Source organism: Heloderma suspectum, chromosome 3, assembly GCF_057233095.1.
Source record: "Heloderma suspectum isolate Gila_16-S chromosome 3, 16-S_ref, whole genome shotgun sequence".
Lineage (NCBI taxonomy): Eukaryota > Metazoa > Chordata > Lepidosauria > Squamata > Helodermatidae > Heloderma > Heloderma suspectum.
In genome coordinates, this window is record NC_139460.1 from 255,723,000 (window position 1) to 256,847,105 (window position 1,124,106).

General features: G+C 45.1%; 1 protein-coding gene, 1 long non-coding RNA gene, 1 other non-coding gene and 1 pseudogene across 3 annotated transcripts; 1 reads left to right on the forward strand and 3 right to left on the reverse strand.

The window, feature by feature from the left end:
* Positions 1 to 151,547: 151,547 nt before the first annotated feature.
* SORCS3 (sortilin related VPS10 domain containing receptor 3) lies at positions 151,548 to 668,135 on the reverse strand. The gene is made up of 27 exons (XM_084841986.1): positions 668,019 to 668,135; positions 650,585 to 650,652; positions 558,121 to 558,220; positions 507,517 to 507,675; positions 460,445 to 460,518; positions 405,378 to 405,442; positions 388,477 to 388,595; positions 345,466 to 345,555; positions 344,185 to 344,364; positions 322,043 to 322,189; positions 321,092 to 321,194; positions 296,265 to 296,341; positions 296,064 to 296,155; positions 288,863 to 288,970; positions 256,735 to 256,852; positions 255,610 to 255,743; positions 251,227 to 251,340; positions 249,644 to 249,815; positions 238,267 to 238,453; positions 220,560 to 220,693; positions 210,271 to 210,394; positions 192,915 to 193,027; positions 183,777 to 183,908; positions 176,164 to 176,263; positions 170,957 to 171,062; positions 153,462 to 153,622; positions 151,548 to 153,182 (listed from the first exon to the last, which is right to left on the reverse strand). Exons 1-27 carry the CDS (start codon positions 668,061 to 668,063, stop codon positions 153,118 to 153,120), a joined length of 3,087 nt encoding a protein of 1,028 aa, XP_084698112.1. The 5' UTR covers positions 668,064 to 668,135; the 3' UTR covers positions 151,548 to 153,117.
* Positions 668,136 to 736,002: 67,867 nt separating this feature from the next.
* On the forward strand, positions 736,003 to 740,447 carry LOC146351047 (uncharacterized). Its single transcript, XR_014788888.1, has 3 exons — positions 736,003 to 736,094; positions 738,020 to 738,162; positions 739,211 to 740,447. It is a non-coding gene; the product is annotated as an uncharacterized LOC146351047 (long non-coding RNA).
* Positions 740,448 to 906,918: 166,471 nt separating this feature from the next.
* Positions 906,919 to 907,134, reverse strand: LOC146351048 (ATP synthase F(0) complex subunit e, mitochondrial pseudogene; annotated as a pseudogene).
* Positions 907,135 to 1,040,479: 133,345 nt separating this feature from the next.
* TRNAT-GGU (transfer RNA threonine (anticodon GGU)) lies at positions 1,040,480 to 1,040,552 on the reverse strand. The gene has a single exon. It is a non-coding gene; the product is annotated as a tRNA-Thr (tRNA).
* Between the last annotated feature and the right edge of the window lie 83,554 nt (positions 1,040,553 to 1,124,106).

The following is a 1,124,106-nucleotide window of genomic DNA, read 5'->3' on the forward strand; positions in this document are numbered from 1 at the left end:
GCTAGTTTTAATGATGATGTTGGAAGGGCAGAGCACTAAGAAAATGTGAGTCACAAAAGCAGATTTCAGTTGCAAGTCACTCTGGAGAAGGATAGCTCATCCCAGCTTCATTTAAAGATATTTGATTCTTGTGGATGCTGGGATTTCTGATTATTGCCAGTGTATGTGCATGTATAATACATTCAAGTGAAGTGAAATGCAGTTCCATTTGCCGTCAAGAAGGAAATATTAAACAGAAGCCCATTGCTTTGCATGTGGGAAAGAAAGGAGAAAAGAAATCAGTGCTGATAAGCATGGGGCAATATGTAGCTCAAGATGCTATTTTTATATATAAATGTCTGAAAATGCCTGTTCAAAGTGGTGCTATAGAGAGTCTGAAACTTCCAGCTGAGTCTTGGAAAGAACTATTATAAGATTCAAAGTATCGCAACACCGTTGTATGGGCTCAGTGGATAAAATGGTAGGCTTGGATTCAAAAGTCAATTCATAACTTTGCTTTTGATTTCAGACAATTCCCCCCCCCAACATTGTTGTCCACCCCCCATCCCTTATACTGAAGAGGCAATTAAAATCACATTTCATGTCACACTGAAGTCATTACAAGTTTATATTTTCAGTGACTGTTACCATCATTAATTGGCCTTGTGAATAGCTTGACACAAGAGCAGATCATATGTGTTTAAGGGTGCATCCTACTGGATTGCTGCCCATTTGATGGAAGCCCCCAAACTCAGAGGCTTCCACCATCCTATGCCCTGTCGGGCTGCTGCAAGTAAGGCAGGAGGAGCAACAGAGGCAGTTATAACCTTTCCATCCTCCTCTACAATATTTTCCACTAGACAGGCCTCTGAGCCTATCTAGTGGAATTGCGCTGATGGGGCTGGGAGGCCATTAGATCTGGCACATCAGATCCTCCTTTCCCTGCAGCATGCCCCCATCCCTCCCCTTTCTTCCCTTCCTGGAGGCTGCAATGGTGACCTTGGGTAAGGTAGCCGCCACAGACCTTTCCACAGCAGCTGCGAGAGGTTTGGTGTGGAGGGAAACCCACACTCAGATCTCCCCCTCCATGGTTGGAGCTCTGTCGCTATCCATGGAGGAGGGGATCCACAGCATCGTATGGTGCCCCGGAATATATTTATATGAACCAGAATCCTCTGTGTCACAATCTCGATGTGTGCTAGCCATTCACAAGCCCAAGTCAACACATCAAAACCCAGAGCAAATCAACTCATGTTGACATCTGCACGTTATTTGCAGTGATCCTGGGTGTTATGATTTTTATAGGGAAATTCATACAGTACCTGTGGACACCAAACTTAAGGTCTTTTCTCCCAGGCTCTTAGTGTTTGATTATTATTTTTTATGTCTATTGTTATATCTTTGTTGTTTTGCTGTTTTATTCAGGGTGCTGTTATTCTTTTTTTCTTTTTTTTGTACTAAGTAACTTTATTCTATAGTTTCAATTGTTTATATTTTTCTAGGTTCTTGTTATCGGTGGTTCTGGTCCTTCCCCTCTGGCAGGTACGAGAGGGTAGCACTGGGAGAGGAGGTTTCAGACCCGTGGCCGCTCACTTGTGGGGTGCCACAGGGTTCCATCCTCTCCCTGATGCTATTTAACATCTATGTGAAGCCGCTGGGGGCTATCATCAGGAGGTTTGGGGTGCAGTGTCATCAATATGCGGATGACACGCAGCTCTACCTCTCATTCAAATCTTCACCAAGGTTGGCCGTAGAATCCCTGTCCAAATGTCTGGAGACGGTGAGTGGCTGGATGGGGAGGAATAAGCTGAAGCTGAACCCTGACAAGACCGAGGTACTTTTGGTGGGAGACAAGAGGAGGCTGGGGGAAGTTGACCTGGTGTTGAATGGGGTACAGTTACCCTTGAAAGACCAGGTCCGCAGCTTGGGGGTCATCTTAGATTCCCAGCTGTCCATGGGGGCTCAGGTGTCAGCTGTGAGCTGGACAGCACTGTACCAACTCCATCTGATACGACGGCTGCGCCCCTACCTTCCCGAGTCGACCATCTGCTCCCATCGGTAGTAGTACATGCCCTGGTCTCCTCTCGTTTAGACTACTGTAATGCGCTCTGCGTGGGGTTACCCTTGAAGATGGTTCGGAAGCTGCAGCTGGTACAGAACACAGTGGCTCGCCTGATTAAAGGCAGCCGCCGGCAAGATCACATCACTCCAGTGCTGAAGGAGCTGCACTGGTTACCAGTTGTTTTCTGGTCCAAATCCAAGGTGTTGTTTTTGACCTTTAAAACACTATACGGCTCCAGCCCAGCCTATCTCAAGGAGCACCTCCAGCAACACCAGATAGGCCGCTCAACAAGATCAGTCTCGGATGGCCTTCTCTCTGTCCCATCTGCCAGGACAGCTAGGCTGGTGAGGACAAGGGAGAGGGCCTTCTCTGTGGTGGCCCCCACTCTGTGGAACTCCCTCCCTAGGGAACTCCACCATGCCCCCTCGTTAATGAGCTTCTGCCATGCATTAAAAACATGGTTGTTCAGGCAGGCATTTGGGGTGGGCTAGTGTAATTTTAGAAACATGATGTTTTTAATGTTGAATTTTATTGTGTAAACTGTTTTTATTGTTGTACATCACCCAGAGTGGCTGGGTGACTGGCCAGATGGGCGATTAATACAATAAATGAATGAATGAATGAATGAATGTAGAGGTTGTTCTTTTAGTGCACAATGCTACGTATATTCAGACAGAAAGAAGTCCAACAATTCCCAGTATTCCCCATGGGAATGCATAGATGCATAGGATTGCACCCTTACCTTTCCTATGTCACCAGTGCCATGAGCAGTATCCAGTGCTGTCGCTCTGCTTATGCCACTGATGTAGCACTGCCATCTGCAACCTCTAGTGCAATGCCAATAGTGTAGGCTGGCATGACAGGTTTCTCCTGGAAAATCCATTGCTTCAGAATATGGTATGGGTGTTGTGCTAGAGGCTGCTTATGCCAACACTATGTCTATGGCAGAATGGAGTGGCAGCATTGGATACTGCCCCACAGTTGTCCATGAAGACATGATGAAATGATTTCCCATATCTCCCATATGGAATTTTCTATTATTGACCATTTGGATCAGGACAAATCCTGCTGCAGTAGTTCTTTTCAAAGTGGACCCATCAGTTATTTTATTTTTTTCCCCATTGCACCACGGGCACTTGGCCTGGAACTAGAAAATGTGCCTAGATTCTTAATTATATTCTTTAGTATGAGGCATCCAGAAAAAAAAGAGGGTGGCCTAAACTACTGTACTAGGACCCAATGTACTAGGATTTCTGTTTCAGACTGAGGCGTGAATGATGGGCTGCTCATAGGATTGGCACCTTTTGGACAGATCATGCTCCTGTGCCTTTAGCAGCAGCCTGGCACTCAACAGGTGACACTTTTTCCACTTACCTTTATGCTAGGAAAGCGTGATATATTTCTGGTTTCAGCTGCTGTTAAAGGCATCAGAGTAAGAGAGACCTTGTTTCACCTTCATCATCATCATCTACCAGTGGAACAGGTTCTCCAAGAGGAGGGCTAAGAGAAAGAGCGTAAATACTACCTACCAGCCTTTGCCATTAATGGATCCACTGATTCTAGACTTTTGGAACATCACCATATGTTATCAGTGCTATAATGCTGCTGCTGCTTATCATTCTGATGAAGTCCAATCAATTTGGTCATCTTCTTATCCTATTCCACTGCAGGTAGGAAACAGATATCAATTTTATTTCTTTAATACATATATATTTTACATTTTTTGCATCATCAAATTCAAGGCAGCATGGAAGGGTTCCAGGCACTGAATGGATCCAGTCCTGCTTCGCTTTGGGAAGATTACTGGATCATGTGCTTTCAGACCACATCCAGAGATTGTACCTATTTCAACATTTTATTTCTCATTATCACATCCTCCTGACTTGCCAATATCTCTTGGAAAGTAAGGTTGTTTTATTTAGAGGGTAGAGAAATACACTTGGTGCAGAAAAAAATATAGGCTTTTGTACTTTCAAAAGTGAGAGAGGCTCATAGTATAACACTTGATTACTGCACATTTGATGGCTGGTAATATCAAAGGCCTCATATACACAGAAACTCACAAAGGGACTGCCCCCCCACGCACGCACTTGTTGTTCAGTCGTAAAGTCGTGTCCGACTCTTCGTGACCCCATGGACCATAGCATGCCAGGCCTTCCTGTCCTGCCGTCTCTCCCAGAGTGTGCTCAAGTCCATATTCATTGTATCAGTGATGCTATCTAACCATCTCATCCTCTGCTGTCCCCTTCTCCTTTTGGCTTCAATCTTTCCCAGTCTTCAATCTTTCCCAGCATCAGGGTCTTTTCCAGGGAGTTTTCTCTTCACATTAGGTGGCCAAAATATTTGAGCTTCAGCTTCAGTATTTTTTTTATTTTTTTATTTATTTCATTTCTATACCGCCCAATAGCCGAAGCTCTCTGTCCCTCCAATGAGCAGTCAGGGTTGATTTCCTTTAGGATGGACTGATTTGACCTCCTTGCAGTCCAGGGGACTCGTAAGAGTCTTCTCCAGCACCACAGTTCGAAAGCATCAATTCTTCAGCACTCAGCCTTCCTTATAGTCCAGCTCTCACAGCCATACGTTGCTACTGGGAAAACCATAGCTTTGATTATATGAACCTTTGTCGGCAAGGTGATGTCTTTGCTTCTTACTATGCTGTCTAGGTTTGCCATAGCTTTCCTCCCAAGGAGCAAGCGTCTTTTAATTTCATGGCTACAGTCACCGTCTGCAGTGATCTTGGAGCCCAAGAAAATAAAATCTGTCACTGCTTCCATTTCTTCCCCTTCTATATGCCAGGAAATGATGGGGCCAGATGCCATGATCTTAGTTTTTTTAATGTTGAGTTTCAAACCAGCTTTTGCACTCTCCTGTTTCACCCTCAACAAGAGGCTCTTTAGATCCTCTTCGCTTTCTGCCATTAGAGTGGTATTGTCTGCGTATCTGCATATTCTCCTGGCAATCTTAATTCCGACTTGTGATTCATTCATCCAACCTGGCATTTCTCATGATGTACTCTGCATATAAATTATTAAATAAGCAGGGCAACAGTATGCAGCCTTGTCATATTCCTTTCCCAATTTTGAACCAATCAGTTGTTCCATGTCCGGTTCTTACTGTTGCTTCTTGACCCTTGTACAGGTTTCTCAGGAGATAGGTAAGGTGGTCTGGTACCCACATCTCTTTAAGAATTTGCCACGGTTTGTTGTGATCCACAAAATCAAAGGCTTTAGCATAGTCAATGAAGCAGAAATAGATGTTTTTCTGGAATTCTCTTGCTTTCTCCATGATCCAGCGAATGTTGGCGATTTGATCTCTAGTTCCTCTGCCTCTTCGAAACCCAGCTTGTACTTCCAGTAGTTCTCAGTTCACATACTGCTGAAGCCTAGCTTGTAGGATTTTGAGCATAACCTTGCTGGCATGTGAAATGAGCGCAATTGTACGGTGGTCTGAACACTCTTTGGCGTTGCCCTTCTTTGGAATTGGAATGTAAACTGACCTTTTCCGGTCTTGTGGCCACTGTTGAGTGTTCCAGATTTGTTGGCATATTGAGTGCAGCACTTTAACAGCATCATCTTTTAGGATCTTAAATAGCTCAGCTGGAATACTGTCATCTCTGCTAGCTTTGTTGTTACTAATGCTTCCTAAGGCCAACTTGACTTCACTCTCTAGGATGTCCGGCTCAAGTTCAGTGACCGCACTATCATGGCTAACAGGGACATTCAGATCTTTCCTGTATAGTTCTTCTGTGTATTCTTTCCACCTCTTCTTAATCTCATCTGCTTCTGTTAGGTCCCTGCCTTCTTTGTCCTTTATCATGCCCGTCTTTGCACAAAATGATCCCTTGAGATCTCCGATATTCTTGAAGACGTCTCTAGTCTTTCCCATTCTATTGTTTTCCTTGATTTCTTTGCAATGTTCATTTAAGCAGGCCTTCTTGTCTCTCCTTGCTGTGCTGTGGAAATCAGCATTCAGTTGGATATACCTTCCCCTTTCTCCCTTGCTTTTCACTTCCCTTCTTTCCTCAGCTACATGTAAAGCCTCATCAGACAGCCACTTTGCTTTCTTGCATTTCTTTTTCTTTGGGATGGATTTCGTTGCTGCCTCCTGAACAATGTTATGGACTTCCGTCCATAGTTCCTCAGGCACTCTGTCTATCAGGTCTAATCCCTTAAATCTATTCCTCACCTCCACTGTATATTCATAAGGGATATGATTTAGGTCATGCCTGAATGGTTTAGTGGTTTTCCCTACGTTCTTCAATTTAAGCCAAAATTTTTCAATAAGAAGCTCATGATCTGAGCACAGTCAGCTCCAGGTCTTGTTTTTACTGACTGTATAGAGCTTCTTAGGGATGGCGGAGAATTCCACCATGGATTTCAGTGAGGCCGAATGCACTGGCATTCAGCCCCCCCGAAATCCGTGGCAGAACGGCCTGCCCCCCCTCCGCTGATTCCCCCTGGGACGAGGCTTACCTGGGGTGGATTTTCCAGACGGCGGCAGGTCTGGCGACGGTGGCTGGTCTTTCGATCGGCTGCCGTGGCCACCATTTACATCCTGGTCTTTGCCGTGATAGGCTATGTAAGTCTTTACGTAGCCTATCACGGCAAGCCAATAATAATAATAATAATAAAAAAACGGTGTATGCAAATGGCGGCAGCTACGGCAACAGCTATCTGCGTTCCTTCCCCTCCCCCATTTTAGCCTACGTAAATATTTACGTAGGCTAAAACGGTGAATAAAAAATGAACACAAATAGCGCCAACTATGCTATTTGCATTCTCTTTTTTTTTTTTTTTGCCATAATAGCCTATGTAAATATTTACGTAGGCTAAAATGGTGAAAAATAGGGAACACAAATGGTGGCCGCCATAGCCGCCAACATTTGCGTACACCGTTTTTTGTTGTTGTTGTTTTTGCCCAGTTGTGATAGGCTACGTAAAGACTTATATAGCCTATCATGGCTGCCTGGCTGGACGCCAATGGCGGCCGCTATAGTGGCCACCATTTGCATCCGCACCAGCCAGTCGACAGCCGGAAATCCGGCTGTGGACGGCCCTGGCCAGCTGCTCCGCGGAGCCCCTACGGAGCAGAGCCAGCCGGGCAGGATTCCGGGGGGAGGACTGGATCACCTCCCCCCCGGTTGAGGATTCCGGGGGGAGTGACAGAGCATCCCCCCACCGTGAACAGAATCCGCAAACAGGTAAGTCACTTTCATACATCCCTAGAGCTTCTCCATCTTTGGCTGCAAAGTACATAATCAATCTGGTTTCGATATTTACCATCTGGTGATGTCCATGTGTAGAGTCGTCTCTTGTGCTGTTGGAAAATAGCATAGACTTGAATTACTGTGATGTTGAATGGTTTGCCTTGGATTCGTACTGAGATCATTCCATCATTTTTGAGATTGTACCCCAGTACTGCTTTTCCCACCCTTTTGTTGACTATGAGTGCTACTCCATTTCTTCTAAGGGATTCTTGCCCACAATAGTAGATATGATGGTCACCTGAATTAAATTTCCCCATGCTTGTCCATTTTAGTTCGCTGATTCCCAAGATGTCGATGTTCAATCTTGCCATCTCATGTTTGACCACCTCCAGCTTACCTTGATTCATTGATCTTACATTCCAGGTTCCTAAACAATATTGTTCTTTACAGCATCAGACTTTCTTTTCACCACCAGACACATCCACAGCTGAGTATCCTTTTGGCTTTGGCCCAGCCGCTTCACTCTTTCTGGCGCTACTTGGAAATTCCCTCTGCTCTTCCCCAGTAGTATATTGGACACCTTCCGACCTGAGGGGCTCATCTTCCGGTGTCATATCTTTTAGCCTTGTGATACGTTCCATGGGGTTTTCTTGGCAAGAATACTGGAGTGGGTTGCCATTTCCTTCTCCAGTGGACCACATTTTGCCAGAACTCTCCACCATGACCTGTCCGTCTTGGGTGGCCCTGCACGGCATAGCTTACGCACACACACACACCAATCCACAAATGAAACATTCTCCAAATCCCATACAATGTAGCTATGCGTGATAATTTTTTTTACTCTTGTGTATGTGCAATTCAGATTAGGACCATGGCACTCCAAGAGAGGGGTTTAAACCTTCCGTCACCTGTTTTGTTTTCAAAGTTCCATCAGTGAGGGCTTTAAAAAGCCTCCATTGACTCTAAAGGAGACCATTTTTTTCTCAATTTTAACCACCCCCACAGGGGGGAGGAATTTCGGGGGAAAATAGGTGGGGGAAAAGTTTAACTTCTGCCCTCCCAGAGCAGCATGCTCCCAATCCAAATCAGGGCCATGAGCACTTTCACAATGTTAAGAAAAACCCTCAGGCACTGCTGTACTGTGTAGTTAAGCAAATATTTGGCCCACAAAATGCATTATGGGCAGAGTCTTATGCTACATTTTATATTGCCTTGTGATTTTATTAAAGCATATTGATAAAGCAAGCTGCCTTGGAAGGATTTATATTATTATTATTATTATTATTATTATTATTATTATTATTTAGGAAACTGTAGTGTGCCTGGAAACTGATGAACAGTTACTCATTACCATCTACCAGGCCCTGCCTGCCAAGAATAAATAAAACATCTCAAGAGGGGAGGGGCCTGTGGCAGTTTGATGATTGAAGGTCTTTTCTCTCAATCGAAAATCATCGTGTCTGACATGATATGAAAATTCTGACTGTAATGTTAAATCTCTGGGTGGTACAGAAACGTAATATTGTTTACATTTACATTTTAAATGTAAAATAAATGTTGTACTCATCCAGTGATGAAATATCTGAACCAGCCCCTGGTCACATCTTTATTACATGTTACCAGCCCCTGGTGATAACTGCCTACATCAAATCCTTATATTAATTTAACAAAAACTAACTGAACCATTTTCCCCCTGCCTGAAATATTCCAAATCTCTGTGTGGAAAAGCAGGGCTTTTGTGTGTGCATTTCAATGCCATTCTGCAAACTAAGGCAGACCTGCATGGATACTGCTCTGCATTGTGATAATCCTTTCAGCAGGGATTTCATGCAACTTTTAGGCATTGATAAGAGAACTGTCCCTGCCTCTTTAGCTAGCTTATATCGACCGACTCAGAACACCTTGTTAAAGACATGTGATTACCAATAAGCAATATGTAATTCCACTGCTCTTTCAAATACCACAAGGGATGTTATGCGACAAGCCAGGATTTTCATTTCACCTCTCTCATTTTTCTGTGCAAGCAATCTTGTTTCTTATGCAAATCTCATTTCCTTCCCTTTGAACTTCTTTGCTGAATTAGAACATGTTTCACTGTTGATTTCTAAAGAAAGGTGGTGACTTTGGAGTCAAGCTGCAAGAACAGATTCCAGGTACAGCTACTATGTGAAGTGAGGTGATTTCATATAATTGACTATAAGAAAAGACAGGGGAAGACCCTGACAGGCACAGTACAGTACGCTCTTGAAATGGCATGTGTGTGTGCATTTTTCATGACACTAATTGTAAAGCGGCAACATCCAGCCCCCACCCCAGCCCCTGCACACATGCACACTCCTCATTATCTCTCACGCACACTAGGTGTGATGTGCTAACCAAATCCCCACCTCTTAGCAACCGGTCTAAGCATTAGCATTCCGAGACTTCACAAAACCCCTTCTCCAAAGCATTAAGAGCCTAAAGCATTAATTCTGTTATAATCATAGCACATGTTGCAAAGAAAATGGGAAAAGTGCTACCAGAGATATGAGCACTTTCATCCACCAAGAAAGAACAGCCGTCCCATTCATTTAGGAATGGGTGGATCTGTCAAGTCTGTTTCTGTGGACTTCTTTCTTTTCCCACCTCCAAATCTGTTCTGTGCAGATCTTTTCTTTTTCACAGAAAAAAAATCTGTATGCATTTTTGCGCATATTTTTCAAATTGACGCAGTAATAGACACATGCGCCCATTGACAAAGACATGTGTGCATGTTAGAAATGTACACCATGGTTTTGTGCATTTTTCAAATGTGCACATGTCACTGAACACATTTTTTTGTTTCTTTCATGGAATGCATCACAAGCCCAGAAATGTACAGATTTCCATCTGTATACTGTGTCCATGTATGTGTTTGATTCCAGGAGCTACGTACCAGAAAAATCTGGAAAAAAAACTAGATGGAGCAAATTTGTCACCCAGACCCAGCCCTATACTCATTACACAGAAGCAAATCCAGATATACTCTGAATAAAGAGCAACAGCCAATCCTCAGGTGGGGTGGTACAAATGATATAATCCTCCCCTATACTAAACTTAAAAATAATTTAACTTGCGAGCGGAGATGGGTCAAAGAAGACGCAGACAACAAGCTTGGGTTGAAAATTGGGCCACATTTTATTGAAATATTTGCAAAGGGGTAACTAGGACAGGCATCTAACTGTGTCAGCGGCTAGCTGACACTTCTTGGGCGAAAACACACCCAGCCTGAGGGGTGGCGGTGATCTCGCCATCCCTCCAGACTGCCCCTTCTGGGGGAGGTAGACCTTCCGGTGTCACCCCGAACCTGGTGCTGCACAACACCTGGGTGAGTGAGTAGGGTTGGTCTCCCAGGCAACCCTTATCCCCCCGCCGAGCCGCACAACCCATTTGGGGGGCCTCAGGCATCACCTGTCACCATAAGGTGCCTTTTCATGCATACCATCCCTACTCCCTTTCCTGTTTTGCCCATCCTAGCCACCACAGGAGTCACAAGCCTATTGCTTGTGAAACTCCCCCCACCTGTGCAGAAGAACTTCCCGCAGGCCCCTTTGCAGATCGGCCAAAAATAAGTCGTTCCCTATGTCTGACAGGTGGACGCCGTCCTGCCTGTAAAGCTCCCTCCTAGTCCAATGGATTCCTTGGTGGTTGATGCAACCATTGCCATGATCTGACAACCCACGTGCCAGTTCTCTGTTCACCTTGCACCAGGCCCGTTCCATGGCTGCATTGCTCTGCGCCCTCCACATGATTCTCGGGAGCATTGAGGACCATAATATGGTCACCCCCAGCCAGCGATGTCTGATCATCCGCAGATCTGCCAATGCCTGCTCGATCAAGCCTTTTCCAGGCTTGTAGCCCTGGTCGTTCCCTCCTAGGTGTAACACCAGGACCTGTGGAAGGAAACTGACCAAACCTCGTTGAAAGAGTGTGGGGAGAAGACCATCCCATCGCATGCCCCATCGGCCGAGCCATTGTATCGCCACCTGTTGGGGAAACTGCAGCCGGGATCTGAAGGCCAACGTAGAAGCTCTGCGGGCAGCCCAAAAAACCATACTGTGCCCACAAATGAGCACCCATACCGGCGTCGGTCGAATCCCATCTAAATAAAACATTGGGGAAGGCGAAGAGAATCATCATGAAGCATCCGGCAACTTGCAAATGTAAGAGCGGAAGGCCCTGGAGCACCATCTCCCTACCGCCTTCACTTGCTTGGATGAAAAACCTGTGGCAGCTGCCATAGAGGCCGCCCCAATACGGAATGAGTGAGTCCCAAAATGATAATGCCCCAGACCCAGTGTGGTCAAGGCTAACTTAGTGACTGCCCAGAATTGGAACTTTGTCAGTGGTGAACCGTCAACATGACAAAATAGGGGACCCTCCCTCGCCCCGCGGTGCTCAATGAAAGTCCGCAAGGCCCTGACAGGGCATAACTCATCGGCCTGGGCCCGGTTAAGGGCCACCAATGCTCCCTTGCCTGACTGGTCGGTTTTTGATCACCGAATATGGAGGTGAATCAGGCTAGGATGGATCTGGATATCGGAGTACCTCAAGGCCCTCCCAGTGGTGTCGGATTTGGATGATCAGACCAGTTCGGAAATCCTGAGGGGCCCAAAAAAGGCTGTTAAAGGTGCAGCGTGAAAGAGGGAGGCATCATATGGAGAAGAGCAAATGGAGGGCCACAATGCCCAAAGCCCTACAAGAATAACTGGCGACAAAGGATGCCTGGAATCTGGCAGGGCGGGAGACATCCGTGCCCAGCCTTGCACAGCTCTCCTAATTCGGAAATCTGAGGTGGAGTCCTCCACCCCTCGCACTTTGGCCCAGAAGGCCAAAGAGGCGAGCCTCCCCGAAATGGTCCTAGCAGACAGTCCCTTGTTATGTAGATGTACTCAGAATTGTAACAAGTGGTCCACAGGTAAGAGCCACACATCCTGCAACTGAAGTCCACACCTGAAGGCACAAAACTCCCTACCTGCTCTCTCGTAGGCAGCTCTAGTGCTAGGGGCTATAGAGTTCAGGATAGCGTGTTCGACTTGAGAGCGCCAATCTCCCACAGTTCATCTGGCATGGGGTCTGGCAGCGGACGTGCCCATGGAGCCAACGCACAGAACCTGTCGATCTGGTTTCGTGACAAAGCATCAGCTACAGGGTTCCCCAGACCCGGCTCATGGCGGGCGCGGAACCATATGTTGTGGCGTAGGCATTGGAGGGTAAATGCTCTAACTAACTCCATGACCCTTTGGTTTCTGGAGGATAATGTATTAATGACGTGCACTACAGCCAAGTTGTCGCACCAAAAAAAAAAGGGGCAACAGAGTTGGCCATCAAGTCTGCCCAAATATGTACAGCCACGTAAATGGGGAAGAATTCCAGGAAGGTGAGGATACAGCACAGATACAGCCAGCAGCCCAGGTCTCCGCCTGGCCACTGGCCCAGGCACCACCGGTCTCGCCAAATTAGCCCAAAACCAAAGGTGCCAGCCGCGTCCGAATGGATCTGCATGTCGGCTCGTAGAAGTAACTCGCGCCTCCAAATGGAGATGCCATTAAAGTCCCTCAGGAATTTAAGCCATACCCGCAGGTCCATGCGCATAGCGGAGGTGACTCTGGTGCGATGATGCAGGAGTTGAAGACCCCGCATTGCCCAGAAGAGCCGTCGCAGGAATGCGCGGCCGGGGGCCATCACCCTACAAGCGAAGTTCAAATGGCCAACGACTTCCTGGAGGGCTCTAAGGGAGACTTTACAAAGGTGCAAGATGGACTGGAGCTTGTTTTTAAGTACCAGCAATTTATCGTGAGGGAGACGAGAACATTGTGAGAGGGTATCGAGCTCGATCCCTAGGAACGTCAAAGTGGGCCCTCTGTCTTCTCGTGTGCAAAAGGGACACCTAAATCTGAGGAAAGGGATATGAATGCCCTAATCAGGTCAGAGCATTGACTGCCGTCCCTGGGTCCAGCAAACAGGAAGTCATGCAAATAATGGACCACATCGCCGCAGCCCGTCTTAGCCCATATGGCCCATTCCAGAAAAGTACGAAACATTTCAAACATGGCGCAAGAGATGGAGCATCCCATAGGGAGGGCGCGGTCAATGTAAAATTTGTCCTGGAAAGAAAATCCCAGCAAATCAAAATCCAGAGGATTGATAGGCAAAATGCGAAAAGCGGATTTGATATCACACTTGCCCATCAATGCCCCGCGACCCAGGGCTCTTATCATGGCTACCGCAGTGTCAAAGGATGTATAAGGCATGGAACATAGGTAATCTGGGATTTCATTGTTAACCGACTGGCCCTTGGGGAAAGAGAGGTCATGAATTAACCTGAACTCACCGGGCGATTTCTTGGGGATAATTCCCAAAGGGGAAATCCTCAGGTTGTGTAGCAGGGGTGAGGAAAAGGGGCTGATGACCCGACCTGACTGAATTTCTTTGTTAATTTTATCTTGCACCAAGCGCCGCATGCTAAGAACAGACCGGTGGTTACTGGTCAAATATGGCTTGCGCAGACCCTTAAAGGGGATCCTGAAACCCAGTGAAAAGCCACGTTCCAAGTAGATCGCTGCCCACCGATTTGGGTAACGCCCTAGAAGTTGAAGGAGCGGAAGAATCTTAACTGGGCTGGGGCCCTTTGGAAGGGGGAGGATGCCCACCGCCCTGTTTTCTGCTACCACGGCCATCCCTTGGGTGACCTCTCCAACCTCTGGCTCTCAGGCAAGAGGAGCAGGAGTGTTGACCACCACAGAGGGAGCACTCATGCTGGAAGTGGCATGGGTTATGGGAGCAGGAACCTTTGGAGCTGAACTCCCAGCACAGCCAGCGGTGTTGAAACCCTGGACCCGCAATAGGCCTGGCGGCTATTGCGGGCGACAGCTTGGCCAGGATGTGGCCACTGTCGGACCTGTCGCTGAAGCCTGGCCTGAAGGCAGTCATGAATTGGAGCCAAAGGTCCTAGTCCTTCAGATCCCAGTGCATGGAAGGGTCAATGGCGGCCCTCCTTCAGAAGGCCTCATCGTAGGCCAGCCATGCTCTCCCCTCATATTCGGAGTAAGCCCTGTATATTATGTCGAGGTACTTGGTGAGAACCCAAGCCCTCTCAGGGAATCTCTGTTGGAGAATGCCAGCGTAAATTAAAAAACCTGGCAACCAATTCGCCCAGGTGCGAGACACCTTGCGAGCTTTGCTCCGCTCAGGATCCCGGTCACGGGTCCTACCTTTGTCGCTGGGTTTGGGCTCACGAAAGAGCAGGGCAAAGACATCGATAAATTCGCCCCACAAAATCTTTTCTCTGGTGGCAATGGTTAAGTGAAAACCAATAGGGGAGGACATAGTATCTGTGGGCATAGATCCTCGACTCAGGCTCATGGGTCAACCGAGGACAACTGTGGGACTAGCAGGGGAGGAGGTAGGGAAGCTAGGGGGTCACGAACCGAACCGGCAGGCCCCTGCCAAACACTGGCGGAGGCGACGTTAAGCGGATGAGGCTGGACTAGTGGCAGGGCAGGCATGGTGGCATCTCCTGCCGGTAGTAGTAAGGGGAATGTGGCGCCAGGCCCCAATGAACTGGGTGGGCTGGCCACCAGAGCAGTTGAACTAGGAGTTGAGGCCGAGGCAACGGTCTGAGGAGTACTAACTGCGGGGGCTGAAGTAACTGAAGGAAGTGGAAGAGGGGGGACTGGGCCGCCCTGAAGGGTAAACCACAGCTAGGGATGGGGGAGAATTTCTCCCCGAAACTTCGGGGGGCCGAGTGCCAACGCATTCGGTCCTCCGAAGGTTGTTCGGGGAGAAATTCTCCGCCCCCCCCGCCCCCCCCCCCAGGATGGGACTCACCTTTCACAAATGTCGCTCCCGGCGGAGGGTCCCGGCGGCGGTTCGGCAGGTCTTCGTCAGGGGCAGGGGTGGCAGCTGGTCTTTCGACCGGCTGCCGCCGCCACCATTACAAGAAAAGTAAAAAAAAAAAAAAAACCGCCCCTGTGATAGGCTACGTAACGGTTAACGTAGCCTATCACAGCTAGATTTGCAAAGTCAGCCGTGATAGGCTATGTTAATCGTCACGTAGCCTATCACGGGTGACTTTAAAAAAAAAAAAAAAAAGCGCGTACGCTAATGTCAGCCCCCATAGGGATCTGCCAATTGCATTCCTAGGCGTGCACAAAAGTCACTTACCTGGTCTCGCAGCTTGCTTCGCGGTGGGGGGGAGGCGCTTTGCTGCTCCCCCCGAAGTTCAGGCTGGGGGGAGAGGCTTCCCTCCTCGCCCGGCCGAAATTCAGGCCGGGGGGGAGGCTTCCCGCCTCGCCCGGCCGAAATTCAGGCCGGGGAGGAGGCGCCTCGCCTCGCCCAGCCGCGAAATAAAAAGTAAAAAAAATAAAATAACGCCCCCGTGATAGGCTACATGATGATTTACGTAGCCTATTACGGCTAGATCTGCAAAGTCAGCCATGACAGGCTACGTTAATCGTCACGTAGCCTATCATGGGTGACTTAAAAAAAAAAAAAGTGCGTACGCAAATGGCGGCCCCCATAGGGAGCCGCCATTCGCGTTCCTTATTTGGTCGCTGTAGTCTACGTAAATCTTTCCGTAGACTACGGCGAAAATAAGGGCAACGCAAATGGCATTGCCCTTATTTTCGCCGTAGACTACGTAATCTTTACGTAGACTACAGCGACCAAATAAGGAACGCGAATGGCAGCTCCCTATGGGGGCCGCCATTAGCCGTATGCGCTTTTTTTTTTAAAGTCACCCGTGATAGGCTACGTGATGATTTATGTAGCCTATCATGGCCGACTTTGCAAATCTGGCCGTGATAGGCTATGTTAATCATCACGTAGCCTATCACGGGGGCGTTTTTTTTTTTTCTTGGAATGGCGGCGGTGGCAGCCAGTCGAAAGACTGGCTGCCGCCCCTGCCCCTGTCGAAGCCCTGCCGAACCGCTGCTGCGACCCGCCACCGGGAGCGACATTCGGGAAAGGTAAGTCCCATCCCGGGGGGGGCGGAGAATTTCTCCCCGAAACTACTTCGGGGGGCCGAATACGTTGGCACTCGGCCCCCCGAAGTTTTGGGGAGAAATTCTCCCCCATCCCTACGTGTTCCTTATTTGGTCCCTGTAGTCTACGTAAAGATTTATGTAGACTACAGGGACCAAATAAGGAACGCGAATGGCGGCTCCCTATGGGGGCTGCCATTTGCGTACGTGCTTTTTTTTTTTTTAAAGTCACCCGTGATAGGCTACGTGACGATTAACGTAGCCTATCACGGCTGACTTTGCAGATCTAGCCATGATAGGCTACGTAAATCGTTACGTAGCCTATCACGGGGCTTTTTTTTAATTTTTTTTACTTTTCTTTTGAAGTTCGCGGCTGGGGAGACGGGGTGCTTCTCCCCGGCCTGAATTTCGACCGGGCGAGGCGGAAAGCCTCCCCCCCCCGGCCTGAACTTCGGGGGGAGAAGCGAAGCGCCTCCCCCCCACCGCGAAGCAAGCTGCGAGACCAGGTAAGTGACTTTCGTACATCCCTAACCACGGCGCCCAACCCCAGGGGTTGATTTGCCCCATGCCCGGCCAGGCGAATTGAGGTACCAAAGCAGTCTCACCTGTATCAATCGTGGGCATGCCCTGATCCCCAGCTGGAAAAACCGAAGTTGTTGCTTGTGCGCCCAGGGAAGATGAGGCCGCAGAAGGGAGGAGCTCCACTGAAGGCGGTGATCCTTCTGGAAGAGCTGATGAAGAGAAAGTGGATGCCTCAATAGTGTCCAGGCGAGCTGAAATAGAGAGGAGCAACGAGCGTTGGGTCTGCTGTCGCATTCGCTTGGGCTGGACCACTGAGGGTGTTTTGGGCCTGGCCGAGGGAGGGGGAGGGATCCCTGAGGAATGCTCAGCAGCTTCCAGACGAGAAAGAATTGATGCCAGTACCGGGTCTGCGTCCTCATCAGACTCAGAATCGGGCCTTGGCAGCGGTCTTTTGGGGAGGGGGGGGCCTCCCCTTCCCTTTTTTACCACCTTGGCCCTTCTTGGGAGGCATGATGCAGAAAGTGAATTAAGCTTAGCTGCTATCAAAGAATTAAGAAAGCAACTGGGCACCCCGGGCAACAGGCAGCCACCCCACAGTCTTCAAGATCTGCGGATACGAGTTCCAGACCAAGACAGAGAGTTCTGGGGATGAAGATGGGAGTGCCGTTACTACCGTTTAGGTAGGAGATCAGAGTTCAAGGGGCACAGGAAAGGGCCAGAGGTGATGGAGCTGCGCTTGAGCGCGGGCGCCCCCAGCTGAGGGCGCCCTGGCTCGGGAGGCGCCAAACAGGCAGCCGTAGGTGTTTCACAATTTAATTAATTAAATACTTAATTAATTAATTTTGTGTGTGGGGGGGAAGGATGTCCCGAGCCCCTGGGAGGTGACCAATTGGCGCTGGGGTTATAAACGCCCAGACTCTGGCTCAGCAGCCAGGTGCCCCTCCCAACCAGGAAGTCTCGGCTGTCGAGAGGGGGGCAGGCACACCACCGCTGCGAGCACTGGTGCTGGCAAACACCGGCGCTGCGCTTACTCGCACCGCTGACGCTCCCCGCCAGTATTAATGCCTCCGAGTTTGCGGCAGCACAAGCGCACGGCCGCGTCCACCGGAGGCCGGCAGAAGGTGCAGTAAGAAAGAGGCTGGTGGCCAGATAGACAGGCGGGCGGGCGGGCGGGCCGAGATCCGGCCGGCTGGTGGGCTGGCAGGCAAACGGCGAGCGAGTGAGTGACTGAGCGAGCGGGCGGGTGGGTAAGCGAGGGGACAGGTGAGCGGGCGGGTGGGCGAATGGGCGGGCAAGGTGAGTGGGGGGGTGAACGAGCGGGCAGGCGGGCGGGCGTGCGCCACCCCACCAGGACCCCGTGGAAGAAGACTAAAAGCGCCACACCCGGGCGTGCACACCCAGAGCCGCAGCCAGCGGTCACACAGACAGGAAAAGGCTGGCTGCGGGGGAGGAGGAGTTTCGCACACGAGCGCCGCCACCGACCAACCCGGGGCCGCGGCAGGCGCTCCGAGTGAGCGAGGAGAAAAGAGCCGGCGAGGGAGGGAGGGAGGGAGGGAGGGAGGGAGGGACGGAGGCGGCCACAATATCACCAAGAACTCTGGAGCCCTGGAGGCAGCGAGCGCCATCAGAGGCTGGCCCAGCGACACTCCCTCTAATGTCAGCAACGTTGGCTCTCCCGACGGCCGGTGCAACTCGATAGGCGTGTGTGAAGAGAAGCTTTTGGGAGCGCAGAAACACGCGCTGGGTCTAGGTGGCTGGAACAACGACGAAGCCGGTCTCCCGCAGGCAGAAGTCTCTTGTAGAATCCAGGCCTTTAGCTCTCTCTAGCTGCGATGCGCCAAAGAGCTGAGATTGGGAGGGGGAGCTGAGTTTAAGGCAGCTCAGCATGCCCCTCCCTGCATGGTGGTGCCACTGGGGTGCACCAATCAGAGGCCCCTACATCTTGTCACCCCACCCGCCCGCAATGCCCCCCCCCTTTAGCCAGACAAGCTGGCGCCGGGTAGGGCATATCTGTGCACATAGAAAACTAGCATCTGAGAAAGAAAACTATGCCAAAACTCTTGTCTCTGGCATCTAGTTTTCTCAGTGGAAGGATTCTTTATTTCATTTTTGCATCAAGGAGCATGCAGTCATGTGTGCCCCCCTCCCCCCACCTGAAGTCTAACATGGTACAGCCCAAACAGAGATGCACTGCCTTGTTAATAACTAGGCCATAATGAAACACATGGAGGGAGCAATCTTATCGGGATAGGTGGCCGCCTCCGAACTCACAGGTGACCACCTATCCAATGCAGGGTGGGCAGAGCACGGAGAGGATCTTCTCCTTGGCGCTCCAACCACCCTGCATTCATAGCTAGAGGGCTGATTTTGGCTGTCTAGCCACAGGACTTCAGAGCAGGGGGTGGGAGGCCGGAGGATGCATAGGAAGTGTCATACCATCACTTCCACACTCCCCATCCCTCCCCACCCCTGGGAACGCTCCCTTTTGCCTTACTCCATGCTGCTTTTTCCAAGTGCGGAGCCCAGGGCCAATCCACTCCACCCACAAGGCGGCAGGAGAGGGGGCGGGGAGGCAGTTTTCCAGGAATTGACCTCTGAGCATGGGCTCCAAGTCAGTTCCCAAAAACTTAACAATCCTATGGCCATCTAGCCACTGCCCAACAGCCATAGGATTGCATGCTAAGTGTATACCTACAAATGTTACGTGGCTCCAAGCCAAAGAGTGCTATGGCTATTCACACCACCCCATATCATGGAAATGTTGTTGTTGTTGTTCAGTCGTTCAGTCATGTCCAACTCTTCATGACCCCATGGACCATAGCACACCAGGCCTTCCTGTCCTGCACTCTCTCCCGATCATGGAAAAATACCAATAACATAATACAAATGCGCAAGCCCCACAAAATCTCAGACTCTGGCATGCTCTGGGAGCCTCGGGTCTCTCCGCTACTGTAGTCCTAGTGTGGCACCAAGTCACAAGGAGCTTGCTAATTGCAGCCACTCCTTCCTTCTTTCATGCTGTCATCTGTGTGGGTGTAATGCCATCCAGTTTATCACCCTTTCTTCACTCCTGTTTGAAAAAGGAAGGATGAGAGAGCTGACTGTGAGCTAGGAGTAATAAAGTTTGCTAACATTGCGCTCAGATCCTGCCCTGAAACCAGCTTAATCAAAGTTTTCCCTGTGCCTCTTTGTCCTGCTAAGTGTTCTTCACATTGGTTCAGGAAACAGACACCCTACCAAGCTTCAGCTGGGGACAGTTTTGTTCCCATGCTGAAAACTGGAAACTCAGCATGCTGGTGCGACTGCACATAAGCCTTTCTCTGCAGTGTCCATTAAGACAGCCAAAGTCCCACATCTTTTCTTCCTGTGGTTGCCCCAGCATAAAAATAAATAAATCTTCTTTGTTTCTAATAATTATGTGGGCTTGGTGCTAGAGTCACAGGGGGGTAAGTTGTTGTTGCACACAAAATGACCTGCCACTCCTGTTGTATTTTGAAAAGCACCATTTACAATAAATAGAACACCACTTACAATAAATTACTCAGACCTCTTCAGTGTTCGGATCAGCTATCTAAACTTCCTCAGTTAAAGCAGTGGTGGGTAGGGATGGCGGAGAATTTCTCCCCGAAACTTCGGGGGGCCGAGCGCCAACGTGTTCGGCCCCCCGAACAAGTTTCGGGGAGAAATCCTCCGCCCCCCCGCCCCCCGCCCCCCCCCCCGGGACGGGACTTACCTTCCCTGAATGTCCCTCCCGGCGGCGGGTCTGGCTGGCGGTTCGTCCGGTGTTCGAGCGGGGCGGGAGCGGCAGCCGGTCTTTTGACCGGCTGCCGCCCCCGCCATTGCAATGAAAGAAAAAAAAAAAAAGTCCCCTGATAGGCTACGTGACGATTCACGTAGCCTATCATGGCAAGATTTGCAAAGTCAGCCGTGATAGGCTACGTGAATCGTCACGTAGCCTATCACGGGTGACTTTAAAAAAAAAAAAAAAGTGTGTACGGATAATGGCGGCCCCCATAGGGAGCCGCCATTCCCCTTCCTTATTTGGTCGCTGTAGTCTACGTCAATGTTTACATAGACTATGGCGAAAATAAGGGCAACGCTATTTGCATTGCCCTTATTTTCGCCGTAGTCTACGTAAACATTGACGTAGACTACAGCAACTAAATAAGGAACGCGAATGGCGGCTCCCTATGGGGGCCGCCATTCGCGTACATGCTTTTTTTTTTTTAAGTCACCCGTGATAGGCTACGTGACGATTCACGTAGCCTATCACGGCTGACTTTCCAGATCTAGCCGTGATAGGCTACGTGAATCGTCACGTAGCCTATCAGGGGACTTTTTTTTTTTTTTTTTACTTTCGTGTTCGCGGCCGGGCGAGGCGGGAAGCCTCCTCCCCGGCCTGAATTTCGGCCGGGCGAGGCGGGAAGCCTCCCCCCCCCGGGCTGAACTTCGCGGGGGGAGCAGTGAAGCGCTCCCCCCCACCGCGAAAAAGCTGCGAGAAAAGGTAAGTGACTTTCGTTCACCCCTAGTGGTGGGCATTCTTGCTACATCATCAGCAACTCTATCCCAAAATTTATTGGCACCCAGAAATTAATCAGCACGCAGCAAGTTCCATGTGTGAACAGTTTTATTATAATAATAAAATGGACAATCAGTTGTTCTACATTATGATTGGGTAGCAGTCACAGGAACATAGGAAGCTGCCTTATACATAGTCAGACCATTGGTCCATCTATCCCAGTAGTGTCAACACTGACTCACAGTTAGGGTTGGCGGAGAATTTCTCCCCGAAACTTCGGGGGGCCGAGCGCCAACGTGTTCGGCCCCCCGAACAAGTTTTGGGGAGAAATCCTCCGGACCCCCCCGCCCCCCGCACACACCCCCGGGACGGGACTTACCTTCACCGAATGTCCCTCCCGGCGGCGGGTCTGGCCGGCGTTTCGGCGGGTGTCCGAGCGGGGCGGGAGCGGCAGCCGGTCTTTTGACCGGCTGCCGCCGCCGCCATTGCAATAAAAGAAAAAGAAAAAAACGTCCCCTGATAGGCTACGTGACGATTCACGTAGCCTATCACGGCTAGATCTGCAAAGTCAGCCGTGATAGGCTACGTCAATCGTCACGTAGCCTATCACGGGTGACTTTAAAAAAAAAAAAGTGTGTACGGATAATGGCGGCCCCCATAGGGAGCCGCCATTCACGTTCCTTATTTAGTCGCCGTAGTCTACGTAAACATTTACGTAGACTACAGCGACTAAATAAGGAACGCGAATGGCGGCTCCCTATGGGGGCCGCCATTCGCGTACGCGCTTTTTTTTTTTTTAAGTCACCCGTGATAGGCTACGTGACGATTCACGTAGCCTATCACGGCTGACTTTGCAGATCTAGCCGTGATAGGCTACGTGAATCGTCACGTAGCTTATCAGGGGGCATTTTTTTTTTTTTAACTTTCGCGTTCGCGGCCGGGCGAGGTGGGAAGCCTCCTCCCCGACCTGAATTCCGGCCGGGCGAGGCGGGAAGCCTCCCCCACGGCCTGAACTTCGCGGGGGGAGCAGCGAAGCGCCTCCCCCCCACCGCGAACAAGCTTCGAGAAAAGGTAAGTGACTTTCGTCCACCCCTACTCACAGTGGCTTTCCAGGATTTCAGGCAGGAATTTTTCCAGCCCTACCTGGAGATGCCAGGGATTGAACCTGGGACCTTCTACATGCAAAACAGGTGCTCTTCCATTAATCCATGGACCTTCCCACTCACATGTAGAGCAAATGCCTATATGCAAAACAAGACACCTGTTGTCATAGCATGGCTGCTTGAATTTCCTCCCAGTCCTCCTTAGGCAGAAATGGGGCTAGATACCAGTAAATGAAAATGTGTGTGAGGGGGGGGCAATATGTCTAATGGCCAGGGGTGTGAATTTCTTCATATATGTAAATTTATATGATAAACATGTAAATATGATTCATATGCACACCACTGCTATACCTGACTTTTTTGAACTTGGAAGCTTTGGGGCCGGTTTATAATTCAGAACCCAAACTAGTGTTCCCAAAATATATTGCCCATTAAAGAGGTTGAACTAATGGGAGCGATCACTGGAAGGAAGGAATTAAGGGCACAATCCTATGGCTGCTAGAAACAGCTAGATGGCCATAAGAACCGACCTTGGAGCCCGTGCTCTGCGGTCGGCTCCCAGAGAACCGACCTCCACCCCCTCCCAGTGCAGATCAGCCACATACTCCATGCTCATAAGAGCAGCGTGGAGCAGCGAAAACACGGAGTTCCTGGGGGCAGGGGTGGGGAGGGCAGAAGGGCCTTCCCGACACTTCCTATGCATCATCCGGTGTCCACCCCCCCGCGCTCCGACTTCCCGTGGCTAGTCAGCCGAAATCGGCTATCTAGCTGTGAATGCAGGGCAGCTGAAGTGCAGAGGGGAAGATCCCCTCTGTGCTGCTCCTGCCCTGCATTGGATAGGCGGTCTCCTCTGAGTTCAGAGGTGGCCGCCTATCCCGATAGGATTGTGCCCTAAAGTAATCAACTTCTGAGCCAACCTGGTCAACAACAATTGCTAGCTTTGGCCACCTGGTCAGCATATCATGCAGGCACAAAATTGGCACATAAACTCATAAGGGTCGTGGCATGCATTCCACGCTCACTAAGCATTTTAGGGCAAGGAAGATCTTCTAGGATACATCTGATCATTATGTGCTGGGGAAATCCATCTTCCAAAATGGTTATGTTTGAACGGTAGTGGCATCACTAGTTAGGACTGGGCAGCATAAAGGGCCATGCTGCAAGAAGACAGCAGAAAAGTGGGTTGGAAAATGATTGCAGTGGTTGTGCTGCTATTAGGACTTGAACTCACAGCTTTATGTTTCAGGATGACGTTTCCTCAGGAATTTGATTCAGTCTGTGTGGCGCTGGGGAAGAAAGGCACCTGCAAACACACAGTCATGCTCCCCAAATAAGTTTTTAGAAAGCTGCTGTATGATGACGAAAGGGCTCCATTGCTTGCCTGTATATAAAATGATGAATACAACAGAGGAAGGGGGGAGTGTTTTGATGACAGTAAAGGAAACTTGTGTTGTACCACCTGCTATCTCTTCCTCTCTGTTATTTCTCTGAAGGCTGAATCAGCCTGTTTGCAAATGCAGTCTTCCTTCATCAGACCTGCTGACATGTCACTGCAAAATAAAAAGGAATAATGGCACCGGTGATATATTCTGCAGTGTCACTGTCCCACTCCTTCCTTCACTACATTCTGCTTGGTACACTACACTCATAAAGAAGCTCAGGCAAGCCAGGATTATCTCTCCACACAGGAAGCTGGTAAGAAAGGAAACCTAGAAGCTAGAAGAGATGGCAATGTCCTGTTTTTGATTAGACTGCGACTGGAGTAGAGATGTCCATTTCAGTTCTCAAATCATCCAAACTTGCCCCATGTGCAACTGTGAAGGGGAGTGCATGTTTTCAAAAAACATTCACACATTCCCAAACTTGCAATCATATTTGAAAAACGTCTCTCTTATTAAAAAGCACACTTTAAAAAGCACATAAAAGTACACGTTTCCCACTTCAGTCAATGGGAAGAAAGTGTATGCTTTTGCAAAATGCACACAGAAATGTGCACTTTTCCTGTTCGAAATGCACACTTTTCCATTCACAAAGCATGTTGCAATTGAAAATGGGAGTGAGATGAACTGAGCTTTGAAGTGAAGTTTAAGGCATTTTGGCAAACTCAGACTTCCCTGGTTCTGTCATGCCTAGGTTGCAGTGGTGCCCAAGTCCCACACAACAACCAATAGGAGAAATGTACTTAATTGCAGGAGTAGTGTCACATGGTTTCTGGGGAATATGTGGGACTCTGTCCCGCCATGTATTTGTATTGTTCCAGTCAGGATGGATATGCCTCAGCGCCTGCATTTTGTGGCAGGAATTGCATTGTTTCCCACTCTTTTTAACATCACTGATGCTATTTTATCACTATTTTTGAGAGGATTACATTAGCCGTGAATAAACTACAAGATACTAAATAGATGCTAGTTTCACATGAGTCATTTACTGAAAAGGTTCGGTGACAAGTCAGTGGGCTGGAAAAGGATCTTTGGGCTTGAACAAAGAAAATAATTAGTGTGGTTGTCTGTAAAATGTTCTTCAGAATATCCACAGTAGGAATCCATTCATTTATCAAAATGCCACAAAACCTCAATTATTTACACTTGGAAGGGAGGATTCACTCAATGGTGGTGAGCAATTGCTCATTATTTCCCCACACCACTCCCCATGATATGATGAAGGTAGGTACCCCTTCCACACTGTCTTCTATGTGTGTGAGAGTCCTATCATGACATTACGCTAGAGTGTCCACGTATCTATCCATTTTAAAAAAGACAAAAGAGGACACAGATTTATGTAAGTTTTGCACATGCCAAGTCATAAGTATAGATGCAAATGTAGAAAGAATTACTATGATTTAAACAGAAATACAAAACACCTCACCATACCATTAGGTGTGGGCAAATGAGCGATGTTCGAGATCACTAGGATTCTCTGGACATCGTCCCTCCCCTCATCTCATGCCTGATTCTTGTTCATTTTTACAATTGCTGCCCACTCTGCAAATGGGAAAGTTGTGCAAATTGAGTAGTGATCTAATGTGAAATTTGTGCACATTTCTCAAAATTTGCGCAGCTTTCCTCCAAAGACTAAAGAGGAGCTGATTCAGTCTACATGGGAAATCTGCACAAATTAGGAAATTTCTAGGGATGTACGAAAGTCACTTAACTTGAATGAAATTTGATTCGCAGTGGGGGGGAGGTGCTCCATCCCTCCCCCTGAAATTCTGGCGGGGGGTAGGCGCTCCGTCCCTTCCCCCCGAAATCCTGGCCGGCCAGGCCACAAATGGCGGCAGCCGTAGCCACCGCTGTTTGCGTCCCTGCAGTCAGCTGTGATAGGCTACGTAAATGTTTACGTAGCCTATCACGGCTCAGTAAAAAGAAAACAAAAAAAAACACGCGTATGCAAATGGCGGCGCCCATGGGCGCCGCCATTTGCGTTCCTTATTTTGGCACATCTAGTCTACGTAAACATTTACGTAGACTACGGCGAAAATAAGGGGAACGCAAATAGCGTAGACGTCTATATAGCGTAGTGCTATTTGCGTTCCCCTTATTTTCGCCGTAGTCTGCGTCAATGTTTACGTAGACTAGACGTACCAAAATAAGGAACACAAATGGCGGCGCCCATGGGTGCCGCCATTTGCGTACGCGCGGTTTTTTTGTTTTTGTTTTACACAGCCGTGATAGGCTACGTGAACATTTACGTAGCCTTTCACGGTATTGTTTTAAAAATCTAGCTGTGATAGGCTACGTAAATCTTTACGTAGCCTATCACATTTTTTTGGTTTTGTTTTTTTTTTACTGGAAATGGCGGCGGCAGCAGCCGGTCAGAAGACCGGCCGCCGCCGCCGAACCGCCGCCGAACCACCGCCGAACCGCCACCAGAGCCGCCGCTGCTGCCAGGAGGATTCGCCCAAGGTAAGTCCTGTCCTGGGGGGGCAGGGGGGCAGACCGTTTTTCCACCAATTTCGGGGGGCCGAATGCACTGGCATTCGGCCTCCCCAAGATTCGTGGAGAAATTCTCTGACATCCCTAGAAATTTCTGGAAAAGCTAACAGGGAAGGTTGCACAAATCGAATGCAAGCAAATGTCTGGCAATTTGCAAACATTTTCTGTGGACCCATGTTCATGCTGGTGATCGTCTTCAGAGCTTCAAACAGGGCATGCTCAGATGTTTTGCCAGCAAAAATGAAATTCTCATACATCCCTACATACCATAGTGCCTGCTTAGTCTGTTGCCCAGGCACTAACTGTTGAAGGGCAACCTGAAACTCCCCCTTCTGATGGTTCTTTATCTTTAAACTTGACTGACTGGGCAGCTCTTCAAATAGCTGATGGCTTCAAACAGAGGACTATCCTCTGACAGACCTTCCAACAGAGGACTGTCCTCTGTAAAGTCTGATGTGGCCACTAGGGATGGGTAAACTCATCGCGGTCCAGGTTGCATGCCACTCACTGGACCCCCACCGCTGCCTCACTGTGATCCCTTGGTGAGCCACAAAATGGCAGTTCAGCCTTTTTCGTAAAGGCTGATTTTATGCAAATAGTGGCTGTAAAGGTGCCATTTACACAAGATAACAGGCGTAAATAGCCATTTATGCCTGTAATCCTGTGTAAATGGTTGCTTTACAGCTGCCATTTGCATAAAATTGGCCTTTACGAAAAGAAGGCTGAACTGCCATTGTGTGACTTGTCAAGGGATCAGGGATCCCTGTGCTTGCCCAACTCGGCATGCACTGATGTTTGGGGGGCCGAGGTGGTGATTTCTTGCTAGGTCTCAAGCCCCAGTTGGATGCTGTGACATCTATTACACAATGGCCCTGGAACATGGTCTAAATATATATAAGGAGGAACTTTTCTCAAGCTAAGCCAATCTAAGCCAATTTGGTCAGAGCCTGAATGGGATACTTTCTGGGAATCAGGTATTTTCTGCCTTGATGTCTGCTGGAAGATAAGACACAAATATAATTAAGGGTGTAATCCTATGCATGTTTAGAGAGAGAAAAGTCCTACGATTCCCATCCTGGCTGGGTAAAGCTGGGGATTGTAGGACTCTTTTCTGTCTAAACATGCATAGGATTGCATCCTAAATAAATATAGGCATCTCTCTAGGTTATACTTCAGTCAGCAACCCAATTACCCGTATCATTTTATATTAAGAAGCAAAATGGGGGTGGCTTGCATTGCATACTTTGCTTTCTTATTTTTATTACTCAACTGATAAAGAAAACTGATATAAAAGAAGAGCAAAGTTGTTGTGCCCTTGTTTCTCTTCCAAGTCTGCTGCCTCTTTGAGAGACTGCTTCCTATTGACAATCTTATACAGTGTTTAAATTCCTTTCTAGAATCGCAGTGGTTGGAGAGCTTGACATGAAAAGCAAAAAGTCTACCTCTCCCCTTAGGTAATACACCAGAAAGCTTCAGAATCCATAAGGCCTCCCTTTTTAGTGTGTCTTTCATCTCAAATGCTTGTTCCATTGCCCAGAGGGAAGACAAATGTTGAGGCTTTGCAGTTAAGTTTTTCAAAAAATATTTTGTTAAGCATATAATACTGTCCTTAGTTTTGAGTACTACTTCTGCGCTCTTCTATTCTACTTTTTCATTTTCTTGGGGGTTTGTTTGTTTGTTTTATGACAGGGCAAGTTCCTATGAGCTACAGGGAGCATTTAAAGTTGGAGAAAAGAAGGAAGTGGGATGGTTTCTTTTCAAATGACAAAGTTATATTCAATGAAAAGAGATGGGATTGTATCAGGGCCAGGGTCAGAACCTGGTGTTCTTGGGCAGCTGCTGCAGGACTCAGCACACTGTTGTTGTTCAATCGTTCAGTCGTGTCCGACTCTTCGTGACCCCATGGACCATAGCACGCCAGGCCTTCCTGTCCTGCGCTCTCTCCTGGAGCGTGCTCAAGTCCATATTCATTGCATTAGTGATGCTATCTAGCCATCTCATACTCTGCCATCCCCTTCTCCTTTTGCCTTCAGTCTTTCCCAGCATCAGGGTCTTTTCCAGGGAGTTTTCTCTTCACATTAGGTGGCCAAAATATTTGAGCTTCAGTTTCAGTATCTGTCTTTCCAATGAGCAATCAGGGTTGATTTCCTTTCGGATTCACTGATTTGACCTCCTTGCAGTCCAGGGGACTCATAAGAGTCTTCTCCAGCACCACAGTTCGAAAGCATCAGTTCTTCAGAGCTCAGCCTTCCTTATAGTCCAGTTCTCACAGCCATATGTTACTACTGGGAAAACCATAGCTTTGATTAGACGGACCTTTGTCGGCAAGGTGATGTCTCTGCTTCTTACTATGCTGTCTTGGTTTGCCATAGCTTTCCTCCCAAGGAGCAAGCATCTTTTAATTTCATGGCTACAGTCACCGTCTGCGGTGATCTTGGAGCCCAAGAAAATAAAATCTGTCACTGCTTCCATTTCTTCCCCTTCCATATGCCAGGAAGTGATGGGGCCAGATGCCATGATCTTCGTTTTTTAATGTTGAGTTTCAAACCAGCTTTTGCACTCTCCTCTTTCACCCTCAACAAGAGGCTCTTTAGATCCTCTTCGCTTTCTGCCATTAACTCAGCACCCTAGCAGGGCCCAATGCTGAGATATGCCCCAGGCCCTCTTAAAAAAAAAAGATCTGGCCTGGCACGCAAAGCAGCACCTGGTCGCTAGGTCTAAATGCCACTACCATTTCCCACACAATGTCACTTTGGGGCATTTTGTGTTTTGGCATGCTACTGCCTGCCACTACTACCAGTAGAATGGTCACTTGTGCATCACCAAGAAATAAGAATGGCATCACCAAAAAAGAGGACTCCAATTTGCATAACATTTGTATATACTAATTTAGCTGTACAGATGCACATTTAAAATTAATAACTATAACAGAAATAGAAATACAATATATCTCATCAGAGTAGGAGAGGCTGACCAGGTGACTTCTGTGCTTGCTCAGTGTCCAGGTGTTCAGTGTGGATGGGCAGCCTCAAGGCCTACCCTCCTTATGGTTCTTTGATGTTAAACCAGATTTGGACTGGGCAGCCCTTCAAACAGAGGACGCCTTCAAATAGAGGACTGTCCTCTGCAAACACCTGTCTACCCTATCTGCCAAGGAAGCCCTCAAGGGCCCACCAACAGACAATTGGGTCTATCAGAGGGCACTTTGCTCAGGCCCCCTCCAACCTGGAGCTGGCATCTCAACCTGTTTCAGGCAGATGGATTCAGATCAGAGGAACACATTGTTCATGTGCGCACTGCTAGTAACAAATGATAGCCTCCTGTGTGAAGCTTTCCTTGGTATGGCGACTCACTGCAATTTCCCTATCAGTATAAAGAGAGTTTCCCCCAGCTGAGGATCTCATTGAGTGAACTGTTTCCAGTTGGCCACATGAGTCTGCCCATATTGACCTGATTTTTGGAGATCAATGATTGACCATCACTTTAATGAGGAGATTACTTAATTTAAGAACTGAGGAATGCCTTCATGTTTTTTGCCAACTCATTTGTGCTTGCAATGAAAGGGGATTTCTCATTTGTCCCAAATGAGATAGAGTTTTAACTTGGCACAGTAATGTAAACATGAATGCTCTTCCAAATAATACCATGAGATCCATAATGCATGTAAATAATCAAGAGGACTTGTGCCATCATCCAACATTTAAAAATGTTTGTTCCTTTTATCATCATGGGCCTTGCCTTGCCTGAACATAGATGGACTGCAGAGATTTGAATGCTCTTCCAAATAATACCATGAGATCCATAATGCATGTAAATAATCAAGAGGACTTGTGCCATCATCCAACATTTAGAAATGTTTGTTCCTTTTATCATCATGGGCCTTGCCTTGCCTGAACATAGACGGACTGCAGGACAAATGAGGGAAAAGAATCTAAAACTCTTTTATACCCTATCATTATCCTTATGACAGTGTCTCGCCGGCCAGGTTTGATGATTCTCAACCTCATATGGTGTGTGATATGGCTATAGCCTGGGGGTACTTAGTACTATATTTGATCGTTTTCTAATGCAGGGCATAAATATTTTACTACAATCTATTAAATTATATGGATTTTCCTAATACCTTTGTAATAACTAAACTCATGCATGAAAAGAGGCCTCTAAACTCTTTTTTTTAACAATACTTACCTCTCGTAATCTGCTTTATGACAGCATGTTAAAATGTTACCTGTTAAACATTTTAAAAATATTGGGCCTTTTTTTGTTGTTGTTTTTTAATGTAGCAAGAGTTACATAGTAAAATCTTATTAAGAAGATAATGCCTTCCACTCCAATGCAGAAAACTGGGATCTGCAGAAAAACTGGCTGATGTGGGAGTTAGGCATACCAAGACACAGTCCTAACCGATTGCTTTTTATCATAAAGCTTATACCATGCCATAAGCAGAGGATGATGGATTAAATTGTACTGCAACAGAAGTTTTGTAGTAAAGCTATAAGCTTAATTAAACAAACCTAGCTTGCTTAGAGCTGTGTGCAAAAGGCCTCTTGAAATTCTCCACCCTATTTGTAAGCAGAGAAATTGCTGGAGGTCAATTTCATGGAATTTCTCCATGGGGAGAAGAAATTCTTGGAGGTTGGGTTCACCATGGTTGCACAACAGCTTCTTACCTTTTTCATAAGGGTTTTGGTGTTTGCACTACCAGTGCAAGAGACAACAGCAAATGTTTTGACAGCTTGTCCACCATTTTGTATTCTTCACAATGCCCTATACCTCATGCGATTCCAGGGCATTATGTGTGTGTGGGGGGGTGGGGGGGACACCACAAAAATGGTGGAGAAAATTTGGGGGTGGCCAAGAGTGCTCTGTGTGTGTTTTCTTTCTATTGTATCTCTCTCCATTGCTCAGCCTCCCAGGTGGCCTGCACTTCCTGATCTGAAAAAGCCATATGGGAGGACTTACCTCATTATGTCTTCCCCTAGGCTTCAGTTGAAGTGTGGTAAGCCAAAGATGCTACAGGCTGCCAGAGAGATGAGTGTACAATGAAAGACAGGACACTCATACACACCCATTGGCCACTTCATTAGTAAGGTAAGCACAAGAACACTGAACCCATCCCATGATCATTTCGCAGAGATATTCTTCATTCAATTTCTTTTTGAAAGCAATTTCTTTTCTATCAAATTGAATGAGAATGGTTGAAAAAATTGTGGAAGACATTTTCAGCGTAGCACTACACTTGCTTCAGTATATGGGAGGGAAAACCCCATGAGTTACTATTCAGACTCACTTGGGAGGAATTCTTGATATGATGATTGTTTAAGGCAGAGGTGGGGAACCTTTTTAACATGAAGGGCCACATTCCCTTGGGGAAACATGTTTGGAGACTAACGATGGACAAGAATTTCATTTCAGTTTATCATTTTTTTAAAAAGGAAATTCTCAAGGCACATTACAAACAATTCCAACAAGAAAAAAAGGTGGAAGACAACAGAAGAAGCCAATGTGGCTTCACAAAAAGCCTAGAGATGACCTGAAAACAAAAAAGTACATATATAGGAAGTGGAATGAAAGCCAAGCTACAAAGGAAGAGTACAGGCAGGTAACACAGAATTGCAGGGATGGTGTCAGGAAGGCTAAAGCTGAGAACAAGCTAAGGTTAGCAAGGGATGCTAAAAGCAACAAAAAACTTTCTTCAGCTACATGCATAGTAAAAGACAGAGGAAAGAAATTGTGATTCAGCTATTAAATAAGGATAGCAAAATGATAACAGATTACAAAGAAAAGGCAGAAGTGCTCAATTCCTACTTTGGCTCAGTCTTCTCCTGAAAGAGAAGACCTCCCTGGCAAAGGCGAAGTACAGCCTGAAGGAGCAGGATTGCAGCTTGAAATCAATAGGCATATGGTCAAGGAACACCTAATTACTTTGAATAAGTTCAAATCTCTAGGGCCAGATGAACTGCACCCTAGAGTAATAACACAACTGGCAGAAGAACTCTCAGAACCGCTGTCTATTATCTTTGAGAAATCATGGAGGATGGGTGAAGTGCCAGATGACTGGAGGAAGGCTAATGTTGTCCCTATCTTCAAAAAGGGTAAAAAGGAGGAACCTGGGAACTACAGACCAGTCAGACCCAGTGCTCTTCAACATTTTTATTAATGACTTGGATGAGGAGGTGCAGGGAATGCTGATCAAATTTGCAGATGACACAAAATTGGGTGGGATAGCAAATAATTTGGAAGACAAAAACAAAATTGAAAGTGATCTTGATCAGCTGGAGCACTGGGCAGAAAATAACAGAATGAAATTTAATAGGGATAAATGCCAAGTTCTGCACCTAGGAAAAAGAAACCAAATGCACAGTTACAAGATGGGGGATACAACACTACAAGCGAGAAAGATCTTGGAATTGTTGTCGATCACGAGCTGAATATGAGCCAACAATGTGATGTGGCTGCAAAGAAGGCCAATGCTCTTTTGGGCTGCATTAATAGAAGCATAGCTTCCAAATCCCAGGAAGTACTAGTTCCTCTCTATTCAGCACTGGTTAGGCCTCATCTGGAGTACTGTGTCCAGTTCTGGGCACCGCACTTTAAGAAGGATGCAGACAAGCTGGAGTGGGTTCAGAGGAGAGCAACAAAGATGATCAGGGGACTAGAAACAAAGCCCTATGAAGAGAGACTGAAAGAACTGGGCATGTTTAGCCTTGAGAAAAGAAGACTGAGGGGAGATATGATAGCGCTCTTCAAATACTTGAAAGGTTGTACCAGAGAGGAGGGCCAGGATCTCTTCTCGATCATCCCACATTGCAGGTCATGGAATAATGGGCTGAAGTGACAGGAAGCCAGATTCCGGGTGAACATCAGGAAAAACTTCCTGACTGTTAGAGCAATATGACAATCGAACCAATTACCTAGGGAGGTGGTGGGCTTTCCCACACTGGAGGCATTGGACAGCCATCTGTCAGGGATGCTCTGACTTGGATTCCTGCATTGACCAGGGGATTGGACTTGATGGTCTTGTAGGCCCCTTCCAACTCTACAGTTCTATGATTCTAATCATCTGAACTTCCCTGTTTGCAACCCTGAATGAAAATGCAAGCACTTTTTTAAAACTTTTAAAACTTTTTTTAACTTTTAAACTTTTTTAAAGTTAACTGAATGAAAATACAAGCACTTTTTGAAAACTTTTAAAAAACATTTTTAACTTTTTAAAACATCCCTGAACTTCTGATTGTGTTAGAAAAGTGCATTTAAAAAGTGCACCTTGACATGTGCATTTTTAAAATCAACAACAATACATTTTTATGCTTTAGTCAAGGGGGGGGGGAGGGCACACTTTTGAAAAATGCACACTTCTCCCATTTGAAATGTGCACTCTTCCCATTCACACAAACGGAAAAAAAGGTTGCAAACCAAAATGGGAGTGAGTCGAACTGAGCTTTGAAGTGAATTTTAGTGAGCTTGAACATCCCTACTTCTCCCATCCCTATTGGGGACCACGCACTAGTGGTATGTGGTGCTGGGATAGGCAGTAGGCAGGGCAAAGCCAAAAGAGAATAGGACCAAAGCTGACACACAACCACACACCTCCCTTAACACCTCCATACATCAGACCCTCCCACTCCCACACTATCACCTCATTCACACTCACCACTGCTTAGAATGATCTCTTCCTGTTAGAGATGTTCAAATCAGCAGAACTTGAGCTCGTTCCCCGAATTCCACCACGAAACTCATTCTGACTTGTGTCCATATCAGATGGTGAGCTTTTCTTGTTGTTTGCACAAACATTTGTGCATATTTCAGTGTGCATTCCCAAAACGTACATTTGTGCACATTTTTCAAAACAACTCACTTTTTCATGCATACTTACATAATTGTTTCAGTGAACACATTTTTCAGCACATTTTTATTTCGTTCGCAAATTGCATACTGAGCTTGGAAATGATTGCATTTATATTCAAATCTAGGAGGTGCAAACTAGGTAAATTTTGGTCTAAAATGAACTAAAACAAGTTTCTCATAAATCCTGACTTCCTGTTCTGGCTTCCAAGCCACTGAGTCCATGCCGGGTTTCCTTTTCTCAGTGCCCAACATGAATAAGATATCTTCCTTCATCAACATAAGAAAAGACATGCTAGATCAGATCAGGGCCCATCTAGTCCAGCATTCTGTTCACCCAGTGGCTGACCAGATGTCTGTGGGAAATTCACCAATAGGACATGAGTGCAACAGCACCCTCCCAGTCCTGTTCCCCTGCAACTTTTGTTCATAGCTGTTCTGCCTCTGATTCTGGATGTAGCGTATAGGCATCAGTTCTAGTAGCCATTGTACTGCACTTGGTTATTTCTACCTTTATAAAGTTCTCACAAATCAAATTGTGGAAATAAATTATACACAGGACTTACTGCCTTTCCCTTCACTTCGCACAATTAGGGATGCTGGAGAAATCTGCTGCGAACTTAAATGAGACTAGATTCCAAGGAATCTGACCTCTGGAGTCTGTGGCAGACTGGCTGCACTCACCTCCAGGTCTGGAGGAATACCCATGAGGCGGCTCTCTGGCTTCCTAGAAAACACAATATGCGAGTGGCAGCTGCCATGACAGGGCTTAAAACAACTTTCTAGTTATTCAGTGCATCTAGGGATGGGGGAGAAATTCACATTTTAATGGAAAGTTCATGTTTTAATGGAAATTTACCTAATTTTGCACTTTCAAACCACTATGTGAACAGAAAGTCAGTTATTCTTCAAAATTTGCACTTCTCTGAATTCTCTGAAGTTCTCCAATCTGAAAAATATGTACAAAAATGCATACATTAGGAAAATAACATCCAAAAATGCATTATATTAGGAAAACTGCTCACAAAAGAAATGCTATATTAGGCAAAAAACGCATATAGAAATTTGTAAATGTGCAAAAACATAAATAAAAAATGCTTGTGAATTTTCATGAGAACTTTAAAAACAAAATTCTCAAAGTTTGGGATGAATCAACTTTAACACTGAAGAAATTCTCCAAGTTCCAGATGAACTGAACTTATAAGTAAAAATCAGAAACTGAGAGAAATCAAAATTGACTGATATGTGCATCCTTAATTGCTGCATCCCCATGAATTCAGAAAGCCCACATATATTGCCATAATTTATTTTTATTTATTTTATCCATCTTTTAGCTGCCTTTCAAGACAATAGAGTTCTCAAGGTAGTTTACAGAATAAAAACAAATAGAAAAAATCCATCTGTTAAGAAACAAATTATATGCACATCTCAAAAACACCAGTGGCACAATCCTATGCATGTAGGGGTGTACGAAACCCCACTTACCTGGCTCTGCCGGGTTCCGCTGGGGGGGAGGCACTCTGTCCCTCCCCCTGGAATCCTGGCCGGCCGGCTCCGCTCCACGGGTATTCCGCGGAGCCGCCAGCTGGCTACACCAGCAGCCGGACATCCGGCTGCTGGCTAGCAGGGACGCAAATTGCGGCTGCCATAGCCGCCGCCGTTTGCATCCCTGTATTCAGCCATGATAGGCTACATAAAGACTTACGTAGCCTATCACATCTGCGTTAAAAAAAACACACACACACATACGCAAATAGCGGCAGCTATGGCCGCCGCCATTTGCATTCCTTATTTTTGGCCGTCTTAGTCTACGTAAATATTTACGTAGACTAAGACGGCGAAAATCAGGGGGAATGCTAATAGCGTAGTGGGCGGGGCTTTTTACGTTTTTTTTTTTTAACCCAGACATGATAGGCTAATTAAGTCTTTACGTAGCCTATCACAAATGTTGGGGGGGGGGAAACAGACTGCAAATGGCGGTGGCGGCAGCCGTTTGGAAGACCAGCCGCCGCTAGAGCCGCTGCCGTCCAGAACATCCGCCCCAGGTAAGTCTCATCCTGGGGGGGGGATCCGCAGGGGGCAGGGGGTGACAGGCTGTTCCGCCACAGAGTTCGGGGGGCCAAATGCACTGGCATTCAGCCTCACCGAGATCTGTGGCGGAATTCTCTGACATCCCTATATGCATGTTTAGACAGAAAAAAGCTCCTCAGAAAGAAAAAAACCCTCCCAGCATTAAGACTGCACCCTAAGCCTAATTGGTTCAATCATAGGTTTGTTTCAACAATGCAGTTAACTGTGACTGGGCTGAGTTTTGTATGCAGAAAAGCACTCATCTGATAGATTTATTTTAATTGATTGAAGTGACCCTTTAATATAGCAAGTGGTGAAATTAGGGATGGCAGAGAATTCTGCCACGGATCACGGTGAGGCCGAATGCCAGTGCATTCAGCCCCCCGAACTCCGTGGCGGAATGGCCTGCCCCCCCCGGATCCCTCCCAGGACGAGACTCACCTGGGGCGGATCTTGTGGGCGGCGGCGGCAGCTCCAGTGGCGGTGGCGGCCGGTCTTCCGACCGGCCGCCGCCATTTCCACTTTGGTAAAAAAAAAGAAGAAAGAAAAATAAAGACATGATAGGCTATGTAAAGATTTATGTAGCCTACCATGACTAGGTTTTTTTTAAAAAACAAACGATGTGATAGGCTACGGAAATCTTTACATAGCCTATCATGGCTGGGTGGGTTAAAAAAAAAACGCGTATGCAAATGGCGGTGGCTACGGCCGCCGCCATTTGCGTTCCTTATTTTTGCCCTCTTAATCTACGTAAATATTTATGTAGACTATGACGGCGAAAATCAAGGGGAATGCAAATAGGGTAGTGGGCACTATTTGCGTCTCTTTTTGATTCCCCGTTTTAGCCTACGTAAATATTTACGTAGGCTAAAATGGGGAATCGAAAAGGGACTCAAATAGCGCCCGCTACGCTATTTGCATTCCCCTTGATTTTCGCCGTCATAGTCTACGTAAATATTTACGTAGATTAAGAGGGCAAAAATAAGGAACGCAAATGGCAGCGGTCGTAGCTGCCGCCATTTGCATATGCGGTTTGGTTTTGGTTTTTTTACCCAGAGCCCTCCGCAGCCAGAAATCCGGCTGCGGACAGCTCTGGCCTGGCCGGGCCTGGCTGGCTGCTCCACGGAGCTGCCGCATAGCACAGCCTGCCTCGGAGAATTCCGGGGGGGGGGAGGAATGGAGCGCCTCCCCCCTGGCGAGGATTCCGGGGGGAGGGACGGAACGCCCCCCCCATCAACATAATCCACGAACAGGTAAGTGACTTTCGTACATCCCTAGGTGAAATCATCAGAGACTGGGTGTGGGGGAGTGGAAGGGGTGGGGAGGGGTTAAGTCCAATGCAAGATCAGAACTCAGTGTATCCTAGTTGTTGTTTTGGTATGAAATTCATATATATATATATTCCAATTTTTGCTCATGCAAATAGCGTAGTGTGTACAATGTGGCTAGATCCTGAAAAATCCATATTCTGGATGTAGTGAAACAATCACACAATGTGACTGAAAATATCAAACATAAAGCATGGAAATGGCAAAATCCAAACATGCAAATGTGTTAACATTGATTTTCCAGAGAAACTGAAGTCCAGTTTTCTGCCATAATTCATACCTTAACACCCACAAATCCACAATATTCCCAATCATCTTCTCTTTTTACCTTATGCTTTATGCCTGCAGTGCTGCATTTGAACAGAGACAGAAAGCCCTTCTGCTCTTTGTCATGTTTAAGGAGGAAAATGACATTGATATGTGTGAGCTTGTTGTAAAAAGGGACTTTCCCCTTGCGAATGCTGACTAATTGATGTCAAATCGAATCACTCTGAGGAACTGTGATGGCTACGAAACAGATCGTGGGGGCCAGCGCTGGTTCGTTTTGCTTCTTTCTAGAGCTGAGTTTAAAGCTTAAATTGGTGCTACTTTCACATCAGGGGATTATTTACAGTCCAAACAAATCAAATGTCAAATGCCTTTAATCTTGATGCCTGACAATAAGCTGATGATTTCAACCACCAAGATGATATCTGAGAGAGGATGATGATTATAGATGTCAGGGTTGACCCTATCTTTACTCACAGCCTCAGAGACAGGGAAAACTCAAGAGGGTAATGGGCTCCACCAAAGCAGTTTAAATAGGGACAGAAAGAAGACTGTTTCTTTCCAAGTAGATTATTTATAAATGTATAGGTTGCTCTTTATCTTTGCTCCAAGATTGCACAGAGGGTTACATATCTAAGCAGAGGAGGGTGCACGTTGAAGTAAAATATGGCTTCAATACAAGGAGTCCCATTAACAAGACTACAAAACACTACATTAGCATCAAAGGATGCAACACAATTTCAAAGGAGACACTGGGTACAACCCAGGGAGAGCTAAGCACATTTCATATTCTGCATTTAAATGAACATGTCCTCAAGTCTACTTGATATTCAGTGACAGCACACAATGCTTGTTGAGCAGGGGGAAGAATCTGTAGACCCAGGGATAGCAAAATGACCCCAGCACTTGTGGGGAGTAGAATGATAACAGGAAGGAGTATATTTCTGCAGGAAGCTAGGGTTGTTCAACTGCCTTTTGCATTAGTCCACTGTAATGACCATGACACATTTTAATGGACTGGTATCTTTTATTCTGTCTAATTCATTTACCAGCGATCATGCATACAGATGCATGAACCACCCACTGTCCAGTCCAGGGGGGGGTGTCCACTGTGGGGCAATTCGGGCTGCTAGGGACCCTGTGGAGTCCTCCAGAGCCCTGCCATGTCTGCTAGAGTTGGATCTATGTTCAGATCCATAAGTGTGAGACCAGGCCTAATAGAGTGCCTCACTCTTGTTAGCCTTTCCTTTCCTATGACTTTGCCACTACCACCAGATGGAATTCTTTATTTCCCCAAGCTACCTCCATCAAATAACCTTAAAACTCTCTGGGTTTCTTGTAAATACCTTTAGGTGGTGTGGGGTTTGGCTTTTAGGTGTGGGGTAGATATCGCAACAAGAAAAGAGACCACAAAGTGTAAACAAGATTTTAAAGGTTTACTGAAAAACTATTATTATTAGGGAAAATATATTAACATCTGAATAGTTACTGCACACACATACAAAATCATAACAGCATAAGAGTAAGAAAATAACCAACATAAATGCATCCAGCTAAACCTAACTAGACCATGTCCTTATTTTCCAAGTTCATCCAGAAATATCTTACTGTCAAATTTCTCAGCTTTCCCAAGCAGCTTTCTTTCTCCTTTTTCTTTTTCCTTCCAGACTTCTTCTGTATTTTGGCCTCCATCTACAAATTCTTCTATCTAAACAAATCTCATTTTGACCCCCAGTTTTTATATGTTAAAGCTAGCCTGTGCTCTTGCAACTCTGACCAATCATAAGGGCCCATCTTAGTTATACTGAGCACTTTGCATCATCTTTTTGTAGTACTGAATCTTCCTGCAAACTACAGACCCTTCAGCACCACAGTAAACAAAACCCTCGTTGCTAGCTCTTTCTCTTGCTACCTGCCTGTTCAACCTCCTGCATTTCACTTTCTTTTCAGACCTAGTGGCACAAAATATAGTAAAACAATAACTGAACATTTAGCCTTTTGATTTTACACTGATCAACACAGAGAGAGAAGAAATTAACCCCATAACATCCAAACCAAACTATATACAAAATTAGAAGTCAGTTCTGTTCCTTCACAAACCCAACAAAGCAATAGCTTTATCATCCTGATTGATCTCAGTGGCAGCCTATAGTGCTTGCAATGACAGGAAGTTCTTAATGAGTACACAAATTAAGTGAATGATCCTGAAAGATCCACAATTTAAAGTAAATAGAATGAAAATCCAATAGCACCAACTCAATGAAAGGAAAAGGAAATAATAATAATATCTTCTAGTCAGCCTAGTCTGTGCAGCCAGCCATGCCGATAAGGACATAGCAACAGTCTCTCTGCTGGCACAGCTGTGCCTGTGCAGAATATCTATATGAAAATGAGCCTCAATGCAGTTCCAGTAATAACCCACTCCACAAACCTTGTCTCCTGCTCTCTCTCCAATTGGTCAATTAGCATACAGTGCATAGCATGTAAACCAATTTGTCAGGAGCCACTTCATGATTGATAGATAAGGGGGAAACCGGTTAGTGTAAACTCCATTTTCCAAAATCCATTCCACTGCATGATGCCCGAGCAAGACCTTGCAATTGCAATCTAAAGACTTCAATGAGAAGCAGAGAAGCCTGGGCCATTTTCCATTTGCCTCAACATCTCTCTCACAAGAACATAATAAACCCATTCTCATTACTGTGCTTGTTACTCCCCCTACTTTTTTTTTGCAGACAAGCAATGGCATTTGTCTTCTGGATTCTTCAGCCACTTGTTGCCGATATCTAGCAGTTACTCCAAAATGATTCCTTAATCCTTATTTAATTCCTTCATTAGTGTTCTCTGGAATTCCATCACACACACTGTGTGTGTGTGTGTGTGTGTATATATGTGTATATATATATATATATATATATATATATATATATAGAGAGAGAGAGAGAGAGAGAGAGAGAGAGAACTTGGATAACAAGCATTCCATGTGTAAAGTAAAGCAAGGATCAAGATAACCATGTCTACAGAGGAAAGTAGTCAGAGAGATTTATGTATATGAGAGGCAGAGTGTCCTCCCCTCCCATCTGTCTGTCCCTCTTTTCTTTCTCTCACACAGATGTTCACACACTGAAAAGTTCCACAGAAATATATCTTTCCAATCCACACACATTTGCCCTAGGGAGGTGTGTGTGTGTGTGTGTAAGAAAGAGATGTAGAATGAAACATATTCTAAATATTTTATCTTTTTACAGCTCTCAGATGCTCATCTTCCTAACAGTGAATTACCAATGTCTCCAGTTTGGGAAAGAACCAGAGTGTTTAATTTAATTGTATTAAAAGTATTGTCCCATTAATACCTTTATCATCTGCAGTTCTGTCTTTGGCCACATAATGCTTCAAAGAACTTTGTTTTGTCTTGCTTGTCATCGCATTGTGGTTCCAGTCTCTTTTTCTACAGCATGGAGCTGCCTGGCTCTGAAACAACCAAAGCAGACAAATGCGACTTCTCCTAGAACCTGAAGTCCCATGCCTCTATTTTCAGTAGGGTAGGGATGCATGAATCTAACTTGGTCCGGTCGGGGGGGGGGCTATCTGTCGTGCAGAAATCTGGCCCTCTTTGGGCCCAACAGGTTTCCCTGGAGCTCCCAGCCCAGCTTGTGGATACATAAATTGCATAAACAATTTGTGTATCTTGGACAAATTATGGTCTTAATTAGTGTATTTTATGCAAATGGCAGCCGTAAAGTGCTTAGTTACTGCCTATCAACAGTTAGCACCTGGATGTGGATGGCAGATTGAGCATGCACACAGGTCACATAGGGCAGTATCCAACAGGGCTGCTGTGCTTACACAATTGACGTAGCACTACTGTAAGCAACCTCTAGTGCAACATCAGTAGCGTAAGCTGTCTGAATGATGAGGAGACACAGTCATAAATCCTTCATAGAATATGATTTTTTATCACAGGAGTGATGAAAATGTCTGCCAACATATACTTTGGTTAGCCAAATGTGTGGTATTTATGCTATTAGTGTTGCACTAGAGATTGCCTACACTAGTTGTACATTAATTATGTATGTGCAGTATCCAATGGATACAATGACCCATAGTCACTGCCTTCGCCAATATAGTGAGAAGTATTGTATTTCAGTTTAAAGGATAGTAATGATCTCTAAAGCTGCATTTATACATGTGAATTGGCATGTTCAAATTTGTGTCTACATTTGTCTTCTTTTTTTGGTGATACATTTCTCTTTTCTGGTTATGGGGAAATGTGGCCACCCTAAGTGAAATGAAAGAAGAAGGAGATGGGAGGTATCCCCACTTTCCCAAATGTTGGACATATTCATACAAAGGTGGCCTGTCTGAATATATGAAGTCTCTTGCATAACAATATTATCCATTTCCTATCTTAATATCTTTCTTGTTCATTTGTTTGTTCTTTCTTTCTTTCTTTCTTTCTTTCTTTCTTTCTTTCTTTCTTTGCCTTTTTTTTCTCCAATGAGAAGAGAAACATGTAACCAGCTCTTACTGAAGTAGGCACTAGGATGTTGAAGAAAGACAGGCAAGTGTTTGATAATCATGCAATTCAGAAAGGAAAGACTAAGAAATTTTCATTGTAGAAAAAAGCGATCCTGTGACCTGCTTCCACATCTTTCTCCTCTTTCTTCTCTTGTGGTGTCTTGCTGTATGTTTGTTTTATTGTATTTACCTTGGAAAGACCCCTTGAACCTTTCCAGGATTGTCTGAGATTGTGGATGCCTTTACCCTTTCTGTTCATGTTTCATCCCCCAACTCTTGCGATTTACAAATAAGGGGGAGGGGGTAGGTGGGGAGGGGGTAGGTGGGGAGGAGGTAGGTGGGGAGGAGGTGGAGGAGGCCTGTCAGAGCTGAAGCCTAACTATCTCTACCCTAATCCCCCCTCCCCTTGCCCCCCTTGAGGAATGGGGAGAGGGAAAGGGAAAGGGAAAGGGAGGGAGGGGGAAGGAGGTGTCAAAAGACAATGAGGACTAAACCACGTTACATGAAAAGGGATGGGGACAAGGGGAATGAACCATGGTTAACCACAAAACATGGGACAAGCCTGGGGATCATATGCATAAAGTGGGATGTGTCTGGGGCAGTGGGATTCACTGATGTGAATGATTGTAAGGAGTGAAGCAGTTTCAGTTTCAAAAGGATGAGTCATCCTAAGACTGCAAGAACAACTCTAACCAGTAGAGGATGCTGTGGTGTTAGGGGTTGCACAAGATGCCAGATGTCACAAAATGGTCGCCATATTTTGGAAATCCAAAAACGAAGCTTGCACACCCCTCACAGAAATGAACAAAGAGGGGGTGGGACTAGAATGCTTCCTCACCTCATGCATTGATCCTATGCAAGTCCTGAATGCCTGAATAGGGCTTTGGTGTGAGGGAGAAAGGAAGGAGGAGGGGGTTAGGGTTCCCCTTCCCCAGAGGAGGGGAAATGAAACAGGCTATTCTGAAAGAAGGCATTGCTGGCTGGAAGACTGAACAGTAGAACTCAACACAGGTCCAACTTGTTTCACTTAATGTCACAGCTGAGTTAAAGTTAGGCACTTTGAGCATGTTTGTCTTTCCCACGTAAAACAAAACAAAAAACAAACAAACAAACAAAACATCATGGGGATATAAAAAGTGCGTAATTTGAGCTGATTTGTGCTAATTGTGGAAAAGAAAAGAACTGCAATGTCCCCATCTGATTATGAAATTTAAGTGAAGGGTAATAATCAAATATGACTTGAATTTTTTGATTCTGTCTCCTGCCCACTTTATCTGAACAACAGTGCCAATGGAGGAGGAGGAGGGTATTATCATTTTGTTTCAGGCATGCTCATGTCCTGCAAGTAGACCGGGAAATAGTATCTTTGCTCTTTTGAAATATTTGCATTTTATAATTGTTTCTCTAAAGAGCAGGCTGGGCATAACGGAGCCAGAGGGCCTGCTCCCTCCCTATTAGGGGCTCAGAGGAGGCAGAAGAATTTTAACAAGCTCTGGTAGTGCCTCAGCAGCAACTACATTTGCACATTACCTCCTTATCTATTTGTCTCCTGACACATTCCTGGTTTGCATGCAGCAGCAGAAGCTCAAGACTTGCAGGTACGGTGAGAGGTGGATTTCAGAAATCAGATAGGAAATCAACCACAGTATATCCCTTGTTCTCCCCCCACTCCTCCCACCCCAGACACACTTGCTAGCTCATTTTAATTTAGCTTGCAAGTTTCTCAGGGCAGCCAGCAACCTAACTTGTTGGGAGGGGGTCATCTTGATTGAAAGGCCTGTAACTCTTAATCAATTAATAAAGCCTTTTAAAGCTTAAAAAACAGGAGACCTGGCTTTCACCTTTGGTATTTTGTAAAGCGCCTAGGGATGTCAGAGAATTCTGCCACGGAACTCGGTGGGGCCGAATGCCAGTGCATTCGGCCCCCCAAAATCCATGGCGGAATGAAGCCCCCTGCCCCCCCATGAAAGGCGCGCGAAACGGAGCACATACCTGCTGCCATTTGCGCTGCTTGGCGAATGGCGGCTGCATCTGCGGCCGCCATTCGCTTCTTCATTATAGCCGTCATAGGCTAAACAAATACTTTTACTTAAGTAATACTAAATACTTACGTAGCCTATCACAGCTAACGCAGGGACGCCATTTGCATTCCCTTTTGTTTTTTGCTGTGATAGGCTACGTAAATATTTACGTAGCCTATCACGGCAAAAAAAAGGGGATGCAAATGATGGCCGCTGTAGCCACCGCCATTTGCATTCCTTTTTTTTTTTTTTTTGCCGTGATAGGCTATGTAAATATTTACGTAGCCTATCATGGCAAAATACAGGGACGCAAATGGCGGCAGCTATGGCAGCTGCCATTTGCATCCCTGTGCAGTCTGCCCAGCGGCTGAATGTCCGGCTGTGGGCTGCCCCGGCCAGCGGCTCCACGGAGTCGCCGCAGAGCCAACCAGGGAGAATTTCGGGGGGAGGGACAGAGCGCTTCCCCCCCACCACGAATGTCACCCTTCGAAAAGGTAAGTGACTTTCATACATCCCTAAAAGCACCACAAACACGGATGATTCTCTAGATTGACATTATCTCAAACACCAGATCTGTGGTACTTTTATATGACATAGAGTTTATGTATTTATTTATTTGATTTGTATACTGCCTTCCTACCAAAAAAATGGTTCTCAAGGTGATTTACATACACAATTAAAATTAATTAAAGCAATAAAATAATATATTAAACTATAATGAAAACATAACAATTATATAATTATTATTATTATTTAAAAAACCCAGCACCGACCCAACAGACTCACTTACAGCTCAAAGGCCTTCTGGAATAAAGTGGCCTTTGCCTGCTGGCAGAGGGGCAGTAGAAAGGGAATGAACCTAGCCTCCCTTGGGAGGCAGTTTCACAGCCTGGGAGCTGCCACTAGAAAGGCCCTCTCTCAAGTGACCACCAAATGTGCCTCTGAAAGTGGTATTCTTGAAAAAAAGGGCCTCTCCAGAAGATCTTAAGAACCGGACAGCCAGGCTCGTATGGGAGAAGGTGGTCTTTTAGGTAGGCCTGACAGGTAGAGCTGGGCTGACTGATCCAAGATGAGAAATACTGGAGTGAATTTCTTGATCACAAAAATGGGTAAATGCATGACAAAGCAGTAGTAGGTAGAAGATGAGGTCTGTTGCAGAAAATAAGTAAACCTCGCTGGCAAGCATCCTCTTGTCCCATATAGATCTATAGATATAGATCTATAGATAGACAGTCAGACAGTCTTCAGCAATTTCTGTATCATCTTCAGAGGTTCTTCTATGGGTCCCACCACCTTCAGATGTAAGGTGAATCAGGATATGGCCTTTTTGAATTGTGGCACTTGAGCTAGGGATGTACGAAAGTCACTTTTTGAAGGTCCCTGTATTTTGCCGCGATAGGCTGCATAAATATTTACGTAGCCTATCACGGCAAGCCAAAAAAAAAAACAGCGGATGCAAATGGTGGCGGCTGTGGTGGCCGCCATTTGTTCCCCTTTTTTTGCTGTTTTATATGTAAATATTTACATAGGCTATTACGGTGAAAAAAAAGGGGAACGCAAATGGCATAGTAATTATTTACATAGCCTATCACGGCTATGATGAAGAAGCGAATGGCGGCCACAGACGCGGCCGCCATTCACAAGTCAGCACGGACGGCAGCAGGTAAGTGCTCCATTTCACGTGCCTTTCGTGGGGGGGGACTTCGTTCCGCCATGGATTTTGGGGGGCCGAATGCACTGGCATTCGGTCTCACCGAGATCCATGGCGGAATTCTCTGACATCCCTAACTTGAGCTCTCTCTTCCCAGCGTGACTTGTCTGTTGCCAAGTATCTTTTCAGGGAAGTGAATTTTCTCAGAACATTTAGATCTGTTTTCTTTCTTTCTTTTCTTTCTTTCGACTTCTTTATGCTGGTAGGCTGCTTGCTGCATTGGTTTACTCTGTTGCTATTATTTATTGTGTTCTTTATTTTCTTGTTTATGGCTTAACTTTGTCCATAAGCCACTCTGAGAATTTTACAATTTGATGAACAGGTTATTAAAATATAAATAAATAGGGGATAGGGAACTTCAGGCCCGTGGGCCAAATCCAGCCTTCCTGAGATCCCAATCTGACTCTTGGGGGTTCCCCAAATGGCCACCCCCCTTTCCTATGCCCTCCTCCCAGTCCCTCACTCATCAATCATGGGTTGAAAGTAGGGATGTACGAAAGCCACTTACCTTTAACGAAATTTGATTCGCAGTGGGGGGGAGGTGCTCTGTCCCTCCCCCCAAAATTCTGGCCAGGGGGGGAGGTGCTCTATCCCTCCCCCCTGAAATTCTGGCCGGGGGGGGAGGTGCTCCGTCCCTCTACCCCCGAATCCTGGCCAGCCGGGCCGCTGCCACCGCTTGCGTCCCTGCAGTCAGCCATGATAGGCTACGTAAATGTTTACGTAGCCTATCACAGCTGAATTAAAAAAAAAAAGCACGTATGCAAATAGCGGCGCCCATGGGCACTGCCATTTGCGTTCTTTATTTTGGCACGTCTAGTCTACATAAACATTTCCGTCCCTCCCCCCCGGATCCTGGCCGGCCGGGTCCGCAAATGGCGGCAGCTGTAGCCGACGCCGTTTGCGTCCCTGGAGTCAGCTGTGATGGGCTACGTAAATATTTAGGTAGCCTATCACGGCTGAGTAAAAAAAAAACCGCGCGTACGCAAATGGCGGCACCCATGGGCGCCGCCATTTGCGTTCCTTATTTTGGCACGTCTAGTCTACGTAAACATTTCTGTAGACTACAGCGAAAATAAGGGGAACGCAAATAGCGTAGACGCTACGCTATTTGCGTTCCCCTTATTTTCGCCGTAGTCTACGGAAATGTTTACGTAGACTAGACGTGCCAAAATAAGGAACGCAAGTGGCGGTGCCCATGGGCGCCGCCATTTGGATACGTGCTTTTTTTTTTTTTACTCAGCCGTGATAGGCTACGTAAACATTTACGTAGCCTATCACGGTATTTTTTAAAAATCTAGCCGTGATAGGCTACGTAAATCTTTACGTAGCCTATCACGTTTTGTTGTTGTTGGGGTTTTTTACTGGAAATGGTGGCAGCGGCAGCCAGTTGGAAGACCGGCCACCGCCGCCGCCGCCAGGAGGATTCGCCCAAGGTAAGTCCCGTCCCGGGGGTGGCGGGGGAGGCAGACCGTTTCGCCACCAATTTGGGGGGGCCGAATGCGCTGGCATTCGGCCTCCCCAAGATTCATGGCGAAATTCTCTGACATCTGTAGTTGAAAGTGCTTCTCCACCCCTGAAATAAATAAATGAACATGTCAGATGTGTTATACAGGTGTTGGACTATTTCTGTTTCTATTTCTAGCTCAAGTTAACATAGAAACCATGGGAGGCCCCTCCAAATGTCCAGAGAGTCTGAAAATACAACTGTATTTCTGAGTTGTTTGGGAATGTACAATGCATTTGGTATCAACCAAGCCATTCTTTACTTAGGCAGACACATTCTGAAAGGCCAAATATTACACATTTGGCTTATCAAAGTGTACACTGGCAGACATTTCCATCACTCCTGTGATTAAAACAGTCAAAGTACATGAAGGATTTAGGACTGCAACTCCTCACCAGTCAGACAAGTATAATTTCACACATTATGCAGAGGTTGTCAAGTGTACATTTGACAGGAAGCTTCTGTCACTCAGTGTTCCCCATCCATGACAAGTGTATATGTATGGTACATGTCTTTGCAAACATATGTTTATTGCAATTACAGTTTTACTTTACATGCATAGGTATAAACTTAGAACATCTTGTAGGGAGGGGCATGGTTCAGTGGTAGAACACATGCTTTGCATGCAGAGGGTCCTAGGTTCAATCCCCAGCATATCCAGGTACGGCAGAAAAAAAACTCCTGCCTGAAACCCTGGAGAGCTGCTGCCAGTCCGTGTCAACAATACTGGGCTAGATGCACCAATGGCCTGACTCTGTATAAGGCCACTTTCTGAGTTACGTGTACTAGGGGTTGTGCAGTCACTTTGGGTGAATCCCTGCTCTGAACATCATTCCAAACAAATCAGATCTTCTCTGAAATGGTCCAAAGCAAATTGAGCTACTCCCAACACTTTGGACCTGCTTCTAAGTTTTTAAAGGATGCAGTCAGTTTAAAATGGATACATGTGCTCCTAAAACACAAAACACTAGTAGGCAGGAGAGAAGGGGTGTAGTGTTGTGACTGACAGTTCTAGCTTCCCACCAGGGAATGACTTTGCCACAGCTCTCTCCAATCCCAGTGCTTTTGAGAAGGATCTTGAAGTACTATATCAGCACGGTGCCACTCTTTTTCTTTGCTCTTTGCTACTTCACTCTCTTTCGAGCAGGAACATTGAAAGAGTTTGTTGTGGTGGAGTGTTGCTTGCTCATTGTTGCTTGCTTATGTCAGGGATGGGGAACCTCTGACCTGGGAGCCAAATCTGGCCCTCATGGGCTTCCTCAGATGTCCATGCCCCCTTCCCCTGGCCCCACCTCCTTTGCCCCAGCTACCAGTCATTTTGTGGTTTCCAGCTTTTGTGCAGTATTTTCCCCATTCCAAAAGGTTGAAATGATGCCCCTAAGGCTTAGCTATTTGTATTTTGCTGCCATCTTCTTTGCCTTCAGTCCTACTTGCCACTGGAATATGGGATCCCAAGAGCTTTTACAAAATGGAATTTGGCCTTCAGGCTGAAAGAGGTTTAACACTCCTGCCACAGAAGATACCAGAGGATGAACTAGTATTATAAACCCAGTTGTTGTTTTTTTTAAAAAAAGTGTAAGTAATGGGAATTGATATAGCATACATGAGAGAACAGGTCTAGGATCTATGATACTGGAGCCAAAGGACATGGGTGCAAGGTTTAAATCCGGAAGCTTTTTTTTTTTTTTTGTCCCATGAAATTCCCATTCATTGAACTTAGTAGTCTGTGATGCCGCTTCCTCTTGTTAGGAATGTATGTAATTTTCTCCACAGCCAGACATTAATGGCAAGTTTTAAAGCAACATCTGGGAACATCCTATCTTATACTGAAACTAATGGGTGCTAAATTATGGGATAGTTGTGTGAAGGTGGTAAAGTTAGCAAGTTAGTAAAATAGATAATGTTATGATTGCAGTTATGCATACTGGTACTTTAACAGATTCACTTCCTACCAAAGAAAACATAAAGGAAGATGGAATCATCGTAAGAAAACAACAACAGCTTCAAATGTCTGTGTGGCCTGATGTTTTGGCATGATGTACTATTTGAAACAGATCAATGTCACAAGCAAGAACCTCCAGAAGATTGATCTTGAAATTTCTGGAACCATAAAACAACTGAACAGAGCAAAATTATTTATCCAAGGTTCAGACGAGGGAAGTGAAAATGTTGTGGAAAGTGCACAAAGATTAGCAAAGGAATGTAATACTGATGCTGCCCTTCCCCTCTCCCCCATACAAGTACATATAGGGATGTCAGAGAATTTCTCCACGAATCTCGGGGATGCCGAATGCGCTGGCATTTGGCCCCCCGAAATCAGTGGTGAAACGGTCTGCCACACACCCCGCCACCCCCCGGGACGGGACTTACCTTGGGCGAATCTCCCGGCGACGGCTTGGCAGCGGCGGAGGCAGCGGCCGGTCTTCGAACCGGCTGCTGCCGCCACCATTTCCAGTAAAAAAAAAAAGTGATAGGCTACGTGAAGATTTAGGTAGCCTATCACGGCTAGATTTTTTAAAAATACTGTGATAGGCTACGTAAATGTTTACGTAGCCTATCACGGCTGAGTAAAAAACAAACAAACCCGCATGTATGCAAATGGCGGCACCCATGGGCGCCACCATTTGCGTTCCTTATTTTGGCACATCTAGTCTACGTAAACATTTCCATAGACTACGGCGAAAATAAGGGGAACGCAAATAGCGTAGCATCTACGCTATTTGCGTTCCCCTTATTTTCGCTGTAGTCTACAGAAATGTTTACGTAGACTAGACGTGCCAAAATAAGGAACGCAAATGGCGGCGCCCATGGGTGCCGCCATTTGCGTACGCGCGGTTTTTGTTTTTTGTTTTACTCAGCCGTGATAGGCTACCTAAATATTTACGTAGCCCATCACAGCTGACTCCAGGGACGCAAACGGCATCGGCTACAGCTACCGCCATTTGCGGACCCGGCCGGCCAGGATTCGGGGGGGAGGGACGGAGCGCCTCCCCCACCGGCCAGAATTTCGGGGGGGAGGGACGGAGCACCTCCCCCGCCGGCCAGAATTTCAGGGGGAGGGACGGAGTGCCTCCCTCCCCAGCCAGAATTTCGGGGGGGAGGGACAGAGCGCCTCCCCCCTGGCCAGAATTTTGGGGGGAGGGACAGAGCGTCTCCCCCCCACCACGAATCACATTTCGTTAAAAGGTAAGTGACTTTCGTACATCCGTAGCTGTCAGAGAATTCCGCGATGGATCTCGGTGAGGCCAAATGCCAGTGCATTCGGCCTCCCAAAATAAGTCGCGGAACAAAGCCCCCAGCCCCCCACCCCATGAAAGGAGTGCGGGATGAAGTCCCTGCTGCCCCCACCCCACGAAATGTGTGCGAAATGGAGCACTTGCCTGCTTCCGTCCACGCTGCTTTGCGAATGGTGGCCATCTTGCGGCCGCCATTCGCTTCCTCCTCTTCAAGCCGTGATAGGCTATGTAAATACTTACGTAGCCTATCACGGCTAATGCAGGGACGCCATGTGCATCCCTGTGGAGGCTGTGATAGGCTACGTAAGTATTTACGTTGCCTATCATGGTGGGGGGGGGAAACATGGCAGGGGGGATTTTTCCCCCTGCCGTGATCGGCTACGTAAATACTTACGTAGCTGATCACGGTGGGGGGGGGAACCCAGCGTACACAAATGGTGGTAGCCACCACCATTTGTGTACGCTGGGGATTTTCACCCTGCCGTGATAGGCTACGTAAATATTTACATAGCCTATCATGGCTCAATACAGGGACGCAAATGGCGGCAGCTAAGAAAGCTGCCATTTGCGTCCCTGCAGGGCTGCCCAGCGGCCAGATATCCGGCAGCGCGCAGCTGGAGTCGGCCGGTGGCTCTGCGGCTTGGCTGCGGTGCGGAGCCGGCCGGGTAAAATTCTGGAGGGAGGGACGGAGCACCTCTCCCCTGTCGAAGATTCTGGGGGGAGGGATAGAGTGCCTCCCCACCACCATGGATGCCCCTCAGCAGAGCAAGGTAAGGGATTCGTACAGCCCTAAGCGTGGTTTCATTCGCTCTTCTACCTCCCCTGCGAGTACTCCAACTCTGTTCATGAAGAAAACATCAGGGGAGCTTATTCCTGTGCATGACTTAGGAACCTCAATGCCATTACCATACGTGACAGATACCCCCTCCCTCTAATCCCTGAGATGCTGGAGCGCCTGAAGCAAGCCCAGTTTTTCACTAAATTGGACTTGTGTGGCGCCTATAATCTGATTCACATCTAGGAGGGGGATGAGTGGAAGACAAGTTTCACTGTGGGAATGGATTGTATGAATATCTAGTCATGCCTTTCAGCTTGGCCACTGCCACATCTATGAAGTAAAGCCCCACTGCCTTCATAAACCTCCAGGGCATCTCCTGCACTAAGGGAGCAATCCTATCGCCATTAGTCATATGGCGAGATGGCCATAGGTTATGTGGTTTTCTGGGTACCAACCTTGAAGCTCACGCTCTGACATTGGTTCCCGGAGAACCAACTTCCCCCCCTTCCACACTGCCTCACAGGCAGCATGGAATGGCCCTGTGCTCCCCGCTTGGAAGAGGAGTGTAGAGTGGCCAAAACGGGGTTTTCTGGGGGGCATTCCTGGGTGGGGAAGGTAGAAATGCTGGTATGACACATCCTATGTGTCATCTGGCAGCCTCCTCCCCCACTCCACCTTCCCGTGGCTAGACAGCTGAAATCAGCCATCTAGCTGTAAATGGAGGGCAGGAGAAGCACGGAGGGCATGACCCCCTCCATGCTTCTCCTGCCCTGCATTGGATAGGCAGTTGCCTCCGAGTTCAGAGGTGGCTGCCTATGCCCATAGAATTGCACCCTAAATTATCTTTATTCCATTTTTTTTAAAAAAAAGATTGGAGATAATACGCTATCAAATTACTGCACTTGAGTTCTGCTTGCATTCCCTCTGTGAAAAGAGGAAAGCCACAATAAGAGGAGCTAGACCACAGTACCATCTAGCGGCTGTATAATGAAACATTTGGAAGACTCAGATAAGAGGGAAAAGGAGGGGGGAAACATATGTAAAGGGAGTCCATCATGATTCTGCATTTAAAACGGAAGCAGAAAGCCCAGTTTTCAATGCAGGATTTTAAGCTGCTGTAGAGATGCTCTGAGACATGCCAGAATGTATCTTAAATTTCAACTGGATTTTCATTGGCCAGAATTCTGAATGCTGCCAAATCAAAGAGGCGACTCTAGCTAGTTCCTCAAGCTTAAAGCAAAAGCACCACCTCCACTTGTTGTTGCAGCTTTGCTAGGCAGGTTCAAATAATTTACCACTGTGCCACTCTGAGACACTTTTCTGTCCCCATTCATTACTTTGTAAAATATTTGTGGTATGTGTTAATAAGGAAAGCCGTTACCTGTTATTATGGCACACAGTACCATGCATTGTTCTACATAATAATAACATACTAGAAGCAATTCACAAAGTGCAAAGAGGTCTTCTTATTTATTTATTTCTCCACTGCTTTCTCACCACCAGTACATTTTATAATTATATACATTTTCCTCATAACACAGAACTTTCTATTCCAGGTCCCCCTGTACTCCAGCCAAAAAGAGTATACAACTGCTGTGGTTTTGTAGTCACCACCAGAGAAATCAATATTCATATATCAATATTGATATTCAGATGCTACTGAGGCATGACATGGGAGAAAGAAGTTGGTAATAATAACATTAACCATTGTAACATTAATACTGACCAACTTTTTTTAAAAAAAGTATTTTACACACAGCCAACCACTGAATATTACAATGACAAAGAAAATGGAAATACAGGTCTGACTTTCTAGAATGAACCTCAAAGCCCAACTTGTTTTCTTGTGCTCCTCTACTGCTAAACACTTTTCCTTCTCAAAATTGGTTTCCCTCATTCTTCTTTTTCTTGCTGTATCTTTTCAGGAATTCATTCTTTGCTTTATCTTTCTACTTCTCTCACAAGAATATAAGAGCAGTGCTGGATCAGACCAAGGGTCCATCTAGTCCAGCATTCTGTTCACACTGTGGCCAACCAGTTGTTGACCGGGAACCCACAAGCAGGACATGAGTGCAACAGCATGCACCCACCCATGTCCCCCAGCAGCAACTGGCATGCATGCATACGCTCACTGCCTCTGGTTTGGAGGTACCAAATAGCCATCAGGTAGGGATGTCAGAGAATTTCACCACGAATCTCGGGGAGGCTGAATGCCAGCGCATTCGGCCCCCCAAAATCAGTGGCAAAACGGTCTCCCCCCCCCCCGGGACGGGACTTACCTTGGGCGAATCTCCCTGGTGGTGGTGGCTCCGGCGGCGGTGGCAGCTCCGGCGGCGGTGCGGCAGCGGTGCAGCGGCTGCGGCGGCTGGTCTTCCGACCGGCTGCCGCCACCGCCATTTCCAGTAAAAAAAACAACAACTAAAAAATGTGATAGGCTACATAAAGATTTACGTAGCTTATCACGGCTAGATTTTTAAAAAATATTGTGATAGGCTATGTAAATGCTTATATAGCCTATCACGGCTGAGTAAAAAAAAAAACCCCATGAATATGCAAATGGCGGCGCCCATGGGCGCCGCCATTTGTGTTCCTTATTTTGGCATGTCTAGTCTACGTAAACATTTACATAGACTACGGCGAAAATAAGGGGAACGCAAATAGCGTAGATGCTACGCTATTTGCGTTCCCCTTATTTTCGCCGTAGTCTACGTAAATGTTTACGTAGACTAGACATGCCAAAATAAGGAATGCAAATGGCGGCGCCCATGGGTGCCGCCATTTGCATATGCACGGTTTTTTGTGGGTTTTTTTTACTCAGCCGTGATAAGCTACGTAAACATTTACGTAGCCTATCATGGCTAACTGCTGGGACGCAAATGGCAGCGGCTACGGCCACCGCCATTTGCGTTCCCAGCCGGCCAGGATTCGCGGCGGGAGGGACAGGGCGCCTCTCCCCCGGCCAGAATTTTGTGGGGGAGGGACGGAATGCCTCCCCCCGGCCAGAATTTTGGGGGGAGGGATGGGGCACCTCCCCCCCCACCAGAATTTCGGGGGGAGAGATGGAGCACCTCCCCCCCACTGCGAATCAATTCCACCATAAGGTAAGTGACTTTCGTACATCCCTACCATCAGGCTAGTAGACATTGATAGCCTTATCCTCCATGAATTTGTCCAATCCCCTGTTAAAGCCATCCAATGCAGTGGCCATCACCACATCCTGTGGTGGCGAATTCCATACTTTAACTATGTGCTGTGTGAAGAAGTCCTTCCTTTTATCTGTCCTGAATCTCCCACCAATAAGCTTCATGGGATGACCTTGGGTTCCAGGATTTTGAGAGAGGGAGAAAAATGTCTCCCTATCCACATTCTCCACACCATGCACAATTTTGTACACCTCTATCATGTCTCCTCTTACCCTCCTTCTTTCTAAGCTAAACAAGCCCAGCTCTTGTAACCTCTCATAGTGGAGATGCTCCAACCCCTTGATCATTTTAGTTGCCCTTTTCTGCACTTTTTCCAGCTCTGCAATATCTTTTTTTAGGTGTGGCAACTAGAACTGTACACAGTATTCCAAGTGTGGTTGCACCATATATTTGTATAGGGGCAGTATGATAATGGCAGTTTTATTTTCAATTTCTTTTCTAATTATGCCTAACATGGAGTTTGCCCTTTTTACAGCAGGTGCACACTGGCTGACATCTTCATTGAGCTGTCCACCACAACCCCAAGATCTCTTTCTTGGTCAGTCACTACTAGCTCAGATCCCATCATGGGATGAAGTTGGGTTTGTTTGTTTTTTTTGCCCCAGCATGCATGACTTTACAGTTGCTTACATTTAATCGCATTTGCCATTTAGATGCCCATTCTCCCAGTTTGGAGAGATCCTTTTGGAGCTTTTCACAATCCTTTTTTTGTTTTAACCACCCTAAATAATTTGCTGTCATTGGCAAACTTGGCCACTTCACTGCTCACTCTTAATTCCAGATCATTTATGAACAGGTTGAAAAGCACTGGTCCTAACACAGATCCCTGTGGGACTCCACTATGTACTTCCTTCCTTTGGGAGGAATAAAATTACCATTTAATTATTCCTACTCTCTGCTTTCTCTTCTCCCTCCTCCCCTACAACGTTTTATGGGTTGCTCTGGTTTTTTTCATAACCAATCCACTGCAGATCATTCCTCTATTTATGTTACAAACAGCTTGATCCCATGAAAATTTACTCATAAGTAAGTTCTACAATGTTTAATGGTGTTTATTCCAAGCTTTGCATGCATAGGATTGCACCCTCAGTCTCCTTTGTCTTATGTACCACTTCTTTCTAGAACTCTCCTGCCTTTCCTTGTCTTCCCACTTTTTCTCCTATTTCTTGGATGATTGTTTTGTTCATTTATCTTTACCCAAAATGGTTTTGATCTTATTCCTCCCTATTTAAAGCAGATTGCTCCCTTTCACTTTTTTGACTTCTACTGATGATAGGTAGATGATAGATAGATTCTGTTGATGCCAAGAGAGCAAGTACCCTGGGCATTTTAAAATGTGTCCCTTGCACCTTGGCTCCAAAGTCTCCATTGTGTCTGAAGGTAAACTAGCACAGGATTAACCATGCAGGGCAAAACAGGTACACTAACTTTCCTCTGTTGGCATGGACAAAAGGAGTGGTTCTCACCCTCTACTCAGCAAGCCTGGGACCTCTGAAAAAGTATATATGCCCCAAGCTCCATCCAATCCCAAACTAATCAAGCCACCAAGTACACCCATTGAATTGGCTTTGAGAGCCCTCAGACGGTAAGGGCGTAGATAAGAAAACACTGCAAAACCCACTGTAGGAGTAACGTCATGACCAATTATTACCATTAATTAAGATTAGGGATCCTACACACAAAAAGCTGCACACAACCCCTTTTGTAGCTTGCACCTATGGCAAGAAAATCAAACCCTCTCATTGTAAGCTGCATCCCTTTGTATTTCTTTTCTCCTAAGAAAAAAACCCTCCCCAGAAGGTGTGGGCACCACAATTGAGAAAGCCCTGCTTGGCACCATGGCCAAATGAGCTTCAGGAACTATAGCTTCATGCTATGGTCAGCAAGCTCTCCCCCTCAGAACATAAACACTGGGGTGTCCTATATGGAAGAAGGCAGTCTTTTGGATAGCTGGGTCCTGAGCTGTTTAGGGCTTTATAAACCAGCAATCACATCTCAAGGGTGGCTCAGTAGCTAATTGGCAGCTGGTGCAGTGCTTTCAGCACAGGAGTCATGTGTGCATGGTAAGAAACGCCACTGAGCTATCTAGCCACCACATTCTTCACTAGCTGCAGCTTCCAAACCAATCTCAAGGGCAGCCCCACATAAACTACTTGCAGTAGTCCAGTCTTGATGTTACTATCTCTGTCCCTGAATGGCCATGGCTGTCGTACCTCGGACTGTACGGATTCCCCACTGTCTGTTCCAGTGGGGAATCCATGGGGGGCGAGGCGATCCATTCCTTCCTTCCCCCCGGAATCCTCCAGAGCAGTTCCGCTCCACTCGGATTCCGGGGGTGGGGGACTGGCTTGGGGGCCCTTATCTTCCCTCCTGCCAGTCAGAGCCGTTGGCCTCCTCCCTGTCCCTGCCAATTGCCATGTCTTAAAAAAAAAAAAAAGTGATCGGGAGGATGTGCCCATAGACTTATACGCAAATAGAGTCATGAATCTTGCATATAAGTCTATGTGTCCATAGGCTTATATGCAAGATTCACCGCTCTATTTTGCATATAAGTCTATGGGCACATCCTGCTGATCTCATGTGCCTTCTCTGCTACTGAATTGTTTTTCACAGAATAGTAGGGTTGGAAGGGGCATATAAGACCATTGAGTCCAACCCCCCTTTCTGCCCCCTTTCCCTTTTGCATTCAATTTAAGTTTCTGTTTCTTCAAATGTGCTCATTCATTCTTACCTCCTACTTATCTTACATCTTTGATTTTTCCTCTGTATTCTCCTACCCAGCCTTTGCATTTTTCTGGTTCATTGTTGCTTGTTAAAAACCTATATCTCTTCCTATTTCACAACTTTGAACTTTTTTCTCCTTTGACTCCTTATCTATGGAACTCTTTACATGTTGATACTCATGTCAATGGTTGGCTTTCTCTTAAAAAGCAACAACAACAACAAAACAATCAAAACTTAAGACTCATTTATTTCAACTTGCCTATGTCTTACTATTGTTTGCCTTCTTCTCACGTCTTCATTTTCTGGTTTTATTTTTCTTGAGTCTTGATTAGAACATAAACATATTTTGTCTATTTTTATGTGCTTTGTTCAGCACCTGTCAGTATGGAGGTTTTTTAGCCATTTTACAATCAATAACTGCTATTATTATGTCCAGATTAGGCATGAATTCCCCACCCCCTCTTCTCCACAACAGCCTCCTTCAGAGCCCCCCATGCTACAAAAAGGGTCCAGGGATCCTGCTGAATGAGGGAGTGGTGATGCAGGGGGAGGGGGGAGATTCCCCCCCCCCACAAAATCTACCAGCCCAATTGCATGTGCCAAAACCTGTGCCAAAGCTTTACCTTGACTCTCTACAGAAAGGGAAAATGGGATGCATGACGAGGGACATGGAAGCTCCGAATGAGCACTCAGGTCACTCCTGATCACCTAACCATGGCTAGGAATGTTACATCTGCACAGGGGGTATATAATACATGAATATTCCTCGGGTTTGTCCAGCTTATGCCATATTCCACAAGGAAGGGAAACAACACAGGAAGATTCTAAATGCACTATACCAGAAATACCTACCAAACAAGGAATAAGATGTAGCAGCTTAAGAGAAATCCTGAGAGCTGAAGCAAACTGACACAGGCTACAGAAGAAGTTACATCTCCCACAATGACAAAGGAACTGTACCCAATAAGAATAAGTCAAGGGCTGAATGACCACTTACAAAGGCCTAGAAGGCCAAATGGTGAAACCATGGATGCTAATTTAGAAATCATTTAGAAAGAACTATGAATGTCCAAATGCTTTGCCATCATTCACCCAATCATCCTTAGAATACACTTAGATAAAATTGGTGCCTATCATTCTAATCTTAGAAACAAAGAGTTGAGTGACAGCGACTTATCCCAAAAAACACTCATCACTGAGTGAGCAGGTTTATGAAACCAGATTTCTTAGGTCCATACTAAATTTTCTATCTACTAGACTATAACGATACAGACCACTTTCGGCTGACCAGCAATGCAGTCATTTGGTGTTGTAGGCCCAAGGAGGCACGAGATTCCGCAAACTCTAGAGCAGCCATGATGGACTAAGATGGATGACAACAGTGGGAAACTTCAGCTCTGTGCAGAGTGCTTGGAACTACTGCAGAATCATAGTGACAGCCAACATGTGACCTTGGACTCTGGACTGATTATCAGGACAAATAAAACATAGTACCTAAAATGCCAAAGGAGCAGGAATAGGCATCATGGCAGATGATGAAGTACTTGGGCTGTTTCCACAGAAGATGCTGTGGAAAGATGCTTACGAAGCAATGGAAAGACAATGAAAGAAGCACTGGTGACTTTTTCCTTAGAAAGATTATGGTCTACGTAAAGTGGAATAATCTACATAGTGACCTATGCCCACCATTATCAAATTGACCTAAATTATGAAAGACAATACAACTACAAGCTGTGAAAAGATCTGGCTCTAGAAGGGATACTGAATGTGAGAAATTAGTTGTGTTGCGGTATTTTTACAGATTTACCCAATTTCCATCTTCCAGACACAACTGTGCTGTCAGATATCCATACATTTCCAAGTTTGCCATGTATTTTTTTTAAAAAAAATGCTTTCAACAACATGTGTACATTTGAAAAATGTACAAAGATAATGCATACATTTCCAAAATGTACATAAACATGTTTTAGTCAATGGGTGCCTGAATCCAAAAATGTGTATGTTTCAAAGTGTGCACAAAACATTAAATTATGTATAAAATTAGTGTAAACATTAATGAATCTATACATAAAATGGATGTATACAGAAGTTAATGTATGCATTAATATGTACATTGCAAAAATGCATATGAATTTTCATACAGATTTTAAAACAACAAAACAACAACAGCACTTTCATGTGGAAACTGGATGGAAGCAGCTTGACCCCCAAAACTGACAATCATGGTTAGCTGGAGACTGACGGATCTGTCCATCCCTATGTTCAATCTCTGATCAAAAGATCTTATAAAAGGGTAATCAGGGACAGCTTCAGTTTATCTTTACCTCCCTTTTCATAGCATTCCTCCCCTCATTTCAATTTACTCTATATCCTTCCTAATGTTTTCTTTCTCTCTCTCTCTGTCTCTCTCTTTCTTAGTTTCTTTCTGTTGTAGAAAGAAACATGTCCCTAACCATGCAGACCATACAGGGCAGGCCCAGAAAATAGAAATTAACTCAGTTGAATTCTGGAAAATGTCAACGTTTATTGGTTATATGTCAGGGCGCATATATTTAATAATTACGAACATACTAGGTTTAACATACAAACTGACTCATTTGGAGTTTCAATGGTATTGCTACATTTAATACAGAAACATGCACACAATAGGTGCAAATAAATGAGAATCCAGAATGCAAAATTTGTCCTACTGTTGTGTATAATTCTAGAGAGACAAGTTCTGATTTCTTACTGGTTTTAAAATGCTAGACCAGCTCCTGATTTAATTGAGATAAGGTGAAATCAGATTGAGGCTCAGACATTAATGAAATTCCCATCACATTAATACTGTTGACATCACTGAATAGGCCAAGTACTGCTTTATCAGAATTCAAGACCTGGACTAAAGGAATGGAACACTCATGGAAAGCTAAGCAGAAGAGCTGAAAGTGGCACATTAAAAAGAATGGTTTCCTTGCTTCCTGAATTTGTTTGTTTGTTTGTGTATTTATTATTAAATTTCTTAATCCCCCATCTAGCTGGTCACCCGGCCACTCTGGGCAACGTACAGCAGTACGAACAGTCTAAAACAGTAAAATTAAACATTAAAACATATTTCTAAGAATACCCTAACCCACCTCAAATGCCTGCCTGAACAACCACATTTTTAATGCATGGCTGAAGCTCATTAAAGAGGGGGCATGGCAGAGTTCCCTAGGGAGGGAATTCCACAGAGTGGGGGCCACCACAAAGAAGGCCCTCTCCCTTGTCCTCACCAGCCTAGCTGTCCTGGCTGATGGTTCAGAGAGAAGGCCATCTGAGGCTGATCTTGTTGAGTGGCCTGTCTGGTGTTGCTGGAGGCACTCCTTGAGATAGGCTGGGCTGGAACCATATAGGGTTTTAAAGGTCAATGCCAACACCTTGAATTTGGCCTGGAAAACAACTGGTAGCCAGTGCAACTCCTTCAGCACTGGAGTGATTCCCAAACAATTGCAGTGGGATACCTACAATTAAGGCAATTTGGTTCCAAGAAATTGTCATCAGTACAAATACATCAGCTTAGCTGGTTTGGGGCAGAAGAACCAGAGCCCTGCTTGGTCATTTGGTATTCATCGGTGCCAAATGCATGAAAGGGCTTCTGAGAATGACAGTGGCTAGTCCTGCCCCCAAGTGATGCACAAGCACCATTTGCCTGGGTGGGGCTTATGAATGCTTGCAGATAGAGCTCCCTCCACAGGGGCATGTGCCCTGTTTGACCAGGCCCCCTTCAGACTGATGCTAATTAAGGGATGTTGCGAGAGTCCGTGGGGTGTGCATGGAGTCTGACAACTCCCCCTCACTCAGACTCAGGGACCCTGCTTGCCAAGTCACAGCGTACTTGCGGACCCACTTGTTGAGTGCCCCACGCATCAGCGAGCACCTGGCAACCATCTGTCCTCATAGCAAGCTGCCATTTTGCGCAACAGTATTGGCTCAGGCTCTTCCGGGAAAGTAACATAGTATAATTGGCAGCCATAAAGGGGCCTTTTATGCAACATTACAGGCATGAATAGGACCGTGGTGGCTTAGTGGTTAAGATGCTGAACTGCAGACTGGAAGGTCGGCAGGTCAGCAGTTCGAGACCTGAGTGCTGCATGACAGAGTGAGCTCCCGTCTTCAGTCCCAGCTTCTGCCAACCTAGCAGTTTGAAAGCAAGAAATTGCAAGTAGATAAATAGGTACCGCCTTGGCGGGAAAGGTAACAGCGTTCCGTGCACTTCGGTGTTCAGTCATGGCTCGGTGGCCGGCCACATGACCACGGAAGCGTCTTCAGACAGCGCTGGCTCTTCGGCTTAGAAACGGGGATGAGCACCGCACCCTAGAGTCGGACACAACTGGTTGGGGACACCTTTACCTTTACTTTTTTACAGGCATGAATGGAGCATGCCTGCCTGCAATGTTGCGTAAGTGGCCCCTTTCTGTAAATGGCCCCTTTACACAAGATTACCTTCCCAGAAGAGCCCAAGCTGCCATTATTGCGCAAAATGGCGGCTCACTACAAGGGCAGATGGCCCCGCAGCGTCATCAGGTGCTCGCTGGGCTGTCCAGAAGCTCACGCAGTGCCACAAAGAGGGGCAGGCAGTGGCTTGGCGAGCACCTGATGAAGCTTGGTGCGGGTGAGCCCATCTATCCCTGTGCTAATCCTGCATCACCTGGGCCATGTGGCTGGTGAACATGTCAGCACCTAGGGCTGGGGGTGTTCTTGAAAGCCGCTTTGTGTATTTGGTACCCACAGCTACTGAATGACTGAACAGGGCTCAGGAGCTGATCTGGAGCCCAGCACCCTGCTCCTCCAGTGCTCCTGGTGAGTCTCCTGGGCCAGGTTTTACTGCTTTTTCTGTACTACTTCCCTCCCATTGTGATGGCTTTCTGGTCCTTCATCAGCTTCTTCTTCCTGTGAATTAACTGTCCTTCAAATGAGCAACAGAACTGCAATATTTTGTACCCTCCTTTGAGGCCCTTTCTCTCTGGGTTTGTTGAAGGCTGCTTATGGTCCTGCTCTTCCATTCTCCCAAGTCTTGCTTGTTCTGTTGCCCATTTCCCTTACATGACCATAGCTAACCCCTCAAATTACAAACATCATTCTGCCCTTTCCATTCAGATTTGTTAGCTCTCCTCCCTCACTGTATGGAACACACATGCTTCCCCAGCATGTGAGCATTTGTGGATCGAAGTGTAAGAAGGTATATTGGTTGTTCTCAACATCCTGCTTTTAATCTACTGCTTCTATTGTCTTCAACTGGAATACTCCCAAGTGAACTCATTTGTGGATCGGGGTGAAATAAGCTATCCTCTCTGTAGCACTGTGTCAAAGGCACTTCCTTATATGTGAACTTCACTCACAGCTCAGCTCCTCCAGTTCTTCTCTCTCTCTCTCTCTCTCTTTCCTTTTAATGTTCAGCTTTCTCCTTTCTGCCCAGACTTCTATGAGTGCACCAAATATCTGGATTTGCTAGGACAAACAAAGTTTTGGAAATTTGCTGGGAGAAAAGCCATAGAGAATAGTTGGAGAATTGGCAGGCAGGAAAAGGATTAAACATCCCTCTGCCCACCCCCAACAATTATTTTTCTGCTCTAAATTTTTCTCGTCCAAATGAGGTTTTAACACACACACAGACACACACACACACTCACCAGGCTGAGTTATACACAATATAGATAAGATGCTAAGTACTTACATCTGCTTTCAGCTATTGGCTCAATCCTAAACAAATCTTTTTAAAAAAACAAGTCCTGTCACAAAAGTACCAGCCAATTTCTCCCGAGAGAGAGAGAGAGGCAAATCCAGCATCCCAATCACCCTTGGATAAACCCAGAGAGAAAGGGCCTCGAAGGAGGGTACAGAATACTGCAGTTCTGTGGCTATCCCACCATCTCTTTTGCTCAGATTAGCTTTAACCTGGCTCCTTTGATCCATGTCCAGGAAATGGATTGCCCAAAGCATCAATTTTAAGGAAATACCTTTTTCTTTCTTTCACCACCCGGACCAAGGAGTTTCACCACTCCCCAGCCTTCAGCTGCAGAATTGGGCCCTCCGGCTCCAAAAAGAGTGATTTTTAAGCTCCCTGCCTAGTTTTAGAGGTCTTTCTACAATTGCATCCTCCAACCTGTCTTTCCTGTTGTGTGTCTGTGTTTAATTGGATCTCTCTTAAACTGATTGGGTCAGAGCTCCAACCTGTGCATCTTGCCCTGGCCGACTCGTGGAAAGGATTACAGCTCAGATTCTTTTGTTTCCTCTTCATTTCTTGAGTCCCTTTTAGTGGACCACCTTTTCCAGAAAAGGCAGCCAACTATGAAGTCATGAGTGGATGGGCTTGAGGAAACAAGAGGCAAACACAGAGAGCGCTAGAGAAGTGATTGAGCAAATGTGCAATTAGGTCCCTTTTCCCCCTCTGTCTTGCAGTGGTGACTGTGCATTGGGAAGTTGCCCAATCACACCACCCTCTCTTAGTACAAATCCTCCTTTTGCTCCTTCTTTCTCCCCGCTTTCAATGTTCTCCGCAACCCTTTCTTTTTTATTAGCAAGAGAGATTTACCTAATCCCCTCCTTCTGCCTGACAAGCCTAGTGAACCTTTCCTTCTGCAAGCTGAACTGTCAGTGCATCTCCGCTAGTTTAAGCTCTGGAGTCGGCCTCCAGAAGAACTCAGCTAACCTCCTCTTCATGGTATAAATTCTTGGCTCAGGCTTAAATGGTTTACCAATCTGTATATGTAATTGCTCGACCAAGTTTGCTTACCCTGCAAAGTAATAACTGTATATTTGAATTAGTACTTGTTTAATAAAGATATCCCCATAGTTTGAACAAGCATGTGCAAGTGTGTATTGTTCTGAGTTCCCCTCTTTGCAAAAGACACAGTATTGCCGATGTCAAAAAGGCCCTTGTTATGAAGGCGTGTCTTGAAGTACATGTGCAGTTTGTACATGTATCTAAGGGCACAAACCTATGCATGCTTGTACAAAAAAAAATGTCCCACAACTCCCAGCATTCCCCAGCCAGCACGAGGATTGCCTCCCAAGAGGAGTAGATGCAGTAACAAGGACAATCCCATGCATTTTTTTATTTTATTTTTTGGAAGTAAGTTCCTGAAGTCATTGGGACTTCTGTGAGTAGAGTTCAGTGGAGTTTATTTCTGAGTAAACATGGTCAGGATAAGGCTGTTAGCCTCTAATCTGTGATTAAGCAAACCTACCAGAGCTAAGTACTTGAATTTACAGAATGGCTATACTAGATGCTGCCTAAATAGAAGACTGTTGGATTAGATTGTTATTATTCTGCACTGTTTCTAAGGCACCTCCTATGTTTCACTCACATTTCATCTCCTGTAATTCATTTCAAATCTGTTAAAATGCTACAATTGAGAGAATCTATTCTCCCATCACTCCTTGTTCCCTTCCATTTAAGTAATTTCTGTCGAAGTTTCTTGATCTTCTTTTATTTCTGTTTCAGCTCATTCTAAGTAGTACTCCATCGTTCTAATTATGTTCAATTACTACACTGGTTGATCATTTTGATCCTTTACTTAAAGTACCATTCATAGCCATGGGATAAAAAACAGAAAACAAAACTACCCTATCTGTATTTATGGATGGAAATTAATGAGTCACTTTATTACAGACAGTGATCAAATGAAAGGTAAAGAAAGAAATGTGATCAAACTATGGAGGAAAAGAGACAAAAGCAAACAAATTGGACACCATCGAGAAATGCTTCTTAATGTGTCTGAGCACTTTAATTAAATGAATTGGTTTGCTCTCATTTCAGATATTTTCTTTCCCTTATACTGACAGATTTTGAAACGCACAGTTCATTCAATTGGATGGGGGGGGGGTATAGTTAATCAAGTGTCTTGTGGCCAGAATTTCTAAATGTTCAGTTCAAAACATGCTGTCTTTTGATAAGGTAGCTTTGATGCTGAGTGATAAATTATACTGAATCTCCTGACTCAAAAGGACAAAACCACTCCAGTGGGGAGAGGGCTGGCTTGGAGTTCTGGAAACCTCATTGATCAAGAAATGCCTGCACTCGAAATTTACACAATATAGGGTCATATTAGCCCCATGCCTGTGTACCACTTAGTTCCCTGTAGTTGTACACAGCTTGGGAGAAATTGGGCTGCCTGATGTAGAGCCTGATGCCTTGATGTGCACCCACACAGCGCCCATGGAGAAAAGAGATGCCAGTTCACTTCAGTTAACCACATGCATCCTTATCCTTTTGCTTGTACAAAACTTCTACTGTTCCTTCTACTGAAGTCAACAGCGTAATCCATAAATGCAGCAGGAGTCAGGACCTCTGTGTACACACAGAGGTCCTGACTCCTGCTGCATTTATGGATTATGCTGGGGTGGTTTCCACTTAAACCATTAATGTAGCACTAGTGTAGGTGACCTCTAGTGCAATGACAATGGTGTATGCTGGTGTCGTGGGTTTCCCTGGAAAGCCCATCATACCAGCATACAATATTGGCATTCTACTAGAGGTCACACTGGCACTTCATCTGCAGCATAAGCAGAGCAACAGCATTGGATATTGCCCATGAATTTGGGATTCATGACTCAATTTCCCTTTGTGCCATGGTTGCTGTTTCCCATGGCTGCCCCCCATCACTAACATGTAAACTTTCTGCATCAGAAGGGTCACCTGCTGCCAAACCTGCCAAGTTTCAGATGAACAGGTGCAGCGGTTGTTCAAGAACAGCATTTACAGTCATGGGGTTTCCCAAAAAAGGATGCACTTATCCCCTTAAAATTTCTGAAAGACGGGTGCCGGTTTTTTGTGGAAGGGAATCTTCAAATTTGGGAGAGGAGATTCATCTTGTTGTTGTTCAGTCATTCAGTCGTGTCCGACTCTTCGTGACCCCATGGACCATAGCACGCCAGGCCTTCCTGTCCTGCGCTCTCTCCCGGAACATGCTCAAGTTCATATTCATTGCATTGGTGATGTTATCTAGCCATCTCATCCTCTGCCGTCCCCTTCTCCTTTTGCCTTCAGTCTTTCCCAGCATCAGGGTCTTTTCCAGAGAGTTTTCTCTTCGCATTAGGTGGCCAAAATATTTGAGCTTCAGCTTCAGGATCTGGCCTTCCAATGAGCACTCAGGGTTGATTTCCTTTAGGACTGACTGATTTGACCTCCTTGCAGCCCAGGGGACTCGTAAGAGTCTTCTCCAGCACCACAGTTCAAAACCATCAATTCTTCGGCGCTCAGCCTTCCTTATAGTCCAGCTCTCACAGCCATACATTACTACTGGGAAAACCATAGCTTTGATTAGACGGACCTTTGTCAGCAAGATGATGTCTCTGCTTCTTACTATGCTGTCTAGGTTGGCCATAGCTTTCCTCCCCAGGAGCAAGCGTCTTTTAATTTCATGGCTACAGTCACCGTCTGTGGTGATCTTGGAGCCCAAGAAAGTAAAATCTGTCACTGCTTCCATTTCTTCCCCTTCTATATGCCAGGAAGTGATAGGGCCAGATGCCATGATCTTAGTTTTTTTAATGTTGAGTTTCAAACCAGCTTTTGCACTCTCCTCTTTCACCCTCAACAAGAGGCTCTTGAGATCCTCTTTGCTTTCTGCCATTAGGGTGGTATCATCTGCATATCAGAGATTGTTGATAATTCTCCTGGCAATCTTAATTCTGACCTCTGATTCATCCAACCCGGCATTTCTCATGATGTAGTCAGCATATAAGTTAAATAAGCAGGGTGACAATATGCAGCCTTGTCGTACTCCTTTCCCAATTTTGAACCACTCAGTTGTTCCATGTCTGGTTCTGACTGTTGCTTCTTGACCCTCGTACAGGTTTCTCAGGAGACAGGTAAGGTGGTCTGGTACTCCCATCACTTCAAGAATTTGCCACAGTTTGTTGTGATCCACACAATCAAAGGCTTTAGCGTAGTCAATGAAGCAGAAATAGACATTTTTCTGGAATTCTCTTGCTTTCTCCATGATCCAGCGAATGCTGGCGATTTGATCTCTAGTTCCTCTGCCTCTTCGAAACCCAGCTTGTACTTCCCGTAGTTCTCGGTTCGCATACTGCTGAAGCCTAGCTTGTAGGATTTTGAGCATCACCTTTCTGGCATGTGAAATGAGAGCAATTGTGCGGTAGTTTGAACACTCTTTGGCGTTGCCCTTCTTTGGAATTGGAATGTAAACTGACCTTTTCCAGTCTTGCGGCCACTGTTGAGTGTTCCAAATTTGTTGGCATATTGAATGAAGCACTTTAACAGCATCATCTTTTAGGATTTTAAATAGCTCAGCTGGAATACTGTCATCTCCGCTAGCTTTCACTCTGGAGGATGTCCGGCTCAAGTTCAGTGACCGCACTCTCATGGCTATCAGGGACATTCAGATATTTCCTGTATAGTTCTTCTGTGTATTCTTGCTACCTCTTCTTAATCTTCTTTGTCCTTTATCATGCCCGTCTTTGCACAAAACGTTCCCTTGAGATCTCCAATTTTCGTGAAGAGATCTCTAGTCTTTCCCATTCTGTTGTTTTCCTCGATTTCTTTGCATTGTTCATTTAAGAAGGCCTTCTTGTCTCTCCTTGCTATTCTCTGGAACTCTGCATTCAGTTGGATATATCTTCCCCTTTCTCCCTTGCTTTTTGCTTCCCTTCTTTCCTCAGCTACTTGTAAAGCCTCATCAGACAGCCACTTGGCTTTCTTGCATTTCTTTTTCTTTGGGATGGATTTCGTTGCTGCCTCCTGAACAATGTTATGGACCTCCGTCCATAGTTCCTCAGGCACTCTGTCTATCAGGTCTAATCCCTGAAATCTATTCCTCACCTCCACTGTATATTCATAAGGGATATGATTTAGGTCATACCTGAATGGTTTAGTGGTTTTCCCTACATTCTTCAATTTTAGCCAAAATTTTGAAACAAGAAGCTCATGATCTGAGCCACAGTCAGCTCCAGGTCTTGTTTTTACTGACTGTATGGAGCTTCTCCATCTTTGGCTGCAAAGGACATAATCAATCTGATTTCGATATTGACCATCTGGTGATGTCCATGTGTAGAGTCGTCTCTTGTGCTGTTGGAAAAGAGTGTTTGCTATGATCAGCATGTTCTCTTGGCAAAACTCTATTAGCCTTTGTCCTGCTTCATTTTGTACACCAAGGCCATGCCTGTCTGTTATCCCAGTAATTTCTTGACTTCCTACTTTAGCATTCCAATCCCCTATGATGAAGAGGACATCTTTTTTTGGTGTTAGTTCTAGAAGGTGTTGTAGGTCTTCATAGAACCGATCAACCTCAGCTTCTTCGGCATCAGTGGTTGGGGCATAGACTTGAATTACTGTGATGTTGAATGGTTTGCCTTGGATTCGTACTGAGATCATTCTATCATTTTTAAGATTGTACCCCAGTACGGCTTTTCCCACCCTTTTGTTGACTATGAGTGCTACTCCATTTCTTCTAAGGGATTCTTGGCCACAATAGTAGATATGATGGTCACCTGAATTAAATTTGCCCATGCCTGTCCATTTTAGTTCGCCGATTCCCAAGATGTCAATGTTCAGTCTTGCCATCTCATGTTTGACCACCTCCAGCTTACCTTGATTCATTGATCTGACATTCCAGGTTCCTAAACAATATTGTTCTTTACAACATCGGACTTTCTTTTCACCACCAGACACATCCACAGCTGAGTGTCCTTTCGGCTTTGGCCCAGCCGCTTCACTCTTTCTGGCGCTACTTGGAAATACCCTCTGCTCTTCCCCAGTAGTATATTGGACACCTTCCGACCTGAGGGGCTCATCTTCCGGTGTCATATCTTTTAGCCTTGTGATACATTCCATGGGGTTTTCTTGGCAAGAATACTGGAGTGGATTGCCATTTCCTTCTCCAGTGGACCACATTTTGTCAGAACTCTCTGCCATGACCTGTCCATCTTGGGTGGCCCTGCACGGCATAGCTTATGGCTTCACTGAGTTATGCAAGCCCTTTCACCACAACAAGGCAGTGATCCATGAAGGGGAGATTCATCTTGCCTTCCCTTCATACATTTTTTTTTGGGGGGGGGGAATTCATATGAAAATGAGATATACCATAGAATTGTCTCTATGCAAGACACTTGTAAAAACTCAGAAGAATAGATACAGGGACAAGGGAGTTATGATGAATGAAAACCAGGTTAAGGCTGTGTTTATTTATTTTCTGCTCAATTGGCACCAAGTCACAGAAAGTGAAAAAGGACAGGGGCCGATGATGGATGTGGAGCATACAGTGGCAGAGGCTTCAACATCCAGCTTATCTCAAAGCAAGAACCCAATGGTATACCACTGCAGGATCCATAGACTCCACTTCACCTATTTGAATGTTCCTGCTCTTTGGAGAGAGAACTAGTAAAGACCACTGAACACTAGAACAGTCCTGCAATATATTACTTCAACATCCCTTCCCTAAAGCATTGGGGTTGGAGAGTCCTAGTAAAACCATTACTGTGATTACTCTCCCCACCTCTGACTGTTTCCCTATTTGGAGAGCTTGAAGAGAAATGTATCAGGTTTTGCAGACACACTGTCTGTGTCTCGGTGTTCCTCTGAATTGCTAATGAAGATTTGAGTAGATTCAGATTAGGATTTGGCTTGCTTCGTAAGAGCCCCACTTCAATTCGGACATCTCCTGAATCTTTTCAAATCAGCTCAATTTGGTTGTAGATATGGGATTTGGCTGAATCTGATGCACACTACAAGCACGCTTTGTTGTTGTTGTTGTTGTTGTTGTTATGTGAAATTGTTTGAGTGTCTCTGCTGTCATAACAATTTGGGAACTGCTAAATGTCAGTGTAGGCAACAGAGAATCATTTTGCTAAGCAGATTTCCTTGATAAGCAGATGATAGAAATATGCAATATGACCCAGTGAAGCAGCATTGTTATGTTGGGAAGATGCAAAACAAAAGCCCATTATCCTTCTGAATAAAGGTTTTGCCCTTTTCCAAGTTCCAGGATGCTGGAATATTTCAGGTTTTCATCTGCAAATAAAATGATGAAACTGTAGCCTGCTAGCAATTGTCTTATTTAAATGGCACCAAGTCTGGGAACAGTGTTACAGGCATGTACATCTCTCTGCAATATTGGCACTTAAAATAATTACAAAGATTTATTATTTATACAGCTCTGGTGGTGTGTGAAGTATGAGTTATTTGGTTCAATTTCATCAGATCTTAAAAGGTCATTTGGAATTTCTGTGTTTAATAAATGATAGTGGTTTTGTTCCTTACCATTTTCCTCAACTAAACCATATATGCATGAAACAAATCTGTTTTTCTTCTGTTGCTTCAACATCTCCTCAAAACATATCAGTTCTCCAAATAGTTTTCTAGCATTCCCCGAGAACAAAGCATGGATTCCACAAGAACAAGAAGCTACTTTAGGAGAGGAGCACATTCTGTCAAGGTGGTATTACCATGGATGCTCAAGTCATGTTGCTCTAAACATGTCTGTAGACAATTTCTCTTGGTTCAGACAATAAGCTTAAATTGACTCAAGCACTAGGTGAACTATTTCCCACTGTGAAATTGGCTCTATTCTGCTGGAGGACAGGCTGCCATCAGTCTAGTAGAACTGGCCCATAAATGAACATGTTTTCAACATGAAGGAGCAAACTGTGTGTAGCTCAAATCATTTAGCCAAGGTAGTAGTGTGCCCATGTAAGGTACCTAAGGAGCAATGGAGACAAGATCAGAGCTTCTTCAGAAAGAAAGGGGTTTTTTTACTTAGATTTTTTAAAACTTAGAAACAGAACAGTTATTTAAATGGTTAACTACTGAAGGTTTCTCAGAGAAGGGAGACAGAGAGAAAGAGAAGGAAGGGTGGAGGGTGAATCTGTGCCATGATTACACAGTGTGACTTTGGCTTCTGAGGACAAGAAGTGAGAAGCAGCCTTGATTTGCCCTGAGTAGCTAGACCTCTTCTGGCTACATTAAAACTAAACGAAAACTGTTCTGAGTCAAGGATCCCAGATGGTGGAACTTTGCTCTCCAGAAACAGTGGCCAAAGGAAGTAAACTTCCAGGATTGCTTCTGGAGCCCTATTTCCAATAGGGCTCCTATCATACAGATGAGAGGAGCCCTATTGGATCTGCCAGAAATTTGTCAATTTTGGCTTAGCTCAGTTTCTTATTTTCCTGATGATAACTTTGTTTTGGGCCATTCCCACATCAGTTTGTAAATTTGGCCCCAAAAAAGTTTGCACGAAAATTCATGTACATTTCTCCTTATATCTGCTACTTTTTCCTATGCACATCTCCTACTGTGCATTTTTTGCAAGTGGTTCTTCCCTACTAAAACTGTTTTTTCGTGCATACTTTTCCCTAATATATGGATTTTTGTGTGCAGCTTATGAGTTGCGAACTGCATCACAAAATGCTGGAAAGTATGAATTGCAGTATGCAAGTCCATTTCAGTTCATGCCCGGCGGATCCCTATTTACAAATATTGGGAGTCAGTTTTGTTCATTTTGCCAGCCACTGCCTTATGATAAGCATGTAATCTATGTCCCTTCATCCCTTCAGTAATAGGAACACTAACCTTTCAGTGCTGTCAGTTTTTTCCCTGCAGCAAACTGGCACTATCTCCATCCACGTCCCCTGACCTTTCCTCAATGTCTCTTTGTTTGCTGCTTTTGTCCTTTTTAAAAACCTCCTTATCGATGTTTTAGTGTAATGGGAGAACATAAACAAGTAATAAAGAAAGGTTAACAATAATAAATCGATGCCATAGAGGGAAGGGATCAGAAGTTGGAGGAAGGAGTGCACAGGAAACCAAAAGGCCAAATTTAATCAGTGCCCTATTGACAATCTAATTGCATTTATGTACTTTTTGTCTTTTTAAACAACACCTAATCAAAAGTCTGACTGATGCCTTGCTGTTTCAGATACTAAGATGAATCTTTACACATGAAAGGAAACTGCCTAAATGATGCTTTTTCTTCACATTTATTGTTCTGTGTTAAAAATAAATAAAATTAGATTTTTCACATTTCTCTATGGTTAGCTGAATGCTGAGGGTGCTTTTCCTATTAACTCAGATGAAGGAGAATAGCAGGAGATTTTCTCATTATTTTCTTATCAGAGGTCCACCTGATAAGTGTTATTGGAGCCCTCTTTTGCAAGGTATTTTGCATCTAAACCTGAATAATTTAGAACACAAAGATTATGTAGAGTTCAGTGGCAGAGGCCCTCCTTTGTTTGCAGAAAGTTGCAGATTTAATCCCTGGCAATGCATTGCCAGGTAGGAGTGGAGAAAACCCTTTCCTGAAACCCTGGCGAGCCACTTCCAGTCAGTGTAGACAACACTGAACTACAAGTATTAATGGACTGAGTCAGCATAAGACACCTTCCTATATCCCCCATAACTTCCCTTTTAGTATCTTGCTAAAATAATACAATTTTCTGTTTTCATTTAGGAAAGGGGTAGACAACCTTTTTGGGCCTGTGGGAATATTTGGCAATTTGGGAAACTGTCCTGGGCATCATCATAAAATAGCTGCCATGGGAGGCAAGGTTAGCCTCAAGGGACACGTAACCTGCCCAAAAGACTGAGAAGTGGGGTCTGAGCTCCAGTACACTAAACAATTCCTTCGAACCCACAGTTTTCAGCACCAATGCGACCCTACTTCACAGCAGTCCCAGCTACCAGTAAGAAAGTGTGTTAATTCAAGAAAAAGTGGGAGAGGGCGGGGCACCTTGGTGGATGCCAAGAAAGGCATCCAAGGTACTAAACATCTAGTCCTTGCCTTTGTAGATATAACATTCCAAAAACATGGTCAAATTAGGCTGAGAAAGGAACGGAACTGAAAGGCAAGTAAAATAGCTCCAAATTGCTTAATTTTTCATTGTATTTTTATTCTGTTTTCTAAGCTTGTTTCCTGATTTTCAGCAGCTGGCTTGTAATTCTCACATTTTGAATTATTGATACTAGGGTAAGGCAATGATTTAAGTTATAGATAAGACTATGTTGCTTCAATTAATGTCACAAGCAAATCCTGTGTCAGCATCCATAGAGGACATTTAATCTGCAATTCCATACCACTCACTTAGGAGTAAGCCCCATTGAACTCAATGGGATTTGCTTGTGAGTAGATGCATGCGGGGTTGAACTGTCAGGCTCCTAGGTGCCATTCTGATGTGGTGAAGAGCTTGGTCAAACCAGAAACACATCTGCCATGGAGAATCTACATCTCATCCAGGAGCCACCATTTTAGAAAGCAAAGCTCTCAAGGAATGCCATTCCAACAGAAGGGATCCCTAGCTCTCTGGAAAAGTAGATCCTTTCTGAGGAACCCTCACCAAGACCCTGGAAGGCCTTTCATTACTGAGAAAATGGTATATCTTGCACTGATGTAAGTCCTTTCAAAAGAACAAAAAAGATTATGTTTCCCTTAGGAGGTGAAATTATGAGATTAGAAGCTACTTCTGATCAAGTTTATTGACTAGATCAATTGCTTCTATGGAATTCAGGGAAGCAGTTTCAACAATTAGGAAAACTGAGCAGGTCCCCCCCCCCAGTTATATTTGTACAGTTATTAATCTACTAATGTAGGATCATGACTGATGCACAATAGCAATATGATGGAAACTGCTCCAGAGAAGTGATTGTCTGTACATACCAATTGCTAGGTTGTCAGAGAAGCCCCATCAGGTGTTTTAGTGGGGAAATAAAGTAGCCAATCTAAATAGTGATCTCTGGCAAATTTATAAATGGTATAATTTCAGATGGTGCAATTTCATGTTGATTTCAGAGGAGAATATGCAAATCTTTAATACCAGCCTTAAAGACAGATAGGTCAAAAGCCGATATTTGAATTTCATCACTGCAACCTGATAGTAAATATTTAATTTCAGAATTAGAAGGGGGGTTTGGTTTGATTGTAATGAAAAAACACATTTCTTTACTGAGCCTTACCTAAAGCTCTTCCCTTTTCTTCCCACTTGGGGAATTGGGAATTTGCTCTTGATGTCACTAGTCACAACCCAGCAGCCTCTGCCATAAGAATAAGACCCAGCCAGTTCAACTGCTGTCATGATAGGACTTTACATCTTGACAAGGTCATCTGAGAGTCTACATTTGACTTGCTCATTTGATAACATCCATAGGCACACCATGTGTGCCAGAATGGAAGTTTTCCTGAAAGAGAGCTGAGTCTTTGGCTACCTTTCCTTTCTGTTTACAGCACTGATAACCCTCCAGGTAAACAAAAATGCATCCCTTTTCATATTTTTGAGAGAGGGATATGCTGAGGGTTTGAAGACTGAGGGAACACTCTTAGTTGATATCCAAAGCGAACCCATACTTTTTCAACACTCTTCAAATGTCAGGCTGGATGGTTACATATTTGTAAAACCTGAAGGAAGCACATAGGGGAAAACTCATTTGCAAGAGCTTCACAAATTGCCAGCACTCACTCCGCTTAGCAGCTACAGAAAAAAAGAAAAAAAAAACTTCTCTCACTAGTGGTAGTCAATGTAGCCTTTACACCAACTGCCTATGAAAGCATCAAGAAGATCAGCACGGTACTTATGTAGCCTGAGCCTGACTTCCTCTGCGATAGTGCTGCTTATATTATTATTTTTATTTTTGCTCACACACTTCTATTTGATGTGGTTATCAAATGAAGAGAGGAAGAAAAAACCTCTGAAAACATTTCACAGGCAGATCTTTTGATTTGCACAGAAGCCAAAAAGAAAAGAAAAAAATGCAACATCATTCATAAGATTCACTGCAGTGCTACTGACTTCCCCGTGGCAGCAAATCTGAACCAGCAAATTTCATAAATTGGGAACACACCTGTGGCTTACCCAGCCAACAGGATGCTGTTACTTAGGGTGGCATTTTAGCTGCTTGCCTGCTTTTTAGAGATAATGTAATAGAATTGTAGGATGTATTTATTTTATGATGGTTTAATCCCACATTGTAGACGAATATTGTCCCCCATCCCACCCCTGCCAAAGTGGCTTACATCAATTTAAAAAGGAGAGGCAGGCCCTGCCCTCACACTTACAAACCAAAAAGACAAAACACCAAATGGAAGGTGAGTGGCGGGAAAATGTCATGGAGGGAGATCAGTTCTCCAAGGCCATAACAAAGTGGTGAGCTTTAAACAGGTATTTATACTGAGTTGGGTCCAGGCTGCTCTTCCCTTGCTGATAGCCTTGTCCAGATAAAGCTGTTTCAGTGGACCCAGCAGCCTTTGTTTCCCTGGCCAATGGCAGAGGCCAGGGTGTGTTTTCCCTAACTTCTGCAGTCTGAGGGTTAAACTAGAGCTGTGCACAAATGGCCCTATTTGTGGGCAGAAAAATTGGAGGGAGAGTTTCACCTAATTTCTCCAGGGGAAGGAGAAATTCTCACAGGTAGGCCTCACCATTGGCAGGGGTTGTAACACAGTTTATTTTTCTCCCTAAGCTTTTTTGTTTGTTTGTGCTGCCACTGCAAGTGGCAACAGTGTTGCACAAAATGCTAGTTTCGCCCCCTGGAGGCTAGTCCAATTTGCCCCAAAGAGGAGAGTCAACTTCAGGCTGGGTCCAACTCGATTTTATTGTTTGCAAACAGTTCGACAAAGGAGCTCACGCTCAAAAGCAGAGTCGACCCTGGGCGACCCCCGCGCTACAGTTTTATCACCTCAGCTTGCATTCCTTAGCCAGTGTGTCACTTTGATTGGTTGCTAGCAGTTTGCTTAGCAACCTTATCTTAGGGTTACTGTCTGCTCATTCCAGGCATGCGCAGCTCTTACAATACTACGTGCTGCTTAAGACACATACAATGGCTTTTAGGTTACATTTTTACTACAATTCCCCCCTCAAAAGGCTTTTCTCAAATTTATACTCTCTTTGGTCCAGCGGTGGACTACGCACTTAAAGGCGCAAACTATTATCGCTGTGGCACTGACAGTTTTCTCTAAACAGCAAGTGAGTCCTAGGACGCCTTTGTTCTAGCTACTAGAATGTTGACAACAAAAACACAGTTTTTTTGAACTTTTGGAACTCAGTTTTGTTCCGTTCATCAGGAACCCTTGAAATGAGAGTGCCCTGTTTCTGTAGACCTACTTGGGTCCTTTCAGGGGTTCATTATTCTAATGATGACCTTCAGGTGGGTAAGCTTCCGGTGTGACCCTCTCTGGTGCAGGTGATGCCTTTATTCAGTGTGATGGATCCACTTCTTTCCTCCAGCGACTTTTATAGTTGTGTGAGTGGTGAGTAGAACCTGGAATGGACCCTTTCATTTCTCAGTAAGTGGTTCATCTTTCCAGGACTGGATTAGCACCCAATCGCTGGGATTGAGATTATGCACTGGAGCATCTAAAGGCCAGGATTGGTGCGGTGTCACAAACCTGTGAAAACTAAACAGACTGCAAAGCAGTAACATAACCTTGAATCTTAAAACTTTTACTTTTAAATTTACATTTAAGCTATCAGCCATAGGTAATATCTGTGGTGGGCGCTTATGGAACGTTTAAAAGGTGTCAATTTAATACTTCCCTTGGGGGTGTACCGTACTCGAGTCAAGGTGATTGGCAAGGCCTGTGGCCTTTCAACTTAATCTTTAAACAAATTCTAGGGAGCATTGTCTTTAAGGTGCGGTCAATTGGTTTTATCATTACTAGCAGGTACCGATAGCCATGAGTCTGGGGCAACTCTGAAAAGTCAATTTGAAATCTCTGAAAAGGATAGTAAGCGCATGGGCGACTTCTCATTTGAGCTGGGGGCTCAAACATTTTTGAATTGTTTTTGAGGCACAAAGGGCAGTCAGCCACTGTTCTCAGGTCTTGGTCTAACCTGAAGGAGGTGCTATCTGCCTCGGGCGCACCCAAAATAGGGGTGTTAAAGGGGGATGATCCCTTTATTAGCTAACCATAACTTTTAAACTTCTCAATGAGCGGCTTCAAGCCTGCACAGGTGGCTTTCTTCAGAGGATACTGCCTCACGCACACAGGGCTCTCCCTTTTTAAAAGAAGATTTTAACTGGTGTTATGCATTTGCTCGGGCAGGGGTTCTGTCTGCCCACACACATGGATCAACATTTTCTAAAATTTCAGTCCCTTTGGCTTCTGACACAATCTCGATTGCTTGAAGGGCCATCTGCTAATTTGAGCCCTGCATTGCTGGCAGCTGTACTACAATCTGACTATCACGGAAGAAGATTTTAGCTTGCAGTTTTGTTAATAAGTCCCGCTCCAAGAGGGCAACCAGGTATGCAGATGAAACTACAAAGGCATGTTCCAGTATGTTATTTCCAGTTTTCGTGAGGAGGGGCTTACACACGGGCAATTTAGTTTTTTTTTCTCTTTAATTCCTTTTACAGTTACATGCTTTCCACTTTCTCTCGCTGGGGGGGGCTTCACAGGGATCATAGAAAATGTGGCTCCAGTATCTACTAGGGCCTCACAGTCTCTGCCACCAACCCTTACTTCTACCTTGGGATTCTCCTCAGCGTTTGTTTGTAGGGTGGTGGCCCTTCAGCTAGACTCCCCCGCAACTCTGGAGGACCCTGCCCGTGTTTGGCAGCCTTCAGGGTGAGTTTCTTTTCTCTTCTCTTTCAACTCTGGAAAATCTTTTTTAGTGTCTCTTCTCTTGACAATACACACATTTATTGCGCCCCGGTCGGCCCTTTCCTCCCCCCCCCCCGTCGCTTTTGTGCTCTCCAGCCGCGGTTTATATCTCCGCCAATGGTGGCTGCCAGCATTGCCTTTTCCTTTTTTCAGGAATGGCACTCTTTTCATGTGCTCTCATGTGCACCATAGCTCTAAAAACTTCATGATCTGGGGTCTGATAAGGCTAAAGCAGGCAGTGATATTAAGGCTTGCTTCAATTTAAGAAAAGCCTTTTTTATTTTAATTGTCCACTTCTAGTGGGTAATATTTTTGTTAGAGCTTCATACGGGGGCTTCGCCACTTTTTATGGCTACTATAGCCTCCCTCTTGTAACAGGCACACTTATCTTTTGGCTTGCCTGTTCTGCAGATCATGTTTCAAATTTTCTGTGCCATGCACCAGTTTTAACTCTTTGTCTTCTCTGCAAGTTAGGCTGTTTGCCATTGCTTCGACAGAGACTCGCTAGCTTAGATCTTCTTACTAATCTCAACGACACACATTTGGGATAAGCTTTCTTTCTTTTTTTAAGCCTTTTTGTCTGCTACTTTCTTCTGCCTTCTTTTATACCTTTTTCATATCATTAAAATCTAACACCATGACTGGAAAACATTTGTTTTGTATAGTAGGGCATGGTGGAGCAGATCTAACCATTATACTGCTCCTCTGACTGCATGGTCAGGGCCCATCAAAATTAAGGGAAGGGCATTCTCATACATGCAAAGAGTTCCAAGCCACCATTTTTGCATCGGCAACTCCACACTGCATGAGTTTTGGCAGAGTGTCAGGTTTGCCTCTGAGCAAATGGAACGTCAGAACAGTTTAGATTTTGAGAAAGAGCTGGAACACATGGGGCAGGAACTTTCTTAGGCTTCAGAAACACAGCTGGGCTTAGAAGTATCACGGGAGAGTGGGGGACTCTTTCTCTCTCACCTCTTAAGTTAAGAGAATTTGCTGCCCCCCTTTTTAAAGGGAAACTAACTTTCGTAGTTTCTCTTTGAACTTTTTGAAGGCTGTTTCCTTTGTAGTCTGTGAATCTCTAGCAATTTGTATCTGTATGCTTCATTAGGGTAAATGAAATCAAAGCCTTGGAAATCATAGAATCATAGAATAGTAGGGTTCGAAGGGGCTTACAAGGCCATCGAGTCCAACCCCCTGCTCAGTGCAGGAATCTAAATCAGAGCATCCCTGACAGATGGCTGTCCAGCCTTGTCTTGAATGCCTCCAGTGTGGGAGAGCCCACCATCTCCCTAGGTAATGGGTTCCATTGTCATATTGCTCTAACAGTTAGGACGTTTCTCCTGATGTTCAGCTGGAATCCAGCTTTCTGTCACTTGAGCCTATTATTCTGTGTCCTGCACTCTGGGATGATCGAGAAGAGATCCTGGCCTTCCTCTCTGGGACAACCTTTCAAGTACTTGAAGAGTGCTATCAGATCTCCTCTCAGTCTTCTCTTCTCAAGGCTAAATATACCCAGTTCTTTCAGTCAAATACAGCTTTTTATCTGAGTGTTGAAATCACAAATCAAACTGTACGCTGAGCTGATCACAAACAAACACACAATCTACAACAACGGGAGTTTAAGGCTATGACAAGCCTCACAGTACTTTTTATGGCAAGTCTTTAACTGTCTAAAGTTCCAGTCCATGTGCAGAGTGCCTCTAACAAAGAAGGCTTTGGGCCATAAAGAAGGGATGTTTTTAACAAAAGCTCTGTGTCTCTTCATCAGTTCGAATGGGGAAGGTGTAACCTTACACCTCTTCTAGATCCCTCCACAGATAAGAACAGAGCAGTGCTGCTCAACTTTCTAGCTGTGATGCTTTTCTTGTTTGTTTGTTTTTTGCAAATCTCACTCTTTTGTCAGGTCCTCACAGACACCTTCCAGCCTCTCTGATTGCTAAGGCTAAACCAGCCACGGCGAAGGGGGGTTAGGCAAGTCCCCCTTGGCTCTTCTCTAAGTAGGCTGACAGAGATAAGCTTACACAGACCCTGTTATTTTAAGAACTTGCTCTGTCTTTGTTTCTTGATCTTGCCACAGTCTTTAAGACGTCAAACAAATCTCTTTCTTCAGAAGTTGCAACTTTTTCAACTGCTTTTGCTTCTTCTATCAGACTTGGATATGGTGGCAGACAAACTGTCTCTGGAGGGCCCCCTCCCTCCCCCAACAACCTCTCCTCCCAACCTAACAGACCGAATAAGACCGGGGGGAGCTCAGGGCACCTTGGGCAGGGTCTCCCAGTCTTCAAGCTCCTTCCGTGGGGCTTGAATCAGGGAGAACAGGGGCTTTGGGCTTCACCTCGGAGCATACCATCATGACTTTACAATATTGAACTTTATATTCAACCTTTTCTCGCCTTCAGTGGATTTTGGTTGGCACTCATCTAAATGCTGATAACCTCACTTTCCCTGAGGCAAATTTATCTCTTACTACTTGATTCAGACACCACCCGGGGTCTCTTGCCCCTGTGGTCCTTTGCCAGTAACACATTTACACATTTACACTTCTGTAACTAAGGGGGATTCTTTCCACACCAATTCAACCAACCATCAATATAGGCGAATTGATCCCATTGCCCATTATTCACCACATTTTTATATACAGCATTTACAAGATTTACACCAAAGGATCCTATGTCTGGCCAACTAATTCCAAATGCTGGCCATTCCAATTGACAGAGTGTAACCAGCTTGCCTTTCGACATCTTAGTACACGGAGTCTGACAAACCTCAGACGCTTGACTTTGCTAAAGTTCTTTAGCATGCATCCCAAGGGAGTGGCAGAGCTTTCTAAACGGGAGCTACCCACCCCCATTGTGCCTACCTCTATTTGAAACCATACACAGAGCCTGACAAACCTCCGACACCGACACGGAGTCTGACAAACCTCAGACGTTTACACAGAGTCTGACAAACCTCAGACGCTCCGAAGGCAACTCAAACAGAAAGACAGAAGGGAAATCAAGTACTTACTCTGCCCAACACCCTAGTGCCGTCTCTTCAGACCCGTTCAGCCTGGTTGACTCAATCAATGGAGTCCACGCCTTTAACCTCCTGGGTGTCCCGACCCCCATTCTCTGGTGCCGTGGCAGACCTCAAAGGCGGTCCGGCGCGCCCCACAGGCACCTTTGCCGATTCTGTTGTTTGACCCCAGGGTGGTCCAAGGGATTCCTGACTAGCTCACCAACTTGTTGCACAAAATGCTAGTTTAGCCTCCTGGAGGCTAGTCCAATTTGCCCCAAAGAGGAGAGTCAACTTCAGGCTGGGTCCAACTCGATTTTATTGTTTGCAAACAGTTCGACAAAGGAGCTCACGCTCAAAAGCAGAGTCGACCCTGGGCGACCACCGCGCTACAGTTTTATCACCTCAGCTTGCATTCCTTAGCCAGCATGTCACTTTGATTGGTTGCTAGCAGTTTGCTTAGCAACCTTATCTTAGGGTTACTGTCTGCTCATTCCAGGCATGCGCAGCTCTTACAATACTACGTGCTGCTTAAGACACATACAATGGCTTTTAGGTTACATTTTTACTACAACAGCAGCAACTGTGTTGGAAGCTGGCCCCCATTTTGCATCCCCTACTGTGTCCCATACCTAGCATCATTCTGGGGCAAAATGGAGTGGCAGCCACCACCCCACAAATAGTGAACAAGATTTGGAGCTGAGGATGCTAAAGGCTGCCAGAGAGATGATTGTAGAATTAAGGATGTTGCGGGAGTCCAAGAGGGGGGTAAAGTCCAGTGGACTCATCCCGCTCAGCCTCCTGGACCCCACTCACTGAGCTGCTGCACTTACTGTACCCACTGGCTGAGCCGCTGCACAATCCGCAAGTGCCCAGCAGCCACTCGTTCCCTCAGTGAGCCACCATTTTGTGAAAAAATGGTGGCTCAGGTTTTTCCATAAATGTAATGTTACATAAATGGCCACCTTAAAGGGGCCATTTATGCATCATTACAGGCATAAATGGTTCATTTACAGCTGCATTTTTTTGTAAATGACCCTTTTATGGCCATCATTTACGCAACATTACGTTTATGGAAAAACCCAAGCTGCCATTTTGCAAAAAAGATGGTGGCTTCCTGAGGGGACAGGCAGCTGCTGAGCACCAGTGGACTGCACAGCAGCTCACATGGTGCAGCAAGCAGGGGTAGGTGGCCAGCAGGGGTTGGGCGGATGGGCAGCGGCACAGATGGAGGCGAGTCTGTCCATCCCTATGCACAATGAAAGACAGGACAGTCACACACATTCCTCAGCCAGGAATGTAAACACAGGAACCCTGCCCTGAAACCAAATCAAGGGAATTTCTCTAAGAAATTCTTTGCCTTTGAAAATTGAAATTCTTTTTGAAAGCAATTTCTTTTCTATCAAATTGAATGAGAATGGTCAGGAAAAAAATCAGCACAGCACTAGGTTAGCATTACATATTAAATTAATTGTGTGGTATGTAACTGAGGCGTATCATGCTTTTTACTCTAGAGTAGGTGTGTGCAGCCCCAATTCGTATTGGGACTACTGTGCCCTGGGAGGGGAGGATTAAGCCTTCCCAGCTGTTTGCTTCCTGAAATTCTCCCCCACATCTTGCACAGGGACTAGAAAAAGACAAAAAGTCTCCATTGGCATCAATAAGAGAAGACCAAGGAAATGGGTTAACGTTCTGTACGGGATGTGACCTGAGATGCTAATGTCTCCCTGTATACATTGGCTTTGTAAACATTGGCAGGTTTGGCTTTGTGAAATAACAGCACCTGCAGTTTTTCCAGATTTTTCTTGCACAGATATTTATTTATTTATTTATTTATTGCATTTATACCCCACCTTTTTTCCTCTTGCAAGGAACCCAAGGCGGCTTACGTTATCCTCCTCCTCTCCATTTTATCCTCACAACAACAACCCTGTGAGGTGGGTTGGGCTGAGAGTCTGTGACTGGCCCAAAGTCACCCAGTGAGCTTCCATGGCCAAGTGGGGACTAGAACCCGGATCTCCCAGCTCCTAGTCCAACACTCTCGCCACTACACCACACTGTGAACAATTACTGAACATGTTTATGCCTAGGCTTCATCTCCAGTGCCAGAAAAGTTCCATGAGTGAAATATAGTATTAAGGCTATTCAGGTGTTTGCTGGCAACATAGATAGAATCAAAATGGGAATGGGTCTTGTGTGAACACCCATGCCCCACTGCCAGGCATTCCCATTTCCCCAGCTGCATCAGAAATCTTCACACATTAAGCATGAAGATCTGAATATGGGTTTTCAGCTAGTTCTAGAGAAGTTGACAGGTCTACAGGTCTACTAGACCATATTCTGTCCCTTTCAACGTACCAAATTTACCGTTTTGATAATCCCCACCTTTAGTATATTTAAGGCACAATCCTATGTGTGTTTAGACAGGAGAAAGGCCTACAGTTCCCAGCATGCCCCAGTCAGCATGGCTGGTTGGGACATGCTGGGACTTGTAGGACTTTTTTCTAAACACACATAAGATTGCACCCTTATTTACTTAAATTTGAGGAGGACATTTGTGTTTGCCAGAGACTCTTCTACATCCTGCTCTTTGGACTGGGGGAAGACAAATTTCTTTTCAAGAAACTGATGCAGCAAGGTTAAGGGGAAGAGCTAAGAAGCAAGTTAAAATGATAAATGGATCAAATGAAATCTGAACCTCTGGAAAGCATCAGTAAATGTGATCCCAATGCTTCATTGAAACTGATGTTCCCATGTTTACTGCATGTTGGATTTTGGTTCCTCAAGTTTCAAATACAAAACAAAACATTTTTTTAAAAAAAACATAATGAGAGCAATGACCTGTAAACATTTAGCTTTTTTTCAGCAAAACATTCTCCATCATCCTTACATTTCCCCTTTAAACTCTAATTTTATATTGCATGGAAAGCAATGGAAATCATTGTGAGCCAGGTGACAGGTTACATTCTGCAGATGCAGTGATTTAATATCTCTGCTGTGATGCAGAAAACAGTGCCAAGTCTATATCCATAAGAAGAACTCTGCTGGATCGGACCAAAGACCCAGTGATACTAGCGTCCTCTTTCCCACAGTGGCCAACCAAATGCTTATGCTGTGGGAAGCTCACAAGCAGGGCTTGTGAAGACAATAGACCTCCCCGCTGTTCCCCCCCCCCCAGCATATGACCTCCGATCTGAAATTGGAAGTTCCATATAACCACCATGACTAGTAAACAGAGATAGATGCACCATGGATTTGTCTAGTCCTCTTTTAAAGCCTACTAAATGAGTAAAGGTAAAGGTAAAGGTGTCCCCAACCAGTCGTGTCCGACTCTAGGGTGTGGTGTTCATCCCCATTTCTAAGCTGAAGAGCCAGCGCTGGCCGAAGACGCTTCCGTGGTCATGTGGCCGGCATGACTTAACACCGAGGTGCACGGAACGCTGTTACCTTTCCCACCGAGGCGGTACCTATTTATCTACTTGCAATTTCTTGCTTTCAAACTGCTAGGTTGGCAGAAGCTGGGACTGAAGACGGGAGCTCACTCCGTCACGCAGCACTCGGGTCTCGAACTGCTGTCCTGCCGACCTTCCAGTTTGCAGTTCAGCGTCTTAACCACTAAGCCACCGCAGCCCTGTGACTAAATGAGTAGCCATCACCACCAATTAGCTTGTGTGAAGGAGAACAGTGAAGACATGAGACATGGATGGTCATCTTGGGACAGAAGCACTTGTTAAAAACTTTTCTGCACAGCTTTTCTGCCCTTATTTTATCATTGGAGGAATCTTCCTGCTTGGCTTTCTTGCACTGATGTTCTGTAGAAGTCAATGAAAAGTGAAAACAGAGATGCTTAAAAGACTAAGGGGGCAATGAATTCATTGGCTACATCAGGGATGGGGAATGGGTGGCCCTCCATGAGTTGTTGGACTGCAACTCCCATTATCCCTCCCTAGCTATGCTGGCTAGGGCTGATGGGAGTTGTGGTCCAACAATATCTGGAGGGCCACACATTCTCTACTCCTGGGCTACATAGAGTATCATAAAGTTACATACATTTAGCAGAGAATGGCACTGATATACAGTGGCAGAGGAGTAATACAAGCTCCCCAGCTTCCCTGGGTGCTCTATGAATGCTAGTCATGGGGAGAAATCATGCATTTCCCCCCCTTCAAAGAACAAATGGGAGAAGAATCATGTGAACAGCAAGATCAGACACTCACATGGAGATCCTAGTTTACACTGGAAGGTGTCTGCATGGTGGAGGGCTGGTGTTCATGTGATGTAGCACTGTCTCTGCCAACATGGGCAGCATTTGCAAGTGAAAGGAGAGGGGAAACAAAGAGATGAGACAATGCATGTATACATGGTATAAAACTTGGGCCACTTTTATTTAAAGATCTGCAAAAGGGGAAAACCTGTGCAGGCCTCCAACCTATTCTGTTAGCTAGCCAGGCAGTGTATCGGGCAAGCCATCTTGTACCTGCTGAGTGGCATCTGTGAGATTGCTGCCCATCAGTACTACCCAATTTGGGCTTGGGAGGCCTTCCTATATCATTCCCTCCCAGGATCACAAAACTCTGACCAGGTGAGGTGAGTTAGCCTCAAAGGCAATCTCAACTGGGCCACAAAGCCCTGAGTGAGAAGCCTCAGGCATTACCTATCACCAAAAAGGTGCCTCAGAATACTCACCAACCCTGCCCTACTAAAGGTGCCTGCACATACCTGCCACAGGAGGATGACAAGCCTCTGCTTAGTCATTCCCCACCGTCACCTGCACCAAATTTCTTCCAGCAGGCCCTTTCTCAGGACATTCAAAAACAAATAATTGCCCAAATCTGATTAGGGTGCCCCATCCTGTCTATATAGCTCCCTCTGAGAATGGGAAATCTCTGGATGCAGAATAATCCTGTCACCCTGCCTCGATAACCAAATCCATATCTCCCTATTCACTTCCTTGCCTGATCAAAGACCCAAGGATCAATCTTATCCCTCCACTTAACCCAAGGCATTAAATTGGAACACAAAATGACTATTCCAGGCCAAAGCTGCCAAATAAGATGGAAATTGGCCAAAGCCTGCAGAACAAGGGCTTCACCCTTCAATCAACCCAGGTTGTCTCCCCGCCCCCCCCCCCGCACAGGTGCAACAACAATACCTGCAGGGGGACACAAACCAAACCCTGCTGGAATAATGTAGGAAGGAGGTGCTCCCACCATATGCCGCATCTGCCCAACCACTGCAAACCACCAGTTGGTGGCAAATCAACTGAGTCCGAGCTGGGATCCATAGCTTGACTTGGAAGCTCCCTGATCAGCCTAGAACACCAGGCTGTGCCCACAGATGAGCACCCAGCCACCCACACTGGCTCCTGTCCATTCCACTGATCTAAGGAAACGAAAGAAAAGGTGAGAACTTGTCCAGAGAATGCCTCATCTCTTGGGTGCCAGAAACAGCCTCACATAAGACCAGAAGGCCTCAGAACATCACCTGCCCACCACCTGCACCTTATCTGCGGCAAAATCAAGAGAGGTAGCAGAGGATGCAGCACCAATGTGGAATAAGTACATCCCAAAACACCACTCACCCAATCCTAAAGCCCTCAAGGCTAGCCTCAAAACTGCCCAGAATTGATATTTAGTTAATGGCAATCCATTATGATGACAAAACAGAACTGCCTTGATGTATGGATTGCAGCATGGCTTGCTCTTTCTCATTCCACCAATCTCCCAGAGTGCAGCTGGCATGGTCTCTGGATGTACCTGTGCCCAGGGACCCAGGTCCTGAAAACTTTGAACCTGGTAGCACAATAAAGCATTGGCAATGTTATTGTCTAGGCCAGCTATATTCCATTACAGGGGAACACTGAATTCCTCAGTCAATGCATAAAACTCCTGCATTAAATAAGAAGCCTGATCAGAATCCCTGAGCCAGCAAATAGAAAATTGTCCAAATAATGTGTCCCAGTTCTGTCTCTCAAGGTCCATTCCAAAAAGGAGGTAAACCTACCTACAATAGGCCCACAAAGCAATAAAAATACAATATTCAAGTACACACATCTACGTAAATGTAAAGTGCATGCCATCAAATGATTTATATGTGAACTGGGTCTTGATGGCCCGCATCTGAGTGTGTGAACCAGCTTCATTGAAAAGTGCTGTGCTAGAGACAATGTAAGGCAGCATTTCCGTTTGTGGTGTTGGCTGATTTGCATGTGGAAGTCCTCACTTATTGTTGCACCTATCAGCTGATGAACATACATGTGCGAACCAGCCCTAAAGATACTCCACAGCAGACAGGTAGATGCTAAGCTCTGTAATGTGTTTACAACTAAACAGATTGGATATAAGTAGTGATGTGATGCGCAAAAGGAGATAGCCTGAGTAGACAGCCCCGACAGTTTCCCCTTTGATCCAATTCAAAAGGGAAATGTTCCTCTTTCAAGTCAGGCATCATCCTTCCCCACCTTGCATCTCTGTGACATGGCAGATTTATGCAGCTCCTTGAAATATTTATCACCATAATCCACATCATAAAGATGCATTATTACTTTTTAAATAACATTAAAGATTAAAAACAGAATAAAAGCTTTGCTTACTGCCAGAAGAAATTGTCCTTCAGAGAGAGAGAGGGAAAGGGAGAGAGGAGGAGGAGGAGGAGGAGGAGGAGACCACAAGCTTCAGCACATTAGAATGTCTTTTTCGCACCAGTTTAAAAATGGAGAAAGTGTTTGTCCCCCTTGATATTTTATAATCTCCCTGAAATGTTTGTTCCTTACAATAAAGAGAAATGAACTTGATTATCCTGCATTGAGCTGGGGGTTACACTCGATGGTCTTGTAGGCCCCTTCCAACCCTACTATTCGATGATTCTATTATTATCCCTTATATATATTTGTCTCCACCTTGCTGACACCCAATTTTGGGATCACAAACATTGATTATATGCTGATCTTTGGTAGACTGATCTGCCCTCTAGAGGCCTTAAATGGCTTAGGACCAGTCTACCTGAAGGACTGCCTTCTTTCATATATGGTTACATAATATGTTCCTACCAGTAAAGGCTGGTGGCTCCTAGTGATGTATGAAAGTCACTTACCTGATCCCGCAGCTTGCTTCGTGGTGGGGGGAGGCGCTTCAGTTCTCCCCCCTAAGTTCAGGCCGGGGGGGGGAGACACCCCGCCTCGCCCGGCCGAAATTCAGGCCGGGGAGAAGCACCTTGTCTCCCCAGCCGCGAAATAAAAAAGTGAATAAAAAAAAACCACACACGCGTGATAGGCTACGTAACGATTAACGTAGCCCATCACGGCTAGATTTCCAAAGTCAGCCGTGATAGGCTACATTAATCGTTACGTAGCCTATCATGGGTGACTTTGACCAAAAAAAAAAAGAAGTGCATACGCAAATGGCGGCGCCCATGGGCGCCGCCATTTGCATTCCTTATTTGGGCCCGGGTAGTCTATTTGGGCCCAGGTAGTCTAGCTATTTGCGTTGCCCTTATTTTCGCCGTAGTCTACGTAAATCTTTACGTAGACTACCCGTGTCCAAATAAGGAATGGAAATGGCGACGCCCATGGGCGCCGCCATTTGCGTACGCGCTTTTTTTTTTTCCAAAGTCACCTGTGATAGGCTACGTAACGATTAACGTAGCCTATCACGGCTGACTTTGGAAATCTAGCCGTGATAGGCTATGTTAATCGTTACGTAGCCTATCACGTGTGTGTTTTTTTTTCATTCACTTTGTAATGGCGGCAGCGGCGGCTGGTCAGAAGACCGGCCACCGTCCCCGCCAAAATGCCACCGGGACCTGCCGCCGAGAGGGACATTCGAGGGAGGTAAGTCCCATCCCGGGGGTGGGGCGGGGGGCGGAGAATTTCACCAACAATTTCGGGGGGGCGAATGCGTTGGCATTCGGCCTCCCCGAGATTCGTGGAGAAATTCACAGCCATCCCTAGTGGCTCCAATGTCCATGGGGCAGTGAATCTGCTCCGTGTTCCAGTCAGAACCAGTCAGAACTCTCAAGGAGCTACCGAAGGTGCTTTGCCCCCACTGCTTGCTCTAAGCCAGCCTCCACTGGTCTAGAGGCAACAGCCTCCACTTCAGTGACATCAGAGCCACCAACCTCCACCCATTCCAGCCCAATTGCTAAGATCATCTTCCGAGGATCTTCTCTGGGTGCCGCCTCCCATAATAGTGCAACAGGCAGCTACCAAGGACAGAGCCTTAGGGACCTCCCATCTGTGGAATGCCAGGGAGATCCGCCTGGCATCTTCACTGTATATGTTTAGATGGCAGGTTAAGACTTTCCTCTTCCAGCAGCCATTTAATCTTTAATCTGTCCCTTTGATTTATTAACTTCATTGCTGGGTCTTTAATACTTTTATGGCACAATCCATGCTGGCTGGGGAATGCTGGGAGTTAGAGGACTTCTTTCTGTCTAAACATGCACAGGTTTGCACTCTTAATATTTAATATTTTAATTGCTATATTTATTTCCCATTGAGGAAAAGGAGCTGAAAAGCCATTTAATCCACCTACTAAAAGACAAAGAGTCCACTGAAACTATAGGGAAGATATCAGTTGACAGAAAATAATGACTATGAGGGAGCAAGTCATTAAGAAAATTGATTCAGACGTCCTTAGAAACTGGGAGGAAATCCTATATTTGTTTTATGTTGTTTGTGCATTCCTTTTTTATTTAGCAGTACTGCCAGAGATTTGACATTGAGGGTGTGTGTGTCTTCATCTTCAAGTCAAACCATGATGTTTTTCAGTGAAAAATGTGTTATAAACATAATGTTTGATGCATTTTACCTCTTTTGGGGTGTGGGGGGAATCACCCAATTAAAAGGGTCAGATGTGTCATACGAATCAAGTTAGTGACAAATTCTAATTTGAAGATAGCACGTGCAAAAACCAACCCAATATGCCTTTCTTATTAACAACTATGACTAAAAATAATTTTAAAAATTGCTAAATGTTATAGACAGGAAAGTTTCTTGGCTTCTTCAAGGAGACATTTGAAATGAATAATGCTGAAATTACTTTTTAGATTGAAGAATAGGAAGACTGTTTTCATACGTTGCAGTTACCGTACGACCGTGGATGTTAATGGCCCTGTTCATTACAGACAGGGCCATTAGTGATAATAGCCAGGCTGGTTGGATTTTCAGCACTACAAAGTGTGTCTTTTTAATTCCGAATATGCTGCGAGGAAACAAGAAGTGGATCTCCTCTTATATTTCACTTCTGTGCTTTTCCAGTGAAAAATTCCAGCTCTAGGCATTGTTCCACTAATATGTATGTATTTATTTATATGTATTAAAAACATTTTTATTTCACAAGGGCCCTCAAGGCAGTTTACAACTTTAAAATCTCAAAGCATTTAAAAACAGAGAGCATTAAAACCCAGAGTAAAACAGTTAAAATACAATGTATAACTAGCAAAAGCCAGAGTAAAATAGTTAGGACACAAAGTATAACTAGCAAAAGCCAGAGTTAAACAGTGAGAACACAAAGTATAACTTGCAAAATGGAAAGAGTAATCCAATGGAGGGGTGGTAACAGGGATGTACGGACTGTGTAAAATCTGCTCTGTCTGTGTTTCACGGATTCTCAGGCTCCTTTCATTCTGTCATCCGCCCACAGACGGATGCAAATCTTTTTTTTTCGTCATCTGGAAAAATATGAAAATAATTACGTAAATATTTACGTAAGTATTTACCTAAGTATTTACATAATTTACCTCAGTATGTAACATTTAGTGTATTGTCCACCATTCCATTCAACCTTTCCTCAGCAGAAACTTACGTATTTTTCTACGGATTTATGCGTGTACATTTCAGGAAAGTAAAAAAATCATCCGAAAGTCCACGGACTCCACATGGCCTGAGGGGGTCACTCCGCAGTGGATTCAGTGTCGGATTCTTAGAAATCTGAGCTTATTTTAATCCATCTCGAATTTCTCCAGTGCCCCTAGTGGTAGATGAAATTCATAGCAGAGAAAACATCGCAGCTTATTAGGGATGTCGAAGGAATCTGGTTTGGGCTAGAGCTTGGCAAGTTGTCAGTCACCTGACCTTGCCCAACTCAAGTCACAATGAGTTGGGCAAGTTCTTGGTTCCCCGCTTTCCCATGAGCCACCATTTTGCACAAAATCATGGATAAGCTTTTCACAGAAATCACCATTTTACGCAAAATGGCTGCTATAAATAGTGTGAATTATGCAATATTGCAGGCATAAGTGTCTAATTAGAGTTGGGCAAGTGGTGGGGGTCCAGCAAGCAGCATGCAAGGCGGGCATGGGGGAGTTCACCCATCCCTACATCCTATGCCCTTCTGGCTTGATGAGGACAGGGTGGAATTGGGTCAGCCTTAATTTTCTTTTAAAATTCTGCATGAATATTTTTTTGCTCTTCCATTGATACCAAGGAGAGCAAAATTAACTATCCCAACTCCAGGGCTGATACAGTTCTTTGACCCCTTTCAAAGCATGTCATGGAATTCATTCATTCCTTTATTACATTTCTGTACTGTCAACAGCCAAAGCATTCTGGGCAGTTCACAACACAATAAAAAAATAATATAAAAGCTTTAACATTTAAAAATTTAAAACAGCTTGAAAACAAGTTCAAAACAATTAACAATAAAACTGTCAGTACCTAATAAAACAACAACTAAAAGGCTCCATCATATGCTGTCAAATGCCTGAGAGTAGAGGAAACTCTTGACTAGGTGCACAAAAGATGACAATGTTGGTGCCAGGTGGACCTCATGGGGGTGCAGGGGGGGCACCACTGAGAAGGGCCCATTCCTTGTTGCCAATGAGGGGGCTTCAGATTCTGCAAACCTGGCCCACTCAGCCTACCCATTAGGGATGTGCGAAATGTACTTACCTTTCCGCGGATTATTTTTATGGTGGGGAGGGGAGGCATTCCGTCCCTCCCCCTGGAATCCTCGATGGGGGGGAGGTGATCCATTCCTCCCCCTGGAATCCTCGATGGCCAGCTGTATTCCGCAGTGGCTCTGCGGAGCAGCCAGCCAGGCCCAGGCCAGAGCTATCCGCAGCCGGATTTCCAGCCGCGGAGGGCTCTGGGTAACAAAACAAACAAACCCGCATATGCAAATGGCAGCGGCTACGTCTGCCACCATTTGCGTTCCTTCTTTTTGGCCATCTTAGTCTATGTAAATATTTATGTAGACTATTACGGCAAAAATAAAGGGGAAGGCAAATAGCACCCGCTACGCTATTTGCGTTCCCCTTTATTTTCGCCGTAATAGTCTACGTAAATATTTACGTAGACTAAGATGGCCAAAAATAAGGAACGCAAATGGCGGCGGCCATAGCCTCCGCCATTTGTGTACATGGTGTTTTTTTTAACCCAGCCGTGATAGGCTACATAAATCTTTATGTAGCCTATCACGTCTCTGTAAAAAACAAACAAACCTCCAGACTGCAAACGGCAGTGGCAGCAGCCAGTCCGAAGACCAGCTGCCGCAGCCGCCACCAAAGCCACCGCTGGAGCCGCCGCTGTGTGGAACATCCGCCCCAGGTAAGTCTCATCCCGATGGGGATCTGTGGGGGGGGGGGCAGGCCGTTCTGCCACAGATTTCAGGGGGCCGAATTCACTGGCATTCGACCTCACCGAGATCCATGGCGGAATTCTCTGACATCCCTACTACCCATGGAATGCTGTATTTTTGAACCTCCTGTTGGAGTGAACACCAGAAGGGAGAGAGGAATAGCATTTTTCCTCCCCTTGCCCATCCCATGTTTTATAACAACTTCTTCTTCTTCTTCTTCTTCTTCTTCTTCTTCTTCTTCTTCATGTTAGTACAAATGAACTATGCCAACTCCAGCACTGCTGTAGTTCCTACCCTGTTTTGGAAAGGTGATGGTGGCCAGGATATCCACAACCACTCCTGGAATACCTCCTTTTTGTGCTCTCTGTCATCAGGGAAGCATTGGCTGCAGACCTTTCCACAGCCTTATGGAAGAGGCTTCCAAGGTTGGATCTCCCCCTCCAAGGGTGGACTTCTCTGTCTGCTCTTGGAAAGAGGGGATACAAAAACTCCTATGGTGCCTGGGATGCCCACCCAGGTACTATAGGACAACAGATTAAAGGTGCAATCCTATTGATTGTGCCCTCGATTATCAGAAACCCCCAAAGTTGGAAGCTTTCGATCATCTAATGCAGGGCAGGAGGAGTGGTGGAAGTGATCTTCACCTCCCTGTCCTCCCTCCCTGCATTTTTCACTATGACTTTTTTGCCTTCCTAGAAATGAAGATGAGGGAAGGAAGCTGGAGAGGCCTCAATATATCTCATATCTTGGCCTCTCCAGGCTCCTCCCATCCCCACCCACTGAAATGCCCTCTTTTCTCCTCTCCAAGGTCACTTTTCTGATCTTGGAGGGTGACTAGTGCAGTTCTTTCTGTGCTGGCTGTGAGGGGTGGGGGAGAAGAGGTGGATCTTCAACTCCCCCATCTGAGAACCATCTCCAACCTCGGAGGGAGGAATCCCCAGTATACCATGGCCCCCAGACAATGAGTAGGGGCAATAGGATTGCTCCTTATCATGCTAAAATATACCTGAATAAATAAATAATTCATCTGATATTGAAAAGAGAACAAACATGATGCCAGGCGAACTCACCTGGTGAGGGAATTCTAAAGTCAGAGTATAACAACTGTTAAGGTCCTATCTCACCATCCACCTTACTTAAGAAGATGGCACACTGTCAGATGCCAATATCAATAGATGGGCTGATTCATCGTTTAATTAATTTTGAGAATGTTTACCTGTTAATTTTATTCTGTTTTGTTCCCATTGTTTCCTCATCTGCCACTTGTTAGCTCCGTTTCCCCTCCTAATTACTTCTTCTTCCTGGAATACTCACAAAGGCAATCCCAGGTAATTGGAGATCACAGAATGAACAGGATGACATGATGATGATGATGATGATGATGATGATGATGATGATGATGCATAGGCAGATTTGGCTACATAATGTCATCACTAAAGGCAAATAAGCCAACTGAGAGTGAGGGCAATTCTCCCTGAACAGGCAAACAGTCTACATGGTTGTAAAGCAATCACCCCCAAAAAATGCTGAAAGGGAGAACATTTTTCAGTGCTGCCCAAAATGTTACTAAAAGTACATGTGTGTGCACACACTCACAAACACACATGCGTGTGCACACACACACATGCACACACATACTTTTTTGGCTCAGACCTATCTTTTCATCTTTGATGTACAAATAGGGCACAAGTAGAGATGCTGGAGAAATCTGTGAGAGATTCAAATGAGTACTGGAGTCTGTGAACTTGTGGACCGCTTTTTCACTTTTGGCAGTGGGGGGGATTCATGTTAACTTGCATTAGTGCTAATAATACACATTTCCACAAGTGTGCATTGGCACCAATGCACATTGGCACCAATGCACTGAAGCGAATTCACATTAATGTGAATTCATGCTAATGTGAATTAGCACAGGTAGAATGGAATTTTGCTAAAAAGTATCCAAATCCATCAATGATCAGATCAGAGAATGAAAGACACCTGACAATCCACAAAACATAGACAGAGTTTGTTGTTTATTCATTCAGTTGCTTCCGACTCTTTGTGACTTCATGGACCAGCCCACGCCAGAGCTTCCTGTTGGCCATCGCCACCCCCAGCTCCCCCATGGTCGAGTCCGTCACTGCCAGAATATCATCCATCCATCTTGCCCTTGGTCAGCCCCTCTTCCTTTTGCCTTCCCTAGCATCAGCATCTTCTCCAGGGTATCCTGTCGTCTCGTTATGTGGCCAAAGTACTTCAGTTTTGCCTTTAATATCACTCCCTCAAGTGAGCAGTCTGGCTTTATTTCCTGGAGTATGGACTGGTTTGATCTTCTTGCAGTCCAAGGCACTCTCAGAATTTTCCTCCAGCACCACAGTTCAAAAGCATCTATCTTCCTTCGCTCAGCCTTCCTTATGGCCCAGCTCTCGCAGCCATAGGTTACTACGGGGAATACCATTGCTTTCACTATGCGGACCTTTGGTGTCAGTGTGATGTCTCTGTTCTTCACTATTTTATCAAGATTTGTCATTGCTCTCCTCCCAAGAAGTAAACGTCTTCTGATTTCCTGGCTGCAGTCAGAGTCTGCAGTAATCTTTGCGCCTACAAAGACAAAGTCTGTCACTGCCACAACGTTTTCTCCCTCTATTTGCTAGTTCTCAATCAAGCTGGTTGCCATAATCTTGGTTTTTTTGAGGTTTAACTGCAACACAGTTTTTGCACTTTCTTCTTTCACCTTCGTCAGAAGGTTGCAAGTGGACAGGGGAGAAATGACGAGATGACACCAATCAATTTGGGATAAACAGGGCCACATTTATGGATAGATTACAATCTGCGAAGAAAGCACTGGCAAGCGCACCACAACAAGACCAACATGACAGGTGTGGAGTGAGGCATTCGTTGTCTGTGGCAAGGTGTCTGCCCTCGCCCACCGATCGGACATACCCAGTTCTGGGCTGGGAGACCTTCCCCTGTCACCCCCCCCCTCGAGCCACAGAACCCAAGTGGATGAGGAGGGTTGGCCTCAAAGGTAAGCCGTATCTCCCAACTGGGGCCACAAAACCCTGAGCCGGAAGCCTCGGGCCTTACCAGTCACCTGAACAGTGCCTACGAATGCTCACCTGGCCACTCCCCCAGTGGAGAGCCCGCCCGGAGCTGCCGGTGCAGCTATGTGACCAGAAGTTCATATTGTTGAGTGCTAGCTTAACGCATGCAGCTCAATGTCAGAACTGCATTGTGAAGTAGGCAAAAAACCCAAAGCCTGACCAATGCGGCTAGGAGCCAAAATTCCTACTCGGCCCCCAAAATAGGACGACCAGTAAACAACCCACACTGCAGAAAGGGCGGGAGGGAGGGAGCTGGAATAGCCAGAATGAGGAGGCTGCCGAGCAGTGCGGCCTAAATAGTGGCTGGCTAGACCCGCCCCTTGGAGACCCCAGGGGCGAAGGCCAATGGCCTTCGCCCTTTTCCCATCCTCCCCCCACCACCCGCAACAGCCCCCCCCCTGCGGCCAGGCAAGCCGGGCGCGGGGTGAGGGCACTTCCTCAGCTCCTCCTCGCTTTCAGCCATCAAAGTGGTGTCATCTGCATATCTGAGATTGTTAATGTTTCTTCCAGTGATTTTAACTCCAGCCTTGGCTTCATCAAGCCCAGCACATCGCATGATGTGTTCTGCATACAGGTTGAATAGGTAGGGTGAGAGTATACAACCCTGCCGTACTCCTTTCCCAATCTTAAACCAGTCCGTTGTTCTATGGTCTGTTCTTACCGTTGCTACTTGGTCATTATACAGATTCCTCAGGAATAGATTTAACAAAATCCATACATCCCTAGGTGCAAGTGACTGGCACTGTACATGCTAATTTGAGGTGAATATGCCTTTGACTTTCAGCCCAAAGTGAGTAATATGCATGGGTGAAAGCAGAGACACATTTCATGTGCAATGCCTTATGCCAAAGGAAAGGCCATTCCTGGTTCAGCTCTTTCCCACCTGCTTAGTAAAACACTTTAAGAGCGTGCATACAACCATCATTGTCCATGCAAGACCTACGTAAGATACATGTAACCCAGTCATTCAATCAGGATGTTTGTGTCACATTATTCTCAGAGTTCGGGAAGAATCAACAAAAAAGTGATCCTACTGCATCATTACCAGTAAGCAAAGGAACAAGATGAAGCACAGCACTATTGCTTAGTAATTCCCAGGCTAAAATAAATGAAGTACTTTCCCTTCCCCCTGCCCCCGATGTTGTAATTTTGAGGCATTTTTTATGATTTCTGTATGACATTGTAAAATCAAGAGTATTGTTGCTGTTGCCATTAAAATTTGACAGAAATGTTGCCTGAGCTATTTTTTAATTTTATTTTATTTAGTAGCAGACTCCAGGCCCAGACTCAATGTAATTGTATTTTAGTTTAGGATGTGCTAATGCGTGGAGGTTATGAATGTTTTATGACATTTTTGCTTCTGAATGCAGATGAAGCCTTTTAAGCTGCCACAGCTTTAATGGAATTGTAAATTCCCCCCATGAGATATGAGGGAGGAAGGATGGTTCTATCTCATAAAACTGACCAGGATCTCTGTGTGATTATGGTGTTTTTCATTTGATAGGCCCTTACAGAAAAAGAACAACATATAACTACATAGGTGAAAAATTCTTCTTGGGGGTATAAAACACCATTTCATGAAGTAACAAATTAACTAAACTATAGTCACACCGGATACTTGGAGTTTGTCCAGTGCATTCAGGCCAGTGTGTGAAGGAATTAAACCTGCTCTTCTTCATAGATTACTGCAGCACAAAGCTGTGGTAGTCCTTTGGCTGGGATGGAGCAAAAATATAACCCAGAAATGGTAAAGAGCTAAAGGCTGATCCCCACTACCATTTTTGTGGTGGAAAAGTCATCATGAAGTACCTTATCTAATATATTTCTGGCACCATTCTTTCATTTCATTTATCTTAAGCAATATCTTTCTAGCTGTCCACAATCAGGGGAAATGTATCAAAATGGAACCATGTGGAAAACATCTGGGACCTGCTAGATTTCAGGACAACGCATTGAAATGGCTCAAAATGAGTCTTTATTTCCACCCCAAATAAACCCCAGTGTCTACTTGTAATGGCAAGCTCTAATTTAGAGTACAAGAAAACTGTTCAAGGCAGCAAGGAAAGAAAACATACAATGAGCACAAGAAAGTTGCCTAAAATAGAGTGATGAAGGTGACTTTCACATCAAGTGTGAAGGTCTACTTGTGAGCAAGTCCCTCCTTATGAGTAGGACTTCTGCTAAAGGGCCTGAGATGATCTGAAGCTTTGTCCTGGGTGGGGTTCTGTGGAAGCTCAGGCTACATAAGCCTCCAGTTCTAATCTAGCCACTTCTAAAACAACTCAGGTCCTAGCAACCTTGCTTCCGACAGTGCTTCTTTCCTCTGACCTACTCCTATGCTATAAAGAGGGTTTGGCCCAGAGCTTTGGCTTTATTATCACTGATCTAGTTTTAGTGTTCATATCTTGCTCTGGACAAAGATTAAGTGTTGGTTGATGGGGTTGGGAAGGAACCTTATGCACATTCATGATCGGTCTCCACCCTGTGGGAGTTTGGTTTTCTTCATAGCTATATTTGTGGCCACCTTAACTGCATGTTTCTAGACGGCTGTGTCAAGTTGTCATTGTAGTAGGGATGTACGAAAGTGACTTACCTGTTCGCGGATTATGTTTATGGTGGGGGGGAGGTATTCCGTCCCTCCCCCCGGAATCCTCGACGGGGGGGAGGCGCTCTGTTCCTCCCCCCCGGAATCCTCGAACGGCCGGCTGTGCTCCGCAGCAGCTCCGCGGAGCAGCCAGCCAGGCCCAGCCAGGCCAGAGCTGTCTGCAACCGGATTTCCAGCCATGGAGGGCTCTGGGTAAAAAAAAAAAAAAGCGTACACAAATGGCGGCGGCTATGGCCGCCGCCATTTGCATTCCCTCTTTTTGGCCATCTTAATCTACGTAAATATTTGCGTAGACTATGACGGCGAAAATAAAGGGGAATGCAAATAGCGTAGTGGGTGCTATTTGCGTCCCTTTTTGATTCACCGTTTTAGCCTACGTAAATCTTTATGGAAACTAAAACGGCGAATCAAAAGGGGACGCAAATAGCGCCCGCTACGCTATTTGCGTTCCCCTTTATTTTCGTCATCATAGTCTACGTAAATATTGACGTAGACTAAGATGGCCAAAAAGAAGGAACGCAAATGGCAGCGGCCGTAACCACCACCATTTGCGTACGCGGGTGTTTTGTTTTGTTTTTAATCCACCCAGCCATGATAGGCTACGTAAATCTTTACATAGCCTATCACGTCTTTTTTTTTTTAAAACCCACCCAGCCATGATAGGCTACATAAATCTTTACGTAGCCTATCACGTCTTTTTTTTTTTTTACCAAGACTGGAAATGGCGGCGGTGGCAGCCAGTCGGAAGACCAGCCGCCACCGCCGCCGAAGCTGCCGCCGCAGCCACCGCTGCCCGGAAGATCTGCCCCAGGTAAGTCTCATCCTGGGTGGGATCCGCAGGGGGGGCGGGGGGTGGCAGGCCGTTCCGCCACAGATTTTGGGGGGCCGAATGCACTGGCATTCGGCCTCATCGAGATCCATGGCGGAATTCTCTGTCATCCCTACATTGTAGGCATTTAAGTCATTGGGTAGGATCTATAGCAGGGCTAAGTGGAGGTGGGATTCCTGCTGCCAGCTGGGGGATCCACTTAAGGCAGGTGTCAAGGATAACAGCCTGCTTTCCTCCATAAGATCAGGTCAGGCTGTCACATCGGAGGTAACTACCTGGAATTGTTTGTAATCTAGAGGCTCCTTTGCCCTTTGTGCAGCCCCTGCTAATTAGAAAATGCCAACAGCTGGAGTTGGTGGGGAGTTCCAGCCTCTCGGAGGCCAGGGTGGTCCACCCAGGGGCTGAGCCAGTGATTAGCTGAAGCAAAATCTGCCCTGGGTTGCCAGGGCAGGGCTTTAAAAGTGGACTGAGGTCAAGGCATGGGGTCTCCCTTCATTCTGGTGGTCCTGGAACTGCAGATGGCTGGTTGCTATCTAGTGAGATCCATGCTTAGGTTAGGGGTGAGCAGATAACTTACCAGGGTCCAGTCCGGGGCATCCGCTGGGGGGGGAGGCGATTCATCTCCCCCTTCCCGAATCCTCCCCGGCCAGCTCCACTCCACTGCAAAGCCGCAGAGCCGCCAGCCAGAGCTGGCCGCAGCCAGACTTCCAGCCTCTGCTGTCGTGCTGTGGATGCAAATGGTGGACACTATGCCAGCCGCCCCCCTTCATGGATCACTGCCTTGTTGTGGCAAAGGAGCTTGTGTAACTCAGTGAAGCCATAAGCTATGCCATGCAGGGCCACCCAAGATGGACAGGTAATGACAGAGAGTTCTGACAAAATGTGGTCCACTGGAGAAGGAAATGGCAACCCACTCCAGTATTCTTGCCAAGAAAACCCCATGGAACGTATCACAAGGCTAAAAGATATGATGCCGGAAGATGAGCCCCTCAGGTCAGAAGGTGTCCAATATACTACTGGGGAAGAGCAGAGGGTATTTCCAAGTAGTGCCAGAAAGAGTGAAGCGGCTGGGCCAAAGCCGAAAGGACACTCAGCTGTGGATATGTCCGGTGGTGAAAAGAAAATCCGATGCTGTAAAGAACAATATTGTTTAGGAACCTAGAATGTAAGATCAATGAATCAAGGTAAGCTGGAGGTGGTCAAACATGAGATGGCAAGATTGAACATCGACATCTTGGGAATCAGCGAACTAAAATGGACATGCATGGGCAAATTTAATTCAGGTGACCATCATATCTACTACTGTGGGCAAGAATCCCTTAGAAGAAATGGAGTAGCACTCATAGTCAACAAAAGGATGGGAAAAGCAGTACTGGGGTATAATCTTAAAAACGATAGAATAATCTCAGTACGAATCCAAGGCAAACCATTCAACATCACAGTAATTCAAGTCTATGCCCCAACCACTGATGCCAAAGAAGCTGAGATTGATCGGTTCTATGAAGACCTACAACACCTTCTAGAACTAACACCAAAAAAAGATGTCCTTTTCATCATAGGGGATTGGAATGCTAAAGTAGGAAGTCAAGAAATCACTGGGATAACAGGCAAGCATGGCCTTGGTGTACAAAATGAAGCAGGACAAAGGCTAATAGAGTTTTGCCAAGAGAACACGCTGATCATAGCAAACACTCTTTTCCAACAGCACAAGAGGCGACTCTACACATGGATATCACCAGATGGTCAATATCGAAATCAGATTGATTATGTCCTTTGCACCCAAAGATGGAGAAGCTCTATACAGTCAATAAAAACAAGACTTGGAGTTGATTGTGGCTCAGATCATGAGCTGCTTCTTGCAAAATTTTGGCTTAAATTGAAGAACATAGGGAAAACCACTAAACCTAAATCATATCCCTTATGAATATACAGTGGAGGTGAGGAATAGATTTCAGGGATTAGACCTGATAGAGTGCCTGAGGAACTATGGACGGAGGTCCATAACATTGTTCAGGAGGCAGCAACTCAATCCATCCCAAAGAAAAAGAAATGCAAGAAAACAAAGTGGCTGTCTGATGAGGCTTTACAGGTAGCTGAGGGAAAAAGGGAAGCGAAAAGCAAGGGAGAAAGGGGAAGATATATCCAATTGAATACAAAGTTCCAGAGAATAGCAAGGAGAGACAAGAAGGCCTTCTTAAATGAACAATGCAAAGAAATCGAGGAAAACAACAGAATGGGAAAGACTAGAGATCTCTTCAAGAAAATCGGAGATCTCAAGAGAACGTTTTGTGCAAAGACGGGCATGATAAAGGACAAAGAAGGCAGGGACCTAACAGAAGCAGATGAGATTAAGAAGAGGTGGAAAGAATACACAGAAGAACTATACGGGAAAGATCTGAATGTCCCTGATAGCCATGACAGTGCAGTCACTGAACTTGAGCCGGACATCCTCGAGAGTGAAGTCAAGTGGGCCTTAGGAAGCATTAGTAATAAAAAAGCTAGCGGAGAAGACAGTATTCCAGCTGAGCTATTTAAAATCCTAAAAGATGATGCTGTTAAAGTGCTGCACTCAATATGCCAACACATTTGGAACACTCAACAATGGCCACAATACTGGAAAAGGTCAGTTTACATTCCAATTCCAAAGAAGGGCAATGCCAAAGAGTGTTCAAACTACCGTACAATTGCCCTCATTTCACATGCCAGTAAGGTTATGCTCAAAATCCTACAAGCTAGGCTTCAGCAGTATGCGAACTGAGAACTACTGGAAGTACAAGCTAGGTTTTGAAGAGGCGGAGGAACTAGAGATCAAATTGCCAACATTCGCTGGATCATGGAGAAAGCAAGAGAATTCCAGAAAAATGTCTATTTCTGCTTCATTGACTACACTAAAGCCTTTGATTGTGTGGATCACAACAAACTGTGGCAAATTCTTAAAGAGATGTGGGTACCAGACCACCATACCTGTCTCCTGAGAAACCTGCATGAGGGTCAAGAAGCAACAGTAAGAACCAGACATGGAACAACCGATTGGTTCAAAATTGGGAAAGGAGTACGACAAGGCTGCATATTGTCACCCTGCTTATTTAACTTATATGCAGAGTACATCACGAGAAACGCCGGGTTGGATGAATCACAGGTCAGAATTCAGATTGCCAGGAGAATTATCAACAACCTCAGATATGCCGATGATACCACCCTAACGGCAGAAAGCGAAGAGGATCTAAAAAGCCTCTTGTTGAGGGTGAAAGAGGAGAGTGCAAAAGCTGGTTTGAAACTCAACATTAAAAAACGAAGATCATGGCATCTGGCCCCATCACTTTTTGGCATATGGAAGGGGAAGAAATGGAAGCATGACAGTTTTTAATTTCTTGGGCTCCAAGATCACTGCAGATGGTGACGGTAGCCATGAAATTAAAAGACGCTTGCTCCTTGGGAGGAATGCTATGGCAAACCTAGACAGCATAGTAAGAAGCAGAGACATCACCTTGCTGACAAAGGTCCATCTAATCAAAGCTATGGTTTTCCCAGTAGTAACATATGGCTGTGAGAGCTGGACTATAAGGAAGGCTGAGCGCCGAAGAATTGATGCTTTTGAACTGTGGTGCTGGAGAAGACTCTTACGAGTCCCCTGGACTGCAAGGAGGTCAAATCAGTCCATCCTAAAGGAAATCAACCCTGAGTGCTCATTGGAAGGACAGATCCTGAAGCTGAAGCTCAAATATTTTGGCCACCTAATGCGAAGAGAAAACTCTCTGGAAAAGACCCTGTTGCTAGGAAAGACTGAAGGCAAAAGGAGAAGGGGACGGCAGAGGATGAGATGGCTAGATAGCATCACTGATGCAATGAATATGGACTTGAGCATGCTCCGGGAGAGAGTGCAGGACAGGAAGGCCTGGCGTGCTATGGTCCATGGGGTCACGAAGAGTCGGACATGACTGAACAACTGAACAACAATGCTGGCCGCCATTTGCGTCCGTGCCTTAGGCCGTGATAGGCTATGTAAGTATTTACGTAACCTATCATGGCCTAAGGCAGGGATGCAAATGGCGGCCGCAGCAGTCCAGCAGCGGCTGGAAGACAACCCAGAGCTTCTGCCTCTGCCGCCAGCTAGGTCCGTTCTGGGGGGGATTTCAGGGGGTGGCGGGGGGGTAGTCTGTTCCACCACAGACTCCACAGGGGCGGATTCTAAAGAATCCGGCCTCACTGCAGTCCATGGCAGACTTCTCCAACATCCCTAGCTTAGGTATGTAAGGATAGGCCAGGTAGATTTATGATTTTACTTGGGTGTGCATTCATGAAGCTCTCTGTTTATAGCTAAGTGATTTGGCTTTGTATCCTCATGTGTACCTTTCTATTTCCATTATTCCCTTTCCCTCTACCCCTTTATTTTGATCTTAATAAACCTTGATCCAACCTTTAGCTGGTGTGATCTCTCTGCATAACCTCAGTGCTAATTTCAGTATCTCTTGACTTAAGAGGGTGGCTACTTGGTATTTTGGGGGACTGAAAGGCTGGATTTGGCCAGTCCTGTTTTGGGGAAAGTGACCCCAGGATTGGGTCCTGGGCAGTCCTCCTTCGTAGGGAGGTTGGGGCTGGTCCCAGCAGTGGGATCCCCTTTTCCTTCACAGCAGGTATGAAGAACCTCCAGTCCATGGGACTGATAAGGCTTATGGGGGTCCCCATCTGGCCTGGTAGCTTCTTCCCCTGGCCCTGGTCCATCTGTGTTAGAAGGAAAAGCTTGAGAGGTGCTTTCCCTTCCTTAGCACTGATTGGAGATAAAAGTGTTTCCTTGGGGCAGAGGGAGCAGTGGCAGGGGAGGAAGCTGCTGAATGATTCAGTCCTCCTTCCTTCTGAGCCTTTTCCTGCAGAGGCCTACCCTGCTTGCTTGTGAGTAGCCATGAAGGCTTGGTGCTTGGGATGCTATTTGAGAGTGCTGCTGAGTAATTTCTTGCTTACTTCTGAGTAGACATGCAGAGGCGTGTTCTGCATACTTGTGAGTAGGCATGCTGCTCATGCTCACTTTTGAGTAGACATACATAGGCTTGGTAATTTGGATGCTATTTGGAATTGTTTCTGATTGATTCAATCCTTCTTATTTCTGATTAGACATTCAGATGGTTGTCCTATATTTGTGATTAGAGATGCTGCTTGTGCTTACTTCTGAGTAGACATGCTTCCTACTATAAATTCATAACAATTGGAGGGAGGTGGATTTTCCAGCCCCATTCACTTCTGCCTGTGGCCCTGCTCACCATTGGACTGCAGCCCCGAGAGCTTCTATGAAATGAAATCCAGCCCTTGAGCCCAAAAAGGTTCCCCACTTCTGACTTAAGGGATCTTGCTGTGTCATTTCAAGGCCCTGGCTACTGAGAGACTTGACTTCAGGAATTGTGTGATACTAATACTGACGAATATTCATCTTCGGACTTCGGTATTAAACTGTGACATACTTTCCATTGTGTTTAGCCCAATTTTTAAAGTATTTGTTTCATTACACTTTTAGACCATCCAACAGCCAAAGCTCTCTAGGCAATTCACAACAATTAAAATTATAAAATACCAAAGAATAAAATACTGCTGATATAACCAACAGAAGATAGCTGCAATACAAAAATTTAAATACCAGACAAAAACAAGCAAGCTAAAATGTCTAGGAAAATAAAAGGTCTTCACCTGACATTGAAACAAGAACAACGTAGGTGCCAGCTGAACCTTTCTGGAAAGCTCATTCCACAACTGGAGTGCCACAGCAGAAAAGGCCCTCTTCCTAGAGATGTCAGAGAATTTCGCCATGGATCTCAGTGAGGCCGAATGCACCGGCATTCGCCCCCCCGAAATCCATGGTGGAATGAAGCCCCCCACCCCCCCGCCCCCCGAAAGGCTCATGAAATGGGACACTTACCCGGTGCCATTCGAGCTGCTGTGCGAATGGCAACCACGTCTGCAGCCGCCATTCGCTTCTTCATTATCACCGTGATAGGCTACGTAAATAATCACGTAGCCTATCACAGCTAACACAGGGGCGCCATTTGTGTCCCTGTGGAGGCCGTGATAGGCTATGTAATTATTTACATAGCCTATCATGGCAAAAAAAGGGAACGCAAACGGCAGCCGCCGTAGCCGCCGCCATTTGCGTTCCCTTTTTTTGCCAAGATAGGCTATGTAAATATTTATGTAGCGTATCACAGCAAAAGACAGGGACGCAAATGGCATAGTGGCCACAATTTGCGCCCCGTCTTTTGCCATAATAGGCTACATAAATATTTATGTAGCCTATCACAGCAAAAAACAGGAACGCAAATGGCAGCCACCATAGCTGCCGCCATTTGCGTTCCTTCTTTTTTTTTGCCGTGATAGGCAACGTAAATATATACGTAGCCTATCACAGCGAAATACAGGGACGCAAATGGCGGCGGCTGCAGTCACCGCCATTTGCATCCCTGTGCAGCCCAGCGGCCGGATGTCCGGCTAAGGGCGGCCCCGGCCAGCGGCTCTGCGGAGTCGCTGCGGAGCGGAGCTAGGCGGGGAGAATTTCTGGGGGAGAGATGGAGCGTCTCGCCCCCACTACAAATGTCACCCTTTGAAAAGGTAAGTGACTTTCGTACATCCCTACCTCTTCCTGGTAGCCACCCACCTCACTTCCTTTGGCAGGGGTTCCTAGAGAAGGATTGCAGAAGCTGATCTTGGGGTCTGGGCAGGTGTATATGGAAGGAGATGATACTTCAGGTAGCCTGGCCCCAAGCTGTTTAGGGCTTTGAATGTTAGTACTAGCACTTTGAATAGAGTCCAGAAATGGGTAATACAATAGCACAATGCTACTGAAAGTAACACAGTGCTACTGATTTCTTTCAGAAGTTCAGAACCACTGAATTTATTTTAATGCTCTAGAATGGGCAATCTTTGGAAAAACTATTCTAAAACATCCTCTAAATGATTTGATAGAAAGATCATGGGGAGAAACAGAAGCTTGTACTATATTGAATGCAGGATTTTAAAGCCTAAACATCAGAAGCGTCTTGTTTCTAAAAGTGCTCTCCTGAAGTAATTATTCTGGTGATTACACAATGCCCACACACCATTTGTTCTCCTTGGCACTTAAGATTGTAGGCTAGGACAATGTGCCTCTCTTCCTCCATATACAGTATCTCCCTTTCTAAGGAAGTGCTTATCCAAGGTTGATGAGCTTACTAACTGAGGGTTGCTTTACACATGTACTTATGTGCCAATCTGCAACTAGTCCATCATTCCCTATCCAAGCAACATTTTTGAAGAGAAATAATATCTGTTAATTCCTCTTCCCATAGAAAGGTAAAATAGGGACACATTAAACTAAAGACAAGTTCAGTGTTAGTGATATGGATGAACTCTCTGTGAAAGCGTTGGCCATGCTGTGAAACAATCGCTTCATGAAACATAATCTAAATTATGGGGATGCCCTTCTCTATCCTGCTATAGTGCTAACAAAATAAGTTGTAAAGGGTTGTTACTTTGAGCTTTTGCTTCAGGTACAACCATTTCTAAGACCACACAAAACTGAAGGGATTAATGAGGTCTTTGGGACGCGTGACTAAATTTCAGTTTAACTATGAATGTAAAAGAATTAACTGGATTTTGCAGGCTTTGTGTGATCCAGTTGAAGTATTTCAATAAGTAGGCAAAGAATGATTAGCACCACACATTTTCCACTCCAGTTGAAGTGTGATTTGTGGAGCTCATCTATGGGATGAGCCATTTTGGGGTGGAGAGTGTGATGTCCTTTGGATTTTACAGTAGAAGTAGGGGAGAAGTGAAAGCCACTCATACTTTTGATTTCCCCACTTCTGTTCTGGATTTCATGCTTGATTCACACATGGGTACCTGTTTGGTCGAACTGTGGTGCTGGAGAAGACTCTTACAAGTCCCCTGGACTGCAAGGAGGTCAAATCAGTCCATCCTAAAGGAAATCAACTCTTGACTGCTCATTGGAAGAACAGATACTGAAGCTGAAGCTCCAATATTTTGGCCACCTAATGCAAAGAGAAAACTCCCTGGAAAAGACCCTGATGCTGGGAAAGACTGAAGGCAAAAGGAGAAGGGGACGGCAGAGAATTAGATAGCATCACCGATGCAATGAATATGGACTTGAGCACACTCCGGGAGAGAGCGCAGGATAGGAAGGCCTGGCGTGCTATAGTCCATGGGGTCATGAAGAGTCGGACACGACTGAACAACAACAAACCTGTTTGGTACAATTGCACTATTGTATAAGTACAATTGCACTACTGGATCAGAAAAACATCCATGTAGTCCTGCATTCTGTATTCAACACTTTTTAAAAGTGTCACAGTGATTGGGTTTATTGCCTTCAGGCATGTGATAGCCCAGTTCGCATATTAGATTGGAATTAGACTTAGTCATGCTTAGAATATACCATTTTGAGTCAATGGGAAAGTTAGTCATGACTAGCTCAAATCCCATTAATTCTAATACATTTACTCTAAGCATGATTAAATCTGGATCAAACCCATTATATTTATCCACACATGTTTGTGTGGACAAGGAAAGGTAGAACTGCAAATGTGAAGAAGAATGTACTTTGGTAAATGGTGATAAAACTAAACCAACTTGCCATTTTTTCACCTCTGCAAAGTTCTTTTATATCCAGAAAAAGATAATGTACACATCATTTTTAACAAAAAAAAAGCTACCACCTAAAGGACAGCTAGCTGTCATTACTGAAAAAGATCTCACCCAGAAAATGTTATCAAAAAGGAACTTCCTGGAGCTTGACAACCAAGGAGTTCAATAAAAGATATCTTTCAGCTGAAAAAAGGAGATTGTCTATAGATTGCCTCTGGTAACAGCATGGTATTGAGAGTGATCTCCTCCTAATCTATCTTAAATTCCCAGGAGAGAGAGAAAGGAGAAGAGGTCCTCTCAGATTCTTAGATCCTCTGTGAAACTCTACGTATATATTTAATAATAAGAACTTTACCGTGAACATGTTTCCTTAGCAGGAATTCTTTAGGTTGTCATTCTTCGAATGAGGACCAAATGGAACCCCCAGCTGAGGCCTATAACTTCAGCCCATCTAGTGAAGAGCTAGAACAGCTGATGTTAAATCAGGGCTGTCCAAAAGCATCTTACTGCCTGACTGAAAAAATGCCCCCCTCCATTCTACATCTTTAACAGTAGCAATGGGACACAGCATCTTTCACCCCCCTGAGGACAGCAGGCTAGCTTTTGAGGGTGTTTATGGGGTGCAGGCCATGTGGCACATGCAGCTCTATCCTCCAACACCTCATTGCTGCTCACTGTCCTGCCAGAATCCACCACCTGAGGTAGCTGCCTATAACTGTGCCTAGTGGGAGAGCTGGCCCAGAGCTGGGATCTAATTAGTGTTGCATATCTGTAGGGAACACTAAAATGACAAAAGGATTTGTGGCACTTTAAAGATGAGCAGATTTATCATGACAGGAATAATGGCATGCTGGTTTTAACCTATAAAGCCTTACACGGCTTGGGGCCAGGACCACACTACTTGATGGAGTGCCTATCCCGACACAAACCTACACTACACTCAACATCTAAGGTCCTCCTCTGGCTGCCTATTCTGAGGGAATCTCAGAGCACAGCAACAAGGGAGAGGGCCTTCTCAGTGATGGCCCCCCAATTATAGAATGTTTTCCTCGATGAGGTCTGCCTGGCACCAACATAGTTAACTTTTCAGTGCCAGGTTAAGACCTTTCTCTTCTCCCAGGCATTTGGCAGCATATGATACGTTTTAATCAATCCTGGATTATTTTATGGTTATGATTGTTTGCTTGAGATTGCTTGTCTGAAGTTGTTTTAGATAAATGTTCTCTTGCGTATATTGTCTGTTTGTGTGTTTTTTATGCAAATGGATTTTAATCTCTGTATACTGTATTTTTAATGTTTTTAACCTTTGTAAACCACCCAGAGAGCTTTGACTATTGGGTGATATAGAAATTTAATAAATAAATAAATAAACTTTCATAGACTCTTCCTGTTATGTTATTCTTAGCTGTGTCAGACACATGGTAAGATAGAAAGAAATGTGGGAACAGTGGGACCAAAATACCATGGAATACAATGGGTAACAGTATGGATCTGACATTCCTTCGCATAGCCCATATGTAAACACAGCCTTCAGCCAGCTACAGCATCTACATCCCTTTCAAAGGCAGCCCTGCATAGATCACATTACAGTACCAAATCCTTGAAATCCCAAAATGAAAGCCAAATCCTATCGTTTTGGTATAAACCTCCAATTAGGACCATTGCTGTTAAAACGGATAAAGCAACTCTCGAGGAAGCATTATGGACTTGCTTTCCATGCTACCTTATTTTTTGACCCTCATAGCTCAACAGATAAAGACATTTGAAAGACACTAAGCTCAACAGCAATAAATGGCAATGCATTTGTTACATTATTGTTCCACTGCACTTCGACATAACAAACAGCACGGGGGCGATACGGTATTAGCAATCTGATATTAAAAGACAGTTGGATGTTCTCCCTGTCCCCACCCCCAAACACATTTTAAAAATGAGATTCAGGCATTATTTTAATATTTCCCGCCCCGTGAGACCCTTCCACAAAACTGGCACTGTTAGTTGCAAAGATAAGGGGTATGAAAAATGGCTTCAATAAAACACTGCAACCCTTTGCAAAATGATCAGAAATATCTTTCCCTTAAAATGTGACAACAGCAAAGTATACCATGGGTGGCCATAAAGCTTTTTATTTGTTGGCATTAGAGATGAGCTTATAATTCACCCACGCACTTTATTATATGGGTAAATGTAGTCCACATAAATTACTGTTGAGGCCAAAGGTTGGGCTACCCAAAGAGAGTGGGGTGGCGGGTGGCAGGAAAAAGTAGACCCTTCTATATTTGATTGGATACACCTTAATAGGAAAGGAGGGATTCAGTAGCACTTGCAGGAAGAAGTTCTTATGGAGGAACTGCAGTAGCTCCTATAGAAGGAAGTGCCTTTAAAAAGGGAATAACACTGTGCCACTTTTACTGGGCAATATCATTTAAGACGGCAAGTAAGGGGATGCATACTTAAAGGTATGCTGTATCATACAAAATACATGCATATATACAAAACTATCATGTGAGGGAGAAGGGTAAGCTAGAGCCTTTCTCTGGTGTGCTGGCTTTGTATGTCTTGGGATTTCTATATGGGGAACATTTGAACATTCAGCCCCCCAGGTACATTCTATGGTGGCACAGTCCAGCAACAGATATATTAGGGGAGGCTTGTAATCATGTGTTTTCAGCTCTTAAAGACGGCAAGCAATAATGTCAATAAGGATAATTAATTTGGGTGGGATGTGTGAGGGTAGTTGACAAACCCAGCTCTCTTCATATTCTTATGTAGACAATCAATGAAGAAAAATACATTTTCTGGAGAGCTGTTAAAACCTTGATTTATTATAGCTGTAACAACCCTGCTGTTGAGGTTTTATGTAACTACCGTGTCAGTGTTAACACTAGTTTAATGGGAGATTTGTAATTTCTGTGCATGAAGCTTGTTAAGAAAATGAATGTAAGCACTCAAGATGCCATTTGTATGACATTACATGGCTGCCATAATTGTTCAAGTCTACAATAAACATATATTTATATGAAACAGAATAAAGCCACCAGAGTTATGACTTTTATTTAGTAAAATGGTCAAGACAACATCAAGCTTCAACCAGACATCTAATGCTTATAGATTCTGCAAGCCAAGCAGAAAAAACAGAGCATATGGTGTTAGAGATGGATTCTGAAGTTTGCATAGTGAATTGGAGAAAAAAGAGGTAAGGAAGAGATTGACTGGAAATAAAGAAACTCAGAAGCGAGGAGCAGAAGCACCCAAAATTAAAAAGTAATAAAGAAAGAATACAGGTGAAAAAACAAATATGTCCAAGCACCTTCATTGTGAACATGGCTACTGTTCAAAAGAGTTTATGTCATATTTCATGGGGTCTTCTTCAACATGTGACTCAAAGTTTCAATTGTCTTGCAAAGTTATGAGCATTCTGCTTTCACCAAGCACATATATAGCATTAAGCATGTTCATAGTTGGAAATTAATAGATGACTTGAAAGTCATGAATTACTACTTCAACCATGCCAGTCTATTCTTACCCCAGTCCATTAAGTGACATCCACAAGCATGGTGCCTGCATCTGGATGCAGATGCGCACCACAGTTTTCAACCAGCTGAAGTTACTGGATGTGACTGATGTGGACTGGGATATTCATTCCCTTCTGGGGATACTAGTGGCATACACTAAAGTATAACTAGGATGAGATCACATCCTATAACTTCATCTGATCCATAAAGCATTCTACTCATTCTAGTGAAATAAATGGAGAAATCATCTGTTGAAGGTGGATTTTTAAGGCTGTAATCCTATGTACAACTTACTTGGGAGAAAGGCCCATTGAACACAGTGGAACTTACATCTGAGTAAGATGTAAATATGCATAGGGTTGTACTGTAAGTATCACAGTGATGCGTGATCAATAATGTGGTTTCATTGATGTTCCAGTCATGAGTCTTGAAGGGTCCCAAAGATCACCTATTTGAGAAATGGATAGCTTTTTCACCACTGCAGATGTCACAGGAAATTAATAATGAGCAATGCCTTGAGCATCACAGCTAGTTGGTATATATTTTTGCTGTGTGGAAAAGTTGCATGTAAAAATAATGGATAACAACTAGGGATGCACGAACCCCAATGACTTTTGGTCCAGCCGGGGGTGGGGGTCCACAACAGGGAAATCCAGGCCACTTGGGGCCTTTCTGCACCTGTTGGATTTTGCGAGGTAGCTCTTCTCCATTCTAAATTGTGCAATCAGCTAATGGCAGCCACCATTAGCCAATCGCAGGAAAAATACAGCCACAAATTGTGTCGTTTACAGCATTTTCAACACTTCCTTCTGTGTAAATTGTGGCTGTTTACACAGACAGCCTGCACTGGGGTAAGCATGTACTGGGGTCCCCCCCGGGTGGCATTTAGTGGCAAGGGGAGTTACATCTCACACCAACTTTGGTTATTACCTTCAAGTGTAAAAAGAACCCTTTGTCCAAGCTTTAATATCCTGATCAATATGTTTATCGATGAACACAAAATGAAAAATATAATTCAATTTTGTTGCATCTTCTTGATCTTAATCCTCTAGTATTTTGGCATACCTTTTTCAAATAAATTTCTACTATCTTGAAGACATCCCCTTTTTTCCTTTTGAAAAAAATGGGACCTTGGATTCTTCTGCACACTTTTGAGTCAGGGTTTGTAGAATAGAATCAGCTTCAATATAAATATAGTATTTGAATTCTTAATTTTGTTGGTTATTTGTAAATTCACTCATTAATTTCTCATAGGGATGTACGAAAGTCTCTTACCTGTATCGAAATTTGATTCGCGGTAGGGGGGAGGCACTCCATCCCTCCCCCCGAAATTCTGGCCAGGGGGGAGGCGCTCCATCCCTCCCCCCGAAATTCTGGCCGGGGGGGGGAGGCGCTCCATCCTTCCACCCCTGAATCCTGGCTGGCCGGCCTGCAAATGGCGGCGGCCATAGCCGCCGCCATTTGCATCCCTGCAGTCAGCCGTGATAGGCTACATAAATGTTTATGTAGCCTATCACAGCTGAGTGAAAAAAAAAACAACCGTGCGTACGCAAATGCGTTTCTTATTTTGGCACGTCTAGTCTACGTCAACATTTACGTAGACTTCGGCGAAAATAAGAGGAACGCAAATAGCATAGCATCTACACTATTTGCGTTCCCCTTATTTTCGCTGTAGTCTACGTAAATGTTTACATAGACTAGACGTGCCAAAATAAGGAACGCAAACGGCGGCGCCCATGGGTGCCGTCATTTGCGTACATGCGGTTTTGTTTTGTTTTTTCACTCAGTTGTGATAGGTTACGTAAACATTTACGTAGGCTATCACGTTATTTTGTTTTGTTTTGTTTTTTATTGGAAATGGCGGCGGCAGCAGCCAGTCGGAAGACCGGCCGCCGCCGAACCGCTGCTGGAGCCACCGCCGCCAGGAGGATTCGCCCAAGGTAAGTCCTGTCCCGGGGGGGGCGGGGAGACAGACCTTTTCGCCACCAATTTTGGGGGGCCGAATGCACTGGCATTCGGCCTCCCTGAGATTCGTGGCGAAATTCTCTGACATCCCTATTTCTCTACCCCAAATTCAGTGAGGGCAGACCTTCATGTGCACATCCTCTGCTGGATGGGGAACCATGCAGAGGGCAGTGCTCAGGTTTCAGAAAGAAGGGCAGATAAAGGCCACCCCCATACCTTTTGGGGTGGTGACTTCTTCATTACAGTTTTAGAGGCCTTGGTGGGTTGAGGGATGATTTGGCTGAACCTGGTGGTGGAGCTTACTGATTTAATTAAGTACCTCCCCCATCCCAAAACTTTTCTCCCAGTTGCACTGGAACCATGTGCAAAAATGAGTGTGGCACATTGTTCTGTTAGTGGAAACTCAATGCGCAACACTGATCAAAAATAGAGATGTCTGTCACTCCGAACTCCTGCCCATTTGGGGCTCGTCAGACTTCTGAGGTGTGCCTGATTTAGCTTGCTTTTCTGAGCTGAGCCACATCATTTCCCTGAATTCCAGGGACTTCTACCACTTTTTTTTTGGTCTTGGCTGTATTTTGGGCAAATAGAGATTGGTGCAAGTTCAAGCACAAATTTGCATATTTTGTGCAAATTACTCCTAATTTGTGCAAATTATGCAAATTTGCACAAGTTATGCAAATTTGCACAATTTGTCACCATAATTTGCACAAGTGTTTTTCTCTGCCAAAAAAAATAATATAGAAATTCCACTAGCTGATCCAGCTTGTTGCATACCGAGTCGGCCCAGCTGGTAAAAGACAGAACAGAGTCCCGGGAGGAGGGCAACAAAAGTTTGTCAAGCTCCACCCCCAACCAGAACCCTCCAACATCCCTAATCAACTACTTTCACCTACTTAGTATTAATTATTAATGATTAAAGTTTAGTGATACACAGAGGTGTTGGCAGGATTTAGGAGGGAAGCCTTTGTTCCTTTATTCACTCTCCAGACACTGGAGAGTTAATCAAACTCACTGTGTTCATTTTAGTTACAGAAAATAGGTGTGATATGCCACAAATTTTTAATCTTGTAAACATGGAAGTATTCTAAGTGTAATATTTTCCTCCTCAAATCTCCTCATTTAGGGAAGAATAGTTGAAAGCTAGCATTGGATTTGTTTTAATTGTATTCTCCAAGGTTCTCCCTGTCTTCATCAAGTGCCTGTTGTCCTTGATATGTCATAGCTCAGCCTTGGTAAAATTTCAGCTGCCTATTTTCTCATCACTTGCATGTTGCTAAAGATTGATAGACAACTGAGCTATTATCATCAAACATTCCTCTTACTATTGAGTGAAAGCTAGAGTGATGTGTGACCCAGGTGGCTGCTCTTAAGCTGGTGACACAAAAGCTCTTAGGGAGGGTTATTAATGAAGCTGCTGGGAAAAGCAATATGAAAGCAAAATTGCCTCATAGCATTTGGTTTAACTGAAATTGAAATAAAAATAATAATATTCATCCTTTAAACTTCTATATTTAAGGAGCTGGGGGGAAAGAACTTCACAAATATTTTATATACTATCTTTTCTTTACAGGGAAAACAAATTAAACCAGAGATGGATTGGAACTGGTAGAAATGTAGCCTATTTGCAGTTCTATCCACAACCAGAATAGCTGAATGAAAGATAAAACTGAAATAAATAAGGATAAATTTACCTCCATCTGTTAATTTGTTTATATATTCAGTGAATCTTCAGTAATTCACTGCATCATATTCAGTGAATTAAAGTGTTGGGGGAGGGGGACAACAAGCAAGCTCATCTCTCAGACCTACCAGAAAACACTGCCCTCCATGAGGGAAGCTCAAAGAATGGCGACAAGAGAGAGAGAGCCTTCTTAGTGGTATCCTCAAAATTGTGGAATGGTCTCCCCAATGAGATCGACCTGGCTGGTACCAACATTCCAGTTTAAGACATTCCACTACTCCCAGGCATTTGACAGCATATGATGGGGGGTTTAATGTCAGTTGTTTTATCAGGTCCCAATATCTTATTGTAACTTCTTTTTTAGCTGTTTTAAATTGTTTTTAAATTGTGTATGTTAAAGTTTTTATATTATGTTTTTGTTATGTTGTATTTTTGGGTTGTTATTTTTGTGAACCTCCCAGAGAGCTTATTTATTTATTTATTTATTTATTAAATTTATTAATCGCCCATCTGGCTGGTCACCCAGCCACTCTGGGCGATGTACAACACACCATAAAACAATTTAAAACAATAAAATTATACCATAATTTTTTTAAAAAAAATACCCTAACCCACCCCAAATGCCTGCCTGAACAACCACGTTTTTAATGCACGATGGAAGCTCATTAAAGAGGGGGCATGACGGAGTTCCCTAGGGAGGGAGTTCCACAGAGTGGGGGCCACCACAGAAAAGGCCCTCTCCCTCGTCCCCACCAGTCTAGCTGTCCTGGCTGATGGGACAGAGAGAAGGCCATCTGAGGCTGATCTTGTTAAGCGGCCTGTCTGGTGTTGCTGGAGGCGCTCCTTAAGATAGGCTGGGCCGGAACCATATAGGGTTTTAAAGGTCAAAACCAACACCTTGAATTTGGCCCGGAAAACAACTGGTAACCAGTGCAACTCCTTCAGCACTGGAGTGATGTGATCTCGCCGGCGGCTGCCTTTAATCAGGCAAGCTGCCGCGTTCTGTACCAGCTGCAGCTTCCGAACCGTCTTCAAGGGTAACCCCATGTAGAGCGCATTACAGTAGTATAAACGAGAGGAGACCAGGGCATGTACTACTGATGTGAGCAGATGGTCGGGAAGGAAGGGGCGCAGCCACCATATCAGATGGAGTTGATACAGCGCTGTCCGGCTCACAGCTGACACCTGAGCCCCCATGGACAGCTGGGAGTCCAAAATGACCCCCAGGCTGCGGACCTGGTCTTTCAAGGGTAGCCGTACCCCATTCAACACCAGGTCAACATCCCCCAGCCTCCTCTTGTCTCCCACCAAAAGTACCTCGGTCTTGTCAGGGTTCAGCTTCAGCTTATTCCTCCCCATCCAGCCACTCACCGTCTCCAGACATTTGGACAGGGATTCTACGGCCAACCTTGGTGAAGATTTGAATGAGAGGTAGAGCTGCGTGTCATCCGCATATTGATGACACTGCACCCCAAACCTCCTGATGATAGCCCCCAGCGGCTTCACATAGATGTTAAATAGCATCGGGGAGAGGATGGAACCCTGTGGCACCCCACAAGTAAGTGGCCACGGATCCGAAACCTCCTCTCCCAGTGCTACCCTCTGGTACCTGCTGGAGAGGAAGGACCGGAACCACCGCAATACAGTGTCTCCAATGCCCAACCCCTCCAGGCGGTCCAGGAGGATACCGTGGTCAATGGTATCAAAAGCTGCTGAGAGGTCGAGGAGAACAAGGAAGGAGCATTCACCCCTATCCAGAGCCCTCCTCATATCATCCACCAAGGCGACCAAGGCCGTTTCTGTCCCATGCCCAGGCCTGAAGCCCGACTGAAATGGGTCTAGATAATCAGTTTCTTCCAAGTGTGCCTTCAACTGCACCGCCACCACCCGCTCAATCACCTTGCCCAAAAATGGCAGATTTGAGACTGGGCAAAAGTTGTTCAGAACTTGAGGATCCAAGGAGGGCTTCTTTAAGAGCGGTCTTATCACTGCCTCCTTGAGGGCTAATGGCATCACTCCCTCCTCAAGGGAGGCGTTCACCACCGCCTTGATCCCCTCACCCAGTCTCTCTCTGCAGCCCATAATGAGCCAAGATGGACAAGGATCAAGTAAGCAGGTGGTCGGCCTTACAGATGAAAGCACCTTGTCCACTTCATCAGGAGGAAGAAGCTGGAACCGATCCCACAAAACCGGTTTGCCACAGGCCGCCTCTTGCTCACTAACTGTATCCACAGTGTACAGAGTAACACACCTAATCTGATCAATTTTATCTGCAAAGTGCCTTGCCAAAGCCTCACAGGAGGCCTTAGAATGCTCCAGTGGTTCCGGAGCCACAGGACCGACCAGGCTCCGGACCACTTGGAACAGCCTCCTGGGACAGCACTCTGCAGACGCGATGGAGGCAGCATAATATTCCTTTTTTGCTGCCTTCACCGCCACGTGATAGGCTGAAGATACAGCTCTAGCCCGTGTCTGATCGTCTTTGGAGCGAGACTTCCGCAACCGGCGCTCTAGCCATCTCACATCCTGTTTCAGAGCTCGTAACCGTGGATTGAACCATGGTGCAGTCCGAGCCCTGTTCAGGGGGAGAGGGCGTTTTGGAGCCACCTGATCTAATGCCCCAGTGACTGCGGCATTCCAGCCACCCACCAGGGTCTCGACCGAGTGGCCATTGGCATGCCCCAGAGAATCCCCAAGCGCGTTCAGGAATCCATTTGGATCCATAAGACGCCTGGGGCGGACTATTTTAATGGGTCCTCCACCCCTGCGGAGGGGTTGTGGAACCGAGAAGTCCAACATCACCAGATAGTGATCTGACCATGACAAGGGGGTGGTGGATATACCCCCAACTGCCAGATCACTCCCCACTTCTCCAGAACCAAACCCAAGGTCTAGTGCATGACCGGCTACATGGGTGGGCCCAGTTAGAATATGGTGCAGCTCCCAGGAGGCCATGGTCTCCATGAAGTCCCGAGGTGCTCCTGTGAGGATGGCCTCCGAATGTACGTTGAAGTCCCCCAACACCAGTAAGTTGGGGACTGTACACGCACATCAGAGACCACCTCAAGCACCTCGGCCAGGGAGTCAGTTGTGCAGCGGGGTGGACCGTACACGAGCAGAATCCCCAGAGTGCCCTTCGGGCCCAACCTCCAGTACATGCACTCAGCAACCTTGGTCTCCCAGAGAGGGGGTCTGGTGAAGACCAAGGACTCTCGGTAGATAACAGCCACTCCCCCTCCCTGATCCCCAGCCTTCGGCTGCTGTGCATACCAAAATCCGGCTGGACACATGGCTGCAAGGGTTGGAGCAGCAGCCTCAGCCAGCCAGGTCTCCGTAATACATGCCAGGTCTGCGCCCTCATCCAGGATCATGTCATGGATGAGGGAGGTTTTCTGGATAACAGACCTGGCATTGCAGAGCAGCAAACGAAGGCCAGAAGATGGGGTCATGCCTCCCCCAGCCATCCTTTGGCTCTGGACAGGCCTGGAGCAGGGGACAGATACTACACATCTCTCCCTTGTTCCCCTTACCTGGCATGGCCTGCCCCTAGCACTCCGCCAGCGCTTGCCGCCCAGCCTCGGTATGTTCTGGCCCCCAACACTCCCCCCACTGCCTCCATCAGGTGGACACATACCCCCTCACTCCCACCTATCAGGCAGGCTACCCACCTCTAAAAACACAACAAAATCCCCCCCAACAAAATAAAACAAACAAACAAAACAATTAAAATCCCCTTAAAAATGCCAGGCAGGAGTCCACAGGGAAGGCCTGGTGGCGGCAGCAGCAGGCCCAGCAGCAGCAAACACGCCTCTTCCCCGGTGGTGGTGGTGGTGGTGGCTTCTCCTACAGGCCCTGGCTCTCCTAGGCCACCTCAGCCAGCCAGCTTATGTAGCCCCTCCAGGGAGGGGCAGGTGGAGCAGCACAGCTGGCTCGGTACCTGGGGGCCTGGTCCTGCAGGGACTGGCGGTCTGCCAGGCAGAAGTCCACAGGGAAGGCCTGGTGGTGATAGCAGCGGCGGCAGCAGCAGGCCCAGCGGTGGCAAACACGCCTCTTCCGTGGTGGTGGTGGTGGTGGTGGCTTCTCTTGCAGGCCCTGGCTCTCCCAGGCCACCTCAGCCAGCCAGCTTATGTAGCCCCTCCAGGGAGGGGCAGGTGGAGCAGCACAGCTGGCTCGGTACCTGGGGGCCTGCCTGGTCAATAGCTTGAGCTATTGTGTGGTATAGAAATGAAATAAATGAAATGAAATGAAATGATTTTTGATTTTTGATATTAGCTCACCAACAAGCAGAATTATGCTTCAGACCTTATATTTTATTCCTTTATTTGTTAAATTTACATCCCTTCTTTCTGTCAAAAATAGCACTCAGAGTGGTACAAAGTAACCTCCCCTCACCAATACACACAATATAGTACAGTTTGTACTATACAAAATGTATGTTTTTTATTGTACATTGTATATTGAAGGGCTGGACATTCTGGATTCCTCCAGATCAACAATAATTCTCATCAGTCCTACCCAGCATGGCCCATGGTAAGATATCATGGGAGTGGTAGTCCAAAATATCTGTAGGGCACCAGGTTGCCTACCCTGATATATTGTATACAATTGTAGTAGTATATTGGGTTTGGACCATCAGAAATGTATTATTGGGCCTGGAAATAATGGTAAAGGATTATTGAGCAAGCGGCCATATTTTATTGAGCATAAAAGCATCAACTCATCATGACACTTTGAGACCTTATTTCCATCTATAGTTTGTTTTTTTGTCAGTTCATACAGACTGGATGTGATGAAGACATGACCATCACTGTCCAGCTTCTGTTTGATGTTTTCATCACAACCTTTCTGAAGAAAACAAAGGAATACATATGGAGGGTTTGTATGTAATGCAAAACAATGCATTGCAAAGGTAAGCTGAAGTGAACATCAGGCTGACACATGCCCCCTTCCCTTCCCTTTGATGTGTTCATGAGAAGGAGCCTGGAATTTTCCATTTTTAGTTTAGCATGTCACCTGAAACCTAAACTGTGGTTCATCTTAACTATGTTTTCTTCAAACAAACCAGCTTAATGAGCCAAGCTTTGAAGTTAGCTTGTTTCAACAAAACTTAATTAAGATTAACCATAGTTTGTTAGGTTCAAATGACATGGCAAGCTGCAGTTAATTGAAAGCAGACACAAATGTTTCTGGATTCCTTCCTCCTGTGCCCAGAAAGGAGAAGGCAACACAAACGCCCAAGGTTAAGGCCCAGTTTTGTAATGCTAAATGATGATTTAGTGCTACTTAAGAACCAGCTCAAAGGCTGCAGTCCTGGGTGTGTGCCTGAGAGTAAGCTAAACAAAGTGAGATGTACTTCTAAGTAGGCATGCATTGGACTGTATTCTTAACTGGAACCTGGGCCGTTAAGTATGCTGCTTAGTGCTTTGTCAAATCCACATTTAAATTGGCCCAAGGGGGCTGGGAAAGTCATTTAGATGAAAAATGAGTCCTGCAAATGCCTTACATATATGAGCCACTGAAGACACTACCCCCTTAGTGTTGCAAAGTTCCAGGCAAGAGTTTTCACTGCCCTACTTGGAGATGCTGGGGATTGACCTGGGGACCTTTTGCATGCAAAGCCGGTGCTCTACCACTGAACTATGGCTCTTCCCTTCCTCACTGATCTTCAGTGTGACATCTTACCAGTCTCTTTTCTTTCTCACTAACGTTTGGCTGCAATTAAAGGCAATATATTTGGTAAGTTACAAAACTGGTTTTGAGAGAAATTCTGTTTCCCCTAGGATACATACTACCATTTCTGGTTAAATAGGTGTCGCAGGTTTTTGAAACAGTACAAATACCTCCCAACCCTGTTTCCTAAAGATGCATGTATGACTCTACACTCCATGAATGTCAATAATTGTTTCAAACTACTTACTTTTATGTGGAGTGGGGGAGAAATATAGTCAGCGCCCAGCCATAGTTCTTGGTGATTAACTGACGTAGTCCAATCACCTCAGTTGGATGAATTAATTTTGAATAAAGGCATTCGTGTTTAAATGGTCTGTGGACTGGGTTTGCTCTTTCTCTCAGTTTATCATGTATACTACTGATATATATGAGGCTGGGCTCTCTTTCACCTCTGCATGGGACCAAGCTGGAGGAAAAAGCTTGGGGCTGACAAAGGCTGCTGAGCGCCTAGTGCTCAAATCAGTCTGTGAGATCCCATGGGTAATGCTATCAAATGACAAAGCTACTCTCTTTTTTAGCAAAGGTCTTTTTATCAAGTGATATAGCACCACATTTTCAATCATCTCCGTAGCACAATGAAGAGACAGACCCTGTTAGCGTTGTTCTCCAGGGGGAGGGGGGAATCATAAAATTCACCGGCTTGGTACACCTAGGGACTAACCCCGGTCTGAGCTCCCATGAATTTCAGCAGCAGCGAGAGAAATGTAATTCAATCTTTTCAACTTGGGTGATATGTATTCCTGTCAGTGGCTTTAAGATAAGGAAAAGACTTCAGCTGAAGAATGAAACTTTTGATGAATAACCCAGAATGTGATGAATAATGTACAAATATTTCTTTCCTCTCCATCGGAATGATTCTAGATCCTTTTTCATTTTAATTCTTGTCCTCTTCTGCAGGTTTTTAGGCTTTAAAAAAGAAGGCTTGGGAAAAAACATGTTAAAAAAGATTTGCTTTCTATAGAAATACGCCCAGCACACAATTATGCACTCACAATACTTTCCCCCTATTATACTTTTTAAAATGTTTAAAGTGATATCATAAAATCACTGAATCATGGAGTGGGAAGGGACCTCAAAGATCATCTAGTCCAGTCTCCTGGTGATGTAAGAAATCTACTGCCACAGCATTCCTGATAGGTGTCCATCCAGCTTCTGCTTAAAAGCCTCTAACAAATGATGAAAACATATATCATATTAAAATATGTTCCATAAGTACTAATAATAGTATTGATGATGGGAAACTGAATTAATCCCATATGAAGAAATTTGCAATTTTGGGGAAATTCTTATCAAAAAATGAACCAAATGAAATTTTCATCCATCAGTCAAATACAATTGGTTGGTACAGCTATTTCCAGCAGGGAGAGGAGTATGGTACTTGCCTACCATATAGCTGTTAAAGTTACACTTATTGGGAGTGGGCAAACATGGAACTAGGCATAGTGCAGGTGCCCTGTTGGGGCTGGGGGTCCAGCAGACTCCCTCACACCTGTGCCCTGAGGCCTGCCCACCAAGCCCCTGCCCCCACTCAACACCCCCACACACATCTGCCAAGCCCCTGGCACTCATCCAGGACCCATCCTCCAGCGCAGTGATCGCCATTTTGTGAAAAAAAAGGTGATCACAAACATGTGCACATCTAGTTGCATGCAAAATGGCACCATGAATCACCCCTATACGCAAGATTCCAGGCATAAATGGGCCACTTACTCCTGTAATCTTGTATATATGTGTGATTCTCGGTGCCATTTCACAGACAACTAGATGCGCACTTATTTGTGATCACCAGTTTTTTTTGGGGGGGGGGTTGCAAAATGGTGATCTCAGTGCTGGAGGGCGGGTCCCAGGTGAGTGCGGGCAGCTTGGCAAGCAGCGGGGAGCTTGAGCACGGGTCCAGGGGCACACAAGCAGGGCTGGGCTGGGCAGGCACCTGAAGAACCTGGACAGGGGGGCACCTGTCCATCCCTACATGGAACATCATAAGATCAGGAAATGGGTACATTCTGCAAGGATGGTAAGGTGAGAAGCATACACAATAATCCAGTCACAATGATGTGTTTTTCAACCATCTATTTGGCATAGTAGGGAGCCAGTGTGGTGTAGTGGCTAGAGTGCTGGACTGGGAGTTGGGAGATCCAGGTTCTAGCCCCCACTCAGCCATGGAAGCTCACTGGGTGACTTTGGGCCAGTCAAGACTCTCAGCCCAACCTACTTCACAGGGTTGTTGTTGTGAGGATAAAATGGAGAGGAGGAAGATTATGCATGCTACCTTGTGTTCCTTGGAAGGGAAAAGAGGTGGGATATAAATGAAATAAACAAACAAATAAATAAATTTTAATTCCTATTCTTAATCTTTTCCCACATGGAAGATCTGAGATTTATCACATTTTGAACATCATTGGAAGCGAAAACTCTTCAGGAAATAGGGTGGTGGTGTTTTTCTCCAGAAAGATTTCAGACAATATCATAGCTTACGAATTTAAGAAACGTAGAAGCTACCGTTAATACATTTTTGCACATAAAAATGTAGACAAAAATGCGGGTCAAATGACAGCATTTATAAAGCTGTATAAACTGGCAAGACCAGGGGTGCTTCCAGATTAGGTGTGTGTGTGTGTGTGTGTGTGTGTGAAATCATACTCCTTCATTCATAGCATTTAATGGGGGAGGGGGTGTCCAGATGATGTTGTCTTCCATTTGTAGCCCTCCCATGTTTTTCTACAGTTCTTTGATCTGGCAGTGCTAGGAACAGAGGCTGCTTCTTATTAAGAGTGGGAGGGGCAGCAACTGTCCAGAGCTCTCCCATCTCCAGAGCCCGCCACCCACCCAAGCACGTCATTTTTTTGTGCAAGATGTCCTTAACCCTGTGTAGTGCAGCGCGCGCACTGTGACACTTGTTTGTCAGTCTTCCTTCCTCCATTCTCCTCAGTCTCCATTCCTTCCTCATTCTCTGAGTTGGGCTATCATGCGTGCGCACTGTGGATGTATGCTCAGAATGTTCCCAGGTATATATTTTTTTCTCATTGTCACCATTTGGCAGACTCAGTCAGACAGGCAGCGAGGTCCTTCCAGGTGCCCAGCCTCACTGCCTTTCCATAGAATGGTCATAACTGGCTCCCAGAGCCACTCAGGCCCACGACTTTTTCCCTTGGAAAACGAGCATCCATGAAGGACACTCATAGCCAAGAGTAGGCTTTGTTGTTATTATTCCTGTGAAGACCACGCCAGCAGTGTGGCGTAGGCTGAGCCTTCAGCCTCTACTTCCTTCCTTTACTTGTGAGCAGCAAACACTGCAGAAAGAGAGGTAGAGCAAACAGTGTGTGTGTGTGCGCACGCATATGAATAATTGTTCAATGTTCCTGCTAGTTTGCCTTCTCTGTGCATGTGAACAATTTTTGAATTTTCCTCCTAGTTTGCCTTTTCTGTGCAGGGGGTTGCCGCTGGGGCAGAAGAATTTGGGTCTAGGGAATGGTTTGCCGTTGCTGTGTGGATCTCCCCCAGCTGACCCTACACTTTATAGGCTTTATATCTTCAAGTTAATTTGTCTCAGTTTCCCTTTCTTGCGCAATGAGTTGCTGCTGCCGTGGATTCAAAAAGACTGCTTTTGTGTGTTGCTATGCAGATCCCCACCCCCTACCCCAACTCTTGGCTTTGCAGACATGATCTCAAAGTTAATCACCTCCATTTCCTTTTTCTCTGCAATAGATCATCACTGCCTTGGCTGTGTCTGTTGCAACTGCTTGGCTCTGCCATCTGTGACCCCTTAGTCCTGTCTCCTGCAAATCTTGGCTCTGCCTACTACCACTAGTTGCCCTGCCCTCTGCTCCATCAGTGGCCACTAGATAGAAGCCCTCTATTTGGAAGCACCCCAGTTCTTCATTTACTCTTACACATTTAGGCAGCTTTCTTAAAGTACTCAGAAGAACCATCGAACAATCATTAAGCACTAAAAGGGACAGCACTTTATCTCTGCTTCACTATATCCAGCCTTCCTAAGCCTTACAAACACCGCTAATTAGAAACTGCACAGCATAACAAAATGAGTCATCTCATGGAGCACAACACAGTGAACCATAGAGCACAACTCAGTTAATCCCCCTGCCCTTTGCTGAGGAGAAGAACTCAGCAGGTTGGAAACTGGAGCCACATGGAGCAAAGCTGTGTGAATTGAGAGAGATTGATTAATTTCTCCCCCCACCTTCTTGTTATAAAAGGTTCAAACACACCAAGGGGGAGACTCAATTCTTTCATAAGTGAGACTGAGATCAACTACCTGTTACACCAGGGAGAGACAAAAAAAAGGTGGGGTTGAGGGAGGTGGGATGGTTTCAAAGAGGGAGAAATCCAGACTCAATGATGTCTGCCTGAAAAGAAGTGAGATGGTTATAGATCCATGGGGAAAAAAGTGGGATGGCATTCCACTCCATCCCTCTCCATCTGTCGTCATTCTGAACACTGGGTTACATGGAGTTCTTTTTTTCCCCTCCACCTTTTCTTTAAAGCTGACATCAGCCTGGACAGCAAGGGTAGCCCCACCATTAGGCAGAGTGAGACAGTTGCCTCAGGCAGCAGATGCTGGGAGGTGGCAGCATGGTGTTGCAGAAGAGAGCTGTGTTCTGCCCTGTGCCCCCTTAGCTAGCCTGCTGCCTTCAGGTGTGGTGGAGGATGCTGTCCTATTGCCAGGTGTTGAAGAAAGATTCAACTACCAGTCCAATCAGCCATTTTACATGAAGTGACAGGGGGCACCATCTTATCTTTCACCTCAGGTAGCCAAACGTCTTGGGCTGGTCATGCTGGACAGGAAGCACATCAAGGTAAAGGAAATGTAGATGGAGAAAAGTGGATTAATATTTCACCCTCAGTAGCTTCTTGGCTCAAAATCATTCTCTTCTAGGGATGTGCAAACCCACCCCTGCCCGGGTTCTCCGGGCACCTGCTGAAGCGCCTCCCCTGCTCCCCCCCCCGGACCTGTGCTTGAGGCCCCAGGAGCTCGGTGAGCTGCCTGCACTCACCCTGGGCCCATCTGGTGAGCCCACACCATTTTGCTGCCTTTAAAAAAAAATGGAAAAAGGGATCTTAAAAAATGTGCACATTTAAATATGCATAGTTTCTTTTAGCTCCCTTTTTCCGTAAAAAAAAAAAAAAAAAAAACAAGTCAGCAAGATGGCTGGTTCTCGCTGGATGGAGCCCAGGTGAGTGTGGAGAACATCTGGGAGGGTGCCTGCAATGGGGCACCACCTCCTCTTCCTCCTGCCTGGTCAGCTGTCAAGCAAGGACAGCCAGCTGGGCAGACAAGTCCGAGCTGTTCCCAGCCACTTGCTGACCTCCAGGGCACTCATTGGGCAGGCCCTTCAGTGCCCTGGAGATCAGTGAGTGGGGGCCAGGGGGGCAGGCATGAGAGATTTCACCGGCCTCCTGGATGAAGCCAGGTGCTTGCAACATCCCTATTCTTTTCCTGCTCCTTTTTTATCCACAGGATTAGGGGAGATGGAAAAGATGCAAGGACCCCTTCCATTTCTCTGCTCATAAAAAAGTAGGGATGGACGAAAGTCACTTACCTGGTCCCGCAGCTTGCTTTGTGGTGGGGGGCAGACACTCTGTTCCTCCCCACCGAAATTCTGGCCGGGGGGGAGGCGCCCCGTCCCTCCGGCCACGAATCCTCCTGGCCGGCCGGGACACAAATGGCGGCGGCCGTAGCCACCGCCATTTGCGTCCCTTCAGTCAGCCGTGTGATAGGCTACGTAAATCCTTACGTAGCCTATCACGGCTGACATTTTTTGGGGAAAAAAAAGCGCATACGCAAATGGCGGCGCCCATGGGCGCTGCCATTTGCATTCCTTATATGGGCACGTGTAGTCTACGTAAACATTTACGGAGACTACAGCGAAAATAAGGGCAATGCTATTACATATACATGTAAATGTTTCCATAGACTACACGTGCCTAAATACGGAATCAAATGGCGGTGCCCATGGGCGCCGCCATTTGCGTACGTGCTTTCCCCCCCCCCAAATCAGCCGTGTTAGGCTACGTAAGGATTTATGTAGCCTATCATGGTGTTTTTTGAAAATTTAGCCATGATAGGCTATGTAAATCTTTACGTAGCCTATCACGTTTGTTTTGTGTGTTTTTTTACTGGGAAATGGCGGCAGCGGCAGCCAGTCAGAAGACCGGCCGCCGCTGCCGCCGCCGCACCACCGCTGCACCGCCGCCAGGAGCCGCCAGCACCAGGGACATTCGCCAAAGGTAAGTCCCATTCCGGGTGGGGCGGGGGGGTGGACTGTTTCTCCACCAATTTCGGGGGGCCGAATGCGTTGGCATTCGGCCTCCCGGAGATTCGTGAGAGAGAGGTAAGCAGCCTCTCTCCATCAGCCGTACCTCCACCCCAACTAGCCCGCCCAAGATGATGATGGCTTAGAAAAAAGAAAGAAAAGAGTAGGGATGGCGGAGAATTTCTCCCCGAAACTTCGGGGGGCCGAGCGCCAACATGTTCGGCCCCCCGAACAAGTTTCGGGGAGAAATTCTTCGCACACACCCCCCGCCCCCCGCACACCCCCCTGGGACGGGACTTACCTTTGCCGAATGTCCCTCCCGGCGGCGGGTCTGGCCGGTGGTTCGGCAGGTGTTCGTCCGGGGTGGGAGCGGTTGCCAGTCTTTCGACCGGCTGCGGCCCCCGCCATTCCAATAAAAGAAAAAAAAACGCCCACGTGATAGGCTACGTGACAATTAACGTAGCCTATCACGGCTAAATCTGCAAAGTCAGCCGTGATAGGCTATGTAAATCGTCACGTAGCCTATCACAGGTGACTTAAAAAAAAAACAACGCACGTACGGATAATGGCGGCCCCCATAGGGAGCCGCCATTCCCGTTCCTTATTTGGTCGCTGTAGTTTACGTAAAGATTTACGTAGACTACAGCGACCAAATAAGGAACGTGAATGGCAGCTCCCTATGGGGGCCGCCATTTGCGTACGCGCTTTTTTTTTTTTTTAAAGTCACCCGTGATAGGCTACGTGACGATTAATGTAGCCTATCATGGCTGACTTTGCAGATCTAGCCGTGATAGGCTATGTTAATCGTCACGTAGCCTATCACGGGGGCGGTTTTTTTTTTAAAAAAAAACAATGGAGTTCGCGGCTGGGCGAGGCGGGAAGCCTCCTCCCCTGCCTGAATTTCGGCCAGGCGAGGCAGGAAGCCTCCCCCCCCCCGGCCTGAACTTCGCGGGGGGAGCAGCGAAGCGCCTCCCCCCAACCGCGAACAAGCTTCGAGGACAGGTAAGTGACTTTCGTCCACCCCTAGAAAAGAGCAAAACAAGCAGGGGGGAAATATAAAACTCTGTGTAGCATGTAATCTGAGCCTTAAAACTTACTAAAGACAGGGTAGATAGGAGCTTAATTGCAAGTGTGTGTGTGTGTGTGTGTATGTTAGATTTAATTTAGCAGACAAACCCTACTAGCATAATAATGAGGGAGTCATGTTGCTCACTTTCAAAAATTGCAGTAATTAAAACAGTTGAGGCCAACTTTCAGAATTTATTCTTTGGGATATCGATTGATTAAATGGTTTCATTTTAGTCAATTAAATATCTTTCTTTTCAGCTAAGCAATTGATTCCCCAAGCAATTAAATAATTACAGTTTTTCATTGTGAGTTTTTGATTGTATTTAATAACAATGACTGTCCCTCAACCAAGTAACACACATAACAAGTATTTTATTAGTGTGAAAATTATCTTGACTTTCTTGATTCCTTCCTGCCTCGCATTTCAGCTAATTAATTTGCAAAATTATCACCGAATATACTCTGATCTCTCTGCGACCATGGTGCGTGCAGTTCACTGGGGATTTTTCTTACAAAAATCACTGTGTGGGAGTTAGTATGCTTGCACAAATCCCAATAGAGCTTTGTGCCAAAGTAATTCTTGGTAGAGGTATAATTTTGGTTGCATGCACACACATACATTTCTACCACCCCCACCCCCAGAACCCCATAACAACTCTGGAGATGACACAGTTTGATATGAGTTCATACTTTTGATGCCAGGGACCTATAAAAGTATAATGGTCTTTTTTGGCACAATTGGTCCTGCCATCCTGACATTTTTAATGTATGTATTATACTGACCACTAGGCATGCATACAGTGAAATCCAAGGTGATGGTGCATGTCAAGGAAAAGGGACAGAGGATCCCTACCACCGAGACTGGCCCCAACCTCCCTGCGAGGGAGGATTGCCCAGGAACCAATCCTGGGACCCCCTTTCCAAAAACAAGACTGGCCAAACCTGGCCTTTCAGTTAGGGGTGGGCGGATCACTCACCGTCTGTTCCGTGACGGTGTCTGCGGGGAGGGGGGAGGCCATCCATTCCTCCCCCCCAGAATCCTCCAGGGTTGCTTCGCATCTGGATGATTTCGCGGAGCCGCACTCCTGCTCTGTGGCACTGGCAATATGGTAATGGCATCCACCATTACTGTATTCTTTGAGTTAATACAGCCGCAAATGGCATAGTGGATGCCACTTGCGGCTGTAAAGCCCTGAGTTTACCCTACTTGCAGCCATTTCCCGCTCTATTTACATAAAAACTAGCACTTTACAGCCACAAGTGGCATCCACTATGCCATTTGTAGCTGTGTTAACCCAAGCAATATGGTAATGGTGGATACTATTACTGTATCGCAAACACCGCAGAGCTGGAGTTCCGTACCACAGGGAATCCTCCGGACTCGGAGGTAAGTGAGGCTGTTCCACCACAGATTCCGGAGGCCTGATTCCAAAGAATCCGGCCTCATTGGCGTCCACAGCAGATTTCATCAACATCCCTACTTTCAGTCCCCCAAAATACCTAGTAGCCACCCTCTTAATCCAAGAGGCACTGAAATTAGCACTGCAGTTATGCAGAGAGATCACTCCAACTAAAGGTTGGATCAAAGTTTATTAAGATGAAAATAAAGGGGTAGAGGGAAAGGGAAGAATGGAAATAGCAAATTACACAGAGGCTACAGAGCTAAATCACTTAACTATATACAGAGAGCTTCATGAATGCACACCCAAACAAAACAATAAATCTACCTGGTCTATTCTTGCATACCTAAGTATGGATCTCCCTGGATAGCAACCAACCGTCAGCAGGTCCAGGACCACCAGAATGAAGGGAGACCCCATGCCTTGACCTCAGTCCACTTTTAAAGCCCTGCCCTGGCAACCCAGGGCAGATTTTGCTTCAGCCAATCACTGGCTCAGCCCCTGGGTGGACCGCCCTGGCCTCCGAGAAGCTGGAACTCCCCACCAACTCCAGCTGTTGGCATTTTCTAATTAGCAGGGGCTGCACAAAGGGCCGAGGAGCCTCTAGATTACAAACAATTCCTAGTAGTTACGTCCCATGTGACAGCCTGACCTGACCTTATGGAGGAAAGCACGCTGCTGTTATCCTTGACACCCTACCATTTGGAAAGATGAAATCTCGGGATGCATACCCCAGATTTTCCATCTTCATCTAACCTTCATAAGCTCAACCCCAAAACTTAAAACAATAACACAACAATAAAAATGAAAAACATGTATAAGGCATACACCAATCACTAACATTACAGTTTTTCATGAACACACTAGTTAAAAACATCCCCTTCTTAGTTCAATAAAAGTTATTTTATTTCTTTAACCAACCTAAGGGGAAGGGGGGGGGAACCATTATAACTAAAACTCTTATTTGGTAATAACCAGAGTTTCTCTGGATTAAAAGAAGCGTTTTTCTCTATCACGCAACAAAAAGAGGTCTACCAGGCCAAAATAAAAAAACAAAATAAAAAACATAAGGTCCTCAGTCAGGACTGAATGCTGTGCCAAGGAGGCTCACTCAGGCCTAAAAAAGGGCACAGTGTGATGGTCCTTAGCCAATTCCCATAGTTGGCACAGCTGAGTGAATAATAATGAGGAGAGGAAAGCAACCTCAGTCCTTAACAGATCTAATAAGCCCCAAAGCTCCCTCGCCAGCGTCAATTGAGCTGGGGGGGGGGGCTTAAACTCTCTAGAGGCACATCTTCTTCAGCAAAAAGCAGAAATGGGCTGCAGGGCTAAGTCTCCCTCAACAGGAACCCTGGTGAAGTTCCATATCTGGAATTACCTTGCACAACATCTGACTAAGCTATGCCACCAACCCTGCAATCAAAAAATAAGAGGGGGCACTATGGAAGGTTTTCACCCCCCTTGTTGACAGTAACCCCAAAATAAACCTGGAGGCCCAATTTGAAACACTACTCTGGGGCATTCCCAGGCAGGAACAAACAAGAAGCAACGTTGTAGCCAGCATCACAGTAATAGAACAGAGGGGCAAGTCTTTCCTTCATTGTCATAGAGGCTTGAGAAAAATCTAACAGGTCAGTGTCTATTTGCTCTAAAGGAACCACAACCAGAGGGAGGGGGTAGAATGGTGCCCCCAAGTGATCATAAATAAAGCCCAGGCTCTGGTACACATCACAGAACTTGCTGAAGTTTTCCCCAACTATAACCCCTGGGGGCTGAGAAAAACTTTTGGCCACCCGGTACTGAATCTCGTTAGTGCCTAACTGCCCACCCCCAGCAGCTTCTTGGGCTAAACAATAAGCCTGATCTTGAAGGACCTGGGGCGCTACTAACTGTCTCTGCAGAGTCCACTTTGTCCCACTGTCCCCTAAGGCAAATCCTTGATCAGAAGTAGGGATGTTAGTAGGGGTGTACGAAACCCCGCTTACCTGGCTCCGCCGAGTTCCGCAGGTGGGGGGAGGCGATCTGTTCTTCCCCCCTGAATCCTCGACGGGGGGGAGGCGATCCGTTCCTCCCCCCCAGAATCCTGCCTGGCCAGCTCCGCTCTGCGGCCAGGCCGTGGAGCCACCAGCCGGACCAACCTCAGCAGGGCCTCCAGCCGCTGCTGGGCTGGTGTGGATGCAAATGGCATCCTGAGTAGGGGACACCATTTGCATCCCTATGGTAGCCCGTGATAGGCTACATAAATATTTATGTAGCCTATCACGGCTAAAACGGGAACGCAAATGGCGTCCCCTAGAGAAATCTGCCATGGACTCCAATGAGGCTGGATTCCAAAGAATCTGGCCTCCAGAGTCTGTGGCGGAATGGAGCACTCACCTCCGTCTTCCTCTGGAATCCGTATGAAGCTGGACGGCAATCCCATGGAGCCAGCTGCCGGCTCCATATCGCTGGCGATACGGCCGGCCGCCATTGCCATGCCATATCGCTGGCTGAGTGAGGGCTGACGCCGAACACAAATAGCATCCGCTACACCATTTGCGGCCCTAAAGCTCTTAGATTAAGCTAAATGCATCTACAAATGGCTGCAATTAGCTTAAACTAAGGACTTTACAGCCGCAAATGGCGTCCGCTACACCATTTGTGTCTGTAGTTTTTCCCACGATAGGCTAGCAGGATCAGCACAGAGCTGGCAGAAGAGGATTCCAGGGGGAGGGAGGGATCACCTTCCCCCCCCCCCGGGCAGATTCCCCACTTCATCTTGGTGGTTCTGCAATGTAGACTTGGAGGCTTGAACAGGGTTAGGAGTTGGGCTGAGCGCAGTCTCGATGGATGGCGTCTCTCTTTCCTCCTCAGCCCTTAACTCTCGCCCCACCCCTAGCAAAGTCCCAACTTCTTGCTCCATCCTTTCCCACACAGCCAGCAGTGCTGGAGGAGCAGCCCCACTCCCCTCAGGGGGGCAGCACTCCTTCTCCCTCCCTCTGCCTGCTTCGTCCAGCAGTTCGACAGCTTGGCTGTGGGTACTGTCTTTCATTTGGGCAAGCCTAAACTATAAGTCAAGTGAAGTCCCACGGTGACACTATGGACGATACCAGGTGGAGTGCCTTCACAAACCAAGACATCTAACGCTGTCCAGCCCCAGTATTCCACTTTCACCTGAGCACAAGGAGCCTCCTAGGAGGAGAATTCCGCCACAGACCCCAATGAGGCCGGATTCCAAGAATCTGGCCCCATTGGGGCCTGTGGCGGAACAGAACACCCACCCCCATGCCCCTCCGGAATCCGTGCAGGTCGGCTCCCTCTGTGTGTTGATCCCACGGAGCCAGCTCTGTTCAACTGGCTGCATTTAGGCTAATCTACCAGCTTTACGGCAGCAAATGGCGTCCACTATGCCATCGGGATCCCTGTTTATCCCCACAATAGGCTACACAAATATTTGTGAAGCCTATCACGTGAACAGGGACGCAAATGGTGCCCACTATGCCATTTGCATCCAGAGACTCAATTACCCTACCCCAGCGATACGGCACGGCAATGGCGGCCGGCCATATTGCCAGCGGAGCGGAGCTGGTGGCCAGCTCCGCAGGCTTGCCGTGGAGTGGAGCCGGCCCGCATGGATTCCGGGGGGGAGGGACAGATCACCTCCCCCCCTGCGGAGCCCCCACAGACTCAAGGTAAGCGGGTTTCGCATATCCCCAGAGCCTCCAGACTCAGGACGTTACAAGAAGCTGCAGGGAGAGTTTGCCTTTCCCACAGCTGATCTTTGTCCACGTACTTCCGGTCCACTATAGTAACATGTGCTCTCATGTCTAGACACCCCACCAGCTCCACTCTGTTGATCATAACGTGCTCACTGAACTGCCCTGGCTTAGGGATGTCAGAGAATTCCGTGACGGATCTCGGTGAGGCTGAATGTCAGTGCAGTTGGCCCCCCGAAATCCATCGCGGAACGAAGACCCTGCCCCCAACCCACAAAAGGTGCTCAGGACAAAGTCCCCCCCACCCCCACCCCACGAAAGGCACACGAAATGGAGCACTTGCCTGCTCCCGTCTGCACTGCTTTGTGAATGGAGGCCATCCTGCGGCCACCATTCGCTTCCTCCTCTTCAAGCCATGGTAGGCTACGTAAATATTTACGTAGCCTATCATGGCTAATGCAGGGACGCCATTTGTGTCCCTGTGGAGGCCGTGATAGGCTACGTAAGTATTTACGTGGCCTATAACGGCAGGGGGGGAAAAACCCAGTGTACACAAATGGCGGCGGATACCGCCATTTGTGTACACTGGGGTTTTTCCCCCTGCCATGATAGGCTACGTAAACATTTTAGGGATGTACGGAAGTCACTTACCTTTTCGAAGGGTGACATTTGTGGGGGGGAGGCGCTCCATCCCTCCCCCTGAAATTCTTACCGGGGGGGAGGTGCTCCGTCCCTCCCCCCCAAAATTCTGGCTGGCTGGCTCCGCTCCGCAGGGATTCTGCAGAGCTGCCGGCCGGCTCCGCCAGTGGCTGGACATCCGGCCGCTGGCTAGCAGGGATGCAAATGGCGGCATCCGTAGCCGCCGCCGTTTTTGTCCCTGTAGTCAGCCGTGATAGGCTATGTAAATGTTTACGTAGCCTATCACGGCTGATTTAAAAAAACAAAACAAAATGCACGTACGCAAATGGCGGCACCCATGGGCACCGCCATTTGCGTATGCGCGTTTTTGTTTTTGTTTTAAATCAGCCGTGATAGGCTACGTAAACATTTACGTAGCCTATCACCATGTTTTTTAAAAAATCTAGCCATGATAGGCTACGTAAATCTTTACATAGCCTATCACATTTTTTTGTTTTTGTTTTTTTTTAACTGAAAATGGCTGCGGCGGCAGCCAGTCAGAAGACTGGCTGCCGCAGCCGCCGCAACCGAACCGCCGCTGGAGCCGCCACCGCCGCCCCCAGGAAGATCCGCCCAAGGTAAGTCCCGTCCTGGGGGGGGCAGGGGGCAGACCGTTCCACCACCGATTTCGGGGGGCCGAATGCGCTGGCATTCGGCCTCCCCGAGATCCGTGGAGGAATTCTCTGACATCCCTAATTTTTTGCCAACTTATCTTACGTAAATATTTACCTAAGATTAAACGGCATTGGCTACGGCGGCCGCCATTTGCGTGGCCTATTTTTCGCCGACTTATCTTATGCAAATATTTACGTAAGATAAAACGGCAAAAAAAAGGAGAATGCAAATAGTGTTGTGGACGCTATTTGCGTTCCTTTATTTTTCGCCATTCTAGCCTACGTAAATATTTACATAGGCCAGAACGGCGAAAAATAAAGGAACGCAAATAGCGTCCACTACACTATTTGCATTCTCCTTTTTTTTCGCCATTTTATCTTATGTAAATATCTACGTAAGATAAGTCAGTGAAAAATAGGCCACGCAAATGGCGGCCACCATAGCCGCCGCCATTTGCGTACGCTGCGTTTTGGGGGGGGTACGTTAGCCGCCATTCTTATGTATTATTAAGAATCATTAAATTCTACATAAGAATCATTAAATTCTTACATAGCCTATCACGGTGCAAGGATGGCAATGGCGGCGGCGGTAGCAGCCCTGCCGCGGCCAACAAGGAGACCAGCCGCCGCCGCCAGAGCCGCCACCGCCGAATCTGCCACCGCCAAATCCACCCCAGGCAAGTGCCGTCCTGGGGGGATTCCACAGGGGGGCGGGGGGGCAGGAGGCCGCTCGGCCACAGATTCCGGGGGGCCGGATTCTAAAGAATCCGGCCTCACTGGAATCTGTGGTGGAATTTTCCACCATCCCTACAAAATGCTTGAAGATTTCTCAAAACCATAATAATAGAAGCCCAGCTAAAATGTATACCACAAGTTAGGAAAGGTAGCACCAAGTCCAAGGGGTCGCCAACTTGGTTAACGAGCAGTGTTAAGGGAGCTATTAGAGAAAAGAGAACTTCCTTCGGAAAGTGGAAGCCTTGCCCGAGTGAGGAAAACGAAATGCAGCACAAGCTTGCACAAAGGCGATGCAAGCAGGCAATAAGAGATGCAAAAAACCATTTTGAATAGCATATTGCTAACAACATCAAGGCTGACAATAGAGAGTTCTTTAAATATATCAGAAGCAGGAAACCAGCTAGGGAGGCAGTTGGACCATTGGATGACAATGGAGTTAAAGGAGTACTGAAGGAGGATCAGGAGATTGCAGAAAAGGTGAATGAATTCTTTTCATCTGTATTCACTGCAGAAGATATAGGACAGATGTCTGTGCCTGAACTGATGTTTTCAAAAAGGGAGTCTGAGGAACTGAGTCAAATAGTGGTGACAAAAGATGAAGTTCTCAACCTTACTGATAAATTGAAAGCACATAAATCACTGGGCCCAGATGATATCCATGATATCCCGAAATCCATGGCAGAATGAAGCCCCCGCCCCCCCACCCCACGAAAGGCGCGCAAAATGGAGCACTTACCTGCTGCCGTCTGTGCTGACTTGCGAATGGAGGCTGTACTGCGGCCGCCATTTGCTTCCTCATCATAGCTGTGATAAGCTACATAAATACTTACATAGCCTATCACGGCTAATGCAGGGATGCCATTTGCGTCCCTGCGGAGGCTGTGATAGGCTACGTAAGTATTTACGTAGCCTATTATGGCAAGCTAAAAAAACAACAACCGCGTACGCAAATGGCAGTGGCTATGGCGGCCGCCATTTGCGTTCCTTTTTTTTCACTGTTTTAGCATACGTAAGTATTTACGTAAGCTATTACGGTGAAAAAAAGGGGGAATGCAAATAGCGTAGTGGGCGCTATTTGCGTTCCTTATTTTTCTCACTGTAATAGCTTACATAAATATTTACATAGGCTAAAACGGTGGGGGGGGAAGGAACACAAATGGCACCCAGTACACTATTTGCGTTCCCCTTTTTTTTCACCATAATAGCTTACATAAATATTTACATAGGCTAAAACAGTGAAGAAAAGGGAACACAAATGGCGGCCACCGTAGCCGCAGCCATTTGCGTACGTGGTTGTGTGTTTTTTTTGCCTGCAGGCTGCCCAGCAGCTGGATGTCCAGCTGTGGGTGGCCCCGGCTGGTGGCTCCATGGAATCTTTGCGGAGCAGAGCCAGACAGGTTAGGATTTCTGGGGGAGGTACAGAGCACCTCCCCCTCACCGCGAATCACTCCGTCGAAAAGGTAAGTGACTTTCGTACATCCCTAATCCATCCTAGAGTAGGGATGTTAGAGAATTCCGCCACGGATCCCAGGGAGGCTGAATTCCAATGAATTCGGCCCTGCGGAATCCATGGCGGAACAGAGCAACCCACCCCACCACCCTGCGAAAGCCCCGCGAAATGGAGCCTACCTGGCTGCGGCTCTGGCGGCAGCGTTTCCGGCAGCGGTGGTAGCTCCGGTGGCTCCAGCTGCTGCTGGGCTGCGGCCGCCATTTGCGTCCCTGGCAAGCCGTGATAGGCTATGTAAGTATCTACATTGCCTATCACGGCTCAGAGCAGGGATGCAAATGGCATCCGCTACCAGCAGCACTGCATCCCACAGTCCCTGGGATCAATGCAACTTATTATTATGGTGCTTTCTTCCTCCCACCAGCTGTCCCTCTTGCCTACCTATGTACAAGGAACTCTGGGACTGGTAATTCTCAAGAGCATGCCACATAAGGAAACACCTCTCTCTCTCTCTCCCTCTCTCTCTCCCGCCCCCCTCAGATGACAAGTCCTGGTTTAACTGTACAAGCACAGTGTCTCTGTTCAAGAAAAGAGCCTGGAATAGCAATTCATTATTCTTCTCTAACACTGCTTTTGATAAGCTCCAGCAAATCTCACAAGATCTGGATAATAGCCATATACAGGGAAATAAGTTTCTATAAATATCCTCAAGCATAACCTACCATTGTGCCTCGTTTTTTCTCTATATGTTAATGGGGTTGCAGGCTGGGCTGGACTGCCTGGATCTCCAGACCCTGATGAAGTATACCCCCCACCCCCTGTCTCCATACATGAGTGGTGGTGCCATATTGATTGAACTCCCTCAACTAGTTCATCTCCTTTAAAATTTAGGAAAGGTGATAAAAACATTTTCTTTTATTCCACCAGATACTTAGTGAAAAGCAGTACATTATTTTGCCATTGTAGTCTTCGAGCTGTTGGTGTTTGTTATAGGGTTGTGTTTCTTCCTTGCAGATTTTGCTTTTATCATACTGTTAACTGCCATATGTATTATTGTGATAGAAAGATGGGTCAGACATATAAAGTAAAATAAAATAGAAATGAAATCATGTATGCAGAGAAAGTTATATATGCAGAGCTCCATAAGCCACCCAGGTCAGTGAATCCCTAATTTATTCCAGGCAGCTAGCCAAGAAATTCCATAGCCTGATGCTTACCTTTAAAATTTAATGCTAATTCGACCATCCATTAAAGTATTCCTTTTTTTCATTGTCTTCAAGCATACATCTGGGCCATGAGATGGCTGTGTTCAGTTTCATTCTTGTTCCTCTGCTTCACTTTTGCATTCCTTCTAGATTATAGGGAATATTATTATACTAGAAAATCATAGAGCATTCAACCCAGTGGCTTCTTTCCTTTGCAGTCTAGCAGCTGGAAAATTACAAGTCTCTGTCATCTTCTTTCTCATTTTGCTTCCCTCAAAGTTCTTCATACTGTGTACCAGATGAAAAAAAAAGGTAACGCTTGCTTTTTCTGGCAAAGCAGAATTCTGCATTTGAGTTCTGTATCAATAGCAAGCCTTCATTGGTCACACACACACACACACGCCCCAGAGAGCTTATTATAACAGGTACCTTAGTTTCAAAGCCATGCGGTTATCATTTCATGTGCTCTCTCTGCACATGAAACTTGTGTACACTGGCTGGTATAGTGTGGAATCCATTAGGCCGTATTAGTTGACCTGTTACTTATCCCACGGAGTGAGCACTTAAGAAAGAAAGACACAATATTCACAACCACTGTTGCCTGGCTACATGGACAAGCAAACTTGTCAACCATGATCTCATCCAGATTCTCAGTTTTCCATTGCTAGGCTCATTCTGTTGCAATTAGGGATGGCAGAGAATTCCGCCACGGATCTCAGTGAGGCCGAATGCACTGGCATTCGGCCCCCAAACTCCATGGCGGAACGGCCTGCCACCCCCCCACCCCCCCATGGATCCCCACTGGGATGATACTTACCTGGGGCGGATCTTCCGGGTTGCAGCGGCTCCAGCGGTGGCTTTGGTGGTGGCGGCGTGATAGGCTACATAAAGATTTACGTAGCCTATCATGGCTAGGTTTAAAAACAACAACAACAACAACAACAACAACAACAACGTGATAGGCTATGTAAATCTTTACGTAGCCGATCAGGTCTGACTTAAAAAAAAACAACGCACGTATGCAAATGGCAGCGGCTAGGGCCGCCACCATTTGCGTTCCTTATTTTGGGCTGTCTTAGTCTACGTAAATATTTACGTAGACTAAGACGGCGAAAATAAGGGGGAACGCAAATAGCATCCACTACGCTATTTGCGTTCCCCTTATTTTCGCCGTCTTAGTCTACGTAAATATTTACGTAGACTAAGATGGCCCAAAATAAGGAAAGCAAATGGCGGCGGCTGTAGCCACCGCCCTTTGCGTATGCAGGTTTTTTTGTGTTTTTTTTAAGTCAGACGTGATAGGCTATGTAAAGATTTACATAGCCTATCACGGCTGACTACAGAGATGCAAACGGCGGCGGCTATGGCCGCCGCCATTTGCGTCCCTGCTACCAGCGGCTGGATGTCTGGCTGCTGGCGGAGCCGGCCGGCGGCTCCGCGGAATCCCCGTGGAGCGGGGCTGGCTGGCCAGGATTCCGGGGGGGAGGTGAGGAGCACCTCCCCCCCCAGCGAGGATTCTGGGTAGGGGTGCACAAAAGTCACTTACCTGGTCTCGCAGCTTTTCATGGTGGGGGGGAGGCGCTCTGCTGCTCTCCCCGCTAAGTTCAGGCTGGGGGGGAAGGCTTCCCGCCTCGCCCGGCCGAAATTCAGGCCGGGGAGGAGGCGCCTCGCCTCGCCCGGCCACGAAATTAAAAGTTAAAAAAAACCACGCCCCTGTGATAGGCTACGTGACGATTAACGTAGCCTATCACGGCTAGATCTGCAAAGGCAGCCATGATAGGCTACGTGACGATTTACGTAGCCTATCATGGCTGACTTTGCAAATCTAGCCATGATAGGCTACGTTAATTGTCACGTAGCCTATCACGGGGGCGTTTTTTTTTCTTTTATTGGAATGGCTGCCGCTCCCGCCCCGGACGAAGACCCAACGAACCGCCGGCTGGACCCGCCGCTGGGAGGGACATTCGGGAAAGGTAAGTCCCGTCCCAGGGGGGGGGGTGCGGGGGGTGCGGAGAATTTCTCCCCGAAACTTGTTCGGGGGGCCGAAAACGTTGGCACTCGGCCCCCCGAAGTTTCGGGGAGAAATTCTCCGCCATCCCTAATTCTGGGGGGAGGGACAGAGCGCCTCCCCCCACCAGCGGAACCCAGTGGAGCCAGGTAAGGGCAATTTCATACATCCCTAGAAAAATGTGTTCACTGCCAGGGATATATGAGAATTTTGTTTCAGTACATTAAGCATCAGAACGTGCGCATTTGCAACTCCAAACTCAAGTGAAAACAGCAGTGCATTTCTTGGCAAGAGCTCACATATTCCTGAGCTTGAAACTGCATTTGAATAATGCATTCACTAGAAAAAATATGCACTTTAAAAATGTGCATTTTGAAAAATACATATTTACATTAGGGATGGCGGAAAATTCCGCCACGGATTTCAGTGAGGCTGAATGCACTGCCATTCAGCCCCCCAAAATCTGTGCCAGCATGGCCTGCCCCCCTGCCCCCCCGTAGATCCCCCCCGGGACGAGACTTACCTGGGGCGGATGTTCCGGACAGCGATGGCTCCAGCGGTGGCGGCGGCAGCTGGTCTTCCGACCGGCTGCCACAGCTGCTATACGCAGTCTGGTCTTTTTTTCTTTTTTTTTTACCCAGAAGTGATAGGCTATGTAAAGACTTATGTAGCCTATCACATCTGGGTAAAAAAAAAAGGCGTATGCAAACGGCAGTGGCTACGGCAGCCGCCATTTGCGTTCCTTATTTTTCGCCATTTTAGTCTATGTGAATATTTAGTCTATGTAAATATGTTAGTCTATGTAAATATGTAAAACTATTACAGCGAAAAAAAAGGGGAACGCAAATAGCGTACTGGGCGCTATTTGCATTCCTTTTTTATTCGCCATTTTAGCCTACGTAAATATTTATGTAAATATTTATGTAGGCTAAAATGGTGAATAAAAAAGGAATGCAAATAGCGCCCACTATGCTATTTGCATTGCCCCCTTTTTTTCCACCGTAATAGTCTACGTAAATATTTACGTAGACTAAAACGGTGAAAAATAAGGAACTCAAATGGCGGCCGCCATAGCCGCCGCCATTTGCGTACTTTTTTTTTTTTTACTTTGCCGTGATGGGCTTCGTAAATATTTATGTAGCCTATCACGGTTAAATACAGGGACGCAAATGGCGGCGGCTACGGCCACCGCCATTTGCGTCCCTGCTGTCCAGCGGCAGGATGTCTGGCTGCGGGCAGAGCCAGCCGGCGGCTCAGCAGAATCCCCACGGAGCGGAGCCAGCCGGGCAGGACTCTGGGGAGAGAGACGGAGCACCTCCCCCCCGTCGAGGATTCTGGGGGGAGGGATGGCGCGCCTCCCCCCCCCCACCGTGAAGCAGATCTGCGAAACGGTAAGTGACTTTCGTACATCCCTAATTTACATGCTTCAGTTTATGGGGGGAAAGTACGCATTTGGGTGCATGCTTTAAAAAAATTGCACACAAATGCACACTTTTCCTGTTCAAGAAAAAGAGGAAACAAGCTCATGTTTGGGAAAGGGAATGAAGTGAAGCAAGCACTGAGATGGAAATGGGAGAACCTCATCAAGCTTGAGCTTTGCTAATTCTCCCATCTCTACTCACCGCTCAGTTTTCAAACAGAATTCAGCTGGCTTCTTGAATTTGCACCAAGACAAATATATTGTGTCCAGTGGCAGTCACCACTCAAAACTGCTGGCCAGTTTTGTGGAGCATGCAAACTAGGGATGGCAGAGAATTCCGCCACGGATCTCGGTGAGGCCAAATGCCAGTGCATTCGGCCCCCCGAAATCTGTGGCGGAATGGCCTGCCACCCCCCGCCCCCCCACGGATCCCTCCTGGGACGAGACTTACCTGGGGCGGATCTTCCGGGCGGCGGCGGCGGCTGGTCTTCTGACTGGCTGCTGCCACCGCCATTTGCAGTTTGTTTTTTGTTTTTTACAGAGACGTGATAGGCTACATAAGTTTTTACGTAGCCTAAAATGACTGGGTAAAAAAAAAAAAGGCGTACGCAAATGGCGGCGGCTACGGCCGCTGCCATTTGCATTCCTTAGTTTGGGCCATCTTAGTCTACATAAATATTTATGTAGACTAAGATGGCGAAAATAATGGGAATGCAAATAGCGTCCGCTACGCTATTTGCATTCCCCTTATTTTCGCCGTCTTAGTCTACGTAAATATTTATGTAGACTAAGATGGCCCAAACTAAGGAACACAAATGGCGGCAGCCGTAGCCGCCGCCATTTGTGTACGCGGTTGTTGTTTTTTTTAAAAAAAGGAAGGAAGTGATGGAGGCTGAGGGCACCTAATCACGGAAGGAAGTGATGGAGGCTGAGGGCACCTAGTCCAGCACTATGCAAACATGACGACTAGGGATGTACAGGCTGTGTAAAATCCAGTCTGTCTGTGTTTCACAGATTGTCAGGTGCCTTTTGGTCCATCATCCACCCACAGATGGATGCAAACTTTTTTTTTTCGTTGTGTGGAAAAATACGCAAATAACATAAGTATTTACATAATTTACCCTAGTACGTAACATATAGCATATTGTTTGTCCCCTATTCCATTCAATGTTTCCTCAGCAGAAGTGTACCTATGTTCCTATGAATTTATATGCACAAATTTTGGGAAAGTAAAAAAAATAATAATCCCAAAGTCCATGGACTCAGTGCAGTCTGAGAGGGGTCCTCCGCAGCAGATTCCGCAGGTTGGATTCTTGGAAAACATTTTAGTCCTCGAATTTCCCCAGCATCCATAATGATGGCTGAATAGATGCCCTAGAATTAGGGGTGTACGAAACCCCACTTACCTGGCTCCGCTGGGTCCCACAGGTGGGGGGAGGCGATCCGTTCCTCCCCCCAGAATCCTTGATGGGGGGGAGGTGATCCATTCCTCCCCCCCCGGAATCCTGTTCGTCCAGCTCTGGGCTAGTGCAGATACAAATGGTGTCCTGAGTAGGGGACGCTATTTGTGTCCCTATGGTAGCCCGTGATAGGCTACGTAAATATTTACGTAGCCTATCACAGCTAAAGCAGGGACACAAATGGTGTCCCCTACGCCATTTGCGTTCCCATTTTAGCCATGATAGGCTACGTAAATATATACGTAGCCTATCATGGGGCCAGCATAGGGATGCAAATGGTGGCTGCTATGATGGCTGCCATTTGCGGAGGCAGCAGCCTGGCAGCAGCTGGAGCTGCCGCTACCAGAGTCGCCGCCGGAGCTGCCGCTGGAGCCACCGCCGAAGCCGCAGCTGCAGCCAGGTAGGCTCCATTTCACGGGGCTTTCATGGGGTGGAGGGGCAGGGGGCTCTGTTCCGCCATGGATTTCGGGGGGCCAAATGCATTGGCATTTGGCCTCACTGAGATCCGTGGCAGACTCCGCCATGCCTACCTAGAATAGCTGCATGCTGCTGATGCTGACAGTCAAGAAACCTATCCAATTAGCAACTGCATGTTTACATGATGCTTCTACCACTGCCTTGTGAAGCTTGCAGCTAAGAGCAGGAATTCCCCTCTCCCTTTGTGTGTCAGTAGCTTTCGGGGGGAGGGGGGAGGATCACTTCACCACAAATGAAGTTTCCATCAAAAATTGAGAATATTTGGCAGTGGGCAATCAGCTCAGTCTTAGACTGAGTTTGGACAATTGTGGGGGTGAACGAAGCCATTGTGGCTTCTCCTCTCGCCCCCACACATGTGCCCACAACTGGCATTTGCATAATTACGATGCAGTGGGGGTTGCCATGTCTTCCAAACTTGGTATGTGGCACGGCGGGGGTGACTTCGTACCCATTCTACAACTCATGACATGCAGTAGGGGCAGTGGGGTGGGTACAAAGCCAGTGCTGCTGCACTGCACACCAGGTTCGGATAACATGGCAACCCCCATTGCATTGTGGCTAATTATGCAAATGTCAGACCTACATGGAGGCAGGGGGAGAAGCCACAATGGCTTTTTTCACCCCCATGATCATGCAAACCTGGCCATAAGCTAGCTGTTGCAATTGTTTGCATCCTATTGTAGTAGTAATAGTAGTGTGGATACACGTTCCAAAATCCTCTTTGTCTTAACCCCCTTGCCTTACTGTGAAACTGTGACATATCTAGGAGTCTGCTATATGGCCCTGGAGCCTAGAGGTCGCTTAGGGCAAAACATCAGCTTCTACCACCTACTCTCCTCTTGATACCCTTTGCTGTATGTCTCAAAGCTAGCATGGGGGGTGAGATATGCCAACCTTCACATCCACACAGACTGGGACACTGGCATTTAAAAGAGTAAGCATTGATTTATTTATGTAACAGGTCACCATCCAGAACAAACAGTAACTGATAAATAGTAATAACTAATGGCTTTAAAAACCTAACACCCATCTCTTCTTTCTGTAACTTCTCTCCATTTCTTCTTATCCATCCCTTGTCTCTGATTCTATTCATTGGCTTAGGGTGCAATCTTATGCATGTTTGTAGGACATTTTTTCTATCTAAACATGCATAGGATTGTGGCTTTAATCAACTAACTAATTCCTCTCACTGTTTCTCTCCATCCTAACTCACTAAGGGTGATTTCTCTCCATCCTAACTCATTAACTCACTAAGCTATGCTGGCTGGGGAATGCTGGGAGTTGTAGGACTTTCTTCTGTCTAAACAGGCATAGGATTCCCCCCTAACAGTCTCTGTCCTGCTTCTAGCTATACTATAGTCTGCTTACTATATGATCACGGGGCAATAGTGTGGGTGTGCATTGCTTCACAGCCAATGATTGGCTCAGTCATAGGGGGTAGTTTAAAGAACTGGGTGATGTGCAAGTGAAGTGAGTGTTTGCATAGCGCTGGTAATACCTGGTTCTGCACCAGCTCCTCAATTTAGTTTGGGTCTCTGCTCTGGTAGAAGGAATTTTCTCCTGTTACTGTCACTAGTGCTAAGATCTTTGCAGCCACAGTACAGCATCTAGGGTTATCGGAATCTAGGGTTATTGGATTTTACTGTTGCCATTTCTCTGCCTTCCTCTTAAGTGAAAAGCAACATTGCAAAATGTTGCACTGAGCTGTTTTGTCTTCATACCTTGTATTTCTGTCAGCCATCAGTCCAGTGATATAATACCAAGATACATAGTGAGAGAATCGCACTTAGCTGATGTATTACAATAACATGTCAGCAGTGCAATGGTGCTTTGATGATGCTTAATAACTGCATTACTGCACTGGGGAGAATGCCAAGAAAAACAGAGTGAGAGAAAAGGAGATAGCTTGCGTATAAGTTCTGTATCATACCTGGGTTTCACTGTCTTTATCTAGGTTGTTTTCTAACTTGTGGTCTTTGAAACATAACCTGATGCCCCCCCCCCCAACTTGAAACTGAGTGGTTTGCACAGAGATTTGCTACATTCAGAGGCTTCTGTTTTCAAGGCAGCAAATGTGTATTGAAAACCCTTCTGCCACACTTGAAAAAATACATCTGCCTTCATCCTTAGTTTGACCCAATCTATTTTTGTTGCAAAGAAGACATTCTCAGAGAGTGCCATTTCTAAGTCTAGCTTTTCAGAAATAAGGAAATACCCATTGGTTTTGATCAAGAGATCCATGAGTGGAGTAAGTTGTACTCATGGAACAAGGTACTCTTGGTGCCTGCAAATGGAAAGGGAGGAGGACAGTTTGCCAATTCCCCCTTCTCCCTGCAGCCCCATAAAACTGCTCTAGGGAGCTGGGGGACTCTTGGGCATCAGAAGTTGCAGGGAAAGGGGGAATCAGCCAAAACTGCCTCCCCCATCCATTCATGGAAGGGCTCATTCTGATTAGGGCACCAACCTCATGCTGCAGTTGTGACAATATTGGGGTTCTATTGCACTTTTAACTAGATGTTTTAGAAGATGTAACAAACATTTGGGTAATGTTAGGTCAGCAAAACTTCTGTGTACATAGGACAGTCACTGATATGAACCTCCATGCAAGACAGCAAATGAATTTGGAATAATCAGAAGTTCTGGATAATGTGATCCCTATAACATGGTGAAATCATGTAACTCTGTGCACCATCTTTGGGGCTACTGTTCTATCCTCGTTATCCTCTTTAAGTGGTTTTCCATATCTCAATTTTCCCACATAGGACACAGCAGAAATGTTCAGCTTCTGGCTGAAAAGCTGATGAGTAGAGCAGTTTTTACTTCAGATTATGTAAACCACACAGCTTTTGAAAGTATAAACTAATGTACTTTCACTAAAACCTTGAACTCTCAAGGATTCGTGTTTGAACAGACACTCCAAATTCAGAACTGAGTTTAAATGTCAAAATTAGTGCTGAGGTAAAGTGGGGAGGGGAGGGCCTCACAAACATTTTTCCCTCCCACAAAGTGCATCGCCACACCCATGTTGGTCTCATCAAGGGGCACAAAAGTATTCATGCAGCTGTGTCTGTGACACACATTCAACACACCCTTCCCCAGTCCCTAACAGCAGTGCTCTGGAGTGAACCCATTTGAAGCCTTGATTGGCCTTCAGCACCATGTTCTGGTTTTGGATTGGCCGCCTTATTCCTACTAACAGTGACATCATCATGTAGCCTGATTAGTGGCATCACAATGGCCTGGTTATGTTTTAATGCTAAGCCATAGTTTATAGCATTCTTCCCCAATCAGTTGCCCTCCAGATGTTTTGGATTACAGTTTACACCATTCCCAACCATGGTGGCTCAGGATGCTAGAAGTTGTAGTCCAAAACATCTGGAGGGTACCAGGTTGGGGAAGGATGCTATAACCAATGGTTTAGTATTACAAGCTGTACTTGTGGCTTTAATTTTTGTGAACCGCCCAGAGAGCTTCAGCTATTCGGTGGGATAGAAATGTAATGAATGAATGCATGCATACATAAATAAATAAATAAATAAGGCTAGATTACAGCTATGAAAATGAGCCTGCTCAGTCAGATCCTGGGCTCAAACATTCCCTTTTCCCCTGTTTTCCAGCACACACCATAAGAGGATATTGGAAGCATCTGCTTCCTGGTTTATACCTGAAGTTTTTCATAATACCTAAGCTGAGATCTACACTTAGTTTAAACCAGCTGTCCCCAACCTGGTGCCTCCCAGATGCTTTGGACTACAACTCCCAGCATCCTGACCATTGGCCATGCTGGCTGGGGCTGATGGGAATTGATGTCCAAAAGATCTGGAGAGCACCAGACTAGGGAACGCTGGTTTAAACAATGGCTTATTTGAACAAGCCTGGATTAGAAACCACCATTTGATCTTGATTTGTTTGAATAATCATAGTTTAAACTAACAACACTTGGTTCTTGCTTGATGTAACAACAAACACACTTAGTTTAAACTTGGACATATCTGCTTCCATTCTGAACACCTTGCGTCTGTGCTGGGGCAGGATGGTTGGGGGTGGGGGGACAGTTCAAGCAGGAGGCTTACCCTGGTTCATACAAGTTGAGCTAACCCATGGTTACAACTAAGCAGACAAATTCAGTGTTGCTAAGGAAGAAGGCTTATATACAACACAAAATTGTGCCAAAGCAGCTGGTCTGGGTAACCAACAGCAGTGACTTGGCGTGAAAAATTAACTTTGGGAGTAGTCTTCAAGGAACATATTACTCTCTCTCTCTTCCTACACACACACAAACACACACACACACACACACCTTTTGTCAAAATGTTTGCCACCAAAATTTGGCACAGTACTAGCTAAAATCTAGACTTGAATGACACTTAGAACATCACTTAAATTGGGAGGAAACATGGATATGTGCAGCACATTTTGCTACAAAAGAATGAAAATCTATAGAAAGTTAGCCATGCTTAAGTCCTACTTAATTCCTATGGGTAAGGCTCTCCATATTAGACCCCAGTCTCTTCTATACAAGTGGAGGTGGAGTGAATCTTATACAGCACTGGAATTGAATGAAAAAGCAGCAAAACTACTCTACAGAAAGAAGCTTGTCATCTACAAAAAGCCACCAAAAGAATGCAAACTGGCAGCTCTGATGTACAAAAATACATTTATTTTCAACAATTTCAAAACCACTGCCTTTTTTTTACAGTAGAAATATTCAAATGGAACAATAAAACCAATAACAGTATATATGTACTTTTATGTATATATATGACTCATGCATTTGTCTTACTTCATTTAAAATAAGTATCACAGTTGTCTGCCTCATTTAAACCTTAAGGGTAGTATCCTACTATGCCTGTGCACACACAGGACCCACCACTTGTGCAACAGAGCTACGGGGCTTCTAAAACTAACCCCAAAAGAGCAGAAACAGAGCCCTGCTGACCTGTCCTGATCCCACAACAGGAGTTTCCACTCCCTTCTGGGGTTATTTTTAGAAGTGCCAAAGCACAGTTGTCCAAATGGTGGGTCCCATGAGCACAATGGAGCCAGCGGAGGAGGAGTGTCCTGCTGGATGCTGCCCTTTAATGAAAGAAAAAGCAGTGTCAATTTGCCAGTGTATGAGTCCATGGGAGGTTGGTGAGTTGGGTTAATATAGTCCATGGCAACCTGATTGTCGGGGGATTAAGCACAATGGCTTTGTATCCACCTAGGTACCGCACATAATAGACTCAGCTCACCCGTCAAATTAGAGCTGTGTGCAAATGGCCTCTTGAAATTCTCTGCCCTATTTCTCATTAGGGGGAAGTGGAATTCTCCGACAGTTTCTTCTGGGTGCAGCTCACCATGAGCAGTGGCAGGGACACACATTCTTTCCTGTTTACTATGTTTGTGTTGTTGTTGTTGATGCTATGCCGCCGCAACAGTGTTGGCAGCCTGGCTACCATTTTGCCTCCACAGTGCCCCAGACTTAGCTTTGTTCCAAAGCATGGTGTGTGCGTGTGCATGTGCATGTGCATGTGTGTGGAGGGGGGATAGTCACCAAAAATGAGTTTCATTTTCTAGGCACGGGGGAGAGCAAAGAAAAATCTGAGAAATGTTCTTACGAAAATGTCTTCTGAAAAAATTCAGCTTAGCTTTAAATCAAATACGGGCTGTGCAGACAGGATTCTTTTTAGGGCTGGAAGGCAAACTGTCATACAGTGCCCAGCCCAAATAATGAAAGAGGACTGAGTTATTAGTTAGGAAATGCCAACCAAACAACATGACTTTTTTTTTTTTTTTTTGGTCAAACTTTAAGATTTGGGGCTGACACCTCCAAACATAGACTGTTGTTGTTTCTTCCCTACCCGCTTTTTTAATTTAAAGTATCTTTATTTTCTCATATCACAGATAGGAAATTGGGTGCCCTCCCGATGTTTTGATTCCCATTTCCCGTCAGTCCGAACCAGTATGGTCAATGGTCAGGAATTATGGAAGTTGTAGTCCAAAATATCTGGATGGCACCAGGTTGCCTGACCCTGCTCTCTATATACTTTCAGCACAGGCAAATCAGTATATGCATAAGCTACAACGGTAAATTACTTAGTATTGTATGTCAGTTTAAAGACACAGAATTTAACACATGTCACCTGACCTGAAAGGAGGGATTACGGATGGAATGACTTATAGAAAATGGAGGCTTTATTGATATATGTCCTGTATCACCAATTTCATAATTGGGAAGGGGAGGCGGGTATTCTTCTATTATCAAAACCTCAAAAACTTTTCAATAAACAACAAATAACAAAAAGAAATCCAACTTGATGAACAAGGGGTAGGCAACCTTTTGGGGCCTGTGGGCACATTTGGAAATTTCAGAAAATATCCTGGGCACCATTACAAAATGGCTGTTATGGGAGGCATGGATAGTCACAAAGGACAAGTAACCTGCCCCAAAGACTTAGTATAAGGCAGAGGTGGCGGGGCTGAGCCCCAACACACTAAACAACTCCTTTGAACCCACAGTCTTCAGTGCCAACAGAAACCTATTTCACAGAAGGCAAACTCTTTGTCTCTCCCCAAGCTCCTCTGCCAGCCAACTCATTTCCCATAGGAACACAGGAAACTGCTTTATACCATTGGTCCATCTAATCCATTATTGTAAACACCAGCTGTTGTGGTTAGCAGTTAGAGTGTTGGACACAAACTGGGACAATCCTACACTGTCCCTAAGTTAACTTAGTGGCCTTGAGCTGATAATAGTCTCTCAGCCTAACCTACCTCACAGAGCTGTTGTGAGAATAGAAGAAGGAGCTCTTTGGAGGACTAGTGGGATAAAAAATAATAATGTAATAAATCTTTTTAAAACAAAAACAAAAGCAAAACAAGATTGTTGTATTAGCTTTTGAATAAACACTGGTTGACAATATGTATCACAGATTTTTTCAGAGCTCCTTGGAGAACAGGATTATGAGCCCCTGTTCTAGAGCTCATTTAAAATAATGAAGGAATGCCATTTAAATTGATGAGAACATGAACCTAGGACACCACTGACTTTAGGGCTCAGCAGCACCTCACAAAAATGAATCCTCTGTCTGATAAAGAGGATATGGTTAGGCATAAAGGCACCTCGAAAGTACTGCAACATTCTGTGTCTGAAATGACACTAAACAATTTTGCATACATTACCTGCCTAATAATTTTGCATGTTCATATAAGGGAGTCAGAAAGCAAATCAGCAATTGTTGTTTTACACAAAGGAATCTTTTAGGAATGGGAGATGTCTTGTTTTTTAAGCTGGTAGAGCTGCACCAAGCTTTTGAAATCGCCACTCTGAATCAGATTCTGAGACTGTTGAAGAGTTCCAAGCCATTCTACTTTTTGTGATTTCTGGATAATGTCATAGATCATTATTTTTTCTGTTGGATGGTTCTATCTTTAGGCACAAAGGGAAGCAGAAATATGGGATTTATGGATACACATGATCATCCTTTGAAATTCCCAGTCTTATTTTACACACTTAAGAATTTTAGATTCCATTTAGGGCAGCTTTGTTGCATTTTTCACACAAGGCTTCCAGGGTTTTAACATCCACACATGAGACATAAATTAATCAGGTGCAGCTATTCTCATTGTTATATATCCAGGTCAAGATAAATGTCAGCTGTTCATTTTGACTATCAGGGCACAGCAGCTCTTCCAGGGCATGGGACACACCTATTTAAACTAGAGTTATTCATCAGGGATGGACAAATCTGTCAATTTCAGTTTCTCTCAGTTTCTTAGTTTCCTAAGCTTAAGATCAGTTCATCTTGAACTTTGGGAATTTACCATATTTTAAGTCTGAGAACTGAACTTCAAGAATTTTTTAAAGGTTGCATCATAAGAAAATATATGCATTTTGTATGCATGTTTTGCTTAATATGCACTTTTCCAAGCAATTTTCCTAATATAATGTATTTGTAAACATTATTTTCCCTCACATATGAATTTTCATACACATTTTTAATTGGAGAACTTCACTGAAAAATTTGGAGAAGTGCAAATTTTGAAGGATAACAGTTTCAGTTCGCATAGTGATTCAGAAGTGCAAAATTAGAAACGTGTGCATTGAAATATGAACAGAATGAATTTCTCCCCCATCCCTATTATTAATTTACAATGGCCATAAGAAGCACTGAGCTATTTTCCTCTCAGTGGAATGCCCTCTGGTCTTGGACCACCACAGGAAAAAATGGCCTTTAAAAAAATGTGTGCTTAAAATTCTCCTGGCCACTTTATGGGAATTCACTGGCAGAGCTCATTATGCACACATATCTGCTGTTGTCATGGACAGTTTGGTCCTAAACTTAATGGCTCACATACAGTATGAGCAGGTGTGTTTTTTTTTTTTACTGCACAGACATGACTTCTGAGTAGTCAAGTAATCAAGCATGATATTAATCAGTGCAATTAAGTTCATAAAAAATCTGCTTCATTATGAATAAAACTGGCATTTACTTCATGGCAAAGCAAAGGTCCAGCACCTGTACATCCTAGTCACATTATCCTACTGTTTCTCATGGCTAATCAGACAATATGTGATTGTGAGGATAATAATACCATGATGGGTTGCAACAACCTATGTTTCTGATCTCAGATATATTTCACTCGACAGCCGCTTAGAATCACAAAGGCTGGAAGCAACCACACAGAGACATGAGTAGGTCTACCCACTTCTCAGTCATCATCATTTGCTGACTCAGAAACTGGAAATATAGCAAAACTGCTGTGAAATGTGCTAAAGGCATTCCACTAGTGACTATGATTGGCCAGGAAACAGTGTGGGGAAGATCCAGGGTTAAAAGTTAAACAGTGGTATAATAGAAACAATGTACTTTATTGTGGTGGCCAACAGCACAGGTTAAAATTCAAAGATCTATAGATGCCTCAGTAACCTGCTTTTCTCAAGCACATTTTCCTACACAATCTGCTAATAAAACTGGAAATATTATGGACTCAACATGGTGTTTCTGAGCCTTCCTGCTAGACTCGTTACAAGATGTTACTTTTCCCCCATACTGCCTTAAAGGAAGAGCAAATATCTCAACTGTATTTAATATTGAATTGTTCATAACCAAGACACTAAAAACACTGAGACCTACTTCCTTCTTTAGGTGATTCCCTCCATCATGTAGATCAAATACAAAGAAAGAAGAATTAAATATGACAGACAACTGATACACATTCAGACCCCACATGTGTGACACAGCTTCTCACTGCAAGTTTCCAGTGAACTGTTTTGCTTCTTATGTAGGTGTGAAGGTGTGTGCATGTGTGTGTGGTTTATTCATTTTAAATTTATCTTTTACTAAACATTAAATTATTTCTCAAGAAATAAAAAGATATTTACATGATAATTATCTACAGTATGCCATCAGTATCTTCATTATTAACATGCACCAGTGAGGGCCTCATTCATAAACTTGGTCAGGCTTGTCAGCGGCCATTTTGTGCATCCTGCCCACCCTCATGAGAACCCAAACAGTTAACCTCGGAAGGCTTTATTCCCTATTTTTAAAGATATACAAGATAATATATATAGTCAGTGGACTGAATCCAGCAGGCTGTTAAGTGATGGGAGAACCCTGCATTCGACAGGAAGAAGCCTGGTATGAACAATTAAATAGCCTTCTGAGACTGCCACTGGCTGACTTGGCCAATTGTCTCTCTGAATAGGGAAATAGAAAATGTTCCCAAAAGTTTATTCCTGGTTTCCATCAAGCCTTGCATTATTCTATGATACAGTTTTCCAAATGCTGAATTTATGAATGTGGCCCTAGAAAACAAAACAAAATCCCACGCCTTGAACCCCTCCCTAATAATAATAATAATAATAATAATAATGACATAGAACTTTCCCTTTATAATAATAATAATAATTAAAAATAAAACTCAAATGTTGTCAATGTGGATTCCTGTTATTAAACACTAGTGCAGTTCGGTATTTCCTTTGTGCTTTCGCTGTTGGAGATCGTTGAGATGCTTCCTAAGGAAAAGGAGAACAGTAGAGTCAGTGTAGATCACCAGACATGCCTGTTTTGCCTTGATCTCATTCTGGATATTGGTCATGTATCAACCACTGCATAGTTTGTTATATATATATATATATATATATATATATATATTCCTATTTTGCACTACTGTAATGCAGATGCAGCTAAAGTCAGTGCTACACATTCATTGATGAGGAAAACAAGGAGCAAGAGGTATTCTGTATGTTCGTGAAAAATAGAGATTTCATTGAATGAGCAACCATGTTATTTACCTATAACCCGTGTGTCCAGCTCTTTATCTGTGAGTTCTTCAGGGTCTGTGAATTCACTCAGAGTGATTTTGGGGGCATTTTCACTTTGGCTGACGGAACCAATCATTTCCTGCTCCTTGTCATGCTGGACCTGAGCATAGATGTTAATCCATGGGATTTTCCTATATTAAAAAAAGGAAATAAGGAGATCTTCTGTTAGGTGTTTGGCCTTTCTGAGCTACAGTGAAAGTTGGCTTCTTATAATGGTTTATCATGTATATTATATCACAAAAATAAGAGGAACAAAGCATGATAGGAGTATAATTAACACTTCCAAACAAATATCTATGAGAATGCCTGGCCTAAATTTTATAGGTGTGCAGTAGAATCTATTGAACATATGTAGAGGAGGTACACAAGACTGTCTGATCTGGCAGGCTGAAAGGCTTAAACTTTTATTCTACCAGCCCTAGCATTACAAAAATTCCATTCCATTCCAGTAGACTGAACAGTGGGAGATGGGAAAGGAAGCAGGGCCAGCTCACCAGCCCTGCTTGACTGGCTACTTATTTTTTCCCCCTCTTCCCTTCCCATCCCTTTTTCCTTGTGTCTCATTTCTGTTTAGATTCTAAGCCTGTGGGCAGAGGATGCTTTCTTTTACTGATCACATATAAGTCACTCCAAGAGCCTTTTTGGCTGAGAAGTGGGATTAAAATTCTTTAAATAAATAACTAAAATGAAACATGGTACTTAGAAGACCTATTAACTCTCTCACTAAAATAAATGGAACATAAAAATCCAACCAAACTTTAAATGCTTAAAACAATCTCTTTTCAAAAAGTGGGGGATATCAAATTTTTTTGCACAGGGTGATTGTACAGACTGGGTAAAATAATTTATCAACATATTAGAAGAATGACAACCTCAGTTCAGCACCCTAAACACATCACCACTCATCATGTCATTGGAAAATGTATTTGGGTCATTTCCATGTTAGAATTCTAACCCAATAAGTTCCTGCTTGGTGATAGAAATGGGCTATATGTGGAACTGGAAGGAAGGATCATGGAATTAGAAGGAAACAATGATGGTACAGTCCAGACCTCCAGGATATCTCTGAGAGATGCATTTCCACTTGTTTCTTGAAACCTTCTATGAAAGGAGATCCACAACCACATAAGACAATTATTATTTTTTTTAGCATTTGGGGGACTAATTGTCACAAACCATATGAATTTGTTAATAATGGTATGGCAGATAGGGATGGAAGAACCAGCAATTTTCCTGCTTGCCTAAACTCTCCAAAAATCACTTTGAAGCTCATTTTGGCTCATTCCCACTGTCATTTTGACCTGTTTTTGGCTTATTTGAATGGGAAAGGCATGTATTTTGAATGGGGAAAGTATGCATTTCTGTGTGTTTCCCCTCCCCCAAAGGGTGTCCTCTCCCCCCCCCCATTGACTAAAGCGTGAAAATGTGTTTGTGTGTGTTTTTAAATGCACATTTTGAAGGGTGAATTAAAAAAAATCCTGCAATATTTGAATGCAGTCATAAATCTGGGAATTAGTGAACACATCTAAAAATAAAAAAGTGCTCCTGCTCACAATTAGGATTGGGAATAGGACATGTTTGCATGATTTGCGAACAGAAACAAAATTCTCATATATCCCAAATGACAGATGCCAATAAATAGAACCAAGTGGGTTATCATGGCTAATCAGATTAAACCACAATGATAGCAAATGAAGCCAAGAGCAGTGAGGAGGCATGGAAGAAGGAAAATGATACTGCGAAGCAGCTACCGCCAGGGAAACAAAAGGGCACTGCACCACGTAACAAACAATGTGATTGTTTAATGAGGTTTTTTCTCATTAATTGGCTTAGCTGCATCAAAGAATATCACAGAAAGGAGAATATCAAAATTAGAAAATATTTAAGAAAAAAACAACTACAGCCTGAGTAGAAACATTTGGGCATTGTGGGCCCAATGCCTATGGCTGACCGGTTCTTCATGCAGTTAGTGCCACCATGAGGTTCATTTTTCAGTGGTCTCCATTAAGTAAATGTTTGTGTGACTCCTCCCTTACTGTCAGTGGACAACATGAACAACAGATTCTTCACTTCTTTTTTATGTCCTTTGAAATGGGTAGGGGTGGGAGTGGGAAGCGGAATAGTCAATATTCTGCTTATTATTGCTGCTTAATATTGTTTTATCTGTGATAACCTTATCTATGATCATTCATTGTCTTTTAGCCCCCCTTAACATCCTCCTAGTTCTCTTGCAAATTAATAACCATGATCACTTAGCTTTGGTGTATGCTTGCCTGATTTTGTACATCTAAATTAAGTCAGTAATAGCTCATATAATGTCTCATCATTGCTTAGAAACCCTGCCTGGCTTCTTTCCTGCTTCTGCTCTCAGCATTTCTTCTGACTGTCAGGCTTTTTAAAGTGAAGTTAGAGTTCAGGAGTAGTTTCCTTCTTTGCTGTTTTAGAAAGGCTAGATAAAAGCAAAAAAGATGACAGTTTGCAATGAGGCTCTGAGATCCCAGCTTAGTTCAGGCTTTTATCAGTGCATCTTTCAGGGGAGACCTGAATGGATGTATTTTCAAAATAATACATGGGAAAGATATGCAGAGACATCCAGAGCTTGTTAGAGGGACTTGTGTGCATCTGTGGATCCCTCCTACTAGCAGACCTTTCTCTCCCTTCCATATCTATGAAAAGACATTGTGCTGTACATGGTGAGCTCTCTGAATGGAATAAAAACCCTCTGTGAATGGCAGAGCAGAAGAAAGCAGCATCAAAAGAGGGTTCAGGCAGCAACAGTTGTCTCAATCTTAACTTCTTCAGTGCTGGATACATCAAAACAAATGATGCTGAGAAAGAGCAGTGCTGCCCCATTGACATTAACAGCTCTGTCCAACTTTTTTTTCATAATACAGGCATGTGTGTTAGACCCACTTCTTAAATTATTCTGGATTCATAACTGTTAAGAATCCTAAGTTCCATGTTAGCAGTACTCAGATAATCCTCATTAGGGTAGGAAGGAGAATGAGATTTTATTACCAGAATGAGGAGAGATTAAAGTTGGGCCAGATTTACAAATAGGAATACCAGGCACCTGCCTATGGCTTCACATTTTAAAAACCTCACAATCTCTGAAGAAAAAAACAGTCCACCACAAAAATGCAGCCAAGAAGCACATCACATGGTTGGAAAGTACATGGAAATGTGTCCATGAAAATGTCTGTAAGTGAATGCCAGACACTTACACCCCGCCCTGCCCCACTTCTTCTGGGCCCTGGTTCCTCCTCTCCATCACCTAGAATCCTTGCTTCATTCCACAGCTTCATCTCCATCCTTGTCTTAGCCTTCTTGCCCTAGACCTTGGAGGATATATCCCCCTGCTTCCCTTTGTCCTGCACGGTTACTCAGTTGTGTTTCCTTTCCAGGCACTTACATATGCCCACATGTGTTCTTGACCTGTTGATTCCTTGCCTATTAAACAAGGTAATGTTTCCCAATTTCTTTACTGTGAGTTATGCAGATGGGTGATACAGTGTTGGCCTAATGGCTGCTGCTGTTTCCCTGAAGCAAAGGGAAAGACATGCTATTCCTGTGTATAGAAGGGAGAAGGAGTTCCAGGAAGAAGTAGCATTTGGGGTGAGCTTCGCACAGATGAATGATGGCAAGTTTCCCACTCGATTGCCTTCTCCTGAGCCTCCTTCTCAGCTTTCAGACTGTGGCACACGTAGATACATAGGAAGATGCATTATAGTGAGTCCCATTGTTTTTTCTTGCTCAGCATAGTCTACACCAGCTTTCCCCAGCCTGGTGCTCCTGGACTTAGACTCCCATCAGACCCAGACAGCATGGCTAATGGTCAGGGATTCTGGGAGTTGTAGTCCCAAACATCCAGAGGGCAGGGCACCGGGTTGGGGGAAAATACACTAACTGGCAGCAGCTCTCCAAGGTTTCAGCAAAGGGTCTTTCCCAGCTTTACCTATAGATGCTGGTAGGGATGGCGGAGAATTTCTCCCCGAATCTTCGGGAGGCCGAGCGCGGAGGCATTCGGCCCCCTGAAAGTGTTGGGGAAATTCTCCGCCGGCCCCCCGCCCCCCCCGGGATGAGACTTACCGTGGCCAAATGTCCCTCTCGGCGGCGGGTCCCGGCGGCGGTTCGGCAGCAGTTCGGCGGGGGCGGCGGCCGGTCTCCCAACCGGCCGCCGCCGCCATTGCAAAAACAAAAAGTGTGGTAAAAAAAACACACACACCCGTGATAGGCTACGTGATGATTTACGTAGCCTATCACAGCTAGATTTCCAAAGTCAGCCATGATAGGCTACATAAATCGTCACGTAGCCTATCACGGGTGACTTTGGAAAAAAAAAAAAGCGCATATGCAAATGGCAGCGGCCCATGGGCGCCGCCATTTGCGTTCCTTATTTTGGCACGTCTAGTCTACATAAACATTTATGTAGACTACGGCGAAAATAAGGGAACGCTATTTGCGTTGCCCTTATTTTCGCCGTAGTCTATGTAAATCTTTACGTAGACTAGACGTGCCAAAATAAGGAACGCAAATGGCGGTCCCCATGGGAGCCGCCATTTGCGTATGCGCTTTTTTTTTTTTTTAAAGTCACCCGTGATAGGCTACAGGACAATTTACATAGCCTATCACGGCTGACTTTGGAAATCTAGCCGTGATAGGCCACGTAAATCGTTACGTAGCCTATCATGGGTATGTGTTTTTTTTGTTTGTTTTTTTACTTTTTTTTCGCGGCCGGTAGACGGGGTGCTTCTACCCGGCCTGAATTTCACCGGCGAGGGATGGGGCGCCTCCCCCCCAGCCTGAATTTCGGCTGGACGAGGCGGAGTGCCTTCCCCCCCCTCGCCTGAACTTCGGGGGGAGAACCGAAGCGCCTCCCCCCCACCGCGAAGCAAGCTTCGAGGACAAGTAAGGGACTTTCGCCCATCCCTAGATGCTGGAGATTGAGCATGGGACCTTGAAGAGCACATGCTCTACCACTGAGCTACAGCCCTGCTTCAGGAATAACACTGCTGGCTTCAGAAGCCATGGCTTAATATTCTGGCGAAAATCTCCTGGATTGACTGAGATTAAATTCATATGTAAAAGGGAACTTGTTTTAAACACGAAGGCAAGGGGGCAAGGGAGGACCATGAGGGAAGAGTGCGTGACTCCCAATGGGACAGCACCTCCCCAACCCATTTAGGCAAAGCTGTTTAACAACAGTAAGACAGACTTATGGTGGTGTGGAACATTATGCAAGACAATTAACACTCAGCACAAAATGACACGCTTACTAAACGGGAAGGTGTTCTATATATTCTTGTCATTAATTATTACATTTATATCCATCTTTTTTTCTCTTGCAAGGAACCCAAGACAGCTTACCTGGCCCTCTTCCTCTCAATTTTATCCCCATAACAACCCTGTGAGGTAGGTTGGGCTGAGAGTCAATGACCAACCCAAAGTCATACAATGACCTTCATGGCCAATTGCAGACTAGAACGTGGGTCCTAGTCCAAGACTATAACCACTACACAACACTCGTTCAACCTCAGTTTTGGCTGATCATCAATATTAATGGAAACACGAAGCAGTATCCTACACTGCCCCCATGCTAGGGGAAACAACCAGAGGAACAAGGCAGGGTAGCAAAACACACAGAAGGGAACTTCTCTGGCCTGGCCTGTTCTGGAAATGGCCATTTCTGCTAATTTCCAGGGGTTATTCCTGTTGTGCTAGTTTACTATTCCACTGGCACAACAGAAGTAGCAGTGGTGCAACAGCAGCATAGGATACTGCCCATGGTGTGATTTTTTTCCCCCCTGCCACACACTGAAAAGTGTGATAACATTTGTGGGCCTTGGAAGAAAACCCCCCTCAAGGGACTCTTCTTGACATTATTCACTCTGAGTGCTCAAAAAGGCCTGATCACTTTTGGGGCAAGCAGGAAGCAGCCTGGTCATCCACCTCTAATGTGGTGCCTAACTACTGTCCGTGCCTGGCTGGGGCAGTCCCATGTGCATCATTAATCTAGAATGCCTACAATGTATTTAAGGTGATTAAGTCCCAATTGAGACTTAGGCTTTAAATACAAAGAGAAGGCTTCTGTGGATCACATTCTTAGTGTACAGGAGCAGAATTATGTGTGGCTCCGGCTGGGGGAACTTTAGGAAAGAAGGGTATTCTGGGTGGGAACTCTCCTAAGAAAATTTCTGCTCCCATCAGGAAGGCAGGAAGGCGGGTATAGTGGTAACAGTGACCTAATGTTGGGGATGTACGAATTGTGTACCTTCCGTGCTGCTTGACTTCCGCAGTTTGCGCCAAGTACTCCGTACTGCTGTTCACAAGCCCCCGGAATTCTCCTCTTTTTTTTCCGCTCCAAACATTACGAAGATAAATCCGTACCGACAATTGTAATTCCGGCGCCCAGCCATCTCTGTGAGTCTGCATAACTTCCGTAATAAAGTCTATTTTTTGTAGATACTTACATATTTTTCCCCTGCCCTGAGATGTGCAGTAATTATTTTCAGCCAAAACACTTCCTCCAGACCAGCATGGTCATTTTAAAAGGTTTTTTCTTTCTTTCAAACAGCGTGGCTTTAAACAAAGAGTGCATCGCTCAGGCACAGCCTTCTTTTGGGAAGCCCCTAGGAGGAGGAAGTGTTTTGGCTGAAAGTAAACAGAGACGGAGGATTTCAATTAAAAAAGAACACCCACAAACAAGGCGGTGAGCACAATTCATTTTTTTTTAAAAAAATTACATATTTATTATCAGAATATACTGCCTTGCGTTTTTATTTATGAAAATTTTGCAACTCTGTGCGGATGACCAAAAAAAGCCGCATGACTTCTGGCTCCGCAGGACCTCGTGGTGCCGTTCCGCAGAGGATTCCGTGGCACAGACTGAAGGGAATTGGATCCCATTTTAGTCCATGGCAGAATTCTCTGACATCCCTACCTAACGTTCTTTCCCATCTGCCATGCTGATGAGCCAGGGATCAGCACAGATTCCCCTTGGCATGTATGAGGCTTACGAGAAGCAGATGCACTTCTACAGTGTGCCTGGTCACCCCAAAAAGCCCTATGAAAACCTGCACATTTTGCTGGAGATCAGAGTCTACATTTAGCTTAATAGGGGAGAAAAACTATGCATGCTCCATATGCCTTCTTAATACCATCATTTTTTTTCGCAGTATGGTACTTTTTGTTTTCTAATAGATTTCCTCCGTGTACCCATGCAGCTCACACAGCCAGGCTTGCAAGACTGGAGGACAGTTTGTAGCGTGAATGCTGAATAAGCCACCTGAGTGTCTTGCTTCATGGAGGCCCCTAATAACCAGCAAGCTTGTTTGCCAGCAGAGTGCCAATTGTAGCAATTGCCAAAATTAAAAATTCATGCAGACACATGTTTTTCCCTACCTTAGCGAAGCTGAAGCTCTGTATTCTAGCTGGGACTCTGCCTAATCACAAAGGTACATATTGCTAATAGACTTTCTTGATGAGATCAGGTCCAAGTGATCACTATAGAGTATCGCTGTGTGCTCCCCACTCCCCGCCCCACCCCCCGAGTGGCGAGAAGCTGTAGAAGTAGTTCTATCCCAGTTTGATTTCCTTTCTATGAGATAGCAGTGGAGATGTGTTGTTTCTTTGCAATATTTGCTGCATTTCCCAATGTACAAGCAGAGCATTAGTGGGGACAAACAGCAAGCAAATCATACAAGACAGCAAATCTGGTACTCTACATCGGATTCCCAGAGAAACTTGCACCTCAGGATGCCTTCAGCAAGCTCACGGCTGCATATTCTCTCTCTGTCTCTGTCTCTGTCTCTGTCACTCTGTCTCTGTCACTCTCTCTCTCTCTCTCTTTCTCATACACACACACACACATACCCTTTAGCTGGAGGAAAGGAAGGGTATGATTTTTCAAAGCTCTGATGGATTTCTCATAAGGATGGACAAATCTGTCAGCTTCACTTTCTCCCATATTTGTATTTTTTGAATTTCAAATTCTTTCCATTCTGTTTATGAAGAACTCTAAAGATTTTTGGCAAGTTCTTATAAACAACAACAAACCAAATAGGGATGGTTGGACCCATCTCTGTCCAGGACATGGAACAGCTCAACAAGCTGCCCCCCCCTAGCTCATGTGGCCCGGACCTGCTTGGCGAGCCTCCCTGCTTGCCCCACCCACTGAGCCATGCAAGCCGCCCCCCTGCCTCTCCAAGGACTCTGGCAGTCAAGCCCTTGTGCTTTATGCACGCAAGGGCTTGACTTCCAAGTCCTCAGTGCAGCCAGGTCCCAGTGCTCTTACCCTGGCCTCCTCTCAAGGAGGCTAGGGCAGGAGCACTGGGGTGCTGCTGAGGCCCTTCCTCCCCATGCCAGCTGTTAAGAAAGCCCTTGACAGCCTGTGGAGGCAGGACAGGTCCCAGTGAAGCTAGCCCCTGTGCTCTTGCTCTGGCCTCCTCAGGAGGAGGCCAGGAGGAGAGTGCTGGGTTGCCATGGCACGCCCAGCTGCTCAACAAGCCTCTGGTTTTGTTTCCAATAGCATATATGGTTCTACTTATCTTCTGATTCTGCATAGGGCTATTGAGGAAACATAAACCAACCATTACCATTCTGGGCTATTAAACCAACAATCTAGCTAACAAAGGGATTAGTTAGTCAGCAGCTCATGCAGTTAAACTGGATACCAATGCCTACCTAAATCAGAGACATAACCCTGTTGATTCCTCAGAAGAGAATGAGTAGGGATGTATGAAAGTCACTTACCTTTTCGCAGATGTGATTCGCAGTGGGAGGGGGAGGCACTCCGTCCCTCACCCCGGAATCCTCCCTGGCCAGCTCCGCTCAATGGCTGCTCCAGGGAGCCGCCGGCCAGGGCCATCTGCAGCCAGAGTTCCAGCCACAGCCAGGCTGCTGTGGATGCAAATGGTGGCTGCTGTAGTGACCGCCATTTCCGTGGCTGCCTTTACCGTGATAGACTAAGTAAATACTTATGTAGCCTATCACGGAAAGAGCAGCGGCGCAAATGGTGTAGCGGCCGCCATTTGTGTGCCTGCTCTTTGCCGTGATAGGCTACATAAATACTTACGTAATCTATCATGGCAGCTTGGCAGGATGCAAATGGCGGCCTCAGCAGCTGGCCAAAAGACCAGCCGCTGCTGCCGCCGGAACCCCAGGAAGTTTCATTCCGGGGGGATTCCGCGAGGTGGCGGTGGGTGGGAGGCCGTTCCGCCACAGGTTTCGGGGGGGCGAATGCCAGTGCATTCGGCCTCACTGAAATCCATGGCAGAATTCTCCGCCATCCCTAAGAATGAGAGAGATTTACTTGAACCAGCTCTTTTAATCATGCCAGTATGGAAGTGGCAGAAGCGGAGAGGGACAAGCGATGAATTGGCTGAAGGTGCCATACGACTAGGGATGTACAAAACTCTTACCTGGCTCCACACCGGGCAATCTGTGGGGGGGGGAGGTGCTCCGTCCCTCCCCCCGGAATCCTCCCCGGCCTGCTCCCCTCCACAGCAACTCCGCGGAGCCGCCGGCCAGGGCCACCTGCAGCCGGACATCCGGCCGCTGGGCAGCACATGGATGCAAATGGCAGCCGCCATAGCCACTGCCATTTACATCTGTGTCTTTAGCCATGATAGGCTACGTAAATATATACGTAGGCTATCACGGCTAAAGACACGGACGCAAATGGCGGCTATGGCGGTCGCCATTTGTGTTCCTTCCTATTGCCATGATAGGCTACGTATATATTTACGTAGCCTATCACAGCAAAAGACAGGGGCAAAAATGGCGTCCCTGCGTTAGCCGTGATAGGCTATGTAAATACTTACGTAGCCTATCACGGCCTTACGAAAGAGGCGAATGGCGGCCGCAGACGCGGCCGCCATTCAAGGAGCACCGGAACAGCCGACAAAGGTAGGCTCCGTTCTGGGCCCATTTCATGGGTGCTGGCATTCGGCCTTCCTGGAATCCGTGGCAGAATTCTCCAACATCCTTACGTATGACTGAGTGTATACAGACTCAAAAGGTTTTTGAGATCCCAGGAACACACATGTTGCATTTAGAACAGTGCCTGGGCCAAATTAAAAACAACCAAACAAAAAACCACTGCCTCCTCTGTTCCCTGTTCCTGCCTACACAGCAAGGATGTATTTGATTTAATTATATTTTTTGTTGCCCAGAAACATGAACACTCATGTTAACATAATATAAAATCCAGCTTTATGTTTTTAATGGTTAGCCTGTCTTAATTTTAGAACTGCACAAGTTCTTTCATTCATTTCAAGTTTTGTATTCCAATTATAGCCCTAAAAGGTTTTCAAAGCAGCAGCATGAAAATACAATACTGATCAGCCTTGTAAAGAGCTGGAGTTGCAGTTGCAGTATCGATACTTACAGCCCAGCACAACCTGTTCCATGAGGTGGGATTTCCATTTCCTAATAAAGTATTGACTGAACACTGTAGGCTTTATTCCACATCAGACAGCTTATTTAAGACCACTCTGGTAGGCAGAGATTCCTATCAAGGGAGCCCCATTCTTCCCTTCCCACCCCACCCCACCCCACCCCACCCCACCGCCACATGCAGTGAGCCTGCCCTATATCCATATGTGTGTGTCCTATTCCCTATCTGCTCTGGTAATATGGGTTTCTGTCCTCACATTGCAGCAGTTGTAAGAACAGAGTGTGGAGGAGAGGAGATAGGTGAAACAGGTGGTTATGTGAATATGCTGCTTACAGAGAAGCAGTCCCTCCCCATCATAAAGGCCATAAACTTAACACAGCCCATCTGGGCTTGCACCTGGCATCCCTAATTTAAACTCCTCTCTGGCACTGATGTAGCTTTATTGTTCAACTCCCAGGGGGCATGTGCAGCACTGGCAGTGCTCATCTGTTCTTCCGATAGGCAAGAAACTTCGATATGGAAGCAAATGGCAAAATAGCAGAGGATTGAGAATATAATAAAGTGGGAAGAAGTTTCTCCATGCAGATTTCTTTGAAAGGTAAGGGATCATAACAATTTTAAAATCCCAAATGTATATAGATGTTTTGTTCAAAAGTGGACCCTCTAACACCCCCCCCCCCCATTTTTATATGTTTTGTTTTTCATGGGTCTTATGTGGGTACAATTTTGATAGAATCCCTCTGGAACAGTTGTGGGACCAAAGGTCGAAGGCAATTTCAGGTAGATTTATGAATGGTATCTCATGATTTTTTGTTAGAATCAAGGAGCATTTTTCATCTGAGCTTGATTTTTCCCCTCTTTCCACTGATGCAGCAAGGAAATACTACAACTAAGGATAGGACTGTTCCATTTCAGTTTTCACTTGGCAAGTTGATGGCATTTCAGCCTGGAAGTCATGTTCCACATCAAAGTTGTCACCCTGAGAAAAGAAGGTTTGTGGGCTCCATCCCTTCCTCCTTAGGGGGAATTTTAAGCAAGCCACACCTCACTTGAAAGCTCATATGGTACAGTCCAGTTATGGTACCTCAAACAAGGAACATTTGATTTGGCCTCAGTGAATAGAGTTTGCCCATCAAAATTTAGCCCTGGAAAGATTTTTCTCCAGATCGAGTTGGGTTTGTTCCTCTACCCTGTTTGTGCAGGCAGTGCGGGCAATGCAAAGTCAGATCATGGACTCCCCCTCCCCTCCCCCTCCCCATACATTCCACAAAAGGAGGCTCCCAGCTAAGCAGGAAGCCCTTGGTTGTTGGCTCAGTATAAGCTGTCATAGCAGGTCTGGGATTGAAAATTTCATATAGCAGAAGAAAATGAATCTGCAGCATCAAGATGACTCTACTAATGCTATACTAATTTTCTCTCCCCATTTTCGGGGGCCATCCATCCTCTATGAAAGAGAGGAGGCAAATTTTGCTCCTTTTCAGGGGCATCACAACTTCTATGAAGTTTTCAGCTGGGACAGGGGTCAGCTTGCCTTACTTAAACAAGGTGGTGGGGTTGTTTTCTTTTTTCAAACCTGGAATAGGCACTATGGTTTTTAGACTATTTTCTGGATTTTGAGATGCTATGAACAAGGAGAAGTCCCACAAAGCCTAGACTTCCTGTGAACAATTATGCCATGAAGTTTTTCCTCTGCTTTGCTGGAAACAAGGAGAGATGGGGAAGAATAAAGGCTGACAATGTAACTTTGAGAATGGTATGCAAGTGTCATAAAACATGGAAATGTGAAAGGTTGGCAATAAAAAAGTAGATACTCCTTGTAGGTAGCTCCATGAAGGCTGATGATCCTGGACAATTCCCCCCCCCCATTAAAGTACACATCAAAATGAGGGCTAATCTCTAAATTCACTTTGCGTGGACTTGAAATAATACAGAAGTAATTAAAATGATGATTAGCAAAGGAGCAAGTGGGGCAGAGTCAATAAATGATCTCTAAAATGTTTTGAGTTAAAAGACACGTGAATACATTTGTATCTTACTTTTTTATTATGCTTTCTCCCACAATTATGCTAAAACTTAAGATTCTGCCCATAGAAGGTTTTCCTTCAGAAAGAAGAGAAGGGTGTTTTGATTCTAAAATCCCTCTCTCTCTCTCTCTCTCTCTCTCTCTCTCTCATAAACTTTTCAAAGTTAGCAGTTAGTCAATACAGAACCAGTCTCTGATTAGGACAGAAATTCCTAACAAGTTCTAGGGATGGACGGACTCACCTGCGCCTGGCTTTGTCAGGCGATCACCAAGCTGCTGTTGTTGCCTGCGGTGCCGCGTGAGCTTTGGCATAGGCTGTTGAGTGCTTGATAAGAGCCGTGGGGCCACCCATCCTCCTAGCAAGCCACCATTGTGCACAATGATGGTGGCTCAGGTGCCTCCAGGTAGGTAATATTGAGTAATTGGTGATGGTAAAGGGCCCATTTACGCAACATTAAAGGTAGGGGTGTACGGATTCCCCACCATCTGTTCCAGTGGGGAATCCATGGGGGGGAGAGGCAATCTGTTCCTCCCCCCAGAATCCTCCAGAGCAGTTCCACTCTGCTTGGATTCCGGGGGGGGGGAACTGGCTTGGGAGCGCTTACCTTCCCTCCTGCCAGCCAGAGCCGTTTGCCTCCTCCCTGTCCCTGCCGATTGCCATGTCTTTAAAAAAAAAAAAAATGGCGATCGAGAGGATGTTCCCATAGACTTAGAGTCATGAATCTTGCGTATAAGTCTATGTGTCCATAGGCTTATACGCAAGGTGTGAACACTCCATGAGCACTCTGTGGTTCAGCGAGCAGAGTGCAGGAGAGTCAGCGAGGGGAGTCCACTGGACTCCCCCCTGCCAGCAGATTCTCACAACATCCCTAACAGGGTCAAGTAACAATGAGCCAAAAGGACTGCATGAAAAATTTAAGTTGTGACGAAGTCTTATATTACGGAGAACACAAAGGTAGTTCGGGCACAATTGTATGCATGTTTGGACAACAAAGACCAACAACTATGCTGGCTGAGGAATGCTGGGAATTCTAGGAATTTTTTCTGTCTAAACATTAATAGGATTGCACCTTAAGTTACTTTTGTAAGCTTTGGCTTGCTTAAGTTCCTTAATACTAAACAGAAGTCCTCATTCCCCCCCCCCGCCCCGAAGCTGTGCTCTGGCATCAAAAAGGAATTTTCTTCCATATTTTTGACTTTTCCCAAATGTTATCTTATTTTTCATTTTCCGATTTCCTTATTGTCCAACTTGCATCAGAGTATCCTTCACCCATCAAGCTTGGGAGATGTACATGTTTGGTTTTATTTTAGAGATACTTGGGCTGTAGTCCTCTGCATGCTTACTGTTAAGTGGACTTGTGCAGGATTGACCTAAGTGTAACTGAAAAGACTTCAACTGTTTTCAAGCTAAGAAAGTTGGATTGGTTTTTTGTCAATGGTCTACCTTATGAATTGTTCTGCTCCTGTACCTGTAATAAAAACACACTGATTACTCTAGGAAGACCTTAGGGGTGTTCCTTACATATTATTCTAGTAAATTTCATTTGTCGCTTTTCATTCAATTAATTCATTTCCACTGCTTTTGCTTTTAATTTTGTTGAGCTGGAGGGAGTGTTAGGAGGTTTAATGGCTTTGCTATATATCAGCTGTTATTTTTGCATGCTTTAATAATTTATGCAACGTAGTTATCTTGTAGCATGTTTTCACTGTTTTTATGAATATCTATAACTTTTTATAATTTTGTCCTTATTTCAATAATTTTTAAATTGATTTTATTTTTGGTGTGGTTTTGACTTAATGCTCATTTTCCATATGCTCGCTGGAGCAAACTAAAATAAAGGGATACAGAACCTGGTTTTTCAGGTGTCCCCAAATCTCCCAGCTCTCCCATATGTCCTGCCGTGGGCATTCTGGTCTGTCTCAAGCAGGAATCTGGCAGATTCGGGAAGTTCCAGCATGTCTCATGCATCTGGGCAGACACGTAATGCTTTTTTCAAAGTTTAAAAGAAGGAAAAACCTCACCACCCTTGTTAAGATAAGCAAACTCTTCCTCCCTCACCACTGAACACTTTGTGGACATTCTCTCCACCCCACCCCACCCTGCCACATACACACATTTGGGGCATGGTCCCCCCCCCGCCCCCATTACAAAACAATGCTGAGCACAAAATATAAGCCAGTTCCAGCCTCTACTGCTGTGTCAGTACAGGCCACTCTGGCTTCCTGCAGGTAGGCATTTCTTTGGGCTGAAGCTGCATGTTATGTTAACTATTCCCATTCCCTAAATGGTGAAAATATTTTGAAATGAGAACTCTGAGGAGTACAAAATATAATGAGATTTATAACTGGGTGTACTTGAAGGATCTTGGTTATTCCAGTGACAGATCAGCCATTTTCATTTCACCTACTAAGCTCGGCATTAGTTCTGTACTTGTAAATTAGGGATAATACTAATGACCTATTTTCAAGGCTTGGTGATCAAACAAACAAGGTCAAAGATTTTAAAAACACTTTGGAAATTAGAACTGCTATGTAAGTGAATAAAGATACCATTTTATTCCATCACATAACTGAATAGGCAAAAAAACAATGCAAAAGGAGACACTGAAAATCTCAGGTTTATTATCTTCATTGTCTAGGCATGTTATTTATGACATTAATCATGATAATCAAAATAAGAAATTGTGAGTTTGTCTCAGATGAGTAACCTCATTCCTGTTGTGGAAAGCATGGGATTGGGAATCCTAAATAGTTTTACATCAGTTTAGAATTCATCTTCAGCAAAAGAAAATCAAGATAGAGCAATAGAATAGAAACATGATACAGTTGGAATTAATCTATCTTAATCAAGCACCAAAAAAATGGGCCAGTTTGCAGTCCACATAAATGTGCCCAAACATATGTAAACAGATGTGGTTAGACATCAGTACTTAATATGTAAGACTGATTAGGTGTGTTCACACATACAAGTGTTTCCACTACTTGTGATGGTGCCCAAGATTTTGGAGGTTCAGTCCATGATGTCTCCCAATAGAGCCTTTAGAATCATATCACCCACTCTCTGGAACTCCTTATCACTACAAATTTGGCACACACACCAACCCTTCTGGGGTTATGGCATCTACTTAAAACATTATTTTTCCAACAAGCATTCCCAGGAAGGCCATATTATCTTATGTATACAATAATAATACATAATATTTAATTATAATCTTATACTGTATTTTTGTGCATTGCTTAGAAATTTACTTTAGTGTAAGTCATTCATAATTATCGTTAAATAAAATAAATACCTCCCAGAATTCTTTGGAGCACTTGTAGCATTCTGTGGAGGCATACAGATTTAATCACTTACGTGCATCCAAACCATCTGAATGGGGCCCACTAAATTGTAGATTCTTCGGATGCCTGTCTCTTTGGACAAGCTGAAAATATTTTGCTTCCAGAAATGATAACTCTAGAGTCAGTCAGTCCATCATTCTTTCAGCAAGCAAAAATGGTGTGCCTTTAGCTAGAGAACTCAGTCCCACATTGATCCCATGACACAGATCCCAATGGAAAAAGCAGTCAGCTGCATTGACCCCTGTATCAGTTCAGTATGGAGGCCAGTGGAACGCAGGCAGACATAACTAATATTACTGATGGGACCATGTGTGGGTACATGGTCTTATAGTCACTGCACTGGAATCAGCTGACATGCTGAATAGAAATACATCTCAATATCTATTCTGGATGACAACTTGACATGGATAGAAGCCGTGGAGAATTACAAGAGTAAGTGGCAACTGAGAAAATTGTAACTGATTATACTCAACAACTAGAAAAACTTACCTGAATAAGAACCATCATCACCATCATCATTAAAGAAGATTACTATTCCACCCATCCATGTAAAAACTGTGTGCAGGATGGCTTACAATGATTAACAATAACAAAATGATTTCTTTCTAAATAACAACATAATAAAACAAGAAAAATAATAAAAGCTGAGACAGATATAGCATAAAAACAACCTAAAAAGGTGTGTGGGGTGTATGGGTGCGTGTGTCAAACTATAGGTTAAACAAACAAACAAAAGAAACCCTTCCTACAAACCATGTGTTTACATATTCACATATCAATGTGAATATATGCATTGACAGTTTGTGGGGCTGCATCGTTGACAGTTTGCGGGGTCATGCCACTGCCACTGACATCATGTGCATTGACTAGCCCCACCCCGCCATCTACATGTTGGGTGTGGACTTGTACAGCAGGGAAGCCTACAACATAGAACACTATGAAGGTGATTCCACATGCTCTGTGATCCTGTGCAGTATTCCACAATGTGTGAAAACCTAGGTGCAATGCATAGAGGTTTTACCTGCTGCAGACATCCATGCTCAATGTGCAGACATGAGTTAGCATGCATTATCTCAGAGGCAGGGCCAGTGGCATGGATCCACATGGTCTTCAATGCATGAAACCCACTTCATGTCAGTAACATATGAAGAGGGCTCTAGTACCTTCACTTGCATTGTCACACACAGGTTGAAATGATGGCCCCTTGCCATTTGGTTGCCACTTGCTCAATGACCTCTTGCCACTTAAACCCACCTCTAGCTGCTACCCTTAGATCTATCCTGCTTTCATACAGGTTCTGTTTATTGTGAAGGGAAACTCTGCAATGGTGCCTCCCTGCCTAGAAGCTACAGTGTAGGTAGTCATTACTGCCATCATTATTTTGGAAGAGGCATTTCCTCAGCATAAGGGCTGAGACCAAGAGCTGGGCAGGTGGTTACACCAAGAGAAGCCCCAGCAACTCATTCAGACTGTGCTCCATCTTGTTTTCCATCCCCGAGAAGGATGAGGATACTGCGTGGCACCCATCCACTCTTGAGCCCACGAGACACTAGGCTGCTGTGCATACAGCACATACCTGGAACTGATCTTTGTTTACCATATTCATGCATTGTAGGAGATAACTTATATATGAAAACCAGGTTCATTTTCAGCTTTGTTGGGCCAGACTTTCTTTGAATTGTGGAGGAGCAGCCAGCAACATACCTTTTAAACTTGTAGATTAAAAAAACAGCCAAGCCCACGAAGACCACCGATAACAGCATCAACATTGCTGAACTGCTGTGCCCTGCACCAGAATCGACGAGAGGTGCTGGGAGGTGAAAGAATATCATGTTACACTGGGAAGTCATTAACTGTTGGGGTGTGGGGAGGGGCACAGTGGGGAGTGAGAAAAAGCACTGTTCTTTTTCCTTTGCAGCCTCTTTTATTAGCATGGAAAAGGCAACTCGCATGGCCAAAAAATTGATCTCCCTCCCTTTGTACTCAGGGCTGCAATTTCTAACCAGCACCATAATGAAAAGGAAGTGGCAGGCCATGTGCAGACAAACTGGAGGGAGTCTGCCCACCCCACTGTTTTGGTCTGCTTTAGATTCAGTCTTTTTTCTGGCCCAGAGAGCATGGGGTTCATTTAATGGTGAACCAATAAAAGTAAGGGAGAAAAAGTGTTTCTTATATAGTCTCTCATGCAGCATGTGGTTTCAATGGAAAATATCTCTTAAAACCCAAATGTTTTTTTTCCCTTGCAGTTCTTTCTCATGACTCCAAATTGACCCTAAAGTTGCCCCAAATTGACAAGTTCAGCCCTCTGTTCTCCCTCTATAGCTCAAGAGAGGTCTGAACTCATTCCCGTCTGCCTCCTTCCAATTCTGTACATATCTGCCCTTTTCTATCCCAGGATCTATGTCACAACTGCCCCCTTCTCCTTACCCCCTTATGTTCCCTTATAGCAGGGATCTCCAGCAGGGCTCCCGAGGGTGCAGGTGTGCCCATGAGGCCTTTAATGGTGCCCTTGAGGTGATTTATATGTATACAAGGCATGTCTGCAAACTTCCTAGTTGCTCTATGTTTTTAAGTCTATGGACCTGGTTGCTCTATGTTTTTAAGTCCATGGATGTCTACTTGCAGTTTTGGCATGTCCCCTTGCTCTCTGATTTGCCAAAGTAATAGGTTGCATTATTCTTACTCCCATAAAGGGTGCTTGGTCTCCAACCCTTTATTTTTGTGTGTTGGGAGTAGGGATGTTAGAGAATTCCTCCACGGACTCCAATGAGGCCGGATTCTTTAGAATCTGGCCCCCCGGAGTCCGTGGAGGAACGAAGCACTCCCCCCCTGCCACCCCGCAAAATTTTCCCAGGACAGACCCTACCTGGCATAGGCCTGTCTGGTCTGTCCGCTGCCCCGGTCTGCGGCTGCCATTTGCCTCCCTACTTTAGCTGTGATAGGCTACGTACGTATTTACGTAGCATATCACAGCAAAGAGCAGGGACACAAATGGCGTAGTGGGCACCATTTGTGTCCTTGCATTAGCTGTGATAGGCTATGTGTATATTTATGTATCCTATCACGAAAAGAGCAGGGACACAAATGGCATAGCGGGCACCATTTGCGTCCCTGCTCTTTGCCGTGACAGGCTATGTAAATATATATATACGTAGCCTAATGTCGGAGTGGACACTGAGCCCATAGAATCCCAGAGTAGTTCTGATTCTGAGGAAGAGCAGTCGCTCCTGGGAGAGGAGCGCACTCCTCTTTCCCAGGGCGCACAGCTGACGGAGATTCCTCCCACCAGCATTCCTAGATTAGAAAGCAGTCCAGGGAGTGACTGAGCAGAGATAGCAGACTTGGTGGATGCGCGACGCAGACGCAGAGAGCGGCGCCAGATGGAGGGCGCAGAAAGGTTGCGCAGTGCCCGGTTCACGTGCAAACAACGGCTGCGCCCCGAGGATCCAAGGGAAAAGGGGAGGGACTCTCCCTAGTCCTTAAGTTCAGGGGTCTGCCAGTAATTCCCTTTCAAACAGGGACCAACTGTTTCAACTTAGGGCATAGGTACTGTGCTGCTCAGATCTAGTTGCTACCTGTAGAGTTGTTAAGTTGTAAAAGAAGAATAAAGCTTTGAAAGGAATCCCTTTGTCTGTGTCTGGACTTGGCTACTGGATTAGACTGAGAGAGGCCTCCAAGGAGCCCTTGACACCTATTGTGGCTAATGCAGGGATGTAAATGGAGCTTGCTACACCAGACGCCATTTGCAGCCACAGCCCTGCAGTCTACGTAAAGTCCTTATGGAAGTCTGGCTGTGGGCGGGCCTGGCTGGTGGCTCTGTGGACTCACCGCAGAGCAGAACCGGCCAGGGAGGATTCCAGGGGGAGGGACGGATTGCCTCCCCCCCCACACCGTGGACGCCCTGGACTGGAACGGGGTAAGTAATCTGCCCATCCCTAGTTGGGAGGTGTCATCCTTGTCCTCTGTGCCCTTATGTTTGTTTGTTGGGGGTGGGTGGCTAAAGCAATGGAATTACCAGCCTGTTCACTTATCTGACCACACTGCTTTATCTCCAGGCTTTTGTGTTTGGGGTGCTAGTAATGTGGGGGCATTTCCCATTCTCCCCCATGGCCACTTGCCTTGTGTTGCTCTGGCACTCTGGATGTTGTTTGGTGCATGTGTGCAAAGTTAAGGATTTTCCTGCATGCTCACTCACATGCCTGTGGACCCACCTGCTCCACCCAGCCCCATTTGTTCGCAACAGAAGGCCACTGTTATTTCGAGGGGTTAGTGGTGCACAAATTCCCTTGATCATGTCTAGAGTTCCATTTGGGCCTGTTTACTGAGCTAGTTAGCTATGCTAGTTCTGTTTATGCTGTACAGCTCGAAGCTGGTAGATAAGCCTCTGGCATAACCTCAAGGTTGAGACACCTGTTGCTAGCCAGAGTAGCTGAGATGACAGTTATCTGTCCTGGGCTGGCTGACTGCCAATGGTTGAGACTAGGTCTCTTCCAGTCTGTAGGAATGCATGAACATTTTTGCCTGCTAGGCATGAGCTTATTACATAGATCTTTGAGACCATTTTCAAAGCAGAACCATAGCACAGGCTGATCAGGAATCTGCTGCGTACCAGGCCATATGGAGTCACATTGCCCTATAATTTCTTCTTGCTGTCATTATTATTCTGTATTGTTTTGCTTTATTGCTTAATTAGCTTGTTCTTGCTAAGAAATTTTTAGCCTTCACCCATTAGTGTGTTCATTGTATTCTGAATCCTTAAGGGCACAATCCTATGGGATCCGCCTTGGGTACTCATACGCCTCTGAACTCAGAGGCTTACGAGTATCCTATGAAGAGTGGGATTCGTCATATGGCTGATGCCCCAGTCTCCTCCCCTCACCGGCCCTGGGAACGCCCCCTTTTCCCTGTCTCCATGTTCTGTTTTACCAGCACAGAGAGGTAGCCAGTGGAATTCTCTCCACACCGGTGGGGAGGGGAAGGAATCACAGTTTCCTGGCAATAAGGTTGGAGCCAGGAAATCGAAATATCCTGTGTCCCCCAGATTCTGTCTAGGGGACATAGGATTGCTTCCTAAAAGAACCATTGCAAAACTGGCAACACAGGTGTCCCACATCATGATAATTTTAGTTGTTCTTTTCTATACCCTTTCAGATGCTATGATATCCTGCTTGAGATAAGGCAACCCAATGAGCTCTGAATTATCCATAAACATTACACAAAAGGTAGGGCCATTCAGCCACTGGGGTACTAGGGTGTATGAAACCCCACTTGCCTGGCTCCGCTGGGTTCTGCGGAGGGGGGAGGCGATCCGTGGATCCATTCTGTGGAGCCGCCGGCTGGGTTGACCCGCAGCAGGGCCTCCAGCCACTGCCGGGCTGCTGCAGACACAAATGGTGTCCCGCTGCCATTTGCGCCCCTAGACTAGGCCGTGATAGGCTACATATACATTTACATAGCCTATCACGGCTAAAGCAGGGACACAAATGGTGTCCCCTATGCCATTTGCGTCCCTGCGGTAGTCGTGATATGTGCGTAGCCTATCACGGCAAAAGACAGGGACACAAATGACCATTTCTGGCCGCATCCACCCAGAAGACAACCCGGAGCCGCCGCCAGAGCCACTGCCGGAGCCACCACCAGGTAGGTCCGTTCCAGAGGGGGATTGTGGGGGATGGCGGGGTGGCGAGGCCGTTCTGCCATGGATTCTGAATTCTAAAGAATCCAGCCTCACTGGAGTCCATGACGGAAATTCTCCAACATCCCTAGGTAGGACTGTTCTTCCCACCCAAAATACTAATTCTAGATAATTCAGACTTCAAAGTGCCTGAAAGCGGAAGCAAGTTGCACAGCAGAAAGGACAGCAAATAGCTTCTGTGAACCAAAACCACATACAAAAGAAAACAAATCCCTCTAATTAGCAAGCCCTTTTGACCAGAGAGGAAATTTGTTTCCCCAACCCCAAATGTAGTAATCAAGTCAACCATAATTGTGCGTAAAACAATTGTGAGTAAAATAGGAGTGAGTCTTGGCTTGCACACCCTGCTTCTTTCCCACACCGTGGAGAACATCACATGTTATTAACACATATTCACTAATGATGGTCCCAAAATTCGTAATAACCTGGTTGGGTATAGAAATCTTTCTAGCTTATAATACTGAGCTGTATAATAAATGCAGTGCTATTTTCCCCAGAAACTTCCCCAGAACATAAATGAGATTCTGTCCCTGTGCAGCCAACTTTCAGTAGCTCAGGCACAGAAGTCCAGCTGGTATGTCCATTTATAGCAATATTTATTCATTGATTACTAGGAAACGGAGAGGAAAAGCAGACATTCCTTTAAATCCTTATTAGCAGCTATGATTTCTTTCCAGTTTTAATCTTGGGTAGGTCCAGGGGGCCTAGATCCTAACATCAGGTGTGAAGGGCTTTTAAGATCTGGATTCCTCCTCCCCCCCCCCCCATGCCTATACTAGAGTAAAAATGAAAGACTTTGTTGCTAGATAGGATTTAAAGGAATTTCTGTTTTGGCGCTGAGTGATGATACCACCAGACCAAGCAACCTTTTGTTTGATGAGAATCTCACCTATTTGTGTCAAAGATCTTGATTGTTTTGCTCCCCATCCAGATTTGAAACCTTTGCTTTTTTTTGTATGGTGGTGGGGTGGGGAGAAGTTGCATTTTTCAAGTGGTTCTCTTTTGGCGTCCCTTGAACTCAAACATACCTAGGGTTCTCCAGTTAGAACTCGGGGGGGGGGGGGCTCTAAAAGTGCACTGCCAGCTTGGCTAAGTGCAGTGCCCAAGATCAGAAGGTGAACGGTGGCACCTGTTTTGTTTTTGTCCCAGAAGACCTCAGACTAACTGTAAATATATCCTGATGTAGCTTTCCATGGCCTCTTCTTTGTCAACTTACCTAACGTTAGTTGAGTGACATACACAATGATTTCCACACCGGGCTTCAACTCAAATTGGACCAAGTTCTGATTCAAAGCATTGAAGAGGATTTCGACAGCCTGAAGAAACAATTAAATAACCATAAACAACAGCACTTTTGAATAATTTTCACTGGCATATCATATGTACCAATAGTAAACTCATTCTCCTAGTGCTTATCCTCATGTAGCCAAAATGGCACCATCCACACAGGTATAAGGTATAAGTAGGGTTGTGGGGAAAGCCAAGGTTTGCCAAGAACATATCTCCACCTTATAGGTTCTTGGTCAAGTTACTTCACTTGCCTTTTAGTCTCATGAGTTTGCCTTCTGGGAAATGGGTGGTTTGTTACTGGCCATGCCTACCATGGCAGACAATTTGTAAATGGGCAAGCCCCCACCATGGTGGCCATTTTGTGAGGCCACTCATGACACTCTCCCAAAACACCAAATATGTCCACTGACACATGTTGGGGACCCCTGTGTTAAGGTGACATCCTTTTTGGACAATTACCTTTTGGTTTTGCCTTTGAAACAAACGAAGTGTTATTAGTTCAAGAAAATGCTCAGCATAATGCAAAACCATTAGCATCCCTTATAGCTCCCTTTATGCAAAATTCCTTCACCTGGTTTGGGGCCAATTCCCCTTCCCAATTCAGCCCCCACATCTCATCCCACACTGCTTAGGAGAGTCCCCAAACCTCCTGGAAAGACATTTGGGCTGTACTGGATGATGTAGGAGGAAGAAGAGGCCAGGAAAGTTTCCTTCTGAAAACTTCCTTCTGCTTGCGATGCTTAGGAATCAAGCCTTACAATTCTTACAATTTTACAATTGTAATTGTTCTTACAATTTTAGGTTTATGACATAGATCCAGATAGTGTGTTTGCAGAAGCCTGCTTCACATTCAGACACCACTGATACATTGGGAGTAGCCCTTAGTTTGATATAGCAAAGCCTCCAAGCAAATGTATGCAGCTGTCAGAGTTGGACATATTGTTCCTGCCCTGTCTGAGTGAAGCTACAGCTGCTGGAGTCCCTAGGCACAGCTATGGCACAGCCCTATAGTAGGGCTGTGCACCTCTTTGGTCTGCAGCCCAAATAACAAGTCGACGCAGGTGCTTCGGAGGTGCCTCCATGTGATACAAGGCAGAGGAGAATAGCAACGAGGCACCCGGAAGTGAAGCGGCTTGTATACAAAGCACCTCATCCGACTCGGTGATTCATTTGGAGCAACCCAGACAGCCTGGTACCAAAAGTATCAGCTTGAGAAAGTTCAGTGAGGGGTTGAGGAGGAGAGAGGGGGGAAGGAAAGAGGAGGAAGAAGAGGAAGAGAAGGGAGGGAGTTTTGGCAAATGGAAACTAGTTGTCAAATCAGAGCTGAACGTAACCCAGCAATCTCCAGTCAGTGACACTGGTGGACGAGGGGGAAGGCTGAGTAATTGGAGAAAAACAGCGGCATTTTAGAGACAGAGATCATTCTGGCAGTGTTACTTAGCGGTGTGAGAACCCACCCCCCATCCGGGTTCTCCGGATGCCCCCCCAGCCCCTGCTCCACTCACCTGTCCCTCTGCCTCCTCCATGATCACCATATTTTTAAAAAACATGGTGAGTGGAAGTCTATGTGCACATTGACTTATATGCAGAAAGCACTGGGAATCTTGAGTATATGGGTGATTTACAGCATTTTTTGCATATAAGTCTATGTATGCACATATACACAAAAAGCACTGTGAATTGCCCAGGCAGGAGGAGGAGGAGGTGGGGCATATGTCCCCGCTGCTTGCTAGCCGCACCTCCTCCTCCTCCCTGCTCAGCTGTCAAGAATGCCCCTGCTACTTGCACAAGGGTTCACTTGCGTACACAGTTCTCCTAATATATGTACTTCTGTAGCCAGAGCCACTAAATAAATTTGTTTAATGTACACATTATTGCAAACCGGTTTCCCTTATATAATACTTTGGGTGAGTGGGTATGTTTCTTTCACTAATACACTCATTACTGGGCACACTTTCCCCCTAATATATGGATTTTTGTACACATTTGTTTGGAGAACTTCATCACAAAATGCAGGGAAATGCACATACCTAAGGACAACTGTGTTCTGGTTCACATATTGATTTGGGAAGTGTGCATTTGTATCAACATATGAACTCAACTCAACAAAATTTTCTAACATCTCTTACTATACATTATTGATCTAGCTATCTGGCATCAACTAAAGTAACTGGACTTGCTGGAAATTCTTATTATAGTTCCTGCACCCCCCAAAGCCCCCCAAAGCAAAACAGTTGGTTTAATCACTAGTTAATTCCTGCATGGAAGCTTGAGCAAGCTTATGCTATCGTTCATGACTCTAATCTCACCTTCATCACTATTCATCACTGTAATTACCTATTTATTTGTGTAAATGTGTATTGCAATTTCCCAATATAGCTTCTACTCTATATTGTAACTGGGTTTATGACTGACCCTTGATAGGGAGCTGCAGCTAATCCTACTTTTCTGAAGAATGTAATTGTATGGATTTTCAAATATGGATTTGTCTCATTCACACATTTTTCAAATATATACACTCAAATCCCTTTTGGACTTCTGGTATCGATAGAATGACCTTGCATGGGAAAGTGGGATCACAGTCGTGAACTTTGCCACCAAACTGCATGCATGTGTTTAAAAGTCCGAAGAATGTATTTGCATGTACAACAAGTACACTTGTACGTGTGCACAAATCCTGCATTTGTACTTGCATAGTCTCTCATTTTACCATGAAACACATGTGGGTTGGAGTGGAACCTGCCACCAAAATGCTCCTATCAGACCATGCACATTCATTCTACCCACATTGACGGCCCGAAATGGATTTTAGAAAATCTTAGGTTTGCATTCAAAATAATGTACTGTTCCAATTGCCTGTAAACTTGTGGTTCTAAAGGGGCCTCCTTCCAAGTAAACATATAAGAATGGACTGCCTGGCTGCAATCCTATGAACACTTACTTGGAAGAAAGCCCCATCGGGCACAATGGGACTTGCTTATAAGCAAAATTTCATAATGTTGGATTCCATACTGTCACAAAGAAATATTTATAGGCCTCCCTATAGCCATGTTCACTGGGCCCTACCAGCAATGATATAACAGACTAAAATACATACATAAATAAATAAAGCTTATACAAACAGCATAAAAGCCAAAGCCGGGTAAAAAGGAATTTACAGAAGGAACAGATTGAAAGGTCTGAGAAAATGTTAAAAAAGGTCTTCATCTGGCACTGAAATGATATCAAGGTAGGTGCTGCCAGGTGAGCTCAGGTGCCACCACTGAAAAACAACAACAACCCTACTTCTTCAATAGCCTCCTGTCACAATTCACCTCATGGGGGCACCTGAAAAAGGACTTCAGAAGAAGATTTTGGTAGGTGTATATGGTGACAGGTGATCATTCAGGAATCTGGTCTCAAGCCATGTAAGGCTTTAAAGGTCAAAACCAACACTGAACTGGGCCCAGAAATGAACTTGATGCCAGTGAACCTGGCAAAACACCAACGAGATAAGCTGAAAGCATATATGGGTGAATTAGAATTTGGGTGATCAAATGCAAAAGAGAACTTTGATCCTTTATATTTAGTTGTGATGTAAAAGAGGATATTTTGACAGGTGTAAGCTTATCATGCAGAGATTAGAAGGGCTGCATCTGCTGAAATTCCCTGTTCTACACAACTGTTAAAAATATGATGTCCTCCATTGAATCTGGTCACTCTAATCATAGTAATTGCCTGGAAGGGAGTATTGATATAGCGAGCGTATCACAAATCTGTTGGAACACTGAAAAATCAATGGGATACAGTCATCCTTGGATATACAATCTATAAAAAAGGACAGAGGAGGTCATACTTGGAGGAAGTAGTGTCTCTTTATTTCAAAGAAAGCATGGAGTCCAATACGTAGGTGATACTGACATGCAAAACAAAAACAGGAAGAAAGTTAAAGTAATGGCTGCAGCTACCTTTAAATTATCTGGGTCAATGATAGAGATGAAAGTTTATATATACAATGAGCAGATAAGTTAGTCATGGAACTGTCTCTTCATTTAATCATAAGTGTGACCAGCATCTGATGCAGGGATGGCAAAGACCTCCACCACCCTCTCTTTTCCCTACCCCCATGACAGTGGCAGTAGCAAGGGCCATTCCCTCCCTTCCCCTCCAATGATGCCTGGCAGTGACTGCCCCCTCTCTTGCCCCACCCCTGGCAGCAGTGACAGCAGTCTGCCGCAGGCGTCTATCTCAGTACCTTGCTGTGAGAGGTTCTTCCTCAGAGCTAGGCACTGGCAGAGAGGTAGCCCTGGAGACCATCTGTGCCATGGCAGCATAGGTGATCTCCAGGGACACCTTGCTGCCAATGCCTCACTCTGAGGAAGGACCCCTCACAGTGAGGCACTTTGGTTGAGCTCTCTGGAGAGTTGTACTGGCCACAGTGTCTTCAGAAGAGAGAGAGGCCAGCAGTGGCTTCCAAGAGAAGACACCACCCAATGCCATGCTCTGAGGGGTCCTCGAAGCAAAATAACAGGCCAGTGACACTCTAGAGAGTGTCAGCCACTCTCCTGCTGTGGTAAGGCCAGCACAGCTTTCTGCTGTGTCGATGCCTCGCTTTGAGGATGCCTCAGGGCATGGCATTGGCCCACTGGTCCAGAGAGCTGCACCAGCCTTTCTCTAGCTGCAGCATCTGTCACAGCAGGAGAGAGGCCAGTATGGCACACTGGTGCACCCACCCACCTTATGCCTTACTCTGATAGGTCCTCAGAGTGAAATATAGGGTGGACGGTGATGGCCATTCTGGAGAACCAAACTGGCTGCTTTTCCACAGCAGGAGAGTGTCCACGAGGGCTCTCTGGAGCAGTGGGGTGGGGGCGCAGTTCTCCTGGCAGTAGAAACTGCTGCTTTCAGGATCTGTCTCCTGGGGTGCGGGATTCACCCTGACTCGTGGAAGGACTGTCTTTGACCTGATACAATGAGGGTGGCTGTCCTGCTCCATCTTGGATTTCATCACCTGCTCTAGGCGACAGTTCAGGCAAAGAGGCCTGATGTGAGACAGACAACTGGAACAGAGCAGTTTTAGTACTATGGCCAGCACCACAGGTACCAGCCCAGGACTTGGAAAGAGTTCAGGATGTCAGAGAGCAGTCCTGAGAAGTTCCACCAGCACCACATTAGAGCAACTGGCATAGTTTTATAGCCAGGCCAGAAAATCCTTCTGGGAGCTCCACCTCCTCAAGTTTTTTTAAAAGGACAGTGTCCTTCCCCACAGGCGCTGGCTTTGTCTGGGTGGCAAGGGCCTGGGGAGCAAGAAACCAGTTTGGGAATACTCCCCAGAGCCTCCCTACTCACTGGAGGAGTCTGAGGTCTATTTGTAGGAGTCAGAAGGCTCCTGGGGATTGAGAGGTCAGGTCAAGAGATCAAAGGTTGGGGACCTACTTGTGAAGGTCCAGAAAATGGTTCTGACTCCTCTTTGGAGTTGCTGCCACTAGAAACTTCAGTCTCAGAAGGCCATTTGTCCTGGGCCATGAGATTGGCTAGATGCAAAAGAAGACAGGGCTCCTGCATCTTTAATTGTTGTACAGAACAGGGAATTTCAGCAGGTGCAGCTTGCGTAGCCAACTAATATGGAAAAGCATATCAGTCTGATTCCAGTTCACGTCACTTTTGCTTGTGTTCATTAGTAGGTCTGTTCCATCCCATTTCCATAAGAATGCACACATTTTTTAAAAAAAAATCTGCATGGAAATTCTTGATAAAATATGCATATACGTCATTATAAGATGGCTGAGTGCTGCCTTTTAAAAATGTTCCCCTTCTTCCTTTACAGGTAATAGCCACTCCAAGTGGCTAGAAAGCCCAGCTCCTTACCACAACTGCTGCACACACATTCAAAATGGTGCCTCAAATGCCTCCTGGGTGTTACAGGACATAATGCTGTGCTATCCCACCCAGGGCTATTGTATGGGGGGAAAGATGGCTGCCCTCAAGGCTCAAGTATGAAGCAAGAAGGAGGAGGACCCTCAATATGAATCACCAACCAAACAAATCAATGGATCCACAAGTGATGTATATTACAAAAAGCAAAATTATACATTCAAAATTTAAAAAAAAATTAATCTGCTACTGTAAGTGTGTGGTATATGTACACCCAATAGAAATTGTTTATACAAGTAAATACACAAGTTCTCCAGTTAACATTGGGCCAATCACTTCTTAAGAATGCAATAAGGTGTAGTGACAACCATGCACAATTTAAGTTCAGAAATCTCTATATGATAATAATAATTATTAGTGGGTTGTATTTAAACTACACTTAATACAGATGTAACAGTACTACAAGCACAGAGTGTCTATTGACAATATACAAATTGCTTCTCAAGTATGCAAAAGGGTGTAATGGTATGGTGACCATACACAAAATGAATACAATTCAAGATGTCTCTTACAACAAGCAATGGTAAACAATAGTAAATTCTAATAATAACTCCAGAATATAGCATTGTTTCTATGCTTCATCAGGAAGGCAAAACTATTATTTATTTTTCTGTATCTGTTTTGATATGCAGCCAGACTGTGTTCCTCTCAGTTAACACACACTGGGAGCTTGAAAAAACTGAGGTGCTTCAATGACTGTTTGCCAAAAGCCATGTGGGGTCAGAGCAAAATATTTTTTTCTCTGTTTTTCAAGTATGTTCTAGGCCAGACCTTACTCCTAATTTGAGAGAACATATGAGGCTTGAGCATGTGGGAAGTTATCTGTGATGGGCTATCAATGGCCACTGGTCATAATGGCTATATTTTAGCTCCAGGCAGAGAAAGCATGCCTCTGGATGCCATTCCCTGTAGAACAGTGGGAGAGTGCTGTTGCCCTCATGTCCTGCTTATGAGCTTCCCATAGGCATCTGGTTTGGCACAGTGGGAACAGAACATTGGACTAGATAGGCCTTTGGTCTTATGGACAATATCCTATATGGCTGTTTCACCTCCGCTAGTTCTGTTGCACAGGGGAACCAAATGCTAACACAACAGGAACTAGCAGTTCCTGAAAGGACCCTGGAAAGGGATGGAAATGCTCATTTCCAGAATGGGCCAAGTACCTTCTGTGAACTCTGCTGACCTGCCTCATTATGGAAATGAGTGCTGCTATTCATGTCTGGTTCTTCTGGGAACCACCGGTGCACTCATGGGCAGTTCCACAAGCATGGGGGCAGGGTAGAGTACTGCCCCCTGTTCTTAAGTCAGAGACTCAGAGAATCCCCTTGGGGAGTTTCAAGCATTTCTCTTGAACACTCAAACAGTGTGATTGATTTTGGGGGTGAGTGCAAAGAAGCAAGCAAAACAATTCTCCATACTGAGGCAAAACAATTTTCCATATTGACAGTCTGAAAACCAACCTCACAAGTTAGAGTATGTTGCTTTTAACACCACAGCATTTCAGAGCCTAACAGTCCAAGGAGTAGCACACCTACCTCAAAGTCACCAGTTCATCTGGTCCCCAATGTTGTGTGAAAGTACAAGGAAGTGAAAGCATGGATACCCAGATGAGAAACAGCCTCTTACCTGCTCCAGATCACCTTCGCTGCCTTTCCTTCTCTCTGACATGTTTTGATGGGGTAGGATGAAGAGTTCAGCAGAGGTGGGCAAACCAGGGAATACTGCCACCAGAACTTGTTCATCGGGGATTACAGTTACCTAAAGAAGAGGACCAGCAGGAGGCTTAGTAGTCATCAGAACTGCATTTAAGTTGCAATTATATTGTATGAGTTCTAATATGCAAAAGAATTAAGCAGAAGTACTGGGTTCCTCCTACATGATATAACCTTAGTTTGTAAGGCCTACCCATATACCTTCTCATCAAGTTCTAAAAACAACAGATAAAGTTGGGGTCATGTCCTGTTGTCCCAAGTAACAGATGTGTCTGGTGTTCAAACTGTAGACCTCCTATATATAGTGCCACTCAGTTCCACAATAGTTCTAAAACCAGGTGCTCATCTTGTCCATTTGAACCATGAAACCCATTCCAAATTTCATCAAACCATGGTGCAATTGATTTCTCAGCTATGTGGATGATGTTGTGAGTTTGCCATATGATTGCTGTGAAGGAGGTCAAGTTTGGACAGAAGAGGAGCCAAAATGACTGCTTAAAATTTTTGAATAATCCTGGGCCAAATGTTCCAGCAACATCTCTTGTTAGGAAAATTTACAGGTAAATGGCCAGAAAGGCTAGAAATTAGCTGGTGAAGCTGGGATTTATTACCCACTCCAGCTGAAAGGAGGGGGGAAATGCATGTATTTGTGCAACAAATTCAGCAGCACAGCAGCAGGGCTGACAGTTGGGGCTGCAAAAAAGGTCAGGGGGCTGCATATGGCCTGCAGGCCATGTGCTGCCCACCCCTGGTGTAAAAGAACAATGGCACTGCAGCTTTGAGTCAAGTCAAAAGGTTTTCTGAAAGACACTATTTGGGGGTACAGGGCAGCATCTCTGGCTATCTGATGAGGGACAGCTGACTTGCTGTTTGTAGAAGTTTCTGCTGTTTGCTTCTTCCTATGTTCAATTTGTATGTTTGTAAAAAAAAAACCAAGATATTCCAAAAACTTCAGAAGTCTCCTTCCAAAAGGAGCTAAGATCAGGTAAGTACTGACCCTGAAACCTTTCATCACTTGAGGAAGTGGAAAGAAAGTAACAATATAATGTTTCTGGAAATCACACAATTTTATTTCCAATGTTACACTGGAGACAGTCTGGGTTATATTTAATTCAATTACCCTGAAGTTACAGACTAAAAAAAAAAAAAATGAATGTGCTAGCTTGAAAATGTATAATATATCTCAGAAACAGGAGTTTTTTTTAAAAAAAAAACAATAAAATATGTACCACTTAAGTATGTCTATTTAGAGATCAGTGGATATTGGTTACCCCTGCTGTATCCTATTTGAAATCGATCTTCCAGATGTCCAAAACTAATCAGTTCTTTTATCAGAACTGTTCTGGACTGGGCAGAGCTCTAGGCCCCATTTAAGTTCAATGACATCATTTGGAGGGCAATGGGCCTAGAGGTCTCCCTGCAGCTTGCACCTCCAAACCTTCCCTCCACCACTTCCTTAACATACCTAACTGGGAGAGGAGGAGAGATCCCAGGAACCACTGCAGTAGGACTTCAGGTTCTGGATGCTATTACTGCAATCATATGTACACACACATGTTTTGGATGCCACCTCTTCACTGTCTATTCATAAATGTGTTACACTGCATAGAATAAAATGCAGTAACACGAAGTGAAAAGACATAATGAAGTTAAATCCCTACAGCTGAACATGGAATTTATTGTATCTTCCAAAGCATATCCTCCTGCTTTGCACAAATAGTGATCAAACCCTGTTTTTTTTATTTAATTATTTTTTTAAATTGCATTTATATCCCACTTTTTTTTTCTTCTTTACGGAACCCAAGGCAGCGTACATAATCCTCCTTCTCTATATTTTATCCTCACAACAACAACCCTGTGAAGTAGGTTGGGCTGAGAATCTGTGACTGGCCCAAAATCACCCAGTGAGCTTCCACAGCTGAGTGGGGACTAGAAGATCTCCCGACTCCCAATCCAGCAGTCCTGCCACTACACCACACTCAAACCATGTACTTCTCCTCAGCTACATATTGCGGTTAATAAAGATCCATGTTCCAAAAGAGGGTGGGATCATGCTAGGGATGTACGAAAGTTCCGCCACGGATCTCGAGGAGGCCGAATGCCAGTGCATTCGGCCCCCCAAAATTGGTGGCGGAACAACCCGCCCCCCCCACCCCGAGACGGGACTTACCTTGGGCGGATCTTCCTGGTGGCAGCGGCTCCGGCGGCAGCTCCAGCGGCGGTTCGGCAGCGGCAGCTGCGGCAGCCGGTCCTCCGACAGGCTGCCGCCACCGCCATTTCCAGTTAAAAAAAAAAAACATGATAGGCTACATAAAGATTTACGTAGCCTATCATGGCTGACTGCAGGAATGCAAACGGTGGCAGCTACGGCCGCCGCCATTTGCGTCCCTGCTAGCCAGCAGCCGGATGTCCGGCTGCTGGCGGAGCCAGCCGGTGGCTCCGCAGAATCACTGCGGAGCACAGCCAGCTGGCCAGGATTCCAGGGGGAGGGATGGAGCACCTCCCCCCACCACCATCAGCATAATCCGTGAAAGGTAAGTGATTTTCGTACATCCCTAGATCATGCTAGAGCCGGCCAAAAGGTATTTGGAAATGGGAGGCTTTTAACAGCATGCAAATTGAAACATTACTCTCAGGATGCTGAAAGTCAAGCATCCTGCCCCCATTTATTTATTTATTGTTGAGCAGCAGGAATCCATTTTATCAAAGAGAACAGAGCTATCATTAAATCACACGAAGCAAGTTTTTCCACAGTGGGGATAACAAGTAGGCAAAACTGCAAATTTTCACACAGTGTTTTGTTGAGTGAAAAAAAAAATTCAATATGCCAAGCAAACCTTAAAGGTAACATGAACATGGGCCATCTGCCATAAAAAAAGAATTAATAATAACAAAAAAGGAGAGAGAGAGAGAGAGAGAGAGAATACCTGAATCTCCTAACAATACAATACGAGTTATTTCCTGAACCAGTTTCAGTCTGTACATGACAATTATATTCCATTTACCTTATATCATTCTCTCTATTTCCCAACTCTATGGGATGATTGCCAATGCTCACATGGCCAACAAGGCACCATATACACAGAAGAGGGAGGGATCAGCAGGCTCAAGGGAACCCTGGGTTTTGACGAAGTATAGAACATTTTAAAACAGAAATAAGAAGGGCCTCAGAAGCCAGCCACCCCCAAGCCTGGAAAACAGATGGCACATTTATTTATTTATTTATTTATTTATTATTAAATTTATTAATCACCCATCTGGCTGGTCACCCAGCCACTCTGGGCAATGTACAGCGTATAATAAAACAGTTTAAAACAATAAAATTCTACAATAAAAACGTTTTCTAAAATACCCTAACCCACCCCAAATGCCTGCCTGAACAACCACTTTTTAATGCACGGCGGAAGCTCATTAAAGAGGGGGCATGGCGGAGTTCCCTAGGGAGGGAGTTCCACAGAGTGGGGGCCACCACAGAAAAGGCCCTCTCCCTCGTCCCCACCAGTCTAGCTGTCCTGGCTGATGGGACAGGGACAAGGCCATCCGAGGCTGATCAAGCGGCCTGTCTGGTGTTGCTGGAGGCGCTCCTTAAGATAGGCTGAGCAGGAACCATATAGGGTTTTAAAGGTCAAAATCAACACCTTGAATTTGGCCTGGAAAACAACTGGTAACCAGTGCAACTCCTTCAGCACTGGAGTGATGTGATCTCGCCGGCAGCTGCCTTTAATCAGGCGAGCCGCCGCGTTCTGTACCAGCTGCAGCTTCCAAACTGTCTTCAAGGGTAACCCCACATAGAGCACATTACAGTAGTCTAAATGAGAGGAGACCAGGGCATGTACTACCGATGGGAGCAGATGACGGGAAGGAAGGGGCGCAGCCGCCGTATCAGATGGAGTTGATACAGTGCTGTCCGGCTCACAGCTGACACCTGACACCTCCATGGACAGCTGGGAGACCAAAATGACCCCCAGGCTGCAGATCTGGTCTTTCAAGGGTAGCCATACCCCATCCAACACCAGGTCAACATCCCCCAGCCTCCTCTTGTCTCCCACCAAAAGTACTTTGGTCTTGTCAGAGTACAGCTTCAGCTTATTCCTCCCCATCCAGCCACTCACCGTCTCCAGACTTTTGGACAGGGATTCTACGGCCAACCTTGGTGAAGATTTGAATGAGAGGTAGAGCTGCATGTCATCCGCATATTGATGACACTGCACCCCAAACCTCCTGATGATAGCCACCAGCGGCTTCACATAGATGTTAAATAGCATCGGGGAGAGGATGGAACCCTGTGGCACCCCACAAGTGAGTGGCCATAGGTCCGAAACCTCCTCTCCAGTGCTCCCCTCTGGTACCTGCCGGAGAGGAAGGACCGGAACCACTGCAATATGGTGTCTCCAATGCCCAACCCCTCCAGGCGGTCCAGGAGGATACCATAGTCAATGGTATCAAAAGCCGCTGAGAGGTCAAGGAGAACAAGGAAGTAGCATTCACCCCTATCCAGAGCCCTCCTCATATCATCTACCAAGGCGACCAAGGCTGTTTCTGTCCCATGCCCAAGCCTGAAGCCCGACTGAAATGACTCTAGATAATCAGTTTCTTCCAAGTGTGCCTTCAACTGCATCGCCACCACCCGCTCAATCACCTTGCCCAAAAATGGCAGATTTGAGACTGGGCAAAAGTTTTCAGAACTTGAGGATCCAAGGAGGGCTTCTTTAAGAGCGGTCTTATCACTGCCTCCTTGAGGGCTGATGGCATTCACCACCGCCTTGATCCCCTCACCCAGTCTCTCTCTGCAGCCCATAATGAGCCAAGATGGACAAGGATCAAGTAAGCAGGTGGTCGGCCTTACAGATGAAAGCACCTTGTCCACTTCATCAGGAGGAAGAAGCTGGAACCGATCCCACAAAACCGGTTTGCCACAGACAGGCTGCCTCTTGCTCACTAACTGTATCCACAGCGTGCAGAGTAACACTCCTAATCCAATCAATTTTATCTGCAAAGTGCCTTGCCAAGGCCTCACAGGAGGCCTTAGAATGCTCCAGTGGTTCAGGAGCCACAGGACCAACCAGGCTCCGGACCACTTGGAACAGCCTCCTGGGACAACACTCTGCAGACGTGATAGAGGCAGCATAATATTCCTTTTTTGCTGCCTTCACCACCACGTGATAGGCTGAAGATACAGCTCTAGCCCATGTCTGATCGTCTTTGGAGTGAGACTTCCACCACCGGCGCTGTAGCCGTCTCACCTCCTGTTTCAGAGCTAGTAACCGCGGATTGAACCATGGTGCAGTCCGAGCCCTGTTCAGGGGGAGAGGGCATTTCGGAGCCACCTGATTGAATGCACCAGTGATTGCGGCATTCCAGCCATCCACCAAGGTCTCGACTGAGTGGCCATTGGCATGCCCCAGAGAATTCCCAAGCACGTTCAGGAATCCATTTGGATCCATAAGACACCTGGGGCGGACCATTTTAATGGGTCCTCCACCCCTGTGGAGGGGTTGTGGAACCGAGAAGTCCAACGATAGTGATCTGACCATGATAGTGATCTGACCATGACAAGGGGGGGGTGGATATACCCCTGACTTCCAGATCACTCCCCGCTTCTCCGGAAACAAACCCAAGGTCTAGTGCATGACCGGCTACATGGGTGGGCCCAGTTAGAATATGGTGCAGCACCCAGGAAGCCATAGTCTCCATGAAGTCCCGAGGTGCTCCTGTGAGGATGGCCTCCGAATGTATGTTGAAGTCCCCCAACACCAATAAGTTAGGGGACTGTACACACACATCAGAGACCACTTCAAGCACCTCGGCCAGGGAGTCAGTTGTGCAGCGGGGTGGACAGTACACAAGCAAAATTCCCAGAATGCCCTTCAGGCCCAACTTCCAATACATCCACTCAGCAACCTTGGTCTCCCGGAGAGGGGGTCTGGTGAAGACCAAGGACTCTCGGTAGATAACAGCCACTCCCCCTCCCCGATCCCCAGCCCTCGGCTGCTGTGCATACGAAAATCCGGCTGGTTGGACACATGGCTGCAAGGCTTGGAGCAGCAGCCTCGGCCAGCCAGGTCTCTGTAATACATGCCAGGTCTGCACCCTCATCCAGGATCATGTCATGGATGAGGGAGGTTTTCTGGATAACAGACCTGGCATTGCAGAGCAGCAAACGAAGGCCAGAAGATGGGGTCACGCCTCCCCCAGCCATCCTTTGGCTCTGGACAGGCCCGGAGCAGGAGACAGATACTACACATCTCTCCCTTGTTCCCCTTATCTGGCATGGCCTGCCCCTAGCGCTCCGCCAGCACCTGCCGCCCAGCCTCGGTATGTTCTGGCCCCCAACACTCCCCCCACTGCCTCCATCAGGTGGACACATGCCCCCTCACTCCCGCCTATCAGGCAGGCTACCCACCCCTAAAAACACAACAGAGTCCTCCAGAAACTAAAAAACAAAAAACAAAACAAAAAAAACAATTAAAAATCCCCTTAAAAATAATGCCAGGCAGGAGTCCACAGGGAAGGCCTGGTGTTGGTGGCAGTGGCAGCGGCAGCCCAGCAGCAGCAGGCGTGCCTTTTCCCAATGGTGGCAGCTTCTCCTGCAGGCCCTGGCTCTCCCAGGCCACCTCAGCCAGCCAGCTTATGTAGCCCCTCCAGGAAGGGGCAGGTGGAAGCAGCACAGCTGACTCGGTACCTGGGGGCCTGGTCTTGCAGGGACTGGCGGTCTGTCAGGCACACATGAGTGTGTTTGACCAAGGGATGTACGAAAGGCACTTACCTGGTCCCGCAGCTTGCTTCACAGTGGGGGGGAGGCGCTTTGGTTCTCCCCCCGAAGTTCAGGCCGGGAGGGGGAGGCGCCCAGCCACGCCCAGCTGAAATTCAGGCCGGGGAGAAGCGCCCCATCTCCCCAGCCGTGAAATACAAAAGTGAAAAAAAAAACATACACCCGTGATAGGCTACGTAACGATTTACGTAGCCTATCATGGCTAGATTTCCAAAGTCAGCCATGATAGGCTACATAAATCGTTACGTAGCCTATCACGGGTGACTTTGAAAAAAAAAAGCGCGTACGGAAATGGCGGCGCCCATGGGCGTTGCCCTTATTTTCGCCATAGTCTACGTAAATCTTTACGTAGACTACCCAGGCCCAAATAAGGAATGCAAATGGCGGCTCCCTATGGGGACCGCCATTTGCATATGCGCTTTTTTTTTTTCAAAGTCACCCGTGATAGGCTACGTAACGATTTACGTAGCCTATCACGGCTGACTTTGGAAATCTAGCCGTGATAGGCTACGTAAATCGTTATGTAGCCTATCACGTGTTTTGTTGTTGTTTTTTTACTTTATTTTGTAATGGCGGCAGCGGCAGCCAGTCGGAAGACCGGCCGCCGCCCCCGCCCCCGCCGAATCGCTGCCGAACCGCCGCCGGGACCCGCCACCGAGAGGGACATTCGCAGGAGGTAAGTCCCATCCCGGGGGGGTCGCAGGGAATTTCACCGCCAATTTCGGGGGGCCAAATGTGTTGGCATTCGGCCTCCCCGAGATTCGTGGAGAAATTCTCCACCATCCCTAGTTTGACCATCCTCCATTTTGAGAGCTGGAGGAGGGGAGAAGGAGAAGTTTGTGCAAAGTTTCTAAATGTCACCTTGCCTCCTTCTACACCCCATCCTTCAATGCTCACAAGAAAATCCACCCTCTCCATCTCATCTACTTCATTGCCATCCACGCTCACTTGGGAGAACAACTTCACAATAGGAGCTGACATAGCAACTGTGCAAGCCATACCTCTCCTTTATAATGGCCTTTATCACCTCACCCAGAACTCATCCACCTGGCCATGATTTTCAAGAAGTGAGAGGAAAGAAGAGAGTGAAGGGAGGTGCCAGTAGCCTGAGGCCAGACTTCCAGGCCGATTTACGCTTCCCCCTCAGACATGACACTGGCTAAACCTTAGCCACTGAAGATTTGGAAAGGACAGGTTGAAAAGCTTTGGCTTGGCTGTATGGGGGAGGGGGAGAATGGAGAGAAATGAGAGAAGGGTACTGTGAGGAGGAAAAAGGTTGGAGGGAGTGCAGAAGGAACAAGGGGAGAAGGGCAGGGTGGCTTCAGGTTGGAAGGATATCCTGGGAACTGGAGAATTCCTTCAAGATCCTTCCCCCATACCCTGCTGGGAGTGTTCCTTCTCCCATTGTCAGCTGTTGGCTCTTAAAAAGAAGGGGAGGAAGAAGAGTGGTGGCTACTCCCTTTGGAAAACCCATTTGGGAACTGCTTATGGCTGTGATAGTCTTTGATGTACTCATTAGGCAGACTGAGGTAGTAGCATTCTGGTCTTTAGCAATCCAGGCTGCAGGTAGAGAAGGATGGTTGTATTACTGATGCCTCCCTTGTTTAAAAACCCAACACAAAAACCCAACACCTTCCACGGTGTAGTGGCACAGCACCAAAAGAGGTTCAGCTTTCAAGGAGTCCCAGCTGAGTTTTAATGCTTGTAGTTCAACCTTTTCCTATGTGGAAGCCATGGGACATAGAAATGAATATGAAGGCAAGGACCTATAGATAGCCTTCCATAAACTGATCAGCTAGTGTGGCCCAGAAGATGGAAAATATGTTGATCTTGAATAACAGAAACTAATGCAAAGGGCCTGGTGAATTATGGACTCACTAGAGTCATGGGAACATTACCAACTCAACCTCCCAGTATCCCATCTATAAAATGGTAGTAACAATGGCCTGTCTTCCAGAGTTGCTGGGAGGATGGATGAAATAAAGACTGAAAAAGAACATTCTTTTTATACTAGGAAGATGATAAAAAATGTCCTTAGTTCTTCAGAAGGTACTAGTAAACGTCATGGCTTGCTGTGTCCTGAAAAGGATTATACAATATTTATATAGATAATTACATGATTTTCTACAGAGTCCCCAAGGTGCTGTGCTTGGCTTTTTAAAATGTTGTGGTGGCTAACTGTGAACTATAATCTTTCTTCCTTAAATTGTTCTGCTACAGGTTGCTCAGAATTTAAGATAATCACCCTCATCATTCAGTGGACTGCCTGTGAGTACTCACCTGCACCAAGGCTCTCTTGATAACTCTTCCAATATCTTCTCTCCACTCAGGGATGTCAGGATTGTGATAGTCCAAATTAGGAGAGAATGATAATAACTGAGACTGGAAATATTCTGCAAAGAGAGAGCCACAGTCAAAGCCTGGCCCATTTAAGCTGGAGTTATTAAGGTGCATCGATTTGTATAGCATACAGGAGAGTTTCGACTGACAGCTTTAGACAGATAGAACAGAAGCAGATATTCCCAGAAATGCAACATCCATTAAATATCCAGTATACCAAACAAAAGTTATGCTCATTAAGATCATAGAAGAAACCCTTCAAATCATTCTTTCCCCCAAAACAACTGTTTTTTAAAAATTCTCAAGTGCTGAAAATATTAGTTTTGTGGGGTTCAGTCCCAGTATGTCAAACATCACCGTAAAATGTCAAGTTTCATATACCTACCTAGTGAAAATGTATCTAGAAAATACAGCCAACCACCTTGAACTTTCCCATCAAATTCTTATTTATAGTTAGGTAGAACAGTAGGACTTCATCAAGTATCAGAAGGAGTGAGATTTGAACCATAACTTTCAGGAACAGAAGAAAACAAAATCCTGAACTGTTCTTCATGCTACAGTGGTGATAAGGAATAATATATATAAGACTGATCCAAAATTCATGGTTCAAAAAATGGCATCATTTAATTCTGCACTGATCTGTAAAGGATCTAACAGTGTAATCCTATACATGTTTATTCAAAATTAAGTCCTACTGAGTTCAGTGGGGCTTACTCAGGTAAACAGGTGTAGAATTGCAGCCTAAATCCCAAATGAAGTAGGAAATGAGATTGATGGGGGGGGGGAAGCGGGGGGGGGACAGCATAACATGTTTATGAGAAAGACAATGAGATGGTATTGCTCTTAATAATGTAATTTCATTGTCATAAAATATTTTTGATAAGAAAATAAATTAAACAGAGACAAGAAGAAAAGAACAAATGGGAAGCTAGCCAGACAAGCACACAAATCTTCCTTGTTAGTGTGAGTAGCAATGGGTGAGAATTTCATTTGGTTTGTGTGTTTTTGATAAGAATTTGCCAAAATAAGCAAATTTCTTCATAAATGAGACAGAAAAAAGTTGGGATTTAAAAAACTGAATGTAGAGGAAAGTGGAATGGACAGATCTGCCCATCCCAAGGAGGTGTGAGGCTGTCTAACCTTAGACCCTTTTGCATTCACCACCACAGTCCAGCAATCAAACTGTGCCAAGAAATAAATGGGAGCCTGTATTCAGAAATTGGTTTGTTCTTCTATTGCACTTGGCAAGCTCTGTGCTCCATTGAGTAAATCCTTGCTGTAAGTAATATGTTTTCCAAAAGCAGGAATTATCTGTTTGTTAGCCCCATGTGCAGCCATGAGTAGTTAATGCATAACAAATCAGATACCAATCATGCTAATGACAGGCGAATAAGGGTATTGCAATTCATGAGGCACTAAGAAATTACTTCCTAATTAACTGACTGCAGGAGGGCAAGGCTAATTTCAGTGGCAGGCAAGTTGATAAATTCACAGAGCTGGACCTCTTCTCTGACCCAATGCAGGATCTGTTCACTGCTGGGTTGAAAGCCTCCTTTTGCATTAGTAAAACACCTGTCAGTAAGATCAGGTTGTGAAACTTGACATCCATCTTTCCTGATGGCCCCACTCTCCCTCATCACCCTCTGTTCCCCTCACTCTTGCAATTTTCTATTTGGGGTCTGTGCTCTCTGCATCCCTCACCTGCCTTGATGTCCTTTGCTGATCTGATGTCACAGCGGAACTTTGAAAGCAAGGCTATTGTAGCCTCTCTTGATGCCATCAACTTAGTTGCTCAGATGTCACTGAGGTCCTGGACAACTGGGACCAAGTGTTTGCTGAGTGCTTGGGTGTGGGGAGGGGAGATCACTGGAGACCTCAGAATGTTAACATCAAGGTCCTCATGATTTTTTTTTTCTAAATTGGACCCTTTCATCTACTGCTGGTATGGAATAGATAGAAAACATTTGCTGGTTATGTATGTGGTAAATTCTGCCTGCCTTTATACACTGGGCCTGTTCAGAAGTCACACTAAGCTATCATGGCTCATATCTTTGAGCTAATCATAGTGGCATAGTGTTTCATGTGTGGAGTCAAAATCCCAACCACAATGTCTGGAAACCACCCCTCTGTAGTGGGGTTAATGGGATTCAGGGTGGCTTACCGTGTCATGTGGTAGGATCTCCATTGGTAAGACTGACTGCTCCTTGTGAAAACGCAGTGAGCAAAGAGACAGCAGCCTAGAGCATCCACCACTTCCGGTGATGCTCTAGGCAGTGTGGCCGACTTTATGGTCGTTGTCGCATAGCAACAACTGGAGCATCTGATGCACACCTTTTCCCAGCATGACGGCCACTGGGAAAACCAGCAGCACTGGTGGGAGGTCAATGTAGAAAACATGGAGCAGGGATAATAAGTAAACTATAGTGTATTGCACACTTCCCAGTTGTGTGATGGGCACGTGCATCGTGCTTACCCTAACCCTCCCTGATCTGTAGTTACCCTAACCACCCTTCCCTTGTTCATGTGTGAAAAAGGTAATTATCTTTAGTCTTCATCTTGTTGTTGTACAGTCATGTCCAACTCTTCGTGACCCCATGGATCATAGCATGCCAGGCCTTCCTGTCCTGCGCTCTCTCCCAGAGTGTGCTCATGTCCATATTCATTGCATCGGTGATGCTATCTAGCCATCTCATTCTCTTCCATCCCCTTCTCCTTTTGCCTTCAATCTTTCCCAGCATCAAGGTCTTTTCCAGGGAGTTTTCTGTTCGCATTAGGTGGCCAAAATATTTCAGCTTCAGCTTCAGTATCTGTCCTTCCAATGAGCAGTCAGGATTGATTTCCTTTAGGATGGACTGATTTGACCTCCTTGCAGTCCAGGGGACTCGTAAGAGTCTTCTCCAGCACCACAGTTTGAAAGCATCAATTCTTCGGCGCTCAGCCTTCCTTATAGTTCAGCTCTCACAGCCATATGTTGCTACTGGGAAAACCATAGCTTTGATTAGACAGACCTTTGTTGGCAAGGTGATGTCTCTGCTTCTTACTATGCTGTCTGGGTTTGCCATAGTTTTCCTCCCAAGGAGCAAGCATCTTTTAATTTCATGGCTACAGTCACCGTCTGCAGTGATCTTGGAGCCCAAGAAAATAAAATCTGTCACTGCTTCCATTTCTTCCCCTTCTATATACCAGGAAGTGATGGGGCCAGATGCCATGATCTTAATTTTAATGTTGAGTTTCAAACCAGCGTTTGCACTCTCCACTTTCACCCTCAACAAGAGGCTCTTTAGATCCTCTTCGCTTTCTGCCATTAGGGTGGTATTGTCTGTGCATCTGAGGTTGTTGATAATTCTCCCAGCAAACTTAATTCCAACCTGTGATTCATCCAACCCGGCGTTTCTCATGATGTACTCTGCATATAAATTAAATAAGCAGGGTGACAATATACAGCCTTGTCGTACTCCTTTCCCAATTTTGAACCACTCGGTTGTTCCATGTCTGGTTTTTACTGTTGCTTCTTGACCTTCGTACATGTTTCTCAGGAGACAGGTAAGGTGGTCTGGTACCCACATCTCTTTCAGAATTTGCCACAGTTGGTTGTGATCCACACAATCAAAGGCTTTAGCGTAGTCAATGAAGCAGAAATAGACATTTTTCTGGAATTCCCTTGTTTTCTCCATGATTCAGCGAATGTTGGCGATTTGATCTCTAGTTCCTCTGCCTCTTCGAAACCCAGCTTGTACTTCCGGTAGTTCTCGGTTCACATACTGCTGAAGCCTAGCTTGATTTTGAGCATAACTTTGCTGGCATGTGAAATGAGTGCAATTGTACGGAAGTTTGAACACTCTTTGGCATTGCCCTTCTTTGGAATTGGAATGTAAACTGACCTTTTCCAGTCTTGTGGCCATTGTTGAGTGTTCCAAATTTGTTGGCATATTGACTGCAGCACTTTAACAGCATCATCTTTTTGGATCTTATAGCTCAGCTGGAATACTGTCATCTCCGCTAGCTTTGTCATTAGTAATGCTTCCTAAGGCCCACTTGACTTCACTCTCTAGGATGTCCAGCTCAAGTTCAGTGACCACACTAGCATGGCTATCAGGGACATTAAGATCTTTCCCGTATAGTTCTTCTGTGTATTCTTGCCACCTCTTCTTAATCTCAACTGCTTCTGTTAGGTCCCTGCCTTCTTTGTCCTTTATCATGCCCGTCTTTGCACAAAACATTCCCTTGAGATCTCTGATTTTCTTGAAGAGATCTCTAGTCTTTCCCATTCTGTTGTTTTCCTCGATTTCTTTGCATGGTTCATTTAAGAAGGCCTTCTTGTCTCTCCTTGCTATTCTCTGGAAATCTGCATTCAGTTGGGTATATCTTCCCCTTTCTCTCTTGCTTTTCACTTCCCTTCTTTCCTCAGCTACTTGTAAAGCCTCATCAGACAGCCACTTGGCTTTCTTGCATTTCTTTTTCTTTGGGATGGATTGAGTTGCTGCCTCCTGAACAATGTTACGGTCCTCCGTCCATAGTTCCTCAGGCACTCTGTCTATCAGGTCTAATCCCTTAAATCTATTCATCACATCCACTGTATATTCATAACGGATATGATTTAGGTCATACCTGAATGGTTTAGTGGTTTTCCCTACATTCTTCAATTAAGCCGAAATTCTGCAATAAGAAGCTCATGATCTGAGCCACAGTCAGCTCCAGGTCTTGTTTTTTTACTGACTGTACAGAGAGCTTCTCCATCTTTGGCTGCAAAGGACATAATCAATCTGATTTTGATATTGACCATCTGGTGATGTCCATGTGTAGAGTCGCCTCTTGTGCTGTTGGAAAACAGTGTTCGCTATGATCAACGTGTTCTCTTGGCAAAACTCTATTAGCCTTTGTCCTGCTTGATTTTGTACACCAAGGCCATGCTTGCCTGTTATCCCGGTGATTTCTTGGCTTCCTCCTTTAGCATTCCAATCCCCTATGATGAAGAGGACTTTTTTTTTTTTTGGTGTTAGTTCTAGAAGGTGTTGTAGGTCTTCATAGAACCGATCAACCTCAGCTTCTTCGGCATCAGTGGTTGGGGCATAGACTTGAATTACTATGATGTTGAATGGTTTGCCTTGGATTCATACTGAGATCATTCCATCGTTTTTGAGATTGTACCCCAGTACTGCTTTTCCCACCCTTTTGTTGACTATGAGTGCTACTCCATTTCTTCTAAGGGATTCTTGCCCACAGTAGTAGATATGATGGTCACCTGAATTAAATTCGCCCATGCTTGTCCATTTTAGTTCGCTGATTCCCAAAATGTCGATGTTCAATCTTGCCATCTCATGTTTGACCACCTCCAGCTTACTTTGATTCATTGATCTTACATTCCAGGTTCCTAAACAATATTGTTCTTTGCAGCATTGGACTTTCTTTTCACCACCAGACACATCCACAGCTGAGTGTCCTTTTGGCTTTGGCCCAGCTGCTTCACTCTTTCTGGCGCTACTTAGAAATTCCCTCTGCTCTTCCCCAGTAGAATATTGGTCACCTTCCGACCTGAGGGGCTCATCTTCCGGCGTCATTTCTTTTAGCCTTGTGATACATTCCATGGGGTTTTCTTGGCAAGAATACTGGAGTGGGTTGCCATTTCCTTCTCCAGTGGACCACATTTTGTCAGAACTCTCCACCATGACCTGTCCATCTTGGGTGGCCCTGCATGGCATAGCTTATGGCTTCACTGAGTTACACAAGCCCCTTTGCCACAACCACAAGGCAGTGATCCATGAAGGGAGTCTTCATCTTAACTTCCTCCAAGAAAGACCTCCAAGAAAGACCTAACCTTCAACACTCTGATAATATCCAACTCTGTGGAGGGGCTCTGAGGAGAGCGTCCTCTACAAGCTGGCTGCATGCCATAGCTTCTGGCCCAGCCTTTTTGGGGGGCACCAGACACTGTGAAGCATACTGCCATTATGCCAATAGGGATGTGTGAGGAAACCACTCTGGTAAATTTTTTAAAATGGATTTCTTCAATCCACAATTCCCAGAAACTGACACAGACCAGATGCATTTTGTTTCTGAAAACAAATATATTTTGTTTTCAATATATTTCAGGACGCGCAGTGTGTTCTGTGGAGCAAACTTCCCATGTCTGATCAAATGTGCAGTTTTGAAAAATGTGCAAATAAAAATGCATACTTTTTTAAAAAAATTGCATGAACACATTAGTCAATGGCTGGATGAATACAAAAATGTGCACCCAAAAGAAGCACATTGATTTTTTTTTTAAGTAGGCCAAAAAACACACACAACCTTATGGATTTTTGTCCTCCCCAAAAACTATTCACCCAAAAACTGGCACAGAAAGGACTTGGCAAAGAAAAATGGCAGTAGTCCATGGAACCGGAAGACAGCACATCCGTCCATCCCTGCATGCCAACAATAGCTCATATATGTGTAACTGAATATGGAACTGCAGCTGTGCACCCCAACCAAGTTTGGGCCACTACAGACCATATATCCAAACATCCAAAAGAGTGGCATTTATGAAACAATATGTAAATTCAGTCCTGCTTAACTTGAGAAGCTACACCCAATGGGTTCTAACCCCCCAGTGGGTATCGAAGCCAAGTCCAAACAGACAAATATCACTACAGACAAAACCATAAAATAAATTCTATTTAATACTTAATCTTAGAATATTACAAAAATTAAAAGGAATTGGTGGCATGGTGTGTCATCCTTTGGCTGTAGCAAACCCTGAATTAGGGATGTCAGAGAATTCTGCCATGGATCTCGGTGAGGCCGAATGCCAGTGCATTTGGCCTCCCGAAATCTGTGGTGGAACAAAGCCCCCCTCCCATGAAATGTGCGTGAAACGGAGCACTTACCTGCTGCCGCCCACACTGACTTGCGAATGGCGGCCGCTCTGCGGCCGCCATTCGCTTCCTCATCATAGCTGTGATAGGCTACGTAAATAATTACGTAGCCTATCACGGCTAACGCAGGGACGCCATTTGTGTCCCTGCGGAGGCCGTGATAGGCTACGTAAGTATTTACGTAGCCTATCACGGCAAGCTAAAAAAAACAAAACAGCGTACGCAAATGGCGGCGGCTACGGCAGCCACCATTTGCATTCCCTTTTTTTCGCTGTTTTAGCCTACATAAATATTTACATAAGCTATTATGGCGAAAAAAAGGGGAACACAAATAGCGTAGTGGGCGCTATTTGCGTTCCTTTTTTTCCCCTCCGTAATAGCTTAGGTAAATATTTATGTAGGCTAAAATGGGGGGGGGAAAGGAACGCAAATGGCTCCCACTACGCCATTTGCGTTCCCCTTTTTTTTCGCCCTAATAGCTTACGTAAATATTTATGTAGGCTAAAACAGCGAAAAAAAGGGAACGCAAATGGTGGCCACTGTAGCTGCCGCCATTTGTGTATGCTGTTTTTTTCTTTTTGCCTGCAGGCTGCCCAGCGGCCGGATGTCCGGCTGTGGGCAGCCCTGGCCAGCAGCTCTGCAGAATCGCCGCGGAGCAGAGCTGGCTGGATTACGATTTCGGGGGGAGGTGAGGAGCGCCTCCCCCCCACCGCAAATCACCCCATCAAAAAGGTAAGTGACTTTCGTACATCCCTATCCTGAATGCAATGGAGTCAGCAAACACTCAAACCTACAGGAGGCTAGCCAATGGGGTTCAGGCAACAACAGAGGTGGTCTAAATCCAGGCAGAAGTCAGGCAGGCAGGCAACAGCAGGAGTAGTCAAGGTCACAAACCAGGGGTCAAACACAGTAAATCAGTTGGGTACTTTATGCAGTCCAGAAGCAGGGTCATTAGGCAGCCCCAAAGGTTAGGAAATAGGGCATTAATCACAGAGCAAGTTTCACAGCACAGAGGCTGGATGGACCAAGTGGTTCCAGCACTGGCTGAGTTTCTAGTGAAGGCTTTTAAGCCCATACTCTGCCAGACACCACCCAGAGCTCAGCTGCAGTCGTCAGAGCTCCCTTTCCAGAGTCTTACTCCTGAGGACTCACTTTCTCCCAAGGAGACCTTTTCTGGAGAAGAGAACTCTGTTGCACAGGACCCCTACTGGCCTGTCTCTTGAGGTGATGATGCTCCCGGGTGGGGTCAGGGGGTTGCTCAGCCTCTGCCTCAGAGCCCCCTTCTCCTGAAAGGGATGGCCCTGCAACCATCTCCCCCGAGGGCTCAAGGGCTCTTGAGGGCTCCTGTGGCTCTGGTGGCAGTTCCTGGTCTAGGGAATCATGGGCTTCTGGGGCCTCTAGCTCTTCCTCTGAGGAGAACTCCAGCTGGGGCAGGACATGGTGGTTATGTGAGCAGATTACAGGGAAAGAGAATGCCACAAAACTATGAGATTAATTAAAAGAACTGCAATTGCCAAAGCTGGTACTAGGGATGTACGGACTGTGTAAATCCGCTCTGTCTGTGTTTTGTGGACTGTCAGGTGCCTTTTGTTCCATCACAGACAGATGTGATTTTTTTTTTTAGCATATAGAAAAATACGTAAATAATTACGCAAGTATTTACCTAAATATTTACATAATTTACCTTAGTACTAAATATTTAGTGTATTGTCCCCCATTCCATTCAACGTTTCCTCAGCAGAAATGTATTTTCCTATGAATTTATATGTGTAAATTTCAGGAAAGTTAAAAAAAATCATCCAAAAGTCCACAGACTTCACACGGCCTGAGGAGGTCGCTCCGCAGGAGATTCCACAGGTCAGATTCTTAGAAATCGAAGATCATTTTAGTCTGTCTCGAATTTCTCCATCATCCCTAGCTGGTAGTACTGATACAACTTAGCAAGATAACAACTTGAGCTTTTAACATTGTTATGACTCCTCCTTCCTATCCTGCTTTTAATACTTTTGCAGTTTAAAGCTAAATAAAGCTGAACTAAACTAAAACATAATTGTTAACTCTTCCTTTTCTTTCCTCCTGCACATTACTTGACTATCAAAGCTATGTTAAAGCATTACTAAGTTCCTTCAGCCATGTGAAGAATAAAGGTAGAACTTAGAGTGAAAGGGAAAACCCAAGACTTGGAAATAATTCTAAGTTCCATCTTCAGAAATAACTCCAAGTCTCAACCTCATAAATAATTCTAAGACTCTGTGATTACAGAGAAATTGTCTTTCCTTGTAATCACAGAGAAAGTTTCTAAAATGCTCATATAACCACCATGCTTCCTTCTTTGATTTTTTTTTCTTAAAAATGAAGCATTAGATTTCAATTTACAATTTTCTCTGTTTGGTGATGTTTGCCTGTTTGGATTTAGCTTGGTTACCCACTGGAACGTTTAGAACCAATTTGGTGTAGGTTCTACAGTTAAACAGGACCGAACTTACACACTACAGCATCAAATCTGGCAAAAGTAAGGATGTTGAGGGTGCCCACTATGGGGGTGGAGTCTGATGGACTCCCCCCTGCTTGATCCCCACAGACCCCCATTTGTGGACCACATGGCACTCACCAGACCTGTCCACAAGCACCACACAGTCTTTGAGCATACAGCAGCCCACTTGCTCCTTCCCCAAATCACTATTTTGTGCAAAAATGGTGGCTTGGGCTTTTTTGGGAAGGCAATGTTGCATAGATTGCAGCTGTAAAAGGTGATATATGCAACATTACAGGCATGAATGGGCCATTCACACCTGTAATGTTGCATAGATCACCCTTTGCAATGGCAATCTCCACAGCATTCCCTTCCCCAAAATGCCTGAGCTGCCATGCTTGTACAAAATGGCAGCTCAGGCAAGGAGTGGGTGGTTCGCAGCTCTTGTTGGTTGCTCGCCAAGCCATCAAGGAGCTCATGCAGCAAATGGGCATAGGTGGCGGCGGCGGTTTGGTGAGCGACTGATGGCCCTGGATGGAGGTAAGTCCATCCATCCCTAGGCACAAGGGTTCATTGGGGTTCAAGACACTTTCAAGTATTTCATCTCCATACGAATAATACCCAATGTACACAGAAATGAATACAGAAGTGGGGGCGTGCACCCATAGTAAGCTCTGGGCCACCCTAAACCCAAACCATATAGCCCAGCCTCCAGGAGAATGTCCTCTGAAGGCACAGGACACTATCAAGCATACTGGCCCACACCCACTGGGTGTGATATGACCTAGTTCTTTGCTGGGAAAGGAAAAACATTAGTTGCTTGGGACACATGGAAGATATTTCCAGAAACTGACAGCTGCAGTTTTGACACTGGCAGAAGCTCCAACACATATCCCCGACAATGCCATGGTGACACTTGTTTGTAGTTCTGTATGACAGAACTACTGGATTGTGCAAAATCAATGAGGCAAAGCAGTATCTGTTTTCAAGGAGGTTAAAATCCCTAGGGAGAATTCCACCAACACAGGCTGCTGTCAAACAACACACAATGCATATGTGTTGTGTGTTGAGAACATGTATGGGGAAAGGTATCTCAAAGACGTCCAGTGTTACCCAGTCTTGCAGACTGCAGCTGGGAGAGAAAGTTGGATCTCAATAGCAACCAAAATTCACAACTCTTGGCCAAGCTTAGGAAATAAGGAAAAGTGCAATGAGCTGATACACTGTAGAAAGGCATGCAATGGCCAAACCCAATGCTACTGTACCACACTGAATTGCACTGCTCTTTGTCACCATGAAGGAAATTGTTTGGGGGAATCAATTAATTTGAATAATAGTATTTATTCTAGATTAGGTACATGACTACGACCATAATCACATTCATGTCCCATAGATCCATTTATGTCCCATTAATATCAATTTGCACGCAAGAAGTTTGCAAGTTTATTTGGGGGTTATTAATGTTTCATGTTAATATTAGAGCAGTGGTGGATATCAAATGATTTTTCAGAGACAGAATCTTGCATTGTTTGATATTTTCTAGTATATCACTTGCATGTATACTTGTTTATAGATGTTATAGGATTTCATATATTTTATTTTTCCTCTATGTACATTCACCATCATCTTTTCATCTAACTCTATTGGGATCTTATAGTCATCAGTGGGAACATTTTCTTGAAGTAGAGAATATTCATTTATAAACCAAAAGTACAGAAATTAAAACTCGTTGATTTCAAAACAGGCATAGATGTGACGGAGGAGACATAGCATGGACAAGGAGATGGTGGCCTGAAGGTGGGGGACTTTGTATCAGTCCCTTTGTCATGGTCAGATCACTGTCTGCTGAGGTTTAGACTTACAGCAAGGGTAAGTCCCTTCTGCAAGGGTGGGGGACCTATTAAGATGGTACATTCCAGATGGTTTCCAGAGGGCTCGGGGGGGGGGGGCGTGTTCTGGCTGATATGGCTGGTGCTCCTGTCGAAGCCCTGGTTGATCTGTGGAATGCAGAAATGACCTGGGCAGTTGACATGATCACTCCTGAGCTCCCTCTCCAGAGTAGAGCTCGTACGGCTCTGTGGTATACTCCAGAGCTGAGAGTGATGAAACAAAATAGGAGACAGCTTGAGTGCAGGTGGAGAAAAACTCCTAGTGGATGCAGTCGAACTCTGGTTCATGCCCATGGCCAGATATATTCAAAGGCAGTGAGAGTGGCAAGGAAAAATATTTCACTACCTCTATTCAATCATCCATATGCTGCCAAGCGGAGCTTTAGTTTTTAGGGTTGTCCGGGCCCTTTCACATTCTGGCCCTAAGGACACTATGGAACCATAGGAGGCCTGCTGTAATGCACTGGCTAGGCACTTACAGAATAAAATCTCTTGAATCCGCTGGGAATTAGACTCCAGTATTACTGCAGGTGAATCTGGTGAGGTATCCAGAGCACAGCCTTGTCCAGTTTTCTTGGATGAGTTTCAGTTGGTACAGCTCAAGGACGTGGGCATGGTACTTGGAAAGGTTCATGCAACCGCTTCCATATTGGATCCTTGCCCTTCTTGGCCAATAAAAACTAGCAGGGAGGGAACAGCCAGCTGGGCTAGGGAGATGATTAATGCCTCCTTGCAAGAGGGAGTGGTTTGGGGCCTGAAAGAGGCAGTGGTGAGACCACTCCTGAAAAAATCCTTCCTAGACCTGGAAAACCTTAATAATTATAGGCTGGTTGCAAATGTTCCATTCCTGAGCAAGGTCCTTGAGCGAGTGGTTGCCAACTAGTTCCAGACACTCTTGGATGAGACCAATTATCTGGATACATATCAATCAGCATCCAGGCCTAGGGTTGGTACAGAAACAGCCTTGGTTGCCCTGTATGATGACGTATGTCAGGAGAAAGACAGGGCACGTGTGACCCTGTTGATTCTCCTTGATCTCTTGGTGGCTTTTGATACCATTGACCAAGGTATCCATCTGGGATGGCTGTCTGAGCTGGGAGTGGGAAACACTACTTTGCAGTGGTTTTGCTCCTACTTGGAGGGTTTCCTCCAGAAGGTGGGGCTTGGGGAACACTGCTTGGCCCTATGGATTCTACAATATGGGTTTCCACAGGGGTCAGTTTTGTTCCCATGCTGTTCAACATCTACATGAAACTGTTGAGTGTGGTCATCTGGAGTTTTGGAGCGTGTTGTCATCAGTATGCTGATGACACCTAGCTCTATTTTTTCCTTCCATCTTCTTCAGGTGAGGCTGTGGATGTGCTGAATCTGTCTGCAACAGTGGACTCGATGAGGGATAATAAAATGAAACTCAATCCAGACAAGACTGAAATGCTATTGGTGAGTGGTTCTGCTGACCAGATGGAGGATGTTCAACCTGTTCTGGATGGGGCTGCACTCCCCCTGAAGGAGAAGGTCTGTAGCTTGTAGCTCCTGGAACAATCTTTGTCACTTGAGGCTCAGGTGGCCTCAGTGGCATGGAGCGCCTGCTACTACCAGCTTCTGTTGCTGGCCCAGCTATCTGGACAGGGATAACCTGGCTTCAGTTGTCTATGCTCTGGTAATCTCCAAGTTAGATTACTGCAATGCACTCTACGTGGAGCTGCAGCTTTGAAGATGGTTCGGAAGCTGCAGCTCGTGCAAAATGCAGCGGCCAGATTGCTAACAGGGACCAGAAGGTCCAAACATATAAGACCAACTCTAGCCCACTTGCACTGGCTGCCTATATGCTTCCAAGCTCAATTCAAGGTGCTGGTTTTTATCCTATAAAGCCCTACATGGCTTGGGACTGCAATACCTGATGGCATGCCTCTCCTGAAACAAATCTACCCATACACTATGTTCAGTGTCTAAGGCCCTCCTTCAAGTGCCTCCTTCAAGGGAAGCTCAGAAGGCAGCAGTGAGGAAGAGGGCCTTCTCAGTGGTTGCCCCCCATCTGTGGAACAAGCTCCCTGATGAGGTCTGCATAGTGCCAACATTATTATCTTTTAGGTGCCAGGTTAAGACCTATCTCTTTTCCAGGCATTTGGCAGCACATGATGAGTTTTAATCGGTCCTGGAAGTGTCTTTACTTATGACTGATTGTTCAGTTTGGTTTTTAGTTATATGTTGTTTGTGTATATTGTCCATGTGCTTTTATGTGCTTTTTTGTAAATGGCTTTTAAACTTTTTATATTATATTTAATGTTTTAACTTCTGTAAACTTCCCAGAGACCTTCAGCTGTGGGGTGGTATAGAAATGAAATAAACTAGCTAACTAACTAACTAACTAGCAGGAAAGGTTTAGGTATTATCACAGTCTCATGTTGCCAACCAGCAGAGCTTTTCTGTGTGATTAGGGGGTTGGTAGGCTCCTCTCATGCAAAGTAGAGCCTCAAGCCTGTGAAGGACCACTGTGATAGTTTTGAAAGGAACTTTGAAGACAAAGTCAGTTGCGTTAGGGCTGAACTTGATACCACAGTTGTTACAAGTCAGGTGGAGGTGTCCTAGACACCACTGATTCCAGTTGTTGGGAATCATTTTCAGTTGTTGTGGCTTGATGGCACAGAGAAGGCACTTGAAGGTATTTAGCCTACCAAATATAGTCTCTCAACCCAAGCCCATCGTAGCTTGTGAAAGTTAGCTGGAGGGGGTGACTGGGTGGGTCCAGAGAGTGGTGAATGCTTCTGTGCAGGAGGGGGTGGTCCCATCCACCATGAAATAGGTGGCAGTGTGTCCCCTCCTCAAGAGGCCTGCTCTGGATCCAGAAGTGTGTGACAACTACTACCCAGTTGCAAATATCACATGTTGGGGCAAGGTACTCAAGAGGGTGGTGGTCTGCCAGCTTCAGATATGCTTCAAAGAAGGTGATTATCTAGACCCATTTCAATCTGGTTTCAGGACTGATTTTGGCACTGAACCAGCTTTGATCGCCCTGACCGGTGACTTATTTTGGGAGAGGGACAAGGGGAATACAACCCTGTTAATTCCCCTTGAACTCTTGGCAGCTTTTGGTAAAACCAACCATGGTATCCTTCTGGAACAGCTCTGTGAGTCTGGAACTGTAGGCACAGTATTACAGTGGTTCCATTAGTACCTTTCGGGCTGATCTCAGAAAGTCATGATGGGGAACTTCTGCTCAGAACCTTGTCATTTGTGCTGTGGGATCCCACAGAATTCTATCTTGTCCCCCATGTTATTTAACATTTAGATGATGCCATTGAGAGTGGCCATCAGGGGATGTGGGGCAAGGTGTCATCAGTATGTTGACACCAAGTTCTATTTCTCCTTTCCATCGCAAGCTCTGGAGGTGCTTGATTGGTGATGGGTTGGGTGAGGGCCAATAAACTGCAGCTGAATCCCAACAAGATGCAGGTACTATAGATTAGTGGTTCTTAGGTCTGGGAATCTTAGGCCTGCTCTGGATGGAGTTCCCTGAAGGAGCAGGTATATAGTCTGGAAGTTCTCCTTGATTTTACCTTGCCATTAGAGGCTCAAGTGGCTGCAGTGGCATGGAGTACCTTTATCCATTTCTGGCTGGTTCACCAGCTAGGGCCATTTCTGGACAAGTATAGCCTGGCCACAGTAATGCATGTCCTGGTAACCTCCCAATTAGACTATTGTAATGCACCCTATGAGGGGCTGCCCCTGCAGGTGGTCTGGAGATTGCAGCTTGTACACCATCTAGCTGCATGGGTGTTCGTGGGTTTGGCTATGCAAGATATTATAACACTAGTCGTTAATAGGGATGTATGAGAAATGTGTTTCAGTTTGGTTTTGATCACAATTTACCCAGTTCACACGTTCCAGACTGAACACAGACTCAGACACAATCTGTGGATGAAGTTTGTGCATTTCTTAGCTTGCAGTGTGATTCGCAGACCAAAAAAGATGTGTTCAACAGCATGTGTACATTTACAAAATGTGCATGAAAACATGTCTACTTTTGAAAAATGCACACGCATACACTTTCATCAATGGGAGAAGAACGTGTACATTTCAAAGATGCACACAATTGATGTGTACATTTGAAAAATATGCACGGAAAAATAATTTCATGCAAAAATATTTCATTCAAAAAGAAACAACAACAACACTCATAATCTGATACAGACTCGAGTCAGAACGAGCTTTGAGACGGAATCGGGGAACTTCAGCGAGATCGTGTTTTGCTGATTCACACATCCCTACTCCTTAAAGAGTTTCAGTGGCTGCTTATTTGTCACCAAGCCCAAATCAAGATACTGGTTTTGATATATAAAGACCTGAAAGTTTTAGGACCTGGCTACCTAAAGGCTATGGGGCCGCGGTGGCTTAGTGGTTAAGATGCTGAACTGCAGACTGGAAGGTCGGCAGGACAGCAGTTCGAGACCCGAGTGCTGCGTGACGGAGTGAGCTTCCGTCTTCAATCCCAGCTCCTGCCAACCTAGCAGTTCGAAAGCAAGAAATTGCAAGTAGATAAATAGGTACCGCTTTGGCGGGAAAGGTAACAGCGTTCTGTGCACCTCGGTGTTCAATCATGCCGGCCACATGACCACGGAAGCGTCTTTGGACAGTGCTGGCTCTTCGGCTTAGAAACGGGGATGAGCACCGCACCCTAGAGTCAGACACGACTGGTTGGGGACACCTTTACCTTTTTTTTACCTAAAAGTTACTGCTTCCTGTGTCATCCTGCTCATGATATGAGATCTGCCAGAGAAGCTCTTTTGGTTACACCATCACCTAATGAAGTCTGGTCATCCAGAACACATAATACAGGCTTCTTGGTGGTGACACCTGTTAGTGGAATGCTCCAGCACCAACTTTGGTCAGCTTTCAGCACCAAGTGATTTTTTTTTCCTCTACAAGCCTTTTGATTAGATGATTGCACCTATGTATTACAATGAGATCGCTGATGAATGGTGTATATGAAAAGTTTGATTCTGATGGGTAGTTGTGCATTTTTATTAGTTTTATTGGTTTTATAATATATTATTATTAATTAAGTATTGTTACCCACCCTGGGATTGTTTTGTGATGAAGGGCAGGATATAAAGTTTATACATAAATAAGTACATGGCAAGTTTCATGCCTTTTATTCCAAGTGCATGGTTTTTTCAAGGATCCTGGCTTAACAGCCCCACTAAATAGCAGAACTGGAAGATAAGAAGATGAATAAAGGAACTTAGAGGTCCTATAGCACTTGTTCCCCAATTTTACTTTGGGACCCACCAACTGAATTATTTATTTGCTTCTTTGGACCTTTGAGGTCCCTCAAATATAGTCACTAATATTGCACCACTGCCAGCATCTGATGACTCACTCATGCTATTCCCAAATTTCCATGTCAACTAGCAGCTATTCAACAGACATTTCATTCTTACCCACCATGCTACAAAATACTAATTAATATGCACAGTCACATTTTAATTCACTGAGATGTATAGGTTTCTTCAAAATGTGACAAATTCATATTTCAATACCTTGAAGGAAAATTATTCCTGGAATTTGATTTGTAAATTTGAAAAACAACAGTGTGGTTGAGTTCTGATGCTACAGTGCTTGGTTATTAAAAGTCTTTGTTTCAAAAGATAATAACCAAATTCAAATTTTACATTCTTGACTGCTCCCTCCTTCCCTCTCTTGTGCATCTTAATAAAATACTTCCTGGTTTACTCAGTGATGTATGATCTGACAAACTGTGGTTATAGAGATCTCTCCAAACAATGATAGCAAATCATGGCAAATCCTAGTTTGCAAGGAGTACTCAAATCACAATCTGCCAGTTTGAACATCACAGCAAACTGTGGTTTAGGAAAAACAGCAAGTCTTCTGTTAAAATGTCCAAGGTTGGGGAAGAGGACATGCTCAAGCTTATTGCTCATTCACTGTCCTCCAAACCATAGCTTAGAGGACTGGGAATGTGACATCTGAATGCAGTCGATGTTACTATATATTGTACTGTATCAGTGTTATACACATAGATGTAATTCCATCTCTTGCATTAGTCTGTATCTGATTACCATGCACAGCAATATCCTTGGTGTCCTGGATGAGGATGCTGCCAGCTGAGACCTGCACCGTGATAGTATTCATTCCTTCAGTGGTAAAAGTATAAGAGATGCTGCTGTCCAAGGTGATGAATGGCTGCAAAAATAACATACAGTTATAGTTAATTCATTAACCATTTAACAAGAATGTCAAGATTTGTAGGATGGGAAACATTTAGAATTTTCATGAGTCATGCATATGAATGTGGACATGAGTCCATCAATTTGAGAGGTCAATAGTTTCTAGAAGAGGTTTGATGCTGCCTAGGCCACTTTCTGTATAATGCTTATTTCATAAGAAGACAAATAAGTGGTGACTGGATACGTAGTTCATTTCAGATTTTTGCAAAAAGAAATGGTTAATGCATAAAGCATAAAGCTAATCTGGCCTGGGTACCAACTTTTAGAGGGAACAACTACCCAGATGCCAGACACCCCTGACAGAACATTCTCTTCCCTCCTCCCATCCTAAGTAAAGCCACTGGGGCATGCTCCTAGGTAGGGATGTCAGAGAATTTCTCCACGAATCTTGGGGAGGCCGAATGCCAGCACATTCGGCCCCCCAAAATTGGTGGAGAAACGGTCTGCCCCCCCCCGCCCCCCCGGGACAGGACTTACCTTGGTCGAATATCCCTGGCAGCGGCGGCAGCTCCGGCGGCAGTGCAGCGGCGGTGTGGTGGCGGCGGCGGCTGGTCTTCCGACCGGCTGCCACCACCGCCATTTCCAAGTAAAAACAAAAAACAAAACAAGCAAACGTGATAGGCTACGTAAAGATTTACGTAGCCTATCATGGCTAGATTTTAAAAAAACACCGTGATAGGCTACGTAAATGTTTACGTAGCCTATCACAGCTGACTTTGAAAAAAAAAAAGCGTGTACGCAAATGGCGGCGTCCATGGGCGCCACTGTTTGCGTTCCTTATTTTGGCATGTGTAGTCTACGTAAACATTTACGTAGACTACAGCGAAAATAAGGGCAACGCTATTTGCATTGCCCTTATTTTCACCATAGTCTACGTAAATGTTTACGTAGACTACACGTGCCAAAATAAGGAATGCAAATGGCGGCGCCCATGGGCGCCGCCATTTGCATACGCGCTTTTTTTTTTCAAAGTCAGCCGTGATAGGCTACGTAAACATTTACGTAGCCTATCACGGCTGACTGCAGGGACGCAAACAGTGGCGGCTACGGCTGCCACCATTTGTGTCCCGGGAGGACTAGAGGATTCATGGCCGGAGGGACGGGGCACCTCCCCCCTGGCCAGAATTTTGGTGGGGAGGGATGGGATGCCTCCCCCCCAGCCAGAATTTTGGCGGGGAGGGACGGGGCGCCTCCCCCCGCCAGAATTTGGGGGGGAGGGACGGAGCGCCTCCCCCCCACCGTGAAGCAAGCTTCGGGATCAGGTAAGTGACTTTCATCCATCCCTACTCCTAGGACAAGCTGGGCTCTACTCCTAAGAGGAATACAGCAATTGTCCACCAGCAGTAAGAGAGGACAGAGCAGTTACATGGTGTTTGTCAACCGTGATAAGAATAAGATAATCGCAATAAGACCGTGGCACATATATTGTCTACATCTAGAGCTACAAGGGACAAAGTCCATACAAGACAAATTAGACAAAAACTTCGTGCTCTTAAAACTACTTGTCCTGAACAATCTGAATATTCATGCCCTTTTTCCCCCTTTGAAATTACAAACGCACTCAAGGATATAAAAGCTAGCAAGGCATCTGGACATGATGGTATACATCCTGAATTCCCCCTGCATTGTGGAAAATATGCAAAAAGATGGTTGGCAGAATTCTTTTCGGATATTATGGAAACAGGTATAATACCACACAAGAAGAAGCAAGCAAAAATCATCGCAATACTCAAACCGGGAAAAACAAATGACCAACCGAAGAACTATCGACCAATCGCACTGCTAAGCACTGTCTATAAGCCTCTCAAAAGGCTTCTGCATAATAGAATTGGCCAAAAGATATTCCTGATAATTCCAGTGGAACAAGTTGGATTTTGCCCCACACGAAGCTGCGCTGACCAAGTGCTTTCACTAACAACCTGTATAGAAGCAGGATATCAGGTGAGGCAAAAAACATCAGTTGCTTTTATAGATTTAAGTGCAGCATATGATACAGTGTGGAGACATGGACTACTTTATAAATTAATACAAGTAACCTCATGCCAAAAAACTACCCGACTTATTGATAATATGCTTGCCGGAAGAACTTTCTCTGTGACTATAGGACGCTAGCGTCCCTACAATTTTAAACAACAGACTACAACAAGGCTCGGTTCTTACACCTCTCCTTTTCAATCTATACATAGCTGACATACCACACACAAAGTCGAGGAAGTTTGGCTACACGGATGATTGGGCTATAGCCACACAACATAAATCCTTTGAGACAACTGAAGATGTCCTCACTTCTGATCTAGACATACTGGATAAATATTTCTGTAAGTGGAGGTTACAGCCCAATCCAACAAAGACGAAAGTAACATGCTTCCACCTTTGTAATAGATCAGCAGGCAGAGAGCTCAACGTTCAATTTAAGGGAAACCGGCTCAATCACAACATGCATCCCAAATATCTTGGGGTCACACTGGATAGGACACTTTCCTATAAAGAATACTTGATGAAGACTGCTGCCAAACTGAGAAGTAGAAATAACATTCTACACAAACTATGCAGCACTAGATTGGGCTCAACAGCAGATACGCTGAGAACGACCGCACTCAGTCTGGTTTACTCAGCAGGAGAGTACTGTGCCCCAGTGTGGCTTAATAGTCTGCACACGAGAAAGGTCAATACACAACTGCATGAGTCAATGCGTATTGTTAGTGGGATGATATGATCTCCTCCCACATACTGGCTGCCTGTTTTGAGCCATTAGGGATGTCAGAGAATTCCACCAAGGATCTCGGGGAGGCCGAATGCCAGCACATTCGCCCCCCCAAAAATTGGTGGCGGAACGGTCTGCCCCCCCACCCCCACCCCGGGACAGGACTTACCTTGGGCGGATCTTCCTGGCGGCAGCGGCTCCAGTGGCGGAGCAGCGGCGGTGCGGTGGCGGCGGCTCCGGCGGCCGGTCTTCCAACTGGCTGCCGCCACCGCCATTTCCAGTTAAAAAAAACACACACACACATGATAGGCTACGTAAAGATTTACGTAGCCTATCATGGCTAGATTTTTAAAAAAACACCATGATAGGCTACGTAAATGTTTACGTAGCCTATCACGGCTGATTTTTTTTTAAAAAAAAAAACACGTGTATGCAGATGGCGGCGCCCATGGGCGCTGCCATTTGCGTTCCTTATTTTGGCACATCTTAGTCTACGTAAACATTTACGTAGACTAAGACGGCGAAAATAAGGGGAACGCAAATAGCGTAGATTCAATCACATCAAACTGTGATTGTGGGGCTGAAAAACAAACTATCCAACATATAGTGACGGAGTGTCAAAAACCAAGCCTACAGTGGAGGCTTTGCTGATTTCCTGGCTGTGACAACTGAAGTAAAAAACTATATCTGTAACCTAGACATACGTTTGTATAGGGATGTCAGAGAATTCTGCCACGGCTCTCGGTGAGGCCGAATGCCAGTGCATTCGGCCCCACGAACTCCGTGGCGGAACGGCCTGCCCCCCTGCCCCCCCTAGCGGATCTCCCCCGGGACGAGACTTACCTGAGGCGGATGTTCCGACCGGCTCCCACTGCTGTCATTTGCAGTCTTGTCATTTTGGGTTTTTTTACAAGACGTGATAGGCTACGTAAAGATTTATGTAGCCTATCACGGCTGGGTAAAAAAAAAAAAAATGCATACGCAAATGGTGGTGGCTATGGCCGCCACCATTTACGTTCCTTATTTTTGGCCATCTTAGTCTACGTAAATATTTACATAGACTATGACGGCGAAAATAAAGGGGAACGCAAATAGCGTAGCAGGCGCTATTTGTGTCCCTTTTTGATTCGCTGTTTTAGCCTATGTAAATATGTATGTAGGCTAAAACAGTGAATCAAAAAGGGACGCAAATAGTGCCCGCAATGCTATTTGCGTTCCCCTTTATTTTCGCCATCATAGTCTACGTAAATACTTATGTAAATTAAGATGGCCAAAAATAAGGAACACAAATGGCGGCGGCCGTAGCCGCCACCATTTGCGTACGCGGTTGTTGTTGTTGTTTTTCTTACCCAGAGCCCTTCATGGCCGGAAATCTGGCTGCGGACGGCTCTGGCTTGGGCCTGGCCGGCTGCTCCACAGATAGGGATGGCGGAGAATTTCTCCCCGAAACTTCGGGGGGCCGAGCGCCAATGTGTTCGGCCCCCGAACAAGTTTCGGGGAGAAATCCTCCGAACCCCCCCATACCCCGCACACCCCCCTGGGACGGGACTTACCTTCACCGAATGTCCCTCCCGGTGGCGGGTCCGGCCGGTGGTTCGGCGGGTGTTCGAGCGGGGCGGGAGCGGCAGCCGGTCTTTCGACCGGCTGCCGCCACCGCCATTGCAATCAAAGAAAAAAAAAATGCCCCCTGATAGGCTACGTGACGATTCACGTAGCCTATCACGGCTAGATGTGCAAAGTCAGCCGTGATAGGCTACGTCAATCGTCACGTAGCCTATCACGGGTGACTTAAAAAAAAAAGCGCGTACGGATAATGGCGGCCCCCATAGGGAGCTGCCATTCCCGTTCCTTATTTGGTCGCTGTAGTCTATGTAATCGTTTACGTAGACTACGGCGACTAAATAAGGAACGCGAATGGCGGCTCCCTATGGGGGCCGCCATTAGCGTACGCGCTTTTTTTTTTTAAGTCACCCGTGATAGGCTACGTGACGATTGACGTAGCCTATCACGGCTGACTTTGCAGATCTAGCCGTGATAGGCTACATGAATCGTCACGTAGCCTATCAGGGGGCGTTTAAAAAAAAAAAAAAAAAAAACTTTCGCGTTCGCGGCCGGGCAAGGCGGGAAGCCTCCTCCCTGGCCTGAATTTCGGCTGGGCCGAGGCAGGAAGCCTCCCCCCCCCCCGGCCTGAACTTTGCGGGGGGAGCAGCGAAGCACCTCCCCCCCACCGCGAACGTCCTTTGAGGACAGGTAAGGGACTTTCGTCCACCCCTATCCGCAGAGCTGCCACAGAGCACAGCCAGCTGTCGAGGATTCCGGGGGGGAGGAACGGATCGCCTCCCCCCCATCAAGGATTCCGGGGGGAGGGATAGAACGCCTCCCCCCCACCATCAACATAATCCGCGGAAAGGTAAGTGACTTTTGTACATCCCTACGTTTGTAATATTCCTGTCTATATTTTATAGTTTACATTTCATATTTATTATGCTCTATGTTTTTATTGTAATGCGATGTAAATGTGCCGTATGATAAATAATAAATGTCAACCATTCCTTCTATGTTGGGTTGGACCATGCTATTGGACTGGTTGTTTCCTATGCTGATGGGTGGAATCTGTAATGGAAAAAGCTGGGGAAGAACTGATAGTACACATATTTTTGAAAGTGAGATTTTCATATATACATATTTGCAAGAGTGAGATTGCTACCCATAGCCACCTGCTCCTATTTTCCACCCCAGTTTGAACTTTCTGTTCTCTAAGTGCCCTGCTGTTGTTAGAGGAAGGATGCAGAGCCAGGGTAGGGAGACACAGGACTTAGGTTCTCTCTATGGTGTCACATGAAACTGTTTTCCATACCTGCTCACCATCTAACTTCCTGCTTGAGCTGCAGATGTCATCTGGTGACAACCAGGAAGAGGGCCTTTTCTGTGGTGGCACCCACTCTCTGGAATACCCTCCCTCCAGAAATAAAACATATACTAAGTCTGATGCAGTCAGATGCATGTTGAAGCTTTTTTTAAAAAAATCCACCTTGGCGGTATGATTTGTAATGCCTATGATTTGATTTTTGTTTGTTCATTTGTTTGCTTTCTGGTGACCAGTGGTTATGTTTTAGTATGTTTTATTTATATTGTATATTGTATATTTATATTTTTATGTTATGGTTTTAATGTTGTTCACCACCTGGGTACATTTTACATGACAGACAATATAGAAATATTTTTAAATAATAAATAATAATGATTTTTTCATAGATTGTATTTAAGGCATAATATACATATCATAGAATTAGCTCAAAGTGTCAGCCTTTTAGTTTATGCTACCTCGGAAGTTAATACATACTTCTAAGCTTCTCAAACCTTTCTTTCCCTGTGAGTCCTGGCTAGGGATGTTGGAAAAATCCACAATGGATGTAAAGAATTTGGATTTCTATGAATCTGACCTGCAGACTCTGCACCGGACTGGCTTTTTCCAAGTGGCATGGATTCTGTGATCTTGTGGACAGGTCTTTTATGGGGGGGGGGAATGCACAATAATGCTAATGCACATTTGCACAAGTGGAACAAAATTCTCGCACATCCCTAAAAAAAATCCAATTCCATCAATGAGCATATGATGGAATGAAAGATGCCTGACAATCCATGAAACAGATGGAAGAGATTGAACAACATCTGTACATCCCTAGTCCTCCTGACACATTATTTTGGGGATGAAGTGATTACTTAAGCTTGAATTCCACACACAAACTTTGGAGGCACAACCAACTTTGTGGAGTACAGTACTGCTTTTCAAGCCAAGAGAGATAACAGAAGCCAGTTTTGTTTTAACCCCCCCGCCCCATTTTATGGATGTCTATTATCATGGCTGATTTCACCTCCATCATGGTGTTAACATTCAGGTAGTTCCTTCGATTTAATTCAAGCACTGAGGTCTGGAAGCTAAATTAAATCAAGGAGTTTAAGGTTCATTTGCTCAAAACGTATTAGATAGCCAGACACATTTATTAAACTGGACCTGCGCTAATCCAAGCAAATTGGCCTTTTGGTATATTGCTAAAGCAGTGGACCAGCACTTCGCTACAATAGCTCTATCTAGAAAAAGAAATTAGAGCCTTGTCTAGGATGTGTATAAAACAGTGTTGTGAGTCTACGGACAGCCTAAAATGCCATTGCTGTCTGCACCACTCCTCTCATGGAGTTAATTGTATCAGGAGTTGGCTGAGTCACACACTTCAAAATCAGTTTCTACTGCATAGTGTCTTCAGTTAATAATGTTATAACTGGCAGTGCAATGAAGCATTGGTCTGATTCTTCCCATCACATGGCTGGTCAGGTGTGTGTGTGTGCATGTGTGTGAAAATTCTGTTTGGGAAGTGTTGCATATCATGTGTTGAAAAATCAATCTGTCTGTGCAACAAAGCAATCAGGATTCAGGACTGCCTGCTGACGACGTGGCAAGCTGTAATGCAAATCAAGCATGTTGTTTGGCCATAGCTGTTTTTCTGATCTCTGGGCTGGTCCCTTATCTGAGGCAGCAGAACTTGATGGGATAACTCCCACATTTTCCCAAGACAGTAAAGTGGTATGTGAGATAGGAGATTACTTCTTTCCATGTGCATAGCAACCTTCACATCCCATAATCGATCTGCCTTTTTTTCTGTACAGAACAGAAATATAACATTTTTCCAGTGCTAATGGAAAAATCGACAAACCCAACAGGTTCCTGCATATTTTAAAGCTATAATAGCAGCAGTACACATCAACTATTTCCAGTGATTTATAGATCATGATTCTATTTGGATTACTTTGAATTTTAAAGTTGCAAAAAAATTAACAAAGCTCAGAATGCACAAAGTGATTTGTGATGCTTGGATAATTGCATCACTATATGGCTACATGTAGAGAAAGATCTCCAGTCCTGCAACCAGGTTCTCCAAAGTCCACATACATGTAAGAATAGAGCTGGGCAACTGTGCATTGCACGTCAATGTCCAGAACCTATTTTGCCTTTGTTTTTAAATAAGAAGGTTGCAGAAAGTGGGTGGCCTGTGTGTGTGTGTGTGCCTGTGTGTACATGCATGTGTGCCTGTGCGTACCCATAGGATTTGGAAAACTTTAGGGTAGGATTTTAGAATTTATGACTACAGGTCACTCACGTGAAGAGTTCTGGTATTACTATCCAAGCCTCAGGGGCTCAAGGAAACAATCCCTAGAGTTCTTTGCTCCCAGAGAGTGCATAAATAGAGGTCAGAGACCAACAGCAACTCAGAACAGTGGAAACCTCAAGAGACAATAAACACAGAGAGGTCCTGGGAGAACAGCAGTTTTTGTGTAGTTGTTTTAGCCACCCTTGTGGATCAGTAGAAGTAGAAAGTTATCAGAAAATATGGTGTCAGAATGGCAGTACTGTTTAGCAGTCTGTTCCATCATCCTATGACTATTGTTATTTTGCAAAGCCAAATATTCTTACCAGCTTTAAACTACCCCCTATTCTGGTGTCATTTTGCACTTGCAGTTTTAAAAAGCTTAAGTTTGTGATTGCGCTGGAGGCATAGGCATAGATAAGATTTAAATTGCAGGCACAAGAACCACAATCATTCTAATTTGCAATTTCCAAGTGTAAAAAAAGGAACCTTGGCATGTATGAGGGTATAATTATCAGGTCTAAGCTCCAACATGAAGCAAGAACCAAAATATTCAATATCTCACCTCTTCAGATTAGTTTATGCAGCCCTGACTAAATGTCCACTGATGTGATTAACACTGTGTCATCATGTTTCCTAGGAGGTATGTATCAAGAAACATTGAAAACCCCACAGCTAAAATCAATAGAGAGCTTTTCTATGTCCCCGTCTTGCCTTCAGAACAGGCATTGCGTCATGTGTTGTCAATAAACTGTCATGTGTTAACAAATCAAGGGTGACTGAACTGCAGTTCTAGGCAGCGTTGCCTCAGATTACTTCTTCTTGAACCAGTGGCACAGAGCCTTTAGGCAGAACATCACTGTTTATCTGCAGATTAGCTAAATCATCCAGATTATATAGTGTAGTTTGTTGGGGATGGACCATCACTTAATAGCAGAGCAGATAATTTGTATGTCCCAGGTTCAATTCCCAGGTTCCCAGGTCCCAGGTTCAATTCCTGGCATCTTCTGCTAGGGCTGGGAAAGATTTGTGTCTGAATCTCTGGAGAGCTGTTGCCAGGTAATGTAGTCAGTCTTGAGCTAGACAAATATGGCTCAAGTCAGACTTGGCTTATCACACTTTCCAGCTCAAGGAAATCCTTTGCACATTGACTTGTCTGCCAAGGAAACGGTACATATCTGCCATGGAACCCCGGCATATTTCAGATTATTTCAGAGAGTGTTTTAGAGCTCAAACCCATTCCACATGGGGCACTGGCCAGGTTTGTAGACTCTTACTACACATACATTCAGAAAATGTCCTAGGCTGCATCCAACTCCAGTGGCTACTCATTGCAGGACAAGATCAGTGGGTAGCAAACACATTGTATATCATGAAAGCTTTTTCTTTTGTTTTGTTTTTTACATTTATGAATCCTGATTATGCATCTGGGGAACCTCAAAACACAGTCTGAAAACCTATTTCTTATAGTGGTTCAAGCAAGATATATGAAATCCTGGATTGGCTACAGAATCTTACCCCCCAAAAAAACATTCTATCTTTCCTCTATCACCTACAGAGGGGGAATAGTTAAATCAAGCAATCAGTAGAACTTTCTTTCAACATTTACAGTCCTTAGTATCAGAAGAACATTTGTTGGCAAAGGTCTGTGGAATGGGTGGCTGGTAGTCACTGAACATTCAACAGCAGTTTTGCATGCATTTCTCTGACATGTCCCCAGAGGCAGGAACAAACAGCATGGACAGACAAGGAGAGAGCTGCTTGTGAGGCGAGCTTAGCTTGAATTCACAGGTGCCAGAAGTTACTTATTTGGTCCCCAGTGGCTTTAAAATGCTGTGTCAGATCCTAAAATTCTAAGTACTTTCTGACATTCATATTGGAAGCAGTGGTTATTTGATCACCAGCCGTTTTTAAATGCTGAGAAGAAAGCCCAGCATTATCCAGTAGATACGGTGGTGTATAATTTTGAATTCTGGTAATAACAATGGCTCCTAAACACAATGTTCCAATAATAACCAACTGCACATTGTAGGCACTCCTGCAAACAACAACAAGAGATGGGATGAAAAGGGAGAGGGAGGGGGAGAGAAAGAGAGACAAGAAAGGAGTAAAGTTTAGAAAATACGTGAGTTTTTTTTCTTTTTCTGACAGCAAAGAAAAAATATATTGCTCAATGTGGTGCTTTCTATTTAAAATCACAATGTCATATGATCCAAGGGCTAATCCTTTCAAAGAAAATAAAGAATATTATATATATTTTTAAAGGATCAAACCTTTGAGTTGTTTCCAAACCACCAGAAGTAAGTGAGGGTACCCGATTGACTAGGCCAAACCACAGCAGTGAGATTGACTTCCTTATTCCTGATTGCCACAAAGGGGATGCTCAAATGGACTCGTTCTACTGGACCTGTGGGAAGACAACCCATTGGTATACATTACAGATAACTTCATTACCCATGTTTTACTGTCATTAAAAGCAAAACATAAATACTAATCTTCTCTTTTTTAACTGAAGACCTTGTATCAACCTAAAATAGAAATAAAACTATGAGGAATTCAAAGAAAACTGCCTCTTTAGTAGTGGCAAAAAACAACAACCATACAATACCATGTTCTCAGACCCCTAACCTTTTTTCCTCCTTTTCAACACGGCTGGCTGGGGAATGCTGGGAGTTATAGGATGTTTTTCCTCTCTAGGATTGTACTCTAAATTAAATTTGCCTCCAGCATTTCTAGCCCATCATAATATGGTTTAAGGTTCACCATAACAGTCAACACACCTATAGAAATAGTTAACAAGGAATCATTATTGAAGTGTGCTCCACCAATGGGAGTTATGATCCATGTTGGCAATTTCACATAAACATTCTATAGAATGACAGTTGCCATCAACTTGTGATAAATGTGAATCACTGTGAATTCACTGCCAGTCAATTATGCTGAAATACCCACTAGTGACAGGCTGGTGACCCACCTGCAGGGTGCTTATGGCTCATCAGACTTAGAAAACTTAGAAAATGCAACATCTATGGCTGCTTCTCGTTTTATATATTGTACTCAGATACAGACATATGAGTACATCTGCCTACTCATCTGTGCAGGACATGTGCATGCACGATTCGGTGATGTTTCTTTAAAAATCTTGGATGTAGGACCCCATTCTTTCCCAGTTGGTGCATCTGTGATGTATTTTAAAGGGACATGCAGTGAATGTTGCACATAGATACCCTTCAGAATACACATGGTGCATATGAATTAGTACTTCAGTAAGGATGGATCTGTCAGTTTGTCTTTCTTCCACATTTGAATGTTTTAATTATCAGGTTCTTCCTGACCGATTTATGAAGAAATATGTATATTTTGGTAAATTCTTACCAAAAACAAACACAACAAAAATTTCACACATCTGCACCAGCCAAATGCAATAGATATAGCTATTTCTAGCATTAGGAGGACCATATTGTACCTGTCTGCAATGTAGATGTTAAAGATGAGAAGCCTGACAGAAAAAAAAGAGGTACCAACACCAGTTCAGCACCACAAACGTGGCTGAATACACTGGGATATGAATACAGACTTTTAAGATCTAAGCATTCAAATCTGTCTGCCTGGATGGATGAATATGTCAGTTTTGCTTTCTCCCACATTAAAGTTTCAAAATATCAAGTATTTCCCACCCAGTTTGTGAAGAATTTTGTGAATTTTGATAAATAAAAAAAATGATTCCAGCTGAATTTTCACCTATCCCAGGTACTTGGATATCCATACAAGAACAAAGTACCTGAAATACTCCGAGGAACTATATAACTGAGTGTGACTGCTAGACCTCCACACATTAATATGCACTTGTCTATATTATAACTGCACAATATTATATCTGTTAGGATGTTCTCCTTCTAGAAATAGATAGGGAAAAAAAATACATATTCTGAAAATATACTGGCAGGCAAAGGAGTCCAACTTGTAGGTAAGCAACTCACTCTAGTGCCCTCAGAGCAATAGCAGATGGCTAGTTAAGCTTCCATATCAAGAAATTAAGCATTTCATTTGTCACCAATAGGGGACAAAAAAGACAGAGAAAGTGATGAAAGCAGATGGAAAAATCTGAAGTTTTTAACTGAAACTTTAGCTTTCTCTCCATCTGCTTCCTCCCCCCCTCCCCCCACACATTGTTTTTGTTAGCCTGCATGTATGGAACTGAATTTTAATTTGTCACTGTTGTGCCGTGGGCATGTTTAGAATAACTGATGGTTTCCTGTGGTTGCTCAGATATTACAGTCAGGTAAACTGCTCTAATTGCAAGCAGGTGGGAGATCTCACAGTTAATCAACACATTCCTTCTATGGGCCAGTTCTACTATAACATTCTGCATCCATAAGGGGACTTTCTGCATTTATTTGCCGATGTGTACACATTAAACCATCCATCACAATGTGCAAACTGATGTGAGAAAACAGTGTTGGCTCCAGGTTTTAGAGGGTCCTTGGGTAAGATGCCCTCAATAGGCTCCCTCCCTCAGTAAGTCTACTTCCTCACTGCCATTGTCACTAGCGGCTATTGCTCCTCAACTTCTTTTTCATTATTGCTTGGATGACAGGCAGAAGCCACTGAGGAAGCAGGCAGTGACATCTACTCTAGCTCTGTCAGGGTGGAAACTGAGCCAGTAGAACCCCAGATCAGTTCTGATTCTGAGGATGAACAGCAATCCATGGGAGAGGAGCTCGCTCATCTCTCACAGGCACAGCAGCTGGCAGAGATTCCTCCTGCCAGCATTCCTGGTAGAGATAGTGACCCTGGCAGCAAGGGAGTGCTGGAGGGGAACTTGCTGGACCCTCGACATCGACGTAGGGAGCGATGACAATTGGAGGGCGCGGAAAGGAGGCTTAGCGCTCATTTGGCACGCAAGCAACGGTCGCGTCCCGAGGACCCAAGGGAAAGAGGGAGGATCTCTCCCTAGCCCATAAGTTCAGGGTCTTCTAGGGATGTCAGAGAATTCCGCCACGGATCTCGGGGAGGCCGAATGCCAGCGCATTCGGTCCCCCGAAATCGGTGGCGGAACGGTCTGCCCCCTTGCCCCCCTGGGACGGGACTTACCTTGGGCAGAAGTTCCTGGAGGCAGCGGCTCTGGCTGCAGCTCTGGCAGCGGTTCAGCAGAGGCGGCGGAGGCGGCCAATCTTCCGACCGGCTGCCACCGCCGCCATTTCCAGTTAAAAACAAACAAAAAAACAAAAAAACGTGATAGGCTACGTAAAGATTTACGTAGCCTATCACGGCTAGATTTTTAAAAAAACACCGTGATAGGCTACATAAATGTTTACATAGCTTATCACAGCTGATTTAAAAAAAAACACGCACATACGCAAATGGCGGCAGCCATGGGCGCCGCCATTTGCGTTCCTTATTTTGGCACGTCTTAGTCTACGTAAACATTTATGTAGACTAAGACGGTGAAAATAAGGGGAACGCAAATAGAGTAGACGCTATGCTATTTGCATTCCCCTTATTTTCGCCGTCTTAGTCTACGTAAATGTTTACGTAGACTAAGACGTGCCAAAATAAGGAATGCAAATGGCGGCGCCCATGGGCACCACCATTTGCATATGCGCGTGTGTTTTTTTCTTTTAAATCAGCCGTGATAGGCTACGTAAACATTTATGTAGCCCATCATGGCTGACTGCAGGGACGCAAACGGCGGCAGCTACGGGGAGCCGGCCGGCGGCTCCGCAGAATCCCTGTGGAGTGGAGCCGGCCAGCCAGGATTCCGGGGGGGAGGGACGGAATGCCTCCCCCCCGGCCAGAATTCCAGGGGGAGGGATGGAACACCTCCCCCCAGCATCAGCATAATCCGCAGAAAGATAAGTCACTTTCGTACATCCCTAGGGTATTCCCGTGATTCTCCTTCAAACAGGGACCAGCTGCCTAACCTGGAGCATAGGCTACTCTGCTATCTTTCCCTAAGGATGGTCGAAAGTCCCTTACCTGGTCCCACAGCTTGCTTTGCCGTGGGGGGGAGGCGCTTCAGTTCTAAGTTCTTGGCTGGGGGGGAGGCGCCCCGCCCCTCCCGGCCGAAATTCAGGACGGGGGGGAGGCGCCCCATCCCTCACCGCTGAAATTCAGGCCGGGAAGGAGTGCCCCGTCTCCCTGGCCGCGAAATAAAAAAAGTAAAGTAAAAAAAAAAAAGTGATAGGCTACGTAACGATTTACGTAGCCTATCACGACTAGATTTTCAAAGTCAGCCGTGATAGGCTACATAAATGTTTACGTAGCCTATCACAGCTGATTTTTTAAAAAAACACGCGCATACGCAAATGGCGGCGCCCATGGGCGCCGCCATTTGCGTTCCTTATTTTGGCACATCTTAGTCTACGTAAATGTTTACGTGGACTAAAATGTGCCAAAATAAGGAATGCAAATGGCGGCACCCATGGGCACCGCCATTTGCGTACGCACGTGTGTGTGTTTTTCTTTTAAATCAGCCATGATAGGCTACGTAAACATTTACGTAGCCTATCACGGCTGACTTTGAAAATCTAGTCGTGATAGGCTACGTAAATCATTACGTAGCCTATCACTTTTTTTTTTTTTACTTTACTTTGTAATGGTGGCGGCGGCAGCCGGTCAGAAGACCAGCCGCCGCCCCCGCCCCCGCCGAAACACCGCCGGGACCCACCGCCGAGAGGGACATTTGAAGGAGGTAAGTCCCATCCCGGTTGGGAGGGCAGAGAATTTCACCACCAATTTCGGGGGGGGGCGAATGTGTTGGCATTTGGCCTCCCGGAGATTCGTGGAGAAATTCTCCGCCATCCCTATCTTTCCCCAGTGTTGTTCCTTGCTTAGTCGCTGGTGATTAGCATCTGAAAGAGTCATTAAGTTGTAAAAGGAATAAAGCCTTGAAAAGAATCCTTTTGTCTGTGTCTTGAGTTGGCTATTGGATTAGGGATGTCAGAGAATTCCGCCGCGGATCTCGGTGAGGCCGAATGCCAGTGCATTCAGCCCCCCGAACTCCGTGGTGGAACGGCCTGCCACCCCCCCACCCCCTGCGGATCCCCCCCGGGATGAGACTTACCTGGGGCAGATGTTCCGGACGGCGGTGGCTCCAGCGGCGGCAGCAGCAGCGGCGGCAGCGGCTGGTCTTCTGAATGGCTACCGCCACCATTTGCAGTCTGTTTCCCCCCCCCATTCGTGATAGGCTACATAAAGACTTACGTAGCCTATCACATCTGGGTTTTAAAAAACAACACACGTACGCAAATGGCGGCAGTTACGGCCGCCACCGTTTGCGTTCCTTATTTTTGGCCGTCTTAGTCTACGTAAATATTTACATAGACTAAGACGGCCAAAAATAAGGAACACAAATGGCGGCGGCCATAGCAGCCACCATTTTCGTAGGTGTGTTTGTTTGTTTGTTTTAACCCAGACGTGATAGGCTACGTAAGTCTTTATGTAGCCTATCACAGCTGAATACAGGGACGCAAACGGCAGCAGCTACGGCAGCCACCATTTGCCTCCCTGCTAGCCAGCAGCCAGATGTCTGGCTGCTGGTGGAGCCGGCCGGCGGCTCTGTGCCTCCCCCCCCCCCATGGAACCTGGCGGAGCCAGGTAAGTGGGGTTTCGTACACCCCTATATTGGATAGGGATGGCGGAGAATTCCGCCACGGATTTCAGTGAGGCCGAATGCACTGGCATTCGGCCCCCCGAAATCTGTGGTGGAATGGCCTCCCCCTGCCCCGCCCTGCGGATTCCCCCCAGGACGAAGCTTACCTGGGGGCGGATGTTCCGGCGGCGGCTGCAGCAGCTGCTCTTTCGACCGGCTGCTGCAGCCACCATTTGCATCCGTTATTTACCATGATAGGCTACATAAGTATTTATGTAGCCTATCACGGCAACCAAAAAAACACAAAAAACAGCATATGCATATGGCGGTGGCTACGGCGGCCGCCATTTGTATTCCCTATTTTTCGCCGTTTTAGCCTACGTAAATATTTACGTAGGCTATTATGGCGGGGGAAAAAAAGGGGAATGCAAATAGCATAGTGGGAACCGCCGCCATTTGCGTACGCTGTTTGTTTGGGTTTTTTGCATGCTGTGATAGGCTATGTAAATACTTACATAGCCTATCACGGCAGCCTGGCTGGATGCAAATGTCACCTGCTACGGCGGCCACCATTTGCGTCTGCAGCAGCCAGTCCGCAGCCAGAACTCCAGCTGCGGACAGCCCTGGTCAGCTGCTCTGCGGAGGCGCTGCGGAGTGGAGCCGGCCAGGCAGGATTCTGGGGGGGAGGACCAGATCGCCTCCCCCCCATTGAGGATTCCGAGGGGAGGGGTGGGGCGCCTCCCCCTCACTGTGAATCAATCCACGAAAACGCAAGTGACTTTCATACATCCCTACTATTGGAGGGGACTGTAAGAGGCCGCTAGGGCGCTCCTGACAAGCTCCTTTTTACCGCCACTATTGTCTGGGCCAGAGTGAGAGGCGGCAGGTGAATACTTAGGCCACAATGGTGAAGTAGAGGAGCAAATCCAGGGGGCTCTTGCCAGTGGTCCTTCAGCGGTTACCCAACCATGCTTACTTTTGGTGCTGGCCCTGTGTGGATGAGATGCTGGATTGGCACCAAGAAAGCCCACGGCAGGGCGGGGCAATACAGATGTATACAATGAAAGAAAGAATGACAAGTGGAAATGTATGTCCTCTCAAGGTCCAGCGTGTTGTATCAGTACAAATTTAAGGAATAACTTCTATAAAGTACTTTCCCAGGGATGTTAAATGCCTGAAGGACTCTACTGAATGTCTCTGACTGATGCGGGCACCGTAATCATGAAACAATAGTCTTCTTCATACCATCTTTGTAGGACCTCAGGAAGATTAAGCCTAGCTGGATAATACCTGTATATGAAATTACCAGAGATGCATGCACATCCCCGTGCTCACCCCAAAAGGGGTTCAATCTCACACTCCAAGTGAATGCATGCAAAATATATGTATCATCTATAGTGCTGTGCTGAAAATTTCTCCTACATTTTTTCAACCATCCTCATTCAATCTGACAGAAAAGAAATTGCTTTTGAAAAGAAATTCAATGGTGAAGAACATTTCAGAGAAATTCTCATGGGTTGGCTCTGTGTTTCTTGAGCTTACCTTACATAGGAGGTGGCCAAGGAGGGTGAACAAATGTCCTGTTTTTCACTGTATAATCATCTCTCTGTCAGCCTGTAACCTCCTTGGCTTCCCACACTTCAATTAAAGCCCAGGGAAACACATCATGAGGTAATTCCCCCCATAGGGATTTTTCAGATCAGGAAACACTGGTAGCCAGAGAGGCTGCAGAGCAATGGAGAGGTGTGTAATAGAAAGAAAGAAAAAACAAACAGCACCCTTGGCCACTTTGCAGTGATTAGGTAAGCTCGAAAACACCACCAAAAATAATTCAAAATAAATTATAAAATGCCCAGAAAATGAGACTGCAAAATGGAGACTTCTTTAATGGGGGAAGAAAACTTTCAAGAAATTAGAGGACAGATTTAGGCACAGCACTAGCTCCACCCCTTCCCTGGAGCTGGATACAACACTACCTCCTTCTAGGTATGTACGAAAGTCCCTTACCTGATCCCGAAGCTTGATTTGCGGTGGGGGGGAGGCGCTCCCCCCGAAATTGTGGCTGGGGGAAGGCGCCCCATCCCTCCCCGCCGATATTCTGGCTGGGGGGAGGCGCCCCGTCCCTCCGGCCGCTAATCCTCCTGTCCTGCCGGGACGCAAATGGCGGTGGCCGTAGCTGCCGCCGTTTGCGTCCCTGCAGTCAGCCGTGATAGGCTACGTAAACATTTACGTAGCCTATCACGGTGTTTTTTAAAAATCTAGCCATGATAGGCTACGTAAATCTTTACGTAGCCTATCACATTTTTTTTTTTTTAACATAGAAATGGCGGCGGCCGGTCAGAAGACCGGCCGCTGCTGCCGAACCGCCGCCAGAGCAGCCGCCTCCAGGGACATTCGCACAAGGTAAGTCCTGTCCCGGGGCGGCGGGGGGCAGACCATTTCTCCACCAATTTCGGGGGGCCAAATGCGCTGGCACTCGGCCTCCCCGAGATTCGTGGAGAAATTCTCTGACATCCCTACCTCCTTCACACCTGCATTGTGGTGGATGCAAAATGGGGGCTACCTTGCCAACACAGTTGATACTGTTGCCACTTGCAGTGGCAGCACAAAAAACCCTTCTGAAAAGGAAGTTGTGCTGCAACCCCGTCAATGGTGAGCCCTGCCTGTAAGAAACTGTTCAGTGAAATTGCCCCCCCACACACACACACACGCACAATTTCTCTGCCCACAAATAGGGTGGAGAATTTTGAAAGGCCATTTGCACACAGCTCTAATCATCTACCCATCTATCCATCCAGCTATCAGCTATCAATCTACATACTCACTTTACTGAATTTCTATACCACCCAATAGGCTGGGCAGTTCACAACACAAAGACTAAAACCATAAAATACATAAATATAATAATATAAGGTAAAATGTAAAACAAATTAAAACAGTCACAGAATAAAACTGAAGTAAAACCAACAGCATTGAAAGACTAAAAAGCCTGAGAGAATAAAAAGGTCTTCACCTGACACCAAAAGGACTATAACATAAGTGCCAGGTGAGCCTCTCTGGTGAGGACATTCCATAACTGGGGTGCCAGTGCCACCCTTCAAAAGGTCCTCTCTCTAGTAGTTACCCACCCTACCTCATTCAGTGGGGGTACCCAGAGAAGGGCCTCTGAAGATGACTAAGTTTGTATATAAAGGAGGAGATAACCTGGTAACCTGGCCCTAAGTCAGCCATTGCCAGTCCATTTGTGGGCTCACTTCAAAGTGTGCATATTGCTAATGGAAATGGACTGGAAGCCAGTGCATGTCACAAAGGACTGGATAGAATGATCATGTTGTCCAATGCTGGTTAACAGTTTTGGTGTCCTACTTTAAACTAGCTGAAGTTTCCGGAGTGTTTTCAAAGACAGCCCCACATAAACATGATAATCCAATTGGTAGGTTACCAGAATGTGGATAATTGTAGCAAAGTTATTTCTGTCCCGATAGGGTGCAATTAGCATATCAGCCTAAGTGAATAAAAAGCACCATGGAGTAGGGATGATTGAAAAATTTGCTCCATCAAGGCATTGTTTTTTTAATGGATTAACCCAATTCATACCTCCTGGAACCAAACATGGACTCAAGTGCAATTTGAAGTCAGAAATCTATACATTTCTGAGCTTGTGATGCATTCCGTTAACGAATGCAAAAAATGCATCTGTTAACATGCACACATTTGAAAAATCCTGTGTACATGCAATGCATGCATATAAAAATGTGTACTTTTGACAAACTGGTACACACAAAAGCATACATCTGAAAAACGTGCATGAAAATATGTACACATTTCTGTGCAGGGGGGGGGAAATCATATGGAACTGGGACAGAACAAGCTTGACAGTGGAAAAACAAGAACCGTGACAAGATAGAGCTTGACAGATCTGCCCATCTCTATCACAGAGGCCATTTGTTCTTCCAGTGACAATACTGGATCCACAAGCACTCTAAAACTGCTTAAAGCACCTACCAACACCTCCAAGGCTTGAAGGACCTTCCATTAGGTGAAAAGTGGGAACCTAACATTCAAGTCTAGCAAGTGCTGCTTGACTCATGCCTACCCGTGGAGGAATTGAACAGGGTCACATGCTTTTGCAAGAATTCCTATTCAGTTCCTCATGACAACCTTAGAAATGTTTGTGACAACTTTAGTCACTCCAACTGGGACAAATTGCAATCAATGTGTTATGCTCCTTTAGGTGACTTGTTAATTACATCTAGAATTCTCTCGCATAAAAGCTGGTTCTAAAAACGAACAAACTTCAAGCCCTTTAATCAAGATACGTTTCAAAAAAATCTTGGTTTATTATAGAAGTGATCAATTTGGCAAGTAATTAGTAAAAAGGTAAAAACTTACAGTTGCTTTTTCATATGTACTGGAAACTATTTATTGTATACAGGAGAGCTCACAGACTGCATGGACCCTAGAGGACATCATGGGCCTATTCACACATGCACAGGGGGAGGGTGATTAGGGTAACTACAGGGGAGGGGTAGTGAAACCCCAACACATGGGCCCGCCAGATGATTGTAGAACCATGAGGCGCTGCATGGCGCTGCATGTTCCCCTAGCCACCCTCCTGCCCTAGTTACCTGCTATCTTCCTGGTGTATTTACGGTGTATCCTGTCATCCTCTGCAGTGTGAACGGGCTCCCAGTGGCCATGCCAGCATCCTAAATGGCCGTGCGACCACAGAGAAAGTTCACAGTAGCTAGAACGTCACCCACAGTGGTGGATGCTCTGCCCAGTGGACTCTATGGTGGCAGGCTGGAATTCCTCTGGAGCCCATTTAAACCACTGGGGAACCCACTAGATGACACGGTAAGCCACCTTGTGGGCCCTTCACTCTTTTGCAGGGGGTTGGTTAGCAGGGGTGGCTTACTAACCATGGGGAATGTAATTTTCTCCCCCACTCCACAACATGTTAAGCCACCATGGTTAGCAAAAACAAAAACCTAAACATCATAGCCATTTGCGTCCCTACGGAGGCCGTGATAGGCTACTTAAGTATTTATGTAGCCTATCATGGCAGGGGGAAAAACCCCAGCATACGCAAATGGCGGCGGCTACCACCATTTGCGTACACTGGGGGTTTTTCCCCCTGCCATGATAGGCTACGTAAATATTTACGTAGCCTGTCACGACGGGGGGGGGGGGGGAACCAGCATACGCGAATGGCAGTAGCCGCCGCCATTTGCATACACTGGGGTTTTTCCCCCTGCCGTGATAGGCTACGTAAATACTTACGTAGCCTATCACGGCCTCCGCAGGGATGCAAATGGTGTCCCTGCGTTAGCCATGATAGGCTACGAAAGTATTTACATAGCCTATCACGGCTATGAAGAGGAAGCGAATGGCGGCCGCAGGACGGCCACCATTCGCAAAGCAGCGCGGATGGGAACAGGTAAGTGCTCCGTTTTGTGCACCTTTTGTGGGTTGGGGGTGGCGAGGACTTCGTCCCGCATGCCTTTCGTGGGTGGGTGGGGCTTCATTCTGCGACGGATTTCAGGGGGCTGAATGCGCTGGCATTCGGCCTCACTGAGATCCGTCGCGGAATTCTCTGACATCCCTACTCAGAGGCCCACTAGCAAGGAAATTGCACTTATAATGAACCTAAAGAGAGCACTATGGATCTCTCTGCCCCTCTAAAAGTACAGGTGACTCGGTTACACTCCTGGGGCCATTACAATAGGCTCACTGCCTCTGGTACTGGAGGTAGCACATAGCCATCAGGACTAGTAGGCATTGACAGCCTTCTCCTCCAGGAATTTATCTAACCCCCTTTTGGTGGCCATCACTACATGTTGTGGTAGCAAATTCCATAGTTTAACTATGCACTGTGTGAAACTATGCACTGTGTGAAAAAGTACTTCTTTACTGATTGGTAGTCTTGAATCTACCGCCAATCAGCTTCATGGGATGACCTTGGGTTCTAGTATTACAAAAGCGGGAGAAAAAAAACTCCCTATCCACATTCTCCACATCATGCTTAATCTTCTACACCTCTATCATGTCTCCCCTTGCCCTCCTTTTTCCAAGCTAAACAATCCCAGCTGTTGTAATCTTCCCTCATAGGGGAGATGTTCCAGCCCCTCAATCATTTAAGTTGCCCTTTTCTGCACTAGTGATATAGCTCAACCACCACTGCTATGTCCATGTGATGGCAATGAAGGGAGATGAAGGCAATGGTAGAAACTTTCTCTTCTTTGATATTTCCATTGCATTCTACACCAGGCTGCCAATGGGATGGTGGCAGTGTAGGAGGAGCTTAGACTGGACTACAAAGGGAGATGCCTTACCTCTGCATTGTAGCTGTGCTTAGCTAGCAGTACATTGAAACATCATATGATGGTTATTTTTTGTAGGTATAATTTCTATTACTTCCCCTCTCCCCAGGAGATTATAACATTAAAAAAAATGAATCAAAATATGACCTACACATTGCTTGTCCAATTTGACCTTCACACAACATTTTCAAGAAATAACAAGTTAGATCAAAGATGCATTGTACTGTAATATATTTGCATGTATATATCAACAGGGATAATACCAGCAGTTGTCCTCTGAAAACAAAACATTGGATTGGATCCAGGATCTGCCTTCCATGGATGGAAGGGCGCCACACATGGAAGGTTTCTCCAACCGATTTGGGGAAATTTCCCCACCTCCCCAAAACACAGCTCACCATATTCAGCAGGGGCCCTGGCCCTCTGTGTAGCAATTTCAGGGGGCTACTGTGGGGAGGAGGGGGAAGGAAAGTCTGCTTCTGCCAGGCCAGTTTCACATGTCTATATCTGGATCCAACCCATTATCTAGAAACTAACCATTTGCAGCTGCTGACTCCATTTCCACAAAAAGAAAAGGAAGAGAGAGAATGAAAGGGGGGTACTTTAAACATTTTGAAATCCAAATAGGCACAGGTGACCCCACAACATTTACGGGTTCTCCAGTTCTTCTGCTAAATGACAAATCATAGGTCAAATAAGCTTGTGTAGCATCAAGCAAAGATTTTTCCTACTCTGGATCAAAGAGGATATCTTCATAAAGCCTATGACTGAGCGAAAGCAGCAAACAAAGCAGAATTTCTAAGACAATGTGAACAAATTAGGGGGATAATACAAGAATGCTGGCATGCTCTCTGTCAGGGGTGGGGAGCTGTTTTTGGCCAGGGGGCTGGATGACCCCCACACGAGCCCTCCATGGGGCATTGGGGCCATACACTCTGTCATCAGTTGCCTGGCCATGTCCCCTGATATCATTTGGTTCCCAACTAGGAGGATTCTCCTTAGCTACAGATGTATGAATCAGCAAAACTTGAGCTTGCTGAAGTTCTCTGAATTCCATCTTGAAGCTTGTTCTAACTCGAGTCCATGTCAGATTGAGACCTTCTTTTTTTTCTTTCCACATGAAAATCCATTCACATTTTGTGCATATTTTCCCAAATATATGCATCAGTTGTGTGCAGTTTTTAAATGTACACATTCTCCTCCCATTGATTACAGCACAGCTGGGTGCATTTTTCAAATGTATGCATACTGTGCAATGTATGTTTTGGTCCGCGAATCACATTGCAAACTTGGAAATGTGTGGACTTCGACCAAAGATTGCATCCATTCCAGGTCCATGTTCAGTCCAAAATGTGCAAAGTGGGTAAAAACCTGATAAAAAACTGAAACAAATTTCTCATTCATCCTTACCCTAGCGTACCACTCACAATTCCAGTTGGGAGGGCAAGTGATACACTCAGTGCTTTTCCAGCACTGTAACATCCACCGTGAAGGAAGGCATGGGACAAGTCAAGTCAATGGGGTAGTGTGCACAGTGGTCCTCTACCCTGTGTCTCACTTGGGCTGGCTTCGCTGCAAGTGGACTTTCCCTGGCTGTGACCGGGACTACTGGACAGGGGAACCCTCACTGTTATCTCCAGTCGCTGACAGGAGACAATACTGGGAATTCATCTCCCTGTTAATCTACAAGGGGTGGAGATTCGGTGGGGGTGGGGTCACTTGAGGCCCTCTGGTCTGGAAGAACTGATGGGCCCAATTTGACCCAGGGGATGGAGATTCTCCATCCATGCTCTATATAATAAAGAAGAATTTACCAGACAAATTATTTTGAGATCTATGTAGGGATGTACGAAAGTCACTTACCTGTTCGCGGATTATGTTGATGGTGGGGGGGAGGCGTTCCGTCCCTCCCCCAGGAATCCTCGCCGGAGGGGGAGGCACTCTGTACCTCCCCCCCCCCGGAATCCTCCGCAGCCGGCTGTGCTCCGTGGCAGCTCCACGGAGTAGCCAGCCAGGCCCAGCCAGGCCAGAGCCGTCCGCAGCCGGATTTCCGGCTGCGGAGGGCTCTAGGTAAAAAACAAACAAACCGCATATGCAAATGGTGGCAGCTACGGCCGCCACCATTTGCGTTCCTTATTTTTGCCATCTGAATCTACGTAAATATTTATGTAGACTATGACGGCGAAAATAAAGGGGAACGCAAATAGCGTAGCGGGCACTATTTGCGTCCCTTTTTGATTCGCCATTTTAGCCTACGTAAATATTTACGTAGGCTAAAACAGGGAATCAAAAAGGGACGCAAATAGTACCCACTACGCTATTTGCGTTCCCCTTTATTTTCGCTGACATAGTCTACGTAAATATTTACGTAGATTGAGGCGGCAAAAATAAGGAACGCAAATGGTGGCGGCTGTAGCCGCCGGCCCGCCGCCATTTGCGTACACGGTTTTGGGGTTTTTTTAACCCACCCAGCCATGATAGGCTACGTAAAGATTTATGTAGCCTATCACGTCGTGGTTTTTTTTTTTTTAACCTAGTCATGATAGGCTATGTAAATCTTTACGTAGCCTATCACGTCTTACTTTTTCTTTCTTTTTTTTTTACAAGAGTGGAAATGGCGGCGGCTGCAGCCGGTCGGAAGACCAGCTGCCGCAGCCACCACCGCCACCGCTGCCGAAGCCGCCACCACAGCCACTGCTGCCCGGAAGATCCGCCCCAGGTGAGTCTCGTCCCGAGGGGGATCTGCGGGGGGGTGAGGGGTGGCAGGCCATTCTGCATGGAGTTCGGGGGGCCGAATGCACTGGCATTCGGCCTCACCATGATCCATGGTGGAATTCTCTGCCATCCCTATCATTTATTCAAACACCAAATCCAAAGTTGTTCCATTCAGAAACAGGGACTGAGAATACTAGTCCTCAGAGTGCTGACACTTTAGATGGAATCCCATGTATATCTACCCAAAACTAAGTCCCAATAAGTTCAATGAGGCTTACTCCCAGGTAAGATAAATTGTACCAGACTAAACCAATACAACAAACCTTTAAAAGGAAAAACAAAACTGAAGGCTTGAACAAGGTAAACCTTGAGAGAGGACTGCAGCCTCCATTTATAAGTACCCTTCACCTTTAAAGGCTTTGACATATATAATTGATGGGAAATAGTACAAATTATAAAGGTGTCCTTATCTAATTTAAGGAGGTATTATTCTTAAAATTATTTTGTTCAAGCCATCAATTTAGTTTTGTGCTTTTTAAAAAAATTATATCAGTTGTCTGGCACAATCTACCTTTGTAGAACCCATGCGGTATTCTTCCCATTATGTTTGATTATTTTTCCTTTAATACTTATTCAAGAGTCTTGCATGCTGTGGATGTTAAATAGATCTGCTATTATCTCTTTGTGTATTATTATTTGAAAACAAGAGTACTATAACTGTTCCCCAAGAATGAACTGATTTCTTTAAATGTTTCGGGGCAGGATTATATCATATTATCAGGAAATTATACGAACTCTCCGCATTTGAGAGTTCATATCAAAAATCATATTAAAAAAAAAACCTTCTTCATTTCGGCAAATGGATCATTATTTGGCAATATAAGTTGCAGGCTCTGGGTAGGACCGGGATTGGGACCACAGCAGGGGAGAAGGGTTAAAGGCCCCTACCCTGCAAGCTAGGGTCCTGATCCAGATTAGGGTACCTGAACTTACTCTAGAGTAAAAAAGAAAAGAGAAGAAGAAGAAGAAGAAGAAGAAGAAGAAGAAGAAGAAGAAGACATAGCTGTTACTAGCTAGGTTTGGCATGCCAACCTTCAGAGCAGAAAAACTGCCAGACTCCTTTTTAATGTCTTACTCCCTAGCTTTTTAATTCCCTCCTCCCCCCACACCACAATCACTACAATAAATCAGTAGGTAATAGTGGCATGTTTGGTTGCTGGCATGCTTCAGGTGGAGCTAAAATGAACAGCTGACAGGATTGTATTTCAAACGTGCAGTTGGCACTCTGAATCTTCAGTTCAAACTGAGATGTGAATTGCTTATGGCTATTGCGGAGGGTGGTACCTACACCAAAAGAAGGACTAGAATCTCACCAAAAAAGTGAGGATTCCCAATACAACAGCAATATCATGAAAGAGAGTATGTCACCCCAATCCACCACTAAAGTCCATATAAGCATAGGCATGGTTCCTGAGGCTGAAAACCCTCAACCAGTAGCTGTAACCATAAATGTGCAATGAGTGTCAGTTAATTCAGATAAACAGTGATAGCACTGATCACTCATTCAGATGTGAAAGGGAGGACTGTGGATCGTAACATGCAAATATGTGCATTTGCGAAAATGCGCATTTTCACACATATGCAAATATGTGCATTTTGCGATTGCCATTGTATTTTTCAAAAAATGTCACTGTGGAGCTCAATGAGGCCACCTGGGTGAGTGCAGGCCGCTCGCTGAGCACAGGACGGACTCGAGCATGGTCTGGGGACCAGAGTAGAGGCAGGGGCTGGGTAGGTGTCCAGAGAACCCAGATGGAGGTGGATTCGCACTTCCCTAATCCTAATCAATTTACAAAAATATTACAAACCACCAATTTTACAAAGTCAGAGATGTCACAGTGTGATGCTAAAGGATACATATAGCAAGAAGGTCACAGGATGGGGCAATCAACTAGCTGAATTTCTATGTAGCAGTTTTGTCCATGCCAGAAAATGACCCAATCCTATGTTTTTCTCATAAAGATTGTTTCCATTTAAAAATGAATTCATTTTTCTGAGTTGAAATAATGTGCACATTTTCTTCTAAAATTATCAAAGAATAATGTTATTTTTGAGAATACCAAAAGAAATCAAAATAGGTTTAAAGTTACTTTGTCTTTGACACAATGGAGAAGCTTTTCTGATACTGTCGATTTGGGAACAAATTAGACAACTGCAATGAAAATGTTTTAAGAAACGTCATCTCTGATGAATGACAATTTAAACTGATTCAAGGAAAATAAATTTTGATGTTTTCAAACTTTTGTAACCTGACTTCTTCAGGTACATTATGCTGCTTCATGCAATGGTTACAGCTTAGTATCTGGCAGCAGCTTTGTACCATACTTCATATTAGGTATATTTGTTATTAGGGGTTGGATCTAACATTTGCACGAGAGGACGTCTGCTCATGCAATGGGACTTCTGCTCATGTGACAGAACAATTTCCTCCTCTCCCCCCCCCATACCCCGAAATCTGCTCTGGAGGGTCTCCCAACCCTCCAGAGCAGATTATTGGGGGATGTAGGGGGCTGAAGGAGGAAGGGAACATGCCTCACCAGCAGTTTCCCTTCCACTGGTAGAACAGCACTGTTGTACGCAACCCTAGGATTTGAACAAGGGTGCAACAAATCTGTACTAATTCCCATACCCTTTAGTCGCTGCCAAAGAACAGTTTCTGTACAAAACAACAACCCCATAATAACTCTGAAAGGATTGGCTAGAGAAGTCCAAGTCAAGCTAAAAGCTGTTAATATTCCAGTGTCCTGGTAAGTGATTTATCACTGACTTTTACAAAACAGGCAGACAAGGACTGAATCTAAAGTGAAGTCCATTGGATAGAGCTATGTAAATGAAAGGTGAATCATTAGTTTAGATCCAGAGTTAATTAGTTGCACTTAGGCTCCATTGAAATCAATGTGAAAAGTTAGTCATGACACTGCAATCCTATAGCCACTTACCTGGGAGTAAGCCCACTGAACTCAGAGGTACTTCGCTCTGAGTAGATACGTATAGGATTGTGATGTAAGTGAACTTCCATTGACATTTCAATGGGAGCTACGTTCAGGTAATTTAGTCTGGAGCCAGCTGATTATCTCTCAATCTTTGTTCACCATGTGTAAAATAAGAACGTTAAGGAGATATATTACGGATGAATGAGACAAGGATGATAAAACGTGTTGTATGCTAACAAATGAGTAAATGGAATATGAAAAATAGGAGTTAAGGACTGAGTCTTCCAGGACTGTGAAGCATGCATGCAATCAACTTAGGGACTTTTCAGAGCTCACACTGTAGGTATCTACTTACAGACTACGTGCAGGAAAAGTGCTGCCAGATCAGAACCAAGGTTGTTTTCTGCATAGGCTGTCACTTGGAAGATCCCAGTGCTCTTATAAATGTGTCGTATCCCATCCTCTATAGGGCTGAAATTAGCATAGGACACAGCAGTACCATCTCCAAAATCTAGCTGGATATTTGTCCTCTGGAGATCACCCTGCAAGAGGGAACACTGTTGTTTAGGAATGTGGCTGATAAGGGTGATTTATGTTATACACTGCATTGCTATTCAGTACAACCTTATTAACATGAATGTGGCTCCGGTGCTCTGAAATAAGCTACAATCTAATATTTGCTGCCATCTTTACTAACAGTGAAGAGAAAGAGGAATGGGAGAAGGAGGAAGAGGAAGAAGAATACACCAGGTAGACTTGGTGAATATTAAGGGTCCCACCACATTGTTTGGGTTTTCTTCATATTTTCCCTAGTCAATGGGCCAGTGACTGCTGTCCGGATTTGACTGTTGCATACAGGTTCTCAAACAAGTCAGGCAGCCTTTATGCTTTTAGAAGAATGGCATGGCATTCAATTTCAGTTTACAGGTGAAACATATCACTTTTATGTCCTCTCATGGAGACAATTCACTGTAAATCAAGGCTTTGGACCAAGAAGAAAGGTTTTGGACCAAGAACCAAACTGGCTCTGGACAAGCACATTCAGGACCACATGCCAGCAATGGGCAGGGCACCCGACTGTTGGCACATGCCCCCCCCGCCGTGATTTTTTAAATTTAGTTATTTAGGGAGCAATCATATGCCTCCAAACTTGGCGACCACCTATCCAATCCACAGTGGGAGGAGCGCAGAGGGGATCCTCTCTTCCATGCCCCAGCCACACTGCATCCGCAGCAGCTAGATGGCTGATTTCAGCTGTCTAGCCATGGGACTTCAAAGTGTGGGGTGGGGAGGCTGGATGATACCTAGGAAGCGTCTTCCTTCTGGAAGCATCATACCAGCACTTCCGCACTCCCCGCTCCCAGGAATGCCCCCCTTCGCCTTGCTCCATGCTGCTCTTACGAGCACAGAGCCCAGGGATGATCTGCACCACCTACAACATGGCGGGAGCAGGGAGGCAGTTCTCCGAGAGTTGACTTTGGAGCATGGGCTCCAAGGTCACTTCCCAGAAACCAACCAATCCTATGGTTGTCTAACTGCTGTCTAGCAGCCATAGGAATGTGCCCTTATTTTGGCTGCCTTTAAGGGTACAGGCCTTCCAAGGCAGTGACCCTATTCTCTCCTTCATATGCACAAAGCATGCAACCCATGCTCCTCCCTCCTAAAAATCCCCCCCCCCATTGCAATCAGGCTTTTTAAAAAGCCTCCATTGACACCACTGGACACTTTTTAAAAAGTCTAAATGCAGTGTGGGGGCAGTGTGGGGGAGAGAAAATGAGGTCAGAAATCAGAATGAATAGATTTTTAGTAGGGATGTTTGAGAATTTTGTTTCAGTTCACAAATCATTTGAACATGCCCTGTTTGCAATCCTGATTGCCAATGGGAGCAATTTCCCCCCCAGAAATGCTCACAAATTCCCAAACTTGCCTTCATGTCCACAAAACGTGCACTTGAAAAACGTGAAATTTTCTCAGAATGCACAACTCTCTCAAAAAAACACGCACATTTTAAAGGTTGAAGGTCATTCATTCACCCATCCCTAATTTTTAGCTGTTGATTGGAGATAAGAGAATTTGGTCTGGGGAGAGAGGGGATGGGCTGGAGTTTCCCCATCCCTATTGTCAGTACTACTGTGACGATGATGATGAAGAATACTACTACTAATAACAATGCCTTTTCAGTGGTGGCCTCTACCCTATGAAATAATAATAATAAATAATATGGAGTACTACTACCAATAACGCCTTTTCAGTGGTGGCCTCTACCCTATGGCATTTCTTCCCAAGAGATACATGGCTGGCCCCATCTGTGGCTGCTTTTATGATGGGTTTTAAAATGCACGTGATCTCTCTGGCTTTTAATTGAATCTTTTAATGGTATTCACTGATGATGAATGTTTTGAGACTGTATTTTATTGTGAAAGGTTTTATTTAAAATTGTTTCTATTGGATGCAATGTTATTAATATGTTTGTTGAATTGTATTGCTTTTATCCTCTCAGCCACCTTGTGAGGCCTTACTTAAAGAAACAAACAAAGGGGAGAGAAAAGTTCTAGCTGAGCCTGTTCCCTGCTCAGGGAGCTGAACTGTCATCCAGGTGCTACTGTATTAGCAATTTACTGTATATGTTGGACAATGATGAACAGTTTAGTTGTCAGCCAATCAAAAGGAAGGAAGAAATCAGATTTACTAGGAAGTGTACACTGGGAAGCAAGAATAAGTGTTTGCTGTGAAGATGCCCTTCAAGGCAGCTTGCAGCACCCCCAAACTAATGCCACCACCTCTCTATTCAGCCAAAGTCTTGAGAGGGGGCAACTCCAAGAATGGTAGTTTAATGTTCAATCCGGGAGAGGACAATTACAAGCTAATGCCCCTGTCGCTATTAATTTCCTCTTACTTCCCCTTGGTCAAAGCTTGTAGTGTGGAAGTGCAGCCTCTGGCATGCAGGGGAAAGTTCTTTGGTTTGTCAGAAGTCTACAGTCAAACCCCATGTTCTAAATTAAGAAACTTTATTAAGTGTTGAGATGGAAAATATTAAAATACTGAAACATTAAAAATATTAAAGAGCCAGCAAAAAAGTTGATAATCAGAGCAACAGATACAGATTAAAGATTAAATGGCTGCTGGAAGAGAAGTTCTTTTTAAACAAACAAATTAAACAAGAATTAAATAAATAAAGTGAGGCTCCTCTTCTTCAGTCAGATTCTGATCTCTAGTTGTTCTCTTAAGGATGAGCCAAGCAACCTGTCTCTCTTCAGCTCAACTTTTTTTTTTTTAAGGATGCTAAGGGAGACACCTCTCTTCAAATCAGATCCAGGCACAGTCGAACAATAGAACAGTAGAACAGAGACTCTATTTTCTACTTGGAGAGGGACATGGCCTCTTGTTTCATAAGGACTTCAGTTCATTAATTCACTCAGCATGCTAATATTCCAAACATAATTTCCTACCCATCTCCATCACTGTTTGTTGCTTTGAAGACTAAAAGAACAGAGTTCTCATATCCAACCCCCCTGCATTGAGCAGGGGGTTGGACTCAATGACCTTGTGTAGGCCCCTTCCAACCCTACTATTCTATGATTTTATGATCTAAACAGCAGCATATCCTCTTTCCAGCCTCTTACTAGCTTGCTCTGCATGGCAGAGATCTGCTAATCCCTTTCCTTTAACTATGTTTCCAGTAAATAAAATAGTGAAAGGTGTATCATCTGCCACACATGCAATGTTCGCTACTCCCTAGTTTATGAATATAAATTAAAGTGGAAATGAAGTGGAGGCATTTCAAATGGATAACAATCACTGCTCTCTGGATATATTCAAGAGGTGCTTTTTATAGCACAAGTCCTGTAAAGTATCAAATGGAAATGTGAAAATGGTCTGCTGTAAAGCTCACAAGCCTGTGAATTCAGTGCAGCTGACAACAGATGGGTAGTGTGGGTGAGAAAGTTAAGTTACTAGTTATAAGGGACCTTGCAAAGTCATGTGGATGGCAGCTTATGTAAACAGTGTCTGGGTATTTCCAAACATATCTACAAGTAGAAAGCCAGTTCTCGTCAACAGGTATTCTGTTTATGGGCCAGTTCTTTTAATAATTTGGAACAGCATTTCTAAAATAATTGCATAGTTTATAAATCTAATAAGTAACTCATAATATTGAAAACAAGAGTGATTCAGCTGTCTGATTAGAAAGTATGTTATTCCAATATGCTAAAGAGACAGTTCCAAGGATAATACAATATATATTGTACAGTAACTTCCTCATTTATACATTTGAGAGGTGTGTGTGTGTATGTATATATATATGTGCGTGTGTGTGTGTATATATATATATATATATATATATACACACACACACACACACACACACACACACACACATATATTTCATTTCCAACAAACCTAAGCGTTATTGACCCAGGCTTGTATACCAAGCATAAGCCATTGTAGTTTTATTAGCACAGGAAGTAGTGGCATGAGCAAAAAATAAGAGCTCGTGAGAGTTTTGGGCCAGTTGGCTGTATTGCTTTCCCCACTCCCACCTGGTATCCAATCCTCCCTGCCACCCCAATTATATCAGCAGGATGCAGCAGCACAACTTCAGACGTCTACATTTTTTGGTAGCTTTACAGGTCAAGGGTGGCACTGGAACTAACATTTGTCATTAGCTTGACATGAGATGAATTCACCAGATCAAAAATACAGCCTTTTGGCATGGGGAAGAAGCTACCATTGGTGCCAGTAACAGCTCTGCTCATGGGGCAAAAAGCAGATTTGGGGAGGGAGGGTATTCTGAAAATGATATTCTCACAAGCTTGGGGAAGGCTGCATCAGGGAATGTTAATAATTACGCCTAGAACACTCTGTTTATAGACTCATGGCATTAGTGCAGGATGTTTGATTAGACCTCTATTATTGCCAGCATTGCAACTAACACTTGTCATTAGCTTGATTGGAGATGAATTCACCAGATCCAAACTATGTCCTTTGGCTTGAGGAGAAGCTAGCACTGATGCCAACCACAGCTTTTGCTCCTGGGGCAAACAGCAGTTTCAGGGGCAGAGGACCATTTTCATCAGGACTGTGGCACAGAAGGAAAGACTCCCTCTGTGCTGCTTTGATTGTCCTCCCACCCCATGGCTCCTATATCAGAAGGCAAAAACAGGCATGCAAGGGCAAACTTGGCATTTAATGTATGATGTAGTTTGTGGCCTTAAAAGTTGAAACTGGAAGCTGCCATAGTCAGTGGGACAAAATCCACTGCTGCTTTAAAATCAATATTAATCCACCATGTTCAGTGGAGCTTTGTTGTAGCTCAGCCTTTAACAATCACTGAGTTTGCTCTTAAAGAGCCTATTTCCAAACAAACAAACAAGCCAGGCACTACAGGTACACTATGATCAATACAGCACAGAGAATAACTCTGGTAGGCATAAAACTGAAGAGATATACAGAAGACAGAAAAAGACATTAATATAGTGGTGATGGTTGTTCATGCTACAGCACATTGCAGTAGAAGTGTAGGCAATCGAAGCCAATATTCCTGCCCCCAATTTCAAAACCTTAATCCTGCAGAGCTTTTCCCCCTCTACAAAACCTCTCTATCCCTCAGCTTTCAGCTCAAGAAGCTGCCTCTTCAATTTACCTCGCCTGATATATTATTGCCTATGGTGTAGCATTCTCTATGTGAGGAAGTTCTGCTCAGGTTCTTTAATAAATTGCTGCTAGCTTCCTAATTTTTAGATTATGTCTGCTTTTGAACTCCCACGCATAAGCATCTATACAAAGCTCTACATTGCGTCAACAGGAATAGATAAGGGAATCTACTGGATAAAAGAGAATATGCTTGGAACAAGAGAGCAATGAAACACGATCTCTGCATTGATATGGCTGCTGCTGCAATTATCTTTTTTCTGAATTTCCTGTTGGATTTTGGATTTACAAAATCTTGTTCCTTAAATGGACCCAACACGTGAGTTTTGTGCAGAGTACACAGTGCACACACATGTAGTTTGCTGCATTCAGTTCTATTCTGTGTTTCCCCTCTATACCACCAATATGCATTTGTCCATTGATCAAACACTGCAAAAAAGTATCTTGACATATTTGTATGAATTATTGCATCAAAACTTTTTTGTACAGTGTTCTGCATATGTGTGCATATGTAAAGCAAACTGTATGTAGAGTTATATCAAGATGCTTTTTTGTGATGCTTTACCAATATGCAGGATCACATAACACTGCACAAAAAGACTCTTGAGGAAATAATACATACAAATATCAAAATTGCTTTTTCTTCGTGTTTTAGCAATGCACATGTATACAGTATGTTGATAAAGTAAAGGGGAGGGGAATGCAAATGACCTAAAATTATTATTTTTAAAAAATCAATAACATTCAGAATTATTATTTTCAATTATCCTAATTAAACCAGAATTTGGGAGAGCTGAATGCAGAACAAACAACGGAAATAATAAAGGAATTCAACCGGGGAAATCTTCCAGTCCCTAAGGCAAGGGTGCCTTTAGAGCAGTTAAGGGGAGATTTATACTGGTGCTAGATGGTTTGTTGGTTTAAATTCAAACACCTGGATGGGAATTTTAAAGGCATATCTCTTGTCCCAAGCTACACCTTCAGTGCTATAGAATTGTGTGACTAGCATTTTTATAATGCTTCTAGTGTGCAAAGTACCTTATAATCTGATAATCTTTCCTTACCCATCCTCCAAAGAAGAATATGATGTGAATAGGGACTCTTTATTATTTCCATTTTCTATCAGAGAACAAACTAAAAGAAAGGGCCCACAGAAGGTCCCAGCTTCAACTCCCAGAATCCTAGTGAAACGATCTCAGCGAGCAGAGCTGAGCAAAACCTCTGGTCCAAGCCCCTGGAAAGCTGCTGCCAGTCAGTGTAGGCAATATTGCTCTAGGGTGGACCAATGGCCTAACTCCGTATAAGACAGATGTATATGTTTATACTGAAAGAGTGAATTTGCCCAACCCAAATGGGACAATCCACTGTGTCCACATCAAGCTCATTGAACTCTTTCTTTTGCCCATCACATGACCATCAGAATTATACTGACTGGGACAAACGTGCTTAAAAGCCTTACATATAATTCTACCCAATCTGTGGTGAGGCCGCCATCTGTACTGGTGCAATGTGCAAGACTTGGCTTGTAAATATATATGTACAGATGACTGGCTCACCACAAACTAGATGCTACTATGTGTAGGGTTTTCCTGTAGGTACTATGCATCCATATGTATCCTTCATATATGAAATAATGGTTTATCAATCTCAAGAACTTAGTGGAACTCAGAAACAAGACTGGGATAGTAGTGTTTAACTGAGTTCAAGTCTCCAGTGAGCAATGGCAGGTCACACTTTCTCAACCAAACATACTGATAGAGTCGTTCTTAGGATGAAATGGAATAATAACACCGGAGAAAGGTCACTAGGATTATTCATCTATATCTAGCTCCACTTGAAATTTATCTTGTGTTTCATGGAAACAGAAACTTCCAAATGCACCTAGAGATTTTGCTTTAGGCAAAATTCAGTGGCAATAGGAGTCAGTTTCATCAGCACTGCCCACAGCATGGACAAGTTTTTTTTCCATCCCCAGTATCCCAACAGGAGATTGGGTACTGGTAAAAGATAGGGAATTTTCAAAGCGCACCTTGTGTAACAACCTATTTTAATATTGTCTGTGGCTCCTGGATAGACATCATGCAAGAATAACCCCCCAACTCTTTCCAAATCCATTGGAATTTTGCCTCTGTTCCAACATGAGCCTCCAAATTCATCTCAACATTTCATTTTAGGCAACATTTGGTAGCAGCTCTATGTATGCTGCATTTGAAGAAAAGCTAGGATACAAATGTGATGAATAAATAAAGATAGGAAGACAAGCAATAATAAAGGGCTGGGGTTGTGGAGTGGATTTCAAATGAGGAGAAGCTAAAAAGATAGTTGAGGGGAATATTGCTTGGTGATTTCGGAGAACCTGAGGCAGCTGGTAAAAGGCAGATCCAGATGTTTTGCTACCACCAAAATGATCAAACACACCAAATGAAATGCCTGAACAGAATTAGTGAATGACAATACATGTAAATACAACATAATATCATTTTGATTGGCTTAAATCAGTGGTTAAGAACCTAAAAACCTCTCTGTTGGATCAGATCAAAGGCTGATCTAGTGTAACATCTTGTTTCCCACAGTGGCTGACCAGATGTCTATGGGAAGCCCACAAGCAGGATATGAGCACAGTAGTCCTCTCTGGCTGTTGTTCCCTAGAAAGTGATATCCAGAAGCATCCTGTCTCTATCCTGGAGATAGTTTATACCATCATCATGACTAATGGTCACTGATAGTCTTATCCTCCATGTATTTGTGTAATCCCCTTTTAAGGCTACATAAGTTCTGAAGGTTCTGAAACTGTGTGGTGTGGCTCTGTGTACAAGCACAGACAGTAGCCAAGGAACCCATAGTCCTTTCCCTGTCACCTCCTATTATGATGCTTAATTGACCCAGAAAGTGGAGGGTTCCTGCCCCTTCCCAATCAGAAAAAATAAAGGAGAATGTATAGTTTGCTGTGCGTGTGGATCGTGAAACCCAGGAAAATGGAGCAGGATTCCCTGCAAGCTTTTTTTTTTTTTGCTTTCCATTTGCCTTTCTTTTGATTTGCTTGCTCTAAGGCTACAGACAAGAGTAGCATTGCCCAGTGGACAACCAATTATTCCCAGGAAACTCCAAAGGATAGTTTTCTTTTCTTAGTGAAACTCACTAAGACAAAGTTGGAGAACCCCTGGGCTTATTTTATTACATTGAGGATCGCTTGATTTTCTCTTTTAAAAAACATTCTACCTGCCTGAAGGAAGTACGACAACCTTGGCTAAAAGGCTTTATGGGTAGTCAGTTATAAAAACCAGGATATTAGGGAACTGAAAATACAAATATAGTTAACACGCACCAAAATGTCTTAGGATTTAGCTCAGATTCCCACCCACCCACCACCATTAGCAGTATTTAAAGTTCATTATGTATTTAAAAAAATGGGGATGGGGGAAGAAAAGCAATGAAATACTGGGCTGTATCCAACATAATGCTGGTGGAAAAAGTGCAAGAGGTGTTGTTGTTCTGCTGGTGATTGTGTGTCCACTCACAGTTGTGCAAGTGCTGGTGGAACCATTAGTGCACCTCGCCCAAGCAATCCTTAGCACAGGGGTGCAGAATGATATTGTGTGTGGGGGGGGAGATTGCCCCCCACTAGGCCCTGCATGGCTTAGATGACATCATTGGGTGTGGCTATGTCCACTGGCATCATTGCCCCACCTATTTCAAGCTTTCTCCATTGCCTCGCCCAACACGGAGAAAGGGACTCTGCCCTGGCTTCCCACAGCATTCCTGGTGCCTGGTGCAACCTGTCACAGTTCTAAGCCCTCCCACTGAACAGTGAGGCAACAGAGACTCACCATGCAATCCACAAGGTTGTGATTCAGGTAAAACACATCTTCACACCTGTAGTGTCTGTGAAGGCTAGGAGCTGTTCTCTACGCCTAATTCACGAAACAAAGTAAAGCAGTTGCCTATCAACTACATGGAAAATTTCCCACCATGTCTGGCAGGCTTTTACTGGACTCCACCTTCAGGAAGGATCCTTCTGACCCAATGTCTGATGTGCAACCTGTCTGGTGAACTGCCTACCACCTCCTCTCAACTCCACCCACTTAACCTTACAGCAGACTCTGGGATCTGTCAATTCTGGTGTTCCCTCCTCATAGAATCATAGAATAGTAGGGTTGGAAGGGTCCTACAAGACCATCGAGTCCAACCCCCTGCTCAGTGCAAGAATCCAAGTCCTCCTCTGACAAAGGCTGAGTTCTCGGGAGCCGGGGGAGATGGTCTCTGAACCTGGGCCTCCTGTTCAATATGTTCCTGGGAAAATTCATTCCTGACTCCTGGAGAGTCTTGGCAAATTTCCTTTCCTGTTCTCTGCCTCAACTGGGCTTCTTCTAGCTCTGCATCCGAACTTAACTCAGAATCTGAAACCAAACCAGGGAGCCTGGGTTCCATCCTGACACTGGCCATCCCTCCCCCAGCATGGACAAAAGGTACTGGGTAGCTGCCCCTCCCAGTACCAGGCAGGTCCCTGGGTTTGCCTGTGACTGGGCATCGCCATGGGGATGCTGTGTGCTGTACTCTACAAACTGAGAGGAGCAGCAGCTACTTCCAGTGCCAGCCAAGCCCACTGCTGCCAGCATCCCTGTTGTTATCTATGACTGAACACTAGAGATAACAGCAGGGATATTCCCCTGACGGGATTCCTCCATGGGACTTGGAAGCCTAGCCCCACTGCCTGGAGGCAGGCTGCAGATGCCAGATTGGGGAGCCTTGCCAGGTGGATTTGGCCCATGGACTGGCGATTTATTCCACACCCTGCTTAGCATAATGAAGTCATGAGGAGTTGAGGAGCAAGCAGCTGCAGAAGTGGAATCCAAGTATTTGGTTTGACACTTGCACAAGGATGAGAACAGGGTTTTCTAAAGCAACAGAAGCTTTTGTAGGGGTGTACGAACCCACTTACCATTCCACTCTGGGGTCCGCTGTGGGAGGGGCGATCCATCCCTCCCCCCAGAATCCTCCCCAGCTGGTTCCGCTCTGCAGCAAGTCCGCGGAGCCACCAGCCACAGCCACCTGCAGCCAGACTTCTGTCCGCTACCAGGCTGCAGCCGCAAATGGCATCCAGAGTAGGGGATGCCATTTGCATCCCTGCCCTTTGCCGTGATTGGCTACGTAAATATTTACATAGACTATCACGGCAAAGAGCAGGGACACAAATGGCGTAGCAAACACCATTTGTGTCCCTGCTCTTTTTATGATTGGCTACGTAAATATTTATGTAACCAAACACAGCAAAGGGCAGGGATGCAAATGGCGTCCACTATGCCGGATGCCATTTGCGACCACAGCCTGGCAGCATCTGGCTGCGGAATGAAGAGGACGGGCCCAGACCAGCCGGCGCCAGGTAGGGTCTGTCCTGACCAGGCTTTGCAGGGTGGCGGGGGGGGAGCAGTCTGTTCCACCATGGACTCTGGGGGGCTGGATTCAAAAGAATCTGGCCCCATTGGTGTCCGTGGTGGATTTCTGCGCCATACCTAAGCTTTCGGGAGCAATCCTATGTGGAAAAGCAGCCACCTCTGAACTCGAAGGTGACTGCCTATCCAATGCACAGCAGGAGGAGTGCAGAGGCGATCACCTCCTCTGTGCTCCAGCCACCCTGCATTTGCAGCTAGATGGCCGATTTCAGCTGTCGAGTCATGGGACTTCGGAGCACAGGGTAGGGAGGGTGGACGATGCCTAGGAAGCATCTTCCTTCCTTCCTTCTGCACTCCCTGACCCTCCCCTCCCCCGGGAACCCCCCATTTTGCCCCGCTCTGTGCTGTTCTTATGAGCTTACAAGGTGGCGGGGGAGGGGGAGGAGAGAGGAGGCGGTTCCCAGAAACTGACCAATGCTATGATCATCTAGCCTCTGACTAGGGGCCATAGGATTGTGCCCTTATTTATTTACTTACTCATTTCATGTCCATACTGCCCAATAGCTGAAGCTCTCTGGGCAGTTCACAAACCTTACAAGCCACAAATTCCACTAGCTTTGGGCTAGTGGAATGACAGCGTTGGAAACAACTCAACTCACAGTATGATTACCAATGTTGGGAAGGTGAGCCTACCTCCTCCATGAGGATTATGAAGGTAGTGTTGTACCCTTGTTCTGCAACCAACTTGCCAGTGGATGTGAGGATATGCAGACCCCTGGGAGCTTTGCCTGGGCACTGTTCAGGCTTGGCTGCATACTTCTCCCGTAGCCCATCCGTGCAGTTGTTAGAAACAATCCTCCGATACCTGTGGGATATGACAGTTCGTGTTGGGCTGACTTGTTCATTTAAAACTTCATGTTTCAGGACAAAACCCAAGTTTGACAGCACACGCACACCACTTGCTAATAGGAAATGTAAAGAAACCTAAAAGTTTAGCATCTGCAGCAGTCAGAGCAAATTATATTTCAGCCTTCTGCCAACACCAGGAAAGACCACCTGCCTACTAAACTGAGACATGTACACACAGACACAAGTTATGGTGGGAAAGACCACTAGGGTTCTTTTCACTGATGTTTTAAAAAATCTACCTCTGTGTTCCTTACTCCCTCATTCTGAAGGCATTTCACATGCGCCCTTGACTTTGCATCAGTGTGAATGAAAAAAGTGCATATGCCGATACACTCATTCATAAAGTTCCTTATGTTTTCCGTATACAATACAGAGGACTCTGTGAGCCACATGTTTGACCCCAGTAAGTTTATTCCTGTTTTAATCTCAAAAAATACTTTTTAAACAACCGAGGCAACATTTTTAAGTAAACGGTTGATCTATGGAGGCAAGCACAATTTCTTGGTTCACCCCATCCAGTCTAGCCCCCTGCACCAATATCCTAGCTATGAGCCTACAGCCAAAAGAAACTGGCTGGGTGATAGGAAATGAATTTAACTAGATGGTTATTCATTGTTTGCAGTAATTCCCATAGCTAAAGTTAACATTTATGAAAACTGTGGAATTTTAGCTCCTTCTTTCGTTGCTGAATATTCCATTATGGATTTCAGGAGTAGTATACATCTGAAAATCAGCTCTACTTTTGTAGAGCCATTTGTTCCCTGTGGAAGACAGTGGGGGTCAGATTTCCAGTGACTTTTGGTGGTGTGGTGGGCTTAGTGAATTCTAATATGGCTTGCCCTCATTATTGAGTAAGTGAGTGTCATCCCCATTGGGGCATTCTGTTCAAAATTTAGAAGGAATGCTGCCGGGTTGTTCCATCACCACTTGAAGTGGTGGCAAAGGCTTTTTATTGTGAAAAAAATAGAAACCCTCAGCTACTTCATCAATAACAGTAATCCACTCCTTGCCCTGAAAGTATTAGAATTAATCAAGCCCATGCAGGTTGTTTCAGTATTGATGTGGCATTTTCACCCTACCCCCTGAAACCAACAAAAAATATGGACTGAATATTTTGGCCTAGCAGTGATCTGGAAGAACCACTGATCCTCAGATGATTGAATTGTTTCAAGCAGGATCTGGGAATGCTGAGCATCTATCATGATATAGCAGTACAAACTCTAGATATCATTTCTGTTACTGGTTTCCTGAGATATTAGCTGATGCTCTACACAAACGAGGCTGCAAACCTCAGCTAGCAGCTCAACCTGGAAAAGAGCCAGACATGGCAAAACAGACATGACAAGGTGACAGGTGGGCTCACTCACCCAGTGCTGTTCAGGTAGCTCTGTCCAAGGCTGCATTCTTTCAGTTGGGAGGATGGGTTGAACCAGAACGCTGGGATACATTGATTATTACTGTGTCTTTCATAGCCATAGTCACTGAGGAAATTAATTACACACACACATACACACACACACACATTAGACAGTTTGCCATGCATAGGTACAGTTTTATTGCTCACATTTTGTATCCCGCCCTTCTCCCAAGGAGATCAGGATAGCATACACAGCATTTTATTCTCGCAATAGCTTAGGCTGAAAGATATTGACCTGCTGAGGGTACAGAGGGAACTACGGAGCTTTGCACCCAGGTCTCCCTGGTCCACATCCAATAATCCATGGAGTGGAGGCTTGCATATCTGGCTTGCACATCTATATGTCTGATGTGCAAGCAAGGGGCAGCTCAGAGGCAAGAGAGGAAGAGACAAAAGGATGAAGGCTCAGTCAGCTTACCTCCATCCCATCTTCTCACATTTCCACATCTGCCATATATATCATCTCTACCACCAGAAATTCTGTTTCTGGTAAGGGAAAGAGATGGAATTTGGGCTGGCATATTACCTCTGAGGGGGTCCAGCCAGATCATCAACAGCTCCCCTGGGTTTCTGTCACGGGTCCTTCCTGGCCCTGATAACCATGCTAGCTTCAGGCTGGGTGGGGGGGCAATCCTGGGGCATGTCAGAGAAGTGAGAAGGCTTTGGGTCTAGTGGATACCCCCAACCTACCCCAGGAATGCCCCATTGCTTCCCACCACCTGCGGAGCTTGCTGTGGGTGCACTGGGAGCCTTTGGGGTGGACATCCTATCCCACTGGCAGAGCTCCTTTTTGCCAGTGGAGCGGGATTTTTACCCCATGCTAGCCCCCCTCAAGATAGCCTTTGGTGTGGGTAAGGATTGCTCCATAAATCCTCCTTTTAACAGAGGCAAAAGACCTAATCCTGAGATTGAATTCACACAAACAAGCCACACTGTCTTTCTCTATGTGACTGTGTACTCAGGTAGATAACTGGGTGTGGACACATTTTAATGTGAACCTGCTGCTTACATGGGGACAGCTGCAACCACTTCTGTGATCCCAACTGCCCCTTTTCAAGTCTTCCCATGCAGAGGATCAGCTGTGGTCAAGCAAAGGCCCACACTAAAGCATTCTACTTGATTGAGAGGAAAGACTGTATGAAACGGCCGCAGGGAGAAATAGCTTCTGTGAATAAATAATCCTCAGCAGATCCATGGACATGGACGAACTCATGGCAGTATTTCATGAGCATTATCCCATTGCTGAAAATATAATGTGAGAAAGATATTTGGGAAGCCAAGATGAAATAACAAGGGACCCTGGAATATTTCACACTGCAATATCAGACATGATTTCGCGAGAGTGAATGTAACATCACTGACTGAGTGTTATTTATGAGCTCCCCATGTCTCCAGAGGATTCAGGAAGTAGCATAAGGGGGAGGAGTGTAGCCCATGACCCTGGCTGAATCCCATGATTCTTTGGAGAGCAAACATTTCTGAACTGCTTAAAGAGGATCAACGATTCCCTAATGCTTTTTGTCTTCATGTTCAAATTTAATCACTCTCAGCAAGCCAACCCTGCATATTTAAAAAATGCCTGGTAGTGTCGTGGTAATTAAAAATGTTCAGGCACATGTTGCCCAAAAGAAAGGAAGGAAGAGCTGCATTAATATTAACTAATATTAAATACAACATTGCTGAATGCCCTGAAGGCCGCAGACTTGTTCATTAACTTCTGGTAAATATATATTAAAAACACAAATGCTGCCCACCTTCCTACTTGAAAGCCCCAAGGTGTATATGTTAGAAAAATTATGAAGTCCAGCTGCTGCTCTAGCTTGCTTGGAAAAGCTTTCTTGACGAGAGTAAATAAAGAACTAATAGGAAGGAAACTCAAAGCTAGCATTTTAGGGCGTAATCCTATGGGTTTCATCCTCGTGAGACAGAAGCCTCTGAACTCAGAGGCTTCTGTGTATCCAGTGCCCCGCTGGGCTGAAGCTGGCAATGCAGGAGGAACAGCAGAGGTGATCTTCACCTCCCCATCCTTTGATTTTTTGTGTGTGTTTTGGTAGATTGACCTTTTTGCCTGTCTAGCAATGGCGCTTTGGAGAGGGAGAGAGGGAGGTTGGAAGAGGCTCCCAGTTCCTTCCCTCCCCGCCTACTCAAACACCTCCTTTTCCCCCTCTGGCTCCCCCTTCCGAAGGTGGAGTGCTATCTCTGACCTCAGAGGGGGGGATTCCCCCCTGTCCGATGCCCCTCAGACAATGCAGACAATGTCTAGGGGCCATAGGATTGCTCCCTTAATAACATTGTTTTCTGCTGGGCCATTGTCCTCTAGGGAGCTGTTCGGGCATCCCTCTCTGTCCATTTCTCTCCAAGGAGGGGCAAACTGATACTATCTTGCTCCATCATTAACAACACTTGAACAGTTAAATACAATGGGAAGCTCATTTATTATTACAAAAGCTAGTTGCAATGACCATTTACCTCAGTCAGAAGACGCCGGGGGAGATGACGAGAGTGACAGGGGAGAAAGACTTAGGATAAATCCAATCAAAAATGGGATAAGCCCTTTTCAGGTCCTACTCTGTGGCAGTGAGGACATTGATGAATTTGTAGTTAAGGGGCTACTATATTCCGAGTGTAGTGAGGAAGACCCCTCAGACACCTGCTGTGATGAACTTGCAAACTACTTTGCTGACAGAATTGCTCATATCCACTTTGACTATGATTCCATATTGAGGGTGGCTTCTGCTGAGATAAATGATGCAACTGCTTGTCCAGTTTTGATGGATGGGTTTCAATTTGTTCAACCTGATGATGTGAACAAGTTGATTGGAACAGTGAGGCCAGCCACTCGTTCATTGGACCCATGTCCATCCTGTCTGATCAGAACTGCCAGAGGAGGGCTGGCCAATTGGCTGTCAGAGGTTGTAAGGCTTCTTTGAAAGAGGAGCATGCTCCAATTTCTCTGAAAGAAGCAGTTATAAGACCTTTGCTAAAGAAGCCTACACTGGATCCCACCACCCTAGATAATTATCACCCAGTTTCCAATTTTCCATTTAAAAATAAGGTCTTAGAGCAAGTGGTAGCAGCTCAACTCCAAGCTTTCTTGAATTAAACTGATTATTTGCATTAATTCCAATCTGGGTACAGGCCTGGTTTTAGGACAGAAACAGCTTTGGTCACCTTGGTGGGTGACTTATGCCAGGGACTGGACAGGAGGAGTGTGTCCCTGTTGGTTCTGCTGGAACTCTTGGTATCATTCAATAACACCAATCATGGTATTGTTCTGGGCTGTTCAGCTAGTATGGGATTGAGGGCACTGTTTTGCAGTGGTTTCAGTCCGCTTTGGCTGAAAAATCTCAGAAGGTAGTGCTGGGGAACTATTTTCAGCCTCATGGCTGTGAGCTTATATGGTTCCTCAGTGCTCAATATTATCCCCTATGCTTTTTAACATTTAGATGAAGTCAGTGGGGGACCTCATCCAGAATTTAGGGGTTTGGTCACTATGCTGATGATACCCAGCTCTATCTCTCTTTCTCAACCAGTGCCAAAGAGGCTGAAGAAGCCCTGGCAAGTCCACGGAACTGTCGGGCACCTCCGGCCGCTAGCAGACTTCTGGCCGCTGGGACGCAAATGGTGTCCGGCATAGCAGACACCATTTGCATCTCTGCCCTTTGCTGTGATAGGCTACGTAAATCTTTATGTAGCCTATCACAGCAAAGAGCAGGGATGCAAATGGTGTTGCAAACACTATTTGCATCCCTGCTCTTTGCCATGATAGGCTATGTAAATATTTACATAGCCTATCACGGCAAACAGAAGGGACGCATCCGCTGCGCCGGAAGCCATTTTCTTCCACAGGATGGCAGCGGATGGACCGGACCCAGCTGGTGGCAGGTAGGATCTGTTCCAGGGCAACTTCGTGGAGTGGCGGAGGTGGGTGGTCCTTTCCGCCATGGACTCCGAGGGACTTCTTTAGAATCCAGCCTCATTGGAGTCCATGGCGGAATTCTCTAACATCCCTAACAGTGAGCAAACAGGAGCAGCAAACATGGAGTTTTTCATGGGAGAGGCATGAGGAAGTTTAAGGGGAAGTCTAGGAGTCAGGACAGACTAATCAGACCAGCTCTATGAGTGAGAGCGTCTTAGCCCCAATGACAAATCATCAAGGTCATAAGCAGTTAGGCACTTGTCAAAGTTTAGCATCAGGGCAAGAAAGCCAGGGCAGTTGACCTTTCCCCCATACTCATAGTAAATAACAGAGTTTTCCAGGTAAACTTTGGAACTGAACATAAAAGAACAGGAAGATTCCTAAGAAAAGGCTGTAAAAGATGACATGGCTTACCATTCAAAGTCCCATTCAGCACAGATGCAGGGTTCCAAGACAACTGTTCTTGAATAATCTCTAGTCAGTGCACACCACGCCCCTGCCTTACGTTTCTTATAAATCTTCCTCTCTCCCATGACACAAGGTTCACCCTTTGAAGCAGAACAATGGCCAGTTAGAATGGAGAAGAGAACCTTATTAACTCTATGCATCTCTCTCAGGCCATTAACTTGTAGAAGAGGCACAGGTTCTTAATCTTTCCAGAAAACGTCACTACATGACCTTTAAAGAATGAGGAGTCACCATATTGTATTTGGTCCTTTATTTCTACAGTCTCCAATTGCTGAAAGCAACAAGACCCCAAATGAAACACAAGGAAACCTAGAATACCATCTAAACGTCATGCTTGCTGTCTGCTAAGTAAATGGCAATTTTGAAAATTATATAGGGAAAATAAACCAGCATTAATGATAACATGTAGAGATGTTGGGGGAAGGCACTCTGCATATTTCTGATGCATTCTTCCAGCTAGTCTGCAGTCCCAGAGAACAGAGAACAGGTTGCATGACCTGATATGGGATTCTGAGCAGCTTTTGACATCCAGCTTCCTTACAGCAATCCTCAGATTATGTTAAACAGCAATCCTCTGATTAAATCCTGTGCCATATTTGTTATTCCATTCCTAGGATATCTTATAATTAATCAAGTCATAATAAGCACAGTGTGGTTAATGGGAATTAGTATATGGGTTACAAATGGAAACAGCAAAATCATGTAGTTCTATTTCTTTCCTGTGTGCCTTCTTGTTCAAGCCTTTATGTAGCTGCTTTTGAATCTCTGACACTCATGTCTTTGCTTTCCTGAAGAATATCATGACAAATCTGAGAACTAAAGCACACTCCACCTGTTGCTTTTTTGAAAGCAAGTTACTAGTTTTTGTGCAGGTCTTTTTTTTTTTCTTCACTCTCTTTAACATTTGTGTAGACTTCCTGCTATTCCAATTTCTCTACTTCCCCTCTTTCAATTTGACTGAAACACATTACTTAGATTCCTTCCTTCGTGATGGCACTTAAAGGTAGCAACATGGACACAAGTGTTCCTTTGGGAAGATACAAAAGGGAAGACCTTTCAGTGGAGTAGTACCTGGTTGTGCAGATGCCATGTCTGGAAGTCATCCTTGGTGCACCTCCGGCTAAAGATGGATTTGTAATCTACTTTCACAAGTTGCCATTCAGAACGGAGACTGAGATGGCCAAAGATGCTGCATATTGGAAGGGTAGAGAGGAAAGTGGAAAAGGAAGAAAGAGAGAGATACATACCATTAACCCTAGTAGGACTAGTAACCCTAATCCTTATACACAGCATGCATATGAACCATCTGGAAAATGGAAACTAGCATTACAATTCCAGGGCGCTGTCTTCACGAGCAATTTAGTGTCAAGTTAGAGCAGTCTGAATTCCTTCACCACAGATGACCTCATCACCAGTCCATTGCCAACCAGCCACTTCCCTCTTGAAAAGCTGCATTTTCTGAACTCCTTTTAGTTCAACTTTTTTTTCTACTGAAAAAGGTATTACCACAGTGTGCCATGTCGCCCCCACATTAAATCCTGGGTGTGCCTCTGTGACCTCGTAGTGACATGGTCAAGGGAATGGGAAACCCCATTCCCTCTTGTTTCCCCAGTGAAGTAGTTTTTCCCATTGAGAAAATCCCCAGGAGCGCAGCAGTGACCCCTCACATTACCGCAGTAGTGGGGACACTCATTCAACTTAGGTAGCCTGCTTTTAATCTTTAACATATCCCCCCTTCTGTGCATGTTTACACAGAAATAAGAAATAAACCTCACTCCCCTGCTGTGAAAGAGTTAAAGGTTAACTTTAGTAACTCTTTCACTTCTCTGAAGCTCTCTTAAATTGCTATTGTGATGTGCTTCTTTGATGTTCTGTCATTTCTCTGATATAAAGTTATTTCTCTGTTGTTATGTAAATTCCCTTCTCATTCATGATCATTCAGGTTTACCAGAGCTGGAGCTTTTCATTACAAGCAGGGAGAAGGAGAAAGGGGGTGGCGGTTTGGAAGCAATAACTCCATGGCAGGGTGCTGGAATGGGGCAAAATTGAGGGGCTGAGCTGCTCTCATGGGGGGCCTCCAAATGCTGCACTCAAGAATCAGGGATTTTGGCTTCTCAATGCAAAAGTGTGCACATGGGGAAAAATGGGGTGGGAGCAATAACTCTGTGGCAGATTGCTGGAATGGGGTGAAATTGGGGTGGGGGGAGCTCTCAGGGGGAGCCTTCAGATGCTGCACTTGAGAACTAGGGATTTCAGCTTCTTCTGGGAAATCTGCACACATGGGGAAAACTAGTTGCTCTCCATTCATAATAATGTAGTAGCAAAGGGGAGCCTAGAAAGAGGTGGGAAACAAGCCCCTCTCATTGGTTGAACAGCCCCTGCTGGTTTGATGACACTCAGTTATGCTCCCCATACCCCACACAGAAGTATGTTCCTTTTAAGCACTGTGTGACCTCTGAAAAACGGATTTTAAAGGTACAGTACACTCGGCTTATCTTGTTTTGTGTGTCCCTGACAGACCAAAGCCAATTCCTTGAAAATTCAGGTAATACTTCAATGAGCTTCTCATTCTGTTGTTGTGAAGATCCCCCCCCCCAATCATTAGAGGAAAATATCCTCCTTCTTAGGGATGGCGGAGAATTTCTCCACAAATCTCAGGGAGGCCGAATGCCAATGCATTCGGCCCCCCGAAATTGGCGGTGAAATTCTCTGCCCCCCCGCCCCCCCTGGGATGGGACTTACCTCCCTCAAATGTCCCTCTCGGCGGCGGGTCCCGGCGGCAGTTCGGCAGCATTTTGGAGGGGGCGGGGGCAGCGGCCGGTCTTCCGACCGGCTGCCACCACCGCCATTACAAAGTAAATGTAAAAATAAACAAACACACACACATGATAGGCTACGTAATGATTTATGTAGGCTATCATGGCTAGATTTCCAAAGTCAGCCATGATAGGCTACGTAAATCGTTACGTAGCCTATCACGGGTGACTTTGGGGAAAACAAAAACAAAAAGCGCGTACGCAAATGGCGGCGCCCATGGGCGCCGCCATTTGCGTTCCTTATTTGGGCCCGGGTAGTCTACATAAAGATTTACGTAGACTACGGCGAAAATAAGGGCAATGCAAATAGCAACGTAAATAAATCTTTACGTAGACTACCCGGGCCCAAATAAGGAATGCAAATGGCGGCGCCCATGGGTGCCGCCATTTGCGTACACGCTTTTTTTTTCCAAAGTCACCCATGATAGGCTACGTAATGATTTACGTAGCCTATCACGGCTGACTTTGGAAATCTAGCCGTGATAGGCTACGTAAATCGTTACGTAGCCTATCTCGTGTGTGGTTTTTTGTTTTGTTTTTGTCCTTTTTTCTTTCCTGGCCGGGGAGATGGGGCGCTTCTCCCCGGCCTGAATTTTGGCTGGGCGAGGCGGGGCGCCTCCCCCCCCAGCCTGAACTTCGGGGGGAGAACCAAAGCACCTCCCCCCCACCGTGAAGCAAGCTGCGGGACCAGGTAAGGGACTTTTGTCCATCCCTACTTCTTCTGAACATTGTCAGACCTTGAAAAAAGGTGGGTTAGACTTTCCTAGTGTAGGTGTTCTTCCAGATACCCAGAGTGGGACACATCATAGTTATTCAATTCAACCCCTAGGCAAAGATTTTATCATTTCGGTGGAGATATATTTTATTGTCTTCGTTCCCCAAAGAAGGAGCTAAGCTGAAATTGTCTTTTCATCTATCTTCTCTTGTTGATAGAAGATTTTGCTAAGAAGACCATTAGGAATGGTGAAGTTCTGCAGTTCTGGCTGATCCCCTTATGTGTGCTGTTTTTCTAGGGATGTCAGAGAATTCCGCCATGAATCTCGGTGAGGCCGAATGCCAGTGCATTCAGCCCCCCGAAATCTGTGGCAGAACGAAGCCCCCCCCACGAAAGGCATGCAAAATGGAGCACTTACCTGATGCCATCCACGCTGACTTGCGAATGGCAGCCGCGCTGTGGCCGCCATTTGCTTCCTCATCATAGCTGTGATAGGCTACGTAAATAATTACATAGCCCATCACGGCTAACACAGGGATGCCCTGCGGAGGCCATGATAGGCTACGTAAATACTTACGTAAATACTACTTTACTATTACTAATAGTAAATACTATATACTATATACTAAAATACTATTTACGTAGTAAATACTACGTAAAAACTATCAGAGCAAGCTAAAAAAAAAAAAAATACAGTGCACGCAAATGGTGGCGGCTACGGCGGCCGCCATTTGTGTTCCTTTTTTTCGCTGTTTTAGCCTACATAAATATTTACGTATGCTATTACGGTGAAAAAAAGGGGAACACAAATAGCGTACTGGGTGCTATTTGCATTCCTTTTTTTTTTTTGCCATAATAGCTTACGTAAACAGCTGTTTTTCTCTTGGGCAGCTCTGCTTCTAGCTGCTGTTTACCTTGTCTTGGTTCCTGTTTGTCCTCAGTTCCTGCCTGAACCACAGTTCCAGGTTTTACACCCTTAGTTTGGTCTTAAGACTGCTTGGGCCCTGGTATGAAAAACTGACTATGGACACCCATTTAAAATAAATCATACAATTTGAATATCATTCCATTTAGTGGACCAACACACCACTCCATTCCTTGATCTATAGTCTCATAAGTCAAGACCTCTGTTTTATCTCGATTGAGTTTCACTGTGCCCTCATTCAGTTCATTACTGGCCTCAAACACTGACTCAGGACCTCCATAGCTTCCTTGGAATGTGATGGCAAGGACAAATAGAGTTTGGGTCTCAATAAAATCACTGGACAACCTTTCCCAGGTTTCATGGTGATGTTAAATAGCAGAGCAGGGGAGAAATAGAGCTCTGTAGAACATCTTGAATAGAAGTCCCCTAGCACCATCAGAACTGAGTGATACAAAAGGCATTAAAAGAAAACAAAAATGCAAGTTTCTTTACCCTGGCTGCACTTAGATATTTCTAGGCTTCTTCCTGCTTACTCTTCAGACTCTGCTATCACTTCAGGTTCTGTCGGCAAATTTGGTAAGTCTGATTAAAATACAGAGCGAAAGAATTTCTTACCCATCCCTAGTATACATAGGATTGCTAGCTGAAGCATTTGTCTGCCAGCGTGGCTTTCAAAAATAAAACTGGAATAAAGGTCAAGCCTTTGAAACAGTGGGGCAAAAAGCCACAACAAAATTAATTTAATTAATAAACAAACCCAGGTGTCCAGGCAAATGGCTCTGTTCACTGGTCTTGCAAGGGGCGGGGGGTCTATTTTCAATCTGGTAACTGTCTGTTGTTCATCATGTTAGTGGTTATTTTCTCAGTAAGGATGGGATCTTCAATCAGCTAGAACTATAATTCCATAAGGGTGGGCAGCAGGAGCAGATGAGGACACCGGTAGCCATTTTGAGAATATAAACAAACCTTGTCAATCTCTCCCAGGAGTTGAAGAGTTGGGAGAAACAAATCAATCTGTTATAACTAGTCAGTAGGGGAAAAGTATTCTCCTGGAACCTGAGTCTCAGATGAGAAGGCGGCAAGAAGGCAGGCTGAAATAGTGTTTTTATTACCCATGCTCATTTTTTATGCAAAACGAACTAAGGTGCACAAGTAAAGAGCCTCACAGTGTGATATTTATCTGTTGTTCGCAAGGAAAAAGAGGGTTATTTTTTACCTCATGTGGGTGAATCATACCTAAAAATATCCCATTTTCCTCCTGATGTTTTGAAGGAAAGGGAAAGAAGGAAAGGAAACTGAAAGGAAACTGTGGCATTAAAACCTAAAATTGCACTAACTGTGGCACTCAAGCAAGTCATGGCAGGACCAGGCCCTCAATGTTTTATGCAATTACATCATCTTGAGCTGATTTATATAATACATCTGAATGTATTCCCCTCTGCTTCTGAAACACAGCAGCCTAGACTTGCATCTCCTGTAGGGATGTGTGAGACTTTTGTTTCTGTTTGCAAATCATCCGAACTTGCCCGGTCTGCAATCGCAAAGGGGAGTGCTTTAAAAAACAAACAAACAAACAAACAAAAAGCTCACTCATTCCCAAATTTGCAATTACATTCAAAAAATGCAGGGGGGGTGTAAATGTGCACTTAAATTAAAAAAAAATACAGATTTTCCTGCTTTAGGCAATAGGGGAAAGTGCACACTTTTGAAAAATACAATGAGAAATGTGCACTTTCCCTTTCTAACGGTGGGGGAGGGAGGACAGGTTTCAAACAAAAATGAGAGTGAGGCAAACAAACCTTCCAAGTGGAGTTTGGAGAATCTTGGCAAACTCAAGTATCCCTGATTTTCCCAGCCCTACTCTTCTGTCCTCTCCTCACCCATCCACACTGATGCTAGGCAAAAATGCCATGCTGATGGAACTCATAGAATCATAGAATAGTAGGGTTGGAAGGGGCCTACAAGACCATTGAGTGCAATCCCCTGCTCAGTGCAGGAATCCCAGTCAGAGCATCCCTCTTCTCTCTTCCGGATCATCTGCTTAGTGCTTATGATATATAACAAACCACCCTGAGGCTAAGCCTTTCTGAAAATCTTGTTCACACTTGATTTAGCCTCACATGAATAGAACATCATTCCATTTAACAGCTAAACACACAACAGGCACAAATCAGTGCAGTCTCACCATTTTCTCTGTTGGATTTATGCCAGATGTGAATTCATCAAATTTACTAATTTATCAGTACAGAATCTAAGTTGTTGTCTGGCCCATAGTACATAGATGACAACTTTGTAGCCAGAGAAGTCATAACCCCCCTCCCCCATCAGCATTAACCAGAGCTGGTGACCCAGCTCTTATAAAAAGAGATTGCTCTCTCCTTTTCCTCACTTCTAAATTTGTCAAAATACTCCAGCATTTTGAGAAAAATGAAAGAGAGAAAAAAATGACTGACAGTCTTACAGAGATTAAGGGTGAAAAAAAGTTCTCTGAGTGAAAGTGAATATATTAGCAATCCAAAAGGCACAAAATAGTAGCTACTACTTAATTAAATGATTTAAGAGAAAATATGTGTGTGTAATTACTATAATTTAGATAAAACAATAGTACAGTGAATGTAATTAAGGCAGATGGGATTGTAAAAGATGTTTTTCTTCTAGCTGCAGAAATAGTTCTAAGTCAACTTCCTTGTGCAATAAGAGGCCATGATTTTTCTCTCTTTCTCTACATAGATTAAGGATGATGCAAACTTCTCATCTTTAGATTCTGGAATTTAGCTGTCTTGCTGAATTCTAAGAATTTAGATGCATAATCAGGTTTGTTTTGAGTGAGTCTCCTTTGGGGATTCTTGATGTTAATGGCAAAAGAAAATCTACTGGGGCTGTATCCTAAGTCCCCAGTTATTTGACTAGGAAAAAGAAACCCCTTAATTCAGTACCAGAGGTAGAAATAGCATATCCACTTCCCCTTTGGCTACAGAAATCAAAAGGACAGTATGATTTGGGGTCTCCTTAAGTTCCAGAGGGCTTCCCAGGGGCTGTGTGTGTGCATGTGTGTGAATCATCCTCCCTTCCTAGTTCTGCTGAAAGAACTGCTTCCATCAACAGAATGAGAGCATTTGATCCAACCCATACCTCTTCCTTTTGGCCACAGGTCTGCTGATGATAAAGGAAACTGCCCCAAGAATGCAAAAATAATATTGGATGAATGTATACTAAAGGTATGGTTTGTTGTTGTTGTTGTTCAGTCATTCAGTCGTGTCCGACTCTTCGTGACCCCATGGACCATAGCATGCCAGGCCTTCCTGTCCTGCACACTCACCCGGAGTGTGCTCAAGTCCATATTCATTGAATCGGTGATGCTATCTAGCCATCTCATCCTCTGCCGTCCCCTTCTCCTTTTGCCTTCAATCTTTCTCAGTATCAGGGTCTTTTCCAGTGACTTTTCTCTTCGCATTAGGTGGCCAAAATATTTGAGCTTCAGCTTCAGTATCTGTCCTTCCAATGAGAAGTCAGGGTTGATTTCCTTTAAGATGGACTGATTTGACCTCCTTGCAGTCCAAGGGACAGGTAAGAGTCTTCTCCAGCACCACAGTTCGAAAGCATCAATTCTTCGGCGCTCAGCCTTCCTTATAGTCCAGCTCTCACAGCCATACATTACTACTGGGAAAACCATAGCTTTGATTATACGAGCCTTTGTTGGCAAGGTGATGTCTCTGCTTCTTACTAAGCTGTCTAGGTTTGCCATAGCTTTCCTCCCAAGGAGCAAGCATCTTTTAATTTCATGGCTACAGTCACCATCTGCGGTGATCTTGGAGCCCAAGAAAATAAAATCTGTCACTGCTTCCATTTCTTCCCCTTCTATATGCCAGGAAGTGATGGGGCCAGATGCCATGATCTTAGTTTTTTTAATGTTGAGTTTCAAACCAGCTTTTGCACTCTCCACTTTCGCCCTCAACAAGAGGCTCGTTAGATCCTCTTCGCTTTCTGACATTAGGGTGGTATCATCTGCGTATCTGAGGTTGTTGATAATTCTCCCAGCAATCTTAATTCCGACCTGTGATTCATCCAACCCGGCATTTCTCATGATGTACTCTGCATATAAATTAAATAAGCAGGGCAACAATATACAGCCTTGTCATACTCCTTTCCCAATTTTGAACCAATCGGTTGTTCCATGTCCGGTTCTTACTGTTGCTTCTTGACTCTCGTACAGGTTTCTCAGGAGACAGGTAAGGTGGTCTGGTACTCCCATCACTTTAAGAATTTGCCACAGTTTGTTGTGATCCACACAATCAAAGGCTTTAGCGTAGTCAATGAAGCAGAAATAGAGGTTTTTCTGGAATTCTCTGGCTTTCTCCATGATCCAGCGAATGTTGGCGATTTGATCTCTAGTTCCTCTGCCTCTTTGGAACCCAGCTTGTACTTCCGGTAGTTCTCGGTTCACATACTGCTGAAGCCTAGGATTTTCAGCATAACCTTGCTGGCATGTGAAATGAGCGCAATTGTACAGTAGTTTGAACACTCTTTGGCATTGCCCTTCTTTGGAATTGGAATGTAAACTGACCTTTTCCAGTCTTGTGGCCGCTGTTGAGTGTTCCAAATTTGTTGGCATATTGAGTGCAACACTTTAACAGCATCATCTTTTAGGATCTTAAATAGCTCAGCTGGAATACTGTCAGCTCCACTAGCTTTGCTGTTAGTAATGCTTTCTAAGGCCCACTTGACTTCACTCTCTAGGATGTCCAGCTCAAGTTCAGTGACCGCACTATCATGGCTATCAGGGACATGAAGATCTTTCCTGTATAGTTCTTCTGTGTATTCTTTCCACCTCTTCTTAATCTCATCTGCTTCCGTTAAGTCCCTGTCTTCTTTGTCCTTTATCATGCCCATCTTTGCACAAAACATTCCCTTGATATCTCCAATTTTCTTGAAGAGATTTTTAGTCTTTCCCAATCTAGTGTTTTCTTTGATTTCTTTGCAATGTTCATTTAAGAAGGCTTTCTTGTCTCTCCTTGCTATTCTCTGGAACTCTGCATTCAGTTGGGTATATTTTCCCCTTTCTCCCTTGCTTTTCACTTCCCTTCTTCCCTCAGCTACTTGTAAAGGTTCATTAGACAGCCACTTCGCTTTCTTGCATTTCTTTTTCTTTGGGATGGATTGAGTTGCTGCCTCCTGAACAATGTTACGGACCTCTGTCCATAGTTCCTCAGGCACTCTGTCTATCAGGTCTAATCCCTTAAATCTATTCCTCACCTCCACTGTATATTCATAAGGGATTTGATTTAGGTCATACCTGAATGGTTTAGTGGTTTTCCCTATGTTCTTCAATTTAAGCCGGAATTTTGCAATAAGAAGCTCATGTTCTGAGCCACAGTCAGCTCCAGATCTTGTTTTTACTGACTGTATGGACCTTCTCCATCTTTGGCTGCAAGGTACATAATCAATCTGATTTCTATATTGACCATCTGGTGATGTCCATGTGTAGAGCCGCCTCTTGTGCTGTTGGAAAAGAGTGTTTGCTATGATCAGTGTGTTCTCTTGGCAAAACTCTATTAGCCTTTGTCCTGCTTCATTTTGTACACCAAGGCCATGCTTGCCTGTTATCCCAGTGATTTCTTGACTTCCTACTTTAACATTCCAATCCCCTATGATGAAGAGGACATCTTTTTTTGGTGTTGGTTCTAGAAGGTGTTGTAGGTCTTCATCGGACCGATCAACCTCAACTTCTTCGGCATTGGTGGTTGGGGCATAAACTTGAATTACTGTGATGTTGAATGGTTTGCCTTCGATTCGTACTGAGATCATGCTATCATTTTTGAGATTGTACCTCAGTACTGCTTTTCCCACCCTTTTGTTGACTATGAGTGCTACTCCATTTCTTCTAAGGGATTCTTGCCCACAGTAGTAGATATAATGGTCACCTGAATTAAATTTGCTCATGCTTGTCCATTTTAGTTTGCTGATTCCCAAGGTGTCGATGTTCAATCTTGCCATCACATGTTTGACCACCTCCAGCTTACCTTGATTCATTGATCTGACATTCCAGGTTCCTAAACAATATTGTTCTTTACAGCATCGGACTTTCTTTTCACCACCAGACACATCCACAGCTGAGTGTTCTTTTGGCTTTGGCCCAGCCACTTCACTCTTTCTGGCGCTACTTGGAAATTCCCTCTGCTCTTCCCCAGTAGTATATTGGACACCTTCCGACCTGAGGGGCTCATCTTCCGGCGTCATCTCTTTTAGCCTTGTGATACGTTCCATGGGGTTTTCTTGGCAAGAATACTGGAGTGGGTTGCCATTTCCTTCTCCAGTGGACCACATTTTGTCAGAACTCTCCACCATGACCTGTCCATCTTGGGTGGTCCTGCCCGGCGGCATAGCTTATGGCTTCACTGAGTTACGCAAGCCCCTTTGCCACAGCAAGGAAGTGATCCATGAAGGGGAAAGGTATGGTTATGCATTATCAGTCAGAATGAGCATCATCTTGTCCTTTGCCTCAGGCAGCAAAATGTCTTGGGCTGGCCTGAACTGTATGAACTGAATTGCAACCATTAGTTCACCCCATTGTAGTGAATCTGGACATTAGGAAATCAGCCCTGTGTTGATGTGATCAGAATCAGATTCATGGCATTAGAAAATTCCTTATTAGTCACTCCCTAAGATGTTGTGCTATGTATCATCGATTATATAGTCAATTAAGCCACGATCTATCTGCTAGCTTATAAGTACTGTTATGTCATTGATGGAAGAACACAGCCACATTTTCAACCCAGTAGTCTGGAAAGTCAATAGGAAAAATCACTACTCGATTTCTCAGCTGAGCAGGACTGAATTGGAAACCATTGAGAAACAATAAATATGGAAGTCTAGATGGTATTTGGACAGAGTCACCTTGCCGAATGTGTACTTTTAGCAAATATTCCTCACTTTGGGCTGCAGAATAATATTTTACAGCACAAAAGCTTCCAGTTTTTACATTCCTCAAAACAAACTGTTAAACCCCATGAGCATCTCAAATAAATTAGGAGAACTTCTCAGTCACCTTCGTAGAAAGCCTAAACTTTCACCCTTTACAAAAATGAGTCACGGATGGATGCCACTAATTTATGAGCAATTTTTAAAACACAAACCTGGGGAAACACTGAGAATCATCTGTGGATTGATGAGGAAGTCATTTCAAAAAGGTCAGTGGCAAAACTGTTATAATTAATTCTTTCATTAATGTTTAAAATACACAATAACTTACAAATGCAATATAAAATTTGACAAGATGACCTTGTTGGGAATTAATATTTAGCTTATTGTTTTACCCTGTGCCAGAATCTAATAGTAATAGAGTAATGGCAATTTCCTCCTTTTTGATTTCCCTGTTGAGGGGAGTTTTTCTTAAAAAAAGAAAGAAAAGTTAATTAATCACAGATCAACCAATACTGCAATACAGAGCTAGTTGTGATTTGAGACTATTTGCTCAGGAAAACATCCACCAGCACTAGTTTTAACTAGGGTTTTGGGTTTTTTTTTTCATCCTTAGTATTTTCAAACAAAAGGCATCCAGCATTACCAAGCTGATTGCTTCACTCCAGTGTGAAAAGCCTCAATATTTAAAACAAAAAGCAACAGGAAATAATAAAATATTCATTTAAAATTATCAGTTCCAGTGGCCTTTCATTCATCTTTGCATAGGTCAGACAGGAGTAGCCCTACCATTATGTCAGCTGAAGCTACTTGCCTCGGGGTGTAGATTTCGGCAAAATACTAAATGGCAGCAAATTGTCACTTAATTGTCATATCTTCGGATGTACTTGAGGTCATTTTTTTTTTTTTTAAACTTAAGTGCCTAATGTCAGAGAAACCATTTATATTGTGTGGACAAACAGAAATATTCCCTTCAGGGAAAATGTAAAATAAGATTGCTTTTGCCAGTATGAAGAAGAAAGTAGAACAAAACTACCTTGTTTTCTTATAATAATTCCAAAGACTGGTGCCTAAATTCTTTCTTCTTCAGTATGGAATCTAAAAATCCAACTAAGTGCCACTTCTGTATTTTGTTCTATTTTTCTATTGCTCTATTGTTATATCAAAGTGTCACTGAAATCGTAAGCACCATTAAATGAAAACAAGACAATGGAATCCTACTTAGGGATGGACAAAAGGGACTTACCTTGTAAGGTAAAAGGTATGATTTATTTTCACATCTGGTAAAAGGGACTTACCACTTGCTTCGCGGTGGGGGGGAGGTGCTTCGGTTCTCCCCCCGAAGTTCAGGCGAGGGGGGGAGGCGCCCCGCCTCACCCGGCCGAAATTCAGGCCAGAGGGGGAGGCGCCCCATCCCTCGCCGGCGAAATTCAGGCCGGGGAGGAGCGCCCCGTCTCCCTGGCCGCGAAAAAAAAGTAAAAAAAAACACACACACACCCGTGATAGGTTACGTAACGATTTGCGTAGCCTATCACGGCTAGATTTCCAAAGTCAGCCGTGATAGGCTACATAAATCGTCACATAGCCTATCACGGTTGACTTTGGGGGGGGGAAGCGTGTACGCAAATGGTGGCGCCCCATGGGTGCCGCCATTTGTGTTCCTTATTTTGGCACGTCTAGTCTATGTAAAGATTTACGTAGACTACGGCGAAAATAAGGGCAACGCAAATAGCGTTCCCTTATTTTCGCCGTAGTCTACATAAATCTTTATGTAGACTACAGGGACCAAATAAGGAACGCAAATGGTGGCGCCCATGGGGTGCCACCATTTGCGTACGTGCTTTTTTTTCCCCAAAGTCACCCGTGATTTGCTACGTGACAATTTATGTAGCCTATCATGGCTGACTTTGGAAATCTAGCCGTGATAGGCTACGTAAATCGTCACGTAGCCTATCACGGGTGTGTGTGTTTTTTTTTTACTGTACTTTTTTATTTTGTAATGGTGGCTGCGGCAGCCGGTCGGGAGACCGGCCACCGCCCCCACCCCCACCGAAATGCTGCCAAAACGCCGCCAGGACCCGCTGCCGAGAGGGACATTCGCCGAAGTCCCATCCCGGGGGGGGGGGGCGGGAGGCCGGCGGAGAATTTCTCCAACACTTTCAGGGGGCCGAATGTGTTGGCACTCGGCCTCCCGAAGATTCGTGGAGAAATTCTCCGCCATCCCTAATTCATACTACTCTGAGACTGAGGCAACCCCACTGTAATAAGACAGTATCTGAGCAGGACTGAATGTATTTCTCTCTCTCTCTCTCTCTGGATATAAAAAACACTGTTGATGGTTGATATGAATTCTTAGATATTTATGTATTCAAGTGTTTTATTTACCATTTCCACCTAAACAACCTCCCAAAGTGTGTGTGTGTGTGTGTGTGTATATATATATATATGGAGAGAGAGAGAGAGAGAGGATCCATCCCTAATGAAGGACCCTATTTCTCTCAAATGTTTTTAGGAGGCGTATGAGTCCAGCTCACAGGTTGTCATCCTAATGTCCATACCTTTACTTTAGTGAGCAAGTCTAATCAAAATTCAACCCAAATAAGCAGGACAAGATTCAGACTCCAATGACTCAAACTCTGATACTAAATGGCAGTTTCCAAGCTGATCTAAATTTGTGAAGTTTTGTCTGCAAAACGTCAGGCATTGAATGGCTCAGTCTCCAAACAGAGGCAACCCAGGTTTACTAGATCATTTACTACTTGACTACAAATTATAGAAGCAGGGGCAACAAAGGAAAAGGATTTATTTCTTACTGCCACTGCCATGGTAGTCTTTTATAAACACTCTCTGATGCCATCTGTCAGCTTTGTTGCAGGTCGCACAGCATCTGCATTCTAGTCATCTCCCTTCCAACTTGAGCTGCTTCATGTCCTCTTTAAACCAACAGTGCTGACACAGCAGTAGGAGACAGCGCCTGGAAGCTATTGTGTGGAAGGACTGTTGGCCTTCTATTCTACAAGTCCATGAGGCCAGTAACACAGTTGACATTGAGCTCAGTGGGAAATTCCTCAGAATTTGAATAGCAAAGGTTTATATACATGAACTATGGTGAAATAATATCAGAGGTGAGCAGAACGATGCATTACTCTTGTCTAAACTACGACAGTGCTAGGCCACTGAAGTTAATGAAGCAGTAATACTTCTTTTTGTCTAATGGTAAGTATTACCATTTACATACCACTGTAAAGTATATACACAAGCAGGTAGCACAGTGATGAAAAGTGCTAAATTATAGTCCAGGGGCTGGAACCTGCAAATCTTTGATGAACTGAAAACCTGATGTTCAGAGATGCATGCTTGTCTTAAGAAATTAACTTGATACTTGCCTCTTCAGATTACCAAAGGATACGTAACTCAATTGAATGCCACATAAATTTGAGTATTCGTGGTCTGCTATCAATCTTGTATTGTTAAAAAGTTGCATGTAACCATGTGGAGTAACTCTGCATCGCTGGCTGCAGGTGGAAGCTATTGATGCTGGTTCTGGAGGAAGAGGATCATCATGATGCCAAGCACTGGAGCAGGGGTGGGCAACTTGTGGCCCTCCAGATGGTCTGGCCTATAACTCCCATCATCCCTCACCATTAGCTAGGCTGACTAGGGGCGATGGGAGCCGTAAGCCAAAACAACTGGAGGGCCACAAGGTGCCCATCCCTGCACTAGAGACTAAGTACAAACATACAAACTACAATAGTGCAATAAAATAACCTACTGGTTAAATAGCCTGGCATAAGCAGCATTGCTCCTAGGTGAGCACAGAAGTGGCAAGCTGCACCATTTTCTGTGGTAAGTGAAAGCCGCAAGCACACACATACACACAGACTCTCCTTGCATCAGATGGCTTAAAAGCCAGAAATGGGAGAAAGAGAGCTTGAGTTTATGTATGCAGCCAATTCAGCAGTGCCAGGGCCGGGGCCGAGGTTTTGGCATCACCACGCAGCACCTGCAGCTCCAGTGCACTGGGAAAGATCCCTGGCACTGATCCCTGGCTAGTCACTGCTTAAGAACAGCAACCCTGTTCCCATCCCTTCTAGAGGGGGAGACTGGGCCACCTGGGACCTCACCCTGGGTGTCCTCATCCTCCCCACTGCTTCCCACCTTCTCCCCCTCCCACATAGAGTCAAAGGGCTCACTCACTCACTTGCATGCTTGTGGGGAGGAGGGAAGCTGCTTACAAGGGATCAGGAATACGGCCCTGAGAGGAGCCCTTATATTGGCTTGAAAGCAGGCCCATCATGCAGCGGTCCACGTTTGGTGGGGCTGAGGATCTCTAGAAGTGGAATACACATTGTGTATTTTTTTCTGACGTAGTCAGTGGTTTACAGAAACTGAGAATTTCACCCAGAATCTTCCTCAAAATCCTTTACAGCATTGCAGAAGATTTCACTGGCATGTAAAATAGCTGCCTTCTCAATTCAAGTAGAGCACAAATCAGGCTTGAAGCAACACAATACACACAAACACATGTGTTTTCTGGCTGGCTGGTGCCCTGTGCAGATTGAGTATTACAGGTGGTGCTATGACCTAAACCAGCCTCTCCAACCTAGTTCTCTCCAGATGTGTTGGACGGTAACTCCCAGTATTCCCACCTGGGAGTTGTAGTCCAACACATCCGGAGGTCACCAAGTTGGGGAAGGTTGGCCTAGACAAAGTCTTTGTAATTACAAATCCTTGTCTCCTTATTCTGAACCTGAACAAGGAGCAGTTGATCATTGTTCCTCCCCAGCTGGTAAATTAGCCTCAGAAATAATAATTAGCCACCATGCATGAACCAGAATCCGAATCCTGTTGGTAGCCCTGCTTAAAAAGCAAATAATGCTTTAGTCCTAGAAGAGGAAATGCTGAGTCATCATGAGTGCAGCCACACAGTGTAGCGTACATGCCAGAACACAGAGGCAGTTAACATGCACGATCTGGATTCTTTTTCCTTCAACCCTGTGTCACCTTTGGGGTTTGTACATGGAGGCCAATATTCATCATCTGTTTGCTTTGGACTACTTCTTTAGGCTATAGTTGCAAGGTTGATTCCAGGTCAGGCTTAATATGACATAGCTGTATACATTACAGACAGGCACAAATGTTACGGATGCAGACAATAAGCGATAGAGAGGCACATACACAACTGTAGCCAGTAGGCCAGCCTTTATGAATGGAGGGTGATAGCTAGAGCATGAATAAAACATGAATTGCAACTTTGAAGCCAGTCTAATGGGCTGTGTAACCTCCTGATTGATTTTTATTAGGGTTTAGATGGAATTAGTGTTCAAAGAGGTCACTGGTTACAGAAAAATTGGATGGCAAGAAAGTGAGTCAAAGAACCAGGACCTAATTGAGGCAGACACAGATCGGGAATCAGAGAGAGTAGAAGAAGAGCCAGAGTTAAATTATCTAATCACTGGCACACAGAGGAGGGGATGGAAATAAATGAGATATAAAAGATGAAAGATGACAGCTTCAAGGAAGATCTTCTAACCAAACACTCCATAATTCTTTCACTAAACAATAAACAGAGGCTGGGAAGAATTACTTGGAAGCCTTTCAGTCATTTCATTTAAGCTGTCCAGTGGCCTAGAGGTTGTTGTCTTGAGGATACAGGGTACTACTTAATTACTGCATATATATCCCAGCAATGCAAATAAGACCAACAGTTATGGAAGGGACAAAGGGATACATAGGTTGATGTATAAAGATATTCATAAAAATACACTATACATCAAATGCATTTGTCCTGGGCAAAGTGCAAACCAGTGTAACAACCTAGTCTTCGATGGATTCACTGCAGCCAATAAACTAACCTCTCGATGACACCAAGCAATAGCCCCAACATGAGATTTATAAGGCAAAAAGGACCATGGATCTCATCTGCCCACACTAAGGCAGAATTCATCTTACTACCACAAAAAGAAAGCCAAGCCATTAGGATGCAGGAGTCCCTTGTAAGGACAATCCAGGGGGGTAAAACAAGCAAACTTTAGCAAAATGGAAGTCATAAGGTAGGCAGGCTGAAGGTGAGGGACAACTGCAATCCAGAGCAGAAGAAAATGTTTTCCTAGCCTCAAAAATAACAGTTTGCTAGATGCAGTATTTCAGAGTTAAAATAATATAACAAGTCTCCCAACAGAATATTCTTCTAGCATTCTAGAATAAACCATCTCCACTTGAAATCCAAATGGGCCATCTCGGCTTTGAAGATAATGGAGAGGGATACTAAGGGGAAATTACTTCATGATCCCAAGAGAATTTTCACATTATATAACACTATGGAAACCTACAGAGATTTTATAAAGGCAGACACTGTCTTGACTAAGACATTGAAAACCCATAATTATATATCTACTACTCTATTATTTTTCAAAATAATGATTTAAGAACTACTATATGTATGATCTGTTAGGATGTTTAGTTGTCCTAATAAAGGATATGCTATCCTTTAGCAGGTCTACACAATGCCTTTGTAGCACAGTTTCAGGAAATGGCAGTCACAGACACTGCTAAGTAAGGCTCTGGACTAGGGGTGTACGAAACCCCGCTTACCTGGCTCCGCCGGGTTCCGCTGGGGGGGGAGGCGCTCTGTCCCTCCCCCTGGGATCCTCACCAGCCGGCTCCACTCCACGGGGATTCCACGGAGCTGCCGGCCAGCTCCGCCAGCAGCCGGACATCCGGCCGCTGGCTAGCAGGGACACAAATGGCGGCGGCCATAGCCGCCACCTTTTGTGTCCCTGAATTCAGGGATGATAGGCTATGTAAAGACTTACGTAGCCTATCACGTCTGGGTTAAAAAAAACAACAACACCCATACACAAATGGCGGTGGCTATGGCCTCCATTTGCATTCCTTATTTTTGGCCATCGTAGTCTATGTAAATATTTACATAGACTAAGATGGCAAAAATACGGGGGAACGCAAATAGCATCCACTACGATATTTGTGTTCCCCTTTATTTTCACCGTCTTAGTCTACGTAAATATTTACGTAGACTAAGACAGCCAAAAATAAGGAACACAAATGGCGGCGGCCACAGCCACCGCCATTTGCATACACGTTTTGTTTTTTTTTACCCAGATGTGATAGGCTACGTAAGTCTTTACATAGCCTATCACGAATGGGGGGGGGGGACAGACTGCAAATGGCAGCCACAGTGGCAACCGGTCGGAAGACCAGCCGCCGCTGAAGCTGCCGCTGGAGCCGCCACCATCCGGAAAATCCGCCCTAGGTGAGTCTCATTCCGGGCTTGATCCACGGCAGGGGGGGCGGGGGGGCTCACCTGGGGTGGATGACTCACCTGGGGCAGATCTTCCGGGCGGCGGCAGCTCCAGCGGCAGTGGCGGCCGGTCTTCTGACCGGCCGCTGCTGCCATTTCCACTCTTGTAAAAGAAAAAAAAAAGAAAGAAAAAGAAAGAAAGAAAGAAAGAAAGAAAGAAAGAAAGAAAGAAAGACGTGATAGGCTACGTAAAGATTTACGTAGCTTATCATGACTAGGTTTAAAAAAAAACACGATGTGATAGGCTACATAAATCTTTACGTAGCCTATCATGGCTGGGTGGGTTAAAAAAAAACCCACACACATACGCAAATGGTGGCGGCTACGGCCGCTGCCATTTGCATTCCTTATTTTTGCGTTCCTTATTTGTGTTCCTTATTTTTGCCCTCTTAATCTACATAAATATTTACGTAGACTATGATGGCGAAAATCACGGGGAACGCAAACAGCGTAGCAGGTGCTATTTGCGTCCCTTTTTTATTCCCCATTTTAGCCTACATAAATATTTACGTAGGCTAAAACGGGGAATCAAAAAGGGATGCAAATAGCTCTGTAGCCGCTGCCATTTGTGTACACGGTTTTGTTTTGTTTTTTACCCAGAGCCCTCCGCGGCCGGAAATCCAGCTGCGGACAGCTCTGGCCTGGTCGGGCCTGGCCGGCTGCTCCGCGGAGTTGCCACGGAGCACAGCCGGCCTCGGAGGATTCTGGGGGGGAGGAACAGAGCGCCTCCCCCCCTGGCGAGGATTCCGGGGGGAGGGACGGAACGCCCCCCCCACCATCAACATAATCCACAAACAGGTAAGTGACTTTCGTACATCCCTACATTTTTGACATTTTGACATTGACTTGCATGGGAAAACACAAATGGCCATAAGTTTTCAGTTGTTATGATACATACATTAAATTTGGGGAACACTTAGCCCCCTAGAGGGCATTCCACCTGCCAAAGTTCAGGCAGTTTGGACCACTAGGTTTTGTGCTAGGTGCAGGTGAAATTTGATTTTTTTCCACAAAAACTCTCAAGGCAAAGAGCTATCCCTTTTCACTGTTTCCACAGAAGTACTTGAAATCTGGGCTCCCTTCAGCTCCCTGGAGGGTATATACCTGCCAAAGTTCTGGCAGTTTGGCCCAGTGGTTTTTGTGCTAGGCTCAGGGAAAAATTGGTTTCTTTCTACAAAACCTCTCAAAGCATAACTTTTCACTGTTTCCACAGAAATGCTTGAAATCTGGTCCCCTCTTGGCCCCCCCATCAGACAGTTTGGCCCACTAGTTTTTGTGCAAGGCACAGGTAAAATGTGCTGCTCTCAGAAACTCAAACCAAGGTTCATAAAGGGATAATCAAGTTAGGTGTTGAAGTGATGAGAAGATCGCTATCCCTAAAACCTGCTATAAGTTTCTTTGAGGTGCAAATACTATTACTTTCCTATTCACAATCAATAACCTCAGAGTCTCTTTGGCTGAATTGCCTGGGAAAACACTGGGTGGTATGCAGGAAGCAAACAAAGGTTGAATCTACACATTGCAGTTTCACCATTCTCATACTGCAGTGATAACTATTGGTGCACCAATGGGCACCAATAGTTATCACTAGGGATGGGGGAGAAATCCTCCACGGACCCCCGGATTCTTTTGAAGCTGGTAGGGGTATACGAAACCCCACTTACCTGGCTCCGTCAGGTTCCGCTGGGGGTGGAGGCGTTCCATCCCTCCCCCCAGAATCGTCGCCAGGGGGGGAGGCGATCCAGTCCTCCCCCCCGGAACCCTCGAAAGCCGGCTGTGTTCCGCGGCGGCTCCGCAGAGCAGCCGGCCAGGCCCAGGCCAGGGCCGTCCATAGCCGGATTTCCAGCCGCGGAGGGCTCTGGGTAAGGGGAAAAAAAATGCAAAACAAATGGCGGCAGCTACTGCCACCGCCATTTGCGTTCCTTATTTTTCTTCGTCTCTCTCTTTTTTTTTTTTTACAGAGACGTGATAGGCTATGTAAAAACTTACGTAGCCTATCACGTCTCTGTAAAAAAAAAAAAAAAAGACAAGACTGTAAATGGAGGCGGCAGCAGCCGGTTGAAGACCAGCCGCCGCCGCTGAAGCCGCCTCCGCCTGGAACATCCGCCTGAGGTAAGTCTCGTCCCAGGGGGATCCACGGGGGGGCGGGGGGGGCAGGCCATTCCGCCACGGAGTTCAGGGGCCGAATGCACTGGCATTCAGCCTCACCGAGATCCATGGCGGAATTCTCTGACATTCCTAGAATCTGGCCTCCGGAGTCCATGGAGGATTGGAAGACTTACCTCCATCTCCTGGAGGAAACCTCACCAGCCAGATCTTCCCCACCAGCCAGCTCCAAAGCACCAGCGATACGGCCGCCGGCTGATTGACTGTGGACGCAAATGGCATCCACTACGCCATTTGCGGCCATAAAGGTCTTAATTTAAGCTAAATGCAGCTAAATGCGACTCCATCTGATACAGCAGCTGCGCCCCTACTTTCCCAGTCATCTGCTCCCATCGGTAGTACATGCCCTGGTCTCCTCTTGTCTAGACTACTGTAATGCACTCTATGTGGGGTTACCCTTGAAGACGGTTCAGAAGCTGCAGCCAGTACAGAACACGGTGGCTCACCTGATTAAAGGCGACCGCCGGCATGATCACATCACTCCGGTGCTGAAGGAGTTGCACTGGTTACCAGTAGGGGTGGGAGGACGCCTTACCTGCGGGTCCGGGGGGGCATCTGTGGGGGTGGGAGGCAATCCTTCTTTCCCCCCAGAGTCCATCCAGGCCAGCTCCACTCCGCGATGATCCTGCAGAACTGGCCGCCGTTGCCGCAAAGCTGGCAATACGGCCAGCTGCCATTGGCATTCCGTATCACTATGTTAAGTATCCGGATGCAAACGGCGTATTGGGCACCATTTGTGGCTGTAAAGCTGGTGGATTAGCCTAAATGCAGACATTTACATATTTAGAAATATGATGTTTTAATGTAGAATTTTATTGTTTTAAAACTGTTGTATTGCTGTACATAACCCAGAGTGGCCGGATGACCAGCCAGATGGGCGATTAAGAAATTTAATAAATAAATAAATAAATAAATAACAGAAGAGAAAGGGTTTTTAATTTATTTTTTATTTAGGAAAAAGAGATCAAACATGGGAAGGGAAGGAATACAAGAACTGAGAAGGGCAGGTGGAAGGGGAGAAAGGGAAAGTACTATATTTATATATATGTATTTATAAAAAAAATCAAAATAAGGCAAAGTAATGGTTGAGAGAGAATTGAGGAGGTGTTTGTGTGAAGGGGAAGATAAGCAACTACAGTGAAATTTTCTGGATTTTTAAATGAACAAACAACTGGAATGAATAGTAAACCTATTACAGAAGGGTGGAGTGGGGAGACAAATAATGTAGATGTCATAGCATGCCCTTCCGTCTTGGCTTTGTTCTGCCAAAGGAAAGTGGGAAGGGTTAAGGCTTCCTCTGCCATGCTTGGCAGAGACTGGTGCAGTTGCTCCTGGTGACCACAGCAGAGGCGAGATAGGACTGGAGCGGAGGCAGAAATGCCTTGGAGCTTCCCTCCCAGCTCTCATCCCATCCTGATGCTGCCACCGCTGCCACCACCACCATCGTGCACACAATGGCAGCTTGTCAGGGCAGCGGGAGGCTGCTCAATTATCAAGAGGCTCGTGCACCCCAATGAATCATCTTGTGTTCCCCCCCCCCGGGGTGCATGCACCCCACATTGGAGGCCACTGCTCTAGCCAAATAATATTCAGACAGTCCTCTCCTCTCCAGTAACACCACCTCTCTCACAATGTGCAAACGGAGGCTGACTCACAGCAAAGCTCACTGACTCCTGCTACATCTCCCCTTCCTCTCCATCCCTGGTGGCTGGATGTCTCTCAAATTGATATATTTGGCACCTCCACATTCCCTTCTCTTCCCCTCCCCCCCCCTCCACCTCCACGTGATCTTTCAGAAGTTGATACATATTGGAGACAGGCTGTCTGGGCTGCTCAGAAGGCATAAGAAGAGCTCCAGATATACGAGGCAGATGAAAGCGCCTTATAGGTGACCTGCTTCACTTTGGGGTGCCTTGGTGCTGTTCTGATCTGCTTCGTAGCGAGACAAGGCACCCCCAAATCAGCATTCTTCACCTTGTTATTTGGGCTTTGAACTGAAGCTTTGCACAGCCCTACTGCTAAGCACATGAAAGCATGTGAAGCTGTACATATCAAGTTGGAAAACAGATGCAATAAATGCATTACATAAAACTTACCTGACAAATTGATAAATGGACATTTAAACTGGCTAGTGCCTGAGAGTGGGAGACAAAAGGAAGTAGGATGTTTTCAATGTGGGAGGAAAAGGGAAGTGGGATGGTTAGGCCAGATTCCATTTTGTAATCCTGAGAAGAGTGGGATGGTTATAGGTCTGGATGAATGTAGACAAAATGGAAAGCCTCCACCGCAGATCTATACAGACAGAACATGTCTCAAGGTGCTGAAAAATATAATTTTATTTTTAATAAAGCCCAATGCATTTTGGCCCTGATATTTTTAGGGGCCTTCTTCAGGGGCTATAAAAGAGACAATACACAAAACTAAATTTATTTAAATGAATAATAAACAGCAAATAAATGCAATATAATTTGCATACGTATTTGTACTTAAAATTGTGACATGGAAAGAGAATAATCTGAAATGCTGGTGATGATGGTGAGGAGGAGGAGGAGGAGGAGGAGCATTAGGTCATCTGTGTGCATGGATATGTTCAAGCTGACTGTAAAATTTCTGTTATCATCAAAATACTATTAATTTCAAGAATGAGGCCTGGAGGAGATCCCACCCACTGATTTTCATCATTATTGTTGCCACATGTTACAGGCATAAGGAGAAGAGACCTTCTCAGTCAGACCAAAAGTCTGTCTAGTACAGTATTAAGTTTCCATAGTAGATAACCAGATGTCCCTGGGAAGCTTACAAGCAAGACACGAGGGCAATGGTCCTCTCCTGCCAATGTTCCCCAGGGACTGATATTGACAGGCATACGGAATGTGGTGGAAGAAGCTTCCTAAACAATGTCTTAAATGTCTATTGTAGTAAGTCTTTATTTACTTATTCACTTACCACACTTATAGGCCACCATATTTTTTTAAAAAAAACAAAATTATCTGGGTGGCTTACAACATAAAATAAAATAATTTAAAAATTAATTGAAAGTAAAGTAGTAGTATCACTTTTTACAGAGAAACTCTGGGCAATGAGTCTTGAGTTGCCTAGATAGTTCCAGCTGGCAATGATGAGAACCCCTTCCCCATCATGGAGGGGGAGATGGCGCAGCTCCACAGACACAAATGTGAACATAATTTTTCAGGAAATGCTTGCATATTCCAAGCACTGCATTTGTAAAATATGTACATTAGAAAAATGTCCACTTTCCAAAAAAAAGTGTGCACTCTCGAAAAATGCACATTTTGACCTTTAGTCAGTGGGGAGGAAAGTGCACATTTGGATGCACACTTGAAAAAAGGTGCACCCAAATGTATGCTTTTCCCATTCAAACAACAACCCCCAAATGCTCACAACTGGGAACAGAAGCAAGGCGAATGAAGCTTCGAGCTGAAAATCAGAGAATCTTGACAAGATCAAGCTTTACCCATTCTCCCATCTCTGTTCATCCCATCCCTAGCACTTGAATATGCTAGGAGAAAGGGAGTATTTGGCAAAATGGCTGCCATATGGGTAGCAATGTGAAGTCAGAGGTAGGGTTAGGTTTAGAAAGACCACTGAAGGAAAGCATTGGTGCTCCAAACCATCCCCATGATCTTTCAGACAATTCAGGAGAAGCATCACTAGACTACAGCAGCAATATAACACTGAACTACCAAACATGACCCATGGAGTTACAGAATTACACCCAACAAGACTTTCCAGTAGTCAACCAGCAGAAAACACTGAATGCAAATGCGTCCTTGGTTATTCTACAATGTGACAGAATGTTGGGGACAGACTGTGACAAAGAGAGAAAAATGTTGGGAACTGGCACATATCTTCAATTTAGCTATTCCCTTGTCAGCTCTCTGAGTGGACTGCCTACAAAGGCATGAAGAAAGGATTTCCACCCAGCTGAGACTGGGGCTTCTCAGAAATAAGCGAATAAAATGGAGTGGACAGGAGAGTGCCAGCCACTGAATACTAATTTATTTCAGTGGCTACAAAAAGGATTTTAATATCTTCTGTGTCTGGCAACTATCACGGATTCTTGAGACCTTTTAGAAAATGGTCATTCAATTGCTTAACAATCCAACAGGCACTTTCCTTAAAAGGCTGGCACGAGAGTGAAAACACAGCAGATGACATGCCAAGGAGTGATCTCCAAGCTACCAAATGACGCCAAGTGCAATTAGTGAAGTAATCTGCTGAACGTATAATTATGAGGGGGGTTCTATTCAGGGCGGATTTACAGATTAGTCGGTTGGTTACGCCTGCAAGAAGAAGGGAAAAGACATTAATGGGGTATCAAAATATGCACTCGCTGAATGACAAATCAAAGCTTTAGAAATTTGGTTCTTTTTTTTCTTTTTAAAAATGTATTTCCGATGTTTAGAAACAGCTTTGTATGCCATTTGCTTCAAAAGAATTCCTAGTTACATGAAAAATAGTTCTGAAAAGAGGAAGCAGGGAGAAACTGAGAATTAATATTTAATGGCATTTTTCCCAAGCATAGCTTTGATTCTGGTTTTGTTTTTTACTTACTCTTGTTCATGAAAGGCTGACAGACTCTCAGCCTTGAGAAAGGATGTTTTCATTCAGATCAAAACCAGGTATGGTACTGATAGCTGAATGAACAACCCTAATGCTTTGCAACATATTCTTATGTCTGCTTGTCTAAAGCTTCAGGTTCTTTCCCAAGGCCAAAGCCAGACTCTCAAGGTGCAATGATAACATGAGAATGAAGTAAAGAGCCTAACTAGGTCTCTGAAATCTGGGCCAGGCTTGAAAACTGAACTGTGAGTGGAAACTTATGCTAACACAATCACCCACTTTGTAGACTCTTATTGAAGTATATTCAAGTCCTGGTGTGTTTTCATCCTGCCGTGGGTTATCTTTGGGGAACAGAAACCACTCATAAGATGGTTTTCTTGAGGAGTCTTCTGAAACAGAGCTAGCCAGTTGCTCATTCTACATCAGCACTGGGAAAGTGAGTGATCATAATTAAGCACTGAGAGAAATAATTGGGTAATTATGTGAGCAATTAGTTGTATGATTGGCTGATGTATTATCTATGTAAATGTATATGGGTTTAAAAGGGATATGTTTTAGTAGTTTGTTAAGCTGCCTTGAATGACATTCTGCATAAAGATCACATACAGTTAAAAAAAAAAATCAAACATCAATCTGGGATGCCAGGCTGTAAAGTGGTAATTAGGGGTGCTGGAGAAATTTGAGATGAACGTATGGCTGTGAGTGAGAGCTGGACTATAAGGAAGGCCGAGCGCCGAAGAATCGATGCTTTCGAACTGTGGTGCTGGAGAAGACTCTTACGAGTCCCCTGGACTGCAAGGAGGTCAGATAAGTCCATCCTAAAGGAAATCAACCCTGACTGCTCATTGGAAGGACAGATACTGAAGCTGAAGCTCAAATATTTTGGCCACCTAATGCAAAGAGAAAAGCCACTGGAAAAGACCCTGATGCTGGGAAAGATTGAAGGCAAAAGGAGAAGGAGACGGCAGAGGATGAGATGGCTGGATAGCATCACCGATGCAATGAATATGAACTTGAGCACACTCCGGGAGACAGCGGAGGACCGGAAGGGTCACGAAGAGTCAGACACGACTGAACAACTGAACAACAAAATGAGCTTGGATTTCTGAGAATCCACCCTGCGGAATCTGCTGTGGAGTGACCCGCTCAGGCTGCACAGAGTCTGTGGACTTTCAGATTGTTCTTTGTTTTTTTTTACTTTCCCAAAATTTACGCATATTTATTTGTAGGAAAACACACATGTTTCTGCGGAGACTGGTAAATATAGGCAGGGAAAAGCTGAATGTAATGTGGGACAATATGCTAAATGTTACACACTGTAAATTGTTGCAACAGCTCTTTCAGAATTATTTGCGTATTGTTCCACATAACGAAAAAAATGTGAATCTCTCTGTGAGCAGACGATGGAACAAAAGGCGCCTGACAATCTGTGAAACACAGATGGAGCCATACATCGCTAGTGGTAAGATATAATTGGTGCCTACTTATATAGCCATACTGCACTCATATGCACAGATATAATGTACAAATCAGAGTATCACAGATATAATCACTAATCTTCAGGAATTGCCATCATTAGGATAGCTGGAAAAAGTGCAGCCTTGATTACAGAAATCACTGGTGAATGACCATGTTAATAATTGCCTAGTGCATTCAAGTTACCCCACATGAGTGAATATTTCAGAAATGGCCAAACTGAAACAGCTGCTTCAATTTGCCATCCACATTTGCAAGTTGCAAATTGGTATGGACATTTCAAAAATTTGAGGGGGGCAGATTCTGTGGTTACTACATTTCAGCCGATAGGGATGGCAGAGAATTTTTAGAAGTAGAATTCTACTTCTTTAGAATCCAGCCCCCCAGAGTCCATCGCAGAATGGACCACTCCCCTCCGCCACCCCGCAAAATTCTCCCTGGACGGACCCTACCTGCTGCCGGCCAGTCCAGTCCATCCGCTGCTGTCTGCTGCCCCAATCTGCGGCCGCAAATGGCACCCAGAATAGCGGACACCATTTGCATCACTACTCTTTTCGTGATAGGCTATGTAAAGATTTACGTAGCCTATCATGGCTAAAGCAGGGATGCAAATGGCGTCCGCTATGCTGGGTGCCATTTGCGGCCGCAGACTGGGGCAGCGGACGGCAGCGGATGCCATTTGCGGGTGCCATTTGCGGCTGCAGTCCAGCAGTGGACGGAAGTCCGGCCGCGGATGGGCCCAGCCAGTGGCTCCACAGACTTGCCACTAGGGATGTCAGAGAATTCTGCAACGGATCTTGGTGAGGCCAAAGGCCAGTGCAGTCAGCCCCCCGAAATCCATCGCGGAACGATGCCCCCGCCCCCCCAACCCACAAAAGGTGCGCGGGACGAAGTCCCCACCACCCCCACCCCACAAAAGGTGTGCGAAATGGAGCACTTACCTGCTCCTGTCCACGCTGCTTTGCAAATGGTGGCCGTCCTGCGGCCGCCATTCACTTCCTCCTCTTCAAGCCGTGATAGGCTACATAAATACTTACGTAGCCTATCACGGCTAACGCAGGAATGCCATTTGCATCCCTATGGAGGCCGTGATAGGCTGCATAAGTATTTACGTAGCCTATCACGGTGGGGGGGGGGAACCCCAGCGTACGCAAATGACGGCGGCTACTGCCATTTGCGTACGCTGGGTTTTTTCCCCCCCTGCCGTGATAGGCTACGTAAATATTTACGTAGCCTATCACGGCTCAATACAGGGACGCAAATGGCGGCGGCTATGACAGCCACCATTTGCATCCCTGCAGGGCTGCCCAGCGGCCGGATGTCGGGCTGTGGGTGGCCGGAGCTGGCCGGCAGCTCCGCGGCTTGGCCGTGGAGTGGAGCCGGCCAGGCAGGATTCTGGGGGGAGGGACGGAGCGCCTCCACCCCACCATGGATGCCCCTCAGCAGAGCAAGGTAAGGGATTCGTACATCCCTACTTGCCACGGAATGGAGCCAGCCAGGGAGGATTCCGGGGGGAGGGACGGATTGCCTCCCCCCCCAGCGGATGCCCCAACCAGATGGGTGAGTGTGTTTCGTACACCCTAGTAATGGGACATATGGCATGGGTGATGCAAATCACATTAAGAATCTCAATATTCTGAAGTTTTGACAGATGAAATGGAAAAGACTAACTCAGGTGCAAAATTCAAAATGTTGAAGGATAGGACAAAAAAATGAATTTCATTGGAACAAAAGAAGGTAAAAAGATCCCTGCTAAATCACACCAAAGTTCCATCTCATCCAACATTGTACTTCCCATAGTGACCATAATTGACCTCCAGGCAGCCAACAAACAGGGCATGAAAACAATCACCCTCTCATGCTGCTGCTGCTGGTCTCCACCAGCTAGTATTCAGTGGTATACAGTCTCTGAACCTGGGGTTTCCATAGGGCAGAATCCAATGTGACACTACCAACAATGTAAATTATGGTCTGCTAGTATAAGCAACCTCTATTGCAATGCCAAAAGCATTTGCTGGCACAACAGGTTTCATAACGTAAAGCAATTTATATTAGTGGTGGTAGTGTTGCATTGGAGTTAGACATCGTGGCTAATGACCAGGCTAACAGGCACAGACAGACTTAACCATCCATGAATTAGTCATTTAAAACTAATGACTACTGCCATAACTTGTAACTTTGAATTCTATTCTACACACTGTATGTTGTGTAAAGAATTATTTTCCCTTGACTCTACCTGTTTCTACTTCCAGTTCAAGAGGTTTCAGACCATTAATCTCTTTTTAATTTAGAGCATTTGAATTCAATATTGATAAATAATAAAATAAGGGTAGGTTCAAGAGCCTTAATTTGTTTGCACTGGACCTAGGTGACAGAGCTCAGTCAGCTCCATTCTGAACTACTGGAATGAATAGTTATATCCTCAGAGACTGCATCAAGAGAAGGTCTTTTATCCTTTTATTCTTTCCCTTTTGTTAGCTCAATATGATTCTAACCAGGTGTTAGAAGATCAGCTCAGTAAAAATTCCATGGAGAGAAATACAAGCTCCATAGTAACCACTTACAGGGCCATAAAAATGGAGTTGCCTTATTCTGTAGCCCCTGTGGAATGGCATGTAACTCTTTTCATTTAAAAAAAAAAAATCTTCCTCAGTAAAATCCTGCAAAACTTGTATTATGGCTTTTGTGAAGCCTTATGAAAAAATAAATACATAAATAGATTCATTTTTCAATAATAGTAATCATTAATTATCTCCATAAAGGTTCCAAAAGCTAAGCACATTAATCATCAGTAAGAGAGAACACAGTATAACCTCTTAAATGGGACTGTTTTTAGTCAGCATTGAAAATCGGAAGCCACACTTCTAAATCCTCACTGAATCTGTTACAAAGATCTTATGAAGATGGAGCAATTGTGCCATTCCCTGCTTTAGGGGATCACTGTCCTCAATATAGAAACCAGCAACAAATAGGAATTCCCCCTGCCCCATCTCTCTCTACTGCGGGCAAGGATTTCAAGCTAGGATTGAGCAGCAGGCTGTCTGTCTTGTGAGACAAGGAATGGTCTGTGAGGGATTAAACAATTTTCTTCTTCTCATTGAATTGGAGAGATTGAGTGTAGTCGCCCAGGGTGGGCCACATAAGCATCAAACTCAACCAAGGACAGAGGATGGGTTTTATGGTGCATCATCCTTTTCCCCTGCTATTAGGTACACAAGAGGGTGGGGTGACCGCACAAGCTAAAGTTGAGGAATTGCTGTTGTGTAAATAATTTTTAAAACATTTTTTTTTCTTTCTCTGGATTGGTGTTGCAAAAGAGAGGACTGAGCACCTGAGCCTGCACCTTTGTCCTTAGAGGTAAGCAGCTGAGATCTTAATTGCTCTCTAAGGAGAAGGGCAGTCATGTTTCACTTGAATGTAGAAGAGCAAAGGTGCCCTGCAGATGCTCATAACCTCACAGAATCCAATTCTCTCCTCTGGTATTAAAAACAAATTCTAAGGATGAGCTCTGACCAAAATTGAACCCAAGGCAGGTAGGAGCAGTTGAGCTTCCATCACCATCACCATCATCATCATCATCACCACCAAGTCTGTGCAAGAAGGCTGCCTGGCCAATTTTTCAGTTTTAATTCTTAATTCTTTTTAAAAGATATGTCGTTGTGTGCGGCCAAGTTGTTGTTTTTTAAACTATGTGTTGACTCTCTGTTGGGTAATCGTGTAAAAAAGCCTCTGTCTGTGATTTGCAAAAGGTTATGTCTGTAAAAGCTCCTGTGCAAGATGAGTAGCCAACCTTTATGCCCTTAAAAGCTCTTCTGCCTCTGTTTATTGGTTCTACAATGTCCTTAAAAACTCCTAAGTGGCTGGTGACCCCTTGGTTCCATCTCTGGCAGCCCGCCCTCTGCCCCACCAGCCGCAGTGGACATCAGCTCCCAGTGGTACCCCCACCATCAGGTGCACTGCCTAGCCCCATCTACCATCATCCACATGTTCCTCTGCAGGAGGAAAGGCAGTGAGCAGTGCAAAGTGGCCTGATGGCACAGAAATCTACTCACACAGAAATTGCTCACGCAAAGGCTTTTTCCCTGCAGATAAATTTGTTAACATGTGGTAATCTGTAGACACTGGGCCAGGCAACATGGCCAATGCCAGGGACTGGGCCAACAGCATGTACCTGCTCCCTATTATTGCAGTGCCTGCTTTTCAGGGAGCTTTATAGCTAGGTAAAACATACAGTTTCTCAGATGATTTCAGTGCAGACAACACTGGTCAGGAGTGAATGCTAAGTGTTTCAGATCATACGGTCAGAATGGACCAAGAGGCGAGAAAGTTATGGGGTCACTTATCTACCACTAGAGTTAGCAATGTGCTTTACTATACTTATGTCATCAAAACCAGCAGCCTGGTCTATAACACTACAGAAACATAATGGTGCTTCCCAGTATAGGCTGATGTCTCATATCAGCTGTTTGGGAATGCTGAGCATGCCAGAGAAATTAACCAGTACACATTGCCCAAGTCTCTAGTATTGATAGCTATCCATGCTCATCTGCCTTTGTCTCACACATCCCCAATGCCAGCTTTATGAAAGGAGAGGGGGTATTTTGCAGGTGCCAAACCAAACTCTCATCCACCCACTACACTCCATTTTCCTCCACACAAAAGCCGTGCTCATATTTTCAATGGAGCCACATTTTCTTAGGGAAGAACATCCTGACTTTCTTCCAAAAAGAAACTCAGAACTCTTGCTTTACTGCCCACAAAAAAAGAAAAAGAACACACACACCCAATCATTTTGTGAAACTGTAGCTTCATCTCCAGCTGACATATCATTATCCAATGGACAAACTGTGAGAAGCCATTGCTAACAGCATAATATGGAATCTAAGCACACTGCACTCTTTCAGGTGTGAAGTAGCCAAACCAAGATAAAGCTTGATGGGTTGTCACATTTAAATAAGCTGTTTGCCTTTACCAAATATGCTGGGTGAAGTTTTTTCCCCAGTAGTGAGACTGACTTAGTACCTGAGATGGGTAGAAAAGCCACATGTTGCTACCATTTCCTTCTTTTAATATATCTTTCTTGGCCCTGATGTGAAGAGAGTTGTTTTTTTTAAGGAAATTGGGTAGTCCCAAACCTGTGCATGGCCTCCACCTGCTTAATATAAAGAAATCTCCATGCTTCATCTCCTCACTAGAGATCCAGATATTGGAACCGTTGTTGCTGTCGCCAGCCTTTTCAGAATCAGCATGTCTGAAAGCAGTAATAAATCTACACTGAACTGGCCACTAGGGAAATGCTGTAAGACAGCAAGTGGTAGCTGCAGCAGCAATCCAGCAAAACCAGTATAAAAGGAAAACTCCTACAGCTGGTCCAGAAGGATTTTCTAGGTCTAGATAGGAGGCTTAGGTTGCAACCCTATGCATGTTTAGACATTAAAAAAAATGCTAGCTGGGGAATGCTGGGAGTTGTAGAGCTTTTTTCTTTCTAAACATGCATAGGATTGCACCCTTAAAGTCAAATTCTCCTTGCATACCCAGGAGTAGGGATGAGGAAAGTATTCAGGGAGGGTGGTGATAGAACCCTCCTAAATGAGACAATCCAGTTTGAGTCTGGCAAAAATCATTTTGCATTTGCCCAGCTTGAATTGGGGCTTACATTCTGTGGAGCTGTCTCTTTTGCAACTAGGGATCATGGGAGCTAGCAAGCCGCTATAATTCCCAGCTGCAAATGGGTGACTGTGCCATGTCAGCCAATGAGAGCTGTTATCCATTTGTAGCCCAGCAGACTTAGGGATGTATGAGAATTTCATTTATGTTCACGTATCACTTGAAGGTGTCCTGTTCACCATGCTGAATGCGGACCAATGCCTCAACTTGTACACTGAAAACGAAAGCTCAAGGCACCCAAAAGAGAAACTATTACTCTTCTTTCACGGCAGTTCATCCATTGAAATCAGATTGTTTAACCACAGTAAATAAGACAGCACTGATAGCCTCATCATTTCTCAGTTCTGCAAATATCAGTAGCTTGTTTTAGCATGGTATGCATTTAAACCCAACATCCATAGAAATGCTGTATTACATTATTACCACTATCAAAACTAGAGGGGAAAAATACAGTTGCTATATCAGCGTAAGAGCCAACATGCAGCACTTCCTGACTCCAGAGGGCTACACAGAGACACCCTGGAACAAACCTGACATTCCGTTTTGATGGATGGCCAAAGTGGCACAACTCCACTGACTCCCAAGGCACCTTGATTAACTCTGCAACTTACGTCATTATCTGTGTTTCTATGCCTGGCTCCACCAGGGACCCATCCACAAAGAGCGGTGCTGATGTGAAGCCATATTTATTCCAGGTCCTTCCTTCATTGAAACTCACCCTGAGATTGAAAGAGATGAGATAAATACACATAAAAGGATTTCACTGGAGCCATTTCCAAGGTAATTAAGCACCTTCTTAGGCTGGTGAGTGACAGTAGTTGGATTTATAAACAGGCATCAATCTTCAAAGTCTTGCCTTGTTATTAATTAATGCTGTGCTTCGAGGTGCTTTGAAGAAGTAATGCACCATGAACGATTATCAAAGTCAATGAGGGACAGCTCTGCCTGAGTCAAATGATAGCTTAGCTCTGATCAGGGGAAACTAGAGGATCCTGGAAAAGAGAATTCCACTTCAGCGTGTGCCATGAACTATTGTTCTGTTACAGGAATTAAGGATTTTCATTAATCAAGAGAGGTCTGATGTCTTTGTAAGACTGTACTACACTTTTTATTTTGAGCCTACTATGCAAAATTTTTATTTTGCCAAGCAAGCATTGCATTAAAAACACAGTTAAAACAATCAATTATTCAAATAGGCCTCATCACAGAAAAAGCATGGTGTGAATGTGAATGCATTTGCAATACGTGCACATTGATCGAATGCTGTAGAAAAAGCAATCTTGATATGACAGCACACCTAACTGGCTCAAGGTTCTTTTTTGCAGTTTTTTACCAGTGCATGTGTGCAGTTGTATGCATTAACAAAACATTCTTGATGTTTTGGTACATATGATTGTATCAAGATTCTTTTGTGTGGTGTTTAAACAATGCACTCCTGTGCACACGTGATTATCAGAAAACATGTCACAAGGATCTTGATGCAGCTCAGTCATATCAAGATTGCATCCCCCCACCCCAATGCTTTATCAATGTCCATGTGCTCATCAGTAATATGGGAGGGGGAATCCAACTGAGCTAAAGTAGCTGAAAGCTGAGGCAAACCATGCATACTCCAATTCCAGAATTAAGTTTTAAAACTTATCCTACTTAACTGGAGGAACACAGGGCAGAACAAACCCAAGAAATTATAAAGGAACTGAAAGGGTAAATAATCACTTATGCCCAGTCCCTTATTTAGGATGGAACTACACAGTCATATGTAAGTTTTCTCTGACATTCTCATTTTTTACTAGGTGCACCCCAAAGGGATACAGTGGAGTGCAAGGAAAAGGGTGTCTTAACCCCTTTCCTACCAGTAGTTTTTCTGCTATAATTCCCCCCTCTGCACACTCACTTTTGGGAGGGGGCAATTTTTGGTGTAAAAACAGTAAGAGGGGACAGGGTTGAGAAGCCTGCCCTTCCATAAGGCAGGCTTTTGGTCTGACTGCAGCCTTCACAGCTGTATTTGATTAGAGAGAGAGAGAGAGAGAGAGAGAGAGAGAGAGAAGAATACAGAAGAACCACGCATGACCATCCCATTTAGTTTGGCCCTCCATCATAATAGGTAGAATATTATTGGGTTTATCCCACCTAAGTACATGGAGCTATCTTTGGTATACAACTTATTAGCAGGACTTGGCATCACTGCATTTCGGACTGAAAAACAGAAACCACTGTAGAGTCCACATCCTCTCTTTGTAGTGGAGAATGTTTCATGACATCTAGACACAGGTAAATCTGTCAGTTTATGCTCTGAAACTCTTTATGAACTTACTTAGAATAAAGAGGTGAGACATGGATAAATAGGTTGAATTAGGGTCACATGTGTTTAAAATAACAGGATCTGCAGAGATGACTGCGCAGGAGCCTAGATTTTTCAGGGTCCTGCAAGCAACTAGCTTGTGAGTTAGTTGGGCAAACCTGCTTCTGACCAGGAAGAGGGAAGGTAATTTGTCCCCTTAAGTCTTCCTGAATCATCTACATCCTCATGGTGCTGTAGAACTCTGGAAGCGTGAGCCAGGTTAGCCCCAAACACAATCCATAACTTGCACGTGGGTTACATAGCCCTGGGTGGCAAGTCTTGGGAATCACCATAAAGGTGCCTCAGGTTGCACACTAAAGCTCATCCCTACGTGATCATTTCCTGTACATACCTGTGATTTACTTAATTAACTCACCAACCACATTACTATACCTCTTTTCCCATTGATTAGTGTAGAGCAGGTGAAAAAACCTGTCCACTGAGCCAATTTGTAGAGGGGTAAAAGCTTCCTACTCAGCCCTCAGAAGGTGACCAGCTAATGCTGTACTGAATTAAGTGAAGGTGGGCAGGTCCTGGAAATAGAAAGAGGCTTGATGAGGGCTGGAGCTGACTTAAATAATGGGCTACACCCAGCCCCTTTCCACACTGGTGTTGCGTGCAGCTGCATGTTGAGGATGTAACCTCCTCCTCCTCTCCAGCTGGCTGCAAACATGTCCCCTCCCAAAGCCTTGCAGGTCAGGTGGGGGAAATTGCCCATAATTATGTTCCATTCCATTTCTTCATTTAGCAGCAGATTTTTTTAAAAAAGATATCCTCAAAAAATATGTTCTCTCACTATTTAAATACGTATTTGATATGTTAAAATGCAAGGAACTGAGCTTCAACATTCGGAGAAGTGTGAAATCCAGTGGATAGCCAAGTTCTGATCTCTACATTTGTCCAAGACATGTAGATCAGGTCAATTCATATAGGAATTTGCAAAGAATGAATTCCTCAAGGATCCCTAATGGCCTCTATGAATTGCTAACAGAAGAGAGAGAAGTACATAAGAAGTATGCATCTCCCTTTAAATCTGGTCATATGATTATTGAGCAATATTCAGTTAGTTTAGATCCACAAACACAGAGGCCTGTGTTTTGGAATCAAAGATTTAAATCTGTTTGACAATATAGCAGGGTGCTTTATTGACTAATTCATTTTATTTTAATGTTTCTATCCCAGTTGACTGCCTGAAAACAGGCTCTTGAAACAGCTCAGTGTACAAAACTCCTTCTCCCCTTTTCGTTTTTTATCAGTGGCAGGTACTAGGGGTAGGGATGGCGGAGAATTTCTCCCCGAAACTTCGGGGGGCCGAGCGCCAACGTATTCGGCCCCCCGAACAAGTTTCGGGGAGAAATCCTCCGCACCCCCCCGCACCCCGCACCCCCCCCCCCGGGACGGGACTTACCTTCCCTGAATGTCCCTCCCGGCGGCGGGTCCGGCTGGCGGTTCGGCCAGTGTTCGAGCAGGGCGGGAGCGGCAGCCGGTCTTTCGACCGGTTGCCGCCCCCGCCATTGCAATGAAAGAAAAAAAAAAAACACGTCCCCTGATAGGCTACGTGACGATTCACGTAGCCTATCACGGCTAGATCTGGAAAGTCAGCCGTGATAGGCTACGTGAATCGTCACGTAGCCTATCACGGGTGACTTTAAAAAAAAAAAAAAAAGCGTGTACGCGAATGGCGGCCCCCACAGGGAGCCGCCATTCCCCTTCCTTATTTGGTCGCTGTAGTCTATGTCAATGTTTACGTAGACTACGGCGAAAATAAGGACAACGCAAATAGCATTGCCCTTATTTTCGCCGTAGTCTTCGTAAACATTTACATAGACTACAGCAACTAAATAAGGAACGCGAATGGCGGCTCCCTATGGGGGCCGCCATTCGCGTACGCGCTTTTTTTTTTTTTTTTAAAGTCACCCGTGATAGGCTACGTGACGATTCACGTAGCCTATCACGGCTGACTTTCCAGATCTAGCCGTGATAGGCTACGTGAATCGTCACGTAGCCTATCAGGGGACGTTGTTTTGGTTTTTTTTTACTTTCGTGTTCGCGGCCGGGCGAGGCGGGAAGCCTCCTCCCCGGCCTGAATTTCGGCCGGGCGAGGCAGGAAGCCTCCCCCCCAGCCTGAACTTCGCGGGGGGAGCAGCGAAGTGCTCCCCCCCACCGCGAACAAGCTGCGAGAAAAGGTAAGTGACTTTCGTGCACCCCTAACTAGGGGTCTCAAGGGCCACCAGAAAATACTTAGGGGAATGCCTGCAGACCGCACTTTTTGAATGCCTGGTTTAGAGCAATTCAGTATAGATGACCATGCTTAGATACATGGGAAGGTGCCTTATACTGAGTCAGACCATTGGTCCATCTAGCCCAGTATCGTTAGCTTGGTAGCACCTCTCCAGGGTTTCAGGCAGGATTCTTTCCTAGCCCTACCTGGGAATGCCAGAGATTGAACCAGGGACCTTCTGAATGCAAAGCAGGTGCTCTACCACCAAGCTATGGAAAGTTATATAAAGGTGAAAAACTAGAGTGGTCCAAATCTTTATAGGTATCTTGACATCCTTGATGGACTACAAGACATCACCAAAATGAAGAACCCTTTTCATGGAGAGTGAACTGCTTCATGAAAAGTGCTCTCCTTTAGCTCAACTCTAGTGCAAAGCCACCAGAATGTTATTATACCCTTCAAACATTACGTTATTCATCTGCTCACAGTGCTTATCACTTGACAATCTGAACATCAGTAGTCATGGAGTGTTTTATCACATAGCCTTGCTTTAGTGAAAGTTTCCATAATCTGGGATGGGCAAACATGTCCATGTCACTTCGGCATGGTTCTTCTTTCTTTTCTTTTTTACCCACAATTCCTTTCCAATTTTGTATTAATCAGTTATATTGTTAAAAACTGATCGTTAATAACTAAATAGTCTCAAAACACTATTCAAATACATATTTTAATACACAATGTGTATTTTCTCTCAAAATATTCATTTAAATATATATATTTTCATTTCTTTAAGCTGCTGAGACTGGTGTTGTAACACTTCGAGAAGTGGAAAATCTGATGGACAGCTGAATTCTGATCTACAGGGTAGTCTGAGAGGTGCAGAACAGGACATTTTGTATCGGAATTGGCAAATACCAAATTCCTCAAGGAAACTCTAACCATAATGGTAACCCTAACCATAATAGTACAGTAACCCATGTTAGAGGAGCTAAGAGACACTGACCTGTGGGAACTGACAAGACATCAACCTCCTGAATATGTGAAATCACCTACAGAATATATTCCAGTGTGAAAGGCAGAACTTTCAGTTCACTGGGATCTTTAAGTGGCCCACATCAATGTTACCAATTGAAGGGTACTTTAATAACTAAAGTAGAGGAGATACTTGCACATTATAACTGTGGTAAAGCTGTATTATTATTTGATTGAAAGACATAATCTCTCATTTTGTACAGAGAGTCACAAGTGTCCATCTGCAAGATTATTTGTATTCACACACAGGGTGTTTGGATGTCAGCTCCTGAAAGCTCTTTCCCTGTAATTTTCTCCATTAACAGCTTCAGAAATTGGAGTAGGTCAGCCCATTAGAAGAAGCACAACACCCACATTTATTTTATGGAAAACAGTGCTAATTGTAAGTATGAATGGAAATTCATCTTCATCACTGTGGGCAAAGAGGATTTTGTTTGCTTGTTCACATGACATATAACAAAAAGAAAAGGCATTGCTAGACATTTGCATAGAATATGTGACTGCTCTGTTGTTCTGATTTGTGTTTACTACTGCTTAATTAAGACTGCAATCCTATGCACTGGGAGTAAGCCCATGAAACATCGTGGAGCTTACTTTTGTTCTAATTTTGTATTATTGCAATTTTAACTTTTTGTAACCAGACCTGGGAACCTGTTGAAGGGTGAAATGAAAGTATGCATAACATTCATAGGAATTAACAAATCTTTGTCTCTCTGTTTCTTATTTTTTCAGTCATAAGTTTGGTTTCAGTTTGTCCCAAACATTGAGAATTTTTCCAATCTTATGTTCAGTTCACCCCAAACTTTAAGATTTTTTGAAGTTTGCATAAAAAATTGTATGTATTTTGGTACACATTTCTCCCAATATATGCATTATTTTGCCTAACATACATGATCTTTGCAAGCAATGTCCTTAACATAATGCATTTTAAACATTCTTTTCATTAATATATGCATCTTTGTGTGCACTTTCCCCTAAAATACAGATTTTGTATGCATGTTTTATTGGTGAACACACCATTGCAAAATTCAGAGGAGTGTGAATTTCAAAGGATAACTGAACGTCATTTCATGCATTAGTTCAAAAGTGTGAAATTTGGAAAGTTCTGACTGAATTTCTCCCTATCCCTAAACATGCATAGGATTGTGTTGTGTTTCATATAGTTGGGTTATTGCAGAGTTGTTGTTATTTATTATTATGTTTTGTAGAGGTTTTAACATGTATTTGGATTTCAGTGCTCTTCACTGCCTTGCAGATCCTTTTGGTTCAAAAGTGTTGGGCATAAATATTTTAATAAATAAAAGATAAAAAAAAATAAGATAGCCACAAGCAAGTCAGCTTCATTCACCTATTCCACCCCACCCTCACTTGCTGGTAAGTTTCTCCTTCCTACTGGCAGATGTAGGGAGGCATTTGTTGGGAGGAGGGAATGGCTTTTAAACAGAATATTTATAAGACTGCGGAATGAGGTACATATTCTCTAAGCTAGGAGATAATGGTTCTAAATCATCAAGGATAGGCAGGCAGATAATGTATGCAAGAAAGAAGAATTCTCCCATACAGCAGAGTGACAATGAAATCAGGCAGGTGGCACCCAAATAGAAGGGCTTTTTGGTTGTGACAACCTCAGGAAAGCCTCAGGAAAACTTGCCTGGCATTAACTGTAATCTTATTCTGGCACCCGATGAAAACATTCTTATTTGCCCAGGCATTCTAGCATGTAGTGTGAGCTAGTCTTAATGACGGTTTTATGTGCTTTGCTGCATTTTACTGCTGTTGTGATTCTGTTCTGCATTTGTATGCATTAAATGGGTTTTAAATGTGTTATTGTTTTATAATTTTTAATGTACATTGCCCTGCAAGTTTTACTGAAGGGTGGCATAGAAATCTTTTAAATACATAATATGAGCAGATGATTAAGTCTGCTAGAAATTTTTATGAAGAAAGCATAACCACCACTTCATCACTGGCTTGGCATCTTGCCTTCTGGTTACTTCTTTTATATGTACAAAATCATTTCCAGGTGTCCTTGACTTTATCTGGGACTGTGTTTGTGAAAAAATGCAAGAGAAAAATAGAAGCCCTTGCAGAGTTTCCACATTGTCTAATCATATTACTCAACAAAAAGAGTCATGCAAGAGTCAGTTCTAGGTCTGCCAAGGGAAGGATCCATCCTTCATTAAGGAGCATGTTCTCAAGTTTAAGAAAACATCCTTACCACAAATGGCGAATGGGCATTGATGTGTGTTTCATAGCTACAAGGGCTCCACCCCAGTCAAGGAACCATACATTGTATTCTTCCTCAAAGATCTGCAAACACAAAAAGTACAACATGAATTGTACTCCCAAAACTCATGAAATAGTTGGGAACGTTTTGCAGAAAATCCAGTTGTTCCCTGAATCTTCCAACAACAATTACCTGTCTCCAAGAATTTCCACCATCTGAAGAAATAAACATGCCAACCTCAGTGTATGACAATTCTGGCCCCACATTGCCTGAAATACAAACACATGGAGAGATATAATAAGCTCATGTGTGGCTACAGAGGAACCAAACTTTTTCCCTGAACAGTCAACTGCTGAAAGCAATGCTTTTATTGTTTTAATTCAGAGGATACTGGAAACCAATATGGGGCTGGTGAAAGGACTGAGTGATGAAAACTGTAGGACATGTGGAATTAAATAACTAAAAAATATGGCCCTGTGGCTTTATATTTACAATGAATCATACTGTGCTTTATTTGCAATACAAGAAAATGTAAAAGGAGATGATTTCCTATGAAAGAAGACATGGGAAGGGGTTTTTTTTACATTTAACAATGGGTTTTTGTTTTACATGTAATTGTTCGTGGTTGTATGTGTACTCATAAAGAGCATGCATGCAAACAAGACTTTTAACTAGATAAAGCTTTTTTTAACACAACTTGGTACTCTAGCCAATTAATTTACATGTATAGCATTCGTGCACTGATCACATAATTGAAATAATTGGATTCAGGGAACTTAATTTTTCCCTGCTTCCCTTTTATATTTTTACACAGACTCAGAAGGTAAGAACACGCAACACAAACAGAATCAATGAAATCACTTCCACTGAAACAAAGTTTCTGAACTCCAATCAAGATATATCTGATTCTCCACTGAGTTTTTTCAATATATATTTGCTCAACACAACTGATCCCTAAAACCCACATGGCACCCGAGCGCAGAGATCTCTTTTCCCTGGCTTCAGAAAATATGCTGGGAATTTACTGATGTCACAGACCTGACAGCAATGTTGGCATACTGGTCTTATCCCCACCCCCCACCCCCAGCTATTGCTAGGGATGGATGAATCTAAGTTTCACTTTCTCCCTGTTCATCTTTTTAAAATCTATCAAGTTCATTCCATCCTGTTTAAGAAGACATTTGGGCTTTTTGATAAGTGCTTATCAAAAATGAACCTAACAAAATTCTCACCCCATTTGCACTGGCTAAATACAAAAGATACAGCTATTCCCAATGAGGAGAGGACCATGCAAGCCTAGTTGAAATCCAGGCTGCTCTAAGGCAAAGCTCAACAGATTATGGCCAGGGAGATTCAATCGAACCACCACCACCTAATGTCAGAACTAGGACAGTAGAAATTCTAGACCTCTCCAGGATCCTTGTTTTATTAAAGTGATTTTAGTGAATTGGGCATTAACATTTAGTGTTGAGGTCATTTAAAATGCCCAGTTTTGAAAATGCTTCTACATTTTCGCATTCGGTTGGGCAAATGTAATTTTAGCACCAATAAATACAGCTGTGAGATCTGCTGCAACTTGACAGGAAACAGCATTGTCTGAATCTTCTTGAGGAATTGATTCTCCCCACAGCTCTTCGGGGTTCAAATTTAAAGGTTGTAAAACCAATTTGGTCTTGTTGGACAACAGTCTGTCCTTTTTTCATGAAAGCTTTTTGAATGAGTTGGCCAACAAAAAATGTTAATAAATTTGGGGGGGGGGGATGCACACCTGTTTGGCCATGCTGGACTTCAGTAATAATCTCCATACTACAAGTAATCTCCAAATAACCTCTTATCACAACCTCTAAAAAACCTTCATACACAAGTTGGTTGTAAAGCTTTATAGCAAGCAATGACTTAGAAGTGAAATAATCAATACCATATCTATAGTTTCTTAAGCTACATACCCTACAGGGAAGTAAACTTTCAAAATAGTTGTTTATTTCATTGCATAAAAAGGAAAGTAAGTAAAACTAGTCTGTTCAGTTGTGTTTTGTTTTACTTTAAAAATAACAGGAAAGGAAGCATCAACCCCAAACTTCTGTAGCTTCAATAGGAGAACAATAAATATGCACTAATGAAAATGTTAATTGAGCTCCTGACATTTAATGTTTGAAAATGAGGAATTAAAGCCCAGATGCAGCTTGATACATTCCTACATTCCTACCAGTGAGTAGAGTATGCAGCTTGCCAACTTGTAATGAAACTTATGTTGCTGAAAATAAAACCTGAGGCTTAAACGGGGTTGCGATTAATACGAAGTGCCACATAAAAGGTTGTCCTGACATTCTTACTGATATAGGAGTGGCTATATTGCATAAGGTTGCATCAGTGATGGGCAACCTTAGTGATGATGGGCATGTTACAGGCTCTTGCTTGAGCATAAAGAAGATAATGCAATGAGGCTTCTGCATGAGGAAACAAACTCCAACGGGCTTTGGGATCCAGAGGCATGTGCTATATATACCCAGCCCCTATGGTTTGCATCTGTGCAAAAACCAAGCTATGCCATTGCCAACCCAAGTCATCATGACCAGAGAAGTAGGGATGGGGGAGAATTTCTCCCCGAAACTTCGGGGGGCCGAGTGCCAACGCATTCGGTCCACTGGCGAAAATAAGGGCAACGCAAATAGCATTGCCCTTATTTTCGCTGTAGTCTATGTAAATCTTTACGTGGACTACAGGGACCAAATAAGGAACGCGAATGGCGGCTCCCTATGGGGGCCGCCATTTGCGTACGCGCTTTTTTTTTTTTTTAAGTCACCCGTGATAGGCTACGTGACGATTAACGTAGCCTATCATGGCTGACTTTGCAGATCTAGCTGTGATAGGCTACGTAAATCGTTACGTAGCCTATCACGGGGCTTTTTTCTTTTTCTTTTGAAGTTCGTGGCCGGGGAGACAGGGCGCTTCTCCCCGGCCTGAATTTCGGCCAGGCGAGGCGGGAAGCCTCCCCCCCCACCCCCCCCTGGCCTGAACTTCGGGGGGAGCAGCGAAGCGCCTCCCCCCCACCGCGAAGCAAGCTGCGAGACCAGGTAAGTGACTTTCGTACATCCCTCCAGAGAAGTCAGTTTGGCTGGCTCCATCTTTCTTCCTCCCAGCTTCACAGCTCCAGCCTCTTACATACAGGGGAACATAGGAAGCTGCCTTATATTGAGTCAGACCATTGGTCCTTCTAGCCCAGTATTGTCACCACTGACTGGCAGTGGTTCTTAAGGGTTTCTGGCAGGATTCTTTCCTTGCCCTACCTGGAGAAGCCGGGGATCGAACCTGGGACATTCTGCATGCAAAGCTTGTGCTCTATAACACGGAGCTATGGCCCCTCCCTAATACTGTCTCAGTCCTGAGGGGGCTTTAGGGACTCTACTCTTAGGATGCTTCCACCCTCCAGGCTCATCTAGCACAGGGGCTGGAACTCAAAAAGCACTCACACTTAAAAACACTCACACAAAGGCCCTGGATCATAAGCTATGTAAGGAACATTACAACTGGACACCTTCTGAGACCACATCAATATGTAGAAGACAGATAAACCAATTTTCTACAATGATTGTGGAGAAATAAAGTGAGAAATGTCTGTGCAGTGGTCTGTTGATAATACAGGACAAGAGAAAGTACCATTCCATATAGTATGCTCCTCTCTATATAAGGTATCACTGTTTATGCATATCACACATAATGGCACCCAATTTAGTTCCTATTTTCTTATTGACAACAATGGCATAGTTTTCCCTTTTACCTCCTTCCCATTCTCTCACTAGCTACGTTCTTTGACCCACAACTTTTTTTTTGAGAGAGAGAGAGGACATTATAGTTCAGTTAGCAGTTTGCTCATTGTAGAGCCTGTCATACTTTTAAAACTGGTTTTACCTCCTTGCAACATACTATTATTTAAAGAGAAAATTATAAATTTATTAATAAGAAAATTGGTTCCTAGTGGATAGCAGTTCTCTTGGGTTTCTTCACTCCAGATTGCATTACTATTCTAATGACTTTTGAATAAAAAAACACTAGCCCCCTTGTCCCTGGGGCTGTCAACTTAAAAGGATAACATTATATTTTATTTGTAACTTCCAGAAGTGGAATGGGTGACATTTTTCTAGAGTTGTAGGGGGTGCATTTCAAGCCCCCTTCCCAATTTGACTCAGCTTGAGTTCTAGTTTCTTGGTGTATGTCACCTGACACATGGCTTCAGCTGAGAGCGCTGCAGATCAGACACATGTCTCTCTCTTTCTATGCCACAGGGGCTGCCTGTATAGGGGGGAGGGGAACTACTGACAGTTCTAGCTAGCACATTCACACCACAGCCAATCATCCTTCTTGACTTGGAAGACTGTACACACCAGAAGGCCAACCTGAAGTAAAGCTTCCAGATCCACTGCCTTCTCCCATTCTGAGCAACCCGTTTCTTTGGGAGACCATCAGGTCCTGTCTGCTTGCTTACCTGTTGCTTGTCTGACTGTCATGTCCCAATTGGAGGAGTCTTCCTCAGAGGAGGAGCTGGAGGTCCCAGAAGCCCAGGATACCCCCGCCCAGGGACTGCCACCAGCCCCACAGGAGCCTGAACCCTTGGGGGAAGTAGCTGCTGGACCATCCAGGTCAGGAGAGGGAGTCTCTGCCTTGGATGCAGAGGCTGAGCCACCCCCTGATCCCCAGGAGTGTCATTGCCTCAAGAGGCAGGCTAGCAGGGCTCCTGTGTGAAGGAGTGCTCACTGTCAGGGTGGACACTGAGCCCATAGAATCCCAGAGTAGTTCTGATTCTGAGGTGGAGCAGCCACTCCTGGGAGAGGAGCGCACTCATCCTTCCCAGGGCCAACAGCTGGCAGAGATTCCTCCCACCAGCATTCCTGACATAGATAGTGGTCCCGGGAGTGAGAGAGCATGGGAAGAGGGCTTGCTGGATGCGCAACATTAACGCAGGGAGTGGCACCAAATGGAGGGCGCAGAAAGGAGGCGTAGTGCCCGGTTGGCGCGCAAGCAACGGTTGCGCCCAGAGGATCCAAGGGAAAAAGGGAGGGACTCTCCCTAGCCCATAAGTTCAGGGTCTGCCAGTGATTCTCCTTCAAGTGGGAACCAACTGTTCCAACTGAGTGCATAGTACTCTGCTGCTCATAGCTAGTCGCTAATAGTAGAGTTGTTAAGTTGTAAAAAAGGAATAAAGCTTTGAAAAGAATCCCTTTGTCTGTGTCTGGACTTGGCTACTGGATTAGACTGAAAGAGGCTGCCAAGGAGCCCTTGACACTCACCTGCAGAAGAGGTCTCCTCAGGAGAAAGAGACTCCTCAGGAGTAGGCTCTGGGAAAGGAGCTCTGATTGCTACAGCTGACTCTGGGTGGGGTCTAGCTGGCTTGGGGCTTAAAAGCCTGCACTGGAAACCCAGCTAGGGTTGGACCAACTTGGTCCTTCCAGCCTCTGCTGTGCGCCTGGCCTCCTGTATTGTGTCTGATGCTCCAGTTCCTGACCTCTTGGACTGCTCCATGATCCTGCTTCTGGACTGCATAATGTACCTGACAAATTTACTGTGTTTGACCTCTTGCCTGTCATCTCGACTACTTCTGCTGCTGCCTGCTCTTTGCTGCTGGTGTCCAGATGTCTGCCTGGATTGTTGACCACTCCCATCTTAGCTTAAAACACATTGGACTGAAACCTGTGTGCTTGACCATTTATTTGCTTACTCAACGACTCTATTGCCTTGCTCCCTGTACTTGCTTGCAAACAGGCAAGACTTGCTCTAGAGCAGGACACTGACTCCCTGTTGCCTGCCTGTCTAGTCCAAGGTTCTTGCCTGCCCTTGAGACAGTACAGAACGTCCATTTTGTTTTATTGTGGGTCACCCTCGTACCGGTTAGTAGCTGGGGGGAAGTCACGACAGGCTTCTGTGACCAGGAATATGGCAATTTGCAGGCATTTCCTTGAAATTACAGAACACATTCTGTGTTATACATACAAGTTATCCACAGTGACAACCATTCAACCAGTGTTTTGTTACCTGGGACAGCTCCCACTGAGCTAAGCACTGTGGGAGCTCTGCATAAGGCTGGATGACTGTGGCCATCCTGATGAGGGAGCCTACTGTGAGCCGGCAGCTGCAAACGTAAAGGGGCTGTGATGGCTGTCAGATTAATTACCAGGGGCTGGGCACTGCTGGCATTTAACGTCATAACAGGCTGTCATTGGAATCCTGTGATCTGCTAAAGACAGGTTTCACCGTCACGCAGAGAGCATCAACGCACTGGTTGTGAAGTGTTCTCAAGTTCTTTTTTCTCTTTTTTGGATAGGAAAAACAGTCCATGAATTATGAGTCACAGCTATTAAGATGCTGTTGGATGTACCCCTACAACTAATTCTTTGGCAGCATCTCCATGAAGGTCTAAAGCACAGTAGCCCGAGAATATTATACTCACATACAAAGTTGCTGCCAGTCGCTCCAGGGCAGCCTGCTATGCAAGGAAAAAATTCCCAACAGCAAACAACTACAGTGGAAAGCTTGAATGAACCATCGCTAAAGGAAAAAGGACGCATTATTCCACAGCAACCAAGTTTAGATTCGGCAGAACATGAAATAGTGGTACTTCAAAGGAACAGCTAAAGATCTGGTTGTGCCAATATTTTATTTCCACATTCTGTAACATCATAGGCATAAAGGAAGCAGAACTGATTGCCAATTATAGCCACTATAACAATCCCGACAGTAGCCAAATGGAACTGGTATTTCCAAAATACCCTGTTTCAATACACACCATATTTCCATACACACACATACTTTCCCAGGGCTTTTTCAGTCCTTTATAATTTACCCATCTCTCTTCCAGTATTTTGCCTCCATGTTTTAATATGAGACTGAAATTCTGTGAGCTGTTGAAGATAGCCAGGCACACAGGCCAATAGGCCAAACTGGCAGCAAATAAGTGTGTAGGATTGGGTCTAAGGGTTACTGGGAAGCACAACAGCATGGATCAATGCTATTTCACAGGCAATTGCCTCCAACACCAGAAACAGCGTAGCATGCAAAGCCTTCGCATAGAACAAAAATGGATGGAGAGATAAGACAGAGGGACAGAGAAAGAACGGGAGACAATGAAAGCTGCTAAGCCTTTCAAGCCATAACACAACCTGCTGTGTAGGCACAGTCACTAATGTAATAATAACATAGCAAGGGGGTGCATCCCTCAAAATTCAGAAGTGGAGAGATTTGAGGAGCTTAATTCCATCCCTCCATTTGGGGGGTGGGGAGCTAGCATAGATTTCCACTAAAAACTGCAGCCCAGGAAGGTTTTCTTGGTCGAAATGATTGCAGGGTGGTGATGTGATTAGGCATCTTGATACATAGTGCAAAGAACTTCATTTTACCAGGTGGCAGAGCCACTTTGTTCTTTCCAACCTCAGCTTTATGTTACACCACTGAATACAGCCCTATGTGCCTGTCTACTATAGTATGGTAACCCATTAAAATGGGACTGCAATTGGCAGGCAGTATATTAGGACAGACTTGCACCAGCTGCTTTGCTCCTGCTCTGCACTACCACACTATGCAGCTTAAATCATATTGCATATGTGGTTATAGAGAGGGAACAATGTCCAAATATGCATTATGAACATGTTAATGTAAACCGCAACTGAAACTGGACAGTGATACAGTGCTATCACTGTGATGAAGTCACTGTGACTACATTTTGGCCTTTAATCCAGACACACTTACTTATTTAAACCATTTGTATACCACTAGATTCAAGGTCAGTGAGCAGCAAATATATAATAAAACACCAAAATAGTCAATAAAACTATAACATTAAAAATGAAATGAGGCAGCAATTAAAAACATACAGCAAGCTAAGGCATTTCTCAAATTCAAATGCCCAGGGAAATTAGGACATTTTTTAATCTGGCACTGCACTGCAAATAACGTAATGGAGGCTCCAGGAGCACCTCCTGAGGGAGGGGATTACACAAACAGGGTACTGCCACTGAAAAGGCCCTATCCTTTGTTGTTGCAAAGCACACTTCTGGTAAGGAAGGTATGTGGAGAACAGCTTCAGCGAAGATCTCAAAACACAGGCAGGCTGGTATGGGAAGAGGTGCTCCTTCAGGTATTTGGGTCTGAAGCTGTTTAGGGCTTTGAAGGCACACACCAGCATCTTGTATTGGGCCTGGAAATGAATAGGCAGCTAGTGCAAGTCTTTTAAGATTAGTGTAATATGAACAACTTCGATGTACCACTTAAAATTCTGGCAGCCATATTCTGCACTGAGTCATTTTCAAGGGCAGTCTTATGTATAACACATTTCGGTAATCCAACCAGGAGTTTACCAGAGCATTGATCATTGAGGCCAAATTATCTCTGTCTTTGAACAGCTGAAATTGGTGAACTAGCCAAACCTGGTAAAAGGTACACTGTGTCACTGAGGCCACACACCCCAAACTGCAAAACCAAGGCCACACCCCCAAGCTGCAGCCCCATCCAGAACTGGTTGAACACTCATTCCCCAGTCCCAGGAACCATCTACCTACAGTGTCTCTGGCTTGTTGGGAAACAGTTTCAGTTTAAATTTGAATTAGTCATCCAGATCCTTAATGAAACCAGCACCTGTACAGCAGCTGCACAACCTCACCTGACTCAGATGACAAAAGAAACAGAGCCGAGAGTCCTCAGATGACAAAAGAAATGAGCCTCCTAGGGCTTCCCAACAGCATGCTTGAGACCACACCAACAAGCTCAGGTAAGGGGACTGGCAGTCTCTCTTGCCCACAAACCGATACAACAAACACTGAAACCCAGTATTCCACTGAACAAGTCTTCTGCAGAAAGTTGTTTCAGTAATGCATATTAGGTCAGCCCCCCGATCTATGATTAAATTGTATATGGTGGATGTCTTATCATGAAGGGACCTGGCATTAAGTAGTAGCTTCACAAGACTATAGGGCAGGTTGACAGGGCAACTCAAAGCCCATTGGTTGGGGAAGGATCAGAAAAGGAAACAGCTCTTAGATGTCTCACTACCCTTGCTTTCTCTTTGTTCATCCAACTTCCAGAACCATATTTTCCTCAGCCATGATTATGCCCAACCCGCCCCTCTCACTAGACTCATTCCCCAGGCACATACTGTAATTCTAAAATTAAGCAGAAAACAGCCAATAAACTAGAAGCAGTTTAAAACTGGCATTCCATCCAAATCAAAGTGCAACATGTTAAATTATAGTTAGTAAAATGCAGGATAAACAGGAATTTATTTATTTATTTATTTATTTATTTATTTCTATACCACCAAATAGCCAAGCCTTTCTGGGTGGTTCACAAAATTAAAACCAAAAAATGCAGGATAAAACAATATAAAATATAAAAGCATTAAAACCACAATACAATACAACCAGAATAAAACTTAGCAGCAATGCAGAGATTTAAAACACCAAAGCTAAAAGACTAGGAAAATAAAATGCTAAAATGCTTGGGAGAATAAAAAGGTCTTCACCTGGCACCAGAAGGAATACAATGTAGGTGCAAGACAAACCTCTCTTGGGAGCTCATTCCATAGCCGGGGTGCCACAGCAGAAAAGGTCCTCTTCCCAGTAGCCACCTGCCTCACTTCCTTTGGCAGTAGGGATGGACGAAAGTCCCTTACCTGGACCCACACCTTGCTTCGCGGTGGGGGGGAGGCACTCCATCCCTTCCCCCAAAATTCTGGCCGTGGGGGAGGCACCCCGTCCCTCCGGCCGCGAATCGCATCTCCTGTCGGGACGCAAATGGCGGCGGCTGTAGCCGCCGCCGTTTGCGTCCCTGCAGTCAGCCACGATAGGCTACGTAAATGTTTACGTAGCCTATCACGGCTGACTTTGGGGGGAAAAAAGGCGCATACGCAAATGGCGGCATCCATGGGCGCCACCATTTGCGTTCCTTATTTGGGCACGTGTAGTCTACGTAAACATTTACGTAGACTACGGCGAAAATAAGGGGAACGCAAATAGCGTAGCATCTACGCTATTTGCTTTGCCCTTATCTTCTCAGTAGTCTACTTAAATGTTTACGTAGACTACACGTGCCCAAATAAGGAACGCAAATGGCGGCGCCCATGGACGCCGCCATTTGCGTATGCGCTTCCCCCCCCCCAAAGTCAGCCGTGATAGGCTACGTAAACATTTACGTAGCCTATCATGGTATTTTTTGAAAATCTAGCTGTGATAGGCTACGTAAAGATTTACGTAGCCTTTCACTTTTTCTTTTTTTTTTACTTGGAAATGGCGGCGGCGGCCGGTCGGAAGACTGGCCGCCGCCGCCACCGCCAAGCCGCCGCCGGGAGCCGCCGCTGCCAGGGACATTCGACAAAGGTAAGTCCCATCTGGGGGGGGGCAAACCATTTCTCCACCAATTTCGGGGGGCTAAATGTGTTGGCATTTGGCCTCCCAGAGATTTGTGGAGAAATTCTCCGACATCCCTATTTGGCAGGGGCTCATGGAGAAGGACCACTGAGGGTGATCTTAGGGTCTGGGCAGGAGGTGATCCTTCAGATAACTTGGCCCCAAGCTGTTAAGGGCTTTGAATATTAATACCAGCACTTTGAATCAGGCCCAGAAATGAACTGGCAGCCAGTGCAGCTGGAAAAGTACCAGCATGATGTGATCTCATTGGCCAGTCCCTGTTAACAATCTTTCTGCCCTATTTTGGACTAGCTGAAGTTTCTGGACCATTTTCAATAGCAGCCCCATGTATAATGCATTGCAGTAATCCAAGATGAGATGTTATCATAGCATGGATAACTGTCGCTAGGCTATTTCTGTCCAGAAAAGGGCGTAATTGGTATACCAACCTAAGCTGATAAAAAGTGCTCCCTGCCATTGAGTTCACCTGTGCCTGAAATGACAGTTCTGGGTCCAAGAACACCCCCAAACTATGAATCTGATCTTTTAGGGGGAGTGCAAGCCCCTCCAGAACAGGTTGAATATTACCTTGCCGGGCAGACAAACCACCCACTAACAGTACCTCTGACTTGTCTGGATTGAGTTTCAAAGTACTGGCCCCCATCCAGTCCATTACCATGCCCAGGCACTGATTCAAAGCAGCCACTGCTTCACCTGGGTTTGATGAGAAATAGAGATACAGCTGGGTGTCATCTGCATATTGATGGAACCTCAGCGCATGTAGATGTTGAACAGCATGGGGAATCAAATTGAGCCCTGTGGAACTCAATGACATAATTGCTATGGCACAGAACAATAATCCCCTAACACCACCTTCTGGAATTGGCCATCCAAGTAGGAGCAGAACCACTGCAGTGCAGTGCCTCCAAATCCCAACCCAGACAAGCTATCCAGAAGGATACCATGGTTGATGGTATTGAAAGCCGCTGAGAGGTCCAGGAGAATCAACAGTGTTGCGATTCCCCTGTCACTCTACCAGCAGAGGTCATCCCACAGGGCGACCAAGGCAGTTATTTGTTTGTTTGTTTATTACATTTATATCCCACCTTTTTTCCTCTTTGAGGAACCCAAGGTGGCGTACATAATCCTCCTCCTCTCCATTTTAGCCTCACAACAACCCTGTGAGGTAGGCTGGGCTGAGAGTCTGTGACTGGCCCAAAGTCACCCAATGAGCTTCCATGGCTGAGTGGGGACTAGAACCCAGATCTCCTGGCTCCCAGTCTGTCAGGAGCACTCTAGCTGCCTCTTGCAGTCCCCTCCAATAGCCAACTCAAGACACAGATGATGAGGATTCTTTCCAAGGCTTTATTCCTTTATTACTTTATGACTCTTACAGATACTAATCACTAGCGACTAAGCAAGGAACTGCACTGGGGTAGATAGCAGAGTAGCCTAAGCTCCAAGTAAGGCAGTTGGTCCCTGTTTGAAGGAGAAGCACGGGAAGACTCTGAACTTATGGGCTATGGAGAGATCCTCCCTCTTACCCTTTGGTCCCCGGGACGTGACCGTTGTTTTAGCACCAAATGAGCAGAGCGCCTCCTTTCAGCGCCCTCCATCTGTCGCCGCTCCCTGTATCTGCGCTGAGCATCCAGCAAGCCCCCCTCCAGTACTCTCTCACTGCCAGGGTCACTATCTCTCTCAGGAATGCTGGCAGGAGGAATCTCTGCCAGCTGCTGTGCTTGTGAGAGATGAGCAAGCTCCTCTCCCAAAAATTGCTGTCCTTCCTCAGAATCAGAACTACTCTGGGGCTCTATGGGCTTACTTTCCACCCTGACATCATCCCCGCTCCCATGAGGCCCCCCCTCATGCTCCTCCCCTAGTGCCCCAGATTTGTGGGGGTATAGCTGGTGGAAATGCCTCAGCAGCAATGGAGTATGCACATTTTCCACAGGTTCCCAGGATCATTCATCTGGCCCGTACCCCTTCCAGTCCATCAGATATTGCAGGCGGCTGCAAGAAAGGCAGGAGTCCAGAATCTCTGCAACTTCAAACTCCTCCTCCCCCTCCACCAGCACTGGAGGTAGGGTGGGAGCTGGCCGAGCAATGAGGGTCGCCAGAAACCAGAGGGGACAGCAAGGACCGATGAATAACAGGATGGATCTTCATGGAGGGGGGGTGAGCCAGGCAAAAAGCAACAGGGTTAATGTGGGCAGTAATCTGGAAAGGCCCCATGTGACGAGGCACGAGTTTCTTTGCAGGCGAGTGAGAGGGGAGGTATTGGGTGGACAAACAAACCTAGTTTCCCAGTTGCAGAGACAGACCTGGCTGGCACCGCCAGCCCACAGAGGCCTTGTAGGCTGTCTTGGCTTGCTCGAGGGAGTCCCATAAGAGGTGGTGTACTGCTCGCAATGCCTCTAAAAACTCATGGGCTGCAGGCACTGAAGAGCGAGCTAGGGTGGACAGCATTGGTGTGCTCGGTTTGACCGTCCGTCTGTGGATGGTGGGCGGAGGAAAGATGGAGCATCACATGGAGAAGCCCAAGTAGCTCCCTCCAGAAATAGGCAGTGAATTGGGCCCCCCTATCCGAAATGAGACCCTCAGGCCATCCGTGGAGCCAGAAAACATGCACCAAAAAAAGCTCCGCCATCTCCCTGGCTGTGGGCAACCCAGAGCAGGGGATGAAATGGGCCATCTTAGAAAACAAATCCACCACCGCCAGAATAGTGGTCTTACTGTGTGAGCGAGGCAAGTCAGTGATGAAGTCAAGGGAGAGCAGTTTCCAAGGTCCTGAGGGGGTAGGCAGGGGGTGAAGCAAGCCTGTGGGCTTGCCTGAGGGGGCCTTCGCCCACTGGCAGATTGGGCTGGAGGCGACATAGGTCTTGACGTCCTGACACACACGAGGCCACCAAAAATCCCACGTTACTCCGTGCAGGGTCTTGGCGAAGCCAAAATGCCCGGTGCGGGAGTTGTGGCACTGATGGAGGACCTTCTCGCAGAGGGGTCTAGAAGGCACATAGACCCGGCCGGAATGGTAAAGCAGGCCACCTTGCAAAGAGAAGGGGGTAGACTGGGGAGGGGCAGAGGCTAGCCCCAATTCCTCCACTTTTGTGCAGACAAAAGCATCCTGAGCCTGTTCAGAGTGAAGGAGCTCCTCCCAATAGCAAGGCACTGCAGCTGCCGCCAGGCTCTGAGGGGGAAGAATCAGAGAGGGGGAGGGATTCCCCTCACCCCCTGGCTGGAGGTCAGGCTTATGAGAAAGAGCATCTGCTTGTAGGTTGTTGGAGACTTTCACATGGCAAATCTTAAGGTGGAACCGGGGGAAAAAAAGCAACCACCTAATCTGACGCTGGTTAAAGCACGGGCTGTCTGAAGATGTTCCAGGTTGCGATGGTCAGTTCTGACTTCAACTATGTGCTGTGCCCCCTCCAGAAGATGATGCCAGGTCTCCAAAGCAGACTTGATGGCCAACAGTTCCTTCTCCCAGATGGTATAATTCCTCTCAGACATGTTCAGCTTCCTGGAGTGGTAGACACAGGGTTGCAACCTGCCGCCCACCTGATCTGGCTGAAAAAGCACAACCCCAACCACAAAGTCAGAGGCATAAGTTTGCACTACAAAAGACTTCCTTGGGTCGGGATGTAACAGGATCGGCTCAGAACTAAAAAGCTTCTTAAGTTCCTCAAAAGCCTGTTGGGTAGATGCTGTCCAATGAAAAGGAGATTTCCTGCCCTTAAGATGGTCCATGAGAGGAGATGTCAGCCAAGCAAAGCTGGGCAGGAACTTTCTGTAAAAATATGCAAACCCCAGAAAACATTGCAAGTCCTTCTTGGTGGATGGAGCCTGCCAGGAGAGGACAGCCTGGACCTTTGCAGGATCCATCCTGATACTGTCAGCTGAGATAATGTAGCCAAGATAGCCCAAAGAGGTTATGTCAAATGCACATTTCTCCAGCTTGGCATAAAGATGGTGCTCGCAGAGGAGGTGGAGGATGGTGGAGACATGGTGCTGATCGGCGTGGGGGTCCTCAGAAAATATAAGTAAAGCATCGAGATAAACAATGAGGAAAGTGTCCAAATAGTCCTGGAAGATGGCATTCATAAAATGCAAAAACGTGGGGGGGGGGGCGCAGGTGAGCCCAAATGGCATCACTAGGTATTCATATGCTCCGTACTGGGTGCTGAAACAGGTCTTCCACTCATCCCCCTCCCAGATGCGAATCAGATTGTAGTCGCCATGCAGGTCCAACTTTGTGAAAATCTTGGCTCGCCCCAGGTGCTCCAGCATCTCCAGTATGAAGGGGAGGGGGTACTTGTCGGGGATCGAGACCGAATTCAACGCTCGGAAGTCATGCACCGGGTGGAGTTCTCCCAATTTTTTGTGCACAAACATGGTAGGGGCACAGGCAGGGGAAGAGGGGTGAATGAAGCCACGGCTGAGGTTTGTATCCAAAAACTCCTGCAGAGCTCAAAGTTCTGGCTCCGACATTGAATACAGTTGGCCAGTGGGGATGGTCGCCCTCAGAATGAGGTTAATGGCACAGTCAAATGGGCAGTGAGGGGGGAGCTGGTCAGCCTCCTTCTTGTCGAAAACATCCCAAAAAGCCACATACTTCTCTGGGAGGATCACGGTAGCTGAAGAACTTCCAGAAGCAGACGAGGAGGGGGAGGAAAGGGTTAAGGCCTGGGCTGGGACTGGAGCCTCGGTTGGGAGGCAATGCTCCCAGCAGTAGGGAGACGAGAACTCCACTTGCTGAAGCCCCCAAGAAATCTGAGGATTATGCTTAGAGAGCCAGGAAACATCCAGCACAAATGGGTGTTGGGGAACCTTGGCCAAGTGAAACTGAATCTGCTCAATGTGGAACTGGGTGCACAGAGTGAGCGGAGCTGTAATCCGGGTCACCGCGCCTGGAGAAAGAGGATGCCCATCGATGATCTCAACTGCCAAGGGGGCAGGAAGAGGCAGGGTAGGAATCTTGTGGAGGTGAGCGAACATTTCATCCATTAAACTGGTCATAGCCCCAGAGTCCACTAAAGCCAGGGCCTCCACCCCACCCCACTGGGAGGAGCGGAGGTGAACATGCAATAGCAGATGGGAGGGTGGGGGGTTGAGGAAGGCACCCACCTGGTGGGGAACTGACCCCCACACTGGAGACACCCAACAGGCTTGGGGGGCAGCCTAGTCAGGCCTGGGGATGAGGAGGAGGAGGAGGAAGGAGAGGAGAAGGAGGCAGTGGGGCTGTGGGGCTGGCACAGCAGGTTTTGGTGAAATGTCCCAGCTTTCCACACCAAAAGCATCGGCGCTCTGTGCGCCGCCGCTCTAGTTCCTCTGGCAGCAGTGGGGCTCAGGTAGCTCCCAGCTGCTTCGGGGTCTCCTCTGCCCCCACCGCAGGGGCAGGGGGTGAGGGAGGGGCAGGAAATGTGGGGGAATGGGAGGAGGGAAATCTCAACCCCCGGGCCCCGCTGGGTCTGCCGGTGCCCCTTCAGCCAACTATCTATCTGGATGCAGGTCTGGATGAGGTCCTCCAAAGTAGGTGGGCTAGGCATGCGTGCCAACTCATCCAAGATCTCATCGTTCAAACTGTCCAAAAACTGAGCCACCAGTGCGGCATCATTCCACTGTAAATCCTGCATCAGCAAGCAAAAAGTTGTCGCATAGCTGGAAACTAGTTGTTTCCCTGCCTGAGGTGGCAAATCTCCCAAGAAGTCATCTGCGTGCACAGGGGGTCACCAAAAAATCTGGCCATCACTGTCATGAAACCTTGATAGTCCCCGAGCAGGGGGTCATTAATGAGAAGTCCCGAAACCCATTTAGCTGCCATTCCTGAAAGTAGGTTAATGATAAAGCCCACACAAACCTGTTCCGTCAGGAAATCCTCAGGTCGAAGGTGCATGTACAGCTCTGATTGGGCACGGAAAATCTGAAAAAGTCCTTTCCCACCAGAAAACTTCTCTGGCAGAGCCACTGGGCACTTGCGGCAGGGGGGAATCGGGGGTGGTGGGGGTTGAGCCGCAGCTTGCAGAGCATGTACGGCAGTCATCAGTTGAGCAACCTGATCACGAAGAGCCTGGTTCTCTTGCATGATAGCTTGCACCACCGGGTCCATGGCACCCTCCAGAGGCAGCAGGAGCAGAGGAAAAAAAAAGAGGAATGGGGACCAAGCTGTCAGGAGCACCCTAGCTGCCTCTTACAGTTCCCTCCAATAGCCGACTCAGGACACAGATGATGAGGATTCTTTCCAAGGCTTTATTCCTTTATTACTTTATGACTCTTACAGATACTAATCACTAGCGACTAAGCAAGGAACTGCACTGGGGTAGACAGCAGAGTAGCCTAAGCTCCAGGTAAGGCAGTTGGTCCCCGTTTGAAGGAGAAGCGCGGGAAGACTCTGAACTTATGGGCTATGGAGAGATCCTCCCTCTTAGAAGGAATCTCTGCCAGCTGCTCAGAATCAGAACTACTCTGGGGCTCTATGGGCTCAGTTTCCACCCTGACACAGTCCAACTGTCAGGAGCGCCCTAGCTGCCTCTTGCAATCCCCTCCAATAGCCAACTCAGGACACAGACGACGAGGATTCTTTCCAAGGCTTTATCCCTTTATTACGTTATGACTCTTTCAGATACTGATCACTAGTGACTAAGCAAGGAACAGCACTGGGGAAAGGCAGCAGAGTAGCCTAAGCTCCAGGTAAGGCAGTTGGACCCCATTTGAAGGAGAAGCACAGGAAGACTCTGAACTTATGGGCTATGGAGAGATCCTCCCTCTTACCCTTGGGACCTTGGGATGCGACCGTTATTTGAGCACCAAATAAGCAGAGCACCTCCTTTCAGCTCCCTCCATCTGTCATCGCTCCTTGCATCTGCGCCGAGCGTCCAGCAAGCCCCCCTCCAGTGCTCTCTCACTGCCAGGGTCACTATCTATCCCAGGAATGCTGGCAGGAGGAATCTCTGCCAGTTGCTGTGCTTGTGAGAGATGAGCAAGCTCCTCTCCCATGGATTGGTGTTCTTCCTCAGAATCAGAGCTACTCTGGAGCTCTATGGGCTCAGTCTCCACTCTGACACCAACACTCTAGCCACTACACCACACTAGCTCTCCATTCCAAAACCAGGCCTGAAGCCCAACTGAAATGGATCTAGATAATCTATTACATCCAAGAGTGCCTGTAGTTGTCCTGCAACCATCCACTCAAGCACCTTGCCAAGGAAGGGGATGTCGGCCACTGGCCTATAATTGTTAATGTCCTCCAGCTCCAGGTTAGGCTTTTTCAGGAGTGGCCTGATTGCCACCTCTTTTAAAGAGGCCAGCACCAGTCCCTCTCTCAAGGAGGAATTTACAACCTCCTGGACCCAGCCAGATATCCCCTCCTTGTTTGATGTAATAAGCCATGAACGGCAAGGGTCAGACACAAAAGTGGTCAACCAGACTTGGCCAAGCTCCCTGCCTGCATCTTAAGGCTTCAATGACTGAAACTCGTCCAATAAAACTGGACCAGATGTTGCTCTGATCGCCTCTACCAATCGAACTGCATTAATCGTAATGTCCAATTCAAGCACCCTGCGATCTAGATTTTATACAGAGAGAACCCTATTAACCCCCTTCATGGATCACTGCCTTGTTGTAGCAAAGGGGCTTGCGTAACTCAGTGAAGCGATAAGCTATGCCGTGCAGGGCCACCCAAGACGGACAGGTCATGGTGGAGAGTTATGACAAAATGTGGTCCACTGGAGAAGGAAATGGCAACCCACTCCAGTATTCTTGCCAAGAAAACCCCATGGAACATATCACTAGGGATGTATGAAATCCCCTTACCTGGCTCTGCTGGGTCCAATGGGGGGGGAGGCACTCCGTCCCTCCCCCCGGAATCCTGGCCGGCCGGCTCCGCCAGCAGCCGGACATCCAGCCGCTGGCTAGCAGGGACGCAAATGGCGGCGGCTGTAGCCACCGCTGTTTGCATCCCTGTAGTCAGCCGTGATAGGCTACGTAAAGACTTCTGCCTTAAAAAAAACACACACAAACGCGCGTACGCAAATGGCGGCGGCTACGGCCACCGCCATTTGCGTTCCTTATTTTTGGCCGTCTTAGTCTACGTAAATATTTACGTAGACTAAGACAGTGAAAATAAGGGGGAACGCAAATAGCGTCCGCTATGCTATTTGCGTTCCCCATATTTTTGCCGTCTTAGTCTACGAAAATATTTACGTAGACTAAGACGGCCAAAAATAAGGAACGCAAATGGCGGCAGCCATAGCTGCCATTTGCGTACGCATGTTTTGTTTTGTTTTGTTTTTGTTTTAAAACCAGACATGATAGACTACGTAAGTCTTTACATAGCCTATCACGCCTTGTAAAAAAAAAAAGCGACAAGACTATAAATGGTGGTGGCAGCCGGTCAGAAGACCAGCTGCCGCCAAAGCCACGGCCAAAGCCGCCGCCGGAGCCACCGCCACCTGGAAGATCTGCCCCAGGTAAGTCTCGTCCCGGGGGGAATCCGTGGGGGGGCAGGGGGGGCAGGCCGTTCCACCACAGATTTTGGGGGGCCGAATTCCCTGGCATTCGGCCTCACCAAGATCCGTGGAGGAATTCTCTGCCATCCCTACATATCACTAGGCTAAAAGATATGATGCTGGAAGATGAGCCCCTCAGGTCGGAAGGTGTCCAATTGTCAGGAGCACCTTGGTGGCCTCTCTCAGTAGATTCTAATAGCCAACTCAAGACACAGACAAAAGGAGTTCTTTTCAATCCTTTTATAGCGACTAAAGCAAGGAAGAGCAGAGTGGCCTAAGCTTCAAGTAGGCAGTTAATCCCCATTTGAAAAAGAGTCACTTCAAGACCCAGAACATATGGGCTAGGGAGAGATCCTCCCTCTTTCCCTTGGGACCATGAGAGGCAGCTGTTGCTTGCGCGCCAAACGGGTGCTACACCTCCTTTCCACGCCCTCCATCGCTCATCGCTCTTTGCGTCTGCATCAAGCATCTAAGAAGCCCCCCTCCCACACTCCCTCACTACCAGGGTCACTATCTATCTCAGGAATGCCGGCAGGAGAAATCTCTGCAGGTACTGAGACTGTGAGGGATGAGCTGGCTCCTCTCCCACGGATTGTTGTTCCTCCTCAGAATCAAAACTGCTCTGGGGCTCTCTGGGCTCAGTTTCTACCCTGACACCAATATACTACTGGGGAAGAGCAGAGGGTAATTCAAGTCTATGCCCCAACCACTGGTGCCGAAGAAGCTGAGGTTGATCAGTTCTATGAAGACCTACAACACCTTCTAGAACTAACACCAACAAAAGATGTCCTCTTCATCATAGGGGATTGGAATGCTAAAGTAGGAAGTCAAGAAATCACCGGGATAACAGGCAAGCATGGCCTTGGTGTACAAAATCAAGCAGGACAAAGGCTAATAGAGTTTTGCCAAAAGAACACGCTGATCATAGCAAACACTCTTTTCCAACAGCACAAGAGGCGACTCTACACATGGACATCACCAGCTGGTCAATATCAAAATCAGATTGATTATGTCCTTTGCAGCCAAAGATGGAGAAGCTCTATACAGTCAGTAAAAACAAGACCTGGAGTTGACTGTGGCTCAGATCATGAGCTTCTTATCGCAAAATTTCAGCTGAAATTGAAAAACGTAGGGAAAACCACAAAACCATTCAGGTATGACCTAAATCATATCCCTTATGAATATACAGTGGAGGTGAGGAATAGATTTCAGGGATTAGACCCGATAGATAGAGTGCCTGAGGAACTATGGACGGAGGTCCGTAACATTGTTCAGGAGGCAGCAACTCAATCCATCCCAAAGAAAAAGAAATGCAAGAAAGCAAAGTGGCTGTCTGAGGAGGCTTTACAAGTAGCTGAGGAAAGAAGGGAAGCGAAAAGCAAGGGAGAAAGGGGAAGATATACCCAACTGAATACAGATTTCCAGAGAATAGCAAGGAGAGACAAGAAGGCCTTCTTAAATGAACAATGCAAAGAAATCGAGGAAAACAACAGAATGGGAAAGACTAGAGATCTCTTCAAGAAAATCAGAGATCTCAAGGGAACATTTTGTGCAAAGACGGGCATGATAAAGGACAAAGAAGGCAGGGACCTAACAGAAGTAGGGATGTACGAAACCCACTTACCTTTGCTCCATCCCTCCTCGCGGAATCCTCGACGGGGGGGGAGGCAATCCGGTCCTCCCCCCCGGAATCCTCGACGGCCGGCTCCACTCCGCGGCCAGACCGCAGAGCAGCTGGCCAGGGCCACCCGCAGTTGGATTTCGAGCTGCGGACGGCCTGGTGCGGACACAAATGGCGGCCGCTGTAGCGGCCACCATTTGCATCCAGCTAGACAGCCATGATAGGCTACGTACGAATTTAGGTAGCCTATCACGGCTAATGTAAAAAAACAACAACAACCACACAGCATATGCAAATGGCGGTGGCTACGGCGGCCGCCATTTGCGTGGCCTATTTTTCGCTGACTTATCTTATGTAAATATTTACGTAAGATAAAATGGCAAAAAAAGGGGAATGCAAATAGCGTAGTGTACGTAAAAATATTTACGTAGGCTAGAACAGCGAAATATAAAGGAACGCAAATAGCATCGACTACACTATTTGCATTCCCCTTTTTTTCGCCGTTTTATCTTACATAAATATTTACGTAACATAAGTCGGCGAAAAATAGGCCATGCAAATGGCGGCTGCCATAGCCACCGCCATTTGCATATGCTGCGTGTTTTTGTGGTTTTTTTACATTAGCCATGATAGGCTACATAAATTCTTACGTAGCCTATCACAGTGCGAAGATGGCAATGGCGGCAGCAGCAGCCCTGCCGCGGCCGGCCAGGAGACCAGCCGCCACCGCTGCCACCACCGAATCCAGCACCGCCGCTGCCGAATCTGCCCCTGGTAAGTACCGTCCTGGGGGGATTCCGCAGGGGTGTGGGGGGCAGGAGGCAGTTCCGTCATGGATTCCGGGGGTCTGGATTCTAAAGAATTCAGCCTTACTGGAATCCGTGGCAGAATTCTCCACCATCCCTAAACAGAAGCAGATGAGATTAAGAAGAGGTGGAAAGAATACACAGAAGAACTATACAGGAAAGATCTGAATGTCCCTGATAGCCATGATAGTGCGGTCACTGAACTGGAGCCGGACATCCTAGAGAGTGACGTCAAGTGTGCCTTAGGAAGTATTACTAACAACAAAGCTAGTGGAGATGACAGTATTCCAGCTGAGCTATTTAAAATCCTAAAAGATGATGCTGTTAAAGTGCTGCACTCAATATGCCAACACATTTGGAACACTCAACAGTGGCCACAAGACTGGAAAAGGTCAGTTTACATTCCAATTCCAAAGAAGGGCAACACCAAAGAGTGTTCAAATTACCATACAATTGCGCTCATTTCACATGCCAGCAAGGATATGCTGAAAAGCAGTATGCGAACCGAGAAGTACCGAAAGTACAAGCTGGATTTCGAAGAGGCAGAGGAACTAGAGATCAAATCGCCAACATTCGCTGGATCATGGAGAAAGCAAGAGAATTCCAGAAAAACTTCTATTTCTGCTTCATTGACTACACTAAAGCCTTTGATTGTATGGATCACAACCAACTGTGGCAAATTCTTAAAGAGATGGGAGTACCAGACCACCTTACCTGTCTCCTGAGAAACCTGTATGAGGGACAAGAAGCAACAGCCAACAGTAAGAACAACCGATTGGTTCAAAATTGGGAAAGGAGTACAACAAGGCTACATATTGTCGGCCTGCTTATTTAACTTAGATGCAGAGTACATCATGCGAAACGCCAGGTTGGATGAATCACAGGTCGGAATTAAGATTGCCGGGAGAATTGTCAACAACCTCAGATACGCAGATGATACCACCCTAATGGCAGAAAGCAAAGAAGATCTAAAGATCCTCTTGTTGAGGGTGAAAGTGGAGAGTGCAAAAGCTGGTTTGAAACTCAACATTAAAAAAACGAAGATCATGGCATCTAGCCCCATCACTTCCTGGCATATAGAAGGGGAAGAAATGGAAGCAGTGACAGATTTTACTTTCTTGGGCTCCAAGATCACCGCAGACGGTGACTGTAGCCATGAAATTAAAAGATGCTTCCTCCTTGGGAGGAAAGCTATGGCAAACCTAGACAGCGTAGTAAGAAGCAGAGACATCACCTTGCCGACAAAGGTCCGTATAATCAAAGCTATGGTTTTCCCAGTAGTAACGTATGGCTGTGAGAGCTGGACTATAAAGAAGGCTGAGCGCCGAAGAATTGATGCTTTCGAACTGTGGTGCTGGAGAACACTCTTACGAGTCCCCTGGACTGCAAGGAGGTCAAATCAGTCCATCCTAAAAGAAAGCAACCCTGAGTGCTCATTGGAAGGACAGATACTGGAGCTGAAGCTCAAATATTTTGGCCACATAATGTGAAGAGAAAAGTAGGGATGGCGGAGAATTTCTCCCCGAAACTTCGGGGGGCCGAGCGCCAACATGTTCGGCCCCCCGAAGAAGTTTCAGGGAGAAATTCTCCGCACCCCCCCACCCCCCGCACCCCCCCGGGACGGGACTTACCTTTCCTGAATGTCCCTCCCGGCGGCGGGTCCCAGCGGCGGTTCGTCGGGTCTTCCTCAGGGGCTGGGGCGGCAGCTGGTCTTTCGACCGGCTGCCGCCGCCGCCATTCCAATAAAAGTTTAAAAAAAAAAAAAAACGCCCCCGTGATAGGCTACATGATGATTAACGTAGCCTATCACGGCTAGATTTGCAAAGTCAGCCGTGATAGGCTACGTAAATCGTCACGTAGCCTATCACGGGTGAATTAAAAAAAAAAAAAAGCGCGTACGGCTAATGGTGGCCCCCATAGGGAGCCGCCATTCACGTTCGTTATTTGGTCGCTGTAGTCTACATAAAGATTACGTAGACTACGGTGAAAATAAGGGCAACGCTATTTGCGTTGCCCTTATTCTCGCCGTAGTCTACCTAAATCTTTACGTAGACTACAGCAACCAAATAAGGAACGCGAATGGCGGCTCCCTATGGGGGCCACCATTTGCGTACGCGCTTTTTTTTTTTAAAGTCACCTGTGATAGGCTACATGACGATTAACGTAGCCTATCACGGCTGACTTTGCAGATCTAGCCGTGATAGGCTACGTTAATCGTCACGTAGCCTATCACTGGGGCGTGTTTTTTTTTTACTTTTTATTTCGCGGCCGGGCGAGGCGAGGCGCCTCCTCCCAGGCCTGAATTTCAGCCAGGCAAAGCAGGAAGCCTCCCCCCCGGCCTGAATTTCGGCCGGGTGAGGCGGGAAGCCTCCCCCCCCGGCCTGAACTTCGGGGGGAGAGCAGTGAAGCGCCTCCCCCCCACCGCGAAAAGCTGCGAGACCAGGTAAGTGGCTTTCGTGCACTCCTAGAGAAAAGTCACTGGAAAAGACCCTGATGCTGGGAAAGACTGAAGGCAAAAGGAGAAGGGGACGGCAGAGGATGAGATGGCTAGATAGCATCACCGATGCAATGAATATGAACTTGAGCACACTCCGGGTGAGAGCGGAGGACAGGAAGGCCTGGCGTGCTATGGTCCATGGGGTCACGAAGAGTCGGACATGACTTAACGACTTAACAACTGAACAACAACAACAATCCTATTAAATATACCTTCCAACTCATCCCTCCTGTCTCTCACTTAGGAGATTCTTCCATTAGATAACAACTCCTAATTCTATTGAAATCCACATAATAGAGTAATGTCCACATCCATGGGGTCCTCCTGAAGTAGTGACCCCCAATGACTTGGCTCCCCCTTTGGGGTCATCCCCACTGGAGTTTACCCATTTACAGTGCCTCTCCACCCACCCATGACTGACCCAGAGATAAACTCCAAACCCCAGAGGTCAGCATAGAGGCCAACACCCCTGCACTGGATGATATAAGCCAGATGTAAGCTGTGCTCACTGGGCTAATCTTCTTCACACTACACATTTTCTCCCAGCAGCAGACCTTAGGTGACCACCCAAAAAATTACAATGACTACTTGGATGAATAAGCTATTTGTCAGAAATATCATGAGGCCCTTTGCTTAAAATTTTAGAATGCAAGATACTAGCTCTTATGATTATGGACAATTTCTAGAAAATATTGTTGCAACATCTGCTCAAAACAATCTATCTCTGACCCCAGGAGACTGCATTCCTCAGCAGACTCTGTCTTTGTATACTCTAGTTAATTTGTATGTGAAAACAAGGAAACAACACGTATGGACTGTGATCCAGTGATGAGAACACACCCATGCAGGGATTTAGGGTTTATTGGGCTTTTCCTCTCTCAGAGATCTGCAAGTCACACTATCAAGCAGAAGGTCCATGCCTTATTCAAAACCCTTGCGTAGATATGATCACATCTTTTAGAGTGAGATGGCTTCTGGCAGTTAGTAGAGGGGTCTGTCTATCAGAGGCCTTAGAAAGGGCAGAACAAGGCATAAGGGTATGAATAACAGCACTTGGGAAGTGGGTGCAAAGGGGAATTGGAAGAGTCATGGGCTTAAAGTTGATTTGGTGGTTCATCTGTAAATATTATAGATGATCATTTCCCTGGAACAGCAGATATGCATTTGAAACAAGAAAGAACAACTGAGCAGAGCCAAATAATTTACCTGTAGCAACCAGAAGTCCAGGAACTGTCTCTTTGCTTGAGATGCTGCCTGAAGTATAGGGGTTTTCAGAGACTTGCAAGTGCAAGTGCAAGGAACAGAAGGGCTAAAAGGATTGAGAAATAATGGAAATAAGTTTTGGTAAATAAATACCAAATTTACAGAGTAATCTACCTTCTTGGCAGTGCTGTTCACATTTTCTTCTATTTCTGGAGACATTCATTGAGCCTGACAAAGAAAGTGCCACCATCGCCACAACTTTCTTCCCTTAAATCAATTGATATTACCCTCTTGCAGTACATTTGGACATTAAGGTCATGCAGAGAGGCAATTTGGCTGTGAAATTCCCCTTCTCTGGAAACTTGCTAAACTCTCAGTTTGAGCATCTTTCAGAAGCACTGCAAGGGCATTTTCAGCTGGGATGACAGCTGGAGTTAAGTTGCTAGGGCTCTTGAAATTGCACATGACATGGTTTAATCTGTTTTAGTCTGATCTTCTGAGTGCTTATTGTTACTCTGTTATTTATATGTGTGCTGTTGCATTTAAATATCTTGATAATTGCTCTGCACCTTCTGAAATGAGAATGACAAATATATGTAAATAAATAATTTGATCCCAAGCTATTTCTTTGTAGAATATTTCAAAGTTTGGGACGATTCTATAGCCTGTATTAAATTTTTCCATAATGATCCCTTCTGGCTTGAAGAGTATGTGAAACCAGATGTTGATAAGTTATTCATTTAATTATTAATAATTAATTATTATTCATTTAATTATTATAAAATTATTATGAGAAAGAATAAATAATTGATGCAAATTGGGGGACTATGTAGGGCCTGGTCCTATAGAGGCACCCCATGGATTTCAGTGAATTCCATTTCTATATGAGAAACTAAGAGCATGGAAATACTGATGAGTCCACTAACTACAGCTTGGAAATTTTCCTTTACTGACCAGCAGACATTGTATGGGGTCCCCTCTCAGATCTGAATCTGGAGCCTGCAGCAAACGCCAGTCTCTCCCTTTGTTGTAGGTGATGAAAGTCTTAATTTGGTCCTCCACTTTCTTGTTAGCCAGGAATATCCCTTTGATCCCTGCTACCTAGGAAAAATGATGAGAGATGAAAAACCCAGATTGGGCGACTAGGCAAGAACAAGGCACAGTCAATAGCGAACATGCAGTCAGTTAAGTATGCTGCAGACTGGCAGCTGCTAATAAAAAGACCAACGTATTATTGAAAGCAGACCCATTCACACATTGGGAACTAAGGTAGTTCTCTCTCTTTTCTTTCAACCAGTTTCCAGACCCCAAGTGGCTTTTGGCCATACTATGTTGTGCAGTCCAGTGGCACCAGAACAACTCGAAATGCCAGGAAACCAAAGAAGCCCTTTGGGAATCATAGTTATGAATTGGTACAGTTCAGTAGTTTAACGACATAGCTCTCTCGTCTCCATTCATTTGGGGCATGTGGAGTGTTAATCCAGGCACCAGATAGTCCCATCACAAATGCCTGTACACCAACATGAAAGCTTTCAGGTCCTTTGGAGGATCACATATGTGAATTGTGCTGAACATAGCTAGAGTGGAAGCTATCTCTTATTGGCTCCACTGGAAAACAAAATTTCACAAGTGAAGGTAGAGGGAATGTTAATAGGAGGTCCAAGTTTTCTCTGGTGGGTTTTCTAGCAGAAGAGCATGCAGTCTGATGAACATGATAGGCAAAATGGAAGACCTGTGCATAAGCTATGGGGAATCTGTGGCCCTCCAGATGTTGTTGGCCTGCAATTACCTTCAGCCCTAACCAGGATAGCCAGTGGTCAGGGATGATAGGAGTTGAAGTCCATCAAGATCTGGAGGACCACATTCTCAGTTGTGTCGCATGGCCATTTCATGGTGCAGAGTCTGGTAGCACCAGAAAGACTCAGAACACTGGCAGAGTAAACAAGTCTTTTGCAACAAGCTCCTGCAACCTCGCATGTAGACCCTCTGTTCAGAAGAAAAGTAATATGCTTGGAAAATACACTCTTACTCGTTCTTACTGTATGAATTTAAATGAACTGAAGGATGATCTCATAGAAGCACAAGATATGGGAAGAAACCTAAGAATCTATTGTGGACTTGATGAGAAATGGCACTTTTCTGGGGAGATTTAGGGGTGCAGGAATGAGTTGATATGGCCAGGAGCAGCCCTGGTCCTTAATATATGTAGGGTTGTATGGGATGGAGGTGGAGATGGTATTCTGCAAGAGGGACCTGGAAGAGTCAGAATTAGCAGGAACATAAAGAATTGGTACTATCCCCAACTGCTTGAGATGGGGAATAATATAAATAAAGAACAAATAAATGTGAGGCACATATACAGTCTTCTTAGACAATGGGCTGACAAGCCCATCCACCAACTATTCATGAATTCTGCATAAAACTCCAAAGGAGGTGCAGACGTTTCCTGATACTTGGAGAATAAGTTATTGGAAGGGAAAGGATATGAAATAACCTATGAATCACCAGAGACAAGGCTTTTGCCTTCTGTATCCTGCTGAGATATCCAACAAAGATGTGGATTAAAAAAGGAAATTATAGGCAGACCCATCCATTGTAGTCCAAAAATGATTTGCTGGAAACCATTCTGGACTTCGTATTAGAGCTGTGCACAAATGATCCCTTGAAATTATCCACCCTATTTGTAAGCAGAGAAATTGGGAGGTCAGTTTCACTGAATTTCTCCAATGGGAGGAGAAATTCTCCAATAATGTCTCACAGGTAGGGCTTACCTAGGGATGTACAGATTCCCCACCTTCCGATCTGATGGGGAATTCGCCTGGAGGGGAGGCGATCTGTTCCTCCTCCCCCAGAATCCTCCAGAGCAGCTCCACTCTGGGAGGATTCTGCGGCGCTGCACACTGGCTCCATACTGCTGGCGATATGGTAATGGCTGCATTTAGGTTAAACTCAGCGCTTTACGGCTGCAAGTGGTGTCCACAATGCCATTTGCAGCTGTGCGTCTCCCAGCAATATGGTAATGGTGGCCGCCATTACCGTATCACCAGGGGTATGGAGCTGGTGTGCTGTTCCGCCTGCAATCCTCCTGGAGGGGAGGTAAGTGATCCGTTCCTCCACAGATTCTGGAGGCTGGATTCCAAAGAATCCGGACTCATTTGAGTCCACGGCAGAATTCTCCAACATCCCTAGGCTCACCATTGGCAAGAGTTGTAGCAAAGCTTATTTCCTTTTTCCCAAGGATTTTTGTTTTTTGCACTGCCACTGCAAGTGGCAACAGCAACTGTGTTGGCAGCCTGGCCCCCATTTTGCATGGGCATTTTGTGTATGTGGTGGGGAGGGGGAGGAGGAGAAACCCACCAAAAATGAGGAAGAAAATATGGGGAAATTCTGCAAAATGACCTTTTATTTCTAGTGGGGTAAGAAAAGAAAAACCTCAGGACATTTTTGAGAAAAATATCTTTGGAGAAATTTTGGCTTAGCACTGGTTGTCATTCTTTAGGCTTCAGCACCTTCCCCAGAATCTTCCAAATTAATAAAATTTCTGAGTGGTGATTGCGGATACATCTGGTCTCTGATGCAGATGCATAAGTAAGGTAAGCACAAGAACCCTGAACCCAACACATGAGAATTTCTCCAAAATGTCTTTGAATTTCTTTTCAAAAACTATTTCTTTTCTATCACACTGAATGAGAATGCTCAAAAAATAATGTGGAAGAAATTTTTGGCACAGCACTACTTTTTATCCACTGGTTCCATGGCAAACTTGCCAAAATTGAATGTGCTGTGCTGGGTCTAGAACCCCTGGACACTTCCTTTATGCTTACTGTAGAACAGCCTTCCCCCAACCGGACGCTCTACAGATGTGTTTGACTATAACTCCTATCATCCCCAGCCAGCAGGCCAATGTCAGTGCTGGCTGAAGATGATGGGTGCTGTACTTCAATACATCTGAAGGACACCATGTTGGGGAAGGTTGATGTAGGGTACGAATGAAATCATAGAATCATAGAATAGTAGGGTTGGAAGGGGCCTACAAGGCCATCGAGTCCAACCCCCTGCTCAATGCAGGAATCCAAGTCAGAGCATCCCTGACAAATGGCTGTCCAGCCTCGTCTTGAAGGCCTCCAGTATTGAAGGCCTCCAGCCCACTACCTCCCCAGGTAATTGGTTCCATTGTCATATTGCTCTTATAGTCAGGAAGTTTTTCCTGATGTTCAGCCGGAATCTGGCTTCCTGTAACTTGAGCCCATTATTCCGTGTCCTGCACTCTGGGATGATCAAGAAGAGATCCTGGCCTTCTTCTCTGTGACAACCTTTCAAGTACTTGAAGAGTGCTATCATATCTCCCCTCAGTCTGCTCTTCTCAAGGCTAAACATGCCCAGTTCTTTCAGTCTCTCTTCATAGGGCTTTGTTTCCAGTCCCCTGATCATCTTCGTTGCCCTCCTCTGAACCCTCTCCAGTTTGTCTGCATCCTTCTTAAAGTGTGGTGCCCAGAACTGGACACAGTACTCCAGATGAGGCCTAACCAGTGCTGAGTAGAGGGGAACTAGGACTTCCCGGGATTTGGAAGCGATGCTTCTATGAATGTAGCCCAAAATAGCATTTGCCTTTTTTGCAGCCACATCACATTGTTGGCTCATATTCAGCTTGTGATCGACAACAATTCCAAGATCCTTCTCGCTTGTAGTGTGATTGAGCCATGTATCCCCCATCTTGTAACTGTGCATTTGGTTTCTTTCTCCTAGGTGCAGAACTTGGCATTTGTCCCTATTAAATGTCATTCTGTTGTTTTCTGCCCAGCGCTCCAGTCTATCCAGATTACTTTGAATTTTGTTTCTGTCTTCCAAAGTATTAGCTATCCCTCCCAATTTTGTGTCATCTGCAAATTTGATCAGCATTCCCTGCACCTCCTCCTCTAAGTCATTAATCAAAATGTTGAAGAGCACTGGGCCCAGGACTTAGCCCTACGGTACCCCACTCCTTACCTCTCCCCAGTTTGAGAAGGTCCCATTGATAAGCACTCTTTGAGTCCGATTCTGTAGCCAACTGTGGATCCACCAGATCGTTGTTTCATCTAGCCCACTTTGAGCTAGTTTTCTCATCAGGATATCATGGGGCACTTTGTTGAAAGCTTTGCTGAAGTCGAGGTATATGATGTCTACAGCATTCCCACGGTCTACAAGGGAGGTTACTTGATCAAAAAATGAGGTCAGATTTGTCTGGCAGGACTTGTTTTTGACAAATCCATGTTGGCTTCGAGTAATCACGGCATTGTTGTCAAGGTGCTTCCAAATGGATTCCTTTATCATCTGCTCCAGAATTTTCCCAGGGATTGATGTCAGACTGACTGGTCTGTAGTTCCCAGGTTCCTCCTTTTTACCCTTTTTGAAGATAGGGACAACGTTAGCCCTCCTCCAGTCATCTGGCACTTCCCCCGTCCTCCATGATTTCTCAAAGAGAATAGACAGCGGTTCTGAGAGTTCTTCTGCCAGTTCCTTTATGACTCTAGGATGCAGTTCATCTGGCCCTGGAGATTTGAACTCATTCAGAGTAATGAGGTGTTCCTTGACCATATGCCTGTCGATCTCAAGCTGCAATCCTGCCCCTTCAGCCTGTACTTCGCCTTTGCCAGGGGGGTCATAGACCCTCTTTTGGGAGAAGACTGAGCCAAAGTAGGAATTGAGCACCTCTGCCTTTTCTTTGTCATCTGTTATCGTTTTGCCATCCTTATTTAATAGCTGAACCACCATTTCTTTCCTCTGCCTTTTACTATGCACGTAGCTGAAGAAAGCCTTTTTGTTGTTTTTAACATCCCTTGCTAACCTCAGCTCATTCTCAGCTTTAGCCTTCCTGACGCCATCCCTGCAATTCTGTGCTATCTGCCTGTACTCTTCCTTTGTTACTTGGCCTTCTTTCCACTTCCTTTATGTGTCCTTTTTTGTTTTCAGGTCATCCCTAAGCTTTTTGTGAAGCCACATTGGCTTCTTCTGTTGTCTTCCACCTTTTCTTCTTGTTGGAATTGCTTGTGATTGTGCCTTGAGAATTTCCTTTTTTAAAAGCTGCCACCCATCTTGGACTCCTTTTCTCGCTAGCATCGCTTGCCATGGGACCTTACTGATCATTGTTCTGAGTTTATGAAAATCAGCTTTCCTAAAATCCAAGGTACGCGTTTGACTACACTCAGCTTTTGCTTCCCTTAGAACCAAGAACTCAAGTACAACATGGTCGCTTTCCCCCAGAGTTCCTGTAACTGCTACTTTATCCACTAAGTCATCTCTGTTGCTTAGGATCAAGTCAAGGATAGCCGATCCTCTAGTTCCTTCCTCTACTTTCTGTAGGAGGAAGTTATCCGCCACACAAGTCAGGAATTTCCTGGAGGGGCCATGTTTTGCAGAATTCGTCTCCCAACAAATATCGGGGAAATTGAAGTCCCCCATTACTACTACATCAAGCTTCCTTAAAACATTGGCTATTTGCTTTTCAAAAGTTTCATCCTTGCCTTCTCCTTGATTGGGTGGCCGGTAGTAGACTCCGATCACCAGGTTCCTTTTATTCTTTGCTCCATTTATTTCAACCCAGATGCTCTCAATGGGGCTACCAAGCTCCTCCTCCTGTATTTCTGTGCAGAGATATGTATTTTTCACATACAGTGCAACCCCACCTCCCTTTCTGTTCCTCCTGTTCTTTTGGAACAAGTTATATCCTTCAATTGCTGTATTCCAGTCATGAGAGTCATCCCACCAAGTCTCAGTTATACCTATCAGGTCATAATTTCCCTCTTGTATTAAGAGTTCAAGTTCATTCTGTTTGTTTCCCATACTCTGGGCATTAGTATATAGACATCGAAGACCATGTGCTTCATAGTCTGGCTTTCTTCCTACATGTGTCTGAAGACTATTATTGGGTGCTATCAGAGCTGTTCTCTCCATTGCAGTGCATGTGCCTATGTCCATTGTTACCCCCAACATTACATCTCCCTTCCCCGTAGGATTCAGTTTAAAGCCCTCCTGATGAAGTTCTTCATGCTGTGGCCAAACACATTCTTCCCATCTTTTGTGAGGTGCAACCCATCCCTAGCCAACAGCCCATCTTCCAGGAAGTATAGCCCATGGTCCCAGAATCCAAATCTCTCTCGTCGGCACCACCTTCGTAGCCAGTCATTCACCCGGAGTATTTTTCGTTCCCTTTCTATCCCTCTTCTAACTACTGGAAGGATGGATGAGAAAACTATCTGGGCCCCAAAGTTCTTGAGTTTCCTTCCCAAAGCTTCAAAGTCTGACGTGATCTCTTCGTAGCTCCGCTTGGCGGTATCATTTGTTCCCACATGGATGAGAAGAAAGGGATACCTGTCAGTGGGCTTTATGAGTGCAGGCAACCTTTCAGTCACGTCTCTAATCTGTCCTCCCGGGAGACAACATACCTGGCGAGTCCATGGGTCTTCGCGACATACTTGGATCTCGATCCCACGCAGCAAGGAGTCTCCCACTACTACCACTCTTCTCTTCTTTTTCTTGTAGGCCTGGGTTTCATCGCCTCTGATTGACTGACCTTTAGCCTCTTGCTCACTCTCATGCAGGTTCCCCTGTGATTCTTCCTCTGCAGGCTGTCCTCCAGTCTCATCCGCAAGTACCTGGAATCATTTCCACAGCTCCTCTGCTTCCACTGGTGCAGAGTGGCGTCTAGTTCTTCTTCTCCTAACTGTCACCCTTTTCCAAGGAGTATCCTCTATTCCACTTTTCTTCACCTCAGCATTTCCCACTGCCTCATCTTGCTGTTGCTCTTCAAGCTTCTGGTCTGCCCTTTGCTGCTGTAGTTCCCCCATCCTGTCCAAGAACTCTTTGAGTTCTCTTATTCCCCAGAGTGTCGACAGTCGCCACTCCAGTCCACTTACTTTTTCCTCCAGCAGCTAGTGATGGCGGAGAATTTCTCCCCGAAACTTTGGGGGGCCGAGCGCCAACGTGTTCACCCCCCGAAAAAGTTTCGGGGAGAAATTCTCCGCACCCCACCACACCCCACCCGGGACGGGACTTACCTTTCCTGAATGTCCCTCCCGTCAGCGGGTCCAGCCAGCGGTTCGTCAGGTCTTTGTCCGGGGCGGGAGCGGCAGCCGGTCTTTCGACCGGCTGCCACCGCCGCCATTCCAATAAAAGAAAAAAAAAACAACGCCCCCGTGATAGGCTATGTGACGATTAACGTAGCCTATCACGGCTAGATCTGCAAAGTCAGCCGTGATAGGCTACGTAAATCGTCACGTAGCCTATCACGGGTGACTTAAAAAAAAAAAAAAAGCGTGTATGGATAATGGCGGCCCCCATAGGGAGCCGCTATTCACGTTCCTTATTTGGTCACTGTAGTCTACATAAAGATTACGTAGACTACAGCGAAAATAAGGGCAACGCTATTTGCGTTGCCCTTATTTTCGCTGTAGTCTACGTAAACCTTTACGTAGACTACAGCGACCAAATAAGGAACGCGAATGGTGGCTCCCTATGGGGGCCGCCATTATCCGTACGTGCTTTTTTTTTTTAAAGTCACCCGTGATAGGCTACGTGACGATTTACGTAGCCTATCACGGCTGACTTTGCAGATCTAGCTGTGATAGGCTATGTTAATCGTCACGTAGCCTATTACGGGGGCGTTTTTTTTTTTTTAACTTTTAATTTCGCAGCCGGGCGAGGCGAGGCGCCTCCTCCCCGTCCTGAATTTCGGCCGGGCGAGGCGGGAAGCCTCCCCCCCCAGCCTGAACTTCGCGGGGAGAGCAGCGAAGCGCCTCCCCCCCACCGCAAAAAGGTGTGAGACCAGGTAAATGACTTTTGTGCACCCCTACCAGCAGCGTGATCAACTTGCACTTGTTGCAGGTGTAGGCCATGTTGTTCTCAGGCAAGAAAACAAACATTGCACACACCTTGCAGGTCACCACCACTGGAGAGTCTTGTCCTTCCATAGCCTCTTTTCCCTTTTTGTGTCTAGCTTTGTGATTGTTCTAGACTAGCCTGTGCCTGCTCCTCTACTCAGTAGAGGTTAAAAGCAGAGTCCCACTGGTGTGAAAGTGTGTGTTACAAGACAAATAAATGGAAAAAAGTTAGTTAAAATAAAAAATAAAAATAATTAAAAAAAATGTTAGGGGCCTCCCCCTTGACCTCCTCTGCCAAACTCCCCTGGCCAACTCCTGTTTGCTCCCCCTGTCCGCTCGCTCTGTTCGCTCGCTCTCTGGGAGCTTGCCTGCTTCTGTAGTCCCTGGACCAGCTGGAGCAGCTTGCTCTGCTCTGCTCTGCTCAGCTCAGCCGGGAGGCGGGAAACAGACTGAAGCTTCCCGCCCAGTCAGCTGCTGGGAGTACTCAGGCCACACCCCTCCAATTCAGTTGGAGCTCTCAGAAGCACCTGGTGAGCTCACAGCCAATCAGAAGGATAAAGGGCAGCCCCCTGGGCTTCCTGCAACCCACTTACCTCTTAGCCTCTGTCTCCTTTGTCTCCTTTGTCTCTTCAAACACTGCAACTCCCCTGGCCAACTCTTGTTTGCTCCCCCTGTTCGCTCACTCTGTTCGCTTGCTCTCTGGGAGCTTGCCTGCTTCTGTAGTCCCTGGACCAGCTGGAGCAGCTTGCTCTCCTCTGCTCTGCTCTGCTCAGCTGGGAGGCGGGAAACAGACTGAAGCTTCCCACCCAGTTAGCTGCTGGGAGTACTCAGGCCACACCCCTCCAATTCAGTTGGAGCTCTCAGAAGCACCTGGTGAGCTCACAGCCAATCAGAAGGATAAGGGGCAGCCCCCTGGGCTTCCTGCAACCAACTTACCTCTTAGCCTCTGTCTCCTTTGTCTCCTTTGTCTCTTCAACCACTGCAACTCCCCTGGCCCACTCCTGTTTGCTCCCCCTGTTTGCTCGCTCTGTTCGCTCACTCTCTGGGAGCTTGCCTGCTTCTGTAGTCCCTGGACCAGCTGGAGCAGCTTGCTCTGCTCTGCTCTGCTCTGCTCAGCTGGGAGGTGGGAAACAGGATGTGCATGTACAAATTCATTGAAGCATCATTAACATCATATCTGTGCAAGAAGCTTCTGTGCATGACCAGTGTGGCCTGACACCATCCGAATTTGTGGCAGAACCCTGCAGATTCTGGTAAAGCTGAATCTACAAAATTCTACCTTGTAGAATCTACCTTGTCTACAAAATTTCACAGGGTTTGAAAATGTTTCCTGAAATGTGGAGTAAGCGTTCTTGTGATATGAAATGACTTAAGACTGACTAGGGCTTGTGTTTCACTGCTGAGACATCCAAGAAAGATGGGAAATGAAGGAGTGGGGAAGGCTGTCTATGTGTCTGCTTTTACAGTTCTTTGTCCTAAAGCCTGCACCAGCTGGACTCATTCTACAGCATGGAAATATAATTTATACCACAATCACCTTGCTGAATTACTTATCAGCTGTCTCTCTTCTTACTGGAAGAAAAATGGGAAAGTATCTCAGAAAAAGGCACAAAAAAGAGTGTGATTTCAAATAGAGAAAGTGTTTCTTACAAAGGCTTCTGACACTACCCAAGTAAAGACAGAGACCTATTTTTGAAATCCACAGGGGAAGTGAGCACAAAATATCCTATCAAAAAACAAATTGCTTCTTAAGAACGCAATAAGAGGACTTTAATCTGATCTCCAGAGGAATTCCTCTTCGGCAGCAGAACTCCTAAAACTATTGCTTTTTCCTTTTTCTGCATAATAGTAACTTAACAGCCCCATTCTGTCCCTCTTTATTCATACACATTAGTGGCTTATGCTGAAGCCCTAATGCCAAAATGTGCCCCTGGGAGAGAGAAGATGAAGGTGTCTAATTTACTCAGTTCAATCCTTGGAAAACTAGATTAGTCCAGTGATGTAGTGGACCCGGGACTCACAGGGTTGAACCACGAGGATTTTTTTATTAGCAGGGACAATGACATCACCTGCCCACCCCACCCCCTCTGACTTTCCTCTTCTGTCTGAACTTAGCTGCAGCCCTCACAGTAGCTTAGAGGGAGGGGAGGGGTTTTCCCAGCCACACTATATTGCTGTGAGCTGTCCCTGTTGTAATGCAAATAATTTTGCAGTGGCTTGATCCTGAATGGGCAATTAAGACTAATTTGCTTTACAAAAGACTTGCTCCTAGTGGAGATGAAAAATGCCAGAACTGGTTTGTTGACTTTGAGAAGAAAAAAAAAGTTTTTCCCTGGCCTTCAAAAAATAAACTCCTGGAAAATCTTCTGCTGGAATGTGTGGGTTGTACACTAGGGGTGCACGAAAGTCCCTTACCTGTCCTCGAAGCTTTTCGCGGTGGGGGGCAGGCGCTTTGCTGCTCCCCCCGTGAAGTTCAGGCCGGGGGGGAGGCTTCCCGCCTCACCCGGCTAAAATTCAGGCCAGTGGGGAGGCTTCCCGCCTTGCCCGGCCGAAATTCAGGATGGGGAGGAGGCGCCTCGCCTCGCCCGGCTGCGAACTAAACAGTTAAAAAAAAAAAAACGCCCCCGTGATAGGCTACGTGACGATTAACGTAGCCTATCACGGCTAGATCTGCAAAGTCAGCCGTGATAGGCTACGTAAATCGTCACATAGCCTATCATGGGTGACTTTAAAAAAAAAAGGAAAAAAAGCGCGTACGCAAATGGCGGCTCCCATAGGGAGCCGCCATTCGCGTTCCTTATTTGGTCGCTGTAGTCTACGTAAAGGTTTACGTAGACTACGGCGAAAATAAGGGCAACGCAAATAGTGTTGCCCTTATTTTCGCCGTACTCTATGTAAACCTTTACGTAGACTACAGCGACCAAATAAGGAACGGGAATGGCGGCTCCCTATGGGGGCCGCCATTATCCGTACGCGCTTTTTTTTTTTTTAAAGTCACCCGTGATAGGCTATGTGATGATTTACGTAGCCTATCACGGCTGACTTTGCAAATCTAGCCGTGATAGGCTACGTTAATCATCACGTAGCCTATCAGGGGGCGTGTTTTTTTTCTTTTATTGGAATGGCGGCGGCGGCAGCCGGTCGAAAGATCGGCTGCCGCCCCCGCCCCTGACGAAGACCCAACGAACCGCCAGCCGAACCCGCCGCCGGGAGGGACATTCGCCAAAGGTAAGTCCCGTCCTGGGGGGGGTGCGGAGGTGCGGAGAATTTCTCCCCGAAACTTGTTCGGGGGGCCGAACACATTGGCACTCGGCCCCCCGAAGTTTCGGGGAGAAATTCTCCGCCAACCCTATTGTACCCACATGCACACACGCATACATGCGCGTGCGTGCGTGCGTGCGTGCACACACACACACTTAATGCATGCAGCTGGTGGCAATGGCAGTGAGAAGGCAGACTGACTGAGGGAGGGGGCTCCTTGGGGGCATCTTGCCCAATGGTCCTCAAAAACCTGAAGCTGTCTATGAGGTGTGGCTATAGGGACTGTTATAATGAGCATCTGCTCTTCAAAATTTACCATTTCATCATGTGTTAGGCCAACATATTTTTGTAACTTGAGTTTTAGGGAAGATGCCTCCTACACAAGGAACGTTGAGAAATCTGCTCCATCCAGTGCCTTTAATGGATTTACTGAATTCTCACCTCCCCAAAACTTCAGCCACCTGAGACAAAGTTGCATTCCAAAATCTGCATTTTTGCAAGCTTTTCAATACAGCTCGTCTCTTGAAAAATGTACACATGGACAGTAGGGAAATGTGCATAGTAGAGAAATGTGGGCATAAAATTATTTATTTATTTATTTATTTCATTTCTATACCGCCCAATAGCCGAAGCTCTCTGGGCGGTTCACAAAAACTAAAACCAAACAACACACAATAAAACAATTTAAAATATATAGAACATTAAAACCACAATATAACAATACAACCACAATAAAACCTAGCAGCAGTACAGGAGTTTAAAATACAGATTTAAAACAGCAAAGATAAAAATTTAGAAAGCTAAAATGCCTGGGAAAATAAAAAGGTCTTCACCTGGCGCCGAAAGAGTACAATGTAGGCGCCAGGCAAACCTCACTAGGGAGATCATTCCAGAGCCGGGGTGCCACAACAGAAAAAGCCCTCCTCCTAGTAGCCACCCGCCTCACTTCCTTTGGCAGGGGCTCACGGAGAAGGGCCGCTGATGATGATCTTAAGGTCCGGGCAGGCACATATGGGAGGAGGCGATCCTTCAGGTAACCTGGCCCCAAGCCGTTAAGGGCTTTGAATGTTAACACCAGCACTTTGAATCGGGCCCGGAAATGGACTGGCAGCCAGTGCAGCTGGAAAAGTACTGGCGTAATATGAGCTCGCAGGCCAGTCCCTGTTAACAATCTTGCTGCCCTATTTTGGACCAGCTGAAGTTTCCGGACCGTTTTCAAAGGCAGCCCCACGTATAACGCATTGCAGTAATCCAGACGAGAAGTTATCAGAGCATGGATAACTGTAGCTAGGCTATCTCTGTCCAGATAAGGGCGTAGTTGGTATACCAGCCTAAGCTGATAAAAAGTGCTCCATGCCACTGAGTTCACCTGTGCCTCAAGTGACAGTTCTGGGTCCAAGAGCACCCCCAAACTACGAACCTGATCCTTTAGGGGGAGTGCAACCCCCTCCAGAACAGGTTGAATATCACCTAGCCAGGCAGACGAACCACCCACGAACAGTACCTCCGTCTTGTCTGGATTGAGTTTCAGTTTATTAGCCCTCATCCAGTCCATTACCGTGCCCAGGCACTGGTTCAGAACAGCCACTGCCTCACCTTTTTGATTTGATGAGAAAGAGAGGTAGAGCTGGGTGTCATCCGCATATTGATGGCACCTCAGCCCACACCTCCGGATAACCTCCCCCAGCGGTTTCATGTAGATGTTAAACAGCATGGGGAATAGAATAGAGCCCTGTGGAACCCCATGGCACAATTGCCATGGCACAGAGCAATAATCCCCCAGCACCACCTTCTGGAATCAGCCATCCAAGTAGGAGCGGAACCACTGTAGTGCAGTGCCTCCAACTCCCAACCCAGACAACCTATCCAGAAGGATACCATGGTCGATGGTATCGAAAGCCGCTGAGAGGTCCAGGAGAATCAACAGGGTCGCACTCCCCCTGTCCCTCTCCCGGCAGAAGTCATCCCACAGGGCGACCAAGGCAGTTTCCGTTCCAAAACCAGGCCTGAAGCCCGATTGAAATGGATCTAGATAATCCGTTTCATTCAAGAGTGCCTGGAGCTGTCCTACAACCACCCGCTCAAGCACCTTGCCCAGGAAGGGGATGTTGGCCACTGGCCTATAATTGTTAACATCCTCTGGGTCCAGGTTAGGCTTTTTCAGGAGTGGTCTAATTACTGCCTTTTAAAATGCTTGTATATGAGAAAATTGCACACAAAATAGCATTTCAGCAATGTAAAGTGCTTGGAAAAAATGCAGATGTTTAACGATGCACACAAAAATGAGCAAAGAAAATGGGTACATTATGAAAAATGCATATAAATTTCAGTATGGATTAAAAAAATCTCAAGCTTGTGTGGAAAGGGGATGGGATGAGCTTGACCTCCAAAACTGGACAATCTCAGCAAGAATGGGACTTACAGATCTGTCCATCCCTGCTCCTTTAGAAATACAGTTCCTGTGTCCAAATCATAGCTATGTAGCCTGTCATCACAGCCTGTTGTCATAGACCATTGGGTTGCTCTCAGTTCTGCACTCTGCCTCCAGTTCTCCCTTTCTTTCTTCCTTCCATCCACCCTAACTTCCCAGAGTCTTCTTTTTACTTTATTCTTCTCCACACCAATAATATGGCACATGGATAGTGAAAAACTGTCCTGTTACTCAACACCTGGACAGCAGAAGAGAAAACCCACCCTCTAATACCCAGCTGATAGGGGAAATACACTTGCTGCTGTAATCAGTGCTAGAAGTAGGGTGGAATGGATGGGATTCAATCCCATCTATTTTCAGATGGACCTATAGCTATGTCATTTCTTTACAGGTGGACAAAACTGAGTCAGGCCTAACTATCCCACTTCCTTCAAAACCATCCCACTTCCTTTTTTTTCTCCCACCTGGCTGCGGCTCCGGCTGCAGCTCCGGCAGTGGTGGCTGTGGCAGCGGCAGCTCCGGCTGCTGCCGGGCTGGTGCAGATGCAAATGGCGTCCTGAGTAGGGGACACCATTTGCATCCCTATGGTAGCCTGTGATAGGCTATGTAAATATTTACGTAGCCTATCACGGATAAAACGGGAATGCAAATGGCGTAGGGGCCCCGCTGGAGGCCCCGCTGCAGGTTGGCCTGGCCGCGGAACGGAGCCGGCTGAGCAGGATTCCGGGGGGGGGGAGGAACGGATCACCTCCTCCCCTGTCGAGGATTCTGGGGGGAGGAACAGATTACCTCCCCCCACCTGCGGAACCTGGCAGAGCCAGGTAAGCGGGGTTTCGTACACCCCTACCCCCATCTTACCTCAGGTTGGATCAGGCACTACCTTTTCCCCCCTTCCTAACCCAGCAACCATGCCATCAGTTGCCCCAATGGTGACAATCCCTCAACAACTCCTGATGGCTGACACCGCTTGTGGTCAAGTCTGGCAGGAACCTGCGGGACTCACTCGGGATCTGCTGCCCTCGCCCCAGCCAGTGCAGGCAGACCCTCAGTCAGCAACAGCGGACCTTTATGCCTATTTGGAGAGCCACTTTGACAGCTGTTGTGACGCTATCTGCACAGGGACAATACCATCTACCTTGAGCGGGGCTTCACACTCGGTTTTAGAATACTTTTTCAGGGCCAGCGTAAGTCGCTATTCTCTAGGAATCAGAACTCTGTTCTTGCTATGCAACGGTTGATACAGGACAAAATTGATAAGGAAGTATTAACGGGCAGGGTTATTGGCCCTTTTGCCACACACACACCCAGATACCCAACCTACAGGTTTCCCCCCTGGGAATAGCACCAAAGAAATCCTCTGGGGAGTTCAGGTTAATTCATAATCTCTCCTTCCTCAAAGGTCAGTCCGTTAATGACAAAATCCCCGATCATCTGCGCTCAGTGCGCTACACCTCTTTTGATGCAGCTGTTTCTATGGTCTGGGCTTTCGGCCAAGGGGCACTGATGGGGAAATGTGATATAAAGTCTGCCTTTCATATTTTGCCCATCAGCCCATTGGATTTCAACCTCTTGGGTTTCTGTTTTCAGGGAAGGTTCTATTTGGACCAGGCCCTCCCTATGGGGTGCTCCATCTCTTGTGCCATATTCGAGAGGTTCAGCACCTTTCTAGAATGGGCTGTGAGAGACAGGTCAGGTGTGCAGAGCGTGGTCCATTACTTGGACATCCACTACACCATTTGCGGCCCTGTTTTTTCAAGCGATAGGCTACGGAAATATTTGTGTTCCCTAATGCATGAAAAAAAAGCCGGGATGCAAATGGCATCCAGTACGCCATTTGAAGCCGTAAAGATATTAGTTTAAGCTAAATGCAGCTAAGACCTTTATGGCCGCAAATGGTGTACTGGATACCATTTGCATCCATAGTCAATCTCCCTCAGCCAGTGATATGGCAATGCCGGCCATATTGCTGGCACTTTGGAGCTGGCCAGTGGCTCCGCAGAATCACCACAGAGTGGAGCCGGCCACAGAGGATTCCAGGGGGAGGAACGGATCACCTCCCCCCAAGGGCGGATTCCCGGCTGGAACGACAGGTAGGGAATCCACCCATCTCTAGCCTTCACTTGCTCAGTGTCCCATTGGCTCACAAGAAAACAGAGGGCTCATCTGCTGTTTTAACATTCTTGGGGATTCAGTTGGATATCCTCAAGCAATGTTGCTGGTTTCCTCAGGACAAACTCACTGTCCTGTATGCAAAACTCCTGGCGATCAGGCATTCTCATAAAGTTTCCTTGCAGGCACTGCAGGAGATAGTAGGGCATCTAAATTTTGCCTATAGAGTAGTCACCCCCGGCCAGGCCTTCTTGCCCCAGCTATGCTGGGCAATGCAGGATTGCGACAGCCCCATCACCAAACCAGGGTCACTTCTGCTATGCGTTTGGTCTTGTGGCTATGGCTTCAATTTTTACAGGAATTTAATGGCATCTCCTTTTGGAGGCGTGAGTTGCTCCTCAGGCATGAGTTGCTCCTGCTGACCTGCAGGTCCATTCTGATGCAGCTGGGGCACTGGGTTTCGGCATCATATAGCGCGACCGGTGGCCCGAGAGCTGGACGGCAGCCGGAAACTGTAAGGATCTTACCTTTCTTGAGTTCTTCCCTATTTACGTGGCTGCACACCTTTGGGCTGACCAAATGGCCAATTCTGTGGCTCTCTTCTGGTGTGACAACCTCATCACCATTTATGTCATTAATACACTGTCCTCCAGAAACCATAGGGTTATGACGTTGGTGAGAGCATTTACACTTCATTGCCTGTGACATAATATCTGGTTGCGGGCCCGTCACGTGCCTGGCTTGGACAATCCAATCGCCGATGCTTTGTCACATAACCAGATCAACAGGTTCTGGGAATTAGCCCCGTGGGCTCATCCACTGCCAGACCCCATGCCTGCTGCACTATGGGAGATTGGTGCACTGAAGCCAAGCACGCCATGAAGAACTCCATAGCTCCCAGCACTAGAGTTGCCTACGACAAAGCAGGTAGGGAATTCCTTGCCCTCCGGAGTGAACTATAGTTGCAGCACTTGTGGCCCATCCCAGTGGTCCACCTGCTGCAATTCTGCATGTATTCTAGGAACAGGGGGCTTTCGGCCAGGAACATAAGCGGTAAGCTTGCTGCATTGGCCTTCTGGACTAAAATGAAGGGTGTACATGATTCCACGACAGATTTTAGGGTGCGACGTGCCATGCAGGGCTGGGCGAGAATGTCACTGGTACCTGCAGACTCTAGGTGCCCCCTTTCTCCAGAAATCCTTCTGGGCCTCCGGAGAATGTGGCCATCCATTTGCGCCTCACATTACGAGGCTTCAATGTTCCACGTGGAGGCCTTGATGGCTTTCTTTGGGGCCCTTAGGATTTCCAGATTAGTCTGCGTGTCCAAAAGGGATACGTCAGGAAGGGCACTGAGATATTCTGACATACTGTCGCATTCGGATATTGTCCATCTCCGCATATGGAGATCTAAGGCAGACCAGTGCAGCAAGGGCATGATGGTGTCCCTCTCTTGAGCTCAAATCGAGGAGTTATGCTCTGTCAGGGCATTAGGGGTTTTTCTGGATCTTCATGGATCTGTGGATGGCCCATTCTTTTGTCACTCCAGTGGTTCCCCATTGACAAAATTTCAATTCTGGGCCGTGACCAAATCAGCACTGTCTACCCTGGGCCTGGGTAATTTCTGATTTGGGATGCATTCCTTTCATATCAGAGCAGCTTCCACAGCAGCTTCTTTCGGTTTCTCCAATGATCAGGTGAAGGTGGTGGGCAGATGGCGCTCCAAGGCCTTCCAGATGTACGTTCGGGGTTTGACTGCCAATTCATGATACGTCACCTCTTTGCTTGCCCTTAATGTTCTTATTTCCCTAGATGGATGGATTGGATGCATGCAAGTGCAGGTGCTCATTTGCGGGCACAGTATGGTGTTCTGGGCCGCCCAGAGGGCTCCCACGTCTGGCTGCAGATCACAGCTTGGATTGTCCCAGCATGCAATGATTCAGTGGCTTGGCAGACATGGCATGTGGTGGGAGTGCCTCTTTCCCATGCTATTCCATCGAGGTTTGGTTGGTCTTCCCCAGCAGGTTTTAGTGCTGCATTTAGGGGGGAATTACTTGGGCCATATGCCGGGCAAGGGCCTGATTGAGCAGGCCGTGGCCAATTTCCAGGTGATCTGGCACAGTTGGCCGGAGATGACCATTCTGTGGTCCTGTGTGCTTCCAAGAATTGGAAGGCTCGGAATAATGGAGCTCTTGAGCGGGCTTGGCAGAAAGTCAACAGGGAAATAGCCTGGGGGCTATTTGAAAACGGTGATGGGATCATCACCCATCAGGAAATTAAATGGACAAGGAGGGAGCTCTACAGACAGGATGGCATATACCTGTCTGATGCAGGGAACAACATATTTCTAGGGATGGTGGACAATTCTGCCACGGATTTCAGTGAGGCCGAATGCACTGGCATTCAGCCCCCGAAACCCATGGCAGAACAGCCTCCCATCCCCACCACCCCGCGAAATAACCCTGGAACGAAACTTACCTGGGGTGGGGGTGGTGGCGGCGGCAGCTCCAGTGGCGGTGGCGGCTGGTCTTTCAGCTGGCTGCTGCAGCCGCAAATGGAGGCTGCCGTAGCAGCCACCATTTGTGTCCTGCGAGGCTGCCATGATAGGCTACATAATAGGGATGTATGAAAGTCACTTACCTTTTTGCAGGTGTGATTCGTGGGGGGGAGGCGCTCCGTCCCTCCCCCCGGAATCCTCCCTGGCTGACTCCGCGGAGCCGCTGGCCAGAGCCAGCCGGAGTTCCATTTGTGTCCTGCCAGGCTGCCGTGATAGGCAACGTAAGTATTTACATAGCTTATCATGGCAAAGAGCAGGGATGCAAACGGCAGCCACTACGCCATTTGCGTGGCTGTCTTTACCGTGATAGGCTATGTAAATACTGATGTAGCCTATCACGGCAGCCTGGCAGGATGCAAATGGCAGCCACTACGGTGGCCACCATTTGTGTCCACAGCACCGAACCGCAGCTGGAACTCCAGCTGCAGACAGCCCTGGCCGGCAGCTCCGCAGAGCCGCCATGGAGCGCAGCCGGCCAGGAAGGATTCTGGGGGGAGGGACGGAGAGCCTCCCTACCACCGCGAATCAACACCTGCAAAAAGGTAAGTGACTTTTGTACATCCCTACATATTTCTGTCTGATCTGCAAAGGGGCCTGCGGAAAGTTCTTCTGCGCAGGTGGGGGGAGTTTGACAAGCAATAGGCTTGTCATTCCTGGTGGCAGCTAGGACGGGCAAAGAACGAGATTAGGAATGATGTGCATGCAGACGCACCTTATGGTGATAGGTGACGCCTGAGGCCTTCTGAATGGGTTCTGTGGATTGGCAGAGGGATAAGGGTTGCCTGGGAGACCGACTCACCTCAGGTGTTTGGTGGCACCAGGAGGAGGTGACAGGGGAAGGTCTACCTCCCCCATAAGGGGCAGTCCAGAGGGGCAGCGAGGCTGACATGCCACCGCTCAGGCTGGGTGTGTTTTCGCCCATAAAAGTGCCAGCTAGCTGCTGGCACAGTCAGGACCTGTCCTAGGTTCCCCTTTGCAGATATTTCAATGAATGTGGCTCAATTTCAATTCAAGCTATTCTGTCTGACTCTTCTAATTAGGGATGGTGGAGAATTCCGCCACGGACTCCAGTGAGGCCGGATTCTTTGGAACCCAGCCCCCTGGACTCCGTGGCGGAACGGAGCAATCCCCACCACCACTCCATGAAGTCTGTGTGGACCAGATCCTACCTGCCTGTGGCATGTCCAGATCCGGCTGCTGCTGGCCGCCGTCCAGGCTGTGGCTATGAATTGCGTCCTGCGTAGCAGATGCCATTTCCGTCCTTCCCTTTGTCCGTGATAGGCTACGTAAAGATTTACATAGCCTATCACAGCCAAAGGGAAGGACGCAAATGGCGTTCTCTATGCCATTTGCATGCCCCCCTTTTTGCCATGATAGGCTAGGTAAATCCTTACGTAGCCTATCACAGCAAAGCAGGGATGCAAATGGCATCCCTTACGCAGGACACCATTTGCGGCCACTGTCCGGCCATGGCCAGAAGTCAGGATGCAGTGGGCGGCCCCGGGCAGTGGCTCCACAGACTTGCCACAGAGTGGAGCCAGCCGGGGAGGATTCCAGGGGGAGGAACGGATCGCCTCCCCCCCCTGTCGAGGATTCCGGGGGGAGGAATGGATTGCCTCCCCCCTGGCAGACCCCCCATGTAAGCAGGGTTTTATACACTCCTACTCTCCTTTACCCCGTCTCCGCTCACAAATGCCCTACCCTCACTTCCGGCTTGCCTAGCTGGGGGGGGGGGGCGTTGTGGGCAGGTGGGATGAGAAGACATCACGGGATGCGATTGGCATTCCTTGTGGCACCACTTCAAAGGGGAGGAGCCAGCAAAGCATCTTAGGCCCCGCGCCCCTCCTAGAGCAATCTCTCGATCACGCGGCTCCCTCCCACCTTCCCTTAAGCTGTGTGGGTACCAACCGGTTGCCCCTTTTGGAAACCATGTAGGAATTTTTGGCTCACAGTCTGATTAGTGTTGACTGTCTGTCTTTTTTCCTACTTCACACTGTTAATGGGGCAGGATGCGTCCTGTAGGAAAATATGGTCTAATCTACTCACTATAGGTCACATTTCAGTTGGCGGCTAGGATGGGCAAAGGAGAACGAGATTAGGGATGGTGTGTATGTAGAGGCACCTTATGGTGACAGGTGATGCCTGAGGCCTCTCGAATGGGTTCTGCGGCTCGGCGGGGTGATAAGGGTTGCCTGGGAGACCAACTCACCTCACTCACCCAGCTGTTTGGCGGTACCAGGAGGGGGTGACAGGGGAAGGTCTACCTCCCCCATAAGGGGCAGTCCAGAGGGGCAGTGAGGCTGACACACCACCCCTCAGGCTGAGTGTGTTTTCGTCCATAAAAGTGCCAGCTAGCCATTGGCACAGTCAGGGCCCGTCCTAGGTTCCCCTTTGCAGATATTTCAATAAATGTGGCACAATTTCAATCCAAGCTATTGTGTCTGACTCTTCTTTACCCTGTCTCCGCTCACAAGAAGCTACATCCAAACCATGGCTAACACTGGCTTTCCTGATGAGACTTGTAGATGTCCACATTCATCCTGACTCACTCTGTAGTTGGGCAACTACAGGATCATGCCTGCCAGTTGCAAAGAGATAAACAGTGAATTTTAAACCATCAGAAAATTCAGTATATTCTTCTGATTATTAGTCAACACTATGAGAATAGAAGACTGTAAGTAACTATTTATGCTCAAACAGGACATCAAATCTGTTCCAGTAGAAAAAATATGGCATATAGTGAACAAGCAAAAGATGGATCTACATCCACACCAAAACATAACATTGCATGGAGACCCAGGAAGATTGTCTACCCTGTGAAGTTTCAGTAGCCTTCCTTTTTCATGGAGATTTCATATGGAACAAAAGCTGCCAGTAAAAACAAACTAACAAGCAAAACTCCCAAGGGTGCCAGCATATGCTTACATGATTGCCAACATTTTTTTAAAAGATATCAGCTCCCGGACGGCTGCGGACCCAAGCAAGTTTCAGATGTGCCTGTTGTATAGAGCTACCCCAAATTAATTAACTTCCATGAGCTTCTCTAGAGTGACATGGCTTGGGAGCAATAATCTGTTATCTCTGGTAGATAGATATATACTCCCCCAACCATTTTCAGGTAATAGATGTCAGGTAGCATAGTTGGAAAAGAATTCTGCTTGATGCCCTTGACAGCTGCCAATGATGGTTGTCAGTACTGGGCACATGGGCATTCTAACGTTGGTTAAGGTGGTCTTCTTGGCTGAATTTCTAACCAAGGCATTATTTGTATGTGTGGAATTAAGCTGGACAAATAAACAGCAAAAAAAAAAAGAGAAGAAGAAGAAAGGAAAAGGAAATAATCAGTGATTTTATTCTATATCCTCAAAATGTTTTATTAATGTACTGTAAAAATTCTGAATTCAGTTTTTCTTTGAAAATATGATAGCTCCAAGGTGGGAAGCTTTCAAGTTTGTTCAATCTACTTTCTTTTTTTTACCAGAACCCCAAGATTCACCAACCAGAGCCTGGTGCAAAAGACATACACTAAACAATTCTGGGCCCAGGACTTTGTTTTGAGTATCAGACTTGAACAGAATTCACAGTCCTTCTACACAAAAATCCAATCCTAATTACCTCAAGCTTTCTGCATTTCAGCAGTAGAATTCAGGGAGGCAGTGGCAGTGGGGTCATTTTGTGGCTGCAGCTGTTAAACAATTAGGAATTCTTGCTGATCTACTGCAAATCATCCAGAGTTCTACCAGTGGATCTAGGAAGATCTCCCTTCTTCCCATCCCTGTGATAGTTAAAACACCACAATCCTTTTAATTTGTTCACAACCTAACTGGGAAGTGATATTTACCTTTACAAGAGGAGGGGTTCCCTCAAGGTGACTTTGGATGCATACCTCATAAAGGTCAATGATGACATTCCCTTCAAGTCCTCGGTTGCTCTTGACGTTCTCCAAGGCCAGGGTGAAGTAGACCCCTCGGGTGTCAGAGATGTAAAGGTTGTATGTGTCATTTTGATTCCATTCCTGAACTGCAGCAAACACCTGATTCTCATCTGTGCTGATAATATGCATGTCCTGTTAAGGAAGATAAAAGGCTTATTACCCCTGATCTTTATATTTCTTTGCCCTTTGGGACACAAAGCAATTACCACAGCAGGGAAGGACCATGAGTTATGAGTGATGTTAAACAATTTTCCATTAGACGAAGCCAATAAATTACTATATTCAGGCTTCCCTTATTTGTATGTTTTTTAATTTTAAAATGGCTGCAGGATGGATAATGGGGAAGAAAGGAGATTCCAGAGTCCTTGAAGGAGTTTCATCCTACTTCATTTTATATTTATACATTTGCACATTTTATTGCTCCTCGAAGAAAATCATGGCCTCGGACTTTCAAGGGTTTTTACTTTTACCCAGAAGACACAGAAAGTACATCTGCCAAACTGGCCATGACAGTGAACCTGAGCTTTCCATAGAGAGACTCAGCTCCAACAATAAGAAGGGGGTTCAAGTTTCAATTCATGCCCCGTTTAGATTCAGGATGCTACCAAATGAAACATCTATCCTTCTGGCCCTAGACGTATTTAACTCTCAGAAAATGAGAGCAGTATATTCACCAAGCTCCTCTCCTAGCAACTATCAGAACCAGATGTTTGCTGCTGCTGCTGCTGCCGCCACCACCGCCACCATCACCACCACCACCACCACAGCTTGTGGTTCTCAACCTACTACTCACACAGCCACCTGGACACAAAACAGAGAAAGAAAAGGTCTGCTGATTTCTATTTATAGCAGCTCTCAGTAAACCAGCTGTATGCTTTTCAGTGGACTGAAGCCAACATGGTCTCTACAAGACTTGATGACAAGGTGAGAGGGCACAACTTGTTATGCTCCAAGATAAATGCAGTTCACCAGCCACATATGGTGGCCCAGCAGAAGCTCAATAGAGAAAACAGGGGGATTCTCATGCATCTGTTTGGCTGGTGGGAGTCGTTCTTGGTTGGTGAGCTACAAGTTCTGCAGGCATGCCACAAGTTTATGAATGGACAGAAATGTAAAAAACACACACAAAGGGATATCTTGATGAAGAAATAGAAATGTAAGAAACAAATCGGACCTTCTCTTTCTGTCACAGTCTTTCTGGTTCTCAAGACTACTTATAAAAGGCACATTTACCTTTGGTAGTGAGTACTTGGGCAATTTTATCTGAGTGAAGGGTTCCCTTTTGTAGGACACATAGTAATTTGCTCTTCCCCCAGCAGTCACCTGTGGAAATACCGAAAAAGGATAGAATGAATGCCCATTTAGACACATACCATTCTGCTACTCCCTGGAGAATCTGAAAGCTTTTTTTTGTTTCAGAATAGTAATCCAAGTTCATTGTTGAAAGAACTCAGCAAATCCTAAAATGAAACCCAGCAGGGTCAATACAGCTGAAATATTAATCCACAACCACATTATTTTAAATTTCATCTCAGTTTCTATTCTTTGTTGCATACACAACCACACACTTCATTTTTGAAATGATTTATCCACTAAGTTTCAGAAAAAGGACTGAAACAAGGTTAGGCTCATTTGCACCAAAGCACTATTAGAAAACAACCCCTTTTTTGAGGTGTTCTAGACTGATTGCTTTATAATTTGTTCTAGCAATTTCCTGAGTATTGAAGCCAGGCTAACATGGGGAACTATAGTCTCATTAGTTTGACTTCAATACCTGTAAAATTGTTAGAACAAATTTTAAAGCAATCAATTTGTAGCCTCGGAAATTGCTAGCTGCCAGCATGGATTTCTTAAGAACAAGACATGCTAAACCAATATAATTTCTCCTTTTGAGAGTAGCTGGTTTAGTGGACAAGGAAATACAGTCTTCATAATCCACCTCTACTTTTGACACTCTCAGAACAAACCAGATGAATACAACATAGAAAACACTGTCAACAGGTGAATTAAAAAGGAAATTATCAGCGCACAAATAGGCAAGAACTGTTCATAACAGGTCAGTTCATAACAGGTCCATTTTGGATTCACTATGATTCTGCACTTGTTTAAATGAAATATATAAAAGAATAGAGAGTATTTGCATCACATATTTTGGTAGCATACATTTCAGGTGATTGCCAAGATATTTGAGAACAGTATTAGGATTCAAAATGATTTGGCTATGAGAAATACAAAGTGTTACACAGAGAAAACAAAAATGTAAATGTTCTAGCTAAGCAATTCTATGAATTACCTTATATTTGTTAAACATAATGGTATAGTAAACATAATATAATGTTAAATACTTTAACAGAAATGAAATATCTAAGATGCCAGGATGTAAGAGCACATGACTCTGGATAGGTTATAACTTGACAAATGTCTCCAGTTCCACAGACATGTAAGCTAAGTTGGTTCATTCAAAGGAGGCAGAGGGAACAATCCTATAGCCGCTAGGGATGTACGAAAGTTCCACCACGGACCTCAGGGAGGCTGAATGCCAGTGCATTCGGCCCCCCGAAATCGGTGGCAGAACGGCCTGCCACCTCCCCCGCCACCCCCCGGGACGAGACTTACCTTGGGCGGATCTTCCTGGTGGCAGCAGCTCCGGCGGCGGTGTGGCGGCAGTGCGGCAGCGGCGGCCAGTCTTCCAACCGGCTGCCGTCGCCACCATTTCCCGGTTTAAAAAAACAAAAAAAGTGATAGGCTACGTAAAGATTTACATAGCCTATCACAGCTAGGTTTAAAAAAAAAAAAGTGATAGGCTACGTAAATGTTTATGTAGCCTATCACAGCTGACTTAAACAAAAAACGCACATACGCAAATGGTGGCGGCCATGGCCGCCGCCATTTGCGTACACGTGCGGTTTGGGGGGGGGTTAAGTCAGCCATGATAGGCTACATAAACATTTACGTAGCCTATCATGGCTGACTGCAGGGATGCAAACAGCAGCAGCTACGGCTGCCGCCATTTGCATCCCTGCTAGCCAGAGGCTGGATGTCCGGCTGCTGGCGGAGCCGGCCGGCGGCTCTGCAGAATTGCTGCGGAGCACAGCCGGCCGGCCAGGATTCCGGGGGGGGAGGAATGGAGAGCCTCCCCCCCTGTCCAGGATTCCGGGGGGAGGGACGGAGCGCCTCCCCCCCCACCATCAGCATAATCCCCGAAAGTAAGTGATTTTCGTACATCCCTAATGGCCGCTAGACAGTGGCTAGATGGCCATAGGATATCATGTTATCTGGGAACTGACCTCAGAGCCCATGCTCTGAGGTCGGTTCCTGGAGAACCAACCTCCCCCCACTTCCATGCTGCCTCAGAGGCAGCACGGAACAGCCCTGTCCTCCACACTCACAAGAGGAGTGCAGACCGGCTGAAAAGGGGCGTGGCTGGGGGCGTTCCAGGGTGGGGAGGGAGGAAATGCCTGTATGATACAACCAATGTGTTGTAAAGCAGCCTCCTTCCCCACTCCGTCCTCCCACAGCTAGACAGCTGCAATTTGCTGTCTAGCCAAAAATGCAGGGCAGGAGCAGCATGGAGGGAACAATCCCTTCCATGCTTCTCCTGCCCTGCTTTGGATAGGTGGTTGCCTCCAAGTTCAGAGGTGGCCGCCTATCTGGATAGGACTTGCACCCTAAGAGAGCAATCCTATGGTCCTTAGACAGGATTCCAAAGACAATAGGACCATTCAGAAAAACTGCTCCGAGGCTGTAGGCAGAGAGCTGTGACCAAAGAGGTGCCTTTCAAATCAATGTTGGAACCCCCACATGGCTCCTCTGAGGACTCCAACCTAATAGAGAGAGGGGAAATGGATGTCTTGTGGAGTGGTGATGGACAGGAAGGGAGTGCCTGAGGGAGCCCTCAGAACCCCCAAGCATGCCCCCATCACAGTAGGGAAGTTAAATGGGCCCCGAGGCCCATCTAACTGATTTTCCCTTTTGGGAGGCTGGAGAGGCAAAACTGGTAAGGCTTTGGATGGAATGGAGACTTTGAGATTGGAGTGCTCCATTGTTTGGGCTCCTCACCCATGAGTTTGCATCCTAAAAGATTGTGCTTTTGTTGAACCAAAAAAGTGGGATGGTTTAGAGGGGGGAAAGGTCAAGTGGGATTTGGATGCTAAACTTAGATATTCAAAAAAACATTATTCCAATATGACAGAGAATGATATTTCCCATATCTGTAAACAAGAAGTCAAGAAGAAATGGGACTGAAGATTCAAAAGAGGAATCTTCTTTGAAGTTTTTTTTTTAAGGAAAAAAAATTAAACATGCATGTTTCAAGTACAGTGCATTATGCATCAGTAGAAGGGGCTGGACTAGAAAAGCTGTTCAAGATGGCCTCGCTACAGAATCATGAAGCTGAACATTATTTCTTCTTGTGCTACAGATTCTTCTTAGGTAATAGTCTTGTTGACTAACTGGAATGCATATGTGTTGCATCTTTTCTTCTCCCACCACACACAAAAAAACCATAGGATCAGCCCATTTGTGGAGCATGAAACATAGACGTGTATCCTAACTGTACACCTGTTTTCATTGAAATATCTCTGTGTTCATGGGAGTTTTCCATTGTTAAGTTTATTTATTAAGCGTTATTAAGGGTGCAATCCTATGCATGTTTAGACAGAAAAAAGTCCCACAACTCCCAGCATTCCTTAGCTAGCCATGCTGGGAGCTGTAGGACTTTTTTCTGTCTAAACAAGCAAAGGATTGCACCCTAAAATATGTATATGCCACTTTTCCAGAAAGTTCAAAGCAGTTCACAATAGCAAAAATACAACTGAAAACTAATAATATAGCCACATAATTCAGCACCAACATAGCAGCAAACAAACAAAATGAAAATGCAAAATAAGTTTATTTTAAGTAAGGCATTCACCTGTCAACTATTTCTAAGTCAAACTGGCCAAGGTAGAAGTGGAAAATGAGATGAAAAATCGATAGGAATCTATTGTCTTTGCAGTGCTGAAGAATCCTGATTGTTTTCATCTTGTATTGTAATCAGTAGCTATATCTATACAGAACTATGTCCAAACAATTAGTAGTGAAAGATGAATTAATTAACAAATTAATTCTGAAAGTTGAATTAAAACAAAATGTCAACCAGTTTGCAAAATGAACACACATAATCTCAAATGAGAAGCACATTTTCAATGGATGTTTTACATGCAAGACATTTCTTGAGCATCAAAAAACAGAACATATTCATGTTTACCCTGCTTAGAAACTAAGAAAAAATAAGAGTTATAGTATCGGTGAGGATTAAAATGCAATATAGTATATACATAGTCCCTTTAAAAAAAATATTTTCCAAAGGTGTTAAACTGCTTTTGAGAAATTTTGGAGAAAATTATCTCTTATCTATTAGCCAGCTGCCTTTTTGCCCTGGCCCCTGGGAACATTTGTCATTGTAGAATTTCCACAGTAGTAGACTTATAATACAGTCCTTCTAGGCCTGTAGGGCTTCAGCTGACATCCCTCTCCCTCTGAAACGCTGCCCTTCAGGGCTAGTAAGAATCCCTGCTGTTGTCTCTGATTCAGATCCCACACCCAGTTTAAGTTCTTCACCCATATGCTAGGAGATTATCACCTGCATGGCAGTAAACAATTTCCCCAGTTTTGCCCACTTATCATTACAGTTTTCTTTCTGTGGACAAAAGACACCTGGGACAAAAGAATGTTCCCCCAGAAACAACTGAATTCTTGTTTGGGTAAAATATATTTTTTGTCCCAGCCGATGAACATGTTGAGGTAAAAGTGGTCCAGTGGGGCAGATTTGAATGTGCATGCAGAGTTTTCTTTCTGAAAACCAAAACAAGCCTGGGAGAGAGAGAGAAAAAAAACCCTAAGATCTATTGTTTCCCCCCCAACCAATATTAACATACTGGGATACAAAAATGTCCCATTCTGACAAAAAATGTTCCATGGTGCAAGTAAGCAGAATTAATTGCACTTCTTCTGTAATCACATATATGGCTATGGTCTGGGATCATTTTAGCTACCCCCAAGATAGATTTCACTGTGTCTTGGGGTAGTAATATATCTCCAAAGCCATTTATGTTAGCTTTTTGGCTTTGTTTCATGAAAGTTAAAATGGTCTTTGCTTCATTATCTTTAAAACAAAAAATTGGAAACTACCCTGTGCCATTTCCAAATGAAAGTATAAGGTATTTCTGCTGTTTTGCTACAAATCAAAGCATACCAAGCTATATAGAGAAAGGGGTGGGCAACTTGTGGTCCTCCGGTGTTTTTTGTCTACAGAGTGGCTGGGTAGCTGGCCAGATGGGCAGCAAATAAATCAAATAAATAAATAAATCTCCTATCAGCCTTAGCCAGCATAACCAGTGGTGTGGGATGATGGAAGTTGTTGGTCAAAACATATGGAGGTCCACAAGTTGCTCAGCCCCGAAGTGGAGGAAGAGATTCACATGCCCATCAACAGGCAAGTGCAATCAACTGTCATTTGCATTAAAGCAAGCAGTATTCTTTTTCTCTCCGTTTATAGCTGTAAAGTGACTATAGCATTACTCCCCCCACTTGTGGCATTCAAAGCTTTCATGAATATGTTTTTTTTAAAAGTCATCTCTAATCAGATACTCAGTTAATAAGACTAAGAATAATTGCACAATTTCATAACAGCCAAGAAAATATATTCTTCCAAGGGAGTAAGCAGTAATATATCATCTAGAAAAGCACAAAGAACACAGCAAGCAATTCTGAGTGAGTGTATACTCAATGAGAACATTCCACCTGATGACTATGTATTATTAAGCCCATTCAAATAAAAAAGGATCCCCCTGCAGCAAAAGGAAAACATGACAGAGTCACACCCTGGTCCTCTGCACAAAGCAAACATGAGGGAAAACATACACTGCCTTCAAGTAGGGATGTACGAAACCCCCCTTACCTGGCTCCGCCAGGTTCGGCTGGGGGGGGAGCTCCGTCCCTCCCCCCAGAATCCTCACCGGGGGGGGCACTCTGCGCCTCCCTCCCGGAATCCTGGCTGGCCAGCTCCGCTCCGCGGGGATTCCATGGAGCCGCCAGCAGCTGGACATCCGGCTGCTGGCTAGCAGGGACGCAAACGGCGGTGGCCGTAGCCACCGCCGTTTGCGTCCCTGTAGTCAGCCGTGATAGGCTATGTAAAGACGTACATAGCCTATCACGTCTGGCTTTTAAAAAAAACAAAATGTGTACACAAATGGCGGCAGCTACGGCCGCCGCCATTTGCATTCCTTATTTTTGGCCGTCTTACTCTACGTAAATATTTAATAAGGGGGAACGCAAATAGCATCCACTACGCTATTTGCGTTCCCCTTATTTTCGCTGTCTTAGTCTACGTAAATATTTATGTAGACTAAGACGGCCAAAAATAAGGAACGCAAATGGCGGCAGCCGTAGCCGCCGCCATTTGCGTACGCTTTTTTTTTTTTTTAAGCCAGACGTGATAGGCTACATAAGTCTTTATGTAGCCTATCATGAATGGGGGGGGGGGGGAAACAGACTGCAAATGGCGGCGGCGGCAGCCAGTCGGAAGACCAGCCGCTGCTGCCACCGAAACTGCCGCTGGAGCCGCCGCCATCCGGAACATCCACCCCAGGTATGTCTCGTCCCGGGGGAGATCCGCGGGGGGTGGGCGGGTGTCAGGCTGTTCCGCCACGGAGTTTGGGGGGCCGAATGCACTGGCATTCGGCCTCACTGAGATCCATGGCCGAATTCTCTGACATCCCTACCTTCAAGGAAGCAAGATGATTGGGTTTCCCTTTCCTTTACTCTTGTCTCTGTGGTTGAAAGGGGCTTGATAGGTTTTCTTTGAAGCATCACTTGATCCTGACTTGTTTTGCTTTGGAAGCAGGGCTCTCCTTCCAGTTATTATTTATTTATTTACAACATTTGTATACCACTCCACATCTAAACAGATTCCAGAGCAGTGAACAACAAGAGATAAAATGAACAAAAGATAAAAAGAATGAAACATGATATTAAGATCATTCTTTTTTAAAAAATAGAGTACCAGTAAAACTGAGGCTGGTTAACCAAAGAAGGGTTGCTGGGGGGACTTTACATGGAAACGGAATGAGAATTGCTTCCAGTATTATCTGAAGTTTCATAAAATCATTTTTCATACATCCCAGGCACATGATGCAAAAAAAAAATGGAGTAAACACTACCTTAAAACCTGCTTTTCACAGGTCAAACTGCAGTTTGATCTACCTTACTTTGAGGCTGGATGGGCAGAGTCCTTCTAGAAGTGAACATCATCAACTCCACAGATGCTGCTCAGCCAATGAGAGAGGTTTGCTCCCTCTCCAGGCTCCACTGCTCAGGGAAGTTTAATGGAAGAGATGAGTAATGTTGGATAGTTTACCCTACATGTCTCCCACTCTTATCCACCGACTGTGAACCAGCAATACTGAAGCCTGTGGACAGACTGATGGGCAGGCAGACAAGAGGCTCCTAGGTCCTGCATGAAGGGAAAGGGCTAGAATTGCCTCCTTCTGATAGTGCTGCTGCTATCTCCGCTTCCCCAATCCGAACTAAGATTCGTCCCCCCATAAACACACAGGAAAATCACACACATGGGACTATTCTGAAGGGAAGACATGGATGAATCAGTGGATGCTATCTGTGAATAGATAAAGCAAACTGCTGCATTACTCTGAAGGGATGACCCAGCATGATTCTGTAATTGGGGAGATTTGTTCCCGGCCTGGTCCATGCTCCCTTGCTGCTACTCCTTTCTTCTTCCTTTCTGGGTATTCCTTAGTTGTAGGTGTACCATGCAACTGTGAAGTTGTAGGTGTATCACACGACTGCAAAATACTGAAGCTGGCCACCCTCTCTCCTTCCCTTCTTGGTATTCTTTAGTTGTAGGTGTATTGCACCACTGCAAAGTTGTAGATGTATCTCAGTAACATGACTGCGAAATGCTGCGGCTGCAGGCACCTGCTACTGGCTGTCCTTTCTCCTTCAGCTCTGGGAATTCTTTATTGTGCACTACATATAAATGGGCTACTCCACTATTGTGAATGAAACAGGGCTACTGCTATTATGAATGCAAAAAGGAGGCTAATTGTTGTGAAAGCAGCCCTGCTGCAAATGCGGGAAAAGAGGGAAGAGGGGCAGCCCCAACCTTTGACCATGTCACTTGCAGGTCACAGCCAAGTCACAGAGGCATGCCCAGGATTTAATGTGGGGGGACAGAGCACGCTGCCACTGTACCACACTGGAGCTACATTTAAGAAAAACAACAGAGTAAAAGGGCTTTCCGAAAATGCACATTTTCAGGATGGATGTTGCGGGATGGCAGCAGATTGGCAACAGCATCATCTGTCACTAATGACCCCAGTGCGCTCTACCACCACAATAAATAATCCATGTAGATTGGCCCCTGGAAAAGAGCTGTTTTCAGGAGGAGCCAAAAGCAACCCAGAGTTGGTGACTGCCTAAGCTCCAGAGGCAGGGAAGAATCAAGTCACTTTTTGTCTTGTAAATCATTCAGAACCCTAGGCAATCTTACTGAAACTCCATTAATTTCCCTGATAATTCCCAAAGAGGTTTTGCCCAAGGAGGAACCTATTTTCACTGCAGAATTCAAAACCTGAAAATGTTGGTAGCAATTCTAAAATTATGTTCCTTAAGTATTTTGATCATGAGCAAATTGTACATATACTTTCACCTGATATGTAGGATGTGGTTGCTTCATCCCTAAAATTGTGCATCTCCTTTCTTTTCTACTTGGATCGCTGTTTCATAGAGTAGTGCCAGTACACAGATCTTTTCTTGCTGGTACATGTCAAAGAAGCTGCCTGAGCTGCTTTATGTTAATAGTGGAAGCTTTATTTTGTGTTTCTCCTTTCTTCATTCATGGCAGATAGAGCCCCACACACCTTGCAGCAAATGGCTCAGTATGCCACCCACTGCAGGGTGAGAGAGCAAGCAGTGAAGACCCTCCCAAATACAAGGGTCTGGTTAAAATAGTCTCTGTTGCAGTTAGGGATGTCAGAGAATTCCACCACAAATCTTGGTGAGGCCGAATGCCAGTGCATTTGGCCCCCCGAAATCCATGGCAGAATGAAGCCCCCCCACCCCCCACCCCGCGAAAGGCACGCGAAACGGGACACTGTGCTGCCGTTCGCGCTGCTTTGCGAATGGTGGCCACGTCCGCGGCTGCCATTTGCTTCTTCACTATAGCTGTGATAGGCTACGTAAATACTTACATAGCCTATCATGGCTAACACAGAGATGCCATTTGCGTCCCTGCGGAAGCTGTGATAGGCTGCATAAGTATTTACTTAGCCTATCAAAGCAAAAAAAAAGGGAACGCAAATGGCAGCTGCTAAGGTGGCCGCCATTTGCGTTCCCTTTTTTTTTTTGGCCATGATAGCCTACATAAATATTTGCGTAGGCTATTACAGCAAAAGAGAGGGGCGCAAATGGTGTAGTGGCTGCCATTTGCACCCATATCTTTTGCCGTAATAGGCTACGTAAATATTTACGTAGCCTATCATGGCCAAAAAAAAAAGGGAACGTAAATGGTGGCCGCCGTAGCCACCGCCATTTGCGTTCGCTGTGTGTGTGTGGGGGGGGGGGTTTGCCGTGATAGGCTACGTAAATATTTATGTAGCCTATCACGGCAAAATACAGGGACACAAATGGCGGTGGCTATGGCAGGATGTCCGGCTGCGGGCAGCCCCAGGCGGCGGCTCCACAGAATCGCCACGGAGTGGAGCCAGCCAGAGAGAATTTCAGCAGGAGGGACAGAGCGCCTCCCTCGCACCACGAATGTCACCCTTCGAAAAGGTAAGTGACTTTTGTACATCCCTAGTTGCAGTATGATTACAGCAATCCCATAAAATAACAAGGTAGAACAAGGTAAACAACAAGGGCTGTAGAGGGAATGGAGTCCTGATCTATTCAGATTCAGCACTTGGATAATGGGAATTATTAGTTTTTCTTGCCTTCTTGATAGTTGTGTTCAGGGGCATCAAGGGCCCACCTGGGCATGGGTCCTGGATGTTTTTTGAGCTGTGCCCCGGATCTTTTGAGCTGTCCTAATTGCCTTTTTTTTTTTTTACATTTTCCCATAGACTTGCATTGGAAAACAAAAATGGCCATATCTTCTTTAGCGTTAAAGCAAAATGTGTCAAAGCAAAGAGCTATATATTTTTTGTGCTTCCACATGTGTGCATGGAATTTGGGAACCTGGCAGCCCCTATAGAGATGACTGAGCCTGCCAAAGTTCAGACAGTTAGGTCAAGTGGCTTTTGTGCTAGCCACAGGTAAAATTTGCTTTTTCCAAGAAAATCTGTCAAAGTAAAGAGCTATAATTTTTTTGTGCTTCTACATAAATTCATGGAATTTGGGGACCTGGCAGGCCCTATGAAGCTGACTGAACCTACCAAATTTCAGACAAAGTCTAAAACAAAAAGTAAAAACTGTCAAGCCACCCAGGCGATTAGGGATCCTGATCAGAAGTTCTTTAAGGTGACCATTAGGAGGTCACTATCCCTAATCTCTGGCATAGGGTTTTTTTGAGGTGCAAAAAAACCTCTCTCCCCCTACTTTTCTGTTCTTACATGCCCACTGTTGGGAGCTTGCCTGCAATGAAATTTTGAAGAGGGAGAAGGAAGGGAAGAAAGAGCTCCATGTGAAATACTGGTATTGCACACAACATCTGATTTTACTGCCCCAAACTGGAACCTTTGGATTCTGCAGAAGTTTAGTAGCTTCAGTACAGCAAAGGATCCAATCAGCCTCCAAAAACTTCTTTCTCCCTCTCCACTTCAATTTCTCCTAAATAGCTGTAGGACTCAAATAATCCCAAAGGGAGGGTTAGGACTATGTGGCATCATGATCAAGAAACTGCTGGGGCTTTTAAATAGGTTCTACAGTTTTAAAAAAGCTAGAAAAAGCCCTCAGCCACCTCACCTCATAAAGTTCATTTAAGTACGTGCAATCCTTACAAACCCTCCACAGCCTCCTAAATTCCTCTGAAGTACCACCTCTCTGAAAGGAGCCACTTGGCTTAGGACATTCTCCCTACCCCTCAACCCCACGCACATTTCCAATCACCATTCCTCTTTTCTTCTTCCCTCCCCTCCTCTCTCCTATCCTTTCTTTCTTTCTCTTCTTTATTCCACCCAGAGCATATCTTGGGGAATTCTCAAAGAAACTTCTCTTCAGCAGGCAAGAGAAGTTCTGAACTGTATTTGACTTTATACAAACAGACAAGAGGATTGGTTTTTCTCCTTCTCCTCACTCAAGAAACAAATCTGGGGCTGTTTTGTTTGTCAGTTGCCATTATCCAGCAATAGGAAGGGCTGTAGCTCAGTGGCAGAGCACACGCTTGGCATGCAGAAGGTCCCGGGTTCAATCCCCAGCATCTCCAGGTAGGGCTACGAAAGAATCCTGCCTGAAACTCTGGAGAGCCGCTGCTGCCAGTCAGTGTCAACGATTCTGGGCTAGATGGACCCAGGTCTGACTCATTATAATGCAGCTTCCTATGTTCCTATGAACATAAAGCTTTAAAAAATAAGAGTTTGGGGTTTGTTTTTTAAGTGGAGGGGAGATAAATATTGCTAATTTATGCAATCCTATGTATGCCTACTGAGAAGTCTCATTATGTTTAACGAGGCTTACCCTCAGGAGAGTGTGCATAGGATTCCAGCACAAGTTACTTTTGCAGGGAGGTTTGCACCTTGATGTTCTGCATGTTTACTCAGAAATAAGTCCTGAGTTGTGAGCATGGTACTGCAGGTTTAACACAGTGCCTACCCAATTCCATTTAATGAATTGACTACCCTTTCAACTCAGTCCTATGCATGTTTTGTCGTTTGTGGCTTTGGGGATTTTTTGCATGAACTCTAGCTTCAGTGGTGAGGGAAAGGTACTTAGTACATGCTCAGCATTTCTCCATAAATTAGCCCTACTTTTGAAAACAGACTCATTGGCTGAATCCTGGTGAAGTCTTGGCACAAATGAAGTTATGAGGAAGATACAATGAGAACTTGTGCATAACTAGGAGGAGGTAGAGAAAAGTTGCACAAAACAAGACATCTATTTTTATGAAGAGTTGCTGGAGGGTGATAGGATAGGAGGGATGGTTGTATGGAGGGGAATAGAATTGGGAGGGGGATAATCGAAGTGCCCAGTGGTGAATGAAAAAACATTCTGCACATGCTCAGAGGCACTCTATATTTAAGAACTTAAGAAGAGCCATGCTGCATCAGACCAAGCTCCATCTAGTCCAGCATTCTGTTCACACAGTGGCCAACCAGATGCCCACAGGAAAACCCACAAACAGGACATGAGTGCTGTATCGGCTTCCCACCCATGTCCCCCTGTTGCTAACTTTGTTGAAATGTAAATGAATTTGCATGTATGTATATCCTTTAGAAACTTTGCAGGTTTCTTGTCTGGGGGACACTTCTAATGACCTGTGCATTTTCATACAAATTTACCCCAAAACTATGGGGAAGAGGTGAATGGAAAGGAAAGCAAATCACTGCTGCCCCCAAATTGGAGAACTCCCCTTCCATATGAACTGCTGCACCTATCCTTCTAAAACTTTGCTGGTTTCCTACTTAGGGACACCTCTAGGCTGTCTCTAATTTTTAGAACAATGGTCCACAAGGAACATAGGGAGATAAATATGTCCTCTTTTGGAGGCCTCAAAATGTCAAGGCCACCCTTGCACAAAAACTCTTGTGGCTATCATTCTGAAATTTGACAGACATGATCTTCTCTGATAGAGCAATGAATTTTTTATCCAAATCTTCAAAGGAATTAAAATGTTATTGGCAGTTCCCTTTAAAAGAGAATCAAAATATAAACATATTTTTCTGACATTGGGCAGTTGTAATCCCCTTCTAGGGGGCTACTATGCCTGAAATTATCATCCAGTTCTGACCAAGAGAAAAAAGTTACAGGTTTGTTTTTTTTCTAATTTCCCATAGTAGTCAACAGGAAGCATAAAGATTCATTCTTCCAAACCTTGACTCAGGTTTGGTGCTGAGCTAAAGTGGTCTGACTACAAATTGGCCAGAGTAGAAGTGGGATGTTTTGTTTTCCAAAATGCTGAATCAGGATCTGAGTTGAAGTGGGGTGGGGGGTCAGTGCACACTTCTTATGTATGTATGTAATCTATTCACACATGCAAGCACACCGCATGCACACCCCACACACCCCACACACATATATTAGAGGTGTGCTTAGACTCGGATATGTGTGTGTGTGTGTGTGTGTGTGTATGCACATTTGTGTTATGGGCCTGTACCCTGGATCTTTTAAGAACCTAGAAACACCCCCGGTTGTGCCAATGTTTTATCTGAATATGGTACTAAATCTATGTGTAATATTGAATGCCCATTGTTTCCCGCCTCCCAGCTGAGCTGAGCAGAGCAAAGCAGAGCAGAGCAGAGCAAGCTGCTCCAGCTGGTCCAGGGACTACAGAAGCAAGCAAGCTCCCAGACAGCGAGAGACCAGAGTGAGCGAAACAGAGGGGAAGCAAACAGGAGTTGGCCAGGGGAGTTGCAGTGGTTGAAGAGACAAAGGAGACAAAGGAGACAGAGGCTAAGAGGTAAGTGGGCTGCAGGAAGCCCAGAGGGCTGCCCTTTATCCTTCTGATTGGCTGTGAGCTTACCAGGTGCTTCTGAGAGCTCCAACTGAATTGGAGGAGTGTGGCCTGAGTACTCCCAGCAGCTGACTGGGTGGGAAGCTTCTGTCTGTTTCCCGACTCCCAGCTGAGCAGAGCAGAGCAAGCTGCTCCAGCTGGTCCAGGGACTACAGAAGCAGGCAAGCTCCCAGAGAGCGAGCGAACAGAGCGAGCCAACAGGGGGCGCAAGCAGGAGTTGGCCAGGGGAGTTCGGCAGGGGAGGTCAAGGGGGAGGCCCCTAACATTTTTTTATTATTATTTTTTTAACTAACTTTTTTTCATTTATTTGTCTTGTAACACACACTTCCACACCAGTGGGACTCTGCTTTTAACCTCTATTGAGTAGAGGAGCAGGCACAGGCTAGTCTAGAACGATCACAAAGCTAGACACAAAAAGGGAAAAGAGGCTATGGAAGGACAAGACTCTGCAGTGGTGGTGACCTGCAAGGTGTGTGCAATGTTTGTTTTCTTGCCTGAGAACAACATGGCCTACACCTGCAACAAGTGCAAGTTGATCACGCTGCTGGAGGAAAAAGTAAGTGGACTGGAGCGGCGACTGTCAACCCTCCGGGGAATAAGAGAACACGAAGAGTTCTTGGACAGAATGGGGGAACTACAGCAGCAAAGGGCAGACCAGAAGCTTGAAGAGCAACAGCAAGAGGAGGCAGTGGGAAATGCTGAAATGAAGAAAAATGGAATAGAGGATACTCCTTGGAAAAGGGTGACAGTTGGGAGAAGAAGAACTAGACGCCACTCTGCACCAGTGGAAGCAGTGGAGCTGTGGAACCGATTCCAGGTACTTGCGGATGAGACTGGAGGACAGCCTGCAGAGGAAGAATCACAGGGGAACCTGCATGAGAGTGAGCAAGAGGCTAAAGGTCAGTCAAACAGAGGCGATGAAACCCAGGCCTACAAGAAGAAGAAGAGAAGAGTGGTAGTAGTGGGAGACTCCTTGCTGCGTGGGATCGAGACCCAAGTATGTCGCGAAGACCCATGGACTCGCCAGGTATGTTGTCTCCCGGGAGGACAGATTAGAGACGTGACTGAAAGGTTGCCTGCACTCATAAACCCCAATGACAGGTATCCCTTTCTTCTCATCCATGTGGGAACAAATGATACCGCCAAGTGGAGCTACGAAGAGATCACATCAGACTTTGAAGCTTTGGGAAGGAAACTCAAGAACTTTGGGGCCCAGATAGTTTTCTCATCCATCCTTCCAGTAGTTAGAAGAGGGATAGAAAGGGAACGAAATATACTCCGGGTGAATGACTGGCTACGAAGGTGGTGCCGACGAGAGAGATTTGGATTCTGGGACCACGGGCCATAGTTCCTGGAAGATGGGCTGTTGGCTAGGGATGGCCAACATTTTGGGATTTTCACAAAAAGCTTAGGGATGACCTGAAAACAAAAAAGGACACATATAGGAAGTGGAAAGAAGGCCAAGTAACAAAGGAAGAGTACAGGCAGATAGCACAGAATTGCAGGGATGGCGTCAGGAAGACTAAAGCTGAGAACAAGCTGAGGTTAGCAAGGGATGTTAAAAACAACAAAAAGGCTTTCTTCAGCTACATGCATAGTAAAAGGCAGAGGAAAGAAATGGTGGTTCAGCTATTACATAAGGATGGCAAAACGATAACAGATGACAAAGAAAAGGCAGAGGTGCTCAATTCCTACTTTGGCTCAGTCTTCTCCCAAAAGAGGGTCTATGACCCCCCTGACAAAGGCGAAGTACAGGCTGAAGGGGCAGGATTGCAGCTTGAGATCGACAGGCATATGGTCAAGGAACACCTCATTACTTTGAATGAGTTCAAGTCTCCAGGGCCAGATGAACTGCATCCTAGAGTCATAAAGGATCTGGCAGAAGAACTCTCAGAACCGCTGTCTATTGAGAAATCATGGAGGACGGGGGAAGTGCCAGTTGACTGGAGGAGGGCTAACGTTGTCCCTATCTTCAAAAAGGGTAAAAAGGAGGAACCTGGGAACTACAGACCAGTCAGTCTGACATCAATCCCTGGGAAAATTCTGGAGCAGATGATAAAGGAATCCATCTGGAAGCACCTTGACAACAATGCCGTGATTACTAGGGATGGCGGAGAATTTCTCCCCGAAACTTCGGGGGGCCGAGCGCCAACATGTTCGGCCCCCCGAACAAGTTTCGGGGAGAAATTCTCCGCACCCCCCCCGGGACGGGACTTACCTTTGCCGAATGTCCCTCCCAGCAGCGGGTCCAGCCGGCGGTTCGGCGGGTCTTCGTCAGGGACGGGGGCGGCAGCCGATCTTTCGACCGGCTGCCGCCGCCGCCATTGCAATAAAAGAAAAAAAACAATGCCCCCGTGATAGGCTACGTGACGATTACCGTAGCCTATCACGGCTAGATTTGCAAAGTCAGCCGTGATAGGCTACGTAAATCGTCACGTAGCCTATCACGGGGGCGTTTTTTTTAAAAAAAAAAAACTTTTGAGTTCGCGGCCGGGCGAGGCGAGGCGCCTCCTCCCCGGCCTGAATTTCGGCCGAGCGAGGCGGGAAGCCTCCTCCCCGGCCTGAACTTCACGGGGGGAGCAGCAAAGCGCCTCCCCCCCACCGCGAACAAGCTTCGAGGACAGGTAACTGACTTTCGTCCACCCCTAGTGATTACTCGAAGCCAACATGGATTTGTCAAAAACAAGTCCTGCCAGACAAATCTGATCTCATTTTTTGTAAGGATGGACGAAAGTCCCTTACCTGGTCCCGCAGCTTGCTTCGCGGTGGGGGGAGGCGCTTCGGTTCTCCCCCCGAAGTTCAGGCTGGGGGGGGAGGCGCCCCATCCCTTGCTGCCAAAATTCAGGCCGGGGAGAAGCGCCCCGTCTCCCCGGCCGCGAAAGAAAAAAGTAAAAAAAAAGAACACACACACGTGATAGGCTACATAATGATTTACGTAGCCTATCACGGCTAGATTTCCAAAGTCAGCCATGATAGGCTATGTAAATCGTTACGTAGCCTATCACGTGTGTGTGTGTGTGTTTTACATTTACTTTGTAATGGCAGCGGCGGCAGCCGGTCAGAAGACTGGCCGTCGCCCCCACTGAACCGCCGCCGAACCACCGCCGGGACCCACCGCCGAGAGGGACATTCGAGGGAGGTAAGTCCCATCCCAGGGGGGGCGGGGGGCAGAGAATTTCACCGCCAATTTCAGGGGGCCGAATGCATTGGCATTCGGCCTCCCCGAGATTCGTGGAGAAATTCTCCACCACCCCTAATTTTTTGATCAAGTAACCTCCCTTGTAGACCATGGGAATGCTGTAGACATCATATACCTCGACTTCAGCGAAGCTTTCGACAAAGTGCCCCATGATATCCTGATGAGCAAACTAGCTCAAAGTGGGCTAGATGAAACAACGATCCGGTGGATCCACAGTTGGCTACAGAATCGGACTCAAAGAGTGCTTATCAATGGGATCTTCTCAAACTGGAGAGAGGTAACGAGTGGGGTACCGTAGGGCTCAGTCCTGGGCCCAGTGCTCTTCAACATTTGTATTAATGACTTGGAGGAGGAGGTGTAGGGAATGCTGATCAAATTTGCAGATGACACAAAATTGGGTGGGATAGCTAATACTTTGGAAGACAGAAACAAAATTCAAAGTGATCTGGATAGACTGGAGCGCTGGGCAGAAAACAACAGAATGACATCTAATAGGGATAAATGCCAAGTTCTGCACCTAGGAAAAAGAAACCAAATGCACAGTTACAAGATGGGGGATACGTAGCTCAACCACACTACAAGTGAGAAGGATCTTGGAATTGTTGTCGATCACAAGCTGAATATGAGCCAACAATGTGATGTGGCTGCAAAAAAGGCAAATGCTCTTTTGGGCTGCATTCATAGAAGCATCGCTTCCAAATCCCGGGAAGTCCTAGTTCCCCTCTACTCAGCACTGGTTAGGCCTCATCTGGAGTACTGTGTCCAGTTCTGGGCACCACACTTTAAGAAGGATGCAGACAAACTGGAGAGGGTTCAGAGGAGGGCAACAAAGATGATCAGGGAACTGGAAACAAAGCCCTATGAAGACAGACTGAAAGAACTGGGCATGTTTAGCCTTGAGAAGAGCAGACTGAGGGGAGATATGATAGCACTCTTCAAGTACTTGAAAGGTTGTCACAGAGAAGAAGGCCAGGATCTCTTCTTGATCATCCCAGAGTGCAGGACACGGAATAATGGGCTCAAGTTACAGGAAGCCAGATTCTGGCTGAACATAAGGAAAAACGTCCTGACTGTAAGAGCAATACGACAATGGAACCAATTACCTGGGGAGGTGGTGGGCTCTCCCACACTGGAGGCCTTCAAGACGAGGCTGGACAGCCATCTGTCAGGGATGCTCTGATTTGGATTCCTGCACTGAGCAGGGGGTTGGACTTGATGGCCTTGTAGGCCTCTTCCAACCCTACTATTCTATGATTCTATGATTCTAGGAGAGGGCATCAGAACTTGTTTCCAGCATTGCAGATTACTACTGCATGGAATAAAAAGACTTGACCTAAAGTGAATGTGAGCAGCTTGGCAGCTTCTTGCACCCTTGGTCCAGTACTTTATCATTCATTCAAGGGAGGGTGAATCTTGCATGAACAAGACAAACGTGTACACCTGCCCAGGACTCCCAGGCTGTGAAAGAAGCCATACTGACCCAGTTGAGGAAGGTCGGGAAGCAGGGCAAGTTTTATTTCCTTGTGTGTGGAGGTAGTATAGATCAGGGGTGGGCAGATTTCAGGCTTACAAGATCTTCTCTGTTTTTACCAGGGATGTTGGAGAATTCTGCCACAGACTCCAGTGAGGCCGGATTCTTTAGAATCCGCCCCCCCCCCGGAGTCTGTGGCGGAACGGACTACCCCCCCACTACCCCCCCAAATCCCCAGAACGGACCTACCTGGCGGCGGCTCTGGTGGCAGCAGCTCCATGTCGTCTTCCAGGCTGCTGCAGCTGCAAATGGCATCCTGCGTAGGGGACGCCATTTGCGTCCCTACGCTAGGCCATAATAGGCTACGTATATATTTACATAGCCTATCACGGCTACAGTGGGGACACAAATGGCGGCCACTACACCATTTGTGTCCCTGCTTTTGCCATGATAGGCTACATAAGTATCTACATAGCCTATCACGGCAAAAGACAGGGGCGCAAATGGTGTAGCGGCTGCCATTTGCGTCTCCGCTTTAGCTGTGATAGGCTATGTAAATACTTATGTAGCCCATCATGGCTAAAGCAGGGATGCAAATGGCATAGGGAACTCCATTTGCATCCCTGCTTTAGCCATGATAGGCTATATATACATAGCCTATCATGGCCTAGCGTAGGGACGCAAATGGCGTCCCCTACACAGGATGCCATTTGTGTCTGCAGTGGCCTGGCAGCAGATGGAGACCCCGCTGCGGATCGGCCCAACCGGCGGCTCCGTGGCCAGGCAGGATTCTGGGAGGGAGGACCAGATCGCCTCCCCCCCTGTCGAGGATTCTGGGGGGAGGACCAGATCGCCTCCCCCCCGCAGAACCCAGCAGAGCCAGGTAAGTGGGGTTTCGTACACCCCTAGTTTTTACTAGAACTCTGAGATCTACCAACTGAAGCCTGGTGCAAAAAACACACACTTCAACTTTAAAAATTCTGAGCCAGGAATTGGTTTTGAGGACCAGAAATGATCAGAGCTCACACAAAAATCTCTGTTTACCCCAAGCTTTTTTAACTTTAGCAGAACAATTTAGGGTGAAAGGGAGTCATTTTGTGGCTGTTATTTTTAAATAATCTGGAGTCAGAAATCCTTGCCAATCTACCACACATCACACAGACATCTACTGGTGGATCCAGATCTACCTTCTGTCCAACTCTCCTATAAATATACTCCTGTTCACAACATGAAGCTTTCCAATATTGATCGGGGTTACAGCAGGATCGTTATTTATTTAAAACATTTATACTCTACTTTGCCAAAAAGTTCAAGGCAGCTAATAAAGAAAATTTGTGAGTGTGTGCATGTGTGTGTGATATAGAAGATAGAATAAAATCAAAACATAATTACTTAAAAAAGAAACACAGCGGAGATGTCCACCACCATCAGTTTCCCTGGTGATAATTTTAGTGGACCAACTTAATCTCCTCTAACCTCTTCTGAAGTCCATCAGATACTTTGACAGAACAGAAACTTCCTAAGTTCACCTTGAATTTCCCTTACATGAGCCCGATCTCATCTGATCTCAGAACCTAAGCAGGGTCAGCTCTGGATAGTACTTGGATGGGAGTCTGCCTGGGTAACAGGCTTCCTGCACTGAGCAGGGGGGTTGGACTCGATGGTCTTGTAGGCCCCTTCCAACCCTATGGTCCTATGATTCTATGAAATTCATTGGCAACATAAAACATGTTGAAACCCCTTTAATAAATTGAACACGTCTCACTGAAACTCTTCTGACTTACCTTTAGTGATATGGGTGAACTAACAATTGGGGGAGCTTCAAAGATGAACACCCCCAGTTGGAAAATCATCACCCCACTTTGATATGGGCCTGGGTCCATTTGGATTCAGCTTTGACTACACATGGTTTGTCTTTGTCCAAGCACTAGCCAGACCACCTTACTATTAGCGTGGCTCCCTCAAGAACAAAACTTTCCCCAAAGTGAGAAAGAAGAGTGATTAACAGGCAGCAATAAAGGGCTTCACTGGACACACAACTGTTCCAGGGGCACGTTAGTTGGAAATGATGCTGCTGAGTGAATCTGCTGGGGAGGATGGCATTGCAGTTTCCTCTGTCTCCCAATTTAATTTGAGTGGCAAAGAAAACTGCAAATCCCATGTTCTCTGGCAGGAAAGGATGTTCCTGACAATGCTCAGGACAGGAGTGTCATTTGTTTCCCCAGCTTATACCTCTTCTCCCCTATTCAAAAATAAGGTTCTCCCCCTTCAATTGGGGGTCAAGTGAACTGGTAGGTTAGGCGGCACTTGCTCCACCAATGGTTTAAGGTTTTCTCTCTTTCAGGTATTTTCAAGGAATGCTTAAAAAAAAAAATCAAAGTGAGCCAAGCATGTTTGCTCATTGCCCCTTACCTTGAAGTTATTCAGAGGTTTTGTCCAAGCTGTAAACTCCCGTCCCGCTTCACCTCACATTTCTTTTTAGGAGAAAGCTGATGGTAATTCTAGTCCTAAGCATCACGAGATAGTGATCCGATAAAGGCAACATGCACTGGAAGATCTTCCATTGTACAATGCTTTGTAAGCACTTCCCAAATGTAAAATGCTGCTTTCCTTAAAGTCTGCTGCCATTTAATATGAAATGAACAAATGAAACCAAGACAGTGTGATTCTATAGCTTAAACTCATAATTGCTTATCTTGGTTGGATTTAAAAAACAAACAAACTTATGCCTGCAATGATTTGCAATATTTCCTCCACACCCCGATCATCCGAGAGATACAGGACTTTATATATTTCACTGGTCTGATACACTTTTGGTAAGAGGGGTATTTTTTAAAAAACAAACAAACTCAGAACCATTCAATATAAAAATTCTAAGAGCTGAAATTTCCATTTTGTAGTGCTTGCTTTGGCAGGCAGACAGGATTTGAGAGAATACAATACACCGAAGTCTCCTTTATTATATCAAACATTTACTGCCTTTTATGATTTCCAATAAAGCACAGAAAATTCCCTTTGCAGATATGTTTTCTTTCTTTCTTTTTTCTTCCTCTGAAATTTCAGCCTGTTATATTGCCAGAGCATCAATAATACCCCCAGCAATCATATCATCTCTAGATGATGGCGTATTTCTACAGAGAAGCTGTCATTCAAAGGCACCACTAAGACCGGCCATAACACACAGAGATTTCATGTCTGATCCACTCCAGGCATGTCTCTACCTTTGACAGGAGGTGGGGGGTGGGGAGGAAGAAGTCTGTTTTTAGAGCAGTGGAGGATTTTCAGAATCGGATTTGACTCTGAATGTAGGACTTCCTCATTGATTCCGCAGTGCATCACAGTTTAATCTGGGCATGTAGGAGTGAAATAATTTTGTCTGGAATTAGCGGTGGCTACAGAAATAACAACAACTAAGAGGTGATACACCACTGCACTGCTTAAGTTGTTAAGATGAGGCACAGCCATACCTTCGGCAGTACACTGTTACAAAAGATGACATTCTTCCCCTGTGGCAAGGATGCAAGGGGTGACAGGGGTTGACAATTCTTGGGCAAACCCAGCAGAATGTGTCTGGTACAGTCAGAAGGCTGGGATTCTGACTTCTATACATTCTTTGTATTGCTTACCAAGTAGGGACCTTATATAATTGATGGGGTGCTGGTGGGATGAATTGCAAAGAGAAGGAAGGCCTGCCTAGGATTCTTTCAGTTCTTTTGTTGCGAGTGTGGGAACTGGATTAGAGGGTACTGGATTAGAGGGATTAGAATTAAAGCAGGGGTGGGGAACCTCTTCCAGACTGAGGGGCACATTCAATTTCAGAGAAACTCTTGAGGGCCGCATTCCAGTGGTGGGCAGGGCCAAAGGAAAATGTGGCGGCGCCAAGGTAAAAAAATAAAATACTAGCATATTATAGCTTAAGGGCACAATCCTGTGCATGTTTAGACAGAAAAACATCCTACAATTCCCAGCTGGCTGGGGCATGCTGAGAGTCACAGGACTTTGTTCGAAGAAAAACTGCACAAAATCTGGGAAACCACCAAACAATTGGGGGTTGGGAGCCAGAGAAAGTGGGCATGGCTATCTGGGAATCCCAGAGAGTTGGATTTTCCCCACCCCCACATCTGAGGTTCCCCATCCTTGTCCTAAAGATGGTACATCCTCCCAGTCCAATCGCCCCTCCCCTTTTTACAAGTGAAGGGCCAGGCCCAATTCCATCCCCTCTCATAATCCTTTAAGCCACAGATTGACTGACAATAAGCAGAAAGCTTGCCAGCATGAGCACAGTGTGCATGTGCAATCTTGAAACTGGCCACACACAGTTTTGGGGGTTTACAGAAACTTATTTTCTGGCAAGAGCAAGGGATCACTATTGTCTGCAGAAAAGTACCTCCCTCCCCCACACACACACACATCTGGCTTGGCTCGCCGAGGGGAGGATTGGGGAGGAGGCAGAGATGAGTGGAACGCCATTGGCATTCCTTAGTGGAACCACCAGGGAGAGGAGGGGCTTACAGGCCATTCTTAGGCTGAGGGCCCCCTCCCTTTGACCTCTTTGAAGCATGGCTTCTCTCCCGCCTTGTATGCAGTGTGGGTTATGCTGGTTGTCCTTTTGGGGGCTGAGTAGGAATTTTTGGCTCATGGTCGGATTGGTGTCTCCTTTGCTGAAGGTCTTTTTGCCTACTTCATGCTATAAGTGGGGTTTGGGAGTTTATTTAGGTTGTTTTGGTTTTATTTAATCATTGAGGCTGATTTGGTCACATTTCAAATAGGCAGTTATGTGTGGCCATCTTTGGTGGGCTATAGGGTTGGTGAGCATTTGGAGGCCCCGTTTGTAGTGACTGGTAAGGCCCAAGGCTTCCAGCTCAGGGTTCTGCAGCCCCAGTTGGAAGATAGGGATTACCTTTAAGGCCAACTCTCCTCACCCACTTGGAGTTTTGTGGCCTGAGGGGGAGGGGTGACAGGGGAAAACCTCCTGTCCCAAAATTGGGCAGTCCTGAGGGGTGGCGATCAAAGATGCCACTCTACACGCAGCGAATGTCTCACCTGATGCAATGCCAGGCTAGTCTGACTTAGAGAAGTTGCCCGCTTAGGTTGCCCTTCTCAGATCTGGTCAATTTCAATAATGTGGCCCAAGTTTTATACCAACAACTTGTGTCTAGTCTCTTTATTTCCCCCCTCCTTTCACCCGCACAATACCCTATCCTCCTCATGTAGGCACAGTCGATGTCCATATGCTCATGTCACTGTATTAATATAGGAAATTATACTTTTATACATCTTGTAACATGTAACATGCTTATAGCCTTAGGCTGCCATCACAACAACCCTGTGAAATAGGGTTGTTTGCAAATGTTCCCCTTTAAGAGCTATAAAAACTGAGCTTGAGATCAAGATGCCCAGTAATTTCCACATGAAAAATTCTCCACTTCTACCTGTCCCAGCTACAACATTTACTACTAGCCATCACCTTATTAGGAGGTGGCAGTGCTGGGATCGAAATCTCTCAAGAGCCAGAATATTATGGCCGTTCCCAATTGTTGTTACATCAGTGATGGCTATGTTTCCTATGAACAGTTGTTGACCCATGAGAAAAATCTCCCTGGGCTTAGGGATGTCAGAGAATTCCGCCACGGATCTCAGGGAGGCCGAATGCCAGCGCATTCGGCCCCCTGAAATCGGTGGCGGAACGGTCTTCCCCCCGCCCCCCCCCCCCGGGATGAGACTTGCCTGGGGCGGATCTTCCTGGTGGCGGCGGCTCTGGCGGCGGCTCCGGCGGCAGCTCCGGCGGCGGCTCCGGAGGCGGTGCAGCGGCAGCCGGTCTTCCGACTGGCTGCAGCCGCTGCCATTTCCCGGTTTAAAAAAAAATAATAAACGTGATAGGCTACGTAAAGATTTACGTAGCCTATCACGGCTAGATTTTAAAAGAACACTGTGATAGGCTACGTAAATGTTTACGTAGCCTATCACGGCTGACTAAAAAAAACAAAAAACACGCGTATGCAAATGGTGGCACCCATGGGCGCCACCATTTGCGTTCCTTATTTTGGCACGTCTTAGTCTACGTAAATGTTTATGTAGACTAAGACGGCGAAAATAAGGGGAACGCAAATAGTGTAGACACTACGCTATTTGCGTTCCCCTTATTTTCGCCACCTTAGTCTATGTAAATGTTTACGTAGACTAAGACGTGCCAAAATAAGGAACGCAAATGGCGGCGCCCATGGGTACCCTTTGCGTACGCGTGTTGTTGTTGTTGTTGTTTTAATCAGCCATGATAGGCTACGTAAACATTTACGTAGCCTATCATGGCTGACTGCAGGGACGCAAGTGGCGGCGGCTATGGCCGCCGCCACTTGCGTCCCTGCTAGCCAGCAACCGGATGTCCGGCTGCTGGCGGAGCCGGCTGGCGGCTCCACAGAATCGCTGCGGAGCACAGCTGGCAGGCCAGGATTCCGGGGGGGGGATGGAACGCCTCCCCCCCCACCACCATCAGCATAATCTGCGAAAGGTAAGTACCTTTCATACATCCCTACCTGGGCTGCAGTGGATGGTAGGCGGAGCCTGAGCCCAAAGTGGGCATAATTTGCAGTATTGCAAGACTACATATGCTTTTTCTCTGGGTGCCACCTTATCCTTTCACAACCTCTCTTTCTCTCTCTCTCTCTCTCTCTCTCACACACACACACACACACACACACATACACGCACACACACACATACACACACCACACAACACAATGGAAGAGGAAGCGATTCCCAGAGGGCAATTCTAAGAGCAGGAGTGGGCCTACAGCATCTAGAGAGAAGGATGGGAATGAGGGCTGCATGTTCCACACCCCAGCTCTTAATGATCCAAATAATATGTGATCTGGCTTTCAGTTTATGGTAGGGGTGTGATTTTTAATCCAGATCTTTCAGGTCTACCTCCAACACTGTCTACTGGACCATGTTTTCTCTTAGACTATGTAGCAAGTCATTCAACCCATTTTAAGGGGAGGGAGGGGTAATCATGAAGGAGATCAAAAAAGTGATAAGCTCAGCTGTGTACTCAGTTGGCAGCAGCTTCTCAAAGGGAGTGAAAGCAAACTTTCAACTGGTAAGACCAATTTGGTGCTTACCTCAGCAGGGACGTAGCCTTTCCATGATTTATACCTAAGGTAATAAAAATTGCAAGCAATTAACAAACCTTCATTACCATTTGTGAAGCTCTCTGGTCAGGAATGGAGTTCAGAAGGACTTCATTTTAATTTATTTTGATGAACTTTTCCTATAAGCAAGCTTGCCTGCACTGAATCCCAGAGATTATTACATCTTCTTTTCCCTCTGACACCACCTTTTATTTCATATTTGATGAATGTCATCCAATTATTTTCCCTGCTCTCATCCATCATCCTGCTTAGCCTAGAATTAGTTGGGTTTGTCTTTCCCCCCTCCTCCTTTACTTAACGACAGGCTCGTAAATCTGGGGGGGGGGGGTGGCTTTCCATTTTATGGATTTAATTGGGAAGCTAGCCAATCAAAATTATTCCTTTGGATGAATGTGTTTGTCATTAAACTAATCTGTCTTCCCTGCTCTATGTTCAGCTTTCCCTTTTCCAGATCTGGTCCCACCTCCTTGCATTATTTCAGGCTTATGCTGCATTGGCTGATTTTTAAAAATTGATTCCAGCATCATAAATCAGTGAACCTTTATAACGAGAAGATAATCTACACAATATCCATGTCTCATTTAAATTTACTTCAATAACATTTCAAATAATTATGCAGTTTGGACAGTAGACACAGAGAGGAATGTGTCACCCAAGAATCATATTGGTCATTAACTAGGAGTTGAAGAATAGCTAAATGGAGCTTGGGAGATTTACATGCAACATTTCCATTGTGAGCCAAGGGAGATGAAGTAGTTTCAAAAGATAATTTGGTGGTTGCCTTATCACCCTGCCCTCGGGTCTCCAGATGCTGCTTTTAAATGCCAGATCAGTTCATAATAAGATCTCCCTCATTCATGATTTAATAATGGATGAGGTGACCAATCTGTCATGTATAACCAAGACCTGTGTGGGTGAGCAGGGAGGAGTTAATCTCTCACACCACCAGGCACTTAGTTCAGCATCAGAGTGGACTTGAGGGCCAATGAGGGGGTTGCTGTGCTCTGTAGGAATTGCATCACTCCCTCCAGGCTCCCTCTCCATCTCACTACTAGTATGGAGTGTTTGCACCTTGGGTTGGGCCAACAGGACAGATTGGGGATTCTGTTGGTATACCGCCCATCCCGTTGCCCAACCGTCTCCCTACCTGAGCTGACAGAGGTGGTTGTGGGCGAACTGAGATTCCCAAAGACTGTTGGTTGTGGAGAATGTGAACATTCATACCAAGGCTGCCTTGCCTGGGGCAGCTCAGGATTTCATGGACTCCATGACAACCATCGGACTGTACCAACATGTCATCGGCCCAACACATGTAGCAGGCCACATTCTAGACTTGGCTTTTTCAGCTGTCCATGGAGATGGTAATCTGAAGGTGAGATACTTAGCATTGGTCCCTTTGTCATTGTCAGATCACTTCCTATTGAGAAGCTTCCTATTGAGAAGTGACCTATGGCAGCTTTGAAAGGGTGGGGGACCTATTACAGTGGTCCATGCCTATCTCTCTGCCTCTACTGAATCCTCTAAATGCTCCCAGTGGAGCTTTTAAGATTCTTCAGGCTTATTATATGCTGGCCCTAGGGAGGATATGGATCCACTGTGATACGTTTGCAAGGCACTTACAAGATAAAATTTCTTGCATCCACCATGACTCAGACTCCAGTGTTATAGCAAGTGAATCAGGTGATGTATCCTTGTTCAGTTTTGTAGGATGAGTTGCAGTTGGTACAGCTTGAGGACATTGACAAGGTGCTTGAATAGGTTTGAGCAACCACTTCCATATTAGATCCTTGCCCCTCTTGGCTTATAAAAACTGGCAGGGAGGAGACAGCCAGCTGGGCCAGGGAGGTGGTTAATGCCTCCTTGTAAGAGGGAGTGGTCCTGAGCAACCCGAAAGAGGTGGCAGTGAGACCACTCCTGAGAAATCCTCCCTGGTCCCAGAAGAATTATGTCAAAACATTTGAGAACTGTGAAAACTGATGGATGACTAAGATGCAATCCACACATTCACCCAGGAGATGTGGAACAGGTCAGTATGTATCAGAATTCACAAAGATTGGATTCCTTATACATCCTCCCCTAGGAGGAGGATTGAAAGTAACCCCCAGGTGAAGAAGAAGTCCCATAAACCACATGAAATTTCAAGCAGGATGGAACAACCAACCCAGCCCAGAAGACAATGGGTTGCAGGAAGAAACAAACCATGGTTGTATCTGAAATTGTGGTGTATTGGGCTTCTCAGATTAAAACAAAAACTGGCAACTTCTCCCCAAAAACTAAACACTGGTTTCTTAAGAGGTTTGCTTTTGTTCTGCTGATGAAATCCAGGAATTCTTGTTCTCTGGACTGGAAACACAGAGTAAACCAACAAGACACCTACAAATTTACCAAAGTTCTAAAATACAGCTATCACCACTGTTTGTGAGAACTTGTGGCATTTTGTTTTTTCTAAGCAGCCATCCATTTGCTAATTAGAGAAAATGCTTGTCATTTTTCTCCAATGGCTACTGCTGCCCAAAACAATTGCATACAACTGCACACATAAATTGGAAGTGGAGCATCTGCAAACAGCATCCTTTAAGATTTCTTTCCAAGTAAAATCTCTTATAATGTGCATGGCTCTTTATATTTAATCATCTTTATGAAAAACTTTAGGAGAACATTTTAGGCTGTTTAGGTGAGCATTACATCCCCTTGTGCAGATGTTTTGATACATCAGACAAAATGGGACAAGGGGAAGGAGGGGGGGAAAGTGAGAGATTAAAAGGAATGGCAGAATAAAAAGGCCCCAGAAGCAAAAGGAGGAGACTAATGTTAATCAATTTTTGCCAGCAGATGTTTTGCTTCAAGTTCCAAATCCAATAATACGTGGCTTAGTCTAGATGAAAGAGTGACAGGAACTGGGGAATGCACACAGACACAAATAAGAAAACATTGGCTTGAGTACTGCTCATATATCTTCACAGTGTTGTTATTGTTTTTAAAGCAAGCATCTGGGCTGTATGGTCTCTAGTCTCCTTGGATTTTGTGTGGCAGTAGTCCATTTCCCCTTTTCTTTGCATTTTTAAAAATAGATAGAGCAACAAATAAATAATAAATAAATAATAAATAGAGCAACATGGTCAGGCATTATTCACAAATAAAACAGCTGCAATCATGTTCATCCCAGAAATGTTCTCATCCTATTAGTTTCATAATAAGCTTTTAATGACTGGTTCAATAAAAGTCTCAGGGAGCTGACCCCTGCGGTCCTGCCAGAGCATTCTTGTCACCATTGATCACGAAGATAAAAATCAATTGGAGCTAAAGAGGGAGAAGTTAAAAATAAATTGTGTGGATCGATTTCTGTTAAAACCTGATAGCTCCAAGTTAAGAGATGAAGAAAAATATATTTATATTGCATAGCTTCCATGAATTAAATTAAATTTGCTATAGCTAAACATTGTGGCCCCGATCTAAAATTTTGCCCAGCTCCTAAACCAAATCCGATATTGCAGGATCCAGTACCGCTGCTGCATTCCTGCTGCTTCTGTTGTGCTAATGGGGCCCGCCTCTTGTACAACACAATCTAGCGGTACCAATAGCCACCCTGGAAATGAGCAGAAACACTCATTTTCGGAATAGGACAAGAGAGTGGACTTCCTTTCTGCAAGCTCTGCTGACTTGCCCCATTCCAGAAACAAGTGTTGAGCTCATTTCCAGTTGCTGCAGGATGAAAGAAAAGAATTCATGTTAACTTTCTGAACATTGAAGTTAATAGGGAAGCCCCTAATTCAATTGTGAACATACTTCTCTGTGTGCATCAGAAGTCTGTGGAGATATTGATCAAAACAATGGCATTCAAGCACATTAAAAATGTTAATGTGGGCATCAGAACCCCTGCATAGTTGGTTAAGGTGAAAATATTTAAACCAGCATGAGGCTTGCTGGAAATTTCCATACATTCTTTCTATTCTGTTTTCAGGAGCACATCACCTGTTTGATCAAGTATCTCGTTTTTTCTTGGATCAGCTCCAAGTCTTTCTGAAGTATACTTAGAGGCTCAGGGAGCAAACCTATGGCCGCTAGACAGCGGCTAGACAGCCACAGGATACCTTGTTTTCCAGGAGCCGACCTTGGAGCCCACGCTCCGAGGTCGGTTACCAGAGAACTGACCTCCCCCTACTTCCATGCTGCCTCGGAGGCAGCGTGGAGCAGCCCCGTCCTCTGCACTTGCAAGACAAGCGCAGAGGGGCTGAAAATGGGCATTCAGGGAGGCGTTCCAGGGTGGGGAGGACAAATGCCTGTATGACACCTTCAATGTGTCATACAGCAGCCTCCTCCCCCACTCAGCCCTCCCATGGCTAGACAGCCACTATCAGCTATCTAGCCAAAAATGCAGGGCAGGAGGACTGCCGAGGGAACGATCCCCTCCATGCTTCTCCTGCCCTGCATTGGATAGGTGGTTGGCTCCGAGTTCGGAGGTGGCCACCTATCTGAATAGGATTGCACCCTCAGGCACATATGTGGCATAATGAGACCTGGCTGTACCACTGTAGAATTGAGAGAGGGAACCAGGGATATTAACAGGGAATATAAGAATTACAATAGAATTGGTCCATTTTGCCCAATACTGTCACTAGCTCAATGCTTGGAATATAAATGGATGGATCGATGTCTATAAAGAGACATTTTACAAGAATGAATTCTTGCTATTATCTCCTATCATTATCTACAATTACTAATAACCAATGAATTTGGTAAGAGCCAATTACAACTGATGTTCTGAAATTGCTGGCAAAAGTCAGTAAGCATCATCAGATGATCAAAGGGGGGGTGGAATCATAGAATACTAAGGTTGGAAGGGGCCTATAAGACCATCAAGTCCAATTCCTTGCTCAATGCAGGAATCTACATCAAAGCATCCCTGACAGATGGCTGTCCAGCCTCATCTTGAATGCCTCCAGTATGGGAGATTCCACCACCACCTCCCTAGGTAATTGGTTCCACTGTCATATTGCTCTAACACTCAGGAAGATTTTCCTGATGTTCAGCCAGAATGCCATCCCCAGTGTTAGGAAAATACTTTATCTCAGTGGTGCAGATCCCACATGCACAATGCTCCCTTTTACTCAAGCCTCAAATTACAAGGAGAAGAGAATCTGATTGAGTTATTTTTTGCAAGCATCGTTCCTGCACAGGATGTAGAAAAGGTCCAGACTGGAGACATCTGCTGCTATTGATGAAAGGACCTTAGCCAAGAGTCTCCATTTTGCCAACATAATTTCTAAAAATGCTAGACTTCTGGCACAGAGATAACCCTTCAGAAATTAGGATGCATCAATGGCAATGCTCAACAACCCATTGTGATAATGTATCCTGGTCTCTCATGCAGCAAGTACTGCAGTCTCTCACCCTGTAATTTCTTTCATCAAGCTCAAACTGCCACAGACACACCCTTCATCAGAAGAAATCAAAAGGTCTCTCCTCCCATCACCATCTGAACTCCCTATTTAGTATCATCAGCAATAAGAACAGGCATTAAGGGTACAATCTGCTAATACTGATGTAGTCATGACCCATCATTATCAGTGCAGATGGATTTACGGAAGCTGCTGATGAGAAGGGGATGCCCTCGGCTGTCACAGGGAGAGGGAGACAGATCACCCAGCTCTATTTCTGGAAATAAGGACCAAAGAGGAAAGCTTCCCAGTACTCAAGTAGGCACAAAATTGAATAACAAATGGGAGTGATTCAGAAGAGAAACCAAGATATGAGGGGGAAATACAAGAGAGCTAGAGAGTGACAGTTAGCATAAACAATCAACAAGGCAAAAACTCTTCACTCCAGAGCCCACATTTACATTTCTTCTTGTGCGCTTCAGGAATCTAAGTAAATATTCTATTTGAGGCAAAGACAAAAAGGGTGTTTCTGGCCCAGGTCTCTGGATAATGATAATTTATTGCCTCCCCATTACATCTCCCTTTGGTTAATGGTGCAATGATCTCTCAATTTCAAGCAGAAATGGAGCGCATCCAGAGGCAGATGCCAATCCCAGCTCCGATCAAGGTTGGGGCAGCTATACTGAAAGCTCCTAGTTGCTAACAGACCCAGCCTATAGTGCTCCAGACATGGAAGCTAATTACAAAATGTAGGGGGTCTTAATTTCTAGGGGACTTGTGAGGCTCACAGGGAAGAACATATAAATGTTGAGGAGAGGAATGATCGTCACAGCTTTCTGTTCTGACCAACGATGTCACTGAGGCTCATTTTCTACCCAAAAGTGACTTGATGAAGTCACAATATTTTCAGTAATATTTTGATTTTATATTATTCTTGGGCTAATTTCAGAAAAACAAGGCACACTGTTTCTTGAAGTCTCCTCAGTGGAGGCTGGTGGCTCCCATGTCAGTGGATCCGCTCTGGGTTCTGGTCAGAACCAGCCAGAACTCTAAAGAAGCTATCCAAGGTGCTGAACCCTGTCCCCAAAATGGATTCTGCCCCTTGGACAGCTCCTTTGGAGTTCTGACTGAAACCCAGAGCAGATGCGCCACCCCACTGACATACTCTCTGCGCTCCCTCTCCCTGTTCATTTGGGTCAGGGATTTTGCCTGAAGTTCAGGCAAGCTCAGGGATCGCAGAGCTCCCTTACCTCCAAGGGTTGAGAGCTTCCCTGAGCTGTGCCCTATGCCAGCATCTCACTGTCTGTTCACAGTTCCCTGAAGGCTTAAAAATCAGCTCTGTTTGAACTGGGTCTAATGTGCAAAACCTGGAGGAAAACAAACAGACAATCAGATGAAATGCTGAGGGGCAGTTGAAAGCTCACTGAATGCACACGTCATTTTATATTTCAAGTCAGAGAAAAAGAATTTGAGGTGGGGTGGGAGAATGAGATTTGATTCATGGTGGCTAGTATCCAGCTGTGCTCCAGCAATGTCACTAGCGCTTGCTAGAGCAATGGGGAAAAGTGGCAATTGGTCCATTGCCCTAGCCCTAGGGATGTCAGAGAATTCCACCACGAATCTTGGTGAGGCCGAATGCCAGTGCATTCAGCCCCCTGAAATCTGTGGCGGAATGGCCTGCCACCCCCCCGCCCCCCCGTGGATCCCCCCCCCCGGGACGAGACTTACCTGGGGCGGATGTTCCGGGTGGCGGTGGCTCCGCCGGCAGCAGCAGTGGCTGCGGCAGCTGGTCTTCTGACCAGCCGCCGCCGCCATTTGCAGTCTTGTCTTTTTTTTTTTTTTACAAAGACGTGATAGGCTATATAAGTTTTTATGTAGCCTATCACGTCTCTGTAAAAAAAAAAAAAAAAGACGAAGAAAAAGAAGAAACGCAAATGGCGGCGGCCATAGCCACCACCATTTGCGTACGCTTTTTTTTTTACCCAGACGTGATAGGCTACATAAGTTTTTACACAGCCTAAAACGTCTGGGTAAAAAAAAATGCGTACGCAAATGGCAGTGGCTACGGCCGCCACCATTTGCATTCCTTATTTTTCTTCATATTAGTCTACGTAAATATTTACATAGACTAAGATGAAGAAAAATAAGGAACACAAATAGCGGCAGCCATAGCCGCCACCATTTGTGTACGCGTTTTGTTTTGTTTTTCCTTACCCAGAGCCCTCCATGGCCGGAAATCCAGCTGCGGACGGCCCTGGCCTGGGCCTGGCCGGCTGCTCTGCGGAGCTGCCGCGGAGCACAGCCAGCTTTTGAGGATTCCGGGGGGGAGGACCGGATCGCCTCCCCCCGCGTCGAGGATTCCGGGGGGAGGGACGGAATGCCTCCCCCCTCACCATGAATATAATCCGCGGAAAGGTAAGTGACTTTCGTACATCCTTACCTAGCCCTGTTCACAGGCATTGGTTTATGCTTGAGCAACATCATTAGCACTAGCACTGAGGAACCCTTGGATCCTACCTGTGATATAAAAGGATTGCAGGTTGGGAAAAGAGTGGTGAGGAGCACATCTCCTCCTTGCTCCCCCAGCCCTGCTTTCGCAGGGACCTCGGAGTGTGGGAAGTGGCAGCCAGACGACACATAGGATGTGTCATAGTGGATTTCGCCCTTGGGAATGCCCCATTTTTGCTGCTCTGCACTGCTCTAATGAGCGCAGAGTATGGGGCCGATCCACGCTGCCTACGAGGCAGCGCAGGAGGGGTGGGGGTCAGTTCTCCAGGAACTGGCCTATCCTATGGCTGTCTAGCCACTGACTAGCAGCCATAGGGTTGTGCCCTAAGTCTCTGAAACACCATCATCTATATACAGCTATGGTGTACCTTCATCTCTTCTGTTCTCAATTTGTGGTACCTAGATAACCATAGTCAAATACAGGGCGACTAGTCATGATGGCTTTATATTATTTCCAGTATACAGTATGCCTCTGGATACCAGCTGCTGGGGAACATGAGCGAGAGGATGCTATTGCACTTGTGTTTTGCTTGTGGGCTTCCTGTGGGCATCAGTTGGTCACTAGGAGAACAGAATACTGGCCTAAATAGGCCTAGATCCAGCATGGCTCTTCTTATGTTATGTTCTTAGAAGTGAAGAACCTTTGGCCCTCCAGTTGTTTTTGGACAAGAACACTCACCACCTCTGACCATTGATTGTGCTGGCTGAGGCTGATGGGAGTTGGAATTCCACAACATCTGGAAGTCCACAGGTTTTGTTTTATGTTATTTAAAAATATTTTTAGGATGCCTTTAAGGGTGAAATTTTCTCAAGGTGGTGTATTAATTAAAGAAACAATTCAATAAAAACAGGGATTACCAAAAATAATCAGCAGCTCCAAGAAATAACAGTGAAAACAGGTGGGTCTTCAGAGCTTTCCTGATTAACCTCCAATGAACATGCATTCCAGAGGTGTGGGGACACTACTGAAAAGGCCCTCTCCCTTGTACTCACCAACCTAACCACTGTGGGCAGCAGGGAACTGAGAAGGGCTTCTGTTGATGATCTAGTAGGAGAATTTGGACATGGAGTATTCTGTCTCATTGCAGAGGGTTGAACTCGTCTATCATGAATCATACACACACACACACACACACCAAATGTGTATGATTATTCCAAGGTTTTACTTCAGATTCCATTTCATATAAGGCAACATGATCCACAGTCAGTCATCCTGGTCTGTGGCATGGACTACAGACCATTAGAATATGTTCTTCTATTCTTTCTTCATCAGTTATGTGAGCAGCAGAATAAATATATAGGGCATAAACCAATGGTAAGAGCCCCCACACAGGCAGCCCCACCAATTCTGTTCTGCAAACAGTGCTCATCATTTGTGGAACAGAGATGCAATGCTTCTGGTGGCAATGCTCATTTCTGGAATATGGCAGGCCGGCAGAGCTCTGCTCACCTGACCTGCTCTGGAACCAAGTGTGTCCATTCGTTTTGGAGGTTGCCTCTGTGTCGCCCCAGCCATGGGCATTGAACTCTTACATTAGAGGTGCCATGATAGTGATACATCAGATCAAAAGGTTTACTTACAAGGAGTACTTTATTGACTAACTTACAGCACACAGGGGTACCCAATGGTTGGATCAGACAGGTTCTCTGAATCACGAGCCATGGGGTACAAATGGGTTTTATACCATACATGTCAGCCATGAGGCAGCACAACACTAGCAGGCACCCCTAGGCTAGCATTCATTCAGCATAGGCTAGAAATGTTTGGTTCTCAAGCACAGCCACTTGCAGCTCAGCATAAACACATAGCTTCACTTCTCAGGCACGGCCTGATAAGGCTTTCTACTCATTAGCAAGGAATGCGCTGAGAAGGCTGTTGTCGGCCTTTTGACTCATCTGCACATGCTCAGAGGCTTACTAGCATGGGAATTGCACCAATAATGAACTTAAGCAAGTATTATGGATCTCTAGGCCCCTCTAACACTACAAATGCCTTGGCTACGCTCCTGGGGCCAATATAGCCTCCCCCCCCCCATGTTAAATCTCCATAGTGCAAGTGGTAGATGCTGTTTGTGCAATGGGATCTGCAGGGCTGGTCATGCATGGAACGAAAGCGATGGTGGGCCCCATACGCAGATGGGCAGCATAGGATACTGCCCACAGATACAAAGGGCTTGTTCTCACTACAGAGGCTAGCTGAAATGGTGAAAGCAAAACAGGTTCTTAAACCTTAAAGATGTTATGATATATTTTAACATTCAAAATAGGAACTATGAAAAAACAATGTTCTGTACAATTAATTCTAAATGTAAGGCAGAGAAAGTACTTCTAAGATATCTCACTTCATGTGTTGCTTTAAAAAACAAAAAACTTAGACTAATTAGTAATAATTAATTTCAGCCCCAAGTGTTCAGTTTCCAGTGGATGCCAATTGCAGGCAGATGGATGATCACCCCACACTGAGCATCTTGTCACTAGTGCAAATACACTGGCATTCTTTGCCTTCAGAAGAAAAATCAGAAGCTTCCTTTAGACATGTATAAGCCCTAAAGTTTGAGGGAAAGCTCCAGGATTTCTTAGTCCAACTGATATCTGAATATATTATTACATTCATCTCTGTCACAGGTTTGACATTTACCTAAGAAATCATTTGCAAATTAAGGGTAACAGTTATAAGTGTTTTATTTATTTATTTATTTATTTATTTATTTATTTATTTATTTCTATACCGCCCAATAGCCGAAGCTCTCTCTGGGCGGTTCACAAAAGTGTTACAACATGCTAGGCATCAAGACCAACAAGTAACTCACATTTCTTGTTTTCATGTATATGATGTAACATCCAAACCTCCGATTGTGAGATGCATGAGCTCCAGGCAGGGTTACAACTCACGGATCTCGACATGGAAAAGATGTATGGCTATTACACAAGGACTGTATCATCCACTTCCGCTCCCACATGCATGTTGTAACATCTGAAGCCACCGTGAATGAAAGATGCCTAAGGGAGCAATCCTCCTGGGATAGGTGGCCTCCTCCAAACTCAGAGGCAACTGCCTATCCAATGCAGGGCTAGAGATGTGTGGAGGGGATCATCCCCTCTGCGCTTCGGCCACTCTGCATTTGTGGCTAGAAAGCTGATTTTGGCCGTCTAGCTGCGGGAAGGCAGAGCAAGGGAAGCAGCTGCTAGATGACATGTTGGATGTGACATACCAGCATTTCCGCCTTCCCTGCCCTGGTACACCCCCAGGAACACCCTGTTTTTGCTGCTCCGTGTTCCTCTTTTGAGCGCGGAGCCATTCTGAGCTGCCTACAAGGCAGTGCGGGAGACGGGGGAGGTCAGTTCTCCGGGAACCAACCTCAGTGTGCGGGCTCCAAGGTTGGTTCCCAGAAACTGACGTATCCTATGGCTGTCTAGCCACTGACTAGTGGCCATAGCATTGCTCCCTTAGAAACTTAATAAATAATATAGTTGAACGGGCCACTGTAATGTTTCCTCTCCAAAAGATTACTTAATTTCTCCTCACGTAGGGTACTTACAAACTTAAGTGTTCCATAGTTTAAAAAAGCTTCCGCTTGGATAGCCAGGTCCATCATTAACTTTGTTCTGGTGTGGCTGGGGGTCACACATCCCATCCCTTCCCTTCCCTCCTCTTGTGGTATGTGGGTGTCTAACAATTGGGCACACTGGAAGATAAAGGAGACTGTAGCAGTGCAGCAATTATAGCAATGTGACCTATATGTTGAAAACAAGTCTTTCCCCCTACTATGGAGGTTACCGAAGCACCAATATGGAGGCATAAACTCAGGCTTTTCTCTCAATACTCCCTCTTCTCCTTCCCCAATATTCTCACAATGTCATCCCAACAAGTACTGGCTCTTGCTGTCACCAAGTGGCAGGTATCAAACAGAACTAGGTTGTCGAGAGCACTGTAATGGCTAGAGTGTTGCAGGACTCAGGGTAGTCCCCATGCAGCCCACTGGGTGACTTTGGGCCAGTCGCTGACTCTCAACCTATCCTACCTCACAGGTTTGCTGTGAGGATCAAATGGAGAACAGAATCATGTATGTCTCCTTGGGCTTCTTGGAGGAAAAGTGGGATAAAAATGTGACAAATAAGGGTCCAACAATTGAAAGAATAGACCCTTGTGAATTTGTGCACGCAGCTGTAAAAATTAGCTTACCCAAAGAATGTTAGTCCATTGCCAGCTTATGCCCCAGTGCTTCCTGTAAGAGCAATCATATGGTCCCTATGCAGCATCCCGTGGCCACTCCCAAAAGGAAAAACCCTCTGAGGTTGGAGCTCTGACTAAGATCTGGGATGGGTTTTCCTGAACAATCCTATCCCCTTTGGGAAGCTGTCTAGGGACCATAAGATTGCTCTTTGAGGCTGCAATCCTATTCCCACTTACCTGGAAGTAAGCCTCATTGAGTTCAATGGAAATTAGTTCTCAGTAGACATGGGTTGTAAATCTGGTAATAAAATTCAATACATAGAAAGTGAGACTAGAAAAACTAGTATGATTACTAATGATATATTTTTATTAGTGCTGCGTCAACCCCTGTCCCCTATTTTCTGGCACTTTTTCTCTCCCTGTGAAAGAGGCATTGTTTTTTCTGCCTCTTTTACAGGGAGGGGGATAATTTTTTGAGAATTTTCTCCTTAGGGAGGGGGACAGGGTCTCCACATACCTTTTTTTTTTAATGTAGACAATTCTTGAGGGGGTCTTCTTTCTATTTTTTTGTTTTAAAAAAGCACCCCCTGCACTTGCAGGGGCCCAGGACTCTTCTCCTACCAGGTTAAAAAAAGAAGAAGACCCCTCAAGAATTGCCTACCCTTAAAAAGATATGTGGAAACCCTGTCCCCTGCCCTAAAGGAGAAAATTCTCCAAAATTCTCACCTCTCCCAGCCTCTTTTGCCAGAGTTTTTGTCCCCCGCCCAAAATGCCCAAAATGGAAGAATCAAAATTTTCGGCACAGCACTATTTTGATATTAGCCACTGTACAGAAAGTCAATTAGTAACTGAGGAACAGAACAGACAGGATAGGAATTTGGGGAATAGAAGGAAAGAAAGAACTGTTCTTCACCCGAGGAAGGAAGAGCTGAATGATATTGCAAGGCACACACTGAGCTGGGATTTTCAAGAAAAGAAATGCCAAGATAGACCAAAAAATGCATAAAGAAATAGGATTAAATGAAATTAGAGTGACACAGAGAAACGCAAAGCTTGCCAAAAGAAGACCTAAAAACAAAAGGTGGCAGACATGGGCCTATATTCTGAATGGAATAAGGATACGTAACAAGCTACATTTCTAAGCTGCCAGTCAATTTAGTAACAGCCACTATGATCTGCATTTCCTTAGGGTTTTTTTTTTCCATTTAAAGTAGGGGTGTACAAACCCCACTCACCCGTCCGGTCTGGGGCGTCCACTGGGGGGGGAGGCAATCCGTCCCTCCCCCCTGGAATCCTTCCCAGCCAGCTCCGCTCTGCAGTGAGTCCGCAGAGCCACCGGCTGGGCCTGTCCACAGCCGGACTTCCGTCCGTTGCCACGCAAATGGCGTCTGGCATAGTGAACGCCATTTGCATTCCTGCCCTTGGCCATGATAGGCTACGTAAATATTTACATAGCCAATCACGAAAAGAGCAGGGATGCAAATGGCTTGGACCTTGCTTTCCATGGATGGAGAGGGAAGTTGTGGTTGGAGATCTCCCTGGCAGGATGGCAGAAAGCTCCTCCTTCACTGCTGACCTGCCCATAGTGTTCTGTGAGTGGTGGGGACCAGAATGAGGGAAGCAGGGGAACCCATGGAACTGCAGGTTCCTAAGCCCCCTTATTCCCTAACATGCCCCCAAATAAGCCTTCTGGAGCTGGCACAGATGATGATGATGATGGATTACATTTCTATACTGCCCGATAGCAGGAGCTGTCCGGGTGGTTTACAAAGATTAAAAACATTAAAAATACAATATACAGAGATTAAAAACCATTTACATAAAAAAAATACATGAACAGACAATATACACAAAAGAAACATATATCTAAAACAATTTCAAACAAACAATCTCAAAACAAACAACCATAACCATAAGACGTTCCAGGATCGATTAAACACTTATCATATACTGCCGAATGCCTGGGAGAAGAGAAAGGTCTTAACCTGGAGCCGAAAAGATAACAGTGTTGGCACCAGGCAGGCCTCATCAGGGAGATCATTCCATAATTTGGGGGCCACCACCGAAAATGCCCTCTCCCTTGTTGCTGTCTTCCAAGCTTCCCTCACTGTAGGCAGCCAGAGGAGGGCCTTAGATTGTAGTAGCAATATAGAGGGTCAGACTAAGTAGCCTCATGCAGCATCAAGCTTGATGTTCTTGCTGAGCTCTGTCACTCCTGAATATATTCTTGTAAGCTGACAAGACACAGGAATGTCTAATCTTGTCAACAAGGCTGAGGCTGAGGTCAGAGCGGTATAGCATGTTCTCTGCTAATCATGGCTACCCTATAACCCATTTCTTGTGTTATAAACAATTATGCTAGGAGAGGAAATGCTGAATACTGCAAACCCACATGGAAAGGGGCGGGGGAGATTTTGCCTATGTGTCACAATTAGGGATGGCAGAGAATTTCTCCATGAATCTCGGGGAGGCCTAATGCCAATGCATTTGGCCCCCCGAAATTGGCGGTGAAATTCTCCACCCCCCCCCCGGGATGAGACTTACCTCCCTCGAAAGTCCCTCTCAGCGGCGGGTCCCGGTGGCATTTTGGTGGCGTTTCGGCAGGGGCGGGGGCGGTGGCCGGTCTTCCGACCGGCTGCCGCCACCGCCATTACAAAGTGAATGTTAAAAAAACAAACAAACACACACGTGATAGGTTACGTAACGATTTACGTAGCCTATCACGGCTAGATTTCCAAAGTCAGCCGTGATAGGCTACGTAAATCGTGACGTAGCCTATCACGTGTGTGTGTTTGTTTGTTTTTACATTCACTTTTTTATTTCATGGCTGGGGAGACGGGGTGCTTCTCCCCGGCCTGAATTTCAGCCGGGCGAGGTGGGGCGCCTCCCCCCACTTCCTGAACTTCGGGGGGAGAACCGAAGTGCCTCCCCCCCACTGCGAAGCAAGCTGCGGGACCAGGTAGGTGCCTTTCGTACATCCCTAGTCACAATATCTATAAAAACAATTTGCTGATGTAAATAAGGGCTTTTGGCACTTTGGGAGTTATCCCGGCCATAAAGCCCGCACGTTAAATAAAGAAAAATTCTTTTTTCTTCACTCCGTGGTCTCTCTGACTCTGATTTCTGCAACAAGATGTTGAGTGCAGTATACGTTCATGTCGAGAGAGGCACTCCGTCAGGTATTGTGGTCCCAAGCCGTGTAAGGCTTTATAGGTAAGGCTTTAATTCTCTCACATTTGTTTCAATGGGAGGGGAAAGAGTTTTTGTTTTTTAATGCTCCCATCCTCCACCTTTAGCTGCTATGAAGCAGCAGGAATCGGGATGTGGCAGTAGACCCCTTCCCCCACAGTACTTGGGATAAGGGATGGAAGAACCACGGATTTCCAAGCTTGCCGAAGTTCTCTGAACTTCACTTTGAAGCTTAATTCAGCTATTTGCAACCTGTTTTTTTGGTTTGTTCCAACAGGAAAAGCATGCATTTAGAACAGGAAAAGTGTGCATTTCTGTGCGCCTTGACTAAAGTGTGAAAATGCATGTTGTTTTGGAAAAATATGCATTTCAATGTGCACATTTTTAAAAAATACACATTTTTGAACACAATCACGAAGTCAGGAATGCGTGAACATTTTTTGTTGTCGAAAAATGCACTCCCGTTTGTGTTCACATTTGGGGTTGTGAACAGGACAAGTTCAGATGATTTGCAAACTGAAAGTCTTGTACATCCTTACTTAGGATTGCTCTGTTAATTCCTTCCAAGTAAGTGTGCTTCAAATGGGAAGGTTAACTTGCAAAAGGGCTGAGGCTTTGTATGTAGCTCTGCCTTGTTCTGCAAGTTCAGCTTTCCCAAAAAACTAATATTGCTTTATTCTGATTGCCAGCAACACTGTAGGCCAAATCAGTGTAGGAATAAACACTCTGAAGTATGTTATATTACATTCAGAGGTGTAGTGGTGGTGGGTCACACAGGGGTGTTGCTCCGGCACTTTTTTTGAATCCAGCCCCCAGCCGGGTCGCAGTCTGCTAAGGAAGGAGGAGGGAGCAGAGGGAGTGTAGGCGGCTGCCTCTTGGCTGCTGGCCAGACAAAGGGAGAGAGCGAGCAAGCGAGAGAGGGAGCCTGAGGGAGCTCTGCATCCTCCTCTTGCCCCCTCGCTCTCCTCCTCAGTTCTTGGCTTCTCCGGCCATCCCTGCTCTGTGCCTGCGTGCCCGGAGCTGCCCTCGTCTCCTGCAACACTGGCCACCTGTTCAGGGCTGCTGCTGCTGCTGGCCATGGCAGCAGCAGGAGGGGGGGCGCTGCCACCATTATTTACTTATGGGGCAGGGCAGGAGGCTGGTTTGTGCCAGTTTTTAGGGTTTATCTCACAATCCTATGCATGTTTACTCAGAAGTCAGTCCCCCAGTGTTCAATTGCCAATTGGGCTTTCTCCCAGGTAAGTGTGCACAGGACTGCAGCCTTAGCTGGCCTTCCCAAGATCTCTGTAAATTTAACTCAAAATAAACACCCATCAGATTGCACTGTTAGTTCTTGAACATTAATTTCTACAGTCAGTAAGCAGAATTGCCACATGCAACCTGCTCTGTCAGCTATACTTTTTGGCACAAGGTTAGTGTGTACTGTACCTGGGCAAACAAACCTTGATGGAGGGAAGGGAAACAGAAAAAAACCAGTTGAGGGGAGAGGAGAAAAAAGGTAGGGGTGTGTGTGTGCGCGTGCGCATGCGCGCGTGCGTGTGAGTGTGGTTCAATCCAGCTGGGTGTGTGGACGTTTCTGTTGTGAGATGGGACAGATATAATGAAGGAGCTTAGGAAAGGCTAATGGGTAATGTTGGGACACTAAGGGAGTGTGCAAGGGGGCTGTTTAAATGAGAAGGGATCTGTCCATTATAGCTGAGTTGAGAGGGTGAAGCTTCCACAGAGTATCATATTTTAAAAACCAAAAATGTTTGTGTTTGAGTGGGTGAAAAAGATTAACACCCCTGAATTTTTTTCTCAGATATCCAATTTCAATACCCCTTCCTTTCTCTCAGCTGCACTGTTTTTGGATCCCAGTTGAAGGCTGTATATCTTACAAGGTTGTACAATCTTAGAAGGGGCGGGGCTGTGAGGGGGCAGGGCTGTGACTGTCACGAAGGGACCCTGCCCTTCTGAATTTGCCACTACACTACTGCTTACATTAACTACAACAAAAGAAAACTTGGAGGTGGTAGGCAATTAAAAAAAAGTGACAGGGTAGATCAACTGTAATTCTAGTATATTTATTGGGTTGGTTATTAACTGTCAACAATAATAAATGCACAAAAATATCAATACAGAATTAAATAAAAAATAAACCTTACTTGCATAGTTGCATCATATAAAGATAGCTTAGTTATCCAGATTACAATCAGTAACAGGGGAATCAAAATATATTTGATACTGCTTTCCTAGAGACACTTAAACAGCTATGTTATGTCATGTCTATATTATGTTTTGTCAGCAGAAATTCTTCCCCACTCCCTGCAACCTTTTCGGCAAATTGAACCAATATGTTTGTTCCTTAAATAAAGATGGAAGATTTCTTCTTTGTACATATTAGTATTCTATTGCCTAGTAAGACAGTGTTGCCAGATCTGGAGGCAGTTTCCAGATGTTTGCATATAGGGAAGATGCAAATCTGCCAAGAGCTGCCAACCTGTCACCATTCCACACTTTGCTGTCAACATACCTGAATGAAGATGTACTCATCCTGGACAACAAGTGAGCTTGTGTCAATGGAACGCAAAAAAGGTCCACTCTTGGTAGTCTCTGAACATTCTTGAATCCTACAAGTTATATAATGGGCATCTGTAATGGAAACAGAATGGTGTATGAGAAAACATTGCCCAAGAGGTCTTCATGGGTTGTGGAAAGCAAATGCTCAGCATGGAGATGCTGCATCATATTTTACCATGGCCAGCCTTGAGTTCAACATCTTGTGTTCATAGTCCAGGAATCCTCCCTGCTGAGCTATGAGCATTGCTTGGAAGAGATTGTTCTCTGAGGAGGGTTCCCAGTTAATTCTTCCTCCTCCCATCCCTGCAATGTGACTTCTCCTCTCCTAGATTCCTATCAGCCATGCCATCTCCCTTGCTGCTTCCTGGACTGTATTGCTGTACTCCTTTTCCTGCTGCCTGTCACCTGGGTTCCTGTCCCAGCTCCAGCCTTCAGCTCCCAATCCTCCTGAATCTCCTATTGCCCCTAGCTTAATCCATAGTAATGTCAGGTCTAACCTTCTGGCCTATAACCTACATGGACAGATGCTTTTGCTACAACAGGTTTTCCATGAATTTCATCTGGGTGGGCTCCCAGTTGCACTGGAGCCCAATCCTCATAGTCACAAAGGCAAACACTATTATATCCATATAATTATTAAGCCATCACAAAAATATGCATATGATGGGAAGGCCATCACAAAAATATGCATATCTGCATATGCGCAAAATGCACATTTTTGTGATCGCCATTTTATTTTTTTTAAAATGGCGACCACGGAGCTCAACAAGACGGCCGGGGTTAATGCAGGCTGTTCGCTGAGCAGGGGAGGAGCTCAAGCGCAGTCTGGGGACTGGCGAGAGGGGGCAGGGGCTGGATGGGTGCTGGAGAACCCAGATGGGGGTGGGTTCACACATCCCTAACATTAGAAGCCCCCAAATTCTTCTCCAGCTCTGATTAAAATGTCTTACCCCAACTGTCCCCCACCAGCACAGTTTTCCTAGGGGTAGTGAATAACCACTTAGGCAAAGCAACCAAAATGTTCCTCCATTGCTTTGTCTAGGACCTTGCCTAAGTTTCCCCAGCTCTTCAACATAATGCTCTCGCAAAGTGACAAACAGCTGTACTGGTTTGCTACATGCTGTGTTGAAGAGCTGCCTCCAGCCAGGAAAGCTAGAGGTGATTGGCAAAAGCTCATCTCTCCACGGGGTAGCTTCTTATGCCAGTGGCCCCCTGGACAAGGTGAGCTTGTGATTCTCACTTCAAATTTTCCCAGGGCACTTCTTCAAAACAGCTCACCTAGGAAAAGTGATAGAGAGGCATTGACATTGCTTCATCTAAGGCCTTGTTTTAAATTACTTCCCCAAGGAAAATGGGTAGAGGGTCAAAGCCAGTTTCCATGAGACCCCCTTGGGGCAACGTGGGCCCAAGAAATCTCCACCTCCAGATTTCCCCAAGGCAGACATTTAAATCAGTTCCGCAGTCAAAGCAACCAAGGTGTTTCTCTCTTCCTTTTCTAGGAGGTTCCGTTGAACAATTGCCTGTGGCAAGGCTGCTTAGACTGGGTCAAAAATTGATCTGAATTATTTCTGGGCAGGGGGAAGTTAACAAACTCAAGCACTTCCAAGTTAATTCAAGATGAGCAAGAAAGAGTTTGCCGATCTCTATTTTTAATATAAAACAAACTATTTTATTACACATGCTGACTCACTTATTAGTTGTTGTTTTCTCAGCCTGTATCTTCCCCCAGTGTCACTGAGCAATTCCTCCTATCTGTTTTCCTGGCTTCCTTAGTTAGTTCCACTTACACTGACACGGTCCTGAGCTGGATGAACCAATGGTCTGATTCAGTATATGGCTTCATATATTCATGTAACAAAATGGCACCCACATTTAGATTTCTGACTTCTTTTCCCAGTTGAAAGTAAACCTGTCTTGAGTTTTCAGCACTCTTAAAAACTGTTGGTATCCTTGAGGAATTGATAAAGGGTCAGTCCTAAATAACTGCCTTACTGATATGTTCAGCAATGGAGTTACTGAAAGGGCTGGATGCGCCCGATCTCGTCTGATCTTGGAAGCTAAGCAGGGTCAGCCCTGGTTAGTACTTGGATGGGAAACCACCTGGGAATCAGGCTTCCTGCATGGAGCAGGGGGTTCGACTCGATGGTCTTGTAGGCCCCTTCCAACCCTATGATTCTATGAGTCTAATGTCACAAACTGTCAACATCACCTTAGTCTGGAAAATGTAAAATATTCTTGCTGCCTGCACTAGATATATTCTTTATAACCAATATTCTTGCAATCTGGGGCAAAACAGTATAGTTTACTAATTTTCACATGGAATCTGGGCTACATTCTTCTTGGGATCCCTGCCAGTCAGTTCCCTAGGCAAAGCAACCATGGCATTTCTCTGCTTGATTTGCCTAGGAGAATCCTTTGATGAACTGCCCATGGCAAAACTGATTGGACTGGGTAAAAACAAATGTTCTGAATTCTTACCGGGTTATACAATACCACAAGAAATATCTAGCAATTATGTTATTTTTTTTTCTTGAAACAAGGATACTGAGAGCACAGCCAATTGTATGATCAGTAAAACTCAACCAGGCCCCAGATGTATTTATTAAGAAAAACACATAATAAGAAACAGTTCCGCAAGTAAATAATAAATGGCCTCCATATTAACTACACCTAGGCAGTATGAAAACATCTGCCCCAGGCTATTCAAAGTGCATCATTTCCACCTCCATAGACAGTAGCAGCTTCTATTTAAGCAGTGTCTTTCTTCTAGAATGAAAACTCTTGCCTCCTGTTCATTTAATTTGGGTTCATGAAATTCAAATGTTATTCAAACCAGTAAGCACACAGCCTACAGAATAGTGACTGGGTTTAGATTTGTCATTATATGTGGTGATCTTGCATGGACCTTTTTGCCCACCCTCCATTTTGCCACCCAGTCATTCATTTTATCCAACTATCCAGATAATCTACAGCTACTATGACACAAACAAAAGGTGCAAAAAAAAGGGGGGGGAACTAAATATAGAGGCAATAAATAGATGCAAATAAACTACAGGTGTTGACATGACAACCAACTGCTGCCTACTGGGAAATGTCTCACTTTGAGTGAATTACACCAGTAATCAAATGTATTCAAAAAGGTCACCTGCTTAACTTTCACAGGGAGATAAGACAGGTTCTCATTAATCTGCCTCTATTTTTGTGACTTTTCTCCTTATTCTGTCCTATTTATTTATTTATTTTACACAAGGAAATAGCGACAAAACATTCTTCAAACCTAAATGAGTTTAGATACATCCATATGCTTCATCTTTCTTCGCTTTCATGGCATAAATATAAATCAGGGGCCCGCAGGAAATGACAGATACATTGTTACAAAAATTAAGGAATAAAAGTGACCATGTCTACTAAATAATTGCATTCAATAAGGAACTGAAAGGATGATCCCCCTGGAGCCTGAGTATCAAGGAGGAGATAAAAGCCTATTTTAGAAAGCAAAGAGACAGTGAAAAGAGATCAGCCATTCAGGGCCTAACTAATGAGTCTTATCCCAGTGATCAGAAATTCAGGAAAGACAAATCAGGCATGTTAAATACAGCTGTGCTGCATTAAATAATCCTTTACTGAAATAAAGGATACAACTCTCATATTTCTATGAGAGAAATAGAAGAGTGCTCCTCAGGAAACCAGAAACTTCAATATCATTAGGAAACTAATGCTGAGGACAAAATACATTGAGATGCAAATGCATTGAGCAAAATAGCAAAATACATGTAAAATTTCTGATATAACTTAGAAAGCACCATGCTGGGTTGAAAGCATTTTATATTAAGAGAGCAATCCTACGGTCCTTGGGTGAGCATCCCAGGGACCATAGGGTGGCTCAGAAAACCATTTCTGAGGTCAGAGACAGTGCTCCAATCTCAGAAGGGGGAGTCAGAGATCTGACCCCCGACCCACCCCCTTGCAGCCGGTGTGGAGAGAACTGCGTCACCTGCATCTCTGAGGTCAGAAACTCGAACTCAGAGAGGGGAATAAGGGGGTGTTCCAGCGAGCAGGGCAGGGAGGAGACCAGAGAGGCTTCCAGCCTCCTTCCCTCCCCCACTCCAAAGTGCCCTCACTAGATGGACTGAAAAGTATGTCTAGTGAAAACAGCATAGAACGGAGGATGGGGAGGCAAAGATCACCTCCACCATTCGTCCCACCATGCTGGCTTCAGATTGGCAGAGCAAAGGAATCTCAGAAGCCACCAAGTTTGGGGACTTCTGAGCAGCGAGGGCACTGTTGATGGAATGGTGCCCTAAGTTGCAAATGTCTGAATTCTTCAGTAGCTGTATATAGTAACAGGCTCATTCATGTCAGCCAGAGGTACCTTCCTCAATTCTGGCACCTTGAAGGTTTGGACATGACCCTGCCTAGGTTTGAAGATCCTCGGGAGAGGCCTTTCCCTCTGTTCTGCCACTGTGATAGGGATGTCGGAGAATTTCTCCACGAATCTCCGGGAGGCCGAATGCCAACGCATTCGGCCCCCCGAAATTGGTGGGGAAATTCTCCGACACCCCCCACCCCCCCCGGGATGGGACTTACCTCGTGCGAATGTCCCTCGCGGCAGCGGGTCCCGGCGGCAGTTCGCCACCTCCATTTCAAAGTTAAAAAAAAAAAAATGATAGGCTACATAAAGATTTACGTAGCCTATCACGGCTAGATTTTCAAAGTCAGCCATGATAGGCTACGTAAATCTTTACGTAGCCTATCACGGCTGACTTTGGGGGAAAAAAAGCGCGTACGCAAATGACGGCGCCCATGGGCGCCGCCATTTGCGTTCCTTATTCGGGCACGGGTAGTCTACGTAAAGATTTACGTAGACTACAGCGAAAATAAGGGCAACACAAATAGCATTGCCCTTATTTTCGCCGTAGTCTACGTAAATCTTTACGTAGACTACCCGGCCCAAATAAGGAACGCAAATGGCGGCGCCCATGGGCACCGCCATTTGCGTACGCGCTTTTTTTTAAAGTCAGCCATGATAGGCTACGTAAAGATTTACGTAAGCTATCACAGCTGACTTTGAAAATCTAGCCGTGATAGGCTACGTAAATCTTTACGTAGCCTATCACGTTTTGTTTTGTTTTACTCTACTTTTTTCTTTTGTGGCTGGAGAGGCGGGGCACTCCCCCCTGGCCAGAATTTCGGCTGCAAGGGATGGGGCGCCTCCCCCCAGCCAGAATTTCAGCGGGGAGGGACGGGGCGCCTCCCCACCCGCCAAGAATTTCGGGGGGAGAAACGGAGCGCCTCCCCCCCCCGAAAAAAGCTGCAGGACCAGGTAAGGGGCTTTCGTCCATCCCTACACTGTGAGAGACATAATGGATGGGAACACAAGAAAGTACCTTCCTGGTGGCTGCTTACTGGCATTGGAGTCTGTGCCAAGCACTTTTTATCCAGACAGGTTTTTGGCATCGAAGCTGATTTGCTGCTGAACTGGGTTTGTATTAACCTGGTGGGTGCTTTTGTTTCTTACACACAGATATGTTCTTACTTGTCTTTTAGTTTTATTGTGTTTTATTGGATGAGTTTTAATGTTTTAATTCTTGCTTCATTAAGAAAAAAATCTATACGTTATTGTTAATGGCCTTGAACACTATTTTCAGTGGAAAGACAGGATATAAATGTAATAAATAAATACAATAATAAAAAGACGCATCATCATCTTAGTTTTTAGCCAGCGGCCTCATTTACATAATCGCTCCTTCTCAATATTCCATCTTGTGCAGCACTGTGACAGAAACAACCTACATTGGTTGGTTGGTCATCTTGCAGTGCAATCTGTGTGTGTCTATTCAGAAATAACTCCCAATAAGGTCTATGAGACTTACTCCCAGGATTGCACCTTACGGTGATAGCCTCCATTTTTTCCACAGCCCACAAACCTCTGCACTTCTCCTCTTAAACATCCAATTTGGTTATGTGTCAATGTATTCAGTTTCCTGGAGGAAACCCATCTCACACAGCTCTCACATGTGTATTCTAGGGCTTGTAGTTTAAGTGGATTCATCTCCTTTCTGTCCTTGAATGAGGTTTACCTACTCTTCTGAGTTTGGCTGGTTTATTTATCAATCCTCTCTTTTATTGTCTAAAACCCTCTCCTTACCCTGCCTGTTTTAGGGGTGGGGGAACATGCAATGTTCAAGCTCACTGAGGTTCTCCAAATTCTTCCCCAAAGCTCATTTGGCCTCATTTCCATTCCTGAATGTGTCTTTTTCCCCCCGAGTGGCAGGAATATGTATTTTTCAATGGGGAAAATGTGCATTTTCCTCAAAGGCTGAAGCATAAAAATGCAAGGGGGTGTGTTGAGCAAATGTGCATTTGCGCAAGTGTGCACTTTCAAGTGCAAACAAACACAAGTGTAGAAAGTTGCAAACATTTCCTAGGAATTGCACTCTTGCTTGCATTCGGGATTGTGAATGGGACATGTCTGCATGATTTGTGAACAGGAACAAAATTCTGATACATCCCTATCCTGTTTGGATCAGTTTTTAATCCCAGTTCAATGGGGGTAGGGATGTGCGAACTCACCGCCGTCTGGGTTCTTTGGACTCCTGCCCAGCCCCTCCACCCACCCACCTGCCCCCACTGCCCCCACCCACCAGTCCTAGGACTACACTCAAGCCCCTCCCACTCTCAGTGAGCAGTCTGCACTGACTCCAGTGGCCTCATTGAGGTCCACAGTCACCATTTCTAAAAAAACTAAAATGGTGATCGCAAAAATGCATGTGTTTTTGTATGAGTGAAAATGTGCATTTTTGCAAGTGCACATATTTTCATGTGTGAAATGTGCATTTTCACTAAGGCACCCATTAGTGTGTGCGCAAAAATTTGCATTTTTCGTAAAATATGCATTTTCGCATGTACGCAAATACGTACATTCACAAGATGCACATTTTCACATACACAAATATACACATTCACAAAAATGCACATTTTTGTATTTGCGCAAATTTGCACATTTTTGCGATCGCCATTTTATTTCTCAGAAAATGGCAACTGCAAACCTCGAGAAGGCTCCTGGGGTGAGTGCAGGCCATTAGCCGAGCGCAGACAGGGGGCAAGCAGGGGCTCAGCGAGTGGGGCTCAGGGGTGTGGGCAGGAGCAGGTCCGCTGGATTCCAGACTTAATTGGGCACCCATGCCATCCCTAAGTGTGGGGAGGCTCAGGTCACCATTAGTAGGAAAGGGCTTTGAGCAGGGCTTCAGAGAGCAGCACAAGCAGTGCCAATAAAGAAGCAGCTGTGTCACAAAAACTCAAACACATCATAGGCCAGGGAGCAACATAGCTGTAACTTCTCCTTCTTTCCTGCTTTCCCCTTTGGTCAAAAGTAGGGATGGGCAAATGAGCAGTTTTCAAGGTTGCTAGGATGCTCCAAACATCATCTCGCCACTTGTCTTGTGCTTGAATCCCATTCATGTTCATGATTGCTGATCACTTTGTGCAAACAGGAGATTTGCACAATCTGAGCAGTGATCAAATGTGAGATTTTGATTTCCTCTATAGATGTAGTCTCCTGTGGAAATTTGAAGAAATTAGGAAATTTGCACAAATTGACCTTGGAATTGGTAATGAGATGAATGTGAGGACATGTTCAACAATTTGCAAACATTTTTGGCAGACACGTCCACTTGCTTGCACCTGTGTTCAGCTGGGGCATGCTTGCATGTTTGGGGCATGCTTGCATGTTTTGCAAGCACAAATGAAATTCTCATACATACCTAGCCAAAAGTGATACTGAGTTTCAGGTGATAGGAAAAACGGTGGGTGGGTGGGTGGGTGAACACATGCAATATCATTTACAGATGATAGTGCAGATGTTTGGGAGGAACTGCCATGATGACAAGTGGATGTCAGACACAGGAAATGAAAGGAAGCATTATGGCAAGAAGAGAGACAAAGTGATCAAAGGTAGTGGGATGGTCAGAGCAGTCAGAAGTAGCTGGAGGGACAGACAGCTGCACAATGGAAGCAGACAAGGAGCTGCAAAATGGTTGGTGGTGCTTGGTGCAACCTGTGGTCTTGCCTCCCCGTCATGCACTGCCTTCTGGCAATGGAGCTGGGTTTGCACCTTCCCAAAGGATCCACTTAGAATTCCTATGTGATTCATGCAAGAAAAGAGGAAGCGTGTGTGTGGGAGGGGGGCTTCCCCTTAACTCCCACCCATAAGGTGAGTGTGCCACTCTATCAGGCCAAGAGACTTTCTGGGCTCAGCCACCTGTCTCCTATTAATTCACCTCCTCTGCTGTTGCCTTTGATTTATAAGAGGAAAATATCCAGCATGTCCTGGGGACATGTACCCTGGGCACTGGAAAGCCCATCTCACAATTTGTACGTGTATGCCAGGATCGTGTCTGACACAGACCCCAGAGAGACCTCTTCAGAGGAAGAGGGTTGGGATTCTGCAGAAAACTCCACTCCTGTGGAAGACCTAGAGGAACATGTAGCAGGCCAAAGGCAACTTGAGGATCCTCAGCTAATAACCTCGTCAATCCTATCCTGAGCCCTGCCTCAGTCCCCATCTCTCCTCACTCATCACCTAATTCTCCAGAGCAAAGCAACAATGGACTGGGTGGGAAACTCAGACTGAACCAGTTTGGCTCTCCGAAGTCTCTGTCACCAGGGGGCTACTTGGGAGGAGAGAGCTGCTCAGCAGAAAGGGTCTACTTGGGAAGACGGGAAAGACCCAGCAGTGGGCAATGAACCAGAAGGGAACAAGGAAGAGCAGGAGTTGGCAGTGCATATACAAAGCTTTTGGTCTTCTCTGGACCTTTGCCCATGAGCTCTGGCTTCTACGCCAATGCAATTCTATGCACAATGCAGTGGCAAATTTCCCTAATAAGAGGTGCAGGGATGCAAGCTAGATCTCCTGTCCTAAGAAGCCTGACCCTGTAGAGCAGATTGAGTTTACTTAGCAGCAGCAGATATTTAGTTTATTCAATGGCAGGACATCCACAGAGACCCTCCCCCCAATTAAGTAATTATTGTCAGGAGCACCCTAGCTGCCTCTTACAGTCCCCTCCAATAGCCAACTCAGGACACAGATGACGAGGATTCTTTCCAAGGCTTTATTCCCTTATTACTTTATGACTCTTACAGATACTAATCACTAGCGACTAAGCAAGGAACTGCACTGGGGTAGATAGCAGAGTAGCCTAAGCTCCAGGTAAGGCAGTTGGTCCCCATTTGAAGGAGAACCACGGGAAGACTCTGAACTTATGGGCTAGGGAGAGATCTTCCCTCTTTCCCTTGGGTCCTTGGGACACGACCATTGTTTTAGCGCCAAACAAGCAGAGTGCCTCCTTTCAGCGCCCTCCGTCGCTGCTCCCTGCATCTGCGCTGAGCATCCAGCAAGCCCCCCTCCAACACTCTCTCACTGCCAGGGTCACTATCTCTCCCAGGAATGCTGGCAGAAGGAATCTCTGCCAGCTGCTGTGCTTGTGAGAGATGAGCGAGCTCCTCTCCCATGGATTGCTGTTCTTCCTCAGAATCAGAACTGCTCTGGGGCTCTATGGGCTCAGTTTCCACCCTGACAATTATACTCATATTTACTTATTTATTTGATTTTTGTGTGTACCCTGCCTTTCTACCAAAAAATGGCACTCAATGCTCTCTGAATGAGCTGCCATTTTAATGTGGGCCTCAGTAATTTTCAGTCCTCTCAAGTGAGCCCTGGGAGTAGAAAGTGTGAGAACCCTTTATCTAGAAGATGCATCTCCTGATGAGGGTTACACAACTGCGTGATGATTGACTCAAAGGATGCATGAGATATAAACACAGTTTTAGTGATGGGCAAACAAAATCTGCTCAGCTTAATTTGGAATCAGGTTGGCAGTAACAAGTATTGTTAGACAGCGCTCGGGGGGCGGGGGGCACCTATGTCCAAGGTTTCTGCAGAGGTATTCAGACTCCCCTGTTCCTAATGATTTCTTAAGGAGCACAATGTCTCTGTGTCTGAAACCGGGTTTGGGTTAAAAATAGTTTTGAGGGGGAAATGTCTCAATTTGCCAAATCCAGGACTAATTCTGAATCAAGCTGGGAAAAATATTGGTAGGTGAAAAAAAAAATGAAAACCTGACTCCCTAACCATTGGAAGGCCAGGCAAATACCCTTTCAAATTATAACACTTGTTCATTTTCAACACTCCCCCCCCCCCGTGCCACCCCTATAACCATAGAACCTAAAAACCGAGGCGAAAGCAAGAAGGTACAATCAGGTATTCATCATTACAGGTGGGATGGAGTTCTAGTTGTGAACTCTGATCCTTCCATTCTTTCACAAAATAACTCCTCCCGATCACTCTGCACAGTCCTTTGAATAAAGCCAGTGCTCCATTTAGCCTCTCGCAGCTGCTGAGCCAGAAAGAGCTCTAAGCATGGAAGAACAGTCACTATACAATCATAAAGCCATATCAGAGGTTCTCACACATTGGATCATTTTGGGGTCTTCCATTGGTGAGGGAAAATTTAACACAAGCCTCACGGATATTTAGCAATGGATTGAATTTTACATTTCAGTTTTACATTTTTAATGTTTATGTGACATAAAGATGAGAATTACTTTTCTAGATACTGAATAGCAAAGCAAAGCATCTTTCTGCTGTGCTTTGAGGAGAAATTGCTTTCACAGATGCAGCTGCAGTGGCTTGGGCTCCATTATAATTAAAGCCTCCAAGTATAACAGGTCAAATCCGTGATTTATTATCTTTACACTGACAGTAACCAAAGACCAAAAAGCAGCAGAAATAATTCAAGGTGATGATGTGAAACAAGTAGCATCATCAGATTTAAACCAGACTACAGCTTAAATCGTAATAGTAATATTGAGAACAACCATTTTCATGGTTGGATGGCCTTTCTTCCCTTTGACTGAAAAAGTCAAAGTTAGTGGATCACCTCTATGGCAATCTTGATGAATTAAAATGACAGGTATGTCCTAAGTCCCTGATACTATAAGGAGGGTTTTCCCAAACTGGTAAAGTGGTAAATAACATTTCCTAGGCTAACTGCACATAGCATTTGCAGTGACTATCACTGTTTAATCAGGAATTTCCACTTATTTTTTAAAAGGGGTAGACAGCTGGGCATGTACATGGTTCCAGATACTCATTTTATTGCCCATTTTATTATTTTACTTTTAAAATATATTACCCTTTTCTGCAACAAAATGGTGCTTATTCCCAAATAAATGCATTCAGCATCAGGGCAGCAGAAGCAAGCTCCATTTTATTCTGGTAGCCATTATGGTACTACGATTTAAGTGTATTTAAAATGCAAAACCACATGCTCAGGGTATTTCATTTCTCTTTATTACAGTTGGCATGAAGGGTTTTTTGTTTGTTTGTTTTTTGCTCCAACATATCAGGAATGCAGAAGCAATTGTAAAACATGGAGTTGTGGTGGTAGTAGGGGTGTGTGTGTGTGTGTGTGTGTGTGGTGCAGGTAGGGATGCGTGAACTCACCTCCGTCCAGGTTCTCTGGACTCCTGCCCAGCCCCTGCCCTCACTCACTGGTCTCCAGACTGCCCTCAAGCCCCTCCCACTCTTGGCGAGCAGCCTACACTCACCCTAGTCACCATTCCTCCGCAGTCACCATTCCTAAAAAAAACAAAATGGCGATTGCAAAAATGTGCATGTTTTTGTGTGCATGAAAATGTGCATTTTTGCAAATGTACATATTCTCATGTGTGAAATGAGCATTTTTGCAAAGGCACACATTAGTGTGTGTATGAAAATGTGCATTTTTGAGCCTTTGCTCAAAAAGCAGCTTTATCTAGAAATGCCATATTTTTGCTGTTAAACCAGAGGAGGCAAAAGGATGGAGCAAGTACTGCTGCATCAGTATCAAGGGACCCTGTCTGCACTTGATCTAGAGCTGGCTACAGCCGTAACAGTAATGCCTAGAGTGGCCTGGTGTCTACTTTACCGAGGATTAGGGATCTCAGAGAATTCTGCCACGGACTGAAATGGGATTGAATTTCCTTCAGTCCATGTCATGGAATCCTCTGCAGAACGGAACCATGAGGTCCTGTGGAGCCAGCAGTCATTCAGCTTTTTCTTCGTCATCCGCAAAGAGTCACGAAACTTTCGTAAATAAAAATGCACTGTAGTATATTCCGATAATAAATACATAAGTTTTTTTTTTTAATGAATTGTGCTCACTGCCTTGTTTGTGGGTGTTCTTTTTAAATTGAAATCCTCCATCTCCATTTACTTTCAGCCAAAACACTTCCTCTTCCTAGGGGCTTCCCAAAAGAAGGCTGCCTTAGGTGTACCTGAGCGATAAACTCTTTGTTTAAAGCAACGCTGTTTTAAAGAAAGAAAAATCCTTTTAAAATGACCAGGCCAGTCCTGGAGCAGCATGGTCTTTTTAAAAGGTTTTTTTCTTTCTTTAAAACAGTGTTGCTTTAAACAAAGAGTTTATCGCTCAGGCACACCTAGGACAGCCTTCTTTTGAGAAGCCCCTAGGAAGAGGAATGTTTTATGGCTGAAAGTGAACAGAGACGTAGGATTTCAATTAAAAAAAAAAAACATAAATATTTACGAAAAATAGCGATTCTTACAGAAGTTATGCAGACTCATGGAGATGGTTGGGCACCAGAATTACACTTGTCAGTATGGATTTATCTTTGTAATTTTTGGAGCAGAAAAAAAAGGGGAAAATTCCGGGGGCTTGTGAATGGCACAACAGAGCATTGGCCGCAAACTGCAGAAGTCAAGCAGCATGGAAGGTACACAATTCATACACAATTCGTACATCCCTAGCCTACAGTGGCCTGGTGTCTACTTTACCAAGGACAGCCTTCTATTTGAAGAGCTGGCAGATGACAGTCTGAAGGTGTTTGAAGGTGTCCTCCATTTGGTAGGCTGTCCAGGACAAGTCTCGTTTAAAGTTAAAGAACCATAAGAAGAGAGAGTACTGGCTTCAAAGTTACCCACCAACACTTAGCACCTGGATGGCAAATGGTACACAGGACTAGGGATGTACGAAAGTCACTTACCTTTCCGCGGATTCTGTTCATGGGAGGGGGGAGGCGTTCTGTCCCTCCCCCCGGAATCCTCGACGGCCGGCTGTACTCTGCGGCGGCTCCACAGAAAAGACAGCCAGGCCCAGGCCAGGGCCGTCCGCAGCCGGATTTCTGGCCGCAGAGGGCTCTGGGTAAAAAACCCCAACAAAATGCATACACAAATGGTGGCGACTACAGCCGCCGCCATTTGCATTCCTTATTTTTCGCCATCTTAGTCTACGTCAATATTTACGTAGACTAAGATGAAGAAAAGAAAGGGGAACACAAATAGTGTAGTGGGCACTATTTGCGTTCCCCTTTCTTGTCTTTGTCTTAGTCTGTGTAAATATTGACGTAGACTAAGACGGCGAAAAATAAGGAACGCAAATGGCGGCGGCCGTAGCCACTGCCATTTGCGTACGCTTTTTTTTTTTTTAACCCAGACGTGATAGGCTACGTAAGTCTTTATGTAGCCTATCACGTCTAGGGGGGGGGGGGGGAAGAAAAAGACCAGACTGCAAATGGCGGCGGTGGCAGCCAGTCAGAAGACCAGCTGCCGCTGCCGCTGAAGCTGCTGCTGGAGCCGCCGCCATCTGGAACATCCGCCCCAGGTAAGTCTCGGCCCGGGAGGGGATCCGTGGGGGGCAGGGGGGCAGGCCGTTCCACGATGGATTTTGGGGAGCCGAATGCACTGGCATTCGGCCTCACCAAGATCCATCGCGGAATTCTCTGACATCCCTACACAGGACACCCAGGCTTTTCTTCCTCAGTAACTGGCAGTGATGCTCCAGAATTTTGGGCAGGAATTTTTCCAGCTCCATTTGGAGACACTGGCGATTAAATCTGAACTATTCTGTATGCAAATCATGGGCTCTACTGCATTACCACTCCTCCCTACTGAGCTACCACCCCTCTTCTAAATTTGCCTGTATAGATTTTTTTAAACAAAATATTATTGATTACATTTCTATATCACCCCATAGCCAAAGCTCTCTGGATGGTTTACAAAAGTTAAAACATTAAAATACAACATACAGAGTTTAAAAGCCATTGACAGAAAAGCATATGAACAATATATACAAACATATAACTAAAAACAACTTTGAACTAAAAACAATTTAACAACAACAAAAATCCAACAATAAAACAACACAGCTTGAAACAACACAGCTTAAAAATAGTATACAACAGTCAGCAAAAGGAACAAGAGTTCTTAAAAGGGAAGGCCTGATGGAATAACAGAGTCTTTAATATAAATCAGCATCTGCAGCTTTCAGCAAATCGGTATGCTCTTTTGTTCTCTCTCTCTTTTTTTTCTGATGCAAGGGGCCAGTCTAATAGTGGCATAGATGAGCATCCTGATAGAAGTATGTTTCTGGTTACAGCAGACAAGCATGGCATTTGGTTTCGTGATCCAGGAGACTCGATACATTTCTTTCTTTCTTTAAAATATTTATAGACTGTCTTTCAGGGCAGGAGCCCTCCCAAGCCACTGTACAACATTAAAATGCATATAATAAAATTCATAATAAAAACTAATGTGATAATAAAAGCAGCAAAAGTCCCAGAAAACAACAAACATCAGCATAAAGCAACATGACAGCAGCTTTAATGAGGGATGTCAGAGGAAACCGGTTTGGGGATAGAGCTCAGTGGGTTTTCACCAACTTGCCCCCCACCCCGGATTCCAGCTCACACATCTGTGAGCTGGCCTGACTTGACCAGTGTGAGTCAGGCCAGCTCACAGACTTCCCCTACCAGCCAATCCCTTGCGCCTCCTTGCCAATGCATAAGGAGAGCATATGAGGGGTGGGCAGGTGGGTGAGTGCGGCAGGAGTCTCCTTGCAAGGAGAACATAAGGGGTTGACAGGCGGCGGGGGCAGGAGTGCTGTGTCACCTGCCAACCCCTCGCACTCCTCCTTACAAGGAGAGAATGAGGGGCTGGGGGGCAGTGATGAGGAGTCCTGCAAGCCACCATTTTGGGCAAAAATCATGGGTATACATTTTATGAAAATTACAATTTTTGCACAGATTGGGGTCCAGAAATAGCACCATTTGCACAAAATTACATCAGTAAATGGTATAATTAGACCACTCATGCTTGGAATTTTGCACAAATGGCACTATTTACAGCCCCCATTTTGTGCAAATCATGATTTCCATAATATTTATAGCTGTGTTTTTTGTGCAAAATGGTGACTCGCAGGGGGGAAAAAAGCTGCGAGCTCTCACTGGGCACCCACAGACCATGTGGCGGTTTGTCCTGGGCCACTGCCAGGGTCGGGCAGCTGGTTTGCATCCGTCGAGCAGCCCACAAGCAGGACACAAGGGAGTTTGCCCATCCCTAGCTGTAACCCAGTCTGATAAAGAATATTCAGGGGAAGGCCAGAGTAAAGAAGTTAGTCTTCAGGGCCTTCTTAAAAGCCTTCAATGATGGTGCCTGGCAAACCTCTGATAGCAACTTATTCCAGAGATGTGGAGCCACTGCAGAAAAGGCCCTCTCTCATGTACTCACCCACCTAACTGCCTTCACATGTGGGCAAGTGAGAAGGGCCTCTCTTGCTGATCTTACAGTGTGGGCAGGCTGATACACTTGAAGGCGGGTCCTAAGTAATTGAAGGCTTTAAAGGTCATAGCCAGCACATAAAATTGGGCTCAGAAACACACTGGTAACCAGTGCAGCTGATGCACTATAGGCATTATATGATCAGATCACCTCACCCTCACCAATACTCAGGTGGCTGCTGAAGTTTCTGGACCATCTTCAAAGGCAGCCCTACATATAGCACATTACAGTAGTCCAGCCTGGACATCACTAGTGCATGGATAACTGAGGCAAGGTCTGTCCTCTCCAGATAGGGCCACAGCTGCCATACAAGCTGTGTTTTACCTAAGCTGGTAAAACACACTCCTGGACACTGCAGCCACCTGGGCTTCCCCAGTTAGTGCAGAGTGCAGGAGGACTCCCAGACTGTGCACTTGGTCTTTCAGGGGGAGTGCAACCCCATCTAAGACCATATGTAAACCTCCATCTGAAGTAGTTGGTTTCCCAACCCACAGTACCTCTGTCTTGTCTGGATTATGTTTCAGCTTGTTCACCCTCATCCATCCCAAAACAGCCTCCAAACACTGGTTCAAGGGTTCCACAGCCTTCCTGGGATGTGCAGCTGGAAACAAGAGGTAGAGCTGAGTATCATCTGCATACTGATGACACTTCAGCCCAAATCTCCAGATGACTTCTCCCAGTGGTTTCATGTAAATATTAAAATGGGGGGGGGCAAGATGGAGCCTTGTAGCACCCCACAGGCTAATCCCCCAGCACCCCTTCTAAGACCACTCCTCCAGGAAGGACCAGAACCACTTTAAAACTGTGCATCCTAAGCCCAACCCAGACAAACAATCCAAAAGGATACCATGGTTAATGGTACTGCAAGCCACTGACAGCTCTAGAAGAACCAACAGGGTTGCTCTCACTCATCCATTCCCTGACCTAAGTCATCAGCCAGGATGACCAAGGTTGCTCCCATCCCGTAACCAAGTCTGAAACCTGATTGGAATGCATCTAAATATATGGACATATGTGGATTCACAAACACTCAAACAGAAGGTTTGAGTCCTCTCTCTCTCTCTCTTCTCCCCAGAATGAAACATGTTCTATTGACTCCCTTGGAGTCTAGGATAGGAACACTCAGCAAACTGAGCCTGGTGACCCACATTTTCCCTGTCACTTAAAATGCGAATCAAGAATCAAAACGAGCCCAATGCTCTTTCTGTCTGATTTTATCAGTTCACTGCTGAGACACTCACGTCCATCTGTTGTCCGAGCCTCCATATGTACAAGGTCAGGCTCCTTGTCCAAATTCGTGACAGACCTGAGAGAAAAGAAGAAGAGAAGAAGAAGAGAAACAAATCAATCTGTGAGGCCGAATGCCGTTATAGCAAGCAAAGGTCAAAGTGGATAAGAAATGAGGAGTAGAAAAACAGCTGGCTTCTTCTCATTTTAAACAAGCCACCCTGAGACTTGAATGGATTTAGTGCATGAAGAAGCCCCATGAAAAGCAAGAGAGTCAGCTTTAATAAGTAGCCTCATTCAAAAAGCACAGAGAACAAGAACACCAGAGGCTTTAGCTTTAATTCTATTTCATCCACTTGTGATAGGTTCTTACATTGAACCTTACATCGGTTCTGCTCCTATGTTTCCTCATTTAAAACAGACTGTTTGGTTATTTATTTTTGTCATTTATTACCTGCTTTTCATTATAAAATAATCCCGAAGTGGAGTACAACCAATAAAACATGCTAAAATCTCACAACACCAACCATCCAACCCCCACCCCACCCCAATTGAACAGGGAAGAGCAGCAACACAAATAAATAACAGTTTACACAATGTAGCAAAACAGATTCAATCTAATGCCTGGGTGAACAAATAGGTCTTTAGTTGGTGCTGAAAGCTTGCAGGACTCAGCACCAACCGTGTGTGTGTGTGTGTGTGTGTGTGTGTGCGCGCGCGCGCGCGTGTGCACACATGTGGAGGGAGTTCTATGGATGGAAATCACCCTCTCTCCACCTGCTGTCTATTGAACTTCCAAGTAAGATACTTGAAAATTTATTATTCGATTAGTACAAACTGTTGGAAGTGGTATCTTTCGTTCAACTGCCAAAAAGAAGTGTGCAAATGTATTGCAGGCATCAGTCCATGGGAGGGCTATAGTTCAGTGGTAGAGCACATACTCTGCATGTAGAAGATCACTTGTTCAGTCTAGTGCTGTGCTGACTCCTGCCCCCTGTTTGGTTTTTGGTTTTTTCTCTCCCTGTGAAATAGTGGGGGGGGGGGGTTCTGCCTCTTTCTCTGGGAGGAGAGAATTTTGAATAATTCTCTCCTTGGGGAGGGAGACAGGGGTTCCACATACCTTTTTAAGTCAGGGGGGTGGCTGAAGGAGCTTCTTTCTCTTCTACTTTATTTCTTTTTACGTGAAAAACGCCCTCGGCATGAGACTCTTTACAGAGAGGCTAATCCAGCCCAGTGGCACTTCTTGAACTCCCACGAGACCACGTGACCTCACCCTCTCCTATAGGCGTTCAGGAAGAATTCCCTGAAGTCTGGGGCTGTTGCAAACTTTGCAAAAAGTCTGGGGCTGTTGCAAACAAGAAGAAATGGGACTTTTGGAGCTTTAGAAAAAGAAAAAAACGCTTATCTTGCTTCCTCTATGTTGCTGCAAGGAAGAAGAGAAGCCCTTCCTGAAAGCCTATAGGAGAAGGTGAGGCCACATGGTCTCCTGGGAGTTCAGAAAGGGCTGTCAAGCTGGGGAAGCTTCTCTATAAAGAGTCCTGGGCAGCTGCAAGTGTGTGTGTGTGTGGGGGGGGGGGGGTTAAAAAAATTAAAAATAGAAAGAAGGTCCTCATCTACCGCCTATACTTAAAAGTGTAAGCAGAAATCCTTAACCTTATTGTGCATTCGTTTAAAAAATGTTCATGAAAGCTTATAATGCCACAAGTAGGAGATGTAATACATTCACTTTCCTGCTATAAGCCAGATACCAATGTTTGCTTTAAAGCATGACAGTTGGTTTCACTTGCCTGTTGGTGGGCACAACAGTGAGTCTCTTCATCTACATAGTTTTGTGCCCTTGGATATGCTTTCTTTTGTAGTGGAACAGGAGGAATTGCTTTTACTTCCATTTGGTAAGGGTGTGTGTCTGTGTGTTCCATGTGCATTTAAAAAAACAACAAAAAACAATGAAACTAAGAGCATTTTAATCAGGGCTGGGCAACTTGTGGCCCTTAAGATGTTTTGGCCTACAGTTCCCATCATCCCTCACCATTGGCCATGCTGACTATGGCTGATGGGAGTTGTAGCCAAAACATCTGGAGGGCTGCATATTCCGCACCCCTGGTTTTAATTATATTATACCTGAAGAAAATGGGCAAAATTCTACTCAAACTTCTGGAGAAAATTTACAGAAGAAAAATTACAGATGGCTAGTAAAAAGATTGTCTGAAATTTCTCAAACAGGTTTTGCACAAATTCCATAAGCAATAATTAGAACTGGGCTCTTTTTGCCCCATTTCAGGCTTTGCCCAAAAGAAGCCATGGTGACGAGGCCATAGGAAAGGAACCTGGGCAGGGCTGGCCCAAGACATTTTGCTGCCTGAGTCAAAGAGCAAGATGGCACCCACTCCCATTACAAGTACAAAAGCCAATGGGATGGGCAGGTGAATCTGACATCAACACCAATGTTGGGACAGCATCCTCCACTGCACCTGAAGGCAGCAGGCTAACTTAGGAGCATGGCACACAGTCTCTCTTCCAACATCTTGCTACTGCCTCCCAGCATCTGTTGCTTGAGGAGACTGCTTCCCTCTGCCTAATGGTAGGGCTGGCCCTGAGTCTTGGGGTGGGTGACATGAATCACTTTGTGCCATTCAAAGCTTACCATGGTGGTGGCTTTGGCAGTACAGTGGGCAAAGCAAAACTAGCATCATTCCGATAGGCATCCTGGGGAAAAAGAATGGTACCAACTAGAGCTGTCAGGCTACCTCAAACACTAGTAGAACCATAGGTTTTAACATGTTGGGGGTGGGGAGAGAGAAAAGGCTGAGAGAGCCACCATCATGCTTAGTCCCTTTCTCCCTGAAACCACTGTGGAAGTTAAATCACAGCACCCCAAACTAACCACTGGAATGGCCTCCCTCAATTTGCCACCCACAAATATGGTTGTGAATTGGGGGTGACCATTTTAGCTCTGGCCTGGCAAAAATATAGATTCATTCACTCTTCCTTTTCCCCAACTAATACTGGGTCCAGTGCCAGTGCCAATGCTAGATTGTTGGGGAGGAGGGGCTTTGGGCAAGAGGCATGGAGCCCCTCCCAGTTCACCTTTTTGCCATAGTTGCTGCTGCCCATTATGTTGCCTCTCCCTCTTGAGTCCAATCTGCACCACCTTCCAGAGGGAGAAGACAAAGTATGCAGAACGTATTGCTTCTTCTCACTCCTCACACTGCTCGATCACTTGAAGAGGGCATGTGGAGAGGCAGCAACAGCAAGGAAACAGAGCATGGGAGACAAGAAGCTCAGGGACTGGCATTCCCCCCACCCGCACCCCCACTGACAGATGGTTGATGATCCTGACCCCTGACACTGGCCCTCAGTGGGCCAGACGGAAAACCCTGTAACAAATCCTTCCTTATAATCATTACATAAACACATAACCTCCTATATTTCACAGAACTAAACTGTGATACACTTTTCTACTTGTATGACCCCTGTTTTCACAGAAATGGTCACCTCTTGAAAACCTCACTACATCCAAGTGACACACTGCTGAAGGATCTTTTCTATCTCCTTCTGGGCTCATTTGGTTTTCTCTGGGTTCACTGTTTTTCACTTACTCATCAATTGCCTGACCTGTACTAGCTTTTGAATCAAAGTAAACTAGGGATGGCGGAGAATTTCTCCCCGAATCTTCGGGGGGCCGAGCGCCAACGCATTCGGCCCCCCGAAATTGGCGGTGAAATTCTCCGCCCCCACCCCCCCCGGGATGGGACTTACCTTTGGCGAATGTCCCTCCCAGTGGCGGGTCCCGGCAGCGGTTCGTCGGCCTTTTGTCGGGGGCGGGGGCGGCAGCCGGTCTTCCGACCGGCTGCTGCCGCCGCCATTACAAAGTGTAAAAAAACCACAAAACCCCGTGATAGGCTACGTAACGATTAACGTAGCCTATCACGGCTAGATTTCCAAAGTCAGCCGTGATAGGCTACGTAAATCGTTATGTAGCCTATCACAGGTGACTTTGAAAAAAAAAAGCGCATACGCAAATGGCGGCGCCCACAGGGCGCCGCCATTTGCGTTCCTTATTTGGTCCCGGTAGTCTACGTAAAGATTTACGTAGACTATGCTGTAGTCTACGTAAATCTTTACGTAGACTACCGGGACCAAATAAGGAATGCAAATGGCGGCGCCCATAGGCTGCCGCCATTTGCGTACGCGCTTTTTGTTTTTTTTCAAAGTCACCCATGATAGGCTACGTAACGATTTACATAGCCTATCATGGCTGACTTTGGAAATCTAGCCGTGATAGGCTACGTTAATCGTTACGTAGCCTATCACGGGGTGTTTTTTTTGTGTGGTTTTTTTACACTTTGTTTCGTGGCCGGGGAGACAGGGCGCTTCTCCCCGGCCTGAATTTCGGCCAGGCGAGGCGGGAAGCCTCCCCTGCCGGCCTGAATTTCAGCTGGGCGAGGTGGGACGGCTCCCCCCCCTCGCCTGAACTTCGGGGGGAGAAGCGAAGCACCTCCCCCCCACCGCGAAGCACCCCTGCGAAAGGGTAAGTGACTTTCGGACATCCCTAAAGTAAACTGACCATAACAGTTTCCTTTCCACTATCAATCTACCATAACCCAGACTAGCAGAATGGGCTACAAGCACAAAACAAGGACAAGAAATATGTGCAGATTCAGTGACTCAAGTAGGGCTGGCGGAGAATTCCGCCACGGATTCTAGTGAGGCCGCTGATTCTTTAGATTCCGGCCCCCTGGAATCCATGGCAGAACGGCCTTCTGCCCCCCCCCCCGTGGAATCCCCCTGGGACGGCACTTACCTGGGGCAGATGCGGCAGATTTGGTAGCAGTGGTTCCAGCAGCGGAAGCTCCGGTGGTGGCGGTGGCTGGTCTCCTGGCCGGCCACGGCTGGGCTGCTGCTGCCGCCGCCATTGCCATCCTAGCAGCTGTGACAGGCTACATAAGAATTTACGTAGCCTATCACGGCTAACCCTCCCCCAAAAAACCCAGCGTACGTAAGATAAAATGGCGAAAAATAGGGAACGCAAATGGCGGCCGCCATAGCCGCCATTTGCGTACGCTGGTTTTTTTTTGGGGGGTAGCCATGATAGGCTATGTAAATTCTTATGTAGCCTATCACAGCTGCCTGGCTGGACGCAAATGGCAGCTGCTAGGGCGGCCGCCATTTGCATCCGCAGCAGCCCGTCTGCAGCCGGAAATCCGGCTGCGGACGGCCCTGGCTGGCTGCTCCGCAGCCTGGCCGCAGAGCGGAGCCGGCCATCGAGGATTCTGGGGGGGAGGACCAGATCGCCTCCCCCCTATCCCCCCCCACCACGAAAGATTCTGCGAAAAAGTGAGTTTCGTACATCCCTACACTCAAGCACATGATCTCATCTATAGACTATATATGAAGTCATAAAACATGATGAGAGACAGACAGACAGACAGACAGATTGCATATTATCAAGGAATTAAGCATTTGTAAAAGTAGAATTTTTCTAGAAAAAAATACCGTTATAGGCCCACCCAGCCCCTGCACCTGCTCACCATCCCCGGACCACACTTGAAGCCCTGCTGCACTCAGTGAGGAGCCCACAGTCATCCCAGTAGCTTCGTTGAGCTCTGTGGTGATTGCAAAGAAAATAAAAAGGCAATTGCAAAGAAGTGCATATTTGCGTATGTATGAAAATGTGCATTTTTGCAAAAATGCGCATTTTTGCATATGCAAATATGTGCATTTTGTGACCACCATTTTTTTAAAAAATGGTGACCATGGAGCTCGACAGGGCCACCAGGGTGAGTGTGGGCCACTCGCCAAGTTTGGGCAGGGGGAAAGCGTGGGCAGGGGCTCAGCAAGTGGGGCTTGGGGGTGCAGGCAGGGGGGTGTACCACTGGATTCCCAGATGGAATCAGGCACCCACACCATCCCTAAGGTAGGGTGGGCCTACCCATTTAAATAACTGTAGAGAGGAATTTTAATACCTAGCATTCAATCCATTGCAGATGCTTTAAAAGGTGTAGTTAGGGATGTTGGAGAAAACTGCAATAGAACCAAATGAGTTCAGACTATTATGAATCTGACCCATGGACTCCACAGAGGACCAGCTTTTCCCCTGTTGGGCAGATTCTATTGACTTGTAGACCATTTTTCTAACCTTTGGGAATGTTGCGCAAATTTTGTTGAGGAAAAATATGCCAAAAAAAAATTAAAACCCCTGACCCAAAATGTGCATTTCTGTCATAGCTAAAGTGTGAAGATGCTCATTTGGTGAGAATTAGCACATATTGTGGGAATTTGCACATTTTTGCACATGCAAATTTGCGCAAATTTGGAAACTGAAAAAAAATCCAATTCCATTCATGAGCGGACAATGGAATGAAAGGTGTCTGAGAACCTGCAAAACACAGATGGAATGGATTCTACATGATCTGTACATCCCTAGTTGTAGTTAATAAAGTTATTACCCATTTAACATGCAGTCTGGTGTCTCACCTCTTTATTGTGGGGGTCTGGAGCCAATATGTAACCTCACATGGATCTCCTTGTATTTATTAGAGAAGAACTACAATTTAAACACATACAGCAATGTTGCATTTACTATCTGAATAAGCAATTATGAGGACGGGAAGATGGAAGAGAATGTAGAGCACAATAATTTAAAAAAAATAATAAAGTGATCCCTAAAATCAGAAAATATGACCTGTCCTTAATAAGCAAGGAGAATTCAAGTGTATGTAAACACCGAAGTCTGAAATTAAGATGCATGTGTGGCTTGCTATTTCATGCCCTGTAAACATTTTGTGAGCGAGATTCACAAAGAAAGGTTTCCTTCTGGCAGAAAAAGATACATCACAAGCATGGGACAAAACAAATGTTATCATTACGACCAATAAGAATTGCAAGTGGATGAACATTCAGTCTTAGTAATGGCTGGCAGGAACGGGGGAAATCCATAGTTGCTTGTGTGATTTATGGAGCGATTTCTCCCAAGTTAACCAAGGGGTTAGATTAGAAACTAATTTTTGTTGGCAGACTTGTTTTTCCTAATATGGTGTGAACTGAATTTGATACAGTAGCTTGTAAATAATAGATTCCTTCCCAGCCAACAAGATCACCCATTCCCATAATGTTCTGGAACACTTATTTATTTTGCGTGCTTGAACTTCCCTGATCCATAAAGCATTGACAGCCCAGGAGTCCACAGTCAAAGAAATAAAATAGTGATGTATGGGGGGGGGGGGGCAACTGTGGCAACTTCTCTTTGGAATTCTTCCTCCCTTCCCCAGAATACTTATTAGGCCAGCTCTCCTCACTTAACAACTAGTGAAGTGTTTTAATTCTATCAGCCATTCAGATGGAGATCTAGAGTGTTGTTTTAATACTGTTCCCCCTCCCGCTTATCTGAATCTATTCTGTTAGTTCTGTCATTGTTGTTTGTATTATTTTAAGCAGAGTTGCTAACAGAACTGCCTCAACTGATTCTGCCCAGGATTTTGCAGTTCTTTTGGAATGGTTTCTGGATCCAAACTCTCTGGTGTGGAATGCAGTTGTATTTGAAAGAATGTTTCGTAATTTTTCCAGGGGGGAAACTGAACTGCTAAAATTTTGAGTGAATAGAAGTTCAGTTTTTCCCCATTTTTTTTAATTAAATAAATTATGAGATTATGCACTGCTGCAGTAGTGAAGTGGTATAATTCCATCGTTCTACTGCTGCAACAATTTTCAAATTAAAAAAGGAAAAGAATTAAAAAAACTGTTCTTCTAAATTTCTATTTATTTATGATTTCATGAAAAGCCAAGCTCACCAAACAAGTTTACCTCCCCAAACTTAAAACAAAACCAGAAACAAACAATGCACAAAACCCAAATGACAGAGAGACAGATAATTGCACAATTTCATCATTGCACAGTTGCAAGGTTTTTTTCTGTATTTTAAAAAAATCAAAATTAAAAATTAAAAATATGTAGTTACTTTCTCAAATCTGAATTTCTGACCAGGAATTAAAATGGTCCAGAATTAAGCCATGCACTGGAATCCCAAAACAATTATGGAATAGTTCTGATCCATTCTGCTCATCCATAGCTTTATAGTAGACTTTTTAATCTGTAGATTTTGTGTAGTCTTATGGCAATATTTGTACAGTTTGGATGTCAAACCTTGAGCCAGTCTCAGTTAACACTCAAGACATATGGCAGGACATGCCTTAGATTTGGTTTTCTGTACAGGACTAGGGGGTAAGTATCTGTGGATGGGGGAGCCAGAAATGACTCTACTGGCATGAACAGAATGTTACCAGTTTTGACCTATGGGCTGCCTGTATCCCCCACAGTGGTAATGGACCAAATATGATGGTCCAACCCTAGAAGCTGATGAAACCAGATGATTTTCTGACATTTCTTGGCAATTTCCCTGCAGGTTTAATTGGCAGTCCTGCTGAGGCCCTGGTTCTTGCTTGGAAAGGGGGGATGGCCCAGATGCTGATATGATTACTACCAAATGTCCTCAACCCGGTCATGAACTACATCAGCTCCCTAGTATTCTGGGAACTGAGAGAATGAAATGACAGGGGAAATTACTAGAATGCAAATAGTGAAAGACTCATAACAAGTAAAACTGAACTCAGGAGAATCCATCTTTGACCTTACTCCATAGCAGTGATAGTGGAGGAGAGAACATACTTCTCTGCCAGCTTTGCCACCACCATCATTTCAGGTGGTGAAGGGCCTTCTTTAAGTAGCCCTGGAAAGGAACAACTTGAGCCCCAGCTGTGCTGAATTTTCTGGACATTTTGCAGATAAAGTCCTTAAGTGTAAGTGTAAAGATGCCATTGTTTTAATGGAGTCAGAGATGGATATGACCAGAGTGCTATCTTGTCTGTCTGTCTGTCTATCCATGCATCCTTTTCCTTGTACATCTTAAGGACATAGACAAACTGCTTGGAGGACCGAGACCCACCATTTGTTCTCTGCCCCCCACCCATCCTGGCTTGTGCAATCAGCCAGGGTTGGGCTGGATATTTGGACCTCAGAGGTTATTAATACCTACTTGCCAGAAGGGGTGGTTCCCACTAGCTTAAACAAAGGTGGTGGTGAGGCTGGTATTGAAGAAACCCAGTTTAGATCCACCAGTTTCTGATAATGACTACCTAGTGACAAATTTGCCATTCTTGGGCAATGGTTTTGAATGATGCTGATTATTTGGATCCATTCCAATATGGACTCAGGCCTTGTTTTGGGATAGAAACAGCCTTGATCACCCTATTAGATGGTGAAAGAGTGTGACCCTAGACCTCTTAGCAACTTTCAATGCCATCAGCCATGATATCCTTCTGGAACATTTAACCAGGTTGGGGTTAGGGATAGTTCCAGTCCTTTCTTGATGAATGGTCTCAGATGGTGGTGCTTGAGAATTCTGCTCCCCCCCCCATGGGCATTGGCCTGTGTGGTACCACAAGGTTCCATCTTGACCCCTATGTGCTTTCAATATCTACATGAAATAGCTGGGCAAAGTCATTCAGAGTTTTGAGCTAAAGTGCCATCAATACATGGATGACACTCAAATCCACTTCTTGTTTACATCTAATAATATTAGGTGGGGACCTGGTTGAGTTTGGGAGTCTAACAAATTCCCCCCTGCCCGCAGCAGTGAGCCATGCTCACTGAGCCCCTGCCCCTGCTCCCTCCCCCTGCAACCAAGCCATCCATACTCACCTGGGAGCTGTCAGTGAGTGCTGTGAGCACTATTTTAAGGGGGAAATGGTGCTTGCAGAGTATGTGCACATCTAATTGTGCACAAATGAGGGTCATGAATGGCCCCCTTTTGTGCACAACTAGATGTGCACATATTTTGTGTCATTTTTGTGTGTGTGGTAAAATAGCACTCATAGTGCTTGCTGACAGCTCCCAGGTGAGCACAGGTGGCTTGGCAAGTGCAGGGAGGGACAAGCACAGGTCCAGTGGTGCACGAGTGGGGGAAGGGGCTGGGCATGGGCCTAGCGAAACCTTAATATTAGGGATGCTTTCGAACTGTGGTGCTGGAGAAGACTCTTGCGAGTCCCCTGGACTGCAAGGAGGTCAAATCCTACAGGAAATCAACCCTGACTGCTCATTAGAAGGACAGATACTGAAGCTGAAGCTCAAATATTTTGGCCACCTAATGAGAAAAGTAACTGGAAAAGACCCTGATGCTGGGAAAGATTGAAGGCAAAAGGAGACGGGAACGGCAGAGGATGAGATGGCTAGACAGCATCACCGATGCAATGAATATGGACTTGAGAACGCTCTGGGAGAGAGGGCAGGACAGGAAGGCCTGGCGTGCTATGGTCCATGGGGTCACGAAGAGTCAGACATGACTGAATGACTGAACAACAACAACAACAGAATCTTTGAACTGGTATCTGAAGGTGGGTCTGGGATGGATGAGCGCAAACAACCTGAGACTTAATCCAGGCAAGTCAGAGGTACTGTGGGTAGGGTAACTGATGAATCTGGGTACAGAAATGCAGCTGGTCTTAGATGGGGTTGCACTCCTGCTGAAGAACCAAGTGTGCAGTTTGGGTGTGCTCCAGGACTTGGTGTTAAGAGGGGAAGTTGAGGTAGTCAGGTGGTCAGGAGTACTTTTTACCAGCTTAAGCCATTTATATGATAATCGACCTTATAAATATTTCATAAATTATACCAAAATGAATCTAAAGTTAATGATGAGATATTAAATATTATGTACACTGAAGAAAGCAGCCACGAATAAGTATGTAGTTTAGTTTTCTCTAGCAGAATACTATTTTGGGAAAGGGGACAGCTGGTCAAAACAAATTGTCCTGTGGCCAGTTAAATCTGACAGCCTCTGGAGTCGGCAGTTTGAGATACTATAATGCTAAACTAGTTTCTCCGGCTACTAAGGTATATTTAAGGCAAAAGGCTGGACTCAGCCTCTGGCTAAAATCCACTGGGACATTCTCCTCTGCAAGCTCCAGTGAAATGAATGGGAACTGGGCATTTTCACTCTTGTGGACAGGAGACGAATTCCCATTGGGCTACCCTCTCTGTTTGCAGTAGACGAAAGAAAGAAAGAAAGAAAGAAAGAAAGAAAGAATGAACTAATTGTGGAATTAAGCTTCTTCCGTGAGAAATTGTGTAGCTCTGTCTCATGCTGCAGAGATAAGTCCTTGCACAGGTCAATTGTGTTGTGCAATCCAAAGTTAGGCACGTTTACTGTCACTGGAAGAGTTACATATGTGCTTTCCCATTGTCAGAAAATGGTACTTAAAAGGTGCTTTGTTTTGACTGAAGTATATGACCCATATGAGTTTAAACAGTAATATGACAGTCCAGGAAGACTCAGTTCAGTGTTCAAGCTTGAAACTGAAATTGTACACTGTGACTTTTCAGATGAAAATCATGGACAAAAAATGCTAAGAATTGCAATGTCACTGTCATGTTTTGTGTTTTGTCATGAAATTTTATTTTATTTCGAAATGAGGTTAGCAAAATAAAGGAAACCAAAAGAAGAAGATAATAATAAATCAAGATCACAGAAGGAGCAATCCAATGTCTCCGAGACATCGGGGGGGGGGGATAGGATTGTTTTGTTTCTGGACTCCGAGATCAGAAACAGGGCTCTGACTTTGGAGCCCAGAAACCACACTCCCCGCCCCCTCTGCCCCCCCACCCCCCATGGCCAGCAAAGTTCTGGCTATGTTTCAATGCTCAGAAATTGAGTGCAAAGACAGGAAAAGGGGGTGTTCCCAGAGGCAGGGAGGGGAGGGGAGGAGACTGGGGCAATGGCGATATGACATTTCCTATGGCTGCCCCAGCCTCCTTCCCTCCCCCTCTGAAGCATTGCTGCTAGACAAGTGATATTGCCGCCCGTGTAGCAGAAATTCAGGGCAGCTGGAGAACAGAGGCAAAGGTTGTCTCCCCATTCCAGCCACCTTGCATTGGCTACTCGGCAGCCTCTGAGTTCAGAGGCTGCCAACTATCTTCAAAGGATTGCACCCGCCCTAAAGAAACAAAAGAATTCACAAATTATAATTCTTAGTCTATAACCAATATGCTTATGGAACATCTACAGTAAAGCAGCCTAAGTAGGAGCTCAATATCTAATGAAAGAATAAAAATACAATTTATACAGCATATTAAAGGAGCATATGTGAGTGTGCGACTGCTTTGTTTTATGGTTATGTGTGCAAAGATTGTAGCATCTATATTGTACTATGCCTGTAACACTGAATGCTGTCACCTCCCCATAGTAGCGATAACTTTTAAACCATCTGTGCCGCTCTCAAGCAAGTGTTCTCCCACAACCTTTCCCACAACTCCCATGACAGTTACTTCCCACCCCATCTCACAGATAGAGAACTATCACCCCGCCCTTTTTCAGAAATCTTATTTGCAAGGGGGGACTCAGTCACCGCGTCTGCAGAGAAAGAAAGGCAAGAGCAGGATGACATAAATGGCCATTTTGGTAGAGGGAAAAGAACAACCATTACTTCCCACCCCATCTCACAGATAGAGAACTATCACCCCGCCCTTTTTCAGAAATCTTATTTGCAAGGGGGGACTCAGTCACCGTGTCTGCAGAGAAAGAAAGGCAAGAGCGGGATGCCAAAAATGGCCATTTTGGTAGAGGGAAAAGAACAACCATTACTTCCCACCCCATCTCACAGATAGAGAACTATCACCCCGCCCTTTTTCAGAAATCTTATTTGCAAGGGGGGACTCGGTCACTGTGTCTGCAGAGAAAGAAAGGCAAGAGCGGGATGACATAAATGGCCATTTTGTTAGAGGGAAAAGAACAACCATGTTCTGTAGTGCGGTACTGGTAGTGAAAGCAGATTTTGAGCCATGGATGTGCCCTGAAATAAATATATTTTATTATTTACTATTTTCAAACATTTCTCTGCCATTTTGCATATTATTTTTTTAAAAATCCCAAAGCAATTCACAAGATAAAGTCATGATAAAATAGCATTAAACCAATCAATAGAAACAATAAAACACTAATAAAACAATAAAATGTCTCATTAAAAAAAGCAGGGGTAGCTGGCAATGTTAACCATCAGGGAAACACCCAGGCAAACAGATGTGTTGTCAGTGGAAACACCCCATGCTAGAAGCCTGCCTGATCTCAATGTAAAGATCATTCCACATGGTGGGCACCACAGTAGAAAAGCCCCTCCTCTGCACTATGGCCAAACAAACATCACTAGGCCATGGTACAGTAAGCGAGGCCTCCCCCCCAGAACGTAGAGACTGCGGTGGCTTATATAGCACTGGATGGAGGCCAAAAATAGAGGAGCATCGCAGGAAAAGTACGCACTTTTGTGTGGAGCTGCTAGAAAAGAGAGAAAACCAGAGTTTTGTGAAGAAAAATTGTGTTCTCTGACTGCACATCACACTGGCAAAGCAGACAGAAACCAGTGCTTAATTTCTAAAAAGACAGATGTTGGGGCTTAGGACTGTGAGGAAGTCAAGCCATATGACTTGGATCCTTAATTCTGTGTGTGAGACAAGGATGGATAAGCTGTACTTGTTCAGCAGTAAGGGAAACACACATTTAGCGGTACTTTTCTCAACATCTTCCAGGAGCCACTGAAAAACAGATTCTATGTAAGTCTGTAAAAAGTCAAGGACCTAGGAGAAGCACATTGTTTGAAGGAAAGGGAACCATAAACAATAAACTAGTGTCCTGAAAGAAAGTAGGCATGAATGAAAAGCCTATCCATTGCTTAGGGACAAGAAAGGTTCTGTGATGTAGGCATCAATAGCAATGAGGTGGGCATACAATGGAAGTTTTGGAGGCTGTAGATCTGGGAAACCTGAAAAGTTGTCAGGAGGTTGCAGAGAAGTTTCAGAATTTACATATTGACTTGGATCCTAAGATAAGTTAACTTAAGGAAGTTCAAAGGAGGAAAGTTTCTGACTCCTTCCTCTTCCCTACGTAATATGGCCACTTATGAATGGTCAAATAAGAGGACATGCCTCACTAAAAAAAAGGACAAGAGAGGACAGAGATCTGCATACAATTTGTATATGCTAATTTATATGTACAGATACAAATTTAGAAATAATTATTATAATTTAAATAGAAATTCAGTACATCTCATCATCATGTGAAAGTCTGTGACCTGGTGACTTGTGTGTCTGCCTGTTCAGTCAGCTGTCCAGGTGCTAAGTGTTCACAGCCAAAGTTCTTATGGTTATTTATCTTTAAACTGGAATTGAGTAGTCCTTCAAATAGAGGCTGGTCTTCTGTCAGCCCTTCAATAAAGAAGAGGACACATGGCCACCTATCTCTGCAGCCACATACAACCCACCCCACAAAGCCTCTCTGGAGGGCTGAGGGCCCTCTTAAGTAAGGTTGGAGGCATGGGGGAAGGGAAAGCGAAGATGGTAACTTTCCTTCCATGAACGTCCTTCAGATACCAACACATACACACACCCCCCAGGCTTTTCTGGAACTGCAGGTAGTTGCAGGGCGGAAGTGAAGAGGAGACTGGAAACTTTCCTTCCATAAACTTCCTTAAATTAACTTCTCTTAGGATCTAAGCCACTGTTTGGAATTTAGTAGCTAAAACTCTGGATGCAAGCTACTAATGTAGGTACAAAGGCCATACATCTGTATACATTTGACCTCTCTGGGACTCAGACAACTGAAAATATAAAGCATTATCTTTTGAAGTATATATTTTATAAAGAACTAAGAGATGAGTTAATCTTTCCTACCTCAAAGGACAGCCAAGGATGATGAGAAAATTAAATTGGTGTCCACATTTGTGCACTTGGCAAAAGTCCACAAACCAATTATTTATTTTATTTTATTTATTTCATTTCATTTCTATACCACCCAATAGCCAAAGCTCTCTGGGCAGTTCACAAAAATTAAAACCAAACAGCACATAATAAAACAATTCAAAATATATAGAACATTAAAACCACAATATAACAATACAACCACAATAAAACCTAGCAGCAATGCAGGAGTTTAAAATACAGATTTAAAACAGCAAAGCTAAAAGTTTAGAAAGCTAAAATGCTAAAATGCCTGGGAAAATAAAAATTTCTTCACCTGGCGCCGAAAGGAATACAATGTAGGTGCCAGGCGAACCTCACTAGGGAGCTCATTCCAGAGCCGGGGTGCCACAGCAGAAAAAGCCCTCCTCTTAGTAGCAACCCGCCTCACTTCCTTTGGCAGGGGCTCATGGAGAAGTGCCGCTGATGATGATCTTAAGGTCCGGGCAAGCACATAGGGGAGGAAGCGATCCTTCGGATAACCTGGCCCCAAGCCATTTAGGGCTTTGAATGTTAATACCAGCATGGCCAATAGTCAGGAATAGCTGGGATTTGTAATCCTAAATATCGGGGGACGGGGAGAGACTGGCTTGGCCTTTGTATCTCAATATTTCTGATCACTTTTAACTAAAGAGTTGGTCTTACTTTGTTCTCTGCACAGTTGCCAATATTAAAGTAGTATTAATATTAAATTCATGAGAATATGGATATTGATATTTTTTCCCTGATATATAGACAGAGTCATAGTATATCCTTAAATGTAAGAAGGATGTACCAGATCTAGAGCCAAGGATCCATTTTGCTGTAAATCACCATATTTTAACAGTAAGCTGCAATGCAGTGTTCCTTTTTTTAGGAATTAACGGAAGCACAATCAAACAGGTTGATTAAAATGGGTGATTTAAATTCACCCTCTCTGCTTGGTGCTTTAAATCAATCCAGTCTGGAAGGGATCTGGGGAGAGGTTCCCTTTTAGTGTGAATCAACATCCTCTCCTGGTACATTCTAAGATTTTTTTAATGGTTTTCATTTGCACAAATGAAGTGGAACCATTAGGACTCAAAAATTCCTACATGCATTGGGTAGACTAGAGATAAACCAGCAGGTGATTAAGAATGCAGATCACATTTGAAACATGTCAGTCTTCTCTACATTTGCTACTGTCTGTGATCTGGTTGTTTTCTTAATTTGTTTTGACATGATTGACAGGTCTATTCATAACAAAAGTGAGGGGGATGAAACATAGATATAAGTCTCCAATTATGCTGCTTTTCCTTTACATTTCAAAATAAAACAAGCACAAAGAACCATCATTCAATCCTGAATATGTGTCTAAGAGGATTTAAGTAATTTAGTAGTGCATGGCTCCTTTGAGGGAGCCAGATACATAGGACTCATATTCAGTATTCTAATGCAATGGTCAAGCAACAATGCATAATTAAAATGCTGGAAACCACAACGTTGTTGTTGCTGCTGCTGTTGTTGAACCTAAATCTGTTTCTTGCCCACATGGCTGAGGAAATACCGTTGAAGCTGCCGAAGTATGACAGGAAGCCACAGAAACCAGAAGACAAATGTTAAAGCCATTTCAAATTCATGTCAGCCTCATTATTTTGAAATTAAGAAAATGCAGTACTTCATCAATTTTTTTAGACAAGCTTTACCCAACCTGGTGCCCTCCAGTTATTGATTGACTTGATTGCATTTATATTCCACCTTTTTTCCTCTTGCAAGGAACCCAGGGCAGCTTACATTATCCCCCTCCTCTCCATTTTATCCTCACAGCAACCACCCTGTGAGGTAGGTTGGGCTGAGGGTCTGTGACTGGCCCAAAGTCACCCAGTGAGCTTCCATGGCTGAGTGGAAACTAGAACCTGGGTCTCCTGGCTCCCAGTCCAACACTCTCACCACAACACTACACTGGCTCTCTACAACTCTCAGCATTCCTGGCCACTGGACATGCAGGCTGCGACTGATGGGAGTTGAAATCCAAGCTGGAGAGCACCAGGTTGGGGAAGGCTGCTTTCGACAGAATAAACCAGGTATCAAAGTTATAAGAAAGTGGCTTCTCTCTAGCCCTATTCCAATGACATTTGGGAGGCTATCAAATGATCACATGTCCAATTTGTAGGGCCAGCTGGTGTGATCCCACTTACCCCACATCCATGCACCAGTATCCCCACATATGCAAGCTGAATAGGGCTTCTGTCAGGCATTTTTAGTGCTAAACCTTAAGTGGAGGTATCAAGAGATAGATTATTCCCTTCAAAGTTAGTAAGAGTCTAAGAACATGTTACGCTAGTGTTTCTGAAACTTTTTGAAATTCAGTCTTAGCCCCACTAAGCTCCATTTAGATGCTGCCCCCCCCTCAAGCCAGCACTATCTATGTGCTTCACATGTGAACACAACTGCATGTGTTCATCCCCCTGCTGTGCACATAGACCTGTAAACTGGGACATTAATCCAACACTGGAATTAGAACTGAAACTCTCCGTAAAAGCACATGCATAGAAAAGTTAGAACAAAGCCACAGTGCTTTCTCAGGTTACTGTATGTTGGAACGTCACTGGAAGTACAATCATCCCCCAAGAAAGAAATGTAGATCAATAAGGGTCCTCTGTGAAAGGCTGTTCAACCCACCCAGTTCTGTTTCACTTTTCTAGAATGTTCTTCTCCACCTGCAGCATATCTTGTCCTAAGGCTATCTTGCCTCTTCCTTGGAGGAAACAGTGGTAGTTGCAATGCCAAACCTCAACTGGTGGGAAAGAAGATTTAATTTAGCTCAGGATTCCTCCTTGGAACTTCATGCCACCCCATTTCAGGTGACTTGCATCCCACCCCCCACTCCCCGGCATGTGTTACATGCAAATGTATGTAACTGAACTCCAGTTGCCCTCTTTTCTCAAGGAAAGCACCTTTGGAAAGGGCAATTTTTGAGCAGAAAAGCAGTGTGGGATGACTGTTTAGCCCTTTCCCCATTCACTGCCTCTCCACTCAAAATGTTCCCTGCCATGCATGTTTGTGAAGATAAACACACATTTGAAACCTTGCCAAAGGAAAAGCATCTGGGGGATTCAGAGCAGAGAAGCAGTGGACGTTGAATAGGTTAAACGCTCCCTCTGCTTTTCCACCTCAAATTTCTAATGAGAGTTATATGTATACAGCCTTATCTATAGGATTGGACTAAGAACCATCTGTGTTGCATGCAAAATTCCTCATCCATATAGGAACAGGTCACTTAACTTGCCCCAATTCTAAATGGATCAGGGCACTTATCTTGCTAACCCTTCAGAATCCTGTGGCATAGGTTATTGGTGGCCTCAGTTGTCTCCTTCTGATGTTTGGAAGGATCCCCCCCCCCCTTCATACAACATTAGTTTTTCCTGCCTTCCTCTGGGATATTGGATTATTAGAACTGGAGACAATGTAGTTATGGCTCTATATAATCTCCTTTATAATAATAGTAGATAGGTTTTTCTCATCCAAGAATCTGATTGACTGACAGCCATATCTGGAACTGAGAAGGGATTCCCCCAAATTAGATGACTAGTGTCCCTGGGGGTTTGGCAGCTAGAAGTGCTGTTATATAGGCAACTTCTTGTAGTAGACCTGTACCCTGCTTGCAACACGCAGATGCCTAAACTGCATAAAGGTAGGTCAGTGAGAGCTAATAGCTGGATGATCCTGTCTTGCAGCAGGAGTTTTGGATTAGATGCCCTCCTGACTCTATTGAATCTGTACCTTACCTGCTGCCCAAGTGTCTGTTCCCCTCCCAATGGGGGGGGGGGGAAGCATTAGAATTTTAGTAAAGATGTACGAAAGTGACTTACCTTTTCACGGATTCTGTTCATTGGGGGGGGAGGCGTTCCGTCCCTCCCCCTGGAATCCTTGATGGGGGGAGGCGATCCGGTCCTCCCCCCCAGAATCCTTGATGGCCAGCTGTGCTCCGTGGCGGCTCCGCAGAGCAGCCAGCCAGGCCCAGGCCAGGGCCATCCACAGCCGGATTTCCGGCCGCAGAGGGCTCTGGGTAACAAAAAAAAAAAGCGTATGCAAATGGCGGCGGCTATGGCCGCCGCCATTTGCATTCCTTATTTTTCGCCGTCTTAGTCTATGTAAATATTGACATAGACTAAGACGGCGAAAAATAAGGAACGCAAATGGCGGCGGCTGTAGCCGCCGCCATTTGCATACGCGTTTTTGTTGTTGTTGTTGTTACCCAGAGCCCTGGGTGACAAAGACACAGACTGCAAATGGCGGCGGCGGCAGCTGTTCAGGAGATCAGCCGCCACCGCTGCTGAAGCCGTTGCTGGAGCCACCACCATCCGGAACATCCGCCCCAGGTAAGTCTCGTCCCGGGGGGGATCCGCGGAGGGGCGGGGGGCAGGCCGTTCCACGATGGATTTCGGGGGGCCGAATGCACTGGCATTCAGCCTCACCGAGATCCGTTGCGGAATTCTCTGACATCCCTAAATTTTAGTAGCTCACATCACTGTGTGAGATACAACATCATGTACCCTTGTGGGCTTCCCAGAAGTGTCTGACTAGACATAGGATGTTGCACTAGATGATCCTCTCTATCTCATCTATGGATGTATGAGAAATTCATTTCAGTTCATTTTTTTTATCAGGATTTACCCAATTCACAATTTACGGACTGAACACAGACTCGAACGCAATCTGTAGTCGAAATCCAAACATTTCTGAGGTTGCAATGTGATTTACAGCTTTTTTTTAAAGTGAGCAGTACATTTGAAAATGTGCATGAAAAATGTGTGCTTTTGAAAAATATGCATAAACATGCTTTAATCAATGAGAGAAACATGTGTACATTTCAAAGATGTGCACAACTGATGCATACATTTGGAAAAATATGCACAGATTTTCATGCAAAAAGGAAAAAAAAACACCAAAGCTTGCAATCGGATGCAGACACCAGATGGAATGGGCTTCGGGGTGATATTTGGAGAACTTCAACAAGCTCATGTTTTGCTTGTACACCCATCCCTATTCTAATCTAGTAGTCTGATTTTATGAGCGTTATATCAACTTAAGAAGATGAACTCCGTAACAGTTTTGATGCACCTCAAGCTGGCAATGTGGAGCTCAGAAAGAGATTGGCGAAGATTCCAGGTAGCATCATTGTCCCTAGTCAACAGTAGATCTCCTCTGTATAGCTAGCAGCCCTCAGTCTTACACACAGAGAGATTTTGGTGGAACGTGGGGAGAAATGCCAATATGTCCTTGCTTCGCTATTCTGCTATGGGGGAGCCAACACAATGGCTAGCTCTCTTTGTCCCAGACTGTCTCTCTTTTTAATACTGCTCATATCAAATCAAGCCAGCAGAAGATGATGCAGCCAGGAGGGATGGTAAAGGTCACATTTTTGCTGATGTGTCCCTTGACTGCTGCAGATGCAGCCTCCAGAACAGGGAGCCTGCAGCTACGTGTGCAACTGGTTCAGGATTATTAGCCAATTAATAACTCAAAAGGACTCAAAATCCCATTAGGAGGAAAGGAGCACTCATTTCTTTTTATTTCTTCTTCTTACCTTGACAGCTCTTGGCCTCTTAGAGACTCTACTCTCCTACAATTTCTTCCTTCTATTGAATTAAGTGTTCTTGAAGGTTGAAGAGCTGGTAGCAATGGACGCTGCATCTGTCTGTCTGTGGGGCAGAGTTATTTGCTTGATGGCACATTTATTAGGATATTCTGCCAAATATGTCAACCCTGACCTAAGGAAAAGGGTGGGGCAGACTTAATGTATGGGTGTCTTCATTTATTTCACTGTTACAACGGTATTTGTTCAGCAATTCTCAAAATACTATCTGAAGTAGCCCCACTAAGCCAGTACGAAATAGGAATACTGCAGAATCGGGGGGGGGGGGCAGAGTTTATGTTAATAATGTGCCATTCACATTGTAAGGGAATAAATACTCTCCCCTTAAACTTTTAATTTATTTTGTTCCAGAGAATTGTTCTGTGGTTATTTCAGGATGTTGTTTCTTTTAATAAAATTAATTCAGTGTTGCTGGTTCTTAATCCTTTCCCCCAGCTATCAGAAATTGGAAAAGATATAGGTTTTGGAGTTTTTTTACAGGAAACCAGCCCAAGGTGCTGAAAAAGCCCCTCTCTGCTCAGGCTGGTCTCTTGCTTCAAAGTGTAGCCTCAGCAGCCACATATTGTTATAACACAAATGATCCCTAAAAATAATTTTGGAATTGCACATGAAGTGTAATTCTGCCCTTATGCACGAATGACATGATTGTTCTGTCTCAGATTAGCACTGGATTAAATAGACTGAAAAGTTTCTGAATGTTGTCAGAATGGCCGGTTCACATGTTACAACAACCCAGGGTTGTTGTTTCTAAAAAAGCCCAATAACAACCCTGGGTTGTTGTGGATGAGCATGCTGGTGCATACTGCCCAGTCACTTCTGCTTTGAGTATGAGGGGCTCGACAACCCAGGGATGTTCTGTCCCTGAATTATTTGCCAAGACGTGTGAACCAGGAATTCTGGCTTGACTCTTCCCCAACATGCCAGAGTTGAAAACTAGGGTTAAGCCACGTTTAGCTACTCCCGCTCACAGCCAGAGCGATTGGGCAGTGTGCACAAGTATGCTTGCTTGCTCATAACAACCCAAGCTTTTCAAAAACAAAACAAACAAAACAAAACAAAAAACCTTGGGTTGTTGTGACATGTGAACTAGGTCAATGAAACAAAGATGCAAGAGGATCCCATTGTGCAACCTGAAGGGGGCACTCATACAAGCTCAATACTTCATTCTGATCTGTGAGAAAATTCTGGTCTGAGAGGCTTCTGACTTGACTACTTGATAAAGTGGGACAGATTTTTTTTAAAAAATAAATTCTTAAAGACATCAATTCGTACAACTATCTTATCTATTTTTGCAGACTTAAATGCAGCAAAGTTACAAAAAATTCACTGCAAAATGGCAAAGCCAAATGCCACTACAATGCAAAGCACACACCATTTAAAATCACATTATACAAAACATTTCTTGATTATGATGAAGTAAGAATGGTTTTGCTACTTCTGAAGAACTGTGTCATTGTACCTCTTGACTAGGCTTCTACTGCCAGGGAAACTACCTCTCCTGAAAGTGATGCATGAACCATGGAGGAATTTATTTCCTCCATGAAGATTCATGATCGAACAAGGCTGCCTTGCTAAGATATTCAAAACTAGTATTTTATTAAGTGTGAGTAGGATCTTATGGGTAGGTACTCCACTGACCAGAGAAGTGGACACAGCTGAGAATGTGATATCTTTGTGAGATATTGTAATCCAAATTAGTCATACAAATGAGTTATCCTTTTTATAGGAATCTATGTCTTTCAATTGTCCAGTTATAACTAAAATACCTATGTTGTGGGTCCTCTCACAAAACGGCTGCTATGGGGGTGGGGCTTGCCCATTCATAAAATAGCTACCATGATGGGCATGGCCAGTCACAAAACACTCATTTCTCAAAAGGCAAACTGGTGAGACTAAAAAAAGTAACCTGTCCCAGAATCTAAGTACAAAGCAGAGGTGGGGTCACAGCTCCAAAACACAAAACCACCCTTTTGAACCCAAATAAAGATGGTCCTGGAGGACAAGACTTAACTTTGCAGCATACCAGCATACCAAGGTTTGTTTGTTTTTGAAAAAAACTTAATAAAAATAAAAATAAAATACAAATCAGGAGGGTGCCAAGTAAAGTCTCCATGGGCCCATTGGTGGCCACAGGCATACGGTGGCCACAGGCACATGGTGGAGACCCTAGATACACATTTTCAGATAATATTTTCAGCGTTTGCATAGAATGTATACTGACAAACATGTTATAAGAGGTGTTTGGGGATAGTGCTCTTTGGGTGGGACAATTTGAGGGGTGGGGCAGGTTCCTCAATACACCATTCCTACTACATGACATGTCAAAATGACTATATAAAGTCAACGACTACATAAAGGGATTCTCTGCAGTATATTATGAACTTTAAAGGAAAACAAGCCACCTTCGCAGAGAAATAATAAATAACATCTATAAATATGTCAGTCAATCCCAGTCAAATTAAGCGATTCAACCAGTTATTCTGCTGAAATTGTAACTGTGTCAAACTGAGAGATGAGAGTACTTCAGGTAATGATGAAAATAACACTACTGTATAGGAAGCAAAACTTAAAACATGTACCTAATCCAATGGAGGCCTTGTCTATACATGCAGTAGTATGAAGAGCGAGACTGTTGAGGTGGTAGAATGAATTGTGCCATTGTCGCATAGGGAGTGCACTAGAATAGAATCCTTCACCCTCATATATTAGGTTTTGTTATTGCTTATTGTTTCTAACCTGTAGAAGGAGGGACATTCCATGTGGACAATCTATGTTAGATTGTCTACCTAACAACAACCTTATGAACAACCTATGTTACTGAGATGTTAAACCATGAACAAGACTTCAGCAGGGCCAGCATCACTGAGCACTGCCTAGGGGTGCACGAAAGTCACTTACCTGGTCTCGCAGCTTTTCGCGGTGGGGGGGAGGCGCTTCGCTGCTCTCCCCGCGAAGTTCAGGCCGGGGGGGGAGGCTTCCCGCCTCGCCCGGCTGAAATTCAGGCCGGGGAGGAGGCGTCTCGCCTCGCCCGGCCGCGAAATAAAAAGTTTTTTTAAAAGAAAATGCCCCCGTGATAGGCTACGTGACGATTAACGTAGCCTATCACGGCTAGATCTGCAAAGTCAGCCATGATAGGCTACGTAAATCATCACGTAGCCTATCACGGGTGACTTTAAAAAAAAAACGCGTATGCAAATGGCGGCCCCCATAGGGAGCCGCCATTCGCGTTCCTTATTTGGTCGCTGTAGTCTACATAAATCTTTACGTAGACTACGACGAAAATCAGGGCAACGCAAATAGCGTTGCCCTTATTTTCGCCGTAGTCTACGTAATCTTTACGTAGACTACAGCGACCAAATAAGGAACGTGAATTAGCCGTACGCGCTTTTTTTTTTTTTTAAAGTCACCCGTGATAGGCTACGTGACGATTTACATAGCCTATCATGGCTGACTTTGCAAATCTAGCCGTGATAGGCTATGTTAATCGTCACATAGCCTATCACGGGGGGGGGGTTTCTTTTATTGGAATGGCGGCGGCGGCGGCCGGTCGAAAGACCGGCTGCCGCTCCCGCCCCTGACGAAGACCCGACGAACCGCCGGCCGGACCCGCCGCTGGGAGGGACATTCGGGAAAGGTAAGTCCCATCCCGGGGGGGGCGGGGGGCGGAGAATTTCTCTCCGAAACTTGTTCGGGGGCCGAACAAGTTGGCACTCGGCCCCCCTGAAGTTTCGGGGAGAAATTCTCCGCCATCCCTAGCACTGCCACATCCCAGCAAGAAGCCCCTCTGCCAACCCCTGAACCTCCCTAGTCCTGCTGCTCCTCTTCCTTGCTGCCATTGTTGGTTCATCTGCCCTCTTTGAGCATGCAAGCACTGACCCGAGTAGGGATGGGGGAGAATTTCTCCCCGAAACTTCGGGGGGGCGCGTGCCAACACATTCAGTCCTCCGAAGGTTGTTCAGGGAGAAATTCCCCCCCCTCCCGCCCCCCGCCCCCCCCCCGGGATGGGACTTACCTTTCACGAATGTCCCTCCCGGCAGCGGGTCCCGGCGGCGGTTCGGCAGATCTTTGTCAGGAGCGGGGGCGGCAGCCGCCATTACAAGCAAAGTAAAAAAAAAAAAATGCCCCTGTGATAGGCTACGTAACGATTAACGTAGCCTATCACGGCTAGATTTGCAAAGTCAGCCGTGATAGGCTACGTTAATCGTCACGTAGCCTATCACGGGTGACTTTGAAAAAAAAAATGCGTACGGCTAATGGCGGCCCCCATAGGGAGCCGCCATTCGCGTTCCTTATTTGGTCCCTGTAGTCTACGTAAAGATTTACGTAGACTACGGCGAAAATAAGGACAACGCAAATAGCGTTGCCCTTATTTTCGCCGTAGTCTATGTAAATCTTTACGTAGACTACAGGGACCAAATAAGGAACGTGAATGGCGGCTCCCTATGGGGGCCGCCATTTGCGTATGTGCTTTTTTTTTTTTCAAAGTCACCCATGATAGGCTACGTGATGATTAACGTAGCCTATCACGGCTGACTTTGCAGATCTAGCCATGATAGGCTATGTTAATCGTTACGTAGCCTATCACAGGGGCGTGTGTTTTTTTTTTCTTTTGAAGTTCGAGGCCGGGGAGACCGGGCCCTTCTCCCCGGCCTGAATTTCGGCCGGGCGAGGTGGGAACCCTCCCCCCCGGCCTGAATTTCGGTCGGGCGAGGAGGGAAGCCTCCCCCCCGGCCTGAACTTCGGGGGGAGCAGCGAAGCGCCTCCCCCCCACCGCAAAGCAAGCTGCGAGACCAGGTAAGTGACTTTTGTGCACCCCTAGACCCGAGTGAAGAGAAAGTTGGAGTAGTATCCTCCCTTCCTCTCTGGTCAGCTCTGTGGATTGTGTCCAGAGGTAGAGGGAAAGTGAATAGGCAGAGGTTGCAGCAGCAAGGAGGTGGTGGGCCCACTCAGGAAAGGGGCCCACTGAGGGCATATTGCTCAGGAGCCACACAAAACCTGGATTCTCAGCAGTGCAGTTTAGAGTGTTGCAACATAGGTGCAACTAGAGTAGGGATGTACGAATCCCTTACCTGGCTTCATTCCAGGGCATCTGCGGTGGGGGGGAGGTGCTCCATCCCTCCCCCTGGAATCCTCCCCAGCCGGCTCTGCTCCGCAGTGACTCTGCGGAGCCGCCGGCCAGGGCCGGCTGCAGCCAGATTCCGGCTGCTGCCGGGCTGCTGTCGCCACAAATGGCAGCCACTATGCCATTTGCTTCCCTGCCTTTTGCCGTGATAGACTATGTAAGTATTTATGTAGCCTATCATGGCAAAAGGCAGCCACGCAAGTGGCAGCCGCTATGACGGCTGCCATTTGCAGCCACAGCAGCCCAGCAGCGGCTGGAAGAGGAGCCGGAGCCGCCGCCGCTGCCGCCGCCGCTGCCACCGCTGCCACCACATCCACCGCCACTGCATCCACCGCCAGGTAGGCTCTGTCCAGGGGGGATTCCGCGGGGTGGCAGGGGGGATTGCCCCATTCCTCCACAGACTCCAAGGGGCCAGATTCTAAAGAATCCGGCCTCACTGGATTCCGTGGCAGAATTCTCCAACATCCCTAAACTAGAGATGTATGGATTTTGTAAAATCTGTTCTGTCTGTGTTTCAGAGATTGACAGGTGCTTTTCATTCTGTCATCTGCTTATTGGTGGAATCAGATTTTTTCCAATTTCCTGAATTTGTGCAAATTCGCATTTGCACAAATTTGCACTTGTGGAAATTTGCAAATCCCCCCCTCAGTGCACAAATCCCCACAAAATGCATATTTTAATGCTTTAGCCTATGAGTTAAATAATCTTGCAAGATGATGCTGTCGAGGTGATGCATGCCATATGCCAGCAAATTTGGAAAACACAAGAATGGCCAACAGATTGGAAAAAATCAACATCTATCCCCATACCAAAAAAGGGAAGCACCAAAGAATGTTCAAACTATCGAACAGTGGCACGTATTTCACATGCCAGTAAGGTAATGCTCAAGATCTTGCAAGGTAGACTCCAGCAATTCATGGAATGACAATTGCCAGATGTACAAGCTGGGTTTAGAAAAGGCAGAGGAACTAGAGACCAAATTGCCAATATCTGCTGGATAATGGAGAAAGCCAGGGAGTTTCAGAAAAACATCTATTTCTGTTTTATTGACTATTCTAAAGCCTTCGACTGTGTGGATCATAACAAATTGTGGCAAGTTCTTGGTGGTATGAGGATACCAAGTCATCTTGTCTGCCTCCTGAGGAATCTGTATAACGACCAAGTAGCAACGGTAAGAACAGACCATGGAATAACAAACTGGTTTAAGATTGGGAAAGGAGTATGGCAGGGTTGTATACTCTCACCCTACCTATTCAACCTGTACGCAGAACACATCATGCGATGTGCTGGGCTTGATGAAGCCAAGGCTGGAGTTAAAATCGCTGGAAGAAGCATTAACAATCTCCGATACGCAGATGATACCACTTTGATGGCTGAAAGCAAGGAGGAGCTGAGGAACCTCATGATGAAGGTGAAAGAAGAAAGTGAAAAAGCTGGGTTGCAGTTCAACCTCAAAAAAACCAAGATTATGGCAACCAGCTTGATTGATAACTGGCAAATAGAGGAAGAAAACATGGAGGCAGTAACAGACTTTGTCTTTCTAGGTGCAAAGATTACTGCAGATGCTGACTGCAGCCAGGAAATCAGAAGGTGTTTACTTCTTGGGAGGACAGCAATGCCAAATCTTGATAAAATAGTTAAGAGCAGAGACATCACACTGGCAACAAAGGTCCGCATAGTTAAAGCAATGGTATTCCCTGTAGTAACCTATGGCTGTGAGAGCTGGACCATAAGGAAGGCTGAGCAAAGGAAGATAGATGCTTTTGAACTGTGGTGCTGGAGGAAAATTCTGAGAGTGCCTTGGACTGCAAGAAGATCAAACCAGTCCATCCTCCAGGAAATAAAGCCAGACTGCTCACTTGAAGGATGGATATTAAAGGCAAAACTGAAGTACTTTGGCCACATAATGAGAAGACAGGACACCTTGGAGAAGATGCTGATGCTAGGGAAGTGGAAGGCAAAAGGAAGAGGGGCTGACCATGGGCAAGATGGATGGATGATATTCTGGAGGTGACGGACTCGACCTTGGGGGAGCTGGGGGTGGCGACAGCTGACAGGAAGCTCTGGCATGGGCTGGTCCATGAAGTCACGAAGAGTCAGAAGCAACTGACCAAATAAACAACAAATGAGTTAAATGCGCATTTTCACCCAGTGTTTATTTTACATATTTTTCTATAACAAAATATGCATAAAATTGTGGAAAGTAAAAAAAAAAAAAACAGTCTGCAAATCCACAGAATCTCTTGACTTGGGAAAAGTTGGTCCATTGCAGAATCAATGGGGTGGATTCATAGAAATCTGTACTCATTTGATTCCATTGCAGATTTCTCTGACATCCCTAGGTGCAATGCAGATCAATGCCATACTTTCACAGGTTTTCATAGCTGAGGCCTTATGCAAGGATGATCAGAAAGGGAGGATGCAAAAGCACTACCGGTGGTAAGATCAGCTGTGTTTTCCCATCCCTCCCTCCATATGAAGGCAACCTAGTTCTTATATATCTCTATATAGTTAGGCTCAATATTTAAAAAAGATTTTAGGCATTTGTGCATCTGGAAGGGCCAAACGAACTGCTGGCATAGATGGATGCGCAGGATGAGAACATGCTACACATCATACGGAGCACAGACCGAATGATGAAGGAAAGAACATGCAGACATTTCAGAGGAAAGTCTCCCCTTGAATGCACAGTTTCAAATGAAATAGTAATGATGGTGTGTCCGCCTAATTAGATATGGGTGGGCACCCCCCCATCTGGGTTCTCCGGGTGCCCACCCAGCCCTTGCTGCCACTTGCACACACCCAGACCCACTCTCAAGCTCCCTACCACTTGCTGAGCCACCCACACTCACCTGGAAAGCATCGTCGAGCTCCACAACCACCATTTTTTGAAGGGAAAAAAATGGTGATCACGAAAATGCACATATTTGTGTATATGCAAAACTGGGCTGTGAATCGCTCACATATTCAAGATTACAGGCAAGCAAACATCTACCTAGATGGGCTATTCACACCCATACTTGCGAAAATGTGCATATCCACATATATGCAAATATGTGCATTTGCAAAAATGTGCATATTCACATATATGCAAATATGTGCATTTGTGAAAATGCGCAGATTTATGCATATGCAAAATGGGGCCATGACTGGGCCATGTATGCAAGAATACAGGCAAGCAAACAACTACCTAGATGGGCTATTCACACCCATACTTGCGAAAATGTGCATATCTACATATACGCAAATATGTGCATTTACTAAAATGTGCATATTCACATGTATGCAAATATGTGCATTTGTGAAAATGCACACATTTATGTATATGCAAAATGGGGCCATGAACAGGCCATGCATGCAAGATTACAGGCAAGCAAATGCTTGTAATCTTGCATATATGGGATTCACAGCCCGTTTTGTGTATATACAAATATGCACATTTTCGCAATCACCTTTTTTTTTTCTTCCAAAAAATGGCAATCGGGAGCTTGATGAGGCCACCCGGGTGAGTGCAGGTCGCTTGGTGAGTGGGGGCAGGAGGCAAGCGGAGGCAGGGTCTCAGCGAGTGTAGCTTGGGGGAGTGAGAAAGGGGGGTTCCACCGGATTCCTGGACAGAATCAGGCACCCACACCATCCCCACTCCTGATATACTTTGACAACCTTCATGTATCAGTGCTGAAAAATCCCTGATGATTTTGGGATAATATATTCTATCAACACTGATAAGGCAACAAAGACTAAGGAGAGTGGTTCGGGATGACAGAGATGTGTGTGAAAGATGATTCACTCCAATAGGGCTCTCAAAAAATAAGGTCACAAATACCTTTACCCTGGCTTCATTTGCACATCACAGCACCCCAGGGGTTGTTGTTTTTAAAACCCTGAATTATGTGAACAAATGAATGTGCTAGTGTAGACTGGCCAGTTACTCCCACTGCAGTTTGTTGTTGGGTTATTTATATGGCTTGGTGGCGGAAGACAAGCCAGAGTTCCTGGTCCACACACCATGACAAACAACCCATGGAAGGTGCATCCCTGGGTTGTTCAGCCACTCCTGATCACAGTGGAAGCAATTGGGCAGCATGCACCAACTCACTGCCACATTCACCACAACCCAGGGTTTAAAAAATCCTTGGTTCTTTGTGATGTGCGAACTGTGCCTCTGTTAATGGCCAAGGCTCAGCAGCCCCTACTAATACTGAATGGTGGACAGCTGTGAAATGAGGATCTCACTCCCAGTTTCTCCTTACAAATTTCTAATCACACACCTTACCCATCCCAGTCTCACAGTCCTGGCGTTAGGAAGGTATGTCCAAAACTGAATGAGTGGGAACAGGGAGAATCCCCAATACCATAAGTGTTTTTAACTGTATCTGGTTTTTAAAAAAAAATGCAAAATACCAAAGTCTGAATCAAAATTCCATCTTTTAAAAATATTCAAACTTCCCTGATCTTTGCACCTGAACACATTACTGCTGCTATCATTTTGCAGCAGTAATGTGGATTTGCCAGGTGTAAAAAGGTTGAGAGGGATAGAATAGAATTTGCCAGGTGTAAAGAGGCACAAGCCACAAGCGGGCCTTCTCAGTGGCTTCTCCCAGGCTCCAGACCTCCCTGCCAAGGGAGATCAGAGTAGTTCCACCTCTATTGTCATTCCACTAGCAGGTGAAGACATTTCATTTTTTTAATTTTTTTATCCCACCCTATATCATTTAGATCTCAGGGCGGTGTACAGATAAAATCAATTCAAACAATTATTAAAACAATAATTTAAACAGCTAAAAACATATTAAACCATTAAACAAGCTAATAACAATTAAAATCTAAAAATAAAACAGTTAGGGAATCCATTTAGCCCTCAAAGGCTTTGGTAAAAAGCCATGTTTTTACTTGCCGCTGAAATGAAACCAATGTACGTGTCAATCAGGCCTCCAAGTGGAGGGCATTCCATAACCAGGTGCCACAGCAGAGAAGGACCTCTCCCACATCCTATCATAGTGGACATCTTTATCCAGACAGGCATTTGGCATATTAAGCTGCTATGCTCCTGAAATAGGTAGGTTTAATCTGCTGGGTGCTATTTTCTTTCTTTCTTTCTTTCTTTCTTTCTTTCTTTCTTATTAATGCATTTTTTTATTGGGATGGGGTTTTATTTGATGAGTTTTAATGTTTTAATTGTAACTTTGATATTTTATTAGTATATTGTTAGCCACCTTGAGCACTGTTAGTGGAAATGAGAGATATTTGAAGTCCCTAGCTACACACACAAAATCGGCTGTCTAGTGAAAAATGTAGGGATGTCAGAGAATTCCGCCACAGATCTCGGTGAGGCCGAATGACAGTGCATTCGCCCCCCCCGAAATCTGTGGCAGAACGCAGCCCCCTGCCCCCCTACCCCGCAAAATGGGCCCGGAACAGAACACCTACCTGCTGGCGTCCATGCTGCATTGCGAGTGGTGGCCGCATCTGTGGCCGCCATTCGCTTCTTCCATATAGCCGTGATAGGCTATGTAAATACTTACGTAGCCTATCACGGCTAATGCAGGGATGCAATAAGTATTTACATAGCCTATCATGGCAAAAAAAAAGGGAACGCAAATGGCGGCGGCTACGGTGGCCACCATTTGCGTTCCCTTTTTTTTGCCATTTTAGCCTACGTAAATATTTACGTAACCTATCACGGCAAAAAAAAAAAAAAAGGGAACGCAAATGGCAGCTGCCATAGCCGCCGCCATTTGCATTCACTGTTGTTGTTGGGTTTTTTGCCATGATAGGCTACGTAAATATTTACGTAGCTTATCACGGCAAAATACAGGGACGCAAATGGCGGTGGCTATGGCAGCCACCATTTGTGTCCCTGCAGGCTGCCCAGTGGCCGGATGTCCAGCTGCAGGCGGCCCTGGCTGGCGGCTCCATGGAATCTCCGTGAAGCAGAGCCAGCCGGAGATAATTTGGGGGGGAGGGACGGAGCGCCTCCCCCCCACCATGAATGTCACCCTTCGAAAAGGTAAGTGACTTTCATATATCCCTAGAAAAATGCAGGTTGGCCGGAGCACAGAGGTGAGCATCACCTCCATGCTCCAGCCACCCTGCATTGGATAGGCATTACCTTCCAAGTTCGGAGGCTGACTTCTATCTCCATAGGACTGCACCCTAACAAATTTATTGTGGCATAAGCTTTTGTGGATACTGTCTAGTGCACCTGATGAAGTGGAAAATAGCCTGTGGATGCTTATGCTAGAATAAATGTGTTAGTCTTTAAGATGCCACAAGGCTCTTTTTTGGTTTTGCTGCAACAAACTAACACAGCTATCCCTTTGGAAACTCCTTAACAATGTTAATGTCACATTTTTGATCCCACCTTACTTGGAGTAGCCTAGGAACTAAAGCAGATGCAAAAGGCATGCACTTAAAAGTTCAAAAACATTTATATACACTGCACTGTACTGCATTGGTTCTTGGTACTCTACACACATATCTACATGTACAATTGAAAGTTACTGCAGATGTGGCAAATAAAGCAAAGCATTAATCATTTTGGCTGAGTATCAGAGGACATCATCATACTGAGTACCAGAGGACCATGATAGAGTGTCCCTCAAGAAAGCTATAGCAGCTCTGTAGTCTTGTACATTTCACGTTAGACTGTGGCTGAAGAAACATGGGAACATGCTTTAAAGAACTGCCCTGGGCCATTCCCCAAGGACTGAATTAACGTCTTCTGCAGTGTAAACTTCTGTGAGTCTAGATTCCTTGTATGTTTGCAAAAACAATAAATAGGACAGTTAATCTGCAAGATAAGGCAGAAAGTTGCCAACTGCCTTGTACTCAGCTAATTTCTTTACTTCTCAGCATAGCCAACAAAAAGAAAAGAAAATATATCCCAGTTGTTTAAAGCTCCCAAGGAGTGAGTATAACAGCACACTAAAGAAAAAAAGGATTAGAATGAAATCATGCTTTAGAGGGACTGGAACGTTAATTGACAATATGCTAGGAATGTCAGAGAATTCTGTGACAGATCTCAGTGAGGCCGAATGCCAGTGCATTCAGCCCCCTGAAATCCATGGCGGAACAAAGCCCCCGCACCCGCACCCCACGAAAGGCGCACGGGAAGAAGTCCCCGCCGCCACCACCCCATGAAAGGTGCACGAAATGGAGCACTTACCTGCTCCCATCCGCGCTGCTTTGCGAATGGAGGCCGTCCTGCGGCCGCCATTCGCTTCCTCCTCTTCAAGCCGTGATAGGCTACATAAATACTTACGTAGCCTATCATGGCTAATGCAGAGACACCATTTGTGTCCCTGTGGAGGCTGTGATAGGCTTAGGGATGGCAGAGAATTCTGCCACGGATCTCGGTGAGGCCAAATTACAGTGCATTCAGCCCCCCAAAATCTGTGGCGGAACGGCCTGCCACCCCCCGCCCCCCTGCGGATCCCCCCCGGGACGAGACTTACCTGGGGCGGATCTTCCGGGCGGTGGCAGCTCCAGTGGCGGCTTCGGTGGCGGCGGCTGCAGTGGCTGGTCTTCCAACCAGCTGCCGCCGCCGCCATCTGCAGTCTTGTCTTGTAAAAAAAGAAAAACACGACGTGATAGGCTATGTAAAGATTTACGTAGCCTATCATGGCTGGGTTAAAAAAAAATGACGTGATAGGCTACGTAAAGATTTATGTAGTCTATCATGGATGGGTTAAAAAAAAAATGCGTACGCAAATGGCGGCAGCTACAGCCGCCATTTGTGTTCCTTATTTTTGGCCGTCTTAGTCTACGTAAATATTTACGTAGACTAAGACGGCGAAAATAAGGGGAACACAAATAGCGTAGTGGACGCTATTTGCGTTCCCCTTATTTTCGCCGTCTTAGTCTACGTAAATATTTACGTAGACTAAGATGACCAAAAATAAGGAACGCAAACGGCGGTGGCCGTAGCCATCACCATTTGCGTACGCACGTTTTTGGGTGTTTTTTTTTAAGCCAGACGTGATAGGCTACGTAAGTCTTTACGTAGCCTATCATGGCTGACTACAGGGATGCAAATGGCGGTGGCTATGGCCATCGCCATTTGCGTCTCTGCTAGCCAGCGGCCGGATGTCCAGCTGCTGGTGGAGCTGGCCGGCGGCTCTGCGGAATCCCCGCGGAGTGGAGCCAGCCAGCCAGGATTCTGGGGGGGAGGCGCAGAGCGCCTCCCCCCCAGCGAAGATTCTGGGGGGAGGGACGGAGCACCTCCCCCCCCAGCGGAACCCAGCAGAGCCAGGTAAGGGGAGTTTCGAACATCCCTAGATAGGCTACGTAAGTAGTTATGTAGCCTATCATGGTGGGGGGGAGACCCAGCGTACGCAAATGGTGGCAGCTAACCGTAAATACTTACGTAGCCTATCACGGAAGGGGGGGGGAAAACCCAGCATACACAAATGGCAGTAGCTGCCGCCATTTACGTACTCTGGTGTTTTTTCCCCTGCCGTGATAGGCTACGTAAATATTTACGTAGCCTATCACGGCTCAATACAGGGATGCAAATGGCAGTGGCTACGACAGCCACCATTTGCATCCCTGCAGGGCTGCCCAGTGGCAGGATGTCCGGCTGCGGGTGGCCGAAGCCGGCCGGCAGGTCCGCGGCTTGGCCATGGAGCGGAGCCGGCCGGGCAGGATTCCGGGGGGAGGGACGGAGCACCTCCCCCCCATTGCGGATTCCGGGGGGAGGGATGGAGCGCCTCCCCCCCGTTGAGGATTCCGGGGGGAGGGACGGAGCGCCTCCCCCCCATTGAGGATTCTGGGGGGAGGGACGGAGCGCCTCCCCCCCACCACGGATGACCCTGCGCGGAGCCATGTAAGGGATTCGTACATCGCTACAATATGCTGATTTCACAGAATAAAGAATAAAAAGGATGAAAATGATTTAAATGTCGTATCCAGCAACCTGACCTGACCCTGAGAGATACGGTGGCAGGCTGGCCTAAGACTAGCTGCCAGCGACTGATGCTCAGGTGAACCATGCAATCAGTAACCCCACCCCCCAAACCCCAAGGGCAGATCTAGGCTGAGGTTTGGTAAACTGGGAAACATTTTGCCCCTATTTTCCATTTAATGTTTTTAGAGTGCAATCCTATACATTGGATAGGATTGAAAATCCTATACATTGGATAGGACAGAATCCTATACATTGGATAGGACAGAAAAATGTCCTATGATTCCCTGCATGCCTTAGCCAGAATGGCTGGCTGGCAGGATGCTGGCAGGTGAAGGACGTTTTTCTGTCTAAAAATGTCCTAAACTTGCATAGGATTGTGCCTTTAAGCATATTTATTTAAACAGAGGCATAATTATTTGGTTTTTCCTTCTGTCCTTCTGTCCAACCAATGTTTCTGAGATCAGATAAAACAGAGACATGAAATTTTCAGAATAGATTTGTACATGACAGCTTGATGATATTTCAGTCCAATTTCAAATAAAAACGCATTTTAAAATTATAATTTTTATTATTACAAATCCAAAATGATCCATCATGCTATTCTTTTTTAACTACCATTACCACCACATCCAATGTAGAAAGAACTAAGAAAACTCTTAAACAACTAAAATCTTTTCAAAATTATTTTTCCCCTCAAATTTGGCATCTCACTTGACTTGGCACTCTAGGCGACCGCCTAGTTCACCTATATGGGTGGGCTGCCCCTGTAAGGTGGGAATCACCACACTCAAACATTACATGGGCCTCTACATGGGGTAGGGTGGCCACTTATGCACTGCCAAAAAAAGAGGACAAAAGAGGGGACACATGCGCATATGTAGATGTAAATTTAGAAAAGTTTACTACAATTGAAATAGAAATACAATACATCTCACCATAGCAAAAGACTGTGACCAGATGACCTGTGTGCTTGCTCAGTCTGCTGCCCAGGTTCTAACTGTTGATAGGCAACTTCAAGGCCCAGCTCTTCCTTCTGGTGGTTCTTCATTTTAAAACCGGACTTGGACTGGACAGCCCTTTAAATAGAGGACAGTCCTCTGACAGCCCTTCAAAAAGAGGACTGTCCTCTGTAAAATAGGACACATGGCCACCCTGGAGGACAGTCCTCTATTTAAAAGGTTTTCAGAGGTAGTCCTTTATTTGAAGGACTATCCAATCCAAATTTCCTTTAAAGTTAAAGAACTGTAAGAAGGGTCAGGAGGGGACTTGAAGTTACCGATCAATGGTTAGCACCTGGACATCAGACTCACAGTCCTGTCCTCCCCACTGTGGTAAGATGTACTGGACTTCTACTTAAATATTAGTAATTATTTCTAAATGTCTATTTATATGTATATATTAGCATATGGGAATTTCATGAATTTTTTGTCTTGTTTTTGGTGATACATTTCTTCCTTTTTGGCACTGCATAAGTGGTGACACTCCTGTCCCCTGTAAAGCAGGACACATGGCCACCCTAACATGGCCACCTGTCTCTCTCATAATGTATTGTGAATGGTAGAGTGGAGGCTTGTGTTACAACTTCACTGGTGAAGTGGTGACCAGTGAAGTGGCCAGGTTTGCTGATGACACCAAACTATTTAGGGTGGTTAGAACAAAAAAGGATTGTGAGGAGCTCCAAACAGATCTCTCTAAACTGGGAGAATGGGCATCCAAATGGCAAATGGCAAATGTGGTTCAGTGTAAGCAAGTGTAAAGCGATGCACGTTGGGGTAAAAAATCCCAGCTTCAAGTATAAACTGATGGGATCTGAGCTAGTGGTGACCAAATAGGAAAGAGATCTTGGGGTTGTGGTGGACAGCTCAATGAAGATGTCAACCCAGTGTGTGACCACTGTAAAAAAAGGCAAACTCCATGTTAGGTATAATTAGAAAAGGAATTGAGTATAAAAACTGCCAATACCATACTGCCCTTATACAAATCTGTGGTGCGACTACACTTGGAATACTGTGTACAGTTCTGGTCAACACACTGAAAAAAAGATATTGTAGAACTGGAAAAAATGCAGAAAAGGGCAACTAAAATGATCAAGGGGCTGGAGCATCTCCCCATATGAGGGAAGGTTACAACAGCTGGGATTGTTTAGCTTGGAAAAAAGGGGGAAAGGGGAGATGTGATAGATGTGTACAAAATTATGCATGGTGTGGAGAATGTGGATAGGAAGACTTTTCTCTCTCTCACAATAGTAGAACCTGGGGTCATCCTATGAAGCTGACTGGTTGGAGATTTAGGACAGAGAAAAGAAAGTACTTCTTCACACAGCGCACTGTTAAACTATGGAATTCACTACCGCAAGATGTAGGCTTTCTTCACACAGAGCTTTTATTCTGTGATTGAGATTGCTCCTTCTCAGAAGTTTGCGGGCTCTTTACATGATGCTGTGAACCTCCAAGGTGTCTCCTGCACTAAATGCCCTTTGTTCCATTTTTAAATAGATCACAGATAATGAGCTATCAAATTACTCTACTGTGTTCTGCTTGAGTTCCCTCTGTGAAAAGAGGAAAAGCGGCAAGAAGAGGAGCGAGATCAATGAAAGATAATGGAAGACTCAGATATGGGGAGAAGGAGGGGGAAGGGGAGGGGGGAACGGAAGTGGGTGAAAAAGGGAGTTGTTGTGATCCTGTATTTAAAACATAAGCAGAAAGCCCCATTTTAAATGCAGGATTTTAGGCTGGTGTAGAGATGCCCATAGTGATGGCCACCATTTTGGATGGCTTTAAAAGGGGGTTAGACAAATTCCTGGAGGAGAAGGCTACTAGTCCTGATGGCTATGTGCTGCCTCCAGTACCGGAGGCAGTATGCCTATGTACACCAGTTACTAGGGAACATGGGCGGGAGGGTGCTGTTGCACTTGTGTCCTGCTTGTGGGTTCCCAGTCAACAGCCAGTTGGCCACTGTGTGAATAGAATGCTGGAGTCACTGGATGGACCCTTGGTCTGATCCAGCAGGGCTCTTCATGTGTTCTTACCATGCAAACTGAACAATGTTTTCTAAGAGTGGGTGGACCTGGAGTAAGAGATTAGACCACATTATCCAATGTAAAGCCTGCCAGTGGCATAGAGTCACTATGCTGGAGAGACCTAGTATAACAAATCAATATGACTAACCTAAATCCCATTTATTTTAATTGGTTTATTGTAATTTTGACTAAATTTGGATCCAACCCTATATGTCTATGTTCAATAGCCCTATTCAGATGGATTCATCCCTGATACCTCAGGAGAAGAAAGGAAACCCACATATTGCATGGGGGGAAATTGTTGCATTCTAGTAGGCCATGCCTGAAGTACCAAATTAAAACTCATTTGTCATAAATGTTTCCAGCTTCCAGCTTCATTATAAAATTAATAACCTCTTTGTTCTTAAAGTGTTCAGTGGAGACTTTAGCAGATTTTTTTTCCTGATCTGCTAACTAAGTAGGCTAAAAGACATTTTGCACGATTTTGTCTTGTACGCAAAAACTCCGTATCAGTTCTGAGCAATTCAATGCTCAACACACACACGCTCATCATACTCACTGTGAACACCTGCCATGCCTCTCAGTCTCGAATGTCCATGTGTGAACATCATATTTGCATACAGCTTATGTACAACCCCCCCCCCAAGGCCCATAGGAACAAAACACATGGTCAATACGCCATTTTGGATCTTCTGTGTGAAGTTGCTGTGCAAATAAGATGGCCACAAATGGATGTTCAGTGGACTCAGAGGTGGAACAGCTACTTACTGTGAGCAGGGTGGCCAGCCAACCATGATCCCACTCCCCACCACACACAGCTGGTAAGTTTGTCAGAACTGGTGCTCCTTTAGCATAACTAATTCCTACATCCTGCCATTTCATTAATTCTGTTGATGAATTTATAACCTGCACTCATGAGACATCTTTGCTGTGTTAAAAAAACCCATCCCAGGTGTCCTTGGCTCCTCAGCATTTTTATTAGGAGATCAAGAATGATGGGATTCTGTGGGAAATGAGGATAATTTTACTGTGACCTTTATTCCAAATGGAGATACAAATACTGTGTTGAAATTTTCCAGGGAAGGAAATCCCTGATATATTCCCTTTAACTAGACCACCATATTAGCATATTTCAAAGGGAGAGGGGCTAACATGGAAAGGTGCCAGACAAAACCCAAGGATTTGGGGGTTGTGCCCTCCCTATCCCCATTTCAGACAATTTTAGGATGTACTCTACTTTCAAGTATTGTGTCACCTCTGTTTACTCACTAATATAAACATTACTTTGGTCCCAATTTTATCTTCATGCAAAGCATATTTAGGAAATTGTAACATACTGCAGAGTGCCCCCCCCAATTTGATAGTAAGCATCTTCAGTGTAACCTATTCTCTTTAAAACACTGCACTGAAACACTCAGCTGCCTACAGATTCTCCATTTTCCCTGTGTGTTTCATTCTTTTCATTTGCATGAACATTTTTGATTGTGAATATGACATGCCTGATATGCCATGGCTCAGTGATCCAGCTGTTTCTGGATTGTGAGGCAGAGAGACACGCTTCAGGAAAGAACGAAAGAAAAAGCTTTGGGGTAGAAGCATCATTTAATAAATTAGTGCAGCAGCAGAAGGGAAAAAATAACGAGTAAAAACTATCCAGAGGAGATGCCAGGATGGCATGGCACTTGGCACAAATGCCAAGGACAAAACACATCTGCAAAATGATCATCGCTGTAGCCTCAATAACCCAAGCACTGCAGCCATTGATCACAATGATGGCTCTGCAAGTAGTTTTTGCCATATTTGCCCAGGACATTCAATATTAATTAAGGAAGTATAAGTTCTTTGCTACAGGCTGTCACAAAGACTCATCTTCAGAAATATTTAACACATATTAGCAAGGGGAATGTATGTAATTCAAACAAGGGGCCAGCAGCCTTTCCTAGAGCTAAATTAAACCCTTCCACCCACCCACCCATTTCACTGCCCCATTCACTGACAGTGAATTTCAGGAAGGGTATTTTGGCAATTTGGGCCAAGGCACAAAACTATCAGAAGGTTCATGAGCCAGGCTGGGGGAGGGAGAGAGACTTACCATTACTGTGGTGGCAGCATGTGTGTGTGTGTGTGTGTGTGTGTGTGTGTGTCCACTTGGTTTTAGCTCCACAGGTGGTAGAGCTCTCTTGGCAGCTAGTGGTTCATGATCACTATTTAAAAAAAAAATGCAGATTGGCCCAGAAAACTACCAGAACATCGCATTAAAGACCTTCTCAGAAGATGGGGGGGGGGGTCTGATTGACAAGAGTCTGGCTGCAAAGACTGATACTTTCATCAATGTATCATGGCTTGCATGGGACTGAGCATCTACTGTTACGATGAGTCTAGGCATGTCAGAGGAATCCATTCAGAGTTGGGGGGGGGGAGTTCACCAAGCTTTCAGCAACTCAGCCCCGCCACAGACTTCTTCTCACATATTTTTGTTTCCCCTCATTCAAATTGCAATTTACACAAATTGCTACCACAATTTGCATAATTTGTGCAATTTGCAGCTGTAATCTGCTTAATTTTCACAAAATGCAGGCACAATATGCTTAATGTACAAATCGAAGCCACAATTTGTGGCCACAAAATTAAGGATATTACAGCCATAATTTGTGCAAATTAAGCAAATGGTGGCCAAATTTTGTGCAAAATTTGTGTAAATGGCAATTTAAGGGGAAAATGTTTTGAGAGGGTTCCCAGATTTGGGGAGAAAGTCCACGGCTCAGCTCAGAAATACAAGCCAAGATGGGGGCTCTGGGGAAATCCAGCAAGCCCCCAAAGAGTCAGATTTCCCTGCAGAGGCCAACCTTAGATAAGTCACACATAACTGCTGATGACAATGGACATGAGCATAAAGAGAGGGCCTGAAGAACATAGTCGGTGAGGAAGTACAAGAAGACATTACTAAGGGTGTAGAATTGGTTTAAGATTAGGGATGTCAGAGAAATCTGCCACATTTGGATTTGACTTTTTAGGGATGTACGAAAGTCACTCACCTGAACCCGAAAGTTGATTTGCAGTGGGGGGAAGGCACTCCGTCCCTCCCCCTGAAATTCTGGCTGGGGGGGAGGTGCCTCGTCCCTCCCCCCCCGAAATTCTGGCTGGGGGGGAGGCGCCCCGTCCCTCCCCCCTGAAATTCTGGCCAGGGGGAGGCGCCCCGTCCCTCCGGCCACGAATCCTGTCCTGCCGGGACGCAAATGGCGGCGGCCGTAGCCACCGCCTTTTGCGTCCCTGCAGTCAGCCATGATAGGCTACGTAAATGTTTACATAGCCTATCACGGCTGAGTGAAAAAAAAAACAACGTGCATACGCAAACATGTGTTCCCCTTATTTTCGCCGTAGTCTACATAAATGTTTACGTAGACTACACGTGCCAAAATAAGGAATGCAAATGCATTTGCGTACGCGCGGTTGTTGTTGTTTTTTTCACTCAGCCGTGATAGGCTACGTAAACATTTACGTAGCCTATCACGGTGTTTTTTGAAAATCTAGCCGTGATAGGCTACGTAAATCTTTACGTAGCCTATCACATTTTTTTTTTTTAACTTGGAAATGGTGGCGGCGGCAGCTGGTCAGAGGACCGGCCGCCGCCACCACTGAACTGCCGCCGCCACCAGGGACATTCGCACAAGGTAAGTCCCGTCCCGGGGGGGATGGCGGGGGGTTGGCAGACCGTTTCTCCACCAATTTTGGGGGGCCGAATGCGCTGGCATTCAGCCTCCCCGAGATTCGTGGAGAAATTCTCTGACATGCCTACTTTGGATTTTCATGAATCTGACCCATGGATTCCGCAGCAGACCAGCTTTTCCCCTGTCAGATGGATTCTGTAGACTTGCAGACTGGGTTTTCAAACATTCCTGAATTTTGCACAAATTTTGGCATAGAAAAATACACAAAGAAAAAAAAAAACCCACCTCAGCCAAAAATGCACATTTTCACCATAGGCTAAATTGTGAAAATGTGCAGTTGGGGGTAATTTGTGCATCTTTGCATGTGCAAATTTGCACAACTGCACATTTGTGCAAATGTGAATTTGTGCAAATTCAGAAAAAGCCTGATTCTGTCGATGGGCAGATGACAGAAGGAAAGGCAACTGATAATTGACAAAACACGGACGGAGCGGATTTTACACAATCCATACATCCCTACTTAAGATATTGCTTAAAATCTAAATTTAACTGTTGACATGGGACATGCTGCTGAACTCAATGATTAGGATTTATATTCTACTGAATTTACTATATTGATTTGCTTTGCCAACATCACTATGTTGTTTGGATTACCTCAGTAATGTAACATAGCATATGATAGAAGAGTGCAGCAGAAAAACCAAGCTGGTGCCCTGCAGATATTTTGGACATCAACTCCCATCAGCTGAAGCCAGCATGGTCAATGTTCAGGAATGTGGGGAGTTGTAGTCCAAAACATCTGGAGGGCACCAGATTGGGGAAGGCTGGCATAGGGAGTGGCTTGTATCTATATTGGCTTTGCTGAAAACAGTATAAAAGTTGGGATAGGCAAGGGGGAAGTCAAGTGAGAGAATGAGAGCTAACACAGTTGGCTCTAGTTGTGTTGATTTAAGACCCTCAGGCTTTAAAGAAAGACTTCCTGGTCAACTGAATCCAGGATGGTCTGCCTGCTCCATCATCAAAGCCTTGCCCTGAACTGACCAGAAAGGTTCAGGACTCACTTCCACCCAAAGATCATAGAACTGGTCTCCATCTTTGCTTATGTTGTCAAGTTAAGTTGTAGCAAGCCATCATTGTTCAGTAATTATATCTCCAGTTGTTGTTAGGTCCTTGTGAACAATTGAGTTATACTGTGCATGGAAGCCTTGGGGGTAGAGTGGTGATGTGTCCTACTTTACCGAGGGCAGTCCTCTATTTGAAGGATAGTTAAAGGACTGTCCTCTGTTTGAAGGTCTGTCCAGTCCAAATCTGCTTTAAAGATAAAGGACTGTAAAAAGAGACAGGAAAGGCCTTTAAGTTGCCCATCAAGAGTTAGCTCCTAGGCATCAGGGTCACAGTCATCTCTGCTAAGGTAAGATATATTGTATTTCGACTTAAGTGTCAGTAATAATGTTTACATTTCATTTATACTTAAACATTAGTAATGTATGCAAATTAATTTGTTTCAGCAAGTTATAAGGCACCTGACATATTTAAAATAATTTTGCTTCCTCAAAACTACCCCCATTTACAAAGTTTGCTCCAAATTCAAGATGAAAGTTCTCATTTGAGAAAATTTGGCACAGGATTATTTTATTTATTTATTTGTTCTTGTTTTATTGTACTTGTACATTTCTTTTATTTTTGCTTGTACATATTGTACTGGTCTGTGCCTGCATTCATGTGGACAGATAATTTTAAAAATAAAGGAATCCTTTTTAAAATTGTTTACATTTTTAAAATATTTACAAATGTCTTTAAAATGTTCTTTTGTGCAAAATCTGTTATATAGTTTCTCAGATTCTTGTTGGAAGACAACTGGAACCCAAGACATAACGGAACCATGAAATAATAACTGAATGGAACCAAGGAAATCTATTTATCCCTAGGTGTGTGTGCTTTTCCCCTCTAGAAGTAAGATGCTATCCCACAGAAAACAAGTAGGTTCTGAGCTGGCAACCAATAGAAAGAAATAGATTATATGAACGTCCTTCCTGACAAAACAGGAAGGCATAAAAGCAGCAATGTTTCCCCTTCCCTCAGATCACACCCATTTAACAAACTAGGGCTGCATGTTTTATGCTAAGTTAGATGTTAATTTATCTTGACAGCCTTGAGAAGAAATAGAAAGTAGCATGAAACAGAAAGGAGACCAGAAGTGGAAAGCGAATTGCAGGAATGGATCCTCTTTTGAAGGGCACGAGAGCCACTTTTGAGGACATGCACAATTCTGGCAAAAGTGCGGACAATTTAATTGCTCTTCATGCCCCCCCCCCCAAATAATTGGCACTGAGGGCTGAGCTAAATGATGATAACTTATTTCTCTCTCTCCATGTGGCCAATATGTTGTTGTTTTTCTGGTTTTCCTCAAGCATGGGTCTGGATGTAGATGTGGCTTCCAGCAATTACCAAGATCACAACCACTAGAAAGAGCATCACTGAAATCACAGAAATTGCTAGTGGCCATTTCTGTGAGCTCCTGGTTCACACATTTCATTTGCTCATGTTTGTCCAAGCAAAGTTAGTGTAACGGGATGTGGGGTTCAGACCATGAGAGCAGAAAGGCTGCTGGATGGTTTATAGTTATGGTATATTATAGTATGGGATCCCTTAGAAGCTAATGCTGGAGGGATTTGAGTCTTTATCAGCTGCAATGCCTGTGCATCCTGGTTTCCTTATTTATATAAACAGTGACAAAAGCCTCAACAAATGGTAGTATAACAAAAAAAAGGGGGCATTATTCTAAACAGCAGCAGCGAAAGAAAGAGGCTTCTGGGCTTCAGCCCTAAGGTCCTTCACTCCACACACCCTCACAGATGGTCTTGATGGGGCTGCTCCAGCCTGACCTTCACAGGTGGCTTCTGCCCTGTCTCTCCTTTCTTTTCTGGGCCACATCTACATGGCACCAATTTCATTGTTCGCTCCGTAGGAGCTGTGCAGTATTAGTGGTGCGAATTAACAACTGGGGCAGTAGATGGGAGGGTGAATGTGGATTTCCCAAGCAGGAAACTCCGATGTGCGATGACACATTACCGTTGTTTGGCTGTCCTTGAGAACATGTTCAAGGAAGCAGGAGTTGCTTACAAGTAGACTTCATAACAAACCCTGCATACCCCACATGCACACACACATTTCTGAGGCAGGCAAACCGCTGTTGCCTCTGGAAATTGAGCAGGAGCTGAGAGCGCAGAGCTGGGGAGGAGGATGAGTGGCTAGCATAAAGGACTTGCTTATGAGTAGACATTCATAACAAACATTTCTGAGGAGGGCAGGCAAGCAGGCAGCCACTGCCTCCAGAGACTGAGCAGGCGCTGAGAGCATGAAGTGCTTCTGAGCACATGTTTATGAAAATCATCCACCCTGGCACCCACCCTTTCTCAGCTTCGCAGCTTCAAATCGACAGGCATCCACCGTTTCTCAGCTGTGTTCCTTTGTAGCTGCACGCTTCCACTCTCAGGTTCAACTACTTAAAGGCAGCGAGAGACAGCGATGTGAAACTGAAGGCAAGGAGTTACTTTCCAGTATAAATGTTAAACCCTCTGCTCTCCCCCCACCCCAGGCTACTTTCCCTTCCACCAATTAGCACAGCTTCCGCCAGCCCGCTTTTTCATGCCTCTGCAACTGCGGAGCTGCGAAGGAGGAATGGGGAGGGGCGAAAAGGCATCACATAGTGACGCCATCACTAAGGATGCTACGATTTCAATCCGAGGAAGGGACAGACAGCTCGACCTCCCACAGTGAACCCGAAGCAAGTGAAAAAATCTCAGGAAATGGACTCTGAGAAAATCCAGATTTCTCCGTGAAAATCAGGACTGGGCTGCGAAGTGGCAACTGCATCATCTGTCACAAAGATCTTCCCTTCGAAGAGGCACTGGGGCAAATGGCTCATGTAGAAAGGGCCCTGGCGACTGGGGCTTCAGCTAATGTTCTACCCCTTCTTCCTCTGGCTCTGGTTCTCTTCTTCAGCTGGCTCTGCTGCTGCCTTCCAGCCTCTGTTCTTCCCTTAAGGAAAAGTCAGAAGGGGTATAAGCCCCATTCACTGTCCATCCCTTCCCCTCACTGCCACTCAGGCCTCCATTCAGGTGTTCCACCAACCTGCTACATCCATCAAAGGCAGTGCTCTCTGTGCTTCACACAGTCAAGGCCCCACCAAATAGGTAGCGTGGGATTTGTGGTAGGGGATAGGGTTATGCAGTGCACCTATTCTTTAAATCCACATGGTCAGCTGTTCCTCCAGTAGCAGGGCCCCACTACACTTGGTATTCCGCATATTGAGAGAAAAAATAGTGCAGGGTGTAAACAAAGAGTACAGGCCATTTTTCCTGTCACTGACAGTAATGGAACTGTCCTGCCAGTGAGTTGGTGTTCATAACATTTGTGTAAGGGAATGATAAAATAGCACTGATTTAATGGCTAGAGGATGGTCAGAAAGCAGACTATGGGTGCAGGCCCTGAATAAAAAACACTCCTACTCTGAATGGCTGATATATTCTGCAGACAAGTCAACTAGAATCATCAGGCTTGTTCATTCATTTCACCTTAAAATTCCGAATGAGTACTTGAAAACAATCACTGGTCAGGTTTACGTGTAGGGCAACTTCTAAAGGGATCCATATTCTGGATGCAAACTTGTTTTAAAAAGAAAAGGTTAAACATAGATGTTTCATTTGGCTGTTTGCATATATAGCCCTACATTAAACATAATTGGGGTTTTAATTAACACATACGGTTGGGGCTTCAATATTCTTCCAAAGAGGAAAAATCATCTAGGTGGCTCTTCACTGTGGTACACAGAAAGGTGTTGTTAGGAGTCCCCTCACCACCACACTCTAAAATGTACCTAATGTTCTAGCTGCCACGCATATCTTAAAGGAACAGTCTGGGAGTGGGACTCAGGTGAAGACAGCGGCCAAGCCAACACCAAGCTATGCTGCCAAATTGGATTGCATTTAAAAGGGTACAGGGCCTAGCCAAGGGGCGCCTTTTTGATGAGCAATCCCATATGATGAGGAAAAACTGAGTGGGCAATACCACCCTCCTCTTCCTTTTAAAGAGCTCATCTTTACTGGAGCAAGTGCCCTGTTTATTTTTTGAATGTTCACTTCTTTTTGCTAGTAATGATTACTGAACCTCTTATTGCCCCCTTTATGCCCATTCAATATTTCTGTCCCATCCATCACTAACTGGTTGCCCTCTTGGGATGAGCGAAGGTTAATGAGAAGACCGTTTCTATTTTCCCACCAAGTGAAAAGAAAACTTTTGAAAGAAAAATGGAACTCTTTCTAGGAAGTTTATCACACTTAGAAAATTTAGAAGGAGAAATGTCAAGAACTCCTTCAACGGCATCCATACTAAATGTCAACAGTATGAGGGTGTCGGTGCAGCTCTTTTTCACAAGCACTTAATGGAAAGGTCAGGCATGGAGCCAAAGGCCATCATAGAAACTAGTTCTCTTCTCTTTCAGCTGAGGTCAATTGTGACTAAGAGTTGGTGAAATGTTTCTGTATAGTGCTGCTTAGCAATAGGTATGTAGTGAACTATGAAGGAGAGAAGAGATTGAAAACAAACAGCACATACAAGGTAGGTGGTTCTGAAGAAGTAGTAGTTCTGGGAGATTCATGCCTCTCTAAAATTGTTTTGTGCCTCTCCTAAATCCCTGTCTATGCATGTTTAGACAGAGAAAAAGCCTACCATTCCCAGTATTGCTGGGAGTTGTAAGCCTTTTCTCTGTCTAAACATGCATAGGATTGTGCCTTTAGTAGCTTGTCCTACCAGCCACTACCTGTTTTCTTATTACTGAAGGAGATAGGTTTATCTCTATCCTGCTTTTCAATGCAAATGGGGAAACATAGTGGCTTACAAAGAGCTAAAAACAACACAAAGATACAACAAATTAAAACCAAGCCCAGGCATTCAGTCAAAGCAACAGCAGTAAACTCATTCTAACTCAAGTGATTCCAAAAGCCTTCTGAAATAAAACTGTCTCTTCTTGACCCACCGCCTAATAATCTAGAGAGATAGTGCAATACAACCTCAGCCAACCACAGCATGACACTGATGCAGTTGTATCACATGTAGCCTGTCTCCATGCTGTGTATAGAGGGGTAAAACAGCATGGCCTCCCCACATGATTGTGTGTATGGGCAGCTTCATACAGAAGGAAGTCCCTGAGGTGAATGGGTAACTGTAGCCTAGAACATCAGCTAGGCTAGAAAAATCTCATCCTAGCAAGCATTGATTAATGGACAGCTCACTGCAATGTCCCTCTGACGCCCCTGGCTCAAGCCTGAGCTGCACCTAATAAATCAATAGTTTATAGGGCTGGCCTTGGGGTAGGTGAGTTGGGTGGTCGTCCGGGGTGCTAAGCTGAGGGGGGTACCAAGCTGAGCTCAGTGGCTATATTTTTTTTAATGTACTGTCTGCAGTGAGCTAGTGTGGCAAAAAGCAAATGTCTGTAACCTTTTTTTCAAGGTTCTATAGGTTGTTTGGGTACTAACTACAAAAATGATCTTCCTTCAATTAGCTTTAAAGTATGTTTCTTTCTCAATTTCAACTTTGATGTCATTTGCGCTAGGTAAAAATCAGTGGAATGCAGCCTTACTTTGAGGAAACATTACTGAGCCCTTAGCACTTCAAATACTGTAAGAACTATATAAATAATAATAAAATAAGGCTGTAAGCTATAAGAGGTCAGCTGGATACTTTTCTATTTATAACTTTTATTATTTTTAAAGATAAAATAATGGATATTCTAAAGTTAAGAATGCTTACTCAAAGATAGGAACTGCTACAAAACAAAATAAGTAGAACCTGTGATAGTTCTGCTGTGTTACATAGTGTACTGCCACTGCTCAGAATGAGGCTTTTTGAACTTTGGCTTGTGCAAACTGTAGCACAGTGGCCGAGAGATCAAGGGTTTGAGCAATGTCATTCTTGATGGACATCACACCTGCACCAGGCCCCAAAAATCCTCTGGGTGGCCCTGCAAAACTGACCGTGGGTGGGGGGCACCAAAGGCACTCCTCGCCCAGGGCACTATTTATCCTATGGCCGGCCCTGGTAGATTATTACCTAACATGGAAAGGCAGACTGCCTGGACCCAAATCCTGGATATTGTGGGACTTCAATTCAGCTTAGGCCTAAAATCTTGCTTAGTGGGGTCTACCAATATCACTTGTCTCTTTCTCTCCCCACCCTGCTCACCCCTCCAAGTACCTCCCCCCCCACACAGTCTGCACCATGAGCGGGAGGGAATAGTTCAATCCCATGTAATAATGAGACCTCATGACAAACGCTGCAAATAATGAATATAGCACTTGGCTGGAAACCTCTCTCATGCTTCCTGATCATGTAAGCGATTACAGCAGAAGGAATGGCAATAGAAGCAGATAATGCTTATGTCTATGGAGTTTGTGTCCTGGGGTCATTTCGCTAGGCTGAAAAGGTATATGTGGTCCTCCACCATCCAGCCCTATGAATGGCTCTTAGGATGTCTAGGTGCCCTACTTTACAGAAAACAGCCCTTTATTTGAAGGCATCCGCTATTTAAAGGCCTGTCCAGTTGAAGTGTGTTTTAAAGAACTGTAAGAAAGGACAGTTTGCACCAGGGTCACTGTCCTTCCCACTATGGCAAGATATACTGTATTTCTACTTAAATGACAATAATCTAAATTTTCATCGATGCATATACATTAGTATATGGACATTTAATGCAAATTTGTTCTTTTTTCTTTTGGTGATACATTTCCTTTTCTCTTTCTTTCTTTCTTTCTTTCTTTGGCAATGCATGAGTGGCCAACCTAGATAGCCTTGGTTGAATTGAACACAATCTTTTTGTTTGTTTGGGGGATTCTCTCAGGTCATCCTCATATCTTTCTTTCCACTCCGCCCCACCCCATGCCACAAATGGCAAGTCTGGAGCCACTAGACTTTATGGGGGGTTACTTCTTTCCTTATCATTCTCCAACTTTCAAAAACTACCCAAAACACGGTCCTAAGGGCTCATCTTTAACCATGACCTAAGAGAAAGACATACAATGTACACTTCATACTGACAACTGTCATCCCGGGACTTGTTACAGACTCCTGTTGCAGCCTACACAATGCAACTGCAATCAACTAATCCAATTATTCTTATGCGCAGCAATAAAAGACAACGATTCCTCTACATTACTGTCAAAACCTGCTATGGAAAAAAAGTAGTTGATGGAAATCTACTCACATAACCTACTTTACTTAAAAGAACTATGGTGTATCCCAATTTCTCCATCTGAAGTTCTTCTGTAGCCTCAAGTCTCCTCTGCTTAATGATGGCAAAATTAAACTAAGCTCCTTCAAAAGAGGAGGCTCTGGGGGATACCGGGAAACAAAAGGACAGCCATTTCAATTCTCTCTTCTTGCTGAGAATGAATTCTGCCTCATATAGCTGCTGATGTATAGTCATCTTAAAATAGTTTGTTAATTTCCAAAGGGGAAAAGGCATAAAAGAAGAATCTCCTTATCTTTAATGGAATGTTACCGAGCTATACAAAATGGCTCACATTCAAAACAAGCAGGGAAGTGTCTTGTCTGTTTTGCCATGATAAGAGACTGTGTTTAGTACACAGCATGCATTCCACTCAATCTGGTAAATGTGAGAGTGGTTGAAACTTAATGACAGAGAAGCTTCCAAATGTCTTGCAGCACCACTTGCTTAAAAAATAATAATAATCAGACTATCTAAATATGGCACACCAGACATCTCAGAATAAAGAGCTGCTGCATGAAATGCAGCCAAGTCCTTCTTTTATCAAAACCAAGATGTACTCCCACTAATTCTGGAAATGGGTGCAAATAATGAGATTTCACAATATTTGTTGCCTCCAGACATAATGCTAAACCATAGTTAAATGCACATAGTTGGTGTTACATGAACAATCCTTGGACTCGTGCACTCCCCCTGCCATCCCCTTCTCTGGTGCAGCCACAAAAAGGAGATGAAAAGCACCTGCTTCTGATTCAGTTTTACCACAGTTAATTGTTATGTCCAAAGCAGGACAAACTATGGTTAGTATTAACTATGGTTTATTGAAATAAGCCAATTTCAAATTGTGGTTAAGGATCCAGATGACACGGTAGGCCACCCTGGGACCCCTTAAGCCTTTTGCGGAGCGGCAGGGGAGTTGAGGTGGCTTACTAACCATAAGAAACATGGTTTCCTCCCCCCACATGACACGCTAAGCCACCATGCTTAGCATGACATCTGAATAGGGCCAGTGAGATAGTGGAAACAATGTATTTTATTTTATTTATTTCATTTCTATACTGCCCAGTAGCCAAAGTTCTCTGGGCAGTTCACAAAAATTAAAATCACAGAGTGCCACATAAAACAATATAAAATATGAAAGCTTAAAACCACAGTATAACAGTACAACCAGAATAAAACCTAGCAGCAGTACAGTGATTCAAAATACAGATTTAAAACACCAGAGCTAAAAAAACTAGAAAGCTAAAATGCTAAAATGCCTGGGTAAATAAAATGTCTTCACCTGGAGCTAGAAGGAGCACAACGTAGGCACTGGGTGAACCTCTCTAGGGAGCTCATTCCACAGCCAGGATGCCATAGCAGAAAAGGCCCTCTTCTTCCTGGTAGCCACCCACCTCACTGCCTTTGGCAGTGGCTCCTGGAGAAGGACCCCTGAGGATGATCTTAGGGTCTGGGCAGGCACATATGGGAGGAGGCGATCCTTCAGATAACCTGGCCCCAAGCCATTTAGGGCTTTGAATGTTAATACCAGCACTTTGAATTGGGCCCGAAATGGATTGGCAGGCAGGGCAGCTGGAAAAGTACTGGCATGATGTGATCTTGTTGGCCAATCCCTGTTAATGATCTTGCTGCCCTATTTTGGACTAGCTGAAGTTTCTGGCCCATTTTCAAAGGCAGCCCCATGTATAACGCATTGCAGTAATCCAGATGAGAGGTTATCAGAGCATGGATAACTGTAGCTAGGCTATCTCTGCCAGATAAGGGCGTAGCTGGTATACCAGCCTAGTGCTCCATGCCACTGAGTTCACCTGTGCCTCAAATGACAGTTCTGGGTCCAAGAGCACCCTCAAACTATGAACCTGATCCTTTAGGGGGAGTGCAACCCCCTCCAGAAGAAGCTGAATATCACCTAGCCAGGCAGATGAACCACCCACTAACAGTGCCTCCATCTTGTCTGGATTGAGTTTCACTTTATAGGCCCTCATCCAGTCCATTACCATGCCCAGGAACTGATTCAGAACAGCCACTGCTTTACCTGGTTTTGATGAGAAAGAGAGGTAGAGCTGGGTGTCATCCGCATATTGATGGCATCTCAGCCCACACCCCCAGATAACCATCTCCAGCGGTTTCATGTAGATGTTGAACAGCACAGGGGATAAAACAGAGCCCTGTGGAACCCCACGGCATAATTGCCAAGGCACAGAGCAATAATCCTCCAGCTCCACCGTCTGGAAGCAGCCATCCAAATAGGAGCAGAACCACTGCAGTACTCCCAACCCAGAGAACCTATCCAGAAGAATACCATGGTTGATGGTATCGAAAGCCACTGAGAGATAGCATCTAAAACTTCTGAAATAAAGAAAATCGTTTGTGCACTTAAGTGGGTTGGGGGACATTTCTTCCCCCATGCTGAAAACATTGCTTTTGACCAAATGGTATCAGTACAGGTGAGCATGTGGCGTAAACCAAACATATAGAAGCTAAGTAACTGGAAACTAAGGAGAAAAGTTTAATCTTATCTTTCAGTAGAGACCCAGTGGAGTCAGGGAAGATATCCCCACTAAGATTTGGAATGTATTTCCTAAGGCTGTCTACCAGGTGAAGGCTTTTAGACAATTATTGCTTAGCCCCAATAAGAGCCAGTTTTGAGCCACGGCATTGATACGATTCCTCATACACAGGACAATCTGATGAAATTTGCAGAGTATGGCTGCAATGGAACTTTTGGTTCACCAGCCAATTCATATCCCTGCATATATTTAGTACATGTGTACCCTTGCTAGTACTTTCAGTAGCAGAATAAGTTACAGGCTCTTTCACAGCCTTTTTTTGTTTTTGTTTTTTTTGGGGGGAGAAAGGTTTATTTTGAGATACAGGAACCCCATGTGAATGAATGAGCTGTCTTCTTTACACAACTGATATGACATAAGAAAGAATAACAGAGGCAATTATGCAGTGGAGGGGAAAACAGAAAGAGACATTGTTATAAACCAGACTGTCCTGTAACCTCTTAACTTGCGTGCTAGGGCACTCATTGTTTTACTTTTTAACATTACCCCATGGGAATCAGCAAGGAGAACATGTCACTAACAGAATTAAGAGAATGACTTGACTGATGTGTTTGGAAATGCAGAGTTTCCCCTCACTACAGGGTAGAGGACAATTTCACTTGGTTGCAAATTTAATAAGATACTGGAAAATGACAGACAGCATAAACCATGAGCTAACTATAAGCTCAAGGGAGTTGGAGAGGAGGAAGAATCTTTTTAACTCAACCTACCAACCCATGCAAGAATATGGATTTGGGGGGGGGGGTCCCAAAAGGAACTAGGCAAAGACAGTCAGGCAGCCAGACAGCCAGACAGACCACTGAACAAATTAGGGATCCTTCTGAAATTCTCCCCATCTCCCCCCAGGTGTTTTTTTTTAAAAAAAATCTTAATTAATTGGATTTGTTTCCAAAGTGGAATCAATTAATAAGGAATCATCCACTGGTCAGATTCATATTCCTGAATTTTGTCAGAGGACTATGTGCAACACTTTTCAGTTAATTCAGTTCATTTGTGTCTTTTTTCCTCCTCGATGTTAGCAATGTATATGTGTGCATTGGTTTAAAAAAAAATGCAATCCTGAGGTGATCATACAGTTCTGCATCAAGACTATTTTTGTGTGCAGTGTTTTACAGATGCATATATGTAGTTGTGCATATTGCTATCCTTTCCCAAATTGGAAACCGGCCCTTAGGCTGACAAACATTCACCAGCCCTGCAATAAAATCTTGATGTGATTGTACAATCGGTTCTATCAAGCATCGTTTTGCTTGTTGTTTCACCAGTATGTTGGTGAAAATAGGCATATATGTGTGTATCAGTAGCATATGACAAAATCATCTAATCACAACAGCCAGTTTTGTGGGGGAACATTTCCCCCACATACATACATGGGGGAAATGCAAGTGAGCTCATGGGACTGAAAACTGCAGCAAACTCTGCATGTTTCAGTTCTGGAATTAATTTTGAATTTTTCCTAGTCAAACTGAATTCAGGAGGAGGGGAGCACAGGACAGGGCAAACCCACAGAACAATAAAGGTATGGAACAAGGGAAATCCTGCCATACCTAGGTCAACTGGGATATGGCTTTCTCATCAATGCCAAACAAGTCAGAATTCAAACTTGTAACCCTGAAAACCATAGGTTGTGCCCTGACAACACTTCCAGCCATGGCTGACAACATGAGAAATGGGGACAGGATATTTAAAGGAAGTCAGAGAGCTACTGGATTCTGGCAAAAACAGAATGTGTTGGCAGATTCACAGTTCTGTCCAAGATGGATTTGTGCTTGTATAGATGTGTTGAAATCCAGCAAGTTTTCATTCTTTATTTGGAATGTTCATTGCATGTGTTCAGAGGTCTCCTGCATCACTGTCTCGTCAGAAGATAAGAGCCAATCTATAAGTTCAGGAAAAGTATGTATTGCACGTTCCCTGGGTTGTACGCTTCAAAATTCACTTTGAATTGCAACTTCAAAATCGCAGACATGAATGCTCCCTCCATGTCAAAAAAGTCTGTGCTGCACACACATGGAAGAAAGCAAGGCAATGCTGTCTTTCCACAGACATGAATTTTATGGGTTGGATCCAGGATTGCCCTTCTGAGGATGGAAGGGCTTCACTCATGGAAAGTGCCTCCACCATCCTCCCTGTGTGACAGCTCACCACATTCAGCAGGGTGTCCCCCCCCCCGCAACCCTTTGTGTAACATTTTCAGGGAGGTGGGAAAGTCTGCTTCATGTCTAGATCTGGTAGGGATGTCAGAGAATTCCGCAACGGATCTTGGTGAGGCCAAATCCCAATGCATTCGGCCCCCCGAAATCTGTCGCGGAACGAAGCCCCCCCCACTAAAGGCGCCCTGGACAAAGTCCCCGCCGCCCCCATCCCACGACAGGCATGTGAAACAGAGCACTTACCTGCTCCCGTCCGCGCTGCTTTGTGAATGATGGCCGTCCTGCAGCCGCCATTCGTTCCTCCTCTTCATAGCCGTGATAGGCTACGTAAATACTTACGTAGCCTATCATGGCTAATGCAGGGACGCCATTTGCATCCCTGCAGAGGCCGTGATAGGCTATGTAAGTATTTACGTAGCCTATCACGGCTCGATACAGGGACGCAAATGGCAGCGGCTATGACAGCCGCCACTTGCGTCCCTGCAGGGCTGCCCAGCGGCCGGATGTCCGACTGCGGGTGGCCGGAGGTGGCCGGCGGCTCTGCGGCTTGGCCGCAGAGCGGAGCCGGCCAGGCAGGATTCTGGGGGGAGGGACGGAGCGCCTCCCCCCCTTCGAGGATTCCGGGGGGGAGGGACGGAGCGCCCCCCCCACTGCAGATGCCCCTGCGCAGAGCCAGGTAAGGGATTCGTACATCCCTAAGATCTGGACCCATCCCTGTCTATGTGAGTGTGCCAGCATGACTTGGCCAGGCCCTGGAATTGGCAGTTGATCCTTCACTTTGTTCCCCACCCTCAGCCAATTTAGAATTGCTCTGTCTTAAGTTTGGTTGGATGTTGCAATGATTCCATAATCAATTAAACAACCATTTGGATGAGAACGACAATACGTTTCTCTCTTATTTAGTATTACATAATCCTAGTTATGCCACCCATGAATAAGCAATTATAACAAAATGGGAGAAAACTCACCAGTAAAATCTGTTTGGTGTGATCCGTTCGTGCATGATCTGCCACCTTCTTCCAAAATCCATCGAGCTGTAGAGCTGAAATATAGGAAGCCAAATAGGTGAGACAATAACACACAGGGGAGTGACAGATGGACATATATGCTGAAGCAACTTCTCCCCCTCCCCATCCTGCCAAAACCTGTCCCTGTACAATGCTATTTCAAGTGTCAACCACATGTCTACTGAATATTTGATATTATACATATGACTTTTGATAGAAAGTATATTATTTGATATTAAAGTGCTGTTCATTTTTATTAGTAGCAGATATTCAGTAAGAAAGTATTGGACATATTAAATATTACTATATTTAATTCAGTATTTTATCATTGATGTTCAATATCATTAAACAATACTAATATTCAGAATTCCATGATCTATAGTTGATTAGTCTGAACTACTTTGAAACCAAATGGATATTTAACAATGGATATTCAACTTTTCCAAGCCAAGGGGAGGTGGCAGTGACAGCCATCTGAGGCAGGTTTAAAACTAGCCACAGGTATACCAGCCAAGGAATGCCAATGGACAGCTGCACAGATCTCTCAGGCCAATAAGATGTTTGAGGAGCTGTTCCATCACCTGCCATAAGTGCCCGTCTTGGTTTCTAGATACTATTTTGGGGAGTGGAACTTTCAGTGCTTTCTTCGTTCTTGAAGTGCCTCTCTGGAAAACTGAATTCTATGGTACCATCTGTTTCCTGTTCAACTATAAAACTGTATTTGGTGTTTTAAAGCATGGTTGCGCCCAGTGGTGCAGCTAGATAATTTTAGGCCCTGGATTTAATGGTCTTATGAGGAGCCCCTTTAGAAAGCCATGTGTATTACTTCAGTAGTGAAACACACAACTAACATTTATCTTCTCCCTTTCCCACCACCATTCTGTGCTTTACAAGTGCTTCTACAATCCTGATATGTTAGAACAAACAAATAAACAAAACAAAAGACAGTTTGCCAGCCCGGAGGAGGAGGAGGAGGGAGGAGGAGAAGGAGGAATACTCTGAGCATGTGCAGTTCCACATTTTAAACTCAGTTAAAACATAGCACCATAATGACCACAGGAATGAAATGGAGTTTGCTTCTGCTGCCCTGATGCTAAACACATTTACTTGGGAATAAGCACCAACCTGGTTGTAGAAAAGTATAATATACATTTAAAGTCAAAATAATCAATTGTGCATTATGTGCATGTCTGGCCAGCCTCTCCCTGATTATAAAATTTTTTAAAAAAAAATTGAAGGAGGAGGAGGAGGAGGAGGAGGGGGAGGGGGAGGGGGAGGAGGAGCAGAAAGGAACCTACAGTGAGCAAAGTCAGTTCTGGTAGGCTCTGGCATGTCTGTGCTGGCCCAGGGGCTGACACCAGGCCTGTATGCCACATTCTCCATCAACTGGCACTCTCTGGGTGGTTATTTGGAGGGCGCTGGGCTGTAGGACCTTGGATTTTAGCCCTGAGGTCAGCCCTAGGTGCACCACTTGTTGTACCAGTAAGCTCATTGGAAAGAATGTAGTCAGTGAATGTGTACTGGCATTTATTTTGAACAATGTTTTGCTTGATTGTTTAGATTTGGATTAAATCTGGATTTAATAAACGTTGATGTGTTTGGGAAGAGCGATCCTATATACCAGTATACTGAGACCAGATCTATACTGATGCAATGCTGGCAGAATGGATGCTGTATCCAATGCCTGCTCAGTCTGGGTGGGGAGAGGGAAACACACAAGTAGAAATTGGAATTAGAATGTTCTATACAGCCTAATCAATGGAAAACTGCCCTACCTCTGCAGAATTACAACTGAGGTTCGTTCAACAAAAATTGATGTTTCTTGTATATTGAACATCAGAGCAGATTGTTAAGAAGAAGTTGGCTAGCTCCGCTAGATGCCAGGGATGTAATGTGGACAATTCCTCATTGAGGCATATGATGTGGGCATGCCCCATGGTGGCTTCTTTCTTGTTGGAAGTTATTGCCTGTATAAATTTTGTCCTTGAAAAATCTGACAATTTCAGATGTTCATGCATTTTTAAATTATAACCCTGTGACGTGAGGATTAATGGACAGACAGCAAAAGAAAGCACCTACAGTTGCAAAGAGACTTAGTCTAGTCTAGAAACCTGCCACCCACCATCATTCAATGGTCTGAAGATCTTACTGCTCTCTCTATAGTTTGAACATATATCCTACAGTCATCAGTCTCATTTGGATGCTCATGTCGATATATGAACTGCTTGTATTACTCTATACATTTGAAAAAGAAGTGCAGAACTTCTTTTTTTAAAACTATTTTTTATTAATGGTGTTGTGGAGGGTTATTATAAAGGTTTTTTTCCCCAGTTTTTGTTGTTCTTTTCCCCTGTTTTTTCTGTTGCATTTGCACATGAAACTATACATTTTTTAAAAAAATGTAGGTGCTTGTCTTTTGTATGAATGTTACAGTATATTGCTCATGGTATTATATTTCCAGAGAGAGAGAGAGAGAGAGAGACTAACAAGAGAGTATTCAAAAATATATTTAAGCTAAATGTTTCATCTTCTGCCCTCATCAGTACTCTGCTGATGAACAGCAGAGCTACTGATGAGGGCGGAAGCTGAAACATTTAGTGTAAATATATTTTTGAATATTCTCTTGTTAGTCTTTCTATCTTTCTTATATAGTTTACATTAAGAGTGATTGCATCCACAATGGATCCAGAGCCTTCTTGTTGTTTTGCTGTTGTGCTGCTTTACACCAACTTCTCTTACACACACACACACACCCTAGAAATGACAAAAAAAAAATGACAGGCAGACCTTCAGATCCCCAGGAAACACCACTTGTGTCCACAGATCAGGGATTGTGCTGGAAACAATTCCCGCATGCCACCCATCCACAGAGGGAGCCACAAAACTCAAGATGAATGGGGACACACCCTGAGCACAACTCCTCCATCACAACATGCAAGACAATGCCAGAGTGGCCCCACTCTACCAGCCCCAGTGGCACAGCGAGCTATGAGCTGACAACTACCAGCTCCAAGGCAACCTGAGAGGCAGGGGTTCAACTCCTCTTATGCGCCTCACGAGCATTGTTTTATGCATAGGACCCAGGACGGGGAGGAAGAGCAGCACCCACATAGCTCCCTGGGCAGGACACCTGCAGAAAGTGCACGTAGCCCTCCTGGGACAAGGGTTCAGGATCCACCCAGGGAGGGAAAATGCTGTTTTGATGAGCAGCAAAGTGGAGGGATAAGGACATGCAGCAAAGACAGCCACAGAGTCACACCTGGCAGCAACAGCTTTCAGTGGCCACTTTCAGTGGCCACTCCATGTGGCCACAGTGGCCACTCCTTCCCCTAGCTGGTACCTTCCAGATGTTTTGGACTACAACTCCCAGCATTCCTGACTATTGGCGATGCTGGCTGGAAATAATAGGAGTTGATGGCCAAAATGTCCCTGGGGCAATAGGTTGGGGAAGGCTTCCATAAGGTATGGGTTGGGAGCAGGAAACAGGAGCTTGAGCCCCACAACCCATCCTGGGAGAAAGAGGCAACATGCCCCACTTAGCTTTTGCATGCCTAGAAAAAAAATTCATCACAGGGGGGAAAGAGAGGGAGTTCCCAAGACTCAAGCCCACCTTGCAAACACCACAAGATTAGTTCCCTAACCACTCAGCAACTGTAGAAGGCAGCAATCAGGCACACCACAGGACATTTCTTTCCCTCCTCCCTGCTCGTAAATACAGTCAATGATTCCAAAAGGAGAGGTTCTAGCTGGTGAAACAGAGAAGCAGCACATAGACCAATAACCTGCCCCTTGTGTGGGCCAAACAGACCTTCTGGCACATCCCTCTCCCAGGCAACCAGTGTGACCACACCCATTCTGTCTTGTCTGATAAGCTGACCCTGCCAGTTAACATCCCAGTAGGTCTTGTCCCACATCCCCTACATCCTGCTTCTTTGGTCTTCTGTTCATTATTTCTACCACCACCCCACCCACCACCCCAAGAGACTGCTTCTTACACCCTGGCAACAGCACCCATCCCACTTGTGCACTCCACGCATCCTGCTCTCTCAGAAAACAGAGGGGGGGCCATTGGCCCTGAGCTCATCAAGCACCTTGATCCCCCCTCCCCGCCCCCAGGTCCATCCCAAAGCCAACTGAAGGCTAATCCTACTTGGAAGGAGGAAGGGGGACCCTATCGACCACTCCCAAGCAAGCAAGCAAGCAAGAAACAACACAAGTGGCAATGTGAAAGCCTTTATTGGACAGCATCTGGTATGGAGGAGATCCTGAAAGAGAAATACACTTGTAGAGTTGCTGGTCACTCCAGCAGAACTCCTGTGCCTTGAACAATGGCTCAACAGACAGACAAAAGGATAGCAGGTGTAGTGCCCCTCATGGCACTGGCTACATGTTAGGAAAACCTCGGGATGCATGAGAAATGTGTTTGGTTTTGATCAAGGTTTACCCAGGCCAGTTCGCACCTTCCAGACTGAATGCAGATTTGGATGCAATCTGTGGTCAAGGTCCATACATTTCCAAGTTTGCAATGTGATTCATGGGCCGAAAGAGAGGAAAAATGTGTTCAGCAGCATGCATACATTGAAAAATGCACACAAATGCGCTTTAATCAATGGGAGGAGAATGTGTGCGTTTCAGAGATGCACACATTTGGATGCATACCTTTGGGAAAATATGCACAAAAATACACATGGATTTTCATACAAAAAGAAAAGAAAAAACTAAGCTCACGATCTGACACAGACTTGAGTTGGAACAAGCGTCAAGGTGGAATTTGGAGAACTTTGGCAAGCTTGATTTTTTCTGATCCGCACATCCCTAGAAACACCCTGGGCTGTTGTATTACTGACTGTCATGGAGCATTCAAGCATAGAAGAGTATGCTTGGAACATGTAGGCTGTCAACCCCATAGAAAAGCAGCCAGGAGCAGCCAGGTCAGTACTTCTGGTCACAGATGGGCTTCTTTCCTCATCTGAACTGAGTATGGGGTGAATCTTTTACCTGTGGGAGAGTGGCCTATAGAGAGCAAAGGGAGACAAGACATACACAGAGACAATAACAAGAAATAGTCAGCAGCTGGAGCACATCGTCCCTGGACCGGGATGCACAATAGGTGTTTGTAAGGAGGTTTGGGAGAAGAGAGAGTGGTGCCACCTTCCCCCTATGGTGGGAGGGAGAGGAGACTGCACTGACTGTGAGGATACATACCCCCTACCCCTTGGAGGTTGTAGTTAAACACTGTGTATGCTGTGGTTGTTTGTGCTGCTCTACACATCCAGGCTATGATCCTGTAAGACAAAAGTGCTCATGAGTGTTCAGCCAGCAGCAGCAATGGGTGGAGTAGAGTGCCTGGACTTTGCCAACAGATAGCTTACATGTGTGTGAGGATGAGTGTCTTCTATGCATGGAGGACATTGCTCCTCCTGCTGCTGGCTGTGAGGAAAGGCTGTTAGAACAATACAGTTCAGACAAGAGACAATATTCACATAAGGCAAAGAAGTCGGAAGGGAGACATGGGAGATATATTACAGCTTGTGTTCCCTCTTCCCTTGCTTACCTGTGTTGGGTGCTCTGTCCTGGCACCTGCAGTAGTTGGAGTGGACTTTGATGTCTGGAGTCGCATGGAATCTGTTAGGATTCTAAGCAGAGAACTTTTAGCAATGTGCTGAAGTTCCCATGCGTCTTGTGCAGGTAGGTGTTTTTGTAGAAAGTGTTCCCTTTGTGTGCAAAGTGCACTTTCCCCATATTTTCTCATCACCAGAATTGCCTCCCCTCCCCCTTTTGCGTTCTGAATGCACATGATTTTTGCACAATATGTTTACTTTTTCCCTTTCACATTGAAGTCAATGGGAAGGAAATTTCCTGCAACAGTTCTAGGCCTGGTGTAAAGTTATGCCATCAATGGGTGTAGCCATGGACTGAAGGGGTATAGGATCTAGTGCAAGTATGGCCCACCCCTGTGCCACCCATGACTCCACCTTGTTTCTTGCATCCATTGAGCCAATGTATCGTTGCTAGCAGAATAGCTCTTTCAGTGGAGTGTTCCAGTGGTATATTTGCGACATACTGCCAGTACAACTGCCATGGTGGTGGTGGTGGAGCTGCTGTTCTGCTGGCATAGTAGGGCTTCTGCCAAATCCTATAGCCCTTGAGTTGAGTGATCTTCAGTATAAGATTGTGCTCTAAAAATATTTGAACGTCCATTGAGCTTATAGGAACCCACAGTACCTAGCCTTATGGTGGTAATTAAAAATCTGATTAACCACTTGTTGTTTCTCTCTCTCTCTCTTACAAACCATAAATAGGGTGTAAGTATTAAAGACCATGTTAACTTGAGGATTCCCCACACAAATTTCCAAGTTTCTAAGGTGCCTTTTTGCCTGGAACTGTTGAGGCAGGAGGTCAGACTAGATTAATGTCCAGCAATTTTCCAATCCTACAATTCCATTACTGTTAAATTATTCTATGAGTAGTGTGGAGAGTAAGAAGAACAACTGGGGGGGGGAACCTGTGAGGCCACAGAAGCATAGATATGTTTTGTTATGCAAAATACACATACTCCTCTATTTAAAAATGATAATAAGGTGAACATACTTCTATGAAATTCTTGGTAAACACTGATGACTGGTATCCTACGATGAGTTACCCTGAGGAAGGAAAGGTTCCCATCTCATCCTCTCTGATGTACCCCATGTGCTCTACTCTCAAAGCCTCTTCAAAGATTGGGGAACCCTGAATAATGTGGAATGGGGCATGAGGGAATTCTTCTGTGTGTGTTGGGAGGAGGGCAGGGTTTCAAAAATTCCTTCTGTGAATTTCCTTAAGTTAATTTTTCTGAGGCTACAACCCTGCACTAGTCATTTTTTAAATGTGCCTCATGCTTTTCTATCTAAAACAACATCCAAATAAGTGTACAGAAGAAAAATCCAATATACATCAAAACAACCAAACTCAATATAAATGATCAAATACAAATCAAATAACCCTCAGAGAAAACAGCAGAGAAAAACCCAAATAAAACCAGCAGAGCAAATTGGAGCAGAGCTGGTCAAGTTGCCCTCTACCCCACCTCAAAAGCCCTCCAAAACAAAAGAACAAAATAAGATTTTCCATAGCCAGGAAGGACAGGGGGAGGGAGGTGCATACCCTGGGGGACAGAATTCCAGAGCCTGGATGCAATCGCTGAAAATGAGTGGGGGGACCCAGAGAAGTTAGGGGAATAGTCCTTAAAATATTCTGGCTCCAGACAATAAAGATTTAAGTCTTTAAATGTCAATTGCACATATTCTGAATTTGGCCCAGACACACTATCTCCAGAAAAGTGTTCTTGCTGAGCTGCAGTGTGGAGAAGGTTTGGAATAAAGTGTGTGTCTCAACCCTATACAGAACTGTTAATGCATCACTGGAGAAAAAGCACCAAGATTTGTGAAATGTGAATGCTGGGAGTTAATGGTCAGATTACATACCATTGGGCAGCAATGTGTGAACAAACCCAATGCCACTGCTTTTCTACAAGGGCCTGTAGAAAACATCTGCGAACACAGTGGCTGCTATTTGGCTTCAATTATTTTCATTTGACTCACATAAGTGCTTTAAAAAAAAAAAAAGTTTCTTAACAGCTGTAGATATGGCCAGCTCCAAAGCACTAAGCCCTTTTCAATGCAGTTAGTCATGTGCCCCACGGTTACTTGCTCAAAAGCATCCTTCTGCCCATCATCGCAGGAGCCAGTCCAGCCACTGAGCAGCTTTTTTCTTCGTCACATTAGATCTCAGGTGGTAGAAGGATTAAATTGAACTTGTAGCCTTTAGGCGGATTCAGATAAAGAGATAAGAAAGGGATGTTTCATTTCATAGTGCTAGGCTTTCCTTCCTTCCTTCCTTCCTTCCTAGCAGCCCACTTTGAATTTTCCACTGAAATCAGATGATCAAGAAAAGCAGTTGTTACACCGCAGAGATATTAAAGGAGGGTGGGGATGAAGGTCCCTTTCGCCCTACTTTGTTTCATCACAGCTTGCCCGGCATTAATCATGTATGCAAATATAAAGGTCAATTACACATTACTTAAAGAAAGCCAATAAACGAAAGGCTTTGGCAAGCATAAAAGCTGAGTGCACACGTGCCTCTCGTTCACCTTGCTTTTGGGGCCCAGAGGAGATGTCAAATGCAGCCAAAAGAAATATAGATGGCATTAGAAAGCCATTTGCTGGCAGTTGGTATGCAGGGTGAAGGAATGAAAGCCCGTTCGATGTGACACCTGCTTGTAATTCGGATATGAATTTTTTTCTAGTTTCTTTCAAGAGGACATTGCTAATAATAACCCCTCATCTCAAGGACTGAACACACTGATCTTAAATATGTGCATAGGTACAATGCCATGTTGTGCGGTGTGTGCCAAAGTGGCTATACAGCCTCTTGTCATTGACTGTGGCTTTCAATTTTGTTTACTATCAGGCAGTTCTATTACGGGATATGAAGAACTGGTTTGCTCAAGATACAACACCCATAATGGAAGAACAAGGGAGAGATTCTGACCTTGGGAATTTGTTGTGGCATTGCAGTAGCAAGGATTTAAGAATTACATTAAATCCCATTACAAGAGGATTATATATTTTTTGGAATGGCATTAAGAGAAAGCTTATCCCTGTCCTTTCACCTTTGTGACTTTCTGTAATAAAGAGACAGAGTATAGGGGAATATTGGATGATATAATGTATTGGAAGGGAGCAGGTATATCACAGATATCACAGATTAAAGATGTGGTAAATGGGACAATGAGATCATTTGATAATTTAATTGAGATGATGGTTGGGCGTAGAGTCTCATATTTTCAATATCTTCCAAATGCATTTATCGTAAACTCTTCGATTAGGAAATGTGGGCCTTTAAATGAGCGTTCCTGATTATTAAAGTAATTGTATAAAATTATTATAGACCATGACAGGTGTTAGAACTCATATCAAGGAAAATGGGAGTGAGTTATGGGTAGGAACATTAAGCTGGGTGTGGAAAAAAGTCCCTCAATAAATATTATGTTTAAATTCAAAGGGAAGTTTTTACAAGAATGAGTTGAGGTGGTATTTAATTTCTAAGACTTTAAGCTACATTTGTCCTAGAGTCAGTGATGTGTCTTGATGCAAGTCTACAGGAGCAGATACTGTTCATACTTTGGGGAAAAGTTCTACAATTTTGGAGATAATAAAAGACATGATGGACTATGACTTTACTTTGGATCCAGTAGTAATATTGTTCTGTTATACAGTGTCTAGTTACAAGAGGACGGGAAAATGTTCATTCACTGGACTGCAGCTAGGATGTCCATCACCTAGAAGTTGAACCAACAAGATACCCCTCCTTTAATGGAATGGATGACAAGAATATGGGATTTCATCTACATGATTGAGGGAGCAATCCTATGGCCCCTAGACATCATCTGAGGGGCCACAGGATTGTTCAGATTCCCCCTTCTGTGGTCAGAGACAGTGTTCTGACTTCAGAAGGGGGAGTCAGAAATCTGACAGACACCCCTCCCCCACTGCTGGCACAGAAAGGATCATGCTGACTGCTCTTTGTGGTCAGAAAAGAGACCTTAGAGAGGGGGAAAGGGGGCGTTTCAGTGGATGGGGAGGGGAAGAGACTGGAGAGGCCAGGATACGAGCTCTCCTGAGACCTCTCCAGCCTCCTTCCCTCCTCCTCCAAAGCACCCCAGCTAGATGGGCAAAAAAACCCATCTAGTGAAAAATGTAGGACGCAAGGCTGGGGAGACAAAGATGTGGAGCCTAGGGAGGCAAAGATCAGGTTTACTGTGATGTCTGCTTTTAATTCTGATATGACATTTTTCTAGTTTTTCTCAAAAGGACTGTCAGGCCTCAGCGTCAGCACTGCAGTGGGCCTTGCAGGTTATAGCCAGGATTTGATTAGAAGTAGCCTGGAAGGGCTTGGGCCTATTCAGCCTCTGGAATGTCAGAATCAGTGTGAGCTTATTCTCAGAGCAGAGCCAGGGGGAGTCACCCAAGTCCCTGTCCGCCTGTGGTCTGGCCTTGGTAGGCAGGAAGGCTGGAAGCTGTCTGTGAGAACCTGACAGAGGGTGGGGTTTTCAGAAGGGTTGCCCAGGTTGAAGCGTCACTGCTGGAGGGCTGAGCAGTGATGCCCTGTTTAGACAGGGGCCTTGCTGAAAGGCTAAAGGCCCTTGTCTGTCAAGTGATCTGGAGGGGGTGTCTTACAGTCACACCTTCCCCTTTTAAGCTGATGCAAAGGTGAAAAGGCTTTGCTAGGAACACCTTCATTGCCTGAAGCTTTTTCTGGTTGGAACCATCATCGTCTGGGTGTTTGGAGGCACTCTGCACATGGACCCTCCCTTAACTGGAACTTTGGATTCCTCAAGACTTGCCATGAAAAGTACTGTGAGGCTTTTCATAGACTTAAACTCTGCTGTGGATTGTGTGTCTTTGCCATCAGCTCAGCATACCGGCAGGCGAATTTGATCTATGACTTTTGTACTTTCCTCTGCCTGGACTCATGCAGCATGGAGTTACCAATATGAAAGTGGTGGCATGGAACTCCCTGCATGTCTGGGATTACCCTTCCCTTGATCTTGATAGGCCTCAACTAGGCAGCCTGGAGTTATCAACAAAAGTTCCAAAGTTGGACTAACTCTCTATGAGGGTGGTTTGGCTTAGGCCTTGCAAGAGTTTACCCCTTGATTGCCTGAGAGATGATTCCAGGAATCATTCCTATTCCTTGTCTGGGGTTTGGAACCCTGTGTATGGATTGCCTGGGTTAGATACGCCAGGAATCCTGAGTCCCTTCCCTTGTGTTCAGAGCCATCTAGATAATAATAGGGAAACCATGTTGATGAAGATCTCAGTCATGGCGGTAGTGTTTAGCTTTAGACTGTTCTGGAATTACATAGAGCCTATAGCTACTGACCCTCAGCTATATGATTTCTGAAGAGTGTAACCATTAAGCTTTTGCAGTGGGATTTCCTGCAATAAAGAAATCTCACTGATTTAGGTGTCCAGTGTCAGATTGTCTGAGCACGTGTGTGCCGAGGGGGCGGGGGGGAATCAGGAAACCTAACAAGGACATTGCTAATAACTCAGCAAGGACTGAACATTTGGATCTTAAACATGTACACAGCTTCAATGCCACACTGAGTGGCTCATGCCAATGTTGCTACAGAAGCATTCTGTCACTGTCACTTTCAACTTTGTTATAAGAGATTACTACTATAATTTTATATAGAATTGTATCAAACCCTATGTAGACATAGCTCTTGGGATTTTCTGCAGTGGGGGAGGAGGATCACACCTAAACTGTTTCAATAATCTGCCTGTGGCCCATATGTTGAAATAGGGGTCTAGGTATATAGAACCCAATGCATGTAGATTCAAACCAAGCAATCGTTACTTCTTGGTTTTGAGGAGTAACAATTATGCATATCAGACCTACGTGATGTCTAGTCCACATGTGTAGGTCCTTATACTAAATGACATCAAATGTATAGACCTCAGTCAGATGGCCCATGAAGTGAGATGGCCAGCAGGCATGATCTCTATCTCTTACCATTGTAGGCACAGCCTCATTTGAACAGGGCTACCATGTCATAGGCTGTGTGATAACTGAAAAGCCATTAGGATGCTGCATAGGCAAGTCACCATACAGGCGGCCAGTGCTGTATGTCCTTTCTCTACTGCAAACAACATTGTGCAGCATCACTCTATGGCAACTTGAAATGGTGGCTCTTTCTCAGGGCAGAAATTTCAACATACACTATTGTGTCCATGCATCATGTTGGTCAGTTAGTCATGTGGGTGCAAAGTTACAGGTTGAATCATTGTATGGATGCAGCATTCCATCCTGACCACTGCACTGGTGATTCAGCGACAGAGAATCAGTCCACTAGGAATGACAAAGAGTAAATTCACATATATTAACCAAACAGGTACTTACAGCTGAATAAAACAGCCTGGAGTGACAAGGCATAATGGCTGATCACAGCAGTTCCACAGATTTAGATTATGTAATTCTAACTGAAGTTATTATCACCTGCACATTTATCCTTAGTACAGCAATTTTTTTAACTGTTAGACATGGTGATTCTCAGGTCACTTACCTGAGAATGAGAAATAGGGAGGAAGCGAGACACTGATAATTCATAAAAGAGAATGAAAGAAGATTCCAAGTTGCACAGAACTACTTCTTAAATGTAGCTATGAATGCAGATGATAAACATGAACATCTGTGCCAAAGAAGGGTGCTATGCAACTTGAAAGCTTGCTTTTTTCTTTTTTTTTTAATACTACCAGGTGGTGGACTTTCCTTTGTTAGGTACCCATCCAGCCTCTGCTTAAAATCTTTTATCATGGGGGCCATACCAGTGGACTTCCAACATCGGCATAGAGTTGAATTAGATTACCTCTGAATTCCAATTCTGTGACTCTGTTTGGTCCAGTAACCCTGTTTGTCATTCTGTGTGACCAACAAGGCTACTTATACTTGGCTTTGCGATGATGGAAAGAGCCACTTCCTTATTTCCTTTGCCTGCATTATTCACACTGTGTCATTTATCCTTCCATTCCTACTCCACTGCTTGATATCAAGCTAATTGTACAGCATAAGATTTCTAGGCAAGATCAGCCAAAATTGGAGTGATGTGAACCTAGCTTTCCATCATCCACCATGAATTTGGAGGGAAGTCAAATTATATGGGTGATAAATGAGTTGTTACTTCAAATGTCTCTTGCCCAGCTGTTTGTGCATGTTTCAAGCTGATAACTATGCTCTGTGAGATCTGATTATGGTCCAAGTTGGCAGCAGGGCAGAAAATGTCCTGAGTAGATTCTCTCCAGGTATTTACACTAGTCCATTCAGCTTCTCTTGATTTTAAATGAGAAACACACTCATTTTTAGGATAAAATTATTGCACCTTCCCTGGTTCCAATCATCTCCTTCCCACGCCCAGCCACAACAGAGCATAGGATTCTACCTAACTGTACAGGCTATCTTGGAACACCACCATGAATATATACACCTCAGCCATTGAGCACAGACATTGCTCATGGGACTCCCATCACTTTGCCACGTGTCTAGAGAACTAGGAGTAGCAGCACATAAATGGGGACTCTGGTGATAGGTACTCTGGGTGTTTGTGCAAAATACTCCATTTGTGCAAACAGACTGAGAGAACCAAAGGGGAAAAAATGAGGTGCAGATTAATAACATCCTTTCTCAAAATTCTTATAGGTACCTTGCCTTGGGATTCCAAACACTGGGACTACAAGAACAAGACATTCCACATAGATAAGCCAGGCAGGAGGCTCACCAGGGAGGAGTAGGCCATGCCTTAGATACAGGGAGGAGTAGGCCATGCCTCTATCTCACCCCACATAAGCACCTCAGGAACAAAGCTGGATGTGCAGAGTACTAAAACACCCATGGCCACAAAGTGCATCTACCCACTCCTGAAATATAGGGAAGTTATATACATGTCCTGGAGGTGACGGACTCGACCTTGGGGGAGCTGGGGGTGGTGACAGCCGACAGGAAGCTCTGGCGTGGGCTGGTCCATGAAGTCACGAAGAGTCGGAAGCGACTGACCGAATAAACAACAACAACGTATACATGTTTAATGCCCCCCCCTCCGCGCTTTACTCAGGTGGTAGCAGTGTGTCCCACAGAATAAAAATATGTATGCAGTTTGCAGGAAGGGAGCCTATAATGGCCACAAAGACCCAAAGAAGTTCCTATTCTATTACACACCCATGGAGGCAATGTGGAGCAAAGTCACAGTTGTTCGGTGAACACCAGACCCTTTTTACTTTGCAGATAAGAGCCAGGACATATATAGCTGGAGGAAGGGCAGGGGTGGGGGAGGGGATAGAATCTGAGGACAGAGTTCCACTGCAAGTCTTTAAAATGGATGGAGAGTAGTGCCTTGATGACCACATTATGTCCCCCAACAGGTGAACCCACAAAACTGGACATCAGAGTGACTGCCAGTGGGACAGCGGGGAACGAAGCTAAAACAGACAGAATGGAAGATGGCATCACCCTCTCGCACTTGCTCACTCAACATTCCCAAATGGACACCCAGTCACAGGTATACACAGTCTATTGCAGCTGCTGAATATTATACCTTGTTATCTCCATATCTCTCTCATCTCTCCATAGGCAACCAGGCATGATCTATTCAAAATGCAAAGAGGAAGGATATTTCTAATGCATTGTTCCATGCAGACTACAAGTGAGGCCTCTACTATCACCAGCAAAAGAGGTTCTATTACGTAGGTATCAGCTTTTTTCCTATGCCTTCCCAAAATGCATGATGGACAATAATGTAACAGGTGCAGCATGCAGGTGCAATAATGGAGACAGTTGGGGCTTGTGTCCCGTTATCATGCAGCTTTCAAAGGGGCATAACTCTGCATGAACAAAAACATTAGCAACCTCATTCCTTTCTGATGTTGTCAGATCTCACTCCATCACTAGTACTGTTCAGTAAAAGCTAGGGCTGTTTCAACTGACACTTTGTTCTTGAGATGGCTGGCAGATAAGGAAAAGACACTGTCCTTTTGTTGTTCACCTCAGTGGTCTCCATGATGAAACACAACACTGGGAAGGGAGGCAGTGGCATTTCTACCATAACATTTTGCACCAGGAACTGAGGGACTGCTTCCTGCCTATGGCTTTGCCATTGGCGCACTACTAAGGGCGAAGGAGAATCACAGACGTTTACATTTAGTTTATTTACATGCCACTTTCCCACAGTAAACTGTATCAAAAGTACCTGAAAATTAAAGTTAGCTTAACAACATGCATAATGGGGGGGGGGGGAAGAGAACGATTTGTTGCAAAGCATATCAATACCTTCAAGTAAGACAAAAACAATTCAATATAGAGAGAATAAATTCAATATTACAATGAATAACAAGTACAGAGCAAAATCAAAATTAACAGAACAAAAAACAAATAACAATAAAAATAATCTACACTACTGATGCATATCTTCCGTTACTCTAAGGGGGCAGAGCAGCCTGGTTTAAATACAGTTCAGAGGAAGTGGGGAGTTCTCAGCAGGGTGGATATTTCACAACTGGCTCCCTCATCTCTCCTTCATGGGAGGCTAACAGTAGTCAAAGGACCAGCTAGGGAGTAACAATGACAGAGGGCATGTCCTCTCCCCCAGCCTCCCAGATGTTCCAGCTGCTAGTGCTGGTCCCACTCTGAAGGCCAAACTAAACATTCCTTTAAGCACACATAGTGGAGCTATGCATGCTATTTTATTTACTCACCTACAAACATGTGGCCCCAATTCAGATTAGTATGATTTTTTTATGTGCCTTTTTCCTAACCAAACTGTGTATTTTCTTCCATAGGCTAAAGTGTGAAAATGCAGATTTGGAGGGGATTTGTACAAGTGTGCATTTCTGCAAGTGCACACTTTTGAATGCAAATGCAAGTTTGGGAAATCATGAAAAATTCCAAAGAATTGCAGTTGTAAGTTCTGGGTGCAGCAGTGGTTCCAGGTGTCTTGCATCAGTATGTACCTCTAAATAGGGGTGCATTTGGTCCACCTTTCTAATATGATTTGCCATTCCTGGATTAATATGCAGGTCAGAACACAGGAATCCTTTGGTTATCACATTCCGCTGGATTTTGTGATACAGTTCTCGGTGCAAAAATTAGCTTAAAATGTATATTTTAGGCTAAATGCATTCACAAACAAATAGGTTTGTATTTAAATGTGAATTTGGGGGTATTAGCCAATGGTAGTCCTACTTAGAGTAGACCCATTGAAATGAATGGGACTTCAGGTAGTCATGACTAACCCAAGTCCCATTCATTTCAATGGGTCTACTCCACATAGGACTATCATTGGATACTACCCTTCATGTGCTTTTTAATTTTAAAAAAATTGCAGATTGATGTGGAAACAGTATGGAGCAGAGTTATGAATGAAACGATGCAAAGCTGACATGGGCTGGAAATAAGACTAATCCTTCCCTGCCTTTGAACAGCAGATGCTGTAACCGGGGAGGGCTATCACCCTCATCATGCCCTGCTCATCAATTTCCTGGAGGCATCTCACTTGCCACTGTCAGAAACTATCTGCACATTTTTAAACCTTTATCCATGACTTGCAGACATCTCTTAATCTTATCCCCAGGTTCTATAGTAAAAAGCTAGATTCCATGCTGCACAAAGCAATCATTATCATTGACATGAAGATTTCTAGATTCCCCTGTCAATATATGTTTAATTCATTTTCCCTTTCAGCCTAATCAGCACATGGGAAGGGACTGAAATGGCTGAGAAAGTAGCTGAGCATTTGATCTTCCTCTCCACATGACTCTGTCTCTTCCACAACTATCTCCTTCCCAGTTAAAAACACCATATGGCCATGTCTGCCACAGGGGGCACTGGTGATTTTAATCAGTTCCATCAGCTCTCTGAGCATGTTTGATGGGGCAAAGCTGTTGTGAACCAGCATGCCAAAAAATTACATTCCTTCCATTTAATACTGGAAAGACCAATATTCCCCTTGGGGCACTCAAACATTGTCCTTCATTTGCCTTGTTCCAACTGTTCATAAAGTGTTTAAATATTATAAAACTTTAGCATCAACAGAAATGGAAATAGAAGCCACAATTTTAGAGCAAATACCATTTTATTTTCCTTGAAAGTGCCCTATGGTAAGATGCATTCTTTTAAACTTAAGCCTGAGTACTTCTGAGATGAATTTGTTTGCCATTACAAAGGGCTGTAACTAGGGATGTCAGTGAAATCCACAATGGAATCAAATGTTCAGATTTCTATGAATCTGACCCACGAATTCTGCAGCAGACCAGGACCAGATCTACGCTAATGATTTTTATTGGTATTGAAGTGCACTGATAACTTTGGGGGCACATTACATATTCCATATGACACTCTTCTAGCATTATTTTCCATTTTGTATTCCATATTATCCAAAATTCTGCAACAGATGACATTGATACCTCATAACACACACAGTGTGCAAGAGCAATATACTATCACCATGATGGGAACATATCAAAATGACATGGGGTATAGATCTGGTGCGGCTTTTCCCAAGTTGTATGGCTTCCACAGCCCTGCAGCCCTGTTCTTTTACTTTCTAGAATTTTATGCAAATTTAGTAGTAGAAAAATATGTAAAATAAAAAGCACTGGCTGAAAATGCACATTTCCCCCATAGACTAAGGCATGAAAATGCACATTTGGGGGGATTTGCACACTATTGCAAGTGTGAATTTGCACAGATGTGAATTAGTGCAACTGTGAATTTGCACAAATCTGGGGAATTGGCCAAAAAAAAAACACCTGATTCTGCCAATGAGTGGACAATGGAACAAAGGGCACCTGATAATCTATGTAATGCAGATGAAATGGGTTTTACAAAATCCATACATCCCTATCTGTAACATCTCTCTTCTTTACTTTCTCTAAAAGCAAAAGTCTAACCTTGCATGCTATCCAGAGCAAGCAAACCTTGCTGCTTCTAAAGTAACATTCTAAGAATGGTGAATAGAGCTATGATGACAGAACAGCTCCAAATGGATACTGGAGGGAGATGGGACTGCTCTGTCCCATCTTAGGATACTGCATGCCTGCCAGGAAAGAGCAAGCTGTTTATCTGACATGGTGCTGCTCAGAGGTTGTAGAAAAGTGCAAGATGAATAGTACTGCACAATCACTGTGGTTGGAATGTTTTGTCAGTACTGATGCCATAACAAAATATATTTGCTCTCAAAATCCTGCCACCTAGTTGCATGGATGGCTCACATGACCAAGCCATAAGGCTACACATAACTAAATTTTGCCTTGCTTTTAAGACCTCCCTGAGTACAAATCAGCTTATAAAGACCATAACAATACACATGGTATAGGGCCCCAGGCCTGTAAGCAAGCTAATAGTTTTAGAGAGGCTTAGAGATCCATAATGCTCTCTGCTTTGGTTCATTATTAGTAGCAATCCCTTGCAAGTGGGCCTCTCAGCTCGTAAGATGAGTCAAAGGCTGGTGCAGCACCCCCTTAGGACATTCCATGCTAATGAGCTCTGGTACCGTTTATCTTATCAGAGTCTAGGATGTGCCTGAGAAGTGAAGCTCTGTTTATCTTGAGCCACAGGTGTCCATGCTGAGAAAATTACGATAGTCTTGCTTCTGCCAAATATGTTACTATTGTTAGACTATGCTAGGAAAGTTGTAGATGAACTCTAATTAATGCTTGCACCTGTCCTACTGCCTCACTGCTATGCCCGAATATCATGTATGATATAAAAGTCATCTTGCAGAACAGCTCTTGGTTCAGAGCTTTTGTCTCATCCAACCATTGGGTACGCCTGTGCACTGTAAGCACTCAAGAAATGTCTCCTTGTAAGCAAACCTGGATCTGACTTATCACTTTCTCGGCACCTCGAAAACTTGGAAGTCTATGGCTGGGGCGTACAAATGTCAATATGCATCATCATATGGGCCCAGACATCAGGCAAAAGACATCACACTGAACAAATGTACAGATAGCAGTACTGGGTGGGGGGGTAACATGTTATTGTCACCCAGTTCTACACAACGACTCAAGTGGACATGCATCTAATGGCATATTATGGAGTAACATGCATCAAAAAAAACCCAGCACTTTTCTCTCAAAGTATGCATTTCAATGCATATTTTGATACACTTAAACTGCCGAGAACTGTGTCACAATGTTTAAAGAAGTGTTTGTTTAAAGCAAATTTCTGATCCATACATTAGTCTGAGAGGTGCAGAATTGAACATCGTATAGGAATTTGCGGAGATCGCATTCTTCAAGCATCCCAAGGTGGCACTACTTGGGTTCCACTTCATACAACAAAATTTATTTGGGTGTCACTACACTGCAAGGTCAAGAAAATAATATGTGGTTAACCTGTGAGAGTCAACAATTGTAATAAAAGCAAGCACAGTTTATTCAAAGCCCAGGTTACCAAAATGCCGAGAATGAACTTTTCCATAGCAGTAAACTATTCCTCTCATTGGAGTAAGAATCCCGATCAGAATTCAAGGCATAAAATAACCTGGTTCCTTTTAAGCCTTTGGTGCTGCATATGCATATATCTGATATGTAAGATTTTTCTCATTTCTCCTAAGATTTCAGAAATCCAAATTGCCAAGTCTTCTTTCCAAAGTGGAACTGATGTATTAGGACCTCTGCACTGTTCCATTTATTTGTTTCTGAATTTTGTACAGGTTGTGCTGCATGTGCAGTTCAGTCTCCTCCTTTTTTTTTTAGGGATGGGCAAGCACCTCCCACTTGCCTGAAAACTAACTGGGCTTTCCTGAGTGTTCAAGATGAACACTCAAAAAGTCTTGCAGAGATTTCCAACTGTTTAAATTAACATTTTAAAGCCTAATTCCCCTAATATCCTCAAATTTCTCTCCTTCCCTTCCCCAGGGGTGGGGGTGGGAGACACCTTGAGAAATGGTCGGGGTAAAAAGTGGAGGATGTGCTCTGTGTGTCCTATCCTGCCAGGCGCTTTGGGGGCTGTAGTCAAGCCCCATGATTCCTGGCATAAAATGGCACACTTGACCTGACTCATCAGTTTTACCCTGCTTGTTCTGCCTGTGGTGATAAAAAGAGGCTTACGAGATTAAAACCACACTTAAAACATTAATCATCATCATAGGAACAAACAGTTTATGACAGAAGGAGATAAAAACCACACAGAGCATCATTTGCACCCAAGACTGCCCCCTATCCCTTCCCTGCCCTTGGCCACCTGTTACTCTTTCCCGCTACCCTAAGGTAATTTTTACTTGGGGTAGGGGGAAACTGGTGGAAGAGGGTTGGTGAGCAGTAAAGTTGAAGTGTGAAGCCCATTTCAAGTCCAGCTCAAAAAGGGATAGGTCTGATTTTAAATGAGGCCAGTCTATTCAAGTGAGAGGATGAATGTAAGGGGTCAGAGATGCTGGGTACTTTTGCAATAGCTTGTTTGTCCACACTTCCAGAATAAAACTGCTAGCAGTGGAAATGCCTTCTGGAATTTCCATGTCTCAAGCCAGCAGCCATATTCCATGGCAATTATGACTAGGGATGTCAAAGAATTCCGCCACAGACTGAAATGGGATCAAATTCCCTTCAGTACGTGCCACGGAATCCTCTGTGGAGGTCCTGCGGAGCCAGCAGTCATGCGGCTTTTTTTTTCGTCGTCCGCAAAGAGTCGCGAAACTTTCGTAAATAAAAACGCAGTGTAGTATGTTCCAAAAATACGCAAGTTTTTTTAAAAAAATGAATTGTGCTCACTGCCTTGTTTGTGGGTGTTCTTTTTACATTGAAATCCTCTGTCTCCATTTACTTTCAGCCAAAACACTTCCTCTTCCTAGGGGCTTCCCAAAAGAAGGCTGTCTTAGGTGTGCCTGAGCAATAAACTCTTTGTTTAAAGCAACGCTGTTTTAAAGAAAGAAAAAATCTTTTAAAATGACCATGCCACTCCAGGACCAGCATGGTCATTTTAAAAGGTGTTTTCTTTCTTTAAAATAGCATTGCTTTAAACAAAGAGTTTATCGCTCAGGCGCACCTAAGACAGCCTTCTTTTGGGAAGCCCCTAGGAAGAGGAAGTGTTTTGGCTGAAAGTAAATGGAGACGGAGGATTTCAATTAAAAAAAAAAGTAAATATTTACAAAAAATAGCGATTCTTACGGAAGTTATGCAGACTCACGGAGACGGCTGGGCACCAGAATTACAGTTGTTGGTATGGATTTATCTACATAATTTTCAGAGCGGAAAAAGAAGAGGAGAATTCTGGGGGCTTGTGAACAGTGGAACGGAGCACTGGCCCAAAAAACTGTGGAAGTCAGGCGGCACCGAAGGTACACAATTCATATATCCCTAATTATGACTGTAGGGTGGTACAGTAAGAATGCCCAACACTTTTACGAAGAAAACTTAGAAATGTGAGTACAACTTGAACAAACTTTCACACATTAGAGAGCAATTAATCTTTAATGTGTTTAATATTTCTTTTCTTTAACACATGATATTTAAATTGCTTTGTCATATAATAGATATTAATAAAATATATTTAAAACAGAACATAAAAGTGAAAATGCTGAACATCCTTTTGAGAACAATAATTTCATGATCTGGTAGACATCAGCCATATTTCTTAGTGGGTTAAATCTTTGTTTAGATTCATATTGGTTATAGTTGAAACACCAAAGGAGAAAGTTCACTAGTAACAGTGACCTCAGTTATCTCCACATATACTGGATAAATGCATGTTCCAGTTGTGACAAAGAGGTTACATTTTTTCTATACTCTCAATGACTGTGGCATAAAACAATTGGTCGCAGAACCAACCAGAGGGGAGGCATCTCTGTACTTAATTCTAAGAGGCAGCCTGGACCAAATGTGAGAGTTGTTGATCCAGTTGGAAACAGTGACCACAGTGCTATCAAATTTAATTTGCATGTAAGTGGACAATTGCTAAAGAAGTCCAACACAGTCACATTTGATTTCAAAAGAGGAAATTTCGCTACAGTGAGGGGACTGGTAAAAAAAGAAGTTGAAAGGAAAAGCCAAGAGGGCAAATCTCTCCAGAATGCTTTGGGGTAGGGATGTACGAAAGTCACTTACCTGTGACGAAATATGATTCGCGGTGGGGGGGAGGCACTCCATCCCTCCCCCAAAAATTCTGGCCGGGGGGGAGGCATCCCGTCCCTCCCCCCCAAAATTCTGGCCGGGCGGGGAGGCGCCCCGTCCCTCCCCCCCAAAATTCTGGCCGGGGGGGAAACGCCCCGTCCCTCCCGCCGCGAATCCTGTCCTGCCGGGTCTGCAAATGGCGGCGGCCATAGCCACCACCGTTTGCGTCCCTGCAGTCAGCCGTGATAGGCTACGTAAATGTACGTAGCCTATCACAGCTGAGTGAAAAAAAAAAGCGCATACGCAAATGGCGGCGCCCATAGGCACCACCATTTGTGTTCCTTATTTTGGCACGTCTAGTCTACGTAAACATTTACGTAGACTACGGTGAAAATAAGGGGGACGCAAATAGCGTAGCGTCTATGCTTACGTAGACTAGACATGCTTATGTAGACTAGACATGCCAAAATAAGGAACACAAATGGCGGCGCCCATGGGCGCCGCCATTTGTGTACGCGCGGTTGTGGTTGTTTTTCACTCAGCCGTGATAGGCTACGTAAACATTTACATAGCCTATCACGGTATTTTTTAAAAATCTAGCCGTGATAGGCTACGTAAATCTTTACATAGCCTATCACGTTGTTTTTTTTAAAACTTGGAAATGGCGGTGGCGGCGGCAGCCGGTCAGAAGACCGGCTGCCACAGCTGCCACCGAACCACCACCAAACCGCCGCCAGAGCCGCCGCTGCAAGGGCGATTCGCCCAAGGTAAGTCCCATCCCGGGGGGGGTGGGGGGGCAGACCATTTCGCCACCGATTTCGGGGGGCCAAATGCGCTGGCATTCGGCCTCCCCGAGATTTGTGGCAAAGTTCTCTGACATCCCTACTTTGGGGTTACTCCAGACCACAATAATAGAAGTTCAGCTTCTATAATAATATCAGTAAAAAACAACAACAACAGGAGTGCATGTATCATCATTATTTTTGCAAAAAGGTGTCCTATTCCCCCACCCCACCCTTCCCAGTGTTCAGACTGGACTGGTGTCTGGTGAGTCAGTAGCTGAACAGAGGGACAAGGCAAGCCAGAGTCCACAAACAGTCCCAGAGTAGCAAATAGCAAAGCCATGCAGTATAGACAAAAGGGGTTATGCAGAGAGAGTAGTCAAATCCAGGCCAAGGTCACTTACACAGTGGGGTCCAAGCAGAAGGTAGAGTCCACAGGCAGACTGGCACCAGAATCAAACACAGACATTGTTTTCAGGAGCCTCTATAAGCTTCTACTGCGCTTTTTATCCTGGAGCTGCCAGAGCCCCACCCAAGCCCCACCTGCTCTCTACTCATGAGGAGCCATTTTCTTCCCAAGTAGACCTGTTCTGCAGCCTAGCACCGCATCAGGTTTTTCTGAGTTGGCCTGCCTCCTCTGGTGCCATAGCTCCTTTGGATTTAGGGGGCACTCAGTCTCCTCCTCTGAGGCAGACTCCCCTCTTCGTGAGGGGCTGGTAAGGATGGACGAAAGTCCCTTACCTGGTCCCGCAGCTGTTTTCAGTGGGGGGGGGAGGCGCTCCGTTTCTCCCCCCGAAATTCTTGGTGGGGGGGAGGCGCCCCGCCCCTCCCGGCCGAAATTCAGGCCGGGGGGGAGGCGCCCCATCCCTCCCCACCGAAATTTTGGCCAGATGGGAGCACCCCGCCTCTCCGGCCACAAAAGAAAAAAGTTATGTAAAAAAAAAAAACAACGTGATAGGCTACGTAATGATTTACGTAGCCTATCACGGCTAGATTTTCAAAGTCAGCCGTGATAGGCTACGTAAATCTTTACGTAGCCTATCACAGCTGACTTTGGGGGGGGGAAAGCACATACACAAATGGCGGCGCCCATGGGCGCCGCCATTTGCATTCCTTATTTGGGCACAGGTAGCCTACGTAAAGATTTACATAGACTACGGCGAAAATAAGGGCAATGCAAATAGCGTTGCCCTTATTTTCGCCGTAGTCTACGTAAATCTTTACGTGGACTTTGTTGTTGTTGTTGTTCAGTCGTTCAGTCGTGTCCGACTCTTCGTGACCCCATGGACCATAGCACGCCAGGCCTTCTCCAGGTTCGTGGAGAAATTCTCCGACATCCCTAGGGGCTGGGACTTCAGCAGGCTCCTCTAGTGGAACCCTTCTGGCAGGGAATGGGCATCATCCTCCATTAGGGCCTCTAAATCCTCCTCAGTGGAGGAGTCTTCCAATGTGAGTTATTCCCCCTTTTGTCACGCTCCCCACTATACAGAAATGGATTCTGTGGAAATCACCTGAATTTCTTTAACACATGAGGCCTACTGAGAAGTTAACCCCAAACACAATTAGAATTGTGTGAGGGGGGAAGTGAGGACAACCATGACATTGTTGCCTATCTCTGCAGCCCTCCACGCACTGGAGGGGTAATATCTGCAGTGGGAAGCCTTGTCTACTTATGAAGACTCCCCATGACATAGAACTCCAGGATTCTAAATCACACAGGGATCCTACATGGGTAGAGGCAGCTCCCAGCTCCAAACATTGAGTGGAGAGGGATGATGAGCATGCAACAGAGTGGGTGGGGCCAACTGGCTTCTTCCCCCCCCCCCATGAAATTCTAATTGTGTGTATGGGGAAGTGAATGTCTGCATGGGCCTGCGGAAACCTCAGAATCCTTGGCGGATATATTTTGACAACACCACAGTGAGAAATTTGTCTGTGAAAAAGGAAATATTTCATAGAGCATATTAGGACTTCCAAGTCCACAATATCTGTGGTAAGCTGATATCTTCCTTCCATCCTTCTCCCCAAATCTTGCCAGAAATCAAGTGAGCCAAATCTTCACAAGTGAACATAACCCTGCAAATGTCAGCCCCAGCCAGAAACCATTTGGCCAGTGAAAATCACCAACTGAGAAGCTGGCATGCTACAGGGATCTCCTCAGGTGACCTCAAAATACCTTTAATATTGTCATTTTGAATTCATCCATAAAGAAACCTCTGCAATCACACAATGGGAATGCTGCAGCAACAGGAGACTGTGCTGGGAAATGGTTGTTGACCTCTGATCTTCCTCCCAAGCATTTATTTTCTACATGCAGATGGAAGGTCTAAGGCAGCAATCTTATGCACACTTTGGCCTGGCCTACATGTGCAGCTGAATGATGTGGGACTCAGATGGAAGGCCCCTGATGTGGCAGAACAGACTGTATCACTTTGGATTGCTGGTGCAGGGCCTCATTTCTGAAGGCTGCCTTGTCTTTAAAAATCCCAGAATAAAAATGTGCCCCTGCAAGTAGACACTAGCATAGCAGGGAGATGCTGGCTACAACCTTTTGCCTGGTGTGCTAGGGTGTGTGTTTTTTTACATCCAGAAAAGTTTATTTTATGTGAAGGACCATCCAAAAGTGGTATCTCCCACCTGCAGCCTGAAATGGTAAAGTCCACTTTTACACCACTAGAGTCTAATGGGGATGAATAGATCTGTCAGTCTTGGTCTCACTGAGGTTGTCTTTATTTATTTATTGTTGAGGTCAAATTCATTCTGTCCCATTTCTGTACATGTTTTTCATAATGTATGCATTCATAATTTCATAATGTGTGCATTTTTAAACATACACATTTTTGGAGGCATGCACCCATTGTGGCTGTTCACACATAATGCTAAGCCATCATGGGTTAATTTCCCCATAATGCTTAGCAGAGTGTGCCAGCCACCATTCTGAATATGCAAGCCGTGGTGTCCTTGTAGCTTGCAGCATCATGTGAACATGGCATTGTGCGTTGTTTGAGGTGGTAGACAACCCTCTAATTAATTAATTAATTAATTATATTTCTATACTGCCCCATAGCTGAAGTTCTCTCGGCAATTCACAGCTTGTTCACATAGCTTGTTTTTGGGGTTATTTGAGGGTTGTCTACTCCTTCAAACAACCCATGAAGCCAGGTTCAAATGATGCTGCAAAGCATGGGTGCCCACAGCACCATGCAAAAAGGGAGTCCTTCAGTGCTGACATGACAGCCTCCATGGCTAAATGAAGCAATGATGGGCTTTCATGGTGTGCAAACCAGGTCAGTGATTAAAGCACATTTGCACACATGTGGAAATGTATGAGCATTTTTCAGGGGAGCATTTTTCAAATGTGTGCATGTTCTTGAATTCATTTTCTTGTTTTGTGGAATGGAACACAAGTTCATAAATGTATGGATTTCCTACCACATACTGTGTTTAAGTTTACATTTGGGTCTAGGTGGTGTGAACTGGGCAAATTTGTCCCCCCTCCACACACACACACAAAAGCTCAACAGAGCAAATTTGTCATGCATCCCTAGAGTCTAACGCCTCATTCTAAACTACTGGGGCAAATTGCATGTGAGATCAGTGGAGATGAGTTGGTCTTGTTGATTAATATTGGTCTGTAGGGCAGGGATCGAACCCTTCCCATTCCACAATGTCTCCACAGAGAACAGCTGATCTGGGCAATGTAGCCCTAGGTGCCAACACACACCGGTATTTAGACATTCTGGATCTGACAACAGTCCAGTAAACGCCCTGTTTTCGCCACCACAGTGCTGCTGAATCTCCATCATGCCCCTGAGAATTTTTGCTCTGTTCTCAGGGGATTATTTTGCTATATTCTGCCCATCCATACAAAAAGATAATAATCAGATTCATCATCATCATATATTTCCATGCTTTGCACTAAGGCTGGATTAAGATTAGGGATGGGCAAACTCCCCCTTATTTGTGTGTGCACCGCTCCCCGGACTCCTGCCGGTTGCCTGACGCTAGCAGGCACAGGACCCAGTGAGAATTCAGGACTTCTTTTTTGCTGTGAGCCACAGTTTTGTGCAAAATCACAGCAATAGCTATTTACAGAAATCGCAATTTCCACAGAATCGCATCCGTAAATAGTGCGATTTGCACAAAATTTTGCACAAATCATACTATTTACAGCCACAATTTTGTGCAAATCATGATTTCCATAAATAGCTATACCCACGATATTGCGCAAAATCATGGCTTGCAGCAAAAAAGGGGCGGCAGGAAACTGCAAGTTTGCCAGACTTTGCACGTGCTGAGTCAGGCAAGCTCAGGGATCCACGAGCTGGCAAAAACTCACTGAGCTCCACCCCCAAACCAGATTCCTCTAACATCCTTAAGTGGGAGAGCATGGCTTCATGTCACCATAGAAAAATTAAGAGCAATCAAACAATGGAACATATTGCCCTGGAACATCATGGAATTACTTTATTGTGTAAGTTTTATGAAATGACATGACCGTTTTGCTGGAAATGATCTTGGTGTTGGCATCCTTGCCACACTTGAGGCTAGACTACATAGCCCACGGGGTTCCTTCCAGCAATATGAACCTGGCAGGCTGCAAAGGTCAAGTTCACACTGTACCTAACACTAGTAAAAATAAAAAAGGGCCCAACAGAGGTGACCTTCGCTGCTGTAGGCTTCATAGATTTTGAGAGTTGTTGTTTTTTCTGCATAAGTGATGTGTGCAGAGCCAGATTAACTCAACAGGGGCTCAATATATCTCTCATCAAGCTGGCTGTGTGACAGAAGATTTTATGCTACAGTATGAACAGGCCATTCATTTTATTTTAGTGATGGGACGATATGTTTTTGAGCTCCCCTCCTAACAATCCATTGATATATATAATAGCTGTGGAGATGGCTTAATGACTAACCTGATTCATAGTCAGGTTTGCTACACACCTCCTTGGTTTTCTTGATTTTACAGCAGATACAACCCAGCTCTATGCTACCAGATAGCTGCACATACTAGATATAACCAGAAGCTATTTGACATAAATGGCAACGTTATGACTAATGCCGATGACATCCTCCATGTACATCAGTCATGCTATAACTTAACGGACAACGGTGCACATTAGATTCCATCAGATTTCAAAATGAATAATGGTTATCAAAGAAATATGAATAAGGGAAAGAAAGAAAGAAAAAGAAAGGATGGCTTGCTCCTATGCGGAGGGAGCTGCCCTCAAGCCCATTGAAATCCATGGGCTGAAGCACCCCTCCAAAGGACTGCAACCTAAAACTAGAATCCCCACTGTATGCTATGAATAAGGATTTTAAAATTATTCTTAAAGTAAGTTTCTAAGGACCATAAAGGCATTACAACTTAAATGCTTTCTTGAAATCAAAGGGTGCGGGGGGGGGGAGAATCTCTATGGTGAGGCGAGGCTGCTTAGGTAACCCAGTTGTTCATTATCACACAGGTCAGTCACGTGGAAAGCCTTTTTCAAGCAAATATCGCCATCTTCTGGACACTTAAATAAGGCCAGTCAGACCTGATCTGGTGAGGGGCTCCAGTCACTGTTCAACTAGCCCATGAAACGCACTAAAAAGCCATGGATCACAGAAAACCTGAGTCTTCAATGGACCTGTAGCTGGATGTTTCAGGCAGCTGCTGCCAGATGTTTGCAGACCTTCCAGGTGATGTACGATGCTCAGTGGTGCTGCCCAAACATGCTAGGAGCTCGGATACCTGCTTGGGCTGCTTGGAGCAGTTTCATCCCTGTGCGCGCAGTCACGGTGTTGAGTTGGCCCTTATGAAGCTACAGGGAGGCTTGTGTCTCACAGTGGTGTGGGAGTAACACCAGAACTGTTATGAGCGGTTGGCTTTAAGCTTAGTGGTTTACCTCCTGTGGCCAGGGGTATTTTGCGAATGCACTGCTGCATCCCAAGCTAAGATTCTCCTGCTGCCTCCACAACCAGCTATTGCCCTTCCAGCCAGCATCAGGAATCACAAGACAAACAGAGAGACAAATATACTTGCACTGACATTCTTTCTCACTCCTCTTCCCGAGAACTCTCTGAACCTATCCATTCTGCCCCTCATGTGGCCAACCCTGTGCCATTGAAACACACGTTTTCCCCATTGCAAATACACCTCCAAGTACTACCCCACCATTACCCTAGTGCTGCTGTCCCTGTTCCTTATAATGGCAAACCACAATTCACATCCATCCTCTCTTGCTTTATTGCTGCTATTGGGGCCATAAGGGAACAAGCTGCCAGTCCATGGTTAAGGGTGGTGATCTAATCCTTTCACCTCTGTAACTATTTGGAGTGAATAAAATATGCATTAAATATGCCTGTTTCTGAGCTAATTTCCCCACAACATCTACTTTAGCATACAATCCGCCATGTTCACACCATGCCTCTGCCCAAGATTCTTGTATTTCCATGTTGGTCAGGTACATGTATGTGTACAGAATCAGATGCATGTTTGTGTACACTGTGATCAAGGATGAATGGGAAGTAATTCAGGTAAGAGTGGACACTTAGAAAAGGGGGACATTATCTTAAAAAAAAAACATCCCGTTTTGATACCTGGGACAAGAGACTACACAAATGACACTGTTTATATCCTGAAGATTTGTATCCTACAATTGGTAGGAGAGATGAGTGAGAACTAGAATGCTGAGTCAGATGTAGAACAAAAGTAAGCCAGTGATGTGGATTGAGGCGAGGAGTAACACAATCAGAAGACAACAATAGGTGAGAGAATACCCCGATTCTGCATATAAACTGTTAATCTCTGTAACTTCTACTTATAGATGAAATCTGAAACTATAATACTCTTTATTTCACTGTTCAATAATGAACAATGAAATAAAGTTGGATCATGAATTGTGCTGTGTTAACAAGCTCTGCTATATGCATTTTTCTAATTCATCTATCTTGTTTTGGGTTTTGTTTTCCCTTCTTTAATGCTTATCCAGTAATTATAAACCAATTAAAAAGGTTCCAGTTTCTTTCCTTTCCTTTTATACCCTTCTCCTCCAAATGTACAAGTTGGGATGTTGAAGTTGGTCATTTATCCAAACATGCACACACCTGTTCAATATTAGAATAATGTATTTTGGACATTTGTCCAATAGGAGCCTGTGTCATCCTCCTGCTAAAGATAAATCAATCTTATGCCCAATGATGCTCAGGGGAGTTTCAGTTTGCATTTAATTGTTTATGAAGCAACCACACTTTCTCCTATTACGTCTCCCTTGAGGGACTGTTACGTTCCATGATTAATCTTGCCCTTCTTTGCCACATGAGGCCCCAAAGGAATTGATCAGCAGATTTCCAAATCCTACCATGAAGTCAAGCTGGTGCCTGGAACAAGGGCAAAAGCTACCCAAACTGCCCACAGTCAGCAGCAAAGACAAAGCCCAGCAGAATCAGCAACTGAGCTGAGCAGATGCTGAAGGTGACAGAAGGGGAAATGTCATTAAATGGATTTTGCATTTGGCGGTGCTGTTAGGCCAAGAAATGCAGGATCCTAAGCATGAGACAGAAGGAGGTCACAACAGTAACATTTGCATTCTTTTTTAAACTGCGTACCTTGGAATTCAACTCATCTGTTCATTCAGAGGAAACTGAAACTGATCGTTGAAAATACAGAGGACACCACAGTTTGAGCTTGCAAGCTCCACTCAATCTCAGCAATCTCAGCTAGGATTCCTTTGCATCCATCAGTCTTCCTGCACCAAAGTGGAAGCACTTTGGTTGGGGGTCAAGAGGAGATTCAGTCACTCCCTAAAAAGCCATCTGTCCACTGTGAGAATCCTTCTTGGCCCCCACACAGTGGCCCAGTCCACACAGAATATTGCATAAAAGCAATGCTCAGTGTGGAGGTTGGAAGGGGGTGGAAGTGGACTGGTTTCACTTCAAATTTGGCTAGACTCAATTATATCCATAGAGAAGAAACAGAATGGCTTTAGAAGTTGAACTGCATCACACCAACTATGAACACTGTATAAAACCCTATCCAACATGGTACTTCCTTTTATGGCTATGGCTTCTCATGCAAGCGAGCATTCCATATGATCACAACCCAAACACTGGTACAAATGTGACAGTGCCATTTGCTCTGTCCCTCAAGTGGTCCTTGGGTGAATCAGTCTATTTCCACACCATGTCACTTTAACATGTGCTCACCTGTTATTCTGTTCTGTCCTGTTTCCACATTAAGTTTCAAACCCACACAAAAACTCACGTTTAAATATTATTTCAATATTTAAAACACATTTTTCCTCAAAATACACACTTTAAAATGTATTTTGATATGTTTTGGGTGCTGAAAACGCATTAGAACATTTGGGAAATGCAAAAGCCAGTTGATAACTAAGAAATCGGAAAGATGTGGATCAAGTCAGTCCACACTGGAATTCATGGATTCCTGGTTCTTTTGCTCACATTCCCAACCAAACAAGAAGTGAAAGAGAACAGGGGAAGCAAGAATTAGCTGCTGTTCATTTCCTCCAAACTTCTCAATTTTGATTTTATATTCCATTTATATGACTCCTATTCATCCATGGATTTTTTCTCCAATCCCGCACCCAATGCAACTGCTCAGCATGTAAATATAGATATGCTGGAAGTATTCAACACCTCCGCCCCATTCCTTAGATTTCCTTACAGTTGCTACACCTTATGAATACTTATGATATAGATTGTATTAAGGATGGGTGGGGCTGCATACAGATTTATAATATTTTTGTGTTCTGCCATATTAATTTTGTTGTTCTGCATACCTGGTTTTGCATTATTTATTTTCTTTAAGTCTGAGAGTAAAGTTCCCTTTCAATAACTTTCAGCATGAAATCTGTGGCTTTTGTGGAGGGGGAAAATTTCCCAAACCTGGCCCCTTTTCCTTTTATGACACTAGAGAAACAGCCTTGTATGCTTTAATGTCCATTGCTGTTGTTCTGCTTACCCTTAGCACTGCTGCTGCCAACACCTGTTTCAAAGTCCTGGTGGAAGTGGCTCTTCCCAAAGTGTGGGCAACTGGCAACACCCCATCCCCCTTTGCAGGATTTCCTAGTGTGAAAGTAAGAAGCATTGTCCTTGTATTGATTGGCTTCTAGATGCTACACCATTATTTTTATTTTTTATTATTACACTTGTATCCCACCTTTTTTTTCCTCTTGCAAGGAATCCAAAGCAGCTTACATGGGCTTCTTCCCCTCCATTTTATCCCCATAACATCCCCATAACCTGTGTGGTAGGTTACGCTGAGTGTCAATGGCTGGCTCAAAGTCAGCCAGTGAGATTCATGGTCAAGTGGGGACTTGAACCTGAATCTCCCAAGTCCCAGGCCAACACTCTAACCACTACACCTATGGCTCATCATGTGGCTAATCAGAGTGAAGGCAATGCTTCCTGCCCCCACTCTTGGAAATCCTAGGAGGAAAAAAAAAGCTTGCCGCCAGTTGCCAACACTTTGAGGAATGTTATTACCACTGGCATGTTTTTCCGCCAACTTTAACCCCTGTCCAAATCATTCAAATTCTCCCAATTTCACAGCCCATGAATGGGATGGCAAAATAAGTAAGGGATTTCAGTTCCTAATTTATCATGTCTGGTCAATTACATTTATGGTCAATTAAATTGAACGTATAGCCACTACTTCTATTCAATGTTTCTTCCTCCCCAGAATAAAATTTCTAACAGTTGTTGCCACTTTTTCAAGAACTCGGATGCTAAATATCAGGGGATATGGAAAAGTAACAACAACAACAATGGGTAAAATGTTCAATCGGCTTGTGGCTTCTCTTCCAGACCATTACAGCCTAGTGTAGTCCATCTGTCTGTTGTTGTTTTTTAAAGTCTTTAAGAGAGCAATCCTATGTCCCCTGGACAGCATCTGGGGGAGATAGGATTTTTCAGTTTCCCAGCTCCGAGCTCATAGACAACACTATGAGCTCATGGCTGGGAAACCATGCTCCCTGCCCCCTCCCGTTGTAGCCAGGGTGGAGAGAACCACAGTGGCTGCCCCTCTGTGCCTGTCCATGCTTATAACATGGAGCATGGACAGGGTGAAAAGGGGGCATTCCCAGGGACGGGAAGGGGAGGAGACTGAGGAAGCTGTCCTAGACTGCTTCCTATGCGGTCTCCAGCCCCGTTCCCGCCCCTTCCCCGAAGCCATGCTTAGACGCCCAAAATCAGGCATCTAAGGCAAACTGCAGGGCAGCCGGAGCACAGAAGGAATCCTCTTCTCCGTGCTTTAGCCACCCTTCATTGGATAGGCGGTCATCTATCAGAGGCAACTGTCTATCTCAATAGAATTGTGCCCTAAGATCACATTCACACACAACACTAAGTCAGGAACCCTACATTGTATTCTTTCCGGTGCCAGGTGAAGACCTTTTTCCCATTAAATTCAAACCTATGACTATGGTTAACTATGCCAAAATAAGCCAAGATTTGTAAACCAACTACAAATCCTAGTTGAACGCTGGCTTACAATCCTGTCTTGTTTGGGCACCATCAACCATATGCCTGGGTTTATATATAACATGAAGCTATCCCTTCCCGGCATGTTTACTTGCTCACACAAAGAGCACAGTGCTCATTCACATGGTGGTTTATTAAGCCAGGTTCCTTGGCATACGTTTTGTGTGAACCTGGCTTTTGTGTACAGTGGAGTATATTTCAAGTTAGTGAGTTCCTTGATTTCAGCAAGTGCTTCAGTGGCTTTCCAGACAGTGAAACTGATTCGTTTTAGGGATAAGTAGATGCCTCCCATTCTTTTATTGCTCTATGGCTGCCTCTGCCTTACATTTCATTCTGATTGTCTTCTGTTCTGGTTTAACCTGGAGAATATCTAAATTAATTAATTTCTGAACTGGTGAATGCTTTCTGCTCTCAGTCACAGTTTCCAGTTTACATCTTCTTCTTTTATTCTTGCAGGTTACCAATGCACAAAATGACATATGCACATGATTTTTTTTAAAAAAAAAACTGTTTAGCAATACTCATCTCTTTTAAACCCTGGTCCAAAGAAGAGTGCATTTAGGTCATTGTAGACTCTGGCCCTAATGGGTCTTATGGGTGGGGGTGGGGCGCTCATTAAATGGTAATATGTATTACTTTAATTAATGCTCATTCTACTTCGTGGGGCTTGGACTTCTTCCCTGAAGTCCTGCCATGCCAGCATCACTCAGTCCAAAATGTTCCATCTGAATTTGAGCTTTTCTAGGCCCTCCAACTGAACCCTCCAAACTGAAAAGTTTTCAGAATGGAATATTCAAACAGGTTTCTTTGAGCATTTCCTTTCTTTGCCTTGTTTACTAATTTAAGCCAATTGATTCAGGCCTAATTATCCCAAAAGGATACTTGCTTTTGATTTTCAGGCGCCATTAGCCCTGTTCAGGCATTCTAAATTAGAGGAGAGTAAACACACCAGGAAAGGGAGTGTGCTCGGTCCTCACCCTCCATCACCACTTTTGTTGCCCTCTACTCATAGAGGGCAACTTTGTGAAGAGTCCTGCATCTGTGGAGGCACTTCATGGGATCCAGAATGCTGGAAAATCAGAGTGTAAAAATCTGTAAAAGAATTATTAGGGAGGGGCAAAGGTATATACAAGATTTTTTTCCCCAAACCTCAGATGTTCCAGCTGAGATTATGTTTCTGAATCTCTGGGCCATAGCAGACTCCAGTGGATATGGCTGCTGTAACAGCCACATGTTAGTCTCTCACAGGGTGGGCCTTCCTCACCTGGGCTGCTCCGGCTTTTGCCTTTTGCAGTTTCGGCTCCTGGTGGAAGATGCAAGAGGCACTGGGGGAGCAACCAGGTTTAGAAGGTTTCCTTAGTCCTCAGGTGTTCCAACTGAATTTACAGGAATGTCCAGTGACAAACCCAAAATAATTGGAAGCGGAAATAAGCAAGCAAGCAAGCAAGCAAGCAAGCAAGAAAGACAGACAGACAGACAGACAGACAGACGCTATATTTATGGAGGATTATGGAGTAATCCATAACCCATTACATTATGGAGGATTCTGTGCTACGTAGACTTGACACACCACTCAAATGGCCATTTGAGTAGGGGAGAAACAGATTGAGATTTGCTACCAAGTGGAAAAAAGCATTTCTCTTATTAAAGTTTCATAGTCAGCTTCTTTTGTTTGCAACGGCAAATCATGCATTCAGAGTTCAGTGTTTGCTAGGACAGAAAGCATTGTGGTGCTTCTCCAAATAAGCGGGTTGCTGCTGCATAATTAAATTTCTCATCTTCCTTTAAAACTACCAGTATTAACATAATCGCAGTGATAAATGCAGAGTCATACCTCTTCTTGCCAACATTAATAACTTCCATGCTTCAAATGAAAACAATTGTGACATCTGACTGTATAAAAATTACCTCGTGCAGCAACTCCACTTAATTAAAACATTTTAAAAGATGTTTTTGTTACATTTAGTGAATGACGTATTGCACTGCAATGTTATAGTGCTAGCAATTATGGCTTATTCCACTTGCAGCAGTTGACGACACAAGTGCCCCACACTTGATTCAGCCGGTGTGTGCACTAAGAGGAAACTGGTTGGGGAGAAGGGTGCTCCTTTGCTAATGAGTTTGGTAATCAAGGCATCTATTTTCATTTCAAATTGGCTAGATTGAGGGAAATTGCGAGACTAAATGACTAGAGCTAATTAGGATTATAAAAATATTCATCACGTTGAAGAATTAACACCGGGTCTTGATTTTCTGGTATTTGCATACGGCTGCTCTTTAAGGAAGGGTGGGGGAAACAGCACTGATAAATTGTCTTCTCTTTAATGAATTGAGCAAACACTATTTCTGTTTTAGCCATCCTTTCATTTAAAGGCACTGTTACATATTCATGATTTGTAAATGAAGCTAAGTGATTCCGATTCCTTGCATGATTACCATATTCAAGAAATTGCTTCCCCAAGTTGCTGTTAAATACCCTTGAACTTGGAATTTGCTTTCTCAACAGCAAATATTCTCGCATATCTGCTCTGTTATTAAACATGTTGTGGTAAACCCGACCAGACTGAAAGATGTGGTATCCAGGGACATGGTCACCAAACACAACAATATATCAGTAATGTCTTCAGAGAGGAAAATACAATAAAGATCAAGCAGGCTGTAGCCCTTGGAGACCTGCAGCCCTGTCTTTTTTTGTCCTGCCACAGACTTCACTTGATATTGACAGGTCACTTAACATTTCGGTGTCTTACCAATTCACCTTAATTCCATTTTAGCCACAGCAGTACATTTAGACTTTGGACAGAGGCTCAAAAGATGGGTTATACTTGCACTCTCAGGAACAAAAGTTTATCTATTTATTTTATTTATTTATTACATTTATATCCCACCTTTTTTCCTCCTTAAGGAACCCAAGACGGCATACATAATCTTCCTCCTCCTCCATTTTATCCTCACAACAACCCTGTGAGTGGGTTGGGCTGAGAGTCTGTGACTGGCCCAAAGTCACCCACTGAGCTTCCATGGCCAAGTGGGGACTAGAACCTGGATCTCCCGACTCCCAGTCCAACACTCTAGCTACACCACAATGGCTCTGTTAATCCACATAGCTCCATTTTCCTCATTGGTTATTCAGAGCCATAGCATTCTTACAATTCTTTGACTTTAAACCAGTCTTGGACTGGACAGCCCATCAAACAGAAGACCTTCAAAGAAAGGATTGCTCCCTGTAAAATAAAACATCTGGCACCCACCTGACACTGCCCTTTTGCATTCAAACCTGGTGGCAGGGACCATGAGGGCTGGCACTGAAGCCTACAAAACGTTGCCATAGGACTGGCCCATATGCCTAGGCATGCCATATATATTGCTGGCTAGCTGCTAAAGATGTAAAATGTATACACATATATTACATATAAAGCTGCATTCTTGAGCAGCTTACCACTAGTTTATTGTTGGAATTGCTCCTGGACCTCTCTTACTGTTGCATGGTTGGCACCTTGCTGCAGTTTTGTGTTAAATTAGAATTAGATCCAGTAGAACTTTATTACTATTTTTCTTGAGATACTTTGAAAAGACAGCATGTTTGGAAGTAAACTCTTCTGGATGGAAATAGCGAGAGCGCTACTTTCTTCTTTCACTCTATTTTTCAACTTTTACATTACAATTCCAGGTAAGTAAATAAATAAATGCAATAAGACAATCAAATAAAGACATGGGAAATTGTTTTCAATAAATTATATGAATACATTATATTCACAAGATAAAACTCATTTTCACAATCACTGAGAGACATACACAATAACGTATCTTCTTTTAAGGTTTGCATTAACCCCATCAACAGTTCTTCTTCAGACTGCTTCCTTTGTTTAAATCAATAAATGCATATTGATTTTTATTTCAAGATTTTATCCATACTTTCTCCTGGAGATTTTGCATAGCATACACATGAGACACATGAGAAACATCTTGGATCGCTCCTTTAGAGTTCTGACTGGTTCTGATTAAAACCCAGACCGGATTCAAAGCCCCACTGACATCAGAGCCACCAGCTTCCACTGACACTGAGCTAGATGGACCAATGATCTGACTTGGTATAAAGCAGCATCCTGTCTTGCATTAATATGGCTTTTGCTGCCGTGATGATAAACTGGACGTTCATGATAGACTCAGGGTGTCATTTACATTCAGAAAGATAATATGAATAGAAAGAATTTACCTGCCTGTTATTACTGCTGAGGTTTATGCTAGCTATTGCCATTTGAGAAAGGTAGGTAACAGTCTGCAGGTGCTAGATTACATTTAAATGTTGCAAAGTGTTACACTATTGCAGATTGTCACATAGGGATTAAGAGATTAAAATGTTTTATCTGACAATCTCCGTGATTTAAATTATACTCTAAAACGGGATTTTCAGTGGAGACTGGTGGAATGAGAACTGCTGCATAGATTCTTCAAGAGGTCCATAGGCTTCAACAAAGGATAAGGGCTGCAAAATATTAATTGCAAAAATCAGAGTTGTTATTATCAAACTTCATAATTCCTTGGCTGGAAATATGAACCTCAAATATGAGTTGAACATTATGACCCTCCAGTTTTTCTTATGCTCGGATGCGGATAGTCAGAGAACTCACTTCCTGTCACTCACTAACTGCCACTTGCGGTCAACTCCCTCCTCCCATCTATTTCAGACCTCTCTACCCACCCATCCAGTCACCCACCCACCCATTTAATGCTGTGGCTCCAGCCAACTCTAGCAGAGGGAATGAAGTCACTGCTTTTGCCAGTACTGGTGCTGCTATTCCAGAGGCAGACTCACAGGTGGTTGTGAGGGACAGGTTTGACAGGAGATGTGCAAGGAGATTAGGGAAAGGATTGGTGGTGTGACATGGTCTGATTTAACTTGCATTGGCTTGGAATAAGATGAGCGCTTTCTGAACTTGGGTGGTGAAATAGCTCTGCTTATTTTCTGACGAGAAGCCTTTATTTACTGAAAATTGAAAAGATGATGACCGCAGCAGCTTACATCATTACCTCTATCCATTTTAAAATGGTTTGTAATACAGAATTTACCACTTCCAATGGTCCAGAGAGTTGGGTAGTAGTGCAGGTTGTGTTAAGACAGATGTAAGATCTCACTGTGGAAATAGCTGTCTTTTGTGCAAATATATGGCAATATTGGGAGGCCTCTTCCCATTTTTTTGTGTCTAATTTTCTTTATCCTTCTCCCCACATGCAGCTGATTTTGTTGTCACTCTTTAAATACATGCAGACATTATACAGCCTAGGAAGCCATGATGATTCCATACCTTGAATTAGACTTTCAAATTGCGATGCTGCCTGTGATTACTGGGAAGACCTTGCTGGGATGGAGATTGACTACCAGGTGCAACAAAATGGCATCTTGCCATATTATCTCAAAGATCTAATTCAGGTACTCATAGGTAGAGTTTATTGGGGGGGGGTTGATGAAGATTAATGAAGAATCTTGATGATGAATATGCTTAGTGGAAGATGAGACTTTTGATTGCCAAGCTCTTGCATTTTAGAACTTGTTTGATAAGCAACATTGTGGCAGGTGTTTTAGTGATAACCCATTTATTAGACCTTTTTGACTACCTGTCTATCTTTAAATGATTCTACACTGGGTTCTTAATTATGGTATTCAAAGTCCTATACATTTCAGTTAGTGTTGGCAAAAGAATATGGACATTTGTCCAACTGGAAATTTCAGTTTTCATTAAAAAACACACACACACAAACCAAATAAGACTGCAATAACTTCCATTCTATTACAATATCTGAATACAGTATGCCAATAAAACCTCTTTACTTTGTCAGACTCCTCTTTCTAATCTCTGTAGCATCTTAAATATGTCAGGCTGCAGTCCTATGTTCCATGGCGGGAGGGGTGTCCCAAGAACCATGACCTTTGTTGGATCTGCCTCTCTGTGAGTGGAGAGAAAGGTTCTCCCTCGGAGGGGGAGAGCCAACCTCAGATTACCTCCCCAGCCCCCATGGAAACCTCTATAGTGGTTCAGGACTGAAGTTGGAACTCCAAAGTTGGGAAGGAGTAAATGGAGCCATGCCAGGAATGGGCCATGAGGCACGATGGGAGACACTGTGGAGCAGCAGGATCCACAGGTCTCCTATGCCAGCCCTGGATATGCCGTAGCTCAATTCCCTTCCATTGGTTTCAGCGGGAGGGATTTTGTTACAAAGGGGGACCAGCCCTGGAGGTAGAGAGGAAAATGTGGAAATGTCACTCCTCCCTCTCTTCCATCCTGCTGGGCTTACACAAGCAGGGCTTTGGATTTGTCAGAAGCTCCAGTGTCAAAGCTCTCTGCAATGGCAGGTCACATTGCTCTGCCCTACCTATCCCTCCTTGCCAGTTTTCTCAGAATCTCCAACATTGTTTCTCCCCCAGTTCAGACTATTCATTCATCTCACTCACACAACAGAACATAAAATGCCAAATCTAGGGAGGAGAGAAGTGTTGAAGCCACACACACACACACCAGTGATACAATTTAAGCCACGGAGCCCAATTTCTTCAATTCCTTCTCACAGCAAAATGGTTGAGTTGCATCACAGGGCACAAGTTTCTATTAGCGCTGAATTCTAAACCTCCTAGAGGAGATTATAATTTTATCAAATGTGTATTTTAAGGCACATCTATTGTGGTGCAGTGATTGAGAGTTTGGATGTAGTAAACCCAGATTCAAATACACACTCAGCTATGAAGCTCAGTAGATAGACTTGGACAAGTTGCTATCTTTGAGCCTGACAAACCTCACAAAGTTCTTGTGTAGTTAAAACATTCTTCTGGGCTTCCTGGATATAGGGTAGGATACAAATGCAACATTCCATGCAATGGCTTCCCATTGCCATATTCTCAATGCAGTGATCCAACAGGAACTGCCCATCTAAAAAGGAGGTATCTTCGTTGTGGAGGGGAACTCCAAAACACATTGGGAGAGTATGCATGGACTATGCTGATCCTTCTCTATCTCCCATTTTATTTACAGCAGTGCAATAAAGGAGATTTTATATACCAGGATGGAATAAATGGATGCATCAATCCCCTACCATACCAATGTACCTTTAGACTCAGATCGCACCCAAATCCTCTCTTACTTAGTTAAATGTGGCACATCCCATAACTATGAGAGTTCTTTGGCACTGAGCTGGTCATTCAGCATATGGACTCAGTTCTGCTATAACAAATACAACTAATTCTATTCTAGTTCCTTTTGGAGAGTGGCAGAAGTTTCAAAGGAAGCGCTGAATGAACATGGTACTTTTTGAACCATTCATTCACTAGCGGAGCCAATAGTCTAAGGTCACCTTCAGCCCATGGGTGATTTCCATGACAACACTGCTTTCCAAGAGATATTTAGATTTGTGTTTGAACTCAGCATTACTGGCTTGCAAGTGCTCAGGCCACTTGTGTGTTTTTTGAAAATATAGCTATGCTACTGTCATTGTTTTGCCTCAGTTCCCATTTAGCAAAATAGACTACATACTCCCATTCTCCCTCCCTCTGTCATGCACACACTCTTACAAATATATTGCATTTTATTTCTCAGTATTTACATAACTACTAGTGCTGTGCTGAAAATTTCAGTCCTTCCTTTTTTGGCATTTTGTCAGTGGATGGGGGCAAAATGAAAACTCTAGTGAAAGAGGCTGGGAGAGATGATAATTTTGAATGATTTTCTCCTTGGGGAGGAGGACAGGATTTCAGCTTACCTTTTTAAGTGTAGGCAGTGGCTGAGGGGGTCTTCTTTCTTCTTTTTTTTAAACATCCCCTGCACTTGCCAGAGCCCGGGACTTGTCTCCAGCCCAGAAGCTGTTTCTGAACTCCCAGGAGACCACGTGACTTTGCCCTTTCGAATAGGCATTCAAGGAAGGCTCTGGGACTGCAGAAGCTTCTTTGCAAAGCATGAGCAATTGGGGATTTTAGAGCTTTAGAAAAATTCTGCTCTTCCTTGCAGCAACACAGAGCAAGCAAGATATGTGTTTTTCTAAAGCTCCAAAAATCCCATTTGTTGTTTTCAAAGACGCTTTTTTGCAAAGAAGGTTCTGCAATCTGGGAGTTCTTCCTGAATGCCTATTGGAGAGGGTGAGGTCACATGGTCTCATGGGAGTTCAAGAAGTGCTGCAGGGCTGGAGAAGCCTCTCTGTAAAGAGGGGGGGGGCTTTTTTCAAGTAAAAAGAAATAAAATATAATAGAAAGAAGATTTTGCAGCCACCTCCAAGAATTAAGAAGTCTAAGGACCCCTGTCCCTCTCCCTTCCTAAATAGAAAATTCTCCTTGCGAGAGAGGCAGAAAAAATGATGCCTCTTTCACAGGGAGAGAAAAAAAATCCCCAAAATAGGGGGCAGGATTCAGCACTAATAAATGCTGACTTTTGTGCAGGCTTGTGGCAATCTTCACACATTAAGGGACAGGTTTATGGATGGGCAAACAAGTGTTGTTTGGGATCGCCAGGATTCTCCAAACATCATCTCACCACTCATCTTGTGCCCAATTCCCATTTGCTATGGCTGCTTGCTTTGCGTGAATGGGAAAACTGTGCAAATTGAGCAGTGATCAAATGGGAGATTTGCACAAATGTGAACATAGCTCCCCCACATTCCAACATCATTATTTCCCCTAACAGCTGTTTCCTCAAACAAACAACTTGAGAAGCAGGCTATGCAAATGCGTACATACTCAGTAGGAGAGTGGGTGAATTGTGGGCCCTGGAAATTGTGGAATGGGGGAGAAAGGACCATAAACAGAACTCATTTGCATAGACCAGCATTCGGTCACAGAAAAATACTATTTCTTTCTTCTTTTCTTTTTTCAACCAGAAGAAATTAAATCAATGTACATAAATTTGCCTAGCTGGGCAAATTTTAAGTGCAGAATTTGGACCATCCAGTGTAACAAGTTGTGGGTTGTAGCAAGGCACTCTAATTCAAACCCAGCCTACCTTGGGTTACCAGTGAGTGTCCTAACAGACCCATCACATATCACATCTCTTTCTTACAGCTGTCTTTGTCCAAACACAGGCACAGTTTCAAAAGTTCCTTTCTAGCTTAAAAGCAACATCAAAACATTCAGTGACATCAAATGGATGTATTGGATCTTTCAATCTGTACTGCTGAATTCCCGGACACATTGAACATCTGAGCATGCAAAAGGATTGACATTTGGCTAGGCCCTTTCACACAATAACTGCCTGGCACTATAAAGAACTCCACATTTACAGTGGCTTTGCATCTGCAAATGTCACTGTGGCATCATCAGAGAAATAGCAATGTGCACCTGATGCCTTCTGTTAACAAGGTAAAGGCTATATTCTAGTTATTATCTATGGTTACTGGGGCAGTACATAATAGAACACTTTCAAGTGTATTAAATTACATAGGTCAGGCAGTAGAAAAACCTGGAAACTATGGTATATTGCAGCACAGCAGACTAACACACCTTCAATGGCCCACTAATAAATTTACTCACCAAGGGAAAGCACATACACTTCACCAATGTAATTACTGAGCCAAAGAACTTTCCCCACACATCTGCATGCTTCAGCAGATGTACAGAAACTCACGGAGCAATTTCAGTGAGAACAAGTTACAATGTGACACAGAGAAGTCTTGTGTTCACTTCTCAGCTTCCAACACACCATCCACAACTCCCCACATGTGCTGCATCATGGACAGATAGGCCTGGGTAGGAGCAAGGTATTGTGGGTGAGGTAAACCTGAAGAGAGACTGCACTGTTGCTGCTTTGCTGTGGAATCCAGCAGTAACATTCCAAAAACTCAAATAGCGCTAGCGGAGCTCCACTGAATCTTTCCATTGCACAGCGGTTACCCATTCCGCTTGAACAACTGGTGGTCCAAGCAGTTGTACAAATAGTTGCACAATCAGTGCAAAGAAGTTGCGCAACCAGTTGCACAGTGCATTGTGCAACAGGTAGGTTGCACAAGGGTTACAAGCAGTTGTGTAACCGGTTGAACAAGCAGAATGCACAACAGGTAGCACAACGGGTTCACAACACATTGCAGAATGGGTACAAGCATAATGCAAAACAGCTTGCACAAACATAACTTTAGTTGGATTCTTCTCTTGCACATAGTTCAGAACCTAGTTTCTGCTAATGCAACATCATTTGCATTAACAGAATGACACAGTTGGATATTGAGCCAAGCATGCATTTTCGGAATTGGGGAGCCTGCTAAATTAGATTTCTACAAATAATGGGAAACTTGACCTGGAAGTATTTGGGAAACCTACAGATTGGTCGCAAATGCTGCTTTATGTATACATTTCTTCATTAATACAGAAACAATAATGTGCCTGGTGATTTACAGAGTGCAAAGGGACAGGTCCCTGCACCAACTGCATCTGATCACACTTTATCCCTTAATTAAACTGAGAGAGAATAGAGGAACTGTAGCAATGCCTAGAATCAATCTCTGAAGTTTGACAAATCTGAGCTTTACTGCTCAGTTATATTGTTTGTAGGGATGTCAGAGAATTCCACCACGGATGTCGGTGAGGCCGAATGCCAGTGCATTCGGCCCCCCAAAATCTGTGGCGGAACGGCCTGCCACCCCCTGCCACCCTGCGGATCCCCCCCCCCGGGACGAGACTTACCTGGGGCGGATGTTCCAGGCAGCGACGGCTCCGGCAGTGGCTCCAGCGGCAGCGGCTTCGACGGCTGGTCTTCCGACTGGCTGCCGCCACCGCCGCCATTTGCAGTTTGGTTGTTGTTGTTGTTTTTACAGAGACGTGATACACTATGTAAAGACTTATGTAGCCTATCACATCCTGGTAAAAAAAAAACCGCGTACGCAAATGGCGGTGGCTACAGCCGCCGCCATTTGCGTTCCTTATTTTTCACCGTCTTAGTCTACGTAAATATTTACGTAGACTATTATGGCAAAAATAAAGTGGAATGCAAATAGCGTAGTGGGCGCTATTTGTGTCCCTTTTTGATTCGCCGTTTTAGCCTACGTAAATATTTATGTAGGCTAAAACGGCGAATCAAAAAGGGACGCAAATAGTGCCCACTACGCTATTTGCGTTCCCATTTATTTTCGCCATAATAGTCTACGTAAATATTTACATAGACTAAGATGGCGAAAAATAAGGAACGCAAATGGCGGCAGCCGTAGCCGCTGCCATTTGCATACACCGTTGTTTTTTTTACCCAGCAGCCACCGCGGCCGGAAATCCGGCTGCAGACAGCCCTGGCCTGGCCGGCTGCTCCGTGGAGCCACCGCAGAGCACAGCCGGCCGTCGAGGATTCTGGGGGGAAGGACGGAACGCCTCCCCCCATGCACCATGAACAGAATCCGCGGAAAGGTAAGTGACTTTCGTACATCCCTAACCGTTTGTAGGCCAGGGGTGTTGAACCTCTTTGAGCCCAAGGGCCAAATTCCATTTTGGAGGTGCTTTCAGGGACTGAATTCCAGTGGTCCAAAGGCAAATGGGGTGGTGCCAAAAATACCAGCATATTTTAGCTTAAAGCTGTTAGTGCCAGCAAGTACGTCTTAGGGGAGGCACGTCAATCTTTCAGAGGAAGGGGTGGGACCTGAGCAAGGGGGGGGGGTGGCCATCTAGGGAACCCCAGAAGGCCAGACTGGAACCTGAGGCAAGCCAGATTTGGCTGCCAGGACTGAGGTTCTGCTCTTCTTCTGTAGAGCCAAGGGCCACATAAAACAGGACCATGTTTTCAGCAGCAGCAACAACAAAATCAATCTAAAAAATTGCCAGGCAAGTTTATGGAAGCACTTCTTTTAGTTCCAACATTGTTCCAGGTCTCTTTCCATGCTATAGCCCTCCCATCCACATCCTGAAAAGGTTAGGCCCCAATAAGATCACTAATGGCTTTGCTCCTAACGAAGATTACCTTCTGTGGAAAAAAAAAAATCTGTCATCTATGCTACATTTTCAGCGCTTCTGAGATGATCCCATTCCCTTCAGAGAAAGTGTGAAGAGTATAAATGACTGAAATCCAGTAAACAGTGTTTCTGAAGATGGGAGCAAAAGAAGGGGACTGACACTTTGTCCCATCCTGCACCTTACAGGATTAACAGTAGTACACAGAGCGATGGGAGCAGTCCTGATTCAGAATCAAAGCAAAGCAGAGTTCTATAAAGTTCTAAAGGAATACGAGACAGCATATTGGGGGCGGGGGGGGGGAATTTCCCTGCTATTTTTGCTTCAGCACACCTTGACTTCTTTGAGCACTCTTTTGACTACTGCCACAAGCAGGGTTTTTTTTTTAATTAAAAAGTTTTAAAAGTCATTTGATAAGCTGGGAAATGTGAAGGGTGGTGGTATGAAACAAAAAAAAGGGGGGAGGTTCCATGGGGAACTGGACTTGCCATTTAAAGCTGTGCATATACCTCTCCAGCCACTCAGAACAAGCTGCAGCATTGGGATGTGAATCTGGGTAACAATAACAGTTCTGAATGCCTTCCCACAGATAGAGTGGCCATGTAACACATCAAAAAAGAGGAAATGTATCACTAAGAAAGAAGACAGCAGAGGACACAAATTTGCATGAAATTCCATACACTAATGGAAATGTATAGATGAAAATCCAGAAATAATTAATTCATTAATAATTGAATTAGTTAATTATTAATTAATATTAATATAATAATTAATAAATAATTAAATAAATAACTATTTAAGTAGCAATAATAAATCTTACCACAGTGAGGAGGACTGTGACCCTGATGTCCAAGTGCTAACTGCTGACAAGCAATCTCAAGGCCTTTTCTGCCCCTTCTTTAAAGCAGACTTGGACTGGACAGTCCTTCAAACAGAGGGCACCTTCAAAGACAGGACTGTCCTCTGAACTGTTTAGTTCCTGCTACAGCTGATCCACATGAAGAAAACTTTCTGTGCATGTATTTTTCTCTGTCTTCCCTTTCACCAAATTTATTCACCAGACAGGGTTTATAGTTGGCCTATGAACACTGGCTTGTTTGGAAGCAGCAAATCATGATCCTGGATTCAGACATCACAATAAGCTATCCCTGCCTGGTTGGTCTTACCCATTTATGTGAAGGGAAAAGCAAAGGGGGAGCAAACAGGCAGTGTACACCAGCACAGTACTCATTCACAGTAAGAAAGGAATCCTGACTTATCTGTATGTGTGAACCCAGACAAAGAGAAACTCTGGTTAGTTTAAAACAGGAAGGAGATGCTTCCAATCACACAGGAGAAGAGGGATGGGAAAACTCTTGAGCCTGTGGCTCGTTGCTGCTAGTGCACATAGCACTAAACTATAGTTTAGTGTAAGGATGTACGAAAGTCACTTACCTTTTCGAAGGGTGACATTCACGGTGGGGGGGAGGCGCTCCATCCCTCCCCCCGAAATTCTCTCCAGCCAGCTCCGCTCCATGGAGATTCTGCGGAGCCACTGGCCAGGGCCGCCCACAGCCGGACATCCGGCTGCTGGGCAGCCTGCACAGGGACGCAAATGGCGGCTGCCGTAGCCGCCATTTGCATCCCTGTATTTTGCCATGATAGGCTACATAAATATTTACATAGCCTATCACAGCAAAAAAACAAACAGTGAACGCAAATGGCGGCCACTACACCATTTGCGCCCCTCTCTTTTGTCGTGATAGGCTATGTAAATATTTACATAGCCTATTACGGCAAAAAAAAGGGGGGGGAACACAAATGGCGGCCACTACACCATTTGCGCCCCTCTCTTTTGTCGTAATAGGCTATGTAAATATTTATGTAGCCTATCACACAGCAAAAAAAAAAGGGAACGCAAATGGTGGCCGCTGTAGCTGCTGCCATTTGCGTTCCCTTAGTTTTGCCGTGATAGGCTACGTAAGTATTTACATAGCCTATCACAGCTATATGGAAGAAGCGAATGACAGCCGCAGACGCAGCCACCATTCGCAATGCAGTGCAGATGGCAGCAGGTAGGTGCTCCGTTCCAGGCCCATTTCGCGGAGTGGGGGGGTGGGAGGCTTCATTCTGCCACAGATTTTGGGGGGCCGAATGCACTGGCATTCGGCCTCACTGAGATCCGTGGCGGTATTCTCTGACATCCCTAGTTTAGTGTTACATCTGAAATGAGGATGAACAAGGTACCTTTTGGTCAATGCTGTATGCTAGAATCCAGTCCTCTTGCTTAGGATGGAAGAGCAGACTCTGGATGTAGAAGCTGAGCCGATATTTTTGATAGGTGGCACCTTCATCATTACTGATGAGTATGCTGCTTTCAATCTCTGGATCACTCAGGAGCATTATCTATATAAGAAGAAGAAATATATAGGGTAAGGGAGGAAATAGGGCTAACAATGTATCTGATACCAGCTTGAGATTATTGGCATGTATATCTACCAAGAAGAGTGTCTGTATCAGGTTTTTCACACCATGACTTATGATGGCAAACTGTAACCCCAGCATATGTTTAAAGTCCATGGGCATGTGTTAACTTCAGGCAATTTTTTCTTCTTCTGGATAGCTGATCGCTTAGAGAGCCACACAGATGGGATTTGACCTGATGACCTGAGAAGTCTAATTCCAACTCTATGATTTTTCAATACTGTTGCAGCAAGTTGTCAAGCATGAATGAGGCACCACTAAATGTTGCAAATTACAAATATAGCTGACATAATCAGATTAATTCTTCTTATTCTATTGATACAGAAATCCTTTTCAACTTGATAGAGATCTATGCACACACCTCAGAAAGAGTACACCCTATCTCCCTTAAATCATTACTTAAATCATCCACCTAGGGCCGATCTATATTGAACACACCATCGCAATGAATTCAGTGTCCTGTCAAGTTAAACACTCTTACATTAAAACATGATTATCCATATTCAGCCATTTTCCCCATTGTGGTGCTTCATCGAATGCACGAGCTTGGTTCACACTTGAGCGCTGTGCTGTTTTCCTACTCTTAAAGATGGCAGCTCTCCTTGGAGGATCAGAAACTCTTCCTTTTTCTGCTGATTCCATGCCCATTGTGTGGCAGTGGAGCAGGAGAGGCTTGTCATTTTCCACATGTTTTCTTGGCCTTGGGGAAAATGACCAGCTTGTCCCTTGCTGCTGTAGCAGGTGGGAGTGGAGAGAAGAAGGAGGAACCTATCCTGTTCTCTCCCCACACCTGCTGAAGGCCAGGGCGAGTGGCTGGGGGTTGTCTGCCAATGCTCTTTTCCCCATGCCATCCCTTGGCAGCCGGCATGAGGAAGACGGGCAGCGGCACCCAGCGCTTGCATTTGGGTGGGGCTGCTGGCATCTTCGAAGATTCGAAGCTTCACGTCGGCCTGTTCAGTAGTTGGATGGGCAACCACCTGGGAATCAGGCTTCTTGCACTGAGCAGGGGGTTGTTCTATCCCTTCGAATGAGACTAAGTTTTACCCCCTTCTATCCCCTGCTTCAGCTTTTTTTTTTAATTAAGGCATTTAAGATGTGAAGCTTTGAATCTTCAAATCTTCAAAGATCATGCCTGAATTAGAAAAAAAAAAAAATTGCGGAGAAGCAAGCCATGATTCTTCAAAGATAACACCTTAATTAAAAAAAAAAAAGCCAAAGCGGGGGATAGAAGGGGGTAAAACTTAATCTCATTTGAAGGGATAGAACAACCCCATGCTCAGTGCAGGAAGCCTGATTCCCAGGCGGTCTCCCATCCAAGCACTGACCGGGACTGACCCCGCTTAGCTTCCAAGATCAGACAAGCGCATGCACATCCAGCCATTTGCTTGTTGCTGAGGAAACGGGGGCTGCTGAGGAAGCTATGCGATCAGTAGCCGGAAGAAGACATAGGGCCGTCGAGAGCTGTGATTGGACAGGAGGGAAATACCGCTGTATATGGACAGGCAGGGGAGGGGACTATAACCAGTCACTGTAGCGAAGGCAGAAAATCAGAGCACATTAAGGGGAAATACCAGAATATCAGGGTATTGAAAGCAGGAACACGGAAGCAGGAAATTATGGTTCCAATTCAAGGTGGGTACTGCGTAGTGTGAAAGACAGGCGGTGAAACCTCATTGGAAGCGAAAAAACCCGTAAGTGTAGATTGGCCCTTAATTAATGATTTCTATATTTCACACCCAATTTTGGAATTTCACATGTGTGTTGTGGCAGCATAAAAGATGAGCAACAAGTAAACCTTAGGCTTACTATAGGAGTTTTATTCCAAATGTCGTTCCCTTGGTAGTGCCAAAATTGACACTGACGTCTCTTGGCTCATGCAAGGTATATTCATCACAATATGCACACATCATCTTGTATGTGGCAGCTATCAGTTAAGACTCCAAGTCAAAAGTATATTGGGAATTAATACTAGTGCAGTGATTTTCCTAGAGGTTAAACCAAATTAGTCTAATTTGAGAAACAGAGAATTTTGGTAAAGAAGCCAGAACCTGTATATTTTGGGTCAGTGACCCAGTTCATATGACACGGCAGATCATCAGGGGCTGTTTAACCCATGATGAGCCATGGTGTGTGCCAAGTGACATTTTGAATATTCAATCCCTGATCGGGTGATTGGGGGGGGGTGCTGCTGTGTCAGGTGAACCCAGCCACTGTAGGTTATTTTAAGGTTAACAACCCTCATGTAACCCATGGTTTGTAGTAGGGTTATGCAAGTGTTGTTTAATTGACCAGCAGATAATTGATGGAGAGTTGATTCTAACAAAACTCTAATATAAACAAGTGGCTTTTCTATGTGAAATTAATATGGCATCTAGTTTCAACATCATTTTGCATGGTATATTTATGTCAGCATAAAGTATTAGGGAGAAACATAAAACAAGATGGACAGTGAATAAGTATGGTTCCAGTTATTGCTCAAATAGATTCCAAAAGCATGTCAAAAGGCTATTGATCCTTAATGAGGGATACTTAAACTCATGAAATATAATTAGGATGTCTATATATTCTAACCATTTCCAGAGGGTAGCTGTGTTAGCTATTGCAGCAAAAACAACAAAAGACACCCATTGACACATACCCTGGGATGCCGTTATGTGCGAATCAGGAATCATTTTTTAAACCCTAGGTTGTCATGAACGAGCAAGGATGCTGGTTGCTTGATCACTCCCACATAGCTCCTCCTGCCAGTGGGAACAGCTAAACAGTCTCGAGATTCCTTGGTTGTTTAGCATGACATCCATACCTGGAACTCTGCATTGCCTCTCCCCTGACAAGGCAGAACCAGAACTCGTGGTTAAACTCTGGGTTACAATTCTGGTTTATCAGGGAGAACAGACAACCCTGAGACATAGTCTCAGCTGCTTAGCAAGTGTACTCCATGTTTAAGAATAGCTGCAACAAGAAAAGCTTAGTTCTGTGGCCTGTATAAATTTCACAAATGGAGCAAATTTACATAACGTCTTCTTTGTCATGATCTATTCCGCAATATTTACTCATGCATATACATTATTCCAGTTTTGATTGTCATGATGGGGAGAGGCAAGGAGCTATGTAGGTGGCTAAAGCTCCACCTCTGATCTTATTCAGCAGCTCCTCTGGCTTCGGCAAATTCAGCAGGGTGCTCACACATGCTTTTAAACAATAAGTGCTTGCCATATATCTATAGATATATCTTCTTTCAAGAACATATTTGCAGAGCAGACATAAAGGCTAAGTCCTTGCCTTTTATTTCTTAAATGATAACTGAGTTTTGTGGGATGCTGAATTCTATGCCCCAGTTCCAGATTCAGTACATTTTCTGTGCTCAGGTAGAATCCTCATGGCATATACACAGCCCTGTTTATACAGCACTGCTGCAGCTGCATAGGATAGATCAGATTGGGAGTGTTGAAGCTCAGCACTAAAAATCATCTTTGAAAATCTTGATGCCTCACTTCACTCTGTTCAATAGGAATTATCACCTTTTCATGATCTCTGGGGCCACCGTGACAAACACTGAGTATAGGAAAGAAATAAAACCTTGATCTCTTATTTTGTTTTATCTTTCCCAAAGGATTTCCATTTTGCAGTATAAAAGAAAAAGGGGGTTACCTCTAATCCCCATTTGAAAAACCAAATCACCTTTGCAGGATTCAAGAAAAAGCTTCCAGTTGGGACTTGTTTTGTTTCCTGATCTATTTATTCACATTCAGGGGATAAGAAAGACATCCGTAGCTTGCATTAGTAATATTTGCTTACATCTGCACTGCAGATGAGAGAATTGAAGATTGCTATAAAGTTAAACACTCCAGAAGGATGTTACTTTTAAAAGGAAGATCCTCTGGGAATGCACAGGTTTTCTCCTACAATGCCACTATAGGTTATCAACAAGCAATGCTTTAGATTAGAGACTTCCTCACAGACTCTTGCTTGAAGTCAAAGACCATGATGCCAGTATGTAGATGAAGGATATACACATTTCCCAATGTTTCATTGTGTAGACCCACTGCTAATAATTCCTGACACTCCGGGTAATATGGTATCAAGAATGGTCTTGAACTGAGGGTCCAAGAAGCCAGGCCTCATCTCCTGCTCCTCCCACATTGTGTTTCTACCATATGCCTTGCATACTGAGTTATGGGCTTGAAAGTAGGGATGTCCATTGCTGGGAAATCCATTTCTCTTACCACAGCTTGCCTGACTTAGCTTGCATTTGTGGGCCGAGCCATGGTTTTTTCCCGAACTCTGGGAACTTTTTGAGTATTTGTGTGTGTGTATGGCAACCCATAATTTGCGCAGACAGAGATTTGCGCAAATTGCAGCCACAATTTGTGTAATTTGTGCAAACTGCAGTCACAAATTGTGTAAATTTGCACAAAATTCAGCTGTAATTTTTGCAACTTAAAAAATATGAAAACCTTGCAAATTGGTCCAACTAGATGCAGATCAAGTTAGGCTCCATAGCAGAAAGCAGGCTGAAGTCTGGGGGGCTGAACCAAGGGAAGCTCATCAAGCTGCACCCCGCAAACAGATTCCTCCAACATCCCTACTTCAAAGGCACAACCTACGCCACAGTACAAGTCCTGCCACCTGACTGGACACTCAGTCAGCTGACCCCAAGGATCTATCTCTGTCCACCAGCCATAGAGCTTCCTCCTCAATCCTAGCAACTCATCACATGGGTAAAAACATACAAACATGACTTGTTATCCATGGCAACAAACTGCCCTGGCTGGATTTGTATGACACAACAAGCCATGTTGCCGAGATTAAGTATGCAAATCCCCCAGTATGGAACCAGCACATGTACGGGGCAGGGCAGGGAATAAGCTACCATGGCTTATTTCCCCTCTGTGATTGTGTGAACCAGGCCAATGAGTTCCCATTAACTATTCTGGGTCATTTATCTAGTGATTTCCCTGATGAAAGGTATGGTCCAGGTAAAATTAATCACATAGCCCTCACTAATCCATAATAAGGAAATGCAAGTCATTTGGGAGCAAAGAGTATGGTTTACTGCAGCTTGCCCTGCATTGTTGGCTTCCTGATCTGCCCCAATTTAGTTGATTTTTCTCAATGCTGACCACAATTCTAGCAAATGACCATCACTTGCTGATTCAGTTCCTGCTTTTTCAGTTGCAGGCCCACTCAACAAAGCATTCCATTTGACCCCAACAGAATAACCTCCCGACAAAAGTATGCACAAAGCCTGAAAGCATCCATTTTCCTGGGGATCTGATCCGACTCATGAGAAATACTCAATGTCTTTGCCTTATTGGAGCTGGCATCAGTTTGATTTTGTTATGAACCAAAGATTGAAAAGCTCACTGTGAGGAAATGTATCATGGATACAGAGGTCCCTCCCCTTTTACTATGGCTTTTCATATTTTCTGCCTCTCCTCTGTCCACAGCAAAGAAGGCTTTATGTGTGGGAAACAGTGCCTTACATTTGTCAGAGGGGAAAACTGCCTCTTCTTCTCATGTGTCTTCAGTAAAGGATCTACCCCAATAGTGATTTAGATTAATCACTTTTCATTAACAGTCAATAAACAAACACTAGCAAGAATGTGCTTCTGTGCCAATGCCCAGCGCCACCATTTATAATTGCCATAAGGAACACCAGAGTGTTGTCAAATATAATTTATAGGCTTTTAAGATCTAATCATTTTCTATAATATTAGATTAAATGTCAGCCCTTTATTAAAGAGGAAATTATGGTTCACCTTGCTACTTTCTAGGACATTTTATTATATATTGTTTTTTATTCTCTCTGTAGATTAGAGAAGGTATAGAGTACATTATTGTTGGGAGAAGTCTTGCAAAATGCACTTAGATGGAATAAGACTTTCCTTCCACTGCTGCATCCTGGCTGCGGAAATTGTCCTATGACTGATAAACAAGGGCACAGCCTAGACTGGATACCTGAATGCAGTTCCAGTGAGGCCAGACAATCCTGCTGAAACAGAAGTGAAAACCCCGTAGTTGCGGGAACTGGTGTGATGGCCACTGCTGGCGCCTATGCATGATTCCTGTTGGAATCCTGAAACCATTGTTTTATTTTTAAGGCATGCTTTTGGAATGCATGTTCCTAGACCTTATGGACATATTTTTGGAAATGTGATTGCGATATTTTAACCTGATGAGTAGGATATAGTTTGACACTATTTGTCTATAAATGGAAGTATGTCCAAGGTAGCCATGTGAGCAAGTTAATTAGGCATGTCCCAACTCCATGAAAAACAATTTCCCCACTTCATATTCATTGTAAGCTCCTTTCGCTGAAGAAGCCAGATGATTTCTCAGTTTCTTCAGGTGTGCCTTTCCTCGGCCAAAGAAAGGGCTGATTACCTGCTTAATATGAGGTAATCTCCTGCCGAGAAGTAGCCCAACTGAGCCCTAACTTAAGGGATCTTCTTCAGTTTTTTTTCTCCACTTTAGTATGTGTTTCAAAACTTTTCTGTGGGGGCCAGGCCAGACTTCAAGAGAATCCATTGTTATAACTGCTGGCCTCTCTTTGGGCCAAAACGGACATTATTTTAAAACCATATCTAGCAGCTGCCAGCTATGTCTACCTATCTATCTATCTATCTATCTATTTATTTTTACTCTATGGTAGATGCAGGGCCCCTGAACCAGATCTTATAAGCCCCTTATGCTAGAGTCCCAATCTGGATCAGGCCCCCTGTGCCTACCCTAGAGTAAAAAGGGGTGAGGGGAAAGATGTAGCTGCTAGAGAGCCAGTGTGGTGTAGTGGCTAGAGCGTTGGACTGGGAGTTGGGAGATCCGGGTTCTAGTCCCCACTTAGCCATGGAAGCTCGCTGGGTGACTTTGGGCCAGTCGAAGACTCTCAACCCAACCTACCTCACAGGGTTGTTGAGGTGAAAGAAAAAGGGAGAGGAAGATTACATACACCGCCTTGGGTTCCTTAAGAAGGGGAAAAGGCAGGATATAAATGTAATAAATAGTAATAAATAAATGATACAGATGTAAAGTAATGTCTGTTTTGGCCCTCTGATAAAACATTCAATGCCAAATTGAGATGGTATAAACAACAAGATCTATCATAGTTGCACACCTCGGCCTCTTGCAGAAGACAGGTATTATACCTGCCAGTGCCAGATGCTTGATAAACCATAACCTCTGGTGTAGCATAGTGACTAAGAGACAGGACTAGGAATCAGAAAGGCACTGGTTCAGATCTCACCTCTGTCTTGAATTCACTAGGTGGCTTTAGGCAAGCCTCTCTCTTTCAGGCTCAGTTCCCCCCGCCCCCCACCTGCAACATGGGGGATAATAATACTGGCTAGCTTTAGGGGATTGTTGTAGGGATTACAGCTAGATAATTCATGTGAATTGCTTTGAATGATTGAAAGCATTATACAAACGTTAAATCCTTTCTCTGTCTAAACATGCATAGGATTGCGCCCTTGGCGTTATGAGCTGCACCAAGCATCAGGCTCGCACACTCCTCTGTCCCCTTTCCTTTTTTTGGCGTGGCTGTGAGGTGGGAAATGTCTTACATCTAAACTCTAACCTGAAGTTAATGCTAATGATGGTTTGTTGAAATAAGACAGCTTCTTAAAGTATGGTTTGAAGTTGGCTCATTTCAACAAACAATAGTTAAGAGTAACCACAGTTTGTCAGGTTTTGACAACAAAGCAAGGTGTGGTTAATCTAAAAATGAGATGGTTCTGAACTCCTCCTTGCAGCCATGCCAGAGGATGAAGGGAAGGAAAATCGTATGAGCTCAAGACTTGTCACGGCTAATTTTTGCATTGTCAAACTATAACTTAGCATTATGCACAGTGATTTACCAGGGTCAAGTATCAGAAATTTAGGACTGACCCTGGTAAATGGGGGCAGCTGAAGTATATGGCTGAATTCCCCAGGGCTGTAAAACTAGTGTTTATCATGGACCTGATGTATCACAGTACAGCCCAGGGCAGCAAGTTTGACAAGCCTGCCTTAAATAGGCCTCCACCATCCCATACTTGCCATTTACATTCAGCTACACCTGCACAGCCTTAGAGAATCACACACACAGGGTATAAAATTATATCACCAGTCTTCTTCACATTCTTGACTGTGGATTACAAACATAAATGTTTGAATATCTTGTTTGTCCACACAGCAGCGGCTCTGATGGAAAAAAAAATCCTTTTTGACTGAGAATGAAGCAGCCTACCATATAGGGGCATTTCTATTACTATCATCTTGTGTCTTGTCATTCCTCCCCCCCACAACCACACATAAATTTCAAGTGCAAATGACTTCAGTCCGCCTCTTTAAATGGGCGCCAGGAAGTTTTATAGACAGAATATCCATAGCAATATCACTGCTGAGCTACATTAGCAGGAAGCTTCTTAGAAAATGAATAAAGAAGACAGGTTAGAAATAATCGCCTTTTGTTCCCAGGAATAATAGAGAGCATTAAACTCTTGCTTATAGGCAGCCAGTTAGTGGGTGTGGGTGTTGTTGTTGTTTAAAAAAAAAACTCCCCAGGTTAGCCTGACTTGCTTTATTTTTTTAGGCAGAAAACCTCAGAACCCTCCTGACGTTGGAATAACTGCTGAGCTAAAGAAGAGCTGTTCTACTTGGCACAACAACAGCTACTTCATCATTAACAGAGCATGCTGCTGCGCTTTGAGCATTTTCTTTTAAATGAAGCTGCTCCTGAGAATGTCTGGGAAGGCAACACTCTTGGGCTTGGTATACACTGCATTTCATGGTCTCCAAAGCAAGGGTGCTGAACTAAAAAGTGAAGCAGCATCTTCATCTGCAGCAATTTGTCTGATGGCTGGATCCAGACCTTCCCTCCAGACAATAACCATTTTTAGACATTTTGAAAGTGTACAGACTGAACATGCTGAGAGGAGAATCATGATGGCACCTGCTGGTCCTGCTTCCCCTGATCTCAAAACGTTGCTTAGTTCTGAATGTGCAATCTGGTACCCTTAGGTTAGGCTGGCTACCCTGCATAGGCTCTGTGCATGCACTGCTGCTCCACCTGCCACATATTGAAGTGACACACTTCAGAACATTGGAGAATACCTTGAATCTCTTCCAAATTAAAGATAGGTATCCTGAAGACTGCACCATTTCAGAAATAATGGAGCTCACCATCCCTATCAAAACTGCCTGTGTGGTGGAAAACTAGCATGTCAAATGAAAGAGTTTCTAGCGTAGTCTCCTCTTTCATGTACTAGCTTTCCATGTGCAGAGAATTTTGAATCAGCCATCAGTCCAATGGTGGGCTTTCAGAAGCACATGACTTCAGAGCCTGAACTGCATTCTTAGAGCGATCCAGGCAGAATTCAAGATACTAGCTTTAATGATCTTACTAGCTCTGTAAAATCATTCTACTTCCACTTGTCACAGTAACCATGTTTGGATGACCATATCCATCAAAACCCCTTTGCCTGTGCAACAAAACTCCTTTGGTCCTTCCCTCATGATGTGAGCAAAAACCCAGGAATTGGTCAGTTAATCACAGTTCCAGATTTCAACCAAACTGCGAAACTATGGTTACTACCATCAGAACAAGTCAGGATATTAAACCATAGTAAGTTTGTTCAAATATATGTCATGTTCTGAAGCAGGTAACTGTTGTTTCTGGTTTGGATGAAATGGAAAACTATGGTTAATTAGAGGCTTCCTGGTTTAATCATGCCCCTGCAAAGAGCTCCATATATGAGCAAAAGGCTCATTCTTACACAGCCTATTAAGCTCACATGCAATTGTCCAAGCTCTCCCAATCAGTCAAGAACAGCCTCTAAGAACCAACTCTAAACAAAGCAGCTCGAGAAGCTCAAGATTTTTTTTCTTCCAAAGCTCAGTGATTCATTTACATCACTTAATTACTTAACACTTAATTACTTCAGAGCTGAATGTGTGAGCTGACCCTAATTAATGCATCCATTGTTTTAGAGCAGCCTTTCCCTCCAGATGTTTTGGACTTCAACTCCAATCAGCCACAGACAATCAGGCCAATGTTCAGGAATGCTAGGAACTGTGGTCCAAAACATCTGGAGGGAACCAGGTTGGTGAAGGCTGAAATAAAGAGATATAAACATTTGATTTTGGAAGACACATTCACACTAGGGATGGACGAACCCACCCCTGTCAGGTATTGGTGGCCACCCGCTGAAGCATTGCCCCTGCTTGAGCCCCCCGCCCAGAAACATGGTTGAGCCCCCATAAGCTCGCCAAGCCACCCATACGCACCCTGGAATAAATGGGCCATGTATTCCTCTAATACTGCATAGACCAGTGTTTCCCAGCCTGAATTTGTGTATATTTAAATATGCACATTTTTAATGACCTCCTTTTTTCTGTAAAAATAAGCTTGGCAAAATGACGAGCACTTGTGGATGGGTCCGGGTGAGTGCAGGGAATGTCTGGGAGAGCATGTGCAGGGGTGAGTACGGCCAGAGACTCAATGGGTGAGGTCTGGGGGCACAGGTATGTGTGTGGGGCCAACTGACTCCAAGACCCAGTCAGACATCCGTGCCATCCCTAATTCACACAGGTTCAGGAACAAGAAGGAGAACCTGGTGCTCTAACATTTTTTATTTTTTTAATGGGAATTTCATTTCATTCAGGGTGAAATGAAAATTTCACACAGGAGCTGTGTGGGTGCCACTGAAAGTGTCCACAGGTGCTGCATTGGGGACCCAACAGCTTCTGTTCTGTCTAACACCCACCTGACATGACAGCGCCCCACCCCTGTCTTCCCATGATCCCATTCGCAAACCCATAGAATTATATGATAGCGCTGTTCAAGTACTTGAAAGGCTGTCACAGAGAGAAAGGCCAGGACCTCTTCTCGATCATCCCAGAGTGCAGGACACAGAAAAATGGGCTCAAGTGACAGGAAGCCAGATTCCAGCTGAACATCAGGAAAAACGTCCTGACTGTTAGAGCAATACGACAATGGAACCGATTCCCTAGGGAGGTGGTGGGCTCTCCCACCCTGCAGGCATTCAAGATGAAGCTGGAGAGCCATCTGTCAGGGATGCTTTGACTTAGATTCCTGCACTGGGCAGGGGGTTGGACTTGATGGTCTTATGGACCCCTTCCAAACCTACTATTCTATGATGCTATGATATAAGTAATCATTTGGTCACTTTAAATCAGCCCTTAATATCTAGAAATGATACAAACACATTGACATTGGACAAACAATTCATCATTGTCCACCCCAGTTGACCTTCGGATTTCATTAAATGTTGCCAAAGAGTTTACTAAATCATAGAATCATAGGGTTGGAAGGAGCCTACAAGTCCATCAAGTCCAACCCCCTGCTCAGTGCAGGAAGCCTGATTCCCAGGTAGTCTCCCATCCAAGTACTAACCAGGGCTGATCCTGCTTAGCTCTTTAAGAGAAAAAGTCTTGGCCATTTCGAAGGCAATATTACCTTCAGAAGGCTGTTTGTCAGGCATGCAGGAAATGCTTTCTCCTATGTTGCTTCCAACTCTGAAATGTGTTTCCTCAAGAACTACGATTGTTCCTCATTCTCTTGGACTTTAGAAAGCTGAAAAGATGGATCTTTTCCATTTATTTAGTGTAGTGTTTAATGTTTTCATGTTTTTACTATTTTTTATGTTCCCATTCCCCTTCATGGATCACTGCCTTGTTGTGGCGAAGGGGCTTGCGTAACTCAGTGAAGCCATAAGCTATGCCGTGCAGGGCCACCCAAGACGGACAGATCATGGCAGAGAGTTCTGACAAAATGTGGTCCACTGGAGAAGGAAATGGCAACCCACTCCAGTATTCTTGCCAAGAAAACCCCATGGAACGTATCACAAGGCTAAAAGAGATGACGCCGGAAGATGAGCCCCTCAGGTCGGAAGGTGTCCAATATGCTACTGGGGAAGAGCAGAGGGTATTTCCAAGTAGCGCCAGAAAGAGTGAAGCGGCTGGGCCAAACCCGAAAGGACACTCAGCTGTGGATGTGTCTGGCGGTGAAAAGAAAATCCGATGCTGTAAAGAACAATATTGTTTAGGAACCTGGAATGTCAGATCAATGAATCAAGGTAAGCTGGAGGTGGTCAAACATGAGATGGCAAGATTGAACATCGACATCTTGGGAATCAGCGAACTAAAATGGACAGGCATGGGCGAATTTAATTCAGGTGACCATCATATCTACTATTGTGGGCAAGAATCCCTTAGAAGAAATGGAGTAGCACTCATAGTCAACAAAAGGGTGGGAAAAGCAGTACTGGGGTACAATCTTAAAAATGATAGAATGATCTCAGTACGAATCCAAGGCAAACCATTCAACATCACAGTAATTCAAGTCTATGCCCCAACCACTGAGGCCGAAGAAACTGAGGTTGATCGGTTCTATGAAGACCTACAACACCTTCTAGAACTAACACCAAAAAAAGATGTCCTCTTCATCATAGGGGATTGGAATGCTAAAGTAGGAAGTCAAGAAATCACCGGGATAACAGGCAGGCATGGCCTTGGTGTACAAAATGAAGCAGGACAAAAGCTAATAGAGTTTTGCCAAGAGAACATGCTGATCATAGCAAACACTCTTTTCCAACAACACAAGAGGCGACTCTACACATGGACGTCACCAGATGGTCAATATCGAAATCAGATTGATTATGTCCTTTGCAGCCAAAGATGGAGAAGCTCCATTCTTATTGTTGCAAGGTTTTATTGTTTTAAATGGTTGCACACTGCCTTGAGGGATTTTTAGCAGATAAAATGTTATATAAATGTTAATAAATAAATATCTCCTCATGAATCATGCCCAATTTACACCTTATGCTGTCACAAAACTGCTTTCTAGAGATGTGCATTTCGTTTGAATGATAATCAGGTCCAAAACCAATGCAGGCTAATTTGCAGTGATTTGGTCTTTGTCTAAGTTAAAGCAGGGCTTTCCTGAAGCAATGATCCTTTTCATGGCTGTTCACTACTTTCCTTTCTAGTACTGCTTTGACAGTCTTCTTGGTTTGCTTACTTCATTCCTCCTGGAGTGATCCCAGACAATTAGGAATCCTGTCATGGATATTTATGGCACTGCAACACTCTATATCAAATCAGATTTTATTAATTAATCAATTTAAAAGATTTATATGCTGCTGAGCATATTTAAAAATCTCTAAGTATTTGTAGCTCCATGTTGTGTCACTAAGAGCAAATTAAGGCCACTGGAGCTGCAAAGTGTATGTGTGGGGGGTGTTTCTTCCTTTACTGCTCATGTGGATGATTTTAGCCAATCAAGGATCACTCAAAAAATCAAGATGTTTTCAGACCTTTTGCAATGATTCCTAAAAAAATTGCTAATAGGTCAACAGGGATCAGCTTCAGATCATAAAAAAAACCAGTTCAATCCAGGATTGAGTATATATTATATGCACTACCAGGTTCCCACATCTAAGATGTCAGCTTTCAAAAATTACCTAGAGGATCATTATGATTCATGTAGGGATGGCAGAGAATTCCGCCATGGATCTCGGTGAGGCCGAATGCGAGTGCATTCGGCCCCCCGAAATCTGTGTCGGAACGGCCTGCCACCCCCCCCACCCCCACGCAGATCCCCCCCGGGACGAGACTTACCTGGGGAGGATTTTCCGGGTGGCGGCGGCTCCGGCAGCGGCTTCAGCGGTGGCGGATGCGGCGGCTGGTCTTCCGACCGGCTGCCGCCGCCACCATTTCCGGTCTTGGCCAAAAAAAAAAAAGACATGATAGGCTACATAAAGATTTACGTAGCCTATCATGGCTGGGTGGGTTTAAAAAAAAAAACACACCTGCATACGCAAATGGCGGCGGCTACAGCCACCGCCATTTGCGTTCCTTCTTTTTGGCCATCTTAGTCTACGTAAATATTTACGTAGACTATAACGGCGAAAATAAAGGGGAACGCAAATAGCGTAGCGGGCGCTATTTGCGTCCCTTTTTGATTCCCCGTTTTAGCCTACGTAGGCTAAAATGGTGAATCAAAAGGGGACGCAAATAGTGCCCGCTACACTATTTGCGTTCCCCTTTATTTTTGCCGTCATAGTTTACATAAATATTTACGTAGATTCAGACGGCAAAAAAGAAGGAACGCAAACGGCAGTGGCTGTAGCCGCCGCCATTTGTGTACGCAGGGTTTTTTGTGTGTTTTTTTACCCAGAGCCCTCTGCAGCCGGAAATCCGGCTGCGGACGGCTCTGGCCTGGCTGGGCCTGGCCGGATGCTCCGTGGAGCTGCTGCGGAGCACAGCCGGCCATTCGAGGATTCCAGGGGGGAGGGACGGAGTGCCTCCCCCCCTCGTTGAGGATTCCAGGGGGAGGGACGGAACGCCCCCCCCACCATAAATATAATCCACGAACAGGTAAGTCACTTTCGTACATCTCTAGATTCATGCCATCCCTTCCTGCAAAGTTGCTCTAGCCTTTGATTTCAGAAGATCCTAGAGAAATATCCCAAAGGCTGACAGGGATTGCAACACTGCCAACTTCTGAGTGGCATCAATTCTTTATCAGAGAATAACTGTGCTTTTCAGACCTCAACTACCAGCATGCTTGGACCTACTCTTCCAACTTTTTGTAACATCACTTATTATTACTTGGAAATTAATATTAATAACAGATTTAATTAGTAGATATTGCTCCAGATTATCATCTTTCTTGAACATAATGATGTAATCATTCAGGATGAAGTGCACTGTCCTACTTTATGTGGGTTTATGAAGTATGTGTTATAAAAGTACCTCAGACATATGGCTTTTATACCTTGGCACTCATTTCAAGACAATCCCATAAAATCCATGCAAATCTTAAAGTGTTGAAAGGTGACTTTCACTATAGTAAGGAAAGAACAAGCAGACACCCGATGGAATTTAAACAGCAAAGTACAATGCAATCACTTCTCCAGCAATAAAACCCCAATATAACAAGCATTCCTTTGAAGGCTTCACACTCAACCTCCTACCAAAACTTAGATTTCTCTATCATGTTGTATCAAAATTAGGGATGTGCAAATCAGCAAAACTCGAGCTTGCTGAAGTTCTTAGAATTCCATCTCAAAACTCGTTCCGACTAGGGTCCCTATCAGATTGCTAGCTTTGTTTTCTTCTTTATGCATGAAAACCCATGCATATTTTCATGCATATTTTTCCAAACGTGTCAGTGCATGCATCTTTGAAATGTACACATTCTTCTCCCATTGATTAAAGTGTATTTGTGTGCATTTTTCAAAAGTACACATTTTTTTCAAATACATGCATGCTGTTAAACTCATTGCAAGGTGAAACACATTGCAAGTTGAATCACATTGCAAACTTGGAAATGTACAGACCTTGACCACAGATTGTGTCAGAGTCTGTGTTCTGTTCAGAAGATGTGAACTGGGTAAATCCTTATCAAAAACAAACAGAAACTAATTTATCATACATTCCTAATCAAAATAAAAAATTACAAACGGACTGTCAGATAAATTAAGAAACCCTGGAAAATACAATACTTCCATTTCCTTTTAAACTTATCACTTGAGTACATCAGAGAGAGGTTCTGTCCACAGATGGAGATCCTACCATAGACTTTAAAGGGAAACTCTCTTTCTGTCCTGTTCTGGACTCGGCAGAAGCCCATGGACCTTGGTCCAAGCCAAGTGACAAGGTAGGCCAGAAGTTGCAGCACGCAGGATAGCTCCTAGTGAGCAGTTTGCTCAAAAGAGATCTGGGACCAAACTGAAGCTTCTTATGCTACAGTTCCAGATTTACCCTTTCCTACAAAATGGAAGCCTTAAAGAGACAGGCCTCTGGCCTACAGCCTAGTACTCCTCTATCTCCAAGAGCTCATGCCTGGCATGCTGCCTGTGTTGGCACATAGGCTCCATGGAAGTGGGGTTCTTGTAGAATAGGGTGCTGGTCTACTGCTGGAGCTAGTCTTGAGATTCTCAGGCTCAGGGGTCTCTGGTCACTTGGGCTCAGTGTTTTCTGGCAGCTTTGCAGTGGTGCTTTGATCTGGAGTTTCCTTTGCTGGCACCACCGGTTCTTTGGCCTCAGAGTCCATGTCACTGCTGGACTCCTGGGTCATGACACTTTCTGTTGGATTTTCTGACACAAACATCAAAATAAAAAGTAGTAGGAAAGGGGAATATTCCATTCTTTTCTCATTCCATGGTGTGGGTAAGCAAAAAAGACTACCCCACCTACTGAAATAAACTACAATGAAATGTTTCTGGGGACCTAAAAAGGTGAACAGGGAGTGGTGTAGGGGGACTTTTTGCCCCTCAAAATCTGATCCAGAAGTCCTCTGAAAGAAACTTCCAGCTCAGCCATAATTTTGGATGCAGAATATATTTCTTCAATCTGATGTGTTATTGTTGTTTTGCTTCCAAAGGTAGCCAAAATATCAGGTTGAAGAAGGGCATTCTGCATCCAAAATTAAAGCTGAGCTGGAAGTTTCTTTCAGATGACTTCTGGCTCAGATTTTGAAGGGCAAAAAGTCCCCCTACACCGCTCCCTGTTCATCTTTTTAGGTCCTCAGAAACAGCACCAGCCTCACTTTTCCCAGCAGCTGCAGACACATAAAAAAAAAAAAAAGAAGTTAAATCCAACCATCCCTAGTAAGGGCAAGAAACGCCATTCAACTCTGATTGGCTTCAGAATGATGCTACATCAACACATAATGTTGTTCTGAAGCCAATTAGAGTGAGGACAGTGTTTTCTGCCCTTACTCTGGGGAATTTCGTTAGGTAAATCAGATGTCCGCCACTGCTGCCAAGTTTCACACCTTTTGGCCCTTTAGAAAATCACTAAAATGACTCCAACTTTTCCATCTGTGAATGGGGCAGCAAAATTGCTGCAGTGAGGCATTTCAGCTCAGTCCTAAATTGTCCCATTCTGGCATCACTCAGCCATCAATACATCCTTAATCTAGGGAGTCACACATATAATTGCAGACAGGAAACCAGCACCCCATTCTTTAGAAATTTTGCAAAATAAAGCACAAACTCAGCATTGCATTGCCTTGTACCGTTTGGAAACCTAGCCTTATTGATCAAAAGTGGAATAAGGTGCATAACGTTAAAGTAACTCAGCAGCTTCCAGTGCCTACACCAAAGAACATGCCCTCAGGCTGCAAGCTAGGAGCAAGGTGTAATCCTTGTCTGTTCGGCTCCCTCTCCTCCCTCCCTGTTCTTTTCCTCTCTCTCATGTATTTGGAGAGAAAACCCGTTGGGAGGCAGGCACTCACCTGTACAATGAAAAATGTGAGGAACATAACCCTCCTACAGCTATAACAGTTATTTCAAAGACCATATTACTGAGAGATGCTTGTGTAACTCACCAGAATGGTAGGTTATCTTGCCCTTTGTTCTCACTATGTGAGCCAGATACAAAGGCTGATACTACATTTCAAGCATTAATGACCAGAATTTGGGAAGATAAAGCTGACAACATGAAAGCTGATAATGATTAGAACTTCAGGCATAGGCCTCAAGTCTACTTATGTACAGTGTGATGCGGATTCTACGGAGGGAGGTCAAAGAAACACATACCAGCCATTTTTCCTGTCAGAGCATGGAAGCAGTTCAGCTGCCAGCTGAGCTCAAAAAAGAGCTCAATGCTAAATTTTGCATTGGCGTTCACAGCCACAGAACCATTAATTCAACAGCTTCAGCTATCCTCTCAGTGACAGAAAACTTTCCTAAGTGATTTTGACTCCCATCAATGACACCCTGACAGCAGACAGCAGATACAATGCTAAAGAAACAGCCAATGGGCAACCCTGACAGCTGACAAAGCAGTCATGCACAGAGAGCCGGACTATTAGGAGCCGACATAATGAGAAGATAGAAAACAGAAAATAAGGGCCCTGCAGGATCAGTCAAAATTAGGGACGGATGAATCTCCCAGTTCTGGTTTCTCTCCATTTCTCATTTTTCCAGTCTTAAGTTTGGTTCATCCCAAACTATGAGAATTTTTTCCAATCTTACATTTGATTTATCTTGAACAGAGTTTTTTTTTTAAGTTGCATGAAACTGTGTACACACTTTTTGTGCACATTTTTCCTAAGATGTGCATTTTTGCAAGCAATGTTGCCTCACATACACATTTTTGCAAGCAATTTTCCTAATATAATGCAATTGTGAACATTATTAAGGGCACAATCCTATGCATGTTTATACAGAAAAAAGTCCTACAAATCCCAATATTCCCCAGCCAGCCAGACTGGCTGGGGAATTCTGGGAGTTGTAGGACTTTTTTCTGCCTAAACATGTATAGGATTGCACCCTAAGAGATTGTAAGATATTAACATTACTATCGTTTAAATCAGAGATGGACAGAAGGTAGATCTCCAGATGTTTTGGATGTCAGCTACCAGAATTCCTTCCCAGCATGACAAAATGCTAAGATGGGATTCCAAAACATCTGGAGATCTGCTTTCTGCCCACCCCTGTGAGATGGCAGATTAAAACCTTTTCCTTCTCCAAGACTTGGGGAGAGCAATCCTATGGCCACTAACAATTTCTAGAGGGCCATAGGGTTTTTTGTTTTACTGGCTCTGAGCTTGTAGACAGTGCTCAGAGCCAGGAAACTGTGCTCCCCACCCCCACCCCCATGGTGAGAACTGCAGCGGCTGCATCTCCATGCTCATAAAACGGAGTGTGGAATGGGTAAAAGGGGGCATTCCTAGGGGTGGGGAGGAACACAGAAGCCCCTTGATGTTGCTTCCTATGGAGTATCCTGGCCTGTTCCTGCCCCCTCTCTGAAGCCCTGGCTAGACAGGCAAAATTGCCTGTCTAGCCAAAATGCAGGGTAGAGATGGACGAAAGTCCCTTACCTTATCCCGCAGCTTGCTTTGCGGTGGGGGGGAGGCGCTCCGTTCCTCCCCCTGAAATTCTGGGTGGGGTGGGAGGCACCCCATCCCTCCCCGCTGAAATTCTGGCCAGGGGGGAGGTGCCCCATCCCTCCGGCCGAAATTCTGGCCGGGAGGGAGGCACCCCGTCCCTCCGGCCGCGAATCTCGTCTCCTGCCAGGATGCAAATGGCGGTGGCCATAGCCGCCGCCGTTTGCATCCCTGCAGTCAGCCATGATAGGCTACGTAAATCCTTACATAGCCTATCACAGCTGACTTTGAAAAAAAAAAAAAAGCGCGTACGCAAATGGCGGCGCCTTATTTTCGCCGTAGTCTATGTAAATGTTTGCGTTGACTACATGTGCCCAAATAAGGAATGCAAATGGCGGCGCCCATGGGCGCCGCCATTTGCGTACGTGCTTTTTTTTCCCCCCCAAAGTCAGCCGTGATAGGCTACGTAAGGATTTACGTAGCCTATCACGGTGTTTTTTGAAAATCTAGCCATGATAGGCTACATAAATCTTTACGTAGCCTATCATGTTTGTTGTTGGTTTTTTTTGTCACCTTGGAAATGGCGGCGGCGGCAGCCGGTCGGAAGACCGGCCGCTGCCGCACTGCCACCGCACCGCTGCCGGGAGCTGCCAGCACCAGGGACATTCAACAAAGGTAAGTCCCATCCCAGGGTGCGCGGGGGGGGCGGACTGTTTCTCCACCAATTTCGGGGGGCCAAATGCATTGGCATTCGGCCTCCCAGAGATTCGTGGAGAAATTCTCCGACATCCCTAATGCAGGGTGGCTGGAGCACAAAGGAGAAGGTCCCCTCCGTGCTCCACCCAACCTGCATAGGACAGTCAGTAGCCTCTGACATTGGAGGCTGGCAACCATCTCAATAGGACTGTGCCCTTAGTGAGCAATCAGTGGGTAAAATCCAACTCAAGTTCTGCGTTCAAATTAATAAGTCCCATTAATTTCAATGGGTTTACTCTAAGTAGGACTTTAGCTGGATTCTACCCTGTGGTTCTGTTACTTTTACCTAATTTTGGCTTGATTTTTATTGAGGTTCTAATTATTCTGCTGCCTGCGACTAGTGCCACCCATGTCTTATTTGTATGGGGCTTATTGTTTAACTGGACAGATTTTTTTTTTAATTGTAAGCCACTTTAGATATTTTAATGAAAAGCAACACAGAAATAGTTTTCATGATATTTCAAGGCATAACAACAAATAAACGCTCACAAATAAACACAGAAAGATTTATTTTAGAAGAGGAATTATGGAAAGCTCTGTAACAGCTTATTGTAATATCTGTCATTTGTGGTCCTGTAATGCAATTGTACAGCGTATAATGCATTGTAAAGTGCTACTGTATAAAAGATTACATGAAAAGCAAGTTCTTGGGAATATGTTCAGTTGGAAATGCATACACTGAAGTGCATCATTCATATTACAGTGGCTCAATTCAAATATCATGGATTATCACTGCATTAATGAGCTTACGTGAGCCTTGGGCTCACATGCTCCTCCTCTTTTACACACCCCAAACTTCCCATTTAATGCTAAACTAACCACAACTCCCTAATGTTGTGCCCCGACTGGAGGAGTCCTCCTCAGAGGAAGAGCTAGAGGCCCTGGAACACCAGGGCACAACAGACCAGAGACTGCCACCAGAGCCTGAACCCTCAGGCAGAGTGGTTGCAGGGCCATCCCTGTCAGGAGAAGGGGACCGTGCCTCTGATGAAGAGGCTGAGCCACCCCCTGACCCCCAGAAGCATCAGTGCCTCAAGTGACAGGCTAGTAGGGCTCCTGTGCAAAGGAGTGCTCACCTCCAGAAAAGGTCTCTTCAGAAGAAAGGTTATGGAAATGGAGCTCCGATTGCTGACGCTGAGCTCTGGGTAAGGTCTAGCAGGCTTTGGGCTTAAAAGCCTTGACTGGAAACCCAGCCACTGATAGAACAACATTGTCCATCCAGCCTCTCTCTGTGTGATGTACACTCCTTCTTGAATTGTGCCCTGTGGTTGATGCTCCGTTTCCTGACCTTTTGGACTGCCCAATGATCCTGCTTCTGGACTGTGTAATGTACCTGATTGATTTGCTGTGTCTGACCTCTCTGGCTTGTTATCGTGACTACTCCTGCTGTTGCCTGATCCTCTTTGTCTGACTGTGTTCTGACTTCCGCCTGGATTTAGGCCACCTCTGTTTAGCCTGAACCCCAACGGATAACCACCTGTAGGCTTGAATGTTTACTGAATGTTTACTGCAGTTAGAGTTTGCTACAGTCAAAGCAGAACAACTAATGCTTTCTGAACATGGGGAACTGTGGTTAGTTAAAACTATGGATAATGAGAACTGAGGCTAAAACTTTAGTTTCAGACCATGGCTTGTGCTCAACCCATAGAATAACAGTTCCTCAAGTTAGGGCATCATGTGGTATGTTTAAAAATGGTGGTAGCTTTCTATCTCCTATGATACACTAAAGAAGATAGTGGGTGGCATATGAGTTTAACCATTGTGTTCATGTAGCGCAGAGATGGGAAGCCTGTGAGCCTCCAGTTGTTGTTGGACTACAACTCTGATCATAGCTGATAATTGGCCATGCTGTTTGGGGCTGATGGGAGTTGAAGTCAACAACATCTAGAGGGTCACAGGATTCCCATCCCTGGTGTACCATCACAGCATTGCTTCCGATTATGGCTGAGCCAGTAAGTAAATTATTACCCAGAGGTATCTCATTTGCTGCTGTTGGAAGCAGAATGGCAGATTAGATGGTCCTTTTCAGAAAAGCAGTGTTTAGGAATATGAAATCTACCTCCCCTGCCCCCTTCCTGGTAAGAGGGGCTATATTTCCTTTTTTGACCAGATTAGGATGGGGTATACAAAGATAGATCTATTTATTTTGCTGGTTGAATAGTGTGAGGTTTGTACAATATTTTCAATGCATCCAGAGATCATCACAGGAGCAGAAGGAAGGCAGCGCTAATTGTTCCATAACTGGAGGCTTCTTATTATATTCGGTGTTCTTACAAAGAAAGAAAAACAGGAGGGGGAAGCGATTTGCCCTCATGCCATATAACAGAGGCGTATTTGGGACACTGTGAGCATCTCTACACCAGCCTAAAGTCTCACATTTAAAATGGGGCTTTCTGCTTCCATTTTAAATGCAGGATCACAACGGACTCCCTTTACATGTGCTTTGTTTTCCCCCTCCCCTTTCTCCCTCCTTCTCCCCCTAGTCTGAGTTTTCCATATGTTTCATTGATCTCGCTCCTCTTCTTGCAGCTTTTCCTTTTTCACAGAGGGAACTCAAGCAGAACACAAGCGGGGTAATTTGATAGCTCATTATTTCCAATCTATTTAAAAATGGAATAAGGGTGCAAGAGGTGCATTTAGTGCAAGAGACGCCCTGGAGGTTCACGACGTCATCTAAAGGGTCCGCAAACTTCCATGAGCGAGCAATCTCAATAGCAGGATAAAAGCTCTGTGTGAAGAAGCCCTTTATCACTGCTTTGCTCTCAAGACTGTTCTGAGTAAAAATTCTGCAAGAATAAAGGATGTGAGAATGTTCTATTTATTTTTTTAAAGGCAAAAGAACTAGGCATATTTCTTCTGAAAGGCCAAGACAGTTAAGGAAGGATACAATGCACCATTTTATTCACAAAGTAATTTAATAGCGCTATTAGTACAAGTGAAGTTATTTGTGCTGTACTGGCAATTGCAGGATCAGGAACTCTATCTACAAAAGTATTATGGAACCAGAATTTTCAATGTGTTTCTCTGTTGGGAATCTTAGTATACACAGGGGGCAGCCCACTATCATTATAATGCTGTAAGTATTTCTGCTTACAAGTCAGAGTTATTTTAACAAGCAAAATTGCTTTTGAGGTCCATGGGGAACAACTGAAATGTACTTTGCTTTGAATTCAAATACTATAGATACAAGTAGTAAATATGCCCTGTTTCCTACCCCTAGAGTTTCTGGAGCAACGCTACACTTCCTGCCCTTAGACAAAATGGGTGGTGATATAGTAGGCACTGTGACCAGTGCAGGGTGAGCTAGACTTACAAATGAGCATGGAAAATGAGGAATTCTGTCTTTGTGAATTTTGGTGTGAATTGACTTGACCCACACTCCCCAGATGAATGTGTGTGCATCAGAACTTAGTTATCATTCCAGTGCCATTCTCAGCTCAAAAAATGATTTTAAAATGCATATTAGGCACGAAAATTATGTTTAGAAATCTGCACTTGAGAGAAAATACACTTGTGGATCTTTAAATTCTGCAGGTCAGTATAGAAATAAACAAGATGGACTTATGGATGAACACATGCAAAAGTGGCATGGACTAGAAATAGGCTCATCTGTCCATCCCATGTGCAAAAGGGACAGCTGGTGAGTCATGCTGAGCAAGAATCCAACAGAAGCACTATAGAAAAGAAAAACACCCTGCCTCTTGCACCTGCATTAACAGCTTCTTCTCAGTGCATGGATTCTTTCTAGCGTTATGTACTTATAGGGATGTCGGAGAAACTGCAATAGATTCAAATGTGTTTGGATTTCTATGAATCCAACCTGCTGATTGCTCAGCAGACCGACTATTTTTTAGAGTCATACAGATTACCGGGACTTCTGGACCAGTTTTTTGGTTTTCTGTTTTACTTTTGGGAGGATTTGTACAAATTTGTACTCGCACTAATGTGCATTAGCATTAATGTGCATTAGTGCAAGTGTTCTTAGCATTAATGCACATTAGCACTAATGTGCGTTTGTGCAAGTGGAACAAAATTCTTGTACATCCATTAAAAAATCTGATTATGTCAATGAGCTGATGACAGAAAGAAAGACACCTGACAATCTGAAACAGAGACAGAACAGGTTTAACAAAATCCATACATCTGTACTCACTTAAGCCCTTTTCACAAAGTCTGTATCTCTGGATACTGTATCGGAGGGGTGGGGGGAAACACTCCTGCTGCCCCACTCTTGGCCTCTGGTGCCCCTTTATGAATAGCACAGAAGACACGTGTGGTGGTATGTGCCCAGTGCCTAGCGTGTGTGCACACACACACACACACACACACACACATCCTACAGTTTTTGCTGGCCCAGGCGGGCAGCAAAACAAAGCCCTTGGTGAGATGGAATACATTACTGTTGGATAGAGTTTAGTTTGGTGTGTGTGTTCAAGGGTTGTGTGTAAATCAGTCTCTTTCTAGTCCGTGTCACTTCCACGTATGTATTCACCAATAATTCCATTCTGGTTTTGCAACAAAGGATTTAAAAAACAAAAACTACATGAAAATTTAAATGCACATTTCTAAAATAATACACACAGCTCCAGCTGCATGCAAAGTTCTCCCCATGCACATGGAATGTCTTTGGATCTGAGCCAAAGATTCCACAATTACTCTAAGGTAACTGGTTTATTTCCCAATAGTTCATTTACTTAAGCCTTTTTTTACCTTGATAGTCAATCCAAATCTAGGTCAGAAGGCAAAGACTAATACGCATATAAATTAGATAACTAAATGAATCACATCAATTTGACAGCCAAATGAAAGATTATTTAATAAAGCGAAATAAACTTTGGATTAAAGGTTCAGCTCCAGTCAACATAGCTGGAGCTATGTGGCATCCTCAGCAAGCCAAGCAAAACATGAAGCCTAGTTAGTTTGCTACAACATATCCTTTAGCTTTCTTTTCAAGAACCTGCTATTATAAGCTTTTAAATAAAGATCCATTGCATCAACCTATACACTGTACAAATCCTTTGTAATTTTAAAAAGAGTTCGTTGTCACAATTGTGCACACCCGTGGAATACAATCAGAGGGCAATAAAAAAGGAACATGCATACTTCAGGATATTAGACTGTCAATTTGGATAGTGTTTCCTTGAGTTACACAGCCTGGGAGATTATACACATAAATTTATTCTAGACTTTTCGGATAATTCCATCTAAAATGGAATCTGGGGTCAAAGTTGAAGTTAACCCCATGTAGAAGCATGCCTGAAATTGGAACTAGGCACAACATCTAAAAAACGGGGTGCACGATTTTTGCTGTTGCTGAAAATATTCCCCAAAGTACTCTCTCTTTTAGTACATCTCAACTAATTGCAAAGCACCTTAACACTTACTGTCAAATTGGAAAGGCAAGAAAAGCCTGTTTGGGGGTGTTTTTATTTTTTTGTTTTTTTGCTGCCTTTAGGTAGCATAGCAAACCAATCTCTTCTATTCCCCCCTTGTATTGGGGAGTGGGGAAGCGATGACTTAGCTAGCTAGCTACGCACTTGGTCATCTGGCTAGTTTGCTCTAAGAATATTTTTTTCTTAGAGCAAAGAAAAGAAAAAAATTCCCCCCGGAATCCTGGCCGGCCAGCTCCGCTCTGCAGGGATTCTGCAGAGCCACCGGCCGGCTCCGGCAGCAGCCAGACATCCAGCCGCTGGCTAGCAGGGATGCAAATGGCAGCAGCCGTAGCCGCCGCTGTTTGCGTCCCTGCAGTCAGCCGTGATAGGCTACGTAAATCTTTACGTAGCCTATCACAGCTGACTTAAAAAACAACAACAACAACGTGCGTACGCAAATGGCGGCAGCCACAGGCACTGCCATTTGCGTTCCTTATTTTGGCACGTCTTAGTCTACGTCAAGATTTACGTAGACTAAGAAGGCGAAAATAAGGGGAACACAAATAGCGTAGTGGATGCTACGCTATTTGCATTCCCCTTATTTTCGCCATCTTAGTCTACGTAAATCTTAACGTAGACTAAGACGTGCCAAAATAAGGAACGCAAATGGCGGCGGCTGTAGCCACCGCCATTTGTGTAAGCTCAGGTTTTTTTTTTTTTTTTTTAAAGTCAGACGAGATAGCCTATCACAGTTTTTTTAAAGAAACCTAGCCGTGATAGGCTACGTAAATCTTTACGTAGCCTATCACGTCTTTTTTTTTTTTTTTTAACTGGAAATGGCGGCGGCGGCAGCCGGTCGGAAAACTGGCCGCCACCGCAGCCGCTGCAGCCGCCACAGCCGCCGCCCAGAAGATCTGCCCCAGGTAAGTCTTGTCCCGGGGGGGGCGGGGGGCAGGCCGTTCCGCCACCGATTTCAGGGGGCCGAATGCACTGGCATTCGGCCTCCCCGAGATCCATGGCAGAATTCTCTGACATCCCTAGAATATTTAGAACAAGCTGGTTGGTAGGTAGCTAGCCCACAGCTACTGCTGCCAGCTGCCTTTACGTAGAGTGCCATTTGAGCAAGCTGGCTGAGTGGCTAGCAAGCCAGCTAGCTTGTTTGTTGCTTCTCCCAGACAAGGGGAGGGGAGCAGAAGCAGCCATTTTGCCATGCTACCTAAGGGTTTAAAAAGTGCAGCCCTCCCTTTCCAAAACAATTCAAAAATTTTCACCACCACTCTTGAAAATGGGCAAAATGTCCTCCTCTAGTATGCCCCCTTCAAATTGGGGGGAGGCATTTTGTAGGCCTTTTAAAGTGCCTTGCTGCTTACCTAGCCAAGATCAATAACCCAAAGCTAAGCTCTGGATTCTTCTTGGCCTGCACATTATTGCCACTCTGTACCTGATTTCCTCTTTCTTAATACCCTCCTCACCTAAGTTTCTAAGGATGTTTCTTAAGAGTACAAAACCTGCAGTGAGTAAAGTATTCATGCATTAAAAACAGTCAGGGCCTGATAATGAAGCCAAGCACATTAAAATGGTTGGGCAATAGGCGCTGGTTAAAATAAATCTGTTTGGAGCCTTTTCCCCAGAATTCCAGTACTCTGAGCAGAGAAAACGCATTGTTAAAATGGTAGGAATGTCAGAGAATTCAGCCATGGACTGACATGGGATCGAATTCCCTTCAGTCCATGCCACGGAATCCTCTGTGGAACGGCACCATGAGGTCCTGCGGAGCCAGCAGTCACACGGCTTTTCTGTTGTCGTTCGCAAGGAGTCACAGAATTTTCATAAATAAAAACTCAGTATAGTAATATTATGATCATAAATACGTAAGGGTTTTTAAAAAATGGATTGTGCTTACCGCCTTGTTTGTGGGTGTTCTTTTTAAATCGAAATCCTCCTTCTCCGTTGAGAAGTTTACTTTCAGCCAAAACACTTCCTCTTCCTAGGGGCTTCCCAAAAGAAGGCTATCTTAGGTGCCTGAGAGATAAAACTATTTGTTTAAAGCAATGCTGTTTTAAAGAAAGAAAAAGGTCCTGGAGCCCTGCACAATGTATTATTCTCCCTGCTAAGCTCCAGGACCGGCGTGGCCATTTTAAATGGTTTTTTCTTTCTTTAAAACAGCATTGCTTTAAACAAGGAGTTTATCGCTTGGGCACACCTAAGACAGCCTTCTTTTGGGAAGCCCCTACAAGGAAGAGGAAGTGTTTTGGCTGAAAGTAATTACTGCACATCAGGGCAGGAGGAAAAAATACGTAAATATTTACGAAAAATAGCGATTCTTACGGAAGTTATGCAGACTTACAGAGACAGCTGGGCACCGGAATTACATTTGTCAGTACAGATTTATCTACGTAATTTTTGGAGTGGGGGAAAACGAGGAGAATTCCGGGGGCTTGTGAACAGTGGAACGGAGCACTGGATGCAAACTGCAGAAATCAAGCAGCACGGAAGGTACACAATTCGTACATCCCTATAAAATGGAGTTCTTTCTGTGGGTTTCACACACCCCTAATTTGTACAAACTTACTTTGCAGAAACAAATTCATATCTTTTGTCATCACACAAGGGAAGAATAGGATGTAAATTTATCTCATCTTCTCCACTGAGGGAGCATGCTTTAGTAGGAAGCCCCCACAAATGGCTGAATATTCTCCTTTGCCACACTGGACCCACTTTCCATGCAGACCCATTTTATTCCCTCAAGTCAATGAAATTTCTCCTTACCACAGTGAACAGGCACACATTGCTGCAAACATCTAAAGCCGCCTTCCCCAACTTGGTGCTTTCTAGATGTTTTGGACTTCAGTTCCCATCAACCCCAGCCAATATGGCCAAACTTCAGGAATGTGGGAGTTGTACTCCCAAACAGCTGGAGGGCACCAGGTTGGCAAAGGCAGATAGATGGGAATTTGCCTACTAAGCACAAAATGTGAAGAGAACTGTGAATGGAAAGATTTTGAATATTAAAAACTAAGCTCTTCTCTATAATGTCCAGTAAACACAGGATGGAAATACCTGTTTATCATTACACACTTCTTTTAAGATAAACAAAATGCCACTAATTGGCAGCAGGCAGGATTGCAAGCTGTTTAAAAAAGGAAAGAGATTTTACCACGAGCCATGTGCCCCTCTTTGCCAGGTTAAATGTGCAGTTCTTGGATGGCTTCCATCCCCATTGGCACCTGAAATTTAACAAGCAAATGCTTCTTGTGCTTGCTGTGCCTTCTAATTAAAAGTGAAAAGTACATGTGTCAGGTGCCAAAAATACAAGAGAAGGCTGCAAGACACAACATTACAACTTCCCTAGCAGTAATACTACATGGAAGAGCACTGGTTTTTAAGGAACGCATAGCTTAACTGCTTTTCCCATACTGTCTCCACTTAACTTAAATTACATGCTGTGCTGGATCTGGTGTCTGCCAAAGGTTACAAAAGGGAAATAGTCTTTCCCAGGCTTCAGTACTAAGCATGTGATCTTCTCTAAGTGGATGTACCACTGTATGCTTACTACTACTTTCTAAGTGATTCTCTTTTAGGGTGACCACTTACACATCACCAAAACAGAAGACTTTCCTCCTGACAGTTTGGAAATAGCAGCATGTGAGTTAATTTTGTAGAAGGTGGCTTTTTGACGAAGACTGGAATTAATTCTACAGTGTTCGTCCATACGGTGTTCGTTCTACAGTGCTGGATTCACAGATGAAACAACTCAATTTGCTATACAAACCATGGAGAGTTTCCCCACATACATTCAAATTAATACCACTTCAGGAATGGATATTTGCACAATAAAATGTAAAGGTTTCCCCTCCCTCTCATCTGTTGTCCATATAAGACTCTCAAGTACTGGTTGTGGAAGGAAACAAGACAAAGGTGTTGGATGAAACTGGGGCTACATTTTATTGAACTTTTAACTGAACATTCACAGAGGAGAAAATGACTGTGCAGGAAGCTAGTTTGCTCATAAACCCAACAGGCACACAGCCTGCGAGTCATTAGGATGAGCCAAGCCTTGGTTTGAGAGAGGGATGGTAAGTGGTACCCAACCCTTCCTTAAGGCCACATCCAGTCAGCATAGAGGGTGGCTTTCCAGAGTCACCACCTCCCAGTGCCACACAACTCTGGGCAGATGAGCCAGGTTATTCCCAAAGGCCATTCATACCTTGTCCTGAGTGGCAAGTCTCAGGAATGATCAGTCACCATAAAGATGCCTCATGGTACTCACCAAGTCCAATGCCTATCTGCTTGATCACGCACATCCCTGCCAAATCTGACCAAATAACCTGCCTGATGCCAACATCTAATACTTAATAAAGCCAACCTGGAAAGTTGGTGCAGAGGAGGTGAAAAAACTCACTGATAATGCCAGTCCATCAGTGAACAAAAACATTCCTACTCATCCCCCACAAGGTTGACCAGCTAATCCTGAATTTAAAACAGGGCAGGAGGGAGGATGCAGCTGGAAGAAGATATTGCTACGTAGGAGGACAAGTTGGCTTGAATAAGCACAAGCTCCTCCTCCACCTCCAAATGTAACATGCAAACGCACGTTGTGTTGGCACAGTCCTGCCCTTATTCCATTCTTCTCCAAGTGTGTGCATCCCTAACTGGAGATAAGCTGGCTGGTTGGAGGTATGATCTTCCAACTAGGGTTTGAAACCTCCATTGGTAACATCACAAGATCCAGACATTATAGGGCTTTTTTGTTTGTTTGTTTATTTGTTTATTTATTTGAGAATTTATAGGCTGTGTTTCAATATAAGTATTTCCAGGATGGCTTACAACTTAAAACCATAAAATACATACATACATATATACATACGTACAGCAGCAGCAGAAGATCAATAGAACCACAGATAAGGGCAGCACAGTACAATACAAAAAAAAAAAAAAGATTCTTCACCTGGAGCTGAAAAGACATCAGAATGGGCACTACTGAAGCCCCTTTGGGAGAGCATTCCACAAATGGGACACCAGTACTGAGCAGTCCCTTTCTTCTGTTGCCACCTACTGCAACTCAGATGGCAGGGGCACCTGGAAAAGGCTCTCTGAACATGACCTCAGCCTAGAGTAGTTTCATGTTCTATCATAATTCCAACAGATATCTGTAGGGATTCAAGTGAGGTGCCTGCAGGGAGGTGGAAAGGTGCCTATTTCTCTTTCCAAGATCTAGTGGTTTGACTACATATGTGAGCTTGTTCCCAGTTCAAGTCTAACTGCAGTCACAGATTCACTTGCTGGCCTTATGCAAGTCACTATGTTGTGTTTGCTGGCCTTAGGTCAGTCACTCTCTTGATCTCACATCCCTATTCGCAATATGAGGATAAAAAATGACTTAACTTACAGGATGTTTGCAAGGATGCTAAGATAATATATGCAAAGTGCTCTAAATATTCAAAATATGCCAAAGAAACGCTATTATGAATCAACTGCAGATTTAAAATAAGGCTTTTAAAAATTAAATCTGTGAATCTAAGGTGGCATTTATTGTAAATAATTGACATACATCTATTGATTCACATACTGATGTCTTCAATTATAAATTATTCTCCTGCGCTATGTAATTGAAAGAAACTTTTTATCTTCTTTTAAAGTGTAATCCTATCTTTGTCTTGGAGCACTGCAACATTTGCAAAGCCCTGACACGCTCCTGCCATCAGGGCGGAAATGAAAGAAGAACGGTGTTTGCCATTCTTCCTCCATTTTTAAAACTATTTCCCTCCCATTGTAAGCAATGGAAGAGAAATTACCGAAATGTTTCCCCAGAGAGGAGGCATGGTTGGGGTTTGGAGTGTTTTGAACAGAGCTGTGCGCAAATGGCCTTTTGAAATTCTCCACCCTATTAGTGGGCAGTGAAATGGGGGGGGGATTCCACTGAATTTCTCCAGGGGGAGGAGAAATTCTCCAACAGTTTCTCACCAGTAGGGCTTACCTTTGGCAGGGGTTGTGGCACAGTTTCTTTTTTTGTAAGGTTTTTTTGGGGAAGGGGATTGTGCTGCCACTGCAAGTGGTGACCGCACCGACTGTATTGGCAGGCTGGACCCCATTTTGCATTCACCGTGATGTAGGTGTGTGTGGGGGGGGCAGTGTTGTATCCAGCTCCAGGGAAGATGTGGAGCTACTTCTGTACAACATCTGTCCTCCAATTTCTTTAATGTTTTTTAACAAATGAAAGAGGCTTCCATCATTCTGCCTCATTCTCAGAGTGTTTTATAATTTATTTTGAATTTATTTTGTGGTACTATTGAGCTTACCTAACCACTGCAAGGTGGCCAAGGGTGTAGGCTGTGTGTTTTCTTTCTATTACACATCTCTCCATTGCTCTGCAGCCTTCTGATGTGCCCGCACTTCCTGAACTGAAAAAAACCCATGGGAGGAATTATGTCTTCCCCTGGGGTCTAATTAAAGCGTGGGAAGCTGAGGAGGCTACAGGCTGTCAGAATGATAAGTGTACAATGAAAAACGGGACTCATGTGCACACTCCTCAGCCACCTCCTAAAGTAAGGTGAACACAAGAAAATCAAAGCAAATCCATGAGAATTTCTTCAAAATTTTCTTCACTATCAAATTGCTTTTCGAAAGCAATTTTTTCCTTTCAAATTGAATGAGAATGGTTGAAAACGATGCGGAAGAAATTTTCAGCAGAGCACTAATTTTGATTCCTTCGTATCCAGAGCCTCTACTACTCTGCTCATACAATGCTCCTGATCCTCACCCTTTTCCTCTTCTCCCACTCTGGAGGGGAATCTCCAATCCATCCTATGACTCCTGGGATGCTGCCCAGGGAGCATAGGATTGCCTTGCCCATAGCCTCAAAATGTCACAAGTTTTGAGATTCATTTAAAAGCAAGATATTAAGTGACCAGTAGTTTTCCATTTGTTCCCCTGAATAGTTAATATGTATTCATTCATTCATACATACATACATACATACATACATATATATATATATATATATTTTCTACCTCCCAGTGCTTTTTACACTGGGGAGTTTTGAGTTCATACAATTCTCCTCCTCCTTCTTCTTCTTCTTCTTCTTCTTCCATCTGATTTGTGCCCAAAAATGGCACTCGGTGTGGCCATGTCCACAAATTAGTTACTTTTTAATCCCAGTACATTTAAAGTTTTGCTACTTGTGACTGCTTCAAAAAAATAAGCCAAGTGGTTGGAATGAAGGCAGGACTTGATGTTAGTGAGAAGGGAATAATGGGTTTTTCCTCTCAGTTACAGAAAACAGGCCTTACATGTGCTCAGATACAAAAGATGCAGGATGCTCCACAATGAATGATCTTCCATCTTTTTTTTTAATAAAAGAGAATGCAGGCTGGGAGATTGCTTTAAATTAAGATTATTTTTTAAGGAGACGTTCAGAGGTTTCAAATTCAGACTGCAACAAAAGAGGAATACAGGTAAATTCTTTATTACATAGTCTTAAAGGGATATATAATCTTTAAACATTCATGCAGTTCCTGATCTACATCTTCTTCCTGTGACCCCAAAATATTCCAAGGAACTAAGCGTTCCACATTTTCCATCTGGCAAAGCAGAAGAAGGGGCGTGCTTGCTTCTCCCAATGGCATTAATAGGGGCAGGGGGAGAAAAAGAAAGATGTGCTCCTTAATTCCAACCTCCAGAGGTCTCCAGGGCAACTCTGGTAATACTGCCAAAGAATGGAAGATCTCCCTCCCTCCCTTTCTCCCTGAGCTGCTCTCCACCCATTCTATTATTTTCTTCCTCCTTTTTTAATATCAGAACATGCTGACTCGTTATTATTGATTGATTATTCTGCTGACTGCAAAGCACCATTCCCTTCCTCATTAATGCAAAACTACCTCATTTTTCATACTTCATAAATTAATATATTACTCTTGCTGAAACAGTAAAGGAGAAAGTTATATTTCTGGGAAAGGGTATGTAGTCTTTTTTTTTTCCAGAATACTCAGTGCTCACAGATGTCTGACCCCACTGTGCACCAAGCAACCGAGCCCAGCATATATTTTCGAAGTCAAATTTATAGACCTCCAGGGTTCACTGAAGATGATTCTATGGATGTGACTGCACAACAAAACAGCAGTCCGCTGTGAGCTCTACAGCCCACATGAAACTTCTAATTAGCAGGTTTCCCTATCAATGGAAGATGCCATTCTGCACATGCAGCCTTTTGAATATAAAGAGCACTTCCTCCACTCAAATGAATAAGGAAGACCTTCTAGGCATCTAGCTACTATAGACACATCGAAACCACTCTGTTTGCATACACACACACACACACACACACACACACACAGTTCATTGCTCTTGGTTGTAACCCACATAGTTTTCACCATATTTCCATGGTGTCATATGCTCCCAGATGTACCACACATTTTTATTGTATTGTCAGGCACATAAATTGGTTAAGGCAATTTATGGTAGGCAGGTTGCCTGCAAAATTCAGAATGGGAGGTTGCTTATCTGCCAGTCACTGACATGGATGCTTTAAAAAAAACTCTGTGTAAGAGTTGCCTAATTGCAAATCACAACCTTTGATCAAAGTGGTTAGTGGTCAGTAATGTATACTGATCACAATTCTATGTCTGTCTGCTTGCAAGCCAGGTGAATACAGGAAAGGCAGAGATATTAGATGCCCATTCTTTATATCAAGATATGCAGTAGGTGAGCTTACATCATTCAGAGTTATTAAACTAGGGCACTCAGATAATGCTGCTTCCAGGAAGCTAGATGTCTGTGCTAAAGTTTCACATTTATTTAGATGAATATCCTGCACCAAATGGATCCTTAAAATCATTCAGTCCTACAATGAAACTGAAGGAGACATGGATGCAAATTATGTCAGAGGACCCACGAACCATGTATTAGATGTGTGCTCAGATCACTGATGAGCATTCAAAACAAATTAACAGAACAAAGGTTTGATTGCAACAATATTTGCAACAGAATGCTGTTGTATTTTTTATTAATTATTTACTTCACACCTTGCATCCAAGTGTTTTACTAATGTTAATGAATTTAATCTCTGGGGCTTAATTTTAAAAAGGATTCAAACATTCACTAAAAAATAATATGGTACTAATGGCATTTAAAAGGATCATGTAGCAGATGCCCTCAGTTGGAAACCCTAGAAAGCTGCTGCCAGTTAGAGCTGACAATACTGGGTTAGATGGCGAAAATACACTAACCTGGTATAAGGCAGCTTCTTGTACCAAGTGGCCTGCTACTCTTTGAGCTTACTATGATCTGGCAGATCTTGCAATGGACCTGAAAACCCATTTCTGTTATTTGCTTCCTTCTGCTGCCAAATACTATTAACCCCCATCTACTGAAGCTTGTCATCTATCTACCTTCCTACCTGCCCAAGTGCATCCAGACAAACCTAGAGCTCATTTTATGCTAGATGTATTCATAAAAACGTCTATTTCTGCTTCATTGACTACGCTAAAGCCTTTGATTGTGTGGATCACAACAAACTGTGGCAAATTCTTAAAGTGATGGGAGTACCAGACCACCTTACCTGTCTCCTGAGAAACCTGTACGAGGGTCAAGAAGCAACAGTAAGAACCAGACATGGAACAACCGATTGGTTCAAAATTGGGAAAGGAGTACGACAAGGCTGCATATTGTCACCCTGCTTATTTAACTTATATGCAGAGTACATCATAAGAAATGCCGGGTTGGATGAATCAGAGGTCGGAATTAAGATTGCCGGGAGAATTATCAACAACCTCCGATATGCAGACGATACCACCCTAATGGCAGAAAGCGAAGAGGATCTCAAGAGCCTCTTGTTGAGGGTGAAAGAGGAGAGTGCAAAAGCTGGTTTGAAACTCAACATTAAAAAAACTAAGATCATGTCATCTGGCCCTATCACTTCCTGGCATATAGAAGGGGAAGAAATGGAAGCAGTGACAGATTTTACTTTCTTGGGCTCCAAGATCACCGCAGACGGTGACTGTAGCCATGAAATTAAAAGACGCTTGCTCCTTGGGAGGAAAGCTATGGCCAACCTAGACAGCATAGTAAGAAGCAGAGACATCACCTTGCCGACAAAGGTCCGTCTAATCAAAGCTATGGTTTTCCCAGTAGTAATGTATGGCTGTGAGAGCTGGACTATAAGGAAGAGTGAGCGCTGAAGAATTGATGCTTTCGAACTGTGGTGCTGGAGAAGACTCTTACGAGTCCCCTGGACTGCAAGGAGGTCAAATCAGTCCATCCTAAAGGAAATCAACCCTGACTGCTCATTGGAAGGACAGATACTGAAGCTGAAGCTCCAATATTTTGGCCACCTAATGCGAAGAGAAAACTCCCTGGAAAAGACCCTGATGCTGGGAAAGACTGAAGGCAAAAGGAGAAGGGGACGGCAGAGGATGAGATGGCTAGATAGCATCACGGATGCAATGAATATGAACTTGAGCACGCTCCGGGAGAGAACGCAGGACAGGAAGGCCTGGCGTACTATGGTCCATGGGGTCACGAAGAGTCGGACACGACTGAACGACTGAACAACAACAATTCATAAAAAAATGTCAAAAAGCATGAAGAGAAAGCTGGAAGACAGGAAAAGAATGAATTGATTCCATGGGGCCCAACTAGTCAGAACACTTATTTTACACCTGAATTTGAGAGACCAGGGGATACATCTTATCATAAGAGAGACAACAAATGGAGTAAAGTCTACCAAGTGATTCAAGCTGGGAAATAATAGGGATGGGAGAATCAGAAAAATTTGGTCTCACTGGGATTCTCCAAGCTCCATCTTGAAGCTTGGATCTCCTTGCTCCCATTTTCAATTGCAATCCGTTTTTCTTTTTGTACAAACAGGAAAAGTGCACTTTTCAGTACATGTTTTTTTAAAGTGCACACCCAAATATGTGCTCCCCCCCATTGACTAAAGTGTCAAAATGTGCATTTAAACAAAAACTGCACATCTTTAATCTGCATATTTTCCTAATGTATCCATTTTGCAAATGCAAATTCAAGCTCAGGAGTGTGTGAGCTTTTTCCGAAAACTGTGTTCCTATTTATATTTGGGCTTGCAAATGGGGCAAATTCAAGCTCAAAACAAATCAAATGAAATCCTTGTACATCCCTAGTAACTAACGGAAAGCAGAAGATAACAATAGCACAGTGACACACGAGGGGGTTCACACAAATGCCTTTGTGCATTCAGTGAACTTGTGCAGGGGCCCACGGAGGCTAGCCCTGCCCGCTGCAGGAACCATATGCCACATCCCACCTCTCCTGACAATTGTCTAGTGGATGTTCATGAGAAGTCCTCTGCTTCTACACTTGAGGAGACACCCTGATTCCTTGCGTGTAAAAGTTCTCCATACATATATCTGTATGTTCAGAGAATTCCTCTTCACAAATGCCCACTGGGCCTTCTTCAGGGGAGGGGGAAGCCCATGTGTGGTTCCAGCTGTGGACAGGATGAGCCCATGCAGCCCACTTCACAAAGCCCCCTCTGCATGTTCATTTGATGCATGGAGGGGCTCATGTATGCCCCTCTCCAGTCAAAGAGATTTGAGGGAGGGGAGGGGAGGGGAGGGGAGGGGAGGAAATTCTTTCACAACCTTAAATAACGCCAAGTTAAACATGGAAGCAGTGGCTGTGGAAAACAAAAGCTCATTATAGGTTTTCTTCTTGCTTCCATTCCATCTAATAACATGCCATACCCTTATATCCAATTGTGGACTTCTGCAATGCCATGAAAAAGGGGGAAATCATTAGAAGCTCAAAAACTTGGCGAAAATAGTTATTTATTCATTTATTCATTTATTCATTTTATTATTTTATTTATTACATTTCTATACTCCCTGATAGCCAAATAATTAATTACTTTCTGCCTTTTGAGTCTGTAACAAGCCCACATGGAGAGGGTATATAAGGTATGCAGTGTGTTTAGCACCTCAACTACTATTAGAGAAACAGATTAAAGGAAACTTCCTTTTCACAAGCCATTTCCAAACATTCACTTTTGAATGCATGAAAGGGCCTGATGCAATGTCCAGGGCTAGCTCTGTCTCCTCAGTGATGCCCCACACACTGGCGATGCTCCTGAGCCAGCACATAATCAGCTGAGCCTGGAGATGGTCATCTTCATTGCATGGGGATGGGACTCCTTATTGCCCAGGGTCCCTATCCCCATGTCAGAAACCCGATGCATTATGAAATTGCCCTCTTCAGACTTGACCAATCACAGGTCAGCTGAGGAGCATTGCCAGCATGTGCTGAGTCATCGAGGGACTGGAACTAGCCCCACATATTCACATATGCCCCTTCACATGTTCAGAAGTGAACACCTGTACAGAACTGCAGTCCTTTGCACATCATGATTGTTATTAGCTGCCTTGGGAACGGCAGCATCTTCTGCGTGCTGTAAAGGCCTTATTTAGGACACGGGAAGCTCATCCACCCAAATGTCTAGGCTTAGTTATTTTGCAATAATGGTAACAGATTTTTCTCCCTATCCCCCCTTGCAAGCGCGCACACACACACACACACACCCCTGATCTAAGTACAATGCATTAAAAACTAGAAGACTGATTTACAACAGTTTATTGAATGTCCATATTGAACCGACAACATGATCCTGGCATATAATTGCACAGGAAGAAAAATACTAATGATAGAAGTTTTTTTAAAAAAGAAAGTCAAAGCTTACTAAGGGCACAATCCTATGCATGTTTAGAGAGAGAGAAAGGCCTAGAACTCCCAGCATGCCCAGCATGCTGAAAGTTGTAGGCCTAGTGAAAGAAACACCATTAGCTAAAAGTGAAACTGCACATAGCCAGGAGTTCCGGGCATGTAAACGTGATTATGTAGATTGTGTGAGCCTAGCTTGAATCTGATGAGTAGCCAATAAATGACTTTCTCTGCCCTTATGCAGCATTTTGTATCCAATCTACTGTTGCCAAATGTGCCTTTGTCTGTATCCAGGTATAAATATTCTAAGAATTACTTTTTTATTAAGTGGATCCATGGACCCTCTTCCATTCATGTCTGTCTGTCTTTTATTCAGCTGAACAATAAAAGTGAATGCTTGGAAATAAAGAGAAGATACATTTTTTTTCTTTAACAGCCGTTTTTCTGTCTAAACATGCATAGGATTGTGCTTTAAGTAACTTAGAAATGGAATGTGAAGCCAGACAAATTCTTAATAAGGGCAGTGACTGATCATGGAAACAACTTCCTTAAAATGTGTTAGCCTGATAGTATTTGTCAATTACTGCTAACCAACTAACCAACTGTATGTGACCCTAATCCTTTCATTGTCCCTGAACTCTGATTACGAGAACCTAGATACGTAATGCTGAAGATCTGATCTGTTAGTGGACATCCTTTTTTTCAGTAACCCCTTTCTTATAGTTCTAAAAACGGAAATATCAAGGCTGCGCCAGATATTCACAAGTGAATATTTTCAGCATGACAGTGGAGCTTCTAGGCACAACAAATTGTCCCTGAACCACTCCTCTTCCTCACCTCTTTCATTGCTATTACAGTGCTGTTTACTGCCCAATCAACGGCTGTTTTGGAGGCTCTTAAAAAAAAAAAAAACCCAAGCAGGGAAGAACACAACTGGGGCTACTGTATCCCAACCAATTAAGGATTATGAGGTGAAATGATGTCACAATGCCATGACAACACAACATAGCCAATCAGTTGATTGAAGAGAAAGCTTTAGCATCATGGAAATTATGTTTGCCAAAGACTAAGATACAGAAGAGTATTTAGTTGAACAGCAGGTGGGATTTTTCTCTACTATCCAGCTCCTTGTCCCTATCCTGAAACACACAGGCACTAATTGTGGCCCCGTTTCATATTCTTTCTTTCCTTAATTAAAAATTTTCAACTTACAAATGGAGGAATTCAAATTTAGAAAGTTTATGCAAATGTGCACAATATGCATTATTTATTTTAATCAAAATATTGGATTGTGTTTGCAGAAATTGGTTTTAACATTTATTTCTTAATCCTCTTTAATTAACAGATTTTAGATGCTCAATTCCTTGGGATGGTAGAGTGCTTATGAATCTCTTTCCAGCAGAAGTAGGATGACCTGCCTGAGCTGAGTATGTTTTTCCCCCACAAGAGCACAGTACAGCTTAGAGGCATGTCCCAGAGAGACTAATGGGTGCTGGACAAAATTGAGGAGTCTTCAATTCACTTTGAAGACCAGGTTATATAGCCTTCCTCTTAGTGTGAGCTGAACAGTTAACAATTTCTCAGTAAACGTATTTTGTTGAGCCTAAGGAAAAGATTAGAAATAAAAGGCAGGAGAAAAACAGTTCCATTATCCCTTCCCTTTGGCTCCAATTCAGCCTGCAATGGGGTGATTGTTTGCTCCCTCTATTATAAATACGTTCTCTTCCAGATCAAAATACTGTGTGTCAGTTTGTAGCACATACTGTTCAAAAGTTGTGATAAGGATGAAGAGGGGCGAGAGAAACCTCCCATGTGCTAAACGGATCTAGTAAACTCGCACTCCAGAGCACTTCTCCCTCCCCACCACTTGCTTTGGATGCAATATCAGAACACTAAACAAATTATAAATGACAAACAGGCATGCCACGGGTGGGTGGCATTTCATCTCACTTGGCACTGCTAAGTGTCAAGTGTGTCCAGAAAACTGCAGCCTCATCATACCATTGCCCAGGTGGAATACTTAAAAAATAAATACATCAGCAGCAGTATTTTAGCTGGGATTAATTTGAGCAGAAGAGAAAGAATACATATACACAAAGGTCCATGCTCAAGCACAAACAGGATAGAATTTTTGGGAAATGCAAATAACGTCTATGGCTTTCCTGCTGTGCATGCATAGCTCTCGAGGGACAAGGCCTCAAGACTGATGCTGGCATGCCAAACTGAGGATTTTGCTTTCTCCCCCTGTTAATTTCTTTTTAAATCTCTAGTTCTTTCCATCTTGTTTATGAAGAAATTCATGACGTTTGGTCAATTTTTATCCAAAAAACGAACCAAAAGGAATTCTCACCTATTCGTTCTCCTCAATCCATGCTGTAGCATAAAACTAGAAGCATAAGATGTATTCTAGTAAGAGGCCCAGAACACCATTGCAATGACACAGGAATCCAGCCTACATGGTCCAATAATTATCCTTTTCCTGGATGAATGGGCAGATGACCAGGGTGTGGTGAAGACCTCAGTGTATGCGGACTGTGAGGACTAGGTATGCCTCATGAGTACGCTGATCCCAAAATAATCATCATGCAGTTCCAAGTAGGGGTGTATGGATTGTGCTAAGTGTGTTCCATCTGTGTTTGGCAGATTGGCAGGTGTCTTTTTATCCATCATCCACTCATTGGCAGAACTGGATTTGGGGGGCGGGGCGGGATGTATGAGAATTTCATTCCACTTGCGCAAGTGCACATTAGCACTAAGGAGCACTGAAATGAGTTAATTCCACAAGTCCACATGACTCGGAAAAAGCCAATCCGCTGCAGAATCCATGGGTCAGATTCACAGAAATCGAAATTCATTTGAAGCCATTGAGGACTTCTCCAACATTCCAAGTTCCAAGTGCCACAGAAGTGAGTTCTATATACCTGCTATGGCCAATGTGCTTTAATCTTATACAAATGAGGGGGGAAAACGGTTCTGTTGCTTCACACATTGTCCATCCATTCCATTGTCTGTCCATTCTATCCATATCCATGTGGGAGGAGGGTCAAATGTAAACACATGAATCTCTGAAGGTTTGCCTACCCCAGCTGGTTTTCCTTTCACACAATATGGTCCACACATTATTCCTGGTTAGTCTTCCTACCCTCCATCTGATTACACATCCCATGTTTTGCCCAATGAAGTCTGGAGAAACACAGTGCAATGTCTCCATTCCTACTTATTACCATGCTTCACTTCCTCCTCTACTGTCAGGACCAGATGGGGATCCCATCAACAACATCAAAGTTGCTGGGCAGTAAGTGAATAATATGTGGGTGCAGGGGAGGGAAGTTGCCAAAAGCCACACAATTAGTCTTGCAGCAGAGCAGAGATTTGACTTGAGGTCTCACAGGTCAAGACCTAACACTTAGCCACTAGACGACACTGGCTTTCAGAAACCTTCTGATGTCTGCCAGCCATTACCTTAAGTAATGTGATGTGCTGAGGTTCTTTGAGTCTCCAAAGCAGCACGGGGAAGGAAAGAGCAGGAGCTACCTTGGGTCCTCCTACATCATTTATCTCTGATTTGCTTTGGGGCCCTACATGGAAAACAGTGGCAGACATGTTTGCTATTAGCAGAGTGATTACTCATGGCCCAGGGAACATCAGTTTATGATAGATGCTTCTCCTTCTGAAATTTGTTACAGATCCCTGAGTCTCAATCCATCCTGTAGTTTAGATCAAGCTACAATAACTCATTTGGAGTAGAGTTGCACCAGATGCTGCTTTGCTTGGTTTCTGATGCAAATCATCTGTCAGCAGTATGCTCATGAAATGAAAAACGTGCCTCGGAATATGCTTTTCTGATTCGAGCCCCTTAACAGAGGTGGGGAAGTCTCAGAGTAACAAGCACTCTGGCTTCCTGTTATAAATAGAAAATATAATTGTGCGGGAGGAAACCTCTAGCCACGTAGCAGTTTGCATGCATCAGGAAGCTTCCAATGCTGATCAGAACTGTGCTATCTTGGCAATAATTAAGCATAGATTCTCTGGAGTTAAAAACCAAAGGTCTTTGCCACATGATCAATAAAGGAGAAACTCACTCAGATTTTAAACATAAAAGCTGAAAGCCGGCAACAGTTACACAGGCATAAGCTGTGCTGAAATCAGCTGTGTGCAGCTGTCTGGAAATGCGGCATCCATGACGTTACTGTTGAGCCAGTGCTGTCTGCAGCGAAGAGGGGACAATTGTGCATACTTGTTCAAACCAAGCTCTTGTGGGTGGAACAATGCCTTATAAACAACACAAGGCTCTGCTGAAACAGTTAGCCTGTTTCAAGTTTCTTCCTCCTCTCGAACTTGTAGGGCAATAGCTCTTATGTCCTGACATTATTGTGCTATGTGATTTCCCATTCCACGTCATTGGCTGCAGCATGGGTGGGGAAACACCCAATGTAATGACATCAGAAGGGTAAGTGGTAACTTCAGAAGGGGAGGGTGGAACCTGACTATAAGCTGCCATTTTCAGGAGCAGCCCCACATTTCCAGTAATGGGTTGTTCTGCCCCAAAATAAAAGGGATTACATCGGCCAAAATGCAATTTGTAATCAAGAGTTCTTAATGTGTAGCAGAGGCCTCATTGTCTGAAATTGCTTTTCTGGGTTACTGTTTCCCTCACAGATCCCTAGATTCAGTGTAATCTGAGGCAAATAGTGATTATTTTATTTGAAATTTCCACTCATCAGAATTTAGTGGTTTCCCTTTGGTCATCTAGATTGATGAGTCTTTTAGATCAGTAAAAGATCAGTATTTTATTCTGGCAATATGATTTTAAAGAGTTAAGAATTATTATGTGGCTCTATATGCACATTTTCTCATGTTTTATTAATCTTTTGGATCATCACCATGTGTTTGTTTTGCAAAATCGCCTGCATACATATTGTTAAAGGAATTTAATGGCAATATATATTCTATGCCTCTCAAATATTGGTACAATATTAACTTAGCAACCAGATTAGGTCACTTGAGATAATTGGTATTGAGCAAAACTGATCAACCCCCCTCCAATCAAATGTTTAGCCGACTCATAACTTGATGGAGCTCACATCCCCATGATGTTTTGTATGTATGTATGTATGTATTAAAAGGAAAATATATGGCCCACAACCATAAATGAAAAGTCATACAGAATCACTGTTCAGTTTTTTCCACTTTTGATGTAAGGTTTAGATTGCTTATTTCCCAAAAAGAAGTTAAGAACAGATTTAATTATCAGAGCCAATTATTCACCTGATCTTCCCTGACTGTAGCTATTATAAGAGCCACACGGCACTTAAACAAGGAATCATCCAAGCATCTCTTTAAAGGCAAGCATGTAAGGGATAAAGAAAAGAATCCACATCATTAAGAAAAAAATGGTCAAAGAAATCTATCTTTCATATAAAAAAAATTAAGAGCTGAAAACCTTGTGCTTTATGCTCTAATTGAGTTCTGGGTTTTGCTTTTCACCCAGGTACCTGAAACTTATATAACTGGCATTCCAATGGTTGCATAATTCTTATTTAACAGCTGAACAGAGGCATTTGGGGACGTCAGAGAAACCTGATAGGTAATTCCCGCTATAGTTCTTAGGATAGCTGAGACATAATTATCCTTCTGTCTAGTAAATCAATTAGGAAGGATGGATGTAACATTTTTCTCTTGCTTCTACTACTTCTTTACTCTTCTTCTGAGAACTAATGAGCAGAGAGTGGCAGCCACAGGGCTCAAAGCAATCAGGAGACAGGGTCTTTTCCTCCAGAGAGAACCCAGGCTTGACGACAAACTAATACACAACATTAAGAAAGGAACATCGGGGTTCCAATCCAAAGATCCATGAGACAAGCAGAAGGCTACTCTACACATGAGCTACTCTGTAAAAAGATCTGCACTCATGCACCCACAGAACAAAGGGGTCCATTCAGATAAGAAAATTCCAATCTACCCATCACTTGGCAATTGCAGAAGTCAATGAATTTACTTTGAAATTAGCTACGCCATTGCTCAGAGTGCATCATATGCCTGATCAACAGATAAACAAAGAGATCAAAAGCATGATGACAGAGTGAGATTGGACCATTGGTTCAATTGCAAGAGCTACCATGTATATGTATCCTGGAGCAGATAAGCTTGATTTGTATTCATGTTGATAAGAATGTTAGACCCATGGCCCATTTTCCACAGATTCTGGAATACATTTATGCTATATTAACTGCTGTGTGACTTTAGTGGGTTCTTTAGATGTTACTCTTCACTGTCTCTAATCACCGCTGCTACATGAAGTAAGATCAGAAGGGGATTTTGGCTCACACTCTTTCTTCTTGCTACTCCCCTGTCTCCTCATCCAAAGTAGAAGGTAATGTCTGAACCAGGAGATCCTGCAGTTATTTGAATACGGAATCTTCTTTGCTCTGGATATTTCACCTAGAGGTATTAAGAGACATTTAAAAGCACCTCAAAATACCAGTCTGCCTTCCAAAACATATCTCGTGGTGTCTTTGCCATCATGTCTATGCGATAATTTAAAGTAGTGCTGGCCCAGTGTTATGAATATTTGCACTGATGCAAAATGAGCTCATCTTGTCAGCAACTTCTTGCTGTTGGAGTGTGCATGTGTGTGTGTGTGGGGGGGGTCCACTTGCCATGATAGGGGACTTGATGAAAATTTCCAATCCTTCCAAAATGGCAACTTGCATTGAAAACTGACCATTGCAAAAACTCAATACAACGCTACCTTAAGGGTGCAATCCTATGCATGTTAAGACAGAAAAAGCCCTACAGCTCGCAGCATTCCCCAGCCAGCCATGCTGGAGTTGTAGGACTTCTTTCTGTCTAAACATGCATAGGATTACACCCTAAATCAATCATTAGATCTTATTTGCTACCTTCTGCAACACATAACCAATAAAGCATCAGACAGCAACTTCTGTTGCCCTCTAACGGCTTTCCCCTAGGTGATTAATGATGCTGGGCAAAAGCCTATTTTCACAGGTATCTGCTTTACTAAAACTCACAGCCACAATATTGGCCCAGTATGTAAGAACAAACAAACAAATAAAAAAGAATCAGGCACTACATTAGATCATTACATTTTTTAGAAATACTAATAAGATTTTTCTCAGTTTTAAAGTCTGGATTGAGCAATCTGAAAGCTGCTTTAATATTTCTCACTGTATTGCACTCTTCCGTGGAATAAGATGCCAAAATTAATTAGCAAATGAATACAGTTATTGACACCTTACAGGGGACCTTACAAAATGAAATTAAACAGATGTCTGTAGTAAAACCCAGATTGGGGGGATGGTGGGAGAGGGGGCAAGGGTAAAAGAGGTGATGGCTCTTAAGCCACTCAGTGCGCAATCCTATTGGGATAGTCAACAACCTCCAAAGTCAAGTCAGAGTCTGCCGAGCATCCTAGGCAGAGTGGGTGGAGTATGGAGTGGATCCTCTGCTCCGTGCTCCAGCTGCCCTGCTTTTGTGGCTAGATGGCCAATTTTGGCTGTCTAGCCAGGGTGCTTCGGAGTGGGATGGAGAGAGTGGAGTGCTTCAGAGCAGAAAGGGGGGTGGCAGATAGGAAGCTATGTAAAACGGCTTCTGTAGTCTCCTCCCCACCCCTGGGATGCCCCCTTTTTGCTCTCTCCATGCTCCATTTCTGAGCACAGAGACTGGCAAGAACTGTGCCACCTACAAGGCAGTGAGGAGGGGAGCATGGTTCCTGGCAACTGTGGTTGGAGCACTGGCTCTGACCTCAGTTCCTATAAACCACAATATCCTATGGCTCTATACACAATGTCTAGTGGCCATAGGATTGCTCTCCCCCTCTTGTAATCTCTTTCAAATTCTGGTGAAGACATTAAAACTATGGCCGAATAGCTAAGACTGTGAATGAAATCCAAAGGTTGAAGCTCAACCATTAATATGAGCAAATCCAATTACAAGATAACATAACAATTCAGATTACTGAGCTTCGGAACCGGTTCTTCTGTCTGCTTGTTCAGCTTCAGTTCAACACAGACAAATTATTTTGCAGGCTCTTATTTTCCCCAATTATAGTGTGCTGTTTTCTTTAGAGATGGACACACACTTCATGAAGCCTTAGCCAGGGTGAATCCAGTAGTTCACCACCCATCTAGAGCACTCACCCCAACTAAGAACTTCTATGAAAAACATGCTTTTAACATTGTGGTATGTCAAACTTCCATTTAATGAATAACGTTTCATTTCAGAATTCAAAAAATTATGTTAAAACAACAACAAACACAGTGGTGACTCATGCCTTCTATCTCCAAAGTAGGATGGCCAGGTGTTCTCTTTTACAGAAGACAGTCCTGTAAATGAGTAAGCTTAGAGCTGTGTTAGTATTAAGGATGTCAGAGCAATCCACAATTTTTATGCATCTGACCTACGGATGTACGGATTCCCCACCATCCATTCCACCACCTCGCCCAGGTGGGGAGGTGATCTGTTCCTCCCCCCCCCAGGAATCCTCTGGAGTGACTCCGCTCCACAAGGATTCCACAGAGCCACCTGGCTTGAGGGCCATTTACCTGCTGGACCCGTTCCATTCTCCTCCACGCCGATCGCCATTTAAAAAAAAAAAATGGCGATCAGCAGGATGTGTCCATAGACCTATGCGCAAACTAGAGCTGTGAATCTTGTGTATAAGTCTATGGACACATAGACTTACATGAAAGATTCACAGCTCTAGTTTGTGTATAAGTCTATGGGCACATCCTGCCAATCGCCATTTAAAAAAAAATGGCGATCGGCATGGAAGCGAATGGGATGGGTCCAGGAGCAAGCAGCTGGAGCCATTCCATGCAGAATCCTCCTGGGGTGGAGGTAAGTGGGGCCGATTTGCCGCAGATTCCAGAGGCCAGATTCTTTCTCATCTGAATCCATGGAGGATTTCCCTAACATCCCTAATCTGATCCACTGATTCTGCAATGGACCAGTTTCCCCCTTTGGGGTGGATTCCATGGACTTGCAGACCATTCTTCTAACCTTCAGGAATTTTTGCAAAAGTTGTCATAGGAAGATACGGATTAAAAAACTGGCTGAAAATTCACATTTCTCTATGTGTGTATGGACCCCACCTACCTGGGACCACTGGGGGGGTCCGCGGGAGGGGAGACAATCTGGTCTTCCCCCCTGGAATCCTCCCCAGCCAGCTCCACTCCACGGCAAGTCCGCAGAGCTGCCGGCCGGGGCCGGTCGCTGCCAGACTTCTGGCCGCGGCTGGTCTACGGACACAAATGGCATCTGGCATAGTGGATGCCATTTGTGTGCCTCCCTTTGGCTGTGATAGGCTATGTAAAGATGTACATAGCCTATCACGGCCAAAGGGAGGCACACAAATGGCGTAGTGTATGCAAAATGGCATCCAGCATAACAGACGCCATTTGCGTGCATCCCTTTGGCCATGATAGGCTATGTAAAGATTTACGTAGCCTATCACGGCAAAAAGGGAAGGATGCAAATGGCGTCCGCTATGCTGGATGCCATTTTGCATCCGCACGGGGCAGCTGATGGACCTGGCCAGCTGATGGACCTGGTGCTAGCCTGCCAGGTAGGATCTAAGAATCCGGCCTCACTGGAGTCTATGGCGGAATTCTTCACCATCCCTACATTTCTCCCATAGGCTAAAGTGTGAAAGTGTGCATTTGGGGTGGGTTTGTACATTCTGTGGGAATTTACACATTTTTGCACGTGTGAATTTTTGCAAATTCACATTTGCTCAAATGCAGAAACAAAAATCCAATTCTGTCCACGGGCAAATGATGGAACAAAAGGTGCCTAACAACCTGTGAAAAACACACACAGAATGGATTTTATACAATCCATACATCCCTAGTTAGTACCTAGATTTTTTTTCCCTTTTAGCACCTTTTATCGATATAGTGATATACCTATATACGATTTAGTGATATACCTATATACGATTTAGTGAGGCCAGTAGATTACATAACTTCAACTGAATCAGCATATGTCTTAGCTGGATCAACATATGCCAATCCCGGTCTGTACATTCCTTAAAAATTATGCCTATGCCCTTGCCAAAGTCTTCCATGCCTGGTCTTTCACATGATTTGCCCAAGTAAGTTCTGGGCAAATCATGCAGGGTGGGGGAACAAGGAGTACGGATGGTGCAGGTGCCCGATTCCATCCAGGAATCTGGCGAAACCCCCACACACCCGCACCCCCAAACCGTGCTCACCGAGCCCCAGCCCCCACACGCCCCCTGCCCCTGCTCACTGAGCTGCCCACACTCACCCAGGCAGCAGCATCAAGCTCTGCAATCACCATTTTTTGGAAAAAATTGAGATCATGAAAAAGTGCATATTTGCATATATGCAAAATGGGGCTGTGAATCACCAAAGTATGCAAGGTTACAGGCATTTTCTTGCCTGTAATTTTGCATATATGGGCCATTCATGGCCCCATTTTGCATATACCCAAATGTGTGCGTTTTCGCAAATGTTCATATTTGCATATACATGAATATGCACATTTCAACGTATATGAAAAATGGGGCTATGAATGGCCCATATATGCAAGATTACAGGCAAGCAAATGCCTGCAATCTTGCCTATATGTGCTATTCATGGCTCCATTTGGCATTTATGTGAATATGCGCATTTTTGCAAATGCACATATTCGCATATATGCAAAATGGGGCCATGAATGGCCCATAAAGGCAAGATTACAGGCAAGCAAATGCCTGCAATCTTGCCTTTATGAGCCATTCATGGCCCCATTTTGCGTATATGCAAACGTGCAGTTTCACGATCACCGATTTATTTTTCAAAAAATGGTGATTGTGAAGCTTGATGAGGCTGCCTGGGTGAGTGCGAGCAGTTCTACAAGCAGCAGGGCATTCAAGCATGGGTCCAGCTTGCAGGAGAACCTGGACGGGGGGCACCCACCCATCCCTATTAAGAAGGGCTGTCTGGCAGCACAGTGCTGGTTCCAGAGTGAGCCATTACGTATTTACGGGTCTGAATTTTGGGAGGATTGGGGCTCAAGTCAAGATGGCCAGTTTTCAGAACTGGGAGGAGTTCTTTTCTGAACATAGACACACAGGGCAGAATCCAAAAGGATGTTTACACCCCCGCCAATTCTCCTACACCCCACCAATTCCATTGTGCCTGCAGCCTCCACCACTTGCACCATGTCTATTTAGCACTTCCGGGGCAACCTGAAATGAGCTGAAACACTTGTTTTTGGAAGGAGGCATGTTGGCAGAGGTCACATAAGGGAGTTCTGCTGACCTTCCTCCTTCCAGAAACAGATGTTTCCACTCGTTTGGGGGCTTCCTCTTGGAAGCACTATATCTCCCTTGCATGAGCAGTGGGTCCCACTTGCACAATGGAATTTGCAGGACCCACCATTTGTGGAAGGGAATTGGCAAGGTGGAAGGGAATCAGCAGGGGCGTAAGTGCTCCATTGGATTCTACCCACAATTTCAAATTTCAGCACCACCTCTAATAATCTTCTTTGCTATGGATCCTGAGGAAAACAGCTGAAATCACATGGCCATGAAAGATACTCCAGTCTATAGACTGAAATAGAAGCTGATGTGATTTGATTCCTTAACACCAACTAAGTCGAGATGACTGATGAGAATTCAGCCTGAGAAATTTAGGAAGAAAAAGGTTCCTCATAGATGTACCAGGACAAACTGTAGCTATGGCAATGCACCTGCTTAAAGATCCCTGGCAGAAAAATAAACATCAGTCTTGAACCTGGTGACCTGACAAGAGATGGAAAAATAATAGTAAAAATACTAACAGCAAAATATACCTTCAGACAGATATAGCAGTAGACCAAAATGGCACTTTGAAAATGATCAAATGTAATAGTTTCCAAGCTTTTCCCTCATGCAGCTCTGATGCTACCATTTAGTCATCTACTATGGCAATCTGTCTCTGACAACACAAGATAGATAAAAGCATCTGTTTTCTACCAGCTACCTGAATCAACATGATTACTTTATGTCAAGAAAGCAGGGAGGAAGAAAAATACTAACAAGTGACCCTGGATTCTCCCTTGGTAAGTCAGCAGAAGTTTAGAGTATATCACATGGGAAAGCACAAAACAGTGACATCATTCTCCTTCCTACACACTCCAATCACACACATGTATCTCTGTACTTGCCTCACACTCCATGCATATTCATATTTGTAACTTTGAACTCCTGACTTTTTGTATATAATCAAAACACCAGATGTGAACACTGAAATTTGAAATCTGAATTTCAACCATAGCAGATAAAATAGCAATGGGAAGATTGCAAGGAGGCAACAGAAGCCACATTTAGCTACTATTAAGGAATTAAGGAATTTTTTTTATTTTTTAAAGTAGCGGCATAGTCTATAGGAATAAGAACATAAAAACTGTAATGATGTCTTCAGGTACATCACATACGAGGCTTACGTTGGTTTATGCTCAAGTTGGGCTATACTGTATAGCAGCCTTCCCCAACCTGGCGCTCTCCAGATGTTTTGGACGTCAACTCCTGTCAGCATGTTATATTGCCTAGAAATATTCATATCAAAAGAAAAAAGAAATGGAGAAAACAAACCTTCCATTTTCCAAAGTATTTTGTGTTCTGGATAAGGAGCTGGAATTTTCAGACATATGAGTAGACCTTTTTTTGTTTCTACTTAATAACCTGTTAAAAAACAGCGTCCTTACCTTCCTCTTATTAGTAGGACTGACATAAAGGTAACTCAGCACTGTCTTCAATCCAACCTTGTCATTTAGCTTTTCGTAAGTAGTACCATAATCTGTGGACCTGAAATAAGGAGAAAAACACATCTAGTTACTCTTTGGCACTTCAAGCCGTTCTACTCATATCCATTTCACATTGATTGCTGTTGGACCTAGAATATCCAGACTAGAGAGGCCATGGGTCTGACCCTGTGCAGGAGTTTTCTTTCTGTAAAGCAATACTTTAACTTAAGGTGACTCTGAGTCTGTGTGACTAAATGTAGCCTTCAGTTTGTGAAAAGTAAAAATTTAAGCATAAGCTCATACATTATCCATGGTTGTGATCTCATTCAAACAGGCAGTTTTGCTTCCCCTCCCCCATGCTCCCCAAAGAACAAGGGTCACAGCCACAGGGCATTCCATGCAGGCAAGGCTGGCCCAGGTGCTACCTCAGGCAAAGGAAAAGATGCCCCCACCTAGGAATGTACAGACTGTGTAAAATCCGCTCTGTGTTTCGGATTGTCAGGAGCCTTTTGTTCCATCATCCACTCACAGACCGATGCAATTTTTTTTCGTCATGTGGAAAAATATGTAAGTAATTACATAAGAGGTTTCATAAGAATTTACATAAGATACCTTAGTACATAACTTTTAGTGTATTGTCTCCCATTCCATTCAACATTTCCTCAGCAGAAACTTGGGTATTTTCCTACGAATAAATATGCATAAATTTTGGGAAAGTAAAACAAAAAACAAAAGTTCATGGACTCTGCACAACCTGACAGGTTCATTCCACAGTGGATTCTGCAGGTTGGATTCTTAGAAATCCAAGCTCATTTTACTCTGTCTAGAATTTCTCCAGCATCCCTACCCCCACCCCATTTCCACATACAGAAGATAAGAGATACTTGAATCTTACTTCAGCACTGGGAATGTGACAGTGTCTCCCACTCCACATAAGGGCAGCAAGTAGGCTAACATGGCACACACAGCCTTGCCCTCCAACACCTTGTTGTCACACATCAGCATCTGCTGCCTGAAGTGGCTGCCTCATTCTGTCTATTGATAGGGCCGGCCTTGCATGCAGGGGCTTGTTTATACAACCTTATGATTTGTGGGCTCTTTCCTGTCTGAAAAGTGAGGGACAAACAGCATGAATCTGATCAGTGCACATCTAGGCCCCCATGTGGAATGTCCATCTCATGTGTTCTTTTAGGTATGTGTGGGAGTGCGTATACCCATTCTTCCCCTGCACAAATGAGAATGATGCAAGTAATTGGGCTTAAGATTTGGAGGTCTGTTACAGACAGAAAAATTCTCACAAACATCTCAGAGTAGTGATTTGTACTTCCCTTTCCACACAACATCAGGTTCTACAGGTTTTCACTTTCCATATGATTCTCAATTTTTAAAAAATGGTTATAAATTTGTAGGAATGATAACATGAAACTTATACACAGGATTGTGCACACACATTTGTGCATATTTCATACTTATACACAGGATTGTGCATATTGTGCATATTTCAAAGGTGCAGTCATAATGAGCAGGGAGTATCACTTAAAACAGGTATAGGAGATGGATCCAAGATAAATCATGAGGAAGCAGAGGGAACAATGAAAGCAGATAGTCAAGGATAAAAATTCATCTCTGATCAGCCAGATTGGCATCTTCAGAGTACTAAAATTAAAGCAACTACCTCAATGCCAGGCACTCTTATTCTGCCTGAGAAGAGAGGTATTGGTCCCTATGCTGGCAAAGCCTGAAAGATGCAACAGATGATCTGGAGGTGGCGTTCCCTGTTTGTGACTGGCAGGAAATGCTGATTCTGTCTGTAATGCCTTTTTCCCCTATACCTTCTCTTGTTCTCACTGTTCATTTCTTCTTTGTGAATGCTGAGAGGGGAGAGGTTTGCTCTTATTAAAAAAATAATGTATGAGAGTTAGCCATCTCAGACAGTTGCATCTGAAGTAGATCCTGTCTTGATATTCTGCACTGTCCTCACATTCCCTGTGGCAAGAAGCAAGATAACCTATTGCCAAATGTTTAGTTCCCCAAATTTCCATGACTGCAAAGGCACTTTCTACAGGCACTGCAATCCCAGAAGGATTTGTTAGCCATTAACAACAATTGTTCAAGCAACGTTATGATGATACATGAATGAGCTACTTGACATGCGTGGGTCAACTATTCTGTAATAACACACATACACACACATGCGTGCGCGCATGCATGCACACACACAACCTATACTTCAGGAACATTTGTTGGCATACAGTACCATCACAACCCTGTTATTTCCAGCCCTTTTTACCAGTTCCCAGTTGACTCCATATTCCTTTAGCAAACACTGAACATTTTTGCTAAATACTTGCTGCATTAGAAATGTACAGGTTAGTTATGCATCACTTGTTCAGGAAAAGTAAAACATTATACCCACTATTTGGAGTCAGATTACAAGGTCAATTGATTGTGGAATCCATAAGATGGGAGGTATAAATCAATATCACTGACCAGCTCTGTGATACCATGTCCTTTGCCAATTTCTGCAATTGGCTTTTAATCTTAAAATGGGCCAAGACAACTTGAGAAACCACAGATTTAAGAGCATTTGGTCAGGATCCAAATCCTGTACTCATCTATCTTGGTACTGAGAGCAGGCTTATTGCTGACAAGTGACCTCCCCTTAAAGCAGAACTTGGAATTAGAGTTCCTTGATGTATAAAGTTGAATACTGGTAATGTGGGAGCAATTAAATCCACAGCAGGAGACATCCAATGGTTGCAGATTCATAGGGTCAGGCAACTCTTAATAGATGAATATCCCTAAATGCTTTGTAATGGAAATAGCATGAGCACTAACATAGCTTTTTGACCTAACCCCACTAGCAGGGCTTAAGCTCTAAAGAATCCAGATGCATATTATCTGAGAGGAAGGATATGTAGGGATCCATTGGATGGTGTGAGAGGGGAAATGGGAGTGACAATGGGAGTGATTGCTAATTTATAGAGCTGAGCTGAAAAGGTGATATATTCTCTGCACACAAAAATTGCCTCCCATGTAAAACATCCCCCTCCAATTTGCCCAGTTGTTTGGAGAAGCTATAAAGTGGGGCAAACATGTTTTCTCTTTCAGAGTGAGTGCAAAAAATGTTGCCCTCATTCTGATTGCACATAATATCATCTAGGTTATGCATTCATTTAAAATATGAATGGAAAATGAAACAAATGCACCCCTATTCATTTTATGAATGTTCTAATGTAAAAAAAAAAAAATGAACACAAAGACTAAGTGCCCCATGATATCCTGATTAGCAAACTAGCTCAAAGTGGGCTAGATGAAACAACGATCAGGTGGATCCACAGTTGGCTACAGGATCGGACTCAAAGAGTGCTTGTCAATGAGATCTTCTCAAACTGAGGAGAGGTAATGAGTGGGATACTGCTGGGCTCAGTCCTGGGCCCAGTGCTCTTCAACATTTTTATTAATGACTTGGAGGAGGAGGTGCAGGGAATGCTGATCAAGTTTGCAGATGACACAAAATTGGGCAGGATAGCTAATACTTTGGAAGACAGAAACAAAATTCAAAGTGATCTTGATAGACTGGAGCACTAGGCAGAAATTAACAGAATGACATTTAATAGGGATAAATGCCAAGTTCTGCACCTAGGAAAAAGAAACCAAATGCACAGTTACAAGATGGAGAACACTTGGCTCAAAAATACTACAAGCAAGAAGGATCTTAGAATTGTAGATCACAAGCTGAATATGAGCCAACAATGTGATGTGGCTGCAAAAAAGGCAAATGCTCTTTTGGGCTGCATTAATAGAGGTATAGCTTCCAAATCTCATGAAGTACTAGTTCCCCTCTACTCAGCACTGGTTATGCCTCATCTGGACTACTATGTCCAGTTCTGGACACCACACTTTAAGAAGGATGCAGACAAGCTGGAGAGGGTTCAGAGGAGGGCAACAAAGATGATCAGGGAACTGGAAACAAAACCCTATGAAGAGAGACTGAAAGAACTGGGCATGTTTAGCCTTGAGAAGAGAAGACAGAGGGGAGATATGATAGCGCTCTTCAAGTACTTGAAAGGTTGTCACAGAAAGGAAGGCCAGGATCTCTTCTCGATCATCCCAGAGTGCAGGGCACAGAATAATGGGCCCAAGTTACAGGAAGCCAGATTCCAGCTGAACATCAGGAAAAAATTCCTGACTGTTAGAGCAATACAACAACGGAACCAATTACCTAGGGAGGTGGTGGGCTCTCCAACACTGGAGGCATTCAAGATGAAGCTGGACAGCCATCTGTCAGGGATGCTTTGACTTAGATTCCTGTACTGTGCAGGGCGTTGGACTCGACGGTCTTATAGGCCCCTTCCAACCCTACTATTCTATGGTTCGATGATTCGATGATTCGATGATTCATTTTAGTTTTTCACATGAGGGAGTAGTACATTGTCTGCAAAAGTCATGCTGTTTGGATATAAAATACCAAAAGTACAGGCACTGGAAGACAGGATGGATATCTTTTGAAACCAATGGCAAATTGAACATGAAAAGTGAAAGCAATGTAATTAAATGAAGGTAAAACAAAAACACACACAGCTAAAACTAAAATTATAATTGAATGTACATGGCTTTAAAAATGAACATGAAAACCAAAAATGAAACAAAACAAAATTCTGTTGCACACTCCTTACATCAACATGTGAGCCTAAGAGAGTTAACCCTATTTGCTTGCTTTTGAATAGTGCTAAAGGATCTGCTTAGAAAGAGGGCAAACTAGAGTGAATGGGCATGAAAGGGCACACTTTGGTGATCTTTGTCAGGAACCCCATTTTTGTACCAAAAATGATAATCCAGTCCACAAAAATTTGACACAGACCTACTAATTTCATTGGGCTTTCAAACAGAATGCAAATAATGAGTTAATAATTTGACAGTTTCTATTTCCCCACTTGCTATGCTTAGATCTTCTGAAAATACATCATACTTTGCAACAATACCGGCTGGTTACCCCTTAATGATCCCCATTCATTATCTGATTGTCTTTCATTTTTCTTACACTCTCAAGGAAAAAAGTAGAATGTAAGTATGATTCTTAGCAGCCTTTATCCCACAGAGGTATTTTGTACTGGAATGGTGGCTACTTCCAGCCTTTCAAAAATGGCCCATGAGGAAGCCTGAGAACTGAACACTTTACTATCATCTTTCATCTTAATATTTTTCAATATTTGACCACTCCAATTCTTAGTTCTTTTTTATGAAGTGTGGAAATGGCATTTATCAGCAAGACTGAGGTACAGAATGTCTTCAGTTTACTGACATTAACAAACATAAGGCCCAAGCATGGCCACCTGAAACATTTTGAAGGCTACCATGGTGAAAGAGAGTGAGTGACTGAAAATTTCAGTGTGACAGAGAATTTCATCAAAAGAGTGGTGTGTATCAGTTGTCTCCCAGCCAGAATCTGGTGACAAGAGCAGTCTTAGAGGAGCTTCTGAGGGAAGAAAAAAATAAGAAAACAAAGATACCAAAAACAAAAACTTAGGGGAAAAACCAGGCTTCTCAACACAGGTAATTGGAAAAAGCAGGATGTGGGGCACAAACTGAACAGAATCTTTGCTAATAAGCAGAAGATAGGGGTTAATGAGAATCATGAATACTGGAGGAAGAAGGGATACACCAGAGCCCAACATTTTAGAAAAGAAGCCCACCTGAGGCGGAACATCCCACAAGCACTGCTCCTCCTCCCTGCAATATAAATATAGCAATAATAAATTAAATAACTAACAATCACTAGCCTTTCACAACACCCGGCATTAGCTGCCTGAGGTGGCCACTTTACCCTGCTGAATGCTAGGTCCAGGGAAACTTGTCTTTGGTGAACAGGTTTATAGAAACATATGGGGCCTGCTGCAAGGGATGGATGGGGTTACTCAGTCTCCAACTGTAAGAAGGTATACAGCAGTCTACTGATTTGAGATGCATCTTCAGTCCCCCAACTCCCCAAACACTTTGATTTGTCATGGACAGCCATTTCTTAGCATATTAAGTCAGACTGCATCACACTGTCACACCATGTCCCACTACCATGTCTCCAGGTAATCAAGTCAGGTAAATACAAGAAACATAAATCTACAAAGAAGATGAACTACAAAGGCACAGATTTGTGAATGTTTTCAACAAGAGTTTTAAGACGCTTCTTCTTGTGTAAGGCTACTGGATTAGTGTGTATCTTTTCTGCATCACAAAGTAAGTTCAGAAAAAGACCAACATGAGCCCATGTTTTGTGAAGTAAATTGGACTGTTGGTCATTGGTTGAGTTCATATCCTCAGCAAAATTAGAACCAGTTATCCCAGTTCAAGCTGTGGTGCTTGTGATTTCCTCTTATTGATATTCAAATTGACCTATATTTTTTTTAACTGCACCTCAAATGATCCAAAATCTCCTAGGGTGCATATGGGGTGGGAGTGGGGGGAGAATGGCTTTAATTATTTTTAAATTGCAATCATTATTTTAATTATTATTATTTTTAAGGTTGTATTGTTGTATTTTACATGTATAATCCACTGCCATATGTATTATGAATAGAGGCATATAGTTTTAAATAAGATAAAATAAAACGAGATATCAGTGTAAGACTCTTATGGCTAAATAGGAAGAGGGGAATACTAAAACCTTGAGTGGAAAATGCCCAGAACAACATAACTACAATACTACATGCATTAAAAAGTACACACACAAAAGGATAAAGTTTGCTGGTTTCAGTGGGAATTGCACAGGTAAAAATTGAGGCATAGAACACTTCTGTTTAAATAAATAAATCAAGGTTCACCAGGAACTATAGTTTTATTTATTTATATTTATTGATTTTTTAAAAAATCTATACTGTTCCTTTATCACCAGAGGCAATCCCGGGGCAGTGAACATAAAATTATAAAAACAATATAACCATGAAAACCATAAAAAAAGCTATAATGACATCCATATGTATGGATTCCCTATGGGGAAATGAGGGTTTGCAATCCAAGACCCTTACTGGTAGACCTGAGGCAGCACATTCATATATTGAAATGATGCACTGTCATTTCCAGCAAATGAAGAGAAATGTGGGGGAAGACCTAGGAATGCACAGGAGGAGACAAGAGAGACACCATGGAGGAATAACTGGGAGATATAACGTCCATTCAAACGCCATGATTCTAAGCGTCTGAGCTTTTATGGTGGCATTTTCTCTATTTTGTTGTTTTGCTATGTCTTCCTTTATTGTGATTTTTGTGATTGACTGTTTTTAAATTGTGATTTTATTATTTTATTGTAAATCACTCTGAGGACAGCCTGTGAATAAAATAAAATAAAATAAGGCTTACATGATGCCTGTTGAATATTTTGGAGCAGCTGTAGCTATGGTCCCCACCATACACTCAGCCAGCAAGTGAGAGACACTTCTCTCTGGCGCAATTCCAAGCCACTGAGGGGCATGGGTGAATATTCCAACCACAGGTCCCAGGCCCTGGGATCTTTCCCACCTGATTGGCATCCCCATAAACATTCTCCCTTTCCTTCTATTATCTCAGTCCTTGCCAAGCTGTCAAAGTCTTTGGCAAACTGTGCACTGGATAGAGAATAAAGGGGTAGGCAACCTGTTGCTCTCCAGATGTTTTGGACGATAACTTCCATAATCCCTGACCATTAGGCCATGCTGGCTGGGGCTTATGAGAGTTGATGGTGCAAAACATCTGGAGGACACTAAGTTGCCTCCCCTGGACTGAGCTGTTTTTGAACAAAATACATTATGCTACTTTCTGGATTAGAAGGATATGTTTATTTTATTTATTTATTTATTTTTCATTTCTATACCGCCCAATAGCCGAAGCTCTCTGGTTCAAAAAAATATGTTCCCCACAACCCTGTCATCCAACCCTGCCTCAAAATTCAGCACAATTAAGAATTCTCTGTTTTCATTAAGAAATTTAAAATGAAACATTATTTATTCATTTATTTATTTATGGGTAGCTTACAAGAATTAAACATCTTGGTTTTAATATTGTTAGCTGCCTTGGGTGCCATTTTGGTGGAAAGGCAGGATATACGCTTCGGCTATTGGGTGGTATAGAAATAAATAAATAAATAACCAGAGAGAGGTTATTTACAGCTATAAAATGGTCTTGCCCATCTTGGGAGTAGGGTTGCTTTCAGAATTGCTATGCATGAATTTTGATAATACTGATCTGATCTGCTCCTCCTGGAGTAATGTGCAGATCGTAGTTTAGTTATCCATCAGCTTACACATTTACTAAATGAAGTAGTTCTTGGATTGTTTAAAAAAGTATCAAAATGCATTTTAAAATGTGTATTTTGAGAGAAAATATATTTGGAATGGGGTTTTTTAAGTATGCTTCAGATGTACATTTTTTGAGAGAAAATACATTTTAAAATCCATATTTAAGTAAATCTTTAAAGGCAAATTCTCATATGAATTTTTAAAACATATATTTAAGTATATATTTGTGGCAAGATAGTCTGAGAAAGGCACATTATACCCATCTTCTTCATTAGTTCCATTGGGATGTGCAGACTAAGGTAAGATTAACATTCAAGTTCTTTCCAGTTACATCACTTGGTACAGGTAGGTGGCAACCTTGCTTCTCTTACTAGGGAAGAGAGTTCCTCTTCCTATAAGTGACATTCCTATGCCAGCCACTCTGGTGTTTCTGGAGCCTCTGCTTCTTGCTTCCTTGGCAGAAGCTCGGAGATGCTCTAACCATCCATTAGAATGGGTGCACCAGTTGCATAATTCCCCTCCTACTATTAAACTCTCCCATTGATAGCTGACTCCAGGTTTGGCCCAGTAGCTTCCTGGAGTTGTTAGTTGCAAGCTCTTAGATGGCTCCTCCGATAGAAAGTCTAAGGTCAGGTTTCATGAGAACGGCACCATAATTCACTTGCAATACCCGATTGGCTGGAAGACCTGCAGAGAAATGAGGTGACACTGTTCTTGTCTCTCTGCAGAGGTCATCCCTTCTCCCCACTTTCATACTCTCCTTTTCTCCCACAGAGCTGCCTTTCTCCCTCTCTTCTCCCACCTGTGTTCTGCCTTTGCCCTCCTAGTTTCCTTCCTTTTAATTGTTTCACCCTCCTGCAGTTGCCTGCTATCTTTTCTTTCAGAACAGGCGGTCCTGCCCTCCTGAAGCTTCCTCCTGCCTTCCTGGAGGCCACTGAGTCATAGCGGTCTGTCACAATATTTAAACACAAATTCTTTTTTTAAAAAAATCCACAGATCAATGTGGAAATTGGATTTATTTATTTTATTTTATTTTATTTACAATATTTATATATCGCTCCTCATCCGAAGATTTAGGAGTGGTGAACAACATAAGAACAAAACAATGGTTAAAAGAGTTTAAAAAAGTTAAAACATTTTTAAAAAAACAAATCCCAACGAAGTGGAATTCAACAACTCACAGCTGGTCATGCAAGGAAGGCCTCTTGAAAGAACAACATCTTCAGGAGACGCCGGAAAGAACACAATGTTGGCGCCTGCCTGACCTCTAAAGGCAGGGAATTCTATAGGAAGGGGGCCACCACACTGAAGGCTCTTCTCCTGGTGGACTCCAACCGGGCCATAGGTCCATGTGGAACCACTAGGAACATGCCCTCTGATGACCTCAGTGACCGGGCAGGTTGGTAGGGAAGGAGGCGCTCTCTCAGGTATCCTGGTCCCAAGTTGTTTAGGGCTTTGTACACTAGTAGTAATACCTCAAACCTGGCCCAGTAGCGAATAGGCAGCCAGTGCAGTTCCCTCGGCAAAGGAGTTACATGCTGAAAAGGGGCAGCTCCCGACAACAGCTGAGCTGCTGCATTCTGCACTAGCTCCAGCTTCCAGACCAGCTTTAAAGGCAGCCCCACATAGAGTGCATTGCAGTAATCCAGTCTTGAGGTTACTAATGCCTGTACCACCATGGTCAAGCTATCCCTGTCCAGGAGAGGCCGTAGCTGGCAAACCAGCCAAAGCTGGTAAAAGGCACTCCAAGCTGCTGTGACCACTTGGGCCTCCAGAGACAATGATGGATCTAGGAGTACCCCCAGACTACGGACCTGATCTTTCAGAGGGAGTGCAACCCCATCCAGAACAGGCAATGAGCCTATCTCCCGGACCCAGGAACCACTCACCCACAGGGCTTCCGTCTTGCCAGGATTCAGCTTCAGTTTATTGGCCCTCATCCAGCCCATCACTGAGTCTAGGCACTGATTCAAGACTTGCACAGCCTCTCCTGATTCAGATGTCACAGGGAGATGGAGCTGCATGTCACCAGCATACTGATGGCATTTAGCTCCAAATCCCCTAATGACCGCTCCCAGTGGCTTCATATAGATGTTAAACAACATTGGGGACAGGATGGTACCCTGCGGCACCCCATAGCTCAATTGCCAAGGGGCTGAGGAATAGTCACACAATGTTACTCTCTGAAATCGGCCCCGTAGGTAGGACCAGAACCACGGTAGCACAGTGCCTCCAATACCCATCCCATGGAGTCGATCCAGGAGGATATCATGGTCAATGGTATCAAAAGCTGATGAGAGATTGAGCAGAATTAACAAGGTTGTACTCCCCCTGTCCCTCTCTTGATGAAGGTCATCCATCAGGGCGACCAAGGCTGATTCAGTCCCATAGATAGAATGGACTTATGGCTGAACCCATGCAAAAGTGACAAAGGCCAGAAACAGACAGCCTCATCCAGCACTACTTGAACCTTTGCAACAAACCAAATAGTGTCCAGGTTCAGTAAGAAAGCACTCTGTAAAGGAGCCGCCATTGGATTCCCATTATTACTGAACCAAGTGTCTGTCTCACCTGTCAGTGGTTCCCAACCTGCTAATGCCACATCACTTCCATCAAGCCAATCTCCCCTCAGTAATGCTTTCTCTGTCATTTTTACAGAAGAACCCTTTCACAGCTTTGTCAAACATAAAGCACCTTGGTTGGGGAAAATAAACTTGTCAGACATTGTTCAGACACTGGATCAATAAACTACCCAAACTTGAGGAGTCAGTCTCTGGCCAGCCCCCAAGCCAGCAGTCTCAGGTCTATCCTTGTAATCAAGTGAAGACAAGGTGAAGGAAATGGCACTCCCTCAGAGGGTATAAGGTATAGAAGGCAGGAACTGACACACTATACTGTGTGGTTTCTAACCTCTACTTGTGCCTAGTGGTAGACTGTCAGCTCCACAAAGGTCTCTTCCCACATCATCTTTAGGTGAAAGTTGACAAAATATTCATACCTGATGGAATGGTCAGTATTCCAGGGGAAGGTATATCAAATCTGCAGGGATGGCGCAGAACTTTTTGCTGCCTGAGTCAAAGGACAAGATTCACTATAGCAGGAGTGTCAAACCTCTTTCAGTTCAAGGGCAGAATTCAATGCTCAGGGGCCATATTCCAGTGTTGGGTGGGGCTGAAGGCAAAGGGACAGAGCCAAAAATACCAGAATATTTTATCTTAAAGCTTTGACTGCCTTGGAGTGCCATTTCAAGAGGAAGAAAAGGAGAGGGGGGAAAGAAGATGAGGGCAGACCTCCTTTACCTTTCATAGTTGCATAGCAGAAGGACTTTCAGCAGGTCCTATTTTCCTCACCTCTACAAAAGTAGCTGAACCTTCCAAAATCCTCTCTTCAACACAACTATCAAAGGAACAGAGCCCCTTTGCCTCTAGAGACAGAAGGAGAAAGCTAGACATATATGGTAAAATGTCAAGCGGTTCCTGTGTTGCAGACGGTAGCGGTCAGTGAGGTATTTCTCTTGGGAAACTGCTGGCAGACATTTGTGGCCAATGATGGTGGAGGTAAATTCCTGCCCTTAACATCAGGTGGTGGGCCCCATAGACAGCACTGTGCAAGCATATTGTTGCTGACTGGACAATGTCAGCAGCCCCTGCCTGCGCCAGAACAATAATCCAGTCAGGAACCATGCACCTGCACAGTGCTGGCTACAGCAACTCCTACTTGTTCCACCACCTCCCAATGCCTAAAGGTAAGGGTGAGAATTCTCTTCCCACCTTAATCATCATGCAGCTTCTGCTGACAGTTTTACCTAGCAAACTGCCTTGTCAGCTGTTACTGGTTGCTGTCAGGAGTGTTTCTGAGTGCAGGGAGTGGGATAGTAGTTCAGATTCTGAAGAACCACCAGACATGGGGGAGGTATGTTCCCAGGCATACCTCCCCCATGTACCTCCAGACAAGGCTAGGCAGGCTCCTCAGGTTTCAAAGGTCCAGCTGGAGGAGAAGGGTCCCTCTTCACACACACACACACCCATGAGAGACAGCGAACAGGGAGAGGTGGGGTTTGGGGAGTCTGGATTAATAGATGCCAGGCGCAGACGCAGAGCAAAGAGGGAGAAGGCTGGGGCGGAACTTAGATGGTCTACCCGATTGGCCTTGCGTGAACAGCTGCGCCTAGAAACCTCACTAGAGAGATAGAGACCTCCCCCCACCCCTTAAGTTAGACTAGTGAGGCCGCCTTCCTTTCAAATGGCGGGCAACTTTCTTAGCTACCTTTTGAACCCCCTGAAGGCATTTCCTTGTAGGCTGAGAGTCTCTGAGAATTTGCATCTGTATGTCCCTTTGAAGTATGGATTCAAAGCTGCAGACTGAAGCCTCTGCTCTGTGTTTGATTTGGCGTTTGTGGTTCAGTGGGGACAAAAGGAATCCTGACAGTTGCAGACTGGGATTAAAGATGGGCCCCAAGTTCTATAAAGCTAAAAAAATTGTTTATCTAGCACATGTTAGAATACTAAGTTTTCTAATACGAAAAATTAGAATATTTTTTCCTATTGTTTCTGTATGCCACCCTGAGATCTTAATGATATAGGGCAGGATACAAATGTTTTTAATAACTAAAATAATAAATAAATACTTTCAGTGCAACAGTAACGGTTCATTCTCCTCAGCATGGAAAGCTAAAAAGCTTTGAGGCCCCACCCAGCATTCCTCATTACATTGAAAGCATTAAAGGTGTCCCAGTACTGGGGAAAAGGCAGGGTACAAATATAATAATAATAATAATAATAACAACAACAACAACACTTCACCCCTAGGAGCTGTATTCTTACGACAATAGGCAGTTTTGAGACCATGCAGGCTGGTCTGCCTCCACCGCTAACCCATGCAGTGGCCACATGCCCACACCAGGCATGTGATTGGCTGGTATGTGAAGGGGCTCTACATGTGTACTGACATATGTGTGTAGAGTTTTCCATGCAAGGGGTGACCCTGATTGGGCCAGGGTACATCAGTACATACATGTAACTCCTTCCAAAATGCTCCGAATATATGTGGGCTGTTTGGGCTGTGGCCACCAGGTGCATTGGTATCAGGGCTAACTAATATGCATTCTTCAAATGCATAGGGTTGTTTTCAGAATCCCCCTGTCACAGACTGGAAACACCCTGCTCCATGAGTGGAAGGTCAAACAGGCAAAATAGTCTGATCCCACTCCTCTTTGCTTTTCCCTTCCTGTGACCTTTTCCGCTGCCACCAGATGGAAAGCTTTAGTTCTTACCAAAACAGCCTTCAACTCTCTAGGTTTCAGATATATTACTTTAGTTAGTGTCGGGATGGTTGGGATGAGTAACACCCCCACCCCAAAAGAAAGACCATGAAGATTCAAATAACATATTCTAAATTTTACTGAAGAAAAATATCAATAGGAAAAAGTTTTAAAATCTGAATGGTCACACACACACACCCCATATGAGCAATACGGCAAAAACACAACCAGTGATAAACACATCCAGCTAACCTAACTAGAATGTGTCACTATTTTATCCAGGTCCTTCCCAAGCAATACCTTACTATCACTGGTCCAGCTCCATCAATCAGTTCTCCCATTCCAGCAGCTCTGACTCTTTCTTCCCTTTAGGATTCTGCCCTTCTTCTTCTTCTCCTTCCTTATTCACTCTGCCTTTGGCTTGTATCTCTTAAAATTAGTTATTTCTCTCCCTGGTTTCTTATCCTGAATTTAAAACTTTTCTCTCTCTTTCTCTGACCTTCTATTGAAACTGAGCAGCATACACACAACTAGCTTTTGCATCCCCCACTTGGCTGGGGGATGCTGGGAGTTGTAGGATATTTTCTTTCTAAACAGGCAGAAAATTGCACCCTTAACCTCATATTGCACCCTTAAGCTCATAAATCCGATTTCTTACTCTCATTAACTAAATACAAAAATGGAGGACAGTTCTGTTCCTTCACATCCCTAATAACAGACTTGAGAAAGAGGCACAAGGGTATCAAAGAAGTTGCATTAAAATCTACATACAGATTGATACAGTTCTGTGGCTTTCTGTGATGAGCAGCATTGTCCTACAGGAACCTGTGGTATGATGCACCGTGGTTCCTCTTGAGCCCTCTTGTGAGACACTTTAATCTGGATGATGTGGTATGTACAAACTGATGTTAGTTGTATTTGGCTCTAATGAATATTGATTCGGCACATGGAGTTGTGTGCTGCCTTTCCCAAGTAGCACACTGTTTAATTAGTGATAACTAATATTTCTGTCCCCTTCATGGATCACTGCCTTGTTGTGGCAAAGGGGCTTGCATAACTCAGTGAAGCCATAAGCTATGCCATGCAGGGCCACCCAAGACGGACAGGTCATGGCAGAGAGTTCTGACAAAATGTGGTCCACTGGAGAAGGAAATGGCAACCCACTCCAGTATTCTTGCCAAGAAAACCCCACGGAACGTATCACAAGGCTAAAAGAGATGACGCCGGAAGATGAGCCCCTCAGGTCGGAAGGTGTCCAATATACTACTGGGGAAGAGCAGAGGGTATTTCCAAGTAGCGCCAAAAAGAGTGAAGCGGCTGGGCCAAAGCCGAAAGGACACTCAGCTGTGGATGTGTCTGGTGGTGAAAAGAAAATCCGATGCTGTAAAGAACAATATTGTTTAGGAACCTGGAATGTCAGATCAATGAATCAAGGTAAGCTGGAGGTGGTCAAACATGAGATGGCAAGACTGAACATCAACATCTTGGGAATCAGTGAACTAAAATGGACAGGCATGGGCGAATTTAATTCAGGTGACCATCATATCTACTATTGTGGGCAAGAATCCCTTAGAAGAAATGGAGTAGCACTCATAGTCAACAAAAGGGTGGGAAAAGCAGTACTGGGGTACAATCTTAAAAATTATAGAATGATCTCAGTACGAATCCAAGGCAAACCATTCAACATCACAGTAATTCAAGTCTATGCCCCAACCACTGATGCCGAAGAAGCTGAGGTTGATCGGTTCTATGAAGGCCTACAACACCTTCTAGAACTAACACCAAAAAAAGATGTCCTCTTCATCATAGGGGATTGGAATGCTAAAGTAGGAAGTCAAGAAATCACTGGGATAACAGGCAGGCATGGCCTTGGTGTACAAAATGAAGCAGGACAAAAGCTAATAGAGTTTTGCCAAGAGAACACGCTGATCATAGCAAACACTCTTTTCCAACAGCACAAGAGACGACTCTACACATGGACATCACCAGAGGGTCAATATCGAAATCAGATTGATTATGTCCTTTGCAGCCAAAGATGGAGAAGCTCTATACAGTCAGTCAAAACAAGACCTGGAGCTGACTGTGGCTCAGATCATGAGCTTCTTATTGCAAAATTTCGGCTTAAATTGAAGAACGTAGGGAAAACCACTAAACCATTCAGGTATGACCTAAATCATACCCCTTATGAATATACAGTGGAGGTGAGGAATAGATTTCAGGGATTAGACCTGATGGACGGAGTACCTGAGGAACTATGGACGGAGGTCCGTAACATTGTTCAGGAGGCAGCACCGAAATCCATCCCAAAGAAAAAGAAATGCAAGAAAGCAAAGTGGCTGTCTGATGATGAGGCTTTACAAGTAGCTGAGGAAAGAAAGGAAGCGAAAAGCAAGGGAGAAAGGGGAAGATATATCCAACTGAATGCAAAGTTCCAGAGAATAGCAAGGAGAGACAAGAAGGCCTTCTTAAATGAACAATGCAAAGAAATCGAGGAAAACAACAGAATGGGAAAGACTAGAGATCTCTTCAAGAAAATTGGAGATCTCAAGGGAACGTTTTGTGCAAAGACGGGCATGATCAAGGACAAAGAAGGCAGGGACCTAACAGATGCAGATGAGATTAAGAAGAGGTGGAAAGAATACACAGAAGAACTATACAGGAAAGATATTAATGTCCCTGACAGCCATGATAGTGCGGTCACTGAACTGGAGCCGGACATCCTAGACAGTGAAGTCAAGTGGGCCTTAGGAAGCATTAGTAACAACAAAGCTAGTGGAGATGACAGTATTCCAGCTGAGCTATTTCAAATCCTAAAAGATGATGCTGTTAAAGTGCTGCACTCAATATGCCAACAAATTTGGAACACTCAACAATGGCCGCAAGACTGGAAAAGGTCAGTTTACATTCCAATTCCAAAGAAGGGCAACACCAAAGAGTGTTCAAACTACCGCACAATTGCGCTCATTTCACATGCCAGCAAGGTGATGCTCAAAATCCTACCAGCTAGGCTTCAGCAGTATGCGAACCGAGAACTACCAGAAGTACAAGCTGGGTTTCGAAGAGGCAGAGGAACTAGAGATCAAATCGCCAACATTCGCTGGATCATGGAGAAAGCAAGAGAATTCCAGAAAAACGTCTATTTCTGCTTCATTGACTACGCTAAAGCCTTTGATTGTGTGGATCACAACAAACTGTGGCAAATTCTTAAAGTGATGGGAGTACCAGACCACCTTACCTGTCTCCTGAGAAACCTGTACAAGGGTCAAGAAGCAACAGTAAGAACCAGACATGGAACAACCGAGTGGTTCAAAATTGGGAAAGGAGTACGACAAGGCTGCATATTGTCACCCTGCTTATTTAATTTATATGCAGAGTACATCATGAGAAACGCCGGGTTGGATGAATCAGAGGTCAGAATTAAGACTGGTGGGAGAATTATCAACAACCTCCGATATGCAGACGATACCACCCTAATGGCAGAAAGTGAACAGCCTCTTGTTGAGGGTGAAAGAGGAGAGGGCAAAAGGTGGTTTGAAACTCAACATTAAAAAAACGAAGATCATGGCATCTGGCCCCATCACTTCCTGGCATATAGAAGGGGAAGAAATGGAAGCAGTGACAGATTTTACTTTCTTGGGCTCCAAGATCACCACAGACGGTGACTGTAGCCATGAATTTAAAAGACGCTTGCTCCTTGGGAGGAAAGCTGTGGCAAACCTAGACAGCATAGTAAGAAGCAGAGACATCACCTTGCCAACAAAGGTCCGTCTAATCAAAGCTATGGTTTTCCCAGTAGTAATGTATGGCTGTGAGAGCTGGACTATAAGGAAGGCTGAGCACTGAAGAATTGATGCTTTCGAACTGTGGTGCTGGAGAAGACTCTTACGAGTCCCCTGGACTGCAAGGAGGTCCAATCAGTCCATCCTAAAGGAAATCAACCCTGAGTGCTCATTGGAAGGACAGATACTGAAGCTGAAGCTCAAATATTTTGGCCACCTAATGCGAAGAGAAAACTCTCTGGAAAAGACCCTGATGCTGGGAAAGACTGAAGGCAAAAGGAGAAGGGGACGGCAGAGGATGAGATGGCTAGATAGCATCACCGATGCAATGAATATGAACTTGAGCACGCTCCGGGAGAGAGCACAGGACAGGAAGGCCTGGCGTGCTATGGTCCATGGGGTCACAAAGAGTCGGACATGACTGAATGACTGAACAACAACAACAAAATATTTCTGTGATTTTGACATAAGACAGCTGCCCATTGATGTGTAACAATGGTTGATCAATCATCAACTATCTGTAAGATTTAAATGCTGTGCAAAGAAAATAGGGGATTAAGCATGGAAAGCAATATTACTGACTGTCAGAGCAATACGACAATGGAACCAATTACCTAGGGAGGTAGTGGGCTCTCCCACACTGGAGGCATTCAAGACGAGGCTGGACAGCCATCTACCAGGGATGCTCTGACTTGGAATCTTGCACTGAGCAGGCGGTTGGACCCGATGGTCTTGCAGCAGGCCCCTTCCAACCCTACTATTCTATGATTCTATGATCTATTGCACGCCTACTCAATGTCAGACAATATGTTTGCAATACTCAGGCTAGCATGTTGGAACAGTGACTGTCTAATGTATGCTGAGGAACATACTAATGTATGTTGAGGAATATTATCTGAAATAATATTTTTCTTCTACTTTATAAATAAACTAACTGATCATAGAGACAAAGGAAATAAATAAAGGGGAACTTTGCTACAAGTTATTATCTTGTAAATACAGTACATAGAATACTTTCAAGGCCTTATAATCCCTCTTCTTCACACAGACAAATAAAATGTGTTGTTTTTATAATGCCCCCTGTGGTTACATTTAGTGGTGTTCTTGCTGAAGGGAGGGGAAAAAACAGGAATGGAAACAGGATCTAGCTTTTACTGACACTGAATAATTGCCCTCACCAACTAATATCTGTGCTGCAATCTAACAAGAAGACTATGGAATCTGGGACTTGTGCAATAAAATATGGATTCCAGACAGCCTCCAAATACAACTTTGTCACATACCCTGAAGTGCTATCTGAATTGTCTATCACAGAGAAAATGAAAAGCTGTTCAAAGAAGAGTTGACTGGGATTTCCCTTTGACCATCACAGCTGAGGGGCTGCTAGTGCAGAAGTAGGAACAAAAGATACCCAGAGATAGTTAGCTTCTGAAAGCTGTCTAGGCCTTTAGTGTCTTTCAGCAGGACAATCAGTATTGTGCCTTTTGTTTAATGCAACGAAATGTTCAAGCTGCTGCCTTCCCTTTTCTCTTCCCTATGTTTTATTTTATTTGTATGCCAGCTCATAACATAAAGTTATCTGGGTGACTTACAATAAACAAACATAAAAACAATTCAAATACAAAATAAAACATAGAGTCATAAAATCAAAACCAGCATAAATACAACAACAAAACGAAACTCATGGTAATTCTAGAATTAAAACAGATTTTAGAATTAGGAGGCCAAGACTACATGAATTATTTTAAAGCCCTGGGTGAACAGAAAAGTCTTCACCTGTTTCCAAAAAGACCACAATGATGGTGCAAAACAAACCTCTCTGGGAAGGCTGGTGCACAGTTGGGGTGCCAATACCCAAAAGGCCCTCTCCCTAGTGGTTATCTGCTTCACTTCATTCCACTGGAGCGCTTGGAACAGGGCCTCTGAAGAAGATCTTAAGGTTCAGAGAAGCACCTACTGGAGAATTCAGTCTTTCAGGTAAACTGATCCCAAGACCTTTAGGGCTTTAAAGATTAAACCCAGCATCTTAAATTGGGCCTGGAAACACACTGGGATCCAGTGCAGCTCACAAAGCACAGGCATAATATGGTCAAATGGCCCAGTCCATGCATTTACTAATCATGCAGTCCTGTTTGGACCAACTGAAGTTGCCAAATTGTTTTTAAAGGCAGCCCCACACACGATGCATTGCAACAATCTAAACGGGAGGTTACCAGAGTGTGAGTAATTGGGGCCAAGCTTCCTCCATCCAGGTCACATTACAGCTGGAATTTCAAGCCACAGAGGTCGCTTGAGCCTCTAAGTATAGTGCTAGATTGATAAGCACCCCCCAAACTGCAAACCTGATCCATTAGGGCAAGGGTGTCAAACCTCTTTCAGCGCTGAGAGGCCACATTCCAAGAGGGAATTAGGGAGGATTAGCTTAAACTCCTACTGCTAGTAACTAAGCCTTGGGAGAGGCATCACAACTTTTTAGAATGGGGGGGGGGCTGCACAAAAGCCAGGAAGCCACCAATGATCAGTGGTCAGGGGAAAGGGTGGGGCCATCTGAAGAACCCCAAAGGGCCAGATTGGGAGCCCAGACTGACCACATTTGGCCCCCAGGCCTGAGGTTCTACACCCCTGCTTCAGGGGAAGTGCAACCCCATCTAGAATATAAGAACATCAGAAGAGCCATGCTGGATCAGACCAAAAGTCCATCTAATCCAGCATTCTGTTCACACAGTGGCCAACCAGCTGTTGACCAGGAACCCACAAGAAAGGCACGAGCGCAACAGCACCCTCCCACCCATGTTCCTCAGCATCCAGTGTACATAAGCTCACTGCCTCTGGTACTGGAGGTAGCACATAGCCATCAGGATTAGTAGCCATTGATAGCCTTTTCCTCCAGGAATTTGTCCAATGCCCTTATAAAGCCATCCAAATTGGTGGGTATCACTACATCCTATGGTAGTAAATTCCACAGTTTAACTAATGCACTGTGTGAAGAAGTACTGCCTTTTATCTGTCCTGAATCCCCCACCAATCAGCTTCATAGGATGACCCCAGCCCAAGCTCTAGTATTTTGAGAAAGGGAGAAAAATTTCTCCCTATCCATGTTCTCCACACCATGCATAATTTTGTAGACCTCTATTATGTCTCCCCTGACCCTCCTTTTTTCAAGCTAAACAATCGCAGCTGTTGTAACCTTCTCTCATAGGGAAGAGGCTCCAGCCCCTTGATCATTTTAGTTGCCCTTTTCTACACTTTTTCCAGCTCTGCAATATCTTTTTTTTAGGTTTGGGACCTAAAAAACTGTACTGTACACAGTGGGACTTAAAAAACTTGGGACTGTACACAGTATTCCAAGTGTGGCCAACCTGGGAGGATGAACCACCAACGAACAATACCTCTCTCTTGTCTCGACTGGCTTTCAGTTTGTTCACCCTCATCCATTCCATTACCACACCCAAGCACTACAAAGCAAGCAAATATTCTTTCACTCCTTCTTAACCGACATAAAATATCCTTTAATAGCAACCGTATATCCAGTAGGGATGTGAGAACCCATCCCAGCTTGGGTTCTCCCGGCACCAGCCGAGCTCTCCCCCCACTCGCTGGCCCTCCAGGCTGCAGTCAAGCCCCCCCGCCCTCCGCACTCAGTAAACAGCCTGCAACTTACCCGGGCCTGTTCATCTCTGTCCCAATCACTTGCCCATAGACTTATATGCAGAATAGCACTGTGAAACTAGAGTATATGGGTGATCCACAGCGCTTTTTGCGTATAAGTCTACGTGCCCACATTCATTTGTGGGATCAAATGCAATATAACTTCTGAATCACTATGAAATATTCCATTTGGATTTTGAATTTGTTAAAGTTATCATATCCAAATTAGTGCTGTGCCGAATCCTGCCCACTATTTTCAGGAACTTTTTCTCTCCCTGCGAAACAGGCATTGTTTGCTTCTTCGTTGCCTCTTTCGCAGGGAGGGGGTCATTCTTCTTGAGTGCCTATTGGAGAGGGAGAGGTCACATGGTCTCCAGGGAGTTCAGAAAGAACTGCTGGGCTGGAGAAGAATCCTAGGCTCCTGCAAGTGCAGGGGGTGCTTCTAAAAAAATAAAAAATAGAAAGAAGACTTCTCAACAATTGCCTACACTTTAAAAGGTATGAGGGAACCCTGTCCCGCTCCCCAAGGAGAAAATTCTCCAAAATTCTCACCTCTCCCAGCCCCCTTTGCTAGAGTTTTCATTTTGCCCCCACCACCCACCACCCATGAAATGCCAAAAATGGACGAATCAAAATTTTCGGCGCAGCACTAATCCAAATATTTAGTTTTAAAGTTGTTCTCCCTTTCAAAAAGTCCATTTTTCAAAGTGTGCGGAAACAAATGTTTAATACTTGGTAACTCCATAGACTGTTAATATAGTTGTCACTTTATCTTACCTCTCTTTCTGATGTTCTGATTGATTAAAATGATGAAGAGAAAATAACATTTTGGTCAAAGTTCTGAAATATCAAATTACCATGTGAGTAAAAACTTTACTAGGCTTACCATTTCTAATTTGTGTTGTATTTTAAGGATGTGAAACTACATCTTTTGAACTAAGGTGCCTCTTTTATTTCAAGCATTGGTCAACTTCTGGTTCATGCATGAAAGAAAGCAGGAAGCAGAATATCCAAACGCCTTATAAGCAAAACATAATTTCATCCATATTAATAAGATTCCCTTGCTTATACATAGGCAGGGCAAAGCTTCCTGCACTGTTATCCCCAGCACGGTTGTGAATTTCTAATGCAAATCAACTGTCGAGCAATATTTATATTACAATAATAACTTGGAAGAACTTGTTTAATATCAGAAGACTTACTGGAGCAGATGAATAGCTTCAACATGATATCCATGGGATAGAAATTCAATTAAAAACTGCAAGTGGCACAGGAGTGGTAGTTATTGTTCAACATGCACCAGAGGGCCTTTCCTGAAATACAGCTATTAGCAAAGCTGGTTGAGAAATTCTGTTTTCTTTTATGGCAATCTGTTAGCTTGTATAGAAGTTAAATTAATAAAAAGGAAAAAAAATAGTGCAGCAGCAAAGAGAACATTAAAAAGCTAAAGGCTAGTTGTTTTTCTATAATTATGGATTACATGCAATATCCTAAGGAAATTAAGGAGGTGCTACAATAATTGTAAAATGAGGAACCAATCCCCTTTAAATGCTGATGATAGAAGTATTGTTTCCAATATAATGCGTAACTCACAACCTACCCCATGTATTTTGTGGTGTTAATTTTTGTGAACCTCCCAGAGAGTTTCGGCTATTGGGTGGTATAGAAATGTAATCATAAATACATAAATAATCAATATATAAATCCCAGTGATAATGACTGGTAAATCTCATCCTTCAACAATCACCACTTCCATGTAAGTTTTCGTCCCATTCTCAGAAGGGCTCAGATTCTCAGAAGGGCTGCTTGCATGGGCTAGCATCTTTACCACCATCCTGTCCCTTAGTCCATCTGCATTGTTTACTTCAACTTCCCTCTGGTAAGAAGAGAGTGGAACCTGAACTATGATGTCAACAGAGAGGGTCCAGAAAAGACAACGATAAACCCTTCCACACATTCCTAATTAATCTTTTTGTAGATACATTGTAAGCTGCTTTTACTATAGAAATAAGAGAGCAATCCTATGGCCACTAGACACTGTCTAGAGGGCCATAGGCTATGCTCATTTCTGAGAAGTGACCTTGGAGCACACGCTCTGAGGTTGGTTTCTGGAAAACCGCCCTCGCCCCTTATCTGTGCTGCCTCGGAGGCAGTGCAGAAAAGCCCTGTCCTCCATGCTCGCAAGAGGAGTGCGGAGTGACTGAAAAGGGGTAGGGCTGGGGGTGTTCCGGGGCGGGGAGAGCGGAGCTGCGCATATGACTCATCCAATGTGTCATATGGCAGCTTCCTCTCCCAGTTGGCCCCCCCGCTGCTAGACAGCCGAAAACAGCTGTCTAGTGAAAAATACGGCAAGAGGGGCACGGAGGGAACGATCCCCCCATGCCTCTCCTGCCTTGCTTTGGATAGGCGGTCGCCTCTGAGGTCGGAGCCAGCTGCCTATCTAGTTAGGATTGCACCCTAAGGTACTGACAGTGCAATCCTAAGCATGTCTACTCAGAGGTGAGTCCTAATGAGTTCAATGAGGCTTACTCTCAGCTTACTGAGTATAGGACTGCAGTCTGAGTTGGCCCTAAGAATTAAAAAAAAAAAAAAAAGGAATGATAAAAAACAAAAGTGTGCCATTGGTGTTCTGAATTTTGAGGTTTCATTCAATACTACCTGTATGTATCAAATAGGAGGTAGGACAGAAAGGAATCCCATTGAAAGGTCTCAGAGATGGCAAGTGAGCAGCCCATTCTTAATGTCCAGATTGATCAACAGAGAGCTTTGGCTATTGGGCGGTATAGAAGTGAAATCAATAAACAAACAAATATTGTTTTGTTTATTAGGTCCCACAGGCCTCACAGTGATAATGCGCTGGCTACTTGCCACCTCTCTAAATAAAGTTCCAGTAGCGTTATCCCCCAGCAAAAAGTATAAACCCATGTCACAAATGCAGTCTTGTGCTTGAGTCAAAAGAAACACAAAGACCAAATCATGGGTCAGAAATGATTTATAAACCTTTGCTCTCTATAAACAAAGGTAGGTCCACACACCACCACTTTTTTTTAGCAAACAGATAGAGTTCAGATGTGTTACAATTAGGGATGTCAGAGAATTCCGCGACGGATCTCGGTGAGGCCGAATGCCAGTGCATTTGGCCCCCCGAAATCCATCACGGAACGAAGCCCCTGCCCCCCCAACCCATGAAAGGGGCACGGGACGAAGTCCCCGCCGCCCCAAACCCACAAAAGGTGCGTGAAACGGAGCACTTACCTGCTCCCGTCCGTGCTGCTTTGCGAATGGCGGCTGTCCTGCGGCCGCCATTCGCTTCCTCCTCTTCATAGCCATGATAGGCTACGTAAATACTTACGTATTTCCCCCCTGCGGAGGCCGTGATAGGCTATGTAAGTATTTACATAGCCTATCACAGCGGGGGGGGACCCCAGCATACGCAAATGGCGGCAGCTACCGCCATTTGCGTACGCTGGGGGTTTTCCCCCTGCCGTGATGTGCTACGTAAATATTTACGTAGCCTATCATGGCTCAATACAGGGACGCAAATGGCAGCGACTACAACAGCCGCCATTTGCGTCCCTGCAGGGCTGCCCAGCGGCCGGATGTCCGGCTACGGGCGGCTGGTGCTGGCCAGCAGCTCCACAGCTGCGGAGCAGAGCCGGCCGGGCAGGATTCTGGCGGGGAGGACTGGATCGCCTCCCCCCCCATTGAGGATTCTGGGGGGTGGGATGGAGCGCCTCCCCCCCACCGTAGATTGCCCAACTAGGGATGTACGAAAGTCACTTACCTTTCCACGGATTATGTTGATGGTGGGGGGGGAGGTGTTCCATCTCTCCCCCTGGAATCCTCAACGGGGGGGAAGCAATCCGTTCCTCCCCCCCCCCGGAATCCTCCATGGCCGGCTGTGCTCCACGGCAGCTCCGCAGAGCAGCCGGCGAGGCCCAGGCTAGAGCCATCCACAGCCGGATTTCTGGCCGCGGAGGTCTCTAGGTAAAAAAAAAAAAAGCGTACGCAAATGACAGTGGCTACGGCCGCCACCATTTGCGATCCTTATTTTTGGCTGTCTTAGTCTACGTAAATATTTACGTAGACTATGACGGCGAAAATAAAGGGGAACGCAAATAGCGTAGCGGGCGCTATTTGCGTCCCTTTTTGATTCACCATTTTAGCCTACGTAAATATTTACGTAGGCTAAAATGGCGAATCAAAAAGGGACTCAAATAGTGCCCACTACACTATTTGCGTTCTCCTTTATTTTCGCCTTCATAGTCTACGTAAATATTTACGTAGACTAAGATGGCCAAAAATAAGGAACGCAAATGGCGGCAGCCATAGCCGCCGCCATTTGCATACGCGGTTTTGTTTGTTTGTTTTTTACCAAGCCATGATAGGCTACGTAAATCTTTAAGTAGCCTATCACGTCTTGTAAAAGAAAAACAAAAAAACGACAAGACTGCAAACGGCAGCGGCGGCCAGTCAGAGGACCAACCGCTGGAGCCATCACCACCCAGAACATCCGCCCCAGGTAAGTCTCGTCCTGGGGGGGATCCGCGGGGGGGTGGGGGGGCAGGCCGTTCCGCCATGGAGTTTGGGGGGCCGAATGCCAGTGCATTCCGAGATCCGTGGCGAGATCCATGGCGGAATTCTCTGACATCCCTATGCCCGGCACGGAGCCAGGTAGGGGTTTCGTACATCCCTAGTTACGATGTGTCTCTGTGCCCAAGCATTCTGGCCTGTGCTGGTTCCACTTGTATCTTTAAGATACAAGAAATCAGTGCCAGTGCATATAGGGATGTTGGAGAATTCTGCCATGGACTCCAGTGAGGCCAGATTCTTTAGAATCCAGCCCCCCGGAGTCCGTGGTGGAATGGACTACCCACCCCCCGCCACCCTCTGAAATCCCCGGAACAGACCTACCTGGCGGCAGCTCCAACAGCAGCGGTGGCAGATCCGGGTCGTCTTCCAGGCTGCTGTGGCCACAAATGGCGTCCTGCATAGGGGACGCCATTTGCGTCCCTGCTTTAGCTGTGATAGGCTATGTATATATTTATGTAGCCTATCACAGGTAAAGCGGGGACACAAATGGCAGCCGCTACACCATTTGTGTCCCTGCTTTTGCCATGATAGGCTATGTAAGTATCTATGCAGCCTATCACAGCAAAAGACAGGGACGCAAATGGCGTTGTTGTTGTTGTTCAGTCGTTCAGTCGTATCCGACTCTTCGTGACCCCATGGACCATAGCACGCCAGGCCTTCCTGTCCTGCGCTCTCTCCCGGAGTGTGCTCAAGTTCATATTCATTGCATCAGTGATGCTATCTAGCCATCTCATCCTCTGCCGTCCCCTTCTCCTTTTGCCTTCAGTCTTGCCCAGCATCAGGGTCTTTTCCAGAGAGTTTTCTCTTCGCATTAGGTGGCCAAAATATTTGAGCTTCAGCTTCAGTATCTGTCCTTCCAATGAGCACTCAGGGTTGATTTCCTTTAGGATGGACTGATTGGACCTCCTTGCAGTCCAGGGGACTCGTAAGAGTCTTCTCCAGCACCACAGTTCGAAAGCATCAATTCTTCGGTGCTCAGCCTTCCTTATAGTCCAGCTCTCACAGCCATACATTACTACTGGGAAAACCATAGCTTCGATTAGATGGACTTTTGTCAGCAAGGTGATGTCTCTGCTTCTTACTATGCTGTCTAGGTTTGCCACAGCTTTCCTCCCAAGGAGCAAGCGTCTTTTAAATTCATGGCTACAGTCACCGTCTGCGGTGATCTTGGAGCCCAAGAAAGTAAAATCTGTCACTGCTTCCATTTCTTCCCCTTCTATATGCCAGGAAGTGATGGGGCCAGATGCCATGATCTTAGTTTTTTTAATGTTGAGTTTCAAACCAGCTTTTGCACTCTCCTCTTTCACCCTCAACAAGAGGCTCTTGAGATCCTCTTCGCTTTCTGCCATTAGGGTGGTATCGTCTGCATATCGGAGGTTGTTGATAATTCTCCCGGCAATCTTAATTATGACCTTTGATTCATCCAACCCGGCGTTTCTCATGATGTACTCTGCATATAAGTTAAATAAGCAGGGTGACAATATGCAGCCTTGTCGTACTCCTTTCCCAATTTTGAACCAATCGGTTGTTCCATGTCTGGTTCTTACTGTTGCTTCTTGACCCTCGTACAGGTTTCTCAGGAAACAGGTAAGGTGGTCTGGTACTCCCATCGCTTTAAGAATTTGCCACAGTTTGTTGTGATCCACACAATCAAAGGCTTTAACGTAGTCAATGAAGCAGAAATAGACATTTTTCTGGAATTTATCTTGCTTTCTCCATGATCCAGCGAACGTTGGCGATTTGATCTCTAGTTCCTCTGCCTCTTCGAAACCCAGCTTGTTCTTCCGGTAGTTCTCGGTTCGCATACTGCTGAAGCCTAGCTTGTAGGATTTTGAGCATCACCTTGCTGGCATGTGAAATGAGTGCAATTGTACGGTAGTTTGAACACTCTTTGGCATTGCCCTTCTTTGGAATTGGAATGTAAACTGACCTTTTCCAGTCTTGTGGCCACTGTTGAGTGTTCCAGATTTGTTGGCATATTGAGTGCAGCACTTTAACAGCATCATCTTTTAGGATTTTAAATAGCTCAGCTGGAATACTGTCATCTCCGCTAACTTTGTTGTTACTAATGCTTCCTAAGGCACACTTGACTTCACTCTCGAGGATGTCGGCTCAAGTTCAGTGACCGCACTATCATGGCTATCAGGGACATTCAGATCTTTCCTGTATAGTTCTTCTGTGTATTCTTGCCACCTCTTCTTAATCTCATCTGCTTCTGTTAGGTCCCTGCCTTCTTTGTCCTTTATCATGCCCATCTTTGCACAAAACGTTCCCTTGAGAACTCCAATTTTCTTGAAGAGATCTCTAGTCTTTCCCATTCTGTTGTTTTCCTCGATTTCTTTGCATCTTAGCCGCTGCCATTTGCGTCCCTGCTTTAGCCGTGATAGACTACGTAAATATATTCGTAGCCTATTATGGCCTAGCGTAGGGACGCAAATGGCAGCCGCTACGCAGGACTCCATTTGCGTCCGCAGCAGTCCGGCAGCAGATGGAGGCCCTGCTGCGGATTGGCCCAGCCGGCGGCTCTGTGGACTGGCCTCGGAGCGGAGCCAGCCAGGCAGGATTTCGGGGGGGAGGACCAGATCGCCACCCCTCCATTGAGGATTCTGAGGGGAGGACCAGATCGCCTCCCCCCCGTCGCCGAACCCAGCGGAGCCAGGTAAGTGGGATTTCGTACACCCGTAAGTGCATAGCATTTTCTGAACCATTTGTAAGAGGACAGTTAGCACACAGTTTCCTTATGCAGTTTCTTACTTCTTCCCATGGGCAGACACACAATAAGTACACGGATATTAGGAATATCAGAAACTGATTTATTCCAAGTCAGGCCATTGGTCCATCAGTATTGTCTACCCTGACTGGCACCAGCCCTTCAGGGTTTCAGGATTGTTTTCCTTTTATTTATTATATTTCTATACTGCCCCATAGCGAAAGCTCTCAGGGCAGTTCACAAAAATTAAAAACCATTTAAAATACATTATACAAAGTACAAAACCATTTACACAAGAAGATATAAACAGCACACACAGAGACAACATGAACCTAAAAACAATTTTAGACAATCAAACCAAGGACAATCCAGGACCTGATTAAAAACTCATTGTATGCTGCCAAATGCCTTGAAAGAAGAGGGCAGTTTTAACCCAGTGCTGAAAAGATAACAGTGCTGGCACCAGGCAGGCCTTGTTGGTGAGGTAATTCCATAACTGGGGGACCACAACCAAGAAGGCCCAGTCCCTTGCCGCCACCCTCCAAGCCTCCCTTGGAGGAGGTATCTGGAGGAGGGCCTTAGATGCTGAGTGTATTGTATGGGTCAGTTCATGCTGGGAGAGGCGCTCCATCAGGTATTGTGGTCCTGAGCCATGTAAGGGTTTATAGGTCAAAACCAGCACCTTAAATCAGGCCCAGAATCACACAGGCAGGCAGTGCAAGTGAGCCAGAATTGGTGTTATATGTTCTGACCTTCTTGTCCCTGTTATTAATCTGACCACTGCAGTCTGAACAACTTGCAGCTTCTGAACTGTCTTCAAAGGCAGCCCCATGTAGAGTGCATTGCAGTAATATAACATGGAGGTTACCAGAGCATAGGAGAGCCAGGGCCTGTAGGAGAGGCCACCACCACCACCGGGGAAGAGGCGTGCCTGCTGCTGCTGGGCTGCCTGCTGCTGCTGGGCCTGCTGCTGCCACCGCCGCCGCCACCAGGCCTTCCCTGTAGACTTCTGCCTGGCAGACTGCCAGTCCCTGCAGGACCAGGCCCCCAGGTACCGAGCCAGCTGTGCTGCTCCACCTGCCCCTCCCTGGAGGGGCTACATAAGCTGGCTGGCTGAGGTGGCCTGGGAGAGGCAGGGCCTGCAGGAGAGGCTGCCGCCGCCGCCGCCACCACCACCACCACCACCACCACCACCGGGGAAGAGGCGTGCCTGCTGCTGCTGCTGCTGCTGCTGCTGCCGCCGCCGCCGCCGCCGCCGCCGCCACCACCACCACCACCACCACCACCACCAGGCCTTCCCTGTGGACTCCTGCCTGGCATTATTTTTAAGGGGATTTTTAATTTTTTTTTTGTTTTTGTTTTGTTTTTTCTGGGGGATTTTGTTGTGTTTTTAGGGTTGGGTAGCCTGCCTGATAGGCGGGAGCGAGGGGGCATGTGTCCACCTGACGCAGGCAGTGGGGGGAGCGTTGGGGGCCAGAACATACCGAGGCTGGGCGGCAGGCGCTGGCAGAGCGCTAGGGGCAGGCCATGCCAGGTAAGGGGAACAAGGGAGAGATGTGTAATATCTGTCCCCTGCTCCGGGCCTGTCCAGAGCCAAAGGATGGTTGGGGGAGGCATGACCCCATCTTCTGGCCTTCGCTTGCTGCTCTGCAATGCCAGGTCTGTTACCCAGAAAACCTCCCTCATCCATGACATGATCCTGGATGAGGGTGCAGACCTGGCATGTATTACGGAGACCTGGCTAGCCGAGGCTGCTGCTCCAACCCTTGCAGCCATGTGTCCAGCTGGATTTTCGTATGCACAGCAGCCGAGGGCTGGGGATCGGGGAGGGGGAGTGGCTGTTATCTACCGAGAGTCCTTGGTCTTCACCAGACCCCCTGTCTGGGAGACCAAGGTTGCTGAGTGCATGTACTGGAGGTTGGGCCTGAAGGGCAGTCTGGGGATTCTGCTCGTGTACCATCCACCCCGCTGCACAACTGACTCCCTGGCTGAGGTGCTTGAGGTGGTCTCTGATGTGCGTGTACAGTCCCCTAACTTATTGGTGTTGGGGGACTTCAACGTAAATTCGGAGGCCATCCTCACAGGAGCACCTCAGGACTTCATGGAGACCATGGCCTCCTGGGAGCTGCACCATATTCTAACTGGGCCCACCCATGTAGCCGGTCATGCACTAGACCTTGTGTTTGTTTCTGGAGAAGCGGGGAGTGATCTGGAAGTCGGGGGTATATCCACCACCCCCTTGTCATGGTCAGATCACTATCTGGTGACGTTGGACTTCTCGGTTCCACAACCCCTCCGCAGGGGTGGAGGACCCATTAAAATGGTCCGCCCCAGGCGTCTTATGGATCCAAATGGATTCCTGAACGTGCTTGGGCATTCTCTGGGGCATGCCAACGGCCACTCGGTCGAGACCCTGGTGGGTGGCTGGAATGCCGCAATCACTGGGGCATTAGATCGGGTGGCTCCGAAACGCCCTCTCCCCCTGAACAGGGCTCAGACTGCACCATGGTTCAATCCGCGGTTACGAGCTCTGAAACAGGAGGTGAGACGGCTAGAGCGCCGGTGGCGGAAGTCTCGCTCCAAAGATGATCAGACACGGGCTAGAGCTGTATCTTTACCCTATCATGTGGTGGTAAAGGCAGCAAAAAAGGAATATTATGCTGCCTCCATCGCGTCTGCAGAGTGCTGCCCCAGGAGGCTGTTCCAAGTGGTCTGAAGCCTGGTCGGTCCTGTGGCTCCTGAACCACTGGAGCATTCTAAGGCCTCCTGTGAGGCCTTGGCAAGGCACTTTGCAGATAAAATTGACCAGATTAGGTGTGTTACTCTACACGCTGTGGATACAGTTAGTGAGCAAGAGGCGGCCTGTGGCAAACCGGTTTTGTGGGATCGGTTCCAGCTTCTTCCTCCTGATGAAGTGGACAAGGTGCTTTCATCTCTAAGGCTGACCACCTGCTTACTTGATCCTTGCCCATCTTGGCTCATTATGGGCTGCAGAGAGAGACTGGGTGAGGGGATCAGGGGGGTGGTGAAGGCCTCCCTTGAGGAGGGAGTGATGCCATCAGCCCTCAAGGAGGCAGTGATAAGACCGCTCTTAAAGAAGCCCTCCTTGGATCCTCAAGTTCTGAACAACTTTCGCCCAGTCTCAAATCTGCCATTTTGGGGGCAAGGTGATTGAGCAGGTGGTGGTGGTGCAGTTGAAGGCACACTTGGAAGAAACTGATTATCTAGACCCATTTCAGTCGGGCTTCAGGCTTGGGCATGGGACAGAAACGGCCTTGGTCGCCTTGGTAGATGATATGAGGAGGGCTCTGGATAGGGGTGAATGCTCCTTCCTTGTTCTCCTCGACCTCTCAGCGGCTTTTGATACCGTTGACCACGGTATCCTCCTGGACCTCCTGGAGGGGTTGGGCATTGGAGACAACGTATTGCGGTGGTTCCGGTCCTTCCTCTCTGGCAGGTATCAGAGGGTAGCACCGGGAGAGGAGGTTTCGGACTCGTGGCCACTTAATTGTGGGGTGCCACAGGGTTCCATCCTCTCCCCGATGCTATTTAACATCTATGTGAAGTCGCTGGGGGCTATCATCAGGAGGTTTGGGGTGCAGTGTCATCAATATGCGGATGACACGCAGCTCTACCTCTCATTCAAATCTTCACCAAGGTTGGCCGTAGAATCCCTGTCCAAACATCTGGAGACGGTGAGTGGCTGGATGGGGAGGAATAAGCTGAAGCTGAACCCTGACAAGACCGAGGTACTTTTGGTGGGAGACAAGAGGAGGCTGGGGGATGTTGACCTGGTGTTGAATGGGGTACGGCTACCCTTGAAAGACCAGGTCCGCAGCCTGAGGGTCATTTTGGACTCCCAGCTGTCCATGGAGGCTCAGGTGTCAGCTGTGAGCCGGACAGCGCTGTATTAACTCCATCTGATACGGCGGCTGCGCCCCTTCCTTCCCGACCATCTGCTCCCATCGGTAGTACATGCCCTGGTCTCCTCTCGTTTAGACTACTGTAATGCGCTCTACATGGGGTTACCCCTGAAGACAGTTCGGAAGCTGCAGCTGGTATAGAATGCGGCGGCTCGCCTGATTAAAGGCAGCCGCCGGCGAGATCACATCACTCCAGTGCTGAAGGAGTTGCACTGGTTACCAGTTGTTTTCCAGGCCAAATTCAAGGTGTTGGTTTGACCTTTAAAACCCTATATGGTTGCGGCCCAGCCTATCTTAAGGAGCGCCTCCAGCAGCACTAGACAGGCCGCTTAACAAGATCAGCCTCGGATGGCCTTGTCTCTGTCCCATCAGCCAGGACAGCTAGACTGGTGGGGACGAGGGAGAGGGCCTTTTCTGTGGTGGCCCCCACTCTGTGGAACTCCCTCCCTAGGGAACTCCGTCATGCCCCCTCTTTAATGAGCTTCCGTCGTGCATTAAAAACGTGGTTGTTCAAGCAGGCATTTGGGGTGGGTTAGGGTGTTTTAGAAAATGTTTTTATTGTAGAATTTTATTGTTTTAAACTGTTTTATTGTATGTTGTACATCGCCCAGAGTGGCTGGGTGACCAGCCAGATGGGTGATTAATAAATTTAATAATAAATAAAATTTAATAATAAATAAAATAAGAGCATAGACAACTGAAGCCACAGTATCCCTGTCCAAATAGGGGCATAGCTGAGCCACCAACCAAAGTTGGTAGAAGGCATTCCATGCCACTGAGGCTACTTGAACCTCATGTGACAGAGATGGCTCCAGGAGGACCCCCAAGCTATGAACCTGCTCCTTCAGGAGAGTTTAACCCCATCCACCAGAACAGGTTGAGCACCCTCCATCTAGTCAGAATTGAACCTGGGACCTCCAGCATGCAAAGGTCTACCATGGAGCTATGGCCCAACAACTGGGACAGTTGTTTCATATGGAATGTCTATGAAACACTTGTTCATGGAGGTATAAGTACTAAAATACGATGTCCACCAGTTTGGAGGGTGAGATCTAGTCATATACAGTAGTTGCCCTTTCTTTCTTTTTTTGGTATAAAGGTGGGGTACAAATAAAATAAATAAATACATAATAAATATAACCTGATTACGTTCCCCTAGTTTAGTATGGAGGGTACTTGTAGAAAAATGAGTGGGAGCATACCACTGGTTGTGTGGCTTGACTAGCTCCACCCCTGATTAGGAAGGACATCTGAAGAGAAACCCTACACATATCCCATGTGTAGAGTTTCTTCTTTAGACATCCATGTTCAATGCACAGATGTCAGGGTTGGGGCTAGTGGAACACTGCAACTTCTTATTCTCCATGTGACTGCCCTCCCTGTGAGTAACACGTAGATCAGTCAGATCTGTGCATTTCCCCATTATGCCAGAATCATGGCAAATGTTATACTGAGTCTCTGTGAATTCTGTATGAGACACAAGTACACAACCAAAATAATATTGATGCTCCTCATTGACTGTGGGATGGAATGACCAACTGTGTTGAGTGTCTCTCTCTCTCTTTTTCATTTCTGATCAACAGCTGAGGGAGATTAAGAGTCTCTCAGATAAACTTCCAAATTGCCAACAGTCACAGTATTTATTGGTTATTTATTAGCACCTTTGCTAAAGTTATTAACAGAGACGACACTGCTTTAGTTCTGTGATTAAAAAACAACAACCCACAAGCTATAAATATAAATGAATGAAATAGAACATCAGCAGGAAGTTTAATTGGGATGAAATCATTTGTTACCATGCCTTAACAACTCCCTGTATAATACTTATATTCTCTACTCACTAAGTAGAATTTTTCAGTATGTAATGCTATCATGTCCTCTTAGATTTTGATGGGTTAGAGCCTATAATGAGTAGGTTACACATTTTATCCATAATTTCATGAAGCACATCCATCTAAAACTTGCCAGAAAGATTCACTGTGCAATTGTGAGCCCTGTCAGCTCCAGCATTTCACAACCGTGGGTGCCAGTCCTCAGCTTTAAAGTAGAAAGTCAATGATTAATTGGCCCTACAGTTCCCATCAGCCCTAGCCAGCCTAGCCAATGGTGAGGGATCATGGGAGTTGTAGCCCAAAACAACTGGAGGGCTACAAATTGCCCACCTGTTTTAGACAGATGTTTTAGACAATTCCACTCCTTCCCAACCAGTATGAAGGGCTCCAGGTTGGGGAAGGCTGTTCTGAACTGATGCCTCCTATGATACACAGATGTCAGCAGAGGCTGGTGGCTCCAATGTCAGTGGGACAGTGAATCTGCTCTGGGTTTCAGTCAGGACCAGTCAAAAGTCTAAAGGAGCTATTCGCACCTTGGATAGCTCCTTTAGAGCTCTGACTGGTTCTGACTGAAACCCAGAGCAGATTCACTGCCCCACTGACATCAGAGCCACCAGCCTCCACTGACAGATGCACCATCTAAAAACAGTATTTTGGTTGAGAACTATTGTGTTTTCTCCAATGCAAATTTGTGCAACTTTCATCAGTTCATTAATTGGGTAACTGACTACAGTTCCTTAGGGTGGCTGCTCTACTTCAAAGGAAAAGAAAGACTGTTACACCACTAATACTGCATTATATTGCCACAAACTCATGATGTACAAGACCTGCTACATACAAAACTATCACTCCAATCATCATATTGCAAAGTTGGCTGTCAATTATGAATGCCTTCATTCTTCCCTTGCTGGTCTAGAAGGCATTAGTTTTGTTAGATTTATTTTCTCTTTTGAATAGCGTTTCTTGTATTGGACCAACCCCAACCCTAGCACAGTTTATTTCCCCAAATGGTTGCATTATTTCCCCAAATGGTTGCATAGCACAATCTAAGACTCATGCACCAGTCCACATTATCCCTATCCACGTTACAGAGGATGCTGGGGTACCTGAGACTTTGCCAAAGATTAGGGAAGCACCTCTGAGAAGGCATGCTGCTTCAGTGGGGCCTCTAAATACATTGCTGCCCCAAGAGACAGCTCAGCCTCCCTGTGCAGTTTGCTGGCCCTAGCAAGGGTGCAATTACAAACTCTGTAACAGAACGGCAAAGACTTGCAGCTGTAGCTTTCCCCATTTGGAAAGAAATACATTTTATTGCAGAACACAATTGCCATACTCTCCCAAGTTGGCTCTTAAGTCTTCGCATACACACAGAGCCCTAAGTAGCAATGAGAGGACATGCCTGTACTTCAGATCCAGCCTAATATATCTGCCTATTTGCTTTTTACCCATTCATTTCCTATTAAGAGACACTCAGTGGCAGTCAATGGAACCATGTTGTCTAGACACGGTCATTAGCAACACAAGCAAAAGAACAATGCAGCAACATTTGCTTTTTGTCTGTCTTTACACATGCCAGCTTCACAGCATTCCAACAAAGGAAGTGAAACCTTGGTTTCTGCATTTCTATCATGCGTATACTACTCCTTCTATCCCCAAACATTGATGGAAAGGATTAAAGAAAAAGACTGTGAAAATAAAATGGATCTAGGATTCAAAACCAATTACCAAAGTATAATCTTGCTCAGATAGGCATGCTAAGAATAATCACCATCACAAGATGAATACCTATTCCAGACACATTACAGAATACTCGGTAATTAAATATAGCAACCAATCCCCATTTATCTTTCAAGCAATTCATGTTTAAAGGCTCACCTGCACAGACTGGCAAGGGGTGGCATTTGTGCAGGTTTGTAGCCATTCCAAGCTGGAGAAACAGTAAAACAACAACAACAATAATGAACCTTTCGCTACCAAAGAGGTGGAACAAAATTCCCCCGGTGCTCCGAGCATCATATGTATCCTTTAAAATAATAAGATTGGAGAGGGAGGTTCCAATGACAGCTTATACGCAGTCCAACTTGTTGCGGGGTAAGTTTTGTCTGACCACACTGGAGACAGACAACAACTGCAAGCCTTAAACTCCCTTAACTTAATATTAACAGGCATCTTCTTGGTACAACTGGAGCAGGCAAAGTAGGCCAGCAAAAGTGAAACCAAACTAGCATCCCAGCTCCCTACATGCATTAACCATTTAGTGACTTTTCAACACATTATTTTCCCCTCCATGCAGTGGGATTTAACTAATGGATGTTGCTTGTTCCAACACAACTAAGAATTATTTTGAAGAATAGACAACAAACAGGTGCCTAGACCAAATATGCAATATGACTGTTAAAAAAAGCAATCCTATGGTTCCTGGGGAGGGTGCCCCAGGAACCCTTGGATGGGGTGGGTTTCTCTCCCCAAGGTCATAGACACAGCTATGACCTCAGGGAGGGAAATCCGAGCATGGATTTCCTACCCCACACACACACCTTGCAACCACCACAGAAAGCTCTATGGCAGATTCTCTTCTGAGGACACAACGGTGACCTTGGAAGAGGGTCAGGAAAGAGAAAAGGGGATGGGGGGGCAGTAGGAGAGGCGGTGGGTCTGCTGTATCCATGAGCCTCTCCATTCCCCTGCCCACCCACTAAGAGGTAGATGAGCTAGATGGGCTGAAAGGGTTAAAAAGCAGGAATGGAAGGAGGAAATGCTTCTGGGTTCTCCCCACCCTGCCTGCCAGGGCTTAGAATAGGCAGAGATCTACAGAGCATCAATCCTTTAGGATTTCACTCTAAGTGTCTAATATTGGCCACGGGATTGTGTGGGCAGCTGATACATAAAAACAAACAAAACTTTTATGTGTGTGTTTGCCCCTCTTAACTATATTGCTATGGGTTCATTAACTCAACCAATTGTTGTAGGACAAGAAAAAAAACCACTGATTCTCCTCAGCCTCTGCTATGTTTACCAAAGGTTTACATGCCCCTAGGGAGGTAGTGGGCTCTCCCACACTGGAGGCATTCAAGAGGAGGCTGGACAGCCATCTGTCAGGGATGCTCTGACATGGATTCCTGCACTGAGCAGGGGGTTGGACTCGATGGTCTTGTAGGACCCTTCCAACCCTACTGTTCTATGATTCTATGCTGAAATGTGTTTGCATACTGAAGAGGTAAATGATTCAAAGTGTGCCGACAAAGAGCCTTTAGGCTCACTCCAGGTTTCATCTTTGGAATCTGTGTAAACACAGAATTCATGGCGATTACTTCAAGGTGGGAGCAGTTGGTAGAGTTCAGACTGCAGTGCTAGCAGGTCCATAATTTCAGGAACTGAGCACAAAAGGGTGTCTATGCCACTTCTAAGTTTATAGTTTCTTCTTTATACTTTATTTATATAACATTTCTATTGTGTCTTTCAATAAAGCAACTTCCAAAGTGGCTAACAAAAATGAGAACAATCAATTCATAAAATTTGCATCTGCTAATTTATACGTACAGATGCACAAATGGAAATAATTACTATAATTTAAATAGAAATATGATATGCATCCCACCTTAGTGAAGAAGAATGTGACTAGGTGAGCTGTGTAACTGCTCAGACTGCTACCCATGTGCTAATTGTTGATGGGCAACTTCAAGGCTCCCCTTCATGGATCACTGCTTTGTTGTGGTGAAGGGGCTTGCATAACTCAGTGAAGCCATAAGCTATCTCGTGCAGGGCCACCCAAGATGGACAGGTCATGGTGGAGAGTTCTGACAAAATGTGGTCCACTGAAGAAGGAAATGGCAACTCACTCCAGTATTCTTGCCAAGAAAACCCCATGGAACGTATGACAAGGCTAAAAGATATGACGCCGGAAGATGAGCCCCTCAGGTCGGAAGGTGTCCAATATACAACTGGGGAAGAGCAGAGGGTATTTCCAAGTAGCGCCAGAAAGAGTGAAGCGGCTGGGCCAAAGCCGAAAGGACACTCAGCTGTGGATGTGTCTGGTGGTGAAAAGAAAATCCAAGAAATCACCGGGATAACAGGCAAGCATGGCCTTGGTGTACAAAATGAAGCAGGACAAAGGCTAATAGAGTTTTGTCAAGAGAACACGCTGATCATAGCAAACACTCTTTTCCAACAGCACAAGAGGCGACTCTACACATGGACATCACCAGATGGTCAATATCGAAATCAGATTGATTATGTACTTTGCAGCCAAAGATGGAGAAGTTCTATACTGTCAGTAAAAACAAGACCTGGAGCTGACTGTGACTCAGATCACGAGTGCTTCTTGCAATATTTCGGCTGAAATTGAAGAACGTAGGGAAAACCACTAAACCATTCAGGTATGACCTAAATCATATCCCTTATGAATATACAGTGGAGGTGAGGAATAGATTTAAGGGATCAGACCTGATAGACAGTGCCTGAGGAACTATGGGCAGAGGTCAGTAACATTGTTCAGGAGGCAGCAACTCAATCCATCCCAAAGAAAAAGAAATGCAAGAAAGCAAAGTGGCTGTCTGATGAGGCTTTACAAGTAGCTGAGGAAAGAAGGGAAGCGAAAAGCAAGGAAGAAAGGGCAAGATATATCCAACTGAATGCAGAGTTCCAGAGAATAGCAAGGAGAGACAAGAAGGCCTTCTTAAATGAACAATGCAAAGAAATCGAGGAAAACAATAGAATGGGAAAGACTCTTCAAGAAAATTGGAGATATCAAGGGAACGTTTTGTGCAAAGATGGGCATGATAAAGGACAAAGAAGGCAGGGACTTAACAGAAGCAGATGAGATTAAGAAGAGGTGGAAAGAATACACAGAAGAACTATACAGGAAAGATCTTAATGTCCTTGATAGCCATGATAGTGCGGTCACTGAACTGGAGCCAGACATCCTAGACAGTGAAGTCAGGTGGGCCTTAGGAGGCATTACTAACAACAAAGCTAGCGGAGATGACAGTATAACAGCTGAGCTATTTAAGATCCTAAAAGATTATGCTGTTAAAGTGCTGCACTCAATATGCCAACAAATTTGGAACACTCAACAGTGGCCACAAGACTGGAAAAGGTCAGTTTACATTCCAATTCCAAAGAAGGGCAATGCCAAAGAGTGTTCAAACTACTGTACAATTGCGCTCATTTCACATGCCAGCAAGGTGATGCTCAAAATCCTACCAGCTAGGCTTCAGCAGCATGTGAACCAAGAACTACCAGAAGTACAAGCTGGGTTTCAAAGAGGCAGAGGAACTAGAGATCAAATCGCCAACATTCGCTGGATCATGGAGAAAGCAAGAGAATTCCAGAAAAACATCTATTTCTGCTTCATTGACTACGCTAAGGCCTTTGATTGTGTGGATCACAACAAACTGTGGCAAATTCTTAAAGTGATGGGAGTACCATACCACCTTAGCTGTCTCCTGAGAAACCTGTACGAGGGTCAAGAAGCAACAGTAAGAACCGGACATGGAACAACCGAGTGGTTCAAAATTGGGAAAGGAGTACGACAAGGCTGTATATTGTCGCCCTGCTTATTTAATTTATATGCAGAGTACATCATGAGAAATGGCGGGCTGGATGAATCACAAGTTGGAATTAAGATTGCCAGGAGAATTATCAACAACCTGAGATACGCAGACGATACCACCCTAATGGCAGAAAGCGAAGAGGATCTCAAGAGCCTCTTGTTGAGGGTGAAAGAGGAGAGTGCAAAAGCTGGTTTGAAACTCAACATTAAAAAAACTAAGATCATGGCATCTGGCCCCATCACTTCCTGGCATATAGAAGGGGAAGAAATGGAAGCTGTGACAGATTTTATTTTCTTGGGCTCCAAGATCACAGTAGCCATGAAATTAAAAGATGCTTGCTCCTTGGGAGGAAAGCTATGGCACACCTAGACAGCATAGTAAGAAGCAGAGACATCACCTTGCTGACAAAGGTTCATATAATCAGAGCTATGGTTTTCCCAGTAGTAATGTATGGCTCTGAGAGCTGGACTATAAGGAAGGCTGAGCGCCGAAGAATTGATGCTTTCAAACTGTGGTGCTGGCGAAGACTCTTACGAGTCCCCTGGACTGCAAGGAGGTCAAATCAGTCAATCCTAAAGGAAATCAACCCTGAGTGCTCATTGGAAGGACAGATACTGAAGCTGAAGCTCAAATATTTTGGCCACCTAATGCGAAGAGAAAAGTCACTGGAAAAGACCCTGATGCTGGGAAAGATTGAAGGCAAAAGGAGAAGGGGACGGCAGAGGATGAGATGGCTAGATAGCATCACCAATGCAATGAAAATGGACTTGAGCACACTCTGGGAGAGAGCGGAGGACAGGAAGGCCTGGCGTGCTATGGTCCATGGGGTCACAAAGAGTCGGACATGACTTAATGACTGAACAACAACTTCAAGGCTCTCTGCTCTCCCTCCTTAGAGTTCTTTACCTTTAAACAGGAAGACAGTCCTTCAAATAGAAGACACTTTCATATAGAGGACTTTCCTATGTAAAAGAGGTCATGTGGTCACCCTATTGCAGCCTAAGATACTAGGCTTGGAATTCTGTGCACGCTTACCTGAGAATAACCCGAATTAAACTTCCACACAAACATACATAGGATTGCTCAGTTGCCCTTTATTTTTTTAAAAAATGTTTTGGTTAGTATACATTTACAAGGGGTTCCCAGTGGTCTCCATTCCAAAGGGGCTGATCAGATCTTATTATTTGAAATGTGAAAGTGCAGTTGTTCAAGCAGTCACTCCCGTCAGCACAACAGAACCAGTGGTGGTGGAGTGGCGCTATTGGATACTTCCCTAAAACATGAATTATAAGATAAGGTCACAATACACCAAGTTGCTGGCACTGGCCACATCTTGGTGTATGGTATAGTTACACAGTTCAAGCAGAAATTCCTGCAAGTATGAAGGTCTGTCTACAGACATAGTCCTTAAATGATTTTTCCTCTCTTACATGCTAGCACTTTCTAGCCAAGACCAGAAAAGGCACAATTGCTAAGTAAATCTTTCATCAGTTCTGAACTAGTATATAGAATCCAGAAGTTTACTACAATATATCTAGTTTTACTGAGCACTTGCCCAAGATTTTTCTATTAATCCTTCAGAGATATACACACCCTCTTCCATCCCTCCTTCACCCATTTAAGGCTAAACACTTCACTGCTTCTAGGGGAGAGGAGAACTCTGAAGCACAGAGAAATTGCTCTGATGATGGATGTGTTTGCGCAATCTAGAAACCAAGGTAAGAAATTTAATTCCCATGTTACCCATCCGTTATAAAGTGCAGGGCATCCTTCAGCTTTTAACTCACTAAACCCATACTGAGAATACTGTCAAAGGTGATGAAAATTAGGAGGTCATTAGCACATTCCATAAATTAATCATTTGAGCAAACCTGCATAAATTAATTTGAACAAGCCCATGTGGACCATAGCTCATGTAGACAGTTTGCCATAATAAGCAGTTCCTCAACAGAGCTCCTTAACATGTGACCACTGCATGTTTCTATGTGTTGGACACCTGCTTCCCTTTCACACTTTATACAGTTCTTCTAAGACATGTGGCCCACATGTGGCAAACGCATTTGCTGTATAAAGGCTAGAAACAATGGGTGAGATCAAATGTTATATGAGTGGACTTTCATTCCAGCAATGAAACTTCCCTTTCCCCATCTTCTCCTCTGCAGCCCCATGCACACACTCCAAAAATTGTTCCAGATGGTCCCTTGCTCCAGAAAGTGAAGAGGTTAGGAAGTTATGGAGAAATAAGTTTAAAACTTGTTTGTTTTCTACTCAGTGGAAACCATTGTCATATATAGTACAATAGGACAGGGATGGATGGTGGATGTGAAGGATACAGTAGCAGAGGCAGAAGGACATGAACACCCAGTATTTTCAAAGCAAGTTTCCAATGCTACACCTTCCTCCCATGTCCCATGGACTCCACCAAACCCCTTTTGATGTTCCTGCTCTGGGAAAAAGAACCAGCAAAGTCCACTTAACATTGGATCAGTCCAGTGATATTACTTCAACATCCCTCCCACAAAGCACTGCAATTAGAGAGCCCTGGTAAAACCATTCACTGTGACTAGAAGCTAAAGCTGCCAGTCAGAAAAATATACCCCCTTCACCACCACCACCATGGTTTTCTCCTTTTATGATGAGCTTGGAGAGATCAATCTCTGGATGTCTCCCGAAGTTGACTGAATCAGCCCAATGAAAGCCTTTCGTTCCCTTTGAGATGAAAACAGCAGTCATGTCCCCATAAGACATCCTTGCTTCCTGTGTTATCATTTCTGTTTATGTCAGTGTAAATTGGAAACATTTAAGGGAGATTATGCACCTTGAGAAATCTCCGGTACTTCTACCTTGACTTGACAGGCCAACATTTTACACATAAACTTTAAAAGCAGTTTTTCATTCATATTTTATAGAGTTCTTTTCAGTGCCTCATTCCTGGAAATTCTGGCTGTTGACTGTGAAAGAGCTTTCCAAGCGGATCCTTAAATTTCCTTCCTTGAAACTTATGTCCAAAATGTCTTGGATACACAACTTGCACTTCAGAAAATAAACTCAACAGCCCTGAAAAAACACCACATTTCCTACAAGTGCAGCTGCTGTTCCAGAGTTCACCAGGAATGCTCAAATAACAGCAGCATGTAAAGGAAGATAAAGCTCAATCCAGAGGCTGGTCAACAGTCATCCTAACACACATCCAGAATCAACTTGGCCCTCAGAGCAGCTAAAACCTATCATTAGATGTGTGATGCTGTCCCATAGGTATAAAGTAGAACCTGACAGTTTACTCTTGCAAGGGAACCATGATGTTTGACTGACCAAAAGGTGCTCTATCATCCACTTCATAGAAAGGTACTCAAGATTATATGGTTCAGTGGCTCAGGTCTTGCACCCTAAGCTTGCCAGAACACTATTTCAGAAACACCCTGGAAAGGCCCTAAATCAGTAGATGGTACTAGAAGAGATAACTGCTCTTCTGACACAGCTGTAGCTTCATTTGCCCTCCTTCATTTTGGGGCACCTGCAGGCATCCCTGCTGGAAGGACCTTAGATGGTAGATGGTACTAGAAGTGATAACTGCTAATATCCAAACTGTTTATATCCAAACTGTTTTTCAGCTGTGTTGTTTTATTGTTGGATTTTAAAAACATTGTTTTTGTTCAAAGTTGTTTTTAGATATATGTTGTCTGTATATATTGTCCGTATTTTATGCAAATAGTTTTTAAACTTTGTATACTGTATTTTAATGTTTTAACTTTTGTAAACCATCCAGACAGCTTCGGCTATGGGGTGGTATATAAATGTAAACAAAAACAACAACAACAACAACAATAATAGCTCTTCTGACACAGCTGTAGCTTCATGTGCACTCCTTCATTTGGGGGTACCTGGCTGGCTCCATTCTGTGGCAGCTCTGCAGAGCCGCCGGCCGGGCTGCTGCAGCCGCAAATGGCGGCCATTGTAGTGGCCACCATTTGCATCCTTGCAAGCAGCTGTGATAGGCTATGTAAGTATTTATGTAGCCTATCACAGCAAAGAGCAGGGACGCAAATGGCAGCCGCTACGCCATTTGCGCCCCTGCTCTTTGCCGTGATAGGCTATGTAAATACTTACGTAGCCTATCACAGCTGCAAGAACACAAATGGCGGCCGCAGGAGCCTGGCCACAGCCGGCCGGGAGACCAGCCAGAGCTGCCGCCGCCAGAGCCGCCGCCACCACATCCACCCCAGTAAGTTCTGTCCCAGGGGGATTCCGCTGGGTGGCGGGGGGCAGGAGGCCATCCTGCCACAGATTCCGGGGGGCTGGATTCTAAAGAATCTGCCCTCACTAGAATCCGTGGCAGAATTCCCTGACATCGCTACCTGCAGCCATCCCTGGCTGACAACTTTGGCTGTGAGGGCAGAGCCTGGCAACCGCAGTCTCTTGTCTATCTGTGTGCCCTGGCCATGGGCTGCTAAGGTTTAGAGGTGCTGAGATAATGATAAGCCAGATCCAGGTTTGCTTACAAGGAGACTTTATTGAGTACTTACAGTGCACAGGCGTACCCAGTGGTTGGATCAGACAGCTTCTCTGAACCCAGAGCCCAGGGGTACAATGGGTTTTATACCATACATGTTAGCAGTGAGGCAGCATGACAGTAGCAAGCGTTAATTAGATTGCATCTGCAACTTTCCCAGCATAGACTAACGGTACTTGTTCAGAGGGAAAACAATCAGAACTTTCCCAGCACAGCCACCTGTAACTCGGCATAAACAGAGCCTCACTTCTCAGGCACATCTTAGGCCCTGATAAGATACTAACCTTCATTAGCATGGAATGTGCTGAGGCCCCGCTATCGACCTTTAACTCATCTCACATGCTCAGAGGACCACTAGCAAGGAAATTGCATTTATAATGAACCTAAAGAGAGCACTATGGATTTCTAGGCCCCTCTAAAACCACAGGTGACTTGGTTACACTCCTGGGGCCATTACACTATCTTAGATCCTCTTTAGAGGATCAGCACCAACAGATGGCATGTGACTTGTCTAAGGGCACAATCCTATGTCTGCTTCTCCTATGGCTTTATTGCTGGCAGTAACAGCTTTAAGCTACAATAGGCTGGCATGGGGGGGATTTTGACTCCACCCCTTTTGCCTTCAGATCCGCCCACCACTGGTATGCAACCCCTGAGAGCTTCTCCAAAAAGGAATTTGCCCCACAGGCTAAAAAGGACTGACACCCCGTTGTATGGCTCTGAGCAGCATGCAGCCACAGTTCAATTCACTTCTCAACTGCTCAGATCATGAAGCCTAATGAAATAAAGATCCCTCTGGGGTGTCTAGGTATCAAGCATCACTCACTATGGCCAATAAGTCTGCAGCTAGCGCAATGCTGGGCTCCACATCAACCACAGTGAGAAATGAGCCACACATTGCTTGCCTTGTTTGATATCACATGGCTGGTTTTTGCTCCCCGTGGTCTCATAATTAGACTGGAAACGGGTCAGAACATCATATTTCAAATCATTAGGCCATCACCAGACATCCAAATGGAAGTGTGTGTCACCAATGTAAGATTCTGTTTGCTGATGGGAGCCAAAGAACATGAATTCAGTGTCAGGTTAATCGCCTTATTCCACTTCACGCAGTGCAATCACTGACACCCTAATGGAATCCAAAACCTGTTTAACATGATGCTCCCTCATCTTTTTGCTGAAAATGCAGCAGGACATTAGTCTTTGCCCTTGGGCGTCAGTCTTACTTCAGGATGAGGCTTTCCCCACCAGTGGAGACTGGTGGCTCTAATATCAGTGAGGCAGTGAATCCCCTCGGGGTTTCAGTCAGAACCAGTCAGAACTCTAAAGGAGCTACCCAAGGTGTTCTTTTAGAGTGTTGACTGGTTCTGACTGAAATCCGGAGGGGATTCACTGCCTCACTGATGTTGGAGCCACCAGCCTCCACTGTCCACTCTGCACAGAAATGTTAGTCTTATAAGTGGACAGCTTGCCCCTTCCAGAGCTGGGATCCAACCTTGAAAAGCCCAGTCATCAGATATGATGTAAGGATGCAAAATATGAAAGAGAAAATTCTCAATATGATTTCATATATCACTCCCTTCATACAGATGGAGCCAGTGTGGCCAGGCCCTGTTTGAGGCTCTCTTCTATCCCAAATTGCTACACTTGGCCCCTCCATGTAAGAACATAAAAAAGGCATGTAAATGCCTTGGCTTAGGGCTTTCCATTGGGAACTATCCATCCCATCACACTAATTGGGATTCAATGAAGCTATTAAACACCTCCACCAGTTTCCCTAAGCCAGTGTCAGATTTAAACATCAAGCTGAACGTACAAAGCCTCGAGGAAGCTTATTGTGAGATGAATTACAGTTGTACGTCTGGGAGAAACTATTCATTTCTATATGGGCACAGAAAAAGCTTCAGGCAGAAAGTCCAATGCTGGCAATAGGTTTCTGAGCAGTTTTTTCCCCCTTATTTCTGTCCATCTATTGACCTGAGGAACTAGACACTGGTTGCTGGAAATATGTGCTCCTTGCCTGCACAGCTACTGGTGCCCTGTCAAACTTGCCGTTGCAAAGGCACCTTAGCATTTGCTAACTTTAGGGGAAGCACTTTCTGCGATCAGTGATAATTGACTGATTAAGTACGCCTAATGCCGTTAGAATGTGAACTGATTGTGTAATGGTGCTAATTAGTAACTGCCAGAACTTATTCCAATTATTAACCTTTATGAAAGTCATGTGTAAAGATAACAGCCCCTATCACAGCTGGCTTTAGCATTTGCAATGGCCTCTGGTGGGCTGGCCTAGAGATAACAAGTGTTCCTTTAGACAAAAAGCCACATGGCAAAGGAAGTTTAGGTCTGATGCGTAAAACAAAAAAAAGTGGCTGTCTTCTGCATAGATTCATTCCAGTAAGACAGGGTCTGGGAAATCCACACTATCCAACTTCGAAGACAAAAACAGGTACACTTGTTTTGCGTGAACTGCGCAACTGTTTCGTGGTATTCTTTTATTTTAAAGTTTCATATCCCACTTTTCTACCATTTTTGGCTTCAAGGGGGCTTACAAATACAGTAAATACAAATACAACAGTAATATAAAATACCTAGGAATAAAAAAAACACACACCTAAACTAAAAACCTAAAAACCTAAGAGCCGGAAAAACTAAGCAGCAGCTAAAAGCAGATAAAGTGTTAGGCTGGCCACTTATACATTGCCAAAAAAGAGGAAATGCATCTCCAGAAAAAAGAAGACAATAAAAAGATCTGCATAAAATTTGCATATGTATATGTATAGATACAATTTTGGAAATATTTACTATAATTTAAATAGGGAAATCCAGCCCATTTTGGGCTCACTAGAGTTCTACGGCATACCCAACTCAGCTCACATTTGCAAGCCAAGCCACTTGTATTTTCCTAAAATCTGGGAACTTTATCTGTATTTCCTTAAATTTGTGCAAATAGAGATTTGAGCAAATTGCAGCCAACATTTGTGCAACTTATGCAAATTGCAGCTGGAATTTCTGTAAATTGTGCAAATTGTGACTGCAATTTGTGCAAATCTCTATTTGTGCAAATTTAAAAAGGGGGAAAATCTGCTAGCTGGCCCGACTCTCTATGGACTGAGTCAGGCCAGCTAGCAGAAGAAGAGTTGAAGTCCGGGGGGCTAAGCTGACAAAAGCTCATCGAGTTGCACCCGCAAACTGGATTCCTCTGAAGTCCTTAAATTTAAGTCAGAGCTGGGCAACTTGTGGCTCTCCAGATGTTTTGGCCTATATCTCGCATGATCCCTCACCATTGGCTATGCTAGCTAGGGCTGATGAAAGTTGTAGGCCAAAACACCTGGAGGGCCACAGGTTGTCTACCCCTGATTTGAATGGAAATACAATACAACTCCTCTTAGTGGAGAAGACTGGCCTGATGACCTGGGTGCCTGCTCAGTCTGCTGTCCAGACGCTAACTGTTGATGGGCAACTTCATGGCTCTCCCTTCTAATGGTTATTTATTTTTAAGCCAGACTTGGACAGACAGCTGTTCAAAGAGAGAGCACCTTCAAATAGTGGACTGTCGTCTGCAAAGTAGGACATATGGCCATCCTGTAAAGCACCCTAAACCATACAAAACAGCAGCTTAAAGGGAAAGGGGGATTTACAGTGCAATCCTGTGCATGCTTACTCAGAAGCAAGTCTCAATAAGTTCAGTGTGACTTACTCCCAAGTAAGTGTGTATAGGACTGCAGCCTAAAGTGTATTCCTATTCATGTTTACTCAGAAGTAAGTATCACTAAATTCAATTAGACTTACTCCCAGGAAAGAGTGTCTATATCACTGAATGTTCAGGCAAACAGGACAGATTTAACTTGGTATCTAAAAGATAATAAAGAGATTACCAGGAAGAGATGCTTCGGGAGCATCATTGTAGGGAGTTCCATAGCTGGGCCAATACTGAGGAAAGGCCGTTCATACAGAAGTAGGAGGCATGGGGTACTGTGGCACGATACAATATGGGATGATACTGTACATTGTGGTAGAGGATAAGCCAAAATGAGCAAGTTGCTTCTGTTGTGTTCTGACACTGTAACCTGAACCACAGATTCAGAGGCTGGCCGGGGCGAAGCGCTGCTTGTCACTCTCAGAAATGCATCAGGTGACCTTGAAACAGCCACAAGCAGGACTATGCCAAGCACATTTTACACTAGACCTTCATCTGAGTAGCTGCCATCACTCCCACTGTTTTTACAACCAAGGGCAACTTGTTCAAGGCTCAGGAGGTGAAGCTGGCTTCTGGGCAGCAACCTAAGAGGTGGGTGCCCAGGAATGTCATGATGAATACAGCAGAGTCATGGCAGGAGGCAGGACAATCATATACAGCTATCCCTATGGTGGAATCTGGGCTGATGATGGACCAAAATCAAAGCCAATTGGAGACAATTTCAATAATCCCAGATGCTCCACAAAGAATGCCTTTTTTCCAACCAAGACAGGGGGAAATTGCTATCTGAAACATTTCAAAACTGCCAAAATAAATCTTTATTTTCAGATGCCATCTGAAACAATTTTCTGGCATGTTGAAATGGACACTCATTGTTCCAGAAATGAGGCTTCAAAAGAAAAAGCACATTGTTTCACTGTGGCTGGCTGTGTGATTTGTTTCGAGGCCACAAATCCACCTATAATGGTTCATGGGACAATATACGGCTCATCAACCTGTCCTGGTTTGCAGTCATTGTCCTTTTCTCCATAAGATGATGGCATGGGGAAGTGATGATGAGCCTAGGAAGGGAGGGAGTGTGCATCCAAGCATGTACATCCCTGGCCAAAGACCTGTCTCTACCTTCACTATTCACTCTGTCCCTCCATCCTCACAGCACCTCTCATAACTGGACATGCTCCAAGTGTCCTTATTCATCAGCACCAGCCTTTACTTATGGTGGGATGGGTGGGGGGTGCTTTTCCATTATAAAATCGTGTTCCTATTTGATCTCAATTTGGTCTTTTGGGGAGATTTAGGGATGCCTTTTTCCCATAAAAAAATCTTTTTAGCAGGCCTAACTGCCTATCCAAATACTAAATGTTTCTGAATGTGATTTGAGTTGCAGCTGCTCTTTAATATGTACAACCAAATCCATTGTTAGATAAACATTCTGTTAAACATTCGTGTGTGTGTGTGTGTGTGTGAGAGAGAGAGAGAGAGAGAGAGATTTAAACTAAACTATTCCAAGTTTTTTTATTAGTCCAGCCTTCCTCAGATGACAATGTAGAGCAAGCTATTTCAAAGTAAATGAATGCAACATACAGCAGGTGGAGAAAAAAATAGGACAAGTACGTGTTCACAAGAGTGTTTCTCTCTTTATCTGTGAAATGCTGGAGGGTATATAATTGCCATAGTGCTGGTCTTGGAGTCTAAGTTTTCCAGGCCCCTTCCCCCTAAGCTCAATTCTAATTTGAAGGGAGGGCAGTAACAACCTGAGATTGCGTATGAGCCCTCTCCTACTACTTCTACATGCATAAAAACCAGGTTTTATGGGGAGTTTCAAACACAGTCAATTAACTCTCTCACCTAATGAAAACATGTGCCTTCAGACACCCTCTTTTCCCTTTGCTAGGGGAAACCCTGCTGCAGGCCTGTGTCTAGAGCCCTATTTATTTATTTATTTATTTATTTATTACATTTCTATCCCCCCCCTATATCATCAAGATCTCAGGGCAGTGTACAGAGCCCTAGGTTATATACAATTTAGAGCTGGACATAGCCCGGCGATATACCCTAAACATGAATGATCAAGTTTCAACTGATGATAGGGGAAAAAGATTCTCTGAAGGCCAGCTCAGATGAATGCCCCCCCAAACCTTTCAAAGGAAGCATGAGGGGGTCATGGGGCCAAGTGGGCTAGCCCCATGATTAGCAGCCATACAACCCTACCATCTATGCATTTTGTGCATGTGAGAAGGGGCTCTATGCAAACACTGATACGATGGGGAATCCTGGGCCAATCAGAATGCCCCCCCCCTTGGTTGGACAGGCTCTACAAACAAATGTCAATTGGTACCGTCAGAGTCCTTTCTCACATGCACCAAATCGGTGGATCCACCAGACGTGGGGGGTGGCGTTAGCCCATACAGCCTTGCAACAACCTCACATAGTATTTGAATGGATGCCTGAAGCCTCCTGCTCAAAGCAGCAGCAAATCCAGGAACTACCCACAGAAATTATTTTTCATAACATAAGCCAAACACCTCAGAGAATCTTTCTCTGGCTCTGCCTTAAACTGCTACATTTGTGAAATCACCCGCACACGTTTCCCCACTGGAAAGTATACAGTTCAAAAGATCAACTGAAAGGTACATATTATGATAAGCAGAATAGTACCCCCTCCCTTTGATTCTGATTACATTTGCAACTATCACAATCCTAATAACATTCAAAACGGTGGAGGCTGGTGGCTCCAATGTCAGTGGGGCGATGAATCCACCCCAGTTTTCAGTCAGAACCAGTAGCACTTTGGATAGCTCCTTTTGAATGTTGACTGGTTCTGCTGAAACCCAGAGTGGATCCACCACCCCACTGACATTGGAACCACCAGCCTCCACTGATTCAAAAGCTGGGTTTTTCCTCTCCCCAAGCCACAGTGCCTACAAAATACAAATAAATAAAAGTTGAAGCAGCCACACAAGTAAATCAGCAAGGTTTCATATGAAGTGTGCATGAAGGGGGTTGTCAGGAACATGGCCCTGCAGCATAACACCAGACATACCAAACTTATCCTACTGATTGAAAGTGAGTGTATTTTGCCAAGCTATAAACTAATTGCTCATGTCCCAACTGCTGTGATGTGCCAAAAGCCAACAACTCCAATTCTGCACGATATGCTCCTTGAATCATCAGGGACACTTAGGCAGGATTAGCTATTAACATTTCCAGCTGCAGTTCTATGGAGTAACTCTGCCTCAAACAGCCAGAACAAAACTCTGACTGAAAATGGCAGATCTGCTCTTTACAGTTTTGTTATGTGAGCTATAATCTTGGGTGTCAAGACTATATAATCATTTTATTAACTCAGCACTTCAAGGGAATGTTTGTTTGTTTGAGTCCTTTTGTTTCCTAACACAATCCAAATACCAAGTCTACCATCGTTACATGTTGAACATCTGGCCATCAAATGAGTTAGTGTCTGCCTTCCAGGCTGGCGGAAAAAAATGCTGTCAGTAAATGTTGTCTGGAAAAGTGGTCCTTTCATTATGCTGCCCAGTCACTTGAACCAACAACCTATTCTATGACTCAGCTTTTGCTGCCATCATTCAAAGAATATTAAGCAGCCTCCTGAGCTTGGCAAGTAGGATGGAGCTGTCTGTTCCCCCACCACCAGGGTCACCAGAAGAATGAAGGAGACAATCCTTTTGCTGTGAGAAACTCTACAGACATTTTTCCCTACCCCCTGAAGAAGGCTGAGCAAGGGACAGGCTGAAATGTGTTGAGTTTTTTGTTAAGAAATTGATTTTTGCATCCTAAGGCCCTGTTTCTCTTCTTTGTGACCTACTTTGGATACTCGCCTCCCTCCACTTTTTCTGCCCCCCCCCCATTTTTCAATGAAAATTCTTACTCGGAGGTGTAGCGATGCCTTCATTATTGTATCTGCTGAATTAGCACTTTGCACTTTTCGCTCCCTGCCTTGCTCTGCCCTGCCCGTCCATGCTAATCAAGTATCCTTGGCTTGCTCAGTACTGCTAAGCCAGGCTGGAGTAAGAAGCAGAGACAAGGATTGCTGCTGTTCTGGTGGCAAATCCACCACCAAGCTTAGCTGGGCCTCCCATGTCTGGTGGGCCTCTTCCGTGTCAGTGGGCAGCTCCTCCTATCAACTTGGAACAAGCTGGTGAATCTCAGGGGGAGATGTGTGGCAGCAGCAATAGAGGTAGCTAGGGTGGCCAGGTGTCCTACTTTACAAAGGATAGTCATCTGTTCAAACGTGTCCTCTATCTAATGGGCTGTCTAGCTTAGAGATGGATGCATCTGTCAATTCTGTGTTCGCTGTTTCTCATTTTTCCAGTCATCCTGAACGTTGAGAATTAAAAAAAAAAAAATCGTGTGAAAATTCCTAAGAGTTCTTGTGCACAATTCCCCTAATGCATGCATTTTGGGATGTATTCGTACCTAATATACAAATTTCTGCAAGCGACTTTATGAATATAATGCATTTTGGAAGATGATTTTATATACACATTTTTGTACACACTTTTTATTGGAGAACTTTTATTGGACAGCTGTTTTCAGTCTGTAATTGTTATGCTTCTATTGTATTTTAATGTGTTTTATTGTTTTGATCTATTTTAAATTGTTTTGATCTGTTTTAAATTATTTTTGTAAGCTGCCTTGAGTGCCAGTTTTTGTAGACAGGTGGTGTATAAATCAAATAAATATACTCTACTGCAAAATTTGGGGAAGTGCAAATTTTGGAGGATAAATTATTTTTGCTTTGCATAGCCATTTGAAAGTGTGAAATTAGGTAAATGCATATTAAAATGCTAACTGAATGAATTTCTCCTCTATTCCTAGTCAATTCCAAGTCTGGTTTAAAGTCAAACAATTACATGAAAGAAAACCAGTCAGGTCATTGAAATTGCCCATCAACAGTTAGTGCCTGAACAGTAGAGTGAGCAGATACTTTGGTCACCTAGTCAGTCAATCCCAATATGGTGAGATGTATTGTATTTCTGTTTAAATTATAGTAATTATTTCTAAATGTGTGTGTGCATATTAGCATATGCAAATTCGTGTCTTTTGTCCTCTATTTTGTTGTTGTGTAAGTGGCTACCTTATAGCTCCTATAAATGCCAGGCAGCCACTATTGTAATTGCCCAGATTGCCCTGGACCGGGGTGACATAGCACTGCCCTGGGGTATTATGGCCAATTACAATGGTAGCCACCTGGCACTCATTAGAATGCTGGGAAAGGGGGCCCAGGGCAGTGGCATCAGTAGTGGTGGCCCTTGGCAGCTGCCTGAAGACAGCAGACTGGAAGGTCCCAGGGACAGGGCCTTTTCAATGGTGGCCCCATGCATTTGAAACTCCCTCCTCAGGGAACTATATATGCTGCATTATTGCTGATTTTTAAGATAACTCTGAATACATTTTTATTCTAGTCTGTGTTAATGTGCTGCTGGTTAAAATTGATGGTTTTAAATTGATAGTTTTAAATGGTCGTATTTATTGGTTGTGTTTATGACCTTTGTATGTGCTTTAAAGCTTTCTTTTGTAAACTGCCTTGTGATGGCAAGGAATTCTGAAAGGTGGGCTGGAAATCTGTTTTATTAATAACTAAATAAATTAAATAAATACATTTCTTATCTGATTTATCCTTGCAACAACTCTTGCTGATTAAGCTTAAGAAAAATGCAGAAGGATTTCCATCTAGACAGTGCTGGAATGTGAACCCGAGTCTCCTGCACATCCAGCCCTCAGTGTTCTGTAAATTATAGTATTCTGGCTCTCAAGAGTGATATTTCTTGCAGAGAGACTATTTGAGATGATTAGTAGTAGATTGGGAAGCTGTTATATCCAACAGTCCAAACATGACAACCCAATAAAACGGTAATTTTTCAATTGTTTTCAAAATTCTTAGCCCAGTTGTGAAAGCTGCATTACTTAACTGGAATTCTGTAGATGGGTAACATGATAATTGTTCATTGGGTTAGGAAAATCAGAGTTCCAGTGCTCAATGATTTGAAATCACTTGCATGTAACAGATGCTATCTTGGCCAAACAACAAGCAACTAAACTTATTGATCTAAATGGCAATGTTTGTAGGACTTTAGTTTCTAACAACAAGTGGGGAGGGCAGCAGGAGAAAATGAGATATATAAGTAGGGATGTAGGAGGAATCCGGTTGCGGGGTGGAGCTCCAGGAGCTTTTGTCAGCTCAGCCCTCGGACTCTGTTCCATCTTCCACCAGCTGGTCCAACTCATTGCATGTTGATTCAGGCCGCTGGGGGCTATCATCAGGAGGTTTGGGGTGCAGTGTCATCAGTATGCAGATGACACACAGCTCTACCTCTTGTTCAAACCTTCACCAAGGTTGGCTGTAGAATCCCTGTCCAAATGTCTGGAGACGGTGAGTGGCTGGATGGGGAAGAATAAGCTGAAGTTGAACCCTGACAAGACCGAGGTACTTTTGGTGGGAGACAAGAGGAGGCTGGGGGATGTTGACCTGGTGTTGAATGGGGTACGGCTACCCTTGAAAGACCAGGTCCGCAGCCTGGGGGTCATTTTGGACTCCCAGCTGTCCATGGAGGCTCAGGTGTCAGCTGTGAGCCGGACAGCGCTGTATCAACTCCATCTGATACGGCGGCTGCGCCCCTTCCTTCCCGACCATCTGCTCCCATCAGTAGTACATGCCCTGGTCTCCTCTCGTTTAGACTACTGTAATGCGCTCTACGTGGGGTTACCCTTGAAGACGATTTGGAAGCTGCAGCTGGTACAGAATGTGGCAGCTTGCCTGATTAAAGGCAGCCGCCAGCGAGATCACATCACTCCAGTGCTGAAGGAGTTGCACTGGTTACCAGTTGTTTTCCAGGCCAAATTCAAGGTGTTGGTTTTGACCTTTAAAACCCTATATGGTTCTGGCCCAGCCTATCTTAAGGAGTGCCTCCAGCAACACCAGACAGGCCACTTAACAAGATCAGCCTCAGATGGCCTTGTCTCTGTCCCATCAGCCAGGACAGCTAGACTGGTGGGGACGAGGGAGAGGGCCTTTTCTGTGGTGGCCCCCACTCTGTGGAACTCCCTCCTTAAGGAACTCCGTCATGCCCCCTCTTTAATGAGCTTCCGCCATGCAGTAAAAATGTCGTTCAGGCAGGCATTTGGGGTGGGTTAGGGTATTTTAGAAAATGTTTTTATTGTGGAATTTTATTGCTTTAAACTGTTTTATTATATGTTGTACATTGCCCAGAGTGGCTGGGTGACCAGCCAGATGGGCGATTAATAAATTTAATAAATAAATAAATAATTCATCTCCCCCCTCGAATTAAAGGGGGGACAAGGGGGAATCTGGACAACGTCTTGGAGAAAAGTACCCCCCTCAAGATAGTGGGGGGGGCTGGATTCCAGGATTATCTCCCCAGAGCTTTACCAATGCAAAAAGCTGTGATCAGACTCCTATTTCATAGGAGAAAACAGGGCTGACATGTTCCATAATAATATATGCTTCAAGAAATATCAACAACTCCTGTGGGATGATTTAAGAAATATTAACAACATCTGAGAACATCTGAGGACCTGTAAGATCTTTTTGAGAGAAACATGAATGCACTGGGGAGAAGAAAGGGGATGGCTTCACCACCAACTCCCCCCGTAGCTCCTGTGTCAAAAGTTTCAAAAACAGAAGATATAGGAGAATTAGTTACTCTGATAACTAGTGGTGGCCCTTGGCAGCTGCCTGAAGACAGCAGACTGGAAGGTACCAGGGACAGGGCCTTTTCAATGGTGGCCCCATGCATCTGATAAAGACTTTATCTTCCCAATTTACGGAGCAAGCCAGAAGGTTGGATTTAATCCAAAATTCCATCACCGCCTTGCAAGGAGCCGTCGATTTAATTAATGCGTCATGGCAAAAAATGGAGGTGAGAATTAATGAGCTAGAAGACCGAGTAGCAGCAAATGAAACTTTGACACAAATTTGTTTTAAAAATACCTCTGACAGAATTGCTCAACTGGAGGCCTTCACGTGAAGATCCAATGTGCGTATTATTGGGATTAAAAATCTGTCTAATGATGTAAAATTATCTATTTTTGTGGATAAACTTTTGCATAAGATACTCCCTATCCCATCTGATTATTTACTTGATATTGAGCAGGCATTTCGTGTGCCAAATGCGAAAGGGACTGACTATACCATCATAGTCCAATTTGCAAAAGTCTCCACAAAGAATTATATCCTGCGTTTGGCAAGAGAGGGTAGAAGCCTTTCCTGGAAACAAGATAAAGTTATGTTATTTCCAGATTACATCAAAGAGGTGGCGAATAAAAGAAGGCAATTTATCAAAGCAAAAAATATGGCAAAACAAATGAACTTACAGTATTACTTAAAATATCCTGCTACACTTTGTATCGTGTCTGAAGGTCAGATGAAGAAGTTTATAAATCATGAAATGGCGGAGGCATGGTTGAACATAAAATTGTGTGAGATTCCTGTTACAACACATGAACTGGGATCTTTAAACAAGCTTTGTTAACTGTTTGTGCTTAGTCTACATGATCCAGGCTAGGTCAGAAAATAAATGATTATATGTATATTCGTTTATTCTCTTTCATCTTTTGTTTTTTCTTGCTTTTCTTTATATTTTTTATTTCAAAATAGATATGGTATGCTGTATTTAAATTAATAGTTTGAGGGTACAATGTGTACTTATATATCTAGTATAAAATATAAAATATATTACTGACTGTTGAAGGTTTATTTTAAGTGTTATTATTATATAACACTATATTCCTATTATTATTATTATTATTATTATTATTATTATTAATCATCATCATCATCATCTAGGCTACTGGGAATGAACTGTAGACCTGTTTCTTGGATATAAGATTGATGATATGATATTGAAATGTAAGGTTGTTTATTAAACTGTAAGATTGTTAAGGTTATAGATATAGTTTGTAAAATAGAATGGCATCGGAGGATGGCGGGTATTGGAGTTTAAATTTAATTCTTTAAGGGGGAGGGGGAGGGGGGAGGGGAAAGAATTTTCTTCCTTTTCCTTCACCTCCTTTCCTCCTCCCTTTGCCTTTTTTCCTTTTTTTTTTTCTCTTTTTCCTTCTCTTTTTGTTATTATTGTGTCCTCATCAGAATATTGTATTGTTGGGAAATTCTAGTATTAATCAGGTTGTTGGTATGTTTGGTACTGTGTCTTTCATTTATAAAGATAAAATAAATAAAAATATATTAAAAAAATAACATTTGCACAAATTCAGACACAAACTATGCAAATTTGTGCAATTTGTGGCTGAAATTTGCACAAATAGAGATTTGCACAAATGATGTCTGAGATCCCCAAAATGTGTGAAAAGTCCTCAGAACTCAGGGAAACCACATGGCTCGGCTCACAAAAGCAAACCGAGTCAGGCACACTGAAGTCCAGCAAACCCCAAAAGGGCTGGATTTTCCCAGCAACATCCCTATTAACATAGGTTTATTTTCTGCATGTTTTAAAAGACTCTTTCATTAATATACACAGACACATCTAAGTGTGAAAAGATGTGTGCACGTGTATGAGAAGTGCCCTAACCCCGGCACCAGCTTGTCTGGCAAAAGGGGGGGGACATTGCGGGCGGGTGGGGTGAGAAGAGGTGGCTGCTGCCTATTGGGTGCCCCCCCATGGCACCACCAAGCAGGGGAGGAGTCAGCAGAGCCCTCTTAAGCTGTGCGCCCCTCCAAACCAGCTCTCTCGCGGCTTGAGAGACTGACCTGGAAGCGATGATCGACTCCTGGCTTTCAGCAGAACCGTCCCGTCGCTCCTGCCAAGATTGCAGCCGGCATGCCTACGGCCTGTCCTGGTGCCGCCGGTGCTCACCGCACCTCTGGGGGCACTGGCGCTCGCTTTGGCAGCGCACATGCCCTTTGCCTCTCGGCTCATCGGGGGATGAGACTTTTTCCTGCCAGCGGCTGCCATGCCTCCGGGGGTGCTGGCGCTCGCTTGAGCAGCATGCGTGCCTCGTGGGCGCCAGCCTCACTGCCGCAGCACATGCGCTGGCGCTCACCGCTGCAGCACGTGCGCCCCTCGCCTCTGGGTTACCGGGCGGGCGGCCCTTTCGCCGGAGCTTGCTGCGCCTCCGGGAGCGCTGACTCTCGATGCTGCGGCGGGCACACCCCTTGCCTTTGGCTCGCCAGGGGGGCAGCCCTCTCGCTGGCGCTTTCCACTCCCCTGGGGGGCGCTGGCACTCCGGCTCGCCGGGAGGCACAGCCGGCCCCTCGCTGGGTCTTACCGCGTCTTCGGAGGGGGGCACCCGCAGCTGCGGTACACGTGCCCCTCGCCTCCGGCCCGCTCGGGGGGCGGCCCTCTTGCCGGTGCTTGCTGCGCCTCCAGGGGCGCCGACGCTCGTGGCTGTGGTGTGTGCACCCTCTGCCTCCAGCTCACTGGGAGGCGCGGCCTCTTGCTGGGTCTGGCTGCAGCTCCAGGGGCATCGGCGCTCACTGCTGCAGTTTGCCCGCCCCTCGCCTCCAGCTCACTGAGAGTCGCAGCCCTCTTGCCGCGCTGCCGGGTGTGCCAGCCCTCCCTCGGCAGCACGCGTGCCCCTCACCTCCCCGCCCACTGGCTGCCGCGGTACATGGCCCCTGCTCCTTTCAGCAGCTGTTCTCGCTGCTGTAGGGGCATCAGCAATTGAGACCCAGTGTAGTGTAGTGTAGTGCACGTCTGGATGCCGTTGCAGCTTCCACCTCCTCTTCACCGGCTATTCTCGAGAGCCCACTGCCCCCAGAGGGACTCTTTCCTCCTGCGACTTCTTCATCCCCCGTCACCCAAGCGACGCCATTCTTTGCCAGTTGGGGATCAGAACATGGCCACAGTGGGTTCAGTGCATCTGGATGCCATAGAAGCATCGCCCAGCCACCTTGTCTGCAGCGCGTCTGGGCACCACTGTGGCCTCCACCTCTTCTTCGCAGGCTCACCTTGGCAGCACACCACCGCTGGAGGCAGCCCACCCACCTGAGGCAGCTCCGCCAGCAGCGACGCAAGTAGCATCATTCAGCTTGTCCGCTGGGGACCAGGGCACTGCGGCCCCCGATCCATTGCGCCTGCACACCATTGAGGCTACGCCCCGTCTTCGCAGGGTCTCCCAGGCGGCACACCACCATTTGAGGCAGTTCACCTTCCTGGGGCATCCTGTTAGCAGCACCGTAAGCGGCATCATCCCCCCTACCTATAAGGGACCCTGGCACGGCTGCCCTGGATATGGGTGAGACAATCACACACCCCTATATATGACTCCCGGGCCACATGCGGCTCCGTCAGTCATATCTCCAGTAGCCCCAGCCACTTCACTCCCCTTTCACTAGTGTCTGGCTGAGTCCTGCAGGGTTAACTTAGGATCTCTTGTCCCTACCCCCACACGCCCAGACGCCCACATACGTGGCAATGCTAGGTACTTTCGCTAATCCCGTGAGAGGAGCAATGCCCATCCGGGCTGCTTCTTCTGCAATTGGCCTTCACCTTAGGAGTGGCACAGATGACTTATGTCGAGGCCGTCCGTGGAAGGGCCGCTAATAACCTTCTATGCGCTGGGACCTGAGAGACCAGGGCCTTTGGGCTACTAGTTATGTCTCCTTCCCTGCCGGATTGCGGCAATAGGCCTGACAGTGGCCTCCACCTATTGTGGGCCCAGTGGTTCAGCACTGCATGCTGAGCTGTGAGTACAGCCCCATGGTTACATGATCCCAAACCATTGCCATTTTCCGTCACGTGTGCTCCCTTGGTAGCAGATAGTACCCATCCACCTCCTGTCCAATAGCCCAGGGGTGGCTATTGGACCCCTAGGGGGAGCCAAGACTGCAGGAATCCTGTAGCAGTTTACTGCCCCTCCTAATGGGCCCCAGCCTGGTCAGAAGGGTGCTGCTCCTTCAGTTTTTAAAATGCTACCCCCCATGATATCCCTTTGGGAGTCCAGGCTAATCCATAGCCTCTCTTCCCCATAGGCCAGCCCATTCATGACGAGACCTCTGGGTGTCTGGGCCCTGTACGAAACACCTCTTCCAAAGATATGGTTGTCTCGGTCTGGTAGACCGACTCCTGGTCCCTGCTGGGCATGTTGCTACATGGAGTCCAGCGGCAGGGGCAGTGTTCTCACTTAATCAAAGCACTTGTTCCCTTCCCTTTTGACCTCGGTGTCACTTTTGCCCACAGGACAGTGGGCCTGTATGCTGCATTACATTCTGGGGAATCAAGTTTGATACCCTTGGGCAATGTTCTCTCCCCCCTCACCACCTGGACAAATCTCTGGCCTTCAGGCCAACTCCAGGTGGTTTTACATCTCCCTAGGGTCTCCCTTGGGGGCCCTTGTATGAAGTTGTCGGGCAATTTTTTCAATCTCCCCAGTAGGGTAGTGGCTCCTGGTCATGCCTTCCTGTGCCGGCTCTGTTTGACAATGCAGGAACTGCAGTGACCGCACCGTCGGACCAAGGTCACTCATGCTGTGCGTCTGGATATGTGGTTGCGGCTTCGATATTGTGTGATTTTAATGGCATCTCCTCCCGGTGGTGCGAGCTGCTCCTCAATGCCAACCCGCAGATCTTACCGGGTGCTGCTGGTACCCTGAGTTTCAGAATTGGACGGCTGGTTTGGTGGTGCCCCGGGCAGCAGCCTGAGCGTTGGGCCACCACCGGAATTTGTCAGGACCAGCCTTCTAGAGTTCTTCCCCATTCACCTAGCCATATACATTGGGGCCGACATCATAGCCAAGTCGTTAACCCTCTTTGTACAACAACATGGCCACTGTGCGAGTTACTGAGTCCCTATCCCACAGAAATCGGGTATCATGTCGTTGGGCAGAGCATCCATGCCCCAGTGTCTGGGTGTCTACATCTGGTTACGGGCCCACCATGTGCTGGGTTTTGGCACACCCAGTTGCCGATGCTTTTTAATGGAATCAGATCAACAGGCTCTCGGCCTTACCCTGGTGGGTGTGTCTGTTACTAGGTCCCATCCTTGCAAGACTACATGGGACCGGCGTACCGAAGCTGAACATGTTATCCTAAATTACATAGCTCTATGTACTGGTGCCACCATGGCGGGTAGGCGGTCCCGCACCTTAGGAGCAAACATCAGTCAGGACTCATGGCCCTTCCCTATAGAGCCTTGCTACAATTCTGCATCTCTTTGAGGAATAAGGGGGGACATCTGCTAGAGCCAGGAGGGGCGAGCTGGCCATTTTTTAGTCTTCTTGGCCACAACAAGTGGAGTTACTGACGCCAAGCCAGCTTTCAGTGCTAGGCGTCCACCGTGAGGTGGTGGTGCGGCCGCCTCCACCTTTTAGCAGATTCTGGGCACCCTCTTTCTCCAGATTCCCTTCTTGGGTTCCGAGATAATGGCCCTCCATTTGCCCCTCCCCGTATGGCATTTCACTGTCCCACGCTGCAGCCTTAACGGCTCTCTTCGAGGCCCTTGGGATTTTCAGGGTTGTTTTGGTTCCTTATCTGGCTTGTCCAGAAGGGCCTTCAGATACTACAATGTACAGGTCTTTCCCACTGTACTCCATCTACCCATTCAGAGGTTAATGCCCATCAGGGTCATCACAGGTTTTACTGGGAAACTGGGTCTGGAAGGGACCCTTGTCTTGTCAGTCTGACAGTTCACTATTAACAAAATTTCAGTTGGGCCGCTACCACATCAGCTCTAGCATGCTAGGCCAGGTAATTTTCGATAGGAACCCTCTTTGGTATTGAGCGGTCCCCAAGGCAGCCACTTCAGGTGTCTCTCACAGGCAAGTTATGGTGGTGGAATGATGGCAGTTAGAAGCATTCCAGCAGAATTTGGGGGGGGGAGGGATGGGGCGCCTCCCCCCCGGCCAGAATTTCAGGGGGAAGGATGGAGCGCCTCACCCCCACCGCGATCAGGTAAGGGACTTTTGTCCATCCCTAGTCGGACTCGATGTACGCCGGTACGGGTGCTCTTATGCGGGCACAGTATGGTGTTTTGGGCTGCACGTATGGTTCTACGTCAGACTTCGGATCTTAGTTTCCGCTACCCAACACACTACGATCTAGTGGCTTGGCAGACGGAACATGCAGAGGGATTCCCCCCCCCTCACCCTGTTCCACCAAGGTTTGGTCAGTCTTCCTCTGCAGGTCCAGGTGCTGCACGATGGAGGGAACGACTTGGGCTGTAAGCCAGGTAAGGACCCAGTCGAATGGGCCTTGATTAATGTAGGGATGGCGGAGAATTTCTCCACAAATCTCAGGGAGGCCGAATGCCAACGCATTCGGCCCCCCGAAATTGGTGGTGAAATTCTCCGCCACCACCCCCCCCCACCCCCCAGGATGGGACTTACCTCCTTCGAATGTCCCTCTCGGCAGTGGGTCCCGGCGGCGTTTCGGCGGGGGCCGGTCTTCCGACCAGCTGCTGCCACCGCCATTACAAAGTAAAGTAAAAACAAAACAAAACGTGATAGGCTACGTAATGATTTACGTAGCCTATCACGGCTAGATTTTCAAAGTCAGCCGTGATAGGCTATGTAAATCGTTATGTAGCCTATCACTGCTGACTTTGGAAAAAAAAAAAAAGCGCATACGCAAATGGCGGCGCCCATGGGCGCTGCCATTTGCGTACGTGCTTTTTTTTTTTTCCCCCAAAGTCACCTGTGATAGGCTATGTAACGATTTACGTAGCCTATCACGGCTGACTTTGAAAATCTAGCCGTGATAGGCTATGTAAATCGTTACATAGCCTATCACGTGTGTGTATGTGTTTTTTTACTTTACTTTTTTTATTTCGCGGCCGGGGATTCAGGGCACTCCCCCTGGCCTGAATTTCAGTGGCAAGGGATGGGGCGCCTCCCCCCCGGCCTGAATTTCGGCTGGGAGGGGCGGGGCACCTTCCCCCCGCCAAGAACTTCGGGGGGAGAACTGAAGCGCCTCCCCCCCACCGCAAAGCAAGCTGCGGGACCAGGTAAGGGACTTTCGTCCATCCTTAGATTAATGTGCAGGTGGTCCGGCATACCTGGCCAGAAGTAGCCATTACGATTCTCACTGCTCCCTGGATCAATTGGAAGGCTTGGAACGACGTTGCCGTTGGCAGGGCGCGTCAGAAAGTGCATGGAGAAATGGCTTATGGCCTATGTGAACGGGGTGATGGATGCACCACCCACAGGAAATTCTTTGGACAAGGAGGGAGTGTTACAGGCAGGACGGTGTCCACCTGTCTAATGTAGGGAATAGCATATTTCTGTCTGATCTGCAAAGGGGCCTGTGGGAAGTTCTTCTGCGCAGGTGGGGGGAGTTCACAAGCACTAGGCTTGTGATTCCTGTGGTGGCTAGGACGGGCAAAAGCAGAAAGGGATTAGGGATGGTGTGCATGCAGAGGCATTTTATGGTGACAGGTGACGCCTGAGGCCCCCCGAATGGGTTGTGCAGCTCGGCAGGGTAATAAGGGTTGCCTGGGAGACCAACCCTCCTCACTCACCCAGGTGTTGTGCGGCACCAAGTTGGGGGTGACACCGGAAGGTCTACCTCCCCCAGAAGGGGCAGTCCGGAGGGGTGGCGAGATCGACGCCACCCCTCAGGCTGGGTGTGCTTTCGCCCAAGAAGTGCTAGCTAGTCGCTGGCACAGTCAGATGCCCATCCTAGGTTCCCCTTTGCAGATATTTCAATAAATATGGCCCAATTTTCAACCCAAGCGTTGTTGTCTGACTCTTCTTTGACCCATCTCCGCTCGCAAGCAACAAGTGAAACATGGTCATGCAGCTTAGGGGGAAAGCAATCTCAACAGAATCGGAGGATGGGGGGTGTTTAAGCAAAGGCAAAACTAATCCACCTTCAAACTTGACTGTCTGCACAAAGTTTTCTGTTTTTCAGTGTAGGTGTAATTTAAAAAGTCACACAAGGCAGCCCAAGACATAAATGCTCTCTAATGACAGCAATGGAATTGCTGCTGCAAATGAGAGTGAGCAGATGGAATGGATTGGTCCTGCTACCAGATGCACCTTTGCTGAGATAGCAACAGTCGCAACACTCAAAGGGGCTGCAGCAGCAGGTTCTTGGCTGCAAAAAACACCCCCTGAATTCAACCTTCCTACTTTTTAAACCAAGGAAGCAATTTTCTAAAAGTATTCTGTACTCCCTGACTGTACTCTTTCAGGCACATGTGTGTTTATATCCTATATCCTCCTTCTACACACGAACACACAGACTTCCAGTTGTTGTATTCAGGCAGAGAGAATTAACTATGTACTATTCCATTAAGTAAAACCTAAGCTTCCAAACTCCCCCTCCTTCTCATCCCCTAGACTAGAAGAACCCCCATGCAGGCCTATGTGAGGAGCCCTGCCAAGGAGTCATATCGAAACTCGTAAATAAATCAGTTACATTTAGTTATTATTTATTTATTTACAACATTTTTATAACACTCCACATCTAAACAGATTCCAGAGCACTGAACAATAAAAGATAAAAAGTAATAACACACCATATTAAAAGTTTTTAAAGAATAGAATACCAATAAAAACCGTGGTTGGTCAATCAAGGAAGGCTTCTTGAAATAAAGACATTTCAGCAGGGCTGAAGGCAGCATGACGTTGGTGCCTGCCTGACTTACATAGTAGGGATGGCGGAGAATTTCTCCCCGAAACTTCGGGGGGCTGAGCGCCAACATGTTCGGCCCCCCGAACAAGTTTTGGGGAGAAATCCTCCGCATCCCCCCCCCACACCCCCCGGGACGGGACTTACCTTCGCCGAATGTCCCTCCCGGCGGCGGGTCCAGCCGGCGGTTCGGCGGGTGTTCGTGCGGGGCGGGAGCGGCAGCCGGTCTTTTGACCGGCTGCCGCCGCCGCCATTCCAATAAAAGAAAAAAAAATGCTCCCGTGATAGGCTACGTGACGATTCACGTAGCCTATCACGGCTAGATTTGCAAAGTCAGCCATGATAGGCTACGTCAGTCGTCACGTAGCCTATCACGGGTGACTTTAAAAAAAAAAAAAGCGCGTACGGATAATGGCGGCCCCCATAGGGAGCCGCCATTCCCGTTCCTTATTTGGTTGCTGTAGTCTATGTAAAGATTTACGTAGACTACAGCGACCAAATAAGGAACGCGAATGGCGGCTCCCTATGGGGGCCGCCATTAGCGTATGCGCTTTTTTTTTTTTTTCCAAAGTCACCCGTGATAGGCTACGTGACGATTAACGTAGCCTATCATGGCTGACTTTGCAGACCTAGCTGTGATAGGCTACGTTAATCGTCACGTAGCCTATCATGGGGGCGTTTAAAAAAAAAAAAAAAATTTCGAGTTCGCAGCCGGGCGAGGCGGGAAGCCTCCTCCCCGGCCTGAATTTCGGCCGCGGCGAGGCGGGAAGCCTCCCCCCCAGCCTGAATTTCGGCTGGGGTGAGGCGGGAAGCCTCCCCCCCCGGCCTGAACTTCGCGGGGGGAGCAGCGAAGAGCCTCCCCCCCACCGCGAACAAGCTTCGACGAAAGGTAAGTGACTTTCATCCACCCCTATTACATAGGCAGGGAATTCCACAGAAAGTGAGCCACCTCGCTGAAGGCTCTTCTCCCAGTAAGCTCCAATGCCATAGGTCCACGTGAAACCACCAGGAGCATCCCAGCTGATGACCTCAGTGACCAGGCAGGTTGATAAGGGAGAATATGCTCTCTTGGGAATCCTGGTCCCAAGTTCTTTATGACTTTATACACTAGTAGCAAAACCTTAAATCTGGCCCAGTAGCAAACAGACAGCCAGTGTAGTTCCCTCAGCAAAGGAGTTGCATCCTGAAAAGGGGCAGCTCCTGACAACAGCCAAGCTGCTGCATTTTGCACTACCAAGCGTCCAGAGCAGCCTTAAGGTCAGCCCCACATAGAACACATTGCAGTAATCCCATCTTGAGGTTATTAGTGCCTCTACCACTGTAGCCAAGCTATTACTGTCCAGGAAGGGCCATAGCTAGTGAACCAGTTGAAGTTGGCAAAAGACATTCTGAGCCACCATGGGCACTTGGGACTCCAGTCATAGTGATGGAGCTAGGAGTACCCCCAGACTATGAACCTGATCTTTCAGAGGGAGTGTAACCACCACCAGGCCTTCCCTGTGGACTTCTGCTTGGCACACCACCAGTCCCTGCAGGACCAGGCCCCCAGGTACCGAGCCAGCTGTGCTGCTCCACCTGCCCCTCCCTGGAGGGGCTACATAAGCTGGCTGGCTGAGGTGGCCTGGGAGAGCCAGGGCCTGCAGGAGAAGCCACCACCACCACCGGGGAAGAGGCATGCTTGCTGCTGCTGGGCCTCCTGCTGCCGCCACCAGGCCTTCCCTGTGGACTCCTGCCTGGCATTTTTAAGGGGATTTTAATTGTTTTGTTTGTTTGTTTTATTTTGTTGGGGGGGATTTTGTTGTGTTTTTTAGGGGTGGGTAGCCTGCCTGATAGGCGGGAGCGAGGGGGCATGTGTCCACCTGATGGAGGCAGTGGGGGGAGTGTTGGGGGCCAGAACATACCGAGGCTGGGCGGCAGGCGCTGGCGGAGCGCTAGGGGCAGGCCATGCCAGGTAAGGGGAACAAGGGAGAGATGTGTAGTATCTGTCCCCTGCTCCGGGCCTGTCCAGAGCCAAAGGATGGCTGGGGGAGGCGTGACCCCATCTTCTGGCCTTCGCTTGCTGCTCTGCAATGCCAGGTCTGTTACCCAGAAAACCTCCCTCATCCATGACATGATCCTGGATGAGGGTGCAGACCTGGCATGTATTACGGAGACCTGGCTGGCCGAGGCTGCTGCTCCAACCCTTGCAGCCATGTGTCCAGCTGGATTTTCGTATGCACAGCAGCCGAGGGCTGGGGATCAGGGAGGGGGAGTGGCTGTTATCTACCGAGAGTCCTTGGTCTTCACCAGACCCCCTCTCCGGGAGACCAAGGTTGCTGAGTGCATGTACTGGAGGTTGGGCCCGAAGGGCAGTCTGGGGATTCTGCTCGTGTACCGTCCACCCCGCTGCACGACTGACTCCCTGGCCGAGGTGCTTGAGGTGGTCTCTGATGTGCGTGTACAATCCCCTAACTTACTGGTGTTGGGGGACTTCAACATACATTCGGAGGCCATCCTCACAGGAGCACCTCAGGACTTCATGGAGACCATGGCCTCCTGGGAGCTGCACCATATTCTAACTGGGCCCACCCATGTAGCCGGTCATGCACTAGACCTTGTGTTTGTTTCTGGAGAAGCGGGGAGTGATCTGGAAGTCAGGGGTATATCCACCACCCCCTTGTCATGGTCAGATCACTATCTGGTGATGTTGGACTTCTCGGTTCCACAACCCCTCCGCAGGGGTGGAGGACCCATTAAAATGGTCCGCCCCAGGCGTCTTATGGATCCAAATGGATTCCTGAACGCGCTTGGGGATTCTCTGGGGCATGCCAACGGCCACTCGGTCGAGACCCTGGTGGGTGGCTGGAATGCCGCAATCACTGGGGCATTAGATCGGGTGGCTCCGAAACGCCCTCTCCCCCTGAACAGGGCTCGGACTGCACCATGGTTCAATCCGCAGTTACGAGCTCTGAAACAGGAGGTGAGACGGCTAGAGCACCGGTGGCGGAAGTCTCGCTCCAAAGACGATCAGACACGGGCTAGAGCTGTATCTTCAGCCTATCATGTGGCGGTGAAGACAGCAAAAAAGGAATATTATGCTGCCTCTATCACGTCTGCAGAGTGCTGCCCCAGGAGGCTGTTCCAAGTGGTCCGGAGCCTGGTCGGTCCTGTGGCTCCGGAACCACTGGAGCATTCTAAGGCCTCCTGTGAGGCTTTGGCAAGGCACTTTGCAGATAAAATTGATCAGATTAGGTGTGTTACTCTGCACACTGTGGATACGGTTAGTGAGCAAGAGGTGGCCTGTGGCAAACCAGTTTTGTGGGATCGGTTCCAGCTTCTTCCTCCTGATGAAGTGGACAAGGTGCTTTCATCTGTAAGGCCGATCACCTGCTTACTTGATCCTTGCCCATCTTGGCTCATTATGAGCTGCAGAGAGAGACTGGGTGAGGGGATCAAGGCGGTGGTGAATGCCTCCCTTGAGGAGGGAGTGATGCCATCAGCCCTCAAGGAGGCAGTGATAAGACCGCTCTTAAAGAAGCCCTCCTTGGATCCTCAAGTTCTGAACAACTTTCGCCCAGTCTCAAATCTGCCATTTTTGGGCAAGGTGATTGAGCGGGTGGTGGCGGTGCAGTTGAAGGCACACTTGGAAGAAACTGATTATCTAGACCCATTTCAGTCGGGCTTCAGGCCTGGGCATGGGACAGAAACGGCCTTGGTGGATGATATGAGGAGGGCTCTGGATAGGGGTGAATGCTCCTTCCTTGTTCTCCTCGACCTCTCAGCGGCTTTTGATACCGTTGACCACAGTATCCTCCTGGACCGCCTGGAGGGGTTGGGCATTGGAGACACTGTATTGCAGTGGTTCCGGTCCTTCCTCTCCAGCAGGTACCAGAGGGTAGCACTGGGAGAGGAGGTTTCGGACCCGTGGCCACTTACTTGTGGGGTGCCACAGGGTTCCATCCTCTCCCCGATGCTATTTAACATCTATGTGAAGCCACTGGGGGCTATCATCAGGAGGTTTGGGGTGCAGTGTCATCAATATGCGGATGACACGCAGCTCTACCTCTCATTCAAATCTTCACCAAGGTTGGCCGTAGAATCCCTGTCCAAATGTCTGGAGACGGTGAGTGGCTGGATGGGGAGGAATAAGCTGAAGCTGAACCCTGACAAGACCGAGGTACTTTTGGTGGGAGACAAGAGGAGGCTGGGGGATGTTGACCTGGTGTTGAATGGGGTACGGCTACCCTTGAAAGACCAGGTCCGCAGCCTGAGGGTCATTTTGGACTCCCAGCTGTCCATGGAGGCTCAGGTGTCAGCTGTGAGCCAGACAGCGCTGTATCAACTCCATCTGATATGGCGGCTGCGCCCCTTCCTTCCCAACCATCTGCTCCCATCGGTAGTACATGCCCTGGTCTCCTCTCGTTTAGACTACTCTAATGTGCTCTACGTGGGGTTACCCTTGAAGACGGTTCGGAAGCTGCAGCTGGTACAGAACGCAGCGGCTCGCCTGATTAAAGGCAGCCGCCGGCGAGATCACATCACTCCAGTGCTGAAGGAGTTGCACTGGTTACCAGTTGTTTTCCTGGCCAAATTCAAGGTGTTGGTTTTGACCTTTAAAATCCTATATGGTTCCGGCCCAGCCTATCTTAAGGAGCACCTCCAGCAACACCAGACAGGCCGCTTAACAAGATCAGCCTCAGATGGCCTTCTCTCTGTCCCATCAGCCAGGACAGCTAGACTGGTGGGGACGAGGGAGAGGGCCTTCTCTGTGGTGGCCCCCACTCTGTGGAACTCCCTCCCTAGGGAACTCCGTCATGCCCCCTCTTTAATGAGCTTCCGTCGTGCATTAAAAACATGGTTGTTCAGGCAGGCATTTGGGGTGGGTTAGGGTATTTAAAAAAAAAAATGGTAAAATTTTATTGTTTTAAATTGTTTTATGGTGGGTTGTACATTGCCCAGAGTGGCTGAGTGACCAGTCAGATGGGCGATTAATAAATTTAATAAATAAATAAATAAAATAAACCCCATCCAGAACAGGCAATGACCCTGTCTCCCCAACCACTCACCCACAGGGCTTCTGTCTTGCCAGGATTCAGCTTTAGTCTATTGGCCCTCATCCTGCCCATCACTGAGTCTTGGCACTGATCCAGCACTTGCACAGCCTCACCTGGTTCAGATGTCACAGGACATAGAGCTGTGTATCATCAGCATACTGATGACACTTGGCTCCAAATCCCTTGATGACTGCTCCCAGTGGCTTCATGTAGATGTTGAACAACACTGGGGGCAGGATGATACCCTGATGAACCTCATAGCTCAATTGCCAAGGGGCCAAGGAATGGCCATCCAATGTTACTCTCTAAAATAGACCCTGTAGGTAAGATCAGAACCACTGTAACACAGTGCCTCCAATGCCCAGCTCACACAGTTGACTGAGGGGCATACCATGGTCAGTGAGACATCTAGCAGAATTAACAGAGTTGCACTCCCCCTGTCCCTCTCCCAATAAAGGTCATCCATCAGGGTGAGCAAGGCTGATTCAGTCCTATAACCAGGTCAAAATCCAAAGTGGAATGGTCTAGATCATGTATCCTCCAAGAGCCTACAGTTGCTCCACCACAACCTTCTCAAGTAGGGATGGGTGAATGAGCGATGCTCAAGATCACCAGGATTCTCCGATCATTGTCTTGCCACTCATCTTATGCCCGATTCCTGTTCATGTTTGCGATCACTGCTTGTTCTGCATGAATGGGTAACTTACACAAGTCGAGCAGCAACTGAATGGGAGATTCATGCAAGTTTCCCCACATTCGTGCAAATCTAATTCATGCAACTTTCCTCCATAGGCTACAGCATGGCCGATTCAGTCTACCGAGGAAATTTGTGCAAATCTATCTGGGAATAGGGAATGGGATGGAAGTGAGCACATGTTTGACAATTTACAAATATTTTCCGTACACATGTGCTTGCGATCATATTCACAGCTTCAAATGGGGCATGCTCAAATGTTTTGTGAGCAAAACTGAAATTCTTATACATCCCTACTCTCAAGTACCTTTCCTAAGAAAAGGGTACTTGTGACTGGTCGGTAGTTGTCAAATACCATTGGGTCTGGAGTGGGCTTCTTCAGTGAGCACATCCGTTTGGAGCCTGACTTCAGTAGTCAGCATTCAACACACTGCTAGCTCTTGAATTATTCCATAACTTCCCAGAAACGCATCCATATTCACCAACTGCTTCCCTTACACATTAAAACTTTGTCACTCAGATCCATCAACTTTCAAGCCCCCCATTACATCCTCTTGACAAACCTGCTGCACCATGATTTATGCACTTACTGATGAATAGTTGCTGGGTGGCTGAAAGATGCAGCAGGATCACCTACACCCTGCCACCAACCAGCACGTTCCATTAGGGATATATGAGAATTTTGTTTCAGTTCACAAATCATTAGAACTTGCCCCATTCACAACCCCCAAAACAAACAAGAGTGCATTTTTCAGACAAAGTACACACATTCCCAAACCTGCAATTGCATTTGAAAATGTGCATTTTTTCTTAAATTGTGCACTTTTCAAAGTGCACACCGTAATGCATATTTTCAAAAAATATGCATTGTTATCCTTAGTCAAATGGGGAAAGTGCACAATGGAAATGCACACTTCTGTTTGAATTAAAAGAAAAACAGGTTGCAAATGAAAATGGGAGCAAGGCAAACTGAGCTTCAAAATGGAGACTGGAAAAGGTTGGCAAGCTCGATCATCCTTGGTTCTCCAATCCCTACCTTCCAGATGCTTTCAGGATCCATGACATCAGCCACCGCAGCACATGTGAGAGGTTTGTGGTGCGAGAGAGGGGGATGGGGGAGCACTGCCAGAGCCTCCACTGGAAGAACTGCTTCAGTGATTTGCTTCTCCATCACTGTTAATGACTTTAGTAAAGACAGTCAAAGCTACACCCCCAATCACATGCAACTCCAATACAATATCCAGCGCTATCAAGAGACACATGCACAAGGTATAATCCACGCCCACCAATGAAACAGGTTTCTGGAACGGCTGACAGATTTTTAGCAGATAATCACTCAGTTTGTCAGAACTTAAATCAGACCGAAATTGGAAGATTTCTGTATTTTAAATCTCTACACTGCTGCTAGGTTTTATTCTGGTTGTAATGTTATATTGTGGTTTTAAGCTTTCATATTTATATTGTTTTATGCTGTACTTTGTGTTTTTAATTTTTGTGAACTGCCCAGACAGCTTCGGCTATTGGGCAGTATAGAAATGAAATAAATAAGATTTTCATCCGTCTCTGGTCTTTAGCTCTCAACAGTATGAATATATGGACAAAGCTAAAGAAGGATATTGACATCCCAGGTGTTTCAGTTTGAAGTGTCAGACTATCTAACTGCTGGATGTGGGGCTTACAGGACAATTCCTTTCTTCTGATGTTTTAGGTAGGGTAGGGATGTATTATTGTTTTTATTTGAATTGTTTTGTATGCCTCCAGAGTGACATCTGTGTAAAAACAGTATATAAATTTTATAAATTAATAATACACAAATAATGACATTCTTAGTAGATGTTTTCCAAGAGAACATCTTTCTGGTAAATTCACAAAGTCATGGCTAAAAGACAGAGCCTGCAACTCTTAATAGGGATGTGGATGCCATCCATAGTGAGATATGTGCAGTCAAAATGCACACTATATTCTATCAAAAATAGGGGGAAGGGGGAGAACAAAAGGCTCCACTTCCCCTGACTTTACTAAATGTTCTCAGAATGTGGACAAGGCAAAAAGGAAGAAGAGTATATTGCCAATTGGAATAGTAATGCACACACCACTGAACTAAAACACTTCAATGTTTCTAGCTTTTAAAAGTGATAAGTCTAAATGGGCTCCTGGGTTCAAAGACTACGTCACTGGACTGGACAGGCCATTGACTTCCTTTAGCATAAGAGTGTCCCTTATTCTTTTATGAAGTGAAGGAAAAGGGATTGTGTCCCATCTCTATTTCCAGCCTCTCAAAACGTAACATCACGCCTGCAGCTATGAATTGCTCACATACAGCTGGATAACTGTATGCAACATTACGTACCCAACAACAGTGACAATCCATGCAAATTAATCATGTACAAACAAAGCAATATTTTCAGTTCTATGTTTTATGTATTGGGGCAGGAAAAGGTGGAAGCACAATAATCAGGACTGAGATCCTAGTGCAGAACGTGCTTTAGCAATTCATGCTGGTCTGGCCAGAGACTACAGGATTTGAAGGAGAGAAAGAGAAGAAGAAAAAAAGAAAGAAAAGAGCGAATAGGGGCAAAAAGCTTTTAATTAACAGCCAAGCTAAAAGACCATTATAATCTTCAGTTTTGTTTTTATTAATTCACTTGGATTCAGCAGGAATTCCACCAAGGAATAGAGATGAGCAGATGCAAGGGAAGTGCATTAATAAATCATGAGTGTCATTAAAATTTGTAAACTAGTATCTTCTGGGAAGTCTCAGCAATTAGTCTCAGAGCTTTCTTGGCAAAACAAAAAAATTAATAAATCCAGTAAGATCTGTGTTTTATAAAGTTGCTGACCCACAGAAAGGTCATTGATAGAGCAATTACATGACAAAACAAATGGACCACCTGGGAGTTTGACTTGTGAAACCCCAACGACTTTCATGTGATTTGACAGCAAAGGTATTTTAATAAAGGGCAAAGACCAATGGTGAAGTTCACATCCATAAACCCTTATAAAATACAAAAGGGAATTGTTTTTTAATTGCTACATTTCTAGTGTCATCTCTGTGGGTGTGACCAAAGGATTACTAAACCAGCAAAACTCTGGTCTGCCTCATAACACTGATTCTATACTGCCATTATAGACAGTATCCAACTGTGAGCCAGAGCTAGCATGAATGATGCGCTAGCCCACAACAAACCCTTGCGCAATATAACTAGCGCTTGCTAGGGCAACAGGAAAAAGCAGCAGCAGCACCAAATCCCAGCAGCAAATCAACACTTTTTTCTAGGGATGTACGAAAGTCACTTACTTTTTGCGGATTCTGTTCATGGTGGCGGGGGAGGCGTTCCATCCCTCCCCCAGAATCCTCAACGGGGGGGGGAGGCAATCCAGTCCTCCCCCCCCCAGAATCCTCGACGACCAGCTGTGCTCTGCGGCAGCTCCGCAGAGCAGCCGGCCAGGCCCAGGCCAGGGCTGTCCGCAGCCAGATTTCCAGCTGCGGAGGGCTCTGGGTAAAAACACACACACACATAAATGGCGGCAACTATGGCCGCCGCCATTTGCATTCCTTATTTTTCACCGTCTTAGTCTACATAAATATTTACGTAGACTAAGACGAAGAAAAGAAAGGGGAACGCAAATAGCGTACTGGGCGCTATTTGCGTTCCCCTTTCTTCTCTTTGTCTTAGTCTACGTAAATATTTACGTAGACTAAGACGGTGAAAAATAAGGAATGCAAATGGGGGCAGCCACAGCCACCGCCATTTGCGTATGCATTTTTTTTTTTTTACCCAGATGTGATAGGCTATGTAAGTCTTTACATAGCCTATCACGTCTATGGGGGGGAAAAAGGAAAAAAACACAGACTGCAAATGCCGCCGTCTGAAACATCCGCCCCAGGTAAGTCTCGTCCTGGGGGGGATCCACGGGGGGGGTGGCAGGCCGTTCCACGATGGATTTCGGGGGGCTGAATGCACTGGCATTCAGCCTCACTGAGATCCGTCGCGGAATTCTATGACATCCCTACTTTTTTCCATCGTCCTAGCAAGTGCTAGTAATGTTCTGCAAGCATTAGTTCATGATAGCACATAATCAGTGCAAGCACTGGGCCACAATTAAAAACGACTGACTGCTAGAGGTGGCAAATCCTTACCAAGGACACATATGGTAACAACTTGTTTTTTCTCCTGGGGGAGCCGAAATGTTAAAGCAGAACTTCAATCTTCTTCACAGCTGTGGTCTATGTTCACAAACTCGACATTGGGTTCCCACAACAAATTAACAGCTCCCATCCCATCTAAGACTTCTGTGTGTCCTTAAGGGCACAGCCCTATGCATGTTTAGACAGAAAAAAGGCCTACAACTCCCAGCATTCCCCTGGCTGGGGCATGCTGGAAGTTGTAGGCCTTTTCTCTGTCTAAACATGCATAGAATTGCACCCTAAATTGTTATTTGTTGCTGGCTATGTTGACAATACATCATCAACAACATAGCCAATGTATTATTGTTTTTATTTGAATTGTTTTTTGTATGCCTCCAGAGTGACATCTGTGTAAAAACAGTATATAAATATTATAAATTAATAATACACAAATAATGACATTCTTAGTAGATGTTTTCCAAGAGAGCATCTTTCTGGTAAATTCACAAAGTCATGGCTAAAAGACAGAACAGCCTGCAACTCTTAATAGAAATTAAATTGCACTCTGCTCTCTCTCTCTCTGTTGTACTTAAGAAATGTGATTTATTTATTTTTTATTTGCTTGACGGTGACCTCCTTCCAATCCCTGGTGTATGTTGGGGAAAACAGCCTTAATCCCCAACTCTAGCCCAGCACTTGTAATTCTCTTCCTAATGTGGGTCCTGAGAAAAAACACATTACCCATAATTGTTGCACCAGCGACTGTAATTCACTTGCTGTGGCCTCCATAGAGACAAAAATATCCAGCCACTGCGCTAACAATCCAATGGGCTACTTCCAGTTGTGCAAAATAAATACATAAATAATGATTTGGAAAATAATTTATTCTGATGCATTTCAAGCCCATGTTCAGAGAATGGGATTTGATGTGATACATTGTTTTCCAAGTCATAGTAAACATTTACACCTTTGCCATGTGTACACCTTTAAGAACAACAACAACAAAACCCACCAAGGTAGGGTGGCCATGTGTTCTCTTTTGCAGAGATCGGTCCTCTATTTGAAGGGCTGCCAAAGGATTGTGCTCTATTTTGAAAGTGTCGTCTATTTCAAGGGCTGCCCAGTCCAAGTCTGATGTAAAGAAAAACAGCCATGACAAGGAAGAGCTGGGTCTTGAAACTGCCCATCGACAGCACTTTGACAGCAGACTGAACAAGGTGCACAGATCACCTGGTGTCAGTCTTCCATGCTAGGGTGAGATGTACTATATTTCTATTTCAATTAGCATAATCATTTCTATATTTGCATATATATATTTCAGATTTATGCAAATTGGTGACCTCTTTTTTTTGGCGATTCAGAAGTGGCCACCCTACAGCAAGGGCGAATTCAAAATGAAGCTCTAAGAATCAGAAGGCCAACCTTACTATTAAGCAACATAAAATAGTCATTTGGGTTGTAAATTCCTAGGGTTGGCGGAGAATTTCTCCACGAATCTTCGGGAGGCCGAGTGCCGACACATTCGGCCCCCCGAAAGTGTTGGGGAAATTCTCCGCCGGCCCCCCGCCCCCCCCGGGATGGGACTTACCTTCGGCGAATGTCCCTCTCAGCGGTGGGTCCCGGCGGCGGTTCAGCGGGGGTGGGGGCGGCGGCCGGTCTCCCGACCGGCTGCCACCGCCGCCATTGCAAAAAAAAAAAGTAAAACACACACACACACACACCCGTGATAGGCTACGTAACGATTTATGTAGCCTATCATGGCTAGATTTCCAAAGTCAGCCGTGATAGGCTACGTAAATCGTCACGTAGCCTATCACGGCTGACTTTGGGGAAAAAAAAATGGGGCGCCCATGGGGCGCCGCCATTTGCGTTCCTTATTTTGGCACGTCTAGTCTACGTAAAGATTTACGTAGACTATGGCGAAAATAAGGGCACGCTATTTGCATTGCCCTTATTTTCGCCATAGTCTACGTAAATCTTTACGTAGACTAGACGTGCCAAAATAAGAAACGCAAATGGCGGTCCCCATGGGAGCCGCCATTTGCGTACGCGCTTTTTTTTTTCCAAAGTCACCCGTGATAGGCTACGTGACGATTTACATAGCCTATCACGGCTGACTTTGGAAATCTAGCCATGATAGGCTATGTAAATCGTTACGTAGCCTATCACGGATGTATGTGTGTTTTGTTTTGTTTTTTACTTTTTTTTCGCGGCCGGGTAGACGGGGCGCTCTTACCCGGCCTGAATTTTGCCGGCGAGGGATGGGGCGCCTCCCCCCGGCCTGAATTTCGGGGGGAGAAGTGAAGCGCCTCCCCCCCACCGCGAAGCAATCTGCGGGACCAGGTAAGTCCCTTTCGTCCATCCTTATAAATTCCTGATGGGGTGCCACTTTCCTCTTTGCAAGCTCTATTTTTAGTATGTAATTTAAAACCTACATACTTTAGATTTTTCAAGATCAAAGATATCTAAGGGTTCCAAAAGGCAAATGCTTATCTGGAACTGCATGTTTTTCACATAGGATGCCAGCTAGCTGGCAAAGGTACAAGCACAGGGTAGCAACAGCTCTCTGCACAACATCAGTTATCTAATTTATTTTCCTTCAAAGAGGAACACTGGATTTTGCAAAATCCTTAAAGCAAAAATAAAAATAAAAACCAGTCAATCAAATCCGATGATGAGGCAGCATCTACCTATCTATTTTAGGAACCTATGAGAGCTGCTGAGGGAAAATGTATCTTGTATGTCCACAAAAATGTCAGGATAATATTCATTGTTTTATATATATATATATATATATATATACACACATACAGAGAGAGAGAGAGAGAGAGAGAGAGAGACATACACACACATACATACACACACATACATACATATATATATATACACACACTCACTCACACACACACATATATATACACACACACACAGTATATATATATACACACACACATATATATATATAATAGTGCTAGGGAATACAATCTTGTCATGAATGCTGTCTTCAAATTTCTTTTCAATATAGAAAATGGATAGGGATGTACGAAAGTCACTTACCTTTCCGCAGGGGTGCTTTGCGGTGGGGGGGAGGCACTTCGCTTCTCCCCCCGAAGTTCAGGCGAGGGGGGTAGCCTTCCCGCCTCGCCCGGCCGAAATTCAGGCCGGGGGGGAGGCTTCCCACCTCGCCCAGCCGAAATTCAGGCCGGGGAGAAGCACCCCGTCTCCCCGGCCGCGAAACAAAGTGTAAAAAAACCAAAAAAAACCCTGTGATAGGCTACGTAACAATTAACGTAGCCTATCACGGCTAGATTTCCAAAGTCAGCCGTGATAGGCTACGTTAATCGTTACATAGCAAATCACAGGTGACTTTGAAAAAAAAAAGTGCGTATGCAAATGGCGGCACCCATAGGGCGCTGCCATTTGCATTCCTTATTTGGTCCCGGTAGTCTATGTAAAGATTTACATAGACTACGGTGTACGCATACGCGCTTTTTTTTTTTTTTCAAAGTCACCCGTGATAGGCTACGTGACGATTAACGTAGCCTATCACGGCTGACTTTGCAGATCTAGCCGTGATAGGCTACGTTAATCGTTACGTAGCCTATCACAGGGGCGTTTTTTGTTTTTTGTTTACTTTTCTTGTAATGGCGGCGGCGGCAGCCGGTCGAAAGACCGGCTGCCGCCCCCGCCCCTGACGAAGACCTGCCGAACCGCCACCAGGACCCACTGCCGGGAGGGACATTCGTGAAAGGTAAGTCCCATCCCGGGGGGGGACGGGGGGCGGGGGGGTGGAGAATTTCTCCCCGAACAACCTTCGGAGGACCGAATGCGTTGGCACTCGGTCCCCCAAAGTTTCGGGGAGAAATTCTCCCCCATCCCTACGCTCTGACAACCCTTCAAGTAGAGGACAGCACTCTCTAAAACAGGACACATGCCCAGTCGAAAGTGGGAACATGATACTACTGGCATAGAAAAAGATGAGAAAAGGACTAACTAGCTCATCCTTAAATACAAAATCCAATTAAAATAGAAAGCAGCAAGTTTATACTTCAGACAATCCTTTTGTTGTGAATATGATTAGGTGTACCTGAAGGAACTCATTGTCTCAAATATCAATTGAGGCCCACAGTGAAGAGGAGGGGGAGAGGAGGAAGAGGAGGAGGCAAAGAAGAAGAAGACAAACATGCTGGCTGAGGCATGCTGGGAGTTGTAGGCCTTTTTTCTGTCTAAACATGCATAGGATTGCACCTTAAAGCAGAGAAGGCAAGGTCTCACTCATGCTTTGACCTAACAATGCAACAGAGCATTTAAGCACCATATTATGAATTTTCATCTGTCTTGTTTACCTGTAGTACTGTTAGTAAAACAGCTCAAATGCAGCTTTTAATTATTTCTGTTTAAACAGTCCCTAGATCTTTATTGATTTGCCTTTCTATGCAGTCTGGAATTGGAATTAGGTACTCTTTTAGACTTCTGCACAGCTTTCAACTTTAGACATTTATCTATTGTACCCAGAGGTCCATCAGAGTCTGAGATTTGGATGCATAAACCATTATAAAGTCAGGTCAGTTATTGGAGAATGCTTTGGGACATTTCCTATCACAGTCCTCTAAATGAAAGATTAATGCCAAGAATTCTGCTAGATTTTTCAGAGCTAGTAATCAACACGCACTACTGGTCTAATGGAATAAGTTATGGCGCAAACCTATCATGTTACATATTACACCTGTGCTGAAAGATCTACACCAATTGCTTTCTGGGCTCAATTCAAGGTGTAAGTCTCAACCTTTAAAGCCCTAAACGGCTTAGGGCCTGGCTAACAGACCGCCTGTCTCACTATGAACCTACCAGAGTATTAAGATCTGTAGGAGAGGCCCTTTTGAGGGCACCATTACCTGCAGAGGCCTGTTTGCTGGGCACGTGTGAAAGGGTGTTCTCCTGCATGGCCCCCAAACTATGAAATGTGCTTCCTCAAGAACTACAATTGTAGTTCCTCAAGAACTACAACGGCCCCGTGGCCCTTAAAAAGGGTGTAATTCAGCATTTTTAAAGTGCAGTTTTATGTTCTTGTTTTTGCTATCACCAAGTTTTATTGGTTTACATTGTTGTACACCACCTTGATGGCTTTTTAGCCATTAAGGCTATCAATGTTAATAAGAAACAAATAATTTAAATTTGTTATTTGCCCAACCATGCTGAATGCCAACACCAGGGCTCATGTGGCCCAGAAGGGTTCACTAGTTATGTAGCCGCCTGTCAGCTTCATTTCCGCAGAATGTCTCTGGGTCCCACAGCACTAAGTCTCATCACTGGTCTCAGAGAAGGTATTAGACCTTGTAATAAACCTAAGCACCAACTGTGCTCATTAATAAACACCAGTGATAACGTAAGTGGACCCAATGGAACTATCCACCACATCCAGGGCAAATATACCTGTGCATCATCTAATGTTGTGTATTTGGTCTCCTGCATCAAGTGCCCAAAAGCCACTTACATTGGCAAAACAGGATTACCTTTAAGACAAAGATTAAATGGGCACAAACAAACCAGACTTCAAGCATAAGAACATCAATAAACCTGTCAGTGAACACTTTAACCTCCCTGGACATACCATCAAGGACCTCAGGGTAGCAATTCTAAAGAAATTGAAATCAGTCACTCACTTGGAACGTGAGAATGTAGAACAAGAGATGATAAAATTTGATTGTGTTAATCAGGGACTCAGTAGGGGCTATGGTTTCTATGTGTTATGTCTTGTGCTTAACAGGGTAAAGAAGACACACACACCAGCTTGCAAGGTGAGCTAACAATGAATTTTACCCCTCCCAGTTGTTGTTGTTCAGTCGTTAAGTCATGTCTGACTCTTAGTGACCCTATGGACCATAGCACGCCAGGCCTTCCTGTCCTGCGCTCTCTCCCCGAGTGTGCTCAAGTCCATATTCATTGCATCAGTGATGCTATCTAGCCATCTCATCCTCTGCTGTCCCCTTCTCCTTTTGCCTTCAATCTTTCCAGCATCAGGGTCTTTTCCAGAGAGTTTTCTCTTCGCATTAGGTGGCCAAAATATTTGAGCTTCAGCTTCAGTATCTGTCCTTCCAATGAGCACTCAGGGTTGCTTTCCTTTAGGATGGACTGATTTGACCACCTTGCAGTCCAGGGGACTCGTAAGTAGGGTTGGCGGAGAATTTCTCCCTGAAACTTCAGGGGGCCGAGCGCCAACGTGTTCAGCCGCCCGAACAAGTTTCGGGGAGAAATTCTCCGCACCCCCCCGCCCCCCGCACCCCCCTCGGGACGGGACTTACCTTTCCCGAATGTCCCTCCCGGCGGCGGGTCCCGGCGGCGGTTCGTCGGGTCTTCGTCAGGGGCGGCAGCCGATCTTTCGACCGGCTGCCGCTGCCGCCATTCCAATAAAACTAAAAAAAAAAAACGCCCCCGTGATAGGCTACGTGACGATTAACATAGCCTATCACGGCTAGATTTGCAAAGTCAGACGTGATACACTAAGTAAATCGTCACGTAGCCTATCACGGGTGACTTAAAAAAAAAAAAAAACGCGTACGGCTAATGGCGGCCCCCATAGGGAGCCGCCATTCGCGTTCCTTATTTGGTCGCTGTAGTCTACGTAAAGATTACATAGACTACGGCGAAAATAAGGGCAATGCTATTTGCGTTGCCCTTATTTTCGCCGTAGTCTACGTAAAGATTTACGTAGACTACAGGGACCGAATAAGGAACACGAATGGCAGCTCCCTATGGGGGCCGCCATTAGCCGTATGTGCTTTTTTTTTTTTTTTTCAAAGTCACCCGTGATAGGCTACGTGACGATTTATGTAGCCTATCACGGCTGACTTTGCAAATCTAGCCGTGATAGTCTACGTAAATCGTTACGTAGCCTATCACAGGGGCGTTTTTGTTTTTTGTTTTACTTTTCTTATAACGGTGGTCGAAAGACCGGCTGCCGCCCCTGCCCCTGACGAAGACCTGCCGAACCGTCACTGGGACCCGCCGCCGGGAGGGACATTCGTGAAAGGTAAGTCCCATCCCGGGGAGGGGGAGGGGGAGGGGGCGGGGGGGTGCGGAGAATTTCTCCCCGAACAACCTTCAGAGGACCGAATGCGTTGGCACTCGGCCCCCCGAAGTTTCGGGGAAAAATTCTCCCCCATCCCTAGATTTGCTCTCTAGTTCCTCTGCCTCTTCGAAACCCAGCTTGTACTTCCAGTAGTTCTCAGTTCAGTTCACATGCTGAAGCCTAGCTTGCAGGATTTTGAGCATAACCTTGCTGGCATGTGAAATGAGCGCAATTGTGTGGTAGTTTGAACACTCTTTGGCATTGCCCGTCTTAGGAATTGGAATGTAAACTGACCTTTTCCAGTCTTGTGGCCACTGTTGAGTGTTCCAAATTTGTTGGCATATTGAATGCAGCACTTTAACAGCATCATCTTTTAGGATTTTAAATAGCTCAGCTGGAATACTGTCATCTCCGCTAGCTTTGTTGTTACTAATGCTTCCTAAGGCCCACTTGACTTCACTCTCAAGGATGTGTGGCTCAAGTTCAGTGACCGCACTATCATGGCTATCAGGGACATTAAGATCTTTCTTGTATAGTTCTTCTGTGTATTCTTTCCACCTCTTCTTAATCTCATCTGCTTCTGTTAGGTCCCTGCCTTCTTTGTCCTTTATCATGCCCGTCTTTGCACAAAACGTTCCCTTGAGATCTCCAATTTTCTTGAAAAGATCTCTAGTCTTTCCCATTCTATTGTTTTCCTTGATTTCTTTGCACTATTCATTTAAGGAGGCCTTCTTGTTTCTCCTTGCTATTCTCTGGAACTCTGCATTCAGTTGGATATATCTTCCCCTTTCTCCCTTGCTTTTCGCTTCCCTTCTTTCCTCAGCTACTTGTAAAGCCTCATCAGACAGCCACTTGGCTTTCTTGCATTTCTTTTTCTTTGGGATGAGTTTAGTTGCTGCCTCCTGAACAATGTTACGGACCTCCATCCATAGTTCCTCAGGCACTCTGTCTATCAGGTCTAATCCCTGAAATCTATTCATTACCTCCACTGTATATTTATAAGGGATATGATTTAGGTCATACCTGAATGGTTTAGTGGTTTTCCCTATGTTCTTCAATTTCAGCTGAAATTTTGCAATAATTAGCTCATGATCTGAGCCACAGTCAGCTCCAGGTCTTGTTTTGACTGACTGTATAGAGCTTCTCCATCTTTGGGTGCAAAGGACATAATCAATCTGATTTCGATATAGACCATCTGGTGATGTCCATGTGTAGAGTCGCCTCTTGTGCTGTTGGAAAAGAGTGTTTGCTATGATGAGCGTGTTCTCTTGGCAAAACTCTATTAGCCTTTGTCCTGCTTCATTTTGTACACCAAGGCCATGCTTGCCTGTTATCCCGGTGATTTCTTGACTTCCTTCTTTGGCATTCCAATTCACTATGATGAAAAGGACATCTTTTTTGGGTGTTAGTTCTAGAAGGTGTTGTAGGTCTTCATAGAACCGATCAACGTCAGCTTCTTCGGCCTCAGTGGTTGGGGCATAGACTTGAATTATTGTGATGTTGAATGGGTTGCCTTGGATTCGTACTGAGATCATTCTATCATTTTTGAGATTGTACCCCAGTACTGCTTTTCCCACCTTTTTATTGACTATGAGTGCTACTCCATTTCTTCTAAGGGATTCTTGCCCACAGTAGTAGGTATAATGGTCACCTGAATTAAATTTGCCCATGCTTGTCCATTTTAGTTTGCTGATTCCCAAAATGTTGATGTTCAATCTTGCCATCTCATGTTTGACCACCTCCAGCTTACTTTGATTCATTCATCTTACATTCCAGGTTCCTAAACAATATAAACTTTACATCATCGGACTTTCTTTTCACCACCAGACACATCCACTGCTGAGTGTCCTTTCGGCTTAGGGATGTCAGAGAATTCCGCAACGGATCTCGGTGAGATCCCAAAATCCATCGCGGAACAGCCTGCCACCCCCACCCCCCACGCGGATCCCCCCTGGGATGAGACTTACCTGGGGCAGATGTTCCGGATGGTGGCGGCTCCAGTGGCAGCGGCGACTGGTCTTCCGACCGGCCGCTGCCGCCATTTGTAGCCTGTGTGTTCCCCCCCCCCTAGACATGATAGGCTACATAAAGACTTACGTAGCTTATCACGTCTGGGTAAAAAAAAAAAAACAACCACGTGCGCAAATGGCGGCATCTACGTCAATATTTACGTAGACTAAGATGAAGAAAAGAAAGGGAAACGCAAATAGGGTCCACTACACTATTCGCATTCCCCTTTCCTTTCTTCGTCTTAGTCTACGTAAATATTGACCTAGACTAAGATGAAGAAAAATAAGGAATGCAAATGGCGGCTGCTGTAGCTGCCGCCATTTGCATACGCGTTTTGTTTTTTTTCCCAGAGCCCTCCGCGGCCGGTAATCCGACTGCGGACTGCCCTGGCCTGGGCCTGGCCGGCTGCTCTGCGGAGCCACCACAGAGCACAGCTGGCCGTCAAGGATTCTGGGGGGAGGGACGCCCCCCCCAACAGAATCCGCGGAAAGGTAAGTGACTTTCGTACATCCCTATTTCAGCTTTGGCCCAGCAGCTTCATTCTTTCTGGCGCTACTTGGAAATTCCCTCTGCTCTTCCACAGTAGTATACTGGACACCTTCCAACCTGAGGGGCTCATCTTCCGGTGTCATATCTTTTAGCCTTATGATACGTTCCATGGGGTTTTCTTGGCGAAAGAAACCCACTGGAGTGGGTTGCCATTTCCTTTTCCAGTGGACCACATTTTGTCAGACCTCTCCGCCATGACCTGTCCGTCTTGGGTGGCCCTGCATGGCATAGCTTATGGCTTCACTGAGTTATGCAAGCCCCTTCGCCACAACAAGGCAGTGATCCATGAATGGGACCCCTCCCAGTAGTCAAATATATATACAGGCACTACCACTGCCATCTGGTAGCAGTGAATGAACTATGTTACTTTTATATACATTACATCCCCCTTTTTATCTTAGTTGGTTATGCAATCATCCCAGAGTTTTGATTTCACTTTCCTGCCATATCTGGAATAACTTGCTTGCTGTTCTGATGTTACTGTGTTAGTGTCATCACTGCTTTTGTTGTCATCTCTTGGGTTCAGTTCCAATTCCTCTGTCTTCTCTTGTGAATTTGACTCCTGATCTATTTCTGTTTTTGACAACTGCTCTGTAGCTTCCTGGTTGCTTTGGTTTGCTGCATCTTCACCATGTGTGCTCTGATTTGTCCAGCGTAAATTATTTCTGTCTCATCTATATTCTTTCCCATTCTTCATGCTTACTATATATGATCTGGGTGTTTCTGCTTTGCCTGTTACTGTTACAGGTATCCAGTGTCCTTCATTTTGTTGTATCCTTATATGTTGTCCCTCTTGTAATAGTTTAAGGTGTCTTTTACTTCTATCATAGTAGGCCTTTTGTTTAATTTTCTCTTGGCTTGCTTTGTTTCTTATGTCCTCAGTTCTTTGTATTCTGGAATTTAGTTGACTTGGTCTTGTAGTTAGCTGTGATCTGAGTCTTCTACTCATCAGTAGTTGTGCTGGTGATGTTTCTCCTACAATAGGGGTATTCCTGTAGATTAGCAAGCTCAAATATATGTCTTGGTTGCTCTGTTGTGTCTTTTTAAGCATATTTTTCATGACTTGCACATATTTTTCAGCTAGTCCATTTGCTTGTGGAAAATATGGGCTGGTTCATGTAAGTTTGAATCCCCATTCTTTAGCAAATGTTGCAAATTCAGCTGAGCTGTATTGAGCACCATTGTCTCAAACTGTTTCCTCACATATGCCATGCCATGCCATTATGGACTTCATGTGGTTTATGACTGTGGCTGCTGTTGTGTCTTTTAACTGTACAATTTTTGGATATCTGCTATAATAGTCAACCACGAGTAGATAATTTTTCTGTTCAAATGTGAACATATCTGTTTCTAATTTTTGCCATTGTCTTTCAAGAAGCTGATTGATTATCATTGGTTCTCCTGTGCTGGATCTCTAACATTCCAGACAGGTGGAGAACTTTGCAATCATGTCCTCTATTTCTGAACACATCCCAGGCCAATATAGTACATCTCTGGCTCTTTTCTTACATAACACAGTGCCAAAGTGTCCCATGTGTATTTTCTGCAGCATTGTTGGTTGTAGTTTTTGTGGAATTATTAATCTTTCTTCTTTGAACACTAATCGTTGTTCAGTGGTGAAGTCTTCTTTCATTGCCAGGTATTCTGTTACTTCCTTTGGAACCTCTGTTCTGGCTTTTGGCCATCTTCTGTTTATTATATTTATGGGTTTCTGCATATTTTCATCTCTTTGTACCTCATCTCTGATTTCTTCTAGTATTTTGTCTGTGGCTGGAAGACTCCAAATTACCATGTGTACTCGTTCCTCCAAATCTGTTTCCTCCTTCTTGTTGCAGGTGAGTGGCGTCATTCTGGACAGGGTATCTGCTACTGATACTTCTGTGCCCAGTTTGTAGATGATTTTGATATCTTATTTATTTATTTATTTATTTATTTATTTATTTATTTTCTATACCGCCCAATATTTCTGTAGTCTCAGGAACATTCATTGTAATCTGGTTGGTGTTCATGCCAGTGGCTATCTCATGATGTTCCCCAGTGGTTTGTGATCACTTTTCACAGTTACAGTCCTGCCCTAAATGTACCGGTGAAATTTTTCACATCCCACAACTATGGCAAATATTTCTTTCTCCATTTGTGCATAGTTGTGTTGTGTGGTGGTCACTGAGCATGATGCGAATGCCACTGGCTTTCCTTCTTGTAGCAAAACTGCTCCAGCTCCATGTTGAGAGGCATCCACCTGTACTGTGACTTCCTTGTTTGTGTCAAAATACATGAGTACTGGTGTATTTGAGATTAGTTTTTTCATCTCTTGGTACACAGTTTCTTAGCTGTCATCCCATGTCCATGTTGCATGCTTCTTTAATAGTTCTCTCAGTGTAGCTGATATTTCTGCTAGTCCTGGTGAGAACTTGGCCAAGTAGGTAAACACGCCCACTGTTTTCAATTCAGCTTTGTTGCAGGGGCTTTCTAGTTGCAATCTTCTGTACTGCTGCAATCTTCTCAGGGTCTGGTTTCAAACCATCTTTGGTCAGAATATGTCCATAATATGCCACACTGTCCACTCCAATTTGCATAGGGATGTACGAAAGTCATCCTTTTCACCTTTTCGCAGCTTTGATTCGTGTTGGGGGGGAGGCACTCCGTCCCTCCCCCCAGAATCCTCCCTGGGCCAGCTCTGCTCTGTGACGACTTCGTGGAGCTGCCAGCCAGGGCCGTCCGCAGCCAGAGTTCCGTCCACGGCCAGCTGCTGTGGCCGCAAATGGCGGCCGCCATAGTGGCTGCCATTTGCGTCCTGCCAGGCTGCCGTGATAGGCTACATAAGTATTTGCGTTGCCTATCACAGAAAAAGCAGCGGCGCAAATGGTGTAGCGGCCGCTGTTTGCACCCCTGCTCTTTGCCGTGATAGGCTACATAAATACTTACATAGCCTATCACGGCAGCCTGGCAGGACACAAATGGCAGCCGCAGCAGCCGGCCAAGAGAGCAGCTGCTGCCGCCGGAGCTGCCGCCAGAGCCGCCGCCACCGGAACATCCGCTCCAGGTAAGCTTCGTCCTGGGAGGGATTCCGCGGGGTGGGAGGCCGTTCCACCATGGGTTTCAGGCATTCAGCCTCACTGAAATCCGTGGCAGAATTCTCCGCAATGCCTAAATTTGCATCTTGTGTGGATTCAGCTTTAGATTCCTCTCTCTTCATCTTTCTAGTAGTGCTATAAGGTTTGCATCATGTTCCACATGTGTAGTTCCATGGATCAGAATGTCATCTATGACGACTCCACATATCTGTAGTCTTTCCAAGACTTCATGTGCTTTTCTCTGGAAGATTTCTTGAGCAGAGGAGATACCAAATGGTACCCTTGTGAATCTCCATCTTCCAAATTGTGAATTGAAAATAATCAGGTAACTGCTTTCTTCATCCAGTATTAGCTGCCAATATCCTGACTAAGCATCTAGCACACTGAAGAACTTTGCCTTGGAGAGCTTGTATGTGATATCATCCAGTTTAGGAAGTTGATAATGTTCCCTCATGATCACTTGGTTGAGATCTCTAGGATCCAAGCATATTCTAAGTTGTTCTGTGTTTTTCTTTTCTGTTGCTACCATTGAGCTTACCCATGGTGTAGGAACTTGCACTTTCCTGATCACTCCTATTTGTTCCATGTGCTTCAGCTCTCTTTCTATTCTGCTCCTAAGTGCTATTGGTACTTTCCTGGGAGCATGAATAACTGGGGTGGAGTCAGGCTTTATCTGGCATGTTCCTAGCAAGGAACCTAGTCCTGTAAATACATCTTCAAAAGACTCCCTTTTTTTTTTTTTGCTTGTTTAAATGTTCCTGTTCTGGTGTGATCGGCTTCACAATTTTGATTAATGCCAATTTCTGAAAAGCTGCAAATCCTAATACTGGTTGTGCAGGAGCATTAATTATGTAGAAATCAAGGTTGTGCACGTTGCCTTGGTGTTCACATTCTAGTGTACATTTCCCTATCATTTTCAATGGATGTCCCCCATAACCAGTCACTGCAGGAATTCCTTTTGTTTCCAGCTTTTCCTCTTTTGCATACATTTTCAAAAATATTTGAGATTGTATGCAATTTCCTTGTGCCCCAGTGTCCATTTTAAACAACCAATTCTTTCTCAAGCTGTCCACTTTTATATTTATATAAGCTTCATCTGCTTCTTTATCTCTGGAAGAAACTGTTGTTAGGAAAAGCTGCTCTTTGCAATTTGGTGTTATTGCATTGTGCTCACTTCCTTCTATCAGATTTACCTTCCATTGTTTGGGGTCTTTTGCTTTACAAGCTTTTGCAAAATGATTTTTCTTTTTGCAATAACTGCATGTTTTACCTAGGGGAGTATGAAACACTTACCTTGTTCCACTGGGGCCATCCGCATTGGGCGGGGAGGCGCTCCGCCCCCCCCGGAATCCTCCCCAGCCGGGTCCGCTTCGCGGTGACTGCGGGGAGCTGCTGGATGGGGCTGCCCACAGCCAGACCTCCGTCCACTGCTGGGCTGCGGCCGCCAATGGCAGCCGCCACAGCAGCCACCATTTGCGTCCCTGCTGTAGCCATGATAGGCTACATATATATTTATGTAGCCTATCACAGCAAAAGACAGGGACACAAATGCAGCAAAAGCACAAATATATATGTAGCCTATCACAGCTACCGCAGGGATGCAAATGGTGGCCGCTATGCCATTTGTGTCCCTGAGTTAGCCATGATAGGCTACATAGATACTTATGTAGCCTATCACAGCTTGGCAGGGACGCAAATGGCGACCGGCATAGCGGCCGCCATTTGCAACCGCAGCCCGGCAGTGGCCAGAAGACCACCCGGAGCCACTGCCATTGGAGCTGCCGCCGCTGGAGGCCCCGCCGGAGCTGCCAGGTAGGCTCCATCCCAGGGGGATACTGTGGGGTGGCGGGGGGATTGCCCTGTTCCACCATGGACTCCAGATCTTTAGAATCCGGCGTCACCAGAGTCCATGGCGGAATTCTCCAAAATCCCTAGTTTTACCCCATGCAGGACATGCTGTTGCTCTGAGGTGGCTTTCCCCACACCTCTGACATACTCCTATCTTGCTTTCTTGTGCACTGTTTCTATACAGCTTTTTTGCATTTTGTTATGTTGCTTGTTTGCTGAATGCACCCTTTTTGCAAACTGTGTGTACTTTCCCTGGTTTGTTTTACAAGATTTGCATCTGTGCGCTTTCATTTCATGAGCTTTTTGCAGATTTTTACTGCAATTTCTCCACAGAGCCGCCGGCCGGGGCTGCCCACAGCAACATCCAGCTGCTGCTGGGCTGAGCAGGGACGCAAATGGCGGCCGCCGTAGCCACTGCCATTTGCGTCCCTTTTTTTCAGTGATAGGCTATGTAAATATTTACGTAGCCTATCATGGCGAAAAAATGGGAACCCTTTTTTTTCCCCGTGATAGGCTATGTAAATATTTACATAACCTATCATGGGAAAAATCATGAAGTGAATGGCGGCTGCAGACACGGCCACCATTTGCAAATCATCGTGAATGGCACCAGGTAGGTGCTCCATTTCGTGCGCCTTTTGCGGGGTGGTGGGGCAGGGAGGCTTCATTCCGCCACAGATTTCAGAGGGCCGAATGCACTGGCATTTGGCCTCACTGAGATCTGTGGCAGAATTCTCCGCCATCCCTAGACTGAGAGAAGGACCTCCCCAGAAGATCTCAGGACATGGGCAGGTTCATAACGGAGGATACGGTCTTTCAGATAACCTGGACCATAGCCATCCAGGTTTAAGCTGTCCAACTTTGGGAAAACAATATATTGATTGCAGTTTTTGTACTTCTGCAGAATTCAGAATATTTGAGTAACGCCGTGGATAACAGAGTAGGAGCTTGGGTGGGCAATATGTGAGTGCCGTGGAAGTGTGACACAAATTAAGAGCAATGAAGAGGGAAAGCAGACAGAGTGCTAAATATCAATTCACAAACTGGACTAACAAGAAACCAGTAGACCTGCAACAAAATGGTGCAACGTGAAGTATAATTTTAGATTCTAGATACTCAGCTAATACAGCTATACTTCTCAAATGTTACCAGAGAGATAGTTGCATGAAAGATGTCACAGCAATTGGGCTCTCCATATACATAGCTGCTGATTCCCAGGAATAATTTCTGGCTCTTCCGTAGCTGCTAAATTATCTACTTCAGCATCCTTAACTATGAATACAAGTGGTGGATACATCCATGGCAATCCAATTTATACAAGATATTCTCTGCATGAATGCTTTGCCAGAGAAGTATCACATGAACTGTCCTACTGCTCTCCCTTCACCTCCAGTTACAAACTGCTCTTCAGTTCCTGCTTAACATCAAAATTGGAATGTTCTCTGGTTTAGACTCCAGTTTCATTGACATTACCATCCCGCTGGGCTTTAAAACCTACTAAAGGCTGGCTTCTGCAAAAAGAAAAATCTACCTAATTTGAGTCTTGACCAAGACCAAATTGCTCATATCCAAAGTTTCCAGGAATCACCATTCAAAGATTCCATTTGTCAGGAACCTCGACTACATAGAAAATGCCTGGGTAACTTTAGAAACATAGAGGTTAATTGTAGCATTGTTTTAGCAAACCTTTTAAGTGTCACATACAAAAAAGAAAGGATCTCATTTCAAATGCAATATTTTCTATTTCTCTGTTTGAGAGGCTCCAAGTGTAACATTGCTGTCACTTTTTTTTTTTTTACCCAGCTCAGCACTGTAACCATCTCTCAGCATTAGTAGAGGAATTCTGTTGGCTTGTTAAATTATTTATGCAGAGCCAGATTGTGCAGTAATTATGCCTATACTATAATCACTGTGTCATTTGCACTTGTTAGGTACAAGGAAAAAAGTTTTTTTCCCAGGCTTAAATACCCTGAAAAGTACGCAGTAAGTGGAAATGACTGCGCTCACTCCTATTAGTCTCTGGGTTATTTATACCTCTGCGGATTAGCATGGTACAATGCAATTAGGCTTTAGAGGTACCATGCAAATCGAAAAGTTTCAAGAGCTCTTAGGAACAATTAACCCCTAATGCATTAACATGTTCTGTCTGAGAAGCTGTTTTATCCCTGGTTGTGTTCCAGAAACAGTTTCTGAAAGTGGCTTTCCAACAAGCAGTTTAGAGAGAGATGTGAAGAAAAGGTAGGTCCTACTGTTCAATATGAAGTGAAAGCATGAGCCAAGAGACAACTTAACCCATTCAGTCATTTATTCATTCTCATCTGGTAAGCATCCAGGGATGCCTTTAGGAGGGAACCTATTCCTTCACCATCACAGCTAATTAACATTTCTAATCCTGTCTTACTGATTTCCCCAAACATTTAAAAAGAAGCTAGCAGATACACCATAATAGCAGTAGCTACTGCAGGGCCTCATAGAACAAGGGTGGACAAACTGCAGCCTGCAGACAGGCATGGGTGAAAATTTTGTTGGATTCGATATTTTATAAGAACTTACCAAATTCACACATTTCTTCACAAATGGAACTGAAAGAACTCAAGATTTAAACACTGAATGTGGGAGAAATTGCAACTGACAGATCCATTCAGTCAGGCCCAGGGCTTCGAGGGCTTAGACCTTAAAAGTCTGGGTTTGAATCCCTGTGTATTCAATTATGTTTGTGGTGCCAAATTAGGGTTGAAAACAACAACGGGAAGGCATTCCAATCCGAAAAGAAAAGCACACGACTGAATCACAAAAGTGCCTGTTGGGTAAGCACACAATAAACTGACACTTTTGTGACTGAGGGTACAATCCTATGCATGTTTAGACAGAAAGAAGTCCAACAATTACCAGCATTCCCCAGTTGTAGGACTTCTTTTCTGTCTAAACATGCATAGGATTGCTCCCTCAGTCACTTCTTTTTCTCACTGGATTAGGGTTGCCACCTCTTTTTTCTAACAGACTCCTCATCTTTAACAGCTGAGGCAGGCAGGTACAACATCATTGTGCAATATCATTTTGGTTCGTTTTTTGTAAGAATTTACCAAAATTTGCGATTTTCTTCATATATAGAAAGAACATGAGATGTAAAAAAAAATGAATGTAAAAGAAAGTGAAACTGAAAAATTAATCCATCCCTGCCCATGGGCCATGCCAGAATAAGGGATGCTTTCATCCAGCCCTCAAGCCCACATCATCCCTGATACTGAATTTATCCTTGGAGCTGATGGTATTTCTTGTGCATTTATGGTCCACCATCAAATTATTATACTCCGATGTTACCCTCAGGCTGAAAAGTTTACCAACCCCTGTGTTAGAAGGACATACCAAACTTTATAGGCTTATTTGTGAAACAGTTCTTTTGATTGAAAGAGGCAACCCAAAAGTGAGTTGGGTTTCACCGAATTTTCTCCTGTGCAAAAAGGGGACAGAAGAACCCTCAGATCCCATTGCACTTCCTCTGCAACAAAAACTCCCCTGATCATGAGCATCATACAAATGTGCAAGGAGGTAATGTCTTCTTGGAGAAGATCACAGGTTTTCCTCGCTTTTCTAACTTCCCCTCACATCCCCGTTTGTGTTTCATGCAGCAAACAGCAAACATTTGCCCAATAGATATGTTGTAGATAATCTGCTTACCTCCAGAGCGAGCTTTCAGTAACGCTTCCCAAGTTGAAGTCATGTAGCTTTGTAAGAATGAGAATCACCTAAGAGAAAAAGAGAGAGTGGGAGGGAAAGAAAATTAAGAATCTTCCTTCAGTTTTCTGAATATATATATATATATATATATATATATATATATCACATCTGGGATCACCCAGAGGAGACCTTAGTACATATACATTAAAGTTAGGGTACTATAGGATCAAGCAAAAAGCAAGGAGAAGGCTAAGGAGAGAGAATCATTAGCTTAATGTGTCCTCAAGTAACAAGTAACATTTTATTTCCGATTTGAAACATTCTGGGGAATAAAGTAAATGCCACTAGAATTAGCTTTTCAGTTCCCTCTATCTACATCTGGGTTTATTTCACTAACAGTGCAAGCCTATTCCTGTTTACTGAAGAGTAAATCCTGCTGTGTTCAGTTGGGCTTACTCCCAGGAAAAGGTGACTAGGATTGCAGCCTAAACAGCAGAGTCAAAATCCACTCTAGTGATCAGGGTGTTGGACACAGAGAACCACTCAGTTTTTTTTCTGAACCTGGAAAGGCTCCAGTCCTGCTATCTATGCAATACAAACATGTTGTTCAGAATCCTATATCCAGTGTATGGGATCACTCTTAAGGAAGCTGCTCTGAGACACTTTTTGGCTGAAGAGGGGAGTAAACAATACTTTAAATAAATAAGGAAGGAAGGACTGTTGATAACTCTTTCTCTTCCATCTTTTACTATCTTCTGCTTTTTCTAAGTCCTACCCAATGATCTCCCCCTTCCACATCTCCTCCAAAGCCAAAAGCCATACTATGCAGCTGCGTCACTCAACCCTTCCCTCTCCCTTTCTTTCTCTTCCTAGAAAGACCTATAGTTAACCATTTAATTGCTATTTGTTATATCTTCTCAATAAACCCTCTTTTTAGAAAAGCTCTGACTTCGTAGCCTCCTGGTGGGTACCTTATGAAGGCACTCCACTTCACAGACTTAACAATCCTGCTGACACACACTTGGCTCTCTGTGTTTCGATTAAAAGGGTCCTAGCTTGGATTAATTTTACTCAACTGACAGCAGGTTGGCCTCTATCTAAGTAAAGCCAGGGTTGCACTGGGAAACAGTTTCCCTAGCACACATTTGAGTTAAATCCCCCCACCTGTCACCTGTTTTTGAAAGGGCTTATTCCTTGAACACAGAGAAGTAGTCTGCAGGTGTGCTTACAGACATGTATCCCAAGCCCATGCAGTAACAGAGAGCAACACAGAAGTGCTGCATTTCATTCAGGGCAGGCATAAAAGCAGTTGCTGAGAGAGTCGAGTCTCAGCATGGGTCAGCCTTCAAGTCACTGCTATGCAGTAGACAGTAGGCCTTGGAATGCCAAGATGCAAATGCATGTCAACCTATTATCTAATTCAACTCTCTAGCCCAGGGGTGGGTACCTTTTGGCCCTAAAACTCCCATTAGCCATAGCCGAATGCTGTTCGTTCTGTTTGTAATTCATGTTAACTATACCACAATTGTGTATGAGAAACTTAATAAAACATTTATCTTTTAAAAAAACTTCACCAAATTTATCAGGGGGGGGAGGAAAAATCCTCCAACCGTTTCTCAGAGGTGGGGTTCACCATTAGCAGTGGCAGTAGCCTAGCTTCACTCTTGTTCCCCAACAGTTTTGTGTGCACGCGCTGCAACCTCAAGTAGCAACAGCAGCAACTGTATTGGCAGCCTGGCCACCATTTTGCTTCCTCCATACCTAACATCACTCTGGGCATTGGGGGTGGGGGAAGGCAGCCACCACTAAAAAAAATTGGTTGAGAAAATCCAGAGAAAATTCTGTGACGTGGCCTTCGATTTCTAGGGGGATAAGAAAAATCTCAGAACGCCTCAGAAAAATATCTTCTGAGTTATTTTGGTTCAGCACTAGTTATCATTCTCCAGTGTTCAGCTCTTTCTCCATACTCTCCCAGTTATTAAATTTCTGGTGGGTGATTGTGGATACATCTTGTCTCTAATGCTAATACTTATGATACTCCTCCTTCCCCACCAGCTCTGTAGTGGTATGGGGGTGGGCAGTGTTATGTCCCCCCTTCATGGATCACTGCCTTGTTGCGGCGAAGGGGCTTGCATAACTCAGTGAAGCCATAAGCTATGCCATGCAGGGCCACCCAAGACGGACAGGTCATGGCAGAGAGTTCTGACAAAATGTGGTCCACTGGAGAAGGAAATGGCAACCCACTCCAGTATTCTTGCCAAGAAAACCCCATGGAACGTAACACAAGGCTAAAAGAGATGATGCTGGAAGATGAGCCCCTCAGGTCGGAAGGTGTCCAATATACTACTGGGGAAGAGCAGAGGGTATTTCCAAGTAGCGCCAGAAAGAGTGAAGCGGCTGGGCCAAAGCCGAAAGGACACTCAGCTGTGGATGTGTCTGGTGGTGAAAAGAAAATCCGATGCTGTAAACAACAATTTTGTTTAGGAACCTGGAATGTCAGATCAATGAATCAAGGTAAGTTGGAGGTGGTCAAACATGAGATGGCAGGATTGAACATCGACATCTTGGGAATCAGTGAACTCAAATGGACAGGCATGGGCGAATTTAATTCAGGTGACCATCATATCTACTATTCTGGGCAAGAATCCCTTAGAAGAAATGGAGTAGCACTCATAGTCAACAAAAGGGTGGGAAAAGCAGTACTGGGGTACAATCTTAAAAACAATAGAATGATCTCAGTACGAATCCAAGGCAAACCATTCAACATCACAGTAATTCAAGTCTATGCCCCAACCACTGAGGCCGAAGAAGCTGACGTTGATAGGTTCTATGAAGACCTACGACACCTTCTAGAACTAACACCAAAAAAAGATGTCCTCTTCATCATAGGGGATTGGAATGCTAAAGTAGGAAGTCAAGAAATCACCGGGATAACAGGCAAGCATGGCCTTGGTGTACAAAATGAAGCAGGACAAAGGCTAATAGAGTTTTGCCAAGAGAACACGCTGATCATAGCAAACACTCTTCTCCAACAGCACAAGAGATGACTCTACACATGGACATCACCAGATGGTCAATATCGAAATCAGATTGATTATGTCCTCTGCAGCCAAAGATGGAGAAGCTCCATACAGTCAGTCAAAACAAGACCTGGAGCTGACTGTGGCTCAGATCATGAGCTTCTTGTTGCAAAATTTCGGCTTAAATTGAAGAATGTAGGGAAAATCACTAAACCATTCAGGTATGACCTAAATCATATCCCTTATGAATACACAGTGGAGGTGAGGAATAGATTTCAGGGATTAGACCTGATAGACAGAGTGCCTGAGGAACTATGGGCAGAGGTCCGTAACATTGTTCAGGAGGCAGCAACGAAATCCATCCCAAAGAAAAAGAAATGCAAGAAAGCAAAGTGGCTGTCTGATGAGGCTTTACAAGTAGCTGAGGAAAGAAGGGAAGCGAAAAGCAAGGGAGAAAGGGGAAGATATATCCAACTGAATGCAGATTTCCAGACAATAGCAAGGAGAGACAAGAAGTCCTTCTTAAATGAACAATGCAAAGAAATCGAGGAAAACAACAGAATGGGAAAGACTAGAGATCTCTTCAAGAAAATCGGAGATCTCAAGGGAACGTTTTGTGCAAAGACAGGCATGATCAAGGACAAAGAAGGCAGGGACCTAACAGAAGCAGATGAGATTAAGAAGAGGTGGAAAGAATACACAGAAGAACTATACAGGAAAGATCTGAATGTCCCTGATAGCCATGATAGTGCAGTCACTGAACTTGAGCGGGACATCCTAGAAAGTGAAGTCAAGTGGGCCTTAGGAAGCATTACTAACAACAAAGCCAGCAGAGATGACAGTATTCCAGCTGAGCTATTTAAAATCCTAAAAAATGATGCTGTTAAAGTGCTGCATTCCATATGCCAACAAATTTGGAACACTCAACAATGGCCGCAAGACTGGAAAAGGTCAGTTTACATTCCAATTCCAAAGAAGGGCAACGCCAAACAGTGTTCAAACTACCACACAATTGCGCTCATTTCACATGCCAGCAAGGTGATGCTCAAAATCCTACCAGCTAGGCTTCAGCAGTATGCGAACCGAGAACTACCAGAAGTACAAGCTGGGTTTCGAAGAGGCAGAGGAACTAGAGATCAAATCGCCAACATTCGCTGAATCATGGAGAAAGCACAAGAATTCCCGAAAAACATCTATTTCTGCTTCATTGACTACGCTAAAGCCTTTGTGTGGATCACAACAAACTGTGGCAAATTCTTAAAGTGATGGGAGTACCAGACCACCTTACCTGTTTCCTGAGAAACCTGTACGAGGGTCAAGAAGCAACAGTAAGAACCAGACATGGAACAACCGATTGGTTCAAAATTGGGAAAGGAGTACGACAAGGCTGCATATTGTCACCCTGCTTATTTAACTTATATGCAGAATACATCATGAGAAATACCGGGTTGGATGAATCACAGGTTGGAATTAAGATTGCTGGGAGAATTATCAACAACCTCCGATATGCAGACGATACCACCCTAATGGCAGAAAGCGAAGAGGATCTCAAGAGCCTCTTGTTGAGGGTGAAAGAGGAGAGTGCAAAAGCTGGTTTGAAACTCAACATTAAAAAAACTAAGATCATGGCATCTGGCCCCATCACTTCCTGGCATATAGAAGGGGAAGAAATGGAAGCAGTGACAGATTTTACTTTCTTGGGCTCCAAGATCACCGCAGACGGTGACTGTAGCCATGAAATTAAAAGACGCTTGCTCCTTGGGAGGAAAGCTATGGCCAACCTAGACAGCATAGTATGAAGCAGAGACATCACCTTGCCGACAAAGGTCTGTCTAATCAAAGCTATGGTTTTCCCAGTAGTAATGTATGGCTGTGAGAGCTGGACTATAAGGAAGGCTGAGTGCTGAAGAATTGATGCTTTCGAACTGTGGTGCTGGAGAAGACTCTTACGAGTCCCCTGGACTGCAAGGAGGTCAAATCAGTCCATACTAAAGGAAATCAACCCTGAGTGCTCATTTGAAGACAGATACTGAAGCTGAAGCTCAAATAGTTTGGCCACCTAATGCGAAGAGAAAACTCTCTGGAAAAGACCCTGATGCTGGGAAAGACTGAAGGCAAAAGGAGAAGGGGACGGCAGAGGATGAGATGGCTAGATAGCATCACCGATGCAATGAATATGAACTTGAGCACACTCCGGGAGAGAGCGCAGGACAGGAAGGCCTGGCGTGCTATGGTCCATGGGGTCACGAAGAGTCGGACACGACTGAACGACTGAACAACAACAACAAGTGTTATGTCCAGCTCTGGGGAAGAGGTGGAGCTAGTGCTGTGCCAAAATCTGTCCTCCAATTTCCTGAAAGTTTCTTTCCCTGTGAAAAAGGCGTATGTTTCCCTGCTTCATTCTCAGGAAGCTTTAGAATTTGTTTTCTTCACAGTGTCTTTGAGCTAACCCTGTCAAGGGCACTGTGTTTATTTTTTATTTCTATTATACTTCTCTCTATCACTTTGCAGCCTTCCCAACTGTCCATACTTTCTGCTCTGAAAATAACCTGTGAGGAAAGAATTACCTCATGATGTTTTCCTCTGGGCTTTAATTGTATTGTGGGAAGCTGGGGAGGTTGCTGGACAGATGATAGTACAATAAATGACAGGACACACACACACATACACCTTGGCCACTTCATAAATAAGGTAAGCACAAGAATTCCACACCACACCACTGGGAACTTCACCGAGATTGTCTTCTCCTTTCTTCTTCTCATTTTTTTAAAGCAATGTCTTTGCTATCAAATTGAATAAGAATGGCTGAAAAAATGTAGAAGACTTCTTTTTGCCACCTAGCTGAGACATGCCAACCAGCACACCAACCTTTTAGATGTTACACTACCTACGTAAAAGCTATCCAAAACATTTCTGTATGATGGAGCACCATTTTCTGCATGGTGTCACCCTATTAGAATTTGAACTTCATTTCCCACACAATTGGGACATCTAGAAAAGGTCTGAACTGGCCTTTGCTGTTACATCTTGTATCACCTGAAAAGTTTACAAGTGTGACGTTGTCAAGCTTATGCAACTTCCCTCATTATGTGTTCAAAATCAATTACATTGCTATGGTGTAAACCTAAAGTAATGACCCAGCATTTTGCAGAGTTATTGTAGGTAAACACACGGTATTAAAGAATAATTCTACTCCACTGCTTTTCAGTGACTAGAAACTCTGATGAAAGAGAGAGATTATAGACTATCCCTTTGGACCTCAACCTCACACAGAGTTCTGTCAAGTAGTAAGATCTGCCTGAGGCCAAAACTTGTATTATGTAGCTGATGCACTGCACATGTACAAGCTGAGCAGGCAATCCCAAACTGCAATCCTAAACAAAGGAAGTTCTTCTAGCATCAATCCAGTTCAACAATCCAGTTTGTTTTCTAACTTTTTCTGATTCAGTAGTGGTAAAATTAGGAGGGTGGTGCATCTGAAAACCTCAGAAGTACAGAATCCAAGAGACAAACCTTTGTGATCAAAGTGGAGAAAATCCCTTCCGACATGACCCTCTTTTGTGATACTACCCAACAGCGAACTATATTCAACAGAAGCAGCTTCTTTGCATCTGTCCCTCTTGCTGGATAGGGATGATCCAAAGAAATGTATACACATTTAATTACCACTGACATTGCTGAGATCAGTATAGACCTTTAAATAAGTCTAGAAAAGTTACCACTCCCAATGATTTATGTATTTATTTACTGTTCTGCCCATAGACTATGTTAGTTATTTGCGGCGTAAAAGAAAGAAAAGCCAACATCTTGGAGAGAATTCTTACTCATGAGAGGTGACCACACTAGTGACTGTTTGGAAACCTGAACCAGTATGTAGGCAGCTGAGTACTGAAGTCCCCTGGACTTCAAATTCAGTAAGAATTGCAGCACAATCCTATGCATGTCTACTCAGAAGTAAGTCCTATTGATTTCAATGGGACTTACTCCAAATAATTCAATCTTGCGTGTCTCTCTTCGGATTGTGCCCACTGAGCCATAGGACATTATTTATTTTATTTCCTTTTTTATCTCATTCTTTGTTCAAGGAGCTTGGGGTAGTATAATCATGGTACAGGGTCCACCACACATTTTATCCTCCTAACTAACAACTGTTCAAGGTAGTGAAGGTGAGAGACAGCAACTGGCCAAAGATCACTCCATGATCGTCATGGCTGAGTGGAGATCACACACCAACACATCAGCCATGATGCAGTACTAGTTCCATGCAGGGAGCCTTCAGTTTTCACCTTTGCTGCTTGAAGGGCACAGGATCACAGCTACAAGTTAGTCCTGATGTAGCCGCCACCAAGCAGCAGGTCCATTAGTCTGGCCTGTGAGAAACTCTCCCCCTCTCCCCACCCCTGAAAATGGTAACTCCTACATAATATACATTATGCTTGTTGTTAAATGAAAGCTTTTTCTATTTGTGAGAGATAATTAAGATGAATTTCATTTCCTAGTGGATGATGATGAATTACAGCAGAGTTATTTTCTGCCACTTTGGATTTATCTTAATATCTGTCAGACAGCACCACCTACTCAAAGAGCATCCTCAAAAAAAGAAATAGGCCATTTGTTGTCCTATACTCTGGCAAATCATGCTGACAATTAAAGAAGCTGACAGTAGCCAGAGAGAGGTCGCAGTAGCCAGTGCCCGCCTCCCCACATCTGAGAGCATGTGGGATGTAGCCCACATGGCTGATGCAGCTTATATGCATGTGGAAATATTTGAAAATGATGACTCATGCAATTCATGGTGTTTAAACACAAATGGTTTCCCAACATTACGTGCTGCCATATTTTTAGCGTGGGGGGGGGGGGGAGGCACCAGCCGTCAGTGTACAAAATATTGTAATTTTATATTTTCATGGACACTATGGGTCTGGAGAAATGAATTTCTTTCTCTGTCTTTCCAGACTCCTAAACTACTAAACTTGCTACTAAATAAGCTTTTGGTTAGAATGAAAGGCTGTGATCCTAAACTCTCACTTGTGGAAGTAAGGGCCAAACTACACATTACGCTAACTGCATAGTGAGTAGGTGAGCTTCTCTTACTTTTTACTCTTGGATCGGGACCATGGCACTCTGGGAGGGGTGAACCTTGCCCCCCCATTTCCTCTCAAAATCCCAACCCCCAAATGGGGGAGTTAAAAAGAGAAAAAGTCTCCATTAGAGTCAATGTAGGCTTAAAAACAACTTTTTAACCCCCACCATCATGGCAGGTGGGAGTGGAATTTCAGGACAAAAAATCAGTCAGGAAAGGTTTAACACTCCACCCACCCCCCACCCCCCAAGACCATGATCCTAATATGAATCAGGGCCAGATATGCTTTCATGACAGTAAGGCAAGCCTCAGCTACATGCTATGCAATTAGTGTAACATGTAGTTTGGCTCTTAGTACCTTTGAAATCCAGGATGTGATTCTGAAAATAGTATTTCATTCCTGTTATTATGTTCATGTACTCCCTGTCCTTAAGTACCTCTGCTATATCCTAGAGGAACAGGTTTTTGTCAGAACCCAAAGATCCTGCCCCTCAGGTTTATGACACCCTTTATCAAGTCCTGCCTTCCTCCTTCTCCCTTCACTGTTCCCATGTTTGTGTGAGGATATAAGGTCCTCAGGGCAGGAAGGAACTATGGAACTAGAATGGCCATGTGCCCTAATTTATAGAGGACAGTCCTCTATTTGAAGGACTGTCAAAGGACATTTCTGAATTTGAAGCGCCGTCCAGTCCAAGTGTGGCTTAAAGATCAAGAAGCAGAAAAAGGGAGAGCAGCGGGCCTTGAATTTAATTACTAACTTATATTAGTCGTTATTTCTAAATTTGCATCTATACATGACATTCAACACTTGCAAGTGATGCATTTCCTCTTTTTTTGGTGATGCATAAGTGGCCACTGTATATGTAACTACTTTGTTCACTACAGCATCTGTGCATGCATTGATGATCACTAAAAGCAAGTGATGGCAATGACGATTGCATGACACCTTGGAGAGTCACTGCCAGTCAAAGTAAACAATACTGGGTTATATGGACAAATATTCTGATCTGGTATAAGTTGTATCCTAAGCATTTATTAAACTGCCCTCCATCCACAGGATCCCAGTACAATGTATACATCATTACAAACACCAAATACAATATAAAAATCAAACAATTACACATTAAACTCAAATTAAACAATAAGCAGCAAGCCAAACAAGAACACAACAGTCAATTCAGTTTTATAATAATTTAAATTTAAAATGTTAAAATTAAAAAGTACTTGCCTGGGGGGGGGGGATTAACTTGGTGCCAAGAAGAAAATGAAGGCAGCACCAATTATATCTTCATTGGAAGGGCATTCTAAAGTAGGAATATAAGTTCCTATGTTCACTGTCTTTAATTTGACTTTCAATTGAGTAAGCACCTTCCCCAAGCATTAGTGGCAATCATACAAAAAGCAACCAAAAATGTCTACATTGCATCAATGAGTTCTGAACTCCTACATTTTCCAGTGTCTGACTCAACTGCAATTGCTTATTAAACTTGGATATAAAACTGTCCCAGTGCATATCTCACTGCTCATGATGATCCAGTTGTGAAGAGAAGCAAAAACAATTCTTTTGAATTACAGTACAAGCTCTCCCTTCCTGCTTCAGACATGATACATCAATATATAATTATTCTTAAGAATAACAATAAATATCAATCAATAATATTAAGCTAGCCACTTACACATCACCAAAAAAGAAATGCATCCCCCCAAAAGAGGACACACAGATCTGCACAAAATGTGCATGTGCTAATTTATGTACATAGATACAAATTTAGAAATAATTGCTATAATTTAAATATAAATACAATTGTTGTTGTTGTTGTTCAGTCATTCAGTCATGTCCGACTCTTCGTGACCCCATGGACCATAGCACGCCAGGCCTTCCTGTCCTGCGCTCTCTCCCGGAGTGTGCTCAAGTTCATATTCATTGCATCGGTGATGCTATCTAGCCATCTCATCCTCTGCCGTCCCCTTCTCCTTTTGCCTTCAGTCTTTCCCAGCATCAGGGTCTTTTCCAGAGAGTTTTCTCTTCGCATTAGGTGGCCAAAATATTTGAGCTTCAGCTTCAGTATCTGTCCTTCCAATGAGCACTCAGGGTTGCTTTCCTTTAGGATGGACTGATTTGACCTCCTTGCAGTCCAGGGGACTCGTAAGAGTCTTCTCCAGCACCACAGTTCAAAAGCATCAATTCTTCGGCGCTCAGCCTTCCTTGTAGTCCAGCTCTCACAGCCATACATTACTACTGGGAAAACCATAGCTTTGATTAGACAGACCTTTGTCGGCAAGGTGATGTCTCTGCTTCTTACTATGCTGTCTAGGTTGGCCATAGCTTTCCTCCCAAGGAGCAAGCGTCTTTTAATTTCATGGCTACAGTCACCGTCTGCGGTGATCTTGGAGCCCAAGAAAGTAAAATCTGTCACTGCTTCCATTTCTTCCCCTTCTATATGCCAGGAAGTGATGGGGCCAGATGCCATGATCTTAGTTTTTTTAATGTTGAGTTTCAAACCAGCTTTTGCACTCTCCTCTTTCACCCTCAACAAGAGGCTCTTGAGATCCTCTTCGCTTTCTGCCATTAGGGTGGTATCGTCTGCATATCGGAGGTTGTTGATAATTCTCCCAGCAATCTTAATTCCAACCTGTGATTCATCCAACCCGGCATTTCTCATGATGTACTCTGCATATAAGTTAAATAAGCAGGGTGACAATATGCAGCCTTGTCGTACTCCTTTCCCAATTTTGAACCACTCAGTTGTTCCATGTCTGGTTCTTACTGTTGCTTCTTGACCCTCATACAGCTTTCTCAGGAGACAGGTAAGGTGGTCTGGTACTCCCATCACTTTAAGAATTTGCCACAGTTTGTTGTGATCCACACAATCAAAGGCTTTAGCGTAGTCAATGAAGCAGAAATAGACGTTTTTCGGGAATTCTCGTGCTTTCTCCATGATGCAGCGAATGTTGGCGATTTGATTTCTAGTTCCTCTGCCTCTTCGAAACCCAGCTTGTACTTCCGGTAGTTCTCGGTTCGCATACTGCTGAAGCCTAGCTGGTAGGATTTTGAGCATCACCTTGCTGGCATGTGAAATGAGCAGAATTGTGCGGTAGTCTGAACACTGTTTGGCATTGCCCTTCTTTGGAATTGGAATGTAAACTGACCTTTTCCAGTCTTGCGGCCATTGTTGAGTGTTCCAAATTTGTTGGCATATGGAATGCAGCACTTCAACAGCATCATCTTTTAGGATTTTAAATAGCTCAGCTGGAATACTGTCATCTCCGCTAGAAGCCATAAGCTATGCCGTGCAGGGCCACCCAAGACGGACAGGTCATGGCAGAGAGTTCTGACAAAATGTGGTCCACTGGAGAAGGAAATAGCAACCCACTCCAGTATTCTCGCCAAGAAAACCCCATGGAACGTATCACAAGGCTAAAAGATAAATACAATAGGGCTCATCAAAATGGTGAAGGCTGTGACCAGATGACCAGCTCTCCATAGCAGCAGCAATACAGAGAGATCTTCTTTGAAAGCCCTGAATGATACTGTTCATTGTTCAGAAGAAACTCAGAATGGTTTATTTAGCTAAATCTTCAAAGGCCTCCATGACTATATACTTTTCTATCCTGAGTCAGGATAGTGAGTTGACTCTCCAGTCTAGCTGCACATTTTCATGGCCTTCACTTGTAAACTTCAAGCAGGCTATCAGCTGCAAAGTAAGGAGTTAAAGTGATGGAGACCAGCTGCTTTTTAAGACTATGCAAATGTCTTCAGTCTATCATGGCTGTTTATCATATTCCACTGTCATCTCAAGGGCTCAAATGCCTTGTTTCCATTAACAGATTTTAGGGCGCAATCCAATGGCCACTGGATTTTAGGGTGCAATCCTATGGCAATAGGATTTTTTGGTTTCTGGGAACCAAGGCTGGAGCCAGCGCTCCAAGCTTGGTTCCTAGAAATTCGACTCCTCACCCCCTTCCCTGCCACCTCGTAGGAGGCGCGGTTCATCCCAGACTTCACAATTGGAAGAGCAGCATGGAGCAGCTGAAAAGGAGGTGTTCCTGGGTGTGGGGAGGGGAGGGGATAATGAAAGTACTGGTACGACATCTCCTATGTGCTGTCTGGCCTCCCCGCTCCCCCGCTCCAAGGTGCCCTGGTTAGATAGCTGAAATCGTCCATCTAGCCACAAAGCAGGGCAGCTGGAGCACAAAGGAGGATATTTCCCCTGCACTCTGCCTGCCCTGCATTGGATAGTCAGTCACCTCTGAGTTTGGGGGCGGACGACTATCCCCATAGGATTGCATCCTCCATCTATTAACTATTATCTGTAGTCTGAAGTCAGTGCATCTAAAATATAATGATCAGCTCTTGCCTTTCCATTGTAAAAGCACTAGCAGTTTGGGACTGTTGAAGGGTGCTTCCAGTCCAGACAGAAGGCTCCTCTCACTACCAGACAAAAGGCATTGTGGAGTTATTGCTCCTTAACGGATTTTCTATGGTAAGAAAAAAGATGGAACAAGAAGTGGGAAAACACAAGAGGGTTAGAGAAGGAAGACAATGACATCTGGACCCAATGTAAAATTCTGAGAAATAGGCAGGACAGTTGCACAATAAAAGCCTCATGTTGAGGCACTCTTGATTACATTTCATACTGATTTGTGGTACCTCAGAGTAACCCAGACACAAACTTTACCTGCCCTCATTTGTGTCAGATTGTTGTATCCAAAGAGAATTGGAGGCTGAAAAGGTCTACCTCCCCCCAACCCCTAACACACTTCTTCCCTTTTTTCCTTGCCATGTTTTCTGCTCAGTCTTGGAACCTGTGATGCATGTTGTAGCCTTAAGAAAAACAAAACAACAACAAAAGGAGATAAATTTTCCCAAGGCTTTGAGGGTGGTATCTCAGCAAAGGGAACAACTGGAAGATATGATCCAGTGTTGGTTGTTGAATCAATAAAAATAAATTATGGTGGCTTTTTTGCTGCAGCATCCTATAATCCATGATGGAGGACTCTTAAATCATATCACCACCAGCTAGTGGAGATCATATTTATTTTTAACTGACTTACATAGAGATAAAACGCAGGCTTCTGTTATTTTAAGCAAGCGAGATGTCTTCCCTAGTGGGAATGCCTGTTTACTTGCAGCAGGGCCATCTAGCTGTGCTGGCAAAGATACAACAGGGAACAATTGGAGCCTGGCAGAGGAAACAGTTAGATAACATAATAGGTCTTTTTCAGATACTAACTTCAGTGGTTTGGGTTACTTCGCAAGCTGTTTTCTTCCTAGGGATGTCAGAGAATTCCGCCATGGATCTCGGTGAGGCCAAATGCCAGTGCATTCAGCCCCCCGAAATCCGTGGCGGAACGAAGCCCCCCACCCCACGAAATGGGCCTGGAACGGAGCACCTACCTGCTACCGTCCGCGCTGACTTGCGAATGGCGGCCACATCTACGGCCGCCATTCGCTTCATCCATGTAGCTGTGATAGGCTACGTAAATACTTATGTAGTCTATCATGGCTAATGCAGGGACGCCATTTGCATCCCTGCAGAAGCCGTGATAGGCGACGTAAGTATATACATAGCCTATCACGGCAAAAGTAAGGGAACGCAAATGGCGGCGGCTACGGCGGCCACCATTCGCGTTCCCTTTTTTTCCCGCCGTTTTAGCCTACATAAATATTTATGTAGGCTATTACAGAAAAAAAAAGGAACACAAATGGCGTAGTGGCCGCCATTTGCGTTCCTTTTTTTGTTTTTGCCGTAATAGCCTACGTAAATATTTACGTAGGCTAAAACAGCGGGAAAAAAGGGAACGCAAATGGCGGCCGCCGTAGCCGCCAATTGCATTCGCTGTTTTGTTTTTGTTTTTTCCCTGATAGGCTACGTAAATATTTACGTAGCCTATCATGGCAAAATACAGGGATGCAAATGGCGTCAGCTACAGCAGCCACCATTTGTGTCCCTGCAGGCTGCCCAGCGGCTGGATGTCTGGCTGCGGGCAGCCCTGGCCAGCGGCTCCGCGGAATCTCCACAGAGCAGAGCCAGCTGGAGAGAATTTTGGGGGGAGGGACAGAGCACCTCCCCTACCGCCAATGTTACTCTTCAAAAAGGTAAGTGACTTTTGTACATCCCTATTTCTTCCTTGCCATGGTTTGTTCATAATAGCTTGGGATTTTACCCAAACGTCCCCTGTGTTTCGCTGTGAGCTTTAAAAGGCTGACTAATATGCTATGCATCTCTTCAAAGATTATCTCACCCTGACTTATGTCTGATAAGTATAAATAATATCAAGCTTTTCTGCAGAGCCTCTTCAATGGGAAGAGGAGAGATATTTTGTGATCTAAATCCTCAGCTGGCTCTCTGAGCAAGCAAGGTAGTAATTGTGACTGATACCTGAGGCCATTTCAGAGTTTGTTAATCGGAACCAACCATTCATATTTACGGAGGCAGGAAAAACCACACTGTTTTTAGCCACATGGCCCTTAACGCCCTATAGGATGTCTGCAGGCAACCATTTTTCCACGCATCGGCCACAAAAGCATATGCCACAAGAAACCTGTTAAGAATCTAAGGCCACATGTAGGGATGTACAAATCCCTTACCTGGCTCCGCACAGGGGCATCCTTGACGGGGGGGAGGCGCTCCGTTCCTCCCCCCGGAATCCTGCCCGGCTGGCTCCGCTCCGAAGCCAGGGAGCCACTGGCCGGCTCCGGCTGCCCGCAGCCGGACATCCGGCCACTGGGCAGCCCTGCAGGGATGCAAATGGCGGCTGTCGTAGCCGCTGCCATTTGTGTCCCTGTATTGAGCCCCGATAGGCTACGTAAATATTTACATAGCCTATCACGGCAGGGGGAAAAACCCCAGCATATGCAAATGGCAGCGGCTACCGCCATTTGCGTACGCTGGGGCTTTTCCCCCCCTGCCGTAATAGGCTATGTAAATACTTACGTAGCCGATCACAGCAGGGGGGGAAAAAACCCAGCATATGCAAATGGCGGTAGCCACCATTTGCATACACTGGAGTTCCCCCCCCCCCCACCGTGATAGGCTACGTAAATACTTACGTAGCCTATCACGGCCTCTGCAGGGATGCAAATGGCGTCTCTGCGTTAGCCGTGATAGGCTTCGTAAGTATTTATGTAGCCTATTACGGCTATGAAGATGAGGAAGCGAATGGCGGCTGCAGGATGGCCGCCATTCACAAAGCAGCGTGGACGGGAGCAGGTAAGTGCTCTGTTTTGCATGCCTTTCGTGGGGTGAGGGCAGCGGGGACTTTGTCCCGTGCGCCTTTCGTGGGGGGGGCGGGGGCTTCATTCCGCGATGGATTTCGGGGGGCCGAATGCCAGTGCATTTTGCCTCACCGAGATTCGTCACAGAATTCTCTGACATCCCTAGCCACACAACAGTGTTTGTCTTGATGCCACAATTGGCTAGTTGCAGCATGTTCCAAATCAAGCTCAAATAGCTATGCTTCTGGAATGGGTCATAACAACAGCTTATGCCATCAAGGATACTGTGACCATCCATGATTTATTTTCTGCTCCCAACATGAAAACACAGCATTGCCGATAAATGTCACAAACAGAAAGCAGATTTATAACAACAAAAACGTAGCTGGATTTGTAAGCTGATGTGCAATTGATCAACTCTTTTGTGGCTGCAAAAAAGGCAAATACTATTTGGGGCTGCATTAATAGAAGCATAGCTTCCAAATCCCGGGAAGTACTAGTTCCCCTCAACTCAGCACTGGTTAGGCCTCATCTGGAGTACTGTGTCCAGTTCTGGGCACCGTACTTTAAGAAGGATGCAGACAACCTGGAAAGGGTTCAGAGGAGGGCAACGAAGATGATAAAGGGACTGGGAACAAAGTCTTATGAAGAGAGACTGAAAGAACTGGGCATGTTTAGCCTTGAGAAGAGAAGACTGAGGGGAGAGATGATAGCACTCTTCAAGTACTTGAAAGGTTGTCACAGAGAGGAAGGCCAGGGTAGGGATGTACGAAAGGGACTTACCTTGTCCTGCAGCTTTTTTCGCGGTGGGGGGGAGGCGCTTCGCTTATCCCCCCGAAGTTCAGGTGAGGGGGGGGAGGTGTCCCGCCTCGCCCGGCTGAAATTCAGGCCGGGGGGGAGGCGCCCCGCCTCGGCCGGCCAAAATTCAGGCCAGGGAGAAGTGCCCCGTCTCCCCGGCCGCGAAAGTAAAAAAAAAAAAATGTCATAGGCTACGTAACGATTAACATAGCCTATCACGGCTAGATTTCCAAAGTCAGCCATGATAGGCTACGTAAATCGTCACGTAGCCTATCACGGGTGACTTTGAAAAAAAAAAAAGTGCATATGCAAATGGCTATTTGCGTTGCCCTTATTTTCGCTGTAGTCTACGTAAATCTTTACGTAGACTAGACGTGCCGAAATAAGGAATGCAAATGTCGGCGGCCATGGGCCGCCGCCATTTGCGTACGCGCTTTTTTTTTCTTTTCAAAGTCACCCGTGATAGGCTACGTGACGATTTACGTAGCCTATCATGGCTGACTTTGGAACTCTAGCTGTGATAGGCTACGTAAATCGTCATGTAGCCTATCACGGGTGTGTGTGTTGGTTTTTTTTACTTTTTTATTTTGTAATGGTGGCAGTGGCAGCTGGTTGGGAGACCGGCCGCCGCCCCTGCCCCCACCGAAACGCCGCCGAAACGCCACCGGGACCCACCACCGAGAGGGACATTCGCTGAAGGTAAGTCCCATCCTGGGGGGGGGGGCGGGGGGCCGGCGGAGAATTTCCCCAACACTTTCAGGGGGCCGAATGCCTCAGCGCTCGGCCTCCTGAAGTTTCGTGGAGAAATTCTCCGCCATCCCTAGGCCAGGGTCTCTTCTCGATCGTCCCAGAATGCAGGACACGGAATAATGGGCTCAAGTTACAGGAAGCCAGATTCCAGCTGAACATCAGGAAAAACTTCCTGACTGTTAGAGCAATACAACAATGGAACCAAGTACCTAGGGAGGTAGTGGGCTCTCCCACACTGGAGGCATTCAAGATGAGGCTGGACAGCCATCTGTTGGGGATGCTCTGACTTGGATTCCTGCAGTGAGCAGGGGGTTGGGCTCGATGGTCTTGTAGGTAGGGATGTCAGAGAATTGCGCCACGGACTGAAATGGGATTGAATTCCCTTCAGTCCCTGCCATAGAATCCTCTGTGGAACAGCACCACGAGGTCCTGCGGAGCCAGCAGTCATGCGGGTTTTTTTCGTCATCCACAAAGAATTGTGAAATTTTCGTAAATAAAAACTCAGTGTAGTATATTCCAATGATAAATACATAAGATTTTTAAAAAATGAATTGTGCTCACCACCTTGTTTGTGGGTGTTCTTTTTAAATTGAAATCCTCTGTCTCCATTTACTTTCAGCCAAAACACTTCCTCCTCCTCCTCGGGGCTTCCCAAAAGTAAATCTCCGTTTACTTTCAGCCAAAACACTTCCTCTTCCTAGGGGCTTCCCAAAAGAAGGCTGTCTTAGGTGTGCCTGAGCGGTAAACTCTTTGTTTAAAGCAACGCTGTTTTAAAGAAAGAAAAAACCTTTTAAAATGACCATGCTGGTCCTGGAGTGGCATGGTCATTTTAAAAAAGTTTTTTCTTTCTTTAAAATAGCGTTGCTTTAAACAAAGAGTTTACCGCTCAGGCACACCTAAGACAGCCTTCTTTTGGGAAGCCCCTAGAAAGAGGAAGTGTTTTGGCTGAAAGTAAACGGAGATGGAGGATTTCAATTTTAAAAAAAAGTAAATATTTACGAAAAATCACGATTCTTATGGAAGTTATGCAGACTCACAGAGATAGCTGGGCACCAGAATTACGGTTGTTGGTACAGATTTATCTTCGTAATTTTCGGAGCAGAAAAAAAAGAGGAGAATTCTGGGGGCTTGTTAACGGCGGAACGGAGCACTGGCTGCAAACTGCGGAAGTCAAGCAGCACTGAAGGTACACATTTCGTGCATCCCTACTTGTAGGCCCCTTCTATTTATTTATTTATTTATTTATTTCTATACCGCCCAATAGCCAAAGCTCTCTGGGCGGTTCACAAAAATTAAAACCAAACAACACACAATAAAACAATTTAAAATATATAGAACATTAAAACCACAGTATAACAATACAACCACAATAAAACCTAGCAGCAGTGCAGGAGTTTAAAATACAGATTTAAAACAGCAAAGGTAAAAATTTAGAAAGCTAAAATGCTAAAATGCCTGGGAAAATAAAAAGGTCTTCACCTGGCGCCGAAAGGAATACAATGTAGATGCCAGGCAAACCTCACTAGGGAGCTCATTCCAGAGCCGGGGTGCCACAGCAGAAAAAGCCCTCCTCCTAGTAGCCACCCGCCTCACTTCCTTTGGCAGGGGCTCATGGAGAAGGGCTGCTGACGATGATCTTAAGGTCCGGGCAGGCACATATGGGAGGAGGCGATCCTTCAGGTAACCTGGCCCCAAGCCGTTAAGGGCTTTGAATGTTAACACCAGCACTTTGAATCTAGGGATGGCGGAGAATTTCTCCACGAATCTCCAGGAGGCCGAATGCCAACGCATTCGGCCCCCCAAAATTGGTGGGGAAATTCTCCACTGGCCCCCCCAACCCCCGGGATGGGACTTACCGTGGTCAAATGTCCCTCTCGGCAGCGGGTCCCAGCGGCGGTTCAGCGGCGGTTCGGCGGGGGCGGTGGCCGGTCTCCCGACCGGGTGCCACCACCTCCATTGCAAAAAAAAAAGTAAAGTAAAAAAAACAAAACACACCTGTGATAGACTACATAACGATTTACGTAGCCTATCATGGCTAGATTTCCAGACCTATTTGCGTTGCCCTTATTTTCGCCGTAGTCTACATAAATCTTTATGTAGACTAGACGTGTCAAAATAAGGAACGCAAATAGCAGTCCCCATGGGAGCCGCCATTTGCGTACGCGTTTTTTTTTTCAAAGTCACCCGTGATAGGCTATGTGATGATTTACATAGCCTATCATGGCTGACTTTGGAAATCTAGCTGTGATAGGCTACGTAAATCATTACGTAGCCTATCACAGGTGTGTGCGTGTTTGTGTTTTTTTTACTTTTTTTTTCGCGGCCAGGTAGACGGGGCGCTCCTACCTGGCCTGAATTTCGCCGGCGAGGGATGGGGCGCCTCCCCCCCCTCGCCTGAACTTCGGGGGGAGAACCGAAGTGCCTCCCCCCCACCGCGAAGCAAGCTTCAAGAACAGGTAAGGGACTTTCGTACATCCCTATTTGAATTGGGCCCAGAAATGGACTGGCAGCCAGTGCAGCTGGAAGAGTACTGGCGTAATATGAGCTCGCAGGCAGTCCCTGTTAACAATCTTGCTGCCCTATTTTGGACCAGCTGAAGTTTCTGGACCGTTTTCAAAGGCAGCCCCACGTATAATGCATTGCAGTAATCCAGACAAGAAGTTATCAGAGCATGGATAACTGTAGCTAGGCTATCTCTGTCCAGATGAGGGTGTAGTTGGTATACCAGCCTAAGCTGATAAAAAGTGCTCCATGCCACTGAGTTCACCTGGGCCTCAAGTGACAGTTCTGGATCCAACAGCACCCCCAAACTATGAACCTGATCCTTTAGGGGGAGTGCAACCCCCTCCAGAACAGGTTGAATATCACCTAGCCGGGCAGACGAACCACCCACTAACAGTACCTCCGTCTTGTCTGGATTGAGTTTCAGTTTATTAGCCCTCATCCAGTCCATTACCGTGCCCAGGCACTGATTCAGAACAGCCACTGCCTCACCTGGGTTTGATGAGAAAGAGAGGTAGAGCTGGGTGTCATCTGCATATTGATGGCACCTCAGCCCACACCTCCGGATAACCTCCCCCAGTGGTTTCATGTAGATGTTAAACAGCATGGGGGATAAAATAGAGCCCTGTGGAACCCCATGGCACAATTGCCATGGCACAGAGCAATAATCCCCCAGCACCACCTTCTGGAATCAGCCATCCAAGTAGGAGTGGAACCACTGTAGTGCAGTGCCTCCAACTCCTAACCCAGACAACCTATCCAGAAGGATACCATGGTCAATGGTATCGAAAGCCGCTGAGAGGTCCAGGAGAATCAACAGGGTCACACACCCCCTGTCCCTCTCCTGGCAGAGGTCATCCCACAGGGCGACCAAGGCAGTTTCCATTCCAAAACCAGGCCTGAAGCCCGATTGAAATGGATCTAGATAATCCATTTCATTCAAGAGTGCCTGGAGCTGTCCTACAAACACCCATTCAAGCACCTTGCCCAGGAAGGGGATGTTGGCCACTGGCCTATAATTGTTAACATCCTCTGGGTCCAGGTTAGGCTTTTTCAGGAGTGGTCTAATTACCGCCTCTTTTAAAGTGGCAGGCACTACTCCCTCTCTCAAGGAGGAATTTACAACCTCCTGGACCCAGCCAGACATCCCCTCCTTGTTTGATTTAATAAGCCATGAAGGGCAAGGGTCAAGCACACAAGTGGTCGATCGGACTTGGCCAAGCACCTTGTCCACATCCTCAGGCCTCAGTAACTGAAACTCATCCAATAAAACTGGACCAGACAGTGCTCTGAACGCCTCTACCAATGGAACTGCATTAATGGTGGTGTCCAATTCATGACGAATCTGAGCGACTTTATCCTCAAAGTGCCGTGCAAACTTGTCACAGTGTGCTACCGACAGTTCCACCGTCACTCTCCCTGGCCCAGAATGTAACAGACCGTGAACCATTCAGAAAAGCTCCGCTGGACGACACTGAGAAGATGCAATGCTGGTGGAAAAGAACTGTCTCTTTGCCACCCTCACCGCCACAGAGTAGGCTTGATAGTGGGCTCTTACCTGTGTTCGGTCAGACTCAGCACAAGTTTTCCTCCACCTGCGTTCTAGCCATCTCCCCTCTTGCTTCATTGCCCTCAGCTCAGGTGTATACCAAGGAGCTGGACGGGCTGTGCTCAGAGGGAGAGGGCACTTGGGCGCGATCGTGTCAACCGCCCGAGTCATCTCTGCATTCCACAGAGCCACCTGGGCTTCGACAGGAGCACCAGCCAAACCAGCAGGAAAATCCCCCAGAGCCCTCTGGAATCCATCGGAATCCATTAATCTCCGGGGGCGGACCATTTTAATAGGTCCCCCACCCTTGCAGATGGGGAAGGCTGCCAGGAGTCTAAACCTCAGCAGGAAGTGATCTGACCATGACAAAGGGACAGATGTTAATTCCTCCACTTTCAGATCACCATCCTCCTGCCCAGTCAAGAAAACCAGATCAAGCATGTGTCCTTTTATATGCGTTGGGCCGATGACATGTTGGGACAGCCCCATGGTTGTCATGGCAGCCATGAAGTCCTGAGCCTCCCCGGATACAGCGGCCTCGGCATGGAAGTTGAGATCCCCCAGGACCATCATCCTAGGGGTCCTCAACACCAAATCCGAGACCACCTCCGTCAGCTCAGGCAGGGAGTCAGATGGGCAGTGGGGTGGGCAGTACACCAACAGAATCCCTAATCTGTCCTGGGTACCCAACACAAGGTACAAACACTCAAGTTCTGCATTCGAATGAGCAGGAAGCCTGGAGAGGGAGATTGAATTCCTATAGACCACGGCAACCCCCCCTCCCCGACCCTCAAGTCGGTGTTGGTGCTGCACCGAGTACCCAGGAGGGCACAGCTGGGAGAGAGTGACCCCTCCCAGTTCCCCCACCCAGGTCTCAGTAATACATGCCACGTCAGCCCCCTCATCCACAATCAAATCATGGATGAGGGAGACTTTATTTTGGGCCGACCTAGCATTCAGCAGCAGCACCACCAGACCCGAGGGCAGACTAGTAAGGCTGCCAGGAACCATCAGGTTGGGGGAAGAACCAGAAGAGGGGACAGCTGTAAGGTGTCTAGCCCCTCTTCTCCTCAGCTGGCCTGTTAATCTCCCAACGCCATACCTCCCCCTGCCCGTGACCACAGTTCTTCTAACCCTACTATTCTATGATTCTATGATTCTAACTGTAGATCATAAAATTCACATCATGCCCAAGAACATTTCACATCTATGTTGCAAAGAACCACCAGTTAGCTTTTGAAGACAAGTATCCTGAGCATGGAACAATAACATGTGGAAGGTAGAAGTATCCATAGAAATGAGAAAAAATCAATCAAGCATCAATCATGCTAGGGTTAATCATCCTAGGGTCTGATACCTGCTCTCTGTAGCAGGATGAATGATTGGCTAGCTCTATCCCTGCATAAATGAGAATGAATGACTTCAAAGGTTAATAGGCTCAGCTCTTTTGCTCCTGCCCAGCCAAACCCAGTTTGTGAGAATTAGCTTCAGCTTGAAGACACTGTACTTCAGTGCTGAAGACACAGATTGGGGTCAACTGGGCTAAGGTGGCTTCAAGTATGAGCCCTAAAGCAAAGAGTACTAGCAATTCTGAGTAAATGAGATTGAGGTGGGATAATAAGATCATGGTCTTTTATTGTATATCATTGCATCTGTATGCATTTGGGAGAGGGAGAAACTTTCAACTTAAAATTGATGTTTCGTTCTTTCACCTGGGAAGATTTTTGGACAATAGTGCCAAAATTGCCACATCAATATTTAGCAGTATCCAATGCTGGCAGTCCGTCAATGCTCATAAGGTTGCGCTGGCAGGAATGGCTGCTGGTGCTTGCTTCAGCAACCCTGGAAACTAGCTCAAACTAGTGTTTCTAGAACAGGACAGATCAGCAGAGGTTCCTTCTGCAAGTTCCACTGACTCAATCTGTTCTGAAAATGCCAGCGTGGGCTAGTTTCTGGTAGCTGTATGAAGTGCTAACTTCCCATTGCACTAGCAGGCATCCCCACTAGTGCAATAGCACCATTGGATACTGCCCATAGTGACGTAAATCAATATTAGTTGAGCTATCTTGTAGTGCCTCTAAGACAAATATGCTTTCTGGGAAGACTGAGAGGGGGAGGGGAAACACTCCAATGCGTATTCCTACATTTCAGACCACACAGGTAGTGAAAACCATAACTATGGGAAGGATTTCAATGCATGTAAATTGCAAGTATTCACATGTAGATAATTTGGGATCCCAAATTATCTATACACAATTATAATTTGGGATCCCAAATTGTCTATACACAACATCCATTGTGTAAGGATAATGGCTGTTTAATCATCCAATGCCATTTGCGTTGCTCTGAACAAAAATTGTATACTAGCATTCAGTCCTGATTTAGGAGAGTCATGTTGGGAACCTAAATGCCCAAACAAGAAGAGAACTGTTGTGTTGTTAAGACAGAGAGTTATATCAAATGTGAATTACTGAGAACCAGTGTGGTCATAATGCTTTCTTCACTTGGTGCTAGCTCTTACAGAATTGTCTTACTTACTCCAGGGGTGGGCAGAAGGTAGACTGGGAAGTACTGGTAGATTTCTGGGTGATTTGCAGCAGATCAGTAAGGCTTTCTGCCATGGGTGGCCTTGTGCTAATCGTATATCTCTGTGTTCCTCACCTATGAAATATGAGTATTAATTGGTTGACCTTGAACAGGTCTTTGTGTAGCTCTGCTGGCCACCTTGAGAGTTTTGTGTTTGAATCCCTGATCTACAGTATCTCAGATAGATGTACATATGCAGTGTGTGGCTTATGGGGTGTAGAAGGTAATTGATTCCACACATGCGCGTGCGTGTGCGCGCGCACACACACACACACACACACACACACAGAGAGAAAGGCTCACACATACACTAATTTGCTCCTGGCTCTCATTAGTGGAACTTGGGGTTCTAATAAAAATACAAAGTAGATCCTACAAGCCTGAAGTCTGCCCATGCCTGACTTATTACATACTGGCTAAGTATAATATATAGAAATGATAAGTGTTGACATGATATAGGAAAACTGACTTTATGCACATTTGGACTGTCCTGATATTAAGACTTTTTGGAGAGGAGTCTATATACGATCTCCATAACAATTAAACAAGAATCCTTTAGTAATTATATTTGGTTACTTTGAAGGTTATCTTGAATCAAGAATACAAGAGCTCACATCTAATATCCTAGCGGTGGCAACATTTCTTAAAGTGAAGAAATGGCAGGAACCTAACAGTCCTACACTGAAAGAGTGAGTGGCTTCAAAAGATTTAGGAAATCACAAAAATGACCAAATATATGACTGAATATATCTGCCCAAGAGGAAAACAAAAAACAGACATTTAGAATCAAGTGGCCTCTCTTTATTGAAAGAGAAAGGCCTACCTAATTTGGATTTTGATCAATATAAATTCTGCTGTTGTGACAGTTAGCCTTCCCCAACCTGGTGCCCTCCAGAGGTTTAGGACTATAACCCCCAACATTCCTGCCATTAGCCCTGGCCAAGCTGACTGGGGCTGATGGGACTTGACATCCAAAATATTTAGAGAGCTCCAGACTGGAGAAAGCTGGTGTAAATGTTTGCATATAGCTAACTGGATTAATAAAAGAGAGAGAGAGAGAGAGAGAGAACACAACATGGCTTTTTGCATATTTATTAAAAACAAAGAAATATGTACTGGGCAAGAAAACAACAGTATACTCTGTCCCTGACCAAGAGTGTTGGAAGAATCTATGTTTCACTTTTTTTCCTTTCAGTATTAATTTTCCCATACACTGCCTGCTATGAAGTTGCATTCCTTCCTTCTCCAGTCCCCTTATTAATTATACCTTGTAAATATGTGGACAGGCCTGTGGATGAGCTCTGTTAATTGCTGTGCTGATAAAGCAGGATTTCTGAGAACTGAGATTACTCCAATGCAATGACTGCTTCTCAGTAGTCTAACTAAAGTGATCAAACATCTCTCCCTCTAATAACTGTGTCTGCTTGATACTGGAGACTAACTGCCTTTGATTTGACACTTCTTAGTTGTCTCTGAAGTTCTTCATCATGCCTCAGAAAGAGCTGAATGCATTTACACTCTAATTTGTTAGAAACAAAGGACCATCTATCTGGGTGCAGGAGAATATGCAAAGCATTTCGCCAATTTAAAATTGGCAGACACACAAGGAGAGTTTAATGAACTAAAGTAATTTTCCTTCCTTGTAAAATTTTATGGCCATGAAAGGTCTGTGCAGCTACTGAATGTTCAGAGACTCCCAAGCTGACTGAAAGTTTATGGATTTGTGGATCTCCAATAATTCTTCTGTACAATAGGAGATTCCCTTGGTCTTTGTTTTTCTTTAAGAAAAGGAAAGTGACCACAACAAACCCAGGTCTAGTTCTGCACTGTTTCCACTGCAACTTGGTTTTTCTATATTAAAGTGAAGTCTGCCAGGCACCTCGAGGTCCATTAATTCCCTTTGTTGCTTGGAAGTGGAAAAGAAAATATTCTGGATAATGCAATACAGATAAGGGCATTCTAGGTTCTTCTCAGCTATTATCTGCTGCCAGTTCTGGTCAGTGTTATCGAAATGACTGCAAGGGTGCTTATTTTTTTGTTGGTGATTTTCTTAATACTGCACATGCAGTCCAGAGAAGAGGAAGCTTTGCAAGATGTGAGTTGTTGGCTCATACCAGTGGTCCCTGAATAGAGCATAGAACATCTGGAAATAATTGGAGACCAGCATTCATCCCTGATGGAAAAGAAATCAGAGCACTACTTCCCACTGTAATGAGCAAGAGAGTGCATAGTTTGAATGTGATTAGGAGGCTAAAACTAACTTGCGATCTGAAAGGGTTTAAGTTCACTTCAATGGGAGGGGGTGCCAAGAAGGCCCAGTCAGATTGCAGTCATTTGTACAACCATTTCTTTTGGTGGGCCACATAAAGCACTACCCTAGAGCAGGGGTGCAGAACCTTAGGCCAATGGGCCCACCTGGAGTCCCAATCCAGCCCTCTGAGGGTTCCCACCCCATACCCCTTTCCCTGTCCACTGATTGTTTGATGGCTTTCCAGCTATTGCACATTTTTCCCCTAGTCTCAAGGGTTTATTCTCCTATGACTTCACTGTTGGCAGTAAGAGTGTTAAGCTAAAATATGGGGCTCCTTCTCACAGAGCTTTTATGCTGCTGTTGAGATTGCTCAGTCAAGGAGGTTTGCAGGTCCTTTTCATGACATTGTTAACTTCCAGGGCACATCCAGAGGTATTTCCTGGTTATTTCATCTCATAAAGATCTGGAACTAATGAACCATCATTTTCATTCAGAATGTTATGTGATTAAAACAGCCACTAGATAGTGATGTTTCCTTGAGTTCTATGGAACCTTGAAAATTAAAAGCTTCCCCTCTCTGCAATCATGTGGTCTGTCTGGGAGCCCACAGTAAATGCAGAAAGGCTCCACAACCAGAGGACTGTGGGGGTTTTCTTTAGTGTAAAGGCAGCCATGCTGGTATGGGTGGTGTTTTAGCCCTGCCCTTTGCCCCTGACCCACTTTGCCTTCGATCCCACCCACCACTAGAATGCAGCCCCTGAGAGCTTCTGTGAAATTGAATTCTGCCCTCAGCCTTAAAGGAGAATCAGTACTCCTGTTCTAGAGGTACATTCCAGGATGCATTATTTGCACAGCATCCCCTGATCTGAGAATTGCATCCCTGAATCTTCTGAAACCTTGAGAGCCATTGTGGTATGGTGGAGAGAGTGTTGGATTGGGAGCCAGGAGAACCAGGTTCTAGTCCCCAGTCGGCCATGGAAACTCACTTTGGGCCAGTCACAGACTCTCAGCCCAACCTACCTCACAGGGCTGTTGTTGTGAGGATAAAATGGAGGAGGAGGATAATGTAAGCCACCTTGGGTTCCTTGCAAGAGGAAAAAAGGCGGGATAGAAATGCAATAAATAAATAAATAAATAACATTGCAAGGCAACCTGAGGTGCATTTGTCAGATGGTGCAATGCAGTTGCTTGGGACATATGTATTGTGGCAGCAAGGGTATCAAGTCTGATCAGCACATTTTCTTACCATCTTGCCTTGTGTAATCAGGATGGAGCTATTTGCCCATTGAGGATTGCTCAATAAGTTTACATTCTATGAAATGTTGCACTTGTCAAACATGAATGTGAAAAACCTTGAGTTAGGGTTGAAGGCCTGCTCTTCATGGTCTCTTTGTCCTTTTGATCTTGGCTTGGTATCCCTGATTATGATGACTGGAATCATTTGCTATGTTTCCCACAAAGCAGTGGTGCTAGGAATTTTTGCACCCTGCCAATCAAAACTTCAACTGAGAAGAGGTGTGTTTTTTCTCCAGTGGTAAGCAGAACATAAGTTCTGCTCATGGCGAACCAATGGGATGATCCACTCATCACTGGAAGGGAATTGGCAATGAGCAGAGGAGGAAAATATTATTGCTTCTTCATCCACCAGACTTTGTAAAATGGTCACAAGTTTAGCATGATTAATACAATTAATTCACATACTGACCAAATGTTTTCAAAACCAATTGATTATCAATGAATCTTGCTATGTGTGTTGTGGGGGAGGGGTATAGAAAGAGGAATAGATCCGGGAGTCCCAGGCTTAAAGCAAGAGTCTAATGCAATCTTCTCCAACGTGATGCCCTCAGATGTTTTAGACTACAACTCCAATAATGCCTAACCATTTGCCATGCTGGCTGGGGCTAATGGGAGTTGAAGTCCAAAAACATCTGGAGAGCACCAGGCTGAGGAAGGCTGCTCTATTCTAAGTCTTGAAAACCCCACAGGAATATGAGGATTTTACACTCACAAACACACATGTTCATGTCTCCAACATATTCTGAAGCTAATTAAATGCTAGGAACTATCTGGAAGCAATCAGGAAATCATGTGCTCAAATTGGAAGCAGACATGAATCCACACTGCATCACATATAGCCATCTTCATTCATACTACACAGTGTGGAAGAGTACAGACACTTACTTATGTGCATCTTCATTCCTAACCATTATCTCAGGATTAGGGATGTATGAAAGTCACTTACCTTTTTGCAGGGGTGATTTGCGCTGGTGGGGAGGTGCTCTGCACTTCTCCCCCGAAATCCTAACCCAGTGAAGCCACCGGCTGGGTGCATTTGCAGGCGTGTGGAGCCTGCGGACGCAAAAGGCGGCAGCTACGGCGGCCGCCATTTGCGTTCCTGTTTTTGGCCATGATAGGCTCCGTAAATATTTACATAGCCTATCATGGCCTCCGCAGGGATGCAAATAGCGTTCCTGCATTAGCCATGATAGGCTACGTAAGTATTTACGTAGCCTCTCATGGTTTAAATGGGGAAGCGAATGGCACCAGGTAAGTGCTCCATTTCGCGCACCTTTCGCGGGGTGGTGGGGCGGGGGGCTTCGTTCCGCCACGGATTTTGGGGGGCTGAATGCACTGGCATTCGGCCTCACTGAAATCTGTGGCAGAATTCTCTGACATCCCTACTCAGGATACACATACTTATATGTGGACTGAAGCCACTAATGCTCCTGCACTCTACCTGTGTCAAAGAGGCTACGTGAAAAGCTCTTATACAGTTCAGAGGAAAGCTATTTCTTGACACCATAGCGTGAAATATTTCTGCCTCTAATATTATAGGCACTACTGACAATACTGCTGGAAAGACATCTTTAAAATGAGCCCGTTTCCTCCTCATGGCCAGGCCGAATACAGTTCACTTGCTCCCCTAATAAGCACATTTTGTCAGTTTCTCAGGTGACAAGAAAGGCATTCACACAGAAGAAGAACAGGGCCTCTTGGCAGAAGTACAAGAGAAGGATTCTCTGCCAGAATTAGCTAGCCATCTTGCAAAAACTACATGTCTTTTTCATCGGAATTATTTGCCAAGGGACGGGGGAGAGAGAGAGAGAGATTTTCAGTTGCTACTTGCAAATTTGACCTTGTGGTAAATACACTGAAAGAGTTGTCTTTGCAAGGGAAAAGCATATAATTTCCTTGGGGATGAAGGTTGTCAGGGAAAACTCGCCGATATTTGCGACACTGTGACAGCATTTGGTTTCCATCCAGAGCTGTGATTCTTTGTTGCTGTTGTTTGGTTTTTGATCCTTAAATCCATTCATCTGTTTTCAAGCCAAGAAAATAAGACAAATACATTTCTCCCCATTTTTAAAAAATATCTTGCGTTCGTAATGTCTACTGTGGGGGATGTGAAACAGCACAATGAATGTTGTCATGGGCAATTTTTCTTATGCACTTAAGTGATTTGTTATTTTTAAGAGAAAAAGAGTAGGAGCAAAACAAAGGATGCTGAATTCAGATCAATGCTAATGCAGCATTAGGGTTGAACATTTCAAGGCTGAACAAGGTAAAAGAGGCAGAACTGTAAACCAGTATCCTTTGAAAGCTTATTTATCACACACAAGCAGGGAAGAAGAAAGTGAATTTATGATGGCTCACTACGCATCTGTGAAATTAGGATTAAAGTCCCATGTGTGACTTTGAATCATGCACATGGTTTCCCATGACTTGATCTACCATTCCTACAATTTATCCTGAGAAAGCTCTGTTTGGATCAAACATTGTATAGAATATATATATGAAATTCCTGCAGCGGTAAACCCTGGCAGTACATAGGAACATAAGAAGGTATCTTACACTGAGCCAGACCATGCGTTTGTCTTAGGGAAGTATGAATCCCTTACCTGGTTCTGGTCAGGGCATCCACTGGGGGAGGAGACAATCCACTCCTCCCGCTGGAATTATCAACTGGGGGGAGGCGAGCCAGTCCTCCCCCCTGGAATCCTGCCCAGCCAGCTCCGCTCCGCGGCCAGTCCACGGAGCCGCTGGCCGGGCTGATCTGCAGCGGGGGCTCCAGCTGCTGCCGGGCTGGTGCGGATGCAAATGGCATCCTGCATAGGGGACGCCATTTGTGTCCCTACGGTAGCCCGTGATAGGCTATGTAAATATTTACATAGCCTATCATGGCAAGGAGCAGGGGCGCAAATGGCGGCTGCTTCGCCATTTGCGCCCCTGCTCTTTGCCGTGATAGGCTACGTAAGTATTTACGAGGTGGCCACTATGCCATTTGCGTGGCTGCCTTTACCGTGATAGGCTATGTAAATACTTATGTAAAGAGCAGGGCAAAGAGCAGGGGCGCAAATGGCGTAGCGGCCACCATTTGCATCCCTGCTCTTTGCTGTGATAGGCTACGTAAATACTTATGTAGGCTATCATGGCAGCCTGCAAGCATGCAAATGGTGGCTGCTACGACAGCCACCATTTGAGGCCGCAGCAGCCTGGCAGCGGCCAGCCAGGTGACCAGCCAGAGCCACCGCCGCATCCGCCCCAGGTAAGCTCCATCCTGGGGGGATTCTGTGGGGTGGCAGGGGACGGGAGGCCATTCCACCATGGATTCCGGGGGGGGCGGATTCTAAAGAATCCAGCCTCACTGGAATCCATGGCAGAATTCTCTGACATCCCTAGTTTGTCTAGCCCAGTATTGTCGACACTGACTGGGAGTGATTCTCCAGACTTTTCAGGCAGGAATATTTCCAGCCCTACCTCAAGACACCGGAGATCAAACCTGGGACCTTCTGCATGCACAGCAGTAGGGATGGGGGAGAAGTTCATTCAGTCCACATTTTAATGCAAGCTTACCTAATTTTGCACTTTCAAACCAACATGCAAAACAAAACTCAGTCATTGTTTGAAATTTGAACTTCTCTACATTTTGCAATGGCATTCGCCAATCAAAACACGAGAATAAAAATGTGTATATTAGGGAAAATAGCTTTCAAAAATGCACTGTATTTGGAACAGTTGCTTGCAAAAAAAATGTCTATGTTCAGCAAAAATCCATGCCTTAGGACAAATGTACACAAAAATGCTTATGAATTTTCATCCAAACTTTTATTTAAAAAAGAACTCAGTGTTCGGGACAAGCCAAATTGAAGGCTGAAGAAATTCTCAAAGTTGAAGAGAAACTGAACTTTTGTCTTCAAACTGAAAACGCCAAACTGAGAGAGAACTAAATTGACAGATTCATCCATCCTGACCTGGCACTGAAGTGGGTCAGAGAAGAGTCTGCAATGCCCTGGATCTTCCAGAGCTGCAAGGTGTTGCTAGGGCATATGTTATAGTAGTGATGTGCTTTAGTAAATTTTTGGTCCTCTCTCTCCCTCTTCCTGCATTGATAAAGCCACTACCAGAAGGTCTGATACAAAGCCTCTTTCCAGATAGCCCTCTATTGTTCCCTTCTCCTCTGCCCCCTTCAGAAAATAGGCATACTGAATCTGAGATCACAGGAGTACTCCCCTTCACAGCAGAATCACTCACGATTGTGAGGGTTTTACAGAAGACTAAGGTGTTAAGAGGATGTTGGGCCATAAAAAATACCAATGGTTGGTTGCTCCCATGCTAGCAGATTTATTGTGATAAAGTAGCATACATTCATTCTTTGCCATCCTGTTGCTGATTCTAGGCATTTCAGAGCAAGGTAGAGCATGTTCTGCCTTCACTGTTCTCATGACTGAGCCACTTATTCCCAAGATGCTCATGCAATTATTTTGCCAAATCTGTCAACAAGTGGGCCATAATCTGTGTCCAAAGCTAAGAATCTGACTTACTTGTTTAATTACAGGTTTTCATATAATGTGGAATTTGTTCACAAGGAGAGAGTGACATAGAGAAAGAAAAAAAAGACCAAATAATATTTGGGGGAGGGGTGTACAGAAACAATGGACATGCATGAGCAAATTTAATTCAGGTGACCATTATATCTACTACTGTGGGCAATAATCCCTTAGAAGAAATGGAGTAGCACTCATAGTCAACAAAAGGGTGAGAAAAGCAGTACTGGGGTACAATCTCAAAAATGACAGAATGATCTCAGTACGAATCCAAGGCAAGCCATTCAACATCACAGTAATTCAAGGCTATGCCCCAACCACTGAGGCCAAAGAAGCTGAGGTTGATAGGTTCTATGAAGACCTACGACACCTTCTAGAACTAACACCAAAAAAAGATGTCCTCTTCATCATAGGGGATTGGAATGCTAAAGTAGGAAGTCAAGAAATCACTGGGATAACAGGCAAGCATAGCCTTGGTGTACAAAATGAAGCAGAACAAAGGCTAATAGAATTTTGCCAAGAGAACACACTAATCATAGCAAACACTCTTCTCCAACATCACAAGAGGCGACTCTACACATGGACATCACCAGATGGTCAATATCGAAATCAGATTGATTATGTCCTCTGCAGCCAAAGATGGAGAAGCTCCATACAGTCAGTAAAAACAAGACCTGGAGCTGACTGTGGCTCAGATCATGAGCTGCTTCTTGCAAAATTTCAGCTTAAATTGAAGAACGTAGGGAAAACCACTAAACCATTCAGGTATGACCTAAATCATATCCCTTATGAATATACAGTGGAGGTGAGGAATAGATTTCAGGGATTAGACCTGACAGAGTGCCTGAAGAACTATGGACGGAGGCCCGTAACATTGTTCAGGCAGCAACTGAATCCATCCCAAAGAAAAAGAAATGCAAGAAAGCAAAGTGGCTGTCTGATGAAGCTTTACAAGTAGCTGAGGAAAGAAGGGAAGTGAAAAGCAAGGAGAAAGGGGAAGATATATCCAACTGAATGCAGATTTCCAGACAATAGCAAGGAGAGACAAGAAGGCCTTCTTAAATGAACAATGCAAAGAAATCGAGGAAAACAATAGAATGGGAAAGACTAGAGATCTTTTCAAGAAAATCAGATCTCAAGGGAATGTTTTGTGCAAAGACGGGAATGATAAAGGACAAAGAAGTCAGGGACCTAACAGAAGCAGATGACATTAAAAAGAGGTGGAAAGAATACACAGAAGAACTATACAGGAAAGATCTTCATGTCCCTGATAGCCATGATAGTGCAATCACTGAACTGGAGCCGGACATCCTCGAGAGTGAAGTCAAGTGCGCCTTAGGAAGCATTACTAACAACAAAGCCAGCAGAGATGACAGTATTCCAGCTGAGCTATTTAAGATCCTAAAAGATAATGCTGTTAAAGTGCTGCACTCAATATGCCAACAAATTTGGAACACTCAACAGTGGCCACAAGATTGGAAAAGGTCAGTTTACATTCCAATTCCAAAGAAGGGCAATGCCAAAGAGTGTTCAAACTACTGTACAATTGCACTCATTTCACATGCCAGCAAGGTTGTGCTCAAAATCCTACGAGCTAGGCTTCAGCAGCATGTGAACCTAGAACTACCGGAAGTACAAGCTGGGTTTCGAAGAGGCAGAGGAACTAGAGAGCAAATCACCAACATTTGCTGGATCATGGAGAAAGCGAGAATTCCCGAAAAACATCTATTTCTGCTTCATTGACTACGCTAAAGCCTTTGATTGTGTGGATCACAACAAACTGTGGCAAATTCTGAAAGAGATGGGAGTACCAGACCACCTTACCTGTCTCCTGAGAAACCTGTACGAGGGCCAAGAAGCAACAGTAAGAACCAGACATGGAACAACCGATTGGTTCAAAATTGGGAAAGGAGTACGACAAGGCTGTATATTGTCGCCCTGCTTATTTAATTTATATACAGAGTACATCATGAGGAATGCCAGATTGGATGAATCAGAGGTTGGAATTTTTTTATTATTTTTTTATTATTAAATTTATTAATCGCCTATCTGGCTGGTCACCCAGCCACTCTAGGCGATGTACAACATACCATAAAACAATTTAAAACAATAAAATTCTACCATAATTTTTTAAAAAAAATACCCTAACCCACCCCAAATGCCTGCCTGAACAACCACGTTTTTAATGCATGACGGAAACTCATTAAAGAGGGGGCATGACGGAGTTCCCTAGGGAGGGAGTTCCACATAGTGGGGGCCACCACAGAAAAGGCCCTCTCCCTCGTCCCCACCAGTCTAGCTGTCCTGGCTGATGGGACAGAGAGAAGGCCATCCGAGGCTGATCTTGTTAAGCGGCCTGTCTGGTGTTGCTGGAGGCACTCCTTAAGATAGGCTGGGCCAGAACCATATAGGGTTTTAAAGGTCAAAACCAACACCTTGAATTTGGCCCGGAAAACAACTGGTAACCAGTGCAACTCCTTCAGCACTGGAGTGATGTGATCTCGCCGGCGGCTGCCTTTAATCAGGCGAGCCGCCGTGTTCTGTACCAGCTGCAGCTTCCAAACCGTCTTCAAGGGTAACCCCACGTAGAGCGCATTACAGTAGTCTAAACGAGAGGAGACCAGGGCATGTACTACCGATGGGAGCAGATGATCAGGAAGGAAGGGGCGCAGCCGCCGTATCAGATGGAGTTGATACAGCGCTGTCCGGCTCACAGCTGACACCTGAGCCTCCATGGACAGCTGGGAGTCCAAAATGACCCTCAGGCTGCGGACCTGGTCTTTCAAGGGTAGCCGTACCCCATTCAACACCAGGTCAACATCCCCCAGCCTCCTCTTGTCTCCCACCAAAAGTACCTCGGTCTTGTCAGGGTTGAGCTTCAGCTTATTCCTCCCCATCCAGCCACTCACCGTCTCCAGACATTTGGACAGGGATTCTACGGCCAACCTTGGTGAAGATTTGAATGAGAGGTAGAGCTGCGTGTCATCCGCATATTGATGACACTGCACCCCAAACCTCCTGATGATAGCCCCCAGCGGCTTCACATAGATGTTAAATAGCATCGGGGAGAGGATGGAACCCTGTGGCACCCCACAAGTAAGTGGCCACGGGTCCGAAACCTCCTCTCCCAGTGCTACCCTCTGGTACCTGCCAGAGAGGAAGGACCAGAACCACCGCAATACAGTGTTTCCAATGCCCAACCCCTCCAGGCGGTCCAGGAGGATACCGTGGTCAACGGTATCAAAAGCCGCTGAGAGGTCGAGGAGAACAAGGAAGGAGCATTCACCCCTATCCAGAGCCCTCCTCATAACATCCACCAAGGCGACCAAGGCCGTTTCTTAATTAATTAAGCATGCCGGGAGAATTATCAACAACTTCTGATATGCAGACAATACCACCCTAATGGCAGAAAGCAAAGAGAATCTAAAGGTTCAAAGTTCAATCCCTGGCATCTCCAAGTAGGGTTGGCTGGGAATGAAACTTAAAGATCCACAGCCAATGTACACAATTCTAAGCTAGATGGGCCAGTGGTCTGACTCGGTGAAGGTCTGTTGTTCCTATGAGATGATTTAGAATCTAGGGGGAATATTCAAGGTGTAAGCTTGAGTCTTTATGTTTCTAACCCACTAGAACAGATCAGCTTAGATGTTGCTAGCAAAGGTTACTTGTATTCCTGTCCTAAGCATGAAACTGCAGGTATAAAAGGAGGACCCACTTTGGTCTCATTTCTAATGGATGCCTGGACTGAGCTAACACCTAAATCAGGAGCCCCTAAACCAGGATTCATCAACTTTTTAGGGTCAGTGGGCACGTCTGGAATTTTGACAGCGTGTATGGGCACTCTCAGAAATGGCTGCCATGGAACAGCTTGCCCATTTACAAAATGGCTGCCATAATAATTTTTGTGACTGGTGGGGCCAGTCACAAAAAGACCATTTCCCAGAAGGCAAACTGGTGAGGCTGAAAGAAAAGTAACTTGCCTAAGAACCTAAGTACAAGGCAGAGGTGGATTTGGAGTTCCAAAATACAAAACCACTCTTTTGAATCCAGAGTTCTCTGTTCCAACGCCTATTTCACAGAATGCAAACTCATGAGGCTCAGAGATAAGAAAGTTGCCCAGGAACTGCATAGAAGGCAAAAGTGGGGTCTGATCCCCAAATGCCAAATTTTATATTTGCTTTCACAAAGTACACAAGAAATACCAATTTCAGTGTGTGTGTGTGTGTGTGTGTGCGCGCGCACGTGCATGTGTGTGTGTTTAGGCCTAAATACACACATATTTTGAAACCACACTGGGCCAGTTTGGATAGGTTGGAGAACTCTGCCATGTCTGGATTGAAAAACTGGAACAACATCCACAGAACATCCAACAAAGTCCAACTTTGTCTAACATTATGCCTGTGGCAAAAGAGCCACTACAGTGTGACCATTCTGCATCAGTGCTTGGAACATGAAAAGCACCAGGCCATATGGGAAGAGGCCATGCTGTGGCTTCTCACTGCACCCCGCTTCATGTCTTCAGGAAACTGAGGCAGTGCTGCTGACATACAAAAAAAACACAATATGGATTGCTCCAACATGGTGCAGGGCTTCTCACATGACCCTAGCAGCACAGGAAGAGTTTCATTGACAAAGGGAAGATGCTGAAGAGCCAAACAAATCACTCTCTCCTTCAACCAATTTCCTGCCATGCATTCCTCATGTATTACACAACATTTGATAGTCCTTGCCTCTCTGCATACCAGCTAAATGCAGAAGCATCAGGATACTCTCAGAAAGTTGTGTGTGGGGGGTGAAACCACAGGTGCAAATGCAGGATGCTCAGGAACATGGGAGAAGCATTCCATACAGGCTGAGCAGTAGCTGCCTATCCAAGTGGGAGGAAGCAAGAGAAAATAAAAGCAATATAGTCCACATAAAATGCTGACACTGTAACATCTGACACATTTCTAAAAGACAAAGCCTAGCAAATTGCAGACAAAGACAAGGCAGGATGTGTGTGGGGAAAAACAAACAGCAGGAGGAAAAATGCTTCCCCATTCCTACAATGCTGATTCCCATCTTTAAAAAATACAAAGGAACAAAACTTTAGACTAGGCAACAGCTGCAAGAACTTGTATTATTGAGAACCAGGGGACAGAGCATGGTCTATCTAGGGGACTATTTCTGCACTATATATTCAGAAACTACTACTTGAGGAATTGGGAACTACCTTACTGGATACGTCCAGGATAACAATTATTTTCTGATTTCCAGAGGGGTGGCTGCGTTAGGGCCAAAGCAAACATTACATTAAAAATGAAGCAAGCAGCTACATCTTTTGTTGCCTTTTTTTACACTAGTGTAAGCAAAGGGGCCCCAACCCAAATTTATTATGGCACAAGCTCTCATGGACTACAGTCCACTTCATCAGCTTTCGTGAACGCACACAACTCTTCGGTTTTCGTGAAACCCTTTTTCAGTGCTCTTTATTCCTCAAGCCATGCCAAACAGAATACAGTAGGCTCCCACCTCCTTCTTGCCATTCTCAGAAGAGCTAATGAACAGCTGGGGGGAAATGGAGGCTACCGATAGCCATAAATTGCTAAGCACATTCTGGGAGACGGTCTCATCACTGATCATGAGGAAGACAACATCAACAGCCAACCATTCTGATAAAACTATCAGGCAAGGCAGCATGCTTGTGTTCTGTTTCAATTGAAGCTACCTTTACAAGACATAGGGAGTCCCTATCCAACAGGTGAAGACTATGTATTTATCACCCAGTTGCATTGCTTCCTAGCACCAGATAGCCATCAAATCCAAATGTTCATATATCCCTTCCCAAACAACATCACATTTGAAATCACAATTGTTTTTTTAAAGAACATAAATGTTAAACACTTTTGATTTGTGTTTTATTCTTTAAATGCCAAGAGCAAAGTTTCAAGCATTTTTCCATATCTGCACATCAGAAAAACAAAAACAAAACAAGCACTCAACACAAATTCAGAACCAATGAAACGTATTAGCAATTTGTCCTACTTTCTGAAACAGCACTGTTAAACTAAATGTATAAAAAGCAGTGCATTTAAGATCTGGAGTCATTAATTTTGCTTAATGAATTTTAAAATCCAAATTAGCTCCCTTTGAGAATTCTTTATTCATTTATTGTGGAGGCTTCGATGAGGCCAGTTCATGGGACTTCTTAAAAAAACAAAAACAAATTAGAGTGCAATCCTATGGCCACTAGACAGCATCTAAACAGCCATAGGATTTTTCAATTTATGGGAAAGAAAAATCCCAGAAATCTGACTCCCCACCCCCACCACCTTGTAGGCAGTGAGGGTCATCCCTGGTTCTGTGCTCAGAAGAGCGGCACAGAGCAGCCAAAAAGGGGGCATTCTTGGGGGCAGGGCAGGGACCGCAGAAGCACTGGCACAATACTTCCTATGTGCTGCCTGGCCTCCCCACCCTCGCTCCGAGGCGCCCTGGCAAGACATCCAAAATTGGCCATCTTGCCACAAATGCAGCACAGCTGGACAAAGATCCCCTCTGCACTCCACCCACCCTGCATTGGATAGCTGGCTGCCTCCGAGTTCGGAGGTGGCCACCTATCCCCATAGGATTGTGCCCTTAATTATTTGTACTGATTAATCTATGAATGCTTTCAAACATTCCTAGCCAGAACACATTACATCTGAACCCATCTTAAAATGGCAGTGTGGTGTGCTTTTGAAAATCAGAAATGTTTCAAATGACCACTGTGGCTGGGGGGCAGCTAGTTGCTCTAACAGCTGAGAGAGACCATGCAGCAAGGTCACAATCTGGCAACTTCTCACAAACTTGGAGGAAGAAGGTGAAATGAGTGTGCTTCCTTCACAGACTATAGATGACCATATCGAAGGGCAGTTATAGACATCACAAGAAGCACAGATACTGCTGGGCCATTTCTCTTTACCCCCTCTTTCCAGGAATATGCATTATCACATATACAATGGGTGGTGTGATGTCATTGTGTTCTGCCCCACTATCTTTCATCAGTGATGTGAGTCAGGGAAGGGAAATGCATAGCTTGATGACATCAAGTAAAAAAATGCTCTGGTTAAGATACCCACCTAAACTGGGGTGGGCAACACATGCCCCTCCACCACCAGTTGCCCCAGAAAAGAAAAGTGTGTGTGTGTGTGTGTGTGTGTGTGTGTGTGAGAGAGAGAGAGAGAGAGAGAGAGAGAGAGAGAGTTTAGGAAAATGATGGTGTTCATAGCTCTATGGAGCACCAGTGTAGCAGCCATATCGGGGGGTCAGACTAAGTGGTCTCATATTCTTGCTGAGCTACCATAGTTTAGCAAGAATAACAATGTGGAAACTTCCTGAGTCAAATTGTATATCATGTCCCTGTTTTTTTGTTTATTGCATATTATGTTCCTGTTCTTTACTTATCGCGCCCTATGACCCAATTCCTGTACCATAAACAACTGAGCTAACTGCAAAACCACAAGAGAAGGGGTGGGGGGGAGAAAGTCGTCTGTGTGTCACCATATCTATAAAAGCAATGTGTTGATATAAATCGGGGCTTCTGGCTCTTTGGAAATGATTCCAGCCTTAAGCCCGCGCGTTAAATAAGCAAGACCTCCTTTTCCTTCACTCCGTGGTCTCTCTGACTCTGATTTCTGCAACATAAATGGTGCCGTGACTCGGATGTGGCGGGCTCTGAGACAGAGAGGTGGCAGTTGCCTGCTCTTTATCGCCGCACCGGGAGAGAGAGCTCGGCGCACACTTCCCCTTCTTGGCGCCTCCGACCTTTTTGTCGGGTGAACGGGAGACAGCCTGCGCCGGGATCACCCGACCGGCTGTGCGCATCAAGAGAACCTTGGGAAGCGGAGGAAGGAACTTGAGCCCTGCCTGTATCGCAGCTGCAATTGAGTTGAAACCCACATTGAAAGCCTTTGGGAGTAAGGCAAGTATATGGAGTAAAAGCGGGCCCCGCCTTCGGGAGTAAGGCCACTGGGCAGAAAAAAAGAGGGCCCCATGTTCGGGAGTAAGGTCAGTGTTAGTATACGTATACAAAAAGAGACCCACCCGATTGGGGGTGGAAGGGGGGACTTGATCACTCCCCCGAGCGGGCATCAGTACTCAGCAAGGCACTGAGGAAGCTGCTTTGCTCTAGTGGAAAAGTGGGGAAAGTGGGTGGCAGGGACATATGAATGAAGTGGTGAAATTGATGATTGTGTGAGTGGCTACTGCGGTTTCTGTTGCATACCGTCGATCGTCTGGGTGCCAAGGCCAGTAGCAAAGTGCGTGGTGTGACATTCCTTTTGTGTCGGCCAGTGAGACCCCTTACTCACTGACCAATCTCCTTTCCCTCATTGTGTCTGTCTTTATCTTAGGAGGGAGGCTATGGGAGGTGGGGGAAGCAAGACTTGCACCCCCTTGGGATGTATGTTAAATAATTTCAAAAAAGGCTTTAGTGGAGACTATGGTGACCCCCCTATGAATCCCCAATGATTACAAACATTGTGTGAAGTAGAGTGGCCATCTTTTGGCATAGGGTGGCCCAGTGAGGGCTCTCTAGAGCCCAATAAAATTAGTCGTGTATATGCAATTGTGGTTGGAGAGCCTGGACACCCTGATCAATTTCCCTATATAGACTCGTGGGATTCTGTAGTCCGAACTTCTCCCCTGTGGTTAAAGAAATGCCTAGAGACCCAGGCTAAAGTTTTGGTGCTTAGAAAAGAAAAATTAGCTAAGAAATTGCAGCCAGTGTTAGAATCCCTGAGTGAAGATCTGACAGAGCTAATGGCATTTCCGCCCGCCTATGCCCCACGCGAACTTGTTGCTACACCGCGTGTTCATGTTACCGTGAGGCAGCCACATCATTATGAATCAGCCCCATCAACTTTCACGGCTGCTGAGCCCATGGCACCCCCCGCAGACATCGCCACTAGGTCTGATATGGCTAAGACTCCGCCGTCACCGCCCGTTTCACCTCCCACCGATAGTGCTTCACCAATTTCGGCTACAGTCCTCAATTCCCAGATCTTGCCTGCTGAGACTTCTACCTCTCCGGGGTCCCCTCTAACGCCTCAATCGGCACTTATAAATGAGGTAAATGACTTAAGATACTGGGTTGAAGATCTGGTAAAATCGGCGGCGACCCTAAATGAAAAGGCAGGCCCGTCCACTGCCCATCAGTTAAGAAGTCTGGATAGCGGAGTTCAACCTTTGTTTCCTTTGAGACAAGTAACCCAGTTAGTGCATAATCCAGATCCAGAGGCAGAAGAACATTATATACCTGTTCAGGCTTACACATATGCATCTTTTACGACCTCTGATTTATTAAATTGGAAGACCCATTATGCCTCATATACAGAGAAGCCTCATGAGTTAGTGGAGCTGTGCTCCAGTATTATGGCTTCGCATATGCCCAATTGGCAAGACTGCCAACAGTTGCTCTTGACATTGTTCACCACAGAGAAAAGGCGACGGATCCATCAACAGGCAGAGCGAATTGCCTTGGGAAGAGCACCTGAGAATCATATGAATGCGCAAGGATGGATGAGAGAGAGAGTGCCCCTAGAAAATCCCCATTGGGATCCAAATACACCAGCAGGATTGGAGCGCCTCACCCAGTATGAAACCCTGGTGTTAGAAGCCATGAGGGCAGGTATGAAGAAGTCAATTAACATGACTAAAGTTTCTGAAGTGCTGCAAGGTGCCACCGAGGCCCCTGGAGAGTACTTAGAGCGTCTTTTAAATGCCTATCGTCAGTACACCCCCCTCGACCCAGAGGCTCCAGATAATATGAAGATGGTCAACATGACGTTCGTAGCTCAAAGTTACTCAGACATCCGGAAAAAGCTACAGAAGTTAGATGGTTTTGCAGGGAAGAACTTAACAGAATTATTGGAAGTAGCTCAGAAGGTATATGTGAATGGGGATCAAGAAGAAGAGAAGAAAAAGGAGAAGAGGATGGTTAAAAAGGCAAAATTGCTTGCTGCGGCATTGGTAGAGCAGCGAGGTGGAGGACGAGGAAGGGGCCGAGGGCAAAGAGGACGTGGACGAGGGAATGAGAGAGGATCTGGTAGAGGAAGAGGTTTAGGAAGGAATCAGTGTGCCCAGTGTGGACAAGATGGACATTGGTGGCGTGAGCGCCCAAATGGAACAAATCAGATGTACAGAGAAGAAAATCGAGGAGGCCATAACGGGCGAGGGAGGGGACAGCTTAACTGGCAACCGAATTGGCAAATGCAGGGATCTGCAGGAATGTATGAGGTAGCCCCCTTTATGGGAATGGCTGCGACAGAAAGTTTTGAATAGGACAGACCGGGCCCCCTCAATCTCAGCCCCGGGGAGCCCCTGGTCACTGCCACTGTGGGGGGCCGTGATATTGACTTTATGATTGACACTGAAGCAGCCTCATCTGTAATAACCTACCCGGTTGCTCCCCTCACCCATTAAAAAGTACGGGTGGTAGGGGTGACCGGAGTAGTAGAGGAAAGGTCCTTGTTAGAACAAAGAACCTGTCAACTTGGATCCCATATGGTGGAACATCAGTTCCTATACTTACCCGAGTGTCCAGTGCCATTGTTAGGGCGTGATTTGTTGTCAAAACTGAGGGCCCAAATATCTTTCGAGGAAGACGGAACAGCTGCTGTTGCCTTTCGAAAAACCCAGAGAAGCAAGCTTTTAACACTTACCTATCCCCAAGAAGAGGAGTGGAGGCTACATTGGACCATGCCAGTATTAGATGAGGAGCCCTGGCAGGCATTTCATGTGCCTGGGGTGTGGGCCGAAGATAACCTGCCAGGAATGGCAAGATGTGTGCCACCTGTGGTGGTCGAGTTAAAACCAGGAGCGGTACCAGTGCATGTGCGACAGTATCCATTGCCGCGACAAGCGATACTAGGAATTCAGAAGCACCTAGACCATCTGCTAAAATACGGTATCCTCCGAGAATGTCAGTCACCATGGAACACACCCCTCTTACCAGTAAAGAAACCCGGCACTGATGAATATCGTCCGGTGCAAGACCTAAGGCTGGTCAACCAAGCAACAGTAACCATACATCCAGTGGTCCCTAACCCGTATGTATTGCTGGGTCTGATTCCGTCTGAAGCAACTCATTTTACTACACTAGATTTGAAAGATGCCTTCTTTTGCATTCGACTGGCGCCCGAAAGCCAAGCCATCTTTGCCTTCCAATGGGAAGACCAATTAACGCGAAGAAAGACTCAGCTAATGTGGTCCCGCCTTCCACAAGGTTTCAAAAATTCCCCCACCCTATTTGGTACTGCCTTGAGTCAAGACCTCCAAGATTTCCATTCAGAACCCGGGAAAAGAGTTCTGTTGCAGTATGTGGATGATTTGTTACTTGCGACGTCATCAGAATTTGAATGCAGGCAAGGCACCCAGGAATTGTTACAACTCTTGTGGGAGCGTGGATACAAAGTGTCCCGGAAAAAGGTGCAGTTATGTAAAACCCAAGTGCGATATTTAGGGTTTATAGTGTCTCAACGACAACGAGAATTGGGTCCTGAACGAAAAGAGACGGTGTGTGCCCTGCCTGAACCAACAACTAGGAAGCAGGTGCGGGAGTTCCTTGGAGCCGCCGGGTTCTGTAGAATTTGGATCCCTAATTTTGCTGTAATGAGTAAGCCCCTGTATGAAGCTACTAAAGGTCCAGAGACAGCTCCTTTTCAATGGGACAAGCCACAGAGAGAGGCTTTTGTTAACATTAAAAGGGCACTACTTCAAGCGCCAGCTTTAGGACTTCCAGATGTAACCAAGCCCTTTTTGCTGTATGTTCATGAATGAGACAATGTGGCCGTAGGTGTATTGACACAGCAACTTGGCTCGTGGCAGCGACCAGTGGCATATTTATCTAAACAATTGGATCCTGTTGCCAGGGGCTGGCCAGCATGTTTAAAGGCTATTGCAGCAACAGTTCTACTAGTTAAAGAGGCGGATAAGTTGTCAATGGGGCAAGAGCTAATGGTGCAAGTTCCGCATGCAGTACTCACACTGATGGAGTATAAAGGAAATTACTGGTTCACCAACGAGCGCATGACCAAGTATCAAGCTATGCTCTGTGAGAACCCACGTATTAAATTAGAAGTGTCTTCTAACCTGAATCCAGCCACGTTGCTACCAGTAGAATCTGAGGGTCAACCTGAGCACGACTGCATTGAGACTATGGATGAAGTTTATTCTAGTCGGCCAGACCTGCGTGATAGCCCGTGGGCCCACCCAGATGTCACCTACTTCACAGATGGAAGCAGTTTTGTCCGAGATGGAAGAAGATTTGCCAGCTACGCAGTGGTAACTGGAGACAAAGTCATTGAAGCAAGCCCTCTGTCCGTAGGGACTTCGGCTCAAAAGGTGGAACTGATTGCCCTTATTCGAGCTTTGATGCTTGTTGCTGGACTCACAGTCAACATTTACACAGATTCTAAGTATGCGTTCACCACTATCCATGCCCATGAAGCACTATACCATGAAAAAGGGTTAATAAACTCAGCAGGCCAAGGAATCAAAAATGTAGTAGAAATCTCAGCTTTATTAGATGCTGTGTGGTACCCTAAGCGTGTGGCAGTGATGCATTGTCGAGGGCATCAAAAAGGAACCAACGATATAGCCAAGGGAAACCGATAGGCAGACCAGGTGGCTAAGCAGGCCGCCTTTAGAAGTAATCAAAACATGGCAGAAAAATTGGCACTTTTAGCCACCCCATTGTTCCAAGTTGATTTGACAGACACGTACCCAAAGTATACCACAGAAGAAGACCAGATGGCTGTTGAGTCTAAGAGCCAAGAAAACGATCCAGAGGTGGTGGGAACTGCCAGATGGACAGATTTTTGTACCACACCGGCTAGCCTGGAGTATCGCGCAGGCAGCTCATAAAGCCACCCATTTAGGAAAGAGTGCCCTAGCAGCGCTACTACAAAAGCAAGTTTACATCAATGGGATACACAGCTTTGCCAAGTCAGCATCTTTGCGGTGTGTAGAATGTTCCAAAAATAACCCAAAACAAGGAAAGAGACCTCCACCAGGAGTTCAGCAGCATGGTACTCTCCCTTTTGAAGCCCTAGTGGTTGACTTTACTGACATGCCTAGGGCAGGACATTATCGTCACCTATTAGTTTTTGTGTGTTCTTATACGGGATGGGTAGAAGCCTATCCAACCCGGACTGAAAAAGCAAGAGAAGTTATAAAAGCCCTAATGAAAGACATTATTCCGAGACATGGACTGCCTTTGTTTATTGGATCTGATAATGGCCCTGCCTTTGTTGATAAAGTGTTGCAAGAAGTTAACTGTCTATTAGGCATCCAGTGTGCCTATCGTCCACAGAGTTCAGGATAGGTAGAAAGGATGAACCGAACTCTCAAAACCCATTTAGCCAAGCTGTGTCAAGAAACCAAGCAAAATTGGACAGAAATGTTGCCCTTAGCTCCGTTCAGAATTCAATGTACTCCCCACAAAACTACTGGTTTGTCCCCGTTCAGATTAATGTACGGTAGGCCTCCTCAAATCCTAGTTGGATTAAGGGGAGACCTGCAAGAGTTAGCAAATGTCAGCTTAAGGCAAGAGGTCCAGGCTGGGCAAAGTTCTTCAAGCCCAGCGTTGGTTTGTCTTAGAAAATAAGCCCCCAATTCCCATCACAGAAATTCATCCTTTCCAACCGGGAGACGAAGTGTGGGTCAAAGAGTGGAAAAATGACCCTTTGACTCCCAGATGGAGAGGGCCAAAAACTGTTATACTTTCCACCCCTACAGCTGTGAAAGTAGCTGAAGTTAAATCCTGGATACATTGGACACGAGTCAAGAGAGCAAGGGGGGGGGAGTGGACTGTAAACAGGAATCCTGAAGATCCTTTAAAAATCATTCTGAAAATGCAGCAAGAAGACTCAGGCTAGACCTTACCATGGGCATACCGGGAGATTGTCCACTCTGCGTACGGTCAAACCTGCAACTGGGGAAACTGAAGAAGGGGACTAGACCCTACTGCAGCTAACCAGGCGAATAGCTGCCCAGCATACGGTCAGATCCCAAAAGAAGATTAAAAATGCATGTTGTAGTGTTAGTAGTGTTATATTATGGTTCCCTAACAAGGTATGAAAAAGGGGGACCAGCCCTTGGAGGAGGAAGTCTGTCCCAGCGATTTGCTGATAATTACTGGTTTCACCTAGCTAATATCACTGGAGTAAAGCATTTTTGTTTACCAAAAGATATACCTGCAAACAGGCTTATTAGCTCTTGTCTAATACCTGTCTGTAGATATCCTGGGAAAATTCAAAAAGATACCATGTTACGCAATTATGGTATAAGCTTGACTTATTCCCAAAATGCTGATTGGGGCGTGGCTGCAAAGATCCTACCCCCTACAGAATTTACTTTACGCACCCCCATCGTTGCTGGAACAAATGCTACATGTGCACGAATGCTTAATTGTCAAAAATTTTCAGGAAAATGTAAAGCTATCCCTGGGCCCCCCTTCCACTGTAATGAAATCCAAAACATATCTTTTAATGATGCCCACATACTTTTGCCTCATGGATGGTTTTGGACATGTGGTTCCCGCACTTGGTCATTCATTCCTGCCAACTTGTCTGATAACCACCCATGTTGCCTCAGCCGCCTGGTGCCAGTTCTTCCCCCGTGGCCCGAGAAAATCCGTCGACGGCAGCCTCGAGCACTCCAACTAACTGAAGATTGTAATAGTCATGTGCAGCTATATTCTGACTCAGAAAAATTGGCCTTAGCAATGTCACTGGTTGGGGTTCCAGGTTTAGCCTTGGCTGATGGTCTGGAGATCAACCGGTTAGCTTGCAGCTTGGCCAAAAGCATAAATGTCACCTCACGAGCATTGTCATTGTTAAATAAAGAGTTGCGTGATCTAAGAGGTGCAGTTCTAGAAAACAGAGCTGGTATAGATTACCTCTTCCTTCTTCATCATTTGGGCTGTGAGACACACCAAAAGCTCTGTTGTTTTAACTTAACTGATAATGGCAATGCTGTAGATGAACAGATCAACAAGCTGCACCATATAGTAGCTGACATCAAAATGGGACAACATGATTGGCTCGATTGGTTGACCTCTTGGCTTCCAGATCTCAGCTGGCTCAAAGCATTATTTGTTCTGATTTTACCAGTGGTATTGGTGGGAGTACTGTTATGCTCCTGCACTCCCTGGTTTATGTGTTGCTTAAACAATCTGTTCACTGCCTCAGCCGCAAAAACAGCCACCTGCTATGCTCTAATAGCTCAGCAGAATATTAAATAAAAGGGTTGCTGTAACAATCCTGTGTTATGCTTTGCAAACCAAAATGTCTACTTGTGTAATGAAATGCTATAATTGTAGTAAAATTATGCATTTAAGGGGGGAATGTAGCAGCCATATCGGGGGGTCAGACTAAGTGGTCTCATATTCTTGCTGAGCTACCATAGTTCAGCAAGAATAACAATGTGGAAACTTCCTGAGTCAAATTGTATATCATGTCCCTGTTTTTTGTTTATTGCATATTATGTTCCTGTTCTTTACTTATCGCGCCCTATGACCCAATTCCTGTACCATAAACAACTGAGCTAACTGCAAAACCACAAGAGAAGGGGTGGGGGGGAGAAAGTCGTCTGTGTGTCACCATATCTATAAAAGCAATGTGTTGATATAAATTGGGGCTTCTGACTCTTTGGAAATGATTCCAGCCTTAAGCCCGCGCGTTAAATAAGCAAGACCTCCTTTTCCTTCACTCCGTGGTCTCTCTGACTCTGATTTCTGCAACACCAGAGCCCAAAAAGGGACAAATTGAGCTGACAAACAAGCTAAATTTGATCTTTTTGATGCTCCATAGCACTATGGATGCCAATTTGTTCGTTCGTTCATATATATATATATATATATATATATATATATAAAAATTTGAGGTGACCTGGCAGACTGTAACCATGAGGAATTTCTGGAGAGCAATAATGGCTTCTGGACCTCCTGAAGTTGCCCACCCCAACCTAAACCATAGTTTAGGTGATCCGGAACAAGCTACAAAAAAAACCTCAGATGTGTGTACTCTCATTCCCCTGTCCTCCTCCTTTTAGAGATGTCTGTCACTGGGAAATCTGGCCCTTTCTGGGCTCTCCAGATTTCCACAGCACCCCTGACTCAGCTGGCATTTGTGAGCCAAGCCACAGGTTTTTCCTGAAATCCATGATTTTTTCCATTAAAAAAAAATGCATGAATAGAAATGTGCATGAATTGCAGCAGCAACTTCTGTAATTTGTGCAAATTTTGGCAATTTGCATGAATTGTGGCTGCAATCTGCACAAATTTCTATTTACCTTTTTTTTTTTTTTTTAAAGGGAACTCCACAAACTGGCCCAACTCAACATAGATCGAGTCAGGTCAGCTTGCAGGAAATGAGCCAACATCCAGGGGCTGGGGCGAGCTGATGAAAGTTTGGCAAACTCCACGCCCTGGACAGATTCCTCTGACATCCCTACTTCCTTTGTGTATAAAAAGAACGTAAAAGTTTCTGCTTTCACTTTAGACCAAACCAGAATGTCACATTATATCTGAACCTGGGGAACTATGCTTTATTCTAACCAAAGTTCACTAAAATAAACCAGGATCAAACTGTGGTTTCAGATCCTGGTTTGTTAACTAACTTTGGTTAAAACAAAACAGTTCCCTGGGTTTGTCTGTAACATGGAACTTGTTCTAAAGCTTAAGTGGAAGCCTTCACTTTCATCCTCACTAAGGATGCCAGATGCTGACAATAAGTTTGACCATACCTCAAATGTTCATCTGAAAACAACCCTAGAACTAATGGTTAATTATTGGAGCTTGGCCAAGTATTTGTTGTATCATGTGTGTTTTGGATTGGTGGGGCGGGAGGGCGGGTTGCTGATCAGCAAACCATACAAAGTGATATCAGGTCATAATGACTGTGGAAACAGACTTAGATCAGGTTACTTACAAGAGTACCTAGGGAGCTCTTAAACACCCTCACCTGGCCTTTACAATATAAAATGTAGAATTTATATTGAAATGAAAAATCCATAAAAAAGCAACTCAAGCAGAAAAAGCTATGAGACTTGACAAACATTTTTTGTTAATTTTTAGCTTGACAACATAGCATTTGGTGTAACTGAGGTGCTCCTGATCAAATAAGTGATCCAAATGCACATAATAAACTTGTAATTTTATTGGCTGAGAGCTATGGAGCAATTTAGAATACATGAATTGCTGAGTTAAGCAAACTACAGCCCATGTACAACACTCATGAATTAAAGGCCCCAGCAAAGAGCTGACCAGTTGCCAAGCGCAGCCTTTCATAATAACAATGACGATTACTAACACAGCACAGTAGGAATTAGGGATGTAAGAGGCTTATTATCTCATCCAGATCATCTCCCTGGGAAAAGCAGAATTGTTCCCAATAGGACATAATGCAGTCTAGTCTAGCTTTTAAAAGCCCCAAGTGACAGCATTCCCACCACTTGGGAAGGTTCAGCATTTCTCCCTAATAGAAAGTCAAAAGAAATATCCAATAGATATTCCTGGGAATATTTGCCTGGGCAAAAGAAATATTATGGCTACTCTAGCAGTTCAGGGGTATAAGGTAAAAATAAATGAGAACAGAGCAAAGGGTTTGTAGAGATAGCATCTAACAGAGATGATTCCAGTTAGGGTTGATTTCTATCATTCCAGTATTCAAAGCAGTTTAAATGATATCTAGCCATTTTTAGTAGATTTTTTAAAAAAATATCCAGTCAAAACAGACTATTTATCATAGATTCAGTAAAAAGCATCTTCTGTCAAGTATCAAATTAGAAATTAGAAAGCTAGTTGAAGTTACCCAGGGGCATCCATGCAGTTTGCTATTCTGCTTTGCCTGCAACAATGTGATGCCAATAATAGTGAATGAAATGTAGGCTTTCTCTTTCTGTTTCTCCTGTGCCTATATATGCCTCCATTTATTTTCAAAGGAAGTGCACTGAAGCTATCCATGTTAGTTTTCTCTTACCTAAGAATGACCCACAGTGAGTCAGGGATACTATTTTCCTTGAACTGTTTAGGAGGCCCTATAATTAATTGTCCAAAGTTGTCTTGCACATGAATCTGGGGTCTAGAACATAAGTTCAATGTCTTCTTTAAATGTGAGTCAAGACAATTAAACACAGAGGGCAGCATGCAATGCTGGCAGTCCACCAGCACTTGTCAGCCTGATACTGAAAAGGTTAAATAATACTGCTGACTGGGTCTTGATGAATTGTTGACTGGGTCTTAAAGAAGCTACAAACTGATAGCCGGCTCCTAAAATGATCAAATGATGTGGTAAAGAGTCTGGAGGAGATTCATGTACAGATCTGGAAGAAGGCTCCAGGTTCACAGTTAAAAACATCAAGCTTTTGTTCTAGATCCCAAAATCATTTGCAAGATGACTTTAGACTCTTGTTATAATGCTATAACATCAGAAAACATCTCTAAAACAAAGGTTGTGAAAAGAGCTTGCCTCAGAAAAGTACAGCGCGGCTTGTTATACTTTAATTTTGCTTTCTGCAAGGTTGGAGAAAGAAAGTTTGGAACAAGACCTTACAGTTGCTGATAAGAAGAATGGAGAAGAACAGAGCTTTGAGGCATGCTCAGATGCTAACTAGGGCAATGGACTGTGTTAAGTCACTCTGTGAAATGGTGCCACAAAACTATACTCTGATTCTACTATTATGAGAGAGGGAGAAAAAGTTCTTTCTATCCACTTTCTCCACACCATTAGCTCATTCTATGCAGTCTGAGAGTTTCCTAGAATCTGCATTTGTAAAGAAGCTAGTCGTTTACTAATAAAGTAATGTTGGCCTGAAGCTTTGTTTCCTGGAGTGTGTTGATTGCGAAGGGAGAGGATGAAGGACCATGACAGCGGGCTACACTTGAGGTGATTGGGAGCCACCAGTGGCCCTTAGGCCTTGCAGTGAAGAACACTGCGGTCCTCTCTTCCTCACCCTTTTTCTAAACTGAAAAGGCTTAAATATTATAATCTTTCTTTATACAGGAGTTGCTCCAAATCCTGATAATGTGAGTTGCCCTTTTCTGCTACCAAAATATCCAAAGAGTTGTTGTTGTTGTTCAGTCGTTCAGTCGTCTCCGACTCTTCGTGACCCCATGGACCATAGCACGCCAGGCCTTCCTGTCCTGCGCTCTCTCCCGGAGTGTGCTCAAGTTCATATTCATTGCATCAGTGATGCTATCTAGCCATCTCATCCTCTGCTGTCCCCATCTCCTTTTGCCTTCAGTCTTTCCCGGCATCAGGGTCTTTTCCAGAGAGTTTTCTCTTCGCATTAGGTGGCCAAAATATTTCAGCTTCAGCTTCAGTATCTGTCCTTCCAATGAGCACTCAGGGTTGCTTTCCTTTAGGATGGACTGATTTGACCTCCTTGCAGTCCAGGGGACTCGTAAGAGTCTTCTCCAGCACCACAGTTCGAAAGCATCAATTCTTCAGCACTCAGCCTTCCTTATAGTCCAGCTCTCACAGCCATACATTACTACTGGGAAAACCATAGCTTTCATTAGACGGACCTTTGTCAGCAAGGTGATGTCTCTGCTTCTTACTATGCTGTCTAGATTTGCCATAGCTTTCCTCCCAAGGAGCAAGCGTCTTTTAATTTCATGGCTACAGTCACCATCTGCGGTGATCTTGGAGCCCAAGAAAGTAAAATCTGTCACTGCTTCCATTTCTTCCCCTTCTATATGCCAGGAAGTGATGGGGCCAGGTGCCATGATCTTAGTTTTTTTAATGTTGAGTTTCAAACCAGCTTTTGCACTCTCCACTTTCACCCTCAACAAGAGGCTCTTGAGATCCTCTTCGCTTTCTGCCATTAGGGTGGTATCGTCTGCATATCGGAGGTTGTTGATAATTCTCCCAGCAATCTTAATTCCGACCTGTGATTCATCCAACCCGGCGTTTCTCATGATGTACTCTGCATATAAGTTAAATAAGCAGGGCGACAATATGCAGCCTTGTCATACTCCTTTCCCAATTTTGTACCACTCGGTTGTTCCATGTCTGGTTCTTACTGTTGCTTCTTGACCCTCGTACAGGTTTCTCAGGAGACAGCTAAGGTGGTCTGGTACTCCCATCACTTTAAGAATTTGCCACAGTTTGTTGTGATCCACACAATCAAAGGCTTTAGCGTAGTCAATGAAGCAGAAATAGACGTTTTTCTGGAATTCTCTTGCTTTCTCCATGATGGAGCAAATGTTGGCGATTTGATCTCTAGTTCCTCTGCCTGTTCGAAACCCAGCTTGTACTTCCAGTAGTTCTCGGTTTGCATACTGCTGAAGCCTAGCTTGTAGGATTTTGAGCATCACCTTGCTGGCATGTGAAATGAGCGCAATTGTATGGTAGTTTGCACACTCTTTGGAGTTGCCCTTCTTTGGAATTGGGATGTAAACTGACCTTTTCCAGTCTTGTGGCCACTGTTGAGTGTTCCAGATTTGTTGGAATATTGTGTGCAGCACTTTAACAGCATCATCTTTTAGGATCTTAAATAGCTCAGCTGGAATACTGTCATCTCCGCTAGCTTTGTTGTTACTAATGCTTCCTAAGGCCCACTTGACTTCATTCTCGAGGATGTCCAGCTCACGTTCAGTGACCGCACTATCATGGCTATCAGGAATATGAAGATCTTTCCTGTATAGTTCTTCTGTGTATTCTTTCCACCGCTTCTTAATCTCATCTGCTTCTGTTAGGTCCCTGCCTTCTTTGTCCTTTATCATGCCCGTCTTTGCACAAAACGTTCCCTTGAGATCTCCAATTTTCTTGAAGAGATCTCTAGTCTTTCTCATTCTATTGTTTTCCTCGATTTCTTTGCATTGTTCATTTAAGAAGGCCTTCTTGTCTCTCCTTGCTATTCTCTGGAACTCTGCATTCAGTTGGATATATCTTCCCCTTTCTCCCTTGCTTTTTGCTTCCCTTCTTTCGTGAGCTACTTGTAAAGCCTCATCAGACAGCCACTTGGCTTTCTTGCATTTCTTTTTCTTTGGGATGGATTTCGTTGCTGCCTCCTGAACAATGTTACGGACCTCCGTCCATAGTTCCTCAGGCACTCTGTCTATGAGGTCTAATCCCTGAAATCTATTCCTCACCTCCACTGTATATTCATAAGGGATATGATTTAGGTCATACCTCAATGGTTTAGTGGTTTTCCCGACGTTCTCCAATTTCAGCCGAAATTTTGCAAGAAGCAGGTCATGATCTGAGCCACAGTCAGCTCCAGGTCTTGTTTTTACTGACTGTATGGAGCTTCTCCATCTTTGGGTGCAAAGGACATAATCAATCTGATTTTGATATTGACCATCTGGTGATGTCCATGTGTAGAGTCGTCTCTTGTGCTGTTGGAAAAGAGTGTTTGCTATGATCACCATGTTCTCTTGGCAAAACTCTATTAGCTTTTGTCCTGCTTCATTTTGTACACCAAGGCCATGCCTGCCTGTTATCCCGGTGATTTCTTGACTTCCTACTTTAGCATTCCAGTCCCCTATGATGAAAAGGACATCTTTTTTTGGTGTTAGTTCTAGAAGGTGTTGGAGGTCTTCATAGAACCGGTCAACCTCAGCTTCTTCAGCATCAGTGGTTGGGGCATAGACTTGAATTACTGTGATGTTGAATGGTTTGCCTTGGATTCGTACTGAGATCATTCTATCATTTTTAAGATTGTACCCCAGTACTGCTTTTCCCACCCTTTTGTTGACTATGAGTGCTACTCCATTTCTTCTAAGAGATTCTTGCCCACAATAGTAGATATGATGGTCACCTGAATTAAATTCGCCCATTCCTGTCCATTTTAGTTTGCTGATTCCCAAGACCTGAATTACTGTGATGTTGAATGGTTTGTCTTGGATTCGTACTGAGATCAGTACCAATTCACATTTAGTAGACTCTAGATCTTTCTTTCTTTCTTTCTTTCTTTCTTTCTTTCTTTTTCTTTCCAGACCACCAATGCATAGAAAATGACTAACATCACATGGGTAAGCGCAGAGTATGGCTTATCTGCCAGGCCATGGTATATATTCAAAAGAAGAACATTGCTTAGGATGGTCTTTGGCCACTGATCTGAGATACTCAGATACACTCAGATACATTCATGGACATTATTTTGCTGTGATCATTCAGCTTTGCTCCAGTGAATCATTATGTCAGGAGCACCCTGGCAGCCTCTTTCAGTCTACTCCAATAGCCAACTCAAGACACAGACAAAAGGATTCTTTTCAAGGCTTTAATCCTTTTACAACTTAATGACTTTCAGATGCTAATCACCAGCGACTAAGCAAGGAACAGCAGAGTAGCCTATGTTCCAGGTTAGGCAGTTGGTCCCCGTTTGAAGGAGAATCACGGGAAGACCCTGAACTTATGGGCTACGGAGAGTTCCTCCCTCTTTCCCTTGGGTCCTCGGGATGCGGCCATTGTTTGCACGCCAAACGAGTGCTGCGCCTCCTTTCCGTGTCCTCCAGCTGTCGTCACTCCCGGTGTCTGCGTCAAGCATCCAGCAAATCCCCCTCCAGCGCTCTCTCACTGCCAGGGTCACTATCTATCTCAGGAATGCTGGCAGGAGGAATCTCTGCCAGCTGCTGTACTTGTGAGAGAGGAGCGTGCTCCTCTCCCACGGATTGCTGATCCTCCTCAGAATCAGAACTGCTCTGGAGTTCAATCGGCTCACTTTCCACCCTGACACATTATTTCTTCTGCTCAGTGTAGGAGATGTTGAGGATAAGCAGGAGCACTTTCTACTGGCAGAACTAATTTCTTTGCGGGAGAAAATAGGGCACCTGAAATGAAGGAGGACATACTTTTGGCAGAGGATGCATAAAAAGACATTATATGTGGCAATCACCATGTCAGAAGCACTACACTGCAGGGGGAAGGAAGAAATGGCCAGATAATGAAATTACAGAACATTGAAAATGTCGAAGAATGGCAGCAGATGGACATCATTCATGGATTATATGAGGCATTAACATGCTGATATCCCATTCAAGTGACAAAGATGGCAACAGGAACTGTAAATAGCCCAGAATGAATCTGTGCCTGAGACCAGAAGTTTAATGAAACCAGGGGAGCTGGCAGAAAATTAATCCCACGCTCTCCATGCAGTCTCGAAGCAATAAACTGTAGGCCCTTCTCAGACGAAGTAATTGCTCAGCTTCTATTTTTGTGAACCCCTCATTCTTTCACAATACCCCACCGTTTATGCACTTTAATTGTGAAAGGAAATCAGGCCCTGCCAAGCCACTTCAAGCTGAGCCATCATCCTATAATCTCATAAACACCAAACAAGGAGTACGTTCCCCACCCCACCCCACCCCACCCCACCCAGGAGGAATATCCAGAAATAACTGACAGAACAATAATACCTCCAAAGGCATAGCAAGAAGGCTGAGCGTACCCTAATAGCTATCTTCCTATAGTCCACTGAGTAAGCTTTGAGATTTCCAAAACTCATACATAAGAATTGCCTTCTTAGGTCAGACCAAGGCCCAGCTAGTCTAGCCATTCTGCTTGCAACAGCCAGATCCTTCTTGGAAGCTCAAAAACAGGGCAGCAGGTCCTGAGTATCTGGCTCTTTGAATTAGTCTGCCTCTGAACATGGAGATTCCATTCAGCTGTTATATGGAATATCTACTATTCTAGCCCCGTCCTCCATTAATCTGTCTGTTTTTAATGCCATGTACACTAGTAGGCATCACTGCATCCTATAACAGCCTTCCCCATTCCAGGTCCCTGCAAAGGTTTTGGGCTACAACTCCCACCATCCCTGATCAGAGCTGTTGGGAAGAGGCAATTTCAGCAGGTGCATCTTTTCCTGATCCTGCATGGCCAGCTGCATCTGCCAAAATCTCCTCTTCGCAACCCCTCTGAATGGTATAACAGCCCCTGTCCTTGTTTGTCTTTCAACGTACACCCATGATGCTAGGGACACCAGGCAACCTGGTGTCCTCCAGAAGTTTTGTACTATAACTCCCATAAGCCCCACCCAGCATGGCCAATGTCAGAGATCATGGGCCTGTAGTCAAAAACATCTGAAGGGCACCAGGTTGCCTATCCCTGCAACTAGCTCATGCACCATACTCACATGAATATTAACATTACTGTGGAAGGGGGAATGGCTCGACTGTCTCCCCACGACTGACTGGTGGGGAGGAAGCTTCACAACAACTGGCCAAGAAGGCAAAACTGACCAAGTCTGTAAAAGTCTGGCCAGCTGGCAGCACCCCCAATCAAAATACAACTTAATATTTGCAGACTTCATGAATGGTGCATGTTAGAAATCCACTACAACCAGAAGACAAACACAGTGCCTGGGAGGAAATCCAGCTCCCAGGACCAATCCCGTTCCCCACCCCTGCTCTTCAGGGATATCAGGACTGATATTATGATGCACTTTGAAGGAGTGGCTGGATGAAGGCAGGAATTTGCATCTGAATGGTGCCACAAAATGAATGCTAGCTCAAGCAAGGGATGGAAGGCATTTGGATTCCCTTTCAGGGAGGAAAATGTCTTTGGGCTGGTGCTGAGATGTTGATTCCCATGTTCACTTTTGATGATATAACAGCACGGGAAGCTGACCTTTGCTGTCATTTTCACATCATGTGAACCTTTGTTTTGAATGTTCTCTTCAGTTAAAATCCTTGGTATCTTATTTATTACACTGGGAAGGCCTATTGAAAATTATTAAAATACACTCTATCGCGGTGAATACCAGCTGCCCCACATATCACCTCCATCAAAATAAAGATTCTCCACACAAAAGGGGGTAATCCAAAGGTGGGCCTCTTCCTTGAAACTCCTCCCCTCCTCCAAACCTCTGATGTCATCCACCCCCTACTTCTCATGCAGAAAGAGGCAAGGAGCAGTCACTCCTGCCTCTCTCTGCATGGAGAAAGGGGTTGCCCCTTTCCCCATGCAGAGAAACACACTGTGCAATTGCTCCATGCTTCTCCCTATATGAAGAAATACCTCAGCAGACAGTTTTGTCCACCTCTCACTTCCCTTGGATGGCAAAAGGTGGGTGACGATGCTGCACACTCAGCCAATGCCTGGACCTGCAGCTCCTCCAAGTGCTGACTAAGTGTGCAGCTGGCTTTGGTCCTCCCTCACCTTCCTTGATTGGGGAAGGGAAGGTGAAGGGAGAGTGAAGTGAAGCTCTGCATGCCTCCCCCTTGGTTTGGAGAAGGGTAGGGGAGAGCCAGAGTTTCATCCCTGCTGAAGAGATTAATATGAAATGTACATGGCACATTTAGCTAAAATAAAGTTCTTTAAAGCAAGCTGAAGAAATTAAATGTCACCAACACAAGTAGAAGTACATAAGAGGAGGCATGTTGGATCAGACCAAGGTCCATCTAGTCCAGCATTAGGTTCACACAGTGGCCAACCAGCTGCCCACAAGCAGGACATGAGTGCAACAAAACCCTCCTGCCCATGTTCCCCAACAACTGGTGTTCATAGGCATAATGCCTCTGATACTGGAGGTAGCATATAGCCATCAGGCCTAGTAGCCATTAATAGCCTTTTCCTCCATCAATTTCTCTAATCCCCCTTTAAAGCCATCCAAATTGGTGGCCATCACTAAATCTTGTGGTAGCAAATTCCATAGTTTAACTATGCCTTGTGTGAAGTACCTCCTTTTATCTGTCCTGAATTTCCCACCAATCAGCTTTGTGGGATAACCCCAGTTCTAGTATTGTGAAAAAGGGAGAAAAATGTCTCCATACCTATTTTCTCCACACTATGCATAATTTTGTATACTGCTATCATATTTCCCTTCACTCACCTTTTCTTGAAGTGGAGTTGCTTCAGACCCTTGATTATTTCAGTTGCCCTTTTCTGCACTATTACCAAGTCTATAATATCCTTTGTGAGGTGCACTGGCCAGAACTGTACACATTATTCCAAGTGTGGTCTCACCACAGATTTTTAGAAGGGCAGTATAATATTGGCAGTTTTATTTCTATTCCTTTCCTAATTATGCCTAACATGGAATTTGCCTTTTTCATTCCAGCTGCACAATGGGTCAACACCATTTTCATTAAGCTGTCCACTACAATCCCAAAATCTCTTTCTTGGTCAGTCACCACTAGCTCAGATCCCATCAGAGTATTTGTGAAGTTGGAATTTTTTGCCCCAACATACATGACTTTACACTTGCTTATATAGAACCGCATTTGCCATTTTGATACCCATTTTTTTCAGTTTGGAGAGATCTTTTTGAGCTCTTCATAATCCCTTTTTGTTTTAATCACCCTAAATAATTTGGTGTAATCAACAAATTTGGCCACCTCAGTGCTCTCTCCCAATTCCAGATCATTTATGAACAAGTTGAGAAGCACTGGTCCCAATACAGATCCCTGTAAACCACTGTTTACATCCTCCATTGTTAGAAGTTACCATCTATTCCTAGTCTCTGCTTTCTGTTCTTTAACCAGTTACTGATCCATAAGACGGCCTCTCCTCTTGTTCCATGACTGCTAAATTTGCTAAGCAGTCTTTGGTGAGGGACTTTGTCAAGAGCCTTTTGGAAATCCAAATAAACAATTATCAGATCACATCTTTATTGACACTCTCCAAGAACTCTAAAAGTTTGTTGAGACAGGACTTACCTTTGCAGAAGCAATGTTGATTCTTTACAGCAGGGCTTATCCCTCTATATGCTTACTAATTTTATATCTAGTCATGCTTTTGACCGATTTACCCAGAACAGATGTTAAACTAATCAGCCTGTAATTTCTAACTAACCTCCCTGGATCCCTTTTTAAAAATTGGTGTTACATTGGCCATCTTCCAGTCCTCTGGTACAGAGGTTGATCTGAGGGACATGTTGCATATTTTGGTTAGAAGATCAGCAATTTAATATCTGAGTTCTTTAAGAACCCTAGATGGATACCATGTGGGCCCAGTGATTTATCAGCTTTCAAGTAACCAGAGTTAGATTGGTAAAAGTGAACTGGGATTGAGTCAGAGTTCTCGATGTTTAAGAATTTGAATTTCAGTATTGATCAAAAAAGTAAACATTAATAATTTTGAAAGGTGATTCATTTCAGCCTTACTATCTAGATTAGCTTACCCTTTCCCTAGACACCAAGCGGTACAGAGTGTCTGGTACACACTGCCAGAGTGGCATTTTCTTCCAAAGGCTGCTGTGGCTATGTCACAATGAGTGATGGATGGATGGTCCAGATTTAACACTCACCTGCCTAATTAAGTCTAGAGTGCTTCCTCTGTCAATGTTGGAAGGTGGCAGTGATAGCATTTGGGACCAAAGCACGCACTGCAAATAGCACACCAGCTCTTCCTTGATACAACCGTACAATTACTCATTCAAAATGTTATCTCTCTCTCAGGCACAGGCACTTCTTATGCACAGGAATGGGCTCTAACACTGGAACTCGCACAGCATTTGCCCTTTCACTTGCCTGCCCACAAGACTACTTAAGACACATAATTTTCCATGCTGCATAATACCCATGTGTGTGTCTTTTGGTAGAATGGAATAAACACAATTATTTTTCAAGATTCAAAGTTAGTATACTTTGAAAATCTTTAGTTAAAAAAAATCAAATGGGTCTCACACACACACCCCTAGAAATTATACCATGAGGAAACAACTAGGGTATTTAAAGCCAATTGACTGGAGAGAAAAACAACCTGTAACAGCAACTGCAGGAATCAGCAGATGGACCTTTACACATAATCAAGCTGCTGTTAACGGCACTGGACAGAAACTGGTAAACAAAGTTTGCAGCTCTGGGAACACCAAGGTATATTGTCATGTGGTCATGTTAAAACAAACAATACATTTATTAAAGATGGGGCAGCCTATGTTCCTGGAATGTGTACATCCTGGGGTCCCCATCAGAAGCGTTGCTTACACATTGTATCAATGCATGATTGGGGAGTGAGGCCACATTGACTAGCCCCGCCCCCTATGTCACATGTGCCAACAAGATACAGTGCAAATGTCTGCAGGGAGGGAGATTCTGCATGTACAGTTCTATGTGTGAAAGCTTCTATGAGATCCGGAAGCTGTGTGATTGGGGCTCTAGATCATGTAGAAGCCTTCTTGTGTACAGCTGTATGTACGGAGGCTTCCACCATGCAGATGTTTGCCCTGCATGCACAGATGGCCATGGGGCTAGAATATGGAGCTGACAGTGTGCTAGTCAGTGTGCATGATGGCAGGGATGGGTTAGTTGGCATGGCCCTACTCCCCATGCCCACATTGATACAACATGTCAGCAACACTTCTGAGGATGCTCAGGAAAACTTCCCCAGCCCTTTTATAATGCAGGATCGTGTCTTGGAGTCTGTCCTTTCTCTGCTAAATAATCATTCTTATGTTCCTGCTACTCCTGAGTATTCTATTCATCAGGATACACCTGCTGAAGTACCCAGAGCATGGGAAAAAGTGGAAGATAAATCCAATTATTGTCAGATAGGGTTGCCAACGTCTTAACCAGCTACTTTGCTATACATTTAACAGCACTTTGGTGTGCAGACGTTTGCATGTTTATTTCCATAGCATGAATGTCATTTGGGGGGAGAAGGAGGGGGTCACTTGGCAATCCTCCTGTTGCATCAGGTAACTACACAGAGGGGAAGTGCCATCTTTTTACAAATTATAATTTACACAGACGCATTTAGGCCTACACAGTTTTTCATCCTGTCCCTCAGACTACATCTTCCAGGAAGCAGTGCTCCTAGCTCAATTATTACAGGCAATACAAACCACCACATCAACCAGCCAGCAGGCATTACAAGCCGACAGCCTGATACTGTGCATGTTTACTTAGGAGCAAATCCCATCAAGTTCAGTGAGGCTTATTCCCACCCTCACTGTGTGTGCACAGTGTGTGCACAGTGTGTGCACTTACTTGGAAAGAAGTCCCATTTACCTCAGCGGAACATACTTGTAGCACGCTTAGGAACAGGGTGTTCCTTTTACTTAGTATCCTGTGAGACACTGGTAACAACCTGTTGTTAACATGGGAAATGCCTGAACACTCAAGGCAGAGGTTTGTGATAAACAGCACTCTACATGGAAACACTGATGAAAGAACAGACTATTTGTGGAAAGAGTGCTTGCTGCTATTCACATCATGTTAATGCTGGACAAAAATTGTAGCTGAATAAATAATATTAACGTATTTGGTAAACAACATGTCAGTCTACAAAAATAGAAGGGACCATTATTTTAAAACTGAAAAACAATTTTTCATATTTCTTTGTCCCAGTTCCAAATAAACTGGAGGCTAAGGCTGCATGTATCTGAGATGTGTATATACAGTTCACCAACCATTTACACAAAGTCCAGAGTTAACTAGAGGAACAAACACAACTTCAGATGATTCAGATAACTCGAAGTTATGATAGATGACAGACAGGAGATGGTAGAGACAGAAATATTCTGCTGTCACTTTGCCATGCACTGTAATAGCAGCAGCCAAAAAATTAGCTGTTTTTCTGCAACATAAGGCCTGGTGTCTGCTAATAACAAATTAACATAAAAACAAAAGTTAAAGTACAATTTAAGTAGTAGACAAATACATTGCCTTATGTAATTATGTAGCCATTGCATTTCCTTATATTTCAAATTCCATTGAAAAAGATTTTTTACTTCCTCAGACTCACACAGTCCATAATTTGAGCACTAGGTTGTGGTAAGGACATGATTTTGGCATTGGAATTAATCATATTCATAGTATGCAAATTGAAAAATTGAATTCCAATATTTAACCTACATTATCTCTCAAATGTTGCTTGAGTACTATGCAGTTAAAAAAATGAATTGGACATTTCAACATCAAGGTTTTCATAACCAAATGCTAGAATTCTGTAATAAAATTTACACCAATGGTGGAAATTACCTTTTCCCAAAACAGTAAGAGTCAGCAACTGACTGTTATAGCCTACCCCCCCTGCCCAACACACACATACTCTCTCAAATCTTTTGGATCAGAAAATAATTGTGACTAAATTAACATGGGTCCAACTTCTCCTGATTCTCAGCTCCCCCAGTTTTACTGAACAAAACATTTTATATCTTTGCTCAGGTTCTTATGTTAAGAAGTCATCCATCAAACACATAGCACTTTTAAAAAAATCAACACAGTTCTCATAAGCCTATTTTCCCTTTATTCTCAGATTTTTTTGAAGCAAAAAAAGAAAAAAGAAAAAGAGCAATTGTGACCTTAGTGTAACTCACCAGAAATTACCTTGTCACAGAAAGTGAAGTAAAATACAAGGAGTTGTTTTAGTCGTGTTATCTCAAAGGTTCCCATTGTGAAGATGATTTGGGCTTTAAAGGGAGAAGCTGAAAAATTCACACCTACAAATATGTATGACTCCAGGAAAATGCCTGTAGTTTTATTTAAAGAAAAGCTGTGAAATGGATACTAGCTCTTAACCACTGGAATTATACACAGCATCTGTCTCCAAAGCCTACATGCATTTGTGCAAGAAATAAGTTACATGTGACCCTGAAGACTCCTGTTGTTTTATGAAGCATGAAGGAAATGATTGAAGGAATCACAAATTGGGCAGCCATGCATAATGGCACCATGCATTATCATATTATTGGTCTGCTGGGAGAAACACCTGGATGATGTCCTTTGCTTTCCTAATGGGATTCATTTGACTAGGACATTCACCTAAAGCATCCTTCCCCATCCTGGTGCCCTCCAGATGTGTTGGACTCAAATTCCCATCATTCCCAGCCACCAGGGCCAATGGTCATCCATAGGAGTTGCAGCAACAGAAGCCAAGTAAGTGGGTGTGAGGGAAGGGGGAGAGTACTTGCAGCATCATGAGTGGGTATTTGGGGCTGGCCAAGTGAGAAGAGGATAGGGCAGGGGTCCCCAACTGACCTGTGGGTGTATTTGGGAATTTTCAATACTGCTGTGAGCACCACCACAAAATCCCTCATCAGTGGGTCACCACTTTGGCAACTAGCTGTTGCTTCTATGGATCCTAGGCTGCATCTTATTCAGCCAAAAAAAAAAAAGTTTCACTTCTATTGGAAACCACAACGTCTATTTAATAAGGGATTGTCTAATTCAGCTAATTGCTGGCAGTGCAAGACAGCTAAGCATATGTGTTGGCAATGTCCAGTAGTTGCTTCTTTTGGGGTGGGAGGTTATTACACAGATAAATTTTGTACTAGAACAGTCTTTAATATTCACTGATGTACACACTCTTTTAAATTATTTGCATCCTTGTTGGAAATTAACAAATGGTCTCTGTACCTTTTTGACAGCTAAAAGACAGATATTACAACATTAGCAGGATAAACACTCAGTCCTATAATGCAATGGACTGAGGACCTTACAACACTTTCAGTACTTGGAAGGATGGCATATAGACGTCATCTTCAATGGATTCTTATTTAGATATTTGGTCTACTTTTGTTGCAGCCCACGTATAATTGCTAGAAAGTTGTATGCATTTCATACAAATCCATGTATGCATATTAAAAAAATAAAAAGAAATAATTAAAAAATTGGGTGCTTGTGGGGACCATGTTGGGGAGCTTCATGGATCATGGCGCCCACAGGCCCCGCATTGGGGACCCCTGGGATAGGAATTAGACACCATTCACATTCCTGGTTGGAAACACAACAGGGTCCAAAACCTGTCAGATTGGTTCAGACAGAGCTCTTTCTTGTTTGTGGGGAGTACAAATAGCTCGGCTTAATCCAAGCCAATCAGATCCAAGCCCGGGAGAACTTCCCCATCCTTCATGAAGATGCTCAGGGGTAAGGTGCGGTTGGCACATGACTTACTGACTTTTGTGCTCTTCACTGCCAAGACTAGTTGCAGGCAATTGTGTCATTAGCAGAGGAGTCAGTGCTGTCTGATCTACAGCCCTTCATAAATTGCTGTGGTATAAATGTAATTTATGTGTATTGTAATATAGACAATTTATCCCCATAAAGAAAAGTGAAATCATAACTCACTAGACAGGTTCTGATTCTCAGTGTCAGCTGCAGGGATAAATTAAACTATATAGAGATGTTCCTGCACATGACTTTTCATTTCTAGCTAACTTGTGCATACCCAGGCACAAACCGTGGTGCAATAATCTCCTTGGCCATCTTGAAATTACTACACTTACCCAGAAACTCTACTGTAATCGCTGTTATACATTTTCTTCCACATTCTGGATCCGGGTTGGATTGGCAGCCCTGGAGCCTGTTTCACTCATTTGCAATCAAACTGGTTGACATTGCTTGGGAAAGGGCCTCCAAAATACACCTACCTAACTCTGGAAATGAAACATTCAGATACATTTCCATTTCTGTAAGTCCTCCCATGTTCTCCCTGTTGAAAGTGCTATGCTTTAGCACAGGCATAAGTCCAAGGGGTTATATTCAGACTCAGTCATACTTGGAGTAGACCCATTAAAATCACTGGCAGTTAAGTTAGGCATGACATGAGTAATTTAGAATGTCCTATTGATTTCAATGGATCTACCCTAAATATGACTAAGTCTGGATCTAACTCAAGGACTGGAAGGGATCTGAACACCATCTAAGAAACAGGTGGGACTCCAGAGATTTTGGCCTACAACTCCCATCATCCCTCATGACTGGCTAGGGCTGATGGGTGTAGAAGGCCAAAGCATCTGTAGGGCCACATGTTGCCCAATCCCACCTAAAACAAACTCCTGAATAAGCAGGTTCCTCATGGGTGCTATTTTGTGGGAAGGGCAAAGACCAAAAAGTAAGCAAGTGTTTCCCCCCTTCGTATGTGCACATATGAGAACTGAAATCTGAAATGGCATCCCTGACGATCTTCCATGCCTAACTCTCCTGACTGATGGACTCATAAAAGACATCTGTACAAGGTGCCACAGTGAACAGGATGTTCTAGGTTCTAGGCACAACTGGATAACATTTTCTATAAGTAGCGAGTATATACATTCAAGTCAAGAAGTGTTGCATTGAATTGACTAGATCTTCATTTGTGCATGGTATTATACAATAACAAGGTGGGGGGAGGAAACAAATTTACCTATACTGGAGGATCCATCTGCCCAGGTGAAAATCCACAAGTTGGTTTCACATTGGATGCATACCATAGCATAACCTACTGATGTGACTCACAGTGCCACGCATCAGTTGTACAATGCTGGGTGCCAAAGCACAATCCAGCCATAGGATCTGCATTGGAAACAGGTACCATCACTGGCACAATAACTATGACAGCAAATGAGTTGGTGGTACTGGAGGAGATCCAAATACTAGTGATTTCTCCTTATAATCAGCCCAGTTTTTCTCAGCTTTCTCAAGAATTGGAATATTTCGGGGCTTTTCCCAAGAAGGGTAGGAAAGGCCAATTCCAAGGAGCTTTCCCTGTTCCCTGCCAGCTAGTTCCTCCTTTCCCAAAACGTACCTTGACAACCAAGGGCCAGTGATAGGGACAGCTGATGTGGAGGACCCAGAAGCTGCACAAGCTTCATCCTTATGGCTTGGTCATGCCTTGGTTCTTTGGGGCATGTTCAGAAGACTCCATTCCTGCCAGGAAGCCTGGAAAATGGAGTTCCAAATGATCCCTTCTTTAATGGATTGAGCCAAGAGGCTTTCACACTCAATTTCCTATGGTAGCAAAGGTCTCTTCTGAGCATGCTCAGAAAATTCCAGACATGGCTACTGGGAAGATGTATCTTGATAAATTGCAGTGTTGATAGAGCTCATCTCTGAACTGTGCTATCAGATTGCACGTTATGGTAAAAAGGGGGCCGGGAGGAGAAAAAGTATTTGTCTGTAACCATTCTTGTTGTGCATCATATACATGTCATTAAAATCTCAACAAAAGAAACCTAATTTTCATAACAAAGATTCTAATGAAGCTGAAAGATGGTATCCTATCAACCCATAATTGCAACAAGAAAGAAAAACTCTTGCTTCTTCAAACATGTTCTCTTTACCTATTTACAACAAGCGTAATTTGGGTTCCTTCTCTTCCACCTCCACTGCTTCCTGCTTTTCTGTCCCGTTGCTATAACTTTGTCATGGCACAGATGAGGCATTCAACTAGTAATCAGTTTTCCAGCCAGCTGACCAACCCTTAACCTTTTCAAGGTTAAAGGAAACAGATTGCTTATTATAGGAAATGCACCCATGCAGAGGGTTTGAGATCCTGTAGTCTGAAAAACCAAATCTTGTTCATAATTACCTATGTTGTACAATTCAGGCAAATTGGAATATATTGGCACACTTTATGTTAATCTCAGAATAATCTGTGTTTTTGTTTTGCAGGATTTTGAATTTTTGCTCAACTTTTGTTTATTTTGACACAGAGTGAGAAAGGGAGATTGGAACCTCAACTTTGATGATCAATGCTATGCAGAGAAACAGATGAACAGGGGCTCAGGTTGTTTCCTCTCACTTGTACTTTTGCACACTTTGGGCAACATGATGATTCACTTGTGATTTAGGGCAGATAACAACCAGAAGTATTTCTTCCTACATCACAAGTATCCTTTGGAATTAATTGTTGTAATACCATGAGGTGGTACTATGAAAGGAATAAATAAATTAATGGAGGACAGTGAGATCAGGCTACAGTCCTCTACTCACTTACCTAGGAATAAGCACCATTGAAAGCATACTAGGGATGTATGGACTGTGTAAAATCTGCTCCGTCTATGTCTCAGGGATCGTCCGGTGGCTTTTGTTCCATCATCCGCTCACAAACAGATGTGAATCTTTTTTCAATATGTGGAAAATTACGCAAATAATTACGTAAGGGGTTTCATAACAATTTACATAATTTAGCTTAGTACGTAACATTTTGCGCATTGTCCCCCATTCCATTCAACTTTTCCTCAGCAGAAACTTGCATATTTTCCAAATATGCATAACTTTCAGGAAAGTAACAAAAACATCCAGAAATCCACAGACTCCGTAGGGCCTGAGGGGGTCGCTCCACAGTGGATTATACAGGTTGGATTCTTAGAAATCCTAGCTCATTTTAGTCCGTCTCGAATTTCTCCAGCATTCCTAAAGCATACTAAGGCATCTGTCGCAGCCCATGGCTGATACCTTGCCTGGGCCTCCCAGTGGTGGCAGTGCTGCAACTGCCAGTCTCACCCTCCCCTGCACACTCACGCTCATGACTGGGATTACCTGGTGATGCACTGCTGTATATGGTATACAGTCATCGTACAGACTGTATATGGCAGTCGTCAAGTACCAAGTTGGCGGGGGGGGGGACTAGCAGCTGCCGCACCACCAACACCACTAGGGGCCCAAGTGGCAGCAGGCACTAACAAATGGTTGATGCAGGGGATGCCCCACTAACAGTTGCAGTCAAAATGATATGACATCAAGTCAAAATGAGGAGGATGTCGTAGGAGAAGTGCTCGATACAGAGCAGGTTAGGAGCTGATAATAGGGCAAACACACCAATACATGGCATAAGAGCAAGATTGGAATGGAGACCGAGTATCAACACTAGGCATAAGCAGTGACTATCATCTATTTTGTTTTGAAGGAAGGAAGCATTTTCTACCCAATCTTAATCCAAACTAAACAACAACTTCAACAAGTAATGGAGCACTAATGGCCTGTCCCTCAGTATCAAGGTGCTGATACCACCTATGCTTGCTGTAAATTCACAGAAGGAACTCTTGTCTTTGCTGCCTTGGCTGATAGGAGGGAAAGGAGGGAAATGGAATGAGGGCTCATCTGAATCCTGCTTGGTTTATGAGCCTTTTTGCTTTTCTTTATGGAAAGCAGTAAATCACTATGACTTTATGGATCAAAACCTCAGGGAAACCTTCTGGCTTTTTGATGGGGGACAGCGTTTTCAAACAGGGCTGGCAGGATTGGAGCAAAAGAAGCAAAGAAGCAGAAATATGTGTGTACTGGTGCTCCAAGGAGAGAGACCCAGTGTTAAATTAGAGAAATAAAAGTGAAGCAGCTTCTCTTTTAGTGGAGAATGGGACTGAACAGTGTTCCGAGGGCAGGAAATAGCATGGGCAAATGGGTGGGAAAGCTTTGCACTGTTAAAGAGGAAAAAGAAATGGGGCAATGGATGGCCATTAATTACATTAAATACATTCATCCTTTTGCCTGTCCCAAAATATGAATCTGATGGCAGGTGTGGAGTGTTGTGTTAGTCCTCTTTTAAACATAATGCTGGAATGGGATACATGAAGCTCTACATAAGGCAAACATCATGTCTGAATCAGAGCTAAGTCAATTGGAAAGCCTTAGTATATGAAATGCTATACAGCAGCTTTCCTCCACCTGGTGTCCTCCAGATGTTTTAGACTTCAACCCCCATCAACCCAAGCTAGCATAGCCAATGGTCAGGAATGCTGGGAGTTGTGGTCCAAAACATCTGGAGGGCACCAGGTTGGGGAAGGCTGACCTACAGAAACAGACCCATACTCCCCTGAAGATGGAGAAAAACAGGCTAAATAAATTCACTACATAAATGCTCCCATCATTCACGTTGGCCTTTTCTGTGGCTTTTTCAGTCCCAAGAGGTCTGAGTAGCATGACATTAATGAAAGATACCTCAGATCCCCATTCGAGCCATTCAGCTATTAACAAGATAGCATCTTATGTTAGCAGGAGATATTATTTAGGATGCTCTGGACACTGTGCTACTGTCCCCACAGTGCCGGTCTTGTAGTAGTCGTCGTAGTAGTAGTAATAATAATAATAATAATAATAATAATAATAATAGAGTTCATCAGAATCCTCTCTCTTTTATGAGCTGCTTTTCTTCACTGGAGAGATGAAAGGATAACTCATAATGAAAACCAGAATCATTTAAGAATCACAGTCCCTTAGAAAATCTCATGGCTTTAGACAGTGAGAGGATCTGTGAAGAGCCACCTGCCTTGAGCTGTCAGAGAGGAACAAGCAGAAATATGACAAGGTCTGTGTGTCAAGAGTATAAAGAGCAGCTTAAATTGAAGGAATAAATAAAATCAGTTTCTCTGCATGGGCTGAAACTTATTCTACCTCATGTCTCCTCATTGAGAAATGTGTTCTATGAGTAACAGAATGCCTGATCTCCACAGTTCCCCAAAAGAAATGCTTTTGCTTCCATCCTCTCACTATCCTAGAGCATAGGAAACTGGTCTATTTGTCCACCTGGCCCAATATTTTGTATTCAAGCCTTCCCCAACTTGGTGCCCTCCAGATGTTTTAGACTACAACTCCCAGCATTCCTGACCATTGGCCATACTGGGTGGAGCTGGTAGGAGTTGAAGACCAAAGCATCTGGAAGGCACCAGGTTGGGGGAGGATGCTCTACACTGACTGGCAGATGCTCTCCGGGGTCACAGGTGAAAGCCATTCCCAGGAACTGCTACCTGATCCATTTTTAAATTGGAGAAGGGCACAATCCTATGGGGATAGTTGGCTGCCTCCAAACTGATTTTTCACCCCCTTCCTCCTATCCTCCCAGATGAATTTTTTTTACCTCTCTGGGGTGTTCATTAAGGTTCAACACAACCAGCTGTTTATTTATCTCATTGTATAGAGCAGTAACAATTTTAAAATGTTGTTTATTTGTATTCAGCATAGTAAACAAGATAACAATTTCATATTAATTAAAAAGGTCATCCTTGATTATTAGTTTCAAGTTCTTATAACAGCACCTGAATATGATTTTCCTATGTAAGGTTGCCAACCATCTCTTATTTGACTAGAAGGACATCTAAAATTAGTGAAGGCAACAAAATCTGGAATTTGGGGTGGAGGATAATATTCAGAAAAAGAGCTTCTCAGTTAACAAAAGAAAGACCCATTACAAGCTGAACCTAAACCCTCACAAGATTCAGGCCCAGCTCATAACAATCCCCCCACCCACCCCTGCTGCCAGTCCCAGTACTATTCTCATCAGCAAATGTCCTTGAGAAACAACAACTGTTTGCAGTGTTGGAGGAAGCTTACAAAGGCAGATTAGCAGCTCATCAGATGAGCATTATCTTTTGCATCCCACGGCACATGGTTGAAAGACTTCTGATCTCCATCAGCTGACCAGTCCAAGAAAAAAAGTTCTAAAATGGATATAGTAAAGATGAGAGCCAAGAATGAAGAATTATGGATTGGGGAGAAATTTGTTCAATTTACATTTTATTGAGAACTTACCTTATTTCGCACTTTTGAACCACTATGTGAACCAAAATTCAGTTATCCTTTCAAATCTGCACTTCTCCTAAGTTTGCAATGGAGTCTCCAATCAAAACATGTGTACTTTAGGGGAAAGAATGTTTGAAAATTCATTATGGTATGAAAATTGCTTGTAAAAATGTGTATATTACCTACAATATACACAAAAATATATGTATTGGGAGAAATGTGCAGAAAAATGCCTACGAATTGTCAGCGAACGTAAAAAAAAATTCTCAAAGTTAAGAACAAACCATATTTAAGACTGGGGAAGTTGTCAAAGTTCGAGAAACTTGGGGCACAATCCTATGGGATTGCACCCCATTAGATGGAAGCCTCTGAGCTTTGATGCTTCCCCAAATCCAGTGCCTTGCTGGGCTGTTGTTGCCAGCAGGAAGAAGATGGAGGCCTTTTTGCCTCCTGTTCCTCTTCCAAACAATCCCCCACCTAGACAGGAGTCTGAACCTGTCTAGCTCACTAACTAGTGGTGGGCAGAGACGTGTCATGGAGAGACAAAGGGTAATTGAGTTCCTGGCCTCTCCTCTCCATCCCACCCTCTGTTTGCCCTCCCCAAAGCTGTATGAGGTCATTTTTTTTGCTACTTTAAAGCAAGCATTGGTGTTGTTTCTGTGGCAACAGCTGCGAGGGGGCAGGGGAGGGATCGCATCTCAGAGTCCCCCTCCCAAGGTCGTAGGAGTGTCTACAGCCTTGGGACAGGACTCCAAAATATCCTGTGGCCCCTGAGACACTCTCCCAGGACTATAGGATTGTTCACTTAAGATAGGAAAAGTCAGAAACAGAGAAACAGAAACTGACAGATCTTTCTATTCCTATGAACAGCTAAAATGAGAAAATCATATCCCAGCCAGGCAACTGTTGATCATTTCATGTGCTATTGTTATGCTGCTCAGCATACGGTAAAACACAAGGAGAAATGGCAACATTTTAATTCACCTAGGCCTTCAAAAACCTTGGACTGGCTCTGCCTGGTGGTGACTACTATGCTACCTCCTAGATCAGAGGCAGCTAAGCTATGAATACCAGTTGCTGGTGTACAACATCGAAAGGATGGCATTCTGCCCATATCCTGCTTGCAGGCTTCCCATAGGCATCTAGTTGGCCACTGTGGGAAACAGGATGTTACCCTTGATAGGCCTTTGGTCTGATCCAGCAGGACTTTTTTTGTGTTCTTAAGATAACTAACCTGGGCTGCAACTGAATTTTATTCAACTTGAATGGTTGATCAATTGCCTCCAGTAATTTTATGAAGAAAGCAGTGCATGGAAAATGGACAGAATATCTACTGCTCAGAGACTACTTAAATTGACATCAGCCTTAATAACTCTATCTTATCTATGTTATTACATGCTGAAGCACTGTGAGGTGTGTTAGACCAGTTCCCATGATAGGTGACACAAGCCAGGTTTGTGACTGAGACACATTTGCCAAAGAGTAACAAAAAGTTTAATGATAGGCTTACATGGACACATTTATGCATTAGGGGGAAAGCATCTATACACCTTAACACAGTTTCCATGTGTTTAAGAAAAGGCCACCATAAAGAAGCTGAAGAACATCTGCTGTCTACTTTCCCAAAGGAAATATAAAAGTGCCACTGAAGTCAGCATTAAAAATCCACCTGTGAATATGTTGCAGCAAGCCCAAGATGGGACGCTTGAAATGAAATATTTGGGATCAAATAATGCTGTTGGAGTCAGATACGACCTTCAAAATGTGTACATTGGTATTTCACCCTTGAAATCCAAGTTTAGTTGTTTCAGCAACTGTGCCACATCTGTCATCCCACCAAAAAACAATTTGTCTCCTTGTATCTCATCTAGCATTGTCAGAATTTGATATTAGATGTCCAATTCTAAAACATCATCAGATTCAGATTTGTAGAATTTTTCCCCACTGAAGCCATTGATGAATGGGGAAACAATGTAATGGCAAATTATTCAATAGTATAAAATATATCCTAGAGGAAATAATGGATAATATCCAATGGGGCCATTATGCTCCTGCCAATTTCATTGCGGAATGGGGTTTTACTAGTGCTTCATAAAGCAGTCCCCGAAATGAGTGGAAAGGCTTGTTTCCAGGTTGGGATTGGTTGGCAGACCTCCATTATCTGAGCTCCACTGCCCTGCTCCATTCTGGAAATAAACATTTCCACTTGTTTCCATTTCCTACCTAAAGTTCTAGATCCCCATTGCACAAGTGGTGGGTCCTGTTGGCGCTTGGGCAACATAGGATACTGCCCCATGTAATTTCCCCTACTAGAGATCTTTTAAAAATGGATAAACATGTTTCAAGGGATTCATGCTCTTGGAAATCTCTTCTAATTCTGGGCTTTTATGCAGTATTTATGTTTACCAGAATTCTAGCTATATAGTTGGACTTCCAATTCACCACTTGATTTATTGTTGGTCCAATATGAAGAGCCTCGTGTGGTGCAGAGTGGTAGGCAGCAGTATTGCAACCGAAACTCTCCCCATGACCTGAGTTCGATCCTGGCAGAAGCTGGGTCTCGGGTAGCCGGCTCAGGTCAACTCAGCCTTCCATCCTTCCAAGGTTGGTAAAATTAGTACCCAGCTTGGTGGAGGAAAGGTAGTCACGACTGGGGAAGGCAATGGCAAACCACCCCGCTACAGTCTGCCAAGAAAACGCCAGCGCAAGCGGCGCTCCTCTAGGAGTCAGCAATGACTCGGTGCTTGCACAGGAGGAACCTTTCCTTTTCCTTCCAATATGAAAACTGCCCCTTCCACAGTAGGCCTCATAGATATTCCATGTTGAATTACTGCAATTTTGGGAAGCTCAGCACTAAACTATTTGGATGTTACCTCATGTAATTCAGTCACTTTTGCCTATGGACTAGCTTTTCATGCCACGCTAAAGTACTTGAGTAATGTCAATGGAATTTCAGCTCATTCACAAAACTGTCACTGAATCAGAACTGAAATTTCAGAAGTTCCTTTTCTCTGGAAATAAGATATGCTGCAAGGAAAAGGGGTTATTTGAGTTTATCTCCCAAGGGGAGAGAACTTAACATAGTAACCTAATATCTCCAAGCATTGTATATATACCAGCATGCCATATGCAGAGAGAAAAATTCTTAAAAGTCTAGGGAAACCTTCCCCAACCTGGTACCCTCTAGATGTTGGAGGCCACATTGGCTGGGGATGATGAAGTTTAGTCAAACACATGTGAAGGGCACCAGGTTGGGGAAGGCTAGTCTTAGGTTCGGGATGGGCGAACAAGCAATGTTTGAGATTGCTAGGATTTTCCGAACTTCTGACCACTCATCGCGTGCCCAATTCCCATTTGCATTTGTAATCGCTGCTCACTTTGTGTGAATGGGAAACCTGCGCAAATCGAGCAGCAATTGAATGGGAGATTTGCATAAATCTCTGGAGACTTGCAAAATTCTCTAATTTGCACGTATTTCCTTCATAGATTAAAGCGGGGCTACTGAGGGAATTTGCACAACTCCAACTGGGAATCAGGAACTTGGTGATGAGAGCATGTGTTCCACAATTTGCAAACATTTTTGGTGGACACATGTTCGCATTGGGAGATTGACTGGGGCACATGCACACATTATGCAAGCAAAAACGAAATTCTCATACATCCCTGGCCTAGGGTGCTATCTCCTGCCAAAGTCTGAAACACAGGAACTCATGAGGAATCTAGCTAAAGCACTACTTAGGTGGAAAAGCACCCCTTCCCGGGACACTGCACAATCTGTCTTTCCTGGCCCTATCCACTTCTGAGTGTGTGCAGGAGATCCAGTTACAATGGTCAATTGTCCCAGCAGCCTCTTTACTCCCCAAGTTCAAGGGGTTTGTTGCCCTTCCAAAACTTCTTTGTCCTGAAATGAAATTACGGTGAAGCAACTGAATTTTATTATACAGAAGCGCTTTACTTTTAACTTACTTCCATTTCTAACTGAACTCTTGATTTTGTAACACAAACCCCAAGCTGAGCTGTACCAAGGGGCTGTTATCACATAACTAATAATGTAAACAGACCCAGTAACTGGCAGAGAAAGTGTTCTTAAAACAAATGGTCTTCAAACCAATGTGTCAACCTTCACTAATGTATCACTTTTTTCCTCTTCTCTCCCCCCCCACTTCTCCTAAAGCCAAAATTGTATGTCAGGGTGGGAGGAGTCTTTCCTTCCCCATGGCTGCCTAGAACAGTCCAGTCCAGTAACCTTTCTTTAATTCCTAAACATAGGATAGCCATCTCATGCACCATTGCAACATTTCAGAGATTCCAAGAGAGTTCGTTTCTTTGACATCTGATGTCTTGGGTCGGTGGTTTGAAATCTGCCCTGAATAAAGAAGGATTTTCTTGGGCTCACAGAGTCTACAGCTTATGTTTCTTTCTAATTTCCCTGCTTGCAAAGGTCTGCTGTAGATTGTTTCCATTTTAAATTCATCTCTCTTGCTGTCCATTTTCTTCTTTCATACCCAGGATGTTCAGCAGCTCAACACTGCTTCTAGAAGTCAAAATAACCTGTCAGAATCAATGGAAAAGCTCTAGGCTTAACTGTCACTCTTTCATAGACCTGGATTTACTGGCCGCTAGAAGAGAGAAACCATCAAGGTGACCTCACACACAAACAGTGAAGTAAAGCCCTGTCCATATAATCTATTGCCAAAAAGATGGAAATATAAATGCCAGGAGGGGCAGTGTTCTTGATGGAAGCCATTTAAATTATTTAAAATGAAGGAACTAGTTAATTGAATATTACAGTGAATAATACAATCAAGGTAATTGGTCTTTAAGTGCTACTTATTTTGCAATGGCTCTGCATTTTTTTGCAGATTGAGCATATTATCAGGGAAGTTAACGGGGAAGCAAGAGGTGTGCATACTGGGTAAAGGTATGAAAAGCTGCAGCCAAGCCCTATGGTTTTTGTCAGTCACAAAATGTTCTGTCAATCTGGGACAGTCACACCACAAAATATAATTTTCTCTCCCTTCTGCTCACTCCCAAAAAGGACAAGGTGGGAGCATGCCAAATTGCAGAATGTCCAAATAAACTTTAGACCTCAGAGAAGCCAGTATTCAAACTCTTTCTACTAGGTCCCAATGCCCCAGGCCCTCCTTCAGCTAGCTCTGCAGGGTAGTGGGAGGGAAACCTACAGTGAGGTTTTTGCTGCTGGATTAGGATTCCCAGGGGCACAATCTAGCAAACAAAGCACACATCAAGAAACACCTGAAGATCCTGCCATTTTGCTAACCCAAAACAACCTCAGAAAGAAATACAGGTTGTGTCATGACATCATGCACCACCTTTTAATTTTTTTAGGGTGAATGTTGTGATGCTTATCCCTGTAAAACAGGGGTGAGCATCTTGTGGCCCTCCAGATGTTTGGCCTTCAACTCCCATCACCCCTAACCAGCATAGCCAATGGGAAGGCATGTTGGGAGTTATAGGTCAGAACATCTGGAGAGCCACAAATTGCTCACCCCTGCTGTAATAAATCATCGCACACCATCCTGCATATAACTGTGATCAGCTGCATTATCAAGCAAAGACAAGTGGATGCCACAGAATACCATAGCCCACAGCTGATCATGAAAATGGATGTATCAGTGATGTTTGCAGTCAAAAGACCTATGTAGGTAGGCAGATAAGTAGGTAGCAGTAGGTAGGTATAAGTGGGCAACTTGTCTACCCTTCAAAAATGTTTCCAATCCTGCCTAAGTGTCAACAATTAAGATACAGAGCAAGAGATCAAAATTCAGAAAGGAAGCATCAGGCAGATACACACTGTAGGGAAGAAGACGAAATTCCCATGCTGCTTGTTTATGTGTTGCTATTGTTAGTAGGGCTGTGTCTATGCCAATGGTTCTTGCAAGTTCAACCATAAAGAAAACAACGAAAAGTCACATACTAACCCAGAAAGTGTGGAAGCATCAAAAGGCTACCTAGTTCAGTCTCCCGGCAAAAGGGCAGGGCCATGCCTCCACCAGCCCCTACGGATCTACCTATACAAAAGGGCAGGGCCTCCACCAAAAGATCTACCTATACAAAATATCCACTTTTGATCCACCAAAAGATCTACCTACACAAAAGGGCAGGGCCTCCACCAGCCCCTACAGATCTACCTACACAAAAGGGCAGGGCCTCCACCAGTCCCTACAGATCTACCTTCACAAAAGGGCAGGGCCTCCACCAGTCTCTACAGACCTACCTATACAACTAAAGCCACAGTGAGTGTGCTGGAAGGTCAAACAGGAGCATCATCAGAGAGTTGTAAAATAGCTCCAGATGACTCAAGCAAGACAGTCAAGTCATGTACTGTCTTAATGAGGAATCTTGGATGTAATGGCCCGGCATCATCAATTTTGCAGTCCTATCACAAATCAGACCAAACCAGCAATCATGGTACAAATGCCATAGATCAGCTGAGCATCAATTGGACACACTGAACATCTAGCAGGTCAATTGTATGTTGATGTGCATTGGTGTTAAAATAAAGCCATAGATTTGCACTAATATAGACACAACTTTCAGGAGAAGGAGATTGAGAATAGAGTTAATTGAGAAAGGATAGAGTTAATTGAGACTTTGAGACCCGAGAGCACTATGATCCAGTCAATAAATTATGAAAGGGAGGTATCCAGAGCCATTTGAACTTAATGAAAGGCACGCATTACTGGAGAGTAATAGGCTTTTCTGCCTCTCATTATATATTGACCCTGCTATGCTCAACATTCTCTCTGAATAAAGTGAAATGGACAGACATGATGGACATGTCATGATGGTGAGCTTCAAGAGAATGATGTGTATCTTTACCTCTTCCCTTGATATTTCAGTAGGAATCTGCTTTAGAAGTCATTAACTCTTCCTACTATTTGTCTGTCCTGTACATAGGGATGTATGAAATCCCTACCTGGCTCCATGTCGGTCAATCCACGGTGGGGGGGAGGCACTCCGTCCCTCCACCCATAATCCTCCCCAGCCATCTCTGCTCAGCAGCAACTCTGTGGAGCCGCCAGCCGGGGGCCGGCCGCAGCCGTAGTTCCGGCTGCTGCCAGACTGCTGCAGCGGCAAATGGCAGCCACCATAGCAGCTGCCATTTGCATTCTTGCAGTAAGCCGTGATAGGCTACGTAAATGCTTACGTAGCCTATCACAGCAAAAGGCAGCCACACAAATGGCGACCGCTATGCCATTTGCATGGCTACCTTTTGCCGTGATAGGCTACGTAAATACTTACATAGCCTATCACGGCTTACTGCAAGGACGCAAATGGCGGCTGCTACGAAGGCTGCCATTTGTGGCCGCAGCAGCCCGGCAGCAGCTGGGAGACCAGCCGCAGCCGCCGCCACATCCGCTGCCGCATCTGCCGCCAGGTACATTCTGTCCCAGGGGGATTCCGCAGGGAGGAGGGGTGGGGGAGGCCATTCCTCCACGGATTCTGGGGGACCAGATTCTAAAGAATCCAGCCTCACTGGAGTCCGTGGCGGAATTCTCTGACATCCCTACCTGTACAGTCCAAATATACAGGGTTTAGGGCCCTGTATGAGGGCCAATCTACACCTACATTTTTTTTTTCGCTTCTAAAAGAGTTTTACTGCTCATCTTTCACACTACACAGGACCTGCCTCAAATTGGGACCATAATTTCCCACTTCTGTGCTCCCTCTTTCAATACCCTGATATCCTGGTATTTCCCATTCATGTGCTCTGCTCTTCCATGTTCATTACCTTATGAGGTTATAGTCCCCTCCCATGCCTAGCCATACGGCGATGTTTGTATTACCCTCCTGTCCAACCACAGCTCTAGATGGCCCCATCTGGTCTTCCAGCTACTGATAGCATAGGTTCCTTAGCACCGGAAGTTTTATGATCAACCAGGAGGGCTACAGGTGCTGTCTCTTGTCTGATCTCGGCACTAGGGGTGGACAAAAGTCACTTACCTTTCCTCGAAGGACATTCGCGGTGGGGGGGAGGTGCTTCGCTGGTCCCCCCGCTAAGTTCCATCGGGGGGGAGGCTTCCCGCCTCGGCCCGGCCGAAATTCAGGCCGGGGAGGAGGCTTCCCGCCTCGCCCGGCCGCGAACGCGAAAGTTAAAAAAAAAAAAAAAAAACGCCCCCTGATAGGCTACGTGACGATTCACGTAGCCTATCACGGCTAGATCTGCAAAGTCAGCCGTGATAGGCTACGTCAATCGTCACGTAGCCTATCACGGGTGACTTTAAAAAAATTTTTTAAAAAGCGCGCACGCGAATGGCGGCCCCCATAGGGAGCCGCCATTCGCATTCCTTATTTAGTCGCTGTAGTCTACGTAAATGTTTACGTAGACTACGGCGAAAATAAGGGCAACGCAAATAGCGGGGATGGAACTTACCGATGGAACTTAGCGGGGGGACCAGCGAAGCACCTCCCCCCCACCGCGAATGTCCTTCGAGGAAAGGTAAGTGACTTTTGTCCACCCCTAGTGCCGAGATCAGACAAGAGACAGCACCTGTAGCCCTCCTGGTTGATCATAAAACTTCCGGTGCTAAGGAACCTATGCTATCAGTAGCTGGAAGACCAGATGGGGCCATCTAGAGCTGTGGTTGGACAGGAGGGTAATACAAACATCGCCGTATGGCTAGGCATGGGAGGGGACTATAACCTCATAAGGTAATGAACATGGAAGAGCAGAGCACATGAATGGGAAATACCAGGATATCAGGGTATTGAAAGAGGGATAGCGTTGCCCTTATTTTCGCCGTAGTCTACGTAAACATTTACGTAGACTACAGCGACTAAATAAGGAATGCGAATGGCGGCTCCCTATGGGGGCCGCCATTCGCGTGCGCGCTTTTTAAAAAAATTTTTTAAAGTCACCCGTAATAGGCTACGTGACGATTGACGTAGCCTATCACGGCTGACTTTGCAGATCTAGCCGTGATAGGCTACGTGAATCGTCACGTAGCCTATCAGGGGGCGTTATTTTTTTTTTCTTTCATTGCAATGGCGGCGGCGGCAGCCGGTCGAAAGACCGGCTGCCGTTCCCGCCTCGCTCAAACACCCGCCGAACCGCCGGCCGGACCAGCCACCGGGAGGGACATTCGGTGAAGGTAAGTCCCGTCCCGGGGGGGGCGGGGGGGTTCAGAGGATTTCTCCCCGAAACTTGTTCGGGGGGCCAAACACATTGGCGCTCGGCCCCCCGAAGTTTCGGGGAGAAATTCTCCGCCAACCCTACTCGGCACCTCAGCCGGGTCAGCCCTGGTCAGAATTTTGGATGGGAGACTGCCTGGGAATGAGGCTTCCTGCACTGAGCAGAGGGTTGTTCTCTCCCTTCAAATGACACTAACATTTACCTCCTTCTATCCCCTGCTTTGGCTTTAAAAAAAAAATTAAGGATTTTACACAGAATCATAGAATCATAGAATAGTAGGGTTGGAAGGGGCCTACAAGACCATCGGGTCCAACCCCCTGCTCAATGCAGCAATCCAAGTCAGAGCATCCCCAACAGATGGCTGTCCAGCCTCGTCTTGAACGCCTCCAGTGTGGAAGAGCCCACCACCTCCCTAGGTAATTGGTTCCACTGTTGTACTGCTCTAACAGTCAGGAAGTTTTTCCTGTTGTTCACCTGGAATCTGGCTTCCTATAACTTGAGCCCATTATTCCGTGTCCTGCACTCTGGGATGATCAAGAAGAGATCCTGGCCTTCCTCTCTGTGACAACCTTTCAAGTACTTGAAGAGCGCTATCATATCCCCCCTCAGCCTTCTCTTCTCAAGGCTAAACATGCCCAGTTCTTTCAGTCTCTCTTCATAGGGCTTTGTTTCCAGTCCCCTGATCATCTTTGTTGCTGCCTCTGAACCCTCTCCAGTTTGTCTGCATCCTTCTTCAAGTGTGGTGCCCAGAACTGGACACAGCACTCCAGATGAGGCCTAACCAGTGCTGAGTAGAGGGGAACTAGGACTTCCCGGGATTTGGAAGCTATGCTTCTATTAATGCAGCCCAAAAGAGCATTGGCCTTTTTTGCAGCCACATCACATTTTTGGCTCATATTCAGCTTGTGATCGACAACAATTCCAAGATCCTTCACGCTTGTAGTATTGTTGAGCCACATATCCCCCATCTTGTAACTGTGCATTTGGTTTCTTTTTCCACGGTGCAGAACTTGGCATTTATCCCTATTAAATGTCATTCTGTTGTTTTTTGCCCAGCGCTCCAGTCTATCAAGTTCACTTTGAATTTTGTTTCTGTCTTCCAAAGTATTAGCTATCCCACCCAATTTTGTGACATCTGCAAATTTGATCAGCATTCCCTGCACCTCCTCCACCAAATCATTAATACAAATGTTGAAGAGCACTGGGCCCAGGACTGAGCCCTGCGGTACCCCACTCGTTACCTCTCCCAGTTTGAGCTGGTCCCATTGATAAACACTCTTTGAGTCCCATTCTGTAGCCAACACCGGATCGTTGTTTCATCTAACCCACTTTGAGCTAGTTTGCTCATCCGGATATCATGGGGCACTTTGTTGAAGGCTTTGCTGAAGTCGAGGTATATTATGTCTACAGCATTCCCACAGTACACAAGGGAGGTGACTTGATCAAAAAATGAGATCAGATTCGTCTGGCAAGATTTGTTCTTGACAATTCCATGTTGGCTTCGAGTAATCACTGCATTGTTTTCAAGGTGCTTACAGATGGATTGCTTTATCATCTGCTCCAGAAGTTTCCCAGGGACTGATGTCAGACTGACTGGTCTGTAGTTCCCAGGTTCCTCCTTTTACCCTTTTTGAAGATAGGAACAACATTAGCGCTCCTCCAGTCATCTGGCACTTCCCCCATCCTCCATGATTCCTCAAAGATAATAGACAGTGGTTCTGAGAGTTCTTCTGCCAGTTCCTTTATTACTCTAGGATGCAGTTCATCTGGCCCTGGAGATCTGAACTCATTCAAAGTAATTAGGTGTTCCTTGACCATATGCCTATCGATCTCAAGCTGCAATCCTGCCCCTTCAGCCTGTACTTTGCCTTTGCCAGGGAGGTCATAGACCCTCTTTTGGGAGAAGACTGAGCCAAAGTAGGAATTGAGCACCTCTGCCTTTTCTTTGTCATCTGTTATCATTTTGCCATCCTTATTTAATAGCTGAACCACCATTTCTTTCCTTTTGTCTTTTACTATGCATGTAGCTGAAGAAAGCCTTTTTGTTGTTTTTAGCATCCCTCGCTAACCTCAGCTCATTCTCAGCTTTAGCCTTCCTCATCCCTGCAATTCTGTGCTACCTGCCTGTACCCTTCCTTTGTTACTTGGCCTTCTTTCCACTTCCTATATGAGTCCTTTTTTGTTTTCAGGTCATCTCTAAGCTTTTTGTGAAGCCACATTGGCTTCTTCTGTTGTCTTCCACCTTTTTTTCTTGTTGGAATTGTTTGTGATTGTGCCTTGAGAATTTCCTTTTTTAAAAGCTCCCACCCATCTTGGACTCCTTTTCTCGTTAGCGTCACTTGCCATGGGACCTTACTGATCATTGATCTGAGTTTATTAAAATCAGCTCTTCTAAAATCCAGGCTTTTGCTTCCCTTAGAACCAAGAACTCAAGTACAACATGGTTGCTTTCCCCCAGAGTTCCTGTAACTGCTACTTTATCCACTAAGTCATCTCTGTTGGTTAGGATCAAGTCAGTGATAACTGATCCTCTAGTTCCTTCCTCTACTTTCTGTAGGACGAAGTTATCCACCACACAAGTCAGGAATTTCCTGAAGGGGCCATGTTTTGCAGAATTTGTCTCCAAACAAATATCAGGGAAATTGAAGGCCCCCATTACTACTACATCATGCTTCCTTAAAACATTGGCTATTTGCTTTTCAAAAGTTTCATCCTCGTCTTCTCCTTGATTGGGTGGCCGGTAGTAGACTCCGACCATCAGGTTCCTTTTATTCTTTGTTCCATTTATTTTGAAGACATGCTGCCTTCCCCCCTCCCCCCTCCCCCCGCTTCTAGCTTAACTGGTGCTGTAATGTTTCCTTGTGGCCCCAATCCTGGGCACTCACTTACTCAGGAGTAAGCCACATTGAACTCAGTGGGGCTTACTTCTGAGTAGGCATAAGATCACCCTGTAAGTGATCTTTTTTCTTTTTTCTTTTAAATTAAGTCATTAACTTCGAATTTTCAAATCTTCAGATCTTCAAAAGAATAGGCCTTTTCCAACCTGATTTCCCCATGCACAAGCATAAATTTCTTCACTGGGCAGCCTTCGAAGATACAAGCAGCCCCCGTGCCCCAACCTGAGCATCTCTTGTCTCTGCATTTCTCAATCAGAGGGAGCAGAGGGTAAAATGCCTCCCTGCGATGAAGGGAGACACTTCTGATCCCCCACCCCACCAAGTTCAGAAGCAATGTCCTCTTTCGTTCCAGAGCACCCTAGGGGCTCAATGGGGCTTACTCGAGGCTTGCAGACTTACAGGGTGATCTTTTGTCTACTCAATAGTAACTTCCATTGAGTTCAATGTGACTTATTCCTGAGTAAGTGAGTGCCCAGCATTGGGGCCACAAGAAAAATTACATCACCAGTTAAGATAGAAGGGGGGGGCAGCATCTGTAAAGGCATTCAGGTGTGATCCTTAATTTAAAAAAAAAAAAAAGCCAAAGCAGGGGATTTTGTTGTTCAGTCGTTAAGTCATGTCAGACTCTTCATGACCCCATGGACCACAGCACACCGGGCCTTCTTGTCCTCTGCTCTCCCCCGGAGTGTGCTCAAATTCATACTCATTGCATCGGTGATGCTATCTAGCCATCTCATCCTCTGCCGCCCCCTTCTCATTTTGCCTTCAGTCTTTCCCAGCATCAGGATTAGGGATGTCAGAGAATTTCACCACGAATCTCGGGGAGGCCGAATGCCAGCTCATTTGGCCCCCTGAAATCGGTGGCGGAACGGTCTGCCACTGCCTGCCCCCCACCCCCCGGGACGGGACTTACCTTGGGCGGATCTTCCTGGTGGCGATGGCTCCAGCGGCGGTTCGGCTGCCAGCTGCCGCCGCCACCATTTCCAGTTAAAAAAAACAAACAAACGTGATAGGCTACGTAAAGAATTACGTAGCCTATCACGGCTAGATTTTTAAACAACTCCGTGATAGGCTACATAAATGTTTACGTAGCCTATCACGGCTGATTTGAAAGAAAAAAAATGCACGTACGCAAATGGCGGCGCCCATGGGCGCCGCCATTTGCGTTCCTTATTTTGGCACATCTTAGTCTACGTAAACATTTACGTAGACGAAGACAGCGAAAATAAGGGGAACGCAAATAGTGTAGACGCTACGCTATTTGCGTTCCCCTTATTTTCACCGTCTTAGTCTACGTAAATGTTTACGTAGACTAAGACGTGCCAAAATAAGGAACGCAAACGCATTTGCATACGTGCGTTGTTTTTTTTCTTTTAAATCAGCCGTGATAGGCTATGTAAACATTTACGTAGCCTATCACGGCTGACTGCAGGGACGCAAACAGCGGTGGCTACGGCTGCCACCATTTGCGTCCCTGCTAGCCAGCGGCCGGATGTCCGGCCACTGCCGGAGCCGGCCGGCGGTTCCGCAGAATCCCTGCGGAGCGGAGCCGGCCGGCCAGAACTTCGGGGGGGAGGGGGGAGCACCTCCCCCCCGGCCAGAATTTCGGGGGGAGGGACGGAGCGCGTCCCCCCCACCATGAATGTCACTCTTCGAAAAGGTAAGTGACTTTCGTACATCCCTAATCAGGATCTTTTCCGGATAGAAGTAGGGATGGCAGAGAATTCCGCCACGGATTCCAGTGAGGCCGGATTCTAAAGAATCCAGCCCCCTGGAATCTGTGGTGGAATGGCCTCCTGCCCCCCCGCCCCCCCATGGAATCCCCCTGGGACGGCACTTCCCTGGGGCGGATGTGGCGGATTCGGCAGCAGCAGCAGCAGCGGTTCCACCGGCGGTGGCTGGTCTCCTGGCCAGCTGTGGCCGGGCTGCTGCTGCCGTCATTGCTGTCCTTGCAGCCATGGTAGGCTACATAAGAATTTACATAGCCTATCATGGCTACCCCCCCCCCCAAAAAAAACCCCAGTGTATGCAAATGGCGGCAGCTACGGCGGCCGCCATTTGCGTACGGTGAGGTTGGGGGGGGAATTAGCCATGATAGGCTATGTAAATTCTTACGTAGCCTATCACGGCCGCCTGGCTGGACCCAAATGGTGGCCACTACAGTGGCCGCCATTTGCATCTGCAGCAGCATGTCCGCGGCCAGAAATCCGGCTATGGAAGCCCCAGAGCCGGCCATTGAGGATTCTGGGGGGGAGGACTGGATCGCCTCCCCCCCGTCGAGGATTCCGGGGGGAAGGACGGAGCACCTCCCCCCACACTGCAAAAGATTGTGCGAAAAGGTAAGTGAGTTTCGTACATCCCTAGATAGAAGGAAGTAAAAGTTAGTGTCATCTGAAGGCAGAGAACAACCCCTTGCCCAGTGCAGGAAGCCTGATTCCCTTGTGGTCTCCCATTGCAAATTCTGACCAGGGCCAACCCTGCTGTAGGGATATACGAATCCCACTCACCTGTCCGTTCCGAGGCATCAACGGTGGGGGGGAGGCACTCCTTCCCTTCCCCCAGAATCCTCCCTGGCCAGCTCCGCTCCGTGGCGACTCCGCAGAGCCGCCGGCCGGGGCCAGCTGCAGCCGCAAATTGCAGCCGCTATACCATTTGTGTGCCTGCCTTTTGCCGTTATAGGCTACATAAATACTTACATAGCCTATCACGGCAAAGAGCAGGGGCGCAAATGGCGTAGCGGCCGCCATTTTCGCCCCTGCTCTTTGCCGTGATAGGCTACGTAGTATTTACATAGCCTATCATGGCAAAAGGCAGCCATGCAAATGGCGACTGCTACGATGGCTGCCATTTTCGGCCGCATCCACCCGGCAGCCGCCAGGAGATGAGCCAGAGCTGTCGCCGCATCCGCCACCAGGTAAGCTCTGTCCCAGGGAGATTCTGCGGAGTGGCAGGGGGGAGGCCATTCTGCCATGGATTCTGGGGGGCAGATTCTGAAGAATCCAGCCTCACTGGACTCCGTGGCAGAATTCTCTGACATCCCTACCCTGCTGACCTTCCAAGACCAGACAAGAGCAGGCACTTCCAGCCATTTCCTTGCTGGTGATAAAGCTTTGAGTGCTGAGGAATCTATGCAATGTCATCTCACCATCTTCGAAGCTTCGAAGAAGCTAGCAGCCCCCCCAAAACACAAGTGCTGAGTGCCATCACCACTGCCGCTCTTCCTTGCACTGGCTGCAAAGGGCTGGTGCGTAGGGATGTACAAATCCCTTACCTTGCTCTGCTGAGGGGCATCCGTGGGGGGGGGGGTACTCCGTCCCTCCCCCTGGAATCCTTGACGGGGGGGAGGCGCTCCATCCCTCCCCCCGGAATCCTGACCAGCCGGCTCTGCTCCACGCCCAAGCCGCAGAGCCGCTGGCCGGCTCCAGCCGCCGACAGCCGGACATCTGGCCGCTGGGCAGCCCTGCAGGGACACAAATGGCAGCTGTCATAGCCGCCGCCATTTGCGTCCCTGTATTGAGCTGTGATAGGCTACATAAATATTTACGTAGCCTATCACGGCAAGGGGGGGGGAACCAGTGTACACAAATGGCAGTAGCCACCACCATTTGCGTATGCTGGGGTTCCCCCCCCCCCCGCTGCTATGATAGGCTACGTAAATACTTACGTAGCCTATCATGGCTTGAAGAGGAGGAAGCAAATGGCAGCCACAGGATGGCCGCCATTCGCAAAGCAGCGCGGATGGGAACAGGTAAGTTCTCCGTTTTGCGCACCTTTCGTGGGGGGGGTGGGGACTTTGTTCCATGATGGATTTCGGGGGGGGGGGCCGAATGCACTGGCATTCGGCCTCACCGATATCTGTAGCGGAATTCTCTGACATCCCTACTGGTGGGTATTGGTGAAAAGAGCATCGGCAGACACCCCCCAGCCTCACGCCCTGGCTTCCAGCAGGTGGGGGGAGGGAAAAAAGGATAGGTGCCTCCTTCTTCCCTCCACCCCGACCTGCTACAGTAGCAGCAGCAAGGGACAAGCTCTCACCAGGCTCCGAGCCCCAAGGGGATGCTCGCACCATCCCTACACACACACACACACAGAGGAGGAGAGGGACAGTGGGTGGGGAATCAGCAGAAACAGGGAGAGTTTCTGCTCCTCCAATGAGAGCTGCCGTCTCTAAGAGCAGGAAAACAGTACAGCTCTCAAGTGTGAACCAAGTTCATGCATTCGATCAAGAACCGCAACGGGGAAAATGGATGAGTGAGGATAATCACATTTTAATGCGAGTGCGTTTAATCCAACAGGACCCCGACTTCATTGCGATGGCGAGCGCAATGTAGATCGCCCCTGAGTGTGTATTTAAAAAAAAAAAACTGATGTACCTGCACCTTTTACAGTATCTCTCACTTTGAAACAGCCATCCATGAGAAGAATTAGTGAGAGTGCTAGAACATTCCATGACAGCAGCCCTGTATTTATGACTGTAATAAACAGTGCATTAAAATTGCAGTCAGTTTGCATATGGAGAAAAAGAAGGAGTTTTAAGCTAGTCGTCATAGAGGAAGAAGAAAAAAAAAACACCCTGATTTATAGCCTCCCCTTCTGCTTCTTTCTTGTCTCCTCCTTTTGCCTTCTATTCATCTCAGGATGACATGAAATTGAGACCATTTCAAGAACACTTAACAGCCCTGTTCAGGGATTTGCTTGAATGCGTGAGGGCTTTAAGTAGGTAGAGGGTCAGAGCCATGCACACCAGCCTACCCCCTACATCTCTGGGTGCACTGGCCCATCCCCTCAGTTTAGACCTTGCCATGTTGAATTGGCAAGGTCTGAAATCATAGAGTCATAGAATAGTAGGGTTGGAAGGGGCCTACAAGGCCATCGAGTCCAACCCCCTGCTCAATGCAGGAATCCAAGTCAGAGCATCCCTCACAGATGGCTGTCCAGCCTCGTCTTGAATGCCTCCAGTGTGGGAGAGCCCACCACCTCCCTAGGTAATTGGTTCCATTGTCATATTGCTCTAACCGTCAGGAAGCCTGATGTTGTTTCATCTAGCCCACTTGAAATGAAGTTGTACTAACAATCTAAGGATGTCAGAGAATTCTGCCACGGATCTCAGTGAGGCTGAATGCCAGTGCATTCAGCCCCCCGAAAACTGTGGCCGAATGAAGCCCCCGCCCCCCACCCCATGAAAGGTGCGCGAAACAGAGCACTTACCTGCTGCTGTCCGTGCTGACTTGCAAATGGCGGCCGCCCTGCGGCCGCCATTCACTTCATCATAGCCGTCATAGGCTATGTAAATACTTACGTAGCCTATCACGGCTAATGCAGGGATGCCTTTTGCGTCCCTGCAGAGGCCATGATAGGCTACGTAAATACTTACGTAGCCTATCACAGCAAGCAAAAAAAAAAGCAGCGTACGCAAATGGCAGCAGCTATGGCGGCTGCCATTTGCGTTCCCTTTCTTTCGCTGTTTTAGCCTACGTAAATATTTACGTAAGCTATTACGGTGAAAGAAAGGGAAACACAAATAGCGTAGTGGGCGCTATTTGCGTTCCTTTTTTTTCACCGTAATAGCTTACGTAAATATTTACGTAGGCTAAAATGGCAAAAAAAGGGGAATGCAAATGGCGGCCGCCATAGCCGCTGACATTTGCATACGCTGTTGTTGTTTTCCTGCAGGCTGCCCAGTGGCCGGATGTCCGGATGCGGGCGGTCCTGGCATGCGGCTCCATGGAATCTCCGTGGAGCGGAGCCGGCCAGGTTAGGATTTCAGGGGGAGGTGCAGAGCGCCTCCCCCCACCTCGAATCGCCCCGTCGAAAAGGTAAGTGACTTTTGTACATCCCTATAACAATCACTTGAACACAGGTAGACCTCTCGGTGCAATTGGGAACCCTGATAATGCAGCGTCCTCAATCATGTAGAGAGTTCTACTCAGGTTCAAGCAAACACAAGTAGAACTTCTTACCCGACCTTGCCAATTCAACACAGCAAGGTCTGAAATGACGGGGGTGGGGCCAGAGGATGTGGAGACATGGGGGCGGGTGCCTGGCCCTGTTGCTCTACCCACTTTAAGCCCTCACACATTCAGGGGAATGCTTGAACAGGGCTCGTGTCAACAGCAAACAGTGAAGTAAAGTGAGGGCTGCAGTCCTGAGCACACTTACTAGGAAGTGAGCCCCACTGAACACAGTGGGACTTCCATTGCTACTCAGTCTAGAAGGGTTTGTTCTCCTTTGCTTTTCATTCCATTCATTCATTTTCTCAGAGCTGCGTGTGTGTGTGTTCCCTTCAGTGCTAAAGCAGGGCCGTTCCCCATTCGCCCAGCCCATCCTCACAAGCAAGCAGTGCTGTACAGGAGGTTAATATAGCTTTCAAACCCTGGTGTGATGAATGACATGTTAATGATGTGCACGTCTTCTTAAATAATTCATAATTCTAATAATAATGTGACTCGGCACTCAACCCATCTCCATTAGTCAATGTGGAGGGAACTTGGCATTCCTAGGGACGCTCCTGTCTAGGTCAATAATGGCCATGTTCCCTCTAATCCAAGGCAAAAGAGGGAGGGAGGGAGGGAGGGAGGGAGGGAGAAGAATTTAGATTACCCAAATGAATACCACATAGGCAAAGAGAAAATTTTAAACTCTAGCAAGGTGCACGGCCACTTTAGTGCTATCTTCAAAACAGTGATTTACCAGTTTTGCACACACACATTTCCTTGTGTAAATGATAACTTTCTATGCAGTTGTATAGAAAGGAAACTGACTCACATCAAATATTCACTAAGGGCCCTAAAAGGCCTGAAAATAACAACTGGGTTCTCTGATTATGGCATCTAAGGACAGCAACCTTTTTCCTCTTCTTTTTAGAACTACAGGCGCTCTTGCTGGTATCGAAAACACCCTGCTTGGCTCCATTTACAGATTTGTTTTTGGCAGTTCACAGGCACGTTCTGGGTGCACACGAGGCCAATGTGCAGGCAGTCTGCTTTCCCATCCGGACAAGTCACAGGCGCTTTCCTATTTGTAGAAGATGAGCCTCTTGTCATTTCGAGCAACTAGGAATGAAACGCCTCCCTCTCTCCACCCTACCCCACCACCATCACTGGCTGGGAGTTGCAGTCCAGCAAAACTGGAGAGTGTCAGGTTGGAGCAGCCTGCTCAAGAGAATCTATTGAATCTGTTCCTTGAATGGAAATGGAAAATATTTTAAAGCCTTGTACAGGCGTGCAACTAGTGGTTACTAGAGAAAGCAAAGGCAAGTCTTGTGAATATTTTACAGCAGAGAATGACAATTGGCAGACCGGGGTTCAAATGTGGACTTCCAATTCCTGCTTCATAAATAATCTGCCAAGCTGTGGTGCAGATCTGGAAGAAGACACCTTGGTTTGAGAGTCCATTACCACAAGCATGAACAGTTTTGTTTTTTTTTTCAGAACCTGATGAAATCTGGTTTTGTTTTTTAGTTACTCAAACTTTTAGGTGGCTTTTCAAAACAAACATTCCAGAGGGAGCAATCCTATGGCCACTAGACACTGTCTAGAGGGCCACAGGATTTTTCGGTTTCTGGGAACTGAGGTCGGAGCCAGGGCTCTGACTTGGGTTTCCAGAAACCATGCTCCCTGCCCCCTCCCCTGCCCCCTTGTAACCAGGTGTCAGGGTGGACACTAAGCCCATAGAATCCCAGAGTAGTTCTGATTCTGAGGAAGAGGAGTTGCTCCTGGGAGAGCAGCGCGCTCCTCTTTCCCAGGGCCAACAGCTGACGGAGTTTCCTCCCACCGCCATTCCTAGCTTAGATAGCAGTCCTGGGAGTGACAGAGCGTGGGAAGCAGACTTGATGGACGCGCGTCGCCGATGCAGAGAGCGGCACCAAATGGAGGGCATGGAAAGGAGGCGTAGTGCCCGGTTGGCACACAAACAATGGTTGCACCCAGAGGATCCAAGGGAAAAGGGGAGGGACTCTCCCTAGCCCTTAAGTTCAGGGTCTGCCAGTGATTCCCTTTCAAACGGGGACCAACTGTTCCAACTTAGGGCATAGGTACTCTGCTGCTCATATCTAGTTGCTAATGGTAGAGTTGTTAAGTTGTAAAGGAGGAATAAAGCTTTGAAAAGAATCCCTTTTTCTGTGTCTGGACTTGGCTACTGGATTAGACTGAGAGAGGCCTCCAAGGAGCCCTTGACACCAGCTCTCCATGCTGGCTATGTCTCTGCACTCAGAAATGGAGCGTGGAGACAGGGAAAAGGGGGTGGTCCTGGGGGCAGGGAGGGGAGGAGACTGTGGAAGCCAGGTTACGCAACTTCCTATGCTCCACATAGCCTCCTTCCCTCCCCCTCCCCTTCCTCAAAGCTGCAGCTAGACAGGCAAAATTGACTGTCTAGCCAAAAATGCAGGACAGCTGAAGCATGGAAGCTAAGATTGCCTCCATGCTACAGCCACCCTGCATTTGATACTTGGCAGTCTCCAACTTCGGAGGCTGCCAACTATCTCAGAAGGACTGCACCCTAAGTAGCTTGCCTACTCCTGTTTTACATGGTGCATACCTTGAAGGACAGCGATGACAAAATTGTGGGTAAGCTTTAGGGATATCACTCTTAATCCACTATAATTGGATAAAGGTAACATCTGAAATGCTAACTTAGTGAGGAAAAAAACACCATTATCTTTGCCTTTTTTTTAAATGGATGTGGAAACTAACAGGCTTTTATTTCTGTACTTGAGGGTTGGGAGAGTGGAATAACACCCAATTTGAAATCCGCCACAATATTTAAGCACTAACTAGCAATGCCTGAGGTCAAAAGAAGGGACAGATGAAACACAGGTATTTTTTGGAACAGAGTAAATGCTACTTTGCCACAATCAAAGTCAGTCTGACAGACCAAAGGGCATTAAGCTTGTGAGGTCTGAAAGCTGTTTGTTCCTGCACTCAGCAAACTTAGGGTTCTTTTATCTACAACCTACCCGAGGCTATAAAATGGTTTTCTGCTTGGATATATTACACACATTATTACAATGGAGAATTTGAGACTGTTTACAGTGACCATGGTAAAGAAGAGCAGGAGGAGGCAGGAGAAACAGCAAACCGTGTAAGTGTTCAGAGAACAATGTTGCTGATTGGATATGGCAGGAGGACCAGACAGGTCAATAGAGCAAGAGAAGCTATTCTGCCAAGAGCTGTGCCCTGCAATAAGATTTGTCTCTCAAATAGCTCCTGAGGGAGAAAGATCACTTCCAGTAGCACAATACGTTCTCCCTGCCTGCCCCCTCTTCTCTTGGTTTCCACAACCCAACCCTTTTTCTATCTCCCATCCTCATGTTTATACAGTACCCCAGTTTAAATCCCCATTTCTTGATGAAATGCATAAAGAATAATGTTCCGCTCCAAAATATTTTGCAACACTGTCTTCCAGCACAAAAGGACTTGAATCAAGGTACAGTTCATTTTCAAATCCAAAGCCCATCCAGCCCTTGAATACTATGATTCATTTAAATTCATTTATGCAGCCAGACTTAAAGCTGTTCCTGTTTATGGTTAAGGGTGAAATCGACCCATTTGTGCAAAACTAGAATGTAAAAAGCCAGTGCCCATAAAACCATACACCAGCCTACCCCAATCTGGCACCCTCCAGATGTGTTGGACTGCAGATACCATCATCCTCAGCCACCTTCCCATACTGTCTGGGAAGGATGGGAGCTGCAGTCCAGCACATCTGGAGGGTGCCGGGTTGGGGAAGGCTGCCTTACACTGTGACACCATTGGACTCTGCCTTTAGCTTTCTCTGCTGGGGATCTGAAGGAGAATGTGTTCTTGGGGTGGGGTGGGGGGTCTGGTTCAGATTCCAAAAGGTCTGAGCTGCCTCTGCCTAGTTCAAAGCATGGTGATTCATCCTCTTCTTCAGGCAGTTCTTTGGGAAGTTGCACTTCTGACTGATGGATTCAGGGGTTGTGAGACTTCCTAAGCAGATTGTTCTGGCTGAGGGTCAGAGTCTGAGAAGATGCTAACTGAAGAGGCCTAGGGTTGAGTTCACCACTTGGAATGCTACCTGACAATCCAGACATAAGATGTATACCCCTAACATCTCTTGATACATTGGAAGATATGGTGACCTCAGTGCCTCCAACCCATGTCATCTTCACCTCCTGTAGCAGCTATGTGGCATGCTTGAAGCCTGCTCTCCACAGCAGGTGAGGAAGAAGGTAGGATAACAGGGCCAGGGGAGGGAAAGGAAATAGAGGATGTACTGCTGCCTTAACTCCTGCTGCACTGATAGATTTCAAGGCATGCATCTGATATCAATATTGCAATGTGGAAACCCTAGACACAATACTCCTTCCCAAAGATCATTCAGGATCCAAAAGGTCAACTGAGAACACCTTTTGGTGATGTTACCTGGGCACTAAACAGGCATGGACAAGTAAAGGGGCATTCTTCATTGATTGCCTCACCATTAAGAAATTTTCTTCCACTTAAGAGCCACTAGCAGCCAAACATAAGCATCTTTGGGAAGTGCTGCCTCACCCCCATTTCCTAGGTATAACAGTGAGGCTTACTGACTAGTTCTAGTCATGCCATTGTATGCTGCCCTGGTATCCCTGAGGATGAAAAGCAGGCTAAGAATACTTCTAGTGAAAGAAAAGAAATGTTGGTCAGATAAGGGAAGAGAAGATTAGTTGCAGATAACCAATATTCAAAGCCGGGGGGGGGGGACTGCAGGCCCAGGGCCCCAGATGTGGCCCTCCAGGGGTTCCTCAGATTAAGGACATCTACCACCAGGAAAACTGGCCCTTTGGGGGCTCATTGGATTACGGGGGCACCCCCCAACTCGGCTTGCATTTGAGAGCAAAATTTCGTCCCAAAATCTGGGAACTTTTTTCCCAAAATCTGGTTTTTTTATTTGTGTAAACAGGAATTTCTGCAAATTGCAGCTGCAATTTGTGTAACTTACATAAATTATGGTTGCAATTTGTGCAAATTATACAAATTGTGGCTGCAATTTAGGCAAATTTCTACTTATGCAAATGTTTTTCAAAAACGGAACATCCACAAACCAGCCTGATTCGATGCAGACAGAGCCGGGCCAGCCCATGGGACATGAGCTGAAGTTCAGGGGGCCAAGCTGTTGAAAACTTGGGGAGCTCCATCCCCTGGATGGATTCCTCTGACATCCCTGCCTCAGATGACCCTGCCCCATTCCCCTGGCCTCAACCCATTTCCCCCCAACCACCAATGGTTTGGTGGTTTCCCAGTTTTCATGCAGTTTCCTCCCATTCTAAAAGGCTGAAATGCCGCTCCTAACCTATTTATGGGCAGGCATACTATATATGCCTGCCCGAGTGAGCTCTGTTGGAGCAGCCCTCATCTACATCCCACCAGTGCAAGACATACACTATGGTGGGACGTGGGAGATGGCCTTCTCTGCTGTGGCACCCCAGTTGTGGAATGCCCTCCCCCTTGGAGGCCTGATTGGCACAGACACTGGTTTCATTTCGGTGCCAAGTTAAAACATGGCTTTTTACCAAAGGCATTGAGAGCTAATTGGATTCCCTGAGTTTGCACGCTTTTTTAACTGTTTTAGGGAGCAATCCTATCTGGATTGACATCCGCCTCCGAGCCTGGGGCAACTGCCTATCCAGTGCAGGACAGGAGGAGTGGTGAGGAGCGGTTCTCCTCCTCGCTCCCCCCACCCTGCTTTCACAGCTAGACAGTCAATTTCAGCTGTCTAGCTGCAGGACCTCAGAGGGCAGGAGGTGGCAGCCGGACAACACATAGGATGTGTCAGACCAGCATTTCCAATGCCCCTGCCCCAGCCCACCCCCGAGAAAGCCCCATTTTCACTGCTCCTCGCTGCTCTTACAAATGCAGAGTGTGGGCCAATCCGCGCTGCCTACGAGGCAGCGTGGGAGTGGTGGGGGTCAGTTCTCTGGGAAGTGACCTCAGAGTGCGGGCTCTAAGGTCGGTTGCCAGAAACTGACCTGTCTTATGGCCATCTAGCCGCTGACTAGTGGCCATAGGATTGCACCCTTATTGTTTTAGATTTTAAACTGGTATTAGCTAGTTTAATGGTTTAATATGTTTTTAGCTATTTAAACAGTATAAAACAATAAATAATTTAAACTGATTTTATCCATATGCTGCCCTGAGATCTTAATGATATAGGGTGGGATACAAATGTTACAAACAAACAAACAGCTTTAAACTATAACATGCTGGTGGGTTTTTTGTTTTTGGCCTCACCCTTTTTTCTGTTGGCCTCTTCCCCTTTGCCTTTGATCCCACCCACCACTTCAATGCAGCCCCTGAAACTTTAATTCAGCCCTCAGGCTGAAAGAGGCTCCTGCTCTAAGCTAAGCAATGAGAGTCAGGATTGTGCCAGAATTCAGCTAAGCAACCTGAAAATACAGACATCTTTTACTAAGACTATTACAGCCAACAAGGAAAGACTTCTTCCAGATGCAGGTCACATGCAAAGCCTGTGGGTTTTGCCCTTGAGACAATTTAAAGGAAGCCAGATCAATAGTTCAACAAATGAACAGAAAATTTTAACATGTGCTTGTTGACATAAGCTAGCATCCAAAGGGTACTACAGTTCCCTAGAAGGCAAAGGGCGGGGGGGGGGGATTTGGGATCTGAACAACACAAGCTCTTGAAAGACAGACAAGCTGTTCAAACACCTGTTTTATATAATTACCATCATCCCGAGTGCCTCCCACCCCTCCCCCTCTGCAATGACCCAAGCCTCTTCAACCTCCATCTACACCTTCCTCCTGAATTTCCAGGTCATAGTTGTTAAGTACTAGCATCACAAAAAAAAAAATGCCAGGGTATATATTCCAAGCTAGAGATGGCTGAAATAAAATGACTTATTCACTTAATGGGCAAACAGATGAACACACATCAGCTGCCTGGTAGAGGTGGCTTTTAAAAGGTCAGGCTAAAATGTAAAGCAATAACAATGACTTCATTAAAAATTAAAGATGATAATTACACTTTAGTAAATAGCGCTGCTGCATTTGAAAACTTGCAGCAGTGGCAGTGCCCGTTGGGTAGGCGCTCGCTCTCTCGCTCTCTCTCTCTCTCTGCCTGCAGTGGGCTCAAAAAGCACTTTAGATACCTCTTGATAAGAGATAAGACAATTGTACCTCATGTCGCATTTATAAAACACAACCAGCACTTTATCATCCAGTACTGTATGGTTTGCCTAAAATACTCCTTGATGAAGCTTACCATTATAGCAGAAAACATTAATCAGTGCAATGAAACGAGTTCAATAACCACAATTCAATTAAAGTGTGGGTATAACATATCTGGATGGGGGGGGTTGTGGGGGGGGAGCTGATGCTTTGAAAAGCAACTAATCCAGATGCTATACCTATAAGCAATCTATATAGATGCCTTGATTTGAGAAATGCTTTGTCAGATCATCCTTCCAATGAAGACCATTTATTTATGTGAATGATTAAGTCAAGAGAAACATTCTTCATCATTAAATAGCTTCACAATATTAGCAGTATTGTAATCATGTAGTATTTATTATTTTAATTGGGTGGTGATCTGAATAAAACCCTTCTATCAGTTGATGGCCTTATGCCATCCTTCCCAAAACTGGTGCCTTCCAGATATATTGGACTACAACTCCCATCATTCCCAGACTGCATAGCCAATTATAAGCATGGTCTTATCGGCTCTCAAATTAGAGAAATGCAAATAAATAAGGCACAACAGCATATATTAACTGTGCTTTAACTCTTCCAACTATTTTCTACATAAATAAACTGAGTGACAGCATGCTGAAAGCCATGGATTTGGATGAGGGAAAGGAGGGGTTGAAACCTCAGCTCAACTCTGAAAGCCCTATGTGCAGTACTCCACTTGACCCAAAATTCATCAAGAAAACCCCTAGGGGCAAAATCCAATACTACCAACTGCACTCATTCCACTGTGCCAGCAGGACACACCGCTAGCTCAACAGGGAGTTAGCATTTCCTAAAAGCAATGAGAGGAAACACTAGTTTCCAGACCAGGACGGGTCAGCAGAGCTCCCTTCTCTGTTTCTGCTTGTTTCCAGTTGCTTTTAAGAACCACTAGCTCCCTGTTGTGCTAGCAATGGGTCCTGCTATCATGCGGGCAACACTGGATACTGCCCTTTATTAACATGTGAAATTAACACTTCAAGAGAGTGTCTTTAAGCATGTGTGGGAAGTCTTGCTGACCTTAGTACCACAAATGGCCCCCGTACATCCGGATTAGAGGAAAGGGGGTTTCCAGCTAAAAGAGCATGACTTCCAGGCAAGACTGAGGTTTGGTACTTTTCATATTAAAAAAAATTAAGCACTCCTTAGTCATTAAAAACCACCCTGGAAATTTTGAATTGAAGAGCAGTATAGAAATATCTGAAATAAACGTAAGTAATAAATACCCTATGACAGGAAGCTATTTCTTGATTTCACCACCTGTAAAATGGAAATATAGGTTAACACGGACTATTTAGAGAAATCATTGTTTTGTAGGAAGAGCAGAAACAGTCTACATACTCCTGCACTGAATTAGGGAAGTATGTATGTATGTATTTATTTCAAAACTCGCCTGAAGATCCAGGGCAAAAATCTTAGACCAGCACAAGCCAGAATAACAAAAGGCTTATCTCTGCTTGTCGTTCAGGCCTTGCTCATTCCTGTGCCCTTGGTATTGATAATGCATGAGTTCAGAGTGTATATTAACTAAACCAAGTATTGCAAAAATGCAATAAAACTGCGTAAACTCAATGGTGCTGTAATGAAGGTATCTGCCCTAAAGCATTATTGCTGAAAAAGGCAGAAAGACACAAGAGAAATAACTGAATCTTACTATATCACCTATTGTGAGAAAAGCACTGTGAAGAGTAACTATTATTGTTAGCTCACCCACCTACCCCTTCACATGTAAATATGAAAGCTGCTTCCTTCTGCTGTGCTCAAGGGCTGGTCCTACCATTAAGTAGAGTGAGCAGTCGATGCTGGGGAGGGGCAGCGGTGGTAGCCCTCCTGCCACTCCTCCTGAGCCCTGTAAGCTAGCCTACCCTGTGCCCTCTAAACTAGCTTGCTGCCCAACAGCATGATGGAGGATGCCATCCTGTCACCAGGATTGAAGTAAGGTTCAACTGCTGGTCCAGTCGGCTTCTATGCATGGAATGAGGGTGAGAGGTGCCATCTTGGTCTTTGCCTCAAGCAGCAACATGTCTTGGTGCTGGCATCAGTGTGCTTCTATAGGGCTGTGGTATCTGTAGCCCCTTCATGCACAAAGGGGCAACACAGGTAGAAAGGGGCTCTACAGTCCTGCTTCTGGTCCTGATGATGCTTGGCTGCCTTGGTCCTGGCCCTGCCCCTGCTATTCATGCATTAGTATGGACATACAAGGCAGAGAAGCCCATGCACCTCAACTTCTATACATGTAGGCTCCCCTGGATCCTGGAAACCTGATCATAGATGGTTGCAGGACCTGGGGAGGCCTATGCACAAAGAGGGTTACATGCACAGGGTTCCCCACCTCAAACATCCATGTGGGTAATGGAGTTGGGCTGGGGGAGCTCCACATGGACAGAGGTGGGGCCAGAGGCATGGCTCCACAGTTCCCTTCCACCCACATTGCCCCTTCACACAAGTAATGTGTGCAGGGGGCCTGTGTGAATGCCAGAATGTGAGTCTTCCCCACCCACTCACCACCCATCCAAAGGGCTATGTGATGATGGGGCGAGAAAGTCTCATGACTACCACCACAGATGTAATTCTAGTGTACAAATACGTACCACAGCCTTGAGTAACCTCACCACAGAGAAGAGGCTCCTGTGCTACAGCAAGTGATTTAAAATGTAAACAGGATATAAACCATTCCCAATTTCAGTTGGGGACATGGGCAGAGCTTAGTAGCCAAGGGCTGTGCTTATAGGTTAGCAGGTTATTGGTCACCTGGTTAATCACAGGACAGAGACTGGCAGTAGCTGGTGCTGAGGGTGGAGTCTGATGAGCATGGGGACAGAGCTAACAGCAAACATTCATAAAACAAAGTAGAAAATAACCTTTCCTGTTGGTTCTGTCCCCTCACCCTGAAATTTTAGATCAAACCCTAAGAACTTGAGACCAATCCAGCAATCAGCAATTTGGGGATAAAGGGAGCATGTAATATTCAGGAGGGTTCACTAGAGGTGCTCGTAGCTCTAACAGGCAGACACCATTTTTTCCAGAAGGCCCCTTGGGGAGGCAGCATTCTGTGGAAAATAAAATTGTGTCCTGCCCGTCAGCCAATCAGAGGTTCAAGGAACTCTCTCAACACCCCTCCCTCTCACTCACACACTATATGCTGCCAACCCCACCCCACCCCAAATGATGGGCATACAAGGAAATACTTAAATTCTAACCATCTCAAGGCAAACGTAAGAAACAAAATATAGCATATTATAATTTGTGATACATTTAATGATGGGGAAATTCTGAAGTCCCAGAACCTCTAATTTTAAAGAGGTACCCTCCAACTTAAAATCACTGAATCTAAAACAGGTGTTTTCCCCAAATATTGGAGAATCGCACCTCTCCCAAAATCTTTGTTTTTTTAAAAAAAAGATTTCTCACCAAAATTCACATTGAGGGAGCTTTCAAAATAACTGATTATACATCTGCAAGATTATGAATGTTCCAAACCAAGGGTATCTACGCAAAGATCCTAAATATTTTTTAAAAAAATCTTTGTAAGGAGAGAAAAAGGATTACTGGTAAAACTAAAATTTCAATAACAGTTCATCTGAAAAGGTTTCTCTGGCCCTGAGTCAGAATGAAATCAAGATTGTTTCTTACACAGGATGTTTTGAGAAGATGGCTCTGAACATGACTCAGACCTCCAATTCTCATATCTAACATACGAACAGTGAGGGGTCTCATAGACAAAAGTATGTGTCAGTGTGATGTTTCCATTGTGAAGCATTCCTCTAGTGAATTATCCACTAACCAAATGTATAAAGAGTAATTAAACCTTGCATGTGTTTCTTCTGAAAGGAAATGAGAAATGTGAGGTATACTCAGCTTCAAGTTTAGAACTGAAAGTAGTTGGCAACACATTTTTGGACCCATCCCTAAGGAGGGTCCAAAAATGTGTTGATCCATTATATGGAAGGAAGACAGAGGGGGATAAGAGACACTGATATAATCATCCCCCCTCTGATCTGCATGAGGAAGAGGAATCAGTGGGGCATGGCAAAGGGACAGCCACCCCAACCCTCCATCTTATTCACCTCCCTTGTGGAGAAAGTGAACTGACTAGGGAGGGAGAGATGGAGCTTGTATATCCCTACACACATCCCTTCTCAGTATCTCTTGGCTGATTATGCTCCTCTTCACTGTCTACACTACAATGGCAAATAGGGTAGAGCTGACAGAGTGGGTGATGGAAGACACAGTCTCTGTTAACAAGCTGCAGCAGCCTCTGCCGCCTCTGCCATCTCTCTCCCCCCCCCCTGCCGCCACTTCATGTTACCAGTCTACCTACTGCTGATGAGCTTCCTTGGTATGAAGGCTTGACAGGTACCACCCTCAAAGTCCTACCCTGTAGTCCAGCATGCTGAACCCAGGGCCAGCCCTATCATGAACCAGGGTGAGGCACCCGCATCAGGTGGCAGGGTGGGAGGAAGCAGAGAATTGCACCGCTCCCCCAACTCCTGCCAGTAGTGCCCACTGCCACTGATCCACTGCCTCCAGAAAGTGCTCTAGAGAGCCCCGTCAGCCGCTCACCCATCGTGGCATTTGCTGCAGCAAGACGGCAACTGGTGGGGTTCTCTGGAGCAGCCGCCCACCCTCAGTTTCCCTCATTGTGCACCTTCACTTTTGCCACTGCACAGACAGAAGCAGCAGCTGTGGGCCTCTCATGACAGCCCTGCATCCAGAAGTGCTGATGCAGAAGTGCTGATGCAGTGGTGGCAAGGGGGGGCTCGGGTTGGTTGAACCTCTTGAATCTGGTTGAATCTGGCCCACCTGGGATCTCAATCCAGCCTTCCACACTTGCCCAGATGGCCACATCCCTTCCCCAGGCCACATCCCCTTCCCCCATCACCAATTAGTTGGCAGTTTCCAGGCTTTCTTGTGATTTTTTCACCATTATAAAAGGTCAACATGCCTCTTCAAAGGCTTAATTACTGGCAGTAACTGCTTTAAGCTAAAGTAGGCTGGCATTGGGGGTATTTTCTTCCTGCCACTTTGGCATTGGGCCCCACCCACCATTAAAAGGCAGCTCCCCAAAAAGCTTCCCCTTGGGCTGGAAGATATAGTTCACATTGGTAACCTTGTGTTTAGACTAAAATATGTTTATGTGGGTCTACCCTGGTGCCTGATCCAGAAGCTGCAGCTGGTGCAGAATGCAGCTACCAGGATGCTGACTGGGACGCCTGGCCATGCACATTTTTCACCGTGTTAAAGCAATCACACTGGCTGCCTATTAGCTACTGGAACATGTTCAATTTTTTGTTGCTGGCACATACAAAAGTCTGAATAAATCAGGACCAGGTTACCTGGCAAATTGCCTTCCCTGATATAGACCAGTTTGATCCCTCAGATTATCAGAGGAGGCTTTTCTGGTGGTACTGCAATCTGTACATCACCTCCTGGCAGCAACCCAGAAGCAGACTTTCTTTGTGGTGGCACCCACTTCGTGGGAGGTGCCAGGTATGGCATGGTTTAAGTGCCCATTAAAGACCTACCTTTTCACCCAGGCCTTTCCTGACTGATTATGCTCCCCAGTTTGTTAATGGTTAGTTCTCCGATTAGTTCTCCAGTTTTCAATGTTTTAATGGAGTGTTTTACCTTTTGATTCTAACTTTTCATTGTTAGTAATTTCTTTTACACTAGTACCCATTCCACAATAACACTCTACTGTATGCTTTTCCTGTTCCTGTTTATGGATCACAGTTACCTGCTCGATAAGTTCACAGCTTAGATTCTGATCCCACGTTCACTCCACTTGTGTATATTGTCTCTCCTAATACAGTCACTTCCTGGTTCATTTCTTTTTCAAACAGCTCCCACAGTTACCTGTATTGCTTTGCACCATGCATTTCCCTGCAGCTGGGGGGAAGGGCTATAGGGAACAGCACTTCCTCCTTTAAATCCTTCTTCCAAATGCATTTTTCTGAGAAAGCCTCTCATAAATCACCGTAGCTCAGTGACTCCATCCTTGCTTTACATTTATTCCTCTGCATTACATGTTATAGAAGACCTCTACACACGAATTGTGCCATGTGCTGTATAGCTGGGGTGGGCAGAACATCCCCAGGACTTCAACTCCCAGCATTCCTGAACATTGGCCATGCTGGCAGGAACTTCCAGGAGTTGAAGTCCAAAACATCTGGAGATCTACTTTCTACCCACACCCTGCTGTATAGTGCCTAGAACACTACAAAGAGCTGTCTCCTACTGAGTGGGGTACATTGGTCTAGCCCAGAACTGCCTACTCTGACAACAGGCCCCCAAGGTTTTAGGAAGAAAAAATACATCCCCAACCCTGCAGAGAAAAGATCTGAGATCCTTTTAGCTGGAGATAGGCACAGCTGTCCCTCCCTACCATTAGGCAGAGTGAGGCAGCTGCCTCAGGTAGAGGGAGTGCTGGCAAGATGTTGGAGGATAGAGCTTTATGTGCCATGCAGCCTGCCCTGCCCCCCCCCCCAAGCTAGCCTGCTGCACTCAGGTGCAGCAGAGGATGCTGCCGCATTGCCAGTGTCCAAGTAAGATTCAACAGCCAGTCCAGTTGGCATCTGCATGTGAAGTGGGGGAGGGAGAGGATGCCATCCTGGTCTTCATCTCAGGCAACAGAATGTCTTGGGCAAGCCCTGATATCAAGGGGCAAACCTGGAAATCCGTACAAGCAAATATATACTTTAGCACTGGTCCGTGGTGCAATCAGTGCTCACATACACCAGCCATGCACTGTTGGAATACAAATACATTTTAAACATTAGTAATAGAGGTAATCTAGGCTGCCAATGGATTCGGCAAATGAATTTAAAATGAATAGTATATACAGTAGCAGTTAAGAAAATGATCTATTTACAGGATAGTTCTCATCTTTTGTGTAGAAACGAGAGGGTGCAGGCTGCAGCCTCTGGCCCTGGTCCAGTTTTGGGAAGCTAGCTGTACTTATGTCTCACTGAAATCATTGAGGAAAATTCATCACAACTAATTTAAGACCTATTGATTTCAGTGGGACTTCAGCCATGACTTATCTTTAGCTGGATAAGGGCCTTTGCATGTAGAGTCCAATTGTAAATTGTGGTGAATATTTAAATAGTCACTAGATGGAGTTTATGGGTTGGATCCAGATTTATGCTGGATCACCTATGCCAGCAGACGTGGACTTCCCCATGGCAGCCCCTCCATCCTCCTGAAAATACAACACAAACAGCCAGGCGTCCCTGCTGAATGGAGTGACCTATGGCAAGGAGGATCCTCAAAACTGGGCAAAGGGACTTTGAGTCTTTCCTCTCACAGAAGGCAGATCCTATTCATTCATTCATTCCATTTCTATACTTCCCAATAGTCAAAGCTCTCTAGATTTAGATCCTAGATCCAAACCTATACCTTCCTGAATCCCTGTCAAAGGAATTCTACTCCTTCCCATCAGTGGGGAGCTTGTGTTCTCCCTGTACTATGGATGGGCAACTCTAGGTACTCCAAGGACCAATTCCCCCCATCCCAGGCCCATTGCAGGCTGCACTCCATCTGCCACCACACCCATACCACAAAAGAAAAGGGAGAAAAAAGGAAGTATCAAGCTTGATGTGTCCATTCTAATCCTCTGTAGAACTACGGAGGCTTAGAATGGGCAACTTTAGCTTGTCTTCAAGCTAAAGTTGGCCATTCTAAGCCTCCATAGTGGCTTTCCACTGAATTTCAGTGGCAGACCATGAAGTTTTCTCCCTTTTAAAAAAGGGGGGCAGGACAATGGGGAGCACTGGGGTGGCAGAGGCCACATGTGGCCTACAGGATGTATATTGCCCCACCCTTGCCTTGCCCTACACAGTAATGGAAATTTCTCATCTTCCCTTCCAACACTACCCTTTTATCAAAATTCCACCCAAGTGCATGTAACACATCGGCAGATGTTTAAAGCCAGCCCTCGACATCCCACACCCCCAGTGCTTATTTTATACTCTACAATGCTCTCTTAAATCCCCCAATACAGAAGGTGATTTTCAGAGTCCATGACTGAGCTTTGTGTTGCTCAGCCTCCAGCAGTAGCTTTAATTGAGATCAGTAAACAATCCCCTCAGAGAAACTAACAGGAGCAACAGTGCCAGCTATGTTAGCAGTTAAATTCGATCTGCACAATTTCTGCTGAGGAACAGTAGATCCAGAAAAGTAGCTGCAAGGGGTTCACAGAAACTTTAATTTTCTTCCAATTCCCTTTTGGATATTAAATTTAAAGACTCTCCAGTACTGTGGATCTTTTTATTATTATTTTTTTTGTTCCTCTATTTTTATGAACTCAAACTGGAATAAACCAAAGGCCCTGTGCTATACTTCTGTGGAATATTAGGAATATGTTCTTCCAGTGGCTTTATTAGTTCTCGTAATACTAACCGTGTTAAATCTTTTTCATGGAAGTTAAATATATATATATATATATATATATATATCAGAGTTGGGAGGCTAAGCTTTACTTCTTGTGCAGCATGTCATCGGGATCATTCACAGCAGGAGCGGGCAACATTTCAATCCTAGTGTGAAATGCGGTATCATGTGATTAGACATTAGAAAAGATGGCTTGGTGCATGTGTTGGTTCAACCTCTTAAAAAGAAAATATTAGGAGAATACAAATGAGATAGCGTTGTGCAAGAGCGTTTTGTTTTTGTTTTTTAAGAATCACAAGAATATCACATTAGCATGGCTATGTTATGAAAAAAAATATTTTTGAAACTTGCTGGGTTGAATATGCACAGCATATTTGCTGGAAGCACTGCAGATTTCAGTAAAGCTGCCAAAAGTTTCAGAGTAATATTTGGAGCTGTTGGAACAGCAGCAGCGCTAACTAATTAGATAAAAAGTGCAGCCATACCTTAGAGACTAGGTGATTTATTGTGTCCTGACCTTTCACAGAAAACACCCTACTTCACCAGATGCATCATAGTCTGTTGTTAACGAAAGCTCATATCACAAACAAGCCTCTCATGCTGCAATCTCACACCCACTTACATGGAGAAAGCCCCATTGAACTTAATGGGACATACTTCTGAGTAAACATATGTAGGATTGTGCTGTAAATGTGCCACTGTTTCCCTCCCCACTCCAATCTTCTCTCCGTATCATTTGCTGTTGGAAAGGAAGGTAAACTCAAACCAGGAGGGTCCACCAGAGGGGCATTCCTGTACCCTGGCACAAAAAAGGGGATGTGATCTTCAGTGGAATGCCCATGGCAACTGTAACATGGCCCTGTAGTTAGTGTGTCATTGTGTTATATATGGCTTCTGGAACCTCTGTTGGAGACAGTATTGATTAACAATTAAATCAGCTGGAGATCCAGTTTGAGAAGTTTGTTAGAAATGGTTGGCCATGACCAAATCCCTTCCACTCACTCACTGGAGGCCTACTTGAAAGCCTTCCTACTCCTATCCATCACTGAAGCTGCACTGAAAACATTATACCTTTTCTGCTCCTACTCCAGTCTGGCTCCCTTTATAAGGATGTTGGAGGAATCCATCGAGGGAGTAAAGTTCACCAAGTTTTTAGCAGCTCAGCCCCACCAGACTTCCACTCACTTACCCCTGAGCTGTCCTGAATCTATGAAGATCGAGTTGGGCCAACTCATGGATTTTCAGGGGGGGGGGTGTCCCTTAAAGTGACATTTATGCAAATGGTGGTGGCAATTTGCATAAATGTTGCTTTAAGGGGAAAAAATCTGAGAAGTATTCCTGGATTCCAGGAAAAATCCTGCAGCTCAGCTTGCAAAGGCAAAACAAACCAGGAGCTTTGGGGAAACCTAGCAGGCTCACGACAACCATCTCTACTCCCTTCCCCTCCTAGAAATGGCTATGCCTAGAAACCTTGGTTGGTGACTGATGGATCTCCACCACCACATCAAGGAGGGAGATGTAGCTTAATGACTGTCAGTTGCCATACCTATATGGTTAGTTAATTGTGTGATATAGGCAAGCCAATGGTGGAGAGACAATTAATGTTAACATAAGAAATAATTATTTTTTTCACTAGGGGAACAGGTGAAGTCAAAGGTAAGGGAATTGGCTGAAGGAGATATGTTTTATTACTTTTATATCCTGCCTCCTTAGGGAACCCAAGGTGGCGTACATAATCCTCCACCTCTCCCTTTATCTTCACAACAACCACCCTGTGAGGTAGATTGGGTTGAGACCTGTGACTGGCTCATAGTCACCCAGTGAGCTTCATGGCTGAGTGGGGACTAGACCCCGGGTCTCCCGACTCCTAGTCCAACACTCTAGCCACTACATAACACCAGATCTCAAGATTCACATCCACTTCTGGCATTTCCCATTAAGATGTATACACTCTGTTGGTCCTCAGTGTTCAAGAATTGCACCATGCACTTGACAATTTAATTAGAAAATGAACTATAGATTACTAGGAACAGAACCATGAGATTTCATGGGCAAGGGGCAGTTGGGGGAGGGCTTCAACCTCCTGCCACATCCCCTTTTGCTCTGGCCATGAATGCCCTTCTGTCGTGCTTCAAACATTACAGAAGCAACCAGGTGGGATGAAAGTGACATATGATCCTATTTCCTGGTAGTTGCAAGGGCATGATATTTATTTATTTATTTATTTATTTATTTATTTATTTATTTCATTTCTATACCGCCCAATAGCCGAAGCTCTCTGATAGGAAGAACTGAAAAAGCGATATAATATTCCTAGGGACGTGGTTGAGTTAGATGATGGATTGGGCAAGGTATGACATCTATCAACTGATGCTGGTTCAATAAAGGTCAATATTAATGAGACTTCTCTCTTTCACATATTTCAGTACTACTATATTTACAACTGCAGGGCATACACAACAGAGGAATAGGGCTTACATTTTCTTCCATCTTTTTCTTCTCCACTTAACCTGATTTTTGTCCCTCTGAAGGTCATATTTTGTTTTCATAGCCATTCTCCAAAGCTTGCTCAGAATTACCCAATGGCACTTCAAACATATTCTGATGACTTTTTAAATTGGACTGGCTATCTATTATCATCATTAACACCAAAGGGTATTGAACCCCACAGCAACACCAGTCCTCTATTCCCTAGGAATAGGTGATCAAACAGCAGTTTTTCCTTTAAACTCATCCTCCCAATTGTACTATAAAGGAACAGTGGAACCAGGGAAAGAGAAATCATGCAATTAGTTGATTCTTTAAAAAAAAAATTAAAAGGGTAAACTATTGTTATACTGCATGTATAAGCAGACACCATTGACTAGATACAGAGTCCTTGATACTCCAGTCTTGAGCTATCCATGAGAACTAGACCTGCTGTGTTCATCAGCTCACATTGTGTTCTTGCTGGTACGTACCAGAGTTACAAGGACTTCCTGCTTGCAGCTCTACCTGTTGTATGTGACACGATGGACCATCTGACTCACTAGACCTAGTAGATGTCTGGACAAAGCCAGGATGCACTAAAGAAGATGCCTAGCACTGATTTAGTTCCTTTGTCTGCACCAAACTCTGTTACAACCTTGGGAAGTAGTTCACGTTTCCACCTGTTAAAGTAGTAGAGGATGCAAGATTAATTTATTCTCCTGATATAACAGAGGAGTGATGAAGATTATTCCAAAATGTTCAACATGTTTAGGAGTCACTTGCAGCACAACAACTTCCAGAGAGGTACAGCAACACAGATTGGCATTAAACCTGCCTTGAGATGATCCATTATTGCAATACCCTTTCCCCCTGCAGCTCATTATTTCTCTTGATAAATTAACCATCAGCAGATCCATTGACAAAGAAGGGGCACTGGCTTATTTCAATAGCTTTTGACACAGTCTGCTCTCTGTCTCCGTCAATCACCGCTGTTGTTGTTTGTGCTGGACATGTGGCTAGCTGAGCATTTAATATATTGCTTTGTCTTCATCTGTATGGAACACTGCATAAGATTGGAAATGTCTGCAGCAGGCGATCCACTCTAACCAGTGGCCAAGAACAAATAGAATAACAACAGCTGTTAGGGACATGATAATAGATCCATGCTGCTGGGGAATGTTGCCTCCTCACTGCTTCAGTTGCCTTCATTTTTCCTCTTTTTCCATCACCTTGTTAAGCTTCCTCCCCTGTTGCTGTTTTCATCCACTACTTTCCTTCACCATCCTTCTCCCTCTTCTGACTTTTATCCTGCTTATATTGCTGCCGGCCATATTCTCAGCACTTGGGTTTGCTTTCCCAGAAATTCTCCATCCCCAATTTCTACCTCCTTTCTACTGGCTCTTCAGTTATAGAGTTGAGTGGGGTGAGGTTGCCAATCCCTGGTTTTAAAGCATACTCCTGTGCTCTTTAAAGCTGCATGGCAGGGAAACACGCCTCTTTTTTCCCCCACTGATTTGTAGCATTGCCCTCTCACTCCCAGCTGGGTCAGCTCTATTTCTCATATTGTCTGCTTTGAGATTGCTTGTTGAAGTTGTTTTAGATATATGTTTTTGTATATTGTTCTCTTCCTGTGTTTCTTATGGAATTGGCATTTAAAATCTGTATATTGTATTTTTAAATGTTTTAATTTTTGTAAACTGCCCAGAGAGCTTTGGCTATTGGGAGGTATAGAAATGTAATAAATATTGTTTTGCTGTATTTCCTACCCTTTCCTAAAGAAATGGGTTACAAGTGCTCCTTAGCACCTTTCATCCTTACTACACCCTGGTGAAATAGAGTAGGGTCACAGACACCAGTTTGCTTGATCACAGTGGCTGAAACCAGCCACTGTGGCTAGTTGCAGCTGCCGCATGTGCTGAGTGTATCCCAGATAGATTTCCCTAATAACCCACACTGGCACAGCTTTCTGTATCATCCATACCCAGTGGGCAGCAACCCTCAAATAACTCAGCAACAGCCTGTGAGTTACCCACAAGGTTGCATAGTACTGCTTCATGGCCAAGCAGTGGTTTTAACTTGGGCATCCTGTAGCACTCCAGCTCTTAAAACTCATTGAGATCATTATGATTAGGGATAGCAGTAGTTAGGAAACTATGCAAATCTCTCAAATCTTACTGGATCCTGGCTACAAGGTTTTTGTTCCATGGCTCCCCACCACTGAAATTAAAAGAAAGAATCCTGGACAAATTTCAGGATTATCCTGTCACTTTTCATTGGTTGGCAGGGACGGGAAAGCCCCGATCCTGCAAGCAGATCGGCCAGTTCTTCCCATTCAGCTACAAGGAAAGGAACAGACTTCAAAGCAGCCTTCCCCAACCTGGTACCCTCCAGATATGTTCGACTACAACTCCCAGCATTCCCCAGTCAGCCATGCTGGTTGGAGGTTGCTGGAAATGGTAGTCCAACACATCTAGTGGGCACTAGGTTGGTGAAGGCTGCTCCAAATGCCCAACCTAGCTCACACTTGTTGGATCAGGTATTCAGGCATGGTTGGGGATTCAGGTCCCGAGAAAGTAACACCCTTCAGAGTAATACAGATAGCCAAGCTACACATTATGCTGACCATGTAGCTCAGGCTTGTCTTTTTGTCCTCTCTAGTGAAGTGATCATGGCCCCATTTGGATCAGACCACCATGTTCTCAGAGGGGAGACTTAAATCTTCCCATCCACCATTCCCCCCCCAAATCCCAACACCCCTTCTCCCTTTTCTTTTAACCCCCCCCCCACCACCACCACCACATAGGGGAGAGACTTCTGAAACATAATTGTGGGAAGGAAAAGCTTTCACCTGTTGGAGAGTGGCTGTCCCAATCCAAGCATGTGCACTTACACTACAGAAAAGAAGACAAACCTCAGCTACAAGTGTAACATGTAGCTTGAATTCAAGACCTGCAGTTTGAATTCAATAAGCTGGGGATTTCTAGATAGAGTTAGCTGAAAATGGAGTGCAGCCTTATAGGGGGCTGCACATTTTATTCTTTGAGAATTGCATGCAATATTAATGACTCTGCTATGTGCTGAAGGAGCATTTTTGCTCCCACAGTGATCTGCATGTATATTTGTAAATAAAACAAATATTGCAAAGGCACCAGAAGTCTCAAGTGCTCTCTTATCCAAAGGAAATTATGCCCTGTAGTGGAAATTACACACCGGAGAGCTGGTGTGGCGTAGTGTTGGACTAGGAGTTGGGAGACCCGGGTTCCAGTCCTCACTCAGCCATGAAGCTCACTGGATGACTTTGGGCCAGTCACAGACTCTCAGCCCAACCTACCTCACAGGGTTATTGCTGTGAGGCTAAAATGGAGAGGAGGAGGATTATGTACACTGCCTTGGGTTCCTTGAGGAAAAAAGGTGGGATACAAATGTAATAAATAAATAATGAATAATAAATTATGGAAGAGGGGAGCCCTTAATATGCTTCTCTAATTTCTATACCAAAACACAGATTTTCCCCTTTCAGCCATAGATTTGTTAATCGTGGGGGGGGGGGGTAACCAATAAAAACAAGTTCATTGAAACACACTGTAGAGAGATTGTGCAGGTCTCACTTAAAGCAAGAGTCTCCACCAACACCCTATGTTCTGTTTTTTATAGTCCCAGTCATGACAGACTCAGTCCCCACCTGACAAGAGAGACAACTGATCCCACAAGTAACATCACAAAAAAGAAAGCTGAGGTCTCTTTTGCTTGTTTGCTGTTAAATTTACTCAGTCAATAATTCGCTTTGGAACATGACTTACAGCATGCAGAGTGTGCAGCCATATAGATTGGAGCTAGTAATCTTGTTGGAGGATTAATGATGCCTGTCTGGGTGATCAAATTCTATAACAACACTACAGTAGAGCTGTTGATCCAAGAGGAATGGCCACTATCCAAGGGTCATGCAAGAAGCCAATATATTCTGTTCCTTCACATTTATAGAGAGTGGGACTAGTCTGCAGACTGAGTAAAATACCAGAAACCAAAGTAAGCAAAAGGGAAAAACTAATGCTTGGAAATAGTGAGTTCTCTCAATTACAGTAGCTCAGTTATAAATCTAGAGTAAATGGTCTCACATTGGTCCAGGAAAAGGAGAGAAAGTAACAGGATCAGATGAGTGACAGGCCTCAGAAGCAGATCCATGCCCATTTTTGTTCATCTAGATTAGGGATGGCAGAGAATTCTGCCACAGACTCCAATGATTTTCTTTAGTATCTGGCCCCTGAAGTCCGTGGCAGAACGGAACACTTACCTCCACCTCCCCACAGAATTCTCTTTGGCCGGATCCTCCAGCTCCAGATTTCCAGCAATACGGCCGCCATGCTGTATCGCTGGCTGAAGGGGACTGACTGTGGATGCAGTTGGCATCCAGGACACCATTTGCAGCTGTAAAGGCCTTAGTTTAAGGCAAATGCAGCCATAAATGGCTGCATTTATCTTAAATTAAGGCCTTTACAGCCACAAATGGTGTCCTGGATGCCATTTGCGGCAGCAGTCAGTCAAGTCCCCTTCAGCCAGTGATACAGCATGGAAGCTGTATTGCAGGCACTTCGGAGCTGGCCGGCAGCTCCATGGAATCACCACGGAGCAGAGCCAGCTGAACAGGATTCCGGGGGGAGGAACGGATTGCCTCCCCCGCCGCAGGCGGATTCCCCATGGACCCAAATGTAGGGAATCTGCCCATCCCTAATCTAGATACTACATAAGTTTATGTGGAAGCCCCATTGAGTTGGATATTGCTTCCAAATAAATGCACTGAGTATTGCCAGCATGCTAATTTTAAAATATTCGTTCCAACTGCATCTACCTGAAAGCAATTAAGGGCACAATCCTATCAGGATAGGCAGCTACCTATCCAATGCAGGGTAGGAGCAGCACGGAGGGGATTTTCCTTTCTGTGATTCAGCCGCCCTGCAGTTGTGGGATTTCAGCTGTCTAGCCCTGGGAAGTTGGGGGGGGCAGGTGCTGGATGACACATAGGAAGCATTGGAATGGCACTTCCGCCCTCCCCGCCTCCGCACGCCCCCAGGAACGCCCCATTTTTGCCACTCCGCACTCCTCTTCTGAGCGTGGAGCTGTTCTCCCACACTGCCTGCAAGGCAGCACGAGAGAACGGGGAGGTTGGTTCTCAGGGAACAGACCTTGGAATGCAGGCTCCAAGGTCAGTTCCCAGGAACAGCCCTATTCTATGGTCATCTAGCTGCTGACTAGCGGCCATATGATTGCGCCCGAAGCTGCACTCTTTAAGCTACTGGCTTCTGGAAAATCCCACAGACTTTTGCTGGGCTCTTTCAGAGGGTTTTAAAAATGAAAACCAGGATTGCAGCTTCAAGTCAACCGAGAAGCTTTTATCATCAAGTTGGGACCATGGAAAGCTGATGGGAATAGCCCCATATCAAAGATGGTACCTTTTGCCTTGCACTGAAAACAAGTAGTTAGCCATGCAGATGGTGGCACTGGTGCTGATATTTGGCTGATCCTCTGGATCCTTTGCCAGGAACAAGATGAGGATGAGTGTGTGTGTGTGTGTGGGGGGGTACTGCATCAATACAATCTTATGCATATTCAGTCCATTCAAAACCTTCATACATATAAATCCTACGGCTATGACCTTGCGCACAAGCTCCCATGCAGACTTCATTCATTCAAAAGGAAGCTATGTGCAGTGTAAGAGTCCTTCTCTTTACTGCTGCTCATCGTAGAGCCCCTATTACACTCACCCACTATCCCTCTGCTCTCAGCGTTCATACCCTTTCTGTGCTTTATAAAAAGGCAGAGGAGAGCTTTCACAGGCAGGGCAACAGCAGTGTTGCTTATCCTGAGTGATCCTATATTGCCAAGCAAAAACTGGCTCTTTCCAAATGACCTTCTGAAACATGCCATTTTTGTAGCAGTTGTGGCTCAAGAACAAGAGGGTCCGAGTGAGGCAGGGATACGACTACAGAGCAGCACCCACACAGAATCAATCACAGTGGCAGAGACTAATGAGAGAGAGGTAGAAGTAGACAGTGATAGAACTGCTGGGAGTGGGTATACAGATGGAATATTTGTGAACTCCTACAGCTCCAGAAAGCAGTATCCCAGGCATCATCAGAGGCAAAGGCCGAGTGGAAGCCTCTCCCATTCTCTCTCCGTTTCCTATCCTTTACACAAGAAGAATGGGGGATGTATGGACTGAATAAAATCCGCTCCATCTGCATTTTGTGGATTGTCAGGCACCTTTTGTTCCATCATCCACTCCCAGATAGATACAAAAAAACACTTCCATCATGTGGAAAAATACACAAATAGTTACGTAAGAGGTTTCATAACAATTTACATAATTTATGTCCCCCATTCCATTCAACTTTTCCTCAGCAGAAGCTGAAGTATTTTCCTACAAATAAATATGCATAAATTTCAGGAAAGTTAAAAAATATATATCTGAAAGTCCACAGACTCCGTGGGACCTGAGGGGGTTATTCTGCACTATTTAGAAATAGTGACAAATATTCCTTTAAATTTCACAGATGGCAAAACCAGCCAATTAATTTCCCATCCAAATCAGACCAAATAAAATAAAGTATTTAATTAATTTACACTCACCCACTTGTCCTGCTGTAGCCGGGTCAGCCCCAGTGTTAGGGCAAATGAAGGAGCAAATCCAATGGCAAGTCAATTAGGCACGTAAATAGTCAGGCACAGAAATACCAGTCCAGTATGGAATCAGAGTAAGGCAGGAGTAGTCAAGATATAGGCAACAGTCATAGCACAGCATTACCAGGCAAGTAGATAGTTTCCACAAGAGAGACTTACGGCACAGCCAAGGTCCAAACATGGGAGGCCAGTCAGACACCAGGAACTGAGGCAAGGTGCTATTCCAACAACTATTTGTAATCCACTGAGAGCTTATATGCTGGTGCTTCCACAACCCCACCCAGAACTCAGCTGTATCATGTCAGAGGGCTTCCTCCTCATGAGGAGGGCCCTATTCATATGGAGCCTTTTATGCTTGAGGAACCCTTTTCAGCAAGTGAGCACTCCTTTGCCTGGCTGTTGTCCTAGGCTGATCTTAAGGCACCAGCACCCTCAGGGACTAGGTGGTGGCTCAACATCCCCTCTGCCTCAGAAACTGAATTTGCTTTGTCTTAAGGAGGCAGATCTGAAGGCGCCACCCCTGAGGGTCCAGGGCCATCTTGGGTAGGGCCAGGGGCCTCTGAGGCAGCTTGTTCCCTAGGGACATCTGGTTCCAAAGGTTCAAGCTCTTCCAGGATAAGGAATCCCCCAGAGAAGTCATGCCACACACATCCCCAGATCAGCCTAAATCAGTAGTTCTTCTTCAGTTACAATTAATTTGCAATGGCTGTGAACAGGTGTGAAAAAATGCACAGAAAAGAGTGGCTACAAAGTGTAATCATGAACCCTTTCACACACACACACACACACACACACAGCATGCAATTGTGCTGGGGGTGGAGTTTCCATTAGCAACAATAGAAGTGTGTGTTTTTTTCCTAAGCTTAATTGCCATGCAGGGGGTAATTGTGGGGAGGGGAGAGAGTGTTGCTGCATGTGGGAATGGACAGGTCAACCCACTCCCTCCCAACTGTGACCCCCTTGAAAAATGTCCCTGCATGGCAATTAAGCTGGGGGGGGGGGCTTCCATTGGCACCAAGGGGTATGCAGGACTCTGGGGAAAAAAACTAGAGCCCTGGTAAGTAGATTCAGCCAGGACCAAGACCCATGGGCTCAGATCTAGCAACACTCCTGCTGTACAGCACAGCCCCATCATATGATGATTGACTGTTGTCTCCTCTCTCTCTCTCTCTCTCAATCTCTCTCTCTCTCTCTCTGATTTATTCCTGTCTCAGGAACTTACAGCTAGAGCACAGAGGCAAGATTAATGGCTCTTGATTAGGGAACAAACTATAACTTGTGTGGGAAAAGGAAGCCTCTCTCACCTGGTCACACCATTGTCTGCATCAAAGGGCATGAAGGTGGTGTGTGTAGATAGTTATAGGTATATATGTCCCTGATTTTAAAGTTCCACTTTGTGACATTTTCTCAAAAGGAGATGTAGAGAGAGAGAGAAGGGAGGGTCAAGGGCTGAAGAAAATAGTATTGCAAGTGATTTTTAAAAGGCTGAAAGAATAAGTGGCTCAAAGGTTGGGTGACAGGTTGTGCAGTATTTCATGTTTGGCAGGGGCAGGGACGGGGACGGGGACGGGGGCGGGGGCGGGGGCGGAGAAGAGGAAAAAAAGATCTACCTGGATTCTAGAAGTCAAAGTAGTTTCTGTCTAGCTTGTGCATTGTCACTAGTAAAATAAAGTCTGCAGATGCTGTACAACTTGTATAACTCTTCCACTGGTTTGAGAAATGGTTGGTTAGAAACTGATGCTTGCTTTAAGCAAGAGTACCCAATTTCTCAAACAATGTCCCATATTTGATGCTTATTTAAAAGAGGACAGAACAATGACAAATTAGCTATTCCCATGAAAAGCAAAAATATGATGTCGCACATACAGAGTGGCCCAAAAGTAAGTATGAAGTATAGTTTATTTGCATTTTATTACATTGTTTATTACATTTACATTTGTTTAACACTGTTTAATCTCATAAGTGCTCGAAATGTATTCCATCAACATTGCAACATTCCTCGAACCTGTCCGGAACACTGTGACACACAGTATGACACAAATTCCGGTCTGCATCAATGTCCATAAATGCTTCCTAGATGAACTCTTTTAATTTGTCCACTGTACGAGGATTCCTCTCAAAAACCTTATTCTTTACTATGCCCCCAAAAAGAAGTCCATTGGTGTTAAGTCGGGTGAACGTGGTGGCCATTCAATGCTGCCATGTCATCCGATCCAATGCTGTGGGAAGGTGTTGTCAAAATAGTCCCTTACTGCAAAAGCATAATGAGGAGGTGCCCCATCTTGTTGGAAGAGCAGTGCGGTGAAGTTAGCCCTGGTTCTGAGTTGTGGCACTACCACAGCATATAACATGTTTAGGTACTGTTCACAAATGTCAGAGTGATTCTCATCTCATTTTCCTCTGTCATAGACATCCTAGGATGTCCAGATTTTGGTGCATTAGCCACTGCACCTGTTGCTTCAAATTTATCTCTAAGACGATAAATTGTCAGATGTGTTGGTGGAGGAGTGTCAGATGCTCCTTGCCATGCTGTGCACACCTGCTCGGCATTTTCAGTCTTCCAGTACTGCTTTAGAATTCACTTTCTTTGTTCTTGACTCAAGTTCACTGCCATCATTCATAATATCAGTAAAAAAAAAAACTAAACAACTGTATGCTTAAGGGCCTCACTCCCCTCACCCTCTACACTTAACTGATTTAACTGTCCCTCCCTGTTACGCACTCTTCCCAACTGTCATTTTGACTCCACCACACATCTTCTACTCACACATTCTCTCCCCCTCCCATCAACATTCTAAACAACTGTATACCTACTTTTGGGCCACCTGGTATACACAGGGTTCAAACATTTTATTCAGAAAAGTTTCCTTCTAAAAATGGGTATAGCTAAGAAATTGTATGCAAAATTGTCATAGTAATTTATAGGCATATCCAGCATATTAAAGACAAAAATGCTGTCTTTTCCCAATTTCTTTGAAAAATACAGATAGGTGCCTGAGCCACACACACCTTCTCCAATATTTTTGGAAAATTAGGATATTTTGAGTGGACATTTCACTCTGAATTTCCACATTGAAAAGAGGGAAACCCCTTGTTCAGTGGTAAACCTGGATCTCCAGCCATCAACTGCTGAACAAACAGGATAAAATGCAGACCATAAATACAAGATGATAACCAGATATCATTTTTAAGGGATTAAGGAAATGAAGAAATGTTTTGTTTATTTCCATTGAAGAAAAGGTCAGAGGCAGCCCCTAAGGCAGAACTGCAGGTACTATTTCCATATGCTTCCATATGCCTGAACTCCAACTTCAGATGTTCTCAACCTTTTGTAGGAGAGAAGATGAGCCATGAATATTTCATGCAGCAGCGTCATTCACTTGCAAATACCTAGGAAACGATTAAAGTGCAAGCATTGCAAGCATAACAATATTGTCGTTAGAGACAGGAGAAAGATGAAGAGCTGGGTATAGAGAAGCATAGTTAGTTTTCTTGCCCACCCTGAATGGGAGCAAATATCCGATCTTTTTATTTTGAAAGGGATTTTCAAACAAGAACGCAGCTTCAGAAGTAAAGAAGGTCTACAAGCCAGCTTGGATTGGCTCAGGCAAGAAAGGTGCTACTAACAATGCCACAGTCTTTCCCCAATTGTTAGCAGTGCAATAACTTCACAACTAAGCCCAGCTATTTTCAAAATTCAGTGGTATTTAATAGCTCAGTACTCTGATTTTGTAAGCAAACCGCAGAGAACTTTATGTTGTACTCAAAATATGATCTTGCCAGTCCCGGCCATAGCAACTTAGTCCTGATTCATAAATATCCAAAGGCAGCTTCAGATATGACAATGATGCAGGATGAACAGAAAGTGCAAGCCTCTCATTTCCTGGCTGTGCAGCTCTCAGTCGCATCAGAAATAGAACCACCATGACTGAAAAAGAATCTCCATAGGCAGAAAAGAAGTATGGAGATATGAAGGGCTTTGTTAAAAGGAGAATTGTTTTACCTCAGAACCATATTAAATAGTGGGCTGTTCACATGTTCTTTACCAACACAGCATCCGACTGTCCATCCACCAATCCAAAGACATGTCTATCAGAAGTATTCCTGTGCCTTTTCCCTCTGGACTCTTGAAACATTTATCTAGGCTTGAGTTGAGAGTGAATATCGTGTTGCAGGGGCCGCCAATCTTTTTGGGCCTGTTGGCATATTTGTAATTTTGAGAGTGTATGGGTACACCCACAAAATGACTGCTGTGGGTGGCCAGTTACAAAATGTTAGGAGTCCACTGCTTTCTTGTGTGTGCATGTGTATGTTCTTTCTCTCTCTTTCTGCTCTCTATCTCTGTGTTTCCTCTGTCTGCTTTCATGCTGGCCATTCTCTCTCTCTCTCTCTCTCTCTCTGGCTGCTTTCCCTCTCTTGCTGTCTCAAAAGCTTTCACTCACAGCTCCTTCAGTTTCCATGGCTCCCGATCCCCTGGTAGCTGCTGTGGCATCCTGAGAGATTTTTTACTCATGGGATGTGAGATTTTGCAAGTGATGCAACATCTCACAATATCTTGCAACTAGGATGAGATTTCATGCAAGTTCATAGTTGCTGCAGAATCTTGTGAGATCTGGCGGCAGCCACTTTCTTGTTGAAAATTATGGGGAGATGGAGGACATAGGCACCACTGGATATTTCTTGGGGCACCATGCACCTACAGGTGCTGTGTTGGAGAGTGCAGTTCCAGTAGGTAGTCAGTATCTTTCATACACCCTGATTATTCTTTCCAGTGGAGCTGAGATTCCACAAGATTAGATTAAATACCAAAAAGTACCTTCACCTTCAAAAGTCTTCCCATTAATCACCCATTCTTTTCCACAAGCAGCTGGGAAAGAAGCTGTTAATCTGTTTAATATGACCAGCTTACAGGCTCTATGTCTTACATGAAGGTAGCTGAGTGGTAAACATAACAGACTCATCGCTGTGATTTATGTTGGTAAATAAATTCCCTATACATTGCATTGTTAGCCATGGAGATTACCAAAGGAATTGCAAGCTTTATATGCATTATATGAGACACTGTGTAAAAATTTGAGGACATGCTGCTGCCAAGAACTATAAGTGAATCAACACTAGTCAAAGCTCTGAGCTAATTTGCTATAGGTGATACACTAAGTTGACATTGTTTACTTGGACTTCCAAAAGGCTTGTGACAAAGTCCATCACCAAAGACTCCTGAGCAAATTTAGCAGTCATGGACTAAGAACAGAGGTCCTTGTATGGATCAGCAACTGTTAAAAAACAGAAAGCAGAGGGTAGGAATAAATCGTAAATTCTCCCAATAGAGGGATGTAAAGAGTATGGTCCCGTAAGGATCTTTATTGGGACCAATGCTTTTCAACTTGTTCATAAATGATCTGGGATTAGGAGTGAGCAGTGAGGTGGACAAATTTGCTGATGGCAGCAAATTATTTAGGGTGGTTAAAACAAAGGGAATTGCAAAGAGCTCCAGAGGGATCTCTCCAAATTGGGAGAATGCGCATCCAAATTGCAAATGTGGCTCAGTGTAAGCAAGTGTAAAGTGATGCACACTGGGGCAAAAAATCTCAACTTCACATATAAGTTGATGGGATCTGAGCTAGTCGTAACTGACCAAGAATCAGAGAACCAGAATTGCAGGCCAAATCAAATGACCCAATAGGCTTACACTATAGAATCCAGAGATGCCTGTTTATAAGGCTATCAACAGGAGACAGTGTGATGTAGTGGTTAGAGTGTTGGACTGGGACTAAGGAGACCCAGGATCAAATCCCCCATGAAGCTCACTGGGTAACCAGGCCAGTCACTAACTCTCAGCCTAGCCTACCTCATGGGGTTGTAGTGAGGAGAAAATGGAGTGGAGATCATGTATGCTGCCTTGGGGTCCTTGGAGGAAAAGGTGGGATACAAATGTAACCAGTAAATAAATAAGCCTTGCCATCCTGAAATTGCTTTAGTATAGGGGATTTTGAACTGTGTTCTGGGGAACTCTGGGGTTCCTCTGAAATTTGTCAGGAGTTCTCTCATGAGAAGCTCAAGAATGGTAAGTCAGTCTCCCCCCAAATACAGTTTTCCCACTACTCCCATCTGCTGTAATCTGAAGACATAGATAGCATTATGTGAGTTGTATGTCACCCTCTCAGTTCAAGTGGGACAAATCATGAAGCCCCGGAAGCTTGGCCAAAAGCCCACATGAACTGAGGATGCACAACACAACATCTCAGGGCTTCTGTAACAAATGTGCAGGGGTTCCTCAACAGACAAATTAGTGTAGAAAAAGTTGCCTGAAGGTAGAAAGTTTGGTAACTATTGTTCTAAAATAAGCAATTTGTCATATTGCTATACAAGTGAGTGGTCTGAAAATACATGATGCAGCACTGGAGCTAAGCAGGTATGGGTCTGGTCATTGCCTGGATGAGAAAGCTCCTGGAAACCATCTGTATGCCACCATGAGTTCCGTGATGGAAGGAAGGCAGGATAAACATGCCCAGAGCACTATCTTAACAGTGGAAACATCCATCCATCCATCCATCCATCTGCCCATAAATAAATAAATAAATAAATAAATGTGAGTGGAAGGGTGCTACTGCACTCATGTCCTGCTTGTGGGATTCTCATAGGCATCTGGGTGGCTACTGTGTGAAGAGATTGATGGATTTGATTCAGTATGACTCATCATATGTCCCTTGGACTGAGAGTTACCCACTGCAAACAGTCATTTCAGAATAATTCAAATCATATAACCACAGGTCATCCACAGATTTTATTTCAATGTAATCAATATGATGTGTATATCTTTCTCATTAATTTCATAGAAGATAGATAGATAGATAGATAGATAGATAGATAGATAGATACAGACAGACAGACAGACAGACAGACAGACATCATAGATGCTAACTTCCATTTAAAAGCGTCTAACAAACAATTGCTACCTTTAAGAAGTTATGGGGGGGTTGTTTTTTGTTTTTGGTGTTGGGATTTCCCCTACCTGCCCAGAAAGAAATCATATAGCAGGTGTAAAAGTCCTGAGACTGGAACAATACAATTATTTTTTTTGCAACTATTTTTAAAATAACATTTTGCAATCTTTAGATTCTAACAAGAACTTATGGCCCATTCAAACATATCACAGAATGCCCAGCTTTGTCTGAAAAACTCACCATTGTTCAAAATGGGCAGACATTCAAAATCTTAGCCTCGTTTCTCACTTTTCTAGACAACAATGCTAAATTAATCTGGGAGAGCAAGTGACTCAAATCTCATCAGCAAGACAGTCAGAACTTTACTGCAAAGGTTTTTATAATTTAATTGGTCCCTGACAATATTTTTCAACTGCCCCCTCCATCTGGATTATTATTTCAGAGATCGGGATAAACAAAGTCTGAGCTTATAGCAGACAGTCCCAGGGAATTTCATGTTCTCAACATCTGTCATTTAAATGGTGAGAAATAAACTTTATTGATGGTAATAAACATGATGCCATCTCTTGTCAGTCAAGTTACTGTTGGTGTTTTGACATCTGAGGATAAGATAGATTCATTACCTTGTGAATAGCTGGTGCAGTATGAAAACCTCCTAGTGTTCAATTCACTTACTATGTGGTACGCATGCTGAAAAATAGTAACAAGCACTTGCAAAGCCTCCAACATGAATTATTTCTAGTAGCACATATTATACAGGATTCTAACTGTTTAATTATTATATTTCCTTTTGCCACTTTTCCAAGCAATCAAGGACAGGTAGACAGAACTGGCAACATTAATCCCTCTTCTAGGCCAGGCTTCCCCAACCTGGTGCCATCAGGTATGTTGCACTACAACATCCATCATTCCCTGCCAGGGCTGATGGGAGCTGTAGTTCAATGCATCTGGACGGCATCAGGCTGGAAAAGGCTGTTCTAGACTCTTCCCTATGATCCAAAGAATCACTTGATTATGACCAATTAACATTAGAGAATTGCACTCTACATCAACCTTTCCCAATTTCGTGCTGTCCAGATATGTTGGACTACAACTCCCAACATCCCCCAGCCAACTGTGCTGGCTGGAGGATTAGGGGATTTGTAGTTCAACACATCTGGATTGGGGAAAGCTGCTCTACAGCACTGAAATGAATACAATTTTTTTTTCAATTAACAATTCAATTTATTTTGATAGGGTGCGGGTCAAAATCTTACCTATGCAGTTTTTCTATGCTCTCCTGAGAAGGGAAATATTTTGTGCAGGTTTCCATATCCTGCATGCTCCTCATAGAAGAGAAGTAGTGAGTTCTGAATATGTAGAAGTCCATATCATATGCCCATTAGAACTGGTGGATTGTGGCCACAGTTTCAGGGAACTCTGCATGCAATACATGATTGAACAGATGGCTGTGATTTAATTTATGACCCTAAGTTATTTGGTTTTATGAAATTTTAAAAAAATCCATCATAGGATCAATATTACACATAAGGCAGGATAACAGCTAGCCCTGCTTGCACTGGCAGAACCAAAAGTTATGATAAAATGGATTTATACTAATGAAACATTACTACATTAGTAATACTAATTGTAGCTGTTTTCATATTTTGTGGGGTTCAGGTTACTGGTGACAGAGGCCTAGCAGAGCTGTGGAACAGAATGGAGGGAAAACTTTGTCCAAGAAAAAGTCTGGCTCATGGCTTGGTTGACAGAATAAGCCAGCCTTTCCTGTGGGCATACATCTCCCTGGATTCTGAATTGTGAGGAAGAAAGAAAAAACAGAAATGCTGATAAAGCTGAAAGCCAGGCTAACACAGTGGTCTGGGTCCAGATTTATGCTGGATCAACAGCACTGATGGATGTGGACTTCTTCACCCTTCCTTCCCACAGTAGCCCCTCCAGACCCCTGAAAATGCTACACAGACAGTCAACAGACCTTGCTGAATGAGGCAAAATGTGGTATCCCCAAAAATTGGGTGGAGAGATCTGGCATGAGCAGAGCCCTTCCACTTGCTGAAGGCAGATCCTGGATCCAATCCAATGGGTGGTTGTTGTTAACTATTGTGCAAATTGCTGCTATCTTTATATCCCCATTCTACTGTCTTAGATTAATTTTTGATTGTTTCTATATTTACATTTTCACACTTTTTTTCAGTCAGTCATTACATATATCTCCTTTTCCATGTCTACACTGCTCTCATATCTCATTGCTAAGTCTACATGTTTTTTATCATTTGTCACTGAATATGTCTTTCAAATGTCTTTTTTGACTCCATTCCTTTCTGGTTACCACTGGTAGCTCACTGGATGATGCTCAATAGAGCTAAAATTTGAACCTATTTTCACTGATTTGTTCTAATTAATCACTGTGGTATGCAATCACACCAATAACCGGCAGGACACCTCCAGGTGTCCACCTGCCAGCAGCAACTAACTCAAAAACGTGGAGTTAACAGGGCGCATGTTGTAAGGAGCAAAGCATTGTTGGAACCCTATGTTTAAGCTGACAAAAGAGATGGCATAAGAAAAAACACTGCCCTTGGAGTCAGTGGAGGTTCTAAAATAACTGCCCACACTTACTTCCCCTCCACAATATTGGAGAATCCTGACTCATTCAGGAACCAATCATGGCATATCACTAGGTGTATAGAAGACTTCACTAGGGAACACTGATAACTTATCAAGATTTACAGCGGCCTTCCCCAACCTGGTATCCTCCAGATGTTTGGGACTACAACTCCCTGCATTCTGACCATAGTGGAAGGCTGATGTACAGCATGGGGCTCTATCACTCTACACTACAGAGAGCCAAGGTCAGATTTCATTTGCAAACAAGCTAAATTTGACCTTTGGAACATTCCATGGTGCTCTGGGCACCATTTATATATATAAATAACATTCCAGTTACCCAGCAGGCTGTGGCCCATGGGAGGGCAAAATGGCCCCTGGACCTCCCGAAGTTGCCCACCCCTGCTCTGTACCCCTGTCTAAAGAACTAGGGCACATAAAATAGAACTGTGCTACTGAGGAACCTTGATGGAAGAGCACTTTGCACAAGCAATAAATGACTAAGCCTAATAGCAAACTAGGGAGGGCAGCTAAATAACACTGACATTCTCAGAACCTTTACAGGCACTCTGTTTCAGGAGCCTGGATACAGACCCAACAGGAACCTCAGTTCCACTGCTGCAACTGGAGCTGCAAAGCCAAGGCACTTGACTCAGGTAAACAAGGAAAGATGGACTCATGAGGAGTGAGGAGATCATGCTTCAGAGCAGAACTCCAAAGCATCCTCCATTTCTCTCCTCAAGCACAAAGGTGTATAAAGCACTGAAACAACCATGGCCACAGCACAAAGCCGGCTGGTGCTCTGAAGGGTATCCTCCATGGGCCCACTCCTGTATTAGTGCCCTCCCAGCGGTTGCCTGGAAGGGCACCAATATAATGATGCTTTGACTTGGATTCCTGCATTGAGCAAGGGGTTGGACTTGATGGTCTTATAGGCCCCTTCCAACCCTGCTATTCTATGATTCTATGACTTATGTAGTAGCAGAGGGGCTACATACAATGACCTGGCATTTTCCATTTCCCACAGCACCCCAGAGCACCCAACTGACATCAGTCCAGGACATTGTGGGAATTTTAAATGGTGGGCTAATCACTGCCCACCACCCAGCACAAAGAGTCTAGGGCATCCTTCCCCAACCCAGTGCCCTCCAGATGTGTTGGGACTGCAACTCCCATAATTCCCAACCAGAAAAAATCCCCACACCAAGCACTCCATTCCACTTATTGCTAATGCTGGCTTAACCATGATGTATTATTTCTTGTAGAATGAGTAGGGATGTCAGAGAATTCCGCCTTGGATCTTGTTGAGGCCGAATGCCAGTACATTTGGGCCCCCGAAATCCATGGCAGAACAAAGCCCCCCCCGCACCACCGCCCCGCGAAATGGGCCCGAAACAGAGCACCTACCTGCTGCCGTCCACGCTGCACCGCGAATGGCGGCCGCATCTGCGGCCACCATTCGCTTCTTCCATGTAGCCATGATAGGCTACGTAAATACTTACATAGCCTATCATGGCTAACACAGGGATGCCATTTGCAGGCTATTATGCCAAAAAAAAGGGAAGGGAATGCAAATGGCGTAGTGGCCACCATTTGTGTTCCCTTTTCTTTTCTTTTTTGCCGTAATAGGCTATGTAAATATTTACATAACCTATCACAGCAAAAAAGGGAACGCACATGGTGGCCACTGTAGCCGCCACCATTTGCGTTCGCTGTTTTTTCTGGTTTTTTGCCATGATAGGCTACGTAAATATTTATGTAGCCTATCACAGCAAAATACAGGGACACAAATGGTGGCGGCTATGGCAGCTGCCATTTGCATCCCTGCAGGATGCCCAGCAGCTGGATGTCCAGCTGTGGGTGGCCCCGGACGGCAGTTCCGCGGAATCTCCGCAGAGTGGAGCCAGCCAGAGAGAATTTGGGGGGGAGGGACGGAGCGCCTCCCCCCCCACCGTGAATGTCACCACCCTTCGAAAAGGTAAGTGACTTTCGTACATCCCTAAGAATGAGTGCAAGCGTGGTACATGGTTCTATAAGCCGTAATAACGAACAGCGTTCCAGTGCAATCAGTGCCCTATACTGAATGGGTATTGCCCAGGATTGCAACTACATTAAGCTGATGGAGCACTGGCATAACAGCTGCCAACACAGCAGGATAACATAGCAACCTGCCCATCTTTTAAATTAAAGAAAGTGCAGTCTTATGTATATTTACTCAGAAGCATTAAGATCGATTGGACCTCCTCCCTAAAGTGTATTTAGGATGGCAGCTGTCAGGCCTGGCTCCCTCACAACATCAGCAACCAAACACGTTAAAGAAACAATGAACTTCTTTATTACAGCAGAACACAAACACAGGCACCTCACCAGAGTCTACAGATCCTTAGTGAGTCCAAGTTCAAATAAACTCAAGTAATCCAAACAGGGCCCAGAGACAGGGTCTTAGGTCTCAAAGTATAGTCAAGTGGTATAATCCAAAACAGGGTCCCAAGGCACGGGATTCAAGGTATGCAATAGTTCAGAATCCAAGGGTAGTTCAAGCAAAGGAGTGTCCGAGATCAGTGACATTGTACTCACAAACCTCTTTTGCCTGTGTGCTTATAGGCAAAATTATATATAGGTTTTATTCGGGGGTGGGGCAACTAGAGCTCCTCACTGGTCAATCCAGCCCTATGGGAAAACCTAGCCTGGAGTCAAGAACTCTGCATAACTGGTTGGTTTTCCTCTCACCTTTACAGCCACCATTGTTGCCTGGGAGTGGGAGAAGTCTTTGGCATGACCTTTCCTCAGCCAAATCTGCCTGTTGTCCACTTATCAAAGAATGTTCCTCAGCCTGTGGCTCGGGCATTTTTTCCCAGACTAGCTCTGACTGTAATTGGGAAGGAGTAGCTGCCTCCCTGTTACAAAAATTGTGTTCTTTTCCCTGGTAGACTTTCCAATTTGTTTACCAAGAACGAGAGGAGGCAGAAATCTGGTCCAACACAATTTTATTCTGCAGAATAAGGCAACCCTCGGGGCTAATGCTCCAACAAAGGTCACAATCAAGTTATGTGATCCAAAAGTTTATATAGGCAAGACCTTTGGGGGCTGTCTTACGCTTGCGCTTTACTAATCTCTTTGTCTAGCTGAGAGGGAAACAAGAAAACAGGCAGCACCTTTGACATATCTAGGCATGTGCAGAAAGGTAGCCTTGTACTCTAATAAACACATTCTTGGCATTCCTGAGTCTCTGATAAGGCGCTGTGTCTTTGTTTAGCATGGCAATCTCACACAGAGGTAGAATAGACATAGCCTAGCTTATAAAATCATGGGATAACAGACATACTACAACTGAAATTTCTATAACATCCCCATGACCGCAATCTCCTGTGAAACCAGGCAGAGATTAATTCCCAACAACCTAGCCCTTCATCCTTTGACTAGGCCCTAAATCAGATTCTTCTGTCTCTGAATCCGATTCTTCCTCTGAGACTGTGGCAACAGGGGAAGGCATGGGAGCAGAGTAAGTTGCCTAGCAGAATAACATTTGCAGTATTCACACAGAGATATACAATTGGTGCAACCCATTCAAATGTATTGTATATGTGTTGTATAAAACATTTGTATTCACTAGCTTTGCCTTGTTGGTAAGGAATAGAGCCTAAAAGATAGCGATAAACCCCAAACCAAGATTTCAAAGGAGGAGATTACTTGCTCTAGTCCCAGAACACTATCTAATGGTCTGCACCATCTCCATATAAGTTAAAACATATCTCAGTTTACTTAGCTATTGTGATTAAGGCATATCAGTCTCTACAATTCAGACTGCATGCCTTAGATTGTTCCAACAATGTAGATCAGGGCTGCAATCCTATACCTAATCTACCTGAGTGACAGAACATGGATACTGGCTGTTCCTTAACAAATGCAACTGGAGATTGTAAGATTGTTTTCAACCACAACAGAAGTACAATTCTGGAATAGTCTCTACAGTAGGGGGGGGGGAATAAAATTAAACCTCATGAGTTTTAAAATAGCACTTGATGAGGTGAATTGCATGATGACACTTTAATCCCTGGATTTCTTGGAGGCAAAAATAGTTACCCTAGATTTTTTAGTTTCTTGTTCCCTTTCAATAGCATTAGAGATAGCTGCACCTGCAGATAAGATCTGAAAAACTGAACTAGTGAGGCTGTACTATGAAATCTTCATTTAGATGGATTTTCACTTGTGGTCTGACTGCCATAGTTAGAGAAGAATGTTGCTTCAGGTTAGAATGCCTAACTATTAATGCCTAACTAACTAAGTGGTGGTGCTGGTGATGAACTTCTCCTGTATCATCTAGCTCAGCCTGTTTTCTAGAGGTATCTGGATAATTAAATTGTACTAAAACCATGTCTCCTAGCTACCTCATGATGCACCAAGGGTGGCTACTTATACATCACCCCTCCCCCTGCAAAACAGGAAATGCATCCCCAAAAAGCGATGAAAGAGACTTGCATGAAATGTGCAGGTGCTAATTTATATGTATAGATACACATTTAGAAATAATTACTATAATTTGAATTGAAATAAAATACATCTCAGCATAATGGGGAAGACTGTTATCAGGTAAGCTATTTGCCTGCTCAGTCTGTGGTCCTGGAGTTAACTGTTGATGGGCACCTTCAAGGCTCTTCCTTCTTTTGGTTCTTTAAGCTGGAGAAACCTTCAAAGAGAGGACTGTCCTCTGTAAAGAAGGACATATAGCCACCCTAGTTGCTTATGGTTTCTGCACATGGCAACTTACAGTGCAATCCTATGGCTGCTGGACAGTGGCTTGACGGCCACAGAATTGGTCGGTTCCCAGAGAACTTACTGCTTGTAGGCAGCGCGGATCATCCCCAGGCCCTAGACTCATAGGAGCAGTGTGGAGCGGGGCAAAAGGGGGCATTCCCAGGGCAGGGAGTGCGGAAATGCCAGTACGACGCTTCCTATGCATCATCCAGTCTCCCCACCTCGTGCTCCAACGTCCAGAGGCTAGACAGCCTAAATCGGCCATCTAGCCATGAATGCAGGGTGGCTGGAGTGCAGAGGAGAAGTTGCCCTCTGTGCTCCTCCCACAGTGCATTAGCTAGGCGATCACCTCTGAGTTCAGAGTTGGCTGCCTATCCTGATAGGATTGCTCCCTCCAGAACATAAGAAGAAGCATGCTGGATCAGTCCAAGGGTCCATCTAGTCCAGCATTCTGTTCACACAGTAGCCAACCAGCTGTCAATGGGAAACCCACAAGCAGGACATGAGTGTAACACCACTACCCTGCCCATGTTCCCCAGCCACTGGTGTATGTAGGCTTCCTGCCTCTGATACTGGAACTGCCTTTGATACCGGTTAAGCATTTTGGTTGTGAAGGATCGTGAAGTGCTACAAGCCACAATACAGAGGAGTTATAGATCCGTTGAGTCTCTCCAGTTCTACAGTTCTATTATTTGTTGGGTACCACACCTCACAGCAATATGGGCCCTATTATAATTCTAAGAATTTGATATGAGCTCTTGAGATTTTATAATAAAGTGGAAGAGGTTCTCTGTAATAGAAGCAAATCCTCCTGACTCACCTAAATGAATGCTAGATGAGTAAACAAGATGTGTCCAGGTGCTGAATCTAATTAGGACCAGCTCGTCGATAGAATAGCAGATAGGCTCGTGTACAAGCCGCTAATTACTGTCAAGAGTTTAATGAACTTTCAAAAGACCAAAGCCTTTGTTCCCATTAATTAGGAAATGGGTTTGTTACTTGCTCACATTATTCAGTTAGGAGAACTGCTGACAAAACTATTTTTGGTATCTTCATAGCCAGAGGTATACTGCATCAAAATGAAAAAGAGAGGGAAATCATTACTGTCTTATAATTTGGGATCAGCACCGCAGTTACCAGATACAGTTCAGTAAATGAATAAGCATCACTTGCATTAAGGTAGATTTAGGGCAAATCATTAGAACAAATTGTCTAAAGCCAGATTCTATGAGCCATTACAAGTTTTCAATTTAAAAAAACAGAGGTGCTGGAGTTCAAGCCTACAAACAACTCTCATCCCCTTACACTGAATCCTTGGCCTTTAATATTAGAAGAGTAAGGTTTGACTGTGGTTACTCATTCAATAGGAAATATGTTCTGCATGTAGGAAGGCTTGGGTCTTCTGCTATATACGGAAATCCTGGAAACTGCCTCAAGTTCCATGATGGCAAAAAGCAGGGTATAATGTACTAAATAAATACATGTTCAGAGGCATTATGCAGTATTATTCTCATATCCCATAGCTGATCTCAGGCATTAAAAACAGATTCTATGGATCAGCCCTCATAATCACTGGATCTAACAAAGCATTAACTTTTACATTAACAAAACAGGTGCCAAGGATCATGTGTAGGGTACCCATTGCTGAAAAAGAGGAAATGCATCACCATATATGTATAGATGCAAATTGAGAAATACTTACTGTAATTTAAATAGAAATAGAATACTTCTCACCATAGTGGGGAAGAATGACTGGATGACCTATGTGCTTGCTCAATCTAGTATCCAGGTGTTGATTGTTGATGGGCAACTTCAAGGCCCCTGTTCTCCCTTCTTATGGTTCTTTGACTTTAAACCAGACTTGGACTGGAGAGCCCATCAAATAGAGAACACCTTCAAATATAGGATTGTCCTCTGACAATTCTTCAAATGTAGGTGGAGGACTGCCCTCTGTAAAGTAGGACACATGACCACCCTATCTCTATGTGACTCTATAAACCTGACATTTCAACTGACAGGTAACATCACTACAAGGACCTCTCCCATGTATGTCATGATGGCCATATTAGTAAACACCACCCTATGTAACCAGTAGGGCCCAGTTATTTATTTGCTTTGTAAAGTATGTAAGGCAGTATCCAATACTGTCCACATGCTAGCAGGTAGTGCAATGGGAACCTAGTGGTTCCTCAAGCAATCTGAAATAAGCATAAATGCGTGTTTCCAGAAGGGCACAGATCAGCGGAGCTTGCAGAAGGGAGATCGGGTTGATGAGTTCCAAGTTGACCTCTACAACTGCGAATTCCCCATTGCAAAAGAGATGGGTCCTGCAAGTGCAACAGAACTGGCAGAGGCTGTGCAGCAGTATAGGATACTGCCCATAATTTTTGTTGTTGTGTTGTAGGTTATTGAGAAGAACCAGGCTAAATTTTCAGGAACAGTTTATTTTAGGGACAAGCAGCTTCCTTAGCACAAAGGATTACATCATGAACCATGACTGCAGCTGATGTGCTTGTATTCTTTCTAGATAATGAGCATAATTTGAATTCAGTTGGCATTAACATGGTGGATGATGCCAAGCCACAGCTGCTGGACCTATTACACTTCTTATGTGATGTGTTTTTGTACAAAGCTTCCAGTTTGAAACTAAAACCGGCATCTCTTGGGACACTTTAAAGATGACTGTTATATAGTTGAGATTCCCATTAGTATTCACAGTACCAGGGTACGTGTATTTGTCTATAAATATTTGTGCCACCCAAAACCCAAGGCCAGTTTCAGGAAGCAGTCTTTGGCAGGCTTTCCTTCTGCTTTGTGGTCCTATAGGATATGTATATGCTTGTCACCCTGCCAAGATTTTCTCCGTATTCACAAAGGGCAATTGAAACAGTAGAATTGCACCAAATGTCATGGTGTTCCAGTTTTAGCAGAGAAATGTGCTTGTTTTTACACTGTATGGTGTCCCTTTTGCACCATCTCTTCTGCTGGTAATGACTTCCAAAAATAAACCCAGCCAGTCATTCCAGTGCTATGTAAGAAATGGATCAACATGGCATAACAATGCATGACATCACATCACAGAGTTAAGCCCCGCAAGTCAACATAACCAATGGCACACCTCACAGGACACAGATGACATCATGGCATTAAGATGCCACTGGATGTCAAGGTATCATTGAAGGACCATGAAAAAGATGAATATTTCTAAAAGGGCACCAGGTTAAGGGCACTTTCCTCTTCTCTCAGGCATTTGGCAGCATATGATGAGGTTTTAAACAGGTCCTGGATTTTTCTAATCTTTGATTGTGTTAAACGGTTTTAGATATATGTGTGTTTCTGTGTGTGCTGTTTGTTTATATGTTCATCTTTGTAAACTGCCCAGAGAGTTTTGGATATTGGGTGGTACAATGTGAAGAAAGGCTTGTTTTACACATTCCTGGGTGCACTACCTAGATGAAGATACCTAGGGTATCTTAAATATCTTCGTGTCCTCAATAAAGATGAGCCAGTCTTCAGCCCTAAATGCTTTGTCTTGGGAAGCTATTCATATAGCTACTTTCAAGAATACCACTTGAATCCCATAATGTATTTTCTGCTTGTGACAGTCTGCAATCCAAATCAACTCTACTTGAGCAACTCGAGCAACTTATTTTCTGAAGGCTAGACATGAAAGTAGTACCTTCAGAGTTTGTTTGCGCATACATGAGTCAAAGACTGTTGTTGCCCTGAAATAATACTCATCTACAACAACAAGTTATTCAAGGGTGTTGCAACCTCCACAGTTTGGCTGACTATCATGGGTCATTCACAGGTCACTGCATTTTTCCACAGAACTCTGCATTCCACTCACCAAAACCTGTCCTACATCTAGCAGGACAGTTAGAAACAGTTTGGGGTTTATTCTGGGTTCATGCAAGCCTCACTGAACAAGCCTCAGTGAAAATACAAAGGTGATGGGACTACATGGAGTATGGGGGGGGAGGAGGTAGTCTTGTTGTGTTTTGAAGTTACAATCATTTATAATCAATTATATGGCACATTTAATTTGAAAATAATTCCTATGGAGTTTGTCTTGACAACAACTCAGTGAGGTAAAGTCTCCATGCTTCCTATTTTCCAGGCAGGGGAAGTGGAGGTTAGCTATACTGACTTGTCCAAAGCTATACATGGAGCCCATGCTAGAGAGAAGACTTAAACTCCATTCTCCCAGGTCCAAGTCCAATGCTATATGAATTGCCACATTGTCTCATGAAAGGAGGTGTTCTCCTTCATAGGGAATAAAAGCATGAAGACCATTTATTAGAAACAGAAGTTCAGCTCAAGTGTAGACATTTTTCTCACTCACTCGAAGTGCCAGCATTTTACATTCTTAAGGGTACAAGCCATGACTGGTATCTCAAATCATTTGACATTTCCCTCCCCCTGAGACCTTTTGAAAACAGCATCAACTTAATGTGCTATTCCCACTGAACCTGAGGTGACCCATACTTAGTGATAGGACACCCACACATATCCCAATCTGGGCAATGGGAACTGTTTAGAAGCACAAAGCAACACTCAAGAAATAAAAATTATGAAGAAACAGAATTTAATTTTGCTAAATATGCTAAAGCTCAAATTGAAAGGGAAAGAAATGTTACTTCCACCCCCACAGGTGTATTATAAAAAGCAAAACAAAATTAAAAACAATAAATGTATTATTGATAAAGTCCATGTATGCCTTAAAAATAGATTTCATGCATCCAGCTATGTCAGCTGGTGTACAAATTGCCTGGTTTGCTGTATAGTAATCAGTCCTATTGAACCTGCATAGCAGCATATTTACCTTATGATTAAAGCAGCTTTTCAGCCAGCCTTGTTCACAGGGGCATTAGCCAATCTTTGTTGCTCTGGCCAAACCTGATCAAAGGATTGCATACCCAAGGCCTGCTGATAGAAGATTATAATAACAGTAGATGTTTCGGTTAGTCCAGGGACTGTTCTGGGTGGCCCCAAATACCACTCACTCACAGAAGCAAGTTGGCTGACGTTTTAACGTTCGTGAGCAAAAGTGGACCAGCCATGTTTTTTGGAGGACTCTTAATGCTACAAACGCTTACACCATAATCAGTGCATTAGTCCTTAAGGTACCACATGACTCTTAGTTGTTTTTGCTACAACAGGCTTACATGACTAGCCCCCTAGATGTGTTCCCAACCGTTATGAGTGACTGGTGTCAATAAGCAGCCAGGAGTTAGTTGCCATGGGTCTGTGCATTTCATTTCATTTATTTCAATTATTATATTTCTATATCATCCCACAGCCTAAACTCTCTGGGTGGTCCACAACTTTCAAGCTCATCACATCTGCTTATATGAATCATAGTACCCTCCCAGCATTGGGACAAGGCTTTGGAGGTGGAAAGGAATTTGAAAATCCTGAAAAGCCCAGGAATAGGGATGGGTGATCATTTCAGTTCAGTTTTTGATCAGAATTTACCAAAACTCTCTAGGTTCTCCATTTTTGGAACAAAAAGAACTTGAGATTTAAAAAACTCGAGAGAAACCAAAACTGACAGATTTGTCCATCTAGGGCCAGGGCTTTGTGGTGCTCTTAAAAGTCTGGATTTGAATCCCTGCACTAACATTCAACCATGTTAGTGCTTCATTAGGATTGCCACATCTGTTTTTGAACAGCTGTATGTTGTATGTATGGCAGAGAGGCACATCATGGTCCTCTCTGAGTAGGTATAGCTGTACTAAATGAATTTGGCTGGTGAAGATGGGTAAGAATTTTGTTTCAGTTCATTTTTATAAGAATATACCAAAACTCACAAAGTTCATATTTGGGAGATTTTTTTTAAAAAATGAAATTTTTAGAACTTCAAATGCAGGAGAAATGAAACTGAGAGATTTGTCCATCCCTACCAGGAACAAAAGGTTAAAAATGGGTTATTGAAGAAAAAAAACATAAACTACATTCAGGTATATAGAAAGAAATGGAAGATATTATTTTAACTAGTGATCCAGTTCTCTCAAAAGAAGTGGTAATTAGGATTCCTGCCTTAAAAGTTAGAGTACCACAGTCAGCTCAGTTGATATTGTATACAGAGCAGCCTTCCCTGAACTGGTGGCCTCCAGATGTGTTAGACTACAGGTCCCATCCTGTCTGGGGATGGTGGAAGTCGTATTCAAACACATCTGGGGGGCACCAGGTTGGGGAAGGCAGAGCAAAAGCAGATCTGACACTCGGCCTGGCAGAGCTTGTTACAAATAGAGAGTGCACATCAAGCTGTCAGTCAACAATTACCTGAAATTCACACATGAATTCTTCCTTATTAAGAAAAATATAACTCTGGAGTTGAAGAAACAATGGGCAAATACATATGACCAATTTACCATGTGGGAAATGAGGAAGAATTTTGCCTCTTTCTTAAATATGACCTAAAGGGCAGCAATACAGACAATTATGGCTGGGTTGAACTATTCTATAACTGTGGTTATTGTTTCTTGCCTACCTAGTCGTTGACTAGTTCTGTTGTTATGGAGTGAAAACCTCACTTCTACCTACCCCTCCATGCATTGCTGCAGTTATTACTTCCTGGGATCTTGCAGATCCCATTCTGTCCACCCCTTGGTTAGAGTCCCTAATCTTTACTATAAATTACACAGCCGAGTGGTGGTCAACCTGTTCTGGAGGGGGTTGCATTTCCCCTAAAGGGTAGTGCTCACAGTTTGGGAGTGTCAGGGAGTCCTAAATCCAGCACTGTCACTACAGGCACAAGTGGCCTCTGTTGTACCCCACCTTTCTACCAAAAAATGGCACTCAAGGCAGCTTAGGCAGATATACCAATTGCAACCCTATCTGGTCAGTTACCCATGCTGCAGTTAGCCAGACTCTGGTAACCTCTCTGTTGGACTGCTGCAATGTGTTGTGTGTGGGGTTGCCTTTGAAAATGATCCAGAAACGTCAGTTAGTTAAAAATAGGGCAGCAAAATTACTGATATGGACTGGAGAGTATAAGCATATTACACCACTGCTTTGTCATCTGCACTGGCTTCCACTCCATTTCTGGACCCAATTCAAAGTGCTGGTTTTAACCTTGAAAGCCCTAAATGGCTTAGGGCCAGGTTACTTAAGGTGGGAATAGGCAGAAGGTAGATTAGGATCTGCTAGAAGGTTTCAGGTTGATTTGCAGGAGATCAGCATGAATTTCTGACTGTCAATTGTTTAACAATAGCTACAACTTTTTGCTGCTGAAATGAAGAAAGCCTGGGGGGAAACCAGGAATAGATTTGTGTGTGAAAGGGCTATGAGCTCAGTTCTAGTACTGAAAACAAATTTCTTGGCTGAGATGCACTCAAACATGCCCTACTCCTTAATTCTATCTTCATGTCTCCTTCTAAACTACTATTTTGCACTTGGCTCTAGCTGGTGGATTTTGGAGTTCTAGGGGAAAAAACAAAGTGGATCTCACAAGCTTGACATCTGCCCACCCCTGACCTCAAGGGTCACCTGCCTACTCAGAAATGAAGATCTTCTTCAGAAGTCTTTCTCCAGCTGCCCCTGCCAATCAAGATGAGACAGGTGGTTACTAGAGGGAGAGTCTTTTCAGTGGTGGCTCCCCAGTCCTCCCTCAAAAGACTAGCCTGGTGCCTACTCTCTTGTCTTCTCAGTGCCAGGTGAAGGCCTTTTTTTATTTTTCCAGGCTTTTAACTTTTAATCTTAAATTCTTTTAGGGAGTTATAGATGCTGTGACGGTTTTAGAGTTTAAGATTTGTGAAATTTCTGATGCTGTTGTGAGCTTCATTATAATTGTTTTATCCTCCATTCCTGGTTTTCATGAAGTATTTATATTTTAAGGTTTTACCTTTTAAGTATCAGTTAAGCTGCCCCAAGAACGTTTGTTAGTGGCTGGCATATCAATGTCATCAAATAAATAAACAAAACAGGAGTAGGCAACATGGCACCTGTAAAGACCAGTGTACCCTTGGACACCTTTCTTAGTGCTCATCAAGGTGCCCTACCCCTCCCATTTTTTTATTTTTTTATTTTTAAAAATCACATTTTTTACTGGCAGCTGGGATCACTTCGAAACAAAATGAGGGCCTCTATCTGCTCCCATCTTCTTTCCCATGAATCCCTCTGAGCCACAACATGGGGCTCAGAGACATTATGAGGAAATGAAGGCGGCAGGTGGACACAGGCCAGTGTTTTCATCTGCATCACACCCAATTTGTGGTGGGGCCCAGGACAGTTTCTCAAATTGCCTAACATGTCCACAGGCCCAGAAAAATAGCCTACCCCTGAAATAAACAAATGGGTGCATTTATACAGATGACCAAGCAACCAAGTAACCTTATCACATGGTTGGCCAGTTATTCAGCCATCATTGTAAGCCCATGTGGAACAAAACTATCTTTTGAAGTCCTCACAAACAATGAAGAAAGGCATAAGGCTTATGCACAATTATTGTCCCAGGAAGGTACACTTTAAGTATATTTTTCATATAAGGAGTGTTACCATGAGAGTTGTTTCTGACAGGAAAGCTCAGATAGAGTTTGGAGACTATTGTGGAGCAAAGGATGATACAACCTTAGGAAAGGTACAAACATGACTTCAATGTCCAAAACATCATGTGTCCCTGTTCATATGGGCATGGCAGTTATTGAATTGCATCCAATGTTAATCCTACTTAGAGTAGACCCACTGAAATGAATGGGGCTTAAGTTAGTCTAACACTGGATACAATCCATCATTTTCAAGATATAAAGAAAAACAGAAGTCAGAATCTAATTTTCCAAAGTCACTGTCATCTGCTGAATTCAGCAACTAACATGGAACTTATTTTCTGCAACACAGATACGTTGTGTGAGCAAGATTCTTCAGATCTCCTGCTTCAACTAACAGTAAAAAAAATAAAAACATTAAAACAGGTAGGCAACACATCAATAACATCATCAATAACATCAATAAAACTGATGAAAATAGCCAATTTATTGTCAAACCCACCTTAAAAATGCATCTTCTTATCTCAAAACCTTGTCCCTAATTCCATTACGGGTCAATCTGGGATTATTCAATGGGAAGGAGTGGTAATGGTGAAGGAATCTGGTCTTTGTGATCACCTCTTATGTAGCCTTCAGTAAAAACAACACTGTTGTGGAAAGGGATGAGTCCTAGCTCAGAATTAAGCCCCAAGGCAGTGAGTTCCAGACTTCTGATAGTTAAGATATACCAGCCCTCCCAAGTTAAAATTGGACATACACTTCACTTTTACACACCAAAACATTTACTTTTGAGCTGTACAGGAGTAAAAACAACATGCCCTCAAAGGAGATCACCCCTCACGTTTCTGCCTGAGTTACTGTCCTATACATTATATTTCCTGATTTGAAGGAGCACAGCCCAGATATGAAGGGATGAAACAGGCAGCCTTCTTTGAGGTATGTCCCTCTGTATGTCTGTGTGTAATTCTCCTGTGTGTGTATGTATTAGGTCTGAGACAAAAGCCTATTTTATGAAAATCTTCATCATACTTGAAATCTTCTACCACCACTACCCAACTTTCAGCAATTTTCAGAGGTGGGGTTGCTGTAAGAGGGCTGTAAAAGTGTTTGATTCTTAGAATGATCTCTGACTGATTAGCATTGCCCAAGCGATCATTGACGTCCTCACTCTAAGCATTGCTCTAAATGTGCTTCAGTGTGATGTCAGCACCTGGCCAAATCTGATTGGCCACATGATGCCATCATGTCCAGTATGTGATCTTGGACTGGCAGAGATCACCCCAGAAGGAATGAAATTTGGGGGGGGGGGAGCGCCATGAGCCAGTAACAGAGGGGAAACTGTGACTACAAACAGTTGTGAACAGCCCCCCCCCCCCGTAAAATTAAAGGTATGGATGTTGCCAGCAATTTTGAAAAAGTCACTCGTAATAGCTAGCATCTCTGATCAATTATTCATGTGTAGGTGTGGGCCAAGCAGGGCCCTCACCACAGTTTTCTTCTTTCCCTTACCCCCAAACTTACCAGGGCAGAAGAAGGGGGAGGTGGCTGCGGAGGCTCCAGTTCCTTGGCAGAGCATCATGTTGTCACTGAGGAGCTCACAGGGATTACATGTCCCAGAAAGCCTGGTGGGAAAGTAATGCATTTCTGCCAAGGTGAAGGCTCTCCTTGATGGAAATAGATGTAATTAGTGTCACATTCCTGCTAGGTATGCTGGGGCCAGTTGTTCCTCTGACCTCCTCAGCAGAAATGTGGTACTCCATTGAGGAGCTGGATCCTGCTAATACTATGTCTGCCACCACTGCCTCTCCCACTTCCTACTCCAGGTATGTTTGGAGGCCTTTGGGGAGCAGGTGAAAGGGAAACAAGGCAGCAGTGAAGATGGCAATGGGTGCTAAAAGACCCCATGAGTGTTTTACGCACATCCACTTGGAGCATGTACAAAGCACCGAGCTGCTTTCTGAATCAACTAAGGGATAATCATGCACCCTAGGTTTTGGGGGGTGGGAGGGGTCAATCCCCCAAATGCTACTTTTGAGGCAAACAGCAAATTGGGAGAAGATTCAGCGCAGCTTATAATGTACTGTAAGTGCCTGAATGTTACCAACCTGGTGGAAATAGAAATGCAGAAAATTGAGAGCCAGTATGATGTAGTGTCTAGAGTGCTGGAATAGCTTAGACAAACAGCCTAGGATCGGGGAGACCCAGGTTCAAATCCCCACTGGGCTACAAAGCTCACAGCGTGACCTGAGGCCAGTCATCATCTCTCAGCCTAACCTGCCTGCCAGTATTGGTGTGAGGGTTATATGGTAGGGCAGGGTGGGGGTGAGGAAGATTGTGTACGCCATCTTGAGCACTCTGAGGAAAATGTGATAGATATATACATAAATATGGGCAGAATGACCTACTGTCTGTCAAGAACAATTGGGAAGAAGGCAAGAGCAGTGAGGTAGTGGGCAACCTCACCTGTGGGTTAGGACTTTAGGCTCACAGGAGCTCTTAATTTCATTTATTTTTCATGGCATAGTGTACCCTCCTTTACCCACAATTTGGGCATGGCTGCTTTAAGGATACAGGAAGATGGACCATTTATTCTGCCTTAGGACTAGATTTCATCTATCTTCATCTAGAAGGTAGCTTTCTTAAAGCAATATTCTCCAAGAGATAAGATTTTTTCAGTGAAAGTATTCAACCAGGCCCTGCTAATGACAAGAGGTCCAATGCACAGTGAGTTGGCACAAATTAATGATCTGTTTTAAGGCTGCTGACTGCTTGCTCAACTTCATTACATGAATGTCTGGCCACTGTACAGCATCTCTTAATTAAAGAAGTATTTGGAATTGGCACAATATGCAGAACTGTAAAAGCGAGGAATTAAATTAAGACCCTGCCCAGAGTAGTTTAGGATTTCAAGGCCCTGAGAGTATGGCTGATAGGCTAGTTAATTTCATCTTCCATTTCACACAAACAAAACATCAGGAGCCACATCTCAAATAAATAATGCAGGCTTCTCTCTCTGCGTGAAGACTTTAGGTATGGTAAGCATGCCAAAGGACTCCCGTGGCAGCCAAAATTCAGGCTTCCTTCATCCAGATTTACACTATTGTTACTTCAAGAGCACAGGATTAGCTCTCTACCCATGTAAAAAACTGCTTAACTGACTGTGCCAGAGCTAAATACACATCACAGACAACTCCCCTGTGAGGAAAGGTTACAACGTCTGGGACTATTTGCCTTAGGAAAAAAAAAAGGCAAGTAAGGGGAGATGTGGTAGAGATATGCAAAAATATGCATAGTGTGGAAAAGGAGGATAGGGAGACATTTTTCTTCCTCTAATACTAAAACCCAGGATCATCCCATGAAGGTGATTGGTGGGAGATTCAGGACAGATAAAAGGAAGTATGTTTTCGACAGTGTGTAATTAAACTATGGGATTCACTGCAAAAAAGTGTAGATGAACACCAGTTTGGACAGCTTTAAAAAGGGATTAGACAGATTAATGGATAGTAAAGCAATCAGTGGCTACTAGTCATGATGGCTATAGATTGTCTCCAGTACCAGAGACAGTATGTCTCTTTGTACGAGTTGCTGGAGAACACAATTGGGATGGTACTATCGCACTCATCTCCTACTTGTGGGCCTCCCACACACACTTGATTGGCCACTGTGTGAACAAAATGCTAGACTATATAGGCCTTTGGTCTGATCCAGCATGGCTCTTCTTATGACATGTGTAACAGCCCTGGAGCCCCTAACAAAAACCTTTGGGAGGGGGGATTCAGAGTGGAGAGACAGTGAGGAGGAGATACTTAACCCTCTTATCTCCCACCAGGGCACTTTGCATGACACAACTTGGCCATCATGGGTTAAACCTATGATGGCTTGCAGCGCATGACAGATGCATGTGGCTGCCATTTTAAATATGCAGCCCTCAATCAGGATGATCAGGGGCTGTGCCATGTCATGGAAACCCTGACCATCATGGGTTATTCAAGGATTAAACAACCTTTGCATAACCCTAATACTACTAATTGAGGTTTAGGCAAGGATTAACTCTTGATTAACCTATGGTGGCTGGGTTCACATGACATGGCACAAACCCAGTAACCCCGATCAAGGTTTCCATATTCAAAATGGCAGCCACACACACTCAGCGCATGCCATAGCTCATCATGGGTTATTTAATAGAACCACCGCTGCCGCCACCACCAATTACAACGGTTGTATTTTATTTATTTTAGCCTCAAGCCACAACAGCTTACTTAATTCTGCATTTCTTTTCATGAATAAACTACCATGTCATACAAACCAGGTCACTGTTTCTCTGTTCCAAATTCCCACCCCACCACCACCATTTTTCCCCATGCCCATTTTTGTCCTAGGAAATGGCCATTTAGGAAGTCCCTTTTAGCTATCTGTATTTACCTGTTTTATCTTACCATCACCATTGCAGTTGCTAGGCAACCATACAAAAGCTTTAACTGCCCTCACATGGTACTGGAAAATGAATGCATTTGTGCTACTAAAAGAAAGGGAAGAGGAGAGGAGAAAGCAGACAAGTAGCATGGCCTGAGTGACTATCCTCTCACTAACTGACCTGGCCCGTCCTGTGTCTGCAAGTCTTTTTTGTAACTTGCAAACATACAGAGCAGAAGCAGAATTGCATGGCATTTTAAAGGTTCCAATACATGGCAAATCTACTCCAGGCTCTTTACTTCACTTAGAAAGAGGGACCCTTTGCCTAGAATAATGTGTATGTGTGACAGATATGGCAACCTCAAGCTTGGGGAAGGAAAGTGGTAAAGTGTGGCACTCCTGAACAAGAGTAGGAAAGGGGCACAAGCTTTACAGTTGTGTGAGGTTTGGGACAATGAATGGACAAATGGATTGCCAATCAATCCTATTAGGTGTCTTTTATTTGTTTGTTTTCAGAAACTACCTTTACTCATCAGCGATCTGAATGGAAAAAGTCAACACTAAACTAAACTAAAAAGCTACACAAAACTTAAAAGAAGAAAATTGTCTGAAGGCACATGCCATCCTTTTATGGGTGAAGATAACTAAGTAGGGCTGGCCATCCCTGCACCCTGGATCAGAGATCTCCTAAGAACCATTTAACTATAAATATAAGTAAATATAAGTAAGCTATTTGGAGAAAGTACAGCATAGAAGAGTAAATAAGGGAGCAATCCTATGGCCCCTATACACCATCTGAGGGCAATAGGATATTTCAGATTCCCTGATCCAAAGTTGGAGACAGCTCCCCTACTTCGGAGGGGGAAATCAGAGCTCCAACCTCCCTCCTTCTTGCAGCTGACACAGAAAGAACTGTGCCAGCTGCTCCCCAAGGTCAGGAACTCAACCTTGGAGTATGACGAAAGTGGGTGTTTTGGTGGGCAAGGAGGGGAGAAGACTGGAGAGCCCAGTATATGAGCTATCCTAAGTCCTCTCCAGTCTCCTGCCCCTCTCCAAAGCACCCCAGCTAGATGGCAAAAAAAGCCCATTTAATGACAAATGCAGGGCAGGAGGATGGAGAAGTGAATATCACCTCCATAGCTCCTCCTGCCCTGCATAGGATGATCATAAGCCTCCGAGTTTGGGGGCTTACAGTCTCTGAGGGCATAACCCATAGGATCATGCCCTAAATGAATTAGGGCTGCACCATATATTCAGTAATTTCAGTATTCTCTTCAAAATCAGTGTATTTCCCTAGTCAAAGTAATTACTCAAAAAAACACCTCACCAAACATTTGTGTTAACTTGGTGCTTTTCTACTCAGTTGTGTGTTTTCCTACCTACCTTTTAAGCCTCAGTTTTTCTTCTACTTTGCCTTCATTATCCTCAGTCTCCTTTGCCCTCACTGTCACTTAATCTGATTAGATGCAGCCACATGATTTTATTTTTGTCAGCAACGTCACAATGCCATACTGGATGTGATGATGTCAAGGACACCCCTAGACAAAATCACTAAATTGTCATAGCCAATCAGATTAAGCGCGAACAAATGAGGCCAAAGATATTGAGGACAATGAAAAATGGCACCAAAAAGATGCATTAACCAGGAGCTGGAAAGGGCATGCAACACTGGAACAATGTAAATATGTTCATACTGAATATTCAAAAACAACTGAAAATGGGAGACACTTTTCAGCATTCATGAAAAGAAATGCAGAATTAAGTAAGCTGTTGTGGCTTGAGGCTAAAATAAATAAAATACAACCGTTGTAATTGGTGGTGGCGGCAGCGGTGGTTCTAACATGCAACTCCTGCACTGGGCACAATGTGGAAAAAAGGGAAGGATCTGAAATACAGCCAACATATTTAATAGAAAATTACTGCCCAGTCACAAATATCCCTTCTGGGACAAGGTACTTGAGCAGATGATGGCAGGACACTCCAAGCACTCTTGGACAGAACAGATTCTCTAAACCAGGCTTCCCAAACTGGTGCCTTCCAGATGTTAGACTAAAACTCCCAGCATCCCTAGTCATCGTGGCCAATCACAGTGCTGGGTGGAGATGATGGGAGTTGTAGTCCAGCACCAGGTTGGGGAAGGCTGATCTAGACCCATTTCAAACTGGCTTCAGGTCTGGTTTTGGCACTGAAGCACCCTGGTGGATGACCTCTCATGAGAGAGAGGAGTGTAACTCTGTTGATTTTCCTTGATCTCTCAGTGGCTTTATTTTTAAGAGTTTTTATTAACTTTTCATTGTTAAAATGAAAGTCTCGACAGTCTTGACAGTCTCTCACGCTTACCTGAATGTTGCCCGTGGGCCACATGTTGCCCACCCCCTGCAATAAAATCTCCCCCTACGTACATTCAGTTAGGTTCAGGTTGCTTAATAACCTACTTTCCACTCTCATTTGTCCTTGTCTCAGTGGCAAAGAACACACTTATCCTGTACTTCCTTTGGAACAACTATTAAGATATTGAAGATTGTTATTAAGTATTAATCGTCTTTTCTTCAAACCAATTGTAACAGGTTCCATTTGCTTTTTCTCTTATGACATGCTACTCAAACCCTTTGGGCATCATCTGGGTTCGTCTTCTCCAGTTTCCCTTCCATTTGTGCACATTCTTTTTTGTGTGCATTTGCTTTTGAACAGGATATTCTAGCTGAGCCATACAATCTTGGATATTATGCTTTTCCGGATGCAACCTGAGACAACATGCACATATTGTATTGTATTGTATTGCATTGCATTGCATTGCATTTATGCATGCATGCATGCATGCATGCATGGGGCATCACATCAATTACTTACATTCAGTGTTTGAACCATGATAGACCCAGGGTTCTTAAAATAAGAGGCAAGTCTCCATAAGGAGCAGCAGTACTATGGAAATAAGAACTCCTCCACAATTCCTGCCACCCATGATTTTATGTGTATTTACTATGCCAGAAACCAACATGTTAATGTCCCCTTATCCCTCACTTCCACTACAGCACAATGAGGAGTGTACTCCTTCTCACATCCCATCGTCTTAGTTATCCCATGGGATGGCTCAAACACAAAGTCTGAAAAATCTCGCTCTAGTTTCCTGCATCCTAGGAAAAGCTAGGAGATACAGTTCTGTGAAAGAAGCTCTCTGACAGAGAATTCTCAGTACCGTCGCAAACTCCAACTTCCAATATTCTTTGGTGGGAAGCCTTGACAGTTAATCTGGGATAAAACCAATACAGATTTGTAGTGTAAATCTGCACTAGGTGATTCCCAGCAGAGCTACAGCTATCCCTTTACAACTTGCATTCCTGTGGTGGTTCCCTTCATTAAAAACATTTTGGCAGGAGCCATCAGGGCTATAATATGTCATTATCAGTCCTGGGGGCAGCTTCCCCACCAGAACTGTGGTTTGAAGCATTTTGCTGGACAGTGAAGGATCCTCAGGTTCAGTGCTGGCTCCATCTATTCAGGCTAGCCATTGGACCCTTCTCGACAGGAATGGCTATAGAAGGCTTCCTGTTCGGGCCAAGACTTTCTCTGAGCAACAGTGGTCTTTTTGGGCTCTGGCATGTTTTATTGCCTTGTTCTTTGGCTCCGGTTCCACCTCCATCCCTTGGCATTGTCCTCTCCATCCCTCCTGGGCTCTGATGCCTTGGCACAACTCCTGGCTCCACCCTGATAGCTGCCTACAGTTTAGCTTTGACACATTTATGCAGAATGCTGGATGACCACTGGCATAGAGATGCTGCATGCATTTGAGTCAATGCCACAGGCTTCTACATTATGCCCATCACAGCTAAGTGCCTTTTTGAATCCTGGGGCCTCTATATTGGAGCATTAACATTTAAATGGTCTGTGTCTCTCCTCCACCCAATCCCACTACTCACTTCAGTTCCTGAGCATTCCCTCACTATCATCTTCTTTGTCTGTTCTATGTTACAAGTGCTCTGGAAAGAGACCTTGTCAAGTCTGTGCACCTATCACACACTACTGCCCCGGAATAAAGGCTGCATCCATAGCATGGTAGTTACTGCATTTCTGAAATAAATAATAGCTTTGCTCTGCCTTGTGAGGCGTAATGAGAAGAAATGCATTTGAGATGGTGGTGAACAGATGAGATCGAGGCTGGAGGCATTTTACAAATGCAGGGGGGGAGAGAACAGTATTAAAATGAATTCAAATGCTCACTGCTTTGTCACAGCTTAATACGGCCATTAATGCGTGGAGTCCTTACGCATTTAACAAGCTATTAGTAATCGATGTCTAGATGTTCAGCCATTATGTGCAAATACCTTCCATAATTAGAAGAGCCATTATCTTTAGTAAGCCTATAATGTTCCCCAACAAACTGGATTGTCTACCACATGCTGTAAGCAAAATGTATTCCGAACTGCTAGTTCACAGTAGGATGCAAGGTGATTCCCAGTATGTGAGAGAAGGAAGCGGGTGGGACGACACAACCCAGAATGAAGACATCACCAGCCTGTCTTGAAGCCAGCATGTAGTTATTTGATTTTTACCAGACGATAATCATCCTGAATATTTACTGCGAGAAATTGGACAGATTTCAGGTTTGCATGGTCGATTTTGCTTTTTTACTTGAGCCTCGAGATCCACCAACAAGACCTTGGTGGTGCAAAAGAAGTAGCATTAAGGGAGCAATCCTATGTCTCCTAGACAGCATCTGGGGGACATAAGATTGTTTGGTTTCCTGGATCCATGCTCAAAGACAGGGCTTAGAGCTCAGAGCCAGAAAACCGCCCTCCCCACCCCCGCCCCCTCATAGCCAGCACAGAGAGAACCGTGCCAGCTACCTCTCTGCACTCGTAAACAGAGCACAGAGGCAGGGGAAAGGGAGCGTTCCTGGGGGCAGGATCGGGAGGAGACTGGGAGGAGACCCCTCCACTTTTATTTATTCCACTGGTACCAATAGAAGCTCTTCTTCCCATTTCTTAACTGCCATGTGGAGTGGGAGCTGCATGCCACATAATGAATGTTACATATACTTTGACCCTCCGGGTACTTTAAAGTACCTTGCGGTAACCACAGGGTAGTCTAAAGATAAAGGAAATTAGTTTGTACTGGATACAGAAGAGAACAGAAAGCCAGTGGGTTTTTCTTTCCACAAAGGAACATACCCAGTTGATTCCAAACCTGCGCAGGAAGTGGGAAATTCTTTGCCAGTTTTTGGCCTGGTTCAAAAACCTTGCACAAGGAGCTCAGAGGCTCCGATAGATAAGGGTCAGGGTCCAGGGTTGTGGGTGTTATATAATCCAAAAAATGCCTATGGCTTCTAAGACACCTCTAATTGTTTGAGAATGGCTAAGATGTCTGGGATGCTTTCTTTTCTTTTTCTTTTCTTTTCTTTTCTTTTCATCGTTTGAATCTTCTTGACAAGCTACCACTATTTATTAATATATTTTGAAATACTTACACATTCAACTCCAGAAAGTATCCTAAATAACGCGAAGACATTTTGATGTGCTAATTTTAAAGCTGAACTTTACAAAACACAAACTGTAACCAATCGTAACTGAGGTTAATCACTCGCTGATTCCACTGGCATTCATTGTAATGATGCTAATTACAATAAACACATTTAAAATTAATGTGCATGTCTTATGCATATATCAATTCAATTCTAATTTACTATTGATTAATGTCCACACACTGAACGTGTGTCCCATGATAAAATAGCCTCCCTAGGGAAGGGGAAGAATAAACAGAAAAGGGTATGGAGGGAAGGGAGAGAAGAAAAAGATATGAAGTTGTCACTCAGAAAACTGAATCTGCAGTTCCTCTCAAAAGAGGAACTTTTGAGGCTCATCTAAAGGGCCAATGGGGCATTTGCCCCAAATATTGGTCCAGTAGGCATAACCAGATTAACCACAGGGCTAAGGGGACTATACCCTCAGGCCCAACATCTCAAGGGGCCCACTAGCCCAGATTCCCAGTTTTCAAATAATAAAAGAGCAAGTCTCTAGCCCGTGTAGAACCTGAGATATTAGGCAAAATGTTTCAGCACATCCCAATCATTTTGTGAGAAATGGACAATCATTTTGTACAATCATTTTGTGAGAAACGAGCCTGCTACAACCTTTCACTGAGCCACTGAGTGAAGTCACAGCTATGATCAACATTTGGCCATAGAAAGAAGTATAGAGTGAAGACTTGTCTTCAGGAGGAACTTCCCATCGTGGAATAGTGAGTAGCGCCTGTAGAAAACGATTGGAAAATCCAGAAATTTGGTGTAGTTGTGCTTGGACAGTAACCCATATGCTTCCATCTTCTGCATGAACATCAAGTCAACAGTGAAGAGCCTTGTTGTACCTTAAAGACCAACACATAAGCATTTGTGGACTTTACAGCCCCCAGCCTGCATTTCCCTTTAAAACAACAACAACAAAGAACCCAACCCACAAGCTGACTAGATAACAACTCTGGACTACACTGCAGTGATATCATACATTACGCTACCTCCCAGCAATATGGGTATAACAACCATGAACTACTTTGCAGTGCTGACATAACTCATAGTCAGCCACAGTCTCCTCCCCCGGCCCCGACACAATAAGGACATAATGGCAGGCCTTATTTACGTTGGCGGGGGTTGTTTGTTTTTAATGGTTACAAGTGCATTAAAAAATGGGGTGGTTTTCTTTTGCATGAAATAAGTTAGAAAGAAGATGAACTCCAAATAATGCATAGCAGGAATGACAGGAGTTCATCTTCTTTCTAACTTATTTCATGCAAAAGAAAACCACCCCATTTTTTACTGCACTTGTAACCATTAAAAACAAACAACCCCCACCAATGTAAATAAGGTCTGCCATTATGTCCTTATTGTGTTGGGGCAATAAGGCAGACTGTTATGTCAGCACTGCAAAGTAGTTCATGGTTGTTATACCCATATTGCTGGGAGGTAGAGTAATGTATGATATCACTGCAGTGTAGTCCAGAGTTGTTATCTAGTCACCTTGTGGGCTGGGTTCTTTGTTGTTGTTTTGTTTTAAGGGAAATGCAGGCTGGGGGCTGTGAAGTCCACAAATGCTTATGTATTAGTCTTTAAAGTACAACAAGGCTCTTCACTGTTGAGTTGATGTTCATGCAGAAGATGGAAGCATATGGGTGGGGTGCATGAGAAGCAAGATAATGCTTTTCGGATGTTAAATGTTTCATCTGAGTTATAAGAGTTGGTATCAGTCTTCAGGCTCCCTCCCCAGGGTCTCTAGAAGATAAATGTCCAAGTGGGGTACTGGACACATCTTGTCTCAACTGCACATGCATGTAAATGAGTACACACAGTAATGCAATGCACAGATGGCCATTTTACATGTGCTTACCCTCCCCGTGCTTACTCTCACAACAATCCCATGAGGTAGGCTTTGTCTCACTCTAAACTGAGTTCTGGCTCTTTATTAGTAAATACAGAGACATAAACAATAGAGTGGCCAATTAAGCAGGCAAATGGTCAGAGGCAAGCAGACAGATATGTGGCGTCAGGCTAAGGCAGCAGTGGTCAAAAGAGCAGGCAGAAGCATAGTGAGACAGCCGGTTCCATTACATAGTCCAGAAGCAAAGTCAAGAAGGAGTCCAAGGGTCAGTATCACAGAGCATCAACCGCAGAGCAAGGTCTTGAGGGCAAGGTACTGGAGCTGCTGGAACTGTTGTTTCCCATGCTGGCTAGGCTGACACAGAAGGCTTTTAACAGCAGAGCCTGCTGACCCACCCAGTGCTCAACTGCAGCATGTTAGAGCAATCTGGTCAGAGCCCTACTCATAAGGAGCCCCATTCCTCCCAAGTAGAACTCTCCTGCAGCCTGGCATTTCACTGAGGTTCCCTGATTGGGCCTGCCTCCTCTGCTGCCATCACTCCCTGGGACTTGGGCGAGGGTAGTGGTGGTGCTCAGCTTCCTCTTCTGAGACAGTCCCCCTCTTCCTGAGCAGCTGGGACCACAGTAGCATCCTCTATGGACCCAGGCCCCTGTTGAGGTGCAGACCCTAGTAGGCATCATCCTCTAACTCTTCCTCCTTGGAGGAGGACTCCAATAGGGGCAAGAGAGGTTAGGCTGAGAGGTGATGACTGGCCCAGATCATCCAAATAAGAAATAGGAGGCATGTGCTGCTGCTCCTCAGGCAGCAAAATGTCCTGGACCAGCACTAGCTATGTATGTATGTGTCCTGTTTGGCTGTTGTGTCTGAATGAGTCAGTCTATGGGGCTGTTCACAAGTCAGGCTAACCCATGATGGGTGGCAAGCTACACTGGGTAGGTGGTTATACAACAACCTACTGTGCTCCCATCAGACAATCTGTCAAACAAGATACACAGAGAGTAGCTTATTCCACCACCATCCCTCACCCCGCACCCTCCTGTAGTCCTCCCACCTAGCAGGGCAGAAATTCCAGCTTCCTTTGTGGTGGGAATAGAGATCACTTAAGAGGAGCAGTGGAGCAGTGTTATTGGCCACTCTTGCCAAGCAGCTCTGTAAGCGATCTGCATAAGCCATGCTGGCACAACAGACAACATGCTAAGCCACCATAGGTAAAATAACCCTTACTGCAGAGCATGGGTTCTGAGGGTGGCTTAATCAGGGAAATTAACCTATCATGGGCAGGAAAAACACCCCCCACATGACATGCTAGCCCATCATGGGCAACTCAGGCCAGTTACTTACCATGGCTTAGCATTACATCTGAACTCATCCTATGTCTCTACAGCTTATGTGGGTATGTGAGAGAGAGTGCTGCAATGTGTGTGTATGTTTTCTCTCTGTGTGCTGTAAAAGGGGAAACTTGTGTTTGTATTTGAGTTCTCTACCATGGAAGAGATATTAGTCTCTTGATTCTAGGTAAGCATGGAAGATGATTTCCATTCAAATATGTAGTGAAAAATGTTTCTGCATTATTATTGTACATTGTTGACTCTGTGTGTGTGTTTGCGTGTGTGCGCATGTGCGCATAATGTTGTGTGTGAGTTCAGTACTAGAGGCAAAGCAGGGAGGGCCCACTACAGATGGCTAGCCCCACGGGTCATCATGGCCTCAATCCAACCCTGGCAGTAGGTAGCAGCAAATAGCCTTGGTCCTAGTCCTGCAAATGTGCTAGTTTATAACTGACAATCACAGTTATACAACAATACACATGCACACATGCGCACGCACAGAGAAAGAGAGAGAAGAAGGAAAGTAACTGCTGCATTTCAGTTTCCATTACAGATTGTGAATCCCCAGGGATCAATAGCTTGTCCTCCTAAAGACCCAGAAAATTCACATGCTATTGCAGATATCTTGCAAGGTGTGCATAAAATGCCTGCCAATCTAAAACCAGGCTATGAGGAAGGGGATGAACTGTGACTGCTACCAATCGATCTTGGATGATGCCCTGGGGCATTACAACAGCAATTGGCTGCTCACCCCTCATGATGGCATCCATCATCTGGGTGTAACTACTAATGGTGGTTTCCCTTCATTAAGATTTCTACTTCAGCAGGAAGAGACCAGCTCTTAGGATGTGTATAGCTCAGACACCTTCACAAAGAACTGCCAGCTGAGCACACAGAGATTGCACACTCATAACTAAATGCTGAGAGGAGGCTAGCGAATGCCACTAGTAATATTTGGTTACATGAACAAAACCCTCAGATTTGTCCCTACAGCTAAAATGGTCTGATGTCTTGGGGAGAAAAATCAGTATTGGAAACTGGCCGTGTAAATGACTCAGTTGCCCAGAATCACCCCTTCCAAGCAATAAGGTGTTGTTGTTGTTGTTTTTAATTAAGCTGCCGGACAAACTGGGTCACCCACTGCAGGAAATGGAAAGTAGTTGTAGCATGAGAGAACCTGGAAGCTTCACAGGGAGAGTACGGTAGCTATCGTTGGTCTGTGAACCACTTACTTTTCTCATGTAATTGCAACAGTAACAGCAGCATTTGCAGCCTCAGAGGAATTGGAAAATGCATTAATTTTAATTAATCTTTCATATAGCATTTTAGCGTGCAGAGCACATTCTGATGCTTTTCATTCCTCTTCAAACACAAGTTATGTGAGGGGTGCAAGGTACAGTTACCCTCTTGATCAAAACCATTTTGGGAATGTGAAATTTGCCAGTGACAGAGAGGTTTCCAGAGTATAAAGCATATTCGTAAAGATATATCATCATGAGAAACATAAATCATGGATCGAATAAAGAAGGATCTGATTTAGAAAATCCAAATAAAAGAGATATTTCTACTAATAAAATCCCTGCTGCACTGCAAGTGAGAAGCAGTCCACTGGATCACCCAACAGAGGGCCGTCATTCTCTTCTATTTCCCTTCTGTGGACTGCATATACCACTAGCACAAGGTCCCACTTTTGCACACCTCCAGTATTCAATTTTTAAGAGGAGAAACCATAGCAAAGTTTAAACCTTGGAAGCTATGTTTCTAAACCTGGAAGCCATACCTCAAAGTGGGACTACCTATTACTCCCCAACAGTAGTTTTTCCTAGGCAAATGCACCTTGGGAACAGGTGACTGGCAGTGGAGAAGTGGAAGGATGGAGTGCAGAATGCTTCCCCGCCCACTGCTTTCTTCTCAAAGTTTTCCTGCTCCCGGTGCTTTTTCCACCAACAGGTTCAAGATAAATCATGCATCTGGAACACTGCAGAGGAGAATTGGCTTGAGGTAAGTTTCTGTGAAGGGTTATGCATCAGGCCCTCTGCTACAAATGGCCCCATTCCAAAGGGCATTTCCCTAGGAAAAGTGGTTCTTGGAGGTCTACTACATGTATCGGTGTATGTTATCTTGCTCAGTCTGTAGGCTTATTCATTGTGAAGATGACGGCACCCTGCATAGCACCAAAAGTGTTCATTTTTCTTATTGCTCAGGAGCAAGCATTGGCATTCAGATCAGCCCTGGGGCTGAGCCATGGCTGAAACTAACTCTGCATGAAGTGGCAGCTCCAAGCTTTGTTGTGCCTTCAGGCACAAAGTCCTCACTGTAATTGCCGCTGGCTGGTGCTATTGCACCTCCTTGTCACTGTGGCCACCCACCCACTTGCCAGGGAGACAGCCAGCCAGCAAGCCACAGGCAACAATGGATGCTGTTCCTCCTCCATGCTGCCATTGCCACTTGCTTGATCTCTCCCTCTCTGCCGGAGGAGAAGGCTGATGAGCAAACAGGCTTCAGTGGCAAGCAGGAGGAGATGGGCCAGGAAACTTTCAGTGATTTCTGCAGTTCTGCTGGACTGTGCGCCTTGGCAACTATGCCGCTCCCCGTAGACTGGCCCTGTGTGCATACCACTGCAAATCATCTCAGCATGTAGGAGAGGCAAGCCACACTGGCTTCTAGTGGTGGCATACAAGTCACACTGCTCCCCGTGAGCATGGACTGGGAGCTGCCACAGACTGAACCAAAGAATGACACCTTCACAAACATAGTCATAATCAGCCCTGAATGTGGAATGCCTGCAAATTAGGGCTGTGCACTGCTTCGGCCCGTGGCCCAAACCTCAAGTCGAAGAGGGCTGCTTCAGGCCACTTTGTGCCCCTTCCGAGGTGAAGCACAGGGGGCATGAAGAGGCCCAGGGGCTCGGTGCACTTCAGCCCCCAGCCCAGCCCCCAGCCCCAGCACCTCCAGATCCTTACCTGAGCCGCCTTCTCCTCGCCACCGCTGCCACGCCGCCTCCTGAGGCCTGGACACGCAGCAACTCTTCTTCCAGGGAGTCGCCATTTTTAAAATGGCAACTTCTTGGAACTTCCAGGAGGTTGCCATTTTAAAAATGGTGACTCCCTGCAAGAAGACCAGTCACCAGGTGTCCAGGCCTCAGGGGGCGGTGGCGAAGACAGCAGCAGTGGGCGATGAAGGTGACAGCGGTGAAGGTGGCACAGTGGAGAAGGTGGCAGTGGCAGAGGAGGAGGAGGCCCAGGTGAGGAGCAGGGGGGTTGCGTGGGGGCATCAGGGGGGAACCCGCTTTGGGTTCAGTGCTGAGGCAGGTCGGGGCCCCCGCAAATCTGCCCAAGCTGGATCGGGCCCACCTTGGAAGCTGCAAAGCAGTTTCTGAGTTGGATCGGGGGATCCCTGCCCAGCCCTACTGCAAACTTAAACACATAGAAATCATGTACAGAATGGCCCAGCACCACTTGATGGGCTGTCACAGTCTCAAAGATCTCCAGCTCACTATGATTGTTGCATACAAGTACTTGGATAGACCAGAATTCCTCTACATGCTTCAACATGCTCACCTGAATTCTTGTTAACCACCTTGATTGGTTAGTTACAGGAAGGTGGCATATAAGTGCAAGCAACAAAACATATGTATGTAACAGCAGTGATGCTAACCATGTATGGGCATTTCCCAGATACTTTTCAGAACTAAATAAATGCAAGAAGCTAGCAGTTGGGAGGGAGATATTAAAACTCTGACCTGTAACAATCCAGTGTTTCTGCTCTCTAGCCCCATTAGACACTCTGAAGGGAATTTACACGGGCCACCTCCCACAATAGAAATGTACCTCCTTCTCTAGAGAAAGGACTTGGTTTATAAACTCTGATGAATTCCCAATGGATAGTAGTGTGAAAGAATCAATCCTTGCCCACTAGGAAAGTTTAGGGGGAGAAACAAGGTGTGAGCGTACTGAAATGGAGTGAAGAGGAGAGGAGCACTATTTGGTCACATGGGTCAGGCAGAGGGGGAATGCTGAGAAAAGGAAGCTTATGATGGGAATGGAGACCTGGATTGCCAAGAAAGAATGGGAGTATAAGTGCTGCTATGTAAGGGGATAAATGGTTGGGAATTCTGATACATGGGCTGAAGCAGTATGATCTCCTTCCCTTTCCATCAATATAAACCAGAATTTATGTACTTTACTTTTCCTGGGAGGTTAATCCTTCTGTATTTCAGATGCTTTCTATCCACTCTCTTGAAAATAGCCAGAGCCAAATGTGTATATTTCAGGATTAGCTGACATGGCTCTATGCACTCCATACTGTGGAAACAGAGAAATGAAGCTGTTCTTACATTCACTTGCACATATGCCAGCAGTGACCTGTCTCTCCTCTACCATTAATCTCTGCCATATTCGCTATACTTACGCAGAACAATGTTTACCGCCAGACTTTGAATCCCAAATAATATAGTGTACAGCAGTGAGTCCCATGGCATCTTCAAGAACAAGATTTATTATGGCATAAGAGTTCATGGACTAGTAGAACATATTCATCAGATGCATGAAGTGTTATCCTCAATTGCACAGGGCGTCACACTCACATGCATCCACACAGTTACAAAAGGCAGGAAAGTAAACACTATGGCCAAAAGAAGGTTATGAAATTCAAGAGGTCTCTTAAGCCATTTCTTGGTCTTTGGGCCCCACTGATCACTTGTTTCCCCTTTGTAACCAGGCATGGTGTGGGCAGGGGTGGCCCAAGACATCTTGCTGCCTGAGGCAAAGGACAAGATGGCACCCCCTCCCATTCCATGTACAAAAGTCAACTGGACTGGCAGTTGAATCCTCCAGTCAATGTCCCATCAACATTGGTGATGGGACAGCAACCTCCACTGCACCTGAAGGCAGAAGTTTAACTTAGGAAGGACACAGCAAGCTGCATGGCACACAGGTCTTTCCTCCACTACCTTGCTGCTGCCTTCTATCATCTGCCACCTGAGGCAACTGCTTCACTCATCCTAATGGTAGGGCCAGTCCTGGGTGGGTGGGTGTGGGGGAGAGAGAGAGTCTCGGCGGGGGGGGTTCGGAGGATAACACTTCATGTATCAAGTGAGGTGTGCTCTAGTTCATGCAAGCTTATGCCATAATTCAGGGGTTGGCATTACTGGGCACCACTCCGCAGAAAGGGGCCCACTGCCAATTCTTATGTCCTCCTGACTTTGATGTTTCTCCTCTTTGCCATTTCTTCTTGTTTACCTGCCCTGAGTGAGCAAGCAGTGAAAGGAGCAAGAAGGACCAGTAAGCTCTGTACTCCTTGTGTGTGTCCCCCTCTCTCTCAGGGCTCCCTGAAACCTGGAATTGACACCAACACAGTAATTGTTAAACCTTAAGGTGCAAACAGACTCTTTAGTTTTGTGGCAACAGGCTAACTATCCATCTTGAATAGCTCCCTAAAAAAACCTTTGACTTACTTGTACATCCAAGTGATGTACATAAACACTTAGACCACAATCCAAGACAGAGCTGTGTGCTTAAGCCCATTAGTTTCAGTGAATTTAAGACTGTTTAACTCTGTTGAGTCCTGGCCCTAATGTACCATAGGACACTTTTCATTTTCATTTCATACTGTGTATTTAAAACATTGCTGTATATAAGGTAAGATGGATGAAGCAACTGATTTACATCATGGTGGGTTCAAAACATAGCTATTTTCACACATTGCTGCTTTTACAATATCTGGCTATAGCATACAATATGTAATGAGCTGCTGACTTTAGACTCAGCTTCCTGGTAAGTATGAGGCCCTCCTCCTCCAGAAACCATATTCCTCAACACTTGATCTAAAGCAATGTTCCACCGTACAGAATAAGGATGAGCACAAAAAAAAAATTCAGTTCAGTTTTGATAAGAATTTACCAAAATTCATAACACCTTCTATATTCGCGACAAATAGAATTTGAGATATTTTTTTTAAAGAATGTGAGAGACTGTCAGACCAAAACTGACAGATTTGTCTATCCAGAGGCTTTGAGTGCTTTGCTAGGTTTGATAGCTGAACTAATTGAAATTCTTACCCATCTGCACCAGCCAAATTCATTTCAGTTCGGTTTTGCTAAGATAGAAGCTCCCAAAATTCACACAGTTTTTCGTATTTGGGAGAGAAAGAAGTTGAGGGGTTATTTTAAATCCCAAGACATATACCTCGCAGTATTTTTGCCATCAGGACTAAAGCTGGTGCTGAGATCCAAACTGGATAGCAGAGCTTGAGTCAGATCCTACCACCAGGGGGAGCCCTGCTGACAGGAAACTAAAACACTCTCCCAAATGCTGGCAGACAATGTATTTGTATGGCAATCAATCCAGGACCGTTTGTGGATCTGGCAGAATACCAGCTTGCTTAATTATAAGAAGGAGTAATCACATATCAAACACAAAGATAGTTCGTGAGTAAAAAATCCAAAAACCCCAGTTAGGCAAAATTAAGTAGCCTGGAGCAGAACCAGTGATCGATGTGTCCTAAGGAGAGAAGATATGGCATGGAAAGAGTTCAGAGGTCTTGGCCCATAGACCTGAGGTTCCCCGCCCCTGTGGCCACTACTGTCCCAATTGTGGCTACTATTAATTGGTTCAGAGGAGAAGGATGAGGACAGACATCTTAACCTGGAGCTTAAAATTCCTTTCTAACAGTCTAACTACCACTGCCTTCCCAAGTAATTCTGCGTAAGGCTGCAGGCAACATCCAGGGCATTGTGACAAATACATTTGTGACCATAGTGTTTTTTTTTTCTAAGAAGTCATGCACATAACTACTGACTTCAGGCACAGAGGAACAGGGAAAGGCCTATGTGGTTGCCTCATTGGCATGCAGCCCCCAGCCAGATGGGATCAGATCACCAAAAAGCAGCTCACAAACTTGTAACTGCATCTGAAGTGTGTCTGTGTGAAAACAGGAGAAGGGGCAATAGGAGATGGTTGACCAGGGGATGAGCTTTCCCTTAAGCTATTTCAGGGAAACTGAAGACAGACAATGACAGGCCTTGTTTCATTTTATATAAAAAGCATGTGCTAGGGAAGCTAGCTGGCAGGTTTCATCAGGAAAGCACATGCACACCCAGGGAGAAAGCAAAAATTTAAAATGGGGACAACATAGGGGGCAAGTGTGTTAGAGCTTAGTAAGTGCCTGAGCATGGGAGAAATGTGCATCATGATATTTGTATTTTAAAAAAATAGTCCCATCTGTTCCTATACAGGGAAGTTTCAGGAGGGAAGTGTGGAGGGGAGAGGATGTGATTTCCTCTTTCTCACTCTCCAGAAATCTCCCCCCCCTTCCCAATATATAACAGTTCTGCTGAGAGGATTGGCGCTGACCGGGATGTCTACATGAGGTTAACCACCCACCCACAAATTATATAGCAATATTTTATTTATTCGTTTCAATATATTTAAAAATATTTTAGGCTGTCTTTAAGGGGGGGAATACTCTCACTAAAGTGCTCAGGTTCCACACTACAGTCTCGCAGCACTCTACAGCACAGCAGGGGAAAGTTTCAGATGGGTGGGAGAGGGGTAGGGGGAAAAGTCCTCAGTGACCATCAGAGTCCTGTTCCAGGCTGGAGCTGAGAACAAGAGCGCACCTGGGGATATACTGCAACATTTTGTTGCAGAACACATCCTCATTTGTTATTTTTATTTACTGTTTACTTAGATTTATGGATTGCCTTTCTATAGGAGGAAAACCCATCAATCCTAAATGCAACTCACATACATTTTTATGAGTAAGACATTTTAATTATTTATGTTAAAGTATAACAGGAGGACAAAAAGTACTCCCAATCTAGTAGCTTTCAAAATGTAATTACTCTTAAGCCAAACTCATGGGGATTTGGAGACTGAATGGTAGAATATTTTTAAATATGTCTTGCATTTGGCATTCATCTTAAAACCTATTTCCATCCCTTTCTCAATCCTTACTCCCTGAATCCTGAATTAGATACCAACATAGATAATATAGTACCTTTATCCTTGTTAACGTTCCTAATCTCTTATTAACTGTGCTGAAGGCTTCTGTATTTTGTTCTCAAATCTACTAAGGTGGAGAAATCCAGCCCGCACATAGCCATGTATAATAGTTTCCCTAGCTTCTGAGTTTAGAGACCTCTGAGCCATTCTAGGAGAGCTAATTGGGGTGGAGGTAGAAATAAGGTAATTGGCAATTGGTTTTTTGTTAGGGTAATAGCTGCTTCCTTAAAGAAGCAGTGCCTTTAAAAAGCAAATAACCAGTAAAGATATTTAACCTTCCATGTAAATTGAACATCTTAATACATAAATGTGAAGAATTGCTGGAACCAGCTCCAATCTTTCTGCCTGGTAGGACTACTCAAGAACGGATTCCAGCTCTCCTGCAAAAAAGGACTGGCCAAACCCAGCCTTCCAGTCCCCCCAAAATACCCAGCAGCCTCCCTCCTAAGCCAAGAGGCACTGAAATTAGCACTGAGGTTATGTGGAGAAATCACACCAACTAAAGGTTGGCTAAAGGTCTATTAAGATTTTAAAAAGGGGGGTAGAGGGAAAGGGAAGAATGGAAGCAGCAAGTTCCACAAAGCAAAGGCTACAAACAAAGCCCACTTACCTAAACATACACCAAGAGCTTTATAAATGCACACCCAAACAAAATAATAAAGCTACCTGGCCTAGCCTTAACATGCCTAAGGCTGGATCGACACTTACCACCTTTTTTCACTTCCAATGAGGTTTCACCACCCACCTTCCACACTACACAGTACCCGCCTCAAATTGGAACCGGAATTTCCCACTTCCGTGCTCCTGCTTTCAATACCCTAATATCCCGGTATTTCCCCTTAATGTGCTCTGATTTTCTGCCTTCACTACCATATCCAGTAGTAGTCCCCTCCCCTGCCTGTCCATATGCGGCGGTGTTTGTATTTCCCTCCTATCCAATCACAGCTCTCAACGGCCCCATGTCTTCTTCCAGCTATTGATCGCATAGCTTCCTCAGCAGCCCCCGTTCCCTCAGCAACAAGCAAAGGGCTGGATGTGTGCACACTTGTCTGATCTCGGATGCTAAGCAGGGTCGGCCCCGGTCAGTAGTTGGATGGGCGACCGCCTGGGAATCAGGCTTCCTGCACTGAGCAGGGGGTTGTTCTATCCCTTCAACTGAGATGAAGTTTTACCCCCTCCTATCCCCCACTCTGGATGTGTGTTTTTTTAATTAAGGTGTTATCCTAGCAGAATCAGGGCTTCTCCACAACGTGTTTTTTTTTTCCTAATTGAGGCATGATCTTCAAAGCTTCACAACTTCGAATCTTCGAAGATCATGCCTGAATTAGAAAAAAAAAAAAACATTGCGGAGAAGCCCCGATTCTTTGAGGATAACACCTTAATTAAAAAAAAAAACATCCGGAGCAGGGGATAGGAGGGAGTAAAACTTAGTCTCATTTGAAGGGATAGAACAACCCCCTGCTCAGTGCAGGAAGCCTGATTCCCAGGCGGTGGCCCATCCAACTACTGACCGGGGCTGACCCCGCTTAGCATCTGAGATCAGACAAGCGCACGCAGGAAAACAGCACAGTGCTCGAGTGTGAACCAAGCTCGTGCATTCGATGAAACACTGCAATGGGGAAAATGGATGAGTGTGAATAATCACGTTTTAATGCAAAAGTGTTTAACCCGACAGGACACCGAATTCATTGCAATGGCAGGCGCAATGTAGATCGGCCCTAAGTATGGGTCTCCTAGGATAGCAACCAGCCATCAGCAGGTCCCAACCCACTGGGATGAAGGGAAACACCATGCCTTGACCTCAGCCCTCTTTTAAAGCCCAGCCCTGGCGACCCAGGGCAGATTTTCCTTCAGCCAATCACTGTCTCAGCCCCCTGGGTGGACCACCGTTGCCTCCAAGAGGCTGGAGCTCCCCACTAGCTCCAGCTGTTGGCACTTCCCAATTAACAGGGACTGTGCCCAGCCTTGAGCAAAGGGCCGAGAAGCCTCTAGACAACATACAATTCAGGTGGTTACATTAGACAACACAGCCTAATCTCCTGATAGAAAACCAGCCATCATTCTTGACAGTAAATAAGGTTTAAATACATTATAGCTCATTTGTTTTAACTTTTAAATATATCACCTTGTCTTTTTATCCCTGCACCTTTGGGACAAGCTGCCTTCGGAGGTCTGCTATGCTCTGCCATTGCAGACTTTTAAGAAGGCCTTGAAAACATATTATTTTACCTTGGTCTTCTCATGATTGGGTGCTATTGTTGCTGTTACTGCTATTAACATTGTTGCTGGTTTTATTGTTGGCTTTTATTGTTTTTATGTTTTTATGTTTTTATCATTTTTAATATTTTAATTGTTTTTATGTATTTTATTGCTGTAAGCTGCCTTGGGAGGGCTTCTGCTCTGAAAGGTGGCCAAGAAATATTTTAAATAAATAAAAATAAATATCCAAAGCCTATAGCCTTGAACATTGTTACTGAGTGAGTGCTGCTAAGGGGATAAGGTTTTAGTAGGAGATTAATGCTAGCATCTGAAATATAGGAACTAAGGAATATTTTTCATATTTGTGGAATCATAAGGACTCCCAATCCTACACATTAGGTATTCCAGCGGTGGGATAGTGTAGAGCAAGTGATCAGTCCATGACATTTTGGAAGTGGGATTGGTAGACCCGTCTGTCCCAAAGCGTATAGATTTTTATATAAAATAACTAAATATCAGGCTGGATTAATCACAACAAGGTGGTCCCTACCTTTTCACCTCATAAAGAAGCAGAGATCATATTCTCATTTGCTGGGCTATCTAAAGTAATTCAAGTCTGCCTGTGATGAAGAGCAGAATCACTCCCTCCAGTGGAGGCTGGTGGCTCCAATGTCTGTGGGGTGGTGAATCCCCTCTGGGTTTCAGTCAGAATGCTTGAAGCTATCCAAGGTGCTCTGCACCTTGTTCTAACTAGTTCTGACTGAACCCCAGAGCAGATTCACTGCCCCACTGCCATTGGAGACAGCGGCCTCCACTGACTCCCTCTAGTAGCAAACTCAGGTGTTGAGTGCTGATGGCTACGTAGCCAAAATGGCCACTGAGAAACAAGAGGGAGGTGTCAGCAGGCTTTGGGGGAACCTCAAGTTTTGCAGAAGTACAAAACGTCTTTAAGGGGGGAAAATAAGCTGCCCCTCATAACAGTCCAGTGAGGACTATGTTCAGTGGTCACAGCGTATTGAGTGTCTCTTGAGGGGGGAAAGTGCAAAGCTTAGGAGAGGAGAAATGGCATGACCACCTGGCTGGAACCACGAACAGAACCACACTGCTACATTTTGTTGTTGGTCCCACTTGTGGCTACGCTATTTACAAAGTTGTTCAAAAATTACTTTGGGGTGTTTCTCCCACTCATGGGAGTTTACGTAACATCCACTTTAATGTGAGGAAAATAATATTTAAGAATGATTCTTGACTGCAGAGGCTTCTGTGTTTTTCAAAGTTTCAAAATTTACTAGTGAGAGAATGAAAGTTGTCATGACCAAGATAAATGAGTTCTTGAATTGCCCGTGGTGGAACTTGCATGTTTAGAGAAAGTGGGTGGACTTCCATTTATTTATTTACTTATTCATTTGCCTCTCTACTTATTTCTTACATTTATAGCTTGCCTTTCTTCTAAGGAGCTAAAAGTGCTGTGGATGGTTCCCCTCTTTTACTCTCACACCAGCCCTGTGGGGTAGGGTAGGTTGAGAGTGATTGGCCCAGTCCCATCTAATGAGCTTCACAGCTGCTTGGGGATTTGATCCTTGGTCTCCCTTGTCCACAACACAACCCAAATTAACATCTGAACTCTCTCAGATAGATGTGCAATTAGCAGGGCAGGCAGAGAAGCCCTACCTCTGTAAGCCCTATTTGAGTGCAGAACAGCACATGGAGCTTGCAGGTGACCGAAATGAGGGACCCCGGTGCAGAATTTAGCATACGTTGGCTGTGTAGTTTAATTCAGCACTGCACGTAATAGCTCGGAGTGCTTGTAATTGCCAATATGACAAGCTAACACTTAGCTGAATAAAGGCCAGACCGACAACAATACAGTGTGATTCTGGCTCTTGTTTAAGGACAATTCAGAAGAGCCCTATATTGCGTCTTGAGTTTTCAGTAATGATTTTCAGATGATTTGCAAACCAATTTTCACAAGTGGCAAACGACTTGGCTAAGCACCTATTACAGTACAACAGAGAGTGGGTGTTGCTGGAGAGACCCCAGTCTCCCCACCACCACCACCAACTCCCCCCCCCCCCACTGCCAGCCATCCTTCAGCAAACAGAAAGCAGTGGGGAATGTTTGCTCTTTGTGATTGCTTTAGTTCCCAGAAGTGTAACCCATTTTGGATTTGGCTATTGCTGACTCAATAAACAGCTGAAAGATTGCTGCATTTCCTTTTGAACTGGCATTTTTAAAAGGTTTCTGGGGCTCCTCTCTGTGGGAACAGCCATGAGTCATAATGTGCCAGGAATCATTATATATGATGGCAAATCACTTCAAACTGCCCCTGTGGTTTGGGAGGGGGGAAAGAAGGATTGCTGGGTCTATCTCCAAATCAGTACCAGATGAAATAATTTTTTAAAAAAATGCCTGATGTGTGGACACAGGTAAACTGGGTTAAAATATGTTTCCACTTAATACTACATTATGCCATAATTAGGGGGGAAATGGTTTGTTTGAGGCAGAGATGTGAACCCCTCTGCCTCCCCACCCAGAGGGCCACTTTTCCTTGTGGACAGCCTTCGGGGGCCACATGCCTGTGTTGGGCAGGGCCAAAACAACACACACATCATTCCGATGGAGGCTGGTGGCTCTGATTTCAGTGGTGTGGTAAATCCGCTCTAGATTTCAGTCAGAACGAGGCAGAACTCATCAGTACCTTGGATAGCTCCTTTAGAGTTCTGACTGGTTCTGACTGAAACCCAGAGTGGATTCACAGCTGCACTGAAATCAGAGCCACCAGCCTCCACTGTGTCCTTCATATCGATCCATCCACACTCCCCCCATTCACACACATCCATACATCAATACACCACTATTCATATGCACCACCCCACACTTTCTCCCCGCTCTTTCTCTTTCTTCCTTGCATACAACCCCATCCATCCAACCAGCCAACCATGCTGCAGCACAATGCAGTGAGCTTTGTAGCCTTTTGGCCAGCACCAGTTCTGGTTACAGACAAGTGCAAGAAGATCTCCAGGAGTGCTTTGCAAAGCACCTCAGCTCCTCTCCCCTTCCCCCAAGTTCAATGAAGCTTACTCCCAGGTAAATGTGTATAGGATTGCATCCTAGGTTTACAAGTAGTGTCCGTGCAGTAAAGGTATTTCTGTAGCTATCCGACGTGTCAGTGCAGCAACTCATAGGAGAAACAAGCTAGGAGATGCTCCATATTTATTTTCAATTAATGCTTGTAATCCTAAGAAAACTAGGGTAGTACTGAGTATACTAGTCTTCTGAAACTGGAAGGAAAATAAGACCCACATTTGCTCCAGATGTTAGGATTTGTACATCAGGGTTGATTCATATGTGTATCTCCATCACCTGATGACTCAGGGCCAAGGGTGTGACCTGCCTGCCCTCAAAAGTATTGAGTTGGAGGTAAAATATCAAGTGATATGAAAAAAAAATCTGTGATGTTTGATCTGTATTTTTACATGGTCTCTGTTGCTTCCAACCCTTAGGGCCAACCTACAAATTATGCTTAATGTGTATCACAGAGCTATATTTCTTGCTTTACTTTAATTAATTACAGATATGGGGAAATTGTTTTTTAGGACTGTAGCAGGCAGGGGAGGGGAGGATTATCTTTTCCCTCCCCAGCCTTGACCCTCACCCTCAAAATTGTGTCCCCCTCTGCACATGGCTATAGAACTTACTAAAGATGTTTCCATTGGCATCTCCCCTCCCGGCATCCTGATAACAGTCAGTTGGGGGCGGGGGCATGGCTGTAATTCAAGAGACATAGCTGCATACTGTGGATTAAACGTGACATGTAGTTTGGCCCTAGGATTCTTCCATATAGAGAACACTGCAATTTAGCAATATGAAGCATTTTGGCTGTTCTTGGTGGCTGTTGCTAAGAGAAGAATTGTTCTGTTTCCACATCCTCGGCTTCCCCTTGCTCTTTCACCACAATCCTGAGCATGTTGACTTGGGTATAAATACCATTCATTTCAATGGAACATAATCCAAGTCAGGTACACTGAGTCAGCAGCCTTTGTGTCTCACTGGATAGTGCTCCAAAAGGTATTCCGAGGAGCATTTTCTTGTGTAGCCCTGCCTGATTCCCACCATGTTCAAACCAAATCGATGCAAACTATGTCCCCATGACATATGCTGAGAAGCCGCATCCCACTGAGCCATGCTACTTTTCGTTAGCAGCTTTAAGTGCTGAATGAATTGCTCACCACAGGCTGACACAATTCTGCTTCTACTTCTTCTAATCAAAGTAGAACAGGAAATGTAAGAAGGTCTACTCATTTTGTTATAATGGCTGTTCAAGACATCAGTTCACTTAGCAGGAGGCCAATGTTATGCAAAAGATGTAAGATACTGCACATATTTAAGGAAAGAGATGATGTCCCAAGGTAGCCTATGCGGTTGCCATTCCAGGTCAGTGGAAGACTCTGTGCATATGTAATTGGAATGTTAACATTTTCTGCAGGAGTGTTTCTTATCAGCCTGCCCACACTTTAAGATCAGAAAAAGAGGCTCTTCTCATTTGCTCACCCATGAGAGCAGTCAGGTGGGTGAACACATGTGAGAGGGCCTTCTCTGCAGTGTCCCCACACCTTGGGAACAAGCTGCCATCCGAGGTCCGCCATGCTCCATCATTACAGACTTTTAAGAAGGCCTTGAAAACATATTACTTTACCTTGGCCTTCTCTTGATATGACTGCTACTGTTGCTGCTGTTAACTTCATTGTTGGTTTTAATTGTTGTTTTAATTGTTGGCTTTTATTGTTTTTATGTTTTTAACATGTTAAATATTTTAACTTCTGCCCTGAAAGGTGGCCAAGAAATATTAGGAAGGAAGGAAGGAAGGAAGGAAGGAAGGAAGGAAGGAAGGAAGGAAGGGTCCTCTAGATACCATGGAGTGTTTCTTGCACAACTGCATTCTCAAATGCTGCTATTCGGGGCACACATTATTTTTCACAGTCACCCCCACTCCACATCTGTAATAGGAAAAGTTTGTACCAACCACTTTCTCTTGCTCGCTCTCTGAAAACAAACCAGGCTTGCTCAATGACATACTTAACCAGAGCCCAGTTCCAGGGAAACTGGCCACGGGTGAAGATAACTTTTATTAGCTGACTGCTTACTGTGAGTGTATCCTGAGAATGACCAGCAATCAGGACTGGTATGGGAACTGATGGTTGCATTTTATTCATGGCTTTAATTTTCCCATGAATTACAAGGTATGGAAGGAAACTTAAGTGAGCATGGCCACCTTTTTGATGTGTAATGATTTAGCACACTTAATTGAGTGCATCTGGGCATTCTCATTGTCTTGAAATGGGATGATTTAATTCCAACTTCTCTTTTCCCAAGAATAAAACTCAGCTGTGTAAATGAAGAGCTTGGGATAATGAAGGACAATCCATTCTAGTCACTCTCTTGGCAAGTGTCCAACAATGTTTCTGGAAAAGGACACTATGGATGAGCACAGTTTGTTGTAGTCCAATATTTATGTATTTTTCTTTATTTACAAGATTTGTATACCACTCCACATCCAAAGATTTCAGAGCAGTGAACAGCAGATAGGAGAAAAGAAGAAAGATGCCATGTTAAAATAATTACTATTTTTTTAAAAACAAACAGAGTTCTGATAAAACTGTGGCCGGTCACTCAAGGAAGGCTTCCTGAAATAACAATGTTTTCAGGAGGTGCCAGAAGCAACACAACATTGGTGCCTGCCTGACCTCCAAAGGCAGGGAATTCCATAGGAAGGGGGCTACCACACTGAAGGCTCTTCTCCTGGTGGACTTCAGTTGGGCTGTTGGCCCATATAGAACCACCAGGGACATACCCTCTGATGTCCTCAGTAACAGGGCAGGTTGGTAAAGGAGAGGGAGCTCTCTCAGTTATCCTGCTTCCAAGCTGTTTAGGGCTTTGTACACTAGTACCAAAACCTTAAATCTAGCCTGGTAGCAAATAGGCAGCCAGTGCAGTTCCCTCAGCAAAGGAGTTACATGCTGAAAAGGGGCAGCTCCCAATGACAGCCGAGCTGCTGCATTCTGCACTAGCTCCAGCTTCTGGAGCAGCTTTAAGGGAACCCCACATATAGTGCATTGCAGTAACCCAGGCTTGAGGTTACTAATGCCTGTGTCACCATGGCCAAGCTATCCCTGTCTAGGAGAAGCCAAAGCTGGCAAACCAGCCAAAGATGGTAAAAGGCACTCTGAGCCACCCTGGCCACTTCAGCCTCTAGCGACAATGATGGGTCTAGGAGTACCCCCAGACTACAAACCTGATCTTTCAGAGTGGGTGCAACCCCATCCAGAGCAGGCAATGAGCCTATCTCCCCGACCCAGGACCACTCATCACAGGGTTTCTATCTTGCCAGGATTCAGTTTCAGTTTATTGACCCTCATCCAGCCCATCACTAGGCACTGATTCAGGACTTGCACAGGGAGATAGAGCTGCGTGTCATCAGCATACTGATGGCACTTGGCTCCAAATCCCCTAATGACCACTCCCAGTGGCTTCATATAGATGTTAAACAACATTGGGGACAAGATGATACCCTGCAGAACCCCATAGCTCAGTTGCCAAGGGGCCTAGGCTTGGTCATTGTCAAGGGCTCCTTGGAGGCCTCTCTCAGTCTAATCCAGTAGCCAAGTCCAGACACAGACAAATGGATTCTTTTCAAAGCTTTATTCCTCTTTTACAACTTAACAACTCTACTGTTAGCAACTAGATATGAGCAGCAGAGTACCTATGCCCTAAGTTGGAATAGTTGGTCCCCATTTGAGAGGGAATTACTGGCAGACCCCTGAACTTAAGGACTAGGGAGAGTCCCTCCCCTTTTCCTTTGGATCCTCTGGGCGCAGCCATTGTTTGTGCACCAACTGGGCACTACGCCTCCTTTCCGCGCCCTCCATTTGGCGCCGCTCTCTGCGTCGGCGTTGCGCATCCACCAAGTCTGCTTCCCATGCTCTGTCACTCCCTGGACTCCTATCTAAGCTAGGAATGCTGGTGAGAGGAATCTCCTTCAGCTGTTGGCCCTGGGAAAGAGGAATGCGCTCCTCTCCCAGGAGTGACTGCTCTTCCTCAGAATCAGAACTACTCTGGGATTCTATGGGCTCAGTGTCCACCCTGACAGTCATTCAGTGTTACTCTCTGAAATTGGGCCCCTTAGGTAGGACCAGAACCACTGTAGTACAGTGCCTCCAATACCCATCCCACGGAGTCGATCCAGGAGGATGCCATTGTCAATGGTATCAAAAGCTGATGAGAAGTCAAGCAGAATTAACAGGGTTAGACTCCCCCTGTCTCTCTCTCAGTAAAGGTCATCTATCAGGGTGACCAAGGCTGATTCAGTCCTGTAACCAGATCAAAATCCAGACTGGAATGGATCTAGATAATCAGTATCCTTCAAGAGCACCTGCAGTTGCCCCACCACAACCCTCTCAAGTGCCTTCCCTAAAAGGGGGGTATTTGCAACATTCAAAGTTTGAATGTTACGCTGGTGGTCAGTCATGTGGTAAGCTGCTATTTTGATGCTTGTTGTTACCAAGGAGATGGCTAAGTTATATGAGGTTCTTGTCTTTTTATACAGAAGCGTGGAATGAATATGTGGTCAAATATTATCAGTTAACTAGTGGACATGCTATTCAAATCTATTGGGCGATTATTAGAGCCCAGTGGAGGAGGGGAATTCTGTCCCAAAATGAGGTGATTGGCTGGAGGGTCCTGGCTGGAGGGAATATAAGGACAGGTTCAGCACTCGCAGAGGCAGTCAGTGGGCAGTCTGAGTCTGGGGTCAGTCAACTAGTGAGCAATAGCAGCAGAAGCCAAGAGAAAAGCTGGAGAAAGAGTGAAGAGCAACCCTGAGGCTGAAATCAGTAAGGCATGAGGTGGAGAAGGTCTGCAAGAGTGTCCTGAGGCAACCTCCAGGAAGGAGCTGAAGCTGAAGTGACAGCAGGGTGCAAAGGACCTGAAGCAATGGCAGTTGCTGGACCAAATTGAAGACTGCCGGTGAAGTCTTGAGAAAGCCTTGAAGGTATCTGAGTGCAGAGAACCTCTACCAGTGGGAAGAGTTCAAACTAAGCCTTCAGTACAGCCTATGAGTTAGCTGGGGTGGAGCTTAGCAAGGACATGGGTCTGGATAGGGAATGGAACTGAAGCTTATGCATAGCTAGCTTCTTAAGGCAACTTTAACACCTTTGTTATTTATGAGTGATCCATGAAAAGAAACAGTAACATATTTTGCCATAGTCGTATTGTTGTTGTTGTTGTTGTTGTTTTAAAAAAATTACTACCTTTGTTTTGCTTATATGAATCTCTGGACTGTTTTGCCCTACGCCTTTGCCCAGCTACTGCAGGGATAAAAGGGCAACATGTAAGTAAGAGTTCATATGTTATGGTGACAGAGGAACTTGATAAGGGATCATTAGCAGGTGGCGTGAGTCTCCACACAGTTATAGCTACTAGTCCTCAGGTGGTATTCAAGGGGTGAGGGGGTGGGGTAAACTGAGAAGGTGGGATAAAAGAAGGTGGTTTCTCCACAGGCTCCAGCCCAACATTCCTCAAAGCATCCCTCCTATAAAAATAAGGATGCCACCCATTGTCAGCCCATCTCTGTTCATGTCAAAGGAATAAAAAGGTAGTCCGAGGTCCCTTTCTTTCCCCTAAACCCCACCCCATCAGCTTCCACGTTTGCAAAACAAACCTTTTTACAGAATCAAAAGCTCCCTTCACCAGTTACCTGTGGGAACAGGGCTTCATGCTTGGAAGGGGGAGCAGGACTGCACTGCCAGGACCACCCCACTGTTGTATCACTCCCTGGCCCAACCCCCTCATGACCATGTGCTGAAAAGGGACACAAAGGTACACAGAGTACTGTGCAATCTGGGTTCCAGATCGCATGGAGCTTAAGCATGTAGACTTCTATTCTCACAGGCTTTCCCTAGGCATATACCCACACTCGATGCATGGATGTTGGGGCCTAGGGCTGGGAAGCCATGTGTAAAAGGTGCCCCTGTTGCCTACTGAATATGCCAATAGCCAAAATCAACACTCAGACAAAAGGGCTGCTTTCCAAGGCTTTAATTCCATTTATCTTAATGAGGCATACAGATGCTAATTGCTTGAGACTCAGAGAACCTACAAAGGAACAGCCATCTAGGGGTTTCTAAGGGTTAGGAAGTCAGTTGATCTCCGTTTGGGAAAAATGCAGCAATTCTCTGAACTTAAGGGGTGGGAGGGGAAGATCTCCCCCTCTCTTGCAATGCTGTTGACGTCGACCCAATCGGGCTGTGTTCTGAAGCTCGGCCCCTGCAATCTCTCGCTTGTGCCTGCGTCTGCGCCTCGTGTCTAAAAGTTCAGGTAGTCCCACAGCCAGAACAGCAGGAAGCTCTCTCCCTAGTGAGCTCAGATATGGCAAGGCGTTCTTCTTGAGAGCTTGGCACACAGATGGCTCGACCTGAAGGCCCCCCCTCTCCTCCTCCATGAGAACCCAGATCTCGGGGGAGGAGGAGAGTGAGGGGCATGACTTGAGGGATGCTAGGGTCCAACACAGAGCGAAGCAGGAAAAGTTAGGGGTAGAGCTCAGATGCTCCTCCAGGTTGGCTATACGTGATAGCCTACGTAGGTCGGAGCCACTGTAAGGGAGCGTCAGGAGCACCCTAGCGGCCTCTTTCAGTAGACTCCAATAGCCAACTCAAGACACAGATGAAAGTATTCTTTTCAAGGCTTTAATCCTTTTACAACTTAATGACTCTTTCAGATGCTAATCACCAGCGACTAAGCAATGAACAGCAGAGTGGCCTATGCACCGAGTAGGCAGTTGATCCCCATTTGAAGGAGAGTCACTTGAAGACCCTGAACTTATGGGCTAGGGAGAGATCCTCCCTCTTTCCCTTGGGTCCACAGGAGGCGGCCGTTGCTTGTTACGCCTCCTTTCTGCGCCCTCCATCACTCATCGCTCTTTGCGTCTGCGTCGAGCATCTAGCAAGCCCCATTCCCGCACTTTCTCACTGCTAGTGGCGAGAGTGTTGGCCTGGGAGTTGGGAGATCCAGGTTCTAGTCCCCACTCGGCCATGGAAGCTCACTGGGTGACTTTGGGCCAGTCACAGACTCTCAGCCCAACCCACCTCACAGGGTTGTTGTTGTGAGGATAAAATGGAGGAGAAGGAGGACTATGTATGCCACCTTGGGTTCCTTAAGGAGGAAAAAAGGCGGGATATAAATGCAATAAATAAATCTCTGCCAGCTGCTGTGCCTGTGAGGGATGAGCTGGCTCCTCTCCCACTGATTGCTGATCCTCCTCAGAATCAGAACTGCTCTGGGGTTCTATCAGCTCACTTTCCACCCTGACAGGGAGGAGCATCCCCCCTAAGCTAGTCTGGCCAGGAAGTTCTTGTTCAAACTGCCAGCAACTTCTCTAACTTCAGCTCCTCTACTGGTATTTGTAATTGTGTGGAGTAGCTGTTTTCTTTGTAGCCTGAGAGTTTCCTAGAATTTGCATTTGTAAGGAACTTGATCATTAACTAATATAGTAGTGAGCCTGAAGCCTGGTATCTTGAAGTGTGTTGATTGTGAAGGGAGAGGACGAAGGAACGTGACAGGCAGTATCCAACACTGCCAATGGTGCCAGCAGGACCCACGACAAGCAACGCATAGCTAGTGGTTCCTAAAGCAACCAAAAATCAACCAAAATGCTTGTTTCCAGAACAGAATGGGCCAGTGGAGCTCACAGAAGGGAGCTGCAATGACCTGTTCTATTCTGGAAACAAGAGTTCTGGCTCGTTTCTGGTGTTGCCCCAGGAAGGGCTAGCTTCCCATTGCACCGGCTTTTGGCCCACTGCTGCAACATAATCATCAGAGGTGCACAGACAGCCCTGGATACTGCCCTTTGTGTTCTAGCCTAGCCCAGGATATCATATAGTGTGTTGTATGAGCCAGATGAAGTACACAGAGAGATAAAATAACAGCAATCATATGGTCATTGCGGAGATGGCCCAAGGCATTTTTGTGCTCAAAGCAGAACATTCAGATGGTTCACCACCCCCATGATAAACATTAATAAACTAGACAACTGACAATTTGCCACACTCTAAAGGTACCTCAAAAATCCACCACCATTGCCGGGCTGCCTCACCCTGTCTTATGGTAGATAAGATCAGTTTCATTAATAACTGACTATAGCCCCAAGGAGTGCATTGAAAAATAGAACTACTGACTTAGAAGTAAAAAAATTCATCCTGCTGGCTAATGTTGTGGTCTTCTCTCTCTCTCTCTCTCTCTCTCTGGCCAGGAAATAGTGCTGTTTCCAAAACCATTCCCTAATGTTGCAACTCTAATATACAGTCCTTAATTTCTACCCTGAGAGAGGTGCCAATATTATTTAAAGCCACGTAAATGGCACAAAAGCTTCACTCCTAATCCCAGATATGAGGGGAATAGCTTTGGCTATTCCACAGTCAGGGCAAAAAAACTCTGTACATGCCCAAAAGGTCTTCTCTTCATTGCTATACATTTTCTCAGTGGGAACAGCAGGCTCTGTGGTTCAGTCCCAAGGAGCCATCACTCAAATTAAACCCTACTAGATAGGCCTTCCGCAACATTCTAAACTGAGACTACATTTGATCTCCATTAGTTCTGTTTTATATATGTTCTCACCACTCTTGGCTGGAGAACTGAGGTCCAGTGTGGCTTAGAAAAATCATGTTTACTTTGCATGGGTTATAAATGGTGCAGCAGCACAGAAAAGAGTGCTTCCGCTTAGGGAAGTTCCATTGCTTGAGTGGAGAAGGGAGGCAGAGGCTGGCTCTGTGGAACCCTAGGCAATCTATATGGTTCACATAAAATCAAGCTTCTCATTATGTTCTAACAAATTGCTAATTCCATTGAATGATGAGGTTAACGAGGCTCCTGTCAATAACAGCAGTTCAGTAAACAAGAGCTCAATATTCTGAGCAAATCTACTGTAATCGGCATTTTAAGGGGAAGGGGGTAGAATAAACTGGGCTTAAAAGGGAAAGTCCTCCTCCTACAATTTTAGTTTGCCATTCTCTGGGTAAAGCTGAACAAGAAAGGCACTGCAACATTTAAGATGATTATGCAAGCCCCTGCATGGAAGTCCACTGAAGTCAATGGGAAATGCTCCAGTCTTCAAAATTGCAGATGATTATGATGATAGATTATTATTCATTTGATAGGGTTACAGCTATAGACCTGAAGGGGGATCACAGAGGTTTGATTTGATGAGATGCCCTGTGAAAAGCTGCTTTTTCACTCATCCCAGCTAGCTTACATGCCTTCTCAACTGTGTTTATTTCAGACCTTTAGGTCAAACCATCATCAGTCTGAGGAATGACTCCAAGTGGTAGTGAGGAGAAGTGGGTGGGCACTCCCTCAGTCTAATTGCCCATTGCTCTATTTGCTCCACCAGCTTTCAGTCAAAGTATATTTTTATTTAATGTGTATGGCTAAATCCTCGCTTCCCTAAGAAAGGTCTTTGCCACCCTTTCACTGTCCCCGAAACTCGTTTTTCTGGAGTTGCCACTGATCAGTCTATAGGAGAAAGCACCAGTGGCTGAAAAGGCTGGAAGGTGTTGTGAGATCCACTAGTACTGGGCTGAGGAAAGAGAAGAGGGAAAGGAAGTGGTCACCTCACCTTGCACTAGCCTGTGCCTCCATAACAAGGCACCCTCAGTTTCAGAGGCAAAATAAAAGACCCCAGGTACAGCCTGAGCATCTGCATGTTACTCAGAAGAAAGTCCAACTGAGTTCAATTGGACTCATTTCCAGGTAAGTCTGCATAGGACTGCTGCCTCAGTAATATTGCAATTTGGTATTTCACTTTTGGAAGAGCAATTTTTATGTATTGTTTTTATCTTACAACCTTACTGCCTGTGTGTGCCAGATAAAGTCACAGAGGTGAACGCCTTGGTTCTCCTGCAGTTCATCTCAGTTTCTCAAACCTGGTGTGGTGTGGTTGGTGTGTGTATGTGCATGTGCGTGTGTGCATGTGTATACACACATACATTTTTTATTCTTGTTTTCTTTCAAACAGAACCATCATGTCTGTGAAATGGATCCAGTTAGTGGTCTTAGTTGAAATTGATCCAGTTAGTGGCCTAGTGACCAGCCCAGATGGTTTTAGTAAGAGTTAAACTGGGGGTGATTTCAAAACAGTTTTTAAAAGGATGAGAATTGTAAAGTACAAAGCTTTTTCCAAGGGTGACTTTTTGGGAGGGGGAGTTGGGGTTCCCATTAACTTGCAAAAGAATTGTAAAAAGTAATCTGAAGAGGGGGAAAATTCTAAGGCTGCAGGAGAAGCACTCATAAAAATGAAAGGTTTTCCCGAGGCACCAGTAACCCTGGAAGATAATATAATCTGATTTTTATTTTAAGATTCCAAACCACTTGTCTCTCCAGGTAAAAGTAAATTTATACTTTGGTAATTTTAATTGTGAACTTATTTAGTATAATGGCCTCTGGGAGCTGAAGTTTCAGCAGGCTGATCGTTTACCTGTCACACTTCAGAGGGAAGGATATTATATTTTGTGGACGGGTGCAGCATAAGGAAGGGTCTATTCACATCTACCTGTGATGAGATAGCACCTAAGGCTGGGAGAAAGACAGTAGGCTTTTAGGGAGCAATCCTATGGCTTGCTAGTCAGCAGCTAGACAGCCATAGGATATCTGGTTTTCTGGGAACTAACCTTGGAGCCTGCACTCCAAGGTTAGTTCCCAGAGAACCAACCTTCCCCCTCTTCCATGCTGCCTCACAGGCAGTGCAAAACAGCCCCGAGCTCCGTGCTCGGAAGAGGAGCATGGAGCGGCCAAAATGGGGCATTCCAGGGGGTGCTCTGGAGCGGGGAAGGCAGAAATGCTGGTACAACACATCCTATGTGTTGTACAGCAGCCTCCTCCCCCAGTCCGCCTTCCTGCAGCTAGACAGCCGAAATCCGCTGTCTAGACGCAAATGCAGGGCAGGAGAAGCACAGAGGGAATGATCCCCTCTGTGCTTCTCCTGCTCTGCGTTGGATAGGTGGTCACCTCCAAGTTCAGAGGCGGCTGCCTCTCCCCATAGGATTGTGCCCTTAGAGAATCTAAGATAGTATAACAGAGGCATTGGTGCCCATGCTGTACACACCACTTCCACTACCTTATCTGTACACCAGTTCTGCAGGCCTTTGTAGTGCTCCAAAACCCTGCCAACCTGTTTGACCAACGATGGCAGTGGGATTAAATAAGTGAATGTATATGCACCATAGGAAATTATGCACCATCGCTGCATTAACAGTTGTGGTTGTTCCTTATCGATCCTCTTAGGATGGTTTAACTTCTGTACCATTATTCAGAGCAGTGGCACCAAAAACAAAAATAGCTGTAAGGATAGCTAACCTCCGACAGGAGATGGCACCTTAAGAGGAAGAAGGGACGATCCTCTTAGCACCAGTTCTCACAGCTGGAGGAAGGGTAGAATAAAAATGTAATAGCAACTTACTTAATGTACGTCCATGTCCTCTAGAAGAGTGTGCTGCTGCTGGCAACATAGCTGCGATTATATGGAGGCACCAAGTGCAGAGACATGTGCTTCCACATGATGAAGAGAAACACAGCAACCGCAATTTATGCAATCGTAGCAATTTAGAAAGGGGAGAAGCTTCAACTTAAAAGGGGAGATGCTGCAACTGCACAATGAGGGTTAGCCACATGCCTATCCCCACATGGAGGAGGCACTAGTTCTCATTGTTAATGCCGCTGTGTTGTGAGCCCACTTGCATCCTTGAACACTCCTGGAGGTCATCTTATGGGGCCATACACCTGCACAAAACACCCCTAAGACCTTTTGTCAGCCTTTGATATTGTTAATCATGGGCGGTTTTTAAAAATGCTGCACTCCTCCATTTGCTCTTCCTAGCTCTTTGGCCAGAGGTTTGTGGGAGGCTAGGCCTTAAGGCAGTAATTCCAACACCATATGCCAGGACACACTAGTTTACCATGATATATGAATTAAAAAGACAGTGTTTTTTGTGAGCTCAAAGTACCAGCCACAAAGGAGGCTGCCCGCTGCATCCCTCTATGATTTACTGCAATGGCTTTGCCTTCATCCAAGCAGGAAGCGTCCTTTATCCTTGACCCAGGGCACAATCCCATGGCTTCCACCCTCGCTGCTTGGAAGGCTTCCGACTGGCAGGGCAGAAGGAGCAGCAGAGGCAAACTTTGTTTCCCGGTCCTCTGATCTTCCATATTTTGGCTGGATGAGCTTTTCAGCCCATCTAGCAAGGGCTCTTTGGAGGGGGAGGGAAGAAGGCTGGAGGAGACTCAGGATAAATCATATCCTGGCCTTTCTGGTCTCCTCCCCTCTCCACCCACTGGAATGCCCTCTTTCCCCCCTCTCCAAAGTTGATTTTCCAGCCTCAGAGAGGCAGATGGTCTGGTTCTCTCCATGCCAGCTACAAAGTGGGGGAGGGGGCAAGGGGTGGATTTCTGACTCCCCCTTCTGAGGTCAGACCACTGCCTCCACCTTTGGAACGGGTTTTTCGAGCCATTCTATGGTCCCTGGGACCATAAAATCACTCTTTTAGGGTGCAATCCTGTCAGGATAGTTGGCCACCTCCAACTCGGAGGCAGTTGACTGACCAATGCAGGGTGGGCAGCACATGGAGGGAACCTCTCCTCCATGCTCCAGCTGCCCTGAATTACTGCACAGATAGCCAATTGTGGCTGTCTAGCTGGGGACATTGGAGCAGGAGTGGGGGAGGTAGGACAGTGCATAGGAAACACCATACCAATGCTTCCTCAGTCTCCTCCCGCCCCCATCCCCCAGCAATGCCTCCTTTTCAATCGCTCCGCACTGCGGTTACAAGCTCAGAGACATGGAAGAACTATGCCACCTATGAGGTGGCAGGAGACGGGGAGGGGAGTGTGGTTTCTGGGAACTGAGCTTGGAGACCTGGCTCTGAGCTCAGTTCCCAGAAATCGAAAAATACTATGGCTGTCTAGACACTATCTAGCGGCCATAGGATTGCTCTCTTGTTTATGTATTCAGTCAGCCACTCAGTCAGTCAGTTAAAATTATTTTTAGACTGCCTTTAAGGATAAAACCCTCTCATGGAAGCATTTGTACACAAAAGTGTACAAATAGGCAATAAATAAATATACAATACTATATTATACTATAAAACACTATAAAAACTGATTACACCAATGTAGAAACACGGAGGGCTTCCCTGAGCCCTAGTGACAGGGGTGGCCCTCCAGATGTTGTTAGACTACAATTCCTATCATCCTTGACCATTGGCCATGCTGACTAGTGCTGATGGGAGATTTATATTTTTTTATTATTATTATTAAATTTATGAATCGCCCATCTGGCTGGTCACCCAGCCACTCTGGGCGATGTACAACATACCATAAAACAATTTAAAACAATAAAATTCTACCATAAAAAATTTTTTTAAAATACCCTAACCCACCCCAAATGCCTGCCTGAACAACCACATTTTTAATGCACGACGGAAGCTCATTAAAGAGGGGGCATGACAGAGTTCCCTAGGGAGGGAGTTCCACAGAGTGGGGGCCACCACAGAAAAGGCCCTCTCCCTCGTCCCAACCAGTCTAGCTGTCCTGGCTGATGGGACAGAGAGAAGGCCATCTGAGGCTGATCTTGTTAAGCGGCCTGTCTGGTGTTGCTGGAGGCACTCCTTAAGATAGGCTGGGCCGGAACCATATAGGGTTTTAAAGGTCAAAACCAACACCTTGAATTTGGCCCGGAAAACAACTGGTAACCAGTGCAACTCCTTCAGCACTGGAGTGATGTGATCTCGCCGGCAGCTGCCTTTAATCAGGCGAGCCGCCGCGTTCTGTACCAGCTGCAGCTTCCGAACCATCTTCAAGGGTAACCCCACGTACAGCGCATTACAGTAGTCTAAACGAGAGGAGACCAGGGCATGTACTACCGATGGGAGCAGATGGTCGGGAAGGAAGGGGCGCAGCCGCCGTATCAGATGGAGTTGATACAGCGCTGTCCGGCTCACAGCTGACACCTGAGCCTCCATGGACAGCTGGGAGTCCAAAATGACCCCCAGGCTGCGGACCTGGTCTTTCAAGGGTAGCCGTACCCCATTCAACACCAGGTCAACATCCCCCAGCCTCCTCGTGTCTCCCACCAAAAGTACCTCGGTCTTGTCAGGGTTCAGCTTCAGCTTATTCCTCCCCATCCAGCCACTCACCGTCTCCAGACATTTGGACAGGGATTCTACGGCCAACCTTGGTGAAGATTTGAATGAGAGGTAGAGCTGCGTGTCATCTGCATACTGATGACACTGCACCCCAAACCTCCTGATGATAGCCCCCAGCGGCTTCACATAGATGTTAAATAGCATCGGGGAGAGGATGGAACCCTGTGGCACCCCACAAGTAAGTAGCCACGGGTCCGAAACCTCCTCTCCCAGTGCTACCCTCTGGTACCTGCCGGAGAGGAAGGACCGGAACCACTGCAATACAGTGTCTCCAATGCCCAACCCCTCCAGGCGGTCCAGGAGGATACCGTGGTCAACAGTATCAAAAGCCGCTGAGAGGTCGAGGAAAACAAGGAAGGAGCATTCACCCCTATCCAGAGCCCTCCTCATATCATCCACCAAGGCAACCAAGGCCGTTTCTGTCCCATGCCCAGGCCTGAAGCCCGATTGAAATGGGTCTAGATAATCAGTTTCTTCCAAGTGTGCCTTCAACTGCACCGCCACCACCCGCTCAATCACCTTGCCCAAAAACGGCAGATTTGAGACTGGGCGAAAGTTGTTCAGAACTTGAGGATCCAAGGAGGGCTTCTTTAAGAGCGGTCTTATCACTGCCTCCTTGAGGGCTGATGGCATCACTCCCTCCTCAAGGGAGGCGTTCACCACCGCCTTGATCCCCTCACCCAGTCTCTCTCTGCAGCTCATAATGAGCCAAGATGGGCAAGGATCAAGTAAGCAGGTGGTCGGCCTTACAGATGAAAGCACCTTGTCCACTTCATCAGGAGGAAGACGCTGGAACCGATCCCACAAAACCGGTTTGCCACAGGCCGCCTCTTGCTCACTAACTGTATCCACACCGTGCAGAGTAACACACCTAATCTGATCAATTTTATCTGCAAAGTGCCTTGCCAAAGCCTCACAGGAGGCCTTAGAATGCTCCAGTGGTTCCGGAGCCACAGGACCGACCAGGCTCCGGACCACTTGGAACAGCCTCCTGGGACAGCACTCTGCAGGTGCGATGGAGGCAGCATAATATTCCTTTTTTGCTGCCTTCACCGCCACGTGATAGGCTGAAGATACAGCTCTAGCCCGTGTCTGATCGTCTTTGGAGCGAGACTTCCGCCACCGGTGCTCTAGCCGTCTCACCTCCTGTTTCAGAGCTCGTAACCGCGGATTGAACCATGGTGCAGTCCGAGCCCTGTTCAGGGGGAGAGGGCATTTCAGAGCCACCCGATCTAATGCCCCAGTGATGGAGTCCAACATCTGGAAGACCAGAGGTTGTCACTCCTGCTTTATGCCCCAATAATTGTTTGTCTGTATCCCACTTTCCTATTACAAGTACCCAGAGCAGCATACAGTTTTACTCTTACATACTCCAAAGGTAACCTTTTGTGGGTGTAAGACTGAACCACTCCTCCAATTTTAATTAAGGAAACAAATGTCCCTTTGCAGTCAGATGTTTGGGAAACACTGCCTTAACCCAATCTTGTAAATAAGCCCTCAAAAGTTACTTGCCTGAAAAAACAAACAAATGTTACTAGCCTGTTAGGAGCTAGCAGAGGAGAAATGGGGAACTGCATGTAAATGCTGGGCATGGAGGAGGGGGCTTCCCTCTTCTAGTAGCCTGCTTGTTCTCTATGCTGAGTGCATCCATTCCCCCCCCCCAACTGACTCCTCGCTCACCTACATGCAATTTCTGGTCACCTGTGGTAACCAGGTTAGTGCTTAAATACAAGATTGCTTTAACCAATGAGAAATCTACCTGGGCCAAGGTAGAATGTACAAAACTGCTACTAACAAGCGGGAAAGGAATGTATAAAAGCCCATTAAATTTATTTGCTCTGATAGTCTGTAAATATGTTGCTAACTGGTGTATCTCAGAATGTGGGAAGTCTGTGAGTTCTTCTATGTCAGAGACTCTCCCTCACCTTCTACAAAGGGGCCCATTAGCCATATTGCAGCTTATTTTTGTCCTAACATACATGACATTTCACCTTCATTTTATGACTCATGATGATAAGCCGGATGGGACATGGAGGTTGTGAGAGTGAGCAGCTGCAGTTTCCCTTGGCTAGCCTTTTTATGTGGATATATAAAAATGCACACAACATGTTGTAGAATGGAAGGTCATCCAAAAAGCAGGCCAACGAGAAACTGCCTGCCCAGGACTGATCTCTGCGCCACATTAATCACTTGGCTTGGACCCCCTTTTGCCTGGAGAACAGGTTCGGCAACATTTCATCTCTCCATAAAAATAAACATTAAAGAGTTGCAACAAAATTAATTTGCTTATCACAAGGGAAATTAAGATGCTTGTTGAACTAAAATCCTACCTGCGGCTGTGCTGTAGATGGGCGACACAACAGATGTTAGTAGGAAGAGGGTGGGCCAATGGGTAAATTTCATACACAATTTGGGATTTCATTTGAGATGGCAGTCTGGTCCGGTCTCTCTCTTATTTTGTTCTTAGAGGAAAAGACATTTAGAACACAACCCTATGCTTCTTTAGACAGAAAAATGTCCTACAACTCCCAGCATTCCACAGCCACCATGGCTTTTTTCAACCTAAATGTGCGTAGGGTTGCATCCTTAATTTTATATAAAATTAAGGCAAGGCATTCCAATTTGCATCCAGAGTCCTGAAGCACTAACATCAACAACATGAGGTAGCAAGACAAGTGAAATGTCAGCAATAAGAAGGCACAAGGCATATGTGAACATGTATTATGCTATGCTTGATGATCTGTTTCTAAACAACAGGAGATCCAACTTATGGTTCATTGAATGGTTCTATGGCTTCTGCAATTCTAAGGTTGTTAGAATTTCCCACATAATTTGACAGTTGTGACAGGCCCAGTAGCATTTTAGGGATGGGGGAATCCCAGCAAAGGCAACAGGAAGCCCCCCCCCCCGGTCTGTGGGCTAGTTCTTGTAGCTTTGGGAAAAGTAGAAGGAATATAGTGCTATGTTCCAAGAATGGCATATTGATACATGGCATATTGATAAAATCCCATCATGGTGACTCTATATCCTTTTTGTGCATTTATACCTCGTAGCACACACAGTGATATCTGTTGTGTTATTTTGGATAATGCAGAATAAAAAGTGGGAAATAATGCTAGAAAGGGGGGATATGGAATATGTAATGTGCCCTAACAGTTATCAATGCACTTCAATAATGATAAAAAGCACTAGCCTAGATCTAGCCCCAGATGCATTCCCCAAACCATCAAGATGTGGAAGGCTGTAGGTGTGTTTCAGCTTAATTTATGTGTTGACCTATGAAAGGCTGTTCCCATCTCCTTCAACTGAACCAACCCTGGGAAGTATGTCAGAATGAGGGATGGTTCACATCAGCACAACTCTCTACACCAGCTTTTTCCAACCTGGTGCCCTCCACACTGGGGAAGTTTGGGGGGAAGTTATCTGGGGCTGTCTATTGATTTCAACAGGAGTGTGTGTTAGCTTTGGGGGTGGGCAAAATGCACATCACAATCTACCAGTTGAAGCTCCCCCCCCCCAGGTTGGACGTCCTCCCACCGGCTGGAGTCGAAAGGGTAGGGCAAGCATTCTACTAATCACCTATTGTTTTCCCTGCTCTCCTGCAAGCATGCACAGCCCTGATTTGGATCAGGACCATGGTGCTCCAGGTGAGGAGGGTTTAACCACACACACACACACCTCTGTTTTCATCCTGAAATTCCATCCCCCCACCCTCCCCAGGTTAAAAAAGAAAGAACACTCCAATGGAATCAATGGAGGATATATATATATATATATTTTTTAAAACCCCCCCCATCCCCAAGCGGGGTGGTATTTGGGAGTTAAAGTAGGTGGATGAGGAAGCTTAAACCTGCCTTTTCCAAAACACCATGGTCCCAATCCAAATTGGATCCACGCATGCTGCGAGAAACTGATCACACATACCTATGCGTGAGTTGGACAACATTTTGTTTGACCCAGAGTCAGTGAGCAGAGAGCATGCAATATGGCTGAGGCAATAACTGTGATTTCTTGATTTATCTGAAGAGGGGGAAAAGAGGAGGAAGAGAGAGCTTTCTGTGGCATTTGCTTTCCTGAGGACTGGAGCCAGCCAGCTAGCACAACAATCATCCCTGTAACAACTTCTTTACTGGGGGGCAGGGGGAGTGCTTGTGGTTCTCTTGCTGTTTATTTAAAGACAGATTTTAAATTAAAAACATAATTTCTCTGTGTGTAACTATTGTAGCTGACTTACAATGCAATAATATGCATATTTACTCAGAAGTAAGTCCCATTGACTGCAATGGGTCGCATTCTTGGGTAAGTGTGTACAGGACTGCAACCTTACTTTTAAAAAACCCTTAACTTGACTGAAGGGGATGGGTGGGTTTTGTTGTGGTTCCTTTGATATTTATTTAAAGATGGATTTAAACATGTTTTTCCTCTGGCTGATGATTGCTGTTGCTTTACTTAGTTTATTATTTTTTTTTAAGCAATTACCACTGCTGGTGGTGGGGAATTAATTTCATTTAAATTCATCTGTGTCCATGATCCATCTAGGCAGGGGACGGGGAATGGGTTTTTTTTTTCTGGCTTGAATATGGGGGTGCTGGGGAGAGGGGATAATTTCTAAGTGCAATTCATTCTCTAAGGTTGCATCAATTTAAAGTCTTGGCCCTTGGATGCTGCAAAATTATGCATTTCTAGCATGAATATAGGGGTTGGGGTAACTATCATAGGGCTGCTTTGGATGCTTCAAAATGCTTGCAGTGCTTGCTCTTAAGTAATCCAGTTGTACTTCTTAGAGACCCATAAACTTTTCCTGTGCTGCTGACTTCTGATGAGTTTTGGAGAGGGGTGGCAGTGGGGATACCCATGTAAAGAGATGTATGTTTGGATTTGCTGGTGATGCTTATCAGCATTTTGGATGCTTCTGTGTGTGGCTCTGGAGGTTGCTCCTGGGTTCCAAAGACTGTATTTCTGTTTGGCTCTGAAGATACCATCATCATTATCATCATTATCATCATCTTCTTCTTAGGTGGCTGTGTGGATTATACACACACACACACACACACACACACACTGTTTTGCACTCATGATTTTAAAGGCACTTGATTCTGGGTGCAATGGGAGTCATTGCTGGAACAGGAGAATGTGGGTCCAAATAAGTACTTTTGTGTGGCTGTGTAAAACTACTTTGTTTGTTTGTTTGTTTGTTTCTATACTACCCAATAGCCAAAGCTCTCTTCCCCCTCCCTTTACACTCATGATGTGGTGGGGATGCTCATCTAAAAAGGTGGATTCTGGATGCCATGCAATGGCTTGCTGCTGGTGGAGCAGGAAAGGAATACTTTTCTGGTGTGTGTGGGTGGAAAGTCCCTTCACTGTCTCCAGGTTTTCTTTTCCTTCTCAGTGTTTGCACTGTTGGGGTGGGCTGGGGGGCTCTGTAGGGCTGAGCTTGCTGCACTTCTTGGTACAGACCAGTGAGATAAATATCAGGTTCCCCCTCTTACTTTTGAAGTTGGAGGCAGAGGGGAAATAAGAAAACTGAGGCTTAATTGAAAAAGGATTGATTTGGGGCAGGATCTGGATCATTAATGCATTTGTGGGTGAACTGGATTACTGGGTAGGATACTTGGGGAACAACTTAATTTAAATTGGATTTAGTTTATTTAGAGGTGATTTATTGAAGAGGGTTATATTTGGGTAGGGAACAAATTGGCTGGCCTCTTCTAGTAATTATTTTTATATTTGCATGTACACATAATTCAACATGTGCAAGTTTTCTGAGAGGCTCCTCCCTGACCCACCATTTTGTGTCTGGCTCCACCCTCAAGCCACCATTTGTGACTAGCTCTGACAGGAGGATCTCAAGGCTCTGGCAAAAAGAAAAAGTAGATCCCACAAGCCAAAACTCTGCCTACCCCTGGCTTATGCTACCCCTTTTTCAGGCAAAACATTACAGCATCTGTACTCATTTGATGGTTACATTGGTTTTTTTACTGCATAGGATATTTATTATTATACTAATTGGTTACTTTTGAACTATGGGCAATATCCTGTTCCAGCTCTAATGTAAATTATTTTCCCAGGCATTTTAGCTTTCAAGTTTTTTAGCTTTGCCATTTTTAATCTGTATTGTAAATATCTTCATTGCTGCTAGGTTTTATTCTGGTTGTGCTGTTATATTGTGGTTTTAATGCTTTTATATTTTATATTGTTTTTTACTATGTGCTTTTTGGTTTTAATTTTTGTGAATTGTCCAGAGAGCTTCAGCTATTGGGCGGTATAGAAATGAAATGAAATGAATGAATGAATGAATGAATGAATAAATAAATAACTTCCATTGCGCTAGCATGAACTACCTCTCCCACAAGACCAAGTGGTATTTGCTGGTGCAATGGGTTTACTGGGGATTTTAATTTATGTTAATGCTAGCGCTGTATAGGATACTGCCCTGTGTATTTTACTTTTTAGCCATCTTAGGAAATTATACATGAAAAGAGGGGAGATATATATATATATATATATATATATATATATATATATATATATATATATAATTAATTAATGGTAGATGGCGTGAATGAACCCTGGGCAAGCAAAGGGTTCCTCCTCAGTTCTACCCTCTCTTCTCCACCTACCTTTTGCCCTTGATGTTGCACTAGAGCTGCTCTGGCAGCACAAGAGTTCTGACAGTGGTGGATTCCCATTTCCACAAAGTTATTGCTATGTTGGCATAGAGTTGTGTAGGGATGTCAGAGAATTCCGCTGCAGATCTTGGTGAAGCCGAATGCCAGTGCATTCGGCCTCCTGAAATCTGTGGCAGAACGAAGCCACCCCACACACATGAAAGGTACGTGAAATGGAGCACTTACCTGCTGCCGTCCGCACTGACTTGCGAATGGCAGCCGTGCTGCGGCCGCCATTCACTTCCTCATCATAGCTGTGATAGGCTACGTAAATAATTACGTAGCCTATCACGGCTAACACAGGGATGCCATTTGCGTCCCTGCAGAGGCCGTGATAGGCTACATAAGTATTTACGTAGCCTATCACAGCAAGCTAAAAAAAAAAACACTGGCCGCCATTTGCATTCCCTTTTTTTCGCTGTTTTAGCCTATGTAAATATTTTCATAAGCTATCATGGCAAAAAAAAAAGGGGAACGCAAATAGCGTAGTGGGCGCTATTTGCGTTCCTTTTTTTTCCCCGCTGTAATAGCTTACATAAATATTTACGTAGGCTAAAACAGCGGGGGGGGGAGGAACGCAAATGGCGCCCACTACGCTATTTGCGGTCCCCTTTTTTTTCGCCGTGATAGCTTACGTAAATATTTACGTAGGCTAAAACAGCGAAAAAAAGGGAACGCAAATGGTGGCTGCCGTAGCCGCTGCCATTTGTGTACACTGTTGTTGTTGTTTTGCCTGCAGGCTGCCCAGTGGTGGGATGACTGGCTGCGGGCAGCCCCGGCCAGCGGCTCTGCGGAATCTCCACTGAGCGGAGCCAGCCAGGTTAGGATTTCGGGGGGAGGTGCGGAGCGCCTCCCCCCCCACACACTGCGAATCACCCCGTCGAAAAGGTAAGTGACTTTCGTACATCCCTAGTGTTGTGTTTTGCTGGCACAAAAGTGTTTTCTGAGAGATCCTATCCTACCCAGTGGGTATAATTTCAGGAAAGGGTTGCGCTGTTAGCCAGTTTGCAAAAGAATAATTAGAAAATGCAGGACTCATATAGTTGTGTCTGTCTGTATAATCTGAAGGGTTGCTTTTCATCAGTTTTTGCAATTAAGTTGTAAACAACAACATTGCAGAAATGTTTAAAGTTGTTTCAGGGTTTGAAATCTGGCTGCTTCATGAAAATATGACAAAGGATCTAAATCTTAGGTATTGGAAGATCTGTTCGACATCCTCCCTAAAAAATTAGGCATCCTCTATTATTTCCAGGTTATTGACTGTGATCCAGGGATAGAAAAGCTGCACCACAGCTAAGGTCTCTGTTGGACGTTAATTACATGGCATCCTGCTTCCGCTCCACTTTCTGTTTACTCCACTGGTAACAATGAACACTTTATTAAATACTCCCACATGTGTGTTGTGTGGCTGGGGGGGGGGGGCAGAGGAATATCAGGAGGGAAGTGACAGGGAAGGTTCAAATCTCCCATCCTTGCATGTGGTGGTTCCGATCTGGATCAGGGCCCCATAGACTTACTTGTAAGTAAAAAGTAGAGGGGTAGCTATACACCACCGATTTGATGTCATGTGTTATTTGATGCTCACTGACAGATGAATGGCTGCAAAGGCACAAATTCACTCTTTGAAAAGGAAAATCAGAGCAGAGTGTATCCATGGAGCTCTGACTCAAACACCATGCATCCCCCCACAGTGTCTGCAGCTGAGAATGATCAGGAGGGATTGTGCAGACCACCTTTCTCAACCTGGTGTCCTCCAGATATGTTGGAAAGCAACTTCCATTGTTCCCTGCCTCCATCCCCACCCCCAGATTGAGCAGGAAGGTCTGAAGGGAGATCATAATCATGTTTGGTGGATTGCGGTTACTATCCTCCCACCGCAGTTGGAAACCCTACACAACCATGGTTCTCAGTCTATATCTCCTGCCCTATGACTCTCTGGACAGCTCCTGGGCAGACAAGATGTATTGAGCCACATGACAGCAGTGACATGATGGGGCACATCATTTGAATGTGGCTCCCCTTGTTGCCTTCAAGTACAACCACTTTGATCCCAAACTTCCTGAATTCCTCACAGACCGATAATGAAAAGGAAGTTAAATAGGACTCCTATTTCGTGAGGGAGATCATCAATTTCAGATGAAGCCCAAATATTGAAAAATGGCCCCCTTCAGAGGTATTCAGACCTCCTCTAAAGCAAAGCAGGTCTTGTCTGAAGCAGCCCAAGATGAACCAAACTGCTCCCAAAGCTTCCAGCCTGGTTCCAAGGGTAGCTTTGCAGTAAGCAGAATGGATACATTTTTACCCTTCCCACAGGCAAGATCTCCAGAAAAGGAAAATGCCAAAAGGGATTGGGGAGGGAGAGGAGGGGTGTATAGTTTTGTGAGTGACGGCTTTAGATTGAATTAGAGAATCACTTTACTAGGGCTCTCCTTTTTACTTCCAGTCACAGTGCTCTGGGAAGGGATGCAGAAAAAATGTATCAGAAGCTGTTGCAGTATTTTTCGCTGGGCTTTTTTGTGACTAGTTCTGGCAGTGGCAGCACTCAGGGCTTCCAAGAATGACTTGAAAATCACCACTAACTAGGAGATACCTGGTGTCTCATTGCTGCCTGTTCAGGGGATGGCTGACAGCAGCTCCCCAGTCAGGTACATGGAGTCCCACTTAGCCCCTACAACCTGATTCAAGCTCCCCCAACACTCCCCCCCCCAGCTGCCAGTACATGAAGAGCAGGGCAGGTCTGGTGGGTGCAGTTGCCACGGGGCTGTGAATCCAGCCTGAGTTTTCATCAGAACCAGCCAGAACTCTAAATGAGCTGTCCGAAGTGCTGAACCCTATCCCCAAAATAGGTTCAGAACCTTGGACAGCTCCTTTAAGGTCCTGGCTGATTCTGACTGAGTGGATTTATAGCCCCACTGCAGTTGGAGCCACCAGCCTAAACTGGCAGTACCTTCCTAATACAGGTGGTCCTTGGCCTACCTGCAGCTAGGGGAGCACGAAAGCCACTTACCTGGTCTCGCAGCTTGCTTCGCAGTGGGGGGGAGGCACTTCGCTGCTCCCCCCGAAGTTCAGGCCGGGGGGGAGAGGCTTCCCCCCTCGCCTGGCCGAAATTCAGGCCGGGGGGGAGGCTTCCCGCCTCGCCCGGCCGAAATTCAGGCCGGGGAGGAGGCGCCTCGCCTCACCCGGCCGCGAAATAAAAAGTTTTAAAAAAAAAACGCCCCCGTGATAGGCTACGTGACGATTTACGTAGCCTATCACGGCTAGATCTGCAAAGTCAGCCGTGATAGGCTACGTTAATCGTCACGTAGCCTATCACGGGTGATTTTTTTTTAAAAAAGCGCGTACGGCTAATGGCGGCCCCCATAGGGAGCCACCATTCACGTTCCTTATTTGGTCGCTGTAGTCTACGTAAATCTTTACGTAGATTACGGCGAAAATAAGGGCAACGCAAATAGCGTTGCCCTTATTTTCGCCGTAGTCTACGTAATCTTTATGTAGACTACAGCGACCAAATAAGGAACGCGAATGGCGGCTCCCTATGGGGGCCGCCATTAGCCGTACACGCTTTTTTTTTTTAAGTCACCCGTGATAGGCTACGTGACGATTTACATAGCCTATCACGGCTGACTTTGCAAATCTAGCCGTGATAGGCTACGTTAATCGTCACGTAGCCTATCACGGGGGGGAGGGTTACTTTGCTTGTAATGGCGGCGGCGGCAGCCGGTCAAAAGACCGGCTGCCGCCCCCACCCCGACGAAGACCTGCCGAACCGCTGCCGGGACCCGCCACCGGGAGGGACATTCGGGAAAGGTAAGTCCCATCCCGGGGGGGGGGGGCGGGGGCGGAGAATTTCTCCCTGAAACTACTTCGGGGGGCCGAATACGTTGGCACTCGGCCCCCCGAAGTTTCGGGGAGAAATTCTCCCCCATCCCTACCTGCAGCTTCTAAGAGGGAACTAGAAGCTCCAAGCAAGTAGTAGGGAGGGAATTAGTCTTGCCACCTCTGCTGCTGCCCACTCCCCCTCTACTGAATGTAAACCTGTAGAGATACGCTGGGATTCCTGGCTCTGAAACAAAGAGCTGGAAGGACACTCCTTCTCTGCCTCAAGACTGTATAGTTTGTACCAAGCACTGATCTATCTGAACCTTTCTTTAAAGCAGGGGTGGGGAACCTCAGTCCCAGGGATCAAATCTGTCTCTCCTGGAATCCGAATTTGTTCTGCAAGTGGTATCACAAGCCTGGGAATGTATGGACTTTGACTGCAGACTTTGTTCCAGTCTGTGTTCAGTTCCAGGAGGTGCAAACTAGGTGCATTCTGGTCAAAAATAAACTGGAAAAAAATTCCCGTACACCCCTAATCTGAAACCCTGACGCAGATTCCCCCAAAAGCATTTTTTCCTTCTTTTCCTACTATTTACACAGGGTTTCAGGCACAACAAGGGCCCTGATGTTAAAGGTATGTTCTCATAAATTCTGGTATGGTGTGGGTAGGATCATGGCAGAGCATGTCTGCTCTGGGGCGGCGAAGTGGGTAAATGCATGAACCACGCCAAGAATCTCTGATTCAAATCTAAGTCTGCTGGCCTTATGCAAGTTGGTACCATCATTCCACCTTAGCCCCACATCTATAACATGGGAACAATAATAGTAGGTGAAATGCTGTCTTTAAGCATTTAGGAAAAGTGCTGCTTTGATCAGTGGCAGCTGGTGACTCCAGCTCCAGAGGGCTATGACTCTATTCAGGGTTTTTTAGTTGCCACCAATCAAAACTGTATAGGCGCTATCCAAGGTGCTGAACCCTGCCCCTAAAATGGGTTCTGCGCCTTGGGTAGCACCTTTCAGCACCTTAGATAGCACTGTTAGAGTTTTTGGCTGGCGGCAACTAAAACCTTGAGCTCCTCTGAAACTGGAGTCACCAGCCACCACTGCCATTATTATAAGCCTTAGCCAATACACCAGGTACAGAGATGTAGGCAATGGGCCACAGTGTTGCCAGTGGAAGATGTACTGAAGCCAGGTACTACATGGAAACATGAAAGCAAGATCCAGGGTAAAGGAGAGCCAAGGAAAGCCAGAGAACCAACCCTCCAAAAAGGAGATGGGAACAAAGGGTAGGAAACTGCAAAGCAAGCAAAGCATGAAAACACATAGCTTGGAATCAGTTGCTCAGGCAAGGCCTAGTAACATCCCAGAAAATATTTCAGCAAGCTATATCCATGGATTTCTTAAAAATCTAAAGTGATATTCTTTAGATAAATCTGGAGATAAGACTGCCTGGTCGCTTTTGACTGCATTTTTTTTCCTGGTCTAACCAAGGGTGGAAGCATCAGCTATACACAGAAAACCTTTTTTAAAAATCCAGGATTTTTTAGTGTAACTGTGATTAAACCGCAGTATTGAAGTCAATGGCACAACCCCCCAGAATTTCCACATTTACTGTGGCTGGGCAGTTAATACCAAGAATGAGGAGATTTTAAAACTAAATTAAAATTTAAAAGAAGTCAGTTATTTATGTGCTGCACATACACTCTAATATTTTGTTTCAAAAATTCCATCTTGCCTGCCAAGTTTGCATGTTTCCACCCTTTTCTAATTGTAGCACAGATATTTTATGGAGAAAATGCGAAGGCAAAAAATTGGGGGAAAGCCTGTCACATTGTCAAAAAAAGAAGCAAAAAACAAAAACAAAACCCTTTCACAGCTTTGCTTTTACACTGGCATCATGTTTGATATTTGCAAGAATTAATTAATAAAACAGGTAGCCAGATGCAAGTTCTTTTCCATATTCTGGTATCCAATATACATCCCAGGTCCAGCTTCCCACCCAGTGCCACTGCCTTTATATAACACTGTCTGTCACATTCCTGGTTTCTTGGGCCAGGTTGTTCAGTAGAGGCAGTTTGGGATTTGGGCCTGGTGGGTGTGAAGCTCGGCAACCAGGTGGCCTGTGCTGTGGATTGAAGAGGCATGCTGTCTGACAGTATCCACGTAAGATGAGGCTCAGTGGTTTCCAGAGAGACAAGTGGCAGATATAGAAATGGAATGGAGGTCCTGAGTGTAAAGGCACAGTAGGGGCTGGAAAAAGCAGCAACCTGGCGCATGAGATGTTACAGCTCTGATTAGGGTTGTGGGGGCAATGCTTCATGGCGGAACAGAAGCTGTGAGTGTTCTTGGCACCAGAATGCAGAGTTCTTCAGCAAACACGAAACAGTGAGCATGGTGAAGAGCGCTTGCTAATTCAAGCCTGGAGACGGCACCAGCCAATATTGAAATGTAAGGAATCACATCAAGTCAGTGGAAATGTTTTTGTGTTTCTTGCAGATTTTATCTCTGAAAGCAGATTGCATACTTCAGGGAAGATGTACAGGGTGTGACAGCATAGGAAGCTTTCCATGCACCCCCACGTGATGCTTCTAGTGTGGGAGCTTAGTGCGAAAATATTTCACTCTTGGTTATATTTATATATCCTCAGTATGGTCAATGGGACTACTTGTGGGTAAATTGGCCCAGCTGCATTTTTATGGCAAAACAACCCATCAGACTGGGGATATTCATGGAACACATCTTTGCTGCAGAGGCTAGGTAGGTTCCATCACCAATGACATTATTTTCACAGGCCTCTTGACTGTCATTGTGGACATCCACTTCAGATGGAAGTGGATGTCTGCACAACTGTGAAGACAGGTGCATTTCAAACTGCAGCCCTACACACATACCTAGGAGTAAGTCCAATTGAAGTCAGTGGACATGCATAGGATTGCACTGCTGGAGGTTGTATTCCAAAAGGCGGGGACACATTTTAAGACTGTAAGTACTATACTATTGAATAGTTACCATTAGATTATTAATTGAAATAGGCCATAGACACATAGATATTGCTGGGTCATGTTTACACAGCATTTCAATAGTTCAAGTGCCAGGATGGGGAAAAAGTAAAGGAAGGGTAATGTATTCTGCACAAAGTCTGTCACATTACACTCGTAGGCAAACAAAAAACTAGCACACCCTCCCAAAGTCACTTGCCCTTCTAACATATAAAAAACCTACTCTGGCCCGCTTGCACTGGCTGCCTATATGCTTCCAAGCTCAATTCAAGGTGCTGGTTTTAACCTACAAAGCCCTACACAGCTTGAGACTGCAATGTCTGATGGAGTGACTCTCCCGAAATGAACCTATCCATACCCCACATTCAACATGTAAGGTGCTTGTCCAGGTGTCTCTTCTGAGGGAAGCTCAGAAGGTGGCAATGAGGGAAAGGGGCTTCTCAGTGGTGCCCCCCCCACCTGTGGGATGATCTCCCCACTGAAGCCCACTTGGTGCCAACAATTGTTGACTTTTTGGTGCCTGGTTAAGACCTTCCTCTTCTCTCAGGCATTTGGCTGCACATGAAGAGTTTTTAACCAGTCTTGGATCTGACCTAGGTTATGACTGACTGTTCAAAGTTGTTTTTAGTATGTATATTGTCTCTGTGTGTTTTATGTAAATGGCTTTTAAACTTTGCGTATTGTATTTTAATGTTTTAATCTCTGTAAACTGCCCAGAGAACAACAGCTATGGGGCAGTATAGAAATGTAATTTAATAATAATAATAATAATAATAAAGATCCTTGACTCTACAGTACTCTTAAAGTGAAGGAAGATGAATAGTGATGCTGCTATTCATTAAATTATCGCCAACCTCCTTCCAAAGATAGAAACTGTTCCATGGTTGCTTCCCATTTCCCCAGGAATTTCCCCATGTTGTCTACATGAGTGCCATGCACCTGTGTGCACAGTCAGTAAGGATGCTATTTTTCTTCTGCTTTCCTCATACAGAGAGATTTCCAGCACGCTTCCCTCCTACACTGCTATTTTTACCCAGTTCTGATCAATGCATATTTAAACATCCACAAGCCTTGAGAGAAGTCAGCAGATAACTGATTTATTTCAGATAGTCCTTGCCTTGCTAGGGCAGAACCAGTTCCTTGGAGTAATAGACTTTAGAGGACTTTTTAAAGCTCCAATCCTGTGCACACTGATTCAGGGGCAAGCCCCACTGAACTCAGTTGAACTTACTCCTCAGAACTCATGCTTAAAATCTAGCTGCATAGGCTGTCAACACAATTCCAAGCTAACTGCCTATTAAATCAACAGCAACCACATTCTGACCCTTCTAATCATCCTGGAGCAACCAATGCCCCAAAGGCTCAAGACCTTCTCTGTTGCTCATATGGATTGTAATCCTATACCTGTTTACTCTTGCATCATCATTTAAACATGAAGACAGCATGCAGAGCTTTTATTTAGGTGCTCCATGTGGTCACTGTAACATCTAACTGTCCCTTAGCCCAATTCCAGCAATGTGCCACCTAGATGGCAGCCACACTGGTATGCAAACACTGCATGACTATGGGCAGGTACATGGCCTAAGAGCCTTTTTAATGTTATACCAGTCAAATGGTACCTCTATGCAGCCACCCTCACATTTAAACTGGTCCTGGGCTCCACTGAAATCATAGGTCTAGCACATGCCTAATAGCAAGTGTTTTATTTAAGAGCTCTGGATCTCATGCGTCCAGTCCTTAGGTAGGATTGTGCCCAATGTTAGTCCTACTCAGAGTAGACCCATTGCAATGGATGGGACTTTAATTAGTCATTCTTAACTTCAGTCCCATTTATTTCAATGGGCCTACTCTGAGTAGGACTAATACTGGATACAACCCAGAGTGCTCACACACAACCCATGCTGATTTCCCATTAGTTCATTTTAGAGCAGGGCATTCTTGGCTCAAATCATATAAGGGAAGGACATGTAACATGCCTTCCTCTTTTCTGGGTAGTGATCTTACATTTCTGAATTGTGGGAAGGCAAATGTGGGAGGCTCCCACATGGACATCATCCTTAGACCATACTCCCATGAAGAGTTAGGCACAGATTAGTCCACTGATTTAAGAGGATGTAATGCACCTTGCAAAATAAAATTTAAAAAAAGTCTGAATTGATTTTTAAAAGGAGAAGATAGCCACTGGATAAATGTGGAAGTAGTCCACTCCTAGACTTGGATGAGCTGGCTGTAAGGATATAAAATATTCCTACATTGAATTTTTTTTTACAATAATATCTTTACCACTGATAGCTACAATGTGAGGGAATATCTGGTAGGACATAACTGTACTATACAAGAGGTGACAGACTAGATTAGAGGACAGGCTTTATTGGGGACAGGCCATGGCTTATTGGTAGAGCACAGAAGGTCCCAGGTTCAATTCCTGTATCTCCTGGTAGGCTGGAAAAATTCCTGTCTGAAACCTTGGACAGCCACTGCCAATCAGCTGACACTACTGGGTTAGAGGGACCAATAGTCTGACTGAGGCAGCTTCCTATGTTTCTGCCAGGTCCAAGTCAGTGCCAAACTAGGGATGCTGAAGAAATCTGCTGCAGACTCCAGTGAGGCCAGACTCCCAAGAATCTGGCCTCTGGAATTTGCAGTAGACCGGCACCCCCTTACCTGGTTCATCAGCCATAGTTCGCGGGGCGGCTCTCCGATTGTCTCAAACATATGATAGGCTAATGGTGGTTGCCATTAGCCTATCGCAGGAAAATTACGGCCATATATTGCGTAGCTAATGGCATTTGCAGCTGTAAAGCATTTCCTAAGTAAACTGCAGCATACAAGTCCGCAATTTACACAGAAGGAAGTGCTTTACAGCCACAAATGCTGTAAACTACACAATTTATGGCTGTAATTTTCCCACGATAGGCTGATGGCAGCCGTCATTAACCAATCACACCTTATAGACAGCCAGAGATCTGCCCCGTGAACTATGGTGAATGCACCAAGCCTCTGGGAAAATCTGCGAAGCCCTAAGCAGCCCAGATTTCCCCACAGCGCACGCACACATGCCGGACTGTATGTGTGTGTGGGGGGGGGGCACCCATCCCTGTGTCAGACTGGCCCATTATAGTTAGAATCAAGAAATAATGTTGTCACAGAACTGATCTTCCTATTCTTGGAATTGTGGGAAAGATGTGTTTTACTTTACCCTGTAGCATGTGGCATTCGCCACACACACACACACACACACACACACAATCTAGATTACATTTATTAACTATCTTATAACAGATTTATTGTGGCATAGGATTTCATGGACTAGGGCCCAGTTCAGAATAAATCTGTCAGTCCTTAAAGTGCCATGATACTCTTTTTTGTACTTGAGGTAACAAATTCACTGCTCTTTCTCCGGTCTGTAACCCTGTTCTGTGTCTCCTGGGTTCCTCTGACATGGTACACTTCACTTCTTCTTGCTATCTGCTTTGGCACACTTTGCTCAGCATGATAAAAAAAAAATCAGTTAAGACTGGCCATGGAGGACCCTGTCTCAAAGTAAGAAATTGGAATAAATGGCCTTAAGTACATTCCATTTCTATGCATCTATGATTCTCTGAATGGAGGATGCTTGATTTACATGCTGGAATGGTGCAAAAAGTTGGAAGGGGCATTACCCAGTAAACTCTGTTCTATTTACTGATTTTACTGTTTATGCCTTTGGAGCCTAGTCATTAATTAATAGATTCCATTAACTGCTCCCCAAGTTATATATGCATATAAAAAATGAGCCTTCTTTTGGAAAAGCGGATGAGCCAGATGAGAGTTGCTTGCTTTTCAAATGTGCAGATAAACTCCCTGTGGCATGTACTGAAGCCAAGGTGGAAATGCAGAAGAGATACCAGTCACCCTTATTTATATATGCAATAAACAGGGCTTGCAACTAGCCCTCACATGGTTTCAGTTACAGCAGATCCTCTTGCACTGATAACAGCAACCCATATTCTGCAAATGAAAAAAGCCTACTTGTTGTATCTAATGCCTAAAAACAAGCAAGCAGACAAACAGACAAAGAGCAGGCACCAGAAAAGAGCCACAAAATGCATCATGGAAATTATGATGAGAGGCTTGAATCCAAAGCAAGTGATCATGGAAGATAGGTTTGATCTAGGCATCACCAGCAGGAATCTTATCTTAATAGAAAGGAGATATCCCAGTTAGGCTTAAATTCACATTTTAACATTCCAATTTTGTTTGAAGCACCATTTTTCTCTTTCACATGCTTCCAGGAACAACTGTACTCTGGCCATTGTTTTAGTCAAATATCTTTATTAGCAGAGGCTCCGATTTGTGTGGGGCTATGAATCCATTCTGGGTTTCAGTCAGAACCAGACAGAACTCTAAAGGAGCTACACCTTGGATAGCTCCTTCAGAGTTCCAGCTGGTTCTAACTGAAACCCAGAATGGATTCACAGCACCACCAAACTGGGGCCACCAACCTCCACTGTTTATTAGTAATGTTGAGAAAGACCCTTTTCAGCAATGTTCCTTTATCACAGAGGTGGGGAATTTCAAGGGGGCGGGGGATGCAATGCCCCCTTGAGCCCCAGTGGGGGCCACACCCCTGCCCCCACTTGCCATGCTCCCAGAATTTCGCCATGCGGTAGCCAATTCCCCCTTTGAAAAGGAAAATTGGTGGTTTGCTGCTGCAAAATAGGGCTATTTTGCTTTTGCTGTGGGATGGCTGTGGGAGCTCAAAAGAAGGCAGGGGGCATGTTGCCCACCCTGTTTTATCAGGCTGCCCCTTAGATCAACATATTTTGTCCTAACAAGCCTGCTTCTTCCTGAAGAGCAACTTTAGCATAATATGTTGGAAAATAACAATATGGAAAATAATATACATAGAATGTAATGTATGAATAATTGGAGATTGACATTTGGAAGTATATTTTTAGACAGGACATGCTGATTTGAAATGAAACACTTTGCCCCATCTTGGTATTTTGATTTATTAAATGCCATTGTGTGTCAACTTCACCACCCACAGGAAACAGAAATGTACTCTTTTATTTGTTGTTAGGGAGTGTTGTCAATATTAGCCACAAATCCTAGATTCCATGCTAGACTGTACTGAGGGAAGCATATTCATGACCTCGAACAGCCGTAGACCCTGAGCTCTACCCATGCTGTCAAACCCACTCCTAATAGGGACTTGCCTGGCCACCTCCCTATTTAGCTTCATCGGCAGGTGAAGAGCTTTTATTTCAGGAAGGCCTTCCTTTTACAAGAGGGATAGGCAACATGATGCCTGTGCACACCAATGTGCATCTGGAGACCTTTGCTTGGTGCCTGCCAAGGTGTCCTACCCTCCCACTTAAAACATACACATGTGCACATGTGTGCACACACACACACACACACACACACAACACTTTTTCTTACCAGCAGCTGGAATCACTGTGAAATAGATTTCTGTTGGTTCTGAAAAGTGGCATGAAAGGAGTTGTTTAGTGTGTTGGGGCTTAGATCCCACCTCCATCAATCTTTTGGACAGGTTATTTGTCCTTTACCACACCTCCCATGACAGCCATTTTGTGGTGGTGCTGAGGACAGTTTCTCTAACTGCCAGATGTGCCCACAGCCCCAAAAGGTTGCTGACCCCTGCTGTACACTGTTGATAAGCTACTGCAGGGATTTTATATCTAGAATTTGGCTTCTGTTTTGTTTGTTTTTTTTAGAAAGAGTGTTGTTGTTTTACTGGTTCTGAGGTTATTTTACTGGCTTTCATTGTGATTTGTTTCTATGTCTTATTCCAGCTGGAGCCCACAAGGGTGCCCTGGTCAAGCACAGCAAGAATTCATGGTAGGTTGATGTTGTTCAGTACCATGGACAGTCCACTGTGGCAGCTGCTTGCCAGGATGAAACTAGATGACACGTCAAGGCTAACGATGTATGAGAATTTTGGTTTTGCGCACAAAATATGGGAGCACCTGTTCAAAGCCCCAAACACAATTCCCCTGTAGACTGAATCAGCCCCACTTTCATATGTGGGGGGAAACTGCACAAATTTGGAGAGATTTGTGCAGATTTCACATTCGATCGTTGCTCAGTTTGCACAAGTTTCTCATTCGCGCAGAGCAAGCAGTGATCACAGGCATGAACAGGAATCAGACATGAGAGGAGTGGTCAAATGATGTCCAGAGAATCCTGGTGATCTTGAACATCGCTTGTTCACCCATCCCTGGTAAAGGCAACATGCAAAGCACCTGGAGTGTTGCACCAAAAATAGCTCGAAGCAAACTGCAAGCTTACAGCTGCAATCCTAAACACACTTACAAGGCAGAAAGCCCCACTGAACACAGTAGGACTTACTTCTGGGTAGAATGCATAGGATTGCAGTGTAAGTAGTCCTGCAGCCAGATGGCTCCAGAGGTAAGCTGCTTGGGCTTAAAGGGACGCTGCCCTATTCCGAAAGCAGCTGCTCCTGCAGGCCTAAGGCCTCTTGCTGACCCTGGATGTGGTGTGGTAGCAGATGCATGGCCCTTCCACTCAGCCAGTGGTTATGGAGATGAGTCCTCTGAATCAGAGGAGAGGGGAAGGGATACTTCCACAGGCAGAGAGGATGCCTCAAAAGCTCCCCATCAGTGGGTGTATCTGGAGGGGTGGTTGCTTGGGAGGTTTTATCTTGGGGTGGTTCTGAAACTCAATCACTCCCATGCTCTGATAGTAGGGGATCTGAATTCTCAGCATGCTCTCTAACCCCCCACATACACACACACACACACACACACATACACACACACACACTTTTTTGTTATTGTATTCCACTTTTGAGTTCCTGAGTAGAAATGTGGCTAACATAAGACTTTTTAAAATACACATGTTGGATTTAGAAAATGATATTAATTTTACCTTGTCAAATACTGCTTTCAGAAGTCAAAATGTCTGTCTAAAAAACCAGTATTGGGGGGGGGGTGTTTTCAAATGGACAAGTATTTGAATGGCTGACCTGCAAATATACTTCAGAGGATTCTGAGGTCAAATCTGAATTCAGAATTTATCTGAATTCATCTCAGTCAGAGCAAACCTGTATTTATGGAGAAGAAAGGGGGCAGATCCTGATTAATCTAGGCAAAACTAGATATTGTCTCCTTTCTCACATAGTTTTTCTTATATCTGCCTTCTCCATATCTCCTTTGGTTCCTCTTTGCTTCCAAAGCCTCACCATCCCAGTCACTGATGATTGACAGCCACAAAGAACAAAAGGGAGAAAGGGAATGTCCTCTCTCGAATCATTACTGCAGTCACATGCCTAAAAAAAGCTAAGATTCTCAAGCTTCCTGTTGCATTCAGGGTGCAGGTTTGCATGGGCTGTTTTAGGGTTGTGGGTGGTTTGCTAACCATGTAACAATGTACCCTTGTTGAGTTCAGACCATGCAACAACCTATGAGTGGGGGTTGAGTTATGGAATGGGTGCCCATGGGTGCTCAGCACACACTGCATACCACAGTGGCTGAAAATGATTGTGCGAACCAGGTCAGTGTGTACATTTCAGGCATGAGAGTATTCATAAAAGAACTTGCATTTTTCAAGAAGCTCATGCAAAAGCAATCTGCTTCTCAAACATTCCTCAGTTTCTATATAGTTCCAAGACACCTGTTTCTCAGCAATGTACTGCAAGGGGCAATGGTGTTTTTGGTGTTCGGCACATTAAATAAGACTGAGGAAGCGGACGGGTGGGAAGTCAAATGAGACCAAAAATGCTGGTAATAAAAGCCAACGGTTTCTCCACTGCCACTCTGATTCTTCTCCAGTCACAGCAGGACAAAAATGATGCTTCGATGCAGAAGAAGGGAGGAACTGGTTAGGACACTGGTCACATAGCATGCAAGGGAGCAAAATAGTACAGTGCATATTTAGGACTGAAGATCTATTACTCAGCACCACTTTGTAAGTCAGCAAGCAAACAATATTTACAGGTAGCGCACTGGAATCAATGGAGACTTTTTTTTCTCCCCCCCATGGGGGGGGGTGATTGGGAATAAAAATGGGAGGGGGAAAGCATAAATCCCCCCCTTGAGCATCATGGTTCTGTTCCAAATCAGGGCCATGCGTGCTTACACTGAAATAAATAATCCAATGTATAATGTGGCCCTCATCCAGCCAGTCTAGGGCATTACTGATCTTATCAGACTGATCTTATTTTGTATGGCAGGATCTGCTAGATCTCTCTGCAAGACATCTCACTGGAGGCAGTTTACCAAGAGACCACTCAGCTGCTGGTGCAAACTGCTTGGTCTGGAGTGTTCGGGGGCTGACCAGCTGCTTCTCTCTGCATGTAGTTTTATGGTGATATGGAGTAGGTAAGAACAGAACCAGAAGGAAAGGTAAAAAGTCTCAATCTTTCCTTTGCCTCATTCCTTTCCATGCATTTTCACTACTTCCTACTTGTAGTTGTCCATAAGTCAGCCTCAAACAGCCAAATCTTTGGAGTTTGCATGCTGCCATACTATTACTTCTGTTGCATGATGTCCTGGTCATCCTTAGCTAGTGTTGGGAGAATGCTCCCTGTTCAATTTGGAATCAGCTTGTTGTTTACAAACTTATTCTGAAAGCATTTGGGGGAAAAGCTCATCTGTTTCCAAAAGTACCATGTTAGAGCTGTAGGTTGGGACAAAAGTTCCCCCATGTGGGTGGGCTTTGAGGCCCTATCCCCAGCTTTCCTAGGGATAGCTCTCCTGAGAAACATTTCTGTTGCTTTCCTATGGGTGGGGAGTGGGGTGGGGGTCAAAGGAAAAGTCAGTCTGGAAATCTTCTTCTGGTCCACTTTCAGTCTGAGCAGAAGAATTTGGAGACATCTAATGCTTGACTCTCCTTTTGAGGTGAACGTTGTTCTGGACCTGTGCCCAAGAACTTCACCAGCATTTCCAAGTAAGAGTTTTGCAAGAAATAATGAAATTAACCCAACTAGAATAAGGGATTAATATTCAAGAACTTCTGTATATGCAACAAAACCAGCTGTTTTGTAGTTCAAAATGAGCTCTTTTGTAGTTCATGTAGTTTTACAGTGGTCGGCAAGAGCTTCATCAAGAGAAAGGGGCAAATACTAAAGAACCTTTACATGTGTGCCTACAAGGCAGCCTGGTAAGCCTGAATGGTGACCATACTTATGCAGAATCTTGTTTTCAAATTCAGAGCCTGAGAGAACATCTGACTGCAATGGTACTGTATTCATAATACAGCTGAGCATTACAAACTGAGCGTCTTCTCTATCTGTAGCTGAAGATATCAAAGACTCTGCTAATTCAGCTTGTCACATGATGATGACAAGGTCTCTACCAGAGATGTGAATGAGGTAAGGGCTTTTGCAAAGGTCCTTTCCCCTGGAGCAAACAATCCCTACAAGGAAAAGCTTCCCTACATTAAACCAAGATAAATATGTATTAGTGCTAAGCTTTTGATGTCAGTCAGTGGCCAATTTAAACCATGTAGATATGTAAATATATAAACATATCCAATGAAGGATGGGAAAAACAAAAAAATGGCTGACCATTTCTCTCCTTCTAAAGATCTCAACCACATGTCTTAATTAGGGCCAGCAACTTAAATGTGGAATATATCGCAGTTAGGGTTTCCACCAATTTTTTTTATCATTTTCCCCTCTCCTGCCCACATGGAAAAAAGTCAGAGGAAGACTGGTGGGTAGGAATAGGAGACTGACAATGGGGAGTTGGGGGTTAGATCTTGTAGATCCAAGGCTGCACATGACATGCCCCTGGAATGCCCTGGGGGAAAATGCTAAAATCCTGAGGACTTGAAACCTGCTGAGATTCTCAAGAAGATTATCAATGTCACATTCCATACTACCTACTGCATAGTTCTACATGTGAACCTGAAAAACATGTAGACCCCTCGGTATAGGCTAGTGGGGGGAACATGTGGCCCTCCAGATCTTCTTGGACTGCAACATCTGTCAGACTAGCCAGCATAGCCAAGGGTGAGGGATATGGGAGTTTCAGTCCAACAACATCCCTGGAAAAGGCAAATTTACATTGTAATTTCAAATTGGTAGCTAGCCATACTGAGAGAGATGTCATCATTCAAGCCTTGGCAGGACTCAGATTTTCAGTCTTTCCACATTATTATAGAGCAGTTTCATGCTTCTTTGCTGCAGTCTGAGATATATGTAAGGAGAGAGAGAGAAAAGAAATTGGACAGAAGGGTACAAACTCAATTTCAGAAACATCTCAGATCCCTTCTCAAGACCATCCAGTTCAGGACATCCAGTTCAAACCATTTCCACTTTTGTGCTTTCTCTACAATAGGAACACTCTCAAAACTGAGACCTTGAGGTTAAATATAAGATTGGATCTCTGGAAGAAGACGTTGGTCAGAGTCAGAGCTGAACAGGTCTCATTTTCTTTTTTTTCCATTTGGCTTGGCATTTCTTCTTTCCTGCTTTGTGCCAGCAGTTGCTCATCATCACTAGGAACTTGGAAGTAGAATAGATGGCAATGAAGGGTAAGAAGAATTCCCTGCCAGCTGCCTTAATTTGGCTATATTTCTCTGTGCTCATGACTTCACTACTGGACACAAACAACACCAACTGAAAATCCAAAGTAACTCTGTTGCTGTCCCATTACCCCAAAACTGGTAATAGTGTAGTTGCCATGACTGTCAGACTCAGCACCTCAGTTCAGATTAAAGAGCACAGGAGGAATTCCTCAACTATGGAATGAAAATCCATGGGTACCCACCAGACAATAAAAGCTTTATTGAAATCTCCCCGTGCAACAAGTTTGCTTGCTTTGTAAAGAGATGCCATGCTAGTTCCTGATTCTTGCCTCAGTGGGAACAGGAGATCATATTGGAGTAGTAGGAGAAATAGATGTTCTCTAACTAAACATGTTGTGATATCCCATCAAGTTCGGAGTCCATTTGCTGTAGAATGTGACCCACACACCCCACACACAACAACTTCATCCCCAAGACTGGAAAGCAGCCAAGAGGACAGCACTTGTACTTCTGAGCTCTGCTCCCTCTGAATTGCACCCCTGCAACAGGAGTGGAGACAGCAACCCATCAGTCACACACAGAAATACACAGCACAGAGATGTTCAGATTTTTTAAGCATCTCCCTTTTCCCCTCTGTATGAATCATAGGACTAAAACAGAAACAAGTTCAAACAGCCCAGTGCTTTTATGATCCTTGACTAAACAACAAATGTGCCATATCCTGAAAGTGTTGACATTATGAATAAAATTATGAAATTCTTCTTTAAAAATAAATTCTTAGAGGAATGGTTTTCTAACTGTGTCCCAACGAACCCTAGTGTACCTCAGAAACTTCCCAGGGGTTCCTCAATGAGGATACCAAGAATGGTAGGCAAACTTCACTGAAAGAGAGCTTTCTTCCATTGTGATAGACTGCAGAGTGTTGGTAATGCTGTAGGACACACTTTTCACTTCACATGATGTTAAACCAAGGCCTAGCAAGCTTGGCCAGCACTCTGCATAAACTGAAGGTGCACCATAGAATACTCCCCAGAATCCTCTGCAACATGACCGATGCACAAGGCCAGCATCATCACCAGACATCCCTGGACACCTCCCAGGGTCCTCTTGGCCTGGCAAGGCCAACTGCTGGTGCCTGCTCTTGACCACCAGGTGGCTGGGTCTAGCCACCACTTAACCTCACACAATGCCCCCAAAATAGTGTTGTTCCAGGGCACTGTGGTAAATATGAATGGCTAGACCCTACCACCCAGTGCTGCTCAGAGTGTTTCTGCTGCCTGCCAACACTTCCAGGTACGCCCAACAGGACTCATCCATGGAGCAAAGTCTAATGGAGAAAGGTCCACTTTGCCCAACACCCACTCAAACCTGAAGGCAGCACTGCCAGTGCACAAGGGCTCCTTTGCAGACACCACAACGTGAAAAGTGTTCCTCAAAGGCAGAAAGTTGGAAAACACCAGATTAAAGTATTAGGAGCCATACAGTAGATGACATCATTTTTTTTACCAACTAGCCCTTGGAAACTTTCAAAATATACAATTTCCAGAGGGGTAGCCATGTGAGTCTGTTGCAGCAAAAATAACAAAGAGTCTTGTGGCACCTTAAAGACTAATACATCTATTATGGCACAAGCTCTCATGGACTGGTATCTGATTCAGCAGATGCAAGGAGTGTTATGTTGAGTTACAAGTGTGTGTGTGTATATGTATGTATGTATGTATATGTGTGTGTGTGTGTGTCTATATATACCTATATCTATATAGACACACACATACACATTGGGGAGCAGGGATTATGAACTGTATTCCAGTGCACAAAAGAGTAAGCCATAATAAATTTGTTAGTCTTTAAAGTGCTACAGGACTCTTCTTTGTAGTTCTTTTCAAAATAGTTCATGGACTCCTACAGGCAGCTGCACTGCAAATAGCTCTGGCAAAGTTTGAATTTGAACATCAATATGGACTCAAAACTGATATTTGAAATTTCACCATGTATGGAATTCAGATCTAATTTTACCCTCCACTAAGATTCTGTTTGAAGGTGTGTGTGTGCGCGCATTTCAGCTTCTGTCCACAACATTCATTTGAATCTTCCTCCTTCCTTCTGAAACTAACTCTGAGGGCTTTTAAATATATTATTGCTCAAAAAGGTTGGTGGGAATATGTGCAAGAAGGCAAGTTACATTTCCTAGTTCTCATTGTCCATTAGGGTGGACAAATCAGCCTTGGAAGTCCACCAAGGGGGGGGGGAGAGAGAGAGAGAGAGATTTAAAGGAAAACAGTCAGAAAAGGGTTTCCCTTAGACTCTGTTTTTCAGTACCAATTGTGAATAAAGCTGGAAAGACACAGGCAGATAACAGAAAATACAATCTCTGCTATTAGCAAATATACATACCTACCAATTCCATCCCAGTTGCCTGGCAACACACAGAAGGCTTTCCAGAAAGCAAGGGGTAGGTAATTTGACAAGTGAATTAATTGGATGCTTCCTCAGTGGGAACTTTAGGTGACTAATGTGGAAACTACTGGCCAGGTGACCTCACCCAGCATCAGTATCCTGTGATTAAATATTGGTGGGGTGTGGGGAGAGAATTTTATTGAAACATCTTATTTTATAAGAGGGAAGGGTGGTTGAAAAATTGGTCAAATTTTCCTGTGTACAAATAAGGAGAAGAATTTTGAGATGCCATTTGCACACAGCGCTAGTTTATTCCCTTGTTTGTGCTCACCCTGCCACTCTCATCCTCCACTTGATGCACTGAACTGCCATAGAGCATTGCTATCTGCTAAGCCTGTCTCCCAGCCAGTCAACAGGAAATCACCTCTATTCCCAAGCAATCTTTCTGTTCCAGAAGCTTCAAAAGCCACTGGGCTCTATCAAAGAAAACATTACAGTTGATCACCTGTCCCTCTGCCCTCCTCTCAGCTAGGTGTGTAAGAGGGTATTGCTGCCCTTGGAAAGTCCCAGAAGGGCTCATCACTCCCAGATAGTCTCCAGAATGTTTCCACATACATAAAAATTCTTCTCTGGGTCTGAACATGAGAGTCAAATGTTCAGAAAAGAAACCCATATTGGCATGTCAAATGTGTTGGCTTGAATGGATGTCTACAGCATGCTGTGAAAAGCCTGTATAAGCACCTGCCATACACCCACATTCATCAGACCCATATAAAGCTGTCCAAAAGCAGGGTTGAGTTTGAAGTGGGCACAAACACACACAATTGCTTCCCCATGTGTCAAACTCAACAGATGCATGCAATCCACATAATCAGTGGTGACCATGCTATTATTGTTGTGTCAACTGAACCTTAGCAGGATGTCCGTGAGTGCAGCAATAGAGACGTTTTGTGGACCTGTATTTGGAGAACCAAATTTATCTGTACAGAGAAACCATGGATGACTACATTAGAACCTTCTATTGAACGAGGTTTGGTGGGAGCATAAGTGTGGTTTTAGTGTGGTATTAATCTGGTATTTTAGCTCCTTGGGTTTTGTGGATGTATTTCAATTATTTGTTTTAATATACATCACCTTGAGTGCTCCCACAAATGGAAAAGTCAAGTAAAAATGGTATGCATGTATAAATAAATAAAATAATCTAGTCCTAGCCTCTTGCATTGTGGCATGATCTTCCAAAGGCAAACACTCCTACGAGTGTGTCCTATCAACAGGATACACCATACCTAGAAGTGCCTGTAGGCAATGGGGGGAAGAATTCCTATGCTGAGTCAATGAGGTATATCACATTGTGGTACATCATCAAGCAAACTAGCTGTGCAAGTTGATTTTTCCTTCATCCTAAACACCGTACACTGGATCCAGACATAGTCCTACTTAGAGTGGACTGACTTAAGTCCCACTGATTTTAACAGGTCCACTCTAAGTATGATGAGATAAATAAAACAAACAGATAATGAAATTGGCAAATTCTGATACTTTGAAAGACAAGGATGCTCTGAAATAAATTCAGAGAGGCAAAACCTCTCTGAATTTGAAAGCAGTGAAAATCATCATACTAAAACTTACACAACATGCCTCAACAATATCTATCTCAATGTAGTTATTAATGAAGTTCTTTACTCTCACGTCTCTCCAAAGATACAATTCTGGAAGTTTTACTTCTTTGATGATTTGGAACCTCTGTCTTGGTCTGTAACAGTACCAGTGGAAACAAACACACTGGTTTTGAATCATCTGTATAACCCAGCCAGAGTGAGCAATGATATGACTGTTACGCTGGCAAATGTACAGGATCAGGAGAATCATTCTGCCTAATGGAAGGACAGGCCCTGGGCTTAGGAAAGGACAGTGCTCTTGCTATGTAAACAGAACTTCTTCATCACCTGATTCATAGGTTGCCTGGAGCTTTAAAGACTAAGGTCCAGAAAATATCCACCAGGAGTTGGCTGCCAATGCTTATTGACGGGTTTTTATTGGCTGTTGACACTTTTATAATTTACATGGCTTGAATCTTTTGTTGCAGCACTAAAATAGGTGCATACATGTGTGCATCTACGAACCTTGAGCAAAAGGTCTGGCCACCTTTTGTGCTGGTTCATGTGCTGGTTCATACCATCACCACGGGTGAAACAAGACACAGCGGCTATTTTAAGCCGTGGTCATGCTGGCTGCTATTTGCCTAATCACCTGCCTGGGCACAGGTTGTCGTGTTGTCTGAACCTGGTAGCATAGCTTGTTGGAGGGGAAAACAACCTTCAAATAACTCAGCAATAGCCCATGGGTTATTTGAGAGTTGTTTAACCCTCCAACAACTGCTGCTGGGGTTCAGATGACACAACAAACCATGGCAATCCCCTGTCAGGGGTTGAATATTCAAACTGGCCACTGACATGCGCCACAACCTACTGTGGCTTAAATAAGTCACAGTGGGCTGTGGTGATCACGTAAATCCAGTCAATGTGTGAAATTGAGCTACCCATTACTACAAGGCTAACACAGTTTGCATCCAGAGATAAATATATATATCACAGTTTGACAGAAAAGGACATTATGGCAATTTCTGACAACACTTTTTGACTCACATCTCTGAGGATATGTAACCTGAGATCAAAATTCATAGCTCCATGCTGTGGTTTCAAGCTAAGCCTTCTTGAGAAACCACCAAGCAAAGTCAGAGAAGAAGCATGGAAGTGGAAGCTGTGATAACTTGCCTAGAGTAATCAATAATGCAATTTAATTTCATTATCTTTTTATTTAATTTATCTACATTTCTAGACTATCCTCAGATGAAGGGCTTGGGACAGGTGGCTCTTTCTTAAAAGATGCATGTTGAAACAACACATGTATTCTTGTATAAAAGTGAGGAGGGACAACAACAGTGGGAAGACATAGTAACAGCAGCAACACCCTTCCTCAAAACAAGAGCAGTTTTCAAAACCAGTGTTTCCTAGGTACTCTCCTAGGCCCGGTGTTTATTAATAATTCATCAAAATATTAGAGTAATTACCATATTTTGCAATATCACAACAGCACACTTCAGCAGAAACCTTCTACAAATCTCCTTGCAAGCACCATTAATAAATAAAATGCAATTCGCCATATTAAATTTGTTGTTTAAAGGCTAAATATTTCATCACAGCTAATTCATTTTAAATAATCAGCCAGGTTTCCCCCTGGATCCCCCACCTGGCAGTTTCCCCTACCTTGGAAATGAAATTACATCTCAAACATTGCAGCAGTACTGGACTTGAACTATAGCATTAACACATAGACTATTATACCATAATACTCTGTGGATTGACCAGAAAGCCACTTGGTTGGCTGGCTACAGCCTTTCAGCATGCAGTTATTTTCCTGTTTGCAATTTTCCATGAAGGATGGAAAACACAAGGCATAATATCTCTGCCTGCTTTTAACAGAAACCTAGATGATGCAGATTGGGAAACCACACACATTTGTGGGCAAACTGTTGCAACTAACCCAAGATTTTACAACTGTCTGTGTTCCTCTTCCAAGGACAGTGTTGATGTGTAACCTTATTTGCCTCATAAAGGAGAAAGACAAAATAAATAGTGGGTCACTGCCACCAAAGATAAAGATGTATAGCATGTGGCACACAGTGTACATCCATTTTTTAAAGGCCAAAATTCCACATTAGCATTGGCTTTCTCTTTTTCAACATGTTTTGACACTCAGATTCTGAATTTCCTGTGATGATGTGTGATGATATGGTAGGAAATGTAAATTTTGAGACTCAAAAGCAATATCATGAGTGGTGTGTGTGCGTGTGTGTGTGTGTGTGTGTGAGAGAGAGAGAGAGAGAGAGAGAGAACAATTTATTTCTGACGGAGACAAGGACAAAGGTTATTGAACTCAGAGATGACTACCTCAAACAGATACTGCAGAGGCAGAATCACAGGGTCTCTCCATGTGAGTATCATGCTGTTGTGAGCTCAGTCATGGTGAGTGAGCAGTCAGGGACCTTAAAACATTGTTAAAGTTTCTCGATGACAGAAGATGGCTCCCTGAATATACAATTTACCTGCAGAGTTGGGGTTCTCAGATGAGTGATCTCTGTAGGTGTGCATGTGAGAAGCAGCTGGGTAGGCATTTCTTGCATTAGGAAAGACAGCGCCCTGATTTGCTGAAGCATCCTTGGGCTTTAGCAGTTCTCTCTGGGGATTTGCTGCTAGGGTGCTGTTTTTTAAGGTCTACTTCTCTCCAATAGGTTCTGCTTGTATATTTCTTAATAAAGCAAGTGTTATGGAGCCAGTATCAGTGTGCTCTCTCTCTCTCGCTCTCTCTCTCTCTCTTTCAATCTCAGTCTCTCTCATCCGAATGAAACAAAACCCTGTAGCATTGCTCCTGAAACTTCTCATGGAAGCAAGGAATTCATAGCAATACAATCTGGCTGTAAGTGGCTAGATAGTTCTTGAGAACTTCTGACCACTGCTCCATATGGTGAACCACCTAACTGCAGCTACTCAACAAAGAACCTTCCAGTTCTGGACTGGCTCTACCTGTCCAGGCTGGCCACTGGCTCTTCCTGGGCAGGAAAAAATATAAGACAGCTTCTTCGCTCAGTGGTGCTTGCTTGAGCAAACAGGTCTACCTGAGCTCGGTGTGTCTCCACTCTTTGATCCTGCCTTCTGGTTAGCCTTCTGATCCTGATTGCCCTTTGGTCTGACCTCCAGTTCCCAGCTCCAAGCTTGCTCCAGACCACAGTCCACATCCCAGCCTCAACAAATGTGCATGTCCCTGCTGACTGGTGTTTCAGGGAAGGATTTGGCATATTTGTTAATTTTTCCCTACCTTTCCTCCAAGGAGCTCAAGGTGGCATACATGGTTCTCCCCCTCCCCTTCATTTTACCACACACATACACACACACACACTCACACACACACACACACACTAAGTTAGGTTAGGCTAAGAAATTGGGCTAGCCCAAAGTCACCCAGTGAGTGAGGATTTGAAACCAAGCCTCTCCAGTCCTGTTCCAACATTCTAGGTGCTATACCACACTGGCTCCCAGTTTATGACCTCCAGAAATTGACCTAGAGAAGATATATGAACTAGAGAAGTTCAGCTTTTTAACTCGATTTCTCACCATAGTCGTGACTATTGCAAAAGGCAGGGAGTCGCTGTTCTACAACTGTACCATTGCTCTTGAACAGAATTCCTGAGATTCATCAGGCCAAACCAGGGGCAGTTCTTCATGAGATACCTGATACTGTGCTACCTCCCAAGTGAACCACCTTCCGAAATCCATCATTATCAATAACTGATACCTCACAGAGAGAGATATGAAGCTTCTTAAACATAACAATTTATATTGCTACTGATTGGGAAGGCTGTTAGTCATCGTTTGATCGCTGTGCGTTATGTTGCTAAAAAAAAAAAAAAACCTCTTAAAATTGTCTGTTGATACCATTTTCTACAGCTAGTAGAAAGACATTTCATTGAACCTGTATTTTGCACATGAAACTCAAGCTTCACAAATGTCATAATATAAGAAAGGAACAAAACATTTCTTTAAAAAAATCAATATTATTGGCCCTGAGAGGAGAAAGTTAATCACATCCCGTTGATGCTCAGTATGGATCAAATACGTAGAAAGTACAACGAAATGGCTTTCCTACATGTGTCTGATATACCTACATCAGTGAATTCAGCTGACATATACTTTCTCCATCCACTGTTAAAGCTACTGTATGCATTGAACTCAGACAGGTCTCATACTGCAGAGACAACTGCTTTTTCTAGTGCCAAATATCTTAGCAAGTATAAACAGCAGGCTTTAATTTATGGGGGCAAGATTGGATACTAGCAATGTAGCCAAAGGGGAGGAAAGGTGGCTAATATTAAAACCTCATTAAAACAATTGGTGTTTTGTTTTAAACATGAAAGCAAACCTAATATTTTCTTTATTCTGCCCCCAAATCTAATTATGCAGCTTCTTCTGATACTGGGTTGGATCCAAATTTAGGCTGGATCAATGGCGCTGATGGAAGTGGACTTTTCCACCCCTTCCTTCCTATGGCAGCCCCTCTGGCCCCCTGAAAATGCTACACAAAGAGTCAGGGAACCCTGTTGAATAGGGTAAGCTGTGGCAGGAGAGAGGAGGAATCCCTCCCCCAAAAAAATCAGGCAGAGGGACCTTCCACAAGTGGACCCTTCCTGTCATGGAAGATCTCCTCCTCTCACAGAAGGCAGATCCTGGATTCCACCCACCATGGACAGTTACCATTTTTAGATTGTACCATATATATGTAGCACATGCAGTAGTTGTCATGGGATATGCAGATAAACACCCATGCATCCATGAATCCCTATCAGTTGCTATAAAAGAGGAGCTCGTGAAAGTAGCAGTGGGATGCTGTAGGTCTCCATTCATGTTTGGTTTTGGGTTCTGAATAATCAGATACCTACATGAATACCAAAGACCTTAATGCAAATATTAGGGTATTTGTGCAGACTGCCTGCATTTGAGGACTCTCCTTGAGGGTGGGGCTGTGGGAACTGTCATGATGAGTGCCTGCACTTCAAAATTTACTGTGGCATCACTTCAGGTAACCCAGGAATAATGGACCAGGAAGCATCAGCTGTCCTATGTCAACTGAACAAAATGCATTTATTTATTTATTTATTTATTTATTTATTTATTTATTTCATTTTTATACCACCCTGTAACTGAAATTCTCTTGGTGGTTCACAATAAACTATCAAATACAATATAAGGTACACTATAAAAATGTAAAAATGTAAAACTACAGTATAAAATACAAGTAAAATAAAAAAAAACCCACCTAGCAGCAATGCAAAGATTTAAAATACAGTAACAAATTTGAAATAGTATTGCAAAGAGTACGTTCATGGGATGCATATATTCTTCCTAAAGAATGATGACATTTCATCACAGGGCTGAAAAAACAATAATGTCTGGATTTGCTGTCCTTTACAGCACTGCCACAGTTTGCACATCCCCCCTGCCATACAACTAAGAGGCTGGAGAGAGAGTTGGTGCAGCCAGCAGCAAATTATCTGAATATTTTCAGCCCAGTCAAGAAGCAAAACTAACCCAGGATGGTACAGAACAGTCTATAATAGGGTGGCCACTTATGAATCTCACCCAAAAAACAGGATAAAAAAGGACACCAATTTGCATTAAAATGTGCATATGCTAATTGATATGTATAGATGCAAATTTGGAAATAATGAGTATTATTTAAATAGAAATACAATACATCTCACTATAGCGTGGAAGATTAAGAACATAAGAAGAGCCATGCTGGATCAGACCAAGGGTCCATCTAGTCCAGCATTCTTTTCACACAGTGGCCAACCAGCTGCCCATGAGAAGCCCACAAGCAGGATATGAATGCAACAGCACCATCCCGCCTATATTTCCCAGCAACTGGTGTACATAGGCTCACTGCCTCTGATACTGGAAGTAGCATATAGCCATCAGGACTAGTAGCCATTGATAGCCTTATCCACCATGAATTTGTCCAAGTCCTTTTTAAAGCAATCCAAACTGGTGCCCATCACTACATCTTTTGGTAGAGAATAGTTTAACTATGCTTCCTTTTATCTGTCCTGAATCTCCCATCAATCAGTTTAATTGGATGACCCTGGGTTCTAATAAAAGAAAATGTCTCCCTATCAGCTTTCTCCACACCATGCATAATTTTGTACACCTCTATCATGTCTCCCCCTTACTAACATTTTCTCTAAGCTAAACAATCCCAGATGTTGTAACCTTCTCTCATAGGGGAAATGCTCCAACCCCTTGATCATTTTAGTTGCCCTTTTCTGCACTTTTTCCAACCCTACAATATCTTTTTTTAGGTGTGATGACCGGAACTGTACACAGTATTCTAAGTGTAGTTGCCCCATAGATTTGTATAAGGGCAGTATGATATTGGCAGCTTTATTCTCAGTTCCTTTCCTAATTATGCTTAATGTGGAATTTGCCTTTTTTCACAGCAGCCACACACCGGGTTGACATTTTCATCGAGCTGTGCACCACAACCCCAAGATCTCTTTCTTAGTCAATCGCCACTGGCTCTGATCCCGTCAGGTTACACTTGAAGACTGTGACCAGGTGACCTGTGTGCCTTGCTCAGTCTGCTGTCCAGGCGCTGTTGATGAGCTTTTCAAGGCTCAGCTCTTCCTTCTGATGGTTCTTTATCTTTAAACCAGGCTTGGACAGGACAGCCCTTCAAACAAAGGACACATTCAAAATAGAGGAAAAGTCCTCTGACAGCCCTTCAAATAGAGAACTGTCCTTTGTAGAAGTGGACCCATAGCCATGCTAAGATTTGCTCATGTTAATCTTCAGTAGTCTAACTGAACTATTTTACTGACAATTGTCTACAGTGTGTGTGTGTGGGGGGGGGGTGTTTCTACCACATTCTGTCAGGTTTTTCATTTTTATTCTCAAAGGTTGTCCATTTTTGTAATATCCAATATTTCAATGGTGGATCACAAGTGATATCTGATGCATATTAGTTAACAACTCCAGCTCAAGGCCAAAGCAATAAATGTTCTTGAAAGGAATGATTTACTGTGGTAAACGTCCTCCTTTTTCTCTCTTTTTTTTACAGCACCTCAACTATAATGCTCTGATTTCCCATTAGGTGCCTTGTGAGCGGAGAAGGAGCCACATTGAAAATCTATTATTGCCTAGCAGACCTTGAACCACTCTTTGTGGGAAGGAAGAAATTCTGTCAGTTTCCACACAGAGGCACGACCTATGCAGTGACATTTAGGTGGCTGGAGGCGGAACATAGAGGTTTTGCTTTAGAAAATGGTCTTATACAACCTAGTAGAAAAACTCATCTGCCAAGCAAAAAGGTAGCATAACTCAACAACCTACAAGTTCATGAACTGCTAAGCATGTACCATTCTTTGATGTGAGCTGACCTTATGCCTCTACTGAAAAACATCATGCTTGCTGGCTATCCCCTTTATTTCATGTGGAAGGAATTAAAGCAGAAAAGATGGGCAAAGGAGATGAATTAGACCTCAGTACCGGTACAACTGGAATTCACATTGATAGCACCAAAAAAAAAGAGAAAAAAACCTACTTTTTTAATTAAAAGCAAGCAAAATTATATTAGATGCAGTCATAATCAACATTTTCCAGAAAAACAAATGGTGCTGCTGTGGTCACCAGGCAATGGGACTGCAAGCAGAGGCAAATCAAATATCTACATGCATTTCAGAGATATTACACATTTTGCATGATGCAGGTTTGAATTAAATGCTGAATGTAAGGTTTCTAAAGGGTTGTTGCTGCTTTGGCAGTGGTAAATGTATCATACAATATTAACAAGTGCATAATTGACTATTTGGCATTCATGAATTCAGAATTCGCCACTCATTCAAAATTTGAGATCAGCCTATCTCTCCATTTGAATCCCTTTAGAAAACATAATTCTTTATTACTTCTTTTGCAAAGTCTATAGATACAGGTGAGAAGAAGAAAAAACTCAACCTATACTGCCCCAAACATTCCATGATAACCAAGGAGATGGATGGAAAGGCTGGCTGGGGAATGCTGGGAATTGTAGAATTTTTTCTGTCTGAATGCATAGGAATACACCCTAAGAGTCTAAGTTAGGGATGTAAGGATTTTTGTTAAATCTGTTCCGTCTGTGTTTCACCAGTTGTCAGGCATCTTTCCTTCTGTCATCCACTCAATGGTGGAATTGGATTTTTAAATTTTTCTAGGGATATATGAGAATTTTGAAAAAATACACATTTACGCTAATGCACATTAGCACAAGTGCGAATTTCTGCAAATCCTCCCCCACACTCAAAAGTAAAACAAACAAAAAAATGGTCCTCAGGACAAATTCATAGAAATCCAGATTCATTTCAATCCACTGCAGATTACATCCCTGGCCTAAGCAGGCTCAATACCTACGATATTCAATATGTCATTTTAGAATTATATTTTAATTGTTAGATATTCCTTACAGCTGTTTTAACAATTCCAGTTATGTTATTTACTCTGACTTTTAAAAAGTATGCTTCGAGAGCACAATCCTAGATGTGTCTGAGGGGGCCATTGGATGCTGGGGGTTTCTCCCCCTGATGCCATAGACAATGCTACAACCTCGGAGAGGGAAATTTGAGTGGGGATCTCCCCTCACTCACACCCACCCCTCCCAGCTGCTGAAGAAAGCTCCACAGTGGCTCTCCTGGGGTCAGTGGCACAACCTTGGGAAGAGAGGAAATGGACATGTTGTGGGGAGGGAGGGGAAAGGCCATGGATGTGCCAAATCCAAAAGCATCTGTGCTCCCATCCCTGCCTCTGGCAGCACAACTCCCCTAGATGGGCTAAGAGGCAGGGGTGTCATAGGAATCCATCTAGGGAGTGGTGCTCACTGAGCTTTCATCAGCTCCCCAGACTTCAGCTCATTTCCCCACAAGCTGGTCTGACTCGATGTGCATCGAGTTGGGAAAGTTCATGGATGTCCCATTGTTGTTTTTTCTTTGTGTAAATAGGAATGTGCATAGATTACAGCTGTAATTTGTGTAATTTGGGTGAACTGCAGATGCAATTTGTGCACATTTCTATCTGCACACATTTTAAAAGGCTGAAAAAGTTTCTGGATTTGGGGGGAAACCTAGGGGTGTACGAAACACACTCACCCATCCAGTTGGGGGCTCCACTGGGGGGGGAGGTGATCCATCCCTCCCCCCGGAATCGTCCCCGGCCAGCTCTGCTCTGCAACGAGTCCGCAGAGCTTCCGGCCGGGCCCATCCACAACTAGACTTCCATCCACTGCCAGTCTGCGGCCTCAAATGGCGTCCAGCGTAGCGGACACCATTTGTGTCCCTGCTTTAGCCGTAAGAGTAGCAATGCAAATGGCGTAGCTGATGCCATTTACGTCCCTGCTCCTTGCCATGATAGGCTACATGAAGATTTGCATAGCCTATCACAGATAAAGCAGGGACACAAAAGGCTTCTGCTACACAGGACGCCATTTGCGGCTGCAGACTGGGGCAACAGACGGCAGCAGACGGACCCGGACCAGCCGGCAGCAGGTAGGGTCTATCTAGGGATGTACGAAAGTTCCACCATGGATCTCGGGGAGGCCGAATGCCAGCGCATTTGGCCCCCTGAAATGGGTGGCGGAATGGCCCCCCGCACCCCCCAGGACGGGACTTACCTTAGGCGGATCTTCCTGGCGGCGGCAGCTCCGGCAGCGGTTCAGTGGCAGCAGCAGCAGCTGTAGCAGCCGGTCTTCTGACCGGCTGCCGCCGCCACCATTTCCAGGTTAAAAAAAAAAAAATGTGATAGGCTACGTAAAGATTTACGTAGCCTATCACGGCTGATTAAAACAACAACAACAACAATGTGCGTACGCAAATGGCGGCGCCCATGGGCGCCGCCATTTGCATTCCTTATTTTGGCACGTCTTACTCTACATAAACATTTACATAGACTAAGACGGCGAAAATAAGGGGAACACAAATAGCGTAGCGTCTACGCTATTTGCGTTCCCCTTATTTTCGCCGTCTTAGTCTACGTAAATGTTTATGTAGACTAAGACGTGCCAAAATAAGGAATGCAAATGGCGGCGCCCATGGGCGCCGCCATTTGCATACGTGCATTTGTTTGTTTGTTTTAATCAGCCGTGATAGGCTACGTAAACATTTACGTAGCCTATCACGGCTGACTGCAGGGACACAAATGGCGGCGGCTACGGCCGCCGCCATTTGCATCCCTGCTAGCCAGCGGCCGGATGTCCGGCTGCTGGCAGAGCCAGCTGGTGGCTCCGCAGAATCCCTGTGGAGCGGAGCCGGCTGGCCAGGATTCCGAGGGGAGGGATGGAACACCTCCCCCCCGGCATCAGCATAATCCACGGAAAGGTAAGTACCTTTCGTACATCCCTAGCCGTCCATCCCAGGAAAATGTCACGGGGTGGCGGGGGGGTAGTCCGTTCTGCCACGGACTCCAGATCCTTTAGAATCTGGCCTCATTGGAGTCCATAGTGGATTCCTCCGCCATCCCTAGGAAAACCCCACGAGCCAAGTCAGGTGCTCAGCAGGAGTCCACCAAGCCCCCAAAGGGGCAGATTTCACAGTGACAGACATCCCGCTTTTGAGGCCAATCTAGCAAGAAATGCGGTTAAGGGAGATAGACAGGCAAAAAGAGCCTCTGTTGCTCCTCCTGCTCACCAATAACAGCCTGGCAGGATTCTGGATACTCAGAAGCTTCCAGTCTCATAAAATTCTGTTGTTCCAGCAGAAATTCCATAGAATTGCACCCCTATGCTTTGTAATTATTTTTGCACATGAGGTAAAAGTTGAACCCATTAAAGATTAGTTGTTGCTATTTATGAATTTACAGTTCGCTATTCAGTCTATCCTAGGTTCAATTTAGTGAAACCCCTTGCTTTCATATGTGATTAATAGGTTTTATGTTACACAAAAAATTAAAAACAAACCATTTCAGCTGAGAAAAATCTAAACTTGCCAAACATTGTGTGGGTGGCAAACCAACAAAATTCCACTGCTACTTCTGATGGTACCAGTATATCCAGAATTGCTTTTTTTTTCCCTTATGTGCCAATTAAAGAGCTAATTTATATCAGGGTGGTGTGATTTGTATTCCTCATCATAACATCTTAATGAGGGAAAGAAGTTACTTCACCAAAGTTAATGGGATATTAGCCATTAAAAAAAAAAAAAAGAATCAATCTGATATGCAGAAACTCTAGGGACTAGCTGATACATGCAAGTTTTTTTATTAAATGAGCACAGCATCAAGTGGTGAGTAGCTTCTGTGAATGAAGCATCACAGATTAAAAAAACACCTGTGAAGGAACAGAACTGTCCTCCATTTTTTTTATGTCATTTGGATATTATGGGGTAAAATCTTGTATGTGTGTTCACACGCGCATGCAAGTGCATGCGTATACTAGTCAGTTTCAGCCAAAAGGTTAATAGTTAAGAAGTCAAACATTTAGTTAGAATGTAGAGGTCAGGAAGTTTGCTCATGGGGCCAGGAGAAAGCTGGACCAATGACAGTAAGATATTGCTTTGCAGGCATCTGGATAAAATAGGGATATAGTCTAGCTAGGGTGGCTAGATGCATTTATCCCTGATTGTTTTCTGACTCTAGTGTTCATATGGTGTTTTTTCCATTCATATTTTTCCTATTGACTTTTTTCTTCAGTAAAATTTAAACCTTGTTATTTGAAATCTTGTGCTCTTTTTTGGGTTACCCACCCCATGTCTAATTCTCATACTACCTAACATAGATACCGGACACTTAGAGAGTTTTGAGGCTGGTCTAGTGGAGGCAGCCAGAGAAATAAAGACTTCCATCTGGTGGCAGCTGTTATGTATCCTAACAGCAAAAAAAAAAAAAAAAAGCAAAGCCACAGGAAAGGAAGAACATTAAGGAATGTGGGCATATTATTTTGCCCATTTTCCCTTCTACTCATGGAACAGGTCATTGATGGTCTGTTACACCACCACGAAGAGAGCATCCATATCACCTTAGGGTGCAATCCTATGCAAGTTTAGACAGAAAAAAGTCCTACAACTCCCAGCATTCCCCAGCCATCATGTCTGGCTAGAGCATGCTGGGAGTTGTAGGACTTTTTTCTATCTAAGCATGAATAGGATTGCACCCTTAGATTCAATACTCTTCAGTGGAGTTAACTCACACATTCAGTTGTGAGTCATCAAGTGATGTGCGATCAAGTGATGTACATGGCAGGTGTGATCCAGTCTTATATCTGTGGAGTCACACAGAGGTTTAGTGGCAATACTCCTAAGTTCCAATCTAGCATTGAACTTTCTAGTATTCGGTGTCCATATGGTAATTAAGAATTCAATTTGTATTGATGACAATTTGTGAAGTTTAAGTAAATTTCACAATATTTTTATATATAAAAATTGGGGTAAGTAGGGTATCTCAGTGCGCACCAAAGGCAGAATCCATGTAGGACTTTAGTTGAATTCCAACCCAAGGCAGGTGTCTGGGAGCACTTTGGCTATCCCTGCTCTAGACCATATGCAGGGATATGCTATCCCTGCTCTAGACCTTGGCAAGATAGAAAACTGGATACAAAGGAATGTGTGTCGATGGAAAAATATATGTATCCCACATTCAGGCCTCTTAGCCTCCACCAGTCAGACAATGTGCCTTTAAACTATAACACAATTGTTCTGCCAAACCATTTTTCTCCTGCCTTCAGTTTGTGAAAGGATGGATAACTTAAGCAATACTTGAAAGTGCTGGTTCTTCTGACAGGAATTTATGAGCTCTGGCAGGTGGGGATGGCCTGTTCAACTCTGTTGACCTAAATAAGCAGAGTGGAATCCTCCCAACAAGCTCACTGCGTCTGAGGAGCCCTCCCCCAACTCTCCCAAGCATGTCTCCAACTTGACTGGATTCCAGCAGGCAGCACTGCTGACAACACACCACCAGATAGTTCCCTCTCTTCTCCTTCCTTCCACTTCCTTGCTTGTCTTTTGGCAGTAGGCGCTGCAGGCTGGAAAACACTGGTGCAAGATGCTATCAAAGAATACAATGTGTGAGAGCCACTCCATTAGGCCTGACATCTGGGCTTTGCTAATTTCTCTGATGAGGTAAAATGTGTGCGTATGTCATTTTCTCATCCCATCCCCCTGAGAGCTGGCACAACTGAGACGTTCAAGGGAAATGAGTCAGTGGCACCAGTCAAACAAGGGTCTCATGCGGAAGGAAGAAGGAGGTGTTTGAGTAAGTAATGGATCTTGAAATAGCTTTTGGCTTCCCTGTGGCTGCTACTTGTCAAGGCAAATTCCTACAAGCAGAAAAGGTGCCATGTCCTGTGACCATTGGGGGAAAATGACAGACTTACCCGGCTCCCACAAGGAACTTGCACACTAGTAGATACCAGAGAGGCACAATGCAGAAGTTCAGAAATGCACGAGGAAGAGGCGGCAGTGATGCCTGTCTGATCTCATGTCACAGGTGCTTTTAAAAAAACAGCAAAACCAAGTACCCTGCAGTATTCCTATGCTTTTAAAACCCACTGAAACTCAGTACATTGAATTAGGGCTGAGGGCATCACTTCACAAAATATTTCACATGCTGTACCAAGGCAACCCCAACTCTAGACCTAGAATTATATAAACATGCTTACTTTGCAGAATGTATTGTGATTGTAATCTTTGGGTTCTTGCCCCTTACCCCCCAAAATGGAACAAGTGTGTGTGTGCTGGGAGTTGCAGGCCTTTTTCTGTCTAAACATGCATAGGATTGCACCCTAAGTCTGGCTTAATAGACAGAAAAGAAGCTAGGGACATGCTGTTCTTATATTATACTCACCAGTAGATTCGTGCATGGCCTTCTGCCCTGGCATGCTTTGGATTGGCTGAAAAATACATCAAGCTATCTCCAAATAAGCTAGAAAATTGATTAACATTTCAGAGTCCATCTGAATGCAGCCTAATCCCACCCCTATAAGAACTCTGCCACCCACCCACCCCTCAATCTGCCTGCCCCCCTCCAACCCTTCCTTTTAATTACTTCTCAGATTCTAAACCTGAGCCCAGGAAATGAAAAAAGATTATACTGGAGCTGATGCAGCCCTGGACACACTAACCCCAGGATTCAGTCTTAGCCTATCCTTTCTCAGTGCATGTCAGGTTCCAGCCATAACAGCCTATGAAGAGGCCATTGCATGCATGCCATCCACGTGTGCTAGATTTGGCCTTGATTGGCTTTTTCCATGCCACAACAAATGTCGCTATCCAAGTGTTTGTGGTGGCCTGCCAAAGGCAAGTCTGGGCTTCAGCATATGACAGCAACATGTATAACCTTCCCTTGGGCTTATGCAGCTGAAACCTGGCACTGGAATATCCCACACCTAAAATGCACCTCAGTAGAAGCCCTGTATGCCAATATGATTTACATTCTGATGTGTATTGGGATGCCAATAGTAGCTAGCAGCCATCAATGTTTGTATTAGTTCTCAGACATATTTTTGGCAGCCATTATAATGAACACATAAGCAGCATATTTATGACATGCTCCCAAACTGAGTCAGATTAATGGTCCTAATCAGGTGGTGTATACTTCCAACTGGCAGTGCACCCTAGGACACAGGTGGAAAAGCGGTGGCCCTCCAGATGTTGTGGAACTCCAATTCCCATCAGCCCCAGGCAGCTGGTCAATAGCCAGGGTTGATGAGAGTTGTGATCCAACAACATCTGGAGGTCCACAGGCTCCCCACGCCTGTTCTGGGGTCTCAGGCAGGAGCCTTCCTAAGCCCTGCTACCTGTGATCCCTAGAAGGGGGGGGGGGGCAGGGACTGCACAAAAGCCAGGAAACCACCAAACAATTGGTGGCCAGGGAAAGGGAACATTGCCACATGGGGAACCCCAGAAAGCTAGACTGGGACCCTAGGTGGGCCAGATTTTACCCCCAAGCCTGATGTTCTGCAAACCTGGCTCAAAATCAATCAGATGCTTTATGGCAGCCTTCTCTAAGCTGGTGCCCCAACTGGATTGGTCAGGGTAGCTGGGAATGCTGGGAATTGCAATCCAACACAGCTGGAGGGTATCAGGTTGCGGAAGGCTGCTGTATAGTATTATCTCTGGATTCTCCCCTCCTTGCCCCTTCCTGTTCAATACAGGAACAATCTGGTGGCATGAGATACAGAGTGCTTCCAGGTGGGTGGCTCCTAGCATCACTAGTCCAAAGGCACTGTGCAGCTATTGCATCTTTCCTTCTTTAATGAACTGCCTCTAATGTATTGGCCATTCTGGCTAGGGAAGGTTGCTTTATGGAAACACCCTATCACACAGAGGCCCAGTTCCAACTATCCATCTATCTAAAATTATTTCTAAGCTACCCTTAAGGATGGTTCTCCGGAAGAATCACATGAGCAGGGGCTCTGAAAAACAGACATTCACTTGGAGCACCTAGTTTCCATTAAGCATTATCATCACGAAAGGGAAGAGACAGGAGGATGGGAGGGGAGAGTTAATTCCCCCACCACTGCCGCTCCCTCCAGGTATAGAAACCTCCTCAGTGCCATATTTTCTGACAAAATGTTTTACAGATCAGTTGTATTCTGGACTTCCTCCTGGAGGCCATGATCCAATCAGAGGGATTTGCTGGCAGCTTTTTTCAGTTGCTTTATGTACATGTTGATCTCCTCCTTTGTTTCTCCCTGCCCACACCCAAGGCCATGTAAAATTTAATTAAGAAGTTCATTGTTTGGGCCTCCCAGCCTTTGGGGAAAAAAAGAAAGAAAAGAAATGAAGGCAATCGAGAACGGAGAAATGTCACCAGGAAATGTAGCTCTGGCTGTTTGTAATCATACCAGAGAAGAACAAGTGATGAGGGCAATCTTAAATTAATTAAAATGGCTTGCTCTAAAACTGGAGCCTGGAACAAAGGGACCCCAGTGACACTTGGATGCAAAATGTGACAAGGCTAGCAGTGGTGTCCTCTGTTGTTGTTGTTTTTAAAAAGGAGCTACAGTTTTCAAGTGGCAAGCAGACAGACAACAGGAGAAACCTTGCTGTGGATCAGCCCTCCAAAGCAAGCCTTACACACATGCTGTCTTCTGAGGAGGGTTCAAATCCAATTTAATTACTTGAATGGCCTGTGTTCCCATTCTATAAAATGCAGCATTTGTAGTATGTCTGCTGGCATACATTTGTGGGACCCTCAGAATCTTACCAGAATAATTAACATTTCACCGTTCATGTCACACAAAAAACAACACTAATATTTGCAGAGATAAAAGTCTGGAGATGTGAGGACACCGATAAAGGCTCAAGGAGGCAATAAAGCAAAACTCTTACTATGTACTCTTTTGTGTATAGTTCAGGGGTAGAGAGCCCTTTTTCCTGCTTTCCATCAATCTGTCAGGGGGCCACATGCTTTGGGGGGTGGGGGTGCAGACCCAAACATGGAATTGTTGATCCTTATCCAGTGCGCTCTTTCTGCCATCCATTCTCTCTCTCTCTCTCTCTCTCTCTCTCTGTCTCTCTCTGCCACCCCTTCTAATGCACATAGAATTGTAGGGTTGGAAGGGGCCTACAAGACCATTGAGGCCAACCCATTGCTCAGTGCAGGAAACCTGATTCCCAGGGGGTCTCCCATCCATGTACTAACCAGGGCTGACCCTGCTTAGCTTCCGAGATCAGACACAATATGACAACCCATCCTGCGAATAAGCTATACAGTGTATAGCTTCATGGAACAACCCATGGTGCATCCGACACACTATCGGGCTTACTGTGAGTTGTTCTCCCCCTCCTTCCCCCTCAGTCCTCCACCCAGTATCCCAGGTCTTCTTGGGGAAGTATCACACTTCCCCAAGTCTCCAGCAAATCATTTTAAGAGAGATCTAAGGTCCATCCCCCTTTCACAGCTCCCATTCTCTTCTCTCTCCCTCCCTACCCTGCAGGCCGAAAAGAGAGGGACAGATTGCTCTTGCCAGAGGCCTGAATTGATCACTTGCAGAGGGCTTTTGAAATCAGGCCAATGGCCACAGGTTGCCCACCAAGGTATATATGATTATTCTTAAATGATGTTCTCTCTTAGGGTGTGACCCAGTCCCTGCAGAGTGTGAATGGAGGGGCAAGGGGGTGGGGCTGCATCTTCATTCATGCACACTAGGGATTGTCATGTTGCAATACACGTCATTGTTGGATCAATCCTGTTGCCAGGAGCTGAGCCTCCTCTGTTGTGCCATGCAGTTCCTAGCTAGCCAAGACAACATAAGGCCTGCTCATGGGCAATTATCATCTCAGGCCCTCAGATGCAGGCTGGTTCTGCCCAGAATGTGTACAAAACTGCACTACTGCAGTCCTGCAATCTGAACTGTCAGACTGTAGTCTTTTATAGAAAGGGGACACTGCCAGGCCCTTTCACCAAGTGGAAACTGAGGGAGAGGGAGGACTGATGTGGTTGCCAGAAGGCTGCTGGCTGGCAAAGCAGGTAAACAGGCAAAGCTACAGAGCCCCCAGCACACAGCCAATGTAACCACAATTATGAGATTGGGCTATACTGGTTCGTAGGGACATTGCAGGTCCAGATGAAAGACTGGATTGGCCTCAAACACACAAGATTCAGGTTATTTAGCCCAATACAGTTCTTGTCCTGAGAATATGTTTGTCCACCTGGCTGAGAGGACAAGATGCTATCACAAGAAAGAAACTTCACAGTGCTTGCATTCAGACATTACACTGCTGATTCTCCGAACTATGGCCTGGAGGACAGGACAAGCCTTGTGCTCATCTATCTATCTATCTATCTATCTATCTATCAAAAATTATTTCTAGGCCATCTTTAAGGGTAGAACCCTCTCAAGATGGGGCACATAGGGCAAAAAGTTACTTGGACTTTGGAATTTGCATTCAGGCAGGTGCAATCTGCACCAGAAAAGCCAAAACTAAGGGAATTATGAACCCTTACAGCTAAAACAGAACACAGGTTGTAGGCATATAGATTAATTCCATTATATTTATCTATCTCTGCCTACAATACATATTCAGGGTTTTCTCCAAACAATGAGGGATAGAAACTTGATTTTATTTTGAACAAAACCCAAATATCTCTGGAGTCTTTGGAAGTGACTAGATTTTAATTAGAGATTGCCAGTGTACCCAAACATGTCAAAAGAGCATAGAAACTCTTACCTCTGTGTAAATGGGGCCCCATCCGACTAATAGTATAGCATCAAAAAAATAATTGGCCTTGGGTTCAATCTTGGCTTCTAGATTCCATCGATTGGATAAGAATATTTCAGAGGGCAACTGTGTAACCTAAAAATATGAAGTGCTTCATAAAGATCAGAGCTCTGCAAATGACTATGCTTTTTCTCCCTTAAAGTAATCCCACAGATATCCTGGCTCTTTCCCAAAGTATATTAATTAACTTCAGAATGATGGGAATATCCTGTCCAGCAGAGAGGTTTGACCTCTTTCAGCCTGAGGATCAAATTCCATTTTGGAGAAGCTCTTGGGTGTGGCGTTCCAGTGGTGGGTGGGGCAAAAGGGGAGGGGTCAAAAATACCAGCGTATTGTAGTTGAAGAGGGCAATCCTATGTCCCCTAGGCAGCGTCTGGGGGAGAGAGAATTTTTCAGTTTCCCGAGCTCATAGCCAGGAAACCATGCTCCCCGCCCCCTCTCCCTCACAGCTGGGATGGAGAGAATCATGGTGTCTGCCCCTTCATCCCTGTCCGTGTTCATCACACAGAGCACGGACAGGGTGAAAAGGGGGCATTCCTGGGTGGCGAGAAGGGGAGGAAACCGTGGAAGCTGTTTTAGACAGCTTCCTATGCAGTCTCCAGCCCCGTTCCTGCCCCCTCCCTGAAGCCACACTTAAATCAGGCATCTAAGGCAAACTGCAGGGCAGCCAAAGCACAGAAGGAATCCTCCCCTCCGTGCTTCAGCTGCCCTGCATTGGATAGGCAGTTGCCTCTAACTTCAGAGGAAGTTGGAGGCAACAGTCCGTGTCAACAGGATTGTGCCCTAGAACTCTTACTGCCAGTAGCTAAGCTTTAGCAGAGGCATTTCAGTCTTTTAGAATGGGGAAAAACTGGCACAAATCTGGAAAATCACCAAATGATCAGTTTTGCGGGGAGAGGCATGGCCATCTGGGAAACCAAGGAAGTCTGGATTGAGATCCCAAATTTGTCTACTAGACCTGTGTTTCTACAGGCCTGCTATACATAATGATCTTCCGAGACTGTTGTTTCTAATGAATGCCTTCTGTGGGAGACAGTGCAAGCCCATAGTCTGTTTTTGCTACCAGCAGCAGGTAGGATGAGCTTATTTGCCTTCAGCAGTGCAAGAGTTAAACAGCCTCCTATTTGCAGTCCAGTAACATCCATCAGCAGCTGCTGTAGAGATGCAAGGATGATTTCACAAGCCAAGAGCTGTGGGATTTCCTTCTAAAACAAGCCCTGCAAACGTTATAATTCAGTGCAGCCAAGTTTCAGTGGGACGGTTCGCATGACGTGACAGCCCATCATGGTTAATTCAACCACGATGAGCGGAGGTGCCCACAGGAGCCATTTTGCATATGTAATTCCTGATCAGGGGTTGCCATGTCATCTGAACCCAATCATCAGGGGTTATGTGAAGGTTAAACAACCCTTGCCTGGTTGTAGGTTGTTATGTGAGGGTTGTTTAACCTTTTCATAAACCCTGATGTTTGGGTTTGGATGACATGGCAACCTCTGATGAGGAATTGCATATGCAAAATGGCTCCTGTGGGCACCTCTGCTCATCGTGGGTTAAATAAACCGTGGTGAGCGGTGGCGTGGCATGTGAACCAGGACATTCTATAATAGCACAAATGGCAAAAGAAGATATAAAACATACAGAGGCAACATCAGCCTGAATGATCTCCCAATACCCATGATCCTTAGAATGGGTCGAAGTTGGGAGCCCTCTGGTTTTTAACTCTATGCTGTTATGCACCAACTTCTCTCCCTGAGAAGAAAGCCTTTTAATAGCAAGAGTTTCAGTGAGCTGCCTGCAAGATAATTTCCAATATTAATTATTTCAGCAAAATCTCTTTCATAATATACTTTAAAGCTCTCAATTTCATCTCCTGCTGTCAATTTTTATATTTTATTAAATGTCTACACTCCCTCTAGTGTTGGCCTTCATGCTTCCTGAATGCTTTCCAGGCAGTATTTGGGATTTTTCGTTTTCCAGCGGTTTTTGCCCCAAGGCTGCAGAGATCAAGGGGAGGACAGCAGGAGATCACCACAGCTAATTAAGAGCAATGCTATTTTGAGTTACAAGACTGGTGGTGGTGTTTCTCTTATCTGTCCAGCAGCAGGACTGGTGCTTCCAATCAAGTTGCAAAGCGGGCAGCGCAACTATCATTCATCTGTAGGATAATAAAGTAATCTTGATTTGGAGCAAGCAAGTTTTTCTTAATACTGTCATCTCCGCTAGCTTTGTTGTTACTAATGCTTCCTAAGGCCCACTTGACTTCACTCTCTAGGATGTCCGGCTCAAGTTCAGTGACCGCACTATCATGGCTATCAGGGACATTCAGATCTTTCCTGTATAGTTCTTCTGTGTATTCTTGCCACCTCTTCTTAATCTCATCTGCTTCTGTTAGGTCCCTGCCTTCTTTGTCCTTTATCATGCCCGTCTTTGCACAAAACGTTCCCTTGAGATCTCCAATTTTCTTGAAGAGATCTCTAGTCTTTCCCATTCTGTTGTTTTCCTCGATTTCTTTGCATTGTTCATTTAAGAAGGCCTTCTTGTGTCTCCTTGCTATTCTCTGGAACTCTGCATTCAGTTGGGTATATCTTCCCCTTTCTCCCTTGCTTTTCGCTTCCCTTCTTTCCTCAGCTACTTGTAAAGCCTCATCAGACAGCCACTTGGCTTTCTTGCATTTCTTTTTCTTTGGGATGGATTTCGTTGCTGCCTCCTGAACAATGTTACGGACCTCCGTCCATAGTTCCTCAGGCACTCTGTCTATCAGGTCTAATCCCTGAAATCTATTCCTCACCTCCACTGTATATTCATAAGGGATATGATTTAGGTCATACCTGAATGGTTTAGTGGTTTTCCCGACGTTCTTCAATTTAAGCCGAAATTTTGCAAGAAGCAGCTCATGATCTGAGCCACAGTCAGCTCCAGGTCTTGTTTTTACTGACTGTATGGAGCTTCTCCATCTTTGGTTGCAAAGGACATAATCAATCTGATTTCGATATTGACCATCTGGTGATGTCCATGTGTAGAGTCGCCTCTTGTGCTGTTGGAAAAGAGTGTTTGCTATGATCAGCATGTTCTCTTGGCAAAACTCTATTAGCTTTTGTCCTGCTTCATTTTGTACACCAAGACCATGCCTGCCTGTTATCCCGGTGATTTCTTGACTTCCTACTTTAGCATTCCAATCCCCTATGATGAAGAGGACATCTTTTTTTGGTGTTAGTTCTAGAAGGTGTTGTAGGTCTTCATAGAACCGATCAACCTCAGCTTCTTCGGCCTCAGTAGTTGGGGCATAGACTTGAATTACTGTGATGTTGAATGGTTTGCCTTGGATTCGTACTGAGATCATTCTATCATTTTTAAGATTGTACCCCAGTACTGCTTTTCCCACCCTTTTGTTGACTATGAGTGCTACTCCATTTCTTCTAAGGGATTCTTGCCCACAATAGTAGATATGAATTAAATTCGCCCATGCCTGTCCATTTTAGTTCGCTGATTCCCAAGGTGTCGATGTTCAATCTTGCCATCTCATGTTTGACCACCTCCAGCTTACCTTGATTCATTGATCTGACATTCCAGGTTCCTAAACAATATTGTTCTTTACAGCATCGGATTTTCTTTTCACCACCAGACACATCCACAGCTGAGTGTCCTTTCGGGTTTGGCCCAGCCGCTTCACTCTTTCTGGCGCTACTTGGAAATACCCTCTGCTCTTCCCCAGTAGCATATTGGACACCTTCCGACCTGAGGGGCTCATCTTCCGGCGTCATCTCTTTTAGCCTTGTGATACGTTCCATGGGGTTTTCTTGGCAAGAATACTGGAGTGGGTTGCCATTTCCTTCTCCAGTGGACCACATTTTGTCAGAACTCTCTGCCATGACCTGTCCGTCTTGGGTGGCCCTGCACGGCATAGCTTATGGCTTCACTGAGTTACGCAAGCCCCTTCGCCACAACAAGGCAGTGATCCATGAAGGGGACATCACACCATAGGCACAAGCATACTATAAGGAGAGGAGATGACCGCAACTCTCCATCAGAGCTTCCAACAGTAGAAGACTTGTAAGGAGGACTCAGAGACTTCCCAGGAGAAACTTTAAAATCCCACTTGGGTGCCAGAGGTCAACACTAATTACTGGTTTGCTGCAGAGCTGCTCAAGTCAAGGTTTTAACATTGATCTCCTTTATCAATCTGCCCAAATGACTGATGGGTATTTGTGCTAAGTGCTTCCATGGCATAAAGTGCCCTCACCATCGAAGTTCACCTTTGTTTTCTCCTAGTTCTCTAGCTATTGAGGCAGAGTGATATGACTCAATCAGATGTATCTTTATAGATGTTAACTCCATTCCCTGGCTGGGACTTACAGTCAGGGCCAGAAATATTGGGGCAAGAATAAGTGTTTTGGCAGTTGGCCTCTGTACACCACCACATTGAAGTTGAAAGGAAACACACCCAGATGGGAGCGAAGGCAGGACTTTCAGCTGTAATTCAAGGGGTTTGACAAAAGTGGGGCACTAACCATTCCAGAAGTACAGCCAGTGGCATACACACGCACCCATCGTTGGTGGCACATAAGTAATGGAACAAACCAATAACATTTCAAACGTAAGGATCGCCTTTAATAGCTGGATGAAAATCCTTTGCAGTCAATGACTGCCTGAAGTCTGGAACCCATGGACATGACCAAATACTGAGTTTCCTCCCTCAAGATGCTTTGCCAGGCCTTTACTGCAGCTGCCTTAAGCTGCTGCTTGTTTGTGGGGTTTTCTGCCTTCAGTCTTGCCTTCAGTAAGTGAAAAGCATGCTCTATTGGGTGGAGATCAGGTGACTGACTTGGCCATTGAAGAATATCCCACTTCTTTGCCTTGAGAAACTCTTGGGTAGCTTTTGCTGTATGTTTTGGGTCATTATCCATCTGCAATATGAAGCGGCATCCTATCAGTTTGGCAGCATTTGGCTGAATCTGAGCAGAAAGTATAGCCCTATACACTTCAGAATTCATCCTGCTGCTTCTATCAGCAGTCAGGTCATCAATAAACACCAGTGACCCGGTTCCATTGGCAGCCATACATGCCCATGCCAGGACACTGCCTTCACCATGTTTGACAGTTGATGTGGTATGCTTTGGATCATGAGCTGTTCCTTTCCTTCTCCGTACTTTTCTCTTCCCATCATTCTGTTAGTGATGGCGGAGAATTTCTCCACGAATCTTCGGGAGGCCAAGCGCCGAGGCATTCGGCCCCCCAAAAGTGTTAGGGAAATTCTCCGCCGGCCCCCCGCACCCCCCCCCCGGGATGGGACTTACCTTCAGCGAATGTCCCTCTTGGCGGCGGGTCCCAGCGGCAGTTCAGCAGCGGTTCGTCGGGGGCGGCGGCCGGTCTCCCGACCGGCTGCCACTGCTGCCATTACAAAATAAAAAAGTAAAAACACACACACCCGTGATAGGCTACGTGACGATTTACGTAGCCTATCATGGCTAGATTTCCAAAGTCAGCCATGATAGGCTACGTAAATCGTCACGTAGCCTATCACGGGTGACTTTGGGGGGGGGGGAAAGCGCAAAAAGTGTTCCCTTATTTTCACCGTAGTCTACGTAAATCTTTACGTAGACTAGACGTGCCAAAATAAGGAACGCAAATGGCGGCGCCCATGGGCCGCCACCATTTGCATACGCGCTTTTTTTCCCCCCCAAAGTCACCCGTGATAGGCTACGTGACGATTAATTAGCCTATCACGGCTGACTTTGGAAATCTAGCCGTGATAGGCTACGTTAATCGTTACGTAGCCTATCACGGGGGTTTTTTTGTTTTTTTGTTTTTTACTTTTTCTTTCGCGGCTGGGGAGACGGGGCGCTTCTCCCCGGCCTGAATTTTGGCCGGGCAAGGCGGGGCGCCTCCCCCCCAGCCTGAATTTCAGCAGGGCAAGGCAGGACGCCTCACCCCCTCACCTGAACTTCAGGGGGAGAAGCGAAGCGCCTCCCCCCCACCGTGAATCACCCCTGCGAAAAGGTAAGTGACTTTCGTACATCCCTAATTCTGGTACAAGTTAAACTTGATCTCATCAGTCCAAAGAATCTTATTCCAGAACTGGGCAGGCTCTTTTAGGTGTCTGCTAGCAAAGGCTAATCTGGCCTTTCTGTTCTTGAGCATTACCAGTGGGTTGCACCTTGTTGTGAAGCCTCTGTATTTACATTCATAAAGCCGTCTCTTGACTGTAGATGTTGACAATGACATGCCTACCTCCACAAGAGTGTTCTTGACCTGGCTAGATGTTGTGAAAGGGTTCCTCTTCACCATGAGCAGAATTCTGCTGTCATCCACTGTAGTTGTCTTCCGTGGTCTTCCAGGCCTTTTGCTGTTGCTGAGCTTGCCAGTTAATTCCTTCTTTTTCAGGATGTTCCAAACCGTTGTGTTGGCTACTCCCAATGTTTTTGCTCTCTCTCTGATGGGTTTATTTTGTTTTCTCAGCCTAATGATGGCCTTCTTCACTCGCATGGACACCTCTTTGGACTTCATGTTGGTAGCTGTTCCAGTGAACAGCTACCAAATGCTAATGTAACACTCAGAACCACCTCCAGGCCTTTTATCTGCTTGATTGGTCATGGGGCACCCAGGAAACAGGCCACATCTGGCCATGCAGCTGCTTGTCAGCCATTCGTTCCATTACTTGTGAGCCACCAACGCTGGGTGTGTGTGTATGCCACTGGCTGTCCTTCCTGAGTGGTTAGTGCCCCACTTTTGTCAAACCCCTTGAATTACAGCTGAAAGTCCTGACTTCGTTCCCATCTGGGTGTGTTTCCTTTCAACTTCAATGTGGTGGTGTACAGAGGCCAACTGCCAAAACAGTTATCCTTGTTCCAATATTTCTGGCCCTGACTGTATGTACTGCTGCTAATGTGCTGTAACTGGTTGCAGAGTTAATTGAAAACCCAGCTTCCGCTGGGACTGTGGGGGTGGAATGGGATGAAGCAGTCACTGGGGTTTCTCTATTGACTCCAACAGGAGTGTGTGAGCTTGTGCTACTCTTTTTCTGCAAATGTTAACAATCTGCTTATGTCTGGAACAAGACTAATCCTGAAGCGATCATAGGATTCTGGCTAAGTTCCGCTCCACTCCTCTCCTACCATGCTCCCAACTCCACTCAGTTTGCTCCATTGTACTGGCAGAGGCCAGCTCGCATAAGGATGCTATTGTAAGAAACAACAACAGTCTGTCTGCATAGCATTTGGCTATGCCAGTGCCCAGGGATCTAGAAGAATCATATCCTACCAAGAGGACATAGACAGAAGACCATACTGTTAGACTAACTCTCAGGAAATACTTCATTAGGCCAATAGAACAAGATGCCCAAGAAAGTCGGAGAAGGGCCATAGCTCAATAGTAGAACATGTGCTTGGTATGCAGAAGTTCTCAAATTCAACTCCCCATACTTGGTCATGGAGCATCTAAAGATACTTATCTAGATCAGTTAACATGAAGTAGTTAGCCCATGAGATAGTTTGCAGGGGAGTAATTCATCTAGAGCAAGGTTAGGGGAAACCACCAAAAAACAAACAAAACTTGTTCCAGAACTGCTCGAGGGCCACCACTCAATATGGAATTAGGAACACTTAAACACACAGATTTCAATGGGCTTAAAAAGTGCTTGTGTGTGTGTCTGTATGTGTGTGTGTGCACGCACACACACGTGTGTGAGCAGGAGTGTTGAATGGTGATCATTAGATCACAATTCAAGATCCAAGCATGAGCAAGGCTTGAACTAGCCATCCATATCCAAACACGAAATCATAACACACACCAAGGTTCTTTGAAATAGTGTCTACAATGAACACATAGTCAAAGGTAAGTGGGGAAGAGGGAACTCTCTGTTCTGGCTGCAGAGCTATTAATTCCAATGAATACCTTCCTACTTAGTATCACAACATGGTCTCACCACTCATCTCATGCCCAATTCCCATTCGCGATCGCTGCTCTCTTTGCATGAACAGCAAACTTGAGCAAACTGAGCAGCGATCGGACAGAAGATTTGCGCAACTCTCTCCTAATTTGCGCAACTCTCCTCCATAGACTAAAGCAGGGCTTATTCAGTCAACTGAGGAAATTTGTGCAAATGGAACTAGGAACCAGGAATGAGACTAATGGGAGCACAGTTTCAACAATTTGCAAACATTTTCAGTGGACAAGTGCTTGTGTTCAGGGCTTCGAATGGGGCATGTTCACTTGTTTTGTGAGCAAAAACAAAATTCTCCTAATCCTTTTATGCAACTCCAAAGAAAGCAATACATGGAAAATGAACGTATTATGAAATTGTAACACACACCAGGGTTCTTTGAAATAGCATCTTCACTAAACGCATAGTTAAAGCTAAGTGGGGAAGAGGGAACTCTCTGTTCTGGCTGAAGAGCTATTAATCCCAATGAATACTTTCCTACTTAGTGTCAAAAGTGCAGATGAGAAGGTCTGGGGGTGGGTGAAAACAGGGGAGGGGACAGTTTTTAAAAAATCAGTTATTTTGTTGTTTTCAGAAATTTGGGGGATGTTTGGGGGGAAACAATTTTTCCCTGGATTTTTCCAAGTCTTCACATCTCCTATCACAAGAGTACATTATTCAGCAAGAAACCTAAATCTGCAATCCTTTACCCACTTATGTCCGAGTAAGCCCCAGTAGGACTTACTTCTGAGTAGATATGTATAAGATTGCACAGTAAATGGAACAATCCTCTGCACCACTGACTGCTGAAGCCTGAATTTCCCCTAGCCTGGGTTAAAAGTCTCTCTCAACAGAACTATCCATTATATATATAGAAGTGTGTATACTTACACACACATATAGTGTGTATACACACACACACACACACATTTCTCCCTGCTGCATTGTTAGGGGCCTTAATTAAAAACACCTGCCACATATTATAGCCCATCAGGCTTCCAACCTGCAACTCACCTAGGTGAGAGGTAAGTAACAGCATCTGATTGACAATGTGTACATTAGCAAGCCTACCAATCTCATCAGGAGCCTGCCAACAGCATTCCTAACAATTACTTCTAAGAAGGAGCAAGAAGAGAGGTGTGTATTTCCACACCTTTCTATTCAATAAAGACATTTCTAGTACTTTGAGGAAAAGGTATCAGATGAACAAGACAGAAGAACAATTAATTACTGTTTAGATTTCTCACAAAAGGCCTCCGGATTCATGTATATAACTAATTACTGATTGTCATAGATAATTGTATGTATATAAATACTTACAAAATCTAATTAACAGAAAGAAATGAAAAATAATCTTAGCCACAGAGAGTTGAAGCCACAAGGGTCCAACCTTTTCACATTTGCATAAAGCAGCTTTTAATTTTTTTAAAGGTGACCTTGTAGGATTTTCTGGAACCTGGCAGATCAGGCCTCTTGACTAACCGGCCCTAATTAAGTTTTCTCAAGAGAATCCCATTGGTTTTCAACGGCACTTTCCCCCAAGTAAGTATGTTTAGGATTTCAGCCAAAGGCATACAAGGAACACTGGTGTAGTGATAAATTTTGACAGCCCCCATAACCATGTAATCCAGGAGAATCCAGTGTCTATATTTATCCATATTTATATCTTGCTTTTCTATTATTAATATTCAAAGGAACTAACTCTCAGTTTAAAAACTCCATCATAAAACACAAACATCCAAAACAAACAAACCACTCATAAAAACATCACAATTAAGTTTACAAGGCATGACTGCAATCTTATGCATAGTTACCTGAGAGTAAGCTCCATTGAACTTCAGACTGCATAGGTTCAACTTGCAAAACACACTGAGGGCACACTCTTGTCCAGATTCCTATCAGCCTCTGAATTCGGAGGCTGATGGGCATGCTGTGCAGAGCGGGGGGAGTACAGAGGTGATCATCACCTGGGGAGGGAAGGAAGTTGGGGAGGGCTGATGATAGCTTGTATCCCCACTTCCCTGGTCCCCTGCCATCCCCAGGCACAGAACCACCCCCTTTCCCTCCTCTCCAAGGTTTCTTTTCCGAGTTCGGAGAGACAGCTGGCGTGGTTCTCTCCACACTGGCTACAATGGGGAGGCGAGCTCGGACTCCTAGGTCTGAGGTCAACTCACTGTCTCTGACCTCAGATTCAGGAATCTGAACTATCCTATGGCCCCCAGATGCTGTCTAGACTAGAGGCCATCAGATTGCTCTCCCTGTCTTAACAAAAGATCTTCATCCATCTGAAACACAACCTCTAGCTCTTAATTAAGAACATGAACAATCTTGCAAAAAAAGTGTTACCACTGAAAATCCTAGGGATAAGTAGGAACCCCACCAAAGGAAAGAGGGGAAAGGATCCAGCCCCAGTGTGATTATTTCCCCCATTCTCTGAGGTCCTCTATGCTCAACTGTTACAAACAACAGTAAAACTTCAAAGTGTCATCATCACCTTGTAACCACTACTAGACCACACTGGCTGCCTTTACATTTTCCACATGATGTTCTTGAGCAGCCATACAAGCACAGATGACTCAGGATACGTTGTACAGAGCCATTTTTTGTACAGCCAACCAATAGTTTCGCACTAATGGTACATCGTTGAGGACAACTTAATCTGAGCCTCCCCATCTTGCCACAATGTGGAGCCAGAACCCATTTTCAGTAGCCTAAGCCTTTAATGTGCAGAGCATTTTTACACCACTGAGTTATCAAATCCAAATCCCATATATTTGAGATGAGGGACAGTGGCTCCCAGGTCAAAATATATAAATTCCCAGCCTGCTTCAGCAGCCCCAGTACTTCCTAATTTTTTGAATTATATTTTTTTTTCTTTAAAAAAAAAGGCTCTTGGACTTCTTTCTAAATATTTGTTTATTTTATTTTAAAAGCTTACGTCACACCTTCTTCAGAAGAATGGATGCCAGGTGGCTTACCTCATACAAAATTTCATGCAATATTTAAGAGCATATATAACACACAACATGCCTAAAAATAGCAGCCATGAGTAGGGATGTTAGAGAATTCCGCCACGGATCCCAGGGATGCCAAATTCCAGTGAATTCGGGGCCCCGGAATCCATGGCAGAACAGAGCAACCCGCCCCACCACCCTGCGAAAGCCCTGCGAAATGGAGCCTACCTGGCTGGGGCTGCGGCAGCGGCGGCTGCCAGGCTGCAGCCACAAATGGCAGCCGCTATGCTGGCCGCCATTTGCGTCCCTGGCAAGCCGTGATAGGCTAAGTAAGTATCTATGTAACCTATCATGGCTCAGGGCAGGGACGCAAATGGCGTAGCCGCTGCCATTTGCATCCATGTCTTTTGCCGTGATAGGCTACATATATATTTATGTAGCCTATCACAGCTAAAGACACAGACGCAAATGGCGGCAGCTACGGTGGCTGCCATTTGCGTCCCTGTGCAGCCCAGTGGCCAGATGCCTGCCTGCGGGCAACCCCGGCTGGCAGCTCCATGGAGTCACAGCGGAGCAGAGCCAGCCAGGGAGGATTCCGGGGGGAGGGACGGAGCACCTCCCCCCCATTGCGGATTGCCTGGTGCGGAGCCAGGTAGGTGTTTCATACATCCCTAGCCATGAGAGACCAATGTTAACATACCAGGCCAGAGAAAAAATAAAATCATTCCTGGATATCAGCATGATGAAGTCATAGCTTTAAACAAGGTAAGTCCAAAGGAAGGAACTCTATCAACTGCCTAAAACAATGAAGGGTCCAGGTTTGACAGATCTTATGGAACACTCTACCAAATGAGGAGGATGCCACTACAGAAAGTCCCTAAACACATTGTATGCCACCCTTCTCCAACCTGGCACCCTCCAGATGTGTCAGACCACAACTCCCATCATCCCCAGCCACTATGCTGTTTGGAGATTGTGGGAGTTGTAGCATTTGGAAATCACCAAGTTGGCCAATACACTCTACATCTTCTGCCCCAACCCATCCCCATCAACCTCTTCCATGTACACAGCACATACACAGTTACATGTGTGTAGCCCTCTGCTACATACAAGGATTGGGGCACAGAAGAACAAGAATAGAATTCACCCCCCTCTACAACCACTTACAAGGAAATGTCATTAAAACAAAGTGACAGCTCTTCCTGCAAGGGGACACTATAGAAGACTCTCCCCTGTTCATGCATCCTGGGCCCACTCCACATCCAAGGAGCCTGCCCCATAGTTTGTGAACCTAGGAATCAAGGGGCAGCATCCATTGGTAGTCCTACGTAGAGTAGTCCCATTGAAATGAATGGGACTTAGGTTGGTATACCCATTGAAATGAATGGGACTTAGGTTAGTCATGACTAACCAAAGTCCCATTCTACTCTTAGTAGGACTACCATTGGATACTACCCAAGGACTCTTTCAAGAAAAGAGCTCCAAACAGATATATTTTCCCATTACCATAAAGACACCTATAAGAGTGTTCAGATCCGGCAATGGGCATTGTTGAGATCTTGCCTGTAGCCTTGGGAATGTTCCCTGTGAGAGATGCAGTGGCAGATGAAGGTCTGAACCTCAGTGCCAGCAAGTGATGCTGCTTCCTGCCTGTGCTTCTATTTCTCTTTTCAAGCCAAGTTTAGCTTTCTAGTCAGAGTTATTAACCTACCGAAATAATGTAAAGTCAGTATTTAAAGGAGCAGAAAATTTTCTCATCCATGTCAACAGAACAATCCCACTGCCACACAATGAAGGCAATTTGCATGACTGTTTCATTAATCGCCATCATAGGGGATGAGAGAATATGCATCTATCCTGCTTGTCTGAGCACAGGTGAAATATTTGTTACATAAAAAATTTAGGAATATAGTATTAAAACCCAAATTCATAATACCCTGCCAAGTATTTTATCTATTCATCGATGGCAAAGAGCAGAAGGTGGTCACCCTGCACCAAGCAGGTGGTTATTGGGATCCCCCACCCCACCCCCGGTGGGATTTGATCCCTTGTCTGTACACCTTTGGACCAAAGATGATTGCCAAAGGCTTAGGCTAGCTAGCAAGTGAAATACAGCCTAGGTTTTTTTCAAACAATATAATTTGTTACCCGTGAATACCATTTGCAGGGAAAAGTCAAATCTAACAAAAGGCTTAACTTAACTAACTGTGTTTATTGAAACATTCAAACTGCAGGTGTCTCCTAATCCATTCATGCTTTGTTTACTGGCTGTATGTTACTGGCATATCATTGCACTTTGGCCTGCACCTGTGTTTATAAAGGTGTACAGAGACTTTTTTGTGTTCATATTTCATTTTGTTCTGATTTGCTCCATGTTTGTGTAGTTATACTTGACATTTTTATATTAAAAATAAAACTTTGTAGTATATTGTTATAGAAGATAGCCTAACTCTTAAAAAAAAAAAAAAAGCTTTATGGACATAAATAAACTCCTGACTTTGAATTATAGTGAAAACTGTTGTTATTCATGGAATGTACCTGTCAAGAGCTTTCCAATGACGTGTGTTTCATGAGAATCAGTCAATGGGAAGGCAGTCAGAAAGGGATGACTAACTAATTCCCAACTTTGAATTATATATAAAAGATGGAAGTAGAAAGGGCAAACGCATTACATTGTCAGAAAAGAGACACAGATGTTTTCCAATCAAAGGTTCAGTTCTGGCTTGGTCTTCTATTTGTAGCTAGCTTTGTTCCCCCACCTGTTCCCCCAAAGTTCTCCTTCACCATCCCTGCCTCCATCGTTATTGTTTTGTACTCAGTTTTACTAAGGGAATGTTCAGTTTCGTATGCATGTGTGATGAAAACTGTGTACTGCTTAAGGCTTAAGGCTTCTATGGGGCTCTCCTTGCCTCCAGTTCCACATCGCAAAGAACCCAAACAAATCATGGAGGCTTGGCACCAAAGAGGACTTCCTGGCCCATAAGCACTTCTCTAAAGAAGATCCCTTTCCCCTTTGATAGGTAATATTGGTGCTCTGAATCACTTTTCTTATTTCATTTCCTTTTCACCTCCCCAACTTTCAAACCAAGTTAGCCACACTGCTTCCAGCAAAGCCTTCCCCATACCCTGACTCCTTCCTCTAAGGATCCCATATGTCTATCTGGTGTCTATCATCCTCCCCTCTTCTTATTTGGCATTAAGATCCTCCCTCCCTAGCATCCCCTCTATAGAACTAACCCAGAGCAGCCCTGTTTGTATGCTAGCCATGCATGGGCATCCACAGGAAGGGGCAAGGGGGTGACGTTGCCACACACACACACACACACACACACTGGAAGAGCTATAATCTCCAGATTATGTATGTCTACCAAAAACAAAAGATAGCAGCAAAGGCAGGAGTTCGTGATCCTTCTAACTCAGGTCTTGTATTACCCTGACAATGTGTGCAGATAAAGTTCATCATTACTATACCCACATTGAAGGAGGCAGGGTTTGGGCTGAGAAAGTGTGGGTTACACCTGTCCTGAAAAATAGCCCAGTGTTTATTCCCATTTTGTGGAGGATGGGGGTTAGAATAGTGTAAGACAACTTTGCAGTGTAGTGAAGTGTTGTTATCCAGTCCCCTGGTATGTTGTTGTTTTAGGAAATTCAGATGGGGCTGTGAAGTTGATTGTAGCAGCAGCACAATTTATTAAGGCTACAGGGGGTTGTTTGTATGTAAATAGCTTTTAGAGAACCTGCCACTTTTAGCTCTTGCAGGAAGCCCAGGTGAAGCCTCTTCCCACCTCTCTCTCTTAGTGCAGGCCTTGAAGCTGAAACAGTGTGCCATGCAGCTCCTCAGAAGTTAATCTTTTATCATATATTGTAGTAATAAATAACCTTTTTGTGAAGTTACCTCAATCTGTTGTGTGTTGCCTACAGAGCAGAGCCTAGAAGTAGACTGCAAGCTGAGCAGGTCATCCCCCCCAACACACACACACACACACACACACAATGACCATTGTAGGGGTGAAAGGAGTCAGAGAAAGAATTAAAGGTTTCAGCTGCAGGTGGAAAGACATTGTTCAGACACCGGGGAAACAACAGAGGGGTAGACCTGGTAAATACATTTCTCAGGTGCCAGGTCTACCTATCTAGGACTTGGTAAACATGGTGTGCAGGCCTTGTCACTGCTCAGTCACCAGATCTATCAGAAATAGTGGACCTGTTATCTGATGCTATCAGGGCTTTTTAAAAATATGCAACCAAATGTGCAGTTCCAGGAAAAATGTGCAACTCCAAAAAAACAAAAACATTGCTGCAGTTCAAAATTCAATCCATGAAAAGGTTTTGTTAGCTGATGTACAAAGTGGCTGATAACAATGTGAAAAGTAAAGTGAGTAGCCCAGGCTCCTATAGAATGCTAAACCCTGATCAAGCATACCTGTTTCTCCTCCCACTCCCCACAGTCTCAGCTGCTACTCTTCCCCAACCTGGTGCCCTCCAGATGTTTTGGACTTCAACTCCCATCAGCCCCAGCCAACATGGCCAATGATCAGGAGTGCTGGGGGTTGTAATCCAGAACATCTGGAGGGTACCAGGTATGGGAACACTGCTCTAGAAAGTGTTCCCCAATATTTCTGAAATGAAAGAAATCATTCCAGGACATGTGAAGTTGTCGATATTATGATAAGGGCAGTAATGCCATAAAATATCTAATATTCTTAATACAGCTGTACTGTGTTTGTGCAATAGGGGGGGGGGGTTGTCCTCTCTTGTTCCTAGGTGAGCATTTTTATCCCTTACTCCAAATATAGTTTTGTTGGCGTTCATGATGCTTCTTGAATCTTTGGCATTAGTGCTGTTCAATTCCCAGGATCTTTTATTATTCTGTGTAGGCTTCTAAATGTCATGGAATGTGATGCTAAGCAACAAAGCACACACTGAAAGAAAGTGCACAGGTGTGTTGTAGCAGTATGTGCTATGCACTTAAGTTATAACCACAAGTTGCTGTGCATTACACCTCCCCACCCCACCCCCGGAAAACATATTGTGGATGCCCATGTACCCATATACATTCCCTTTCTATTAAAAACAAAACAAAAAAAACCCCTGCACGTTTCATTATTCTAAGCTCTGGTCTGTGTGTGTGTGTTTGTGCTAAATCCCCCCCCCCCTCCAGCTGCCCATTTTCTTGCCACGGTGCACCATGAATTTTGGCTAAAGGCCCTTAACATGTGTCACTTGGATGTATGTGTGTGTTTAGGCATGTGTAGCTGTGGACACATGGTAGCAAGTGAAAGCTGTTATTTTTCTGCAGCGGGTACACTGGTGAGGTAGCCAAAGTTTATTCTGATCACATCAAACGAGCAATATACAAATGGAGGGTGGAGATCAGGAATGAGAAAGAACAGAGTCACCTGGCAGCAAAAGCACAGGTAAGGTGAGAGGCTCAGCTGGTGAGAAAAGGTCATAGTAGTAGATCTTGAGGAGGGACTTGAAGGAGAAGGAAGCTGAACATCAGTGAGTGAAAGGGTTACTCCAAAGGGAGAGAAAGGCAATCGGTGGTGTACTGGTAGGAAAAGGACACCCAAACAGGCTAACAGTGGATGAAAATCCCTGGACATTTTTTTGTACTCACTTGACAACCACTCAATGGTATTAATGTTCCAGAACAGACCACGTGTGCAATTTATTGCTTTATTTATAAAAAATTATGTTTAAGCCACTAAGGGTTAAACCCTCTCACAAAGCAGTGAGCTAACCTTTGACCAACAAAAACATTCTGAGGTCCCAGTATAACCTTTCCTCTTTTTAAGGACTTCTCTCCAAGGCCACACTCAAGTGGGATAAGACTTGAGTATAGGAAACCCCAGTGGATTGCATAATTGTGTTGCCAATATCTAATGGAGGGGATGCCTAATATGTATAAGCAGGGAAGGATTCTGCTCTATAGCCCCACACTGTGGCATAAAAACAGTAGTCTCTTTTTATACACAGGAAGAAAATTGGGATGCAATGAAACTGATTTACCTACATCCATATTATTGATACATAAAACTCAAACTCAAAATTCTCATTTTGTTTTTTTATTTGCTTTTTATTATCCTGCACTGAATATGCTTCTTCCACCTTCTTTCTAAACTACATGCAGCTCGTATTCTCCATTAGTTTTTCTTTCTTTCTTTCTTTCTTTCTTTTTCTTTCTTTTTCTCTTCCTGCCAGGCAGTTTTAAAAAAAAAAACAGGAGAGATCTGTTGACTGAAATTAACTGTGCACAAAAACACCATTTTTGCCAGTTTCTGATGACTGCCAAAAAACAAGAGGAAGACTTTGACAAGTCAAAACTCTACAAAGAGAGGAAAAGTGTGGATGCAACTCATATGTGCTCATCACATCAGTAAAGTGCACAACACAGCCAACACAGTGAGGGACATGCCTCTGCATTCCTTGTTGCTTTGCATCTTCTATGCATTCAGGAAATACACTCCCATGCAGCAGACAGTAATAAAGTCTTGTGGTCAGATATTTAATGGCTTTGAGCTCTAATCTGAGTCAACTCGCTATTTCACTCTGCCCCTTTAGGCCAATTGCTTGACCTCCTTGTGCCACAATCAAGCCCATTGTCAAATTGGGTGGAGGCAAAGCTGCAACAAGGAGCATAAAAGAGCTAGCAACTATCTCAGATGGTTATCCCCCACCCCCACCCCATAACACATGAAAGCAATGTCTTTTAGTGGCAAGTTGAGTGTTTGACTTTCACTGTAGGTTCACAATAGTGCTAGCTTTTAAAAACTGAGCTAATTAATCAAGAGCTAGAGTGTATCATTCGCCCAGGAGAGAGTAAGAGAAATGTCTCCAGATACTGGACCATTGTAGAAATCATGAGGGGATATCACATTCATTAACATACTGACTTGGTTTCCCTTCACACAAACACCACAATTATACATTCCGTCATGTATATAATGAAATACAGTTTCTTTGCAACCAAATATTTCCACCCAAAATATCAGGAAAAGGAGAGTGCTACTGCAATGCACTAGGCTACCTGACAACCATAAATGAGTCCTTAATTTTATTATCAGTGATCTTGCATTTAATGCATAGTGCAGCTTCTTTAGATAGCATAATAAGGAAGATCATCTTCCAAAATAAATAAAAGCTTTATTTGCCTAAAGCGTCAGAAGCATTTCAAACTATTGCAACTGGCAATCAAAACAAGTATAGAAAATCCATCTGAGTGACTAGTTCTTTTTAGCAGATCATTGAACACTGAACTCTTAAGACAAGAAAAAAAGGACAGCAGATTTCACTAGACTGACCAACATTGTTAAAAATCAGGATCCTACAACGTACATTTAAGCCACCCAATTTTGCTTTTATTCTAAGTAATTGTGGCATCCATGACATGGTTAGGTTGAGAGTAGCATACATTCAAATCTACAATGGGACCTAAACGGTGATAAACTAAAGATACAACTTCCATACTAAAAAGTAAAAACCAAAATGTGTACAGGGTTGTTGTTGTTTCCAGTAATGCAGAATAATGGACAACAAAGGTGTGGGCCCCAAATGACCAGCTGGGAAGTAAAAAACTGGGGAGTAGAAAATAATAAAAACTATAGATGGGAAATGGAATTTTCAGATCTGGATGTTCCGCTTTGTATTTCTAATTATTCTGTGCCTGATTACAATACATGCAAAAATAATAAAGGAGGAGATAATGAGAACATGGTCATCAACAGGCTGTCCCCAACTCTCTAAACAGAAAATTGTCTGCTCTTAACCTTTTATGGCAGAACTGACTGAACATTTCTTACATCAGGTTAAAATAAAACGGAAAAATCCTTCTTCTGGCTGTCCTAGGAGCATGAAGCAAGATGCTAAGTGTTCCTAACCTAACAATGTCCCTTTCATTGCTCTATCCAGCAGACACATTGCCCATAATATAGCTACATCCTCCAACACACACAGCTACTCAGAATAAGACTTCAAGGGCGCCACCTTTTGATAAGATTGAGTCCAGGATGCATCCAATACACAAACTTTGGGGGGGGGGGATGCCACTACTCTCTCTTTAAAAAAAAAAAATGGTCATTTAAAAATGGACTGAAAAGAAGAGAAAAAAACTCGAATTGACACGGATTTGTTTGAATATGCGCTTCCTCTTCTCTCAGTCCATATAAGCAGAGAGGGAGGGAGGGTGTGCGTCTCACTTCTTCATAAATCACATACCAGGTTCTAAATTGCAGATAAGACTCGTGTCCCTCCCTCGGTCTCACCCCACATTATTCATTTTCCAATACAGACCCACTGAAGTGTTTCCAGGTATTGGGGGGGGGCGCGGGGGGAGAGAGAGAGAGAGAGAGAGAAGAGAGAATCAACTATGTCACCTCATTATAAGCCATGCAAAAAGCGTGGCTTATAATTCTCTCTACAGAGGGGGGGGGAGGAAGGTTTGTTCTGTTTTTTAAAAGGGCAGCCCGCTGAAACAAACCGCCTGATCCAACTTTCCTCCAGCAGCTCATATTCCATGTTTACTACCGCCTCTTAAAAGAGGGACAGCGGAGCTCTCTCTCTCCCTCTGTGGTGTCCTGATGCGCAGCTCCCAGACACTCAAACGGCCTTTGTGAGCTCGCTCGCTCTCTCTTTTTCTTTTCTTTTCTTTTCTTTTCTTTGGAATTGACGCGCGTCTCCCCTCATCATCCCCCCCCCCATCACAGACGAAAGAACTTTGCACGGGGTGGGCAAAGCAGGGAAACACCAGTAGTGGACTTGGTCGCCCCACAACCCTCCGCCCCTCCCGATCCCCTCGCGGGCCCTTTGACTTACGCTGCTGTTGTGGCCGGACCAGTGCACCATGGCTTGGTTGTGGGCCGAGTCTCCGTTGAGGGCAAAGGTCGTGCTGGTCAGTTTCAACTCCTCGCCGCCGCCGCCCCGCGGCTTGCCCATCCGCCCTTCCTCTTTGGAGCCTCTGCCTTGCGCTCGGGTCGCTTTCTGGCCATCCGTGAAGGAGCCGCCCCAGCCGCCCCCTTCCGCCCCGAGATGGCCCGGGGCGAAAGGCTGGCGGCCCTCGCCGCTCCTCCTCGCCCTGGGCGCACGAGGGCTGCCGGCCGGCGTCCCGCCCCCAGCGGTGCCTTCCTCCCTGGCCTCTCCGGGCGGCGGCAGCAGGTGCGTCGCCTCCCCGCCCAGCGCCGAGGATGCTCTGCTGCCCCTCGCCCTAACCAAGAGTTGGCCGGATCGGCCGGGCTCGGGGCTCCGGCGCGCCCTCCCGGTCCCCCTTTGCGCGCCGCCGGCCGCTTCCCGGCGCGCCGCGGTGCCAAATCCTTCCGTCCCCCCGGCCGCCGGCTGAGCCCTTCCCAGAGCCCGATCCTTTCGGAGCGCGACCGTCGCTTCGCCTTCCTCCCCGCCTTCCTCTGGTTCTTCCTCGCCCCCAGCCCCCCATCCTCCACCGGGCTTCTCCTGCAGGATTTCCCCTTCGCCGCCGCCGCCGCCGCCGCTTGGCCCAAGCGACACTCCCCGAGGAACCTCCAGCGGCGACGGCTGCTGCAGCAGCTTCACCCGAAAAGATGCAGGCGAGGATGATGAAGAAGGAGAAGAAGGAGCGGAAAAGCAAGACCTGCGAGTTATCTCAGCGCCGGCGAAACACCAAGTGCCCAGCAAAAGCCATGTCGAGGCGATCCAAGCGATGTAGCAGCCGGAGGACCAGCCAGCCCCTCTCTCCATGCCTTGCAGAGAGAGTTGGGGGGGGGAGATCCTTATAAAAGGAGGGAGGGGAGCGGCTGCTTGAGCCTTATTCTTATTTTGTGCGCAAAAGGTCTCTTCTTCCACCTTTTTTCTTAGCCTCTGAGATGGTGAGCAGTTTTGGTTTTCACACACACACACACACACACACACACTCCAAAACCAAAAACAAAAAACCCTCCACCAAAAAAACACCGCCTGTAGTTGGATTCTGTTCCAACTGTTGGTGGATTTTCTCTCTCTCTTTCTTTCTTTTTCTTTTTTTTTTCTTTTTCTTTTCCCTTTTTTTTTTTTTAAAAAAAAGTGCTTTTCAGTGAAACTGTTCACGTTCGAGGATTTGATCAAGTAAGAGGACAGCACCACCAAGGGGAGGAGCCGCTGCGCCCGAGCCAAACGCAGCGGCTGAAATATACCGGCAGCTCACCAACCACGCTGCACTTCCAGTGGAATCCGGCGGTGTGCGCGCGCCCGTGTGCGCGCGTGTGCCTGTATATGTGTTAACAGAACGAGTGCGAGAAACTACACAGGCGTGCGTGGGCATGAAAACAACAGCGGCAAAAGAGACGCCGATAGGCGGGCCGCCGCCGCCGGGGATTTTCTCCTCCTCGCATGGCGGCTGGCGGGAAGCGCGGTCGCTTCGGCCGCGAGGGGCTGCTGGGTAGATGAACCGAGGCAGCCGGAGCGAAAAGGTCTCTCGGGGTTTCCCAGCATCCACAAAAGGATCGCCCGTGTTTTCCCGGCTTTGAGAGTCTCTCAACAGAGGCCATTGAAGCGACAGTCCGGGATTTGTCTGCGTGTGAGTGAGAGAGAAACGGAGTGCCGGGGAGAGGGGGGCCGGGCCGAGAGGGAGCGAGACGTGTGACCTGATCTATTCATGTTGGCTCGGAAGTCCGCTCCCCCGGATTTTTCAGTCGCTTTTACCTCGTGTGCCCAGGATCGCGGTTCCGGATTGCTCGTGGTTTGTGACTGCGGGACTTGGAAAGACGCCTGGGTATTTCTGCTGAGCATCCACTCCAATCCTGGGCACTTTCGGAGCGCGAGGCGATCCCCGTTTGCTCGGAAGCAAGTCTGGACGAGGCCAGTGAGCTTGACTCCCAAGTAACGGCCCAGGATTGCAGCCTTACTTGGAAGTACGTTCCACTGCTTGGAATTGGCTCGGAAGACTGCGTGTAGACTGGGGTAGATAGTCAAGAACACACACACACACACAAAGTCAAATCTCTTTCAATTTTTCGCAGACAGAAACCAGTAGAAATCCAGTAGAAACTTCCGATCCTACCCCTCCTCACCTAGGCGGAAATCCTCCTGAACTGAGATCAGTGGCTTTGTCACTTCCAAAGCAAGGCGGTTAGGAGCTCAGTGATCAGGCGCAACAAAACGCGCGCCTCCGTCTCGCTCTTTCGAGGGGAGTTTCCAAGCGACAAATGAGAGAAGGATTCCAGAGTACTTTTTTCTACGCAGAGAAGTACCGTCTAGAAACGGAAATTAAACTGATACAACTGTCTTAAATGTAAAAAAATAATAAACAGCAACACAAATAGTTTCACCTGAAATATCCAAGGCAGAAACGGAGCATATGTATTACAAGTGGATTTTCCCAAGTATACTCCCTTAAACTGGATAGTAGACGGTTGCAATCCTATGCTCTCTTACCTGGAAGTAAGTGTCATTGAACTCAACGGGGCTTACTTCTAAGTAGACACGCATAGGATTGCAATGGAAACTGTGTAGAAAGTTCGGGGGGACAGTTATTTTTATAAGACATATAGTTCCTGGAGTTTGTCCACGATCCCAGTCCTACACGTGTCTCACTACAGAGAATTAATCTGCCCACTCGAAAATCGGGGCAGAAAAGTGTGGCCAAGTCGTGGAACGAGGCATCTCCGCCACCCTCCGATTCAAAGGAAGCCATCCAAAGAGTTAAGCTAAGCTTAGATAGGCGGCGATGAGAAAAGAGAATACCGCCTCAGATTTTCTACATCTTTTCCCCTTAGGCATCATCTGGAGTGACACGTTCACTCTCTGGGAAGCCATATCCGTTCGGGCGCTATTAGCAGGCAGATTAACGGGTAATGTTGCCATTCCCCACTCCCACCCCGCTAGTTGTGCTTTCCAATAAGTCCCCCAAATGTCTTTTTATACTGATTCTTTTTAATCCGCTCCCGCTGCAGGTCTAATCGTTCATCCTACGGAGCCGCCCCACCACCACCACCACCCCTCCCTTCATTGGCTGGTCTACATTTTCAGCCTCGGTGGTAGAGCACCTGTTTTGCATGCAGAATGTCCCAGGTTTGATCCCTGGCATCTCCAGGTAGGGCTGGAAAAGCCCAGAAACCCCGGAGAGCCGCTGCCAGTCAGTGTCGACAATACTGGGCTAGGTGGACCAGTGGTCTGTCTCCGTATAAGGGCAGCATCCTGTGTTCCACCCCAAGGACTTTGGCTAAGAGACCACCTGAACCACAATACAGATATAACAAGTGAAAGCAGATGCCATGCAATTACTTGGAAGTAAGTCTTCCTGAATGCAGTGGGAGACAACTTTTTAAAAATAGCATAATTTTAATCTGGTGTTTTTAATCTTTTTATCCTTTTACTGTTTTATCTCTTGTGTTCACCACTCTGAAATCTGTTGTAGATATAGATATGCAAACATTGTAAATAAATAAATAAATAAATAAATACTTGCCACGTGCAGGGGAGAAAGTTGCCAAGGCATTTCCAACACACTTTCCTTTCCCCCAGTATTTATTTATTTATTACATTTATATCCCATCTTTTTTTTCCCTCTTGCAAGGAACCCAAGGCAGCTCACATGGTCCGCCTCCTTTCCATTTTGACCTCACAACAACCCTGTGAGGTAGGTTAGGCTGAGAGTCAGTGACTAGCCCAAAGTCACCCAGTGAGCTTCATGACCAAGTGGGGACTAGAATCCAGATCTGATTCCCAGTCCAACACTCTAACCACTACACCACACGCCACCATCCACCCAAAGCTTCTCCTGTCTACTGCAACCCAGTTCCTGTCATGGAAGACCTCTTCATACGAGGTGTTGAAGGAAAACAACAAGAGAGAGCCCTGTTGCTGCCATACCTTGTTTGTAAGCTTCCCAGAGGCAATTGGTTGGCCACCGTTAGAAAAAGATGTAGACATAAAGTGACTTTTCCAAGACAGCAAACTGAATATAACAGAGAGCTTCGGCTATTGGGCGGTATAGAAATGAAATAAATAAATAAATAAATAACACCAAAGCAGGGGCTAAGCCCCAAACAGACACACACATACACACACACCACCACCACCACCACCATTTCCGTCACCAGCCCTTTGACTGGTCACCATCTTCTGCCATGCCATTGGCTGGTCTGTCATTCTTTGAATTGCTTCCTGCCAAACCCAGGTAGTTAGCCAGTCCCACCCAATTCCCAATATGTTATTCATGGTCTTCATGATAGGAAAATTAGCTCTGGTTGAAATCATGTATTACTGGAGCTGGGACTTTGCATGGGAGCAATAGGCCATAGTTCACTCTTATCAGAGTGCAACTTTTTTTGTGATCCTAACAGAGATGCATAAGATCCAAATTTGTCCCATCTCAAGTTATCCAGAAATGCACCTGAATAAACTCAAAAGAGAATGTCTTATTAGCTGCATGCTAATGTAGCCCCTAGCGCAAAACAGTACTTCTGTTTATCTGAGTGCCCAATTATCCAAATGTGTTTGCTGGCCTCCTCGGCATTACATACACAAGATTACAGAACAGATCAATTCCCTGGATAAAAACCTAATTTGTGAAAATACTTGTGAAAATATTTATTTCTAACCAGGAATTCTTTTCTTTTACCATGAAGGATATACTATGATTATGGAGATCAGCATATACTCAGATAGTTTCTCTTTTGCCATGAACTTCATTGCATTCTAGATAACACAGCTTGGAGCACAGCAAGCATCCCAGGAACAGGCAGGTTGCATTTTTCATGGGACATGCTCATGACTCAGTGCAAGAAGCAGAAAACTGTACAGGATGCACTGGCCCTAAGCTGTTGTCTTTTGGTCCTGTCAACAGTGGAGGAAGGATGGGGGAAGCACATCTGGGTGAGGGAGGCTGGAAACACAGAAGCTACACTTTCCTCTCCCCCAAATTGCAGGCATCTAAAGAAGAATGCATCCATCGTTCAGTAGCTGCGACATCAAGTGATGACTTACATGTATGGGAAAAGCCACCAGAGATCAAGCACCACAAATAGAGCTTGCACAGAAATCCAACCTTTCTGATATTACTGCAATTTTCAGAGGAGGCAACGTGTATAAATATAATGAATCCATCTATTGCTATTGTCCCTTGCTTGATTTTTTCTACTTCTGGTCAATGTTGAATTATTTTACTGTGTTTTATTGCTTATACCCTACTTTGGGATTACTTTATAATGAAAGATGTGTAAGACATTTCTGAAATAAATAATAAATAAATATGTTTAGCTTTCAGTCAGTTCATATGTTATCTGCAGGAGTGTAGTTGATGCTTCCCTATGATTCCCACATGTTTCAGGTAGGACTTGTGGTTCCATATACCACAGTGATAATGCCCCATTAAGAGATGTGTGTCTAGAAGGTGATACGTAAGTACCTAATTTGCCCTAACCAAGGAATAATTGAAAGAGCCAGATATGTTTATTCTCCAGGCCAGCCCAAGACATTTTGCTGCTGCAGGCAAAGACAAGATGCCCAACTGGCAAGATGCCCTACTGGCAAGACAAGATGCCCAACTGGCAAGATGCCCTACTGGCAAGACAAGATGCCCAACTGGCAAGATGCCCTACTGGCAAGACAAGATACCCAACTGGCAAGATGCCCTACTGGCAAGACAAGATGCCCAACTGGCAGTTGAATCTTACTTCAACACTGGTGACGGAACAGGGTCCTCTGCTGCACTTGGGGGCAACGGACTAGTTTAGGAGAGTATACGGCAGGCCAGTGGAGCCGGGTGGCTCTGATGTTGGTGGGGCTGTGATTTCACTCTAGATTTAAGATCCAGCTAGAATTTGGGGGGATAGGTTTCAGCACCTTGGATGGCTCCTTTATATTTCTGATGGTTCTGATGGAAACCCAAAATGAAATCACAACCCTGCTGAAATTGGAGCCACCTGCCCCCACTGGGGCAGGCCGTATTGCAGACATAGCTCAGTCCTCCAACACCTCATTGATGCTCCTCAGCATCTGCTGCCTGGCAGCTGCCTCACAGTACCTAATGTCAGGGCTGGCCCTGTTTACCCCATAGAATAAAAGAGTAAGGAAAGATATGGTTGCTGTCTTCAAATGTCTGAAGGACTAGAACCAAGAGGTGGAAATGGCAAAGAAACTGATTTCAGCTAAGCATCAGGAGAAACGTCCTAACAGCAAAAACTGTTTGACGGTGAACAGACTATTTGGGAGGTCATGGAGCATCCTTCACTGGAGGTATATAAGCAGAGGATGGATGGTTATCTGTCAGGGATACTGTACTTGACCTTGCATTGTAAATCCTGCATTGAGCAGGAGGCAGAACTAGATGACCTCAAAGGTACCTTCCAGCTCTAAAATCCTATGATTCTACAGTGCTGAAAATACCACAGACATTGGCATGATCTCTGCCTATAGGTCTTACAATGCACCACAGGCAGACAAAAGTGTGATGGGGTTGAGTCTAGGGCAGCTTTTCCCAAACTGGTGCCCTCCAGATTTTTGGGACTACAACCTCCATCATCCCTAACCATTGGCCACACTGCCTGTGGCTGATGGGAGTTCTAGTCCAAAACATCAGGAGGGAACCAGGTTGTGGAAGGCTGGTCTATGGACTGATGTAAAAGTATTAGGATTGAGAGATATTAGAGTCACATGGCAGTGGCAGAGGTGGTAGAGTAAATAGTTCAGCAAAGATTTATTTGTTTTATAAAATGTATAGACTTTATCATACATTTATAAACTGCACCTTCATCCAAAAAAGGATGGGTATGTTTTAATGGAACTATAAAACATGCACACCTGTATTAGTATATGTAGCACTGTGTGTGGCATCTTATTACAATATGTGTGTGCGCGCGCATGTATTGGCCATGCTTACATGCCTATATATTAGCTGAGCACAACTGTGTGCCAGAGGAATCCTCCTCCTCTAATAGTGCCCTTTTAAAAAACTTAATCTGAAAAGGAAGCATTGAAATCTAAACTTGCTGCCAATGTAGCTTGTTTGAACGGATGCAGCATGTTCCAGAGTGACAACCGTGAAATGCTTAGATGGTCATGGATTTGTTACAATATATTTCCAAGAACAGAAATTGATTAATCCTACAGAATATCCATTGCAAACCAATCCTAATCTTTGCTATGGACCTTGGCATAACCTAATTTAATCCCTTACAGGCTGCAAATATCCACTCCTGGTGCTAGGTGTCTTTGAGTCATGCTGATGTTTAATTGATCTTTCTATTGAGGTAAGGTGTACACTTCACTTGCAGAGGCATCAGATGCACTATAGATCTTCCCAGCATCTCAGAGCACATGACTGTAAGCATGAAAAGGAGGCAGAGGGTAAATCAGATTCAGAGCCAAGAATTCAAGACAGTGAGAAAGGTAAGCAGCACTAAGGAAATCTAGAATGAAAGGGGAATAGAAAAGGAACAAATATGTAATTAGCAAAGGACTTAAAACACAAAACACATTTTAAATACTTCTGCTGCTTCATGACAAGAGCTACAGTAAGACCGGCAAATCACCTGTATCTTTAAGGGGACAAGGAAGTTCTGTTCCAAACAGGGCACCCTGAGAGATACTTTGGGCCCTCGAGAAGAAAAATATTTTTGGTTTCCCTAAGTTTACACCTCATTTCCCACTCTTCTTTCACTACCCAGAAAGTGGTGGTTAATGAGACTCAAGATCTACCAGGGACAGATCCCAAAAGCCATTTTCAGTCAAAGGGCTGCACCTTAGGAGCAGCTTTCCCCAACCTGGCGACCGCCAGATGTTTTTGACTACAATTTCCAGCATTCTTGACCACTGGCCATGCTGGCTGAGGCTGATGGGAATTGAAGTCCAGAACATCCTGAAAACACCAGGTTGGGGGAGGCTGCCCTAGGGGGTGGGAAGTAAATAAAGAGTGTTCCTCAAGAGTGTGAAATGCCTTTTCCTCCCTCATACCTTGCCTAGGGGGCAGGTTGTACCAGCAAGTAGCAGTCTAGGCAGCTATCTCACAAGCAGGACTACAGCAGTGCGCAGAGAGAGAGAGAGAGAGAGTGTGTACCTGGAAGCAAGGTCACCTAAATATGGCAACCAGTGACTAGTAGTGATTACTGTAGACTATCTGACTCAGCAGTTTTGCTAGCAATTTACTGAAGCTAAGTAGATCTGGGTCTAGTCAGTGCCTAGATGGGAGACCACCAGAGAATCTCATGTATTTTGTCACAGTGTCCACATGGAAGAAGGACAGAGTATAATATAAATCTAATTAATAAATAAAGTAATGGTCTTTATTGGGGGGGGTTAAAAAAAATGAGACTATCACTCATGGGATATATGGAGGTAATATGGAGGTATATTATGAAGGATGAGATGTACAGACCCTCTGGTTTCTGTGTTTTTAATGCTCACATATTTTCATTCTCCCCCCACTCCTCAGAAACATGGGGCCTAGAAACTTGTCCTTAAAAAAGAAAGACAAAGACATCAGTTCATAAATCCCAAGAGTTAAACTACACATTATCTCGGGAAACCCATGGCCCCATTTTCCATTCACTGAGATAATGGGAATGCCAGAGCAAAGGGCGCTTAACCTCTCCCGTGCCCAGCAATACAAATGCCCACACACATGCAAACAAACACATACCCAAGGCTATATCCCCACCCCAAGCTATGTTCAAATCTGATGTCAGAGACCAGCCTTGTGGGGAGGGGAATCATAGAATCATAGAATAGTAGGGTTGGAAGGGACCTACAGGACCATTGAGTCCAACCCCCTGCTCAATGCAGGAATCCAAGTCAAAGCATCCCTGACAGATGGCTGTCCAGCCTCATCTTGAATGCCTCCAGTGTGGGAGAGCCCACCACCTCCCTAGGCAATTGGTTCCATTGTCGTATTGCTCTAACAGTCAGGAAGTTTTTCCTGATGTTCAGCCAGAATCTGGCTTCCTGTAACTTGAGCCCATTATTCCGTGTCCGGCACTCTGGGATGATTGAGAAGAGATCCTGGCCTTCCTCTCTGTGACAACCTTTCAAGGACTTGAAGCATGCTACCATATCTCCCCTCAGTCTTCTCTTCTCAAGGCTAAACATGCCCAGTTCTTTCAGTCTCTCCTCATAGGGATTTGTTTCCAGTCTCCTGATCATCTTTGTTGCCCTCATCTGAACCCTCTCCAGCTTGTCTGCATCCTTCTTAAAGTGTGGTGCCCAGAACTGGACACAGTATTCCAGATGAGGCGTAACCAGTGCTGAGTAGAAGGGAACTAGTATTTCATGGAATTTGGAAGCTATGCTTCTATTAATGCAGCCCAAAATAGCATTTGCCTTTTTTGCAGCCACATCACATTGTTGGCTCATATTCAGCTTGTGATAGACAACAATTCCAAGATGCTTCTCGCTTGTAGTGTGGTTGAGCTTGAGCCACATATCCCCCATCTTGTAACTGTGCATTTGGTTTCTTTTTCCTAGGTGTAGAACTTGGCATTTATCCCTATCAAATGTCATTCTGTTGTTTTCTGCCCAGCGCTCCAGTCTATCAAGATCACTTTGAATTTTGTTCGTGTCTTCCAAGGTATTAGCTATCCTGCCCAATTTTGTGTCATCTGCAAATTTGATCAGCATTCCCTGTACCTCCTCCTCCAAATCATTAATCAAAATGTTGAAGAGCACTGGGCCCAGGACTGAGCCCTGCGGTACCCCGCTCGTTTCCTCTCCCCAGTTTGAGAAGATCCCATTGATATGCACTCTTTGAGTCTGATCCTGTAGCCAACTGTGGATCCACCGGATCGTTGTTTCATCTAGCCCACTTTGAGCTAGTTTGCTCATCAGGATATCATGGGGCACTTTGTTGAAAGCTTTGCTGAAGTCAAGGTATATGATGTCCACAGCATTCCCACAGTCCACAAGGGAGGCTACCTGATCAAAAAATGAGATCAAATTTGTCTGGCAGGATTTGTTCTTGACAAATCCATGTTGGCTTCGAGTAATCCGACTCTGTGGGATGGGTATTGGAGGCACTGTGCTACAGTGGTTCCGGTCCTACCTACGGGGCCGATTTCAGAGAGTAACATTGGGTGACTATTCCTCAGCCCCTTGGCAATTGAGCTATGGGGTGCTGCAGGGTACCATCCTGTCCCCAATGTTGTTTAACATCTATATGAAGCTGCTGGGAGTGGTCATTAGGGGATTTGGAGCTAAATGCCATCAGTATGCTGATGACACGCAGCTCTATCTCCCTGTGACATCTGAATCAGGAGAGGCTGTGCAAGTCCTGAATCAGTGCCTAGACTCAGTGATGGGCTGGATGAGGGCCAATAAACTGAAGCTGAATCCTGGCAAGACGGAAGCCCTGTGGGTGAATGGTTCCCAGGTCCAGGAGATAGATTCATTGCCTGTTTTGGATGGGGTTGCACTCCGTCTGAAAGATCAGGTCCGTAGTCTGGGGATGCTCCTAGATCCATCATTGTCGCTGGAGGCCCAAGTGGTCACAGCAGCTCGGAGTGCCTTTTACCAGCTTTGGCTGGTTCACCAGCTATGGCCTCTCCTGGACAGGGATAGCTTGACCACAGTGGTACAGGCATTAGTAACCTCAAGACTGGATTACTGCAATGCGGTCTATGTGGGGCTGCCCTTAAGGCTAGTCCGGAAGCTGGAGCTAGTGCAGAATGCAGCAGCTCGGCTGTTGTCGGGAGCTGCCCCTTTTCAGTGTGTAACTCCTTTGCTGAGGGAACTGCACTGGCTGCCTATTCACTACCGGGCCAGGTTTAAGGTATTAGTCCTACTGTACAAAGCCCTAAACAACTTGGGACCAGGATACCTGAGAGAGCGCCTCCTTCCCTACCAACCTGCCCGGTCACTGAGGTCATCAGAGGGCATGTTCCTAGTGGTTCCACATGGACCTATGGCCCGGTTTTGAGTCCACCAGGAGAAGAGCCTTCAGTGTGGTGGCCCCCTTCCTATGGAATTCCCTGCCTTTAGAGGTCAGGCAGGCGCCAACGTTGTGTTCTTTCCGGCACCTCCTTAAGACGTTGTTCTTTCAAGGGGCCTTCCTTGCATGACCAGCCATAGGTTGTTGAATACCACTTCGTTGGGATTTGTCTTTTTAAAATGTTTTAACTTTTTTAACTCTTTTAACCATTGTTTTATTCTTATGTTGTTCACCACTCTGAAATCTTCTGATGAGGAGTGGTATAGAAATATTGTAAATAAATAAATAAAATAAATAATCACTGCATTGTTTTCAAGGTGCTTCCAGATGGATTGCTTTATCATCTGCTCCAGAATTTTCCCAGGGATTGATGTCAGACTGACTGGTCTGTAGTTCTCAGGTTCCTCCTTTTTACCCTTTTTGAAGATAGGAACAACATTAGCCCTCCTCCAGTCATCTGGCACTTCACCCATCCTCCATAATTTCTCAAAGATAATAGACAGTGGTTCTGAGAGTTCTTCTGCCAGTTCCTTTATTACTCTAGGATGCAGTTCATCTGGCCCTGGAGATTTGAACTCATTCAAAGTAATGAGGTGTTCCTTGACCATATGCCTATCGATCTCAAGCTGCAATCCTGCCCCTTCAGCCTGTACTTTGCCTTTGCCAGGGGGGTCATAGACCCTCTTTTGGGAGAAGACTGAGCCAAAGTAGGAATTGAGCACCTCTGCCTTTTCTTTGTCATCCGTTATCATTTTGTCATCCTGAATAGCTGAACCACCATTTCTTTCCTCTGTCTTTTACTATGCACGTAGCTGAAGAAAGCTTTTTTGTTGCTTTTAGCATCCCTCGCTAACCTCCGCTCATTCTCAGTTTTAGCCTTCCTGACGCCATCCCTGCAGAAAGAGAAAATTGTTTTCCATTACCAAGGGGTGGATTGGTGCACAGGAGAGGGTTAACCACCCCCAGCTAGTTTACTGCCTGCTGATTTTCTCTTGCAAATGTTCCCCCAGTCCCAATGAGGGATGGGTGAGAAATTTGTTGAATCACATTTTTTACATATTTATGCAATCCGCACCTCCCAGAACTAAACATGGAAACAGATGCAATTTGCAGTCAGAAATCCATACATTTCCAGGGTTGCAATGCAGTCCTCCAAAGAAAAAAAATGTGCTTGACAATATGCACACATTGGAAAAATGCACCAAAAAAAAAAACCACATACTTTTAAAAAATGTGCACCAACACGGTTTAGTCAATGGGGGCTTGTGTCCATTAATGCATCCATTTAAAAAAGGCACACAAATATACATGTGGATTATTTTGCTTTTTTAAAAGCCCGATGGAACTGGGATGGGATGGAAGTGGACATGAGAAAAGGAGGACATCCACAGAAATGGACTTGACAGATCTGCCCATCCCTAGACCCAACACTACTACTGTTACAAAGGAAAGATGGGCTAGGTACCACATATTCCCCTGATCTACTTCTGTCCCATAGTTGCCAGATTCTTCAAATGAAACTCAGCCCAAGATCAATGGCACTTATGAAGACTTCTGAGCACCCTGCATCTCTCTCACCTCTTGCATTAGAGCAGGGTGCTCTCCAGATGCTTTGGACTATCACTCTCATAATCTCTGACCATGGGCCATGCTGGCTGGGGTGGACGGGAGTGGTAGTCCAAAACATCTGGAGGGCACCAGGTCCCTGTCCTACCCCTTGACCTATAAATTCTGGGAAAATCCAGACTTGACCCAGGAAGCTCCCTCATCTGTCCCTGTTGTTTAAGTCCTTAAGGCTGGGAGGTCAGCCAATGTGCTAGATATAATAATCAAGAAAGGCATAAGCATGGCTTAAAATGCATAATACCCGGGAAAACAGGATGAGCAATAAATTTCTCTGACAAGGTGGCAGTGGGGGACCCTTGATTACATCATCAAAAAAGTCTATCTAAATTCACTGGGTCAATCGTTCACAGAAGCAACTAATTCAGGAACAACCCCCACCCCACCCCCAACAGATGCATTTTTCAGGTCTTAATGAGAGAGAGTGACTCTTTGAAGAACAGAAAAACACACAGGAGCAGTAGGAATTTAATATGGATTTTCATTTAGAGCTGGAAGTTCTGTGTTTCCTGTAGTATTTATGCTGTGTGTGTCATTTTCTGGATAATTTCATGCGGGGAGGAGCAGAACGCAGATGGGATCTAAGCATCATGAGCAGATGAAAGCCCACTCATGGGTTTAGCAAACGTGGTTTGCGCAAACAAGTCATGTTGCCTTTGTTACTCGATAACTCCCCCCCTTAATTTTCATGGTTGAAGGCCAAATTATAAAATGACTCTGTCTCTGTTTTTCCTTCACATACACTGCAAGTTTATAACCACTTATAAGCACCATTAAACTCAGTGGGATTCACTTCTGGGTAGGCATGTATAGAATTGTGCTGTTATGTCCCAATGAGTACTCCATGAACCTATTCTGTGGCTCAATGCTGAGCAGGGTGGATGGGTGTTGATACCGTGTGGGATTATAGCCAGATAGCGTAACATAGTGTACATATGAATCCAGACATAGTATAGTGATGGGTAAATTCCCCTTTGGTTCAGTTCATAATTGGGCTCAGCAAGCTATTCCCCCTCCTGTTGCAGGGAGCGTATCTTCCTCCAACCCAATACTAAGTGTTGTTGTTGTTCAGTCGTTCAGTCGTGTCCGACTCTTCGTGACCCCACGGACCATAGCACGCCAGGCCTTCCTGTCCTGCGCTCTCTCCCGGAGCGTGCTCAGGTTCATATTCATTAAGTATATTAATACTAAGTGTACCTATTTGTTATTTATTTGTTGTAGCCTACAGCTTCAGCAATACTGCTCTCAGGGTGACCCCACTGCACTGCTGCTGATATCATTGGGAGCATGATGAGGTCATAAAGTGATGGAGTCTGAATACATTCAGCAGCATTCTTACTGAAAGAAGCAATGGGACATATAGTTCACAGGGAACCTGATAGCCAAAGTATAGACTAGGGATTTACAGATTGTGTTAAGTCCATTCTGGCTGTATTTCGCAGAATGTCAGGCATCTTTCATCCTGTCATCTGCTCATTCGTGGAATTTGATTTTTTAAAAATTATTTTTTAGGGATGTATGAGAATTTCGTTCCACTTGCTTAGCACAAGTGTGAATTTGTGCAAAAGATAAAAACTGGTCCACAAGTCAGCAGAATCCATGCAACTCGGGAAAATATGATCCAATGCGGAATCTGGAGATAAGTACGTATTTCAGTGGCATCACTGCTCCTCTGGGAGCTTGGTGTGAGCTGGTCAATTGGGTGGCAAGTTCAGTTGCAATGAACTCATTAGGTAACCTTGTACAAACCAATTTCTCTTAGCCTTAGCAGCCCTTCTACAATATGTTGTTTAGAGGTGGGCGAGCTTCCAAAGCTTCCCTTGGATTATCTTGGAAATTATCTGAGTTTTCCTTGGGGAATTTTTTAAAGAAGTATTTATTGATGGAATAAATATGTGTTTGACACTTAAGATTATCTACTTCAACATTTCAAACTCTGGGTATTAAAGGTAAAGAGGAAGATCAAGTGAATTTATTTCGGTATCATATCTTCGCTGGCTTCTGCCATTGCTTTTGCAATACGTTCCATTTCCTCGCGTTTCTTTTTCTCCTCTGCTTTTATTCTCTTTTTCTCTTCAGCAATAGGCTTCAAGTAGTCATATCTTTTCTTTCCGTAGACCATTCCAAGTAGCAAAGCTGAGTATCTGGTGAACTTATTAAGTGGAGACACCTCCTCCAGTGGAATCATCTTGCCTCTCGCCAGAGCACCAAGATGGACATGATGTAAAAGGCCCTTAGAAACCAGGGCATTTGGGGAGTATTGGAGATATGTGCAAGCTCTGTGACAGGGTGTCTCTTCCGGGTGACTGCCCCCACCCCAGCTAATCTCTATGGGGTTTGTGCCGATACAATATCTCCAGCTTGAGAAACTCCTGCTCGCAGAAACTGTTGCCATTGTCTGGTGTGAAAATACAGATAGTGTAGATGTTGGAATTATAGAAAGAATATAGATTTGCCTGTGTTTATGTCAAATCATGGGCACAAGATACCCTTGATAGGCTCACTGTAACTATAAAATATTGTAGAAGATGAAAAATAAGAGAGGAAAATTTGCTACAAAGAAAGGAAGCTTCCAAAGGTTTGCACTTTACAGCCTACTTTACACTTTACTGCCTACTTTCTGAGGAGACAGCTGGTTCTAAGTGGGTAGAGGTGTTGTGAAGTATCAGATGGCCCAACATAGGTGGGTGAAGGCTGTTTTAAAATTGACCCAGGTCTGCATTCATCATCCCACATTGCTTTTCATAATAAAATACATTTGCCCCTCTTGTACAGTAAAATATCTGAGATACACCTAGAAGTGACTGTGGGGGAGGGGACTTCTCTTGTTCCATATTCTCTGGTGAAGCTAAATTCAAAGGAGCATCCCTCTGTGAAGATGGAATTTCTAGCAAGTTCGGAGGCATGATGTCCAAGCTGAGCTCTCCAGGCTTTGATTGTGAAGTTTGCCAGGAGACATTTCAACCTTCCACCACTGTGTGTTGTTTTGTCTCATACAATAAACACAGCCTTTTACATATTTCTACCTCAGGCTATTTCTTTCGCACTGTTAAGAAGGGCCTAGAAAAGACAAGCACAGCAGGTACTTGGGGGTGGGGGAGTTCTATGTCTCAGGTAAGCGAGGTCATATATAATGAGAAGGAGAGAAGCAGAAGCCATTAAAAATTACAACTGAAGGAATCTAATAGTACTGGATTGTGGACAGGTACATCAGACCAAAATCATGATTTAAAACAGGTGTGGGCAACTTGTGACCCTCCAGTTGTTTTGGCCTACCACTCCCATGATCCCTCACCATTGGCTATGCTGGCTAGAGCTGATGGGAATTGTAGGCCAAAACCAGGGCCAGCCCTCCCATGCAGTGGGGTGAAGCCCCCACCTCAGGTGGCGGAGTGCTTTTCATTTACCCTCCAGCAACCACAGTTTCTCCTCAAAGACATGACTGTCTCCTTATCATTTTTGAAAAGGACAATCAGGAATACATGGGAGCCGGTGTGGTGTAGTGGCGAGAGCGTTGGACTGGGAGCTGGGAGAGCCGGGTTCTTGTTCCCACTTGGCCATGGAAGCTCACTGGGTGACTTTGGGCCAGTCACAGACTCTCAGCCCAACCCACCTCACAGGGTTGTTGTGGTGAGGCTAAAATGGAGAGGAGGAGGATAAGGTAAGCCGCTTTGGGTTCCTTGCAAGAGGAAAAAAGGAGGGATATAAGCGCAATAAATAAATAAAGTAAGTAAGTAAGTAAGGGTTGTGTGCATGTGTGTTTGTGCATATGCTTTTCCTTCTCTTTCAGTGCAGCAGACTTACAGTAGAAGTGGGTGTGTGTTATATTAGTAGAAGTGGGTGCATACGCCCAAGGAGTTCCTGCCTATGGTGCCTGCTCATAGCACATATAACTCCCTGTGACTGCATGGCTCTGGGAGCTGAGCCAAGGCTGAGAGGGGTTTAACCATTTATAGCAGCAGTGCAGAAACTCAGGCATGGCGGGGGGACAAATATGGCCTTCCTGAGTTCCCAATCTAGCCCTTTGGGGCCCCATCCCCCAACGACTAATCATTCGATCGTTTCCCAGCTTTTGTGCAGTTTCCCCCCCCCCATTCTAAAAGGCTTAGTTGCTGGCAGGAAGAGCTTGAAGCTAAAATGTGCTGGTATTTTAGCCCCACCCCTTTTCCTTTGGCCCTGCCCCTTTACCTTCAGCCCCACCCATCACTGGAATGTGGCCTTTGAGAGCTTCTCCAAAATGGAATTCAGCCCTCTGGCTGAAAGAGGTACAATACCCCTGAATTACAATCCCTGAATTACAAGTCACTGGCTATCTCAGTAGGCAACTCCTAGACCAGATCAGCACAAACTTAGAGCTGTGCGCAAAGGGCCTCTCAGAATTTTCCAGCCTATTTGTGGCTACAGAAATGGCGGGGGGCACAATTTCATCAAATTTCTCCTAAGGGAGGATAAATTCCCCAACAGTTTCTCACAGATAGGGCTCACCATTGGCAGGGGCTGTAGCACATCTTTCTTTTTTCCTAAAGGTTTTTGGTTTATTACACTGCTCCTGCAAGTGGCAACACATCAACTATATTAAGGCTTCCACTTTTCTGAGGCAGAATTTTGAATTTCTTTTGGTTTTTGAGCTTGCCTAATCACTGCGAGGAGGCCAAGGGTGCTGTGTGTGTTTCTCTCTCTATTGCACATCTTTCCATTGCTCCGCAGCCTCCCAGGTCACCTGCACTTCCCAAACTGAAAAAGTCCCATGGAAGGCATTGCCTCATGATGTCTTCTTTATGATGGCTTTAACTGAAGTGTGGGAAGCTGAGGAGGCTACAGGCTGCCACAGAGATTACTGTACAGTGACAGACAGGACACTCATGCACGCTCCTCAGCCATCTCATAAGCAAGGTAAGCACAAGAACCCCAAACCCAACCCATTAGAATTTCTCAGAACTTTCTTCTCCTTTGAATTTATTTTCAAAAGCAATTTCTTTTCTATCAAACTGAATGAGAATGGTCAAAAATGTGGGAGAAATTTTCGACACAGCACTATTTAAAACAGTCAGGGTCATCTCTTAGCTTCTCAGCCCCGCATCCGTCATGGAGACTGGCATGTGCTGTGATGAGTTTCACAGAATTTTCTTGGGACAAGTAGGGATGTGTAAAACAGGCTTACCTTCAGTCCGCTGAGGGTCCGCAGGGGGAGAGGCGATCCGTCCCTCCCTCCCAGAATCCTCGCCAGCGTCTCCGTTCCATGGCAAGTCCGCAGAGCTGCCAGCTGGCTCTGGCTGCTGGCGGACTTCCGGCCACTGGGACGCAAATGGCATCCAGTGTAGCGGACACCATTTGTGTCCCTCTTCTTTGCAGTAATAGGCTACGTAAATGTTTACATTTACGTAGCCTATCATGGCAAAGAGCAGGGATGCAAATGACATAGCAGACGCCATTTGCATCCCTGTTCTTTGCAGTAATAGGCTACTTAAACATTTACATAGCCTATTACTACAAAGAACAGGGACGCAAATGGCATAGCGGACACCATTTGCGTCCCTGCTTTTTGCCATGATAGGCTACATAAATGTTTACGTAGCCTATCATGGCTAAAGCAGGGACGCAAATGGCGTCCACCACGCTGGACGCCATTTGCAGCGGAGCAGTGGATGGTGGCAGCGGATAGTCCCCACCGGCCGGCGGCAGGTACGTTCTGTCCCAGGGGGATTTCGGGGAGGGTGGCGGGGGGTAGGCCATTCTGCCACGGACTCCAGGGGGCCAGATTCTAAAGAATCCTGCCTCATTGGAGTCCATGGTGGACTTCTCCACCATCCCTAGGGACAAGGACTTACCTGGGGCTTGTAACAGAAAATTATAGCTGTTGGGGAGAATTTGTGGCCACTGGGGGGGAAGTGAAAAGCTCTGTGCTGTAAAAACCCAACAGAATAGCTGGAGAAGCTAAACCATGATGGTTTAGTCTTGTTCACCAATGGAGGGCTTTTTCACTCTCTGCTCTATAAGGTACATTAATAAGTTGCAATTATTCTTGTTCCTCTGCCTCTTGTGTATGTAATAGCAAGCAGTTATGGGATGGATACAGATATTTGAGGGTTAAGAGCAATTTCTTTTGCCATCATTTAATCATTCATTTTTTACAAAAAATCCAGACAATGTCTGGTTTCAGGGTTTAGCGAGCTGTCCTCCCCTGTTTTTTCAGACCAAGTTTGCATCTCTAAGGGAGCAATCCTATGGCCTCTAGTCAGCGGCTAGACAGCCATAGGATACATGGTTTTCTGGGAACCAACCTCGGAGCCCATGCTCCAAGGTCAGTTCCCTGAGAACCAACCTTCCCCCCTTCCGTGCTGCCTCGCAGGCAGCGTGGAACAGCCCCATGCCCCGTGCTTGGAAGAGGAGTGCGGAGCAGCCAAAATGGGGCATTCCGGGGGGAGTTGCAGGGCAGGAAAGGTGGAAATGCCAGTATGACACATCCTATGGGTCATCCAGCAGCCTCTTCCCCCACTCCGCCTTCCCGCAGATAGACAGCCAAAATCGGCTGTCTAGCTGCAAATGCAGGGCAGGAGAAGTGCGGAGGGAACGATCCCCTCTGTGCTTTTCCTGCCCTGCATTGGATAGGCAGTCACCTCAGAGTTTGGAGGTGGCCGCCTATCCCTGTAGGATTGCACCCTTAGGCTGACATAGTTTCTGACGTTGTTGGGAGGCATGTCAGGGGAATAAAGGGGGACTCAGACCCTGTGGATTCTTGGCCACCCTTTGCACACGCCTAAACCTCCCCATTTTCAGCCCCATTGCTGGCAGAGTACCACTAGTGAGGCAGCCACAGCACCCACAAAACTGTGCTGCCATCCAGAGATGACCTCTGGGGACAGCCTCCCAAGGACCCCAGGATGGCCCTTGTATTTAATTTGTTTGTTTGTTTTATATTTTTAAAACTATTTCTAGACCTTCATTCAGCCCTAGCAAGTTGCATTTTTGGTTGTTTTCTCCCCGATCATCCCTGGCAGTGCCAGCCTCCCCCATGGACCATCTTAGAGGGAACACTTTACCTCCCTCTGCCTTCTCAGTTCTACCTCAAATGAAAAAGGTTGTCAGACATGGCATGCCACAGATATGGCTAGACTTATCTGTCAAATTCAGTTTTGCTCAACTTCTCATTTTTCCAGCCTTAAGATTGTTTTGTCCCATTACCACTACACTTGGCAAAAAAAATTAAAAAGTGTGCAAGAAAATGTATACACATTTTCATATGCATTTCTTCTGATATGTGCATTTTTGTAAGCAATTCTGCCTAATATACACAGTTTTGCAAGCAATGTACCCCCAATATAATGTGGGTTTTGTACATTATTTTCACAAATATTTGCGTCTTTGTGCATACTTTCCCCCAATGTATGCATGCTTCTATGCATGTTTTGATGGGAACATTTGCTAAATTCAGACAAGTGTGAATACTGAAAATATTGAAGTACTTCTGTGTATTGTTGTGGGAAGTGTGTATTAGATAAGTTCACATTAAAATGCGAACTGAACAAATTTCTCCCCCATCCCTACCCACCAAAACTTTTATCTTTTAAAAAGAAAATAATAATGCTTTCTTAAAAGGACAGTTCTTCTCCATCTCTCTGCCTAAATGCTTAATCTGGACTCATATGACTACTTTATTCCTTACTGCAAGGTGACTGTTTACAATCACTTTATGGGGTTCACCCAGCCTAATCACTTGATACGTTAATCCAGGTTCCATAGTCTTCAACAAACAAGCAACATCTCCTGAATCACTGTTCAGCATATTTGACTATCAAACATGGATGCGCAATAGCTAAGCTCTGCTTGTTACAGCCTGGAACAAGCTGAGGCTGCTTCTTATCAGACGAACTGGGCCATAGTCTGTTTGCAAAACTCAACCTCCATTAGTCACATGAAGCAGGGTCAACACAATGTAATATGAAACAAAAAGATATTTATAGGAAATTAAAGTTTTCAACAATGCATGACCACTTTACCCAGGCACACTGTGCGCCGCCACTGTGATATTGTAACCGAATACATTTTGCATTGATTTATTGCAAGGGGCACATACAACACCGTCAAGCTAATGGAATCTTTGAGAGGATCATTCCTGGATAGGCTGCAATTGCTTAATTATCCCCAGGAATGGATGTGGAGATTTAATAGCATGTTGGGGGAAAACAACATGGGGTAGGGCTGACCTCCATTTCCTTAGCTTAGGTGAAGCAAATTGTTATACAGTATAGTATATCCAGGCAGTGTTGTTAATTATCCTTGGCTGAGTGCCCCAAGGTTCAGAGGTGCTGCTGTTCTACCGCACCCCCAGCTGAGCCTTCTATTAATAAGGGATTATCCAGATGATCTATCAACATGGGTCCCACACACATTTTTACCATTAATGCAGTACTCCTGCAAGTCTTCCCTAATGTGAAATTCAGCCCACACATTATGGAGGGAGAATTGCCTGACTGCACAGGAGACAGTTTTACTGTAGGAAGACAGCCACACTGCTCCTCACGCTCTCAGGGTCGGGAAGACAGGGCAGTATCCAAGGCTGCCCAAGTACCAGCGGGACCCACCACTTGCAGAACGGGGGATTCGGCACTTCAGACAGGAGCCAGAGATGAGCAGAAATGCTTGTTTCCAGAATGGACTAGGTCACTGGAACTCATGCAGTGGAGCTCCATCAACCTGTCCCAATCTGGAAATGAGCACTTCTGCTAGTTTCTGGGCTTGCTTTATGATGCACTAAATTCCCATGGTGCAAGTGGTGGTCCCACTTATGCAACAGAATTGGCAGGAACACTGTGGGTCGGTTAGATACTACCTATAGTTCTGCTGTGGGGCTGTTGCTCCTCTTTCATCTCACAGCCAAGAGAAGAGCCACATTGCGTGCAGGGATGGACAAATCAGTTTATTTTCAGTCCATGTCAGTTCGCATGAGACAGTCCCATGCAATTTCAGCATCAGTCTGTGATTTTTTAAAAAAAATACACAAAACCCCACACTTATTTCCATATGCCATTTCCCCCAAACATATGCATTTTATATGCAATATTCCCTGTTAAATGCATTTTTGTACACAACTTTCTCTAATATGCAGGGTTTGTGGATAACATTTCCTAAAATAGCCCTTTTTGTATGCACTTTTGGAGCCAAGAATTTCATAATAAAATTCGTAAAAATTCGCAATCCAAAGGATAATTGTGTTCCACTGCACATGTTAGTTTCAAAGTATGCATTATATCAATTTGCTTTAAAATGTGGACCAAATAGCCCCCCTCCCCAATCCCTAACTGCACAAAACAATTCACACCTCAGAGACATAGACGTATGATCTAGAGCTGGTGATGCAAAATAAGGATAGGGCCGGTGTCAAGGGTAGGCATGGTTGAGCACCTGCCAAAGGCCCACACCCCAGGAAGGGCATGCTGACAAGAGCCCCCTTCTTCACCATTGCAATTTGGTTTTTCAACTACCTCTCACTCTGGCCAAGATAATGGTGGTGGTGAGAAGAAGGAGCAATAGATGCCACCACCTACTTGCTCACGAGTTCTTTACCTGTCAAGCAAGCAAGTGTTTAGCAATGGTGAAAAACATGATGATGAGGAATGGCAGCTGGTGACAATAATGGTGAGAAGGTAGACTCATTGAGGGAGGGGGCCCATTGAGGGTGTTTTGCCCAAGGGACCTCAAAAACCTGAAGCTGGCACTGAATGAAGTTCACTTATACAGCAGAACAGTCAAAACAAAACAAGTCAGATTTCTACAAAATGACACAGTGAGAGTGGAGACTATGTTCCTGATTACTTGAGTCATGCCATAAGCACTGTTCTTCAGATGCCAGTCTGCCGCCTATGGAACCACCTTCCAGATGACAGACAGATTAGTGTTTACCCTCAAGGGGATGGAATCACATTTACTCAGCAACCACGTATTATAGTTTTAGTGCTGGGAAAGTAACTGAATACCAGGTAGAGAGGAGCGGATGTCTAAAAAAAAACTCAGGGTCAAACCAAGTGACTGTGAGCTTTCAGTCCAATACCTTTTGATCCACTTGAATTGTACCTAATGCTTATTTCTTACAAATGGTAGATAAGATGGTAAGCCTACATCTGACCTATACCATTTGAGACTGCAGGCAGGGACTCACCTCATTGAATACTCCTTTGTAACATATTCCCTGCATTTAGAAAACTAGCATGCCCGGGAGAAGGCACACTGGGAATATTTTCATATGGAGTAAAATTCAGTCATGTGAGCCCCCCCCCCCCCCGCAGTTCGAAGTGACACAGTTGATCCCATGCACTGCGAGAATGGGGCTGGAGTCTAGTGAGCTTCTCATGCATGTTGGCCAGAACAAGATCAAGGAGTGTACACTGCCATAATAATCTGTGTGAAAGAAGTCACATCAAAGATTGAATGCGTACTTGTGACGGGTGCTCATGGCGGCAGCCGATTCCCACAGTTGTATTCACTGTGCAGAAATTCAATATGAACAGGCAAAACTAAGACTGGAAATCCAGTCCTATGAGGAATGATTGAAAGTGCTGGGTATGTTTAACATGGAGTGGAAAAGATTAAGGGGAAGCATGATAGCTGTCTTCAAATATCTGAAAGTCTATCATTAGGGATGGTGGAGAAATCTGCAACAGATTCAGAAGAGTTTGGATTTCTATTAATTGACCTGCAGATTCTGCAACAGACCAGCTTTTTTTGAGTTGCATGGGTTCTGCAGACTTGCAGACCAATTTTTTACTTTGGGGGTGTGCAAATTTGCACTTGCGCTAATGCACACACATGCAACTAGAACAAAGTTCATACATCCCTGAAAAAAATCCAATTTTATCAATGAGCGGACAATGGGTAGAAGATGCTTGATGATCCGTGAAACTCAGGTGGAATAGATTTTAAAAAATCCGTACATCCCTGTCATGCCAAAAATGGAGCAGCCTTGTCCTCTGCTGTTCCAGAGGACAGAACTTGAACAAATGGGTGGGAATTGCAAGGAGGCAGATTTCAACTAAACATTTGGAGAACCATCCTAGTGCTAAGAGCTGATCAACAGTGGAACAGACTGCCTTGGGAGATGACGGGTTGTCCATTGCTGCCTGGAGGTATTTATGGTTACACTAGATGCAGTGGTGAAGCGAGGCAATTTTAGACTCTGGATGTAACCATCTTACAAGGCTCCCTTTTAGATAACCCTGTGTGACACAGATAACTAACATTTTTTTCTTTTCCCCTGCACTACTGCCTTTCCAGTACAACTGCTTCTACATTCCTGATATGTTAGAGGGAAGAAAAACTCTTTGCCAACCCTGATGATGAAAAGAAATACTCTGAGCAGGTACAGTTTAGCATTTTAAACTCACACCATCATAGCACAATCATGATGACAGGAATAAAATGGAATTTGCTTCTGCTGCCCTGATAAGAAACCCATCTACTTGGGAATAGGCACCCTTTTGTTGTAGAAAAATATAATGTATTTTGGTAAAAAGGACAGCATTAGCTCTACAATTCTGTGAAGCTGTTATCTAACTTTGCATAGATTTGGAGGGCGGTGGACACACACACCTAAATTTGCAATTATGTGAATCTGGGAACAAAAGATGCCTTATACGCACCCAGATTTGTCCATCTAGCCCTCCCTGAGAAGCAGAGATTCCCCCCCCCGCCCCCATCACCAGCTATATAGATCTGGAGATGCAGGGATTGCAGCTGAGATCTTCTGCATACAAAGTATGTGCTCCACAACTGAGCTATGTGCCCTTCCTTAAATGTCTGTAACAGCAAATGGGGACTGATGAGTTCAGCAAACTGATACATGTATTCCAGAACAAAGTGAAGATAGCCATGCTGCTCCATGATTAAAAAAGAAAAAAGGGAAAAAAATCTACCATTGGGCAAGGTATTGCCCATCTGTGGATTTTGTATTCGAGAACACGTCTGCAAAATCCCAAGGTTAATCGTGTGACATTTGAGAATGGTTAGATATGCATTAAGCCCTTTGTAGACTGGGTCCATCTCTGTTTTTCCTGCTCCTAGTTCTGAACTTCAGTACCAAACGAAAAGTTCAAGGGAAACCCCTCCTCCTCTAAGAAGGTATGATTTGGTGTGGGATGGCCCCACATTGAAGGCTAGCCTGGACATTATGAACTGCTGTGCATAACATTATCACAATGGCTCTTTTAAAACCAGGAATCATTTCTAGCAGCATCAGGATTGGAGAGACAATTAACCCTTTCCCTACCTGTGGTTTCCATGCTCCAAAATGCCCCAACTCCCATAGCTTTGCTCCTTTCAGAGTTCCAAACATGGGCAAAATCTCATATGGAACTGTGCAGATGAAAAAGCCACTTAGGTTGGAATCCTGTATGCACTAACCTGGGAGTAAGTCCCACTAAACTTAATGGGACTTACTTCTGAGTAGATATGCCTAAGGTGTCTACTGTTAGGGGAGCAATTTGGAGCAGGAAAATTGTTCAGCATCCCCACCCACTTATCCAGTGTCAGTCACCCTCTGGTTTTCTGGTTTTAAAAGGTCCACTAGTAAAGTCACATTACATGCATCTGTGTATAATGTCTAATTTGGCTTTGGCACTGCACCTTGGATTGTACTAGTGGAGGAGCTCAAAATGTCCTTGCTATTGCCTCCATCTGCCCCCTGGACTGATAATGTACCTGTATTGGAGCCATATGGGCTCCAAGGATCCACCGAGCTATGTGATAAACAGATGTGATCCCTAAAGAAAGATTCATGTAGATGTTCTCTGGGGTTGAAAATCAGCTGTTGGTTATGCAAAACTCCATTACAATTCAATATTACAAAGTACCACATCTTTTAACCACAACGTTATATCTCTAGGCAATTTGTGCCATATTACTGTATTACCGCCTTGTATATTATCATATTTCCTCTGCCTCCCCCCACCCCAGTTTTTGACAGCTTCAAACTTTTCTGGAAAAAATCAGGACAAAGCCAAATGTCAGTGAAAGTTTATGCCAAAATGTGATTTCTTTAATTAACTCCGCATTAATCCAAGCTTCAGTTTGATCAATACATTTGAATGAGATCCAGGATAAAATTAACTTAAAAAAAATTATTGGTGACAGATCTAGATGGACTATGAGTTTCTGACACAAACTTATGTCCAGCAGAAGGACTTAATTAATTGTAATGAGGGTTTCACTCTGCATAGTACTTCAGCCTACACTGATACGTGTGTGACATGTGGCTATTAGAAGCCACATGGTAGAGTTCACTATAGAGATTTGTTTGCTGTCTTCAGAAAAGTCTCAGAGTTCTGTATTAATTTGCAGGTCTAACCCACTGTTATGCATTCTCCACTTCTTTCCATAGTGAGAAGTTCCAGGATCAGTGCTTACACAGGTTTGGTTTCCTTTGGAAGAAGAGATCACTGGAGGCTTATGTTGTTCTGGTAATATTTGGTTTGATTTGCAAATCATATACAAGTTAGCAAACAGCATAAACCAAACTTCCCCCAACCTGGTTCCCTCCAGATGTTTTAGACTACAATCCCCAGCATTCCGGACCATTGGCCATGCTCGCTGGAGGTGATGAGAGTTGAAGTCCAAAACATCTGGTGGGCACAAGATTGGGGAAAGATGACTTAAGGACTTCTACAAGAAGGCAATCCACTGTATAATGTCAGAACTCCAGAGAAAGGCACCCCACACCACAAAGTGATTTCTGGCCTCCAGCAACAGCTTATGTCCTCTCTCTCTTTCTCTCCGCCTGTCTCTCCAAAGACAATTATATTGCTCATTTAGCACATACAGTTCTCAAGACCCATCCTTATGTGGTATGTGTGTGTGAAAGAAGGAATGAGTTGCATTCTCCAAAATAGTTCTCACATTCCAACCATTCTCTGTACACCTCAGCCACTAGGTCCCATGGTAGTAGTGGGGGGGGGAGAGATCTAGAGGCGTTAAGGAACATCAACCAATCATTCACCCATCATCGCACTCTTAAGTTCAAAACCCAAATTGAGATCTAGCATTGCATGATAGCCCTATTCACAGTAATGAGATGGCAATCCCATAACAATACTTTGTGTGAAACCTTACTCTTTTTTTAAAGGCAGCAGTCCTATGCCCACTTACCTCGGAAAAAGCCCCAAAGAACTCAAAGAGACCTACTCCTTAGTAGACATGTATAACATTGTGCTCCAGTTCTCCTACTCTTCTATTTTTCCTCAGCTTGAGTGAAACTGCCAGGTGAAGTTGGTGCTAGTGAAATGTTGATACAGGAGCGATGTTAATACCCAGAGAGTGAAGGATCTTTGGTTACTGCCAAAAATGCTATTAGCACTTACCTTGGAACACAAGTCCCAAATCATGTTGTTGGGTTAACCAGATTCATTTGTGACTCAAACGGGTGAAAACGTAGTTGAGCTTCTATGACTGCTTCAGTCTTTACGACTTTGCTACATCAGCTATTTATCTAATGCTTTTCAGTGGGTTTCCAAAATATCCTGTGGGGAAACCCCATCAAAAAGAGATAAGCACTTCTAATTCTGAATGTCTCTCACTAATATGACTATAATTATTAGCCAAGTAGCACATTATGGACATTCTATTTTCAACAGATCCCTCCCACATAAACCTGTTGCTCCTGTTTTCTGCTGATATGTCTGCCTGTTGACAATATCAACCATTGCCACCCAAACAAACTGTTTTTGCTTTATCTACTTTTACACTCAAACACTGGGATTGTTTTGTTTTTAACTTGGAGGAGGGCTCACAATGAAATTATTTGGGGGCAAGTGTTGGACTAGGACTTGGCGGACCTTCAAACATCAACTCATCCCTGGATCTCATGGAGGGCACTGGGCAAGTTATTACACCTTAGCTGCAGTTCCCTACCTGTAAATGGGAGAACATTAATCTACTTCCTGGAGCTGCTGAGAGCACGAATGAGACAAGAACTTATAACACTGCACAGTTAAAGTGCTATATGCATGATTTAAAATGTCTTCATTCAAACAGTCAGAGTTATTATTTTAATGTCTTTCATGCCCTATCATTTAGGCCCAGGACAGACCTATCGTTAGCTTGTGATGAGTAACTAAAACTTGTCTTCCTAAATGCTGCAGCCTGTCATTATCCAAGGATCATTGTTTGTTTGTTTGGTTTTTTGCCTGCACATTATGATTGATCGATTCTCAATATTCCATCGCTTATGATATTTTCCAAGTAAACAAGTTCCCCCTCTCCACAGGGAAATAATAGCCTAAGTTTAATCAAATTGGTGGGTGGCCAAGTCAGAACCCAGAAAGCCAGCCCCTTCTCCAAATGAATCTTAAACCATTTATAATAGATTGGGATGCTGTGCCTCTAAATGTTCAAACCACAACGAGTTTAAAATGGAGGCATGGGGTTGAAGTCTGTTTAATTCTGCTAAAATCTGTTTAAGACTGAATCAGTTTAAATGACTTGGGGATTTTAAATTCATCAAGAATACAATGATGTGCAGTAAAAAAAAAAAATCCTATGTGAGGAAGAGGAAGCCCAAACACACACACACATGAACTAAGTATTCCGCAGACGTATTTATACAAAAACAACACAATAACGATTATAAAAGCTTTGCTGAGGCAGAATGAGTTTCCAGAAGTGGCTTGTGTTAAAAATTATGGAATTTTCAGTTGAACATGGCTTGTTTCACTTTGGCTGGATCATTTTGGCTGAACCACAATTTGAGCGAACGCTGTGGGTGATTGGGAAGAGCAGATGCATATTATTATGTCCAGTCCCAAAAGATCAAATTTCAGATCACACTTCACCTGGGCCTCTATTAATTTCACTAACTTATTGTCCCTGATCTGGAGGATCAACTCCAAAAAGATGCTCTATTCTGGCAATCCAGAAAGTGACATGGATACATTTTTTACACAGTCTTCATTATACCATCAGTGATGGAAACTGTACCATGTTCATTGAACCGAACATTTCACAGTCTTTCACAGCAAAGGCAGATGAATTAGTCAGCAGACATTTATTCTCTTTTGGAGCACTACTAACCTATCAGCACCCATCATTTCCAAGCCACGTCACTTTAAATCAATTCCTACTCCTCCTAACTCCAGTGTCAAATTAAGAGAATATGTGCCTACAGGTGTGGTGCACATTTTTAAAGGAGTCATTCAGGAACACATATAACTGGTCCATGTCAAAGTGTTTGGGGGCTGAAAGATGAAAAGGCTTTCACATAACATTTGCTGTCCTGAAAAAGGTGTGGGGTTTTTTTTAAAGAAAAGCCATTGCCTTTCCAGCAGTGTGAAAGAAATAAAGTCTATTAATTCATTTTTATTTAATTCCCTTAAATCAGGGGGATCCTTAACCTTTTTGGACCTGTGAGCACATTTGAGAAACTGCTGTGGGCACCACCACAAAATAGCTCCCATGAAGGATGTGGCTAACCACAAAATGGCTGCCATGGGGACCTAGCTAGTCAAGAGGTACAGGGGGGATAGCAAGACTAGAAGCTGGGAGTATGGATGCTGGAGAAATTTGAGACAGAGTAAAATGAGCTCAGATTTCTAAGAATCTGACCTACTGAATCCACTGTGGAGCGACCCCCTCAGGCCGCACAGAGTTTGTGGACTTTGGGATGATTTTTTTTTTTTTTACTTTCCCAAAATTTATGCATATTTATTCATAGGAAAATGCCAAAGTTTCTGCTGAGGAAAAGTTGAATGGAATGGGGGATAATACGCTAAATGTCATGTACTAAAGTAAATTATGTAAATCCTTATGAAACCTGTTATGTAATTACTTGCATATTTTTCCATATGACGGGGAAAAAAATTGCATCCATCTGTGAGTGGATGATGGAACAAAAGGCACCTGAAAATCCACAAAAGACTGATGGAGTGGATTTTACACAGTCCGTACATCCATAGCTGGGCGGGAGGGGGAAATGGAGAGAGTTGCTACCTGGCCCACCCAATCTTCTTCTGTCTGCACAGACCTTTCCCCTTTGCTCTCTCTCTCTCTCTCTCTCTCTCTCTCTCTCCGCTCCCAGCCTCTAGCCTTGCCATTTCTCTCCTCCAACCCCTTTCCTCGTTATTTGTCTCCCTTCTTCATCCATGTCCTCCTTTCACTCCCTTCCTAGCCTTACTCTTTCTCTCTCACTCACCCATTATCTTGCTGTTTCTCTCCACTCCTAGCCTCTAGCCTGGCTATTTCCCTCCTCCACCTCTTTACCTCACTGTTTCTTCCCCTTCTCAGCCTCTAGGCTTGCTCTTTCTCTTCCCTCTACCTATTACTTTGCTTTCTCTTCCTACCCTCTGAACAAATAATCAGTGGCAGATTCAGGAACAAGAAGGAGAACCTGGTGCCCTAACATTTTTCAATGTTTTATTTTTTTATTTTTATTTTTAATTTGAAGGGAGGCAGGGAGTGACAAGCAATGTGGGAGCCACAGCGCCCAAAGGAGCCATGTGGGGGACCCCTGCCTTAAACCTTATGACTTCATGATCAGATGACATTTTACCTCACAACAGCCCCAACAAGCAGACAACACTTCTGCAGTTAGTTAAGAAGTCTGCATTAGCAGACCTCTTCTCAGTTATTTAACCATTAAAACCTCCCTGGGAACCACATTAATCACACTGAACTTGAGTTTTATTCAACAGTGAAGTCTTTAAATGCCTCAGACCTATTAAGAAATGAGTGCATGAACCAACACTTTCCCACATTTCCTAAACATCATGAATCCATGGAAGAATGGGTTTTGCACATTGAAATTACCGGGGAGGGGGGGCGTTCACGTCTTAAAAACTTGAAAAATTAGGGCATAAATGTAGAGTCAATTGCTAGATTCAGCATAGACTGTAATCTTAGCAGCTTCATAAATAAAGCCCCTTTCAGAGGGAATGACATATGACTTGTTCACATGAGAATGCCAATACATATATGTTTACATGCTTCATAAAAATGTATTGCACAAGCTTTAGAAGATATATGGGACCAACACATTAATTGTTTACAAAAATAAGGCCGACTTTTCATGATCTTCCATGGTTACAGTGTCACCATATGTTCCAATTACCAGCTCGAGCTGCATGAATCTGCTAGCAGATTGAAACAGCAAATCGTCCACTTTGAACATCTGATAGGCGTGGCACGATGGACAGCATCAAATTACACATTGTAACAAAAAATCTCTAAAATGTACTTAAGCAATGAATGCTGAGACTCCGAGTGTTGCATGAAAGCCAACGATTTGCTTGAAACTTAGCATTCCTTGTCTGGGGATGCAATATACCTGCTCACACACTAGACATTTCCTTAGACACCTCTGTGCCTCAGCTGACAAAATGTATGGATAGGATAAACAAATTCTTGGTTATCACTGTTACTGTTATTTATATGGTGCCATCCAAAATCAAACTCAGCACAGTTCACTTATATTGCATACAGATAATATGAAGCGCTGCTTATACCAGACTGAAATCAATAGTTATTTGTTAAGACACCAATGACTAAAACTGCTTTTTCTGCCATTCATCATTCATATCAACCAAGTGAGGTTGCCCTAATGTTTCATATAGAGATTTTCACTGAAAACAGCCACCGTTGGACTGTACTTTCAAGTTCAACCAACCTCATTTCCACACTCTGCAATCTAAAGCGCAGTCTTGGGCAGATGTAGGAGAATGATAATCTCTCTGACAGACATCTTCATTTTTCTAGGAAAAGGAGGCAGTGGTGCAGGAGGTCCAGGCCTTGGGGCCCATGGCCCACCCAAATGACCTCCCGGAGAATGGGAGGTGATGAGGTCCTCAGGGCACCAAAAGCAACCTCTGTTTTCTTCCTGTGGTCATCATGGTTGTATGAATTACAGTGAGTTTAAAATGCAAGGCTGCACATGCTCATAAAACTTATTGCATTAGATAATTGTTAACATGCGCTTCTACTAATGTGGATTATTTAACTGGATGTAAAAAAAAATGGATATTGTACTCAACATGTAGGGAAAACTACAACGAACCTAAGAACAAGGCTCTGTAACCACAAATCTGCAATTTTTACCAAAAAGGTGGAGCAGCCTGTTGCAAGACATTTCAGCTCACCTCCACACAGTCTCTGGGATTTACAATTGCTTCCAACAGAACAAACAAAAGACACTGATGGTCTTGACAAAATGGAAAATTTCTGGATCTATAGATAGAACTCTTAGTCCCAATGGTCTTAATCTGGAGGACAATTTGTAAGCATTACACCAATCATACCTCTGTTTTTTCTCCTAAGGAACTTTCATCTTCAGACATTCCAAACTGCCACTCCTGATGCCCATTTAACAGCACAGCTATTGATGAGGGTGCAAGCCGAAATGTTTAGCTTAAAATATTTTTTTCAGTACTCTGTTGTTAGTCTGTCTCTGTCTCTCCCTGTCTCCCTCTCTCTCTGTCTCTGTCTCTACACACACACACACACACACACATATATATATATATATATATATATATATAATCAGGGTTGGCAAACAGTTTTGTTGTTTTTGTTCTAACATATGAGGAATGTAGAAGCAGTTGTAAAGCAAGGAATGTGGGAGGTAGAAGAGAAATGCTGGTTGTGTGCTCCGCAGCTGAAGTAATGCATGTGGCCATCTAAAGGGGGCCCTCATAAACCCATTAAGTATAGGCTCTAAAACTACCTAGCTGCACCACTGAAAGGACATCATGAAAGCTCTGGAAGAAGAAGGAAGACCCACACAAATGCTCTCACCAATAGGGGTGTACGAAACCCTGCTTACCTGGCTCCGCCAGGTTCCTCAGGTGGGGGGAGGCAATCTGTTCCTCCCCCTGGAATCCTCGACAGGGGGGAGGCGATCTGTTCCTCCCCCCTGGAATCCTGCCCGGCTGGCTCTGCTCCAAGGCCAGGCCACGGAGCCGCCAGCTGGGCCAACCCACAGCGGGGCCTCCAGCCACTGCTGGGCTGGTGCAGATGCAAATTGTGTCCTGTGTAGATATTTACGTAGCCTAACACAAAAAAGAAAAAAAAAACAGCGAATGCAAATGGCGGCGGCTATGGCGCCCCTCTGTTTTGCTGTGAGAGGCTATGTAAATATTTACGTAGCCTATCACGGCGGGAAAAAAGGGGAACATAAATGGCGGCGGCCATAGCCGCCATTTGCGTTCCTTAGTTTTGCCACGATAGGCTATGTAAATACTTACATAGCCTATCACAGCTTCTGCAGGGATGCAAATGGAGTCCCTGCATTAGCTGTGGTAGGCTACGTAAGTATTTACATAGCCTATCACGGCTATATGGATGAAGCAAATGGCGGCCGCGGACATGGACGCCATTCGCTATGCAGCACGGATGGCAGCAGATAGGTGCTCCATTCTGGGCCCATTTCGAGGGGTGGGGGGGGCTTCGTTCCGCCATGGATTTCGGGGGGCCGAATGCACTGGCATTAGGCCTTACTGAGATCCATGGCGGAATTCTCCGCCATGCCTACTCACCAGCACTTGCAAGAGTGGGGGACTTTTTGAAGTTTTGAGCATTTCTATAGCCAAGGCCCTAGTGTTCTTTCCTAGGGACTGATTTTAGTCAGCCTTTGCCTTAGAGCAGGGGTGGGCAACCTCTTTCAGGTCAAGGGCCGCTTTCATTGTTCCAGGACTGATCAAGGGCCACGCACTTGTGCCCAGCTTTCACTGTATTGAACTGAACCTGCTCTTCAAAAAGCCTGCTATACCTACAGAAAGAATTTATATATTTGTTTGTTTGTTTGTTTATTGTTTATGTGTGATATTTATATACCACTGAATATAATAAAAAAGTATCTCAGCGGTTCACAGTATTAAAAATACAGCATTAAAACACAGCATTAAAAATACTTCCAACTACAGTAAAAATCAAGGAGCAGTAAAATGGAGCAGCATTATTGATTTACAGCCCCAGGGAAAGCCTGGGTGAACAAGTGTGTTTTCAGGAGGTGTTTGAAAGATGTCACATTTTCTGCCTCCCAAACTACATGAGGGAGGGTTTTCCAGAGGGTGGGTGCCGCTACAGAGAAGGCCTGCCATCTGGGTATTTCATGGCGACATTCCGTTCATTTTGGAATGACCAGCAAGGCCTCCTCTGCTGATCTTAAAGGTTGGTTTGGTATGTATAAGGCCAGCTTTATGTACGTATAAATGGCTAGACTTCTGCAGAAGGCATTGTTTCTCTAGTATACAAACTGCAACTGTATGGGACTCAGGATCCCTGTAGTTCCCATATTCTCAGCATAATGGGAACTTTCTTGGACGTAGCCAACATAATCAAACCTCTACTGCTAAAAATTTGGACATACTATTTGTGGGTCCATTTTCCTACCTTACAACTGAATATGGGAAGCTGCCCTGAACGTATTTTGAGCTACTTGGAACAACCCAGCATCCAGGGTGTTCACGTGCTTGGTGTGCGCATGGAAAAACAGTTCACTACTCAGCTTAATAGTAGCTTCCCAATTCCATCACACGAGTTATGCCCAAGCTAACTCAAACAATGCAAACTCTATTGCAAACATCCATACCCCATTCCATGCATTGTTACATTAATTCATACAATGAATTATCCAGAAATTAAGAAGAAATCTACTCCAAAAAGCAAGACATGGACACTTCCAGAGAGGAAGGAGAGAACATTTCCAATGCCAGGAGTGCTCTGGGATGGACGATATTGCAGTGTGCAGTGTGCACTTCATTAAACCCAAATTCAGAAACAGCCTAAGGCAGAGCTATACACCAGCAACAACTGCCAGCAAGAAGGCAAAATAGGCATTGTAGTAGGAATGGATAGCTGTTTGAGTGGTGGAGGAGACACCTGGGGACAGCATATAGGAGAAGGCAGCAGAGTTTGGTCCTTGAACATGTGAGAGATTATCCTCCTGAACAAAGTGCTTGACAGAGACAGGAAGAACTATCGGATGCTACTGGAATCTATGTGTCATTCTTCATAGGTCACATGGACTTTGCAATGAGAGATCAAATAATCAGCCTGCCAAGTTACTATGGTAGTAATGGGCAATGCTGGATAGTTGAGGAGAAAAATGGAAAACTCCCCTAATGAACTGCATCATTTGTACAATGCTGTATTTTGGTGTTGACTAGTGGGAGAGGGAGGATAAGGATGAATAAGTGCCCTGGGCAAAAGCCCCAGTGTATACTGCTGCCTCCCCATTAGCTGGGCTTGTGTGCATATAAATAAATGACATTGTTAATGAGCAGTACACGCCTTGTTAAGGTCCAGCTGTATCTGGCAAGATGGTTTGGAACTGCTTGGTTTCTGGCCCGATCTCTGAAAACAGCAAAGGAAGCAAGACTCCACATTCCTAAACTCGATTTTGGAACACATTACAAACATACACACGTGCGTAGGAACACACAGATTCACACAAGAAAGCAAATCCACACACTGGGAAATGCTGATGTCAGTAAAACAGCCAGGAATTTATTTCCCATGCTGGTGCAGATTCAGATCCTCTGTCTCAATTACACACTGCTGTAAGCAAGAAGTAATTACACTAAACTGGAGTATAAATAACTGTGCCAGTAATGACTCTTCTGCCACTCACTGGTTTTGCATTGCATGCCAGAGTGACATACGCATAAGTCCCACTGAAATGTATTGCTTTGAAGTGAAGTTTGCATTTGTCCAGTTTCTCAAAGCATGGATTTTAAATTCTCAAACCTTTTGCAGAATGTATGGAAAGTTCACTGAGATTTGGGGGAGCAGGGGAGTGGGGTTGTTAGCCAATTATTTCTGTCCAGGAGTTTAGCAACACAGTATGCAAAAAAGTGTATCCTAATATCCCAAGTCAATAGTCATCTATATTACCACCTTCCACAAATTCATCTTTTTATTTATTTACTTACTTAGTGCACAATCCTATGCATGTGTAGACAGAGAAAAGGCCTACAACTCTCAGCATTCCCCAGCCAGCAATGCTGGCTGGGGAATGCTGGGAATTGTCGTCCTTTTCTCTGTCTAAACATGCCTAGGATTGTGCCCTTACTTACTTACTCTTGGCTCTGTCATCAGGTTGACGTGACTTAGAGTCTACTGCTAAAGTCTTTCTCAGTACATTCTTAGTTCCTACTAGATCCACAAACCAAATGATAAAATGTTCCTTTAAGGAAGCAACTAACAGCAGACTCTGAATTACAGGGAAGCCAAATCATGGGCATTCTCTTGTGGCTGAAATACTCAATCCCATGAATTTGGGGATAACATTTTCAGGCAGCTTTTAAGCTGCATGAGCCACCAGTGAAGTGAGTCCCCCCAAGCTGCTTTATCCAGGCAGAATTTTCCATCTGACTGGCGTTTGTTGAGCTGTATGTTATGACAAATGGAGCCAGATGGGAAATCCTCCACAGGCAAGTCACTCTTGGTAGTGACACACACATGCATGCATGCGCGCGTGCGCACGCACACACACACACACACGGACCGAGGTATGAATAAGAGGATGAACCATTTGCAGTTTGATGGAGCCAAATTACCAATCTTGGCAACATCTGCTTTTTCCTTCCAGGTGTTTGCATCTGATTCTGTTGAGTTAAGCTGCTTGGGCACTTAGAAAATTACAGCTACTTAATTTTTGAATTCACTGGGGAGGGAGTTGGGAGGAAAAAGAATATAAACCGATTCTATTTGTCATCCTTGCAGACCTTGCCATACAGATAAACAGCTACCTAAGCAGATAGCTCTGCAGTCACTTGGCTCCAAGTTATCCTCTCTTTAAAACCATGCTTAGTGATGTAATGATGTGTTATGGCTGCTGGCTGAGTGTTCCTTAATAACAGCTCAGGAGGGTTGTTGATGTTTCATCAATGAGAGCACATAGTTAGGAGACAGAAGTCTCCCAAGCAACCAGCTAAACAGCAATGGGCTGATAAATTTGGGAGAGGATGATTATGTACAAACTTACTCAGCAATTGCAACAAGCAAAGAAGCCCAGGCAACACTGACTCCAGGTTTTGAGGAACCTTGAGCAAGGCACACTCCATGGGCCTCCTCCTTGAGTGAATCTACCTTCTCTATCGCTCATCATCCTTTCTCTCAGCATTGCTACCACTTGCTTGCTTGACAGGCAGAGAGCCAGTGAACAAGTAGACAGAGGCATCTACTTTTGCTCCTTCTCATCACCACCATTGCCTGGGCCAGAGAGAAAGGCAAGTGAACAAGCAGGTTGCAATGGTGAAGAGGGGGAGCAAATCCTGGGGGCTCTTGTCAGTGGGCCCGTGCTGTGGTATGGGCCCTTGGCAGATGCCTGACCATGCCTACTCTGGACACCAGTCCTGATCCCAGGGTTGTATTCAACTATATCCATCCACCAACAGACTGGATTGAATTCCTCTTTCTCCCTGCAGCCCCCCACCATGCCCCCCCATATCTGCTCTAGTGGTTCCCCCAACCCTATGGAATGGGAAACTCCCACTGTGTGAGCAGAAGTCTGATTGTGTAATGCTGTTATACTGTTTTAAGATGTTATAGTGCCATTGTTTCCATTTATCTCCTATGCGGAAACCATTTAAGCTTCTGGTCAAGTGCCAGTCAAATACAGATATGGCGTATGCATTATATGTATGACTATGATTAAGCTAGATAACGTTCATATGTGTGTCTTACACATCCAAACTCCCTCAGGAGAGTTAGGGAGCTTCTCCATAACTGGTTTCACTCACCTAATTGTCCTATAAGCTTACCCATAATATACCAAGGGTTGTAATCAGTTCTTTTCCTTTTCCCCTTAATTAGCAAACTTGTTGTATTGTTTTGCGCATTCTTTCCTTTTGTCGTATTTCTAACTTTATTTCAAAATAAAATAAATATCTTATGTAGACAAGCCCTTTTAGAGCCATCTCCAGATTTAAAGAGGTTCCCAGGAAAGTCCGACCTTGTGCCAACACCCATATCACTGCCATCTACTGATTAGGGCACAGTGGCTGGCAGGCAGCAGCAGCAACACCATGTTCTGAGGTGAGTAGCTGCAAGCCACTTTCCATTTTTGTTACCCCCAATGCCTCTAGGGCCTTGTAGGAAGTTGTAAATGGCAGGTGGGTTCCCAGACCCAGCTGCTGCTGCTGCTGCCGGATGAACCAACAGGGGAGAGGATGGAAAGTCCTGGCACCAGCTCCCCAAGAGTGCCAGGTGCCTGGGTAAAGAGCCTGGGTAAAGAGTGACCCATCTCCAAGAGTCTGAGAACTGACCAGTGTTGAGCATTTTGCTCTATAAGGGCACAATCTGCCAGGAAGTTGTCATGGAAGGGAGCTGGGCTGTGCAAGAGAGAACTGTGCTCTTGTGTTGTTCGCATTCATTTAACTGGATCATTTACAGGAGAGCTTCTCCATGAATGGTGCCCTACTGTACTAGTGTACCAATGATTGACGGGCCTGTAGCAGCATGTTGTGGTATGATAAAAGGAAATGGCCTTGTAAACTATTGTTTCCCTTGTTTGTTTGTTTGTTTGTTTGTTGTTGTTGTTATTCCATGGAGGCAGAATGTATAATCTCCTGGCTAGATTTTAGCCTTTCCTCTCCTGGTCTATGGTACTATAAAGGACTTGTCTTGCAGGAGGCATAGTTGCCTTTGAGTAGCTGCTGCATGGTGCCCACTATGGGGCAGTGCCAGGGCCTATGAGCAAGCTGCTCAGCAGCACAGCAGGCACCGTCAGCCACCTAAATATTTGGCGACCTTAAGAGTGTTACTTTAAGAGATTCAGCTGAGAGAAAAGCAAGGTAGAGAAAGTCAAGTGTTCTTGCCACAGGCAAGGCAATAGCGAGTCATGTATGTAATGATAAATTTATCAAAGCCATTCAGATCAAACAGCAATTAATTAGGCCCCCTGACTGAGTGGACAATGATTGGATTATCGATATGTAGGCATATGGCAGCCCTTCAGTGATCTTCCTCCAGGTATGACTCAATCACTGGCCTGGAATTTCCCCCAACTTTTGGAAGTGCCATCATCTTGATTAACTTGAGGCACAGCACTGCCTTGATTAGTTTTGCCCATCCTTGCTCACCCTGTTGAGACTCTTGATGTCTTCCTCAAGAAGTTGTCTCTAAGGCCCCATCTACACAAGGATTGTACCTCGGTGCAATTGCGCCTCACAGATGATCATGGCACATGTCATTCCCCCCTCCCCACAGCAACCATGCATTTCATGCTGTAAAACCCGCATTTTTCCCAAAGTTGTTATGTGACAGAGTTTCCCATCGCACGGGCTTCAGTGCACTTTGGGAGTCTGTGTGACTTCAACTAGTGATGCCACCTTAGGCGCCGGCTGTGGGGATGCAGCGCTGATAGGAGGAAGGGAAGGATGTGTCATGTCTGGAGGAACGGACCTGCGCATGATCGTGCTTTGTTTTAACAATTGTTTTGATTGAACCTTACAATCAGCAGGTTGCGGTGGGATGACTTTTATTCTTTTGAAATCTCCATTTCTGCCCCGGAAAAAGCCTGCTAGACCATGTCTTCTCAGAAGTAATTCCCACTGACTTCCACTGCACTTACTCAGCACGGAACTGAGAGAGGGGTGGGGAACTCTATTGTTTTAAATATGTACTTTTCCAGAGGCACAGCCCTTCACTTAAGTTTAGGGAGCAATCCTATGGCCACTAGACAGCAGCTAGACAGCCATAGGATATGGTGTTTTCCAGGACCGACCTTTCCCCCTTCCGCGCTGCCTCAGAGGCAGCCCCATCCTCCATGCTTGCAAGAGGAGCGTGGAGGGGCCAGAAAGGGGCGTTCCAAGGGGGGAGAGCATAGCTGCCTATACGGCACATCCAATGTGTCATACAACAGCCTCCTTCCCTGCTCCGTCCTCCCGCAGCTAGACAGCCACAATCAGCTGTCTAGCCAAAAAAGCAGGGCAGGAGAAGCATGGAGGGAATGATCCCCTCCGTTCTTCTCCTGCCCTGATTTGGATAGGGGGTCGCCTCCGGGTTTGGAGGCGCCCACCTATCTCGATAGGATTGCACCCTTAATGACTTTAAAATGCGATTGTGCTCCCCCCCCCCCAAATTAGCCTTCCAAGGCTCCATCCCTTTGCAGCAACAGAGGTGCGGATGAGTGGAGGTGAAGGGTGGGAGAATAAAAAGAAAAGGTTGCCTCCAGCAAAGGGTGGACACTTTGGAGAAGAGGGGTGGATATAGAACCGTCTCCCTTCTCACAAGCCAGAGGAGAGCTCAGGGCTGTGCTCCCTCAGACCACATTCCCTAAAGTCAACACGTTGCTTTGGGATGACTTTTGAAATCTCCACTTCTGCCCTGAAAACAGCCCACTAAACATGTCTACTCAGAAGAAATTCCCATTGACTTCCACTGCACTTATTCAGAATGGAGCTGAAGTTTCTTAAAAGGGAGCTGGTTGATGCTGCAAGACACCACCCACATCTGCCTGAACGAATGCTGTTTCTTGTGCAGTCTGCCACACAAAAGCAGACACACACACACACACACACACACACCCCACCGTAATTGGCTGCGTGTGTCGCAGGAGAAGCAAATCCGATTTTATGAGAATGTGGTTTTTAACTGAATGAATCGCATTGGAAAATGTTTCCCAGTAGATGGGCCCCAACTTTTGGTGGTGGTCTGAAAACACTGTAGACTCTACCTGAGAGTCTTTCTCTCACCTGCTTTTTTATTGTTACATTTGGAGTCCGAATCTTTTGTCTCTTGGTAGTCTTGAACCCTATAAGAACCGTGGACTTCAAGCCCTCAGTGTTCCAGTATCTGCTGCCAATCCCCCATTGCTGAAGTCACTTGGTTTCCTGGCTGCCCCACAGAGGCAGGACACCATACTCACTCCTGGTGCATGGTAAACTCCATAGTTCCATGGCCTCTCAAGGTCTGGTACCCCCCCACCTTCTGGCCGTGTGACAAACCCAGTTAGTCCGGTTGCCTCCATTGGCTCTTGCTTACTCCACTGAAATCACACTGAGCCATGGATCACTGGTGGCTTCGTTACCTTTTTCCCCAGACTACCTGAGTCTAGCTGCCTAGATCTCTGCTTAGCGAATGCAGTGACCCCTACTACAATCCTTTTTAAAAGAAAGCATTTTTCATTGCTGAAACCTCAGGAGTTTCAACACTCCCCAGCTTCAGCTATAGGGTGGATCTGTCATGATCCAAGGAAAGGCATCTTTCAAAGCCCTATTCTGTCTTCTGGAGACATCCCACCTACACATTATGGGCTCCTACTCTGTGCCCTCTTTCCTGTTGGGTGCTTGTGTGCGTGTGTTACGATCTGGTCTATCTTTGAAGTAGTATTTGGTCAGAAGCCCAGCCACTTTAGTGCAGCCTCCCTGGCCAAGTAATGGGAAGAACTGTGGCTGGGCCTCCTAATTTGGATACCTCTTCTGTCTCTTCATCACCCCATTGTGACCTAGCCAAACCTTCTACATTATACAGGCTCCAAGACAACGCAATGTGTCTTGGAGCCTGTCCAGTATAGTTCTTGAAGAAGAGATAAGGAGGGACTGTGCACAAGGTGGCTGTATATGGGGTGAGTGTGTGAAATAGCTGTAGGTTACCCCAGTCCTGCCCTCCCGTTTTGTCACAGTGGATAGGTTTGCCCAATCATGGAGAGAGAATAAACCACCATGGCTTATTTTCCCCCTGTGATGGTGAGAAGCATGATTGACTGCATGTAGGGATGTCAGAGAATTTCGCCACGAATCTCAGGGAGGCCGAATGCCAGCGCATTCGGCCCCCCGAAATCGGTGGCGAAACGGTCTGCCCCCCCCGCCCCCCCGGGATGGGACTTACCTTGGGCGAATCTCCCTGGCGGCGGTGGCTCCGGCAGCGTTGCGGCGGCTGCGGTGGCCGGTCTTCTGACCGGCTGCCGCCACCGCCGCCATTTCCAAGTTAAAAAAAAAAAAGTGATAGGCTATGTAAAGATTTACGTAGCCTATCACGGCTAGATTTAAAAAAAATACCGTGATAGGCTACGTAAATGTTTGCGTAGCCTATCACGGCTGAGTTAAAAAAAAAAAATAACCACGCATACGCAAATGGCGGCGCCCATGGGCGCCGCCATTTGCATACGCGCGGTTTTTTGTTTTGTTTTTTAACTCAGCCGTGATAGGCTATGTAAACATTTACGTAGCCTATCACAGCTGACTGCAGGGACGCAAACGGTGGCGGCTACGACCGCCGCCATTTGCAGACCTGGCCGGCAGGATTCGCGGCGGGAGGGACAGGGCACCTCCCCCCCCCGGCCAGAATTTTGGGGGGAGGGATAGAGCACCTCCCCCCCACCGTGAATCAAATTTCGTCAAAGGTAAGGGACTTTCGTACATCCCTAACTGCATGCCAGGACTAGCCTTGGTGCACACACAGCCCACTCACCTAGCCAAGCCTCTGTAGGATCGTTTTCTCCTCCCTGCTCTTGCAAGCACATCTTTGAACCCTGCTTCACTCTTCCTCTCTATCCCAGTAGTCTTAGGGCCCCAATTTGCCTAGCCCCAAACCACAGTCCAGCCCAGTTCTACCTGAATGATCCATGCGTGTCTGCAGCCTACTTCTCCTTGCACTGCAACTCTTGGTCTAGCCCCCAAACAGATTTTAAAGCTATTTCCCCACCACCACCACCCTTCAAACCTAGTGCATGGATGGTTGCACCCTCCATTTTGCAATTGTGTATATTTGTTTGCTCTGCATATTTTTATTTGTAATCTGTGAATCCATCTGAGAGTTTTTTATATGTGCCTTTTGCCAACCCTTAATTTGCCTGAAGTAATCACTGGATATTTTTGATTCTGTGCGCTCAATAAAATTCTTCCTGATTTCAAAGAAGTGTGTGTGTGTGTGTGTGTATCATGGGGTTACTTCTTCCAAAGATGTGCTATTGCCATAGTTCAAGGGTCTTTGAACAGGTGTATCCCTGAAAACGTGTACACCAAATAGGACATTCAGTAACAGGCCATAGAGGGAACAGGTTCCCCAAACACTCAGGTAATTCCCCCCAGTCAGTCATTTTCCAGAAGGACTTATTCTATGGAAACAGAAAAGTAGGTTTCAAATGTGCATGGACACATGCCCCAAACAAGCGTGGCAATAATATATAGCAGCCTTCTCAGCCTGGTGCTTTCCAGATCCTTTGGACTACATCCTACCATTGACATGGCTGGGGCTGACTGAAATCTGTTTGTTTGTTTGTTTGTTTGTTTGTTTGTTTGTTTAATGCCCTACCTTTCTATAAAAAAAAATGGAACTCAATGCAGCTTACAAAAAGAATTTAAAATAGATTAAAACTATAAAACACATTAAAATACAATAAAAACATAAGAATTACAGAATAAAAACAGCACCCAACCCACAGACCCACTACAGGCCAAAGGCCTTCTTGAATAAAGTGGTATTTGCCCGCCGTTAGAAGGCTAGCAAAGAGGGAGCGAACTTAGCCTCCCTTGGGAGGCAGTTCCACAGCCTGGGAGCGGCCACCAAAAAGGCTCTCTCTCACATTGCCACCAAACCCACCAAAGTTGTGGTCTAAAATATCTAGAGGGGGCCAGATTGGGGAAGGCTGCTATATATTAATGAGTTGTTTGGGGCTGGAATGTTATAGTGCAGCTTATTATTCTCCACCCTAAGAACTGAGTAAGTTTGGCTATAAACCGAAATTCATCAGCATGAGTTTATAGAAAAAGAATGCTTTTGCAAAATATCCTCCCCTTCCACCCCACCCACAGCCTTTTCTACCTCTCTCACCTTCCCCCAGCTCTCCTCTTCTCCCACTTGCTATTCCTCATTTCTGCTGCTTTACTCTAAAGAGATGTCATCATTTGTGGATGACACATCCAAGCCCAGAGTTAAAGTGACTGAGTCATATCATAGCCGTGAGTGAGACGGGTGACTTAGAACAGCCTGATCTTTATTTGGAGCCTGTGGCATGTGTAACGCTGTTCTATAGAAAGGAACAGGTGGGAGGGGACGGTCATGAGAAAGAGGAGTGCAGACAATAGAAGTGACACTAGGATTGAAAATGCCCTTAGAAATTTAGCTGCCTCTGAAAAATGCTGTCAGGAGCTAAAAAAACAACAACAACAACCCACCTGGAGTGTGGAGGCACCATGGGTGTCAATTTGGAGGAGGAAAAAGCAATCTCAGACCAAGCACATATCAATCATGGTTTCATGCAGATTTGACATTAAAGGAAGTCCTAACAGTTCATACTGAAGCAGGTACAGATGCTGAGACAAGACATAAAGAAACAGAAGTGATCACTAATCCAGAACTTTCAAGGTAACTAACTTTCTGATGGACCATCAAACAGACGGCATTTCAGGGATGTGGAGCAGTGAACATTGTCGATCAGACATGCTTGATAATTCCATTAATGCTGGTCGACAACACAATGGATAGGGACCAGCACAGCTCTTGCTGTCCACAAGGCTGATTTGCCTCTCTAGTTCCCAGAACATGGCCCCACCTACACGAGCCATTTACTCTGGGGCTGCTGCGATTTGAGGTCCTTCGGGACATATGACATAATAGCTACTTCTCAGCCAAACCGTGGTTTTCATCCGAAAAATGCGGATTTCCAAAGAGGCATTTTGCTGTGATGTTTATGCTTTGCTGTGGGTTTCTGCCATTGCGAGCTGTCTGTCCCTTCCCCAAGCTGACTTGGTTTAGCGATGTACGAATTGTGTACCTTCCGTGCCGCTTGACTTCCGCAGTTTGCAGCCAGTGCTCCGTACCGTTGTTCGCAAGCCCCCAGAATTCTCCTCTTTTTTTTCTGCTCCAAGAATTACGAAGATAAATCCGTACCAACAGCCATAATTCCAGTGCCCAGCCATCTCCGTGAGTCTGCATAACTTCTGTAAGAAAGGCTATTTTTCGTAGATATTTACATATTTTTTCCCCTGCCCTGAGACATGCAGTAATTACTTTCAGCCAAAACACTTCCTCCTCCTAGGGGCTTCCCAAAACAAGGCTGCCTTAGGTGTGCCTGAATGATGCACTCTTTGTTTTAAGCAACGCTGTTGAAAGAAAGAAAGAAAGAAAGAAAGAAAGAAAGAAAGAAAGAAAGAAAGAACCTTTTAAAATAACCATGCCGGTCTGGAACCCTGCACGAGGTATTATTCCCCCTGCTAGGCTTTCTATTTCCACATCCAGCGTTGTTGTTGATGTTGTGAGACTAAAATGGAGAGGAGAACCAACTCTGTGCATGTCTACTCAGAAGTAAGTATTATTGAGTTCAATGCGACTTACTCCTACACATGTCAGCACCCCACTTGCCCCCAGCTCAGCTTTGTATTTCCACATCCAGCTCATTATCAAACCTGTTAGTTATCTCACTGGGTGACTTTGGGCTGGACTCTAACCACTACATCATACTTCTGTTATATGAAACTCATGAAGAAAAAGAGACAGTATAATGGAAAGTTCTTTCTGAAGCAGTCACACTTGTTCAAATGCAGCATGAAGGGAGAGATCAGCAACCTTCTCTTTGTTTGAATAAAAAGCACACTCTGCACATGCTCAGGGAATGGACAAAATGAGGAATAAACATACCGGGGAATATGAAGAACTATATTCTGTGTGTGTGTGTGTGTGTGTGTGTAATCTCCCTCAATCCAGCTGTTCCCTGGAACCCCCCCCCCCATTCACCCAAGGGTCTTCTGAGATAACTAACAGGAGGTTTGATAATGAGCTGGATGTGGAAATACAAAGCTGAGCTGGGGGCAAGTGGGGTGCTGACATGTGTAGGAGTAAGTCGCATTGAACTCAGTAAGACTTACTTCTGAGTAGACATGCACAGAGTTGGTTCTCCTCTCCATTTTAGCCTCACAACGTCAGCAACAATGCTGGATGTGGAAATAGAAAGCTTAGCAGGGAGCATAATTAATACCTGGTGCAGGGCTCCAGACCAGCATGGTCATTTTAAAAGGTTTTTTATTTCTTTCAAGCAGCATTGCTTAAAACAAAGAGTGCATCACTCAGGCACACCTAGGGCAGCCTTGTTTTGGGAAGCCCCGAAGAGGAGGAAGTGTTTTGGCTGAAAGTAAATGGAGATGGAGGATTTCAATTGAAAAAGAACACCCACAAATAAGGCAGTCAGCACAATTCATTTTAAAAAAAAAACCTTACGTATTTATTATCGGAATATACTACCTTGCATTTTTATTTACGAAAATTTCGCGACTCTGTGCGGATGACAAAAAAAAAGCCGCATGACTGCTGGCTCCGCAGGACCTCGTGGTACTGTTCCACAGAGGATTCCGTGGCATGGACTGAAGGGAATTCGATCCCATTTCAGTCCGTGGCGGAATTCTCTGACATCCCTACTTGGCATTTTGTGGTGGACATGTGGTAGGTGTGCCTAGTGCTTGTGCCACTCTGTGATGCCCCTTCACTCTTCCCCATTCCTTCATGGCTGTGCTGTTACAGAGGCATGGAGAAGCGTGCTCATTTCTTCAACCACACCTTTGCACACCTTTGGAGCTTCGTATCTTCGCAATGGCTGCTTTGGAGTCAGTGGACAACGGCCAGGGCTGGGAGCTGTCGGTGGAGCAGAAGGTCCAAGACCAACTTCGCTCCAGCCACCATTTTGGAATGATGGGTAGGCATGTACCTCTCATGGGCACATGCCTTGGCATGTGCTAACCATCATGAGAGTCTTGGGCTGGAGAACTGTGAAACAGTTGTTATGGTATCAAAGGAGCAGACCACCCACATTTTGCCTAATGAGGAACAGACAGACACAAAGAACCCCTAAAATACAAAACAGCCACTAAAACCTGAAGTGTCTCACCCCACTCTCATGTGCCTGTGCAGCTGCGCATTTAAATGTAATTGGTTTAAAAAAAAAAAAAAAGAGTAGCGTGACTGCCACAGTTTACTTCACTTCAACGGCTATGTGTCAGGTCACAGTGGATTTTTCCATTGGAGAATTCCGCAGTAAATCATGTGTGTACCACAGCAGAAGCTAATTCGTAGCTGCAATGTTGTGCAGTTACGACGGAGTGAAGGTTGAAAGTGGTGCCATGTAGATGGCCCCCATGTACACTTTAACAAACACGAAGACATGAAAACACTGCAGTTGCTGAAAAAAAGAAAAGAAAACAATTCTGAAAGCAAGCAAGTTCAGCACCATTGCAGAGATTTATTTAGTCCGTTAGTTCGTTCATTAGTTTTAAACAAGCAAGGTTAGAGGTTGATCAATTCCATCTTGTGATTCATTTTGTACATTCTTCATTTTGTAAATGAAGCCCCAAATCCATTTATTACTCCTCTAACAAAAGTATCAACCCCCACTCCCTCCCTCCCTTTTCTCCCTCCCTCCCTTCTTTCGTTTTCTTTCTTCCTTTCTCTCTCATACTTTCCCTCATTCTGTCTCTCTGTTGCTGCAAGAGGACAAGCGACTGAATGAGCAAGTGATCGATCACTCTGCTGCTGCCATGGCCCACAGGCAAGTAGAAGGCCAGGCAAGCGAATGCGCCATGGCTCATCTCCCTCCTTTGCTGCCAGAAGGCAGTGCCCCACCTCTTCCTCCCCTGCCAGGCCTGTTGGAAGAAAAGGGGGAAGGCAGAACAGCACAGCAGCCTGTGGGGGCAAATAGGGGAGAGAAGAGGAAGAGTGAAACCACGTTGTGCTGTTTCGCCTTCCTGGTTCTTCCAACTCCAAGCTGGAGATTGAGGTGGGCAGCTGATCTGTGGCTCAGGAAGGGAGTGGGCGGAGGTGTGTCACTCACCACCCTGACCATCTGCTGCCTAAGACATGCGCCTCGCTCTGCCTCCTTGTAGGGACAGCACTGCTGTGGTGTCTCCAAATGGCTGTTGGGAGATTTAGCCCTCATGATAGGCTAGACTTTCAGTTGGTGTAAAACAACAGATATTTAGAAATGTCTCCATCACGTAAAACAGACATTTGAGGATCATGTTTTTCAGCACGTGGAAACATAAATGTCCAGTACTTAGAAGCTGCCGTGACAAAGACTGAATACGTGATTTCATTGCATCTAGAGCAGTACTTGAAAGGGTGGTCTAGATTTTGCCCAGGCCTTCCAACGGAAGGGGGCTTTCCTTTCCAACTCTGCTAAGATTCTACTACTGCTGCAGAAACATCAAGGAACAAATAGCAAGGGCTTTTGTGTTGGAAGAGAAGCCAAGGAGAGTTGGGTACCTTCTTGCAAGGGCATTACACCCTGGCAAAACCTGGATGAGGGCAAGAGCCCATTAAAATGCACAAAATCCAGAATCATGATCTCGTCTGATCTCGGAAGCTAAGCAGGGTCAGCCCTGGTTCGTACTTGGATGGGAGACCGCCTGGGAATCAGGCTTCCTGCACTGAGCAGGGGGTTGGACTCGATGGTCTTGTAGGCCCCTTCCAACCCTATGATTCTATTTCAAAGTCTTCACATGTCACGATTCGCTAAGGCAATAAGAAAGCTAGGCTACTGGCTACCATGGATCAGGTCAGGAAGAAAGGCAACAGGACTCCAAAGAAGAGAGCTAAAAGGAAATATCCAGACCTCGAATAGGACTAGGTGGTTGATCAGGATGGGGAATGTGACTATAGGGAGAAATATTTATAAAGGCTGAGGGGAAGGAAGAACTAACCAGATGGGAGATGGTCTACTTGTTTGTGCGGAAAGATGAATATTGTTTTGATGGATGCACTTTCATACCCTCTCAGTCACTGAGTTCTTGTCTGTGAAATCTCATGCTAAATTAATTATTTGTCTTTAAGGAGCAAACGACATGTTACACTGTAGCTACATGTGACAAAACCACATGGGAAGGGAAGCCCCTTCTTCCTCGCAAAATGTCCTCAGGAGAGGGTGATTTACAGCAAACAGGAGAGAAGAAAGTGCTTAAGAATTCCCTGGTGGGGGTAAAAACAGCTAGAAACATTTGGGAGAGGAAGCATTATTTATTTATTTCAGGCCACTTTTATGCAGCTTTTCATTTTAAAAAAATCCTAAGCCCATCATTTAAAAAAAAAACCAAGGTTTTCTAGATATGGCTGCAGTATCATATGCAGTTTGTGCCTTAAGACCCACAGGTCTCTTAGTCTGTTACAGCAAAATGGGCCAAGATAGCTCCTCTAAAGGACCGCGTATCCCAGGCCCCATCTACATTGAGCCTTTTACTCTGGGGTGGCCCTGAGTCCAGGTCCTTCAGGACATATGACACAATCACCACTTCGCAGCCATCCATGGTTTTCTCCCAGAAAATGTGGATTTCCAAGGAGGCATTTTGCTGAGACGTTTTTGGTTTGCTGAGGGTTTTCCATGGTTGCGAGCTGTGTGTCCCCCTTCCCTAAACCAACTTCACATTTTGCAAGTGGGCATGTTGTAGGCGGGCATAGTGCTTGCATCACTTTGTGATGCCCCTTTACTCCCCCCATCCCTTCACAGCTGCGCAGTTACAGAGGCATGGAGAGGCATTTTCATTTATTTAATCACACTTTCGCACATTTTTGCAGCTTTGTATCTTCACAATGGTTGCTTTGGAGTCAGTGCCCAAGGGCCGGGGGGGGGGGGTGTCTCAGGAGAGCAGAAGGTCCAGGACTAAGTTTGCTCCAGTCACCATTTCAGAGTGATGGGTAGGCACATACCTCTCATGCCTTGGTGAATGCGAACCATCACAAGAGTCTCAAGCTGGGGAACTGCCAAACAGTTGACATGATGGAAATGAAGGAGCACAGATCCCCCACATTTTACCTAACAAGGGATGGACAGACACAACAGAACCCCTAAAGTACAAAACAGCCACTAAAACCTGAAGTGTCACACCCCCATGTTCACATGCCTACACAGCTGTGCATTAAAATATAATGGTAAAAAAAAAGGACACAACGGAGTTTCTTGTTGGGGAAGTCCGCAAGAAATTGCAAGTGTATCTAGGGATGTACGAAAGTCACTTACCTTTTCAAAGGGTGACATTCGCAGTGGGGGGGAGGCGCTCCGTCCCTCCCCCCGAAATTCTCTCCAGCTGGCTCCACTCCGCAGACATCCAGCCGCTGGGCAGCCTGCGGGGACGCAAATGGTGGCTGCCGTAGCCGCCGCCATTTGCGTCCCTGTATTTTGCCGTGATAGGCTACGTAAGTATTTATGTAGCCTATCACAGCAAAAAAACAAAACAAACAGCAGATGCAAATGGCAGTGGCTATGGCAGCCGCCATTTGCATTCCCTTTTTTTTTTTTTTGCCGTTTTAGCCTACGTAAATATTTACATAGGCTATTACGGCAAAAAAAAAAGGGAACGCAAATGGCGTAGTGGCCGCCATTTGCGTTCCTTTCTTTCTTTTTGCCGTAATAGCCTGCGTAAATATTTATGTAGGCTAAAACAGCAAAAAAAAGGGAACACAAATGGCGGCCACCGTAGCCGCCGCCATTTGCGTTCACTGCTTTTTGTGGGTTTTTTGCTGTGATAGGCTACGTAAACACTTAACGTAGCCTATCACGGCCTCAGCAGGGATGCAAATGGCATCCCTGCATTAGCCATGATAGACTATGTAATTATTTATGTAGCCTATCATGGCTATAATGAAGAAGCGAATGACGGCCGCAGACGCGGCCGCCATTTGCAAGTCAGTGCGGACAGCAGCAGGTAAGTGCTCCGTTTCGCATGCCTTTCGAGGGGGGGAGGGGGGCTTCGTTCCGCCACGGATTATGCGGGGCCGAATGCACTGGCATTCAGCCTCACTGAGATCCATGGCGGAATTCTCTGACATCCCTAAGCGTATCGCAGCAGAAGTTAATTCGCAGCTGCAATGCTGCGCAGTTGAGACAGAGTGAAGGGTGAAAGCGGTGCTGTGTAGATAGGGCCCCAGATGCTAATATCCCAGTAAAGCCCTCCTCTGGGCTCCTCCCCGTTCTAAGATCAGGGGAATGTCAGGCCCCATTTATGGAATGTTCTCCCAAGGGAAGCTCACCTGGTGCCAAATCCTGTATCAGGCGAAGGCCTTTAGACTTACCCAGGCCTTTTCCAATATCTTTAATGCTGTTGGTATTTTTTCTCTTGTCTTGCTGCTTTTAATAATACCTGTATTGTTTTTGTATTTTCATTGTTTTCATGGTTGATTTTAAGCCATGCTGGGAGTCATTAGACTGTTAAGGTGCAATCCTATGCATGTTAGGCAGAAAAAAGTTCCACAACTCTCAGTATCTAATAGGGATGTTAGAGAATTCTGCCACAGATCCCAGGGAGGCCAAATTCCAGTGAATTCGGCCCCCCAGAAGCCGTGGCAGAACGGAGCAACCTGCCCCACCACCTCGTGAAAGCCCCACGAAACAGAGCATACCTGGCTGCGGCTCCAGTGGCGACAGCAGATCTGGTGGCAGTGGCAGCGGCGGTGGCAGCTCTGGTGGCTCCAGCCGCTGCTGGGCTGCGGCCGCAAATGGCAGCTGCTACACCGGCCGCCATTTGCGTCCCTGGCAAGCTGTGATAGGCTACGTAAGTATCTACGTAGCCTATCACACCTCAGGGCAGGGACGTTAATGGCATAGATGCTATTTCCATCCGTGTCCTTAGCCGTGATAGGCTACGTATATATTTACGTAGCCTATCATGGCAAAAGACAGGGGCACAAATGCAGCCACCATTTGCGCCCCTGTCTTTTGCCGTGATAGGCTACGTAAATATATATGTAGCCTATCACGGCAATAGGAAGGAACATAAATAGCGGCCGCTGTAGCCGCCGCCATTTGCGTCCCTGTGCAGCCCAGCGGCCGGATGCCCAGCTGCGGGGGAGTCAGGTAAGAGTTTCGTACATCCCTAGTATCTAAACATGCCCTAAATCTTTTAAATAAACAAACCTGCTACAGAAATGTGTACGTCCAGCAAGAAGCGTCTGTGAGCCATTTCGAACATGGTGGAAAAAGGAATGTCCCTGTGTTCTGTAGTAGTTTCTGTAACATTTGAATGGCATTTGCCATTCTAACACATAGTAAATGGCTGCAATTTAGGACAAAGTCAGTGCTTTACGGCCACAAATGATGTACAATATGCCATTTATGGCTGTATTTTTTCCCACGATAGGCTAATGGCAGCGGCCATTAGCATATTGTATCTTCTAGAGAGCCGGAGAGCCGCTCCTCAGGAAATCCTCCAGTGAAGGAGGTAAGTGCAGCCGCTCCACCGCAGACTCCGGGGTCGGATTCTTTGGAATCCAGCCTTATTTGAGTCCATGTCAGATTTCTCCAGTATCCCTATTTGCAAAACATGTGAGAATGGCCTGTTCAAAGCTCTGAATGTGAACGCAAGTGCAAGCATGTCTGTTGAAAGTATTCACAAATTGTCCAACACATGCTCGCATTCGTCTCATTCCTGATTCCCAGTTCAATTTGCACAAATTTCCTAATCTGCACAAATTTCCTCTGTAGACTAGGGATGGCGGAGAATTCCACCATGGATTCCAGTGAGGCCAAATGCACTGGCATTCGGCCCCCCGGAATCCGTGGCGGAACGGCCTCCTGCTCCCCCGCCCACCCCGCGGAACCCCCCGGGATGGCACTTTCCTGGGGTGGATGCGGCGGATGCAGTGACGACTTTGGCGGCGGTGGCAATGGCGCAGCAGCGGTGGCGGCGGAAGGGGCGGCGGAAGGGGCGGCAGAAGGTGCAGTGGCGGAAGGTGCGGTGGAAGGTGCAGCAGCCGCGGGGGTGGCGGAAGGGGCAGCAGCCGCGGGGGCAGCCGCGGGGGTGGCGACGGGGGCAGCAGGTGCAGTGGCAGTGGGGGCGGCGGCGGAAGGTGCGGCGGCAGCAGAAGGTGCGGCGGCGGCAGAAGGTGCAGCGGCAGCAGGGGCGGCGGCGGCAGGGGTGGCGGCGGGGGCGGCAGTTGCGGCGGCAGGGGTGGCGGGGGCGGCTGGTCTCCTGGCCGGCCACGGCTGGGCGCAACGTACACAAATGGCGGCAGCTACGGTGGCCACCATTTGCGTTCACTATTTTTAGCCGTTCTAGCCTACGTAAATATTTATGTAGGCTAGAACGGTGAAAAATAGCAAACGCAAATGGCGGCCGCTGTAGCCACCGCCATTTGCGTACGTGTGTTTTTTTACTTTGCCATGATAGGCTACGTAAATATTTACGTAGCCTATCAAGGTTAAGTACAGGGACACAAACGGCGGCGGCCATGGCCGCCACCATTTGCATCCCTGCTGCCCAGTGGCCAGATGTCCAGCTGCTGGCGGAGCCAGCCAGCAGCTCCACAGAATCCCCGCAGAGCAGAGCTGGCCAGGCAGGATTCCAGGGGGAGGGACAGAGCGCCTCCCCCCCATTGAGGATTCCGGGGGGAGAGACGGAGCACCTCCCCCCCCCACTGTGAAGCAGATCCGCGAAATGGTAAGTGACTTTCGTACATCCCTGCTGTAGACTGAATCAGCCCTGCTTTAGTGTATGGAGGAAATTTGCAGAAATTGGGAAATGTGCACAAATTTGGGGAGATTTATGCAGATTTGGGGAAACTTATGCAAATCTCCCATTTGATCACTGCTCAATTTTTGTGAGTTTCCCATTTTCACAAGAGGGAACAGTGATCACAAACACATATGGAAATCAGACATGAGACAAGCAGCGAGATGACGTTTGGAGAGTCCTGGTGATCTTGAATATCGCTTGTTCTCCCAGCCTCAGTGGCTAAACTGAGCTCCTAGGAACACATGTTCATGTTGTCAGATATGCAAATGCCCACCAAACATTACAGAAAAACATGTGGTTAACTTACAATGGAAACACAGCACTCGTATTTGATGTAATCTGTAAAGTGGCCCTGACAGTTTTTGTAGACTCGAAACTCTCTAATAAGGTTGTGGAAGAACATAGGAAGCTGCCATATATCAAGTCAGACTGGCTAGGGTGGCCATTTACCCGTCGCCAAGAAAGAGGAAATGCATCTCCCTAAAGAGAGGGCAAAAGAAGATACCAATTTGCATTATATTTGCATATGCTAATGTATATGTATAGATGCAAATTTAGAAATAAATACTGAAATTTAAATAGAAATACAATCATGGGAAAGACTGACTAGGTGACCTCTGTGTCCTCTCAGTCTGTGTCTGCTCATTGTTGATGGACAACTTCAAGGCCTCTGGCTGCTCTCCCTCCTTATAGTTCTTTGACTTTAAACCAGACTTGGACTAGGCAGCCCATGAAATAGAGGACACCTTCAAACCGAGAACTGGCCTCTGTGAAAGTATGCCTGACTAGGCCTTGTAAGTAGTTTGGTTCAGGTGTCTGATGGGATTGATTGAGAGTGTGTGTGTGTGTGTGTGTGTGTGTGTGTGTGTGTGTCTGACCATGAGAAGGTAATTGCAGCTTGCTCATAAGCAAGAAATTCCTATCCACCAAAGTAGCTTATCCCTAAAGATAAGAAGGCTGTTGTGCTGATAAGACTGTTGCTGAGTACTAATTGGTTTCTGAGCATGTGTAGTGTATTTTCTTTGTTCTCCAACTTTCAGTCTGAATAAATGCATCCTGACTGATTCTTTTATTTGAGGGAGACACAGTTTCGTCTGTCTCTCCCACGGCCGTGATGTTCTTTAATAAATTTCCAACTGTTCAACCTAACCTGCCTTGGATATTTCCTTAACACCTCCGAGGGCTCTTCAAATAGAGGGCTACCCTCTCTAAAGTAGGACATTCGGCCACCCCACAGACCAATGCTCCATCAAGCTCCATCAGCATTGCCTACACTGGGAGAGGCAGTGGTTCTGCAGCACTTCAGATAAGTGTTATTCCCAGTCCTACCTGGAGATGTAATGAACCTGGGGCCTTCCGCATGCAAAACGTGTGTTCTGCAACCCCCGACCAAGAGCCTTTCACTCCAAGAAGCCTCAGCATTTGTTCCCAATGTCCAGATCTGACATTGCATGCAAGTAAAACTAATGCCATTTGCTACCTTCTTCAGACACCCGAAATCCAGTGAAACTGCAGCAGGTGAGCAGAAAAATATTCACTGATTAACCATCGCCAACTATTCACTGATAGTTCTCTGACAAATGTGGTGAGTCAGCTCACCACCACATTAGTCACATTAATTCACAACTGTGAATTTAGGCAGGGATTGGGTACCTCTCTTTTGATGGCAGCAGAGGCTTTTTACAGAAGGCCTTTCAAAGTACATCAATGCCATTATCATGCAAATTTCATAAAAGTGTGGGCTATTTATTTCATACCACTGAAAAGGCGTTTGCACAATAAATACAGGATTTCAGGATTTACCTTTTTTGCATTCAATGATGGTTATTCGGATTCTTATCATATCATACAATGAAAGCAAGAATCTGTCATCCTGGAAACGTCTACAGCAGGGGGTATCAAACTTCTTCAGGCCTTAGGGATGAACTCTGTTTCAGAGAATCTCAGGGACAAATTCCAGTGTGGGTGGGGCTGAAGGGAAAAGGACACAGAGCTAAAAAAAAAAAAAAAACAACGCACATTTCGGCTTAAATCTTTTACTGCCAGTAACTAAGCTTTAGGAGATGCATTTCTACCTGGGCGGGAGGGCTCAGCAAAAGCCAGGAAACTACTAAACCATTGGCAGTCTGGAGAAAGTGGTGGAGACAGGAAAAGCGGTGTGGCCATCTGCGGGAGACCAGAGGGCCAGATATGTCCCATGATGCCAAGGTTCAACACCACTGACATCAATGAGTTCTGTATGTTTTCAGAGCAAGCGCAAACTGAAATCAGCATTGGGCCTCTGTCCCAGATGGGAAGGAACACACTCGATTCCGCTCTTGTCACTCACCTCTTCAAATATCCTACGTGACTGGCGTAATAAGTGAGGGCTTCTCCACCATCACCCCCTGCTGATTATGAGCATCACATGTTGTGGTTTTATCTGAGTGAGAAGTTCTTTGAAGCAATAGGAAACTCTCTGGTGCTCCCTTGTGTTCATGTCTAGTTAGCAAGGAGAGCAATGGAAGACAGAATAAGGCACTTGGATCAAATGAGTCTCTGGCAATTGGCTCAGCAGGGAGGGCTCTCTGCATTTTTTTTTAATCTCTGGAAGTGCACTAACGTTCATAGATGTTCACACTATCCTTTTTTTAAAAAATCCTATAAAACACAGCTGTTTTCTAGAGTAACGCATGTTATGTAAAGTGCCATAAACACAGTGTAGCTGTTTACAATGCTTTGCAGCCTTCCAGGTGTGTTGCACTACAGCCCCCATCATCCCCAACCTGGCTGAAGCTGATGGGAGATGTAGTCCCAGACATCCAGAGAGCGCCAGGAAGCCTGCTTTAGAACAGGGGTGCAAAATGTCAAAACAACCAAATCTGGCCCTCGGGGAGTCCCCAGAAGTCCATGCCCCCTTTCCTTGGGCCCACCTCCTTTCCCCCAACCACCAATTGCTTGATGGTTTCCTGGCTTTTGTGCAGGTTTCTTCCCCATTCTAAAAGGCTAACACGCCTCTCTTAAGGCTTAGTTACTGACAGGAAGAGCTTTAAGCTAAAACACATTAGTATTGTTGACATTTTGAGGTTTGGGGCCTCACCCACCTTGGGAATGCAGTCCCCAAAAGCTTCTCCAAAATGGAATTTGGCCCTCAGGCTGAAAGAGTTTCTCCACCCCAGCTTTAGAGGGACATCCTGGATGACCACTCATCCATGCCTGCCCTGGTGCCTGATACAAAAGAGCTTCCCAGTGTTCTTTATGACAGGCTCTTCTGGTCCTTGGCAGGTCATGCCATTGACATGGGATGGTGTGTTTTCCAAATGGATGACTCCAACTTGTGCAGCTATTCTACCTTTTTCCTTCTTAACAGATTTTCAGTGGCAAGGAAAAAGATGGAAGAACCTGTGGGGAAACACAGGAGGCTTGCAACTGGAAGATGGCCACACCTGGACCCCTGGTAATATTTTATAAATGAGGCAGGGCAATTGCACAATAAAAGCCTCATCTGAAAGAACACAAAGTTCCAGGCTCTTACCTCTAGGGCAGGGATGGGAACTTGTGGCCTTCCAGATGAGTAGACATGTATAGGGCTGCACCGTCAATCGTCTTAAAGCCCTTCCATAAAAGAGCTTGACAAACATAGTGTCACACTACTCAGCAGAGGAGCCAGTTCAGAAGCAGTAGAGATTTGTGGTATACACATGTGTGCGGACACACACTCCCAGCCACAAAATGCCACACCAGAGATCTTGGAATCACGTAGCACAAATCTTTTGACCTATAAAGCCAACCATCCATACCTAGACTAAACAGCCTGGGAAATGTAGTTTTTGAAGAGGGCAAGTGTGAAAAAGCCTAAAAATGGAGCCAAGACTGGAGGATTTGGGATAACAGTACTGAGTCACCTTTTAGCTCCCTGGATCCTTGGAACTGTTACCTCTGGGGAGAGATGGGGAGAGAGGAGTAAGGTTGCCACTTTTTTTTACTGGACCTGTTTCTGTGCCTTTAGCAGCAGCCTTCTACACAGATGTATTGCAAGTGATTTTTTTTTTTTCATGCAAATAAAAGTGACAAGTGTCATCTCATCAGGGCGATTAAGGCAAGAGTGGAGACTGTCAGCTTAGGGGCCAGATCTGGCCCTCCTGAGGATCCAATCAAGCCCTCCAGGGTTCCCCAGATGGCTACACATCCTTCCCTTGGCCCCACACCCTTTCCCCAACTATGCTGATATTTTTAAAAAAAAATCTGCCCCATCCCTTTTGCCTTTGGCCACACCTCCTTGCCTTCAGCCCCTCCCACCACTGAAGTGGGGCTCTTCAGAACTTCTCTGAAATGGAATTCAGGTATTAGGCTGAAAGAGGTCCCCATCCCTGCATTAAAGACACAGGGGCAGTCAAGAAGGCAAAAGGCCATGCATGAGATCCAACACCATGCAGGCATCCTTTTCCTTGTGCAATGGGAGTTTCTCCTTCCCTGCCCCCTACAGCCCCCTGTGCTGCCTATATGTGTTCTGGAGGGTCCCCCAACTCTGTGGGGAAGATTTTGAAAGTGTGGAGGGGGGCTGCAGAGGGTGAGGAGGAATCATTCCTTTTTCCATTCCACTGACAGAATCTGTTCCTATGTCTTTTTCCACCCTGTTTTTAAGAACTTCACCAAAATATAACATTACCTGCAGAGACATTTCCAGAGCCTTCCAAGGCCACCCCCAAAATATAAGGGTATTCAGACTAGATTTTGGCCATGCATGGGGGGCCGTAGAGCAGAAGAGAGGGTGAGGAAGTCCCACCTCATGAGTGGAAGTCCCATTGTGTGAGTGTTCATATGAGGACTGGATCCAACCCTGCTTCCCTAATATCTATGGGCTCCTTCACACTGAGCTTTTATCCTGCGATTGAGATTACTCCTTCACAGAAGTTTATGGGCTCTTTACATGACACTGTGATCATTCAAGGCTTCTCCTGCACTAAATGCCCTTTGTTCTGTTTTTAAATAGATCGCAGATAATGAGCTATCAAATTACCCCGGTGTGTTCCACTTCAGTTTCCTCCATGAAAAGAGTAAAAGCGGCAGGAAGAGGAGTGAGATCAATGAAAAATAATGGAAGACTCAGATACGGGGAGAAGGAGGGGGAAGGGGTGGGGGGAAAGGAAACACGTGAAAAAGGGAGTTGTTGTAATCCTGCATTTAAAACGGAAGCAGAAAGCCCCATTTTAAATGCAGGATTTTAGGCTGGTGTAGAGTTGCCCTATATCAGGGGTGGGCAACTTTGGGTGGTCCAGGGGCCAATTGCCAGCCTCCCCCCACACTCCTGCCACCACCACCACACGGCTGACATTTGACAGTACAGCAGCGACCAAAACATCAGTGGTTTGTCACTGAAATCTAGTTAGGGATGTCAGAGAATTCCGCGACGGATCTTGGTGAGGCCGAATGCTACCGCCATTTGCATACGCTGGTTTTTTCCCCCTGCCATGATAGGCTATGTAAATATTTACGTAGCCTATCACGGCTCAATACAGGGATGCAAATGGCGACAGCTACGACAGCCGCCATTTGCGTCCCTGCAGGGCCGCCCAGCAGCCGGATGTCTGGCTGCGGGCGGCCGGAGCCAGCTGGCAGCTCCGCGGCTTGGCCGCAGAGCAGACCCGCCCGGGCAGGATTCCGGGGGGGGGGAGGACCGGATCGCCTCCCCCGCATCAAGGATTCAGGGGGGAGGGACAGAGCACCTCCCTCCCCCACCGCGGATTGCCCGGCGCAGAGCCAGGTAGGTGTTTTGTACATCCCTAAATCTGGTGGCAAACTGCTATAGAGACACAAATGGGCCATGTTAGACTTGAAAACAAGCTAAATTGGGCACTTTTGAGTCTCTGTAGCAGCTTGCCACAGAATTTCAGCAGCAAACCACCCAAAAGATTGCTGCTGCCATGTGGTGGCAGGAGCAGTGGGGGCTCCACTTGAAGCCATGGGGGGCTGCATGAGGCCCTGGGGCCACATGTTACCCACCCCTCACCTATATGAAAAGAAATTCAATGTGCTGCTTTCACCCAGTCATCTATCAGTCCCATGATGGAAATACATAGAAGTCCTAATCAGAAGAGGAGTTGGCAACCCAATTTCCTTGTTCTTTTCCAGTCCTGAACCAGACTTTCATCCCACTGCTTCTTCATTGGATTAAGCTTCTTTCTGTACTCCTGGTTTAACGTATCCAGCTTCCAGTCTCTGGCTTTGCTGCTATCCTGCATTTCATCCCAACTCCCCAACGCCAGCGTGTGTGTGTGTGCATGTGTGTGTGTGGGGGAGAGACAGAGACACTGACAGAGAGTGCTTAGCCGACTTATTAACCTATCCTTTCAGAAGGGCATTTGAGTCTGCTTAATCTTTCGGTTCCTCCCTTGTCTAATGCCCCTGTGCCAAACCTCGTCCTTTAAGCTGAATTGGTCCTGCTGCTGCCACTATTCGTTGCTGCCTCACTCCTCATGCTGTAGGCCCTGGAACTCACAAAAACATGTCCCCACACTGTTTTTAAGTCTTTCCCATGGTAATGACTCTGGGACCTACACTGTAATTTTTCATCACCCAAGAAAGAGAGAAAGTCATGTGAAAGGAGAGCTCATGCATCTGCATCTTGGAGAGAGGTGTGTGTTCTTGATGGGGGTACAACTCGCACTTGTCCTCCTTCATATTAGATACCAGAGGTATGCAAAAAAGAATGCACTTCAGTCATCCACCCCCCTATATTGCCACTTTTACATCAGATGTGAAGCCACCCGAACTTACTGAATGGGTACAATTATATGCTTTCTAAAGTATTCCTTCTCTGTGCAACAAACTAGTATCTGTGTGACTCCCAAGGTGATGGTGTCTTGGTTTCTATGAGCAAGAGCCAATACTGCCTGTGCACCAATGGGATCCACTGACTACACAACAGAAAGCTTGTGCTTGCTAAAGCAACCAGAAATGAGCTGAAATACTTGTTTCTAGAATGGAACAGGTCAGTGGAGTTTGCAGAAGGCTTGTTTCTGGGGATGCTCTAGGAAGTGCTGAGTCCCACTGGTGCAGTACAATTGGCAGAGGCACAGGAGCAGCACTGGATACTTCCCACTGAGTTCACACATGCAGATACACAGCACTTGAAACTTCCCCAAACCAAATGGTGCTCAAACATGTTTGGTGCATAATTTGCAAATACCAAGCATGAATATTTTACCCTGTCATGTTTGATTTTGAGCCTCCTGTTCCATTCAATTCTTCACGGACAAGTGCAATTGTTTCTATCTCTAATACTCCAGGCGTGAATTTAAATATTTAAAAACCAAACAAAATCCTGCTTCCATACAGCTGGATTCTGATATTTCACTCTATATGAGGGAAATTTCTTCTCCTCCTCAACTCTGATTGAACCAGGGCTAGATCTACACTTACCACCTTTTTCCCTTCCAATGAGGTTTCACCACCCGCCTTTCACACTACGCAGTAATTGAAACCAGAATTTCCCACTTCCGTGCTCCCACTTTCAATACCCTAATATCTCGGTATTTCCCCTTAATGTGCTCTGATTTTCCGCTTTCACTACCATATCCAGTTGTAGTCCCCTCCCCCACCTGCCCATATGCAGCGGTGTTTGTATGTCCCTCCTGTCCAGTCACAGCTCTTGACGGCCCCATGTCTTCTTCTGGCTACTGATCACATAGCTTCTTCAGCAGCCCCCGTTTCCTCAGCAACAAGCAAAGGGCTGGATGTGCGCGCGCTTGTCTGATCTCGGAAGCTAAGCGGGGTCGGTCCCAGTCAGTGCTTGGATGGGAGACCGCCTGGAAATCAGCTGCACTGAATTCAGCTGCACTGAAGCTTCACAACTTTGAAGCTTCAAAGATCATGCCTGAATTAGAAAAAAAAACATCGCAGAGGAGCCCCGATTCTGCGAGGATAACGCCTTAATTAAAAAAAAAAACATCCAGAGCAGGGGATAGGAGGAGGTAAAACTTAGTCTCATTTGAAGGGATACAACAACCCCCTGTTCAATGCAGGAAGCCTGATTCCCAGGCGGTCGCCCATCCAACTACTGACCGGGGCCGACCCCACTTAGCATCCAAGATCAGACAAGTGCGTGCAGGAAAACAGCACAGCGCTCAAGTTGAACCGAACTTGCACATTCGATGAAGCACTGCAACAGGGAAAATGGGTGAGTGTGAATAATCACGTTTTAATGCGAGAGCGTTTAACTCGGTGGGACACCGAATTCATTGCAATGGTGGGTGCAATGTAGATCGGCCCCAGGTGACTTCTGCTGCTTACCACTCATGCCACAATTATATAATTTGATATAAGTAATGGGGGCAGACTGTTCCAGTGTAACATTATTTTCCATCACCCCATCAGCTAATGGTAATGTATTCAGATGGTCCATGAACATCATTTTTCTGTACCCGGTCATATCTCAGTGACCTTTCCTGATGTCCAGGCCATCTAATGTGTGTGTGTGTGTGTGTGTGTGTGTGTGTGAGAGAGAGAGAGAGAGAGAGAGAGAGAGATCATTAGCCTGGGCACCGCTATACAATTCTGATGGGATAATGTTCTCTGGTCCCCTAACTATCAAATTCCTTTACCTATCAGAATTCATCACCCACCCACCCATTGACATATGTCCTTCATTTACATATACATGTGAACTTGTGTTTGCATGTATGTAACAACAAACATGGAACCTAAGGGGACCTTTGCCAGAGGTGTGGTGTGCACACAGCAGAGTTATGCTCTACATTCTCACCACTGGGGGAATAACTACTTCTAAAATGGGGAAATTAGCTCAAGCTTTCATGGAAGTCCAAATGTGCAGACTTTATTTTTACAGATCTGTTCTTAACATACACACACACACACACTACAGAAGAGAAAAATGGGTTGGTTAGTATACTAACCCTGTCACAGGGGTGGGTGACTTCACAGGATCCAGAGCCAATCTCTGCCCCCCCCCCCGGAACCTCCCATGGGCCACACACATACACACCACCACCACAACCCCTGCTGCCAAATTTCCACCAAATCTGGAAGGAATTTGGTGGTGAGAGAAAAGACACATTTTGGTGGTTTTCGTTTACTTTGACGCAAAATTGCACCCCCAGAAGCCATGGGCTGACAGTTTTGCATTAAAATAAGGCTCATGCTCCCCTTCTTTTAATGCAAAAATGTGGCTTCTTTTCTCACCACTGGCAGCCATGCAGCGTCACAGTGGCCATTTGGGGGTGGCAAGGGCCACAAAAAAGGATGGGGGGCACATGCAGCCCATGAACACCTGTTGCCCACCCCTGCCCTAACACCTGGGCTGTGGTGGGCCCTGCCCTATGGAATTTCCTCCTGAGATATGGCTGGACCCACCTGTGTCTGACTTTCAAGGGAAGTTTAAAACTCTCCTGTTCTCCCTGGTTTTGGATTGAACATTTCTACGTTATTTGCTACTGAACCGATATTTTTAAATTGTATTTTACTGAAACGGGTTTAATTTACTGTTGTTTATATTAAATATGATTGTATTCAGAAGCTTGTATTGTTTCTAAGCTGTAAGCCGCCTTGGGAAAACTATACTTTTGAAAGGTGGCTAAGAAATGCATTTAAGAAATACGCAGTCATACTTTAAAGCTCCGAATCCATGGCTCTCCAAGGGAAAATCTAATGCGACTAAATCCTGTAGCCCAGAGGGACACTCTGCAAGCTAGCTGGGCTTTGCAAAGCCAGTGACAAAACCGCAGCATTGTAGGGCTGGAAAGAAAGGTCTAGCATAATCCAATTTCTTTGAGCCAAGGCCTAATTCTCCTTAAATGTTTTGTTTTGTTTTCCTTACAGGATCCACACTATTTAAGGCTATAAGGAAGGAGGAAGCCAAAGCAGATGTTGGACATATTGAGCAAAGGAAAATTTGGTTTTATTTATCCCATTTTCTATCTCTTCTTGCAAGTGTTGGAGATTCATCATAGCTGGAGGTGTGCAGAATTGGCAAACGGCAGTTGGCAGCACGCACAACGCTCCGCAGTGTGCAATGGTAGAACCTAACGAGGGTGTTTATTTCAAAAGTGCCTCGAGGTGTTTAGTTTCTACTAATAGCAACCATCCCAAGAGGCACCAAGAAATGTTTCTTGGTTCAAAATTTCCTAAGATGTTTACACACAGATGTTGGTATTCCACATTCATTAATCTGAGTTTAATTCATCAGAATTTCACATGACTTACATTTATTGAGAACTGATCGCTCATGCAGTGTCAGGCAATGACACTGAATAAGGGCAGAGCTATGTGCCACAGCTCCCACAAAGTAACCACTATGTGGCAGCATGTGGCAATAATGTAAAGAGTGTTTTAACCCATAGATTGGCACTATTGCCAAATGATCCACCACTGAGGGCCAAACTAGATGCGATGTTAATTGTATGCATGTAAATCATGTGCACATTTTTTATTATGTAAATACCAGCCCTGAGGAAGACTGGACAGCCTTGGGAAAATGGTGTGTGGGGATGCGGACATTAACGTTTTCTCTCCCTGCTGCAGTCCCAACCTGCTCTGTGCATTGCAAAGGAAGCTCCTATCAGTGAGCACATTAAAATGTTTTATTAGAGTTGCACATGTGGGGAAAATCGAAGTGCACATCCTGCCATTTCACACACTGCAGCTACTGAGATATATTTTGAACTGTTGATGACATATGATAGGCCAGTTATTCATCTGTCTACCTTGGCATATCTTTACCAAAAGAACAATCACCCTCTTGGCATCAGTCAATTGACAAAAGGCTGCCACAGAATAAACTAAGACAGCAGTCTTCCTGACCTGGTGACCTCCAGATATTTTGGATGGCAGCTCCCATTATCCCTGACAATAGGCCAATGCTAGCTGGGGCTGATGGAATCTGTAGTCCAAACCATTTGGAGGGCACTGGGTTTGGGAAGGCTGGAATAGAGCATACAGAAGGCAGTGAAGACAACAAGGTGTAATAGTGGAGGGAGTGGGATTCACAAAGTATGTGAATAGGAACATTACTTGCAAACAAGTCCCTCATTTCATCTGTAAAATGTTGGGGAGTATGCAGTGCCAGAAAGCGATGTGTGTAGTTAGGGACAGCACGGGTGCCTGATTCCATCCAAGAATCCAGTGGAACCACCCCCACCTGCACCCCCAAGCCCCGCTCAATGAGCCCCTACCCCCACTCGCCCCCTGCCCACACGCAGTGAGCAGCCCATACTCACCCCAGCAGCCTAGCCAAGCTCTGTAGTTGCTATTTTTTGAAAAATAAAATGGTGATCGTGAAAATGCACATTTTAGCCATCACCATTTTATTTTTTTAAAAATGGCAACCACGGAGTTCAGTGAGGCTGCCAGGGTGAGCATGTGAGGGGCTCAAGCATAGTCCGGGGACCGGCAAGCGGGGACGGGGACTGGGTGGGTGCCTGGAGAACCTGGATGGGGGTGGGTTTGCACACAGTGGAAGACTGCACACACATTGTGATGTATGTATACAAATCTGCAGTACAACCACACTTGGAATACTGTATACAGTTCTGGTCACTGCACTTTAAAAAGGATATTGCAGGGCTGGAAAAGATGCAGAAAAGGACAACCACAATGATCAAGGGGCTGGGGGAATTGCCCAATGAGGAAAGATTGCAACGTTTGGGGATTTTTAGTTTAGAAAAAAGGTGGGCGCAGCTGAGACGTGAGAGAAGCGTATGGAATCATGCATTGTATGGAGAAGGTGGATATTAAAACCTGGGCACAAAGCACAAGAACTTGTGGTCATCCAAGGAAGTTGAACTGTGGCAGATTCAGGTCAGGTAAAAGGAAGTGCTTCTTCACACAGCACATAAACTATGGAATTTGCTACTGTAAAGTGTATCTGGGGCAGCTTTAGAAGGGGATTAGACAAATGCACGAGGGATAAGACTGACAATGGCTGCTTATCATGACAGCTATATATATTAACTCCAGTATCAGAGACAGTATGCCTCTCAATAACAGTTGCTGGGGGGCACGGTCATGGGGGTGCTATTTTAGTCATGTTCTGCTTGTGGGCTTCCCACAGGTATCTGGTTGGCCACTGTAGGAACAGAATGCTGGACCAGATGGGCTGTTGGTCTGATCAAGCAGATTTCTTCTTACATTCGCTGCCAGTTCCAAGGCCTGCACTGAGGAGAAGTCTATGCAGGCCTCCAGGAGGAAAGGGAAACTAAAACCTGCAGGCTTTCTTAACTGCACCCAAGGGCCATTATTATACACAGGAGAAGGCATATTTGACATTTCCGTTGTAGCTGTTTGTGTGGTTGAACAGGCAAGACGCTTTTTCAGTTTGAAACAGATTGGTTCAGTTAGGTTTGTCCTAGGTCACTGACAGGGAAATTCATTGACCTAATATTTAAAATATATCAAGCAAATCAGATTCCAAGGTGGTGCCTGAGTAGGCAAAGCCTTCTATTTCTTGACTTCTAGGCCTTTAACAAATAGCATCACAGTAGGAGTAAGAAGATGCACCCATAACAGATTTAGGTCTCGGATGGATCCATAACAGATTTGCCAATAAAAGCTCTAATATGAGCTTAATGGAGGAAATGGATCCTTTAACACTATTTCTGTCTGAAGTTACCGTTTCAACTTTGTAACCGATACCCCACCCCCACCGCGCCCAATCCAGATGCATTCCTAAGGCCAGTTCACACATAGATGTCATTGTTTGAGCACCTCAATGACGTCATGAGCTAAACCGTGAAGGGACACCCAAGACGGGAAGGTCATGGCAGAGAGGTCAGACTAAATACGATCCCTGGGGAAGGAAACAGCAACCCACCCCAGTATTCTTGCCATGAAAACTAAATGGATCAGTACAACCAGAGATATGTCGGTATACCATCGGAAGATGGGGCTCCCACGTCGGAAGATGGTCAAAATGCTACTAGGGAGGAACAGAGGATAAGTTCAACTAGCCCCAGATGTGATGACACAGCTAGCTCAAAGCCAAAAGGACAGCTAGCAGCCAATGGTGCTGGTGGTGAACGATGATTCCGATGTTCTAAAGATCAACACACCATAGGAACCTGGAATGTAAGATCTATGAGCCAGGACAAGTTGGATGTGGTTATTGGGGAGATGTCAAGATTAAATATAGACATTTTGGGTGTCAGTGAACTGAAATGGACTGGAATGGGCCACTTCACATCAAATGACCACTAGATCTACTACTGTGGACAAGAGGACCACAGACGAAATGGAGTAGCCTTCATAATTAATAATAAAGTGGCTAAAGCAGTGCTTGGATACAATCCAAAAAATGACAGGATGATCTCAATTCGAATTCAGGGTAAGCCATTTAACATCACAGTGATCCAAATATACGCCCCAACCACAGATGCTGAAGAAGCAGAAGTAGATCAGTTCTATGAGGATCTGCAGCACCTACTGGATAGTACGCCAAACAAAGATGTTATTTTCATTACAGGAGACTGGAATGCTAAGGTGGGTAGTCAAACGACACCTGGAATTACAGGCAAGCATGGTCTGGGAGAACAAAATGAAGCAGGACATAGGCTGATAGAATTTTGCCAAGACAATTCACTGTGCTTACCAACCCCTCTCTTCCAACAACCTAAGAGACGACTTTATACATGGACTTCACCAGACGGTCGACACCGAAATCAGATTGGCTACATCCTTTGTAGCCAAAGGTGGCGGACATCTATGCAGTTGTTAAAAACAAGACCTGGAGCTGATTGTAGTTCTTATTGCACAATTTAGAATCAGACTAAAGAGAATAGGGAAGACCCACAGATCAGTTAGATATGAGCTCACTAATATTCCTCATGAATATGCAGTGGAGGTGAAGAATAGATTTAAGGGACTAGATTTAGTAGATAGGGTCCCGGAAGAACTATGGACAGAAGTTCGCAATATTGTTCAGGAGGCGGCAAGAAAAAACGTCCCAAAGAAAAAGAAAACCAAGAAGGCAAGATGGCTGTCTGCTGAGACACTGGAAGCAACCCAAGAAAGAAGGAAAGCAAAAGGCAACAGTGATAGGGGGAAATATGCCCAATTAAATGCAAAATTCCAGAGGTTAGCCAGAAGAGATAAGGAATTATTTTTAAACAAGCAATGTGCGGAAGCGGAAGAAGGTAATAGAATAGGAAGGACAAGAGACCTCTTCCAGAAAATCAGAAACATCGGAGGTAAATTCCAGGCAAAAATGGGTATGATCAAAAACAAAGTTGGCAAGGACCTAACAGAAGCAGAAGAGATCAAGAAAAGGTGGCAAGAATAGGGAAGATCTTTATAGGAAGGATAATAATATTGGGGATAGATTTGACGGTGTGGTCAGTGAGCTAGAGCCAGTCATCCTGAAGAGTGAGGTTGAATGGGCCTTAAGAAGCATTGCTAATAACAAGGCAGCAGGAGATGACGGTCTCCCAGCTGAACTGTTTAAAATCTTGCAATATGATTAGGGATGTCAGAGAAATGCCCTACCCGGTGCCAGCTTGTCTGGCTGAAAGGGGGGGGCCATTGCAGGCGGGTGGGGTGATAAGACGTATGGGCCTCTGATTGGTGCACCCCAGTCGCACCACCAGTCAGGGAGGAGCGGGCCGAGTTGTCTTAAACTCGACCCCCCTCCCTATCTCAGCTCTTTGGCGCGACGCAGCTATTGAGAACTAAAGACTCGCCTGGCTTTGACGAGGGATTCTCGCCTGCTGGAGACCGTCGTCTTTCCAGCCACCTGGACTCCGCGTGCTTCTGCGCGCCAAAGCTTCTCTTCACGCGCGGCTATCGAGTTGCCGACACTCGCGGCGGGTCTCCTGTGCTCTGGCGCCGCTCCCTCTGGGACAGCGCCTGCTGGCCATCAGGAGAGCTAACGTTACTGGTGATATCATTTCCACACCCCCTTCCCTCCCTCCCTGCCGCCTCCTTTCCTCGAGCGCCCACCGCAGCCCCTGTTTGGCCGGCGGCGCAGCGGCTGCGCTCGACCACGTGATCCCTCTTCTTCGCGTGCCTCGGTGAGGCACCTTACTCCTTCCCGGGGGTCCGGGTGGGGCAGCGCGCGCCCGCCCGCCTGCCCCTCGGCCTTTGTTCACCCCCCCATCACCTCGGTCGCCCGCCCGCCCCCTCGTTCCTTTGCCTGCCTGCCTGCCCGCCCGCTCGATCGCCCGCCCCATCGTTCCTTTGCCTGTCCGCCCTCCCACTCGCTCGCTCGCTCACCCGCCCACACGGTCTCTCAATCGCCCGCCCCTTTTTTGTTGGCCGGCTGGCTGGCCGGCTCCTGGCCTGTCTGCCGGCCGGCGTATTGGTCTGCCGGGCTCGCCTTCCACCGGCATCCGCTGGCCGTGGCCTTTCGCTTACCTCGCTGGGCCTCGGGGGCTGGTGGCGGCGAGGTGCGGCGGCGGCGCGCGTTGAGCGCGGCTCCCGCGTTTGCCAGCTCCGGCTGTCCCGGCAGCTGCATGCCTGCCTCCCCCCGCCCCAGCTCGACAGTTTAGGCTGCCTGGTGGGGAGGGGAGTCTGGCGGCAGGGCCAGGGACTAGGTGTTTCCCCCCCAGTGCCTTGCTATTCTCCTGTTGGCATCTCCCCGCCCCAATAAATAAATAAATAAATAAATTTAATTACTTAAACTATTGAAGCAGCCGCAGCTGCCTCTTTGGCACCTCCTGAGCTAGGGCACCCTCAGCTGAGGGTGCCCGGGCTCAAGTGCGTTTCCTTCACACACAAAAAACAACAACAACTTTGGTGCACCTCTTAAGTTTTAATCTCTTGGTCTGGAACGCGTATCCGCTGATTGTGAAGATTGTGTGATAGCTGCCTGTTGCCCGGCGTGCCCACTTGCTTACTTCAGTCGGTAGCAGCTAAGCTTAACTTACCTTTTGCATCATGCCTCCCAAGAAGGGCCAAGGTGGTAAGAAAGGTAAAGGGAGGGCCCCTCCCCAAAAGACTGCTGCCAAGGCCTGATTCTGAGTCTGATGAGGACTCAGACCCGGTATTGTCATCAATTCTTTCTCGTTTGGAAGCTGCTGAGCGTTCCTCGGGGATACCTCTCCCTCCCCCAGCCAGGCCCCAAAAACCCTCAGCGGTCCAACCTAAGCAAACGCGGCAGCAGACCCAAGGCTCGTTGCTTCTTTCTATTTCAGCTCGTCTAGACGCTATTGAGGCATCCACCTCCTCTTCCTCGGCTCTTCCAGAAGGCTCACCGCCTTCAGTGGAGCTCCTCCCTTCTGTGGCCTCATCTTCCCTGGGCGCACAAGCAGCAACGTCGATTTTTCCAGCTAGAGATCAGAACACACCTACGATTGATACAGGTGAGACTGCTTTGGCACCTCAATTCGCATGGCCGGGCATGGGACAAATCACCCCATGGGGTTGGTTGCCGTGGTTTACTCTTCAGGGTGGCCCAGTTCCCCCTCTCTCACTTCCTTCAGTTACTTCAGCCTCCCCAGTTAGTACTCCCCAGCCCGTTGCCTCGGCCTCAACTCTCAGCTCAACTGCTCCGGTGGCTAGCCCACCTAATTCAGTGGGGCCTGGCGCTTCATTCCCCTTAGCAGGAGATGCCACCACGTCGGCTCCACCACTGCTCCAGCCTCATCCAATTAACGTCGCCTCCACCAGTGTTTGGCAGGGGCCCGCCGGTTCTTTTCAGAACCCCCTGGCTTCCCTATCTCCTCCTCTCCTAGCCCCACAGTTGTCCACGATTGACACATGCGCCAACCTGAGTAGAGGATCTATGTCCACTGGTGCTACTTCCTCCCCTACTGGTTTTCACTTAACCATTGCCACCAGAGAAAAAATTCTTCAGGGTGAATTTACTGATGTCTTTGCCCTGCTCTTTCGTGAGCCCGAACCCAGTGATAAAGATAGGTCCCGAGACCGAGATCCTGAGCGGAGCAAAGCCCGCAAAGTGCCTCGCACATGGGCGAACTGGTTGCCAGGTTTTTTAATTTACGCTGGCATCCTCCAACAGAGATTCCCTGAGAGGGCTTGGGTTCTCACCAAATACCTTGACATAATATACAGGGCTTACACCGAATATGAAGGGAGTGCATGGCTGGCCTACGATGAAGCCTTTCGTAGGAGGGCCGCCATTGATCCCTCCATGCGCTGGGATCTGAAGGACCAGGACCTTTGGCTCCAATTCATGACCCCTTCTAGGCCAGGCTTTGGCGACAGGTCCAACAGCAGCCACATCCTGGCCAAGCTGTCACCCGCAATAGCCGTTAGGCCTATTGCGGGTCCAGGGGTTCAACACCGCTGGCTGTGCTGGGAGTTCAGCTCCAAAGGTTCCTGTTCCCAAAACCCATGCCACTTCCGGCACGAATGCTCTCTTTGTGGCGGTCAACACTCCTGCTCCTCCTGCCCGAGAGCCAGAGGTTGGAGAGGTTCCCCAAGGGATGGCCGTGGTGGCAGAAAACATGGCGGTGGGCACCCTCCCCCTCACAAAGGGCCCCAGCCCAGTTAAGATTCTTCTGCTCCTTCAACTTCTAAGGCGTTACCCAAATCGTTGGGCAGCGATCTACTTGGAACGCGGCTTTACACTGGGTTTCAGGATCCCCTTTATGGGTCTGCGAAAGCCGTATTTGACCAGTAACCACCGGTCTGTTCTTAGCATGCGGCACTTAGTGCAAGACAAAATTAACAAAGAAGTTCAGTCAGGTCGGGTCATCGGCCCCTTTCCCTCGCCCCCGCTGCCCAACCTGCGGATTTCCCCTTTGGGAATTATCCCCAAGAAATTGCCCGGTGAGTTCAGGTTAATTCATGACCTCTCTTTCCCCAAAGGTCAGTCTGTTAACGATGAAATCCCAGATTCCCTATGCTCCGTGCGTTACACTTCCTTCGACACTGCGGTAGCCATGATAAGAGCCCTGGGCCGCGGGGCATTGATGGGCAAATGTGATATCAAATCCACTTTTCGCATTTTGCCTATCAATCCTCTGGACTTTGATTTGCTGGGATTTTCCTTCCAGGACAAATTTTACATCGACCGCGCCCTCCCTTCAGGGATGCTCCATTTCTTGCGCCATGTTTGAAACATTTAGTACCTTTCTGGAATGGGCCATACGGGATAAGACGGGCTGCGACGATGTGGTTCATTATTTGGATGACTTCTTGTTTGCTGGACCCGGGGACGGCAGTCAATGCTCTGACCTGATTAAGGCATTCATATCCCTGTCCTCAGATTTAGGTGTCCCTTTGGCACATGAGAAGACAGAGGGCCCAGCTGTTACTTTGACGTTCTTAGGGATCGAGCTCGATACCCTCACACAGTGTTCTCGTCTCCCTCTTGATAAATTGCTGGTACTTAGGAATAAGATCCAATCCATCTTGCACCTTCGTAAAGTCTCCCTTAGAGCCCTCCAAGAGATCGTTGGCCATTTGAACTTCGCTTGTAGGGTAGTGGCCCCCGGCCGCGCATTCCTGTGACGGCTCAGCTGGGCAATGCGGGGTCTTCGACTACTGCATCATCGCACCAGAGTCACCTCCGCTATGCGCATGGACCTGCGAGTATTGCTTAAATTTTTGAGAGACTTTAACGGCATCTCCTTTTGGAGGCGTGAGTTACTTCTACGAGCCGACATGCAGATCCATTCGGATGCAGCTGGCACCTTTGGCTTTGGGCTTATTTGGCGAAACCGGTGGTGCCGGGGCCAGTGGCCAGAGAGCTGGGCTGCCGGCAGTATCTGTCGTGACCTCACCTTCCTGGAATTCTTCCCCATTTACGTGGCTGTACATATTTGGGCAGAATTGATGGCCAACTCTGTCGCTCTCTTTTGGTGTGACAATTTGGCGGTAGTGCATGTCATTAATACTTTATCCTCCAGAAACCAAAGGGTTATGGAGTTAGTTAGAGCATTTACCCTCCAATACCTACGCCACAACATATGGTTCCGTGCTCGCCACGTGCCGGGTCTGAGGAACCCTGTAGCCGATGCTTTGTCACGAAACCAGATCGACCGGTTCCGTGCGTTGGCTCCGTGGGCACGTCCGCTGCCAGACCCCATGCCAGACCAACTGTGGGAGATTGGCGCTCTCAAGTCGAACACGCTATCCTGAATTCTATAGCCCCCAGCACTAGAGCTGCCCACGAGAAACCAGGTAGGGAGTTTAGCGCCTTCAGGTGTGGACTGCAGTTGCAGGATGTGTGGCCCTTACCTGTGGACCACTTGTTACAATTCTGTGTACATCTGCATAATAAGGGACTATCTGCTAGGACCATTTTGGGGAAGCTCGCCTCTTTGGCCTTCTGGGCCAAAGTGCGAGGGGTGGAGGACTCCACCTCAGATTTCCGAATCAGGAAGGCTGTGCAAGGCTGGGCACGGATGTCTCCCGCCCCGCCAGACTTCAGACATCCTTTGTCGCCAGTTATTCTTATAGGGCTTCAGGCATTGTGGCCCTCCATTTGCTCTTCTCCATACGAAGCCTCCCTCTTTCACGCTGCAGCCTTAACAGCCTTTTTTGGGGCCCTTAGGATTTCAGAACTGGTCTGGGCATCCAAATCCGACACCACTGGGAGGGCCTTGAGGTATTCCGATATCCTGATCCATTCTAACCTGATTCACCTCCATATTCGACGTTCAAAAACCGATCAGTCAGGCAAGGGAACATTGGTGACCCTTAACCAGGCCCAGGCTGACGAGTTATGCCCTGTCAGGGCCTTGCAGGCTTTCTTTGAGCATCGCAGGGCAAAGGAGGGTCCCCTATTTTGCCATGCTGACGGTTCACCACTGACAAAGTTCCAATTTTGGGCAGTCACCAAGTTAGCCTTGACCACACTGGGTCTGGGGCATTATCGTTTTGGGACTCACTCATTCCGTATTGGGGCGGCCTCTACGGCAGCTGCCATAGGCTTTTCTTCCAAGCAAGTGAAGGCGGTAGGGAGATGGTGCTCCAGGGCCTTTCGCTCTTACATTCGCAAGTTGCCTGATGCTTCATGATGATTCTCTTCGCCTTCCCCAATGTTTTATTTAGATGGGATTCGACCAACGCCAGTACAGGTGCTCATCTGCGGGCATTGTATGGTTTTTTGGGCTGCCCGCAGAGTTTCTATGTCGGCCTTCGGATCCCGGCTGCAGTTTCCCCAACAGGTGGCAATACAATGGCTCGGCTGACGGGGTATGCGTTGGGACAGTCTTCTTCCCACACTCTTTCAACGAGGTTTGGTCAGTTTCCCTCCACAGGTCCTGGTGCTGCACCTAGGAGGGAACGACCTGGGCTACAAGCCTGGAAAGGTCTTGATTGAGCAGGCATTGGCTGATCTGCGGACAATCCGACATCATTGGCCGGGGGTGACCATATTATGGTCCTCAATGCTCCCGAGAATCATGTGCAGGGCGCAGGGCAATGCAGCCATGGAATGGGCCCGGTGCAAGGTGAACAGAGAATTGGCACGTGGGTTGTCTGAGCATGGTGACGGTTATATCAACCACCAAGGAATCCATTGGACTAGGAGGGAGCTTTACAGGCAGGACGGAGTCCACCTGTCAGACACAGGCAACGACTTATTTTTGGCCGATCTGCAAAGGGGCCTGCGGGAAGTTCTTCTGCGCAGGTGGGGGGAGTTTCACAAGCAATAGGCTTGTGACTCCTGTGGCGGCTAGGACGGGCAAAACAGGAAAGGGAGTAGGGATGGTGTGCATGCAGAGGCACCTTATGGTGACAGGTGACGTCTGAGGCCCCCTGAACGGGTTGTGCGGCTCGGCGGGGGGATAAGGGTTGCCTGGGAGACCAATCCTACTCACTCACCCAGGTGTTTTGCGGCACGGGTTGGGGGTGACACCGGAAAGTCTACCTCCCCCAGAAGGGGCAGTCCGGAGGGATGGCGAGATCACCACCACCCCTCAGGCTGGGTGTGTTTTTGCCCTAGAAGTGTCAGCTAGACGCTGACACAGTTAGATGCCCGTCCTAGTTACCCCTTTGCAAATATTTCAATAAATGTGGCCCAATTTTCAATCCAAGCTTGTTGTCTGCGTCTTCTTTGACCCATCTCCGCTCGCAATTTCTCCATGAATCTCGGGGAGGCCGAATGCCGGCGCATTCGGCCCCCCGAAATTGGTGGAGAAATGGTCTGGCCCCCCCCCCGGGACGAGACTTACCTTGTGCGAATGTCCCTGGCGGCGGCGGCAGCAGTTTGGCGGTGGTTCGGCGGCGGCGGCTGGTCTTCTGACCGGCTGCCGCCACCACCATTTCCAAGTTAAAAAAAAAACAACAACAAACGTGATAGGCTACGTAAAGATTTACGTAGCCTATCACGGCTAGATTTTTAAAAAACGCCATGATAGGCTACGTAAATGTTTATGTAGCCTATCACGGCTGAGTGAAAAAAACAACAACAACCGTGCATACGCAAATGGTGGCGCCCATGGGCGCCGACATTTGCGTTCCTTATTTTGGCATGTGTAGTCTACGTAAACGTAGACTACAGCAAAAATAAGGGGAATGCAAATAGCGTTCCCCTTATTTTCGCCATCGTCTACGTAAATGTTTATGTACACTACACTTGCCAAAATAAGGAACACAAATGGTGGCACCCAAGGGCGCCGCCATTTGCGTATGCGTGGTTTTGTTTTGTTTTTTTTCACTCAGCCGTGATAGGCTATGTAAACATTTACATAGCCTATCACAGCTGACTGCAGGGACGCAAACGGCGGTGGCTGTGGCTGCCGCCATTTGCATCCCGGCAGGACAGGAGGATTTGCAGCCGGAGGGATGGGGCGCCTCCCCCCCAGCCAGAATTTCCGTGGGGAGGGACGGGGCACCTCCCCCCGGCCAGAATTTCGGGGGGAGGGACGGAGCGCCTCCCCCCCACCACAAATCAAGCTTTGGGATCAGGTAAGGGACTTTCATACATCCCTAAAGATGATGCTGTGAAGGTGATGCATGCCATATGCCAGCAAATTTGGAAAACACAAGAATGGCCAACAGATTGGAAAAGATCAACTTATATCCCCATACCAAAAAATGGAAGAACCAAAGAATGTTCAAACTATCGAACAGTGGCACTTATTTCACATGCCAGTAAGGTAATGCTCAAGATCTTGCAAAGTAGACTCCAGCAATTCATGGAATGAGAATTGCCAGATGTACAAGCTGGGTTTAGAAAAGGCAGAGGAACTAGAGACCAAATTGCCAATATCCGCTGGATAATGGAGAAAGCCAGGGAGTTTCAGAAAAACATCTGTTTCTGTTTTATTGACTATTCTAAAGCCTTTGACTGTGTGGATCATAACAAACTGTGGCAAGTTCTTGGTGGTATGGGGATACCAAGTCATCTTGTCTGCCTCCTGAGGAATCTGTATAACGACCAAGTAGCAACGGTAAGAACAGACCACGGAACAACGGACTGGTTTAAGATTGGGAAAGGATTACAGCAGGGTTGTATACTCTCACCCTACCTATTCAACCTGTACGCAGAACACATCATGCAACATGCTGGGCTTGATGAAGCCAAGGCTGGAGTGAAAATTGCTGAAAGAAACATTAACAGTCTCCGATATGCAGATGATACCACTTTGATGGCTGAAAGTGAGGAGGAGCTGAGGAACCTTATGATGAAGGTGAAAGAAGAAAGTGCAAAAGCTGGGTTGCAGTTAAACCTCAAAAAAACCAAGATTATGGCAACCAGCTTGATTGATAACTGGCAAATAGAGGGAGAAAATGTGGAGGCAGTGACAGACATTGTCTTTCTAGGCGCAAAGATTACTGCAGACGCTGACTGCAGCCAGGAAATCAGAAGATGTTTACTTCTTGGGAAGAGAGCAATGACAACTCTTGATAAAATAGTGAACAGAGACATCACACTGACAACAAAGGTCCACATAGTTGAAGCAATGGTATTCCCCGTAGTAACCTATGGCTGCGAGAGCTGGACCATAAGGAAGGCTGAGCGAAGGAAGATAGATGCTTTTGAACTGTGGTGCTGGAGGAAAATTCTGAGAGTGCCTTGGACTGCAAGAAGATCAAACCAGTCCATACTCCAGGAAATAAAGCCAGACTGCTCACTTGATGGAATGATATTCAAGGCAAAACTGAAGTACTGTGGCCACATAATCAGAAGACAGGATACCCTGGAGAAGATGCTGATGCTAGGGAAAGTGGAAGGCAAAAGGAAGCGGGGCTGACCAAGGGCAAGATGGATGGATGATATTCTGGAGGTGATGGGCTCGACCTTGGGGGAGCTGGGGGTGGTGATGACCAACAGCAAGCTCTTTCATGGGCTAGTCCATGAAGTACGAAGAGTCGGAAGTGACTGAATGAATAAACAACCACCTTTCAATGAACAATGTGAAATTCAATCATTAATATTAAATTTAAATAATAACATACTTCTAAAAGTCTGAAAACAACAAGAAAAGCAGTAAAAGCAGCATAAAGCAAAGGAACAGCTAGTATAAAACCAATAACCTTTAAAAGCTTTTCACCTGGCAGAGAAAAGCTAATAACGTAAGATGCCAGAAAAGTGTCTCCAGGGAGAGTATCCTGCAACTTGACCCACTGCCAAAAAGGCCCTCTGTTTGGACACCACTTGCCTTGTACCTGAAAGCAGTAGCAACCAGAGCAGGGCCTCTGACACAGATCCCAAAGAGTGGGCAGCTCCATACGGTAGTCACCTCAAACACAATAGTATGCAACGGAGTCATACTATAAAAGACAAGGCTTTTATTGTACAATTGCCCTGCCTCAAACACAGAATTTTACAGCAGGGCCATCATCTTCCATTTGTAACCCTCCCAAGTTTTCCCACTGCATCTTCTGTCTTTTCTCTTAGCATGAAAAATCTGTTAGGCCAACTTTCCTGACCTGGTGCCCTCCAGATGTTTTGGACTTCAACTCCCATCAGCCCTAGACAGCATGGCCAATGCTCAGGAATGCTGGGAGTTGTCGTCCAAAACATCAGATGTGTTAGGCTGCAATTGTATGCCCACTTACATGGGAGTAAGTCCCACTGAACGCAGTGGGACATACTTCAGAGTAGACATGCCTAAGATGGCACTGTTAAGGAGGGACAGATGGAATAGCTGCACAAGGAGCTGTCCATCTGGAAGCTCCTTCAGTTCGCATGTCCCACCATGAAGTCATCAAGTGCTGAGTCATCAAGTGATGTGGACACATGTGATATGCATGCACCTGGATTTTGAAAGATCTCCCTACCCCATTTGATAGTACAGTGTGGTTGTTTGTAGTAATCAGCCTTAATTACTATTTTCCCACTCTCAGTGCTTGTTGAACTGGACTTTCATTTGATACATGAAGGTACCGTCTGGATGTAGCACATGGTTTCGCAACTTCTCTGAAGGTGCTCAGGTAGCTCGGCATTGGAATTCAATTCCTTTTTTACTCCTCTGAGTTTGATTAAAGGCATTTTTCTGCTGAGCTCTCCATTGCATGTGGATTGTAAAATGTGCTAAAGAAGAATAATGGCATGGCAGACATTTTTATGCAGGATAATAAGAGGAGGGCATGATGCATAAATAGTTCTCATTATTTCAATGCAACAAGCAGTCACACATAGTGCTGCCAGCAAAGAGCACGCATGGCCAAGCTATGGGATTAAGGGGCGCCTCACACAAGAAATGCATACCCCTAGTTGAAGTGTGGCATTAAATATTCCACCCTATCATTTCAACCTGGGCTCCTGAACTAAGTGCTCTGAGAGCTACAGTGTTGTTTTTAAGGAAGAAAACTGTCTGGTAGCAGTGAGAGAATTCATGTGTGCCAAGAAAACCAACCTAGATAACAACTGCTTCTGCATAAAAGGAAAATCATGTAACTCTTCTTCCACTTGGCTGGGTGAGTACTACCTTTTCTTTATAATAATAATACTAAAAAAAAGACAAGCCAGCTAACACACAAAGCAACCTCAGTCCTCAAACTGGCCAATTTTGCGCCGTCGTCTTGTTGTTGTTTTTGAATATATTTTTATTTATTTTCGCCATCGTCTTGTTTTTAAGAAATGCAGAGCAACTACATTCGCAGTTCAAAAACAGATTGAAGTGGATGGGTTGGAAGCCTGCTGGCTTAAATTACAGGACATCCCATCAGGCACACATGGATCCTGAGTGAGTTTGTTTGCATACAACTCTTGATCAAGTGTATAATCACAGTGTGGTTTTATTATATTGCTAATATATAATTCTAGTTGGTTGGCTAGAACTTTATTCATAAAAATAAAGAATGTATTTTTAAAACCTCAAAAGGTGGAAATCATGACAAAGATCCAAGTCTTTGTCTTGGATTAGTCTTGCACCGCTTGCTCAGGGTCAACAAATCAGCTCTCTGATCTTCTAGGCAACTGTGGAGCCCAGTAGTTGCACCACCCAGCTTGAACCACTGATTTCCCCCACCAAAGGTTTTTCAGAATCAGGTCCTTACTTTTGTGAGGAAACAGCTTCCATTTAACGTCAGCTTGTTTTTATAAGAGGGAGAATTCCCGTTCTCCTTGTTTTCTAGTGCTCCAGACTCCTCCAGCTGCTTGGCCCAGCTGTGCCCACCCAAGACTCCCCCTCCCCCAAAACACCATCATTAGAGATGTACAGATGGTGTAAAATCCGTTCCGTCTGTGTTTTGCGGATTGCCAGGCACCTTTTGTTCCATCATCCGCCCATCGACGGAATTGGAATTATTTTGTTGTCAAAATTGCTCAAGTTCACATGTGCAGCAATGCACAAATCCCCCCAACATGCGCATTTCCATGCTTTCTCTATGGGGGAAATGTGCATTTTGGCCAGATTTTTTCATTTTGCATATTTTTCTACCATAAGATCTGTGCACAAAATTTGGGAATGTTAGAAAAACGGTCCTCAAGCCCGCAGAATCTGCTTGACAGGGGCGAAGCTGGTCCCCTGGAGAATCTATGGGTTGGATTCATGAAAATCCAAACTCATTTGGTTCTGTTTCAGATTTCTCTGACATCCCTAACCATCACCTACATCCACTTTAAGAGATTCTGAGGGGAACTACCCATTTAGGTATGGCAACTGTGAAAATGGCGGGATGCTTAATGTGTGTAAGGGGTAACTTTAAACAGGGATGGCCCACACCTTCTGCCTGGGTACCAGATCTTCCCTTCCCAACCTGCTCAAGGACTGGACTTCCCTATCCATGGCATTACCATTCCCCCCACCCCCTCACACACATTGATTCGCAATGGTCCAGTAGCCCAGGCTGAAGGATCCCCCTGTGCTAAATGAGATGTTGGGGTGTCCCCTTATTTAGTGATGAGATGGGTGCCACCCAGTTAGGAAGAAGGCTGAGAGCAGCACTGCCTTTGGTCAGGCTAGTGTCACTGTCAGGCCCCCCTGCAAGTGCTCCCACCCAGCCCCACAGCAGGGAGAGGCAATGTCCCAAAATCTACAGGCTTCTCAGGCATGCTCTCCTTCTGCACCGGATGCCTGTTGGGTGGGAAGTGGCACTTGGGTGCTGTACCTGCAGAGCACAGCACAAGGAGTCATTTCCGACCCCACAAGCATCCTGTGCAAATGCTCCTGTCATGTCATGCCGGTTGTTCAACAGGCCACTGAACGTTCACCTGGTGTTTTGCAAGATGCCACTCCGCACCCAGCAGGCAGCTTTTTATGTGAGGTGCTTGTTCGTAATGAATGGGTTCATTATAAGTAGGTAACAGCTTCTGAACTTAGGCTGAATCTACACATAGCCATTATACCATTATCATACCATTATCATAACTATTGGTGCCCGCTGGTGTCATGTGTACCAATAGTTATGATAACAGTATGATAATGGTATAACTGCTATGTGGAGATGCAGCCTTAAATATAACTGTTCTTATTTCCCATATACCTTTCTTTCACGAAAACTTCATAGCTACTAAAACATACTGTTGCTCTCTTCCCACTTCGCCAAGCACTTACCCAGATTTTGTTTCCTTTGAAAGGAGGTCACCGGAGGCTGAGGGCATTTTGAAATATTGGAGTTTATTTACCAGAGCCAGCCCAAGATGTTTTGTTGCCTGACACAAAGGACAAGTAAGCTGACAGGAATTAAATCAACGCTGGCAACAGAGTAGTGTCTGCCACCAAACCCAATGGTTCCAGGCTAGTTTCGGGGGCGCAGGACAGGCCATGTGGCGCACACACAGCTCTGTCCTCTAAGAGAGGGGAATGACCAGGGGTCTCAGGAATGGCCATGGGGCTGCTGCCGCTGCTCCTCCCACCTCATCTCGGCTACTGCGCTATGCCTAATGGTAGGCTCAGCCCAGTTATTTACAAATATACAGGTTGAGCAGAGGTGGAGGCACAGATAGTCAAAGCCTACTTCTACCTCAATGGTGCCATCAGGGCAGGACTTTGGGGCAGATGCCAGGGCCCCACTCAGCTGAATGAGCAAGAGGGCCCACAAACACAGCAGAGCTGGCTTGCCATGTTTTGAAGTATGGGAAGTACCATTTAAAGAGGGTAGGTCCCCATAAGGCAGGAGTGTCGAACCTCTTCCAGCCAGAGGGCCAAATTCCATTTCAGAGAAGCTCTCAAGGGGGTGCAGTGGTGGGTACAGCCAAAGGCAAAAGGCTTTGGTCAAAAAATATCTCCATATTTTAGCTTCAGTACTTATTGCCAGTAACTAAGCCTCAGGAGAGGCATTTCAACCTTTTAGAATGGGGGGGGGGGAAATACGCAAAAGCCAGGAAACCACCAAACAACCAATGATTGGGAGAAAGGGGGTGGGGCCAGGTGAAGAAGGTTGTCAGGAATGAATCTGAATGTGTGGAGATGTCTGGCAGCTCTGATTCATAATCGGAATGGAACAGCCAGAACAGAGGGAGGCAACCTCCCCAATGAGCCCAGATACGGCGAGACTTTCTTCCCAAGATCTTGACACACAGATGGCCCAGCCTGAACTGCTCCCTCATTTCTCCACCATGAGAACCCAAGTTGAGGAAGAGGAGGAGGAGGGGCATGACTTGAGGGACACTAGGAACTGTTGCAGAGCAAAGCAGGAAAAGTCAGAGGCAGGGCTCAGACGCTCCACCAGGTTGGCCACTCATGGAAGGCGATGTAGGAGGGAGCCACCCTATGGGAGGGGCATCCCTGCGAAGCAAATCTGGCCATGAAGTTCATGCCCAGACTGCTGGCAACTTCTCTAACATCCACTTCATATCCTCTGTTGATATTCGTAGATGTGTGGATTACCTGGTTCTATGCAGTCTGAGAGTTTCCTAGAATCTGCATTTGTAAAGAAGCTACTCGTTTACTAATGAAGTAGTGTTGGCCTAAAGCTTTGTTTCCTGGAGCATGTGGACTGTGAAGGGAGAGGACAAGCAAATGTGACAGGGGTGTGGCCATCTGGAGAACTCTGGAGGGCTGGATTGGGACCCCAGAAGGGCCAGATCTGGCCCCTGGGCCTGAGGTTCCTCACCCCTGCCATAAGACCATTAAGTCCAGAGTCTCACAGTACCCAGCTGCACCACTGTGTTCCCACCAGACAGAAGCAGCCACTACCCCCAAAGTGCTGTTAGGTTACAGAGCCCCAAACTCAGCTCTCTGCTTCTTTCTCTATATCCCTCTTGAAAATTGCAGTCTCAAACTCAAAGTCTTCTATTTCTCTGAAGCCTCGCCTGCAATGAACGTGGTGGCCCTGCCTAACAAGGAAGTCTGGCTACGGCCCTGACTCTGAGAAGCTGCAGCAAGCACATACAGCAGCCTTCCCCAACCTGGCACTCTCCAGATGTGTTGAACTACAATTCCCAGAATCCTCTGCTCTGCTGGCTGGAGGATTCTGGGAATTGTAGTCCAACACATCTGGAGAGGGCACCAGGTTGAGGAAGGCTGACATACAGAGTCCTTCCACAGAAAAAGATGTGCCACCTATCCCTAGAAAGAAAATCTCACGTCAAGTGCTCTCAAGGTGAGTCAGGACTACCAGTCCAATATAACTTGGAGCTGATGAACCTTGGCGAAGCTATAACCAACACATGACCTTGAAATTAAACCTCCAGTAAATGTTTTCCTAAAACACAGAGAGTTCATAATAAAACCTCTGCTGTCAGCACTAGGGCTTCTCCAAGCTAGCACTTTGTTACATTTATATCTTGTCTTTCATCCAAAAAGCTGAAGGTGGCATATTTTGCTCTCCCCGCCATGCGCCTCCCTCATTTTATCCTCACAATAATTCTGTTATAGGGATGGGTGAATCCCCCGACGTCTGGTCCGGGGGGGGGGGGATTGCTGGTGGGGTCTGCCGCAGGGAAATCTGGGCCACTTAGGGCCCCATAGATTTCCCAGGAGCCCTGGTGTGTCTACCATAGTTCGTGGGGCAGCTCTCTGGCTATCTTCAAGGTGCAACGGGCTAATGGCAGCTGCCATTAGCCTATCGTGGAAAAACTACGTCCGTAATTTGCATAGTTTACAGCATTTGTGGCTGTAAAGCACTTCCTTCTATATAAATTGCAGCCATTTACACCACAATTTGTGCAGAAGGGAGTGCTTTACAGCCACAAATGCCATAAACTATGCAATTTACAGCCATAATTTTCTTGCGATAGGCTAATGGTGGTTCTCTTGTTTCCTGGAGTGTGTTGATTGTGAAGGGAGAGGACAAATAAATGTGACAGGGGTGTGGCCATCTGGTGTGCCATCCCAGAGAGCCATCCCATAAACTATGGTGGATGCACCAGGTAAAGGGGTGCTGGTCCGCTACAGAATCCAGCCTCATTGAAGTCCACAGTGGATTTCTTCATCATCCCTACTCTGTGAGGAAGGTTAGGACCCCTGATTATGGAATGTGGTCCCCAGCAACATCGGTCTGGCACTAACACTGCCATCCTTTCAGCACCAGGTTAAGACTTCTCTCTGTTCCACGGCATTTGATGGCATATGATGAGCTGTTTAATGCAGCAGTCAAGTTTGTTTATGGTTGTCACTAATGTCTTAGTTGTTTGATGGGGTGGTTGCATTTTAGTGGATAATTGTCTTAGCTGTTCTAAAATGTGTATGTTTTAATCCTCTGCTAAGTCACCTTGAGTCTTTTCTTGAGAGAGGTGCAGAAGAAGACGATGATGAAGGAAAAGGAGGAGAAGAGATAGGGACTGGCCAAGGGTCACTTGGTATGTTCATGGCTGAGCAAGGGTTTGAACCCAGGCCTCCCCAGGCCTCCCCTAGTTCATCTCACAAATTGCCATACCACACTAGGGCCAAACCTACACCTCATGTCATATTGATACGATCCCATCATGGTAATGCTATATCCCTCTGGTGCATTTATACCATTTAGTACACAATGACATCTGTTGTCGTATTTTGGATAATACGGAATAAAAAGCAGGAAATAAAGCTAGAAAAGCAGTCTATAGAATGGGAGATGTGCCTCAACAGTTATCAGTCCACTTCAATACTGATAAAAAGGACTAGTGTAGATCTACCCTTAGTCTCTAGCAATTTGCCATCTTTTAATTGCATTTTTCCTATCAGAAGCAAACTGGGAAACCCTTTTTCCTACAGCATTTTTGCTTCTACACTGTGTGAGACTGTGTGTGTGTGTGTGTGTGTGTGTGTGTGTGAGTGAGAGAGAGAGACAGAGACAGAGACAGAGACAGGGATGTTTTATAGAGCTCCCTCTTTATATCAAAGTACATCATTAGATTTACAGTCCCACTACTCTGATTTTTGTTTAAACTTTGCTGAGGAGACTGTAAACCCCAGGGAAGAACTTTTCCCTTTCTCTTCATAACCTTCATTCTTTTTGTTCTTTGCTGTGTTGACTCATCAGTCAATGATCCAAAACTGGAAGAAAGGCAGGCATAGTGCAAGAGTACTGGAGTAGCAATTAATCTCTAACATCTGCTCCAGTTTGACCCTCCTTGCCACAGACGCTATTTTGCTGGTAACTGTCTCTGGTAAAACACTATCCCTATTTTGCCTTTGGCAAAAGTTTTGAGGATGCCTTTAAAACAGTGGTTGGGAAACTGTGGCCAAGTTCCACATGTGGAGCTCAGCCTGGTTTCATGTGGACCTTGGCCCACTTTGCAAACTTCACCCACTTTGGCTCTGCCTATGGCTGCTGCTGGGATGTGGACACCAACAGGTTTCATCCAAGGTAATGCAGCCCTCAACAGGAAAAGGATGTTTGTATTGGATTGCAGCAGAAATATCTAAATGGGGAAGTGGAGTAAGTGTTGCTGAATCTGAGTTGTAGGTATTCTATAATAACTTTTATGTATTGGTTTATTTATTTCATTTCTTACACTTTAAGACTGCCCAATAGATAAAGTTCTCTGGGTGGTTTACCAGTAAATTAAAAAAAAAACAGAATAAAGCTAAAACAATTATAATTAAACAGCACATAATAAAACCAGCAGCAAGGGGTAAAAACAATGCAATAGCACATAATAAAACCAACCAAAACCAGCAGCAAAAATAAAACAGCACTAAAACGGTTTGTAAAATGCTTGGGCGAATAAAAAAGATCTTCACCTGGCATTGAAGAGACCATAACGTAGATGCCGGGGGGTGAGTCTCTCTGAGAAGGGCATTCCACAGATGGGGTGCCACTAGTGAAAAAGCCCTCTCTCTTGTAGCCATTTGCCTTGTCTAATTTGAAGGAGACACTTCAAAGAGAGTTTTGGATGATGACCTTAGGATCTGGGTAGATGAATCTGAGAGGAAACATTCAGTAACCGGGCCCCAAGCTACTGATTGATTGATTTAATTTATACCTCACCTTTCCACCAAGGAAAATGACACTCAAGGCAGCTTTACAGGTTTAGGGCTTTGGAGGTTAAAGTCAGAACTTTGAATTTTGCCTGGAAATGGACTGGCAGCTAGTGCAGATGGCCAAGTACTGGCATAATGTGATTGTGTCAGCCAGTCCTAGTTAACAGTCTAGACACCCTGTTTCAGACTAACTGAAGTTTCCAGACCGTTTTCAAAGGCTGCAATTGCAATAAGCCAAAAAAATGACCAGTTCCACTGGGTTTTGGGTTTTTTTTTTAACAAGAATACTGCTTGATCATAACTATCACAGCATATGCCACCTGAGAAGTGCAATAGGGAGGTACTGAAATAGTTACCTTTGGTTTGAGAGCAAAACTTTCCTATTTTCATTTGTGAAATATTGAGAGAATATAGACTCTGACTGCACCAGCCACACCGGGACGTCTGTGCTTTACAGCTTGCAAAGAAATAATATTCATGGGTTGAGAATGGAGTGAAAAGATATCACAGCTATGCAGGCAACCTTAATTCCAGCAATAATCAATGCACATTGGAGAGAATGGGATCACACCCCTATTCTGCTATTGTGAAGAAGACCCAATCAGTGCCTAGAGGCTGGTCAGAGAGCTTCTGACTTCTGGAGACTAAGATCTGGAGACTAAGACTAAGATCTTCCTAGGACACTCATGGAGTTTGGGATATGGTTCATTCACTCAGCTAGAGATGCCAAATGGCTTTGTTATACTGCTCTGCAGAGCAGGTATGGAGTGGATGGGACAACCCTCATATTCACAAAGGGACAGCCTAAAGAGTTTTGTCTCAATCTCACAAAGAAGTAGAGGGAGCGATTTGGCCCATTAGCTGTTACTGGATGATTAGAAAATGTCTACCTAGAGGTATGAGATGGTAAATGGCCAATTTTATCACCAAATCAAGGTGTAAGAAAATTCAGTGCCTGGAAAGCAATGTCAATGAGGGGTTGGACTCAATGGTCTTATAGGCCCCTTCCAACCCTACTATTCTATGATTCAATCAAATTTACCTGTACAATAATCATGAGAAAGAAATGAACAGCCTATCTAAGAATGCCACGAGAATGTCTAAGAGTATTCAGTATGGGTGTTTTGTGGGGAGAGCTAATTACTAAATGATCGTGGGAGTTTTAATAGGCCACTACAATCTAAATGTGTGAGGCCATTGCTGAAATAAAAGGTTAGTTGCCATTTTTGGATGCATTAAATACAGCAATGAAACTGAGCCTCAAGACAAAACTTTTCCACTCTATTTAGCACAGGGTAGGCCTCGCATAGAGTACTGCATATAGTTTAGGTCACCACTGAGAAAAGGAATTTCAAATTAGTACAACTATTCACAGTTGTAGGAGCTGAAACAAACAACATCCACCATGATCCATAGAGTTTGTTTGTTTGTTTGTTTGTTTGAGTTATGATTATCTGGAATAAAGAATAGCCCATCATTTTTGTTTTTTATTTATAAATGTATGAGTCATCGTTTGGACCAAATAGAGCTCCAAGGCAACTTAACAGTTAAATTATGGCAATTGTAGAATTATATTTGGAGAAGGATGTTGGCAGCTGCAAAAGGTCCTACAGGTGTAACAACTAGAAAGTGTCATAAATACAAGTCCTACAAAGGGCCAGTCTTAACATGAAACAACATGAAGCAATCACTTTGGATAGCAGCTTCCAGAACCAGCACTAGAGAAGAAATTGTGGGCCTTTCTGTAAAAAGAGAGAGAGCGAATACAACTTTAAGTCATTGACTTACATGTCAGGAAGTTAATATGGTGAGATATACATATGTATTCACAGCATCCCTGCAGTAAGCAGTGCTGTCACAAGATATTTTGCTGTGTGCAATGGAACCCAAATGGATAATCACTTTTAGAAGTCTTGCTGCATGATTCCAACATCAATTCCTGCCTTCATCTATTTCCACCACCACCACCACCATGACCAAATCTGGTACTGCCTGAAGCAGTAAAATATTTTTTAGAGCAGTTTCTATTAGAAGTGACCAGTGGGGGAAGCAACTTTTTTTCCTACAATGCTTCTGGGAATAATGCTACATCATGGAGTAACACTGTTCCCATTGAGCCATTTTTTTTTTAGGAATGACGAACACCAATGTGCTGCTCATTGCAGCCCTGCCCTTGCCACAGCTTGAAGTGGTAGCCAGCGCTGGATAAAGGGGCCGGGGAGGTGAGGGAGGAAGAACTTTATTATTACTTGACTTGCCTTAATGGCCGTGGAGGCTGGTGGCTCCAATGGCAGTGGGGTGGTGACTCCGATCTGGGTTTCAGTCAGAACCAGTCAGAACTCTAAAGGAGCTGTCCGAGGATGGCTTGGATAGCTGCTTTAGAGTCCTGACTGAATCCCAGAGTGGATTCATTGCCCCACTGACATTGGAGCTAGTAGCCTCCACTGCTTAATGGTAAGACCCCCCCAAAAATACTGGAATTTTGCCTGCCCCTCCCCAGAATCATCCCACCTGCACACACATTCTCAGCACACAAAGGGTCCCTTAAGAAGGGCTTTGGCTTCTTTTGTTCTAACATGGATATCCATTTGCTTGTTGAAAGAAAACCTAGCTGTTCCAGTTAGTTGCCTGCTTCAGATTATTCTTAAATGAGCAGTCTGGAATCATCACTGAGATGTGAGAGTCCCCTGGGCCGATCTCCAAAGTGGAGATCACTAGCAAGTAGGGGAGGCTGATGGCTTCTATTTTGATGGGGCAGAGATTCCATTCTGGTTTTTAGTTACAACCAGACAGAAGCCTAAAGGAGTTATCCAAGGTTCTGGGCCCATTTGAAGGAAAGGCTTCAGCACTTTGGATAGCTCCTTTAGACTTCTGGCTGGTTGTAACTAAAACCCAGAATGGAATCTTTGCCCCATTGAAATTAGAGCCACCAGCCTCTCCTGCTAGCAAGAGAGCACAATAAAAAAACAAAGCAAAATGGGCCGTGTAATGTTTGTATCATGTGTACATTATGAACAAAGATAAAAATCCACAGGTGGTCTCCTAAATAAAAAAAGTTTGAAACTGCTGCTCTACTTTAACCACTGTCAAGAAGCTATACAAAGTGCCACATTCATTTGGCTTGACAGCTTCCATATTTTGAGAGCACCACTTTTATTTTATTTTTTAAAAACAAGGCTGGAAGGTCTTGCCTGCAATTCTGCAAATACAACTGAAGGCAAAAACCCAGTGACACCTGTCACCAAGAAGGCATCTGGGGCCGCAAAATGTTGTTGTGCTCATGTATTATTCTTCTGGCACAACTGCAAGTTGAAACTTCTTTCCCAATTAGGGGCTTAGAGACCAGGTCAAGTCCCTTCCTGGATGTATTCCCTAGATACGTCTGACCTCAAAAATGCAGGGAGTTTGATTGTTACTTGATAAGATCTTGGTTAGCTGAGCTGTATGTGCAAACACCCCCAAGTCTGCCCCTTGGCTCCCTGAGGCTCCTCTTATACAGCTGACGTTATGAGATTGAACACCATTATTTTACCCGCTACCCTGTTCCTGCCATTGTAGTAGAGGCCTAAGCTACCAAAGGTTGTAGTTTTGTTTTCTTGCAGGATCTCAGCTCCTCAGTCTTCAACCTACTTTGAACTGAAAACACGTAGCACTCCAGCTTCCCAGTCCTCAGGACAGAACTTCCTGACACGGCGGCACTTATGATGGTGTGACTGGAGAAGCCATTCCCAGTGGAAATTCCCATATTGAGTCTAGCAACATCAACATAGTCACATCTGAACTGAAACCGTTTGACTTTTAAGACTATAAAATTCACACTGAAAAGCCAACAAGATGGATGATAGTTGTGAACCAATTGGCATCTCACTGGTTCCTGAAACATATGCCACAGCTTTAGCCGGCGAATTTTCTCATCTTCTGCTGGACTATTCGCTGTCCAATTCCTTCACTTTACTGATTGTCGACCTACCTGGGGGAAAGCCATGGTTAAGGTTACAAATGGGAAATCTCTACACAATGACTACACAATAAGCAAGGAAATAGAAGTCTAGAAGTTGCTCCAGAAAAATGGATAAAGACCTGACTCTCTATGGAAGTGTATTAGACTTCCTTTAATTGGCCACTAAAGAACTGCCTCACGCTGAACAATGCAAAGCTCTTTTGTAACAGTGCTTTAAGATAAGATCTTTAACAAAAAAAAAAAAAACAGCTCTCTAGGCAGCTCAACTGGGGGGTCGGGGGGCAGGCAATGCCTTGAGAGGATCATCTTTTACATTGCTGCAGTCCAGCAACCCACATCCTGCAGGTTCCTCATTACAGAACTGTGACAATGATGCTTTTGATCCTGGCAGCAGCATTTCTAGATGGTTACTGACTCTATTTTGAAAGCAAAATTGCTTGGAATGAAGCAGGCAGAGAGAATGGTGCATTTTACACATGCCCACCTGTGAAGGCAAAGGTTCTTGAAATGTTCTACGTAGGATGAATGATACTGGAATTTCATTTACAGACCCTGTTCCAGTATGTTGTTTATTCCCACTTATTGATTCACTTGTGTGTTTGGATTTTCAGGAGAACCAACTGATTATCTTCGACTCAAGGCTCCGTTTCTTTTCAGAATGGTAGCTGGATGACAATAATCCATTTAAGGGAAATTGGGATAAATGGCTGGATTCTAACAAGCCTTTCTGCAATCCTAGGCAAACTTTGCTGGGAGTAAACCCCATCAAACACAGTAGGGCTTACTTCTGAGTAAACGTGCATGACAGTGGGCTGTAGGTTTTATTATTTTCTTGAGCAAAGTGCCAGAAATCAGGAAGATGGCTCCCTATGGCTTGGGCCCTAAATGTATAATTTAATCTCAGGATTCTTGGCAGCTTTTATGACAACAAAACTCTGCCCTATATTCTACTGGGAACTATGTATTATTCAGTGCATCCCTACAAGAAATAAATAGAAGCACAGTGAAAACAGAGAAGACAAGCTATCATCTTAGTTAAAGGAGAAAGAGGGAGGAGAAAAGCTGTATTTTTTTATTTACTTGCCAAATAAAATTTTCAGAGTTATATTTGCTGAATACCAGAGTGATGAAGAGAACTGGCCAATACAAAATGTGCAGAAATATCTAAATAAGGCAAAATAAAAGAACACAATATATAGAGAAAATCAGTCCAGACAGATCTGTGTATCTCAGGTACCACGCTCAGAAAAGATATCAGAGCAATTTTTCATGAGAAGAAAGCATTTAACCCACTCTGGCAAGATGTGAATTCAGCCTTCCCCAATGTGGTGCCCTACAAATGTGTTGGACTACAACTCCCAGCAACCCCCAGATGGTGCTGGCTAGGGATGCTGGGAGTTGTAGTCAACACTTCTGGAGGGCACCAGGTTGGGGAAGGCTGTGTTATTTGCTGAAAACATCATGCAAATGACATATACACTAAAGAGGCCTTCTCTCCTTAGACCTCTGCTGCTCACCACTCCTCTCTGGGCAGCCAGGAAATCAACTACACATGGCAACAGCGGAGAAAATGCCCTGGGTAGCTACAAACCCAAAATTAGTGACCCTAACTGTACAGAGGACTTCAACTTTAAGCACATCAACAGTCAGGGCAAAAGCACAAGGTGGTGGTTGTTGTTCAGTCGTTCAGTCGTGTCCGACTCTTCGTGACTCCATGGACCATAGCACGCCAGGCCTTCCTGTCCTGAGCACTCTCCCGGAGTGTGCTCAAGTTCATATTCATTGCATCGGTGATGCTATCTAGCCATCTCATCCTCTGCCGTCCCCTTCTCCTTTTGCCTTCAGTCTTTCCCAGCATCAGGGTCTTTTCCAGAGAGTTTTCTCTTTGCATTAGGTGGCCAAAATATTTGAGCTTCAGCTTCAGTATCTGTCCTTCCAATGAGCACTCAGGGTTGATTTCCTTTAGGATGGACTGATTTGACCTCCTTGCAGTCCAGGGCACTCGTAAGAGTCTTCTCCAGCACCACAGTTCAAAAGCATCAATTCTTCGGCACTCAGCCTTCCTTATAGTCCAGCTCTCACAGCCATACATTACTACTGCGAAAACCATAGCTTTGATTAGACGGACCTTTGTTGGCAAGGTGATGTCTCTGCTTCTTACTATGCTGTCTAGATTTGCCATAGCTTTCCTCCCAAGGAGCAAGCGTCTTTTAATTTCACAGCTACAGTCACCATCTGCGGTGATCTTGGAGCCCAAGAAAGTAAAATCTGTCACTGTTTCCATTTCTTCCCCTTCTATATGCCAGGAAGTGATAGGGCCAGATGCCATGATCTTAGTTTTTTTAATGTTGAGTTTCAAACCAGCTTTTGCACTCTCCTCTTTCACCCTCAACATGAGGCGCTTTAGATCCTCTTCACTTTCTGCCATTAGGGTGGTATCGTCTGCATATCGGAGGTTGTTGATAATTCTCCCAGCAATCTTAATTCCGACCTCTGATTCATCCAACCTGGCATTTCTCATGATGTACTCTGCATATAAGTTAAATAAGCAGGGTGACAATATGCAGCCTTGTCGTACTCCTTTCCCAATTTTGAACCACTCGGTTGTTCCATGTCCGGTTCTTACTGTTGCTTCTTGACCCTCGTACAGGTTTCTCAGGAGACAGGTAAGGTGGTCTGGTACTCCCATCACTTTAAGAATTTGCCACAGTTTGTTGTGATCCACACAATCAAAGGCTTTAGCATAGTCATTGAAGCAGAAATAGACGTTTTTCTAGAATTCTCTTGCTTTCTCCATGATCCAGCGAATGTTGGCGATTTGATCTCTAGTTCCTCTGCCTCTTCGAAACCCAGCTTGTACTTCCGGTAGTTCTCGGTTAGCATACTGCTGAAGCCTAGCTTGTAGGATTTTGAGCATCACCTTGCTGGCATGTGAAATGAGCGCAATTGTGCGGTAGTTTGAACACTCTTTGGCATTGCCCTTCTTTGGAACTGGAATGCAAACTGACCTTTTCCAGTCTTGCGGCCATTGCTGAGTGTTCCAAATTTGTTGGCATATTGAATGCAGCACTTTAACAGCATCATCTTTTAGGATTTTAAATAGCTCAGCTGGAATACTGTCATCTCCGCTAGCTTTGTTGTTACTAATGCTTCCTAAGGCCCACTTTACTTCACTCTCGAGGATGTCCGGCTCAAGTTCAGTGACCGCACTATCATGGCTATCAAGGACATTACTATCATGGCTATCAAGGACATTAAGATCTTTCCTGTATAGTTCTTCTGTGTATTCTTTCCACCTCTTCTTAATCTCATCTGCTTCTGTGAGGTCCCTGCCTTCTTTGTCCTTTATCATGCCCGTCTTTGCACAAAACGTTCCCTTGAGATCTCCAATTTTCTTGAAGAGATCTCTAGTCTTTCCCATTCTGTTGTTTTCCTCGATTTCCTTGCATTGTTCATTTAAGAAGGCCTTCTTGTCTCTCCTTGCTATTCTCTGGAACTCTGCATTCAGTTGGATATATCTTCCCAGTTCTCCCTTGCTTTTTGCTTCCCTTCTTTCCTCAGCTACTTGTACAGCCTCATCAGACAGCCATTTGGCTTTCTTGCATTTCTTTTTCTTTGGGATGGATTTCGTTGCTGCCTCCTGAACAATGTTACGGACCTCCGTCCATAGTTCCTCAGGCACTCTGTCTATCAGGTCTAATCCCTGAAATCTATTTCTCACCTCCACTGTGTATTTATAAGGGATATGATTTAGGTCATACCTGAATGGTTTAGTGGTTTTCCCTACATTCTTCAATTTCAGCCGAAATTTTGCAAGAAGCAGCTCATGATCTGAGCCACAGTCAGCTCCAGGTCTTGTTTTGACTGACTGTATAGAGCTTCTCCATCTTTGGCTGCAAAGGACATAATCAATCTGATTTCGATATTGACCATCTGGTGATGTCCATGTGTAGAGTCATCTCTTGTGCTGTTGGAAAAGAGTGTTTGCTATGATCAGTGTGTTCTCTTGGCAAAACTCTATTAGCTTTTGTCCTGCTTCATTTTGTACACCAAGGCCATGCCTGCCTGTTATCTCGGTGATTTCTTGACTTCCTACTTTAGCATTCCAGTCCCCTATGATGAAGAGGACATCTTTTTTTGGTGTTAGTTCTAGAAGGTGTTGGAGGTCTTCATAGAACCGATCAACCTCAGCTTCTTCGGCATCAGTGGTTGGGGCATAGACTTGAATTACTGTGATGTTGAATGGTTTGCCTTGGATTCGTACTGAGATCATTCTATCATTTTTAAGATTGTACCCCAGTACTGCTTTTCCCACCCTTTTGTTGACTATGAGTGCTACTCCATTTCTTCTAGGGATTCTTGCCCACAATAGTAGATACGATGGTCACCTGAATTGAATTCGCCCATGCCTGTCCATTTTAGTTCACTGATTCCCAAGATGTCGATGTTCAATCTTGCCATCTCATGTTTGACCACCTCCAGCTTACCTTGATTCATTGATCTAACATTCCAGGTTCCTAAACAATATTGTTCTTTACAGCATCGGACTTTCTTTTCACCACCAGACACATCCACAGCTGAGTGTCCTTTCGGCTTTGGCCCAGCTGCTTCACTCTTTCTGGCGCTACTTGGAAATACCCTCTGCTCTTCCCCAGTAGTATATTGGACACCTTCCGACCTGAGGGGCTCATCTTCCGGCATCATCTCTTTTAGCCTTGTGATACATTCCATGGGGTTTTCTTGGCAAGAATACTGGAGTGGGTTGCCATTTCCTTCTCCAGTGGACCACATTTTGTCAGAACTCTCTGCCATGACCTGTCCGTCTTGGGTGGCCCTGCACGGTATAGCTTATGGCTTCACTGAGTTACGCAAGCCCCTTCGCCACAACAAGGCAGTGATCCATGAAGGGGTAGAACACCATATATTTCACACATTTTACTGGAAATGGAAGCTTACAGTATTCCATAGCCTCAAACCATTGGGCAGTATGTTGCACGCAGTCAGTCATGTATGAAAAGTCCCATAAAGAGTCCAGCATATTGCCATGGCTTCACAATGGTAGGTATCTACTTGCCTTTTGCCATCCCTCTCTTGCTATAAGGCATCAGGGGTAGGCAACATGGTACCCTCCAGATGTTTTTGACTTCAACTCCTGTAATCCCTGATCATTGGCCATGCTGGTTGGGACTAATAGGAGTTGGAGTCCAAAACATCTGGAAGGCACCACATTGCCTACTCCTCTACTTAATGGTACTGCTTTGTGGCACTCACTTTTATTCACATGTCATGGTGTGTTAGCTTATTTCAGAGAAGAAACCAGGCCAAAATGGATGCCTAACAGAACAAGAACTGTATTGCCAAGAACATTCTAGAACAGCAGCATAGCTGACTACCTCCATTTCAACACAGTGTCAGAGAATTCCGCCACGGATCTCAGTGAGGCTGAATGCCAGTGCATTTGGCCACCTGAAATCCATGGCGGAACGAAGCCCCCCACTCCACCCCACCCCGTGAAAGGCGCGCAAAACGGAGCAATTACCTGGTGCCGTTCACGCTGCTTTGCAAATGGCAGCCACGTCTGCAGCCGCCATTCTCTTCCCCATTTAGGCCGTGATAGGCTACATAAATACTTACATAGCCTATCACAGCTAATGCAGGGATGCCATTTGCATCGCTGCGGAGACCGTGATAGGCTAAGTAAATATTTATGTAGCCTATCACGGCAAAAAAGGGAACGCAAATGGCGGCCGCCGTAGCCACCGCCATTTGTGTTCCTTTTTTTCGCCATGATAGGCTACATAAATATTTACGTAGCCTATCACGGCCAAAAACAGGAACGCAAATGGCAGCCGCCGTAGCCACCATTTGCGTCCGCAGGCGCCACACGCCTGCAAATGCATCTGGACGGCAGCTCCGCAGAGTTGTCACAGAGCGGAGCTGGCCTGGTTAGGATTTGGGGGGGAGGTGTGGAGCGCCTCCCCCCCACCGCAAATCACCCTTGCGAAAAGGTAAGTGACTTTCGTACATCCCTACCAAGGATAGAACTAAATATGTGTAACAAAACCTACTTTGTTTAGAGAAAAAGCCACTTTGGGATGACATAATTTAGAGCAGAGAAGTAGCAGGGAGGACAGCTGCTTAGACCTTTCCTCACCTTCTGTCTTTCATTGGTACTCCCTGCCCCCAATTCCTTTTCTCACACCATGTAACTGGGGCCCCAGAAGAGGGGGAAAAAGCAGCCTGGGGGTTGATTTTCTGCAGAAAGGGTAAAGGAGGGGAAATGTTTAAGTACTCCTCCCCTACTACTGCACTCTAAATCACCCGCATCTTAAAACAGTCATCTGTATTCTGTTGAATGGCTTTGCGTACACCGTTACCTTCCATTTCAGGCAAGGAAAACTGCACTGAGCTAGAATAGGTTGAGGGACCAAGTCAGTAAGGCTGCTGTAGGAGGTAGGATGCCCCTGCTGCAAATCTCACCCTTCCCATAGATGATCGGGTAATCCTCCAAAAAAGCAATACAACCTCAACAAGGCCTCAATGAGAAAGGTTCAGCATATTTCTTGCAGCAAGTAATTAGAAGCAAATGAAAAGGGAAAACAGAACAGACATCAAAGACTAGCCTGGTTTCCTGTTCTATGTTATCTTCCAGCCTTTAAAATGTCAACAGAAACACACTGTGTGGTTACAGAAAAGACAAGCCCCCACACTGTTATTAATTGATTAAATCAATACCCAGTACAGTGCATGAGGAAATTCAATGTCTGTAAACAGCTGGCATGAATTCAACCTGAAAGAGGACTTGATTGCCATCTATGCTTCTCTTGCAACAAAATCAAGCACTTGGAAAGGAAGGGTTTAGCATCATTTTCCTTATGTTCTATATGCCCTGGCTCCCTGCAAATTTAGAAAAGATAGCCATAACAGAGTTGGCAAAGAAACAAATTGATTGTGAAGGAGACTGGGACAAAGATCGGTCTGGAATAATCCATAGGCTGTAACCCTATGCCCATTTTCCTGGGGAGTAAGGCCCATTGAATACAATGAGATGGAAGTCTGAGTAAACACTCATAGGATGGCTCTGTCTGTGCTTATATAGTGCTGTACAAAGCCTTCAAGCAGTAAGGCAAGGAGGGGGAAGAGGATTTCCAGATGAAGAAAAGAGACTGCTCCACTACTCTGCAAGACGTGCCCCAGGTTCTTTTCCCCCGGCCAGGTTCAAGTCCAATCCAGTGGAGGCTGGTGGCTCCAATATCAGTGGGGCAGTGAATCCACTCCGGGTTTCAGTCAGAACTCTAAAGGAGCTATCCGAGGTGCAAAGCTCCATTCAAGTTCTGACTGAAACCTGGAATAGATTCACCGGCCCATTGATATCAGAGCCACTGCCCTCCACTGGTCCAATCTCAGAACCCAGCAGGAAGAAAAGTGTTGGGGGGCGGGGGGGGGGGGGCTCAAAACAGAGATGACTTAAAATCTGCATCTAGCAACTACATCTTTCCTTTTCTTTTTCTTTTCTTTTTTCATTTTTACTCTAGAGTAGGCCCCTAGTATGGAGGGCAGGGGGACTTTTAAGATCAGGATTCGGCCCCTGCACCTACACTAGAGTAAAAATGAAAACAATGTTCTATATGGATTTATGCTAATGTCTGGTTTTGGTCCAGAGAAAGGATTCATTATCCCGCTTTCTGCTTCTACACTTAACAGCTGTGTCAAGTGATGTTGGAATAGTTCGATGCCTGCCCTTTTCACATCTGCCTAATTCCCCAGGCAGCCATCACAGCCTGTCTCAGGATTAAAACAGACATGAAACCAAGATGAAACTTGCCCTTCAGAAGGGGTGTTGACATGAGTCTTAAGAGCTGCGGAGTCAGGACATGCGTCTTCTTACCAGGGGTGTCTCTACCCACTGAAGCTGAAATGACCGACAAACGTTGGACTGCTCTGTTAGTGCTTTATGTAATTGGGGCGTAGTCTTCATTCCCTGTTGCTTCCCTATCAATGGAGCAGGAAGCTGAGGAAGAGGCCACAGGGTGAATTTAAACTAAACAAAACCCAGTATGGCTCAGGTGAATCCTACACCAGTTCACCCCTTGGCATGGATAATATCAGAGTAAGCACTTCCACTATTGTGCCTGGCTGCTACCTGACTCCTCCCTATGCTAGAAGCAGCAAAAATATACCAAGTGCCTTATACCAAGTTAGACTTTGGGGTTCATCTAGCTCATTATTGCCTGCTTCGGGGATGGGGAATGCTCTGGACCACAGACCAAATTTGGCCCACCAGCCCTCCTCACCTGGCCTGTGAGGGGCTCCTGCAAGAACCCTCCCCCTCCCTGAAGCCCCACCCCCTCTGAAAGAGAGGGGTGGGAGAGCAGCTTCTAACTGAGGCATGGGCTTAAGGAGCTCTCCAGTTAGGAGAGGCAAGGGAGGAGTGAAGCTGGCTCCCAACCAAAGCATGGGCTCGAGGAACACTCTACTTCAACTGGAAGTGGCTCTCCAAAGGACCAGGCAGAGAGGGGTCTTTTCCAGCCTTGCTGCCCGAGATCCTTTAACTGAAGGACTGAGGGCTGAGCCTGGGACCTGCATACGATCTGCTCCAGCACTGAGCTATGACCCCTCCGGGCTGCAGTGCTGTCTGGCTTCGCAGAGACTCCAACATGCCGGGAGACCATGGCCCGTGAAAACGTCTGTATTTGCACCCTCTGAAACAAGCCCGACCCCCTTCCTGAGGCAGAATAACAGGGTACAGATGAGCATTTCATCTGCCAGCAAGTCTGCTTGCACTCTGAAAGGATGTAACTGTGGAGAACCAGCCTGGAAAACTGCTGTGACAGCAAGAGAGGAGCTTCCTGTTGTGGCGCACGATGCACAATCTTTAAGCCAGCGCTTTGCCCCCACCCCCCACCCCGCCCAGGAGGATTATGCACCAAGATTCATATTCCCTGACTGAGGGCTTCAGATTAAAATTAATCTAATATCTTCGAGCAAGCAGCCCTTTCCTACTCATGGGGCCTGGTTTTTAAAGCTGCTCCGGCTTGGGCTGACAGGAAATCATTCTGGACTTTAAGCCTCTCAGGCGATCTTTTACATCCTGATTGCACAGAAGTCCCAGAGCTGGGGCCAAGAGAGCAGCAGAAAACAGAAGAGTGTCAGGGAGGAACGAGGCTAGATGAGGAATTATAACACCGTGGCAACGAAACTCTGCCTAAATGGCCTTACATGCTGACAGATAAAATACATACACCACTTCTTTTTTCCCAATGAAAAAAAAAAAACACATAGGAAGTCCTACTAGGTAGGACTTCTTTAACTTCTGTAAACTGCCCAGAGAGCTTCAGCTATGGGGCAGTGTAGACATGTAATTAATAAAGAAATAGTAGGTAGGTAGGTAGGTAGGTATGTGTACACATACACATGACAAATTTGGGCCAAAATTGGATTCCATAAAAAACAAGAGCAAAAAGTCACTCCACTGAAGTTAGGTCCAACCCTGATTGATTAGACCTAACTTCAAAATTTAGCTATCACAACGTAGCTCTGTCCACTTTAATTGCTATAGATCTCTAGTGCTCCCCAATGTTCAGGCATTTCTGTCTGTTTGTTTCAGCTACTACTGTGCAGTATTTGCACACTCTCACTCTCTCTGTCATACACACACACACACAAATGGACACAGCCCTCTTACAACTATGTCCTTTAGCAGAGGGGTGGGCGACCTGTAGACCTCCAGATGTCTTGGCCTACAATTCCCACCGTCCCTCACCATTGGCCATGCTGGCTAGGGTTGATGCAAGTTGCAGGCCAAAACATCTGGAGGGAGGGCCACAAGTTGCCCACCCCTTTTTTGCAGGTTTTCTGATGCTTTCTTTGTCCATTCAATCAAACTCCAAAGGATCCTTTTTCTAGCATGTACCCATGGTAACATACACTTTACATAGGCTTAGCACTTGAAGCAGACATATAACAATAGCTCCTCATTCTCTCACTTCACCATTCTGATATACTAATTTTACCAGAGATCCATTATTATAAGACTTCTCTATATTCAGACTGCCCCAATTTTATAGAACATACCAGACATTCTTTTAAAAAACAAAAGCAATGAAGTACATCATATTGAACTTCTAAGTTGGCAACCCCATGGAGTCATGGGATGGGTGAAAAATGTGGTGAGTGTGTGTGTGTGTATGTATTTGTTGTTGTTCAGTCGTTAAGTCGTGTCCGACTCTTCGTGACCCTATGGACCATAGCATGCCAGGCCTTCCTGTCCTGCGCTCTCTCCCGGAGTGTGCTCAAGTTCATATTCATCGCATCGGTGATGCTATCTAGCCATATCATCCTCTGCTGTCCCCTTCTCCTTTTGCCTTCAATCTTTCCCAGCATCAGGGTCTTTTCCAGAGAGTTTTCTCTTCGCATTAGGTGGCCAAAATATTTGAGCTTCAGCTTCAGAATCTGTCCTTCCAATGAGCACTCAGGGTTGATTTCCTTTAGGATGGACTGATGTGACCTCCTTGCAGTCCAGGGGACTCGTAACAGTCTTCTCCAGCACCACAGTTCGAAAGCATCAATTCTTCGGCACTCAGCCTTCCTTATAGTCCAGCTCTCACAGCCATACATTACTACTGGGAAAACCATAGCTTTGATTAGACGGACCTTTGTCGGCAAGGTGATGTCTCTGCTTCTTACTATGCTGTCTCAGTTTGCCATAGCTTTCCTCCCAAGGAGCAAGCGTCTTTTAATTTCATGGCTACAGTCACCATCTGCGGTGATCTTGGAGCCCAAGAAAAAAAAATCTGTCACTGCTTCCATTTCTTCCCCTTCTATATGCCAGGAAGTGATGGGGCCAGATGCCATGATCTTCGTTTTTTTAATGTCGAGTTTCAAACCAGCTTTTGCACTCTCCACTTTCACCTTCAACAAGAGGCTCTTTAGATCCTCTTCACTTTCTGCCATTAGGGTGGTATCGTCTGTGTATCCAAGGTTGTTGATAATTCTCCTAGCAATCTGAATTCCGACCTGTGATTCATCCAACCCGGCGTTTCTCATGATGTACTCTGCATATAAATTAAATAAGCAGGGTGACAATATACAGCCTTGTTGTACTCCTTTCCCAATTTAGAACCAATCGGTTGTTCCATATCTGGTTCTTATTGTTGCTTCTTGACCCTCGTACAGGTTTCTCAGGAGATAGGTAAGGTGGTCTGGTACTCCCATCTCTTTCAGAATTTGCCACAGTTTGTTGTGATCCACGCAATCAAAGGGTTTAGCGTACTCAACGAAGCAGAAATAGACGTTTTTCTGGAATTCTCTTGCTTTCTCCATGATCCAGCGAATGTTGGCGATTTGATCCTCTGCCTCTTCAAAACCAAGCTTGTACTTCCGGTAGTTCTCGGTTCGCATACTGCTGAAGCCTACCTTGTAGGATTTTGAGCATAACCTTGTTGGCATGTGAAATGAGCGCAATTGTACAGCAGTTTGAACACTCTTTGGCATTGCCCTTCTTTACAATTGGAATGTAAACTGACCTTTTCCAGTCTTGTGGCCACTGTTGAGTGTTCCAAATTTGTTGGCATATTGAGTGCAGCACTTTAACAGCATCATCTTTTAGGATTTTAAATAGCTCAGCTGGAATACTGTCATCTCCGCTAGCTTTGTTGTTACTAATGCTTCCTAAGGCCCTGACTTCACTCTCTAGGATGTCCGGCTCACGTTCAGTGACTGCACTCTCATGGCTATCAGGCACATTCAGATCTTTCCTGTATAGTTCTTCTGTGTATTCTTTCCAACTCTTCTTAATCTCATCTGCTTCTGTGAGGTCCCTGCCTTCTTTGTCCTTTATCATGCCCGTCTTTGCACAAAACGGTCCCTTGAGATCTCCGATTTTCTTGAAAAGATCTCTTGTCTTGCGCATTCTATTGTTTTCCTCGATTTCTTTGCATTGTTCATTTAAGAAGGCCTTCTTGTCTCTCCTTGCTATTCTCTGGAAATCTGCAGGTCTAATCCCTGAAATCTATTCCTCACCTCCACTGTGTATTCATAAGGGATATGATTTAGGTCATACCTGAATGGTTTAGTGATTTTCCCTACATTCTTCAATTTAAGCCAAAATTTTGCAACAAGAAGCTCATGATCTGAGCCACAGTCAGCTCCAGGTCTTGTTTTGACTGACTGTATAGAGCTTCTCCATCTTTGGCTGCACAGGACATAATCAATCTGATTGTGATATTGACCATCTGGTGATGTCCATGTGTAGAGTCGCCTCTTGTGCTGTTGGAAAAGAGTGTTTGCTATGATGAGCGTGTTGTCTTGGCAAAACTCTATTAGCCTTTGTCCTGCTTCAGTTTGTACACCAAGGCCATGCTTGCCTGTTATCCCGGTGATTTCTTGACTTCCTACTTTAGCATTCCAATCCCCTATGATGAAAAGGATATCTTTTTTTGGTGTTAGTTCTAGAAGGTGTTGTAGGTCTTCATAGAACCGATCGACCTCAGCTTCTTCGGCATCAGTGGTTGGGGCATAGACTTGAATTACTGTGATGTTGAATGGTTTGCCTTGGATTCACACTGAGATCATTCTGTCATTTTTGAGATTGTACCCTAATACTGCTTTTCCCACCCTTTTGTTGACTATGAGTGCTACTCCATCCCTTAAGAATTCTAAGGGATTCTTGCCCACAGTAGTAGATATGATGGTCACCTGAATTAAATTTGCTCATGCTTGTCCATTTTAGTTCGCTGATTCCCAAGATGTCGATGTTCAGTCTTGCCATCTCATGTTTGACCACCTCCAGCTTACCTTGATTCATTGATCTTACATTCCAGATTCCTAAACAATATTGTTCTTTACAGCATCGGACTTTCTTTTCACCACCAGACACATCCACAGCTGAGTGTCCTTTCGGCTTTGGCCCAGCCGCTTCACTCTTTCTGGTGCTACTTGGAAATTCCCTCTGCTCTTCCCCAGTAGTATATTGGACACCTTCTGACCTGAGGGGCTCATCTTCCGGCATCATCTCTTTTAGCTTTGTGATACTTTCCATGGGGTTTTCTTGGCAAGAATACTGGAGTGGGTTGCCATTTCCTTCTCCAGTGGACCACATTTTGTCAGAACTCTCCACCATGACCTGTCCATCTTGGGTGGCCCTGCACGGCATAGCTTATGGCTTCACTGAGGTACGCAAGCCCCTTCGCCACAACAAGGCACTGATCCATGAAGGGGATGTATATGTATATGTATATCTATATATATGAAGTTACCAAAATTCATGCATTTCTTCATAAACAGAAGTGAAAGAACATAAGACTTTATAAACTGAATGTGGGAGAAAGTGAAACTGACAGATTCACCCATCTATGCAGACAACTCTAGGTGCTTAGCTGTTTAAAGCCTGGGTTTGATTCCCTGTGTATTCAACCATGTTTGTGGTGCTGAATTTGAGTTTCCACCTCTTTTGTTCTGATAGACTCCTCATCTTTAACAGCTACATGGCAGGCAGGTACAATACGGTCCTCTCCTTGCTGGGCATAGCTGTACCTATTGAATTTGGCCAGTACAGATAGGTGAGAATTTCATTCAGCTTGGTTTTCTTATAAGAACTTAACAAAATTCACAAACACCTTTATAAATGGGATGAAAATAACTTGAGATTTAAAAATTTAAACATGGGAGACAGCAAAATGGACAAATTCATCAATTCCTAGTTCACACCAATATGAACCAATGCTAAGATGCAATAGAGACACCAATGTCCAAATGCAATAGAGCATACAACAGGCAATTCATAAAGGCTTCCTGCCTTCCTGGCATAAAACCAGTCCAGAACGCCAGTTCCTTCAGGACATCACTCCAAAGGAGCAAGTAGCACCATGCGAGTTTATATCAGTTGAGAATCCAACCTATATCTCTGCAATAGTCTGTATCCTCATTTTTTACACTATGAAGTCTTGTTAAAGGGCCTTTTTATTCTACACAGATTAGCAGTGCGGTTAGAACTGAATAAAAATGGGTCTCCTCTGCAGCTTAATTGGACACACTTCAAATGTTGTGGGAGATTTTGTAATAAAACTTCACACAGTTAACTCTCCTGCTGTATCAATGCTTTTGCCTCCAATTTTCTTCTTTTTTTATATGGTAATGATGTATGTGAAGCAAGATAGAGCCTTGATAGAAAGTTTAGCAGGGTGGGCTCTCCTTTTCCTCCTGCTCTCTTTTATTCAAGAAAGAAAAAACCCAGTCAAGGAGGCAGCACCCTGAGGATAAAAGCTGGCTCTGAACAATGCATTGTTTTACATACAGAAGTATTCCAGGCAACATGGAGAGGCGAGGTTGAATTTTATTTTACTTTCTCTTGTAGACTTTTAAGGTTGCCAACTAGGGAGCACATAATGCTCACAGCCATGTCTGATCAGGCTGTGATCTGATCACTTTGTGTAGCAGCTAAGGAGGATCAGAAAGCTTTGCAATGTTCAGTGTTGCTGATCATTTGGTAACAGGCAGATTTCTGCCTCTGAATTAATACTCAATCATTTATGGGTGGGAGGACTGTTATATTGCTGGAGGGGTCAGCCTTTAAAAGGCATGTCTCACCCTCTTAATTGTCCTTTATCTGGCATCTTGAAAGTGATTTACTTAACTGGTCTTATTTGTCATAAAACAAGAAACTTATGAGAGTTCATCCCCTGTTATTCCCAGGGAAGTAACTCTGAGAGAGATGGTATTTCCCTAGGTCACACAGAATTTGACAGAAGAGATATTTCAACCCTGGTCTCCCCAAACTATTCCAGCAAAATCAATGGAAAATTGGCACTCCAGCGCTGATTCAAACAGACAACAGAGAGATTCCAAACAGCTGTAGAAAAAGCCTGAAACAAAAAAGACCACTGCAAAAGTGATTAAATGACCTGGAAGAGAAGTTGTCTCAAACGGTTCAAAACTGAAAGAAAATCCATTTGCTAAAGAGAAAATCTTAAAATGGGTTGGGAATCCAGTCACTTGTGCTGCTGTCCTCTTTATTGCTGGTTCAAACAGCCACATTTGCCATGCATTGCCTATAGCATCAAGTGGTTAATGACATGTGTGAATCAACCATCACATGTGTGAATCAACCATCACAGATGAACTAGCAATAAGAAAACATCCATATCATAAGCACAATACTTTTCAGAGGAGGCAGTTCACACAAATTAGCTGAGAAAGAGAGACATCAAGTGATGAACATACCTATGTGCATTCATCTTGGAATGGTGTAGCTGGTAAGCAACAGGAGCAACACACACATGGACAGGTGACTTCCCCCTGGACAGCAAGTCTCAGGGCTATCCTGTTCCAAAATTTCATTGAGTAACAAAATATAATCAAATGTCTTGCACTTTCATCTGGGGGAAATGATATCAAAGAGGTAGAACCAGAGATCCACATCTCCTTGTCAATGTGTTTAGAGGTGGTGTTCCATCAGAAGGAACTTGGTGTGTTTGTTTTAAAGAAGCTCCCATGGTTTGTGGTGGTTTATCTTGGCTCTTCCATTACATGACCATTCCCTAAACTCATACCTGATTCTCAACAGTCATAGATGTTGGAATGTGTACTTCCATTTCATTTGTATAATTTGCTAATTAAACTGAAATTTTGATGATAACAGAACTAGCACTTCCTTGCATTTGCTCATTAATAGGGGCTACTGTGTCATGGTCCCCAAGCCACTAGGCACTGTGTTACATGCAATAGTAAGTGAAAAGAACCTACACAAGATATGCAATGTTTTAACGGCTCCATGGTGACAAACATTATCCTTGAATTCTGAGCTGGAGAATGCCAAGGAAGGATTAGAACTGGACATAAGTCCTGCCCATAGAGAGCTCCAGCTGATCTCAATAGGACAGGGATGGGCAACTACAAGAGGTCTGGGGGCCATTTTCACCTCCCAGATGCCCTGTCATGGACCACATTCTACAGTGCACTGTGAAGTCCATGGACAGCCACCCCCCAAGTTCTTTAAAGGAGAGGGAAACCACTGGTAGCACTATAGAGTGCTACAAGGGTTAAATGTAACTTTTTTTGCAAGCTAAATTTAACCCTTTGGTGTCAAAGGGGCCACATTTAGCTTTCAAATTAGCTAAGTTTGACCCTTGCAGCACTCCATAGTGCTACAGGTACCAGTTTTTTGTTTAAAAAAACCTTTTGGGGGGATGTAGTAGGGAGCAACGGGGCCACTCTGGGGATGGTGAGAGCCACACGTGGTCCACAGGATGCGTGTTGCCCACTCCTGCAGTAGGATGCGGACTGACCAATCTGCAGGATCACATAACAGCCTACCAGTCTTCTTCCTGGCCCAAAGGAAGAGAGTCCACCGCTGCAAGCTTCTGGGCCTTGTGTTTGCTTTTTCAGTTCCATGCCTGGGATCTGGACATGAACACATGAACAGAGAGCTGAACAACATTTTCAGCTGATGCCAATAAGCCAAGTGGCTAGCGGGAAGAGCAATACACCTCCCACCCAAGTCTTAGGGATGTAGGATTTCATTTAATTCCATTTTGACCAGAACTTGCCCCATTTGCACCCCCAAACATGAACGAGTTTGCATTTGGGGGGCAAAGCTTGCATATTCCTGAACTTACAATCACATTCAGAAAACACACTTGTTAGAAAAATGTGCACATTAAAAAGGCACATTTTGAAAAACATACACATTTTCACACTTTAGTCAATGGGTGGGGGGACATACACGTTTGGGTGCATATTTTAAAAAATGTGCACCCAAATGCATTCTTCTCCCATTTGAATAACAGCAAAAAAGCTCACATTTGGCAATAGGAATGAGGCAGATGGAGCTTCAAGGTAGAACTTGGAGAAACGCAATGAGCATGAGCCTTTTTGATTCTCCCATGCCCTCACAAGGCCAGAGAAAGTAAGCCAGTCTCTGCCTACTTCAAACACCAGGCATAGTACTTGAAACAATGAGGCCCAGAATTTTATTCACAACAATACTGAATGAAAGGAAGAGAAATGCAGTTAAGGGGGAGAAAAGACAGAATCTCCCGCTGGCCTGTCCCCTCCCTTTCAATCACTCTTTCCGCTGTTAGAGAACTATTCATTTGTATTTTATCAGCTAATTATACAAGCGCTTTGGCATTTGAAGAAACAGTCCTGCTCTTTATTTAGTGGCTGGTAATTACAGACGTCTCCCTTGAACCCTCTGTTTTAATACAAGACCTTCCCTTTCATTTTGAGCAAACAAGGCGTCAACCCAAGAGGCTAAGGATCCTGAATTAGGAGTTATTATCTTGTTGAACACAAAAGGCAAACTTGAGTTGTTTCACTACAAGAAGGAATGAAGCTATGCATGCTTTGTAGTGACTTAACTAGACGAAGGTAAAAACAACAAAGAAAAATGTCACCCAGAGAAAATTGCTACACAGATATGTTTGGAGTACCTATCTCAGCTCTCATTGAATCCCTTTCTGATAGTCATTTAGACAGCTAAGCGGTTAAATCGAAGCCAAGAGTATCATATTTACACTTCACTGGCTCTACGTTTCACTTAGATTGGAAATAAAGTACTGATGTTTAGGGCTGTGCACAGACCCCCTGCTTTGCTTCAACACTGCTTAAGACCTTCCAAAGTGGCCCCACTTCACTTCGGACCTATTTGGATCCCATCCTCTTCTACTCATATCCGAATCCGAAGTGAGATTCGGATATCCAAATCACCCGTTTTTGGCGTTTTCCCATTGATTTGCATGGGAAAACACAAACAGCCATAACTTTTGCAGTTTTTAAGATACATACATGACACTTGGAGAACTCCCAGCTCCCTTGGAGAGAATCCCACCTACCAAATTTCAGACAGTTTGGCCCAGTAGGTTTTGTGCTAGGTGCAGGTGAAATTTGATTTTTTCCACAAAAACTCTCAAAGCAAAAAGCAATGATGTTTCCATAGTTACACAGAAGTGCATGACATTTGGGGAACTCTCAGCCCCCTTGGAGGGGATCCCACCTGCCAAATCTCAGACAGTTTGGCCCAGTAGGTTTTCTGCTAGGCTGTGCTGTTCTAAGAAACTCAAACCAAACTCAGAAGGGATGTTGAAGCAGAGGAGGTCACTATCCCTCATCTCTGCTGTAGGTTTCTTTGAAGTGCAAACAACTCCTTTCCCCTAGTACTTTCCTATTCAGAATCACAGTCATGACCTCAGGCTCTCAGTTGTCTTGTCTGAAAAAGGCAACAAGACACAGCAAGCAACCCTGCCAGGAAAGCACATCAAGTCCAACTACGGAAACCTCCATCTGGTGGACCCATCCTTCCCCCACCCCATCTTCTCCATGGTGGCCTGCCTAAGACTCTTGGGGGTGAGAGACGGAGAGCTTGCAGGAGTTCCGGCAGCACTACCAGCCTTCTGCTTGCCCCTGCTGCCTGCCTGCTGGGACGTGGGGGCCTCTTCCCCGAGCAAGACCGATTGGTGCTGCCTCCTTAAGTGCAGGAGCAGGCTGGTGGTGGTGTGGTGCCCTGGCTGTTTCCCCCTGCTCAGAGGCACCTTGCAGTGGCGGCAGATGGCAGTGCTGGGATCCACTCCCATCTCAAAGTGGTCCCACACGATGCTGCCCTGACGTTTCTGTGGAGACAGAGACTGCCTGCCTTGAGTCTCGGGGGCCACCACATGAGCAGGGTGAACAATGAAAGAGGGGTCGGGTGCTGGAGCCTCTGCCTGCTGCCTGTCCCCCCCACACACACACACACCCCGTCTCCTCCTCTTGACCTTCCACCACGCTGAGGACATCAGACACCTCTGCCATACCGCCCATCAGTGGGCTCCCCTCTTCCACTACAGGAGATGGTGCTCCTCTGCCAACAGTGCTACTGCTGCTGCCTGCACCAGCCTCCTCAAACAGTGAGCTCCGGGCACCGCGACTGGCCTCCGCACTCTGCTGCCCTGCTACACCAGGACACACTAGCCGGACTGGGGGACAGCCAGCTTGCCTACCAGTGCTGCTTCTCCCAGCAGCACCTCGCCCACCTCTGCTCCTGCCATCAAGACCCTGAAGATGCCTCATACTGGGCTTGCTCGCCTTACCTCACAGCATAGTAATATATATTTTAAATAATAGCTGTTAATGTGTGTGTGTAGTGCTTTGCCCACTTTGCTCTCTCTCAAAGTGATACATTTGGCACCTCCACCTCCACCCCTTTCCCCTTCCCCCCTCCTCCTTCCCAGATCTGTCTGAAGTTGATACATTTGGAGAAAGCCTGTCTGGGCTGCTCAAAAGGCATCAAAAGAGCTACAAATCTCCAAGACAGATGGGGCGCCCCATCAATGAGCCACTTCGCTTTGGGGTGCCTCGATGCTGTTCTGATCTGCCTTGTATCACACCAAGGCACCTCCCAATCAGCCCACTTCACCTCATTATTCGTGCTTCAGACCAAGGCAGTGCACAGCCCCACTGATGTTTCAGTGCCCTGACACAGCAGACTATTCAGCTGTTTCTTCTACTTGGTCTGATTAATCTCATTATCAGTTTCAACCATCTAGACTTGCACCAAAAATGGTAGCCACCCCTCCCACATGGATGTAAGGTCAAATATTGTGGCACCATCAAGGTGGCTCTAAACTTCCAGTTCCTGATCTGAAAATTCTGGTGTCTATTTGTCCTGCGCAATGGCTGAATTGTTAATCCACAAGCTCTGAAAAGCGACTGAGGGCTTATACATTCTGCCAGCCACCACTGTTCCTGGTTCAATGGTTACAGCTGGATCTGCTTCCTCAAATTCAGCAGCTGGGAATTTCCCCTCCTCCCAGGTAGACCCTTCCTCCAGAATAGACCCTTCCTCTAGAGTAGACCCTGGGCAAAATGGTCTTCTGGCAGCCAGGCAGGCAGGACTGGCCCAAGATATTTTGTTGCTTGAGGTAAAGGCCAAGATGGTGCCCCTTCCCCCATTCCACATATAGAAGCCAAACAGACTGACAGCTGAACCCAACTTCAACATTGGCATCCTCCACTATACCTCAAGGCATTAGGGTGGCTTAGGGGGCACAGGGCAGGCTGTATGGCACTCACATCTCTGTCCTCCAATACCCTGCCATCTCTTTCCGCCCCATCCCTAGCACCTGCTGCCTGAGGCAACTGCCTCACTCTGCCTAATGGTAGGGCCAGTCCTACAGGCAGGTGCTCCAACAACAACTCTGAGTCTCCCACCTGGTCTGCCATCTATGCTCCACAGAGTCACAGGGCAAGGAAGGAGAGTTGGGAGCTATGGCAGGGATTGAGATGGGGTCAAAGGGGTTCTTCAGGATCCAAGTGAGGCATACCTGTAACATAGGAGCACATAACCTTTCCAGTCCTGAGGGCTGCATTGGGTGTCTGCTAGGGTAGCAGGGGCCACACATACACACACTCACATATAACTCACACACACCAGCAGCATCAAGGTACTGAAGCCCCCTCCCCACCCCAGCCACCCCACCGCAATCGCCAAAAAAGAGGAAAAAATAAACTCTAGGAGCGGGCTCTATGGCTCTATCATAGAGCTGGAACCTTATTCCTAGGTCCCAGAAAGTAGGCAGGAACCTTCAACCACTGCTTTCTGGGAAACTTTATGAATGAGGTTCCTTGTCTATGGCAAGAACCATACTGACTGTTCCTAGAGCATTTTTCTTCCCCACACTCATCATTTTTTTTTGGCAGCAGCAGGTACTGGGAGTTGGGAGGCCACCCAACAATGCTCGGGGTGGGGGGGGCATACTTTTCACATCTCTGCTATAATGGGACTCCTCAGACTGCCCTACATCTTCTGTGGGAGTGGGATTTCCTGTGGAATCCCAACTCTCCTCCAAAGAGGTGTCCCTTGAGGTTAGGCTAGCTAGGACCCTGACAATATTCCAAATTTTCTGCTATGCTTTCTACAGATTTGCTTACAAATCTGTATATATCTGCATTCTTGCAATTTTTCAGATTTTATGTGCCAATCCTATGGCATTCTCATATTGTTTTAACACTTTCACACCAAACTACCTTCATTCTTGCAAGTGAAACAGGAATGTGCAACAGCCAAACCATTGTATTCTCATGATATTTCAAGCCATCCAAGCCAAACCTATAAGTCATCATTGTAAACAAAACATGCATGTGTGAGAATGAATGTTTAGGCCATCGGGTGCTCTTGGAAGCTTTCTGGAAGCTTTTGCTTTTCTTGCCACTCATGGTGAATAGTATACAGACAATGATTTTCCCAAATAGTCAGTTGTAATGGTGTGCTTGCATAACAACTGAACCATGTGGGATGCTGGTCATCTCTACTGTCCACCCACACATTGACCCTGTTTGCACATAACAACAACCCATGCCTTAATTAACCCATGGCTTGTTAAATTGTGGGTTGTCGGTATGTTCGAATCCAGGACTATGGGTTAACTGTGGCTTGTTGACCACCAACAATCCACAAAGAGAACCAATGGGCAGTTGTTGGGTCATGAACTGTGGGTTATTCAAACCACGGGCTGTTGTTAAGTCCAAGCCCAGAATTGTGGGCTCTGTGTGGGTTATTTCATCAGGCTATAGAGGCAGCTCTTTGGTATCACAAAGGCTTCTGGGATACAGGGTTGGAACCAATGGGGGGGGAGAACAACCCATGAATTGGCAGAACAATCCAAGATGTTCTCAATTGCCTGGTGGCTGATTCATGGGTTAACCCAACAAGCCATGGGTTAATTAAGCCATAGGTTGTTATTATGTGCAAACAGGGTCAGTGAGTACTTAATCATATGCCAAGGAGGGCAATGCACTTGCTTGTGTAAAAGAGAGGATTTCAGCAGAAACAGATTTTGTCATCCCTGCATGGCAAGCTGCACTTTCCACAATTCGCTTTTGTAAATACCTATTTTTAAAATCCAGGGCTAAACTCATAGCATCAGGATTAGCCACATCTTTTTCTTCACAAAAAGAAGCTACAGGATCAGGAACATAGTGGGGGGGGAGGCTTAACCCTCCCCCCCTCGGTGCTTTTTTCCTTTTGAAAATCCCCCTGATACTGCTATTGCTCCCCAAAGGTGCTACTTGTTACAAATACCTCATTGAGGGTCTCACCTTGGGGTGGGATTTTTGGCTACCTTTCAACATGGTTGTATACTAGGGATGTCAGAGAAATGAGAGTAAGACAAGGTCAGATTCCTGTGAATCTGACCCATGGATTCTGCAGCTTACTGGCTTTTTCTAAGTCACACAGATTCCGTGGTCTTGCAGACCATTTTTTTTAACTTTCTAGAATTGTACACAGATTTAATTGCAAAAAGATACGAAAAATACAAAAGATTTTAAAAGACCAACCCAAAATGAGCATTTTCCCCTATAGGCTAAAGCATGAAAATACTCGGGGGGGGTGTGATTTGCACATTTAGGGGGGATTTATGCATTTTTAGAAGTGCACATTTGTGCACGTGTGCACTTTCCAATGTGAACACAAATTTGGGAAATTGAGAAAAATCTGATTCCATCAATGAGTGGGTGACTTAACGAAAGGCACTCGATAATCCACGGAACACAGACAGATTTAATAAAATCTGTATATCCCTATTGTGTACCCACGCCAAGGAAAATGATCAGTCGGTTGATGGCCCTCTGTTTCACTTACAGCAGCTTCTGTCTTGCAACCTCTGCAGACACACACTTTGGTGTTTTTGACTCCTCTGTATCAACTGCTGAGACAGGAATTCAAGACCAGCTAATCATTTGCTGGGAGGAAGGAAGACTCCTTTTCTTTTTAAAAAGCTTTCTGTGGCACAAGGAAAGAGAAGGGGAAGCAGGCAAATGAGAATTGATGAACTCTTGGATTCAGAGACATTTCGGGGCAATCGGCTGTCTCTCAGAGCCCTGAGACAGAACAGAAGTACCAAACTGCATACTAAATCCATTTCCCTGGGCAACTCGTCTGATTTCATGGGGGGGGGGGGTAAGAAGGAGTGCTCAAGCCACTGCTGTAATAGGTCTGTGATAAAAAAAAATTACCAGCTTTTACATTGGATCCCAAAAATTAGAAACAGACATTTTAGCTGCGCCAAGATCTTTGTGATGAGAAAAGCAGTTTCTCGAAACAGGTTTTAAGAGGTTCTTCTCTTCCACCATTTCTGTTCCATCTTCTGTTTCACTATTGTGTATGTGGCATGTAATGCCAGATTCTATTTCTTAAAAATAACACTGTCAAGACAGAGTTTCTTTATTATGCTACATATGTTCACCACTAAACACCCAACACACACACATACACCGCACCATAATGTAATGCAAAAGTCACCCTCTACCATTATTAAAAGTGATCGTTTGTAAAACAAAATAAACCAAAAAACCCACACCCTCATTCAATTCATACCACTAAGGAGGTTTATCAAGAGAGAGTGAATGTGGAACAAAGAAGTAAACTAACATGAATGGTGTGAATGTAATTCTGATGTTCGTTTTCTTCCAGTGAAAAACCTAAATTCCAAATCTACCTGTGATTCTTCCAAATTTGTTGACCTGACCACAAATGTTGAAATCGGTACTTCACTTATGTGTTCGTTCTCACATATCATGTGAGGATATAACCAGTTGAGGATGTACAGAAATGCATCACTGTGGCTCACTCATGAAGCCTAGTCATTCAGAAAGGGGCATCAAGACTGGCCAACAACTCAGAATTCACATTAAGGGAAAGCCATAGCTCAGTGGCAGAGCAATACTTTGCATACGGTGGCCCCAGGTTCAGTCTCAGGCATCTTGAAGAAAAAGGTCTCCGGCTGTGGTCTGGAAAAAACCTCTTCCTAACACCTTGGAGAGCTACTCAATCAAAGCAGATGGGGATGGATAGACCAATAAGCTGCATAAGGCAACTTTATATGTTGGGGGGGGGGGGTTTGAACCAATGTAGGATGCAATCCTATGCCGGTTTAGACAGAAAAAGGTCCTACAACTCCCAGCATTCCCCAACCAGCATGGTTGCTGAGAGTTGTAGGACTTTTTTTGTCTAAACCGGCATAGGATTGTGCCCGTAATGATGTGGTCCTGAAACCAAAGGTGAAAAACATCAAAGACAACTGTGGGATTAAGTGCTTAAATACCAAATTAGTAATTTCATTAAACTATACAAGGATCTAATGCACATGGTTGTTAAGAAGAAAATGGCCTTTTAGAAATGTTAATTTGTGGTAATTTGATCAAATAGTCAAATAGCAATTAGATATGTATGAGAAAGATTCAATGAAAACCAAACTCAGCATCCTATGCAAGTCCTCCACAGAACTGGTCGGTGATTAAGGGCACAACCCTATGCACGTTTAGATAGAAAAGGTCCCACAACTCCCAGCATGGCTGGCTGGGGAATGCTGGGAGTTGTAGGACTTTTTTCTGTCTAAACATGCATAAGATTGCACCCTAAATTAATACAATAACCATTCCAATAACAATCCCAAATTTCTGAAGCTGTCAGCTGTAGGGATGGGCAGAACACTTACCTGCCGTTCCACAGGGGGGTCCGAGGGGAGGAGGCAATCTGTCCCCCCCCAGAATCCTTTTCAGCCACCAGCCGGCTCCGAAGCACCAGCGATACGGCCGCCATGCCGTGTCACTGGCTGAAGGGAGGGAAGTGACTGTGGACACAAATGGCATCCAGGACACTATTTGCGGCTGTAAAGGCCTTAGTTTAAGGTAAATGCAGCCGTATATGGCTGCATTTACCTTAAACTAAGGCCTTTACAGCCGCAAATGGCATCCTGGAAGCCATTTGCGTCCATGCTTTTTATTAATGTAATAGGCTACGCAGTTCATCTGTTCAGTTTCTGATACTACGAAACTAATACCATCACCAGTGGACCAATGGACGACTATACATCTCAAATGGGCCTACCTAGAATGTTTGCCTCCACATTAAGATGGTCAGTGCTTGGGATATTGCCAGAGTGTGTGGACTGTATCAGATGTGGCATGACAAAATTATGGAAAAAGTTACCATGTTTTAGGGGCAATCTACATTACAACTTTAAACTGGTTTCAAGCCTGTTTTTAGCGATTACTGCTACCAAATACAGAAATTCTGGGAATTGTAGCTCTAGGAAGAAGGGCCGCTTGGGCAGGGGACAGGGGTGTCTAGCAAAGAATTCTTAGTACCCTCATGAAACTGCAGGATCCCTTTAGATAAACCGGTTTGAAACCAGTTTAAAGTTGTAATGTAGATTGCCCCTGTAAATTGGTGCTGCAGATGCTGCCCTGGGTTTCTGTTTTGGTTTGTGCTGTTATTCCCAACAGGGATGCAAGAGTTCTCTCAATAAAACAAAACCTTAAGAGTTGCAGGTGACCAGTTCTCTCAAAGGTGAGCCTGGAGGTGCAAGGCAGGCTGTGAACAGATAGCTGAAGAAAGCTGGTTGAGTCCTTTTCTCCATGCAGAAAGAGGCATGGAGCTCCATTCCTCTTTCCCTCTCCCTCTCTCTCTGCATGGAGAAAAGCAAAATAGGTGGGACCAGATGATGTCAGGGAAGGGGTAGGAGCTTTGGTGGTAGGGCCCTACCCCATGACATCATCCAGCCCACTGGATTGGTCCAGGGGGGAATACGGTCCCTGGACCAAACCAATTCAACACCCCTGCCCTAGAACATAACAAGAGCCATCGTGGATCAGATGAAAGACCTATATGTCCAGGATCCTGTTTTGCTACTCATAGGCAAGGAGTGTGTAGCCATCAGAAGGTCAAGAAGCTGAAGCTGAAAGCAAGAGTGGTTGGAGACAAGTCCTTCAGAATCTTGGACAACCTTTTTCCAGCAGGTGATGGGTTCTGACCGGGCCAGAGTCTGACTCCCTCTCCCAGGGGCTGCCATCTTGCTGGAGAATGGAGATCTTTAAAGGAGGAGTGGGGAACCTCACGCTTGGGGGCCAAATCTGGCCCTCTTGAGGTCCCAATCTAGCCCTCTGGGGTTCCTCAGATGGTCACACCCCCTTCCCTGGCTCCACCCCCTTCCCCCAATCATTGATCATTTGGTGGTTTCCTGGCTTTGGTGCAGTTTCCCCCCATTCTAAAACGTTTAGATGCCTCTTCTAAAGCTTAGCTACTGGCAGGAAGAGCTTTGAAGCTAAAAGATGCTGGTATTTGTTGTGTTTGGGCCTTTGGCCCCATTCAGCACTGGAATGTAGCCCCCAAGACCTTCTCTAAAGTTGAATTCAGTCCTCAGGCTGAAAGAGGTCCCCTACTCATGCCTTATAGGGCAGGCCTGGAGGTTCCTTCTTTCTCTCTCCCCATCATTTTTTGCCAAGCACACTGTCTGCTGTTTGGAGGACTCTGAAGCCCTCGGGGAGGGGAAGGTGCTGTTTCCTTGGTGGGGTCCCGTTCAGGGACTGCAGCCCCTGGGGATGCTGGCACAGGGAACTTGGGTGCAGAGGTCTCAGATTCAGAGGGTTCCCAGTTGCTGGACATGGGCTGTCAGGGCCTAGATCTGTGGGTGGTGTTCAGTGGGTAGTGGTGCTGTCCCAGTTGGCCCCCCTCCCTCCAAGTCACCACCTGAGCCCCTGCTGGTAGCCATGGCTTCTGGTGGGGACCGTGGGTTCCTGAACCTGCCACACTCAGTAATGCCTGAAGATGGCGTGACAATGAAAAACTAGGAAAACATGAAGTCAGAGACCACTTTGGGAAGACTTAACCATGGCACAAGTTTTTCTCCATCTCTCTTGTTTTCTTTGCGGTACAAAGTGACCCTCACAGCAGCACTTTCTGGTGAAAGGAAATTATAGCTCGGCATCTTCTTCTTTTTTTCACTGCTAGAATTAGATTGCTCATCTTATTATACCTTATAAAATTGCTCAGTGCCTGCAAGGAGAGAATTGATTTCCAATACTTTTTTTTTTTTTAATAGCCACTTTTGAGCTCGTGAGATGTGCACTGCCAGCACCAAACAACACTATAATTCCCCTGCCACATACACAGATATTAGATAGGCATCAGACTGGGGAACATAGGCTGCAATCCTATATACTCGCTTACCTAGGGGTAAGCCCCATTGAACTTAGTAGGGCTCACTTCTTGAGTAGACGTGTATAGGACTGTACTGTTAAAGTTCTGCCCTGCATTTCAAAGTGGTGAAGCCCCTGTTCTAGGACTACATTTATACTGGGAAACTAGAATGACTGGTGCTTCCAACCCCCTAGAGCAGGGCTGGGTTTCCCATCTAGCCTGCAGAGGCCCCCCTCCTCCAGGCTCTATCCCCTGGGGGAGAGGAATCCCCTCCAACCAGCGATTGGAAATAGGAGTGGGAGTCCCCATGCACCAGTTATCTCCAATCACTGATAAGACATGTGAGCAGGGATTCTGTTTCACATGCCACTTGTTATCCCAATGGGGTCATGATGAGTGGCATGTGAAGCCGCAACTCAGCCAGCTCTTGGAGCAGCCGCTCCTCCAAGCGCTGACTGAGTCACTTTGCGTGTCATGTGCCAACCCGATGAGGTGAACGAGTGGAACATGAACCAGGGACTCAGGTGGTGCGTGGAGGAGCTGCTCCTCCATACGCCAGCTGAGTTCTTTTGTCCCTGCAGAAAGAGGCGTGGAGCTCCATTCCTCTCTCTCTGCATGGAGAAAAGCAAAATGGGTGGAAGCAGGTGATGTCAGAGAAGGGGAAGAACTTTGGGGTGGGCCCCCCGCCCCGTGACATCATCCAATCCAGGGGGGAATACAGTCCCTGGACCAAACCAATTCATCACCCCTACTCTTGAACATAAAAAGGGCCATGGTGGATCAGCTGAAAGACCTGTTTGCCCAGGATCCTGCTTTCCACAGTGGCCAACCAGGTGCTCATGGGAACTCCACAAGCAGGGCATGAGGGCAACAGACCTCTCCCACTGTTGTTTCCCATCATTCAGGTTGCACATAGCTATCATGGTTAGTGGTCTGAGTAATGTTTTGTTGGATTTGTTTTTGTTGGATACAAATGTTTTGCAATTGTCATCCTGTTCACTCTAAAATGAACAATACCTGTGGATATTTGGCTTTTACAGATACAAAAATGGAAGCTGGGAGAAAGGGACTTTTCCAAGATAATCTCATGGGTTGATGGCTAGGTGGGGCTTCGAAGCTAAGTTATATTGGTGACCACTTGTAATCAAAGGATTAAAAGTAGTTCATGCCAGAGCCACAGATGCTAAGCACAGCAGCAATTCTGATCCAAAGCAAAGGGCAAAGGCCTGCCATAGGATGTTCTCCATAGGGCAGACTCTCCGATGGTCCAACACTCACCAGCTCTGTGGTGACAGTAGCAGGAGAGCAGAGCAGATATACAACCAAAGAGATAATCAGATGTCACTTTTATGTAGGGATCGGGGAGAAATTAGTTTGGTTCATGTTTTAATAAGAATCAATTTAATTTGCACTTCCAGAACTAATACGTGAACCGGAACACAATTATCCTTCAGTTTTTGTTTTTTCCCATTTTTGTGTGTAATCAAAGATGCATACAAAAATGCATACATTGGGCAAAAAATAGCATACAAAAGGACATATATTAGGGAAAAGGGCTTGCAAAAAGTGTATAGATTAGGGGAAATTGTGTGCAAGAATCCATACAAATTTTCATGCACACAAAAATGCACGCAAATGTTCATGCTGACTTAAAAAAAAAAAAACATGTCATGACATATCACAGCCACATAGTAAGATGGCAGCTCACACCTCCCCCACATCTTGAACTAGGGGTGTGTTTCCACTGGTGATTTACACCAACCTGATTGTGCAGTGAGGCCTCTGTGTTCCCATGACGTCATGGCCATTCAGCTCCAGCATCGCATTTTGTCACAGAAAAACTGCTTCTTCTGAGGCTGCTTATAGTCCAACTTTTCCAGCTTACCACGGCTCCATTACTGACCTGTTTCCACAATCGCACTGGGTCAGGTATCATAGCCCTACCCATGGAGCATGTAGCCTGGCCCTTGTGGGTATGTCGCTCACCTGCCCATGACCTCACTGACCGAACCCCTCACTTCCATGTTTTCCTGAATTTCCACCGCCATTTTGGAGCAGGAGAACTATACGGCATAGTTTGGTATACACACTCTCGCAGCCAGCAAGTACTCCCAGCATGGCCTGCACATCTGGAGAATCTCTGGTGGCCCACCTCTTAAGGTAAATGGGATGCATGGGTGAAATAAGTGTATGTAGGGAGTATGCCAAGCATGATGCAGGGGCAAAGGTGCAAACGTTCTACAGCATGTTAGTGTGTAAGCAAAAATGTAGGAGTAGGGAAATGGGCAAAGGGGAGAAGGCTTAAGGGCTAGTCCTCCAAGGGAAAATGGGGAGGGGGAGAAAGGAGAGAGTGCTCAAAACCTGTGGGGGAAAGTGTGGACTGGCAAATCCCAAAGGGATTAATCACTGGTGCTAGCTGTCGGAACGGCTAAACTGTGGTGGTTTGCAAAGCCGAGACAGCACATCCGTGAAGATACAAATGGCTGAGAGTAGATAGGCATTTAAGTGCTACAGTGAGTGGGTGCACCCCTGCTTTTCATCACTACTGCATGAAGTCAATTCTGCGTCTTAGCACAGGTACGGGTCTCAGTTCCTGGGAATCTGTAACGTTTCCCACGATAACCCCACTGCTGGCTGACGAGGTGCCTCTGTGCTGTCCCAAAAGCACCCACCCCTCTCCTCTGGCAAAGTTGCTTCCACTTTACAATGTACTGAAATGGGCAACTGGCCATAAGGAACAGACCTTCCTATGCTAGCAACTACAGAGAAACAGTGCTCTCCCCCCCACCCCCGCAAACCCCACCGAAGTAGCATTAAAAACTCACTGAAAGGGGGGGGGAGGCTCAGAAGGCGGGGAAGATACTACACAGAGCGGGAAACTTCAGCGGGGCAGAGGGGGCAAGGGAGGGGGGAATCATCAAGAGGAGGAGGCAGGAACACTGACGAGGTCAGCAGACCCAACCCACTCCACTCAGACTCCACCCAGCCATCAAGAGAATAACATGATTAGAGCTCCATGGAAACAGTGCAGACCCCCAGGCTACAGCAAGGAGAAGTCGGGTGTTTTAGGAAGTGGAAACACATGAAGGAGAAGATGCAAATGGGGAAACATCGCAACGAAGTTGCAAACAAGGTGAAGGCAATAGTGTAGAAACATGCCCTAGGAGGTATAGTAAGAAGCAATCTTGCTGTGTGTCTGGGACATACCAGCACATGACTGGTCTCCATGCACCTTGGGGATTCAACCAAGTTAGGAGAACAAGATACATCTTTCAGCCATAAAGATGATATCCAACCAGCTTTCACTTGCAAGTCACACCCCTTCTTACCATTTTACACTGAATTGTGTCTTACAAGTAGGGGCAGGTGAGCTTTTCCTGGGTCTCATTCTTACTTTCCACAATCTTCTATTTCATTTCCTGGTGACAGAGCAGTCATGGAGGGTGAACAACTGATAGGCTTTATCGGATAAAGGGAAAGTATGGCAAAATCACATTTCTAATGCAGACATGGACATTAGTATAAGGTGTCTTGAACATGGGGAGATCACATCAATCTTCTTTCTCTTTCTACTATTTTGGTGGATGAGGGAAGGCAAACTCCCAATCCCGGCCAGCTTGAGTTGGAAGATTATTTTGACAGCATGGGAATACACCAGAAATTGCTTCCCCCACTGCTGCCCCCAGCAATGAGGTGCAACATTTTAGGGGTTCCACATCGTTGTAAACTTCAATCTTTGTAAACTGCCCAGAGAGCTTCAGCTATTGGGTGGTATAGAAATGTAATAAATAATAATAATATCTAGAGTTTCATGGGACAAAGAGGAGTCCAATAAATTCCTGAGGCATTTATGTGCTCCTTCTGTTCCACCAGTCAGATCATCTGCATTCTAAGTGTACAGCAATGTGCCAGCTGCTCATCACGTCACTCCTATTTTATAGAAGCACAGCTGCACTTACTGCATTTCAGAACCAGACAGTCCCTTTCACATGATATTCTGGGGCATGTTTTTTTCTCACCCTACTGCCTCCTCTATAGACACGCACACACGTACCCCACCCTTGGCAAAATCTTGGACACTCTTGATGTTACTGAGCTCTTTCATCCTTGCCTTCTAGCTTCATGGCTCCAGCCCCTTCATTATTTCTTCAGCTCATCTCTGAACTCCCTCCAGTTTGTCTATGTGTCCAGTCACTCTGCTTTACATGAAAGGAAAACACTGGTTTGGGGCACTGATCTACCCAAAGCAAAGGAATAAGAGTGACATGACCGACTAGTGAATGATACAAATTACTCTGGCATTTTCCCACTGGGATGAATTCAGCCTTGCCCTTTCTAAAGCAGCTTTCTCAAAATTTATTTTTACAGCAGATGAGCCCTTCTGCAAATACAGTTTTACTGAATAACCAGTGAAACAGGGTCTGGAACAACCTCAGATAAAGAGAAAGGGGGAAATGACTGTAGGCTGCTGATTGCTGTTCCATGGAGCAAAGAAGAAAAAGCTCAGTACAGATTTCCACCAAGGAAAAGATTTCTTTTCTTTGAGAGGATCATGTTCTTGAAAATGTCAAAAATGCTCCAATCAGCCAGCCAGATTTGAGACTGTCAAGCCCACAGTAACTATCAGTAAATGTATTTTACACTATGCAATTTTGCAAACTTTTTGCATACATTGTGAAATGCCATGGCTCATTCACAAGACTGGAAAAAGTCTCTGGGATATTCCCTGTGTTCCTGACTGCCCCAGGGCTCAAGTGAGATAGCGAGATACTGATTTGGACAGGAGAAAGTTCCTACTCGATATTGCCAATGTTATGGAATTTTGAGGTTGTTATAAAAAAATTGCTATTTCCAATTCATGTTGAATTAAATTGCCCTGGCAATTTAAGAGTGTAATCCTATGGTCCCTGGACAAGTGTCCCAGGGACCATAGGAATGCTCAGAAGAACACTTCCAAGGTCAGAGACAGTGCTCCGACCTCAGAAGGGGGAGCTGGAGATCTATCACCCACTGCCCCCTCACAGTCAGTGCAGAAAGAACCATGATGGCTGCCCTCTGAGGTCAGAAAATGAACCTCGGAGGAGGAGGAAAGGAGGCGTTCCAGTGGGCGTGGAGAGTAGACCAGAGAGGCCAGGATATGAGTTGTCCTGAGCCTCCTCCAGCCTCCCCCTCTGAAGTGCCCTCACTAGTTGGTAGGAGGGTACGGATTCCCCACCGTCCGTTCCAGTGGGGAATCTGCAGGGAGGGAGGTGATCCGTTCTTTCCCCTCAGAATCCCCATGGAGTGGCTCCGTTCCGTGAGGATGCCACAGAGCCAAGGGCTGCCCCGTTCTGCCATCCGCTTGCTCCAGATTCCCCCCCCCCATTTTTTTCGGCACCGGAACTTATGTAAATACTTTCATAATTCCTGCTGAAAAATCCTTTCCGTGCGCCCTTGGTCTCCATAAGAGTAAAGCCCTTCACGGGGATTCCCCACATAACTTCCAGTCACCTGACCTGACCTCACCTCACCTGATCTCACCTGACCTGACCTGACCTCCACAGAAAATAAACAGAAAAGTTGGAGGATTTCCATGGATGACTTGGCCCCAGAGAAAGAAAGCCTCCGGAAAATGCCTTGTAAAAAGGGTAAAGCCGCTTGTGGCCTTTCTTCCTCCATTTCCAATTTTTGTTTTTATTTTCTTAATTATTTTCGAAAAATCCGCCCTTTGGCAGAGAAAAAAAATTGGGTCCGTGTGAGCTCTGGTCCGGGTCAACCTGGGCGCCCTGTTCCGAGGAGGATTCCACAGAATTCTGGACAGAATTCTCTGACATCCCTACTAGTTGGGTTGAAAAGTCCATCTAGTGAAAATCAGGAAACACTGAGGGTGGGGAGGTGAAGATCATCTCTGCTGCTCCTTCTGCCTGCCAGCATAGGAGTCTCAGAAGCCCCCAAGTTCAGAGGCTTCCAAGCATTGAGGGTGCAATTGATAGGACTGTGCCCTAAATAAATGAAATTCTCAATAGAAAAAGAATTTCACATTCAGATTTCCAGGATTGAGTAATACAAGATTGATACATGATCAAGTACATTTTATTTGTCGTTGTTATTCTTATTCTTATCACCCTTCTTTGCTTTTTGAACAGTGGATATTACTCAAATGTAACAGAGGCCTAATTCTCAGGCTAAGTTGATTATAATTATTTATAATTATTTTTGGCTTATTTATAGTCATCAGATGTGATCAAGAAACTTCCTGACTCGGGAAACATTCCTGGAGCGTTAGAACCCTTTGCATTTGGGTGAAAATTTTAAGTAGGGATGTCTGTTTTTCCTAAGAAAATAGATTAAGATGACTCAGACAAGCAAGCCATACTAAACCAAGCAGAAGACAACACATCTCCAGGTCCATTAGCCAATCAAACCTGGGGGAACAAAGAGAGCAGAAGATCTCTCTGGCTGGCATAGTACCACCACGATCTACATAAGGTCATTCCTGCTTTCAGTGTTTTGATTCTACTTTACAAGCCTTCCTTCCATTTTCTTGCCATATCAGGAGAGACAAGAGGTCCAGCTATTGCCTAACGGACTTCATTCATTCGTCTTCCCTTTAAGTTAAATTCAGTCAACTGCACTTGGATCTTGGGAAGCCTTTTCACAGTTTCAACACACAAGTTTTTTTTTCCCCTTAAAAAAGCAACAGAGGGGAGTAACAGGCTCACTAAATAAACTGTGGATTTTCTGAAGGTGTTCTCATCAGAGAGGCATGGCATCATATTCCCTCCAAGGCCCACATCCCAGAGCAGTTTTTGTGCTTCACTAGGGTGCCCAATTATGCCCTGCAAAACAAGAGGAAAGGCATCACCAATAAAGAAAACAAAAGGGGGCACAAATTTACATAAAATGACTATATGCTAATTTATACATCTAAATGAAAATTGAGACATTATTGCTATCATTTAAGTAGAAATATGATATATCTTATCATAGTAGGCAGGACTGTGACCCTGATATCCAGGTGCTAACCGCTGCCCCTTCTTATCTTTAAAGCACACTTGGACTGGGTAGTCCTTCAAAGAGAGGACACTTTCAAAGAGAGGACTGTCCTCTGTAAAGTAATATGCATGGCCACCCTATAAGTTACAGGAGGTCTCTCTTATCAAGGAAATCACATAGGGGAAAATCCAGCATAAGTCCTACTTAGAATAGACCCATTCAATTAATGGGACTTAAGTTAGTCTCATGACTAACAAGTCCCATTCATTTCGATCAGTCTACTCTAAGTAGGACTTACATTGGATTTTACCTATAGAGTTTATGTATGTGACTATAGCCCCTGTCATCGAATACATGCATGAAAGGGGCCCATATGATCAAGGGGGATTGGGGCCATACCACCCCTAACAACACACAACTCCTCTGGACCTGCCCCCAATTTCCATGGGTCAGGCAAGGGTATCTGCAGGGGGAAAGCCTATGGACACAGATCTCCATGCATATAGACTTGCCCAGGAGCTGGAGCCCCAATTGCACAAGGATCCAGTTCCCAGGAAAGTCTACACGCATAAGCTTTCCCCCTGCAAATGTCATGCCTAATGTGTGGACATTGAGGTAGAGTTAGGGGGCACCGTGGATTGTCCAAGTGGAGACCTTCATGCCTGTACCATGTCAAGGAGACCTTTAACTAAAAACAGATGCCAGTTGGACCTTGGGAAGCAAAGCTTGTACCAGGAGGATTCCTAAAGTGCAGACCTGACCCTTCAAGGGGAGTGCAACCACAACCAGCACAGGCCATAACTCCAAACTCAGATCAGCTGTCCTACTGACCTGAAGTGCTTCTGTCTTGTCTGGCCTGGATTAAGCCTCAAATTTATTAGCCAACATCAAATCCATCACTGTGCTCAGACAATGGTTTAGGAGCCTCGCAGAAATCCTTGGCATCAGAAGAGAAGGAGAGAATGAGCTGGGCATGATTTGCATATTGATGACACCCAATTCCAAATCCACAGGCAGAATAAAAGCCCTGCAGAACCCCAGACACCAAAAGCCAAGCCACGAGGTTGAGCAACGGTCCTCTAGCACCACCTTCTGGGACCTGCCTGCCAGGTAAAACTAGAGCCGGTGTAAAACGGTATCCCCAAGTTAGTAACAGCAACACTCCAGAGAGGCATCCCACATGCTGTTACATTGTGCAGCATAGTCCTTTGCACAGACGTTACTCATTCTCAAGTTGCAAATTCTTGGATTTCCACTACTCATTCATCACTATCAGGTGGAGAGTGGGACTTCCAAGCCCATAAAGCCTGTCACTTAGCAACGAAGGCAGCACATGGACTCCAAGCCACACACATCTTCTTTAGGGCCCATTGGGCCAGAATGTATCCAAGCACCAAGTGAACATAGTAGAATTCACACACTGTGCCTAGTTGCAAGTCATTATTATTTTTTTACTTCTTTCCAGAAACCAAAAGCTACCTTACAGCTCTAACACATGTGTATAAGAGTAGCCTCTAACTCTGCACAACTCCAGCAAGCAAAGCTATCAGAATAGTCTAGCTTGACCAATAAAGGGGACAAAGGAATTTGCTGTAATACTTTGTATTGCTCTACTCAAAGTCTGAGACCAAGTGGGGAGAAAAGGATTGAATTAAGAACCTGTTTGCCTAGCATTCCCGTATCTTCCAGGGAAAACCTCATTAATGCCTTTTTCATACACTGCAACATCGTAGTCTCTTTTGACTTTCAACCCCTTTGGCTACAGCCAACGCCTTGAGGAGTCGAGCTCTTGTTAACATGCATGATAAATACAGCATTAAAACGATTATTCATACGGACACTGTTAATGTAATGAAGGATAGCTGAAGCCACATTCTCTTCACAGTTTAATCTTCACTTACATTGTCAGAATACATTTGTTCCTCTTCACTGCACTGGCAGATCATTGTTGCGCACTCTTCCCGGCACTCACACGTGCCATACACAAAGGCACACAAAGACATTACCAGATATTCCAGTCTGTAGAATTCTGACTTTCTTCAGACAACTTACCAAAGAAGCAAAAGTAACGTATTAGTGTTTTCCTCCTTCATCTCAAACTACTGGGACATCTAGAATAGTTGACATAGGGTTGCCCAACCCGGTGCCCTCCAGATGTTTTGGACTACAATTCCTAGAATTCCTGACAATTAGCCATTCTGGCTGCAGACTTATTTTATTTATTTCCAATATTTATATACCACTCTGCTTCATTGACTACGCTAAAGCCTTTGATTGTGTGGATCACAACAAACTGTGGCAAATTCTTAAAGAGATGGGAGTACCAAACCACCTTACCTGTCTCCTGAGAAACCTGTACGAGGGTCAAGAAGCAACAGTAAGAACCAGACATGGAACAACCGAGTGGTTCCAAATTGGGAAAGGAGTATGACAAGGCTGCATATTGTCGCCCTGCTTATTTAACTTATATGCAGAGTACATCATGAGAAATGCCTGGTTGGATGAATCACAGGTCAGAATTAAGATTGCCGGGAGAATTATCAACAACCTCAGATACACAGATGATACCACCCTAATGGCAGAAAGTGAAGAGAATCTAAACAGCCTCTTGTTGAGGGTGGAAGAGGAGAGTGCAAAAGCTGGTTTGAAACTCAACATTAAAAAAATGAAGATCATGGCATCTGGCCCCATCACTTCCTGGCATATGGAAGGGGAAGAAATGGAAGCAGTGACAGATTTTATTTTCTTGGGCTCCAAGATCACCGCAGATGGTGACTGTAGCTGTGAAATTAAAAGACGCTTGCTCCTTGGGAGGAAAGCTATGGCAAACCTGGACAGCGTAGTAAGAAGCAGAGACATCACCTTGCCGACAAAGGTCCATCTAATCAAAGCTATGGTTTTCCCAGTAGTAATGTATGGCTGTGAGAGCTGGACTATAAGGAAGGCTGAGCACCGAAGAATTGATGCTTTCCAACTGTGGGGCTGGAGAAGACTCTTACGAGTCCCCTGGACTGCAAGGAGGTCAAATCAGTCCATCCTAAAGGAAATCAACCCTGAGTGCTCATTGGAAGGACAGATTCTGAAGCTGAAGCTCAAATATTTTGGCCACCTAATGCGAAGAGAAAACTCTCTGGAAAAGACCCTGATGCTGGGAAAGACTGAAGGCAAAAGGAGAAGGGGACGGCAGAGGATGAGATGGCTAGATAGCATCACTGATGCAATGAATATGGACTAGAGCATGCTCCGGGAGAGAGCGCAGGACAGCGAGGCCTGGCGTGCTGTGGTACATAGGGTCACGAAGAGTCGGACACGACTCAACGACTGAACAACAACTACATCAAATATTTCAGAGTGGTAAACAACAAGATAAAAGTATAAGACCCCATAATTGAAACAATTAAAACATTTTAAAAGAACAGATTCTGAACTTAAACCATGGCTGGTCACTTAGGGAAGGCCTCTCAAAATAACAATATCTTCAGGAGGTGCCAAAAGCAATACAGCGTTGGCACCTGCCTGACCTCCAAAGGCAGGGAGTTCCACAAGAAGGGGGCCACCACACTGAAGGCTCTTTTTCTGGTGGACTCCAACTGGGGCGTAGGTCCATGTGGAACCACCAGGGACATACCCTCCGATGACCTCAGTGACTGGACAGGTTGGTAAAGAAGAATACACTCTCTCAGGTATCCTGGTCCCATGTTGTTTAGGGCTATGTACAGTAGGACTAATACCTTAAACCTGGCCTGATAGCAAATAGGCAGCCAGTGCAGTTCCCTCAGCAAAGGAGTTACATGCTAAAAAGGGGCAGCTCCTGACAACAGCTGAGCTGCCGCATTCTGCACTAGTTCCAGCTTTCGGACCAGCTTCAAGGGCAGTCCCACATAGAGCGCATTGCAGTAATCCAGCCTTGACATTACTAGTGCCTGTACCACTGTGGCCAAGGTATCCCTGTCCAGGAAAGGCCATAGCTGGTAAACCAGACAAAGCTGGTAAAAGGCACTCCGAGCCTCCATGGCCACTTGGGCCTCCAGCTACAATAATGGATCTAGGAGTACCCCCAGACTATGGACCTGATCTTTCAGAGGGAGTGCAACCCCATCCAGAATAGGCAATGAGCCTATCTCCTGAACTTGGGAACCACTCACCCACAGAGCCTCTATCTTGCCAAGATTCAGCTTCAGTTTATTGGCCCGCATCCAGCCCATTACTGAGTCTAGGCACTGATCCAGGACCTGCACAGCCTATTCTGATTCAGATGTCGCAGGGAGATAGAGCTGTGTGTCATCAGCATACTGATGGCATTTAGCTCCAAATCCCCTAATGACCACTCCCAGTGGCTTTATATAGATGTTAAACAACATTGGGGACAAGAAGGTACCCTGCGGAACCCCGAAGCTCAATTGTGAAGAAGCCGAGGAAAAGTCACCCAATTCTCTCTGAGTTACTCTCTGAAATCGGCCCCACAGTGCCTCTAATACCCATCCCACAGAGTCGATCCAGGAGGATACCATGGTCGATGGTATCAAAAGCTGATGAGAGATCAAGCAGAATTAACAGGTTTGCACTCTCGCATCTCTCTTTCAACAGAGTTCATCTATCAGGGCAACCAAGGCTGATTCAATCCCATAACCAGATTGAAACACCGACTGGAATGGGTCTAGATAATCAGTATCCTTCAAGAGTGCCTGCACTTGCTCCGCCACAACCCTCTCGAGTGCCTTCCCTAAGAAAGGGATATTTGCAACTGGGCAGTAGTTGTCTAATACCGTTGGGTCCAGAGTGGGCTTCTTCAGGAGTGGCTGCACTACTGCCTCCTTAAGGACAACAGGGACCACCCCTTTCCACAGGGAAGCATTTATCACTCCCTGAACCCACCCAGTCATACCTCCTCAGCTAGCTTTTATTAGCCAAGAGGGGCAGGGATTGAGAGGGCACATGGTTGGTCACATTGCTGCAAGCACCTTGTCCACATCATCAGGCCACAGGAACTGGAACTGATCCCACAAAATTGAGCAGATGATGGCATCAGACACCTCAACTGGAACTGTGGTAACAACAGCATCAAGTTTGCTGCGGAGTCAAGTGATTTTGTCCTCAAAAGTGCGATGCAAAAAGGTCACAGTGCGTCCTTGATGGGGCCAGGGCCCCATTTGCTGGGAAGGGTGTTAACAGCCCCCAGACCACCTGGAAGAGTTCTACTGGATGGCTATTGGAGGACACAATGGAGGCAGCAAAATATGGCTTCTTTGTTGCCCACACCACCACACAACAGGCACAGTGATGTGCTCTAGAGCATGGTCGGTCATCTTCACTTTGAGTCTTATGCCATTTGCACTCTAGCCAATGTCTAGCCTGTTTCATTGACTGCAGCTCCCCAGTATACCAGGGAACAGAGTGGGCTCTACAGCACTGGATAGGGCACTCAGGTGCAATCAAGTCGATGGCCCTCTGCATCTCACTGTTCCACAGTGAGGCTAGGGCCTTGGCTGGATCACCAGCTCTCTCCACTGGAAAATCCACAAGAGCATTCAGAAATCAATTGGACTGCATCAGACTTCCTGGGGAGGACCATCCAAATGGGTCCCCCAACCATGCAGGAGGAAAGTAGCACTGTGAATTCAAATCTCACCAGGAAATGGTCTGACCATGACAATGAGGTTACTTGGATCCCCCACCCCCAATCTTCAGACCACCTAACTCACAACTTGGAGCAAAAACCAAATCAAGGATATGCCCTGCTTCATGTGTCAGGCCAATGACAAACTAAGACAGCCCTATGGTTGTCCTGGAAGCCATGAAGTCCCAAGCTGGAATTCCAGAGACAGCCTCAGCACAGAAGTTGAAGTCATCCAGAACTAGCCTTAGTCCAAATCATCTGGAGGGCACCAGGTTGAGGAAATCTGGCTTTGGGCATGTTTTGTGAAGGACTCTGGAGACCTAATGGAACTAGGTTGGGTGGGTTTCTTCTTAAGGATGTGGAAAACCCTTGGGAAGAAACCTATAAAACCTTGTCACACATTCAGGAGGTGTGTGGACTCATCTATGGAGGGGAAGAGGGACCATTCCAGCTGTCCCTTTGTCAGTAGAGCCAACATGATTATGAGCTGTCTGTGCATAGGCTCTGTCCACCTGATCTGGTATCCGACAAAAAGCTGGTTCTCCAGTTGCACAGGGTGAGCCTACCTGCATACAACTTGTATGTGTACAGGCTCTGCTTACAGAGGAACAATGAACACATGGAGGTTGGGGATGGGGACAATAGAAAAAAAAACTGCTTCCTTCTCCAAATGTTCATTCAATATACTTCCTTAATATATGAAAAGGCCTATATCTCTGAAGAACAACTATCTCGATCTCATTATTTTATTTCATAAATTTCTGAATTGCACCTTCTACCTACCACACGCCCAGGGCAACAGACAATAAAACTACAATAAAACCTAATGAAAAAATATACATCATCAAAAATAAAAACTAGGAATAGAAACATTCAATACAGTAACATTAAACATTAGAAATATATACCAATAGACCTGTAGTTTATTTGTGCATTCACAAAATTGTACCTAATATGTAATGCATAGTGCTCTTTGTTGCTCCATAGGGGAAGACTAGAATCAATGGGTGGAAATTGCAGGGAAGCAAATGTTGGCTAAACATTAGGAGAAACTTCCTAATGATAGGAGCTGTGGAGCAGACACCCTCAGAAGCCAGTGGGCTCTCCTTTGCTGGAGATATTAAGCAGAGGCTGGGCAACCATCTGGCGGGGATGCTGTAGCTACATCTTGCAATGCAGATCCTGCTTTGAGCAAGGGGTTGGGCTAGATGACCTCCAAATCCCTTCCAACTCTATTCTTCTACAGCAAGTTCCACTGGCTCCACATCCCCCTTACAGACAAACACTGTAATCTTGGGATTTACAAGATCCCATGCAAGGGCAGGGACTCTTTTCAGCAAATCAACCTGGGCGACTTCATTTCTATTCACCTATCAGTATGGAAGATAGAGACCAGAAAAGAACAAAGGGGCACTTGGAAGCAAAGGCTGCATGTAGGGCTGCGAAAGAGGGCATAGGGAGAGCTACAATTCAGTTCAATTCCTTAGTACTAGAAAAAAAAGATTTGAAAAAACAGCATAGCTCAGGGGTGGAAGGACACCTGCAAAAGCCTCAGAATTCAGTCCCTGCCATCCTCACTCAGCATGATCCCAGGCGGAAAGTGATGGGAAACACCTCTGCCAGAGAGTTGCTGCTAGTTGGAAGTTGATAGTGGGCTAGACTCCATGTAAGGCACTGACATGTATTCACACACATACACACATGGAAGGTAAGCTCATGGCTGAAATCACGGAGGCTGCAAATCAAGTGCAAGATCAAATTTGTGATACCACTTCTCCACTGATGAACATATATTATGTATTCATTCTGAATTTCCTAAATGCACTCTGGTAATAACCTGGCAATGTTACACTTTGAGGTAGATAGGAATCTGGGCAGAACTCCATAACTGTTTGCAGCTCCTTTGTGCCTGACCACACCGGTGATTCTTTACCACTGTGATTCTTTATTTATCTTCTCCTTCCAGGCCACTAATATCTACTGGTTGGTTATTTACACATCTTTTCCACCCGCATCAATAGGTTCCTAATTTACTGCTGAATAAGTGGTTCAGCTATTAGATCAGGCTTAGAAGGCAGTGAAAATCATCATGTTCAGAGAAGTGATTTGCAAAGCTTGTTCCTGTCTGTGGATCAGCAAAATGATTTAATCAAAGATATTTTATCTACCCAAGCAGCTTGAAAGAAACACACACGAACAGGCACTAAGAAACATGCCAAGATGGTGAAGCAAAGTGCAAAGGGCTCAGACAGGGAAAGAGAGAAAGAAATGGTCATGCATGGGTGCTCCATTTGGGAGGTTACAGTAGGTTTTCGGCATGTCACATAGATTCATGCAATACTCAAAGATTTTTTGCTTTCATTCCCTTTGCCCTGAATTTGAAACGTCCTGCACCTGCTCCCCTTGGCAGAGACAGGGAGAGAACTTGCAGTCCTCTGAACACCTGCGCCTCTTCCTTTTGCTTCTCTTCTTTGTCACCAGAGTCATTTGGTTTTACAACCTGTACGAAGTGGCAGGCAGCCAGTAGCTCCCTAGTCTTTTACAGTGGGAATGTAATGCTACGGAAAGATGCTAAACTGACCAGGGGATGCTAAGCCCACATGCCCACACAAGCCACACAGGATGCTGGGATTTATTTCAGATCAGACTCAAAATACAATGTACTGGTGTGGGGGCGGACGAGTCCTGTGCTCTCCCGGAGGCTTGAAGCCTCTCAAGGTGTCAGGTTCCCAGCTGACCCAAGCCCAGGAGAAACCTCTTCAGAGGAAGAGGAATTCGATTCCTCAGGACCACCCTCACCTACAAGACACCTGGGACAATGTGAGGGGTCCTACTATGACAGGGATGTTTTTTTAAAAAAATAATAATTTTAATATGGTATTTTATTTCTGTTATCTTCTCATTTTATCTTTTATTGTTCACCACTCCAGAATCTCTTTAGATGTGGAGTGGCATATAAATGCTGTAAATAATACTAAAATGTGTTTGTTTATTTGTTTATTGCATTTATATCCTGCCTTTTTTCCTCTTGCAAGGAACCCAAGGAACATTATCCTCCTCCTCCTCTCCATTTTATCCTCACAACAACAACAATGTGAGGTAGGTTGGGCTGAGAGTCTCTGCCTGGCCCAATGTCACCCAGTGAGCTTCCATGGCCTAGCGGGGCTTAGAACCCAGATCTCCCGGCTCCCAGTCCAACATTCTCACCACTACACCATGCTAGCTGCAGTCTCCAAGAATCCTTATAACCTTTTTCCAAGCCCACCCAGAGCCTCAGAATCTCCTACCTCTGTCCCATGGACCATCAGAGCACAGGCGATGATAGACGAGATGAGATGCTGAGAGCCATCAGCAGAATATCCATCTGGCTGCCAGGAGTCCCATTTGCCCAGGATGTACTTGTGAGGTCTACTCAGGAGCAAAGGTCTACTCATGAAAAGGAAGACCCAGCCATGGCTACTGATGAGGCAGACCCAGCCGCAACTGGGGAATCAGGAGTGGCCAGCATATTAAGGTCCCAGTCCTCCTCAGAACTTTGCTGGATTAACAGTTCTCATAGGGCTATCTTGGTTCCAGCAGCAGGCTCAGAACCTGTCTAAGTCTTTCAGCAAGATAGTCTAGCCAAGGAGTCTGACCAAGGGACAAGGTGAATTGAGGTTAATTCCATGAAGGTAATCCAGGCAAATGAGGCAGGTAGAAGGATTAGCAGGTCAGGGATGAGAAACCAGGGGAAGGTTTGCAGAGCCAGAGCGCAAAGCAGAAATAGACAGCAGCAAAGCAAAGAGCAGACTCTGCCAGCTGGAGACACCAGACACTTTGTTACACTATATTTGCTAATAGAAGGAGACATTTATATAAGGACAGGAAAGGGCAATAACCAATTAATAGGGGAGGACATAATGAGGAAAGAGCTTGATAGATCCCTCCTGAGGCTTAAGCAGGAAGGTTCCATCCTGCATCCTGGAAATCCCACAGTTTCAACCTGCTTGTGGCTGATAACGCTTCTAGGCAATAACCTATTTACATTAGCATGGTCTTAAAGAACGAATGCACAGAAGCAACATCCAACTTGGTTTCTCTAGAACAGCCTTTCCCAACCTTGGACCCCAGAGGTTGTAGGACTACAACTCCAAGTTAACTGCCAATAGCTGAGAACTACAATTTTGAAGGTGGCTAATTAGTCAGAATGTCCACAAGCACCCTAAAACACAGCATCATTTTCTTCCGCAACAGGAATCTGTAGCTGCTCTAGTGGTGGGTGTCATTCTAAATAACCTCAAAATAACTTGTTTTGGTCTCATATGAAATTGTGCTTATGACTGGCAGGCAAAGGGACTTAGATGGCAACTGGAGAAGCTGCTCCTCCAGGCACCAACTGAATCCCTTGCCAGCTTTGCTCCTCCCATAACTTCTCCAATTAGGAAAAGTGAAGGAGGAGCATTGCAGACTGAGCCGCAGCCTCAAGAAGTGCTCCTCCTCCTTCGGCCACCATTTGCTTCCTGATCATAGCCATGATAGGCTACGGAAGTATTTACGTAGCCTATCACGGCAAGCAAAAAACAACAACAACGCGTACGCAAATGGCAGCGGCTATGGCGGCCGCCATTTCATTCCCTATTTTTCACCATTTTATCTTACGTAAATATTTACGTAGGCTCTTAAGGCGAAAAAAATGGGGAACGCAAATAGCATAGTGGGCGCCATTTGCGTTCCCCTTTTTTTTTCGCTGTAATAGCCTACGTAAATATTTACGTAAGATAAAACGGCTAAAAATAGGGAATGCAAATGGCGGCCACCACAGCCGCCGCCATTTGCGTATGCTGTTTTTTGGGGGGGGCCTGCCGTGATAGGCTACATAAATACTTACGTAGCCTATCACGGCAGCCTGGCTGGACGCAAATGGCGGCCGCTATGGTGGCCACCATTTGCGTCCAAAACAGCCCGTCCGTGGCCGGAACTCCAGCTGCAGATGGCCCTGGCCAGCTGCTCTGCGGAGCCACTGCGGAGTGGAGCCGGCCGGGCAGGATTCCGGGGGGGGAGCACCGGATCGCCTCCCCCCCCATCAAGGATTCCAGGGGGAGGGACGGAACACCTCCCCCCCCCACCGCGAATCACATCCACGAAAAGGTAAGTGACTTTCGTACATCCCTAGATATGGGTTCTTCGGAGTGAGCCAAAGCCAGCTCTGCGTGGGGTAGAACTTAAAACATTTGCTTCACGAGTGGGCAATGAAGTATCCACATATACAACAGAGTAGATTGATACCTACATTTTTTACCTTCAGTCAATACTGATTCTGCACAACTGACTGCTGCAAACCAGCAGTTCAGTAGTACAAAACCAAAGGGTAAAACCTATACCATGGAGAGTTTATGTACTATTTACCACACAGCTAAGCACAGGGCATTGAGTGAATCTGACCAAGCATTGTCAATACACCCTTCACCCCAGCACTTGAGATGCTTGACAAATGTGAAGACTGAATCCACAATTGCAAAGAGAGAGAGAGAGAGAGAGGTCTCATTATTGCTCATGTTGGTAAGCCAGATGTCCTGTGTGCTATACTGGTTGCATCCTGCCCACTTGATGCTGAGGGAAACCCTGATGAATGGCTGCTGTGCCTCTGCCTGTGCATCTACCCAGGATCACCAAGTGGTGCTCATTACAAAGGTCTTCATACAATGATGGAGCGATCTTGGATTGTCATGTAAACACTGGGGATATGCAAATGAGCCCCATGGAGATCAATTTTGAATCAAATGCTCCAAGACCAAAAAGAAAAAAATGGATTCCCCCCCCCCCCACTAACTGGTTTGAGTTGAACAAAGTTGCATCAGTTTGGCCCGAAGTGATTCAAAATCAATGTGCTTGACTCCAGGGTGTGTGGAAACCTCCACTCTTACAGCTACCTCCTGGTTAATTACATTTAGAAATTTAAAGTGAGCGGAATAGATCCTTAGCTGGCACAAATAGTCATTGATCCCAAAGAAGTCTAAAGAGTTACATTGATTCACATCATCTGACCTAGTAACATGAACAGAGAAGGCTATAAAAATAGGTTCAAGACTTATAAACAGTAGACTCAACCACAATTTCTCAAAAATATAGGAATTGTACTGCTATAAAATGGCCTTATGCTCAGGCCTAGAGAACTATTAGAAAAAAGTTAAAAGGAGAAAACCAAGACAAGGAAGAATAGTAACAAGACTACCCAGAAAGTCAATATCCAGTTTGGAGGTATTCCTGTTCAGTTGTTCTCCTCATATGTAAGTTCTATATGTCAAGAAGAGGAGTGGGAACAAACTCACCCCCTCCCTCACCATTCTCATCACCCTCAGCACAAGAAAATCAGGATTCTAACATCTCAGGAAGATCTTCCATGGATAGAGGAGGCTCTCCTCTGCAGACAGTCACCCTCCACATTTAGATGGTGACAAGAACAACGAGTGAGGGGGTGGAGCTAGCACGCTTGTCCTCACTCCCCCCTCATGTGTAGGGCTTACCTGTGAAGAGAATAACTAAATAGAGCTGTCAACTCAGTATTTGTCAGGGGCTGCTGACCACTGCCCCATATGGTGAGCCAGATCACTACAGCTTCTCAGGGAGGAACCTTCTGGATTGGTTCCACCTAGGCTGGCTATTGGCTCTTCCTGGCAGGAAGGAATATAAGAGGGCTTCCTGTCTCACTGGAATTTGCTTGAGCAAAAAGGTCTACTTGAGCTCTACCGTGTCCTCTGTTTCTTCTCTTGCTCTTTTGTCCTGACTCCTGCCTTGTTCTCTGGTCTTGTCTTCTCATTGGCCCTCTGATCGTGATTGCTTTTCAGTCCTGACTCCCAGTTCCTATTTCCTCATTCACTCCAGACTGCTGCTCACAGCCTGAGAGTATTTCAGTCAAGGAGCTTCAGTCATCAAATGGCTAACCTAGAATCCATCTCTCTGTCATGCCAGTTTAGTGTATGCAGATAGGTTTTATCTATGAAGAAGCATTTGGTCTCCAACATCCATGTACTACATCCGCGGTTACAAGCTCTGAAACAGGAGGTGAGACGGCTAGAGCGCCGGTGGCGGAAGTCTCGCTCCAAAGACGATCAGACATGGGCTAGAGCTGTATCTTCAGCCTATCACGTGGCGGTGAAGGCAGCAAAAAAGGAATATTATGCTGCCTCCATCGCGTCTGCAGAGTGCTGCCCCAGGAGGCTGTTCCAAGTGGTCCGGAGCCTGGTCGATCCTGTGGCTCCGGAACCACTGGAGCATTCTAAGGCCTCCTGTGAGGCTTTGGCAAGGCACTTTGCAGATAAAATTGATCAGATTAGGTGTGTTACTCTGCACGCTGTGGATACAGTTAGTGAGCAAGAGGCGGCCTGTGGCAAACCGGTTTTGTGGGATCGGTTCCAGCTTGTTCCTCCTGATGAAGTGGACAAGGTGCTTTCATCTGTAAGGCCAACCACCTGCTTACTTGATCCTTGCCCATCTTGGCTCATTATGAGCTGCAGAGAGAGACTGGGTGAGGGGATCAAGGCGGTGGTGAACGCCTCCCTTGAGGAGGGAGTGATGCCATCAGCCCTCAAGGAGGCAGTGATAAGACCACTCTTAAAGAAGCCCTCCTTGGATCCTTAAGTTCTGAACAACTTTCGCCCAGTCTCAAATCTGCCATTTTTGGGCAAGGTGATTGAGCGGGTGGTGGCGGTGCTGTTGAAGGCACACTTGGAAGAAACTGATTATCTAGACCCATTTCAGCCGGGCTTCAGGCCTGGGCATGGGACAGAAACGGCCTTGGTCGCCTTGGTGGATGATATGAGGAGGGCTCTGGATAGGGGTGAATGCTCCTTCCTTGTTCTCCTCGACCTCTCAGCGGCTTTTGATACCGTTGACCACGGTATCCTCCTGGACCGCCTGGAGGGGTTGGGCATTGGAGACACTGTATTGCGGTGGTTCCGGTCCTTCCTCTCCGGCAGGTACCAGAGGGTAGCACTGGGAGAGGAGGTTTCGGCCCCTTGGCCACTTACTTGTGGGGTGCCACAGGGTTCCATCCTCTCCCCGATGCTATTTAACATCTATGTGAAGCCCCTGGGGGCTATCATCAGGAGGTTTGGGGTGCAGTGTCATCAATATGCGGATGACACGCAGCTCTACCTCTCATTCAAATCTTCACCAAGGTTGGCCGTAGAATCCCTGTCCAAATGTCAGGAGACGGTGAGTGGCTGGATGGGGAGGAATAAGCTGAAGCTGAACCCTGACAAGACCGAGGTACTTTTGGTGGGAGACAAGAGGAGGCTGGGGGATGGTGACCTGGTGTTGAATGGGGTACGGCTACCCTTGAAAGACCAGGTCCGCAGCCTGGTGGTCATTTTGGACTCCCAGCTGTCCATGGAGGCTCAGGTGTCAGCTGTGAGCCGGACAGCGCTGTATCAACTCCATCTGATACGGCGGCTGCGCCCCTTCCTTCCCGACCATCTGCTCCCATCGGTAGTACATGCCCTGGTCTCCTCTCGTTTAGACTACTGTAATGCGCTCTACGTGGGGTTACCCTTGAAGACGGTTCGGAAGCTGCAGCTGGTACAGAACGCGGCGGCTCACCTGATTAAAGGCAGCCGCCGGCGAGATCACATCACTCCAGTGCTGAAGGAGTTGCACTGGTTACCAGTTGTTTTCCGGGCCAAATTCAAGGTGTTGCTTTTGACCTTTAAAATCCTATATGGTTCCGGCCCAGCCTATCTTAAGGAGCGCCTCCAGCAACACCAGACAGGCCGCTTAACAAGATCAGCCTCAGATGGCCTTCTCTCTGTCCCATCAGCCAGGACAGCTAGACTGGTGGGGACGAGGGAGAGGGCCTTCTCTGTGGTGGCCCTCACTCTGTGGAACTCCCTCCCTAGGGAACTCCGTCATGCCCCCTCTTTAATGAGCTTCCATCGTGCATTAAAAATGTGTTTGTTCAGGCAGGCATTTGGGGTGGGTTAGGGTATTTTAAAAAAAATTATGGTAAAATTTTATTGTTTTAAATTGTTTTATGGTGGGTTGTACATCACCCAGAGTGGCTGGGTGACCAGTCAGATGGGCGATTAATACATTTAATAAATACATAAATAAATAAATGTACTATAAAATGGTACTATCTGATCAAGCAACAGATACCTTGCATATGTCTGATTATGATCTAGTTCAGCTTTCCATTAATACAGAATACATGCCAACAACTGCATGGTTTTCATAAATCACCAACACAGATTACAATCTCTCTAAATATTGTTACATTTATATCCTGCCTTTCCTCCAAGGAGCAAAAGGCAGCATACATGATCCTCCTCCTCCTCTCCATTTTATCCTCACAACAGCCCTGTGAGGTAGGTGAGGCTGAGAGTCAGTGACTGGCCCAGAATCACCCAGTGAGCTTCATGGCCGAGAACCTGGGTCTCTCCAATCCCAGTTCAACATTCTAACCGCTACACCAAACTGGCTCTCAACTGCATTGAAAGAGGACTGTGATCTGCCTCTGCAGTAAGACTTGTACAGGATTAAGTTAAGTGTGTTTTATGGCTCACTCTTGCCTCCTGTGACATCACGATACAGTTAGCATAGAAGAAACTTCCCTTACTGTTCCAGTAAGCATAAAAAGCCACATGTGTGTGCCAATTGCACCATTCTTTTCCACCAGTTAACCTGTTAGTCACTAAGCAGGGCCTACTTGAATTCCATTTACTTCATTTTAGGATTGGATATGTGGGGTTGCCTTCCCTCTTCCCAACCATTACTATGTTCTTCAAACAGTTCAGACAGGACTCAAATCCTGAGATCAATCAACTTGAGAGTGCAATAGGAACAGTTTCACACTGTGAGTTCATATTTGAATGGGACGACTGTGTGTTAAAATGGAGATCCAAGAGCAGAGATAGGTCTACTCTACATTTTGACGGGGGCACAGCACACTTCTTCTAGCACCTACAACAAAACTTACCAAACCTGAAATCTCTTCATAAGAGACTCCAGGTTTGGCAAATACCCACAGCATGAGACTGGCCCCTGCTGTACAAATCTAGGGTTGATTAAAGACTTGTGAAAGTGCATTTTGACTCTGCCATGGATGTGATTTACATAATTAGTCAAATCCCCTTCCATAATTAATAAGATGGGGGGAAATACTTGCTCAAAGATGCCTTCCTAAGATTTCTGCAGATGTTCCATTTCCCATAGGGCAATCCATATGGTTTGGCTGTCCTAGTTTCTTTTAGGATCTCTTCTCCTTAGACAGAAAATCTAGTCCCTCTTGAATAGCTAGTGATTGATTGATTAGGAAACAGGTAATTCTGCAAAGCACTTTGTCATTTCTGATAGAAGTGCTGAGCAGCCAGGGCTTAATTGCAGCTATCAATCTCCGAGCCTATGTATATATACATTAATTATTTCTTTCTTTCTCTATAGAAATGGAGATGTAACAGTTTTCTCAGCACCGGCTGCGTGTTTGGATTGCTAAGCAAGGCCAGCTTTGTAGGCTCTTTTAATGTCTTTATTGCACAGATGACATCTTTCAACATCTGATATTACATCCATAGGGAAGCAATAATGATATAAACATTTAATTCTTAGAGACGAAGGACTTTCCTACACAGCAGAGAAAAATATTTTATGCTTAGCATTACAGCAGTGATAATGCTGGTCCAGCATCAGTAGAGCGATACATCATTTATATGTAATACAGAGCGGGTTAGTTTTTTCTGCCTTTTTAAAAACATATAATCTATGCTCAGTCACAAATGGCAGTTTTTGTTGTTTGTTTTGAAGCCCAGAGAACATTAGTTACTGGGAAGATTAGAAATTTAATAAATACATAAATTTTTAAGGAGCAGGTCTATGGAGGTGCTATGGTAAGGAAATCTGCCTATCTGGATAGAGGGGGACAATCGATTGCGTTGCCACTTCTACATCACCAAAAAGAGGGCAAAGGGAGCATGCCTGCTGCAGGTGGGGGGGGGGCCCTTGGGCAAGGCATCCTCGATGGGCCTGCTCCTCCTGCAGTGAGTCCACCTTCTCACCACCATTGCCACCAGCTGCTGTTGCTCCTCATCCTCTTTCTCATCATTGCTACCACTTGCTTGCTTGACAGGCAGAGAGCCAGTGAGCAAGCAGGCAGGGGCATCTACTGCTACTCCTTCTCACCACCACCATTGTCTGGGCCAGAGAGAGAGGCAGGTGAACAAGCAGGTTGCAATGGAGAAGAGGAGGAGGTACTCCAGGGGGCTCTTGTCAGTGGCCCCCTGCTGGAGTGTTGGTCCTCAACTAGTGCCCAACTATGCCTACCTTTGACTCCAGCCCTGAAAGGAGGACACCAGTTTGCATAAAGTGTGCATAGCAACAATTTTAGAAATCATTACTATGACTTAATAGAAATACAATACATCTCAGCATACTGGGGAAGACTGTGACCAGGTGGCCAGTGTGGCTGCTCAGTCTGCAGTCCAGGTGCTACCTGTTGATGGGCAATTTCAAGGCCCCTGCTCTTCCTTCTTCCTTCTTCTTATGATTCTTCTTATAACTCTGTATCTGTAATTTGTCCATCAACTGGACATCCCTTCAAACAGAAGACTGTCCTCTGTAAAAGAGGACACATGGCTACCCTAGCAACTGATGCTGGATGGGGTTGCATTTCCCCTAAAGGATCAGATGTGTAGTTGGGGGCTGTCCTCCTGGATTCAATGCTATTGATGCAGCGGCCTGTGGCATCAATGGCCAAGAATGGCATCAATGGCCAAGAGGGCATGCTAGTGGTGGTTCCACATGGGCCTATGGCCTGTTTGGAGTCCACCAGGAGAAAAGTCTTCAGTGTGGTGGCTCCCTTCCTATGGAATTCCCTGCCTTTGGAAGTCAAGCAGGTGCCAACATTATGTTGCTTCCGGCATCTGCTGAAAACATTGTTACTTCAGGAAGCCTTCCTTGAGTGTCTGGCTGTGGTTTGATCAGAACAATGTTTCTTTTTTAAAATAGTAATTATTTTAACATGGTGTTTTTATTCTTTCATGCTGTCTGTATTGTTCACCACTCCAGAATCTATCTGGATGTGGAGCAGTATACAACTGCTGTAAATCAATAAATAAAATAACTAAGAATGCCTTTCATCACCTTCAAGTGAAATCAACAGATGTGTCCCTATTCTGGAGAAAGCAGATCTTGCCATTATTATCCAAATACTAGCTGTATACAGACTAGACTACTGTAATGTTCTCTACTACCTGTGCCTTTCAAGATAGTTTGGACACTTACTTCAGCTGGTACAGAGTGCAGCCACCCGGTTGTTTGTGGAGGCCAGGTGATTGGAGCACACAACACCAATTCTGTACCAGCAGTTGCCAGTGCAATTCTGAGCCCAATTCAAAAGTGCTGGTCATTATCTTTAAAGCCCTAAATACCTTGGGACCAGGTCACTTGAAGGACTGCCTGCACCCATACAAACCTGCCCTGCCATTAAGATCAGCCATTGAGGCTCTGCTCTCTAGCCTGCCATCAGGCTGGTAGGCACAAGGGATGGGGCCTTTTAAGCGGTGCCCCCATCGCTGTGGAACGCCCTGCCATGGGCAATTCTCTTGGCCCCCTCTTTGGGTGATTTTCAATGGGCTTTAAAGATCCGGCTGTTTACCTCTACTTTTATTGATGAATTTTAAGGTGGGTCAGGTTTTTAAAATGACAATGTTTAAATTGTTGTGGTTTGTTTTCCTGTATGTATTAGATGGTATGTTTTCGTAGTTCTTACACTGATTTTGTATTTTATAATGAGCTATTTATATGATTGTATTATCATGATGTTATTATGTGAATCCCTTTGAGGGGGCTCTATGGCCCTAAAGGGTAGCATATAAATATTTTAAATAAAATAAATAACTTGGGTACCAAAGAACCTGTGCCAATGGTTGTGATGGGAAGGACTCAAGGCCTACAATGTTGCATCACCCTAAGAATTACTCCACGCACAGCATTTCTTCCATATGTGCACTGAGCGACCAGATCAAGACAACTGGCACTAGTGATGGAGATGAAAACTGAAAATTACAGGCTTGATACATGAATTTACCAAGCTCACAATACTGAGCTGTATTTTGGAGAGAGCTTCCTTGTCCCTGACAATAGTCCTCTTGTAATTTAAATCAATAATATTGCAAACGTTTTTTAAAAATTACTTTTAAAGTTACACCTGTGCAGTCACATAGATGGGAATTTTCTCTTTTTAAAGAATAAAATCACAGGTTACACTGAAGCAGAAGTTTTGATGTTGTTTTTAATTGTGCAGAATTGTTTTTAAAATTATTATTACTGTGCAGGAGATGTGTGCCAATGTAGACCACTTGATAAAACAAGCAAATGATACCCATGACTAGTGAGTCATTTGCAATTTAAAATGAGGAGAATCTGTCCATCACCAGTTGCCACTTAGGGTAACTAGGTGCAACAAAATACAGGATCTTGTACCTTTTAATAGGTATCTAAAGGGGGAAAATATTACACTTTCTGCACTTAACAAAATTCCTCTTTTTAAACCATTTTGTTGATTTTTTACACAATTCTTAAAACATACAAGGATCCTATCCTTAATTTCATTTTATTGCCATATTTCTAGCAGCTCCTACAATTGACTCACATGAATTCCCTTATATACACGTGGAATTAAATACACATATTGAAGTGTGTGTGTGTACACACGTTCATACTGATTCTGTATTTTCAGCATCCCCTTTTCCAGGCCAGAAAGCTAGCAGGCACTTTACTATAACATTTTTCTTTATGTTTCAGTTCCACTTCATTAGACCAATAAGATACTCTTATCTCCAGAGTGCCCTTCTTGGGCTATTAAAACCACAAGTCTTCGACCTTGTGCCTTATCAACACCACCCAAGACACACTATAAGCACCAAGAAATGCATCACCTGTCATCCCTTATTACTTAATAAACTTGCCAGCAGACCTACTGCAATGAAATTATGAAGCCAAATGATTGCATTGGGCTCAGTAAATCTAGAAGCAAAGCCTGCTTTAGGAGGAAAAAATCTAATTGAAGAAGCTGAGGCTGTGATGAAGGGATCCTGTCAGTTCAGCAAGAGTCTGTAAACTCTGGGAACTTGTTGCTTAAAAATTAGCAGAGAAGTAAGACTCTAGTCTAGTGCAAAGAAGTTCAAGAGACTGGGAGAGGAGGGGCAAGCGATGTGCAAATTAGTTACATACTACACTAAGTGTAAATAAGGCTTCTAGTTGTAAGTACTACAGCCACATATGCTCACACAAATCAGTTAGCATGATCAGGTATTCCAAGTTTAACTTTCTAGACATGAGATAACAGAATATGCTATTGTTTTGGACTGAAGAGTATTCAAGAACAAATGGATTGTCCAGTTATTCACAGAGCAATCCTATACATGCCTACTCAAAAGAAAGTTCCATTGAGTTCAGTTGAGTTTCAGGTGCGTAGGTATATGATTGCAGCCCAAGTGGATTACAAAACCAGTCCCAAGTCTTTTTCTCTTGTGGATCAAGCCCCACTCTGTTCATGCCACCATGCAGCTGCATTATCTTACTGGCTATCTAGGTGGCAGCATAACACTTTAAGATTACCTTCCCCAGGCCTTCCCAGAAATCCAGGGAAAATCACATGGTGGGGAGAAAGGATCTGTATCCCCAACAATGGCGAGGGGGTCAATAAAAAGTCAATAATGAGCAAGCAGAGAGGACACCAGACAAGCACACTGGCCATAACCTCCCCACATCAGTCCAGTACATTAAAGCAATAACATAAGAACATAAGAAGAGCCATGGTGAATCAGACCGAAGGCCCATGCAGTTCAGCATTTTGTTCACCCAGGGCCAACCTGCTGCCTGTGGAAAGTCTACAAGTAGGACATGGGTGTTTCTCAAACTTGGCTCTTCTTCTGATCTTACTCTATGGGCCAGGCCCATGTGAGAGCGTACACAGAGGGTTTATCCACAGCCTGTTCAGGCACACCCCTTCTGTTGGGGGAGTTATATGTGGCTTCATACTTGCCATGACGAAAGCACAAATAGGTCTTAGAGACATTTCAGATCATGCCAAACCTTTTATGGACTTAACATTTTCAGGGGTAAAAGTAGAGAGTGAAATGTAGCATTTAAAACCTTTGCTTTTGCAGTTCCCATGATAGGAAAGAAGTCAAAAAGGGGAATTCAGCATACTTCAGTGAGAATGCAAAGGAGGAAACTAATTGGGATTAAGAATGCAATGCTACAAAAAGTGTGATTAGGGAGCACTTCATTCATTTATCTGCACTTAAGAACAAAAGATGGAAAGCTAAAAGTGAAGTATTCAAAGAAATAAAACAGTGTATAAGAGAGCATAAGATCTTAAAGGCAGAAGAACATTATAGATACAGCAATTTGTCAGACACTTGCTGAACATTTTTAGAAGCTCATCAATTAGAAATATACATGAAGATAGGGTTGGCGGAGAATCTCTCCCCGAAACTTCAGGGAGCCGAGAGCCAACGTGTTCGGCCCCCCGAACAAGTTTCGGGGAGAAATCCTCCGAACCCCCCCCGCCCCCCGCGCCCCCCCCCGGGACAGGACTTACCTTCACCGAATGTCCCTCCCGGTGGCGGGTCCGGCCGGCGGTTCGGCGGGTGTTCGAGCGGGGCGGGAGCGGCAGCCGGTCTTTCGACTGGCTGCCGCCGCCGCCATTGCAATCAAAGAAAAAAAAAACGCCCCCTGATAGGCTACGTGACAATTCACGTAGCCTATCACGGCTAGATTTGCAAAGTCAGCCGTGATAGGCTACGTCAATCGTCACGTAGCCTATCACGGGTGACTTTAAAAAAAAAAAAAAAAGCACGTACGGATAATGGCGGCCCCCATAGGGAGCCGCCATTCCCGTTCCTTATTTAGTCGCTGTAGTCTACGTAAATGTTTACGTAGACTACGGCGAAAATAAGGGCAACGCTATTTGCAGACTTTGCAGATCTAGCCGAGATAGGCTACGTGAATCGTCGCGTAGCCTATCAGGGGGCGTTGTTTTTTTTTTTAAAACTTTCGCGTTCGCGGCCGGGCGAGGCGGGAAGCCTCTCCCCCGGCCTGAATTTTGGCCGGGCCGAGGCGGGAAGCCTCCCCCCCCCCGGCCTGAACTTCGCAGGGGGAGCAGCGAAGCGCCTCCCCCCCACTGCGAACGTCCTTCGACGACAGGTAAGGGACTTTCGTCCACCCCTACATGAAGATAAATGAAAAGGGAATAAACTTCTTGAAATCGTAGGGTAGCATCCTGTACCACCTCCACACTAGTGGTCTGTTCTGCTAGGACAATAAGGGTGCAATTCTATGGGGATAGGCAGCCGCCTCCGAACTCAGAGGCAACCACCTGTCCAATGCAGGGCAGGAGAAGTGTGGAGGGGATCTTCCCCTCTGAGCTTCAGCCACCCTGCATTTGTGGCTAGACAGCAAAGCTGTCTAGCCACGGGAAGGCAGAGCAGGGGAGGCAGCTGCCGGACAACACATAGGCTCAGAGCGCGGGCTCTGAGGTCGGTTCCTGGAAAACAAGATATCCTATGGCCATCTAGCCACTGACTAGCAGCCATAGGATTGCTCCCTAGATGTTTTAATAAATATATAACTATTTTTCTATCTGGTTTTGTACTTGCCAGGTTCTAATAACATTGATATAATTTTATGACTTCATCTACATTTGTAGATCCAATAGTAAAATAGTTGCCTTACCCATGGGAGAATTCCTAAACCACATAATGAAGCTGCTTTATCCATGAACCCAGAAAAAGAGAAATATCAATTGTCTCCAGACTCATACCACCTAGTAGCTCTCCGCTCACCAGGATTTTAAAATATTTACAACTCTCTAAAAGATTAAAGAGGATAACTCAGGAAAAACATATACAATCACTAAACAGGGCTTATTCTCAGAAGAATATAACACTAGAAGATGACTAAATAGTGTTGAGGATGTGAAGCAAATAGTGGAAAATGCTATACCTTTGTTTTTAGAAACCAAGTAAGCCTTCGATAGCTTAGAAAAAAAATATTTGCATGCTGTTTTTAAGGAGTTTAATAGGGGCAAATTTTGTGGTATAATGATTCCACTGAGCATCAGAGGCTAAGACTCCTGAAAATAGAGGTATTCCTAAGAGTTTTCTGTTACAGAAGAGAAAGAGGCAAGGGTGCCCTTAGTAGCTCTTGCTGTTTTGGGCCACCACTATAGAAGCAAATGCTACCAAAAAATACATGCAACAATGGGTGTCACAAATTAAACCATCCTTCTCCAACCAACTGCCCTCCAGATGTTTTAGACAATTCCCATCAGCCCTAGCCAACATGTTCAATAGTCAGGAATGCTGGGAGTTGTAGTCCAAAACATGGAGGGCACCAGACTGGGCTGAATTCAACTACTGTTATATGCTGCTGCTGCTGATAATGGTGGGGGGGAGGTGAGAGAGGGGGGGAGGGAGGGAGAGAGAGAGATTATCTAGATTTACCAGAGAGAGAGACAGACAGACAGACAGACAGACATGGTAAATCTAGATAAATCTTCATCAGTATTGTGGGAACGTATTATATTTGGAGAGATCTCAGGCTGTAAAGTTAGCAGATCTAAATCAAAACTGTTAGTAACAGGATTATCAGTAGAACTGAAAAGCTGGATTGAAAAAGTCAGGAAGGGGGACTTTAGAGTTCAAGCAGTATGATATTTGTAGGTAAAAATTCAAACTAACAAGAGAGAAGTGTTCCTAATAGATTCTTTGCCTCTTGAGAAACAAATTAAGGGTAAACATCCGTAAAGGTTTCTTAACACCTTTGATGGTCATTCTTAAAGATTTCCTGACTAGGTAAAATATCTTTGATCAAAAAGAATGGCCTGCCAAGATCTGTGTTGTTTTAAATCCTTGCCCGTTCAAATTCTGCAGACTAAATTGAAAGAGTGAGATGACTGAATAATAGCTATCGTTTGAGTGAATAAACATCCAAGATTGCCAGATGCTATTCAAAGGCCTATCAAAGACCTATCATTCTTGTCAGTTACAGTTGTTGTCATGGTGGGTTTCTAGAGGGGATGATCAATGGAAGCAGTTTGAACAGAGATACTTTAAAATCCCATTAGAGTATGTACAATATGCAGACTGGATAATGCTAAATATAAACCCTGTCTCCTGCGTATGTTAAATCCATTTTCACCCCTAATAAGCCCTTCTGTTTCTCCTCTTGCAACAGTCTTCTCTTCAGATGACTGCAATCCAAACAGTTATGGGTGTCATTGCCAGGTGGGTTGGATGGTTATGATCTAGATGCCAATATTTATTGGGGGGGGGAGTGTGCTAATTATAACTAAATACAACCAGAAAGTAATGGGAATGGATCAACCATCTTTCAGTTTCTTCAGCTAGGTTGCTATATAGTAATGAAACTTTATAACAATCAAAACAACACATTATAAGAATAAAAATTAGAAAGATGGGACTTAAAGGGAGAATCTCAACACACAACAAAATTGTAATGGGAATTAAACGTTTGGAACTGATTATGTATAATGGGAAAAGAGATAGGACATCCAGTTGAACGGGAATGTTGTAATGGGATATGTAATCACGTTGTTTTTTCCCTGCAATCTACTCAGAAGTAAGTCCCATTGTGTTCAATGGAGCTTACTCTCAGATAAGTGAGTATAGGGTTGTTCAGTAAGGCAAATCTTACTATAACAGCCTTCCCTGACTGGTGCCTTCCAGATGTGTTAGACTACAACTCCCATCATGGTCATTGGCTATGCTGACTGGGGAGGATGGAAGTGGTAGTCCAGCATATCTGGAGGGCACCAGGTTGGGAAAGGTTGTACTATAACACCAACTCTAGATAGCATCATACGCTGTAGAGCAGGGGTAGGCACGCAAGTGCCCTCCAGAAGTTTTGGAATAAAACTCTCACAATCCCTGACCATTGGCCATGCTGACTGAGGCTGATGGGAGTTTTAGTCCAAAGCCAGAAGGTTGCGTATACTTTGGAAAATCACACAACTGGGCTTAGGTAACTGTTGAAAAACTGGATCCCCAAACAGCAGCAATTATAAACATATGCTGGAGCTGCCTTAACCTAAAACTGTTCTGGAAATAAGTACTATCATTCATCCAACTTATGAGATAAACCCACAGACTGTTTGGTGGGTTATATTCATGCAGTTATCAAAAAAGATGACATAACCTCACAAATACTGTATGTAGTTAGGGGTGCAATCCTATGCACATTTAGACAGAAAAAAAGTCCTACAATTCCCAGCATGCCCCAGCCAGCATGGCTGCCTGGAGGGATGCTGGGAGTTATAGGACTTTTTTTCTGTCTAAATGTGCATAGGATTGTGCCTTAAATTGAGTTACTTGTATTATTTTCATATCTTACAATGTCATTGTGTCAAGGCCTTCCTCTTTCTAATTTCCCCACAATCATATCTTGAACTAGTCCACGTTTCTTATTATGCTTGACTGACTCTTTCCCACAGACCTTGACACAACTACAAAAAGAAAATTAAAGAAAGAAAAGAGGGTAGTGACAAGCTAGCCTAAAAAGGTCTATGCAAGACAGAAATCAGAGGAGTGGTCACGTACCAATACGGATGTTTATGGAAGCATTCTTGAGGCAAGTCAACACCAAAGTAGACTTCTGTCTTGGCATGGTGCTTGTGAATAGTAATCTTATCGTTAAAAGAATAATTTTAGTCTTGGTTGGTGTTGCTTTGCATCAGGGTTGCCTCCTCGGCCACACACGTACCTTGAAATTTCCCAATGCGGCATGTGCAAAGGCATCTTGGTCCTCCAGCCTGTTACTTCCACGCTTCTGTCATCCACCTCCCTCCCTCAAGCTGCATTCCAGGTGCGCTGCATAACACATAGGAACACAGGAAGCTGAGTCAGACCCTTGGTCATCTATCCCAGTATTGTTGACACCGACGGACAGCAGCACTCCGGGGTTTTAGGCAGGATTCTTTCCCAGCCCTACCTGAAGATGCCAGGGATTGAACCTGGGACCATTTGCATACCAAGCATGCGCTCTTACCACTGAGCTACACCTCCTCTAAGCAGCTGAGGGAAGGGACAGATAACAGAGAAGGAATGGGCCAAAGGAACCCATTTCTGTCCTACTGCATTGAGAGATTCAAGGTGTGCAATCCAGTTTCAGGGGTAGCGACCATAACTGCATTGCTTTTCAGCATATTTCTATCTCATCAACTGCTTCTTTCAAAGCTTCCTTCTTAAAAGCCAAAATAGTGCTAGCGCAGACAAGGCCTCATGTTCCTACATTGATCTGGTGCTCTTTAGATGCTCTCCCAGCCATGTGGAAGCTGCTTATCCAAGAAGCTGGGAGAATATTTCAATAGCTCACCCATGTTGATAGGGCCAGCCAGGTGGGTCTTTCAAGAGAATCAGCACCCCTGCATCCACTGTGGGAATGTAATGCTGGATTGCATTCCTTAGGACAATTACAATAGCCACAGATTTGTTTAGATTCCAGTTCAAACAAAAAGACCCACATAACACTAAGTCAAGAGTTCACAGATTAATTGATTTATTCAAGGATGCATTATTCAAGCATAACACATTTAGCAGTCAATAGCTAATGAAATGCACATACAAAGCAAATTAGACCTCTCCAACATCGATCACATTGCCCTTCTGAAATAGGCAGGTGGCCAGTCCTTTTACACCAGAACAAAGATGGGTCAGGTTTCCTCAGCACAGAGAGGTGGAGTCACACACCCAAGGTTGGGTCTGCTCTTTGGTTCTGCAGCAATGGAGAAACGTGCAGAGGAGCATGCCTGTGGTTGCAACTAAACTTTGGGGATTATGATTTTCTCTCTGAGGTTGTCCACTTCCTGCATCCCCCCTTTTCTCTCTGTCTCTGTCTCTGTCTGTCTGTCTGTCTGTCTCTCTCTCTCTCTCTCTGTCTGTGTGATCTGGCTTCAGTCCCAGCAGATTCTTATAGGGAAAAGACCTCCACCCAGTTCAATCTAATTGTGTGCAAAGGTCAGTAGGGGCCTGCCTCTTGCAACAGCTTTCGTAAGTGGATTAAGCAAGCTGTCTTCGGAGCACGTCTGGCCCTAGTGGTTGCTTTAGCCACATCTCTGAGAATACATCTTTGCTTTCTCTGTATGTTGCACCAAGCACAGCTGTTATTTTGCACATTAACCAAATAATCCAAGCTGTGCTTAGGTCCCTGTTTTCCAAGGTATTTCATGGAAAGGGGCCTCATGAGAATGGATGTTTTGCTCTTGACCTATTTAAATTAGTGCTGTGCCGAAAATTTATCCTGTATTTTTTTCAACTATTGTCATGCAATCTGATAGAAAAGAACTTGCCTTGGACAAAAATTCAAAGAATAAAATTTCTGTGAAATTGTCATGGGTGGGTGGTTCTTGTGCTTACTTTCCTTATGAGATGGCTGAGGAGTCTGCACGAGCGTCTAGTATTTCATTGTGCAATCCTCTCTCCAGCGGTCTTCCTGCACTTCAGTTAAAGTCTAGGGCAAGACATTGTGGGGTAACTCCTCCCTCATGGGACCTTTTCAGGTCCGGAAGTGTGTGGGCAGCCAGGGAGGCAGCAGACTGATGGAGAGATGCATGACAGAAAGAAAAAACACAGAGAGAACCCTAGGCCACCAATGACAATGCAAAGTCAAAGCACCACCAAAAGAAATTCAAAGGTGCCCTGAGATTGAGGCAGATAAATAGAAGTCTCTTTCACAGGGGATGAAATGTTCAGGAAATGAAAAGGCGGATTTTGGCAAAGCGCTCATTTAAACCACAAAGCAGCAAAGCTACTATTGTTCTGTTGCCTTACCTTCAGTCCTGCAGGTAGGCCGTTCTTTCTATATAGCCTGCTGGGCTACATAGCCATCCACGTCATCTCTTAATAAGGACTTTTTGCTTAGCTCTTTAGCTATGTTCTCAAACCTTGGGGACTCATTCAAGCTCCAGGATTTGGGGATTCAGTTACAGGAAAGACCCCCATGGTTAGCTTGAAAGGTCATCTCTTTGTCTTTATTTTGGACTTTCTACTGAGCCTTACCGCTCCAACCCTTTCAGTAGAGTACAATAAAATGGTCCCTTCTCCTATACTTTACACACCCTGCAGGAATAACAGAACCACATTAAGAATGGCCTCTTTCTCCCTCCACCTACCACCTTTTATGTTAGTTCTCTTTCTCCTCTCGGCCATTCAATCAACAAAATATTTGTTTCCTGTTTAAGAAAGCACAAAGCAGTCACTTCAGTTATCCACATATTTTAGTGTGTTATAAGGGGGAATGCTTGGTATATATAAGAGACCTGTGGATATAGGCCTCATTCATTCAAGGATATGGGGGGGGGGAGAGAGAAGGCAAAGCGAAGTGGGCAAAATTCAGAAGTTTCTCATCTTCCTCAGGAGCTATAATCAGGTAAGTGGTTACATGAGGGCAGAAATTGCCTCTCAAACAGCAGGGGAAATGCAAGGGTTGATCAGAGAGAAGTACAACTCAGTTTGTGGTGTTTGTTTGTTTGTTTGTTTGTTTGTTTAAGTCAGGCATTTTAAATCAGCATTTTTCACAAGAAAATGTTTTTCCTATGAAGGCCTTCTATCTTCAGCTATATTGAATGGTACACTGTTATCTATATAATTCTCATCTGCCTTTGGCCAGGTCTGCACCCTCTAGATGTTTTGGACAACAATGCCCATAAAACCTGGCCACTGGCTATGCTGACTGGGGATGATAGGATTGGTAGTCCAACATACCTGGAGGACAACAGGTTGGGGAAGGCTGTCCTAGCCATTAGAAGGGTAATTTCATTCTGGAAATAACGTGTGTCGCATATCCACAAAGCAAACTCAGTTTGCAAATGTAAAGGGCTCCTACTGTAGCTTTGTCGGTTAGAAATAATTGCCTAGTAAGTTGTGAAAATACAGTTTATTCTTTACTTCAAGATACTTCAATTAGAGAAAACGTGAAAACAGATAAAGTTGATATCAAGCAACTTAATAGGTAAGTTGCTCAGGAGTTGAACTTCACAACCCCAGCTGCACCATGCATGGTCCAGATTTGTATATCCAGTATGGAAAAACATGCAAAAATATCAGGAAAGTTGATACTTTTAAGCTCTCTCCACTTCTCTGAGTGGTGAGAAATCCAAGTGGATTTTGTTTCCTTTGGAAACTTATGATAACTTTACAATATCTGTTTTATTTACAAATATAACTGGTAATATTACCAATCTAATCTGTAATATCTGGGACTCATAGAATCATAGAATTGTAAGGTTGGAAGTGCCCTACAAGACCATTGAGTCCAACCCCCTGCTCAATGCAGGAATCTAAGTCAGAGCATCTCCGACAGATGGCTGTCCAGCCTCATCTTGAATGGCTCCAGTGTGGGAGAGCCCACCACCTCCCTAGGTAATTGGTTCCATTGTCGTATTGCTGTAACGATCAGGAGGTTTGTCCTGATGTTCAGCCAGAATCTGCTTCCTGTAATTTGACCCCATTATTCTGTCTCCTGCATTCTGAGATGATCAAGAAGAGATCCTGGCCTTCCTCTCTTTGACAACCTTTCAAGTACTTGAAGAGCGCTATCAGATCTTCCCTCAGTCTTCTCAAGGCTAATCATGCCCAGTTCTTTCAGTCTCTCTTCATAGGGCTTTGTTTCCAGTCCCCTGATCATCCTTGTTGCCCTCCTCTGAACCCTCTCCAGTTTGTCTGCATCCTTCTTAAAGTGTGGTGCCCAGAACTGGACACAGTACTCCAGATGAGGCCTAACCAGTGCTGAGTAGAAGGGAACTAGTACTTCCCGGGATTTGGAAGCTATGCTTCTATTAATGCAGCCCAAAATTGGGGATGTACGAATCACTTACCTGGTTCCGGTTGGGGCATCTGCTCGGGGGAGAGGGGCTCCGCCCCCCCTGGAATCCTCGATGGGGGGGAGGCGATCCGGTCCTCCCCCCCCCGGAATCCTGCCCGGCCGGCTCTGCTCTGTGGCAGCTCCGCAGAGCAGCCGGCCAGGGCCGTCCGCAGCCGGACTTCCGGCCGCGGACGGGCTGCTGCAGACACAAATAGCGGTCGCCATAGCAGCCGCCATTTGTGTCCTTCCAGACTGCCGTGATAGGCTACATAAGTATTTACGTAGCCTATCACGGCATCCCCCCCCCAAAAAAATGGCGTATGCAAATGGTGGAGGGTGCAGCGGCTGCCATTTGCGTTCCCTATTTTTCGCCGTTCTAGCCTACGTAAATATTTACGTAGGCAATTATGGCGAAAAAAAGGGAACCGTAAATAGCGTAGTGGGTGCTATTTGCGGTTCCCTTTTTTTCGCCGTTATTGCCTACGTAAATATTTACGTAGGCTAGAATGGCGAAAAATAGGGAACGCAAATGGTGGCTGCCGTAGCCGCCGCCATTTGCGTATGCCATTTTGGGGGGGCATGCCGTGATAGGCTATGTAAATTCTTACGTAGCCTATCATAGCTCAAAGGACGGCAATGGCGGATGCAGCAGCCTGGCCACAGCTGGCCAGGAGACCAGCCTCCGCCACTGCTGCAGCCGCCACTGCAGCCGGAGCCACCGCCAGAACTGCCGCATCCACTCCAGGTAAGTGCCGTCCCGGGGGATTCTGCAGGGGGGGGCTGGGGGCAGGAGGCTGTTCCGCCACGGATTCTGGGGGGCCAAATTCTAAAGAATCCGGCCTCACTGGAATCCGTGGCGGAATTCTCTGCCATCCCTACCCAAAATAGCATTTGCATTTTTTGCAGCCACATCACATAGTTGGCTCATATTCAGCTTGTGATCGACAACAATTCCAAGATCCTTCTCGCTTGTAGTGTGGTTGAGCCAAGTATCACCCATCTTGTAACTGTGCATTTGGTTTCTTTTTCCTAGGTACAGAACTTGGCATTTATCCCTATTAAATGTCATTCTGGTATTTTCTGCCCAGAGCTCCATTCTGTCAAGATCACGTTGAATTTTGTTTCTGTCTTCCAAGGTATTAGCTATCCTGCCCAATTTTGTGTCATCTGCAAATTTGACCAGCATTCCCTGCACCTCCTCCTCCAAGTCATTAATAAAAATGCTGAAGAGCACTGGGCCCAGGACTGAGCCCTGCAGTACCCCGCTCGTTACCTTTCCCCAGTTTGGGAAGATCCCATTGATAAGCCCTCTTTGAGTCCGATTCTGTAGCCAACTGTGGATCTACCTGATCGTTGTTTCATCTAGACCACTTTGAGCTAGTTTGCTCATCAAGATATCATGGGGCACTTTGTCGAAAGCTTTGCTGAAGACGAGGTATATGATGTCCACAGCATTCCCACAGTCCACAAGGGAAGTTACCTGATCAAAAAATGAGATGAGATTCGTCTGGCAGGATTTGTTCTTGACAAATCCATGTTGGCTTCGAGTAATCACTGCATTGTTTTCAAGGTGCTTACTGGAGGTCGCCCCTGCTGCCTTCTGCAATCCTCAGGTAGCCAGAATCAACATGCAGACAATAGGGCTCTTTTCCAAGGCTTTATTCCCATTCAATCTAATGACGCTTACAGATGCTAATTGCTTGATCCTACAAGTGAGACTTAAGAGAGCTGCCTACTCGGGGGTTCTAACCTTAGGAATCGGGTGATCTCCATTTGGAGAGGAAGTGGGAAACCGCTGTACTTATGAGCTAGGAGGAGAGACTCCACCCCTTTCCCATGGGGCATTGGGGTGCCGCTGTTGCCGTCGCGCCAAGTGGGCTGAGCGCTGCCCCTCAGCATCCACCATCTCGCCCTTGAGGGTGCGCTGGCACCTAGCGTCCAGAAACTGCTGTTGCTCCACCCTCTCCCTGCCAGGGTCACTATCACTCTCAGGAATGTGTACTGGGAGGGGCTCTCCCCCTGGCTGCTCCTCTGAAACGCACGCGGGTTCCTCTCCCATGGTTTCTAACTCTTCCTCAGAATCAGAACTGCTTTGGGGCTCTCTGGGCTCCGATCCAACCCTGACACTTACAGACTAACTGCTTTATAATCTGCTCCAGAATTTTCCCAGGGATTGATGTCAGACTAACTGGTCTATAGTTCCCAGGTTCCTCCTTTTTACCCTTTTTGAAGATAGGGACAACATTAGCCAGTCATCTGGCACTTCACCCATCCTCCATGATTCCTCAAAGATAATAGACAGCAGTTCTGAGAGTTCTTCTGCCAGTTCCCTTATTACTCTAGGGTGCAGTTCATCTGGCCCTGGAGATTTGAACTTATTCAAAGTAACTCGGTGTTCCTTGACCTATCGATCTCAAGCTGCAATCCTGCCCCTTCAGCCTGTACTTTGCCTTTGCCAGGGGGGGTCATAGACCCCCTTTGGGGAGAAGACTGAGCCAAAACAGGAATTGAGCACCCCTGCCTTTTCTTTGTCATCCGTTATCGTTTTGCCATCCTTATTTAATAGCTGAACCACCATTTCTTTCCTCTGCCTTTTACTATGCACGTAGCTGAAGAAAGCCTTTTTGTTGCTTTTAGCATCCCTCGCTAACCTCAGCTCGTTCTCAGCTTTAGCCTTCCTGACGCCACCCCTGCAATTCTGTGCTACCTGCCTGTAGTCTTCCTTTGTTGCTTGGCCTTCTTTCCACTTCCTGTATGTGCCCTTTTTTGTTTCCAGTTCATCTCTAAGCTTTTTGTGAAGCCACATTGGCTTCTTCTGTTGTCTTCCGCCTTTTTTTCTTGTTGGAATTCTTTGCTTTCCTAAAAACTGACCATTCTGAATATATTACTCCAGTGCTGTGTCAACTGCACTGATTGCCAGTTTGTTTCCAGGCCTGATTCAAAGTATTGATGCTGACCTTAAACAGCTTAGGACCAGTCTACCTGATGGAGCGCCTTCTTCTCCCACATGTGCCTGCTGCATTGCTAAGATCCTCTTCAGAGGCTCTTCTCTGGATGCTGCTGGCCACAGTGGTGTGATGGCTGGATGCCAGGGAAAGACCCTTCTCTTTAGTGCCCTCTCTCCCCCACCCCACCCCCGCCGTCTCTGGAATGTCCTTCCCAGAGAGATCCACCTGCCACATTCACTGTATACATTTAGATGCCTGGTTAAGACCCTCCTCTTTAAGCAGGCATTTAACCTTTAGTCTGTTGCTTTATTGGTTTTACTGCTGGCTCCTCAATGTTTTCAGTGTTTTTAATGTTTTTAATGTTTAATTATTATTTTGATACTTGTATTGTTGTAATATTTTATTTATTTATTTTCAGTTATGTTGTTTGATTTTATGATTGTAAACTGCCTTGAGGACATTTGGCAGCTGGGTGGTGTAATAGTAGTAGTAGTAGTAGTAGTAGTAATAATAATAATAATAATAATATCTATTTTATTTACAAATGGAGCATAATGGAACCAAATAGACTCCTGCAGTAGAGAGAAAAATTGTTGGCCTTGCATCAGATCCTGCACTGCTTTCAGATCAGCTAACTCCAGCAAAAGAAAACCCCCTCAGTTCTCTTTGCCTTTGTCTGTCCCAAATTAAAAGCTGCTACAAATTTGTTTATCTGCTGTTCCCACTAACAGCGCTTCACAGGGAAGCAAAGACAGCCTTTATGGGAGTCACTCCAGTCTGCCTTTACCCCTATAAATGCTTGATTTACTGTGGCTCCAACCAGTCCTTTCTAACCCCCTTTCTCCTTTCCCCTGAAGCTCCCGTTATGTGATGCTGCAAAGCTGCGCATTAATTACTTCCATACAGCAATAAGCCAAACATCAAAGAAATGCAGCTTCAATATAGTGCTATTTCAATTAATGGGAATTTCAGTAACTTCAAAAGTGCGCATTTAGGGAACAAGCCTCATTGACCATGATGGAAGTTACTTCTGAGTAAACACACATAGGTTTCTGCTGGAAAATGCAGGGACAGGAAACACTCGACTGGATTCACAGTGAAAAACACCCTCCTGGGCAGGGCTAGTGTACCCAAAGTAAAAGCAGGGGTTGGGGCACACAACAACAAAAGCGCAGAGAATCCAACTTAAGGAAAACAATCAGACTTCAAGTAGTCTCAGGAAAACCAGTTTTTCCATGAAAAGCTCCAGGGTGGCTGCAGGATGGCCACAATGTCATGTGCCCTGCATGACCTCCAAACACAGCCAGCTCACAGCAAATCACCTGTGGAGACACCCCCCATGTCAGTTTTATCGGAGACCCGGGGGGGGGGGCAGTGGACAAAAAAGGCTGTGGGGCACATGCCCAGTCATGGAAAAGGAGCAGGGAAATCAAGAAAGGTAGTTGTGCCACACTTGTTAATAATAACCAAGAGACATGTCTGTACAAAGGTTGGAGGGGGGGGACATTCTGAAACGTATATGCATTTCCAGAGGGTGGGGGTAGGGAATAGTAGGTGGAGAACTACAAATGGACTTCAGATGGAATTCATCTCTTCATGGGTGACACAAAAAATGCAAGAAGGTTAGAATGAGATTATAAATCCACCTTCCTGAATGGCCTTCAATTTAAAACTCGACATGTCTGTGTCATAGACCAGCAATGCCCTGCTCCATGAGTTGAAGGTAAAACAGGCAAAATAGTGTGCCCACACCCCTTTTGCCATGTCCTTTTCTGCTGCCACCAAGTGAAAATCTTTATTTCTCTGGATGCTTCCACCAAACCAGCCTCAAGCTATCTAGGTCTTAGGTATCTACTTTAGTATGGGTATTGGCTGCTAAATGTGCTGTGAGTAACCCCCTCACTCAGAGAAACAAAGTTTCAAACAACAAAGTTTAAATTTTACTGAAGAAAAATGTCTATAGGGGAAAGTTTTGAAATTTGAATGGATATGCATACCACCACCACCACCCCAAAAAAATATGAGAAATGGGGTAATAAAACAACCAGGGATCAACACATTAAGCTTTCTCAATCAGTTCTCCAGTTTCAGCAATGCTGACTCTTTCTTTCCTCTGGGAGTCTTTCCTCTTTCTTTCCTTCCCTCTCTTCCTCTCTCTCTCGTCTTCCAATCTGCCTTTGGCTTTTATCTTCTAAAAGCAATCAGGAGGGTAATTTCTTGTTCAATAATTCAAGCTAAGTTTCTGTTTCTTGAGTTAAAACTTTCTCTCTTCCTTCGGCTTTCTGTTGGATTAAACCTCCAGCTTCCTGAGCAAAACTTCCTGACTTGTATATTCTAACTAAACATTTGACCTCTAAACTATTAACCTTTTACCTGAAACTGACAAGAATACAAGGAGCACAGATGACTGAAAATGACTAGAATACTCACAGAAACCCCACAATAGCCTACAACCACACTACATGCCAAAAAATGGGGGACCATTCTGCTCCTTCACAGTCTGCATTTTGGTCTTTCATAAATGCAGCAGGAGAGAGGTCAAAGGTGCCCTACGTGTTGTGTGTGACATTGGTCTAAGAGAAGGCAGTTCTTCTGACACAAAGAAAGTGGGGGTCTAGAAGAAAAAGTTGTAAACTAGGATAGATGGCTATGTAGTTTGCTTCATAAAACTGTATTCATGTTTGAAACAACTAAGGATGTTGGCGCAGTTATTCATTATCAACAACATACCTGGTTCATTTTGCCAAGAGTATCCTAAGAAATTGAAACAAACATGTTTCTCCTCGCACCCCAGTCATCTTGCATAATCTGTCTGGACCATAGTATATCTGAACCACTGAACTCCCAGTTTCATGTTACCACCCACTATGCTCAAAATCAGAGGCAAAGAGAAAAGCCAATGAGAGAACTATAACTACAGAAGATGCACAAAATGTAATGGTCACTGTATTCTTTGCAAATGCATTTGTTGTTTACCTTTCAAGCTTAGTAATATTCTAGTAGAGCATTTACTGTATAGTAATACAGCTGCCTGAGGCACCTTCTGCAATTAAGCTGAACTGCCAAACTCACTTGTCATCCACAGTACCAAACCTAATTGTTTTCATTTGGCACCACAGAGTTACTCACACTTCTCACTGTTAAGCCAAGGAGGCAAAATTGCTGCCCCTTCAGATCTCCATTTAAGCACATACCTATGTACAATGGTTTACCCCTATTATGTAAATGCAAACCATCCAGGGCGAGAGAGACACCATCACTTTGAGAGAGGTGAAATTGGCATGAGAGGCAGAATTTCCTGTAGTGTCTGCATGATCTTCTTTGGTCAAACAGGTCTGCAGGTGTTTGAAGTGCTACAGAAACATGCAAAACCTATTACAATACTGGGATGAGTGCGCACACTACAAGCAATGATGACTCTAGCATGCCACATTCAACTTTGTATAATATAAAAAATATATTATCTGGCTTGGATCTAGCTGGCAACCAGGAAGTAATACTGAAACAAAGGAGGGCTGATTAGGTGGGAGCCTATAGTAGCAGCCACATTGGACTTCTCTCTGTCTTAAGTGTCCTTAGGAAGTTCAGCAGGAGTTGGAATCTCTCATTTTGTCAGTCTGGGAATGATTTAAAAAAATCAGCCAGAAAGATCTCTATAAACAGACGTATAAGGGGGAGGGGGGTTTTTTTTAGTATGATAAATTCTATTAGCTTGTCAAACTCCAATGAATTATACACATTGATTTCCACATCAGTTTTATAGCTTTATTACCTTTATATCTGTCTCCTTAACCATTTTCAGGAGGGCTCTCTCTCTCTCTCTCTCTCTCTCTCTCTCTTTCTTTTGCAAGCAAGGCAGTAATGGGTTTGCTTTTATATGCTCCGAGCTCAATGATCGCTGTGCACAAGGAGTATTCATATACCAACCCCTAGGACATTTGGTCAATTGACAGCATTTATCTCATGCTGTGTCCTCCTTTACCTTGTTAAAAAGTTGAGTAGAGAAGTGCCAGAGACTCAGCTGAAGCAGGCAATGGTTGCAAAAAGTAGCAAACTAAAGAAAGGGGCTTTTTAATTCCTACATAGAGATTGAGGAATCTAGAAATCTTTTTTAAAGGGAGGCAGTTTAGAAGATACATTTGGGAGTTGATATTACCACATTGACTTAAAAGCAGCATAGCTGAGTTGTTGTTGTTGTTGTTGATGTTGTTCAGTTGTTAAGTCATGTCCGACTCTTCGTGACCCCATGGACCATAGCACACCAGGCCTTCCTGTCCTCCGTTCTCTCCCGGAGTGTGCTCAAGTTCATATTCATTGCGTCGGTGATGCTATCTAGCCATCTCATCCTCTGCTGTCCCCTTCTCCTTTTGCCTTCAATCTTTCCCAGCATCAGGGTCTTTTCCAGTGAGTTTTCTCTTTGCATTAGGTAGCCAAAATATTTGAGCTTCAGCTTCAGAATCTGTCCTTCCAATGAGCAGTCAGGGTTGATTTCCTTTATGATTTGACCTCCTTACAGTCCAGGGGACTCGTAAGAGTCTTCTCCAGCACCACAGTTCGAAAGCATCAATTCTTCGGCGCTCAGCCTTCCTTATAGTCCAGCTCTCACAGCCATACGTTACTACTGGGAAAACCATAGCTTTGATTAGACGGACCTTTGTCGGCAAGGTGATGTCTCTGCTTCTTACTATGCTGTCTAGGTTTGCCATAGCTTTCCTCCCAAGGAGCAAGCGTCTTTTAATTTCAGGGCTACAGTCACTGTCTGCGGTGATCTTGGAGCCCAAGAAAATAAAATCTGTCACTGCTTCCATTTCTTCCCCTTCTATATGCCAGGAAGTGATGGGGCCAGATGCCATGATCTTAGTTTTTTTAATGTCGAGTTTCAAACCAGCTTTTGCACTCTCCACTTTCACCCTCAACAAGAGGATCTTTAGATCCTCTTTGCTTTCTGCCATTAGGGTGGTATCGTCTGCATATCTGAGGTTGTTGATAATTCTCCCGGCAATCTGAATTCCGACCTGTGATTCATCCAACCCGGCGTTTCTCATGATGTACTCTGCATATAAGTTAAATAAGCAGGGCGACAACATACAGCCTTGTGTACATCCAAACAAACCAAGGTGCTGTGCAGGTAAGGATGTGTGCCAATTTTCACAATCTTTTAGGGTGCAATCCTATGCACTTTTAGACAGAAAAAAAAGTCCTACAGCTCCCAGCATTCCCCAGCTAGGCATGCTGGCTAGGGAATGCTGGGAGTTGTAGAAGTTTCTTCTGTCTAAACAGGGATAGGATTGAGCCTTTAATCAATCAATTTTTTAGCAGGCAAACATTAGCCACTAGAGATGTCCAAGGTGATCACAAATTGGCTGGCAGCAGCTCTGTTTCCTAGGTCTAAAGTTACAATTTAACTTCAGAATCCAACATTTGTAAAAGCATCATATTTTAATGATCAAATGGGAGCCCGAACTGGATCAGGAGCATGGCAGGTGCTAAAGGTTCATGCCCCTTTCCCCCTGGCCACCATGATCCCAATCCAAACCAGGGGGATCCGTGCCTGCTATTTATTTTTCAAAAACCATTCACATTGCTACCTGCTTTAACAAAAGTCACCTCTGGTTTGGCCCAAAGATTAGAATGCAGCAAAGATACTAAGATCAAATCACTAACAGAGAGAAACTGAAGAAAATACAGGCAGTTAATGTGAAAGATTTCAACAGGAGTGCCCTCAAAAATCAGAGCAGATATCTTCTACTAGTCTGTTTCTTTTGGCAAAAAGAATGCAGACTTTTTAGGTGCAGAGTAAGCTGTAACAGAGTACAGAGACAAGCTAATATTCTGCTACAAGCAGTGTAGTTACGACCTAAAGATTATATTTGTAGTCCATTTTGATTGCCAGTAGCAGCATATTACAAAAGATTCAGCATATCAATACTTGTTTCTATTAATCTTTTTATTGTTGTTTCAACAAAACAAAACCAATTGTGAAAAGAAAAAAAGAGGGGGTGAAAGGACAGAAAATTACATATGTAAAAAATGTCAGTATTCCATTAAATACAGAATTCTTTTTAAAAAGACAGAAAATTATGCATAAGCAACAAGAACAGCAGACCATATCCATATTCATGAATGGCGCCTATATACCACCCATTCAAATGTTGATAGCATTGTTAGGTCTTCAATCCACTGCATTATAGGAGGTGAACTTTTGTCCTTCCAGTGTTGTAATATCAGTCCTTTGGCAGTCAAAAGGGCTTGAAAAATCCATTTGCGCTGGCCATATATTAACTTACAAGAAACCGGTAAATAATTTAGGAGGACGTGTACATCATTCAATATTAAAGACTGTTCCAATACAAAATTTATCTGTATTATGACCTCCTCCCCAAAGGCAGCGACTATTGGGCATTGCCAAAACATATGGATGAAAGAAGCACTGGGTATATTATATCTCCAACAATTATGCAAATTATACAAATTCTTATTAAAAAGATGTTGTGGAGTCCAATAAACCCGAAGCAAGATGTTTTGCTGAATAAGCCGTAGCCTAAGGTCCATAGATACTTCAGGCACAGACACTAAAACCACGATCCATTGATTAAGCAAAATAGGGGAATCCAATTCTCTATTCTTAGTCCAGTCTTATACCCTGAGTATCATATTCATTTATTGATAACAAGTACTTATATACATGAATCATGGGTCGATATGACTGATCAGCTGCTATAAGTATTTCCAATAACAATGGAGATTCTAAAGCTGTAAAAGCAGCTGAACCAAACTTATATTCCAACAAGTGTTGCAGTTGCAAGTATTGCCATTAGGCCATAGCAGGCAAACTGTGTGTAGCATGCAAACCAGAAAATGACAGAAACTCATTGTCCGGACTCAGTAATTGATCCAGTGTAAAAATCAATTTATCTGTCCAAGTCTGCCACAAAAACATTGTCTTTCCCATTTTTAAATCTCGATTTCCACATAAAGTCAATTGAGCATGAGAAGATGGATCAAACTGTAACGACATGATATTGTATGCCATGACTCTCTAACAGCTGGAATTGTGGGAGGGGGTTTGTCCATTCTAATATGCTGAGAACCTAATGCCATCCATTTGGAAAGAGGTTCTAAACAGAAAGTTTCCAGAACTGACCAGGGTGGAAAATCTAATTGAACTGGAAAAGACCCAAATTAAGTACAGGTCAACAAATAGGCCTACTGATATAAAGCAAGGTCCAGAAAGCTAAACCCACCTCCCTTAATTGGAAGTTGCATCCGTTGCAGAGATATTCATGGTGGAGAGGAACAACCCCAAAAAACATTTTTTTTATATAAAACAAAGCATTGAGTTTATGGAAATATTTGCCAGGTATAAGTAAAGGAATCCGATGTATAACATAAACAATCCAAGGTATGATATTCATCTCTAGTGTATTGACTTTAGCCCACAAACTCAACTTTAATGATGCCCACCTATCTATATCTCGTGCAATCTCATTAATCAATTTATTCAAATTTAGTTTGATCAATTGGGCTATATCTCTGGGAATAAGTATTCCAAGTAGGTAATAAAATCTGGGCACCATCAAAATTAACTACTAGCCAACACACCAGAAGATGTATTATCTCCGATCAGCATCATTATAGACTTTGACAAATCAATTGAGGAGCCAGACAAACCACCAAAAGTATTAATCAGTTTCATCGCAGCTGGAATAGATGACTGGAGTTTTGAAATAAACAATAGAAGGTCATCATAAAGAAAACTATTCATAAAGAATAGTTTTAAATTCTAAACCAGCATGCACAAAACTGTGAATACTACTATTCTGTCTAATTGCACACACCAGGAAAAAGTGGACATACTTGTTTGCAATGCATTAGTCATGACGAAATTTTAGTTTGTTGTAATGTTCCACATAACATGAAAGCTTGTATTCCTTTTCACTAAGGCAGTCTAATAAAATGTCATTTAACCAAGGCTGTGTTTCCATGACAATGGAAGGAGAAGCTAAGAGAGGAGTACCGGATTGTTTAAAATCCGCTTTGCTATGAGCAGGGTTCCACAAGCAAATTATCCGCAGCAGTAAAAATTGCTCCACAGAACATACTTCCTGGTTGGGGGGGGGGGATTGAATGTCATCTGACTGGCAAGGGCTGCTCAACCAATAAGAGAGGTTTCCCCCCTCCCCCCCCTTTCTCCTTTCCCCCGAAAGTCCAGATGCACCTGCATTTCAGGAGCAAGTCTCACTGAGCACAATGGGAGTTACTTCCAAGTAGATACACATATGCTTGTGCTGGGAAAGGGTGGGGGGAGTACACAAATATGGAAACCAGCCCCCATTTTAACCTGCAGGACCTCATTGACCACAATAGGAGTTACTTCTGAGGAGACAGTAATGGGTTTGTTGTGGGAAAGACCAGTAAACACAAAGACAGAAACCAGCCCCCATTGTAACCTGCAGGATATCTATAACGAAGCTGTGAAGTAGTTACTTCCTAAGGCAATTAATCAGAGCCTCGAGATCGTGCTTAATCGCACTTAAGGAATTGGGCTTTAATGTGTGCCATTTCAATTGAGGGGGAATCTCTGTAAGTTCTGATGTGGGCATTCAGAGGCAAGCCTCATTGACAGCAATGGGAGTTACTTCTGAGAAGACACTAATGGGTTTGTTGTGGGAAAGAGACTGAAACCAGCCCCCATTTTAACGCACAGGATTTCTGTAAGGAAGCCGTGAAGGAGTTATGTCCAAAGGCAATGAATCGTGCTTAACCGCATTTAAGACATAGGGCTTTGCTATGTGCCATGTCAATTGAGGGGCTTCTCTGTTATTTATGTGGTCATTGAGAAGGCAAGCCTCATTCAGCACAATGGGAGGAAAGACCCCTTGACCGGGGTCATGGTGAAAGGCACAACCCTAGGCAGGACTCGCATACCCAAGCTAAATGCAGGGGCGGGGTTGTTGAAGCATACAACAACTATACCAGGGAGAACCGAACTTAAGGAAAATAATCAGACTTGAAGCACTCTCAGAAAATTCAGTTTTTCCCTGGGAAGCTCCGGGGTGGCTGCTTGATGGCCACGATGTCAAGTATCCCTAATGACCTCAAGACGCAGTCAGCTTAGAGTAAATAGCTGGTGGAAAGACCCCCCAAGTGTCTCATTCTCATTTATATCTAAGCACGTCTTTAGATATGCTTAGACTTCAGCACTCAACTCATCAATGGGCCTTGTGCATGCTTTGATCAACCCAGGGCCTCATTTACACCGGGCTTTTACTCCAGGGCAGGAGCGAGTCGAGGTCCCTCAAGATAGATGACACAGTCGCGACTTTGCAGCCATCCGTGGTTTTCGCCCGGAAAAAGCAGAGTTCCAAGGAGTCGTTTTACTGCGATTGGGGGGGGGGTGCTGCGGGTTCACCCGTGGTTGTGGGCCTTCTGTTCCTTCCCTGAACTGACTTCGCATCTTACAGTGGGCGTGTTGTAGGTGTGCGTAATGCCTGCATCACTCTGTGATGCCCCTTTACTCCCCCATCCCTTCACAGTTGCGCAGTTACAGAGGCACAGAGGGGCATTTTCATCTATTTAATCACACTTTCACACAGTTTTGCAGCTTTGTATCTTCGCAACAGTTGTGGACTGAGTACCCAAGGGCCAGGGGTGGGGGCGTCTTGGGGAAGTACCAACATCGCTCCAGCCACCATTTCAGAGCGAAGGCTAGGCACGTAGCGCTCACGTTTGTGAATGCTAACCATCACGAGGGTCTCGGGCTGGGGAACAGACAAAATGATGGTGCAGAAATGAAGGAGCACAAAACACTCACTTTTTACCTAAAAAGGGACAGAAAGACCCAGCAGAACCCCTCACATACAAAACAATCACTGAACTGTCGCACCCCCACACTCACAGGACTGCACAGCTGTGCATTTCAGTAACCCCCCCCCCCAAGGGCATGGCAAGTCTGTAAGGGAAGCACGCAGTACATCACGAGTACATTGCAGGGACTCGAAGCTGAAATGCTGCGCAGTTGCGACAGGGTGGGGGGTCAAAGCAGTGCCATATAGATTGGCCCAGATGGTCATTCACAGGGAGACTGTTTGAACAGACCCTTTCAGGCTTAGAAGAATATTATAAGAGTGAAAGGCACTGAACCCCAGAGAGTTTGGGGACTGATGGATGTGGCAGCAAATGGCTGCAGCAGAACTCCCAATTTAGTAGCCCAGGAGAGGCAAAAGTCCAGCATCCCATGAATCCCAGCTGCCAAACAGGACATAGCTGAGACTCAGAATTCTGAAAACTTGCTTTGTGTTCCCCCTGTTAATTCATTGTCAGTAGATCCCTATGGCACAATATTTCTGTTTATCTCAGGCCTGCATGGCTTAGTAGTGATCTATTAAACTCTACAAATAGATGTACGGGTGTATATGATGGAACCAAGGAAAGACCCTTTTCTGTTGTGCTGCCCCACCTTTTGGTTTTCTCTCTCCTTTGCAGTGCAACAGGTGCCAACCTGTTAGTATTAGGGATGTTGGAGAATTCCACCACAGACACCAGTGAGGAGCCCGTGGCAGAACGCAGCAATCCCCCCTGCCACCCCGTGAAGTCCCCCCTGGAACAGACCTACCTGGTGACAGATGTGGTGGTGAATGCAGGGGCAGCAGGTCATCTTCCAGCCACTGCCAGGCTGCTGTGGCCGCTACGCTGGCCGCCATTTGCATCCTTGCATTAGACCATGATAGGCTACATAAATACTTACGTAGCCTATCACGGCAAAGAGCAGGGGAACAAATGGCGGCTGCTACGCCATTTGCGCCCCTGCTCTTTGCCATGATAGGCTACGTAAATACTTACATAGCCTATCACGGCCTAAGGCACGGACGCAAATGGCGGCTGGCGTAGCGGCTGCCATTTGCGTCCACAGCGCGGCAACAGTGGCCGGAAGTCCAGCTGCGGCTGGGAAGGATTCCGGGGGGGAGGGACGGATTGCCTCCCCCCCCAGCGGATGCCCCGGACTGGAACCAGGTGAGTAATCCACCCATCCCTAGTTAATATATACCTGTTTCACCAGGCATTCGCTGTTTTCTATGCTTCACTGTGCAGATTTTCAGTTTTCTTGTGGCTCTGTTTTTATTTTGGCTTGTGTTTATTTTAATTGTTGTTTTAATGAATTCTGTACACTTCCCTGTAGTTTCATAATGAAGGGCAGTATGTATTATTTTAAATAAGAAATAAACGTCAGAAATAGTGTGGAAAAGGAGATGCTTTTTCTAAGATGGTCCTCCTGGAGGTGTGTGATGAGACATTATATCACCACCAGAGATGGCTCCAGAGCCTTCCCAGGCCTCCCATAAAAATATCTGAGGTACCTTTACCCACACCAACCGGACTCAACTGCACTGTGCTCCCTTGCTGATGTCACACCAGGAGGACTTCCCCTCACTTCGCACTAATAAGTCCATGCTGAATCAGACCAGAGGCCTATCTTGTCCAGCATTCTGTTCACACAGTGACCAACCAGCTGCCTAAGGGAAGCCCATGAGTAGGACATGAGTGTAATAGCACCTCCCTGTTTATGGGTCAATATGTCAATGGGTGCAGAGAGTGTACTGCCTCCAGTACTGGAGGTAATAATATAGCCATCATGACTAGTAGCCATTGATAGGCTTATCTTTCATGGATTTTTCTAATCTCTTTTTAAAACCATCAAAGTTAGCAGCCATCACTACATATTCTACTAGCAAATTCCATAGTTTAACAACAAGCTCTGTGCAGAAGTATGCCTTTTTGTCTGTCCTGAATCTGCCACCATTCAGCTTCATTGGATGACACCGAGTTCTTCCAATCTATCTTCAGTTTGCATTTCAGTTAAATAAGAGGTCTAGACATGTGTATGGGTGTGAAGATGCCATACAACAGCACCAGCCATGAGGAAGGAGGCTGCATTAGGAACCCTGCCAGCCAGAAGGGCACTGGTGGAGGCTGTGGAGTGCACCACCCACCCAGAAAGAAAGGTTCATGCATTCTCCAAATGTGAACTTGTCTGTTTGAAAGCCTGCTTGCAGGACACTATTTTCATGTTGCAGTGCTGCATTTCATTTATTTATATGGCAATAAAGGCTTTTTGTCCTTTAAAAACAAAGTACACTTTTCCCCCTTCAAAGCTATTGTGTTTATTAATATGTAAATTGAATCAATTAAAACTCTTATGATTAATTGAGTAACATTGCTTTAATCTGGTAGCAGCAGTAGTTATCAAGCACCAGGCAGACCTGTTTATCTGAATTTATCTCCAAGACAATCACAGAAATGAAGTTGTGCTGGATAATTTAGTCAAATCAGAATAGTCTCCACTTCCCAAGTGAGGGCAAAGCTCCAAGTGGAAATTTAGCACTACCCTTCCCTCCATTGACTACTTTTACGCCTCCTGTTTTTGACCTTCCAGAAGGGTAACCGCCAGGTAATCAGATATATCTGATGAAGTGGACTCTTGTCCACAGAAACTTTAGGGATGTACGGATTGTCTAAAATCCATTTCGTCTGTGTTTGGCAGGTTATCAGGCACCTTTCATTCCATCATCTGCCCATCAATGGAAGTTGATTTTTTTTTTTAAGTTTCTGAATTTGGGCAAAGTTGCATGTGTAAAAATGTGCAAATTCCCACAAAAAGTTCAAATCCCCCCCCAAGCACGTATTCACTTTACCCTATGGGGGAAATGCGCATTCTCAGCCAGTTTTTAAAAAAATGTTTGTGTATTTTTCTACGGTGAAACTTGCGCAAAATTCACAAAGGTTAGAAAAATGGCCCACAAGTCTGCAGAATCTCCCCGACAGGGGAAAAGCTGGTCTGCTGTGGAATCTGTGGGTCAGATTCGTAAAAATCCAAACTCACTTGGTTCCGTTGCAGATTTCTCTGACATCCTACTTGAGACTCAATAAATCTTTGTTTTTAAGGTACCACAGCAAGACCCTGTGGTGGTAGTGGTTTTGACCTTCTACCTCTGCAATGTACACAAACAGATCTTGCTTCATCAGAAAACACAGCAGGTGTCACACAGCAGACAGAACTCAGGGTCATGCCATTTAGGCTCCTGTTGTCATTTCTGTCACAAATACGTCACACACAATCACTCGCCTTCTCTTTCCCTCAGTTAACATCTCAAATTAGGATAATACCAAACTAGGTAGCAGCGGGGCCTAATTAATGGGTTGTTCCAAAGCACACAAGAGTTCCTTGCCTGAGAGGAGATGATAGAATACTTCACTTGTTCTTAGGTTCAAAACCAGCACTGCAACAGAGGGCAGGTGGTTCGGAAGCAATAATGTATCAGGACCTGCAACAGACAGATGGCCGTGCTCCCCTTTCCTAGGTGCCCTCCCTCTGCTTGGGAAGCAATCTGCCCAATGCTAATCAGGAACCTGCTGGCCTACAATCAAAAGCTTATTTTGTCAATGCAAAGAGATAATCCTTCCGCATAATATAAATTAAGCAATTATACTGTTGCTACAACCTATTCCATTTTATGTGCATATCTAAATGATTATTGCTTCCCTCTGCATAATGGTTTTTGCTACACGGGATGCCTCATTTGTTTATTTTCTTGGCTAGCACACTTGTCCATGGAGGAAAAGGGGAGGAAAAAAGCTCCAGGCAGCTATTATTGGCACCAGTGCAATTTTCATGGAGAAGAGCTTCTGTAGCTTAAAATGACAGACTTATTTGAATGACCAAAAAAAAATTAGTGCAGGTTTCCCTCAGCCCTTACAGGTTATTTATTTCTCTGGGGGTGGGGAGGGGTGGAAAATAAGAAAAGAATTTGTCAGTGAAACATAATCTTAAACAGCTGATAATATCGATGAAGGAAAAAATCACATTCATGTGGAAGAACAAGTAGCACATCATATGGTTTCTGGCTAGGAAATTAAATGAGACAATTTAATGAAGCATAAAATATGGTTTGGGAAAAATGGATATTTCTGTTTTGTAACTAAAAGTTACATTTTTTCCATATTAAAAAAGTGATTAGATTAGACCTTGTGAAGCTGAAATTATCTAAATTTTACCCAACCCAGCAGGATTCTGAACTGAACTGTGGGTAAGTTTATTTACCCATGTAAGCAATGCATATTAAGTCAAAGTCTTAACAAAGGTGAGAGATAGGCAACATTTAGGGGGAAAGGGCTTAGGTTTGGCCACTGAGGAGCCTTTTTAGAATGTCCTCATGATCTCTCTACTGCAAACAGGAAAATTCAAATAGAACTTGCAGCCAAATGTTGCAGTGCATCTTCTGTCTAGAACGAATGCTCCTGTTTGGGTTCCAGCCAGCTATTCCAACCAAACAGGGCATTCCACTCTTTTCCCCACTCCATGCTCCATTTTTGTTTCCAATTGTCACTCTACATTCTGTAGCTACTCACCCTGCTCAGTTTTAGGGATATTTTAACTTGGATATATTAGATGTGTTTTGGTACTTCTGCAAACCTCAAGGTTCACCCAAGCATGCTGATACTTTTCTTGTTTCTCACTGGCCCCATTTCAGCTATAATCCTGCTGGCACTCACCATCTGTGTTTGCTATTAGAAGGAATGTTGTGTTGAGCATCAAGCATTTACTTAGTTTCTTTTGAAACTACTAAGGGTGCAATCCTACTCAGATAGGCAGCCACCTCCAAACTCGGGGGCAACCACCTATCCAACGAAGGGCAGGAGAAGCACAGAAGGGATCATTCCCTCTGCGCTTCTCCTGCCCCACATTTTCAGCTAGACAGCTGATTATGGCTGTCTCACGGTGGGAGGGCGGAGAGGGGGAGGAGGCTGCTGTACGATAAATTGGATGTGTCGTATAGGCATTTCCGCCCTCCTTGCCCTGGAATGTCCCCCGGAACGCCCCTTTTCAGCTGCTCCATGCTCCTCTTGTGAGCACAGAGCACAGGGCTGTTGCGTGCTGCCTCCAAGGCAGTGCAGAAGTGGGGGGAGATCAGTTCTCCATGAGCCAACCTCGGAGTACAGGTTCTGCGGTCGGTTCCTGGAAAACCAGATATCCTTTGGCTGTCTAGCTGCTGTCTAGAGGCCATAGGATTGCTCCCTCCATTCTTGTCCCTTGAAGGTAGGAACATTAATAGGCTTAGGTAGGATAGATGTGTAGGAAATCCATCCTAATGGCTTAAGTATCCCCATTATCATAAATATCCACAGACTGAATAGAGTGTTCTACTATTGCCTTATTATTTTTAACATTTTCAGAAATATCTGGATCTGGACAGTGCTGAAGGCATGAATCCTAAGTAAGTTCACTTGATTGCCTGACCCAGTCAGATTCCTCTTTACTGTTATAGATTCTTGACTCAAATGGACTGCTCCAGTAGACTTGAGTGGAGCCAAGTGTTTATCCAGTGATTCTTTGTCCAAATTAGACTGTACTCTAGTCAACAGACTGTGGTGCTGTAACATCTTATCATCAGAACCTATACACATATTATTATAATACTACAATTACAATTCAGCCTCAATTTCCTGTTTGCATGAAGCCCATTATCACAGCTCCACCCTAGACTGCTTTGCTGCCATTCACTGCACACGGACTATAGAAAATTCCACATTATTGGGTGGTTGCATGTGTTCATTTTCACAATGATTTTTTCACGCTGTGCCCGTAAAAGGTGACTCAGTATAAGGCAGCTTCTTATTTTCCACTAAATCAGGCACATTTCAAAACGAAATCAGAAACTGCTTGAGCATTATCAACTCCATACTTACAAAATAGATCAAAGATAGGCAGTTTTGTTGATCCATTTAAAAAAACAAACCTTGGGGGTTAGGAAAATAGGTCTATCAATAAGCATTAGGCATGATAGCTAAACTATCATCCATGTTCAGAATCTGTAGGCTTCTACACACCAGTTGCTAGAGCAAGGGTGTGCAACTTGTGGCCCTCCAAATGTTTTGGCCTACAACTCTTATAATAGAATCATAGAATAGTAGGGTCAGAAGAGGCCTGTAAGACCATCAAGTCCAACCCCCTGCTCAGTGCAGGTATCCAAGTCAAAGCATCCCTGACAGATGGCTGTCCTGCCTCATCTTGAATGGCTCCAGTGTGGGAGAGCCCACCACCTCCCTAGGTAATTGGTTCCATTTTCGTATTGCTCTAACAGTCAGGACGTTTTTCCTGATGTTCAGCCAGAACCTGGCCTCCTGTAACTTGAGCCCATTATTCCATGTCCTGCACTCTGGGATGATCAAGATGATGATACCTCACCATTGGCTGTGCTGGCTAGGGATGATGGGAGTTGTAGGCCAAAACATCTGGAGGGACACAAGTTGCCCATCCCTGTGGTAGGGGAAGGCAAACCACAGTGAAGGGTTCTTGCCTTCATCTCCTGCTTATGGGGTTTCTACAGCAGCTGTCCATGTTTAGAAACAGGATCCTGGACTGGACAGTCCCTTGGTCTGATCCAGCAGGGCTGCTCTTCTGTTCCTTAAAAATCAGAGCAGGAACAACAACAGCAGCAAAGCCTGGTCCTAATAAAATCCTTTATTAGGACCAGCCATAATTGACACTGTTTGGAAATTATGGAGGCGTAATTTCCTCTCCCACACTGGAGGCGTTCAAGACGAGGCTGGACAGCCATCTGTCAGGGATGCTCTGACTTGGATTCCTGCATTGAGCAGGGGGTTGGACTTGATGGCCTTGTAGGCCCCTTCCAACCCTACTATTCTATGATTCTATGAAAGCCTCAGGGAACTCCTCCTTGGTGGGAATGGCATGCACAGCATCATAGTCCCACCAGAGGCCCCAGCAGGACATGACCATCTGCGAGCAGGGCTGTGTTCATCCCCATCCTGTTCCCAAGCGTTTGATAAGAAATGCTTGCCTTTGTGAGGGCACAGCAAGTAAACACACTCAGAAAAGTGAGGTGGCCAGGCACTAATGTTGTCATCTTTTCAGCACCAGGGTAAGACTTTCCTCTATTGTCTATTCCCAGGCATTTGATAGCATATGATAGGCTCTTTAATGCAGCAGTTGAATTGTTTATCATTATCACTTATCTGTTTTAGGGGGGATTTTTATTTCAGTGAATAATTATTGTAGCTGTTTTAATTCTATTGTAAGTCACCTTGATCTTTTTTTCTTTCTTTTTTTGAGGAAGGCATCTAAGAAGGAACACTGATAATACCAATACTAATAATACAAAGGGATGTGTTTCTCTCATATGTGCTATGGTAGCCTTCCCACACTTGGCACCCTCCAGATATTTTGGACTTCAACTCTCATCAGCCCCAACCAGCATGGCCAATGGTAAGAAATGCTAGGAGTTGTCGTCCAAAACAGCTGGAGGGCACCAGATCAGGGAATCTGGTGCCCTCCAGATTCATGTATGAAGCCCCAGAGCCATGCCTCAAGCCTGTTTCCTGGCAGTTCTTCAATGGCCATTTCTCCCATCCTGCTCTGGTGCCAAGAATTTGGAAGTTAGGAAATTTCAGAATTGCATGACTTCTGCATTTGGCATTAAGAGGTCAAGATTTTGCAGTGTCAAGAAAGGCTGTCAGAGATAAGAAATGAGCAAACACGGTGTCAGTCGAAGTCTTCACCCACTTAATCAAAAAGCAATAGAACTTCAGCTAATCCCTCTTGCTGTTTTGTAGAAAATTTCTGCAGCTATAATTACGACTTGGATGAAAAGATAAGAACGGTGAGGTTGTATCTGGCCATGGCAGCATATCCTCTTCCTTACCATTTCCTAAAGCAAACACTGGTTTGGACCCTGTAGAGTCTATGCCTTGATTTCTCAGGCAAGCTGGTTGATTCAAAGCCATTAAAGAAGGGATTCCCTGAATTCTCCAACAGAATAATTTTACTTATTAGGATTGTCAGAGCACCAATAGCCGAGCTTGCTGTTGTCAGCTGCACACACACACACGCACACACACACACAGAGAGAGAGAGAGAGAGAGAGAGATCTGAACTTGGAAATAAAAGCTGCAAACTTGCATGAATTTACTTAATTGGCATAAATCGTTCTGCTTGCACTGATGAGACTATCAAGATTCAGGTTGTCACCTTTTTTTCTGGTAGGGTTCCTGTGGCTCTAATGGTTGTGTGACAAATGGAAATCCATGAAGCGAAGCTTTCCCCAGCACTGAATTTGTATGTTGGGGAAAACTTCACTAGAACAATTTCAGCAGCACAGTGGTTAAAAGCACAGGAGGATCCCCAAGAGTAGAACTGTCAACCCCACCCATAGTACTTGGAACACTGGGGCAAGGAATCAGGCGGTGCGGTAGAAGGCTAAAAGCCCTAGAAGCCCTAGCTGCACCACTACTGGGGAGGGGGAAGCAACCCTAGGTTCTCATGGGACAGAGATACAGGAAATGAGCCATGAGCGGTAAAATCGTAAAAATGTCTTGGCCCTAGACATTACGGATGTATGGATGTTGTTAGATTTGCTCCACCTCTGTTTCGCTGATTGTCAAGCATCTTTTGTTCCATTATCCACTCATTGACTGAACTGGATTTTTTTAGGGATGTATGAGAATTTGTTCCACTTGCACAAGTTGCATTAGCATTAGTACATACTTGTGCTAATGTGCATTAGTGCAGGTGTGAAATTGCGCAAACACCTCCCCAAAGTTTAAAAATGGTCCACAAGTCCATGGAATCCATGCAACTCAGGAAAAGCCGGTCAGCTGCAGAATCCACAGGTCAAGTTCATTTGAATAAGTTGTGGATTTTTCCAGCATCCCTACTAGACAGTGTGAGTGAGGAGGTCCTGTTTGCTTCCTGGGTCTGGGGATGCAGAGTCAGGAACAGATGCAGTGCTGGGGATAGGTTCATGTGCTGTGCTTCCACTTATCATGCAGCTGTTAAAGGCACAGGAGCTCCACCAGAAAAAAGTTGGTAACCCTAACTTAGGGCGCAATCCTATAGCCGCTAGACAGAGGCTAGATGAGTATAGGATTTTGTGTTTTCTGGGAACTGAGCTCAAAGCCAGTGCTCCGAGGTCAGTTTCCAGAAAACTGACTCCCTGCCCCCTCCCCTGCTGCCTCGTAGGAGGTACAGTTTGCCCCCAGATCCACGCTTGTAAGAGCAGCACAGAGTGGCCGGAAAGGGGGCGTTCCTGGGGGTAGGGAGGGGAGGGGGCGGCAGAAGTGCCGTTGCGATGCTTCCTATGTGCCATCCGCCACCCCCACCCCCTGCTCTGAGGCACCCTGGCTAGACAGCCGAAATTGGCCATCTAGCCACAAATGCAGGGTGGGCGGAGCACAGAGGAGAAGATCCCCTCTGCGCTCCGCCCACCCTGCATTGGATAGTTGGTCGCCTCCAAGTTCAGAGGTGGCCAACTATCCCCATAAGATTGCGCCCTTAATGAATGATTTATGCAAGTTTACATATCTATTCTAATTCCAGAATTTGCAGGGGGTGGGGAGGGAGAGAGAGAGAGAGAAGCTAGAATCTGAAAGGGATCTAGAATATTGGCCCTCGAGACTAAGAACATTTGGTAGGCTCTTTCTTTAACAGCTTTCCAAAGCTAAACTCATTGCATAAATCAACTTGGCTTTTAAAAAGGCAGCCATCCTATGTGGCCAGTTTTCATGCCTCATTGCACACAAAACTATATACTGCTCCAGACATTCTGATCTAATAAAAACTGAGAGCTGGTACATACAGTGAAAACTGGCTCCATGCTGTGCTCACAAGCAGGCGGAAAATATAACAAGTGAATGAGTGGATCCACCGACATGGCAACACCATCCACCACCAGATTCCTCAACAGGAGCAGAGTGTTTTTGAGCCATCACAATTGTGGGATCAGTGCTGAGTCTCTGCAGCTGTACCCAACAGCAAACTCCTTATATTTTCCCATATAAATGAAATTTTTGTGATGTTTGTGTTGTTGTTGTTACATGAAACCTATTTCACCCTGTGAACTGGCCCCAAGTGAGTTTCCACCACAGTTTGAAACCTTGTGCAAAAGATCAACCCCACAACTTTCAAGCATGAAAGAAAGGATCCCAATCTCTTAGCCATCACACCTACATAATAAGCCCTTGTAGATTATCAATATTTTATAAATAAGGCTTTCCAGTGTAGTTAATTCCTTAAGAGAGGGAAGGGGAATGAAACGACAAAAATCTTAATGCCATTTGTGGTTATTTTTAACCTGGCATTTCTCTGATGCTGTCATTGGCTAATTGATAGTACTGCATAGTAATATTATGACTGCTTTCAGTATTTATAGCTTCCCAATTATCTGGACACTGCTAATGAGCTGCTAGCTGATGAGGAGGGACTTCCAAGATCCAGATCTTTCTCTAGCATGAATCAGCACAGTGCTGGTAGGATTAGCCCATTTACTAGGCTCTTGCTTTTTTCAAAGAATAAATCCTTCCATCCAAATTCATTTGCTCTTGGAGGAGAAACAGGAAGAATTAAGTGTAGTAATGATTTGCTCTGTGATGCCATTGCAGCCAAGTCTCTGTCTATTTTGACACATTTCCATCTCTTCCTATCAGCCATTTTGTAATGAGATTCAAATACCATGCAATGGGCATCTTTGGAGCCCACTAGCAAAGGCAGGAACAGCTTTTGATGGGATGGCAAGTGGTGCAGAAAGTAATGCCACTGGAGTGATACAGACAGCTATGAACTGGGCACAATGCAAGAATTTTCAGAGAGAGAGAGAGAAAAAAATATTTCTTGTGAGAATACACATTTTTGTAGAATTAATTGTTTCACAGTGAAAATCCAGTTAGAGATTAAAGGAAAATTGCACTTTCACCTCTAACTGGACTGGTGATTGGCCAAAGCAAGGCTCATGTACTCATGAAACTGAGGTTTGGGGGGGATAAGCACCCCTGCCAAATGAGATGCGGTGGGTTGCTACAAGAGAGAGGGCTTTATCAGTGGTGGTGCCACATCTGTGACATGCCCTCCCCAGAGAGGCTCACCTGGGACCTATGTTATAGGTCTGGGATGACAGGTAAACACCTTTCTTCCCCAGGCATGTTTAGAACTGTTTTACTGTGTTTAGAACTTGGCATTTTTATTCTATTGTTTTTTTAGAATTATTTTGGGAGTTGCCTTGCTCTGGTTTTATCCTTTGCTTCTGGTTGTTTGGTATCTTTAAAAAATTTCCTGTACACCACCCAGAAAACTCATTGTTGGGTGGGTCCATAAATGTAAGGAATAAATAAAATAAAGAAATAAATAAATATTGAGAGATCCCCAAACTGCTACTACAGCACCTGCTGCTGCTCCCCCACCACCCAAAACATATGTACTGTATGTATGTATGCATGCATGCATTACATTTCTATACCACCCAATAGCCAAAGCTCTCTGGGCTCTCAAAAATTACATGCTCATTACTTGGGCTGTGCACCACTTCAGCCCAAATCCCGAAGTGGATCAGGGTGATTTGGGGCTTCTTCACACGGAGCTTTTATCCAGTGATTCAGATTGCTCCTTCACAGATGTTTGCAGGCTCTTTACATGACGCCATGATCATTCAAGGTGTCTCCTGCACTAAATGCCCTTTGTTCTGTTTTTAAATAGATTGCAGATAATGAGCTATCAAATTACCACCCCACCACCCCACCACCCCACCCTGTTGTGTTCTGCTTCACTTTCCTCCGTGAAAAGAGTAAAAGTGGCAAGAAGAGGGGCAAGATCAATGAAAGACTCAGATACGGGGAGAAGGAGGAGGGAAGGGGTGGGTGGGGAAGGAAGCACGTGAAAAAGGGAGTCATGATCCTGCATTTAAAATGGAAGCAGAAAGCCCCATTTTAAATGCAGGATTTTAGGCTGGTGTAGAGATGCCCTTGGACTGAAGCGTTCCGGTTCCAGAGAAGGTTGGGAGCAGCCTAAAGCAGGTTGGACTGCTTCTGAAGCACTTTGAGATGCTTTGGCCCAATCTGGGCAGCTGCCCACCCAGCCATGCAAGCCCCCTGCTCTTTACCTAGGCCATGGGAAGCACCCGCAGCTCTCGCCATCTTGGAGGGAGTGATCATGGCAACTCTTCTTCCAGTAAGTGAATGGTGCATAGATTGCAGCCGTAGAGGGGCCATCCACGCAACATTACAGGAGGAAATGCACCATTTACGCCTGTAATATTGTCTAGATGGTCTACATTTGCATACACCTTTTTAAAAGAAAATGGCAACTCTCTCCAAGACGGCAGCAGCTGCTGGTGCTTCCCACGGGTCCAAGTACGGAGGAGCAGCAGGCTTGTGCAGCTGGGCAGGGGTGGGTGCAGGGGGCTGCTTCAGCTGTCTGGATTGTGCTTCGGATCAGATCCAGAGGCTGATGTGGCTTGGCCCAGCTCCAGATTGGCCTGTGGGTCGGGGCTGATTTGGAAGCTCCGAATTGACCTCTGGAGCGGGTCGAGGGGTCCCTGCACAGCCCTCCTCATTACAAGACCATTATACATTTTCAAGACAATGATTTCACTCCATCGACCAGTGAGTAACATTAGACCAGGTTTGTCTCATCTTCTACAGCAATCGCATAAGGCCAACTGCTTGTGTTGAAATAAGATATATGAAATGGCTATAACCTTACACCTGAAAAAGCTCATAGCAGAAGTAGAGTAGACACAGGAGGAGGGTTGTGTTTATGCATCATTCTCAGAAATAGGAATTTCTGAGAAAGGTGCATAAACACCCCCCTCCCGTGGGTCTACTCTGCTTCTGCTATGAGCCTTTTCAGGTGTAAGACCATATCCATTTCATATAAAATCCTTGTTTCCTGTCTTGACGATATGACATGCTCATGAGAACCCCTATGTCAGGTGGCAATATGTTCCCCTTTAAAGGTACATCATCCCCACAGTCGCCTGAAGAATTACGCTTCCTACATGTAGAAAAGACCAATTTTCCTCTGTTGGTAAACACTACACAAGCCCAGGTGCTTCATTTCTGCCTTTAGCTGTGTAAACATGAGGAATACATGCAAGCTGTGTCAAACACTTGAACTTTTATTGCACAGGTTAAATGCTTGATAACTTTAACAAATCAAAAAAAAAAAATCCAAAAACCCCATCACTCGCTGAATAGCAAAATGCCAGGCCATTTAGATTAGACATGCTCAGATTCCTGTTGCGATTGGAGTGTAATTGTCCACAAGCAAAGAACAATCACTCAAAATTACTGCTTGTCGCTGCACTCCACATTGCCTCCAGCGGCACTTGCAAATGTTCCTCGCTTCAATGTGTGCTGAAACCCGCTACTGACCCGAATCAAAGGAAGGACTCTCTCCATTCCCCCCTGCCTTCTTCTTGAGATGAACTAGCTTTGGCCTTCCGTGCCAATGTTCTGTGGAGCAAGTGGAGGACGATACAGAAAAGTCAGCCCCAGTCCTCACATGCATGCAGGCATGCACACGCACACAGCACCCCGCAAACTCTCGTGTGATGCAGTTTTTAGCATTATACTCAGACAGGCATAATGTATCAGAGAGAATGTAAACACACTGGACTGAAAAGTATTAATACTGAATGGGAAGCAGCCCGCTGAGAAGCCTAATAAAAGGTGCTTTCACTGTTCAGCCATCCCCTATGAAATAGGCTGTTGAGACTTCAGAACTGAAGTCAGCTATGGAAAGCTGCTCCATACTTGCAAAAGGCCTGTTTGCTTGTTGGACCATTTGAGGAGAGTAATTGCATAATACATATTATTAACTGAAGCAAAGCCATATAAAACATGTAAGAGAAATGATAATACTGTAATGGTGAGCAAAACTGAACAGCCCTCACAAAGCACCCCCAATAGGCAGTTATTGGGCTGGTTCACACAACATGGCAGCACGCCATGGGTTAATTAGCTGAGGGGCCTATTTTGTCATGCCAGGCAGGCCCCATTTTTGCATGGCACCTGCAGGCACCTGGCTTGCTGTGGCTTGTCGTGCTGTGCAAACTTGGGTGGCGTGGCTTTTTCGGAGTAGGCAGCAGCCATGGGCTTATTTGAGCATGGCTGCCCACTCCAACAGGCCATGCTGCCTGGGTTCATATAGCACCCCATGAGGGGGGAGGTAATTAGGGAAATAGAGCCAGCACACATGGTGGGGAAAATAAGCCACCATGGCTTATTTCCCCCACTGTGATTGCACAAACTTGGGCACTGTCAGATTGGGGTCGGGGGGGGGGGGGGGAGAGATCTGGATTTTTTTAAAAAAAAATCTATTCATTTCTGTGAATGAGGATTTAAAAGCCTTTTAATACGCATTAGTACATACCAACAGGCTTTAAAGAGGGCCTTTTAAATGTGCATTATTATACAGAATTGAGCTAAAAAAAAGTCTTCCAAAAACAAACTTAAGGGATTTTTTCACTGTATAGGATCTTTAATTGCCAAAATCTGAATATGTAATAATAAATCATAAAACCATAATAGGCCTGGTTTTCTAAAACATAACAAACTAAGCCAAATGCATTTTGATATGAAAGTCTTCATCAGTGGGCTACTATGGTTTTATGATTTATTTTGTTATTACATGTTATTGTGCAATTTTGTAATTAAAGATCCTGTTCAGTGGGAAAAAAAAATCCTAAACTTTGTTTTTGGAAATATGACTTTTGTTAAGGAACGGGGGGCTGCTAAAAAAAGAAGAAAAGGTCTTACACTGCAATCCTATTTGTGTCTACTCAGAAGTAAGTTCCATTGAGTTCAATGGAACTTACTTTTGAGTAAGTTCAGAACTCAGTTCAGAACGATTGAGTTCAATGGAACTTACTCCCAAGTAAATGTGTATAAGGCTGCAGCCTTAATTTCATATTTCCTTTTCAGTTAGATCTTTTATGTGCATCAGTACACAGCAAGGGAGTTTTAAAAATTGTCTTGAAATGTGCATTAGCAGGCACATCAGTCCACAACAACAGATCTTGGGGGAAAAACCAAGTGAAGTCAATATCCTTTCAAATAAAGAGACTGGAACCAAAGCAGCAGCAGGCAGGTGGATAATGGTTCATATCCAGTCAGTCTTACTTAGAGGAGACCCATTAAAATGAATGGGAGTTTTAGTCATGACTTCACTTACGTTCCATTCATTTCAACGGGCCTATACACAGCTGGGATTTTCCGGAGACTGGAGTAACAGTCCCTGGGTAAGCCACTGCTATTTTTGTATTCAATGTTCCTCATAAATTTCTCTCTCCTCATACTGTTTTTTTTTTTAATCATTATCACCATCTCTGGTTTTCTCTTCTCTTGCTGTTTTTGTAATCTCTGGCAAGAACTGTGCTGTCTCGGAACACCTGTCTAGGAACATATGGTCAAGGAACACTAGGGATGTACGAAATACTCACCTGGTTCTGCGCCGGGGCATCCACGGTGGGGGGGAGGCGCTCCATCCCTCCCCCCGGAATCCTCCCCGGCTGGCTCCCCTCTGCAGCGGCTCCACAGAGCTGCCAGCCAGGGCCGGCCGCAGCCAGAGTTCCGGCCACAGCCAGGCTGCTGCAGCCGGAAATGGCGGCCGTCATAGCAGCCGCCATTTGCATCCTTGCAAGCAGCCGTGATAGGCTACGTAAGTATTTACATAGCCTATCACAGCAAAGAGCAGGGACGCAAATGGCGGCCGCTACGCCATTTGCGCCCCTGCCCCCTGCTTTTTGCTGTGATAGACTACGTAAGTATTTATGTAGCCTATCACAGTAAAGGCAGCCATGCATATGATGGGGCAGAGCTGGCCAGGGAAGATTCCGGGGGGAGGGATGGAGCACCTCCCCCCACCACAGATGCCCCGGCGCGGAGCCAGGTGAGTATTTCGTACATCCCTAGTGTTCCTTGACCATATGCCCATTGATCTCAAGGTGCAATCATGCCCCTTCAGCCTGAATTTCGCCTTTGCCAGGGGGGTCATAGACCCTCTTTTAGGAGAAGACTGAGCCAAAGTAGGAATTGAGCACCTCTGCCTTTTATTTGTCCTCTATTATCATCTTGCCATCCTTATTTAATAGCTGAACCACCATTTCTTTCCTCTGTCTTTTACTATGCATGTATCTGAAGAAAGCCTTTTTGTTGTTTTTAGCATCCCTCGCTATTTACATAGCCTCTCATGGTAAAGGCAGCCATGCAAATGGCGGCTGCTACACCATTTGTGTGGCTGCCTTTACCGTGATAGGCTACGTAAACACTTATGTAGCCTATCACGGCGAAGAGCAGGGGCACAAATGGCATAGCAGCCGCCATTTATGTCCCTGCTCTATGCCGTGATAGGCTACGTAAATACATACGTAGCCTATCACGGCTGCAAGAACACAAATGGCGGCCGCAGCAACCCAGCTGCAGCCAGCCGGAGCTGCTGCCATCGCCACAGGAGCTGCCGCCGGAGCCACCTCCGCCTCTGCCCCAGGTAAGTTACATCCCGGGGGGATTCCGTGGGGTGGCGGGGGGCGGGAGGCCATTCCGCCACAGATTCCGGGGGGCTGGAATCACTGGAATCTGTGGCGGAACTCTCTGACATCCCTAAGGAACACCTAATTACTTTGAATGAGTTCAAATCTCCAGGGGCAGATGAACTGCATCCTAGAGTAATAAAGGAAATGGCAGAAGAATTCTTAGAACCGCTGTCTATTATCTTTGAGAAATCATGGAGGACGCGGGAAGTGCCAGATGACTGAAGGAGGGCTAATGTTGTCCCTATCTTCAAAAAGGGTAAAAGGAGGAACCTGGGAACTACAGACCAATCAGTCTGACATCAATCCCTGGGAAAATTCTGGAGCAGATGATAAAGCAATCCATCTGGAAGCACCTTGAAAGCAATGCAGTATACTCGAAGCCAACATGGATTTGTCAGGAACAAATCCTGCCAGATTAATCTGATCTCATTTTTTGATCAGGTAACCTCCCTTGTGGACTGTGGGAATGCCGTGGCCATCATATACCTTGACTTCAGCAAAACTTTCAACAAAGTGCCCCATGATATCCTGATGAGCAAACTAGCTCAAAGTGGGCTAGATGAAACAACGATCCGGTGGATCCACAGTTGGCTACAGGATCGGACTCAAAGAGTGCTTATCAATGGGACCTTCTCAAACTGGGGAGAGGTAATGAGTGAGGTACCACAGGGCTTGGTCCTGGGCCCAGCGCTCTTCAGCATTTTGATTAATGACTTGGAGGAGGAGGTGCAGGGAATGCTGATCAAATTTGCAGATGACACAAAATTGGGCAGGATAGCTAATACCTTGGAAGGCAGAAACACAATTCAAAGTGATCTTGATAGGCTGGAGTGCTGGGCAGAAGACAACAGAATGACATTTAACAGGGATAAATGCCAAGTTCTCACCTAGGAAAAAGAAACCAAATGCACAGTTACAAGATGGGGGATAAGTGAGAACTTGTCTGTTTTTCCTAGGTGAGAACTTGTCTGTTTCCTGCCTCCCAGCTGAGCAGAGCAGAGCAAGCTGCTCCAGATGGTCCAGGGACTACAGAAGCAGGCAAGCTCCCAGAGAGCGAGCGAACACGGGGAGCAAACAGGAGTTGGCCAGGGGAGTTGCAGTGGTTGAAGAGACAAAGGAGACAAAGGAGACAGAGGCTAAGAGGTAAGTGGGCTGCAGGAAGCCCAGCGGGCTGCCCTTTATCCTTCTGATTGGCTGTGAGCTCACCAGGTGCTTCTGAGAGCTCCAACTGAATTGGAGGGGTGTGGCCTGAGTACTCCCAGCAGCTGTCTGGGCAGGAAGCTTCAGTCTGTTTCCCACCTCCCAGCTGAGCAGAGCAGAGCAGAGCAAGCTGCTCCAGCTGGTCCAGGGACTACAGAAGCAGGCAAGCTCCCAGACAGCGAACAACCAGAGCGAGTGAACAGGGGGAGCAAACAGGAGTTGGCCAGGGGAGTTCGGCAGGGGAGGTCAAGGGGGAGGCCCCTAACATTTTTTTTTAACTAACTTTTTTCCATTTATTTATCTTGTAACACACAGTTTCACACCAGTGGGACTCTGCTTTTAACCTCTACTGAGTAGAGGAGCAGGCACAGGCTAGTCTAGAACAATCACAAAGCTAGACACAAAAAGGGAAAAGAGGCTATGGAAGGACAAGACTCTCCAGTGGTGGTGACCTGCAAGGTGTGTGCAATGTTTTTTTTCTTGCCTGAGAACAACATGGCCTACACCTGCAACAAGTGCAAGTTGCTGGAAGAAAAAGTAAGTGGACTGGAGTGGCGACTGTCGTGTCGACCCTCCGGGGAATAAGAGAACACGAAGAGTTCTTGGACAGAATGGGGGAACTACAGCAGCAAAGGGAAGACCAGAAGCTTGAAGAGCAACAGCAAGATGAGGCAGTGGGAAATGCTGAGGTGAAGAAAAATGGAGTAGAGGATACTCCTTGGAAAAGGCTGACAGTTAGGAGAAGAAGAACTAGACACCACTCTGCACCAGTGGAAGCAGTGGAGCTGTGGAACCAATTCCAGGTACTTGCGGATGAGACTGGAGGACAGCCTGCAGAGGAAGAATCACAGGGGAACCTGCATGAGAGTGAGCAAGAGGCTGAAGGTCAGTCAAACAGAGGCGATGAAACCCAGGCCTACAAGAAGAAGAAGAGAAGAGTGGTAGTAGTGGGAGACACCTTGCTGCGTGGGATCGAGACCCAAGTATGTCGCAAAGACCCGTGGACTCGCCAGGTATGTTGTCTCCCGGGAGGACAGATTAGAGACGTGACTGAAAGGTTGCCTGCACTCATAAAGCCCACTGACAGGTATCCCTTTCTTCTCATCCATGTGGGAACAAATGATACCGCCAAGCGGAGCTACGAAGAGATAGGGATGGCGGAGAATTTCTCCCCGAATCTTCGGGGGGCCGAGCGCCAACACATTCGGCCCCCCGAAATCGGCGGTGAAATTCTCTGCCCCCCGCCCCCCCCCCCGGATGGGACTTACCTTTGGCGAATGTCCGTCCCGGCGGCGGGTCCTGGCGGCGGTTCGTCGGCCTTTCGTCGGGGGTGGGGACAGCAGCTGGTCTTCCAACTGGCTGCCGCCGCCATTACAAGGTAAAGTGTTAAAAAAAAAAAAAAACGTGATAGGCTACGTAACGATTAACGTAGCCTATCACGGCTAGATTTCCAAAGTCAGCCGTGATAGGCTACGTAAATCGCTACGTAGCCTATCATGGGTGACTTTGGGGGGGGGGAAGTGCGTACACAAATGGCGGCGGCCTATGGACGCCGCCATTTGCGTTCCTTATTTGGTCCCGGTAGTCTACGTAAAGATTTTGCAAAGGCAAAGTACATGCTGAAGGGGCAGGATTGCAGCTTGAGATCAATAGGCATATCGTCAAGGAACACCTAATTACTTTGAATGAGTTCAAATCTCCAGGGCCAGATGAACTGCATCCTAGAGTAATAAAGGAACTGTCAGAAGAACTCTCAAAACCGCTGTCTATTCTCTTTGAGAAATCATGGAGGACGGGGGAAGTGCCAGATGACTGGAGGAGGGCTAACATTGTCCCTATCTTCAAAAAGGGTAAAAAGGAGGAACCTGGGAACTACAGACCAGTCAGTCTGACATCAATCCCTGGGAAAATTCTGGAGCAGATGATAAAGGAATCCATCTGGAAGCTCCTTGACAACAATGCCGTGATTACTCGAAGCCAACATGGATTTGTCAAAAACAAGTCCTGCCAGACAAATCTGATCTCATTTTTTGATCAAGTAACCTCCCTTGTAGACCGTGGGAATGCTGTAGACATCATATACCTCGACTTCAGCAAAACTTTCAACAAAGTGCCCCATGATATCCTGATGAGCAAACTAGCTCAAAGTGGGCTAGATGAAACAACGATCCGGTGGATCCACAGTTGGCTACAGGATCGGACTCAAAGAGTGCTTATCAATGGGACCTTCTCAAACTGGGGAGAGGTAACGAGTGAGGTACTGCAGGACTCGGTCTCGGGCCCAGTGCTCTTCAACATTTTGATTAATGACTTGGAGGAGGAGGTGCAGGGAATGCTGATCAAATTTGCAGATGACACAAAATTGGGAGGGATAGCTAATACTTTGGAAGACAGAAACAAAATTCAAAGTGATCTGGATAGACTGGAGCGCTGGGCAGAAAACAACAGAATGACATTTAATAGGGATAAATGCCAAATTCTGCACCTAGGAAAAAAAAACCAAATGCACAGTTACAAGATGGGGGATACGTGGCTCAACCACACTACAAGCGAGAAGGATCTTGGAATTGTTGTCGATCACAAGCTGAAGATGAGCCAACAATGTGATGTGGCTGTAAAAAAGGCAAATGCTATTTTGGGCTGCATTAATAGAAGCATAGCTTCCAAATCCCGGGAAGTAGTAGTTCCCCTCTACTCAGCACTGGTTACGCCTCATCTGGAGTACTGTGTCCAGTTCTGGGCACCACAATTTAAGAAGGATGCAGACAAACTGGAGAGGGTTCAGAGGAGGGCAACAAAGATGATCAGGGGACTGGAAACAAAGCCCTATGAGGAGAGACTGAAAGAACTGGGCACGTTTAGCCTTGAGAAGAGAAGACTGAGGGGAGATATGATAGCACTCTTCAAGAACTTGAAAGGTTGTCACAGAGAGGAAGGCCGGGATCTCTTCTCGATCATCCCAGAGTGCAGGACACGGAATAATGGGGTCAAGTTACAGGAAGCCAGATTCCGGCTGAACATCAGGAAAAACTTCCTGACTGTAAGAGCAATACGACAATGGAACAAATTACCTAGGGAGGTGGTGGGCTCTCCCACACTGGAGGCCTTCAAGACGAGGCTGGACAGCCATTTGTCAGGGATGCTCTGACTTGGATTCCTGCATTGAGCAGGGGGTTGGACTTGATGGCCTTGTAGGCCCCTTCCAACCCTACTGTTCTATGATGCTATGATTCTAAGTGGCTCAACAATACTACAAGAGAGAAGCATCTTGGAATTGTTGTAGATCACAAGCTGAAGATGAGCCAACAATGTGATGTGGCTGCAAAAAAGGCCAGTGCTCTTTTGGGCTGCATTAATAGAAGCATAGCTTCCAAATCCCAGGAAGTATTAGTTTCCCTCTACTCAGCACTGGTTAGGCCTCATCTGGAGTATTGTGTCCAGTTCTGGGCACAGCACTTTAAGAAGGATGCAGACAAGCTGGAGAGGGTTCAGCAGAGGGCAAAAGAGATGATCAGGGGGCTGGAAACAAAGCCCTTTGAAGACTAACGTGATTTCCAGGATATAAAGATGTAATTGAGTCATCTCTTCAGAAATAAGGGAGGAATATACAGTATAAACTTTTATAAGAAGGTATGAAATGCTCCTGTTCCAAAACTGATTGTAAGGGGCATAATGTGCCATAAAGAGAGCTAGCCAAGGATTTGTCCTTTTATTTCCATAATTCTTCTTGAGATAATGTCAGTAAAACTCTGACATGTTGAGAAAGTACATCCTCTACAAGGATGGGGGAAGCTTTTATTAGATATTAAGCAAACTGTGCTTTTCAAATTGGCTGAACTATTTTAATCCTTATTTATTTTCCCTGTTTGTTTTATTCAAAAGTGCATCTTTTTAAGGACTTGGAATCCAAACTGAAGCAGTAAACCATATTTAAATGTACTTTGGTACATGACAGCCAGGGCCTGCGGGAGAAGCTACCGCCACCCGAGGAAGAGGGTGGCCTGCTGCTGCTATGCCTGCTGCTGCAGTGCCGCCGCTGCCACCATTATCCCCACCATGGACTCCTGCCTGGCAGTATTTTTAAAGGGGATTTTGTAATTGTTTTTTTTAATATGGGGGGGATTCTGTTGTGTTTTAGGGGTGGGTAGCCTGCCTGATAGGCAGGAGAGAGGGGGCATGTGTCCATCTGACAAAGACATTGGGGCAAGCGTTGGGGGCCACACTATACCAAGGCTGTGTGGCAGGCACTGGCAGAGTGCTAGGGGCAGGCCATGCCAGGTGACGGGAACAAGGGAGAGATGTGTAATATCTGTCCCCTGCTCTGCGCTTGTCCAGAGCCAAAGGATGGCTGGGGGAGGCATGACTCTACCTTCTGGCCTTTGTTTGCTGCTCTGCAATGCCAGGTCTATTACCCAGAAAACATCCCTCGTCCATGACATGATCTGGGATGAGGGTGCAGACCTGGTATGTATTACGGAGACCTGGCTGGCCGAGGCCGCGGCTCCAACTCTGGCGGCCATGTGTCCAGCTGGATTTTCATATGCACCGCAGCCGAGGGCTGGGGATCGGGGCGCGGCAGTGGCTGCTATCTACTGAGAGTCCTTGGTCTTCACCAGACCCCCTCTCCAGGAGACCAAGGTTGCTGAGTGCATGTACTGGAGGTTGGGCCCGAAGGGCAGTCTGGGAATTCTGCTCGAGTACCGTCCACCCCGCTGCACGACTGACTTTCTGGCCGAGGTGCTTGAGGTGGTCTCTGATGTGCATATGCAGTCCCCTAAGTTATTGGTGTTGGGGGACTTCAACGTACATTCAGAGGCTGTCCTCACAGGAGCACCTTGGGATTTCATGGAGACCTTGGCTTCTTGGAAAGGAAAGGAAAGGAAAGGAAAGGAAAGGAAAGGAAAGGAAAGGAAAGGTTCCCCCTGTGCAAGCACCAAGTCATTGCTGACTCCTAGAGGGACACCGCTTTCACTGGCGTTTTCATGGCAGACTATAGCAGGGTGGTTTGCCATTGCCTTCCCCAGTCGTGACTACCTTTCCCCCAGCAAGCTGGGTACTCATTTTACCAACCTCAGAAGGATGGAAGGCTGAGTCGACCTGAGCCGGCTTCCTGGACCCAGCTTCCACTGGGATCGAACTCAGGTCATGGGGAGAGTTTTGGTTGCAATACTGCCGCCTAGCACTCTGTGCCACACAAGGCTCGGCTTCCTGGGAGCTGCACCATATTCCAACTGAGTCCACCCATGTAGCCAGTCATGCACTAGACCTTGTGTTTGTTTCTGGAGAAGCGGGGAGTGATCTGGAAGTCGGAGGTATATCCACTACCCCCTTGTCATGGTCAGATCACTATCTGGTGATGTTAGACTTCTCGGTTCCACAACCCCTCCGCAGGGGTGGAGGGCCCATTAAAATGGTCCGCCCCAGGCGTCTTATGAACGCACTTGGGGATTCTCTGGAGCATGCCAACAGCCACTCAGCTGAGACCCTGGTGGGTGGCTGGAATGCTGCAATCACTGGGGCATTAGATCAGGTGGCTCCGAAACGCCCTCTCCCCCTGAACAGGGCTCGGACTGCACCATGGTTTAATCCGCGGTTACAAGCTATGAAACAGGAGGTGAGACGGCTAGAGCGCCAGTGGCGGAAGTCTCGCTCCAAAGATGATCAGACATGGGCTAGAGCTGTATCTTCAGCCTATCATGTGGCAGTGAAGGCAGCAAAAAAGGAATATTATGCTGCCTCTATCACGTCTGCAGAGTGCTGTCCCAGGAGGCTGTTCCAAGTGGTCCGGCGCCTGGTCGGTGGTCAGTGGCATTCTAAGGCCTCCTGTGAGGCCTTGGCAAGGCACTTTGCAGATAAAATTGATCTGATTAGGAGTGTTATTCCGTGCACTGTGGATACAGTTAGTGAGCAAGAGGCGGCCTGTGGCAAACCGGTTTTGTGGGATCGGTTCCAGCTTGTTCCTCCTGATGAAGTGGACAAGGTGCTTTCATCTGTAAGGCCAACCACCTGCTTACTTGATCCTTGCCCATCTTGGCTCATTATGAGCTGCAGAGAGAGATTGGGTGAAGGGATCAGGGCGGTGGAGAACACCTCCCTTGAGGAGGGAGTGATGCCATCAGCCCTCAAGGAGGCAGTGATAAGACCACTCTTAAAGAAGCCCTCCTTGGATCCCCAAGTCTTGAACAACTTTCGCCAGTCTCGAATCTGCCATTTTTGGGCAAGGTGATTGAGCGGGTGGTGGCAATGCAGTTGAAGGCACACTTGGAAGAAGCCAGTTATCTAGATCCATTTCAATCGGGATTCAGGCCTGGGCATGGGACAGAAACGGCCTTGGTCATCTTGGTGGATGATATGAGGAGGGCTGTGGATAGGGGGGAATGCTCCATCCTTGTTCTCCTTGACATCTCAGCAGCTTTTGATACCATTGACCATGGTATCCTCCTGGACCGCCTGGAGGGGTTGGGCATTGGAGACACTGTATTGCAGTGGTTCCGGTCCTTCCTCTCCAGCAGGTACCAGAGGGTACCACTGGGAGAGGAGGTTTCGGACCCGTGGCTGTTCACTTGTGGGGTGCCACAGGGTTCCATCCTCTCCCCGATGCTATTTAACATCTATGTGAAACCACTGGGGGCTATCATCAGGAGGTTTGGGGTGCAGTGTCATCAACATGCGGATGACACACAGCTCTACCTCTCATTCAAATCTTCACCAAGGTTGGCCGTAGAATCCCTGTCCAAATGTCTGGAGACGGTGAGTGGCTGGATGGGGAGGAATAGGCTGAAGCTGAACCCTGACAAGACCAAGGTACTTTTGGTGGGAGACAAGAGAAGGTTGGGGATGTTGACCTCGTTTTGAATGGGGTACAGCTACCCTTGAAAGACCAGGTCCACCGCCTGGGGGGTCATTTTGGACTCCAAGCTGTCCATGGAGGCTCAGGTGTCAGCTGTGAACTGGACAGCGCTGTAACAACTCCATCTGATACGGCGGCTGCGCCCCTACCTTCCCGACCATCTGCTCCCATTGATAGTACATGCCCTGGTCTCCTCTCGTTTAGACTACTGTAATGCGCTCTACGTGGGGTTACCCTTGAAGATGGTTCGGAAGCTGCAGCTGGTACAGAATGCGGCGGCTCACCTGATTAAAGGCAGCTGCCAGCGAGATCACATCACTCCAGTGCTGAAGGAGTTTCACTGGTTACCAGTTGTTTTCCGAGCCAAATTCAAGGTGTTGGTTTTGACCTTTAAAATCCTATATGGCTCGGGGCCGGCCTATCTTAAGGAGTGCCTCCAGCAGCACCAGACAGGCCACTTAACACCATCAGCCTTGGATGGCTTTCTCTCTGTCCCATCAGCCAGGACAGCTAGACTGGTGGGGATGAAGGAGAGAGCCTTCTCTGTGGTGGCCCCCACTCTGTGGAACTCCCTCCCTAGGGAACTCTGCCATGCCCCTTCTTTAATGAGCTTCCACTGCACATTAAAAATGTGGGGGTTTCAGGCAGGCATTTGGGATGGGTAAGGGTATTTTTAGAAAATAATGTTTTTATTGTACAATTTAATTGTTGTAAACTGTTCTATACTTGTACATCGCCCAGTGGCTGGGTGACCAGCCAGATGGGTGTTTAATCAATCAATCAAATAAATAAATAAATAGTTTTTGCTAATTTAGCTTTTAGCTGATATCCAGAGGTCATTTATCTCAGATGGGCAGGACAATCCAATGATCTACCTAAGATGCCCAGTGATATGCCACAGTTTACACCACTAGTTGGGATCCTATGCAGTTCTGGGACCCAAGTCTAAAGCATAACAGCGGCAGTAGAACAGAGAGCCTATGTGGCAACAGCAGCCACTCTTACAGAGTCTCTAGTGCCATGCACCAATCACAATGTCATTCCCGATGCTGCCAAGTTAGCCAGATATGGAAAGCACCAAATGTCTCACTCAGGCTGTGTCAGGCAAATAAAGTGGCAAATCCAACAGACAAAGTCAATCAGGCAAGCAAATATCCAAGCATAGATGTAGCGGTTCAGTATGGAATCAGTTTAAGGCAGGAGTGGTCAGGGTACAGGCAATGTTCAAAGCACAGTATTACCAGGCAAGTTGATAGTTATAAGAAGAGAGATCTAAGGCACAGCCAAGGCCGAAACACGAGACAACAGTCAAACAGAAACAAAGTCCAAAAAGCAGAGTCAAGCAGGAGTCAGTAGCATAGAGATTCAGTCACAAGGTCAGGGAACAGGACACTGGAGTTGAAAGTAAGACATTGTTTCCAGCAGCTAGTAAGCTCTGACCGACAGCTTATATAGCCAGAGCTCCACCCAGGGCTCAGCTGCAGTTCATTACAGACCCTGTGGCAAAAGTCCTACATGTGTGGAGGGCCTTGCTCCCACAGAATCTTTTCCTCTTCAGGATCCACCTTTGTAACCAAGCACTCCGTCTCAAAGGAGCCCTACTGGCCTCCCTGTTAAGATGATGATGGTCTTGGGGGCTAGGTGGTCTTCCAGCTTCCGCCTCAGAGGTGGCCATCCAGCTTCTACCTCCTGCAAGGTCAGACCCATGGTCGTCTCCCCTCAGGGCCCAGCCTCCCCCAGGTCTTCTGACATGGGTGGTTCCTTGACATCATCCATCTCTGTCAGCTCTAGCTCCTTGGAGGAGGACGATGCCTCCAGTTAGGGGCACAACACCAAATAACGTGGTGTTGGCACTACTGCTATGATGTTCTCACTTAACCGACTGCATGCCACCTCCTAATACACAAGCACCCTGACAGGAAAACCCCACACTGCCTGTTCCACCACAGCTCAGACTGTACCTCAATGATTAGAAGGAGCAATAAACTCCTCTGAAGTAAGTGTTTGAATTCTCAGGGTAACAGCTTGGTCCACACACAGAAGGAAGGGATACTATTCCCTTCGTAACAGCTCCCTATCCCAGTGGTTTGAAGGAAGGCTCTAAGTAGAACCCATAGGTAATAGCCCCCCCCACCCGCAAAAAAAACAAGATTTAAAGTCTCATAGTGGGGCAAAACGTTTGTCATGGTACTAGAGTCAGCAACAGGGTCCTTCTCGTTCTCTGAGGACTCATTCAGTTGTGGGATGGTCCTGCCAAGAAGGTGGTGGGACATAAGAGGGAGCTCCATGTGTCTACAATGCCTCTTTCCTGTCTGCCTGAGGAGATAGTCTATCTTCTTTCTTTTGGACTGATACCATACCACTTCCAGGGAAAGCAGAAGGCTTTCCAGCCCTGCCAGAGCAAGTTCCTTCAAAATATAGCACAGTTCCCTTAAACGCAAAGCTTTCCTCTGAGGAGGCAGAACTTTAGACACTCACCAGGCTCCTTGTCCATGGAAGTTTGCAGTTGGTTCCAAACTATTACTGGAATAGCACTCTTCAGCAAACACCGACCAGATTTGCATGATTATGGAGGGGGAAATAAGCCACGGTGGAGATTTGTATTAGTTTGTATTTGTATTATGACTACAAAACCAATGAACCAGTGAAAACCAGTGAAACAGTGACAAAACCTGGAAACTTTACTTGAACAATTGATAATAATGAAGTAGTGACAGCAGAACTGGAACCAGCTATAATCCAAAGAGGCAGCTGGGTTTTCCACATATGGGACTAGAAAAGAAGAGATTTAAACTGGAATTTCTATTGTTAGTTTCATACAAGAGTAATCTTGAGTGGTTACATGTCAATATAGTCACCAACCTTAGATCTTGTGTAATTATTATTTTTTAAACAAAACTCTCAAATCTTACTTTTCGAATAACAGATCCTGAATATTTTTCAAGCAATGAAATCTTACTTTTCAGATAATTTTCCACATTGGTCTTTAACATGGTGCCCAGGCAAGGTGGAGCTTATTAACCAAGGAAGTGTCTTTGGATTTAGAGTTCTTCTCCCTCACTCACAATGTACTTCTCCAAATGTTACCATCAGAGAGATTTACTACACATTCTACCACAATTAATAGGGAAAGAGAATCCTTAACAAAGACATACATACAAATGTGATTTGCCATATTGTGCAAACCTAGTGAGTGGCTTTTTGCCATGGTTAACAAGCCACCCAGAAGCCATGGGCTGTTGTAGGGTTATGCAAATTCCCCCAGCATGTGCAGCGGGGAAATAAGCGACCATGGCTTATTTCCCCCTCTGTGACTGCGCGAACAGGCCCTACTACTTGTCAACTCACCTCACCTTGACCAAGGAAGCAGCTCCACAATGAGCTGTCCATGATCCTCACCACTTTCAGCTTATCCTGGATTCTAGGAGTGCTTAGCCAATACACCCCTGCGGGATCTAGCCTAGACAGGGTTCCAGACAGGCAATGCTAACCCTGCACAGAACACGTCTGTGTGAGGGGATCAGTCTCCTTGAGATGGAAGTAAGCCACTGGGACAAGGAAGAATGAAAGCAACTATGGCAAGCTCAAAGGAGGCAACCTCATAAGCTGCACAGTGGGAATGAACACACTAGAGCAATGGGAAACAGGAAGGGGCCGTTTCAGTCCCACTCCTCTAAATTCAGGTTCCACAAGGCAAAGCATTGGGAGGGCAGGGGCAAGTCTGGTTAGCAACAATAATTTAGGTAGAAAAGGGGGGAGGTGGCAGGAATAGTACCGATACTTCCTGGTGTTCAGGTTAATACACTATCTATACCCAGATGAGCAGACAAAGGAAATACTCATGATTGGGCCTGTGACGTGACTCCTTCCTTCTCCACCATGCATGGGATGATCCCAGCCATCAGCTGCTCTCCTTCCTGGATAACAAGTGAGCTGACCACTGCTATATGCACCCTGGGAACCTCTGACTCTGTTGTAATACTCTTGTATTCCAGACTGTCCTTAAAGTTCAGAAACTTTAGTTGATCCAGAAAGTGGCAATCAGATTACCTGCTCTTTGCTGCTGGGAGCATATAACACTAATTTTGAAGGCGCTTCACAAATTGCCAATATGTTTCCATGCTAAATTCAAAACTCTGGTTCTTATCTGTAAAGCCTTGTATAGCCTGAGTCCAGAATACCTGTGGAAGTATCTTCTCCCCATTAATTGTTGTCCAATGGTCAAACCTTGTTCCAGAGCTCACCACAACCCTCAGAGGTATGATTATATTCAACTATTAATAGATCTTTCTTGGTAATGGCCCCAGCTATCAGAGATCCAGTAGATCAGAAGTTTGGTCCATTCAGATGTGCAGGTAAAACATTTCTATTTAGGCAAGCATTTTATTTTTAATTATAAGAATTAAATAACGTTTCCACTACTGCATATATTGGATAAACTGTGTATAATTAATGAATAAATACAAACATGCACAAAATGGCATTCACATATGATTATGATTATTGCTGCTCCTATAAGCTCATTCTAGGTGCTGTTGAAGCATAAAATCACAATAGGCCCTACCTATAGGCATGGCACCTACCTATAGGTCAGTTTTATTTAACTGACACAAAAGTGATGGGATAAGAAAATATTTAATGCTGAAGTGCATTAACTACATAGCTAGTCAACATCTTGACTAGCTATGTAGTTCCGAACCTCACCATCAGGACCTTCAAGGCAACCTAATATCTGGTATTGCTTCAGCTATGTGTAGCATTTTTGCACTGTGACCATATTTCAGCTTTCAAAGTTTGATCCTCACAGCAAAACAGATGTACAAGCAGACTATCTCTTTCCCTGGATGCACAATATTTATGGTGGTGACATTATTCTCACTGTGCAGCATTTCTTATCTAAGAGGGGTTTAAAAAAGATAGCCTATTTAATGGAGAAATAAGATATTAGAACCTGGAAAACCGGTTGGAGAGAGCAGGATTATAAAAAGAAGCACACTGGTTAGCAAATCTGCCACCGGAGCCAGAAAGTGGGGTGGGGTTCATTAGAGATGCTCATGGTTGACTTAAAGATGAAGAAGTCTAACCCAGCAGAAGAAAAATAAGTGCCTTTCACTGAAATATTTTAAGGAATTTGGAATGGTGCAGTAGTTGGTTTCCAGGTTTACCAGAGTTTCAGGTTGGTACTTGTGCTTTGAAAAACCAGTGCGTTGAAAATAAATATAGGAACGCAGGAAGCTGCCTTATAATGACTCAGTCCATTGATCCATCTAGCCCAGTATTGTCGACACTGACTGGCAGCAGCTTTCCAGGGTTTCAGGCAGGCATTTTTTCAACCCTACCTGGAGATAGGGATGTTTGAAAGTCACTTACCTTTCCACGGATTATGTTGATGGTGGGGGGGAGGCGTTCCGTCCCTCCCCCCGGAATCCTCGACGGGGGGGAGGCAATCCGTTCCTCCCCCCTGGAATCCTCCATGGCCGGCTGTGCTCCACGGCAGCTCTGCAGAGCAGCCGGCCAGGCCCAGGCCAGAGCCGTCCACAGCTGGATTTCCGGCCGCGCAGGGCTCTGGGTAAAAAAAACAAAAAAAAACGCATACACAAATGGCGGCGGCTACGGCCGCCGCCATTTGCATTCCTTCTTTTTGGCCGTCTTAGTCTACATAAATATTTACGTAGACTATGACGTCGAAAATAAAGAGGAACGCAAATAGCGTAGCGGGCGCTATTTGCGTCCCTTTTTGATTCGCCGTTTTAACCTACGTAAAGATTTACGTAGGCTAAAACGGGGAATCAAAAAGGGACGCAAATAGCGCCCGCTACGCTATTTGCGTTCCCCTTTATTTTTGCAGTCATAGTCTACGTAAATATTTACGTAGACTAAGACAGCCAAAAATAAGGAACGCAAATGGCGGCGGCCATAGCCGCCGCCATTTGCGTACACATTTGTGTTTTTTTTTAACCCAGCCATGATAGGCTACGTAAATCTTTACGTAGCTTATCACGTCTTGTAAAAAAAAAAAAAACACGACAAGACTGCAAATGGCGGCGGCGGCAGCCGGTCAGAAGACCAGCCGCCAAAGCCGCTGCCACCAAAGCCGCCGCCACCCATAACATCCACCCCAGGTAAGTCTCGTCCCGGGGGGGATCCACAGGGGGGTGGGGGGTGGCAGGCCGTTCCGCCACGGAGTTCGAGGGGCCGAATGCACTGGCATTTGGCCTCACCGAGATCCGTGGCGGAATTCTTTGACATCCCTAGATGCCGGGGATCGAACCTGGGACCTTCTGCATGCCAAGCAGGGGCTCTGCCACCGAGCCTTTCCAATATATTCCAGGAACCTGTAGCAAAACTGTAGCATTGCTCCAATTGAAACATCGCTACGTTATTCACATGGCAGAGGGGAATCTTCTCCAAAAATTAAGGGATCAGCAGCACCCACAATTGTGGTCAGATGTTAAAATCCTCTGAAAATTAGCTCCCAAAATAATGAGCAGTTAATTAAAGAAGTCCATTATGACCAGGATGATGATAGGACCACTTGGAATTTTTGATAACTAGAACCCACAGTGAATTGTGGGTGTACAAGTGAAATAAATAGGCTGAGCACATGAAGCTCCTCTTGGAAGCTGGTTGGTACATCTGATGCGTAACATAACTTGTAGGTTATCACAGGGACATTACACCGGTACACCACCTTCTGATCCTAAAGTATTAGGACGCCACAGCCTAGTGAGAGGCATACTTACTTGACAGACAGCATAGGTAACTTAGCATTAGTTGGGAAGGGGACATAAATCTCATGCACATACATCTCACTACCAAAGAATACAAAGCAGTGGATGTGAACATTTTTCCAAAGGCATATGCAAGATCTCTGTCAAAATCTGCCTGTTGAAAGGGAACTGGTCCACGTGTGGAGGAATATTAAGAATAATAAAGGACTTCAGTTTTCAGCTCCTTATTGACCCACGGAATACCTATCCATAGTCTATGTAGGGGGCAGGGAATTTTTTTTTTTGGTCAAGGGCTGCATTGCCTCATGAGTCATCTGTCAGGGGCCACATCTCAGCGGCGTGTGGGGCTGAAGCCAGTGGTAGGAGCCAGGACCAAAAGTGGGTGACTTGCCCCTTTTCTCATTCTGCCACTGTCTTTTCTCCCTCCTTCTGCCAACCCCCTTTTTTCTCTCTCCCCCTTCCTTCCAGCACAATGGACCACCAGCAAAGGGACAGATCACTCCTGATCACATGCAGAGGGTTTTTGAAATCAGGCTGAGGGCCATGGGCTATCCATCCCTAATCTACAGTATGCTTATAAGCTCTATGAAGAGAAATAAGGACTGAATGTATTTCACACCAGGTTGCGCATTAGGATGGGGGTGCATCCAAAGCCCTCTACTGCAATTCTTAGTAGTTTTGTTTCTTTCATATTGTCCTCTGTTAAGCCTGTGATGTTCACCGTGCATTTGCAGTACAAACAGCTCCTTCCACTCAGTGCAGTGAGCTTGAGATTTTTTTAAAAAACACATTAATCCACACACTTATCCTGCAGGCCTGAACCATTTTGTAAACATTTTAAAAGTTTTATTTCAATTGCTCTACATTTATTTTGAGAACACTGTAAGTCCTGCTCAGTAGCCCTTATCTAGCAATGCTTTTTTAAAGAGACCACATAGTAAAGTTAATCCATGCCTTAGCAATACTTCCTTTTTTGCTGAGTTTTTGCTGATGCTGAGTATTGTTGTTGTTGTTATTTTCAAAAAATTATTTGGAGACTACACACTTTCCGTTTCCTGCATCACAGTGCACATAAGTTAGGTTTTTGTTTTGCAAATAACAGCACAAGTATCCCTCTACACTGCAGCTGAGCTATTCAGGAGCCATTATATGGGAATATGGTACTGCACTATTGTCACTAAAGTGGGATTTGCAAGAGCATTGCACAAAGGCTAAAACTACTTGTATGGAAAGGCCTTCTCCTCTCTGCCTCTATATGCAGACCCCTTTTTCCATCAAGACGAACGCTAACCTGGGGCTTCTTTACATGGAGCTTTTATCATGCTATTGAGATTGCACACTGAGGGAAGTTTGCGGGTCCTTTAGATGATGTTGTCAACCTCCGGGGCATCTCCCACACTAAGAGCACAATCCTATGCATGCTTAGACAGAAAACATCCTACAACTTCCAGCATGCCCCAGCCAGCCATGCTGGCTGGGGCATGCTGGGAGTTGTAGAACTTTTCCCTGTCTAAACATGCATAGGATTGCTCCCTAAATGACCTTTATTCCATTTTTTTTTAAGATCGGAGATAATGAGCTATCAAATTACAGTGCTTGAGTTCCCCTTGAGTTCCCTCCTGAAAAAAGGAAAAGCCCAATAAGAGGAGCTACACTACTGCGCCATCTAGCGGCTGTATAATGAAACATATGGAAGACTCAGATAAGGGGGAAAGGGGGAAAGGAAGCACATGTAAAGGGAGTCTGTCGTGATCCTGCATTTAAAATGCAAAGAGAAAGCCCCATTTTAAATTCGGGATTTTAGGCTGGTGTAGAGATGCTCCTGATGTGATCAGATTAAAACATCATCATCGACAACAACATCCATTTATCACAAATGAAAGGGAAAGCTGTTCCCTGTTCTTCAAGAGAAGAACTAAGGTTCAATGTTGTGGTGATTAAAAGGGGTAAGTGGTGAAAAGGATACAAACATGCTGAATGACACATTCCCTTTTGACCAATATTATGAAAGTTCCATTATTGTCTAAAAGCTACTCAGTTTTTACTATTAGAAAAAAATGATTACTACCATGGGCCAGCTTCATCTGCACACAAATCAGATGTTAATAACTTCAGTGCTGCAAGTCGATGCATGATGATGATCCAGGCATCTGTTAGGCAATCGGCACTGGGAGAAAAGGAGGAAGGCTTCTGGGTCCAAACTACTTATTACGCCACAGTGAGCATCCCGAGATCACTCTACCAGAAATAGCCTCCAAATTAGCAGGGATTGTGGCCTAGTATGGAGTGTGGTCTGCTAAAACTCCAGTTGGAAGAGGGGGAGGGATCGGAACACAGGAGGGCTGCAATAAAACAAGCCAGCTGGTATAATTCAATTTAGGCTTTGCTGGTGCTCATAAAAAATAAAGAGAAAAGGAACAAATATCCAATCGCTAGAATGCTATGGTCCAGAACCTCCCCCCACAATCCTACACTCACCTGAAATACCTTATTTTAGGGATGACAGGGTAAATTGCATGTACAAGAAAGGAGGGCAATATAGCCAGGGCTGGATGACCCTGGCACCAAAAATATTTGAAACTTAGATTAAGGAAGCCCTTGAAATGAAAAACCATATACATTTGCAATTAATATACTTGTCAGGCTTCCCAATCCCCCCAGCACGCACACTCAGGCAATCTGACACCAGACACCCAAATCAGTGAGATTTCTTTATTGCAGGAAATCCCACAGCAAAAGCTTAATGGTTACACTCTTCAAAAATCATATAGCTGATGGTCAGCAGCTATAGGTTCTATGTAATTCCAGAACAGTCCAAAGCTAAACACCAGTACTGTGACTGAGATCCTCATCAACGTGGTTTCCCCGTTGTCGTTCTCCACACTTCTGAACACAAGGGAAGGGACACTGGATTCCTGGGTACCTAACCCTGGCAATCCTTTCACAAGGTTCCAACCCTGGACATGGAAAGGGAATGATTCCTGGAATCATCAGGAATCAGGGGATAGCTTCTCGAAGGGCCTAAACAAACCACACCCATAGAGAATCCAACTTTGACTCTTTTGTTGATAACTCCAGGCTACATGGTTAAGGCCTATCAAGATCAACCCAGACATGCAGGGAGTTCCGTGCCACCATTTTTACATCGGTAACTGTACACTGCATGCATCCAAGCAGAACAAAGTCCTAAAGTCGTAGATCAAACCCAGCCTGACAGTACGCTGAGCTGATGACAGACACACACAATCCACAGCAACGAGAGTTCAAGTCTATGAAAAGCCTCACAGTACTTTTCATGGCAAGTCCTTAGCAATCCAAAGTTCTAGTTCATGTGCAAAGTGCCTCCAAAAGCCCAGACAATGATGGATCCAAACAGAGAAGGCTTCAGGCAATGAAGACGAGATGTTCCTAGCAAAGGCTCTTCGCCTCTGCATCAGCTTAAAAGGGAAGGCGTGACTGTAAGACACCCCCTCCGGATCCCTTCACAGACAAGGGGCCTTTAGCCTTTCAGCAAGGCCCCTGTCTAAACAGGGCGGCACTGCTCAGCCCTCCAGCAGTGACGCTTCAACCTGGGTGACCCTTCTGCAAACCCCACCCCACCTCTGTCAGGTTCTCACAGACAGCTTCCAGCCTCCCTGCCTGCCAAGGCCAGACCACAGGTGGACAGGGACTTGGGTGACACCTCCTGGCTCTGCTCCGAGAATAAGCTCACACCGATTCTGACATTCCAGGGGCTGAATAGGCCCAAGCCCTTCCAGGCTACTTCTAATCAAATCTTAGCTATAACCTACAAGGCCCACTGCAGTGCTGACGCTGGGCCCTGGCAATACTCATTTTGCTTTATTTCAGCCTTCCCCAACCCAATGCCCTCAAAATGCAATGAATTACAATTCGCATTGTTCACACCTGGCATGATCACTGGCCTTTCCTGGACATACTGACTAGGGATGGTGGGAATTGTAGTCCAACACATCTGGAGGGCACCGGGTTCATAAAATCATAGAATAGTAGGGTTGGAAAGGGCCTATAAGACCATGGAGCCCAAACCCCTGCTCAATGCAGGAATCCAAGTCAGAGCATCCCTGACAGATGGCTGTCTAGCCTCATCTTGAATGGCTCCAGTGTGGGAGAGCCCACTACCTCCCTAGGTCATTGGTTCCATTGTTGTATTGCTCTAACAGTCAGGACATTTCTCCTGATGTTCAGCCAGAATCCGGCTTCCTGTAACTTGAGCCCATTATTCCATGTCCTGCATTCTGGGATGATGGTGAAGAGATCCTGGCCTTCCTCTCTGTGACAACCTTTCAAGTACTTGAAGAGCGCTATCAAATCTCCCCTCAGTCTTCTCTTCTCAAGACTCAACATGCCCAGTTCTTTCAGTCTCTCTTCACAGGGCTTTGCTTCCAGTCCCCTGATCATCTTTGTTGCTGCCTCTGAACCCTCTCCAGTTTGTCTGCATCCTTCTTAAAGTGTGGTGCCCAGAACTGGACACAGTACTACAGATGAGGCGTAACCAGCGCTGAGTAGAGGGGAACTACTACTTCCTGGGATTTGGAAGCTATGCTTCTATTAATGCAGCCCAAAATAGCATTGGCCTTTTTTGCAGCCACATCACATTGTTGGCTCATCTTCAGCTTGTGATCGACAACAATTCTCTCGCTTGTAGTATTGTTGAGCCAAGTATCACCCATCTTGTAACTATGCATTTGGTTTCTTTTTCCTAGGTACAGAACTTTGCATTTACCCCTAATTAAATTTCATTCTGTTGTTTTCTGCCCAGCACTCCAGCCTATCAAGATCATTTTGAATTGTGTTTCTGCCTTCCAGGATATTAGCTATCCCACCCAATTTTGTGTCATCTGCCAATTTGATCAGCATTCCCTGCACTTCTTCCTCCAAGTCACTAATAAAAATGTTGAAGAGCACTGGGCCCAGGACTGGGCCCTGCGGTACCCCACTCGTTACCTCTCCCCAGTTTGAGAAGGTCCCATTGATAAGCACTCTTTGAGTCCGATTCTGTAGCCAACTGTGGATCCACCGGATCGTTGTTTCATCTAGCCCACTTTGAGCTAGTTTGCTCATCAGGATATCATGGGGCACTTTGTTGAAAGCTTTGCTGAAGTCAAGGTATATGATGTCCACAGCATTCCCACAGTCCACAAGGGAGGTTACCTGGTCAAAAAATGAGATCAGGGGTTGGGAAGGCTGCTTTATCAATTCAATGTGCTATCACAAGATTTGGAATATTTTACATTAACTGCAGTGGATGGAGAGAAAGGGGGTGAGAAATAGGGATGCACGAAACACCTACCTGGCTCCGCGCCGGGCAATCTGCGGTGGGGGGGCGCTCCGTCCCTCCCCCCAGAATCCTCGACGGGGGGGAGGCGATCCAGTCCTCCCCCCCGGAATCCTGGCTGGCTGGCTCCGCTCCGCAGCCAAGCCGCAGAGCTGCTGGCCAGCTCTGGCCGCCCGCAGCCAGACATCCCGCAGCCAGACATAAATACTTACATATCCTATCACGGCAGGGGGGGAAAAACCCAGTGTACGCAAATGGCGGTAGCTGCCGCCATTTGCGTACGCTGGGTTTTTTTCCCCCCTGCCATGATAGGATACGTAAGTATTTATAAAGTATTTACGTAGCCTATCATGGCCTCCGCAGGGATGCAAATGGCATCCCTGCATTAGCCATGATAGGCTACGTAAGTATTTACGTAGCCTATCATGGCTATGAAGACGAAGCAAATGGCGGCCACAGGACGGCTGCCATTCACAAAGCAGCGTGGATGGGAGCAGGTAAGTGCTCCGTTTCGCATGCCTTTCGTGGGGTGGGGGCTGCAGGGACTTCGTACTGTGCGCCTTTCGTGGGGGGGCCGGGAGCTTCGTTCTGCGACGGATTTCGGGAGGCCGAATGCACTGGCATTCGGCCTCACAGAGATCCGTCATGGAATTCTCTGACATCCCTAGTGAGAAATGCTGTGGGTCTGGAGGTGAGAGGACAAGAAAGGGATGCAGAACCAAAGACTGACAACATTGTCTACTATGGCCGTCTTCTCCAGACACATTAACACCAGAGTAGGTGACCAAACATAACCAAATGGATAAACAAGAAATCACAAAACCTTATTATACACACACATAGCAGGCTAGCAGCAGATTCAGATGGCAATGAGAATTAATTTGAAAAATGGCTACCATCTGCTCCCTAGTACAAGTTTGCTGTACCAGGGAGTTCTCAGAAGATAAAGCTGTCTCTCTGAGCTTATAAATTTTAGAACCATCTATAATTAATTCCAGAAGGACTTCCTTTGAGTTAGGTATCAGTTAGATGTTATGTTTTTAATCTCTTTTAATATATGCAGCACAATTAACGCTCGTATTTTTGTATGCATCTTGGGTATCCCCCTATTCTCTGTTTTTGTGGCTTTGGGGGCAATATCTGTTCTCCTTTTGCTTTAGGGTTGAGAGATATGACTTTGAAAAGGCAATGAGAAACAAGTGCAGGAAAACTAAAGGACATCTAAGGTTGAATTGAAATGAATACAAGAACAGTGCATGGTGCTGCAATTACAGTGCAATCTTGTGCATGTTTACACCAAAGGAGATCCCGTAGAGTTCAGTGGGGCCTACTGCCAAGTAAGTATGCCTAGGATTGTGGCCTTAATGATCCTTCATATCTTTTCCAGTTCCATGAGTCTATTCATTCGTTCAGAAAGATTAATGACCTCCGTGAGTTCTGGGAAAGTGCACGTTTGCTACTTAAAAAGCCAAGGCTACAAAGTAAGTTGCCAAATAATGCTTGAAAGGTGTTCAAACTCTCAAGACAAGTGTCAGGGTGGAAACTGAGCCCAGAGAGCCCCAGAGCAGTTCTGATTCTGAGGAGGAACAGCCATCTGTGGGAGAGGAGCCAGCTCATCCCACACAGGCTCAGGACCTGGCAGAGATTCCTCCTGCCGGCATTCCAGAGATAGATAGTGACCTGGGTAGTAAGGGAGTGCGGGAGGGGGGCTTGCTAGACGCTCGATGCAGATGCAAAGAGCGACGAGCGATGGAGGGCACGGAAAGGAGGTGTAGCGCCTGTTTGGCGCGCAAGCAACGGCCACCTCCCATGGACCCAAGGGAAAGAGGGAGGAACTCTCCCTAGCCCATAAGTTCTGGGTCTTCAAGTGACTCTCTTTCAAATGGGGATCAACTGCTTGCCTGAAGCATAGTCCACGCTGCTGTTTCTTTGCTTTAGCCGCTGGTGAGTAGCATCTGAAAGAGTCATTAAGCTGTAATGGGATTAAAGCTTTGAAAAGAATTCCCTTTCGTCTGTGTCTTGAGTTGGCTATTGGATTCTACTGAGAGAGGCCACCAAGGCCTTCCTGACAGCAGATCCTTTTCATGACATCGTCAACCTCCAGGGCACATCTAGAGGTATTTCCTGGTTATTCCATGTTAAAAAGATCAGGAGAAAATGAGGTATCAACAAAACCTTGGATTGTTACACTATTAAAACAGCCACTAGATGGCACTGTTTCACTGAGTTCTATGGAACCTTGAAAATTAAAATCTTCCCCTCTCAGCAATCATGTCATCGCCATCTGGAAGCCTGCTATAAATGTGGAAAGGCTCCACAATGGTAGGATTGCAGATGTTTTTCTTTAATGTAAAGACAGCCAAGCTTAAATATTTTTTAAAAAATAATGAAAAAGTAATTTAAGCTATCACAAAGAGAAGAGGAGGGAAAACACTAGGTACCCTAGACAAGTTGTGGTCTCAAGTATCATTCTGTGCTATTGGAAGGTACAACTGGAGATGTTCACCTATTCAACAACAATAGGAGAGGATGAACAAAGGCATGAGAGCTGGAATTTCCAAGTGAGCCCTGGTGACCATTCCAAGCCCTTCAGTCCAAAATCCTTTTGCCTCTGTCCATCAGTCTTCAACATGGAGAGATGGTCATTCTTAGTAGGGGTGTGTAATGGAAAACCATTGTTCTGTTTCTCTATCCATTTTTATTTTTAAAAGTATAATTTATTTGAATTGCATTCATTTCATTTTCCATTCATTTGAATTGCAAGCATTTCATTTTCTCATTTGTTTAAGTTCTTCCACTGATTTTGATGGGAGACTCAGCCAGTCTACTGCTGCCTGTAACTTCCATATTTTTTACCCCAATAGCATGACATTTTCACACAGTCTACTACACCTCCCCACACACAGACTGTGTACCAAGGACTAGACTGCCAAATTTCAGATAGATTGGGCAATGGGCCCTGGTTTATACACGCCATTTGATATCTGTCAAGATCTCCACCCCACCCTACTCCCGGGAATCCTTCTATGACCTGTTCCAGGCTGTTTCAATTTTTCATTCAAATAGAAACAAATAAACCAACTTTTCATTCAGTTTATTCATTTGAATTCTCATTCGTTTTCATATCTAAATGAATGAAACAAATGATGCTCATTTGTTTGGTTTTTCATTAGTTTTAAAAACTAAGACACAACCTTAGTAAGCTCTGCTAAGCTTCCATGGGAATGTCGCTAAGCTTCCATGGGAATGGGGGAAGTGAGACATGCTGCTGGCAGGCAGCGTGTCTCAAAAACAGTTGGCCTTGTTTCAAGAGGAAAGGCTGCTTTCCTCTACAGCAGCCTTCCCCAACCTGGCACCCACCAGATGTGTTGGATTTCAACTCCCAGCATCCCCCTGCCAACCATGCTGGCTGGGGAGTGCTGGGTGTTGTTGTATAACTCATCTGGTGGGTGCCAGGTTGGGGAAGGCTCCTTTAGTGGAGGGAAAAGCAGTTTGTTTCTTTTCTGTATTCTTTTTGCCACTTTAAAAAAGCTCTGCTTGTTAAAACTTTCTGGAGGAAATGGTGGCCAGAGCTCTGCTCTGGCTGCCTTTACCAGCTTAATCAGCATTTTCAACCCTACGGCTACCCTGAAACTCACTTTGCCCACAACTCCCCAAAATCCCTACCCCAATTCAGTCAGAACAGTAATTCAGGGGAGAGAAGTCATCCCAGCCCTAGACCTATGCTTGCTTTTATAAGCTCAAGCCTAGGACAAGAGCTGATTATTTGAGGGTAATTCTACAGAGAATGAAGGTGGGAGTCCTATTCAGACATCTTAGCAAAGACTAGAACCCTGTTCGGGCATTTGAGGGCTTAGACTGGCTGGGTGACCAGTCAGAGTGGCTGGGTGACCAGTCAGATGGGCGATTAATAAATTTAATAAATAAATAAATAAATAAATAAATAGACTGGAGAGGGGGACAGAGGCACATGTACAAATCCCATTCCCAACATTCCTGCATGCAGTAGTTTCACTTCAGATGGTTGCACATTCAGCACAAAGTTGTGAAATGCATTCTAAATGCTTAGAAGTCTCCCTGCTATTAGGACCTTGGTCCATGCTTATCATGATTTCTGTTTGCGGGGAGGTATCAAAACGCTTTCAGCCAAACTTGCTTAGAAGCCCTCTCCAGACCTTCATGCTGAATGCACAAAGGTCTGAAGTGGAGCCAGAGTGAGGTGGGGCTTGCATGCATGCCCAAGTCCCCTCCTCATTTTAAGCTCCCACACATTTGCTCAAATGCCTGACTTAAATGCTTAGGAGTTAAATAAATCCCTGAGATAGAGTTGCCAACTTTTCAACTAGTGATGCCTTCAATGGTAGCTTGATATGCTGCAATTAGTTGGTGATAACATTCACCTCTATATCATGTAAAGCTTAACCTGCTAATTGCTGTGTATCAACTTGTTAAGGCATAGCAACAGAAACCAGCTGAAAGGTTGGTAGCTCTACCTTCATATATTGGATTATTCCCTTGATAAAGTTTGTTACTTTGCCTCTGTTCTCATCTCAGTGTCACAAGCCATTCAGCCAGAGAACAATTATGAAAAATTCAATACATTTTAGAACAAAAGATGAGTAAGCAGCTGTATATAGAGTTATTATTCCAACATAGGGGAAATAATCTGAAAATGGAGCAGAGGAGAAGTTAGTAAAACAGGGCAGATTTTATCACCATATCTAAACTGTTTGCTGTACAAGCCTAGAATCAATACACATCATGAAATTTGTATGTTGACATATTTACCTTTGTACAGAACATAAGACAAATCATTTGCTATTTTTAGGTTCCCCTTCATTATGTATAATGCATCTCATCCTTGTGAATCCATCACCAGCATGATTATCTTGTATTGTAAGCACTTATGCCATTTGCTGCAGTGCTTGGAAAATAAATCAAATTGCAGCAGTCATATCATAAGGGAAGATCATTTGTGTGATGGAGATACTTTTTGAAACTCTTTATGCTTCCTGTATTATATATAGAACACATGCATACACAAACAGAGACATAAAAGATTGCATGACATTCTAAAACAATAGTATTTTTTTTTTAAGGTTGACTTGTTAACAAAAATTATTTATGCCCCAGGAAAAAACCCTGGGTTCCAACTCTGGGTAGTTGGGGGAGACACAAACCAGAGTTCTGGGATCAGACATATAATACTAACTAACTCCGGGCCGATCTACACTTATGTTTTTTTACGCCTCCAATCAGGTTCCATGCCCCGTGTTTCACATTAGACCGTACCATCTTCGTATTGGAGTCGCAATTCCCCACCTCCCTGCTACTGCCTTCAATACCCTGATATCCCAGTATTTCCCATTCACGTGCTCTACTCTTCCGTGTTCGTTACCTTATAAGGTCGTAGTCCCCACCCACGCCTGTCCATATACGGCGGTGTTTGTATTTCCCTCCTGCCCACTCACAGCTTTCGATGCCCCCATCTGGTCTTCCGGCTACTGATAGCATAGCTTCCTCAGCACTGGAAGTTTTCTCAATAACAAGCAAAGGGCTGGAGGTGCCTGCTCTTGTCTGATCTGGGAAGCTCGGCAGGGTCAGCCCTGGTCAGAACTTGGATGGGAGACTGCCTGGGAATCAGTCTTCTTGCACTGAGCAAGGGGTTGTTCTCTCCCTTCAAATGACACTAACTTTTACCTCCTTCTATCCTCTGCTTTGGTTTATTTATTTTTTTAAAAATTAAGGGGTTAACTTCAAATCTTCAAAGAAGCATAGCTTTCCCAGCCTGATTTCTCTGCACACTAGCAGTCCCCCCCACGCTCACAGCAGGACAAACACACTCACACATCCAGGCAGACAGTCATCACTATTCACGGACTAATATCAATAAAAATGTCCGTGGACAATTTCAACATCATCTCATGAGCAGGGGACAAAAACAGGGCATTCTTCGAAGCTTCGAAGACCCCCCCCCCAACCCAAGCGTCTCCTGCCTCTGCATTTCTCAGTCAGAAAGAGGAGAGGGTAAAATGCCTCCTTGCAATGAAGGGAGACACATCTGATCCCCCACCCCACCAAGCGCAGAAGCAAAGTCCTCTGATGTTTCAGAGTGCCCTATTAGGTTCGATGGGGCTTACTGGAGGGATGCAGAGTTACAGGGCGATCTTTTGTCTACTCAGAAGTAAGTCCCATTGAGTTCCATGTGGCTTACTCCCAAGTAAGTAAGTGCATAGGATTTGGGCTGTGAGAAAACAGTACAGCAGAAGTTAAGCTACTGGGAGAAGGGGGGGAAGGGAGCGTGTGTAAAGGCAGTCAGTTGTGATCCTGCATTTAAAACGGAAGCAGAAAACCCTATTTTAAATGCAGGATTTTAGGCTGGTGGAAGAGCCATATTTTTCAACTTCAGCCCATGGAGGCAGGTGAGCTCTGTGATATGATGGTGTTTGGGGGCATGTGTCTCATTCAAATCATGAGGATCACTGGGGATCCCACCCTCAGATCCCCGCTTTGGGGCTGTGGCTGCACACATAGTGGTTTAGGGGGTCTCCCCTTTAAAAATCTTATGAAATAATGAGGATCCCTTTTTGATCGCATTAGGGATGCGCGAAAGTCACTTACCTTTTCGAAGGGGGAGATTTGGGGGGTACCTGAAATCCTAAGACGGCCGGCTCCACTCTGTGGCAACTCCGCGGAGCCGCCAGCCAGGTGCATTCGCAGGCCTGCAGAGCCTGCGGACGCAAATGGCAGCTACAGCCGCCGCCATTTGCGTTCCTGTTTTTTTGCCGTGATAGGCTACGTAAATATTTATGTAGCCTATCATGGCAAAAAAACAGGGGCGCAAATGGCTTAGCGGCCGCCATTTGCGCCCGTCTTTCGCCGTGATAGGCTACGTAAATATTTACGTAGCCTATCATGGCAAAAAAACAGGAACGCAAATGGCAGCCACCGTAGCCACTGCCATTTGCATTCCCTTTTTTTGCCGTGATAGGCTACGTAAATATTTACATAGCCTATCACGGCCTCCACAGGGACACAAATGGCGTCCCTGCATTAGCCATGATAGGCTACGCAAATACGTACGTAGCCTATCACGGCAAAAATGGGGAAGCAAATGGCGGCCACAGACGTGGCCGCCATTTGCAAAGCAGTGCCAACGGCACCAGGTAAGTGCTCCATTTCGTGCGCCTTTCGCAGGGTGGTGGGGCGGGGGGCTTCATTCCGCCACAGATTTCAGGGGGCCAAATGCACTGGCATTCGGCCTCACTGAGATCCATGGTGGAATTCTCTGACATCCCTAGATTGCATGGATCCATGTTTTACTTTCTTCCCAATGTGTTTATTCAATGTGCTTACAGCCAATGTGCTTACTCAGAACTAAGCATTGCTGTGTTCAGTGGGATCTTGGAGAAACCTTGTGGAATTTACAGCTTAAGCCTGTGCATGCCTACTCAAAAGTAAGTCCTATTGATTTCAATGTGAGTTACTCTCGGGTGTGTATTAGATTGAAGGCAAGAATGCTGTCAATGGGTGTTTTTCCTCTCTGCAGGCAACCTCCCAGCAAACAACCTTTCTGGAATGCCCATGAAAGGATATGAAATTCCAGGAACTGCACCTTCTCGGCCACCTCTGCCAGGGTAACCCAGAGCAGAAGCAATATCGTCCAGTTTCATTCCAGAGAGGCTTCACTGGGTCCCGCGTATACAGGCACAGGCACGCGCACACACACAGGAAGATGAACGTGCGTGCATACACACGCACACAGAAAATAGGGAAGACTGACAGCTAAAAATACAGCCAGCCATGTACAGATTCTGATCTTCATATCGCGCAAAACAAAATATGGCACACGGAAGAAGCAGTCCCTCCGAAGGATTGAAGCTTCGGAGAGTTAAGCTGGCAGGAAACAAAAGGGGGGGCAGTTGCTGAAACAGTTAATGTTGAGGTCCATAGAACAAGGAAGGAGGGGGAGAGGGCTGGGAATTGGGAGAACCAGTAAAAAGAGACTGCTCCCGTTCCACAATCTGCCCACTTCTACCGCCTTGAAGACTCTCCGATTGAATAGTATGAATCAGGGTTACAGTTTCAAGGAAGTACTGAAACGGGGAAACAGAGTGAGTGTGAATAATCACGTTTTAATGCGACTGAATTTCTATCGACTTCTTTGCGCTAGCAATCAAAATGAAGATCTGCCCTCAGGGATGGAGTGCCTCTGGCTTGTTTAGCTGCTCCCACTGGCAGTAGGAGCCAAGTGGGAGCAATTGAGCTGGTCAAACTAGCATGCTGGCTCATTGACAGTACCAGGTCATCTTCATTCATACTCTCAGAGCTGAAGGCCTCTGAAAGGAAAAAGATCTGACTGATTTCCTCTACTATACGCCCATCCCCTCCTGCACCATACTTGCCATCTACTTGGCCAAAAAAAACTACTAATCCTCTCTGATCCACACAAACTCTCAAAATCCTCAACACCCGCTTCCCCCCACCTCACTTTCCGCCCAGGATTTTACCTCCTTCAGTTACGAAGTCAAAAGCATCTGCTCTGATCTCTTTTCTTTCTGTAGACCTACCTTCTAGGGAAGCAGGACAACCATCATAGAACCCAGCTCCATCAGGCTCCTCTCTCCATCACCTGTCAGGAGCCGTTCCATCAGACTGAGAGGGAACAAGGGAAACAAGGCCACTCCATCAGCTCTGCTGACACACCAGAAACTTTGAGCTCCTCCTCACCTTGAACTGTTTCTGTTTCAACTAGTCATTATAACAACATTGAAACTGAGAACTAGTACTGAATTTGGGTTCCCCACCCCCACTCTCCCAATCTCATTTCCTTTTGTGTCATGTCTTTTAGATTGTAAGCAAAAATTGCAGGGACTGTCTTATTAATTATCTTTGTAAGTCACCTAACAAGTGACTTACAAAGTCACCTAACAATTATCTTTGTAAGTCACCTTTTAATTAACTGCTTGTCAACGGAGCTTTTCCGTTGACAAGCAGTTAATTAAAAATAATAATTATTTATTATTATTATTATTAATCTCTCAAATTTTCCCTCTTTCTCCCATCTAACTTGATGAGTTGGCTACAATGTTTTATTATTTATTTAAATATATATTTACACATTTATACCCTACCTTATCTCACATGGTTCAAAGCAGATTACAAAAACTAATAAAATACAATACAAATAGCAATGTACAGAAAGGAACAAACACTAAAAACCAGTAATAAAAGAGTTCAAAAATAGATATTAGTGAAAACATCATAAAACATTTAAAAAATCATCTAACCCCTTGATCCCCTCCCATCCTGTTTACCATCTCCCATGCCATTATGCTTCTTCTCAACCACATAATCAACCTCTCTCCCCATTTTGGCTCCTTCCCTGCTGCATTAAACCAGGTTATTGTCTCCCCCATCCCCCAAAAGCATCACCTTGACCAATCTTCCCACTCCACTGCTCTTCTACCCTTCCCCTCCAAACTTCTGGAATATGTTGCTTACTCCTGCTGTAGCAACTTTCCCTTCACACTGCTCTTGACCTCCTGCAATCTGGTTTCTTCCCCCTCCATTCCACTGAAATTGCCCTCTCACTGATTGGCAATAAGAACTGGGATTCCCAAGAAAGTCAGCCTTTTTTCAGCACAGTGCACGGAAAGCCCACTCTTACTCCAATCAGTGGGATTGGGGACCTCAGATCAGTGAACAGAGGTAGCAGAGAGCATTTAAATCCTGGCTATTTCAAATGTAAACACTTCCACATTTTAGAAATGAACTGTGATTTGCATGCCTGAAAGCTGTTGCAGTGGGGCCTTACTCCTCTGCATGCACAGGACTGAGCAATGGCTTATGGGCTTGGTGGGAAAATGGCCAAATTGGCACGAATTACATCTGGTCCTGCCCACGTTGCTTTGGCCCCACCCCCTGTCCATGGCCCCACCCCCTGTGCCCTTATCCCCACATTTGGAATTTGACCCTTCCCAAATTGGAATTCGGGCCCTGGGCTGAAAAACAGTCAACACCCGCTTTATACCCTCCGTCTCTGTGATTATATCCTCACATGGCTCTCTTTATCTCTACTTGTTCTTTCAGTGTTTCCATATAGCAGGAAACCTTTCCACTGCTTTCTCTCTCAGTTGGTTTCCTCAGGCCTCTTCTCTCTCTACCATTTGTCCCTGGGTATAAATAATATTTATCTATTTTATGGATTTATAAGCTGACTTTCAACATAAGCTTTCACCAAGGTCTACTTCTCTATCCCAGAATTTCCCCTCTCCCTCCAGTCCTGCACATCCAATCACTTCTCTTCATATTTCCACTTCAATGCTTAAGCATTGTCTCATGTTCAGTATATCTGAACTCACCTTCCCTTCCAAGCCCTCCTCTCCTCATATAGTCTCCTTATCCATTGACAATGTCCACCCTGTTTGAACAGGAAGCCTTAGCTTTTTCTTTGACTCTTTCCTCTCCTTTGTTCCCTATATTCAGTCCACCACCAAATCATGTTACTTCTCCCTCGCAAAACTGCAGCTTTGCTCTCTGCCCCCTCAAAAAAGACTCTGGTTTATGCCCTGATCATACATACCTAATCTAGACTACTGTAAGCTTCTTCTCCTAGGTCTACCAGCATCTCACCTTGGTCCCCTTATCTTAATCAAGCATTCTCCCTGCCAAAATCATTCACCTCTCTTGTCATTCTGATCACATGACACCCCTCCTTAGATACCTATACTGGGTTCCTATCAGCTCCTGGATCCAACACAAGCTCCTTGTCCTCACCTTCAAAGTCATCCATTCCCTTGCTTTTCATCTCTCCACTCTTATATCATGATACATTCTTGCCTGTGACCTTTGCTCCTCCAGCTCCACCACTTTCAAACATATGATGGTCCCCCGCTTCTGAAAAGACTCAGACCTTTCTTGCCTGCTGTCCTGTATTGTTTGTAACTGCCTGCCAGACAATCTGGGTGATGCATCCTCTTTTTCTTCCTTCAAATACTTCCTCAAATTCATCTTTTCCCTGGAGCCTTTAGCACACACCCCTAGTTCCCATGTCCTATTGAAACTAAGCCTGAGTACACTGAACTGAAATAATAACACACATTATAGCCCTTTTTAACCCTGCCTCCACTTCCTCTGTAGTCACCCCTGTGTCAGATTTAGACTGTAAGCTCCTTGGGGCAAGAACCTGCTATACTTTTTAAAGTCCCATGTACATTGATAGTGCTATATAAATAAATTTATCATCATCATCATAATTATATTATTATTATTACATCATTACTACATCATTATTATTATTATAATTATTATCATTATTACCTGTGATGCACCACATTCTGCTAGTATATAATGATAAGTCATGCATGCTAATCACGCAGCAAATTAGTGGAATTATAGCCAAATGCGATTTAAAGAATTAGGTAGTTGAATTCTGAACAAAAGGAAGAGGCACCGGAGATGTCTGAGCCAACATTTGGTCTATGGCCAACACTCTACACAAACTAAAGTATTATATCTCTGCTGTATAGACTCAATAAAGCTAGAAAATACTGCAGCTACAGTTTTTTTAAAGGAAGTTCTCCAAAGTTCCCTCTTTTTAACCCTCCCCCCACTCTAATACAGGCCTTAAAAATAATCATTGCCGGAATGTTTAATACTTCAGTTTTTTTCTGAGAAGTGAAAAAGAAATCATTGTACAATAGTCAAATAACGTTACCTGATTGAATATACATTCCACCTTTAAAATACTTTATTTTGGTTCATACATATAAATGTAATACCAGGCCTGAACTCTGGCAGTCATGAATCTTTTTTGCGAAACAGAACAAACATTAATAATTCACTGTATCGTTAAAAAAAAGAAAAAGAAAACGTTGTCCATGCATGATTTCTCCACTGAGAAATCAGTGGAATAATCTTTGTAGGCTATAACACATGTTCTTTTAACTCTGCATTCTTGTTACTTTCTGTGACTATAGCTGCAATGAAAGAGCTCTTTTGGCTATTATTTTGATACATTACCTAAACTGACTTCAAGATGTCTTGAAAGTCAGCTGATCACAAAGAACAGAAACAGGTTCTCAGGTTGCAAAAAAAATATTTATTTTAGGAAGCCCGACATGTTTCAGCCATTTTCTTATTTTTAGGCCTTCTTCAGGGGATAAAAAAGTCTGCAGAATTTTTTCAGCAAAAGATTGTCTCCTGTGTTACTGGTGACATGCAATGAAGTTCATGGCAAAAGAGAAACTGAGTCTATGCTGATCTCCATAATCATACTATATCTTTCATGGTAAAATAAAAGAATTCCCGGTTAGAGTTGCCAGTAGATTGACACAGAAGGCAATCGTTTGCTGAAAAATTCTGCACACTTTTTTTCTCTACCCCCTGAAGAAGGCCTAAAAATTAGAAAAAGGCCAAAATGCATTGGGCTTCCTACAATAAATATTTTTTTGCATCCTGAGAACCTGTTTCTCTTTTTTGTGATTTACTTTGGATGCTCACCTCCTTCTGTTTTCTTGAAAGTCAGCTGACCTAATCAAAATCCAGCCCCCCAAACTGATAGTTTGTCCTTTTGCGCTCTCCTCCCCACCCTGCAATCAAACCAAACATTCTCACTAAATAATGAGGTTCATCACAACGCAGCTTTTATCCTGCTATTTAGATGGCTCTCTCTCAGAAGTTTGTGGGCTCTTTGCATGACGCCATTAATGTCCAAGGCGCCTCCCGCAATTTCCCCCAGGCTATCTCGTGTTTTCCCCAAACACAAAAAATGTGGGTTTTTTTCCAGGAGTGCCAAATTTCACACGATTTTCCTTCAGAATTATGTGCACAATTATGTGCCTGTGAAATTCTCCAATAGCGGAAGAAACCGCTGTGTCTGCCTGCTGTGGGCATTTGTTTTCAGTTGTTGGGGGTGTGGTCAAGATGGCGAAGGCACTGAGGATGGGAGCAGCGTTGCACGGAAGGAGACCCAAGGAGATTTGACAGGCGCGAGGGCAAGAATCGCCTGCTGATTGAGACTCCTGCCTCCACATTTCTCAATTGGAGGGAGAAGAGGGTAAAATGCCTCCCTGCAACAAAGGGAGACACATCTGATCCCCCACCCACCAAGCTCAAAAAACATCCTCTGTTATTTGAGAGCACCCTATTAAGTTCAATGGGGCTTACTCCCAAGTAAGTGTGCTGAGGATTGCAGACTTACAGGATGATCTTATGTCTACTCAGAAGTAAGTTCCATTGAGCTCAATGGGGCTTACTCCCACATAAGTGTGCCAAGGGTTGCAGACTTACAGCACGATCTTACATTTTATGTCTACTCAGAAGCAAGTCAGAGGTTTCCTGGGGGCTGCGAGAAAACACTACAGCAGAAGTTATGAAAACAAGACTCCCCCCCGCCCCCTTTGCACACATGCCAGGGAGGGAGGGGGCACTCCCTCAGTTCAAACCACATGGCTGCAGTGTAAATAAGCTCTTCCTAATCCCGCAAACAAACCGAAAGCAGGAAGTTCCAGAAAGGATGTGGGGTTTTGCAAGTTTTTTGCTTAATGTTCAGATACCCAATGTTTGGTAGAACACTACTTTCACTCAAGCCCTGCAGTCAACTGCCCATAGCAGCGCTCTGCACAGAACCACACTATCTGAAAATGTGTATGCTCCCCGACCCAGCCACTGCACTTTCATTTGACAATATCAACTTATCCTTTTTCAGTGTATGGATCACTCTCTGCATACAAGGTTTCAGAGTCCAACCACACCTTCCCTCCCTACACCTGTTCCTAGCATGCCACTGTGCAGCTGATTGTCAGCACTGAAATGGACCCATAGAATCATAGAATAGTAGTGTTGGAAGGGGCCTATAAGACCATCGGGTCCACCCCCTGCTCAATGTAGGAATCCAAGGCTGTGTTTCCACCAGTGATTTACTCCAACCTGGCTGTGCCACAAGGTCTCTGTGTTTCCATGACATCGTAGCCTTTCAGCTCCAGTGCAGCATTTTATCGCAGAAAAACTGCTTCTTCTGAGACTACTTATAGTCCAACTTTTCCCCGCTTATGGCGGCTCCATTACTGACCTGTTTCCACAATTGCGCTAGGTCCGGTATCATAGTCCTGCCCATGAGGTGTATAGCCCGGCCTTTGTGGGTGTGTCACTCTGACCTCAGTGACTCAACCCTTTCCCTCCCTGTTTTCCAGAAGTGTCATCACCATTTTGGAGCAGGATGCTGAGGGACCAACTTTTAAAATATCATTGAAAATAAGCACTAGAACACAGCCCATGACCCCAGTCAGGGGTTTTTCTCCCATTGTGCTGAATGAGGCTTGTCCTCCCAATGACCAGAAATAACACAGAAGTCCCACAATTGACATGGCACATATCAAAGCCCAATTCCTTAAAAGTGATTAAGCAGATCTCAAGGCTTCGGTCCATTGCCTTAGGACGAAACTCATTCACAACTTCTGTATAGAGATCCTATGGGTTAAAACGGGGGCTGGTTTCGCTCTCTTTTCCACAACAAACCCATTTGTGTCTCCTCAAAAGTAACTCCCATTGAGGTGGATGAGGCTGAGATTCTCCCTCGACTGAAATGGCACATATTAAAGCCCAATTCCTCAAATGTGTTTAAGCAACCAAGAGAGACTCCGATGAATTGCCCTATCGCAGCTAGGGATGGCAGAGAATTCCGCCACGGATCTCAGTGAGGCCGAATGCCAGTGCATTCGCCCCCCCCCGAAATCTGTGGCGGAACGGCCTGCCACCCCCTCGCCCCCCCATGGATCCCCCCCGGGACGAGACTCACCTGGGGTGGATCTTCCGGGTGGCGGCGGCTCTGGTGGCGGCGGCTGCGGCGGCTGGTCTTCCGACCGGCTGCCGCCACCGCCATTTCCACTCCTGTTCTTGTAAAAAAAAAAAAAAGACATGATAGGCTACATAAAGATTTACGTAGCCTATCATGGCTAGGTTTAAAAAAAAAAAACATGAGGTGATAGGCTACGTAAATCTTTACGTAGCCTATCACGACTGGGTGGGTTAAAAAAAAAAAACGCGTATGCAAATGGCGGTGGCTACGGCCGCCGCCATTTATGTTCCTTATTTTTGCCCGTCTTAGTTTACGTAAATATTTACATAGGCTATGACGGCGAAAATCAAGGGGAACGCAAATAGCGTAGCGGGCGCTATTTGCGTCCCTTTTTGATTCCCCGTTTTAGCCTACATAAATATTTACGTAGGCTAAAACGGGGAATCAAAAAGGGACGCAAATAGCGCCCGCTACACTATTTGCGTTCCCCTTGATTTTCGCCGTCATAGTCTACGTAAATATTTATGTAGATTAAGAGGGCAAAAATAAGGAACGCAAATGGCGGCGGCCATAGCTGCCGCCATTTGCGTACGCGGTGGGTTTTTTGGGTTTTTTTACCCAGAGCCCTCCGCAGACGGCTCTGGCCTGGCTGGGGCTGGCTGGCTGCTCCGCGGAGCTGCCGGGAAGCACAACCAGCCGCAGAGGTTTCCGGGGGAGAGGAACGGAGCACCTCCCCCCCGTCCAGGATTCCGGGGGGAGGGACGGAAGCATGGAATGCCTCCCCCCCACCATAAACATAATCTGTGAACAGGTAAGTGACTTTCGTACATCCCTAATCACTTCGTTATAGCTATCCTGCAGGTTACAACAGAGCTGGATTCCATCTTGGTCTTTACTACTGTCTTTCCCACAACAAACCCATTAGTGTCTCTTCAAAAGTAACTCCCATTGTGCTTAATGAGGCTTGCCTTTGAATGCCTACTAGGGATGGGGGAGAATTTCTCCCCAAAACTTCGGGGGGCCGAATGCCAACGTGTTCGGCCCCCCGAAGTAGTTTCAGGGAGAAATTCTCCGCACACCCCCCGTACCCCGCACCCCCCCCGGGATGGGACTTACCTTTCCCGAATGTCCCTCCCGGCGGCAGGTCCCGGTGGCGGTTCGTCAGGTCTTCGACAGGGGCAGAGGCGGCAACCGGTCTTTCGACCGGCTGCCGCCGCCGCCATTCCAATAAAAGTAAAAAAAAAAAAACGCCCCCGTGATAGGCTACGTGACGATTAACATAGCCTATCACGGCTAGATTTGCAAAGTCAGCCGTGATAGGCTACGTGACGATTAACGTAGCCTATCACGGCTGACTTTGCAGATCTATCCATGATAGGCTACGTTAATCGTCACGTAGCCTATCACGGGGGCGTTTGTTTTTTTTTTAACTTTTTGTTTCGCGGCCGGGCGAGGTGAGGCGCCTCCTCCCCGGCCTGAATTTCGGCCGGGCGAGGCAGGAAGCCTCCCCCCCGGCCTGAATTTCGGCCGGACGAGGCGGGAAGGCTCCCCCCCCAGCCTGAACTTCGGGGGGAGCAGTGAAGCACCTCCCCCCCACCGCGAAGCAAGCTGCGAGGCCAGGTAAGTGGCTTTCGTGCACCCCTAATGCCTACATCAGCACTTACAGAGATTCCCCCTCAATTCAAATGGCACACTTTTAAGCCCAGTTCCTTGAATGCAATTAAGCATGATCTCAAGGCTTTGGTCCACTGTCTTAGGACGTAACTCATTCACAACTTCTGTATAGAGATCCTGTGGGTTAAAATGGGAGCTGGTTTCACTCTCTTTCCCACAACAAACCCAAATACTGTCTTGTCAGAAGTTACTCTCATTGTGGTCAATGAGGTCCTCTGGGTTAAAATGGGTGCTAGTTGCCCTCTTTTTGTGTCCCCCCCTTTCCCAGCACAAGGATATGTGTGTCTACTCAGAAGTAACCGCCATTGTGCTCAATGACGCTTGCTCCTGAAATGCAGGTGCATCTCGACTTTCAGGGGAAAGGAGAAAGCGGGGAGAGGAGGGAAGCCTCTCTTCACAGCAAAGCTGATTCCTTTTTTAAAATCCCGTACTCCTCCATTAGCTTCTCCTTCCGTTGTCCTGGAAACATGGCCGAAGAGGCGGGAACATGAATGAGGCAGTCATACCCAACCCAGACTCCACTCAGACACCACCCAGCCGGCCATCAAGAAAATAATTTGATTAGAGGTCAGTGGAAACAGCACAGAGCCCTATGCTACAGCGATGATAAGCCGGGACTTTAACCACTGTGGAAACTGGAAAAGGAGAAGCTGAGATTGGGGAAACATTGCAACAAAGTTGCAAACAAAGTGAAGCCAATAGTGTGGAAACACACCCCAAGTCAAAGCATCCCTGACAAGTGGCTGTCCAGCTTCATCTTGAATGGCTCCAGTGTGAGAGGGCCCACCACCTCCCCAGGTAATTGGTTCCATTGTTGTATTGCTCTAACAGTCAGGAAGTTTGTCCTGATGCTCAGCCAGAATCTGGCTTCCTGTAACTTGAGCCCATTGTTCCGTGTCCTGCACTCTGGGATAATTGAGAAGAGATCCTGGCCTTCCTCTCTGTGACAACCTTTCAAGTTCTTGAAGAGCACTATCCTATCTCCCCTCAGTCTTCTCAAGGCTCAACATGCCCAGTTCTTTCAGTCTCTCCTCATAGGGCTTTGTTTCCAGTCCCCTGATCATCTTTGTTGCTGCCTCTGAACCCTCTCCAGTTTGTCTGCATCCTTCTTAAAGTGTGGTGCCCAGAACTGGACACAGTACTCCAGATGAGGCCTAACCAGTGCTGAGTAGAGGGGAACTAGTACTTCCCGGGATTTGGAAGCTATGCTTCTATTAATGCAGCCCAAAATAGCATTGGCCTTTTTTGCAGCCACATCACATTGTTGGCTCATCTTCAGCTTGTGATCGACAACAATTCTCTCGCTTGTAGTATTGTTGAACCAAGTATCACCCATCTTGTAACTGTGCATTTGGTTTCTTTTTCCTAGGTACAGAACTTGGCATTTATCCCTATTAAATGTCATTCTGTTGTTTTCTGCCCAGCGCTCCAGCCTATCAAGATCATTTTGAATTGTGTTTCTGTCTTCCAAAGTATTAGCTATCCTGCCCAATTTTGTGTCATCTGCAAATCTGACCAGCATTCCCTGCACCTCCTCCTCCAAGTCATTAATCAAAATGTTGAAGAGCACTGGGCCCGAGACTGAGTCCTGCAGTACCTCACTCGTTACCTCTCCCCAGCTGAGAAGATCCCATTGATAAGCACTCTTTGAGTCCGATTCTGTAGCCAACTGTGGATCCACCGGATCGTTGTTTCATCTAGCCCACTTTGAACTAGTTTGCTCATCAGGATATCATGGGGCACTTTGTTGAAAGCTTTGCTGAAGTTGAGGTATATGATGTCCTCAGCATTCCCACAGTCCACGAGGGAGGTTACCTGATCAAAAAATGAGATGAGATTTGTCTGGCAGGATTTGTTCTTGACAAATACACGTTGGCTTTGAGTAATCACTGCATTGTTTTCAAGGTGCTTACAGATTGATTATTTTTTAATCTGCTCCGGAATTTTCTCAGGGTTGATGTCAGACTGACTGGTCTGCAGTTCCCAGGTTCCTCCTTTTTACCCATTTTGAAGATAGGGTCAACATTAGCCCTCCTCCAATCATCTGGCACTTCACCTGTCATCCATGATTCCTCAAAGATAATAGACAGTAGTTCTGAGTGTTCTTCTGCCAGTTCCTTTATTACTCTAGGATGCAGTTCATCTGGCCCTGGAGATTTGAACTCATTCAAAGTAATTAGGTGTTCCTTGACCATATGCCTATTAAACTCAAGCTGCAATCCTGCCCCTTCAGTCTTCAGAAGACTGAGCCAAAGTAGGAATTGAGCAATTCTGCCTTTTCCTTGTCATCTGTTAACATTTTGCCAGTCTTATTTAATAGTTGAACCACCATTTCTTTCCTCGGTCATTTACTATGCACATATCTGAAGAAAGCCTTTTTGTTGCTTTTAGCCTCCCATGCTAACCTCAGGTCATTCTCAGCTTTAGCCTTCCTGATGCCATCCCTGCAATTCTGTGCTACCTGCCTGTACTCTTCCTTTGTAGCTTGGCCTTCCTTCCACTTCCTGTATGTGTGGTTTTTTGTTTCCAGTTCATCTCTAAGCTTGTTGTGAAGCCACATTGGCTTATTCTGTTATCTTCCACCTTTTTTTCTTGTTGGAATTGTTTGTAATTGTGCCTTTAGAATTTCTTTTTAAAAAAAAAACTCCCACCCATCTTGGACTCCTTTTCTCATTAGAGTTGCTTGTCATGGGACCTTACTTATTATTATTCTGAGTTTATTAAAATTGGCTTTCCTAAAATCCAGGGTAGGTGTTTGGTTACACTCGACTTTTGCTTCCTTTAGAACCAAGAACTCAAGTATAACATGGTCGCTTTCCCCCAGAGTTCTTGTAACTGCTACTTGATCCACTAAGTCATCTCTGTTGGTTAGGATCAAGTCAAGGATAGCCGATCCTCTAGTTCCTTCCTCTACTTTCTGTAGGAGGAAGTTATCTGCAACACAAGTCAGGAATTTCCTGGAGGGGCCATGTTTTGCAGAATTTGTCTCCCAACAAATATCAGGGAAATTGAAGTCCCCCATTACTACTACATCATGCTTCCTTAAAACATTGGCAGTTTGCTTTTCAAAAGTTTAATCCTCGTCTTCTCCTTGATTGGGTGGCCGGTAGTAGACTCCGACCACCAGGTTCCTTTTATTCTTTGCTCCATTTATTTCAGCCCAGATGCTCTCGATGGGGCTACCAAGCTCCTCCTCCTGTATTTCTGTGCAGAGATATGTATTTTTCACATACAGTGCAACCCCACCTCCCTTTCTGTTCCTTCTTTTTGAACAAGTGATATCCTTCAATTGCTGTATTCCAGTCATGGGAGTCATCCCACCAAGTTTCAGTTATACCTATCAAGTCATAATTTCCCTCCTGTATTAAGAGTTCAAGTTCGTTCTGTTTGTTTCCCATACTGTGGGCATTAGTATATAGACATCGAAGACTATGTGCTTTATAGTCTGGCTTTCTTCCTACATGTTTTTGAAGACTATTATTGGGCAGTATTAGATATGTTCTCTCCATTGTGGCACATGAGCCTTCATCCATTGTAACCCCCAACTTTACGTCTCCCTCCCCCGTAGGATTCAGTTTAAAGCCCTTCTGATGAAGTTCTTCATGCTGTGGCCAAATACATTCTTCCCAGCCTTTGTGAGGTGCAACCCATCCCTTGCCACCAATCCACCTTCCAGGAAGTATAGCCCATGATCCAAATCTCTCGCGCCAGCCCCACCTTCGTAGCCAGTCATTCACCTGGAGTATTTTTCTTTCCCTTTCTATCCCTCTTCTAACTACTGGAAGGATGGATGAGAAAACTATCTGAGCCCCAAAGTTCTTGAGTTTCCTTCCCAAAACTTCAAAGTCTGACATGATTTCTTCATATCTCCACTTGGTGGTATCATTTGTTCCCACATGGATGAGAAGGGATACCTGTCAGTGGGCTTTATGAGTGTAGGCAACCCTTCAGTCACATCTCTAATCCATCCTCCAGGGAGACAGCATACCTGGCAAGTCCATGCATCTTCGCAACATACTTGGGTTTCGATCCCATGCAGCAAGGAGTCTCCCACTACTACTCCTCTTCTCTTCTTGTGGTTGTAGGTCTTGGTTTCATTTCCTCTGCTTGACTGACCTTCAGCCTCTTGCTGGCTCTCATGCAGGTTGCCCTGTAATTCTTCCTCTTCAGGCTGTCCTCCAGCCTCATCTTCAAGTAGCTGGAAATGGTTCATAGCTTCACTGCTTCCGCTGGTGTAGAGTGGCTTCTAGTCCTTCTGGTCCTGTCACCCTTTTCCAAGGAGTATCCTCTACTTCATTTTTATTCACTTCAGCATTTTCCTCTTCTGTTTCACTTGCTGTTGCCCTTCTATCTTCTGTTCTTCACTTTGCTGCTGTAGTTCCACTGTTCTGTTCAAGAACTCTTTATGTTCTTTTATTCCCTGGAGGGTCGACACTCGCTGCTCCAGTCTTCTTACTTTTTTTTCCAACAGTGTGATCAACTTGCACTTGTTGCATATGTAGGCCATGTTGATCTCAGGCAAGAAAACAAACACTGCACACACCTTGCAGGTCACCACCACTGGAGAGTCTTGTCCTTCCATAGTCTCTATTCCCTTTACAGTCAGGGCCAGAAATATTGGAACAAGGATAACTGTTTTGGCAGTTGGCCTCTGTACACCACCACATTGAAGTTGAAAGGAAACACACCCAGATGGGAGCGAAGTCAGGACTTTCAGCTGTAATTCAAGGGGTTTGACAAAAGTGGGGCACTAACCATTCAGGAAGGACAGCCAGTGGCATACACACACCCCTTTCATTGGTGGCTCATACGTAATGGAACCAATGGCTGACAAGCAGCTGCATGGCCAGGTGTGGCCTGTTTCCTGGGTACCCCATGACCAAGCAAGCAGATAAAAGGCCTGGAGGTGGTTCTGAGTGTTACATTTGCATTTGGTAGCTGTTCACTGGAACTCCCAACATGAGGTCCAAAGAGGTGTCCATGCGAGTGAAGGAGGCCATCATTAGGCTGAGGAAACAAAATAAACCCATCAGAAAGAGAGCAAAAACAGTGGCCAACCCAACAGTTTGGAATATCCTGAAAAAGAAGGAATTAACTGGCAAGCTCAGCAACACCAAAAGGCCTGGAAGACCACAGAAGACAACTACAGTGGATGCCCTCAGAATGCTGCTCATGGTGAAGAGGAACCCTTTCACAACATCTAGCCAGGTCAAGAACACTCTTGAGGAGATAGGCATGTCATTGTCAACATCTACAGTCAAGAGACAGCTTCATGAATGTAAATACAGAGGCTTCACAACAAGGTGCAAACCACTGGTAACGTTCAAGAACAGAAAGGCAAGATTAGCCTTTGCCAGCAAACACCCACAAAAGCCTGCCCAGTTCTGGAATAAGATTCTTTGGACTGATGAAACCAAGATTAACTTGTATCAGGATGATAGGAAAAGTATGGAGAAGGAAAGGAACAGCTCATGATCCAAAGCATACCATACCACATCACCTGTCAAACATGGTGGAGGCAACGTTATGGCATGGGCATGTATGGCTGCCAATGGAACCAGGTCACTGGTGTTTACTGATGACCTGACTGCTGATAAAAGCAGCAGGATGAATTCTGAAGTGTATAGGGCTATACTTTCTGCTCGGAGTCACCCAAATGCTGCCAAACTGATAGGACACCACTTCATATTGCAGATGGATAATGACCCAAAACATACAGCAAAAGCTACCCAAGAGTTTCTCAAGGCAAAGGAGTGGGATGTTCTTCAATGGCCAAGTCAGTCACCTGATCTCCACCCAATAGAGTATGCTTTTCACTTACTGAAGACAAGACCGAAGGCAGAAAGACTCACAAACAAGCAGGAGCTGAAGGCAGCTGCAGTAAAGGCCTGGCAAAGCATCTCAAGGGAGGAAACTCAGCATTTGGCCATGTCCATGGGTTCCAGACTTCAGGCAGTCATTGACTGCAAAGGATTTTCATCCAGGTATTAAAGGAGATCCTTAAGTTTGAAATGATGTTGGTTTGTTCCATTACTTATGTGCCATCAATGATGGGGGTATGTGTATGCAAATGGTTAGTGCCCCACTTTTGTCAAACCCCTTGAATTACAGCTGAAAGTCCTGACTTCGCTCCCATCTGGGTGTGTTTCCTTTCAACTTCAATGTGGTGGTGTATGGAGGCCAACTGCCAAAACAGTTATTTCTGGCCCTGACTGTATGTTTCTAGCTTTCTGATTGTACTGGAATAGCTTTGTCCTCTGAGCTTTGTCCTCTATTCACTGGAGGTTAAAAACACAGTCCCACTGGTATGGAAGTGTGTGTTACAAGAAAAAGAAATGTTTTAAAAATGAAAAAAAAAGTTAGGGGCCTCCCCCTTGACCTCCCTGCTGAACTCCCCTGGCAAAGTCCTGTTTCCTCTCCCTGTTTGCTCGCAAGCTTGCTTCCTTGTATATCCCCTGGAGCAGCTGGAGCAGCTTCCTCTGCTCTGCTCAGCTAGGACACAGGAAACAGACTGAAACTTCCTTCCTACACAGCTGCTGGGAGTCCTCTTCTGCTAGAACTCTTCTGCTTTTTCATAAGTTGGGTACTTTGACCCTGTTGATTCTCCATGAGCCTTTAGGCAATTTCCAATGCCATCACTGGAAATCATGATATCTTTCCAGATCAATTATATGGGCTGGAAATAAAGGGTACTAGTTTACAATGGTTCCATTCTTATCTCAATGGAACATACCAGAAGGTAGTGCAAGGTTATTGTTCTTCTCAAAGGAGCTATCTTATAGGATTCTATAGAGATTGGCCTTGTCTACTACTTAACATCTACATGAAGCTGCCAGGGAGAGGTTGTCCAGAAGTTTGAAGTGGATAATCATGAGCATGTTGATTACACATAGCTCTCTCTTTTCCATCTGAACCAGATGTGCTGGTCTCATCTTTGAGTGACTGTCTGAATTTGGAAATGGTAGGTGATCCTAGTGTTGGGAAAGTGGTAGAAATGCCTGTTCAGGATGAGGTCACACTCCCTCTAAATGAGGTTTGCAGCTTCAGAGTGCTCCTAGATCTGAATTGCCTCCCAGAGACCCTGCTGGAAGTCATTGCCAGAAGTGTGTTTACTCAGAATTATGTTCAATGAACAAGTACAGCATGCTTGAGAATGCAGCTTTAGTGGGGAAATGAGCATGCTTAGGATTTTAGGACATATCCAATTGGTAACTTGATCCCCTTGCATCTACACCTTTCTTCCGTGGAGAGCAAAATCAATTTAAGGCAGAAGCAAGGTCAATAGCAACTAGCAAAGCAGTCTCCTATTTGCTCAGCCAGGGTTCAGTTAAAAAAAGTAAGCTTTACAGGGCCCCCAATAACAGAAGTATAAAGAACACCCAACCAGGCACAGATTCCCATTACCCAGATGGTCCTATAATGGTGCATATCATCATTATGTTATCCATAAGCATGAGTAAATTTGAAGGAGTGGTCATGCTGGGCTTAATCACATAGTTGGAATAGGAGGCAACAGGCAACCTTCCCATGTGGTTGCAGTTGACATGTGGTAAGCCTTTAAGCAGCTGCTGCATGGCTCCCAGTCATCTGAATCCACCCTACATGTTCCATAAACACAAAGTCCATTTAGAAGGATCCTGAGGAGAGCAATCCTATGGTCCCTGGATGAGCATCCCATCCAGGGACCATCGGATGGTTCGGATTCTTCCTCTAAGTGGGAGACAGTGCTCTGACCTTGGAAGGGGGAGTCAGAGATCCAGCCCCCTGACCCCAACTCCTCATAGCCAGCTGCCTCTACAAGGTCAGAAAATCAATCTCAAAGAGGGGGAAAGGGTGGTCCAGTGGGAGGAGAGGAGATTAGAGAGGCCAGGATATGATTTATCTGCCCTCCTCCAGCCTCCTGCCCTCCCCTTCCAAAGCACCCTTGCTAGATGGACTGAAAAGCCCATCTAGCAACAAAAGATGGGAGGAGGGGGAGGCAAAGATCACCTCTGCTGCTCCATCTGCCCTGCCGGTCAGCCTGGCAGGGCATAGGAATCTCGAAAATGTTTGAATTCAGAGGGTTATGAGCAATGAGGGCACAAGCCATAGAACTGCGCCCTAAGTGTACTTTAATAGCTCTGCAAGAAAAACATGTCACAACACTAAAGCGTGGATGGTTCATCTGCAGATATATTATAATTATCCCAGTAAATCATCACCCTCAAAGACACAGGAGTATTTCAACTATATCTACCAACTTTGTGCTCAGAGTGTAGCGTGTACGCTCTTGCATTCCACAGGTCACTAACAATACGTTTATACTAAAATCATCCTCTCTGGATACACGTACCTGGTTTTGTGGGATTTTTCTCCTCTTTGAAGGCTGAAAACTTCATGAAGTGCAAATTGTCCTTTTTTAAAGTATCCAGCACATTATTTCTTCTGCACCATTCCCATTCTGAATTGGATCTCATACCATACCATTTTAAAGATGATTTGAGGAAAATTACAGGGGAGTTACACTCCATCTGTCTTTGGAAATAGTCTCTGTATTTGTATCATTTGCCAGTGACACTCCATTCCCTTCTCTACTATTTTATCTCTGGCTGGATGAATGGAGGAGCAGCAGCAATGTGTTTACCTAAGGAACTTGTTAAATTCATATAAATCCCTCAAGCCCCTACCACCTGGAATTTGCTGGATATTCAGTCTCATTATTAACAAGCTACATGTACAAGTAAACACTATAGCAATTAGATTTCAATGTGACTATACTACAATACAATATGAAACCAGTGAAGAAATCTTGATGGCACCTAGGCTATTACCCATTTTGGTTCTAGTGTGTGAACTACTATATGGTATTTAAGCTATTTTAGCCTATGTGCTGATTTTTCTCACTGGCAGATCCCATTGACCATTTGTTGTTAAAGAAAATCAAATCAGGACATAGTGTTACTGCAATGTTGATGGCTACCTGTTTTGTTATTGAGACCCAGATGTAGCTTCCTTCTCTTTGGCTTGCTTTTCTTCACCTGTTTCTCATCCTCTGATTCTGCCTAAGCATTTGTGTCTTGGTTCATAGCGTCTTGGCTTTTGGCTTCAGTCCCTTTGACTTGGCTCTGGCTTCCAAGTTCCCAACATTTAATACTGCAACATTGTGTTGGCACTCAGGTATGCAACTTAACTGTTTTATCAAGGGATACCCAACACGAGAGTGGAGCAGAGTTGCCTTCATGCTTCTCAGACACTGAAGAGTGAGACAGGGGAGCCCTAAACATTCTCCTCCTCTCCAACTGACTTCAGATCACACAAGAAGTATCTCAGTGGGATTCCCTCAACACTGGCCAAACATATTTTGACTTCTCCTTTGCCTGGCTTATGATGGCCAGCACCAATCTCCATCTCTGAAACTGAGTGGGATTGGCCCTAGCTAGGAATGGATCAGTCTATTTCTGGTTCATGTCAGTTTTTCATGTGTTCATTCACAAGTCTGTTCCATCCCATTTTCTGCATCCATGTGCAATTAAAAAAAATAAAAACTGAATGAACATTTGCATTATTTTTTGGACATTTCCCCCCACAAAATACACAATTCATGTATTTCCCTCTAAAGTACACATTTTGTATGCATTGGTATGCTTTTTGAGCCAAAAACTGTATCGCAAAATTTAGGGAAATGCAAAAAAACAATGCATAACTGCATTCTAATCCATGTATTAATCTGGGAAGTGTGAATCAGGGTGGTTTGCTTAAAAATGTGGACCAAGGCAAATCCTCAAGCTCCCTAGCTAATGCAGGCTTCTTCCAGATGGCTTTTGGATTGCCTTGATTAGGTTCCTCTCTTGTTTCTGCTGCTATGGTTAACATTGCTGTTAATTAGCATTTTATAGGGTCTTTTAAATAGTTTTGGCTTATTTGTATGATATCGGGTTTAGGATTCTTTTTAGTAAGTCTTCTTAGCTGCCTTGGAAACATTTATTGAAAAAGTGGGTTACAAATATGTTAAACATATAGCCAGGACTTGGCTTGAACATGACACAATTGCAACAAATATATAAATACATAAATAAATTCCCTTGTAACGGGCAGCTCATCTTAAATAATCTAAAGGTATTTGCTTTGAAAGCACCCTCTGTAATGCTCAAGGTATCTAGTAGTCAGAACCACTGAACATACCTTGTTTGGAAGCAAAAATGTGGCATCCTGAGTGAAATAAAAGAAATATTTTGCTCCCAGGTCATCTTGGTGGATCTACGGCATGAGGAGTTTTTTTTTAAGTCTATTGCTATACATACTGTGCTTTAGGTGCCAATATAGTCTAGTGGGTTTATTGTTTGACAACTCCATGCTCCTTAGCTGTTACTCCAACGAAAGTCATCAAATAAACCCTACTGAGCTTGTCTTGGGATTCCAAACTCTCTTTAGGCTAGTCTTTCTAAAAACCATATTAAAGTAAATAGCCTCAATAAAAGGCCCATTGTAAGAGGTAATTGGTTTGTGGGACATTCCTATAAAAATAATAAAGAGACTGCCCGAGGCAGTTTCCTGAGGTCAATTATCTTTGTATTCCCCAAAGCTGACTAGAAGTCAGGTCTAGCATTCCATTTTACAGATATGTTAATAAAAATCCAGGTAGTGTCCTACAAATCTGACCTCATCAGCTGCCACAGGAAAAAAAAATGATCAGAATAAATTCCTGCATACATGCACAACTGCCTTGATTTCACCTCACTTAAAACAGTACATGTACCAATCTGAAAGCAAATGTGTTAGAAACAAAATGTTGTGAGACTAGGTAGAATCCCAGACTGATACCTCACTCCCCCCACCCCAGCTCTGCATCTATATAAACTGCTATAACAACCTTGCTGGCTGTTACCTTCCTAATTGCTTTAGAAGCTACTTCCTTAAGACTGGTTCTTGATTTGCATACTATGGTTCTTTACATTTATGTGCCTTTTAACTGACCATATATTAGTGAAATAAGTCATCCCACAAGAAAAAATAGACTTAATAACTGATTTAAAACAGGCTAAGTGACTAGTAGGCCTGGTATTAATGCAATTGCAATACCTAGTTGTTGGACATAGAGTGGTCAAAATGCTTAGGAACAAAACCTGTAAAAAGTTATGTTTCTAGCCCTCATGGATGCAAAAAGAAAACACGGAGTCTTTGGATATTCTTTACATGATTGTAACTTTGAATTTTTGGCGACCTACTTGCCAAGTACCACTCATTCATTCCTTTTGACTATCCCACTCCCTCTCCAAAACATCCAGTCAGCACAGAAAAAAAAATCAAACACAATATATTGTACAAATATATTGTACAAAGATTACATATTTTATGTTGAGGGACAAATTCCAGAATATTAGTTATGTCAATATGTTGTAGCAAAGCAATAGAGAGTCCTGTGGCCTCTTAAGGGTTAATACGTTTATTGTTGCATGAGCTTTCAACTTGCCTACAAAAGGTTATGCCAAGATGAATTTGTTAGTCATCAAGAGGCCATAAGGATATTTTGTCATCATCTATTTGGAAGTTGAGGGAATCTAATCACAGAATTGGATTATTTACCACAGACCTCAACATATCCATCCAATAATCTGGACCACTCTTTGCCACGTATTGATAAAAATATCACAAAGGTAAATAAAAGAAAAAAGAAAAAATTAGGATTGAGTTCTGGGCACCTGGGGCTGAGTTCAAGGGATACTGATTTGAGAAGGCAAAAGTGCTAGAAGCATACACTGCTCTCACAGTAGGGTTGGCTTGGGCTGTTGGCAGATGATAAAAGCAGATGGAAAATCACTTACCCTGCAGCACTGAAGTAAATTATGAGACGGATCCCCTGAGAAGACAAGAGGTGAAGCTCTTGATCAGACAAGCAACACTGGCATATATTTCCTCTTGAAATTCCTTGATTTGAATTTTCAATCTGGTAAAGGGAACTGGATTGACAGCCCTAGAAATGGGCATCTGCTCCTTTATAGAAGAAGCAGTACTGAGGTGATGGCAATTACCAGCTTTTACACATGCCTTCAAAACAGCAGCACACAACAGCAGCTCCATTCCCCCTTAATCCTTTACCATTAACAACTTTGGATTTCACCTAGAACAGAATGGAATGGAATGGAATAAAACTTTATTACGGTGAAAAACCAGCTCAAAAAAGGAACTACATTAAAATTATCTGCCATATATCCCCAATCAAATTAATAGACACTTCAACAGTGTAGTACTAATGTGATGCATATCAGCCATATTGGGTGAATTACATTACTCTTCACACTTTGTCTTTCATCCAGCTAGGTAAGTCCAAGCTCCCTCAGCATCCTTCTTCGAACTCCTATCACGGCCGCAAAAAAATTGGCGACACTATATGTAAATGTTGAATTAGTGTCAGACAACAATATGTAGGTATATTGTTGTCCTGTACATCCCGGAAAGCGATTCATCGGTGGGGAGATGAGTGCAGCACGAATATCTCTATAAAATATACACCACAGCAAAACGTGCTCTATAGTTTCTATCTGTTCCATGCCACAGGGGCAAAGGCGGTCTGACCAGGGGATCTTTTTGTACTGTCCCTCCAAAACTGCTGAGGGGAGTCCATTTAGACGGGCCAAGGTAAATGCCCTTCTATGTTTATGCAGTTCCAGTTGTTCAAGAATAGGGTGCAGCTATTACGATGTATCTGTAATCCTCCCTAAGATAGAATTCTGGGGCACTATTGAGGTCACTTTGTCTCTCAATATCTGCAATGCGCTGCTTGATAGTCTCCATTGCTTGTTCAAAACCCATATTTAATAAAGTCCACAAGGGAAGACCTAAGAAAGCTATCTTCTGTTCAGTTGACTGAATCCAACTGGATTTAAAATCATCTTGCAAAATTAGTGGGGCAAGGCCAGTAGGAAAATATGACAGTCTAAGCTGGTACACAAGAATAGCCACCCAAACCCTAGCTTCAGTTTTGATCTGGCCAGTCTCTAATATTATCTTTGCATTGGAGACATCCCTAAGAACACCCAATATTGCCCTCAAAAAATTTGATTGTACACGTTCTAATAGTTGGGTCTTCGGGAAAGGCCCCAATTGAGGGCCGCAAATAATTGCGCTAGTACTTTTGCTCGGTATAATTGGAGGGCTAAAGAGATATAGTGGTCGCCTTTCATTCTCATAAATTGTGCTATTGCTGACAAGCTTCTCTATGCGTTTAACGCCACATATTCGCTGTGAGCCTTCCTGGAACCGTTTGCTTGAAGGACTACCCCTAAATATCTGAATTGGGAGACCTGCAATCTTATGCTGGTTTATCATCCATGATCTGATTTTTGGAGTTTTTGCAAAAGTCATGATTTTTGTTTTTTGATAATTGATCATCAGATCTTCCTTGCAGTATTCAGTCAACTTCCACAATGCTCTTGTAAGCCCAATTGGAGTCCTTGAGATAATAGCTGCATCATCTGCATATAGTAGTTATATGCCTCACCACAGATTTCACCCAGAATTTGACATTTATGATACTCTAAAACAGCCTTCCCCAAACTGGTGCCCTAAAGATGTTCTGGACTACAACTCCCAGGTTGGGGAAGGCTGTTCTAAAACAATTAACTAAATGGGTGAGGTGTAGGGATGCCAGAGAATTCCACCACGGATCTCGATGAGGCCGAATGCCAGTGCATTCGGCCCCCCGAACTCCATGGCGGAATGGCCTGCCCCCCCGCGGATCCCCCCGGGACGAGACTCACCTGGGGTGGATCTCCCAGGCAGCGGCAGCTGTGGCGGCTGGTCTTCTGACCGGCCGCCGCCATTTCCACTCTTGTAAAAAAAAAAAAAACGTGATAGGCTACGTAAAGATTTACGTAGCCTATCATGGCTAGGTTTAAAAAAAAA

Coding starts and splice junctions, on each gene's coding strand:
- SORCS3 (XM_084841986.1), bottom strand. CDS start 668,063: ATGGAGACAGAGGATTTCAATTTAAAAAGAACACCCACAAACAAG. Junction 405,443..460,444: donor ACACCAAACAGATTTTACTG/GTGAGTTTTCTC, acceptor CTTTTCTCTCAG/GTCTGTCACGAATTTGGACA. Junction 255,744..256,734: donor CATGGCATCTGCACAACCAG/GTACTACTCCAC, acceptor TCTGCTTCAAAG/GGTGAACCTTGTGTCATGGG.